At 42.8% G+C, this 979236-nt stretch overlaps 2 protein-coding genes, 1 long non-coding RNA gene and 1 other non-coding gene across 15 annotated transcripts; 2 read left to right on the forward strand and 2 right to left on the reverse strand.

Annotated features, from left to right (window-relative positions):
• Positions 1-6794: 6794 nt before the first annotated feature.
• On the reverse strand, positions 6795-714582 carry ADAMTSL1 (ADAMTS like 1). 10 transcript variants are annotated; one of them, XR_012904618.1, is made up of 31 exons: positions 714070-714582; positions 532247-532366; positions 321056-321112; positions 272525-272652; positions 247745-247790; positions 233022-233258; positions 209376-209502; positions 199116-199190; positions 196571-196728; positions 185595-185706; positions 180420-180558; positions 165819-165869; positions 158529-158733; positions 157063-157237; positions 153099-153183; positions 135618-135919; positions 129725-129854; positions 100154-100364; positions 91455-91634; positions 89736-89889; positions 87299-88439; positions 72385-72512; positions 67080-67208; positions 54910-55089; positions 51744-51878; positions 26763-26963; positions 23805-23985; positions 20493-20700; positions 13711-13820; positions 8475-11683; positions 6795-8372 (listed from the first exon to the last, which is right to left on the reverse strand). XR_012904618.1 is itself a non-coding variant. In XM_075931515.1 (31 exons), the coding sequence occupies exons 1-31, from the start codon at positions 714151-714153 to the stop codon at positions 9683-9685; spliced, it is 5490 nt and encodes a 1829-aa protein (XP_075787630.1). In that variant the 5' UTR covers positions 714154-714581; the 3' UTR covers positions 6795-9682. The 10 variants fall into 10 exon arrangements, 9 of the variants coding, with proteins under 9 accessions (XP_075787630.1, XP_075787629.1, XP_075787625.1 ...); XM_075931515.1 differs by having other exon boundaries at positions 6795-9789; positions 11463-11683; positions 157090-157237; positions 714070-714581; XM_075931514.1 differs by having other exon boundaries at positions 6795-9789; positions 11463-11683; positions 714070-714581.
• Positions 98750-98821, forward strand: TRNAE-CUC (transfer RNA glutamic acid (anticodon CUC)). The gene has a single exon. It is a non-coding gene; the product is annotated as a tRNA-Glu (tRNA).
• Positions 713136-850790, forward strand: LOC112546928 (uncharacterized). Of its 3 annotated transcripts, none has more exons than XR_012904620.1 (3): positions 713136-713210; positions 786681-786842; positions 850422-850790. It is a non-coding gene; the product is annotated as an uncharacterized LOC112546928 (long non-coding RNA). The 3 variants fall into 3 exon arrangements; XR_012904619.1 differs by lacking the exon at positions 850422-850790 and adding an exon at positions 791723-792837; XR_003090653.2 differs by lacking the exons at positions 713136-713210; positions 850422-850790 and adding exons at positions 762710-763773; positions 791723-792837.
• On the reverse strand, positions 792981-940145 carry SH3GL2 (SH3 domain containing GRB2 like 2, endophilin A1). Its single transcript, XM_075931518.1, has 9 exons — positions 939941-940145; positions 832986-833054; positions 828842-828914; positions 815084-815227; positions 809532-809665; positions 806622-806780; positions 802919-803022; positions 797106-797236; positions 792981-794128 (listed from the first exon to the last, which is right to left on the reverse strand). Exons 1-9 carry the CDS (start codon positions 939983-939985, stop codon positions 793929-793931), a joined length of 1059 nt encoding a protein of 352 aa, XP_075787633.1. The 5' UTR covers positions 939986-940145; the 3' UTR covers positions 792981-793928.
• Positions 940146-979236: the final 39091 nt, after the last annotated feature.

A 979236-nucleotide genomic window follows, 5' to 3' on the forward strand; every position in this document is an offset into this window, starting at 1 on the left:
AACTTTGGAAGGGTGGGGGGGAGAGGGGGCACAGTGATACAGCACATACTGAGGGCTGCAGCTTAATTGTGGTTGCATATACATGCAAATATATATGCAAATACTTTCTTTCACACTGACAGGCATGAATACAAAGCACTTCCCACAATGCCCTGGCACGTCTGGCACTTCCTCCCTGGGGGCTAGAAACGCCGACACCCTTACTCGTCTGTTCCAGCCAGCCCATCCCATCCACTTGCGTCTTTCAGTGCTCACCTCGCCTGGGAGATGCCTCTCTGTTGCGGAGCATGTTCCCAGTGGAGGCCATGTTCAAAGCATCCCATCTGCGGGCCGTGTGTTGAGCCCCGCGTAAACCCAAACCACGGGCCACAAACAAACAGGCTCTGGGCCATGTGCGGCCCTCAGGCCGCTTATTGAGTGTCCCTGTCATAAAACATAAGGAATTTAATGTATTTGACTTTTAAAATGAGCTTTCATAATTTGTCTAGATTTGGCTCATGCATAACATGAACATAACTAGCCTCACCACTAGCCTCAAACTGGACGAGGGGACATGAGAAGAGTGACCTGGTTCTTTTCCTATGCCCTTATTTCTTCTACAGAAAACCAGCTTCTTTCCCATACCCAGAAACTATGTGCCTCCCATTCTTTCCCTCCTACTTTACAGGGTTCCCCATTCTCTGTTTGTTTCCCTTTTCCTGCTTTGTAGTCTCCCATGCAAGGGCATGGAGTATTTCTGCCCTTGGGCTGAAAGCAACAGGCAGAGAGCTGGCGTCTCCTTCACTGCATCACGTAGACACTGGAGAGGTTGTGAGCTGTGAGGATAGTATGAAACCTTCTTTGCGCTTCTCTTCCTCTGGCTCTTTCTGTCAACTAACCAGCCTAGTTCGAACTAGGGTGGCTAATGTAGGCATTCGAACTTGCAAATGAAGCCTGGGATTTAAATATCCTGGGCGCCGCCATTTTTAAATGCCCCATAGCTCGAACTACCTGCCTGTGGCTACATGCGGCACGGACTAGGTAGTTCAAATTAAAGCTCCTAATTTGAACTACCATTATTCCTCCTGCAAGGAGGTTTAAAGGTAGTTTGAATTGGAAGCATTAATTCAAACTACCTAGTCCATGCTGCGTGTAGCCGCGGGCAGGTAGTTTGAACTATGGGGCATTTAAAAATGGCGGCACCCGGGAACATGCAAATGAAGCCCGGGATATTTAAATCCCAGGCTTCATTTGCAAGTTTGAATGCCTACATTAGCCACCCTAGTTCAAACTAGGGTGGCAGTGTAGACATACCCCAAGGGTGTTAGGAGCCTTACGGAGAGTTAAGGACAACTTTTTAAATGCTAATGAGTCTTCCAATTTTTACTGAAGTCAATAAGGCTCTGCTTAGTGATGCTTACAATATTTCCTGAAAATTTGAAATGGATCAGATGTAGCATTCAGAAGTAATCCAGTTACGCCGAGACAGCCAGGCCAACTGAAAGGCTGGGCCTCGTTTTACCTGGTCCGGGCCCCCTCTCCTACTCACCCCACTAAAAGAAGTACATAAAATACCCCCACCCCCCGCCTTGAGCACATCTGTATTTAATTTGCTGTAATTTATATATAATGGCTTGACACGGAGATTTTCTTTTTTTGGTACTGAAACCACGAGGATGCCTGTTAGTTAGAAAACTGACTCCATAAATGTTTCAGTAAGTGAAGTGTTTTAACAAGCATCCACCAACCTCAGAGGCTATTTACTTAAACTACTAATGTATGCTTAAAAAAACAGTGCATGGAAAAGGCAAAAACAACCCTTTTGCACCACCTAAACCAAATTGCTCCTCAGCCCAACCATGATGTGTTTCCTTAAGGAAGGCAAGGAAAATGTCTTGGCTCCTTGCGTGGTGATTAAGCTCTTTGCGGCATGTATGGGCTGATCTTTCTGGTTCAGGTTTTATTTTTGTGATTCACCGTTGGCCCTGGGGACTTGTAAATGAGGGTAGTCCAAACCCCGCATCCGAGCTAGAAGCAGCAGATGGTTTTATAGTACTGAGGAGGGTGCTAGGGGAAATGGTTTCCCATGCTGGTGTAACCACGTACGGGTAACTAAATGCTGACCATGCACTGAATCACATCCTCCTAAGAGTTCTGCCTAAACAAACCCCCATTATGTCTCAGAGTACAGGCTTCCAGGGCCCACTTCCTTCTCAGCCACATAAAACTGCCCTGTTTTACTTATGCCGGCACACAAATAAAACGTTCAGTCAGTAAAGGCTTAAATGTAGTTTATAGAATACATTTATATGTACAACCTTAGCGGAAAAGATGGAGGACCACATCCAAAACAAGTGCTATGTAGCTTGTTCATAGGGTTGGCAGGTGTCCGATTTTCTACTGGACAGTCTTGTTTTTGGGCCCTTTGTCCGGTAAAAAAATCCAGAAAATACCGGACATGTGCAATATCTGGTATTCCCTGGTTTTCCGGCTGGGCGCTGGGTGGAAGCCTGGCGGGGGCGGGTGTGTGTGTGTGAGTGACTGGGAGGCGGGGTACAATTGACGCTGAGAGCCCTGGTTGCATGTGAGGAGGAGGAGGGGCAGCCTGGTCCAGGCTCCTGCGTGCTGATCAAGTGGGTGGTGGAGCCGCAGCCGGACTGACTCGTGCGGGACGGGAGCGCCCTGAGATCTGCACAGCCTGGGTCAGTCCTGCTCCCCACCAGCTGATTCGCTCCCCTGCCCCCTCCTTGGGATTGATTCTCCCCAACTTCTCCTCCTGGTCTTCCCCGGCCAGTCCCACCAGCTCTGCCTCCCGCTGGCCGGTTCCTGCTCCAGATCGTCCCTGGCCAACCTCGCTGCATCCCTCGCCAGCCCTGCTTCCAGCAGACAGTTCTCCCCTCCCCCTCCTCCTGCTGAGCTCCCCCAGCCAGCTCTGCCCCTGTCGGCTGCCCCCCCCCGATATCCCGCAACCAGCCCCATTCTGCCTGACCCCCCCACACCAACCAGCCCTGCTTCCCGTCGCCCCCCCCCCATCTCCTCTAGCCAGCCCTGTTAGCTTTGTTTCTCGGCCCCTCCCCTCCCGGCCAGTCCCTCCCTCCTCTTTCCCCCATGAAGCATGTCCGGTAATTTTTTTATGACTACTTGGTAATCCTACTTGTTCAGCCTCCGAGCAGTTGCTTTCAGCTCATAGCATACGTGAGCCATGTACCTCCTGTTCCAGGCCAGGTTCAGAGCAAGCGCTCCACAGTGTGCAAGGGGTTCCAGGCCATCTCACAGAAGAAAGCCATACTAGGTCTGTAGCAACTGCTGTCAGCTGAAGAATTTTAGCTGAAGGAATGGATAACTGCATAAATCTCTATAAAGAACAAATGTGGAATGTTCCAGAATGCTTCACATAGCTGCTCCCAGAGGAACATTTTGTCTGGCATGAGCAACCCCCTCATGATATCACCAGTGTAAAGCTGGAGCAACTGCTCTGAAGCTCCCCCCAGCCATCCCCTGATAAAGGGAACACATAATCATCTTGCCTGTCTAGGGGCATGTCTAAACTACATTTTTTTTCTAACGAGAATATGCACATTCTGCAGAAATCTACATATCTTCTTCCGATCTCACTTTCAAAAGAGCATCTTACCTCCTTTTTTAAGGAAGAGCATTTTTTTGTGGGAGACCGTACCAAAAGTTTTTCTAAAGTCAAGGAATAGCATATCCACTGACTTCCCCATGTTCACAGAGCCAATTACCTCATCATAGAAGCTAATCAGATTGGTCAGGCACGACTTGCCCTTGGTGAATCCATGTTAACTATTCCTGATCACATTCCTCTCTTCCAAGAGCTTCAAAATGGATTCCTTGAGGCTCCCCTCCATGATTTTTCCAGGGTCTGATGTGAGGCTGACTGCTTTGTAGCAACCTGGATTGTCCTCCTTCCCTTTTTTAAAGATGGGCACTACATTTGCCTTTTTCTGATAGTCCGGGACCTCTCCTGATTTCCACGAGCTTTCAAAGATAATGGTCAAAGGCTCTGCAATGACATTTGCCAACTCCCTCAGTACCCTCGGATGCATTAAATCCGGCCCCATGGATTTGTGAATGTTTAGCTTTCCTAAATAGTTCTTAACCTGCTCTTTCTCCACCAAGGGCTGCCCACCTCCTTCCCTTCCCATACTGCATTGCCTAGTGCAGTAGTCTGGGAGCTGATCTTGTCTGTGAAGACAGAGGCAAAGAAAGCATTGAGTATTTCAGCTTTTCCCACATCATCTGGTTACCTCCCTCATCCAGTAAGCGACCTACACCCTCTCTGATCACCCTCTTATTGCTAACATGCCTGTAGAAACCTTTCTTGTTACCTTTCACATCCAATTCCAATTGTACTTTCGCCTTCCTGATTACTCCCCTGCATTCTTGAGCAATATATTTTTAATCCTCCCTACTATCTGCCCTTTCATAGCAGACTAGGACTGGAAAGGACTTTGAGAGGTCATCAAGTCCAGTCCCCTGCCCTCATGGCAGAACCCAGTACTATCTAGACCATCCCTGATAGACATTTATCTAACCTACTCTTACATATCTCCAGAAATGGAGATTCCACAATCTCCCTAGGCAATTTATTCCAGTGTTTGACCACCTTGAAAGTTAGGAACTTTTTCCTAATGTCCAACCTAAACCTCCCTTGCTACAGTTTAAGCCCATTGCTTCTTGTTCTATCCCCAGAGGCCAGGAAGAACAATTTTTCTCCCTCCTCCTTGTGACACCCGTTTAGATACCTGAAAACTGCTTTCATGTCCCCTCTCAATCTTCTCTTTTCCTTGTTTAGTTTGCTAAACAAGCCCAATTCTTTCAGCCTTCCTTCATAGGTCATGTTCTCTAGACCTTTAATCATTCTTGTTGCTCTTCTTTAGAACTTCTCCAATTTCTCCACATTGTTCTTGAAATGTGGTGCCCAGAACTAGACACAATACTCCAACTTAGGTCTAATTAGCGCAGAGTAGAGCAGAAGAATGATTTCACGTGTCTTGCTCACAACACACCTGTTAATGCATCCTAGAATCATGTTTGCTTTTTTTGCAACAGCGTCACACTGTTGACTCATATTTAGCTTGTGGGGTCCACTATAACCCCTAGATCCTTTTCTGCCGTACTCCTTCCTAGACAGTTGCTTCCCATTCTATATGTGTGAAACGGATTGTTCCTTCCTAAGAGGAGTACTTTGCATTTGTCCTTATTAAACTTCATCCTGTTTACCTCAGACCATTTCTCCAATTTGTCCAGATCATTTTGAATTATGACCCTATCCTCCAAAGCAGTTGCAACCCCTCCCAGCTTGGTATCATCTGCAAACTTAATATGTGTACTCTCTATGCTGATATCTAAATTGTTAATGAAGATATTGAACAGAACCGGTCCCAAAACAGACCCCTGCAGAACCTCACTTGTTATCTTTCCAGCAGGATTGTGAACCGTTAATAACTACTCTCTGAGACTGGTTATCCAGCCAGTTATGCACCCACCTTGTAGTAGCCCCATCTAAGTTGTATTTACCTCGTTTATTGATAAGAATATCATGCGAGACCATATCAAATGCCTTACTAAAGTCTAGGTATACCATGTCCAACACCTGTCCCCTATCACAAGACTCGTTATCCTATCAAATAAAGTTATCAGATTGGTTTAACATGATTTGTCCTTTACAAATCCATGCTGGCTGTTCCCCATCACTTTATTATCTTCCAAGTGTTTGCAGATGATTTCCTTAATTACTTGCTCCATTATCTTTCCTGGCACAGAAGTTAAACTGACTGGTCTGTAGTTTCCTGGGTTGTTCTTATTTCCCTTTTTATATGTGGGCACTATATTTGCCCTTTTCCAGTCTTCTGGAATCTCTCCTATCTCCCATGATTTTCCAAAGATGATAGCTAAAGGCTCAGATACCTCCTCTATCAGCTCCTTGAGTATTCTAGGATTCATTTAATCAGGCCAGTGCTGGCTTTCCGCTGCAGGGGAGAGAGGTGAGCCTCATGGGCTAGATCCAGCTGGCAGGGAAGGAAGTGGCTGCATGCTCTGCCGCTCACCCTCCCCCCAGCTGGGAGAATGGTAGTGCAGGAAACCACTTGCCTGGAGGTTTTCCCTGCTGCTCCCATTTCTCAGAATTGGGGGCAATGGGAACAAGGGGGGTGCCTGGGAGTGGCAGGAGGCATGGAACCAAATAAGTGACCCCCTATCCCATTCCCACCAGGACCCCGCACCCTCACCCCACTTCTGCACCCCACCCTACCCTCAGCCCAATTCTGCGCTCAGCCTCCCAGCCAGACCCCCATCCTATGTCTGCTCCTTCATCCAACCTCCCAGCTAGCTCCCACACTCCCACCCCCTTCTGCACCCACTTTGTTATCATGGGTGGTTGGCTGGTTGTTCGAGGAAAGGTGTGCATTGAGCAGGGTGGGCTGTGGGCCAAAAAGCTTGAAAACCACCGCTCCAGTGTCTGCAGCATGCTACGTTTTCCCTGCATAGCGAGTGTTTGTGAGCAAATGTGTTTATTTCCTGACTTCTGGGCTATCCCCCTTGTTCATCTGAAGAGGGTTAGGCACACTGCTTTTCAGTTTTATGTGCCAGTGCAAAGGGAGTCATGATTTCCCCCAATGATGCATCTGATTGCTTAAGAAACTTACAAGCTCCATCCACAACAGCAGAGAGATGAGCAGCTGTGCAAACTGCGCAACTGTGGAAACAGGAGGAGGAGGCCGGAGAACTTTGCAAGCTCTGCTCCACCATCTCGCTCCTGCTTTAAAGTTAAAAAAGGACAAGCCAGACAAAAGTAGTTAAATAAATAAGCTGCATTATCTGTACAAAATTGATATAAAAGCAAGAGGTTTTCTAGGGGAGGGAAGCCTCCTTCTGTAATACTCAGTAACTCACATCATCGTACTGGGATACTGCCAAGGCACAATTCATAGGACAAACATCAGAAATTACATTTGTAACATGTAAAAGGGACACAGCAGCCTTGCCAGACCTCGGCTCCTAGTGTTTATCCTAAGCTCAGTTACACAGCTAATGTCCAACGTGGGACCATCCGAATATGTTTTGCTATTAAAGAAATGTGAATACTTCCCTGCATGGCTTTTCAAGATCTATAGCACTAGAAACAACCACCCAATTATTACAGGTTGCACCTCTCTGATTCTGGAACGTCCATAGACCCGCATTAGAGAGTCCTGGGGCACTGTGGGTGTGTGTGTGAGAGCCCAGTGTGATGTGGGGGAGGGGAAGGGGGAAGCCCATGTGATGTATCTAGGCTGCCCAGGCAGTGGCAATTGGCAGCCTGGTGCACAGCTGAGCTGGGCTGTGGATGGGAGAGGGAGGGGGGCCCCAGCAAGCAGCTTAGTTGGGCTGCTGGAGGTGGAGGGGGGAGTTTGGAACCCCGGCACATGGCCCAGCTGGGCTGCTGGAGAGCGGGGGCACCAGGGAAGCTGGCGTGTGGCCCAGCTGGGCTGCCTGGGGTTGCTGGGAAGCCCGGTGCGGCAGCAGGGCTGGGAGGGGTCACTGACAGGAGAGCCAGAAATGACCTCCCCTGGTCTGGCAAAATCAATCATCAGGGACCAGTCAGGTTCTGATGGTGCTGGACCAGGGAGATCCAACCTATAGTAAGGAATTGATGCTTTGTTCCTCACATAATTATAATTCCACAAGTAGAAAAGACCCTCCCTCCAATTGTCATAGTTTATGAAGCAATCTGTACAGAGTGAAATGTATCCAAAGTTAAAAGCAAGTGCTATTAAAACAGGAAAATGACACTATTACCACTGATCCGCAGGAACAAAATTTCAGGGAGTTCACGCAAAAATCCCCCAAAATAGTTTTTATCCGGACAACATAATGTACAATTATTAATATTGCACTTTTTATACAAGGAATCCTAATAAATATACACAAAAGATATACATTTACATACATTAAACAATTTCTTTGCTTTTAAATAAAAATTACACTGATTCTTAGCAACGCAATTTCTCAAACACCAATTCACAGAGCGCGTGTTCCTTGCCAGACACATTTAGGAATGACCAGACTGGAGGCAATTTAATGCAATGGACCTGGGGTTGACCTCACAAGAGAACTGCCAGGCTTGTTGAAAAGTCCACATGTGAAGTAAGCAGCAACATATCAATATTTGAACAGTGTTTTGTTACTGCATCATAAGACGGGAGTCCCTGTGGAGATGACAAGAGGCGTAGCCAAACCCTACATTTAGAGATAGTCCTAAACCAAAATTCCAGATCTGGGCATCTTTCCTTCAAACTTTGGGGAATTTCAGATCCATACTTTGTAGTTCACGCCGATTCCTACTAGGTGGTGAGCTACTTGGACTTCCACTGAGTTGAAGATATCAGCACCTTGAAGAAGGAAGCACTTTTGATTATCGATGGAATTGGGTGACAACGAGCAGTCAAAATCATGCTACAAACGTGAAACTTGATTCTTGCTTCTCAGCTCACCTCTGACTGCAGAGTTCTATTCATGGACTACACCTGCTTCACTTTCTCCCATCCACCTTCTTGTGTGTCTTTTAGGAATCTGCACTACCAATTTGGGGGCAAAGCTGATGTGCATTCTGCATGTCTACATGACGGAAATAGCTATAACAAATCAGAGCAGCTGTGTTCTCCTTCCTGATGAATTAATTATCATTGCTGGTGGACTTGGCTGTAACGAGAGAGAAATTCCATGCTGGCAGGCCATAGAAACCATTTCTACAAATTCAGAGTTAGAAATAGACTGAAACCTTGGATCTAGAAGTCCAGTAATGGTGGGCTCTCAGGCTCCTCTCTTCCCCAGATACATTTTAATCATGTTAAGATGCAGCATAGTAAGTAGCTCCTGTTGCCACACATATATGCCAGAACCCCTCCTGTAAGTACTCTGCACAGAACAGTGATGGCAGACATCTACTGGGTCTGCCAATGCCAGAGCATTCGATCATTCACTTGCCTTTTCTGCATTAATACTGTTCTTCATTTTCTTCATACTGAGGGGAAGAAAATCTTGGTGCACTTATTTAGATGTATTTTAAACTCATGCTCTAGCACAATGTTCAACCTCCTTTTCAGGTCCTAAGTTCTTAGCATGAGAGAGCGAGTGAGCAAGCGCGAGAACAGGAACACAGCTCTAGGACAGCAGAGTTGTTTTTTTTTTAAAAACCAAAACTGTATGCTTACATTAACAAACCCTTCTATGGTGAATGATGTCTCTTGTCCATTGCTTAGCTTAATGTTTAGGTTCAATCCCTTTTTTCAGTAGCCCATGATCTGTAAAGCTATTTGATCCATGCACTGATGGTCTGATCTGCTGCCAATGGGAGTTTTTTGCTTTGGTGTTTCCCCCCCATCTGCTAGGTGCTGTGTCTCTCAAGGCCGATATGAGGATTCCTGGGCAGCTCGGTTCCACTTGAACCTGACATGTTGTTTGTCTTCTCTTTCTTTTTGGCTTCCTACCATGACTGTGCTTTGCTGCATTCATCTCCCAGCCTTGCTGAAGGGAAAACTTGTCAAGTCCTTTACAACAACGATTCAGTAAAGGTAAAAATAAAAATAAATAAATAAACGGAAGAAAACAGAATTCTGTCCAATTAATTTTGTTAACAGTGCTTCCGATAGTGAAGCAAAAGGCGCATGCCCCTGATCCCCTATCTACATTGCTCTGATCTTCATGCTTTTCCACAAGTTCCACAACAGCGAGATTTGAATTGGGTGAGCTGGCAGAGTTTGAGCTGCTTCACCTTCTCACAGTACCTGGTGGTGTCTCTGCACTCCACTGGCAAAGGGGGAACAAAAAGGAGATGCAATGAAAGAACAGTGACTTACCTGCCCGTAACTCTGGTTTGTCAAGATTTTCTTATCCACGTGGGCCTCCCTCAAGGTGCACATGAGCCCCAAGGGTCTACACAGACACGGGTTTGAAAAAGGATTTAACATCCAGCTTTCTTTTAGACCACACAATCAGGAAGGGGGACCCTGCATTATGAGTAGCACTGATGACAGGTTAGTGGGTTACCTGCATCGTGGTATTATCATTGTGCTAGTGGGGGTTTTGCTCTCCTGTACCCCAGAAGCTATCCCCAGTGTCAGGATGGAGTTAGAAAACCAGCTCATTTTGTTTACATCTGTAAGAGGATTGTTCAACCTTTATGTACTTGATCAGCTTAAGAGGGCCACATGGCTTGGTCAGGAGCTTGGAAGCTCCATGCTGGCTAGTTCTGAAGCTACTAGGGGAGATTTCTAACAGGCGGAGCACTGAACTTGCAGCCTAAGGAAAGGATTAAACAACCTTTGTGCTTTCCTACTCCTTGACTGTTTCACTGCCAGAAACACTCCCAATATTACAGACAGCCCTGGGGAGGCTCCTTTACAGCAGCCTCATGGTGTTGCTCTATGGGCTGTAGCACTGCCTGGAACCTCCACAAGGCTTTTGTGTTGTGGCCCCCACACACCTTCTCCCATGGCAGCTTGTGTGGGGGATCCTCAGAAGGCAGCTCTATGGCTGTCTGCTGTTGTACCAGAGGAATTCTCCCCTGGCTGGAACTGTGGCTGTTAGGTTCTGTTTATGCCATTCTGATTCTTTTAACTGCCAGATCAAGGCTGAGGGTCTCACATGCCTCCTTTAAGTTCTCTCTGTGATGGTCCGATCCTCTCTCAGCAAGCTAAGCCAGCCTCATTGTGTTTGTACTGGCTTTACTGAGCAACTATATTTGCCTCTAGCGAGAGGAGAAAGCCTGTAGCAAGCTCTTCGGTAGTCTAGCAGCTGCAGAATGGTTCTGCTTCTGCTCCACAGCACCCAGCCTGTGTGGAGATCCCTAGTGCTCAGCCACAGACTCGCGGGCTGCACTCTAGCTTCCAGGTTTTGGCTCTTGTACACAATGCTTCAGAGTGCTTGGGAGTCGTGACTGGCAAAGAGCTCATGACTTACACTCACACTGGCTGCTGTTCCCAGGGGGACACTGTCGTACAAAGGCTTGCTTTCCAAAGAGAAACCTTCATTCCACATAATTTATTCCTTTTGCAGTATTTATAATGTGCACTTTTTTGGTAGGCCCAATTAAGGTGCTAGTTACCTGTAAGTAATATCCATTCCAGGAATTCCCAGTGCTAACCAACTCACCAGCTTCCGGTTGCTTGATGTTAACATAAGCTAACTAATTGTTTATGACTTACTCTTTCTCTCCGTACCAATAATGGAGGTGTGAGACTGTACCTATGAGCCCCATCAGCAAGAAGGTGAGATCCCAACACTTAGAAAACAACATCAGCAACAACAAACAACCCTGGATCCATTCCAATAAGAACACTTGATTTTGCAGGCTGCCATTGGCCATTTTTCAGACAAAGGTTTTCCAAAGAAGCCCCGCAGCGGGGACCAGCACCGCGTTCTGGGGGCCAAGCTCAGGGATGAAAATTCACAAATGACTCCTTTCTCCCACAGGAACGTACTGTTTTCGCAGGGGGTGATGTTGCAGCGTTGCCAATTCGCAGGCCTGGGCCTCCAGGAACAATAGTGCTCTTGCATGGGTTTGTTGGTGCGGACATGCACACATTCTACTCGCCGGGACTGGAAGCCGTAGTTCCCACACGTAGCTGTACACAGAGTCCACAAACTGACCCTCCAGTGCACACCACAGATGTCTGTCCAGCAGTTCTGTGTGCTCACGGGCCTGTTCATAAAAAAGACAGAGCTACTATTGTAATACGAGAAATGAAGAGGCTTAGTCACACTGGGCAATCCTCACACATTAGGGACACTATAGGCCCTATATCTCTGATCTGAACCCTCTGGACTTTTATCTATTTACACCAGCTGAGGATTTGGCTTCCACAACTTTAACGCTCCCTCTGCCTATAATGTATTTAATGACATGACTCTACATAAGAACATAACATAAGAACATAAGAACGGCCGTACTGGGTCAGACCAAGGGTCCATCTAGCCCAGTAGCCTGTCTGCCGACAGTGGCCAGCACCAGGTGCCCCAGAGAGGGTGGACCAAAGACAATGATCAAGCGATTTGTCTCCTGCCATCTCTCTCCAGCCTCTGACAAACAGAGGCCAGGGACACTATTTCTATCCCCTGGCTAATAGCCTTTTATGGACCTAACTTCCATGAAATTATCTAGCTTCTCTTTAAACTCTGTTATAGTCCTAGCCTTCACAGCCTCCTCTGGCAAGGAGTTCCACAGGCTGACTACACGCTGTGTGAAGAAGAACTTTCTTTTATTAGTTTAAACCTGCTACCCATTAATTTCATTTGGTGTCCTCTAGTTCTTCAATTATGGGAACTAAGAAATAACTTTTCTTTGTTCACCCTCTCCACACCACTCATGATTTTATAGACCTCTATCATATCCCCCCTCAGTCTCCTCTTTTCTAAACTGAAAAGTCCCAGTCATTTTAACCTCTCTTCATATGGGACCCATTCCAAACCCCTTATCATTTTAGTTGCCCTTTTCTGAACCCTTTCCAAGGCCAAAATATCTTTTTTGAGGCGAGGAGACCACATCTGTACACAGTATTCAAGATGTGGGCGTACCATAGTTTTATACAGGGGCAGTAAGATATTCTGTATCTTATTTTCTATCCCTTTCTTAATAATTCCTAGCATCCTATTTGCCTTTTTGACCGCCGCTGCACACTGTGTGGAAGTTTTCAGAGAACTGTCCACGATAACTCCAAGATCTCTTTCCTGATTTGTCGTAGCCAAATTAGCCCCCATCATACTGTACGTATAGTTGGGGTTATTTTTCCCAATGTGCATTACTTTACACTTATCCACATTAAATTTAATTTGCCATTTTGTTGCCCAATCACTCAGTTTGGTGAGATCTTTTTGGAGTCCCTCACAGTCTGCTTCTGTCTTGACTATCCTAAACAGTTTGGTATCATCTGCAAACTTTACTACCTCACTGCTTACCCCTTTCTCCAGATCATTTATGAATAAGTTGAACAGGACTGGTTCCAGGACTGACCCTTGGGGGACACCACTAGTTACCCCTCTCCAATCTGAAAATTTATCATTTATTCCTACCCTTTGTTTCCTGTCTTTTAACCAGTTCTCAATCCATGAAAGGACCTTCCCTCTTATCCCATGGCAATGTAATTTACACAAGAGCCTTTGGTGAGGGACCTTGTCAAAGGCTTTCTGAAAATTTAAGTATACTATATCTACCGGATCCCCCTTGTCTGCATGTTTGTTAACCCCTTCAAAGAACTCTAATAGATTAGTAAGACAGGATTTCCCTTTAGAGAAACCATTGTTGACTTTTGTCCAACAAATTATGTTCTTAATTTGTTAACACTATAGGTCTTATATCTCTAATCTGAACCCTCTGGACATTAATTGGACCTGAATCACAGTGACTGTAAATCAGTGTAGATCCATTGTCTTAGTGGACTGTGTTGAGGCTCTGGTCCATTAACTTCAGCTGGCAATTACAGAATGGTACTCAACAGGCCAGATTCACAGCTGGTGTCAATCGGCATGGCTCCAATTAAGTCTGTGTCCATTACACCAGCTGAGGATCTGAGCCAAAAAGCCTATTCAATTATTTTGATCACGTTTAGGGTGTATGTGTGTATACACATATAGATACACCAAAACCACCATCTCCAAAGGAAATAAAATCTCTGGCTTAATTCATAGGTCTCTGTACTGAAGAAGGTTCTGATGATGATGGGTCTCCAATACCTTGGCAGGACACTGCACTGGTCAGAAGACACAGAATTCCCATCCCTGGTCTGGCAGAAAATCTGTCTGTGCTGTACAGCTAGTCGTGGTCCGATGCATGGCCCGTTACACTGTGAAAGTAGAAAAAGGACACTCAGTGGCATAAAGAGAGTACAAGTTGACACAGACTTGGTTAGAAAAATCTCCTTGATACTGTCACTTGAGCTGAATAGCATTGAGCTTGGACACCAGCCTTTGATGGCACCTCACCAAGCTATCCTGCTGAGCTAGAACCTCTGGTTTCCTTCAGTGATGGCACAGAGTTGGGTCACAACCCTCAGCAGAGCAATACAGACACTGAGTTCCACTCAGCTCTGGGAAGGTTCAGTCAAAGGGACCTGATGTAGCACCCAGGTGCACAGACCCAGGGGGACCAGAATGCCAGATAAATCGTGTTCCTCTGCATACGTTTTATACAGAGCAAGCTCATAAGTTGTTTGCCCCTTTATCAATAAAAGAGAGCTAGGCACAGCTGTTGTCCCCCCAGGTAACAATTATTAACATTGGGGTTAAAAATAAACAAAAGTGATTTTATTAGATATAAAAAGTGGGATTTAAGTGGTTGCAAGAAATAGCAGATAGAGCAAAGCAACTTACTATGCAAAATAAAATAAACCATCCCAGCTAAGCTTAATACTCTAAGAAATTTGTTACATGAAATGTCTTACCCTGACAATAGTTCTAATAATCTTTTCTCACAGGATGGGAAGCCTCCCAATTTGAGCTTGTTCCCTTCCCCTTTCCGGTCTCAAAAAGTTTTGAGCAATCATCTGGGTGGTAAGCGAGGGGGGCCTTGGTGCCTTTCCCAATTGTTTGGTTTCCTGCTTATAAATAGATTCTGCCCAAGGTGGGAATCCTTGTGCTTAGTTTCAACTCTTTCACACCCTCATGGAAAAGTACCACGTCCAAAATGGGTTCCAGCATCAAGTGTCCTGGTCACATGTCTTGGCAGGACCAACCATAGTCCAGGCTTAGCGGGAAAGCAAGACTATTCACAGATCATTGTCATGAGTATTGGGCTACTAACTTCCTTGAGTACTGCTAATGGCCTTCATTAGCATATCTAGATATATAAACAGGTTTATACTTCATATTTCTAATGTCAAATACAGGAATGATACATGCACACAAATAAAATACACACGTTCAGCTGATTACAAGTTTTTCAATCACACCTCTCCCTTGAGTTCTCTGCTAGAGGGTTGGGCACTATGGAATGCAGAGGCAGTGTGCTCAGAATCTTTGTTTGGCTTTTGTTACACATCCACCGAGTGTCATTAAACCCTGTGATGTCATTCATAGATGTTTTTGCAAAGTTCTGGGTTACTATTCCCCAGATACCCGAAAACTTTTCAAGGTGTAGCAATGCCCCTTCCCCCCAACACAGATAGCAATGTCTTTTACAGTGTAGGAGTGTAGGCTGTTAGCCACTAATGATATGAGGTGGTATGCCTCAGTTTCCCCTTCCACACAGTAGTGTAGGTTTGTTATGCCCTTGCTACTATACCCAGTTCGAAAAAGCATCTTTCGAAAGAGGCTTGCAGTCTAGACATAGCCCTGGATATATAAACTAGTTTATACTTCATGTTTCTAACTTCAAATATGGGAATGATACATGCACTTGAATAGAATATACATATTCAACAAATTACAAGCTTTTCAATGTCAGGTTATGTGCCACATTTTGCATAAAACATATTTGAGTTGGGCAGATTGATACTCATGTTTATTTCCCTATAGAATATGGGAGTGCAACATCACACACACCCTGCTTTTATGAAGCTCCTTCTTGGAGCTGATAAACAGAAATACATGTTGCTGAGATGCAGATGCTTTCAATCATTTCAGAAAGATCAGTAGGTTTCTGAGTCCAAATACACAGTCTTCTTGTATCCCATGCAGCCTCCCCAAGGCAGCGTTAAAGCTCATTTCTGTATCTGCTGTCTAGATTAATTCCTCTACCCCCTTGCCTACTTCAATCTCAAATCCATCTGCTTGGACAAATAAAAAGCTCTCTCCTGTTATTAGCCCATGGCTTGAGATCTACACAGGAAATCTTGCTACAGTCCCTTTACTATGTATTTTACAGTGTGTACTATCACGATTTATAGCCAAGTGGTTCATAGCAATCAGGCCAAGAATATTTTTTTCTTTAATACAAAGACATCCTAACTTACCAACCTGTCAGTCAGCCTCTTGTGTTTTAATGAGCTTTTTTCTCTTCCAAACTTAAATCACATACAGCTAAAGGTATGAAGCATATGACTGCGGCATGATCTTTCATCAACCCTTATGAAATTGCTTGGTTTCCAGGCAGCCAATATCTGGAAACTGCTTTTGGCAGGAGACTGCTGATTTGTAGGTGGATGAGAAGGGACACAAACGTAGGGATCAAGGAATCTCCATCAGTGCAAAGGTGGAGCAACCTGGCACTAGCTCTGACCTGTGTCATCTCCCTACAGTTAGAAATCCTCTTCCGTGTTGGCATGCCTTCCTTATATCTGCTTACTAATTGTCAACCAGTCCCTGGAGCAGGGTCCAGCAGAAAAAGAGGAAGCTTGGTTGGGAACACAACAACTAGGGTGAGCTGGAGTGGAGAGACAGATGAATTGATTGCTGGAAAGGGTGTTTTGTGAAAAGATGAGCAGGCAAGGTCTCAGAGGGTATGTCTACACTACCCTCCTATTTCTAAATAGGAGGGTAATGTAGGCATACCGCAATTGCAAATGAAGCCCTGGATTTGAATTTCCTGGGCTTCATTTGCATAAGCGGGGCGCCGCCATTTTAAAATCCCCGCTCGTTCAAACCCCGTGCCGCGCGGCTACACGCGGCACGAACTAGGTAGTTCGAACTAGGCTTCCTAGTTCGAACTACCGTTACTCCTCATTCCATTCCAGGAGTAACGGTAGTTCCAACTAGGAAGCCTAGTTCGAACTACCTAGTTCGTGCCGCATGTAGCCGCGCGGCACGGGGTTCGAACGAGCGGGGATTTAAAAATGGTGGCACCCCACTTATGCAAATGAAGCCCGGGAAATTCAAATCCCGGGCTTCATTTGCAAGTGCGGTATGCCTACATTATCCTGCTAGTTCGAACTAGCGGGGTAGTGTAGACATACCCAGAAGGAGGAGAGGGGGTGACACCAGCTCAGCTGGGGTCAGAGAACTGGTTAGGTGGAGAAAGAGAGACATTAAATAGGTTCAATTTCATCTTGGATATCCACCAAAGACCTAAGTGGTCTAGAGAGTAAAGCTCTACAGTTAGGCAGCCGAATGCTTTGGCGCAGGTGCAGTAAGGATGGCGCTTTCCTGCAGGCTGACAGAGCGAGAAGCAAGTCAGTGCAAGACTTCCCACAGTGGGTGCTGGCTCAGGTGCACAGAGGTGTCATTCATCTGGGTACTTGGGACAGGACTGTGCATGCTGAGTGAATGGGAGTCTGAGAGGGATATGACTTGAAGCTCTGTTTGACTACAAGAAAACCCAGAGTGTGGAGATTAAATAGCCCACAGTAATCCACTGAAAAACTAAATGAAAGAAGATGGAAGGTATAAGAAAGTAACTGGTTTCATCTATTTATTTTCATTTTAGTCTGGGAAAACAAATAATTGTGAACCCTATGATACAATGGAGAAATGTCACCGATCCACAGCCAGTGATCTGTTCCTAATTGCAATTAACATAATTGTCTCGGAACAAAGCTACATAGGTTTACATAGAGCTTGAGATGTTTTTTGCAGGTAGAAGAAATGTTATGTTATAAAGTATAGAGGTCAGGTATAATAAATGAATTCATGCATCTTTGATGATCAATGCTAGGAATGACATCATGGGGGAATAATATAAACTACCTGGGATTACAACCACCCATGCAAGTTAACTGGCTAACAGCTAACATTACACAATCCTTACCTGACATTTCAAAGAAAGAACAAATTGAGCAATTTGCTTCCTTGTTTTGAAAAAACGTTCAGATCTTTACTCCTAAAATGCAGCACGATAACTCAATCTGTCTTCTGAGTGAGCTTTCCAAAATACAACAACATAGAAGTGAATGAAATTATTTTCAGCTAGCTAGCAGAAGCAAAACTCATTTTGATGATGGCTCTGGATGCTTCACAACAGCTATTTTCTGTGACCATTTCATAAGATGAGCTTCTGATGGAGCAAAACAGTCCATGTTGTAGGCTGTGCAATGGGGAGCGTATGTTAACAAGACTGTAGTAAATATAGTAGCCTATAGCAGTGGTTCCCAATCTTTTCCAGGTGGGGACCCATTTTGACAATTCAGGAAGACTTGGTGACCCAAGGCAGTTCAAAAACGGGGGTGGGGGGGACAGAGCCACCTGAGGAGACACTTGTCGACCCTGTTGAAATGTAATGGCAACCCATTTTTGGGTCCCAACCTTTAGGTTGGGTAACCCTGGTCTATAGAATATATGAAACGTCAGACCTTTGGCTCTAAGTGTATGTGCCTCTTCTCCCTAGGCTAAAACACCCCCAGCTCTGCTTGCCTAGGTTATAGCAAGCTCATCAGCCTGTATTTATGGCCCAGCTACAGCTGGGAGGGAGGGAACCAGAGTGCCACAGTGTCTGGCTGTGGGTTACATTTACAGCATATATATGTCACAACCTGTTCTGGAGAGCTCCTGGTCCAGAGATCCAGACAATCAAGGCAGAGACCTGCATGTCCATGGATATTCATGGACCATTTTTGGGGATAGTGGAGTGGATACCCATTCAGGGCTCTCCCCCCTGCTCCCCAGCTGCCAGGCTCAGGGGGAACACTGGGGCAGGCTCTCGGCTGCTGGCAGGGAAGGGACACAACAGGTTTCCAAGCCTTCCTGCACGAGGAGCCCAGTGCCACCCCCGCTCCGGGCCTCCCTGCCTGGTAAGCAGTGACTTGCAGAAGCCCTGGCTCCAGGTCCAGCTCGGGGACATACAGCCCACCCCCCAGGCTGTTCTATGCAGCTGGCTGGTGCAGCTGGCAGCATGCATGGAGGAGGCAGCTGATTTCTGGGACAGAAGGAGAGATCCCAGCAAAGCAGCCAGCAGCCCTGCACCAAAGGGAGAGGGCCCGGTTCTGTGGGGCTTGAGCTGGAGCTATGAGGGAACTGAAGGGCAGCACCCTGGGTAAAGGCCAGTTTCTGGGCAGCAGAGCCCACCCCATCATGGGGGTTGAAGCAGGCAGGGCCTTAACGCTGTATCCCTCTGCCCCACTGTGATATGACAGAAGCTGCTGCTGCTGTTGGGTGCCACTGCTCATGAGCCCCAGCAGCACACAATGCAACATCCATTCCCTTCCTTCACCCCCTACCCTTCTCTGAAACCCTCACCAGGACCCAAGCTGCCCCTAACCCTCATTCCCTGCTCTGGCGCTTCCTGCAAGACCTCCCCCCCACCTGCACTCCCTCCCTCATCCCCTCCAGATGGCTTGCTGTGCGGATGCGGATGAAGGTAAAATCTATCTAGTAGAGAAGATGGCAGGTTGCAACCTGGAGGATGTGGGTCCACATTTTTGTATCCGCTCGGGGCTCTAAATAAGGGGATCCCCCCAAAAGGAGGATTTCCCTCATAATACTATGAGTCATTCAATATTTACAGAACATCTTTTTAGTTCCTGAGCACCACACGAAGCAGCAGGAATGGCGTTTCAGATGGATTCGTGACTCCGTGGGATTCTTAAAATGCTTCAAACACAATGCCTTGTATCACCATTACAGTTCCCCTTACAAAGTGGTTTTGTTACATCCTGACTTTTGAGGTGTTAGGAGATATCTGGGACTTCTGCAAAACTGTAGGTTTGCTAAAAAAAACCCCACACAACCACCCAGAACAGGACCAGATCTAAATGCTGCATAACAGAGATAATCAGGGTTTGGAAATGTGTCTGTTTCCTGTGTCCAGATACATAAGTGTCAGCAGAGATAACAAGGATTGACGAGGCCATGGAAATGGACCAATTTCTCCAGGTCATTACTGAGGCACATTGGCAGAACAGGGTGGAGGAGCTTGAGCTGCCATGCTACTGGGAGGGAAGAGGGAGGACTTTGCTCTCTGGGGTTGTGTCCATCCCTACAACAAATAAATACATAACGAGAGGCTGCAAGAAGACCAGTGAAGAGGAGTGAAGGGCCAGATTGTGACTAGGGCATACACAAGTGTGGGGAAGGGGTGGGAGAAGATTCAAGGAAATTTCCTCTGCTCCTTGCTTGCCCCAAGTGAAGGCTGGTCACGACCACTGCCTCTGTATTTGGGGAAGCAGGGCTGGGATTGTTCCCTCAATGCTGCACATCTCCCCAAAGGACATGGGGGAGAGGAGGAGGCAGGACCACACCAGCCTTACAGAGCAAGGCATGCATACTGCAATGGATAGGAAAAGCAAGGCTGAACCCTCCCAAAGGAGGCATATTGCCCCATTGAGCACTAGGGAGTGGTTATGCCTACCAAAGACATAATCCTTCCATGAGCTCCCCTTGGGACAAGGCACCTCTGTGCTCAGGTCAGTGCCGAGTTGGGACAACCTAGCCATCCTTACAGGCTCTGTGTCTTTCATGAGATGTGGTAAATGTAGTTACACCACTTATCCAGTGCATAAAATACAAGGTTGCGAGCAGTTGCGACATGGGTTGCCTCTTAAAAGCTCACGTGATGCATGAATCATGGATGCAAAATCATTGCTCTTGTTTTCAGGCACCTCTTGCCATCCAACTGTACAAGAAGTGTTGAGTGTCTGTGTGGCCCTTACCTGACCCCAGGAGGAGGCCACCCACTCCACGCACAGCTGCCTGTTACAGATCTGGGTGTCCACGGGGCGTTTGGCAACCTGAGTACATGCCTCGTTGGACATGGGGATGGAGCTGCCAGTAGCGGTCAACTTCTGACATGTCACACGCCGGGTCTGAACCCCTCCACCACAGCTTCGTGTACAAAGGGACCAGGATGTCACCATCCACCTGACGGGGGAAAAGCAAAAGAGTCAAGCAAGATTCTCTCTGATTTTCTCCATCCATGTGTAGAATAAAGGTTATGTTCACCAAGGCATGTGCAGATATGTACCACTAGCAGAAACAACTGCTGCCTGCTGTGGGCACTCTGCTAATTAGCTGGGCAGCATATGAATGTCCCTGGGTGGCCGCCCGAACACACAGCTTACAGGGGCAATACAGAATTATGGGGGAGAGGGGGAAATGTCAGTGTCACAGGGATCTCACAACAAGCTCCTCTGAAATTTCAGATACACGTGTGGAAACCCAGCCATGTCATCATTTTGGGCTCCATCCTGGGGGATGCTGAGCCTGTTCACCTTCTTCCAAGGTTGATGGGAGCTGCAGAAATTCAGCACCTCACAGGATCATGGGCTAGGGACTAATGTATGTTACACTTGTGAGCCTCTGCCAACAATATTGATCCCTGGCCACTATATTGGCTCCTTGGGGTCCTGGCACCTTGGATAACTTATAGCAGCTTCTAGGCTGCTCTTACTCCAAGGGACTGGGCTGGTGCACAGCCAGGCCAGGGTTGGAGAAGCACAAAGGTCATTGTATCTTTCCTTGGGGTTCAAGACTGAAGCAGAGGATCTGGACCTATGTGTACTGACTTTTAATAAACATTAAAACATCATCATGAATCATCGTCATCATGATAAATAGCTAACCACCTACTTCTAACTGGGTAACAGATTCAGTTGTTTGTTCAGAGATCAGCAGCCTTTCTGCAGTGCCTGGATAATGTGAAATAGCTAGGTGCTCCCGCTTAAGTAGTCTTCCGCTTATTACTGGCTGTTAAAACTGCTCTGTGGAATGTGTGAAGGAAGCGAGTCCCTTGGTAATCATGAACTGTGGGCCACATTCAGCCAGGAGCATTGTGGGTAATGGTGATGCTGAACACTGCTAGAACTGGCCCATGTGCCAAGCTGCTGGACGAGGAGACAAAGAGTGTTTTTTCCTAATGCAGCGATGCAATATTTACCCAGATGGTGTTTGAAGAGCGGCTGAGGGAAATGAGGGAGGGAAGTGATTATTAGTTCGAGGGGGAGATTTCTTGTCAAGTTAGGAGCTCTGCTGAGCTAGGCTTCAGACTACTTTGCTGGATTTGTGAGTTCTAGCTGGTGGCAGGGAAGTGCAGCATCTCCCCCAACCAGTAGCACGTTACAAATCAGGCAATAGGTGTCTTTCAGTTTCTTGGAGCACTGATACTCAGGTAAAGGCATCCATTATATTTTCATTAACACTCTGCTGACTGATTCCCACCATCACAGAAACAATAAAATAAATAGAGTTCTTGGCAAGAACAAAAAATACTTCTCCTCTGAGAATCATAGAGTTTGGCAAAGTTGATTTTGCAGCTTCTCTGCCCTTTGTAAAGCACAGCGCTGCATTCCAACCAACTTTTATTTCCAAACATACACTTCAGCAATTTTCTCAGGAGCCGGGAAGAGACGTGTGGGCTGCATTATAGTTTAGGAAGGGGATAAAAGGACATAAATCATTCCTGTGGAAATATTCCCATCAGCAAGTCACGCTGCTCGTATTAATGAGTGCGTTTCATATTTTTTCAAGCCTCTCTTGCTTTCCGCTGCTCCTTATGAATCAGCTGGCAATCCAGAAACCATTTGCCTAAAGAGAGGTGCAGGAACACATTATAGAAAGATAATGAAATGGCAGCCTAACAGCTTCCCTAAGCCACAGTCAAAGCAAATGCCTGAAAAATTGGCAGCTCTATGCTCATCAGACTCCTTTATGATTCTCAGCTCCTCTGCTGGAGTCAGAAATTGTGGCCAGATTCTAATCTCAAATATACAAGTGCAAAAGCAGTGTCACCCCGGTGAAGTTACTGGAGTCATTTTGGATTTTAATATGAAATTTGCAGCTTCGGACTATCTCTAATTTTGATTTGTTAGTTTTTGCTTTCTTACCAATGTTCCATCACATGATATAATATTAATACTGTGCCAAGTCACTAGCTGGTGCGGTTTCATACAGTTTTGCAAGCAATGTACAGTGGTTGAAGAAATGGTGCATTGTTATTTTTGGGATACAGTTTAATTTTGGGAAGCTGTTGCAGGCAGCAGGAGAAATTTACTCTTTTTTGTCTCTTTCTGTCTAAGCTCAATGCTTGGGACAGTGTGACTTCTTGGGTACTGGGCATTGGTGTTGGGGCTCAATTTCTGAGACATAGGTTTTCTTGCATGCTGTTTGTGATCATCTCTACTTAGGGGCTGGTGTACAGAGAGTATACAAAACCTGTCATGCTAAGACTATGTGTAAACACCCCTGCTTCCCTAAATGATATTAGGTACCCTGACAGAAGCACTTTTCCATTGACATAGATGCATCTACATTGGGAGTTTTGTCAGCATAAGTATGTCAGTCAGGGGTATGATTTTTCACACCTTGCCCAACATAGATTTGCCAATGTAACTTTGCAGCATAGATCAAGTGTAAGAAACTACCTAGACTACACATCACTGATTTCCCCTGTAATGGGAAACTGACTTGCAGGGCCCTGAAATCTGCTACTGACTGGTAGAGGAACAAAAATACATATATTATGATAGTGCCCAAATGCTCCATGCAGGATCAATACTCTCTTTCTTGGGTGCTGTATAAACAAATAGAAGGGCACGGTCGTGCCTCCCCCCAACAACAGATATTTAGTCTGGAGTTGACAAAGGTACATATAACTAGTGACCCAAAGAGGAAAATTCAGTCTCCTAGCCAGTCACATATAAAGAAAGTATCCATTCTTAGGTATTGATCCTCCGAGAGAAGGATCCAAAAGACCATTAGATTGTGAACTTTGCTAATTAAAAAAAAAGGATGATAAACTCCCTAAGAGAGGGAGTAGACATAATCTCTGCCATGTACTCTGAATGTTTTCCCCAATGCACTAGTATTACCTTTAATTTATCTGAGCTGAGCTTCAGTAAATTCACTCTCTGATAAAACTGGTTTCTGGACAGACCCCAAAAAAGCAAAAGATAACACATTGTCCATGGCAGAGTATTACTAAATGCTTCATAAAAGCTCATGCAATATACCACCATACAAGGACAAACCTTGAAGGACAGTCTCTTCTGTTACATGCAATAGGCTGCAGTACTGGCTTGGGCTTCTCTATGCAGTGGGATGTGTTGACCTCAGTCCCATCCAGTAAGCACCTCAGCTGGGGTTGCTGCACTCCCTTATTACCACAGGAGGCTGAGCAAGCCATCAGTCTGTCCACTGACCACCAATATTCTGCCAAAGGCATAAGACACACAAATTAACATTTAAAAATCAGTCATAAAAGCCAATTAGTGGTAAAACAGCAGTGGTCGAAGCCAAGGGGCTCCTGCTATTTTGGAGACATTTGTAAGTTAAAAGTGACTCTTGCTGAAATGCTTAGCATAGATGAATTATGTATAAGAAAAGCATGTCACTGCTTGAATCATCAGGCATTAAGCACAGACAGAGTTGGGACACTAGCCTTAGTCGTCCTTCCTGATATGGCAAGTCCTATGTTTTTGAACTCATCACTATAAGGTATGGTGAGGAAGGCCAGGTCTACGCTACCAGAGAAATTCGACCTACGACTTGTATGAGACTAGTGTAGCTGGAGTCAGCATATCTTATGTTGAATTTCTGTGATGCCTCCACTGCGGGAGATAGATGGGAGAAACGCTCTCATTGACTTCCCTTACTCTTTGCAACCTGGTGGAGTACTGGGTTCGATGGTGGCGCCATCAGCAGCCAACTGAATGGGTCCTTGCCAGACCCACTCAATCAAACCCTGGGAGATCAATCTCTGGAGCATCAACCTCAGGGTAAGTGAAGACAAGCCCTAAGTGATATGCAATTTCAGCAGTGGCCACTGCTGTGTCACAGACTTTCTGTGTAACTTTGGACAAGTCATCAAGACTCTTTGTGTCTCAGTCCCCAGTCTTTAAAATGGGAATAGTAGTCCTTCCTAGTCAAAAGGGCTGGTATAGGGATAAATATATTACTGCTTGTTAGGTTCTCAGATACTGTAGGAATGGGGGTCTAAGATACATACATATCACACCAGGAAAACAGGGTCTGAAGACTCAGTTGCACACGATACATATCCCTTATGGGACAGTGCTGCAGAATTTAACAGAAAATTAAAAAAAAAAAGTTTCTACTGATTCCCATTCTGCAGAATTTAAAGGAGAACCTCTCTGATATATAAGAGTACACGACATTTAAAATAGATTAGAAAGGATTTCAATGTATATTAAATTGTATAGATTTTTAGAATAATTTCTGTGGAATGCTATATCATTGCTATAGGTGCCCTTTAAAGTAATCCCGTTAAATCCAATAAGACTTTTCCATACTAGACAATAAATAAAAATATTATTAATCCATGTCGTCAATTGTTCCTTCCATGCCTTTGCAGAAAGGCAGCAATTCACACACGATATGCATCTTAAGAATGGAAAAAGAATGCTTAGTGGGCCACATCCTGAGCTGGTGTAAATCATTGAAGGCAATGGAATTACACAGATTTACACCACCTGATGATGTCAGCTAGTGATGGGCTCAAACTGGAAAATTTGGAGTCAGGTTTCAGACGCCAATAGATTATGGTATTTGAATTTGAGCTTTAGGTTTGGTTCTATTTCTAATTTTTGGTATGAGACAGTTCACCCACACACATTAATCACAGGATGAATGTAAAGGACTTTGAAGATGCAGCTTCATTTACTGAAAGCATAATATGCTAATTAATACTACTCTAGGAAAATGTACCTAAATATAGAAAAGAAACCAACATTCTTGATTTTCATTGTGCATTTGCGTTATCATGAATTCCTTGAGGCAAACATCTCAAAAGAAAAACACTTAGTAATTTTGATGCCTTGGGTCCTACAGATGCTATTGGTATCACGAGACATAATTGCAGGGGCACAAAAATATTTTATTATTTCCTTTGAAAAACCTATTCTTAAAACTTTAACATCAAAGCTTAAATGTAATGGAAATATGAACCTTTAAAGTAGTCTTTTTAAGAGGAAATCAAGTACATGAATCACATATTAAAAGACCAACTAGTAAGATTAAACAATTTTCTTTGTTAGCACCTTGAAGGGATGTTGCGAAAATAAAATTAATTTATATTAAAAAGGCCATAACTTGTGTTAATAGCAAAAGACTTGGAGCAGTGTTTCTCAATTGGTGGGCCATAGGCACTGGTGGGAAGATCATGATATGCTAAAAATATTATTACAATTTAAAGGAAAGTCACTTCCCTACTCCTACACACCGCTAAGGTCAAGGTCAAGGTCAAGTATTCTGCAAACTTATTAAAAAAATAAATAAACCACAAACAAATTATGTGGCTTGATCATTTTTCTCTTTGGCATATACTTCACTCTTACTATTATCTCAAATATGAGATAGTAGCAAAATTTTTGGACTTCAGATAAGGTTCTCAGGCTGAAAAGGTTGAGAAACCCTGTCATTAGATTATTCAAATTGGTGGCTTCTAATTTTGGAGGCCCATCCTCTGATGCTTATGTCCTGACTTTTAGGTATACTGAAAATGCAAAAGTGCAGCTTAAATCAGAGTGATCTGTAGGTGCTCAACAAACCTGAAAATCAGGTCCATGGCACTTGGGCCTCTGACAATCAAGATACGCAGAATTACTGGATAAACATGCAAATTCTCCCTTAGGCTACATCTGCACTATAATGGGCTCACTATTCTGATGTCCCAGTAAACCTCATTGCATGAGGATTAAGGGACATTTCAGAATAGAATTTTGAAATATGCTATTTTGCATTACTTGGAAATAAGCTATGCAAATTGTGTAACTTATTTCGAAGTAAGGGTGCTTGTGTAGACACACTCTTAGTGGCCAAGACACCAAAACTTCTCTTGGACGCTGTTTCTTGTGGCTCCAGTGTAAAGGAATCCAGAATGATAAGTTACCTAGTTGATGAGCTAGGTTAACAGCACCATTCTGGCCACGCCAAGATCTTATAAAGGCAGCAAGACAGTATTATTTTACCTCGGATTGTCAGAGATGTTTTTTGCATAAGTGACCCAGCTTCATTCTGAGCCAGGCAGCTGAATTCACCCTGATAATCAGCACTGATATTTAGCAGCTGAAGAATCTGACCACCTGCCAGGATGTTATGTCTCATGCTGATGGGTTGACCTGCATAAAACCAAGTGATGTTTGGAGTTGGATGACCATCCACTGGGCAACCTAGAAAACAATGAAGAGAAATGATAAGCCTGCTACTAGCAAAAGGAGAGTAAAATCTTCCAGGAGATACCTCCAGCAGAACAAGATTCTTTGTAATCAATACAATTAGGAAAAAAGGTGCTGTTTTGATTTTTCATCTTTCTTGCAATAATTAAAGATCTAAGAGACATTTTATAACAGGTGCCTTCTTATTAACAGAAAAAAAGTTTCTTAATGGTCAATAGTACTTGGCATTTCCATAGCATTTTTCACATGAAGTTTTTAAATTCACCAATACAAAGCCAAGTGACTAATTCATGTGAAGCCTTGCATCCTCTGGTGGAATAGGGCAATATTATTTCCCTTTTAGTGACAGGGAAACTGAAGCATAGTGAAGATAAGTAACATGTCTTTAGCAGAGACAGAAAAAGAACCCACATCTTTTGATGGCTAATCCTGTGCTTTAAACCACATGACCATCTTTTCATGTGTGATTTAATGGAAAGAGACAGCATCCATAACAAGAGCAGGCATGTATATGTGTGCATAGGTGTGTATGTGTCTATAAACACACAAACAAAATTGCTAGAAGAACATTACAGTTGCCAAGTCAAACATTCAGAAACTAAGAAATGCCAGAATTAAAGGTATCAATACATTTCCTAACTTTTCAGTGTTTGCAGTGTTTATGTTTATGCACGATATAAACACGCCCATAGTTCATCCCTTACACAAGGGCCACGCCGTTGCCAAATTTCAGGTCCTTGCTCCAAATATGGGGGAGTTAGCTTATTTCAAAGCAGGAGTCACCAGAACTTTTTTTTAAACATTGAACAATATATTTTTCTCCCTAAACTCATACTTATAAGTGGCTGAACCGTTTTGGCTGACACTTACCCTGACCTCCCTGCCCCCAATCAGCCTTTTGTAAACATCCAGGATCAGAAATTTTAGTCTAAGTGAATGAAGTTTACCAAAGTTATAAGAAACTAAAAACAGGGTCTTATAATGGGAAGTGCTGGGAAATCTTATTATTAGGCAGGACTACTAACTACCTCACATATAACAATCAAACTATATATAGTTTTTAGGTGATTACAATATAGTCTCTTAAAATAAACATATAAACATGCAGTTAATTCAGTTTTATTGTATACATCTGCACAATCAACTGCCATATTTTACAATGAGAACATAGAAAAATAATCCAAACACAAGCAAATATAAAGGGAACTGAAATTAACTACAAAGTGTCATTTCTTTTGAAAAATTTTGTGCCAAATTAATTACTGCTCTTCCCATCACTGCTTATTTTATTTGCAGCAGCTATTTCTTCTTTCAAATCTCTATATAAAATAGATATACAGGAATAGCTATGGGAATAGCTAGTAGCTAATAATAAAGGGAAAAAAAATCAAAACCTTATTTTTTCCGTATGTGTTACCAATGAATAATTAGGATTTCCCTCCCACTTCTAATGAAAAAACCTTGCCTGTACCTCTGAGGCTCATATGTAATGGATATTTGTATATGCAAAATGAGCATCAGTCACTCTTCATCCTATACATATCCACTTGGACAGATACATAAACTATTGGATAATATGTTAGGCATATTTAGTGAGAACCAGACTACAGGCAGTCCCCGAGTTACGCGGATCCCACTTACGTCGGATCCGCAGTTACGAACGGGGATTTTCTCGCCCCGGAGGACTGGAGTGGCGGGCAGCTAGTGCCCCTTCCCCCAGCAGACCAGGGAGACGTGGAGCAAAGCCCGGGGTCTGTGGTAGAGCAGGTGGGGCGCTGCTGGTTGGTCCCGCAGCACCGCTCCTTGGCGCTACTGGACCAACCCGGCAGCACCCCATCTGCTCTGCCCCAGGAGTCCTGATTCAGCCGCTGCTGATCAGTTTCAGCAGCGGCTGAATCAGGACGCCTGGGGCAGAGCAGCTGGGGTTCTGCTGGGTTGGTCCAGTAGCGCCGAGGAGCGGCCGCGCTACTGGACCAACCCAGCAGCACCCGAGCTGCTCTGCCCCAGGCGTCCCCAAGTCAGCCGCTGCTGAAACTGACCAGCGGCTGACTACAGGAAGCCCGAGGCAGAGTTGCTCTGCCCCGGGCTTCCTGGAATCAGCTGCTGATCAGTTTCAGCAGCAGCTGACTTGGGGACGCCTGGGGTTCTTAAGTTGAATCTGTATGTAAGTCGGAACTGGCGTCCAGATTCAGCCGCTGTTGAAACTGATCGGTTTCAGCAGCGGCTGAATCTGGATGCCAGTTCCGACTTACATACAGATTCAGCTTAAGAACAAACCTACAGTCCCTATCTTGTACGTAACCTGGGGACTGCCTGTATAATGAAAAAATATGTTCCCAAAATATCCCTTTCCCCCACTCTACCCAGCAATACTATTAATGCCATTTAATGAAGATTGCTATCTCCTATTTTCTATTTCCTCCCTTATATGTGATTGGTGACTCTTTTATCATGCCAGTGTTAAACACTTGCACCAAACATGGGATAAACAGTACATAAGTGAAAAGCTGTCTTCATCTTTCGTCTGTGCTGTTACTAAGAGGTGTTGGTATAGCATGACTCTTATGGAGGGGAACAGTATTTGGCAATGTTTCATGCCTAGAGAGAGCTCTGGCAGTAGAAGTCCCTTCTCTACCAGCCCTTCTTAACCAGTGAAAGAAAATATTGCTTTTAGGCCTCCTCTTCCAGGTCCACTGTGACTCTAAATTGATCTAAAGCCAGGTATGATTCACAGATGTGTGAAATATTTTCTCTCCTTTTTTGGAGTTGCAAACAAAAATGTAAGATGAATTATACATTTTTGTGGTTGGTGGAACACCAGGGAACACCAGAACAAGGGCTGGGCCAATGGGAGATCAAGATTCTACTACAATGCTAATGATTGCAAGGGAGGAAAGAATAAATTAATACTCCTGGCCAAATCCTGCTCATTGCATAGCTGTAACTGAAGAACAAATCTGGGCCAGCAGTGCTAAAGCTAAGGAAACAAATCACAGACCAGACATAACTCCACTTTGTCACTTGTACACCAGAAGCAAAGAAACGAATCAAGCCACAGTGCAATTGTTCACTGGGCACAGTTTATTATTGAATGTGAATACAGAACTCCTTTTACAAGCCTGTTGCAATAATCCAGCAGAGCCCAGTGGAAAGCAGTGGTGAGAATGCCAGATGTGAGCCTGATGATCATTCGGAAAAAATTAATGGGTACTTTCTTTAAAAATTAGAAAGTGTTCTTAAGCTTCTGTGTCCGATTAACAAACAGTTCTTTGGGATTCTTCTCCACCTAATGTTAGTGTCCAGCAGCTCTTTCTAACAGTTATTAGAGAGTTGCCCAAAGAACAGAGTTCGAATGCAGATGTGGGAGAAGGGGCCCCCTTTGGATTTTGTATTCCACATTGGGTCTAATAATAACACCGAGCCTTTATTTAGCTGTTTTCATCCACAGAGCTTAAAGTGTTTGACAAAGGAAGGTAAGTATCACACATTTCCACTTATCAATAAAGAGAGGCATTGGGAGGTGAAATGACTTGCCCAAGGTTATACAGCAGGTCAGTTGGAATCAAACCCAGGCCTTTTGAATCCCAGTCCAGTGCTCTCTTCACTGGATTACATTTCCTATTACAGAGACAGGCCAAAGTGGTTACGTTTAGCCGTAGATCCAAACATTCCCATGGTTTCCTGTATACTTATGGCTAAATGTGCAGCTTCAGTCCAGCTCTCAGAAAGCTGGGAATGGATGACAGGGCAGGGATCACTTGATGATAACCAGTTCTGTTCATTCCTGCTAGTGCACATGGCACCAGCCACTGTCAGAAGACAGAATATTGGGCTAGATGTACTACTATGGACCCGGTATGGCCATTCTTATCTTCTATTATACATAACAGTCAACAAAGTGAGATGTCTGCATTACATTCGAGCTTTTTTAGCCAGCCAAGGCAATTGAAAGCTGAAAGCAGGAAATATTCCAATTCGCACCTGCACTGCAGGGTACCTGAAAGCATTTTAATGTAGCTTGTTCACAGTTAATATAGTCATCCTTGCTAACCAGAGTGCACAACTCCCTGTCCCTGAAGCTCCCAGGTACTGTTCTATGCATAAAACTTATGCTGGCATAGCTTTGACACTCAGGAGTGGGGAAAAACCCACCCCTGATCAACATAGCTATGCCACTACACCACGAGCTATGCCGATAGAGCTACACCACTACGCTGGGAACTATGCTGATAGAGCTACACCACTGGAGCTATGCCAACAGAGCTACATCTCTACGCCAGGGGCTATGCCGACAGAACTACACCACTATGCTGGGAGTTATGCCGATAGAGCTACACCACGGGAGCTATGCCAACCAGGGGCGTAGAGAGGGTGTTTTGCACCTGGGGGCAAAGGCAAAATGTACACCCCCCCCCCCATTGTCATGAGGTGAGGACCTGAACCTGGTGCCCAGCTGAGCCCGACCCTGGAAGGAGGGGGGCGGAGCTTGTACCACATCTTTCCCCATCCCCTCCAGTTTGGGGCTGGGCCCCCACACACACTAACTCACTGGCAGAGATGGAGGAGGGTCAGCCTAGGGCAGAGATTGGTGGGAAGCAGGCTCCAGGCAGCGCTAGAGGAGGAGCAGGTGAGCCAAGGGATGACAGGGGGAACAGAGGAGGACTAAATTGGCGCCCCTTTATTGTGGTGCCCGGGGGCAACCACCCCCTTCTTGCTGACCCTTCGCTATGCCACTGATGCCAACAGAGCTACAATACTATACTAGGGGCCATGCCAACAGAACTACACCACTACGCCAGTAGCTATGCCGACAGAGCTACACCACTACACTGGGAGCTATGCCGATAGAGCTACACCACTGGTGATATGCCAACAGAGCTACACCACTATGCTGGGGGCTATGGCGACAGAACTACACCACTACGCTGAGGGCTATGCTGATAGAGCTATACCACTATGCCGGGGGCTATGCCAACAACGTGTCTAGATGCAGTCTAAACCTCTTTCTGTGTCTTCATCAAATAGATAAAGAAAAACTCCCAAAAGAATTCTGTAAGGCTTTATTAATATTTATAACATGCACTGATGTCCTCAAAAGAAAGGAGCTGTAAAGTGAAAATATCATTATTTTCCCCTAACAGTACGACACATTAAAATCAGGCAGATTTAGCATGAATTAGTTTTAGCAGAGTAAACCAGTATTTTTAGCATTTCTTAATATATGCCAACACACCAGCCGACAAGAAAAAAATCCTGGAGCGTGAGGCCTGATACTTCCCAGGCTGTGGCCTTGATACAAGGGCCAAGAAAGTACAAGGGTCACAGGGGAAGTGGCCCAGGGAGTGAACAAGGCTGCTGCCAGAGGGTCCTTGGATCAGGACCCTGAGTAGAGGGTGGGCCCGGTTCCCCCTTTTCCTCCTTGTACTGTACCTAGCAACACAGAAGAGTGGCTTTTATAGACTGTGGCTTGCCCCTGAGTGAGGTATGGGGCTAGTCTGGGGCTGCAGTTGGCCCTGGTGCCAGGTGCCAGATTGAGGACTGCTGATACCCCAAAAGGGGGCAAGAGACCGGAGTGATGGGCAATGCCAAAGGGCTGTGTCCTGAAGAGGATGACATGGTCTTGGGAGGGATGCAGATCCAGGGCTAGAGGGTGGAGAGAGCACAGAGTGATGCTGAGTGAGACAGTAGCCAGAAGAGGGTGTCCTGCTGAGAGACAGAGCTAATTTCCAGGGTTACCAGCAGGAGGCCCTGTGGCAGTGAGTCTGAACCTACTTACATAGTCCTCATATACATATCATAGGACTGGAAGGGATCTTGAGAGTCCATCTAATCTAGACCCCTGCACTTCTGATAGGACCAAGTATTATCAAGAGCAGGGCTACTCAACATGCGGCTCGTGGCTCGTTTGTCTGAGGCCCTGAGTGCAGTTTGGGGTTTATTCTGGGTTCAACACATGGTCCGTGGGTGGGATCCTTTGAAAAAGGCCTCCACTGGGAACACGCTCCACAACGGTGAGGCATCTCCCAGGTGAGGTGAGCACTGAAAGATGCAAGCGGACGGGCTGGCTGGAACAGACAGGTACAGAGTGCTACCGTTTCTAGCCCCCACAGAGAAGGTGCCGGGAATGGCGGGACATTGTGTAAAAGAAGCTATTTGTATATATTTGCATATGTATTTGCATGTACATGCAACTACACTTACGTTGAGGCCTTCGGCACGTGCTGAGAGTATCATTGTGGTCCCTGGGGCTTCCAAAGTTGAGTAACCCTGATCTAGAGAATTCCTGACAGGTGTTTTTTGTAATCTATTAAAATTTTCCAATGATGCAGATTCCTAGGTAATTTATTCCAATACTTAACCACTCTGGTGGTTGGGAAGTTTTTCTTAATGTTCAACCTAAACTGCTCTTGTTGCAATTTAACCCCATTGCTTCTTATTCTATCCTCAGAGGGGTTAAGGAGAACAATTTTTCCCTCCTTCCTCCTTGTAACCTTTTATATTCTTGAATGATGTTATCATATCCCCTCTCAGTCTAATCTTTTCCAAACCAAAACAACCCACTTTTTCCAATATGCCCTCATAGGTCATATCTCCTAGACATTTAACCCTTTTTGTTGGTCTTTTCTGGACTTTCTCCAATTTGTACACATCTTTCCTGAACAGTGGTGCTCAGAACTGGACACTCCAGTTGAGGCCTAATCATCATGGAGTAGAGAAGAATTACTTTTTATGTTTTGCTTGCGTCATTCATGCTAATACATCCCAGAATGATTTTTTTCCCCTTTTTTTGCAACACTGTCACACTGTTGACCCATATTTAGCTTGTGGTCCAAGGGACCTAGCTTATGACCCCTACGTCCCTTTCCACAGTACTCCTTCCTAGGCAGCCATTGCCTATTTTGTATGTGTGCAACTGATTGTTCCTTTCTAAGCGGCATACTTTGCATTTGTCCTTATTGAATTTCATCCCTTGCTTCAGATCCTTACTCCAGTTTGTTCAGATCATTTTGAATTTTAATCCTATTGTTGCAACTAAATAAATCATTGATAAAGATATTGAACAGAACTGATCCTTGCGGGACCCAATTTGATACATCCTCGCAGTTGAGTATATATCCTAATTATGTAAAATCACGCATTATTTTTCTTAGAAATCACATATGTAGTGCTGTAATTTTATACAATATTTCACAAACATAGATTAGGACTGGTTCGCTGGCTCATAGAGATTGTTAAAAATGTTCCTAAATACATAACCACATGGTGGTCCCTTTAAGAGCTCAAGGTGGGTGCGAGTCTAAAACTGCTGGGGGGCATAAGGTCTTTGTAAAATAATTCTGAAAAGGAGATCTTATACATATACATTGAGATACAGCTTTCCAATAACGTTAAGAGTGAGGCTGAAACTGACAGTTATGAAAAATGGAAGCTGAAGACTGAAATTCCATCCTTAACTCACTCGGAGGTTCAAAAGCTTCAGAGGAGTAGCCGAGTTAGTCTGTAACAGCTTGAAAGCTTCAGTAGCAACTAGTCTATTTGTTGTTTTTTAAGTTTTTCACTCAGATATGTCTGTTTCTGGAGTGATACAGACTGGAAAAGAATATGCTTTAGTTCATCTCTGCTCCACCACCACAGCTGTGCCACACATTTTTACATGAAATGAAGGGTGGTTCATTTCATATATTCATAGCAGGTATCCTGAGAGGCACCACTTCAGCGTGTGGAGTTCAACAAGTCACAGGAAGGAATGACTGCTCAATATGAATACCAGAATGGATTACCAAGGTCAGGGCTGTTATGGAAGCATGAAGACCTTTCTGTATTTACTAAGCTGATATAAGCCTGCTGAGTCCTGAGATTCTGGCAGTCCAGAAACTTCCCAATGAAGCAAGGAAGAAAAGAGATGGTAGGGGAGAGCACAGGAAAGCCAGAATGGTGTGTTTCTAAAGAAGCTGCAGCATAACTTCTGTCTGGCTAACGAGGTGTTCTGGCAGTGATCGGCAGACTTTGGCAAGCAACTCAGAATAGCGTATGGGCTTTTCAAAGATTGTAGCAGAGAGGTCCTAGAGACCACAGCTCAGAAATCCCCCCATATTGGAAAGACCATCTGGAAGTTCTCTTTTACTTATCCTACAGTGATGCTAAGGGCATGCACAAGAACCCCAACAAGGCTAAAAAATCTATTAACTATGGTAGTAGGAGTCAAAAGAATGACAGATGCCCAGAGTTTGATAAACAGGGGCACACTGATCTCCAACCAGCTTTACACCAGAGTCATTCCACTGACATCACAGCAGAGCTGAATCTTGGTTTATATCACTGAGAGTGAAAGCAGAATCTGGGGCCAAGTTAGTCTGGAGAGGCTTAAAGCCATGAGCTTGAGGGATGCAACCTTCACTGAAAATGGTTTTAATCAGAAATGGTCCCAGACTCTAGTAACATTATTTAATATGGCAGTACAGTGAGCCATTAGTATAGAAAGGTGGTTCTCAAGATGCTTCACTTGTGAGCATTTCTTAAGATGGAGATCCTTCTGGACCATTTCCCTGCCTCTCTAAGCCCTAATCCCAGACTCTGACTATTGCAAAGGCAGTGGTTATTACGTGAAGAAGCATCAGTGTTTAGGTAAGTTTGATTATAAATTCCCATTGAATCTTTTTCCTAATGGAAAACTAAGTATTCATCTGAACAGATCTTTGAGTGAAAAAACAGTCTTCCTTGATAATTTCCTATATTTTGAAAGCTTCAGAGGAAGCCGAGTTAGTCTGTGACCGGAAAAACTTAAAAGTTCATGATACCATCTACATGTTTTGTTAGTCTTTAAAGTGCTGCTAGGTTATTCATGGTTTTTAAATTTTTTCCTATATTTTGGTCAGTCAAAAACCTGAAATTTAATCAGAAATTGGAAGTGTTTTGATTTTGAAGAATTTTTTGGCTAATATTTTGGGCATCTGGTGGCTTTTGGAAAATATTCTTGTGCTTTGGATGTCAAACCTGGAAATCCACTCTGCAACATTTTTCCATTTTGATGAAAAAGTAACTTTTCTGCAAAACCACCTTCCCTCATTTTCTGGTTACCTCTAATATTAGAAGGAAACTCTGTAACGATCAGATTAGTACAGTGGAATGCACCATAGAATACATAACTGGCTGGTTGGATAGACAGCACCAGTAAGATAATAAACTCATTTGTATGTGATGGATATGCACAGATAGAGGGGTGGTTGACCAAATGCTTGTACCAATTAAATTGTCTGCGGGGTAGTGTGGGATAGCTTATAAAAGTGAACAACAGTTAATGTAAACAACACAGTCTCTACAGCAGAAGTGGCAAACTTTTTGGCTTGAGGGCCACATCAGGGAATAGAAGTTATATATAGGGTCCATGAATAGGATTTGGGTGCAGGAGGAGGGGGTGATGGCTCTGGCTGCGGGTGCAGGCTCTGAAGTAGGTCTGAGGTGTGAGAGGGGGCTCTGGGATGGGACTGAAGGGTTTAGAGGAAAGGAAGGGGATCAGGTCAGAGGCATGGGGGCAGCTCAGGGGTGTAGGCCTTGGGCTGTGACTCCTCAAGCAGTCCTGGAAACAGCATGTCCTGCTTCCAGCCAGTTCCTAAGTGGATACATGGTAAGACAGCTATGTGAACGGCCCTGTCAGCAGGTGCCCTCCTCAGAGCTCCCATTGGCTGTGGTTCCCAGCCAATGGGAGCTGCAGAACTGGCACTTGGGGTGGGAGCAGCACATGGAGCCCTCTGCCTGCCCCTATGCATAGGAGCTGGCTGGAATGGGGACAATCATGCTGCTGCTTCCAGGAGCCATGAGGTACCATGGTGTGCATGGAAGGCAAGCCCCAGACTCTGCTCCCCAATGGGTACTCAAGAGCAGAATTAAAATAGCTGATGGGCCAGATGCAGCCCATGGGTAGTAGTTTGCCCCCTTCTGATCTATACTCACACCATATTGACTTGACTATATCAACATTGACTCTAGTGGAGGTGGAATTAGTGTAGTGGAATTACAGCAAAGGCAATGAAATCAATATAAATTGCCTTGCATTGTCCTACCTTTGTAATGTAGACCAGGGCTTTGGCTGTCCACCAGAACTGACTACGCTTTGCAACATTCTTCACAATTTGATCACGAGTGAATTCACACCAAAGAAATAACAAATAATTAATGAAGCTTTGTAGGGGAAGAAATTGACTTTTTTAGGGGCTTGCCTAACGTTTGAATATTTATCTGAATCACTTCAGACTGCAAAACTGTGCTGGAAATTTCACAGGAGCAAAAGCTATGAGAGATTACTACTGTTTCCTGCTTCCAATGAAGCTAAACACTAAGGGTACATCTACACTGCACCTGTAGCTTGAAATAAGCTACGCAGTTTGAGCTATGCAAATTGTGTAGCTTTTTCAGCTCAATTTCGAAATAGCTTATTTCATAATCTGGCGCTGTCTCAACAGCATTTATTTCAAAATAAATCGCTATTCTGACACGTCCCTTATTCCTCATGGAATGAGGTTTACAGGGATGTCGGAATAGCGAGCCCATTATATTTTGAAATAACGAGCTTGCTGTTAAGACGCGGGATAGCCACTTTGGGATACCTCCGGGATAGCACTGAAATATAGATGTAGCCTAAGACAACAGTCTTTCTTGTTATATTTTGTCTTCTCCACTTCTATGCCTAGCAAGAACTGAAGAGATGAATGAAAATAAAAAACAACATAAAGGGTAACTGAACTTCTATATTTTTTCTCTTTCAACTTTTGAAAAGATTAATTTTAAGTTTGACACATACATTCTGTTCAGGTCTTATTTTATCAGAATTTGTCCAGCTCTCAATGTATAAATGCACCTTCCACCTAACTCTAACCTCTGGTTTAAATTTGGTCAAATCTTCAGGAACTAAGTAATGTGAATTACAAATGCATACAGCAACAATCATTTATTTTGATCTATTTTGACCAGCTCACACAGATATTATTGGAAAATACAATTGCTTGAAATAGGGAGTTGTCATTTCAGTTTAAATGTTTTACCCACCCTTGACAGGGGCTCAATTGTTGAGGAGTCAGACTATTAAGGTCTCATGAATCAAAGACTTAACTATCTCTCTGATCTAAATTGTGAGTGGAAAATATTGCTCGCAAAAAAGAGCATGACTGAAAACCTGGGTTTAATAGACAACATTCTGAAGGAAAATAAAGAAGAAACAGGCCTGAATCAGAGATAACTATACCCAAAAGTTGGACACTGGCATTGTGCTAATTTCTGAAACCTTTATTGAGCCAAACACCCATATGCTGCAGTGAAATACATTTTAAAGGACCTAATTTCTGGCCAATTAAAGCACAGGCAAGTGCTATGCAAACTAAGAAATCCTCCCAGATATTGAATGAATAAGAAGAGCTACCACTCATTTCAATCGAAGTACTAAGAACTAAGAATATAAGAGGAATACACTATGTTAGCATTAAATTATACCAGTGCTTAATGTGAAATTAATATGATGCTATCACTCTAGTGAATGAATTGATATGGTTTCTATTACGTATTATATATCCAGTGTACTTCTATTTTTATTTAACTTTAATTTGCACAAATATGCAATTTATGGGTGATATGATTTATAATTAAAATCAGTATGAATGGAAATGTTACCATTAAACAATCTACAATGTGTCAAGAAACATTATTTTAAACGAATTCATGTTTTCAAAACACACTGAAGTCTAACTTCTTATAACAACAAACCCCCTACCATAGTCTGTAAAATAGCCTTTTGGATATTCCTTAATTAATTTGACTCCTACTACGCCATTTTTGTTTGTTCTTCCTTCCTTGGTCTAGATTACACGTAGTCCTGCCATGAGAGCAGGGAACTGGAGTAGATAGCCTATAAGGTTCCCTTCTGTCCTATGATCCTATTCCACAATGGAGTTCAGACACTTGATTTATCATAAGCGGCGAGGAGTCCTGTGGCACGTTATAGACTAACTGAAGTGCAGGAGCATAAGCTTTCGTGGGCAAAGACCCACTTCGTCAGATGCATGTGGGTCTTTGTCCATGAAAGCTTATGCTCCTACACTTCAGTTAGTCTATAAGGTGCCACAGGACTCCTCGCCGCTTTTGCAGATTCAGACTAACACGGCTACCCCTCTGATACTTGATTTATCATAATTACTCAATTTTTTCCCTATTCTGTTTCCTTTTGCACAGTGTAAATTATTCTGTATTTCTATCTATATTTTTAAAATCATAACAGTAATTCTAAAGCCAAAGAAGATTTATGAGAGAACTGGGAGGGATGAAGGAAGGAAGGAATGGGATGGGAAGGATTTAAAAAAAAAATACAGATGCTTCAAAAGTGGACAAATTGATCACTTTTGTGTGCATCATAGAGCTTTGCACTGAATCTCTTCAGACTGCAAAACTGTGCTGGAAATCTCACCAGAGCAAGAAGCTATTTCTGCAACTTTGATTATATTTGAGAGTACACGATTTTGGTTCACTTCACTCTGATTTTTAATAAATATTGATACTCCATGTTAGTAAGGTGAATTTTGTGAGACTGTGATGAGCAGAGTGCAAGCACAGGACAAGAAAGTGCTAATACATCAATGTTGGCCACTCCTAGTCAGATGATAGGCTTGCATTCACCGCAAAACACTCCCTGACATCTAAATGAGATGAACAAACTCCTTCTATACATTACCAAATCCAGCTATATCCCCAGTCTCTAGAGATGAAGATATTAGCAATAAGCCAGAGCTAAGCCTTTGGGTTTGAACCTCTCTCAATTATGAGCTCTGCAAAATCCAATCTCAATTTCAGAAGATTTCACCCATTTGCAACCAGTTGTTTAATTGTACTGTCTAAAGTGAATGTGTCTGTTAACAGTAGCCAGAGCCAGAAAAACAACTAAAATGAGACCTGACTACTGAACCTGTGATTGTTGCTCTCCATAGGCCTCCTTGTCTTGCCACATCACAGCATAGGAGAGAATAACTCCAATGGAAAATCTGTGTGAAATACTGTTGAGGCAGCTCTGAGCCATTGTATCTTTCAAATGAATTCGGTTTTCTCTACTGATGGAAACACTTGGTTTTTTTTTGGTTAGCATCACCATCAAACCGCTTGCTTATTTGCAGAATAGGAAATTAAAATCTAACACTTCTGACTCCTGAATCAAGAGCGAATTAGCAGCTAAGTTCTGACTCTCCAGTCATTGTGAATAAGACATAAAAGTCAAAAGGAGATTGCTTTCCAAGACTGCATTCACAGTGCTGGCAGTTAGGAAAATCTTGTTCTGTTACTTGTAATGTGAGCAAATTTGGTCTGGTTATGAAAAGCACACTTCACCATCTAGCTTTACTGTTGATGATTAATAACTTTGCTATTTTTAAACATACCATATTTAAAGGGCATGTTATAATTTGGACCCACATAACGAGTTCAGTGCCTTCTGCTAGAGTAATGGTCAGGTGTCCATTGAAAGAACTATTGTATTGTTATATAACTGTAGATTATCTAGGTTCCTCATAATCTTTTGATGTAGTTATCCTTACAACTTCCCTGTGAGATAGAAAAATATTATTAGTCTCATAGTACTGAGGGGAAATAAAGGCACAGCGAGACTCTGCCTGCGTAATACTGGACAAGCCATGGACCAGAGACTGAGGCACTAGACTTCAAGTTGGAAGATTCGAATGCATTTCTTTTGTCCATCCTCTCCTCATACACTTAGATACCCACTTAGGATATGTCTACACTAGGGAATATGGTCGAATTAAGATATGTTAATTGCATAGCTGAAGTCAAAGTACCTTATGTCATGTTATTGAATTTTAATGTGAGCAGGCAGATCATTGTTGCACCCACTGGTGTGTGTGTGCCCCAAATTCAGTGCAAAGTGGGCCATGTGAGGTGTCAAATGAAGGCTTATGCTATGCTGACTCTGTCTAGGCTACTCATGTACTTGTACAATCTGTGTGTGTAAAGTTATGAATATGGGCTTTGTATTTATATTTGAAATGTTTTCTATTGGGAGGGGCAGTTGCTCAATGCTGCATGAACAATGGCTCTTAAGGGTTGCCAATTGAGACTGAGGAGCACACAATGGCTCCTTGCCTGAGAAGGACACATCTGGAGACTTCATGGCTCCTTGCCTAAAAAAGAAAGAAACTGGTTATGGGTCATGTGACCAGCTCATTTTGGGAGGCACCAGCACACAGAAGAGGAATGGGGTTTCCTTCTTTATGGACAAGATTATAAAAGTACCATGAGGATGCCTCCATCTTGTCTTCACTCCTGCCCTGTGCTCCAGAAGTACGACTGGATAAGGACAGAGGGCCCAGAAGCATTCATGGACCCAACCTGATGGAGAATGTACACCAGAGACTTTTAAGGTGGCAGTCTGCTACATCTCTATTAAGAACTTGGTGATTAATGTATGTAATGTATTCTCATTAACCATCGCACTATCAATCTTTCTGTCCTTTTTATTAATAAACCTGTAGATTTTGCATTCTAAAGCAGGGCTACTCAACTTTGGAAGCCCTGGGGGCCACAATGATACCCACAGCACATGCCGAGGGCCGCAACTTAAATGTGGTTGCATATATACGCAAATCTATACACAAATATATGCAAATAGCCTCTTTCACACTGACAGGCATGAATACAAAGATTAAGCTGCAGTGCCGGCCCTAAATGTGGCCAGTGTGAGCTAGTTAGCACCTCTCAGACTCTGCCTACAAGGCTAGCAGCCAGCACTTCCCACAATGCCCTGGCACTCCCAGTACCTCCTCCTTTGGGCCTAGAAACGCCAACACCCTGTACCCTTCTGTTCCAGCCAGCCCGTCCACTTGCATCTTTCAATGCTCACCCCTTCTGGGAGATGCCTTGCCGTTGTGGAGCATGTTCCCAGTGGAGGCCACGTTCAAAGGATCCCACCCATGGGGCAGATGTTGAGCCCCATGCAAACCCAAACTGCACCGTGGGCCACAAACAAATAGACCGTGGGCCGAGCTGTTGAGTAGCTCTGTTCTAAAGGATTGGCATGGCATGTTCTTTTGGGTAAGGTCCATGGTATAAATTGCCCTGGACTGTGGCAGGTCCTTTGGGACTGGGAAACCTGTTCGGAGTTGGTGAGATTGGTTTTATAATCTCTCACCTGTATAAGGTGTGGGTCTGGTTGTGGCACAGGGAACCTTGGGGTGTCTAAGGGGTTTTGCTTGTGAGGCTTCTTGCTGGCCAGAGTGGGAGCTGAAGTGCTCTGTGTGACTGGTTTGGTGCCTTATAGGGAAGGACCCCAGTCTTGGGCTGTAAGTAGCCCTGGTTTTGAGCAATTTCCCTGATTTGTCCCTCTCAGCAGTGCCCAGACCGACCTGGTATATTACACCTTAATTTGACTTTTGGCGCTATCCACACTTCAGGAAGTTGAAGGGAGAATATTCTCCCTTAGATTTCCCTTACTCCTCATGGAAGCAGGACTACCAGCATCGACCAGAGTGCCCTCTCAGTTCGAATGAACTAGACCCGCTAATTCGAACCCTGGAAGATTGACAGTGGCAGCACTGATCTTCTGTGTAGTGTAGACGTACCCTTAGAATGATGGCCTTAGAAGGCATCTCAGGGTAAGTATTGATCTAGATTTGAATACAAGACATTATGATCTTTACCTGTATGCACCTGACTCACTTTGAAAAAGTGGCATGAATTTCCAGAGGTTCTAGGGCCATCTTTTATAACATGATTGCTAAACGTACTGCATCTCAATGGCATTCTTGTGGCTCCCACAGAGTTCATTGAGTTGCACAGGCAAATCTGAGGGCAGCTGAGTCCAGCAAAAAAGTGAAAGCACCAAAAATACTGATTGGGACCAACAAGTTCGGCTGATCAAAATGTTTTGAAATAAAATGCCACAATGTGATTTTTACTTGTAATATCAACAATAAAAAGTATCAGACATTTCACAAAAAATGTTGCATGCTGTGTTTTGGCTAGCTTTTGTGTTAAAATGTTTAAAATTCATTATTTCAATTCTATTTTTTTGTCCAAAAAATCCAGAATTTTTTTCCATGGAAAAATTTCATCCTGTTTTTTGACTAGCTCTTAAAAATATATATATATAGATTGATGGGCACAGCAGACATCAGAGTCAGGGTATATAGTAGATATTGTGAGCAGGGATATTAAAATGTCTAACATTTGTTTGCTATTATCTCTCTTTTTAACAATGATGCTTAAATTCTGCTCACAGCTCTAAGTTGGAGCAGATGGATTTATTGCCTTTGTTTCAGTTCCCAGATATTTTAAATGTTACCTATATTCCAATCTCTCTAAAGTCATGAGCTTAAACTTCATTCCAGAAAACTTCAGCGTGTCTTCCTGTGGCTGCCTTGTAAATGCTGTCCAAAACATTTGATTATATATAGTGCATGCTGCTTGTGCTTCTCCCTCATTCTACATACTTATCCTCAGGAGCGCATTATATTTTCAAAAATCACCACACATCAGGAAGACTGTATTTCTACTGAACTGGAAAAAAAAAACACGTGGAGCTTGTAGACTGATGCTTTGGGGAATGATTTATCAAATGTTTTCATCTCCAACTTCCATGCAACAACAAGCTGCTAATCTACAAGGAGATGTTTAAATGAAGAAGCAGATGCCAAATAACCACATGCTATTTTTAAAAAATGGTCAAATATATTCTTCCTCCTTCTGTTATCCGTCCTCTCTGCATCTGATAATTAATCACTGTTTTCATCTGCAATATACAGGCAGATCCGCACTTACGAACGGGGCTTTCTCGCCCCGGAGCTCGCAGGCAGCGGTCCGCCACCTCAACCTCCGGGGCGAGAAAAGCTGCTTCCGGTGCCCCTGGTCTGCTGGGGACCGTCTCCAGCAGACCAGGGACACCGGGAGCAAAGCCGCAGCAGCGGCGGTTCCCGCGCCAGAGCAAAGCCTCAGAGGCGTGGCACCCCGCCACTGAGGCTTTGCTCCCCGTGTTCCTGGTCTGCTGGGGGGGGGGGGCGCAGCTAGTGTGCCCCCCCCCCAGCAGACCAGGCTTTTGTTGTGGACCCTGGGGCAGAGCAGCTGGGGCGCTGCCGGTTGGTCCCGCAGCGCCGCTCTGGGCACTACTGGACCAACCCGGCAGCACCCCAGCTACTCTGCCCCAGGCGTCCTGATTCAGCCACTGCTGGTCAGTTTCAGCAGCGGCTGAATCAGGACGCCTGGGGCAGAGCAGCTGGGGTACTGCTGGGTTGGTCCGGTAGCGCCGAGGAGCGGCCGCTATGGGAGCAACCCAGCAGCACCCCAGCTGCTCTGCCCCAGGCGTCCCCAAGTCAGCTTCTGCTGAAACTGACCAGCGCTGACTACAGGAAGCCCGAGGCAGAGTTGCTCTGCCCCGGGCTTCCTGGAATCAGCCGCTGATCAGTTTCAGCAGCAGCTGACTTGGGGACTTGGGGTTCTTAAGTTGATTCTGTATGTAAGTCAGAACTGGCGGTCAGTTTCAGCAGCGGCTGAATCTGGACGCCAGTTCCGACTTACATACAGATTCAACTTAAGAACAAACCTACAGTCCCGATCTTGTACGTAACCCGGGGACTGCCTGTATCTTCAGATTTCAGCATGTTTGAAAGCAAAATCCCTAACTCACAGAATATATCTTATGTATACAGGATGAATCTGTATAGTCTGGCACTCTCAGGACCTGATTGGTGCCGAACCAGAGAAGTTGCCAAGCTATGGGAGGTCAATATTGCCTAGCATCAGTACCAACATTTCGATTGCTTCCTGGGCTCTTAGAAGACATTTAGGGGTAATTTAGAGCTAAAAAACAGCACAGAACACTAAATATGAGAGTGCCCCAAGGGTTGGTTTTGGGGCTTGTTTTGTTCAATATCTTTATCAATGACTTGAACGAGGGGATGAATTGCACCCTTAGTAAGTTGGTGGATGATACTAAGCTAGGGATGAGGTAGATATGTTGGAGGATAGGGATAGGGTCAAAAGTGACCGAGACAAATTGGAGAATTAGACCAAAAGAAATCTGATGAGGCTCAACAAGGACAAGTGCAGAGTCCTGCACCTGGGACAGAAGAATCCCAAGCATTGTTACAGGCTGGGGACCGACTGGCTAAGTAGCAGTTCAGCAGAAAAAGACCTGGGGATCACAGTGGATGAGAAGCTGGATATGAGTCAACAGTGTGCCCTTGTAGCCAAGAAGGCTAATGGCATACGGGGGTGCATTAGGAGGAGCATTGCCAGCAGATCAAGAGAAGAGATTATTTCCCTTTATTCAGCACTGGTGAGGCCACATCTGGAGTATTACATCCAATTCTGGGCCCCCATTACAGAAAAGATGTGGACACATTGGAGAGTGTCCAACAGAGGGCAACAAGGATGATTAGGCGTCTGGAGCATATGGTGTATGAGGAGAAATTGAGGGATTTGGGCTTATTTAGTCTACAGAAGAGAAGAGTGAGGGATTTGATAGTAGCCTTCTACTACCTGAAGGGCGTTCCAAAGAGGATGGAGAGAGGCTACTTCTCAGTGGTGACAGATGACAGACAGAGGAACAATGGTTTCCAATTACAGTGGGGGAGGTCTAAGTTGGATATTAGGAAATATTATTTTACTAGGGGGGTGGTGAAGCACTGGAATGGTGGAATCTCCATCCCTAGAGGTTTTTTAAGTTCTGGCTTGACAAAGCCCTGGCTGGGATGGTTTAGTTAAGGTTGGTCCTGCTTTGGACAGGGGGTTGGACTTGTTGACCTCCTGAGGTCTCTTCCATCCCTATGATTCAATGACATTCCAGCAAGACTGCTTCTGAGTTATCTCATGTGGGAAGACAAAGACTTAGCTCTAAAGCAGAGGTTTTAGAGAAAGCTCCCACTTCTAGAAATATGGATAAGGACTGAAGTGCCTTAAAGTAACAGTAGAAAATGTCTCTGCCTATTGTCCCAGAAGACAAAACAACAGAATTGATTTATTTCTTTTTTAGCGGGGAGAACCTTTGCAAGCACCAGCCTGTTTGAGAATCAAAAATAGGCATCTTATCAAGACGACGCCATTCTGCAGCTTGAGGGAGACTGTTCTTTGTATTTTCATATATATGGGAAAGCAAGAGGGTGTTTCCCACCAAATCTACTACAGCCCTTATTATTAAAACCAGGAGAAAAGGAGACTTAAGAAACATGCAGAGGAACTGCCAGGCACACAGCTGCAGAAGTAAGAGGGGTGCAAAGATGCCCTTTAAGCCCCCTCTACAGACCATGACCCAAGCTGCACTGTGCAATTTGACTGGAGCTCAGAACTGTCCCATGGGTTACTCTTATGATTACATTTTGCCTATGAGTCAAAGGAGGGGAAGACTGTAGTGATTCCCAACAGTGACTTCCATAGAACTACTTGTGTGAGTAACTGCTCTCACCAGTGAGGGTACGTGTACACAGTGTGGCTAAAGTCAAATTAAACTATGCAACTTGAGCTACATCAATAGCATAGCTTACGTTGTAATAGCTTTGTAGCGCCCCCTCTCCACCTGGTTACCTTCTTTTAAAGCCAATCTCCTTTCAGGTTCGGATGGATAGGTCTGGGTTCTTCTGGATCCCGCCACCTACTCAATTTTATTCTTTCTGATTGATGTACTTGGCGGTGCCTCCACCCCCCTCACTCCTTCCTAGCAGGGTCACCAGGGCAGCTTGGGAGGAAAATTCTAGCCCAGGATAATCCCCACGTATTTGTAAGATAGTTGGAGACTCCCAGAAAATAACACAAACACATACACTATAATAAACACAATGATATTAAACAGGAGACAATTATAACAGAATAGGGTAACACTATTTTTAGGGTCACCGGTGCCCAGCAACTGTGAGGTTAGTGTCCCGTTGGTACGCGTACTTTGTTGGGGCCCTTGATGACTGTTGACCACACAATCCTTCTCTGCGGTGGTTTAGCAGTGGGGCTGACTAGGTCCAGTACAGCCCAAAGGACTCACAAATGGGAGAAGATGGTAAATCCCTCCACAGTTTAATATGCTGCAGGTAATAAAATCCCCAAACAAATTCCCTGACTTACTAACTAAAAATTGGTGCACTCACACACTCCATGAATGAGCCTCAGGTTGAGAGATGACTCAGTCTCTGCAAAGGGGCTGCTCTCTTCTCACAGGGGTCCTCTTCAAGCAGGAACCAGGCTGCTTCGGTCCCAGAATTTCCCCTCACCGCGAAGGGGTGCAGGGCTCAAGATGCAGACCACACAACTGCACCAAAATTCAAAACTATAGCCTCCCAGCCCAGCATTCAGACCCACACCGCAGGCAGCAGCCCTGAACTTGCTGCTAGAGCCCAGCTGACCATGCAGTGACTCTCTCACCCAGGGAGCTGGAGAGCCAACTCCGCCTGGCTGGGGAAGCCTCCCAGCAAACTCCACAACTGGGAATCAACAGTGGAGACATAAACCCAGCTGAGGGATCCTGCCTTCAGGTCCCTAGAGGCTAGCTCTCAGGGGGAACCCTGCATGCAGGCCTGGGGCTTACTAGCTCCCACACACTCAGTCCTCCCCTTTTCCTGGCTGGCTCCAGACTCCCCTCAACAATGGTCTCTCCTTCCCCCTGGGAGGGGCATCTCACTCCCTGTGGGTTGCCGGGCAGACTCTGGCCCTGGTAGGGAGGGGGAGCCAAGGCAAACTCAGAGTGCCTCTCCCTGAGCTGCCAGCAGACAAAACCCCGGGAATCCAAGCAATCTCCTTGGGGGTTACAGCTTAATTCGGCTTTTGGCGCTGTCTACAGAGCAGGAAGTTGAAGGAAGAACACTCTTCCTTTGACTTCTCTTACTCCTTCTGAAATGAGAGTTACAGGAGTCCTCCAGCTCGACATGATTTCGAAATAAAGGCTGGCAGTGTAGACAAGCTCTATGCTATTTCGGAATAACATCATTCATTCCAAAATAACGCTGCAGTGTAGACATACCCTAGGAGTATAAGAGTCACATCCTGGATCATTATAAGCCACACATTCAAGTTTTGTTGCCTGCATAACGTAATGAGAAAATAAGGTTAAAAACAAGAAAAAAAATTTATTTGTTTTTGGAGTCTGGTGACTCTTAAAAATCCCATCTCAGCAGCTCTCTAGCAGTGCTATGTAGCAGCCTGAAGAAAAGGCAAGCTACAGTAAACACTTTAAGATGGCACCTAATAATAGTTCGGTTAAGGTATATCTATCCAGCAGAGTTTTTTCAGACAAATGGCTTTTTCCGAAAAAACTTCCCTTATGTCCACACAATTGCGTTCTTTTGAAAAAAAAATGGAAAGAACAGAGAGGTTTCCTCTGACATTGGTAAACCTCCTTCTACAAGGAAGAAGCCTTTTTCTGAAAGAGCTCTTTTAGAAAAAGGCGTGTGTGGATGGGGATGAGGGAGTTTTTTTTTGAAAGAAGAGAAAAGAGGAAAAAGCACAGGTGCTCTGCTGGCTACTCCATCCATAGTAATCACAGCTTACATGTGAAATAGCATCCATTCAGTGTGGATGCTATCTGTCGAAAAAGCAAAACACTTTTTCAATGAGCTTTTGTGTGTAGACGCTCTCTTTCGGAAGAAGTTTTTTCAGAAGATCTCTTCTAGAAAAGCTTCTTCCGAAAGAAGCCTGAAGTCTAGACATAGCCTTAGTTTCAGTATTTTGCCAAACTGGTCAAATTTGGCTCACATTATAGGTTTTTTCCTAACATATATTTACAAAACCCAACATCCATAGAAATGGTTCCATGGGGTTATTTTCAAAAGTCATGCTTTTTTTATTTAATACACTTAAATGCTTATAGCAGCATAGCTGTAACACTGCAGCTGTTGTACTTCAGCAGCATAGCTGTTGTACTAGCTATGCTGATTGGAAGGTTCTCTCATCCACTTCCCCAAAAGGTGGTAGCCACGTTGTTGGAAGAATTCCTCCATCAGTCAAGTGCTGTTGAAGGTTAAGTTAGCAGGGATTTTTCACATCCCTGAGACACAGAGATATGCCCTTGTAAATTCCCAGTGTAGAAAAGTTCACATCCCTGAGCCCTGGTCTACACTAGTGAGTTATTTCAAAATAACTCCATTTATTTCGAAATAAGCAGAGCATCCACACGACCAAGCCTGTTATTTTGAAATAAGGGGCTGGTTATTTCAAAATAAAAACTCCTGCTTTCCTTGGGGAAGAAGCTTATTTCAAAATTGTTATTTTGGGAGTTTTTATTTTGAAATATGTTATTTTGAAATAATTTCCTAGTGTAGCCATGCCCTGCGTGCCATAGTTAAATGGACCAACCATTGGCATAGAGAATGTTAGGTCAACAGCAAAATCCTTCTGTCAGCTCACCTACTGCCACTTGAGGAGGTAGATTAAATACAGAGACAGCTGAATCCTTCCAGTCACAGTAGTAAGGCCAGGTCTATTGTAAAGTTGACGCAGCTATGTTGCTCATGGGAGTGAAAAATCCATACCTGGAGTGATGTAGTTAAGCCAACTAACTTCCAGTGTAGACAGTGCTAGATTGATGGAAGAACTCTCAGGGATGTGGATTAACTGCAGCAACAGGAGAACACCTCTGGTCACTATAGTGTCTACACGGAAGCACTACAGTTACTGCAATTACAGCTGTATTGTTGTAGCAGTTTAAATGTTTAAGAGTTGACATAACTGTAGGCTCCTAAGCCACATTACAGTGAAGTAAAGGTGCATTGAAGCAAGTTCTATGTTTGGTAGCACATGTATCTGGTGTAAGGCCCTTAGTTATTAACATTATTTTAATTTGTATGAGAAGTTTTAAATTCTATTTAAAGTATATTTTTATTAATATGCTCTTTTAAACTAGAAAAACAATTCTGCACTTTGATAGTGACTTAGGAAAGTGCCATGTAAGTATAAATGTGGTTATAAAATCCCAGTATGTGAGAGTTAACAGTAACAACTTCTCTTTTAACATGTGCAACTCACCCACCTACTGGATACATTTCACTGTCTCATGTAGTGGTATTTAGACGACTTACAGAGTGAGAGAATGAAAGCTGAGAGCTAGTTGGCTTTGTAGCTCAAGCTGTAGCACTAAGCTCCAGAGGTTCCAGGTTTGGTTCTGGTTGTCAGCATTACCCATGCTTATCTACATCCCCTACTACAGAAAGATTTGGATAAACTAGAGAGCATCCAGCAGAGAGCAATGAAAATGATTAGGGCACTGGGGCACATGACTTATGAGGAGAGGCTGAGGGAACCGGGCTTCTTTAATTTACAGAAGAGAAGAATGAGTGGATGATCTGGTAGCAGTTTTCAACTCCTGGAAGGGAGAGGAAATCCAAAGAGGATGGAGAGAGGCTGTTCTCCGTGGTGGAAGAACACTGGACCCAGTGACATCAGCCACCAAATCAAAGGCTCATTTAACTGCACATCCACTAATGTGATCTATGCCATCCGATGGCAGCAATGCCCCACTGCAATGTATATTGGCCAAACTGGACAGTCTCTATGGGAAAGAATTAATGGACACAAATCAGATATCCGAAAAGGCAACACACAAAAACCTGTTGGAGAACACTTTAATCTTCCTGGACACTCATTAATGGATCTCCAAGTTGCCATTTTGTTTCAGACCAATTCCACAAGCCAAATACACAGAGAAGGATCGGAATTTAACTTCAGTCACAAGTTTAATTCTTATGCTAATGGTCTGAACCAGGATACAGGATGGCTCGCACCCTATATTCCACCTTTTAATGACTTAACCAACCAACCAAACAATGGAGGTGCTAATGGTTCTAACAGCCTCTTGTAACTATTTGAACTATCTACTCACTGTCTCTCTTTTTCTTCCTCACTCCCCTTTTTCCTCCCCCCCCCCCTTTTCTTATTTATTCTTGGATCTGGACTTATTATATTCTGGTTATCTGAAGAAGTGGGTTTTGCCCACGAAAGCTCATGATACCATTTACATGTTGTGTTAGCCTTTAAGGTGTTACTAGACTATTTGGTGTTTAAGTTTTTCCCTGTTACAGACTAACTCGGCTAACCTTCTGAAGCTTTAGAAATCACAGATCCTGACATTTAACAAAAGAATGAGAATCTTTTTGTAAACAGACTGAGTTCAAAGGCCTGAAAACACTGCAGTATACAGTAGGGGTTGGAATTGCAGAGAAAAGACAGGGAAAACAGAAACTAAATAAAAGGTTGGAAAAAATGAAATAATGGAAGAAGAACATCATTCCATTCAGAATTATTTGATTGTAAAGCTTTGAGCACACTTTGGGCACTGTAGATGTGGTACAAAGAAGATTAAAACAAACACTACAATGAAACAAACAGCTTGCAAGAGAAAAGTAAATCTAAAGAGATAGACTAAGTTCTGGGAGAAATCCTAGAACTTAGTCTAGCTAAGACATAAAAAGAACAACAGAAATGGATGATTTTAAGACAGAGATTAGTACTTAGGTGGAATAGAAAAGAGACAGAAGCACAATTTAGAGTACCCCTTAACCACTTGAAGGGTCCTTACTTCATGTATGCAAAGCATCCAGCACAAACGAGCCTTGATCCTGTATGAGGCTTTGGGGGCCTAAACCTTGCAATTTGGCAGTATTTAAAATATGAATTTGAGTCCCTGTGTCCAGAGCAAGAATTTTCAAATGGCCTCAATTTATACTGGGCTGACACCCATGTCCCTGATCTGGATCCAAATTTTGCATGTTCAGCCCATTCCTAACACTTTTATCAAATAAAATTCAGAGGTCAACTTACCGATGAGGACAGAACTTTCAGGATTTAGTACCATTCTTGTTCCTGAGGGAGAGGTCAGCACTGAGGGAATATCCGGCCCCGGGGTTAAAAGCATTGCTGTTAAGTCTTCTAATTGAAGCAGTGTTCGTGGGGGTTCTGGAAACAGATGGAGAGACTGAGATGACAAAGTAGACCACAGCTGATAAGATACCGAGGAAGTTTTAAACCTACTGTCACATTATTTGCAGTACTCGAACATCAGCATGTCCAAGGGGATATACTAGATAACAATGGACAGCATTAAAAGTGTGTTTGGTCTGATGTCTAGTTATGTGAGGAGGCAGCAAAGAGGTTAAAATAATATTCAGGGTCAGGCACAAGCCTACAAATGCTAAGAAATTTTGCATGAAGGCTGTCACACAATCCTTTTAGTGATTAGCTAGGCACTGCAGCACATGTAGTTCACTAACAGACATAGTAGCTTAGAACAGATGGTAAATTCACACAGCACAGCTAACACAGTATCTAGTCATAACACATTACTGCTTAAAATATATCAAGTCACACTTCAGGAATTTAAGTGCTCTCTTCACATAAAATGTAAGTCAAAGGTGTGCTCTTCTAGCCAAGAAGGCTAATGACATATTGGGGTGCATTAGTAGGAGCACTGCCGACAGATTAAGGGAAGTGATTATTCCCTTTTATTTGGCACTGGTGAAACCAGAGCTGGAGTATTGCATCCAATTCTGGGCCCCCCAATACAGAAAGGATGTGGACACATTGGAGAGAGTCCAGTGGAGGGCAACAAAATGATTAGGGGGCTGGAGTACATGACTAACGAGGACAGACTGAGGGATTCTGGTTTATTTAGACTGCAGGAGAGAAGAGTAAGGGGGGATTTGATAGCAGCCTTCAACTACCTGAAGGGGGGTTCCAAAGAGAATGGAGAGAGGCTGTTCTCAGTAGTGAAAGATGCCGGAATGAGGAGCAATGGTCTCAAGTTGCAGTGGGAGAGGTCTTGGTTGAATATTAGGAAAAGACTATTTTACGGGAAGGGTGGCGAAGCACTGGAATGGGTTATCTAGGGAGGTGGTGAAATCTCCTTCCCTAGAGGTTTTTAAGTCCTGGCTTGATAAAGCCCTGGCTGGGATGACCTAGCTGGGATTGCTCCTGTTGGACTCAATGACCTCCCAAAGTCTCTTCCAACCCTAGGATACTATGGTTATAATGTCAGGGTGCACTGTAGAATTACACCCTGGTATGCTACACAGAAATTTACCACATGGAGAAGCTCCCAATCACAGTGAGACTACTAAAGGGCTGATTGGATGTCTCCTGAAGCTAATGGGAGTCTCTTTATTGACTTGAAAGGACTTTGATCAGCTCATAGTGCAGGATGGTTTTAGCACTGAGCCAAATTCTGAAGACTACTCAGGCAAAACTCCAAATGCCTAAAAGGCCAAAACAACAGAGAATTATTACTGAGAGTACAACTACTCTTGCGTAGAGTACTACTGAAGTCAATGGGACTTGTGTGCAGGAGTAACTGTCTATGCAAGCATCACTTTTCATGGAATCCATCGCTAAGGTCTAGGATCTGGCCCATTCTTAATTACAATTATGACAATGACCCATTTTCCCTCTGTTTTTACCCACTGTCATTTAAATGATGGTACAGAAGAGAGAAGAGGTGGGTGAGGTAACATCTTTTTCTGGACCAACCTTGTTGGTGAGAGAGAAGCTTTCAAGGTACACAGAGCTCTTCTGCAAGTCCAGACCTGATCCAATGAAATAGATGACCTCAACCAGCTTGTCTCTCAAATATCCTGGTATCAACATGGCTACAACAACACTGCACACAGAAAATTGGTGTAAGTGAATAGTGGTGCCCTCCTATTCAGTTACATGGGGTTGCACATTGAGCTATTACTATGTGAACTCATTGTGAAAATGATTGTGAAAATGATTTGCTCCCAAATGGGAATGAACTGCTTGGGAAATAAAGCAACATTGTATCTTTAAAAAAGAAGCCATTTTTCAAGAGCAGGAAAGGAGTCTGAAACCATGTGGAAATAATGATCTGTAAGATGAAAATCAGGCTGTTTTTTTAAATCTAGCAAGATAATTTTTAGATCAAGTTTTTAGGACTGATCGGAAGTCACCAGGGACTTACATGAACATCAAGCAGAGGCTTTACTTTACCACTGTCCATAATATTGCAAGAACTTTCACTTTCAAATCTGCCCAAAGACCTGGAGCCCCTGAGGAAGCTGATTTTGCAGAACCTAGGTTCACCCTGTAAGGTTGAGTAGTTGTGATTTAATACAGGCAATATACTAAGCTCTGAAAAACGAATTCTGTAATGGCTGCTTTAAAGGTGTTGCTGCAATAATATGTACAGGGTTACAAAACGTGCACACTTCATTACCCAGCGTACAGTAGCATTTACATAGTCCTGCTGGATCTTTCATCTGTCAGACAGCAGGAAATGACACAGATGTGTTATTCGGGAGGAAAATCCATCAGCAAGGACAATAAATCAGTCGTGGGTAACACTTCCATCCATGCTTTGGGCCTGACAATATCTTTCTAAATTACCCAGCTAGACTTTCAGCCTGCTACCATGAAACCCTAGACAAAGTAAACTTCACCCTTCAATGAACTGAGTTACTGTTTTCTAAAAGAGCACAGGGTTTATGCATCTGTTAGTGATGTGTGAAACTGCTCAGTGTCACTCAGTGTTTTACTAGAGGCTCTGTTTCTTGGAGCTGGAGCATTACACAAGGTATTGCCTTCATTTCACCGGTGCCATTTTGGGGAATGGTCAAAGAGGAGATTGGTTCTTTTCTCAGTCATAAAATCTGAATGTGTGAACATGACGTATTAAAGATCTTTTCTTTGGCTTACACCTATTTTTCTTCTAACCCACACACCTTTCCCCACCCTCCAATATCTTCTGCCTTTTCCACAAATGAAGAAGGCTTTGTTCCTGCTTAGGTAGGCTCCTAACACAAGAGTTCTTTTTTACTGGAATACAAGGCTGTTTATATCATCCTTTCCTCTGCTAGGTCCTCTGACTAGCTCCAAAGAAAGATGTTTGGCATCCAAGTTTCATTATTCAGAGACCTGCGAGAAGCGTCATGAACAAACAGCCCTTCCAAAGACAATTTGCATTCCTGGAACTTACCAAGAATCAGCAGCTGTGTGCTTTCAATCACCTCCCCTCGAAGATTGGCTGCCCTGCAGGAATATAGTCCCTGCTCCGACAGAGTTACATTTGCAATCAGCAATGAACCATCATGCAAATGATAGGCAGGGACCAACTTGACCCTATTCCTCAGCCAGGTTACTTCTGCTTCAGGTACACCTGGAAAGGAATTAAAGAGAGTAAGAGTTAGATGAAAGAGACAGACAAGATAGTTGGGATAAAATAATAATAAAAAACAGCCCTTTAACCAAACTTTCAGTCAAAGGTTTTGACTTTCAAAAGGGTTTAAACTCTTTCGATACATTAAAACATATATTAATATAAAATAAATACCTTCTGGATTCCTGGATCCATTAAGGCCTACAAAGCAGAATGACCAAATTTTTCTGAGAGAGGCTTTTCTAGCGGGATTTGTGATCTGTTTATAACCAGGCAGCGCCACTGGAAACAATGAGAAGAAGCCCCTTTTTCTGAAATTTTCAGTCCAATTTAGTAGACAGAAGGGACACTCCTTTCTATAGCTCCTTCTCATGCCATTATCTAACACAGGGCAGTATACCCTGGAGCAGAACGTTCCCCTTTGCAGCTCCAGGATGGAGGTACCACCATCTGTGTAGGATTATTTCACCTTCATTGAGTGGTCTCTATGTAACATCACTAAAGAATGCTCTGCATTTTACAGTCCTGTGCAGATAAATAGGAAAGAGAAACATCAGGATAATCAGTTGATCTAACGGAGCTACTCCTTGCTAGAGAATTTTTCAGATTTCCATGCCTATGGTTCAAATTTCCATAATTTCTTCCTCTAAATCCAGACCTTCTTACGCTTCTTCCCACAGTACAAAAGCACAGGTGAAAATGGTAACAGTTTTGTAGGTCACCCTCTCAGGCGTGATCATATAACATCCTTGTGTCAACTGCTTATAGAGCAAAGTAATATTTAGGAACTCACTGAAAGTATTTTTACAGTCTTTAAAGAAGATTTATATGCTGAGAACAAGGAGCAGGAGACAGCACCGTAAGATGAGCCAGTTGTCGGTGGCTCACCAGCAAGTGCTCTGCAGACGATGAGTGGTTGATGGATGGCATTTTGCGAACCACAGGTCTAATCCTTTGATATAGGCTCTTTCTAGGGGCTATTTCCCCAACAGGAATTGGAATAAGTAGAATGTTTATCTGTGACTATCTGTTCAGAAAAGTAGATATTCCCAACAACTGCAATTGGGAAGGTGATGTAAATTCTACAGTAAGAAGTCTGGCCCAGTTTGTAAAAATGTTCAGATAGTTTCCACCTCTGATCCGTATACTCTTTCACGTAACTGGGATACTCCTGTCTATCCCACATAACTGGGATACTCCTGGGTGGCTAGAGGATAGCAACGTTAGCCTATAAATCACTGGTTTAACGCCATCCCAGCTCTACAGCTGTTTGTTAGCTTACGCAGAAGCAATTGGTGGTCTCCATATAATCCTTGTGGTAATGTGCCCACATCATGAACACCATCATGACAACTGGTAATTTTGTTGTCAGTCACAGCAGAAAGACAAGGATCCAGGTGGCACAAAGAATGAACACATCTCTAGGGACTGCGTGAAGTCTCAGTGACTGATTCTGTGTTTCATTGGGGCCAAAAGCACCACACAGTGCAAAGCAGCTACAGCTTGAAAGAGAACAGCTCAGACACTTCTGCAGTATCAGGGTGCTCTGCCTGTTTCCATCCCTATGGCCCACCAGGTGATTTGTCAGCAGATGGCACTTGTCTTCAGTAACACTTCAATTAAGGCAAAATCCATTCTACAATAAGTATTTCTGCTTTCAAGTCTAATAGCTTCACTATTTTGGGCTGCTTACAATGAATCACATCTTCATGTTCCTAGCACTGCCAATCTCAATCATTGAAAAATCATGAGCCACGGCTCCAGGAAATAAATAAATCAGAGATAGTTTTAAAATTATCATCATTTTAAGCCAAATAATGTTTGGGCTCTTTTTCTGTCTTTTCTGAGCCTTTTGGGTGCATGGCCACGTTTTCAAACTTTTTTCTTCAACTGGGAAAGCTAGGAATTTACCCTTTTTGTTAATAAAAGTTGAGATGTCCCATAATCAGTTGGCCCCGGAAGCTAGGACTTTCAGGAAGACACCAGATATGGCAATACTTGTCAGTGAGAGTGTTGCCAACTCTGTGTTATATTAATTCCCTGCTTTGCTGATAGGGCCAAATATTGAGAGCCTTACCCAACCATTACTCTGGTAAAACTCTCATTCATATCAAAGTGAGCTTTGCTTGAGTAAGTAACAGAAAGGATTTCAAGATCAGGTCTTCAATGCTGCTGTTCAAGCATGATTTATTCTATTATTTACAGACCAGATAACTTCATACACGCAAAGAGTCCAGCACATCTGTAAACACTGCTCTCTGATCCATACAGAATGGCCATTCTTTCTTTTTTCTTCAATCTAAAGCTTCCATGTTAAACATAAATGTATTGCAACCAAATGTTATAGCTGTGCCAAGCAAATTGGATGGGGGAGATTGAGCAGAAATGTACATCTCAATATGCAGAAACTTCATTTTTTCTGTATCCTCCTTACATGAGTGACTCACACAGGTTTACATTAAGGATATGAGTAATGAAGCCTAAGTCACAGTAGAGTGGCAAACACTTCAGAATCTGAAATATAAAGATGCAGGTGCAAATGTGAGCAAAGCCACTCTTCCAAAGCCTCACCACAAGGGGGAGCAAGAGCATTTCAGACCATCCTGCTGTAGTGGACTAAATAACAGTGTCTGTGTCCAGTACAGGAGAGAATACAATTTAAAGAAAATAATAATAGAAAATGAATGGTCGAGAGAAGGCATCTGAAACCAAGTATCCAGCGTGAAGTCATAGTGCAATACTTTGCATAAATGTGAAGGAAAGAGCATCCTAAAAATAAAGTTGCAGGGTTAGATCCTCAGCTGGTGAAAACTGGGTATCACTAATTTGGTGTCAATGGAACTACATTACTTTACAGCCAGTTGAGGAACTGCCTCTGAGCCTTTTAAATTCCCCTATGAAAATAAGATTCTTTTTTCTTTGTGAACTTCTCTTTTGTTAAGCCAATTGGTCACCAAATGGTGATGTTTACCCTAACAAGCCAATAGTATTTATGCTTCTGTGCCCTGAAGACTTTCCCTTTTCTCTATTATTCTTCAATTGGACCTCAATGACTTTATTCCTCTACTTTTCACTGTGTATCCCTCATGCAAAAAGGCTGACTGGCATAAGTGAGAAGCAGAATGCTAATTCTACTGATCCTTTAGCTATAAGATGTGCATAGCCCATGGAAGGCATCATAGCAACTTTGAGATCTAAAAATAAAAACAGTTTCCAGTGCTGTAATGTTCTGAAATAATTATATATTTATAGAGGGTGTTGTAGTCTGTTGCAGGTGATAATGGATAAGGGGCTTAAAAAGAAACCCAGGAGCCTGAATGAAACACAGAAGGAAGAAACTTAGGGAAGAACTGAAGGAACAAAAAATTTAAAATGCAAAAAAGATAACAAAATATATTTTAAGTTGCCCCTTCTAATTTGGCCTAAGTCAATAGTGACCAACACCAGATTTTTAAAACTGTCCTCACTTTTAGCATCCTACATTATTTCTAATTGTAATTTTGACTGTTTTGATATCTAAGGGCCTGCCATGTAGAACATGTAGAAACAGTCAGTGCACTTGAATTTAGGACCTGATTTGATGTCAACTGTAATGGAAAGTCTTTGATTGACATCTTTGTGACCTAAATTGCACCCCATATTCACTCAGCCACAGATGTTAAGGCCAGGTTTACCCTAAAAGGGAACATCGAATCAAGATACACAACTCCTCCTATGTTAATTACATAACTGGAGTAGATGTACCTTGTTTAGAGTTTCCCCATCATCCCCACAGCAGGAGGCTGATGAGAGAAATAGTCCTGTTAGCTTCCCTTATTCCTTGTAGAAGCAGGAGTACCGGACACTGGCGGGGACATTTTCTGAGTTTGATTTAGAGAGTCTTAACTAGACTCACTAAATTAAACTCTGGAAGATCAATTGCAGCAGTGTCGATCTCCTATTTAGTGAAGACGTGGCCTGAGTCTTCAGACACAAAAAGGGCATTCAAGTTAAAGATGTGCTGCTGATTGCTTCCTAAAAAGTATTGCCACCTGCCAGCTGCCTTACATACTATGGGGGAGGAGTTATTTCTCTTTGGCCTGTCTATGAGAGAAAATTAGGACAACATAACTCCCCTTCCACATTCCTGAGTGATATTGTTAAGGTGACTTAAGTCCCCATGTTGACAGAAAATGAAGTGCTCATCTTGTGCAGTTATGATTGTTCTTCAAGATACATGTCTCTATGGGTGCTCTATTGTCATATGTGTGTGTGTCTCTGTGTTCCTGATCAGACAGCTTTGGTAGCAGCATTCTATCAGCCCTCACATGTGCTCTCTCCTCCTCATGCTCTATCCCAAGGCTAATTAGCACTGCATGGGTGAATTACTTTCAGTTCCTTCTGTACCAGAGTCCCTATCAAGAACACCAAAGTAGATGGGAGGAGGACACTACACATCTGGAAGAACCATTGCTGCTTCACAAGGTGAGTAACTACTACTACTTCTCCTTCTTCTAGTAGAGTCACTATAAGTGACTCCTAAGCAGTATCCCTAGCAGGGGGCTTGAGAGTCAAGTCTGTTATGGTTGATAATATGCTGAGACCCACTTCGAGATATTCTAGGCTGATATTACTGTGCCTTTAGACCTTCAGACTTTAGACTCATGTTGAATTTGCTCTGAGTTGAGCTCAACATTTTTCCCATTGTGATTCTGGGAGATAGCCAATAAAGGAGTTAAATTTGGTATTGTTCATGTAGTTATATTTGCTGTTAAGGCCTGGTAGTTTGCAGGTTCAAAACTGCAGAGTAGCAGAAGAGTAGACCTTTCATTTAAGTCAGTCAAGGTGCTCCCAATCCTTATAATAAAGGGTGAACTTGGAATGATGTTGCTGGCCACGGGAGTTCAGTTCACCTATCACGATGGAATTAGGTGGAAAGTGGGGAAAAATAAATTCTGTTTCCAGAGGAGGGACATAATATTTTTTATTGCTTCATTTGACTGTAAGTATGGCTGATTTTGGAATTTGCCATATAAATTCAGCTCCATCCAAAAGTGCCTCATTGATAAGGAGGACTAGCCTAGAGGAGAATGATGTATGTAGAATATCCAGAAACTTATGGTGAGTGGCTTTTCCTTCTTCAAGAGGTATTTGTAAGATATCTGCCACCTTCTTAGTCTGGTTTTGGAAGAGTTTAAAATCATCTCGCATAGACTGTGGAGGGGGCATTAATGATTCATCTGGAGAAGAGGAGGAGATACTATAAGTGGTGTAACCTCCTCCTCTAGTCTGATCTCCTGTGCTTGTATGATCTCCTGAGGAGGTTCATGTGGCTTTAAAGCTAGTGGCTGAGGGAGAATTCCCAGTCTCTTAGCTGGTCATGCTAGATGCCAGGGAAGCATGGGGCCTATAGGCTTCCCACAGATCTCAATAGGGCCCTTGGGGTAATGGAAAGGACATGGTTGGTCGAGTCCATGGTTGGACATATTACAAAGTTTGTCCATACAGAGGCCCAGATTGACAGTGGGAGGAAGCATAATGAGAGTAGTGGGAGAGGACCCTCTCCTGGTCACTAACCGACTGTAGCCAGACATGAACCCCATCTTGTTCCCCTCCCCCCCCCAGAGAGCAAGAGAAAGGCAGTCAGCCTTTGATGCCCTGGGAACGCAGGTGTGCTCCCTGTCCCTGACTCTACCATAAACAGAAACCAGACAGTAAATGGGCTAGCTAATGACCCGGGGCCTCCCGCTGCCCTGATGGCTAGTACCAGTAATTGACACACCTGCACTGTCCCGGGAGAGGAATCTTCGCCCATCACATACCAGAGGTGCCCATTGTCTGCATTTTCCCAGGTGTAAATTATGCTTTGCACCCTTCGTGGGAAACTTGGCATTCAAAGCCATTTTTCCTAATTGGCCACTTGAGACCAGGAAGAAGCCTGGTATAAAGGGGTGTAAAGAGGGTGTTAGTAGCCCACCCCATTTGAGCTCCAATCATCTACACCTGCTGGCAGGTATTGATTGTCTCCCGAGGTCTGTGGGACGCCAAACCTCGTCCTACTTCTTCCCAAGGGATTGAGAGAAAGACGCTGGCCACGCCAAGTCTGGAACGCAGGGGTGAGAATATATCTCTGCTAGGTGTCTATTTTGCATGCATTTAATAAGAGCTCAGAGAACCAAAAGGGTTTCATGGTACCTGTAAGTGACTTATTAGTGTAATTTCTGTCCTGTTCTTTGTAGTGGCTGTGTTATCTGTAACACAGTAGTAGCATTTAACAGCTAAGTTTACCCTGTAACAATAAAATAGTAACTGTTTAAGCTTTAACCTGACTCCTTCAGTTGCTGTAACAGAACCAAGCACAATTTAAAAGAACTTCAGCCGGTCATAAGGGACAGATATAGGGAGAGCTTGAGCGTTGGATCGTGTCACTTCCAGGGGACAGATCCATTGGGGCATCTCTCAGCCTCCCCAGGCTGCCCGCTGCGAAGGGATCGTGTATCCTAGCAGTAAAAATCTGAGGTGTAATAAGCTCTCCCTGTAAACTTGTTGGGGCGCCCATCAACCTCCTCCAGGTTGCCCACTGCGAAGGGACCCCGGTCTCAGCAGTTGAAGTCTCGGGTGTATAACACACACACACACACACACACACACACACACACACACACACACACACACACACACACCCCACTCACTGCCCTGACTGTCGGCTGACACCAACTCTCCACTGGAAAATGGTAAAGCCGATATGGAGAGTGGAGGTGCAAGGCTCGGAGCCAGTGACAATTCCTAGGCTTGAGATGTGTACAGTACTGGGGCCTGGTACTGATTAGAAGAGACTTTGGTACTTTAGAGCAGTGTTTCTCAATTTTATTTGGCCATGGAACCCCTAGGGCTGCCTTGAAAAAAACGCCCCCGCCACATTTCGTTGAACAACAACAAAAAAACCCTGCCGCAATTCCCGCCACGGCTCTGTCTCTTTAACAGGGGGCGGAGAAGTGCTGCCTCTTCACAGAACCCTTGCTTTTGCAAGGTTCCAATTGGGAAACAATGTGAGATCCTTAGAGACTCTAAAGTCCTGGGACACTGTAGCAGTTGGTACCATCAGTGGCTGTTGGTCTGCAGTACCGAGAGAACCAGCAATCTTGTCTGTCTGGAGCAGTCTGACCATGGTTATCTTGCAGTTGGTGGTACAGAGAATGTCTGTACCAATGCCATCTGCCTGAAAGTGACATGATCTCCACTTCAGTGCTTGCCAGGTAGCACCACTGCTTCGTTGCCTGTGCCCCTAGATCAGGGTTTCCCAACCTATGGGCAGGGACCCAAATATGGGTCACCATTACATTTCAAAAGGGTCGCCAGGTGTCTCCCCAGGTGGCTCTTAAGGAGCCATTCACACATTTTTTGAATTGCCCTGGGTCACCAAATCTTCCTGAATTGTCAAAATGGGTCCCCATCTGGAAACGGTTGGGAACTGCTGCCCTAGAGTATTTAAGCACACCAGTGGTATCTGTTGCACTGAACTCACGTGATCTGGGGTTCAGTGTGGTTGGACATCCTTCGTGCCATTGATACTGAAGAGACCAAATATACTAGGGATCTCCCCTTGCTGATTTGTGGTTCACTATAAAGGCTCAACAAAGATTTCTTTCTTGGTTCACTGGTCTTGGAGGTAGAAGATTGTGCAGAAAACTTACGTTGTCTGGGAGTCTCTGGGCTAGTAGTCAAAGGCTGAACAGCTCCCTTCATGATGAATAGCATTAATTTCAGAGAAAAAACTAAAAATGAAACCCCATAAAATTAAGAAGGAATGTACTAAAGCAAGCTAGGAACTAATTTCTAAAGAAGTAAGGTATCTGTGAGTGGACTGCTAATTGCTCCATATCTAGATGCGGGGCAGTTAAGAAAGAACTGAAGGTGGTTAACCCATACAGTGCTAAATAGTTTCATGGCAGAGCAGGAGGGCTGAGACAAAAGTGCAGGGATGCACATACACCTACAGACATAGGGCAACTATTCAAAGAATTCTTTGTCAACCTAGAAGATAGATTACTTAAACTGATGAATTCTACCATTGGAAGGTAGCACTTCAAGTGTAGATAAGCTCTTAAACTGGATATGAGGAAGATCCGGGTTTGGCCACAATCACATAGCAAGTTTTTAAATACACTTTAGGATTGGTGCAAAGTTCCGTTAGTTAAAATAGTTTTCCAATATGACATATAGTCCCAGTGGGACAAAGCTATAGCAGAGCCTTGGTGAAGTGAGAACAGAACTGGATCCCACAGCTGCATGACTTGGGCCACATTCATCCTTGATGAAAATCAGTTAAGATATATTAAGCAGGAAGTTCACCTCCTGTAAAAACTGCTATAATTTTAACTACTTTAAAAAATATCTGTAATTCATTTCAGACCACAGAATTTGTCAGCAGTCGTGTCTTCTAAAAGAAATTAAAGAGCGATATAAAAACAGTTCTCCAGGCTCTAGTAATGGTCTCTTTCATTATCTCTTATTTTCTAAGAAATCAGGCTTATCAGCACCTGTCAGCAACTAGCCCATATTCCTGTCTCCTGGCTACAGCAGCTATAGCAAATGTCATAATTAAGCCTTGCAGCTAATATTTCTTTTCTATATATATTCTTTCTGCTGCCCTGCAGACTTTCATTAAAAGCATTATTCTAAATGAGCCAGAGTTGCACGTTGTGACTCTAGTAGCCCTCTGTCATGGACAATTCAAAGTGCCATCTGCACAAAGATTCTAAGGATGAGGTGAATTGGGCTTTCAGTGCAAAGGAGAAAATAGCTCTAAGGCTGCTTTTTGGAGCAATTCTCCAATTCTTCTGCTATTGACTCTGGTGCACCTGAGATTCATAGAGGAAAGAAACTAACCAGATTGCTTATGCTCCAGCCTCATCATGGAGTGGTGTGGGGGGCTGGAGCGCCAGCACAGGCTCCCCGATGCTGAACTTTGGGGGCTGGATTCAGGAAGCCAAGGGCCACAGATGGCTCCCAGACTTTAGGTTCCCCACCCCTGCTCTTGAGATTCCTGACATTGGCCTTTTGACTGCTAATTCATCCCTCTTTGCTCCAATATTCTGCTTCATTTTCCTAATAGGCTGTAGGACCAAGCGTTCTACATGAATTTAGTAGCACTTTCCAACCATTCCTTTGCCTTTAGTATGTTGAACAAGCTGTTCTGAAGATCTGCTCATGACACCTGTGGAATTGTGACACATTCTACCACCAAGTTTGCCTACACTGGGGAAAAGGATTGGGTTAGAATACATTTTCTAACCAACACAATGGCAAACATGATTTTCTCCTTAGAGAGAACTAGGATAGTTGTTTCTAACCAGTTTTTGCAGCAGTGTAGACATAGGCCCAGTGATATTGTAATCTTTCGTTTGTGATGTCATCATAATTCCCAAAGTAATAACAGATGTAATTGAAGAAATGGCAACTTCTGGTGAGTCATAAGTAGCAGGAGGAGATTACTGCTCCCAATTAATTAATCAATTAACCAACCAACCCTGTTTTAAACAAATCTCCTTCATGTCACAAGGAAAGGATTAGACTATACAAATGGAAGTGTTACTAAATGGAGTGGTCTGAAAAGTTTTCTGGAAATTGTTACCATCAGGGAAAAAAAAATTACTGATGCTGGCATAGTGCTGTTGTATATTGTAGCTCCCTGCCCTGCTGAGGCCACTTGTGGCCCAGGGACCATAATACTACAATGAAGCCCTACAAAGACTTTAGGTTAAATTATTCTAGATATGATAGATGGTTTATCCCACAGGAAGAATAGGCGGTGCTTCTGCCTCGCTCACATTTCCACTGAGGGGTTGCATTCTGATAACAGCTAACCTCTGCCTTCTGCGGGAGCATCCTTGGATCTCTCTTGGTAGAAGCTGCTGAGGGGAAGTGCTGCGTCAGTGTATGCTTCTTCTGGCCTCAAAAGGTGCCATTTCGTGGCCAGCACCTTCTGATTTTGGGGCTGTGTTGGCCTCTGTGTCCTTAGAACTAAAAGACACTGTGGCAGGTTTGCATTGCTCCATCCTCTACTCAGGCAGCACCACCACTGGTGTAGATTTGTCCTGTGGTTTATGCTGGTGGAATTCAGTGTTAACTCAGGGTGAATCTGGCTACAATTCCTTAACAGTATTCATTATCTGAAGCAATGGCATTTCCCAGGTGCTGCTGCAAAGGCTGCAGCATCCAAGACAGGGAAATCTGCATGTCCATATTTAATTTGCTCTCTTTTATATTCCATCAATGCTGGTGGCCATGAAGGTGCTTTGGGAAAATTAACAAAACTTTCCTCCTACCCTTCCTTAGACGGCATCAGGAGCCAGTCTGATTTCAAGGGCCTTTGACATGAGAATGCTGCAGAATTACTGAGTTTAAACCTCCCTGAGTTGCCAGGAAGAATAATACTGTGATTTTCTTTTGTTAATCCCAGAGACAGTAATTAATTATCTGCAATCCCATCAGAGTGTTGTACTCTACATACCATTTTGACTATCTTTATCCACACTGATCAGTACCACATGTACCTTGTTAATATAAAGAGATGACAATGCAGTGCACTTGTTACATTCAGGAATTCTGGGACGGAGTCTGGAAGGTGAGGGGGAAGAAGAAAAATTCACACAGACTATAAATGTGGAGAGACATGCTGTTGTCTCCTTCCACCTCTTCTCCAGTAACTTCTGACTCTGGGTTAATTCTTGTTTCTGACTCTGTGCTATGGGAAGTATCCATGTTCTTCTTGACTGTGGACATGGGATCCTCACCCAGGATTGTATCAAATTCTTTATAAAACAGGCATGTTTTGGGTGCAGCACCAGACTAGCTACTTGCCTCCTTCGCCTTCTGGTACACCTGCCAGAGTCCCTTTATGTTGGCTCTGTAGGGTGTCTCAGTCATACCACTTGGCACAGAGGGCTTGAGAAATGTGACCATATATGTCCCACTTCTTACAGGTCCCCAACAGCTGTGACTGCACCAGTTCTTCACCCCACGCACTGATGAGATCTGGGGTGCTCCAAGCAGGCGAGCATCTTGAGCGACAACCGCCCTTGCTTCCCTGAGAATACGCCATGTGAGGACAACTACACAATGAGTCAGATAGCAGAAAATGGATTTTAAAGTTTTGGGGGTTTGCAGGTGGGAGGGGTGCATTTGTTTACCTGTTTACACAATGGCAGAGCAGCTGAGTTCAAAGTGCTACCTTGAATGGCTTATTGGGCAATGTGGGAAACATGCAGGAGTTCAATAAACTCAGCCCCTCCCCCCAACTGTACTGTAGTATACACTACATGTTGACAGTAAAGGGAGGGGAAGAGACAAGTCCCTCGCAGAGGTAGAATTTTTTTGTCACCAAAACTGGGCACTTGTTGCAACTTTTTTCGAATAGCAATGTAAATCCTCTCTGGGTTTTGTCACTAAAATGTTTTTTTTCCAGCTGCCTATCCAGTTAATCTTATTTTGTATTTGTGCATTTGGTTTTTTTTGCAAATGTAATAATTGGAATGTGTCTTTATTAAATTGCATCTTGATATTTTTGGACTAGTTGTAAAATTTGTCATAGTCACTTTGAATTTTAATAATGTCCTCCAAAGTGCTAGCAACCCCTCCTACCTTGGTGTCATCTGCAAATTGTATAAGCATACTCTTTACACCATTATCCCATTCATTAATGAAAATATTGAATTGTTCTAGGATGCCTACCAATTCTCCATTACAGGGATTTTACATTTTCATCTGCAGTAGTTATTGACGACTACTGAGGACAGGATGCCAGGATAAACGGACCACTGATCTGGCATGAGATGGCAATTCCAGTGTTCCTATGCTATGAAAGCCAAGAATAATCTTGCCAGAGACCCAAAAATCAGTAACAATATCACTTCTTTGCAGAAACTGACATACCAAGCAACTTTAGAGTAAAACTATAGATGAAAACACAGTTGGCACCTGCTAACAATAAGGAGTGAGTTGCGTCTCACCTGCAACCTGGCAGCTAATGGTAACATTTGTACCCTGGATTGTTTTCACTGTGCTTCCAATATCAACAGTGACAGCAGAGGACTCTGTGTTGATCAGTGTAGCTCTTGATGCCTTGATCAGTGGTTTTCCTGTAAGTAAGAGACACCAAAGTTCATAAAGCAAAGCACACGGTAGTCACAAAGGACAGACTGTGTACCATATACTCAGTATAGAAATACAAATGGTTGGGGTAGGACAGCTGCCTGTCAGCATGTGATGCTGGACATGAGTGATATAGGCCACCTGCTTTTGGCCTTTATTGTATTATGGAGGAGGTGCTGAATTTCATAGTTGAGGTTGCTTTGGAAAAAAATCACTTAAAGCAGCCAATGAATAACATTAAAGTCATGGAGGCACATCAGAGAACCAGCTGAACCAATAAACAGCAATGACACTGGAGCTGTAGCAAGTTGTTCACCTGATACTGTAACAAAGATAGTATCACTGACAAAACATAGGACAAAACCCCAAAAGGGTGGATACAGGTTCTTTGGCAGTGCAGGAGGCTTAGAATAAAATGTGAGCCATATCTTTAACATCAGACATGTTTGCCATAAACTCTGTTTCAGATGCACAAAATAATTGATAACAAGAATAGTGAGGCAATATCAGTTCTGCACGGGAGCGAGGTAAGTGTGCAAAAAACGGACAGTAAAGATTTCTAGCCCTTGAATGCTGCTCTTCTTTCCAACTATGGGTTGTGCATCATGCTGCTTGTTCTGAGACATCCTCGTAATGTATGGCATGGAGGCAAACAGAGGGCAACTGGCAGAAGAGAGAAAAGGGCAGCATATGCAGCAAGCCCAGTTCTTAGACAGCTGGGTCTGGCTGGGACTAAAATGCAATCAATGATCCTCCTGGCAGTTAGTGACTATAGGAATGGCATGGGAGCAGCTGGTGGTGGAAATGAGAGTGTTGTATGTGACAGCAGGAGTGATAAATGGGACGTGGGGTTGGTATGGTGTCTAGGTCAGTCCCAAGCCTAGGCAATCTGGGGCTCTACACAAGAAGCATGTGGGGCCCTGGGCCCTATATTTTGGGAATTGCAGTGGCCACCTACATCATGGCTGTCTGATGAGGGTCCACTACCTCTACATGTTACATAGGCTGGTCCTCCTCTCCCTGTTTTCAGGAGGCCTAGATCTATTTCAGTGAAGGGAGAACACCCCCATTCAAAAGGGTTGCTGCTGACAACACTTCAAAATCCATCCTTCTTGGGTGATGCTAATAGGAGCCCAAACTGTGGGGTTCAAAGTTAACGATCCATTCAAATGGAAAGTTCACACCTCTCAGAGCTATTGTTTTAGGCTGGTTGCTGGCTCAGACAGACACCCTGGCCGCAGATACATCCAGTTTACATTTCCCATTTCCTTTTCACCATCTAAAAGGGCTAAAAATTATTATAGTTTTAAAATGAAGATACCATCATGCAACTGCAGGAGCCAGAGCCCTAGGCTAGTGCCTACATTACTTAATCTGGCTGTAAATCTGCAATGGCAGCAGAGGAGGAAACTGTCCTAGAAAGCCTGAGTGGAGGTAAGGGGGGGAAGAGTTCAGTTTGTTTTTGTTGGATGGATGATTTTGCCCAAACTGTTTCAATTACCCCTAATTAAAATCCATAAACTGCCATGTGGACAGAGCATTTTCCAGGACTGTAAAAGCATTTTTATATGGAGTTGTTAGTGTATCAGTCTATCTATCCATCAGCCAATAGTGTCTATCATGTGAAAGAAATATCCAGTAACAAACGTTTCTCTTCACTGAGGAAATGCTCATGAAGTTCTGATGTTTTAATGTAACTACTAAATCATAAAAGGAGGAAAGAGACCTCAAATAGCAACTCAGTTTTATTTTCCCAGCGGGGGTTTCATGAGCTCTTCATTAGATTAAAAATCTGTCAACTGTTCAACCAATAAAAAGTAGCAAACCACTCCAAAAATGGAAGCATATTTTCTCATCTCTGCATATGCTAAATTCATCATAGAGGCCAGCTCCTTCATTTTTAATGAGATAAGCTTTCCCCACATTTCCTATTTTCTCTGAAGAAGCTCACTGGCCTCCAATGCACTTGGGAAAATATCTCTTTTGTGCCAAAAAGTTTTGCTGTGTTGTTTCAAAAACTGCTCATTATCTCATTTGTACGACTGGAGATCATCTCACAAGGTGCTGACGGAAGATAAACATTCTCAGCACCGCACAGGAGGAGTTCAGGGCCCACCGAGATCACACCCAGGATGTTCACATTTGGCAATTCACCTCAGAAAGTCGAGCCAAGACGTGGCTAATTCGTTACCACAAAAGGGCTGTTGGGCCTGTGAAATCCCACATATATGTCTGTATGGACACTTTGATAGCCTGGAAATAACTGTTTGTCTCCATGACTTGGGATGAAAACTGATGTGGCAGAAGAGACTTCCAAGCCCACATACCGTAACTGTCCCCCAAGGAACTTATTCATCAGGACTATAAGGATTAACCACTTTGCTACTCCCCAAAGATGCCATTTTAAAACTTGGTGTTAAATTGACCTCTGCTGTAACTCCACGATACATATCCGTTGTCCAGTATTTTATAGTATATTATCAATGCAAATTTCTGGGCTATGCACCAGTTTTACAGTGACATGACTCCACTGAATTCAGAGATACTCCAGATTTTCATGGCTATAGCTTGGAGTAAAATAAGGCTAATTGTTTTTTTAACTTGTTAATTAAAATCCAGGTTGCACTTCTATAAACTGAAACTCTCTGGTCTGACAACATCCATGGTTCGGTAGGACCATGGATGTTCCAGGAACAGTGTGTCCCAGCATGCTGCGGGGAGTGGGGAGCCCGGGAGCCTGGTGCAATGTGGGGTAGGGGGATGGGATGGGAGCCTGGTGCTCAACCCAGCTGGTTTGCAGTTCAGCTAGGTTGAGGGGTGCTGGGAAGGTCCAGGGAGGGGCCCAGGAAGACCCATATGACCCAGCTGGACTGCCAGGGGAGCCAGGAAGCCTGGTGGAGCAGCAGGGCAGGGGATTCGACTGGCAGTGAGCGGGCCAGAAATAATCTCACCGGTCCAGCAAAATCCTTCATCCCGGACCAGTGAAGTCCTGAAGGTGCTGGACCAGGGAGGCCCAACCTGTATTAATTTAGAAAGTCTGATTTAGTTCTTCACTTCCCTCCCTCCCCCCCAAGGCTCCTGGTTCTTCTACTCCATGAGGTAGATGAAGTATCCCAATCAATCTTGCTAATTAAATGAGGGTGCACCCATAGCTCGAAATAAGCTATGCAAGTTGAGCTATGCAAATTGTGTTTGTGTATTTTGAGTCAATTTTGAAATAGCTTTTTTCAAAATAAAAAAGCACAGCACTTACTTCAAAATAAATCGCTATTCTGAAACATCCCTTACTCCTCATGGAATGAGGCTTAGAGGGATGTCAGAATAGTGAGCTCGTTATATTTCAAAATAATGGGTGCGCTCAAAAGATGTGGAATAGCTATTTTGGGACACTGGAGGTGTCCCAACATAGCACTGCAGTATAGCTGTAGCCTGAAAGAGCTACTTTCAACCCAAGCCATGGACTTTCCTACTGCCTCCTTGGTCTGGATGTGTTCAGTGTTGAAACACTCACAAGTCCAATGTTGAACAGCCACTGCTGAATGCTATTATTTACATAGACACATTCTGGGGAGCTGCAGCAGGGAATATCTAATATGGAATTTCAAACAACTTACTGGTAGTTTTCCTAATATGTTTTCTTTGACCCCTCTGTCCTACCTTAAAAAAACCCCACACCTTAATACACAAATTCCACTCCCCCTTGATGTGCTTGTCTTCTTATAACCCCATAGCTATGACTGTCCCCTCTTCCTACTTCCCATCACTTGCATCCATTCCCCATTAACCCTCTTGCTGCTTTGGCCTTCTCCTGCTCCTCTGTGGTTCTGAACCTGCTGGAACTCTCTGAGGATTTGTTCCCAAAAAGCTGAAAACAAGCACAATCTTAATTGTCTTGCTTTTCATAGGGAGGTTTTCATTAGTACTGATGCCTAAATGAACAAAGAATATTTCACTTGGTATGGAACTGAACCATTATCGGATACGTATGAACAACAAAGTTAACCTTAATGCATCTATTTCCCAGTGGATGGAAGAATGTCAGTCATGGTTTGGTGATAACAGGTCAGAACAGACATAGAGTTTGATTCTAAAAGGTACTGAGTGCTCTGGTTCCAACCCAGTAAAGCACTTAAGCACTTACTTAACTTGATCTACTTACTGCCTGGAGTAAAACACTTAAGTTACCTCTTCTGTGGGTTCTTAAAGCCCTGGACAAATGGCTGGCTAGAGTGCTCAGCAATTAGAGCAGTGGTTGCCAACCTTTTTTATTCACAGACCAGTATACATGTTCATAAATGTTTGCCAGCTAGGCATCACTTTATTTGCATATTTACATATTAATTATGTAAATTAACATGCAAATATGCAAATAAATTATTGCTGTACAAGGATGGTTAGAAGCCCACTGATGATTTGAAATAGTCACTGAAAATGCAAATATTTTATAAATGACAGATCTCTACATAATTTGAAGCTTAAGCGTGGGGCTGTCCAAAATCCTAGATATTATCTTTCCCACCTCAGCAGATTACTTCTTTCAAATCTAGCGCTGGGGCCCCCCAATGAAGAGAGCAATTTCCAATGGAACTTAATGTGGTTTGATGTTATTTCCATACAGACATGAGAGAGAACAACATAGGCTGTCCATTTTGACATATGGCTTAAGAAATCCCATGCTTTTTTCACACAAGATTTGCAAGGAGGAAATGATTTGGGTCCTAAGTACCACTACAACTGCCTGGTTCTTCTGCTGATACTAGGGTAATTGAGAATTCCCAAGAGGCAGAGGCTGCTACCACCAAGTTTAACTATGGGAAGCAGAGTTTGAGGCAAGCTGTTCTGGGTGTGGGAAACTGTACAACTGTGGAATACAATTCCAGTTGCAGTTTGCTACAGGTGGCACCCCTGATTTCCAGAGCACGCTACAAAGCTTATTTGCCCTTATTTGGCTTTTCTGGTAGGGAGAGATACATTGTTAGGTGGGGACTGAAGGAGAGGTGGGCATTATTTTGGTGAGTATAGGATAGTTTTATTATTGTTTTTAAGATTTTGTCATTTGTGATTTAGTTACATAATATCTGAACATTTCTACCGATTTGTACTTTATAGTAAATTATCAGTAGCAAAAAGAGTTCTGTATAATTGACACAACTTTTCAGTTACCTGCTAATGTGACTGCGATAGAGACAGAATCAGATCCTAAGGCATTAGTTGCATTGCAGGTGTAGAAACCCACATCAGCTTCCACTGGTGCTAGAATCTGCAAAGAGTCATCTGGCTGAAGGAGTATTCTGCAGCAGAGAAACAGAAACAAAGGTCTCAGCTAGGCCACGTGCAAACACTTTTGCAAGGATTTCAGTTATTTTTCAAGAGACACAGGTAAGTAACACAGTTTCTTACATTTCAGGACCGCAGCTTTAGTTTAAATTATGAAAATCCGGGGTTAAATATTTCTTTTGCTGATTATGATTACATGAAAGTTAATTTTCATTCTCACTCTGAGGCAACAGGTTGCTGATGAAAGAGGTAGGATGGTCCCAGGGGTAGGGCACTAGCTTAGTACCACAGACTTCCTGTGTGATCTTGGGTAAGTCACTTAGCAATTCTGTATCTCAATTACCCATCTGTACAAAGGGGATAATAGCACTGACCCACCTCTTGGAGCATTGTGAGGATTAATACATTAAAACTGCTCAGATACTACAGTAATGGAGGCCAGGTAAGTATCTTACCTAAACAGGAGCTAGCAAGATTAGCTAGGCATGCCCTGGAGTATGGGGCAGGTGTAGAATACAAGAACAACTAGCTGCACTTTTTGGACTGGTTTGAGAACAAGAACCCTCTTTAATTTATCCGCATTGGACACTGAATCTGGTGAATCAGCAGCAAACAATGGGTCTGATTCTGCCGTACTGATTTGAGAGGAATCAGGCCTTCTACCAAGGACTCTGGCTCTCAGCACATCAGGGTTATCTGCTAGAGGGCCGTGAGATGTTTTGCTGATGTTGACTGTCCACAAGTATACCCCCCCCTCCCGCCTTAGCTCCCAGTGGCTGTGGTTCACTGCTCCTGAATAATAGAAGCTGTGAGAAGAGGTGTGGGCTGCCAGGATGTGCTGGCCATAAGAATGGCCATACTGAGTCTGACCAAAGGTCCACCTAGCCCAGTATCCTGTCTTTTGATAATAGCCAAATGCTAGGTGCCTCCAATGGGAATGAACAGAACAGGTAATCATCAAGTGATCCCACCCCTGACACCTGTTCCCAGCCTCTGACAAACACCACTCCTTCCCATTCTGGCTAGTAGACATTGATGACCTATCCTCCATGTATTTATTTAGCTCTTTTTTAAACACTGTTACAATCCTGGTCTTCACAACATCCTCTGGCAAGGAGTTACACAGGTTAACTACGTGTTGTGTAAAGAAATACTTCCTTTTGTTTGTTTTAAATGTGCTACCTATTAATTTCATTTCATGACCCCAGTTTGTGTGCTATGGGAAGGATTTTATAGACCTCAATTGTATCCCCCTTTAGTTGACTCTTTTCCAAATTGAAAAGTCTTAATCTTATTAATTTCTTTTAATTCCATATCCCTTTTAATTCCATACCTCTACTAATTTTTGTTTGCCTTTTCTGAATATTTTCTCATTCCAATATATCTTTTTTGAGATGAGGCAATCACATTTGCACAAAGTATTCAAGAAGTGGGTGTACTATGGATTTTATGAAGAGGAAATAGGATATCTTCTGTCTTGTTATATATCCCTTTCTTAATGATTCTGTTCGCTTTTTTGACTGCCACTGCACATTGAGTGGATGTTTTCAGAGAACTATCTCTCATGCCTCCAAGATCTCTCCTGGGTGGCAAGAGCTAATTTACATCCCATCATTTTATACGTATGCTTAGCATTATGTCTTCCCATAAGCACAGCTTTTCATTTATCATTATTCAATTTCACCTGCCATTTTGTTGCCCCGACACCCAGTTTTGGGAGATTCTTTTTGAAGGTCTTTGCATTCTGCTGTGGACTTAACTATCCTGAGCAATTTTTCATCAAAACACAAAAGAACACAGATTTCCTCATAATGAAAGGGCCCTCCATACTGGGGCTTTAAAGAAAACACTGAACATTGAGACACCTGCAGTTAAATTGTGAGAACTGAGAACACTGGGTATAGAGAGGTGAAGTGAGTTGACCAAGGCAGTGGCAGAGCTGAAAAAAGTATCTAGGTCACTCTGACTTAGGGATGTTAAATATCGGTTAATTGAATAGTCGAGTAACCTCATGAATTCTTATGGGTTAGTCGACTATTCTATAGTCCCCAGAGGCGGGGCTGGCAGGCAGTGTACTTTAGCCTCACTCCTGGGGAGCCCCCTGCCACTCTGCATTACTGCCTCTGTATCACGTGAGAAGAACCAGGCAAGTTGGGGTGTGTGTGTGTGAAGGGATAGGCCCTCCAACAGCCACATGCCCCTGTATCAGTGCAGTAGCACAGAGGGTCAGGAGGGAGCTAGTCCATGAGGGGAGCCAGTTTAAAACCCAGCTCCCCTCATGGACCAGCTCTCTGTTACCCCGTGCTGCTGCCTCTGATAAAGAGGCAGCAGCGTGAGGTGCCAGCAGCCCCTGTCTAGGGGGGAACTGAGCTCCTGGACCCGGCATAAGCCAGAACTGAGCCGGGCTGCCTGCCTGCTTGGCTCCTAATACACTTTAAATGCAGAGTCACAGCAGGGGTAGGTCCTGGACCCAGCATGAGCCAGGACTAAGCCGGGCAGCTGGGCAGCCTGCTAAAAAATTTACTGGTAAGGGAGAGGGGAGGGAAATGCCTTGTAGTCTATAGCATTAACCTATAAACTTTTGCTTATGGATTAATCGACTACACTATTACATCTGTACCCTGACTTACATTGTGGAATTTTGTATGAACTGAGATCATTAACGCTTGGTGCTATACTAAACTAATTTTACATCAGTGTAACTCTGCTGACTCCTGTTTCATATGGTGTAAGTGAAATCAAAACATGGCCCTGAGACTCTAACCAACACTCATATGAAATGTCCTCAATTGCAGCACTTTGTATTTCCTCTTAAGGATGCTATATAGAACCTGCCTCCATTCATTTATACATTTAAATAATGACAAAAACCTAATGACAAATTTGATTTACCAGAAAAATTTAGCAGCTGTTCTGCATAAAGTCCTTAGCCAAGATGGTGATTGTCACGGATGAGGGTGGGAGTGTGCGTGGGAAGAGAGAATGGAAGGAAAAAGCCCATCCAAGTCATGCAATCAAAGTCTGATCCACTAATCGTGCACTGATGAGGTTTTTTTTCTTGAATGAAAACTGCTGTCTCATGGACCACAGGGTTAGGGATATTTGATCCAGCTCAACACTATGGGCGGTAGTTCTCTAAAACAAACCAGATTCAGGCCACCCATTGAATTCCATTAGGTTCAGAGAGGAGTCTGATTTCCTTTAAAACCAATTTTAAAAAAATAATAATCATTGTAATAAAGATTCAGCTTGTGCCAACCATGTCTTGTCAGTGCTTAGTGAAATGCAGAGTCATTTACAAACCAAAATGTTAATCATTTTAAAATTGCTGACCTGCTTATGTAGCAAAAGAAAACAATAGTTTATAGAAGCTCCTCCTCCAGACTTATGGATTGTTTTACCTTTTAAAAGCCTGTGAACGTAAGGGGCAATTTCTCAGTGAGCCAGTGCTAGCAATTTTTGCATATGCAAATGGATGTGCATACAGAATTCACAAGTGCATTCAGAACCCAGCATCCCTTAATGCAATTTTGTTAGTTAAGGTCTATTGGTTTAATCTGCACCTAAAAATGACTTTAAACCCATAAGACTTTACAATCCCCTTACCCCAAATATTAGGGACCAAGGGCTAAAAATTACATAATATTTCTTCTAATTCTTTCCATCCATGTGCAGATGTTTTCCATCTATGTGCAGGATACATTTTGTTGTGTGCACCTATGCATGTTCAGATGTGCAGCACCAGGAGAAACACAAACTTAGCTATGGGTGCTCTCCTAATCAGCTGGGTGGCATTGGAGTAGGAAAGTAGGAATAAGAGATCCTCCGGAAAAGAGCTTATTTTCCGGAGGATCACGTCCAGACTGGCGCTTTTCTCTGGCTTATCTACAAGCCGGAAAAAAGCGGCAGCCATGAAAATGCAAATCCTGCGGGGGATATTTAAATCCACCGCGGATTTGCCTATTCCCAAGTGCTACATTAGCATCCCTATTACGGAATAGGGGCCAATGTAGATGTAGCCATACTTTTTTAAAACAGATGTGGACTTTTTATCACCATCAGTCTAGGTTCTTTAACTGGTTTTGTTTCAGCTACTATTGTGCTGGTACAACAGTTGCTTAACTCTGGATGTTTTCAATCTGTTTTGGGCTGAAGGCAAAAACATAAGGAGCTAGATCCTCAGCTGTTGTAAATTGGCTTCACTGGCACTGATGTAGCTAATGATCCAAATCACGCCCTTTTAGAAACAGGAAAAGGACAACTGAGTTCAACACCTTAAAAAAAAACGTTTTCATCTGTACTTCTGGTTTTTGACCATGTCTCTCAATCCCCACCTCATCCAGAAATAAATCTAAGTTTCTTTTTAATTCGTTAATACTTTTTGCTTCAGTTGCTTTCCTTGGACGTTTTCCCCACATTTTTACCTTTGCATGAAATCATTCTGCCATGAGATTCCTATTTACTCTTAGTTTTTATTGTTAAGTTTTCAGTGTTTTATCTGTGGTGAAAAAAAATCTACCAGATGTAACAATTCTTTTTATTACCTATGTTATTTCAAAATCTCTTTCTTGCAGTAAAAATACCACTGTCCCCTTTACATTTTAACCCATCTGTTCCTGATTGTCCTACACTCCATCATCTTCAAGAAAATATATTTTTAGCAATACTGAATAATTATGTCAGTTTGATGGCATCTAACACATGACTATTAAAGAAGCTCCTCATTAGCGGGTTCCCATATTCAAAGAGTTCCAGACACCAGAAATTACAGACTATTTGGAACACACAACACTTCTTATAAATACAGGCAGTCCCCGGGTTACATGGATCTGACTTACATCGGATCCCTACTTACAAACGGGGTGAGGTAACCCCGCACTAGCTGCTTCCCCCCAGCAGACCAGGGAGACGCAGAGCGGCTTTTCTCAGCAGACACCTCAGCTTGAGAATAAAGGACTGAGGGAAGTGAGGTGTGGGAGAATAAAACTGAGCTCTGGAGAAATGTTTGGCTATAGTTTCCCCTACAATATGTACCAGTTCCGACTTACATACAAATTCAACTTAAGAACAAACTTACAGTCCCTATCTTGTACGTAACCCGGGGACTGCCTGTAGTCTGGTAGCACTTTAAAGACTAACAAAACATATAGATGGTAACATGAGCTTTCATGGGCACAGCCACGAAAACTCATGATACCATCTACATATTTTGTTAGTCTTTAAAGTGCTACCAGACTATTTGTTGTTTTTTAAGTTTATCCTGTACAGATTAAGTTGGCTACCCCTCTGAAGCTTTTTATAAAGCGATTTGATGATCTGATGCTGAAACAATTCAAAACCTCTTACAAAAATCTGTATTCCTCAAAATTAAATTATAAGGAAGCTAATTTGTATACCTTGTTTGCCTATGTAACCCAGAGACAATGAAACCACTGAGGAAGAGACTAGTCACTAGTGAAACTGTTCTACAGCCACAGCTAAGGGCCAGTTAGCTTTGCACATGGAGTTAGAGCAGGGCTACTCAACACGTGGCCCATGGGCCACATGTAGCCTGTGGCCTGTTTGCTTGCAGCCCATGATGAGGTTTGGGTTTACGCAGGGCTCAACACATGGCCCACGGGTGGGAGCCAAAACAAAAAAAGTAGGTAATATACTGTTGATATGTGTTTTAGTAGTTAAATTTCTGGATTGTCATTGCTCATTAAAAGTGCTGATATATGGATGGAAATCGGGTCAATATTGCGTTTTATTTATATCAGCAGGACTGACTTAAATGGGGCCTGCGTGTTGTGTAGTTTTGCCTTAATCTTTGTATACATGTCCATCAGCGTGAAAGAAGCTATTTGCATATATATTTGCATGTATATGCAACCACACTTAAACTGCAGCCCCCGGCATGTGCTGTGAGTATCCTTATGCCCCCTGGGGCTTCCAAAGTTGAGAAGCCCTGGGTTAGAGGCTCATGCCTTTAGCTCCCAAAGGCCCCAGGTTCCATCCTTCCTGCTGGTGATCTAGGTCCGTTGAAGTTACAATTGGTGGAGATGTTACTGACAACACAAGTCAGTTGGTAGAGCTCTGCATGGATACAAAATTTATATTTGTATCCACATCTGTATCCACAAAAATGATCCGCATATACCTGCACTGACATCCACAGATGGGGATACCTGCAGATATCTGCAAATTTGCAGCGTTCTAGATAGGGATGTTAAATTACAGTTAATCAGCTAATTGAGCAGTCGATGGAATTTCCATCGACTACTTGATTAGCTGATTGGGGGGGCCACTCGCTACCCCTGCTGTGGCTCTGCAGTTTAAATGTAGTAGGCTGGGTGCACAGCAGCCCAACTCCTACTACATTTAAACTGCAGAGCTGCAGTGGGGCTAGCTCCCGGGGCTGGCGTCAGTCGGGACTAAGCCCTAGGAGCTAACCCCACTGTGGCTTTGCCTTTTAAATGAAGTAAGAGCCCAGCGGGCCGTTGCGAGCTGGGACTGAATAGTCCCGGTTCGTGCCAGCTTTGCTGAGCCTCTCTTTCCCGCCCTTCCACCCCAGCACCGCAGAGATGATTCTGGGGAGAACTGACTTTTAAGTTGGCTCCCCCCAGCATCGGCTCCTGTTGCCCCCCCAAAATTGCATCTGACACAAGAGGCAGCAAGGAGGTAGAAGTGAGTAGTCGACTACTCTCTTACATTCCTAGTTCTAGATACAAAATTTGTGTCTGCATCCGTATCTGCAAAAATGAGTCGACATGGATGTGGATACCCATGGATATAAAGTGGATATTTGCAGGGCTCTATCCATTGGCATGACAATTAGGGACTCATCTGGGATCCACTCTTAACTCTTCCTCATTTATAGAAGCCCTGTGTGCTGGAATCGGCACTTTCTTCCTCAAAATAAGTAGTCTCTGATGAGTGGATGAAGCTAGACAGAACACACAATAAGGTCAGCCTGGGTAATGCTTATTTTAAAACTATAAAAAAAGTCAAGTGCAAAGTCAAGAATCAGAATTCCTGTTAATGCTATCAAACACATTTGCCTAGCCACCGTAACTTTTATGATGTATATTTAGTATGCATGAGTGAATAAAAATAACACTGCTCTTATTTTTTCAGCTTGTTCTGTATCTCAAATATGACAAAAAATAAAATTGGGACTATATATTAGTAATCATTGATCCCTTTGGGCTAACTAGGTGGTTTGTGGGGCAAAGTAATGGGTTATAAAGTCTTCCATGGGAAGGTCTTTGGTTCAAATTGAGCCCGTATCATACAGCCTGAAAACGATTACCATTATTTATGAGTCTTAAGTGGCAACAGTGTGCTTGTTGGTGTGCAAGACACAGAAGAAAACTCAGCCCCTGACACAGGAGCTCAATCTAACTACAGAGAAAACACAAATCAGACATCAGAAGATGGCTAGGCCATCAGGGTCGAGAGGCCCTTTTCTCAATGCTGATACTGGAAGAAGCAGGGGTAGAAAGTAAATTAAATTTCTTATAGGTACTGTCTTATCACAACCTGCCCCCCCCTTGGAAGGGATCCTAGGGCAGGGGAGGGAGGGCTGGTGATTCAACAGTACTTGTAAGAAATTTAAATGTGTTGTGGAATGCAGGGGGCTCAGGCCAGGGGGCATGAGGAGAAACTCAGGGCAGAGAAGGAGGCCAGTGTGAGGAGAGACAAGGGTACCATTATGGGAGGGGGGGCTGCTGCTATAAATACCAGTCATGAGTAGGGTTGCCAGATGGTTTCAACAAAAATACCTGACACACTTGACATTACATCACAATCTACATTACATCTTATTTAGAAAATACCGGACATTTATATTTTCTCATTTATATTTTCTCAATTTGTTTCCCAAACAGAAAGCTCAACTACTGGACTGTCCGGTGACACCTGGCAACCCTAGTCATGAGTGGTGGGTGAAGGTAGCACTGGGGCAGGCAAGGCCCTAACCCTGCCCCTTCTGCCTAGGCCCCACCCCCATGACAGGGAGGTGGAATGGCGCATGGTCCAAGCCTTGTGGCCCAAGCCCCAGCCTCCCTGACCCCAGAGCACCAGGAGGGCAGGTGGCACACAGCCCAACCTTCGCTGGCCCCAGAGCAAGGGGAGGGCGGGTGGCACGTAGCCCCAGCCTTCCCAGGTGGCACACACCCTGAGACTTCCCAGTTCTGGAGCACAGAGAGGGATGGGTAGTGCATTCTCCCAGCTTTTCCGACCCTGGACCATGGGGAGGAAGGATACCCGGCCCCAGCCTTCCAGTCCTTAGAGCACAGAGAGGACAGACGCTCGGGGACAGCAACACTCAGCCCCTCGTACGCCTACATAAGACGTTCTGGGGGTGGAGTGTGGGTGGAGCTAGGCTGGCAATTTGAGAAGGCAGTGCCTTCCCCTGCCTACCATACCTGCCGCCCATGATACCGGTCCCTATGTATTTTTCCCTGTTTGCTGTGACTAGCGAGCAAAGGGAAGTGCAGAATCTTCCATGTTCCTCCTCTGGACTCTCCCAGCATTCCCTAGTAACAGCAAAAAGGAATAAACCCTCCCCCCCTGGGTAAGTGTGGCTGCAAGCCTCCCTCCTCTCCCAAAATGGCAGTGAGGGGTGGGAGCTCAGCGATGGGGAAGTCCCAGGGAGGCACCTCCAGCCCTCTAACCTGCCTGGCTGTCTGCTGCTGAGAATGGCAGCCTGCAGGAATCCGGGAACCAGCCTGGGAATGCTCTGCCCCTCTCCCTGCAGGTGAATGCCCTGGGTGGCTTCTTGCCAGAGCACTGCATCAGGGCACACAGGCTTACTTCCACCTCTGAGAAGTATCCACATTCTTTTTCTCTTTCCCTTCTCCCTAGGCGGTGGGCTGACAAATTAACTCTCTCTCCCTGTGTGGTCATGAAGACGACGGACTATAGAAACTCAGGCATACCCATTGGCCATATGCAGGCTACCTTGAGCCTCATATTCTCTCATTTACACAGGTCATTGGTAGCCAGCAAGTGGCTATTTGGCCAAAGAAGGAATGCTGCTTTGAAGCAATCCCACAACTCATCTGTGATTTTCAAATGTGTTGTGCTTACTCAGCTACCAATCACTTCATATAACTAAATACATTTTTTCAATAACTTAAAAAGTTATTGGTCCTCAGCGTACTGGAAAATCAGGATTCTGGCAGCTAGAACATCCCTGATCCTAATCTGAAAGAAACATAGACTATCAAAGTGAGGGAGTGGGAGCAGATGACAAAATAAGTACTGCCTTGTGGGGCGCTGAACAATGTGTACAGTGTGTGGGTGTTGAGAGCCACTGAACTGTAAACCCAGTATATGATGGAAACTACTTCAAGCCAGGGGGCGCTGCTGCACCCTCAGCACCTGTAATTCTACTTATGCTGCCAGACAGTCTGAAGTAGAGCTACAAAATACCTGCACACTCCTAGGAGTAGTTCTGATACTATATTTGAATATGCATAACTGGTAGTTTGTTGCCAGACTATCCAAAATGACAGACTATAATATGATGCTGTTTCAGCCAAGCAGAATGAAAAAAACTCTCAACGGCACAATATAGACTATTGCCAGGTGTCCATTTTTTGACTGGAAAATTCAGTTTTAAGGGAATGTCTCCAGTTTCCAGTCAGAAGTATTGACTGGACACCAAGGGAACGTCTAAACTACAAGACTCTTTCGAAACAGGCTTTTTCGAAAGAACTCTTTCGAAAAAGCCTCTTTAGAAAGAGATCGTCTAGACAGCAACAACACTTTTGAAAAAGTGTTCCACTTTTTTGAAAGACAACACCCAGGCAATCTGGATGCTCTCTTTCGAAAAGGCTGTTTGAGTTCAAGAATGTATTTTTTCAAAAAAGCTCTTTCGAATAAAAGCGTTCTTCCTCGTAAAATGAGGTGTAAAGTGTTCTTGCTCGCTGTCGAGAAAATCGCCAAGTTCTTTCAATTTAATTTCGAAAGAACGCGAAAGCAGACTACACGCAGATGAAGTTTTTTTTGAAAAAAAGCCACTTTTTCCAAAAAATCTCTATAGTTTAGACATAGATCAAAAGTCTGATAACCACAATTTCACTGTCAACCCAGCCCATGGCTCCTTCAATGTAAGAGTGCTGGGCCCAGAGCCAGACAGGAACATAGCAAGAGCCCCTGCCCCCGAGGTGCTAGTCCAGGCCAATATGGGGAAGGACACCTCTTACCCTACAAGGGCTGCTTGTGGTAAGCTCCGCAGCTGCAAGAACCGCCCCCCACCTTAATTCCTTCTCCCATCACTACCTGCAAGCTTTTTGCTTTGGAGGTGCTGCTGGAGGGAGAGACACACTTCCATTTAACCTTACTTGTGATGGTGAGTTGAGCCTTTGGGTGGACAGGAAGAGGGTGGGTTTGATTTTTTTAGTGTCCCAGTTCTGAGAAATTTGAAAGTTGACAACCCCAAATATATGTAAATATGTTATGAAAACTAAATTTTAGCAATCAAAGGCTGTTTGTTCTTTACCAGCAAAACAGTAAACCATCTGTTGCTAAATTATAGTTGGTTATATGGTGTGAGGTAATGATCTAATTTTCTCATGAGTCTAATATTCAGCATGAACCAGAGGTGGACTTTATGTAGCCTATATTCCCTTTAAAACATGCCACAAAAATCACAGTAGTTTCAAACAGAAGAAATCATTTGATGGCAAATTTCCAGCAGGATGTAACCCCTGGCAATCGAAATCTATACATGCAACTTTTTGGGGGCTAAAAAGATATTTTCACAGGACTATGTCCAACCAAATGTATACTGTAGGCCCAACTCTTGATTAAGACTGCATGTGGTTTCCACAAGAGATACATTCTTGTTCTTATAACCATAGAAATAGTTCTCATTTTTTGTCAAACGTAGCACTATCTGCCAAAAAGAAACAAAAAAACAAAAAAGCACAGGTGACAGGGCAACGACACTGCAAAATGGCGATAAATTATAGTTACCATTGAGTATGGAAATGATTCAATCATGGAAGTGAGAAGGGAGCAAGCAAACTATCTGTATATGTAAATCAGGGGCCAAACTGCACCTTTGATAAATAAAAAATGTACAGGATGTTCCACAGCAACAGCGGTTGAAATTAATTTTAGCCTTGAGACTAGACTCTTCAGTTTCTTTTATTTTCCCAGGCTGACTAGACTTAGATGTTTAACCTCAATCCTATAACTTATGTTGAGAGAACTGGCAGCAGATTCTTGGACAGCTGACTTATTCTGTATCAGCTAATGTAGCTGGCTCCAAGCACGTCACCGCCCATCCTTATATGCTACTTGGAGTAAACCATAAAATCCTGAATGCATGCAGGATAATGAAATGTTACCAATACATAGGCTATGTCTACACTGTGGGGTTTTTTCGGAAAAAGATACGCAAATTGTGAACAGCAATTTGCATATCTTTTTCTGCTTGTTTTTCGGAAGAGACTTTTTCAATATTTGGCCTGTCTACACAGGGCCAAATGTCAGAAAAACCTCCTCTTTCAGAACATCCTTTAGTCCTCATAAAATAAGGAATACAGGGATGCCGAAAGAATGCACCTACTTTTTCAGAAACTGTTCTGAAAAAGCAGATGCATTCCCTGGACACGGCAGAGTTTTTCTGGGATACCTTCTGGTATCCCAGAAAAAACTCTGCAGTCTAGACATAGCATAGCTAAGTACATAACGAGTCTGTGTATGTGTGTGTATAGTAATGGTTAGCATGTACTAGTTTTTCACAGTGCTCCCAAAAATGTGTTTTAAGTGAGTACCTGAGGGGTCGGTCTATAGGAGTATGCAGATTTCTTTCTATTTAGCAAATAACAAAATGGGATTCAGCATATTTTACGCAATGGAAGAAGATATTTTCATACAGCAAAATTCTTTTAGCAACATTTAAAAATGTCCAGAGTTAAAGAAAAAAATTTGTTTTTTTCAAATCGCATTTCCTTTACCCGTCCCTTCACTTGAACTCCTGGATAGTGAAAACATCCTGAAAAACACATGATTGTCCCCATATCAATTTGTTTGGGGCTAATGATGTCTAGCAACATGGCTCAACCCAGTACGTCGCTACCAATCTGTCACAAAGCAGTGCTAATAGCAATTATTTATGTTCTGTGTATGTAAAATATATCAGAAATACGTGCTATGATGGCCACTGAAGCATTCAAGGATAAAGGCTGCACTCAGCAGACATGGCAGCAATTCAGCCATTAGCAAATTAACATGGAAGACCCATGGATCGTATTTATCCTGCAGTTCTCAGGCCACACTCAGCGGCAGATTTCTGCATACTTATAGTCATGATGCACCAAGTCAAAGCAGAAGACTAATGCCTTAGATGCAGTGGAGAATCATATTGTGCTTATAGCAATGATGTCTGAAAATAGCACTTAAGCATGATTCTGCCATGTTAACAATGAATATGACTGATAATTATTTGCAAACACAGGTTGGTTCTCCTGTATGGACCATACTTCATTAACTTGTCCATGTTAACTGAAACCATGTTCAACATCAAGTCAGTCACCCTACCTGACTGAGCACTGTTTCCGATCACTGTTATGGTTATATAGGCAATTAGTGATTGTGGATTAGGGATGCACTGCTATATGCTGGGGACTGACTGGCTAGGTAGCAGTTCAGCAGAAAAGGACCTGGGGATTACAGTGGATGAGGAACTGGTTTTGAGTCAACAGTGTGCCCTTGTAGCCAAGAAGGCTAATGGTGTATTGGGGAGCATTAGTAGGAGTATTGCCAGCAGATCTAAGGAAGTGGTTACTTCCCTTTATTCGTCACCGGTGAGCCTACATCTAGAATATTGTGTCCAATTCCGGCCCCCGCACTCCCATTACAGAAAGGATGTGGATGCACTGGAGAGGGTCCAGCAGAAGGAAACAAAAATGATTATGGGGGTTGGAGCTAAGGATGTTAAGGACTAGCAAATGCTTATCAGATAGTCTAGTCGACTAGTCAATCTATCAGATAGAGGCAGCAAAGGGGAGTGGGGAAAGAGGGGCTACTTCAAAGCTACTGGGCTCCATGCGGTGCTGCCGCTTTGAAACCCTGTGGGGGAGTTTCAAAGGGGCAGTGCTGCACAGCTGATCCTGGGCTCTGTGCAGTGCTGCCCCTTTGAAGTGCCGCAGTGGCATTTCAAAGGGACAACACCACATGGAGCCCAGGGTCAGCTCTGTGCTGTGCTGCTTTGAAACACCAAGGCGGTGTTTCAAAGGGGCAGCACTGCACAGCTGATCCCAGGCTCAGCTGTGTGGCACTGCCCCTTTGAAAAGCTGCATGGCATTTCAAAGCGGCAGTGCTGTGTGGAGCCCAGGATCAGCTGGAGACTCCCCAGCTGATCCCGGGCTCTCCACTGCATTTCCATGGAACCCAGGATCAACTGGGGAGTCCCCAGCTGACCCCGGGTTCTGGGGAAATGCCAGACGGAACTCAGGGCTCCGCGTGGCATTTCAAAGCGGCAGCAGAACATGGAGCCCAGTGTGAGAGGGGGACTCTAAGTCCCCTGCTGACCCCGGGCTCCATGAGGGTGCTTCCGTTTTGGGGACTCTTGTACATTTCAAAGCTGGCACCCACATGCAGCCCAGAGTCAGCGGGACTTCCCAGCAGGGGCTCTTGTACATTTCAAAGGAGGAATGTGGAAATGCCTATAGACTAGTCGAAGGAAATTACATCGACTACTCGACTAGTAAATTACTCGATATTTAACATCTTTAGCTGGAGCACATAACTTATGAGGTGAGACTGAGGGATTTGGGCTTATTTAGTCTACAGAAGAGAAGAGTGACAGCAGCCTTCAACTTCCTGAAGGGAGGTTCCAAAGAGGGTTGGGAGAGGCTGTTCTTAGTAGTGACAGATGACAGAATGAAGAGCAATGGTCTCAAGTTGCAGTGGGGGAGGTTTTTTAGGAAAAACTATTTCACTAGGAGGGTGGTGAAGCACTGGAATGGGCTACCTTGGAAGGTGGTAGACTCTCCATTTCTAGAGGTTTTTAAGTCCCAGCTTGACAGTCCCAGGATGATTTATTTGGAGTTGGTCTAGCAGGCAGTTGGACTTGATGACCTCCTGAGGTCTCTTCCGTCCCTATGATTCTATTCTCTTGTAAAATGGTTATCCAATAAGCTTACCAGTAAGCATGAGACCTCATGCTCACAGGTTAAGTGTTAGTGTTTAACTGGTTAACCCGTTTTAACATTCCTATGTAAACTATGTTGCAACCATCTTCTGAAAACAATTTTGTATATGGTTACAAATTCTAGGAATATAACCTCATCAGACAACCTGGTTAAACTGCAGTTACACACATAGTTCCAATGCATAGCGGAGACTGAACCCTAATCAGCTACCATATAATTCACTCCTAGGCAGAGAACAGTCCTCTAGAAAATCATTCTTTGCTGATCATTTTAACAGAAACAGCCAGCAAATTGTTTAACCCACAACTCAAAACAGCTTCCTGCAACTACTCACATGGGGATTTTAATATCAAAACAAGTAACACACAGCACTGCCCTGATTGTCTCATCTTCACAATTAATTGAAAACTTCATATTTGAAATTGAAATAAAACTGCCCCACAAACTCCTGTCTGTACTACCAGACTGCCTCAGAATCCAGGCATTGAACTACAGAGTTGAAGTCCAGCTTGTCAATGAATGCGTGTGTCTGTGTTGTGTATCCAGACTAAAGCAACATATGTCTGTTTTAGTAATGTGGACAGGCTCTAAAAAAAGGGAAGTGAAAATACTCAGTGTTAGTTATTTTTACAGATCGTTTCTCCTACCTGTCATTGTATTGCACCTCTGCTCCATTTTTAGCCCAGCTAATGGTAGGCTTCGGGTTCCCAACAGCCTCACAGTGAAGCAGCACACTTAGGGTCCCACTGGCTAAAACGACTGTCTGTCCCAAGTGGGTGACAACTTCAGAGGCTGACAGCTGTTGAGCTGCAGAAATCTTCCTGAGGATTGCAGGCTTTCGATGGGGCCTATGTGAGCCATTTCCTAGATCCACTGAAACAGGCAGGTATGCTTCGGCAGACGATGTTCTCAAAGAACTGGTGAATCCAGACACGTGTTTGCGGAAAGGGAACTCTGCTGTAGCTGAACCAATTCTTCTCCCCTGGATTTTGAAAACAGATTCTTGATTTTCCAAATGGCTCCTGATGAGGTCATGAGCCAACTGCACAACAAACTGCTTGCTATAGATGTCCTTAAGTTCCTCAGGCTGCCGAGACACGTTCCTTATGATATCGTCCAAGCGTTTCTGCTCCATGACCATAACAAATGGAAGGCTGAACTCCTGACTCCGGTCCTCCTCCGAAGAGGCATTTCTCTCTGTCGACTCCTGAGCTTCCCAGGATTCCAGGTTTTCCCCAGGCCAGCCTCTCTGCTCCAGAAGTCTTGAGACAATGTTGTCATACTGGCTGCTAGGGTCAGCCAGATGTCCTCGTTTCTCAGCCTTACTTCTGTTGAAGAGAATCCCATTCTGATGCTTCTCCTGAGTGTGCAAGGCTTCATTCAAACTGGACTTCCTTGTACCCTCTTCCTCTCTAATCCCAGCTGGTTGGTTGATAATGACCTTGTTGTCACCGCCAAATAGTCTGATCACAAAATGTTCTCGGGCTGGCCCTGCCATGCAGGTATATGTCCCAGCATCTGAAGGCTTTAAGCGGTGGATCCTCATGTACCCGTACGGTGCAATGGTAATGTGAACTGAGCTGAGGAGTCGCTTCTGGTCCTTCTCCCAGGTAATCATTGATTTACGGAACCTTCTCACAGGGCATCGGAGGACAACAGAGGTTTTGGGCAGCAGGTAGGCATACCCACCCACAATAAAGTGTAGCTTCTTCTGCTTCTTTGTCTGGATGTAAACATTCTTCAGGGCCATAATATGGGGACTTTGCTTTTGAGCCGGCCTGTTGTGCCCTGAAATATAACTAATAATATTAGTATGGGGTACTGTTAAACAAAACAAGCCACTCACTTTGGGAGTGGCAGTACTTTCACCTATTACGTTTTATGGGAGTAACTGGGTTCCAGCTGCTGAGCATCAAGCTGCCGCCATTAAAATGCAAGAAACAATAAGGTACAGTTTAGCATCTCAGTCAGCCTGATGAGGTTAAATGTAGAAGCCAAAGTGCCAGAGATTGAGCGGAGGGGGGAAACAACAGTTCCTGTAGGGTGAGTATTTAAATGAAGAATGTGGGTTACTAAACACGGAATGAGGAGAGAAAGCAAGGACAGTTCTTCTTGCTAAACGTTTGCCATTCAGGCCCTGCAAGGCACCACAACCTTGTAGCTCAAATCTGTTTAGAGTATGTTTTAAATCCCCTGGTATATAATACTAGACTTAATTAGCGATGCTTCGATGGGGCCTATGCTTCCAGATCTCTCTGCCAGAGAAAAAACATGCCCCATTTGAAGTGCAGCATAAAGCAGCATAGGTGTATTATTAACAGAGACATCTTTGATCTGGACACTTGGCTTTGGATTTGGCTCTGGATTTCGCAGCTTCTGCTTCTCTTCGCCTCTCCACCCATAGTTTGAGGTTTTGGATGTCAGACTCTGGTTCAGGCCACTGTAGAGTTAGGGACAGATTGGCTTTTAAATCTCCCTGCAGCAGACTATCCTGCTTTACCCCAGGATATATTGGTGTGCTGCCTACTGTCTCCCCAAAGGCTCTCCATCAATGGGACACAACTTTAATTTCTGCTGCAAGGTCCCATGGGAGCCCAGATGGCACAGGCTGCTGAGGGGATGTGCTAAATGGCATTTACTCCCTCTGGGTTCCTGGCAGAGATGGCATCCTAGCTGTCAAGAGTGTATTGTGCCTCTACACCATCCTTATGAAAGTTAGATCTGGGTTTGTCTCTGAATTTTGAGTCACTCATCACCAAAATGAAAGAGGCAAGGGCCTTGTTTCAGACCCACCTCTAATAATTATGAGAGCTCCCATTCTTCACTCTGTCTCGTTGCTCAGTTCATGGCCAACACTGGCTAAGCATCAGCCACTTGACTCTCCTGACCAACCACATGAGAAAGCCCCAAGTAAGGAAATACAGGACCCAATCATTCAAGGTGCTTTTGACTTCCAGTGAAATAGTTGGGAGCAGAGGGCTCCGAGCATCTTGCAGTGCACTTAGCAATCTGTAGTACCAGATACGTAGTGGTGTACCTTCTGCCTTTCCCCCATAAACACTCCCAAGTTTCTTGCATACTTACTTGTACAAGCAGCTACTGCGCAGGACCTGACTAATGAAGAGAGAGGCAAAGGTGGGCACATTGAGGAATTGATGATGATGGAACCTCCTGTTTTCAGCATCTTCCTGCAAATGGCATTTCGAGTCTGGGTGCCCTCTCCACAGCTCACCGAACACTAGATACAAAATGAGAAACAGCATGTGAAGCATCATTTGACATATATCGCCCTCCCCAGATATTTTATGTAGGCAAATGCACTTAACATCTGTACTATATCCAAAAACACTGTATCTGAGGTCCGGATGTAAAAGCAGTACAGGACAATGTAATCGAAAATATAGCATAATGGATATGCACAAACAGAATGAAGAAAGGTACCATGGGTAATCATAATTCTGATATTTCCTAATTTTTTAACTTTTGACTTTATAACTTCAACATCCTTTTAATGTAGATTATTTCCTATGTAATTACCTATTTTTAAACAAACCGAAAAAACAAACACAAAAATTCTATCAAGTGGAACCATATCGACCCCCTAGTTTTGGTCTTCAGAGGGGTTGGATCCATGACACAGACTTCTACCTCTTGAAACAATGGAGTAATTGATAGCACTAGTAGGTTGTCATCCTCTGTCTGATCCTTCCGCTAGTGCAAATCTAAACATATACTTACCAGTGGGTTTTCTAGCTATTTGCTGAAAGCAGAGGAATATAGAGATTCAGCACTCTTGCGATTAACTCTAGGTTTTGGAGGGGTATCCTATATTGGTTATAACGAGCATTTGAAAAACTGGGTGATATACTGGGAATTGTTGGGCAATCTTAACTACTGTAACAATGTGCGGAGGGCCCAGCTATGCTGTAGTAGACCCCCCATACCTGCAGAGTGCCACAAGTAGGGGCTGCTCTGGCCAACTGAGGACTGATTAACCAGTTATCTCAGTAAGTATGCTGGTAAGGCAATGCTTACCTGTTAACCAGTTAAACCGTCACATCCCTACTTGAGACAAGAAATGAAAAAGGCAAATGCTCATTGCTAGAGAAACCATTTACATAATGGAAATTGTATGTTCAGACTGTATATTCCTGTGGTGGGGTTATTACGTGGTGGCTCCACTAATGCGGAGTAGTCCTCCACAGCCAAATCATGATCTTCTGGGGTAAGCAAGAATTCAAAACAGTAAGTCTCTGACCTTTCCTAGGCTACTGTCTTCATGTCTATTGATGGCTGCAAAAGAGTTGGTTGTTCTCCCCCAAAATGTCCTCCCTTGGTCAAGATCCCCTCTGTGGATGCAGGCTGATGCCAGAAGCATACACCTCGGCATTTTCCCTTTACGTGGAGAAGTGAATGGAATTTCTTCCAATTCTTGATAGAAGCACCAATCTGGGCTATTAAATGAGTAAAGTCTCACATGCCAGCCCTGAGTTCTATACACCTCTTCTGCCAGAACTGCGGCGGGTAGTTAACCAGTTAAACCTATAGTTTAACTTGTTAACAATTTATATGGGATTTTACATCCCTAGCCTCAAGAACTTTTACCAGACACTACTCAAAAAGAAGACACTAGGAGATGCCCCATCTGATAGGATTTCCAACCATTCAAGGAATTAAAGATTAATCTTTCATTAAAGATTATGTCATATAAAGTACCTTCCAGGAATATGTCCAACCAAAATTGGCAACCCTACCCTCTGGCCAATGAGTATTGAACATCTTGCTTATACAGACACAACATACCTGTGTCCAGTCAGAAAGAAGCCATTCACTGGGACAGTCTTCATTTTTGCAGGTTTGTTGGTCAACGGGCCTTGGAGTGGAGCAGAAGGTCTCCGGAAGCTCCAAAAAACTTCCATCTGCCATGCGCTGCTTACAGAGCACATCTCGCTTCTGAGTCCCTGCTCCACAGGTCTGTGAACACTGGGGGAAATTGAGAGAGTCTATAGGAGTGGGAGTTATCTATTCTGACCTTACCCTATGACTTGTGACCATTTTCAAGTAAAGAGCAAAGAAACCAAGAGCACAATGGAAACTGCCTATTGGTCTTTCAGCTCAGTCTGAAACCTTTCATTAGTCAACAGACCCAAACTTAGCTCCCCACTTTGAAGTCTTGAATTTGAAATAAATCCAGCATTGCGGGATTTCTCAGGTTTTTAATTTGTGGGAAACTTGCACGTAGCCTGTGATCTGCAGCTACGCTAAACAAATGGTTTATAAAGTTAATATAATAAGGCATTATGCAACCAACTAGCCCTTTATATTTATGACTGTCAAGAGACAGCAGTGTGTGCTATTTCCAAAAGGGAAGGAGGAAGGTTTATTTGACTCAGTGTAAATCCGAGAGATTAATTTCTAGGGACTCCAGCTATCCTCTCTCCTTAATATAAATAACCTTCTCCATATCCATTTCCACCCAAGCAGGATAAGAAATTTAAAACAAGCAATATTTAAAAATTTTCCTTGTCTCTCTTCTATAAACATGGCAGCTCATCCGTACTGCTCAATGCCTTTGTAATTTGGCTAGAAATAAGCTCTTTTTCTCCTGTATGATCCAATACAGTTCCAGGTCTGTCTCATCCTATCAGAGAAGAACCGAAAATATGAACTGATTTTCTAAAATCAATGAGAGTTGCTTATAATCTGCAACAGGGGAATCGGGCTGGAAAAGTAGAGCATGAAATGGAAAAATGTTAAACATATTTAAGTAGTTAAAAAAATGAATGTTCTATAAAATATTGTAGACTTCATGGGTCTCTTTCTTACACACAGACATGCTTATGTGCGGGTCTCATGTTACTAGAATGCAATTTGTCTTGAAAGACAAAGTGCGAAGGGCAAACATTAGAATCGTGTAAAAAGACACCCATTTAATTTTGTTTTGTTCTGAGGAATGGAAACAGCTTTGCCCAAAACTGTTGGAAAGCACAGAAGCATCAAGAAAAGTTAAAACAAATAAAATACTAATTGAGTTTCAGCAGATGAAACATTGAGAAGCCTCATTTTTAAATGCAGAGAACAAGTAAAATGTATTACTGTTATTGTCAGAAGTAGCAGAAATGCAGGTACTCTAATCACAGACAAGCACCTCATTGTGTTATGTGCTATACAAAAGCTCCTTGCTCCAAAGAATTAACAGTTTAATGTCGAGGAATTGCCCCTCGTTCCAAACACCATGAATTTATTGAGAGTAGTGGGAAAAAACAGAATTTTTCTACCAATTTCTTTTTCTCCAGCCAATCAGGTAATCTTGTTCTGTGAAAATTAATCAGCTGCTCTAAATCAGCAAAACACTGGATAAAGACTGCATCAGATTCTCTCTGTGTCCTGATGACAATCTAGTGCAGGGCTGATCGAAAACATGGGTACTATTAGCTCTCAGAATCATGTTATTTCTTCAGACTTTTTAAAAATGGAAGTTTCTAACCCTCATGGTTTGCCCGTTGTGTTTCCCTGATGTTGGTTAATTCTTTCCACTGCTCTGAAGCCCTCAATCAACATGATGCCAGCAGAGACTTTGTGAGTGTGGCAAGAGGAGAAAAACATAGGGGCTAGGACCATTCCCCTAAGTAGGCACAATGGGTAATCACTGAGGAGCCACTCTGCTTCTCCAGGGGGTGTTGCTCAAACACTGGAGAAGAGAGAGGTATATAGAAGGCGGGGCAATAGTTCTGTGCCCCATTTTTGTCAGTTCATAGAGCTGGCTGAAAGTTCAGAGGGTTGGTGTAGTGTATGCACTTCTTACTTCTTGGAGCATTCGAGAAGAGCCTGCACCTTCTAAGGACAATCATGCACCACAGATTCCTCCTGCAGCCATGAAGATCTGCACTGCCCCTACATAGGGCCAGCCTTAAAGTATGGTTTTTACTGTCTAAAACAACTTGCTTCTATGGTTCCATATAGAGATGTTAAATATTGGTTAATTGAATAGTCGATTAACCTCATGAATTTTTATTGGTTACTCAAGTATTCTATAGTCCCTGGGGAATGGGGCCAGCAGCCAGTGTGCTCCAGTCCCACTCCTGAGAATCCCTCTGGTACTCTACACTACTGCCTCTGTATCAGAGGCAGCAACACGAGGTGCTAGGCGGGAGTTGGTCCATGAGGGAAGCCAGTTTAAAAACCAGCTCCCCTTGTGGACCAGCTGCCTGTCACCCTTTGCCGGTGCCTCTGATACAAAGGCGGCAGTGCAGAGTGGCAGCAGCCCCTATCTGTGGGGATGAGGGGCTGACCTCCTAGACCAGGCATGGGCCAGGCTGCCTGCCCACCTGGCTCCTAATAAACTTTAAATGCATTGTCACAGAGGGGGTAGGTCCTGGACTTGGCAGAGCCAGGACTGAGCCGGGCTGCTGGCCAGCCTGCTAAAAAATGGACTGGCGGGGCAGGGGGAGGAGAGGGAAATGCATGTAGTCTATAGCATTAACCAATAAGCTTTTGCTTATCGGTCAATCAGTTAATCGACTACACCAGGGGTTCCTAAACTTTTTGATATGGGGGACCAGTAAATCCATTCACGAGCTTTTGGTGGACCAGTAACATTTATTTGCATATTCATTAATCAAATGATGAATATGCAAATAAATTGTTTCTGGTCCTTCCAAAGCCCCCAGTGCCAACTTTAGCCCACAGAAAAGTCAGTCGGGACCACACAAGTAAGAAACAAAAACACAACAACTCCAAACTCCTCAAACCTCACTAATGTGGCCCCAACTGTACCTGTGGGTGCTGGGACAGAGTTCTGGGGAATGGTGCCAATGAGTGCTGGGCAGGGGACAGGGTGCTTGCAGGTGCTGGGGCAGGGTATTTGTGGGGGTTGGGGTGGGGGGAGAGGATAGGGACTGATACCTTGGGATTCTGTAGCTGCCAAGGCCAGGAAATACGCAGGCTGCCCCCATCCTCCAACCACTGACGCGGTACCTTACACGCTGGTCCGTTGAACGCCTGATGCCTTCCTGTGCACGGGGAGGGGGAGTCCTGGACCACGCCAGCCCCAACCGCTTGTGCAGTGCACGCCTTGCTCCTCTGCTCCCCATGGCAGCACGTGCCGTCCGAGCAGCTGGAGCTGGTGCACTGGGGACTTTATTCCCCTGCTCCCTTCCTGCTCAGGGGGAGGAGAGAGGGAGAGTCCTGGACCACGCCTGCCCCAACCACTCGGGCAGCGTGTGCCTTGCTCCTCTGCTCCCCACGGCAGCATGCGCCGTCCAAGCTAGCGCAGTCCCAGATCCCCATCCTCTCCCCTGCGCGCAGGAAGGCAGCAGGGGAACAAAATCCCCAGTGCGCAATGGACCGGCGTTTTAGGTACCATGCCGGCTATGGGAGTAGAAGCGAGAGCAGCTCAACGGAGGTAGCGCAGCTGCAGAACTGCCCCCTGACCCAGCAGGAAGCCCGCACTTCCTCCATTGATACTGGGAGTTCAGCGTGGCATTCATTTTGAGGGTTGCGGGCAGCGAGGTGGGCTCTCGCAAAACATTTTCTGAGGCCCGATATTTTTTTCCTAAGGACTAGTACTGGGCCGCGGACCACAGTTTGGGAAATGCTGGACTACACGATTACATCCTTCGTTCCATAGCAAGGCAGAACAGCTGCAATGGGAGCTTAGAGTAGGCATCTTCTTGCCAGCAGCTCTGCAGGATTCAGCTGGCTTCTAAGGCCTGTTACTGCTTAAATTTAAAAAGACATTTTAAAATAAAGAGAAAAATAGCTTAGAAATGTCTGACAAGGGCAGTAGTTTTCCAGTGCCGATCTGTGTTAGGCAATTGTTCCAGAATACTCGTAGTGACAGGACAGCACTGAGGACACACAAATAGATACAGGCCTGAGACTTTGGCCTTTATTCAGTAATAAAACTACAGTAGTTTTTAATGTGACATCTCCCACTTGGTTTCTGCAGAGCAGATATTTACTAGGGCTTGTAAAAAAACGAATAATTGTATCCACTTCAGAAACACACTACTGAAAACAAGATAAACATCCTAATGGCTAAGTTCTAGGGACACAGCATTTTAAAAATAAATACAATCTTGATTTTATAAGGATGCATTTTTAAACATTTGGAATGTTACCTATTCAGATGATTATCAGGACTTTATTTGCCAAGAACACTGGGGCTTTTAAATGTATCTAATTTGGATTATCTTTCTTTAACAAATATAAAGAGCCTCGGAGAAGAAGACAAAAAAATAAATGCCTCTACACAAAAAAATAAATGCACACAAATCAGATATTAAGAATGGCAACATCCAAAAGCCAGTGGGGGAGCACTTTAACCTGCCCTGGTACATGGTTTCGGACTTGCAAGTTGCCATTCTCAGACAGAAAAACTTCAAAAACAGACTATAGAGAGACACTGCTAACATGGAAAAAAAACAAGTAGTCCTATAGCACCTTAGAGAATAACAAATTATATATATTATATTCATATGCAAACTTGACACCCTCAACCAAGGTCTAAATAAACACATGGAGTGGTTCTCCCATTGCAATAAGTAATTTTCTATTCAGGTAGTCTCACCTTCTCATCACTGTTGGAGATTAGCCACATCTATTCTGATTTAACTAGCACTGTTGTCACACTCCCATCTCTATATTCCTTTTCCCTCTCCTTTTTTTTCTGTCTTTCTTTCTGTCTGTCTTCTCTTCAGCATCTGAGGAAGTGAGATGTAGCTTGCATACCCTAATAAATTTGTTACTCTTTAAAGTGCCACCAGACTCCTTGTTTTTTTTTTAAGAGATTAAAATATCATTCCTGAACCTTTGTGAATTAAAACTTTTGTCATTGTTTAAAAATGACTAGGAGAGAGAGCTATGAAAAGCAGAACCATAGACATTACATGGACAAAACTCACAACTGGTCCGGAGGTGAGCTCAAGGGCAGTGGGACCTGAGGGTTTGTCTACATGTACATTTAGCCTGTGGCAAGTTGGGGTGTGAATCTTCCTTGCACTAGCTTGCCATGCTGTAGTGAATTCTGTTGACGCAAGTTAACAGTCTGTTAATATGAAATGGTTTAGTCCTGTTCCAAAGAGGATTTTGAACTGCTAACATGCATGAGCAAGGTCCCTATGGGCAGCTAGATTTTGGCAGGCTAGTGCAGGGTAGATTCACAACCCAGACTGCCACAGGATAAGTACATACATTTAGACAAGCCATAAGGTCCCACTTCAGCCCTTAAGGTACCACACTGGCCCTTGTGCTTGCTTCCTAACTAGTTGTGAATTCCACCCATAGACAAGCGCTAAATGATTTATTGGCTTTGCACAGGAAATACTACTTCAGATAAAACGCCTATAGGAAAATGGCAGCATATCTTGCTGTGGGGACAGTAGGTTTGATATCAGCTTCTGCTGGAAATGAATTCTCCCCCTGCCTGCTGGGAGAGGGATTCACCCTGAAGCAGGGCAGACTGTGTTTCAACTCCTCATGGGAAGTTCTGCAGCTTTAAACTATGGTCAGAACTTTACAGGAGTCCTGTTAGTGGAGGCTCCCTGGGGGTTAAGTTGAAACAGCCTGTATTGTGAGGCTGCCCTAGCCAGTTGTGTCTTCCCCAGAGAAGAAGTTGAGTCTTACATCTGAAGCCATTACCATCCAACTCTGGGTGTCCTTTCTATCACTGTGTGCCCTGTACCAGAAGCCAGCTAGTGCAATGTACACTCTACAACAGTGAGGAGAAAGAGAACTTGCTGCTGGGCACTCCCAAGGAAACCCTTACTCTGATAAAAAGACCCGAGAGTGCAGACAGGGCCTGTCAAACCTGCTTCCAAAAACCAGCCTCCCTGCCAAGCTCAATTTCCTAATGTAGATGGGACTCCAGCATCCTGATATTCTGACAGTTCTCAACTACATTAGAGCAGTTGGAACTCTGAAAGTGCTTCTTATATGCTTTTGCATAGGCACAAGCAATCTTAAATCTGGCATTTCTTAACATTTTGAGCACTTGGACTTTGCCATCCTAATGTTTCTTAATGTAGAATTTTGCATGTAATTTATAGGTTCAGTGTGTTTAACAGGGTCACTGAGTGTGCGAGCCTGAACGCTCTCTCTCTGTGGAGGTTGAGACCTCTGGTCGGGTCACACAGAGTCTGTATGTGAAATAAAGCAAACCCCTCTCAAGGTACAAGTCCAATGGGGGCTTCTCTCAATGCCCTCTAATGTCTTTGTCCCTGCTCCAGAATAGAGCGGTGGTCCAGGGCTCCTTCCTGGAGGCAATGTCTTTGCCCTCTTAGGGCCTTTCTGATCACAACTCTCCAGCTGGGCCACTAAAGTTCAGTTGCCCACCTGTGCTGCCTCAGGGTATGTCTAGACTACATGCCTCTGCTGACAGAGGCATGTAAATTAGACTACCCGACATGGTCAATGAAGCGGGGATTTAAATATCCCCCGCTTCATTAAAATAAAAATGGCCACTGCGCTGTGCCGGCTCAGCTGATTGTCGGCACAGCGCAGCAGTCAAGATGCGGATCGGTCGACAGAGGAAGCCTTTGTCGACCGCTCCTTTATGCCTCATGAAATGAGTTTTACAGGAGTGGTCAACAAAGGCATTCGCTGTCGACTGATCCGTGTCTTGACTGCTGCGCTGTGCCAACAATCAGCTGAGCCAGCACGGTGCAGTGGCCATTTTTATTTTAATGAAGCGGGGGATATTTAAATCCCCGCTTCATTGACTATGTCGGTATGTCTAATTTACATGCCTCTGTTGGCAGAGGCACGTAGTCTAGACATACCCTCAGAATCCAGGCCTCTTCCCTTCCAGTGGCTAAAGGGTGTGTGGAAGAACCAAGGCTCAGCCCAGGGACATGTAGATAGAAGCTGTCTGCAATGTCCCTTTAAATAATTGCACTGCTGCTATAATTCCCTGGGGCACATCCCCATGAATCCCGCACATTCTTCATCCTTACTTTGGGGCCATGTCCCAGCAGCCAATTTAGAACACCATCTGCTTTCCTCTTGCTCTGGCCTGCAACTTCTTATACCGACCTGTTGGCTCCTGATTGGCTGCTTCCCACATAGTTCTCTAGGCAGGAAGGAGGCCTTACTATGTCTCCCTGGTGGTCTAGTGGCTAGGATTCAGCACTCTCACTGCTGTGGCCTGGGTTTAATTCCCAGTCAGGGAAAACAGCCCAATTTATTTCCATGAAAACTGCCAAGTCTTTGCTATTTCATCACTGGAAGATATTACAGCCCCTGTGACACAACAGGTTGATTATAGGACTCCTCTCTACCATCCTTTTCTAGAGCAGGGTGTCACAGACCACAAGGCCTCCAGCAGAGGGTCTCAGGGTCCAGTCCACCCTGTCACAGAAGGGTTTGGGAAAGACACATTTTAAAATACATGTGTATAATATTCTTTAATATTTTAAATGTATAGATAGCATGGAGTCTTTTTACAGGGAAATGAAGGACTAATGCTGTAAAATTTTGGCAAAACAACACACTGAATAGAGATTTGTTGTAAAGATGGCTGCTTAAACCCTGAGTTCACTCATGAATTACTACTGTACAAGCTAATAGCACCTCTAGGTGAACATATTAACATGCCATCTAGCTCAAATGGCTTTAAAATAGGTGGCATACATTCCATGTGGAGCTAGATATAGCATGGGGAAAGTACTCGGCAAAACTTCCACTCATTTCCTATTGGGTGAAATTAACCCATGTACAGAGGGCCAGCAGCACTTACATATTCTGAAGGTTTAAATGAGAGATAAGTGGTGCAGTGGTCCTTTTTCTGGCCTCTCTGTTGGGTAATGATTTTCACTGTTAGTCCTGACCCATAAGACCTCTCGCTGTGCAGGATTACATCTAACTCAATCACTCTCAGTTGCGTCACGACGCTTCTTTTGCATCTAGATGGCAACCAGCTCATTTTAAGTTGTGATCTAAAATAAATCTTCCAATTGGCTTCCAAAAGCACAGAGTGACTGTATTGACCCAAAGTAAAACACAATTTAGAAAGAGATTTTTAGACAGATGGCAACTAGGCACCCAACTCCCACTGAAAGTCACTATGACTGAAATGTCTCAACTGTCATTTGTGCCTTTGAAAATCCAACCCTTACTAGTTAGTGGAAAAATCCTTCCACAACTAAAATATTTCTTTACTTTTCAAGGAGTGCCCACCAACTTGTTCTAATCCATTTTCTCCTCCCCCTCATCATGTATCAATCCTGTTTCTTTATAGCTCCAGATCCCTACGGGCCTTTGCATGACAGCTAAGTTATGGTAGCGTCTTTTATTATTACTCATAACTCTGATTTATGATCCTTTTGGATCTGAAGTTGATTCAGTCATATAGTAACAGTTAATAATTTATTCTTGAAAATCTTAATTAAAATTAATAAAAATCACTTTAGTTAAAACCAATTACAGTGTGTCACTGACTAAACTAGGCCAGTCTATTTTATGAGCATTAAATGGGATAAAATGGATTAGGTGCATACTCTCACCTGTTGCCATTCAGTAGAGTACCAGGATGGTGGGCAGTCAAAACGATTGCAGGCTTGCACTAGGGAAGGCTTGGGTTTATGACACAGCTCATCTGCTGAAATAATCGTCTCATTTGTCTCTCTTGAGAGGAGGTGAGAGCAGAAGACATCTCGAGTCTGCAGTCCAACTCCACAGGTGAGACTACAGGAGCTCCATTTCCCGATTTCCCATCTGAGGAGGGGTCAGAAAGAGCAAACCTTGAGTGTACAATGAAAACAACACCACCCACTTCTCTCAAGGATAGCTCTCTGGAGAATCTGTGACTTAATGGAAAACACTGATCCAGGGAGGCCAACAGCCCTACCGGGCCTCTGGGAAAGGAATGTGGGTCCCAGCTCCAGGCTCCCAGATGGGACTCTAGAAGGGGTTGGGGCAGCCAACTCAAGGCACCACCACCTGGAGTGTGCCACACCTTCCCTCTCCCTCCTCCCCTCCCCCCCCCGACCTTTAGTGCTGCCTGGAGTGTACCACGTGGTGATTTAAAGGGCCCAGGACTCTACTCACTGCCATAGTAGCAGAGGCAGTGGCCGAGAGCCTCGGGCCCTTTTGAATGAGCAACTGTCCCTTTTGTCCCCCCCCCCCCCCTTTCAGCAGGCTTCCTCTCATCACTTTCAGCTTAGTTTGGATTATTTTGTCTTTCCTCTCCTCCCGCAGCCCCTGATGTCTGAATTAAGAAGATAAACAGAACCACTGATTGGTTATGGTTGTTTTGAGTTGTAAATTCAAGTCAAAAGCTATTTGACTTCAAGTCTCACAGCAGCCTCCAGTCTCGTGGAAATATCTCTGCCTCATAAAAAAGGTTATTGCTGGCTGGAACAGTTCAGGTTAATGAGCCTCAAGACAGAGTATGCTAGAACAGATTGGCTCTTTTGTGGAAGGGTAGGGAGGAATAATCTAGTAACAATTTCATCCGAGTAAATGCCGGTGGAGCCTTGGGGATGACTCTCTGCCAGGAGACCAGGCTGTAGGACTCCTAATTGACTTGCTGCTGCTGTTGGGGGTGAGGAATGCCAGAGCCGTCATGAATGACAGTGGGATTGCAGCACTAGCATTCCCAGTCACTGGCTGGATGCCTACAGCTACAAATGTTGCCTCTGCATCGATAGAAGGATTGTTGGTGCCAGCATAAACCTGGGCTGAATTTAGCCCTTAAAAATATCCTAAAGTTGATTTCAATAAATTCAAAACTTGCTTGCAGCTGGGTCCCTCCCCAGCCCCAGAGATTAATTTAGGGAACTGCTGAAAACATTTACTAACATGGTCAACTATGCACAGACCCCAGCACATGTAGCGAGGCCTCACTCCTTGTACACCAGAGAAAGACAGTGGCTGATATAAGGCTCTGACTTACATATATTATTAAAAATGAATCTTACATTCATTGGGGAGCCCAGTGTCATCTCACCAACCTTCCCCAAAACACTAGGGCTAGCCTTATGCTATGCTCCTATTTATGAAAGAAAGACATGAAGGCAGGATTCTTTCTGAATATTGAGTCATACCTTCCTCCTTAAGTAGTCCCACTGAAATCAGACTGTGTGAGAGTAAGGCACTACTCACCACAAATAAGAGTACAAGAATCTGCCCCAGAAGAAACAAAACAAGACAGAAAAGAAAGGAAATAATCATCAGAAGAGATATGGCAGCTGGAGACTCTGAATGGGACAGAGAAAGAAACTGAAAGAAGACTGACTAAAAGCTGTAGAAAGAACAGGAGGGAATCATTTCAGGAACCATTTAATCTCACAATAGTTATTCTGCCATGACAATATAGAACTGGATCAAACTGAGATAAGCAACCACATGGAAACTGTGAGAGTTCGAATGTTGAGCACATTAAAACTAGATGGAAAACTATACTAATAAATGTATTTTACAGAATAACTCTGCCTTGGCAAGATGAACTAGATAAAGTAGTATCGCCAACTCCTATGGTTCTCTGACACGGCTAAGTTCTATATTTGTTCTCTCTTTCTCAGTTACATCTGTGTCAAATTGTTCAGGCTACAAGTAAAAATATCCCCTCCCCTAAATGACAGTGTGGAGACGCTGAAACATCCAAAAAGCCACATTGGGCTCCTTCTGGGCCAGATCTGTCAATAGAGTATAACGTTTGAATCCAGCAGAGAAAATGCTTTGTACACTGTCAGCAACAATAAGGATTCTACAGTTGGAATGTGGATGCCCATTTTGTTACTGAAATCCAGCTCACCCTTTTCTAGCTGATTTAGTTCTGCAGAGACAATAATAAAAACTTATTTTTGTCAATAAAATAACCCTGTACAACAGGGGTCTCAAACTCACAGCCAGAGCAGCCTCTGCTCTGCTCCACCGCCATCTCCCAGGTCAGCCTAGTCACTCTGCATCGGGGTGGAAAGCAGAGTGCTCTTACCCCAGCATGGGCTGTCTTGGGAGATGGTGGTGAAGTGGAGCAGGTAGCAGGCTGCTGTGTAGCTATCTTTCCCCATGGCTCCTGCTGTTGTGGTGATTGTGGGAGTGGGGAGAAGCCCCTGCGGTTGGTCCCAGCCTGCCCAGGGCCCTGTGGGTTAACCTGAGTATAAGGAACCATCCAGTACATGGGACAGTTGGGAGGGCCGCCATGCCAAACCCTCTTATGGATGGGACAACTCTACTTGCACCTCCCCTGGGCCACAGACTTCCAGTTTCAGAGCTAGCAGCTGCAAGCCAACATAGCCGTGCTGAACTTCTGATGTTGGCGTTAGGAGTCCCAGGTTGGGGGGGGCGGGGGGTTAATCGCCTCGGGGATGCATGGGAAACAAGTTCATGGGCTGACAGGTGGGGATGGGAGATGTATGGTGGGGGGGGGGGAGACATGTTGAGACATTTGTACCCCCTCACCCCTGCTGAAGCCCTACCAGAGCAGGGTGCCTGCTGGCCCATTAGGAGGATTTGAGGACTGGCACTGGCCCGAAGGTAAACTGAGTTTGAGACCCCTGCTATGTAACATGGAGCACATGCTGAGTAAGAAGTTGCCGTTTTTACAGTCACTTTCCTAACTAAAAACAGGAAAGGCCATGAAGTTTGTTACATTTCTGTGGAATAACAGTAACATTTGGCAGCTAGTAACATTCCACTCACCAGAGTACACACTCCTTACAAATGAGAAGTCTTAAATCAGATTTTCCTATAAAGTTGCCCATCAGAATTAATGTGTGTATCAGCTGCTCTCTGTGCATGGAACATCTTAGGGTGCATCTACACTGCACCGTTATTTTGAGATAACTAATGTTATTTCAAAATAACAATGCGAGAGTCTACACAGCCATTCCATTATTTTAAAATAACTTCGAAATAACAGTTTATTCTGAAATCTGTAAACCTCATTCTACGAGGAATAACACCAATTCCAAAATAGCTATTTTGAAATAAGGTGTGTGTAGACACTTCACTGCTGTTACAGGCAGTCCCCTAGTCATGCGGATCCGACTTATGTCGGATCCGCAGTTACGAACAGGGTTTTTCTCACCCCGGAGGATGGGAGCGGCGGGACGCCCAGATGCGCCGCGATCCCGCCGCCCGCGTCCTCCGGGGTGAGAAAAACTGCTCCGCGTCTCCCTGGTCTGCTGGGGGAGGAGCCCCCCCAGCAGACCAGGGAGACGGGGAGCAAAGCCTCAGAGGAGGCCGGCAGCGGGATAGCCGCGGCGCGTCTGGGCTGTCCCGCTGCCCGTGTGCTCCGCGGCTTTGCTCCCCGTCTCCCTGGTCTGCTGGTCTCCAGCAGACCAGCAGACCAGGGAGATGCGGAGCAAAGCCACGGAGGACCCGGGCGGCAGGACCGCGGTGCGTCTCGATCCGCCGCCCGCGTCTCCTAGGTCTGCTGGGGCGGGCGCAGCTAGCGCGCCCCCCCCAGCAGGCCAAGCTTTTCTCCGGACACCTGTGGTAGAGCAGCTGGGGTGCTGCCGGTTGGTCCCGCAGTGCCGCTCTGTGCGCTACTGGACCAACCCAGCAGCACCCCAGATGCTCTGCCCCAGGCGTCCTGATTCAGCCGCTGCTGGTCAGTTTCAGCAGCGGCTGAATCAGGACGCCAGGGGCAGAGCAGCTTGCGTACTGCTGGGTTGGTCCAGTAGCTCCGAGGAGCGGCGCTACTGGAGCAACCCAGCAGCACCCCGGCTGCTCTGCCCCAGGCGTCCCCAAGTCAGCCGCTGCTGAAACTGACCAGCGCTGACTACAGGAAGCCCGAGGCAGAGTTGCTCTGCTCCGGGCTTCCTGGAATCAGCCGCTGATCAGTTTCAGCAGCAGCTGACGTGGGGACGCCTGGGGTTCTTAAGTTGAATCTGTATGTAAGTCGGAACTGGCGTCCAGATTCAGCCTGTTGAAACTGATCAGTGGCTGATTCCAGGAAGCCCAGGGCAGAGCAACTCTGCCTCGGGCTTCCTGTAGTCAGCCGCTGGTCAGTTTCAGCAGTGGCTGAATCTGGACGCCAGTTCCGACTTACATACAGATTCAACTTAAGAACAAACCTACAGTCCCTATCTTGTACGTAACCCGGGGACTGCCTGTATTTCAAAACAGCCCCTCACCGGGCCATTCCTTCCCAGTGCTTCCTGGGGCTCTAAATTGAGATAGCAAGTCTACACCAGGGAAGCCTGCCTCAGACTAATTTTGAGGCTTCCCTTCAGTGTAGATGTGCCATTTCAAAATAAGCTATTTTGGAATAACGATTCCGGAATAGTTTGTTTAGAAATAAACGTGCAATACAGATGTACCCCAAGACTTAGATAGTTGAGTTGGGTGCTAAAAAGAAGGCATTTTCTTCCTCCTAGATCTATTTTGACACAGGATTAATGATGTCAGTTGCCAAAATGTCTTGTCTTCAAAAGTGGTTAGTAGCTGCTATCTCTGGAAACTTGTTTGTTTTGCTCTAAATGTTTCTGTAGACAGTTTATATCCACGTGTCCAAAGTACCATTGCAACTCTTCCTAGCTCTTAGCTTCTGTAAAAGAGGGTCCCCCTTCTGTAATGCCCTTTTTCTCGAGCAAGTAAATATTTGTATTTGAATCTTTTTATTGCAAGTTTCCCCTGTTGCCTATCTATAACACTGGTGGCACAATTTTCTCCACTGACTTCAAATAGGAAAGTCTTAGAGGGGAATAGAAACCATGGGGTCAGAGGAACTTGGTCCTTAATGAGGCAGTCTGCATAACCAGAAAAAGCAAAAGGAGTTATGTGGATAATCAGTAGTATTTACAACCCATAATAATAAAGGACAAAAGTCAGTCTTAACATAAGAAAAAATTACCATAAAATGTTTATTATAGATTGATTGGTAGCACCACTATTATAACTAAAACTACCCAATGCTTCCCATTATAAGACCCCATTTTTTCAGTAGTTTATAAAACTTTCCCAAACTTTTAATGATGTTTTGAAATGTAAGCATGTACGTGTATCTAATCGTATAGATTTTTAAAATACTATTTTTCCACAGGATGTCTGCCTCTTTCAGTGCACAGGACGGAACTGCTCTGGAGATAAATCATATTTGTATGATGAAGACAACCACTGTTTATAGAAGGCCTGCTTTATTTGTTGCAGAAATTGAAAGATGTGTAGTGAACAGGGCAGGGGATTTCAGGAAGAGAAATGATGGTCTTGTGGTTAAGGCAGCTGAATAATACCCCAAGGAATTGGATTCTACCCCTATCTCTGCCCTAGAGTTCTTATGTGATGCCAAAGAACGTCTCACAGATGGTCACTAATGGTGTGTTTTTCATTTTTCTGAGCCTGGCTTCAGACTTTAGAGTGAGATTTGCAGATATGCTGAGAATCCTGCAGCCGCAAATGAAGTCAATGGGAGCTCTGATTTAAACATATAAAATGCTAAATACTGCATAAAAATTATGTAATAAGAGGCTCAAACTGGGTACCCAAAATTAAAGGGTACTTTTGTCCTTAATGTCTTCATGTCTCATTCTTCATCTGTAAAAATGGAGATTTCACAACTGCCCCCACCCCATCTCACAGGGGCGTTGTGAAAATAAATGTATGTTTGTGAAGCACTCAAATACAGTAGTGCTGAACACCACAGTAAAGTCCATAAGGAAATTAATAATTCTCTCTTCAGAACAAGGTCTGAATAGTGTGCATACATTGAACACTGGGGAGAAAAGACAGTATTGAATAGCTACTGATTAAATGAGCACCATCTATTTTGTACACTCAATGAGGCGAGAGTCCTGTGGAAAATGTGTCAGGTGACCAGATCAGGTGACTAAAAATTGTGTGATAATGCATTTGCATGAATTATGGTTGTGTAGGCAAGCTTAATTCTGGCATTTCCTAACTTCTGAATGCTTGATAATATTCTATTAATACGATTATTTACTGTGTAATTATATATCTGTCTGTCGCACTGCAGCTATATCATAAGAATGTGTTAATGACTATTACAGGCAGTCCCCGGGTTATGTACAAGATAGGGACTGTAGGTTTGTTCTTAAGTTGAATTTGTATGTAAGTCGGAACTGGCGTCCAGATTCAGCCGCTGCTGAAACTGACCAGCGGCTGACTACAGGAAACCCGAGGCAGAGTTGCTCTGCCCTGGGCTTCCTGGAATCAGCCGCTGATCAGTTTCAACAGTGGCTGAATCTGGATGCCTGGGACAGAGCAGCTGGGGAGCTGCCGGGTAGGTCCCCGCAGCGCTGCACCTCAGCACTGCGGGGACCAACCCGGCAGCGCCCCAGCTGCTCTACCCCAGGCGTTGGTGAGAAAAGCCTGGTCTGCTGCGGGGGGGGGGGGGGAGGGGAGGTGCACTAGCGGGGTCCCGCCCGCATCCTCCGCGTCTTTGCTCCACATATCCCTGGTCTGCTGGGGGCCCCCCCCCCAGCAGCCTAGGGAGACGCGGAGCAAAGACGCGGAGGACGCCGGCAGCGGGACCGCGGCGCATCTGGGCTGTCCCACGGTCCGCGTCCTCCGGGGTGAGAAAAGCTGCTCCGCATCTCCCTAGTCTGCTGGGATCCCCCCCCAGCAGACCAGGGAGACGCGGAGCAGCTTTTCTCACCCCGGAGGACGCGGACCACGGGACTGCGGCGGGTCTGGGAGGTCCCGCAGCCTGCGTCCTCCGGGGCGAGAAAAGCCCCATTCGTAACTGCGGATCCGACATAAGTCGGATCCGTGTAACTCGGGGACTTCCTGTATTACAAAATGGCTATACTAGCAATGATTATGCCTCTAAATATTGAACATGGCCCTGGTTACTTCTGGCTTCAGCTGGCAAAAGGGTTACAAATATATAAAAAGCTCTAAGGCATATTTATTCTTGCTGGTTGACAGACTATTGACAGTTTTGGGCTTTGTACTTTCTTTATTGTTTCCTGAAGCCAAAGAGAGAGATTTTATGATTTGTGTTTGAAACACACGCTTTGCCTCTCTTTCTCTCTCCCTCCCTCCCCTGAATCTGCCATTTCCCAAAGCAAGGCCAATAACAAGCAGCAGGGCTGGCCCGAGCCATTTTGGCGCCCTGGGCTCCAGATGCATGGTGCCACCCCTGGGGTGCATGGCCCCGCCTCTCGGCACATGGTGCATACGCGGGCTCACCCCCGGGACGCATGGCCCCGCCTCCGGGCGCAGGACACATGCGTGGGCCTGCCCCTTGGGCGCGTGGGCAGACGCACGGCACATGTGCTGCCGTCGGCCTGGCCATTGCCAATGGCTCACAGCCCGGGGCCGTCTGGGGTGGACTATGAAGGGCCCTATGGCCGCAGGGGGAAGGGCGCTGCTGGCCAGTGCTGTGGGGGTTAACACGACCCCCACCCAGGGCGGCCACTGCAGCCCATGGAAGCCAGACAGCCCCTGTAGGTTGGCGCCCTGGGCAGCTGACCGGCGAGCCCACCCCTTAGTTTGGCCCTGACTAGCAGCCAAACTACAATGCCATTCCAGCTCTTCCAACAGAAAACTTCAGTATACGTGCATCAAACCAGTAAGCTCTATGGGCTCTAAGCCTGCTAGTTTACCTGTAAGGGCAATAGCTTAAACAAGTTACTCTGTGAACCCCCCATCCAGATTGCTTAAAAGAGGGAAGAATATTGGAGGGAAGGGAAGATGCTTGATACGTTTGGGAATTTTTTTCCACTGTTACACTTTGCAAATAAACATGAGATGTCTGAGTTCAGGATTTTAGCAAAAGAAAGGACAGCAGCAGAATATAGACCCCAAACTTCAGGAAAAACAGACTTTGACTTCCTCAGGGAACTGATGGGCAGGATCCCCTGTATAGCTTACATGAGGGCTACAAGAGTCCAGGAGTGCTAACTGTATTTTTAAAAAGCCTTATTGAAGGCACAAGAACAAACCACTCCAAAGTGCAGAAAGAATAGCAAATATGTCAGGCAACAGGGTTAGCTTAACATAGTTTAAATACAAAAAGGAAGCTTATAAGAAGTGGACACTTGGGCAGATGACTAGGGAGGAGTCATACATAGATACATTGCTAGGCAAGCAAGGGTGTAATCAGAAAGGCCAAAGCACAATTGGAATTTCAGCTTGTAAGGGATGTGAAAGGTAACAGGAAAGGTTTCTACAGGCATGTTACCAATAATGTTACCAATAAAAGCATGGTCAGGAAAGGTGTGGGACCCTTACTGAAAGGGGAAGGAAAACCTTGTAGCAGATGGTGTGGAAATAAACCCTGGGAGATGAAAGGACAGGTTAAGAACTATTTAGAAGAGCTGGACATGCACAAATCCATGGGAATGGATCTAGTAAATCTGAAGGGACTGGGAGGTCTGGTTGATGAGATTGCAGAGCCACTGACCATTATCTCTGAAAAGTTGTGGAAAGGGAGGTCCCGGAGGATTGAAAAAAGGCAAATATAGCATCTGAAAAAAAGGGAAGAAGGAGAATTCAGAGTACTACAGACTGGTCAGCTTCCCCTCATTCCCCAGAAAAACCATGGAGGAGATCCTCAAGGATTTTGAAACACTTGGAGGAGAGGAAGGTGATCAAGAACAGTCAGAATGGGTTCATTGAGGGCAAATCATGCATGACCCACTAACCCCTTTCTATGATGAGATAAATGGCTTTGTGGATATGGTGAAAGCAGCAGATGTGATAAACCTTGACGTTAGCAAAGCTTTAGATAAAGCCTCCCACAGTACTTTTGCCATCAAATTAAAGAAGGCTGTCTTGGAAGAATGGAGTACAAGGTGGATAAAAAGCTGGCTACATTGTTGGGCTCAAGAGGTTGTGAGGAACAGCTCAATGTCTAGCTGGCAGCCGGTGTCAAGCAGAATGCCCCGGGGTCTGTCCTGGGACCACTTTTTCACCATTAATTATTTGGATGGTGGGATGAATTGCATCCTCAGAAATTTCCTGGATGACACTAAGCTGGGGGAGAGGAAGTAATGCTGGCAAGTAGGGATAGAGCCCAGAAATTGGAGGACTGGACCAAAATAAATCTGATGAGATTCAACAAGGACAAATGCAGAGTCCTACACTTAGGATGGAAGAATCCCAAGCACTGCTACAGGATGGGGACCAACTGCCTAAGTGGCAATTCTGCAAAAAAGGACCTAGGGATTAGACAAGAAGCAGGGTATGAGTCAAGAAAGCTAAATGGCATATTGGGCTGCATTAGTAGGAGCATTGCCAGCAGATCAAGGGAAGTGATTATTCTCTATTTGGCACTGGTGAGACAACATCTGGAGTCCTGTATCCAGTTTGGGGGCACCGACTACAGAAAAAATGTGGATGAATTGAAGAGTCCAGGAGAGAGCAATGAAAATGATTAGAGTTTGGGGAGGGGAGGAGAGAAGTGGGAAAGGAAAACAGAAAAGAAAGGAAAAGTCTTATACGTTCCTTCCCATGTCCACTGCTACACCCTGCAGCAGGTGAGGGTGGGGGCAGAAATGCACAGCACCCACTTTCTCCTTCTTCCGGGGCTGTTACTCCCCCACCTCATGCTTCCAGTCCCCTCTGGCTCTGTCTTTTCTTGGCTAACAGGGCATGTGGGGAGGAATTGCATTTCGCTCTCAGGAGCAGCTTGTGAGAAGGGGAGGATGCTACAATGGCCCAGAGCAGCAGGACTTCATTGTGCACTAACAGGGGGAACCCCCGCAGGGAGACTGTGTTCAGCAGCATCTCCAACTCCTGCCAGTCAGCTACACAGTCAGCAGAAGGGGATACAGTTGATGAGCAGTATCTGGGAGCAGCTGACACAGGAAGCAGCTGACTAGCGCACCACAAAATATGGGCAATGGTGCCCCAAATTTCATGATGCCCTACATAGCTGCATATTCCGCGTATGCCTAGTGTCACCCCAGATGTTATAAAGTCTGAGTAATTTCCAGATACATTAGGTGCACAAATAATCCGGTTAGGAAATCTAGAGATCTCTTACTGCAGGAAGCTGGACAATTATAATGAATAATTTATTTGATTAATTTCACCTTTTTCCAATTTTTCTAAATTGTTCATGACAGACCACAATCTTCCCAAATCTATTCATTGTCCAGATTTAGACCTGATCAAGTGAAGTCCTTAAGTCTGTGCTTAACTTCAGACATATGAGCAGTCCTCCTCAGTCAACTGAGAACCCAAGTTGCAGAACAGAAAGAACAGGATCGAAATACACACAACTCAAATATATCATGAAGTAAAAAAACCAATGCACCAGAGAAATACTTTTACTCTGCAAACCTTAATTCATAAATTGGGTGTTAGTCTATGCGCTAATCTTACTATTACTTATAATGTGAAACAGGATACGTAGTTTCTAAAGCAGAAGCACAGGTAGTTATTTAGAGATGCTCTAAATTAAGAGCATGGTTCTGTACCTGCTATACAGGAAAAACTGCTAGCACAGTCAATGGGAATCCCTAACTCAAATGTTTTTATCATGTTACAAGGCATTTCTAGTTGTGTAAGGGCCTGAAGCTTGGAATGGGAAAGAGCCCAAAGATTTACATCCAACTTTTATGTTTTACAGAACCTTATGTTCTTAACCTAATAAGTATGGAAAGTTTTAAATGGACTTTTAAAATAACTTCAATAAAACATGTTCTTTTTATTTATAGATGGAAAGAAAAGCATCAGAGAAGTTCAGGATATTTGGGATCAATTCCTGGCTTTGCCACAAACTCCCTCTGTGACTTTGGGCAAATCACTGAAGGTATGATTCAGCAAAACACTAAAGCATGTGCTGTACTTTTAGCATGTGATTGGTCCTATTGACATCAATGGGTACACAAGTGCTTTAGTATTTTGCTGGATCAGAGTTAATTGTTCTGTGCTTCAGTTCCACATCTATAAAATGGGTATGATATTTTATTGTCTCACACCTTGTCTGTCTCGGATTATGTTCTTTGAGGCCCGAACTTTTACTAACTACTTGTTTGTACAACGCCTAGCAGAATGACTGGAGCCTCTAGTTATTATAGCAATACAAATAATAGTAAACAATTAATTTTATCTTTAATATTCCTCTATTCAGCGAAGTGCTACCAGAATTAAGGTCCTAGATAAAGTTACAGATCACAATTTTGAACATATGGGAACTAGAAAGTGGTGATAGTTATTAACTGTTCATAGAAGGTGAAACTGACATATCTAGTTTCACTGTCTAAATTGAGCCAAAAAACTCTAGACTGCTCAGACACTACGGTGATAAGCATGGTATAGCTAGATAAAATCGGCAGAAATTCAAGAATGTGAAGTGCCTACTCCAAAGCCTGTTTAAAGCCACTGGAAAAAAGTCCTTTCTATTAGCCAACAATGAAGAGCAGATATGATGGAAAAAACAAAGTAGGCTTTAAAACATTCTTATAATCTAGGTGTTTTATAAGAAAGGAACAAGTTGAAAGACGTATGATTGTCATCTTGACAGTTTCCTTCCAAGTGATGCCAAGAAAATGGAACATCACACAGGAAAAGTAAAGCCTTTTACACAAAGACCTACAACCCAGTTATAAAAAAGTGAAATTATTATCATTTTAGGTGGTTAAAACCATATGAAAATGATAGAAGAGCACATGTTATTTCTAAAACAAGTATTCTTTGGTTAGGAGTGAGGTTTGTCTGAGAGTGTACTTCTTTCAATATCTGACACCTGCACATAGAGATACTCCTTATTGTTCGGGGGCTGGAGGGCAGCAATGTATATTCACACTTATCAGACAGAATTAATCATATTACATCAATACTGGCCTTTTTCTCTCACCCTGTCACACTATACACTCATCTCACGCGATCATGGAAATTTGGATACGCTGCCACAGTACATTTGGCAGTAATATTTCAGGTGCTTTATGCTTCTAATTCTTTTCTATGTACTGAAGTGCTTGAGTGGACTTCATCTCCCATGATACACCACATTCTTCCCCTTGGTAGGCCATCATAGTGCATTATGGGAGTCTCTGATTACAATGCATCATGTAGTCTGGTTGGGGAATGCAGACAGAGGTAAATAAGCATGAGGTACATGAACTGCAATTCCCACCGTGATGGCATTTCTGCATCAATTTTTGGCAAAAATGTTAATTGTTTTTAATCAAAATAAAAAACTGAACACTGGAGGGAGTTAATGTGTTCATTTTTTTTGACAAAAATAATTTTTCTAGAGAAAGCAGATCATTTTTTTCACAAAAAGTATCAAAGATATAGTTTTCTATTAAAAAAGTGTAAATGAAACTTTTTGATCAGCCCTACTGGACTCCTTTATTCCCCGTGAGAAGAAGAAACTACCCAGGTTCTCATAGATGGAGGCAATCTAACACAAAATGTGGTTTTCCTATTGGACAACACCAAAATTGCACACAGAAAAAAGCCTATTACTAGAACCCTTCAAATCCACGGATATCCGCTTTATAGCTGCAGGTACCTGCCGATGTGATATCCACAGTTCATTTTTTGTGGATGAGGAAGCAGATACAAATTTTGTATCTAGAACCTGTAAATTTGTGGATATCTGCTTTATATCTGCGAGTCTCCACGGCTCACTTTCACAGATACAGATGCAGATACAAAATTTTGTATCCACACAGGGCTGTACCTATTACTACATGGAACAAAAGAGAATTTGCTACAGAAATACAAGCTCAGTGAATTGCAACAATTGGCAACCACATGCAGAGTTATATGACCCAATATAACAACTGAAGCACTGAGGCATGGGGGTGACAAGCATAGTTGAAATAGCTAGCTTAGTTTAAGTTAAAAAGAGATGCCCAACTTCTTGATTGTTTTTCAAATCTAAGCTCTCACCCAAAACAATTGTGATGGAAAGTCTTTCCCATTAGAAGGCTGTTCAGTATTATATGTGAAATACGCTGCAACCTGGGCCTGCTAAGATCTTTCATAAAAACGTATTCTAAAAGGTTTTATGTAATTAAATAATATAATTACAAATTAAAATGCAAAATAGTTGCAAAAGGGGAGAGAAATGAGTAGGAATAGGAGAAAAGAGGGAGAACTGGGGAATGAGAATTATAGAAAGGCTATTATTCCAGATGGCAAGAGCTGCACAGGAGAAGGCACTTGCAACATCAGAGTAAAGAACGGAGGGTATGTCTACACTACCCCACTAGTTCGAACTAGTGGGGTAATGTATGCATACCGCACTTGCTAATGAAGCCCGGGATTTGAATTTCCCGGGCTTCATTAGCATAAGCGGGGAGCCGCCATTTTTAAATCCCCGCTGCTTCGAACCCCGTGTAGCGCGGCTACACGGGGCTCGAACTAGGTAGTTCGGACTAGGGTCCTATTCCGAACTACCGTTACTCCTCGTGAAACGAGGTGTACCGGTAGTTCGGAATAGGCACCCTAGTCCGAACTACCTAGTTCGAGCCCCGTGTAGCCGCGCTGCACGGGGTTCGAAGCAGCGGGGATTTAAAAATGGCGGCTCCCCGCTTATGCTAATGAAGCCCGGGAAATTCAAATCCCGGGCTTCATTAGCAAGTGCGGTATGCATACATTACCCTCCTAGTTCGAACTAGGAGGGTAGTGTAGACATACCCGGAGAGACAGATCATATAGGCTGAGTGGAAGGCACAGGGATGACAGAGAAGGATACACGGCCTGTGAGACAGACTAGAGGGTTTTAAGATAACTTGATGGTCAAAGTCATAGAATCATAGGACTGGAAGAGACCTCAAGAGGTCATCAAGTCCAGCTCCCTGCCCAAGGCAGGACCAGTCCCAACTAAATCCACCCAGCCAGGGCTATGTCAAGTCGAGACTTAAAAACCTCTAGGAATGGAGATTCCACCACTTCCCTAGGTAACCCATTCCAGTGCTTCATCACTTAAATATATAATCCAATTTCCTAGCTGAAAAGCGATTCCCCTCCACTGGCATTTTTGTTGAGAGTATCAACAGAAAGGTGACAGACTGAAGAGTACAGGCACTGTGAATCACAATACTGTCCTATTGATGGTCAGAATGAGGAAGTTTGCATGGCTGCTACTCATACTGTATCTGCTTTTTGAACGGAATGTGGATTTCAGCTTCCAAAATTGGTAATCCAATTGATACCCCCCATGGCAAGGGTCATTCAGGGACTCAATCTCCTTCCACAGCTGTCAAATAACCCAATTCTTCCCCCCCACTGTAAGTTAATGTAATCTGGAAAAAGTGAAAGTGCACAACAAAACCCTACCTATCTCTTTAAAATTACTATTTGCAAAAGGGTCCATTTTTAATTATAATTAGGGCAGCCAGTAAAAAGCAAACTAACAAAAAGGCTGCAGATACTAGAAGGTGAATGTGTGTGAAAGTATTCAATCAGTGAGAGAAAAGTGTAAGAAACTGATTTCCTTGTCTTACAGGAAAACACATTTAAAAACCTTCAATGAAATGTTTTAAAAATGAACAATGTTCCATGTGTCAGCTTGAATTGTGTGCAAGCTGCATGGGGAACCTTCCCCCCACCCCCCCACACAGGGAGCCTTGACTTCATAACCTGAAAGATCAGTATTCATCAACATGAGATTTCATTCCACGAAGTAACAAGACACTCATCGAGGGAAAGGAATCCTGTACTGAAATGAAGTCAGAGAAAGAAGGAAAGCAAGGAGGTGTTACTGAAACAAATGAACAAAGAGTAATTCATAAATGAAATGATGTTGGAAAAAAATGGAAGTTACTCCTTATCCAGTCTCATGTCTTCAATCAGCATTGCCACTTAAAATGGCAGATAACACACCTCTTGGTGACCTTGGCTGGCAGCATTACAGAGATAATATTTGCACTAGGATGAACGATTCTTGAACTATTTCTCGAGTGTGTCAGGCAGAAAGTCTCTCTCTCTCAACATCAGGCATGTAGGTCTTTTTGCACATTTATTTTATTATAAAAATATATTTACTGCATTGTAGCCAATATGGAATTCACAATCTCTGCTTGTATTTGAGCTCCCCATCATGATGCTCATTTTGCAACACACTGGGAGTGATGTGGTATAGGGGTTTGTTCCAAACTCAGTGTTTTCTCTTTAATTACCCCTTTGAGATAATGCTGCCATAGCCTGACTAATACTCTGTTTACTAACCAATTCAATATTTTGGAATAGAAATTGATTTTCCTCACTCCGGCACGCAGAGATCCAAACACATGCCTGCAGCTGTTCCAGATGCAGAGAGCCAGATTGCAGTCTCAGTTATGCTGCTATAAATCTGGAACAAGCTGATGAAGTCAATTGCTATATAGCACTGTAAATGAGATCAGAATCCTGCTCAGAGGGTGTGGAAGCAAACCGTTTTAATGGTATCTGGGGTGATGGCAGCAGAAATATCATTATGAACATGAATAGATTTATGCTGAGGCAGATAACCTGAAATTAGCCTATTAGGCCTTGCTACACACAAAATTTGTACTGCTTTAAATATATAGGCATAGTTAAAGAGCATGTGTGGATGAACTTATACTTGTATAGAAGTGCTTTTTCCCACAGGGGAAGGGGAAGAAGCTATACTGGTATAAGGCACTGTTATACTAGTATAACTATGTTATACTATACTAGAGGTTGTGCTAGTATAACTATTTCAGAAAAAAATCAGATCCCTATCCAACATATTGATACCAGTCCAACATTTGTGTGTAGTCCAGGGGATGCAGTATTATTTTGTCAGCAGAATGCAGGGAATGGGCAGTTTCATTAATGGGACACAAATTCAGGTGAGGACTCTTGCAAGCCTGTGGCAATAAAAGTTGACTTGTGCCCACAAAACTTTCTAGGATAGACCAAGCCTTTAGAGAATGAGATGTTTCAAGTATTGGAATGAAATGTAAAGCCTTTCACCTCTGTGGAGTGGTTCAAATGTCTTTCAAGGACGTTAATAACCAAAAGTTGTTAACATCTGTGCTATTCAGTGGTCTGCATGAAGGAAGTTGGTCTCAGTCCTGTTCCTACTGGCAGCTGTGCAATATCTACCTCTATAGTTGAACCTTTACGTTAGCAGAGAGGCCAAGGATTTAATGGGAATGGAGTCGGAAGAGCTGCATACTCATCCCTAGTGAAAAAGAAAGTGTGATGTACACATGTGTGGAAGCTAATCCTGCTATTGCCTACACTGCACCTATTCAGTGGATACAGAACACTTTGTTTTATTAATTGGGCAATTTTGTGGGAATGTATATCACTCCAAATTCAGTTAAAAATGAAAGCCAACCTGTTTCCTCCCTTTATTTGATGAATAAATGTGACTGACTGAATTAATTATATGCTTCCTTTAGAGTTGTTGTTCTCAACTGGTGGTCCACGGACCACTGGTAGTCCATGGTAACTTTTTTGGTGGTCCACAGGAACATTGTCCAAAGTCACACGGCGTGAGCAGGCGCCGCTGTTAGGATGTTTTACACCGTGTTCATAAGAATGCGGTGCGTCATCCATAGTGTCACCTAGGATGCAACCGCATTGTATTACCAGTAACTTCCGTCTGAAGCTCTGAGCATCAGTGTAGCTGCCGCCGTCGTGCTGAGCGGTTGCTGTGTCGTTCATCCAGTGCTACATGTGCTGTTTTACAGGTGTGGTATAGTTTGTTTATAATTACAACTACAGGAAGAAATGTCAAGCGCAAATATTTGAAGGACTACATCAAATTTCACTTCACTTGTCAAGAAAAAGAAGGCATAGATTTGCCACAATGTGTTATTTGTTTCAAAGTCTTGGGGAATGACTCAATGAAGCCGGCTAAGCTGAAACGTCATCTTGAAAAGTGTCACCCCAACTTGTTGCAAAAGGATGAAGATTATTTTGAGCGGCGGTTATCAGGTCTGAAACGGCAGTGCCTCAACTCAACAAGTGCATTCTACAACAAGACAATGCAGTGTGCACTTCCTACATTGTTGCATACAAAGTTGAAAAGGCCAAGAAGCCTCATACCATTGCAAAGCAACTTGTGCTCCCCTGTGCAAAAGAGATGGTGCGGCTTGTTCTTGGTGAGGAAGCAGCAAGGAAGCTGAATGATATATCTTTCTTTAACGACACAGTATCGAGACGGATAAATGAGATATCTCAGAACATCAGTGAACAAGTTGTGGATGAAATAAAGAAGTCTCCATTGTTTGCCATACAACTGGATGAATCGACCGACATTGCATTATGCTCTCAGCTATTGGCGTCCGCATGATACATGGTTGAGGGAGACTTCAAAGATGAGTTTCTTTTTTGTAGGACTCTTGATACCACCACAAAGACTCAGGATGTGATGGAAATTGTTAACAATTTCTTTGAAGTACATGGTCTGGATTGGATAAATCTTGTGGGTGTCACCACTGATGGTGCACCTGCCATGCTGGGCTCAAGATCGGGCTTCCAAATGCTGGTGAAACAACACGCTCCAATGGTAACCCGAGTTCATTGCTTCATTCATAGGAAAGCTTTGGTGTAAAAAACATTGCCTGATCAACTGAACACCGTTTTCAAAAGGTTGGTGAAAGTGATGAATCACATCAAATCATTGGCTCTGAACAAAAGATTTTGCCTGGACATGGGTTCTGACTTGGATATGTTGATGTTCTATACTTCTGTATGGTGGTTGTCAGCAGGGAACCTACTCAACAGAGTTTTTCAATTGAGAGAGGAGTTGGATTTATATCTCCAGGCTCAAGGGAAAGAGGAATTCCGAAATGTGCTGATGCAGTCAAATTTAGAACTTGCGTATCTTGTTCATATTTTTGGAATCTTGAACAAACTGAATCTTCAGCTGCAAGGAAAAGGTGCAAATCTCTTCTTTCACCAAAGCATCATCAAGGCTTTTCTTGACAAATTGGAACTCTGGATTGTAAGAGTCGAAGGCAATAATTTGGTTCAATTTCCATATGTGGATGCCATGCTCTGGGAAAAGAAAGCCATTTGGATGCAAATCCTCGATCAATTACAGAAGCTACGAGACAAATTCCAACGATGCTTTCCGGAGGTGGACAGAACAAGGGATGGATTATCTTTCATCAGGAATCCATTTACAACAGATGTTAATAGTATTCCAGAGGATCTGCAGGAGGAATTCTTGGATCTGAAAAATGATTTTGCAGCTCAAGACATGTACCAGCAGTCTACCATAGAGAAATTTTGGGCCAGCATGACTGGGAGTTACCCAAATCTGTCAGCACATGCAGTTAGATGCCATTTGCATCAATTTATATGTGTGGGACTGGATTTTCGTGTTTGTTGCACGTTAAGTCGGCTTGCAGAGGAATCGGCTTGCAGTGGAAAGTAATATTCATGGTGCATTATCAAGTACCACTCCAAACATTGAAAAGCTTGTCTGTGAGAAGAGAATCCAAAAATCTGTTTGTAAGAAATAAATTTCAAACCAAAATGTTCATTGTCTGCTCTTTTTTTTATCATGTCTCAAAAAGGAGGTGGTCCACTAAATTTTTTTGATTGGCCTGGAGGTCCGTGGACTGAAACAAGTTGAGAACCATGGCTTTAGAGGCACTCTTCAATTTACTACAGCAACAAGATGCTCTAACAGAGTTGTGATGGGAAGATAAGATGATGACATTATATCTGACTTCATGTTAGGCTTCCCAGTGGCACACTGCTATTTTTAAAAAATTAAAATATTAATTTCAAAGTAAGAAAAGCCAACAGAGAGATCTTGGAAGATATTTTGCAGGATAACACAATAAATGTGAAATTAACAGAGTCCATTGTAATGCAATGTATTGGACTTATGCAATTTTATTTTTGGCTTAAAAGTAAAGGTTTCTTGTTTAGAGCCACGGCTGAAAAAAAACATTCCTTTTTGTAGTCAATGTGAATTCTGACTGCTAATGAAGTTTAAAGGAAATTAAGAATAAGAAGTTAAAGTAGAAAATGGGAAATAGAGGAAATATTGAAAAAATATATGGTAGCAAATATTTGGCTCTGATTAGAGTGGGCACAAGAAAAGAGGAGGGTGGAGTGGTCCATGGTCAAATGATACTCTAGTTTGGGGATGTACTAACATGGCTGTCAGTGCTAAGGTTTGTGACCATAAGACCTGTACATAAGATCTGACTAAATACCTGATTCTCTGAATGAGAAGCGTGATCTGATGTTGTTAGAAGTAAGAGGGAAATATGGAACGTCCAGAAGTCATTTTTCAAACAATTATTTAAAGATGTGCACTTATACCTCACACACATTGTGGTGTGTCTAGACTACAGGGTCTTGTCGACAAAAGTCCACTTTTGTTGACAAAACTATACCTGCATCTACACTACTGCCAAGTTCTGTCGACATAACGTCGACAGAACTCGGCAGTTTTGTTGACAGTGGTAAACCTCATTCTACGAGGAATAACGCCTTTTGTCGACAGAGTTCTGTTGACAGAAGGCATTATTGCATCTACACCGTTCTTTGCGTCTACACTCTCATGTCAACAAAGCGGCTTGCTTTGTTGACAGAACTGGATGTAGTCTAGATGCTCTTTGTCGACAGAAGCTTTGTCGACAGTATATGTCGACAAAACCTCTGTCGACAAAAGCCTGTAGTCTAGACGTACCCTTGGAGTATGAATTCAACAGGAGCTGAAATGAAGGAATATATACATGAATAAAAACTTATATTCTTTGAGATACAAAATGGTTAAGGAAAAGATTAATATTTATCTAGAAGAATTGGACCGAGAAAAAAAATTGAAAGGGAGTTTCTAAAGTTTACATTCAAACAGACACCTTGGAAGTTGCTGTATTCCTGATGTGTAAGTATGACTCTCTGGCAGGAACCTTTGTGCTGGAAAAGAAGTCTCCATTTGGGCATAATTGGGTAGGTGTACTGGGAGTGGTAGGTATGTCTAAACACAATTTTTATTTAGGAAGAAGGATGCAAATAGCGCTGTGCATTTGCATACTTCTTCTGGGGTTTTTTTGGAAGATGTTCTTCTGGTATTTACCCGCATCTACACGTGGCCGAATTTTGAAATAAATCCCTATTTTGAAAGAGCTCTTATTCCTCCTACAATGAGGTTTACAGGAGTCTTTTGAAATAGGGGTTTATTTAGAAATTCGTCCATGTGTAGATGCGGGTAAATACCGGAAGAACGTCTTCTGAAACCCCCCCAGAAGAAGTATGTAAATGCACAGCGCCATTTGCATCCTTCTCCCAAAATAAAAATTGTGTTTAAACATATCTATAGAGAATAAGATGTATCAGAGTACACATTTGATATTGAATCATAACTGGTGGACATGAAGCTAATAACGTATCTAAAGATAACATATCTAAACATATCTAAAGATACATTTAAAAATGAGCAGCTTTGGGCATGATAGTCGCTTGGTACCTTTTGAACAGTCACTTAACGGGATGGTACTCTTGAAAACAGAAGGGCTGGCAATACTCGTGGAGCTTATAGAGAAGATAAATGGGCCTCCAGGTCACAGAATTCTAGATTTTAAGGCCAAAAGGGATCATTAGGATGATTTGATTTGAAATCCTGCCTATTAAAGGTCATAGATCCTCACCAAGTGATTCTTGCACCACGCCCAGAACTTGTGGTTTAACTAGGATCAGGGGTGAGCAATAACAGGTCTGCATGCTGGATGTGGTTCATTCTGGTGGGCCACCAGCAATTTATTTACCTTTGCATTTGCAGATATGCCTGCTTGCAGCTCCCAATGGCCACAGATCACCTTTCCAGGCCAATGGGAACTGTAGGAAGCAGTGCGAACCAGCAGCTTCCATTGGCCAGGAATGGTAATCCATGGCCAATGAGAGCTATGAGTGGCCGGCCATACTTGAAAACATACAAGAAAATAAAACATTGGTGGCACACCAGGGGTTAACTCTGGTGAACTGTGTCCAGCTCATGAGCTGTTTATAGTCCACCCTTGGAGCAAGAATTAGAAGACTGCCTGCCAATCTTTTGACTTGAAGTGCACTACATAGGTGCTGGAACTAGGGTGCCGCTACACCCCCTGGCTTGAAGTGATTTTCAACATATTTGGAGTATACAGTTTGGTTCAATGGCTCTCACCACTATACCAATTGCTCCAATATATCTGGTGCAACACACCCTTGGTATGTTGTCTCAATGGTTAACGAACACCTTCCCCTATGAGGTAGTGTCACAGAGAGTCAGTGAAGACGCATGACAGGCAAAACCTGACATAACTCAGGCTTCTTCTGGGAAGCGACAGTGATATGAAGAACTGATATTCTCTGCACGTAGCACTGTATTGTAATGTCAGTGTGCCAATGTGAACACAACAAGAAATCACAAGTCATAGTTGTTTTTCAAGAAACAGACTGAGAAGCTTCAATTCAGCCTGGCTGCATAGTGATAGAAATGTAGCCGTGTTAGTCTGGGGTAGTTGAAGCAAAATGCAGGACAATGTAGCACTTTAAAGACTAACAAGATGGCTGCATAGGTGATTGGTGCCTGTGGGAGAAGGAGGGCAGGAAAAGACATCCACAGAACAGGGAGGGTACATGAGGAGGCAGGACATGGGGTGTGTGCGCGCATCTCTCAAGTGCTACCACAGCTCACCTACCCCTGCCTGTGTAGGATGGGCAGGCTTCTTATGTTCTCTCCCACATACTCAGCACCCATGTATGGGTCAGAGGCTGTACCTCTGGGTTTGACCCTTAGGACACGCTTAATTCATTTCAGTGTCTAAGTGAAATTCACCTATAGCAGGTTTGACTCTCAAACAAATTGATGTCTCCCCATCCCCAAACAAGAAAAAAGACAATTATTTTCCTCCTGTATAATATGAATTCAATTGGGAAGCAAGAAAGAGCAAAATGGAGAAAAAAATACAGCATCCAGCAGACCAAAAAACCTCCCATTCAAATGTATCCTATGTCATACAAAAATAAAACAGGCAGCATCATGGGGAAAAAAGAAAGAAAGAAAAAAAGGAGGTCACCGCTGAGTATTGAGCGGGTGCCCAGCCTGGCTTATGGTGCCTTGACAGTCAGTCATGTATTGGGACCACCAATTTGCTCTTACAGTCTCTTGTCTGTTCTTATTAGAACTACAGGATCGAGAAAGAGGAGGTAGGGAGAGGTGGGAAGGAAAACTGTGTGTTATTCCTGGAACTATGTGCTTTTTCATCACTGTTTATCTGTTTCATACCATTCAGCTGTTCTTTGTTGCACAGGAATAAAAGTTTAGTTTTGAAAGTATGTGAGAACAAAGCAGCAGAAATTGCCTGGAATTTCCTTCTTTTTCAGCCATCTGGCTTTCATTGCTTTTCTTCTCTCCCCTCCTCCGCACACATTTACCAAATCTTTTCAACATACACTGACCACGCTATTAAGCAGTTATAATTAAGAACACAGCCATGGCACACTCTTTCTTCCTCAGGGCTCAATGGCTTATCATAAACTGTTCATGCCATCGCAGTTATAACCAACAGTGATTATATCTGATTAGATGATGACTGCCTTTGTATTTCGAGCGGGGGAAGGAAACGTTTTTAGACATAGATCAATTTTCCTGTCAAAAAGAGTGAAGACATCACTGGAAATTAATTCTTCAGCGTATTTTTAGAACAATTTATAATACAAACATAGCAAGCAGAAGAAATGTGTGTGTTTTATATCTCAAAGAATTGCTCTGTCTCAGTGGAGTGCGGGGAAAAGTTTTTTTAATTGATTTGCTATTCTGAGTCTGCTACTGGATAGATCTATTCTATCTTCATTGCTTATAGCTTGAGTTTGACACTAGATTTTCACTGATGTGAGATGTGAGTGACTAGGTATCTATATCTGTGAAGTACACCTCAATTGTGTGTATTCTGAAACAACAAGTTTCCTTAATGTAAGGGCAGGCCATTTTATTACATTAATTTCTAATGTGCTGAAAACCACAATATGAAGGCACCAAGTTCAAAAATAAGGATTAGCAGTGTCCTCTAGATTCCACCATTCCTTGTTTCAACAGCTATTATTTATGGGGAGATTTTGGTTAGTCATATCCAAAAGAAAAATCGTTGAGCTTCTCTTCTGCTATTTTTTTATTTTTGTGTGAAATTTCTCTGAAAATCTTCTGTCTAAACTCAAAGCATAACTTTCTGTTGACTCCATATAGATGTGCATTTTTGAAAACTTTAGTTTTGTGGTTTGGTTTTGGTTTCTCATCTAGATGTATTCACAGTATAAATGTTCTAAAATAGCAGACCACAGTTACAAAGGTCTTTAGGTAACTAAAAATTCAGGTAGGTGCCCAGTGATATTTAAAAAGATACCTAAAGCATGGTAGATGTCTAATTCTATTGTGAGGTAGGGGCTAATTCACTTAAGTGCTCTTATAAATCCCACAAATCTGTAGTCCTTCAGTCTTCTCCCTTTTATCCTTACCATGAAGTGACTGACTTAGTGAGAGAAAGGCTTGTCACACAATAAAGATTTCTTATCCCTGTGCTATCTCAAATGCTCAAGAAAAATGATGGAATAAAATGATGAAATAACAAAATGAAAGCCCTTCTTTTAATTTTCTCTTGTGGTAAGTAATATTCTGTTTTGAAAGGGTCTTCCTAAAGGAATGGTCAATCATAAAAATCTTCTAGAATTTCATTGCCCACTCCTCTTGCATTTACAGGAGATAACAAATAAAGCTGGTTGTTGCCAAGGTAAAGCTTGTTTTAAGCCTTATGCCTGGCTAGGATAACCCTTTGAGAAGCTATGGAGATTGCCACCAGTAATCTGAGAGTATCTGTAGTAGAGGTAAAGCTCTTAAGCCTACAAATGTTCTCACTCTTAAATCAACCGGAAGTTCTTAAAGCGGATTAGACTCAAAATGTAACCATGGTTTGTCCCTTTGCTGGCTGAATCTCCACTGCAGCAGTTTCTTCTCATTGTGGAGAGGGAATTCTTATTTGATAGGGCCGGAAGTCGGAGGTTTTAGCAGCGTGAACTACATTCTAGTATCTAGTAGCTCCTATCTTATTTGCTATGTCCACTGGACTCCTGCACAATAAACACAACTACAGCAATCATCTACATGGCACAGTCATATTAGGAAATTATTTCATATATTTTTTGTTTCTTTTAATGTAGTTTAACAACTGGAAATAAGGAAGAAGAGCCAGCATCACAAGACCAGCCAGCTCGGCCCACAATTCATCAACAAGAACACTGGGAATCATTATGGATTTCAGTTTGCCAATGGGCCTCAGAGCATTAGAGGCAAAATCCTGTCCCTCATGAGGTCCATAGGAAAGCTCTTACTGACTTCAGTTGGACCAGGATTTTACTCTAGATTGCCAGCAGAACTCCTGGATGAAAAGTTCTTGAGTTAAGATTCTGAAGGATCTTTTCTTAGGGATGATATTAAAACACCTAAACCCTTTTTATGTCATTTGTGCCCCTTTGGAGGATGTTGACAGTTGCTATTAATTTTACTTAGTAATTTATATTGATATAATGCCATTAGTGTAATGGCACTTTGCAAGCTTCTTGGAAACAAGGCTTGTGTCTTAAGGAACTTAAGACCAGAGTAGTGTGCAGAGGCCTTAGCACAAAAGAGAATTAGTTTCTTGCAATTTAACCTGGATATACTTATCCAATGAAGCTATGCCACTGCATCAACCACAACTGTTGTGGATCTGTCCTATTACCACATACCACAACAGGTGACAGTTTCATTACAAAGCAGTGCTGAAAGCAATAGAGAAGAGATCAGTATTGGAAAAGTTTATGAAATCATGTGTTAAGGGAAGATTTCAAAGGGGAAAGGGAGGCTGACTAGTGTGTGGGAGTAGTATAAAAAGTCACAATGCCACGAATGCATGCTGGAAGGTGGACTAGAGAAATACACAGGGAGTGAGGGTGGAGAAAGCATTTAGTAAGAGGAGATGTGTGCAGAGATACATGTATGAGCAGCTTTGATGTACCTCCTCCGTTCCCACTCCCACCCTGACCTTCCATCAAAGGAGAATTAGATATGGCTAGTCTGGAAACGCTATACATTTGTTTCTTGTGTTCACACAGAGGTGTCGCTACAGAGTGTCATACTCTCCCCACTGTCATGGACCAGAATCACATTGTGCTAGATATTTACAAACAGGATAGAAAGACGGCTACTGTTCCAAAGACCTTATTCTTGTTTGGTCTAGATTTTTAAACAGTATTATAAAAACCTTTTGATATAATAGATAATTCTTCAGTGTACCCACCCACCAGTTGGAAATTCATTTGGTGGGTCAGATTATCAACACATCTAAACCAGTATCTTAATCTATCATAAATATCACTAAAAGGAACACCAAAAAGGGAATAACTCTAGGTGAGCACCACCAGAGGAAGATTATTTGTCCATTTCACACTCTTGGCTATATTACAGAAAGGGTGTTGCTTTCCACCTGCATAATTAGCTGTTATAATCTATAGGAGAGGAGAATCAAACTCAAATCCTGGTGGCCTATTAACTTCAGACCTCTCAACCAGTGATGTCTGTTTTCCATGGTTGTCCTGATAAGTGGTTTAGCTATTTTCTTTCTCTCTCTTTGTTTAAAACAAAAAAATTCCCCAGAAGTGAATTCTGTCTCCATTAAGATAAGGATAAATGGGTGATACTCAAAGATGGATACACTTAGCATTTATATAATGCGTTCCATCAATACAGTGCTGAATCAGCATTAACAAACGTGTGTATGTGTGTGCGCGTGCTGTTTATACATTGAGAAGTGCAGGTTGTGTAATACAACATAACTGCTCAAGAGTGTGTTATCCTGCTTATAAAATAATTCTTGCAACATTTTGGAAAAAAAGTTCAGCCCATTTAGCTCTCGCTATTGCACAACACTGAATGTTCATCATCCAACAAAATTATTCCCTCTTTCCAAATATCTTTATTATTCTTGGACATTGGACACACTTGATTTCCAACGTTAACCTCACACTGCACCCGAAATCTACAGATACACCAGCATAATCAAACATCCCTGAATATACTACTCACCCACATAGTCAAAGGTGAAAGTAGGCTGGTAAGAGACCGGCAGGCAGAGTGCCGGGTTTTGGATGCTCCTGGCACTCTGGCTTGCACAGCCACAACACACACACTGGACCCCGGAGCGTGGCCCCTTGAGCTCGCCACCCCCACTGACCTGACTCCTGTATTCTTCTACCCCTTGCCCTGACTCCTGAATCCCCCACACCTTTCAGTTCTCAGCTTTTCTATACCTGTAACCCTCTGTCATGAGCTCCCTGCCCCAACTCTGCCATCAGCTCCTTCCCACCCACACCAACCCTCTGCTCTGAGCCCCCTGCATTCCATCCCACACTTCAGTTACTGGAGGGTTGCTATAGAACAGTGCCTGTAATAAATTTAAGTTACTTCCACCCCTGCATGTAATACCATATCCTTGCCTACGTATAAGCTAAGAGATTCTCATTTCCACCAGTGTTCCTTGTATACCACACTGTTAATGTAAGGCACATTCAAGTGGGCTTATGTTATGTTTAAAACTATTTTAAGGCTCCATTATACTGCCACAGCAGTGTAAAGGAGCCATGATGAAAAAAAATTATAAATATATATAGAATATTCACATACATAATACAGTACAATTACCTACAGATCTAGGCCTAATCCCATCTAAGAATCTTTTAAAACCCATTTTGCTTCACTGGTGACATAGAGAGGACACCCTGCCTTTTTCCTGGAAATGAGGAAATCTGCTATCTTTAAGGTTAGGGTTTTCCACAGCATCCTCCCCCATAGTATCTAAGCATTGGGAGGAATATGTTCTGGAGGACTTCTGGAGGCAAGGTGGATCGTGAGAAAGGAGGGAGGACAATGCAGGTGACTTCAACAGCTTCAGGTTTGTTTGGGTAAATTCAGATAAATAACCAAACATCTTAGCTGACTTTTGAACAGATGACTCTTCTGAGCCCCTTCATTTTAGAACTGCTCTGTAACACTAAGCAAAATAATACTTCAAACTGAAGAGGTTATAATACATTACACTAAAGCAACGCTGTGTTCAAGGAGCACGTCTGCTTTTTCGGAATTTTTTTCTAAAAAGCGGACGTGCTCTTTCGCTATCCCCGTAAACCTTGTTTTATGAGGAAGAAGGGATTTGTCAAAAGAGGACTGTGACAGGGTGGAGCAACCCCACCACTTACTAACGCCGCCCGAGGCAGCCAGCCGGGGGGGGGGGGGGTGACGAGCGCGGCAGACCGCCCGGTTTCGGGACGTCTGAGCAAGAAGGGAGTGGCGCGTCATCAGGCGGCGCCTAGGGGCACCGACGGTGACGTCACGGGCGCGACGCCGGAGGGGGAGGGGGGAACCCGGAAGGGAGGCGAAAGGCTAAAAGGCACGGCAGCGGCCAGAGCGGGAGAGGGAGGCCGAGAGGGTCCCGGCGCCAGGGGTGGAGAGAGGAGAGAAGCCCAGGCAAGGGGGAACCCCGAAGGACGAGTCCCCGGCTGGGGCTAGAGGGCGATTTCCGCGGTCGCGGGCCGGCGGAGTGGAGCAAGACCCAGGGCGGGCTGTGGAACCCGGGAGCAGGTGTGTTTGGGGTACTAGCCCCCCTGCTACCACTGAGAGGCACACTCTCGGTGTTCGGGCCCTGGGTCGGGGTCCGGAGAGAGGGTGGGCCCGGACCCCCCACTCCGCCCAGGAGGTTCAGAACTGGGCGGCACGTTGAGCAACTCTGAATATCATTGGGTTGAGGGGCGGCCCACGCCCCCACTCCGCGACAAGGACTTTTTAAGAAATTTGGCGCCGTGTGGACGCATCAAATTTCAGAAAATCCTCTTTCGACAGTAAAGTGGAAAAAGATATGCAATTTGCATACCACAAATTACGTTTCTTTTTCCGATTTATCTTTGCAGTGTAGACCTAGCCCAAGAGTGCATGTGTGTGGAGGTTGTGGTGGGGGAGAGGGAATTAAGGAACATTAAGCTCATGTTCTGGCTTATTGACAATTATTTTTCTCATATTGCTGGTATTGTTTAAAATAGCTTACAGAGGGATCCCCTCATGCTGATTGATTTGTTACATCTATGGTATCTTCAGATTCCACTGAGAAATCTTCAAGCAAACCTCATGATATTGAGCTTTCAATCACACAACTAATAATTTTTAAAGCCAGGAAGGGTTAGTAGGCCATCTAGTCTGATCTTTTATATAACAAAGGTCACAGACATTCATCCAGTTAAATTCTCTCTCTTCGCTTTACAACAGTTTAAAATAATCATGTGGGATTGAAACAAAACATTAGTTTGCTTCAGTTTGTTGAATTTATGAGGTGCAATTGGACTAAAAGCCTTAGGTCTTGATACTCAGATTAGGGTTGTAAGTGACTAGTCAACTAGTTGACTGTCTGATAAGCAAAAGCTTATCAGATAGTCGACTAGTACCTCGACTAGTTGTTTTCCCTCTTACTTGCTGCTCCTGTCAGAAGCTGGTGCTGGGGGGAGCCAGCTTAAAAGCACTACCTCCATGGGGGGCAGGGGAGTCAAAGGGGTAGCTCAGTCCCGGCTTGCGCCCAATCCCAGATGCTGCGCTTCTGCTTTTAAAATGCATTAAGAGCTTGCTGGCTCCTATTACATTTAAAAATCAGAAGTGCAGCAGGGGAGATACACTGTGAGCAGGGACAGCTGATGCCCGGCTCACACCAGGTCCCCCACACTGCACACCAGCTTTTTAAATTTATTAGGAGTCAACAGGCTCTTAATACATTTAAAAGGCTAAAGTGCTGCAGGAGGGACTCAGTGCAAGCTGGGATAGCAGATTCCCGGCTTGTGCAGGGTTCCCGAACTGCTGCATACAAGTCTTTTAAATACCCGGGACCTAACTCTGCTGTGGCTCTGCCTTTTAAATGTATTAAAAGCCAACAGGTCCGGGCTGGGAGCTAACTCCACTGTGGCTCTCCCGCGTTTCGACTAATTGACTAGTTGATTAGTCGATTAAACTAAATGTAACATTCCTAACTCAGATACATGTAGAATTCCACGGAAGTCCAGGTTCACACCAGCAAATCTGGCCCCAAATGTCCTAGCTTCACAGACATTTAAAACAGTTTTAAGTGAAGTTTGGAACACTGCAAATTAGTTTCAGGCATCAAATAATGCTAATGTATTCCTCTCTCACATACACAGGAAAGCATGTGCTGCTGAAGGTAAGGAGTTAAGCAGCCTACCTTGGGGGGCAGAGCTCCAGATTACAGGCTCTCAGTAGCTGTGGAGGACGGCGGCTGGTCACACACAGAGTTTCGTCTGCAATCTCTCTTGTTTGTTTGTTCAAGCAAGTCACGACAGCCTCCTGGACACCTGCATACAACACTCCAGTCAGGACTCAAGCACAGAACCCACAGGGTGATGAAGTATAGATGTGGTCCCAGCAGGGATCCCGCTAAGTTGCTTTGGGGGCTCAGCCCACCAGAAAATCATAGCTGTGTACCATGGTAGTTTGATATTCAGGATGATCAATAGAGCCAATTCAGACAGTGCTGCCTAACCTGCAGCTGGGGGCAAAGGGAGGGAGAGAAGCTCCAATCCCAGTGAGCAGGCTGAAATGATATATGTGAGATTTTGCCACTTACTCTCTACAGCTACATGATATGCACTGCGGGGTGTTCCATGCTGTCTAGTAGCTCTATGAGGACGCTAAGTTGAACACCTAAAAAATAGGATGTCTCTCTTGGCATGTTGGCCCTGAGTGTCTGGGGTGAATCACAGGCCTCCACTCTTTTCAGTTTTAACAGGACATCTCGACCTATAATTCCTATAACTCTCCGGAAACAAACAGCATGGTCAGATGGCCTGATTCAGGGCTTTGTCTTATACAGGCACGTTTCCCTCCTCCCATCATGATTGTATACACTTGCTATCCGGTTACATTAATTTCCAATTAAATAAATATAAGAGAGGCCCCAGCTTTGTTTCAACCACACATTGCTGTTAATCTAATAAGAAAACTTTATTAAGGTGGCAAATTCCTTGGTCCTTTACCTTCCATAGGTCATTGAAACAAACAGAAACACAAAACAAATGTCCTAACACTGAAATTCTCTACATGTTGCCTATCCCTAAATGTTCAGTAACTTTCTAACCAGGTTGTAATTCTGCTGAATGCATTATCATATGCTTGAAAATAAAGACTGATTTGACCATTCGAGAGTTTTACAAATATTTGCTGTATAGTAGAGACAGTTAATGACAGTAAGCAGTGTTGTGCTCAGGACATTGGGCAGACATTGAGTCTCTTGTACACGGTAACTGTACACATTATGTTATGTGAAAGCAATAATGAAAGTGAGAAGGGGCTGCCAGTCAGTGTGGATGGAAACCAAAGAAAATAGTTTGTACCATTTCCTATGAAATGAAGCCAAAGAGTTTCACTGGCTGTAGATAAGGAAATCCCTTCAAATTTTCAGATGTAGATTTTGCAGCTCAAGTCAATCTCTAGTAGAGATGTAAGTGACTAGTTGACTAGTTGACTACCCAATAAGCATCAGCTTATTGAATAGTCAAGTAGTCACTCAACTAGTCACTTCCCCCTCCCTCCTTGCTGCCTCTATCAGAGAGAGGCAACAAAGTGAGGGGGTATGGGGGACAGGAGTTGGGGGGACCTGGCTTAAAAACCAGTTCCCACCAACACCATCTCTGTGGGGGACAGGGGAGGCAGAGGCATCCCTACTGATGCACCTCTCCCTTTGAAATATAAAAAAGCTGCCTTGTTTTGCATCTCTTCCGGATGTATTCAGCCCATCTCATTTGTTTCTTACTGTATTTCCAGTAATTTTCTTGTCTATCCTGCTCGGATACCACTCCACTCATTAGAAAGCTTGTTAACTTTTCTAAGAGATTCCAGATTTTATTTCAAAACAGTTATGGCAATGAAGGGTGAAATGTTTGAAATGTACTAATTGCCCATATGCCCTAATGATGACAGCAGGGTGTGTGTTTGTATTTTGCTGAAACAGGCCATTGCAAATCTAAAGTCATGTAGATATCAAAATATTTAGCATGAACTGTGACACACAGTAAGTATTATTTTCAATTACAGTTGACTGGCAATACCAACAGGAAATTTAAATTAATATTTCAACATAAGCACAGCAGAATTAAGTATGTGTTGCATGCACTCTCATAACTAAATAACCTTTCAACAATTATTCCAGACAGGAACAGACTCAGGTATTATTTATTGCTTGTATGTGTCATCTAAACTGTCTACAAGCTAACAGCTTTATGAATTAAATTCTCACCCTCCTACACAGACACATATGGTGGAAGAAGGGGTGGAAGAAGTCAAAATGCAGTGTGGAAATTGTGGTGCTTAATACGTGGCTCAGATACATCATCTGGTCTTGGTGCACAAACTTGAATTCACATTTCGCCACTCCTAATACGATGGGACAGGCACCAGAGCCACAGCAATCATGTTTATTCAGTCAGAAAGCCAGCTATCACTCTGTCCAACAGACATGATTTCTGCTACCATCAGCAAGTGAAAACAGCATATACATGCTGGCCCTATTGCTTACACCTTGCCCTGTGACTGCAGAGATGTCTCTTGCCTGCCCTGTACATGTTTGGCTCCTGGTCTGCTGGTATTGTGTGCCAGGGAAAGGATTTGACTCTGGGAAATAAATAAATAAATAAACCTCTTATATTTGCTCTGTGTTTCTAATGAAAAAGAAGAGTTCCCAAAGGTACACGCTGCAAACTGGATTTTTAAAAATAGTTTTAATTTCGAAATAATAATGCGAGCATCTACACAGCCATTCTGTTATTTCAAAATAACGGACGGCTTATTCTGAAATCTGTAAACCTCATTCTACGAGGAATAACACCTATTCTGAAACAGCTATTTCAAAATAGGGCATGTATAGATGCTCCACTGCTGCTATTTCAAAATAGTGCCTCACCAGGGCCGTTCTAAGTTATTCCTCCCCAGTGCCTCCTGGGGCTCTAAATTGAGATAGCATGCCTACATTAGGGAAGACTGCCTTAGACTAATTTTGAGGCTTCTCTGCAGTGAAGATGTGCTATTTCGAAATAAGCTATTTCAGAATAACTATTCTGGAATACCGTATTTCAAAATGAACATGCAGTATAGATGTACCCTATGTGTGAAATGCCAATTTCTTTATATAAATGCTATAGGCCCAATTCACTGGCATGATCTGATTTACCACAGTAGCACAAAGGAGGTGCAAACCTGGCTCAACTGTCTCTAGAGGGGCTCCCCCAGGCTATATCTACACAGCACTGACGTTATTCTGAAATAACAAAGAGTGTATCTACACAGCAAATAAATATTTTGAAATAATGGTGAGCTGGAGGACTTCTTACTTCGACTCCTGTAATCCTCATTTCACGAGGAGTAAGGGAAGTCGAAGGAAGAGTGTTCTTCCTTTGACTTCCTGTTGTGTAGACAGTGCCAAAAGCTAAATTAAGCTATTTCAACTTTTTCCCTGCTGTGTAGACATGTTCTCAGTGCCATGGAAACACCATCATGGCTCTAACATGGCCTACCATCTTGTATGCTATGTGTGGAAAATGGGATGTTGGCGAGAAAGCCCTGAAATCCATTTAGTTCCTGGCTACCAAACTGGCTTCCGAAGGCTATGTCCATAGGATATTGGCTTCAGTAATTGGTTCCATGCAACCTTCAGGCTTACCCTATATCAGGAGAACATAAAGGTGGCACAAAACCACCTGCCGGCCAGCCCAGCCCTCCCCAAAGTCTCACATTTAGTGAATCTCAGCAGGCCAAAATAAACTGCCCCTATATTTTTGATAAGCCAATGCATGTAACTGAAGACAAGTTTTTAATCAATACAAGAACTACTGCTTATGTTCTCCAATATTCTTCTTCCATTACTCGCCAGAAAGTGTTGCAAGAAAGTACCAACAAAAATTAAGAAGAGACTGCTACTTCCACTTTCTAAAGGACACTTACTTGAGGTTCGCTTCTCTCAGCTAACTTCTATGCAGTATTTATTGCACATTATTTCACTGTAATGAAACTGTCTTGCTTCAAAGTTTTCTCATTCAAAATACCTATTAATTCATGAATTGGAAATTAAAATGTAACAAAATGTGGGGGTGGGCATGAATCTAAGAAGTTTAAGTTCACTTTCAATATACCATCAAATGGGATTTTGCATGTTTATATCTACCAGAATAGTGTAATTGTTACATGATATTTGATGACAGCTCTGGGAAATGCAGCCACTAACTGCAGACAAAATTACTAACTAGTTCCTTCTGGTTGCTACCTCTCCAAGGTGAAAGGTTACTTCTATGTCTATCCTATTTCATCTCATGAGAATAGAAAACAATAAAGTTATCTTGACCTGCCTTGCAACTGTAGCTACAAAAATTTTAATTTAGAATATATTTCTTAATCTGGTTGACCAAATAAAAAAATCTCCTACATAACCATTTTCGTCAATAATCAAAAGATATTAAATTGATAAAGCAAAATGCTTCCATCGTAATAATTTATGTATGTTCTATGTGAAAATGCACACACACATACACACACACAGTATGTATTGAAATTGTTTCTTTTTTGGTTCAAGTAGATATTACATGTGCTATTCAAGGTTCTGGGTTCAAATAAAACCATTACAAATCATTATTGGTCAGTCAGACTCAAAATATAGTGGTTGAAGTCAGCATTTGTCATCAGTAAACATGCTCTGGTATTAGTTTCCCTTAAAAGTAGAGAAGGAAATAGTATAATTGTTGGAGAACTGTCTATTAACCACAATCAAATGCCAAGTACTGTAGCCAGCAATGTATAATCACTTTGTGAGATGATTTGTATCTTTTTCTATCTTTTGGATCCTTTTCAATCATATTTGACAGCTAGAGGAACAATATTTAACCAACTATTAAACTTCAACACACTACTGACCTTTTCCTTTTACTATTTAATACAAAAATTATTCTTTTGGCAAGATTATTTATCTGCATTCTTTTGTAAGCAGCCTGAAAATTACCTTTAAAAGGGCAGCAGCTGGAAAATCCTAGAATTTTAAACAATTGCAATGGGAACATTTTTCAGAACCAGTTGGACAAAAGATAGCATGAACCCAAATTAATAGAACACACTGTGCTAATAAACAACATAATATGCATAACCTGTGACCTTTATCAAACTTCAGACTCTTGAAGTACCAAGCTTGTTAAACTTTAGGCAATCAAATGGTTGGCTATATTTTTGCCACATGTTTTCTTTTTGCACTGGGATACAAGCTAATGTCAGTTGGTGGCATAAGCTACAGAAACCAGCAAAGTCCTTGGTAGTGTAGTAAGCAAAAGCATCTGCAGTGGCAAAATGATTTGGTTCTGTATGTCTCTGCATACGTGGTCATGTCAAGAGACAAGCACAGAAAATTTTGTTACTTCATCTCATAGGCTGTTTTGTGGTATATTTTTGTGTGCCCATAAAATGTTAGGATGCAAACCATGGTCTACACCAGAGAGTTATTTCAAAATAATTAGCTTAGCAGCCACACTACCAAGTCTGTTATTTCGAAATAACAACTCCTGATTTCCATGAGGAATAACACTTATTTCAAAATAGTTATTTTAAAATAGCGTTAGTGTGGACGCTCCACTGCTGCTATTTCAATATAACTACTCCCCAGAGTCATTCAGAGTAATTACTCCCTAGTGCTTCCTGGGGCTGTGAATTGAGGTAATGTGTCCACATTTAGGGAGCCTGCCTTGGACTAATTTCAAGGCTGTAGTGTGGACATGCTATTTTGAAATATCTATTTTAGGAGTTATTACTTCAACATAAGCTATTTTGAAATAATTTCCTAGTGTAGACATGCCCGAAATAAGAAATGTAAACAGAAGTATTAGCTGCATTAATCATTCACAGCTGACAGCAGGAGCATAACATTTGATACTCACTGGATCCAAATGGGAAATACTTTTTCTTCTTAATAGCTTTCCATCAAAGCCTTTTTTTATTGCTTTTTAGGCAATGCCCACTGCAAAGCACATGACTGTATGCAAGAAAAGGGAAAAGCAAATTAACTAGAGAAAAAACCAAATTGTCCTCACCTCCACCACAGGATTCTGAGCACTCAGTAAAGCCCTCATATTCCCAGTCATGGAGTTCATCAAAATCCTGCAGACCCCCAGGGATGAGTTCAGTTTCCTCAGGGCTAGATTCAGCAACTTCCCCACTGCAGGGGCCACTGTAACAGGCTCGTTGTGATGCAGGTTTGGGACCTTCACATTCATCGATAGGCAGGTCAGCCACAGACTGAGAGAAAGACAGGATCACCTGACACTTCACTAGCCGCACCTGGCTGCCTGCTCCACATGTGACACTACAGGCAGACCAGGCTTCAGGAATAAATCTGTAGTAAGCAAAAGAGAGGGCAGAGTAAGCAGCAATGTTCCCTTGTCCAACAACGGAAACAAGTGCCGTATCTCTTCATACGAGTGCTTCTACAAAGTGCACATCCCAACCGTACGATTTTGACCTTAAGGACCTTGGGACAGTATAGTAAACTCCTCACTTAACGTAATCCTGATCCACCTTGTTTCATTCCTTGGTTGCTGATCTATTAGAGAACATCCATGTTTAAAGTTACGCAATGTTCCGCTACAAGATTATTTGAGTCGTCCCGCTCTGCCCACCTGATGTTCCAGCCAGGAAGTGGGGTTCGGGCACCGGGGCTTTCCCCATTCTGCCTGTCCAGCATTTCAGCTGGGCAATGGGCAAGCCTCTAACCACACTTCCTGGCAGGAGAGCCAGGTGGGCAAACGGGGCAAAGCCTATGACCCAAGCCCACTATGCCCCTGCCTCAAAGAAGCTTAATAATCATCATTGGTGAGTACCGTATTCAACTGCTTGTTTCAAATTATTTAAAACTCATACTGTATTTGTATATAATGTATTCTGTCTGGCGAAATTTTTTTTCCTGGAACTAACTTACTCCCCCATTTACATTCATTCTTATGGGGAAATTGGATTCACTGAATACCATTTTTTTTTAAAGTAGCATTCTCCAGGAAAATAACTACAACATTAAACAAGGATTTAGTGTATAGTTCTAACATCCCTCTCACCTTGTTCCTTTCTCCTCTGATTAATACATCCTAGATTCAGAATCAAGGGTATGACAAATAGAAGACACCTATTGCATTATCACATCCATTTAAACCTAAATATATACAGTATAACACACAAACAGACAAAGAAAGAAATGCTATAGTAAAGCATCTAGGATAATAAGAACATATAAGAACGGCCATACTGAGTCAGGCCAAAGGTCCATGTAGCCCAGTATCCTGTCTTCTTACAGTGGTCAATGCCAGATGCCCCAAAGGGAGTGAACAGAAATAGGTAATCATCATGTGATCTCTCTCCTGTCATCCATTTCTGACAAGCAGAGGCTACGGACACCATTCCTACCCATTCTGGCTAATAAATATTGATGGACCTAACCTCCATGAATTTATTTAGTTCTTTTTTGAACTCTGTTAAAGTCCTCCTCCGCAAGGAGTTCCACAGGTGGACTGTGGACTGTGCACTGTGTGAAGAAAAACTTCCTTTTGTTATTTTAAACCTGCTACCTGTTATAATAACTTTTCCTTATTCGCTTTCTCCATACCTGTCATGATTTTATAGACCTCCATCATAACCTCAGTTAGGTGCGTTTAGACAGCACCCTTCTGTTGGAATAAGCGACACAATTTGCGCAATGCAAATTGCGTCGCTTATTCCAAGTCTAAGTAGAAAGAGCTTATTTTGAAATTTGGTGCTCTCTACACAGTGACAAATTTCAAAATAAGGAACTCTTCTGAGAAATCCCTTAACCCGCATGGAATGAGGGTTACAGGGACGCCAGAATAGCATGCCCGCTATTTTGGGAAATAGAGGGTGCTTACTGCTTTTAAAGATGCGGCATTGCTATTTTGAAGTATCCCAAAATAGCAATGCAGTCTAGACTTATCCTTAATCTCCTCTTTTCTAAGATGAAAAGTCCTAGTCTTTTTTTATCTCTCTTCATATGGGACCTGTTCCAAATCCCTAATCATTTTTGTTGCCCTTTTCTGAATCTTTTCCAATGCCAATATATCTTTTTTGAGATGAGGTTACCATGTTTGTATGCAGTATTCAAGATGTGGGTGCACCATAGATTTATATAGAGGCAATAAGATATTCTCTGTCTTATTCTCTATCTCCTTTTTAATGATTCCTAACATTCTGTTTGCTTTTTTGACTGCCACTGCACATTGAGTGGATGTTTTCAGAGAACTATCCACAATGACGCCAAGATCTGTCCTTGAGTAGTTATAGCTAAATTAGTCCCCATCGTTTTGTATGTCTAGCTGAGATTTTTTCCAATGTGCATCACTTTGGTTTAGTATCATCTGCAAATTTTCCCACCTCACTGTTTACCTCTTTCTCCAGATCATTTATAAATAGGTGGAATAGGATTGGTCCCAGTATGGACCCTTGGGGGAAAGGCTTTCTGGAAATCAAAGTACACTCTATCCACTGGATCCTCCTTGTCAACATGGTTGTTGACCCCCTTAAAAATGATTTCCTTTTGGGAATAGGAGTTGCTCTATAAATGCTACCTACTATTATATAATTTTACCTTGCTCAGCAGTTAATAAAAAAAATACCAGCAATAACTTCAGGGATTTATGGTTTTGGTCAGCTTTCTAGACCCAACTATTACATTTTGAGTTCTGGAAGAATAGGTTTCCTTACAATCACTGGCCTCAAAACCAGACAGAAATGTGGTGGGGCTGAAAGCAAAAAACAAAAACAAAAACATTCAGGGGTTGCCCTTAGAAATTTATTCACAAAGAGCAACCTCATAATTCAGGTGGGACCACCTAGTCCAGCACCCTGTGGACCTGACTTGCCCTGAATGAGGGGATTTGCCAGACTAGGGGAGTTCCCTCTCCTCATGGCCCATGCCGCCCTGCTGCCACCAGACTAGGGCTCCAGCCTGGCTCTGCTGCTGCCAGGGCTAGAGAGGCATGGCAGGAACTCCACAGCTGCTTGGCTCCATGGTCCCAGCAGAGTTTGGGGCCAGAGCTCCAGGGCCATCGCTCCCTGGCCACAGCCGGAGCTCTCCAGCCACTGGGACTAGAACTCCCTGCCAAGCCACCCCGCCCCCCAACACTGGGCCCCCCGCTGAGTTGCCAGTCCCCACTACTGTGTTCCTGCCCTGCCACCAGACCTTCTTGTTCCTGGGCTTTGTGGTCCAGGAATATCCACGGTCATGCTGGACCATGGATGTAGCCACACCAGAGAGTCCCAGTTAAGGGAGGTACAGCCTGTAATATCTGAGGGTATGTCTACACTACCACCCTAGTTCGAACTAGGGTGGTAATGTAGGCATACCGCACTTGCAAATGAAGCCTGGGATTTGAATTTCCCGAGCTTCATTTGCATAAGCCGGCCGGCGCCATTTTTAAATGCCGGCTTGTTCAAACCCCGTGCCGCGCGGCTACACGCGGCACGGGCTAGATAGTGCGGAATGGCTTGCTAGTTCGAACTATCTAGCCCGTGCCGCGTGTAGCCGCGCGGCACGGGGTTCGAACAAGCCGGCATTTAAAAATGGCGCCGGCCGGCTTACGCAAATGAAGCCCGGGAAATTCAAATCCTGGGCTTCATTTGCAAGTGCGGTATGCCTACATTACCACCCTAGTTCGAACTAGCGGGGTAGTGTAGACATACCCAAAGAGAGTACTGTTTTCCCATATACTAAACCTGTGAAGTAATTATGAGGTTTTCAATACTATTTTATAGTCATCATTGATTAATGTTACTTACTGACTAAATCTTAAGAGCATGGACTTGAAAAATGTTTTGTTTGGTCTACAACTAACATCCCTATCTTTGCTCATGCAAGGTGCTTTTCTGCATAGGAGTGATAAAGACTATCTTGCAGACTAAGTTAATGGAACAGATTTACGAAGAAGCAAGTCCTCTATGAAATAAGAAGGAACTGTGGTGTTTCAGAGACTACGCTGTGGTAAATACTGGTAAATGTTGCCTTCGCAATTGTGTTAATAAAATAAATAATAAATAATAATAATAATCCCTAGAAGACTGAATTGTGGACCAGGACCCTACTGTGTTAGCTCTGTACAAATACAGAACAAAATATACATAGAAAACTAGAACTGAAAGGGACCTTGAGAAGTCATCAAGTTCAGTCCCTTGGCCTCACAGCAGGACCAAGCACCATCTAGAATGGATCATCCCTGATAGATGCCTATCAAACATTCTCTTAAATATCTCCAATTATGGAGATTCTGCAACATCCCTAGGCAATTTAATTCCAGAGTTCAACCATGACGATAGTTAAGAAATTCTTCCTAATGTCCAACCTAAACCTCTCTTGCTTCAATTAAAGCCCATTGCTTCTTGTTCTATCATCAGATGTTAAAGAGAATAATTTTTTCACCCTCCTCCTTGTTATACCTTTTTAGGTACATGAAAGTTTTTATCATGTCCCCTCTCAGTCTTCTCTTTTCCAAACTAAACAAACCCAATTCTTTCAGTCCTCTCTGATAGGTCACAATTTCTAGACTTTAAATCATTTTTGTTGCTCATCTCTGGATCTTCTTCAGTTTCTCCACATCTTTCCTGAAATGTGCCCAGAAGTGGACACAATAATCCAGTTGAGGCCTAATCAGTGCAAATGGTCTCTGTTTCTAAATATTTTAATGAATTAATATAAAATGTTTTACAAACTTCCTATGTAAGTATATATAAGTAATACAAACAAAGAGTACACTTCTCTGGCACTTATGGTTCTGTCATATCTAAAGTAATTTCCTCCCTTCCTCTATGCAGTTAAAGTGATGCCAAATTTTCCCCAAAGCAACAATGGAGTTGGCATGCTTTCCCAAAATGGATTCTGAGGAGATGGTGTCCTTTCTTCTTCTCTTCCCCTCCCTCTTTTTTAGAGAGCTCACTCACTATTTCACTGATCCACTCTTAAGAGAAGTGAAAACTGGAGGGAGGGCACTTGATGACCCTGTTCTGTTATGACTGACCTTATAGTGTTGGAACGTAGGTGTCTTGGAGTCCAGCTCTGGGAAAATCTGAAAGATTCAACCCCTAGTGGGTGTCTTTGAATGCAATGGAACTGACAAGCCAGTAAAAGGGGAGGGGTTGGGATTAAAAGTGGAATACTTGATTATAAAATGTGTTAAATATTTTCTTGTTGTAAACAAAATGATGTTCCCTTTAGCTGCTGGGCCATGCACAGCCTTTCCCTACTACAGGAGTTTTTTAGGCTCCTTTGCAAAATGACTGAATCTGTATTAAAAGAGGCAGCATATTTTTCAATACAATTTCTTACGTGTTGCTGTTGAGCATAATGCCAGGGACCCATTTTAGCAAAAAAGAATTTTGCTGTAGCATTTAGTATATGTGCAAGGTTTATAATAATATGATAAATACATCAGGCTAAACTGTGCACTGGATTTGAATGAGTAGCCCCATCGACTTCAATAGATTTACTCTGGCTTGATGAGATTTTGGCTCATTGGTTCTTCAAAATAGCTAGCGAACCTTGATGAAAATATAATTTAAGGAAATGTGGGAGTTAAAAATAACATTAAACAGTGCTTGTACGTGAAAACCTACCTGACCATGCCAATTGGATACACAACCACTTACCTACTTTGTCTACGACAAGCACTGTTTGCACATGTAGGCTTTTGCATGTAGAAGTAAGTGCAACTGCAAAAAGAACATTAAACAGTGCTTGTACGTGAAAACCCAAGCTGACCATGCCAGTTGGATACACAACCACTTACCTACTTTGTCTATGACAAGCACTGTTTGCACATGTAGGCTTTTGCATGTAGACGTAAGTACAACTGCAAAAGTGTGGACACAAGAATATTTCTGAAAACAGGTCCTCATCAAATTCAATTTTAATGTTTCCAGACTCATACTCAAAACACAAGATGACAGTTCTCTTCACTGTCTCGTGCTATGCTGTGTGGTATTTTAGATTGCTCCCTTAGTTTAGATAGAATGATAGAAGATCTTCTATAATTATATAAGGGAATTTCAACATTCAACGTGGTTGGCATTTAAAATGTGGCTTTTTAGCAAAAAACGATATAATTTATAAAAACAACATAATGGACTTGGCTATTTTAAACAGATATTGGTGGTGACAACATCCATACTTTGTTTTGGCATGAAGTAAGCACATTAATTTAACTTCAAAACTCCCTTGCGGGCAGCCGAGCAGCAGTGGATACTTTGCTTTGTAAAAGTAGCTGCTGGGAAACTGGAGCAGTTAGGCTGAAACTTGGAGCCTGATCCATCATTCACAGTTTATCCGTAACTTCACTGGACATGGGAAGAGACCCACAAATGGCTCTCTTGTCTGTAGGTGAGATCCAGAACATTTCATGTGACTGGACATAGATGGGGCTCTGTGGGAATCTGGATATCCACAGGTACATTATGAAGACCCAGAACGAAGAACATGCATAATGTAAGGTGAGGATGAAAACCCCTTTTCCTTTTTCTCAGTATCATGCCTGCTTCTGTTCCCTGATGTTTCCTTTTGTTCCTTTATGCCATTTTTTTTAAAAATCCTCTTTGGGTTACCCTGGGGTTCAGATAAAGATCTGGTTGCTCAAACCTTTGAAAAATCACAGGTGTCAATTTAGAAAGTGTGATGAGGTCTGCATACCACATACTAGGCACCAGGGTGTTAATGCCATGCTGTGCGAGTAGGAAGTCTTGTCCCCTTCCAGCTGTACTGGGCATGCGCGAAGTGCTGGGCCAGCATAAAAAGGAGGAACTCTGCTTAGTCTGGGCTAGATAGTGGAAAGGAAGGACCTATGATGGAAGCTCCAGCTGAGACCCAGCCACAGACTCTGTTTGGGGAAGCTGTAGACCCTAAGAATGGAAATAAGCCTCCACAGCTGACAAAGCACCAGGGAGAGACCTGCACTGAGGAACCTGGAGATCCTGAGACTTCATAGACTGTCACACCATGGAGTATCGTATTCAGTGACCCAGGGAGGGTGAGCGATTGGTATCTCCCACCTGGATGAGCTCAATATGTTTCAGTGAGCTTCCCTGATGAATCAGTGGTCCGCCATTCTTCCACTACCATGATCCAGGGTTGGGGCCTGGTTGAGATGGATGGGCTTGGGCTCGGGTTTCCCCTGTTGGCAGCCTTTTTGGCTCTGGCTATTAGGCCACACTGCCCTGTAGTGAAGGACTATGATACTGACTCTGGCTCTCACGCCACTTTGCCATATGGCCAAGGGCTGTGATGCTGACTCGGGCTGTCAGGCCACACTGCTCTGTGTCTAAGGGCTGCGATATTGACTCTGGCTAGTAGGCCACACTGCCCTTGTGCACTGAGACAAGTGCCTTCACCCTGGGCCATGGATGGCAGGGGTTGTGAAGTCTGAAGGTCACCCCATAGATTTAACTGCCACACATATCCAAAATCAAGCACCCCCAAAATCAGTGACTACTTTAGAAAATGTTAAGTGATTTGCCCAAGGTCCCAGAAAGCATCAGTGATCGACCCAAATCTCCTGACTGCCAGATCTATTTTTAACCACAGGACATCCTTTCCTTCTCAATAAGTGACACTTTTCCTCTAATGTACCAAGCTAATGCTACAGCATTATCACAAAGAGAGCTGCACGCCTCGAGGTGCCATAGTGAAAAGACCCACATTTTAATTAACTTTAACACATTTCTGATCTTTTATGTAGCTGCATTTATGGCCTAATTGGATATGTTTAAACCTCCCCACCAGAAGTTTTCCCTGCATTTGCTTCTTCTATTCATTCTGAAATTGACGGAGAGAATAGGTGACAGATTGGTCCTGTAGGTAATATTTGCACGTGTCATTGATATATTTGGGAAAAATAATAAATAAATCCACATGCTTAGTATTTTGTCTGTCAGGAGAACTTTTAGTTCAATTTTAACTGCTAATTAGTCAATAATTTCTATGTACAGATATCCAAAAGATGCACTATTTTAATAGGAAAAATAGAATAAACTATACATGAATAGTTGCATATACAAATCTTATTTAAAAATGTGAAATAGTTCTTAGGTGCTTCTGGCACTCTGGTCTTTCTGTCTGTATGCAATTCCCTGGGTTCTGATCACACAGATGAATGTCAGGAATTTCCTTTTGTTTCTTACTGAAGTGGTCCCATCACTATGCTAGTGCCATCTGGCATCCAGACATTATTGTGTGCCCTCTGTTATTTATGGCTCACACCAAGATTATTTATCGCAACGTTTTAAAAGCTGGGAATCATGTTAGCGTACAAAAATGTTTTTCAAGAATTTCATAGCAAAATCTTTTAAACAAGCCCGCAAATCTTACAAAACCAATACATTAGAAAGAGTAGCCCAAACCTCTTCAGTCATGGCTGTGGCTCTTTATGTGTTTGGTTATCATAGGGTGTTGGTGTAAAAGTGAGACCCAAAGAAAAAGCTCTCACATATTATTGGCACATCCCTCATGTAAGATTTTCTGAACAGTGGCAAATGACCATTTTCAAAATGCCCAGCCTTCTATAGTTTTAATAACTGTTATGTGCATTTTCTAGGTTTTTTTCATTTTAGGTTCATTAATAGCAATAATAATAATAATGAGTTAGACAACTTATATTTTATAATAGTATTTCAGGAGCATGTTAAGATGAAATCCTATGGCCTGTGTTACACATGCTTGGAAGGATTAGATTTTTGTTGTTGTAAACATAAACATCAATTTCACCATTCACACACTAACTAATAAAACCATTTCTACTAATGATGATAACAGAAATTTACTGATAGGAAGGGTATTAAAAATGATAGTTGAGAGTTTAAAGGTTAAGAACATCTGGGTTTATAGTTTGATATGTGATGTTGGCAATTTATATTTTAATGGTGTTAAAACTATTTTTGGATCTCAATTTACTGACACTAAAAAACTATTCAGTGATTCCAAGGCAACACAGACCATAAGACTTCCCCAAAATAATTCTTAGAGCGGATTTTTTAGAAAAACATTCTATCTTGAATCCACTTGGCAAATCATTCCAATGTTTAATTACCCAAATTTTCAAAAATATAAGTCCAATTTCCAATTGTTTAGCTTCAACTTCCAGCCATTTGATAGTTAAACATTTGTCCACTACACTTAAGATGCCATTTTAAAATATTTGTTCCCCATGCAGATACTTAGAGTCTCTAAGTAAGTCACCCCTTAACTTTCTATTTGTTGAACTAATCAGATTGAACTCTTTAAAGGAATCACTATAACAGGTTTTGTAATCCTTTAATTATTCTCCTGGGCCTTTTCTGAGCCTCGACATCCTCTTAGAGCTGGTTGCCTGATCCATGTGAAGGGATCCACCCCATTGTTCTCCCTCCCCACAATTCCTTTGCACACCAGAGTCCGGGGGGGGGGGGGCAGCCTAGTAGATTTTGTGGAGTGCAAACACAGACTCCCCAATGCGAGGGGGGGGGGGGCCCTGAGCCTCAGAGCCTGATTCCAGACAAGCCGGGGGTCGCATCTGGCCCTCTGGCCTGAGATTCCCCACCCCGATTTAAATTAATAAAAATTCTTAAAAACAAACATTGATATTATAAACAAATAAAACTCAAATTCTGTCAAGCCTAATTACGCAGGAGATTAAACTAGGTGATCATAACAATCCCTTTGGGGGACTGTATAGTTTCTTCATCAAACAGATCACTTCATTATTCACAAGTCTGCCATTCAATTGAATAACCAGGACTCCTGGTTTTAAAAAAGCTTTCTCCTTTTCTTCCCCTCATATCCATCTCTTCCCCTCCCTTAGTTTCCTAATGAAAAGGGTAGGGGGCTCAAATAAATTCAAGAATAACAAAACAATAATCGAGGGATACTAGAATATGCACACTGTGGCTGTTTTGAGGCACACGGTTCCAGCTCATGTCTCAGTATACTCAAGAGCTGTGTACATTGACTGTCTGATTCACTGTTGTGTATTACTGGGTACTTTTAAAGTAATGTTAATGTTGGTGGTTCTTATGTAATTCCTACATGTTAGAATCTGACAAGTGACTGTATAAAATCAGCAATTTACACCATCTCAATTAGTTGAGAGTAAATTTTGTTCAGTTTTTATACAAAAATACAGCTTTGGATCTGAGAATTAAGGTGTGCTTCTTCTGCCTGGTGCAGAGCTCTTTTCAGGGTCAGGAGCTTAATTTGGTCACTAAAGTGAGCAAATATGACTCTATATACACCTAGGGTATGTCTAGACTACATGCCTCTGGCGACAGAGGCATGTAGATTAGACTACCCGGCATAGGAAAATGAAGCAGCGATTTAAATAATCGCCGCTTCATTTAAATTTACATGGCTGCCGCGCTGAGCCGATCAGCTGTTTGTTGGCTCAGCGCGGTAGTCTGGACGTTCTGTGGTTGACATCAAAGGCATTTGTCGACCTCCCAGGTATGCCTCCCAGGTCTCTGATGGGTAGTCTAATCTACATGCCTCTGTCGCCAGAGGCATGTAGTCTAGACGCACCCATAGAGAGCAGGTCTGTTCCATGAAAAGGTAACCCAACCACACTTTAAATATTTAAAAATTCTTAGCTTCCTTTCCCTTTTGTAACCCAAAGTCTGTTTTTATATAATGGTTCTTATACTCAATTTTCAATATTTTCTCTGCAACACATCCAACTTTTGTTAAAATCCAGCCATGCTGCAGTTCACAAAGACCTCATATTAACATTTAAAACAGAATATACTAATATATAAAATAAATTAACAGGTTATTTTCTCTAAACCCATGTGAATATTAAATTCTGGGCTTGTCTACACTAGGAAATTATTCTGAAAAAAAAAGTAAAATTGAAAGTGTGTGTCCCTACTATGGGGAAGAATCAAAATTAGTCAGAATTATTTCAAAATAGCACATCCACACTAATTGGAGCCTGCCTTGGACTTAGAGCCCCCAGAAGTGCTCTGGGGAGGGTATCAGGAGGGGTAGTACTTCCTGTGTCTGCTTGGTCCGCAAAGCTGTGTCGTGCTTTTAGGGGCTCTTCTCCACAGCCACATCTCACACGCCACTTCACTGCCTCCCCCCTCACGGTACACAAAATATACACAATGTGCTCTGGTTGCCCATGCAGATGCCACAGGACTCACAACATGGAGCCGAAGCTGCTGCAAAGCAGTGCCAGGCTTGTGGGCCTTGCGCACACCACATTTCCCACATGCTGCTCCAGCAGGATGAGGACCAGCCCAGACGGCAGGCCCTCATCACCCAGGTCTTGGCGTGCCTGCTGCTGCAAATGCCCCTCAATCCCCTGGACGCTGTGGAACACCACTTCTGATGGAGAGAGACCAGTTCGGACTGGTGAGACCACATCACCCTGCAGCGATGGAACGACCAGCGGTGGCTCCAGAACTTTTGCATGCAGAAGGACACCTTCCTGGAGCTCTGTGAGCAGCTCACCACTGCCCTCAGGTGACAGGACACCCGACTGTGAACCCACCATCCCTGGGCAGAAGTGCGTCGCCACTGTCCTGTGGGAGCTCGTCATGCCGGACAGCTACTGCTCCATCAGGAACCAGTTCGGCATGGGGGAATCCACAGTCAGAGTCGTGCTACTGCAGGTAGCCAAGGCCATCAACAACATGTTGCTATGGAGGGCTGTCCCTCTGGGCTTTGCTGCCATGGGCTTCCCCAAATGCAGGGTGGCCTCAGATGGCACTTACTTCCCCATCCTGGCCCCCAACTACCTGGCCTCAGACTACATAAACAGAAAGAGGTGGTTTCTATGGTGCTGTAGGCCCTCGTGGATCACCAGGAATGCTTCACTGACATCAGTGTCAGCTGGTCAGGGAAGGTGCATGATGCCTGCATCTTCCAGGACTCCTGCCTGTTTCAAAAGATGCACGTTAGCACTTTTTTCCTCCAGCCACACCACCACAGTTGGAGAGGTGGAAATTCCCTTCATCATCCTGGGCGACGCAAACTACCTCTTGCTCCCCTGGCTCGTGACCTAACCCTACACGGGCTCAGCCTGAACCCCACCACGGAGCACTTCAACGCCAGGCTGAGCAGGTGCCAAATGATTGTGGAATGTGCATTCAGCTGTGTAAAGGGGAGGTTCCAGAGTCTCCTCACCTGCCTGGACCTCAGCGAGCGCAACATCCCCTTTGTGATGGCAGCCTGCAGTGTGCTCCACAACCTTCATGAGAGAAGGGGGAGACTTTCCTACTAGGGTGTTGGGCAGAGACTGATTGGCTGGCCAAGGCATATGAGCAGCTATAACCAGTGCAATTTGGAGAGCACATCAAGGAACTGGGCTCACCAAGGAGGCCTTGAGAGAGATTTTCATCCAAGGCCAGCTGTGAGATTCTCCCCCACACTTCCGTGCCCCTCCATAGGGGGCCCCTGTATTCTCTCTGTGTGCCTCTCATCCTCCACCCCTGCCTTCCGCTGCTCTCCCTTCCCACCTTCCCCCCTCCCCTGCAGAACAAATAAGAAACCCCTTCATTTGTGAAACAACAGGACAGTTTACTGGGGGGATATGCAACAGGGGAGGGACTGGGGAAAGAACATGGAATCGGGGAGAGGGGCTCAGGGATGGGACTGGGACTGTCTCCTGCCTCTGGTTATTCTGGAGCTTTGGACGCCTGAGAGATCTGGGGCCCCAGCGGCCACTGGGGGAGCTAGGAGAGGAAGCCATGGGGGAGGTGGGGGTGGGCAGGTGGCTGGTGGCCCGCTCCATGCACAAGGTCATGCACTCCATCACCGAGATGAGAGAGGAGCACATGGCCTCGAGCTGGCTGGCCAGCTGGTCCCATATGGCCTTCCGCTGTTCCCAGTCACCCTGGCACTCCTCCCAGGCAGCGGTCCACTCCTGGCATTTCTCTTTGAGCCCCTAGATGAGGAACTGCAGGCAAACCATCTGCTCCTGCATCAGGTCCTCCCAGGAGTCATGCAGATGGCATGGGAGGTGGAGGATGCACCACCTTTGCAGCTGGCCCAGCTGTGAAGAAGTGACAAGGGCAGACATCCCAGGAGACACTGTGCATGAAGCCTAGCCCTGATCTTTGCGCTGACACCGAAGGTCTTGGTTCAGATGATGGTGATGTGCTTTGAGTGGGCACTTTCCAGCAGGGTCATGGACATCCCATTTCAGCATCACAACACTCATGTTCTGCAGACAGGCAGGCATAGGAAGGTGCTGGCCAGGCCAGGAGTCTGCAAGCAGGATAAGGGGGATGAGGCAGCTTGGCTTCTTTCTGGGTCCCACACGTACCATGAATGACTCTGGTGGCTCCCCTCAAAGAGAGAACTTCTATCCCTGCCTGATTGAGGAGGAAGGGGGTGTTTGGTGAGGTGTGTGTGAGCAACAGAGGCAGCTTTCCAGAGAGAGTGCTACTGGGTTCCTTCTCTTTTTCCTTCTGGCAGGTTCCTGTGCATGGGATCAGTCTCCTTTGAAGCTGCTTGACTGCAGGCATGAGCCTGTGCCATGTGCAGCTCTGCTGTGTGGTTCATGGGAAGGTGTCTCACCACAGAGTCCGAAGTATGGTAGGCCTCTCAGGAACCTTGTCAGTAGGACCGAGGAGTTCCTGTGTGAGAGCGTCCTGGAGTGAGAGCTCCAGACTGGCCGTTCACGTGCAGAGGCTGTTGTGTGACCCCCAGGCTGAGTAGGCCGAATGAGGCACATGCAATTCCTCACAGCCTGTCTTCTGCCCCCACATGTACATAGGTAAAGTTACAAAACTCACCTGAACTGCCTTCCCTGGGATCGTTTGAGGCCTGGGAGACATCGTGGAAGGGGGGAACTGGCTCCAGGGTGCGGAGCAGGTCCTGGCAGGTAAGTATGGTTGCCTGGCTGGCCTCCTTCTCCTCCCCAACCCTGCCCTCATGGAGGCTGATGTCAGGTGTGTCCTGGCTGGACTCCATGATGATGGGAAGAGAGGTGACCAGCCCCTCTCCCAGGATGGCATCCAGCTGGTTGTAGGAGCAGCACATGTGTGGTGCCACCTCAGAGTGTCTGCTCTTCTCCCTGGCCTTGTGGTAAGCCTACCGGTGCTCCATGACCTTCATCTGGACCTGGTTGAGGGTCCAGTTGTGGCCTTTGTAGGCCAGGTTGGTGGCAATCCATTTATGCATGTCCACATTCCTTTTTCTGGTGTGGAGATCCTGGAGGTTGGTGTCCTCCCCCCAGACCTCGATGAGGTCCAGAATCTCCCCACCAGTCTAAGCCAGAGCTCTCCTGCATCCCTGGCCAGTAGCAGATGAGGGAGTAGCTGGCAGCCCTGGAAGACTCTGAGGGGGGTTGGGATGCTGCCGTGTGGCACGGGGCTGGCAAAGCTTGCCATGTGGCACAAGCCCTTTTCCTGCTGCCTATAGTTTTAAGCTCTGCAGGAGAAGGGGAGCAGTAGAGCTGGCAGGTGTGGCCAGAGCAATCATAATGGCAGCTCTGAGAGGCCTCTAGAGGCCAATTATTTTGCATTAGCAGCACTGGAGCATCCACACTAACTCTATTTCTAAATAACATTTTCAAAATAAGCGTTATTCCCCGAGGAAAGGAGAAGTACAGATTCTGAAATGACCAGCTCATTATTTTGAAATAGCTGGCTTGGTAGTGTGGATGTTTCACTTATTATTTTGAATAATGGGGGTAATTTCGAAATAACTCCCTAGTGTAGACCAGGGCTCTCAAAATTCATCTTAGAACTTTTGTCAGGAGGCTAAAATCACAACCTCCTTCATTAGTTTTCAGCAGAAATGCAGGCTGCATTTCAAACCATCATCATATTCAGTGCAAGCAATGTGATTCATTTTTTATAAATCTGCTGAAAATGTATTTCATTCTGCTTTTAGGGGTAATTATAGTTTGTTAAATATAATATAAAGAAATGGTTTAATATGATAGAAAAAAAAAGCTGAAAGAAAACACCAAAGGTACTTCACAATTTAAAAAAAAATATTCAGATTCATGTGTTTTTCTGGATCTTGTGTATGCATGAACAAACTGAACATATGAAATACATAAGACTATGGAAGCAGTACACACATCATCATATTATATGCTACAGCTGCAACTAATCTATATATTCTGAAGATGGGGGTAAAAATAATTATTATCTTGAGCATAGTATTATACATTTCCTTTGCTTTGTACCAGTGCTTCAACTATAATCTTCTTCAGTTTGGGTTAACTGTGCCAGAATTGCAATTCTACTGCATGAAGGATACATTTATTAACCTAATAGATGGTCGTGGTTACAGTGGAGGGAGCCATGTGTTTAACTGCACCATTTTGATTAAACTATAAAGAATTTTTTATTATTAACTTACATTTACCACTGTTCCAATGTCAAATAAAGTAAAAATGCATGTTTACTATGTATTTATAATTTCTCTAAAAAGCTTCCATTATAGTAATTTAATTGTACTAAATATGATAAGATGTTTAAATTGTTAATACACAGATTGTCTAACAAATTGTAATTTATTGCCAATTAAACATCTTCAGCACAATTGCATTCCTATGAGAAGGAAGCTGCGGTTGAGTTATGAGACAAATGCAGGTGTTCTTAGCAAGGCCACAAAACTTCTTTAGAGAAATTACAAAAACCACAACGAACATGTCTCTCCCACCCACCACCCCTGACACCCACACTCCACATTGGAACTTTGGTTTTTAAAACCACTCATAACCCCATATTGATTGTGGCATTCCTACTGTAAATAAATATTGCACATACGGTGTAAGTAGTTTACTCTGGCTGAGGCATATTTCTTATTTTGGTTCTAGCTTTGTGTGCATGACTCTAACTTGCTGCATCAGTATCAGATTCCTGCAATCCTGATGCAATGAAAACACCCACTGGTTGTACTAGGAGCATTAATTCAAACAGAAAGTATTTAACATGTTTATCTTCTTTAGGCTCTTGTTGAAATGTTTTGTTTCTTTTAATTTTTCAGCATTAGCTGTAACTTCATTTTTTTCCTGTAGTTACACTGCTAAATTTTCCCCAGAAGTACTACAAGTACAAATAGGGGGGGAAATATCTGTATGGCTCAGAATACAATACATGCATAGATTTAGGGGGGAAAAAAGGCTGGGGACATTCCTTCAGGAAATCCTGTGTTCTGACTTTTAAATTAAGGATGTAGCCCAATCTGCTATCCAGACATGCCTGCCTTATGACACAGGGATACTGGGGAACAAGGTATTAACCAAGATCAACGTTGCATTGGCACTGTGGGGAAGAACTATAAACCAGATGCTCAGAAGACGGAGGGAAAGAACCTCAGTAGGGGTTATAGGATTGGGTTAAACCTGAGGCTGGAGAGTTTTCTGATTTATTTTTTGCTTATACTAATTAATTTCACTTGCTACCAACACATAAACCCTTGAGGGGAAAAAGCCCTTGCTGACTGCTTGTGTATTTTTGCCTGCTAAGACATGTCACTAAGGTAGGGCCAATCCTGTAGTCTTTCCACACCGGGCTTCCAGTAAAATCAAGAGGGAGTTTGCATGTGAAAGAACCATAGAATGTGTACAGCATACGAGTAAACATCTTTTCTTTTTTAAATGACACTGGTCTTTGGTCCAACTTGTACTTTCTAAAAACTATTTATTGTGTCCACTTGAGCGGAAGGATGATCCAGTTGTAGGGCACTAGCTTGAGAAGCCTGGATTCAAGTTCCCGCTGTGCCACCAACTTCCTCTTTGATCTTGGGTAAGTCACTTAATCTCTCTGTGCCTTAGTTTTCTACCTATAAAGCAGGGATGATAATGCTGCCCAACCTCACAGTGTTGTCATGGTGATAAATAAAGACTGTGAGATGTTCATACAGCATGGTAACAAGGGCCATACAGGTATCATAGGCAAACAGACAGACTTCCCACACAGTATTATTTAAAACGCCCTTAAATAAAAAACATCATGATTCTAAGCTTGCTTGAATTCAATCTAAATCTCCATCATACACCCTACCCCTGTACTCAGTTTCTCCATCTCTTATTGAGATCAGGAGTTTTTAAACACTGGGTTGTGGCTTGTAAGGGCAAGTCATTATCTGGCCACTAGATGCTTTGTTTACCTGCACCTCTGCAGGTATGGGTAATCGTAGCTCCCATTGGCTGTGGATCACCATTTCTGGCCAATGGGAGCTGTGGGAAGTGGTGTGGACTATAGCAATGCTTCCTGCAACTACCATTGGCTGGAAACAGTGATCACTGGCCAATGAGAGCTGTGATTGTGTATACCTGCAGAGGCACAGGTAAACAAAGCATCTTGTGGCCAACTAATGGCCTGCCCTTAGAAGCCACTTCTTAGAGTTTGAAACCCCCTGATCTAGAGCCTAATACACCTTTCAGTAAAGTCCATTCAATTCATCAGGATTTGAATAAGGCCTTTATATCGTAATGAAAGAACCAAATGCAGTTTAAGGTAGAGAATTACTTTAGTATAGGCCCTGAATCCTAATCTTACCATAACGTGTATTCAACAAATTATGTTTTAAGACTTACGATGGTTCTTCAGACACCATTGCGCCTTCTTCCATCTCTTGTGCCTGCTTGTACCATGGCAGTTTAGCTTCCACAGGAAGTTTCTCTAGAGAACATACACGGGCACGTGAAAACCAAAACCATAGAGCTACTCACATTACTTTGTGTCTATAAGCGAATATATCAGCATTTCTGAAAAGATTGTGTGTGGATTGATGTACATGTGCATACTGAACAGCACAGAAAGTGGTAAGTGGGTGGGAGGAGAAAGAGCTAGTGTGCTATGGTGCTAAATATATGGAGTTTCTATAAAGGAAGAGAGTTTGTTTTTATAATGCCGGAATGGAAAATTAAATGGCATTTAGGTTTACACTAGTAGACATTTTTAGCAAAGTATTTTTCAAAAACTTATCTAACATCCAAGGGGAGAATCAGATTTTCATCTACAATGGAGAGCTTCAATAGTTATGATGGTTATTTTGCCTTTTGGGTTTTGTATTTGCACAGAACACTGCATTGCCAACAATTGTTTTTACCACATAGAGACAAATAATTATAATTGTGCTGCACCAAGTTCATCTGCTCAAGTTATAGATGGGGAAGTTTGCTTTTGGGAGGAGGGCAAGCCCAGGTCTAGGCTTGAATTATCCTAATGAACCCTCAAAATAAAGGCTTACTTGAAGGCTAAGTAATACATTAGTCCTTGTGAAGACCACACCCCCAAAGACTTTTGACAGAAGAGGGGAGGAAAGTAATCTCCAAATTAACATTCTTGCAAACTCTACAACCAACCTTTAACCTTGCATAGGCCCTGTGTGTATCCTTACATTGTACAGCTTCGTTAAGTTCATTAATTCACTTTTGATAGGTTATGACATTGAAGAAAATCCATATCTGATGAGTGATACTTCAAGAAACAGAGACACCAGAGCAAAATAGTTCAGTGATGTTCTCTGACTCTAAGCTTATCAGTTCATCAGCTATGTGGATTTAAGAAATGAGCTGGATATTTTTTCTGTCATTCTTGATACAAAACAGTACAGATGCTTTTTATTCTTCAAGATCTGCACAAAATATAATAAATTGCTTTTAGGGGAAAAAAGTCCACTTTATGAGCCAAATTCTACTTTCACAGCAGCATCAATTCAGAGCATCTGCAGTGAAGTCAATGGAGCTGTTCTGGTTTTATAGTGATTTAAAGGGAGAGCAAATTTGGCACAATTCTCTGAAATTAGCTCTTCATTTCTTCTGAGTAATTTGGGTTCGGATTGGGAAAAAAATGGATGAAAACAGAACGAGCGGTATTCCAGCTGTATACAGAGAATCACTGCAGGGTTTATATACCACGTAAATTCAATTTAAGCCTTTTGGGCTTACATGGTGCACACACCTCTTTCTGGCCTGCTGCAGAGGATTAATTTCATCCGAGATAAATGAGAATTTTCAGTAACTTGGTGCATACAACATTGGATTTTTTACATAAACATGCAAACTACCCAAACTGTCATATCAACATTAGCAATGCGCAGAAATCATAACTTGCCATTTGATTTCACAGCTACTGCAGCTTCAGCTGAGCAATGCAAAGTTTTTTTGGGAGTAAACCAGTGGCTGGGAAGAAAGGGTGCAGTAATAGTTATTATGCTTCTCTTCCAGAAATAGCAGGCCAGGCTTCTATTCTTGATATATTTATTAGTGACATTGAAGGATGAATGTGTGCCAGCACAGCTCTTAGTTTAATTTATATTTTACCGCTTTTGTTATCCAAAATATGTAAGAGATATTTTTATTTATATACCATACAGCTTATTTTTATGAGCTTCAGAAAGCCAGATCTTACTTTTTTGCTTTCCTTTTGAATGCAAAGTCTAGTAAAAAGCATTTTGTGCTCTTCCACACAGCTGACTGCAAAGTGACTTTTATTTTAAACTTCTCTTTTATTTACGGAGCGGTGTATTATATGTTGAGGGAAAAAGCAGGTAACATCAATTCCAATAAACTAAACTGTAAAACACACAGCTGGATTAGAGATGTTGACTTTTATTAAATAATGTGTTATATATAATGAAACATAACCAAATTCTAAAGTAATTTAGTGAAGAATCAAGACTTTGGAAAAGAAAAGCCCCCACTTTTACAACAGATTCATGTTTTTAGTGTAGTACAAACTCTTAAACTTTATACCCTGTTTTGTGCTGGAGGACAATTACATGAAAACAGTGGTTCTTCTTAGCATTAAAAAGCACAAATCACAATTTAAGTTAGGAATACCTTTAATTTTCCATAGGATTCTCCAGTACATTATGAAGCACCTAAGAACTTTAATGAGCTAAGACTGGGATAAGTTATATGGCCACTGCATACCCTTCATTTTTATTTAGCAGAAAATAGACTTGCTTTTTTTCTCTTATAATCTTGACCAGCGATAATGACTGATTTTCTACATCCATCTTCAGAATGCAATGGTAGGCTTTGCTGAAGCTTTGGCTAGGAGATTCATTCTTTGCACAGGTACTGTCTTGTTAAACTGTAATTTATAACTCTAAAATTTATTAAGCAAATAACTTCTTTTTGGACAGTTTTCTAGCAGGAGTCAGTCCTGCAGGTGCATGAGGCAGGAAAGTGTACCACATGGCACTTGAAAGGACAACTGTGAAAGAGGGCGCATTTCACCTGGAAAGGACAGTAGAGAGAGACACACCAACTCCTCACCAATCCCCAAACAAAACCTTACCAAACCAAAATGCTACAGTACATGCACAATTCTCTCCTCAGGGGAGATGATGAGAGACAGAGTGAACCACATCAGAGCTGTTGGATACATCCGCTAATATGCTACTTGAAGGCTCTCAGATTCTATGCTGATGACAGTAGCATGAGAACCTACATAGAACAGCATAGACAGAGTACTGGATCTGCAGAACAGCTTTACTCTGTAGGTGAGGTTCCATAGGAACCCCAGCAGCGAAGGTTTCATGAATTGGCACCTTGGAATTTGGTGCTCTTCACTTATCATGGGCCACTGAAAATGGAAATAAAAATTTAAACTTTCTCCTTTCCATTTGTGGTCCCAAAAAGTTATAGCTCATGTTTATTGGATCTCAACCATTCAGGGGGCCTTAATGTATATTAGCAGTAGTGATTTACAAATACATTAATTTTATTTATGAGTGGCTCATGTTGGAGCTGGAGCCTCCAACTCAGAGAAATGTGGGTCATATTTAGCATATATTAGCCAGGAAAATTTCCATAAAAATAAATGATCTATTGACTCACACACCACACATATGAGAAAGTTATATCATGTAAATGATATATGTAATTGTAGAACCAAGTGATCATTTATCAAGCACCCTTGACTGCTGCGCCTGTCATCTGCCCCAATGCCATTTACCCCAGGATTTACTGTTACATTCCAACCCCATGAGCAGCTTCAAATAGCTGCCTTAGAGAAATCTGCACACATAAGCAACATTTCCCCCTCTCCTCAATCATTGTGGGGAGCTCCCCCCAGTATCACTGTCTCAGGGTCAAGACAGTGACCAGTCAATTCTGCAGCAATGAGGAGTACTCCATCCATAAAACTTGTGATTTTCAAGTCTGTACAATCTTGTAGCTTGACTAGTAATAGGAGCTTCACTGTGGGATATACACCGCTTACTTCTAGCTTAGTTAAAGCAGCTAATTTGCCAAAGGCTGTGAAACCAGTCACTTTAAACATTTTTGTTTTCGTTTAATAGAGCACTATGGGCCAACTTTAACCCTGAAATGGCCAGTGAAGTTTACATCAGGATGAATTTAGATTTTTTTTTCTAGATTGGTAGATCACCAACTGACAGTAATAAGATCCTTTTTGTTTTGAAAGATCTACAGGTTGCCAGCATTTCAAATGCCAGCACTAACATCCGAACTGGTACATCAGTGGCAGAGGCTCAAGAGAAATTCATGAATTCTTGCATGCACACAGTCAACAAGCAAAACTGACCTGTAAAGATTTGTCTGCCTTTTTTACCTTTGGGTTTGTAGCAAGGAGTGGGCACGATGCATTCTTCTTTTATATGAGGTTTTGTTTTAGAGCCACAGCCTCCTGTATGCATCCCTCTGTGATCAATGCAGAGAACTACACGGTATCTCAGCCCCTGGCCACATGTTACAGTGCACTGAAAAAAAGGAAAGAAAAAGTACAAAGTAGCAAATCAACAACCCTGTGAGGACAATGGAATATACAACAGTAATGTAGCAGCATTAGAGGGAAAATCTTGGACACAAATGAGCCTATATTGGCCCACACATTAGTTAAGTTCTTTGTTTAATACTGGTTTGGGATAAAGTTGACAAACATTCCATATTTTTTCCTTTCGTGTTCTGTGTAACTATATGGTTTAGACTGAGATTCAGCTGCTGCATTTCTCTCAGTGTCACTCTACTAACTTTCTCAGCATTTGTCACTTGGACTGAGGCCATCAGTCCCATACCGCATATATACAATAACACTGTGTCAGTTTCATCTTTGGCCACTTCTGCTTTGCTTAGACAAGGCACTGGAGCTTATGGTACAACGAGTGTAACAACAAAGTATTTTGGAACATGGTGCTGTATAATGTAGGAAACTATTTGGTCTTTAAACTTCACACATTTTCTCAAGTTGAATTTTTTTTTATATGGGAAGTCATTTTCCCGAGGATAGTGGGTTTCAGAGGCTGCAAGCACCAACCGAACAAGAGAAAAGCAAAGAGTAATAATAATGCTTTGCACATATTTAGCATATTTAATAAGAAAATCACCAGAAACTAATCTACCATGTCTCACATTTTGGCAAGGAGGTAAATTTTTAAAGTCATTTTTATAGATGAGGAAACTGAGGCATAAGCAGGTTAAATGACTTGACCAATCTCAGATCTGTTGGAAGAGGACCCAGACCTCCTTCTTTTCCAGTCTCGTGCCTTAACCACAAGTCTTAAAGCAAAAGAGGTGAGACAGGGCTAGACAAGTAGGTGACGTCTATGGCAGTGATTACAGAACAGACTGACCATGCAATATATTTCAGACTGCAGAGCAGCAGTCTGAGATATTTCACATCTGGACAAAATGTATGAGATAAATGCACATTAGAACACATCCATTAACAGTTTACATCTCTGCTTGTGCATATACATTTCTAGTTCATCGTTTACTTATACAGTATATAGTTATTTAACATGACCAGTCCGACTTGCTCATCTATCGTTCTCCTCAACTAATGCTGAAAGTCCTGAGTATTCATTCTGTAGTGGGACAAATGCCATTGTTTGAAGCAGGAAGGTTCAAAAAATTCGCAAGGTAAATAAGCTTAGTGATTATTATTATGCTACTAAACACACACACATGAACAAAATAGAAAACTTGCTCCAGATGCATGTCCTAAATACAATTAACACCACCACCACCACAACCCAACAATGAACTATTTACCGGAGACCACTCTTGGGCCAGCCATTTTGGACAGTCAAATATGTTGCAGGGCTGGACAATGGGCATCTTTGGAGTGTACATGCACTTCCACTCTTCCACAGGGCTGATGTGCCCCTGAATGTCCTCCTCTACACACGAGACTGTGCGGCTCTGAATGCCCCCTCCACACGAGGAGGAGCAGGCTGTCCATGGAGTGCTTTCCCATCTGCAAAAAAGGCATCAGTGAAAGGATTAAAAAACCCCAAATGGTTGAGCTTCCCTTGTATATTTTGTTTAGATTATTATTATTATTAGCAAGATTTTTTTCATTTATGTTTGGCTCCAGCAACCAATCACTCTTATATATATTTTCTTTTTAAAAGTTTTCTTCCCATTAGTATTGAACTTATAAGATGTTCCCTTCTCCCTCCACCCAGTATCCCAAGATATTACCACAGAGAATTTAACTTATTTTAATTAGGGATATTATTATATCATGGTAATATGTGCCACATATGGAGACTCAAGTTCCAGATTGCTGGAAGCTCAGGACTTGTGTACACTTAAAATGTTACAATGGCACACCTGTGCTGCTGTAGCATTTCAATGTCCACATAGCCTACACTGATAGTCCACCCAAGGCTGGGTAAATGGGGACTTAAGTCTGCTTAAAGCCTCTGCTTAGGTGTGTGGATTCTTATACACCCCAACAGACATAACTGAACCCATTTAATTCTCTAGTATAGACTAGACCTTTGTGTGCTATAAAGCTGATATCCTTTATATTGCAAGAGAAGGAGCAATGCCATCCTTAGCTGGTACAGCCGTTGTATGCACAGTGAGTTAGGGGGAAAGGAATATGGGAGAAATTTTCTCAGGAGAATAAAATTAGTGTGTGACGAATTGTGTATGAACAAAGGTTAGAATTATAGCTAGCATGATATGGTTAGTGACTTTTAGAGAAAGACAGATTAGTTTGGGAAACAATGTTGCTTTTGTCTGAATGTGACTAAGATAATGAGGAGAACACTGATTTACAAGTGTCATTTTGATGAGAAAATACAGTGAAATGTGTGTGCTCTGGAATAGCCATGGCCGGACACACGCATGCACCCCACCCCCATATATATACAGGCAGTCCCCGAGTTACGCGGATCCGACTTACGTCGGATCCGCAGTTACGAACGGGGTTCCTCTCCCTGGTCTCCAGCAGACCAGGGAGAGGAAGCAAAGCAGCGGAACACGTGGGCAGCGGACAGGGCTGTCCGCTGCCCACGCGCTCCGAGGCTTGGCTCTGCTTTGCCCCCCCCCCCGTCCCCCTGGTCTGCAGACCAGGAGGGGGGGGGGGGGAGCAAAGCAGAGCAAAGCCGCGGAGCACGCGGGCAGCGGACAGACACCTGTGGTACAGCAGCTGGGGTGCTGCCAGTTGGTCCCGTAGCGCCGCTCTGGGCGCTACTGGACCAACTGGGCAGCACCCCAGCTGTTCTGCCCCAGGCTCCTGATTCAGCCACTGCTGGTCAGATTCAGCAGCGGCTGAATCAGGACGCCTGGGGCAGAGCAGCTTGGGTGCTGCTGGGTTGGTCCAGTAGCGCCGAGGAGCGGCGGCGCTACTGGACCAACCCAGCAGCACCCCAGCTGCTCTGCCCCAGGCATCCCCAAGTCAGCCGCTGCTGAAACTAACCAGTGGCTGACTACAGGAAGCCCCTGCCCCGGGCTTCCTGGAATCAGCCGCTGATCAGTTTCAGTAGCAGCTGACTTGGGGATGCCTGGGGTTCTTAAGTTGAATCTGTATGTAAGTCAGAACTGGCGTCCAGATTCAGCCGCTGTTGAAACTGATCAGTTTCAGCAGCGGCTGAATCTGGACGCCAGTTCCGACTTACATACAGATTCAACTTAAGAACAAACCTACAGTCCCTATCTTGTACGTAACCCGGGGACTGCCTGTATTGTGGAGGAGTCCCCAAGGCTTTGCCTTGACTGAAGTTGAAGGCTTGACGTCACGGCCTCATAAGCTAAAGGGCCTGCTGAAGCCTGGTGCATTTATCAGAAATACCCACTACAACTGGATAAACTTGGGGTAATTGCATAAGTTAGGATCTGAGTGAAAAAAAGATAATGAAAAAAGCCAGTGTAGTAAAAGGTTGTAGATTAGGGAAGGAAAATGTGGCAATTAAGGGAGTAAACATCCAAGTCTTGCTTTGTAATAAAAACAGGCTTTGCAAAAATATAGTTGGGAGGCAGGTAGCACGATTACCCACTGGTCCTGCTTAAGGTAACTAGAAATAAGAGGAACTTTCACTCCGGCCGCAGCAGTGCATAGTGTCTCAAAGCGTGGGAGTCAAAAAACACTGTAGATGGCATCTGAGTGAGATGTAAGTGAACTAGGCTTAAACACTGTATTATAGCAAACCTTGTAGTAATTGCTTTTAAATTGTTTGTATTATACTAATAGCTTTTAAATTCCATAGTATATAAGGTATAAATGGTGTAGTATTGTTTTCCCTAAGGCTTGCAAATTAAGGACTGTATTATTGGCTTAAGAGTTTGCAACAAATAAGGACATTGGTGTGCCTCTCTGGTGTGTCCTGGTTTTCCCTTGGATCTAAAATAAATCAAACCACATGACACACATTATTTATATATCATATATATATGTGTGTGTGTGTATAATACACGCATGCACTCTGGCTATGTCTACACAGCTGGGGTGAACTTGAAATAAGCGATGTAACTTGAGCTACATCAGTTGAGTAGCTTAACTCAAAATAGTTTATTTCGATTTTTGGCGCTGTCTACACACGAGTTATTTTGAAATAGAGCACTTTTCCCCTGACTTCCCTTACTGCTCATAAAATGAGGTTTACAGAAGTCAGAGTAAAAAGCCCATTATTTCAAATTTATTTAGAAATAATGGGCTTGCTGTGTAGATGCGAACTATGTTATTTCGGAATAAAACTGATGTTATTTCGGAATAACTCTCTTCTCTGGAAAAAGCTGTATTAGCAGATGTCACATGTGGGATCGAAAACTAGATGGGCCCTGGGTCAGATCCAGACCAGAGATTTCTGTATATCTGCCCACATCGTAAATATATATTAGAGCTAATCAAACATTTAAAAAAACATTTCTTCCAGGAAGAAAAATGCTTGTTTGAAATTAAAAGGAAAGTTTTTGCAAAAAACAAAACAAATCTGTATTTTGTCCAGAAATTAAAAATTTCATAGTAGGAAAAACTAAAATTTTCCTCCTCCAATCTTCTTTTCCAGGAGATAAATAATAAGCAATACAAAAGTTAGAGTGGTATCCCCTAATAAAAAAAAATCAATATTTTAATGAAAAATTTCACAGAAAAATTCAGATGAAATAAAATTTTTCATTTCTTCTCATATGTTTCACCAACTACTTACCATTGTCACACCAGCTCTAATATACACATCCTAGATAATGGATAATTATATTGTATAAAGGTTTTATTGACACTATAGTGAACTGGTCACATTGTTTGCCAGTGTCAAAGATAACTATGTGTTATGTAGTTCATCTCAAAGGACTGCCAAGGAAAACTTTTATACCACATCTTCTATTTCACAACTGCTACAGATGTTCTAGAAAGGTATTTGTAGAACTTTAGTTTTAAAATCTCTTGCTGGAGAGTCTTTTCCAATAATGCTCCCCCTAGAGCCAGAGTTATGCTGAACCCACCTATGCAGGTTTAAAATTGTAACTAATAAACATTTAAAAAAACCCTCTAATAATTACCTACAATAACTTTTCCAAACATAAAAGTGTGGTGATTGGAGTCTGATGTCTTGGGACCTTTCCTGGGCTTTTACCACAACTTTTCAACTGTTTTTAAATGCCTCAGCATTACAAAGCAGCACAAAGAGGGGGCCAGGAATTCAGCCCCCGGGCACCATGCCGATATAAGATTGCTTAAAGTTTCTGGAAACATGGTTCTTAAAGAAGAGGTCACAGTCACTTGGGACTCAGAGAGAATATACCAACCACCCGGAGTTTGGGAAGAAAGTGGGGCTCAGTGAGGACTTTGGTACCACAAGAGTGTATTGCATGCAATGGACCACAAAAAGCATGGCAGAGAGCAGCTCTTGCAAGGATTCCCTCCCAGAGCTCCTCCCAACCTTTTAGATCTATTGGAGCTTTGCTACTTACTCCACTTGGAGCTAACCAGCCACACGGGGACCAGGCTACACAGAAAAGACAATATGCCCTGGGGACTGGCATAATTAGCTCTACGGGTCCACAGGGAAAACAATCTGTATCCCTCTCACCCTGGCCCTACCCAAGTCATCCCTCCCCCTCCGATCCTGTCTCTGATTTCTTTCAATCACAACCCATTCCTTCTCCAAATGGTTCCTTACTTGTCAGGTCTGGAGTGGGTGTGGTGATGCTAAGGAGGTGTCTGACCCTGACCCAGGTACAGAAGGTCCTGGGGAGAGAGAAATTATACTATCCAACAGCTGCAGTATGGGCTCCTGATAATGGCATGTACAGAATGGTGGTAGGATTAGAGCAGTGAATCTAAAGGGATTGGTAGAGGTTGAGATGTAGCCTGGAAAAGCTGAGAAGAACCGCGTTGGGCCTTTGATAATTTCCCATGGACTGATCTTCCTGAGTTGCTGAAAGGAAAATACTTCAAGGGCATGTTGCTCCTTTAGTTGGATATTCTTCAATTGGTACAAAACCTCTGTCTAGCTGCCAGGTACAGGTTGCTTTTTTGCTTTCACTGTTGAGTGTTGCTGTTCCATCCTGGGATCTGTAAAATTCTGTCTCTTTCTCTTCAATGTTCAAGATTTTTTTCATAATTAACATAAAATGCTTTTTACCCCTAAGACACTCAGATCTTATTAATAACTCCTTTTACACCCCTTTTAAAATATTTTGTCAATTTTAGAGGGTGATTAATTTTTTTTTGTAGAGAAAATATTTTTCAAGAAATGAGGAACAGAAAGTTGATATATATATTTAGAAGAACATGTATAATGAGATACATGACTAATCTATTAACTTTGGATACACAAACGTAAATGTAGCGGTGGGGAAAAAATCCGTAACTCATCCAAAATATGTAACATTTCTAGAAAGTGAGCAAAATAGACATTTGGCATAGAAATATAAACTATACAAATCATAGGCCAGCATTGACAATGTGAGTGTCAGTGACAACAACAGGAAAGAGCTGCTCCTCGCCTTGCTGTCCTCTCCACTGGGAGATCTGTTGTGTGGGCCTATACCATGTTTCGAGTCTGATTGTACTGCCTTTGTTCACACTAGGGATGTTCAGTAGCGATTAATTTGCTAGTCGAGTAGTCAATGGAATTTCCCTCGAGTACTCGACTAGTCGATAAGCACTTCCGTGTTCTGCCTATGAAATGTACAAGAGCCCCAGCGGAATGCCGCATGGAGCCCAGGGCTAACGAGAAGTCCCACTGACTCCGGGCTCCATCCAGGCACTTCTGCTCTGAAATGTACAAGAGCTCCTGCTGGGGACTCTTATATATTTCAAAGCTGGCATGTCGCATGGAGCCCACGGTCAGCTGGGGGATCCCCAGCTGATCCTCATCTCCATCCAGCATTTCAAGGTGGCAGCAATGCACGGAATCCTGGGTCAGCTGGGGAGTGCCCAGCTGATCCCAGGCTCCAAATGGCGCTGCAGATTTGAAATGCCGCAAGGAACTTGACGCCAGGCTCCCCACGGCATTTAAAATGGCAGAGCCGCACGGAGCAGGCTTTTAAGTACCCTCCTCTTCTTCCCCCCCTTGCTTCCTATATCTGATAGCAGGGTGGGAAGAGCGACTAGTCGACTATCCTTTACATCCCTAGTTCACACACTACAGCAGAGCTCCATAGTGCCTGTGTCAGTATTCCCTCAGGTTTGGGAGGGGCTGCTTTCTCAGCAAGGTGAGATTAACACATTGGCTAGATGGTACCTTTAGTGATAGGAGGCCCAATGACACAATAAACTAACAGACTAAACCAAAGCAGTAAAAGCAATACTATTTTAATCTATTACCTCAAAACAGCACAGATTCTGGTTATTCGTGTGCGAGCATCTTTGTTACTGCTCTTATTCTTACTTTATTATGAATATAATCACCAATGTAACAGGCTTATATTTCCTGGTTGGTTATGTTCCAGGCTTCTAATGACTCACAGAAACATGAGATTTTCAAGCACCCCCTCTTGCTTTAAAGACATTCTTAATTATGTAAGATGTGTCAGAACTCTCTTGCTTTGGCCTTGTTTTAACTGAGAGTTAGTTCATGACAAGCTGAAGTATACCTTTATAGAGCTCCAGCTTGCTACACACTAAGGGTATGTCTACACAGTAGCAGTATTTCGGAATAACTGACGTTATTCTGAAATAACGAAGAGTGCATCCACACAGCAAGCCATTATTTCAAAATAATGTCAAGCTGGAGGACTTCTTACTCCAACTCCTGTAATCCTCACTTTACAAGAAGTAAAGGACATCAAAGGAAGAGTGTTCTTCCTTTGACTTCCTGTTGTGTAGACAGCACCAAACGCCGAATTAAGCTATTTTGGCTTCAGCTACGCAATTAATGTAGCTGAGGTTGCGTAGCTTAATTCGACTTTTACCCTGCTGTGTAGACATGCCTTAAGTGCTGTGTGGAGTCTGCTACAACACATTACAAATTCCACAGTGTGCCTACTTTTAGTGCATAGTAGCATGGTCCACCCAGATAGTTGGTAAGCTATGGTGCTGTAGATTTACATCCCAGCTTGATCTTGGAAGGCAATTTGGGTGAAAATATACATAAAGAAAAATTACTCATGTGTCAATGTTTGCAGCACTGGGCCTTTCAAATATATTAAATTTTAAAAAAGATAAAATATTTCACAATTAATAAACTTGTGACTTGTTTAAAAGAGAATTTAATACAAAAAATAGAACCACAGAATCTGAATTTCTACTTTCACAGCAATATAATATGCTCTGGCATATGCTACTCCTTAGGGAAAAAACTGAACAGTTAGCCAGTGTCCCACTCATGGAAAGGGGAAGAGGAGAGCAGAGAGGAATAGACATCCAGTGGATTTAATCATACGGAATTATTGCTTCAGTTTACTTTGATGTAATGTTAGCTTTGCTTCAATAATCTTTAGAGCAACAAGTTAAGCACTTGAGTAACTCATGATCATTCCATAGAAGAGTTTAGAACAAGGGGCAGGCAGCATCAATTGTCCTAGCTCTACAGAAAAGCAGCAATGCAGGAAAAAAGCAGTAAACTTATTTGCCAATCCTAACATCTGATTGATTGTTTTACGTACCGAGGAAGGGGATGGTAGAGGTCATAGGGCATGATCTGCTTGTATCCATCACTGTTAGGAACAATAATGCCAACCCTCTGAGTAGAAGGTACACACAATAAAACAAACACTAAATGATTACATTATACATTTTTACACAGTATTAAAAAACTGTCAAAATATTCTACCCATAATGCTAACGTTTTGAAAACAAAACATAAGATACTTTTCCACAGTAATCCTTGTAGTTTGCAAGTAGTTCTACTAGTTAACTACTTAGCATAGCAATTAATCCTCTGCTTCTTCTTAAGTTACCCACCCATGTGACCAAAAAGTTGGTTCCTCTGTTACAAATGAAACCAATGAACACATAAATACTCTCTTCACTTACAAGGAAAGACATGCCATGAGGGATCATTTTTCTTAGTATTATGAATTTAGAGTTTGAGTCAAACTTCACAGAAACCGAGGATAAGCCCTCCCATTGATTTCCGAGGGCTTTGGATCAAGGCCCTTATTTAACAATTACATGGTTGTTTCTGCCCTTCAGATGAAGCAATTCACTGGATTTATAGGAATTTGAGGCACGTAACTAAGGGGCTTTTCCATGGTAAGAGACCTTTACTCTGGGACTCACACCTCTCCAACCCAAAGAAACTCAATTATTTACTTTAGCACTCATTTATTTTTGGAAGAAGTATATCGAATGAGGAAGACTGAGCTGTTTTGTTTTTTGTTATTGTTTAGTGACTGCTATTTGGGGAGTTTTTGGTGTTCTTCCCTGTTATTAGTAATGTGTCTAAAGATTGTGATAAGTACTTATATAAATCAAAATATGTAAAACTTAGAGTACCATTTAACATGTGAAAAGATAAGATATGAAGTTGGTTAATTAAAAGGTGGCTAATACCTAGAAAATGGCCACTTGATGAGGTGGGGTAGGTCTAAGTAGAGGGATAGCCCAGGATTTCAAGGTTGGGTGAAAGAGGCTCAGGGTATCTGTTGGGGAAGAGGTAAGAATAGAGAACTGAGAACAAGTATTCTTCATACTCAGTGCAATGTACTGAAGAGAAGTTCTCCAAGAGTTAAACAGGGTCTTGGCATGTTCAAGCTAAAGAGTTCTGTTCTCCTTTTGATGGGCAGACTGTTTATGTGGATAATTCCTCCACAATGGGAGAATAGATCCCACTGTATTTCCAGAGTGAGGAGTCAGAGCTAGGTCAGTACGATGGAATTTTCCAGCTAATGCATTAGAAGAAGCCGAAACCACTCAAGTGTGTGTGATTAGAACTGGACTGCTCTCTGTCAGATTAACAACTCTGAAATGATAACAGTCGTGTTTGACCTAAAATCCAAGAGAGTTCTAAGATTTGGGAAGATCGGGAAATGAGAAAAGGAGACAGATCAATTAAAGTTTGTTCAGTAAGCAAATCATTCCAGTTTTGTTCGGATGAACAAGAGAAAGTTGTACTGATCTGGGAAGCTCTTGGTAATATTTTAAACATAATGAACTTTTTGTCATGCTCTTGCAAAGTAGAGCCTGCTCCCTCCAGTAGGGTTGCCAGATGGTTGAAACAAAAATACCGAACACCCCCTCCCCTGCCAAAAAAAAAAAAAAAAAAAACCACCGGGAAAAATTCTGTTGAAGGGGAGGAAAAAAGGGGGGTGACCAAAGTTGCTGAGAAAAAAAAGGGGGACTCCAAGGACTTAAGCCAAAAAAAAAAAAATTAAGATAAAACAGCATTAAAACAGCATGTCCCCTTTAAGAGTGAGTGCAGGATAGGGGAATAGTTGAGCACTAAGACCCAGAGGAAGCATTGCTTCCCCTAGGTCTTTTGGCCAGCAGGCATTTTGTGCTGGCAGCCTTGGGGAACCAGGTAAGCATAGGGTCTGGGAGGGATTTGGGGGAGGACAGGCGCTGAGTGTTTGTAGGGTTGCCAGGTGCCCAGCATTTTCGCCTCCTGGCCAGGGAAAAATTCAGAAAATACCGGAAATCTCAAATGTCCAGTATTCTCTGAATTTTTTTTTTTACCAGACAGGAGGCAAAAATACCAGACTGTCCGGGTGAATACCGGACACCTGGCAACCCTACCTTCCAGCCCCTCTAGTAGTGCTGCTACAATCAAAAGTCTTTAGCTCACTCCAAGTTGGTGAGAAACACAGGAAAAGATAAATATACCAAGTCCAGAACTGAAGCAGTTATACTGCCAATGAGACTACATTGTTTGAGAGCCAAATGGTTTTCAGATCTTAATTTGTAATTATTTGCGGTACACAAAACCTTTTTCAAATGTTTTTCTTCTAATAAAAGTTGGTTTTAACAGTTAGTCAGGAGACTGAGTCTGGAGGTTACAAATTGACATCCTTGGATTGTTAGAGGATTAATTATTTAATATCTGTAAAACACTAGAGAAGGGCCAAACAATAGTATTATTATATGAGATGTACAGATTATTTGACAGTGTAAAACATTTTGGGGCCACAGTTTGTCTTTTCATTCATGTTTATTCAGTCACTGTGCACTAGGAAAATGCTATCAGGGGATTATAATACAGTATCATAAGTAATATGGTTCTGTTACATAAGTGCCAGAGAGAAGCTAAAAAAATGTATTGAACTAAACCCCAACACATGATTTTTCAAGCTAGAATGTATTTATCCTATTCCTTTAACAACTTTCTACCACGTGACTTTGCCATCCTAAAAACTACCTATGGGTACATGTTCACCCCAATATGTTTGGTGTGCCTGCAATATGCACATGTGCACTCCCCCACCCCCAAAGCTAGCTTTGGTTTACCCAGTGTGAGTATAATAGCAGTGTAACTGAGGCACCAGGAGCTGCAGAAGTCCACTGCCTGGATGTGTGATCGTGTGGCTACCTTGTAGTGTAACTTCACTGCTAGTAATCAAAGCTAGCTTGGGTATATCTGCAGGTGCTGCAGTCACATCTCTGACAGCAGTGTAGACATATCCTGTAACAGTGGTTCTCGTACACAGCCCCCCCAGGGAACACCGTACCTCCTTGTGCCTCTGATCTGTCTCTGTGTCCTGTGTCGAGCGTTCCTCTGGAAGTGGCTTGGGGTATACTTGTGGGAGAGGGGAATTTACACTTCTGCACCGGGTCAAAGGTTAATGATGACTAAGGCCCTTGTCTTTTGTACTGTAGTTATGACAATCTTTTAGGGGCTGAAGCACCCTTTTGTGGTGGATTTGCACTCGGGCCCCACATGTATCTGGAGCAGTTGCTGCATCCTACTTCTTCTCTGCCCCTTCTTTTTTCTCTTTTTAATGATCTGTGATTGCTATTCTTCCCTTTCCTTGTCCCTCTGTGTGGCCCACACTTCTTACCCTCTCTTTCCAAAGTCTCTTCCTGGATTCCTCTTTCCACTAGTTTTTATTCACTGTCTGTCTGAGATCCCTCCCATTGTGAAAAATATGGCCAGGGACAATTATCCTGATAACCAGGAACACTTGGGTCTGCTAGGTCTCCAGCCAATAGACAGTTCCTCTGGCATGAAGGTGAATTACAGGGATAATTTCTTCTTAGGAGGTGAGCAAAGCATAGAGAGAAACATTATTGCAAACTCACCAGCATGCACCTCAACCCATCACCCCCCATTATTTCCCATTATAGTGCAAAATAATGCTAACCCCTTCCCTCCTAGAGGTCTCGGGTCTCCCCTATGTTCCTTCTGGCTTAACTCTTCTATGAAAATGACTTCCTCTCATAGCTCAGTCCATCTGCCCTGTAGTGGCCTCTTCCTGCATTTCACTATATGCATCTGGCGCCCAGATCTGCCATCTGTTGAGCTGAGCACAGTTGGAGAGGCAGCTGCAGAAGGTTGGATATGGGAGCAGCAACCAGCAGGAAACAGAAAAGGGGACTACAAAGCAGCTGTCTTACTCGCAGTCTCAGGATAGTGTGTACATGACTTCTCTGTGATGGGCTCTAAGTGGATCTGTTCTCACTTAGGGAGGACTTCCGGCACGAATGTTGTTAGCTTTCCCAGCACTGCTTACTAGAAGGATCTATGCAGGAGGCAAGAGCAGGATCTCGCTGTGACTCTGGACTATCTATGAGCTCCAAAGAGAGCATAGAAGAAAAACCTGGCATGAGCAGCTGCTTGAAGAGAAGTCAGGCTGGTGGTTTACAAGAAACCTCTCCCTGGTTTCAGCCGTCTAGCTCACAGGTGGGCAAACTCAGGCCTGGGGCCTGCCCCGCTGATTAGCAGAGGTGCATACAACTGGAGCCTGACAGTGTGTGTTCAGCTGCCCCTCCGCTCACCTTGCTCCATCCTACAGTTGACCAGCTTTTAGGAGTCTCCTAGCTGTTCAGGGGAGTGGTATAGAGGGGAGAGGGAAGTAGCGTAGCCCAGGCCAATGGTGCAAATGGTGAACCAGAGCCAATGGAAGCCGTGAGGCTCCATGGCTCTGGAGCCATTAAGTAAGCAAACTGGCCCATTATCAGCTTTCTCAGGGTGAGCCCACAGCCCAGTTTAAGAAACACTGCTCTAATCTCTTCCATCCATGTGTGGAATAATTTTTAGGTGCACCGAGGCATGTGTGAATGTGCACCACTAATAGAAACAAAAAACCTAGCTGTGAGTGCTCTGCTAATCAGCTGGGCGGGATCTGAATTTCTCCTGAGTGGGGGCACAGGTGCACAGCTTCCAGGAAACACTGCTCCCAATCTACCCTCTCTGCCTGTCCTAACAAAATCACCTTGCGTGCTCAAAGAAAGCTGCTTCTTCCGACATGCAGCGCACTCACAAGCACCATCCTATTTTAGCTGTCCTCCTGTGCAACTCTGACGACCCACTCGCCTCTATTCCAGTACACTTAAACTTCTGTACTCCAGGTATCCCCCATCTGGGAACACCCGGGGTACAGAGAAGGAAGTGGCTCTGCATGTGGCTGCTCCCCCTCCCCATGCAGCTGGAGGAATGGCAGAGTGCAGAGCTGCTTCCCCTGAGTCTTTTCCCAGCCACTTCCATCGCAGCAGGAGGCCAGTGCCTGGGAGTGGCAGGGAGCACAGAGCCTCATGCGCCCTCGAGAGTGGGACTGCAGGTAAGCGCCCCACCCCCTTCCACTAAGACCCCGCCACACACTTGCTGGCCTGGCTTAATCTTTAATCCAGCATACCCTGTTTCCCAGGGTTGATGGATTAAAGAGGGTCAAGTGGATCATCCTTTGACTCTAACCTCATTCTGATCCCATATTTCCTTTGTCTGTGGACACATATATTATCATCTCAGCAGCACTGTTCATTCTTACTATATCACAGTTTCAGTTCCACCTTTACTAAAATCCTCATCCATACTTTCATACTCTCTTACCTTCACTATTCAGCTAGTCTCCGCTCTCTGGCCTCCTAAATCCTACCTCTGAAGACAGGCGCATGTGCAGAACATCCTACTGTTCACTTTCTCGTAAGCAGAAAGAAGGAAGAACAATTTCATTGCTACCATCCAGCAACTACACTGGCTCTGCATTCATTTAGGAAAAACATCAGAAATGGTTCATAATTCCATACATTTCACTCTACCTTGTATGACACTCTCCCTACGATTATTTATCCACTTCCTATGTTTAACTAATACAAATCTTATTTCTCTAGTCCACAAAAATTCATCTGCATTCATGTGAGAGCTGCCTTTTTTGAATTTCCTACCATCTGGGAAAGGCTTCCTATGTCTCATCACCTCAGTATCTTGAGCTATTTCTAAATTTAATCTAAAATAATCTTTTTGCCTCTCTCTGGTTAGAACCTGAGGTAAATTCAGATATAATAACTATCAGGGCATTTCACAGCCATTCTGTATGAAAGAGTATTCAGAATAAAGTTTATTGTACAGCCTACTGGAAGGCAATATAGATAAGTCAACCAACATCTCTCAGAACCTCATCATCACAGATTTACTGTTGCTGCTGTACATATCAGAGAGTGTGGGCCCCTTCTCTTCAGAAATGTGCCAGATCTCTAATTTCATTTATCTTCTGACAAAGAGTGCAGTGAAAACAGGAATACTGATTTACTGGGGTAGTTGCCCGATAATTGCTATCAAATTAAATACATTTAAAGGAGGCGATGACAAGCTAAAAGGAAGTCAGTTGGCAATTTCCTGCACTGGCTGCCAATTTGTAAAGAACCAAAGAGACCTTTATGATTAGTAAAGAAAATATCTTAGTCCGCTTTTTAATTGTGTGTGTTCATTCACTATACTGAAACAGTAGCGGCCTCTCTGATGAGATTCGCAAAAGGTCTTCTATTGTTGAAGAAATACTAGAGATCTTCACAATCAAATCAGCACAGCTTCAAGTGGACTACAAAGTTCATGTGATCTTGTGCTCTGATGGGGTTCCAAGTACTCTGGTTTGATCTGAATGGTCATGACATACTAAGAATGCTTTTATGTGCAGTGATTTGCAACACACTGTTGCTGTTAGAATAGCTAAAAAGTTAACTATAACTACAAAAAAAAATAGGAACAACAATAGTTAGTTGACACTGAAGTTTCATTTGCTTCTTGATACCTTAGTATTACACACATTCCATACACACACATGCAGAAATGATTTAGAAATGATAAATCAGAATGCTAAATGAAGATGGTTGCAATTTTGCTGGGAAAGGCTAAATATGGAAGATATGTTCAGGAATGACCTAAAGTCTCAAGGTGTTGAAGGCCATACCTGAACTAGAAAATCTTCCAAAAAATTCACACTGGTGTTAGCATCAATTATGGGGGCAAGGTTCTAATTGACTTCTGGAATTATTACCAGTGTCAATTAAGCATGCTTAATTGAGGTGTCCAACTGCCACTTGTCACTGGGAATATTCTGTGAAGCACAGACCAGGCTCATAGATGAAATTTATCTTGGCGCATAAGACTTGCAAATAGGGTAACAAGATAGTAAGAATGAAAACTTGGGACAGGGGTGTGGGATAATTGGTACCAGGATAAGAAAAAGCCCTGAATATCAGGACTGTCCCTATAAAATCAGGAGAGTTGGTCACCCTACCTACACCCTACCCCTACCCTAACTGTACATACCATTTAAGTTTCCCAATAAAAGCTTAAATAGAGCTTAAATGACTCAAAGGGCCTTAGGTTCAGATACGAAGGAGATAGGAATAGTATAAGATCATGGAGCAGATAGAAAATTTTGTGCATCAGTGGATTTCAACTGAGGTAGCTTGGGAAGCTAGAATCTAGATGCAACTTCAAAGCTGGAAATGGGGGTAGGATTCATTGACTCTAAACAGTGACCTGGTGTGTAAGGTGAAAACCTTTCAAACTCTTGTTATAAACAGTTTTGAAGAATGCCTTTGAATTATGAAAGGATCAGTTTGTTCAGTTTAGAGCACCTCAAAGAGATAAGCAAGTCCACAGTGCACAAGTCAAGCCCAAACAGACTTCCTGTCTCAAAGTGGGGGAAAAATTTCATTCTCCAGTCATTAGAAAAGGGAATTCTTTTGTGCGGCCACTGGGAGGCTATTGGTGACACCTGACACTTCCCATCAATTTTTTATTTCAGCTAATAGCTCTTGTGACGGGGGGGAGGGGGGACCCACCCACACAGCCCTACTGGGCATGCTCCAAAGGGAGCACAGGTACAAAAGGCTGCTGGCCTGCTCAGAAGGGGCAGACTGTGGCCCGAGCTGGGGCCATTCGCGAGGTCCCCCAGGCGTCGACAGGGTTCTCCCCATTCGAATTCCTGTATGGACGGCAGCCGAGGGGGATACTCAGCCTATTAAGAGAAAGCTGGGAAGAGCAAGAATCGCGACTCCAAGGAACAGTACCCTATATATTGCAGTGTGGGAGCGCCTGCGGAAGGTAGGGGAATTTGCCAAGGCTAACCTCCTACAGGCACAAGAAATCCAAGCTCGATATTACGACCGAGGGGCCAAGCTCCGCTCGTTTGAACCAGGGGACCATGTACTCGTTTTACTGCCATCCCGAGAGTCCAAGCTACTAGCCCGATGGCAAGGCCCCTTCGAGGTGATCCGGCGAATAGGAACTGTGGACTACGAAGTAAGGCTGCCCGGAAGGAAAAGGGAGGTATGAAGATACCACGTCAACCTCCTGAAGGCGTGGAAGACTGCCGAAGGACTACTGGTCACTCCATATCCCCCGGATCCAGAACTCGGGCCGGCTGTCGCAGACCTCCAGGGGAACGCTCAGGTAACGATGGGCCCGGAGTTAAATCTGGTACAGCAGGGAGAATTACAACGGGTGGTCCAGGGGTTCACACAGTTTTTCTCCACTCAACCCGGCCGCATCCGCACCACACATCATCACATCGCTACCCGGCCGGGCCATAACGTGCGAGACCAACACAGACCCCTACCTAGGAAGATGTGGGACACGGTCCAGCGGGAACTCCAGACAATGCTGGAGATGGGAGTAGTGGAGGAATCCCATAGTGAGTGGAGGAGTCCCATAGTGCTAGTCCCGAAAACGGATGGTACGATGCAATTTTGCATCGATTTCCACAAAGTTAACGCCATCTCGCGGTTCGATGCCCCGGACTGAGGAGCTCTTAGAACGGCTCGGCCAAGCGGAATACTTCTCCATCCTGGACATGATGAAAGGGTATTGGCAGATCCCCCTGACACCAGCTTCTAAGAAGAAAACGGCCTTCCCTACACCCTTCGGTCTGTTTCAATTCATGACCATGCCGTTTGGACTGCATGGGGCGGCGGCCACGTTCCAGCAATTAATGGACCGATTGTTACAGCCCCATCAAGCCTACGCAGCCGCATATATAGATGACGTGGTGATCTATAGCCCAACGTGGACGACCCCTCTACAGCATGTAGAAGCCGTATTGAAATCCCTGAAGGAGGCCGGCCTCACAGCCAATCCGCGAAAATGCCAGCTGGGATGCCGGGAAGTAACCTACTTGGGGTACACTGTCGGGCAAGGGACAGTACGACCACTGGTGGACAAAGTGAAAGCCGTGCAGGAGCGTAAGACACCCGCAACCAAAAAGCAGGTACGCCAGTTCTTGGGGCTTGCGGGGTACTATCGCCGGTTTATCCCCGGTTTTGCGGACATCGCAGCCCCTCTATCTGACCTCACGAAAAGTACCCAGCCGAACAAGGTACAATGGTCAGCAGACTGTGAGGTGGCTTTCAGGACACTGAAGGACAAGCTTACTAAAGCCCCCATCCTGTTCCACCCAGATTTTTCAAAGCCCTTCCTACTGCAAATGGATGCATCAGAAAGAGGCTTGGGGGCAGTGCTGTCCCAACAGGCAGAGGGAGGGGAGCACCCGATAGTATATTTGAGCCGCAAGCTCTTCCCACGAGAACAGAACTATGCTACCATAGAAAAGGAGGCACTGGCAATAAAGTGGGCTATAGACGCCCTAAGATACTATTTATTGGGCAACACGTTTCAGGTGGTGACAGACCATGCCCCCCTGAAATGGTTAAATAGCATGAAAGAGACGAACCCCTGTTTAATGCGGTGGTATCTATCTTTACAGCCGTACAATTTCAGTATAACCCATCGCCCAGGGAAGGCGCACACGAATGCCGATTTCCTTTCCCGGGTGGGGGAAAAGAGACGGGAACGAGCGAGGGGACAGGTACCCACTTAAAGGGGGGGGGTGTGTGACGGGGTGGCCCCGCCCCGCACTCAAGCCCAGGGAAACCACCTGGGGCTGGGGGCGGAGAAGGCCCCACCCACACAGCCCTACTGGGCATGCTCCAAAGGGAGCACAGGTACAAAAGGCTACTGGCCCGCTCAGAAGGGGCAGACTGCGACCCGAGCTGGAGCTAGCAACTACTGGCCAGAGAGGGAGGCGCCAAGGGAGCTAGCGCCCTCAGCCGGGCTCGGCCCCCAACGCTGGAGCCACCGACCCACCCCCCGAGCACCGGACCGGACCCGTCGAACTCTGAGGCTGCCAGGGGAAGTACCAGTCCAGCCAGTCGACTGACACCAGGTGGGGCCGCGACGGGCCAGGGGTAGGAAGTGACCCAGGGCAGGGAGCTGCAGAAGCCCCTGAGGGCTCGGGGCGTTGCGGGGAGGAGGCCCCGCCGAGCCAGAGGTGGGAACCACCCGCCACTACTAGGGCCCTGGGTCGGGGCCCGGTGGAGAGGGAGGGCCCGGACCCCCCTACCCCTGCTGCCCGAGACCCCGGCGAGTGGGGACCGGGGTAACAAACACTGAACTGTGGACTAGGCCTCTGGGCCTGTGAACTGTGGACTAGGCCAGGAGGCTGTATTTCCCCTAGCACAGGGGCACTGAACAGTGGACTAGGCCGGGAGGCTATATTTCCCCCAAAAGGGGGCATCACGCTTTCGGGCTGAGGCCCCAGTTGGTTGGATGATGCCTCAGAGGTGGGTGGCAACCCCCGTCGGGGGGGGGGGGCCCGACAGCTCTCCATCATATGAATGTTTGGGAAAGTTAAAAAGTGACAGCTATGACTTTAGCATTCGTGAAATTCTCAGACTGAAGTCTAGAATTTGCCACAGAGCAGGTACAACACACGATCTGGCAGAGTAAGGTTCCCTCCACTGCTGCTCAACTCTGAGCGGAAGGACCAATCTCTAAGGAAGAGCCGGTGGTTCTTTTTCTATGTCCATTCAATCCTTGGCCTTTCTGCTGCTGACACTGCCAAAAATGGCCCCGTTTATTGCCAATAGGGAGCCCCAAGCTAGAGGTAAAAGGCTGTACACTATACCCATTGTAAATCTCCTCAACTTTGGAACACAGCTATTAGAAAACAGTGTGGTCCTTCTAGTCTGAATTCAGATGTAAACTACACGACAGTGAAGCTTCCTCATTATTTTTTCTAACCAACTTAGACTGATTCACTTTTTTATGGCACTCATTACTGCAGCATATGAGCACCCAGCAAACATTAATGAATTAAGCCTTGCAGCAACCATGTGAGATAGGGAAGAATAATTATCCCATATTTACAGCTTGGGAGACTGAAGCACAGAGACTGTTTTAGCTACTTATATAGTGATTCTACAGTAGACACTAGAATCTAGAGATCCTGATTCAACCCACCCATCCTGGCCTTCTATTGCTTTCTGCATCTTACTGTATTCTTATCAGAGACTGTCCATGATTCTGAGTCTGGGTTCTTGGTTCTGTGTGTTCTCCAGAAACACACGATTGAGAATAATGTCTGTAACCTGGCATTCCGTAGAGACACTTCTACTAAGCTGAGTATTTTCTTGCACATCCTGTACATTAGGACAGCATAGCTTTGTTTCTAAATGACTTTCCTGTCCCTCAGGGTCTTTATGTCAACAAGCTTTGCCTAGTTACATGCCTTGGACAAAACAAAAAATACTTCCTGACATCTGCCCAAAAGTTATTTTTTCCTCTCTCTCTTTTTCCTCCCACATACACTGCAGCCACCTGGTTTAACATTTGTGCATGTGCAATTTCAAAATGATTAAAAAAAAAAAAAAGCCATGGGGTAAATGCTAGAGTAAAGGCATATATGATCCAGAACTGATTTTTTTTTTCCAAATAACAAAAGGTAACCGTTTATTAAAATAAATGTCATAGTAAAACTATCATCTCACTACCAGGGGTACTGTTCATGCCTCCTCGGGTATATTTATACTTTGAACCTTTGGTATAATCCCAAAGCAAAGCTCATGCAGAAAAACCCAAACTAGCTTGACTAAAGCTAATACGCTAAGCAAAAAAAGAAGGGTAGCTACAGTGTTTCAAGTGGCCAGAGGGGCTAGGCAACATGCGTACACATCCATAGGAGACACTAGGTATGTATTCAGGGCAGCGAGCCCCTCCTACCACTTGTGAAGTCTCGGCAACAGTTTGTCTTTGGTGCACTAGCTCCATGAGAGAGAGCCTGAATGGGGTTGCTTAAGCTGGGAATCACATCCCTAAATCAAAGTGTAGATATATTCACAGTGCTTGAGGTTGTAAAATTGAATTCCTTTATAACCTGCTGTTTTTCCATAGTCACACTTTCTGAAATATTTTAGAAATAGTCGCAGTTGGTCTGTGCTCCCTGGGAAATTTGTTATTGAAAATAATCACAAAAATAAGATTACTTAATTTTTCTGTGTTGGGAGAATAAAAAATACATTCTGGTTTCTTATTTTAACAACCATTCTAACCTCATTTTAAAATAAATGTTAAAAAAATTGGAAAGGCTGTTGATGTTTCCAACTTAGCAGGAATACAATCCTCATTGAGGAGGGAGAGCTTTGCTGAGCTTAAGTAAAGCAATCTCCCCATTGAGCATGGTCAGTAGCACCTGCTAAATTTTCTTTTTCCAGAGAGCCTAATGAAGTCCCACCTTGTTTGTGACAGCATAGTGCACATTCTCTCTCCTCATACTGTCTGACTGCCCCAAACTGCTGTTTCAGGAACAGTATGCATGAAGAATGGCATATTGGGCTGCATTAATAAGCATTATCAGTAGATCAAGGAAAGTGATTATTCCCCTCTATTCAGCATTGGTGAGGTCACATCAGGAGTATTGTGTCGTTTTGGGACTTCCCTCTATTAAAAGGATGAGGTCAAATTGGAAAGAGTCCCCAGCAGAGGGGAAAATAATTGTTAGGGGACTGGAGCACATGACTTATGGGGAGACGCTGAGAGAACTGATCTTTAGTCTGTAGACGAAAAGAAGGAGGGGGGATTGGATAGCAGCTTGCAGCTACCTGAAGGACGGTTCCAAAGAAGATAGTCAGCAGATCTCAAGCTGTGACAGATGCCAGAACAAGGAGCAACGGTCTCAAGTTGCAATGGGGAAGGTCTAGATTGGATATTAGGAAAAAACTACCTAACTAGGAGGGTGGTGAAGCACTGGAATGGGTTGCCTATGGAGGTGGTGGACTCCTTGCAGGGCAGGAGAAGACTTCGCACCCCCCCCTCCGCCACCCCAAACCCTGATTGGCCTGGAGGCAGGGGAAGTATGAAGTCTCTTGCTCCCTGCCCTCTGGCTTGCGGTGCTTAGAGTCAAACACTAGGGTGCGGTGCTTAGAGTCAAACACTAGTCAAACACCGCGTGCTCCCCCATCCCTAGGCCCTGATTGGCCTAGGGACAGGGGAGCAGCAGGACCTCCACGGGCCATATGAAACTGCTTGGCGGGCTGGATCCGGCCCGGGGAGGCCCTTTTACGCACCTGTGATCTGTATCATTGCATGCGCCTTTCATATGAAAAAAGCAGCACATTTCAAGGAAGGCTGAAACAAAATTCTACCTTGGCTTAAACCACCTCTGTGAAACAATCCATCTGATTTCACTTTTAACTTTGGATTTCCTACTTTTATGCCACTCTGTGTCATATCATTAATATCATCTCAGTGGGCTCTGTTCCCCTACGTTTTTTTTTTGAAAGATTTCACAAAGCATATTTATTGCAGTAAGAGCAAATATTCTTCAGGTTTGTTGTCAAGCGTGTAACACTATCTGTCTCCAGGATTGTAAGAGCTTGAGTGGTTTTCCAGTAGTGAAGGGCCATCCCAATAGTGTGGTGTTATTTTTTAAAGGGATCAAAGGGCAAAGAGTGACCTAATGTGAAAATAGCTTTAGTGCCCCACTCTTCGTGCAAACCTAGCCAAAAGCCAGTTTACCTGGCCAGAGGAGCACTGCTCACCAGCAGGGGGAGAGGGGGAATCCTTGGGTAGTGCAGAGAAAATAAGGGCTCCCTTAAGCCAGTGCTGGGAAGAGGTGTGGGGTGTCCCACCTTGGCATACCAGTGCGTGTATATGCAGAGTGCTCACTGGCAGCCATTCAGGCTGCTTTAATGTGAGGATGGGATGAGCTTGGCACAGAGCAGTCAAGAGAGCAAGTCAAGATAGCAGAGAAGGGAGCAGGTCAAGGGAGCAAGTAGGTGTCTTTAAGACCCCTTTGCACACTTAGTTCCCAAGCTGCATGGAGCACGCTTCTGGCAGAGCGATGGATTGGGATACAGATGTTTAGATGATAAATATAATACAGTTACAGCCCCAAAGTTCAGGGTGCTGAGCATCCTCAACTCTCACTGAGTTCAAGATGCTCCGTACCTCACAGGACTGACCTCTAAGTGGCTACCTGTTCAAATGGATTGGAGAGCTGTATGCAGATGATGAATGCCCTGACTTTGTGCCTCTCCTGTTTCCACAATAAGTTCTCTGGGAAGGTGTTCTTGGCAGAGGGCTGGGAAAGGGTCTTTTGCTTTTGGTGAAAGGTCAGAGGAAGTTGATGATCAGGCTAGGTTCCTGCATTAAATCTCCACAAGCTGCTGTTGTGCCAAGCACTCTTTAACACCCATAAAATAATATACATCAGTGATGGCAACCATTGCTAGCTGCATGGTTTCCCCTTCAGGATTTGTTATTATCTTACTAACACTTTCATTTATATGTGGTTAGCATAGGATATTATGATGGGTAATTTGCTTTCCCACACTTTAAAATAAATGAGGAAGAAAGTAATCTGGAGGGAGGAAACATCCATTTCTAACACTGTTCTCTGCAGTGTACATAGGATAAACACACCCATTTTACTTTACCCAGTACACAGTCCCCAGCAAAAAAAAGCAGAGGTATTCTACAGATCTAGGAACAAATGGATATTTGATTTCACTCAAGTAAAGCCTGGTCTCTTCTAATGATAGAGCTGACTGACCTGGCAGGGCAAGGATCCAAGTTGCACTCCTGAAGTTTTGGCTTTGGCTTGATATTTTCAGGGTAGTAGTGACAATATTGATCAGTCACCACCCGGCTGCTTCTCAGGTCATAACACTCAGCAGATGTCAGCTGGTAACCTGTGACATTTAAGGATTCAAAAGGCAGAGTATCTGAGCTGATTTTTTTTCTCAGTATATGTATTAACTATAGGTAAATCCTGGTTTTGTAAAACATTATCCAGAATGACTAAGTCCCCCAGTGAAACAACAGGCTACTACATTTTACCCCAATTTAACAAATGTATTTTACAAAAAAGATTAGGTGTTCTCCAGTACTTTCATAAATATAATCTTGCGCAGATAAATAATTTGTATCGGTATCTGTATCCATATTTGCAAAAATTATGTGCGGATATAAGGCAGGTATCTGCACATTTGCACGGTTCTATATATAAAATGTGTATCCACATGTGCATTCCTATCTGAAAAAATGAGCCTCAGATATCAGCATCCACATCCATGTACGCGATACTTGCAGATATAAAGCAGATATCCACAGATTTGAAGGGCTCTGTTCATAAAACAGATCTGTCCCCATATGTTACCCATTATAGCTATTAAATATAGATAGGATCAATGTATATACACTAATGCAGGGATTCTCAAATGACATTGCCCCATGACCATTTTCTTACAACAAAAATTACTACACAATTCCGCGGGTGCGGGGGGAGGAGGAAACTGAAGCTTTGGCCCACCTGAGCTACACTATTCTGGGCACCGGAGCAGGAAGGGAGCAAAGCTGAGGCCCAGGCAGGAGGACTGTAACTGGAGCCCCACCATCCAGGGCTGAAGGCCTTGGGCATTGGCTCTGGGTGTTGGGGCTTAGGCTTCAGCCCTAGAACCCAGCAAACGCAACACCAACTCTAGCAACCCCACTAAAATGGGATTGCAGCAATATTTATGATACAGAGGCAGCAGTGCAGTGGAGAGGGGCAGGCAGCTTAAAAGTTCAGATTCCTAGGGAGCTACCTCTCCCCATATGAACATCTAACTACTAAAATTTTACCTGAATAAATGCATTTTAATATCCCTAATCCTTAGTCTGTTAGCAGGGGAAGAGTAGACTAGTAGTAGCTGTTGACTAATGTATAACATGCATGAACTGCACATATATGTATTTTTATTTTATACTATATTCATATAGTATGTATTAAACATCAATAACATTAAGCACAAATATTGTAAAACAGTGATATATCCTAACCTGGTTCATACCATAATCCTGTTCGCTGTTTGTTTAAAACTCCATAACTCCAGTCATTTAATGAAATGAGCATTTGGCATAAGCAGATAGGAAACTTGTCAAAAATCAAAACACATCATTCTGTCTTAGTACAAGTTAGGGAAGTATCTTCACTAACAAGAACACCAACCTGGAATACTAGTTGTGACACTGGAAGACCAGGTGCCAGATCTTGCCAAGGTACAAGGCCTCCCTGAACACTGACAAATGCTTAGCTAGAAACCACTTTGACTCACTCACATCTTAGGACAGTTAAAATAGATGGTAAGTAGATAAGAATGAGTTTAGACATTAATAAATACTTGTAAATTGCTGCCTGCATTTGCCTCACAATATTCTCTCTCACGTTTTTTTTCCTGTGGGATATGAGTGACATCATCACGTCACTCTGTGTCCACAGGCTCCGCCCTTGCACATACTCCCTGCCTGGACACTGTTTGAGGGTGGCAAAGCTGCCTGGCACATTCCGCCTCCCAAGGGTCCTGCCCACTCAGCTCTGGCCGCAGTGAGTGCTCTCCACCCCCTCATGCCCAGCCCCTGCATTCCCAGCCCCCTGACTTACCCCCCACTGAGACCCCGCATCCCCAGCCTGCTTCTGCCCCTTCCCCCCTGTGGCCAGACACCCTGACCCCAAGCTTGCTCCCCCCACCCCGGGCCACATACCCTGCTCCCAAGCCCACTCCTACCTCCTTTCCCCTGGCCACACACCCTGCCCCTCAAGCCAGCTCTTGCTCCTTTCTCCTGTACCCTCCCTTGCTCCTGTACCCTACCTTCTGGCCAGACACCCTATTCCCACCCTGCTCTTGCACCCTATCCAGACCTTGCATCCTCAGTCCGTCCTGCATCCCACCTTCTGCCCAGATCCTGAACTCCCATCCCTATCCCATTCACTGGCAGTCCTGTCCACACACTGAACCCCATATTTTTGGCCCCACCCCAGAACTTAGGGGGTCCACAAAATCTACTAACCTGGAACCCCAGAGGAGTTAATCTGGCCTGGCTTAATGAGGCTGGAGCACCAAAGGAGTAGTGGGGGCCTCATTAGTGTGAGTTGGGGTTTTCTAGCCCCTAACCCAAAAAAGGTTCCCCACCCCTGCCATAAATAAAGACAATGTTGAAACCTTTTTGTGTTGGACATAATATTTTACTTTATTTAAAATGAAGCCTGGCCAACAAGGCCCCAATTTGGCTGGTGGTGGCCCCTCTCCTACTGCGGTATGGGTAGGAGGAGAAGCCACGATCTGGCTGTGGCAGACAGAGGGGGTTGGCAAGCATAGCCACCTAGTATGTATATAATCTTCTATGTACATAATCACTATGTTATAAGGTATAAGTGCTTTGTAAAGTGTTTGCTCTAAACCTCCCCCTCCTCTCTCTCCCCGTCAAGAGAGAAGCACTATTTAAGAGAGAAATACTGGTTTACTACAAGAAATGTTCTCTCTTGCCCAATAAAAGAAGGCCTATAGACATCAGACAAGCCATTGTGAAATATCAGTGGACAAAAGACTTTGCTGATTGCTTCTGTCCTCCCCCCCCCCGGCCTTTGGATTGGAGATATACACAAATAAGTGCCCCTTGATCTTGAGCTTTGGTAATAAGGATAAAAATCCCTGTCAAGAAAAAAATGTTATTAAACTGCTTGGATATTGGCAAGGACAATAATCAAGGGATCTTCAAGTTGCTTAGGTGGGATTAGCCCTAAAAGACATATAGAGTTTGCATATTATAGTAGCTTCTGTTCATTTTTGGAACTTACCACTAACTCATTTGTGTGTGTTCATTTACCTGCTTTAACCTTATAAATAACTCTTATTTATTTTCCTAGTTAATAAACCTTTAGAGAGTTCTTTATAGGACTGGCTACAAGCATTGCGTGTGGTGCAAGATCTGACCAGGTACAATGAACCTGGGGTACAATGAACCTGGGGTAAGTGACTAGTCCTTTGGGACTGAGAGTAGCCTGAATACCGTTGTAAGGGATCATCTCACAAGATAAGCTTGCACAGATATGGAATACCCCAGGGAACTGTCTGTGACTCCATATTACAACCATTAGAGCGCTTGAAGAGCTCACACTTGGTACGTGGCTGGTGACAGGATGACACGTTGGGGGGGCATGAAGGGTCACATGCCCCCCAAGCACAATGTGGAAGGAAGGGCAAGAGGCCAACAGTCAGAGCCGTTCCATCCTGTGGACAGTTCATCCATCCACCCTGACCCATGCAGCCTGGGGGACTAGCGGGGGACCTGGTGCCAGCAGCAGAGGTTGGGAACCTTTGCACTCACTGGCGGAGGTGGGAAGCAGAGCGACCCAGTCCACTCTGCTCCAGGGCTCCCAGCCACATTGCTCAGGAGAGGGAGCTTGGGAGAAGGGATGGAACTGCCCCTAGTACTCACTGGTGGCAGGAAGTAAAGCAATGTGGCTGGGAACCAGGAGAGTAGAGCAGACAGGAGCTGGCTGCTCTGCTTCCTGCTGCTGCCAGTGAGTACTAGGGGAGTGAGGGCTGACCCCTGCTGCCAGTGCCAGGCTCCCCTGCTAGTTCCCAGGCCGCATCCTTTGGGGAAGGTGATTTGGGAAAGTTGTGGGGTGGGGACAAAGACACGGACCTAGGGAAAGGGGTGGAGTGGGAGCAGAGTTGGGCCAGAAAGAGGAGGGGCTCTAACCATGGGCTAAGGTTAGCATGAAGAGGAGTCACATGGGGAGGCTGTCATATGGCTGATGCATCCTGTATCCCTCCCAGCTTTCAATCACTGGTGAAATCTAAGTATAGAACTCACAACCACGTTGGGTTTTGTGCCCTATTTCTCAACAGCCTGCACTAAGGTTGCCATTCATAGTCGTGAGCCACTTCAGACGGTTGACAGTAGTATCCAAAACAAAGATAAGGCACAGAACAACAAGTTAGGGAACTGGAACACACTGACAGTTTCAATGTTAGTGACATGTAAAGCGTTGTGTAACTTGTAAAATCATGATAGCAACACTGCCAGCTGAAACTTGTAACTTGGGAAGCACACAACACTGTATTGTAACAATGCAGCACAAAATGGTTTCCTGGGTACTCGTATCATCTAGATTCTAGAACCTTTTCCTTGTAATAATATTATTATTGCGTACACTGAGCAATAAACTTGGCTGACATTAGTTATTTGGCATCTTGAGTGTGTTTTATAGCAGGGCTACTCAACACGCGGCCCACGGCCTGTTTGTTTGCAGCCACGGTGCAGTTTGGGTTTACATGAGGCTCAACACATGGCCTGCGGGCAGGATCCTTTGCACATGGCCCCCACTGGGAACACGCTCCACAATGGCAAGGTGTCTCCCAGGCACTGAAAGACGCAAGCGGATGGGCTGGCTGGAACAGACGGGTACAGAGTGCTGGGAGCACTCAGGCATTGTGGGAAGTGCTTTGTATTCATGCCTGTCAGTGTGAAAGAAGCTATTTGCATATATTTGCATATAGATTTGTGTGTATAAGCAACCACACTTACATTGCGGCCCTTGGCATGGGCTGTGAGTATCATCGTGGCACCCGGGGCTTCCAAAGTTGAGTAGCCCTGTTTTATAGCAACTCAAAATGAGACCAAGCAACTGACTATACAATTTATTAACAGTAGCCATCACACCAGCTTTCTGCCACTGGATCTGGGCCATTGTTTGATAGCTATATCATTACTATGACCACGTGCATTTCAAGATTTCAGCAATGACAGAACTTAGGACTTTCTAATTAAAATTTTAATACAGGATACTACCACTGAAATGATAGGAAAATCTCCTTTAGCTGCAATAGTACTTCTGCTCACATTTTTTTTGTAGATTAGCCACTGACTATACAATACAACCACACCAGCAACGACATATTACCTCCACCACAGGATGCTGAACAAGGAAAGAAATCAGTTTCCCTCCAACGGTGAATGATGGGCTGATAGAAGATGAACTGAACCGCACTATCAGCAGCACCAGCATAGCGGATCTGAAAAAGATGTAACGGCAATGGTAAAGCTGCCAGGATTTGTGACACAAACACTCATTTTGCTGTAAGGATCTTGCACTACAAGAAACACCAGAGGAATGTTGTAATCAAAACCCGAGAGCCACAAATAGAATGTTGCATTGTTGCCAGAAAACACACACATACAAACTGCTAGTGAGTTTGGTCCATGGTGTTTTACAGCCTGTGTCCTGTAATGATGAAGGTACGAAAGGGTTATTTCTATTGGATAACATTTTGAAGAGCTATCACACAGAGGGCCTGGACTAAACTTTGCTCCACTAGCAGATCATTCACTGGAATTTACTGATTTAAAAGAACACGCCTTTCCCCACCTCAATCCAATGATGGCTACATTCTTAAGAAGAGGAATAGTTTCAAGGCAACGAATGGCTAGGCACTATAGCAGCTTACAAAGCAAGACAGCAGATTGTGCCAGGGAGAAAAACATGTGGACAAAAGAAACAAATGCAACGATCAATGCTACTTTAACATCTAGAAGGAAACAAAATACTTCAGCTATCACAAACTAAATCTCTCAGGCAGATCTAATTCTTCACTGAGCTAGGAGTAACTCTTATTCTGTCTGTAACACATTCATATTCTCTTTCCTTACTGTAGTGCTGTTAATTATTATAATCTAGTCCTTTTATTTAATTTCATTTTGAATTTCACATACCATTTAGGATCCCACTTACGGTCTGATTGTATTTCTAACCACAGGCTGAGGTTCTTGGTTGTGGCCAAAGAGCACACACTGACATTCAGGAGGGGTGTATGTGTGCATATTAAAGTCATTCTTCATGCTCCTTCCCACATCTTGGGTGAGGCCTGCTTTGACAGTCCCTGTGCATACGGCAAAGTGCCTGGCTAGGGTTGCCAACTTGGGTTGGATGAATTCCTGAAGGTTTTGTCACGATAGTATTTTTAATTAAAGATTAATCTTTAATTCCTAGCAATTTCAGGACAATCCGGGGAGTTGGTAACCCGATGCCTGGCTGACAATGGCCCCTGTGGACTGACACAACAGCCAGGGGCTAAAGGGCTCAGGGAAGACCTGATCTTACCCTCTTTACTTAAGTGCTGCTCCTTACACTGACAGCTGCGTGGGGGATAGCATGGGAGCTGCTATGCCCCTAGAGGATTCCCCTAGTCTGAGTGTTATTGCCGTGATCAGATATGCCAGTGCTTTTAGGGCTGCTCTGCACCAGTGGCATAGTGCCACAGGGGACAGAGGAAAGGGGAGACTCTGACCCACAAGTCAGAAATGGAGATGGCTTATTTGGTCAACTAGACCTTCCCCTTGCCAGTGCAAGATTGTTCCCAGAAATGAGGATTCTAGTGCTTTATCCAGACTAACTTTAGATGTTTCACACTCTCTCCATATAGGCAACTAGTTGCTCTGATTATAATTGTTTGGACTCAGCAGGGCAAAAGCCGAATTAAGCTACATAACTTGAGCTTAGGTAGAAATAGCTTAATTTGGCTTTTGGTGCTGTCTACACAGCAGGAAGTGGAAGGAAGAACATTTTGCCTTCAACTTCCCTTACTCCTTGTAAAATGAGGATTACAGGAGCCGGAGTAAGAAGTCCTCCAGCTCGACATTATTTCAAAATAACGTCAGTTATTCTGAAATAATGCTCTGTGCAGCTGTACCCTAAGCGTATCTAAGCAGCTGAGTTAAACTATTTTGACTTAAGCTACACAATTAACATAGCTGAAGTTGGATAGCTTAATTCGACTTTAGCCCTGCTATGTAGACATACCCTGTTTTTAACTCTCTCTTTATTGCTCTCTCCAAAAATGGAGTGGCACTGATAAAGAAAAGGGACTAGACAGAAAAACAAGAATGAAAACTGACAAATCAAGCTGAAGATTAGAATCTATACTGTGGGTTTCTCCCCTGCTGTCTCCCATCCCCCTGATGGACAGAAACATGATAAAAAAATCTCAGCCAATCATGAACTGAATGAAGGGGGAAGGAAGAAAATGGAAATGCTGCAGGATATGTTGGAGGCCACAAAAGTTCTGCTCCACTGAGAGTATGCTGGTCTCTTCTAATTAGAGTAAACACTGAGGTAAATTCCCAACACTGAGGAAAAAATACAGCTGTAGCAATACAGGTTCCTCAGCAAATGAGAGGCCTCTTGTATGGATTCATGTCATTAGTTCTATATGTCAGAAACAGGATATCTAATTCCTTGTGCTGGGATGATGCATTAATCATACTCTTCAGAAAGACCTTGCTTATTTCACAAGGGCCCACCATGCTCCTGGGACAAGCATAGTATCAAATGGGAAGCCATTAGAGAAGGTCTCTGATTTGTGTACACACAAAAAAAAGCACTGGAGAGAATTTACCTTTCCTCTTTAAAATAAAGATCAACAACGATGCTTAAGCAAAAAAGATCCACTCAGCTATGCAGTCTTAGGTGGAATTTGATAAATGAGACGATAGATTACACAGGGCTTAGTAAAAAGCGGGTGGGGAAGGTTTTCATATCAAAAGTCAGGAAGGCATAATAGCCCATCTCCCTAAAGATTATCCCTGTGTGTCTGATTGTCTGTCTGATCTGACAGAGAGAAAAGACAGATGCAAATCTTTTCCAGAGCCAGGTAGAGGTTACCCACACAACCATAACAACCACATGGGTACAAAGGAATTGCAATGAGCTACAGATGCAAACTGAATGATAATAAATGAGTCAGGTGAAAGAATCAGACAACCCACTGTTTATTTTCTCTATTGAGTACAATAAGCATAGGAAGATCAGTGTATATTGATTCCATCCAGCAACATCTTTTGAATTTTGTTTGACAATTTGTTAAAATGAAGAGTTTGAGCTAGCAGAAAATATCAGAGGTTGTCTAACCCAGGAAAGACCCTGAAAATAACACATGCTGGCTCTGCAGCACATCAAACGCTTCCAGAGGTGACTCAAATGGTCGCATAAGGTCAACTCTCACCCACATATTCAAGACTGGGGAACTTGTGAAGCTGTCCCATCTCCAGTAGCCTACTTATCCTTTTCTTAAACACTGCCCTGCCAATGGTGATAGCCACCACCCTAAGAAGAGAAGGCAAAGTCTTCTGTATCTTTTAAAACAATAAGAAAAAGAAATTCTTTAACTGACACTGATTTGCTGTGTGATCCTGGGAATGCCACTGAGTCTCAAAATGGAGAAAAACGGTATTTTCCCATTTCAAAACCGTATGCAGTGCTGAAAAAGCACATAGTATCAACACTATCGCCAGACAGTAGCTGAGATGGTGAAAGAACTTCAGACCTGCTGGGCTGCTGGCACTGTGTTTAATTGTGCTTAGACAAGTTGAGCCTGTTGCCTTTCACTCCCACTGGCAATGGGGTAGAGGGCTCAGCATGCCAGAAAAGTACTTAGCATCTTTTAGGAGGAACAAGCCAGAACAGAACACCACCAGTTTTGTGACGATTTGGCAGAATGCATCTTCTCCAGGGGAATCCACCAGTAACTTCCTCTTTGACAGTCACTACTGATTAATTCTTTTCCCTCCAAGACAGAAAGGAAGGAAGGGCCCCTGTAGTTAATTCTTACCTCACATTTCTCGGTTTTTTAAAACTGTTTTTTGTAAATCATTTATCAAAGTGGTGCACATGTGTGTACAGAGGCACCGACAGTTCAGTTCCCTGATGAACAGCTGCACTTTGATGAAATACAATAATGATTTGGGAAAAACCGTAAGGTCCTGAATAAAACCCAACCAATAACCTAACAAAATGAACCGTGTTTAGCAAAAATGACATTTTCAAATGGCGCTTCTGTAGCAACTATCAGCAGACTGAAATATTTGGATTTTTTATTTTACATTATGCTGAGTTGTTCTTTCAGAACCTGTAAATTTTAAAAAAAGCCTTTGTTTTTTGCAATGTGTGCCTCTGCAATCTATTTATGTCTGTCATAGATCACAGTAATCTGACCTCCAGAGCTGTACTAAGTTTACGTCAGCAGTTGTGCTGTTTAATCAGCAGGCTTTATTAATTCATCCTTTCCTACCCATCAGGTAGTTGTCACTGTACAATATATGCTCAAGAAAGGACGTCTGCATTCTAACAAAATGCCCAGAAATTTTATGGGATTTGTGTGCATGTGTGTGTTTATGTTCTTTTTATATATAATCCAAACCAGGGGTTGCATCACTCTGCACTTTCTTTTGTCTAGTCAAGACTGATCTGGTATGATATGATCTAACTCAGTCACCACCATCCCCATCATAAAAGTTCTGAAGGATTTTTCTCCATCATTATCACAGATGCTTTTGCAAGTGCCAAATCCCAAACCATCAAGTTTGATTTCTTAATGGCAAACTGAACATTAAAGACTTATATTAAATAACATATAAAGAAGGGTAGGAGTGCACCACATCTGGCACATGTAATTGTGACCTTTTCATGTTAATGAAAACAAAAATGGAAAGATTTTTATACATAACTTTCCCTTCTATAGTTACAGTGCTTTAATATTCTTAATTATATCTAATACCAGCTTATGGTTAGAGAGCTAGGATTTGTAAGAGATTAGTTGCTTCTCATAATTTGTATATGAATTTGTATATGCAGGAGAAAGAATTTAAGATGATAATTTAAAGTAAAATAATAAGTACAACAAAATAACTAAATGGAGATGTGGAAGACTTTCAACTGTATAGCATAAAACAACTAGAAGATGATTTCTTTAAGCCCTTTTTCTTTCCTTGGAGGAAGGAATGCATGGCCTTTGATCCCCAAGGATGAATCTCCCAGTTCATTTTTGGCCTCAACTTCCATTAGTTTTAAAGATCTCCTGTGTGGGGACGACTCTCTTTCTGACAGAGGAGAGCTCCCTCTGGTGCCTGTCAATACCACTTTCTTAACCAGCCAAAGGAATTACCAAAAAATGACAGTAGGCACCCCTACTTATCAGGCCCAATATCTTTCTAGTGATTACTGGGTAAACTATTAAAAGGGATTCTTTAAAGTGTCTTTGAACCTAAGCTTTCTAAAAGTCTAAAATAAAAAGCTAATGAATGGAATTGGATAGCGGTATACATAGATACCTGCAATGAACAACCTGAATTCTACACACACACAGACACACACACACACACACCCCAAGTTGGCCAGGAAAGTTTATGTTTCATTTTTTTCTGAATTAGAGAATTTTTCTTACTGTGGACTTAATGAAATGAAGTTTAATAAAAACAAAGAAAAAACACATTTTAAAGAGTGTTTTAGTACATTTAATTAGCAGCAATGTTCCCTCTAACTTTTTCCATCCATGTGAGGAATAAATTTTATGATGTGCACCAAGGCTTGTGTGGATGTGCACTGCCAGTATAAACAAATGCTGCTGGCTGAGGGTGCTATGGGGATTTTGCTAATCTGCTGGGCAGCATCTGAATCTCTCCTGGTTAGCTGCCAAAGTGCTCAGCTTAAAGGGAACACTGATTAGCCAATGTTCATTAAGTTGTTGTTAGTATTATTTACAAGTCAGTGTGCCCATAGTTAGGCAGTGAGTAGAATGGGTGAAATTCATGTAGATTCATGTAGGCCTATGCCAGCTGTGACTGACAGGATGATTTCATTATCATTAACATGAGAATGCACCCTTATCACTCACCTAATTTTGTTTGATTTATGCCAGGCCCATTCCTCACACCTCAATAGCTCAACTCCCTCTTCTGAATGGCTTCTCTCTTACTGACTCCCCTCAGCCATCTAAGGTATGACTTCATTGTAATTTAAGCCCAAAATTAGCAAAAGTCAGGTTATCGGAGACAGGGCTTGCTAACCTGGGACTTGCATAGCTACACTAATTTGTAATCCCAGATCAGAAAGTGCTGTACCCTAGGACTCAGTTTAGGGCTCCAGCATCTACACTGCATAATATGAGCCCAAGTCTCACCATCCATTATCCCAGTCTTCCTAGAACCCTCTCAAAATGTGGCTGCTACAGCCAACAGCAATGCGTGAGGGGAGGGGGCAGAATGTGTGTGTGTGTGGGGGGGGGGGAGGGTCATATGGCATGGTTAGGTCCCCTTCCTGAGCCAGCAAGCTATGAGCTGTGCCAGGCAAAGAGAGTCAGAGGCAGGAAGAACAGCAGGAAGTGGAAGGGGGAGGGGCATGACTCAAGTTGTTCCAAGACTGTGTTTCTCTCATTATCAGCAGGCACAGGTTATCTCGGCTTTGATCATATTGCTGTGTGGGAAAACTTGACTGTCCACCAAGCTTGACTGCCCAGAGGACAAAGAAAGTTGATTTGCAGGACTGTGGGATACTTTTGGCAGACTTCCAGAACATTAGTCCAGTGGGGTTGAGTCCTGCAATGGTCCTGGCTTAACTCTGGAATAGACCCTCCACCCCGTAAGGTCCTGGAACCCTGGATCTGAGCCCTGGGATATACAATTTGTGTGTAGATGGAAAGGGAGTTAGGTGTGAACCTGAGTTTGAACCCTGAGCTTTCACTGCCCCTACCTTTACAGCAATGTTTCTAAAAGTGGGCTGCAGGCTGCTCTGATTTGTGTATCTAATGGCTCTGTAACCACAGAGCCTTACGGCTCCCATTGGCTCTGGTTTACCATTTCCATCCAAGGTGACCAAGGGGGAGAAACCCTGCGTGATCCTGGATGAAGCTGACCGGTCTGTTTTATGTATCTATTGTTGGAGCCAGTCAGTCATTCAGCTGCTCTCACTCTATGGATAACCAGGGTATGTCTACGCTGCAATTAAAAACCCATGGGTGGCCCATACCAACTGACTCTTGGGCTATGGGTCTGTTTAAGTGTGGTGTAGACATCTAGGGTTGGGCTGGAACTCTGCTGAAGGACCCTGTGAGCCCCAAAAGTCTATACAGTAATTAAAACAGCCTCATAGCCCAAACTCCTCTAGTCTGAGACACCTGGCATTGGCTAGCCATGGGTTGTAACTGTGGTGGAATCTACTTAGCTCTTTCCTCCTCTCCAAGAGCCCTATTTTTCACAACAACCAAAGCTTTAGCAATCACTTGCTTTACACACTGCATTGCCACCAACTGCTTCTAATGGAAGTTGAAAAGTCTTAAATGGGAATCAAGTGGTGCACTGGGTCTGTGATGGCCAATCTATAGGGACAAGGAGTGGACACTAAAATCAACAACATAGAACTGTTAACACAACTCCAGGCTTTCCCTCCTACAGTTCTAGAGACCACGATTCTTTAAAAACAAAGTTGGAATTTTCATTCAATTCGTCTGAACATTCATACATTCTATGACCAACTTGTGGAAGCTGGGTGGCTGGATAGCATATACATCTCTTCCAATGGCCTGTGGACTCAAATGTATTGCTGACTATTACAAAGTAAAGGAAACCAAAGCAATTATGTCAGTGCAATTCCCATAGGGTTTGCATGCAGTTGCTTCCTGCACTTGAGAGCGAACAGCACCTAACAGTAAACAAGCCCAAATTTCAGCCCTCCTTTGGTACCTCATTTCTGGTTAACAACTTTTCAGACAGTGGGAATGTTTGTGTAGCTGAGATTATAACAAATTTGCTAACTTGACTCTGCTAAATGAAAACATTTGCAGCCAAACTAATAAAGATTCTATAGGTTGGACCTCTAAAATCTGGGATTCTCTGGTCCAGCAATATCCGTGGTCTGGAAGGGCCATGGATATTACTGGACCAGAGAACTCCAGCTGGCCAGGTTCAGGGGCTGGACTGAGGTGGGTAGCCCAGGGTTGGCATAGTGGGGAGCACAGCCCTGGTGGCAGCGGGGTCAGCACAGTGGGGAGTGCAGCCCTGCTCAGCTGGAGGCAGCTGGGCTGGTGGCTGGCAGCACAGCACTAGCCAGCAGGGGATGGCAGCACAGCCCTGGCTGGGTTATCCTAGTGGGGAGCATAACTGCACCTGGGCCAGAGGCTGTAGAGCTGGCACCCGGGAGCGCAGCCCAGACTGGAGCCCGGGAGCGCAGCCCGGGCCAGCAGTGAGTGTGCAGCTCCAGCTCCGATCAGCATGCTGGGGAGAGTAGCCCCAGACCCGGGCGAGAAGTGCAGCCACGGGAGGTGTGGGAGCAGGGTGCCTGTGGCACGGAGCAGGGTCAACAGCTGGGAGTGGAGCCTTGACCTCCCCTAGTCCGGCAAACTCTTTCATTCGGGACCACTCACGTCCCAAGGGTGCTGGACTAGGGAGGTCCCATCTGTAGGAATGTTTCAAGAAGCAACAAACCCTTCAACTAAAAAGTTTGTATTACATTTTTGCTTAGCTCTGTTTGCTCAAGTATTGCTTTTTCCAGGAAAGTAAATCAGGGCACTCAAGGACGACTCCCTTTTGCAAGGAAAGCTGGCTGCCGCCACTGTAGGGCCTTTAATTGGCTTTTCAGAGACACATTAGCTCTGCACATTGCAGGCAAAACACTCAGCGCTGCTGTGGGCAGGATAGGATGTGGGCAAGTCTGGTTCAGTGTGGGAATGCCTGCATGAGTATATTCTGCTTTCTAAAGAGTAACTCTCAGGGTAAGCTTAACAAAGAGAAAATCTGAGAACTAAAGATTTAAAAAATTAAGGGAAAATAGCAACAGAAAATAGCAAAGAATAATGGGGCAGGGTTTGTGTTGTCTGAGGAAAGCTATTGGCTAAATAAACATTCATCTAGTTTTCTCTATCATTTACAGGGAGTAAAAACTAAAGTGTGATAATGATTTTACTCTTGCTTTAAGGGCCTGATGCAAAGCTAATGAAATCCTTGAAAAGATTCCTACTGAGTTCATTAGGGCTTTGGTCCAGATCCTATATGCAAATTTCTATGCAACCTTAATAGAGATTTGCTAAAGTGCCTCCATACTTTCCTTATGTGAAACAAAAGAACAGAGCCTGACTTGGTTTTTTTAGGCAGCACCAATTACATGTTCACCGGTTATTAACAATTTCCTATCTTGTTTATTTTTTATTCTGCATTGAACAATTTGCTTTTTCATACTACAATATAGGAACAATGTCAAGTCAAATTTGGTTAAAAACTTTCCAGCAGGTTTTGTAAAGATAAATCTTTAAATAATTTAAGACCAACAGAAACATTTCTCTGAATGTATTTGTTTTGAATTCCAAATAAATATGTTACAAATAGAAAACAAAAAAATAACATTCCCTTTGTATACTTGGAGCCCATACATTGCATCCTATTGCTACGAAAACCTGAAACTGATACAGGCTGGAGACCCAATATACCTTCTGTTAAAAATCAATGGCAAAATTTCTATTAAGGTAAATGGCAAGCAGGAACAAATTGTAGAAGCTAAGCATTTGCAAAACAATAGCATCACTTAACTCTTATATGGCATTTTTTATCCATGGATCTCCACGTCATTTATAAAAGGAAGGCAAAATGTATTATGTCCATTCTACAGATAAGGAAATGGAGGCACAGACATAAATGGTTTCACCCAAAGTCACACACAAAAGCAATGGCAGAGCCTGGAACAGAATCTAGCTCTCCTGAAGATCAGTTAAGTGTCTTGGACCCTGTTGCCTTCAGCTAGTATATTTCAATTGTCCAAGCCTAATAACATTCCCACCCAGCAGCAAATAATGAAAATTAAATTAAATCTAACATTATTTTGATTTTCGTAAGCAAGGGTGCAATTTGCAAAACAATTTTTTTTTTTTAGTATCTAAAACATTTTAAACAGAGAAATGTCTTTGGAGTTGGTATATATTCCATCAGTGCCAAAGGGTGATATTTTGGGGGTTGAACTGCACTCTAAGCTATCCCCCCCTCCCTCTGATCAGGAAGACAGAACTTCAAGCTTGTTTTCCCGCAGTTCTTTGTTCAACAGACACTTTTGGTTGCTGGCTCTGGACTGGATTAGAGGCTGCTACCATGCTGACAGAGACAGAGGATAGTGCTCTAGTGCTCTCAATAGCTTAAAGAGTGCCTCAGTCCAATCCAATCCAATCACCTATCACATTTTCCAATACAGCATTCATACTCTACTTTCAGCTGCCACAAGGTCATCACCATTAGCTTAAATCAAACATCCTCTGGCTCTAGGTCCCATGATGAAAAATTTATGGAGTCCTGGACATGGTACAAGTTATATACAGCTTTATGGATGAAATCCTTCAGGTCTCTGTGACCTACTGAAAAAAAAAGGTTTTATTTTATTGTAATCCCCAAATGTTCAGTTTTGTGTGTGCGTTTTTCCTACAGAATGTGTGCATTGCTTCCAGCAATGTGTTTTGTATTACCTGGAAGAACAGAAAAGCACTAATGGGAGGAAACAGCTTGATTCTTATTGCCAGTGCAACACAAAACAGAACCTCCAAACAATACAATGGCTTCTATACCAAAGCCATTCTGCTTACCTTGGGGTCTCGGGCCCTAGTTCCCTCCCATTTTACATTTTCAACAGGGCATTAGTGGTATGAAAACAGTATACCTCATGGCTTTCAGTCTTTTATTTTTCATGTCATAAACTAGGTAAGGTGCTTGGTTTTCAATTTATATCTACCCCAGACGGCATCCACTGAAGGTAATCTGCCTTCTCCTGCCATTAGTCCATCTTTTATGAGCAAGACACACATGGCATGTGTGTTCCACTCCATAAACTAGTCTCCTTCCCAAAGAGCTTCCAATGAAACTTTTATCATCCATTTATCAAGATTTTCAGAAAGGGTGAAGGAAATAGATTGCTCTAGGGCCCTAGATATAAACATTTCCTGGCAAAGGATGCTGTCTAGGAAAGATCCGTCTGGTCATTCTGCTGCACCAACTTGGCTCCATTTTGGATTTTTGTTTACACACACCCACCCACACACATACACCCTCCCCCCCCCCCCCCCGTTTGAGCCCCCTCACCTTGACTGTGAAGTCTGCACTGAGAGGCCCTGCTATTCTCAGTATCTCCTTGTCTGGAAACTTCTGGAAGTCGACACTAGAATTGTCCACTAGGAAGGAGCCTGTAGAACTGAGGCTGTTTTCACCCTTCACACCTTGGAGAGTCTTGGTTTCCAAATCTGACAAACATAGAAAATGGTCACCCAGAGCAGGCAAGCATGTGACACGTACACAATAATAGTTCCTTAACCAACATGTACTCAGTGCCTCACATGGGGGCAAGGGAATCAACCATTTAGGTGGCTGGCACTGGAACTGACTAAACCTGATAGGCATTGCACTCTTGTACACAAGATTGGAGAGCAGCTCAGGTTTGGCTTGATGCTCCTCCATCATGATGGGGGAAGGAGAAGGGAAAGGTTGAGTGTGGCCCAAAGAAATTTGAGTAAGCGGCATTGTGCCAAGTGATCCAAATCCAAACCTCAACCTAGGGACTTACCTGTGCCCCACTGTCCCAAATCTTCACTGGGGCAATATCTCCTTCCAAAATAAAAAATAAGATACTGGATCAGCCTTTTTTTCACTTCTACTTATACATCCTGTCTTCTAAAAATTCCATTGCAGAAGTTTGCTAGCTTGGGAGAGAAGGCAGGACCAAGGGAAGAGGGAAAGTCATTTACAGGGAAAGGAATAATAACTACATTAGAGCGGACCAGGAATACCCCAAGGTCCACTTCCAAACTAGTATTTCAGAGGATTTGAACTTTAAAGAATATATTATGTATTTTTTGTTCTAGTTTATAACCTGCAATTTGCTGGTCATTATTCACAGCTCTAAATCTAAACAGCTATAAAAAGACTATGAAGTAACTACTGCTGTCTCAACACGAATGGCAGATCATTTACGGGGATTTCAAAACGCACCCTTTCCATTGTATGGTGCGATTGCCTCTGCATTTCAACTCTGTGCTATTACTAGTGCTCTGTAAATGTTGACATACAGATTCCCCTCTCTTATCTATGCAGTCAGAAAGTTGTATCCACCCTTAGGGAAGAAACACACTGCTATATTTTGTAATTGCCCCAAATGTTACATCTTGCAAGTTACATCGCACTGTGGCTATGTGTACACTGGCGCGATCTTGCGCCAGAGATACGCAAATGAGGCTACGCGTGGAATATCACTGAGCCTCATTTGCATATCTAATGAGCCGCCACTTTTGCGGAAGAGGCTCTTGCGCCAGAAGGAGCTGTCTACACTGCCCCTTCTTGCGCAAGCAAAACCCTCTTGCGCAATGCCGCTATGCTGATTATTTTCGGGAATAACGGCATTGCGCAAGAGGGTTTTTCTTGCGCAAGAAGGGGCAGCGTAGACAGCTCCTTCTAGCGCAAGAGCCTCTTCTGCAAAAGTGGCAGCTCATTAGATATGCAAATGAGGCTCGGCGATATTCCACGCTTAGCCTCATTTGCATATCTCTGGTGCAAGATCGTGCCAGTGTAGACATAGCCTGTATGTTTGGGAAGATTATTAGAAACTACAGCAGTATTTTTTTCTGTAACAGCATGGGCAGCTTATTTGCACTTTGATCCATCTGAAAAGAGGCAGCAGGTGGCTGGCTATTGCAGGGGTATGCAAGAGAGGGAGAGAGTGCAAAGAGATTTGCTTCCCTGTCCTATGTCCCTGTCTACAGATGAATTAAAGCTGCAGTCTCAGTTATCTCCTGAGCGCAGAGAAAGTTCTCTACTTGTACGCTCTGGGGCACATGGGACTCCAAAAGGTGCAGGGAGGAAGCAGGGCAATCATCCCCTTTCCAACTCCCTCCACACCAGCCAGCAAACATTGCAACCATGTAAGGGTTAGTGTAGTCACCAGGGGCAGATATAGGGCAGGGCGAACGGGGTGGCCGCTCTGGACCCCGCGCTTCAAAAAGCCCCGTGCATGCACCATGGCGCCACTGCGCATGTGCATGGTGTCACTGCACATGTGCCGTGGCAAAGGGGGGGCCCCGCGGAATTACGCTGCCTGGGGCTCTGCAAAACTGTCATCTGCCCCTGGCAGTCACATTCCCTCAGGGGCAGTGCAACTCAACTGCACAATCTGGCTGCACACATGTGCATCCTTTCTATTGTTCTGACTGTGGATGAATGGGGTGCATATGGGAAGCAGAGAGCAAGCGATTTGGATAAGAACAGAAGCACGTGCTAAACTCATGAGCTGCTTGATGACAGAGCTCAGCTGCAGGGAAGCCTGTACTCTAACCTCCTCTATGTCTCTGCAGCCAGCGGGGTTTTTTTCTAACAGAAAGGCTTGGCATCGAACTAGTGCGCCAAAAGATAAATGCACAGAAATGGCTGAAAAACTGAGGAGGGACAGAAAAATGTCGTGTCTTTGGCCAAATTCTACTCCCAGATGCAGGTGCAATTCCACTGATGTCACTAGGATTGTCCAGAGTACCTGAAGTCAGGTTTCTGTCCTGTGTTGAAACCAGACATTCCAGTTGTATATAAAACACCACAGGATACCAAGGCTCTTATTAAAGCAACAACACACTGTCTTTCTACTTACATAAGTGATCAGGTCCTTTCAACACTAGACGAACATGCCTACTTCCATAGGGAACAGCAACAACAGTATCTTCTGCTGCAGGGAAATACAAAAATGCACGGAGTCAGTAAGTAAAGGAAGTCCTGTCTGCAGACAGGCACTGAAAGCACTGTTCATGGGAAAACTGAAAGTAAAGCGTTTGGTAACATAACCCCCCCATCTGAAGTCCTGACAAAATGCATAGGTAAGCAATCATCTTCAAGGGACTTTCCAAGTCCCATTCTTACCTACTAATTTTATTTATACTCCACTATTACCCAAGTGTCTAAAGTGGGACCAGCAGCTTTTTATTCTACCTGGCCTCCAATTAAAACAAAGCATATCCTACTCTTCCGAATTATTTTGGCAAATATATTTGTGTTGAATTAGGGAAGTATAAAAATATTCCAATGTTCAAAGAGAAAAGTTAAAATACTGAATTATATAACTCCCTGTTCCTTCGCATGGCACAAGATCTCCCAACTAAATGCGATTCCTTCCTCGTCTCACTACATATCCTACTTAGACATGCACCCTGCTATGGTGGCAAGAGTTGTGTTTTCCTTTCCATACTACCCACAAAAAGCCTAGTAGTACCAGAGTCCATTAGATCTACAGTATAAACAGGCTCTTGGGGACTGATCCTGCACCGCTGAAGTCAGCGGAAGCTTTGCACTGACTTCAATTGGAGCAAGATTGAGCTCTCAGTGAGTCCAAGCCAACAGTCACTAACCTGATTTCTTCTGCAGTTTATACAATGCTGTTAGATCAGAGTTGCTAAAGAGCCAGCTGTCTCAATAGCATCTTGGTACTCCATGGGGGGAATATGAGGTGAGGGTGTTGTAGCTCCAAAGAGCAGATTCCCCACCTTCCCACTGACCAGCTGCTAAGCCAGGTAGGCAGGAGAGTGCTTAGCTGCATCCAGTAAGGCTGTTCCCCTCTCCTCTCTCTGCTGCCCATCTCCCTCCCTCTTCTCCAGCATAATGCAGGAATCACAACAGTGTTGTCCCCCACAAAGCTGAAATTTGCAAGGGACTATTCCCTTCAATCCCCATAAAAATTATCCCCAGGTCTGAGTCATGTGTCTCCCATGAACAAGGAGCTGGGAGGCCCTGCTTTGCAAGCAACAGGGTGCTATTTTATCATGTGAAAGCAACACAGCTGCTAACAGGCTAGTTTTCATCTGAATATCTGTCCAGTCACCAGGGCTTTCTGAACAGTGGTCAAACATGGGCAAGGAAAATAAAAAGATTTCAGTAGTCAGGCCCAGCCTGGGATTCTAGAATTGATGAGAATTTCTATTAAAAACAACCTGCTGTGTAATACTTAAGAAGGTCAACATTGTAATTGCCATTATTGTGCTTCAGAATCAACACACTGTCGTGATGAGTGGGGTGGTTCAAACATCTCTTAGGACAGGGCTTTTGTCTGTGGCCCAGGGTGTGGTTTGGGTTTACGCAGGGCTGAACACGTGGCCCGTGGGTGGGATCCTTTGAACATGGCCTCCACTGGGAACATGCTCCACAGTGACAATTCAATATACTGGTCTTCTGTCGATATGCATTTTAGTAGTTCAATTCCTGGACTGTCATTGATCATTAAAAGTGCTGTTATATGGGTGGAAATTGGGTAAATATCGCATTTTATTAATATCAGCAGAAGTGATTTAAATGGGGTCTGCGTGTTGTCTTGCCTTAATCTTTGTATTCTTGCCCATCAGTGTGAACGATGCTATTTGCAATATTTGCATACACACACACATCCATGCTTGCGGTCCTCACCATGTGCTCTGAGTACAATTGTGACCCTCGGGGCTTCCAAAGTTGAGTAGCCCTTGAGTAGTCTTAGAACCATTATTTCCGTTTGCAGGCTCAGGAAGATGACATACACTGTTCTCCTGTTCTCTCTTCTGCTGTATCCATAATCAAAAAGTTATCCATTGCATGACACTGCCCATAATGATTTTCCAAAAAGAAAAACTTTGGGTTCTTTGTAGATATCTTTTAAACGTTGCAGACAGTGGGAAAAAGGTGGATGGAGCCTTTAAATGACATGTATGAACATTTTTAGTACAAATGTATGTTCATAAAAGTTAATGGACTGAGAGTGCTGAAAATAGAAAGTCTCTGTTTACCCGAAGGTCACAGAAAGTGCAAGCAAAGACAAACCCTCCATTTTAGCCCTCAGTTTGCTCAACTCAGTCTTAAAAGTGCTACCTCTCCATGATCCCTCATGCTTACACTCTTGCAAAAAGTGATTCAGTGATCACGTGATTGTATGACCCTCTGATTACCAGAAAATAGCACCTCTCTCAAATTCCATGTATAGTTATGGGGTCTGTTTATAAGCCAAGTTAAAGTCTTGTAATTCAGTTCACTGAGTCATGTCACCGTCTAGACTTGTAGGTGTAAGACCAGTTCAATATTTACAATACTTTCTATCTAGCTGTCCAATCAATAGGCTGTATATCTCATCTGGTCCAGACACCACAAAACTCTTCCCTTTTTTGGCTTGTGAAGCTTTCCCTGAACAGAAGATACAGCTTTCATGTATGACTGGTTGGAATATCACGACAGAAAGCTTTCTTTCTAGGGAAAATATTTGGGAGCCATTAAGTCATAATCATTTTAGGACTGTCAGTGCTGGGGAAAAGTTCAGCAAATGTCTCTGCTGATGTCCTAAAGGAACTTTTATCAGCTGATGCCAATGTGTTTTTGTGAAACAGTGACTGAACGTGAGCTAACAGAATGAGTATGCATATGGTGAGGATAGGTAGAGAAGGAGGAGTAAAAGACAGAGATTCTTTACACAGTAATAACAGTAATTTTTCAATCAAAATGTGATTATCCAAATCCTGGTTAATTCGAACACTTTCTTACCCAAAGTTTGGATATGTCCCAAAAGGTCTTACTGACTCTACTGTCCAAAAGATCTTCCAAATACTGCCAGATCCTAGAAGCAGCACATGCCTGAGCTGGGGTCCAACAGAACTGGAGTGATCTTGTCTGCAGTACGACCGCGCAGAAGCCCTCAGCTCCGCAAGGCTAAATCTCCAGTCTTGTGGAACTCCTGCATTTTGCAGAAGAGAAGCTGCAAAGCTAGCTAGACTTGGTGAACTCAGCTAGCCTCTACAATTGGGGGAACAGCCCAGAGGATTTGAAGATTGTTTTCAGAGTGTCCTGATGCTAATCATAGTTTACAAAATGTGCTGGGCCAGCTTTTTTCTCAGGTTTCCAGGTGTGCTCTGAGACCTTTGGAAAATGGAAGTTAAATAGTCAACTATGTTCTGTAATGTATCCTGCACATCTGTGTGTCTGGTACCATTCATGATAGCAAGCACAAATTTCTTTCATTTCTACATGTAGGTTCTTGGTCAATTATTTGACCAGAGAGTCTTACCTGTTTGACTGTACATTAACAGATTTTCCTGCGGCACTAATGACTATGACATACAGTTTCCTTGTTTATCCCGTTTTGAGTGTGTTTCATAATATCTTAAATTTCCAAAAATGTTAATATTCTCTTTAAAAATGTTATATTTTAAAAGAAACACTAATTTTTCCAGCTTTATTAGAAATCTTATTGTTATTGTTGAGTAGCTGACACTGACACGATTCCCCTTGTGTTATAAGCTTTGTGCTGAAGAATTAAAGATTTACTAATGTGTCATGGAACAACTGCAAAATTGTTTAAAGACCCCCTCAGTGTATCTCACACAACTGCTTTGCATTCTCTCTCTCCATTTTATTACTAGGAATATAGTTCACTACCCTGGTTGCTTGTTCTCCATATAAAATCATAGTATACTCTTTGTGAAATGGCATCTCTCCATGGGATTCCTTATTATCTTGGAAAGTCTCAGCTTGTGTAGTGAAGCAGTAGCAAGATGGGAGGACCATGTCCTGGGATTTATAGGGAGGAGAAAGGAAGTGCACATATTCCGCTATTATCTCTAAGAAGATATGTGGTGGGAGTGGGAAAACACTTGGTGACAGTGTAATGCCCACATGCAGAACCGAACCTGGGACCAGTGGTTCCCAATCTTTTTTATGCTGTGGATCAGCAAACTCACTCACAAACTTTATGCCGCTCAGTAATATTTTATTTGCATATTCATATATGCAAATGATGAATATGAGAATAAAATGTTGCCAGTCTGCCTAGCCCTAACCCAGCCCTGTGCTTCCCAGTGCCTGACACCCTTAGACCCCCACTCCTACACCCCATGCCCTTTGACTCCTAGGCTGTGTCTAGACTACATGCCTCTGTCGGCAGAGGCATGTAGATTAGACAGATCAGCAAAGGCAAATGAAGCCGCGATTTAAATGATCACGGCTTCATTTACATTTACATGGCTGCCGTGCTGAGCTGATCAGCTGTTTGTCGGCTCGCGCGCTAGTCTGGACGTTCCCCCTGTCGACATCAAAGCCCTTTGTCGGCAGCCCCGTTATTCCTCGTGGAATGAGGTTTACCGGGGCTGCCGACAAAGGGCTTTGATGTCGACAGGGGGAACGTCCAGACTAGCGCACGAGCCAGCAAACAGCTGATCAGCTGTTTGTCGGCTCAGCGCGGCAGCCATGTAAATGTAAATGAAGCCGCGATCATTTAAATTGCGGCTACATTTTCCTTTGCCAAAACAACAAATCTACATGCCTCTGCCGACAGAGGCATGTAGTTTAGACGTACCCCTACAGTCCATGCCAATACTTTCTTGCCCCGTGACCCCACCATGCTCTCACCCATCATCCCTTTGCCCCTACCCCCACACTCACCAGACTGAGGCTGCCCCCTCTATGGAGCGTGGCAGTTACTGCGATGTGGGAAGGGAGAGCGGCCTCCTCCTTCATACCCGTTCCCTCCCCAAGTGTGTCTTGTGCCCCCATGAGTGGGGGGGGGGGAGCATGGAGCCTCGGCCGGGCTGCCATTATGAGGAGGGAGGGAGGGAGGCTTCCTCCCGCCACTCCCTCAGCCCCAGCGCTGCCACCAGCAAAAGCGGCCTCATGAGCAGGGAAGGGAAAGAGAGAGGGGGAGCCCTGGGGAAGCGCCTCCTGCTCCACCTCTGCCCCAGTGCCGCCACTGGCAAAAGCAGCTGCACGGGCAGGGGGGAGAAGGAACCATGAAGCCCTGGGAAGGCACCACCTGCTCTGCCTCCTCCTGCTATTGGTGGCAAACACAGCCGTGCAGGTAGGGGGAGCAGCCATTGGCAGTGCCTGTGCCTCCCTCCTTCATGCCCCCATCTCACCAAGAGCGGAGCGGGGAGGAGGGGGGAAGGCACTTCCTGCTTTGCCTTCTGCTGTCACTGCCTGGGCCACCATGGCTGCTAGAGGTGAGCCACCAGGAACAGCTGGCTTGAGCTCCAACAGCCACCGTGGCCTTGCAGCCAGAGGCTTGCAGATCTGTGGTTGAGAACCACTGCCTGGAACCTCTGGTGCTGTAGCGCATGAGCCTCTACAGCTTGAGTTAAAAGCCAGCTGGCTTTCAGCTAAGGCTGTAGAACAAACTCATTCTTTTCTCCATGTAAGTGGCTTACGTAACACTAGATGAGACAGTGAACCACACCCAGTATGCATGCGGGTTGCAACTGCACCCTCTGACAAACAATATAGAGAGAAGTGGGTCAACTGGGTGCCCTATGAAGCTAAATGGAGAGAGGGTAAAAAAGAGTATTAGGCTTCTAGGTCTTTCCTCAGCAGACACATAGGTTTGGTCTATACTAGACCAGGAAGGTCGGCTTAAGATAATCAACTCCAGCTACGCAAAATGCCTACCTTAAGCTGATCCTTGATGGCATCCATACAGTGGGAGGCTGAGGGGAGTAATGTTTCTGTTGGCTTCCCTTACTCCTCGCAAAAGGAGGAGTAACAGATGCTGGTGGGGGATGCCCTCAGTGTTTGATTTACAGGTCTATGTGCTAGGCCCACTAAATTGAATGCCAGAAGATTGACTTCCGGAGCATCGATCTTCCGGTAAGTATAGATGTGCCTATACTGGTATCATGAAAGGGGGGCCCCTGGCCTGTTGGGTGGAGGGGAACAGAGGGATTGTGGAGGAGATACCAAAGTCAATGACCTGCCCAAGTCTTGATGTTTAAGAGCATGCATCGAAACCCAAAGTCTAATCAGTTCTTCTGCCTTTAGATTTTGATGCAAGAAGTCTGTGTAGTTGTACCAACAACACTCATGCTTAAGGGCAGGGCAGAAAAATAATTCCTCTTTCCCTCATTGTATAGTAATACAGGCAGTCCCCGACTTACGCGGATCCAACTTATGTTGGATCCGCACTTACGAACGGGGTTTTTCTTGCCCCGGAGCTCACGGGCGGCGGGTCGCCACCTGTGTCCTCCAGGGCGAAAAAAGCTTCTCCCGGTCTCCCTGGTCTGCTGGGGGGGGGGGGGGGGGTCCAGGAAAGCCGCTGGACCCCCCCCGCAGCAGACCAGGGACACCCGAGCAAAGCCGCCGCCCGGGCGGCTTTGCTTGTTTGCCTGGGAGCAAAGCCGCCCAGGCGACGGGACCCCCGCCGCCTGGGCGACTTTGCTTCTGTCCCCCTGGTCTGCTGGGGGGGTCCAGCAAAGCTGCTGGACCCCCCCAGCAGACCAGGGACAACTGAGCAAAGCCTGGGTGGCTTTGCTCGTTTGCCCGGGAGCTTTGCTCGGGTGTCCCTGGTCTGCTGGGGGGGTCCAGCGGCTTTGCTGGACCCCCCCCAGCAGACCAGGGAGACAGGAGTAAAGCCGCAGAGCGGCTTTGCTTGGGGGCAAAGAAGCAAAGCCACACGGGCGGTGTGGTCCCTCCACCTGTGCGGCTTTGCTCGGGTCTCCCTAGTGTGCTGGGGGGGGACTCCCCCCAGCACCCCAGGGAGACAGGAGCAAAGCTGCACGGGCAGCGGGGTCTCTCCGCCTGTGCGGCTTTGCTCGGGTCTCCCTGGTCTGCTGGGGGAGGGAGGGGGTGCAGCTAGTGCGCCCCCCCCCCAGCAGACTAGGCTTTCGTTGTGGGACGCCTGGGGTAGAGCAGCTGGGGTGCTGCTGGGTTGGTCCTGTGGGAACTTACTGGGCAGCGCCCCAGCTGTTCAGTCCCAGGCTCCAGATTCAGCAGCTGTTGAATCTGATCAGGCTGATTCCAGGAAGCTGGGGGCAGAGCAACTCTGTCTCCGGCTTCCTGTAGTCAGCCCCTGGTCAGTTTCAGTGGCAGCAGCTGAATCTGGAGCCAGTTCCGACTTACATACAAATTCAGCTTAAGAACAAACCTATAGTCCCTATCTTGTACGTAACCTGGGGACTGCCTGTATTGCAAAGAGATGGGGGAGCTATAACTACATTTGACACACGTGAGGAAAAAAAAGGTATATAAAGTAATATTTTTTATTGGAGTGATCTCCTTATAAGCTTTCAACCTGTACAGAGTTCTTTTTCAGGACCTGAAGAATGAATGAACTCTTTTGTACCAAAATCTTTTGATAATTTTAATGGGTGAAAAAGGGCATCAGAACAGGTGTTAAAAATTCAGGAGGGAAATCAAGGGTTCATCTGTTCCTACCCTGCTGCATGTCAGTTTCTGATTCCTTTGGCACTGGTATACCGTCCCTATAAATACCAATGAAGTTATCTGCATAGCAAGTGCTATTTTAAAGGGTTCTGAACTTCTCTTGCCGGCGTTATCCTTTCCCTGCCCATCTGCATGGTTTAAACAGTGTGGAGAACAGAGTTGGATACAAGCACCAAGAGAAAATGAATTCAGTGTGATGAGCACAACAGCACATTTGGGATGTTTTTGAGAAAATAAACCATTTCCAGCAACTCTTGGCACCATAGAAAAAAGCCATTGCCCAATTCCTCCAGCAGAGCTTGAGAATTGCATGTTTGTAAATGTTCCAGTGTATATTAAGGAAAATAAAATCATATGCATGTCCATTAGCAGTGTTCCCTCTACTCTGCGTGGCAGTACAACTTCACAGGTGATTAATCAGCCTCACCCAATTGGAGGCTCAGGGCTCCGAGCATGGAGCTGACTGGGCAGGGCTAATTAATTGCCTGTGAAGCTGTGCTGCCGCACAGTTTAGAGGGAACATTGTCCATGAGACATCTCTGATGACCTCTAGCCACCTGCTTAACATATGCTCTGACTGATTCTTCCTATCTCACATAACGGCATGGCTCAAAAGTCTCTTCCTGATGCCCTCAGAGCTTTCCTGGGGGGGTGGAGGTGCACAAGAAGCATGAGAAAAGAAGGAGTCCTTCCTGGGACAAGCAATTATTTTTAAAGAGAAGGCCTGCAACTGGTGGGAGGGGAGAGAATGCACAGGGGACAGTTACCCTGAGCCTGGTGATTTGGTGGCAGCCAGAGCCCTGCGGCTATTTAAATTGCCGCTGGAGTACCATGCTGGGACTCCATGTGGCTCTGAGGGTTGGTGAGGAGTGTTGCTGTATGGACAACACTGAACTGGCTGCCCCGGCCCTGGCCCTTCAACCTGAGGCCTGGCCCCTTCCAGGGGCACAGAACTAGTTCCCTCCTCACCCACATCTTGCTCCGGGACCCACGGTGGCAGTCAACCCCGCTGAGCCTAAGATTAAACAGGCCATTACTTCAAAGACACCACCCATCCCAGCAAAAAAAGTAGGCCGGGATCTCATGAATATTTAAGTACATGCATAAATTTTACTCTTGGAAGTAGTCCTGCTAACTTCAATGGGGCCACCCAGATGAATCTGTGTGCTTAAGCGCTTGCAGGTTCAAAGCCTAAAAGCCCACTTCCACTTCAGACGACTTGCACTGGCTGAAATTTTTGGTCAAATAATAAATTTGCTGAAAAACACAGTTTAGGGGTTACTGAGAATATTTGTATATTTGAGTTAAATTAATTATTCTTTCAGTTCTATGCATGACTCCAGTTTATTCCTCGGAAAGTTGCACAAGTATATCAAAGGGGGGAACTGGGCTCTAACAGAGGTTCTTTACCTGCTTTTTCTTGTCAGATGTTTGATATATCACCACCAACTTGTATCTACCTGTTGTTTCTTATACTTAGTTGCAAAATCTTTGGCTCAGGGACTGCATTTTAGTTACGTGCTTGTATGGAGCCTGTGGTGTCCTGATCCTTGACAGTGGTCTTGAAGTATTACCACAGTACAAATAATTCTACTAATAATAAAAATTAGCTATTTATAAAAAGCATTTGTAAAGAAATTCAGAAGTGATTTCAAGTCTGAGGACTGCACAAGCTACTCAGGAACATTTCAGAGGGCAGGATTGCCCTAATGCTCTATGAATTATTGCCAGACACAGTCCAACCTCAACAATGCTAGCTCCTTCCACAGATTATTCCTTTCCCTCCTCCTTACAAGAGACGGTCTTAGTCCTTTCCCTCCCACCACATTAAGATCCAGAATGTCACTGTGCTAATTAGGGCTGTGTGCTGTGCTCCCTGCTGAACAAGTTATTCTCTGAAAGAGCACAGATGATTCTGTAAAGAAACGCTTCTCATTGTTCTTTCAAATGCATATTTAAAGAGCAAGATATCCACCAGCAATCCACAAATGTACATACACACCTCCACAGGAAATTACAGTGTTATTTGAAATGTTTAGATCACATACCATGAAGCATTAAAAAAAAAAGAATTATAAAAATATAGAACTGTTTCACGTAACTCCAATAGAACTCAGTGCAAGAGAAAAGTAGGTTCAGGTATTGTGGGACAAAGCATGAGCTCTCTTAGGGTTAGACTCAGCTTATCGCATAAAGAGCAGCATAGCTATACCATTCCAAAAGGAGGACTGAGGTAGATATATGCCCCAGAAGGACATGACTTCCTCCGCTGCTCCCTTTAGCATAAGGTAGGAGTGGCATAAGTTACTTTATCCCTTTTCAGGATGCAACCCACGCCAGGCTATATTCCTATCCTGCTAACCTGAGTAGCGAGTGGAGTGGATGAAACCAACGTGCTTCTCTACCTTAAAATGGGGCATGAGATTTCCCACTCTCTTCCCACTGCAGACAGCACTACAGTCTGAGCATTCCTTACTTAGCCAAGGAGAGGTACTTAGCGTGGGAGGACATGGCCTGACTCTACCTTATTCCCGTGCATGGCATAATAAGCGCTGTGGACACTCTAGCCCTTAAGAAACTTGTATACTTCACTATGAAGAGGAAAGGTGGCACCTTACCCGTCTACCTGTCCTTCTGATACCTCATCACCACTAGCAGTTTGGAGTGCTTGTTCTACCCTTTGAGGTTAATGTCAACCGCTTACGTTTATTTGCTGAGAGTTGGGATTTATATTGGCCTCGAACCAGCCGGCAGGTGGACCCATCGCCATTGCAGACCCCACAGTTATCTTCCTTGACAGTGCTTCCCAGCTGGTGATCACAGCCAACAATCTGACAAAAAGAAAGATGTGCAGTTCAAACTGAGTGCTTATTGACTGCTGGATCCATCTCTGCAACTAATTACTGCCAAATTTCTCTCACGACATCTCCAGAGGGCCATAAAGTACATTAGCAATGAAAGAATCTGAATGAATCTGGCTGAGAGCTTGAACTGAACTCAGGAGCTAGATACTCAGCAGGTCTGCACTAAATGACTTTTGCATTTCAGAGAAAGAAAAGGCATTTTTTTAGGGTCTCATGAATGCTTCTCGGTAACTGTCCTATCAGTGATAACATTTTAAAAAGATTTGTAATGAAAAATAAATGATTCTAGTTAGACTGATAGATACTTACACTACAGAACAGTACAGAAAACAAAGTAAAAACAAAAACAAAAAACTCCACTGTGATCCTAGTAGTGTCTTACTTGATATACAGTTGGGAAAACCATGTGGCTTTAATTACACTTGACAATAATCCCATTCCACACAATCAAAGCCTGCATTCAGATAATGTTAAGGATTTGATGAAGGAGGGGAAGGATAATTAAAAGAAAGGAGAGTTAGGAGATCTGGATTTTCTATTCCCAGCTCAGCAATAGGGTATCTCTCTTTAGGCAAATCCTCTTAGTTAAAAATGTTAAACCTGGGAGACTAAACTGGGCTTTTAAATCCAGCTGGCACAATGTGATGGAACAATGCATCAGGCCTGATGTGAGCTATGGCACAATTTGCCCTCTGCCACCTGGATTTGTAACTGATATATCTGCTCTTTTGTTAATAAACATATTTTTGGTTTTATTACAAAACTACCTCAGAGCTGTGTACTAAGCTGAGGTGTAAAGTCCTCAGATAACTGAAGAGGCTAGTGTGTGCTCCGCCTCTTTGGAGGCAGTGAACTTAATTTCTGAATATCCAGCCTACGCATGGGAAGTATGGGTGAGATTGGTGCTGCAACACTTCCAGGCTTTGCATCTGGCACCCTGGCCCAGGGCTCCTGCTGGTCCCGAGTCCCACCACAGCTGGAACCCTGGGCCTCTTTGAATCACCAGGCCCCATGGCAACGGCTACTTTTGCTCCTTTCCCCCTGCCATTGGCAGGCCTATGGGTTCCATGCCTGCGGGTTCTGCCGCTAATCCCAGTGTCCGGGCCACCAGCTCCAGGGGGCAGAGAAGGGCACGGGGAAGGGGGCTGCCGCTCAGCACACCCACTGCAAAAACTGTTCCAGTGCCACTGATATCCACAAAGAGGCACTGGATGCTGCATGGGAGATGGGTTAAAGGAGACTCAGCAGCCTGGCTGTTGGTGTCACCCTGCCAAAGCAACCAGGGTGGAAGCCAAACTGAGGCCATTTTGTGCTGTAAGCAAGCTGGTGGTGCCAGGCTTCGGAGCTAAAGCTGCATTTTACAGAAGTACCCAGAGTCACAAGGGAGACCGTGACAAAACCCTGTAGAAGTCTGAGTGAAAGTGTTATAGTAATATAATGATATTACTCACTGTACAGTGAAAGCATCTGCAATTAATGTTGGTCACAACAACACACTGTGAAGACTCATTTTAAAACACAAGAGGGCCAAATTCAGACTGGATAGAAGCAGACCCAATTTCTTTGGTTTGCACCCACTTCAACCAAGTCTCAATTTGGCATACTTTAATTATGTGGTAGGTCATAATAATGACTCTACAGAAGCTAACAAGAGCCACGAGTAAATTACAAAACATTTTACATCAGACACAGGTGCACAAAAACAGCCAAGATAGAAAGAGATATTGTTCAGCTTTGCAACAATAAGATAAAGGTGAAATAATCAAGTTTCTAAAATTATTGCTAGCCTGACTGGAAGCCAATTGCTCCATTTGAAGCTACAGAATATAGTTTTATGAATCCTGTGGGTGGAGTCATAATAGACCTAATTTTATGCTGTTAACCTTGATCATATGTTTAAGGCCTTGTCTACATACGAAGTTGCACAAAAATAACTAAATTGATTTTAAATGGTATCTTTTGTTATTCCAGTGCAAGTTCTGACACTTTTACTCTGAAATAAGTAGCCACACACACTTACACTGCAACAACACTTAGGGTACGTCTACATTGCACAGCTATTTCAGGATACCGGTATCCCAAAATAGCTATACCGCATCTACACAAGCCACCCGTTATTTCTAAATATTTTTCGAAATAATGCGCGCTATATCGCCATCCTGGTAAACCTCGTTGCATGAGGGATAAGGGATGGCTTGAAATAGCGCATTATTTCCAATTTTGGCACTGTGTAGATGTTTTGAAAAAGATTCAAAACAAAATCTGCAATTTGCATAGCACAAATCGCGTATCTTATTTCGAATTTAGGGTGCTGTGTAGACGCAGCCTAAGTGTGAATTACACCTAACCAGTCATGCCATATGTTGGGGGTTGTTGCTATATTACAACACTCACATGATATGAAATTAGATTGCTACAACTGCATCATTGAAATGCTGTTGTTCGGAGCGGGATTACAACCCTCTCCTATATAGTAGGCAAAAAGACTCCCGTTGAAGATCCCAATCCCACAGGAACTGCAGGCATTTCCCCTTCCCTAGATCCTGGCACCATACAATTACTCACAGGTATGCTCCACAATGGAATGCAAATCTAAATGTGCCCACGCATACCTCATTCCATAAAGCACATTTGAATTCCTTCATTGTGAAAGGGCTTGGATATAAAAAAATTCTGTTGCATCCATCCAATTTCAACATCAGGTTTTATCCCCTTAACACTTCATAACTTTGCATGCAACTCATCAGCAGTCACATCACCTCTGGCTGTGATATTATTGTATCTCATTTATAAATTGAGCAATGTTGGATGAGATCAGTACTTGGATGGAAGACTGCCAAGGAAAACCTCAGGTACTGGAGGAAGTTGTGTTTGTGATTCATTATTTCTTTTCAGATGATATGCAGTCATTGCCCCAGCGCGGCGCTGGAAGGCCCTGTTCTGCTGTCTAAATGGGACAAAACAGAGGTCACTAAGCACGTGATTGCTAAAAGTCTGGTGGCATTATATAAAAGATCAGAGTTATTAACCTCACTGCCCTGGCCAAATTCTAGTTTAGATCATTATTTTCTTCTGGAGTAAGTTCCTCTGCAGTAAGGTCCATTCCCTAAAACAGAGGTGGGAAATCTTTGGGGTCAAGAGCCGCTGACCTACAGGAAAATAAGTTGGGGCCTCACACAAGAGAGAAGCCAAATAATCCAACCAACCAACCCACCCTCACTAACGTGGCCCCAAACTGAGAAGGAGAAAGACACTCCCCACATTCCCCTTGCACACCAGAATCTGGGAGAGGGATAGGGGGACAGGTTAGTAGATTTTGTGTGCTCCAGCCCAGCAGGAGAGCAGTGGGGACTGGAGTGCAGGTGCAGGCTACCCAGTGTTGGGCGGGGGGAGGGGAGGAAGCCCTGAGTCCTGAGGGCTGGATTCAGGTAAGGTGAGAGCTGCATCCAGGCCCCAGACCTTAGGTTTCCTACCTGTGCCCTAGAAGTATCTATATATAAATAAGGTGGGTTGAAGGGAATGGGGAGAAATAATATCTGATTTTGTAATCAGTTTGGTGATTTTTTTAAAATAAAAAAGGAAAAATCCTTTTGTGGAGTTTACAGGAAAGAAACTGTACAAGTTAGAGCTTCACTTGAACATGATAGGTCAACCTATAAAAAATACAAGTTTCTGAAATATTAAGGAGGCTGCAGCAACTCATCTATAAGTAGAATCATTCCTTCCTCCCCTAGCAGAGATTTGCTGGAGAAGGTATAGGTGCAGTCCAGCTCTGTAACATTATTTTCCGCTTCCTTTGTGGCTACTCTGCTAGGATCAGGACCAGAGAGAGAATGGGAGCTGAGTTGCGAATACAGCCATTGTCCATGGCATTGTATTCCCGGAAATCTGCATGGAATTGGCAAGGAAGGCAATGCTCCTCAGTCAGCAATCTCTCCCTTCCTTGTCCAGCTCTGTGATGTGTATCCGTTCTAGAGAAGAGGCCTAGGGTAATGAACATCAGTGTGATCATAGGAGCACAACTCCTAGAGAAACCCTTCTACCGACACCTGCAGATTTCCTTGGGTTGAAATGTCTATGAAATATTTGCTGAAGCACAGCAGATGATTCCCAACCATTGGTAGCCAGGCCTAACTACTGAAAAGTGCATCTTTGGAGATGTAGTATTGGCCAGACTTTGCCCCATGACAGAGAATGAAGTCACGAGGCACTTGAACTACAACTCCCCTGAAACACCACGACTGCTGAGGAGGACATAGATTATTATCACCTTGACTTTGAAACAAAACGTTTTTGACATTTCTGAATGATAATATTGCATCATTTTCATTCCACAAAAAGTTTTAATCCAAGATGCAAACAAATATCAAAATAATGGAATTACCTCTGGGATTTGGGTTTTCGATCAACATCAGTACTGACCTTCATAGATCTCAGGAGAATATGGGGATGAAGAGAGATGAAATCCCTGTCTATTTCACAAGTGGTGGGGGGAAGGAAAACCTGCCTTCTCCTACCCAGATAGGGTGATGAACAAGTTGGAATTCCTAGAGTTTCTGATCCCTTCAATACACTCTCACAGTCCTGGTGACGACCTGTGTATTGCAATATGCTACAACATAAAATGTCACAAGTAGCAATCATGATATCCATTTTGGACCTTTTCCTAAACCCATTGAAATTAACACAAAGTCCATTCCATCAGTGGGTTTTGAATTGGACCCTTATTTATTTAACGACATTTCTATGGCACTTATTATGGTAGTACATTTAATAGCGTGAGGTGCTTGAATACATCATGTCAAGCCTTAGCGGCACCCCAGACTTTGTGGAATATAAAGAAGATAGCTTCTTTGCACACCATACAATGTTGAGGAAACCACCAGTTAAAATCAACAAGGGTGCTTGCTTTCTTCCCAGCAGATGTTATCAGTGTGCCATCTTCTAACAGCGCTCACCCTTAGCTAAGCTGACTTTTAACTCTCCTTTTGTGTTTTGTAAAGAAATAGCCCAACAAAAACCAGAATAACAACAGCTAATTCTTAGTTGGCTCAGACTATATTGTTCTCTGGACACAGCACAATGGTTCTGCTCAGAGGTAAAGATTCCATATTGCTTTGTAGGCTGAAGTCCCATACTTCATGCTGCGTTGGATTCCCTCCCATCACCATACTTGACTGAACTGACAGCAAAATAAACTGGAAGAGTTGGGATACTCTTGACATTTAGATATATACATAAAAATATTTTTACAAGACACTACATGAGCTAACAAAGCAATCTGCTTATGTGCAGTTTGGTATCTTTAATGGGAAGGTCTGACAAGATTACTTGTAACCGAGTGTGTCCTGTCCTGGTGGACATGAACTTTTGCTCTCCTTAGCAGACTTTTCCAGGAATAAAACTGCACCTGCAATGACATGTTCTGGGTGAATCCTGCCTGCCCAAAAATGCCCTGGAGTAAGAAGTTTTCATAATAATTTCTTTTGGCATTGAAAAATCTTGGGCAGGAAATAAAATAATGAAGGCAAGCTTGAAAATCTAGCCTAATATACATAAATACACTTTCCAAACACCCTGTCTACATCACAAATACAACTAGCTAAGACTCTGGTAGCAACATTGTTGCCCCAAGCTGGTTACAAATACAGATCCAAAGCCTTCATTTGTGTAAATTCTCCTAGCTCAATTGAAGTCAATGGAGCAGTGACAATTTACACCAGCTGAGGATCCAGCCCATAGTTTCATTTTGGACCGTAACCATATTTTATAATCAGGTTGACACAGTATGTGCCCTTGAACTTTAGTCTGGTTATGAAATAGGACTAAGGTCCAAGTTACTCTGCAGTCTCAAACCATTGGATTGTATTCCCCACATTCCTGGGCCTGGACCTGGCTGTATCTGCAGGGCAGCTCTGCTGCATAGTTTCCTGTAGGGTGCATACTTGCATACTTGTGCAGGAGGAAATGAAGGATGGCACATCCAATTAGTGGAGCTGAACAGGCATGGCTGTAGTTCTGAAAACTTTGAAAACTTTCCATTTATTCCTACCCTTAGTTTCCTATCTTTTAACCATGAAAGGGCCTTCCCATGACAACTTACTTTACTTAAGAGTCTTTGGTGAGGGACCTTGTCAAAGGCTTTCTGGAAATCTAAGTATACTATAGCCACTGGATTCTCCTTGTTCACATGTTTGTTGACTCTCTCAAACAACTCTAGCAGATTAGTAAGGCATGATTTCCCTTTACAGAAATCATGTTGACTTTCCCCAAATAAATTATGTTTATCTATGTGTCTGACAATTTTATTCTTTACTAATTTGCTCAGGACCGACATTAGATTTACCCAAATGTAATTGCCAGGATCACTTCTAGAGCCCCCTTTAAAAATTGGCATCACGTTAGCTATCTTCCAGTCATTAGGTACAGAAGCTGATTTAAAGGACAGGTTACAAACCACAGTTAATAGTTCCTCTATTTCACATCTGAGTTTTTTTCACAACTCTTGGGTGAATGCCATCTGGTCCCAGTGACTTGTTATTATTAACTTTATCTATTTGTTCCAAAAACTCCTCTATTGACACCTCAATCTGGGAGAACTCCTCACATTTGTCACCTAAAAAAAATGGTTCAGGTTTGGGAATCTCTTCAATATCCTCAGCTATGAAGACTGAAGCAAAGAATTCACTTAGCTTTTCTGCAATGACTTTATCATCTTTGAGTGCTCCTTCAGCACCTGAATTGTCCAAGGGCCCCATTGGTTGTTTAGCAGGCTTTAGGCTTCTGATGTACAAAAGAACATTTTGCTATTACATTTTGAGTTTTTGGCTAGCTGGACTTCAAACTTCCTTTTGGCTTTTCTTATTATATTTTTACACTTAATTTGACAAAGTTTATGCTCCTTTCTATTTTCCTCACTAGGATTTGACTTCCACTTTTTAAAAGATTTCTTTTTATCTGTGTCTGCATCTTTTACTTGGTTTTTATTGTTCTCTTACTGTGTGTTTTAATTTGGGGTACACATTTAAGTTGGGCCTCTATTATGGTGTCTTTGAAACGTTTCCGTGCAGCTTACAGAGATTTTACTTTTTTGTCTATACCTGTTAATTTCTGTTTAAGTAACCTCCTCATCTTTGTGTAGTCCCCCTTTCTGAAATCAAATGCCAGGGTGTTGGGCTTCTGAGGTGTTTTTCCCACCACAGGGATGTTACATTTTATTACATTATGGTCACTATTTCCAAGTGGACCAGTTATATTTACCTCTTGGACCAGATTCTCCACTCCTCTTAGAACTGAATCAAGAATTGCCTTTCCCCTTGTGGGTTCAGGAACCAGCTGGTCCAAGGAGCAGTCATTTAAGATATTAAGACATTTTATCTCTGCATCCTGTCCTGAGGTAACAGGTACCTAGTCAATATGGGGATAGTTGAAATCCCCCACCTTTATTGTGTTTTTTATTTTGATAGCCTCTCTCATCTTCCTTAGCTTTTCATAGTCACTATCACTGTCCTGATCAGGTGGTTGATAATATAACCCTACTGCTATATTCTTATTATTGGAGCATGGAAATACTATTCATAGAGATTCTATGGAACATTTGAGCTCATTTAAGATTTTTACTTATTTTGATTCCACATTATCTTTCTCGTATAGTGCCACTCCTCCACCAGCATGACCTGTTCTGTCCTTCCGATATATTTTGTACCCTGGTATGACTGTCTGGATGAGGGTTTTTTGAGAGTGTGGCCTAGCCATCCCCACTTTCTTCTCTTGATTCGTACATCAAGTGGTTCTTGTCCAGCGGGCTCTGTTCCAAAACTCCTCATTTGTGACAAAGTCTTGCTATTTGATGTGAAGGATGTACCTCAGGCATCTGTTTATGAATGTCTGTAGTTTGTGATTTGAAGACTTTTTAGTATTCCAGGTCTCGTATCCATACAAGAGCACACTCTTCACATTTGTGTTGAAAATTTGCAGTTTCATCTTCGCAGATATTATTTGTGAACCATCATCCGGAATAGTGATAGGACTGTAGCCGTGTTAGTCTGGTGTAGCTGAAACAAAATACAGGACTATGTTGCACTTTAAAGACTAACAAGATGGTATATTAGATGATGAGCTTTCGTGGGCCAGAGCCACTTCCTCAGATCTTGTTAGTCTTTAAAGTACTACATCATCCAGAATAGTCCATCAAGCTCTCACATGGAACCCACAAGGAAAACATAAAAGAGGAAGACCTCAGACTGCATGAAGAAGATCTACTGAGATTGAAGGACAACAACTGGGGTATTCCTGGAGTCAGCTAGAAGTTTTGTTTCAAGACAGTGAAGTGGAGGAGACTTGTAGATGACCTATGCGCCACTTGGGGTAGAAGGGTTTAAGAAGAAGAAGAATGACTGTGTGCCATTGATTGTCTTCATTCCACCAAGTTTCTGTGATGATTATTATATCAATACCCTCCTTTAAAATGACACTCTCTAGTTCACTCATCTCATTATTTAGACTTCCTATAACATAAGAACTGGGGGGTCACCAAATGAAATTAATAGGTAACAGGTTTAAAACAAACAAAAGGAAGTACTTCTTTATGCAATGCACAGTCAACCTGTGAAACTCCTTGCCAGAGGATGTTGTGAAGGCCAGGACTTTTAACAAAGTTAAAAGAGAGCTAGATAATTTCATGGAGGATAGGTTCATCAATGGCTATTAGCTAGGACACGTAGGAATGGTGTCTCTAGCCTCTGTTTGTCAGAAGCTGGGAATGGATGACAGGGGTGGGACTAAGTTTGAGGTGTCCCACTCCAAGCTGGGCTGCCTAGACAGCCTGGGAAAGTCTCTGCTGCAGTGGCAGATGGGAGACAGAGGAGTGTTCCATGCCGTTTCAGATCCAGATGGGCTGCCTCAGGGTTGGGAGAGACTGAAAGCCGAGAAGCAGGTAGAGAGGACAGTCTGATTTTGTTTCAGCAGCTGCTGGGATGTGAGGACTGGGAGATGCTGAAAGTTCCAGCTCCAGTGGCTCTGGGGTGGCAGGTAGTGGGGAGTGAGAGTCTCTTTGGGCCCCAGCAGGGCTGGGAGGAGAGAGACAAGTTCTGGATGAAGAACAACTCCAGTAATTGTGGTTTGTTTTTTAACCAGAATCCAAACTCTTGTATTTTTATCCTGTCATGTCAGAGCACTGCAGTGGCATTGGCCAGGAGAGATGCCTCTTTCTAAACCATTTCTAAAACTTAATGGAAATCACTTAGATTCCAGACAAAAACCATTAAGGCCAGATCTTTCTTACCTAATGTAGTTCTGGCTCTTCAGAGTACTTCAGTGACTCATAAGTAAGGAGCACTGGGTTTAATGTTATGCTTTGTAAAAGGAAAATCTTATTTGCAAGCTCTTTGAAGCAGGGATGCAAACTCTAAAGCCATCCATTAAGGTGCTTCGTTTCCTTATGGTATGTGTGCGCAAAACCTTAATGAGACTACTCTGATTTTTTAAGTAGGTGAAACACAGTGTGAAACCTGGAAAACTTTGCCTTTTTTGTTGAATTTGCACAGTGTGTGGCTCCTAAACACTCATTTAAAATACACGTAACCATTTGTTTAACTCCTTGTATTTTCAGTGCTGTCATTTGTTTCCAGTTTCGTTTGCTCTTTGTGTTGCTTTATTATTTATTTTTACTGTTTTCTGTGTGAAATATTGAGTTGATAGCCCATAGAAATTGCATAAACCTGAGTTAATGACTTTTACACTTTCAGTATCAGAAAATATTCTATTAATATTTGTAATGAGGCCATGACTATTTCTAGTTCACTCATAGATTTCTTTAGCATTTTAAAGATGAGCTATGAGTGCAAATGATATGCAGGGATGGTTTTGTGAACTTGAAAAGTCCATAGCATAGTAGCAGATGCTTAGTTTTTTGAGAGAAGCTTTCCCTGAAGATTATTGGGCAATGTTTGGAAGGAGGAGTAGATTATTAAATTGGGTCTCTGGTGCATCTTTCTTTGCTTTTGCTTAATAATCATATCTTTCTTTATATAGCTGTTTTGAGTACACCATATTTTCATGTGTTTACTAGCTTGAGTTGTTAAAAAGGATGATAAAATATATCTATTCCAAAAGCAATGTTAATTTTATTTTAATTGTATTTTGTATTAGATATTTTAAGCCGTTACCTTGTTAATTATGCCTTATTTAATATTCTTTTTCCGTATCTATGAACTTTAAAAAAACATATTTAGATTTTTAGTTTATACTGGTAGCATGTATCAGCACATTATCTCAATATTGGTACACATACCAAAATTCAATCTGCCCATGGATGGAAAAAATTAAAGAAAACACAGTTCTGTAGTCAACTTACATTCGGAATTTGCACTTTTTACAGTCTCTCTTTTTTAAAAAACAGCCTTAATATAGTGAGTATGAGAGCAAAATTTGGCCTGCAGAGCCTTTGTCTCAGATGATTTATTACTGGTGATGATGTCCATGGAGGAAAGTAGAATGTTCATGATACAGAGTCTAAGGTGAATTTACAGAGTTAGCAATCAGAAAACACACTTTTGATCTGTAAATTGTATATAGGAACCACACAACATCATTTCTATAATTACTTTTAAAAACTAAACAGTATTTTAATATTTATTTAATATTTCTCTCAATATTCCACTATCATTAATATTATTCATTATTTGTATTATAGCTGCACCCAAGAATTGCCAGGTTTTCCAGAGGAACAGGAAAACACTCTAGCAAATGATGCAAGAATTATCTTGCACAGGACATTATAATTGAAAACTCAATGTCACAAAATGGTGAAGGCAACTCTGCAGCAACATCCTTGGAACAATGTGTTGTGAGAAGTTGAAAGTTATATAGAGTCTGCACTCCAGTATCACTCTGGTCTCCAAGACTGTGAAGTATATAGTGAGAGCATTAATTTGCTCTTGCTTCACATCACGCTGAATGTGATTCTTTGTCAGCAGTGATGACTTCATGTCATACTTGGATATCACCAGTCTTCTCTTAGGCATATATGCTTTCTGTATAAACACTAGGCTCTTTTGTTGATAGGAGCCAGTCTTCTGTCCTGATGGAAATGTGGATCCTGCTGAAGTGCATCATTATTGACAAAAACAATGTCAATGCAAGCCTTTTTGATGTTGCAGTCTGACAAGCAAACTCTTCTCTTAAGGAACAAATTGCATCCACAGTTCACATATTTAGATCCATTAATAAAAGTCCCTGTGCTACATCATTAAATAATATGGTTTCTCAGCCTCACTTCCATGCTGTAGCAGAAAAAGTGTGTAAAAAAGGAGTAAGATACTCAACTATTTCAGAGTGGTAGCCATGTTAATCTGTAATTTTATTAACAAAGAATAGTCCTGTGACACCATAGAGACTAAAAAAATATGTATAGTATCATGAGCTTTCGTGGGCAAAACCCACTTCTTCATATGAGCTGGAGAAAGCTCATATTACTATATATTTTGTTAGGCTCTAAGGTGCCACAGACCTACTTGCTGTTTTCAACTCTTTTGGAGGATTATGGCTTAATCCTGGGAATTTTGCTATTGACTTTAATGAGAGTACAATCAGCCTCATGCCCCTTTCTTTGGGGGTTCTTAAAACTGCTTCTCTTCACAGACATCTGAGTGCAGGTCACCACAGAATATGACAGTATATGACTAGATTAATTAAGAAAATATACCTTAGGAGGGAAATAATCTGAGCACCTTCTTCCAGCTCAGCAGAGAGGGTATGTCTAGACTACATCCCTCTGTCTCCAGAGAGATGTAAATTAGACATACTGAAATTGCTAATGAAGCAGGGATTTAAATATCCCACGCTTCATTAGAATAAAAATGGCCGCCGCTTTTTGCCGCCGTGGCAGTTTGCCGGCAAAAAGCTGCAGTCTACATGAGGATTGGTCGACAAGGAAAGCCTTTTCCGACCGATCCCTTATGCCTTGTGCATTTTCTTGTCGACCGATCTCCATCTAGACTGCCGCTTTTTGCCGACAAAGTGACGCGGCGACAAAAAGCGGTGGCCATTTTTATTCTAATGAAGCACGGGATATTTAAATTCCTGCTTCATTAGTAATTTTTGTATGTCTAATTTACATCCCTCTGCCGACAGAGGGATGTAGTCTAGACATACCCAGAATGACAGAAACATTCCTGACTGTATCATTACCCTGAGAGAACAAGTTTCACCTGAAATCAACCCTTTTTAAGCATCTCCCAGTACTTTCTTCTGAAGAGAAAGTTCCCCAGGAGTCCTTATAACACCCAATAGTGCGACATCTTTCCCTCCAGAAAAGGAAAGTTTGACGTGTCTCTCTGTCTCTGTCTCTGTCTCTGTCTCTGTCCACTGAAGAGTCACCAGTGCTGTTCCTTGAAAGACAGACAAAGCACTCTCACTTCTGGGCAATACCAAGTACCCATTCTAATGAGTTACATGAACACATTGCTGCTGCTATGCTGCCTGTCTCTTCTGGCTCAGAACGGGAGATTTAAGCTCAGAGCCTGGAGAGTAAGGACCAAGCAAATGACTCAAATTCAAATGTATTCACATGGAAGGGCAAGCACAGCTTTCCACATTCTAAAGTGCCTACCCTCCTGCCAGCTCATGCAACATTTATGCTATATATATCTATCTATATCTATCTATATATCTATATCTATCTATCTATCTATATATATATATCCTGGCTCACTTGAACACCTGTGGTGCCCTCTGCCTCATTGCTTTAGGAACTGTGCTGAAACTGCATTGCACTGAGAAAAAGCTCTCTCTCCGTGACAGTCTGATGATTTTAAACAAAAAATTCAAAATCATATACCAAAGATCTTTAGCTGTGGAAAACAAGGACCCATTCAGATGTCTCAAGTTGGCAACCAAACATTAAGGCATCCAAAATTCATTTGCAACTTTTTGAAGGTTCCAGTCTGAGAGCATAATATGTATGTTAAGTGTCATGAGACACAGAAGGATATTAGGCAAGATAAAACTGATTAAGGACTGATCTAATCACTACTGCCTTCAAAATTGTTGGGAAGGTAGCTACTCTGGTACCTAGGAACTACAGTAATATGTCAAAGTTTCCATTTAAGAGTGAAAATTCAATTACCCCAAAAGGAGCCAAGGCAGCTGAATTACAGGAGACTGAAATCTATGCAACATTTAACTAACTATGCTTTGTTTTCAATGCTTTCTTTCATTTTAGTCTGGCTTATGCACTACTTCTGCCATTGCCTTGAGAAAAGAAAGAAAAAGTATCAGCAGTAATAGCTAACATGGGAAAATGAAGTCCCTAAAAACGAATAGACATTTACAGCCACCCGAATGCTGCTTATTGGTAAATAATTAACCAGAGTGTGTTTATTTCCAGTTGACCATCAAAGGTCCAGTGATAACTGTTTCACTCCAGCCTCTACCCTGGAAATGAAAGGTACCATAAAAAAAGAGAAAGAATCAAGGGAGGGGGAAGTAAAAAAAGAAATATGGAACTGTCACTACTCTTTTACTATTACAGACAACTGCATTTATTTTTCATGTGTTCTGTTTTTTAAATCTTTCTATATTGCCCCAAACCTTACCACATTATCATTCAATCAATATATCATTTGAACAGTAGCCTGGTAAGGGGTCCCAGTGCCTGGCAAGGGGACCCCAGATACCCAGAAGGGTGAACTCCATGTACTGAAACTAATTTTGTACTATTTATGGATCCATTATCTGAGTAGCAATACAATAACTTTTCTAAACTCAACACTGGTAGTATTATATGCTTCTTCAACTCTGGAAAGTTCTTGATTGCAATGAAATAATACAAGAATATTCCATTGCAATACTTGATATGAAGTGGCAGTATCTGTGATCAAATCCACAGGATAGGATTGTCTCCTTGATACCCCCAACAATATATTTAAAGCCCAAGGCATCTGATGTCTTATTTTGCACTAGATTAGCCATATTTTACAGACTGACTGAATTTTGAGTGCTTTTTTGAACACTGCTAGTAAAACATTCCTCTATTTGCTTCAGAAAATCATTTTAGAGGATAACTGCTCTCAATCTTACCTTATTTTAGATGTTTATCAGTTGTTCCATTAAGACCAGTTTCCTGCTCCTGAAGAATGTTTTACACTGAAAGTGGATTAACTAGGTCTGAGAATGCCAAAGTCATCTACCTCCTCTCCCCAAAAAACAGAAAAAATTGCCAGTAGGAATAAGCAACAGGGATACTGTACATAATTGAAAGCAATCTAACTTAGGTCACAATTTTATGAACACAAGCTGTGCTTGGTTTGTGCCTAGTACAAAACATATCACATAGCATAACCGAATATAGCATGACAGATTAGCAGCTAACAGGTCCAAGACTGGAGCAACCAATGGGGTTGCAAGTCAGGACTGATATTCATTGGCAGAATTTGATGGGAATGTTGCAAAGTCCATGCTCACAAACACAGACCTGTCCAGACTTTTGCATGAAGCTAGAGCATCTTACATTTGACACTTGGTGCCTTACATGCCAGCCCTGACTAATTTCTCATTGCCCTTCTTCTAATTTCCTGCTTGCCCAGCAACTCTACTTCCCAACCTATCTCCATCCCTGTATATGGAGAGGTCGTTATGTTCTATTCCTCTAATCAGTTCTTCTCCCTCTCTCTCGCAATGGGCATCCCATAGGGAGAAGCTGAAGACCTGAATGATGAGCAATGCATGGTCAGTGTTCCCCAAATGACTCTGGGTCATTGACTCTGACCATGTATTTCAGACAAAACAGAATGTGATGATGGTAGATTCATTGATAAGGAGTCTGTAGGAGAGTAGCACTCTTACCCTGACAGCAAGAAAGGAGGCAGCTATTAATACGGGAAAAAATGAATCCATATTTCCCTCAGGTCTCTGGTTGGAACTGGACAGCTCTTTGAATATTGTGTGTAATTCTGCACTTACGCCTACACTATGAGTTAAAAACTGCTCTCAGTTACAACAGGGTAAATGAGGATTGTTTGTCAATGGACACAAAAACATACATTGGGGGGGAATTGTTACAAACTCATAGCCATATAACTGAAGGCAGAACTTGGCCTCATGTTGCTTCCTTGGTTTTCTGTCTTTTTCATATGCATGTTTCTTCCAGATTTGAATGTTTGCATGTATCTTAGTGACCTTCCAAAAAGAGGCAGAGAACCAACATGTTGCAATTCTTTATCTGGCTGATTTTTTGCAAGTGAGTTTAGAATCTGTTTAAGATGCCCCAGTTTATAGCTAACAGACTTTTGATGCACTATCTTACATGCTTGCATGTCTTTGGCTATTCACCCAACAGGTAGCTATTTGCCTATACATATTTTCAAAGACTGATCCTTTAGCCTGAAAAAGTTGGACGTTTCAGGATTAATTTAGTTTTAAGACTATCATCATAAATGGAGATAAACAAACCTCCCCACAATCTGGAGCCTTGCAGATAAACTGAGTGTAACACTAATGCACTGATGTAGTCTTGGCTGTGCTACTAAGACAACTACAGATGGGTTCTCTCTGGTCCGGCACCCTCGGGACTTGAGAGGTCCAAAACCACGAAGTTTGACAGACCAGGGGAGGTCAGGATTCCCCTCCTAGCTGTCAGCCCTCACCACTGACTCTGCTCCCTGCCACCAACCCTGCAGCCTCGAGCATTGCTAGGGCTGTACTCCCCACCATGCCAGCCCCGCTACCTCTGGCCTCATCCAGGGGTGCATTCCTGGCTCTGTGGTTTCCATCCCCTGCTGAGGCTGCACTCCCAGCCACCGCACTGTGCTCCCCAATGTGCAGGCCTTGCTGTACCTCCTGAACCTGGCCTGCTGGGGCTCTCTAGTCCAGCAATATCCATAATCTTGCAAGACCACGGATGTTGCCAGAGCAGAGTGTCCCAGATTTTAGAGGTTCAAATTGTATTTATGGACTTTGCAAAGGGAGAATGACAACTGAAGGTTATGAAAACAGGAGGGACAAAGAGAGAACTGTGAAAATAGAAAAGGCCAGCAACGAATAAGAATTTTTTCCCCACTCCTCAGAAACAAGAGAACGAATTCCAAGGCTTTTGGAGTGAGAGAAAACGGAAATGCTAGAAATTTTTGTTTTATTTTTAAAAGTCTTACTAACTTCCATGGAATATTGTTGTACACACCAATCAGAGAGGCTGTGTTCCTTTCTGCTTCTGTGCTACACACATTCAGCACTGGGGATTGGTGGGGGAAAAGAAACTGAAGAAGCTGAATACTCATTAAAAGGGTTTTACTATCAATTTAAAAATCACACTTCTGCCTGCTAAATTTTCACCTATTACTGCTTGCAAAAAGATTTACTACAGCTTACAGGAACTGAAAGAGGTTACAGGAAAAAAAAATTCCACTGCATTTTCAGTTTGGGTTCTTTAAGCATACGATAGCATTTTTTATTCTTTTCTTCCATGACTCGTTGTTTTTAAAGTTACAGACTCTCATGGCTATCCCTGTGAGATTTCCAAGGAATACTCACACTTCTTTCTTTGTGTGGATCTTTCATATAGCAACAAAGAAGAGAAAAACATTCTTAAAATGAAGGAAAATGTGTATGCAAAACCAGAAAGATTGGTCAGGGAGGACTCGTGGGCAGGTGTAAGGAATTTGAAACCTGAAACTACTTTAAACTCATTTGAAAAAAATAACCACGCTGATTGTGAACTCAGGGTATGTATCTTTAAGTCTGCTTTCATATTAGGTGTGAGTTGCATAAAAGAGAGTGACAATATAAGTGTTTTAACAAATGGTCTGGGTAGTTGGCTCCCCCTCTTTTTTGCTGCTGGTGCTGATGATGATTGAAGTATGATGAAAAATGACAAACTTGATTTCAAATAAGGGTAATATGATATATTATAAGAACTGCAGAATGAAAGAACAAAGAGCCCAATGATATATCTTAACCATTCAGCAGGCAAAGTAGAATTTTCCATTTATATTCAAATTCCCATATTTTGTCATGCAGAATATTTTCTTTTTAAAAATAGCTAAACTGCTTTCATATCAGTTTACTTTGTCATAGCTCATGCATTTCTGTTGCCAGGAGATTTCGATCCTTTTACATAGACTGAAATTTGAAATCTATCAGCTACACTAGCTAAAGTTATTTTTTCTGAAAGCAATTAGCAACTTCATTTCTCCATCAGTCCACAGGCCAAGTGTCTTAGGGTATGTCTACACTACCCCGCTAGTTCGAACTAGCAGGGGTAATGTAGTCATCCGCAGTTGCAAATGAAGCCCGGGATTTGAATTTCCCGGGCTTCATTTGCATGAAGCTGGCCGGCGCCATTTTTAAATGCCGGCTAGTTCGAACCCCGTGCCACGCAGCTACACGCGGCACGGAGTAGCTAGTTCGGATTAGGCTTCCTAATCCGAACTAGCTGTACTCCTCGTGGAACAGCTGTACTCCTCATGGAGTACAGCTAGTTCGGATTAGGAAGCCTAATCCGAACTAGCTACTCCGTGCCGCGTGTAGCCGCGCGGCACGGGGTTCGAACTAGCTGGCATTTAAAAATGGCGCCAGCCGGCTTCATGCAAATGAAGCCCAGGAAATTCAAATCCCGGGCTTCATTTGCAATTGCGGATGACTACATTACCCCCGCTAGTTCGAACTAACAGGGTAGTGTAGACATACCCATAGTGACTACTGAATCAGAGATGGGAAGGCACCAATGGTATCTGCACACAGTAGAGTCAATGGCTTGGTTTCTGATGTTAGATACATTGTAATTAAGAATCACTGGTGGAACAGAGATCAGAATGTGACCTACGAGACCAGGAAATCAAGATGAACCCATTAGTAACTCAAGATACTGAAGGGAGAGTTTTCAAAAGCCTTTTGAGGGAAATCATTTTCACCCTCCCAAAACTGAGATACATACACTAGAAATAGGAAGAGCTGAGATTAAAAAAGAAAAGGAACAGTTTTAAGTTGCTCCCAAATTCCAGTATCCCAAGGATCCCCTTTCAGCAAGTCTGTAGCTGTTCAGACACTTTCTGTTATAAAAACTCTATACTGGTCCTGGTAATGTAACTTTACTCATGTGGGTTGACTTCAGTTCCATTGACTTTAGTTCAAGCTCTTATGTGGGTTGAAAGACACACTTTTGCAGAACTGGGGTCTAAGCTAAGAACTGCTCAGCATTCCAGATCTGGATTTTATGACAGAAAAGTGATTTGAAAATAGGGACCAGAAACAGCTGCTACAAGGCAAGCTAAGCTTTTAGAAGATGGGAGGAGAGAGAAGGGGTTTAAATAATCTAGGAAACCAAGAAAATGGGATATTTAAAATGGTTAGAAACACCACCACCAACAAACAGGAAGGGTGGGATTTTCAAAAATGATCAGTGTTGGTCAAACATTGCTCCAGTGGAGGTCAATAGCAAAATTCCCAACAGCATCAAGTCAATGTAGAGTGCTTTAGAAAAACCCACCCTAAATGTATTCTAAATATTAAGGAAAATCTCTTACAACATTATCTACATTATTTCTATCCTTCCACTAGGATTTGCCATTCCTATTGATGGACATGTTGCATGAAGTACACTAGAGCAATAGTTAACAAATAGCATTATGGAGAATTGGCAAGGTAGGGATCTTAAAATTCTACTACAATTAAAAAGGTATGGTGTCCCTGAGGTTTATGTGAAACTCCCATTGACCTCAATGGTCAATGTACACTAGAACAGAGGCATGGTATGGCCCTTCTGTATTAGCAAATCATTGCATATTATAATAAAAGGGATCGGGGGGTGGAGGGGGAGGAGGGAGAGACAGGATTCTGTGTATCTTGTAGGACTTCCTAAACAGCAGAGCCATTCTCTCTTATTGCTACCAGAGGCAGGAACAGTCAAAACTTAAAAGAAAGCTTGCACGGAATCATCAACAACAAATCAATGATATATTTCTCACACTCACACACACACACACACACACCACCTTGTAAATAAAGATAACTTAAGCATCTATTCAACAACATCTAAACATTTTCCTAATGAATTCCTGATACAGCTTTTTCTAACTCCAAAATGATACACATGACACTAGCTTTGCTTATTCTGAATATAGTAAGGAGTCTGTGTTTGCTTTCTGCTAAACTGGTGGGTGTAAAGCAAAGATGTCAGATTGCGTATAATAGTTATTACAAAAATCCTTCTAACTACTATACCACACAGCTACTGGGGCCTCTGAGTAATATGAAAATATAGGATAAAAATAGTTTAAAATATATCTTAAATTCTATATGGAGCATCTTGAGAATGGAATTAACAAATGTACACTTGCCTGTAGGCATGAGGGGGCAGAGAACACCACCTTCTATTCCAGGAATGGTAGTGAGTCACACAGAAAGAAAGTTAACTCTTTATTCCTGACATTAATACCTTTGGGAACAGCTTGTAGACACGTGATATACCACAGACTGACCCCAGTCATGTACATGAAGGCAGTCATCTAGTTAGGCTGGAAATCTGACACATTTGGCTTATTGTTGGATCCACTGGAAAAAATGTACTGTTTCTATAAAAGTTCCTACCTATGTTAATGTCACTGAGACCAATGAAGAATTGTTACTAAGACTCATTATTCTTAGTAGCAATGTTTAAACACTTTTAAAAGCACACACTTTTTTTCTAGCTTTAAAAAATTAATTTCCTGCTCTACTGCGAACTAGAACGTATAAGAAAATTAAGGTCATGTAATCAGAAAAAGACACTATGAAAGTCCATGGAGTTCCCTTTCTTACAGAATTAGTGAAATTAGGTCAGTGGAAACCTGCAAAACAAGCCATCAGGACACTTATTGATTTTCTTGGGTTTTGTGACAATTTCAGTGTGAATAATCCAGAAGAGGTACTCCTATGATAAAGTCATCTTTGGACTTGTGTCCAGTCTGTTTATAAACACACTGTCACTCTGTGGCTTGTACAGGGACATCACAGAAAATTTTTGGCTGTGACATTTGAGCTTGTAACTAATACCTTCAATGATGCAATTGTGGTGTCACCTCAGGTGGAAATATCACAGAAATATAGCTAGAGAAGGTTACTTTGAGTTCTTAGATCCATAAACTTTAACCTTAGTAGTGAGTTACCAAACTGGATAACTAGTTCCATTTTCATGTAAAATATAAACTTGAAGGGATTATTTTCTCTCTCCTTAAAAATCTTTATGCGCCCAAAATATAAACATTTGAGAGTTTATCCAAATAGAACCTCCAGACCAAAATGTTCCCCCAATACAAACTGTAACAAGCGTACAATGGCCTTTTCCCTTTGTTCATCTACTGTTCTAGCCCTGTGCTATGCTCTCGGGAGATACTATTTTTTTCAGCATAGCTGCATATGCTTAGTGCTGGCCAAGGACAGTGCCAGTTCAAGCAGCTCCAATCCCCTGCACTCCACCCCCTGCTCTGTCTCTTGGCTCAGGGGACCCAACCCATGGCTCCCGCTCTGCCTCCATGCCCTGGAGGCTCAGTCCCCAGGTCCTTTGGCTCTGCTCCACGTTCAGGCCCTAGAGGCCCAATCCCCCGGCCCAGTGGACCCTGCTCTGCCTCCTGGCACTGGCGGCCCAAATCCTTAGCCACCCAGCCTCCGCTCTGCCTCCTGGCCCAGGCAGCTAAATCCCTCAGCCTACCGCTTTGCCTCCCAGCCCCACTGGCTGAATCCCCCAGACCTCTGTCCCTGACCTGACTGCCCCCAGTTCTGGTGGCTCCAGTCTTCTAGCCCCCTGCTCCACCCTGCAGTGTCTGTGTCCCAATCCTCCACTCCATTGCTCTGCCCCCTGGCCTGCAGCTCTGGCAGAAGGCACTGCTCACCCTTCCTCCCACCAGCCTCCCTGTCCAGTTCCCGACTCCTACAGCTACTATCCCACAGCTGTGAGAACAGTCCCCTGCCTCAGAATATCTGCCACGCTTCCTGGCAAGGGATGGGGGTGGGGGTGCAGATGCTTGGGCTCTATAAGGCACCAGAAATCATAAGGACAGCTCATTCAAGGAGTTATAAAGCTGGGGTCCCGACACAGAAAACATACTGCTCCTAGTTCCCAGATTGCTTTAGCTAAAACACAATAACAAAATCATTCCTCTATACAGACTCACAGGTCCTTCTTGGATAAACTGCAAAGCAGTGGGATTTCCAGATGACACAAACCTCTCTTTAAGAAACATTTATGTCCTCAGCTGAAGCCAAGAGACATAGCCCTGTTTCAGATTGCAAATGAGATAAAATAAGTGAGATTTGTGCTATAAACCCTATGCCATTTAGTTTCAATTCCCCACTAACAATAAAGACCATTTCTGGGTCAGAGTAGAACAAAGAGAAAAAGGGGGAAAAAATCAAAACTCAGAATACAGCAGAAAATCAATCCACAAAGCTAATAAAATATTAAAATATGTAGGATTAGAAACGGCACTGAGCCTGGAAGTTTAGATCAGGATCTAGAGTCTTCCAAAGTTCATGAATATTTGGATGGAAAGTTATTATTTGTCACATGACAGAGAAATGGCCCAAGCAACTGACTGCTGAATCTTCCCGAAGTTTAAAGTTTAAATCCATCCAGTCTCTAGATAGCCATGTAATGGACAGGAGGAGTGCTGGCCAGCACTCGGTGACTAAACGGTTAAACTCAGGTAGCTAAGGGTGCTGGCAGGGGGCCAGATGAACCAATGGGATACAGTGCTGAAATTTAAATCATGCTGCCCTTTCTCTTTGTGGTAGGTCTAAGTTAAGGGCTGGAGGGAACAATATACAGTAAGGCAGTCCCCGGGTTACGTACAAGATAGGGACTGTAGGTTTGTTCTTAAGTTGAATCTGTATGTAAGTCGGAACTGGCATCCAGATTCAGCCGCTGCTGAAACTGATCAGTTTCAACAGCGGTTGAATCTGGACGCCAGTTCTGACTTACATACAGATTCAACTTAAGAACCCCAGGCATCCCCAAGTCAGCCGCTGCTGAAACTGATCAGCGGCTGATTCCAGGAAGCCCGGGGCAGGGGCTTCCTGTAGTCAGCCACTGGTCAGTTTCAGCAGCGGCTGACTTGGGGATACCTGGGGCAGAGCAGCTGGGGTGCTGCTGGGTTGGTCCAGTAGCGCCGCCGCTCCTCGGCGCTACTGGACCAACCCAGCAGCACCCAAGCTGCTCTGCCCCAGGCATCCTGATTCAGCCGCTGCTGAAACTGACCAGACCAACCGGCAGCGCCCAAGCTGCTGTACCACAGGCGTCCGGAGCAAAATCGCGGAGCATGGGGGCAGCGGGACAGCCCAGACGCGTTGTGGCTGTCCTGCTGCCCTCGGGCTCCGCGGCTTTCCTCTGCTTTGCTCCCCGTCTCCCTGGTCTGCAGACCAGGGGGACGGGGAGCAAAGCGGCGGAACACGTGGGCAGCGGACAGCCCAGACGCATCTCTTGTGGCATGAGAGCTTGGGGTACCCACGGGGGAGGAATTCAAGTGTTCCTTCCTGGTTTTTCAGGGTTCCTTAAAATCACTTGATGGTGGCAGCCTATTTTCCAGAGCCAATGCATGTGTGACTCTGGGGCTTTTTTTGGGGGGAGGGGAGGAAGCAGGGCCTATAGAGGCAACGTATTTAAGGTCTTTTGCAGGCCCCAAACCTTCTGTACTCCGAGTACCAGAGTGGAGAACAGCCCAGACAAGCCCCATTTGTGACATTTTAAGTACAATCTCAAAACGTAAATGGCAATACTAAGCCAGTGCAGTGGAAGAAATGAGATCAATTAGAAAGTCAATAAAATAATTAAAGAATCAATAATGAAATCTGAAAAATAAAAGTTAATATATAAATTTGAACACCCTTTTTTACCTGTAGATCAGAAAACACATTGCAGAGTCGGGTTAACAATATTTTCCCTATTTTACAGATAGAGAGACTGAATCCTAGAAAAACTAAGTTACTTGCTCAGAATTACTGAACATATCACTGTATGAGTTCACCAGTTTAGTGCTCCATCCATAGAATCACTATACCACTTGTGACTTGTAGAGAGAATAATGTGAATAGTAATATTCAAGGTCAGAGTAATTTCTTCCATCTTGGAAAGTCCCAAAATATATTTTAGTATTAAAATGTTCCTTTTCAGCGTATTATTTCCAGGAGGATCAGTTACAAACTATAAGCTAAATGTATAAAATTCAGGAACCATCAATCACATTTTTCCCAGGTGAAAAGAAGGGAAAATCAACTCTCCTCACCCCTGAGAGAGAGAGAGAGAGAGAGAGAGAGAATCCCTTTGCTTCATGAATCTGCCCAGCTCTTCCTATAGAACTTTACAGAAGTACAATTACAATGATTGTGAAAATAGAAATACATAAAAAGAAAACCCTACATGGTTTGGGGGATGGAGGAGGAGAGAAAAAAGTAGTGAGTGACAGAAAGATATTCAGGAAAAGAATTATTACAATATATGCTAGAAGAAGAACACTGCTTACTTGGCACAAGCCACTAATGCACATATCCAATGACTCAGTGTAGCATCGTGTGCCATCAAGAACTTTCGGAGCCAGTTCGACAACAAGGGTTGTCCCTTTAGCTTGACACTTCAGTGAACATGGGTTGTCAGGGTCATTAGAGACAGGAAGCCATTCATAAAACTGTCCCTGGTACTTGACATCATTATGAGCCGAACACTGCTGGGTCCGAAAATCACCTGCTTCTGGAGGGCAGTCCTGAAGAAGAGAAAAGGGAGAGAGGTCAGCTCACCCGGGATAATTACATATTTGTCATAAACCTGCACAGCTGGCAGCACTGTATGACAAGTAATACATTGAGATGTAAGATTTTTTCATTTAGGCAAACACACTAGTCAAAATATCCCATGGCATTTTATCTGCAGATACTTCAACAGACCACTACGCATTCAGAGATTATGCAGCAATACTGAAAAATACCAAAGCCATTGGGAAATAAGTTTTACGGTTAGAACATATGCCGAAACATATCAGTCATGAAACATTCTTATTAACTTTAAAACTACACACACACATGAACCTTTAGTTAACTTTTTTTTTTCCTTTGGAAAAAAACCCACAAAAATGACTCAGTTCAAATGTTTGTTTGTATAAGCATTCCTCACTAGCTTTTTCCCCTCGCAGTGACCTAAATCAGTCAGTGAAGCAACAAGAGCCAGAAAAATGCTACGTATATTTGTATTACTTCAACCTGACTAATACAGGCACAGATTTTACAATCCACAGAATCAGCAATTTTTTTTAGGTTTTGCTATACAAATGTTAAAACAAAATCCTTTGTTAAGCTCTCTGGGAAGGTTTCTGAAACATTTTGGGTGCAGACATAAATGCCCTAATTTGCAATAAATTATGTGATAAGGACTGCTAGCTGCTGAATAGTCAGACCACCCGGTAAAGATTTCACTTACTGGTGAATACAGATCTTATTTGAACTGTTTCAGAGATGAGAGCTGAATGCTTTCCATCGAGATATTGCATCAGTAGTATTTAGCCTTCGCTTTCTAAAATATTGAGTCTCATGAAATCATGAGATTGATTTAAAAATACTGAGATTTCTAAAAACTGTAAATGTTGGGTTCTTTCTATTTGTCTTCTCATTTTTTATTTCTCTGCAACCAAAGGGCTAATTATTAGTATTCATAAAATTCTACAGTATCCTTATTACTTCCTGTTTATTTAATCTTGCCCCGAAGTAAACTTCTCTTCTAATGGAGATTTCAACAACTTTCTTGATAGCTTCATTCAGAGAAAAACCTTCCTACTATTTACCCAAAATACGTCCTCTAAATTTTGTATCATTACTCCAGGTCTCTGTTGTGCTAGTTATTTAAAATACTCCTCTTGTACCTTCATTTGTTAACTCCTTATTGGTACAGGTATTATTAAACAGTTCCAGTTGCTGCATTGTTCATTAAGATTGGTTCTGTCACAGTGAGTGTTGGAGGTAACTTCTAAAATATAAAAGCTTTATGGCTTGTACTGATCAGGTTCTACTTGGCAAGCTTTCAAATTGCTCTTGTAAGCAAACTGGGAGGCACTTATCAGTGCACTTGGACTTCATGGAAAACAAATACTGTGGTGAAAAAAATGCAATGTTTCAACAGTTTTATTTTTGAAACTAGAACCAAAATGAGGCCCCTCAAAAAAAAAAAAAAAAAAAAAAGGGGGGGGGGGGAACAGTGAGATAAGCCAATGGCCCTATGGGATTAAGGAGATGTGGGTTCAAGACCCAGCTCTGCCTGGTTTAGAGCAGGTTCTCTCTCTCCTGTTAGAGCTATTTCTCTTTGCATAAATAATTAACATTAATAGGGCAAGAAAGAGACATTGACTCAACAGCCTAATGGATAGGGCACATGCCTAGGAACCCAGCAGTGCAAGGATTTGAGCTTGAGACGCTTATAAAACATGGCCGTAGGAGGTGAGGTGTTTGAGCGTGAATGAATGATGTCCCCAGAGAGAACAGCACAACTTTAACAGTCAGAGGAGTGATGGGAAAAGGGATTTTGGCCATGTTCTACTCTATAGTAATGCACATCAAAATTCAAAGATGAACCTCAATCACCTTCTCCCTGTGAATGTCTGTGTTTGGGGGAGAGGGGTAAGGACAAAGCTAGCCAGTTGTGGGGTTTTACTGCTGCAGAACTCAGACAACACACACATCACTTCTGATAGTTCATAATGATAGAATTGGGACATCTGTTCTGCTTTTAAACAACGGTAAAGAAGGCAATCAAAGTCTGACCCAAGACCTGGAATATGTGATCACTAATGAAGGGACAATCTCTGGTTTCACTTCCTGCCACAAAACCTTAGCGTGCATAACCTTCTCTAAATTTTCCTGTCCAGAAGTGCATAGAGTCAGGTCTAATAGCTTGGCTTATGCTGCAGCTCACAGAGCCAAGCCAGAGCTCTTGTTTGGTTCTAGTTTGGCTCTGCCTTCAAAACTTCCTGGCTTGTACAGCTTTATTTTTATAAAGACAAAAGGCCCAATAAAGTGCACAGCATGGAGAGTTCATAATCCTGCTTTGTACACGTTTCAATACTACATTTGTTGCTTGGGGTTTATTTTTAAATCAAAGAAATAAAAATACAGAGTCAACATAACTATCTCTGAGGACATTGCAGGTGACCAAGATCAAATGTTAACTACTTCCGGTCTTTGATTTCCATGACCAAAATAAAACACTGGATTTAAAATGCTGAGTTAGTTTTTAAAAGAAATTTCTCTGGAACTTGAAGCCATTCAAAAGCATTAACGTAGGCATCTACACAAGCATGTATATATTGGCATGCACACACAAAGGGGTAAGAATTTGACTGTGCTGTGCAGAGAATCTATACAACTTGTACATGCCATTCCCCCACCACAAATGCCCTAAATTTGGATGTGTGCATAACACACACACTTTTATTGTGAGTCTGCTCAGAAATGTAAGCAGTCAGTATCAGTTTAGTCAGAAAGGAAGACCATTATGAAAAATAACAGCCCAAATTCTAAATTCTGTTACACAGGGCACAATGGGGACACAATAGTAAAAGTACAGAATTCATCTAATTTTTTCCCTCATGTCCATAGGTTGGGGGCAGTGTTCCCTCTAATCACCTGAGAAGCTGTGCGGTGCACAACTTGATCAACCCCACCCAGTCAGTCAGCTCCCTGCATGGAGTCCTGGCCTCTGACCTGGTGGGACTCATTAATCACCTATGAAGCCGTGCTGCTGTGTATCTTAAAGGGAACACTGGTTGTTGTTTTTTTTTTTTACTTATTGTTATTGGTTGTTTGTATTATGGTAGTGTGGCCAGAGTCTCATTGTGTTGGGCACTATACAATTAATACAACTGAAGAGAGAATACACTCCCTGAACCAAAGAGCTTACAGTCTACAAATAGATTTTGTAGATGGCGAATAAGCAGGTAAGACACAGTGATGATATTCTGCCACGTTTGTGCTTGTAAAATGTCTTCCACACAATAATTACACCTTCATATAATATAATGAGCTTTCTTTTCTTTTCTTTTCTTTTCTTTTCTTTTCTTTTCTTTTCTTTTCTTTTCTTTTGTCACAATCTTCCTGCACCTCACGTTTTAATTTTTTCAGTCAGCAGAAACCATAGAGTCCAATTTCATGATGTTTTTCCACATCTGAAAATATTTTGCTTCAGTCTCTCCCCACCCCAAAAAATAAAGGTCAGTTGTTGCAGATGGATGGGGATGGGAGAGTTGGAAGATCTTCTGCTAGTGTCAACTTGGGTACGTCTACACTGGCACCTTTTTCCGGAAATGCTTAAAACGGAATACTATTCCGTTTTCAGTTTTTCCGGAAAAGGAGCGTCTACATTGGCCCTGGAGTTATCATCGTAACAAAGTGCTTTTCCGGAAAAGCGCGTCTACATTGGTCTCCTGCTCCCGTGCCTTGGGGCCTCTGCCAGGGACTGACACCCTTCGCAGGGTCTGTGGTTGCCCTCTGACTTTTGGGGACACCACCCTTTGGCCCCCAACTGCTTTTGCCTGCGTTTTTTTTTTCCTGCCCTGCTCTGTCTGCTATGGAGCCACGGGTGGCCATGTGCCTGGTCGGGCCCCTGTTAGGGCTGTACAGGTGGCTGCGGCTCCTGCTGCAGGCCGGTACCATGCTGTTCATGGACCAGGAGGCAGAGATTGCCTTAGACTCCCTCACCAGGGAGGCCCTGGCAACTGTGTGGCATCAGCACCCAACCGTAGACCGGCCCGTCTGGAGTTTGGAGAGCAGCATCAACTGGTGGGACCGGGTGGTCCTCAGACTATGGGACGACCACCAGTGGATCCGGAATTTCCGAATGAGAAAGCGGACCTTCCTGCAGCTGTGCACCTGGCTCACCCCCGCGCTGCAGAGAGCCACCACCCGGCTGCGGGCACCCATCCCCGTGAAGAAGAGGGTCACCATCGTGCTCTGGAAGCTGGCCACACCGGACAGCTACCGCTCGGTGGCCCAGCAGTTTGGGGTGGGAAGATCAACCGTCAGAGTGATCGTCGTGGAGGTAAGTCCCAGGGGGAGTGGGATGGGGGGAGGGTGCTGCACTCCAGGCCCAGGGACAGCCAAGACTCCCAGATGGGTCGCCCAGGGGTTTGGGCCGCCCCTCCCTTGCACAGGCCCGGTGGGGGGGGGCGTGCGGCGAGGGGGGCCCTGGTGTGTGTGTGTGTGTGTGTGTGTGTGTGTGTGTGTGTGTGTGTGTGCGTGTGTGTGAGGACAGAGGGAATCAAGGAGGGGCCCAAGGGAGCGCACACTCATCCCTGCCATATGTGATGTGTTCCCTTGTGTTTCTCTGCACCCTTCTGCAGGTTGTCCACACCATCAACGACGTCCTGCTCCCGCGAATCATCTGCCTGCGCTACGTGGATGATACCATGGCCGGCTTCGCTGCCCTCGGGTTCCCCAATTGTGGGGGAGCCCTGGACCCCACCCACATCCCCATACGGGTCCCGGAGTATCGAGCAGGCCATTTCATGAACCGAAAGGGGTACTGCTCCATCGTTCTGCAGGCCCTCGTGGACCACAGGGGCTGCTTCGTGGACATTTATGGGGGCTGGTTCGGCCGGGCACACGACACCCGCATCCTCCGGAACTCAGAACTGTTTCGCAGGTTGGAGGCGGGCACCTACTTCCCCCGGCGGGACTTGACTGTCGGGGATGTGCCTATGCCCATCTGCGTCGTTGGGGATGCGGCCTACCCCCTGATGCCCTGGCTAATGCGGCCCTACACGGGGCAGCCAGACCAGAACCGGGCCCAGTTCAACGACCGCCTCAACCGGGTCCGAAACCCAGTGGAGCTGGCCTTTGGACGTTTAAAGGCCCACTTCCGTTGCTTGCTCACCCGTCTCAAGATGGGTGAGCAGAATGCAACGGAGGTCCTGGCCGCGTGCTGTGTGCTCCACAACATTGTGGAGCGCAGTGGGGAGGCCTTCCTCCCTGCATGGATGGCAGCCGAGGCACAGACCTTGGAACAGCCCGACACAGCTGCCGTCCGCCAGGTGTGCCAGGATGCGGTGCGCATCAGAGAGGCCCTGGTGGACATGTTTGCCCAAGCCCCGTAGTAGGGTCGCCTGGGTCTCCCCAGACTACTCTCACCCGTCCCCTACCCTTCCCCACCCCCTTCCCCTACCCTTCTCCACTCCCTCTCCTTACCTCCCCCCCAATTGTGGGCGTACCATAGTTTTATACAGGGGCAGTAAGATATTCTGGGTCTTATTTTCTATCCCTTTCCTAATAATTCCTAGCATCCTATTTGCCTTTTTGACCGCCGCTGCACTCTGTGTGGAAGTTTTCAGAGAACTGTCCACGATAACTCCAAGATCTCTTTCCTGATTTGTCGTAGCCAAATTAGTCCCCATCATACTGTACGTATAGTTGGGGTTATTTTTCCCGATGTGCATTACTTTACACTTATCCACATTAAATTTAATTTGCCATTTTGTTGCCCAATCACTCAGTTTGGTGAGATCTTTTTGGAGTCCCTCACAGTCTGCTTCTGTCTTGACTATCCTAAACAGTTTGGTATCATCTGCAAACTTTACTACCTCACTGCTTATCCCTTTCTCCAGATCATTTATGAATAAGTTGAAAAGGATTGGTCCCAGGACTGACCCTTGGGGTACACCACTAGTTACCCCTCTCCAATCTGAAAACTGACCATTTATTCCTACCCTTTGTTTCCTGTCTTTTAACCAGTTCTCAATCCAAGAAAGGACCTCCCCTCTTATCCCATGGCCATGTAATTTACACAAGAGCCTTTGGTGAGCGACCTTGTCAAAGGCTTTCTGAAAATCTAAGTATACTATATCTCCTAGATCCCCCTTGTCCGCATGTCTGTTAACCCCTTCAAAGAACTCTAACAGATTAGTAAGACAGGATTTCCCTTTACAGAAACCATGTTGACTTTTGTCCAACAAATTATGTTCTTCTACGTGCTTCACAATTTTATTCTTTACTATTGTTTCGACTAATTTGCCCGGTACTGAAGTTAGACTTACTGGTTTGTAATTGCCAGGATCACCTCTAGAGCCCTTTTTAAATATTGGTGTCACGTTGGCTACCTTCCAGTCATTAGGTACGGAAGGCGATTTAAAGGATAGGTTACAAACCACAGATAATAGCTCAGCAATTTCCCATATAAGTTCTTTTAGAACCCTTGGATGAATGCCATCCGATCTCGGAGATTTGTTAACATTAAGTTTTTCTATTTGTTCCAAAACCTCCTCTAATGACACTTCAATCCGGGACAGTTCCTCAGATTCATCACCCACAAAGGACGGTGCAGATTCAGGAATCTCCCCAACGTCCTCAGCCGTGAAGACTGAAGCAAAGAAATCATTTAGTTTCTCCGCAATGGTTTTATCGTCCTTGATTGCTCCTTCTATAGTTCGATCATCTAGGGGACCCACAGGTTTTTTAGCAGGCTTCCTGCTTCTAATGTACTTAAAAAACATTTTGTTATTTCTTTTTGAGTTTTTGGCTAGCTGTTCCTCAAAATCTTTTATTGCTTTTCTTATTACATGTTTACACTTGATTTGACAGTGTTTATGTTCCTTTCTATTTATCTCACTAGGATTGGATTTCCACTTCTTAAAAGATACCTTTTTGTCCCTCACTGCTTCTTTTACTTGGTGGTTAAGCCACGGTGACTCTTTTTTAAGTCTCTTGCTATGTTTTTTAATTTGGGATATACATTTAAGTTGGGCCTCTATTATGGTGTCTTTAAAAAGTTTCCATGCAGCTTTCAGGGATTTGGCTCTAGTCACTGTGCCTTTTAATTTCTGTTTAACTAACCTCCTCATTTTTGCATAATTCCCCTTTTTGAAATTAAATGCCAGGGTGCTGGACTGCTGAGGTGTTCTTCCCACCACAGGAATGTTGAATGTTATTATATTATGGTCACTATTCCCAATTGGTCCTGTAATGGTTATATCCTGGACCTGATCCTGCACTCCACTCAGGACTAAATCGAGAATTGCCTCTCCCCTTGTGGGTTCCTGCACTAGCTGCTCCAAGAAGCAATCATTTAAGCCATTGAGAAATTTTATCTCTGCTTCTCTTCCTGAGGTGACATGTATCCAGTCAATATGGGGGTAATTAAAATCCCCCATTATTATAGAGTTCTTTATTTTGGTAGCCTCTCTAATCTCCCTCAGCATTTCTATGTCAGTATCGCTGTCCTGGTCAGGTGGTCGGTAATATATCCCTACTGCTAATTTCTTATTATTGGAGCATGGAATTTCTATCCATAGCGATTCTATGGAACATGCTGATTCACTTAATATTTTTATTTCATTTGATTCTACATTATCTTTCACATACAGTGCCACTCCGCCACCCACCCAGCCTGCTCTATCCTTTCTATATATTTTATATCCCGGTATGATTGTGTCCCACAGATTTTCCTCATTCCACCAGGTTTCAGTGATGCCTATTATGTTTATCTCCTCATTTAATACGAGGTACTCTAGTTCACTCATCTTATTAGTCAGACTCCTAGCATTTGTGTACTAGCACTTTAAAACCATGTTTTTAAAGTTAACCTACAAAGTGTCCACTGGGGGCAGCTGAACCAAGGGAGAGCCCGGCCCATCTTGCCTGCCAGCAGACCAAATAAGTAGCCCCCCTGCCCTAAACCCTTTTCCCCCTCCTGGCTCTCAGCTACAAGTGCCAGAGGGAGAAGGCCCCTGATGGCTGGGGGGGGGGGGGGGGGGAGGGAGGGGGAGACCAGTCCCCTGGTAGCTGGGGGAGGGGTTTGGGAGGGAGAGAAAAGGACCCTGGCAGCCACAGCGGGGTGGGGGTGAGAGCAAAGAAAAACCCCATGGAAGCTCAAGGAGGGCTGGGGGAGAGAGAAAAGCCCCATGGCAGCTGGAGCAGGGTGGGGGGAAAAGAAAAGCCCCATGAGATCTGTAGGGAGGTGGGGGAGGGAGAAAAGCCCCATAGCAGCTGGACTGGAGCTGGTGGGGGAAAGAAAAGCCCCATGGCAGCTGAGGGAGGGGAAGCGGGGGGAGAGAAAAGGCTCCAGCAGCTGGGGAGAGAGAGGATTGGGGTGAGAAAAAATGCCCCCTGGCAGCCTAGTGTGTGTGTGGGGAGGGAGTGGGGGAAATGAGATGAAAGGAAATGTCCACAGTTGCCAAAGAGTACCTGGGGGAGGGGGGAAGAAAATGAACTTGGCAGCTGGGGAGGGCAGTTGGGAGGAGAGAAAACGTTCCTGGCAGCTGCGTGGGAAGGGGGGAGGCAAGGGGGGGTGGGGGGAAAGAAAACGTTCCTGACAGCCAGGGTGGTGGGAGCTGGGGAGAGAAAAAGTGCCCCAGGCAGTTGGAGGGGAATCTGGGCGGTGGGGGTGGAAGGGAGAGAAAATGTCCCTAGTGGCAGGGAGAGAGCTGGGGGGGGAGGGGTTTAGAAAATACCCTTGTTGGTTGGGGGAAAAGCTGGTTGTTCCAGGAAAACAGGAAGTGCCTGGAATTTGATAGTTTTCCATAACACGGGGAGGGGCGGGGGTGGGGAAAGAGGAGGGACGGAATCGTCACAGTCACCACTGGGGAGAGCCGTACCACCAATGGAGTGGCCAGCTGAGGATGGGCTCTGCCATCTTGCCATCATCCTAGCCCCAGCTGCCCCCCACAGAACCCACCAGTGACCCCCCCCCACCTTGCACTGCTAGAACACCCAGCATGAATGCTGTGGTCTAGCCTGTGTGCCCCCTTTTCCTCTACCACAGGGAATGCCAGCAGGGCCATCCCTCTTCCCTTCCAAACCCAAGCCTTGGCCTGAGGAGCACCCACTGGGTGCCCCCCTCTATCCTCCCACCCCAAAGGTCAGGCTCCTGGTCAGTCCTGGGGAGCACCTCCCTGCTATCCCATCCCCCACCCCAGGCCCAGGCAGCACCAGCCCGAGGAAGGCCTGTGAGGTACCCCCTTCTCTTAGCCCCCCCCACGCCCTGGTCAGGCCCTAGAGTGCTGGCCCAGGGGAGGACTGTGCAGCCTCCTCCACCCTCTGTGCCTCAGGGCGCACCACCTCAGGGAGTGTCAGCGAGGGAACCCAGCATGGCCCCAACTCCCCCAGCCCTGGCCTGGGCTCCCAACCCAGCCACGGTTCCCAAGCTGTCCCCCCCACAAGCACCCTACCCGCCCCCCCCCCCCCCCCCGCTTCCTTGGCTGGACCTGGGAAGTGCTGGTAAGTCAGCTAGAAGGGCATAAAGGCTTTTCCTCTCCCTGGAGAATCAGAAAGAGCTGCATAGGATGGAAGACTCATTCAAATTAAGTCTCCTTTCTTCTGCTCTTCCCTCCTCATTAAGACTTCTCAGGGCAGGCAAAAGTCCAGAATTAATAAAAAGGCTCCAGAATTAACTTTGCCTAGTGTCACTGTGCTAAGTGGGGAAGGCAGTTCCATGACCATCAGTGTGCAAAGATTTGTGGAATATTTCTGACCAACGGAGTCAATGCAGGATGTCTATAAACTCGGTTCTTCCTGTCAGATCAAGATTGTCTCTATCCCTGCAAAAACTGTCTTTGCTACAAAAATGACTCAAAAGTCCCTTAGGTGTATGAAACATACTATTTTTAAATAAACACCAAAGTTTCATCCTCACCTCTTAAGCACCTAATCCTGATTGCACTATTAAGGCTTCACTCACTCTCTCCTCTCCAAATCTTTTTTTTTTTAAATCTGACCTCTTATTTGCCCCTATTGTAATTCATAAGGTCCATGGAATTCTGCCATATTGAATCCCATTCAAAACACTTTATATTAATCAATGAGCCAGTGGAAAAGATAAGATGAATCCCAGATGTCCCTTGATGGCGATAGGTAGATCAGATTACACTGGAGAAAAGAGGGTCAGGCTTTTAAAAGTTTATTTAGGGGGTGAAATGTAAAAGATCATATCTAGGTTGTTATAAGGTGGAAGTAGTTGTGGAGTCTTTAAAAAGTTTACAGTATAGATACTTGTATATTTTCAGAGGCCAAGAGAGATTTACTGTAGATTGAGCTTTTCCTTTGTTAAAAAAAAAAAAGAGAAAAAAAAGGCTAACTGGGCTATTCTGTATAGCATCTGACATAACAGTTTATTGAATCAGTTCCACGGCTTATGGGAAGAAAAGAGGTGTCTGACAGGACATTTTTCACGTTCCAAACATGCCTAGCATTTACACTGTGCATTCCCACAGGGTTTAGAGAGTGCAAGTGATGCAAGGCACTGTGGGATGCATACCCACAATGCTTTACTCTTTCTGTGGACAAGGAAGCTATAGATGTGCTCATGAATTGTTGCTGCCTGCCCCAGGTTATGTCTATATTTCTATAGACATAACCTGAAATACAAGCAATGAGAGAGGAATCAGCTGCAACAGAGGAGATTTAAAAATTGTCATTGATGGTCATGGAGACTCCACCAAATCTTCCATTGGTTAATTACGTGCACAGTTAAAAATGTATGTGTAATGTATTGAAACAGAGAAGGTCAGATTTAAGGGGAAGTGATTATGGGCGATGCTCACAAGATTTGGTGGTTTGGATTGGACTAATATCCATAGGTTCAATCTTGGGTCTGTATAACTGATCTAAAAGGTATTATAAATGTAGGCATTTTGTAAGATTTCTGCCACAGCTTATTTTCATTTGAGGAAAACACCATAAGTAGAGCCTTATTTGTGGTGTTCAAATGGCTGGGAACATTTTTTTCAATATGTTGTAACATACTGGCATGGTTGTATGGGAAATATGAACCCAACAAGATAGAGTGGCAGATTAGCTCAAGTGCTTATCACTGTATCCAAGAAGCAGTGTGTCAAAAGAAAAAGTATCAGTGACAAATCTGAACATTTTCAACTGTGCAAAACTGTTTGAATTTTGGAGACAGATGTTTGAGTGAGACAAGAAAGCAGTGGAAAGCAAGGTGAAAGGTTGGTGAGGAAGAGGCAGACTGAAAGGGTGAATGAGAGGTTAAATGATGGCCTTAACAGGATCAATAGGAGAGAATATGGTGGCTGAGAGGGAAGAAATGACAATTCACCAGCTCAAAAGAAAAAAAAATCATTTATAATCTGTCCAGAGTACAATATTGCAAATGAATCCAGCTCCAAAATTCCACCCAAAGAGTTACTTTTAAAACTTTTATTTTTCATATGTAAGATGCATAGTTATCAAAACATGTTTTATTGTGTTCAGAATAATTTTCTAAAGAAAACCAACTGAGTTCTCTCCCGCCCCCCCCCCCCCCCACCAGAATTTCTACAATGGTTGGAACCATATTTGGAATCAATATTAATATGTATATAAAGATGTTTCTAAAGTAATTAAGAACCCAAATCATTTTCAGATTCTCTCATTCCTACTTCAGTATTTACACATGTGGCTTCATATTCATACTATTTGTAGTGTCTGATCAATATAAGGCTGGTATGCCAAATCAGATGTATTCCTTTACGAGACTGTTCAAAAGCTTTCTAGATAACAGTGCCAACCTCTCTCACAGACCCCATCTGTGACTGGGTAACAGGTCACTGAAGGAACAGATGCACCTTTTCCCTCTCCTCTCCCTTTTCTCGTTCTACTTTTCCCTCCTGTAATCTAATTTCAGGATGAATTAAAAACAGCTGCGGCAAAAATCCCACAAATGATAATGTCTGTGAAAACGTATTCATTGCCAAACTCCAAGAAGTACACTTCCAGTTCTATAATTTCATCCCCCAAATAAAGCATTTGCTTTTAACATTTATAACTGCCCTTCTCCGGGAGAGAACAGTCATATAAACAAAGGCACGTGAGCTCAGAGAGACTGCTACACTCTGCAGCAAATAAAAAGACTGTATAATTTTATGTCCAGTTATACCATTAGTACAGTAGTTATCCATGCTAATGTAGTGGTAATCTAAGCTTGTGCTTAAGTTGATCTCTGCAAGAATCAGAAAGGAATCTTTCCAAGTGTAAAAATAATGAAGAAGTTCATCCAGGAGAGTGCCTTCTGTTTTCCAGATTTTTCAAAACTGGATATTTGAGATTTTTGAGCAAAAAATGCACATGCAACTATGTGTCTAGGTTCCTGTGCTCTGATACACAAGTACGTTGTAGGGTTATCTAGCCATCTGTATACTGGCTATTGGATTTGTAGACCAATTATTAGATGATAATTGTGCATGCAAATACAGAAAGTATAGTTCAAAAGAAACAGATGACTCTTACTATTCTAAAAGACACTAGTGATGCCCTACTACCACAACTACATAGGGAATACATCTCAACCTGTTAAAATGATTCAAAATGGTAAAAAGGAACACGAAAAACAATTTTACCCACTCTACAGAGGTTATTGGGATTCTTCTTTAAATACATGACTATTTGGGAACTGTTTCTAGTTGATCAAGTATGCTGAGCATTCCAGTGATGTATTAGGACCATCCAGGTGGTGAAAAGTAAGCATGGTGGATGTCTGAGTATAATAAGACCTGAATCTAGAAGGTCCAATTAGGTTTGTTTCTAGTAGTGCTAGTGCTGCAAAAACCTATTTACTGAGAGTAAGTGAAGAAAGGAGCAAAATTCAGCATTGTACCCTAAGTTCATGTTGGAGTTCACACATAAGGGTGGCTGACAGATTTGCTAGTCAGGGGATGGGAGGGCATGGCCTCTAGTGAAAGGGGTGTGGCTTCTGGTAGAAGGGGCAGTGCTAACTTCCCTCTGCCAGCCCTTCAGCATCACCCAGGTAATGCTGCGTGGGACTCTGGTGGTGATTTAAAGGGATGCAGCCACAGTGGTAGCAGCCAGGAGCCATGGGCCCTTTTAAATAACTGAGCCCCAGAGCAGCTGTTCCCTTTGCCCCCCACTCCTCCTCCCTCCAATTGGCAGACATTAGAGGTGAAATTCTGGTCACACTTAAATCAAAACCAAAACTCTCTCTGACTTTAGTGGGGCTTGGATTGGTTAATTGGTGTTGATTAAACAAGGGAATTTTACATTGCTAACATGATAAGAAGTTTGGAGCCAGGCAAAACTAAAGAAGCTTTTACTCTGAAGAGAAACCATTTAGGCCAACAGACCTAAACCTGAACCTAACCAAAAAAAAAATAATCTTCTTAGAAAATAAGCTCAGCAATACCAAAACCAGGGGGTTAATTGACATAAAGCCACAGCTTCTCAGAAGGATGATTCAACTTCAGCAAACCTATGCAGAGTAGGTTCTTAGTGCATTTTGTTTCCCCTCAATGCTTACGGGAACCAAGCAGGCAGGGACAAGAGTTGACATGTACATGGACTTGAAAACCAAACTAAAGCTGCTGGGTTTAATTTTAGGCCTATCAGCCTCAACAGTATCTCTTCCCTTTGTTCCATGTCCTGTTCCATGAAGCTACTGTATGTGGTTTGACTGACACAAATTAACCTTCCTGCCCTCCTCAGTGTCCTGGTGTAGACTAAGTGCCTCTCTGTTGGAAAACGGCCTACAAAGCAGCAGGCAGGCTTCTTTACTGGCTACTCGACTTGTTGTCAGTGAGTGCAGCATATGTCTAGACTGAAGGAAGATTTCAGTGACCCAAAGAATACCCCCAGAGTTGCACAATTTTTGAATGAAGCAGGAGTGAGAGGCAAAAAGGACAATAACTCTTCTTATATGGGGTTGCTAGAGCTATGCAGAAATGACTGATTCTTTGTGAACTGTGCTCTGTGAAAAACACAAACCAAATCAGGCCTCTCCATCTGGCTCCGGGAGGTGTGAAAATGTGTCCAAATACATGACTAGTTTTAATTTCCATTTGTACCAATGAAATTCATGCTGATCTTTGGAATTTTGACAATTCTTGGCATAGTACAAGGGCTCAGTCCTTCAGCCAGAAAAACTCCTATTTAAGTCCTAAGAGTTTTACCATAGTAAGGACTAGTATGGGATGGCCCTTGCTTCACAAAACTAGCTATACAGAATGGTGAATTCATTCCTTGCTTCACAGGCTTGGTCCGTTTTATAAAGGAAGTAAATAATCATGGCTGGATCAATGCTAGTTCTATCATGCCCCAGATTAGCTCTAGAAATGGCAAGATACATACCAGTATTCCCATGACACCAGCATTAGTTTTAAATTGCTATATTATTAGCACTACCATCCAATTTTATTATGCATTTATTTCCCATCATTATATTAATTATAAATAAATGTTGTTAGTAGTGCAATCACAAGTAAGATTCACTTACCACATTGCTGCATGTTCTGTATTTAATGTTTCGCCCTTCACAGCTCCTGTGTCCAAAAAGAAAAATACCCCCACATTAATAATAATACCACAACAATACTTACTGTGTTTTTTACTATATATTGCAACTTTTAATCCAGAGATCTCAAAGCACTTTTACAAACTAGAGTAAGGATCATTATCCTTCTTTCATAGATGGTATCAATATTTCTAGAATTAGTTTCTTTTGCCCATTCCTTCCATTTCTCTAAAACACTTTCCTGATGTGGAACGACTTTCTGGAAGAAGTGCATCAACTTTATAAACAGAGTAAATAAATGCAATTTCAGAAACGGAAAGCCTATACCTGAATTTCATCAGTAATTTTTCACACCTCCTAAGTACACATAAGTGACCTTGCAGCTGTGTGTATCTGGCTGCATAACTATACTTCACAACCACTTCGGCTCAGATCCTAATACTGACACATAGCCCTGGCAGCCAGACCGTACGTGGGGGTATTCCTCATGGGCTAGGAGGAAAGGAATCCTTTCACAATGCCATGGAGGAGCATTGAAGCCGTGCAACCTTCTCAGAGCTTGCCTCATGACTTACATGGGAGGGAGAGGGGATAATGGTATAAAAACAGATCCCCAACCCCACTCCACTCCACTCCCAAATCCATGCTACAGAGCACCTTAGCAGCTGGTAGCTGGGCCCTATGGAACTTAGGGACTTCACACCCTTATGTGGGCTTTGCTAATTTTTTTTCTTCCTCCCACACAGCGGAACTACCCTATCAGGGACTTCTGTGTGTGCAAAAAACAGCTCTAGATCCAGATGTCTTTTCAGCAGTGTGAATCCATAATACAAAAATCCCAGCTCATTGACATCAAGGGGAGTTTGATTGTTGCAGGAGTTCAGAATTAGAACTCTGTAAATAATGGATTTTTCAGTACTAGAAAAATAAAAACATTTCATTTCAACAAAATCAAAATGTTTCACTTTGATGTTTTTCTCATTTTCAAATGCATTGAATTTTAAACATAAAATAATTTTGAAACAAAAATGATTTCAAGCCAGCAAAGTCAGTATATGTTTTGTTTAAACAATTTTTTGAAACAACATTTTGATTAGGGGGGATTTTAAAAAGGTATTTCCTGAGCAAAATGATTCATTGAAGCAGACACACATTTGCAAATATTTCAATGACATCATATCTGCATTTTTGATGAAAAAGCTGAAAAATTTCACCCAGCTCTATTCAGAATATTCAACCGAGAATCTCAGTGAAAAATAGAATGGATAACTCGGCCCATATACTGTTCTTTATCTATAACAGAACAGAATTCTTCTCATTTTTAATATCTCTGCTATTTTTTTCAGATTGAGCACAGTATGCATTCCTTGAGGACTACACTCCTGCCAAGTCCAAAGTTTGAAACACAAACCATTTCTGACTTATGCAAGTACAAGGACAGTATCTGCATGATTTTGAGAATTTTTTTCAAATGGCTGAGAAACTCTTTCCATTCTGAGTTAACTCTAAAGTCACCTCAATAGGTTTTCTTCAACTTAGGGCTGTTGACACTGGTAACTTTTGTCACCAAAACCACCCTTTTGGCAACAAAACCCAGAGAGCATTCACATTGCAACGCTACTACAGTCACGAAAAATGCCCAGTTTTGGTGACAAAAAACTTCCACCTCCGTGAGGGGCTTTTATCCCTCCCTCTCCCCTTACTGTCAATAATCATACAGCATGCACTACTGTGTGTACTATGCCGTCCTACATGGATCACCCCAAAGCTTTTGGTTCTTATCAGTTTGTGGGGTGAAGAATCGGTGCAATCACAACTGCTAAGTGACCTATGGGAATTGGGACAGGTATGGCCACATTTCTTGAGTCCTATGTGAGAAGGAGTATGAGCAAGAAACCCTGTTCTTCAGAGCCAAGATAAAGGAACTCCAGTAGGCATACCAGAAAGGAAGGAGGCTTCCTAGTCACTGTGGGATTTTAGGCTGGCTTCTGCTCCCGGCCTCTGGGGCTGTTTGGTCCAGCAACATCTGTGGCCTTTCTAGACCACGGATGTTGCCAGACCATATAGTCCAGGATTTCAGAGGTTCAACCTGTACTTATTTTCCCTCGGAGTATGTCTACACTTACAGCCTATTTCGGAATAGGGCTGCAAATGTAGGCATTCGGAATTGCAAATCAAGGCCGGGATTTAAATATCCTGCGCTTGATTTGCATCTTCCCGACTGGATGCCATTTTTGAAATTTACAAGCCTGGAATAACTGCCCGCGTCTACACGCGGCAGTGAAACGGGCATTCGAAATAAAGCCCTATTTCGAACTACTGTTATTCCTCCTACAATGAGGTTTAACAGGTAGTTTGAACTAGGGCTTTATTTCCAACGCCCATTTCACTGCCGCGTGTAGACGCGGACAGTTATTCCGGGCTTATAAATTTCAAAAAATGGCACCCGGCCGGGAAGATGCAAATCAAGCGAGGGATATTTAAATCCCGGGCTTGATTTGCAATTCCGAATGCCTACATTTGCAGCCCTATTCCGAAATAGGCTGCAAGTGTAGACATACCCTCAGAGATTCCTTGGCAGGGCTGCCATTTCCCTATGGGCTCCTATGACAGCAGGAACATCTGGCTGTTTAAACTGAGTGCCCAGGCACTGTGCCTCAGTGCTCCACCCACAGGCAAACACATCACCCTTACTCACACAAGTAAGTGGCCATACGGCCACCACCATGGGGATATGATCCTCCATAAGGTCTAGCCTGCCATAGAAACATCTCCCCCTACCTTTCAATCTGCCAAAGGCACATTGAAGAATCATGTGGCATCAGGTTAGCCTGTTTTTGAACCACTTCTTATTGCTGTGCAAGTGCCCTATATAAGGCATCATAAGCCAGGGCTATAAGGGGAAATCTAGACATCCCCCACTATAATGTTCTGGGAAAAAGGTCCCAGCCTGCAACTTTCTGCACAGGCCACTGTTTCTGAAGGTATCTCCATCACACACCTTTCCATACCACTCCACATTCTGTCTGTGAAATGCCCACAGTGATCCACAAGCACCGGAAGCACAATGGAGAAGTATCCTTTCCAATAGATGTACACTGTTGCTTAGTGGGGAGGTGCTATAATGGGACTATGTGAGCCATTGATTGCTCCACCACAGTTTGGAAAGCCCATTTCAGCAAAGCCAGTTACTAGGTCATCAACATTTCCCAGAGTCACATTCCTATGCAACAAAATGAGATGTATTGCCCTGCCCACTTGCAGAAGTGCTGCCCCTCTCCAAAATGATTTGCAACAGGGTGGTAGCAATCAGGAATCACCAGCTTCCACAAATGGTGTAGCACTGGAATTGGAATTTTGTAACTAATAAGTCAGTTGTAATAAATGTATGTTCTAGCAAAAGGTTTGGATTAAACTTAAATACAAGATGTAGGTCTCAGACAGGCCAGGTAGCTTTGTTAACTTAGCTCCAGCTCTGTTTGATGTTAGCATGTTAAAGTGAAGTGATGGAATATTGGAATACATAGTGATGTTAATGTTAGATAAGGCCTTGCAGTAGATAGAAAGAAGTTTAATGTTGAAAGACTTTGTAACGTTGTTAAAGTGACTAGAAGTACCCTTTGTATCATGCTGCAGTTCTGTAAATGCATTGTTTGTGTGAATGAGAGAGAGAATGTTTTAGGAGAGATAAGTGTGAAGGTCACTGCATGCTCAAATGGTCGGAGGAGGGACTGGAAACTCAGAAGCAACAAATAATAATCAACTAAGTGAAAGCGCACTGAAGACACAGACTACTGGGGCACACTGTCAAATCCTGAAGCAAGTGGCAAACACCCCTTGATAGGGAACCAATCACAACTTTTGTCACAAGGATAACACTCCTGAGGGGTCATCAATCTATGACTGAGAGAACAACTTCTTCCCCTGAGGGAAGTCAAATATATGAAATGACTGTGAGAACAACTTCTTCCCGATAAGCACATGTCATAGGAAGATTGATGGTGATGCTGAATGGCTGTTTAAGACCTGATGAGGCAAAATGCATAGACTTGCATGGGAGGAAAATCCTATAAAAAATGGGGTGTCTTGTATGGTTCTTTGGGTTCTGTTCTGCTAAGATCAAGACCAAGAGGAGCAGCAGTCTGGACTGACATGAACCAGGCTCCTTCCTCATACCCGACCTATCTGGCCAATAGGTCGGGCCGAGCAACAGACTGGTAAGTATTCCGTCAGCAGGATGCGTGTGTGTGTAAATGCATATGCTATTTTGTTATATTGTCAATAAATGTGGCTTGTTGTCTTATCCACCTGAAAAAGGTCCCGTGCACTTCTTTTAAGCATAACAATGGCAACACAATTCTCTAGCTTCAGAACAGCCGTTTCAACATTTTCTTAAACAAAACATGATGACTTTGCTGGCTCGAAATCATTCAGGTGTCGTTGCACCGCAGTTCAGCAGCCAGCTCAGCACATATCTCCAGGAAGGTTGCTTTACTCATCCAAAAGATCTGTAGACACTGCTCTTCAGCCCATACTGTATGACAATGTGATCCCAACACTCAGTGCTGGTTTCCCTAGCCCAAAAGTGACGCTCTATTATACACAGCTGATCTGTGACAGCCCAATGTAATGGCACTTCACTGCTGTCCCTGTCACTCTTATTGTCATCCGCATCCCAGGCTTCTTCCTCTGATACTAAGTGCATAAGTAGCTCTTCTCTGCTGCAATGCATGATGTCCTAAGCACATTGAACACATTATGGGAGAGAAGTCTTGGATCCATGCTTTCTCACAGCATAGCAAGGACTATCAGTTTCAAATGGGGCAAAAGTAATCCAGAAGCCCTGAGAGAGCTGGGAAGCAAGGTGGTTGCTAACAGGATGTGTTTCTTGTTCCCAAAATGCCTAGCACTTCGTTGCACATTCCCTCAGTGCCTATGTGACACCAGGCACTGTGGGATACATATCCACATAGCTCACCTGTTGACTAAACGAGCAAAGCAAACAGTGTAGCAATGATATGTTGACAGAGTATGGCTGTGTAAACATGATTTGGCGACTATGGCATGTTGATAACACTTTTGTTGCCAAAACTTCCCAGCATAGACATACTTACTCAAACAAACCAGAAAACTCACAACACTTAATTCTCTGTTGCCTTGTACTACGTGTAACCGTTTACACCTAAGCGTTCATCTACACAGCACCCTAAACTTGAAATTGAATACGCAATTTGTACTACACAAATTGTGTATCTTATTTCAAAACTATTTCTTATTTCTACACAGTGCCAAATTTTGAAATAACGCGCTATTTTGAGCCATTCCTTATTCCTTGTTCAACAAGGTTTACCAGGATGATGAAATAGTGTGCCCATTATTTCGAAAAATAGCAGTTTGTGTAGACACGGGGTAGCCATGCAGTGTAGACATACCCTAAGTAAGTGCAAAATGCTACCAGATAAGAATGGTAGCTTTATCACTTCATTGCACTGTGTGAATGACTGCACATAGTGCTAACAAATGGAGTAAAAAAACCCATTCGATCCTGCCAGCGTAAGTGATAAGAATATAAGACAGCGTATAGTAGACAAATTCAGGGCAGGCTTTGCAACAAAAACTTTCAGACCCTTATCAGAGCAACTGATTTGAGAGGCCTGAAATATACCTTATACATTAATGCCATGCAAACCAGCAAACATCTCTATTTTACACAGGCCTGCTGTTATTGCAGTTTCAATTACTATAACTTATGAACCTCAGAACTGATGAGCAGCCATGGAAATATAAATTTCTTTGAGAGAAGCCTCAATCACTGTTTCTTCATATTGTCTTATCTAAAAATCAAGAATGTCATTCACGTTCATTCTCTGTATTTGGTGGAAATACAAAGCACTGTGATTAGCCAACTGCCCCACCCCAGACATATTTTCCTCCCACTTTCACTCCTTTGGCTAGTAGCTGTGCACATCTGAACAAACGTGCAGATCTGCATGGAACTAGAGTCACTATGACTCATAACAACCATGATTCAGTCTTGCAAAATCCTACTTAGCCACTTGCCTCAGCTACGTAATTTTTCTCCATTATCAGCTGCCATAGTGGTCAAGAGCAGACAGGCAGATTTTGAGCAGCACAGGGGAAGATCTCAGATAAACTTAAACATGAATGAGACCTCTGCAGTCATTAAAATTATATTCAAAATGGTGTGGACTTCAGCAACCTCAAAACTGAAAAAGACAATGCTAGTAATTCTTGTACTTTAAACACTAGGCTGTATCTAGACTGCAGGCTTTTTTCGAAAAAAGTAGCCTTTTTTCGAAAAAACTTCACCTGTGTCTAGACTACAGCCACGTTCTTTCGAAATTAAATCGAAATAACGTGGCTTTTCTTTCAACGGCGGTACTCCTAATTTCACGAGGAATAATGCCTTTTTTTGAAAGTGCTCTTTCAAAAAATGGCGCTATGTAATGCAAGCTGTGCTTTTTCGAAAGAGAGCATCCAGACTGCCTGGGTGCTCTCTTTCAAAAAAGCGGCTTGCTTTTTTGAAAGTACTGGTTGCAGTGTAGACGCTCTATTTCAAAAGAGGCTTTTTCGAATGTATCTTTCGAAAAAGCCTCTTTTGAAAGAGGCTTGCAGTCTAGACGTAGCCTAAGTCATGGCTCTGAATTTGAAATAGGTGATGTTAGAGAACCATTTAATTTAGTTTGATAGAAACTTTTTGTGTTTGAATCACACTAATATTTGTGTCAATTCCTCATCTAGCGAGTGTCAAAAACAGATGCTGTGCCCAGTGTGGCCACCTTGCAGTAAACTTCAACACAAAACGGCTGGACAGGGATAGTGTCTCTAGCCTGTTTGTCAGGAACCTGGGAATGGGTGACGGGGAGGGATTGCTTGATGATTCCCTGTTCTGTTCATTCCCTCTGGGGCACTGGCACGGGCCACTATTAAAAAGACAGGATACTGGGCTAGATGGACCTTTGGTCTGACCCAGTATGGCAGTTCTTATGTTCTTATGAAAGCTGGTATGGTGGGATGAGGAAGCATTACTCTAATACAGGAGAAAACATCTGGTGGCACAGAACCAGTGTAACAGCAACTTGACTCTCCTGCCATTCCCCTAATGTCTACTGACAAAAAGGCACTGGGAAATTCTTATGCGCCAATAACTACCTGCATAACTCTTATAGTGGGAATTGAGCCCCGTGTCAGGAAAGTGCCTGATACCAGGCTCCCACAGCCTTTTAAAGTGACAGTACCGCACTGAGCCTGGGATCAGCTGGGGATTAGTCGATTAGTCAATTACCCACAATCCCTGCTCCATCCCTGCATTGTTTAGGGAGATGGCTGGCAAGCTCCCATGGCCTCTAATATTTCAGGGAAGTTTGAGCATGCCACCTCCTTCCCTACCCTTGGGGGGGCAGATGTTAGGCATGCCCCTTGCACCTCATATGGGCAACATTTCAGCCTGCTCTTTCCCCACAATGAGGTCCTGAATTCCCTTGTTTAAACTGTTCCTTGATATCAAGCCACCTTTTATGAGATCCCCCGTCTCACTCATCTCATACGTACCTTCTCTTTCCTTTCTCCCTGTTATACAGATTTCCTACTCCTCTTCCATGTACATTTCATCTGCTTCCCCCATTTGTGTTCATCCCCTACTCTTTGCTGCTTCCTGTTTCTCTGCTCCTTTTTCACCTGTCCAGCCACACAGGGCAGCTACTCAGGGCCCTGCTATGGATCCCACATGATTGTAGCAGTGAGGCATGTGGCAAGAAGCCAGTGGGAACTAGAAAGATAAGCAACTTCTGCAGCCAATAGCACACACTTGAAAGTGTCAGTGGTCCTGGCTAGTGTAAGGCAGGACTGCAAAGGAAACGTCTATCCAGCTCTAAGTCAGCAAAACAATGTGGTAGCTAACCAGGACCCCAAACCTCAAGAGAATGCAAGAAAAAAAGGGACTACTGACAAGAATGACACCCCAGGGGAAGAGAACTCAAGTCATAATCACGTCTTTCCTCCTAGGAACAAGTATGGAAACAGATCAGAAACTCATGTCCTTCACTGTGTCCCCCTTCTTCTCAGCAAGGAGTAAGGAAACAAAGTGAGTGGCTCATTTCTATCATCATATTCCTTTTCAGAGTCATGAAACTAAAAGAGGCCAGGCCCAGGCTCTAAAAATCAAGGTGAAAATGTGTTTTTTAATAACCTATACAGTGTGTGTAAAACATGCTGTTAATATGCTCAAAATGAGAAATCGTACAAAGAATTTACAATTTAGCAATGAGTTTAGAAGACTAAAAACTTCGGCTCGACTCCCACACTTTGTCCCATGAAACATCAGAAAAGTAATGGGAATAGTTAACTGTATATCAAAAAAGTGGGCAGGGATAGACAAGCCAAAATGCCCTGGCAAATTCTGAAACAAATCTTATGAATATTTTTCTGTAGCAGTAACAAAATAAACAACCAGAAGGCAAAATGCCAACTTCACTCGCTGCAGTCAGCAAACTGGCTAGGAAAATCAAAACACAAGTCATAAGTTTCAGGTTGCCAAAGGCCCATATGTGGGAAACCGAGTAGTGAGAGCAAGACTAGAAGCAGTAATGCAGGAGACGTAAAATAATTAGAAATTAATACTTGGGCATAAATATCATTTTCCACAATCTCAATGTTATGGAATCAGCATTTCTGGTGTAAATAATTTATCATAATTAAAATGAAACAAACACTGGTCCTGTCTGTGATGGCGGTAAACTGGGGTTTAAAAGGGAGATTGCATGCCAAACTCTATTCTGTGTTACACGGATGTAAATCTACTGAAGTTGACTGAATTTTTCTGGATTGACCCCAATATGACAGAATGCAAAATAAGACCCTGTATTGTAACAAGGGAGACATTGTTAAACAGGGTAAAAAGAAAGAAAGAAATTACTTTAACTAAATATAGAACTAAACCAAAATGAAGATGTGAACACCTTGAGACCTTGTGGGTATTTGAAAATTGCAAAGGCACATGTTAACAATCTGCTTTTTAAAAAACTACTGAGGGTCTTTTTACAATTTGACGTTAATGTAAGGAAAATATTTCTTTCTTGGTGTATGCCCTTTCATAGTTAGGAGCTGATTGACTTAGATCGGAGGTTCTCAAAAAGTTTTACTATGTGGCCCACACTTTAATCTTGTGGTTTATATCCTCCTCTATTTGCACTTACAAACACATAGCATTCTTACAGCAACTACAGCAATTGTTTCTATAGAAGAGTAATACTAGTAATTCGTTTTTAGCTTTTTATTTTTATACTCTTCCTCAGTGTCACCATAGAGGAGAATCAGCAACATGATGACCAAGCATCTCTTCACAGGACCACTAATCAGACAACCACTCACTTGGAAATACAGTAACTAGCAGTAAAACTGAAAAATAAAAGTTTTGGGCTTTTTTTGCAAAAGTTTTCACCTCAAATTTTGAAGGCATCTTTTATCAAAATTGGATTTTTTGGACAACTCTGCCAATTAAAGAGAGCCTGATCAATAGTCAGGTATGAGACTTAATAAACTTTAATATTCTCTTGTTACCCAAGGTTTTCAGAACCCACAGCAGGGGCAACTTTAACTATTTTACTCCAAGCAGTATCAGGAATAAATTAATAGGAACACAGCGATTCCATTTAATAAGTAAACATAATTTATTTAAAAAATTGATTTATTAGATTTAAGTACACATAGAGATATGAGCAATAGGTTGAGAGTATCCCAGATATTTACCTCTATTCTGAGATGATATTGAGTAACCAGTGATAGATCAGTGCTAGTCAAATGCCTCCCTGCCAGAGAGTTAAGCTATCAGGACAAATGTCTTTTTCAAGGCAGCTCCAGAAGACTGCTTCAAAGTACACTTTTTTAATTTAACTTTGTATAACTAACTTTATAAAACACATAAGTTATAATAAGCCACTACTAAATTATCAATTTTCTAAACCTTTAATAGGTATTTAAACTTAAGGATGTTTATTTACATTTTTTTTTTGCTTTTAATTAGTTTAGTTTTTTCCTTTCCTCTTATTGATTAGCAAAACAGCCAGTCATTATGACCTTGATTCTGACAGCCTATTTATAAATTAACCTGTATCTATGTGATGTTTTATTTCATTAATTTCTAGTGGCTGAGTGCATGTAATATGGTTGCTATTAGCTTGATTACATTTTGGGGTATATACACCATCAAATTCAGGGCAACATTGTAGGCACAACCTTACATATCACTGCATCTTTCCTTAAAAACCAGACGCATTTGGCCATGTCTACACTATGAGATAAGGTTGAATCTATAAAGGTCCATTTCTGGCTACTCAGTTTTGAAAAGTTGATGGTCCATGTCCCCAGCTTGTGCAAGAATTCAACCTAGTTCAAAGTAGCGCATCTCCACTAGGGAGACTGCTAAATTTTATCTAAACTTCTAGTGTTGACTAGGCCTCCGCATATGAAAAGGGTGCACTTATTAAATGCTAGTGAGCAGCAGAAACATATATTAAAACCCAAACCATTATATAGCCTTCTTTTGAGCTTTGAGGATTCAGATGAAGACCCTGGCCAAGACCAACCAGAATCACAATTTGGCAAACCAAATTTCTTGACCAATGAGATCTCGTAAAACCCAAAATAACATTCTTGTTTTTGCTTCCATTGAAAATTGAGGAAAATGGGTCTCAGATCCTAATCACATTGGTTTTGGTTTTCCATAGCCTAAACATGAGTGATGGGTTAGTGCATTTGAACAGCCCACCCTAAAAATCTAATCATGATTAGATTTGTACCCCTGATTCCAACTGATTTTGGCAACAATTACAAAAGAACTTACTGGAGACAAAAAATGACTGCTGTCAGTACAGTGGATGTTGCTAACCTTTTGAAGTGTCGAAAGTAGGATGGGTTTGGATGACAATTTGGATCCGTATTCCAAACACATTGGTATTTGTTGGCATGGAGGGTTGAGATCCCAGAGTTTCATTTGGCCCATTATTGAAATAAAGATTATCTTCAAAATTTGGATTCTATTTCAAATTCTGATGCACACAAGACACTTTGTGTTCAAATGTGGGGTTTGGTTCCATAATTTATAGACTATGGTGTTTTGCTTTTATTTTATGTGTGTCAGTTTCTACTTCTAGCAACTCCTTTGCTGTCTTACTAGTTATCTGAACAATGAATATTAGACTATAGTAAGACATCTGTGGTCTCTAACTAAAATGGCAACAGTAAAACTTGGGAGAAAGTTAGGGATTAAAACAGATGTAAAAAAAGAGAAAACAGTGTCCCCACTTGGCCAGATTGCTTTTAGACTTCTGTTTATTTTCATATATTTAGTCTTCCTGGTTTGTTTGTCACTACAGTATCTTTGCTTTCCCTGAGAATATTTTTAAAAAGTGCTTTTGGTTTTAAACTTATCAGTAAAATATACATACAGTGCACACTGTATATATACACAAAGCCCATTACATTTGCAAATATTTTTGCAGTTGCTCACTAGCCAAGAGAGGCAGAGAATGAAAGGGTTAGAATTAAAATAAATATTTTTCAGTTAAAAAAAAAAAACACAGCTTTCTCCATCACCAATGGAAAGCAAGTACGGTACTAGAGGTTACTCTTGGAAACCTACACAAATATAACCTGGCCTATTGTAGCCAGAGATGGACCTGTGCTTAAAGCATTTAGAGTATTTTTGGAACTCAAAATAATAATGGCTCTTGCTATGCTTGATCTCAGTAAAATCTCAGCTCTAAATCCAAATTTTGTGGATGGTTCTAACGCCTCAAACTAAATCTTAGACTCTGAAATAAGTAAACCTGGAGGAAGTTTGAATCTGGATCTGAACTACATGACTGTACTGTATGAACTTTAGAGAATGACAGTATAACTGCTTGCTTGTGCACAAAGAAATTCAAAGCTATGCAAAAAACGTGGCTGGTTTCATACTTTTTCATTAGAAAATCAGAACAGATTTGTTGAAAGGGTTATGACCACAAAGGACCTCTTCAGATGAACCTGGATCTACTTACAATCTAAGTGAGGGATTTCTAAGCTTTTTCATATGGGGGCTATATCTCAGAACGGACACTGTTCGCAGGAGCCTCTTCTATTCCCATTCACAAGCACATGGACTTCCTTTCATTCATAAACATGCCACATCTCTGTGGCATCTATAGCAATTGCTTATATGGAAAAGCAACACTAGGAAAATATTCACATGCTATTACATGTCTTGAATGTGATACAGCTGAAAGTTAGGGGAATCAACATCCTATGATCAGCCATCTCCCCAAGAACCAATAGCAAATGTTCCCTAGACCACATTTGGGGAACTAATTATCTCAATTTTGTAAAATTTGGTGGCTTGAAGATTTTTTACTCAAAAATAGGATTTAAAATTTAGGAGTTTTGACATTATTTTAGCAACCTAGAACATCTCTAGGAAAATGGGGATGTTCTCCCACAAAATTAAAACAATGAAAGTACTCCCAATCACTGTGGGACCTTGTTTAGTCCTAAACATCAACTAACCCTCCCCCACCCCAAATATGTTAGGATGTTCAAATTAGTTAAGTGAATTCTATCACAATAATATTCAGAGCTTCCTTCAGACTTTAGATCTGTAATCACAGGACGATAGTACAGTACTATACACATCCAGTGCATGCATGTGCATACCCAAACACAATCCAGTTTCTATTCTAGAATGATGGTGTCAGTGAGAATCAGCCTTGCAAATCAAATAACTTTGTCTGTACATGCTGCTTAGTGATTCCATAAGTGTTATAATGACCCTATTTAATGACCATATGTGTTTTATTAGAACGCTATATTTAAACCTTTGGATGCGTATGCTTTTAATAACAATGTCATTTTTACCACACAAATATTTCTGCTATGTACTGTATGGAATTTCTAATCCAGTGATAGCAGAAGAAACGTTCCAAAAAATAAATATAGGCATTATTTAAAAAATATCATGCTCATGTTCTATGCTCAGAACATTTAAAAAATGACTCTGAATAGCCAACAAAGGAAACAGAGGGAATAATAACTGGAACAGTTAATTCGTTTTTGCACTTGATGCTTTCGAAAAGGAGCCATTTTCTAAATTCTGTTACTGGGATGCTTTTTTGTGAATGACAACTTTGAACAGAACTGGGATGTAACAAGACAACTTAGGAAAGAAAATAAAATTCAAAAGAAGAGATGATGACATAAGTGATTAAAAACAGTTACACAGGGTGGGGGGAAGGATGCAACATAGAAAAGCCAGCCACAAAACCCTAGTGACAGCCACTGATGTCTACATTGCAATTAAATACCCACAGCTGGCCCTTGTCAGCTGACTTGGGCCGTAAATTGTGGTGTAGATGTCAGGACTTGGGCTGAAGTCTGGGCTCTAGCACCTTCCTGCAGGCAGGCCCTCTCAGAAAATGTCAGAGGCTCAGGCCACTTTAAGTTTAGGCGCCCCAGCCCAGCCCTAGCCCCAAGAAAGAAACTCAAGTATAACAAAAGAGTTTCCATTTGTAGGGTCACTGGTACGTTGACTGGAACCAAACAGAGCCAATCCCTATTCAGAAAGAAAAAGAATGATATTCAATATGTGCTCAAGGAGTTTTTTCCAGGTATCAGTTTCTTGGATTATTTCACTCAGGAGTAAGTTTCCAGTTGAACTGTCAGCTAGTGCTGCTCTAGTACCTGATTTCCACGTAAAATAGTTATCTTTATGTGATACAAAGTTTCATGTTCAGGTATTCTGCCTTTCAACTTCCTCCAACCTCTACTGATGCTCCAATGGCATGGATCAGACAGTCCTGACGAATTTGAAGTATTACTGTTAAAATGAAACAGGATACACAGTCCAGAGCCTGCTTTTCCATGCTCCATCAGAGCCAGTCTCTTGTCTCTTGTGATCTCTCCATTTGGAAGAGTTTTTGTCAGCAGACGAGTGGGAAAAGCATGATTTTCAGCATCTTTTGGTATATTACTTGGAATCTGAAAATTACTAGCTTTGAGAAATGACTACGTTTGAGCAACATTGTTCTTATCAAGAAGTCCAATATCAGGTTCTGATGCCACTGTTGCTACACTGTGTCCTGTGCTAGTCATAAGTTCTTGCTCTTGCTGCGCAGCATGTCTGAGGTCCTCATTTTCTGCCTGCACAGTCTCTAAATCGAGCGTATATTCTGCATCTATCACTACTGTTGGCATTTCTGTGTCTTGATTAATGATCTCCTCATTTTGAGGCAGTGACACTGAAATGTCATTCTGGAGTACAAAGTTTTCATAATAAGAACTGGAAGTATCACTGTCATTATGGTCACTGTCTACTGACTGAGGCATCTTTTCAATGAGAAATGATGTTATTGGCTTTAAACTTTTAACTGCTGCTTCACTCCGTTGCTTTCACTGTCTCTTACTTGCAGTATACACTTCACAATGAATATTATATAATAACGGTTTGGGGGTATTATTTACTACAGCCCTTATAGCCTTAATTAAAGTCTTGAAATTTCATCTGCTAACATGTTCCCATTATTAAATTCATCTAATAACTGGTGCATTATTATGAATATGAACACAGGGTGATTGCCAGATTAGATATAAAGTTTATTAAACAACTAGAATTAAAAGTTTATCACAAAAATGCCTTTAAAAGTGAATCTAAAACTGGACAAAGAGGTAGCTTACAGCTGAGCCTGATATGGTTATTGTATACGAAGACACACAAGAAAAGAGAGGAATACAAAAATCTCCTATACAGAGACAAACATCTAATTTAAAGGTTACACTCACCCTCAGACCAAACAAAATCACTTTACAGTAACAGAGGTAATTATGACTTTTAAAACCTCTAAACTAGAACTCCTAATCACAGAAGCTAGTGTAGTCTTCAGTCACACAAATGAAAACTTGGATGTGACTGAAAATTTGGTGAAGGCCTGAGAACCCACAATGATTTAAATCAATTTTTGCAGGTATATATAGCTTCTTTCCTTGTTTCTATTATAACTACAAGATGTATAATACATGGAAATGGCTAGGTGGAAACATATCAAAATTTGAGGTTCCTTTGTCTCTTGAAGCCTGGGCTACATAGGGAACTGCAGGCCCCTTCTTAAGGAAACTGGCACCCTGGGCAAACTTGTATTTTGGTGCCCCTGGAGTTTAAGTATGTGGTAGTGTTAGTAGAAATTTCAGAAATAAAGCTCAAAGAAATCTCAAAAGTTTTTATAATTTACTAAAAAAATTGACAAAAAATTTGATTCCATTTTGTTAAAATAATAAACTATGTAAGTCATAATGCGTTATAGCTAAGTGTCAAATTAAACATTAAACTAATGAATAACAACAGATACAAAATGTTGTTCGCCAAGATTCAGAAGGCAAAGCTGTGAGCCTTTGCTGCTGCAAACTGTGACATTGCTTGGGATGTTAAATAGCAGTTAATTAGCTAATTGAGTAGTCAATGGAAAGTTGATGGGGGGAGGAGGGCTCGCTACCCCTCCTGCAGCTACCCCTGCTACAGCTCTGTAGTTTAAATGTAGTAAGAGCCAGGCACACAGCAGCCTGGCTTCTACTATATTTAAAATGCAGAGCCACAGCGGGGTTAGGTCCTGGGGACGACACTGCCTCCCCCTACCTCACCCCACGGAGCTAGTGCTGGGGGGAAGCAGCTTTTAAGCTGGCTCCCACCAGCACTGGCTCCTGCTTCCCCCCACCCTTGCTGCCTCTGACTAGTCAACTACCCACTTACATCCCTACTTGTCCTAGGGCGAGAGTGTGAGCCACAGTATTTTCCATAGGCAGGGTGTGGAATTGGAGTCCCATGAGATTAAGGGACAAGGCACATCCTTGGGGCACATGAAGGAAGCTGCTCAGTCCTTTGCTCCTCTGGGTGCAGGGCCTGCTCTTGTCTCTGCTGCTTGTTAAGGGAATTGTCATTATTAGTCCTTGTTGACCAAGCCCTTCCTTTAAGAGCTACAAGGGGAATGGACTATTTTAGATTAAATTTAAAGATATGAGGCACAGAAGGCACTGCTATTTTTGAATGGCATCAGATGGTGAAATGAAACAGTGGGTAAAAAACACAGAGTGGGTCACTCACCCTGCTGTGGGGTTCTTCTTCCACAGTTTGAGCTGCTTTGCAGCAGTTCTGGTAGCTCCTTTGCCTCAGCTGCACTTGCCATTTATGCCTGATGCATGGCCTCCAGCTCAGGGCAAGCTCCATGCTGTCAGGGGGGGGGGGGGGGCGGGGGGGCTGCACCTTGCCTACGCCCATTGCCCTCCTGCAGCCCTCTGGCCATTCCTGAGTCACCAGGAGTGCCATTTCAGATTTTGGTGGGGATGGGAAAGGCAACTTTAACTGTGATTCCAGAGGATACTTAGACACCTTAAAACTCTAGAGTAGTATTTTTTTGCAAATAACTTAGAAATTAGCTGTTGATTTCACAGTAGATACACAAATCCTGAAATATTTCCAATAGTAATAATTAAATTATTTATAGCCAGGGAAACTGCTGAACTGGGTTTGTTACAAATGGACTAGTGAATAATTAAATCAACAAATCATGGTCTGGTTTTAGGATATGTATTTTGTATATCTTGACATGTAATATTGACACTTAGTGGCTTTTGCTGTTTTGTTGTAGTGAGGTTGATACCGGAATGAGGAGAGTGTGGCAATATCTTTCACTGGACCAAATAGGGTTAATGAAAGAGACAGCCTTTGGAATGCCACAGAGCTCTTCTCCAGATCTGTGGAACAAAAAAGGGCTGATCTCTTTCACCAACCAAAGTTGGTCCCAAACTAAAAAAAGATATTACCTTTCCCACTTTGTCTCTTGGTTTCTTCCTACCTACATGTGTTTCAGCCAGCCAGGCAGACATCATCTGCTGTGAGCCCATTTCCCACTCCTGTTGGGAGAGGGCCCATGGGAGAACAGAGGTCAGTAACACTCACTTATCTCCAATGCAATCACCTGCCTGCCTCACATGGTGGCACAGCAGCAGCTCCCCTGGGACCAAGTGAGTGAAGCTTCTGAGCCACAGGAGCAGGGAGGACAGAACCTTCAGCTGATGATGGGGGCGGGAGCAGGCACAATATAAAGGTTTCCCCCAACAATTCAAGTGTCATACACCCTTCCCCAGGTGGTAGCCTAGCTCACCCCCTTGCCCTTTGTTCCTGTACAGCAGGGGTGGTGAACCTCAGGCCTGGGGGCCAGATCCAGTCCCTGAGGCTCAGGATTCCCTCCTCCCCCACTCTGAGGAGCCTGCACTGGCATTCTAGTTCTCCCTCACTCCCCTGCCATCCCCCCATGAGGCTGGAGCACACAAAATCTACTTACCTGCCCCCCCCCCCAGGCTCTGGTGTGCGAGGGGAATGTGGGAAATGTTTTTCTCCTTCTAAGCTAGGGCTGAGAGCTTTTTCCCTTTTGCTTCTCACTTGTGTGTGGCCTCAAGTGATTTTGATGTGGGTCAACAGCCCCTGACCCAAAAAAGGTTCCCCACCATGGCCTTATGGGAAAGCAGCTGTTCCTTCTTCCCCTACCTAACCTCTCCCTGCAGAGCTGAAGAGGCAGCAGCAGACCTCCCCTCCTCCCTAGTACTGCCAGCTATTTTGATATACATGCTGCTGTTTACCTTTCCTGTCCTGGAAACTACAAAAAAGAAAAAAATAGCTTAATAGAGAATGACAGTGATGTTAAAGAAAGTGTCACATTCAAAACAGAGACTAGGAAACCTTTTCCCATGCAAAGTGTAATTACTCCTTTTGAACTCACTGCCCAAGGTATGAGTCACACTAAGAGCTTAGCAGAGTCAAAACAAAATTAAACATTTCTAATGAATAATAGAAATAGCCAGAGCTATAGCATTAAATATTAAAATGATAAAAAGTTTTGGAAGGGCTTTAAATGCTCTAGCTTCAGGGAGTAACTAGTTGGTGGAGGGAGAGGAAAACTTTTCTGAGGGCAGCAAAGTAAGTGTGCACTGTCCTCTAAAGCATTTTATTAGCCTTTCTCAGCATTGGGATACTAGACACATGGGCCACTGCTCTGATTAATACTAAACTTTTTATATTCTTAGAATTCTATAGGTGGGTTTTACAATACACACATTTTATTTCTAAAGAACATTTTTCTCTCTCTTCTAAATATGTTCTGAAGATTGAACCTGGGGACACAGAGAAAAAAAGCCTACTGATCTCCGTTGTACTGGGTGGACACATGCATTATACAAATCCTAAGATTTCCTTTAAACTACAATAAAAGAATTCTTATAATTTGCAGTGATCTGTGTTGAGATATTAAAGGCAAACCTGTTTATCTTCAATGTGTCCTTTGGTTTTTATGTTACTTGTTTCATGTTGCAAATATGTCCATTGTAGATGATCTGATTTACAGTCTCATATTCTAAAGCTATACCGGGATGCCTCAGAGAGGACTATTATCTTCATTCTCCCATGTTGTAATTATTATTCTTTATATCAGTAACATCCATTAGTTTTATGTGGCTACATTTCTAGCCCCATATTAGCTGAGCCTAGATTTTTGCAGGTACTCTGGCAAGTGAAATTACTGAGATGGGTAAGTCCATGATTGCATCCACAAATCAGGGGAACAGAACTCAATAGTTATTCTGAACTGAGGTGTGGAAAACATGCTCCGACACCAGGATACAGCAGCCATTCTTAAACAAGACATAGTGTAACAAACCTCAAACTCACAAGTACCTGGCATTTCATCTTCATAATGTTAATCCGCGTTTTAATGGATTTTTGCTCTGATGTTGGATTTTAAAGCAGCCAGTGGACCATGTGAGCGCACTATACACACACACAGCAGTTTTAGAATCACAGGTTTATATGAGGCTGGGTTATTTTAATTCCCTAACATTGAACCTGCATCATATCAAGAAGAGATAGCATCCAATCTTTGGTGGATCAAATCCACAGCTAAACACTGTCCTAGAAAAATATTACACAGGACATTGGCAGTATAAATACACCATTTAATCCCCCTCATTCTGCAAGGGAAAGTTGTCTATCAATGGATAGTCTATTGAGCAACTGAATCATGTTGGAGCAGAACCAAGGACTATTCTAAGCTATCAGAGCCATTGGACCCACTCAGCCATAGGAAATAATAAGAGTACTGATCACTACCCTAAAAATCCAACCCACATATCTGTCTCAATGGGGACTTTGCACCATTTGTAACAGCTAGTGAAAAAGGAGTGCGGCTGCTCCCCAATGCCAGATGAATTCAGAGACCATTTTAGCTAGCAAAACAAATGGGGCTGGTGCAGCTGGATTTGTGGTTTGGACATGTTACCAAGGAAGGAAGGGAAGGACTTAAATAAGGAAAAACTGAATTCAAACAAGTGACTGGTGTGGACAAGCATGAAGAGGCTAAACAATGCTACAATTGTGAATCATTCATGTGGATTCCCTCCTTTCCTCACCCCCATTGCTTTTATTGCTGAGGAGAGCTTGGCAGGAAGATGTTAATGTTTACTTTCTTCCCCTACTGCACATATATCACCCATCTCATGACAAGAAAACCTCCATCCTGTGAAGCAGTTTATATAGGATTTCCTAGAGGAAAGAATGATGATAATAGATTTTGACCCTTAAACTTGGATTCAGCAGGTCAGTATCCATGGGATTTCACATACCACTAAGCATTCTGCTTTATATTCACACCGCCTAGCCCATGTTCCATCCAGCAGCAACAATAATGGCTAGCACTTCTAAGTAAATACTCTGGATTTTCAATTAACCTATTACCTCCTAAGATGATTCCCTCATTCCCAGAACTCTGAGAGTTCCTCCTTCTCTCTGCCCCACCTATTCTCCCCCACCTCCACCATTTGTCATAAATTGATGAAGAATCTGGAAGATTTTAGAGGGGGGGAAATCACATTTACCTTCCTGCCAAGCCCAGAAGCAGTAGAATAATTTTAATATTATGGCAGCACTTGTTAACGTGTAAAGTACAATTCCAGAGCTCCTTGTGTATTTATAGAATTAAAGTGGGGTGAATTTAGATTAACAGAACTGATGTGACAGCTCTTTGCAATTGTAAAATATTTCCAATGAAAGCTGGACACAAAATAGATTTGAAAAATATGAAGAGTTACCATTGCCAGCCACTTACTCATCTGTGTAAATCCACTTGAATCGACACATGCTCTGGGAATATTCTTTACCCTGATTGCAGCATACACTTATTCTATCAATCACACAGCTGAAGGATATAATGTTACTTTCATTCTAGCTGGGTGTTGAAATAACTTCAGTTCCTATAGTAAACAAAAATAAGGGCTAGATCCTGGGGAAATGGTGCCTCAGGCTATCTTTGTATTTCCAGAGCATCCATAAGCACAATATTTACCAACTAATACAGATTTGGTCTGTGTGAAAGCACCAAGGCTGCTAGTACAAGGTATAAGAAGGAGCAGCAGATGTAACCTGCTGCTCTCCCATGCCTGAGAATTTTGGACCAGTAGATGCATGTAATGTGGGAACCCATTGAATATTCCGTGAGCTGTTATGTTGCAGCATAACCTTAATCCTGCCCTGAAGGAAAGCTGTAAAAATACTCCGTGAAGACTATTCTGACAGTGCCAAGGTGTGTGGAAATCCATGCATCAGGTTTCTATTTCTGATACTTCCTTATGTCACCATCCTGCAATTTAAGTACTTTGTGACTTTTTGCTGGCATACAAGGTGCCTCACCAACCCTCTTTACCTTAAGTCTCGGTAACAAGATCCAGTGAATGTGTCATCCCTTCTCCACAGCTCATGGATTTTAATAGTGTGATGTTATGTTTTTTATGATAAAACTACTAATCAAATTGGGGAGTCACAGTACAGAGAAGGCAGGTTCTGTTTTCTGTGTCTCCCAACACTAGGACAAGGAGACATTAAATGAAACTGAAAAGGCAGCAAATTCAAAACTGAAAAAGAGGAAATACTTTTTTACTCAATATAAAATTAGACTGTGGAACTCACTGCCATGGAGCATTGTTGAGGCAAAGACTTAGTATGATTCAAAGAAGTATTAGACATTTATACAGAGAACATGAATATCCAGAATGATAAATATCAACAAATAATATCTGAAGGGATGAAAAGTCTAATACTTTAGGATTTAAATCCATTTAACTACTTTGATTAAGATAACACATTAATGGAGAAGATTAAACCATATGTTGGGGTTCCTACACCATCATCTAGGCATCTGGTGCTAGCCACTACCAGAAACAGTACACTGAACTGGAAGGACCCGGGGTCTGCATCAGTCTGGCAACTTTTGTGTTCCTAGTTTAATTATATTAGTACTGGCATTACAATAGTTCCTGTAAACCCGAGATGAGATAAGGAGACTTTGTGCTTCACACCATCCATATGCACTGAATGGCAGTCCCTACCTTGAAGAAATAATAGTCCAAAAACAAAACTGAAAGTGTGGGAGGGGAAAGAGGTACAGGGAGGCTAAATGCCTGAAAGTCACAGAGCCAAGATTAGAACATAGTTTCCTTGACTCCCACCCCAATGGGCTGTTCATTGGATCACAAGCAAATAAGCATCACACAACTGAGTCTCACTTCATAAATGTACTGTACATGCACAATGCTTGTTTGTGGGAGTGGCAGCAAGTTCCACAATCCATATCTTCTCTCTTGTCATTTCTCGTTTGCATTTTATAAGGTCTTCTAGAAGCAGTACAACATAACCCTTTTGTTTTTGTGGATGCTATTTTCCCTCTCTTCTCTGCTATTGCAATATCCTGTAATGTAGTAATATATATTGGGCCAAATTCTTCTCTCATTTACACATGTGCAAGCCCCACTGACCTCGGGCGACAGCCATATAACTGAGACCAGACTTTAGCCATTATATTTAAAAAGGAATTTGCTGCACTATTAATTAATTTGCTCTTATTTAATCACCAAAAACCTCACACCAAAAAAGCTCAACTCCAAAATTCTGCTCCTCCTACGGTATATATATTTATATCCCACTGGTGTTAAAAGTAGCTCTCTACATGCAAAATATTAATTTGGAAATAAACCATGCAGCTCAGAGAGAATTCTGTCCTGCATACTCATTAAGTTATTTTGTTGACTTATGTAAACACGGACATTAATTGGAGTTTGCTGAACGTAAGGGCATCAGAATGTCAGAGCTGGGGTCTTATAAGGGATCTGAAACCAGAATTTCAAGCTAACACTTCATTCTTGCACAACTGCCACAAAGACCTAACAGCAAAAACAGTACTGGACCTAACACAAACAGCAGGAGCACTGTGATACTAATCAGAACACTGGCAACTGCAGGTTGGAAAGAAATTGATTTCAGTTAGTCAGCTGCATTTCATTTAGAAATGATTTACATAGCTTCAAAGCTATGGGCTCTCTCTCTCTTTTCCCCTTACTGTTCTGGGAGTCATCACATATCGTGAACATTCCTCACAAGAAGAAATATTTAGGTTTGTTTTGTGCATTTGGTTTGTTCCACAACATCTAGCTAGCTTGCCATTTCTTAATTTATCAAAAAAAAATCTAGCTTCCTCTTTTTACATTGTATTTATTGCACAATTTATGTAGCATGTATCCTTCATCAATGTGATCAAATAGATCAAGCAATGAACATACACACTCAGGTACTTATAATCTTGCCTGACTTGCAACTATCATGTATTTAGGTTTATTTCAAAATTCCCCAAATACAGTTGTGTTTCTTTCCTACTGCCCTTACCCCCTACTAGACTTATTTTGTCCAGTACAAAAATTAATCATTTAAACACTTTTTAAATCTGGAATTGCAAACAAACCAGAAAAAAGGGGGAAAAAACCCAGTCTACATTTATGACGGTGCTAGTTCAGGGTCAAATTTTACCATTCACAATTTATTGATACTGTGTAGCAGAAGTTGTGCACATAATAACCCTCTGCATTTCACATTAAAAAAATTGGATATCCATCTCTGATTGGACACAAGGTCTCATCTGGTTTTGTAAGGCAGGAAGAACTGATTCTATATGAACGAGACAGTGGAAACCTACTGAAATAAAGACAGATGGAACTGATTTATGGGTTTTTTCTTTAGACACTCTGACTCTACCTTCCTCTTTCTCCTTATGTGAACACAAGGCCATGAATAGCACACAGAGACAGGAGGCTGCATACAGTAGATGAATTTCGAGCATCCTTGTGCACTACTGAACATAGATCACTGCTCCTCCCTTTATCACAACACTGGAGGTAGTTGGGTGGGGAGGGAGACCCAGGGGTGGCCTGGAGGCCCAGACATTAAATAGACCCTGTTCCCAGTCATCAATCCCCATATATGGGATGTATAAGACATACTTCTTTAAGCTAGGCTCAGTAGCATGCTTGACAGCCACTCTGGCTCCTTCTTATGCTTGAGTAGGGAAGGTTCCCATCACCACAACTCTTGAGTTGGTCTCCTGAGGAAAGCTGGTTTGCTGAAGCTTTGCACAGGCACAAGAATTTGACTCCCAGTCTAGAAGAACAACAATCTGCTGGCACTTTTACTCAGGGAAGTAATGGAAACGTATAGTTTCCCTTTGACTTCACAAATACTCGCTTATCAAACAGAGCACTCTACGCATCAACGTAGTAATCATACACAGCAAATGATTCAACTCTAGTCTCTCTGTTGCCTAGATCTGATTTAAAAAAACCCACACAATACTCTATTTTTGCCTTTTGTCATCTCATGCCTTGCTCAGCAGGGTTATGTGTTGTAGTATCAGACTCATTACACACTTTCAGAGAATGCTTTTCTTTATTTGTTTTACTATACATATTTTCAGTTCACTGGTACATAAAAGTAAACATCTATAGGATTGAAAATTATATTATGTTCACATGCCACAACATAAATAGTGTCAGAAATATGTTTTAAGTCACAAAAGATACAACTGAGGTTTTTCTTCATATATTTCTCTACCAGATGTCTTTATAATTTTCACATAGGCTTCACTTTTGAAGGTTATAATCAGATGCCAAATTTTAATTACTGGAAATATTTCAGAAATAATACTTACTGATAGTACAAAGTGTTTTCGTCTACATTTTACAGATCGCGAAACTGAAGCACAGATGGATTATATGATTTCCCCAAGGTCCCACAGCATGTCAATAGTAGGAAAAGAGCCCAGATTTTCCATTTCTCAGCCAAGGGTGGGGTCTACCAGTGCATGCTGCCTCTCATAACTATTTGGATAATTTTATCATATCTTGTGATGAAAAGAGACCTTATGGCATGAACTGTCTTTAGGGAACTCTGTATATCATCTGTAGAGCTGTTTTCATTCTCACTTATACAGCCCAATATATTATTTTGTGTTTATGCGATAGCTTTACAATCTCTATGCGGCTTCAGGTAGCTAAACCTGGAGAATTATCTCCCGACCAGTATGTGGGTGTGAAAAGAATTACCACTCAAACACAGACAGTACATGGGAGTTTCATTTTTCTGTAGCTGTCAAGGTACAGTAAGCTTAGGTAAAAAAGTACAGAAAACTTTTGTTGGTCTATGGGTTTCATATTTAACATGGCATAGTGGTCTATCACACCTACTGGCAACCATCTTTCATGGAGACTGAAATTCCAGCACCACTGCTCTTTATATGATGATGTATGCCAGTGTGTGGAGTTCTCCCGCCACTAAGATAAAAGCATGTATCAACTTACTTGCTGCCCAGGCAGCGTCTGAGTGAATAAGAAGCCCCTCCTCCACAAGTGCGTGAGCATTCGCTCCAGGAACCCCAGGCATCCCAGAGTGTATCTCGGTCTTCCTCAGACCGAGCTGTTCTGGAACTCTGGAAGAGAAAAACAAAACAAAACACATAATCCCCAGGATTGATTTAAAACACTTTTTTTCCTGCACTAATCTTATTTTGACTGACTTTGTCTTTCTGCAGGTTTTAGCAACTTCTGCAGAAAGCTGTTTTGCTGAAATTCCTAATTGCTGGACACTAATGTGGTGTTTGCAGTAGTTGCTGTTCAAGGTACCTATTTTCACCCTTTAGGTGTTACAGTCCATCCCAGCTTCCAGACAGGGAAGGATTAAAATGAAATAATACAGCCGTGAAATTGGTCATTTTCTGTTCTTGTAAGGAAGGGCATTGTCAGCAGGGCAGAAGAAGAAAATACAGGGCTGTCCTTATGAGCATTTTTGCTGCACTGGTAAAGAAAAATTCATAAAGCCCTTTGGACAATTATTTTTTCAAGGAGAAATTCCATTACCTAAGCAGGTGACTGGACTTGTAAAGTGTATACAAACAGAGGCCAACTAAAGCCCTCATTGAAAAACTGGCTCATTGCACTTTGGGCCACCTCTAAAGAATGCTGCCTTTTTGCAGTATTTAGAACAGACTAGAGAAATGAACAAAAATAGGGGAGAAACTTTTCTGGAGGACCCGCTTAGGCATCATTACCGGCCACTGGTATAGTAGTCCTAGGAACCTGCATTAGCTGTAAATCTGCAGGAATTCTGGAAAGCAGAGACTGATCAACACAGAAATCACTTTATTATAATAAACAACTGGTATAATGAAATCTGAAACTCGGAAAAGACTCCAGTGTTGTTTACAGGCAGAAAAGGAAACACTGACTGATCTGGGGTTGTGAACAGTTTCATATCGCTCTCTTCAGAACAGACTTAGGACATAACACAGACCCATATCCAAATTCAAACCCTTAATTTCTATAGAGAATCCGGCATTATGCCCGGTGCCCTCAGTCTTTAAAATTGGTTCAGTTGTTTATATTTTTAACGAGGGAACCGTTTATTCTATTCATACTGAGGAAATGTTCTAAAATGGGAATTTTCTACCTCTATCACAGATGGCAGGGTGAGCTATAGCATTTGTTTTTACAGAGTCACATGCAATACAGAGTAAGCATCCAGCAACCTATTCTCTGGGGCAGGGGTGGGCAGTAATTTTTTCCTGGGGGCCTCTTCAAAAGTTTTTGAAGTAGCCCTGGGCCACCCTGGAAGGGGCAGGGCCGAAACAAGAAGGGGCAGGGCCTAAATGGGAAGTAGGGGATACCCCACCCCAAGACCATGATTGGTCTGGGGGAGCCCTTTGGCCCCCCTTCTCACTAGGCACCCGTGTCCTGGAAGAGGTCAGTCAGGGCCTGAGGAATGTGGGAAGCCTCCTCCCATCCTGCAAGGAGCTCGTGGCACTTTGAAGTGCCATGGGCTCTTCACAGGTCTGGGGCAGGGAGAAGGAAGCTTCATGCAGCTCTCCCACCCCCAGGCCCTGATTGACCTGGGGGTAGGGGAGTGTGTGAAGCCTCCTGCGCTCTCTCCTCTGCCCCCCGCCTTGCGAGCAGTATGCAGTGCTTCATAGCGCCACATGCTCCTGGAAGGGTGGGAGGAGATTTCAGGTGCTCCCCTGCCCACAGGCCCTAACTGGCCTGGGGGGTGGGGGAGCAGCAGGGCCTTCACAGGCCAGATCCACCCGCTTGGTCCCCAGAATGTATGTCATGGGGGCCTTTTGCTCCTGGCAGATTTAACCATGCCACATAGATCTATGAAGGGAGGGAATAGACAAAACAGACCCCTGGACCTCCAGGTGGGGGTTAGGCGCAGGACTAACAACTCTGTCCCATAAAAACCAAAATATGAGAAACTGAGAAATCAACCAATACTATGTGCAATGACCTTCAGGAGCCAATGACATATATAACTACCAGTGGTGAAAGCTGAAAAGAAGCCAGTGGTAGAAAGACTGAAGATGTTACAGTTTACACATCCTGGGTATCAGAGTTAATGTAGGGATTAGGAAGATCCTGTTCAAAATAGACATTGACTGGGCACTGCAGCATACAGCAGAAGCCAAGCCAAGAGACATTAAATAGACACCTTTCTCATCCCTTGAAGACCTGGATTTTGCAAATTATCTCTCTCCTAGCACATACACAACACAGTACACAAGAAGCAACAATTCAACATATTCAGACAGCAAATTGGACTGAAAATCATCTGCATTAAGACAGATCTCATGACCTTAAATATTTTCTCAATACCATCAGTACGGATAGAGAATTATAGTCTCACCAATGTAGAAACATTCACATACATGCACAGCGCCATCCACAAGGATGGTGGAAGAAGCCAGGTTATACAGAACAAAGTCAATAAAGCCTGGAACACCTTCAAGAACTTAAATACAGTCTGGAAATTGCTAAAATACAACAAAACCAAACTCAAGAGTTTCTTTTAGAGCTGTGTTCTTTCAACACTACTTTATAGTGCAGGATGATAGGGGATGAGAAAGTATGACATGTCCAAACTGTTTTCACTCCATACAACCTGCCTATTTGTTACATAGGTGTTTCTGCATTTGTTTTCCTTTAAAAAGTTGTTGCCAGAAGTGTCTTAACACAAGAACCCTTATTACTTTGACATGTCTTAAGAGAAGTTATAGGTAGCATACACTTTGGGAAATAATTGATTAAGCCTATGCATGCTGTGCTGCAGAGCACATATGAAAGCATTAGACCTTTTTAAAAGGCATTCCTCCTAGTTTTATTGCCACAAAGTCCATATGGCAATTCAGGTGTTACTTCTCTGGGAACACAGTTATCTGCACTTTCTAAAAGCAGTGAAAAGGTTAGACAATTAATAAAGGATAGATCTTTTCTGATCCTCCGATGTCTTCTGATGAGACCCTTTCTGAAAAAGGTAGCTAATAAATATTTACAATTTTTTTTTAAATTGCTTCTGTTTTGAAGGCCCAATTTTGTCCTTATTTCCATTGGCGAGGAATATGGGAATTGCACTTGACTAACCATTTAGTTCATGTTTAAAGACTAAACAGGTTGAAATGATAATTATATCATACTTTATATTTACTCCAAAGGCCTGATTCTATTTTCACTTCCACAGGATAACTGCTGATTCACACCAGTGTAAGTCAATGGTGTTAAATCAGAGCCACACAACAAATTAGCAAACTATTAAGAAAAAATTAAGATTTTTCAGGACACCAACCAAGCCATTTTTCTTCTTTATCTCTGTATTTGTCATTCATCCCTATGCAGTCTTGGAAAGTGAGTCACATATATATATAGGCAGCATGGGTGAAAAAGCAAGTTGTTTCTCTCTGGCAGCCTCACTGAATACAAGTGTTTGTGTTTAAAGGAAGCATTGAGTTAGTGGCGAGGGTAACATGCAGGACTGACTGGCAAGACATAACACCATTGTCTGCTGTCCCCTCGCTCTCATGCTGCATTCTTGACACTATTGGTCATGTTCCCCTGGAGTATATTGGTTTCTTTTTTAAAGTTACAGTATACATTTTTACATATACCTGTGGGCAGTGCTCTGTCCCCAAATAAATAGAGCTAGAAATAGTCAACTTTTTAATTCTGAAGTGATCTCCATCCATTAACATTGTACTGAGGCTCCCTCAAGGAGGATAGCTCAGTGGTTTGAGCATTGGCCTACTAAACCCAATGTTGTGAGTTCAAATCTTGAGGAGGCCATTTAGGGATCTGGGACAAATCTGTCAGGGATAGTATTTGGTCCCGCCCTGAGAGCAGGGGATGGGCCCTGATGATCTTTCAAGGCCCCATCCAGCTCTATGAGATAGGTATATCTCCATATATATTATATTTCTCCTGGTATACCCCTTTCAAGAGGGCATTAACGACCAGATCCAAAGGCCATTGAAGTCAATGGAAAAACTCCCATTGAGTTTAATGGATTTCAATCAAACCTTAAAAATAACAGGCTGCAAGCAAGCCCCAGTCAGAGGCATGCAAACTTTTCTCATACAGCTCTACTAAAGCTACTCAATTATAAACCTGTTGTTCAATTCCTGGCCCTCTCCCATGCCGAGGTTACCGGTCATGCCAAATATCGTGGTGGTGTTTTTGAGGATGTGGCCAGCCTCCATTTTAAGTCTGCTACATTGGCAAGGTTACTACCAGAGTTTCTTAAATAGGTGTAACACCTTCTTCCCCAGACATAGCTTTCTTTAGAGTCTGTTCTAATTTAGATGGGTAATTGAATCATGTTTTAACCACTGTGACATGCACCACTATGTTGTTTTGCTTCCACTGCCTGTAAAAATAGACAGAATTAATTTAGTGAGAGAGAACACTGGATCCAATCATTGTATGTATTAAACGGATTAGTTGCACTAAATTCTATTCTCTCTTTCTCTTCTTTTGAAAATGCAGGTGAAATTAATTTTGAATTAACCATATAATTGTTAGGAATAAATGCAGCAATTCAAATGAGTATGATAAGTCCTTAAACTCTTGACTATAGCCACACTGCCCTGCTCCCCAGCTGCAAAAGATCACACATGCAATAGATTCCCATATTCATTCCATCCCTCCATACAATCCTATTAGCACTTACATGTGAGATAAGAATAACTGGATGCCAGTTTACTGAGGTTATCTCAGATGGCTGTTTTCTGCCTACCAGAAAAATGTGTGCTACTTGTTTCTATTTTTCAAAGAAACAAATATTGTCAAATTGCATATAGTCATTTGTGCTAATTATTCAGCATTGGTAATAAGTCCAGTCTGAGGAGGAGCGAAGCAGGGGTGCAAGGTGAAGCTATATAAGTGAGGACTCTTACCTCATCATAAATTACAATCAGGCCAATCAGACATGCTAAGGGTTCGAATTTTTCTGAACTAAATTGTGCATCCCCTCCCCCAGAAGAAAGCCATGAGCCTGTTATTTGCATTCCAAGATTTGTTATAAAACCTATATATTCCCAGAAAGTGTGCTATCTCAAGCTGGATCAGGTTCCAAGTTTTCTTTTAACAAGTGGAATAAACATAGTTAATTTCAACTGAGTTCATGTTTAATGTTAAAGAAAGTAAAGTGAACTTCCCATCCTCTGAACTGTGCATTTGAGACTGTAATCTTAGCATTACCTTAAAAACCATTTCAAATCTAAAAAGCATTTGTTTATTGAAAACTGGAAGAGCTTGGAATGTAAACATATAACACATTTAATCCAGTTTATTTATTTTTTTTTGTTTATGGCATTAATACTTAAGGATTTACAGTACAGATTTAAAATACAAATTTATACTCAGTGGAAAATCATTTCAGTCCCACATAGCCAATGATTTAGGAAAGCAGGTTTGGCTAACCTGGAGAATGGATATTTTTTTAAAAGCCCTCCCGAAAAGACTATTTATGGTTCTGTACACTTTTCAAGCATTGCAATAGAATTCTTAAGCAGAAGAGAGGTAGGACTATCCCAGGCCAGAGCTGAGAAATTCTGTTCCCTTCACTTTCTTGGAAAAACTCCAGGTTGATGTTTCTTTAAACAGCAGTAAATGCCATATGTCCATAATACAGACTCTGGGCATGGCTCATTATAGGTTTCCATTGAGATCTGAAGGGCTTTCCCTATCTGACAGTCATAATACGCAAAACTCAGTTTGGTCTCCCTGATTTGTGTCTGGTCATTTCAAACATTTACTTACATTTCCCCCAACACTGAGATATTAGTTACAGAAATGTCACCTCATGCAAGTACAGGCAGTCCCCGAGTTACGCGGATCCGACTTATGTCGGATCCGCAGTTACGAACGGGATTTTTCTCGCCCCGGAGGACGCCCAGATGCGCCGCAGTCCCGCCGCCCGCGTCCTCCGGGATGAGAAAAGCTGCTCCGCGTCTCCCTGGTCTGCTGGGGGGTGAGCCCCCCCCCAGCAGATCAGGGAGATGCTGAGCAAAGCCGCGGAGCACGTGGGCAGCACGACAGCCCAGACGCGCCGCGGCTGTCCCGCTGCCCGCATGCTCCGCGGCTTTGCTCAGCGTCTCCGCTCAGCGTCTCCCTGGTATGCTGGTCTCCTGGACAGACCAGGGAGACGTGGAGCAAAGCCGCGGAGGACCCGGGTGGCGGGACCACGGTGCATCTTGGTCCGCCGCCCATGTCTCCCTGGTCTGCTGGGGACGGGGGGTGCAGCTAGTGCACCCCCCCCAGCAGACCAGGCTTTTCTCCGGACGCCTGTGGTAGAGCAGCTGGGGCGCTGCTGGTCAGTTTCATCAGCGGCTGAATCAGGACGCCTGGGGCAGAGCAATTTGGGTGCTGCTGGGTTGGTCCGAGGAGCGGCGCTACTGGAGCAACCCAGCAGCACCCCAGCTGCTCTGCCCCAGGCGTCCCCAAGTCAGCCGCTGCTGAAACTGACCAGCGCTGACTACAGGAAGCCCGAGGCAGAGTTGCTCTGCCCCGGGCTTCCTGGAATCAGCCGCTGATCAGTTTCAGCAGCAGCTGACTTGGGGAAACCTGGGGTTCTTAAGTTGAATCTGTATGTAAGTCGGAACTGGCGTCCAGATTCAGCCTGTTGAAACTGATCAGCAGCTGATTCCAGGAAGCCTGGGGCAGAGCAACTCTGCCTCGGGCTTCCTGTAGTCAGCCACTGGTCAGTTTCAGGAGCGGCTAAATCTGGACGCCAGTTCCGACTTACATACAGATTCAACTTAAGAACAAACCTACAGTCCCTATCTTGTATGTAACCCGGGGACTGCCTGTAATTCCCAACACTGGTTATAAATGACAAGCACTGAAAAAGCATCAGGAATGACTGAAAGCAATTCTTTCCTTATACCTTAACATACACTTCACCTTGGACTGATCCTGTAACTACCACATCTAGACTGTGTATCTATTTTGGGATACCGGAAGTATCCTGAAATAGCAATGCCGCATCTTTAAAAGCGCCCACTATTTCCCGAAATAGTGGGCACTCTATTCCAGCGTCCCTGTAACCCAGCGTTCCACGAAGGTTACGTGATTTGTTGGAATAGTGCCTAATTTTGAAATTTGGTGCTGTATAGACAGCACCAAATTCCAAAATAAGCTCTTTCAATTTAGACTTGGAATAAGCTATGCATTTTGCTTAGCACAAATTGTGTAGCTTATTCTGACAGAAGGGTGCTGTCTAGATGCACCCCAAGTGACATAGCAACAGACCCATACCAGAAAAAAGGAAAGTGAAAAGTGAAAAATTCTTTAATGAGTTAGAGAAATTCCTATCACAATGGACAGGAAAACTGGAAGAATCAGGTGAATACAGAAAGAGTGGTGAATGCACAGGGCACATAGTCCAATAGCCTTACAAAGGAGAATCAAGTTTTAAACTACAGAGCTGAATAAAAACGTTGCCTTGCAGATAAATACATTGACTGAGTTTTTCAAAGGAGCCTATAGTCGGAGCTGAATGCATCCTCAAAAATCCCCATCTTCATTGTTTAACAGTCTTGAAGCCTTGTTTATTACACAGTCTTCAGTTTTCATGTTATTTGAAGAACAGGTCTTCTCTTCCCCAATACACAGCACATGATAGTCACTTAAACCATTTGGAGCAGTATGTAATATAACACAGATGTTACACCCCTTGAGTTACAGCAGCTGTCATGACCAAACATGAACTGTGTCCAGGGTTACAGAACCATGTTCTTCAGTGTGTGTGTGTGTGTGTGTGTGTTCACATGTATGCATGAACATATATGCCAATGGAGAATGGGTTGGGGAGCAAGACTTCAATTTATAAGTTAAACTCTATAAAAGGAGTCTATCCCTAAGAAAATAAATGACTTATTCACATACTGGAATTCAAATGAATATTGTCTGGAATGGGGGTCTCCCCAGGGAACCCCACCACTGGCCTGTCTCACACAGAGATTACCACATGCAAACAGATCACTTAAATTCCACCACGAGTTCCAAGGGTATTTGATTGTGATGGATTTCTTCACGTAGACCAGTGTGTTGTGCCGCAAGGCAGTCGGAAGTGTGCTGTGGAGAGAACAGAATTCAAAATGGCCACCCTTAAAGGGACAAGCCTTCTCTTCTTTTTGTTCAGCTTTTCTCTGGGGGCTTTTTTTCTTTGGTCAACATCTTTTTTCTGGGGGATGGACGCCCTTAAAGGGGCAATCCCTTTATTTATTTATTTATTTATTTATTTATGTTTGCTCAAAAACTTTTCCCTGGAGGCTTTTTTTTCCCCCCCAGCAACAAAAAAATCCTTGGTGTTCCCCATAAAAAAAATTGTTTGGGATCCTCGGTCTTAAAAAGTTTAAGAAACACTGACGTAGACTCTCTTAGAACAGTCACTTGATGTGCTGAAACATCACTGAGCCCACTTTCCTGCTTTCCTGGGCACCCCTCAACTTTGTCCTCCCGAGCCAGTTCTTCTGTCCCTCTTCAGGACTGACACAAAGATAGGCTCTCAGCTCTCTGCAGTATAATACACATGCTGAGGTTGTCTCAGCTCTGCAAAGGCTCAGCCAAAGGGACTTGCCTAGGCACCCAAATGCACAGCCAAATGGGACCTAAACCTTCTTACACTCTCTAAAGTCTTATACAAGGTAAGCTCATGTTGTTCGCCCTCCTTCCCAGGGTAGACAGAGAGCTGAACAGACTCCTTCCCCTCCTCCCGGTTACAATTATTTACATTGGGTTTATTAATACATAAAAGTAATTTTAAGTATAAAAGGTGAGATTTAAGTCATCAAACAAGATGTAATGTAGGTTACTAAACAAAAGAAAGCAGAAAACGCAAGATCAACTTAATAACTAAGAAAATTGGTTACACAGCATCTCTCACCCTCACACAGTCTGATGAGCTTTCAGACTCTGAAAAGCCTCCCAATCTGGGCTCAATCCTTCTCCCTGTTCAGCCCTAGATGTTTCCGGCACTCATATTGAATGGTAAGCAGGGGGGGTCCTGACGTCTGGCAGCCACCCCTATTGTTTGGCTTCCCACCTCTATATAGATTTTGTCAAAGATGGGAATCCTTTATGTTCAGTTTAAACATTTTTTCACTTTCAGTGGAAACATGAAGCCTTCAAAATGGGTTCTAGCATCAGATAACATGGCCACATGTCTTGGTAAGACCTACCATAGCTCCTCCTCCCAGGTTTACAGGGGAAAACATGTCTATTCACAGATCATTGTCCTGAGTTCCTTGAGTACTGCTAATGGCACTCGCTTACCAGGACCGCATTAGTAACACAGGTTTATACTTTATATTTCTAACTTCAAATACGGGAATGATGCATGTGCACAAATAAGATACACACATTCCACATATTATAACCTTGCCAATATCTCACATGAGACATTTTGCACAAAGCACATTCGTTGTCATATTCCCATACATATTTTTATAAAGCATAAGGCAGTGGTCCCCAACCTGTGGTGGTGGCCAGGCGCCAGGGGGCGTGGCCATTCACCTGCCGGGCGCCAGGGGGCGGGGATGGGTGCGGGGCCCCCCCATAGCCGCGCACCCCCCCCCAAAGCTGCGCTTGGGGCTGGCGCCCCCCCCTCCTCCAAGCGCCCGGGGCTGGCGCCCCCACTCCCCCAAGCTCCGTGCGCCCGGGGCCGGTGCCCCCTCCCCCCAAGCTCCGCGCGCCCAGGGCCGGCGCCCCCCCTCCTCCAAGCTCCGTGTGCCCGGGGCCGGCACCCCCCCTTCTCCAAGCGGCCGGGGCCGGTGCCCCCCGCCCCAAGCGCCACGCGCCCGGGGCCAGGCCAGCCCCGAGCACGTGGCGGGCGCACACGAATGCCCCCTACATAAGGAATGCCCTGTGACTCTGATTTTCCTCTCCCTTCATTAAAATGCAGCTGGAGTGATCTTCCCCAAGCAGCCAGCAAGTTCTAGAGATGAACCAGTAACACAGCCCATTGAAAATGCCATGAACCCATTAATGGTTGAGGCTGCTGATGCAAGTCACAGCTCTTTTCCAGATGATATTTGCTGATGGTTTTGGTTAGAAAATTCAGATCATCTGGTTCTTATTAGAGTCCCACTGTTTGGGGATATGATGATCTGTCTGTGACAGTATGCAAGGCACCTCTGAAGCCATTGCCCAAACTTGTCTTTTGCTACCGCGGAAATGAAAGCAGTAACAGAAAACAATATTTTTCTGTATAAAGATCTCCTTCCCTCCAGACACACGTAGTTCTATCCCAGCTTATGTATGCTCTCTTTTTTTGCAACTGTTGGCATTTCTTTTCTTTAGGTATTCTGACAATCAGGAATTTGCTACAGTATAACAATGCTGCCTCTAGCGTGTCAAGAGATAACTGCATTCAGGACATATCTAGGTGTGAGTCTACACTGCACTGTTTTTCTGGAATAACGGCTGTAGAGGCATAAGCATCTTGCGTAAAAGGTTTTTTTTTGCGCAAAATGGAAGCGGCTACACTGCTTCATTTTGCGCAAAAACCTCTTGCGCAAAAAGCATCGGCAGAAAATATGCTAATGGCATCATGACTCATGCTAATGAGTCTGTCATTAGCATACTCTCTGCTGCAAAAACCACGTGGTGTAAACAAAGCTTTATTGTTCCTCTTTTTAAGGCTAAATAGAAGACTCCAGTCTTTAGAGATGCCAGTCTGTCAACTTTCAAGAGAGCCACACAAACTGTAAGAGCTTGATCTTGGGCTTCTTGTACATTAGGGATGCTAAGAAACGGGTATTTCATTAATTGTGTAGTCAGTAGAATTATCAACTACATGATTAGTCAATAAGGGAAGGTGCTCAGATCCAGCTCACGCCGGGTCTGGGAGCTGCCTCTGCTGTGTGTCTGCAGTTTAAATGTATTAAGAGCCAGGAGGGCAGGTAGACGGGCCAAATGTCAGAAAAGCCTCTTTTGGTAGAAAAGCAGAAACAGATACGCAAATTGCAGTTTACAATTTGAGTATCTTTTTCTGACTTTTCCCTGCCTGAATCAGAACTATTTTGAAAGCCTGGATTGCTTCAGGTTTGGTATAGCTGACATCAGTAGAGGGTTTTCAAAAGTTCAGCTTAAACTTCAACCTTTGGGGTTCATGTTCTGATTTGGAGACATTGGGGAGGAAGGCAGAGAAGAAGCACAGAGTGGCAGAGAAAAGAGCAAATTAAACTATTGTTTATAGTAGCACTTATTATGTACTAGATACTTTCCAAAAACTCAAGAAGGGAAGGTACTCCAAGAAACTCACAACCAAAGGACAGATACAAGTGCAAAGAGGAACAACAATTCACAGTAAGTAGCACTGAAAAAGTGGGTAATTCTGAGAAAGTTAAGTATATGCAGGTCTGAGCGTGTATGTAAGGTCTGCTACTGGCACCACATAACCAACTATAATCTGTCGTGGATTGGGTGCTCCGCATCTAAACTAGAAACCCTGCCACTCACTGAATGATATGGGGTATGTTAAACACCCACTGGCGTGAAAAACAATATCCACAGTGCAATAATTCCATCTGGCTTTGCTGTTTTACAGCTAGTTCTTGATTGAACAAGGGATAGGGGAGGAAAACTCTGAACTAAGTAAGCTATAGAGGAAACATCAAGTAGTTGGCACTGAATATCAGCTGTGCCCTACACCATCTCCTAAAATGGCGCTGGCTTCCAAATATTATGGTCTCCAAGATTTTGGGCATAGTTTATAGTTCTGAAGGGTCATGGAGGGTTTTAGTCCAAAGGCAAGCTTCCGCCTCCTTATTCTTTTTCTGCATAGGCACAATTGCCAAAAGGTTGCTCCTCTAAATGTTCTAAAGGAAGTCAATGACATCATCACCAACAGAGCTGAAGAAGGTTGACATCAGTGTATCCACTCTCTCTGAAACCAGTCTAGCTGACACAGGTTCTTGATGTAAGATGCATTGCACCTTCTGGTGTGAAAAAAAGTAAACAGGAGTTCCATGAACACATGGTCAAAATCCATTAGCATCCATGGCTGAATGACCAATTGCAATATCAGAACATATCATAATGCTATGACTATTAACTACAGGAGGCTCCATCCTGCCACTTTTCTCCAACACTCAAAAGAAGGACTTGTTCTAGCAGCATCAACAGTAAGCTGCTGTCAGATGATCAACTCTATCTAGTGGGAGATTTCAACTCTAGAGTCAGCTCAGATCAAGGGATGTTGCTACTATATATAGGCCACCATGAAGTGGGAAAAATGATGGATAGTGGGCAAAGAATAATAGAATTCTGTACCCACAAAGGACTATACATATCAAAGCTTAATTCCAAGAGGGTCACCATTGGATCTTCTTATGAGCTGGACAATGGCACCTTATGGAAATATGTATAGGATGTTCTCCATACTCATCTTTTTTCATAGTCCAGACTATGCACTTGTATGATGAAAAATAAGACTTTCATCATGCCAAATAAAGAAGCTGCTCAGACATTAACATCAACACACAACATGACAAAGGAAGGTATCCCCAATTCACTATGAATCTCAGGGAAGCTATGCCATTCATTGCACTTTCTTCAAATACGGATGCAGCACGGAACATACTCAGAATGAATATCCATACCCCCTCACTTGAGCCAAAACTTTGAAAAGTCTCAATTCTGCCTTCTTCCTGTTCTACTCCTCTCATGGCATTTCACCATCTCTGTGCATCTAGAGCAGAGAGAATACACATGCACGAGCAGCAGACACAATTTTTTACACTGTGGGTCCTAGGGGCGCCTCCACCCCCCAGTCTGGCACCTGAGACAGCCGCCTCAGTTTGCCTCATGGTAAGGCTAGCCCTGGGTGTATCACTAAACTTGAAGGATGCCAACATCATAATGCTGTATAAAAACAACAGAGACTGTAGTTGTTGCACTCACTCCAGGAGAATCTCTCTCCTAACTGTTGCTGGGAAGGCATTCAGATGGGTCATTTTCAGAAGACTGCAAGTTTTTTTCTGAAAAATATATCCAGAGAGTCAGTTTGGCTTCCATGCTATAGAGAACATCTATCAGCCTGGAATATGCATTGAGCCAACAGTAAGAAAAATGCCAAGAACAAGGGATGAACATGGCTTTCATAGATCTTAAAAAGGCTTTTGATCTTGTCAGCAGAGAGGGTTTTTTTTAATTGTTAGGGCGTATCTAGACTATGCTACACTTTTGAAATTCCCATGGAATTTGCATATCTTCTTTTGAGCTCACTTTCGAAAGCAGCACTTTCGAAAGTGAAAGTAATTAAGACACTGTTTTGTCGGCGAACCCTTCCGTTTGTCGACAAGCCGCTTTTCCTTAAAAAATGAGATTTACATGGCTTGTCGACAAATGGGTGGATTCGCCGACAAAACTACGTCTTAATTACTTTCATTTTTGAAAGTGTAACTATGTACATGGTTAACTGATGAGCCTGGGCTCATTGGTCAATGTTCACAGTTACATGCAGATTCCCGGTACGCTCAGGGAGCTGGCTTAAAAGCCAGCTCCCCTGCTCTCACTGCTGCCTTTGTATGAAAGGCAGCAACATACGGGTGGGGGGCAGGTGGGAGCTGGTACACATGGGGAGCCAGCTTAAAAGCCATTTCCCTGTGCAGCACCAGCTCTTGGGGAGTTATTTGCGTCCCTGGGTGCAACCGTTGAAATTTTCAGCAGTTACATGTTTACTTCATTAAATGCATTATAGCATCCCTAATACTAAGTAGGTGAGTGTTACAAAAGGATGGGCAGGAAATAGGGAAATGGTCTCTGAACAGTAAGTGGAAAATATTTTGGAGTGGTTGAGAGAAAACTCCAAAGATTTGTATAATTTTGGGGCTTATCCAAAATAACCAAACCTATCATTTTTCAAGTGTCTCCCATCACACTCAGTTACCTCATGGACTCATATTTGTATTTATTTTAATTATGATGGGCTAGTCATTGAGCTCAGGACTTTAGCCCTACAAGAACCAAAAAAGGGAAAGGCATGTGTTTATGTAAAATATAAAGAGAAATAAAAAATGCATTAGCTAAGCTCAAGTTCATGCATCATAATTAAATAAAAAATAAGAGAGTGGGGGAATACAAACAGACCACAAAGGAACTATTATAAAGCTTGGAGTTTGTCTACCATATTTTTTTTCTTTTTAAATCATTAAAAAATATAGGAATGCTGATCTCATATTGATGTGTGTGTTTCTTTTAAAGATGGAAAATACACTTTATCTCACTATTAGTTTAAATCTACCAAGCAAAAGCAAGGTTTGTCACAAGTAGCAATTTTTTATTGAATAACATAGAAATAAAGAAGTAAAACCCACATAAATTGCCAGGATATAAATTATTGCTGTCCCTTATACGCTCCCTCTGATCTCACATGTGGAAAAATACATATTTGCACGGCTCTCTCACTCTGTCTTTCACTTTCTCAAAAAATACATATCCACATAGTAAAATCAAAATGTTCCTCATAAACTATTCTATGTGTTCTACTCACTTTTGATTATAAATCTTTGGTAAGAAGTATCTCTCCCTCCACACACTTTTAAATCATTAGTTCAGCTATTTCTTCTTTGAAAGTCACTGCCTGGGCAAGATCTTTAAGGAACACATTATTGCTATCGTGCTGACTAGAACGTTTCCTCTCTTTTTTTTTTTAAAGTTACAGTAACTATGAAAATGTCACATCCAAAGTACAATTATAATCATGTCCTATCCATACACTGGAATGAAAAAGAAAGGCAGGCTGGAGTAGGCATATCAGGCAATTGTATTAGCCCTCAGTGACAGATGGTTTTAACAGATGGATGAAAAAAAGAGAGAAATTTAAATAAATAAATTCTCTACTCTTGCTTCAGCACCAAAGCAGTAGAAGTCCTTATTGCTTCCTTTATTTCTTTTTCATTTCTGGTCCTATTGATGCAGCACAGGATTTGAACACCACTCTGGCAGACTTCAAATGGAAATGAAAATTATATCCAACTAAATAGGGAGGGGAAATCTGACACCCCTCCAGTACCTTCATGTGCAAGCAAAATGACATTTAATTTATGGGACAGTTTAATTTTATTATACATTGCATATAATTTCCTGTCTCATTTCTTTAGTGTTCTTGGAATTTATTCAAGGATGTCTTACTTTATCACACATCCTCACCCTTCTGCCCTGACACCCTCTGTTAAACTTGCGGTAAAAGAAATCCCAGAAAGGCAAAAAGCCTAGAGCACCACTTAGCAACTGTTGAAGCCTTAGAAGAAATCCTGCAGGACCAATGAAGATGAAAATGGAAACTGTGTGAAAATTAATATACTATAGAATCAGTGTCTATAGCCCTTTATTTTTATATGCAAATAGAAAAAGGAACTTGCTTATGAGATGTATCCAAATAATTCATACAGAGTTCTACAGATGCTTACCTCAAACAGAATAAATCTCACATGTTACATGCAATGCTTTCACTCCTTTCTCTTTGGTCACCCGTCCATAATGCCTTCTGATTTCACCACAACTATTTTGGTTATTTTTACAAGAAATTGGAACAGTATCTATATCTGGCAGGCAATAGAGGCTGCGCACACGCAAAAGGAAATTCTAACCAGTGTATGCAAAAGGAAATAATAGTGTTTATCTGTTTCTGAGAAATGTAGCACAATTTGGGAATAGTGAATTTTGATATGGTAAAATGCCACTGTATAGAGAAGTAGAAGGAAAGTTCCAGATTGTTTCAGCTTTAGTTCAGGTCATAATGAATCCCAAATTATGGACAAGTTGTTCTGTGAAATAACACCTTGACAATAAAATGATTCACAATCTAATACTACACAGTAAACAGGCTCAGAGGGGCAGCCATGTTAGTCTGTAACTTTAAAAATGAGTAGATCCACAGCACCTTAGAGACTAACAAACATATATATAGTATCTCGAGCTTTTGTGCTGGAGTGGGATTCGGGCGGGGGGGGGGGAGAGGAGAGGAGAGGAGAAAGGAACCCAGAATTTATAACAGAAAAAGAAGGGAGAGAGAGGAAAAAAAAGTACCTGTCAATTGTAGTGGTACAAATGAGGCTAATTGAGCGGGCGGGAAGTGTCCCTTACTTAGGTTTTGATGTCAATGAGGTGTTAAACGTAAGGAAGGCTGGTTTTATAATGGGACATCCAGTTAATGTCTTTGTCAGGCCAAGGGAAACAGTGTCAAATTTGCATATGAAAGTCAATTCCACACTTACTCTCTGTAATTGGTTTATGAAATTCCTTTCTGCAAGAATGGCTACTTTTAAATCCGTTAATGAGTGCCCAGGCAGGTTCCAATGTCCCCCTACAGGTTTATGTGTGTTACCACTTCTGATATCTGACTTGTGTCCATTTATCCTTTATAGCAGAGATATGGTAAACAAATCATGGTAATTGTGAGTGATCACCTTTTAAAAATGGATATTCTCTACTACGCACACACGACACATGTAAATGCACACTTGAAACAGGTATTAAGAAAATACTTAGGCCCAAATCCTAAATTGGCATTAATCAGCATAGCTCAATTGAAGTGAATGGTGGTAAACTAATTTGTCCCAACTAAGGATAGTTTTCAGCTAGTACCACATTTTAAAATGTTCATTTAAACATAGCTTTAGCATCACTACTTAAAGTATAATATTTGCAGCTTGTGTAGAAGTGGACAGATGTTTAAACACCAGCTAATCAAGTCCAGTCATGGGAGACACTGCAATAAACCTATGTACAGAGTTTTCTTTGTCATTCTTGAAAGGAAGGTGACATGTTTGAGTATGGCAGTGCAGCACCATTTGAGGTATTAAACCTGTTCAGCACAACATGATCCCCATAAGAATTCTCTTCTGGATGAGGTTCTCCAGAAGTGAATATGGAACTACTTCACAACAGGTAACTAGATACAGAAACTGTGTTAAGAGTTCAATAGTGCGGACCAAAGAAAAATGCAGCCTCAGGTTTTGTTAAAAACTGAAAACCTCAGGCCTGCTGTGCAAGTTTGGAAAAAACCTGGAATAGGGAAAATGTTTGGGTGGAATGACAGTATACTCTGTGTGTTCTTCACAGGTTTCAACAGAAATTAGACAACAATAAGTAGCTTTAGCTGAGTCTCGGTTTGAGCTTTTGGGGTTACTCAAATTCAAAATCTCAAAGTGAAAATCAAGGAGTAAGAACACATGCACATTACATCTGCCAAGAAAACATAGCTCTGCAAAAAAAAAAAAAAGCCAATATTTGGTGCTGTGTGCAGGGGCTTGGGGGGGGGGGGGGAGGGGCGGGGTGCACAGGTAATACCCTACTGTTCAGAGATATCAAAATGTATTTGCAACATCACATCTTGACTATATAGGTGAAATCCCTCCTGCTCCAAGGCAAAGACGCAGCAGAACAGACGTTCCCAGCATGACTAACATTGCTTCACAAGCAAGCTTCTACCCAGTCTTCCAACTCCTTCATGTGTGGTTGCATCTCCTAGGGTTAGATAAACCAAACTGTAGCCCAATTCCAGATTAAAACCCAATCTTTTGTTTTAAAACATGAATTTGTTCCAGAGTCCTCTCTCTTGCTCTCTGATATCCACCCAAACCATCTCTAACTTCACTGATAGAGATATAATTGCAGCAATTTCTCTGCTGTGCTTCAGCACCTCAGTGGCAAATATTCCAAACTTTGATATGCAGTGAAATCTTGGCACTTCTGTCACAAGCCGGACAGAGGGAATAATATCTCAAAAGATTTAGGTTGAGACAAGGATTGACCATCACCAATTACCCAAATATAATCTTGCCCATCACTAACTACCCCTTACAAAGCTTTTCCCATTACTAAGTATAGATGGTCTGGAACCTCTAATATTTCACAGTATATCTTTTCATGATCTATTTTCTCTTCTGTGTCTCTCCTTGCTTTGTATTCTCTTTTTCCACTCTAATTCTCACTTTCCATAAAGTCTATTTTCTATCTCCTCCGCCATATTTTCTGTATCATCTTTCTCCCGTCCTGCTCTTTCTATTGTACTCCTTTTTTCCTAGCTTAACCCAGATCACTCTCAACACCTAGGCACCCATTCTTAGAGTCCTGCACGCATACAACAATGTGAATTGGCATCCTGACTGCAGCTGCCAGGCTCAACTCATCATTCAGTCCACAATCCAGATTTCATTTTCATCTGCATCTGCACAGCAAGCCTTCTGGAGGGGAGGAGGGAAGGAGCATAGATGAACGGGGGGTGGGGAGGGGGCAGAGAAGAGGCAGGCAGCATTAGGGCAGGGACTAGGAATAAGGGGCAGCATGGGTACTGAGTGAGAGAGTTGAGAGGGGGTGAGGGACAGAGGGAAGGGACCAGATTTGCATTATGTTCTGCTGCCACCAGGTGCTTGTGAGCAATGGCACCCAGTAGCAGCAGCTTCTGTCAGATCACAGTGGGGCTCTGCCTGCTCCAATCCCCATGGTGGGGGGGATGTCCCTGTTGCCCAGGAAATGGCTGGTGCCCAGGTTGCTGCACCCCACAGCATCAGCTCCAGCCCTATGGAGCTGGGCTCCTCCCCTCTTGGAGCAACCAGGCTGTTTTGCTGGAATCTCTCCTCCTCTTCCAGAAATCAGCTGCCTCCCCCATGCATGTTCCCAGCTGCACTAGCTGGCAACACAGAACAGTGGGGTGGGGCAGGCAGCACGTGTCCCCCAGGAGGACCTGGAAGGGGTGCTCACCAGGGAGGAAGGGGTAGGTGGGAAGAAATAGAGGGACTGGGTGGGGCTGTCACTCAGTCCCTTGGACAGGGAGATTTAGAAGCTTCTTGCATCCCTTCCCTGCTGTCAGAGATACCCTCCCTCTCTCCCTAGCGGTTGGGCAGAGGAGGGAGGAGTAGAGCCCTGCACAGGTATCCACTCATCTGTCCACGGATAGGAAGGGCTCTACCCATCTTTGCACCCACATACAGAGTTTGGAAATGTTACCAGATGCCTAAAACTGAATGGACTAAGCCTAGTAGCCAGCAACTGATATGAAAAATGATGCACACTGACTAAGGCAATGGCCATGTGAGACGCCAACTGGTTTTTTTCCACAACTGCTAGCAAAGGGGAAAGTGTTGTGATTCCCACCTGGGTGCTGTCCCTCAGCCCTATTTTAACGACTCCAACTTGTCTACTAGGTTGTGGATACTTTTGAGGGCTGCCTCCACAAGGCTCTCGAGCTACTGAAAGAAAGATGGAACAGTCTCTTTCTCCCTCTCTCTGTTGCCAATTTGACCCAGAGCATCCAGGTTGCAGCAACTGGTGGGCAATCATGACTCTACTCCTGGGTCAACTTCCTGGTTGTTGCTATGGGAATGAATGTTCTGTTCTAGCCTTCTCCCTACCTCTGTTTCTCTGCTGGCCTCTGCTAATACTCACGACCATAGAAGAGTGAAATTGACCTAATTTTTCCTTTTTCTAAATCACTTTCACTGCTGCCAACAGACTGCAGTTTGAGAGAGCAGTTTGAGAAAGCAGCTAATAGCAACAGCAGAGGCAATGCAGCTGTCTGCAGTCTCAGACAGACAGCGTTACACCAGATATTCATGGTTCACATTTGACTGGTTACCGTCACAACCACAAGGGCAAGAGATCTGTTTAAATGAAAGAATATATTATGTAGAACTCTCCTTGAAAAGTTTCTTATTTCCTGTTGATGAGAGGTCTGCTCAAGCATTACACTAATTAATTGGTCCGTTACGATAATTATTGATTGACTAATTCATTCAGTTAACACACAGTGTCTGAGCCAACATGTTTATGGCTTAATATATTCTAGGGTCCAGGTTCTCTAGGATGTTTTACTGCATGGCCCTTTTTATTTTCTCTTGCCAGACCTTTGACTTATGCAAAACACATGAAACCATCCAAAAAATTCAACCTCTAATCCTCAAGAGACGAGTGACACCACTGAACTAGCCTAATAGTTTTTATTCCGGACCAAATCTCATTAAATTCAATGGGTGTTTTGCCTGAGTAAGGATTTGCATCCTAAGAACAGAATCACCACTACCTCAGTTCATCTGATTACAGAAGTTCCCACAAATCCTTGCCCTCAGTTAATGGTGGGACAGCAAATGATACACTTGGAAAAGCAAATTGGAAATGTTCACCAAAGCAAGTCTGTACATTAAACTTTACAACAAGATATCAAGAAAATGTCATATTATACACACTTACTAGTGACTTGGCCAGTCACATGAAGAAAATTGTTTATTATGTGTCTATACATCAAACATTCAGATTGAGAGTGTATTAGCTACGTTTTTATAAACCAATACTGTAAAGTTTTGAGTGCATCCCATTTGCATGAATAGAACCTGCTTTTGTATATACTACTTGTGTAGTTCAGCATTCCAACCCGCCTGGAGTGTTCAAATGCCAGTTTGCACACAAATGAGCGTGCATAGAAAGTATGTGTGTGCAGTTTTAGAGGCCACACAGGAAAATCCATCCTTATAAAGCTATAAATGTAGAAACAGATGGGCAGACATACAAGTGATGGGCATGTGAAGGGAAATTACAGAGTCAACCTTTCTACGTTCAGCTATAAACAAAGAATTTAACATTCATTCCACAGGCTAATTGTACTTATGGCCATCCAAGACAGATCAAGTTAAATAATAGAGGAGGAAAGTGCCAGAGAACCTGAAAGGAATGAACTATTGTGCTTGACTAGTTTCCATGTATAAATTAGTGTAGAGGGGAAAAAAAGAAATTCTAGAGACACATGTACTTTATTATAGTTCCTAGTATTATTCCTGCACAACTACCACAATAGCAGGCCAGAGAGCTAAAAACCACTAAAAAAGAAACAAAAAGAGCAAATGCAAATTTGATTAAACATCTTTCTGACAAGAAGTGGCTTGACTTCAAGTTTGGATGAACACTCATGTCAATGGTCGGTCTTAGACATTGTGGTTTGCTTGTGATTGGTTTTTACTTTTAAATGAATAGAAAGGGAAATCTTTGGAACAGAATGCCTGCTCATTTTTGTTTCGCTTAAAAGAGCTGTGTTACAACTTCCTCAGATTGCAAAAGTCAATGAGACAAAATTCCCCAAATAGCTCACCTCAGTCTGGAGAGAGAAAATCTATATTTCAAATAAGTATGGAGTTTGCTTTAACTGTTACAGGTTCAGACGCTGAGCACTGAGTCCCAGTGCAATTAACTGGTTAAATACCTGACCCTGCAGTCCTTCCTCAGGAAAAATACCCCATTGAACTCCAAATGATTTTGCACTGACTTAATTCCAAGGAGCCCTGGAGGACAACCCTTTGCTACATCTTTTTAGAGGGTACAAACTGGTCTATGGTGTGAGGAGGCAGGGAGACTAGCACTGCAGCTAGATGGATGCAGGTGTCGCATCTGACATGTGCCAACCTTCCCTAATGGTGCACCCATGCAGACCATGGTGCTAACTTTTTGCAAGACGGAGAAGTTACTTTTTAATTACAGTTCCAAGCTCTGCCTTTATGTATAGCTGAAGTCAAGGGGAGTCTTTAATTAATTTCAATGGGTTTTGCATCAGTCCCTGTAAGAATTTACTGTCTGGTATATTCTGGCAATACACATAGATCAATATATCCCAACACTCCTACATATTAACATCTAAGTCAAAATCCTGTAGTTGTTACTTAATCAAAACTTTCACTGAAACCAAATAAGGGATTTGCCAAGTAAGGGCTGAGAAAAAATGCTCCAACTCAAAAAGAGTTTTGCTTGTTTCATGTCACTGTTCTTAAGACACAAAGAGTTTAATTTTTTTTTTAAATCTCTGATGGAGGAGAAGGGCAAAAAAAAAAATCACACAAACACAAACTGGTATAGTATTAAATATAATGCATAATAGTTGGCAGCAGAATGCACTATTTATTTTCCTGAATTAGAGACTGAGTGCACAATTCACAAGCAGTGGAGTGAAGGAAGAACGAGTAGAGAGAGTAGAGTATTAACATGAGTCAAATCCTACAACTCTGACTCAGTCCTAACATAGGAAAAACTATGGCTTTTCCTTGAGTTAGGGCTGCAGGATCTGGCTCATAATGCATAACAGTTGCCAGGCTAATACACTTTTCATTTGTAAAGGAGAGTGTGTTTAAACTTCTCATGCCTCTCTGCAGTAATTTGTGTGGTTTGCATTTCATTTTGTATTTCAAAGAGCCTTTTTTTAACCACAATTATTTTTGCAGAAGGTACTTGTAATTACAATTATTGTGGATACTCATATTTAATGATCTGTGCATAGATGTTGTAGAGACCTAATAAAAATCCACCACATGCATTTTGAATAGGGATATATTATTTCTGACACTCTCATGGATATCATCATTAACTTTAATGTACAATAACTAGCACAGTTTTTCATTCATATGTATGTGAAGACATAAGCTCAGATTGATCTTAATGGAAATAGACAATGAACTTTGAAATAAAATGATTCTTCAATTATTAAGTATATCAAATATGAACTTTGCACTAGAGTCAAAGTTTGTAAATTAATGTTTTAAAAATACAAGTTTTTATATTGCATCATTATTAACTATTATTATTATTATAATATTATTATTATTATAATTAATCTAATCTCCAAGTGAGATTTAGCTGTTGTGCATGTCGAGGACACTCTCCTGTTAAAAGTGTGTGCATTACTGTTCATGTTTTCACTGCAAACTTTTTGGAGAGTAAACGTGCAGATTATACCCATAAAACTAAGTATGAGTCACAACGGAACATTTACTTTCAATCAAACAGCGCAGCAATGGTATTCAGCTGTACAGCATCTTATCAGTCTCACTGGGAGACACAATCAAATAAACAAACATCATCCACCAAACAACCACCATCACAAATTTGGTATCTCTAATGTACACCTGAGATCACCGAACAATACTTTACTTCCAAAACTTAGAGTTAACTTGTCTCTCTAATGACTTACAGTAATTATCAGAGATAATCCAAGCTGGTTGCAGAAGTCTCAGGACATGACGTACCTGGTTTCCTCTGAATTTGCAGAGGAAAAAATAGTTTTTAGAAATAGCAGAAAAACCCAACCCCCCCTAGTATATAAAACTCCAGGAACACGACAAGGTTTTACTGTTTGATTTCAACAGAGGAAAAAAAGCTTTTGCCCAAATTCCAAGCACCTACAGTTCACTTCACAGTTCATCTTTCCCCACATTTATATAATCTATGCCAACATTCACCTTTTGATTCTATCTGGAGCCACCTATATGGCAAGAGCCCTCATAGTATCCCAGAGCCTAGCCATCTACCCTGCAGTTTTATAGCCCCACAGCCCAAGCCCTGCGAGTCCAAGTCAGCTGACACGGTCCAGCCCTGGGTGTTCAGTTGCAGTGTAGACATACCCCTAGAACATGTGTTGTGTTGGAGGGGTTGTTACCTGCAGAATCATCTCTTTTCATCTGGGTCTTAAAGATTTTTCTTTAAAAAAGAATCTCTCGACTGCAACAGTTTAGCATTGAAATAAAGAAATAACATTTACCAGGAGCAGAGACGCCAGGAGCAGGGTGCCAGCAGTTGCCCAACGGCAGCATTCCATGCTTGGATCCTTGCCGCAATCTGAATCGGACACTGAATAAGCTGCTAAGTGCTGCTCTGCCTGCTGTCACATCCAGTACTGGTGCTAACACTTCAGTCCTGCCTATCAGCTTCCATCAGCGCTGCTCACATTTCCTGACTAAGGGGTAGGTGGGGGGGGGGGGTGAGCTGAATGGAATCTCTCTCTGAGCAGGCAGCCAGCCAATCAGGCTCTTGCTAATCAGACATGCAGAATAACAAAGCCAAGGGGTCCAGGGAAAGTATAACAGAAAAAGAAAGACGGGAAGGAATAAGAGAGAGAGAGAGAGAGAGAGAGAGGCAAAGCTGAAGTAAATGCTCTGCCTTCAGTTAACTCTGCTGAAGAGATCTAGATCTAGTCCTTTATTTGCCACAAGCTGTTTGTAGTTGTTGCTAGTACAGTAGCGTTTTTCGTAACTGTGCATTGTTTCATTCAGGAGGGAGACTTAATCTGGGTCAATATATAACATATGCCAAAAAAGGGCACTAATCGTAAAAGAGAGAAATTGGCCAAAGGAAAATAGATTCTACTTAAAAAAGGTTCTCCTCTATTCCTTAAGGGAGGGGTGGGGAACTTTTTTTTTTTTTTTTTTTTAGTCGGGAGCCACTGACCCACAGAAAAATCAGTTAGGGGCCACACACAAGTGAAAGTCCAAAAAAACCCAAAAACCAACAACCCAAATCCCCCTCTCTGATATGGCCCCCAACTGAGAAGGAGAAAGACACTCCCCATATTCCCCTTGCATACTAGAGCCTAGGGGAGCCCAGCCTAGTAGATTTTCTGTGCTCCAGCCCCACAACGGGGCAGCGGGGTGGGACTGAGCCTCAGGGACCAGATCCAGGCAAGCCAGGGGAGGGGCCTGAGGTTCCCCACCCCTGCCTTAAGGGAACATGAACTGTGTAAATCTGTTCATCCCAGACACAAAGTAGCATCTCTCCCCTCCCATCACCTCTGGTCATTCATATATGACTGCATGGATTGATGGCTGCAAGGTTGGGGTAACCAAGTCAGTTGGTAAAGGTGCTGGTCTGTAAAAGAATGAAGAAGAATTTTCTCCTCCTTATCATTGCGGATGAGTTCCACCACTTTCCCTATACACACCAAGGGGCGGGCAGCGGGCTGCAAAGGACTGCACGCTCCTTGCCTGGCCTTCTCAACCTGGGGCTCACTCAACAGCTTGTGCACATGAAGCACCAGTCCGGAGCACTCAGTCCCATGACACTTTCACACAGGAACCCTTTGCTCCTTCTCACAAGGTTCTTGGTCAGGCCTGCCTTACTCCAGCCTCCGTGGTAGGACACCTTTCCATAATAAGCCATCTCTAAGGAGGCTGGGGTCATGGAAACACACAGTAGCGCTGCACAGGGTCATGCCACTCCCAGTCAAGCACAGGAAACTGATCCCCTGCATGGGAACCTGCCAGGGGGAGAAAGAAGAGGGTACCCCAGTACCACTCTCTCTGGAAAGTGGCCTCTGCTGCTCACACACACCTTCCACAGCACCCCGCCTCTCCTCCAGTGGGCAGGGATCGAAATTCTCTCTTCAGTACAGGCAGTCCCCGGGTTACGTACAAGATAGGGACTGTAGGTTTGTTCTTAAGTTGAATTTGTATGTAAGTCGGAACTGGCGTCCAGATTCAGCCACTGCTGAAATTGACCAGCGGCTGACTACAGGAAGTCCGAGGCAGAGTTGCTCTGCCCCAGGCTTCCTGGAATCAGCCGCTAATCAGTTTCAACAGGCTGAATCTGGACGCCAGTTCCGACTTACATACAGATTCAACTTAAGAACCCCAGGTGTCCCCAAGTCAGCTGCTGCTGAAACTGATCAGCAGCTGATTCCAGCAAGCCCGGGGCAGAACAACTCTGCCTCAGGCTTCCTGTAGTCAGCTGCTGGTCAGTTTCAGCAGCAGCTGACTTGGGGACGCCTGGGGCAGAGCAGCTGGGGTGCTGTCGGGTTGGTCCAGTAGCGCCGCTCCAACCCAGCAGCACCCCAGCTGCTCTACCCCAGGTGTCGGCGAGAAAAGCCTGGTCTTCTGGGGGGGGGGGACGCACTAGCTGAGCCCTCCCCCCCCCCAGCAGACCAGGGAGATGTGGAGCAAAGCCTCGGAGGACATGGGCAGCGGGACAGCCCAGACGCGCCACGGGCAGCGGGACTGCGGCACGTCTGGGCTGTCCCGCTGCCCGCGTCCTCCGAGGCTTTGCTCCGCGTCTCCCTGGTCTGCTGGGGGGCCCTCCCCCCAGCAGACCAGGGAGACGCAGGCGGTGGACTGCCGAGATGCACCGCAGTCCCGCTGCCCACATCCTCCGTGGCTTTGCTCCACGTCTCCCTGGTATGCTGGGGGCGTCCCCGCCCAGCAGACCAGGGAGATGCGGAGCAAAGCTGCGAAGGACGCGGGCAGCGGGACCATGGCGCATCTGGGCTGTCCCGTCGCCTGTGTCCTCCGCGGCTTTGCTCCGTGTCTCCCTGGTCTGCTGCCCCCCCCCCCCCAGCAGACCAGGGAGATGCGAAGCAGCTTTTCTTGCCCCAGAGGACGCGGGCGGCGGGACCGCGGCGCGTCTGAGCGGTCCCGCCACCCGCATCCTCCAGGGTGAGAAAAGCCCCGTTCGTAACTGCAGATCCGATGTAAGACGGATTCGCGGAAGTCGGGGACTGCCTGTACACTGCCAGTGCCAGACCCAGCACATGCCAGACACAGTAGGAAGCTGAGCCTCCCAGTCCCCCATCCCACCTGTAGACTCTTGGCCTGGCTGGCACCTTCCCATTCATGCTTGTTCCCAGGCTATGGGGGATAGCAAGGCTCCCTCTGGACATCTGTGCCCCTACAGGAAAGTGCTGACTGTCTAAGCAACAGATGGCCTTGCTCGAAGCACATCGCCATCATCTAAACCGAGACCTCAGTGTCCACTCCAAGATTAGGGCTAGGCTTCATGCACAGTGGCTCCTGGGATGACTGCCCTTGTCACTTCTCATCACAGCTGGGCCAGCTGTGTGTGTGCCGTGCCCACCACCTCCCATGCCATCAGCATGGCCCCATATCATCTGCAGATGGAGCTGAACCCGCAATGATCCGCTGCAGGAACACATAGACTACCTCCATTCCCTCATCTGGAGCGTTGATGAGGAGCACCAGGAGTGGGCCACTGACCTTTAGGAGCGCTGGGCTGACTGGGAGCTGAGGAAAGCCATACGGAAGCAGCTGTCATGCCAGCCTAAGGCTACGTGCTCCCTCAATTACATGTCATGGAGCGCATGGTCGGATGCATGGAGTGATGCACTAGCCACTACCTCATACCCTTCCCCACCAACTCCCTGCCTAACTTCCTGCCCCCATCCCCCAACAACTCCCAGCACATGCACCCACTCCTGCACCTGCTTCCCACCCCCAAGGGACTGCTGGGGCCCGCAAACATGTAGCAGTGAAGTCTCCCGGGCAGCCAAAGCCTCCCAAGGTACCTGAGGCAGGCGCCAGTCCCAGACCCATCCCTGAGCCCTTCTACGCCCTCCTCTTTCCCTCACCCCTCATTCCAGATTCTTTTCCCAGGCCTTCCTCTGTTGTCTATGCCCCCAAATAAAAAATGACAGTTGCTTTTTCAAAACAAAAAGGCTTTTTTACTTGGTCTGCAGGGGAGGGGGACAGGTGGAAAGGGAAGGCAGGGGATGGGAGGGGTGGGAGAGTAAAGACACACAGGGGCAATATAAGGCTGCTTGTGGGGAGGCCCGAGGGAGAGTCTCACAGGTGGCATTGGCTGAAACTCTCCCTCAAGGCCTCCCAGAGGAGCACAGCCCCCTGATGTGCTCACCAAATGGCAGCAGTATCTGGCTGCTCATATGCCGCTCAGCCTCTGCCCCCCACCCCGGCAGGAAAGTCTTCCCCTTGCTCTCACATGCTGCTGCCACGTAAGGGATGTTTCTATCGCGGAGGTCCAGGGAGGTAAGGAGACTCCTGAACCTTCCTTTTAGGCAGTTGAAGGCACACTCAACTGCCATGTGGCACCTGATGAGCCTGGCATTGAAGTTCTCCTTGGTGGGGTCCAGGCTGTCAGTATAGGGCTTTATCAGCCAGGGAAGAGGGGATAGGTTGCATCACCCAGGATGCACACGGGCATGTCCATGTCCCCGACCGTGATGTTGAGGTCATAGAAAAAGTGCTGGTGTGTTTCCTGCAGAACGAGTTCCAGAATACATGGGTGTTGTGCACCTTCCCAGACTATGCAATGTAAAAATCCATGAACCGGCCCTTGGGGTCAATTAGGGCCTGCAGCACTGTCAAAAAGTGACCATTTCTATTAATGTATTTGGATGCACAGTGACTGGGAGCCAGGATGGGGATGTGGGTGCTGTTAATGGCCCCCTGAAGTTGGGGAAGTCTGTGGTTAGCAACGCTAGTGACAATGGGGGTCGATGATCTTTTGCAGTAGGATGGTGTTGATGGCATTGACCACCTATAGAATCATAGAAATGTAGAATCATAGGACTGGAAGAGACTTCAAGAGATCACTGAGTCCAGCCCCCTGTCCAAAGCAGGACCAACCCCAACTAAGCCATCCCAGCCAGGGTTTTGTCAAGCTGGGACTGAAAAACCTCTAGGGATGGAGATTCCACCACCTCCCTCGGGAACCCATTTCAGTGTTTTACCACCCTCCTAGTAATATAGTCAAACCTGCATGAGCACGGCCCCAACCATGGATTTCTCCACACCACACTCATTCCCCGTGGAGCAGTAGCTGTCTGGTATGGCGAGCTTCCAGAGTGCAATGGCGGCACACTTCTGCAGCGGGATGTGGGTGTCCTGTCACCCAAGGGCAGGAGCGAGCCATTCGCAGAGCTCCAGGAAGGTGGCCTTGGTCATTCCATTGCTGCAGGACAATGCGGTCCCACCAGTCTGAACTGGTTTCTTTCCTCCAGAAGCAGCATTCCCCGATGTGCAGGGGATGGAAGGGAATTTGTGCATCATAAGCACCAGGCCTGGGCTGGTTGTCATAGTCCTGAAGCATCACGTGGGTAATGTGGATGAACTGTGCCTTGAAGTGAAGCATGAGGCCCAAGAGCCTGTCACTGCTGTTCAGCAGCTCTGGCTCCATGTAGTCAGGGCTGTGGCGTCTGGAAGGGCAAGCACAGCACGCCGCGTGAGTTTGGTGTCCTGCGAGGGGGTGGGCAGTGGAAAAGTGGTGCTTAAGAATGAGTCCATAGAAAGAAGCGTGTTTCAGCATGAGTCTCAGGTAGCCTCAGCAAGCAGCTACAGGAAGTGGTTGCTTTCCTGGTGCCTTTCCTGGAGTGCTTCTGGGGGCTTTAAGTGCGATACAGGCTACAATCAGTATGGATGAGCTATTTCAAAATAATTCTGAGCTCTTTCCATGGTGTTTTGTAATGTGGATGCGCTATTCTGAAATAGGTATTTTGGGAGTTATTATTTCAAAATAATTTCCTAGTGTAGACATGCCCTGAGACTGGCTGAGTGAAGAGACTGTACTGGGAGCTGGAGGATGTGTGGGGAAGACTGGCTGGGCAAAGAGACTAGTAATAGAATGAGGAGTCCACAGGGTCAAGACTAGGACATGGGCAAGGAATGGAGGAGACTGGGGCTGGCTAGGATCAGAGAATAGGACTGGGATGCAAAGGTGAGACATTGACAGGTGAAGAGGACAGGGCAAATGTGGTAAAACTTCAGGGAAAGGTGCAAAATCTAAAGCTTCTTGCACTGCCAAGTGGGTGTCACTATATGGAATTTCTGTTATTTCAGTTTGCTTTAAAAAAAAATATCTAAGGGTACATCTACCCAGCAGCCTAAACTTGAAAAAAGATACGCAATTTGTGCTACGCAAATAATGTGCTATTTTGAGATATCCCTTAACCGTTGTGAAATGAGGGTTACTGGGATGCCAAAATAGCGTGCCCATTATTTCAAAAAATATTTCAAAACAACAGGCAGCTTGTATAGAGGTGGGGTAGCTATTTAGGGATAACCATGCAGTATAGATGTACCCTAAGAAATTATGTAAAATTAAAAACACTGTGACAAAAGAATATTAAGATTGCAAAACCAAAAGTGCTCAAACATGAGGAAATGCCAAAACCTAGATAGCATGCACAACCTTAATTTGACCATCTTGTGCCTATGAATTATATTACAATATAATAGCATACACAGCAGGGGATTGAATTAAGGATGCTTGTGCAACCCTCAGTTTTGTAATTTCCTAACACTGTCATGATGAATACATTGGATTGCTGTACAGTTTATATATTTTTAGTTTTCAAAACCAAACTGCTAAATTCCTGACTACCTGAATTGTAAGGGACATACCAATGAGAAATGGGGACACCCTTTAAAATGTCAGTTCCTTTTTCTGACTGAAGCCAAAACACAATTATATTCACTTATCTGTTATCACAGTTAAAGTGGAAAAGCGGTACTGATGCTACACATGCCCATTCCAGACATACTGACTCTTAAAATGCCTTGATCAACTTCGGAAAAGGTAAGTTGTTGTGGTTATTTTTTGTAAGCAAGACTTTCAAAAGGTAAGTTATTCAACCTGTAAAACCAGTGTAACTAGAACCTACACATGCAGAATTTATAGCTCCATCATTGTTCTGTGCATGGAACTCCCATTGACTTCAGTGGGAATTTTGCATGCAAAATCATGGCATAAAAAGTATATTAGCAGCAACTGAATGGTGTTGTCTCTAATCCTCAGATGCCTAAAAAATGTGATTTGGCTGCAAAGTGTTCTTTTTTTGTTCAAGATTGATATTTAAATCAATAGCAGAGTTTTTAAGACTTTCATAATGAAACAGAGAATGGTGCAAAACTCACATGACTTTGGATTTTGTTGCACATTTACAACTCAGACCATGTTCAGGAATTTAGGTCCATTTTGATTCCAAAATAAAGTCATGCAAAACCCATGGTTTTGACGTGAAGCCAGGTGAAATGTCACAGTTTTGAAAGTTTGGCTTTGAATGCAGTTGAACCAAGAACTCAAAGTGAACCTCAGGGACTGGAAAACTCACATGAATCAAATCCAAAGAAAAGGTCCATGCATTGCAAAAGCATTACATTTCATAGACATTTCAGCCCAATCCTGAATCCACATCACTCAAAGACAAAAAAAATCCCATTAATTCTATGGGAGCAGAATTGGACTCCAAATCACAACTGCATGGCATCCACGCACAAGGTCTGAGAATGGCCACTTCTGGTGTCCATATTGACTATTAACTATGTTCCTTTTTCAGGTGTTTAAAACAGACTGTATCAGTTTGTAAGCAGCATTGCACAGCAATGGCAGCTTATGTGAAAGGCGAGCAGAAATGAAGGAGAATGTCAGAACTGTCCGAAGCTTCAGTCCAGATTTAACAATGCTTAATTTAAAAAACAACTGGCCCAGGAAGGAGAAAGCTGGTAACATCAATATGCTTTATAGCAGGAAAGAGTGAACTGATCTGTGGAGTTGATCTCCTTGGGGAGAGTATGTTACAGTTTTCACTCAGAAGCCACCTGTCTGTTCCTAGAGGCAGAACCTCCTTTTTTCCCCCCATAAGGACTGCAGCAACCAATATTTTTTATTTTATTTTTCAGTTAATGCTTAGATTGCCATGTAAGTCTGGATTTGTTTCTGGGATGTTGGACACTTATATAAGCATGGTAAGTGAAAGAGGAGCCAATGCTTATAAAGGAACTTGAGACAGGATATGTGTGTGTGTGCGTGCACGCGCACTTGAGACAGGGTGTGTGTGTGTGTGTGTGTGCATGTGGACCACAATCTCCATGAAGGATAAATGATGCATAGCCCCAGTTCAAGCACTCCATACTGGAAGAAATGTCTCCCCATGGAATAAACACACCATTGCTCTGAACTATGAAGGCATGCTTGCTCATATCTGTAAGGATAAGCTCTAGAGGTAAAAGGGTAGTTCAGTCTTCAGACCCACTTGGTCCTTGGCCTTTATGCTAAGAATTACTGCCAAATAATACCTGCAACCTGCAATGAGGAAGCCTGGGGACTGGATTGAGACTGTCTAGTTCAAGTATTTTTATGGCTCCCATCAGCATAGCATCTGAGCACCTTAATATATTTATCCTTTCTACCCCACATGAGGTACAGACAAAAGAACACAGCAATGTATGTATCTATGTTCAACTCATTTTGTTAAACTGACTAGAGTTCAAGCTGATGGTAAATCTTTAAATCATATGACACATTCTATCCCAACAATGAAGAACTGCATCTTCTTTACCCTCAGAAATGTTGAGATTATTTGAGAAAATGGTTGGTGTCTCGTCTTCTCTGAGACTGGATTGCAGTGGTGAGCAACCTCATCAGAGTTACATATGTGGCCCATGAGACATTTTGTTTACTGTTGCCAGCATGTAGGTTTGCCAGATTCTGCTGGGTTTGGTCCACCTAGTTTTCCTTCTACTGGTATTACTAAAATAAAGCAAGGGCACGTGAAGTGAGGTGCGTGCTGATTATACACAACAGTGACTGTGAAAACCGTGCACTCCCTCTGCATCCAAACAAAGTATTGCTACAGTTCGATTGGCACATCCCACCAATTTTATCTATGAAAGTGCAGTTAGTGAAACTACCCTATCCCAGGAGACCATCTTAGTTATGACAGTCTTGTGGTCCATGGAGATGAAGGAGGGCTACTCATGAGGTCCACTCAATAGCCTTGGTTGCCCATCATTGCTTTACTACATTGATTGAATTGGTGAGGTTGGCAAGCTACTGCATGTATTATAAGCCACCAGAACTACTATTTTGCAAATGGCTTTGGCCATTTTTGAATGGTTCTGAGGATATCCCACAATAAGGCGGATATCAAGAAAAAGTTAAGGGAGTCAGTGGCACATCAAGAAGATGACTTGTAGGAAGTGGCTGTTTGTATTGTCTATCTAACAACCCTGTCCAGCAGTCGCAGTTATTGAACTTTAGATAGCAGAAATATACCTCCCCTCAGAGAGAGAGAGAGAGAGAGAGAGAGAGAGAGAGAGAGAAATGAATGTTAAAATAGTTAATAAAACTTGCACTGCACTCTTCACAATAGTGTTATATTCATAGTTTTCCACTGGTAGGGTGTGGGAGTTAATGGCTTCGCCAAACATCTTGAGCTAGCATGCTTCAGATCTGAGTCACAACATCAAAACAGGGTAATTCTGCAACAGAAAATACAAAACTGCTTTTCCATCCTTTTGAGGAGAAGGATCTCAGGTACAATTGACAAGCAGATCTCCAGCATTGAACTTAGGCATGACTATTTTATCAGGTTTATCCCAACTTGGCCTTTCATTGCACAAACACCATTCTTCCTTACATCCCCGTAACACCTCTCCCTCCTTGTTGTGAACCTCCCATCTTTCTTCTGGTCAGACTTTTAGCTCAGTTTCAATGCCAGTACATCAATTAACACAATGCAATGCCACAACATCAGATAGCTGTCTTGGGCTCCGTACGAATGATCATGACACTTCTGGAGACAGAACTAAAGATGGAGCATTAAAGATTACCTGACTGCTTTTTTCCCCAATCATTCCCCTTCCTCCATATCTAGTTAGTCACATGGGGGAAAGTCTAGTCATCAGCTTGTCAAAAGCTATGTATTGCCCACTTAATGGTGCTGGTTATAGACAACTGAAATTGGAGTTACTAAAAGTAATTAGTTTTGTAACCCTAACAAAAGTGCATTGATTCCTAAAGCTAAACACATCATCTTACTGTCTTCAGCCTCCTCTTCCTGCCATCCATTGTACTACAGCATATTTTACAATTCCAGAAACACTTGCTTCCTATTTTAGATACTTATGGGCCTCCTCAATATCATAGTATCTGAGCATCTTTTTAATGTATTTATCCTCAGAACAGTCCTATGAGGTAAGTGAATACTAATTTCCCCCACTTTACAAATAAGGAACTAAGATACAGAAAGAGACTAAATGACTGGCCCAAACACACACAAGAATCTATGGTGGGATTGGGAACTAACACCAGTCTCCCAAGCAATCTAACCACACAGTACTTACTTTCATGCATAGTCCCAGTTAAGGGACTAGGACTACTGATTATATTAAGGTCGCCTCTGTGGACAAGGTAAGATTTTACCTTTAAGGTAGCTCTTTAGGGCAGGGAATGTCTCACTCTATTCTGTAAAGTGCTAGGCATACTTATGGCATTATATAAATAATAATACGAAAAGGATTTAAGGCCCTAATCCTGCAGGGAGTACTATTCACACAGACCCCTGTGCAGTGCTGCCAACTCTTATGATTTTGACCTTATTGTTTGTGCCTATGTGGAGCTCATCACAAGAAAAGGCCACATTTCTTTCTCCCCACTTCCCTTTGGTGAGCTTTCAAATGAGTTTGGCTCTAGTTCGGACTTTGAAAGTTATAATACCTGACTGATTTTAAAAAAATACACATTTGAACCTTCTCTGCAAGGATATACATTCCCGTCACCCCCGCAGAAGTTTGCAATGTCTACATAATTTTTGTGTGCTCTTTTGTTTTTCACAAACAATACTTTTTATTAAAACAAACAAAAACAAAGCTAAACACACATGGGCAACACTCAAATCAGATGAAACTGCCAAAAGTAACAATTTTAAATTTGGAATAAATTAAGAGAAAATTAGGTTTTAAAGTTGAGAAGGGCTTAAGTTGTGCATTTTGGATCTGGTGCTTGGCCCAATGTAAAGGAGGCCATTTGCAATATTCTGGTCTGCAGAGCAGCTAGATTCAGATTTCAAATGCTTCCAAAATCTAGGGGAGGGGCGTACTCAAGTTTATGATTTGGGTCCATTTCTAGTGCTTACAATTAGGAAGAATGTCTGGACAGTATGAGGCAGACTTTGAAATGATGTGGAAGAATTTTTGAATAGAGAACATTCTAAAAAAAACCTTTTGTCATTAACATCTTTCATATGTCACAGTATCGTGAAGTCCTTCTGCAAATGGAACTCCCTAGACACCTAATGAGCATTCCACCTATGGAGGACTGGCAGAACTGAACATCAAATTAGTAATATTAGTGCACATTAGCATTTGAAATAAAAAGCATTACAGATTACAGCATGGCACATTTAAAAAGCTGGAAACATTATGGCTTCTCTGATTTGAAGATAATGATTAGGATTTAGTATGGGCAGAAATGCCTTCCCACCTCCAAATTTAAGTCAAAGCACATTTATAAATGTATTTTTTTTTAAAGAAAACAACTGTCATAAAACATGAAGGTAAGTGGTAGAAAGTTGGAGCAGCACCAGGCTCAAACTTCTGCAACACATGCACATGAATGGAAAAGGTATTTGGTGAAATATTTGAAACATATGGTTTTGTTTGTGTTTCTTGCAAATGTTTGAGAACAGTGAACAATTCCTACCTGTATACAATCATGGCCATGAATGCACTATTATGTTGTAACAAAAATGTATTTATAAGCAACCAGTAAAATACTGGAAGAAATCATAATGTTAATAACTAAGAGGTTATCGAGTTCCATATTGAATTTCTCAGTGCTAAAGCTTGCCATGCAAAGAGCAGCAATTTTTACTTGATGGATTAAACAGTTTCAATATGGAATAAATACAGGAAATTATTAAATAAAACAGATAATTTTCTCCCCTTAAGCTGAGCAGAAAAAATTCTCAGCATCAGCTCAACAGGTGAAAAAGCAATTTTTTTCCTGTGTTCTACGTTTCTCTCTAAACTGGAACCCCAATTTGAACCCACAAGTTTAGGGGCTCTAAAACCAAAACCAAACATGGAAAAGAATTTCATTTCTCAGGCCCATCACTCTGGTGATAGAAGATCTACTGATGCATCTGTGGAAGACTAGCTTCTTTTAAGCTGTGCAGTTTGCTGGATCCAGCTCTTCTCACTCACAAAGAGGAATTCAGGAACAATTGCACTACAGTCAATGATATAACTGGGAGCAGAATCATACCCTCAGTTTGTATTTTAGGCATAAAAGGATCATTTACTCATCTGATGCTATATATGCAGAATATGGGTAAACTGTATATATACACTGTATAGGTGTGACCATGTCCAGGGTGGGGCTATGCCCCGCCCTCTTGGGGCAGTCCCCCTTCGGCCACTGCTGATTCCCCCACGCCTTTGCCCAGGTGTAACTCGTGTCCCGTGTCCTATGTCAGGCGTGTTCTAGGTGCCGGAAAAAAGTCCAATGCTCTCCGGGCCGGAGAGGAAGAGGGGGGCCCGGGCCTGCCCTCACTCATGGGCCCCAACCCCGGAGCCCTAAGGACATGGATCCTCCGTGATCCGGTCCGGCTGACGGGGCGCCTAGCCGAAATGCGCCAGCCCACAAACCACTCCTGGTTGTGCCCTGGGCTACTTCCTCTCCTCTGTCCACCGCTGACCTGGGGTCCCCCGGCTCACCTCCCCCCTGGTCGACAGGGTGCCTCCGGGGCAGGTGCCGGTCAGGGGCGCCAGCTTCCTGGAACCGTGCCACTTACGCTGCTCCCCTCCTCCTCTCCTACCCGGGCGGCGGCATTTTCAAATGCCCTGCCACTTCCCCCCCTCCCTGGGGCGGGGCCAGCTTGTTTGTATGTCCTGGGGGAGGGGCAGGGCCGCACTTCCCCCCTCCCTCTGGCCACGCTCCCATCGCTACTCACTGTGGCGTCCGGGCTCGCCAGCTGCGCAGCGGTGCGGGAGCACCTGGCACACCACCGGTGCCCTGTGTCCGATGCCCCGAACAGGACTTGCCCCCCAGGGGCTTCAGTGTGGGGCGGGGGTGTCCCGTCACAATGGGTAAAAGCCTATGTTATATTAAATAACTGAGCTGAAAGTCAAAGACCCTACCTCATATTCACTGAAATAAGTGGCAACAAATGTGACAAAGACACTCCTGACCAATAAGGTCAGTCAAAGAAATGGACCTCCCATTGCCTCCCAACCTTGCATGATCTAATGTGTCATTCCAAATAATCTGAAACATGGCATGGTCAGGATTCTTTGCATTGCAATGCATGAAAACAACCCAGCTGAAAGGTTCTCATTAAAGACCACCAATGAGGAAAATCTTCCCATGTTTCAACGTCAGCCCGAATCCACCTCTGTCCCCAGATTCAGATAAAAACTCTCCCTTCGATCTAGTCATAATTTTTTCCCATCAATACTTTTTCATGTGTGTGGGAATTTTTCATTTTGATCAAAAGCTTTTGATTTTGTATTAAAACTTAAAACTCATTTTGACCCCGTTCTTGTCACACTGGAAATAACATTTTATTTTTTGCTCCTAATTTAAATTTCTCCTCCATAAAAAAGATGGAAAATTCATTTAAAAAGTTTGTTTCTTCACAAAATATACACTATGCTTTTCAGACAGATCTAATTAATATTATCTGCACTGCAGTATCACCTAAGCAACCCAACCATGGAGCTTGCTGTGCCAGGTTATACAAACACAGTACAAAAGACCAGCTTTAAAGAGCTAACAATTTAAGTCTTAGACAAGAAACAACAGGTGGATACAGACAGACTCACAAGAGAACACAAAGAAACAGTAACAACTTAAAAACCTTTCTTTCCATAAAACTGCAATAGCAGCTTTTTGGTTTCACCTGGCTGGGATGGGTGGAAGACAGCACTTTCACAGACATCCCTCTAAGAACTGACTGAGGTACTTATATAGCAAATGTCCCCAGCTCTATCAGAGCCAGAAGCCAAACGCTACATCTCTGTGGCATTCCTGATTTCCAGTAACCTGAGGAGCAAATAGTCCCAAGATTGTCCCTAAACCCAAATTCCAGAGCTGAAGCTGTTGCAGAGTTAAGGCTTAGCACGTATTTCTCCTTTATGTCAATGAGCATCACAGGCATAGAGCCAATCCTACTGACACTTTTCACTGTGTGGAAACAGGAAAGTACTTTGGATGGAATCCAGTATCTTACCACAATTCCATTTTTGGGAAAAGAAAAAAAAAGTCTGTGCTCAGTTACACTGGTATAAATCCACAATAAACCCATTAAAACCAGCAGCATGACTGTTCTAGAATTTGGCCTAGAGCAGAGTGAAAGCAGACTGCATGGGCTTTCAGGTTCATGCAAGCCTGATTTTGAAGCATTTACATTTCAGCTGTTCTGTGGCAGGGACCCTGCCATCTATTCTCCTTTTAATTCTCATTCACTAGCTTAAAGTAAGCGAAGTAACATGCCCCACATCGTTATCTAATTTATTAAGTTCTAGAGTGCAATTCCCCCTGGCTCTTCAGGCCCAAGATTTTCTTCATGAGGCTTCCAGTGCACCTTGAATTCAGGCGTTCAGTTCTCATGTGCTTTCCTTGCTCTCCCACATCAGTTTACTCTAACCAGGGAGCTCTGTATGTCCCACCATGGGCTGGACTTGTCATGGCCACCCAGGTGAGGGTCAGTTTCTGCTAAGTCTATCTATGTACATATAATGTTATCAGTGCAGAACTGAAATACCTCAACTAAATCTAGTCTCACAACGGCCATGTGAACTAGGAAAGTGTTATCCCCATTTGTACAGGTGGGGAACTGAGATCTAGAGAGATTAAATGATACACCAGCGTCTCTGGAAGATCCAGGACTTCACCTCCTACTTTCTGAGTACTAATCCAATGCTTTGATCAGTGCAGACCTTTAAACACAAGCCCATTCTTCAAATAAATCTTTGTGACTCTCTGAGCTACACCAAACACCTACTGACTCTAGCACCACAGAAAGCACAAGATATGGGATTTTACCTTCCTTGCACAGGAGCGTGGAGACAGAAAAAGGGAAAGGCTATTATACCTTCTCCGTCCTCACAAAAGAAACCTCTAGCTCCATTCCCCTGTCACTGATTTACAGGGATATGCTTTCATTAGATAGTCCCTATTTTATATAGGGTAGCACAGGGGAGAAGGCCCCTTAGACAAGGATGGAGGGTCACTGGATCGGGCTAGGAGTGAGAGGGACGGGTAGCAGGTAGGGTGCAGAGTGAGGTGGGGGAGAGGTCTGGGTGGAAGCAGGTGCAGGAGTAGGGTTGCCAGATGGTTTCAACTAAAATACTTAACATTACATCACAATCTACATAACATCTTATTTAGAAAATACCGGACATTTATATTTTCTCAATTTGTTTCCTGATCAGAAAGCTCAAATACTGGACTGTCTGATTCAAAACTGGACACCTGGCAACCCTATGCAGGAGCAAGGTGAGGGTGCGGGCTCTGGGTGATGGAGGGAGGGAGGAGCGCTTGCTCCCTGAGGACACACATGGCTCTGTGTCTCCCACCTCTCCCAGGCACTGCCCCCTGCTGTTCTTATTGGCCATGATTAAGGCCAATTGGAGTGGTGGAGGAAAAGCTTCCAGGCAGCGCTTTGCTGTGCTGCTGTTTCCCAAGTTGGGGCAGGGGGAGAGGAAGCAGCAGCGTGCAGAGCCGCTTCCTCCCTCTGCCAGTCAGATCCCTTGAGTCGGATCTGGCCTCGGCTTGCCTTACTCTGGCCTGTGAGGCTTGGGCCTCCCCCACCTCCACAGCCAGGAGCCAGTGCGGACACTCAGGCACATGGGAGGTGTTGAGGGAGAAGTATTGTATTGGGGCAGCCCCACCTCGCACTATAAATCAACCTGCGGTCATGGCCCAGCTGGCTGAGAGGGTCCCTCTGGCGCAGAGCACCCCTTGCTCATGGCCTTGCCGGGCATGCTCCCTGGTGAGCCGCACTGTAAAAGGCCCTGAGCCGGCTCACTCGGGACCTCTAGCCAAAGGGGAAGGACTGGTGGAGCCAGCTCCAGACTCAGAGGAGTCCAAGCAGCTGGAACCAAGGCCACTGCCGCTACAACCTCAACAGCAACTGCCACAGCCCCAGCCTCCGCGACAGCCCTGGTCCCGGAGGCCATGGCGAGGTACGACCGCAGGGGAACGGCGGGGGGTAGGAAGCAGCCCAGGGCAAGGAGCGATAGGTCCCCAAGTGCTCAGCAGGCTGAGGGGAGGAACCCCTTGCTGAGCAGGCAGTGGACCGAGCCACTGCCAGTAGGACCCTGGGCTGGGACCCGGTGGAGTGGGAGGGCCCGGGACCCCCTATCCTCCCCCTCTGCAGTGCCCGGGAGCACAGGAAGGCCCACAAGCCTATGAGTAGGCCATATTTACCCCAAGAGGGGAGCCTGCAAGGAATGGGCCAGAGGACCGTATTTACCCCAAGAGGGGGAACTTGTAAAGACTGTGCCGGAGGGCCGTATGTACCCCAAGAGGGAACCCCTGACTGAGGGGCCGCACCCCTCACACCTCTATTTCTGGACTAACGTCTACCTTCCACTGATTCCACAGGGACACACTGGATATCAGGCAGGGCAAAATCCTCCTGTGTAATTTCAAGTTCACCAATTTGAAAATAAAATCCTTTTCTGCCTCTATTTTTGCTCAACTCAGAGTTTGTGTTCACTCTCATTCTTTAGGGGGAAAATAGCATCTGCAGGATTTTATTCTTAGATCCCCACATTACCCATGTACTCTGCAATGAGTCTCTTCAGCAGAAGTTCACTGAACCCATGTGGTGAGGAACCATGACATCACCCAGTTTTCAAACACATATTGTGTATTGCACGTAAGAAATCTTATGCATGGTGTTCATGACTTTAAGCAGCCTAAGGGGAAAGTAATTAAAGCAAAGTTTGTTTAGCAGTAAATTAGCAAGAGTGTAATTAAGACACATACTTTTGAAAGTCCAACTGATTCCCTGCTTTGGGGGAAACATGCTCTCTGCTATTCCTTTCCTTTCAGTTCTTCTGTTTCCCATGCATGCAATATTTCAAAATTGAGGATCACTCTCACTGTATTTGAAATCTGTACAATTGACTCCATTACATTAGGCAGCATTATGGGGCTGCTTTTCTGGCAATTTGAGTCAACAATGCAATATGAAACACCTATCGATAATAATGAGGAATAAAAATGGTGTACGAAATTCAAACCAACTGACACCCTCTACCAATTATACTTGCCTCAAAGTCATGAATGAAGGTGCAGATTTGGACCCTATGCATTTACTTGACAATAATGAAAGCCTTTAACTTTAGAATTCTATAGTGATGTATTTTCAGAGTATAGGATATATACACAGCTATTGAATTCAGCCCAGGACAATTTAGATGTATTATCGCATATACAACTGAAGTACCTTGTGTGACCAAAACCAATCCATACATTCCTGAACATGCACTAATGCATCCTTAGCTTCCTAACTGTGTACTTAGACTTTGCTGGGACTTGCTATGCTTCCTACTTGCACATTTCAAATCTAGGTGTAGGCTTTATATGGAGCAACTGAATACAGTTGTATTGTGCCAAGCATAATGGACCAAATTTTCAACCAACCAGCCCTCAGCACAACCTACATCTCAGCACTAGACACTTCCCACCCCCTCGCCCTGCAGCCCTAATAGCTATGTGGAGCAACAGTGGCAGCAGCAGCAGGGAGCCCCGGGGCCCTTTGAATCACCAGGCCCCAGGGCAACTGCCCTCTTAAGCCCTCCCTGTTGGCTGGCCTGAGAGTGTGTAGTTAATCCTATGATGTGATTATATAGTTATCTGATTGATTTTACTATGAATTTGTATATTCACCTATCCTCGCAGTCAGTTTATATATAAATCAATATGTGATTAAGAGGTTTAAGTTACAAGATAAGGATAAGTAAGGTAATGCTGCAATGTAAGGCCTGCCGGCTTTAGGCCTATAAGAGAGATAGTTTGGTCATGGAAGGCCTCAGGCCTATAACAGGTTAACATGACTAGATGACCAAGGTATAACCCTGTACCAGTAATGATGAAAGATTACAGTAAAATTACAATTTTATTTTTCTGATTCTGGAAAATATGCCTCACGGTGTCTGTTAATACAGCATGATGGCTGGTAGTAACTTTTCAGGGAATTTCATAATAACCTCATGTCACCATAATAATTCAATGTATATGTTAATGAAATAAAGAGAAACTAAGGGGATCAATTATGAGAAAGGGGATACCCCCAGATTAATGGTGTGGAAACACAAATAAGGAAAATGCAAAAGCTTAGGCTGAACAGCACATTTTATCCTGGTTACTGTTCTTCTGAGTATGCATGTGGTGGGAAGCATATGAAGAGACACAACAAGATGGCCACCTTACTCACTTTTTATGGTTTGACAGGGAAAGAGAATATGAAAGCTGTGATGATAGACATTTTATGGTTTATTTCTATCACTGTTACAGTAGCTGGACTTTGTTCATCTGCTTAATGAAATTGTTAATAAAAGGACATTTGATAACTTGTGAGTGTATGATGTGTGGTCACAGTTCCTTGCATATATCTAGACTCTCTAAATCTAATGCTATTCCTAGGGGTGATTCTCACCTTGTTAATTCCAGCATTGTATTTATTCAGGAGACCAAACCCCTCACAAACGGCACTGGGTTAAGATACCTATTACTAATAATGGATATTAATAACACCAACCCAAGCATAACAATAGTATAAAGGCTACAATTGCATCCTCTTCAAAATATAGCACTGAAGATACATTCTAAAATGGTAGCTTTAATAAAACACACGAAATGCCTGTAACAATTGATCTTCCCCTCATGACAAGTTTTGGATTAAGAAGTGATTTGCAAATTAAAATAGTATATCTGATGCCATAAAAGCTACAGAGGAAGACTTTTGAAGTGGCACCATGTAGACACATGGATGCTCACATTACTGGTTCAGATACTCTAGTTCTCCATCGTAAGAAATAATGGATTCAGATACAAAAACAGGTCCTGGAGTGCTGTGAGAGAGATGCAGCAGGCAAGGAGTCATTGTGGTGATTATTTTTATGCTTACTACAATACTTATTCTATTTGTTAGACAGGAAATACCCCCTGGAGAATCGTGTAAGGCTAATACATTCTCTCCTGTGGAATGCATACACTCAAACATAAACATACATTTAAAAACCGCTATATGTTTGTGGAAATTTCAAAAGTTCCGTTGTTTTTCAACAACAGGGCCAGCTAGTTGTGCTCTTACTGCAGACCATAGCTAGATAAGGGAAGTGAATTCTACATGAAAAAGACAAACCACAATTATATAGAATGAGAAAGCCATGATTTCTAGAGACCAGTTCCATTAATTTAAACAGACTGGCCTGAATTCATTGCTGGGTAGCTCCATTGAAGCCACTAAGGGTAAGTAGTACATCAGGGATGAATACGGCCATGTGTGTGTATATACATAAGCACAGAAAGTGTGTAAGTGCACAAGGAAGGGGAAAGCAAAACTTCAGTGCTGCAGAGCTGACACAGAACCTCATGCTAACACCCAACAACAGCAGGCAATGGCTGTTAAGAAGCAGCCAGCAGTGCTACAGCCCCCTCTAGGGTGCCATTGAGGAGCTGAAGAAGAAAGCCATAGTAGGATGGATGTGAGAAAGCAGCAGTGGTAGAAGACTTGGGAAGGGGAAAAGAAGAAGGAAAGAGTGTGCAAGACAAGAAGAGAGAGAATAAAAAGGAGAGGGAAGGAGTATGCAAAGTCATATAAGGAATAATCCTCCACTGCATTCCACAGTGATAAGGTAAACAGCACAATGGGGATTTGGGCCTCCCCAGTACATGCTCTCCTCCTCCTCCCGTCTCAGAATGACCCAGGAATCCAGTGGAGACAGTGAAAGTGCCCTGGAAACGCCAGCTGGTATTAGCCTAGAGAAGACAGCAAGGAGAGCAGCTGGGTACATCAGCCATTTTCAAAACAGGATTTAATGGTAAACCTCAGTGATCAGATCTGGCTCTATATCAGGCAGCTACTGCTCTTGAAACTACACTGGGCAGCAGAAATAGCACATGGTTCCCTACAATCAATACTGGTATTTATTCAAATACCTCTCATCACATTGTTAGGTCCATGGCTGTGTTTCTAATTAGATCTCTTCTATAGATAAACGATACATAGCAACATGTGCTACTTGTCTCATCTTTCAACATAGCGTATCTGTTCATTCTTGACCATATGCAGAAAACAAGTGAGCATCCTGGACACAAATCCACTGAGTCAGATCCCCAGCACCCACAAAGCAAGGTAGCTCTTCTGCCATCAATGGAGATGCACTAATTTACATTAGAGGAATATCAGTCCCAACGTGTTTTCAACAACAGATGAGTAAGGGAACTCACAGCGGGTTATACTGATACTATGTCAAATTAAAACGTAGACTGATTTGATTCAGAAGTCATTTGGCAAAGGTTGTGTGGGAGTGAAATGTAAACTGACACATTCTTTGGTATCCCACAGCACATTACACTGTTATTTGCAATTGATCAAATTCTCTCCTCGAGTGAATGCACAACTCCAGATGAAGTCAAAGGTGGACAGAGGCAGATTTTGGCCTGCAGTAGACTTTTATTGCCAACCCCTTCTTCCTGAAAAAAATGAAGAGCAGGAAACATTTCCTGACAGAGAAATCTATTGGACTCCCTGACCTGGCAAGTCCAAAAAAACCCTTCACTTGAGATAAGAGACAAAGCACTAAGGCAGCTCTCTTAAGACCGGACCATCCTTTTGTTCTGCATTTCTACAGATCCAGATCCCGGTTCATGACAGAACTCCTAGCTGCTACCAGACAATAATAAGTACTGGATGCAGCAAGATGATAGGCAAAGTCACCTGATAGTGCTTCTCTAGCTCCAATTTCTGTCATTTCGTCTCTCGTTTGTGAGCAAAAACTAAAAAGGACTTTGTGAACAGACAGAACAAAATTGATGCAATCCTGTCAGTGCAAAGAGGTAACTTTCTTCACAAGTAATTAAGAGATAACACTGATGCATCAGAACATTGTCACAGAATAATGGTTTCCTGCTGCTTGATTAATGCTGTGGTAAAGCAGGGATGTTTATTTGCATAGCAGAAGACAGGAATCCTGCAACAGTAATCAATTAAAATGACACTGTTTCTCTTGTAAGAAATGATGAATGCTGAAAGAAACATTTTTGTTTCATACTGTTGATGCCGATTCTATGGAGTGAGAGTTGGTTCCTTTTACTGTAATTTATTTTTAATTGGCTTGAGGAACACACTGTGTGTATGCACATATGCACTATAGCCAGTCAGAAAGTAGCTTATCCAAACACAAGGCCATGCTTCATCTTTGGATATGCACAGACTGCTTCAGCCTATTATAATGGGAGGAGCTCTGAATACCCAACTTGGCCCAAGGTATTTCAATTACTACAATAATTTGATTCAGTTGAAACTCTCTTCCTTTCCCACTTACAGAAGCAGGGGGTCAGATGACCAGCCACACAGACTGTCTGGCAGAAAAATTATCTTTTAGTTTGTAATTTTCCAGAGCTGATATGTTCTTGATCCTTTTCATGTTCAGCAGTGAGCTTATTGTTCTTTTTTAAACAAATAAATAAGTGATTATCCTCCATAGCACCTCAGAGCTAAACCTGTTTCAGTCCAAGAGCGTGAACTCTCCAAGACTGCACTGAATTATTTGTTTTTATGACATGGAGTATTATCAAGTTGAGAAATTCCCCCTATCCCAGTCTGATAAGTTATGTAACATGTAGTTACTATACTCGAAATTTCAACAAAATTAAATACATAGATCATGATAAGAGAATGGCCAAACACAAATGGATAAAATATGAGATAGTTTTGCTAATATTTGTATGAAAAGTTCATGTATGTTAATATTAACTAAAAAAAAGGAAAATGCCTATACGAAAATATCTATAGATCTGCTGATCTTATTTATAAAGAAGATAACACTGTTGCTTTTCTGTCAAGATTTACCCGTGTTCCTTAATTATTCTTGGTATTATGCCAAAAGCTAATAATTTTTCTTATGAAACTGACGAGCAATTGGTTTTTTTATCCTCTAAGGAGGCATTAGGAATAATAGACAAAACGTCAGGAATAAGAAAGAAAAATAGTGCTGTGTATATATTCCCCTCCTAAAAGAAGAAATACATCCCTTGCCTATAAACCTTATTTTTTTAAGAATATAATCTGGGCTCAAACCAAGAGCCTAGTAGGGAAAGACTATTTTTTACCCATTAAATCAGCCTGCAGCATTTCATGATTTTCCTTCCAAAGCTTACAGTGATAATGTGATTGACACAAAGTATAACCTTTACAGTGTAAGAAGGAGACCATGAACAGCAGTGGTCAATTAAAAAGCAGATATTTGGTGAAAAGCAGAAATTAATGAAAAGAAGGATAAATTTAATATTTGACTTATTTTAGATAGTAGTTCAAACTAGCCAAAAATACCCCCAGTACAGCTAGATATCTTGGATTCAGAGGTCACAGCAATTTCCAGATATCAGAGGGTGTTGCAGCCAAACACACATTACACAATATTCCAATCTCACACACATTGGGATTTTCTCTTGGGCAGAGAATATTTTATCTCCAGTAATTATGTTGTATCAAACTGCATTCTCTCCTTGACTTCAACTGGATAAGTTCTTGGTCACCTCCCTTCTAAATTCTCTTGTGTGGCTCTAGAAGGAAAGGTGAACAAGCACTTACCCAGTTGAATCAAAAGAGAAAATGTAGTCACTCTAACTGGTGGAGAATGAGTGCCGTATTCCATCTCAGAAGTTGGTACATTTCAGCAGAGGATGGCATGTACAAAGCAAGGCACTTCGGGACGGAATGTATTATAGCCATTTGAAAAATCCTTATTTTTCTGTTTCTCTCTCTGGGCATCTTCCTGATCACCCAGATAATGGGAGCAAGGCGGTTCCAGAGCTTCGGTTATAAAATGTACATTGCAACACTGAAACGTCTGAGATGAATATTACCTACTTTAGGATCCCCATCTCTTCAGGGGGCAGGTCTGTTATCCTAAGGTAGCAGTTTCCAGGATCACTTCCCATCTGTGCCCCTGGAAGGCATCTCTTCTCTCTTTTTGTTTTTAAGGTTCCCATCTTGTTCTCCTTACACATCGCCTGAAATTCACTCTCCCTTCTTCTGCCACCATTTGTCTCCCTTCACCTAGATATAATACTCTCCCAGCCTTCATTGTGTCTCCTTCCTCACATAGTGTACTAATTTCCAATAGCTTCCCCACTGCTGTGAAGAATTCAGAGTAGGAGCTGTAGGAGGACCTAAGGAGACTGAATGTGCTAAATGGTCACCTGAACTAAAGGAGGAAAGAAGGGGCATTACCTACAATCCTTTCAACGTGGGAGAGAGCAGCTTGCAATGACAGACGGAAAGCCAACTTTTCTTTTTACAGAAAATACAGTTTATAGTCATGTAAAACCAGATCTATTAGCAGCAGACAGAGAAATCAGAGAACTGGCAAAAGACCTGAAATTCCAGCCTCACGCCAAAGGCTAGCCAGGTCTCCATATGCAACTACCAGAATTCATGAGTTCTCCTATCTAGAGTTGCCAGCTTTCTAATAGCACAAAACCAACACCCCCACCCCACTCCTTCTGTGAGACCCCATCCATGTTCATTCCATCCCCTCCTCCCTTCATCGCTCACTCTCCCCCACTCTCACTTTCACCAGGCTGGAGCAGAGGTTTGGGATACAGGGGAGAGGGTAAGGGCTGTGGCTGGGGATATAGGCTCTGGGATGAAGCCAGGGAGGAAGGATTTGGGATACAGGATGGGGCTCAGGGCTGAGACAGAAGATTAGGGTGCAAGATAGAGTTCAGGGTCCCTGCAACACTTATCCCAGCTCCCAGCAAATGGACACCAGGTTCCTGAAGTCTCCAGGATAGCCAGGAAGGCTCTGCCCACTGCTTCTGACTAATGGGAACTGTGGAGCCAGTACTCAAGCCTCCCTAGCAGCTAACTAGGAGCCACAGGGACCTGGTGACAGCTTCCAGGATTCTCATGGAGTCAGTGCAGGAAGGGAGCCTGGCTTATTTTCAGGTCCCTGCTGCATTGCTGACGGGACATATAACGTCCAGGACACCATTGTCAACCAGAGTTGCCAGGGTCCCTTTTTGACTGGGTGTTTCAGTCAAAAAAAGGAAGCTTTGCAACACTACTCTCATCTGGTCAGTGTTTCTAATGCTGGTGAGAATGTCACTGCTCTTAGAGGCTGTGGATAAACTTAGCTCTAGCACTGAGGAAAGTGACACTTGTCAATGATGCATTAGTGACTAAATGTACCACAGAAATAGCTGACTAATGCAAAGCCCCTCTGTTTGCAGCGACTGGACAACCAGAGACAACTAGTTTGCCTTCTTCTGTGGCTATTTAGAGCAAAGCAGGGGTGTCTAAAAATGAGATGGATTTTAATAAAAAAAGAAAAGAAAATAGATTGAAAATAAGTCTCTGGTTTTCTGCACTTTTATTAGCGAGCTCATGGGATCCTAGAAGAAAGTTTCATTCTCCTCCTGGATTTTATCCATGTGATTTCACTGACTTCAATATGCCCTGAAATGTGATGGATTGAGGCTATATTCATGCTTAATTCAGTGGGTAGGATGAAGCTCCACGAATGTGTATTTAGGGTACAAAACTTTGTTTACAACGTACAGTTAGTGGTGCAACTAAAAATGAGACTTTTGACATTCAAAGGAGATATATTTAAAGCAGCATTAGCTATTTTGTGAAATATTAGAGCATCCTGTGGCAAACCAAAAGACCAGGGCCTGACAATTACTTATTGTCAATGAGACCCACAAAGACGCATATATTATATTTATTGTTAATGATGCTCTGAATGGCATTCACGTGAGTGTGCAATTGCTAAGGAAATGCAAGATTTTAATTGATGGTGCTTCCTAATTTTAGTACATTAACTTGGCGGGATTGTCTGTGCTACGGGACAATGCAATTCCCTTATGCCCTTATTAGAGTAATGTGAACACAATATTTCTAGAAGCCACAATTTTCATTTTCATAGATACTAAGTTAACTGAAAGCTCCTCACAGAGTATCATTACAGATATTATGGAGAGTCTTACTGCTTTGGTTAACTGTTCATCAAGTAACTCCAAACCATTATCTCCTCCTCCAGTGCCCTAAAGAAAAAAGAAGAGAAAAGTAACCACAAGAGGAAAAGGTTTAAAAACTAGGAATTACATTAACATTTGAAGCAGTATAATCCAGCCTCATGACAAATCAGTATAATTCTTTGCACTCCTAGTACTTTCCAATTGTCTCAAAGACATCAGCTGGCAATATACTGCATTCTTTACCATGCTAAACTAAGTTAGCTATGTCACTCAGAAGTCAGTCTGTATTCTTGCACTAGAAACCCAATGGGAATTAATTTATGGAGCATATAGGTTCCTTTAAATAAATTATAACCTTCCCACCTCATGAATGCTCAGATCCTACATCTTAACATTTATTTTACTTGACAAAACACTGACTGAACCAGCATGGTCTGGATCATAAAGTATATTCGTAAGATAACCTACCCAGTTTAGAAACCTACGCTCTTTAAAAGGAAAGTTCTGACTGACAGAAAAGTTATAAGAAAATTCTGAGACAGGGAAAAGTTTAAATCTTTTGGACACTGAAGAACAAAATAGAAAAATAAGAGAATGAATGTGGCACTAGAAAATTCAGATGTTAAAAGATAAAAAATATACAAGGGAATGTGGACAACTCTCAAAATAGATTTGCACAAGCCGTGTTTAAAATAATTTGAGATGATCAATGTAACAAACTTTTACCAGGATGTAGATACAGGATTTGATCAAAGTTTCTGTGAAGTCAATGAAAGTCTATTGACTTCAGTGGGCTTTGCATAAAGCCCATACCATCCCTCTCTTGCTAGCAGACAGTGGCAACTTGAAGATCTTTATTTGCATAGTCACTTAAGATTACCATCCTTTCAAGCATCTCCAAAAAGAGATTTGAAAAACTAGTCCATTCTGCCTTTTCACAAATATGGGAACAGGATTTTAAAAACATAAATCTGAAATTATTGGCAAAATGGAATGAAATATTTAACAATCAATTTCTAAAATTTTCCATTATCTATTATTGTTGAGAAGGGTTGAGTTGCAAGGGAATTTGGGACTATTATTGTGCTACCTTACTTAAAACATGCCACCGTCCATCTACCAAATAGAGCTATGTGTTTATATGCATGCCCTTTGGCAAACTTTCTTGGGGTGCCTCCCTGCTACAGGTTATGGCATAGCAGTTACCGTTTCCCCTTTCAGAGCCATCAGTAATTCCATGCAGGCTTAATCATATTGCTGAATGAAATCATACTACTAGAACTTAGTTCAAAACAGTCAATAAATAAGAGCCCAAACATGTAGTTTATTTCCCATTCCAGTGTAAATGTTTATTAAAATCCCCTTATGTCTCATCTCACAATACCCACTGTATCGTACATTGGTGCCTTCGACCATGCCTGGATTCTATGGATTCCCCTCTGTCCTTGTACCAGGTTAGTCCCCAGTCCTTCCAAATTGTATGAAAACCTGCTATTCCCAAGAACTTTGCAGTCTCTCTGCTGGGTAATCATCCTTGCCAGGGGAATGTCCCTCACTTCCTCCGGCCCTTTCATGGCTCTTCTGGATCTAGCTCCCCAGCCATGGACATGTCAGTGGGTAAGCTCCTCCACTATGTCCCTGCCATTGGTCCTCTTCAGACTGGGGCTCCAGATTAGAAACAGCAGGTAATTGTTTCCCCCTGCTCCTGCCCCCTGCAGCCCTGCCTCGCCCTCTAGTCCTGGCTTGGGGATTCCAGCCAACAACCCCCTTTTGCTAATGTCCTGCCTTCAACCCAGTTCCAGGAACAAACATGCATTCTTCTAGCCGACTCCTCTCTCCCCTTCTGCCTCAGGAGAGCCTACAAAATGCTTTCTGCAGTTTTCTCTAGAGAGTTCCTCTGGTCGCCTGACTTTTCCTGAACCTCACTTGTACTCCCCTGATCACCCATAGCCCCCAGGTACTGCTCTAATTGGTGAGTTGGGAGCACTGGCTTTGGCATAGGGGCACTGGGTCTACTTCATTCATAGGGGCCTGTTACAATGCACATACGCATCATATAGTTCACGCTAACGCCACATAATCAGTAGTAGTATTAATTAATTGTTTCCTTTTGCAATGTTAAACAGGAAACTGAAAGACAAAAATTTTACTCTCTTTGAAACATGTTTACATTTTTAGAGTTGTTTTCTGTTGCTTTATAAATATTTCTTTTCTCTCTTTCCCACTCATATATTTACTTGTAACCATCTGAACTTATCTATTATCTTAGTTTTCTTATCAAGGGTATTTGAACTGTTTTTCCACTTCTTCTCTTCCAACTCATTTTTAGTGAGAGGATAATCACATGACCATTCAAAGACATCAATTCTTAATCATTCATGTATGTTTTCCTAACATGGTGGGGATTTGTCCTCTGAATTCTATTGGAAAATAACAATTTAACAACAGCTCTCTCTTTTTCCTGCTCTCTGAAACTTTTTTTAAAAACCACAAATATGTTTTTCTATTTTGAAATTATGAAAAATTTGATACCAATTGGTCTTGAAAAGCAATGGAGTGCCAACAAAGCAGCCACAAAATAACCCCAGTAATATATACATTTCTTCATGATTGAAAAAGAGATATGTGAAGAGATATGAAAGATATCATCAGACACTATGTAGAACCTCTGTCAATTTCAGCTAGAGTTCAACATCTGGTGGATTTGTAGACCCATAATCCCAAAGTGTATGTGGAACCAGTATATGATTTTTTTGCACATGAAATCTGAGGCAATTAATTTACTTCATAAAACAGAGGTGTCCTCAGAGTAACTCTAGGTATGATTTAACTTAAATTAGTGGCTGTAGAATTGAATTATATACATCTCCTTCCTAACCTCCATCTTCGCCTATCACACACAAAGACAAATTCCTCCAAATCAAAAATGTGAACTATGGGATGTGGGGAGGGCAAAGGAAGAGAGCTTTGCACAAATTTCCATTATGCCACAAAATCAGTTGTTTATTGTGCAATAAAAATAAAGTTTTTTGGAAAAGTAATACAATACGTGTATTGAAGCTGCAAAAGCTATTAAGTCAAATTTAGAAAGTCTAAGCTTGTGACTTCCAAGTTGAGTTGTGTAATATTGCCCAAAACAGTTCTGGTATTCGAAGAGTGAGAACATATAATTTATTTATTATATACATATGTATAAGTGATTCTCCTCGAGAAAACTGCTATTCCCTTTCATGGGAACACAATTTGGTACATTGTGTATGTTACACATCTCACTTTAAATAGAAATTGGGAAGACCTGTAGTAACCTGTAGGTTACTTCTGATTTATTCTGACTTAGCTCCAAAACATACCATTTCACAGAAACAGTAACATTCAGGTAACAGAGAAGAGTGATTGCTAAACTAGAGTGATTGTAAAGGGAAATCCTGTCTTACTAATCTATTAGAGTTCTTTGAAGGGATTAACAAGCATGCAGATAAGGGGGATCCAGTAGATTATAGTATACTTGGATTTTCAGAAAGCCTTTGACAAGGTTCCTCACCTAAGGCTCTTGTGTAAATTACATGGCCATGGGATAAGAGGGAAGGTCCTTTCTTGGATTGAGAACTGGTTAAAAGACAGGAAACAAAGGGTAGGAATAAATGGTCAGTTTTCAGATTGGAGAGGGGTAACTAGTGGTGTACCCCAAGGGTCAGTCCTGGGACCAATCCTTTTCAACTTATTCATAAATGATCTGGAGAAAGGGGTAAGCAGTGAGGTAGTAAAGTTTGCGGATGATACCAAACTGTTTAGGATAGTCAAGACAGAAGCAGACTGAGAGGGACTCCAAGAAGATCTCACCAAACTCAGTGATTGGGCAACAAAATGGCAAATGAAATTTAATGTGGATAAGTGTAAAGTAATGCACATTGGGAAAAATAACCCCAACTATACGTACAGTATGATGGGGGCTAATTTGGCTACGACAAATCAGGGAAGGGATCTTGGAGTTATCGTGGACAGTTCTCTGAAAACTTCCACGCAGTGTGCAGCGGTGGTCAAAAAGGCAAATAGGATGCTAGGAATTATTAGGAAAGGGATTGAAAATACGACACAGAATATCTTACTGCCCCTGTATAAAACTATGGTACGCCCACATCTTGAATACTGTGTACAGATGTGGTCTCCTCACCTCAAAAAAAGATATTTTGGCCTTGGAAAGGGTTCAGAAAAGGGCAACTAAAACGATTAGGGGTTTGGAACGGGTCCCATATGAGGAGAGGTTAAAGTGACTGGGACTTTTCAGTTTAGAAAAGAGGAGACTGAGGGGGGATATGATAGAGGTCTATAAAATCATGAGTGGTGTGGAGAGGGCCGATAAAGAAAAGTTATTTATTAGTTCCCTAAATAGAAGAACTAGAGGACACCAAATGAAATTAATGGGTAGCAGGTTTAAAACTAATAAAAGAAAGTTCTTCTTCATACAGCGTGTAGTCAACCTGTGGAACTCCTTGCCAGAGGAGGCTGTGAAGGCTAGGACTATAATAGAGTTTAAAGAGAAGCTAGATAATTTCATGGAGGTTAGGTCCATAAAAGGCTATTAGCCAGGGGATAAAATGGTGTCCTTGGCCTCTGTTTGTCAGAGGCTGGAGAGGGATGGCAGGAGACAAATCGCTTGATCATTGTCTTCGGTCCACCCTCTCTGGGGCACCTGGTGCTGGCCACTGTCGGTAGATAGGATACTGGGCTAGAAGGACCTTTGGTCTGACCCAGTACGGCCGTTCTTATGTTCTAACTATGCAGTCTTTGAACTACTGTAACTATGTTTTCAGTTATGTTTGGAAGATTTACAATAGGTACCGTTGAGCTTCTTGTGTATCCGATACTATATCACAACAATACAGACTGATAAAAATACAAAAAGAACTATCTTAATTTTTGAAACCTAAATATAATGCTGTATAGCATGATGACACAACAGGCTATACATAGTCCTTTAAGCTGTAGCCAATCACTTAGGTTGAGCTTTTGACATGCCATGTTGCAGGTATCATTCTTCAAACAAAACAGCCTGCTGGTTGCGTGGAGATAGCCTGCAATCACACCAACCTTGACAAGTAATCTGGAGAGCTGGAACATTTCTAAAATGGGAAGGACCAGTTCAGTTGATATTCCCTTTACCAAAGCTCCTCCCAAAGTTACTAAGTAACAATCAAATCAGCCAATGAAATGTAAGCTGGAAACATTACACCATCAGAACAAACTTCCTTAGCCAAACAAGTGATTTGGAGAGCAAAGCATTATTGCCCAACCATTTTAGAGTGTTGTTCTCACTTGATTAACATTTTTGTAGGCATCATTTACTCCTGCCTGACATGCCATATGCAGCACACAGATTACATGCATGGTAAATGCCATAACATTTTAGATCATCTTCTATTATATAAGCAAATCCAATCCCTGTATTTCCCCATACATGGTGTTTGGAACTTGACAAGAAAACTGCACCCTCATGCTCCTCCTAGAAGCTTTAAAAGATGACATATTCAGTTCATCAATATATCTTAGCTTTTGTATCTTTTTATCTTTTTAAATTTCAAAGTGCTGGTCTTTTGGAGAAAATGAATCAGGTTTCCTTTGACATAATGGGAGCAAGATATAACTGCCACAGAGAAAAATATTATATAAATGTCTCCCGCTTTATGGAACTAAGGTCTTCTAAGGAGAGTTGCAAATCCAGTTAATGCTTCTGCACACTGTATCGTGTGTTTGGTTCTGTGACTGAGCTGACAGATGAGCAAAGGCACATAAAGATCTCTAAAGTAAATGCATATATCATGCTGGTGAGCTCAGCTAAAGTGGGCATCCATCCAAGCTTGATTTTTTTCCCTCCAGATAACACTGTTTGGCTATATATGCTTTTTAATTACACTAATTCCACACATTTTGGGGCTCAACTAATATAAAAACAGAAAACATTGGGATGCCATGTTAGTGCATGAGCTCATACTACATCATCTCCCTACAGGCAGGAGAGAAGAGACAGTTGAAAAAGAAATCTGATTTAACCACTCTATTTAATAGTCACAACTCAAAACTGCATCATTCAAGTTTTCTGTATTCAAACATCAGTGATATCTGTTGTTCTCCTAATGTCACTCAGGGCCATCTGAACCCATCATTTACCCTGCCTTTCTCAAAATGTGGGAGTAAGATGTGCATGGCCTAGCTTTCAAACGCAATCGCAAGTCATTGCAAGAGTGAGTTTCACAGTCTTACACAAGTCATATTTGTACAAGTGAGCACCCTGAGCATATGTTTAAATACTGGACATATCTTGTGGTTCTGAAGTTCACAGATGCCTATGAATTTCTTGTCTACCGTAGACAGACAATCATAAGAAGGGATGTTGTACTCATGCAAGCATCATCCACCATTGGCAGAATATGGTGATCAGATGACAATGAAGCAGGGCAACATGAGCTTGTTCTAGTTCTATTAAAGCTAGCTAGTGTACAAAGAGCTACAAAATGTGACTCACAAGCGAAGCTGCTGTGTAATAATATTATCCATAATGAGCTCTAAAAATGTTATGAACTGTGTTTGTGAGCTGGACAGTGAGACTAAATTATTGTAAACTGGGGTTATAAATCTTTCCTATATGAATGCTGTGCTGTCAATCACAGGGCCAGGGCCCAACAGGGTTGTGGATTCACTTCAAGACAGTTGCTTTTATTAATCTCACTCCCATTACAGGCTTAATACTGCCAAACACACAACTACTGCAAACTAATCCAAATAATTAGCACAGGCAAAGCAATACATATAAATGAGTAAGAGGCACTTGGAAATGCTTACACCCCTTCAGGTCTGTGGGGAGTCCTGTTCCGGTCACCTCTCACCAGGCTGCAGTGGATGTGGCTCCAGCTGGGGGTCCCAGGGCACCTTCCAAGGTAAAAGGCCTCTGGTGGAACTCCCAGAGGGGAGGGACCCCCAGAAGGTCTTATACTCTAGCTATTTACCAAGTGTGTGCGAGTTGGCCCAATGCCACTCTCAATGTTCCCACGGGGCTTAGAGCTGAGGTCATGTTATTTATCCCATGCCAGGTTCTCAGCTAGCAAGCAAGGGGAGTTTAGGCTGGTGAAGGCCATTTGATAAAGAACACCTGATAAATTTGCTAGCAGTCCTCAAGGCTGGCCTAGAGGAGCACAAATTTAACCCCTGCACCTATGGCTCACATTACAAATGCATCGTGCTACTAAGATAAGAAGAAACAGCAAGCAACACAGTGGTTTCCCAGATAAAAGCATCTAGGCTACTACTTTAAACAATGGAAAAAGTTGTTGGCTTCAAAGATTTGGTGTTCTGTCACCAACGTGCTATAAGGCTTGTTTTTCAGGAGCTGTCCAGGGAATGCCAGTGGGCTGAGAGAGAAAGGCACGGTAACACAGTAGAAAGTTCTGAAGAAAAGCCCTATAGGCAATTAGAAATTCTAAGTCCCTACATGGCAGATGGCCAAACACCTGTACATCAGGTATGCATTTGGGCTGTTTTATGGTTTTAAAGATCTATTTGTCCTCAAATCTTTTGTTCTAAATAAATGATACTTTGCTTTAAGAAAGATGTTTGGTCAATGATGACAACTGTCATTCCAGCATAGCGAATGGAACTTCAGGATCTCAACCTAAGGCCTACAGAGTTAGGTTGACATGAGGTAGCTTATGTTAGCCTAGCTACGTCAGTGTGAACACCACAGCCTTGCTCCCACCAGTATAAGTGTTCTACTACGCTGACATAATCAATCCACCTCCACAAGAGGCATAGGGTTTATGGTAGTGTAAATAGGGTGACAGCATCTGTGTAGAGATTGCATTCCTTACATTAGCTGTTGGATGACTAGTCAATTTCACAGGTCCACTGGAGACTGATACTGGCAAGAAAGATGGCTCCTGGATCCCAATCTGGGCTGCTGTCAGGTCTCCCTTATGAGGGGGGCTGCACCCAGGCTCCTGCCTTAGCTTGCTGCCCCTGGAGTCCCAGCTCACCGCTGGGATCCCAGCAACTCACCAAACTCCAGGCACAGCTTCCTACCCCATATTCCTGGCAGGGAGCTCAGAGGTGAGAAGCCCTGGGGGGCCTCTCAGCAGGTATCTGAGAGCCCTGCCTCAGCCCCTCATACTTCCCCTCTTCACTTGGTGGAAGTGCTCCTGGTGAGGACGTGTGCAGTGACAGAAGGAGGGTAGTATGGATGTCAGGTTGGCTTAAGTTTGCAGTGTAGATATGCCCTTACTTAGACATGCTGAAGTAATTTGCTCGGGACTGCAAATGAGCATCTCGGCTAAGAGTAGGAGAATTGCAAGGTCCCACCCGCAGAGACAAGTGACAGAGCTCTGCTGGGGGTGCACTTAGAGAGACTAGAAGAGTCCAGAGGTGCAGTTTGCCCAGTAACTGCAGCCGTGTCATCTGTGGTGCGACTCGCAGGATGGCATGGCAGATGATATGTACAAACATTTTTTTTAACTGAATCCAAATTAGGAATGAAGTACATATGGAGAACCTTTCTTTCTGCCTGTACTTGATGGAAGAGAAATCTTGCATTGTCCACACGATCTCCTTCCCCAGGTGAGGAGGTCTGCAATGGCCGGGAAAACTCTTCAGGCATGAGAGTTGCTTCATGGGAGCCAGAGGAAGATAGGCTCAGTGAGAGAAAAGTGTGACTGGCTACACTGTATAGCAATTGAAAAGCTTTTCTTTCATAGAATACTTGATTCAGGACAAACCGTCTATATTTGTAATACATTTTACACACATGCATGCAAACATACATATGCACACAGATAATCATAGAATCATAGAATAATAGGACTGGAAGGGACCTCGAGAGGTCATCGAGTCCAGCCCCCCGCCCTCAAGGCAGGATCAAGCTCCGTCTACACCATCCCTGACAGATGTCTATCTAACCTGTTCTTAAATATCTCCAGAGAGGGAGATTCCACCACCTCCCTTGGCAATTTATTCCAATATTTGACCACCCTGACAGTTAGGAATTTTTTCCTAATGTCCAATCTAAACCTCCCCTGCTGCACTTTAAGCCCATTACTCCTTGTCCTGTCCTCAGAAACCAAGAGGAACAAATTTTCTCCTTCCTCCTTGTGACACCCTTTTAGATATTTGAAAACCGCTATCATGTCCCCCCTTAATCTTCTTTTTTCCAAACTAAACAAGCCCAGTTCATGAAGCCTGGCTTCATAGGTCATGTTCTCTAGACCTTTAATCATTCTTGTCGCTCTTCTCTGTACCCTTTCCAATTTCTCCACATCTTTCTTGAAATGTGGCGCCCAGAACTGGACACAGTACTCCAGCTGAGGCCTAACTAGTGCAGAATAGAGCGGCAGAATGACTTCACGAGTTTTGCTTACAACACACCTGTTGATACAACCTAGAATCATATTTGCTTTTTTTGCAACAGCATCACACTGTTGACTCATATTCAACTTGTGGTCCACTATGACCCCTAGATCCCTTTCCGCCATGCTCCTTCCTAGACAGTCGCTTCCCATCTTGTATGTATGGAACTGATTGTTCCTTCCTAAGTGGAGCACTTTGCATTTCTCTTTATTAAACCTCATCCTGTTTACCTCTGACCATTTTTCTAACTTGCTAAGGTCATTTTGAATTATGTCCCTATCCTCCAAAGAAGTCGCAACCCCACCCAGTTTGGTATCATCTGCAAACTTAATAAGAGTACTCTCTATCCCAATATCTACATCATTGATGAAGATATTGAACAGTATGGGTCCCAAAACAGACCCTTGAGGAACTCCACTTGTTATCCCTTTCCAGCAGGATTTAGAACCGTTAACAACAACTCTCTGACTACGGTTATCCAGCCAATTATGCACCCACCTTATCGTGGCCCTATCTAAGTTATATTTGCCTAGTTTATCAATAAGAATATCATGCGAGACCGTATCAAATGCCTTACTAAAGTCTAGGTATATGACATCCACCGCTTCTCCCTTATCCACAAGGCTCGTTATCCTATCAAAGAAAGCTATCAGATTAGTTTGGCATGACTTGTTCTTCACAAACCCATGCTGGCTATTCCCTATCACTTTATTACTTTCCAAGTGTTTGCATACGATTTCCTTAATTACCTGCTCCATTATCTTCCCTGGGACAGACGTTAAACTGACCGGTCTATAATTTCCTGGGTTGTTCTTATTCCCCTTTTTATAGATGGGCACAATATTTGCCCTTTTCCAGTCTTCTGGAATCTCCCCTGTCTGCCATGATTTTTCAAAGATCATAGCTAAAGGCTCAGATACCTCCTCTATCAGCTCCTTGAGTATCCTGGGATGCATTTCATCAGGACCTGGTGACTTGCTGACATCTAACTTTCCTAAGTGATTTTTAACTTGTTCTTTGTGTATCCTATCTTCTAAACTTACCCTCTCTCTGCTTGTATTCACTACGTTAGGCACACCTCCAGACTTCTCGGTGAAGACCGAAACAAAGAAGTCATTGAGCATCTCCGCCATTTCCAAGTTCCCTGTTACTGCTTCTCCCTCCTCGCTAAGCAGTGGGCCTACCCTGTCCTTGGTGAATTCCTGTTTAAATTGAACAGTAATTGTTGTCCATGAAGAACAACATCATGAGGATTTAGGCATGAGGCCAATAGTGCTCCTAAACATGAAATCCCTCTGGACCTTTAGGTCACCAGTGAAACACCCTGGAAAATTTAATTAAAGTGGGTTCCAGGAAGAACTATGGTGCTGACATAGTCAGCGAACACTAAATAAGAGAGTGTGTTCATACACAAGTGTCTTAAAAGCATGACATGCCCAAATCTGGAATGGATAGGTATCTGGTATTCTACTCACAACCCATCCCCCTATTCTTGATTTGTTCTTTCTGACGAAGAGATCTCTGCAGCTACTTTTAAGGCCTGTCTGGACACATGTTCAAAACGTGGCCTACACAGCTGCACAAGATCATTTGCCTCTACCAGTGCTGACATATACCCATGCAAAAAGAATTTGTTCATTCTAAAATAGATGCCAGGTTGAACCCCTCTATTTTAATGTTGTCCTTAATGCATGTTGCATTTAAAAATTCAAATCTGCTTTCCCAACCCACAATGAAACTGCCACTAAGTCTTCCTTCTTAAGTGGAGCAAAACCAAGATGGCAAACAGTATTTCATTGTTCCTGCAAAGGTACGCATTTCAAATAGCACACAGCTGTGACTAAAGAATAAATAAAGTGTATTTTAATTTGTCTCACACCCGAACAAACAGAAGCAAAAAAAAAAAAAAAAACCCACACACCTGAGGGCCAGATCCTCAACCAGGGTGTGTCTAGACTACAGGTTTTTTTCGAAAAAAGTGGCCTTTAAAAAAACAAAAAAAAAACAAAAAAAAAAGCACCTTTACCTGCATCTAGACTTCCGCCGCATTCTGTCAACAGTAAATGGAAGGAATGCTGCGGTTTTGTCGACAGTGGTAAACCTCATTCTTTTGCATGAAAACAGGGCTTTTTTGAAAGAGTGTCTAGACTCTCTCTTTTTAAAAAGCGAGTCACTTTTTCAAAAAATCTTCTTGTTGTCTAAACGCTGTTTTTGAAAGAGGCTTGTAGTCTAGACCTACCTAGCACATTGAGCATGTCAGAAACTCGGACAGACATTAACACAGTCATATCTATTCTAGTGTTACATCATCTTGCTTTCAATCACCCTGATAGCAATGATTTGATACCTGTTTCACAACTATGCTTCATTAAAGGAAAAATAAAATAGATTCATGCTCAGGTATCATTTATTGGCATCTGAATGAGAGTGAGTCTGCAGTGCTGACACTTAAAAACATGTTTTAACGTGTAGATTGAGAACTGTTAGGAGGAAAACCAATGCGGGAGAGAGTAAATATGGATCAGGAAAGTGCTTTTTTGCAGTCATTTTTCTAACTGAAAACCTTTTTCATATGTGACTCTTTTCCTTCAGTATGCATTACAGTTGGAACAAGTCACTAGTTACTAGAGGAGTTAATTTATCATTATTTCCTAATACAATAATCCCTGAAACCATAAAGAAATTATTGTTTCTTTAATTTTTAAATGACATCAGTCCAAAGAAAGACTCTTTTAGGAACAGCAGGAATTAGGAGTTGATGTGCTATTTTCAGAAGTGATTTAGGAATGTAAAACTTTAGTTTCCATAGGCTTTGAATGAAACACAGGCTCCTAAGCACCCAAGGCAATTTTGAAAATGCCATTTTTTGTGTCTGATCAATGCTGCTTAATTTCCCATGATGAAAACCTAGGAGTAAAGCCATTTAACGGTTTGGCATGGGCTTTTTCACCACTTCTGATGTTACACATTATCTCTAGCCACAATGTCTAGTGATCAATACTACTTATCTCCAAGCACATGATCACAGTTGTCAAAGATGCCATAGCCAATGTTAAGTAGCATGCAAAAGCCTCCAGAATGAATTCCCAGTGGCAAGATAGGTTGCAGAGACTCATGCACTTCCATGCCCCAGATGCATGTTTCAAGTAGAAAAGATGGTATCAAACGAGTGTCCACTAACTTCAAAGCCAGATTGCAGGTTAGAATTTCAATTCAATGGAAGTTAGCAATTTATAATCACATGCTTTCCAAGAATTAGAGGCCTTAACAAGGCTTGGAGAAGTGTTACTCTTGCTCTTCAAAGCCTTTATGTTACTATTTAACCAGTTCATTGAAGTAAATTGCATATTGATGAAATTGGCATATTCATAATTCAGGAGGCTGAAGTTCTCCATTTATAAAACTGACACAGCACAAACATGACTTAATGTGACTCAGCTTTACCCCGGAGAGATTGGGGGAAACCTGGTACCACTGAAGTCAAAGGCAGAACTCTTATGGATATAAAATGGAGCCAGAATTTCTCACTCAAATGGTGGGTGGCTGGAAACATTTCTTTCCTACATCTAGTCAATCCTTGGTTTCTTAACTTACATGGCCATCAAGTGTTTCCTCTGATATAAAATCTGATCTTAATATCCATGTACTAGGAGCTGCCTGCCCATACGGAAAAGTTCCCTAGTATTTAATAGAAAAATGATAACTTGGTACAAGTTTTTACTGAAGATCTTATGCTTACATCCTTGCTAAAAAATCCAATGGGAAAACTAAAAAATCCTATAGAATGGATTTCATTACCTATTGAATTCGGTAGTCTTTTGAGTAATTTCTATAGAACCCATCTGGTTTAATCACTATTAAACTCTCTAGGATGTTTCCATAGTGAAGGATTGACACTACCAATTTCATTCACATAGGGCAGGCCAATGAACCACCATCAAATGGTATCAATGTTCCATCAATGCCAACCTGGGTCCCAGTCCTGCAAACACTTATGCATGTGAATAGCCCTTTGAGGACATGAGGAGTGATGCTATTGAAGTAAATAGGAGTACTGATGAATGTAAATTTATACACATGCTTAAGAGTTTGTGGGCTCTAACTCGTAGGCTGGATTTAAACCTATGACCTAAAGATGAATGTAACCCAAGATACACATTTTTCCATTCTTAGAGTTCTTTGTGGGTTGCAGGAGGCACCAGGAGGAGATTCGGGGGGAGGTGGCAGGAGGAGTAGCTAGGATACATTTATTATATATTCTATTTCTTCTCTCTGCTAAAGAACTAGATCGAAATAACAGCAAAGCTGTATTCAAAAAATTACAAAAATATTAAAATAGACATTCGCTTTGTGGAGATGATGGGGGTTTTCCTAACTTGAGCCATCATAATATTTCTGAAGACTGTTAATTGCCATAATTTCACAACAGGTTGTGCAAGAGCATGTAGGATTTGAAATATCTTGGAAGTAATGATGCCTGCTTCATTAAAAGAAGGCGTGAGATATGGCAAACATTTTTGAAACTAAAAATAAGTTCTGATTTCATTTCATCAGATGCTTAACAATGAAACTGCCTCAGTAGAATTAGTTAGCTGTTTAGTTATCTGTATATATAATGAAGGCAATACAGTAGATGGAGTCCTGTTTTGCCTATGGTAGTAAGGAATTTTTTGAAGCAACTAATAAAATACTCATGCCAGCAAAGTAATAATGTGTATTACCGAAACGTCTTTCAACCTGAAGGATTCCTTGTCTCCTCCCATTCACCATCTGCAGAGCCAATGTCTCGCTATGTTTTCCTGCCCACGGAGGCCCTACTGCTCCCCCACCTCCCAGGCCAATTAGGGCCTAGGGGAGTGTGCGAAGTTTCCTCTGTCCTGTCAGAAGCACACAGCGCTTGGAAGCACCAGGCACTCCTGACAGGGCTGGAGGAGGCTTTGCGTGTTCCCTCTCCACCAGGCCAATCAGGGCCTGCAGGTGGGGGAGTATGCAAAGTTTCCTCCACTTTGTCCCCGCCCTGCGTGGCACTTAAAAGCACCACGCACTCCTGGCAGGGTGAGAAGACTCTGCGTGCTGCCCCACCCCCAGGCCCTGACTGGCCTGAGGGGTGGGGGAGCGTGGGCACCTAGGGGCGGGGGGGGGGGGGGGAGGCGGGTGAGCAAAGGTGCACCCCCACCCCCAGATGAATCATGGTCTGGGGTATCCCTGGAAGTATCCCAGCCCTGCCCCTTCTGCTCGAGGTCCCACCACTTTCGGAGCGGCCCGGGGCCACTTCAGAAATTTTTGAAGTGGTCCCTGGCAAAAAATTATTGCCCACCTCTGGCATAGAAATAAAAGTGCTGCAAAATTAGTCACTCATTATATTTCTGGTTCTTCTTTTTGTTTAGAGGAGCAGAACTCTCTATGACAACCATCCACAAAATAAAATAAATATATACAAAAATAAAAATATAAAAGAGCATGGGAGAGTCCTAGGGGGAAGACGAACAGTGAAACAAGCCAGCCAGTCAGCCTCCTGAAAGCCGTAGAAAGTAGGGAATGAGTCATCTATCCTTTCCTCTGTTATGTCTCAGCCAAAAGATAGAACTTCTATGAGTGGAGTGACATTTATCATCCAACGAGGGAATTGGTTCAGTATCAAATCAAAGAGTCACCTACTAAATTAAAAACACTTCTTGTTTTCTTCTAATGGTTGCCATACAAAGCTTAACCAGGTCTGCTCCGGCTGAGAGTCTGAGCCTAAAGTGAAGGTATAAACAAGGTGTCCAAATCCTCAGTCCATGCTGGATCATCTGAAATTTTCTATTATCATGAGTGAAAGTTTCCAGTGTTATTTGCAATATAGATTATGTTTACATTTTGTAGGTCTAGTGATTTTCATAGCTCCAGGATACACTGCACAATGGTTTTGCTTTATGCTGTACTCTTTAGAAATGTATCAGGTTTGGAATGAATTCAAAAGGACTATTATGGAGTATGCAGCCAACCTTGAAAGGTTCTGTGGTTTGATTTAATATGACTTGAAAACTTGGGATCCTTATGTGAATCTTTGGGAAATGAAGGAAGCTTGGGGGGAGGGACTTAAAAAACCTAAGGACACTGGGATCAGCTAATAGTTTGACATGCCTAAAACAATCTTCATTTAAACCCACCACTAGAAGACATGCATCTGATGAAGTGGATCTTTGCCCACAAAAAATTATACTCCAGTAAATCTGTTAGTCCATAAGGTGCCAGAGGACTTGTTTTCGCAGATTCAGACTAACACATATACCCCTCTGATACTTGTCACTAGAAGAGTGTGAGGAAAAGTCCATTTTCATTTGAATTAGGAAGAAAAAACTTCAGTACAGAAGCAGTGTTAGGCTGAGAGGACGCCAAGCACCTGCGGTTATCAGGGAGGGTGATAATTCCTTCTAAAACACAGAGAGGGTGTCAGAGGAAGAGGGATGTTCATAACAAGAGAGAAGGAATCTGGGCTTATATGAGCTTATTATCCAAGTTAATAGAAAAGCAGGGGATGCGAGTTATAGATAACTGCTCCTTTGGAAGTGTAAAGAGATATCTCAGGTTAGCTGAAATCTGACACCACCTGGTATCTAATATTCTAGCTAGAGCTCAGCCTTAAATATATAGCTGAGTCTCTGAGGCCACATATACACAAAAGGGGAAAGTTGACTTAAGATACTCTACTCTGCTACATTAATTATGTAGCCGGAGTCAAAGTATCTTAAATCGTGTTTTGGCCATCCACACAGCAGGAGGTCAAGAGGAGTAAATGCTCCTGTTGACTTTTCTTACTCCTCATGAGAAGCAGAACTACCAGTGCCAATGGGAACACCCTCTCAGTTTTAATTAGTGTGTCTTCACTAGACCCACTAATTAGTACCCCCAGAAGACTGATTGTGGCAGCTTCAATCTTCTCTGCAGTGCAGACAAGCCCTGAGAGACATGGGGTGAGTCTTCATAGCACCCTAAATTCGAAATAAGACACGCAATTTGCACTATGAATCGCAATTTACCCTGAAACAGCAGCTCAGGCGGCACAAGAATTGTCTGGATTATTTGCTTACTTGATCACTGTTTAATGTAAGTAGCAGATGAATAACTTCCTTACTTTCCAGGGGTGGGCATTTTTGTTTAAAAAGCATGTATAGCACTTATTAGTATGAAGAGAAAAAACAATGAATAATTATTTTGTTTTACTGTTTTTAATCTTTCAGAACCAGCATGGTTAAAGAGCAATGCAGGGATAGAGCTTTATATGCCCAGAAATCCTTGGTGAGAAGACTGCTTTTATATCAAAAGCTTGAACAATGTCCCATTCAGCCTAAGATACATTAGCAGCTGTGCAACATATAATGTAATGGTTTTTGAAAAGGTGTTCTGTGTGTGTGCCTGAGTAGCTGCATTCATACTACCCACCTTGCAAACCTGTGTACTTCATAGTGAGTTTTGTTGATCAACTGATATTCGAAATTATCAACTTCATCCTTCTGGCAAATGTCATTTTTCTACTGTGTATCCTAAAGCTCAGCCTTATATTGTAAATATTATTTTCAAACCATAACACATTTTATCTTCCTTGCTTTGTTCTTTTTAAAGATTAAAAAAATGAGACCCAATACAGCAAGATACTGAGCATCCACAAATCTAATAGACATCCATGAGTCTAAGTCAGAGGTGGACAATAATTTTAGATGGGAGGGGCACTAATATTTGAAGTGGCAGGGCCTCTTACGGAAGGGGCAGGACCAGGACACTTCCATGCTCCCCACCCACAGACCTGAATTGGCCTGGGGGTAGGGGAGCACATGAAGTCTTTGCCCCACCTCCCCCCAGACTAGAAAGAACTGCCAGCTCTTCAGAACAGCTGGTGGTTCTCTCTAGGCACCTGGACCCTTGCAGGGCAGGAGAAGATTTTGTGAGCTGCCCCCAACCCCATGCCAATCAGGGCCTGGGGACAGGAGGAGGGCACAAAGTCTCTCGCTTCCTGCTTCCACCCTGGCAAGGGGCATGCAGCACTTGCAGGGCAGGGGCAGGGAGCAAGAGACTTCATGCACTACCCTCCTGCCCCCAGGCCCTGATTAGCCTGGGGACTGGGAGAGTGGCAGGTTGCCATCTGCTTGTCGAGCCGGATCCAGCCCACAGAGGCCCCTTTTCCCACCCCTGGTCTAAGACTTTGAAGTGCCGTGTGCTTCTGGCAGGAGACTTCACGCGCTCTCCTGCCCCCAAGCCCTGATTAGTCTGGGGGCAGGGGAGCGTGCAAAGCCTCCTCCTGCCCTGAACTGAGTGGAGGTAGGAAACTTTGCACACTCCGTCCGCCCCCAGGCCAGTTAGGGCTTGGGGGCGGGGGAGCATGTGAAGTCTCCTCCCGCCCTGCCAGGAGCGTGCAGCACTTCAAAGTACTACGTGCTCCTGGCAGGGCGGAGGAAAGTTTGTGCACTTCCCCCGCACCCAGGCCCTAATTGGCAGGGCCTCTGCAGGCTGGATCAACCCACTTGGTGGGCTGGAGCCGGCCCATGGAGCCACTTTTGCCCATCCCTGCTATAATGGATGATTTTTTGAACAAAACAAAGGATGAGGCCGAATGCTCCATACTGAGTATTGAAGGCAAAATTTGGCTCTGAAGCAGCTAAAATATAAGTTCTCCACTTACTCAGCTCCACTGGAGCAAAGCAGATTTAGGCACAACCTGACAAACTCACTTGTGGAAAGATGCATATTAAACCTATGCAAATTCATGCCGACTTAATACAGTATGAGCTCTCTTTTGAACAAGTTCACTATTTCTTATTTTCCGTGACACAATGCATTTTGGATGAAATAAGATTGAACTTGGAAATGACTCAGAATGAGAATCGGAGAGAAATGACTGACAAAACTGTTTTGGGAATTGCTTGAACTATTTACAAAATCTGAAAGTCAAACCTCCCAGCACACACAGATCAAGTTAAATATATATTTTCCAATATTAACCATCAGTGAGTTCTTTGTACCTAAGACTAACATACAGAAGAATCAAGGAACAGTAAATGTAATTTAGTAACCCCAAATTTGCCCCCTCTCACATACACAGCACAGTGTTTATAACTTGAATATAGTGGGAAGATTTCTTTTGGCAAAAAAGCTGATTAAGGTTTCCATGTAATAGTGTAATGCAAAGAATGCTTTCTTCTGTCAAACACACACGCAGCTTAACTATGCTGCTGCTTTTCTAAATCTTGCTGGCCAAAGGAGCTAGGCTCACAATCACCAGGACCTAGGCTATTTGCCAAGGTCACATAGGTGTCCTGTGGCAGAGCCAGGAAGTGAATCCATACCCACTGACTCCTCGCACCCCAACCTTTGAGACACCCACCCGTTCTAACACTTTCTCCAAATCTCTATTCTAACTCATTCCATTTTTTCCTACCACTCCCTTGAAGGCTGTTTTCTCCCTTGCACAGTCCATTTCCATATTATCCCATGCATCCAACAGGTACCTGGCCCCACATAATTAATGTACCTTCTTCTCAAATGCCTCAGCACAGTTTCCATGTTCCCTCTATGTTGATAGCCATGTGCTCTGCAGCACATACTTTCCTTTGATTGGGATCAGCCACATGAAATCAAAATGGGGATGGGGGAAATTTGGGATCTATTGTGATTCATTTTGATTTATTGTTTTTCTTTCCCACTTTCCTTCATTTTCACCCATCTTGTGACTCTCTCTCAGCCTTCTCTCTCTCATTTGTAGCTCAGTTTCCCTCCTTTTACTGTCCTTTACATTGTTTTCCTGCCAGTTCGAATGTCATTGATTCCATTTCTTGCTATTTGCTGTTCCTTGGTTGCTTTCCACCCTGCCCATCATCCCCCATTCTCTCACAGCTTGCTTGTAATCTGAGCCAGGAACATCCCAGAATTAACCTTTATATAAAATCAGCAAGCTAATGTTGATAAGGCAGTAATCACACAAAGACAGACATCACACTGCTCCAACGCTGGTGGGCCATGGTGGCCTGCTTGTGCCTTGACATAAAACTAACTCTCAAGAAGTTCCAATGCGTTTCCCTCACAGAGGCCCATCTGTTGGCGTCAAACCAGCAGGCAAGCGGTGCTGATAAGCTAAAGAGCTAAAGAAGACTTGATATAAGCCCTGCAAGCTAGAGTTGTTTATCCAAAACCTCAAAGAAAAGCCTTTTCCTTGATATCAAACCAAGTTAGAGGCACTGACCCAGAAAAATTATTGACGCTTGTATGTTGATCTCAGAAAAACAGGATAGAGATTCTGTGCTAGGAACTTCCAAGAGGTCTCTGTCTTAACATGGTTACAGCAAGGTAGATTGTGTTTAATCTCACAAAGGCCTATGCATTGGAATAAGCCCAGCAAGCTAAAATTGCTTAACCAGTGAGCTCAGAGAGGCCTGTCACTTTTCCAACTAGAGTTACTCAGTAAGAGCCGCTTGTGAGGGAGCTTTTGGGAGCATTGCTCCATTTCTACAACCTCTCTGAGACTTATAACTCTCCTGCCTCTTCACTGGCTGGTGAAACAAGGACTCATGGAGGGCATATCTATACTAGGAAATTATTTCAAAATAACTAAATGTGAAATAACTCTTGAAACAACAAAATCAAGATAGTGTGTTCCCTCTATGGGGAAGCCTTGACATTAGTCTGAGGCAGGCTCCATTATTGTGGATGCAGTACCTTGACTTAGAGCCCCAGGAAGTATTGGGGAGTAATTACTTAAAATTATTCTGGGGAGTAGTTATTTTGCAATAGTAGCAGCAGAGCATCCACACTAATGTTATTTTGAAATAACTATTTCAAAATAAGCGTTATTCCCCAAGGAAAGCAGGAGTACAGATTTTGAAATAATCAGCCCGTTGTTTTGAAATAAACTGGCTTGGTAGTGTGGACGCTCCATGTACTATTTTGAAATAAGTGGGGGGGTTATTTCAGAATAACTCCCTCATATAGACCAGGGCCTAGTGGAAAATCTGAAGTTGGAACAGTCAGAGGAGCTGATGCCTGCCTGGGGAGCTTATGGATCTCCAGAGCTTTTCACTAGAAACCTGGAGGAGAACTGTCTAAACTGGGAGTCCAAATCCTTTCTTTTGGAGGAAGATTTCCCACTTCCCTCCATTGTTTGGCTGGAAATACTCAGCTAAGAATTGCATTGCAGAAAACCCTGATCATGTAGCTTATGAAAGACACAAAGATTCTGGAAAATGAACTGCTGTTTTTTCATCAGAAATTGGTCTGAAAGACAGTAGCAATGCTAGATGCCCCCAGCTCATAGTCTACCATTTAATCATCCAAATTTTGTGAACAGTTGTCCTAGCAAAGAAAAATGATACCTAAGACCAAAACAATACACTTGCTATGTTGTTAAATTCCAAAGGCTCATGCCAAAAGTTAGAGGATGAATAAATTGCAGTAACACAGATGCAGATGTGCTGAAATAAGGGGTCTCCATGCAGGTGTAAAGATTTGTCCATATGGACCAGAATGCAAGAGCTTTGGTTTGGGCACTATGTCATGCTGATAGTTTTTGATGATAAATACATATTGATTTATTTTACTGCAGGTAGTGGAGGTGGGAGAAGGACGCTGAAAACATTAAGGTCAAAAGGTAACTGAAGTGGCAGACAGTCCCATATCATGAAAACAAAATCCTGCCACTGTATTCTTAGAACAGTTTTTGTGTGCCATGTGTTGCTGATTAGCAGCTCTAAATGTGGCAAGCATCAGAGAAAACTAAATGTCAGCCAAGTTCTGCTTAACAGTGAAGTACAAACAAGAGCCAAAATGACATTCTTAGATACTAGGGACTTTTGTTTTTAAAGTAATTAATAAAATGTTGTTTCCAGCAAGAATCACAGCTTGTGATAAAAATTTAAGCTCAACTTATATACCTAGATTGATTTTAATTAACATTGTTTGTTCTTAATTTATCTGTTTGTGCAAAGTGTCTTGAGATCTTTCAGTAAAAGATGCTATTATATGTGCAGAAAGCTATTGTGTATGTATTCCTTCTGTCAGAATAAGTTGGGCAAAATGAATACAGCTAATCTTGCAGTCTGGCCCTTTATTCAGCCATAATTGTCACAGCCACCAATGGACTAATGTCTTTTGGACCAGGCTTAAAGATCACCTATTAATTTTGTGAAGCTTGCCCCTGTCCCCGCTGAAGTGAATGAAATAATCCCCATTGATTTTGATAGCAAAAAGCTCAGGACTTGTGAGTGAATAAAGGCCCAAATGTCCAAAGTGAGTTTAAAAGGCCTCTCAAACGGTGTCTGCTATTTCTCTGTGTCATGTTTTTGTGTGTTCAAAAACTTATAGATGGAAACTTCACCACCAAAAAGTTGGAAAGTGAAAAGTTCTGAGCTACTTTTGAAAGAAACTTGGCCTTAATAAAGATGAGGTAGAATGATTAATTATTACTAAAGCAACACACAGAATAAACACAGAAAAATACTGCATTTTACAAATGCAGGCCCTGATCATTATAAATTTGAGTAACTTTAAGCACCAGGGACCCTAATACAGAAAAACACTTACACATCTGCTTACCTTTAAGTATATAAATAGTCCTGTTCAATTCCGTGGGAGTTCTCCCACATGTAAAGTTACTTGCAAGCTTGAATTCAGCAAAATTAGGATCACTCTGACAACATGATCTATCACTCAAACCAATTGAAATCTTTGTATTTCTTATGCAACTCAAGTTTAAAAATGGGAATTTCATTCTCTGCTTTTACAGATATCTTTTTCCAGCATGATTTAATCTGATTTTTAAGTGAGGGTCTGTTTGGTTTATAAATAAAAAAATTCATACGAATTTTTTAAGAGAATAAAAAAATAGTTCTTAAGGAGGCGAAAAATAAAAATAGATTTCAAGTTTACTAAATCTTCTCTGTGGTATTAAAATAATTTTTGTGATGCAAAATAGCATGAGCCTGAATCTCTAATACTGATAGTCGCTTGTTTCCATTTAAACTGAATTTTTTAAATTGATGACAGTACAGAGTGTTTGGATTCAAAACACTCTTTTCTAAATCAAGTAAAATGGTTCCCATTGAACTGTTGCTTCCCAACTGCTATAAAGTACTCTTTTGTTCATAGGATATATTGGCCAAAGATAATTACTGGCCCTCTACCATTAAAGACAATTCATTCTCTTGGATACCCAATCCTGTGCCCCTTGAAATCAACAACAAAACTCCCATTGACTTGAGTGGTGCAGGGGCCCTCGGATGAACCCTACATTTTATGCCCTTCTTATTTTCATGCCAATTCTAATATGACAGTAAAATATGTTTAATAATGTTTATAACATTTATAAGCAAGCCTCCCTCCGCAAAGTAACACAAACGAACATAAATATTCTGTGCACACAGCCAGCAAGATGTTAAATAGTTATGTTTTTTTTTAAAGGAAAAATGAAATCTTTACATTACAGCCAAGGGGGAAAATGGATAAGCTTCACATTTGGTCTGAATTTTAGATTCAGACCCCCCTCCCACCCCAAAACAATTGGCTGAATTTAAAATTCCCAATTGATACTAAGCAAGAAAAGAAAAGAAAAGAAAAGAAAAGAAAAGAAAAGAAAAGAAAAGAAAAGAAAAGGGATGGGGGAGGGGAGATCTATATAGTGCAGTTTTTAGCAATGGATTTGACAAGCAGGAATATTAATTTCAGTAACATACAGGGTAATTATTTTTTCCAATCATTCTTAAAACATTCAGATGTCTTTAATCACTTGCCCCTATTTATGTCTGCAGCAACCCAGAACACAATCCCATAGCCACTGAAAATCCTGCTGTTTTAGAAGTAGTGCTGATCAACTCCTGAATCTTGGCAACAAACTGGTTTGCCAAATGCTGGATTTTCTCAATGCTTCTCTGCCCACCCCTGCAGTGAAGAACCAGCTCCTTGACACCTACTAACTCCTGCCACCAGAACTGGAAGATCACAGTACTAACATGGAGTATCAGGTTCTCATATAGACAACTCTCCTGGGATGTAAAGTAAACTTGCTACAGACAGGGAAAAAACCCAAGCACACCATTTAAACTAAAGTTTATTAAACAAATACACCTAACACCACTTTATTAAACAAATACAGCTAACCCTTTAATGTGGACAATCTAGAACTGCAGCGTGATTACAAGAATACCTTCCAGTCACCACAGAGCTGTCACTATGCTTATAGTGATCAGTACCTGAAAGACCAGCTGGCTCAAACAGCTTCACCAGCTTCAAACGGATACTAGCTATACTCAATTGGCCAAATAGCCACACGTTACTAGTGGCTGCCTTGTTGAACAACACAGAGCTAGATTAACCAAAAGGCAGCAATGGAATATGAATCATGGCAAGGATAGGGGGCTCTAGGTGAGGGGAGAAAGAGGGAATTTTAGATGAAGAGAATGCTTCATTGAGTAGCAAGAAAATGTTTTTTTAACTATAGTGACGGATTAGCCTATGGCCACAATCTCACAAATAGCACTATAACCTTTATCTATTGACTGCCATTTCTTGTACATTACTGTCATGGCCAGAGGGTTCCCTGTGATTCCTCTCCCAGGAGATAACTTATGCTTCTCAGTGGCATATCCCCTCAGTGTACTTCCAGGTTGGCAAACACACAGGGCTGTATATTCTCACCTGATTGCCTCAGTCCCACTCAAATGCAAGGCTGGATGTTTCAGGCCCCCATTAGGAATACAGTGTGTACAAATATTAAGTAACAAATGTTAAAACATTAACATATTGTAAGCTCAATTATGGCTTCCCCCAGGATCCTCTTCCCCACATCAGCGTACTCATGCAGAAACCAGTCAGCATTCCTGTAGCATATGGGCCTCCTAAAGCATCTGATACAACTGCACAGTCAAAAAACTGAAAGTGTAGCCAATCCTCATATGGCATTGGCAGGGGCTGAAACATTGCAGGAGGCCCTGTTTCCAAAGCCATTTTATAGCAGTGTCAGACTTGCACTGGCGGAAAGATTGACGAGGCCATTGCTGTTCTGTTACTTGTTCCTACCAGTGCACTTCTGAGAACAAGCTCACAAAATACTTACTGTTATCAGTGCCAGAAATCAGCATGGCATTTGCTATAGCTGAGCCAAGCTCCAGAACCCTTCCTATACACACTAGTCCTATGGCATCAAGAAATCAATTGCTTTCTTGAAGTCAGGTCCCCACTGATATAGACGCTAAAACGGTACAGTTCCTACCTGAAGGAGTTTATTTTCCTCCACTCTATAGATTAACTTGCTGCAGAGCCAGTGTCAGAAGCCATTTGCACCCATAGGCTCAGGCAGAGCCCTTAATTCATAAAATAGCTTTTAATTTCTTACTCTTGCCAAGGGCCTGTGTTCATTCCTTGCTTATAGCCAGTTTCACATAGTTGCCACAGCACTGATTTCTGTAAGGTATTATTAAATACAAACTCAGGGCTTATCTAGACTACATGGAACAGTCGAAAGAGGAATTTGCATATCTTCTTCCAATCAGACTTTCGAAAGCAGAGCTTAGAATTCAGTTAGAAAATTGCATTCTGTCTACGTACGATTGAGCTGTAGGCTGCCAAAGTTTATGAAAATGAACATTCTTTTGTGTGCTACAGGCATACAAACAGATATTACACTGAGAACATTACTGATCCCTTTATTAGAAAATGAAAGTAGTTTAGACGTGGCTTTTTCGGCAGCCCTCCCCCTTTGTTGTAAAGCCTCATTTTTTGAGGAAGAGCGGCTTTTCAACAAAGGGGGGAGTTCACTGAAAAAGCTGCGTCTAAACTACTTTCACTTTTGAAAGCTCTGCTTTTGAAAGTGCAATCAGAAAAAGATTGTATCCCAAAATAGTAACCAGAAGTATCCCAAAATAGCTACCCTACGTCTTTTGAACGCATCTGCTATTTCGAAATCTAGTGGATGCACTATTTTTCCATCCCTGTAAACTTCATTGTACAAGGAGTAAGGGATGGCTCGAAATAGTGCTGTATTTCAAAATTTGACGCTGTGTAGACCTCGCCAAATTATGCAATAAGCTATTTTGAACTAGACTCGAAATAAGCTATGCAATATGAGTAGTGCAATTGCCATATCTTATTTCGAGTTTCGGGTGCTGTGTAGATGCACCCAAAATATTTAGTTAATTTGTTCCTTACTAATGCTAAAAGATGTCCTCACCAGAGATGTGGTATTTGAATCTGGATACAAAATCTCCACATAACCTCCAAATTTCGGATTTGATAAGCTGATCCAGGTTTATCTGTGCCTATTACTCTAGACACAGGAGAGCATTATTATCTAAATAGAGAGAGTCCTTATGATGTCTAAAACAGATATGACCATGACATCCCACAGTTAAAGGATACTATTAGGAGATGGGAAATCTGGGGGGAAATTCTTATCTCAGTGGAGTTTGCCCTGACTTCAATGAAGCAAGATTTCACCTCTGGGTCTGTACTGAGCACTGATGCGCTCCTATGTCTGGAGTAACGGGCATAGATAAACCTGGGTCAGATTACCAGGTTCCAAGCACAGACTTCAGGAGTGATCTTAGGCACATCAGGATACTCAATAATAAACGGGAGGTTAAAATTTCTAATGCATTACAATCAGAACTAGTGGACTAATGATAAAAATTTATGAAGTTTTGAAATCATTTTTGTTTCACAGGTTCTGGAAATGAAATTTCAGTTACCGGTATTCAAATTTTGTTGCAGTGTCCCCATTTTTAAAAAGATATTCATTTGGAAAGGGCATAATGAAGAGTCACAAAAATGATTCATGTGATGGAAAATATGCCTACCAGACTTCAAGAGCTGTTCATCTTATCAAAAAGAAGACTAAGGGCAGAGCGACAGTGGGGACAAGTTGATCTAAGCTATGCAATTTGAGTTACATTCATAGCACAACTCAAGTTCACATACTTTAGTTCTACTTAACCAGAGTCCACACCATACCAGGTAGATGGGAGAGTGTTTCCTGTTGACTCCCCTGACTCAACTCATTCTGGTGGAGTACTGCAGTCAACATCTAAGCAATTGGCAGCCAATTTAGCAGGTTTTCACTAGACCTGCTAAATCGACTCCTAGTGCATTGATTGCCACATCCCGGCATTGTGGAGACAAGCCCTAAGAAATTATTACCGTCACTAGGAGGAAATAATAATCAGTAAAGGACACTTGTATCTAGTGGGAAAAGGCATAATGAAAACTGACAGCTTTAACTTAAAGTCAGATTCAAATTAGAAATAAGAAACACATTTCTCTCTGTTCCCCAAATATCTGTGGTTCTCTTTTGGGGGAAATATAAGAGGTTAGTAATATTTCTGATTCCATGCTTGCTAGTGTGACACACATGGCTGCCCTGTCTATATACATGTGATAGTGTTTTACATTCACATTAATAGTGTGTGATGTGAGTGAGAGAGACAGAGTGCTTGGGGAGTTTTATGAGAAAGGATGGTACAAAAGAAATAATTTTTTTATTTCTTTGAGCATGGGATGGAGTGGGGCAAGAAGGCAAATCTTGCCCCGGGCATGTCAGAAAATGCACCTTGATAGGTTGAATACTGTAACTATTCGGAGGAAATATGCCAATGATACAAAGGTGGGCATCATTGTCAGTACAGGAGAGTATAGGAATATTATACAGGAAGATCTGGATGGCCTTGAAGACTAGAATGACAGAAATGGGATACAACAATATAAACTACACGATCAAGCACAGAGTAAGAATCTCTGCTACAAGTGAGGGCTCATCTGTTGGAAGCAACAGAGGAGAGAGATCTGGGCATGAGCTCCTATGTGATGCAGTTGTGAAAAGGATAAACGTGATCCTAAGATGTATTAGGCAAGACATTTCCAGTAGCTATAGAGAAGTATTAATGCCATTGTACAAGGCATTATGGTAAGACCTTGCTTGGAATACTGTGTCATCCTTGTTCAACAAAGATTAATATAAACTGGAACAAGTACAGAAAAGAGCTACTAGGATGATCAGGAGAACGATCTTGTGAGAGGAAACTGGAAGAATTTGGCTTGTTCAGCACAGCGAAAAGAAGGTTGAGATAGGATTACTCAAATACATTAGTGAGGGTGAATTATTTAAGCGCAAGAACAGTGTTGACACAAGAACAAATAGATATAAACTGATGATTAACACATTCAGGCTGCAAATGAGAAGAAGATTATTAATCATTGGAAGGGGATGGTTCTGGAATAGCTTTCCAGTAGAAGTCGCATAGGCAAACAACTGAATTCATTTTAAGAAGGCTTGACAAATTTCTCAGCATGACTGTGTGACGGGGTTGCTTTCGATGGTAGGGGTTAGGGCTCGGTAGCCCTGGAGCTCCCTTCTGGTATATAGCATATGATCCTAGAGCTCATGTGTCAGGGTTCCAGCTGGCTACCAGCAACATATCAAGAAGGGTCATTTCCACCCAATACATTCTGGGAGCTTTTTCGTTTGTTTGTTTATCTCTTTCCTCCAAAGCCTCAGGGATGGACACAGCTGCAGACAGGAGAGTTGGGAGGTAGGGCCAGAGTTCTAAGGTGGTGCCGAGTGCTTGACTTGCTGATTCCTGCCCATAAGCTCAGGGTCTCACTGATCCCTGTATGGGAAAATTGAAAAAAAAATTTCCCAAGATCAGTTTGCAAGGGACTGGTGGAGAGAAGTTTCACCTTCCTCTGCAGTATATGGGTTTGTGTCACTTGCCAGGATTATTGGAGTCTAACTTACCTCCCATTTGCCTTCCAGTGTGGGGGCCTTAAACATATAGGGGCCTCCTAGTCTATGCCTCTGACAAATAGTTAAGACTCCCAAGGACTGTCATACTTTGGTCTCATTTTGTTTTTTGGGTTTAATGTATGGCTACTTGATAGTGTTGGTGACCCGATATATATAAATCAGAATAGATTATGTAGTGATCACTTGTGACCTTAAACTTTAAGATTGTGAGGTTTAGCTCAAGTTTTGGAGAAATTCAAATGGACTTACACATTCTACAAGTCATTACACAAATGATAGCTACATGCTTTAAGGGGTAGGACAAATATAATAGCTTCTGTACTCCTCAATCACAGTCTGTGTGAGACAGCACAGAGTCAGTGTAACTAAGACAACAAGAAAATATGTTGCACTTAAGGTGTTTTCATCCAGTTACCTGCAAATTACTACTATACCCATGTTATACTATACCCATTGCTATGTTAGTGCAGACAACTGGGATTTCTTCCTACCTGATTTCCAAAAAGCAGTTGGATTATGTCTAAAAAGAGAACTCTGGTTAGCCATGCAAGAAGTAATTTTGCTTTTGAATACAGGGGTGTATTATGCCATGATTTCCTGAAAAACATAACTAGCCAAGTAAAACCAAAAAATTAGCAACAGTGAATTCATGTAAGTGAAGTAGATGATTTCACAGGCTTTGTCCCAGTCTACACTCATGAATCCAAGTCAGAACCAAGCCACACATATTTATCTGATATTCAAGTTTATTTCACAACTGGGGTTTTTAAATCATCACTTTTATTAGTTTCTAAGGCAACATTTCTTAAAGTGTGTTCCACAACACACTGGTGTGCCGGGGGGCAGTTGGAGGTGTGCCGTGGAGAGAACAGAATTCAAAATGGCCACCCTTAAAGGGACAAGCCTCCTTTTTTTGTGTGATTTTTTTTGTCAACTTTTCCCTGGGGGTCTTTTGGGGGGGCAACAAAATGGCTGTCCTTAAAGGGGGAAGCCACCTTTTTTTTGCTCATCAAAAAAATCTTTGGTGTTCCCCATAAAAAAAAATATTGTTTGGTGTTCCTCAGTCTTAAAAAGTTTAAGAAACACTGTTATACGGTATCACAGGGCTACTCGTCATTTTTAAAATTACAGGCTAACACGGCTATTTCTGAGATTTTTCATCATTAAAAAGTTACTGTTGAAACAAAGCAAATCTGGCTCAAGAAATTCTCTCTCTCAAAAAAAGTTACTCCACCTATTTCCACTATCCAGATATGTGGTAAGCAATGGAAATTTTCATCTGAGATAAATGAATACTGGATTTATGTAAACATTCAGGGTGACATAGTAAACAACAAAAGATTTCAGAATGTCAGTTTCATCATGCTTAAAATAATTGCTTGTTTTTCCCATTGCTATTTATTGTTTTGTGTCCAACAATAGTTAGAATTTCCAAAGGAGCCGTATAAGTCCATTCCTCAAGAATGCTCCACATTTTAACAAACATGTATTTATAAGCAAATAAAAATTCCAAGCAAACCTAACAGTAACAACTAAAACAATATCAGATTCCATTACAAAAAATTCTCTGTTGGCTACAGCTTGTATTTAAGGTTTGGCAACATAAGCAGTTTGCAATGCAATATAAGTTTCAGATACACTCCACCCTTGTTAAAATACCAACTTCAGGAGACAGGCATTTTGCATGTTAGCATGTTTGCATGATGGTTTGCATGATAGCTCTACTGGAGCCTTATACCAAACAGCAAGTGAAAACAGAGACAGCCTCATAATGAAGGGGACAGTATTTGTGTATGATAGATAGATTTGTGTATAAACCTTCAACTTATAAATGGGATTTATTTGAATACCTAAGAGAATCAAGCAAAATATGATGATAATGTATTGTTTAAAAAATGCAAAATAATTTCCAGATTGCAGGCAGTTTTCTTTTCATTTAGAAATCTATCAACAGAAATCTTATTTCACAGAATAAGGCTAACACACATTAACAAGTCAGATGTGCTATTCCTTAGAGAGGTAGCATTTTGTACTTTGAAAATAAACATACACATCAGATGTTGCAACAGATAATTTGTTGTTTGCAATATCTTATTTCACCCCGAAAAGACTTTTCCTGATATACTGCTATTATTTGCAATTTGGGACATACTTAAGCACCAGAGTCAAACTGGCTCATAGCATTTTGTCAAGCGGAGAACTCTAAAAGCAGGACTGGCCATCTGTCTTATTGATGCTTCACTTTCCAGCTGCCTGCCCTCTACTGCCCATCCCAATACATTCACCATATTTGACATAAGTACTTATATACATACAGGTATACAACCTTGCAGGGAAACTCTGTTTTTTTTTTTTAACATCAAACATTAACATTTCCATATTATTCAAAATTGGTCTATCATCTCCTATTTGGAATTAAAAAAAAAATCAGCAATTGACCAAAAGAATGACTGAAGTAAGAATTTCCCCCAGGCCCACCTATTTAGCAACAAATATAACCATAATAGAAGATTTACCCGGTGTTGCTCGAGTCCTTCAGGACAGGGGGCTGAGGACAGGGGAGAGGGGGGAGAGATGCGGGAGTCAGGATTCAGGGGTGAGGAGGGGCTCAAAGCAAGGGGTGGGGTGCAGGAGTCAGGGCAGGTGGTTGGGGGAAGGGGACTCAGGGAGAGGGAGAGGGATGGCTGCTAGCTTCTCTCTAGGGCCAGTCTGGGGCAGCAGGGGCCACACACAACCCCCATCATCTTCTCCAAAGGGCTTACCTGGGATACATGGGGGGTGGGGGATGCTTGCGGTTGCCAGTCTAGAGTGTGGAAGAGGGGGCCGTGCAGGCCAGGCTTTGGGGGGTAAGGGGCATGCTAGGTAGCCCTGGGGCCAGGTGGTGGGGTTTGAGTAAAGGGGGGCACTCTCATCTGGCCCAGTGGCTAGCAATATAGTGAGCCATGGCTCCAACTGGCCACTCTCTTCCTTGTGTATCTGCCCCCCCCCCCCCAGTGGTCACTCTGCAATAGAGCTGTTTCTTATATCAGTCCCTTCACTTTTCATGTTATGGAAAACAATTGAATTCCAGGCACATCCTGTTATCCTGGCACAACCAAATCCTGACCTTGCTTTAAGTTACAATATGAGGAAGCTGCATGCCAAATTTCTTACAGCTTAGAGGAGTTCTTGAACAAATGGACTCACAGACAGATAGATGGACCTGAAGACAGGAAGCTCAAAAGCTGTGAAGGGACATTGGGTGTGAGTCAGTGTAGCCAGATAGAGCTCCGCCCCCTCCCCCCCCCCCCCGTTACATCCATCTCGCTTGCCCCTCTAAGATGGTTCAGAGCACACAGGGCACAGAGAGCAGTAAAATCAGCATAGTCTTTGATGCCTTGACAGAAGGTCTGGATATGCTGGCTCATCATGACCCTGGACAACTGTAAACATAGATAAGAGGGCCATCAAGCCAGTTGTCAACCAAGAGGCTGCAGAAACTGCCCTTGGCTAGCACCGATATTGATACGATCACACATCCGTCCCGGGAGAGGAATCTCCCGCTGAGTAAAGAATGTCCAGTACTCCCAATTTAGTTATTTCCCTTACAAGTGTAAATTACATTCACAACTCCCTTGTAAGAACGGATGTCACAAAGACGAACCAGCACAATTTGGCACCTTAGATAAGAAAGAGAATACGTGACCCCACAGGTATAAAGATGGGCCCAGCAGCACACTCACTTTGAGTATCCATCCATCAGCTGCCTGCTAGTCGGGCTGGGTGATTGACTCCCGAAGTCCACATGGGCACGCCCAGCCTCGTATTTGTCTTTCTGAGGAATTGAGTGACCGATCCTGGCCTGACATGCTGGAATCAAGAGACGCAGAAGGGGGTAAAAATTTTACCTGTATGTGTCTTTTTCTTTTGTCATTATGCACGTATAGCATTAGAGCTCTATAAGGCTAAGTTGTCATTTTGGTACCATTATTTTGGTATGTTTTGTTTTCCCTCCTTGCCTTGTAACCATTTAAGACCTGTATTTGCTAGCAGTTAAGAAGTAGAGCAATAGCCATTGTAACCATATGGTTATAAGTTTTCTCTAATAAACCTGTAACTGTTTAAGCTTTAACCTGACTCCTCCTGTTGCTGTAACAGAACCAGACACAATTAAAAGAACTGTAGCCGGTCAAGGATAAGCGCAGTGACAGCTGAGCGTTGGGTGGACTCTTGGGGCACCTGTCAGCATCCCTGGCTGCCCGCTGTGAAGGGGCTTTTGTCCTAGCAGATAAAGACTCGGGTGTAACACGCTCTCTCTGCAACACTTTGGGGCACCCGTCAGCCTCCCTGGCTGTCCACTGCGTAGGGACCCTGTCCTAGCACCTAAAGACTTGGGTGTTTGATAGGGCTCACAGACCACTCACTACCCCAGCCTCCGGTTGACAGTCAGTTGTAACAAAAGTTGTCAAAGCAGCCCAATGCATCCTGCTTCACGATTAGCCAAATCTTGAACAAAAGCACCATTCCACCTCATAAGTCATTTAGAAACTCTGACTTCTTTCAACCAGAGACCCAACTACTTCATGCTGTGGGACACATGTCCTCCATCACTGGCTGGGGAAGAACAAATCCACGGGGAGTCCTTGGGGACTGGAGATAAATGTACTGGAAGAGAAGAACGCAGCATGCATGAATCCCATCTTCTGAAACATTGGCCCATTCTAGCACATTGTCAGGTATTAGTAATACTGAGAGAAGTCTGTGATGCTACTGTGATGCAAGCAAAATTTATGATCCTTCTGGCTGGTGAAAATAGTATGGAATACCGTGCTCTACTGCTGTTAGAAATAACATCACCTCACTCATGGAAGGCATGTGTCCTGCCATGAAATACTGCTCTGTTCTCGAAACACCATTCAACTCTTGTGACTTCCCCATCTGGAACCACTCATTCCTCAGCAAAATTATTGAAAAGGAGGCAGTGGCGCTGCTCCAGCAACACATGGCCTTCAGTTATGTCCTAGTCCCTCCTGATCTTATCAGAGGTCAGGATACGACACAGAAACAGCACACACACTGATGGACAGCCTCCTTATAGCACTGGAGATATGTGAAACATTTATGGTAATATTATGACTTGCCTTTGACACTGGTGATCACAAAATACAATTCACCCACCTCCATAAAACCAATTGCATTAAAATCATGATGCCCGTTTCTTTGAAAGTGTCCCTATAGGCAGCTGCTCTTAACCCACAGAGCTCTGAGAGCTAAGGCCCCACAATACTCTTGTTAAACATCTACATACAACCAGATACAAAATACAATGAAGTGACATGGAGCAAAGTGCCACTGATACACATACAACTCTCTCATCTCTGTGTATCCTAGTCATTCACTATGGATGGGGACTCCCAAGTGTCTCCAATATACTCAGGAAACTTCAAAGGGGACTTTTGTAACACTCTCCTTGAGGACGTCTAGATGAGAGGCAGCAGGTAGGGTGTAATGTAGCAGTCCGTGCCTGAGCAGGATGATGTGTGACAGGTGAAGTGAGAGGGAACCAGTGACATAAATCTTGGATTGAAACTGATCCATGGCAGCAAAGTAATTTTGACCATGGCAACGCAAAAGGGAGATACGTGTTTCTAAGCTTCTACAGCAGTATCTGTAAATTCTGAATCCATGGATTGGTTCGGAGTGGAAGGAAGACTCTGTTTCATTTGAATTTTTTTTTCAGATGGCTGATGCATTGTGTGGAAATTTCAAGATACTTATCAATACATTTGGATTCAGGCCCAAATGTTTGTGGGATGTACCGCAATATCTGGAGGAGCCCCACAATAAGTTCTCCCTGCTTGACATCGAGGGGGGTGACATTCTGGTTGTGTTAAGAAAACACTGTGACTTTGGATCCTTGCCCTCCCAGGTGAAACCTGTGGGAAGGTCCTTGTTGATAGAGTCTGTCACTGCTTCTTATAGACGAGGGCAAGGTGCCAATTGCTTTTTAAAGGAAGCATGTGTTGGATGGGCCTCTGTTGAAAAGCCATACTTGGATAGTTACAAACTACAGGCAGTCCCCGGGTTACAATGATCCGACTTACATCGGATCCCTACTTACAAACGGGGTAAGGCAACCCCGTACTAGCTGCTTCTCCCCAGCAGACCAGGGAGACGTGAAGCTAATGCCACCCCCAGTAGACCAGGGAGACACGGAGCGGCTTTTCTCAGCGAACACCTCAGCTTGAGAATAAAGAACTGAGGGAAGTGAGGTGTGGGAGAATAAAACTGAGCTCTGGAGAAATGTTTGGCTAGAGTTTCCCCTACAATATGTACCAGTTCCGACTTACATACAAATTCAACTTAAGAACAAACCTACAGTCCCTATCTTGTACGTAACCCGGGGACTGCCTGTATTTAAATTCTGACCCGCATCTAATTAGCTCTGTTGGTTAAGAATGGGGACACAATTCTGCAGTATTCAAATGCTTCCAATCTCCTTCATACTTATCACTTGGGTTCCAGCCACCAGATCACACAATGAATGTATTGGCAGCATTGGCCAATAGTCTCTTGGCAATGGATTAAGATCAGGAATCTCCATCCTCATATGATTAGATCAGATACCTCTGAGGCTATGAATCAGGAGGAGTGATTGACTCACTCGTGATGCTTGGTGGGTGAGGACAGAGATGCTGTCTGCTGGTCATGGGAAAAACAGAAGTGTTGGTTTTAAGCAATCACTGTTTGTTCCTAGAACTCCTGAATTCATATCCTCTCTAATATACCGATGTGAGGCCATGCCGGCTGACGTACCTACAGTTTGCTGATGAAAGCAAGTCTAGCACAGTACAGAGAGTGCTTTTGAGTCTCTTGCTGACTGGCCAGATAGGGCGATGGACCAGAACAAGTCGTCTGAGTTTCAATCCAGAAAAGACTGATATCGTTATGGTGTGTTGGGGGAAAATAGGAGGATTTAGTTGAGATTATAACTAGGCTTACCCATCGGTTTACCCTCCATTTGTGACCAAAGCTTGCAACTTGGGGGTCTAACTAGATTTCCAGTTGCTACTGATGATTGAAATGCAGCATCAGTCAAGACTGCCTTTCCAACATCAGCATCCCAGCAGGCTGTCACAATGTCTCTCACGACACTGATCTTGCTACTCAGATCCATGTCTTTGTCATCTCCAAAGTAGGCTCCTGCAATGCACTGTCTGGGACTTGACCATCCATTCGGAACCTGGAAAGGGTGAAGAACGCGGTGGATCACTTATACTTCCAGAAGCAATTGGTGCCAGTATTTTGTCAGTTCTGATGTTGGCTTTTAAAAAAAATCATTTGCTAGTATTTGTAATTGATGGCAGGATGCCTAGAGCTTGGCATGAGTGTATTATATTTAGATCACAATTAATACATGCAAACAAATCCACAACAAATTATAGTGATCAGAAGATATTAAATTTGCTTTCAAAAGAGGAGTTTGCATACAGAAGAAGTGTGACTAAATGTACACTTTTGATCCCTGGTCTGGCCCAGCTTAAACTGTATTGTTTCCCTATTCGCTTTAAAACTGAAGCATCTTGGGACTGATGTTGCTACTGCGTTAGAAACAAGCTCTTGACATATATTTGATTTAAATCCTGGAGCCAAGTTTAAGGCTGGCTCCAAAAATTGAAGGGGAAAAATATTAAAACACTATTTTCTTCATTCCTGAGACACATCAGTTTCAAAACTAATGGGAAAAAACTACAGCCCAAGCTAGGCCAGGCCAAGGATCAAAGAAGCAACGTTACTTGTTTTCAAAATGCAAGCACTTCTCAAAATACACATAAATCAACAAATCAACATACCCAAAATTGAGGAGTTCATTTTATACACTGTTGTACTTGGCTCTGAATTGAAAAAAAAATCAAATCAAAGCCTAGCTGAATAAAAAAGGGGTTGTTTTTAGTACACAAGCAATACCCCAAAGGCTTTGGAATCTGTCGTTTAAATATGGTTGTAACTACCACAAAATGACCGGATAGGGTGAAAGACGTCTTATGATAGCTGCCGTGAAAGATGGACTAAGGCATGAATTAAAAACAAAGTTGAAAACTGTTACAAAGAGAAACTGGGTTCTATAACAGTCCCCAAGATTAGTGAGCCAACATACAGGCGACCACAATGCTGCTTTTTAATGTAACACACAATACATGGGGAGCTGGGGGTGCTTCTTCCTCTCCCCTGATTCTTTACTCAGGTAAAAACAGAATAAAAGGGGCTTTGTGAGGGTGATGGGGGTGTAGGGTCGGGGCATGAGGGGGACGGAGGATGCTTACCTGGTTCTGTGCCCCCTGCCGCTCCCAGGCACTGTATTCCCACTTCTCCCATTCTGGCAAATGGGAGCAATGGAGAAAGCCTCCACACAAGTGCTTTCCTCACTGCCACTCCCTTCTATGAGCTGGATCCAGCCCACGAGGCTTGGGGCTCCCCTTCCCCTCTATAGGAGCAAGCTACTGTTGGAACTCCAACCTCACAGGGGAGGGAACTGTGGGGCTGGAGTGCCAGCATGGGATCCCAGCTTCGGGTGGGGGGCTGACCCTCGAATGTGAACCCCATGCAATGTGGCTGCAGACCACTAGTGGTCTGTGGACTACAGTTTGAGAACCATTGATCTAGACAATCCCTGACGTGTTTGTCTATTCTGCTCTTAAAAATCTCCAGTGACGCAGATTCCACAGCTACCGTACACAATTTATTTCAGTGCTTAACTACCCTGAGAGTAAAGAAGTTTTTTCCTAATGTCCAACCCAAACTGTCCTTGCTGCAATTTAAGCCCATTGCTTCTTTTCCTAACCTTATAGGTTAAGGAGAACAATTTTTCTCCTTTCTCCAACTGTTTTCTATGTATTGAAAACTGTAATTATATCCCCCCATATGTTTTCTTTTTCTATAGACTAAACAAAGCCTTTTATTCCAGTCTGCCCTCAGAGATAATGTTTTCTAGACTTTTAATCACTTTTACTGCTCTTCTTTGGACTTCCGTTTGTCCATGTCTTTCCTGAAATGATGTACCCAGAACTGGAGAGAACTGCAAAAGAGCAGTATGATTGTTCAAAGCAGGAGAAAAGCCTATAGAGAAATCTTTGGGTTAAGTTTAGAACAACTCATAGACTCATAGACTCTCTGCATCTTGGGGTCTTCAAAGTATTTGAAGGCTTCAATATCTGAGATATAGGTGAGAGGATTATTCTAGGAGGGATGGGTGAGATTTTGTGGCCTGCACTGTGCAGGGGGTCAGACTAGATGATCATAATGGTCCCTTCTGACCTTAAAGTCTATGAGTCTTTGGGTTAAGTTTAGAACAACTAACAGGGGTTATGTCATGGTCATGTCTTTCTTCAGGCAACTAACATAAGCCTCCAGATCAGGTGGATGAGACTTTGCTCAGACAACTAACAGAAGCCACCAGATCACAGACCTTGGTTCTCATAGGGGACTTCAATCACCCTGACATCTGTTGGGAGACCAATATAGCAGTACACAAACAATCCAGGAAATCTTTGGAGAATGTTGGGGACAACTTCCTGGTACAAGTGCTGAAGGAACCAACTAGGGGCCATGTGCAGCTTGACCTGCTGCTCCCAAATGGAGGAAGTAGATGTGGGTGGCAATCTGGGAAGCAGTGATCATGAGATGGTCAATTTCAGGATCCTGACCAAAGGAAGAAAGGAGAGCAGCAAAATACAGACCTTGCAGAAAAGCAGACTTCGACTCCCTTAGAGAACTGATGGTCAGGATTCCCTGGGATGCTGACATGAAGGGGAAAGGAATCCAGGAGAGCCAGCCATATTTTAAAGGTACAGAAATACTGTGCAGTAAGAAAAGCAAACATGGTGAGCGACTAGACTGGTTTAACAGTGAAATCCTTGGCGAGCTTAAACACAAAAAGGAAGCTTACAAGAAGTGGAAACTTGGACAGATGACTAGGGAGGAGTTTAAATATATTGCTCATGTAATGCAGGGATGTAATCAGGAAGGCCAAAGTGCAATTGGAACTGCAGCTATCAAGGAATGTGAAAGATAACAAGAAAGGTTTCTACAGCCATGTTAGCAATAAGAGGGTGATCAGGAAAGGTGTGGGGTCCTTACTAGATGAGGGAGGCAACCTAGTGACAGATGATGTGGGAAAAGCTGACAAGGTCAGCTCCCAGATTACTGCACTAGGCAACACTGTATGGGAAGGAAGTGGACAGTTGGTGGGGAAAGAACAGGTTAAGAACTATTTAGAAAAGTTGGACATTCACAAATCCATGCGGCCGGATTTAATGCTTCCGAGGGTGATGAGGGAGTTGGCTGATGTGATTGCAGAGCCATTGACCATTATCTCTGAAAACTCATGGCACTTGGGGAAGGTCCCGGATGACTGGAAAAAGGCAAATATAGTGATCATCTTTAAAAAAGGGAAGAAGGACAATCCAGGGAACTACAGACCAGTCGGCCTCACCTCAGTCCCTGGAAAAATCATGGAGGGGACCCTCAAGGAATCCATTTTGGAGCACTTGGAAGACAGGAAAGTGATCAGGAACAGTCAACATGGATTTATCAAAGGCAAGTCTTGCCTAACCAACCTGATTGCCTTCTATGATGGGGTAACTAGCTCTGAGGACATGGGGAAGTCGGTGGATGTGATATACCTTGACATTAGCAAAGCTTTTGATATGGTCTCATACATTATCTTTTCCAGCAAGTTAAGGAAGTTGGATAAATAGGGTGCCAGCTCTGTACTTTGGGAAGCTGGTGGTGACTGCTCCCAGGGTGGGCGGGATTCCAACGCTCAGCCACCTTACAGTCCACTTACCCATTTATCAAGGTATGGAGCTGGCACCACCAGCTTCCCCAGCCTTACATTCCAAGGGTGCCAGATCCATCCCTTGATAAATGGGTAAATGGACTGTAAGGTGGTTGGAAAGCTGGCTAGATTGTCGGGCTCAATGGGTAGTGATCAATGGCTCAATGTCTGGCTAGCAGTCGGTGTCAAGAGGAGTGCACCAGGGGTTGTTTCTGGGTCAGTTTTGTTAAACATCTTAATTGATGACCTGGATGAGGGGATGGATTACACACTCCGCAAATTCGCAGATAACACTAAGCTAGGGGAAGAGGTATGGATAGGATCCAGAGTGAACTAGACAAATTGGAAGATTAAGATAAAAAAATCTGATGAGGTTCAACAAGGACAAGCGTAGAGTCCTGCACTTGGGATGGACGAATCCAAAGCATTGTTATAGTCTGGCTACCAACGGGCTAAGCATCAGTTCAGCAAAAACTGATTACAGTGGATGAGAATCTGGATATGAGTCAATGGTGTGCCCTTGTAGCCAAGAAGACTAATGGCATATCAGGGAGCATTACCAGCAGATCTAGGGAAGTGATTATTCCCCTTTATTCGACACTAGTGAGGCCACATCTGGAATACTGCATCCAATCTGGGACCCCAATTACACAAATTATGTGGACACATTGGAGAAGGTCCAGCAGAGGGCAACAATAACGATTAGGGAGCTGGAGCACATGACCTATGAGGAGAGGCTGTGGGATTTGGGCTTATTTAGTCTACAGAAGTGAAGAGTGAGGGGGGATTTGATAGCAGCCTTCAACTTCCTGAAGGGAGGTTCCAAAGAGGATAGAGAGAGGCTGTTCTCAGTTGTGACAGATGGCAGAATGAGAAGCAATGGCCTTCAGTTGCAGTGGGGGAGGTCTAGGTTGGATATTAGGAAAAACTACTTTACTAGGCGGGTGGCGAAGCACTGGAATGGGTTACCTAGAGAGGTGGTGGAATCTCCATCCCTAGAGGTTTTTAAGTCCCAGCTTGACAAAGCCCTGGCTAGGATGATTTAGTTTTGATTAGTCCTGCTTTGAGCAGGGAGCTGAACTCAATGACCTCCTGCGGTCTCTCCCAACCCTATGATTCTATGATGCTGTAATACTCCAGTCGACACCTAATCAGCACAGGGTAGATTGGAAGAATTACGTCTTATGCCTTTTTTACAATAGTCCTGTTAACTCTGCCCAGAATGTTTACTTTATTGCATCAGTTTGTGTGTGTACAATTGATTGTTCTTTCCTAAGTACAGCACTTTGCATTTGTCCTTATATGGAAGAGCAGTTATCAAGATTACACTGGGGAGCTGATTATGTATGGTTATGTATACTTTCTGAGTGTTTTGGGGCCTACCTATATAGCAGTTTCCACATTTATCTGATTATTACTATTTATAAACTACCATAAGCATGAACTACACAGATAAATGCAAGACAACATCCATGCAATGGTGATGAAAACTCCCTAAAAATTGGGGGAAAAAATGCCCAAACCATTGCCCCACTCTCTGTGCCAGCCCTTCTCTGAGGCCATACCCTCATGATGCCTCTTATTCCCTGAGGCCTCACTTCCTGCTCAATCCTATCTACCCCTTTACCCCCATCACTCACCATTACATAAAAATGGTAAAAAGTGATGGGACCACGGTTCCCCACCCCATTCTGGTTTCTCCGAATTCACATCCCAAAAGCAAGGACATAAATTCTCACTTCTCTGAGTAGGTTTTCCTCATCTACATAGTCTCAGAGGCTACCGAAGGACTGGATTATGGTTTGTAGGATGTGAATTTAAGTTGAGATGTTCTTCCAAAACAGATTGTAACTATCTCTCAATGCAGTAGGGCTGGGTTTTTTTAACCATTTGAAGTGGAGTTTGAGGGTCAATGAACCAGTGAAATCACTAAAACAGAAGATTATATAGACAAAAGATAAGGGGAAGGTATAGCGTCTGATAACAAAAAATAAAATCCAACTGTGATGGTGAAAAAAAAAGAGCAAAAGAGGGAATGAAGAAGATAAATGATAAAAAGCACCTAGCTACAACAAGTGATTAGGAAGTGTTTTTGTTAGGACTCTAGAATGCTGCAAGTCCACCAAAAAACTACACATAGATAAACCCTGATGTTGTAAAGATTGCTTTACAAAACTCAGAACTACCATCAAACAAGCAAATCATTTGCTCCCATGTGTCCACTTGATAATCCCTTTTCTCTTTCAATCTAGAGTTACTCTGTCTCCCTGGTTTTCACAAACCTGAAGTCAGGGGCAATGTCCCCTCTAATCGTTTCCATCCATATGCAGATTTTTTCCATCCATGTGCAAAATAAATGTGTATATGCATGTGTGACTGTGCACCGGCAGCAGAAACAAACAAACAAAACTATCTATGGGCATTCTGCTAATCAGCTGGGTGGCATCTGAACCTCTTCTGAGTGGCCACCCAAGTGCACAGCTTATGGGGAACACTGGTCAAGGGTACTTTAGTTCATTACATCCCCATGAGTCTCTCTCTCTCTCTCTCTCTCTCTCTCTCTCTCTCTCTCTCTCTGTGGAAAGCTTTTTATTTCTGCCAGCTCAGGTTTCCTGCTCATATATAATCTGTCAACTCTCCTCTACCTTTTAATGTTCTTCCCATATTTAAATAAAGACACTCCAATCTCATTACAAGCTACATTCCTCTGCATTATTAACAGAAGCCCCATCTGGCAGACCTACTGTGTGAGGCTGAGCACTGTCTCTGCAAAGTTACATTGTTTTCCCTCTGAAGAGATATGATTTAAAGGACAGTGTATTTTTAATGAAGTTCAATTGCTGAGTGTAGAATTACAAGTGACTCCTCTGGATTTAATAAAGCAACTTTAACCTTCATATTAAGAGAGGCAGAGAACTGACTGAAAGCTTTTGCCTGGTTTAAAGCTTTTGTATGGGAGAGTAAAACATATACTGTTTCATCTTCCTGCCTTACATCATCTTTTGTTATTTATAATTTATTGTATGATTTGAAATAAAGCCAAAACACCATCATGTCCTACCTGAGGCACTTCCCAAAGCTGCATGCTGTGCATGGAGCAGCCCCCACAACTAATAGGGCCCACAGCGCACAGGAGAAGAGGGGGAGGCTGCCGCAGGTGCTGGTCATGAGGGCACCCCAGGTGGCCTGGTTCCCCCATTCTGTCAGCTCTTCATGCTGCTGGGGGAGCAGTTGCTGCTGCCCTGCATGGGCGGGGCAGGCACCCCACGCCTAGTGTGCGGCCACTGGTAGCCCAAACCACAGCGCCCCATTTGAACTAGGCCCTACAAATAATCACACTGGCCCTGTGTGGATGATAGGGTTTCCAGATGGTTTCAACAAAAATACCAGACACACTTGACATTACATCACAATCTACATAACATCTTATTTAGAAAATACCGGACATTTATATTTTCTCAATTTGTTTCCTGAATGGAAAGCTCAAATACTGGTCTGTCTGGTTCAAAACTGGACACCTGGCAACACTAGTGGATGATGCATATTCCAAAAGGGTTCCATTTTGTTATTTGCCAACAACTGGTCAGATCTAGTGAGTTATGAATACTTAAGACAGCCAAGATCTTGGCTAATGTACTCCATTGATCAGCGGGGGTGTCATGTGTTACTCTCTGTGACTGATACACAGAGGACATGAGATCGGTATCAGTCAAGATGGCAGCACACAAAGTAGCTGTGTACATGAGAGACAGTCACCCTCTTCATTCCTGTGCAGCCATGCTACTGCTGGGAAGTAGGGCCATGGCTCCATGGTAAGGACACTGGACACACTAGCCTCCCCACGGTACCTGTTCAGAGGTTTGCACAGCTGCCTTTGCAGTATGTGCTCACCAGATATCCAGGAGAGGTTCTGGCTGAGTTACTTTTTCTCCTCCACCCCCTTCATGTCTGTGCTTCTCACTCCTTTCCCCTAGAGTAAGACTCTTTCTAATTAGTGGTTGGCTTATGGGAGTTATACCTAGTCTTTTTCTGTCCTGTCTGAAACATGGATACTCACATTATCCATGTCATTGTTTAAATCTTTAGTGATCCATATGGATTCCTTGACTGCAATGATACTTTAGCACAGCAAGTTCTACAGCGGATGATGCTTTGAGGAAAAACAATACTAATTTCTTGTATCAGTTTTAAGCACGTTTCTCAGTTTCTCTACATGTCTAACTTGAAACTTGAGAAAGGGTAAATGAGAGCACGTAATGTACTTTCATTATGCCAGTTGTTCTATGTCCACTTTTCGTCTCATTTCAGACTAAACACTCTGAGTCTCTTCTTCCATTCTTCTAGTCATTCCCATGATTTGCTGCTGGTGCCCTTCTGTTTTTGTAGCGCTTACCTAATTCCTTTCAGGCCTCCACATGCTAAGGGGAAGGCAGCTAAACACACCAAATACTTAAGTAGATTTAACATATTCACTAGTGTGTAGGCAAAAACCAGCCAAATGTACCATGTTTTAGGTCACACGAGCTACATTACAAGAAAAACAAAGAAAAAGTGTTACACAAGCATACAGTAACACAAAAATTATTCAACTCTGTTCTAGGGAGGGAAAAAATTTGCTAGGATCACTTTGCGAAATGAAAATTCCTGCTTTTTTTTAAAACATGCTTTATCTGTGAGTATACCACTATTATGTAAATTCTTTTAAACATCATGGAAGCTGACAAAAAGTTTAAGTTGATAAGTGTAGCAGTTCTGACAATCTTATTTGGTTTGGTGTTTCAACAAATACCTTGACGCAGGAAGGATTCCCAAGTGAGCCTGCTTAAGCATATCATCCTCCAAGCTATTGGAGATGTGATGATGGATCTGAGTTTGTAAAATATTTAAGACCAACATGCAGAGGATATGAATTTAATGATTTTTTCAATAATTTTTTTATGTAAAACATCACAACAAAAGAAAAGATTGAAGAACATCTGAAAATGAATATAAATAATTAGTAACATATTTCAAAACATCTTTTTCTTACGTGCACTATCATAATATAGTTTCCAGAGAAGCTATTTACAATATTGATGTTCTTGCACTTCTCCAACAGACTGGCGGGAGACTGAGGATCTGATTGAAGTTCTCACCACCACTGACCCTTCCCTTGTAATTTAGTGGCTATCACTGCAAGTATACAACTAGTCTTTTGAATTCCAAAGTTCAGGGTGGTAAGATGACTGCTGCACTAATGTAAAGAAAAAATGGTCTTAAATTGGACAAAGTAAAAGAAATCAGTTGCAAAAAACACAGTCTCAGGTTTGTTCCAAGGTGGAACAAGAAGTGTTTTGAAATCTTCTAAAATTTTATGGGAAAACCATGGCCCACTCAGCTCTATTTGGGATTCTCATTTTCTTAACCACATTTGGACAATATTGAATTAGGGCTGGTGACATTTAAAAGAACTAATATTGCTGCCATGTAGATGTGAATCCATAGCTAATTTAACATGAAATAAGTGAAGTACATAGTGAGCCTCACTTGAACAGGAAAGAGAAACAGGCCTGCTGTGACCAGCCTTCTGTGATTACTCAATGTCAGCAGAGACTTCACTTTTGTCCATTGTCCAGTTAAAGCACAATGAGTATTTGACAACACTGCACTGGGTCCATGATGTACCCTTGACCTAGAAGTACAGGTCCCTACAGGCATGGGAAGTAATACTGTCTCTTCCGTAGTTCAGTACAGAGGGCCTCTTCTAAACAGGGACTGGCAATTGTTCCAAATTGCACATAAAGTTTGCTAGCAACTCAGCTGAGACCACCATACCCATTTAGCATGGCTTGGTTTGGTTTGAGGTCAATCTTTTATTCACTAAGCTACAAGGTCTCTGAAGATATTTTCTGTCCTCACAAAACTATCTGGGATCCCAAACCAAAGCCTTCCACTGCATGAAAACAAAATCAGTTTGTAATGTGCTCTGAAACCACTTCATCAATTCACTTTCTATATTCAATGTTATGTGGATTTTTTTTTTAAAAGCAACAGCACACTATTGAACTCCACAGCAACTAACAAACCTGAATTTCCTCTTCATCTTAGCACAACGTGGTGGTATTTATGGATCCAATGAGCAACCTACAAGACTGATTCTTTGAAAAAAATTCACAATCTTTTTGTTTGCAACTCTACATGCCTTGGTGTTGCAGTGCTCTTACTGAACAGTGCAGTATGGAAAATAAAACTGCTGGGTTTTGAACTAGGAATGGGTGAATAACTTCAGGAAACTAAGCAACAGCTTAATGCTGAACTGAACTTTTTTGAAGACTTAGAAAAAAAAAGTAAGATATCCCTTTCACCTGGAACTAAGATCTACTCTGCATGCTTAGTTGCCTTTGGTTTTCTTCTGCCACGTATTTTGCAAGGTGTGATGGATAGAAGGGATGCTGGCCAGCACTCGGTGACTAAAGGGTTAAACTCAGATAGGTAAGGATGTTGGCAGGGAGCCAGAACAACCAATGGGATACAGTGCTGAAATTTGAATTGTAAATACCATAATTTAGCGACTATAACCCGCGCTGCCCCCACTGCAGGATATACTCAGGTGCGGGGTATACAGAGTTTTATTTTACTCACCAGGTGGTGACCTCTCCGTCGCCTCTTCCTGTGGTTGCACAGCCACCAGTCTCCAGCCTGGGGGAGCACTCACTCCCCAATTCCTGAACAGCCGCAGGAAGGGCCCGGGGAGCACTCATCCCTCGGTTCCTGGCCTCCAGCCTCCGGGCGGGGGAGCGCTCATCCCCCTGCCCCTCCCTGCGGCTGTGCAGGAACTGGGCGGTGAGTGCTCCCCCGCCTGGAGGCTGGTGGGTCCTGCTCCCTCGCCCCTTCCTGTGCCTGTGGAGGAACTTGTGGGATGAGCACTCCCCCGCCCGGAGGCTAGAGGCTGGCGGCTGCGCTGGAACCTGGGGCGGTGAGTGGCTAAACCCTTCCTCCCTGCCCCGCACCGTAAATATACCCTCAGCAAATATACCCCCGGCACAGAAAAGTCTAGTATATATACCGTGGGTTATATTCATGTGTGGGGGTATACAAGACTTTTTTTTTACTCAAATAGAAAAAAACGTGGGGTATGTTCAGGTGTGGGGTATATTCGCTACATTACGGTATATACCTGCTGCCTGCTCTTTGTGTGAATTTTAAGCTAGGAGCTGGAGGAAGCAAGATAAAGTAATTGGACAGAATTACCATGTCTACAAGGAATGCTGGGCATGAGAATGGACTGAGCCTTGAAGTATGGATCAGTATGGCTCATTAGTAGATGGACAAATGTATGGTTAGTCATGATCAGAGTATTTTTCTTTGTTTTGTTGTGTGGTTAAACTGCTCTGTGTGAAGTCCATGTGCCTCCCTCCGCCCATTCACTATACCTAATCTGTGTCAGAGATACCATTTTTTCTTTGTGTTTTCATTTGCCCTTTTCTCAGTTGCTCTGTAACACCTAGCAACCATGTATAATTTATTAAGTATATCTTTTTGTTTTGTTAACAAAATCACCTTTTTTAAGGCAATGATTTGATTGATTCTTGTGTCCTGGAAAGTAACAGGAGATCTGTGTATGTTTGCCTGCCTAAGACTGTGAGGTCAGCTATCAGAGATTGCTGTTTGTTTTCTGTTTTTTTCCCCCAAGTTCTCTTGTGGTAAAAGAGCTTAGGGTACCTGTCAGGAATAAGTTCATATGTTTTTTCCTGGTTTTCCAATGAATCTGCAACTCTGGGGAGTTAAGCAGAACCAATAGAGGAAAGGTATTTTTAAGGTCTCTTGTGGGCCTTCACGTGCTGCACTCAAAATACCAGAGTGGGGAACGGTCCTGACACAAGGTTTTAGCCGGTCTAGAAGATTCTCATGTGTCTGATGATATCTTTGAATCTTTTGAGTATTACAGGCATAAAATATATCCTGTAGTACCATTAGCCTTGAGAATCCCAAGGACACTGCAAGATTTGTAAGCACCAGAGAGTTTAGATAAATCCAGATCCTATAATAGACATGACTGAGTATTTGCAAAGATAGAGAGTCTGCTCGGGGTAATGGGACATATTAGCATTATATAGGTATAAAAAGGCATATTCCGAGTAGTCTATGCTAGTTGGGATTGATCTCCCGTATTCTTAAGTACTGTGTGAGAGGTGTTTAAGGATGGATCCCAGTGATGAGCACCATATATATCCCTAGATAGATACATACATCCATACATAGGGAGAAGACTTCAGCAGCCATACAATCTTGTCAAGCTACCCCTAAGCAAATAGAATTTTGCCTATTACAGGCAGTCCCCAAGTTACGCGGATCCGACTTATGTCAGATCCATATTTACGAACAGGGCTTTTCTTGCCCCAGAGGACGCAGGCGGCGGGACCGCCCAGACGTGCCACGGTCCCGCAGTCCCAATCCTCCGGGGCGAGAAAAGCTGCTCCGCGTCTCCCTAGTCTGCTCGGGGAGAGGGGGGCCAGCAGACCAGGGAGATGCGGAGCAAAGCTGCGGAAGACCCGGGCGGGACCGCGACGCGTCTGGGCGGTCCTGCCGCCCGGGTCCTCCATGGCTTTGCTCCGCATCTCCCTGGTCTGCTGGGGGCCCTGAAGGACCCGGGCGGCGGCACCGCGGCACGTCTCGGTCCCGCCGCCCACGTCTCCATGGTCTGCTGGGGGGGGCACAGCTAGAGCGCTTCCCCCCCCCCCCAGCAGACCAGGCTTTTTTTGTGGACGCCTGTGGTAGAGCAGCTGGGGCTCTGCTGGTTGGTCCCGCAGTGCCGCTCCTTGGCGCTACTGGACCAACCCAGCAGCACCCCAGCTGCTCTGCCCCAGGCGTCCTGATTCAGCCACTGCTGGTCAGTTTCAGCAGTGGCTGAATCAGGACGCCTGGGGCAGAGCAGCTGGGGTGCTGCTGGGTTGGTCCAGTAGCGCCGAGGAGCGGTGCTACTGGACCAACCCAGCAGCACCCCAGCTGCTCTGCCCCAGGCGTCCCCAAGTCAGCTGCTGAATCTGGACGCCAGTTCCGACTTAAGTACAAATTCAACTGAAGTACAAACCTACAGTCCCTATCTTGTACGCAACCCGGGGACTGCCTGTATTTAAAACTCTTAATTGTTTTTAAACAAAATCCAAGGTTAGCCAAGAGACTCCAAACTATTCTTCTATACCAAGATCAGTTCTTGGAATGAGAATTCTGAAGTTATCATAATGAACAGTTGATCTTCAAGAAATACTGTGATAGACAAAAACAACAGGTACCCACTGACAGCCAGAAGTCATTCCTAACTGAAATTATGCTGAACCTTTTAAACAGGTACATTAAGTGCTGCTTCTGAGCCATTCTCTCCAGTATGGCCAGAGACATTCTATCTCTCTTGTGGTACGTCTAGACTACATGCCTCTGTCGCCAGAGGCATGTAGATTAGGCTACCCGACAGAGTAAAATGAAGCGGCGATTTAAATAATCGCCGCTTCATTTAAATTTACATGGCTGCCGCATTGAGCCGACAAACAGCTGATCAGCTGTTTGTCGGCTCAGCGCGATAGTCTGGACGCTCCCCTGCCGACATCAAAGGGAGTTGTCGACAACCCAGGTATGCCTCCTGGGATGAGGCATACCTGGGTTGTCGACAACTCCCTTTGATGTCGGCAGGGGAGCGTCCAGACTATCGCGCTGAGCCGACAAACAGCTGATCAGCTGTTTGTCGGCTCAACGCGGCAGCCATGTAAATTTAAATGAAGCGGCGATTATTTAAATCGCCGCTTCATTTTACTCTGTCGGGTAGCCTAATCTACATGCCTCTGGCGACAGAGGCATGTAGTCTAGACGTACCCTCTGTCTCCACAGGCATAATGCTACCAGCTGGATTTTGCCAGAAGACCTTTGTCTATATGTTCTATAATGGAACCCTTAGACCAGTGGTGGGCAACTGCTTCAGACAGGGGAGTTGTCTGTAGGTGAGGATTGGCCTATCTCCCAAGGCCTGTGATTGTGAGGGATCATTTTCCAGGATGGGTTGCAGATTGACAATAATGCACTGGAGGGGTTTAAGCTGGGGGGCTGTAGGTGATGACCAGTGGTGATATATTATTTTCCTTGTTGGGCTTGTCTTAAAGTAGTTGATTTCTGGGTACCTGTCTGGCTCTGTCAATCTATTTTTTTACTTCCCCCAATGGGTATTTACGTTTTAAGAATGCCTGATAAAGACTTTTTAGCTATTTGCCACTCTCTGTGGGATTGGAGAAAATCCGGTTGTATCTTAGGGGTTGGCTGTAAACAATGGATTGTATGAGGTGTCCTGGATGGAAGCTAGAGGCATGTAGGTAAGAATAGCCAATCCTTTCCTGCAGACAACCTCCCAGTCTGAAGCAAATACTTTCCAGTAGCCATACAGCACACTTGAGATACACTCACCCAGGAACCTACCCTGAAACAAACCCCATTGCCAACTCTTTCCACACATCCATACAAGCGACATCATCACAGGACCTAACCACGTAAGCTACAACATCAGGGGTGCATACAACTGCACGTCCTTAAATGTAATATATACCATCAAATGCCAGCAATGACCCTCTGTCATTTACACTGGACAGTCTCTGTGACAAAGGATAAATGGACACAAAAATCTGACATCGGGAGTGGTAGCACACAGTAGGAGACCATTTTAACCTACCTGGTCACTCAATAATGAATTTAAAAGTAGTCATTCTTCTACAAAGGTATTTCACCACCCAGTTAACAGCGAGAGTGTAGAACTGCAATTCATCTACAAATTTGACACTGTTATCCTGGCCTTAAATAAAGGCATTAACTGATTAATACACAACAATGCCAATTTCCCTTCCCATTGACATCTGCATTTTTACATCAAAAGCTATAAATGGGACACATCCCACCCACTTAATTAGCTCCATTAACATGGGTTCTACAATTGACAGATATCTATAAAACAGCAAAAAGCATTTATCTTTAATTCTGTTATTTCTACTCCGACTCATTTGATGAAATGAGGTCATGATCCTACATATTTTTGTTAGTCTTTAAAGTGCCACATTGTTTTTAAAGTTAAAGACCAACACAGCTGCTCCTCTGAGACTTATTTTTCCAGTAAACCTGAATTATGGTTGGTCCTGCAAAGGTGTATGTGTGGGGGTGAGGTGGGGGAAGGACAGTGGGCGGGGAAGGAGCTGTTTCCTGCTCTGGGGAAGTTCTATTTATGGGATAGGAAGCAAACAATGATTGTCTTCAGCTAGCTTCACAGACTGTTCCCCTCCAGAAGAGGCTATTTGAAAAGAAGGTTGTAAATTAGGCAGATCGAAAGTGCAAATGAAGCGCGGATTTAAATATCCCATGCTTCATTTGCATATTCGCATCCAATCGCTGTTTCAAAAAAGGGCATTTCGAAAGTGAAACCATAGTCTAGACGCGGTGCTTTCGGGAAAAAACCCATTTTTGAAAGATCCCGTACTCCTGAAAAATGAGTATAGGATCTTTCAAAAAAGCTTCGTGTTTTTTTTTTGAAAGCACCATGTCTAGATTGCAGTTTCACTTTTGAAATGCCCTTTTTGAAACAGCAATCGGATGTGAATATGCAAATGAAGTATGGGATATTTAAATCCATGCTTCATTTGCAGTTTCAATCTGCCTAACTTACATCCCTCTTTTCGAAAGAGGGATGTAGTCTAGATGAGTCCAAGGACACACACAGAGACCTAGAAACAAAGAACTCTAATGGGGAAGTAGGGGAAAGAAGCAACTGGGCCCAGGTCAGGAAAAAAAAGATCGGCTTTGGCCTGAAGGACTTTATCTGAAACACAGACTAGAGTGAGAAATTATTATTTGTAACAATCTCGCAGTGTGTAAGGCTTAGCTGGTGTGTTTTGTTTAGTTTAGACTAGAAACTTACTTTGATCTGTTTGTCATCACTCACAACCACTTAAATCTTCTTTCTTATACTTTGTAAAATCACTTTTATTTAGTATTAAACCCCGTGTAAATAATTGTTATCTGGCCGGAAGGTGGGGAAAACCAATAGCTGTGCATAGCTCTATTTCACTGATAAAGAGAATGAATTCTATGAGTTTTCTCTGTGTAAAACTTGTATACAGAGTAAGATGGATTCATCTGAGGCTTGGGGGCTGTGCTCCTGGGTGCTGTCAGATTCCTGTAACTCAGTCCTCCCAGATCTGAGCTATTATCAGTGTCTATGTTACTCTGCTGTGGACTGTTACCCCAACTCTGTGTCTTTGCTAGGGGGCGGAATGAGAGAGGACCAGAGCTTCTGCTTCAGAAGGACAGAGTGGTGGGTCATCTCAGAGGACAGGCAGGCTGGCTCAGTGGTATGATGAGCACATCAGGTGATAGTCCCAAGGAGATCTCTGATCCAACCTTTCACCCTCTGCATAGTGCTTTGAGATCAATGGATAAAAAACACTGGCTAGAGCTCAGCATTAATATACATGTTGTCCAGGCTTAGTGGTAGAGTGTTGTGGTATTAACTAGCTTACTTAGGCAGAGCTGCAGTTGCCCACAATAGGGCTACATCTACACTGGCATGATCTTGTGCAAGAACTCTTCTGCGGAAGAATTCCTGTGCAAAAAACCTTCCAGAAGACAGCGTCTACACTGGGATGTGCATTTGCACAAAAGATGTGCTTTTGCGCAAGAGCATCCATGCCAGTGTAGACACTCTCTTGGGCAAGAAAGCGCTGATGGCCATTTTAACCATAGGGCTTTCTTGCGCAAGAAATTCATGTTGCCTGTCTACACTGGCCTCTTGTGCAAGAACAGTTGTGTAAGAGGACTTATTCCTGAGTGGGAGCATCAGAGTTCTTGCGCAAGAAGCACTGATTTCATACATTAGAACGTCAGTGCACTTGCGCAAGAACTCGCAGCCAGTGTAGACAGGCAGCAAGTTTTTGTGCAAAAATCGTGCCAATGTAGACACAGCTGAGATGTTTTACTGAGCATAGCATGCATAAACAGCCCCAAAGAGAGAAATCCTGGCCCTACTGAAGTCAACAGGTTTCCACCACAAGCGCATAAAGTCTGATAAGGAACACAGGAGGCTTACACCACAAAGTCTGTTTTCCCAAAACTATCACAATACTGTTCACTGATTTTACAGCATTTACCACCATTTTGGTGTCTCCAACACACACACAGTCTCCTTATATAAGCAATCAGCGAAGATTTCATGTGTGGTAATAATGGCTTCCTTAAGGAAAGATACATGGTTCCTTTTTTCTGAAACAATTTCTTTCTTTGTGATTTTAGAAGTTACAGAGCAGAAGTGGGGAAAGAACTAGAAAAAATAAGACAGGTCACTTCTCTACTTTTATATCGCATGACATCTTTATGAAAATGATTAGCTATGATTAGCTAGAAGGTGGCACTGGCTCCAATTGTCTAAATCTATCAAGGGAAATCTGTCTACATTATAATAATCTGCTTTTCAGTTAACAACTTTTTTGATATTACAGTACAAGCATAGGGTAAACTTATTAAAGTATGCCAGGTAGGGTTGCCGGGTGTCCGGTATTCATCCAGACAGTCCGGTATTTTCGGCTTCTGTCTGGTAAAAAAATTCAGAGAATACCAGACTCCTAAAATGTCTGGTATTTTCTGAATTTTTCCCCAGCCAGAAGGCAAAAATGCCGGGCACCTGGCAACCCTACAAACACTCATCGCCTGGCCTCCCTCTCCCCCGAGCCCCGCTCTGGCCCCCAAGACCCCCAGCCCTCATGCTTACCTGGTTCCACAAGGCTGACGACACAAAATGGCTGCCGGTCAAAAGACCTTGGGGAAGCAATGCTTCCCCTGGGTCTTCATGCTCAACCGCTCCCCTGTTCCTATCCCTGCACTTAGAGGGGACATGCTGTTTTATTTTAATTTTTTTGGCTTAATAAGTCCTTGAAGTCTTTTTTTTCTTTTTGCTCAACAACTTTGGTCTCCCCCCCACCTTTTTTTACTCGACAGAATTTTTTCCTGTTTTTTTTGGGGGTGGGGGGGTTGGTATTTTTGTTTCAACCATCTGGCAACCCTAATGCCAGGACATCATATGACAAAGAGCTTTATCAAGGAGCAATAACACACTCAAACAGTAACACACTCTGCTTTAGGAGGTTATCACTTCTCTGTCTTTCTGAGACCCCACCCAATTTATTGTGAAATACAGCAGTTCTCTAGTGTTCCGGGGGAGGAGGCAAACTACAGCTGACATGAGTAATTTATCTTCTAAAAACATATACATTCTTAGATTATACTCAACTTCCAGGGCACATTGGCATGAGGTACAGAGTGTGAGTGTTCTCTAAAATAATGGATCTATGTAGCACATCATGAACCAGTGTAGTGTCATAGATGGTGGTGCTACAGGGGTCCAAAGAAGGGAGAATGTCACTTACACTAGAAAAACCTTAGGTTTGTAGAAAGGCAGTTTAGGTTATGTCTTCAAAAGCGTATGTCTCTATTTCTCAAAGATCAAAGGTGTTAACTGTCTAACACCCAGTTCAATGGACTGAAACGTGGACACCTTCCTGTGATAGGCCACTTTGAAATTCCCAGTTCCACATTTTGAGATGCCTGGAGCCCTCCGTTGGCTTTTTTTGAGTACAGGAAGTGCAGAGATCAACTGTTTGCAGTGCCCATTTTGTAGCATGAGCCACAGAGTGAACACCAATAGTATGTTACATTATCTGCAACAGTCATTCAGGGGATACAGAAACTGCTCAGGCTTGAGGCTTTTAGCTGTAAAGGCCATTGCATATATGTCTGCAACATATTTGGAATGTGATAACATTTATATGTCTTAACAGCTTAATTAATGGGCCTGAATGTTTTCTTTTCCAATCAGCTCAATTAGTGGTACATACCAAATTCTACTTAACTTACATTATCTTTGACCTCAAGGAACCAATGGTCAAATTCTGGCACTGAGCAATGTCAGATCTTATCAGTTCATTTTAACACCCTGTTCAGTACAGTAGAATGCAAGGTGAAGTACAGGGAAGTAAGCTGGTTTATTCTAATGACAATTATTTTCCCCAGCAGTCTGAACCTTTCTCAGAGGCCTTCATCATTGTGAAATACTGTCCCTGGGGATGAAAAAGCTGTGCCTTTTTGAGAATACAGCATTTGGGCTGTTCACAGGCAGCATCCCTATTTGTGAGAGTATTTTGGATGTCACTCTCCAGGACTGCTATTGGTTGCTTTGTTGATCAAATATACAATACAGTATTTGCAACCAGAATCAACAATGTATAAAGTCCTGGCTTAGCATGTTTGCTTTCCAAGACTCATGTATCATATCTATAGCATCTCTTCAATAATCCATTTGCTGATTTGTGGATTAGCATTGACCAAAATGAAGTATATCACTCTTTCTCCCTCCTAGCTAGTAGTGCGATATTTAATGTAGTGAATCCTGTCCAGTGAAATATGTAATTCATCCTACAATTGGTGGAGCATCTCCATACACACTGGGAGAATGCAGAGGCCAGACTGCACATTACATGCAACCAGTTTTTCCTTAGAGGTTTTCTTAAAAAAATCAAATATTTAGGGTGGGATATTTAAAAGTGTTCAAGCATTGGTCTAAGTATGCTTCCATTGGAATCAATCATAAAACTACCAGTAGCTTTGAGGGGTGTAAAGTTAGGCCAGTGCAGGAAGCTTTTGAAAATCCCATCAGTATTTTAATACTCATTCTTTTGTCTCATTTCAACTATCTCAATGGGATATTGCATGTAACAATTTCTGTAAGGAGGACAGAAAATCAGCTGGCTGTGGCATGGAACTTTGTAGGGCGAATGCCAATCTGGATGGAGCAGTTTACATTTGTATAGATCCAATTATACCCCTAATATACAAATCTGCGGAGTGCATCTTTGTAGTGAAGTTCCAGGAAGCAAAACAAAAGTAGATTCTATCTTGTGGCTCACAGTGAAGAGGCCACCCAGAAACAGGAGAAAATATTAAAGGCCCATCATGCACATAAAATAAATGTAAAGGCAAGCTATTAAAATCCACGCAAAGACAATGGGGAAAACACATCTTTGGTAACATCAGAAATAGTTTACTTAAGTTTTAATTTCAAAAGCACCATACACAGTGACAACTACAGTATCTAAAGATAAAATGCTCTTTTTTTTTTTGCCAAAGAAAAAAAATACTTAGTGACCCCTCCCCAAAAGAATCACACTCCCAATTAATCTGTTTCATTTGCAGATGTGAAAACTCACTCTTGCCAATGTGCTAAATATAATCAAAGAATAGATACAGTTGAAAGTAAAAAAGGCCATCCATAGCACATAATCATCTTTTATATATAATGTAGTTAGAGTAAAAGGTTTGCAAAGGGTGTCTCATTTATTAGCTAATGCAGTTTGTTCTACAGAACCAAATGATGATAATAAAAGACCTAAATACTCATGGACAAGGAAGAATATCAAGACTTATAGAGTTCTATCATCAGGCCTGGTGAGTACATGAATGGCGAACTCAGGTGAGTAGAAATCTAGCACCAGTTTAATTCCCCAAAGGTAGTGAGCAGATGGATGAATTTCATCTACAGAACTACTTCTACTCCCTAATTCCTATTCTTTTACTAGAAGTTTCCCCCCTCAAACTAAAAGTGTATTTATATTTATAAAATGTTTCCACACTCTTCACTCCTAATGTTGCCACTGCTCATTCTTTTAGCATAGTCTAGTGATATTTGTGGGTTTTCTTAAAGCTTCTGGAGTCAAGTAACTTTACAAAAAATGAAATCTGAGATTTTCTCAAGGACATTTCAAGCCATTACAACACAAGAGAAAAGCTTGAGAATGTGAATCCTAAAGGCCTCAAATCCTGAAGGCAAATAAAAAGAATGCAACATTTATTATTTTAATAATTTCATTATTTTTAAGCCAATCTCTTCTGCTACAATTTTTTATCCCTCAGATTTAGAAATATTTCGCTCTCCTTTGTCCTTCCTTATGGAGTTACATTTATTTAAAGGCTGGATACCAGGTCCCAACACACCGCAGAAGAATGCAGAAGAGCTGCTCTGAAGTCAGAACCCGCAGGAAAATTACTGGCTAACTCAGGACTTCTGGGAAATACCCACTAGTGTGATGCCCCCTGAAGAGGACATAATTATTTCCCCTTCTGCCTGACCAACTTGTAGGGTCAGCCAAGACCTCATTCTTTCCTTACTCCCTCACATTCACTTTCAGGAAGCCAGTAGAATCATAAGGGGTCCCCCGAAAGGGACTGGACTCTCTGCAGGAATACAGGTATCAAAGAGGCTCACAGACTTACTAGAAACGTATCTGGAAAGTTATGGCAGATTCAAATTCTCTGGTGGGAACAAAGCCACCATTCATTCTTGGGAAGAACATATGGAGGCAGCAAGCCATATTGGCTCAGATTCTCATCTCACTTAGGGTTCGGCTAGACTGCGGGGGCTTTTCGAGATACCAAAGTTATCCTGAAAAATCTCTGCCACATCCAGGGAATGCGTTTCCTCTTCTGCTTTTTTTGTGGAAGAGCAAACATACTCTTTCAGAAGCCCCTGTATTCCTCGTTCTACAAGGCAGAAGGGGGCTTTCGAAAGAGGGCTTTTTTCTAACATTTGGCCCAGTCTAGATGGGCCAAATGTTGGAAAAGCCTCTTCTGACAAAAGTATCGGAAATAGCTACGCAAAACGTGGAGAGCATTTTGCGTAGCTTTTTCCAACAAACAGATGTCATCTTGAAGTAGGAATAAGAGATCCTCCGGAAAAGGGCTTTATTCAGGAGGATCGCGCCAGTCTAGACGCTTTTTTTCCGGCTTTTCCCTAAGCCGGAAAAAAAGCGGCGGACATGTTTATTTAAATCCGTGGGGGATATTTAAATATCCCCCGCGGATTTCCCTATCCTGACTTACCTGATTTGCATGGCTTTTCCGGAAATTGTGGCCAGTGTAGATGTAGCCATAGAAAATCTCTACGAACAATACTTAGATGGTAAATGGGAAGGGGAGGCACAGATTCAAACAGAGCAATTCAAACCAAACTACAAAATAAAGAAAAATATCCTGCTCATGACTAGATTCACTTTTCTCCCCTTTACTTACTCACAATCTTCTCTTTGTTCAGTCCACTTCCATGCCCTGAATTCCTTGGAGGCATGGTAGTCCTGTCTGGGTTTAAATCATTCTGTGCCTCTCAACTCCTGGTTTAACTCTTCCCTCCCCCTCCCCCACACACAAAAAGGTTATACCTTATACAATTCAAATTTTTATTCCTATTGGTTCTCCCGGCTTCCTGCCAACCTTCTTGCTAGTTACCTGAGTTTAACCCCTTAGTCGCCAGCACTCGTCCTATCCATTACACTTTATTCTTTGAATCAAGTGAGATCAGAATCTGGTTCCTTATGTTTGTAAGGGCATATATGCCAAGTCCCATTTTAAAAATAAAAACTCTGTTGAACTGAGAGATGAGCCCATACCAAAATCTTGGTTTAAGAGTTCTGATGAGTTATCTGAATTTTATAGCAGGTTTCTAGCTCAACAAACCAAACCAAACCCAGAAATCAGTTCTTAGGTAATGCTTGCAGTCTTGGACAGTAGCTGACATCCGACCTGCCAGTGACACTATCTCCACACTTTGGGAAATTTCAGATCCGGATCCAGCCTCATAGCATGCACCTGTCATTAGCTGGCAAAGATTGCTTTGATGTGGAGCTAGCCTCTACCACCACTCGGCAAGCATAGTGCCCCCGCCGGCACCCACAGCTAGACATAGTGCATGGCATGAGGGTCTGGACTGCACCACCTGGTGCTCCAATGGCAATTCTACAGGGCCTGGGGCTCTGACCACCACTGTTGCAGCTGTAGCGGTGACAGCTGGGAGCCCCCAGCCATTTAGAATCGCTGGGCCCCAGGCCAATTGTCCTCTTTACCCTCCCCTGAACATAAGCTTTCACATGAGTCTTTTTGAGGTAAATAATGTGAAAGTGGTAGGAATTGCTGTTACAGAACAGTGAACCCTTTGGACGCTTGACACTGAGGTGTTCTTAGGGTTACACTTCAGGAATTAAAAGCATGATGTGCCAAATCAAATTAATCACAGTTTATTTCTCTCCATAAAATGAGGACTAAGCTCCATATAAATCTCAGGTGGTGTTGCCACCTCAAAATCCCATAAGTCTATGATAGAGGCTTTCATCTCTGACTCTCTATTGGAATTATTAAAAAAAATAGTTGTTGGGGGAAGGTGGGGAAGGACAATCAGATGACGTTTCAATGAAGGCATAATAAGTGACAAATATTTTCCAGCGAGGTATCAACCTGTGGAACTCCATGTCAGAGGATGTTGTGAAGACTAGGACTTCAAGAGAGTTCAAAAACGAACTAGCTATATTCATGGAGGTTAGGTCCATCAATGGCTATTAGCTAAGATGGATAGGAATTGTGTCCCTAGCCTCTCTTTGTCTGGAAATGGATGACAAGAGAGGGATCACATGATGATTACCTGTAGTGTTCCCTCCCTCTGAGGCATCTGGTATTGGCCACTGTTGGAAGACAGGATACTGGACTAGATGGACCTTTGCTCTGACCCAGTATGGCCGGTCTTATGACCTAGCAGAAGCCCTCACCCTGATGAGAGGCAAATTATGGTACCACTGAAAACAAGGATTAATCAGTGTGAGTATTTATATAACCCCCAGTAGCACATTATCTGAGCAACTCACAGTTGTCACAACACCCTGCAAGGTATGCAATGCTATTCACAGTATTTTATAGATGGGGCATGGGACACAGAAGAGGCAAGGGCCAGATTTTTAAAGGTATTTAGTTTCCTAAAGATGAAGATATGTGCTTCGTAGGTTTTCAGTAGCATCTAGGCACTGAGCTCTCATCAGTTTCAATAGGGGTTAGATGTGTAAACATTTAGAAAAACTCCACTGGCTGTCTAAATGCCTCTTTACATGCCTGAGTATCTTCCTAAATCTGGTCCTTTGTGACCTGCCCAAGGCTATATGGGAAATCTGAGAGTGAGGAGGAAGGAGGAAGAAATTAAATAAGAGTCTCCCAAGCCTCAGGCTGCTGCTCTAATCATTGGAGCATCCTTCAGCTCTAATATCTAATGACCATGGTACTGGACTGGAACAAGAAGGACCTGGATTCAATTTCTGCCTAAACCACAGACTTCCCATCTGACAATGGGCAAGTAACGTAATCAACCTGTGCCTCAGTTCCTCCAGCTATAAAATGGGAATAGGAGTGTTTAAGGCTAAACCCCACTGATGAGAGGGAGGTGATGAAAAGCAATGGTAATGAGGGTTAGGTTAGTACGTAGACAGCTCGCGATCACAGGGCTCCTCCAAGGTAGCCAAACTTAATTTTACAACCAGGACTCCACAGGAGCCTGACTGGTGACATCTGGAAAGCAGAGGCTCTGAATCATTCAATTTCCAGGCTAGTCCTGGCCCTTCCAGGGCTCTCTGGTGGACCTGGGCTCTTGTTTCTCTGTGTATATGTATTTACACAGTCCATTTTTTCACTGTAAACTATCCCTTGGAATAGCTTCTAGTCATTGTGATATAAAACAGGGAACTGGTTTAATGGATACTTACCCTTTCTATACTCAATGTGCTTTGTAAAATCAATTATTTGGAAGAAAAAAAAAACACCTCAATTTCAATGATTTGTACATACTTTGTCCGTTTTTTGGAGTTAAGTTACCATGCTGACCTTTGCCTTTCTAAGAATTAAACAGTCAGAAAATTAGTAAAGAAATCAGTATTTAAAAGTTAAGCACAGCTGTCACCTCCATTAGTCTAATTGTGCTTACATATTGGTATAAAATAGGATTATTCCCTCTGCTAATAAACATTGCCAAAATGGATGACCAATTTCTTATGCAATTTCATCAGAAGCACTGAAGTTAATGACAGCTTTGCAATTAGCATAAATGGGAGCAGAAGTAGGTCTGACTGCACACTTTTGAGAATTCCATCCTGAGTGACTAGAAACACACACTCCATTTTTATATGGCAACACTCAAGTCTCACCATTAGTGGCATCTGAGACCACGATACAAACAACCAAAGCAGTATATCAAACCCTAAGAAATAGCATAAATCCTGCTGGAAAGTACAAATAAATACAACAGTCAGGCTGGATTGTTCCATGTCCCTATGCAGGAACATCACACTGAGCTTGGCAAGTTTAGCTGCAGTATAACAGTCTCACACCAAGCCCAGAATTTAGCAATCACAAACTAATACTGTGGAGGCTCTGCAAGATAAATATCAGTTATGCTTTAGCTTAGCAAAAATGGTAACATTTGGCAACAGTTAAGCTTCTTATGTTTGTTATATAATAGCTTTATGTTCACCTAAAATAGTTTTTGGTGGAGTTCTCTCTCTGCAAAAAGAAGTTTGCAAAACAAGTATACATGAATTAGGTAGTATTTACTATGTAACACAAGGATTTGGGGAAACATAGCAGCAGCTCAGAAAAGGGCCTGTAAAAGACCTAGAAAGAGAACAAGAGAACAGCCATTCTTGTGCAAAAATTTGCCTGCTGTCTACACTGCACGAGCGTTCTTGTGGAAGCAAATTTACAGTCTAGCGTTGTAAAACAGGGCTTCTTCCGGAAGAGTTATTCCTCTCCCCACGAGGAATAAGCCCTCTTGCGCAAGAGCTCTTCCACAAGAGGGCAGTGTAGATAGGCAACATGAATTTCTTGCGCAAGAAGCCCCTATGGTTAAAATGGCCATCAGAGCTTTCTTGCGTAACGGAGCGTCCACACTGCCATGGATGCTCTTACACAAAAGCACATCTCTTGCGCAAAAGCACATGACAGTGTGGACATGCTTTTGTGGAAGATTTTTTGCAGAAGAACTCTTCCGCAAAAGAGTTCTTGTGCAAGAAGCCACCAGTGTAGATGTAGCCTTGGAGTTCGAATAGGAAATAAGGAAACCCAAGAATGTGAGAAATAGAATAGTAGGTTCCAGTTTGGTGTTCTGATTTCACTTTAAGATATTAAAGCCCCATCTCAGCAAAGCACCAATCACAGATTTGATGTCAACAGGACATAAGCACATAGGGTATGTCTACACTACCCTCCTAATTCGAAATAGGAGGGTAATGTAGTCATACCGCAATTGCAAATGAAGCCCGGGATTTGAATTTCCCGGGCTTCATTTGCATAAAGCCGGCCGGCGCCATTTTTAAATGCCGGCAGTTCGAACCCCGTGCCGCGCGGCTACACATTCCACGAGGAGTACAGCTAGTTCGGATTAGGAAGCCTAATCCGAACTAGCTACTCCGTGCCGCGTGTAGCCGCGCGGCACGGGGTTCGAACTGCCGGCATTTAAAAATGGCGCCGGCCGGCTTTATGCAAATGAAGCCCGGGAAATTCAAATCCCGGGCTTCATTTGAAATTGCGGTATGACTACATTACCCTCCTATTTCGAATTAGGAGGGTAGTGTAGACATACCCTTACTTACTTGTTTTGATGTATCAGAGCATAAGTGCTGATTCCTTCCTAACATTTAAGGACTAGAGTAGTGACTCAACACACAGCCCACACTCCATTTGTTTGCGGCCTGTGGTGCAGTTTGGGTTTACGTGGGGCTCAACATGTGGCCCGCAGGTGCAATCCTTTGAACATGGCCTCCACTGGGAACACGCTCCACAAGGCAAGGCATCTCCCAGGCGGGGTGAGCACTGAAACACACAAGCGGACGGGCTGGCTGGAACAGATGGGTACAGAGTGTTGGAGTTTCTAGTCCTCAGTGAGGTGGTGATGGGAGTGCCAGGGCATTGTGGGAAGTGCTTTGTATTCATGTCTGTCAGTGTGAAAGAAGCAATTTGCATATATTTGCATGTATATGCAACCACACTTAAATTGCAGCCCTTGGCATGTGCTGTATCATTGTGGCCCCTGGGGCTTCCAAAGTTGAGTAGCCCTGGACTAGAGCTATCACAACACTATTAGAACAGTATTAGCATTAGAATTCTTGTTCTTGTCAGGAGTTGAGCTTGCGGTTATCTCCTACTGAGTGGAGCCAATTATATCTGAACAAAAGCTGTGTGACTGAAATTCATTACATAAAAGTTATTACCACTCAAACTAGTTAGCTATTAATGAATGTGATATTTGGTATGACATGAATATTAAAGATGAGTTGATGTAAGTGTGCAGATTTAGGTGTAGATGTGCATGCTGCACAATCATGTGCAAAATCATTTGATAATAATAGTACATTGCACTTGTAATCCTCCTCACTAAAAGTTGCTCCAAGTATCTTTATAAAGTAGGGTTATCGACTCTCCAAGACCAGATGCCACTGCTGCAAATGGCATCCATTCCATCTGGACTGGGAGAATTGGGAACGCTATTATAAAGGTAGGTAAGAATTATTGAGGTTTCAGAAGGTGAGAGAGAGAGAGAGAGAGTGGGAAAAAAATCCTGCTACAAGTAGCTTAATTAGAATGCATGTGATGGTGCTCACCTGTTAGATAAAATGGTTAAGGATCAATCAGCACATCTGTGTTTGATTGCCTCCTGGCCAGAGGAAGCAAAGCTAGATAAGGATGGCCTTATAAGGTACACAGTATGGAGCCGAGACGATTCTCCATAGGAGAGAAACCCATAGAGAGCAAGTCAGCCTTCTGGCCTTTTAAGCTGTGTGTAAGGATCTAGATATTCAGACCTGCCTCTTATGACCTATCCTTTAAAAATTTAGGTATATTCTAACCAGGGTATAAAAGCAAAGAATCAAAATCACAGTATATATATATATGATGATCTGAGGCCATGTTCTTGAGCTAAAGCTTTTGGTTAAGCAGCAGACAGAGCCATATGCTGGGAAACCAGTCTTTGCACATTCCAAACCAGTTGTACTGAAATAAGCAATTTGAGGCTGTTAGAAAGGCCATGCAATCTATCACCTCCAGATAAAGGGAAGAGCCTTAATGTTAGGTTGCTGGCTTTCTGTCTGGCTAGGACCAACTTATCAATAGTTGGAGTTGTGAAATCTGCATTTCTATATTGCTTTGTTATTATCCTCCCCATCTCTCTATTGCTTATCTGTATGGCTCTCTCTGTTTTTTTTTGTTTTGTTGTTTTTGTCTCCTGTATACAGTAATTAATTTTGAAATCAATTAAGATGGTGGGATATAATTGGTTAGATAATCATGTTTTATTTCAGTAAAATGATTGGTTATGGTATACCTGAAAATATTACTATGTATATTAGGCACAAACAGGAAGGGGGTGGGAAAAAACAAGGGAAAAGGGAAAGGAAACTGGATTCATGATTGCTGGAAGCTAACCCCAATAAACATTGAATTGTTTGCATCTTTGGCCTTCAGGTATTGCTATTTTCTGTTCACATACGAAAGACCAGGGAAGTGGGAGGGTGAAGGGATAAGCCCTCTAATACAATGTATCATGGTAGTGACAAATGTCTAAAAAAAATTGGGAATAAATATGGCTTTACTCAAAGCATGCAAAATAGTTGCTGATCTAGGAATTGGCTATCATGATGGGACCAGAGATCCAGGACTAATCCCATAAATCAATCTTTCTCTTTTTTCTCTGTCTTGTGCACACATACACTTCTCTCCAAGTCAATAGGATTTCTGCACATACGAGGTTTGCTGGATCTGGGCGACAGTGCAATTTGTCAGAATGAACTGGCAAAATCTTGCATTATACGTAAAGTAAACACATGGAAAGGCTGCCTTGCTTTCCAACTGTAAAATCGTACATTATGTTTTGAAGATAGCCATTTACCATGGCCCCAGTGCACCACTCACTGAAGTTCATAAATTTCAATGGGCTTCGGATCAGGCATTATATGATTTCTTGTATTTGGATTCATTTCAGCATGCAAACATTGATCTATTTCAAACTAATTTCATATGGTGATTTTCTCAGAGAATATCTTTACTTTCATATTTGCTTGGGCTTTAATTCCATGTTCACTATATAGAAGACATTAGTATCTGAATAAGTAAGCATTCCCTTTCTTTTACTGTATCATGAAACATCAGTGAATTTTTGAGCTTCCAGTAAAATAGGGGCAGGCCTGCAATATTGTTCAAAACTTCAGTTTAATCCAAATGAACCTCTTTGGAGATCCTAAAAATCTCTGCTTACATTGTTAATTTTACATAACTAGGATCAGGAAGTACAGAAGTAAGAGCAAAACTATAACACTCCAATAGCAATCCTGTTATTTTGTGAAATAGCCTCAGAACAAGAGGGTAACATGCTACCACATCAGAAATGCTACAGACCTGGAGCATTACTGCATAGCTTGTTCTATTACATATAGTTGAAGTAATCTATAAACTGATAAACATTTGGCTATATTTGTATTCCTTATTGTTATCCATTTCAGAGCCTGGAATTGAACTGCCTCAATTTCCATCTCAAGTTTCCTTCAGAGTCTCTCTTGGTTTGGACCACAGCTGGAGAAAAACATCTGAATATTTGGGTGCTTTTTCCAAGCTGAATCCCAATTAAAAACATCACAAATGTAAAATACTCTGCAGCCCAAATTTTCAAATGCAGGTGCCTCATTTTAGGCAACCAAATCCATATTTAGTTATTGAACATTTGATCTAAAACTGATTTTGAACAATGATAATTTCAGGTAGGGATATGATTTTCTTAACCCAAATAGTTATAAAAGTAACTACTGAGGTTATATGGATTTAAAGGAATCTTATGCTGGCATAGACTATTCCCCTTCCTGAACAAGAATAATTTACACTGGTATATGGCACATTTATACTAATATATCACATCCACACAGGTGTGAACGATTGTATTGCTTTATATAACCAGTATAACCTGGTGCATGCAGATGAGGTTTAAGTAAACTATGAAAGGTCCTGACCAACTTCAAGTCCCATTAACATCACACATTAAGATGCTAAAATATGGCACTTAACATAAGAGAAATGCACAAGTCTTTGCACTCGCTTTAAATCAGTCATGGAGAGAAACACCCACTGTACCCACTTATGCCATCCCAACAGTTAAAGCTCAAAGAGGACAAAGCTTCTATAACCTGCCAAATTTTTCACATTAATATTTTTTCACTGGCTAGTCATGTCTTTTTTAAATCCTATGCTGATGAGCAGATATATCACGAATTCAGAGTCTTCTCAGTGTTACAGTTCTCTGAAGACATAAATACACAGGGTAGTTCATCAATCGTACAGAAAAATCTCTGTCTTGCTTCACAAAGCATCACTTTCTCAACAAAGTGAAATTATTTTGCTTCTCCCCCATTTCAAGAAAGTTAGGCAGTTTAAAAGCTGGACTACGACTAACATTCCATTCACCTGAAGGTCACCAAAAAGGATTGGTGTAAATTACAGAGCAAGATGCTAAAAATAACACGCAAAACCTCATTCAGTCTTTTGATTGAATCTGATTAAACAAATAGTCTTAAGTGACACTCTCTCAAGTAAATACTATTGTGTTTAAAAAATAGTCCAAGCAGTCCAGTGCTACATTTAGGTATCACAATGGATCTGATTTAATTTGAATTCCCATGGAAAAATCTGAAAATCTATTTTCATTCCATCCCTCTCTACAGAAGTTCAACAAGCAGGGCATGTGGTATTTAAACTACGGGCTGAAGGCATCATTTCCCACTAGACAGTTATTCCTGTTCCTGAAGTTGGAACAGTTTTCTATAAATAAATGTACTTTTTATTACATTGAGTGCATAAGATGAGAAGTGGCTGGACCATCTGTCACTGAGCAACTCCTTGTCCTCCTTCTGGGTTTTTAACTGTTTTCCTCTCCCCCAGCTCCCACACAATTTCCTAATAGTCTGATACCCTCCTACATACTGTAAAGCAGTCTTTTGGAGTCAGTGTGTTGGGGCTCCTTCCAGTTTTTACACTTGCCTGTTTTAAAGGTCAAACCACGGCAGCCACATATCTTGGGATATGAGATCCCCAGAGGTGAGACTGCTGTGACTGAATAAGAAACAGAAGTTAAGTAAAATGCGGGGAGTGGGGTCCCTCAGAAAGCAAGGTAGGACATCTTACTGAAGACAGATCAATTTGCTATGACAGAATTATGTAATCAGGTTTCATATTCTAGAGCAGGCTTGGGCAACACACCCTCCGTGTTTTGGCAAACTCCTATGATTGCCCAACCACTGCACGTTGCTTAGAAAAGCAACTACTAAGTTGTTTGTGTTTCCCCAACTGTGAGCAGGGGGAGGAAGAGAGTGGTGCCTCACAAGCTGCTCCAGCCCCCAGTACAACCCCATTGGTAGGTTTCTGGCCAATGGGAGCTGCCTGTTTCAAGAACAGGCAGCACGTGAAGTACCAATCCCCCCTCCCCTCAGGCTCTTATTCACAGAGCATATGCCCCTGCAGCCTGTGCAAGGTAGGGGTAGGCCCCCAGCCAGAGAAATGTGCTGGGCTTTTGGCTGGGAGTCTCCCTGGTAAGTCTCCCAGCTAGAGCTTACCTCAAGCACACCAGCACCTCCCTTCCCCCCAGTCCTCTGCCCTCCACTTCAGATAACTCAAACCCTCTTCCCCCTCCTGAGCCCATATCCTCTCCCAGATCCTGACCCCAATCCCCTGCCCCAGATCTCAATTCCTTCCAGCCCTACGTCACAACCCAAACCCCTGCACCAGGCCACAACCCAAACCACCACACTTAGGGTTGCCAGGAGGTTTCAACAAAAATACCAGACACACTTGACATTACATCACAATCCACATTACATCTTATTTAGAAAATACCAGACATTTATATTTTCTCAATTTGTTTCCCGAACAGAGAGCTCAAATACTGGACTGTCTGGTTCAAAACCAGACACGTGGCAACCCTAACTGCACTAGGTCAAAACCCAAAGCCCTGCCCCCCCAATCCTCTGCCTTAGTTCAAACCCCTGCACTCCTATGCCCTGCCCTAGGTCACAATCCCCTCCTGACCTATGTCACAACCCAAACTTCTGCACCCCAATCCTGTGCCACATGTCACAACCTCCTTCTTCACCCAAACTCCGTCCCAGACCCTACACACTTTCCTGTTCCCCAATCCCTCACCCCAAGGTCCCTTCTGTACCCAGCCTTCATCCCAAACCCCACACCTCCTCTATTAATATCATGGAAGAGTGTGGCCCTCAAGCACTTTCTAAAATCTTGGAGTGGCCCTCCCATCAAAAATTGTTGCTAACCCCTGCTCTAGAGCATAAGACTGGGCATCAGTCAACAGATCTTATTTGTATTTGGAACTCTGCCACTGACTTGTCAGTGTTGTCTTTGGAAACACATTTAATTTCAGCATGCCCACCCATAAAATGAGATAAATAAGCCTATCCATTTATGAAGTGTGAGTGTTCATAATAAATACAAAGTTCTACTTTCCCAAACTATGGTGATTTTACTTTTCCATTATATTTAGAAATGGCCCCTCACCAAAATGCTAGGCAGTAAGACTCTATAACACTACGGGAAATGTGGCTGCTGCCTGTAAACTATATCATATAAACTTACTTTATTGCATTCATGAACATGACTAAGTTGCATCCACATCAATTATAACACTGATTCCAGAGTAAATAAGCTCATTCAAAGGGAAAAGGAATAAGCCAATGTTTATTGACATTTGGTATGCAAGGATCTTCCCAATTCAGTGATGCCTTTACCAGTAAGCACTCACCCTAAATAAAAGGCATTTGAACATTTATATTACCCTCCACCATGAATTCTGTCCCATATTTCTATTCACGTCTGGATACTGGTGACAGCAACATTTTCAAAATTCTTCTTCGTCTATTGGTAACTTCATACACTTAGCAGCTGACCTCCAAGTGATTTGCCACACATCTTTATGCTGGTCATCTCCTGCTATGATGACCTGCCACCATTCCTCCAAGGTTATTTCCATCTCTATGCCTGATGCAGCTAAAGTATGTAAGACTGTGCTGATTTCCAAGAGTGGAGTTTACTTCTCTCCAATAATAATTTCTAATGTAAACATCATTTTAATCTCCTGCATAGAAAAAAATTAAAGGGTCTTCACCAGCACTGCATCTCACAGACGTAAGTTTCCTCTTGTCATCAGCATTCACAGGATTCACATCCATTAGTTATGAGGAAAAAATAAGCTTTTCAAAGGACAAACTGTTGTACCTGTTGAGATGCCACAGTTTTTCCATGTGGTTTTGCAGTTGGTCATGGCTGAAGAAAGATCCCTAGTTTTCTTTTAGTTTCTTTGGATATGCCTCCTTAGTTCAATATTTATGATTCTGAATTAAGCTACTGCCTTTATAGCTTATCATTTATTCATGGTGTTTGCTTGTATTTGTTATTGATTGTGTACATGTACATGCATTTCATTTTTGTGTTATTCAGGGATAGTCATTATTCCTTGTAAATTATTTTAACAGACTTTAAACTTGTTGCAGCAAAATGTCGTATCACCACAATTAGGATATCTGAGGTATCACATACAACAATTAGATCCATTTGTCAATCTAGTTGAGTTTCAGCTGGTTTTAAAACTGTATATTAGTATAGCCAACAGTCTACTTTATCAAAAACTCTAGAATAGTCTTTAATCCATGATTTATGGAGATAGTAACTCTAATTCTTATTATATTACTATTATTCATTAATTAATTATGCTGTGGTAGTACCCAAAATGTTGCAGTCACTTTCCAAAAAGAGAAGAGGCAGTTTACATGTGTCAGGCTAGAAATAAGACAGCCTTTTGACTATAACCATTGGAAAAATGTATCTAGTGGAAAAATTTATCTAAGGATGTGTAGTCCGCCTCTCTTTCTGTCGCTCTCATCACTTGAAGTATTTATATCACAACTGGATGTCTTTCTAGAAGATATACTGTATCTCAGACAGAAGTTATGAACTTTATGCACAGATTACTAGGTGAGATTTTATGCCCTGTATGATGCAGGAAGGTCAGACTGGAAAATTACAAAGGTCCCTTTCGGACTTAAAAATCTAAGAAGAAACATGCTGGCATTCTGATGAGCTGAAAGAAATGAAAGCAGGAAGGAAAGTTATAAGATCAAGAATGACCAACTGAGAAAGAAAATTAAAATATTAACTTTAATATTAATCCAGGTGGTGAGCATGAAGGTGAATCCTCATTATTTCCATTAATTAGCAGAACTGAGTATTTTTGACTGCAAGACATTTTAAATTTTAACTTCATAACTTGATTGGATCTTGACAAGCCTTCAGTATCCATGGATGCAATGATATTTCTTGGAGAGTCACTCAATGGGACTGGAAAAATGGAAGCTCCACCCTCACCGCCCCCATGCTAGCCTGTGCTCCTTTTCAGGGAAGTAGGGTTCTAGCTTCTCTTAAAGAATCAATCAGTAGGCTCTTTTGCTCAAAGCATTGAGAATCTCACCAATTATAATCCTCTCCCTAATCTTCCTTTACTCTGGAGAAAGCTATAGGCTACGTCTACACTGGCCCCTTTTCCGGAAGGGGCATGTAAATTTCAGCAGTCGTCGTAGGGAAATCCACGGGGGATTTAAATATCCCCCGCGGCATTTAAATAAAAATGTCCGCCGCTTTTTTCCGGCTTTTAAAAAAGCCGGAAAAGAGCGTCTAGACTGGCCCCGATCCTCCGGAAAAAGTGCCCTTTTCCGGAGGCTCTTATTCTTACTTCAAATAAGAGCCTCCAGAATAAGAGCCTCCAGAAAAGGGCACTTTTTCCGGAGGATCGGGGCCAGTCTAGACGCTCTTTTCCGGCTTTTTTAAAAGCCAGAAAAAAGCGGCGGACATTTTTATTTAAATGCCGCGGGGGATATTTAAATCCCCCGTGGATTTCCCTACGACGACTGCTGAAATTTACATGCCCCTTCCGGAAAAGGGGCCAGTGTAGACGTAGCCATAGTGTAGATTGTGTTGAAGCAACTCTAGCAATTCCCGGAATCCTCAGATTTCCCTGAGGTTAAGGTTTCCACCTGGTTTTAGACCCAACTATATTAAAGACCACAACAGTTGATGATCTCCTGCTGACAGTGGACAAAAATTAAGTATTTGGGCTGGTCCTTTCAGATCTCTTTTGACATTTTGCTTTTGAGAAAATTGCTAGGTTAGTTCAGGGGTTGCTCATCTGTCCCCAGGGATCTATTCTGTGCCCCTTCTTGTGAAGGTTTCTCACAGAGTCTATATTAGACCAGCATTCCTTGATCTCAGTTGGTTACTTACTCATTTCTAGGGGCTATTTAAAATGTGTGTGGCATAACTTAAAGCTTTCAATGGACTGGGTCCCTCTTACCTTAAAGGCTGCTTCACACTTCATATGACAACAAAGCAGCTGAGATGTGAAGAAAACTAGTGGGAAGAATATTTTCAAAGATAAATTTTATTCACAAATTTATTCACTTCATTTTTCAGGACTCAAATTAGTTAACCATCAGGCCATGATCACAAACCTGTCCATGCTCGTTGGGCTCTTTTCAACGAGAAAGAGAAAATGCTGAATAGATGAGAGTTGGTAGGGGGATAGTTTGGGATTTGATTTCGAAAGGTTTGTCTCTTGGATGCTGATACTACTATTTGTTAAATAGTTTTACTAACAAAGCTTGTCCAAGCACCTGAATCATCAGGTGAATCTTTATTTTAACACAATATATTAAATTCTGTGTATGAATGAGAGCCGATTGAACATACACACGTGCTTTTGCTGAAGAGAGAACGGCTTGTTAAGTCACAATGTTAGGGTTTGTTCTACAGAAATTATTCCTTGCCTCCAGCTCTTGAATTTACTACAGCTGCCAAACACTTCTAGGCATCTCAGTCTCAGTCCCAATGCCAAAAGAAATTCCATAGCCCAGGCAGATCAGATTTCACATCAATATTTTGGTGGGCTGCTTGCCAAACCCTTATCAAGAAAAACATAATTACAGGCGAGACTGTTGCAAGTGTATTCTACATTACACCCCCCTTCTGTCTCCACAGCTAATATAATAAAAGTGTTGTGAGATATGGTATCTGCTCATTCTTTAATCTTATATTCATTTTGGTTCAGTTGCTGAATTGGGGAAGGCTCAAGGTAATATCTGGGCTACTGACACTCATATACTTTAATATAGAGGCATCTGATTTAATAACATTGGGTCTTGAAAGCTAACCTGATAATGATGAATGAAAATATTTTGTGGGGAAAGCTCTCTGTATGGGACTTGTGAATTCATGTAATTGCAGACATGATATCTTAGTCACCTACACCTTTGCTGCTATCCTTGGGACTCAGCATTTCTTTCCTTTCTCTGTTGTCTGTGTAGCCCAAGGTCCAGTGTGTTTCAGCAGCAGCCCTGGGAACTACAAGTTGTGGACTACAAACTGCGGCATGTTGGGAGAACTTCCTGGTTCCTGCCAGAATGTACCCTCTGCCCTCAGCAGGGTCTCAGCAAGGACTGTGCTAGAAGCAGCACACAGGCTGCATGCTGAGACTAGGGGCTGCTGAACTGTTTTCCTCTTCTATGTTTTTTACAGAATAAAGCCTGTTCCTGGTGATTTGTCGGAGTGGGTCTGGTCTGAGGTGCACTCACACATACACAACGTAGAGCACACCAAGCAGCCTCAGGCCTAGCCCTCCCCCCACAGTGGTGTAAGAAGTCACAAGCTTCCCCTATGCTGAATAACCTCACACTGGGCTAGCCAACAGGAGGGATTACATCTGTATGTCAGACAACTCTGCATTACGGGACAGAAAAATTGGGTCTCTATAAATCCTTTTTTCCCTGAAAAGTTGTCAATACTGTAAAAGCACTTACAAATGCTATAATCTCTCATGTCTTTTTTTTATTTTTTGCATTATGTAACAGTCACCCTTTCTGTTTTGATAGCTACATTTTTAGAGTGCATTCTCGTGCAGTGCAGGGCATCTAAATGTGGCCCATACTTTGCAGCACAGTAATATTTGCTTTAGCACAGGAAAACAGCCAGTGGGTGGCATGATTTGGTATGGCTTTTCCTCTCCCACACTGCATTGGCATAATTATTTTAGGTGCTAGCACCCCCGGAAATCCTTGTGTTTGTTTTAAACTCCAGCATTCTTCTTTAGTGGCAATGTTTGCCTTACTCCTTTTGCAATATCTTTGTAGAGACAATCTTCTTACAGGAAAATATAGGCACCCTGGCAACTAAAGTTGTAGGGATGATAAAGTGCTCAGGAAAGAATCACAACTGCAAGCAGGGCTGGGCTGGACCTGTGATTCTGAGCCTTCTTGGGACTTTTATAAAGATAATCTTCTAGATAATAGGAAGAAACAACTATCCCTCAGTCATGGTGGCCTGCAAGTAAGTGTGATTATGGTGATCAAATACCCCACAGTACTTCTACACTCTTTCACTGGGCATGAAGAACAGCTGACCGGGACATTGCTTCCTACCCCGATTGTCTGTCTCACCCTAATCCATGAGATGCATGAGATTTCCCAGCCCTTGAACTGACGTGTACCTGCCAAACAATGGCAAATGTACAGTTTTGTACCTTGCACAAGAGAGCAGTCCAAAGATTTAACAGCATGGCTAAACCCACTAGGGTATCTAGACCTAATCATCCTCTGATTGATCTTCATGGCTCATCCTGTCCCTTACAGCCTTCACCATTGATCATAGTTCTATGGGAAGAGTTCTGAACTAGGTGGTAGGAATGAAGGGGACAAGTGGGTAATTTTAAGGAATGCCTTCACTTCTAAGAAGCATTCACAGCTTGTACATACAGGGGTTAAACTGGCTAATTTTCCCTTCCAGTCAAGGCTAGTAAAAATACTATCACTGCACCCTTCACTGGCTTCCACCTACAGTTTCCTCAGGGACAAGTAGAAAGTTTCCTCTTATCTCCACACATTCTGATTCCTTGACAAATCTATTGTTGAACTCTGAAAAAAGGCATCCAAAGCACTGGTGATCTATTATTTTCCAGAGACTATGTATACAAATCATCTATGGCTGAAATCGAGGTGTATCTGTGGAGGTGCAATATTTAATAAATGAGATCTGTTTCTGTGATCTGGGAGAAAAAATTTCTGTTCTAGATAATGCCCATCTCTTCTCAATGAAAACATACTGCTCCATTTATGGTAATGAGAGCTGCATACATTCATCAAGGAAACCTAACTAGTAGTAGCCATGCTATTAATTCTTTTGACTTCTTTCTTGCTCAAGGTGAAAAAACTGGACATTTGACGTTCTGTGGTAATTAAACAGCAATTAAAATGGCTTTAACCGATAATACATCATTGACGGTATAACATTATTTTTCTGAAATTAAGTAAATCTGTGTTTTATTGTCTCACACATGCCATTGATTGAGTTACACTTGTTTGAAAAGAAGTTTAAGTGTTTTCCCTTCATGCTTCATTTCCAAGTGTGCAATGTTCTGACGTGGTGGAAGTAATAACTTTGCCAGATGATTGCTATGTTTGCTTTACTATTGTAGCATTGTTTAAATATAAGTGAACATGTACACATACAGAAAGAACAATGGGTATCTAGGAATTGTAGAGCTTTAATTCTCTCTCAGGGTTCTGGTTACTTCATAACTCAGAAGAATGAAGTACCAGCAGTTTATGCAGTCACCAGAACCTCAACATGGAACTGCTGACTGACATTTCAGTGACCTGTTTATTTTATTCAGTGAGTCCAGATCAAGAGTCCAAAATCCATTAGTTTCAACTTAAGGTACTGCCTCCTATCCTCCTGTTGTTGCTCCCACCCAACTTTAACCTTTTTAAACAGCTCAAACACATACCTTCTCTACTCTTTCACTATGACTTGCCAAATAAGCTCCTACATCCTATTCCAGCAGCTTCCTCTAAAACAGCTCTTGCTTCCCCCATAGAACTTGTGGGGGGAGAATGGATGTGCTTTTCACTTGGGCCAGCTCAGTCGAGTTAGTTTATGATCATGGAGCACCTCTTAATGCCTCTTGAAGCCTTGCTAACTGGCTGATTTATAGGCTTGGGGAAACCTACGCTACAACACAGCCAGCTAAAACAGCTTCTAAGGCATTAGCTGGCATCTTCACGAGCATCCAGAAGGCTTTTCAATTATGTTTAAACTAATTCAGCTGAGCTAGCAGAATTGAAAGACCTTTTTTTTTTTTTGCCCACCAAGAAGTTGGGCTTCCTCTTCATGATAGTGGTAGCTATTTATTGGCGCCTCTTGTGTCACACAACAAAAGTCAGCCATATCTCCTCAGCACTTCCCATGCAGAGCTACCACAGACAATGATTTGTTTGAGTTCACGGGTATGTTATCACCATGAACCGAAGGGTGTGTCTAAAAATAATCAGATAAATGTATTTAAAATGCAATACACACACACACACACACACACACACACACACACACTCACTCAACTTATTCACCACACAGGGTTGTATAAACGATAAGCATTTGAGCTTGTGCTTCTGGAATTGAGAGATCAAATCAGGATCTCAGCTTTTACTTAACTTTTCTAGTTCTCATGGTTCTGAAAATAAGTTTGAAAATGCAGCTAGACTTTAGCTCCTCCTGCTATTCACATTTCATATGCCCCTGTCTATGGTGTTCTTACTTCACCACCCAAAAGAAAAATGAAATCCAGAGGAGGAGGGCTGCCCAAAGCTGCAGGAAAGGGGAAAGGAGAGAAGGAGATAGACTATCCTGCACTCTGCCTTCATTAAATCACATGTCCACTGAGCAGAAAAATCACATCTGGGTTCTTCACAGGACAGCACAGTACATATTCCCTGAGCCATTGACCAGGCCTCACATTTTATAAATAGGTTTTGGTGTCATTTCTGTAGATCAGCAGTCTGTGACAATCAAATAGCTCTGGAAACTGTCAGTCTCCAGTGACATCCTCTAGTATGTGGAAGGGAGGGGGGAGAAGCTGTCAAGGCTTTCTTGCACTGCCACATCCTGCACAAACCAGAAATGACCTGCTGTTTAAAGAGGATGAACACGTAATTCAGAATGACACTCTCCTCACAAATATGGGTACAGGTATTTGAATGTCTTAGTTGTCCATAAAAAAATATCAGCATTTAATATATCAGTTTCCGTTACTTCAATCTACCCTCAACATCTGAGCAAATCCTCTCTACAATGAAATACTAGGAAACAGACCTTAAAGGGAATACATTTATTTTTATACTGGAAGACATAACCATCATTGCCTGGATCCTTCGGGGGGGGGGGGGGGGAGAGGGGTTGCACAAGATCCTTCGGGGGGAGGGAGGGTTGCAGGTCAGGAGGCTGGAGGAATTGCGGGGGGTGGTGGTGCAGGAATCAGGAGAGGGGGTTGAGGAGGGACTCAGGGCAGTGGGCTGGGGATGTGAGTGGGTGAGGAAGGGCTCAGTGTGGAAGGTCCCATCCTGTAGGGCTTTCTCTCCACCCCCTGGCTGGCAGGGCCTCCCCCTTCCCCCACAATACTAGCTGACCCCAGCCCTCACTGGGGATAGAGGCATTTTCCCCTTTATATCTAATAGGGCTTTCTCCCTCCTCTCCCCTAGCATTGTGGCAGAGGGCCAGGAGGGCAGGGGAAGGAGTTGGGGCAGGCAGGCTATTTTCATGGTCTGGTGGCAGTCAAGATGGGAAGACCCAGCCCTAGCTGGCCACTCTCTTGATAGTGTGTCTGCCAATAGTGGACACTCTGTGGCATAGCTCTCCTCTGTGCTCACTGCCCCTCTGAGTATTAAATTCCTCCCTTTCCATGTTACGGAAAACAGTCCCATTCTAGGGACTTCCCATTTTCCTGGCACAACCAAAACCTGACCTTGCATTAAGATAAGAGGAAGCTGCATACCGAATGTGGTGGCCCAAACTCTTACTGTTTAGGAAGAGTTCTTGAATAAACGAACTCAGACAGACAGACGGACGGAGTCACAGAGACAAACACTCTAAAACACACACACGCACGAAGATGTATCCAGTATTGATTGGGTCTAATTTTTTTTTAAATAAATGAAAAATATACATGTGTTATTTCAATTATTGTATTTGTCTAAAATGTAGGAAAATGAAGTTAGAGTTTGGAGGTGGGAAGGGGCATAGAGTAGGTGGCTTAGGGCAGAGGGTTGAGAGGTGTGGGAAAGAGATGGCAGGGATCAGGCCGGGGGAGGAAGTGCTAAAGTCAAGGCAGGTGGCAGGTGCAGGACCCAGGACAGGGAGCTCAGGACAGGGGACTGGGAGGTAGGAGGGCTTACATGGACCACCTGTGTCAGTGAGGGTGTGGCACTGCTCTGGCAGCAGCTCCTCCCATGGGGCTGTGGCAGCACTCCCCCACCAGTGCCCCCTTCTCCAGTTGCCCTTCCCTGCAGCCTGATGTCTGGTTGGGAGGGGCAAGGCTCTGGGGGACTGCCCCTCATGCAATGACTTTCCCCCCATGGCCTGCAGGCTGTCAGGGGGATTGACTCTGGGGACTCTCCCTCTCGCAGCGACCACCCCTATGGGACTTCAGGCTGTCAGGGTGGGGAGTTGAGGCCCCAGAGACTGCCCCTCCTGCAGTGTCCCTCCCCCCACCATGGTCTGCAGGCCTGCAGGAGTTGGGGGTAAGGCTCCTCTCTCTCTCAAAGTATAAAGTGTTCTAGTCATCAGATTATCTTTAAACTTAATTGGTGTTGGATAGACCATAGATGAACGTCCCTCTTTTTCTCAAGAACATGTTTACTGGTCACTAATGATGTATAATCAAGACCATCAGGTGCTGGGTTTCTGGGAAAATCCACATTCTGAATTCTTAATTGGCATTGTAGTTGATTCCGCATCAGAGATATAGAATTGCCTGGGGTAGCGTCTATTGATAGGTCAGTGTCTATTTTGCAGTTTGATGAACATGCAAAGCTTTGTCTTACTAGAATGACTCATCTACGATGAGAATTATATAATTCTGGTGTCAGCATCCTTATCATGCTTTAAATGTCCTTGCTCAGAAAAGGGATAATTGTCTTTTGACACCTTATAACCTTTCACAATAACCTTAGTCAATTCAAATACTTCCCCACAAAGTCCTGACAATGCTACCTTTCATCTTTCATTAGTGTTGCTTCCCTTCTCCCACACCTAAACTGAAGCACAGATTTCCCTCTTTGCATAATGCCAATTGCTCTTGTATATAAGGTAATATGGTTTTGTGATAAGACAAGGGACAGAATCATGAGATAAGTATTTTACTCTCTGTTCTGCTACAGGCTGACCTGAATAAAGTCACATACCTCTACTTTGCTTCAAAGGATCTTTCTACCAAATATTCCACTACTCCCAATAGACTGATGTTAAGCGCTCAAATGCTGTACTAACTTGGGCCAGGTCTACACTTAACCCAAGATCAACACTCCAGAGATCGATCTTTCAGGGATCCATTTAGCGGGTCTAGTAAGGACCCACTAAATCAATCACTTATAGCACCCCTTTTGACCCTGGTACTCCATGGGATTGCGAGGAGTAATGGAAGTCAGCGGAAGAGTTTCTCCCAATTGATCTCCTACAGTGGGGAAGCTGCAGAAATTCAACTTGCGGTATGTCCATTCCAGCTATGCCATTCTCATAGCTGGAGTTGTGTATTTTAGGTCAACTTTCTCGCACAGTGTAGACCTGGCTTTAACAAGCACTACAGACATGTCAGTCAAACCATAAAAGTGGTCAAATATGAGGCAAAATTTCCAATGGCAAAAAATCACTGATACAGTTAAAAACAAAACAAGACAGTGTATAATAAATGACATTATAATTATTAGAACCAAACATGCTTGCAAGGATTTCTAACTTCATATTAGAGTTAGTGTCTGAGAAGCTGTAACGCAAAAGAAGACCAAATGCAGCTTAGTGCCACTTAAATTTGCATATTTTCAAACTTAACTCTAATGAGTATGAAAGAATTTAGAGCTAAATTTTAGGAACTCAAAATAGGAGAAACTCCACCACCTGATTTAGTGCAAAAGTGCAATTGTTACTGCATTTAACTCTTATCCATGGCAGCCTGCAGAACTGCTCAGAGTGCATGTGATTATAATGAGCCAAAACAAAAAATGAGGACTTGGGGGTTTTTTGTTCTCAATAGGGCCTGTGCAACATTGCTTAGGTTCATATTACTAACAGGGACCCAACCTCTGGGTTACTCTAGGTTTTCAGACAAACCAGTTTTAAATGCATATTGTATCAAATAATATTTAATGTCTCTATATTCACACTACCGTGTGTGTAAGTTTATGTACATTTCTATACATACACACGCAGACAGTCTGGAGACTTATAAAAGAGTATATTGGGGTGAGTTTGTGATGGCTACATTATGTAACAAGTGGAAAAGGAATAAATAGAACTAGCTGAATTCATTCAATTTTCTGAGGAAGAGTTGAAATTTAAAAAGTAAATGGAGGAAAAAGTGGGTTTTTACTACATTTTATTCTGTTTAATAACTATATTCATCAAATTATATATAAATGTAAATATTAGTAAACTGTTCTATTTTTTCAGTGTTTCTCAGATAAAGTTAAAAAATAAATAGAAAACACTTGCAAGAGCAGCTTCTGAAAAGAAAAATTGCCTCTGTTTGAAACAAACTTCAAATATTGAAAACAGTAAATTGCAAACCTATTCAATTTCAAAGCCTCTAAATAGAGAAAGTAATTAATTTGAAAGAGAAAATACATTTTTCTACTTAATCCAAGTACTTTACTGGGAGTAAGACACTCAAATATACTAGGAAGTGCTCAACAGCTTACCAGATCAGTTCTTAATTAACAAAAATCTGAATAATTTGGCCAGTAATTCTGCATATACACCAGTCTGGGGTGGTAATAATAATAAAACCTTAGAGTTCCATATGCTGTCAGCCACATGCCAAGCTTTCAGAAATCCTCTATAGCTGTCAAAAATGCACGTGTACCAGAACATCATCTTCAGTGTTCTGTCAGAAACTAAGTAATACTAGCTTTCCTTCTTCAGGTGTGTAGGTATTACCAATTAACATTAAAAAATGAATTGTGGTAACTAAATTTTTATTTGACAAAAGACTGAATCTGCAATTCCTTCCTCATATATAGGTTGGCTTAATTATCTCTCACTAATGCATTAATTGGAAACATGAATGTCTAATAGAAACACTGGGAAAAAATGAGGATGTTTGGCCATACATGTAACTATTTCATACTTTTCCAGTTCAGTATATATTAGTCCTTAGAGTCAGTTTTGTTCTCATTTAGCTATTTAATCATGTTAAGTGACTTATATCACTACAGGTTTATTTGTTTTACAAATAATGAATGCTGAATAGTGTGATTTGTACATTATTTCTATCAGGCACATGTATTTATGTATGTTTTGTTTTGCTAGATGTTTATTTTATATGAAAACAAAAATAAAAAGGTAAAATTTTCAAATGCCTTCCACATTTCACACATATTATAGTTTTCAAAATGAGAGAAAAACCATGTATCACATCATTTTTAATGATGTTTCCTAGTTAATTACTGGCATACCACATTTTATTCGGTATGACTCCTCTTAGCAAGAAAGCTTATCCTATACCATGATTTATTAAATATAAAATGCAGAAAGAACCTTGCATCACTACATAGCTATGGGGATTCTGGGGGCTAAAAACTCTGAATTGATTCCACTTATTTTTCCATTAAAAGATGACAGCAGAATGTGAAATCTGGTTATTTCAGCAAGTTGAGAGGATTAATAAAATATCTTTGATAAATGAACAATTTTTTCAGTCCACTATTTAGAGATCATGCTATTTTCATAGAATAGTACTTTAGATTCTCTTTCATGTAATAAGAACTATTTAATCATGACCTGTGAGTTCACTGTTGAAATTATTAATATTTGATGTATAAATGCTCCATAGGTTTCTGTAGTTAAAGCAGTCCCAAGTCTTTAAGAAGCTATTTTCCAGGAAACATTTTAAAAGCAACCTGTCAAAAAAGATAATCAGTGAAAGTAAACTTACGTTGCCTTGGAGAACACTGAAATATAACAAATGCTAAAAGCAGTAATCTAATAATATTCAATTTTTTCCTGAAGGGTATAATGCTTCTTTCTTACAGTGAGGGAAGAGAAAAGAGCTTATTTAATCAATTTACATGTTTCTCTGGTAACTTAAAACAAAATTATTCCAAAGTGTTCCTGCAATTCTTAAGAGCATTTCAGCCACTTCAATGCCTTTCTGTTATTTAAACACAGGCATCTTTTCATAAGCACCATTACTCTTTAGAGTATACTAAGTGAAATATGATCTCAGGCTGACAACATTCGCTGATCTCTGATGCTTTAGTCTTCCAGAGATTGGTTTTATTTTTTTCAAAACATACACACACACAACCTTACAAAAAAACTTAAAGTATGAGAACTAGAGCCAGTTCAGAAAAGCTGCTTCATTAACTTCACTGGGCTGTGGATCCAGGACTTAGTGTATCAACAAAGCAAACATGAATATAAAGAGCACTGAATAAAAGGAGATTAATTACCTGCAACTGGAGATTCTTAAGAGATGTGTGGTATCTGTCTGCATTCCACTGAGGGGGATTTACACGTGCAATGCTGTGCATCTGAAGCCAGAGAATTTTATAGTAGTAGTGTCTATTGGTCTGCTCATGTGCTCTTGCTTCACTTCATGATTTCATCCAATGTGGGACATGCTGACTGCATTTCCAATTTTTCCTCCATAATTAATTGAATAGATCCACAGCAGAATGGAAGGAGGGAGAGAAGTGAAATGCACACATCTCTATGAACATCCAGTTACAGGTAAATAAACTCCAATGAGTGATGGTCCTGATTGTATTCCACTGAGAGTAAATCAGTAGTACCTAATGTGGAGGAGGTTCTGAGGATGGGGATGGAACTGCTGAGGGAAAGAAAACAGTGCTGAATTACAGAGTTCTGCACCAAGGCATAATGTACAATGAAGACAATGTACCATGTGACTATCCTACATGTACATCATGGACAGTGTCCATAGGTTGATGTCATAGATCTTGTGGATTAGGTTCACACCTTGAAGGCTGGAGGCAGTCCCAACAACTTGGAGATTCTCTGTGTGGAGGCTGCTTGCCCTTTAACTCTCTCAGCTTATTGAGGTATTCCATATAAAAGTCCTTCTCATCAGCCTTTTCCTCTGCAGGTAGAAAGCCAAGGCCCAGATGATGTCAAGGGAATGAAGTCGTCATTCCTCTGTGAAAGTGAAAGTGGAAAAGAAAAAAAGTACATCCATAGGTTGGTTGAGATGAAACCGTTATACAATTTTTAGTAGAAACTTGGGATGTAGGTGCAGGGAGACTTTATTCTTATTGAAAGTGGTCTGCCATCATGACCCAAATTCACCTATCATTTAGCCAAAGTGATAGCCTCAAGGAAGGACACTCTCATGGAAAGGAGGAACAAGAGCATGAAGCCAGCAGTTCAGAGGACAGTTTCATTGATGCAAATAATGAATTTGAGGTCCCACTGGGGTGTGATAGATTGCATGGATGGGAAAGTTCTGAAGAGCCTAGTAGCCAGAATATGTGTAAATATGGATTGTCCTTCCATGGTATGTGTGGACCTTGAAAGAGTTAGGCGAGTCCCAATGTCTTCAAAGACAGCAGGCAATCCAAAATAAAAGGAATGTTTACTTTTATCGGAAAAGCCCTTTCTATTGGGCTCTGTGAAGCATGTCTTCTTGGCCTGGTAGGGATGCCTAATGGGCTTTTTCCTGCAGCTCAAGAGGATGTCTTGCACTTCTGGAACATTCCTATTCTAGAGAAGTCCATCCAAATACCACACTCTGAGACAAAGTATCTGCAGAGTGAGATGTCTGATCTCCCCCCCCCCCTTTTTTTGTGCATTAGAAGCTAGGGAAAGTAGGGATGAGAAGTGAGGGATTGGCTGACCTGTGAAAAAGATTGGAAAACCAGAACTATCTTAGCAGAGAGCTTGGCCTTCTTGGATATGGTTTGAGAAGGACTGGCAGATACTATACTGGATGAAATGTGGGCCTCTCCCAAGCATTAGGGCACCATTTATGTTCACTGGGGATCAAGAAGAAACAAGAGTGGGAGAGAGAGATTTTAAATCCTGGTGTCTTCATAATATGACTATTGGGATAGATAGGGTGGGGAGACCATAAACATATACCCCAAAGTCTCAGTTCTACTAAAATACTGCTAAAAACTAAACAATGCGATTGTAATTTTTAAACACGATGAAGATTTTTGTCTCATACAATGGCTTTCATCTCATCACTGACTACAAGTTGAACCCCTCTAGTCTGGCACCGTAGGGTGTTGAACCAGAGAATTGGCCACACCATGGAAGGTCACTATTCTTCAGCAGCATTACCAACTGCTTACTGGGCTTTAGAAGATATCTAGAGAAAAATTAGAGCTAAATATCAGCACAGAACAAAGAGCCAGGACTGGTGGCTGTAAACAAACTTAATGGGACCATGGGAAACTTGGCCACATCCACAATAAGTGAACATCTGGCTAACTAAAATCATGCCAGACCACAGATGTTGCCAGACCAGAGTGTGCTGGACTAGAGAGGTTCAACCTATAATTTTAGCAACTGTTCCAGTGCTACTTAATCAAAAAATTGTTCAAAATCCCTATAGACCTCCTCTCCAGTGACCCTCTTTTATAATAACCTTGAATTTTGTGCTCATATTCTAGGTGTCATATTCTCAGACATTTTGAGATTTCTAAATTTCTAAATTTCAACCTATAAGATTCTAAGGTAATTTTGAATCTCTTTTGCATTGTATCCTTATATTTTACATAATCCAAAACCTCCTTCTTCCTCATCTCATTTGATAATTTTTTTTTAAGCTTTCCCAGTTAATCTGGTTAATAGGACAGTGGACAAGGTCAGGCTGGAGGGCTAGATGAGAAGGGGAGAGAGGCAGATCTAAAAAGCAGAACACCCTCTACTAATTAGCCAGAGACTAATTCAGGGCATAGAATCATAGAATCCTAGGGCTGCAAGAGACCTCAGGAGGTCATCGAGTCCAGCCCCCTGCCCGAAGCAGGACCAATCCCAACAAAATCATCCCAGCCAGGGCTTTATCAAGCCGAGACTTAAAAACCTCTAGGGATCTAGACTTAAAAACCCCTCTAGGGATCTAGACTTAAAAACCTCCCTAGGTAACCCATTCCAGTGCTTCACCCCCTTCCTAGTGAAATAATTTCCCCTAATATCCTATTTAGACCTCCCCCACTGTAACTTGAGACCATTGCTCCTTGTTCTTCCATCTGTGACCACTGAGAACAGCCTCACTACATCCTCTTTGGAACCTCCCTTGAGGAAGTTGAAGGGAACAGCTGACCCAGAGTTATCAGGGGCAGGACTGCTATAAATCAATTAAGAACTAGCTGATTTTACTTCAGGATGCCACAGGGCCTTTTAGAAAAAGTCTTCCCTGCTGGGGGAGGGAGAGAATGGAAGAGGAGTCAGGAGGAAGGGGTAGAGGAGTTAGAACTGATAAAGAGTCAGAGAAGCTGATAAAGAGAACATCAGCATTGCCAAAGACAACGGAGAAAGTGAGGAGCTCCAGCAGGGCATGTTTGGGCTCCCTTCCCCAAGTGGCCAGAGAGTCCAGTTGGTAGCTGAGAAGGACTGTTTATCCAGCCCAGGCTGACCAAGGGCTTCTGCCCCAAAACCCTTTAATCAAGAGACAGAAGCCCAAATGCCAGAAAGGGCAAGTAGGACTGATGCCATATCACGTAGATTGTGGACAGAACAGGTATCTGGGACCCAGGAGTGGGACTGACCTTGCCACAACAGATATTCATTCCACATCTGGAATCTAGTGAACTTCACACAGTCGTTCAAAAGGTAAACAGAAACTTTTCCATCTCTTCAATATCTTTATAAATGGCACATATCCAATCCCAAATTTACTAGGAAGATGAGATACTGTGGCAGATTCTTTTGCTTTTCTAGGACTTGGACCTAGATTGCATCAGCTTCTTCTTCTTTTTCTTCTTCTTCTTTTTTTTTTTTTTTTTTTTTTTTTTTGCTTGCAGCTATTCCATTTACCTTACCTGAGCCTCTCGTTCCATCTTAGAAATATTTCACTTCAATTGAAATTTTACTAGTTTTCCTTTATGCTCCAATTGCTTTTTTATTCTCCACAATTGCATTCTAACTGTTTTGCTGTAATTACACCTGGGACAGGTAAAGACAGAGACTCTGCTTTCTGCTCACCGTCTCTCAGCAGAATTTTCATTTCTTGCTCTGGGGTTTCTTCCTTAAGGATAACACCTTGTGTAAGCATAAATGTTCAAGGTCTTTGCTGTCAACACCCTCATATGATTTTAATATAATTGATCTTTGTAATTAATTTGGAACCCTTAAAACTCTCAATATCAAAATTAAATTTTGAGTTGCATGCGGATTTTAATCCAGACTCAGTTGACCTGGTGCCATGGATCCTTTTGTCTGTGCCAAATGTGATCTGGTCCCTGAATGGGCCACACTGATAATGCTATACTCAGGGCAGACTGCGAGGAATATCCTCCAAGCTGGTGGTTTATTCTATAATTAGATTTACTAAATCAGTAACTTGTGTTATACCACACTGGTCAACAAGATAGACAAATACAGTCCCCGTTAAACATTACAGCCCTTGACTTCCATCTAGAGAGCCTACTCTTATATAGTGAGAGATTATTGAAAACCTGATTCACCATATGTGAGGCACATAGACCTCCCCCCCCCCCCCTGCCCAAGAGCCAGACACTTATCCCCAGGTCAATTCAAGTCTCAGATCTTACCCAATAATCATGCAGAAAGCCAATCCTTTAAAACTCGTAAGACTAAAGGTTTAATAAGAAAGAAGATAGTTGCTGTGACTACTGCATCCTTCAGTTTTGAGATCATGGATATGTGCCCCTGCCAGGTAAAGAATGTACTCAGTTGTTTTTATGGGAGCCGCAAATGTGGCTGGAGACCCCCACTCAAGAGAAGGAATCTCTGCTGCAGCTGTCACATTTAAAGGTGATGTTTCGACCTCTGTGAGAGCCCTTTACTCCTCTGTGAAGCGGGACTGCTTCCTCTCGTAACTCCGGAGAGCTTTGTGAAGCTCTTGTTTCCAAAGGCTGTGGTCTCCAGTGTGATCTTCCCATTTATCCACATACATGTCCACTTATTTGAGGTCTCACTTGCACACACTCTTAAACCACAATTTTGAGCATCCTTTGCATCTTCTTCCAGATGTCAATTCACCATAGAGGATGTCCTTTAGCATGTGCCCAACATCCATTCAGCACACATGCCCAAGCCAGAGATGATGTCTCTGGGGAGTGTTTTCATGCTTGATATGCTGATCCATTTGAGCACTTCAGTGTTGTTGGAATCTCCTGGAGAGACAGGGTCACCAATTCAATGAGGGTACTGCATATGAAAGCTGGTAAGCCTTCTCCCCCCTCCCCCGAAGGGAATATAAGATCCATGCCTCATTCTCATACAAAAATGTGTTGATAACGAACACATGCATGATACACACTGATTGTTATGTGTTCTGCCAGTTTGTTGTTGTGCCATACCCCTTTTCACTCTAGTCCTGACGTTGTGGAAGCTTTTCCCATGCAGATGTTGAGTTCTGTTTCAAGAGAAAGGTTGACTGCACTAGTGGACCCCAGATCTGTGAACTCTTTCAAGTCCTTCAAGTTCATAGTTGTTCATCTTGATGGATGGTGCTTCTTCAACTCCTTGGCATATTATGTTAGTCTATTTTTAGGCTTATAGTAAGACCAAAGTCTTGGCAGGCTTTGAAAAATCTGTCCATTAGGCTTTAAAGATAAGATTCTGTGTGGGTTGTCGCTGCAGCTGGCAAGGGGAGGAGGCAGAGGAGTGAGTGACCCATGCTGTGTGCTTTCCTCTTGCTCCCAGACAGTGATTAAGGGGAACATCAAGCAGTGCCCTGGTATGAATCCTGGTGGGGGGAGCACTTCATCCCTTCTGCCCTGCTCAAATAACTCCCTTGCCATACCCATACTTCTCCCTACACACACATACCCTGCCCCCTGTCCTCCCTAAATAGCACCCTTGCCCCCCCCTGCACTTTTCCCTACATACACACATCCCAGCCCCCTGTTCTGAGCCCCTCCTCAAATCCCCAGACCCATGCCTGGAGCCCCTCCTCTCACCACCAACCCTCTGCCTTGAGCCCTTCCTCACACTCCCCAATCTTGACTCCTAAATTCACCCCTACACCCAATGCCCTGTCCTGAGCCCCCATACCTGCAAACCCTTTCCCTGACTCCTGCATCCCCCCACCCCTATTCCCTGCCATGAGCCTCTCACAGGCCATTCCACATGTACATTTCTTTCAGGTACTGTTGTATCGTAACCCCTCCTGACCTACGCTCTCTTCCCACCCGCCAAGGCTATGTGATAGGACAATGCCTGTAAGAAATAAATTACTTTCACCTCTTTGTCTTCCTCCTCTTTCTCTGGGAGCAGCAACAGACCTGTCACTTCCATCCTAAGCAGGGGGAGTGGCAGCAAAGAAGCCCCTATATATGCTCAGCAGCTTGGTGCATAGCACTGACATCCATGAGTGGATTTGTCAGCAGTGGGGATTGAACTTGGCACCTCTGGATTTTAATGCATAATCCTCTGCTGCCCCAGTTAAAAGGCTCACCTCTTTCAGCCAAGGTGAGAGGGGACAGAATGCAATAGGTTGCACTGAAGTCACTTCATGCCTCACCTCTTGGCACACACTGAATCCTCTCTGGAGCAGTAGAGATAACCTATGGTGGTGAATAGGGCAGCTCACACTTCCCACAGCTAGAATTTCAGGCTCTCTACACGGTCAGACAGATGTTAATGCACTGGATACATTCAGTGTAACATTTTTCAAGCTTCACTTCATAGCCACAATTGCTAAAAACTTACTCTTTAAAAAAAATGAAAGCTGAGATTCTGATGTAAACACACAAATCCAGGAGCCGGGGCTACCAGCATGGTCTGTGTGCCTGAGCTTCGGTCCAGCTCTGTGCCATAAGCATTTAGGGGTGTAGCTTGGATGGAGCCAGAGGCTCTTCACCTATCTGGATTCTCTACTCCTTGTTCTGGGGGGTAGACACAGTGAAGACATGACAGAGTCTACCCCAAGCCTGGATCTGGAACAGCAGCTGCATAGAGGTCAAATGACACTTTGTGTAGGATGGGAGATTTCCTTCCTAACCCTCCACAGATCCCTAGTGCACAGCCCAGCTACGCAGATTGTGTCCTACTGAAAGGCTTCTGGCATCTTCAAGGAAACCTTAAATGACAGGAGTTTATGAAAATCCGTAAGGCTCTTTGGTTTTGTTCTGAGCCAACTTTCGTCCATTTCAACCACAAGTTCCTCTGGCTGCATTCCATGGCTTGATTCCAACCCTCTATTCTTCCCTGAAACAATGCTCTTCTGGGAACTAGGAAGCAAGGATTAGGCAATGTAAATTATAAGATTATCATCAAGGCCAGTATATGACAAACTCCTTTCAAACAGAGAAGCACTAACTCACAGGGTACAGGAGCAACATCAGCAGAAGCGTCCATATCCCAGCATGCATCACATCTGTGCCATAGTATTCTCCTACTTAGGCAAACGTCTCCCACAAAGTGTACTGTTCCAGACCTAATTCTTCCAGGGGAGGCTGGGGATAGCAGCATTTAACATCTACTCTCCATCAGAGCAGACTATGCAAATTTATTTCCACCATGCTCCCATGGGGCTCAGTATTGAGAGACCACAGGATACAATGTGAATGTTGACTCGTTCTCACTATGATCAGACCTATACCCTATAGCTCAACTGAATTCACTTCAGAAGCTGCCAATTTTAATTTTAAAAAGAAAAGGGTACACAGAATCATACCTATTTAAGTTTGTATTTTGTTAGTGTTTATTTGGGAACCAGAGAGACGTGTTTGCAATTGCAAGGATAAATTTTAAATATTTTAGCATGTACAATATTATTGTTGCTGCACAAAGCAAGCTGTGTTTATTTAAAATTTGTAAGGGCCTTCCCAAACAAAATTACATCACTGATTAATATCTAGTCGTGTATATACAGAAACGAATATCCATTAGGACTGAATGGCTGTCATTCTAGATTATGAATACAAACCCAATTCAAGGTGGTAGGGATCAAGAATTGAAAAGTAATCAGATGGAAACAATGTCCTAAATGGAATAAATCTGTACTCTGTTTCTAGTCTCTTGAGGACAAGTGTCTATAAAACAAACATCACCAAAAGTGGTATATTGCCAACAGTTTCATTTAGAGGTTGGTCTTCTGTAGAAACACATTCTAATGCTCAAATTCAGCATGGAGAAACTTTCTCTGCAAATCAGCCAAGGACTCCAGGTGTTCTCCATAACTCATGATTAGAACTAATTGAAAAATTGGAGCTATTAATAACATTTTGTGTGTGTGTTTTTCAACCAGTTGTATTAGTCAAAGATTGTAAATGGTTTTCTGGATTTCTTTTTACAACAACTCCCATGTACACATCTCCAACTCTGCTCTAACAAAGTTTTTAGGGTCAGTGACGAGTTCTCTGCAAAGACAGCATGCTATCTCTGGCCCCTTATGTAGCAAAGCATTTCATATATGCTCACCACCACTGAGTTCAATGTAACTTAAACACATGCTTACACTTCAGTAGGTACCAAACAGCTTTGCTAAAGTGGGACATATTTTCTATACTTCTAGGGCACATTTAACAAACATTTAAACAACACCTTGCCTTATTTGAAAAGATTGGAGATAATGGCAGCCAGAAAATATGATACTGTAAGTGGCCCTCCAGTCATCCAGCAGTAGGCAGAGCCAAAACCCTACATAAATACCATATTCACAAGACAATATCCCAAATCATGCCAATGAAAATTCACTGCAGTTTCATGTATGTGAAAATAGGGTAGAGCTAAATATATGATAGGTAAAATAAGTGACAAAAAAAAGGAAATGATTTCTCAGTGGAGTTTCCCCACTTTGGTTTGTGGTAGCAATTCAGTTTATTTCAAGTTCTCGGAAAGGTTTAGATGGTTTGGGGTTTGAATGTAGCCCAAACCTAACTTCAGAGATTTGTCCATCCCCTTTTTCATAGAAATGGCATTTTTATGGTTTACCAACCTTGAAACAGATTTATTGTGAACTGAAACTCATCTTTTTTTGTACAACCAAATAGTGACTAATACTATTCTGCTGTTTAATAACAGTACACACTAAAAATAATATTCAAAAGGTCTATAAACAAGTCATATTTGTATATTTAGAAGCTAGCAATCCTTCTAACTTATAAGCAGTATTGCAGTCTCCGGAATATTCATGATGTCCTGACAGGTTTATTTGCCTGTGTGTACTGGTGCTAATTAAACTGACCCCCACTTCTATCAATGGGGATGGGCCCATCCCTTCCACCCCAGGATATAACCCCTCACATAATGTACATTTTATGCTTTTCAACTGACTGTCATTTTCTCCACTGCTAAATTGTTATTGGGTGACTCCATTTAGCTGAAAAGCAAGCCTACATACTCTCACCACATCCAGTCTGAAAGCTTAGATAATTGTGGGGCCATGGTAGTAGTGCAAGTGGGCTGGGCCAGGCTGGTACGCCATATCAGCAAGTTGTTATTAGCCAGTACAGCATACTGGGAAGACTCCCTGCCGGCCATCATCAGTCCCTCTATGGGCTGCCAGGTCTCTGCATACAGAGCTGGCACCTGGTGGGTGGGGATGGGAACATTATGGCTGCCAGAGAAGCTGCTGGCATTCTGCTCCTTTCCCTATATCAGCTCTTTGGAGAGGCAGGGGATGGAGCTGGAAGCTGAAAGTTAGTTCTGCTCCTTTCCCCACTGGGAGGGGCAGCAAGGACAGGAGCATAACACCGGCAGCTCTGGTGCTGTATGGCTCTCAGCCCCGTCCCTATGCCCGTTTGTACTGCCCTTCCCAGTGGTGGAACGGAGAAGAAGAGAAGAACCTGGGGTGCTGATCTGGGTGTGTGGTGCAGTCACTAAGGGAAATCACATGTCTCCACCCCCCCTTAGCTGATGCGCCCTCCCATACTGGTAAAAGTTTTGTTTACTTTCACCACTAGCTCTTGATGTTCGTGCTTAAATGTCAAAAAGAAACAAAATTTCAGACTTACAGATTTTCCACATTGCTCATCTTTCTGCATCTAAGCAATGTAAAGTACCTTCAAAGTAATGCTGCTATACACTGTACCAGTAATAAGTAACCTACCTTCATACTTTCTTATCTACATTATATAGTGAACCAAGCCAATCAGTCAGTCAATGACAAAAATATTTCTTGATTTAGGGAAGAGTATGATACCCTTTTTGCTTTTGTTCTTGTTTTTAGTCAAGTCGCTCTCTTGGAAGGAAGCAAGAGAGAATTCCCAACAGTGTGCCGGGAAATGAATAGAGGTATTGTTACCTCAAACAGTATCTGAATGCTTCATGAGAATATCAGAGCTTGGTGGTCATTTCCCTCCTTCTTTTTCCTAAAAGGCTACGTCTAGACTGCAAGCCTCTTTCGAAAAAGAGCGTCTAGACTGCAAGCAGTACTTTCGAAAAAGCAAGCCGCTTTTTCGAAAGAAAGCACCCAGGCAGTCTGGATGCTCTCTTTCGAAAAAGCCCTGTTTGCATTCCAGAACACCTTTTTTCCCGAAAGAGCACTTTCGAAAAAAGGCGTTCTTCCTCGTGAAATGAGGTTTTCCGCCGTCGAAAGAAAAGACGCGTTCTTTCGATTTAATTTTGAAAGAACGCGGCTGTAGTCTAGATGCAGGTGAAGTTTTTTCGAAAAAAGACTATTTTTTTCGAAAAAACCCTTGAGTCTGGACACAGCCTAAGTGTTCAGAAATTACTAATATGTTACCAAGAACCAGCTTCTTAAATCCTATCCACACGAATTAGCCTGGGCTCCTTTTATTTTGGCAACCATTTAACAGAGCTTATTAGTGGCCATGAGGGAAAGTAAAATATTGTGTGGGTGTGGGAAGGTGGGTAGTTTTCCTGTGTGCTTTTTTTTCTCCTTTTATAACATGTCAAGCATAATTATACTTCTGTCATCTGCAATTACAGAACAAGCTTTTAATCATGATATCTTGCCTAGCATGTAGATGTTGACACACTCCTATGGCTCTATTCCAGGCATCCTGAGACTGAAGATGACAGGACCCTTGCCTATGGTGCAAGTGTCAGAATTCCTAGGATGACAAGACTGCTCTAAATAACTAGGATAGGAGAACATGACACTGGAGAAGGGTACTATTAACTTTTGGCACCACTAACTAGATAGCATCTAACTGGGATGAGGAACTTTGCTTCAGGATGTTGAGTGTAACCCACCTGTACTTAAATTTTAACAACTCAAGAATTCTGGGTAACATGTTGTCAAGGTGCAGGTTCAAAGAACTATACCACTAATGTCATACTAATGCAATTTTGCAAGATCCTTAAAAATAACTGGCATATGAAAGGGCTACCCAGAAGTACAACACATCAGTTTAAATTTGCAAAAAGACACCACTGTTGTAAGGAACGAAAGTTCAGAATGCATGAAGCAGCACAACAAGAGAAGTCACCAAGCACTGAGTGTATGTGGTTTGATATTAATATCCATAGAAAATCTACACATACACTTCCAATTTTCAGATTTAACAAGGAATATTTACCAAAACATTTAATGTCTTGGTGACTTTTGGAAAAGGAGAAATATTGATACATATATACTTCATACATCACACTGTTCCTCCACTGCCCTGAGAGACTTAGTATTGGCTTTCTAATTCAGAAATGTATTCATTCACGTGGGTTAAAGGATCAGATCTCTCAATACCTAGAGAAAAATATTTTCAGTCTTGAACGTTCTGCTTTGGGTTTGGAGAACAAATTTGGATCTTAATTAAGAGAAAACCCCTATGGGTATAAACAGACTGGCTGATTTTGCAATTCACTCACTTAAGAATAGAAATACCTGACATTCCCTGATGTTTTTCTTATTTTTTTATTGATGGCCTGTACATTTCTGATAAGCACTTGGCTGTGAACCAATATGAATTTGATTTAATCACTTTATAGTCTCATCCTTTGAACATCCAAGGCATTTTTGCCTCTAAGGATAAATGATACCTGAAGAACCACATTTTAGAGTATTTCTTGTAATTATATCCCATGTCCAGCAAATACGCAACATACCATATATTTTTAGAAACAATCCTGAGAGACTGCCTCAGACCTAAAATTACCCAAAAGGTCATAAAAACACACCTGACTGAATGCTTATACTAGAGCTACACTTGAATTGCTTCTGGCTCACTGTAGGTTGGTATGCAAGAAACTGCAAAAGCAGCCAGGGTATGAGATTAACAGAAACTTCATGTTAGATGAGATCAAAAGCAAGTTTCAACTTTACCAAGGTTTGATAGCTCTCCTTGGAGAAGTCACTGACACTAATTCATAGCAATTCTTGAATTGTGGACAGCAGTGGGCCAGGTTTTCTTTGGCAAGCTCCTGAAATACCAAAAATAAATACCATATAGGGAGCACATGATGGCGAGATGTAAAGGTTTTATCAGTATCAGTTACAGAACTCCCAAATGGCAAAGCTACGAACTAAGTCATCCCACATAAGCAATAATAAAATATTTATGTCCTACCACACCATCTTCTGTTCTCTACTGTTGGCTGAACTACTCCACGTCCCATGGTGCTTTTACAAAAACAAGCCATTTCAAACCAGAATTATTGGGATTATGGTGTATATCCTTTCATGTATAAAATGAGCTTTCTTAACTCTATGAACTCAAAAGGAAGAAAAATTATAATTAATACTTTTTGAATCCCTCACAAAAAAATCATAAAATCATGCTGTGATTTTAGGGGCTGGTATCTTCTTTCCAAGGCAAATGTAAGTGCTCTTCACCATTGTACAAACTCCATTTCTGGTTGGGATGAACTGCAAAGATATCAAACTCTGTATCTGTAAATGCTGCAAAATGCAATATTACTTACAATACACCTAAGATTACTGTAATTTTAGTGGGAAATCCCAGATTGTGGTACAAAGAAAAAAACATTTCAGTGTTATGCTTTTTAAAAAAGTGGCTACTGTTTGAAGCTTCCTCAAGATCTGAAACAGTATAATGCCCAACACAATGGGACCTTCATCCATGAATAGTGCCTCTTTATATTAGCACGATACCTTAGAATTAAGTCTCGGGACAATGAATTAGTGCACACAGTGCAGATTAGATAATCAAATATATACAGTAAATACCATTATGCTGGAAAGTTAATAGCTGCAATTAAACAGACTTGGTTAAAGAAAGGAACAATTTATTTCAGGCTAAATAAAGGAACAATTAAGCCATTTTATTGAATAAGATAACTGGAAACAATAAAAGCCACCTCCCAAAGCACAACCTAATCTGATGCTGAACCAATATGGTCTGAGGGGTTCCCTGGCTGCTAATACAAGGGCTTGTTTGGCAAGTTATGCGGTTTTTTGAGGCTTAGAAAAACAGAGAGAGTCAGCAAAGCAAGCGAAGACAGATAGAATTAGTTGGGCGCTGAACTGGCTGGAACTTGGTGATCAGAGCAAGGAAACTCTCTGCTGTTTGTTTCGATTGCCTTCAGGGAAACACAATTCTGTGTACATTCTTTATAAATACACAGAATAGCACCAAAGAGTATACCTGCCTCATTTCATTCATCTCTTCTCCTAACTGGAAAAAAACTTGCAAGTCTCCAAATATCGTCCATCACTGAAGGTACTAACTACTTTCTGAATGGTATCCTTCCTGCCATATCCATCCACTGACTTTGATCTTTATCTACTCAGGTTTAGCACCCTTTCTCCTGATACTTTATGCATAGAGGTAGGGGGCTGGGCGACAGAACATCTTTTCTTCTCCCCCTTCCCTTCTATTTATTTCGAGTTTCCTTATCCTCTAATCATAACTTCGGTCATCTGAAGAAGTGGGCTGTGCCCACGAAAGCTCATGATACCATCTACATGTTTTGTTAGTCTATAAAGTGCTACCAGACCATTTGCTTGCTGTTTTTTTTTCAAATATTGCATAACTATTTTGGGCCACAACATTACATATGAGAGATTCTCAGCTTCCCAATGGGATAAATTTCTAATTTTGGCAAAGCGATTTAGATAACCTTGGTTTGAATGCCTCCTTCTGCCCTATAGCTGGACTCATGATGGTTACATAATCTATTTTTACAGTCAGAAGATTAAAAAAGTAGTCCCAGCTGCTGTATACTGATGTTGGTCCACTGTGTTTCAGACTCAGCTATATCATTTCACATCAGTGGAGGATTTGGCCTAATACTCATAACACTTGAAAATGTTTGTAAAATGGTTTTATTGTGGCATATACAAAATATATGATAGCATGGTGGTCTGCACAGTGTTTACTAGAATTAGTTTAGAATAACCCACCTAATTCACATGCTCAGGAGTGTTGGGGTCATCCCAAAACTCACGTAAAGAAAACCCTTTTTGCTGCACATTCATATATTACACAAAATCCCCTTTCCTCTGCCCCTCCCACTCCTTAAAATGTTTCACAGACAGGATATTTCTGCATAGTGGAAAAGCATTACAGGTTTTTACCATGAAATGGGTTGTGATTAATGGTGACCAATAAAGCCCATTAAAAGTATTTCACATCCTCAATGCCTTCTAATGCCTTTTCTTACATGATTACATTAATTTTTTCACAGGCTTTTCCCACTACTCTTTCTGTGCCATTTACAGTATTGGTAGAAACTGATCTGTTCAGGGAGAGAAGGAGAAATCTGTCAAAATGAATTTGATGAAAGGACTTTCGTATATTTATTTTTAGGTGTCCTTAGGTTCATACGTTATGTGAAGAGGTAGATAACACTATCCTAGTCACTTTTTGATACCATTCATTATTTTATAGATCTCTATCATATCTCCTTAGTTGTCTTTTTTTCTAAAATTAAGTCCCAGTCTTGTTAATATCGCCACATATGGAAGTTGTTCCGTATTTTAATCATTTTATTGCCATTCTTTATACTTGTTCTAATTCTAACATATCTTTTTTGAGAGAAGGTGACCAGAACTGTCCCAAGATGTGGGTATAACAAGAATTTATAGTATGCAAGACCGTGGCATTCCATCCAAAAATATTAACCTGATTCATTCAATGTACGAACCCTTGACATGCCAAGTTGTTCACAATGATGTCTTGACAGAATCCTTCAGCATACTCTCAGGAGTGCAACAAGGGTGCGTATTGTCACCTTTACTGTTCTTGATCACAATGGACTGGATTATGAGCAGGACAACAGATGGCCATCAATGAGGCATTCAGTGAACACTTTTCAAACAGCTAGAAGACATTAATTTTACTGACGATGTTGCCCTCTTTTCACACCAACATGAAAGCATGGAAGAAAAGGTTGCAACACTAGAAAAAAACTGCCTCAGTGATTGGACTGAGCATTAACAAGGGAAAGATCAAGACAATGATCAACCAGTCCAACAACAACACCATCACACTGGGAGAGGATGACCTGGAAGATGTGGAGCAATTAATCTACTTGGGGAGTATTATGGGCAGAGATGGAGGAACAGACAAGGATATCAGTGCTACGATACGGAAAGCAACAGCTGCATTCAAGACTCTTCGTCCCATATGGAGTTCACAAGTAATATCTGCAAAGACGAAACTATGAAACTTCAACACAAATCTGAAGAGTGTGCTCTTGTATGGATGTGAGACCTGGCATAGTAAAAAGTCTTCAAATCACAAGCTGCAGACAGTCAAACAGATGCCTGAGATACATCCTTAACATCACATGGCAAGATTGTGTCACAAATAAGGAGCTTTGGAAAGAGCAGGACAAGAACCACTCTCAGAATACCATCATCCAGCATAGTCCATCAAGCTCTCACATGGAACCTGCAAGGAAAACGCAAAAGAGGAAGACCTCGGACAATATGGAGAAGATCTACTGAGACTGAAAGACAACAATTGTGATACTCCTGGGCTACCTCCAGACTGCATCCCTCTGTCGGCAGAGGAATGCAAATCAAGCACTTCGAAAGTTTTTGAGGAGTACAGGATCTTTCCAAAAAGCACCCCGCTGTTGGCAGAGCAGTGGCTAGATTTTACTTTCACTTTCGAAAGGGCATTTGATCGGCACAGTGCCCAAACATGAGTATGCAAATGAAGTCCAGGATATTTAAATCCCGGGCTCATTTGCACTTTCAAAGTGCCTAATCTAAATCCCTCTGTCGGCAGAGGGGTGTAGTTTAGACATACCCCTAGAGTAAGCTAGAAGTTTTGTCTCAATATAGAGTGAAGTGGAGGAGAATTGTAGATGAACTATACTCCACTCAGAGTACAAGGGTTTAAGAAGAGAGAAGTATGGTATTTTCAGTTTTATTAATGTATGCCTTTCCTAGTGGTTTTTTTGACTCCTCCAGCTCATTGACCTGATGTATTCAGAGAACTAATCACAGCACTCCCAAGATCATCTGAAGAGGTCATCTGAAGAAGTGGGCTGTGCCCACAAAAGCTCATGGTACCATCTACATGTTTTGTTAGTCTTTAAAGTGCTACCAGACTATTTGTTGTTTTTTAAGTTTTTCCTATTACAGACTAACTCAGCAAGTAGATTTCAGCCGGTCGCTCCATTCACCAGCGGTGCACGCATGCGCAATGTGAGTTTTGCGCATGCGCAGTGCGGGGTGGACAAGTAGATTTCACCACCGTTTGTCAAGCCCTGTCAGTGAGTAATTCTGCAATTTCATATTTGAGTTCCATTGGCACTTGAGTGAATACCATCTGGCCCTGGCGACTTATTACTGTTAAATTTATCAATTTGTTCCAAACCACCTCTTCTGACATCTCAATCTGGGACAGTTCCCAGGGTCTGTCACCTAAAAAAGTATGTCTCAGTTATGGGAAGCATCCTTCTGCATTGAAGACGGATGAAAATAATTCATTTAGCTTTTCTGCAATAATCTTGTCTTCCTTGAATGATTCTTTAGCACGCTGATCGTCCATCAACCCCATTGATTGTTTGACTCCTGCTTCTGCTGTGAATAAGTTTCACCTCCATGTTTATAAGCTGTGTGACAATATACAGCTACACTGAAAATAAAACAAACCTGCCAGTTATTTAGGACAACTCACCCTGTTTGGGCAACCCTCCCACTGTGTTGTTACATAACCGTTACACTTTACTTTCAGCAGGAGACAAGGAGTCACCCCCCACAGTGGAGGAGACCAGGCCTTGCACCACCAAGGTTGAGCAGTCTCTTGCCACCACTGCGAGGAGGAAGCGTAGGGTAGTGGTGGTTGGAGACTCTCTTCTGAGGGGAACGGAGGCACCCATCTGTCGCCCTGACAGCTCATCTCGAGAGGTATGCTGTCTGCCAGGGGCCCGTATCCGAGATGTTACAGAGGCATTGTCGAGGATTATCCGGCCCTCTGACTACTACCCCATGCTACTCATCCACGTGGGCACAAATGATACTGCCAGGTGTGACACTGAGCGGATCAAGTGTGACTACAGGGCTTTGGGAGTACGGGTGAAGGAGTTTGGAGCGCAGGTGGTATTCTCTTCTATCCTTCCTGTCAAAGGTAGGGGCCCGGGCAGAGAGAGGTGCATCCTGGAGGTGAATGCCTGGCTGCGACGATGGTGTCGCCAGGAGGGATTCGGCTTCCTTGATCACGGGGTGCTCTTCCAGGAAGGACTGCTTGGCGGAGATGGAGTTCACCTTTCCAGGAGCGGGAAGGCCTTGTTTGGACACAGACTGGCTAACCTTGTGAGGAGGGCTTTAAACTAGGTTTGTTGGGGGCAGGTGAACAAAGCCCACAGGTAAGTGCTGCATGTGCGGGACTGGGAGATGGGTTGGAAATGGGGGGGACTATGGCCTATAATGGGGAGGAGAAAGGAGGGTCAGGGCACAACAGGGAGGCAAGATCAAATCAGTATCTTAGATGCCTATATACAAATGCGAGAAGTATGGGTAATAAGCAGGAAGAACTGGAATTGCTAACCAATAAATACAACTATGATATCATTGGTATTACAGAAACCTGGTGGGATGGGACGCATGATTGGAATGTTGGTATGGAAGGGTACGGCTTGCTCAGGAAGGACAGACAGGGGAAAAAAGGGAGGAGGGGTTGCCTTGTATATTAAAAATGTACACACTTGGACTGAAGTGGAGATGAATGTAGGAGATAGCTGTGTAGAGAGTCTCTAGGTTAAGCTAAAAGGGGTAAAAAACGAGGGTGATATCATGCTAGGAGTCTACTACAGGCCACCTAGCCAGGTGGAAGAGGTGGATGAGGCCTTTTTTAAACAATTAACAAAACTATCCAAAGCCCAAGATTTGGTGGTGATGGGGGACTTCAACTATCCAGACATATGTTGGGAAACTAACACAGCGGGGCAAAGGCTATCCAATAAGTTTCTGGACTGCATTGGAGACAACTTTCTGTTTCAGAAGGTTGAAAAAGCTACCAGAGGAGAAGCTGTTCTGGATTTGGTTTTAACAAATAGGGAGGAACTAGTTGAGAACTTGAAAGTGGAAGACAGTATAGGGGACAGTGATCACGAAATAATAGAGTTCATGATCTTAAGGAAAGGTAGAAGGGAGACCAGCACAATTGAGGTAATGGATTTCAGGAAGGCAGATTTTGATAAGCTCAGAGAACTTGTAGGTAAGGTCCCATGGGAAGCAAGACTGAAGGGAAAAACAACTGAGGAGAGTTGGAAGTCTTTCAAAGGGACGTTGTTAAGGGCCCAAAAGCAAACAATTCCGCTGTGTAGGAAAGATAGAAAATATGGCAAAAGACCAGCTTGGCTTAACAAGGAGATCTTGCACGATCTCAAAAATAAAAAAGGAGTCATATAAAAAATGGAAACTAGGACAACTAACAAAGGAGGAATATAGGCAAGCAACACGGGAATGCAGGGGCAAGATTAGAAAGGCAAAGGCACAAAATGAGATCAAACTAGCTACAGGCATAAAGGGAAACAAGAAGACCTTTTATAAATACATTAAAAGCAAGAGGAAGACCAAGGACAGGGTAGGCCCACTGCTTAGTGAGGAGGGAGAAGCAGTAACAGGGAACTTGGAAATGGCGGAGATGCTCAATGACTTCTTTGTTTCGGTCTTCACCGAGAAGTCTGGAGGTGTGCCTAACGTAGTGAATACAAGCAGAGAGAGGGTAAGTTTAGAAGATAGGATACACAAAGAACAAGTTAAAAATCACGTAGGAAAGTTAGATGTCAGCAAGTCACCAGGTCCTGATGAAATGCATCCCAGGATACTCAAGGAGCTGATAGAGGAGGTATCTGAGCCTTTAGCTATGATCTTTGAAAAATCATGGCAGACAGGGGAGATTCCAGAAGACTGGAAAAGGGCCAATATTGTGCCCATCTATAAAAAGGGGAATAAGAACAACCCAGGAAACTACAGACCGGTCAGTTTAACGTCTGTCCCAGGGAAGATAATGGAGCAGGTAATTAAGGAAATCATATGCAAACACTTGGAAGGTAATAAAGTGATAGGGAATAGCCAGCATGGGTTTGTGAAGAACAAGTCATGCCAAACTAATCTGATAGCTTTCTTTGATAAGATAACGAGCCTTGTGGATAAGGGAGAAGCGGTGGATGTCATATACCTAGACTTTAGTAAGGCATTTGATACGGTCTCGCATGATATTCTTATTGATAAACTAGGCAAATATAACTTAGATAGGGCCACGATAAGGTGGGTGCATAATTGGCTGGATAACCGTAGTCAGAGAGTTGTTGTTAACGGTTCTAAATCCTGCTGGAAAGGGATAACAAGTGGAGTTCCTCAAGGGTCTGTTTTGGGACCCGTACTGTTCAATATCTTCATCAATGATGTAGATATTGGGATAGAGAGTACGCTTATTAAGTTTGCAGATGATACCAAACTGGGTGGGGTTGCAACTTCTTTGGAGGATAGGGACATAATTCAAAATGACCTTAGCAAGTTAGAGAAATGGTCAGAGGTAAACAGGATGAGGTTTAATAAAGAGAAATGCAAAGTGCTCCACTTAGGAAGGAACAATCACTTCCATACATACAAGATGGGAAGCGACTGTCTAGGAAGGAGCATGGCGGAAAGGGATCTAGGGGTCATAGTGGACCACAAGTTGAATATGAGCCAACAGTGTGATGCTGTTGCAAAAAAAGCAAATATGATTCTAGGTTGTATCAACAGGTGTGTTGTAAGCAAAACTCGTGAAGTCATTCTGCCACTCTACTCTGCACTAGTTAGGCCTCAGCTGGAGTACTGTGTCCAGTTCTGGGCGCCACATTTCAAGAAAGATGTGGAGAAATTGGAAAGGGTACAGAGAAGAGCGACAAGAATGATTAAAGGTTTAGAGAACATGACCTATGAAGCCAGGCTTCATGAACTGGGCTTGTTTAGTTTGGAAAAAAGAAGATTAAGGGGGGACATGATAGCGGTTTTCAAATATCTAAAAGGGTGTCACAAGGAGGAAGGAGAAAATTTGTTCCTCTTGGTTTCTGAGGACAGGACAAGGAGTAATGGGCTTAAAGTGCAGCAGGGGAGGTCAAATATTGGAATAAATTGCCAAGGGAGGTGGTGGAATCTCCCTCTCTGGAGATATTTAAGAACAGGTTAGATAGACATCTGTCAGGGATGGTGTAGACGGAGCTTGATCCTGCCTTGAGGGCGGGGGGCTGGACTCGATGACCTCTCGAGGTCCCTTCCAGTCCTATTATTCTATGATTCTATGATTGAATGTAAATTATACATTTTGCTTGGTTATCCTTGATATTTGAATTTACTGTTTATTAAGTTTGTTAATTAGTTACCAATCTCAATGTACATGATCAGTGCTTGTGGTTACCATCTCACAGCAATAGACCTTACTCTTAAGATAGCCCTAGTCATTTCACAGAGTTTGTAACCACCATACATTAAATATCTGAAGTTGCTCAAGTTTGATCAATTTTTAAATAAGTCTGATTTCTTATTAAAGGAGATTTTATTTCTTTAGACTTGACAACAGTACGAAATATGACAAATTCAAATCACCATTCCATATTTCAATGAAAACCAGATCACAAAAAGAAAAGTCTGCTCCTGTTACCTCAGTGTTACAGGAATGCGCACTTAGCAAAGGAGCGCTCTCTGTCTGAAAAGTCACCTTCTGAAAGAAATAAAAACCAGCTTCTGTTAGCTGGTTTAGGTATTCAGGCCCAGAATCAATATTGATATATAAAGCCATCTAATTATTATTAATCAAATCAGTATTTTCTGAGTACTCTCTCACCATCCATAGAGTTTTGAAATATTCAAAGTTTTAGCAGCATACTAATTTCTTGTAGGGTATAAAATTTTTGAGAGGGAACATAGTTTGTAAAAGCCTAATTATGCTTCCATCAACATCAACACAAGCAGAGATACGTTAGGGCTGAACAGAGGTATGTTAGGGCTATAGAATATATTAATCAGAATATATTATATGATTTTAAGATTTGTGTCTCATGTGCTAGAAATATTTTTTGACCAGTACAAAATGTTCAGGACCAGAAAATAGGTTACTGTTGGTAAAGCACTTTGAAAATGCTAAGCACCATATAAATGATTAAAAGTATAATTATCTCTACAATTGTCTGGGTAAGAAAACAGTTAGCACAAAATTTGAGAAGATCCCAAATTTTTCAATCCTGTACAACATTCATCCCTTGTTTTGATAGTAAGTGATATTTTATACGTCAAAACACACTGATCTCTTACTGGTAGCAGTGGGTTGTTTTACATTACATTTTATGATTTGATCATAAAAAGTCACAGCCTTAATTCTTGGACATGAGCATATGCAAAATTAAATGAAAAGGTGAGTTCATAAATTGGCTTATGAGAGAATTTTTTTGAGTGAAAAATACCCTTAATGTGCAGCAGTGCTAGAATTCTATACACCGGATGTGTGTCCATCATGATTTTTATTATTGATAATTCATGAGAGAGATTAAAGCTTTGAGTTTGACTTTATTCCTTAATGAATAAAGGCCTCAAAGATTTAGGCCTAATTTAATGAGCACACAAGGCTTCAAGGATTTATTTTTTTCCATTTGTGTTAAGCAGTTCCACAATTTTAATAAACATTGACCTGTGCTCATCTGTCTATTCAATCAACAATGGTGATATCTGTGATGCTAGTTATTCCAATGGGAAGTGGACTGCAGTAAAAAATTTCACACTTTTTATATTGTGAGAAACAACAATGGGATATCGAATGGGCTCATAAATTAAAAATGGTACCTATATGCTCAGTTAGCACCAACAATATGTTCCTCATTTTTATATATCATGCATGTGTGGCCAACATAGGATCATTAAAATTTACCTATGTTATGAATAAAATTTGGATAAATACCATATTTAACAAACACACACACACACACACACACACACACACACACACACACACACACACAGGGTATGTCTACACAGCAACATTATTTCGAAATAACTAGCATTATTTCAAAATAACTTAGTCCGTGTCTACACAGCAGGCAGATATTATGAAATAAATGTCAAAATATTGTCAAGCTGGATGACTTCTTACTCTGACTCTTGTAACCCTCATTGTACGAGTAAGGGAAGTCAGAGGAAGAGTGCTCTATTTTGAAATAAGTGCTATGTAGATGCTCCCAATTTCAAAATAAGCTACAGTAAAACTCCAGTTGTCTGGCATCCAGTGGTCTGGCACTCCTGATAGTCCGGCACCACCTGGAACCTGGAAGTATTCCAGGCAGCTGGACAATTGGAGCTGCTCTGTCGTGAGCTTCTCCGAGTCAGCCGCTGGTCAGTTTCAGCAGCAGCTGACTTGGGGACGCCTGGGACAGAGCAGCTGGGGTGCTGCCGGGTTGGTCCTGTAGTGCTGCCCCTCAGTGCTATGGAACCAACCCGGCAGCACCCCAGATGCTCTGCCCCAGACTTCCCAAAGTCAGCTGCTGCTAAAACTGACCAGCGGCTTACTCTGGGAAGCCCGGGGCAGAGCACCTCAGCTTCTCTGCCCCAGGCTTCCCCGAGTCAGCTGCTAGTCAGTTTCAGCAGCGGCTGACTTGGCGACGCCTGGGGCAGAGCAGCTGGGGTGCTGCCAGGTTGGTCCCGCAGCGCCACCCTCCCATCCCCCGTACCCTACCCCAGACCCCTCTTAGCCCCCCCTTCCCATAGTCTGGCATATTGTATAATCCGGCACCCCCTGAGTCCTAAAGGTGCCACATTACCAGAAGTTTACTGTTTTTTGAAATAAGCTACGCAATTGATATAGCTCAATTTGCATAGCTTATTTCGAGTTAAGCCCTGCTGTGTAGACATACCCAAAGGGAACTGCTCTAGTTCATTCAGTGTGTATATATATATATATATATATATATATATATATATATATATATATATATATATATATACACCTTTTGGAAAATAAAGCAAATATGTATACTCCAACATGGACTGGAAAGAACAGATCCTGGTGGATCTATTACATAAATATGGATTGTTAAGGTTTCTCTCATCCCACCAAATTGTCTTGTTAATGTAATTAGGTGAGTCAAGGAGTTTACTTCTGGGTCATACCACTGAGTGGACTTAAAAGAAGTACGTGCAGCAGGTCAGTGCACTGTCCCCCTCTGCAAGGACTAAGAGTGACATCAAGCTCTTCTAAATCAACCTTAGTGATTGGTTCATCCTTAATCCTGGTTAGTAATAATGTGGTTGTTCAGTGCCTTGTATGAGACTTGTGGACAGTTGGCAGGAATCAAAAACCACCCAAATGACTTTAACCAACAACCTGTGGTCAACTTATGTGAGAGACCGAGGAATAAATGAACCTGGAAACTGAATTATTCTCCCATTGATTGTGCCTACTACATATTTTTATTGTGAACAAATAGATAACATCATGACTACCAGTCTACCACCTTCAATCAACAAGAATAACAAAACTCCTATCTAATTAAATATTTACCTGAGGGACTGACTAGACTTAGGGCAGACCATATTGGTATTAAATAAAGACAGCATTTCAGAATTCTTAGAGAAGGGGATTGAGATTCAGGAATCCTATATTATATTCCCAGCTCTAATCCTGAGCCAATTATATAACTTGTACATAAAACAGGTATAGTAGTACTTATAACACAGGAATGCATACATTCTTAATGTTTACAATGACTTAGAAGAGAGGCACCTAGAGCACAACCATCATTAAAACCTTAAAATAAGAAGATTTTATTTTCCTTAATTAAACAAACAACCCCCAAACCATTTCAATATAAAACCCAGGCTTTTAATGAGAAAAAGAAACTACTCACAGGCTAAGGATAGTGGTTCCATTCTTAACCTGTATCACTGGCCTTTCCTGCTCCATCATTATATGTAGTCACAGGCTAGGAACAGGATATCAATATTAAATCACCCAGAGCCAGGACAGTCAAATGTTAAGTCAGCTTGTAAATGTTAAATGTAGAGTTTTGCACTTAATAAGAAACACATTGTTTCCTTAGGAAACAAAAATAAAAAATAAAGGCTCATAAGTAGAACAGCAGAATCTCTTTACTTTTACCTAAACACAACTTGCTAAACACACAGAGCTGAAAATAGCCACAGCTAAGCAAGAAAAAGCTGAAGAGTGTTTTAACAGTGAAGTAAAACCACAAGTAATGACTTCAGGAGACAGGAGCTAGGTGGACAAGCAAAGCATTAGGGTTTTAAATATACAGCATTTGGCTTCACCTCCCAAGCAAGTGGGCTGGCACAAATTCAAGTAGGCTGGTCTGGCATGCTACTGCCTCTAAAAGGGACCACACTGCCTGATGGAAACAACCTCAAAAGCCACAGAGAGCACTGGCTTCCAAAGCCAACAAGGCGGCAACCAGACTGGCAGACAAATAATGCCAATGATTCTGTCTTGGCAGAGAGGAACCAGGCTTTGGGAATTGGTTTTTTCTGTTTATGAGAGAGATCACCAACTATGACCAGTAGATGGAACACATGGCCACAAAGGATACAGAGAAAGTAAGATAGTTAAATCCAAGTATACTCCCAGAAAAAACCTCTAACACCCAGATTGCAGAAATTGAAGAAGTCATGCAGATATTTAAACTTACCATTGTTTTTGTCAGAAATTAAAAAGTCTTTTTCATTTCACTGATGTTTGCCAAACAACTTGATTTTGAATTATTTCCCCTGATCTGTGTGATATATTGCATTATTGATGAGTTGTCTTTGCTGCAAATACCTCCTGAGCATAAAACCAGGTACCATGGTTTCCCTTGAGCTTCTATAAAAAGTGTGTTTCTCCTATTTCATTTGAAAATTAAAATTCTTATTTTCTTAAACTCTCTTTCACACTGTCATATCAGACATTAATTTGTAAGAACTTTATTATGACTGATGGAACAAGAAGTGAATAATGATCTAAGAGCTTTCATGTTTTATTGCAATGCAGGCAGCCCAGCGTTTGTGTGAGCGGTATGAGTTGGTCATTGCTTCATGTATAATATTCATATAAAAGAACACAAGTGTGGCAAACTCTTGGGCAGGGGGTAATATCTAACACATTTGATATAGCTGCAGAATACAAACTGTTTCTAGCTTTTATGGTTGCCAAGGAGATGTGAGTTGACAGAGCACAGAACTAGAGGACTTAAAACAGCATTTCTAAAAGCAGCATAAGAGTAGATCCTTTACATTTCACTAATTTGTAACTGCAAATTTAATGAGGGCATTTATATGGGCATATTTTCAAATGTTTTATGCATGCAACCAAGTGCCTAATTTGCACAAAGTTATTTCAATTACGCATGTAAATCTACCATGCAAATAGCCAAATACAGAAGCATCAAAAATGTTGCTGAGACGAAGAACATCCTGGATCATTCCTTCCCAGAGGGATGCTGAGTATAGTAGGGATTTTGTATTATGTATTCTACATAGTTTTAGTGTGAACCTCCTGGTTATCTTCAACGCAATCCACGGAAGATCAGAAGCAGTATATGGCCTTTGCTTTGCAGCTCTAACCAGGAGACCATTAACAACAAATATAAAGTTGGCCCTCTACAGAGTGAAATTGACTGCTCTAGCTGGCACAATGGTATCAACATCACAATGGTATCAGTGAGACACTATTCACTTTCTACAAGTAGTTAGAGTTACAATTTAAGGTGGATATGTGAAAATGATGCAGAAATATATTCAAGATCACAAAAAATCCACACAAGAGTTTCAAAGTGAGCAGTTCAATTTGTTGCTCTTATGCTTCTGTATAACATGATTGCACCCAGAAGTCAGGTGTCACTCTAGAGAAAGGATTTTAAGAGGGAGAGATCCTCTCAGGAAAAGGTTTCCTCTTGTCGTATCTCATGCACACTTTTCTACCATTTGAAAGGTGACCAGTGAAAGAGAGGTAAAGAAAGAAGGGAAAAGGAAAGAAACCCTAGGGTCAGCTGACTGGGTTTCCATATTTTACTAAGTGGTTTTTTTTATACAGATAGGATTTTTACTTTTTTTAAAATAAGACTACAAAGGAGATGTCATTTTGAAACTGAGTTACTCATGTGAATAGTTACTTAATTACAAAGGGAGTGGAAAGACATTTATTTTAGTTTGAGAAATCAGTCAAAAGTGAGCCAGGGAAACTAAGTATAATTTGTGTTCGACTGACAGTTCTAGAACCAAAGCCAGGATTTTTTAAAGAATGCTTGAACTTTAAGGTCCAGTATCTAATTATTTTATGCACTCTGAAAATCAGAAGTGGGCAAAGTAAAACAGTATTCCAGTTTCAGAGAGGAGATTAATCCAAAACCAACCATGGCTTTGCAAAACCAAAACCTATCTGAACATGTTTTGGTAAAGCCAAAACCACCCTGGTTTTTCTTATTAGCTATAACAGATGTAATTAATTTGAAGAAAGTGAAAGTCAGAGAAACTTCAGTGTTCTCAAGTAATGGCACAAATACTGAACATGTGCAAATGTTCAGGTTTTTTTTTCAGATGTACTTTAATTCCTATCCACGTTCCAATTAATCAAGTAACTGTACTTCAGTTATCCATAGCACACTCTGTAATAGAGCAGTTTTAATTCTTCACCTTAGTAGCTGTTGAAGTAGTTCAAAATGGAAAATCAAAATGGCCAGCTTTTTTTCTGTGGGAAATGGACACTGTTCAACTGTAAACCCCTCTGATTTTGCCAAGAAAGCAGTCTTCAGACTCTGCCTTATGTACACTAACTTTACTAGAAATATTGAATATAGGTGGAGTAGATGAGGTAGTTAAGTCAAACCACTTCAGTTACATTTAAATTGACTAAACCTACTTCTTGATTTTCACCAGAAATTGACACACATTTCGACATCCCAGCTGTGCAAGTTCTGCCTACAATTGGCCAAAACTTCACTATGATGGTGGATAGTTCATTCTTTAAAAGTTTAGATTTGCATTCTCAGATTCACACACTTCCACCCTCACATGTCAGTGCTTTCTGCCTCTTTGAGCAGGGAAGTTTGAAAGATATGGCCTATTCAATTTTATGTAAAATCACTAAGCAACTTTGCAACTACAATATTTTGCTTTTCACAATCCTAATAATGATGCAGTGCTCACTGAAAAGCAACAGCGTTTTTAACTCTAACAATCATGTTTTGAGAATTAGACATGAAATTTCATCTGTTTTTACATGATCTTATCTTTAAGTTTGAAAGTAAACATATATCAAAAGTAAATTTCTATTACTGTGCCATTTTATGACCAGTTAGAGCTAGCATATTCTAGTAAGAATATGTAACAGCACCCCCTTGTGCCTGCTGTCTTTGATGTTTTAACTTGTGTAAATGGAATACATCTTTCATTGTTCATCCTTAAAGCCTATAAAATCAGAACTACTTTTTGAAATTAGCTTTTGTAGCAAGTTAAAATGGCACAAAATTAGTTTTCAATTACAAAAGAAAGTGTAGTTGCTCCTGAAAAAAGAGTAAAATAATTACATAGTGTATAACATGACTAAGCAACAAAAATGAATGCAAATAAAGTTGGACAACAGTATTCGAAGAGTGTAAACATCAACTGGAGAGGGAGATAGCCAGGGTGTCCCAATATGATATAATGAGAACTAATGTATGTATAAATAGCAGACTGAGCATCAGGAAAAACCTTCCTAAGAGCCTATACATTTAGGGCATGTCTAGACTGCACCCCTCTGCCAGTAGAAGGATGCAGATTAGGCTGGGCAAAATTACTAATTAAGCGGGGATTTAAATATCCTGCGCTTCATTAGCATAAAAACGGCCGCCGCTTTTTTCTGACACGGAGCTTTGTTGGAGAAAAGTGGCAGTCTAGAGGCTGATCTTTTGCCAAAGAAAGCCTTTTCTGATAGATCCTGTATTCCTCATTTTACCAGGCCTAAGGGATCTATCGGCAAAGGCTTTCTTTAGCGATAGATCAGGCTCTAGACTGCCGCTTTTCAGTCTAGACATACCCTTAGAGAATAATTTCCCAAGGGCTTGTCTACACAACGTGCAAGATTGATGCTACAGCAGTTGATCTTCCTGGGTTTCAATTAGCAGGTTTAGTGAAGACCCACTAATTCAAACTGAGAGGCACCAGTAGTTCTGCTCCTCACAAGTAGTAAGGGAAGTTGACTTCTATCAACTTCCTGTCGTGTGGATGGCACGAAAACACAGTTTAAGATAAGTTGACTCCAACTATGCAATTAACATACCTGAAGTTGTGTATCTTAAGTAGACTTTCTCTTTTAGTGTAGACCAGGTCCAAGTGGCATGGTGAAAGGGCAGACACTCAAGCCATTTACAAAATGGATAATGCACTCAACTACAAATGTTTGAATACTTTTTCACTGGTGACCAGCATCTACAATAGCCTAGTTCTGCAAGGGCCTCATTTTCAGATGTGCCAAACACTTGCAACTCCCACTGCCTTCAACTGAAGATGAGAAACACAGAATTATTGAAAAGTCAAAACTCTAAGTCTTTTAAACTAATTTCTTTGATCCAAAAATATTTTTAAAAATAAAATATTCAGTTATAAAGACCAACAGTGAGCTATGTAGCAATGCAGGGTGAATACACTTCTCCACAACAGAACACAATTCAGGATCACATCAGAACATTCTCTTTCCAGATTATAACTACTGGGAGAAAGGGTCTGTGTGACTGTCTGGGTCACCGTATGGGTCCTTCCTTACAGTACCTTGTTACAAACCATTGATAAAAGAATAAGTATTAACTTCAAAATGGCTACCTCTATAGTGGGACGTGATCTAACCAGATCAACTGGAGAAGGTGAATCTATTCAGGTGCACAACACAACCCGAAACAATACTTTTTCTTAAGTAGGAAACTAAATACAATTATGTCAGAACTAAGGTTATAACACACGTCCTGCTGAACCACTCCATGAAGGAGACTAAGGCTGGGGAGACTAAGTTTGGATGCAAGGTTTCTGAATTTTCTGTAAGAGACATGGGAAAGGATTTCAGGGGAATCTGCCAGAGTTAAAGGAGCATTCAACATAGCGGATCCACACTTTGCCATTTGCTTCCTCTCCTTGGACTTCTAAATCACATAGCTCTGGAGATGTTCTATCCCATGGATTTCCCTGGAACATGGCCCCAGAGTTACTGCAGTGACAGAGACATAATATGCTAGAATTAAAAGCCAAGAGTAGGAGTTGAGAAATGTGACCTACATCTAATTCCTACGTAATTTCCTGAGGGAACCGAGGGTTCCATAGAATATATAATCTATTGTCAATTGGCCAAGGATGTCTCTCACAATATAGGGGGGGAAAATTAAAGGAGGTCTATTAGATATTGTTGACTCTTACAAAAAAGTATTTAAAATAGGATTCAGAACTTCTGGTTCGGAGGTAAGCATTCCTCTGCAGTTGTGCACTAATTCATGAAAATATAGTGAAATGACTAAGCTATTTTCATTATTCAAGCTGAGTGAAAAAATATGGTAAGAAAACAGCATAATTTAAGTGCCTTTGAGTCAAGCAGCCCATATTCAGCTCCTTGTTATGACACAGACTTTCTGTCAGATCTTCAGGAAGTTACCTCACCTTTCTATGCCTTAGTTCCCCATCTTTATATTGGGGATAAGAAAAAACTCTCTCTACCTGATACAGGTGTTATGAGAATAAACACATTAAAGGTTGTGAGGTGTTCAGATCCTACGGTGATAGGAGTCACGTGAGTAAGACAGACAGAGATATTTGAAAACCTGCTGCATTCCCAATGATAGATATCCCCGCCATTTAGTTAATTAAATTGCCTGAAAAGGGTTAAATCCAGAAACAGTAGGTATCTAGGAAGTGTTGGCTGACAGCCAGGAGAGCCAATGGGAAGAGAATGAGAGATTTTTTAATCGAAAACAGGTTCTGCCTGCTTCAGACTTTTGTGTGAGTTCAGAGCAAAAGCTGGGGGAGAGATGGACTAAGCCAAGGAGAAAGCATGGAATATTTAGCAATATCCATGTTTAGAAAGCACTGAACCTTGAAACAAAATATATGTAAATGAACAGGGTTTAGTTAGATATGATCAGGTTATTTTCTTTATTTTGGGGTTTGGTTAAACTCTTCTGCTGAGACAATGTGTTCCTTCCCTATACACTGTAACTGAATCCCAGGGAAACAATTCTCTGTGTTTTAATCTTTTTCTTTTTTTAGTTGCTCTGGAACACCTAGCAACCAAGTATAATTTACCACAGGGCTACTCAACTTTGGAAGCCCTGGAGGCCACAATGATATTCATAGCACATTCCAAGGGCCGCAACTTAAGTGAGGTTGCATATACATGCACACATGCATGCAAAAAGATTCTTGTACACTGTTGGGCATGAATACAAAGATTAAGGCAAGACTACACAACATGCAGGCCCTCTTTAAACCAGTTCTGCTGATATTAATAAAATGCAATATTACCTGATTTCTACCCATATGACAGCACTTTTAATGAGCAATGACAGTCCAGGAATTTAATTACTAAAACGCATATCAACAGAAGACCATTATATTGACTACTTTTTTGTTTTGAATTCACAATCGCGAATGGATCATATCTTGTTGCATACAGTAACGTTCCAGTAAGGAACGTATCTTAGTTTTTCTTAAATTGCTATCAGGTAGATACAAGTCTTTGAACTCAGGGTGAAAGGTTGATGGTGCCACTGCAGGTTTGTTTTCTTTAACACAGCGATAGTCTTTTGACAAAGACAACACATTGGTTTTCCATATATCTCTGCAAAAGCAAATTCCATCTCTCAAATAGGGTTGAAAACCCTGTGTTCATCCAACAAGTGTCTCTTCTTTGTTGCAATTTTTAATGCTTCTTATTAAAAAGAAACCATATACCGGTGTTATGGTTGTTTAGCTTGAAGCTTCAGATTGTGTGGTTTCTTGGAGTGATTTTACTATAAAAAGAAAAGTGTCCAAGCCAGAGCGCTTCAACCTGCGGCAGACGGGGAGCTGGGCGAGTCAGGCTGGATACAAGAGGCAAAAAAGGACAGGAGCCCAGGAGCCCCATTCTGGATTCCTAGCAGGATTGACATCCCCACGCGGGAGTCCATCGCTCCATGCAGGAAAGAGGCAGGAATGCCTGGCTGCGGCATTGGACCCAAACGTGGCCAGTGTGAGCCAGTCAGTATCAGTTAGGCTCTGCCCACAAGGCTAAGCAGCCAGCACTTCCCACAATGCCCTGGAGCTCCCAGCACCTCCCCCAGGGGGCTAGAAATGCTGACACACTGTACCCGTCTGTTCCAGTCAGCCTATCTGCTTGCATCTTTCAATGCTCAGCCTGCCTGGGAAATGCCTCTCTGTTCTGGAACATGTTCCCATTTAAGGCCATGTTCAAAGGATTCCATTCGCGGGCCACATGTTGAGCCCCACGTAAACCTAAACTACACCATGGGCCACAAACAAATGGGTCGCAGGCTGTATACGGCCCATGGGCTGCGTGTTGAATAGCCCTGCTTTGCCAAGAATGTTTTCTTTGTTTTGTTTATAAAATCACTTTTTTCATGGGTATGGTCTGATTCCGGTGTCCTAGAAAGCAGGTGGTTCTGTGTGCATGTGCCTGAGAACGAAGGTAATCTATTAAGAAATTATACTTTGTTTTCAAGCTCTCTCCTGGGGAAGTGTTAAAGAGCTTGAGACAACCCCACAGGTAGAAATTCCAAAGTGCATCTTCCTGGATTCACAAAGTGGTTTTTGCATTTGGGTGGTGGCAACATACCACCCAAGGTCAAGGTGTCTGTGACTTTGAGGACTTTTTTTAAGAAGAAGCCTTTAGTGGCAGAGTATTTTATGGTCTCCTGTGGACCCCCACCTTCTGCACTCAACATGCCAGAGTGGGAAACAGTCTTGACATGGTGGCAGCACTGGTGGGATAAATTTGTACCAGGAGAACAGTCCTCAGGATTTTAGAAGGACACATTTTCTTTTCTCCTTTTTAGCTGTTTGGAAATTTTGATTTTTTTCTTTTGCAGTCTGAAAAGGGAAAGACACACAGAAGGTTCAACCTGCAAAGACAGAGTCCAAACCAAACAGTTAATATTATTTTTTCTGGACTATCTAGAAAACGAGAGTACCCTTCCCAGCCATTACAGCCTCTTTCAACACTGTATCAGGTTTCACAAGATTCTATTCATCAGTAATTTTCTGCACTGTCCATTATGTGTGAACACCATCTTATAGCCGGCAGATAAAGCCTCTCAAAAAGGCTCTACTGTGATGCAGGCAAGAAATCAGCCAAATCAAGATAATCCATCTGAGAATCTGTTTTTTTATGAGATAGATATTTCAAAATAATTTTGAAGTATTTATTTACATTTCAAATAATTACAATTTACACAGGTAGCTAGTTTAATTTATCATGTGATCTTATAACTGTTACTCTCTTTCTCTTCTCCTCCTTCCCTAGGGTTGCCAGATGGTTTCAACAAAAATACCTGACACACTTGACATTACATCACAATGTACATTACATCTTATTTAGACAATACCGGACATTTATATTTCCTCAATTTGTTTCCCAAACAGAAAGCTCAAATACTGGACTGTCTGGTTCAAAACTGGACACCTGGCAACCCTACCCTTCCCTCCTACTGTGTGTGTCACCATCCATTTTAGGCATCTCAAACTAAACAGTAAGCTCTTTGGATCATGAATAGCGTTTTCCTGTGTGTTTGCACAACACCTAGCACAATGTTGCCATGATCCTAATTGCTTTGGTCCCAAAGGCACCAAGTTCAACACACACTCAGTCTCATCAGCAGTGATAGAGGCTCTGGAACATGAGTACTGGAACATGGAATGCTGCTTCTTTTCTGGGACATCACTTGTGAACGAATAAAAGTTTGAAGGGCTACGTCTGACAAGTTGGCACAGACCAAGCTAGGGACATCAACACAAGTTGTTTTGTGGCTAGGCTGGTAGTTGACAATGCAGTTTCTACAAAGAAGCCAGTGGTGGTGAGGGGATGAGGAAGGAGAAGATGGAACCTGAAATTCTTCTAATTCATGCATATGACCAAAAGGAATAGAGACTAAGGGGGAATATGAAAGTTACCAACTCACCATGCAAGAAAAACAGGGTAAAGAGGTGGAAAGCGCTGACTACTATAAAGATGCTGACCAAAACCTGGACTCACTGGTCAAGTAAGATCAAATATAGGGTGGTCAGGATGATGTGTTATTTTTCAAAAATCAGCAACTCTCTAGTGTGCTTTGTTAGTAGCAAAGTGGTTTTGGTTAGGAAATTCCATTTTTGTTCTTTGCCTGTATTCCTTGCTTGCCTATGACGTTTTTACTAAAGCAGTTAGTCAAGAAGCTCAGAGCACTCACAGAGAAATGGTGAAAGGGAGCATGTAATAAGTAAAGCTATGTCTACACTATGAGTTTTCTTAACAAAAAATATGCTAATGAGGGATTCATTTGCATGTCACTATCTCATTTGCATATTTTCTGCCGGTCAGTTTTTTCATTAGGGTTTTTGTGCAAAAACAAGCAATGTGGATGTTTTCTTTTTGCACAAAAACCCCTTTTCCCGCAAGATCGGTAAGCCTCCTTTTTTGGGGCATAAGGATCTTGCAGGAAAAGGGATTTTTATGCAAAAAGAAAACATCCACACTGCTTGTTTTTGCACAAAAACCCTAGCGAAAACACAGATCGGTAGAAAATAGGCAAATGAGATCACGACTCGTGCAAACGAGTCCCTCATTAGCATATTTTTTCCAGAGAAAACTCGTCGTGTAGACATAGCCTAACTGGAGCACTGTAGGCACGGGTCACTGCTTCTGGGGCCTAATGCGACAGGACTTGAGTCAACCTACAAATAGTCTGTGTCCATGCACAGGAGGAGGCTGGACTAGGCTGTGGCAAGTACATTCCAAAAAAGTGCTCTGAAAAACTGTTACTAGGTGACTAAACAAAACTGCTGGTGCCAAATTCTACAGTCCTTAAATGATCAAAACTCCAGGAGCTTCATCTAAGGACAGCAGAATTTGGCTATATAAAGGAGAATGAATAGAGGTCATAATAAATAGGAAAAAAAACTATTTATTGTCCAGGAATGGTGAACTGGAGCCAACAGAAGCTGCAAGTGGCTATACCTGTGGACACAAGTAAATAAATTCCTTGGTACTAAGGAGAAAAGGCTTTAATGTTTTGTCTTTCATCTTAGACATGTCCATGTATGCAACTGGAGAGAGAGTTGTGTTTTGCCATCCCTCCCCATCCCCTAGTCACTAAAGGGAAACCTTTTTAAATAGTCATCAGTAACACTGTTTTGGAGGTTTTATTTTGTTATCCATCCATCAATACATTCATTCCAGATCTCACATTCCTCATATTAATGAAGGCATTACTTGCTTAATATTATATAACCAAATTACTAACATCGGTAGCATAAAAAATGTTGCTAAGAATTCATCCTTTGTTTTTATTTTTTTGGGAATGAACAAAGGGGGGTGGATTTAGCACCAGGAAATAGATTTGATTTTTTTCTAGTTTATTGCCATTTCATATTTCTTCCTCTTAAAAACTGAATAGTGCAAGAAACAAAAACAAACATATAGCATCGCTGCTTGAAAAATTACCATATTATGATTGCATTTGTATTTCCTTCAGTCCGTGTGAGCACAAGTATCTTTAAAAAGTTCTGCTCTTAAAATGAGTCTCTAGCCGTATTAGACATCTGCCACCCAAATCATACTGTGGCAGCCATTCTTTAACCTCAAAAAAGTGTATTTGTTGATCAACATTGAGTGGGCAATAAGGGTGTGTCTAGACCGCAGGGTTTTTTCAAAAAAAGTGGCCTTTTTTCGAAAAAGCTTCCCCTGCATCTAGACTGCTGCTGTGTTCTTTCGAAACTAAATCAAAAGAACATGGCAGTTTCTTCGACTGTGGAAAACCTCATTTTATGAGGAAGAATGCCTTTTTTCAAAAGCGCTCTTTCGAAAAAAGGCGCTATGTAATGCAAACAGATTGCCTGGGTGCTCTCTTTCGAAAAAGCGGCTTGCTTTTTCGAAAGTATTGGCTGTAGTCTAGACACTCTTTTTCGAAGGAGGTTTGCAGTCTAGACGTAGCCTAAGTGGCCCGCTGGCCAGATGCAGTTCACCAGTCAGCCCCTGGCAGGCCACCAGATGCTTTCTTTACCTTACTGTCCACAGGTGCAGCCACTCACAGCTCCTGCTGGCCGCAGTTTGCTATTCCCAGCCAAAGGGAGCAGCAGGAAGTGGGCACTGGCTGGGTCACTGTTTCCTGCAGCTCTTATTGCCCAGGAATGGTGAAATGCAGCCAACAAGAGCTGCAAGTGGCTATGCCTGCAGACGCTCAAGTAAATACAGCGTGTGGAGGCGAGCTGGGGGCTAACTTCGGTGAATTGTGTCTGGTCTGTGGGCTGCTTATTGCCCATCCCTGAACTACACCCATCCCTGAACTACAGCCAACCTTCCTGTGATATGGGCTCTGAGCTAGAGGTTTAGAAAAATCATTCAACTAAAATGTAATCCCCTCAAATTGTTCTATCCCAGGGAAGTCTTTGGTTAAAGTCAGAGGACAGTGCCTATAATCTAGATATCAACTAGAGATGCAGGCTGGCACTGTGCCATTGATACAGAAAAAGAAAAGCCTGTACTGTGATTATGATATAATGCAGTGAACCTTTCAATTTGAGTAGTTGCCATGAAACAACACTTCTCATGGATAGATCTCTTGTGTATGAAGAGATGAAAAAAGGAGACAAAGGACATTTAGGATTATTTTTCTTATTAAAATAAAGTGATGTATACACTTTCCAAAGATTAGTAGTCTCATTTAATGAGACGTGAAGTGTATATTTGTCAACATTTAAAGTTACAATCACATAACTGATAACAGATGTAGCTAGTCTTATTTTCATGTCATGATGTCCAACTACCTTATCTCAGCCCCTTGGAAAGATGTGTATTTCTATGGTTTAATTATTTCTTGTTTACCTGCTGCAATACATTTGGGGTTTTAAGGTTGAGAATATTTTCTCTGATCCACAGCATAGAGAGGACATGATGAAATTATGAAATTCACATTGGGATGAGGAATCATAAATGGTATGACAAGGAAGAGCCAACGTTATAATTACTGGTATAAGAGTTTCTAAAAACAATAGGCATCGAAACAAGTGTCCTAATTTTCTGAAGTGCCGGACACCCAATCTCTCACACTAATTTCAACCATCCATTTTTGAAAAAATCTTGATGTACTTTCCCTTTCAAACAAAAATTTCAAACCCAGCCCTCCATTTTTTTTATCATTGGTCTGAAGCTTTTAGAACATTTTACAAACATTAACTTTTATAGCACACTTTCTAAATAAAATGGGTAACATTAAATAACATTTGCCAACATTTACCTCACATTGGCATCTTAAATACCACCATTTTCCCTGTCCGAAAGGTACTGCAAATATCTGTCAGAGATCTCAGATGTCACTTGATAGCAGTAATTTGCTAATGCTGGCTTCAATATAGATCAATAGAGGTTAAATATCAATAAACTGAGAACTAGGTTAAAGAGCTGCTGCTGCTCCCATTGAAGTCAAAAGGAACTTTATAATTGCTAAGATAAGAACAATACTGGGCCTCTAATGACTTTCCAAAGGTCTCACAACAGTTCTGTATCAGAACTGGTTTCACTTCCCAGGAATTCTGACTCCCAGTCTTAACCATTAGACCAGTGGCTCTCTATTTTTTTTTTTTAACGGACCACTTGAAAATTGCGGAGTCTCGGTGGACTGCTTACTAATCTTTCTGCTGTTGTTTGTACCATTAGCCAACTATTGTAATACACTTTGGTTAAAAGTGTTATATAGAAAAAAACACCATAATAATGTTTTTGTTCTCAAATAAAAGCACACAATTCATTTTAATATCAGTAGACTCACCTTTCTAATGTGAAGGGGGATGTGTCAGTTTTTGTGAAAATTCAGGGAAATCAAGCGTAATGTTTGTCAGCTTTAGCCTTAGGTCAGGTTCAGCAGTCATCCTCCTTCTATACTTGGATGAGGGGTGGAGGCGAAGGGCTCTCTCTTTCCCACCCATGGCAGCCACCGGGCTGGAGCTCAGAAGGAGGGGCAGGGTTTATCTTCTGCCACAGCACACATCATCCTCAGACCTAAGGCTGGGAAAGAAGGACATTTCTCCCTGACATCCATAGCTCTGGACCTGGGAAAAGTCACCTGTTTGGCCACTGTAGGCCTGCGCATCCGAAATTTCCCCCAACCTCTCTTACCCCACTGTCCCTCACCTCACTCCATTGTACTCTCTCTTTTACTACATATTACCCCCATGGCCATCACTGGGGGAGGGCAGGAGAAGGAGGCAACAGCTTCCACAGATCTCTGGGCAAGGTGGTAGGAGAGCGGGTTTCACACTTAGGGAAGAAGCGGGGCCTCAGGCAGAACGGGGGTGCCAGGGCAGCCAGCCCTCTGTGCCTCCTGGAGTGCAGAGCCCCCACATCCCAGCCTTCAGAGCTTCATGGAGCATGCTGCATGGCCAGGGGCCCCAGGCCCCTTTCAATTGCTGAGCCCAGGGGCAAATGCCCCCTTTGCTCCCTCCTCTCCCCCTAGTCAGTAGGCCTGGCCACCACCTGACCTTGCATGTCAGATGCTCCTCTAGGGTACAAGCATCTCATTAATGGAGCCATGGCTGTGCAGTTTCACTAAATAGATGGGTAGCCCTTCATTCCATCATGTGCAGCTACCCAAGTATGCACGGAGAAGGAACTACCCATGGCCCACCTGAACATCGCTCGTGGAGCTCTGGTGGTTTGTGTACCACAGTTTGGGGACCTCTGCGTTAGACAATACTGTATACAGTGAGTGAAAACCTGGTCCCTGAACTCAGTTTGATTTTGCTATTGATTTCAGCACAGTCAGGATTTCATTCAACATATCTGAGACAATAGGGATTCTGTCTTTTTTTTCTGCTTACGTACAGCATAGAGCACAATGGGAAATGATCCATGACTAGGGATCCTAGATACATAGTACCTAGAATTATCTTACATTAGAAAGATAAGTCTACTGATATTAAAATGTATAGTTATTATTGTAAAACAATGTTTATTGAGAAAAATATGATGTTGCCTCCCAAAAACGTACAGTAAAGCACACAAAACATTTTTCCTGTGTTATCTAGAGATTACTAAATGCAGCGATATCATAATCTTCTTTCTACTTTTTAAAGAGAGTCATTAAAGCCTTGTTTTTATGTGAATGAATACTCAAGCACAGACTTAAATACCTTGCTGAACTCAGGCTTAAATAAGAACCTATGCTGAAGAGAAATCACTCATGATAGTAAGATTTTTCTTGTAGGCCTGCAAATCATTGCAGCTTTTACCCCAAAGCAATGTACTGTACTAGGAAACAGTTCTCTCCCTGCTTCAGTTCTGTTCGCCTCAAAATTTAGGAACAGCAATTTCAATCACGTCTCAAAACACAAATCATTCACTGTGCCAGTGTGCAAAATGACTCATTATAGCCTCTTTCTGCACTACTAAAAAGGACAGGTAGTTCTGAAGAGCTACTGTAGTGGATCGCAGATTTGCAAAGCCTAAGCAAGTTCCTAGAAAGTAGTACATACTGTAAAGTAATTGCAAAGGATTGTAATGCTTTGTTTTCGCATGTATGCCCCTACCCTTTGCTTTGTGCAAACACCACACACCACATTTCCTTTGCAAAGGACCATCTTCTTTACGGTGAAGAAGTATAATAGAAAAAAAATTATAATCTCTTCAAAGTGCTCCCTTTGTTTTAATGAGGAAAAGGGGGTCTTCAAGTGATATCTCTTCTTTTCCAGAACCACAAGAAGTTCTTTTCCAGATCCAGCACTGTTAAGCAAGGCCCAGAACTGCTTGGCTTGCATCAGACCTCCACATTGCTCCCTCATTTTTGGGCATCTGGGTGCAAAGCCTACAGACACTTTCCCTCTTCAAAAATAAAGGGGCAAAGAAGCAGAGATCACTTGGGACAGGTGAGATTGTAGTACCCCACTACCAAATTTCCTCTTTCTGCCATGTCCCTCATGATTACTTGTAATACAGAGAAGGCTTTGGGGGCTAGCCTATTACTTTTGATCACTGTAGTCAGGACTGCTTGTATCATTGGCAGTGCCACAACCACATACCATTGCATCTTTGATCAACAAAGGTAACAGAGTCAATAATGGCAGCTTTTGGGGTGCACACATCTGATTGACCCTGCCAATCAATAGATACTGTGAAGGTGGCCTAGGAACAGGGCTGGCCCACAACATTTTGGCACCTGAGGCGGGAAGCTCAAATGATGCCCCCATGCCACTTTTTCTCCTGCCTGCCTGTTATGTCTTTTGTACCCTCCTTCCTCCAGCACAGCACTCCACCATCTCTGTGCATCTAGAGCAGAGAGAATATATATGCACCAGCAGCACACACAATTTTCTACACTCTGGGTCCTAGTGGCACCTCCCCCCAAGGTCTGGCACCTGAGGCAGATGCCTCAGTTTGCCTCATGGTAAGGCCAGACCTGCCTAGGAAAACTGGAACAATTAAATTAATTGGGTATTAAATGGTTTTGTGGAGGGTTAGATGTCTATGGCTGGATGATAATAAGAGTACAGAATAATTTAAAACTTGTGCAAACTTTAGAATTTTGCTGTGGCAGATAAGATGCAAAGTAGTGTAAAAGAGGGTTCAAACTGAACAATGTAACAATATAAAGGAAAAGTCTTTAAATGCATCAGAAACAGGAAATCCAGCACAGATGTATTGTCTGCAGACCATCAGGGTGTACAGAGAATAAAGTGAGTGATCTAGGTGATGAAACTTGATGACCTTCTGAGGTCTCTTCCAGTTCTATGATTCTATGATTCTAAACTACTCAGGAAATCACATTGAATAATTAATAAAAATATGTAACTTATTTATACACCCAGCCTGCAGGTGAATTAGCAAAGTACATTTGGGGGAGTATCAACCCAGAAAGAATTAGCGGTTTTCTTGCAGGAAACAGAAGAAAGGATGCTGGCAATACCCCAGATTAGATAGTGCCAGGCAATGGGGGTGCTGAAGCTTAATGGGGTGAGGCTTCATTCATGGGTGGGGCTCTGTGGATTAAATTCATTTTCACTCCATAACAAAACGAGTACATTTTTCTATGTCAATTGGAGTTTCACCGTGTTCTGGGTGTATATATAAAAGATCAACTGCACTAGGATATGCTATTATATATACACCTAAAAAGCTATTGCTGTTGTAAGGACAACTAAGAAATACTTAATTGTTCAAAGCTAGTCTGCTCCAATAATCAGCTTTAAGAGGGTTTGTGTTTTATTTACAATTTCCTACTTCTCTGTCTCATTCTATATCATGTGTTAAGTACTGTAATACAGAAAGCTTCACTGCAGCCAAGAGTGAAAGCAAGCTGTTGGCCAGATATCCTGGTCAGATGGCTATTGTCACTTTTGCCTATGGCTCTCCACAACACCGCCAACACCCATTAGTCTAGCGCCTCAGAGAATTCAGAGTTCAGCCCTGCCAAAGGCAGATCCTCCCCAGCCTCTGCAGCTGCTTAATCACCACAACATTAAGTAAAGCACTGCATAACATTTTCACTTTATGTTTAAAGTTTTGCAAACACGTGACATAACTATACATCTTGGAAATATAGACATTTGTTTTTCCAATGTGCAAATACATATGGGTAACATTTTCAAAAGCACTTCCGGGCTAGATGAAAAAGTATTTAAAGACAGGTACTTAGTGGCATTCACAGAAGTGCCTAAGCACTTAATTCCCATTGATTTTTAACCAACCTAACCTAGTTAGGCTCTTTTGAAAATCCCATTAGATACCTTGCTGCATCTTTAAAAATCTGACCCTAGGATCCCAGGTTATCCATAGTGTGTAATTTTGAGAGATGTTTAAACCATTGTGTGTCCATACATACACACATGCCCACCCTGGAACAAACAACAGAAGGAAAAAAATATATTCCTAAAAATAATGTGAAATTACCATTAGTCACTGTTGGAAGATAGTGATATTTACATGGAGCCTTATAAAGATTTGTAATTTTTTAAAAAAAGTAAACACAGAACAAGACAAAAATCTTTTTCACAAGAGGTTTAATTGTCTCATCTCATAGTTTTGGGGATTTCACAGATTCCAGAAATGCATTTTGCTCTTGCCAGAGAGCTAATGTTACATCTCTGGAACATAGAATCACTACCTGAGTTATAGTGCGAGCTTAAAATACAAAGAAAATAGTTGTTTTCTACTGAAATTCTCTCATACAGCCTATAATTTTACTGATTCACAAAGATTAGATCTGTCTACTTCACAACCAGCCAAATACTAATTGCTTGACACCAGCCAAAAATGGAACCAATAAATACAAAAAACTAAATCAGAAGAACAGAAAAAATCCAAGCAATGCATACAAATACTTGTGCATGTATATTCTGTATGTATCATTACTACCTGTCCTCAAATAAGCAAACCCCCAACAGTTTATCATAAGCAAATGAATACAGGTTGTATGTCAATGTATAACATTATTATAACTCCATTTTAGAATTCTAGAGGAATAAAATAATAGTAATACAAAATGAGACAACAGTAGGTCTCTGTGGAGCACTTGGACTTCCAAAATCTGAGGCTTTATTAGATACTGACGAAAGAGCTGAAATGTATTCTCTGGAATGAAATAAATACTGAAACTGAAATGACAAAACTCAAAGTAAGGAGCGTAAAATACAGCTGTAGTGTGCATGGTTATTGTGAATCTAAATCTGGAACTTATCACTGGCCACTAAATTTTTATGCAGATGTATATAAAAATGCATCACATGCTGAACGATAACTGTGGCTACAAATATCTCAGATTGATAAACATCTACACTGAACAAACACTGGGAAGAAGTTCTCCACCTATGGTTAGCAAAACTGCTTTGGATTCAGGCATTATACACACAGTCCTTCCTTCCACTAAACCGTTTTTCAAGCCCTGTGTGGTTCTTATACTCCAAATTGTCATGTGCATCCCAGATATTCAACATGCATTTTAATGGTCATTTTGATATTTTACTAGTACTATAGGATATCATAAACTAGTGTTATAGGACCCTCTAATGGAGGACCATATGAGCTGCAGTGCCTACAGCTAAGAAAGTGCTGGGATAAGAGGACTGTTTCAAAATTTCCTAATCTATGTGGTTCAGAGACAGACTCTTCTGTACTGGTGCTGATGGTGGGGTTTGCAATAAATATTTGAAGACTGAACCAGCAGCACCTCATGCAGACAAATGTCAGCACTATCGCATCTATCCCTACTAACTTTACTGAATTTTGCAGCCAGGCATCTAAGAATTAGGGAGGCCAAAATTCATTTTGTAGTTCTTGACACACACCGGGATAGCTTCTGGTTAGAGATAAAGGTCAAGCTGCCAAATCTGAATATGTATTGCAGCTTCCTCAAATCTGTAGTACATTTGGATCCAAGTTTTTGCTTTGGGCCATCTCTGCTGTACCATTTTTTCTGTATCTCATCAGTGTGCATGTGTGGCCAGGAGGCTCAGTCTACCGAATGTCACACTAAACTGGAACAATTTAAGAATCTGGGTTTGAGAGAACTAGTACCAGGGTAACAAGATGCTAAAAAGCAACAAATGTGCTTTTTCATAATTACGGCAAATCTACCTCAATCCTTTTGTAAAAACATAGAAAGTTACTACAACTGAATGCAGGCTCAGGATAATTCTCCTGCTTAAAAAAAATACATTTTCCATGAAATGCTTTGGTGACTAATGGAGTTGGGCACCACATAAGCACCTCTTCTTGGTCAAAGGTTGCTCTGCAATGTCTTGTGCCTCTTCCTCAGGCCCCTTATGGGCAGCAAAGATCCACCTCCCTCTCCCTTGTTATCAGAGGCCAACTGAGTTCCCTGCATTTTCCACCATGTGACACAGTTGGACTTCTCCTTAGATTAACAAGAACTCATCACAATGCCCAGTCTCCTTTGTGCAGGTTTATTTGTCTAAAAATAGTCACATGGACAAAAACTGTTGCTCGTCCTTTGTCCCAACTGTCTCCAGTAATCCTGCTCTTCCAGTTTCCCATTGTTGGAAGTCCAATCCTCTGTTTGCTGTTCTCTTGGGCGTCCCATGTCTTTTAGAACCATTTCCCTTACTTGCTTTGCCATGTGACAATCAAAGGGCAATACAGGTCTTCTTATTGCTAAACATGTAGCAGACACATCAGGATGCTCAAAGGTTGAAGCATAAAACAACAAAACCAAAAAATACCCTTCAATTCCAGCATGTGCAAAAGAGGATACTTTACTTGGTTTGTTCAATAGAACTGTAAGCCCTGTTCTCACTCTCTCAAAAATTTAACAATGCTACATTCTACAAATAGGGATTTACACCAACTTTGTATCTGACCTCCCTCCCCTCCATCACACATACCTTTTCTGCCAAGGCTTAGCATTCTACAGACACCTGGAGATATATTCAGATTTTGGCAGACACAGGATTGAATTTAATTATTTGAGTCGGATCCTTTTCAACCCAAGGCTTCAGTGAAAGAAAATGAAGAGAAGAATAAAAGAAGATGAAGGTGGCTGTCATTTCTCTAAGACTGCCATGTGGCATAGTAATTAGATTTCCAGGCATATGATATGCTGTTACTAACCCAACCAGTATTTGGCATTTGTTTTGTAGTTTGACAGATAGGGGGTTCCTTGACCTCTAATCCCACTAGAGGATTCTGGGTCATGGGTTGTGTGTTTTGTGCTGGACTGCTACCTGCTACAAATTCCCATTTTGTACATCACTTTCAACACTATCAAGTAATTTGTAAAACAGTCTTGATGTCAGGAGAGAATAATCCCAGAAGAGGGAGTAGTGGGTGGCAGGATTCAACTCATTTTGATGTTGCTTCAACAATGAACAACTTCCTTTGTTAAATATAATTTTTCAAAGGTGAAATAAACCAACAAGTTTGGGAAGCTAGGGAAAAAAAAGAGAGAGAGATCAAGAGAGAGAGAGAGAGAGAGAGAGAGAGAGAGAGACTCCAACACAGGAATTAAGGCTTTTTTCATTTTGCTTTATATAAACTGTAGAAGTGTGGGCATTAATTTAAGTGGCTCAACATCAATGTTATTTAAAAAAAATATTTTGTGCTCTGGTTTAAAAAAAAAAACCACATAGGTTATCAATAGCTACCAAATTCAGCGGTGTGACTGACCCATGACTATGCAGATTCTAGATGCAGCTAGGTCAATGGAAGAATTTTTCCATTGATTCAACTACCACCACTCAGAGAGCTGGATTATCCGCATCAATGGAAAAACCCGTCTCATCAATGTAGGAAACATCTATGCTACATTTCTACAGCATCATAGCTACAGGGCCATAGTTATGCTGCTGAAATGCTTCCAGGGTGACATGGCCTCTCTGATTCCATAAATTCCATTAAAGGATTCAGTCGAACAAGAAAGCTGTGGAACATGGAAATAAAACCATCAAGGTTAGTATTCAAGTAGTTTCTTTAAGAAGGAAAAGGGAAAAAAGATCTATTCTGGGTCAACATTCCACCCTTTGATGTAAGTGGATGAATTGGGGGAGATTTATAATAGAATACTGAGCTTTTCACTGACAGCTCACCAGATCAAATCTGCTATTACCTTTTGAGTTTTTGGCTAGCCGTTCTTCAAATTTCTTGTTGGCCTTCTTAATTATATTTTTTACACTTAATTTGACAGAGCTTATGCTCCTTTCTATTTTCTTCTCTAGGATTTCATTTCCACTTTTAAAAAATGATGCCTTTTTATCTCCCATTGCTTTTTTGCTTGGTTGTTAAGCCAACGTGGCACTTTTTTGGTTCTCTTGCTGTGTTTTAAAATTTGGGGTATAAATTTAAGTTGAGCTTCTATTATGGTGTCTGAAAAATTTCCTTGCAGCTTGTAGAAATTTCATTTTTGGCTCTGTAACTTTAAATTTCTGTCTAACTTGATCAGATGGTTCGTAATATATTCCTATTGCTATATTTATATTATTAGAGCATGAAAAGGTGCACATTCTTCCCAAATATTCTTCTCTTTTAAAATGAGAGCACACATTAGCACTAAGTTTGTAATATAGAAGGTCCACTGTTGTTGAAAACATACCTCTAATGTTTTATATGCATGAATAAATGCTGTAGCTATCCACTACAGGCAGTCCCCAGGTTACGTAGAAGAGAGACACTACAGGTTTGTTCTTAAGTTGAATTTGTATGTAAATCGGAACTGGCTCCAGATTCAGCCGCTGCTGAAACTGATCAGCGGCTGACTACAGGAAGCCCTAGGCAGAGTTGCTCTGCCCCTGGCTTCCTGGAATCAGCCGCTGATCAGTTTCAACAGCGGCTGAATCTGGACTCCTGGGACAGAACAGCTGGGGCGCTGCCGGGTAGGTCCCCGCAGGACCAACCCGGCAGCACCCCAGCTGCTCTACCCCAGGCGTCCCGCAACAAAAGCCAGGTCTGCTGAGGGGGGGGGGCGCACTAGCTGCGCCCTCTCCCCCCCAGCAGACCAGGGAGACCTGAGCAAAGCCGCGGAGGCGCAGAGGTCCCGCCACCTCTGCGGCTTTGCTCCTGTCTCCCTGATGTGCTGGGGGAGTCCCCCCCAGCACAGCAGGGAGACCCGAGCAAAGCCGCACAGGCAGCGGGACCCCGCTGCCCGTGCGGCTTTGCTCCTTTGCCCCGGAGCAAAGCCGCACAGGCGGCGGGGTCCTCCACCTCTGCGGCTTTGCTCCTGTCTCCCTGCTGTGCTGGGGAGTACCCCCCAGCACACTAGGGAGACCCGGAGCAGCTTTTCTCGCCCCGGAGGACACAGTGGTGGGACTGCTCCGCTTTGGGTGGTCCCGCTGCCCGCAAGCTCCGGGGTGAGAAAAGCCCCATCCGCATAAGTCGGGGACTGCCTGTATTTCACATAATATTGGTAAATATTCTATATTCTACGTGGTGTCGCAAGAAAAATTCACCAGGTGGCTCAGTGGTGACATTTCTATTGCTTGAGTCATAATTAATACTCTATTCAAAACATGTTTAGAATATGTATTTTAAAGCTGTAGATGAAGATTTAAAATACATGCTATTGTTCTAAGCCCTGGCTCAGAGTGAGAAGGGCAGAAGAAAGGAAGGAAAAAAGGAGACAATATATAATCTTTATTTAACCTGCCATTTCCATAGTTAAAACCAGAACCTTGAACATGAGAAAATAAAAACCTCTAGGTTAGGATACGAGGGATAAGTTGCATTCAAATTTGTTCTTATACTACCTCCTTGTATCCTGGTGATAGGACAAAATAAAGCAAAATAAAAATAGGAGCCACTTTCCTCCAGATAAAATAATAAAGAATTTAATATTGATTCTATGGTAAAATGTGATCCCTGTTAAAAATTCCTCAGCTGCAGAACCCATGGTACCTGAGAACATCTGATGATAATATATAGCACTGAAACTAGGGTTTCCAGTGTGATGGACCATCCTCCCCCTCATGCTTTAGAAAATGGACTTGTGGACACAGAAATGCCTAACTCACGTAACCTGTCAGGTTTCATGTCATAATCCACTGGATCTGTAGATCTTATTTTTGGTGTATGTATCATTCTTGAGTGTCAAGTTAGATGTATGGAATATGGGATGGTTTATGGTTTTAAATGTGCAAATGAAAGCCATGATGGGTATTACCCTCAATGTCTAGATGACCAACTGTAAACACCTTCTTTAAGGACAAAAGTTTTAGCAGTAGTTGGCCTTAGGAAGTCACATGTCCACCCAACTGGTAGAGGCAGACCATGTAATTGTCCATGGAAAAGTGGGAGGAAGGAGTTTCTTTGTCATTGGCTGGCATGGCACACCCAAGAAAGTGAACCAAAGATCCCAGGGTGAGAGACTTCCCTGGTTTGGAGGCTTAGTTGGAATAAGAACAATTTTAGGGTGTGTTTATAAGAAGTTTGTACTGAGGTTTTAGTGTTAAAATTAGCGAAGCGTTTTCAGTTATTTTAAATCTGTAATCTACTTTGCCCTGCCTGTTTTCACTTACAACCTCTTAAATCCTACTGCTTGCACTTAATAAAATCACTTTTATTTACTATCAAGCCCAGTGTAAGTAAATGTTACCTGGGGGAGCAATCAGTTTGTACATCCTCCTTTCATTATTAAAGAGCGCTTACCTAAATAATTCATTTGGGGTTCTGATCCCATTTGGGGAGCGGTTTCCTTTGAAGCTGGGCCCTAAACTGCATTCTCCTTGGACCTGAAGAATTTCAGTGTTTGTATTACTTCTCGGGATGTGTGTGTGTGTGTGGGGGGGGGGGGGGGGGGCTGATCTAGCTCTGTGCTTTGGCTGGGAGAGACTGGGTGAGCTGACCGAGCAGGACAGGGCAATAAGAAGCACCAGACAGCAAAGAGGCAAGTGTCAGTGACTTTGTCAGCACTCTTGGAAGCACCCCTAATGGGATTTTCTGTGACCTCACCCTGTCACTGCCAGGCATCTAGTTTCTACCAGAAATCCTGATAGCTCTGCTCACCACTGACTGGGCTACTACAAGTCCAGTCAATAGTGCAGTAGGGTTGAGGCAGGTTTTTGACCTGCCCTAGCTTTGCACAACTCCCAAGAGTAAATGGCATGTCCCTGAAGCCTATAGGGGCATCCAAAGGGGTGCTGCGCATTACTGCTACCCTCTCCCCTCCCGCCCCCCCATAAGCTCTAACTCTACAGCTCCCATTGGCTGGGAATCTTGTTAATGGGTGCTGTGGGCCTTGTCCCCTCTACCTCGGGGCCAGGGACATGCTGGCTGCTTCCAGGAGCCATGCAGAACCAGGACAAGCAGGGAGCCTGCCTTAGTGCAGCTGCACAGCAGACCAGAAGCCACTTGACAAGTGCCAGCTGGCTGGAGCCCGGACCCTAACCCCCTTCCAACACTCCAAACCTCTAAGCCCCAGCCCTGAGCCCCCTCCTATGCCCCTAAACTCTCATCCCTGACCCCACCTCAGAGCCCGCACCCCAACTCCCTGGCCCAGCCCAGTGAAAATGACTGAGGATGGGGGAGAGTGAGAAATGTAGGAAGGGAGGAGAGATGGACTGAGCAGGGTTGAGGCCTCAGAAGGGGCAGGTTAGGGGGCGGGACAAGAGTATTTGCTTTTGTACAATTAGAAAGTTGGCAACCCTAATGAAATACTTGTCACAAAAGACTTTTTCTGAGTCATAACTATGAGGAAACATTAACAGGCTCTGAAGTCTTATTAGGTTGTAGGGCAGAGTCCAAGAGACAAAGATAGTCTTCCAACCTTTCCCATACTACTTAGTTCAGAAATTTTGTACAAAGAGTTTGACACAGATGTTTTTGGTTCTTTCAGTCCTGATCAATCAGAACTGCTGTAAGAGCCTTCAATGTATTATGACAAAAAATGAAAAGCTGGTAATTAGCCTGTTAAATCCTGCATCAATTTAAACAGAAAAAAAAGTTTAGACACTCTCTGGATCAGGAGCTGCCTCTCACTCAATGTTTGGAGAGTGCTTGGCAATACGGGGCCTCCACTTTGTAATTTAATATCAATCATAATAATATTCCATTGCATCAAACAATTTGAATGCAACACAACATTAATTTGAAATAGCAGTTACACTAATATTTTCTAAGGAGCAAACTAGAATAGATCCCCTAACGCAACCACATTCACTTGAATTAATAAAAATAGAAATGATTCAATACATTTATCCATAACTAGGTTTTGGTCATAACAGACAAAAATACGGAGCATGGATGTTCCATAATATCAGTCGAGGAGGGCCAACAGACTTGGTGGGCCCCTAGGCAAGCGTAGACCCATACGCAGAAATTTCTGTGAAGGGTGTGTGCTTTTTTTGTAAACGCGGACTGCAAGGATGTGAACGCACCTCTTATGGTGCCCCAGGTAAGCATGCTCTAGCTGGTCGGGTGGGAAGGTTGGGGCTGATTTCCCACCCCCTTCCTCCAGGAGTGAGGCCCAGCCCCGCCTCCTGGCCTCTCTCCTGGGATGGGGGGGAAAATCAGTCCTAGCCTTCCCTTGGCTGGCCGAAGCATGAGGGGCAGGGAGGGAAGGCCCGGGCAGCACACTGCCCCAGCCTTTGCTCGGCTGGCCTGAGCACGAGGGAGGGAGGCTGAGGCAATGTGCCACTCATGCCTTCCCCCAGTCAGCCAAAATAAGCCCCATAGAGGACCATGAATGGTGCTTTCGCACTCCTCCCCTCTGCCCCCCCCTCGGCATACAGGCCTGAAGCGTGTTCCTGGAAGAGGAAGGGCCTTGGGTGGAAGGGTGCAGTTCTGGGGAGCCAGCTTCTAGCATCACCCAGTTTGTGCCATGCTCCCCTCCCTCCAGCCAGTCCTCTGTGCCATCTGGAGCATGCTTCCTGGGGATCCAGACATTTAAAAGGTATGGGGCAACTGCCTTCTTCCCCTCATGTCAGAGGTCTCTATATCACTCAGGTAATTAACTGTAAATAATTAACTGTGGTCTTTACTACTTGATCAGGATGCACTTAATCAAGATTTATTAAATCAGAATCCCTCCAGATTAGTCTATTAGTGAAATTATTATGACTGCTTTTAATCATCACTGAATTATAGTAACAAATTCCACCAACCTGAACTTACTGCTCTTATGTGATTGGTGGAGAGAGGAAATTATGGAAAACTACTATTATACTTTTTTTTTGTACTTTAGCTTAACTCTTTGCTGAAGCGCAAGGCCAGAATTTCATTTTTACAGGACTTTATAAATTGCTTTTCCAGAGAACCAAACCCTGGGCCTGTTCCAGTGCAAAGTCCGTGATAGTAATGACTTTTAGACAGCTTCAAAAACAGAGTGTAATACACCACAACTTCTTAGTAAACCGATACTTACATGGAAGATACAAAACCATTTGTTAAATTCTTGCCTGCTGCACAACCATTAAGAATACGGGGAAGCCACACAGGTACATATGGATTCTAAATAATCTTATTTATTATGTACAAATATATAAATTGTGCATTGTTGCTTCAGCCGAGTTTGGATGGCTTCTACAACAGAAGACAGAGAGGCCTACTAGAACGTTGGTTCCCAACCTTTTTTAAACAATGGACTAGCAAACCCCTTCAAACTTTTGGTGGACTGGTAACATTTCATTTGCATATTCAGTATGCACATAATGAATATGCATATATGCACATAAAATTATGCTAGTCCATGAAAAGCTCCAGCCCCCCACAGCCTCCCAGTGCCAGCCCTAACCCTTAGAGCCTGTTTATTTCCCTGGTGCTTTATTGTTTCCTATCAGCAGAATTACAGAGCGCTATCCGCAGAGCTACTCCTGTGCAGCCGGGGAGAAGTTCACACAGATAATTGATATTCACTACAAATTACTTTGGATGATTTACTAGAATGAATTAACTCACAGGGGTGTGGGGAAAATTCCAATGGCACCTTTACTGCCTGCCTGCCCTGATTCTGGGGAGAGTTCATCTTCCCTGCAGGCTTTGGGACAGAGCAGCCTGGCCACTGGAGCTGCCATTACCTATCACGTGGCTCCTCCAGCCCCAGCCGCCGGAGCAGCTGCCTGCCGCCCACCACACAGCTCCTTTGGCACTGGCTGCCACACCAGTTCCAGCCACCGGAGCAGCCTTCTGCCACCCACCATGCAGCTCCTCTGGTCCCAGGCTCCAGAGCTGCTGTGGCCTGGCAGCCAGTGGTCCGTTGCCCAGCACCGGGCCAAAGACCGGGGGTTCAGAACCACGATGCTAAAGGATTTTAGCCCATTTAAAGGGATTTAACCCATTCATTTGCACTGCATCTTATTAAACTTTAGTTCTGAAATTATTTTCAACATCTCTCTACACTGAGTTCTTCCATTCTGCTGCTATTATCTATGTTACAATGCAAAGATAACATTACTTTTCTGTACTTTAGCACTACATATAAATACATTATTTTCCTTTCTTTCCACAGATGATTCTTAGCCTATAATGTGGCCTAAAATTCAGCATATCACCTGTTTTTTTCAGAGATGGTCAGTCCTTATGCAGATACCTGTTTTGCCAATAATGAAGATCTGGCGGCTCCTTGCAGCTAGTAAAATTGCAGTACATTGATTAACAGTTGACTCATTCCTCTGTTTGCAGTCAGCTAGGAAATCTGTAGCCTGTATCCAAAATATTTAGAAGTATCGAGACCCAGGCCTGCATAGATTCACATTTTATGGTTTTGCATCATTTTCTAGATGGCCACAAATTACTATATTAGTAACCACTTTAGAAATTAACTTCTCCCCTCCTCCCACCCAACTAAAACTCTGATTGGACCTTCTCTAATGCTAAAGATATATCAACCATGCAAAATTCTACAATTTATCACACTGTATTCTCTTCATCACGGTATTTTATTCAGTTTCAAACAATCTCAAAAAAAGACTTTAAAGTTGTCTTAACTAGGAGAATAGACTTTCCACTAGGCTGTCCAAAAGAAAAAGTTTCTACTGTAATTAAATATAGGAACAAAGTCAGCCTGGCTATTCTAAACGCTATTCTAAGTAAGTACATTTGTTTTCTGAGACAGGTCCTTTATTATTGCATCATTTTGTATAATATTATAGCAGCAAAATGTACAGTCACATTTGGGATTTGTTCCATCAACGCAATGTTCTGAGAGGAAAATGGCTATAATTGTAATTGAAAATGTCAGCGTTAATGAAAATAAATGGTATCAAATAAGAGGCTTTGAACAGAAAAAGTATATATTTGGCCATATTAAGCCAATTTCGCAGATTCCTAAAAAGCATCAGTTATAAACTTTGTCACCATTAACCTAATAATATGACCCCTACATTTGCATCCAAACCAATTATCATTTGCTTGCCCCAATAAGTAACAACCCATGTTTATACTGGTATGCTGTGATGGATTAGGGTACATGTCTGTAGTTTTATATATTCTTATAAAACTCCATTTTGCTTTGTGGATCCCATTTTTAGTATGAACAGCCCTGCATCAGGGACTCAGCTGCCCCTGAGCTAGCAGGAACCTCAATGTGCTTGGTTGCACCCAATAAGCCTGTAGTAAGTGATTGTGCAAGCCCACAGTTGCACCCGACCTGCTTTCTATCCAGACTTTGCTGCTCGACTCCAGTTCTAGTCCATACCAGCCTCTGAATTCCTGTTTTCTAACTCCTTGCTCTGACTATTGACTTGTCTTCTGACCATGACCCTTTAGGTCCCTTTGGTTGGTGACTCTAACCCTTGGCTTGACTCTGGACCACAATTCTAGGTCTGCCCTCTGATTATGCTCTGACCACTAGGTCACAATGACAGATAGCTAAGCAGATCAACAGCTTTTCCTAGCTATTTCTCTGATGCCACAACCTGCAATATTTCCCTAACTACCATTTATGCTCCTGGGGAATCTGGTAATAACTAAGTGAAGGGGATCCAAACCAACCAAACATAACCACATTCCTGGATGTCTTTAAGAAACAACCTTGAAACTGTAATAGCAGAAGAGCTCTGAATGTGCTGATTGGAAAGGAGTGCAGATAGTGATCCAGACATCTCGTGAAGCTGTTTTAATGAAAACAGCTCATGGAAACAACTAATGCGCTGTATGAAAGGTACCAGGACAAGTGGAGAGTCAAGCACAGCAGCAGGATTCTCTTTTGATCCCCATCAATCTAAATTAAACCTACAGTTCTAAGAGACTAATGAAAACACTGGCTCCACTATGTTGTGTAATAAAAGGCCCAGTCCTGATCCCAGAGAGGGGTCAAGGACCAAAATCCCACTTACTCGAATGAAGGAAGATCAGACCTTCAAAATCCAAGGCCATATTCAAATGATATTCATAATGATAATAAATACATCTGATCATTCAGAACAGCCACTACAGTTTTATTTTTAACCCAAGAGGATAAATGTTGCCTGGTCCAGGTAATTATGGACTCAGTGGGAAAATGCTAGTCCACAAAGCTAAGCCATTATTTAAGACTGCCAGGAGAAAGGCAACATGGGATCCTCAGTGGATGTAACTGACAAACTCCATTGAAGCTAATAGAGTTATGTTGATTAACATGCACTAAGGATTTGGATCTGAGATCCCAATCCTGCAAGGTGGTGAGTACCCTCAGTTCCCATTGCTTTCACAGGAAGGTTCAGACATTCTCAGCATTCCAAAAGTGGCACTTTAGTATATACAAGGGCCTGATCCTGCAATCTCCTTTAAGAGGACATTGAAGAGGTGTTCAGCTGCAAGTCTTGTTAGTTTTTTAGGGAATCTGAAGTTCCTCTGACAAGTGGCAAGATCTACCAATGTTGTTCAAAGCTAAAGAAAAAAGGATTGGGGTTATGGAGGAGAATAAAACTCAGCATCTACATCATTCAGAGTAAATCAACCCGTGTTTCTGTAGTGGTAAAGTAAAATCATTGTGCTCTGTGCAAATCTTATTTCTTGTGGTAACAGTAATTTATATTGCTGGCATTGGTAAATGAAATCTAGTAACAAAATACAGAAACTGAAGACAAAATACTAAGCTTGGAATATTGCTTTGAAATCAAGGGAGTATCCAGATGAAAGCCTATAGCATGAGGGGTAAAATCCAACACAGCAGGATGCAACACCACATGAATTATTCCCCATTGTAGCATATCATTGTTGTGACACCTAACCCCTGATGTCTAAACTTCTCTTGTTTTCAGCTCTGCTTAAAACAGTGAAGCAGCTACAAATCAAGGAAACTGTTGATAGATGGGGAATGCCATTGAACCTTTTCTCACGCACACATGCACAATTTGCGTCATGAGAAAAATTCGCTGGTTATTAGAGCATTAGACTCTCACTCCTGGCTATGACAGGGGACAGATCTGATTAGAGGAAAATATGTTGGAAAATGTTCAACATTTACCTCGTATCTGCAGAGGGAAAGAAAGTGGAGGGAAGCCAATGGACAGGAGGAAAAATGCTTGCATTTATGGAAAGAAATATCTGTTGGTGTGCAATATTATCACATTAAGGTGAAGCTTGCATGTTGTTGCTGCATGCCTGGATTAATTATATAACCTCTGCTCTGTCACTACCAGGAATTACACATTTCTGTACAGTAGCTGCAGGGGCTTTCCTTTCAGTCATCTGCTGCTCTTGCTAACCCTCACAAATTGACTTATATTGTCTACAGACAAGTTTGTGTCGAATTCTTTTACCTTTAATACTTACTATTGTTTTCTCATAGAAATCAAACACAACTTAAGAAAATTAGACTCAATGAATGATGGTAGATAAATAACTAAGTCGGTAGAGTTTCTGTCCCTGGCATCCAATGAAACCTAGGCTCATCAGACAAATATAAGTAACTCTAAGAAATGGATCAAAAGTTTCAGATGCAGAGCTGTGTTAGTTTGTACCTGGAAATCTTAACACAGTATATAGTCCTGCAGCACCTTGAAGACTAACAAAAATGTATATGGTATCATTAGCTTTCATGGGCACAACCCACTTCTTCAGATGAATGGAATTAAGCATTCCAGAGTGCAAATAAATAGCAGAAAAAGAGAAGGGATGGGGGAGGGGAAGGGAAGGAGAAAAAAATGGAGAAAAAAATATTGTCAGTTAAAGTGTCCATGCTAAATGAAGCTAATAGAGTAGTCTAAGTATTCTAAGTGCCTGGTTCTTAGCTTTTTGTGTCATTTGGATGTGGAAAGTAGCAGCCCATCCAGGTCAGGTCTTTGTTTAAACCTCTGGTTCAAGGTGTCAAACTTGTAAACAAAACCAAGTTCTTCAGTTTCTCTCTCCAGGTGACTTTTGAAGTTGCTTGGAAATAATATACACACTTAGATCCATTAGTGAGTGTCTGGCAAGTCTAAATGTTCCCCAACAGGTTTTTGTGTGTTACTATTTCAAATATCTGATTTGTGTCCATTAATCCTTTGTTGTAGATACTGTCCAAGAAATGGAATAACACCAGTGTCTTGTGGCAAAATCCACCAGAGGAGGATAGAAGTGATGGTATAGGCTAAAAAGCATACAGCATTAGTCTGGAGGAAAATATGGACAAGACAGAGAATACAATGAAAGCAAAGAGGCTCACATGTGAGTCTGTGGGTTCTGATTTCAAATCTATCACCAGAGAGTTATTATTTGGATGGCCAAGATAATAGAGTGGCTGAAAATGGGACTCAATTAATAAAGAATTAAAGGAGGCAATATAATTAATGACACTCAACATGGAATTCTAGAAAATAGATTGTGTCAAAGCAGTTTAGGTTTTTTATTTCCTTGTTTGGCTGGTGAAAGTAACAGCATTAATGTACTATATCTAGACTTCTGGAGGCATTTGACTGGATATCATATGACATCTTGGCTACGGCTACACTGTAGCCTTCTTCCGGAAAAGCTTATGCAAATGAAGCGCGGCATGGAATATCACCGCACTTCATTTGCATAATTAATTAGCAGACGCTTTTGCACAAAAGTAACTATGTAGATGGCTCCTTTTTGCGCAAAAACCCTCTCTTGCGCAAGAGCTGTTTTTCCTGAAAAAAATTATGCAAGAACTCAGGATTAGAGGATTAGAATTGTCATTTCTGGTTTTAAAATCTACATGGGGAGAAGAGAAGACAATATTCAGAGCAAATGCTTATGTGCAAAAATCAATTTTAACTGTCAAAACCTTAATCCAGGCTGGCAAATATAATTAAGGATTTTCTGACAACTGACACTCAAGACACCAGTTTGTACTGAAAAGCTTAATACAATAGACATCGTATTTCCAGTGTTACCAACTCTTGTGATTTTACTGTGAGTCTTCAGATTTTGTATTTTATTTTATACCTCTGCTTCTGAAGTCAAATGAGTGCGAAAATCCACTTGAATTTAAAAAACAAGCAAATTTTTAGCATTCATAGTTACAGAGAATACCCTAAACATATGTCCTAAATGTATCCTCAAGGCTTAAAATTTAGAAGGCAATTAATCCTTCACCAAATTTATTATTAATTAATTGCTATTATTATTAAATCTCAGTTTGAAAACTCACTCATGAGTTTTGAGATCTGATTCTTGGTTTTGAATGCTTGGGGTTGGCAATGTGGCAATTCTCCAGCAATCAGCTAACCTACAAATGTAAACTCTTTCTCCGCTTTCCTATTCCCAGGTTTATTATCTTGGAGAGACGAGAGGATGAGGCTTATAAAAGGCAAATTTACTGCAAATGTCATGTCAAATTACACATAACCAGGCTGAATTTTATAAAACACCAAGAATAAAATGTTTCCTACCCTAATTACAGAGACTTAATCTACCCATGGATGTATGCCAGTCATTCGAAGACCAAGCCCTGAGATCTGAATAGGCTCACATAATCCAATTTTGTAAAGATACAGAATGTAATTGGCAAACAATATTTCCAGGTTTAAAACTGAAAACATGCAGACATTAAATTTCTTTTGGGACTTACAGTAGATACCAATGTATTATAATTAATGTTACATGACTTATGCCGTGACTTAGTACCATATAACAAACCACAATTAAAATTAACTAGACTCAGCACCAGTAATGTTTTAAAAGTGAACACTTCTGGATTTGATCTTTTCCATCAGTTCAGCAAGGGATATTATCTAATGAAAGGCAGGTTATTGCTGCAAATGCAATCTGAATGCATGAAAGAATCACTGTCCCTGTCACAAGTTGCAGCAAAATTTATTTTAAAAAAATCCTGGTTCTCCCCATTTCTACATAAATCAAAGGCAAACTGATTGACTTTGACTTGAGAAGGAGCTGAACTAACCTGATTTATGTACAACATTTAAGTATCATCTAGAGGGATAGAAAAAATTCAGTTCTCTGCCTGCAACATAAATTGCATGTGACAAAAAGAGTGGAAACCAATGTTCTCTTCCTTGTCTTATAAATGGCCATCTACAGTGGAGTAAATCTATTGGGATTCAGGAAGTGGGCAGGCATAAGCCCGCCCGTGGCTAAAGGGCCCTTCCCCAGCCCATGGAGAGGATGCACTGAACCTTGGAGTCCAACTGATTATGGGAAAAAAAACAAAAACAAACCACACACACACACACACCACACACACACAAACAAACAGGGGCATGTGTGAAGATCAAAGGCCCAAAACAAAGGAACCGGAAGGGAACACCAAGCAGAGAGCCCAGGACAGCACCCACTGCTTCTCAAAAGCATCAAGGATCACTGCTTGGATGTGTGAACAGATAGAGTGGAGTGGTCCTATTGGAGTTTGGGAGGTGGACAGGACCTCTCCCCAGCCAATGGGGAGGATCCACAGAGCCCCAAATGCCAAATAATTACAGGGGACAAATTAAAGAAAAAACAGGTATGGGTGTGGACGTCAAAGGGATGAAACAAGGGAACCAAATAGGGAAACTGAGCAGAGAGCCCTGGAAAGTGCCCACTGCCCCTCCGAGGCCAAGAGAGACAGTGGACAATGCCCAGTGGAACTCTGGTCGGCTGTGTGAGTGGATATAGAGGCGTGGTAAAAGGCAGATATATTGGCCACTGGAAAAGCAGTTTTCTGTTCTCTGAACCACCAAATCAAAAGCTACTCGAGGCAAATGTGAACACCTGATTCCAATTAACTTGCAAAGAGTCAGTTGAAGCCTTTAGGTTAATGTGGACACCTGACTCAAATTAAGGTCCCATCCATATTATTTAAAAGCCCTCCCTCTGTATCACTCAGTATCACAGAGAGAAGTGAAAGTGTTGCTGAGAAATTGGGTAATAAAAACAAGCCACAGGGAAGGGACCCCTGAGGTAAGGCTGAAGAAGGCATTGGGGAAGGCTGTCACAGGGAAATGTAGCAGCTCCAGTAGTAAAGGGAAAGCCACCAATAGCTGCTTCTACCAGAGTCGAGTGCAGGTCCAGGTTCCCCCCGACTCTCCCCAATCCACTATAGATTCACACCCCAAGAGGGGTGGTTAGGACAGGAAGAGAAACTGTTCTTACTAAGCTTGAGGGGACATCAGGAACTGTGTCATCAAACCCCTTGCTAGCCTACGATGGAAGTGGCTCAATAGGCTGCCACCCTTGCTTCTAAGAAGAGAAGAGCCACACTGAGGGTCATACTGACCCTCTGAAAGAAAGAGTAATCTGCCTGGAAGTGCAGGACCCACTGTGACAAGGTTGGATGAACCTTAATCATAGCAAACTGATTGGCTCGGGACCTATCTGAGGCAAATGAATGACCACCTGGTATGTGATTGCCCATTGATTCCAATGACACCAGGTTGGAAACATCTACTTGTCCTTTGTTTTGGAGAAACCTACTTACCTACATCCCAGACTTGCCTGGTAAATGCATTTATTTCCACATTTCCTTCATATCTGTATGGTCCCTTGGAAAATTACCATAGACGGACTATAAAAGAATGTTACTGATCAGCGTAGCATTACCTGTCCAATGATGCCTTATATGGCACATAACAGATAGAGTTAGTGACATGAATCAATTGGGACAAACTGAACTGGTCAGCGTGTGAAACTCATGACCAAACACCGAGTCTCTTACCCTCTTATATGGGGATGCTGTTAGGATTACAGCAGGATATTAACCCACCACCTGCCTAAAAGTCTCTCCTAGAGCTTATATCTGATCTAAATGCTGCAGAGACCATAGGGTGCTCCCTTCATTGGGTGAATTTCACCCCATAGGGCTAAGGTAGATTACAAAAGGAGTAATCTAATGACCAATGGGGGAGAAAGAGAGGAGGTGAAGCATGATACAAAGATATGGTTTGCCTTAATTTTTGGCACCACATAGAAGATGTAGACAAGGGTAAAGTGAAATTCTTTACTTGGCATGTTCCCCTCCAAAGAGAGTCAGGAAGAGGAACAAGTTAAATTTGCCACTTTTTAGAGTTTGCCTATGAAAGATCACAGCAGCCACGTGCGGAGGTGCAGTCCATTTACAGCTAGAAGAGGATGGGTCAGGGGTTAGATTGTGAATTTAGCCAGTAGGAGATGCACATTCATGTCCTTCTCCACCATAAACATCCTGTGGGACCGTGGGCAAGTCACTTAGTCTCTTTCTGCCTCCCTTTACCATCTGTAAAATGGGGATAACAACAATACCTTAAATACGTGAATGATATTGAGGAGCTCAAATGATGTTGACAGTGATGAAGGCCATAAAAGTAAATATATAAATAAATTGGTATTTGGGAGTAGCTAAAGTAGTGTGTAATGCTGTATGACCATTACACTTTTAAAAATAGTTTTTAGTAGGTTAGATGCCTGTTGTAATAAATGTAATTCTTGTTCATTTTATTGTGTTGCTGAATGCTTTGGTGGAATGTCATACATTTTATTCCCAACATCATGTGCATTCCTGAAATTATCAAGCCCAAGTTGTCAGTTGGACACTACACAGCAAATTGAATATTGTACATACAGCACTACTATTAGACATGGCACATAGCTTCAGTATCTGGACCCATTAATATCTGAGCCAGAGGAGCATTTCTCTCTGTGCAGGTCTGTTTTACCTCTATTTTTATGGTTCTCTCTCCTGGGATTAAGTACTTCTCCTATCAGCGGAAACTATTCTTACTTTAAGTACACATTATCTCTTTTCTTCTTTCCTTACATGGAAGATCCACCCTCATTTAAACCACACCAACTGTTTACTGTTACCGTTGCAATTTTCTGTAAGTCAGATGGATGAATAAAATGCAGTTATCACTTTCCTGATTTAGAGCAATTTTTAGGATTTTTTCCCCCTGCCATACTTTTTTACTCAATAAGATGTAGCTAAATGCTCCAGAAGTCCAAATAGGTTTCTAAAACTAACACCAAAACAAGAAGGTTGAGAAGGTGAGATAGACACATACAAATGAAATAAGGGAGATAAAACTGGGCTAAAGAAATCTATCACTAGCTACAGCCCAGTTAAAATCTTAATATCTATATCTGTTAAATTATTTAAAGCTATTTCTCAAAATTGTCACTAGGAGGCAGTTTTGCAGTACTGCAAGCTGTAATATGGCACTTCATGTTATTTAACTGTTAGCATGTGTCTGAATTTACAAGAGCTTAGATCCACAGTGCCATGCTGTAAAATGGTAGATGATACAAAATTCTAGGAGACAACCTGATGGTGTAATAGTAGCCAAGAGACTTGGTGATACTTCAGAGTATTGCTCTGGCCCCAGCCAGCTGAGATAAAGGAATTCCTTACACCAGTGATGAGCAACCTGAGGCTCAAGTTTCTATGCATAGCAAGATATGCAGGGTTGCAGATTCCACTGGTTTTCATCCACGTTGTGTTTTCCTTCTGGTATTACTAAAGTGACACACATGTAAAGCAAGAGCACATGAACTGACACGCATGCTGATTGCACACATTGACTGTGAGAGCCATGCATCCAATCAAAGTGCTGCTGTAGTTCAGTTGGCAAGCCTTAAAAATTCTATGTACCCAAGTACAGTTAGCAAAACTGCCCTATCCTGGGAGACTCTCTCGATTGTGACAATCCTGCAGCCCACTGATTTGGAGGAGGGCCACTCATGTGGCGCACTTACTAGTCTAGGTTGTTCATTGCTCCCTCACACCACTCAACAGCAGCCCTACGGACAGGTGAAGTATGGCCAAGCTCTAAAAGGAGACCTGTCTAATCATTGTCACTTGGAGAGATTATATGCCTCACATGGTACAAGAGATGGGAAGGAAAACTGGACTCACTCTCTCTGATACTTGTAGTGCCAATCACCGTAGTATCTGACCCTAAGGGAAACTTCAATTACAAAGTGACTTTTACCATCAATCTTCTAATTTGAAGCCGGATGCCTAATTGATTAGGCCATGCAGCCAGTTGTGTCAGGAAAGCAGAGAACTGCAGGAAGAAACAAAGGAAATAAAATGGACTAGCAGAACATTGTAGTACTATTCCCCATCAGTAGTGTTTAAATAAAGTCTTTGTTTATTACATTTGTGTCTCATTTTCCTCTAAATCACTTCAATTTCATGATCCTACAAATTATCCTTCTAGCTAGCTGACTGTAAATACTGTGGGCCGTGAGTGAACAGTTTAATTATGCTTTCATCTTAATTCTTCCTGTCCAAATAAAAACACACTTTAAATTTTGCTGACTTTCCATCTTTTAGCCATGGGCTAAATATACAGGAAGATTAAACAACTATATCATTTCGAGTCAGGACTGAAGCAAATAAATGGACAATGCCAACTGGGAATACCTTGGACTACCTTTAGACTACCTGCCAGTTGGTTGTTAGAAGGAAGGTTTTTCTCATACATCATCAGAAACACAAAACAAGACTAAGCAGTTAATCCTTTGTTAATCTGATCAGTTCATCTTTAAAATAATCACCACCTCAATAAATGCAGAACTAGAAGGCACTTCTCCCCATGCCTCTGGGAAAACTAGAACTAGAAAAGATCTCAAGAGATTGTCAAATACAGTCCCCTTCACTTACAGCAGGACCAAGCACCATGTAAGATCATCCCTGAGAGATGTTTGTCTAACCTACTCTTAAAAATCTCCAGTGATGGGGATTCCACAACAACTCTAGGCAATTTATTCCAGTACTTAACCTTCCTTGCGTCAATTTAAGCCCATTGCTTTTTGTCCTTTGCAAAAGTTCAGATTAATTTTTCTCCCTTCTCCTTGTAACACCCTTTTAAGTGCTTCAAAGTTTTCATGTTCCCTCTCAGTCTTCTCTTTTTACAGACTAAACAAACCCAATTCTTACAATCTTCTCTCATAGGTCATGCTTTATAGACTTTTAATCACTTTTGTTGCTATGCCCCAGACCTTCTCCAATTTCTCCACATTTTTTCCTGATTTGTGGTGCCCCAAATGGACACAATACTCCAGTTGAGGTCTAATCAGTGCAGATAGAGGGGAAGAATTACTTCTTGTGTCTTGCTTACAACACTTCTTTTAATGCATCCCAGAATGATATTTGCTTGTTTTGCAACAGTGGCACATTGTTGACTCTCATTTAGATTGTGGTCCTTAGATCTCTTTCTGCAGTAATCCTTCTCAGTCACTTCCCATGACCTGTCTCATAGGTGTCCATGTTTTTCCACTTACCTGTGGGCTCTGGTCACCTGCTCCCATAAAATCTAGTTTAAAGGCCAGTCTGTATCCAAACTCTCTTCCTCTACCTCAATAGGTGGACCCCATCTCTGTTGAGCAGCCATTCTTTCTGGAACATCATTCCATGGTCAAGGAGTCCAAAGCCTTCCTGGCAACACCATCTCTGCAGCCAGGCATTTACCTCCAGGATGCATCTGTCTTTGCTTGGGCCCCTTCTCTTTAATCCTTTCAGTCAAAAGAACACCTGTCACTCCAAATTCCTTCACCCATATTCCCAAAGACCTACAGTCATTTTTTATATGCACCTGGCAGTATCATTAGTGCTCATATAGATGAGTAGCATGATATAGTAGTTAGCGGGCCAGATGATCCTCAACAATCCCTCCATAACCTCTTAGACACAGGCCCCTGGCAGGTAGCATTCCTTATCCTCCTCTGAAGTTGTGGTTTTCCCTTTGACATTTATGAGGAAGCAAAATGATTTTTTTCTGAAGACACTCTGAATCTTCAGCTACATTAACCACAGCTAACGGGGGGCACATACTTCCCCTAAAAAAAAAAAAAAAGGAAACCTCACATTATGGTGCAGAAATTCCTTGTTTTATCTGCATTCCATCCAATGATAGCCATGTTACTGCTTTGCAGCAAGACTATTGTACCGTAACATGTAAAACTGGAGGGTCCAAATCACCAAGAAGCTGTTCATCTGGACCCGTGTCAGCAGAAAGGCATGCCCTATTTTAAGCTCCCTTTGGCAAATATTGCTGACATTCCCCCACGAAACATTGTCATCTTGCTGCTTTAGATATCACGTATACCTCTGTGGGAGGGATGGCTCTGGTTATCACCATGCACTGATACCTTGTGTCCTGTATGGCACAACTCTGTCCTACTGGTGTACTCTGTTTCCTTTCCCGACTGAGTGCAGTCTTCCTTCTTCTCACGGTCATTGTTTTTTCCTTGATTGCTTCATCTGTATAAATTCATAGTATCGACTAGTGGCAAGGAAAAGGAAACAGATACATGAGCCACACCTTGCTAATTCAGCCATTTCTTAACTCAGGAAAAGGAAAAGGAGGAAACATGTTCCCTGTTTCAGCCACAATGGAGAACTGACACTAAGCTGGCAGTGTCAGCACCACCTCAAATTGTAGCCACTCACTATTTTCATTATTTACCAAGCGTAAAATGTTAGTTTCATGTCCTGAACTAGGTTGCTAAGTTCAAAATTGGCATTTATTCAACAGGACAGCATTCGTAATTGCAGAGATCATACTTTCTCTTTGGGGGCCTTAGTTTGGAAGGCACGACCGTCACTATCCACTCCCACGAATGCTGACTCAAATAAAACCTATCCAAAGCATTACTGTAAATGAAAACACAATAAAAATCCAGTGAGCACTGATTTTACCACTGGGCCACTTTCCTTTGCAAACCCCTAAAACATCAATATGATTCCCTTTTTCCTAGGAGACCCAGGATGGCCCTTCCCTATGGGTTTTTGACTCAGTTCCTCTGTGGTGACTATTTTACAAAGGAGGATAAGAAAATCTGCGTGCTTACAAAAATCTTGGGAAGGTGGAAACGCTAACCCTTCCAATCTCCAGCTCTATAGTGATAGAATAATTGATGACCCTAATATCTAGCATTCTGTGGTAGCTCTCTCCTGTCACTATCCTCCTTAACTTCTTATCTTTCTCTCTGGCTTCCACATCAACCATCTTCTTCCTGACTAACTCTCCAACATTACTTACTATTAGAAGGATCTGGCCATTGTGATTTAAAGCCACAGCATCAATTGGGTATAGATCTCACTCCATGATGCATGCACATGTGTGAGTATACAAAACACAAGCATCAGCTATGAGAGGAAACATGACTTTATGGGTAAGACATTGAACTGAAAAACTGGCTTCACTTCCTGACTCTGACTTCCCCAAGATCACACAAGTAATCTGTGCCAATCTCACTGTTCCTCATTTTCCACCTAAAATGGAAATACGAATCCCTTTTCCCCACTCTCTCTTGTCTATGCCAATTAGCAGCAATGTGAGACCAGAAGTGTTTCTTACTGTGCTGTTGTACGGTGCTTACAATCTATGGAGAAAGGAAGAGTGGGGGAAAGGGAGCATTATTCCCACTTTAAGTAGAAAAATGAGAAATTGCAAAATGGTGATGATAATGGCCAAGGTCATACAAGCAGTCTGTGGCAGATCCAAGAATTGAAGCCAGTTCTCCTGAGTGCCAATGCAATGCCTAAGTCAAACTTGTTGGGATATGTAAAATGAATAGGGGTCTGGAGTAGGGGTCAGCCACAGCAGGCATTGCCCTTAAGCATACTTTTTCCCTTTGCTTCTGCAGTCTGGAAAGGTAGATTAGGGTCCAACCAAAGCAGATATCCTTGCTGGTGTATAAATATGGTCTTTCCCTTCATTTTTGCAGCCTAGAAAAATAGATAAGGATACAGCTGTTCTTCTTTGTTGTGTCTTTTACCTACCCTCACTGGCTCTATATAAATATTTCAGGGATACTTTTCTTCTAATCGCTGCAACCTGCTGATTCAGAAAGTATTGATTTAATTAGAAATTCTGTAAATGGTAATTAGGAATGGATGTAATAATATTCATCATCTGCTTATTAATATTCATTGTATAGGAGTTGACATAGCAAATAAGGTTTTAGGGAAAGTAGTGACCGACGTGTGAATTAACATACTAAAATAGATAAAAGTGTCTAATTGGTGCCAAATTGTTGCCCACTCAGACGTTGTGTTGAATGTCCAACATAAGTATGCATGGGCAATAAAGTAGGGCCGTTTACCCCATCTGCTCCTGAGCCACCTGTTTCTTTTCTAACAAAACTCATTTTGACAAACACATTATCAGGCACATCCATTCTGTGATCATATCTAGTCGTCTTTAAATTCTCCTGTTGCCATTTTCATTAAATACAAAAGAATCCTGACAGTCTCTCTCTTTGTTTCCCTGCACTTGCACACTGATCCAACTGAGAAACTAAGACAAGCAAGAGACCACAACTTGTTGATAGAAGCTGCTTTGATGGAAGTTGATAGAAGTGTGGAATTTTTTGCCTCCAGTTACACATTTGAATGCATTTTCTTCGGTGCAATTTTCTTTTTCTTTTTTTTTTTCCCAGGACATTTCACATTCAGTTACATCTGGAACTCTTTCCAGTGCTCAAGTTTTATATGATCATATAAGCCACATTTAGTTGATATTTCAAAACACCGTTCAATAGAGAGATTCAAAAGATATCACTATAATAAAATCTCAAAGTGCTTCTAGTTATGCAGGAAAGACCCTGGTGCAGTATAGAAATTGGCATCAGAAGACCTGCATGATCATTTGCAGATGTCTGAATCTGCCTCTTCTTCTAAGTTAGTTTAAATATTGAATGTAGATAGCTGTTCTTTTATTCACACAACGAAATTGGACTCTCTCTCAGTAAGGGTGAAATTAAGCAACAATAATACATGTTTATTCAGCACTAAGGTAACCGAATATTTTCAGTAGAGATACTGAAGTTCTCACTAACTCTAAAGTTTACAAGTGTCATGACTGAGATGAAGATTAATAGCACTTTTTATTGACAATATTGAAAGTATTTATATAAATCTAACCTACTTTTAACCTTTCTTCATCTTTCCCATTCTCCCAATTCAGTTTGGGCAATGAAACCTGGTTACTTTCACCTTTTGGTTCTTATCAACTTGTAGAAGTTTACACACACTGTTTATAAATGTGCATCTAGTCCCCTTTTGCCCCCCATACCTTACATGGACATTTTTAGATTAAGTTTTAGCTGTTTCATTTTAGTTTAATAAAACTTTAATTTCAGTTTAGAGCAACTTTAAAACTACACGGCCCTTTAATTTGCAAACACCACATTAAATGGTTTCCTACTAAAATCTTTCTGCGAAAATAATTTGTCAGGAATAGACTCTCCAAAGCCTTGCACCTGTGGATGGACCCATTGAAATTAATGTGACAATTTGCGTCAATAAGGATTACTCACAACGTTGAAGGATCAATCTCCTAATCCATACAATAAAAAGATGAGAGTTAAAGCTAACAAATTAATTTAGTTTGTTTTACATAGTAATCCCTTAGATTAATATATTAATCAGATGCTCTTTGCTTTTAGCTTTACCAGTTCTTTACAAAACAAGGCTAAATCCTTTATTATTTGTTCTGGATAGCTGAGGGACTATAAATTGAGGTCTTTTCCACAGTAGCTCAAAACAGAAGTTGTGCAGTCGCCCACCTGTAAGGCTAAGAATTTGCTATATAGACAATAGCATGCAGCTAATCTGAAAATTTAATACTGTGTTTAGCTTTTTATTACTTGATGTAATTCATTAATGCATAATGTCACAAGGATTTAAATATGGTATGCCAAAAATAAATTGTATCTATTGGACCAACGTAGTACCTTAAAAAAAGCAATGTTCCAAATACTCACAAGGGACTTTATTCAGAGCATACTGAAGTCAACAAAAAGATTCAAACTAATGTCAGTAAACTCTAGATCAAGCTCGCTGTGAGTAGAAAAGTATTCATGTTTATACATAAATGATTAATCACAGCAATGACTATATAAAGATGAATATTCAAGAATGTGCATGATCAAAATGCCACAGTGGATTCTGAAAACTGGTTGATGTTTATTGCTGTATCATCAGAATGTTCTTTCTGACATGAGAAATAAATGAGTAATTCATTATACAGTAGAATTTAGCATCGTGTACACTGTGTGTACCCTATAGGACTCTGAAAATTCCATAAACTTTGCTTGGGTCTCTCTTACACAACATATTTAACAGTACAACCTCCGCAGCCTCTCCAATTACACTTCATTATAAGAAAAGGCCTTGCTGTTGCTCACTGAGGAGCAGTTGAATACACAGTGTATAGTACTACGTGGCTGGGCTATCGTTATACTTGCACAAAGTCTTGTCCCTGAACAAAAACTAAATGGGATGCAGTGTGATTCACTGACAACTGTATGGGAACAGAAGAGTCCTTCCCCCATCTCTGCCCTTAAAGGCATGAAGCAATATTATATTGGAACTGCATCCCACCAGGCAGAGTTAAAATCCCTTCATTGGGAAAGAGGAGAAACTGGATAGCGTGTGTACATAACAGTGGCTCTGCCAGGTTCATTTCAACCCCACATGCTCCACCCTTCTGCCATTAAAGCCCTTCTATGACAATGCAGATGGAGCGTTGATAGCATACAATAGTGTTCCCTGTAAACTGTGGGCTTGTGCAGCCACCTTTGAGAAATTCCAATGCTGCCCAGATGATTAGCAGAGCGCCCACAACTAGGTTTCGTGTTTCTGTTGATGATGCACATTCACACATGCCTCAGTGCACATAAACATGTATTCTGCACATGGATGGAAAAAAAATCCACACACGGATGGAAAATATTAGATGGGAACATTGGCATGGCAATCCATTCGAGAGAGGATTTGCCCCAAGGGACCAAGGTTTCATAGTGCCTGAACCCAGGTTCTGACATCATACACTACGTTGTAACTCTTTACTCATATTTTTTTTTCTCCAAAAAGTGCACTCATTCCATTTCATTTGCAAACCAGCCATTCCATTTCTAGGGCCCAAAATTAAAAGCCTCTTCCAAAAAGCTGCTGCTCCTATATTTGTGCACACGATCGTAATAGGAAAATGTCTTTTCAACAGACAATTGAAAGCTGCTGATTTCAATGTTACACTCAAACAATGTCTGGACCCACTCTGCTGTAGCTTCTTAGATTCACAGCATTACACACATTTTAAACAAGGCCAACACAAAAACATAAATAATTGAAATAAATTAACTCTTTTCCCTTTGATAATAACTATTGAAGAATTTAACATGAATAAGTCTTGGCAAAATGCTCAGCTTCAACAAAGCAAAGGTGCAAAAACCTATAACACAGCTCCTGACATTCATGCACCTGGCAGCCCTGTCAAATCTGTCCATAGAGCAGGTAAAATCCTGCGTATATATGAGAGAGAAAGCGCACACATGAGCAAGGTGCGCACAAGATCTTGCCTGGATATGGAATCTTGAAGCCCATTGAAAGATGCATGGATTCTGGCCTTAACTCTTTCTGTTGTTTGTCCTTAATATTTTTGTGCAAGCTGAAACTATTACTCACCAAGGAACTCTGTCTTCTGCTACTAGGTGAAATTTTGCAAAATTTCAGTTTAGCTCATTTTTCATCAGCAACAAAACTGGGTGGTTTTTTTCATAAAAATTGAGACATTCATTGTTTTCAAAGAATTACATAAGTGGTTAAAGTTTTCCAAATTTTGACATGAAAATGTAATCAACATTTTTAGTTTTGCTGAAAAAAGGAACTTTTTTTCCTTCCTCTCAACATTTTTTGAGCAATGCTAATCCCAACGATATAAACCAGCAACTATTATCCCTTCCATATACCTTACAAGATAGGAGAGAGAGAGCACAGAATGAATTCAGACAGAACTGATAATAGAACCCTGGTCTCAGTCTCATACATTTAATTGTGCTTGACTTTTGTAAATAATGTGCCAAATCTATGTGCTTGTTTTTCCTGATTGTAATCACAGCTTTAACAATCAGACAGTACTTCCAGCTCCAGAGTTAGAACCCAAGAATCCTGCTATTTAACAGTCAATTACAGCCTAACAAATAATTGGGGCAAAGTGTGTTTTCTGTCCCCAGTTGTGAGGGACAGGGCCTTATAGGATAACAACCTGCTTTTGCTGGTCATTATCACATTAGTGCCAAATGTAAGAGATCTGTATTGTGAACCCAAAGGTTTCAGGTTCAAACTCTGCTGGCCATTATGAGGGAAACAGTATACAATTAAAGATGCATCTTATTGCTTATGTGCAAGAAGATACAATTCAGATTGCACAGATAATATTAATTCTATAGCATTTCCTAACATCTCAGTACTTGACATTGTAAACTTAAAATTCTTTTAATATATGGGAGACTGTACATACATATTGTGGAAAGGGTCCCTCTTTCCATAGCCAGTTGCCCTCCCCCTTTGCCAGGGGTTGGGGTTCACAGCTGGTTTTGGGGTAGGGAGCCCATCCACTCTTTCTGGGACTCCCTTCCTTGCTGTTTCTAGCTCTACAACTATTAGTATTTCGTCTCAAACTTTTGCTCTCCTTCTCCCTCCCTCTCCTTCAATCCTCAACCTCTCCTTCCATCATCTCACCTTTCTAACTGGGCAGGCATTTAAATGCCTCTAGCAGGCCTGAAGTGGAGTTAACTGGCCTCAATCTGCTTAGACCAGCTCCCTACCAGCTGCATCTAATAGTTCTGCAGCTCTCCACCCCTAATTAGCAAGCCTTTTCCCCACTCTTTAGCAGCCCTCTGGCCTGACCTTGTCACAATATGCTCAGGTCTAACTGATCACCATATTTGGGTTTGGGGAGGAATTCTCCCCTAGGTCAGATCTGCAGAGATCTTAGAGGTTTTTAACATTTCTCTGCAGCATGGCTCACTTGCTGACTTGAACTAGAGTGACTGGTGGAGGGAGTCTCTGTAACTTGAAGTCTTTAAATCAAAATGTGAGGACTTCAGTAACTCAGCAGAGGTTATTGGACTATCACAGGAGTAGGGGAGTGAGGTTCTGTGGCTTATGGTACACAGGAGGCCAAGATAGCTAGAAGAGACCAGCATGATAATCTATCTGTCTATGGAATAATATTGTGAAAAATTATTTAAGGGAACATTGGCAACTCTTTCTGGAAAATTAGGGTGTGCTCCTGATTATGGCGTGGTTTCCAGGCGAATGGGGAAAGTAGAGAGCATGTGGGAGATTGTGTGGAAGATGCTGCCTGACTTGGTAAACTCCAAAAAGGTTAAAAACCATATTACATCTTTTCTCCAGAAAGCAAATCTCATTTAGGACTGGCTGATTCAGGGAGTTGCTAATGTGCTTCCAAGACTTTCAACTGAGCATCACCAATGTTTATCCAGACTACAGGTGAACCCTGATTTACAACCACACGACCTATGACCTCCTACATTTAAGGCCGCCTTGCTCTGGGAGCCACAGAGCCACCTACTGCCCGGCCCGGCCCAGCCCCCGGCCAGCTCTGGGTGCTGTTCGTGTTGCTGGCTCCAGGAGACAACTCCTCCCAGGAGACAAAGTGGACCAGGAATGGAACCCCCATTTATAACATTTCCCCTATAGGCAATAAGGGTTCGACTTATTACAGCCCAACTTACGACGAACAGGAACCAATTTAGGTTGTAAGTGCAGGGGACGCTTGTAGCTCAGAAATGAAATAATAAATGCTGGTACACCTAGGACAACTCATCATTTCAGATTAGGGCTGAAGTATGTTGGCAGATCAGCATCCAGCCAGCAAAACAAAGGATTTCTTTTATCAGAGCTGTCTGATACCTTTACCCACCACAATAGCCACATAATTTTCCAGTAGTTTATAGTTACATGCATATTAGCACAGAATTTGCAAGTTAGAACATTATACAATTTACATAAACTATCACATGGAATTGCACAAAGTAAGTGTGACTGGATATGTTCACAGAAGACTCCTTGGGATTGTTCACCAGTGTGCTGATCATACAACTGATCATGCCCATCTTCTTGCTCTCTAGGGCTCCTCATCTTTTCCTGCTCGGCCAGATCCTGCAGTCTTCCCCAGACAAGGCTCAGAGTTGGCATTACTGCCCCACTGCAGAGCAATTCAGACACTGAATCACTTTAGCTTTAGGGGGATGCAGTTCTAAAGTACAGCACCCAGAAAACCAACTCACAAAAAGGATCAAAACTCCAAATAAATCTGCCTCTCTCAGTAAAAGTTTTACACAGGGAAAGCTTATAAGATAAGCCCTCTTTATCAATGAAAGAGATATGCACAGTGGTTGCTCCTCCCCAGTAACAAGTATTTACACTGGGCCTAATAATAAATAGAAGTGTTGTTATCAAGTACAAACAGTAAGATTTAAGTGGTTGCAAGTGAAAACAGATAGATTAAATTAAGTCACTAAATTAAAATGAATAGTAAGCTAGCTCTAATTCACCAATAAACTTATTACATACAAAAATCTTACTCTAAATAGCTTCTCTTAATTCAGGTATAAGCTTCAAGTCAGAGACAAACCTTTTTATTCTGACTTGGGTCTCCAGCCCTCTTTTAAGTCCTCTGTATCCTTTTAGGGTGTGCCAGGAAATTTCAAAAGCCAACTGAAGACAAAGAGCTGATAACTTCCCATTGTTTAAAAAACTCTCCTTTGGGAAAAGAATCATTTTTTGGTATGTCTTCCTGTGACAACACACCAGATTTGAAATGGATTTCAGTACCAGGTCATATAGCCACACGTCTTTCTAGCACCAACCACCTTCTAGACTTACAGGACAAACAAGGCAATTTACAAATTGCTGAGTTGATTGCCAAGCCATTATGCTTCCATGGCATCAGTAACAGTTCTCATTAGCACATTTAGAATTATAAACAGATTCTCATTTCTAACTTCACATACAAGAATGATACAAAAATAGGATGTACAAATTCTGCAGTTTGTAACATTAGAATTGATTGGTTACATGAGATATTTTGTTTAAAGTATCTTTGGGATGTGCATATTTATATGTATTCATAAGCCAATTTTCATAAAGCATAGGGGGACTGTCATACTTGGCACTTACGAGTACACAGAAAAATGCTACGGAAGAGACCTGTGATAGGACAATTAGGAATTAATTTATTTTCATGGGTCAGTTTAGTTTGCAGTGCTATCACCAAACTAAACGGCCTGAATAGGAAATGTCACAGAATATGCATTAATGTTAATTTTAAAAAAATATTAATGTTGCTATAAAAGCTAGCTCCTTGAAAAGCATGCAGTATATGTACACAGCTGTTACATTTTAGTTGAAGTTTCTGCAATCATTCCTCATTCTAGATATGGTGATTACCATAAATACAATAAATAATTGTAGTAGTGTTATGCAATAGGTTTTTAAGGGCATTCACTGGGCATATGAAAACAAAATAGCCGAAAGCGAATAGCTTTGTTGTATAGTTTTGGGATCCATTGCTGCACACCACAATAATACTTTTTTTCCCAATACGAATAACACAATAAATATCAATTTTTTTCCAATGTCCTGCCTTGTCAATAAACCACCCTTGTTAGATGATACAAAGTAATAAAAATGGGCAAGACTGAGCAGGCAATGTGATTGGATAATTGGACGGGTAAATCTGATTAGCTAATGATGGGTCCAGATGATCTCATTATGGGACAATCCTGACACAGATCTGGTAGGCTGAATCTTCTCCTCATGAAATCCAATCCATATATCCAAAGAGAAATGAATATTTTTATTTTCATTTATTTTATCATCAATTTTAATCCATTTCAAAATGCATTAAGAAAGTTGGAGGGTCCAGGATCTTTTGATTCTCTCAAACTGGATGTTTCGGCTTCAGCTGAGTTGTGGTGGTTGATATTTTGAAGCTTTTGAAGTATCTGTAAACTGCTTGCCTTAGGTTCTGAAAGAACATGGTCTTTGGTGCCTCATGACTATGCTCATGCAAGTGCACTTTCTGTTTATGTAACCCAAGCACTTGGGCTATGTCTACACTGCAGAGTAGGAGAGGAGCATCCACACTACAGGCGCTTTTTGCGCAAGAAAAAGTACAGTAGATTGTCAGAAGACAGGACTTTTTGCACAAGAGTTATTCCTCTTTCTAAGAGGAATAAGCCTTTTTGCACAAGAGCTCTTGCGCAAAAAGGCGTGTGTGGACAGACAACAGGTTATTTGCACAAGAAACCCCTATTGGAAAAAGCCATGTGAATGGCCATGAGAGCTTTCTTGCACAAGAGTGTCAATGGAAGTGTGGATGCTCTCTTGCACAAAAGCACATGGCAATGTGGATGCACTCTTGCGCAAGAACTTTTTGTGGAAGATCTCTTCCACAAAAGTTCTTGCACAAGAAGCCTGCAGTGTAGATGTAGCCCATAGTGTGTTTTACTGTCCCAGGTAGTGACACTCAGACCACTTACAGCAAGAGGTAAACTCAAGGGAGCTCTACAGCCTAAACTGAGACCCTGTCATCTTTATAGCTCAAGCTAGATAGGCTCCCACACTAAACTCCAGAGGTACCAGATTCAAATCCACCTCATGGTGATTACATTTACAGATGTCTGAACTCCTGTGGGAGATGCATCAGTTAAGACACATACGGTGTAATCAACAAGAGAAAGAATAAACTCTAAAACATGTCCCTCCTTGCCTGACACCTTCTCTTCGGTTTATGATGTTCATTTATCACATCGTATCTAAATTTTGGCTGTGATTCACATGTGTACCTAGATACCTACAAAAAATCATTGGGAGTCGCTGTGATGTGAGCATTTCTTTGTACAGATACTTTGTCAGGATCTTTGGCTTGTAAGCACTTCAGGGCAAGGACTCTGGGTCTGATTTTGATCTCATACCAGTATAGATCAGGAGACTCCATTGAAGTCAATAGACTTTACCTTAACATAAAACTGATGAGACCAGAATCTGGTCCCTTGTCTTCATTTTCTTCTGTAAAATAGCGTATTATTGTTTGCTGTAATGTCTCTCATGCTTGTATATAAGCGACAGCACATTTTTGTGTAATATAAAAATAGTAAGCCATAGGTATTTATTATAGTTATGCCATAACTTTTATTTTAGCTAGAATTCTAATGAATATTTAATTGTATAGAATGTACATTATTTTTAAAGTGCAAACTATTTGAGTTGCAATGGAAAAATGCAGGGAAAATTGACAAATATTTCAGAGAAGTAACCATGTTAGTCTGTTTCAGCAAGAACAATATGGAGTCTTGTGGCAACTTAAAGACTAACAATTTTATTATGACATAAGCATTTGTAAGTTGCGACTCACTGCATCAGAAGCATGAAGGGAAAGAAAAAAGAAAGAGATAGTAGGGATTGTCACATCAGAGCTAATTCAATCAAGATGGATGTGCATAAGAAGGTGAGAATACCGAAAGTGGAAAATTACTTATTTTCCAGTCCATATTCTGACCCACTCTTATGGTGTCAAATTTGCATATGAATTCCAGCTCAGTCATTTCATCCTACAGTCCATTTTGTTTGTTTAGGGGTTTTGTTTGTTTATTTTGTTTTTATACTTGAGAATGGCAACTTTCAAGCCTGTAACTGTGGTTAAAAAGTTTGCATGTTACCATTTTGGATGTCTAATTTGTTGTGTAGAGATTGTCCTATTTGTCTAATGTACATGGCAGATGGGCATTGCTGGCACATGATAGCATATATCACATTAGCAGGTGTGCAGGTGAATGTGTATTTGATGGTATGGCTGGTGAGGATAGAGCCTGTGATGGTGTCATTAGGGTAGATGTGTGGAGAGATGGCAACAGGGTTTGTTGCAGGGACTGGTTCTTAGGTTAGTGTTCCTGTTGTGGGTGTGTGGTCAGTGGTGGGTATGCGTTTCAGGTTAGGGCACTGGTCAGTAAGGATAGGTCTAGACTACGTGGCTCTGTCGACGGAGACATGTAAACTAGTTTACCCGACAGTCAATGAAGCGTGGATTTAAATAATCCCCGCTTCATTAAAATAAAAATAGCCGTCACACTGCACTGACGATCAGCTGATCCGGCATAGCACGGCAGTCTAGACGCGGATCGGTCAACAAGGGAAGCCTTTGTCGACTGCTCCCTTATGCCTCGTGAAATGAGGTTTACAGGAGTGGTCAACAAAGGCTTCCCTTGTTGACAGATCCGCATCTAGACTGCCGCGCTGTGCCAGATCAGCTGACTGTCAGCACAGCGTGGTGGCCATTTTTATTTTAATGAAGCGGGGATTATTTAAATCCCCGCTTCATTGACTACATCGGGTAAACTAGTTTACATGGCTCCATCAACAGAGTCATGTAGTCTAGACATACCCTAAGTGAGGACTGGCCTATCTCCTAAGGTTTGTGAGAGCAAGGGATCATCATTTAGGATAGGTTGTAGATCCCTGATGATGTGTTGGAGAGGTTTCAGCTGGGAGCTGCAGGTAATGACCAGTGGTGTTCTGATACTTTCTTTGTTGGGTGTATCCTGTAGTATAAGGCTACTCAATACACCCATGACGCGTTTGTTTGTGGCCCGCAGTGCAGTATGGGTTTATGCAGGGCTCAACCTGTGGCCCACGGATGGAAGCCCAAACAAAAAAGTAGTCAATATAATAGTCTTCTGTCATAGCTCATTAAAAGTGCTGTGACATGGGAGGAAATTGGGTAAATACTGCATTTTATTAATATCAGCAGAACTGATTTAAATGGGGCCTGCGTATCGTGTAGTTTTACCTTAATCTTTGTATTCATGCCCGTCAGTGTGAAAAAAGCTATTTGCACATATATTTGCATGTATATGCAACCACACTTAAGTTGCAGCCCTCAGCATGTGCTGAGGGTATCATTGTGACCCCCGGGGCTTCCAAAGTTGAGTAGCTCTGCTGTAGTAGATGACTTCTGGGTACTCACCCTGACTCTGCCATCCCTTGAAAATCAAACTGAGGTTATTTCAATTTACATTTCTAACATACATTTAAGTTTAAAGGCAATACTTTCTAAGAGGAAAAGCCAGGATCCTTGTGGACAGAAACTCTCCATTATCAAGATCTTGGGGGTCACCATCTTAGAAATCTATTCCTTCCATATCACAGGCTTGCATCCTACCTTGAGACTTGGACTGTCCCCCATGTCTTAGTGGATTTAATTTATACAACACATTTGGAAGTCCACAATAATGGGGACATGTCAAAATAATTATGCAAAAGTATGCATGCACAGGAGTGTAAGTAAATCCTAAAATACACCACTATGGAAGCGTATCAAAACCTTTTTTCAAGAAGATCCCAAGCTAAGAATCCAGAGTGGTTGCCTGTAATCTAAACTGACAGTTAATGAAGCTATATGGCTGGGCAGAGTACCAGCTCCCTTCCCAACAAACAGTTGATAAACCCTTATTCACGAAGGATGCTGGCCCTCTTGCCCATCCTCATCCCAATTTCCCACAGAGCTTCTCCCACCATGGAATTGCTGCCATCTTTGCAGTGAAACACAAGCAGGGGACTCCAGTCTGGTACGGCTTACCAATAAGATATTTATAGCTGGCATGGTCTACCGGAAAGAGGAACAGAACACGGGGCTGAAGCCCTTTCAGAGTAGTTGTAATACCCACCTGCCCTTCCACTAAGGGTTTCTGAGTCCTCCATCTAACAGCAGCCAGTCCTGCAGAAAGACAGGGCAGGGAGCAGTGCTGGGAGAGGTCTAGCCATGTGGGAGAAGCTGCAGAGTGAAACTATCTAGCAGCCCTACATTCTGCTCCTATCACCACTGCGGTGCCCAAGGTGCAACAGGAGGAGAGAGCTTCTCCCCCCGGAAAAGGGGTACATCGTGGGGAGGGGAAGGGAAGAGCATGGCGTCCACAGGCTTGGGGCAGAGCAGGGAGGAGCCATGTGGAGGGTTATGTAAGGAGGTCATGTGCCTTCCAGTAAGAAATCAATTCCACTTGCATCACTGATGAACTGTGCCCTTTGCTAAATATTAAAAAGCAACATTGTGCAAGAATTTAGAGCAGGAGACCATTATGCACAGTTGAAAATGAATGGAGGCATGCAGAATATAGCTATCCAGTGTCCAAAATAGTAAGTTGCCTCCAATCTGCCCTACAAGCCCTCATGGTGGTCGCACAGAGTGCCACCTCTGCCCGCTAGCCCCAGGGTGCCTCCCTACTGGCCACAGCTGTTCCATGCTGGAGCCAGGGGTGGGACACCTCCCACTGCCAGGCAGCTCCCTCCCTACTGGCCCCAGCAAGGGACACCTTTCCTCCCAGTTGCAGCTACTCCCTCCTGGGGCCAGGGCAGGGGGCAACTCTCTCCTGGCCATAGCACTCAACCCAGAGCTGCCCTATAGCTGCCACTGCTGGGGGACAAGTACCCATTCTTTAGTCCCCACCCAACCAAACCTGGACCTGCCCCAGCTGAGAGGACGTGCACTCTCTCTGGCAGTGCCTACTGGAGCTGCAGCAGCTATGGAAAGGTGCTTTTCATCTGGCCCCAAGCTGCTGCAGTCAGAGGGAGCTAAGGAGTTGTCCTTTCTCTCTGGGGCAGCCTGCATACTGAACCTATCAGCTACAGCCCCACCCCAGATTTTACATCCTCTGGTGCACATAACAAAATTCATTCCACTCAGGGGTGGGAAAAATTAAAGGCAACACTGGCGCCCCTACTGCAAGAATGAAACCAATTCAGCTTTACTTAAATTCCAACTGGGAACACACGCCCCATCTCTCTATCAACAATGTGCTGGCCTATAACAATGTTTCTCACACTACAGGTACACCTAAATTCCACTAGGACAACTTTAATAAAACAGTCAACACACATTAAGTTTTCTATGTAATGCATGATAAGGGAAATGTCCCTATAATATTGGAAATATCCCCATGCACTGGCACAGATTCCTGTTTTCAAGGATTTGAGAATTGGCTATTGTCAACCTCATTTTAATACAATTTGTATAGAGTTTAAAAGTACCCTTCCACCACCCAGACCTACATGCACACATAAGTCAGAGTTATGCAAACACATTAGCACTTATACAAACACATAAGAGCTTAAGCATGTAGAAATCAGGTGAACATGCTTCATAAAACGGTCTGAAATACCTCACCACACACAGGTTATAGATGTGGAAGAAGAAAGACAAAATAAACAGGACATTCCTATGACATGAACCTGTTTCTAAAATTGAATTCAAACTGTAACTTTCATACATGGTATAGTGCAGGACTTTGAAGAAATGGAACATTCATACTCATCATGAACCCAGCTCAGAAAGCGGTATATTTTAAGGATAGGTCAGTATGGTTTCAAGCGATTTCTTAAATAGGTATTCAGAATAGCTCCTTGTGTGTTTTTAGTGATTTCTGCAGACTTCAGATTTAAAAAAAAAAAACAAAAACACTTTTTCCCCTTCATTTCCAGTAGTCTCAATATGTCTAAGAGATTCCAAGCCACATCAACAGAATTATTAGCTAAATTTAACTTCTACGACCAAATTTTGCCCTCATACGTCTGCAACCCTTAAATGCTACTTTCATAATTATGTCCTCACTTTTACTTATGCCGCCCCAATGAACCACAACATAGTGACATAAATGTAAGCAAAAACAAAATAATCTGAAAAGGAGAGCTGTGCATGCATAGCTGCAAGAAAATTTGGCCTTTGTATCTATTATTGGTGATGATAGACGAACCACAGTTTGTCTCAGATCTCAGGATTCATTTGAAGGTGTGGAATTTAGAAAAATAATAATCTTTTTACGCTTATAAATGGAGCACATTTGACCCGGATGTTATTGACTATGCCATTTGCAGAATACCACAACATTAAAAAGTTTCTTAGCTATACAGATATGTAGCCAGTTTTTTCAGAAGTGCTTTCTTTTCAGATAACAGATCACATCCTGAATGCTAAGTACAGGCAGTCCCCGACTTACGCGGATCCGACCTATGTCGGATCCGCACTTACGAACGGGGCTTTTCTCGCCCCGGAGCTCGCGGGCGGCGGGACCGCCCAGAGCGCATCGGTCCTGCCACCGCGTCCTCCGGGGAGAGAAAAGCTGCTCCGGGTCTCCCTGGTGTGCTGGGGGCATCCCCAGCACAGCAGGGAGACCCGAGCAAAGCCGCACAGGCGGCAGGACCCCGCTGCCCATGCGGCTTTGCTCCTTTGCCCCGGAGCAAAGCCGCACAAGCAGCAGGGTCCCCCGCCTCTACGGCTTTGCTCCTGTCTCCCTGCTGTGCTGGGGGAGTCCCCCCGGAGGACGCACAGCAGGGAGACTGGAGCAAATCCGCACGGGGCAAAGGAGCAAAGTCGCACGGGCAGCGGGGTCCCGCCGCCTGTGCGGCTTTGCTCGGGTCTCCCTGCTGTGCTGGGGGGCACTCCCCCCCAGCACAGCAGGGAGACAGGAGCAAAGCCGCAGAGGCGGCGGGACCTCTGCGCCTCCGCAGCTTTGCTCGGGTCTCCCTGGACTGCTGGAGGGGAGGGGGCGCAGGTAGTGCGCCCCCCCCTCCCCCCAGCAGACCAGGCTTTTGTTGCGGGACGCCTGGGGTAGAGCAGCTGGGGTGCTGCCGGGGTGGTCCTGCGGGGACCTACCCGGCAGTGCCCCAGCTGTTCTGTCCCAGGAGTCCAGATTCAGCCACTGTTGAAACTGATCAGCGGCTGATTCCAGGAAGCCAGGGGCAGAGCAACTCTGTCTCGGGCTTCCTGTAGTCAGTCGCTGATCAGTTTCAGCAGTGGCTGAATCTGGAGCCAGTTCCGACTTACATACAAATTCAACTTAAGAACAAACCTATAGTCCCTATCTTGTATGTAACCTGGGGACTGCCTGTACTTTAAAAAGCTACTTTTATTTAGGTGCCTGAATAGGATCAGAATTCTTTTGGCCTTCCAACCACAAATTTAGATACACAAATAGAAGTTGCAGAGCTGTTTTGAAAATGCAGACCATATTGTTGCCTTAAATAGAAATTTAGAACTTTCCATGGGATATCCAATTCTTAAATTATTGCCACCCCAGTTTTGAGAGTCAGACGGTTCTGGTGTGCTTTGGATAAGCATTTGAACTACTGAGTGTTTATCTGAGCCATACCAAATAATCAAGCATCATACCAATCCTGTAGGTAAGAATCTTCATAATCTAAGCAGGTTCCACCACTCTCAAGTCAAACATCTGTGGGTGAAAGGATGTAACTAGCCACAAAATGATCACCAGTCATGTCAGTTTGACATTTTACTATATGCAACTCTCAAGAGATGCAATGCCAAGAAACTAGCCAGATATGGAACAATGGCATAGAGATATTGATATAAATATGGATCTGACTGGTAACAGATGCCAGTACTGGAATGGGTTACCTAGGGACGTGGTGGAATCTCCATCCCTAGAGGTTTTTAAGTCTCGGCTTGACAAAGCCCTGGCTGGGTTGATTTAGTTGGGATTGGTCCTGCTTTGGGCAGAGGGCTGGACTTGATGACCTCTTGAGGTTTCTTCCAGCTTCATGATTCTATGATTCATGAAGTTATGATGTATGGTAAATTAGGTCAGATGCAAGATTTTTAAATAACTCTCAATCTTTTATTTGCCATTAACCACAAATAAAAGGCCAAATTCTGATCTGGGAGGGGAAAATGACATCCTAGTCCACCCACACCTAAGACATCTAGATGCTGGAAAAATGGTAATGCTTCCCAATGGTTTTACTGATATGGACCTCATCCGTGACCGCCTGCAACAGGATACTTATGGACACCCTGGCACTCCTACCAAAATCAGGTGGCCTCTCTGTGGGGTTTTGGTGCTGGGGAGAGAATAACAGAGGTGATATCTACCCCATGCTTTGCCTGCAAACTGTGTTTTTTCTGGTCTGCACAATGACTCCCAGAATTTGGCCCAGTATTTTGGAAAGACCTGCAACAGCCTCGCTTACCAAATACCACATACCATGAGCCTCATTATTCCCTCATTTATGGGAAAATCCTCCCAATAAAATTATTTCTGGCCACAAATTCAGACACTTTATAGAGCTAAAACAAGCCCCTAAAACAAACCACGGGCTTTATCTGCTATAAGCGTGAATGATCTGAAATCCTAAATGGAGCTGGGGATATTTAATACACTTCCCCTGGAAGCCAAGAAATTAAGCCTGTATATTTATATCACAGTAGTGCCAAGAGGCCCCCCATCAGGACCCATTGTGTGAGGTCTAGTATAAATATGATAAAGGAAGACATGGTCCCTGCCCCAACAAAATTACAGGTTAATATTACTAGGAACCATAGGACTCAGGAGTCAAATTATTTACTTTGTATCTACACATTCAAGACAAATTCTGTAATGCCTGTATTTCACTCATTGACAAACCACAGCTGGAGTGACACTTGGGGTGGACAGGAACACAGAATATTAAATCTTCCAGTAAGCATTCTCAGGTTTACATTTTTTTAAGGGCTTTGCTTTTAAAATTTATTTATTTATTTGGGGAGGGACTGAAGAGGTGTTAAAAGGTATAGCCACATATTTGCATACCTCAAATGAAGCAGAAGATGGAATATGTCATAGTCGTGCATAAAATGTCATCGAGTATTTAGAGAAGATATTGTATAGAAAGCTTTCCAAGACTATTTTGACTGGTTATGTCTAAACAAGCTACCTGCAAGGTTCCCCCTAAGCTCTATGGTATCATGGCCGCTGCAGACTGCTTAATGAGCCCTGCCCAGCCAGGGGAGAAGCTGCCTGGCTGTGGGAGGAACCCTTCTTCCTCAGCTACAATAGCAGCTCCTTGCTGAGGATAGACCTGTTGGGATAGAATGGCTGGGCAGGGTTCATTAAGCAGCTGTGGGGCCATGCATCTTAGAGGGAACCTTGGCTACTTGGTGCAGTTAGTATCTTGGTGTCTTCTGAAATGAAACAACTAAAATAGTCCTGTTTTCCTCAAACTTGTGAAATGGCAGCATCAATACATGGAAAACAACAGTGTATTCTTTGCATCCATCAGTGTTTCCGTGATTAACATTTCCCAAATTCCCATGAACAGTTCATTGAGTTAAGAACCATCCTTTCACTTGGCTGTAATGTCATAACAGATTGCCACTCACTAAAAATGCAAAACTAATCTCCCATTTAAGTTCTATTTTCCTTTAACTAGCTTTCTGTGTATAGCAGAGTGACCGCTGGGTTGTCTAGAATGCAAGCTTCAGATTTTGGCCCAGACGTCATTCCTACCACAGAAAAGATTGGCTATAGATCACCTCTGGCTGATTCTCATTGACACAGCTGGCCCAGAGCTAAGGGGTTAGGGAAAAGCGATTGCAGCTGTCCGGACTTTCACTTTGTGCCTGGAGAAGAGGAAAGAAGGGGGCAGAAGGTGTGCAGCTGTACACAGCCACAGCAGTGCCAAGCCAGGAGGGCAGTGACAGCACAGCTCAGAAAGTAAAGAACCAGCCTGGAAGCAGGGATTAACCCCAGAAGCCACCGCACCAGAATCAATCTGTGCAGAAGGAGCAAAGTAATTCACAACATGTCTCAGAGAGCATCTGAAAGGGAATCAGCAAATCTCTTTGTCTCAAGTCCAAGGGGCTAGAATTGGATTGTTTGAGCTCTTGACTGGGTTGGAAAGCAATAATCCGTGTATATTACACACAGTGCCCTGCTGCAGTAGTAGGATATGTCCCTTTAGGAGTCTCCTCCTGGGATTTCCCCTGGTACTGATGTGAGGACTCCTTCCTCCTCAGATAAAAGTATTGCACTCCACCGCTAAGTGTACAGTTCGTTCTTAGGAATTAACCACTGCTTCCTGAAAAAGAGGTAGCTTCTTTACTAGAGGCATGTGAACCACTTCATCAAAGGTGAAATTAGACTTATTTGCCAGCTACCATGGAATCTGGCTTTATCTTTTAAGCATGATACACATACATAGATTTGCATAGATCTGTATTATCTATACCAAAACTATGAACTCCATTTGATTCTACTATGCCTATGCTTTGCCCTTTTAACTTCCCCCTTGTGCTGAAGCCTCTAGGGAAGTGTCAAGAGAAACATTTACATCTAATAGATGGCTAAAAATGCAGAACAATTAAAAATCATTTATCTGGAGCATTTCCCATTTAAATGCAATCACCCTAAGACAAAGAGCTAGTGCCTCCCCAGGATCCAGTTCAAAAAGGTGAGCTTATTACCAAGCTATAGGTTACCAGATGAAGGATTTGAATTCACTGAGGACAACTTGGTGGAAAGCAGGAAGGACTAGAACCTTACAATATGGAGGCTTTCTTGCCAACCATTTTAGGGGAACAGATTAAGACCTAAAGCAAATAAGACTGAGCAGGAGAGTTGTCGTCCTTCATTCAGGTGTCCTGGGTGGACAATGACCAAATCTCAAAAGGCTACTTGCATGCTGAGGAAATGGAGGAAGAGACTTTTGTGCAGGTTTTGTTTTTCCATAAATTTGTATATGTTTTGTGTTGTTTAAGAATAAAGCGTATCTGTCTAGAAATTACTCTGTCTGTATTACTTACTTTCAGTGTCACAGTTTCTGAAAGAGGGGGACGGGGCATAAGCCAGAAAATCAGGTTTCACTGGACCATCTACTGAAGAGGTTTGGAAGCAGCAGACGGGAAGGGTCCTCGATGCCAATAGCACTATCAGACCCAGGGACCCTAGTAGTGTTCAACCTGAGTGAAAGTGCCCACATTCTGCATAACTCCGGGATTCAAGGACACAGAGGACCCAAGGCTTTGGTCCTATACAGCAGCCCAGTAAGTATCTACTAGGGCAGGGGTCCCCGACCTTTTTAAGCATGAGATCACTTTTTGAATTGAAGTGCAATCCAGGATCTTTCTCAAACCCAAACTCCCTGGTGCTGCCTCCTTACCGCCCCTTCTCCAAGATTCCGCCTCTGCTCACTCCATCCTCCCCAATCACTCACTTTTATCAGGCTGGAGGCAGGGGTTTGGGTTCAGGGGGACTCAGGACTAAGGCAGGGGTTTGGGTGCAGGAGAGGTTCAGGACTGAGGTTGGGATTCGGAATGCTGGCTCCAGCTGTGCACCACTTACCACAGGTGACTACTGGGTGGTGGTGCAGGGGGCTAAGACAGGCTCACTCCTACCCTGTCCCTGCACCACTCCCAAAAGCAGCCAGAAAACTCTCTCCACCTCTGCCCCCCACCCCCGGTTGGTGGATGGGATACAGGGTGGAGGGAGGGGCACACTGACATCAGCATCTCCCTCCTCTTCTTCTCATGCCCTGCACAACAAGCAGGAGACTCCTATGGGTGAAGGGCATCTCCAAGACAGAGAGCAGGAGCAACATGGCAGTGCTGAGAGGGGCAGATGAAGTGCCGGCACTTTATATCCTCCCAGCCAAATCTGTCAGGATCATTTGTCAGAGGTTCCAAGACCTACTGGTAGATCCTAATCAACTGGTTAGTGACCACTACACTAGAGAAAGATCCTCTAGCACTGTAACAATGCCCCAAAGTGTAATTGTTATATGTTCCTACAGAATAACATTATATTTTCACTTTTTTCAGCAATGGCCAGACATTGATGGATTTTAATGCTCATTTCAGCTCCATCAAGCCATCAAATTTTTGAATACCTATCTGCATTTATAGAAATCTAGAAATCTCATAAGATCTCAATATAAGATCTCTTTACGCAAAAGATCTATCTGGTTTCAAGATTAAACTAGATGGGTTTATGAAGGGGATGGTTTGATGAGATAACATGATCTTGGTAACTAATTGTCCATTCATTATCAGTGGGAATAGGTCACTGGAGGGAGGATAGGAGTTACTATAGAGAACTTTCTGGGTGTCTGGCTGATGAGTCTTGCCCACATGCTCAGGATTTAGCTGATCGCCATATTTGGGGTCGGGAAGGAATTTTCCTCCAGGGTAGATTGGCAGAGGCCCTGGAGGTTTTTCGCCTTCCTCTGTAGCATGGGGTACAGATCACAGCTAGAGGATTCTCTGCATCTTGGGGTCTTCAAAGTATTAGAAGGCTTCAATATCTGAGATATAGGTGAGAGGATTATTTTGGGAGGGGTGGGTGAAATTCTGTGGCCTGCACTGTGCAGGGGGTCAGACTAGATGATCATAATGGTCCCTTCTGACCTTAAAGTCTAGGAGTCTATAACATCTTGTAGTAACAGCAGGCTAGGAATATTCCAAGAATATTCTCTCTTGCTATTTCATGAATATATTAAAAAAGGAAATGAGCTCAGAAAGTTAATTAATTATGGCAACTTAGAAGTTTTAAAAAGTTCTCAGGTGTGATCTGATTTTACCTAAATTGGTCCACTCATCCTAAAAGAAGGAGATTTTTCAGGGGTCAGATTGTCTTCAAATATTATTTCATAAAGTCCTGGATGAATTTGTCAGCTATGGACCATGTAGGAGAAGCAACTGAAGGATGGCATACAAAATAAAAGAAGAGCAAGAAGAACTGTATACATATGGATGCATAAAAAACTTTCCTCTTCTTTGAGCAAGCACAGTAAAGCATTATCTCAAACAGTAAAATAAATCTACTATCTAAATAAACTACTATTTTTCAGATAATTACTCACATCAATACCGACATTTTCTTTGCAACGTGGATGTGCTGTTATAATTTCTGAATCCATTCTCACTTACCCTGGAAATCCCTTTCTTTCCTCTAAATCCCAAAGATAATTTATCTGCACTCTACTTTCTCAGAGAGCATTTTGAGATCAGTCCAACGGGCAGGGCAGCAAATTTTCTGGGGATGAAACCAAAAATATTTCCAGATTGCATATTTTCCTCCTCTTCTTGGGAGAAAAAGTTTTGCAAAAGGTGCAGGAGTAAGTAAAAATGTAAGTAAAAATTATCTGGCACTCTCCAGTGCCAGACTTCAAATGAATTTTAGGGAGCCACAATTCTATACTTAACTAACTAGGGGGAAAGGAAATGAACATATTCTCTAGTGTCAAAAATCTCAGCACTCTGGCTCCACTACTTTACAGAATTTTCAGTATAATGCAAAGCTCTTATCCAAGATTTAAAGAGCAGAAGAAAAAAAGAGACTAGAAAAGGAGAGACTGTTTTTAAGTACAGAACAAGAGCCTGTTTAATTATGCCTCTACTTGTTTCCAAGCTCTGAATCAAAGTACAACATTATGTAAGACAGCCATGGATAATTAAATCATTATATTTGAGTGATCAATTAAATTGTTTCATAACCTGCAAACATATGCACTTTAATTTACTGTTTTATGGTGTACCTTTTGATTTTTTTTTAAAGCTGACTTATTTTCCCTTCAGGTAAACGGTGCCAAACAGTAGGTAAATGCCTTACAGCTAATGAAAGCCAAGACCCATCCTAATTAAGAAATTAGGATGATTCATAATACAATACACAATATTCCCTAAGTGATGGGATTAAGTGTGGAGAAGGTTTCCAATGTAAGATACTTAGTCCTTGAGGAGGGGCCAAAGCCAGATGCCTGACTGTGATATGGTTTATCCAATGGATTTTCAAACCTCGCATTCTGATAAGAGCAATTCTCTGTGACTGTTGGGGAAAGACTGTATAGGGCTTTTAAATTACTTCAAATATTTTGTTAGCATGAGTTAACTACCCCAAAAATTGCCATTTTGGTGGTTGTCTTTATACTTACTCATTTATACAAAATGAAACGAAACAGGGGTTACAAATTAGAACCAAACTAACACAGTATGCCACTCATTCACAAATGGGTTTTGTTCGCTGTCACATTAACAGATACAATACAAGTAAGTAGAACAAATTAACAAATTAGTGATCAGAAAAAGAGATTGGGTGTGTGTCTACACTGAAGGGTAGAACTCAAAATAAACTACACAAATTGAGCTACGTCAATTGTGTATCTTATTTCAAAATAGGGAGCATCTACACAGCACTTATTTCGAAACAGAGCACTCTTCCTCTGACTTCTCTTATTCTTTGTACAATGAAGGTTACATGAGTCAGAGTAAGAAGTCCTCCAGCTTGACAATATTTTGACACTATTTTGAAATGACTGCCTGCTGTGTCGACACGGACTAAGTTATTTCGAAATAGTGTTGCAGTGTAGACGTATCCTGAAACATTTAATTCCAGATCAGACATAACTACTGTCCAATACAATACTACAGACAACAAAGGAGGAATCTAGACTGCCATAGTACCTGTCCCTTTACATATAAAGGACAATTATTATGGCAGTTTTGATTCTTCCTTCATTATATATGTAGAATGAGCCTACATGCTCATCAGACAATCTGAGTGAGAGAGACAAGGTGCCGGAGATAGTATCTTTTATTGGACCAGCTTCTGGTGGCGAGAGAGACCAGTTTTTTGAGCTTCCATGGAGTTGTTCCTCAGGTTAGAAACTTTGTGCGAGCTCAAACATTTGTTTCTCTAATAGAACCTGGTCAAATAAAAGATACTCTCTCACTCATCCACTTTGTGTTTTTAATATCTTAGGACCAACACAGCTATAACAATGCTGCATAAGACTACAATTTATCATCAGGAACTAGCTGATTTGATTTACACCTGCAGTGCAAGCAGATTAAATTGCTTACAAGCCTAACTGCTTTCTTTGTTCTACTTTTTGTCCTACTCTTCCAGGATGCTGAACACCTTTCCCAGTGCCTTGATGAAACCCTAACTGCACCTAATCTTAATTTCTTGTGGCAATGACACTGGCTATCTGTAAAGTTCTTGACAATAGAAATACCACAGTTCAGAATGAAACATATGAAAATCCTAAGTCAACTGCTGCTCACTATATCATCTCACAAAAAGGAGGGCAAGGACAGCAGAATCCATGAACATAAAATAAATGTCATTCATTGAAAAATAGTGGAAATATTTGTAGAATTTAATGACTGTCTCTTTGGGACACACATGAAGCCCATAAATAAATAAATCGCTTGATCAATAGAGGCAAAGAGCAGTGAAGTGACTAAAGAACAATAAGAGCCCTGGAAATAAGATCATGGGGGAGATGATCAAATATGGCAGAGAAAGTATGATTCAGGAAATACACCGACTATGTAATATAGCAGGGAAAGAAGGGAAGGCACCTAAGGAAAGGACAAGATCTGTGCCAGTGACAATACACAAGAAAGGAAGTGCATTGGAGTGCAAGAAGTACAGACCAACTGCCTTAATGAGTCATCTAGGCAAAGTGCTGATGATGATACTGACGGAGAGATTGAGATCGCAGATAGAAGAATATCCAACGGATGAGCAAGCATGATTCAGGAAAGACAGAAGTACCATACAGCAGATACTGGTGCTAAGACTGATAGTGGAGAAAGTCTGGCACAAGAACAAAAACATCTACAATTGCTTCATCGATTTTCAGAAGGCATTTGACAGTATAGATCAGAAAGTGACTTGGGCAGTGTTGGAGTCGTACAGAGTGGATAGCAGACTGATACGGTTGTTGAAGGATATCAACGATAATGCGGAGGCAGTGGTGAGAATGTGCAGAGAGTTGGGAAGTTGGTTTAGAATGAGTAGAGGTACGAGACGAGGCGATCCGATATCGCTGAGTATCTTCATCACGCACCTAGAGAGTGTGATGGACAAAATCAGGGAAGAGGTAGAAGGGATATTGGTGTACGGGATGAGAATTAACAACTTGAGGTCTGTGGATGATACTGTTATAATCGAGGAAGATGAAGAGAAGCTAGCGAGAACGGTGTAAGTGCTAAATGAGGAAGGAAAGCAGTATGGACTGATTATGAATATTGATAAAACCAAGACAATGGTATCTGGAGATAAGGAAATAGGAAGGAAGATCAGCATAGATGGGATCAAACTAGACAACACAGAGAAGTTCATGTACAGTAAAACTCCGATTGTCCGGCATCTGATGGTCCAGCACTCCTGATGGTCCGGCACCATCAGGAACCCGGAAGTGCTCCAGGCAGCCGGACCATTGGAGCTGCTTTGCCCCTAGCTTCCCTGATTTAGCCGCTGCTAAAACTGACCAGTGTCTGAATCAGGGAAGCCGGGGGCAGAGCAGCTGGAGTGCTGCCAGGTTGGTCCCATAGCGCTGCCCCTCGGGACTGCGGGACCCAACCCGGCAGCATCCCAACTGTCCCTGATTCAGCCGCTGCTGAAACTGACCAGCGGCTGACTCTGGGAAGCCCAGGGCAGAGCAGCTCTGCCCCGGGCTTCCTGGAATCAGCTCCTGATCAGTTTCAGCAGCAGCTGACTTGGGTACACCTGGGACAGAGCAGCTGGGGTGCTGTCTGGTTGGTCTCACAGCACCAACGGTTGGCGGTACCAGACCAACCCGGCAGCACCCCAGCTGCTCTGTCCCAGGAATCTGGATTCAGCCTCTGCTGAAACTGGCCAGCGGCTGACTCCAGGAAGCCCGGGGCAGAGCAGCTCTGTCTCGGGCTTCCTGGAGTCAGCCACTGATCAGTATCAGCAGCGGCTGACTTGGGGACACCTGGGGTAGAGCAGCTGGGGTGCTGCTGGGTTGGTCCAGTAGCACCGAGGAGCGGTGCTGCGGGACCAGCCCAGCAGCACCCCAGCTCTTCTGCCCCAGGCATCCCCAAGAGCAGCTGGGGTGCTGCCGGGTTGGTCTCACCGCACCAAGGGTCAGCGCTACCGGACCAACTCGGCAGCACTCCAGCTGCTCTGCTGCAGGCGTCCCCGATTCAGCCGTTGCTGAAATTGACCAGCAGTGGCTGAATCAGGGACGCCTGGGGCAGAGCCGGACTATCGGAAGGGGGGGCTATGAGGGGTCTGGGGTGGCATCCCCCCCACCCCAGAGCCTTCATAGCCCCCCCTTCTGATAGTCCGGCAAATCTGATAATCCGGCACCCCCTGGGTCCTAAAGGTGCTGGATTATCGGAAGTTTACTGTATTTGGGGAGCAACATGACATATGATCTATACTGTAAGAAGGAAATAGCAACTAGAATAGCGAAAGCAAGAGTGAGTTTGAAGGCCATAGATAAGATCTGGAAAAGTAAAGCGATTATCTTAGGAACAAAGGTGAGCATCTTGAAAACGTGTATTTAGCAGCATGCTGTGCAGATGTGAGACATGGGTGATAATGAAAGATTCAAAGAGAAGGATATTGGCATTCGAGAGGAGCTGTTATAGAAAGATCCTGACAATAGGATGGATACAGAAGGTCACCAATGAAGAATTATATAGGAAGATGCAGCCTACTGCAAAAGGTTATACAACGGAAGTTACAGCTATTCAGGCATATCTGCAGAATGAACGACGGGCGAAAAGTTAAGACCTTGGTATTCGGCATAATAGTCCGAATAGGAGAAGCAAACCCTGAAAACATGTAGGTGATATAGTAGATTGGTGTGGAGCTCGTCTACAGAAATTAAGACGCTCCGCACTGGATAGGGAAAGATAGAAGGAAATAGTGAGGGAAGCAATGGACACCAATGGACTTTGAGCCCATGGTGGTGGTGGTTGATGATAATGAAGGACCCCTCTTTCCTGGCCAATGTTTAAGCCAGCAGCCTTCCCCCCTTTCCCAGGGTTAGGGCTTGCAGCTAGTTTCTGGGGTAGGGAGCCAAGCTTCTTCCTCAGACTCCCTCCTCTTCTGGTCCTAACTCTATATCTGCTGTCAATGTCTCAAATTCTTGCTCTCTCTCTCTCTCCCATCTCTCTCCCATCTCTCCTTCTTTCCTCCTGCTCTCTCTCCCATCTTCTGGCTGAGGAGGCTTTTATAGGCCTCCAACAGGCCTGAAGTGGAGTCAGCTGGCCCCAATCTGCGTGTGCCAACTGCCTACCAGCTGCTCCTATTTTCCATGCAGCCTCCCACCCTTACTTAGCAGGCCTTTTCCCTACTCTGTAGCAGTCCCCTGCCACACAGCTATCTATCTATCTATATGCATGCCTCTCAAAATCTCATGCTAATTTTTGGTGGTGGTAACAGATGAATAGTCATGCAAAACTTAACATATTAGGTTCAGAGCAATGTAAGTGAACCCAGAATGACAGATTCATTTGACCTAAATTCACCTATCACAAGGTTCAATTTTAAGTTTGTATAGATTGGAAGTCAGAAAGTAAGTCCTCTCCTCTGCTATGCCACGGACTGATGGCTGTCCTGGAATAAGCCATGTCACTTCTCTGTGCCCCTCTGTTCCTTCCCATTACTCTGTTTTGTCTGGCGTATCTATTCAGTTTGTTAGCTCTTTGAGGCAGGCAAGCATGGTCTCAGACTGCTAGATGTTTATAAAGCACTCAGCACGAATGGAGTTTCTGTCTTAGTTGAGGAACTCAGGGGCTACTACACTACAATTTGATAAGTAACAGACAAAAACTTCAAGCATGCTTTAATAAACTTGTCAGTTTTGTAATCAAACAAGTATGTTTTTCTAATCCCAGTACGCATCCAAATCCTAGCAATCATACCCCTGTTAACTGGTTCTGTCTTTTACAGGGTTGGGCAATAATTTGCAACCAACCTTTCCATCTCTAAGTCTTTGGGCAGACATTTTGACCTCATAGAATCATAGGGTTGAAAAAGATCTCAGAGGGTCATTGAGTCCAATCCCCTGCCTTAAGTAGGACCAACAACCCTCAACCTTTGTCTTCAAGGGTAAGCCATACAGTTTAACTGTTCCATCTTTACTACTTTGAATGCTGGGTATTACTTTGACTGCCTCACAAATCAGTTATTTCAAAGCAGCAAGTTGTCTGCTCCCTTCCCATAGTTTTTGTCTGACAAAAGGAATCGAGAAAGAAAAAGAAATACGGAATATCTTTATTGAAATGATGAGCCCAAGGTGCTTGCAATAAGATACGCTAACAAGTGGAAGGGAAGAGGTGGTGATATAAAGCAGAAGTTCTCAACCTTTCTAGACTACTGTCCCCCTTTCAGGAGTCATTTTCTGTCAAAAGCAGAGCTAAAAATAAAAAAGTGTCAGAGCACGCTATTGCTGAAAAATTGTTTACTTCTCATCTCCATCGCATAAATTATAAAATAAATCAATTGGAATAAAAACATTCCACTTACTTTATAGTATATAGAGCAATATGAATTTTATTTATATTATAGTATATAGAGCAATATAAATTTTAGTTTGCACTGATTTTGCTAGTGCTTTTAAGTAGCCTTTTATAAAATTAGACAAATATTTAGATGAGATGAAGACGTCTGTGTACCTCCAAGAATACATGTACACCTCTGGCTGAGAATCACTGATGTAAAGGAACTTCTAGAGGAGTGTACAGGGACATTGAGATTCCAACTCATTTCCAATACCTGACTTGAAAATCAGTACTGTATTAGTAAGCTAGGTACAGATGGAGGGACCTGCCTTTAAGTGCTTGAATCTCTCTAACAAATAGGGAGAGTAATTTGTACCATTAATTATGCCTAAGCCACTGCAGATCCCCAGTATGGGAAGCCCAGAGCTGGGCCGTGGGCGTTTTACTATCATGATTTCCAACAGGACGTTTTATTAGCACTACTGAAAAAGAGCCAAACTTGACAGAGTGGTGCTGAGAAATGTAAAACTAATATGGGATGGTTAGAAGTCAGGTAAACTTGAATTTCATCAAGAAAAATTCTCATCTGGGGGGAAACAATTTGAAAGAGAAATCATATAAACAGATTGTCAACTGCAAAGCCAATGTCTCTGCCCTAGTTACAAGTAAGACTTATGGAGAATGACATCTGCTTATACAGCATTTTGCCCATGGTGATAAATTCAAACCACAAAGCCAAGCTTCAACAGTTATTAGGTCTTTGTGATCTTTAGACCAAACAGGTAAGCAAAGAGCATTACTAAAACTATTCCTTCTGTAGCAAAAGATGTTGTTGTATTGTTTCCAAATCTCAAGCCTTTTCTACATAGGAAGGGTTTGGTTTTTTTCAGTATAATCTCTGATGTAATTTAAACAAATATAACCCCCTCCCCTTTCCAAATTCACACTCTTATTCTAGTATAAACATGGCTTTTCCAGTTGCACATCTCTCACCTGGGAAACTCTTCCAATTTGAACAGTCATTCTTCTATCAGAGTAAGAGGGTCCATATTGGTTGTTATACAAGTAGAGTTATAAAAGTGTAAAATTGGTCAAACTTCCCTACATATACAAGGCCTCAAGTAATGGATACCTTGTCCTGGGGAAAAGTAAGGGTAAATAAACTGGTGAGTTTCCACTGGCAGAGAGAAGATCATTGTTTAGCATGACTTAAAAACACAGCTCGGTGAGGGAAGGGAATAAAGACCCAGATATTCACATCACTTCCTTCTCCCTCATTCTTGTACAATAAAAATGAGAGTTATCAGGGAGGTGCTTAAGACAACAGATTCAGAATAATCTTGGCCCTTTTTTTCCTTCCCAAGCACAAGACATGAATGGTTATCCCCATGCTTTCCTAACCCTGCCAATAGACCCTATTACTGTAAAAAGTCATTAATTTTTTTTCAAGAACATCTTGACTGGCTCTTATTTCTAGCTCTTTTCCTTGAAAAGACAACCTTGAAAACATAAACCCCTATAACCCAGAATAAACTGATCACCAGAGTTACAAGGGAATGAGAAGCTGGGATGAATACCACTTCTGGAGCTGTAGACTTCAGAAGGCATCAAATCTGAAGATCCTCTTTCTATAAAAAGCACTTTGTGTAAATCAAGACTATCCCAAACAGCTGAACTGGCTGAAAAATTCTGTAATGTTTTAATCAATAGTTCAACAGCTCTATTTTTTTTAAAGCAGGACTCTCTCATTTAAAAAAAATTGACATCTCTAGAAGTTGTTAAAAATAGTACATATTTTTTCATGAACACTGGGCTCTTTGAGTGCAGAACTTACCCATCAGGCAAAACCAGTGTGCAATTTAGCCCCAGCTGTTGAAACAACTGTTCTAGGTGTTAATAAAAAAAGGAGATTTCAGACAGGATCATTTACTGACTGGCCAATTTCTTGTATTGGTGGAAGGAAAAATTGAGGATCAGAAGTCAGTATGAAATTCTAGGATCATCAGAACAAAGCTGATTTGTGTGAAAAATAAATGCAGTTTGCATGGATTAGGGGGAGTTTTCTGTGCAAGGTTATCTCTTTCATAGAACATTTTACCCTTTCCTCCATGACTTCCATCAGTCTCCTAAGAAGCTGCTCAACAAAACAGAGGACAGCTGGGTCCTGGCCAGGGAATGGGGAGCAGTCAATGGGACAGGAAGGGGACAGGAAATGGCTACTGCCAGAGGGTCTCTGGGTTGTGACCCAGAGTAGTGGGCAGTCCTGGGTTTCCCTTCCCTCTTCTATGGCACCTTGCCAAGGAGCATGGCCTTTACAGATCGCAGCTTGGTCCGGAGGCAAAGAGCTGGACTTCTGGGGCTGCAGTTGGCCACTCAGGCAGGTGTATGGACTGAGGATTGTTGGTACCCCTGGAAGGGGAGGGGATGGAGTGGTGGGCACTGCCAGTGTGCAGTATCCCAAAGCGGACACCACAGACCAAGGGAGTGACATGGTTCCAGAGCCAGCAGGTGAAGACAAGGAGAGTGGAGCATTGATGGGCAAGACACCTACCAAGAGGTAGTGCTCTCAAGAGACAGAACTAGGCATCATGGCATTGCCTTCAAGGCATGTTGTTGAACCACCTCAAATTTCTTTTGGCCCAATCCTCCAATTTGCCTGGGTCACCCTGGATCCTATCTCTACCCCCGAGTATATCTACCTCCCCCCACAGCTTAATGTCATCTGCGAACTTGCTTAGGGTGCAATCATCCCACTATCCAGATCACTTATGAAGATGTTGAACAAAGTTTGCCCTCAGGCTGACTCGTGGGGCCAACAAGACATCGAGCCATCAATCACTTCCTGCTGGGTCCAACAACCTAGACAGCTTTCTATCCACCTTACAGTCCATTCATCCAAGCCATACTCCTTTAAGTTGCTGGCAAGAATTCTGTGGGAGTTCGTATCAAAAGCCTTGGTAAAGTGAAGTTATATCACATCCACCACCTTCCCCATATCCACAAAGCCAGTTGTCTCATCAGAAGTAAATTAGATTGACCAGGCCTCACTTGCCCTTGGTGAATCCATGTTGACTTTCCCTGATCACCTTCCTCTCTTCCAAGTGTTCCAGAGTGTATTCCTTGAGCAAAACCGGATCCATGATTTTTCCATAGAATTAAATGAGGCTGACCAGTCTATAGTTTTCCAGATCCTCCTCCTTCCCATTTTAAAAGATGGGCACTACATTTGCATTTTTCTAATCCTGGACCTCACCTGATCACCACCAGTTTTCAAAAACTTTTGCTGATGTCTGTTACCTTTTTTTAAATTCCCTTATGGAAATCTTCAGTTAAGTCTGAACTCTCCAGTGTCTGCCTCAGCATTCTTTATGCCCACAGACAATTTAAAATAAAATATAGTATTTTAGTTTTCTGTTCACACCCATTCTTCATTTTGTTCCTTCCTCACCTCTTGGGTGGGCTCCAGAGACATTCTATCACATGCACTCAAGGCAAACATACACCTCATGAAGTATTTAAAATATGCTCATTGAAAGTAACAGTGCAGAATTCTAAAAGAGAATTACACATTAGAACTAATTAGGGAATTAGACAGCCTAAGAGGTAATTAGGAAGGAATAGCCACTATACAATGTACAGTCTTGTCAGAGCTTTATACCTATAATTAGACAAACTCAGTAGTCTGAAAGCAGCCTCTTCAAACCCATGCTATAATTTTAAATACATAGTAACATGTCAAGTTGTCTATATTAGGAAAGTTATTCCTTGCCATTTAGCTCTGAGGAAGAATACACATTTTAGGAAATGCAGACCTGTAATCTCAAAAGCAGGCTCTCACTCATTTTACCATCTTTGAAAGCCAAGGCCAATATTTTTAAAAAATGGATAACCAAAATTTGTCTTTCAATCACATAAATAAAAGAACTTATACTCAAAAGTGCAAGAATACCCTGCAGTTTCCATGTTACTGAACATTAAAATCAAGGAAAAAATTCAAGGGGCAAATTTTGTCCATTTTTATGGCCAGAGAGAGCTTTAGCTTCCAGCAGAATTAGTCCATTTCTGTTAATCAAGGGGACAATTTGAAGAAGCAAAATTGGTTTGCAATTCCTGTTAGCTGTTTAGCTCCTCTCCAGTGTTGCATGCTGAACAAGGGATGTAAAGTAAGATGATTCATGTGTAATTCAAGTCAATGAACCATTGTAGCCTACAAAAAGGGATTATTACATCCTCAGAGTTGCAGTAGCTGACATGAGAGCCTCAGATGTTGATATTTTATTACATGCTGTTCTGTTGCTTCATCATGTAGGAAAAGAGGATTCCTGGCCCTCCTCTAAATGGAATCCCCCTGCATCAACTGTGTCTATTTAGGTTCATAGTAGAGTAAGAGGTGAATTTAGCCCAAAACAAAGAAAGAATTATTGTACTGTAAAGTTAACACATCAAATGGCAGGTTTTATAGCATGAATCTGGAGATGCATGCAGTAAAAACAAACAAAATTGCCTCTTTTTAAACTGTGATACTAATCTTACTGGGTCATTAGTCAAAGTTGGACTTTGCACTAGGATTGTACTATAGTGGCAAACAGTGATTTGTATAACTACATCTTTAATCAATGAATATGACCTCCCTCCCCCCCAAAACTACCATTTTTACTTTAATATCAATTATGTTTTATTATAAAATAATACATTGAACATATCAAGATGTTCAGAATATTGCCTGCAAACTCTTACTTATTGGCAGTATAATTTAAGAATGTAATCAGTGGCTCCTGCCATCTCTCAATTCCAGTAAACTGGATGGTTAGCTGGTGGTTTACGAATTACATATTTGTAAATAAACAGTTTCCACTAAAAAGCTTTGCTCTGTTTAGTTCTGCTAGATTAGCATCTGAACACAGAGATGTGTGCCAAAGTCAGTTCAGAATAAAACATACAAAAACATTATGAAAAAGCCGCAGATGAAGGAAACAGAAAACAGGCATCTAAAGCTGAAACACATGCCAACATAACAAAATAGCTTAATAAGTTTAAAAGGCTTCAGTGAAAAAAAAACAGCTTTATTCCTCAGAGTTTGTAAAAGTCACACAATCCCATATAATAGGAAGGAATCCCGTCGAGAGAGAGGGAGAGACAATAGTGATTTTTTTAAAAAAATTGCCTATATACAATCTTGTATTCGTATCAGAAGGAGTTTTGCCTGAAAAGGGTCTGCAAAGCTGGAACCCAAATGTGTGTGTGGTGGTGGCACTTATTCATTTCATCAACAAGTGACCAGTTCTAGAGACTCACTGGAAATTGTTATTTAAAAACTGGGGGGAAAAAATCAAGTGGAAGGGTTTGATGCAACATTCCTTAAAGGCAATGCCACGATGCCTAGCTGTGTCCCTTGAGAGCACCACCTCTTGGTAGGCGTCTTGCCCATCAACTCTCCTTGTCTTCACCTGCTGGCTCTGGAACCATGTCACTCCCTTGGTCTGTGGTGTCCGTTTTGGGATACTACACTCTGGCAGTGCCCACCACTCCATCCCCTCCCCTTCCAGGGGTACCAACAGTCCTCAGTCCATACACCTGCCTGAGTGGCCAACTGCAGCCCCAGAAGTCCAGCTCCTTGCCTCCGGACCAAGCTGCGATCTGTAAAGGCCATGCTCCTTGGCAAGGTGCCATAGAAGAGGGAAGGGAAACCCAGGACTGCCCACTACTCTGGGTCACAATCCAGAGACCCTCTGGCAGTAGCCATCTCCTGCCCTCCTCCTGTCCCATTGACTGCTCCCCATTCCCTGGCCAGGATCCAGCTGTCCTCTGTTTTGCTGAGCAGCTTCTTAGCTGTTCCAGCAAGCTGCCTTCTGACTGGCTGAGTTTGTGCAGGCTTCCTCCAATCTGCTTTTAACCCTTCAGATGCCAGAGTAGAGCAGTGATCCACTACAATCCCTCTGTTGATGTCAGTGGCGTGGGCTCATGGTGCAAATTGCACAAATGCAAGATTTGACCCTGGGTAATGCTGAGTACTGACACCTCCTGCTGACTTCTCAAAAGGCAGTCCTTAGACTTGGAACTCCATTTTACTGGGACAAAACTTGTATCTTGGCCCCTCTCAGAAAAAAAAAAGGATCCCACAAGAATGAGCTTTAAGGATAATGCTTATGAATGGTCCTCAGCATAAACTGGAGGAATTGCATAGCGTTGAGCTATGACATATTTTGTTGGGTTCTCTGAAATCGTATTTTCATCTAAGATATTTTTATTTTATTGTGAGAAAGAGGAAGGAAAGGGAAAGAAAGAGAAATACATGATGCATAAGTCCACGTGTGCACAGTACTAGTCACATGCATAAAAGTCAGATATTTATTCAGTAAATTAAGATTACAAAAAGAGGCAAAATAAACTTTTATCAGGAAATTATATCAGGAATGAATTTCGCCCAGTACATTCAGTATATAAATAATACAAATTCACATAGCCCAGAAACAAAGAACTGTATCCTTTCAAGAAACATCATCTTATCCTTCAAACCATATGAAATCCTCTCTAAAAATCACCCCAAAAGCTTTTGTTTCATTATGCAATTCAGTTATATTTAATCCAGATGCAGGGTTCCATTTTTTTCCCATTGCTGTATATTAAATTGTGCTGTAAGGAGCACTTTCAACAAGAATTATTTATGTAATTCATTTAAAGACAGTCATTTAAAATCCGGATATTTTACAAGTCTTGCAAAACAAAAGTCCTTACATTGTTTAGAATACCACAATTTCATATGATACCGAACACGGATCTAATCTTTTTCCATTATTCGTATATTAGCATATTCAGGCAAAGAAGTCCCTTTTCTCTGCTCCACAGTTCCAACAGATATCATCCCAAACCCAAGAGAGCTACATTTATGATTTATTTGGTGCACTAAGTTTATGGAGAATGAAGTGGATATTTTTAATGAATAATGTATATCTTAATATACCTGCTAGATATTATTGTATTTGATTACATGGAGTTAACACAAAAGGATTTGATAGGAAGCATAGGCAGAAAATGGAACAATAGCCAGAGATAAGACACCTTTGGTTAAATAACTTCAAGGGACTTAAGAGAACTTTCTGGGCCATTAATTGGCAAGATGTTATTTCCAGACACCAGCTAAAAGTAACACAGCTGGTTTGCTAGGGCTGTTAGCTTAATTTCAAAGGTAAAGTAATCAGTTAAAAACCCTGTGTAGGGAGGGAGAGGGGTTGAGCCATCAGCAGCTGCTCAAGAGGAAATACAGGCTGACCAAAACATAGGCCCAGAGGAAACCATCTATGGCAAGGAGGCTTGCCCAGGCTTTGAGAGAAACGGTAAGTTTAGATAAGACTCAAGTGCACCTTAGGGATGTAAGCGACTAGTCCATTAGTCCCAGGACAAGTCACTTCCCTCCCCCTCCTCCCACCTTTGCTGCTACTATCAGAGGTATCAAGGGTGGGGAAAGCTGGTTCTCCCCCCACACCATTTCTGCGGAGGGCAGAAGAGGTTGGGGGGGGGGGGGGGCAGTAGCAGGACTAGGAGCGAGCTGGGAATCAGCTGAACTGGCTCATGACCAGTCTCTGTGCTTTTTAAATATATTAAGAGCCTGCCTGCTCACGCTGGGTCCTCCCTCCCCCACTGCAGCGCTTCAGCCATTTAAATGTATTAAAAATCTGCTGGCTCTTAATACATTGAAAAGGCAGAGCGGCAGCAGGGTTAGCTCCTGGCTCCAGGAGATAACTCTGCTGCGGCTTCCCCGCTTATCAGCTAATTGATGGAAAAAAATCAATCAACTAGTCGATTAAACTAAATTTAACATCCGTAGTGCACCTACGTTTTGTATTTTAATCCTTTTCTCTCATTGCTCTGTACCTTTTGAGTAAAAAAAAACTCCAAAAGGTGTGTTTGGAAAAAGAAGCTGTTTTAAAATCATTTTAGTCAGCTGTTGGTCAAAAGCTCCTAGAGAGAAGTCTTTTGTAGGTGCAAGTTGGGCAAGTTGTGGTGACATGGTTAACAGGGGGGGCTGCAACTCAGGTATATAGTTGTAGGGTTAACTGCGAAATAACTCTGTACGTGTGACATATGGGGTAGTGAAGCACGCATTCCCCTCCTTCCCCTCTATCTGATGAGCCACAAGCAAGCCTCTAGGAACAGACGCCATTTGAGATAAGCGGTGGTGCCATTGTAGCAAGAATAAGTTATACAAAAGAGTAGGGGAAAAGAGCAAGAACACATAATTTTGCTTAACCAGATGTACTAGTCATGCAAACAAGGTCAAAGGACAAGCAGTATGGCTGAGCCATGCTGTAACAAGTGACAAGTAACCCTCAGAAACTTCCAAACTGCAAAACAGGGTAGAGACACTGTATTGAAAGCTGCACCACAGCATAGCAATTTGAATCTCACCGAAGAACACTGGTACTGGTGCCTCAGAAGCCTAGATGACCTCCTGATTGTCCGCAGCTGAAATGGGGTTCCCAGCTTCCCGAAGGGATGTAAGATGCCACTTTTCCTATCATGTTATTCTTTTAATTAAGGGACACAGCTGAGAACTGTCAGGAAATAAATTGCTTGTGTTTGACAGACACTTGTGCAGCATGTTTTTGTACTTAGAGAACTCAGTGTCAGACCTGAGACTTACTCTTGCCAGCAACACTAGTCAAAGAGTGCTTGGACCATGAGGTTCCAATCCTGAGCACACTGAAATAAAATGCACTGCCACCTGAGGGGGTATAGCCATCAGAGATTACAAAGGGGTCTAATGACTCAGCTTGCCCTGCAACTTCCAGTATCTAATAAGCATCTGTTTAAGTAACTAGTGGGTTATAGAACTAGTTGTGTTATAGTAAAACAGAGGGCAGAGGGGAGAAGGAGGGCCCAATCAGTGCCCCATTTTGTTGGGCACAAAGAGTACAAGACAACCCAAGTCCTAGATTTATTGTCTGTGACTCCAATCAGCATATTATCTGAGCATTTCACGCAGCACACCTGTGAAGTAGGGAAGTGTTAAGCCCATTTTACTGATGAGGATGGAGATGTTAAGTGGCATACCCAAGGTCTCGCAGGAAATTAAACCCACATCTCACATAGTTCAGCTAGATCCTGAACCAGTGAATAACCCTTCCTGTCTTTGAGCGCTCAGACCAGTAAGGCAGTTATGCACGTTCTTGTGGGATTTGTAGGATTAAGGCCAAAGTGCAACAATGGATATACCGAACAATAAGAATTGGCACAAAAGAGAAAAATAAAACAAAAGATAAAAACGGCCATACTGTGTCAGACCAAAAGTCCATCTAGCCTAGTATCCTTTCTTCCTAAAGTGGTCAATGCCTTGTGCTCCATAGGGAACGAACGGAGCAGGTAATCATCAAGTGATCCCACTCCTGTCATCCATTTCCAGCTTCTGACAAACAGAGGCTAGGGACACCATTCCTACTCATTTGGGCTAATGAGCATTGATGGACATATCCTCCATGAATTTCTATAGGGTTTTTTTTTTTGAACCCTGTTAAAATCTTGCTCTTCACGATATCCTCTGACAAGGGGTTCTACAGGTTGACTATGCACTGAGTAAAGAAAAATTTAGTTTTGTTTTAAATCTGCAATCTATTACTTTTATTTGTGACCCCTAGTCCTTATGAGAACAAGTAAACAGCTTTTCCTTATTCACTTTCTCCACAGCAGTCATGATTTTAGAGATCTCTATTGTATCCCACCTTAAACTCTTTTCTAAAATGAAAAGTCCCAGTCTTTTTTATCTCTATGGCAGCTATTCCAAACCCCTAATCATTTTTGTTGCCCTTTTCTGAACTGTTTCCAATGCTAAGATATCTTTTTTGAGATGAGATGACCACATCTGCACACAGTATTCAAGATGTGGGCGAACCATAGGTTTATACAGTGATAATATTTTCTGTCTTATTCTCTATCCCTTTTTAAATGATTCCAAACATTCAATTTGCTTTTTTAACTGCTGCTGCAGTGTGGATGTTTTCAGAGAACTATCCACAATGACTCCAAGACCCGTCTCGAGTGATAATAGCTAATTTAGTACCCATCATTTTGTACATATAGTTGGGATTATGTTTTCCAATATGCATTACTTCGCATTTATCAACATTAAAATTCATTTGCCATTTTGTTGCCCAGTCACCTAGTTTTGAGAGACTGTTTTGAAGTTCTTCAGAGTCTGCTTTGGTCTTAACTATCTTGAGCAGTTTACTATCACCTGTGATTTTTTTGCCACCCTCATTGTTTACTCCTTTCTCCAGATCATTTATGACTATGCTGAATAGGACTGGTCCCAGTATGAACTCCTGTGGGACACCACTAGTTACCTCTTTCCATTCTGAAAATTGACCATTTATTTCTACCATTTATTTCCTATCTTTTAATCAGTTATCGATCCATGAGAAGACCTTCCCTCTTATCCCATGACAACTTACTTTAAGAGCCGTTGGTGAAGGACCTTAGCAAAGGCTTTCTAGAAATCTAAATACACTGGATCCTCCTGATCTACATGCTTGACGACAACCTCAAATAACTCTAGAAGATTAGTAAAGCATGATTTTCCTTTACAGAAAGCATATTGACTTTTCCCCAACAAATTATGTTCCTCCATGAGTCTGACAATTCTGTTCTTTACTGGAGTTTCAACTAATTTCCCCGGTACTGATGTTAGACCTACCATTCTATAATTGCCAGGATCACCTCAAGCTCTTTTTAAAGATTGGCATCACATTAGCTATCTTCCAGTCATTAAGGGCAGAAGATAATTTAAAGGATAGGTTACAAACCACAGTTAATGGTTCTACAATTTCACATTTGAGGTCTTTCAGAACTCTTGGGTTAATGCCCTCTGGTCATGGTGTCTTGTTACTGTTAAGTTTATCAATTTGTTCCAAAGCTGCCTCTAATGACATTTCAGACTGGGACAATTCCTCAGATTTGTGTCCCTGCAAAAAAGGGCTCAGGTTTGGGAATTTTCCTAACATCCTGAGCCATGAAAACTGATGCAAATAATTATTTTAGTTTCCCCACAATGACCTTATTATCTGTGAGTGCTCTTTTAGCATCTCAATCAATCAGTGGCCCCCCGGTTGGTTAGCAGGCTTCCTGCTTCTTACATACTAAACAAAAGTTTTGCTATTACTCTTTGCTATTAAAATTTTGGGCTAGCTGTTCTTCAAATTCCTTTTTGGCCTTTCTTATTATATTTTTGTATTTCATTTGACACAGTGTGTGCCCCTTTCTATTTTCCTCACTAGAATTTAACTTCCACTTTTTAAAATGATGGCTTTTTAATCTCTCACTGCTTCTTTTACTTGGTTGTTAATCCACAGTGGCACAACAAGATGAGATGTAAGCACAGGCCAGCTTTATGCACATGTAAATGGCTCCGAGTGAGATTTCCCCAATGACCACAAAGCTATAAGTAACAGAAAATGGGAAAGGGTGGTTGTGTGTGCTTGGTATTTGATTTAATTCAGGAAAACAATCTCTGCACCTTGAGCTGAACTTTTAACATTTTGACATGTTCTCTGCAAGCAACTAATTTTCTAATTTGCCCCACATGCTTCTCAACTGATGCATTCCACACCTGGATTAAATTAACATAGTTAACACTAGTAATCAGATACAGAGTATTTTCCTAAGTAGAAAGTTAAGAAAAAATCCATGCATGAAATTTAGGTAAAAAATTCCTATCAAGTTACAGAGAACTGCCTCAACATTGTTCTTTTGTACAGGTATTGCCAATGAAGAATGATTCTTTGCTTCGGGATGAAAGGAGTACTCCTATCTAAAGACAACAATATAATTCCATTTTTTCTGTCCAGTAAATTCCAAAGTGTTGTTCTTCATTACTAGAAAGTCTTCAGTAAAGTCATTCTTAAACCACAAATGACAAGTCAATTAGTGATAATTAGGGCTGTTGAGCAATTAAAAATTCATTGTGATTAATCACACAATTAAGCATGCTGTTAGGGTATATCTACACTTGCCCCGTAGTTCCGACTAGGGAGGCAAATGAAGCATACCGAAGTTGCTAATGAAGCACAGGATATTTAAATATCCCGCGCTTGATTAGCATATTTGCATCCGGTCGCCATTTTAAAATGCCGGTAGCCCGCATTAACTCGCCGCGTGTAGACGCGGTAGTCCAATCCAAAACCCTTCCCTCGAATTAACTGTTACTCCTCATTCAATGCAACGCAACACAATGAGTAACAGTTAATTCGAGGGAAGGGTTTTGGATCGGACTACCGCGTCTACACGCGGCGAGTTAATGCAGGCTACCGGCATTTTAAAATAGCAACCGGCCGCGAATATGCTAATCAAGCGCAGGATATTTAAATATCCCACGCTTCATTAGCAACTTCGGTATGCTTCATTTGCCTCCCTAATCTGAACTAGGGGGCAAGTGTAGAAAAACCCTTAAACAATAATAGAATACCATTTATTTAAATATTTTGGATGTTTTCTACATTTTTAAATGTATTGATTTCAATTACAACACAGAATACAAAGTGCTCACTTCATATTTTTATTACAAATATTTGCACTATAAATTTCTTTTAATTCGCCTAATACAAGTACTGTAAAACAATCTCTTTATCCTGAAAGTTGAACTTACAAATGTAGAATTATGTACACAAAATAACTACCTCCACAAATAAAACAATATAAAACTTCGGAGCCTAACAGTCCACTAAGTCCTATTTCTTGTTTAGCCACCATTCCAGAGGACATGTGTGCATTCTGATGACAGCTTCTGCTTGATAACAATCCAAAGCAGAGTGGACTGACATGCCCATTTTCCTCATCTGCATCAAGTGCTGCCAGCAAAAGTTGATTTTCTTTTTTAGCAGTTTAGGCTCTGCAGTTTCTGCATTGGAGTCTTGTTCTTTTAAAACTTCTGAAAGCATGTTCCACACCTCATTTCTCTCAGATTTGGATGGCACTTCATATTCTTAAACCTTAGGTCAAATGCTGTAGCTATTTTTAGAAATCTCACATTGGTACATTCTTTGTGTTTTGTCAAATCTGCTGTCAAAGCCTTCTTAAAACAAACATGCTAGGTCATCATCCAAGACTACTATAGCATGAAATATATGGTGGAATACAGATTAAACATAACAGGAGACACACAATTCTCCCACCAAGTACTTTGGTGACAATTTTGAAATAACAAGTTTATTCTTAATGAGCATCACCAGCATGGAAGCAAGTCCTCTTGAATGTTGGCCAAAACCTGAAGAGGCATACAAATATTGAGCATATCTGGAATGTAAATACTTGCAATGCCCACTACAAAAATGCCATGTGAATGCCTGTTCTCACTTACAGGAGACATTGTAAATAAGCAGAAAGTATTATCTTCTGAAAAACTTGTTTGTCTTAGTGATTGGCTGAACAAGAAGGACTGAGCGGACTTCCAGGCTCTAAAGTTTTACATTTGTTTTTAGTGTAGTTATGTAAACAAAACACAAAACTTCTACATTTGTCAATTACACTTTTATAACAATGAGATTTCATTACAGTACCTGTACAAGGTGTGTAAAAGATTTATCCTTTTTACAATGCAAATATTTGTAATAAAAAAATAATGTACCTGAGCATTGTACACTTTGTATTCTGTGTTGAATAGAAATCAATATATTTGTCAAATGTAGAAAAATATTCAAATGGGTTAAATTAATTTCAATTGATAGTCTATTATTTAAAAGTGCAATTAATAATGATTTTTGAAATCACAATTACTTTGAGTTAATCACATGAATTAATTAATTTACAGCCCTAGTGACAATGGGTGTTTTGGCCCCTGGGTCTGGTTATCTGGGTCTCCGTGCTGGGGTGATGCTAGTTGGTAATACTGGAGAACTCTCATTCCAAACTCTGTAAAAACAAGAGTCTTGCGGCTTGATAAGGATCATCAGTGTGAGAAAGCTTTCTCTTCTACTTATAGAGGGGCAAATGCTCATAAATGACCACCAAGTAAGGACAATTTTGTTTTCAGATACACTTTTTCCATATAATGAACACAATATAGAACTCACAAAAATGGCCCCATAAGCATTCTATGATTATCTCACAAAACATGCTTTCATGAACTGCAGGAATCTGTTATTGCATTTCCCCTCTTAGAACATTCAACTGTATTTTCCTATTGATGGAAGGCAGCATACAATGCAACAGAATATCTTCTCAAAGGACTGAAGTCATGATGGTAGAGTATCTTGCTCTGGATTCTTAACACAGGCTATTTTATGAAATGGTACATCAATTTTATGCTATTTTTTGGGTGGCTTTTAAAGCCCTTAGCAAGAAGATGCTTAGTTATAGCTGAATTTGTAACCTAGTATGTGTACTTCAGCCTCACATGCCTTCTAATAAAGTGCATTAATACATTGCTCATCACTGTAATATCAGGGTGCACTTTACAGGAAACCACCATCTTTGGAATTCCACTAATGACACATAGGCTGTCGTAAGAGATTGAACCTTTCCTGCAGTGGCCCCTACAGTACAGAACTCTTCCATTTTTATTACGCCTATTGCAGCCATCCATCTATCCCCATCACATGACCTAGCATGAACAAGTTTTCTGAGCATGTTAAATATCACTGGTGAATTCTATTTTTCTTCAAAAACTCTATTGCAAAACAGGAAATAAGCAGTTTAATATATTTTTCCTCCGGAAGTCATCACGGTAAACAAATGCAAAATTTGCCTGGTGACAGCTACTGTGTGAGGTCACTCCAAATCAGCAAGGATGAATTAGGAAAGAATTTCCTCTAACATAGGGAAAACAAGTCTTCTTTACATTGAGTCTGGTACAGTTTATGAAATGGATGTCAAGGGGAAATGGTGGCTCAAATCATTTAGAACTTGACTGGGCAAAATTCTTGAGAATATGTTAGATAAGGTTTTCAATTCTCTATTTCCTGTTGTGGAAGAGGGAGGGATAACATAATTTAACAGGCCATCTCTGTGTTTAATATATACAATTCCACAGTCATTAGTGCCTGAAAAGACAGCCTTTCATGGCATTTGCTCTTAGGCATTCCTGGATTTTTCTCCATTAACTATTAAGGCTATTCACGTCTCAGTCTGACACATTTTAAACATACCTTTGCTAACAGCCATCTTTTTACAGCATCTACTATCATTAATCTCCATTATTATCTGGTTATATGTCTCTAAAGCACTCTGCTCCTCTGCAGTTCACACCATATATCATTTCACTACTGTGGCTGTGACAATGTTTCTCATGAGAAGAGCGAAAAAGGAAAAGATTATTACAGTGAGCTTTAGCTTAGAGACCTTTGCTGATATACAGCTGCAACAACTACCTAGATATTTTCTAATAAACTGGATATTGTGGAGTTAATAGAGTGAGTTAAGATTGTGGAATGGTTTCGTTTTAAGATTGATTTATTCCTTCCCTTCCAACTTGCTACCTCCTCCCCCCCCCCCCAAAAAAAAATTCTTGTCATGCATCATAGAATGCTGTAGATACATTTTATGCCCAGAGGAGAATTTTTCTTTAAACTGTAAGGTTAATTGGATAAGCCATTTTTTAATCATGAGACTTTGAAAAAGCCCTAGGTTTTCTACATGTTAAAATGTGTTCTAACATTTTTGCATCTTCTATGCAAAAAAATCTCTTGATGGCAAAACTTCCATCATGTTTTGTAGACTAATCCCCAATGACAGCTGGTGCACAGCATTCATGTGATAGAGTTGGAGTGCCAATGTTCTTATAGATAGTAGAAACTGCATTTGTTGCTGATGGTAGGTATTTTAGACATTGAGGAAAAGTCTAATGAAAGATGCAAATGGCAATCAGTGGCTGACTACTAGGAAGTGGTGAGTTTTAATTATTTCACTCGCAAGATGCTATACTTTTCATTCCCCCTCCCTTTTTTAAATGGAACTTGGCAAATCTCTAAACATCGGGATTCTCAAACTTCATTGCACCGTGACACCCTTCTGACAACAAAAATTGCTATCTGAACCCCAGAAGTGGGACTGAAGCTTAAGTCCACCCAAGCTCTGCCACCTCAAGCTGGGATGTGGCCCAAGACCAAGGACTTCAGCCCTAGCCAGGGGGCTGTTACCCCACAGCCTAGAGCTGAAACCCAAGAATTAAAGCTTTGGTCTTGAGAAGTGGGGCTCAGGCTCTAGCTTTGTCCCTGGGCCCCATCAAATCTAAGCCAGCCTTGAAGACCCACCGTTTGAGAACCTCTGCTCTACCAAAACCATGCAATAAACAATGTGGGCTAGCATTATTCCAGTGCTATTTATTATTGAAAGTGGCAAATATAATAACCAATATCTGAATTGGGTCTGAAAGGCTTACATTTCCCTGTGTGAGTTACAATATGTTCCTATGGTAACAGTTTCATTTCTTGCTTTATTTTTTATTTTGCTTCTAATTGTCTCACCATTTCCAACAACATGATGGACCCCTACACAGCAAAATATAAATCACATTATCTGATTTTAATCCGCATTGTCCTTTCCCCTTTGTAACCTCTGCACTTTAGGTTCAGGAATAGGTTTGCACAAATGTACATGATGTAAGCAGGGGAATGGTCCCACTTTTGTGGGAAACTTTCCTGGATTCTATACTACCCCAGTGAAATGGACCAGCGAAAGGATTTGAGTCCCAGCTCCCACCTCTTTTACCCAAAGGGCTTCCTGAATCTGAGGGCTCCCTTTCCACTCTCCTGAGTAGCAAAGTCCTCGAAATCCCAACAAGGCTGGGTCCAGGTTTTCTGGGGCTTAATCCCCGACCTTGTAGTCACTTGGGGCAGGAGCTAGGGTGTCCCCACTCCGGGGTGCTCTCCGCACACTGCATGCTTTCTTGACCCAGTGATCATTACATATAGTTCAAAGCAAATACAATTTATTAAGCAGCAACTGATTAAAAAGAAAAGAATAAGGAAAAAATGAGGAAGGTTAAACGAGAACACAGTCCCGCTCTGTAGCACAGGGACATCACAAACAGCAGTTTTCAGAGTGTAAGGACAGTTCACAGTCTGTTCCTTATAGGTCCCAGGGCTCTCTCTCAGGCCATGGCTGTGCTGCGAAGGGGAAGAGGGGGCGGGCGGGCTGCAGGTTGGACACGCTTGCTCTGGCAGTAACCACGTGACTTCAGGCTCTAGGGTCTGCGTTCTGTGGGCTGTATGGGCCTCTGGCTCTGTCACTGCAGGTCTGCTCAGCACAGCTTGCTCTTCTCACCTCTCTCTCCTTTTGTCAGAGAGACCCAGAAAATCCCAGCTCAGACAGAGGATGAAACCTGGCCTCTTAATTTCCTCATTGGCCTGTCCAACCTGTCAATCAGGCTGAGCAGGAGTGTTGGCCTCTTTCCATTGCCCTGGGGTCTGTCAGTCTCAGTCATAGACCCTTCCCCTTTTGGTACTGGGAGCTGGACAACCAAAAACTCCCACAGAGTTTTAGTAAGGGGCTAACAGTCCCTTTACAATGAGAATTTTTGGCCCATAGAATCCATACTGTAGTAATACATCTGGAAGAAAACTTGACTTTCAGATCCCAAATGGAGTTTTAGGGGTTGCATTTTAGGATGAGTCGGGTGAGCCAAGAGACTTGCTGGGCCCCTGGGCAAAGTCGGGGAAGAGGAGAGGACCCAGCTCTGCTCTCCCAGAAGGGGCAGGGCTAGCGCTGCCCAGACTGTGCTCCTCTAGCACTGCCTGGAGATCATTGCCTGCTCTGCCGCATGCCACATGGGGCTCCAGTGGTAATTTCAAGGGGAGGGGACTCTGGGTGCTGCTACTGCTGTAATAGCAGCAGCAGGGAGTCCAGGACCCTTTGACTTGCCAGGACTTAGGGCAATTGCCCTCTTTGCCTTCCCTCGCCCCTAGCCCCCATCAGTAGGTCTGGGATGAGTAGTTAGAAAAAATATTTTCTTTATGAAATGATTAAGTTTAATGTGGAAACCACCAAGACCCATTAACTCTGGAACACTGGGATGTGGTACTACAAAGTGCAGAGTAGATCCCTGCTTTAAAGAAAATATTCTTCATTTGAAAGTAAAAGCAAAGAGGTAGTAAACAAAGATACCAAAGAATATCGGTTAACATTAAAAAGATGAGAAGATAATTTTTAAAAAGTTAGATGGAATTGAGGAGGGGGAAAAAAAAAAGAGAAAAAACAAGGAAGCTTGGTTTAATTACCAGACATGTAGAAGCTAGTAACATGAATGTTCTTCTCAGCTACAATACCTATTTCACTCTAAGAATTTTTCCACTGAATAAGCTGCTCTACGCAATTCCAGAAAACAGAAAATCCATTTGTTGGGTGTAATTCATATTGTCCAGCTAATGGGCCTATCACTCTTCTCAGTGTCAAGTCTTCTTAATTATTTTCTCATATAACTGACAATCCTGTCATATTCTTAATAAGTGACTGAGTATGAAGCATCCAGAGATTTCTTTATAAGATCAAATCTTCTCAGCAGCCCATTTTCAGAATTTTATCATGGTTTCATCAAGAAAATGACTTTTCTGGTCACACATTGGACACTATATTTGACTTTTTAAACCTAATCTAACTTTATGTCTGGTCTAGTCATTTTTAGATGATCTACCTTTCTTGTGTTTAAAAGAAAAACCTGCCCAGATATCCAACAGTTAGTACAGATTGGACCTCCCTGGTCGGGCATCCTCGGGTCTTGACTAGTCCCAAAGGACCATGGGAGGTTAATTCTGCCCCTCTGCTTACAGATCTGGGCGGTCCTGTGATCCATCTGCAAAGCCAGATGGGTTACCCTACTATCCCCAGGCTGCCCGGCTCCAGCCTCAATAGTCAGCGCTGCTGGGCTCCACTATCCCCCACTTCCGAGGCCTCTGCTTCCTGCCCTAAGACCGCCAGGGCTCTGTTGCTCTGCTGCCCCAAGGGCTCCACTGCTCTGCAGGCAGTCCTGGGGACACCGGGCTCCATTGCCCCCAGGCCGCTGGGCTCCCAGCTTCACTTCCTGCCACCGGCCTCCCAGAGCTCGCTGGTCCAGCAACATCTGTGGACCATGAATGTTGCTGGACCAGAGAGTCTCTGACCAGAGAGGTTCAACCTGTAGCACATTTATGAGTTCATGAGTGATATCACCATGGTTCAGAAGGAAATTTAAAGACCCTTTTGAAGTTCTGGATTTTGCACCCAATTCTGCAATTGGAGATAAAATTGCTACATGCCCTTAAAGGTGGTAACTTTTAAACTAAAAAAAAGTATGGTTTTCAGTTCCCTGCGCTACTATAGACTTCCTATGCAATCCAGAGCAAATCACTTAATTTTTACATGGAAGTATTTATTCTTGAACTTTTTCCTCTTTTTAATGGAAATAGAAAAAGCTATTCACTTTGTGAAAATGCAAATGAGGAATCCTATGGCACCTGAGAAACTAATAGACTTATTCAGGCCCAAGCTTTCATGGGTAAAACCCATTTCATCAGATGAGAAGTAAGGATGGTTATTCAAGATGTGTGTCCCTGTGAGTGCTCCACTTTAAGTGTCCATGCATCCTCGTGCTGGCGAGTGGAGATTTTTTCTAGCAGTGCCCTACTGCATTGCACATGCACAGAAAGAATCTTGTGGTGCTTTTGGTGCTTGTTGATTGCACGTGCAGCATGGCTCCCTCTTTCCTTCTTAACTGCAGAACCTGGTATATGGACTCCAAAGCAGAGGGGAGTGGAGCAAGCACAGGGACACACATCTAGAACCACCACCATTATGGCAAAAGGTTAGTAACTTCTTTTTCTTCAAGTGCCGTCCTGGTGGGTGTTCCACTTTAGGTGTCGGTAGAGCACTCTCCACCTTGAAATGATGGGTTTTGGAGTTGTGCCTGTGACGTAGATAAGAGGACAACCAGTCTTTCTGTGGCTGTGGGGATTGGTCCATTTGTTATGGTATAATGTTTTACAGAGATATGCTCGGAGGACCATATTGCTGCTCTGCATAAATCAATCAATGGTACGTCTTTAAGGAAGGCTGTGGATGCTGCTACGGCTCTGGTGGAGTGTGCCGTAATTCTTTGACGTGGTTATTTATTATGTATCATGTAGCATGTATGTATACAAGTGGAAATACATTTGAAGAGTCGCTGGGATACGATTGCTTTACCTGTGGAATGCTTGGCTATTGGCAAGAAGAGTCTCAGAGATTTCCACCAGTTTTATCTTCTCCAAGTAAAAGGTAAGGACGCCTGTCAGACCTCGAGCTTCTGGAGAGAGTCTGTAATGCATACTCATGTGGTTTGGGGAAGGAAGTATGTAAATGCATTGGCTCAGTGTGGAAGGTGGAGGCTACTTTTGGCAAGAATTTGGGAAGCAGATGTAATGTTACACCATCTTTGCTAAGGATAAAGTAAGGGAGGGTGCACCGTAAGGGCTACAATGTCTCCCCATCCACCTGGTCAATGAAATTGCCACGAGTAATGCCACAGTAATTACTACTTTCATGGACACATGGGGAAAAAAAAAAAAGCATGTGCTGAAGGGTTTGAATGGGGGAGCTTATCAGGCTTTTGAGAACATGGTTAAGGATCCAGGGTGGTGCGCAATCCGTATTAGTGCATATATGTTCTGGATGCCCATGAAGAAACCTTTAGTGATGGGATTGGAAAAGATTGAGGAAGCTTCTATTGGCCATAGTGGTGTAATGACAGCCAAATGGATCTTTAGGGAGCTGAGGGATAAGCCCAATTCTTTCAAGTCTAGTAAGTATTCTAGTATGGTGGAGAGGTACTGTAGTAGGTGGTGTTTGTTGCCTCAGCTGACACTATGCCGAAACCATTTCCATTTATATAGGTACGTCTGTCTGGTTGTCAGGCAATAGCTATTTCTTTGTATTCTTTTTACTCTGTCTCTTCGGCATGATGGAGCCATGGAACTAGACTTTGACAAAGTGTTGTTGGATTCGGGTGTAGCTTCCAGAGGAGGTGTTGCAGTAAGAGATCCAGGCAGGATGCCAGTGAGTGAGGACTGCAGAATGCCAGTCACTTGCAGTAAGGAAACCAAGTATGTCTGGGCCACATTGGCAATAACAGAATGATGTACACTTGGCCTTTACGTGTCTTTTGAATAATTTGAGGTATGAGTGGTACAGGTGAAAAAGCATATAGGAGTGATGTGGTCAATTTGATGAGGAAGGTGTCTCTGAATGATCCCTTCACAAAACCCAGGAGCAGGACTGGTGATATTTGGGATTCGTACAAGTTGTGAAAGATTGATTTGCCATCCCTGGCAAATTTGAAAAGGTATTTACTCAAATACTGGACTCTTAAATAAGATCAGTTTTCAATACTACTTTTAATTTTTTAAAACAAAATACATTAACTACTTAATTAAGATATTATGAATCCATATGATATTACTTGCTGTGATAATCACAGGTCTCTGCATCTCAGTTTGTTCCAATGAAGCATTTGTAACCTCTAACTTCTCTACTGCAACTAACAGGCAAACAGGCCAAAAATCATTCCAGTGAAGCAAACTGAGCCTAGAGCCCTGCAAATCTATGGATATCTGCTTGGTATTCACAGGTACCTGTATCCTTGGGTGTGGATATCTTTTGCAGATACAGATGCAAATATAAAATTTATATATAAAATCCTGCAAATGTGCAGATATCTGCTTCATATCCATGGGTACTCATATTCAAAGATGAGGATGCAGATATCTTCAGGTCATTTTTGCAGATGCTGATGAAATTACCAATTTTGTATCCATGCAGGGTTCTGCCAATGCTGATCAAGTAAATTATTATTTATTTTCCCTAAATTTTCTCACAGAAGTGCAATTAACATTGCTTGAGAAGTTCACTTAGTATAAAGCCATGGAAACCAATGTGAAATCTGAATGAGTCATTCAGCATTTATTTATAGTTATTCAGTACAAAGAAATATAAATAGCTAAGCTAAGAACGACACTTTTTTTTAATAGTTTTTTTGTTTTTGTTATTAATGACCCTATCCATTTCCACCAAAAACCATAACCTTACAGCTCCATATGGAATTTTCTGAGGGAGAGAGACTTGTTCTCAACATCACATTATCTTTGACACGGGGAACACATTTCCCTTAGTGGTCTGTGCTCCTTGCTAATAAGCAGCAATGTCTCTCACCATTCAAGCTTAACCTAGTAAAGAGCCTCAGAATGTGAAACTGGTTTCTGTACATCTCAGAGTCAGCAACAAATTTATTATTCTAAAAAAACGTTAAGATGTAACTGTTGGAAAAGCATGCACCAGAACCACAGAATTGGCACAAACAGGGAAAACGTGGATCCAAAGAGCCCCATTGTATGGCTCGGGACCATCTTTCATATATAATGTGTGTGTACATAGAAATACTCCTTAAACTAGCTTTCAGGTCTGAATTAAAACACCCCCCATGAGGACAGAAATGTCTACTGTGATTTCAGCCTCCACCACTGCTATTTAGGTTCCATTACTCTTAAAAATTGACTTTTTTCCTCTTGTCAACAACCTTTTAGTAGGGCACTTGTCTTATTTTGTAAGCTACTTTCCTCCTCCTGTATTTGAAGGACTGTAATACCAGAGCTTAACTCTTCCAAGTCAACAGTTCCAATGGAATTCCTGATTCACAGAGTAAAGCAATCCCTCATCTGACTTATGCCAGTCCAAAATAAGCTTTAGAAGTGAAGCCTTGAAGCACTGAATTTGACCCAATATACCATGAAGAGACATGAACACAAGCACACTTTAATTTTAGTGCTCAATGTGACTAAGCAGTCAAGAATACCCCATTAGCCACTGGGCCAATGGAGTCTGCAGGGTCCCAGCCAATTGGGGGGGCATAAAAAATCCCCACAACCCTTCCTGCTCTGCCTTGTTCTCCCCGGCAGGAGCACAGGTCAGAAGGAGTGGGGCAATCCCCCATTCCCCAATCCTATTTTCCCAGCAGGAGCACCGGGTTGGTGTGAGAGGAACTGAGGGAAAAGGGAGTGAGGAGGGGGTCCCCATTTACCCTGGCCCAGGGCCCCACAAACCCCTTATCCACCTCTGGCAGGTAAGCTGCTGTGTTCTAATAACCTGCTCTTAATAGGTCCATAGTTTCATTCTTAGATTCAGAGCATTAGATCAAATTCCAGAGTTACCATACAAGAACTCAGTGAGAGTGTGGTTTTCTTGATCACTGTGAACAGAAAATAAGCTATTGGCAGCAGTTTAAATTGGTATGTAAAGATGGCACATGCCACTTATAGGCTTGCGATCTCAGAACTAGCAAGTATTCCTGGCCCTCTGAGCCAACTCTGGAGCATTGTCTTCACTTTCAACAGAGTTTACATGGAGGGCTGGGAACACCCCAATACCAGTGCTTCCGTCACAAGTGGCATAACCCAGTTCCTCACATTAGCCTGTGCCACCTCTAAAGGCATCCTTTCCTAGCCAAATAGTCTAGATAACGTTGTGTCTCTACAACTTTCTTCCACCTATCATTTATACACTTATGTCTTCCCTGTTATAAGCTAGTTCCCTCTGTACCCATTCTTCTTCCCCATCCTGCCCAATGCCTAGACATCACTATAGAGACCAAGAGCCATCTGCCAGTGTTCACACCTGGTGCTCAGGCATATTACTGATGCTTCCAACAGAATGCAAAAGGTAGTCAACATATATCCATAAGGAAACACAGCAATGGTAGCAACTCAAATGATGATGAGCTGAGGCTGAAACAATGTCTCCTTCTCAAAGATATCCTAGATTCCTCTTCCCATTGAAATTAGCATTAGTCGCAGAATGGTAGGACTGGAGGGGACCTGGAAAGGTCATCTTGTCCAGTCCCTGCACTCATTGTAGGTCTAAGTATGGTAGATATAACAATGTGTTTCTCCAATTTAAAATGAAAAGAAATTATAATTATCACCATTAGAAAGTTAACTTTACACTCATAAAACAAAGAATCTAATCTATATTTTAAATTATTCTAACTAGCCAAGACCTTATTTCAGTTAATTCTCCCTCTGCTATGAATTGTCTAAAGGGAGTGGAGCTTATTGAGCTGATTTTCTTCTACGTCACTGCCAAAGCTAATACTAAAAATGCAGTATGAAATAATGCAATCAATGTTAATTTGCAGTTTCCCTGGGACATATTTATATGCACACACAGATATGGAAGAGAACTGAAAAACTAAGGGCTAAACACAAATGAACAAATATTTAGTGGACTCTCCTAAACTGCTCTTAAAATTTGCTCACATGTCTGTCTTCCATAATTATATGTATACAGAATATCTACAGTTGTGTGTTGAAATACAGGTTTGTACTTACACAAAAAGAACAGTCAAGCAAATTTTGCAGGCAGAACTTCAGAGACTTCTTTGAAATTTGGTGCATACAAGAGAGGCAAATGAATGCCTAACCTAGCAAATACATTTTCCTATTACTTAAATACAGGTTTCTCCCTTCAGTGGTAATTCAATTTCAAAATACAAATTCCATCCTGTTTTGGTAGGCCCAGGGAAGCCCATCCTTTGGATTAGGTAGAGTAGCGAGCCCTTTCAGAAGTACAGCACAAGCAGCTGCCCCATTTGTAGGGCTTATTTTTCATTAGGATTTATCTTCCCCTTTTAACATAATGTCACATAAGCAAAGAGAGAGTCTGTTTGATGTTGGGCAAAACTTTTGAGCCCATGCTAGTAAAATGGGTTTAAAACTGATCAGAAGAAGTTCACTTACCCTTAATAAAACACACGGCCAGCTGTATTTTACATATTAATAATTTGTTTTTGAGATACCTATTATCTTGCATACAGCCATAACATGGCTGCATTTTCTGTGAGAAAATATGACAAATGAAACTCTTTGGGTACGTCTAGACTACGAGCAACCAATATTTTTGAAAAAGAGCCGCTTTTTCAAAAGAGAGCACCCACGCAGTCTGGATGCTCTCTTTCGAAAAAGCACTGTGTTCAATAACACCTTTTTTCGAAAGAGCACTTTCGAAAAAAAGGTGTTATTCCTTGTATAATGAGGTTTTCTGTGGTCAAAAAAACCTGCCGCATTCTTTCGATTTAATTTCAAAAGAACACAGCAGCAGTTTAGATGCAGGTGAAGTTTTTTTTTTTTTTTTTTAAAAAGGCCATATTTTTTTTTAAAACCCTGTAGTCTAGACACACCCCTTTGATGCAGCACCTCCTTTAGTTAATCACTCAGGTTTCCTCCTCTCTATAAGATGGAAAAAGCTCATGCGGGCATATTCTAAACACAGTAGAAATAATTTAACTACATCCCACCCATCTTTATGACTAAATCAGCCTTGAATCTTTGGGATTTCCTCAAAATTCTATACACTTTTCTTAATACACTTTAAATATTAATACTTTGCACTGTTAAATGCCTCCCATCCAAAAATCTCAAAATGCTTTACAAAACACCTTTTAAAAAAAATCCCTATGGACTATTTTGCTACTCTTCCAATTTTACAAATGGGGAAACAAGGGAAGAGAGAAGTCATTTGCCTGTGATCACACACCAGAACAGTTACAAAGCTGAAATACAATCTCTAACTGTGCTGTGTTGGGATTTCCTCAAGTTGTCTCCATTTGGCTCCCCAAGAATTCAGTTCACAACTCCTGTTTCATCACTCAGGTTTCTTATTTGCAAAGTTAAGCCAAGTTGATTAAAGTGCAGGTGGATATGGGGATTACAGGGGAGCCAACAGACTTGCTGTGCTCCTGGGCAAGGTTGCAGGGGTGGCTCCATGCTCCCAGAAGGGGCAGGGCCTCAGGTGGAAGGGGCAGGGCTGAGGCAGCCAGCTAGCAATGCTCAGATCCCCAGCCGTCAGCACCATCCAAAGAGGGTGAACAGTGGGTCCGGACTGCATCACCTGAAGCTCCAGCCATGATTTAAAGGGCCTGGGCTCCAGCTGCTGCTGCCACCACAGTAGCAATGGCCAGGAGCCTAGAGCCCTTTTGAATTGCCAGGTCCTGGGGAAGTTGCTCCTGTTGCTCTACCCCTCTCCCTGTTGGTGGGCCTGAGGCCTTAGCACATATTCAATGTTACATAACAAATCTCTTCCTCTCGATACATTTACACATTACACTGCATGCACTGTACATTGCATCACGCTTTGGGGGATTGGCTTGGGTGCTTTGTAGGTACTGATCTGGGTACAGCATGCACTGTCCACGCTCAACTAATTCCTAACCTTATCTTACACATTATCACCTTGTTCATTGGAAGTGGTTCTCCCTCATCTTTACTATACAGAAATTCTCTTTAAGCCTGCTTATCCATTTACCTCACTAATGCTACCTGCCAAGAAATTAGGCCTCACTGGTTCTGACACAAAACGTATTGCCTCTCTCTATGGGGAAAAAAGGAAATACCCTTCAGGACGAAAAGAGGATGCTAAAAAATTCCAACAGTGCTTAAAGGAGCTTGGCATGTAACTTTGAGTGCCTGTGAAAACTCTGGTTTAATGCTTTACAATGGTGGCTGAGTACAGCACCATACACCATCATCTTGATGATGATCCAAGGCTTCCGCACTTAGGAAATGCCAGCTAGGACAGAACACTGCAATGCACCTTGGCAGCAACACAGGCTACTGTGAACATAAGACCAGTCCTCCGTGCTCTACAAAGCCTGCCCATACACTTTCTAAACAAGTTCAAAGTACTGGACAGTGTTTCCTCTAATTTTTTCCACCTCTGAGCGGAATTAATTTTCTTGTGCGCGCCAATGTGAAGGTGATGCGCAATGCATTACCTTCATGTTGATGCACATAACAAAATTCGTGTGGCCAAGAGGTTCTGAGCATTGGAGGGGCTTAGAGCTGGGGTAGAGGTTTGGGAAACAGCAATGTGAGGGCTCTAGCTGAAGGTGCGGACTCTAGGGCAGGGCTGGGACAGAGTTGAAGTGAAAGGGCTCTGGGCTAGGTTGCAGGAGGGGGTTCAGGCTCTGGGCTGAGGGTTGGGGTGTAGGAGGGGGTACAGGCTCTGGGCAGGGACTAAGGGATTTGGCATGTGGCCCTGGAACAAGGACTTTGGGATGCAGGAGGGTATTTGGCACTATGGGGAGGGGTCAAGCTGGGGTAGGGATGTTGAGGTTTGGGCTTACCTGGGCAGCTCCCTGTTCTCTTTTCCTCAGCCCTAGAAGCTGCATGCTGGAGCCAGCAAGGAAGAGCCCTTCCCTGCCAGCCTTAGGCACTTGGGGAGAGATCTCTCCCCCTGCAGCCCTAAGCCTCTGTGCAGGGCTTAATGGGAAGCTGCACAATCACACAGCACAGGGGGAACTTAGTTTCTGGCCCTTTTTTCCCCAAGACATTTCATGGCCTGGGCCCAGGATATCTAAAAGGCCATCTAAAGACGTGGGAAGAAGATCAGCGTCAGCAGCAGCATTTCTCTGTGACAACTGAAGTCTCCACAATAAGGTAAAGCTTATCTGAGTGGGAGATGGATTTTTCTTAATGGATGATCCAAGGTGGCTGTGAACATAATTCTCTGCAGGAACTTAGGACCATCACAAACCTCAGCACCTTCCACTCCAAGTTCAAGTGCATTTCTTTGACTTTATATTCTCCAACCAATATATAGCAAAATGTATATATTAAAAAAAAAGCCTGCTACCAAAACCAGATACTCCACTGCACACATTTCTCCCCAAGGATAGAGGATGTCAGCAGTTAGTCAGTCACCTACCTTAATGCCATAGTGAAAGGAATTTAGATACTCTGGTGCTAAGTGCACTATGAAAATCTTATAGACAGCAGAACAATGTTCTCAAGTCAATTTAAAATCTTTGAGATCATGCTAACAACAACTACTATCCTATTGGGTCAGAATCACTAACATTCGAAGAGGTATGCAAATGATGGCCTGGCTGGTGAAATTAAATGAAAAAATCTAAATGGCTTTTGTTCCCAAGAGTGCTCCCAAACTCTAGAAATACCACCACCATAGCGTGTCTTGATTAGGAAGTTTATGTGTACTAGAGCTCTTAGGAAAATTCTTTGAGACCCCAAGTTTAAACAAGAAGTTCTTACTGGTTGCTTTTCCCAAAAATATGAATCGGATGTAGTCAGATTCTTACAAACATCTGCCTATAAGAATGGATGGAGCAGAGCCAAGATATCTGGATGTGGATTTGTCTCATTGATCTGCAAAATACTGATCATTCGCTGCCCACAGTGAAAAGTAGAGAAAAGTTTCTAAAATAAAAATATGGCACTTACATTGATGTAAGCTTTAGATAAGGATTTAATAAGAATTGTGGAATGTTAATTAAATGCCAAATGACTAAATACATTCATTATGATTTAACAATTACAGCATGCAGCAACTCATTATTAAAGCCACATTGTTATGTTTGACTGTACTGCAGCAGCAATCCTATTTAAAATGGAGATGAGTAGTTTATTTCAACTCCATTCATACATAGTTTTTCAAACAATTACTTTTTTTTAAATAGGTGTAATAGAAGCTGGGCAACTACCACTTAACTGTTCTGCAAGCATCCACTTGAATTTAATCATGGATTTGCTTTGACCACACTTGCACCCTAGTTTCAATTTTTTTATGGAAACAGTCAAAGGACTGGGTGTTGCTCACAGGTATGCGTGAAGTGTTTCATTTACAATTTATATTATGGTTGCCCTGAGTTCAAGATCGTATGTTACTAGGCCCTGCACACATAGCAAAAGGGGTCAGTCCATACCCCCAGAGATCTTATAGTCTAAGTAGACAAGACAAGTAATGAGAGCAGAAAGAGTCAGAGACACACAAAACTACTGGATTAAGGTTACATTGGAGTTCAGTGACAGCTGGGAATAAAACCCAGATTTTGGAGAGCATTTGTGAGCATTGAAAATGATGGTATCCTGCTTAACATAACCAGTAAGCAGAGTTCCCAGCACCCCACATTAGCTTCCTTCTCAATGGCCAAACCAGGATGTGACAGTACACTTGACAGCTAGGAAATACATAGGCATATACAATTACTCTGTGTGAATGTTAAAAGAGAAAACTACTCTGAATCCTTACTTTTTTCTAGGAACGATGCCATGGCAAGGTTCTATGTGACCCACAAAGGAAGAAGTTTAAACATTTCAAATATTCTCTAACCCTTCTCCTCTGCTACCACACTCAGAGTCTAAAAGCACCCATGGCTTCTTGGGTCTTCTTCCTGCATGTAAGTCTTATGCCTGTGCAAACAGCAAATAGGAATAAATATTTATTGCTTTACAGTAGTGCTCAGATGCTCTTCTGAGGATCAAAGTTCCATCAGGCATGTCATATACTAATAGCAAGAGACAGGCATGGCCCCAAAGTCCTTACAGGCTTTGGCCCCAACATTCAATGTAGATGGGAGAATTCTCAGTGCAATTTGGAATGATGGAGCTCAGCATTTTGCAACTCTGTGGCTGCTCTATTACCCAGGCTAAGTTTTAGCAGTCAATGCTGCTTCTTGGCTACAATGGCAAATGGTGATTATCAGGGTATAAAGTCATCCAGCCACTTCCCATGCCAGGCAGAGTGGAGGGCAGCATAGGGTTTGCTGTGATGAAGGTGGATTTCCCCATGCTGGACAATTAATTAAATTGCTAATGCAAAGGAAACTCCATTTCACCCAGCTGCAATGAAAAAGAAATCCTGGGTATGTTTAAGTAAATACTCATTGCCCCTGCTTCATTTAGATGTGTTAGATATTCGGCTGTTACAATGGTGTTTTGCCCATTGTAACCAATTTGGCTGTTGTGGGGTCACAAATTGTATTAATACTAAATGCAGGAATTGTGAGATATGATCACCAATGCTTGCAGTTATTGTGGGAATGCAGAACAGTCAGTCTGTGTTTAACTCAGTTAAAAGGAGAGCCCCTGTCACTGTAAATACACTTGGATGGACAGAGGCTTGTCTTCCAGAGCACTATGAGATTAAGCTGGGGAGGGAGGACTCAGTCAGCAGGCTGCGTACCCTCCAGGCATGAGCTGTAAGATTGGTTCAATCTATTTCTCCCCACTGTGCTTTGGGCTAAGAGCTGAAATCAGTGAGAGCTGAAATCACTAGGTCTGGCCCAGAGCCAAATCCACCACAAACCAGCGGAAGATGTGAGGAGTAGCATGATGAGCAGCCAGCGGTGATGGAAAGCCATAAGAAGTGGCCACCAGAGCAGGGGCAGTGAGGGATGACGAGTGGCCAGCAGAGCGGTGCCACAGAGCAGTGATCAGGTGGATGGCGAGTGGCCAGCAGAGTGAGTAAGATGCCTTCTACCTCCCCTTCACTCCGGATGGGCGGTAAACTTGGCAGATGCATCACTGCACTTTGGGTCTGCTCTGACCAAAGGCAGCACCTGTGAGTGGGGTGCAGAAAAGGATAGGGCATATGAAGGAGACATTTACATTGCTGGACTTAAGAACCTGAGAGGCAAAGGACATTGCCTACTTGAGCTGGGACAGTTACTAATGGTTTTGGTTACGAACTCAATGGTGTTTTCCCACACTAATAAAGGGGAGAGAAGTAAAGTGGCATTAAAGGTGTCTTTTCTATCCTCTGACTCTGTGCTGGTGAGTGGGGAAACATTCGCAGAGGCACCTAGGGTGTTGTGTGAATTTCCCAGGTTACTGGGTAGGGGCTTGACCCAGTTCTCTGTTGGATGGATGGAGAGGACCCCCTAGATATTGAACCCGGCCCTGGAGGCTGCTGGCACTACCTGGCAGAAGGGCTACACTTACAAGCGTGAACACCACCATGTGGTTCATATGACTAATCACAAATAAACAAGTCAAATAAAATTTCAGATATTACCTCATCATACTTCTCAAATCTATGAGTAAAAAATTCTAGAAACACATTCCCGAGGTTAATTTCAGTAGAGATGAACTGCAGGAGGATAATGTGATCTGCTCCTTTATTCAATTCTAGACAGCTTTGCTATAGTCAGTTTGATTAAAGAAGATTCCATCATGTTCCTATGAAATTTCAGCATTTTGGCATTCGTACTGCACACGTGACATATATCATCTTTCTCTTAGAAACTATCAAGCCTCCTCATTAAAGCAACAAAGTTGTATGCAAACTAACACAGAAATAGGAGTGCATTAAGCAGTGCAAATTTGTGGGCTCTGAAAATAATGCAAATCAGTTTTATGTGTTATGCCCATAGAGGAAAGGGGAAAAATACTGCCCCCTCCCCGCCTCCAAACAAAACAAAACAAAACCACCACTACCACCTGTCTTACAAAGCAGACAAAAAAATTTCCTGTTATTCTGGAAAACTGATGACCAAACATTTCAATTAGTAATTTGTTACACCATGTTAGCTGTTGACAATTTTAAGCTGTCCATATGCAGGCTTTCATCTACTCCAGAAAAACTGAGTTACATCACCAGGGCAGCTCCAGTAGTGATGGAAGATGTAGCACAGCCAAAGATCGCATTCTTATCACTTTATAATCTAAAATTACTCAGTCTTCTTGTATTATTTCTCTGTCCTTACTGGTATTTGCATCTACATAACAGAAGAACGGACATACTGGGTCAGACCATCAAGCCTACTATCCCTCTTTCAACAGTGACAGGTGTCATGCTTCAGAAGGAATGGAAATTGAATGATCCAACCCATGCCATTCAGGTCTAACTTCTAACAGTTAAAAACTCAAGCATACATAGTACATTTGCTTACATCCCTTATCTTGGCTAATAGCCATTGATGGGCCTATACTCCATAAACTCAATTCCTTTTTTAATTCATTTATACTTCTGGCCTTCACAACATACCCTGGCAATGAGTTCCACAGGTTGACTATATGTTGAATGAAGTGCTTCATTATGTTTATTTTATATTTACTGCTTATTAATTTGATTGCATTGTCCACAGGTTTAACAACAACCTCAAAGAATGTTGATAAATTGGTTTCATGATTTCCCCTTTACAAACTTTTATTGAGTCCTTCCCAATAAACCATCTCAGAGGTAGCTGTGTTAGTTTGTAACGTTAAAAACAACATGTAGTCCTGTGGCAAACTAACAAAAAATATATATAGCATCATGAGCTTCTTCAGATGAGATGATCTATTTGCTGTCTATTTGTCTGCTAATTCTGTTGTTTACAGAGTTTCAGCCAGTTTGCCTCATACTGTAGTTAGGCTTATTGACTTGTAAGTGCTCCAGGCTTACCTCTGCAGCCTTTTTACATTAGCTATCCTTCAATTACCTAATACAGAGGTTGATTTAAGCAATACGTTACGTACCACAGTTAGCAGTTCTGAAATTTCATTTTTAGAGTTTCTTTAGAAATCTTGGGGGGATACTTTCAGGTCTTGGCAATTTATTATAATCCTTCTCAATTTAGCTTAATTAGCTGTTTCCACACTTGCCATTTTAACAAACTTTGCCGAGGACACCACATCAATAGGAGTTGCAAATACTAGAAGACAGAGTAACAAAAAGGCAGTGGATGAGAAATAGCAGTCCTTCAAGAAAGGGACATGGGAGTGAAGGCTGGAAAGGGGTCCCCGGTACTTTCCCGCAGCAAAAAGAAAAGCTACTCTACACATTTATACACTTGCTGTGTCTACATTGCTGAGACTAGGTGGCAATGAGAGGTGCATATGAACTCATGTGAACACTGATTAATTATAAATGTAGATTAAGACAAATTGTGTTCTAGATCAAATTAAATCATGCTTAGAGCACCAGTGTCAGTAAAGGATAGTTTTCCTTATGTGGACAAGGCTAACAATACCATTTTTCTAATGAAATCCCCCTTTTCTCATACATCATCTACAACACTAGATACAATTTTGGCAATTTGGGCAGCTGCAAAACTTGGAGTCCAAGCGTTGGAGTGTATTTTTTGTTCAGCAGTGGTATCTTGATTGGCTTTCTAACAAAGAAAAGAAATATATAGCTACAGTAATGGGTCCCAGACATTAAAAGGGTTATGCCCCTGTTTTTAAACAGACATTAAAAAAGTCACTGTTAAGAGTAGATAGGGGAAATGGACGAGAAAAAAACAAGAATCTTTAAAATAGGAGTGCATTTAGAGGGGTTGGAATTGAGAGACTTGGGAAATGCCAATTCTCTGTCTAACTTTTTGAAGATTCACAGATCTCTAAACATATTTCTAAAAACTTTGCCTTTTTAAACAGATAAACCATTGAGATAAAAAAGCTTTAGCAATTTAAAAGTAATTTAATCTGCAGGAAGCATATAGCTTTTTTTTAAATAAATATAGGATCAAAATATTTATTGGAGATGTTTATAAAGGAAAATTCTCTAAACAGGCTGTTCGCAAAGAAGCTGGGCCTATATTCAAAGAACTGTGTGGACAAAGGGATACTTGATTTTTTGGTTCACCTTACGTTCATGCAGTTTAATGTTATAGATGTTCTCCAAGTACCCTGAGGGATGTCAGAGAAGAGAGCAGTTTATCATCTCATCTGAATTTAATGCAACACATCACGGTATGATTGGACCACAACAGCATGACTTATGAGACACCAGACAATCAGTTCTCATACCTGATGAACTCATGACCCAACTCAGAAGAACAGAATTCCTTTAATTAGAATTTTGTTAAAGTTATATGGCACTTTCAGGTTGTGCTCATGTACACTGATTTTTGGCTTCTTCAAAACTGATTACCAACCTATAGCCCTGGAGCCAGTTGGGGATTTTGAGGGTAACTGCATTACGAAAACGTATATTTTGTTAGGAATTGGAAATGTGTGCTTTAAGCCTCATTGCAGAATGGCGAATTAGTGCTTGAATCAGCGCTATTGATAAAGAGAAGAGGTGGGGTGTATCATCTCTCTAGCTTGCTTCCACTGCTTCTCCTGTGGCCGCAGGAGCAGCAGTGGTGTGAACTGGGAGGAACTGGAGCAGCTTTTCTCCATTTCTTGACTTTTCATCAGACTGGATAAGAGATCTACGTTAAATCTTGTTTTTAAGCCACTCTCATTACTTTGGTGGGCCTGACTCAACTGTCAAATGTTTGTTGTGATAATCCAGTTCCAGACAGCCAAAGGGAACAAGAGTCTGATCCCCACAGAACAAACAATTGATTCAGCCAGGTATATATAATATTATTGTGTACAAACAAATGCCAAGTCAAGTCAGTAATGAATGCATGTAATGTTTTGAACCTGATGATCATCAGCAGAGGTGTGAGCAGGGTTGGGTTATGTACGCATACATGTTGTAACCAGAGTACAGTTACACCCTACAGTGATGTGGTAAAGCAACCAGGCAGCAAGAGGCACCTCTCAGACGATTCGTTCACACGAAGCATCTAATGTTATACAATCCAGGAAAGAAAATTAAGGGTATGTCTACACTACCCCCCTAGTTCGAACTAGGGGGGTAATGTATGCATACCGAACTTGCTAATGAAGCCCGGGATTTGAATTTCCCGGGCTTCATTAGCATAAAGCCGGCGCCGCCATTTTTAAAAGCCGGCTAGTGCGAACCCCGTGCTGCGCAGCTACACGCGGCACGGACTAGATAGGGACTAATCCGAACTATCTGTACGCCTCGTGGAAGTGAAGGCGATCCAGAAATGCAGGGTGCACGCCATGAAACACCAGCTCTCCCTTATGACAGCGGGCACAATGGGAAGCTGTTCAGAGGCAACAAATATCTCTTATCAAAGATGAGAATTTAGTCGATGTGGAAGCATAAAGCCTAAGGTGACATCTTTGTGGTTTTTTCCATGTAACTAGTACATGTTTCCTTTGTCTTACTATTTCATCTGATGAAGTGGGTTGTACCCATGAAAGCTAATAAATCTGTTAGTCTCTAAGGGTGCAGCTACACAGCATACCATAATGCATTTGCTTAACTTGAAATAAGCTACACAAATTGATCTACGCCAGTTTGCGTAGCTTATTTCAAATCTGGGAGTGTCTACACAGCACTTATTTAGAAATAGAGCACTCTTCCTCCGACTTCCCTTACCCCTCATACAATGAGGGTTACAGGAGTTGGAGTAAGAAGTCCTCTAGCTTGTCAGTATTTCAACATTATTTTGAAATAACGGTAGTTGTTTTGAAATAATGTTGCTCTGTAGATGTAGCCTAAGGTGCTAAGATCGTCTGCACAGAAGACTAGGCAAAAAGGAATGGGGGAAAAGCATTCTTTTGAGGTCTCAGAGCAATGAGTTAATAAGCGAACAAACTCATGGAATTAGGGCTCATGTGGTACTTTGGTTGAAAGATCGGAATTACTGCGCTGTACTGTACTGTTCCAAGTGTAATATGCAGTAAAGTAAAAACGTGGGCAACTCTACATTCTACTTTACTCAACACTCCCCATATGGTAGTTAGTAGACAGTGACCCACGAAACACTCTTGCTGCAATAGTTTACATGCAACAAAACTACATTTGATCTGCTCCCCAGAAGCTGCATGGGATAGTTGCAGTCCGAGTGCCAAGTAAACCACATTATGTATCATATAGCCACACACTATTCTCTTATGAATGACCGCACACTGGGGCAACTGGCATTATCAACTGTGGCTGTCCAATAAATAGATACATGCCTATGGCCAGAGGACTGCCCAAGAGAGCTGCATGCCTTCCCTAGCACATTGGGATCATTATACCAATTGTGCCAAGTAAAGATAATTCACTGCTGGTTAACATTGCTCTACTGGTTCCTCCTCTAAAAGGGTTCTTAGCAGGGGGACCATTTGATCCAACACCGACAGCTATCCAAACTGGAGTAATTTCTTAGGATGCCTTAAGCATGTGCACAATCCTTACTGCCTCCTTTCCCATAACATGAAAACTCAAACAATCACACTAGAGCACAGTGATTTTAATGTCTCAGTGCAGTTTGTGGTAGGTAGATTGCTAGTTGACTTCACTAACTCAGAGGATCAGGAGATTGTATACAGTGGGTGGATAATTCAGGGGACCACTAATAACTTTCATTGCTTTGCCATTTGAAATATTAAAGAATAATTAAATCAGAAGAAAACTCCCTCCTCCACCTCTGCTCGGTTATATCAAATTTCATAAACATATGGAGGATTTCAGAGTTCCTTCAAAAGCGAGAGAGACTGGCCTCTGTTGGAGGCAAGATATCAGACTAGATACATTCTTTCTGTGATCCACTCTAGCAAATACTGTATTACCTGATACCCAACATGAGCTTTCCTTGTATTAAACTGTCACTTTCATTTTTTTTCCCCTCAGAAATATTTTTATTTGAAACATTATCTGCTTGCATTTCTTATTCCAAAAAACACATTTTGCTGATGTGTCATTAGAAGTTTCATAGAGAGGAGACAATAGACACCTCCAGAAAGAATATATCATTTTATTATATGAGGTGTAGGTAGTAGTGCCTATACTTAAGATAAACTAACCACTTTCCATTATAAGACCTTGTTTTCTAGTTGCTTATAGCTTTGTCAATCTTGAACTACCTAGTGTGAAATTTCTAATGCCAGGTATCTAGCTCATGTTCATTTTTTAAAATATCCACAACAACAATACAGCTGTCCCCCAGAATGAGGTTAGGGAAAAATGTTTTGCTCACATAAAAAAAAAAATATCTTACAAACATTTTGTTGAGAAGCTGTTCAGACAACTTTAACTCAGCCTAATGTGCGTTCCTCATTTTTGAGTGTCTGACTTGAGATCCTAGATTCTGATTTGCAAAAGTGCTGAGAATTTACAGCTGCAACTGAAATCAACTGGAGCTGTGCCTTGAACGTATCATGTGCTGTATAAAACTAGGTCTAAGATGCCTCAAAAAGCCACTCAAAACTAATATTTATTTTTTACCTTAATCTCTCTGTGCTCCCCATCTGCAAAATGGAGATAAAACCTCTCATCTCATAAGGGTATCATAAAGATAAATTCATTGATGTCTGTGAAACACTCAAATGGTGTAGCAATGAGCACCTTCCAAAAGCCCAGGAGGATATTAGTGATTTTGTCATCAGATCAAGGTTTGAATTTTGTGCAGGAAATAGGGCCATGCACTGAACAAGGAGAAAACAAAATATCGAATAGCAGCTCACTAGTGAAGCACCATCCATCCTGTATACTTATAAAAGCAGGGGTTCTGTGGGGGGGAAAAATAGTATGTGAGCATTTTGTAAAAGAATGTCATAACACATCTGCAGAAGGGTGTGAATGAAGGTGCTACAAGGAACTTTAAATCTGGCATCTCCTAACTTTTGAGTGCTTGACTTTGCAACCTTCATAATGCTTTTGGATGTAGTTGTGTGTATGTATATAATATGGGAGAAGACAGTAAGAAAGAGGGCGTGGTTATGGGACAGGAATAACAAACAGTATCTTGGAAGAAAACTTTGGGTAATTTACACTATGCTTTCACTTGTCAACACTATCGTAATACACTTGCAATCAGGCACAATACCAAGACATTCCAAGACAACAACAGGACAAAACAGGACTGTTTTGTCAGTGAAACAGACAAAACGGTAATAAAAAAAGCTGCTTGCTGGACTAGGCTGCATGGTTCTCAATGGTTCTAACACAGCGATTCAGGCCCCCACATCATTAATCATGGGGGGAAATTATAGTATCTTTAGAAAGAATCTTTATTGCACTGGCAGTAAAGCAGTTGCTTGATACTGCTCTTCACTCCCTATAAAATTACAAAAACAAAGTGTTGATTTTGCCCAATTTGTGAACTCTTTTAGTGGAATTGTAAAACGCCAGTTTGTCAGAAAGCAGATATATCAGATATACACAGTGGATTGTTTAATGTTTTGTATTCCCTTTGTTAACTGGGAAGCAACAAGATTTATCAAAAGACATCCCTCCAACATCCCAGTGTGATTTTTTTTTTCACAAAAAGTAATTGGGTAATCTTTCATGGCTAAGGAATGCTAACTTGAGGCATTTCTTTCCTAGACTACTAGATAAGTACATATCGTAGGCAGTAAGCATCATTGCTCCACCATATGATTCAATGCTGAGTCTCCTTTTTTCAGTTTCTTGGTCTTTCCCCTGCCCCACAGGATCATTATTGTGGTCTCTAACCTCTAAAACACATCAACCATCCGGAATACATCAGCTGCTGATTTGTCACTATTCCAGCTGAACCACAATGTATTAGAAAACAAAGACAGCCTTTGAAAGGATTAGGCCAGCAAATTTATTGTCATGATAAAATCAGCTGTTTTATTTCAAATTCAAGCACAATTCAACATATCACCAAGAACTGATTTGCTGTGTAGTTTTTCTAACTTAAAACTATGAGAGAACAAACTGCTAAATATTAAGTTAGAAATCCCTCACACTTTCAAACAGAAATATTACACAAACACACACTATGATAACACTGAATGGATAACAAAAAAAACAACTTTCTTTTCTAAATCCATTTTTCTCTTCCTTTTTAGTGCCACATTCCATTTACTTACTCTTCACAAAGCATCATTTATTTTGTTTACTGTCCCTTCAAGATGAACACAGAAGTAGTTTTCAAGATGGTATTTCAAACAGAACCTCTGAAATATCAAGTGTTTTCCCCATCTAAACTTTTTGTGGAACACAGAAACTTTTGTGCACGCCACCTTGCATGTGCATATGAAATAAAGGCAGAAACCTGGACACCTAAAATCTCAAAATTGCTACCATAATTTTAGGGACCAATGGGCTCTTTCAAAAGTCTGTCCCTAAATGTTCAACAGGTATACCATACACAAGAAATTTTTCACACAAACCTATCACTCCTCAAATTGTGTTTGTATTCTGGCTGTATATGTTGTTTTCTTCACACCATCTAAAGCCCGAACCTTTACAGAAAGGGACAACAGAGCGAAAGACCAGATGTAAAATGTCACAACCCAGCAAATGCTACTTTTGGGATACAGTATTAATAAAACGAATGTGGAAAAGGCCTACCTGATCTTCAGTTTTATGGTTACTCAGCAAGTCGGACAGGAAATCATCATGGAGGCTCTCTCGCCGAATCAATGTAAATTCACGCAGAAAAACAGCTCCTTCATTTTGGTTTCCACAAACCTGAAAGATAATAGGGTATTAAGAAAAACAGTGCTCCAACACTGCCATCAGGATCTCTCCAAGAAAGAAAAGGAGGAGACCTGGTGAACTAACATATTTGATAATGGCTTTTTGTCTTAGACTACTGCATTAATTCCAGCTTTGACCAGAGAGGCCATTAATGAAAATAAAAACTGGCATTGAAAAGAAACAAATAATGAGTAGTTTGCTCAACTGTCTAATGACACAGAAGCTGTGTTTGTGGAACAAGCTGGAATTTTGTTTCTCCAAATGTATGGCCTTATGTATGGCCTTAGAGCAGTAATTCATAGTTAAAATGCTGACAGTGACATGGTAACTTCTTAAACACAATCTAAAGGTAGTAGTGGGAAATTTGGCTGGGAGAAAGGGGAAACATTTCAGTATATGTGGAGATGGATGCTACTATGGTTGAAATCATGAATGTATCCAAGAAAGTTCACATGCATCCTAGTGGTTAAGGGAAATAAAATATTGCATGTGCATAGTCAGTCATTTTAATTTAATTTATATGTATTTTTGGGTTAGTTATTTCCTAGCCTAGCAAAGTTTGTAAGCTCTTTGGGGCCTATACTGTCTCTTCATTATACAGTGCCTTGGGTGTTACTAACAATAATTAATTTTTCGGTCTGATCCTTCATGTTATCAAAGCCAAAAAGAATCAATTTTTTTTTTAACAAAACGAACATTCATTTTAAGTTCTGAAAACCAGTGGTACTCATGAGGGTTTTTTTTCCCTTCAAAGTTCCCACAAGCAAAAAGCTGACTTTGGGCTGAAACAAACTATTAAAAATAAGAAACTCAACAGTAAAGAGGAAGGTTTGAGGAAGTTAACTGAAAACAGGGAACCCACTGTCAGCTAGAATTCTAGAAATTTTCCTATTTAACTTCTGTCGCAACATGTTTTGATCAAGGCTCAACTTGTTAAAGTACAGTCTTGCTAGGTTTTTTTGTATTTAAATAGGTCCATGTCTCTGTGCACACAAATATATATTTGTTTTATATGTTTGTATTTGCCACTACAGCCTACACATCTAACCTAACATATATATCATTCAAGGGTCAACATTTCTGATCAGAGATTATTAAAGCATGTTAAGTTTTCCTTTGGGGAATGGCAACCACTTTGGGTACATATGGAATACCAAGTCCAGTAGTAATATATAATAACAGGTGTATTTGCTTGTGAGCGTGAGAAGAGCACATTACTTATGAATATAGAAGCATTACTCACAAATCCTTTATTACACACATCTGCCAGCTATTTTGTAAATAAGAAAAAAAGCTATTTCTGATTCCCCCCCCAGTTGGGCTGATACTGCTACTTGTATCCCTCCAGCTGCAAAAACTAGATACAGTAATTGCCGTAAGTCTAGCTGCAGTTTTAAAAGGCTGAGCAAGAGAGGAGCATCTGGAACACCATGGATATGGCATGCAGTATGTCCAATGAGCAGGTGACAACTAATTACCACTCCTTGGCAGCTAGCTGGTATTGAAGTCTAAAAGGAAGGAGTCTTTCCTTCCAGTTTGGCAGCAAGAGAAAAGATGTTGCAAAGTCAGTATGACTACAAGGGGGTGGTTAGAAGAACTAATAAGGAAAACGGGGGTGAGTAAGGTAAGAGGAAAGGATCTAGGAAATAACTGAGTACAAAATGGGTGGTGGATGGAAAAACCTGGTCTCTCTGCTCAGAATAAGCTGACATATGTTCATACTGCTTAGGAGAGCAGATAGTCCCTTTAGTATATACGTTAGCTGCAGTCAGAGTCAGTGAACTCCTCCGCTGTAAAGTTTAAAAAAAACTTTATATGAAAACAATATGGTTTTATGATGGCACTTAAATTATATCCAGCCTGAAGCTCTGTAGTGAACATTGAATAACATTGTGTCATAGCACTGATGGATCCATGAAACAGCTATATGTTCATGACCAAAAATGACTACTAAAATACATTGTCCAATAAAAAGTTTATGGACTATAGATTTTATAATTGCAAAAATCTCCTCAAAATAGCTCCTCATTAATCCTGGATGGCTTATCCCATTTGTGACAGCTGAGATTCAGTGATAAAAAGTGACTTTAGTAATGGAAATTGTAGGTTTGGGGTTTTATTTTTTAAAATGTTCTTCCTTACCGGTGACTTAAGGCAAGTGGGGCTAAGAATATAACTACAGGTAATTAATGATTCAGGTCAAGTTTGAGGAAGCTGAATACAGGATCTGCTAAACATTCTTTGCTCAACCTCAAGGGTACCACACTTCACCGTATCTGTCTGTGTGTGTTCCATTTTAAAAGCCGTAGGTTCCAAAGGAAATCTTCCAAAGTTAAAAAAAAAAAAAATCTAGGCCCTGCAGATAGCCTGAAACAAAGACTCTGGAAGCTCCCAACTTGCTCATCCTTCACTAATATCACTATGTGGTTTAACACTAACGCCTAGCAATAATATGCCATGTCAATATTACCGGTTTCACGGATAATCATTTTAGCAGATGGGATGAAAAGGAGGTAGGAGTCTAAAGCTGCTATAGGGAAGGAGACACTGAAGGAATTAAGGAAAAAGATGACAATGACAAGGCCCTGCAAACAACTTTGAGAGCAGTGTTTGATGAACATAAATATGAAAGGAGTCAACTAAACAGAACAACCATGGCTCATTATGAGGAAGGAGATCAGGGCATCACTTCATGATTGTTTTATGACTCCTGGTGCTATTAAAAGATGAATGTGCTTTCCATTTCTAATGGCTGCTCAGCACTCTGTAATGTGCATACACCTAATGGTGTAAATTCACCGGAGATGAGAGCTCTGGTCTGCCTACTGACTAAATACAGAACAGCGATAGAAATGAGTTAATACTAACTAGGAAGGAAAGATGCAGTGTCTACTTCCACTGACTAGTGCTTCTCTACAAATAGTCTCATTGACTTCACTGTGGCTAATCATGGAGCAAGATACCACTCACCCTGAATAACGGTGGCACAATCTGGCCCATACCAAATGTAACAACATAGGTCTAGATTTTTATATCTTTATTCATGCATATAGCCCCAATAATTCCAGTAGGACTACTCTCAAAGTCTTAGCAAGCAAATGATGTCCAAAATTCATACATTTCAAACACCTTTTTGCACCTGCCAAAAGACGTTTAAATATAGTAACTATTCAGTCCAGAAGACCAAGCTATTTAAAATCTATTTTAAAATGAAAAAGGAAGTGCCTTACTGCCAAAATTCTGGTTACAAAATATGCAAATGTTAGTAATATAAAAAACCCCATGGAAGAAAGGTGCCTGCCCTCTCCTAAATGAAAATAGTAGTATATTCCTCCTCTGACATGAGCATTAAGTGCCAGTCCCACTGCATCTCTTGACTCTGCACAGCAGTTACTTAACCAGGAAAAGGCATGCTGAGCAATGTCACACGTGTCCACACAGCTGCTGGCTGCCAAAGGCACTTGTTGATTAGCTTGGCGGTGTTGCCTTAAGGAAGGATTTAGCAAAAATCCCACAAAGATGTGCTGAAAGAAGATGAACACTATTACTGCATTTCATCGCTGACAATTTTGTACCCTGATTTTGATCTGAGCTCTTTTTTATTCTTACCTATTCTTGGATTCAATGGTGTGAAGTGTCTAAAATCCCAGTCCACATCTGAATTTTGTAAGTTGACTTCATACAACGGGCCAATACAAAACTACTGAATCCAAACACTTCTTAAATGTGGAAGTGAGACTGCAAGTTTGAGGCCTGAGTCTGCTATCTTTAAGCACATTGGGTTGATAAGTCAGCAGGGTATGCACTGTTAAGCGCTATTTTGAATGCTGCATTTTGGGGAATAACTTACTTGTAAAGTCCTACTGTCATCAGTACAGTTAAGGTTGGCAGAATCAAATGCCTAAGATGGTAGGTTTATACAACACATCCAGGATGTTATTTGAAGGATACAAAAGTGATAATTTAGAGATCTTCAAGGTCAACTATCTAGATACTCTCTTATGAATATATGCCGTTTTGTTGCCTAGTCACCCAGTTTTGGGAGTCCTTCAGTAACTTTAATGGCCCACTTTGGATAAGGTTGCAGGTGTCTGGTTTTCACGTAGACAGTTCAGTATTTTGGTCTTCCGTCCGGTAAAAGAAAACGGTCTGTTTTCCTTGGACAGAAGGCCAGCAGCATCTGTGAGAGTGGGGGGAGTGAGCAGCACGATAATTTAAAGGTTCAGTGGACTTTTTTTGCTCAACCAGATTTTTAGTATTTTCTGCAAATTTTGCCACCTCAGTGTTTACCCCCTTTTCCAGATCACTTATGAACATGTTCAATAGCACAGAACCTAGTGCAGATCTTGAGGGGACGGAGCTCCCCATAAGCTGTATATCCACACATTAACCTAGTCAGTACTCACAGGCAGTCAAAAGGGATGGCCCTCCTGCCACGTCAAGGCCCCAATTCTGAGCTGGAGCTCCTGTGGTAGAGAGGCACCTCTCCCTGCCTAGCACCAGTGTTCCTGCCAGAAAAGACAGCTGTGGGGCGTACTCTCCCCCTCGTGTAGCCACAGGGCAACCTGCATTCCAAACCCCTCACCACAGAGCCCTCACCCCATATCCCAACCCTCTGTGCCAGCTCTGAGCTCCTCATCCCTGACCATACCTCAGAGCTTGTACCCTCAGCTAGAGCCCTCCTAGTCCGAAGCCCTTCATCCCAGCCCCACTCTGGGGTGCTCATCCCCGGGCAGAGCCCTCATCCCAACCATCTGGCCAAGCCCTGAGCCTCTCTTCCCCACAGATCCCACACCTCCAGCCAGAGCCCTCACACCTCTGGAACTCAACTCTGAGCCCTGTCCCACACTTCAAATCTCTTGGCCCCACCTCCATTACATGATTTTTTTACGTGCACCAATATGAAGGTAGTGTGTCACACATCTCCTCCATACTGGTACACAGAAAATTCATTCCACGCCTGTGAGGGAAATATTGGAGGGAATGCTGCAGTGGACCCTGCTATTTATCACATTCCACTGTTTTCTAGTTTAAATGTTGGCTGCATTCCCTCTACATACTGGCCCAAACTGGTTTTGAAGGGAAGTTTTGTTTCTGGACCACAATGTGGAAGATTTTGAACAGCTCAAATGGGAGTTACATGCTCAACTCTCCCTGATTTTCAGGGGGCGCTGGATGCTTTACTCCTTTCAGTCTTTGAAAATCTCCCTTCAATTTTGATCCTGTTCTGTCTCAGTTTGATACATTAGTTTTAGAAATGGGAGAAATACTGTTTCATCAAAACCAGTCCTAAATGTCATTCCTAGGGATTGCAACTTGTTCTTCTGGGATGTGAGGATAGAAGTACATAATTTAGGGGTTGGGTTTTCTGTGTCTGGGCTTTCCAAACCATTGAATTTTGTTTTTATTGTGATTCTGAATCAGCAACTTGTCTCTGAAAACTAGCTATTGTGTGTAATGGTTTTGTAGATTTAGTTCTGTGAATGAAAAGGAGACTTATTTGGCTCCTCTGAAGATATTCACAAAGTGCCACAAAATACAAATACAAATAGCAATATATTTCCCCAGGGAATGTCTTATTCAGCTGGGAAGTGTTCCCACCAGAAAAATCTTTTAGCTGAACTTCAAATATATTTAATCTTCGCCCCCCTTTTTCTCTCCTCCTTTCCACAGAGATTTAATTCATTATTCTCTTAATGGTAATGCCTTGACTTTTTTAAAAAAAAAGCTGCATGAAGGAAAAGTGGCTTTGTGCTGATTATTTTCAGTTCTTAAACAGTCACAAAAGAAGGGTCTGGTTAATGTATTCATTGGAGGAATTATTTAAGCTCCATTTCAGTCTCTCATTATAAGTGAACAAAAGAAACAAAAGTGATTTGCACTCAAGAATTACAGCATGAAGTGTCCCTCAAACAAAACCACCAGCAACTTTAGAGAGACATTAGCAATGATGGGGATAAATTTGTAAAGCATGCACATGCCTACACTTGACCCTCAGTGTTCTGACAAGGGAGAAAGCCAATATGGCCCCATCAAATGGAGTGGCAAAAATTCAGAATGTACAAAACACAGAGCCCTCTGCCAATACTACTGCTGCCAAGCAACCTTTACTGGAAAAAAACATGAGGAGAGTGTGGGAAAGAAAGATGAACTAACATAGAAGCAAACAAATCAATGCTACACAACCACTTTTAAATCCTGTTGATTAAAGCCTTCTTCCTAGCAGTTAACAAATCACCATAGAATATGCAGGTGCAAAAAGGTCCTATACTAGTCTGCTGACATTCTGCTTAATGGTATCATCTATTTTTTAATATGCAGGTGCTCCACCAACATTATTTAGAATTCTTTAAGGCCCAGTTTAATAAAACAGGATGAAAATAAAACAAAAGGAAAAGGAAAAAAATAACCTAGCCTGCTTTGACAGTGGGATCCATCTAAGGCTAGAATTGCACCCATGTGTTCCTTTACAAAACATGCCAAACTGTTATTGTTGCTCAAAATACTTTAGAGAGAGCTACATGAATTATAGTGGGATGTGCCGTAAAACAAACAAACAAACATACAACCCAGGAAATTACTGCCGCCTCTTATCTCATGGATTATTCAGCTTTTTGTAAAAGAGTACATAGCTTCATTATGTTATTCTTTGCCACTTTTCAGAGCAGAAGCACGTCTTAAAATGTGTGTAAAATGGTATGTGAATGTGACAAACTAGATGAAGGCATAGTTTGGAAAATAAATGTGTAAACTTCAAAATTCAGCTTTGCCAATATACTTCAGCTCTGACCTGGCACATACCTCAACTGCTAAACTATTGCAGGACATAGAAGCTGCCTGCACAGAGAATGCAGATTACATGGTAGTTTAGGACTGTGAATAAATATTTACTTGGGATTAGTAAACCAAGTCATTTTCATTTGTGACCTAATAAGGATTAGCTAGTTTTCAGACAATGCTAGGATTAGTCCAAAAAGTGTACTTACACTGGCAGTCCACATTGTAATGAATTTACTTAGGTTACTATATATTTTACTCCATTTTACTTTTTGAAGAGCAATAGAAAATGCCTTTACATATTAGGCTTGTTTTAAAGATCTGGCAAACCACAGAACCTCCAAACTCACCTGAATCATTAACCTGATTTGGATGTGAGTAAGACATTTATGAAAGATTTTGTTTTACTGTATTCTTGTACCACCCAAGTCTCATGTGACAAACGGAAAGCTGGATTCTTTCTCAGTGGCTCACAAAAGTTTATCACCACTTTATTCTCAGTCTGAAAAAAGCAGAGACTACCACACTATTTTGATTTTAACAGAGATATAATATTCTTTAGGTTCCTTTTTTGTTGAACATGGTTGAGAGCAATAATAAGCTGTTCTGCAGAAGGTATCATCTGTCTTACTCAGAACTCATTGCACTCCTTTTAAACAAAACTTTAGAATTATATATTTTATTCCATTTTAATTTTTGAAGAGCAATAGCAAATGCTTGTGTTTTGATACTGAAGCTTCACATCCCTATGATCCACAGTAGTAAGTCAATGAACTTCTAGCCAGGGGAGTCAAGAAAGAAGATGTACATTATGGAGATACTCAACTGTCAAAAACCCTTAATCTGGTTCTCTGCAATTAGGTTCTCTTTGCTGCCCGCTTTGTTGGGAATGAAGTCTACTTTCTTTTAAAGTGTTCTGGGATACTACTTCCCCTGAGGACAAGTGACATTCCACTCTACCTTTTGTTTTCTGCTTAATTCTACCTTCAGCCTACAGAGTCCAGTGTCCTTTCCACAGAAACAAACAAAAAAAGGTCAGACAAGATTCCATCCGCTCTAGGATCCTCTATGGGAAATCTTCCCATGGACTATGTTTAGCGTTGGATCAGACCCTAAAGTGCATTTTCTCACAGCAGTTCAATTATTGACTGTAAGAGCACCAGATTATCTTACTGTACTTCTATTATATTAGGTAGAGAATTCAAAATTAAGGTATCTTCATTTTGGTGATTCCTATGCAAGTTACAGCACATCTCTGCAGTCTTGTCACAGGAATGCTCATCACACCATTTAACTGATTAAATAGAAATTAGAAATCCAACAGCAGCCTAATTATTACAGAGAGAAAATGTATTTTGCTTTCATTGTTTCTACTGAGCAAAACTTACATGTAAAGTTGTAATAGTTGTGTTGGCCCCTGGGTGTTATCATCTGGACCGTGGCAAACTCCCTCAGATTTCTACCACTCATACATTAAACTCTCTATGGACAACTCCCACAGCAGAATCAACTTCCCGGACACCACAATTAGTTTCAACAGAAGACCCTTACATATAGTTATATAAAAGAAACCCATACACGACTACACTTTTTTTTTTTTTTTAAACAGACCCAGTAACCACCACAAACTTACCAAGAAATATATTATTGACAGTTGGGCACTCAGCTCCCACTCTCTGAGGAGAAATTCTCCACTGTACACCTTAATACATTCAAAGCTGCTTTCACCAAACAGGGACACTTAATCAGAGAAGTGGGTTGCATTAGGGAATGGACCACCCTAGAACCCCAAGAGATTCTGCTTCAACACTGAAACAAAGCCCACTCTGACCACATATCCCAAGCTGTCACCTACCACCCCCGCATTGGAATTCATATGGTCAAAAGCGACATGTGGAGGCCATGGGGGGCACATGCTCCCCATGTCTCGGGCGGGAGGGGCAAGAGGCGAGTGAGCAGCAGACAGGACTTTTCTACCTTATATTTAGCTGTGACACTGAGTACCTCTCCCAGACCCGAGGAAGAGCTATGTGTAGCTTGCAAGCTGGTGTCTCTCATCAATAGAAGATGGTGGGGCCACAGTCCTTGGGTGTCTGGAGGGAGCCCAGCTCCTGCAGCAGGGGTCCACTCTCACTGGAAGCAGCATGGGAAGCAAAGCAGAGTGAATCTAGCTTGTTCTGTTCTTCTGATATATTGCTTAGGGGAGGGCACAGGACTAGTTCAAACTCATTGGCAGGGAGCTCAACAAGATGGTTGGGATAGCAGAGCAATCTGGGGCTGTGTTGTCCCACTTCCCCCACTGGTGCTAGTGAGTGCAGAGAGGGGGCCGACTCCTAACTCTGCTAGTTCCCTGGGCCCCATCAGTTGGGGAAAGAGGTGTGGTTGTCCTGGCTCTTCCCTGAGCTGGAAAGGAGTTCACATGGCTGGTGCCCCCCTCATACTCCGCTTAACCAGTCACCAATGCATATGGAGCATCATCAAATAACTACAACCCATACTTTATGAGGACTGCATCCTGAAGGAAGTCTTTCCTGAACCTTTCTTCTGCCCCAGCCTCTCCAACTCAATATCAGAAACAAGCTTTCATCAGACCAAGATTCATCAGCTCAAAGCAACACCAGACCCTGTCAGAACAACTGATGCAAAACCTGCAGACATGTCTCCACTACTACAACAATCAACACCTTCCATGACACACCTTTCAAGACCCATAGTTCCCACATATGCCTTATCACAATTACATGTGGCATCCCTCAGCCAGTGCACTAATTGCTGCATTAGCATCTATGTTAATTGTGGGCAGCCTGTGGCCCATCAGGGTAATCTGTTGGCAGGCAGAGACATATTTTGTTTACATTGACCATCCACAGGCGCAGCTCCAAATGGCCACAGTTTGCATTCCTAGTCAATGAGAGCTGCGGGAAGCAGTAGCCAGCATGTTGCTGTGGCTCGTTGCTTCCTGCAGCCTCCATTGGTTGTCAACATCAAATGCAGACACTATGGGCTGTGAGGGTCCATGCTGTGAACAATCAATGTAAACAAAATGTCTCGTGGCCCGTCAGTGGATTACCACGATGGGCCACGTGCAGCCCGCAGGCCATAGGTTGCCCACTACTGAACTATATGGAGGAAACTAGACATTCACTATGTTCTCAAATTAACTCCCATAGAAAATTTTTTAAAAAACCCACCACATCACCGGTGGGTGCACACTTTTCACAGAACAATCACTTTACATCTCACCTGTCTATCCTCATTTTCAAATGAAACCCTCACAAGACTTTCAAGGGATAATTCTGGGAGATCAAATTCACAACATTGCTTGGCTCTAACAATCATCATGATCTTAATAAAGATGCTGGATTTGTAGTCTTTTATAACAATCTTTTATTAGCTGGCCACTTCATCTTGAATGGTCCCTTATAATGCACAATAATTACTTATGCTAAACTAACTTTTCAACCTTTTATTTTATCTATGACATTCAGAACACCTCTCCCAGACATGAGGAAGAGCTCTGCATAGCTTGAAAGCTTGTGTCTCTCACCAACAGAAGTTGGTCCAATAAAAGATTATTTTATCCCCTCCCCCCGTGTCTCTCAAATCTTATATAGTATTTACAACAGCTCAGTATTGACAACTGAAATGGCCAATAACGGAGGTCAGAGTACAATCATATTCATATAACCTGCAAATAGGTATTCTATGGTTATCTTGCCCGTTTTTGAACAATGTTTAAAAAATGCTATGCAATCTTTTTTTTTTTTTTTTTTTTGGACAGGCAGGGAAACTCTTAATTTTTCATCAACATGGCAATGGTTGTCATTTTGTGCCCACGTTGCCACATTTTCATGAAAACTTGTATATGGCTAAATTAAACCTTAAGATTTTTGCATCATTCCGAAGAAATAAAATGTTTTAAAGATCCAACAAGAAATATTCTGGGGAACATTAACTTCATACCATGAGATAAACATGGTTCATTTAAACCCATTATCTAGACTTAAAGGGGTAATTCTTACTATATTTGATTTTGTAGGTCTTATATTTTGTTTCAATAATGCATTTGATGGTATTTTTAATATTTCCTGACAGTGGTAAAACTAGTTTTAATAACTAGTTGGGATTGATCCTGCTTTGAGCAAAGGACTGGACTAGACCTCCTGAGATCTCTTCCAACTCTAATCTTCTTTGATTTGGTAACTATTGGGTTATCTTTTTTTTTTTTAATGTTTGACAGTATATGGACGCAGGGTTTTTTTTAATTTCATGTATTTGTATATTGTTGGACATCTCTCTTTTTCTCTCTCCATTTTTGGTATGCTGAAACTCATCACATGTGTTATTAATGAAGTGAGTTGGGCAACACTTGCAGTCTCAAATTCCTCTCAGATCTTTATGCACTAAATATGGAACCGAACAGTTTCTGTAATTAATGTAAGGGAGGCAGGGATATTTGACATACATTTTATGGGACATAACATATTATACATTACATCAGCTGAAGGCAAGTCAGTGATTTATACCAACTGAGGATCCAAATCAATACTTGCTTCATTTGTAACATTACAAACATCAGCGTGTAGTCCTCTATGCTATTAACTGCCTTGGCTTATCAGTTAATCTTGTTGACTAGATGCACTCTATCAGAGTCATCAGCAGAGGAAGGGGGGGATGAGATTATCTATTGCAGAATAGTTTGTTACACCTGACAATTTCCCCATATAGATAAGGCTCTAGTATAGCTACTGTATTGTTATACATTTTATTTGAAAGCCTAGCTTTTATTCTCAGGTTCACAGCATGAATCAACCCCAGTGTACCCTTTATTATATGCTTTCTGCTTAATATTCAGCTTGAAGAACAAAAATGAATTCTAAGGACCTTGTAATAAATTTTACAAATGGATTATTTTAGGGTAGTTTAAAAAAGAATCCTGGCAAGCTTCAGGCACAATATAGAGCAAATGAAAATTAATGGTACCTCCTTGTAATGTCTAAAAATGTGTTCCTCTGACGTTTTTATGTAAACCATAGGAAGAATGTAAAGACTAACATGAAGCACAGCATAGAGTTGCCAGGTGTCCAGTATTTGAGCTGGACAGTCCAGTATTTGAGCTTTCTGTCCAGGAAACAAACTGAGAAATTATAAATGAGAAAATAGAAAGGTCCGGTATTTTCTAAATAAGATGTAATGTAGATTGTAATGTAATGTCAAGTGTATCTGGTATTTTTGTTGAAACCATCTGAAAACCCTACCACAGAGATCACTTAACTCATGCCATGTAATCACAAGCCCACCCTAGCCATGTAATCACAAACCCACCCTACAAGTATATAGTATATACTTTTTCAGCTATTACGCTCTCTCTGCCATCCTAAAAGAGCTCTTCCTGTATTTAATAGAAATATAGAGGGTTCTGTTCCTGTAATTTTAATTTTGCAAAGTGGGAAATATGATCATTATAGTACATTCATATTCTAAAAATAATGCAAGAACCAGGTGTTCTCTAATAATAACTTGATTCCCAGTTACACTGTTCTCGTAAATAGATTTTTACTGTTTTCCTCCCAAATCCAAAATTATTCATGTATTTATTTCTAAGGCAGAACAGAAAGTAACATAAATGTGTAATTACTTAGCATTTTGTTTTCAAGATAATGATCATTTGATCCTGATACAATCTCTTACTATTTCGATTACTATAGAACCTGTATAATCCAAACAGGATTGAGGTTTTATTGTGCTAGGTACCGTATAAGAGCAGAATAAATAACAGTTCCTGCTGGAACAATTCAGTAGGTATCCATGAAATGGTTTGGAAAATATAAATACTCCCAAATATTCAACTCACAAATAAACTGTTTTGTTTCTAAAATCAAAACCGCAAGTGAGATTTTTTTTTTCAGGTGGAAGTGTTTGGTTTTGTGTTTTTCCTATTAGTTTTCATGTCTGTCAGAGACTGGAAGTGCTAAAATGCTTCAAGATATCAAGGCTGTTCTTGTCATATTTCCAGAACAACAAATGACGAAGTACTAGAAGGCTCAGAAGACATTCTTATAAGATTTCTAGTAAAATTTTACAGATTCAGGCAACAGATACCATATTTGGAATAAGCATGAAAACTTTCAGGTGCTTATCCAAACCAAATTTAAACGCAGGCCTTCTGGGGTTTGCCCCTTCTCCCTCACTATTACAAATGGATCATCCAGGGCCTAGTCCTGCAATGTGAAAAAGGAACTTCTAACACTGGAGAGGATTAGTACACAGTGCACTCAAGCCATCTTTGAATAATTCTGAGCAAGCAAACAGGCATGCTCTATAATCATTTAAACATTTATTACTTTATTTCAAAGTTATGACTTCTTCCCTCTATTTTTAAGCAGAAAAATATCTAATATTGGCCCGGGTATTTCCTTTTTCCATTACCTACTTGTCCGGCAAATATCACTTAAAAATAAATTTGAAGTTAACAAAGATGTTCCTATTGGCTAATATTTTTTTTAAAAAATGCTCAAGGAGGTTGAGTTCTATTTTCTTCTACAACCAATACAGCAGCACAGCTGTAGCACAGCAGCCATGCCATTGTAGTGTAGACACTTGCTATAGCAATGGAAGTGATTTTGCGTGTCACGTTAGTACATTCATTTCTTCAAGAGGCAGTAACTTGGTCACTGGAAGAATTCTTATGTCAGTCTATCTCCAGTAGACCTAGGTTGACCTAGCTCGATTGTACAGGGTGTGAAATTTTTCATACCCCAGAGCCATGCAAGTAGATCAACTTAATTCTATAGACAAGGCTTAAGCCAGCGTTTCTTAAACTTTTTAAGACCGAAGAACACCAAACAATTTCCTTATGAGGAACACCAAGGATTTTTGGTTTAGGGGCAAAAAAAGGTAGAGGGGAAAAAGTTATTGAGGAGAAAGCTATTGAAGAAAAAAAGGGTTGGGGAAAAGTTATTGAGCCAAAAAACAAAAACAAAAGAAAGGATCACCTGCCCCCTTAAGGGTGGCCATTTTGAATTCTGTTGTTCTCCGTGGCACACCGGTGTGCCATGGAACACAGTTTAAGAAACACTGGCTTAAGCACTTGGAGGCCTAAGTCTCATTGAATAAATCAAAGGCACTTTGACTCCTAAGTGTCAAAGTCACATTTGAAAATGGGATCTAAGCTTGTAAATCACTTACTTTTTCAAAATTATACCAATTATCTTTCAACCATGAATGTGTCAGACTTGGACTCATGCTACAATTTATATCATACCATTGGTTTACTCACCACCTCAGTTTTTCTGGCATAAATTAAGGAAATTAAGCCAATTTTAACTCCTTGTTGTCTACATTAACAGATGGTCACTTCCAGACAGCAAATAAAAAGAAAACAAACAAACAAATACAATCAAACATAGCTTTAGTCAAGTAAAGAGATTTCATTTTACTTGTATTGGACAATATATGCAAAAACATAGTCATTAACACCTCTTTACCAATTATATACAGTTCTATCATTTCCAATTTCCTTCAAGTCCACTTAAGTGTACTAATGCTTAAAAATTCTAAGACACTACATATACTTAATAATATGATTGAGAATAGAAGATCATTAATAAGGTTAATCATAATTGGCCTCACAACAACATTTTGGAGAAAAGCCATTGTTCATTGAAAGGACTTGAGCCATATGCATTCAGTGTGGATATGGTATTTTTTTGCAAAGACTTAACAGGTCATTTTTCTGCCCTAATTCTCTACAGCAAACCATGGCTCAAAAGGGATCCTTAATTAATTTTCTAATCTGAAAATAAAGCCACATCTAACAGAGTAGTTCAACAGTTCATATTATAAAGGAAGATCCAAAATCAAGGCAAAGATAGCGAAAGGAAGCATTTGTTCACCACATTTTGGGAGCTGAACTATAACACAAGGATGATAAAAAGCAGAGCCATACGGTCATCTCTTAATGAGAACCAGAAAGATGTCACTGGAGAAGAATGGGAACTTATCTTTAGCACTTTCCCTTAAGTGTTCTGCATAAAAAGGGTTATCTTTTTATCGGATTTACTAGTCTAGTAGCACAGAAGAAATAAAAACCCTCATTGTCATAAGGACAATAAGGTTTCAAAGCGACAATGAGATGCTTACTATATTCTAGTCTCTCCTCTTCCCTGAACCCCTGCCTTGGCAATCTCCAACATTGGGTCTCCAAGGATGAAGAGTTGCCAACTGTAATCCTCTCAAAGCAGACCTATGCTGCTAATTCATGAAGTGTCAATAAATACAAAAAGACAATAGTTCATTCTATTCCCCCAGCTAACTATCTGTAGTGGTGGGTGGTGACTAATAGAATGATGTAATCCAAAGTCGCCGTCTGTTGGAGGTCACAGTTCATCTACTTCCACTAAGGAATTGCAGCTGTAGAATCGGCAGCTTTTATTTGGGAGTAGCTTGGCCACATCACTCATTAAAGAGTCTTGCAGCAGCAGTTCCTCTCTTCCCCAAAGTAAGACATAGGAAAGGAGAAAATTACAAAAAAAAAATCATGGTTCAACAATATGGCTGATATCCAGCATTAATGAAACAAGGATCATTAAAGTAATCCCAATGTATTAAGACGTGGAGAAGAAAAGTTGAGAGTGCTAATCAAAGTGTTTTTTTAAAGTTAAGTTAGTGAAAATAAATACAAACTAAAGCAGCTTCTACTTCCCTTAACCCAGACTGTTGAAATAGGCCTCCAAATGCCCAGCTGAGTTTGCTCATGCTGAACCCTGCACTCTTCCCCCAGTGGAGTTGTATATGACACTGCTCACACTGTGACACTACTGCTGTGTAGCCTTCTGTGGCTCCCAATATCCCATCTGCTGTGCGGTTTCCCTGCCCAATGGCTGTTAATGGCAGCATTAGGACATGGGCTCCTGCTATGTAAAGTTGTTTCCACCTACGGCTCTGATGGGGTTGCCAGGTGTCCGGTTTTGAACTGGACAGTCCAGTATTTGAGCTTTCTGTCCAGGAAACAAATTGAGACCTTACCAGGCATATAAATGTCCAGTATTTTCTAATTAAGTCAGTTTTATTATCATGAGTATCAGTACGTAGTTGCATACTGCCTGGCTGGTAGACACACTCACACTGCATGAGCATGTTTACCAGCCAGGCAGTACGCAACTATGCAGTAGAGAGGAGGGGGGTGGGACAGGATGAAATCCCCAGGGCCAGACTCACCTGTGCACCCTGCTGAGACTGCGTTCAGGACGGGCAGCACCCTGGGATCTGCGTTCACCTGGGCCAGCCCCGCTCCCTGCTGGGCAGTTCCCCCTCCCCACACACACTTCCCCTCCCTGGCCAGCCACAATCCCTGCCAGCTGGTTCCTGCCCCCCGGCCAGCCCGCATTCCCGCAGGCCGGTTCCCCTCCCCCCCCGACCTCATCCCATCAGCCCCACTCCCCCCAACCCTCTCCCAGCCAGCCCTGCTTCCCGCTGGCCAGTTCCTTCCCTTGATCTCCCCCTGGCCAGCCCCGTCCCCCCGGACCCTGTCCCGGCCAACCCCCCCCTCCCAGATCTCCCCCAGCCACCTCCACTCCCCTCCTGTCTCCCCCCAAGCCCCATCTGAGATCAAGTGTGTCTGGTATATTTTTTTAAATCATCTGGTAACCCTAGGCTCTGATGACTTCAAGCAACACCAATGCAAGCCTTTTTGTAACCTAGGCTCACCTTCTCAAAGGCCTTCTTGTCAACACCAGGGATTTTTCTACTGGTTTAACTATAGTGATATAGATGCACCAATGCAAAACGTTAATATAGACATGCAGCATGGGTGTAAAATGTAGCATGCATACTGCAGTGAGTCACAATAAGGGTCTGCAGCAGAATTGGTTGAAAATTTTCTGTCAGAACATTTTTTGGGAATAAAATGCAGATTTGAAAAGGTCTGAACATTTCATGGGAACATGTAGATTTCATTGACACTTTTAGTGAAAATTATCAAAACACTTCATTGAAGTCAATTTAAAAAAATGTTGGATTCAGGATGAAAGGAAATTTCAAAATGTTGAAAATTTCCCACGGAATTTAAATTCAGAGTTCCATCCAGCAATACTTTGCAGAGCTGCAGCTACATTAGGATAGCGATTGACACAAAAATCCCTAGTGATCACAAGATCTTAGACCATTAGTCTACCTAAATATTGGACTTTTTAAAAAAAAATGCCAATAACTAGCTCAGTGTTTTCTTCCTGCAGGTTAGGGGCCCGTTCTTTCAAATAAGCACTTAATATTAATCACAATGCCTGATAGACTACATCCCCTTCCAGTAAGAAGCACCATACATGCTGTCACAGTTCCCATGCAATTACACTTGTATTTCCCCTCCCCCTGGGGTCTGAGGTTTCCTGCCATAACCTGTGTCTAGATAGGAACTCTTGTCCCACTCGCTACTGACTGAAGGATTTTAAGGCTGCACAGCTATCAGCCAATCTGCCTATCAGCCAGATTCTGTGCTTTGCTTTCGTGCCAAGGGCTATGTTACCACACAGAGCTCTTTTTAAGCAAACACCTTCATTCTTAAAATAGAAGAATTATAGAAATAACACACACAATACAAGTTCCTACATACATAATAAAAGCACACCCAAGGTCAACCAGCCTGCAGATGGTGTCATAGAATTTAAAGTCCTTTCAACATGGAGTGGGGCCCCCTTTTGAACAAAGGTTCTTTCAATTTCCTGGATCAGGAAGAAAGCCCTAAATCAGTTCATCCTTTTATACCAAACGCCATCTCTATCTCCTTTTCTCTAGAAAAACATTTAAACCAGTACATGCAGACCACTACTTGGGGTGATACCACTCTTAGAGGTGGGTAATCTCAGTAATTCAAATTCATCATCTCCCACTATTTGGTTCCTGTAGGAGCTGTGACCACCTCTCCCCAGTGGCATGGAATGCAACAACAATTAAATCATTCTTACATTTAATACAGAGATGGCCCCCAAAGATTCTGCACGCTATTGCAAAATCTCTCACATATGCCTCATGGCATTTGTACACATTATACTTATTTATGCACAATTTTTCTTTTATAGGTATGGATACAGGGATTGGCTTGAAAATGAGGGATTTTTTTAAAGTGGTATTGATTATCCAGCAATTAGTTTGTTTCAAAGAATTGTTTTTCTGAATCACCGTGAGACCTACATTCAAAAAAATTTAGTCTTATTTCAGAGTAAGTGTTCTAAAAAGAACCTGCAAAGGCCCTTTTATTTTTAAACATCTGCTAGCACTGGAGGCAAGAAAGTATTAGGGTCGCCCAGTGCCATTTTCTCAGCTCCATCTTACCACTCTTGAGTTTAAAAAAGAAAATCCCCAAGTTCTTAATGCTAAAGATGTCATCAACTCCAACACATGTAAATTGGATGCTCTCAACATTTAGGATAATTTTCCCTGTCTGATATAAAACATTGTGGCAACATTGTCTGTTAATATTCTGACAGTGGAACCTGATATATAAGTTTGGAGATGTCTGCAAGCAAGGCGCACTCCCCTGAGTTCCAGAAAGTTTACGTGCAACATCCTTTCTAGGATAATTTTCCCTGTTTGATATAAAACATTGTGGCAACATTGTCTGTTAATATTCTGACAGTGGAACCTGATATATAAGTTCGGAAATGTCTGCAAGCAAGGCGCACTGCCCTGAGTTCCAGAAAGTTTACGTGCAACATCCTTTCTGCGGGTGACAATCTACCGTGATTCGTCATGCCGTTCATATCCCTATGAGAGATGCATCCATGGTTATTTGAAAGGCAGGCTGCAGACAATGAAACGGAATGCCTGTCAAATTGTGCGGCTTGGTCCACCACAATAGAAAGGTGCGGACGTGAGGAGGGGGCGTTATCACTCTGTGGTTGTTGTGCTTCGTTGGAATGTATACTGATGCTAACCAATGCTGTAGACATTGGAAATGGAGACGGGCATGTCTGACCAGGAATGTGGTCGCAGCCATATGGCCCATTAGTTGCAGACAAGTGCGCACCGATACAGTGGGGGCCTGTAGTAAGATGGCTACCAGATCCTGTATGGTTTGAAATCGTTCTGTTGGTAAGTATGCACGTGTTCTGATGGAGTTGAGCCTGGCACCTATAAAGTTTATGACCTGAGTTGGCTCTACCGTGGACTTTTGGTCGTTCGTTATGAAGCCAAGGGAATAGAAGGTCCATTTGACGAGGGTGACCATGTGAGCCATATCCTGTCATGACCTTCCCTTTATGAGACATTTGTCCAGGTAGGGAAAAATGATGACGTCTTTGCACCGTAAATGCGCGGCCACTACCAATAATGTCTTGGAAAAAAATCCTGGAGCCAACGCTAGACCAAACAGCAGTACCTGATATTGGAAGTGCGTGTCGCCGACTACAAAATGAAGAAATCGACGGTGCACCAGATGAATGGCGATGTGGAAGTAAGCTTCCTGCAAGTCAAGGGCCGCAAACCAGTCTCCATTGTCGAGTGACGGGATTATAGTTGTGAGAGTCAGCATTTTGAAACGTTGCCTTCGAAGATGACGATTTAACTTCTGCAGATCTAAAATGGACCTCCATCTGGCTGTTTTCTTTTGTGTTATAAAATAACGGCAATAGAACCCGCTTCCCTTGAACTGCTGTAGTACTATCTCCACGGCTCCTATCGACAACAAACGGTGAACCTTTTGTCTCAAGAAGTCCTCATGAGATGGGTCCCTGAAGAGGGACGGGTGAGATGGGCTGAGGAATGGAGGTCAATGGGCACATGAGACCAGATATCACGACTTCCAGGACCTATCGGTCTGTTATCATCTCAGTGGTAAAAGGGCCGTAGGTGGTGGTGAAATAAGAGATGGTCCCGGTGGTTTGCATCGACAACCATATCTGGTTGGCAGTCCTCGACTGAGGAGTCAAATCTGCTGCTTCAGCCCCAGTTGGTTGTTCATTCGAGAAGGCTGGGTGAGCCTACATTGCAGTCATCATTTCTGTCTGCGTTGGTCATATGGGCAATGTTGTTGCCTCTGGTAGTGGAAATCGTATCTTCTCTGATAGGGGTAGTACCTCTTCCTCCTGTATGGGGGAGTGTACATGCCCAGGGTGCGTAACGTAGTGCAAAAGTCTTTACCAGAGTGCAAGACCTAGTCAGTTTTTTCAGTGAAAAACTTGCACTTTTCGAATGGGAGGTCTTCTACTTTCATTTGTAGTTCCCTAGGAATAGCCACCCTGGTGAGCCATGTTGATCGTCTCATCATGATTGCTGTAGCTCGTGCAGCTGTATCAGCGATGTCAAGGGCAATCTGCAACCCTGCTCTTGCTGTAACAGTCTTCTTGAACCACTGCTTTTAGTATTGGCTTTTTTGAATCAGGGAGGTGCTAGACTAGGTCTGTCAATTCTGAGTAGTTGTTGAAACTATGGTTTGACAGCAAGGCCGAGTAGTTCGCTATACGAAGAAGCAGAGTGACTGAAGGGTACACCTTTCTTCTGAAAATGTCCAGTTTCTTGCTGTCCTTGTCCCCTGCCATATTCTGAATTGAGGGGTTTTGGCTGTGTGTTGGGCTGCATCCACCACCAGAGAGTTTGGCTGTAGATTGTTAAAAAGAAATTTGAGACCTTTGGAGGAGACAAGTATTTCTTGTCTGTCCGCTTACTTGTTGGCATTACTGAGGCAGGGGTCTGCCAGATTTCTTCTGCAGCCTCCATGATTGCTTCATCGATCGGAAGCGCAACCTTCGCCCTTTGTTGAGGATGTAAATTTTTTAGCAGAAGGTACTGCTTTGCTTGTACCTCTGCTAGCTGCACCTGCTGTGAATCCGCTACTCGCTTAAACAGTTCATGAAATTGTTTCAGGTCGTCTGGGGGAGACATGTCACCCGGAAACACTGCTTTATCAGGAGATGAGGAAGATTGATCCATTGGCAGCGTTTCTGGTTCTGAGAACTGTCCTTCCTCTGGTTCCGACATTGGAGGCTGGGAAACCTGGCCCAGTGATTTTTGGGCCACTTTTGTCAGCACTGTTGTTGAGAGTGGCACCGTGGCTGGTGCCGAGGTCGAAGTCAGGGTCGAAGACCACAGCTTAGAGGTTTGTGTTGCAGCATGGGTTGTCAAGGGCGGTGCCAAGGCTCAAGGTCTTGGTGATGGTGAGTGACTTGGTGTCAGTGGGGGCGAGGGCAACGATGGTGCCAGCAATCGCGGTACTGGAGAAGCTTCCTCCTGGTCCCTCAGAACCGGTGAAGTTGCCGGTGCCAATGGTCTCGGTGCCAATGATGTGCCATTCAACTTCAATGCCGTAGCAGACTTTGCCACCTTTGAGGGAATGCCAGACGTACCGGGCTTGTCCCCTTTGCTGACCCAGCTTACACACCCAGCGGGGAGTGATCTCGTGGGGGACACCCTGATCCTCTTAGTGGTCGTAGTGGCCGGGGAAGAAGCTGTATGCTTGCACATCATGACAACTTCCGAGGTCAACTGTGGAGTGAGATTTGTTGTTTGTAATGGCTTATCAAAGAGAATCATCTTCAGCCTCATCTCCCTGTCTCTCCGAGCTCTAGCGGTGAGCTTGGAGCAATACGCACATTTCTGAGGGATGTTCACTTCCCCAAGGCAATGAATACATGCTGCGTGACCATCAGACATGGGCATGGCTTCACAGCACATTGAACATTTCTTGAAGCCCAGGGAACCGGGCATTTTGTTAAGTTTTTGTTTGTTTCTTTTTTAGTTGTTTGTCTGACTAAATTACTTAGTACAGAGGAACTAAGAACTATAAATTACGAGGGAAATTTTTTTCCCCCAAAACAGGTAACTAAGGGTATGTCTACACAGCAAAGTTATTTTGAAATAACAGCCCTTATTTCAAAATAACTTTCCTAGCGTCTACACAGCCAAACCGCTATTTTGAAATAAAATCGAAATAGCGGAGCGCTTATTTCGAATTTGGTAAACCTCATTCTACGAAGAATAACGGCCAAATTCAAAATAGCTATTTCGAAGTGCTGTGTAGACACTTATTTCACAATAGGGGGCCTCCAGCCTTCCCAGGGCGCCCTGGTGCCCACTCCAGCCTCAACCAAGAACATTCCTCTCTCTCCCCCCTTCCCTGGAGCCTTTAAAGGGGCAGACTCTGGCCACAGTGCCTGTGCCAGCTCCAGGCCTGCCAGCCCAGAGCCAGCAGTCACTGCCTCTGATCCAGTGGCCCCAAAACATGAGCCAGAAAGCCACTGGCAGCCAGCTCTCCACCATTTCCCCAGGAGCAGTCTGTCAGCTCTCAGGAGCCTGCCTGGGCCTGGAGAAGGTGGGCACCTTCCTGGTCCAGGGTGGAGATCATGGACCTTATTCAGGTTTGTGGGGGAATGCCCCCAACGTCCATGATCTCTGCACTAGACACAGGAATGCGTCCGTCTATGGCTGCCAGCCTGGCCACCAAAGGCCACATGCGAACCCAGGAGCAAGTTTGCATGAAAATCAAGTTGGTCCAGCGAGACCCCCAACCCTGAGCCCTGAGTTTCCCCTCCCACTTCTTCCCCTTTCTCCCCCCTTCCAGCTCCCTCCTCCCAGGTTTCTCCCTCCCCTCTCTCACCCTCTCTTCTCCCCTCTCCCATCTCCTTTCCCCTGTCTCACCAGAGTTTCATTCTCTCCCCCTCAGTTTTGTTAAATAAAGAGTTTGTGTTCATGAAAATACGTGTCTTATTTTACATCAGGAAGGGAGGTTAGGGAAGGGTAAGTGGAAGGACATGAGGGAGGAATGAGGCACAAGTCCCCAGTGGGGCAGACCAGGGAGGCTCTTAGTGCTCCTCAGGGTGGAAGCTCTCCCGCAGGGCCTCCTGGATACTGACAGCTCCCTGATGAACCTCCCGGAGGGCAGCCTAAACTAGGAAGCAAGAGGTTAATAATATTTAATGCAATAAATAGGCAGGCATCCATCCTTTACCCTGCCAATTGGTGATTACTGAAGATAATAGTAATAATTTTGAGGAGGCAAAGAATACTCATGGATTTTTGTAATATTTATTCCTTAAATATACAAGGAGGGGGATCTATCTATGCACGTTTTCTGAACAATTATTTACATGCCAAACTAAACAGCTGTTTATTTTTAATTATTATTATTTTTTCTTATGATTGATGTTTTAAATTTGTATGTAAACCCACCTGTTTAATCTCTATATATATTTTAGAGTGTGACTGTCCGTCTGTAAGTCCATCCATCTATCTGAAAGTCTGTTTGCTCAAGAACTCTTCCTAAATGTCAAGAGCTAGGATGACCACATTTGGTAGGCAGCTTCCTTTCATCCTAACTTAACGCAAGCTCAGGGTTTAGTTAAGCTAAAAAAGAGGATGTCCTGAAAAGGGGATTGTTTTCCATAACATGGAGGTGGCTAATTAGAGGGATACCTATATGCATAGTGACCACTGAACACGCAGGACAGTTATACTGCAGAGGGACCACTAGAGGCAGCCATGCCAGCAGGAGAGTGGCCAGCTGGAGACAGGGCTCCACATGGCCAGCAGTCAAGCCAGGTAATTGGCACCCTTACCCCAAACAGTGCTGAATGTGTGGGGAGAAAAGAGTCCCCACCCACCAGCCCTGCCATTGCGCCCCACCCTTAGGATCATCTCTGGGGACGGGCAGCGCAGCCTAGCACCCAACCAAGAGATGCTGGAGCTGGGAACCACCTGCAGGGCAGGAGGAGAGGCAATGGAGCTGGTTCCAAGAGCCCCCCCCCCCCCCAAGCAGCTGGAGACTGGAGCCAGCCCCTGGAATCAAAGACCAGCTGTACAGCAGGGGGACAGCTGGAGGGCAAGGAGATAGCAGGATTCCCCCCCCCCCCAGACAGATTGGAGCCTGGGGGACAGCTGGATGCCAAGGCTGACCCCTGGATCCTCTTACCCCCTGTAACTGCTGCAGGTAAGGGAGGCATATGGAGGCTGGAGTCAGCACCTGGAGCCCCCCATCCTCCAACAGACTGGAGACAAGCAAAAAGCTGGAGGCCGGGGCTGAGACCACCATCCCCTCCCCCCAGACAAGCTGGGGGCCTGATCTGATACCCCAGCCCTGGCCCCCTGGGAAGAACTGCAGGTTGGGGAGCACTGCCCCAGCCTTGTGGAAAGAGCTGCCAGCCAACTGCAGCCCACACTTGCTACCATGGGTGGCCCCAGTAAACTTCCCTGACCCCTCAGCTCCTACCCTGAGCCCTGTGCCCTGAGGCCCCCCACATACTGTGCCCTGAGCCCCTCCACCCTCTGCCCTCACTCCAGTACCTTTGACCTCTTCCATGAACTCCCCCAATGCTCCCAGCCCTCTGCTCTCACTCCTGTACTCCATTCCCTACCTTGTGGCCCGCACCTCCCACCTTGATTCCAGCCCCCTACCCAAACCCCTAGACTCCTGCACCTTCCATTCCTTATTTTGAGCCCCTCATACTCAGAATCCTGCCTTGCCTCCTGCATCCCCCATACACTGCCCTGAGTCTCATTTAAATAATGTACATTTTCCTAATTTCCCCCCTAAAATTACTATAGTTAATAACCTGAGCAATGCTGTGTATATCTGTTAGTCTTAAATATGTTTTGCTGCAACATCATTTAAAGTATATGATATGCAGTAACAATTGGCTCATATCTAACAGTCAAAAAATAAGTAATAAGGTTGCAAAGTTAAGTACTACCAATATTTAAATTGCCCTCGCAACCTTATCTCCACCCACTTAGAAATATACATTACTGAACAGTTTTTAGTGCATTACCAGATAATGATTTCCACAGGACTATTAACTTCTTTCAGTGCACAGATTATATGGCAGGTATTGAATGTTATTTAGAATTGATAAAGTGAAATTTCTGACCTGAAGGAAATATCAATATTTGAACATTTGTTTTTCCCTTTAATTGGGACAAAAAGTTGAAATAGCAAGCATTTCTGTTGAATAAGAATTTCTGAAATGTTTTCATTTAGGAATGTAAAATGAAACACTTCATTTCCAGTCAACTCAATCTTAACTTACATCTATCTAAGATGCCATGGTGAATCATAGCTCAAGTGTCTTATGCCCTCACTTTTATAAGATACAATCCTCCAGGCCACAATCCATCTCTCATAATATACCACAGTCTTGTGTTACTCCCATAATGCACTAAATGAATCAGAGAAAAGTCTATGGTGCATTATGGGAGAGAGAGTCTAGCAAAAGAATCCAGCCCACAGGAAAGAATGTGGCACGAAGACAGTAATTTACAATTTGCATGAGCAGGGCCCTATCAAATTCCCAGCGCTAATAAATGTGTTACAGACTATGAAATCTAGTTTCCCCTGAGAAATATGTTTTGTATATTTTTACCCTATACTATACAACTTCACTGGGGAAAACACTATATCTCAAAAAAAGGGTTGTGGGGGGCACAAGGTTATTGTAAAGGGGGGGCACCTTTACTTTTGCACTGCCTTCAAACCTGCATGGCTGGAGAGGATTGGAGGCTGGCTGGCCATACAGCTTGGAAGGCAGTGGCACTGAAGTATCAGTAGCAATACCATACCATGATGCCCTTATTTTTGTACTGCTGCTGGCAATGGTGCTATCTTCAGAGCTGGGCTCCCAGCTAGCAGCTGCAGAGCTTCCTGAATCAGAGGGAGTTTTCTGAACGTAGGTCTGCCCCTGGAGCAGAGGAAGAGGAAGTGGCTGGAGCCTGGCATACAGTGGAGACCTCAGCCAGGGCACCCCTAATCCTGCCTCTCCCTGGCTCCCAGCCCAGCATCCCAGCACTTGGGTGTTACCAGGGCCTGGGACTGGCTAGGGAAAGGAGAAAGAGGAAGAAGGATTTGATACAAATAATGGTGCCCAAGGCGGTTGTCCATGCCACCTACCTGTCAGGCCAACCCTCCCCTTCTCTCCCTTCCCCCCCATGCCACCTTCACTTCTGCACTGCTATGGGCAGCAATGCTGCTTTCAGAACTGGATGCATGGCCTATAGCTGCTACTCCCCAACTGCCTTGCTCTGAAGGCAGTATCAGCACTAGCAACAGTGCAGAAGTAAGGGTAGCAATACCTCAATCTCCCTACAGTTGCTTTGAGACTTATCTCCTCATGATCCTGGCTTTGGATGGGAACCCCATCTGTCACAACACCGTGAAAATCAGATTCAAGTACTGGAAACCATGACATGAATATTTAAAATCCTATGACTGTGAGACTGACCCTAAATTTGACAAGGCTCTATCCATGAATCACTGCGGAATCCTAGGCAGATGCCATCGAAGGTAAACTGCCTTAAAACTAAATGTAGTATGTATTGCTTGCCTCACAACACCACCATAATCAATTAAACCCCTAAAGATCAACCCTAAAATCATGAGTTTTTAGAAGTTTTTTTTAAAGCCTGACAACTTTTTCTCCCTTCTTCTACTCTTCTGCCAATGTGTGAACGTTTCAGATTGAAGGGCTATTCTTCAATGTACACCTCATCCTGACTGCTCCAGAGGAGACTCCACTTATGCTTTGTCTCACCACTAAGTTAGAGAAAATGCCATTCATTTCCTCTGGTTGTCTTGACTCTTGCCTCTTGCTCACCTTCCACTCCGATAACCTTATTCACCTAATTCCCACTGCCACACATACCTCAGAATTGAAGGGCTACATTAGAAAACCCTAAGACAGATAGACTATATGCACTGAATCCAATACTGATCTTTTAATGTTAAGATTTAATGCCAGAAAAATTTACTGTTTTAGGCCACAGCTTAGCATAATTACATAATCCATTTGGAGAGCAATAGATATATTTATAATATTTAATTATTTTTAAAATAAATTTACTATTCGATCCATTTTAAAAAAAACTATAAATTATTCTACCTGCTTTGTTTTAGATTGAGTCAATATAGTTTAGTGTTTAAAAAAAATCTAAATATAATTAATTGTATAGAGGTAAAACTAATGTTAAGTTTTATTTATCCTGCTCATTTAGTGCTCCTAGACCCAACTGCAGTCCTTACTACTTCTAAAGGTTGAAACTCTCTAGTCCAGCACCTTCAGGACCAGAATGCTGCCAAACTAGAGAATTTGCCAAACCACAGGAGGTCAATATGATCTAGCAGCATTACCAACACTTCCACTGCTTTATGGTACTCTTAAAAACTATTTAGAGGTAAACTAGAGGTAAATAACAGCAAAGAGCCAGGGCTGCTGTCTATAAACAAAGTTTATGGGACCAGGGGAAATTTGGCTACACCCATGCTGAGTGAACATCTGAATAACTAAAATCATACTGGACCACAGATGTTGCAGGACCGGAAACTGCTGAACTACAGAGGTTCAAACCGGAACTTGCACTGCCCAAACGCACTACTCCTTTATAATCACACAGACTCTGCCTTTAAGGACAAGTCTAAGTTCTCCATTCAGAAAGATTTTATCCAGAGTTAGAGAGAGATGTGAAACAGAATTTTCATTTCATAGAAAATGCTGTAATTTCAAAATGTGTTCTCTTTCGAAACTACATGAAAATATTTTTTGGGGAAAAAAAATCAGTTCTCCCTGCAGAAGTTTCTGATTCTGAATAAATTGCATTTGCAGCTGAAAAACTTAGAAAAAAAATTCTTAACCTGCACACACATTTAGTTTTGTCCTCATTGTCCAACTGTGCAACAAATAATCCAGGGACTAATCTTGGATTCATTCTGTAGATAATGTTCTGTTCTATCACATAGGCTGTCATGTCGGGAAAAGTTTGATGACAACTTTATCTTCTGCATCCGTTCCACAGCAAAACCATGGAATAATCAAGATTGAAATTCTCTAAACTGGGACTCTCTTGTCCAGCCACCTGACCATGGATGTTCTAGGACCAGAGTGTCCTAGTGGAGATCTCGCACCTAGGAGCCCTATAAGCTGGCAGAGCAGTGGGAGCCCAATGCATGGCAGTGGTGCTGCCCAGTAGGGCATCAGGAGCTCGATGCAGAGACACAGTGGGGCTGCCTGGCAGGGCAGCAAGGGCAGCCTGCTGGGAGGCCAGTGATCGGCCCAGGGCTGGGCGGGGCCAGTGGTAAGGAGTCCAGAAATGACCTTTGCTGGTCTGGCAAAAATCCCTCATCTGGGACTAGTCAGATCCAGCAGGTAGTGGACCAGGGAGATCCAACCTGTACTAAATAGTTCTGGAGACAAAGAATCCAGCAAAATGAGTTTGATTCCACAGAGCCAAATCCCCTGGGGAGTAGAGTCTGTAGGCATGTGGGATGACGACTCCTTTTTTGGTAAGTATTACCTTTATATGAAACCTTCTAACCTACCATAAGCAAAGAGAGCAAATACAGCACACTCCCATAGTACAAATATAAGTAGAGAAAGAAATAGCTGATCTCCAAAAAAATCAAATCCATGTTGCAGTTGCAAATACTGAGCCCCATCATGTGTCTAAGGTCAGACTTTGTATAAGTGTTGATTTTCGTCTTCCTTCCATAATTATTACCTGAATCTCTGACTGCAAAATAGTCATAAAAGGTTCTGGTCCTAATCATAAAATGGATTCAACTTCACTTTTTTCCAGTGGTATTAGTTCAATCACTTTTTGTGAAATTTACTATAGAGTTTTATAGTTACAATGCAAAGCATTTGACAACTGTATATAAATAATATTTGGCAGGTTTTCAACTTAAATAAAACACAGCGGCCATCTGCCAACCCTGACCCTCCTTCTTCCCTTCCTGCACAGATGATCTTTCTTCCCAGCCTCCAACTGTTTTACCAACGCCTTTAAAACTGCTTTTGTGAAAAATCTGTTTTATCTAAACACTGCTGAACAGCAAACAACTGCCCTTACGGAAGCATCAGATTGCACTACATTGCCAGCATGTTCTATATGCTACTAAAAATGCTATATTCTTGTCATTTCTGTAGACGTAGTGAACTGGGCTCCAGAAACGTCAAGTTTCCTCATGACTGTTTCCTGCTAATAATCTGAAAGTTGCCAGAGTAACTTGAACCTCTCTCCTCTCCACACCCAATCCCTAGGTCACTAACCTTCCCAGCACTGATGGAAAGGACTCTGAAAAAGAATGACAAAATCTAAAACAACTTGCACATATAGGGAATGGCTTGCCAGAGATTTGAATTATGATAAAAAAAATCAGCCTTTGTGCACCTACCATTACTTTTAAGAGACCTTTGGTTATATTAGGATTTTGCATTTTACAGTAAAAAAAGCCTGCAACAACTATGCAACTTTGTCCAACTTGCTCTCAATTCTCCTACTCCCCTTTCCTGCTCCCCACAACCTCACATTTTATATCCTCATTACATCAGATAATGCTGCATCAATGACGTAGTACAATATAGTACAGTACAGTTAGTGGCTTAGGTAGTAAATCACAAGGCTATTTTTCTAAGCTTTTAAAGAAAAATGTTTTATCATCTGATTCTTCCTACTAGCAGCAGTATAGATTTAAATGGCCTGCGTGGCTTCATAAACTTTCCCACTAGCTCACCAAGCCTGGCACACGAGTTTCACAGCTGTGCGGTATGTTTGACAGTGTTAGCAATGAGTCCCCAGTTACATTATGAAATTTTCATTTTATACTTTTTAGAAGTCTCCACTCACCACATTCTACCAGGATGAAGGCAGTTTGAGAGATCAGTTCTGGCCTCTCATCTGACAAGAGAAGTATTAGCAAACACTAAAAAGAACCCCCCGCCTCCCGCACCATCTTCTCAAAATGCAGCTATCCACATTTCCAGCAACACGGCAAGAACATTTGACTCACAGGGTCATATTTTCAAACTAATCTCAGGAATTATGAGCACAACACCCATTTGTGTAAGTTAGATCTCAGTTATTCAGTTCGCACACGTAAACAAGCTGCTTGAAACACACAGGACTCGTGCATTTTCAGAGGCTCAGTTTGAAAACGTGGCCCCTGCCACAAAGGAGATGTCCAAACCAGGATTTTTAAAACTTTAAATCTATTCCTACCTGTTACTTCCTATTCCTGTCCTGTCAAACTACCACATTTTGCAGATTGCTTAAAATACCATACTTACTGCACTCCAACTGAAAGTGAAGTGCTTACCAGTAACCTCAGCTGAGTTCAAGTAACAGCTGTATAATCAGAATATCTGCCACTGGTTACATGGATGTGCTTATGCTCCAGCGCATCTTCAAATTATCCCAAAGAGAAGACGAACACCTGGATTTTGCAGTAGAGTTATTCCTTAAACACCTATAAAATATTTTAATTATTGTGATACCAATGGATTTTATAGATTGAATGTCTGGATTAAAGTATCGAGAAGGAAAATTTGTGAGCAGCACTGCAGTACATTTAAATCCTGAGTTATTTGCTCCGAGTTTCAACATGTTTAATTCTGACAATCAGTGAATGTTAAAGTATTTCTCCTCTTCACATCTGATTAAGTTTGCTAGTTTCACCGTTAAACCATACAACATATTTTAAAGTGCCAGTAAAGCACTCAATCAGAAGGATGGAGAGGGTAAATCATCCTAGGAGAGAGTATCACAAGCCCTATTTTGAGAATCCTGGGCTACCAAAAATCAAAGTATGAAATACCAATGCAAAATAAAGTGTTTCCCTGCTTTTTAGTCCTGCATCTACAACAAAGCAGAGAAATTGTGCTACTTTAGAAATAGTAATTTAGTGTTTTTGTTTTTCTAATAAAGTTTGCTGTGCACTAGGTTAAAGAAAGTGACTTTTACTGTGATTCTTCACTGTCGTCATGGCAACTTAGTCCCTGAGCTCTGTACTACTTTTTTGTAGGGGATAGATAAAAGTGGAACTCTCCTTCAAGCCCTATTCACACCTTAAGCATTTGAGACTTGTAATGCCAGAAAGCAACATTCAATATGGCTCTTTATGACACAATAGTTTCCCCTTTATATTTGTTGCTTTGATCATCAGTGAAAGTACACCATGTTGGAAGTTATATCATCATCATCAAGCTTTAGAATCAACACACAACTGAGATAAAAGTAGTACTGTAATTCAAAACTTTAAAAGTTCTCATTTAAGTCTCTGTGCAGATTCAAGTATTGGTTTGCATTGAGTTCATATTCTGAAGATTATCTTCACAGCCATAGGAATAGAAATTTAGGGCCAGATTTTTAAATGGTCTGAATTGTCACAGATCCATCTCACCCATAGTTTTTGGTTTTAGTCAAAAGTTTCCTTTCTTGAGTACAGTGTGTCATCCACAAAGAGGAGGTTACCCGGAACTGGAGAGTCTTCTAGAGGTGTGATCCCTATCTGCACTCCAGAGTGTTATATATGCATACCATACTCCCTGACTTGGAGAACTTTGAAAGTTGTGTCAATTGATCCGTGCATGTGCCCTGACTCACCTCAGTCTTCTACCTGATTTGGTGATGGGCAAATCAGACCTATCGCATCCCCAGGGCCTTCTCTATCATGAATCTGAGCTGAAACAGAGGGAAAGGAGGATGGGAAGTGGAATACAGAGAGGGACCACAAATCTCAAAGAATTCTCAGTTACAGTTAAGTAATCTTTTCTTCTTTAGTCCTTATTGTATTCCACTGAGGATGCCTGACGAGCAATACCTAAGTTGATGGAAGGTGTCAGGATGAAAATGGAAAGGTCTTGCAGAGGACAGTCATGCCAAAGGAGGTATTCATCATTGAGTCCTGTGAAGAGCATACTGTATTTCAAATATGTGCACCAAACTCCATGTGGCAGCTCCACATATGTCTATGAGAGGCATATTCTGGATGGAAGCTGTTATTGTAGCTTGAGCTCTAGAGGAATGAGCCCTCTATACCTGAAGGTACAGGTAGACCCAATGGTTGGTAGCACAGCTTAATGCAGTTAGAAATCCACTTCAGGAATCTCTGGCTGGAGATAGTCAAGAGACTTGGGTGCCAAGCTATGGCAACAGTCTAAGGGATTTGCTGTAGGTTTCATTTTCTGTAGGTGGAGGGCCAGAGCATACCAAACAAAGCAGGAACAGAGTCAAGCTCGTGCAGTTCTGGAAAGGAAACAAGCAAGCAAATAGCTTAGTTAAAGTGAAAATAGGTAGAAATTTAGGGTAACTATGGAGATCTTTTCCTTGTGCAATATTGGGAACAGAAGGCCCACCATCATAGTGCTGAGCTCCCCAACTCTACTCACTGAAATGATAGCAACCAGGAAAGCAACTTCCATGGAGAAAGACATGGAGGAAGATTCCCATCACTCAAAGGGGGATTTTGCTAAAGCTCAGAGTACCATAATCAGGTCCGACTGAGGAAGGGACAGATGGTTTTGAGGAGGCCCTTCCAAAATCTAGCAATATTTGGATGGAATACACTGACTGCAGCCAGGTGGATTGTAGAAGTGCTGAGGGCAAGACCCATAATAACTGTAGGGACAGAGCATGGTCTAGAATAAGGTGGATTTCCATTTTGTCTGGTAGAGCCCCTTCACGGTGGGCCCCAAGATGAAAAGTGCCTCCCATTAAGCCTGGCAACATTGCCTAGTTAATTCCTTCCTGATGTTACAGAGTGTCTTACACAGCTGAGGAGCATGCCATTCTAAGCATTGATGCCCATGCAAATACTATGGCTTGAGATGGAAGAGATGTGGATAAGGGTTTTTGATTCTGCCATCATGCTGGGTCAGGAAATCAGGGAAGTTTAGAACAGAGATCAGAGGATGGAACAACACGAAGAGGAGAATGGGAAACAAGAACTGTGGAGTACTTGGGATTGGAATGGTTGTGGAGGAGACAGATAATTGAGTTCATCTGGCCATGACAGAAGGAGAGCTTCACCCTGGGAATTACATCCAAACCGCCTGTGGGGCAACACATGGTGCATTTGCTATTGGTCAGAGAAGTGAACAGGTCTTTGGTTGCGGTCCCCAATTTCTTGAGGATATTGCATAGCACTGTTTTGTGAAGCTCCTACCCATGGTCAATGGCAAAGCATTTATTGGGAAAATCTGCCAGTCCATTCTGTGTTCCCAGAATATCGGTAGAAGATAGGGTGAACTGAGGATTGCTCCATTGATCCCAGAGATTGAGTGCTGCTGTGCAAAGAATGGAAGACCTTTTTCCACCTTACTTGTTGATTTAGAAAACCAAGGGGCTGGGTGGAAGGGAGTGTTGTCTAACATGATGGAGAGTGAATGATTTGCAAGCTGTTCGCATTGTTCAGAGTTCCAGGATATGGATATGCACCCTAGATTCTTGATGGTTCCAACTGTCTTGCACTGTGCAGTCCTCCATATGGACTCTTCAGCCTATCAGTCATGCATCAGTGATGATAACCTTGATCAGAGAGAAGGGAAGAAAGAAGAAACATGTATATGATGTGGACCTGTCCAGCATAGAAGAGACAACAGCACCTTGGTAGGCCTGAGGCCCATAGAGGCCCAACAGCACCTTGGGTCAGCCTGAGGCTCATAGAGTCATTGTTTGGAGAATAGGTGGACTGGAGCCATGTCAGATAGCAGCAAAAGTGGAGCCTTGTGAAAAAGGTCACATGGTACACAAAGCCATGTGGTCCAGAAGAGACCAGCAAATCTAGGTTGTTTCCTGTAGGTTTCTCGTGATGTGAGAGATTTGCATTCATTGTCTGAAATCTGTCTGGGGGCAGGTATGCCCAAGACATGCTAGAATTTAAGGTAGCACCAACAAAGTCTAGTGACTGCGTGGGGCTAAGGATTGATTTCTCAATGTTAATGCTGACTTTCTATGAAGCAAGAAGATTAGGTAACAGAGGATAACAAAGGCTGTTTGGGAGCCAGTCGCTAATATATGGGAAAACAAGAAGGCCAAAACATCTGATATGAGTTGCCACTACGGAAAATACTTTGAAGACTCTGAGAGTGGTAGGTATGTCCAAGGGAAGCCCTCGGTACTAGAAATAATTGGTACCCACTGTAAATCTGAGAAAATGACCATTCTGGGAGGAATGTCAACAGAAAAGCAAGCATCCTTCATTTCCCAAGCCTTTGTATAGCGATGAAATTATTTCTTGCCAGCATGAAATGTGAAACTTGGGTTTGTGGCTGAAGCAACTGAGGTAGTGAAGGTTCAGGCTTGGTGTCCAATCACCTTTCATTTTGGGGATTAAGTAAATTAAGCAAAACCCTATTCATTGGCATTCTTTGTAGGTGGTGGTGTTATTGCCCCTGTTGCAATAAGGATTTTGCCTTGAATGAGGATACTGCCATGGGAGTGGTCCCTGAAATTAGGCTCTGTGGTTGGCAGCTCTTCAGCTCACATAAAAAATATCTGATGCTTGCCTGAAGGCTGAGTTTGAGATGAGGAATCCTGAAAGGTAGATGAGGGTGATGACAGAGTTTTCTGGAATTTTTGCACAGAGCTGGGTGATAGAACTGTACCTGTGGATAAATGACCAGAGGAACTTCTTAGCTGGAATAGGAGTGTACATGTCCAAAGGGTAGAAGTCTAGCCCTAGATTATTTCAATATATGTGAAGACTCGTCTGTCTTTTGATTAAAAGGATTGGATTCACCAAAGGTGAGGTGTTAAATGATATCCTAGACCTCTCGCATAAAACCAGAAGCATGAAGCCAAGACTCCCTGGCTACGTCTACACTGGCCCCTTTTCCGGAAGGGGCATGTAAATTTCACTAGTCGTCGTAGGGAAATCCGCGGGGGATTTAAATATCCCCCGCGGCATTTAAATAAAAATGTCCGCCGCTTTTTTCCGGCTTTTAAAAGAGCGTCTAGACTGGCCCCGATCCTCCGGAAAAAGTGCCCTTTTCCGGAGGCTCTTATTCTTTGAAGTAAGAATAAGAGCCTCCGGAAAAGGGCACTTTTTCCGGAGGATCGGGGCCAGTCTAGATGCTCTTTTCCGGCTTTTTTAAAAGCCGGAAAAAAGCGGCGGACATTTTTATTTAAATGCCGCGGGGGATATTTAAATCCCCCGCGGATTTCCCTACGACGACTAGTGAAATTTACATGCCCCTTCCGGAAAAGGGGCCAGTGTAGACGTAGCCCCTGTGCAAAACAACAGCAGTGGCTATGATGCTGGAGGAGGGGGTCAGCCTTATTTATGGTGGACTGGGGGAGGACGGGAGGAGAGTTTTGCTGTAAGCTCCCCTTCCTTGATGAGGTTCTGGAAACAGGCATGATCTCCTCAAAGTCAGTGTAATTCAGAATATCATATTTAACCAATGATACTTGCCTGTCCTAAACTGCACATGGGGGAAGAGAAGACTTTTCTCTGCAGCAGCTGGAACTAGCAACACGTCTGAAGCAGGATGGGAGAGGAGGAATTCTGATCCCTTGGTCAGGATGCAGTATCACTACTCTGCTCCTTTGGGGTAGGGGAACAAGTGACAGGAGTATGCATACAGCTCTGCCTGGCTCCACTAGGATATAACAACGGCCATACTGGGTCAAACCAAAGGTCCATCCAGCCCAGTATCCTGTCTGTTTGGGACAGTGGCCAATGCCACATACCCCAGAGGGAATGAACACAACAGGTAATCCTCACATGAGTCCTCTGCATTCTAGACAAACATCTTGGGACACCATTCCCACCCATCTTGGCTAATAGCCATTGATGGACCTAACCTCCATTAATTCATCTAGCTCTTTTTTGAACTCTGTTAAAGTCTTAGTCTTCACCACATCCTCTGGCAACGAGTTCCACACGTTGACTATGCACTGCATGGAGAAAAACTTCCTTTTGTTTGTTTTCAACCTTTTGCCTATTAATTTCATTTGGAGACCCCTAGTTCTTATGTTATGGGAACAAGTAAATAACTTTCATTTATTCTCTTTTTCCACACCAGTCATGATTTTATAGAACTGTCATAGCCCCTCTTAGTCTCCTCTTTTCTAAGCTGAAGAGTCCCAGTCTTTTTAATCTCTCTTCATATGGGACCTGTTCCAAACGCCTAATCATTTCTGTTGCCTTTCTCTGAACCATTTCCAATGCTAATGGCATTGCTAATTAGGTGTGCAATTCTTGCTGGTGCCCAAGTCTGTAAGCTCTCCAGGAGCTTATGCTGTGAGTGGGATCTGGAGTATTCCTACAACTTTCATCAGAAGCTCCTGAAGTCATCTGATGGGGAACATGAAGTAATCAATCATACAGTCAGAAAGATGGGAACCTAGCTGGTCCCATAGTATATAATTCTTCCACTGCTATTAGAGCTACAAACCTGTTTGATGGGGAGGGTTTAGGAGAGAGGAGAAAGAAGAAGAGATTATCTTCTGGACAGGTAGGATCCAATGGAGGATAAGGTGTCCAGGTACCTCAATATGGCTAGTAAGCCCCTTTTCCCTCTTGGTACTGGTACAAGGACTTCTCTGATATGTGCAATTCTCATATCCTTGTAGAATGCTACTGATGGCAGTACCAGCAGTTCAAAGGTCAGGTTTGTGGGATCTCAATTTCTGAGTCATCTTTTTATGTCTGTGGGATTGGGACTTTGCACTGTTCCCTGAAGCTGAGCTAGTGTAGGGTGCATCTATTTTTTTTCCATTTGGCAGATTTAGCCACTTCCTTATGGGGTTGCTTATACACTTCCTGATTAGGCACTGGCATAGGGTCAGGGGGGTGCTCCTGCCATCACTGGAGTCTGACATAATAGTTGAGATGTGCACCGGGGTGGGGTTCGGAGAGTGGATCCCCTGACTGGTTCTGAGTGCAGCCATCTCCATGAGATACTTCAAGAGATGAAGAGCTGGCCTTCCTGACTTTGGCCAACAAAGGATTGGCAAAGCCTGCACACTCCTGCCATGTGAGCTTCTCCCAGGCTGAAGATGCTGAGATGATGGTCATCACTGACAAAAAAGGGTCACTGACAGGAGGCACAGAGTTTGGAGGTTCTGGGAATAGTGTGGCACCTGCCCAGGTGTCTGAAGTGCAGGGGGAGGGAGGGAAAGTTAGGGGAAAAGTTTCAAAGGTATCTTAAAACTAATGTTAATGTTAAAAACTACAGACTATTAAACTAGGAGAGATTAAAAACTAATAAAGCTGTATCTGATATAGATAAACTAAGTACATCAGAGGTGAGGACACTAAAATTTCCAAGTGGGACCATGCAGCAGTGAGAAGGAACCAGGGAAGTGGTCGGTCCACCCTGCCCTTTGTTGCCTCAGATGGAACCACAGGGTAAGTCAGGGCACATGCCTGGGCCAATGGATACTACTTTCAAAATTCTCCAATTCCATGCTCATGGTGAACATACACAACCCTCACTGCAATACAATAGACTCAGAGAAGGGGGAAAAGCATAGCGTTCCTGTTCTAGTGTTATCTTGCCCAATTTAACTCCTGTGTTTACTCATTCAATACACATATATGAATCACTGGTAAGCAATGCATTTTATAACCAACATAATACAATACATCCACATTTTTTCTTCCTGTATAGCAATACCTGTTTAAAGCAATGGCTTAACTAATTAATGAAGAAGAGCAGAGATTCTATGAGCTGCTTGCTGTGGTTACTGATGGCACTGTTGCTACTACCAAAATAAAAGTAAAATAAATTCAAGATTTTGGAAAGAGAATTGTTTATGCTTTCCAAAAACAGTCGTTAAGCAGCAAGCCAGGCCACCAACTCCTCCTCTTTGCAAAGAAGTGGAATCAGTAATGCCAAAGTTATGCTTTCTGACATCTCTACCATACAAAAGAAAGCAGTTCCTTCTCACTTAAAAAAATACAGTAATGCCAGCATCTGCTCTTCTTTCTAGGCATGTAGCTAATGTACTCTTAGGTATCATCCTGCAGTAATACCGCACAATTCTTTCTTTTATTTAAACAATAATAAAGGATGGGGTGAGGTTGAAAGAAATAGTTCCTCTTTCAACATAACTGACTCCAGCTAACTTGAATATTCAATCAATTACACATTTTGGATCACACTGTAGTTTTCAGGAGTCCCATCTATTCTTAAGTGTTCAGTGTAACTGGATAAAATCATCATGTCTCCATTATGTGATTAAAACAGCTCTTGGCCATGTTATTTCGATGTTTCTCTTTGTTTTCAATTTCTCCATGGCTCCAAGGTTTCTCCCTTTGCCCCCATTAAAGGCAATCTCAGACAGAGTTGGCTGCTCTGCCTCTCTGATCTTGAGTAATGAGGGGCATTTTGTGTAGAGGATGTTCTTAACGATGGGACATCGTCCAACTGCCATGTGTTGCCCTAACTGAATGTTAAAACAAGGTAGGCTAACATTAGACAAGTGTCCTTGGAAAGTTATTAGCACAAGAGATTGTTTATTGCTGAATCATTCATAAACAAAAATAGAAATGTATTTAGCAGTGTCCTAGATTTCCAGTACTGAAAGTGTCTGAATTTTGCAGTTTCTGTTCTTAATAATAGTTACTTCTTAAAAATATCACTGCACTGATAACCTCACTCATCCCTAAACCTCTCAAAAACTAACCAAAACTAAAAAGCTAACCGTTTTTTCAGAGTCTGGAGTACCAAAATCAGTTACAAGGCACTATTAAATGTCTAGCAGAATGATATATAATAATAAACAACACCGGCCGCTATTTTATCAGCTTTTATTCCAAACTGCCAAATCTTAACTAAATCTCATACTAGCCACGTGGGAAAGGCAGTTATTACCCCATTGTACAAAAAAGGAAACTGAGATCTAGAAAAATGGCTTGCTTGGGACCACAGAGAGGCATTAGCAAAAATTGAGTCAGGAATCCAGAAGACCTGACACAAGAAGAAAAAGAATAAACCAAAGTGAAACCATCTAAAATAGCATGCAGATGGAATGGCCTGAATCTCCTTCCCCCACTGGATTTCCAGAATTGCACTTCCATAGACTTTAAAGGAGAAGAAAATCAAGCTCAAGTAATCAGAAAGAGAGAGAGAAAAAACAGTGTTTAAACAACGAGGAAACTAAACAAGATTCACCAGCCTGAAAGTTGTGTATTTTACATACCTGACATGGGCTTGGGTATTTTATTTCCATGTCTAGAACTATCATATATCCATATTGGGAAGGCACAAAGAAATGGATAGAATGGCTATTTTGAATATCTATGCTATAGAAAATTAAGGATTCTTATTTTGGAGAATAAAAACAATTCACAAAAATGCTCCTACAATGCTCCTATGGATGGAATCCAGAATCCTTTATTTATTTATGCTTTATTTAGACACTAGTGCTTTGAAATGATTTTTTTTAAAATAGCTGAACTTAGGCAGGGCCCCCCAGGTGAACATATTGTCTACGTCTAGACTGCATCTCTCTGTCGACAGAGGGATGCAAATCAAGCAGGGATTTAAATACCCTGTGTTCATTGGCATAACCATGGCCGCCGCTTTTTTCCGAAATGGAGCTTTTTAGAAAAACGGCAGTTTAGACGTGGATCTGTGAAAAATAAATTTTGACAGATCCTATATTCCTCAAAAAAATGGCCATGTTTATGCTAATGAAGTGCAGGATATTTAAATCCCCGCTTCATTAGGAATTTTGACATGCCTAATCTACATTTTTCTATTGACAGGTGTAGTCTAGACACAGCCACTGAGTGCCATAGGCTTTGCAGGAAAGGAAACAGATGGTGTCCAGAGGATGCCCCCTTACTGTATAAAAGAACCCATTCAGCATGTACATAAAAGTAACTTATCACCCCACCTTAAATCCCTTCTTTCTTTCATGAAAGAAACCATTGGGACAGATACCTTCTTTGCTTCCTTTCCTCCCCATGTTTCTATGAACACAACAGAGACCAACCAGTGGAGGTTGGGGAAAGAAGAAGTGGGCACAGTTGAGTACAGTCTGTTGAGGAAGGAGCTTCCAGCCCTCTCAGAATATCAGTGCCACAGAAAGTGTCAGAAGTGGTCAAGGTATGTAGGAAAGCCAGCTTCCGGCTCCTCAGAGAGCTCCTCCCACCACTGAAAATTCAGAGTTGAGCTCAAAGCATGCTCATAGGCCATTTTTTCAGTCCACTTTGGGGCTAAAGAACATTTGCCTTGAAGCATTAGCACAGGCACAGCCTCAGTGCAGAGCTCCACTTCCATTTCAGAGGCAGCACAAGGGAACGAAAGACCCTGTGGTTTTAAGGAGGAAGCAGAGAGAGAAGCCCGGAGAAAACCTGTGAAGAGACATGAAGGGTGGGGGGAGAGGAAGCTGTGATCTACAGTGCAGAGGTGAACAAGGAGTAGAGGTAGGCCACCTGCTCATTTTCAGAAGGAGATGGGGAGCAGAGAAGAGATTGGGGATGTCAAGTTAATTTATTGTCCAAGAAAGAAGAGCTCCCAACTGTTCAGCAGGCCTGTAACCCACTGCTACTTTTAGTGAGTTGTTCTTAAAGTCCCAATCACATGAATTATTGAGCACTGTCTACGCCCAGTTCTGTCACTGCACTCCTACACTGTTCTCCATACTCAGAGCTTCTGACTTTCTTCTTCCCAATTCCTTTCTCTCAGACGAAGAAGAACGGGCTCTGGTGCAACACAAAAGGAAAGCAATGCTGTGGCAGAGAAGGAGAAGCCTCGTAGTAGTGCTGCTAGCTGAAGGCTAGAATTGCAAGGTTTCATTTAATGAACCCCCTCTGCTTAGTCCTCCATGCTTTTCCTGGGGAGCTCTAGATCAGATTGTCACCACTCTGGTCACTTCCTGTCTCACTTTGACACACAACAGTAAAGGTAATGAGAGAGAATAAACCCATGAGGGGCCACCTACTTTACCTTAAGGGCCAAAGACTATTATATGGTTTTACTGAACTGTCAGTGGATTGGATCCAGAGGGAAAAATATTTCCTCTCTTTAAATCCTCTAATTGTACTAACCATTGAGGACAATAAGTCCCTCACCCAACAGAAAAGATACCTCCCTACTTGAAGCAGGAATTGCCAGTCCAAAAAAGAACACCATTCTCATCTGATACAATTGGCTTGAAAAATTGGCTTGAAAATTTAACTTTTCACCAACATCAAGCACCACATTGTTCATGTGGGGTTTTATAAAAGTTGGGCATTCTCTAGCATTTAGAATTGGGCTTCAGTGCCACGCTTATGCATTCCTTGCCCTGAAAGCTGGAGTAGTTTTTCAAATAGAGATTTCAAGAGTGTTATTTTTAACATCTGAAAACTGCGAGGATCCTATGGCACAGCAACATGCCAGTTATAAGTACAGTGCTATCTAATTTACTGTTAAATGTCAGTAAGGGGATTGGACTTTAGTTCAAGTCCACAACCAGTCTCAAGCGGGCCATGTTTCATAACTATGTTCATATTGCAAACCCCATTTACTTGGCAGGAGTTTTGGGGATGGCTGATTGTATTCATTCCTGGCAAGGGGTGCTATTTAGCTGTTTTGAGTTATTGGCTTGGCAAGTTAATTGTTTGCTATTATTTTTTGTTACTAGGCTGTGATCATTTAACTTCAAATAATTGTTAGGGTGCCTTTTTATTATTTATATCTAAATAAAAAATATAGCAAGGAAGTAGGAATACTGGCTTCCAAAAAAGACTGAAATGCTAGAGCTAGCCATGTGCTAAGCATCCCGCCTCTGCTATATTGTTCTCCCTCTTTGCTTAGCCTCAGGAGCATATGCTCTCTCAGCAAAAATACATGATATACAAATGCAAATGCCAAAACAAAAATGGTTGCAAAGAACATGTCCAAGGAAAATTGAGGAAGACAGGCTACATTCAGTTTTATCTTTATTTCTTAGCCTCCTCTTTTGACCCCCTATTTTCATGGAAGAAATAGATAACTGCTTATGGTGTAGTCAGGAAAAAGACAGCTAGAACCACTCTTAACTACTTTCTGTAGTCCATAGTTCTTGTGGTGGGGATTATTTCAGTTTATTTTCTTTGAATCGTGTTGCTCAAAAACATTTTGGCACTTATGTAATTGCCAACAAAGTTGGACAATTTACTAATGGAGCATATCTCATTTTCCATAAGTAAAATAAAAATTTGTTTCCAAAACAAGCAGTCTATTTAAAGTAGAAAACAATTTTCAAATTTAAAAATGGCTACTTCAGGGCAGGGTGAATTTGCATTGGTTTAAAGTAATTCCCTCAATTCAGTGAAGGGAATCTATTAACATGAATACTAGATAGAGTTTTTATTACAAAATATTGGTGCACAAGTTTAATGATTGAGAAAGTTGCTATTTTTACAGTTGTAGAGCATTAAACCTTCATGAAAGAAGCAGAGCAATGCTGTGACAATGTGCCTAGCACAGAGGGAAAGGTTTTGTTAATCTTCAAGGCCACTTAATCCTTGGTCTCTCTGCTAAAACTCTTAACATGAGAGGCAATCAGTGCTAGCTGTATTCGTGTTTTTCAGAATATGGAAGCAAACTGAACCCAACAACCTCTGGGATATTAGTCACTGAGCAGCCATCAGATTGTGTGTGTTAGTCACTATAAATTTTCCCCTCCATCAATACATACTAGTAAGATTTGTAAATACTCTTCTCACAAAACACTCCAGAGCCAATATAAATAAATAACAATATAAGTTCAGTGTCAGGGGTGGGCAAAATACGGCCCACGGGCCAGATCTGACCTGCCAAATCGACGTGTCTAGTCCTCCACCATTCCATGGCCCAGTGGGAGCCTCAAGCAGGTTCTCGGTCTTTTGCCACTCAAAGCATCCAGCTGCAGGGGCCATGTGCTTCTCAGAAACTGGCCAGGGGAGCTGGCCTGAGCCATGCTTCAAATACAGGCAGAGCATCGAAGACCCTCCCCCTGCCAAAAGCTCAGTGTTCAGAAAGCACATTGCCCCCGCAACCGGCCTCTTTGATCAGCATGTGGGTGCACAGAAGGCCAGGCGCCTGATCGAGGATCCTACTGGGCTGCTAGCTGAGAGCCATATAGGTAAGCGCCCCCCAGCCAAACCCTGCACCTGACACCCCAGCTGCTCTCACACCCCACCCCTCTGCTCCCCCTCCTGCTCCTCTACCCCAGGTCACAACCCAAACCCTCTGCTCCCCACTCCTGCACCCATATCCCCTACCACACCCTAATCCCCTGTTCCAAGTCAACCCAAACCCCTGCATCCTTTTCCCCAGTCAAAACTCCCTTCCAGACCCTGTACCCCATCCTACATCCCTTCACCACCCTGTGCCTATTTCTGCATCCTTTCACCAGGTCAGAATCCTCTCCTGCACCTATACCCCCTCCCAAACCTCCTCCTGCACTCTAATCCCTTCCCCCCAGGTCAAAACCTCCTCCTTCACCCAAACTCTGTCCCAGACCCCATAAGCCTTCCTGCACTCCAATCAGCTACCCTGAGCTCCCTTCTGCAGCCAACCTCCATCCCAGACCCCACAACTCCTCCATTAATACTATGGAAAAGTGTGGGCCTTGACCACTTACCAAATCCTTGGAGTGTCCACCCCCATCAAAAATTATTGTTCACTGATGTCCTGGGATCATTATCACCATGGGGTCTGTTATTGTTTCAGGTGTATAGCATCCTTCTGCTTTGTCTATTAGAGACTGCCTGCATGAAAGTCTCTGGATGGTTTCTATGATCCAGAAAGTTAGCTAAGTGAGTTTTAGTTTTTTTTTATTAAGAAGCACTGAATAAATAAAAAAAAGATGTCAAAAGGATAGTGCAGATAAGGAATTGCTTATACATTCTGAAGGGGTTGACATATGTGAAGAGTCTTCTAGAAATTCTAAATCCAACTTTGGTCTTGTGATGCATAGGAGGAGTGCTGATCAGCAGTCAGTGACTAAAGGGTTAAACTCAGTTATTGGTGTTGGAAGGAGGAGGACTAATGGAATACAGTGCTGAAATTTGAATTGTGTATGTATGTATACACACACACACACACACACACACACACACACACACACACACCTTGCCTACTCTCTGTGTGTGTGAGAATTTAAGCCAGGAGTTGGGAGAAAGAGAAAAGAATGACTTAAACCCATGCAGGACTACCAAGCCTCCCAGGAATTCAGGGCATGGAAGTGGACTGAACCATGAATAAATAAGGGGGAAATGTGTAATTAGTAGCAATCTGGGTATTTTTCTTTGCTTTGGTTGTATTTAAACTTTTCTGTATGAATTCCATGTGCCTTACCTTCCATACTCGCCATATTTAAGCAGTATCCCAAAGAGACTGTTCTTTGTATTTGATCTGTTCACCTAGCAACCAAGTATACTTTACCAAGTATATCTTTTTGTTTTATTAATAAAATCCCCCCCCTTTTTTTTTTAAGGTGATGATTTTATTCTTGTGCCCAAAAGGTAACAGGTGGTCTGTGTGTGTGTCTGCCTAGCCTGAGAAGTTAGCTATCAGAGATACAGTTTGCTTCTGTACTTTGTTTCTTTTTTCAAGTTCTATTGTGGCAAAAGAACTTGGGATACCCCTGGGGAAGAAATTCAAGTGTTCCTTCCTATTATTTTCAGGGTTTAAATCACTTGATGGTGGCAGCCTGTTTTCCAGAACTAATGCATCTGTGACAACTAAAGCATTGTATGTGTATGTGGTTTTTTTGTTTTGTTTTTTGTAAGCAGAGCCTATAGAGGCAAGGTATTTAAGTTCTTTTGCCGGCTCCCACCTTCTGCACTCAGTGTCAGAGCGGGGAACAGCCCTGACAGGGCTCCTAATGTAAATTTTCCCTATTGATTCAGCTAGTCAAATTCAAAAACAAAAATCCAACACTGACAGTCACATCACATCTAGGAATCTATTTCATAACCTAGCAATGGTCAGCTGTCTTTTAATTATTGTTAAATTTATGTCTGTTGGAGCAGGCCACTGTATTCAATAAAAATATATATTCACTTACCACAATAAACAATAATGTTTATGGAGCACCACACTTCCACAATGGCTATAAAAAACTGTTAGAGGTAGTTGGGAATTTTCCATCGGATTGGTTATTCAAGACAGAAAATGAAGTTTCTGCAAAAATCAACAATTTCTGTTGGAAAACTGAAATGAAATATTTTGGTTCAGATTATTTAACCTAAATCAAAACATTTTGGTTTGCTGAACTGAACCAAAACATGTTTTTCAAGTCAGTTCAGCATGAAACTGCATCTGCCTACTAGGCTACGGGTGCCTCCTGGGAAGAATACTTTGGAGGCCTCAAATCCTGTTCTACTCTGTGGACCAGGCCCTTTTGGTCAGATTACATCCTACATGAGTCACTACAGTCTCCCCTCTGATTAAGTCAGTGTAGTGGACCGAAGGTCCATGAAGGGGATATACAGGTGCATGAAACTTTCAGAGCCATGTCCAATGGAAACTGAAGAATTCACATAAACAGAATTCTAATACATTATGCTAGGGGTGTACTGCGGTCATAACCATGAGGGCTGACCAGCAACCTGGTGACTACAGGGTTAACTATGTCTCCTGTCCCTAGCCAGGTATCTGGTCAGCCAATAACAATGCAAGTAGGGATTTCAAACTGGGACAAAGGATTTTTTCCCCCCTCCTTTGAGTCAGAACAGTTTCTTTCAGGTAACAAGGAGATGGGGGTTCCCATTTGGCACAGGTCTTTTCTCTCCACTCAGTGCCCCCAGCCCCCAGGGGAATGTCCTTCTCCCTCTCTTCCCTCCCTCCCCCGCAGCTTACTGCAGCTTCCAGGGGCCTTCTCCCCCCACCCCAGCCCCCGGTTGCTAGGGGCCTTTTTTCCCCACCCTCAGCCCTCCACAGCTGTCAGGGGCATCCCCCCCGATTCATCTTCTCCCCCCAGCCAACAAGGGCTTTCTCTCTCCTCCATCTCCTCCTAGACCCCTTCTGACCACTAGGGGCCTTTTTTACACTGCCCCCCGGCACCGCATCCAATGGCCGGGGTGAGGGAGGACACGGGTTAGGTAAGTAGCCGCCCTACCCCAGTGTGTTGGTAGGCAAAATGGTGGAGCCCCATCTCTGATGGCCACTCCCTTGGTGATTTGGCTTACAGCTATCCCAATGGACACTCTGTCAGACAGCTCTCCCTCCTGGGTTCACTGCACCTAGCGGCCACTCTCACATCACATCCCTCCAAACACCAGTCCCTCCCTTTGCTTGTTATGGAAAACAGTCCTTCTCCCAGGGCTTCCAGTTGTCCTGGCACAGCCAAACCCTGACCTTGTTTTACTTTAGGAGAAAAAGAAGGTTCATACCAAATGGTGGACCTAGCTCTTACTGCTTAGGAGGAAATCTTGAACAAACAGACTCTCTAAAATAGAGAGAGAGATTATCACTCTTATTATGGCTAGGCACGGTTTCCCTTCTTATCCACATCTGTTGGAAAAAAATATTTTTGTGCAAGAGCCATCTCACTTGTAGTTTAAGTTTGAGAAGTTGTTTTCCTTGCATGATTGTAATGATACAATCTTTCCTCCTGGCATTACAAAATATAGATTCAGCCTGATCTTACAGTTCTTAGTATATGAAATATTAAATGAGGAGAAATATCAGATTTCTCTTTGCAGCACACTAGGCTCATATGCTGTTGCAAAATGTGGGTGTTACATCAAAAGGCTTAGGCCCCTACTGACCTTCATGGATCTTTTGTTCACTCCATCAATGCATTAATGACTAGAACTCAGGTTTCACAACAAGGTTGCCAGTTACTATCCTTAGTGACATGAACTATGAAGTGGAGTGAAAGCAACAAGCTCATTGTATACTCATCATATATTAATGACAGTCATCGACCTAGGCCAGATTTAACCAGGTAATTGCAGACATTTGTATCGTAGGATAGGGAATATCCAAACTAGCCTTTCCAAAAGTATAATTCTCAAGTTAACTACAATCTGTTAATGGCAGACAGAAAAAAAAATAGTGTAAATAATCCCCCTGGATCTGACGTGGGGGTAATTGTGATAGCAGTGAAAGTGCTGATGGTATTCAAATCATCAGCAGTTTCCAAACACTCCATTTCAAATGCATTCACATGCCATACCTTTCTTTCCTCACTCTTGTAGAATTAAATAGAATATTCAGATGCAATTCTCTATGCTCTCTATTACATCTCACTTATTTCAGTTTCCATTTGGAGAAATCTGAACACAGGTCCCCTCTACAGGCTGTGGCTTACCTCAGTACCAAGGATTTCAATACAATTTAAATGCTTCAGACTCAACATAACTAGTTCCTAGGGAAAAGGGGAGGAGAAGGAATGAAATCTTTTTTTTTTATAAACTGTTTCCCCTATTACATACAAATATAGTTGACTGATTGAACTAAAAAGTGACTAATGACTTTTGGAGGACCTCTAATGGTAAATTTGAGCAATATTATTGATACATGGAACATCTGAGACTACTGTATCAACTTTATACATGTATTCCAATTCCATGCGGGCATTTCAAGAGTTTCGTGCAGGAATTAAAATCACAGGGTCACGGTGAGAGTAATTAATTCATATTTCTAGGCCAGTAACTGTTCTGAGAAGCCTCTCACTCCAGGATAGTTGTCACGGTTCTTCAGCCAGGTCAAAACGGTATATGCAAACAAGAAACTGAGAACTCTATAAAGTGACCACCTTAACATATGAGACACATTACTCATTTAATCCAAGAACTGCCATGTAACAGTGATTCACAGACAGACCCTGTAAAAAGGGCCACGTGTACTTAGTTCCTATCAAGTACTCCACATAGAAAATGGAGACTGGTTGGTAAGTTAAGACCTGTGTATGTGTTCTGAATAAATAAGACTTTGCCTTAGGAAGTCTGCCAGAATAGTGGTTAATCCCTGCATTGCCTCTGATAAAACAACACTGTAGATGCTGAACTAAAAATCAGACCTGATAAACTGACTGCAGTGAATTGCAGCCTAAATACCCAGTCTACAGGGACAAAATATCATAAGACTATCCTGAGAAAGGTGACAGCTAGAGGCCTGAGATTTAAGTGGAGGAAGCCAAAGAAGCCAGAAAGGAATGAATAGTTCACTTATCTTAGGAAGTGTGACAGTATGATCAGTTTTGAATCAGCTGTTTCATACACACTCAGATCTTTACCCTCCCCCCCCTTTCCCATCCTAGCAAAAGACTGCACCGGATTTTAAGATTCTGACTAAGCTGAAATGTGGCTAAGCAGTGTGTCAGTCAGAGAATGAGTTACTTGTTACAAGCTAATAGACATCACAGGGAGAGAAATGTCAATTTCCATATATAATTCCATTATAAATTGTTTTCACGGTGTCATATCCAGCAGGTATATCAAGGGTGGGAAAGATGCAGTTCACCAAACCATCGGATTCAGCCTGTGGCCACCTCTTCAAGGCCCTTACCACACAACAGCTCATACCACTTTAAACAGCTGGCTGCTCTCTGCTCTGGATGCTGGAATGTAAGGGTCAACTTCACATGCTGTCCCTCCTCCCCAGCAAAAATCTCTCCGCTCCCACTGGCCAATTTCCAACCAATAGGAGCTGAGACATTTTGCTGGGGGTAGAGGGGCAGTGTGAGAAACTCCTCCATCACCACCCCCATCTCCCACAGGACCACAGGCACATGGGGCAGCCTGGAACTGCAGCAGAAAGGCAAGGAGACTGCTTCAGGTTTCTGCAGGGTTGCTAGCTGGGAGCTGCACCCCCCTCCTACACCTCTGCTCCAGGCCAGAGTCTTTTCCTGAACCCATAACCCCTCCCCAATCCTGCACCCCATTCTCCTGCCCCAGAACACTACCCAAACCCGCTGCACCCCCTTTTCTCCTTTCTCCCAGGTCAGAACTCCCTTCCAGACTCTATACCTCCTCCTACACTCCTCTCTTATGGCCAGAATCCTCTCCTGCACCCAACCCCCTTCCTGGAACCTGCACACCAAGCTCCTGTCTCAGATCACAACCCCCTCCTTCATCCAAATTACCTCTCAAACACCACACCTTCTCCCTTACCCCAGTCCCCTCCCCCAAACTCCCTTCTGCACCCAACCTCCATCCCAGACCCCACACTCACTCCACAGAAATGCAGCCCTTGACCACTTACCAAAAATCTTGGAGTGGTCCCCATTAAAAATTATTGCTCACCCCTGAGGTATATTGACTTTTTGGCTAGAAGTCATGGGTAATAATCCAGGCCCCCTTTAAGACAACGATAGAAATTCCATTAACAGTGCGACCAGGATTTCATTCCAGATGATTTTTTTTTTAAATAGGCAGGTATATTGCAAAAATATCTGCATATTTGAAATAGGTGTATTACACATGTCACGCCACAAGTATTCTCTCGTCTTTCCTTTGTTACATGTGAACCTTACATATTTTGTTATTATAAAGAGAAACAGATTTGACAACAGCACAAAGCTCCTATTGACAGGTAAAGGTTGGCCTGGCAAACTGAAAAAGCATCCTTAACAATGTATCAGGGTTTGTGAGCAGTGGGAAGCAGAGGGAGCTCCTTTGAATTCTAGGCTATCTGTGCATGCACGTGTATTTTAAATTGTTTCATGTTTGAAGTTGCCTGCTCATTTAAATACACTACTTCAGAGTAATCCTCAAACAACATTTCTAGTATATACAATATAATGAAGTTTTGACAAAGGGAGAATGTTACTTTCTAGTTTTAGGGTAGACTAATGACAATGCCACACCAGTGCTTGACACTTTGCTCTGCTTGACACTTTGCTATTGGATACAACTGAAGAGGTTTATTATTTATCAAAGCTCTAAATTGCCTCACACTAGGTTACTACTTTCCCACATCCTGTGAAATCAGTTCCAGTTAGTTTACCAAGAATATGTTCTTTGGTGTGAGATCATAGAATCATAGGACTGGAAGGGACCTCGAGAGGTCATCGAGTCCAGCCCCCCGCCCTCAAGGCAGGACCAAGCTCCACCTACACCATCCCTGACAGATGTCTATCTAACCTGTTCTTAAATATCTCCAGAGAGGGAGATTCCACCACCTCCCTTGGCAATTTATTCCAATATTTGACCACCCTGACAGTTAGGAATTTTTTCCTAATGTCCAATCTAAACCTCCCCTGCTGCACTTTAAGCCCATTACTCCTTGTCCTGTCCTCAGAAACCAAGAGGAACAAATTTTCTCCTTCCTCCTTGTGACACCCTTTTAGATATTTGAAAACCGCTATCATGTCCCCCCTTAATCTTCTTTTTTCCAAACTAAACAAGCCCAGTTCATGAAGCCTGGCTTCATAGGTCATGTTCTCTAAACCTTTAATCATTCTTGTCGCTCTTCTCTGTACCCTTTCCAATTTCTCCACATCTTTCTTGAAATGTGGCGCCCAGAACTGGACACAGTACTCCAGCGGAGGCCTAACTAGTGCAGAGTAGAGCGGCAGAATGACTTCACGAGTTTTGCTTACAACACACCTGTTGATACAACCTAGAATGATATTTGCTTTTTTTGCAACAGCATCACACTGTTGACTCATATTCAACTTGTGGTCCACTATGACCCCTAGATCCCTTTCTGCCATGCTCCTTCCTAGACAGTCGCTTCCCATCTTGTATGTATAGAACTGATTGTTCCTTCCTAAGTGGAGCACTTTGCATTTCTCTTTATTAAACCTCATCCTGTTTACCTCTGACCATTTCTCTAACTTGCTAAGGTCATTTTGAATTATGTCCCTATCCTCCAAAGAAGTCGCAACCCCACCCAGTTTGGTATCATCTGCAAACTTAATAAGCGTACTCTCTATCCCAATATCTACATCATTGATGAAGATATTGAATAGTACGGGTCCCAATGTCAAATGAAAAGCCACTATGTATAGCTATAGAGCAAACCAATGTACATGTTGAATCTCTCTAGTCCGGCACACACTGGTCCTGCAACCTCCATGGTCCAGCATGATTTTAGTGAGCTGGATACCCACTTATCATGGGTATGGCTAAGTTTCCCAGGGTCCTATAAAATTTGTTTACCAGCCCTGGAACTCAGTGTTCTGTCCTGTTAGCTCTAATTGACCCCTAAAAGCTTTCTAAGAGCTTTCAAAGCAGAGGAAGTGGTGTTCATGTTGCTAGACAATACTGACCTCCCATGGTCCTGCAAATACTCTGGTTTGGCAGCAGTCAGGTCCCTAAAGTTCCAGATTAGAGAGGTCCAACCTGTATTATATTTCTATCAGCCAATATACCCATGAACACATTCCAGCTCGTGTGTTACATGGCATCCATCTTTCCCACATATTGATGTCCTCTGATGGCCATGATGACAGGTTGTTTAGCTTTAAATTGCACAACAAGGAGCTTACTATATAGCAGGTGGTGAATTTTACCCATGGGATAATTTTGTGTGTGGAATTACCTATACAAATACCTGTAGATTTAGCAAATTAATTTATAAGCTGTCTGAATTTAAATGAGCCCATTAATAGCATTCTTTATTGGGACCAAATTGCATCTCACACTGGATAAAAACACAGAATAAAAAAGATCCATGCTCCAATGCATTTAAAATCTGAATTGGAAAAAATGGTACAATCCCAACACTGATATATACAGGCAGTCCCTGACTTACGCGGATCCGACTTATGTCGGATCCGCACTTACAAACGGGGCTTTTCTCGCCCCGGAGCTCACGGGCAGCGGGTCGCCGCCCGTGTCCTCCGGGGTGTGAAAAGCTTCTCCCGGTCCCTCTGGTCTGCTGGGGGGGTCCAGCAAAGCCGCTGGACCCCCCCAGCAGACCAGGGACACCCAAGCAAAGCTGCCGCCTGGGCGGCTTTGCTCGTTTGCCCGGGAGCAAAGCCGCCCAGGCAGCGGGACCCCCACCGCCTGGGCAGCTTTGCTCCTGCCCCCTGGTCTGCTGGGGGGGGGGGGGGGGGGTTATCTTGTACAGGCAGTCCCCGGGCAAACGAGCAAAGCCGCCCAGGCGGCGGCTTTTCTCGGGTGTCCCTGGTCTGCTGGGAGGGTCCAGCGGCTTTGCTGGACCCCCCCCAGCAGACCAGGGGGACAGGAGCAAAGCCGCCCAGGCGGCGGGGGTCCCGCTGCCTGGGCGGCTTTGCTCCCAGGCAAACGAGTGCGCCCCCCGCCAGCAGACCAGGCTTTTGTTGCGGGACGCCTCGGGTAGAGCAGCTGGGGTGCTGCCGGGTTGGTACTGTGGGAACTTACCGGGCAGCGCCCCAGCTGTTCTGTCCCAGGCTCCAGATTCAGCAGCTGTTGAAACTGATCAGGCTGATTCCAGGAAGCTGGGGGCAGAGTAACTCTGCCTCCGGCTTCCTGTAGTCAGCCCCTGGTCAGTTTCAGTGGCAGCAGCAGAATCTGGAGCCAGTTCCGACTTACATACAAATTCAACTTAAGAACAAACCTATAGTCCCTATCTTGTACGTAACCCGGGGACTGCCTGTACATACAACATGCATAATTTAGAAAGTTGGCATTCAAAAGTAGAGATATCAGTGCCACCTCAAAGTATTTATAAGGAGAATGGGTAATGTGTCACAGGGCATTTATGGCTTGTCTCTAGTGCACAACCTGACAGTAGTCCCAAATTCACAGATTTGGCTTCTAATGTCTGGAAGGAAATTTACTGTCTCAGCTGCCATCTCATTTAAGGGGCCTTCCCACTGATCTAAATGGGATTATGTACAAATCCATCTATACTTTCTAAACATTTCAAGTGTCTGGAAAAATTCCATGATCATTTTGGTACATTTGGCATAATTTAACTAAATCCTATTGAGCTGTGTTCTCTGGATCACTAAAAGTTTGTTCCATTTCTTCTTTCGTGTTGCTTTGAGAGTTTTACAACATGCTATACAACCCCCTGGAGGAACTGTGCCCCCTCCCCTACACCAGACAATCCAGCATCCCAGACACAAGGATCCAGTAAAAGTTCAAAACAAAAAAAAATGTGGTCTCCCAATGTTATGAGATAAGTGTGGAGCAACAAGAAGGTCTAGTCGAGCCAAGAGGAGACAGTCAGGCCTCTACAGAGCCAGGAAAGTGTCAGGCAACCATTAGGTAGGTGTTCGGAATAGTCAGGGGAGAAGCCCTAGAAACTATTTTACTCTTGACTCCTGGAAAACCAGAAAAAAAAATCTTTCATCCTAGTGTTAGAATTAGAATGACCTCAGATCCATTGAAACTAAAATATTAATGTGATAGTTGTGTCACACACACAACACAGTTTGATTTGTTCAAAACATCGTTTTAAAAAGTTACACCTTAATGCACATTTAAAGGTCTTACACACTGCATGATACTACAATGCATGTGTGCAGTCAAAGCAGTGATTAGCAGGAACATACCATAATACAACAAGGATTGGATTTGCAAGCTAACTGCCTATGTGAGATGTTTCTGTTTGTTGTGGGATTAGTACTGTTTTAAGGCAGATCATGTATGTTACAACATGCAATGTTCACTTAAAATACTAGGGTTAATCCTCATAGGGTACGTCTAGACTACAGGCTTCTGTCGACAGAAGTTTTGTCGACATGGTAGTCTGGACGCAAAGGACAGTTTTCATTCAATAACACCTTCTGTCGACAGAAGGTGTTATTCCTCGTAAAATGAGGTTTACATACATCGACAAAACTGCTGAGTTCTGTCGACGTTATGTCGACAGAACTCAGCAGTAGTGTGGACGCAGGTATAGTTTTGTCGACAAAAGTCCACTTTTGTCCACAAAACTCTGTAGTCTAGACACACCCATAGAGTGATGCCTCTACACTGAGGGCACTCATAATCAGGGTAAACTTTACACTCTGTACGCCTCATGACAAGCATCTTCAGCACTTCCCTACCTAAAGCTGACCTGCATGTTTTCCACAAAAAATAAAGCTGTTAATGCACTTTTAAGTAGGCACATGCCCACTGGAGAACCAGACCTGCTCACGATCATGTCCTCCAACTCAAATACTATCTTCTATGCCATATTTATTTCTCAGAGAAGTGAGAGAAAGCATGAGTTTTTGCATGTATTACAGAATATTAACTCATTTACCAAGTACAGTAGATTTCTGATACAGGCAGTCCCCGGGCTATGTACAAGATAGGGACTGTAGGTTTGTTCTTAAGTTGAATCTGTATGTAAGTCGGAACTGGCTCCAGATTCAGCCGCTGCTGAAAGTGATCAGCGGCTGATTCCAGGAAGCCCGGGGCAGGGGCTTCCTGTAGTCAGCCACTGGTCAGTTTCAGCAGCGACTGACTTGGGGACGCCTGGGGCAGAGCAGCTGGGGTGCTACCGGGTTGGTCCAGTAGCACCAAGGAGCAGTGCTGCGGGACCAACCGGCAGCGCCCCACCTGCTCTACCACAGGCCCAGGGCTTTGCTCCCCATCTCCCTGGTCTGCTGGGGGGAGGGCCCCACTAGCTGCGCCCCGCCTCCCAGCAGACCAGAGACACGGGGAGCAAAGCCGCCGCAGCGGCGGCGGGGTGCCGCGCCTCTGAGGGTTTTCTCTGGCAAAGCCTCAGAGGTGCGGGACCCCTCCGCCTCCCCGGCTTTGCTCCCAGTGTCCCTGGTCTGCTGGAGACGGTCCCCAGCAGACCAGAGGCACCGGGAGCAAAGCGGCAGCGGCGGCGGGGTGCCGCGCCTCTGAGCAAACCCTCAGAGGCGCGGCACCCCGCCGCCGCTGCCGCTTTGCTCCCAGTGCCTCTGGTCTGCTGGGGACCGTCTGGTCTGCTGGGAGACAGTCCCCAGCAGACCAGAGGCACCGGGAGCAAAGCGGCAGCGGTGGCGGAGTCCTGCGCCTCTGAGGCTTTGCAAGAGCAAAGCCTCAGAGACGGGGGACCCCTCCACCTCCCCGGCTTTGCTCCAGGTGTCCCTGGTCTGCTGGAGACGATCCCCAGCAGACCAGGGGCACCCGGAGCAGCTTTTTTCGCCCCGGAGGTCGAGGTGGCGGGACCGCTGCGCTCTGGGCGGTCCCACTACCTGCGAGCTCAGGAGCGAGAAAGCCCCATTTGTAAGCGCAGATCCGACGTAAGTCGGATACGCGTAACTCGGGGACTGCCTGTAATCCGGAACTTTTGGGACCTAGATGGTGCCGGATTATCAGATATGCCAGACTATCAGGAGGTTCTATAAGATGGTTTTATTTACACATGCGCACTCTATATAAAGTGTTTTAAATGCTTTTTATTGTAGCACAAGCACTGTCCAGCATCACACAATGCCAGTGGCAGACTGACTTGGTCCCGTTCGGTTTTGCTTGGTTCAGCTGCTGCTGCCTTGTGACTCATTTTTTGCTGAAGCTCACTCACTAGCTCTTGCCATTTTGATGCCAGACTATTGGGAGTGCCATCCAATTGGATGCCGGACTATTGGAGTTTTACTGTAATTAAGTGTGGTAAGAGAACACAAAATGAGATGGTAAGGAAGAGTAATTCTGCACAAGGGAGACCATTTTTAAAAGTGACCACTTGAAAAGATTTAGGATTTTTATTTCCTCCAGAAGTTATTTCTTGGAAAACACTCATTTGGGCTATGCATAATCAACCACAAGGTTAGTTTGCAATTAGCTGTGCCTGTCAGATCCACCACCAATGCAAATTCCTCTTTATCTCCACAGTCTCCACCATAAACACACATTTGCTGGCCTTCCCATTTTTCCACTCTAGTCAATGCCACACCCAGGCCCACTGATCAGTTTAAAAAGCGACAACTGCATAATGGTCAGTTATGATTCATCCCTAATTTTTCCTGTCAGCAGGCTTGTTCTACTTCCCAGATATTCCAGCTTGTTGCCAAATCCATTTTGTAAACAAAATCTCCCTTTTGAAATTCACCATATGAATATGTCAACAGATCATGAAATATTTTCATTACAAACCTTGAAGAAAAACTAAACGCTAAAGTAACAGTTTGAAAAAAAAATTGTCCATTTCATTAGGTATGAGTCTAGCTGGAAAACATTTACTTTGGCAACTCCCTTTTCTGTTGGTGGCCCAGTGGTCCTGGCTAGACTATCCTGGTGGGCAGCTGCTCTAACTCCAATGAGGAAGCTGTAGCAATTGGACAAGAAGCACTTGGGTGTAGGACTTCATGATGTCCAAGTGCATGAGCATCAGCAAGGCAAGCCAGTATTGGGAATTCAGATGCTACTTTTAGTTAAATTATTAGCATTGGTTTAAAAAAAAAGTCATTTTCACTGATCTAGAATATTTCATTTGAGTATCTTCAAGTTCCACAGAAAAACCTCAACACTAACATGTGGTATACATTACCCCTTAATTAATGGCAAGACTAAGGCTGCAGGCACAGCTTAGTAGTCTAGATGCTTCAGGCCCACCATGAACTTTAACAGGTCTGTGCCTTCTCCAGGAGGCACAGAATGTTTGGGGCCCTTCAATTTCCTGCTGGCTTTAGTTGGCTTCCAACCAGAGAAAGCTCAACAGCCTCCCAACAGAAGCCAAAACGCCTATAGGTCCATGGTGACAAGGGTTCAGGAGTGGCCCCCTAATGAACTGCCTAAGGCACAGGGTTGATCCCTAATAGGGTTGCCAGGTGTCTGGTTTTGAACCAGACACTCCAGTATTTGAGCTTTCTGTTCGGGAAATAAATTGAAAAAATATAAACAAGAAAATATAAGTGTCCGGTATTTTCTAAATAAGATGTAACGTAGATTGTGATGTAATGCCAAGTGTGTCTGGTATTTTTGTTGAAACCATCTGACAACCCCTAACCCCTAATGAATCTAAATCTGCTGGGGAGGGGTGGGACAGTGAACCCAGAGAGCCTTTTAACATTCACAGTGACCATTGTAAGGCTCATGAGAAGATCTCTCCTCAAAAAAACCCATCCTCCCCAAGTTGAGGGGAAGGAATAGACAGACTCAATCAGCCCTATGACCATCCAGACTTACCCCAACATGGCAGGAACAGGACCTGCTTGCTACGCACTTCAAGAGGTCTGCACAGAGAATGGACTGCGTGAGAGATTTGTTGTTCAGAGATCCATTCCCCTGTTCCTGGGGACCTTTGAGTCTTCAAGAAGGAAATCCTTCATTGAGTCTTGGGAGAGTGCAGGCTCCTTTGTAAAGCCTATGGAGGTGCGTGGGAACCATATCCTATTAAACTTAGGAACAGCTATGAGCTCGAGTCCTGACTTCACTTTGTATTAAATATACCACTTCTAATGCATTTAGCAGATGGAATTTTTAGACAGATAATAGAAGTTATAGTGGCTAACTAGCTAAATAAAAAATCTCATGTTGAAAGTACTTGACTGGGAAATCGGGAGAATTATGGCTTGTCTACATGAACATTTAGTTTACATCCAACTCAGGTGTGAATCTATCCTGCATACTGTCTGTGTGGACCCTGATAATACACATGAACTGTGCTTTAATCCATTCTAATTCAAAGAATACTCCCAAACACTCCTAATTTAAAGAAGGGTAAATAATTCGTTAGTACATTTTGATCTATGCTGCATTGAAAACAGGAGCAAATTCAGGTGCACTAATAAATCATGCACGTCAGCAAGATTAATATGGACAGTTAGAGGGTGGCACACCAGTGTAGGTAGAGTCGCACCTGATTGTCATCAGCTGAAATGTTCAAGCTCTGATATTTGTTTCCTGGTTCTGCCATAGACTTCCTGTTTAACTTTGGGTATTTCCATACGTTTCAGATGCTCTGGCTGAAAAATAGGGATAATACTTTCCTAACTTACACATGTGTATTAACTCAGTGTCTGTAAATGCTTAAAATCCTCACATGAAATATAAAATACTGCATTCCAATTGATGTTTGAGTAAAAAAAAATCAATAAGACTACTGTTTGTGTGTTCTCACATTACTTATTCGTGATTTTACTTGTTTAAATCTTCTTTTAATTAGCCTATTAAAAATGTCTCTTTCCAATACAATACAACCTCAAAATCCCAAAATACTGATTTTTGTGAACAGCCAGGCATACCAAACGTGTATCCTAATTAAAGAATCTAGCAGAAAAAAAACCCATCAAGAAAACTGTCCTAGAGAGCTGCATATTATACAGATGTTTCCAAGGACTAAAATCAATACTTCATATTTAAATAGTGATTTCATCCTAATTTTTAAATAGTACTTGACTCTATGGTACTTTACAACAGAGGATCCCAAAACCCTTACATACAATAATTTAGCTTCACACCACCTCTAACAGGTCAGCAAATATTGCTGTCCTCATTTCACAGAATTAAAAATAAATGAGGCATAGACAGAGTAATGGCCTGTATTTTCAGAACTAGCTATTGATGCTGAGTGTCAAGTTCTGGGTACCAAACTGACATACCTAAGGTCTGATTTTAAGTGTTGAACAACTACTAGCCTCTTGACAGGCACTCTAGAATTGAATGTAGTTTGGTCTGTAAACATTTCACCTATAGTTCCTCAGTATGACTCAAGCAAGAGCAAAAAACTCATGTCTACTGACTCCCTATCCTGTTTCTTAGCTTCAGGCCCATCAACAGAAACACTTAAAAATAGACACAATATTGTGAATTGTTTGGGACAAAATAATTACTGTTGCATGCAATACCCGGCTCCTTTATAGCCCTGTTTATGAGTAGAACTCAACATGCTTTACATGTTACCCCTATTTTACAGGTAGGCAAACTGAGGCACAGAGTGGTGAAGTGATTTGACTTGCTGGGTATCTTTTGGGCAATGTTAGAACTAGAAAATACAACCCATGTCATTGAATCTTAGCTCAGTGATCTACCTGCTATGTAATACTGCCCTCCTAATCCAAACTCCAAAAGATTTATAATCACAGGAGTATGTCATGATTATGTGAATGTTTAAATCAGATTTATAACCAATATATACAATGTAGGTTCACATTATTCGCTACACAGACACTAGTATAACACAAGTTATAACTATTTCCTGCACCTCCTCTCCACCCACATCAAAATAGCTATGCTGCTGTTGTAAACAAAGAGCAATTCAACATAAATCTTAGGGAAGTCCTGTAATGGTACTGTTAGTCTGCTGCAGATAATCATCATTTTCAGAAAACCAGAAAGAGGAAAGCTATGCACACTATGTACAGGCAGTCCCCGGGTTACGTACAAGATAGGGACTGTAGGTTTGTTCTTAAGTTGAATTTGTATGTAAGTCAGAACTGGTACATATTGTAGGGGAAACTCTAGCCAAACATTTCTCCAGAGCTCAGTTTTATTCTCCCACACCTCACTTCCCTCAGTCCTTTATTCTCAAGCTGAGGTGTCTGCTGAGAAAAGCTGCTCCACGTCTCCCTGGTCTGCTGGGTGGGACGCTAGCTTTGTGTCTCCCTGGTCTGATAGGGGGAAAAGCAGCTAGTGCGGGGTTGCCTCACCTCGTTTGTAAGTAGGGATCCGATGTAAGTCGGATCCATGTAACCCGGGGACTGACTGTATAAGAATGTTACAGAATGAAAACTAACAGGGATTTGCAATGATTTGCCAACACCAGTAGGATAGTTTGTGTTTAGCTCTATTAATGAAGGCAAGCTATAAACTGCAGCATTTACAAATTGAACACACAGTTTGTGTTTATCAAAAGCAACTGTTTCAATGGCGGTATGATTCTCTCCCTCCCTGCCCACCCATCCTAAGCATTGCAATCTTCATTTTAAAAATGTTATGGAAGGGTAAAAATGTTATGTTATATGTTCTTCTGTAGAGCTTTCAAAATGTACTTTACAAATAAACTACAAGAAACTGACATCCCCATTTCACTTTAAAAGCAAGGAGGCCACCTCAAAACAGAGGATACCCTATAGCCTAGGCTTGAAGATTCCACTCTTCTCTCCTCTTTATTGCGGATGTATGCATTCAGCAAGGAAAACAGCACCGTTGTACCTGTAACAGATCCTTGACTGATCTAGGGTAGAGCAAGTGGTGAGTGAATGAATGACAAATATTCAAATACCCAATGTTTTACAAAGCAAAACATACTGAATATTAAAGGACTCTTACCATGATCCACCTGCATGCAATTTTTGTAAGTCTTGTTAAATGTTTAATAGGACTATAGAGTACTATGATATGCAAGGTCAGATGCAGGCTTGTTAACTGTTCCTGAAGATTGAGAATGTTTTATAAAGTGAGACTAACAGAAGGCAGGGGAAACGATGATAAGTTACTTAAATATTTGGCCACAGTTCCTCTTCTCTCAGTAGACATTGAAATGCTGAAAACTAGAAATATAAGTCATGCAACAACTTTGACTACCTTGTTGGGACACTGACCACTGGTCACATAATATTCATATCCTTGATGTTCTGCTTGCCTTTACAAAGCAGACTTACCAGGCATTCAAGGACAGACTGTTCTAGGTCTGCGTGCATTTCAGGATGTACCTTCCTGATCCAGCACCCTCCGGACCTGACCAATCCCGAAACAGGGAATCTGCTGGACCAGGTGAGGTCAATGCTAGCCTTCTGCTGCCACTGGCTGCATGGCTATACCCTGGCGGCAGCAGACGGGCCAGTATTGACTGTGCAGTGATGGGGAAGAGAGGGTACTTGGGGGAAGAGGCAGGATGGCTGCGAAGCCCCATTGTCAGCCCCGGAACTGCTGCCACGCTGTGTTCCTGGACCCTGTTGCCAGCCATGGCCCCTGGTTGCAGGACTCTGCAGCCATGCTGATTCTTCTCACAAGGATCCTCCTTCCCTGCTCCTGCCCCTCTCATCCTGAGATTAAGTGCCACAAATGAGCTATTTGCAGCACTCTGGGAGAAGGGAGCTGCTGAGTGCAGGACCTACCCTTTACCAGCAAGTGCTCCAGCCCAGGAACACCCATGGAAATGCCGTTCCACAGATGCTGCTGGACTAAGGAAGTCCAGACTATAGCGGTTGAACCTGTCCTTGTACAGATATACAGTTGTGTGCTGGTTCACACAGCACGACCAGTGGATATGGATGATTTTCAACAAGTCTGGAGAAGATGAGTTTGTATTGAGAGTTTAATTATGTATATATGGTGCTACAGCTGCCCAATTAGGCATTTCAGTAGAAATCTTAAGCAAGTACTTTTCCAATCAGGGATCTTAAAGTGATCATACAATTTCCCCCATAGGAGGAAATTCAGTTAAATAGGGCATATGAAGCACTCTTATAATTTGTGTCTTCCTTTCTCCGAACAAAGTTAGACATATTAAGTAAATGTGTACAGCCTTCACATTTTAAATGCTATTACTAATGTTTAGATGAGACAAGAAAAGGGAATATTTTACATGTCTCACAAATGCTACAGATAGTGTTATATCCCGAAATATAGAAGCAGACAAGTGCCTTTTATCTGCAGGATCTGGCATGGAGCCGTGATCTGAGATTTTTTATAGTGCTTAAATATCGGCGTGCCACACAGCAGAACGAGGAAACTGATTTACACAGAGACTTTCTAGTGCAGGTGGCTTCCTAATGTCTATTATGTCTCCTGCACTGGTTTGAAAGGTTCTGTAGCCAGAAGTACCAAGGTGGTTATTATCCTGATGACTAATGCTTGTCTGATGTGTCTAGAAGCCCTTTATCTTCCTCAGCAGTTCAGGTTTTCGTTTTTTCACTTGATGCCCTTGAAACACTTGTCCAACTGTACAGTTGAGGAAGCTGACCTTTTACTTCTAGGTCCTGTGTTTCAGACCACAACATGCTCTCTCTCCCCTTTCCTTTGCCAACATTGTAATGATGACATTTTAAATAGGACTCCTTTCTCGGAGGATTTTTATATGCTGGATCTGTAACTCTTGAGTTGCCAGTGGGAGTTTTGCCATCAGTCATGCCATATATTAGTTTTTCATGAGTAATTTATCACCATCATCATGAAAGATTTCTATTCCAACATTTATTAATCCAACAGTTTTTGGCAACCCAGATGATGGAATTATATCTTTGACTTTGTAGAAGTCCAAGCTATCAAACTCTGAGATACTACACACACATTAAGAATTTTGGAGTTTGATAGCCTGACTTGATTACAGATACATATATATTGTAAAATTATATGTAGCTTGCTGTTCAAAATATTTCATAGATTCACAGATGAGGTCTTATTATACCAGTAATCATGATATTTCAGGCAAGGTTTTCAATTTAGTTAGAACTAGTCATAGCTAGTATATCTTCCCATGTTTATAACTCTCTATGCAACTTCAAACCCATCTACAAGATGGAGATAGGAGCGAATATAAACACTTGTAATCTATATTGATCATTATGTAATTAGCATGTTTTTCTTTTAAAATATTTAAAGTTACTGCTTCTGCTCTTTGAACTAGTCAACAAATTATGCCTGTTTTCATGCCCTAATATTCTGCCAAAAATAATACAGTGAAGTTCTAAGATAACCCTCTGGCATCTTAAAAAGTGAACTCAGATGTCAGGATAAATCTGCTAATGCTTGACTGCTTGTGTATGTAGTGAAGCAAAAGACAGAAACTCACACAGAGAGAGTATAAAATACAGAACAAGATTCTCAGTCCCTTTTGAATTAGCTGGGTAGCACAAATGGAAAATAATCTGATTGCAGACCAACAGCTGAGAATTCCCCTAGTATGAGAACAGCATAAAGCCAATAGAATTGGTTTCTGTGTTTACTTCCACCTAACTGTAAGCTCAGGATCTCTCAAGGTGAGGAGAAGGCAGAGTGGAACTCCCATATGGTAATTCCTTGCTTGTAAATGGTCCCTGACAATAGCTAGCAGTCATAAATTTGCATGGATTTACAGCAGAGTCAGGCCAGAACAGCTTGAGAATCAAAGAGCCATGACCAGCTTCCCAAGCATATGTTGGCAAAGGTGAAAATCTAGCCCAGATATTTCTGTTGTGTTTTGTTAATATTCCCACAAGTTGTCATCTAAATCTACTAGAAAACAAAACAAAAAAACCCATCAGATTAAAACTTCTCATCTGAAGGAGAGAATAACTAAACAAGAAACAGAGATAAAGCAAGAAATACAAGGGGGAGTGGGGTGAGAGACACACACTAAAGAATAGCACTTGAACCAGTGATGAATACAGAAAGAAGTTCTATGGTATATAACATCTTTATGTGGAATGAAATATTTGCAGTGTAATAACACGCTCAACAGCCTATCAAGATAATTCATAGATTTACTGCTATGCTTTGACAGAGCAGTCTTGACCTATTGTGAAATTTCTTGTCCACTATCAGGAATCCTAATAAATCAAAATAGGGAATTATTTCTCCTTGTAACAACCTTTTAGGTACTTGAAAGCTATCATCACACCCCCTCTCAGTCTTCTCTTTTCCAGACTAAACAATCCGGCTACGTCTACACTGGCCCCTTTTCCGAAAGGGGCATGCTAATTTTACAGGTCGTAATAGGGAAATCCGCGGGGGATTTAAATATCCCCGCGGCATTTAAATAAAAATGTCCGCCGCTTTTTTCCGGCTTTTAGAAAAGCCGGAAAAGAGTGTCTACACTGGCCCCGATCCTCCGGAAAAAAGCCCTTTTCCGGAGGATCTCTTATTCCTACTTTAAATAAGGAATAAGAGATCCTCCGGAAAAGGGCTTTTTTCCGGAGGATCGGGGCCAGTGTAGACGCTCTTTTCCGGCTTTTCTAAAAGCCGGAAAAAAGCGGCGGACATTTTTACTTAAATGCCGCGGGGGATATTTAAATCCCCCACGGATTTCCCTATTACGACCTGTCAAATTAGCATGCCCCTTTCGGAAAAGGGGCCAGTGTAGACGTAGCCTCCCAATATTTCAATCTTCCCTCATAAGTCATGTTTTATTCATTTTGTTACTCTTCTCCGGACCTTCCCAATTTGTCCATATCTTTTCTGAAATGTGGTGCCCAGAACCGGACACAGTACAGTTGAGGCCTAATCAGCACAACATTCCCGCTATGATGTCCCAAAATGATGATTGCTCTTTTTGCAATAGTATCAACCATTGACTCATATTTAGCTTGTGATCCACTATGACCCCTAGATCTCTTTCCACAATACTCTTTCCTAAATAGTCATTTCCCATTTTGTATGTATGAAACTCCTCTACACCCCCCTAGCATCCCATAGCACAGCAAAATTGCACACTCGTAATGCGTGTTTTCCAAATTTTGTTTAAAAATATCCTCTATACAAATCAGACCGTTCTCTGATATTTTTATGGTATCCCAGCCTGATCATATATCTCTTCTTAGACTTTTACCACAGTAAGCTGACCAGTATTTCCCATAGGTTTGTTAACAACTCCCTCCACAATGTGTATTTAAAACTGGCTACTTTGTTAGAGCAGACCTACTAGTTATTTGTGTCATGGCAGTATCTTGGGTCCAAATGAAGGAGCAGGACTTATGTGCTAGGAACTATACCATGCATACTGGAGAGAGATCCCCGCTCAAAATTTTCTGACAGTGCACATATAAGAGGACAGATAAATGGTAGATGATAGAGTAGGGAACATAAGATTCTGCTTGTTTATTTTTTTATTCTGCTGACAGAGCTATTGCAGTGATATGGATTGTATGTGATCTAAATGTATAGACTTAAAACCAGTACACCAGAAAGACAGCTAAATTATTTTATCACTACGTAGACATGGCTGAAGCAGACCAAAGGGAATTCTTTAAAAAGTTTTGCTTTCATGCTTCTCACAACCTCATGAAGCACATCACTGTTTATGGGAGCTGTCAAAGTACATGAATTACTTCAGAAAAGCCAACTTGGTCAATGCTAATTTAGAGAGGGTTAGCACCTTACATATCTCCAGGATCAGACTATGCCTTCATGAAAATCTACCACAGTGGAGTCAGCACTAAGATCTCCTGAACAAAAGACCATAAGAGCTTGTTTAGATATTGCTTATGAATACACATTGAAAGTGGAGGCTGAGGTTATAACCTCTTGAATGAATTGTTTAACTATCATGCCTAATTTAGTTAATGCTACCTAGTTTGGAGACGACTAAAGGTTAGATAAGCATCCAGTTCACTCTGTCTAAGCTCTCTATGGAGGGTTATTCTAACACAGCCACATGCAGAGCAGCAGAGTATATATTAAGCATCCCAAATTGTGGTTTTTAAAAGCTTTCATCATGTCAACTCCATTATCTCAGACGTTCATGTAAACTCTTTAGAGACATTGCTTTTCCATCAACCCATGTCCAGGAAAGCTTCTAACTGGATTTTCCCTCAGATTCACTGTCAACAGTTGCAAAGTTATGCATTTTTTCCTTGGGAAATCTTTTTCTGGCCTCCAGTCCATCATTAACTCCATCCCAGGAAAGACGGATATTGCTTGTAAGATTCGTTTTATCAAAATTATTACCTTCTTGTAGACATCAGGGATAACAATGTTAGCAAACAAAGCTGGCAATGAGGCTCTGATAGTTTTACAAGCCATCTCAAGCACAAGTTCTCTGCTGAAAAGGCAGTTTAGCTACCACCAGCTCATATTAGGCAGCGTGATATTCTCCTTGTCTCTGGAGAACTTACTTTCCAAGGCTACCACTGAACAGCAGTGTCTTTCATATCTTTCTGGGAAGTGTTTGGCAGAGGTTGCCTGGAAATTCTAAATGTCACAGTTATCTATCCCTTTTTGCAAAGTACCTTGCCAAACCTCAAGGTGCACAATTTCGACATGTTTATACGTAGCTAACAGGGAAAAAGCATGACACCGCCGTGGCCCTGAGAAGCTCTGGCTTTGCACACATTGCAGTCAGGTTTTGCATGATCAGAGTTCAAACTGAGAAAAACTCTCTTACTGTGTTCCTTTTGTATCACTGGTCCAAATTCATCCCTGACATAACACTTTTACGCAGTTAGACACAGACTGTTTGGGCACAACAAATGAAATGTTAGAACCGAGGCTCTAACAACAATCCTCCTAAACCAAAACTGAACATGAGCTAGAATCAACAATGTAGATCCAGGCACATAAAGCCTTGGTAAAGCTCAGATCTATGTTCAAACTTTGTGGTCAAGACTATCTCCATTTTGAATGATGAGACACCAGCATGGGAGTAGGCACTTTGAGCACAATACACCAGACTGCCCAATATCTGTATTAAGGAAAATAAGCTCTGTATTTCAAAGTTTCTTAATACCTTACTTAGCAATAGTGTTGTACAGACTGAATCCGACTTGGGTATGCAACCCATCCCAACTGTATCTTCATTCCACTGCACCACAATGAGGGCCAGAATCAGCTCTCAGTTACAACAGTGTAAATCCAGAGTAGTTCAATAGATTGGTATGGAATAATTCCACTAATGGTACAGAGAACAGAACTTGACTTCTCTATAATAAAATGCAACTCAATACCTAATGCTACTATATTTGCCAACATTAGCAAAGGGAGCAAGTTGACTTGGGACATTCAACTACATTAGGGACCAGAAATCATTTTACAAAACTGAAGAAAATCAGGGTATGATAAATATCAGAGCTGAATTCAATTTAACTTCTTGTCTGAACATTCAAAGAGCACGGAATCATAAAAAATTAGGTTTGGAAGAGACCTCAGGAGGTCATCTAGTCCAATCCCCTGTTCCATGCAGGATCAACCCCAACTAAATCAAGGCCTGGCCTTGATAACCTTTAGGGATTCCACTACCTCACTAGGCAATCCATTCCAGTGCTTCACTAACCTCCCAGTGAAATAGTTTTTCCTATTATCCAACCTAGACATCCCCCACTGTAACTTAAGATCATTGTTCCTCATTCTGTCATCTGTCACCACTGAGAACAGCCTGGCTCCCTCCTTGTTATCCTCCCCTCGCTTTTAGGTAGTTGGAGGCTGCTATCAAATTATCAAAACCCCCCTCATTCTTCTCTTCAGAAGACTAAATAAGCCCCATTCCCTCAGTCTCCTAATCATTTCCATTGTCCTCTGTTGGACTCTCAAAATTGTCCACATCCTTTCTGCACTGTGGGCAATGGAGGGCTCAGAAGTGAATGCAATACTTCAGATGTGGCCTCACCTGTGCCTAATTGAGGAGAATAATCACTTCCCTCAATCTGTTGGCAACGCTCCTAATAATGCATCAGTTAGCCTTCTTAGCAAAAAGGGCACACTGTTGACTCGTATCCAAAATTTTCACCCACTCTGATTCCAAGCCCCTGCTCACACTGTGCTGCCCACTGCAGCAGTCGGGGAGCTGACCTTGTCTATGAAAACCAAAGGGAAAAAAGTGTTGAGTATTCAGCTTCTTCCAAATCTTCTATGACTAGGTTGTCTTCCCCATCCAGTAAGGATTTCTCACTTTCCTTGACCACCACTTGTTGTTAATATACCTGTAGAACCCTTTTTATCCCTCGCATCACTTGCTAGCTGCAACTCCAATTGCTCTTTGGACTTCCTTATTAAACCCTGGCATGCCTGGGCAATGTTTTATAGTCCTTTCTTGTCACCTGTCCAAGTTTCCACTTATTGTTAACTTCCTCTTTTTGTTTAAAATCACCAAAGATTTCTTTGTTAAGCCAAGCTGGTTGCCACCCATATTTGATATTCTTTCCACACATTGGGATGGTTTGCTCCTGTGCCCTCAATAAGGCTTCTTTAAAATACAGCCAGCTCATAGAATCATAGAATACTAGGACTGGAAGGGATCCTGAGAGATCATCAAGTCCAATCCCCTGCCCTCACAGCAGGACCAAGCATTGTCTAAATGGTCCATGACAGGTGTGTCTAACCTGCTCTTAAGTATCTCCAGTGATGGAGATTCCATAACTTCCTTATGCAATTTATTCCAGTGTGTAACTTAGGAAGTTTTTCCTAATGTCTAACCTAAACTTCCCTCGCTGCAGTTTAAGTCCATTGCTTCTTGTCCTATCACGAGAGGCAAGGAGAACAATATTCCCCCCTGCTCTCTATGGCACTCTTTTAGATTCTTGACACTATCATCACAGTCCTCTTTTCCAAACAAAACAAGCCCAATTCCTTGAGCCTTCAGCTCATATTTTCTAGACCTTTAATCATTTTTGTTTCTCTTCTCTGGATCTTCTCCAATTTCTCCACATCTTTCTTGAAATGTGATGCCCAGAACTGGACACAATACCCCAATTGATGCCTAATCAGAGTAAAGAGGTGGAATGACTTTTCGGGCCTTGCTCACAACACTACTGTTAATGCATCCCAGAATCATGTTTGCATTTTTGCAACAGTGTCACACCATTGACTCATATTTAGCTTGTGCTCCACTATCACCCCTAGATACCTTTCTGCAGTACTCTTTCCTAGACACTCACTTCATCTTTCTATCCAAGTGCAAGAAGATGGACATCATACCCAAAGGACTGAAAGTGAACAATCCATTAAGATCAACATACTATACTGACTACAGTGAGAGACTCTGTCTTGAGATGAGACTCTCTAAGTTAGAGATGTCATTCTTGATGTTTTTCTGTTTCTTGTATAAAATACTTATCATGTGGTTCCTTAATTTCTTGGATAGTGTGAGGCAAACATCCACACTGACTAACACCTTACAAGACTTTTGATCCACCAGACAAGAAATCTACTATACACACTTCTATACCCTACAACGAAGAAAAGACAATACATTTTCTAAGCTGCTCCATACCACAGGCTACAACAGCAATTACCTCAACCCACCAGATAATATTGTTAACCTCTCCAGCTACAAACTCAACCCAGCAGAAGAGTCTGTCTTATCCTGGGGTCTCTCTTTCTGCCCCACCTCTCCCACAAACTGGATACAATTTTGTGGTGACCTTGAGGCTTTTTTTTTTGCCACCTCCTCCTCCGAGAATATTTCCAAACCACCAACGAACATCAATCTGACCTACGAGATCCCCCCTATCAACACCAAAGGAAAAATAATTCTATATGGACTCCCTCTGATGGTCAGAATTACAATCTGGATTTCTATATACAAAGCTTCCGCAACAACGCACAGATTGACATTCACAAACGACAACAAGCGACACACAATCTCAGCCATGCTGAACACTATGCCATCCAGAGTCTCAAAAACAACCCGGACATTATAATCAAACCAGCTGACAAAGGGGATGCTGTGGTCATTATGAATAACGCCGACTATAACCAGGAGGCAACCAGACAACTCTCCAACACCACATTTTACAAACCTCTCTCCTCTGATCCCAACTCAGAATACCAAAAGAAACTACACTGTCTCCTTAAAAGCCTCCTTACAGCTACTTGGGAACAAATCCACACAGAAACACCTTCTGAACCCCGACCAGGATTGTTTTATCTGCTTCCCAAAATCCATAAACCTGGACACCCCAGACGTCCCATCATCTCAGGTATCGGCATGCTCACTACTGGTTTATCCAGCTACGTAGACTGTCTTCTCAAAATCTATGCAACCAACACCCCCAGCTATCTCCGAGATACTACTGACTTCCTAAGGAAACTACAAAAGATCAGTAACCTCCCCGATAACACCATTCTTGCCGCCATGGACGTAGACGCTCTATACACCAACTTCCCACATGAAGACGGATTACAAGCAATTAGAAACACTATCCCAGAGAACACCACAGCCAATCTGACAGCAGACCTATGTAACTTTGTTCTCACCCACAATTATTTCCAGTTTGAGAACAACTTATACCTCCAGATCAGCAGCACAGCCATGGGTACATGCATGGCCCCACAGTACGCTAACATCTTTATGGCTGACTTAGAACAATGTTTCCTCAGCTCCCGTCCCCTTTCACCGCTTCTCTACTTATGCTACATCAATGACATCTTTATGATCTGGACGCATGGCCAAGAAACACTAGAGACATTCCACAGAGATTTTAACAACCTACACCCCACTATCAATCTCAGCCTGGACCATTCTACACGAGAGATCCATTTCCTGGACACCACAGTACAAATCACCAATGGAAAATTAGACACCACTCTCTACAGAAAACCCACTGACTCATACAGTTACCTACATGCCTCCAGCTCCCATCCAGAACACACCATCATCTATAGCCAAGCCCTTCGATACAACCGCATCTGCTCTAATCCCACTGACAGAGACCAGAAAGTTCAGGATCTCTACCAAGCATTTATAAACCTCAACTACGCACCCAGAGAAATAAAAAAGCAAATTGAAAGAGCCAGACGAATACCTAGAAACCATCTACTACAAGACAGACCCAAGAAAACCAACAATAGAACACCACTTATCACCTACAGCCCCCAACTTAAACCTGTCCAACACATTATCAATAAACTACAACCTATCGTGGAACAAGATACTAAACTCTGAGAGGCTCTGGGAGACAGACCCAGATTCTCCTATAGACAATCACCTAACCTCAAGGTGATTCTTACCAACAACCACAGGACATACCACACGAATACCAACCCTGGAACCTTCCCTTGCAACAAACCCCGTTGCCAGCTTTGTCCACATATTCACTCTGCTGATACCATTATTGGACCTAACCAATTGAGTTATAAGATCAAGAACACATATTCCTGCTCATCCAGAAATATAATTTATGCTATCATGTGCCGCAAGTGTCCGTCTGCTTTGTACATTGGACAAACGTCTCAGATACTTCGCCAAAGAATCAATGCCCACAAAACAGATATTAGACAGGATCACAAAGAAAAAACAGTTTCTTGCCATTTCAACCAGAAAGGGCATTGTTTCAACGACTTGATTACCTGCATCCTTCTTCAAAGACCTTTTAACTCCAGACTTGAAAGACAATCCTCTGAACTGTCATTCATGCTTAAATTTGACACTTTACGCTTCGGTCTAAACAAAGACATTAATTATCTTACCCATTACAAAGATAGCCTCCCCAATTATCACCTCTAATATCATTAGCTCACAGACATTCACCTCCCCCCTTCATCTCCCTTCTGTTCTGAAGTATGATTTGTCCTTTTCATATGTGTTCTTTTTTTATAGTAGTCTTTGGTATATAAGGTCATGCCAACTTTCTTCCACTATTTGATCTGAGGAAGTGGGTCTGGCCCACGAAAGCTCATCACCTAATAAACCATCTTGTTAGTCTTTAAAGTGCTACATAGTCCTGGTTTTTGTTTCAGCTACACCAGACTAACACAGCTACATTTCTATCACTTCCTATTCTATATGTGTGAAACAGATTGTTCCTTCCTGAGTGGAGTGCTATGCATTTGTCCTTATTAAATTTAATTCTATTTACCTCAGACCATTTCTTCAGTTTATCCCGATCATTTTGAATTATGATCCTATCCTCCAAAGCAGTTGCAACCCCTCACAGCTTGGTATCATCTGTAAACTTAATAAGTATACTCTCTATGCCATCATCTAAATCACTGATAAAGAGATTAAACAGAACTAGTCCCAAAACAGATCCCTGCGGAACCCGATTTGTTATGCCCTTCCAGTATGACTGTAAATTGTTATTAACTACTCTCTGAGAATGGTTATTCAGCCAGTTATACACATCAGATATTAAATCAGATACCCATAAATGCTTGGATTTCTTTAGAGCATCCTAATAAGTAGTCAGGAAGGGGCACTGGCTAGCATCTGTGAAATAACCTATCCTGAAATTAGCTTCATGCAAGGATACCCTTAAAGTAAATTGGACAATGAGTGGGCACAAAGCTCATTATAGGATCAAAGTCATATGTGAAAACAACGTAGCCTGGAGAGCTGTACTGTAAGGAATAAGAAGAAAGAAGAGCAACCTCCCCCCCCCCAGAAATTAATTGAAGTCTTTGTATAGACATCAGTGGGCTTTGGATCTGTCCCTATACAATTAGTTACCAAACTAATGGGGGAGGGGAGGAGGGAGATGACAAGGCAGGAAATACATTTTATGTTTAACTTTCCAGAAGGATTACTACACACTATGGAAAAATTAAAATAATTTTAAATTATTTTAGCAAGCATTTGACACAGCTTTCCTTTAAGTGAGTTACCTCATCTTTCTCACTCTGTGTCAGAACTCTTCCCCTGCCCCTCCTCCCCCCACTCTTGGTTTGTTCTATATTTCTTATAACCTCTTATTTTTATTATTTTACTTACCAAATATATCATCTTTTTCTGGCAGCATACAGACATTCTGAATTGAGCTTCATTTTAGTTAGTTCAGTTTTACTGAAGTGACCCTTGAGACTTCTAAATCTGTTTGGTAAGCAAATAAAACTGTAACTGGCCACCAGTCAGAACTGAAGTTATTTTGGCCATATGGTAAGCCCTTTACTAACCAACGGGCCTAGCTTTCTCTCCATAAGTCGTAAGCAAGAAGTCTCTTCTGGCATTCTTCACTTGAGCCCTATAAATGCCAAATCACTCCATGTACATAAAGCACTTCACTTCAAACTGTATATTCTCTTACTAAGAAAGGGTCAGGATTCTACGCTAGTGAGATAAAAGATTACATTTACACTAGCCCATTATTTCACTTTGGACTGAGTACTCTACCTATTCACTTTCCCCCTATACATCAAATCTACCACCATACCATGTCAGGCTACATACCAACTTTGCCACGTCCATGCTGAACACAGGACAGATACTCAATTTATAGATAGCTGTAAAATGGGCCCCAGGATTGGGGTGTGGTCCATGTTGGCTGGAGAGCATATATAGTCTACTCCCACTCAGTGTGAATTGCAGTAGATTCATCATCCTCCATCTGTGGTCAGACATCACTAGAGGGGGACAAAACTGCCACAATCCATTGATTTAAGTTGTACAAGCACAGGTTCTCATAAAAATATTGCATGTATTTTAAATCAGACATGCAATAATAAAGATACATTTCATGTAGTAACCAGCTGTGCATTTATTGAAAAACCTGATAGAAGATGTGTGTTATGGATACTTGATCATCATTATAGTTGTGTTTGATATTAAGGGAGTATAGTACAAGCTGGGAAGATGAACCCAAGTAGGGGATTTCATAAGTTTTTAGGATTTGGCTGGGCAGCTGATGAATTTGAGTAACTGAACTGAATACCAAGGTGGTTTTTGGCAGGATTTCTGAAACATTAGGTAAGATACTTCCAAGCAAAGGATATTAGGCAAGGAGTAGATAAAGATTGGTAATAGAAACTCAAGTGAATATCTGTGGTATGTAGTCTTTCAACTACAATCTTCTAAATTCTTTGCAAATAAAAAGTAAACACCCTACAAATTTCTTAACTTTTGACTTTTTCATGTTACCACACTTCACAATTCTAATTCTATTAATTAATGGCCTGTTTGCAATCTTAACCCTAATTTAGGGGTTTTTTTTTTTTCAAAATATTACTAATTTTAGTTATCCATAATATAAAAGCTTTAGAACATTGAAGGAATTTTAAAATCTAGTCTGTAACTTCTAGCTATGTTTACTTTTGCATTTATCCCATTGTGAACATTGAAAGTAGTTCATTCCTTTTTTATTTACAATCAGTTCCTAGTTAACCACAGATTACACACAATGTAAATAGTTCCATAAGGCTTTGGAAGAATGTTTATTTTATAACTCTTATACTTTGGGCCACTGAGATTATGTCTACATGACCATTTATGTCACTTGGGATGTGAAAAGATCCCTCCTCACGTGAACAGTGGCAGTTTCGCTGGCATAATTGTGCACAGTGCTATGCTGGCAGGAGAGCTGCTGACTCCAGCATAAATAACCACGCCTGAATAGCAGCAGTAGTTATGTGGATGGGAGAGCTCCCCCACATCCATCCAGAGTAGCTACATGACAGCTCTTACAGTGGGTCAGCTGCATCAGTACAGCTGTGCAGTTATAAGCTCTCTAGAGTAGACATAGTCTTAGTTTAATAGACTCCCTTTACAATATTTGGGGCTCGTGGGTGGTTAATAACCAGAACATTTATAAGCATCTCACCTGTGTACAGTAGTTTGAGATGTAGGCATACTTATAGCTAATGATTGGTCTGTAATTCCATGTTAAGCCCTTAGTTTACTCAGAGGGGAAGATATTTCCTGTGGTGAAACTTGTCTTCTCAGACTGAGACATGAAGCCTTTTTTTTAAAACATACAAATTATGGAGTTTGGACATTTTATAAATTATATGTGCACATCAATACAGATGGTCCCCAAATCTGATATTTTAAAACAATATTTAGGATTAAAATATCACATTAATTTAAAACTAATCCGTCAGAGGAAATTAATTCCCTGGTGCAAGCTGGTGTCTGAACCACTTATGTAACTCTACTGCATCCTTTATGGGTGTACATTCATCTGCACTCCCATATAGTGTTTCCGCACTAGCTCCAAATAACCCAGAATGAATTGGAAAGAGCCCCTAGATCCAGGATTATAGAGATAGAGTGGCCTAGAATCATAACATTGGAGAGAAAAAAGTAGCAATGACTACTATTCTGGTAGCCAACGAGCTGTTTAGTGCATTATTGTGGCCTATTTGTAATTTCGCTGGAGATGTGAATTCCAGCTTCCCTGGAGATTGCCATGTTAAAGTTCAATTATGTGATAGTTGGAAAGGAAAGAGGTAAGAGCAGGAGAAGGTGCAAATGATAACTGATATGAGCAGCAGCAAAACTATGAGCTTTACTGAAATTATGAGCTCTTGTATTATACAAAGGGCAGCAAATTCAACTTACAGTTTGAGTCAAATGCATGTTTCTTTTCAACTAATTTGAATCCTCACATTCTTAAAAAAAAGTCAGAGAATAATCTTTATAAAAGTACATTTTATAAAAGCAGCCATTTGACACGTAAAATAACACCTTCCCAAAGGAATATCATGAAGACCTTTACAGTGGGGCCAACATAATTGGCTACACAACAGATGTTAGTGGCTCCAAGAGACACAGTATAAACTTGAGTGTAAAATAATGCTTTCTAAAAAAATTCTTCATAGGGATGATAAACACAAACATGACAATTAAACAAATTATGTAACACCCATTTCATAACCATGACTCTCCTCCTCCTTTTCCTTTCATTACTACACACACAGTTGTGAAGCCATACACAAGAAACAGACAGTTAAAAAAAATCTGAATTTCCCTTGCACTTCTTCCAGAGCACTCTGCAAATGGTGCTCAAGGGGCAGCCCAAAATGTTGCATAACTAATCAGTAACAGTAATAGCTTTGGAAAAAAATGTTTTCCATGAAGCTTGCATGGATTCAGGTTTCATTATGCAAGAGAACTTCACAGATTAAACAGTCTAGCCCTTTCCAACAGTATTTAAGAACTCTCCCTCAAATGGCTGCTGTCATCTGGTGACAAGCGCTGGTGGCCTGCATCAAGCCCCAGGGTCTCTGAGTTGTTGGCTGGAGTCCTTCTAGCCATTTAGCAGGTGGAGTTGTATGGAGTGGATAGTAAACTGATATGGTTGTTGAAGGATATCAACGATAATGCGGAGGCAGCAGTGAGAATGTATGGAGAGTTGGGAAGTCGGTTTAAAATGAGTAGAGGTACGAGACAAGAAGATCCGATATTGCCAAGTATCTTCATCACACACCTAGAGAGCACAAGAGACAAGATCAAGGAAGAGGTAGAAGGGATATCAGTGCACGGGATGAGAATTAACAAGTTGGGGTTCGCGGATGATATAGTTATCGAGGAAGATGAAGAGACATTAGCGAGAATGGTGCAGGTGCTAAATGAGGAACAGAAGCAGTACAGACTGATTATGCATATCAATAAAATGAAGACAGTGGTATTTGGAGATAAGGAAGGAAGATCAGTGTAGGTTGAACTAGAGAACACAGAGAAGTTCATGTATTTGGGGAGTGTAACCACTCGTGTAATAACCCACGTGACCCTCCTCACAGTTTTTAGTAATTACAAGTTTATTTGTGCCTAATTGGCACAACCTGGGGGGTCTTCCCCTGATCTACTTGCATTACAGTGTGACACATAGCTGGCTCAGCTCCCCGGCTGCAGGAGGGGGACCTGGGCTCACCCTTTCTCCAGGCCCCAACCCAGGGCCCTAAGGACGGAGAATCCTCCCCATCTCGGTTGGTGTGGTGTTTCCCCTAAATGCACCAACCTTCAGGCATCCACTCAGCCCTACCTTGGGTCACTTCCTCCCGGCCGACCTCCTGCTGGCACTCACTCACCTGTCCGTCCAACAGGTTTCTTCCTCCCTCCTTCTCCTTCCCCTCCCTCCTTTATCCTCAGCCCCTTATCGGCCACACCCCCATGCCAGTGTCCCTCCCTCCCCGTGGGGCTCCCTTCTCCCCCACCAGTGTGGGCCCCATGGCCTCCACTCCCGGGACCTCCTCCGCTCCCAGAGAAGGCGTGGTGATGCCCTCGCTCCATTGCCAGCCCCTGATATCACCCCGCGGTGCTGGCTTGGTTTCCGACACCTGTGCCATGATCGCGGCAGCGCAGCTTGTGCTCCACATTCCCGACCGCCCTGCCATCTCCCCTTTCCAGGTGAGAGTGCGGGGCAACCCTGCCCTGTCACAGGGAACAACATGATGTATGATCTAGACAGTAAGAAGGAAATAGCAACTAGAATAGCAAAAGCAAGAGTGAGTTTGAAGGTGATGGATAAGATCTGGAAAAGCAAAGCAATTAGCTTAGGAACAAAGCTAAGCATCTTGAAAACGTGTGTATATAGCAGCATGTTGTATGGATGTGAGACATGGGTGATAACGAAAGATTCAAAGAGAAGGATATTGGCATTTGAGAGGAGTTGTTATAGAAAGTTCCTGAGAATAGGATGGATGCAGGAGGACACAAACAAGGAATTATATAAGAAGGTACAGCCAAAAGAGAACCTACTGCAGAAGGTTATAAAGAGGAAGCTACAGCTATTCGGGCATATCTGCAGAATGAATGAAAGAGCAAAAAGTCAAGACCTTGGTATTCAGCATAATGGATGGTTCGAAAAGAAGAGGCAGACCCCACAGCGAATGGGTAGATGATACAGTAGGTTGGGTGTGGAGTTAGTCTACAGAAACTAAGCCATTCCACATTGGACAGGGAAAGATGAAAGGCAATAGTGATGGAGGCATCAGACACGAACAGGTGTTGAGTCCATGGTGGTTGTTGATAATGATGATAAGCTTCCTTGTTACTGCCAACTTCAGTAGACAAGTGCACTAGCTCTTGTCTTCCCATGCATCCCAAAATTCAACTTACTGACAAAAAAAAATCACTATGAACAAAATAGGTTATTTTAATCTAATTTGTTTTGTATGCAAGTGAAACTGAAATTACAAGCCAGCTCGACAGGTGAGCAAGTTGATCTTAATTACTCGTTTAGGTTCACAAAACCTGTGCAAATCATATCAAACTCATTTTACATAAGACAATTGCAAGTGTGATTTTCTATAGCTACCAATGAATGATGATAATGTATGTTTCTAACAGTTTAGCTCAATCTAAATACATCAAAGAGCTTCACCAACCTGAATCAAAGTTCACAATGCTCCTGTTAGACAGGTATTAACCCCACTTTACAGAATGGTCATACAGAGTTTAAGTGATTTCTCCAACATTGCACACAAAGTCGAGGGCAAAGGATGAAGTAAAACCCCAATCGTCTGTGTCTCAGGCTGGTGCTCAAACCACTAGACCAAGATTCCATCTTGAAAAATGCATCAATACTCGTCAGCTGTCAAATTGTGATCAACATTATCTGACAAAACTCATACTTCCCCCACCCCTGGGCATTTGAAAGAGGAAAATGTTTATGAGAGTGTTTAATGGTTGGAAAGTCTTGCTGGGGGCTATTCCTATCGGGGGGGGGGGGGGAGGGGGGGAGTACCGCAGAGATTGGTTCTTGGCCCTCAGCTATTTAACATTTTTATCAATGACCTGGAAGTTTTCAGACATAAAAATTTGGGGAGTAGCAAATAATGAAGAGGACAAGTCACTGAATCTGGATCAGTTGATAAGCTGGATGCAAGCAAACAACATGCCTTTTAATACATCAAAATGTAAACCATAGAATCGTAGGGCTGGAAGAGACCTCGGCAGGTCATTGAGTTCAGCCCCCAAATGCATACAGCTAGAACAGAGAATCTAGATCTTACTAATAGTATGGAAGATTATCTTGGAAACCAGTGGCTCTGAAAAAGATTTGGGTTTACTGGTACAGAATTAACTGAATGCAAGCTTCTAGTAGCCAAAAGGGCTATTGTGAATTTGGATTCATAAACAGGGAATCGGAAGGAGAAGTACAGAAGTTATCTTCATCCTTGTATTTGGCAGTGCTGTGACCACTGCTGGAATACTGCATCCAGTTTTGCTGTCCACATTTCAAAAAGGAGATTGACAAATTGGAGTGGATTCAGGAAGAGCCAAAAAATGACTGAAGAATTGGAAAACATGCCTTATAATGTTAAGATAACAGACTGTGCTCTTTTGAGTTTAACAAAGAGAAGAGTGACTTAATGACTGTACAAATAGAGTCATAGGCCTGGAAAGGACCTAAAAGAGGTCATCCAATCCAGTTCCCTACACTCACAGCAGAACTAATGTTTATCTAAATCCTTATATGGAGAACCAAAAAAATGATATCGGACTCTTTGTTCAAGCAGATATGGGTATAACAAGCTCCAGTGGCTGGAAGCTGAAGCAAGACAAATTGAGACTGAAACAACTGCAACTTTTTTAAAAAAATACTGAGGGTAGTTAATTTACAAGGGTCATTGTGGAGTCTTCACAACTAGTAATTTTTAAGTCAAGATTAGAGGTTTTCCTACAAGACATACTTTAGTTCAAATTAGTTGTGTCAGTTAAAATTCAGTTAATCCATGGCTCTACTGACTGAGGTAAACACAACTGTCATAAGTAATGGTGCCAAAATCTGGCCCAAAATCATACCCACAAGATATTACTTTCTCTCACCCATTGTAGCTTAAGCCTTGTCTACACTACACCAGGAATAGATGCTGCAGCGATTGATCCATTGGCCTTTGTTTTATCGCATCTAGTATAAACATGATAAATTGATCTCAGCACTCTACCGTTGATGCAGGTACTTCACCAAGACAAGAAGAGTAGCCAGCATCTATGGGAGAGCAGCCCCCACTGACCTTACAGCACACAAGATGCCATGGTAAGTATGTTGACTTCACCTATGCTGTTAGTGTAGACAAGGCCTAACTTACTGTACACCTTAGCGTAGAAAGGTGCTCACTGAAGTGTTCCTTTTTATTTTTTAGTTTAAAATAAACCATAGTAGTTGACTTTGTTTTCAAGCCAAGAGGTGAAGCAGTTGAATGATGTTCATTAACAACTCATTAAGTTGTTTATGCCAAGGGAACTTGCAGTGCAGCCCTTCACACAGGCATTCCCTCTTCAAACTTGGCTTAATCATGTCTTTTTGGCATGTCATAAATTGCAATATTTGTTCTTCACTAACAGTCGCATCTGTAATCTACCATGAGGCGTTCACCTCTAGTGCTCCCTCTTTGCACTGCTATCAATCAGGGTTTTTTTCCCTAAGCTAAGCTGTGGGGCCTGTTTGGCCAATCAGTACCATACCCTAACTAAATCATACTGAGCAATTTCAATGAAAGTGGGGAAAAGAAAGTGCAGGGCTATGCAACTTTCATCTCTGCACTGACAACATATGTTCTCACTTTAGCTTATCATAACATACCCTTTATAAATACCTACAGTATTTAGCCCAGAGAACTGTCTATTCAGGTGTTTCAGATGAATAATATATGTATTACACAAAGTGTGAGAGTTGTGTGTGAAGGGGGATTTCTACCTGAAGAAACAAGAATACAAGCAGCTAAACGTGCAACCCAAATCTCTACTGACTTCCCCTGGTCTAAATTATTTAGGTTTGCAACAAGTGGGTGTAAAAAGCTCCCATACTAATTTAGAACTACTTTGTCCACAGGTATAAAAGACTACAATGGACAAAAGCAAAGGAGAAGCAGATCCCTTACATACTAAAGCAGAGGCTTTCACCACAATGCTTTTCTTGAAATATCATTTTGATAATCTATTCTAGACACACACAAGGGGAGAAAAAAATCTGCAGTTAGTGGGGCAAACCATTTTCCCTTCAATTTTCTCTTTAACAGCTTTCAGGTCTAGCATATCCAATTCTGATGTACCTCACAAACTAGGATATTATTTTACCTATATATCCTAAATGATTAGGGGCCAAATTCCAGTTGCCTTACATTCCCAGAAGTCCTGTGAACATTAATGGGACTATAATGAGTTGGCCTTCCCTTTAAGTACTAAGAGACCTAGGACTGTCCACTTCTTTAATTAGTGGTAGTCTGTCATGTTTTTGCTAATTACAGGCTGTGAGGGGGTTCATTCACCAACTGTAGCACCCCCGCCCATCTGTCCATGGAATTAGCTCCATCTGGTGTCAGGGTACCTTCCCTCCGGTGGCGTTTTCCCTCTTTCCTCCCGGCCACGGCATCCTCTTCAGGACACTGCCCTTCGGCAGTGCCCACATCAGTCTCTGAGCCCCCCTTCCGGGGGTGTTGTTTCCTCAGCGGGCCTTCTTCAGGCCCAGCAGTCTGGGGTTTGCTAGGCCCGAGCTCCCCTAGCCCTGCCTTGCCTCCCCAGTCCTGCCCTAGCTCTAGGGAGCCACCTCCTCCCCCAGCAGCCAGGCTCTCACTGCCCTCCTACAGGAGCAGCAGCCCCTCATTTTATATGGTTCCCAGCTGGGCCCCAATCAGCTAATATGGCCTCAGCTGGGGCCGAACTCCCAGACCCTGCTTCGGGCCGGGGTTTCCTCTTAAAGGGCCAGTGCAGGGAAAATGCCCTGTCACACAGGCTCAGAAAGGATGTCCAGTAATTAGGGGGTCACTATGGAGAAGAACAGTCTAGCTGAGCTGAGCCTGGAGAGCTGAGCCTTGGGAGTGGAGTTAATGCTTGTGAGACAAGGGTGTAGGGATAACATATTAATGTATTGAAAATGATTCCCCCAAATGGAAGCGACTCCCCATAATTTGTTCCCCACAACTTAAAGTATTTAGATTTATTATTAATTCTTCTTATTATTATTATTTGTTAAGATTGTTAAATGTTTAGATTTATTATTATTATTGCCCCTTTAGAATATAATGTATTAGGTCATGTAACTTAGAACTGTTAAAAATATAATCCTATGTAACCAGAAACAGCCCCCCCCCCCCCCCCCCCCCCCGTGCTCCAGGGCATGCTCAAGTTTGTGCAAGGGGCTGCTTGAAATTGACATTGCAAAGATACATTGTAACAATGCATTGTCAAACCACTAACTCTGCTATGGGAGCCAAGCCCTGTAATTGACTAAGGGCATTGTTACTTAATTGACGCCTGTTCTCTTTAAAACATTGTAACTTTACTCAGCACTCAGAGAATGTTTTAAGCAATACCACCCAGAAACTTTTTGTAACTACAACTCTGATATATGTAAAGTTATTATTATACAAAAACATTGTATGGGAAACATTAAGGAATGTATGTAAGAGAGAGAGAGTGCTTGGATGATGAGTGAATGGTTCTAAGAGATGCCAGCCTGAGAATACAGCAACAAAGGGCTGAAGAAGGCGTCATGTGCCAGTGCAACCAAAAGGTGTCAAGTGGAGAAACTGGAGGTCCACCCGATGAGATCACTGATGAGCACCTGGCAGCCACCCTGGAGACATCAGCATGATACAGCAATTTCCATAGACTGGCATAGGAAGAAATTCCTATAAGAACTGGACTAAAAAACTATGGAATCAGAGTCCAAGGTTCTGCTGCCAGCCTACCAGGAGCTTCAGATGCGCATCTGATCAGGACTTCGCTCCCCACTACCATCACTTGTGTACAGAATACCTGGCCAGTATTCTGTCACAAGCAACTTCCAGGCTGGTAACTATACACAGAACTTGAATGAATGTATGTATGAATGAATGGTTTTATATATATATATATATAAAGTGTATAAGGGTTAAGTAGTGATAGGAATAAGTAGTTAAACAACGTTGTTTGCTTCTATCTTTTCTTTATTTTTTATTATCATCTTTACAATAAATGTGGCTTTTTGCCTTATCCCCCTCATAAGATCCTGCTTGCTTTTATTTGGTATAACAAGGGGTCAGCTCCACGGAGTCAGGACTCATGTTATATTTGGACTCCTAGTAGGGAAATACTTGGGTGAGTCAGTGTTCTGATAAGAGAAGAACTGTGAGCTGAACCAAAGAGGGGCAGAAGACCTTTTGTTCATGTCAACGCCAAGGTGGTTATTTGGGGGACTCTGAGTATCTGAAAGGGAGTTGACTTTTAAGAGACCTGGCTGGAGGACTAGATCCCAGAAGGTCTAGACTAAGGCAACCAAGGTGAAGACCCAGCAAGCCCCATCCTGGCCACTGGGTCACTTAAGGAATGGAAGAATGGCCAAACTGGGTCAGACCAAACGTCCATCTAGCCCAGTATTCTGTATTCCAACAATGGCTAGTTCCAGGTGCCCCAGTGGAAATGAACAGAATAGGTAATCATCAAGTGACCTAGCCCCATAGCGCATTCCCAGCTTTGGGCAAAAAGAGGCAAGGGCAAGGGTAGGCAAACCTTTTGGCCAAATGTCCACATTGGGGTATGGAAATTGTATGGAGGGCCATGAATGCTCAACAACTTGGGCTTGAGACTTGCCTTCCTCCTCCACTATGGGAAGTTTGTGCTGGCTCCTGTGGGAAGCAGGGAAGGGGGAGGGGGGCTGAGCCTTGCAGGCTAGATCTAGCTTGTGAGAGAGAGGAAGCAATTCCATGTGCTGCCACTCCCCCTCCATCTGGTGGGAGGAAGGAACATCAGTGCAGAAAACCCTTCGCCTGGAGGCTTTCCCAGCTGCTCTCATTGACTGGAATCACAATCATGCCAGAACCAGACCCATGGCCCTTGTCATTTGCACCCATTTTGACATCACAGGTGGTTGGCTGATGGCCTACAGAAGGATTTATATTGAGCGGGGTGGGCCATGGGCCAAGAAGTTTGAGAACCAATGTTCTATATACATATAGTTGGGATGTTCTGTAATGTACATTACTTTGTATTTATCAGTGTTGAATTTCATCTGCTATTTTGTTGCCCAGTCACCCAGTTTTGTGAGATCCTTCTGAAACTCTTCATAGTCAGCCTTAACTATGAGTAGTTTCATATCATCTGTATATGTTTGCCAACTCACTGTTTATCCTTTTTTAGATAATTTATGAATGTGTTGAAAAGGATTGGTCCAAGTACAACTGTGACGCCCCAGGTCGCCTCACGGCATCCCACCCAGAGTCACTCCCCTAAACCAGTGAACCAATTCCTTTTGTTTCCTCCCAGGCGTGTTCCTCTTCAGTTTCCCACTCCCTAGCAAAGCGGGAGGGGAAGAGGGCCCGGGCCCACCCACTCTCACGGGCCCCAGACCAGGGCCCTAAGGGTTCAGGTTCAGTTTGACCCGACCCAGCTGACCGGGCGTGAACCCTTAATGTGTCAGCCCACCAGTCAATCCAGACTCTGCCCTGGGCTGCTTCCTTCCCTTCCCGCGCCGGCTCCCCTTGGCACCCGGCCTTCCCGATCGGTTCGCTCACCGTCGATGTTCGGTGCCCACTCAGGAGGCTCGGGGGATGGATCAGCCGAGTGCTCCTTCAGCCACCGGCCTCTGTCAGGGGCGATCGCCTCCGCTCCCCACTCCCCCCTTCTCTCTCCTCCGCCGGGCCATTTTAAATCTGGCGCCGGGGCTGTGACCCCAGCATCCTCCGGCAGCCCCGCCTCTCGCGTCCGAACGTCCTCCCGTTGCTGTGGCGACGTGCCCCACGCCTCCGCAGTGTGCGGCCAACGTCGTCCGGCGTGCCTAAGGCCAAAGCGCTCTGCGCGGCTGCCAAGCAGCCCGGACAAAGCCGGCTGGCTCCTGGCATCCCGCCGTATAGTGCCATTAGGGAGGGCGCCTCCGCCCTGTGCGGGCCTGTCACAACAACCCACAGGAGAACACCATTAATTACCCAGCACCATTCTAAAATCTGACCATTTATTCCTACCTTATGCACAGATCACCTTCTCTTATCCCAGGACAGGTTACTTCATTTAAGAGGCTTTGATGGGGGACCTTGTCAAAGGCTTTCTGGAAATTTAAGTACACTGTATCTACTGGATCCCCCTTGCCTTCATGCTTGTTGACCCCCTCAAAGAATTCTAGCAAGTCAGTGAGATATGATTTCATTTTACAATCCCAGGTTGACCCTTCCCCAACAAATTATGTTCATCTATGTGTTTGACAATTCTATTATTTACTGTAGTTTCAACCATTTTGTTCAATCCTGAATTCAGGTCTACCCACATGTAATTGCCCCTTTTTAAGAATTGGCACCACACTTCCATACAGGTAGGGGATGCTCCAGGGACGGGCCCTAGAATAGGGATTATTCACTTTAGTGTCACATATTAGGGTGAAAATGTGAACGCTAAGGGAGACTGAAAAGGAACCAGAAATGTCATTCATGTTTTTCATTATCCTGTGATCAAATGAACCCCTGTATTCACCCTTACCATGGTAATACTCTTCCTACAAAATATGCCTTGTAAATCATTTGAAAACTAAACTCACTGTTCAATAATATAATGATGAAATGTATGTAAACTTATAACAAATTGAAATTAGGTCTGAAATATGTTTACCAGACAAATCTGGATTAACCAATTTCTCAAAGACAAAGTAAAAGCTGATGCATCTTGCCAAGTGTCAAAGTTGATGGGCTATCACCTACCAAGTGGTTGCTCTTCGGCAAGAAAATGGGGTACAAACAGACAGATCTGCAACTTAGGAAAATAGCATGAAACCTCTCTTGCTGTGAGAATCCTTGTCTCTGTCTTCACTGCAGGAATTCACTTTAGTGAGGGGTAACCTTCAGGAAAATTTATTTCAAAGAGTGATGGAACTATCAAAGTGAGGAGCAAAAGCACCCCAAATTCCCTATCCTTATCTTTCTCTTTCATTTATCAAAGATGACTGAAGGTAAAGCCTTTAGGAACTAATCCTGACATAAGAATTTGGTTAGCAATGTTACTGGAAACATGTAGTAAAGGATTTCACCTTGAACCAAGTCTGGGGGTTAAGATTTAGTATGAGGAAATTTTTTGTCATCATTTCTGATTTTAATGCCTTGTACTTGTACTCACTTAAAAGCTCTCTTTATACTTAAATAAACTTATCAGAACTAATCCAGAGTTGTGTTAGAATTGCCCACATAATGCAGTTTAAATTAAAACAACCAACAGTAGATATTGACAGACATACAATCTCTGAACTGTCCAAAAGAGAGCTGGACTGTGCAAAATAAGGAGAAGTTTTTGAGGGTGTGGGGGAAAATTCAGGACCAGCAGCCATCCTATAAGTGCCAACCAAGGCTGATGGAAACCAGTTTATGACTGGAGCATGGCAGACTGCAGCGACACACAGCCGCTTTGGGTGTGACCTGTGTGCTGTTTTTGAGGGGTCCATGTTAGAAGTAAAAGCATGGTGAGGCATCCCTGCTTGCAGGGCAAGGGTGACACAGCCCCTTGCTGGTCTCGACTGCACCTAGGAGTGTCATACATGCTACTTCATTTGATCCATGTGATAGGAAATGGCAACCTCATCCTGGAGAAAAACTGGGATTAAACAGCACATGTGGGCTCAGGCACCCACATGTAGGCACATCTGCAAAGCCTGCACAAGCTGGAGGCAGGGCTTTGAAAATGGGAGCAGAGCAGCTCAGAGGGCTGCCCTGAATGGAATGTACTGCCCAGGAGCTCAGTGCCTGAGATCTGACACTACAGACCTCTACAAACCTACAGAGGAGAGGCTGGTGACCGAGCATGCAAGTCAGAAGACTAGGCTGAAGCAATGCACTGTAGGAAACATAAGGAGAATTTTATAAAAGCCTTCCCTCTGGCCTAGTGTGAGAGTCCAGCTGCAAAAGAACAACTGTCTAAGAGCTCAAATCCCTGTGCTAAAGGGGAGGACACAAAACCCTTGGAGCAGGATGCTGAAGGACAGAACTGTGTTTCAACAGAGAGATGACCTGCCAAACTCCACTTGACAATAGGCAGCCATATCAATGTTCGGGTACCTTCAACAATCCATTTGTTGCTATTTGATAAGCTATAAATCCCAGCAGACTGTGTTAAATAGCTTGCATTGAATTATGGTTAGGATACATGAGCTTTGTGTATGCACAATGAAGGTGCAAAGATTCCAATTGGGAGGTCAGAATTTCCTCAAACAACCTAAAATACTCAGCAAAACTTTGAAATCAGTCCTTCTGAAATTTGAGTATTGCCCCTGACTTTGCCAACATGTCTAACATTACTAGATCAAGGTAAAAAGATTATTCTCATAGAAAATGATAAACTACTGTACAAACCAAATAGGATACAATTTTAAATTGCACTTAAACGCAGGATGTGATGGTGGTAAACCAGGTGCCAGCTCTGGCCAACACTGCAGGCATTAGCTCAGAGCTGGCAAACTAATAGCTGAAAACCAAACCAGGTCACCTGCATGTTAGTTTGGTTCAAAATGGCTATTAAGTTTGATAAGAATATAGGTAATGTTTAGACTCGATGAAATAATTGTAAGTTGCAAACATGCATTCATTTCACTTGTAATATTTGTGTTAGGTGCTACACAGTAAAATATAAGGGTTTTTTATAATTATAAGAATGCTTTCTCAGAATCTGAACCAGACAGAAAGAGTGGCTCCTTCCACCCATCCAGGAGACTAGAAAAAATTAAAAAGGCCATTATAGAGCAAAAGCTTTGCACATTGCTCTACCCATCAATGGAGAAGTATGAGCAGAAGGCAGTATCCAATAAGTGTGTATGTGGTAAGAGGAATATTAAAATAAACACAAGGATTATTCTTCTCTTTGCTGATCAGACTCTTAAAGGTTGGAGCTAAGAAACAAAAAGCTGAGGTCTCCAGGGTTGACTAGGTCAAGCCCTAAAAAGACATTCAGTGCTGACATCTTTGTCATCTCTTGAATCTGACAAACTCATCTGTGCATAAATACTTGCTTGAGGCAGTATTTAACTCATTTCTTTTTCCTAGTTAATACATCAGGATTGGCTTACAGGTGTCATCTTGGCACATATCAATCTAATAAGCAACTGGTCTTTGGGACTGGAAGCAACCTGAATATTTTCTGATTTTTGGTGTAAGTGGCCATCTATCATTAAGTCCAGTTTTCCTGGGTGACAAGATAGATTGGACTCCATTATAAGAGGCTCTTGTTTGGAGTGGCTGCAGACCAAGGTGACACAGGAATCAGTCCATAGAAAGAACCTTGACTGAGGATTTGTTTCGCAATGCATCCATTTGACAAATTCTCAGAAGCAATGAATGGACCTCCAAATCCAGACAGCCCTCATTTTAGTGCATCCAATTGCTTCACAACAGTTACTTCTATCAGAGCATCTGTCCCACCTGCTGTGTCCAAGCCATTTCCTATTTTAAATCCTGGGCAACCGTACATTACTTCAGATACCATGATGTGCAAATTGTGGGTAAAGGGTGACTTATGGTAACCATTGTAACAACAATTATTACTTAGAAAAATAATAGAAATGTAGCCATGTTAGTCTGGTGTAGCTGAAGCAAAATGCAGGACCATGTAGCACTTTAAAGACTAACAAGATGGTGTATTAGATGATGAGCTTTCGTGGGCCAGACCCACTTCCTCAGATCAAAATCTGAGGAAGTGGGTCTGGCCCACGAAAGCTCATCATCTAATACACCATCTTGTTAGTCTTTAAAGTGCTATATAGTCCTGCATTTTACTTAGAAAAATAACTTGCAGCTCGAGAGCGGTAGACAGCCTGAAAATTGGAGGCAACTGCAGGCTGCAGAAATATAGATCCATAGCCAAACTTCATTGAAGTTCGGGGGTGTTCGGGTCAGGGGGCTAAGGACTAGACCAACTCTAAGGTAAACAGCTGTCTCCAATGACAGTTCCAGAACAGCCTCCAAAGCAGATGGCAGAGGTAAACAGCAAAATCAGGTAACATTCAATAAGCAGCTACCAGACTGTAATGCTGATTTCCCATGCTAACATCCATGAACATACACTTTTTTTTACCATGTAAATTTTGTGTGCATTTATCTGAGAAGGAATGAAAAATATTCTAAAAATAGGAAAAACACCAATTTGGTTTATCATTTTGAGCCAACATAATTTTTCAGCCATCTATACAAAGTCCAGTATTTTTTCTATATGTCATAAATTTGATTATGGGTGTACAGAAATATAAATCTAAAACCTGTTATTACTCTTCCCATAAGATAGCAAACCACAAACTCTAGAGTATAAACTGAGATGAGTCAATTAAATGGAATAAATTTAAAGTCTTATAATTCAGAATGCAAAACGTGGCACCAACCAAGATTTTTAAAACATGTTCTTATTACAATACTGCACTTCCTCCTCTGTTTTGTTTTAAAATCCAGAATATGAACAATGCACTGTAATAAATGAATCCATTGTTGCTAGAGTGATGATTTTCAAACTCAATCATTTGATCTATTCTTATAAATAAAAATTATTTATAGCCCAGAAATGTCTTACTGCAACGCTGGAGAATTATTCATATACACAAAACCACAGCATTTTATAGAACACATACTCCACAGATCAGTAGCTGATCAGATCTGCTAGGGTTTGGGCAGGCCTCTTTACTTTCTCAAGCCCTTGCTTGGCTACAGAACTTGTAGGAAATCCCACACTAATTCCTCTCCTTCCAGCTCTCCTCTGGAAGACTGGTTTGCCCATGGAGAAAGAGGCTACAGGAAAAGGCATGTACTATGAGTGGGATTCAGCAGGCTCAAGGTCTAAACTCTGGGTTGAGGGACATGTCCATTGACATGTATGGCCACTATGAACTGGCACCACATGCAAGAATCAGCCAGAGGCCAGATGGAAGACAGCCCCTAATCAGTGACCGAGTGACTGACACCGGGGCCTTTGGGACTGTTGGCACACTGATCAGCCTCTGTTTCATCAAGGTGATAGACTGTTACTGATGAATATGTGGAGCAATTTCTCGATCAATTCCTCTCTTCTCAACGGCTGTAGAAAGTTTTCCACCCAAAACCCAGAGGTGGAAGTTTGGAACCAACCAGCAGCAAGGGGAGTACCCCACCACAATGTGGAGGAAAAAAAATGTGCTTGTGGCCCCAGAATCTCTTAATTCCAACAAGCAAGAATGTGCATAGGGTTAGAGACCCAGCATATACATTCTGTTCCAAGTTAGTCATGTGAGCCCTCAAATAAAAACTAGTATCATACTAGTCATCTATATCACTGCAAAACACGTGTGAACATATTTACTGAACTCCTTGCATAACATACTGAATATTGCGTTCAAGTCTCTCTAAAGGCCAGTGACCAGCAAAGATGAAAATGTTTATCTAACTGGCTGTTTACATGCAAGTTAAGCCATGCATTGTTCATAATAGGTCTCCACATCTGTCTGAACCAAGTGATAATGAAGGATTGTGGAAGCTTCATTGAAAAAGACAAGTAACAAGTAGTAATAAACACAGGGTTGACTTTCATGCCCCCTCACAGGTCTGCTCCAATATACTTGGGAGACAATGACAACCTGGTATCCTTCACCTAGGAAGTAAATGGCCTGTTTGCATTCATGAAAGAATAGTTTCAAGTCAGCATGGCTGAAAATGCTAAATAAGAACTTTGGGTGAAAAATTTCTTTAGCCAGAAGGAGAATTTGTTAATTAAGTTTTGTCTCTAAAAGTGTGTTATGATTTTGTTTTATATTGAAAGCAACTGGTTGCATATTATATCACTTGAATCTCTCTTCTTTGATAAACTTATAGGCAGAGTGAAAATAAGAATATCTAAGTGCTGTGCTGGTCCTGTGTAGAGTATTACAAGCTGGTGTATACTATTCCTCTGGGAACAGCAGGCCTGGTAATTCCAGGACTGTGTAGCGGATAAGGAAATGGACACTACAGGGAATGGACTGAGGACATGGGGCTTGGTGTGCACCTTTTACTCATCTGCACAAAGAGAGAAAGAGCGAGGCTTGTGATGACAAAGGGAGCTGATCCACAGTAGACACAGACAAGATTGCCTCATGCAAGCGGTGGTGAGGTGCTTCACCAGCTGGCTACTCTGTGGAGCATCAACTTACTTCTTTGGGAAGATAGATAAATTACTATAACTTTGTATTTGCTGTTGGGGTGGTAATCAATAAGCCTTTTATTACATGTAACTGCATTTCTAGTTGTTACATGTAACAGCACTTTAACTGGTCAGGAAATGAGAACTCCCATTTGATTCTTGGATCTACATTGAGTTTACAAGTTTTGCAATTAGAAATGCCACCTTTTTCACTTGTAAAATTGGGTACATTGCACATAGATGCTATGGTAATCCTCGAAACAAGGTATGTTGTGAGGCCATTCTTCAGAGTGGGACTGACAGCACTTATATTCAAAGTTATATATAATTTCTAAACCATCAGGGCATCTTCTATGCTTGACCGTGTATGTTTTGAAGCACGATAAGGTGACGGTGTCATAGCTTGATCTTTGACTAGTATAAACTACCAAAATAGCTATGCCAGTTTACACCATCTGATGATCTGGTCTTCAATTGAGTTATGTTTGTTTAGAGCACTTGTTTCTGCTGTTCACCTAAACTACAGGGCTGTGTCCACACTGGCGCAGTCTTGCGCCAAAGCGGCCGCTCTTGAGCAAAAACTTGCTGCCTGTCTACACTGGCCGTTTGTTCTTGTGCAAGTAAACTGACGTTATTCTGTATAAAAATCAAGGCTTCTTGCACAAGAACTATGATGCTTCCGCTCAGGAATAAGCCCTCTTGCGCAACTGTTCTTGAGCAAGAGGCCAGTGTAGACGGGCAACATGAATTTCTTGCGCAAGAAAGCCTTATGGTTAAAATGGCCATCAGAGCTTTCTTGCGCAAGAGAGCATCTACACCGCCAATGAACACTCTTGCACAAAAGCACATGCCAGTGTAGATGCTGTCTTCTGGGAGAGTATTTGCACAAGAACTCTTCCGCAAAAGAGTTTTTGCATGAGAACGTGCTAGTGCAGACGTAGCCCCAGTTGTTTAATTAACCATCACAGTTAGCAATTTTAATGTGTTTCAGTCATATTCAATACAACTTCTTGGGATCACAGTCAATCAGGAGAAAGGAGTCAGGAGAAAAAAATCAGGAGAAAGGATTTCCCACAATTCTTTTGCACCTATACAGATGAATGGCTGGAATCCTATGTAACCCCCATAGATTCTAGAATTCCAGTGTGTCTGGTCAGTCCAAATTCCCCATAGACTTCTGAAGAGTCTTCTCACTGCTTCCTAAAACAGTAGAAAACACACAGTGTCTTCAATACCAGTGAATAGCTTGCTAATGAATAAAGTAGTGAAACCACAATAACGAATAAAGACAGCAGCAGTAAGACAATGTACGTGGGCTGGTTTGTCAGGTTGCCCTTGCATAGACTTCCATTCTGAATGTAATGGACACTAGAGCAGCATTCAGGACAGGAACCTGAAGGACAGGCAGACATTAAAACAACTGGGATTTCTATATCAAGCAGTGTCATCTGACATTTTGTTTTGTCACAAAATACACAAGCTATTTTCATGTTTTGCAAACACTGACAGAACAGGAGTAATCCTCCTAATACCTAATTATGGGTAAGGTTAAGTAGCATGCAGCCTGCAAGCCAAATCCTTTCAGGTAGGTTTCTTACTGCATTTAATCATATTTGACAGTGATACAAAAATGCCAGGATACAATTTTTTGAAGTTTTCAGTAATACCTTAGTAACCCCCCGGTCCTCCTCTGGATTACTTTGGAGCAGTCCATGCTCACCTGTGTGCCTGATGTTTTTAACATTAAAGGAGATACTGCATACTCCAGTGGTGAGGATCAATAGTGGGGATCCCCTGTCCACCCCCTTGCTGCAGTGCAGTCCCTTGCTTCTAAAGGAAGACAATGGCAGTGCCTCCACCTTATTGGCTCCTGTACACACCCAACGGTGTGCCTTGGGAGTCTCCAGGACTAAACTTATCCCAGTAATAATCTGGATCTAACTGCAAAACAACAATTATAAATAATATACATCTAATTGAATACATTAGACTTAATACACCTTCACTTAAAGAAACAGGTTTAACAGACTAAAATTGAATAAACTCAATTAAAGTACACAGAAATAAAACAAACTTATCTAACTGGCATTTACACTGCCACCATTTATCCAGCCCCAGAGAGTGCATTCCTTTGGATTTCAGAGTCCAATACACTTGCATGAGTGTGCTTGAAGATCTGAGGCTGGTGTGGAGACAGCACTGTGCAGGTTGTGTGTGTATCAGTCCTGGCAGCAACAATTGCAAAATCTGTCTGCCACTGGAGCTGGCCCCACCAAATGCCAGCTGCTATGGTTCACTGGGCAGATCATTCTGGCTCTCCTCAGACCCAGAGTCAGTCTGTTTTCTGTACTCCATACCAGGCAGCACTTTTGCAGCTTGCCACAGTTACTTCTCTGCAGGCTAATGCAGGCCCTTATGAGCCACAGGCACAGGCAAAAAGTCTCTCCCCTCAAGGGATGATCCCCAACAGCCTGTGAAGCAGCCTGCTAGATCAAAGCCCCAGCAGGCTCTCAGAGACAGGTTCTAGCTTCCAGCAGCAGGTTCTGAACTGAAAAAGGCTCTACACCAGCAATCTGGCTTCTCTCTCCAAATTGGAACCCACCAACTCTCTCCTTGCACTGCCTGAAAGAGCAACAGTTTCCCTCATTTCTCCCAAGGACTCATGGGAGTTGTAGTCTCTAGGGCTAGATTGCAGCACAAAGGTCCTCCCAGTAAAAGTCAGAGGCTCCTACAGTAAAGGGAGCCTTTACTCTCAATGAGCAGCGGGAGCGCGGGGGAAGGATCATACTGAAGGGAGATACTTCGAATCATAATCCTCACAATGAAAGAAAAAAAATGGAGAGATTCAAACATAAGGACTCACTGCTTCATTTATTCTTTCACTGATGTTTTGATATTGTGTCAGGCAAATGATCCAAAGTGCTAAAATACAGGCACCCTCATTGAACTTCAGAGCAATGCACACTTTCAATTTTGAAGCTCACATGGGACTGGCAGTATAATTTGTTAGAAATTTAAGACTGGCTGTTACATCTGTGGTTTCGTTGCTGGAATTATTCTTGTAAGATTTATGGGATGCAAACGTTCTTCTTTGACTTACGAAAGGAAACACCATATACACAACAGACATAGGCAAGACTGTTTTCTCATATTTTATTTGTACATGTCCACACACAGACGTATGAGACAGATTTCTGGATAAAAAGGTATAGTACTTAGGCTTGTGTGTGATTCTGTTAATATTTTATGCTAATAGCTTTCTTCCTGCAGAATTTCAAAGCATTATTCAAACTAAATACTCTTTGTGCCATAAACATGTTCTCTACAGGTTGAACCTCCCTTGTCCGGTACCCTCGGGACTGGAGTGGTGCTGAACAAGGGAATTTGCCAGACCAGGGGAGGTCAGGCATCCGGGTTCTCCCAGGGCTTCCCTCCTGGCAGCTGCCCCAGGAAAACTTGGAGGCCTGACCTTCTCCGGCTCAGCTGCCTGGTCCACTGCCCCTTGGGGCTCTGCTCCCTGTCCTGTGTGCGACAGGAGCAGCTCCCAGGGTTCCCAGCTCTGGCCCTGCACATGGTGGTAACTGCTCCTGGCGTTCCCAGCTCCGCATGCAGCAGCAGCGGCTGCTTCTGGAGTTCCCTGCCTCCAGTCCTGCATGCGTGGTGGAAGCTACTCCCGAGGTTCCCAGGCCCTGCACAGGCAGCCGCGGAAGCTACTCCAAAGATTTCCCAGCCCTGTGCGTGATGGTAGCAGCTGCTCCCAGGGCTCTACCCCCAGGACACTGCCCCTGCAGGCTTCTGCTCACCTAAGGATATGGCCGGATCAGGGAGTCTTGGACATGAGATGTTCAACCTGTAGAATGCACGCACACACATTTCACAAAAGATGGATTAATAAGGAAGCAGCATTTCAATGATTTCACCCTAAGTCACAGTTAACAACAGACAAAGACTTTTCTCTGCTATTCAGATATACATCTGGAGTAATTCTATAACGCCAAAGAAGTCTGGAGTCATCCCTAATTTACTCCACTATGGATTACAATTTAATCTGGTCAAAGCTATTTTGTTTTCAAGAAAATTGAGAAGGTCTGACTATTACAGAAACAATAAAACAGAAAAGAGAGAACTCACAAAAAAGGATACACTGCATCCTATTAGTTTGTGAGCCCTTCAGCTCACAGTGGTTAATTTATAGAAGCTTCCATAAAACAGCGAGTGCAGCAGTGTTCATGTGTAACAAGGTCTTGTATGTTTGCATATGTTTAGAAAACTATGTGGAACCCAAACGTGCAGCTGTTTCCCCTCATATTGTTTTATGGTGTTAAGAGCAATCAACACCACTCAGGAAAATGTATCTGCCCGTAACTCAATGGGGAATCTACCCAATAGTTCTGCAATTCAAAATATGTTATTCACCAAGCTCAGAAAATAAGCAGAATAAACCACCCCTCATTTCACAATATTATAATTTATCATTTATACTGCAATGGCACCTCAAGGCCCTAGAGCAGTGGTTCTCAAAGTGGGGCATATATCCCTGGGAGTACACAGAGGTCTTCCAGGGGGTACATCAATTCATCCAGATATTTGCCTAGATTTACAACAGAATACATAAAAATCACTAGAGAAGTCAGTACAAACTAAAATACCACATGTACAATGGCTTGTTTATTCTGCTTTATATACTATATACAGAAATGTAAGTACAGTACAATATTTATATTCCAAGATCTTGTAATAGAGTCTATTCATCCAAAGATCTCATCATAAATAGAAAAATAACCAAAAGGTGTAAAGAAGGAAATGTAATGTTAAGGTTCACTTAAACCCAACAAAATAGAACTAAAAACTGGAAACCCCCAGAGATGAGAATGCCACCTACTGAAGCCACAAAACCACTTCCTGAAAAAACTCTGAATTTCCTTCTCAGGTCTCTTATATGTTAACCAATGCCAATTCATCCTCAGACATTTCATGCAATCCCTGTACATAAAGAACATAAGAACGACCATCAGACCAATGGTCCATCTAGCCCAGAATCCTGTTTGCTGATACTGGCCAATACCAGATGCCCCAGAGGGAGGGAACACAATAGGTAATTTTCACACAATCCCTTCCCTGTCACCCATTTCCAGAGAAACAGAGGCTAGGGATACCATTCCCACCCATCCTGACTAATAGCCATTGATGGACCCAACCTCCATGAATGTATCTAGATTTTTTTTTAAGTTCATATTGGATTCCTTCCTGGCTAATTCAACATCAGGTTTCTTAGGAGAGCTGAAATCCTTTACTTTCCCTCAGGCAAATGGAAAATAAAGGATTTATTTGCCTGATGGAAAATAAAGGATTTCAGCTCTCCTAAGAAACCTGATGTTGAATTAGCCAGGAAGGAAAATGGTAGAAATATCCATGAGCATAAACATTTACAGAAGTCTCATGTGTTGCTAGTAATATAAGATTTAGAGGTTGTTGATTTCCTAATAATTCACATTTTGATCCAACAAGTAATGAGAGATTGCTTTTTCTATAGCATCTACAGTAATATTGTATCAACATCTTCCAATTTATCTGGAAAGTTCGTGTTAGTTACAAAATAGGGGTCTTTTGTGAGAGTTAGACATGACTATCTACTGTTCTTGCAGAAAAATACTAGTTTATGGATATATTCCGATGTAATGCACATAAGTTGTATATTTTTACATTTTGGCAAGCTTATCTTTTTTAAAAGCTGAACAGCAGAGTTTTGTTTCTACTCTTTAGAATTTTTTTAAGTTTCCCTATACAACAACGAGAACAAGTGGCACTTCTGTAAACTTGAATGAAGTTGCTTTGAACAAAGTTTTGAGCTATCAGTAAGAAGTAGTCACCTTTTAAAAATAAATGATGTTTTTGGTATACAAACAGTTTCATTTTTCTGCATTTTAAATGTAACACTTGCCATGAACTTAGCGTTTGCTGCAGGACAAGTGCTTTTAACAAATCAGAGGAAATCTGACTAAAAAATCAAAACGTGAGGGATTTAAGGTGACGTATGGTCGCAGGCACTAATTCACAACTTTCACCATTTAACTTCGTGAACTAAGCGTGCCTGAGGCCTGGCTCAGTAGGACAGAGTTAAAGGGTGCCCATGAAGGCAGAAGATGTGCTAAAATCCCCACTAAGTCTATCAAGTGACAGTCCCCAAGGGTTCCCATGAATGAACCCACCACACAGGGTTTGGCTGTTTCATACAAAACAAATGAAATTTCACAGTTATTCCATTTCACCTATTCTACTTCTCCATATTTCCACTTATTTTGTCTAACACCGATTTTTTGTAGAAGACACCAATAACAATAGCTATAGTTTATTACTAGGGCCCTACCAAATTCACTGCCCAATTAGGATTTTAAAAAGTCATAAATGTCATGATTTCAGGTTTTTAAATCTGAAATGTCATGGAACTGTAAATGTAGGGGTCTTGACCCACAAAGGGAAAGAGGAGCTGCAAGATTATTGTAGGAAGGTCGTGGTATTGCCACACTTACTTCTGCACTGCTATTTGCAGTGGTGGGCCTATTGGCCACTGGCCACCACTTTCCAGCCAGTTTTGAAGGCAGTGCAACAAGGATGGCAATACCACAACCCCTCCCACAGTAACCTGCTAACACCCTCAACATCCTTTTGGGATGGGACCCTCCATTTGAGAATTTCCTCAGTGAAATCTGTACAGTGGAGGGTAAAAGTACACAAAAGATCAAATTTCACACAGGAAACCAGTGAAAGTTGCCTAATGTTTTCCCTTAGAAGACCCTGTTTTCAGCTGCTTGTAGCTGTGCCAAAACACAGTCATTCAGGCTGAAATGTCATCCATGCCAAGTGTCTCCTCAGATGATTATTTTTGGGAAGTTTTAGCAACAGTTCTCAGAATAAGGTAAGATTAGGGAAAACACATTGTGCAAAATTGCATCGTTTTGCCCATGTTAAAAAATTCTTATAACTGTTTCACTGAGAAACTCTAGTACCTTCATGATTTGGAGCAGGGACTTGCGAAAGTGGTAGGGAGTGGGGGCTGGGAGAGACACTGCACTTTAGCCACATGTAAAAAAATTCACCCAAATTTACACAAGTAAAAAATCTCTGAAAACAAATTATAGCTTGCACAAGCTCACTATTGCATGCTAAATTCTCAAAGTTCCATTTGCGCTGGGCACACACTATCCTGAGTCTGCAGGGGCTAAGCAAGACTTCTCTGGCAAGGGTGTCATCAGGCACAGAAGCCAAGAAGACTGCATGAAGTAGGAATAATATGAAAAAAAAAGGCAATATGTGATCATGTGATTAGACTAAACTAACGCAGTCACATACAGGATCAAACGAAGAGTGGACAGAAAGTTTGGAAATACAAAGTTCAAGTTGTGAGAGTAGTGTTGGAAAACAATGTTCTTTTCATGTAGCTATTTTAGTTGCAATAACAATAGCACAAATCCAGTGACATCACTCGTGAAATTCTTACACTAGTCAATATGTCATCTCAAAAGGATATAATAAAAAGAGTCACAGACCAAAATGAGTTATGAACTGCTCTACCATATTTAAATTAGAGTAAGTATCTGGTTTTGGTATAAGTTGCTAATTTTTATTGCCTAGCACAGAACAGAGAAGACAAACACTCAAAAGCCAAAATGCATCACAAGGCATGGTAAAGTTTTCCATTGAAACGGAGAGAAAAATTGGATTTTCAAATAATAAGTTTTGCAAGAGTGTTTTCCATGGAAAATTGTTAGTTTTCAACAAAAATGTTTGGTTCAAAGACAGAAAAAAAAATTCAATTATCAACTGATAATTTTTCAGTAGTTGCATTTGGGGGAGGGGGACATTTGTTTTTGACAAACAAATTAGAGTTTTGCTGGAAAAATTTCCGCTTTTAAATTACCATTTTAAACAGGTTTGCTCCCCTTCACTCTCAAACCCAGCTCTAATAAAAAGCCATTTCATCACAGAAAAATAAAGCAAGCATTCACATAGCATACCCATTTCCCAAGGACTGTGTGTGTGATGGCACAGAAGGAATAAAAGTGAGTGCAGACTTCCATGATAGAGTCCCTCCTGAGACAAATCACCGGATCCCTGGTTGTCGTAAGTTTGCACAACATCAGCGGAGCTACATCAGTTTACAAAGCTGAGATATTGCCCCAAGTTCTTTCACTTAACCAGGTATGTACATAAATATTCATACATGGGCTTTATATAAAAATCAGTCTCTTCAGATATTTATTCTTTGATTTACCTAAGTATCACAAATATTGGAAGTGATTTTTTTCCCCTCAAGTGACTACTTCCACACACAGCCCAATCCTGCACTTAAGTATGTGGAGTTTGGCCAAGGACTTTAATGGGAGCTATCAAACTAAGCTTTGTAAGTTCATGCCACATACCACAATGCCAGTTCTAGCTGCTGATGTAAGGAATACTTTACAAGTATCGTGGCAACCAGATAGTTCAAAATATGCCCCACCAATCCTCCTGCGGTACAAATATTGTACACGCTATCTTCACAGCAGGGAATTTGTCTGCAGTCTCTTCTGACCTGGAAAGTCCTCCCAAGTTTATTTGTGGCTCTAGGAAAAGTGAGAGGGTTAGATCCCAAGGCCAAGTTACTGTAAAGTTTAACAGCTGTAAGTGCCGCGATATTATTATTCACTCTGGCACTAATACTGACAGTGGATTATGAAATCTAGGCCAGAGTGCTTAGTTATTTACAGTAAGTGAAGAGTATATAAATATAAACAAGAAATATTGGTTAATTGAAACCACAGAAAAATTGAAGGGGGAGAAGCATAATAAACATATGGATTCTTCCAACCCTGCATATGTGCAGAAATGCTGAGAAAGATCCATCATGTAAAGCAGAAGGAATGAGAAATACTGTAAGGTATACAAGGTGGAAAACCCTATCTACTAAAACATATTCAAGTGGTATAATTCGGGGGAGGGAGGGAGAGGGGAGGTATTGGTACACAAGAGATGAATTAAAAGGGATAGGGAAACAATTTATTTCCTTAACCATTTGACACTCAGAGAAAGCAAAATTAAACTGGTCTCAGAGTGTGTCAGTTTCAAAGCTATTGCACTAAGGGGCAGTGTTATCAGTATACAGTATTGCAACACTAAGTAAATATTAGCTCACATAACTGAAAATTTACCTAAACCATTGTGCAGAAGGCAATGGCTGAGCTAATAGAAAGCAGTAGCCAGGGGCAGATGACGGTTTTGCGGGGCCCCGGGCAGCATAATTTCGCAGGGCCCCCCCTTTGCCACAGTGCTTGCGCAGCGACGCCATGCGCATGTGCAGCGGCGCCACAGCGCATGCGCAGGGCTTTCCGAAGCGCGGGGTCCGGGGCGGCCGCCCCGCTCGCCCTGCCGTATATCCGCCCCTGGCAGTAGCATCCAAACAGAAGGCGACCTATGGATTGAATGCTTTGATAATGAAGCAGTGACATGATTCCACTATTGGTTACTACACATATGAATCAACTAGTTCCCAATTGCAAAAAATCAGAACATACCAATGAAATATCTATGGTTGAGAAAGTTGTGAGGAAATTGCCTAGTTAGTCATACTTATAAAAACTGCTGAAAAATTTCAAGTCACACTTTCAGGAAATATTAATAATGGGCCAGTTGCCCTGTATATTAGGTTATTGTGACTCCTTACTTGTGAAATGTCTCATTGTGCATAAACACAAGTCCCTGTAGTAGTTCAGTTGTGCAGTATCCCTACAAATTTGAGGCCTGACTGAACACAAGAGAAATGGGAAAGAATTAGACATGTGACTCAGAGCTTTGGCAATGAAGTTGGAGAAGTGGGCATAAAGAGATTACTAAAGCACAGGCTTAAATTTTTAACAATGCATATGTATGTTCACACATTCACAACTGTTCCATGCACATGGCACAAGTCAGTCAGGGTTGTATACACACAAATCCCAGGCACACACAATATCATACATTATAAGAGCACTTGGAGAAAACTTGACTGGACTGTGGAAGGATTATTCAGTAAAGATTAATAAGTGAAGACAAAGCTTTATTTACTTATGATCTAGCCAAATAGGGTATGAGTGAACAATATCCAGTAGTAAAAACATATATTCAGAAGATACTTCATAAACATTTCCATTTTCTTTTCAAAATGATTCAAGCATACATTGATTTTGGAGTCTGTGATCACTTTGAGATTAATTCAGTTTGCTAAATTTGGCACCATACATTCAAGATTAGACAGGAATTTGAGGCTAGAAGCAAAATTTTCAATCTTAGTTTGAGGAAACAGAAGATTCATGACTGCAGGAGGGTTCCAGTTACAATGAGCGAAGAATTCATGGCAAAACTGGAAGATATTGCAAAAGTTGTCAAATTACTTAAAATAAATAACTTACAAATTTCATTTTGTGGGTTTTTTGTTGATTTTGGGGGCTTTTAAAAATATTTCTTTGTTAAGTTTAACAGGAGCCATATATTAGAATCTGATTCTTTGTCTTTGTGTAGTCTGAGTAGTACTTTCTTTTCTGAGAGCAGTCCTGCTTGAAAAGAAAAATCAATGGAATTCCTCATGAAATAAGTAAGTTAGTTACTACTTAACATGAGCAAGGATTGCACAACTTGGATGTATGTTTTAATGCTAAATCTTTCATGAAACGTACATGAAATGTAATTAAGCTGGTTAACACTACCTCCCAATCATGAAAGTGGCTTAAAAAAAGATATAGTTTTTCATTATGCAACCGATTGCAGTTGAAGTAAACAATATGGGAATGAAGGGGAGGGTCAAAGGTGGGGCAAGTATTTTGTTATGGTGGCAGCAAAGCTTTTTATAAGGCAGAGTTAATGTTTTTTTAATGTCAATGTTTGAGCCTGCTCTCTGAAGTCACCAAGAATTTTGTCACAGACTCCCTGGGAAACAAGGTCTAATTCCTCTTGCTTTCTTCCACCGTCGGCCTCCAAAATTGCTAAAACCTAAACAAAAAAAGTAGCCTTTAAATACCATTCAGGCTCTGAATGACTAAACAGAAAGTTCATCCAAAATTCTGGTTGCTCTAAATACTTTCAAATATTCAAATAATCTGTCTTCTGCAGTGAAGGCTGGTCAAGGTGAATAGAAGAGTTCAGAAACTGGAAAGATCTACTTATATTTAGAGCAGGACAAACATCCTAGAGCCCATGATTGCAAGCCAGAAAACTCAAGATCCTGTTAATGAGACTGTGAAAGGTACTGTAGTTAAAGCACTTGGTTGGAACTCAACCTACGTTCAACAGCAGACTCAGCTGCAATCGGACTATGAGTAATTGATTTACTTGCCTCTGTACCTCAGATCCCGGTCACTAAAATGAAGAGATAACTCTCCTCACTTAACACAGGGATTGTAATGGGTTTGATCACAGAGATCTCCTTTAGACTGTCACCTGATGTGCCTATCATACCACTGAGCCTGCCTACCAGCCCTGTAGGGCACCCTGCCGTGGGCCCTACAAGGCTGGCGGCTTAAGTGGGGGAAAGCGCTGCATTCCCAAACCATCAACCTGACCCACCCACAGAACGCCTGCCACAGAAGACAATGTAGATTCCTCTGAAGATCATTTATGCAGCTCATGGATTTGTATAACCCCTTGTTTTTGCATGTGATCAGACATGCTGGGTACGCGCTGCCAGATCAGTCCTCAGCAGAGAAGGGAAGTGATAGTGGAGTGTTGCTGCCCCCAGCGCCTGCCCGCCCCCATGTTCCTGGCCAGGGAGACTGGAACCACCCGGCTTTTCCACTCCCTGGTGCTTCGGAAGCTGCGCTGCACACACACTCCCCTCTCCTCTGTGCCCCTCCCCGGTGCTCCAGGGAGGCTGGTGAGCACTTGGCAGGCTTCCCCAGCTCTTCACCTGGGAGGAGCATGCTCAGCACACTGTCCCACCTTCCACCCCATGGGGGCAGGGCCATAGGTGAGGCTAAGTGCCTGCCTCCCCCAGCCCCAGCTGCACCAACCACCCATGCACCCCACCATCTTGTACTGCTGGGCCAGAAGCTCTCGTCTCCCTCAGCAAAGGCACAGAGTTGGGGTAAGAAATTGTTACTCACCTTGTGCAGTAACATCTGTTCTTCGAGATGTGTCCCCCCGTGGGTGCTCCACTGAAGGTGTCGGGCTCGTCCTGGCGCCGCAAACCGGAGAGTTTTTGCCAGCAGTAGCTCCCTCCGGAGGACCGCACATGCGCAGAAGTGCCTCGCGCCGTTCGCGCTCTTTTCTGCGTTGAGCGGTCCGACGCGCCAGTTCCTCCTAGCCGGAACATCTGTAAGATACAAACATAAGAGTTCCGAAGCAGGGAGGAGGGCGGGTCGTGGAGCACCCACGGGGACACACATATCGAAGAACAGATGTTACTGCACAAGGTGAGTAACAATTTCTTCGAGTGATGTCCCCGTGGGTGCTCCACTGAAAGCGAGTAGGAAGCAGTAGCCCAAACAGAGACGTCGTGCTTCGGAATTATCTGTGCACAGAAGAGAGAACTGCTTGAGCGACTGCTATGTCTGTAGCCCTGAAGCGATCCAGGGCATAATGCCTAGCAAACATGGACGAAGACGACCAAGTAGCCGCACGGCATATGTCCCGCAGGGGAACGTTCTTCAGGAATGCAATGGAAGTGGACATGCTTCTAGTCGAGTGTGCTTTTGGTCTACAGGGCAGGGGTCTGCTGCGGATGGTGTAACAGCGAGTGATGCAATTCACAATATGTGAGGAGATACGTTGCGAGGAGATCTGTTGGCTTTTAGAGCGGGTTGCCAGGGATAGTAGTAGGCGTGAGGACTTTCTAAAAGAGCGCGTTCTGTCCAAGTAGAATGCGAGCGCTCTCTTGATGTCTAGTGTGTGCCAGCATGCCTCCTCGGGGTTAGCGTGTGGTTTTGGAAAGAAAATGGGAAAAACCATGGGCTCGTTGACGTGGAATGGTGAATTGACTTTTGGCAAGAAGGCTGGGTGACAGCGTAATGTGACCCCCTGTTGGGTGAATAACATATACGGAGGATCGGCGGAAAGTGCTGCGAGTTCAGAAATGCGGCGGGCCAACGTGATTGCCAGGAGAAAGGCGACCTTAGTGGTGAGAGTCTGCATGTCACAAGTTGCCAGCGGTTCAAATGGTGGCCGAGTAAGAGTGTCCAACACCAAGGCAAGGTCCCAGAGCTCAGGAGTGGGCCTGTATGTTGGGTAAAGGTTGGTAATTCCCTTCATGAACCTCTTCACTAGTGGATGTGCAAAGACAGAAGATCCGTCTACGGGAGAATGGAAAGCTGAGATTGCAGCCAGATGAGCCTTAATCAAAGTTATCGCCAAGCTCTGTGAGCGTAAGTAGAGCATATAGTCCAGGATGGATTGTATAGGTGCCCTTCGAGGGTCCGTGTCCTGGGAGTAGCACCACGTCTGGAAGCGCCGCCACTTGTAGAAGTAGGATCTTCTGGTGGATTGGCACCTGCTTTGTATGAGGACTTCTCTGACTGCTTGGGAAGAGGTTAATTCCGGTCCTTGGAGCCAGTCAGGAGCCATGCTGTTAGGTGCAGCCGGTTGACACTGGGGTGGAGAAGGGTGCCATGCTGCTGGGAGAGGAGGTTGGGCCGCTGCGGGAGCTGGAGCGGCTGAGAGCTCGACATGTGCATAAGTTGCGGCAGCCAAGTCTGATGGGGCCAAAAGGTAGCGACCATGATTACTGTTGCTGCGTCCGCCAGTATCTTCTCTATCACCCGAGGAATGAGGGGAATTGGGGGAAAAGGCGTATAGAAGACGATACTTCTCCCAATGAAGCAGAAAGGCATCTCCTATTGATCCGCTGCCTATGCCAGCCCTCGAGCAGTAAGAACGGCATTTCTTGTTGTCTCGAGTGGCAAAGAGGTCCACTTGCGGGTGGCCCCATAGTTGGAAGAGGCCACGGACTACCTCGTCGAGGAGCTCCCATTCGTGTTGGGAGTGGAAAGATCTGCTCCATGTGTCCGCAATGGTATTGCTCTTGCCCGGTAGGTAAGCAGCTTTGAGCGTGATGCCGTGGCGAATCGCCCAGTTCCAAAGGCATATTGATTCTGCACACGGGGTTCTGGATCTGGCTCCGCCCTGGCGATTGATATAGTATACGGTGCATTTGTTGTCCGTAAGAATCTGTACTGAGGCACCTTGGATGTGATGAACAAAGTGACGGCATGCATTGAAAACTGCTCTGAGCTCCAGAAAGTTTATGTGGAGTAGGGCTTCTTGGTAAGACCATAGACCTTGGACCTGATGTTGTAGCATGTGAGCACCCCAGCCCACGACGGATGCGTCGGTGGTAATTTGTAGAGATGGAGCTGGAGCGCGGAATGGGACATCCACAAGTACCTTGGTCAGATTGAGCCACCATGTCAGTGAGTCTTTGACGCGAACGGGGATGGATGCCAGCTTGTGTATATCGGTGATGCCGGGAGTGTATACCATCTGGAGCCAATAACTAAACTTCAGGCACATGAGGAACGGGACCACCGGAGCAGTGCGCAGGACATTCACTAGGTCTCAGATGGCGTGGGCCCTGTCCGTGGGGTAAGTACGCCCTGGCAGTTATAGAGTCTATCCTGGCCCCAATGAACTCGATGGACTGGGACGGAATCAGAGATGATTTTAGTAGGTTGATTACCAGTCCTAGAGCTTCGAAGATGTCTCTCGCGATGGTAACTGCGGTTCTGATCTGTTGCATAGAAGGGGCCCTGAGTAGACAATCGTCGAGATAGGGGAAGATGGTGATGCCAGTGCGTCGGAGGTATGCGGCTACAACTGCTAGGGTCTTTGAGAATACTCTGGGAGCCACAGACAGACCGAAAGGAAGTACGGCATATTGGTAGTGGTCGGTGCCTAGGGTAAAACGTAGAAATCTCCTGTGTACCGGATGGACAGAGATATGAAAGTACGCGTCTTGGAGATCGAGGGACGCGAACCAATCCCCTTGATGTAGTGATGGTATGATGGAACCCCGAGTAACCATTTTGAATTTTTGCTTCCGTAGGTAGCGGTTGAGGCCACAAAGGTCTAAAATTGGTCTCCAGCCGCTGGACTTTTCGCGTGAGAAAGTACCGGGAGTAGAAGCCCTTTCCCTCTGAAGTGGGAAGGAATCTCCTCCACTGCCCCGGTAGTAAGTAGGCGCGTGACCTCCTGGCGCAGTAGAAGGTCGTGAGAGGGGTCCCTGAAAAGGGATGGGGATGGAGGGTTGGAGGGGGGGAGGGTGGTGAAGGGGATGGTGAGGCCGGAAGTGACTATCTCCCTGACCCAACGGTCCGTGGTGATGGCGAACCAACGGCGGTAGTAGGGCCTCAGGCGGTACCGGAATAACTTGGCTACCTGCGGGTAGGGTTCCAACAAGGGTATGGCGCGCAGTCCCTCAACAAGGGCGTCAAACCTGCTGTCGAGGTTGTTGTTGGTTGTGCGGCTTATTGGGTGGTTAGCGCCGTCGCTGAGGGCGCTGCCTCTGCCTGTGTTGCTCGCATGGTCTAAAGCATTGGGCAGTATAGGAGGAGGAGGGCCTCTGCCTGTTGTAGGGCCAAGCTCTCGTGTCTGAAAGGCGGGGTATACATGCCAAGGGTTCTCAACGTAGTTCGGGAATCCTTTCCCGAATGGAACACTTGATCGGTGTTCTGTGCGAACAACGAGGCACGGTCAAAGGGAAGGTCCTCCACCTTGGGTTGTAGGTCTTTGGGCATGGATGCCAGGTGTAGCCAAGAGGCATGTTGCATGACGATAGACGTCGCCGTGGTGCAGGAAGCAGAATCAGCAATATCGAGAGAGATCTGGAGTGCGGTGCGGGCTGCTGTATAGCCCTCCTGCATGATGGATTTTAGTACCTCTCTCTTGGACCCCGGTAAATGATGTATGAGGGGAGCCAGCTTAGAGTAGTTGTCGAAATTGTGGTTAGGGAGCTGAGCGGAGTAGTTGGCCATTCTCAGGGTGGCCGTAGCAGACGAATAGACCTTCCTGCCGAGGAGGTCCAGACGCTTCGCTTCCTTGTCCACCGCCGAATTTCTAGATTGTGTAGACTTTGCCTTTTGTTGGGCAGCTTCAACGACGATAGAGTTGGGGGTGGGATGAGTGAAAAGAAATTCCGCATCCTTTGTGTCAATGAATTATTTCCTATCCGTGCGCTTGTTTGTAGGGGACGCGGATGCTGGCGTCTGCCAGATGTCGTTGGAGATTTCGAGGATTGCTGCATCGAAAGGAAGGGCCAGCTTTGATTTGCTGGATCGTTCAAGGTTCCTAAGGAGCGCGTGCTGCTTCTGGGGTGCTTCCGAAGCATGTAGATTCTGGGAATAGGCGACCCTTTTAAAAAGCTCATGAAATTGTTTATAATCATCCCCCAGAGAGGGCTCATCATTAAAAACCGCATCATATGGGGAGGAGGAGGAGAGGTCCGTCGGGGAACCTGTAGGTTGTTGGTCTGTTACCGGGGATTGAGGAGCACCTCCATGTGAAGCGTCACCGGTGGGCGTTGGAGGGCGCTGCGCCGGTGGGATGGAGTCTTGGGTTTCTGGCTATGGTGAATATGATCGACGCTCTTGCGGAGGCGAGGGCTGTGAGAGCCTTGTGGGAGAGTGTGAGCGGTCACGATAGTGCGAGGTGTCTCGCCGGCGGTGATAATCGTGGTGCAAGTAGGCAGGTGAACATGAGGTGGCGCTCCTGCGATGGTGATAATAGGCACGGGAGGGTGATCGTGGAGATCATGAGCAACAGGAATAGTGAGATGGAGACCTCAAATAGTATGAGTAGCAGTAGCGAGGTGAGAAGGACCGTCTCAAGGATTGCCGGTAGTGTCGAGAGGGAGAATGACTGCAGTAATGTCGTCCCCTGTGACGAGGTGAGAGAGAAGGCTCAGGAGAGAAGACTGCTCTGCCCGGGCTGGAGGAAGGTGTATGAACGTGGTGTGTTTTCCTCTGTGCCTTAGTTGGAATACTCTTAGGTGGAGGAGCCATTGAGACTGGGCTATCCTAGACCGATATGATTGAGACAGAATGGGATCCATCCCCTAAGAGGTGTGGCGACCTTGGCACCGAGGTTGGGGATGGCGGTGCCGTATCCCCTCTTGATGCACCAAGTTGTTGGGCCATCAGGAGCCAGCTCCGCAGAAGTTGGTGCGAGAGAGCTGTGCTGGTGATCGCTGACATGTGGGTTGCTCCCCAGTCTTTGAATGAGGCCGGGCTGGTCTCGACGCCGATTGCTTTCTCGGCGCTGGGTCAGATCGGTGCACCTCCTGATCTCTCGACACCGGGCTGGCTATCGGTGCCGTTTTAGCTGATGGCGCGGTGCCGCCCGTCGGTGCCGAGTCCACCCTCGCTGGCAGGTGCTTCAACGGCACCGGTCGAAGCCCCGGTGCCGCGGGCACCGTGGTGGCAAGCGGTGCCACGTGGAGGCTCGGTGCCATAGATGACGGTGCCGACTCCGGGCGCACTGTCGGTGCCGGTGGTACGGAAAGCGCAGGACTAGGCGCTGACGTACTGCGGGCTTTAGGTGCCTTATCTGCTCCCTGTCTGGGAGGGAAGCCTGATGAGCTCTGTGCTTCTCCTCCACTTACGTTCCTAGAGGGAGCGGAGCTTTTTCCATCCCGAGACTTACGTGGGACTGAAGCCTCCCGTTGCTCAGTTGACGGGGGTTGGAGCGCCTTATTAAAAAGCAACATCTTCAGGCGCATTTCTCTGTCACGCCTAGCCCGAGCGGTCAGCTTCGAGCAGTGACTGCATTTTTGTGGGATATGGCCTTCTCCCAGACAGCGGATGCAGCGGGAGTGGCAGTCCGAGGCATGCATAGGGTCAGTGCAAGAGACGCACTTCTTGAAGCCCGGAGATCCAGGCATGACCACGGCACTAGAGGGGCCAGTCGGTAGAGACCTAGGAAGGCCATTAATTCTAACTTAAAAAAAAAAAAGTTAAACAACTAACTCACTAACTAGATAAAGCTAATAATACAGGGAAGGGGCTAACTGGGAATAGAATTAGTAATAACAATAATCTTAATTCTCCTCAGAAAAGGAGGAGCGTGTTCTAACTCCGTCTGCGACCGTGGACGGTTAGGAGGAACTGGCGCGTCAGACCGCTCAATGCAGAAAAGAGCGCGAACGGCGCGAGGCACTTCTGCGCATGCGTGGTCCTCCGGAGGGGGCTACTGCTGGCAAAGACTCTCCAGTTTGCAGCGCCGGGACGAGCCCGACACCTTCAGTGGAGCACCCACGGGGACATCACTCGAAGAAGAACAACCTCCCAACAGAGTAACAGAGGGTATGTCTACACTACAATGTTAGTTCGAACTAACGGACGTTAGTTCGAACTAACATTCATAGCCGCTACACTAGCGCTCCGCTAGTTCGAATTTGAATCGAACTAGCGGAGCGCTTAGTTCGAACTAGGAAAACCTCATTTTACGAGGATTAAGGCTAGTTCGAACTTACTAGTTCGAATTAAGGGGTGTGTAGCCCCTTAATTCGAACTAGTGGGAGGCTAGCCCTCCCCAGCTTTCCCTGGTGGCCACTCTGGCCAACACCAGGGAAACTCTATGCCCCCCTCCCGGCCCCGGACCTCTTAAAGGGGCACGGGCTGGCTACGGTGCCCGTGCCAGGTGCAAGCCTGCCAGCACCCAGCCAGCAGACCCTGCACCTGGCACGGCACAGAACCACCCACCCGATGTCCCCCAGCCCACCCCCTCTTCCCGGGACCAGGCTGGCGGCTCCCGGGAGCTTGCCCTGGACCGCAAGAGGCGGGCACCTTCCTAGGCTAGTGCAGACATCGTGGACCTTGTCCACGATCTCCGCACTAGGCACAGGAAAGTGGCCATCTAGGGCAGGAGAGCTGCCAGCCTGGCCACCCAGGAGCAGGTGTGCATGAAAATCAAGGGGGTCCACTGAGACCCCCGACCCTGAGCCCTGAGCTTACAACGGCCGTCCTGGGTCAGACCAAAGGTCCATCTAGCCCAGTAGCCTGTCTGCCGACAGCAGCCAACCCTAGGGACCCTGGAGGGGATGGACTGAAGACAGTGACCAAGCCATTTGTCTCGTGCCATCCCTCTCCAGCCTTCCACAAACTTTGGGCAGGGACACCACTCCTACCCCCTGGCTAATACAACTCCATGGACCCAACCTCCATGACTTGATCTCACTTCCCTTTAAACTCTGTTCTAGTTGTAGCCTTCACAGCCTCCTGCAGCAAGGAGTTCCACAGGTTGACTCTTTGCTTTGGGAAGAACAACTTTCTCTTACTAGTTTGAAGCCTGCTACCCATTCCTTTCCTTTGGTGTCCTCTAGTCCTTCTTTATGGGAACTCAGGAAGAACTTTTCTGAATGCACCCTCTCCACCCAACCCCTGCTTTTAGAGACCTCTATCCTGTCCCCGCTCCATCTCCTCTTTTCTAAGCTGAACAGTCCCAGTCTCTGTAGCCTCTCTTCATCTGGGACCTGTTCCCAACCCCTGATCATGTTACTTGCCCTCCCCTCTCCCAGCCTTTCTCTTCCCCTCTCCCACCTCCTTTTCCCAGTCTCCCCCAGTTTTGTTCAATAAAGACAGAGTCAATGTTGGAAGAAACGTTATCTTTATTTTGTGCATCAATAAGAAGGGGGGCTAGGGAAGGGTAAGTGGAAGGAGGTGAGGGAGGAATGGGGTACGAGCCCCCGATGGGGAGGACTGGGCTGGCTCTGCGGGCTTCTGGGGGTGGAAGCTCTCCTGCAGCCCCCCGATTGCCCCCTCTCCCCAGATGGCAGCCTGCGGCAAGTGCAGCCGGGCTGATGGCCGAGTGCTGTGATGTGCCCAGTGTGGGTACTCCGGGCAATCCAAGCCAGGACTGCTTTGCAAGCGGGACACCCCTGAGAACTGTCTGTCCGGGATGGGGGTCAGGTCCCTTTAAGCGCAGCCCTCGGCTAGCCTGAGACAGCATCTCCATGCTCTAAGTCCTCCTCTGATGCCCTGCCAGCACTGCTTCCGGCCATCCTTAACCCCGGTTCAGGGTCCACTTAATGTGGACATGCTAGTTCGAATTAGCAAAACGCTAATTCGAACTAGTTTTTAGTTCTAGACGCGTTAGTTAATTCGAACTAAGCTAATTCGAACTAATTCGAACTAAGTTAGTTCGAACTAGCGCTGTAGTGTAGACGTACCCACAGACACTTGAGAACAGCTCAACTCTGGGAGGGCTCAGTTACAGGGACTTGACAGCACCAAGGAGCACAGCTCCCAAAAGGAACCAAAACCCCAAAGGAATTCATCTTATTCTGTATAAAAGCTTTACAGGGAGAAAGCTCAAAGTTTGCTGTCTTTATCATTGAAAGAGCACCACAGCTGCTCTACTTCCGACACGTCTCCGGTATCAGTTATTCACACTGATTTTTATCAAGTATAAAAAGGAGGATTAAATTGGTTACAAGTGATCATGGACAAATCAAAATAACTTACAAAGAAAAAAAGCCAGATAAGCCTAGTACAGTAAGAAATTGTTACAAATCAATTTCTTATCTTAGTCGTAATTCCATGTAAAATTCTTCAAAACAGAGCTGATCTTTTCTCTGACCTAGGTGTAACAACTTCTCCCCTCATTAGAGAACTTTTATTTCCAGGTCCTTTCATGTGTTCCTTTGAGTTGAAACAAAAGGAAAAACTATGTAGCACTTTAAAGACTAACAAGATGGTTTAATAGCTCACCTATTAAACCATCTTGTTAGTCTTTAAAGTGCTACATAGTTTTTCCTTTTGTTTTAGCAAGATCAGACTAACATGGCTACCTTTCTATTCCTTTGAGTTGGGAAGCATTGTCTGATGCCACTTTCATTGTTTGCTTCTCATCCCTTAAATAGAGTTTCCCCAAGGTGGGAATACTTTATTCAATTCGCCTTCTCTGGAGGAGTACCAAATTCAAGATGGATTCCAGCACCAGGTGGCATTGTCCACTTACTTGTCTTTGAAGGGCCAACCACAGTCCATTCATAGATCATTGTCTTGAGTACAGGCTATTAAGTTCCTTAAGTACCATTAATGGCTTTTACTAGAAAAATCTAGATTAATAAAGAGGGTGGCCTACATGTTTCAAACTTCACATACAAGGAAGATTAATGCACACAAATAGAATATTCACATTCAGGGGATCACAAACTCTTGAATAATAGGTCATTTTCCCCATTTCCATAAAGCATATTTGAATTATGAATATTCATATTCAACAACGTATTTCCATTTAAACATGGGGATGTAGCCTCAGAGATATGCGCGAGGCAACTTCCGTGACCAGTGCCATATGAATAGTTAGCTCAATTCTTGGCCCAATTTCTGACTAGATCTTGTGGGACTGCACAAGAGCAGACAATTCTGAAATAAAATATGAATGTTTTATGTGGGTAGGTTGGGACCACACTGCCCTTCACTCCATACTGTACCTAAAAGCCTCTTCCCTTTCACAAGTACGCTACAATTTCAAAAAAAAGGGACAGAGGCAGACACCTCTGGCTTCCCCATAAACATCACTGCTGCAGTAGACTGACACAACATGCTACCTCACCTATATCATCTTATGTGGCGTCATGAAGACTAGAAACTAAAGAAGCGCTGAGAAGGCCGCTAGTAGCAACAGCATCCATAATAAGCAATAGTATGTGTTGGGAAAGTCAGTCTTTGAGGCAGCTGAGAATTCTCTTTGGAGAAGGGGAACTATCAGCTGGTGTGAAGCTTGTGTAGTTTCCTCCTGAGCCACCTACCCCCAAAGCCTTTGATGTAGGAGACTCTAGCTATATATGGGATGGGGAAGATGTAGCAGCACTCCATTATGTCTACCTTCCACTGGAATAAGGTCACTTACCAATCTCCACACCAGAGAGGGGTTGTGCACAACTAGGGAGCCATCACTGCAGCTCCCAAAAGCAGCTCACAGTGGAAACTCTACAACCAAATGCTTCATCAGTTGATATTTGTATCACAAAATGCAGTTAGAAATACCTAAGCTAGATGGCCCTAACAAAGACACTCACAGCTAAGAGGTCTGGTGGAGATTGATCCCCATTCATTAAAGAGGCTAGCCATAATTCTTGGCTCATTGTCCAACATTTAGAGGTCAGAGTTATCTTTGAGAGTTCACTAACTACTGATAGCGTACATAGATTTATATTAGGTTTCACTATTTCCCAAATGGAGCCAAAGCATTTAGCACACAGTGAGCACCAATGAACACCAGACCACAGTATTGACTTGAAATATTTTCTATATTTATTATGCAAACCACAATGGGGTGTTGATATAAGACCACAATTAATAGATACTTTTAAAACAGGACCCAATGTACATAAAATGCATATACAACTACGCTGAACTGAGCTTGAGGTCAAAATTTGTCCACAAATGTGTATATTTACACAGGGTATCTAAAGGCAGAATTTGGCAATTAAGTTTTAAATCTATAAAATGAGTCTGAATAAAGGACTGTGTAGTCATTGAGGCAACCTTTGAGGTAGACATTCTGCAAAATATAAGGTTTGCCATCTTATTTAACCACAAAAAAGGGGGGGGGGGGCAGAAGACAAGTGCACTGCCACAGAGACCTTCAAATCTGTATGCCAGCTACTGACTGACAAGCCAAACTGCATGATCAGATACAGAGAATTTACAAATCATTTAAGCTATTTTATTCAAATCATGCATTCGCTTCAGTGGTGATTTTTAGGTTTTATAAAATAATTCCCAGTGTTTAATCGAGCTTCAGGTGGTACATCTAAAATATGGTTTTGATTTGGTTGCCACAACATCAGTTGGCATCAGCAGCTCCTGAGATTTTTAGTATTGTTTCCTTTAAATGTGTTCTTTCCAATTATGAGGAGTATAGATTGATTAGCTGCTTTTAGCCTTCTTAGGTTTTGTTTTACAGATTATGGCATGAGGTTTAGCCCAACGAAGACAGACTCAGACAAAGATCCAGACTTGATTTTCTCTCTACAGATTAGGGATGTAAGTGAGTAGTCGAGTACTCAACTATCCAATAAGACTAAGATTATTGGGTAGTGGAGTCGATTACTTGCTCTCCCACTGCTGCTGGGTCTGAGACTGCTGGGGCTCTCTCCTGACTTGCGCTGGTCAGGGACCTACCCCCACTGCAGCTCTGCAATTTAGATGTAGTAGGAGCAGGGCTGCGTGCACACACAGCTCCTACTATACTTAAATTGCAGAGCTGAAGCAGCAGAGCTGAAGCAGAGGTAGCTCTTGGACCAGCACAAATTGGGACGGAGCACCTTCCCTTATAGACTAATCATGTAGTCAATATACATTATATCGACTACACAATTAATCAATTAATCGCTTCTTAGCATGCTTAATACAGAGGCATACACTCTCCACCTAGCCCCATCATTACTACTTGTAAACGGATGACAAAGGGCTGGGAAGATGCACATATTTTTTGTCTCTCTCCCTCTCCCTCTCTTTCCCTGCCCATCACCCACCGACAGTAAGAAAACAGTAATAATGTCAAATCTACTTCTCCTTGCTACAGTGTTCTTGGAAGTATGTAGTAAACTCACAGTTTATAGCACAGGTGAGAACATTACTGGATTATAGTCCAGTTTCGATGTCCACAATTAAATGAAAATGAAAGTCTGAAAAGGATTCCTTAACAAAAGCTAAAAGAATTATGGAGCCATGACACCTGAATTTCTGGTTCAAAATACAAACAAGGAAAAGTCATTTTAATTCATTGTCTAAAGTTTCCAAAAAGAGGAGCCAAGGTGACCTATTTTCAAAAGTGACAACCACCAATGTTCCATGTAAGCTTTTCCATCCATGTGTGGAATAAATTTTATGTGCACCAAGGCACATGCAGATGTGCAGTAGAAACACATGCTGTTGGCTCTGGGCACTGTGGACACTCTGCTAATCAGCTGGGTAGCATTTGAATCTCTCCTGGGTACCCACACAAGTGCTGAGCCTACTGGGAACACTAATGACTTGGAATGCTAAATTGCGAGTAATTGACTAATCAAATTGTCGATGCATTTTGCATTGACTATTTGATTAGTTGATAAGGTGCCTTCGCCTTTGAAGTATAGCAACATCACTAGGGCTGTTGCTACACTTCAAAGGCAAAAGCACCATGTGGAGCCTGGGGTCAGCTGGGGACTCCCCCGGGGAGCCTGGCTTTGTGCGGCACTGCTGCTTGGAAACTCCACGGGGAACCCAATGTCAGGCTCCTCAAGGCATTACAAAGTGGCAGTGCTGCGTGGAGCTTGGGATCAGCTTAGCAGGCTCGGACCCGAGGACTAACCCTAAAGCCCACTGTTGTTTTGAAACACTGTATACAGCCTGGGGACACCCCAGCTGGCCCCGGGCTACATGTGGCATTTCAAAGCGGCAGTGCCACGTGAAGCCCGGGGTTTGGACCCAGGCTCCACACAGTGCTGCCACTTGGAAGTACCCCTTCTTTCCACCACCCCCTTGCTGCCTCTACCTGATAGAGGCAGCAAAGGAGGGAGGGAAGGGGAGCGACTAGTCCTTTACATCCCTACTGATGACCACACAAGAGTTTTATTACGCAACAAAATACTTCCCACACAATAAACAACTAGTCCTCACGCTTTGCCATTTTCTGCATATCCAGTGCACGTGATGATGGTGTTAAGGCCTAGGACACTTACAATTTTGGTTCTGTAAAATAGGCATCATAGTCTCCTGCACCCCTAAGCAATTGCAGAATGAGAATTAAATGTGGAGTTTTTACTGCACTATCCCAAAAGTTTGGCATCTGTTAATCCTATTTGCTGAAGGAGTACTGATCATTCTTGTTTAACACAGCAAACAATTTATGATATAGGGTAAAAATTTCAAAAGCACCTAAAGTTACTTAAGATTCAATGGGACTTAAGTGCTCTTGAAAGTGTTAACCAGTAGTTTGAATGACAAATCAGTTATAGGAAATGGACCCATTTCCAAAGAACACTGTATTGATCATTTTGATTTTGGGTAAGAGGAGCAATTTGCTGTACAAGAAGAACTAGTTTTAACTGTTTCCTTTTCACCCTCAAATTGTCAAGCTGCTTTGCCAAAATAGAAACAAAACGTTTTTATTGAAACATCACAAACAAAAACAATCACCATTTCACATTTTCACCAGAACTGTAGCTATTTTATCAAACACTGACCACTAGGGAAGAGCTGCAGTGTTGACCCCAAGTCGTCAATCCCCAGATCCCGACTGTCCCACACAAAAAGTATTATTGTAAATACTTATTGTAAATAAATAAGTATTATTTAAGGTAAGCATCTGTAAGACAGAAAGAAAGGGTCTCTTTTCTTTCTCAAAAGCCAAGCAAAGGCAGCCAGTCATCAACTCCACAATGATATCTCTGGCTGATTTAAAAGCAGCCCTGATGTACTCTGAGGTGCTTAGCATGAGGAACAACATTCTTCAATTGGCAGAAACATCTGAGCATACTCAAGCATGCTTTTTACCAGGATTATTACATGGCTACACTCCAGAGGAGAAAGGCTTAGTCCACTCAAAGAGAGAGCAAGAACAATGGACTAGGATTTTGCTGCATTTTATCCTGTTGTGCTAGAGATCAGTTTTTGAGCCCATGTCACACTGTAGCTGTTTCTCTCCCACAGCTTCCACAGCATTGTTGGAAAAAACAAGCCAAACTGCTTATGGGATAAAAAACTGCTTCAGACAGCTGATATCTTCAAAACACATATAGAATCTAAGGTAGCATCTATTACACTTCTAAAAAACATAAGGGAGCTGATCTTAGTGTCCTGTTTGATTCTAGTATGAATAATTGCATTCAGCCTGTCTGCAGTATAACCAACACCAAGTGTTCAAAAGTCATGAGACAGATCTCTTAAAACATTTATGAGATTGGCTTAAAAAATTAGGAGGTATTTGTTTTGTTTTGATTTGTGGCACTGAAGTCACTAAATTTTCTCTCCATCCATCTTAAAAAAAATGGGAAGGCTGAAGTCCTACACTGCAGGCTCTTGCGCAAGTAAATGTACAGTAAAATGTCAGAACAGAGGGCTTCTTGCGCAAGAGTTATTCCTCTCCCCATGAGAAATAAGCCCTCTTGTGCAAGAAGGCAGTGTGGACAAGCAACAGGGGTTTCTTGTGCAAGAAACCCCTCTGGCTAAAATGGCCATCGGACCTTTCTTGTGCAAGAGAATGTCCACACTGCAAAACAAAACAGTTCTTGCGCAAGAAACCTGCAGTGTAGACGTAGCCCACATGTGCACAATTACAAAAAGGGGGAATTTTTTAAAAAAAACCAATATCTGATATTACAAATCACATGATAAAAAAAATCACAAAAGTTGGCAACTTTTCTTCAGTTTCAGAGGGATAAACTGTTTGTCACACGTTGGCTATGTGCTGTTAAAAACTTCCACTGTTCACTTAAGGGTAGATGATTTACTTAATCTTTTTTACAAAAGGGAGCACAAAAATCCAAAAATGTTGAATGCATTTGTCAACCCTGGTGCCTGCCCTCACTGGGAAAGAGAGAGCATGTACAAATGTTTAAAAATTCACCTACTCATTGTACAGTGAGAAGAAACAACTAAAGCTTCTAAGAAACCTCCCTGCAGTGTTATAAATGACAATAATACTCCTAAGTAGCTGTATTTGACCAGAAGGTGAAGTGATCATTAATCGTCCCCAAAATGCTTTATACTGGGTGTCATACTTTTAAAAAAGATGTATGAGCCGGTTTTATTTTTCTTCCTATGAACATTGTAGAGGGTTGCGAGCATTGCAGGACTGGGCAAAATATGGCCCATGGGCTAGATCTGGCCTGCCAAGCCAGCAGATCTGGCCCACAGAAGCAGCAGTCTGTCCTGACTCCGCCCCTGCATGCCGCTCAGCTGCAGCACCATTTGTGTTTCACAGCTGTGAGATGAAAGGGGGGGGGGAGGGAGAGGAAGAGGCTTCGTGTGACTCCCCTGTCCCCAGCACAATCCCATCAGCCAGTTTCTAGCCAATAGGAGCTGCCTGTTTGAAGAACAGGAGTCACCCAGGTTTGTCTTCTTGCCAGAGCCTGCCTCTGGCATCCCAGCCACCTCTTCCCCCAACTCACTGCCCCATTACCTCACATAAACCAAACCCTCTGCCCCCTCCTAAACCCATACCCCTCCCAGATCCCACACCCCAATCTCCTGCCCCAGGTTACAACCCACTCCTATCCTAGATCACAATGCAAACCTTGGCACCCCTTATTGCACCCCAGTCCCCTGCCCCAGGTCACAACCTCCACCTGCCCTACGTCACAAACCAAAACCCTGTACCCCAATCCCATACTCCAGGTCACAACTGCCTCCTTCACTCAAACTCCCTCCCTATTCTTCCCCCCATCCTGCACCCCAATTCCTTACCCCAAGCTGCCTTCTGCACCTAACCTCTATCCCAAACCCCACACCTCATCCATTCATACCATAGAACAGTGCAGCCTTTGACCACTTTCCAAAATTTTAGAGTGCCCCCACATCAAAAATTATTGCTCACTCCTGAGCTATTCTGTATGAAAAGACATATTAATGAGATGTTAAAACTGCATGGTCAATCACTCAGGCCAGGAAATGCCAACATTAAGGTTGTAGGTGCAATCTTCACAATGCTCCCAAGTCTACACTTCATGATGATGTCTCTAATTGGGTGATCCCATCACTCAGTGTTGACAGATCTCAGAGTGACCTGACTCTAGCTAGGACTGGAGACCGTCTGGGATGACAGGAGCAGCTTTCTAGTGAATTTCAACTCTCTTCTTGGCTGCCTGCCCCATATCCTGGGCTAGAATAACTAATCTGAGCAGCTTCAGGCAGAGACCCATCCCCTCATCTCTATCACAGGAGGAGAGGAAGGAGCAGGATGAGCCCAGTAGCTGGAGGGAGCTTTGTCCCTCCCCTTGAGTGATCAAAGGGGATAGGAGAACATCTTGGCTCCTCCAGATGGCAACATCCAAGCTGGAGAGAGGCAGGAAAGGGTCAAGAGCACTTGGAGCTGGACCCAGAGCCTGGAAGAGGGACCCTGTTGCAGGCCCTAGACCTAGGAGAGGGAATTAAGAGCCACAGGGCAGCAGTGAGGCTCAACTGAGCAGGGGGAGGGTCTGAGAGTATAAGTAAAAGCTCCTGGAGGGGAACACTCAGACTCACTTTTGCTTCAGCGGCGGAGCAAGAGGGACCTAGCTGCCAGGGGCTTCTGGGCTCGCGCTAGGTAGAACAGGGAAAGCTCTGGCCAGGCAAGTTCCCAGGCTGCAGGGCCTGAGAGTACTAGTGCAGCAGGTCCACACCCCCTTGCCAATGAGTGGCCATTTCAGACTAATGATGCCCCTGTGGCAAGGGCGAGATGAAGACTGGCAGTGAGGCATAGGGGGTTGGGGTTTCCCAGAGGGGAGGACCCCAGAGAATGGGGGCACTGTGGTAGGGCAGTACCCAGGTGGGAGGATGCTATGGTCTGGGAGGGACATGGGTCCTAACCCAGAGGGAAGGAAAAAAAGGTAACAGTGGGTGAGATACCAGCCAAAAGAGGGCGCTCCAGGGCTGCAGTGATAATTCCCAAAGCAACCAGCAGGAGGTGCCCATGGCAGTGAGTGGTCACCCTGTGACATGGAAGAACAAAAGGTGACAAGTTGGGTTCCCCAGAACAAAACAGTAGAAAGGTAACCCAGAAGGGACTGGGAACTGAGCTTGGAGGGTGGGCTGAAATGGGGAGGTATTCTATACCAAAAATAATTAACCTCAAGATCAACTATATGAATATACTGGATGAAATCCAGGTGCCTGTGAAGGCAACCGATGTTTTGCCATTGACTTTAGTGGAGCCAGGATTTCATTCACACATTTAACTATAAGTATTATATAAAAGGGAGGGAAGAAAAAAATCAAGACAACATTGATTTTTCTTAAATTACTTATAAGGATAAGCACACAGTTTGGTTTTATTGATAGTAGGCATGTAAAAAAACAATTAATGTAACCGTGTAACCATTAAAACATAGCGGTTACATGCTGCAGGTTCTGCACTATAAAGCTTACACTGAAGAGCCCACAGTGCAGTCAGCATCCCAGGGGCAGCGCCAGCAACCAAGAACTGGCGTGCGCTGGGAGCAGGCTTATGCCAACCCCACTTCTGGGGAGCCACACTGTGGTCATCCCACAAAGCCAGAACACAGGGCTAAGAGCTGGCATGTAACCATAATGGAAACAGGTAAGTGTATGCTGATCAGCTAACCTTTTAAACGGTTACACTCTTACGTCCCTAACTGATATGCAACTCATAGTTGATGGTGCTCTATTAGTGGCTAATTTCTATTTATAAAAGATTCATGCAGACTTACCACAACCTCTTCTCAGGGAGATTTTTCACGATAAAGATTTCCAAATCAGATCAAATCTGAAAGTTATTGCATCCAGTCCCCACAGTATATGGTAGATACGCATAAAAAGAGACTGCCCTGTCCTAAAAATCTTACAATCAAAAAAGCTAAAATTACCATCCCTATTTTACAGATGGAAAAATTGGGGCACAAAGAGCGTGTGTCCCGAAGTCAGATAAGAAGCCCATGTTGTAGCTAAGAACTGAACCCACATGTCTCAATTTAGTGTCTAAACCACAGGAAATTTTTCACAGACTATATTTATTCCCTTAATATTTATTTTATATTAATATTTTTTGTCATTTATAAAGTTACCTGGCAATGTTTGGGTCCTTAACTCAAATAATTTTAGTTTTTCTTTATTTAAATCATTGCTGTGTGGTGGGGCAGGTGGTGAGGAGTTCAGTATGCAGGCTACCCCAAGGAGAGGGGACTATCCCAGCCCCCTCTCACTGCAGTAGCTTGGGGCCAGGTGAGAAGCACTTCTTCAGGGCTGCTGCAGCTCCAGCAGGCACAGCCACAGAAGGGCTGCATGTCTCCTCGCTGGGGCAAGTCCAGGTTCATCTGCCTCCTCTATTTCCCAACCAGAGTGAGGAATGCAGCAAACTGTGCACTTTCCCCTCACTCCCTGACAAAAGGGAACAGCCAGCAATATGAATCAGAGGAGGGGAATACTTGGGGAGATGGGAGGCTTGGGGAGTCCAGTGTGAGACGCAGCCATCCTATTTCACCTGCCTGGTGATTCTGTCTCTTTTCTGTATAGTTTTATGGGATGCAATCCCATTCAGGTACATCCCAACTCTTACCTTGATGTAAGTTATGATAAAAGGAAGCTGGATATGAATGTGGTAGTCCTAGCTCTTACAGTTTAGGAGGAGTTATTGGACAGATACAAACTTTCTCCAATATATAGTAGATTGCAAAATAGACTACTTTTATTTAGATGCCTAATTTTAGGCACCCACATTTCAAATCTGGGTCTGAAGTTCTTCATTAGTAAAGTCTCAAGCATCACTCAATGAAGTAGAATGTTTTGAGAGCCAAAACACATGCTAATTTAATGGTGTAGGGGGGCAAGTGTGGGAACAAATTTAGTCATTAGGACATTTCCTCCTATTTAAAATTTGTTGGAAGTCAAGTTTTACATGTTGCCTGAGAAGAATGAGATGTTAATATTTAAAAAATCATGAAAAATAATTTTTAGAGGCACTTTTCAGACCCAGAGTCCTCTAACAAAGGCAACACAACATCACCTGAACTTTAGCCTTGGAAGTGAGAGCTCTTTAATTTGTCCGTGGTTGCTAAATCTGCTGCAATGAGAGGTGCACAATGATGGTCCAACATGCAAGAGTTATTTTCTACGTTGCATTCTGAATTCTAATAAGCTACATGCCTGTTTCTTAGGTAATTGGATGCTTCTTTGTGCTTTCACACACTACCACTAAGCAAGCAAACAAGCCAGTATCCCAACAGTGCCTAGCAATAGAACCACTTTGTCAATCAACATCTGTTGCTAATATAGTCACTTGAACAGGTTGCCAAATGACAGGTGTTCTTAATCTAGTGTGCTATAAAACCTCTGTGACAGCTGTCAATAACCACATTTTTTCCATCCTCTGCCAAAGCTCTCTAATTGCAAATTTTACATGCGAGAGACATTAAATGTAAGAAAGGTATATACTTATTAAGCTGCTCTAATGTAACCATAACCATGCCACAATATTCCACTTAAGGAAAAAATGACTAGTTGGGCTAACAAACAAAAAGCTTACTAATTTATTGGCAGTGATATTATCACCCATATTTATTGTAGCATCATCATACCATAATCATAGCATAAAAGACTTCGATCAACAGTGTGCTAATACTTCACAATGACAATTTAATTCCTTTCATCTGTTCTGTATTCACTGATAATGCTATTTTTAGGAGGTACTGGTATTTGCGGAGGGATTTTATGGCCAGCTTTTACCTTAAGTGATTATTCAACAATAAAAATCAGATGTTTAACTTGTGATGAAAATGACTGACATTCATTTTGACTACATTGTTTGTACTGAGACAATATCTCAGAACAGAATTAATGCAGCACGCATTGGCTAAGGTCCCCCAAAGGCTTTCTAAAAAAAAAATCAGAGGACTTTTAGATCTCCACTCACATCTAGTGGCTTCTATGGGTTTACATGGGGAATAATTCAAGGAAGGATTTGACACCAAGTCCAACAACAATCTTGGGAAGTAGGCAGTAAAGTCAAGCACTTCCAAATTAGGGTTGTTAATGCTACCCCTTTCTATGAATACATTATAAGGCAGCATTTAATTATATGACCTAGGGCAGTCCAATGATAAATTAATCATGTTTGTAAACAGCACTATTTAAACACTTCAGAGAATTTCTACATTTTCATATTTATTGATTTGGATTACAACAATACAAAGTGTTCATTGCTTACTTTCTATTTATTTTTCTGACAAATATTTGCACTGTAAAAAACAAAGAACATTTTTAATTAACCTAGTACAAAGACAACAGTGCAGTCTCTTTAGCATGGAAGTTGAACTTACAAATTTAGAATTAGGTACAAACAATAGCTACATTCAAAAACAAAACAATGTACATCTTTAGAGCCTACAAGCCCACTCACTCCTAACTCCTTCCTCAGCTAATTGCCCAGACAAGCAAATTTGTTAATGCTGCCCCATTTCTTGCTTACAATGTTATCCGAAAGGGAGAATAGGCATTCACATGGCTTTGGTGCAGCCCGCATCAAAAGTTTTTTTACATCCCACATGTGCTAAAGATTCATATGTCCTTTCAGGCTTCAACTATGATTCAGAGGACACACATCCACACTGGAGAGAGATTTTGCTCAGTAATGGTCCAAAGGATTGTGGGCTGACATTCATTTTCATCATCTGGTGTCAGATGCCACCAGCAGAAGGCTGACTTTTTTTTTTGGTAGTTAAGGTTCTGTAGTTTCCATCTCAGAGTGTTGCTTCTTTAAGGCTTCTGAAAACATGTTCCATACGTTATCTTTCAAATTCTGGAAGGCTCTTCAGATTTTTAAACCTTGGGTCGAGTAGTGTTGCTTTCTTTAGAAAAGAGTATATTTGTACCTTTTTTACGTTTTGTCAAATCTGCACTGAAAGTGTTCTTAAAATGAATGTCATCCTCCAAGACTGCTATTGCATGTACAGCAGAAATGTACAGCAGAATGCAGGTAAAATGGACCAGGGGATGTACAATCATCTACCAAAGACTTCAGACACCAATTTAATTCATGCATTTTTTAATGAGCATCATCAGCATGGAAGCACGACCTCTGTAATGCACAAAGAGACAATGCCATATCCAACAGTGTCATGTGAACACCTGTTCTCACTTTCAGGTGACATTATAAATAAGGCAGCGGCAGCATTATAAAACAACTCATGTCTTACCAGTTGGCTAAACAAAAAATAGGACTGAGTGGATTAGTAGGCTCTAATGTTTAAAATTTTTGTGCACTGTTACAGAACAAGTTTATATTTATAAGTTGCATTTTCTCAATAAAGAGATTTCCCTACAGGACTTGCATGAAGAATTGAAAAATCCTATTGCTTTTATCATTTTTACAGTGCTAATATTTGTAATAAAAATAAGTGAGTATATGTTGTAGTCTGTACTGTAATTGAAATGAATATATTTGAAAATATCCAAAAATATTTAATAATTTTCAATTGGTATTCTATTATTGAACAGTGCAATTAAAACTAATTAATCATTTTAAGATCTCAATTAATTTGAGTTAAATCACATGAGTTAATTGTGATTAATTGGCAGCTCTAATATGAATACATGCTATTTTTCTCCAACCACCAAGCACTTTCCTGTGAACAGCGCTGAATATAGGATGCACGAGAAGCAATTTTCCTTATATCATGCCAGGATGTTTGGTTGTCTGTGGCTTCTTCTGAACTTTACAAGACACACATCAGAGGGCTGGGATCATAGGCAGTGAAGTTAGGACTCTGAAAGTTGTGTGACAAAGCTCTCTCAAGTTCTATGTACAAAATGGTGAGGGTTTTTTCTTCATTTTAAACAGGATTATAGTTCAGCCAAGTCTGGATGCATTTCCATGGACACAGGAAAAGCCACGTGTCTGCCAAATTTCATGATCCTGCTTGAAAAAACAACAGTATTGAAGCTGTTAAAATATAGATCAAAGAGTCCGAACATTTTACTATTGGCATAACTGCCAATAGCCCTCTGCTAAAAAATGACACAATCAATTTTGGTCAAGCTTAAAAAAAAAGTTCAAACATGGGGCAGAGACTAAGCATGAAACAGTAAAATTCAACCAGTAAAATTCAAGTCTTCCCTACTTATGCACAATTGCAAATGAGCTTATGAGAGGAACTATGGGCACCTTGCTACCTCTGCACATCTGATTCATTTTAAAGTCTTAAAGGAATATATGGTCTCTCTAAAGTCAATGGGAGTTCAATAGAGCCAAGATATCACCCCTTGTTTTTACCCTCTTATTTTGGAGACCAGTTTAATATAAATACCACCCAACTAATCTAAGTGAAAAAAATTAGCAAAAATGTATCCCACGTCTAGTTGATTACATCCCATCATGAGAGAAAGAGAATCCTGTACATATACCATAGGGGTTAACATCAAGTAGTGAGATGATACTGTGTCACCTTCTGAGACAGAACATGGCACAAGGAAAAGAACAGAGACAAGTTTATCTGTAAAGGAGTTTCCCTAGGTAGACCCATAGCCAACAAGGAACAGATCTTCCCATGTTGATCTTCCATGTTGAATGCAATGAAGCCCAATTCTGAGGGGGCAGTATTACAGAAGTGCTAATAATAAGGCATGTTCAAAAATAAAAGCTTCTGGCTCTGTTTTAGTTGTCACACGTGGTACTCATTATCACACAACTCCTTATAATCTAATATTGTTCACTCCAAAATCTTTTTTAAAAAATGAGTTTTTTAAAACAATAAAACTAATTTAAAACAGTGCTGTGGATCTTTCAGAGCTAGATGCAAGTTGTACTGGTGAAACTGAGCCTTTAAAGTTTTTCCCGTAAGAGTGAAAGGTTCTATAAAGTTACTGTATAACCTCTGTTCCGTCAAGACATTTATTGGCATGGGCAAGCCTCACTAGGGTCCCCTCTAAAAGAAAAATGGAGGACTACAGATATATATGAACTGATATGAAATCACAAAAGGTTTTCATAGGATCATTAAAGCTATTATGTTTTATAGAGGAAATTTTGGAGCGAGGGTAGGTTTACCCATCCATCTGACTTTAAAGTTCTAGTATGCACTGGAATGATAAAAGACCAAGAAGCTTTCCATATCTTAATGGGGTCGTTATTAAATGTAAAGAGAATATCAAGTGTCCAAGAATGTAGGGCAGGGTGTTGCAAGGATGAGCTGCATAAGCAGACTTGAAAGATGCTTCACATCTGTGCATGCTCTATTTGTCCATCACCTCATTTTCCCTCATCAACATATCAACTACTGCTGTATTATGATTCAGTGCTTTGTGAGGAAACAGAAGAGCTGACTCTGACTGTAATTTGGAGGCTTATGGAGTTCCCTGAAAATAAAAAAGTTTGATGGGGCCTCTGCTGTGGTAGCAGATCTGATGGGACTTTCAGTGTCAATTATAATACAACATTGTGACCTTTTCTTTGATGAAGCCTGGTGTGGCTGACAGATGTACTTCAGCATTGACATTCAGAATGTTTCAAACTAATCTTGTTATTCATGATAGAATTACAAAGTAAAAGGGGGCTTCTGTACAGCTTTACAATACAAGTGAAAAAGCTAAGTGAATCCCAGATGGACTACAGGGGACTGTCAACATGGAATTCTACGCCTCCTGGACAACAGCAGTCTCAGTTGCTCTAGATGCTGAAATGATAGCAGGGATAAATTAAAGGAAATAATTTTGTACATCAAGGTGGTTACCTTTTGGTCTGAGCTTCCCCTTTAATGCATTCTGTTTATCCAATGAATGCTGAGGAAACAAACTAAACGTTTCCGTGAGCAAATGCAAAGATGGCAGAAAGGACAATTTGAAAAGCTTGACGTAGTAACACTCTAGAAATTTTCAAGAACTAACAGAAAATTTTGCTGCTTAAAGCGATAGATCTACTTGGAAAGTAATTGTTCCTGTAGTTTGAATTTTTTTAAATACAAGTACATGGAGTGAGAACTGATATGCGAGAATAAAAGCAGAATTAAAAAACTGTCAGAGTAGCTAAAGGCACTCAGTTCAGAGGCAAGGGTAAAACAATCCATAACGTACCTTACTTAAAGGTATAATTCTATAACATAGGCAGAGACTTCTTCTTCAGTTCACCTGGTGATTATGTCCTGCAATCCAAGGATTTTTAGGAATGACACCTTACTCTTGGAGAGCCCATATGCTAATGGTTATAGCTGGAGACAGCTAGGTGTGATTGTATATTTCAACAGTAATAGTCTAACTGCCTGCACAACATTGTAGAGATGTTAAGTAGCGGTTAACTGGCTAATCAAGTAGTCAATGGAATTCCATCCACTAATAGATAAGGAAGGGCAGTCCCAGCACTCACTCCCGGCTCCTGCAGCATCTCAGTACAACCTCCCACTGCCACTTCGCATTTTTAAAGGGAAGCTGGCAGGAGAGGACACCGGCTGAATCCCAAGTCCCAGGTCTCAGCACTCGCACTCAGGGTTGGACCCAGCCATTCCAGCGCTCTGGGCAGTCAGTTTAATTGTGCCCCAGGTTGGGGGAGGGTGTATGTGCGGCTCCACACCCGCCCGGCATGTTGGGAAGGGCACGCAGAGCTAGCAGTGGCATGACGCATGAGGCATGCCCGGCCACTGCTGCTGGCGCACAGCCCAGGGCCACCCAGGGCGGGCCGAGCCTGGCCATGGAGGGCCCTGCAGCTGCAGGGGGAAGGGCGCTGCTGACCGGCGCTGCGAGGGTTAACACGGCCCCTGCCCCGGGCGGCTGCTGCAGGGTGGCCGCTGGGAGCTGCTGCAACCTGTGATCCAGGAGCCGGGTGCATGGCTCCTGATGGCAGCTATAAGGGGGCGCTGCACATCCCTTACAGCTGCCATCAGGTGCCCCCCATAAATTGGCACCCCAGGCAACTGCCTGGCTAGCCCATGCCTTAATCCGGCCTTGCTCGCACTGGCTTCCCTTTAAAAATGTAGTGGCAGCCAGTGGGGGTGGTGGTTGTGCTGAGATCCAGGAACTGGGATTCAGCCAGTGTCCTCTCCCTCTGGTTTCTCTTTAAAAATGCAGAGTTGGGGGAAATGAGTGAGTCATATGGATAGTGCTGCCCGATCAGCTCCTGCGTACCAGGACTACTACTCTTTCACATCCTTAGAACACAGGCACTCCACTCTGCCAGCCCCTGGTCTGGGAATGCTCCTGACCCCAAGCTCACTGGTTTGTCTGAATGAGTGCCCCCACAGGGCCACCAGGTTGGACTAGGGCTGTTGCCAGCCAAGGGAAGTCCAGATTAGAGAGGTTAAACTTGTATTTGTAATGTTGCATTGCTGGACAGTTCTGTACGCACTTCACAACTCCTACTTCTGCTCTGCTAAAGATACCAGTCACAATCACCAGTTTTCACTTCGTTGCTCTACCTCAAATCCTTACCTGTAAAAAGGAGGTAACAGAGTTTCTCTGGGTCATGGGAATGTTGTGAAGGTAAATACATGAATGGCTGAGGGGCTGTATAAGTTTGTAGGAGTTACACCTGAAGATTTACCTTCATGAGAGGTGGACCTGGATCCTGAGATCCACTTCTTTAAAGAACCTCACCGTCTTCATGCAGAGAGGCCCACTGAAGTCAATATGAACGTGCAAGTAAATCAAGCTATTTATATTTTGTGTAATCTGTTCCATTCGCTAGTAAGTTATCCAAGCTTCACCACATGTCCTAGTTTGAAAAAAATAAGGATAAAGAACCTGCATGTAATCTAATTACTATGAGGTTAAACCTTGTAGTACTTCACTTATAAAAAAATATATTCCTAAAAATACACTTAAATCACTCTAGAGAGTAAGTATGGGAGAGATTCTTCAGCAGCACAAGGACAGTTAGGGCTACACTGCTACCCCATGCCAGCCCACTCCTATCTCCTGGTATGTGAGGCATGGTTAGGGCCCATGTTGCATGCATCCCCATTTTCTGTATTTTCCCTCTGGGAAACAATGGCAGCCAATCTCAGAACAACCTGCTTTAACTTATAATAAAATAAGGAGAAGAAAAACTCGATGCAAATCTGAGCAGCACTGGAAATTCCTTGGCCATGAGCAAAGATCTGGGCCGATATGTTGCATACACTAGAAAGGCAAATGAACGCTTTTAAAGAGTACAGAGCAGTGGGTTTCAACCTTTTTCCATTTGCATAATCCAAAAACATTTCAAATAGGGGCACAGACCCCTTTTGAAATCTTAGTCTGCAGGCCTTTCGGGTCACAGGTAGGTGGACCTGGTATAGTGCGTTTCATAGTGGTATTCTCCCAATACATGGGAAAGGGGGAAGAGTCAATGTTCTAATGTAGTGGTTTTCAGACAGGGATCCAGGGCCCTGTGAATAGATTTCAGTGGGGCTGCCAAGCATGGGTAGTGCTAGTCTTGATGGGGTCCACAGTCGAAAGCTGAAGCTCTGCTGTGCAAGGCTAAAACCCAGGGCCCTGAGCCTTTCCACCTGGTGCTGAAGCTAAAGCCTGAGCAAGTTAGCTTCAAAGGGACCCATGTGGTGTAGGGTGCCACGCTACTCCCTACTGCCTGCCCTAGCTTTTATGGGTAGAAAAGCTGTTGTAGCATAGTTGGGCCATGGACTTTTAACAGCCAATTGAAAGGAGGGGGCTAAGAAAGAATAAGATTAAGAACCCCTGTGCTAATGAATTGTCTTTATAGGAGGCACAGGGATTCTCTGTTGCTTAGGGATCCTTCTGTTACTGAGGGGTTCTGTTCTAAAGTTAGAAAACAACATAAGAGAAATATCAAGTGCCTGTTTTTTAAAGAAAATATGTACTTCCCTCCTCTGATTCCCATTCTACCCATCTACAGATCTCTCCTAGTTCACTGTATGCCCATAATACTTAAAACTATGCATATTGCTCCTGGTTACCTAAAAGCATTTAAATATTACCGTACATATCCCTAATCACAACACTGAAATAATGGCAGGGATACAAGAATTCTAACCAAAGCTAGTGAAATTAAGATAATTTTTTAGTCAGAGAAAACATCAATAACTAAATGCTGAAAAGTTAGGACCTGATGCTGCAAAATTTTATTCACAAAATTAGCACTCCTATGACTAATACATTGGCTTTATTTGTTTGTAAGCTACATGCCTTTTTTATATTTATTCATCTTAAACTCAAATTTTTGGTGGATTGTTTTTTTCTTCCTTTGTTCTATGGGTCAGATCTCATGTTGAATTTGTTCTTTCAGTTGCTTTTACCATCCAGATGCAGCCAATAGACTCCTTTTATATTGGGCACTGCTAAAACAAATGTAGCAAGACTAAAAAGTTGAATTCTTTACTGGGCCATTGAATTTGTTTTCTCAAAAGCACCAATAAGGATAGGTTGCATGCTGCAGCTGACAAACAGCAAGTTTTACAGGTTTTGTAATGTATCTATACAGTGTATCTGAGCTTGTTCCAAATCATCTCAATTCAGCAAATTTTCTGCATACATCATCAAAACAAAGGTCTGAATGCAAGTTAAATTCATACTAGGTGTTTTATAGACAATATACAACATTTGACAAGTTACAGAAGTCAGAGATTTGCAACAGGGTAGGGGGAACACCCCAGCTGTAGCCATTCCCTCTCTGATTTAAATAGCTTGTTCTCCTTATTGTTTTAGCCTAAGTAAGAGTCACAAAAAGATCTTTTCATATTGCTTATCCACTCTTCCAGTTAGAATAACTTAAGCAACATCCACATCCTTGGAATGGGCAAGCAGTGCTTGAAAGTTCTCTTTTAGTATAGTTGATGGCTATTTTATCAGAACCACTGAAGTTAGAGCCTGTGGACTCCACACAATTTTCAAGTCACAAGCTCGGCACAGTTTTCTTTACTCAGCTGGATAAATCACAGCAGATGTTTATAGATCTGTCTACACCAGTGTCTCAACCTTTTTTTTTTCTTAAATAAAGAACTCCTTAAAAAAAAAAAACTAAGTACTCCCAGTATCTACAGTTTTCAGAGACATTTTTTTCCTGCTATTGCAACACATTTGTTTAAACAATTTCATCATAGCCGGGTGGACAATTAAATTTTGGGGTGTAAAGTACAAAAATAATGTAGTGCTGTGAAACTTAAAACAAAAATTCAGTTTTCTCCAAATTTCAGTTGTGTTGATGCACCCTCACCCCTCCCAGACTTCTCTCGAGTACCCCTCAGTGTATTCATACCATTGATTGAGAAACACTGGTCTACACCATGCTTAAAAGGTATGTTTTCAAGATAGCTGCTTAAGGTGAAACCTAGACTAACATGTTAACAAACCCATACTGTAATCAAGACAAATTGTACATATGCTAGTTAAAAATGTCTAAGGAAATCAAAAGCATCTTCCATTTCAATTCAGACACACAACCTACACATCTGTGTAATATGCACCAAAAGTAGAATATAAGGCGGCCACAACTATGGTTGCTATATAAACAAATCAGGTTATTTGTATCAGATTAGATCAATCTTAGTGTGGCCCTAACAGCTCACTAAAATTAATTAGTGTTCTGCTTTTGGCAGAGAAGCATGTTTATTTACAAAACTGTTCCCGTTTTGTGTGCTGTGAGAGTTTCAGCTACACTAACTGATTGGAACAAGTCCAGCTTCATACACTAACCCTCTAACATAAGGACCACGCTGAAAGCTAATAGCACCAGTGGAATGCAGTATTGTACTGGGAACCTTATTATCCTTAACCTTAAAGGATCAAGTTTTAGGCAACCTGAGTAAATTTAAATACTATTTTTCCCCTCTGAAAAGAAATGGAGTTGAATTAAGCACTCTTACCTCTGGGTAAATAGAAATACTTCTAAATTGATGGTAAATAGTGGAGTGTTCACGACACTAATGGATTCTGTTTCAAAGAGTAAGATAGCAGGTATGTTCCCATTTCCAATGTGATGTTGCACTGTACAGTTTTTGTACTGGCCATTAAAATGAAACTGAGAAAATGGAGATAGAAGCCATGGTAAAAAGAGAACATAAAAATGACTGAAGTGGGATACAGAAGAACTCACAAAATTTAGGCAAAGTAATTTACAGCCAATATAAATCTTAATATGCAAAGAATTCTAAATAGAACTCCAATGTGGTTTTAAAAAATGCAGAGATATAATAAAGTCATTAGGTAAAATTTTCAAAAGCATTCAAACAGACTCGAGTGTCTAAGTCATTGGAATTTCAGCTCCTGGGAGCCTGTGTCCCACTGAGAAGTATCAGTGAGATTAGACTTAAGTCCCCATTAATTGTTTAAACGGGAACTCAGGTAAAATTTGCTAAAGGACTTATTTTTAAATTTTCCAGTATGCGATATTGTCCACTGACTCCAATACTGGTGTTAGTCTAATATTGATGCTTATTCTGGATAAATTACCCAAGACATCAATCTCTATTTCTAAGGTAAATTGCCGAAAAAAAAAGTCAGAATCTTGGGCTTGACCCAAGCACACTGAAGTCAATAAAAATGCATTGTACTTCAGCAAATTCTGAATCCGACCATTAAATGAGTGCAAGCTCCTTTATAGCTGGAATTTTGAATGTGTGGCATGACACACTTAGGGCACGTCTAGACTACAGGCTTTTGTCGACAGAAGTTGTGTCAACAGATACTGTCAACAAAGCTTCTGTCGACAAAGAGCGTCTAGACTACATTCAGTTCTGTCGACAAAGCAAGCTGCTTTGTCGACAAAACCCTGTAGTCTAGACACAACCCTAGATGCAATAACACCTTCTGTTGACAGAACTCTGTCAACAAAAGGCGTTATGCCTCGTAAAATGAGGTTTACCAGTGTCGACAAAACTGCTGAGTTCTTTTGTCAACAAAACTCTGTAGTCTAGTCTAGACACACCCTTACACTGACTCTAAAAGGCAGAGTAAGTTTTACAGCAGCATTTATGTACAGAAAGACTTAAGTCTGGAAACAATGACTCTGAAACTAAGAACTGGGTGAAGTTTTTCAGCTGAACCTTTTTAACTTGTTCCAGAAAAGCAGAGTTGAGTCAACCAAAACATTTTGTAAATTTAGTTGAAATTAAGAGGAAAAAGAAAAGAAAATCATTTAAACATTATCAAAACAAAATATTTCATTTTTCAAGCTAGACTCAGAAGGGAATTTAAGTGATTCACAAAAATCAAGGAGGTGGCAGTGGCCACTACACCTTTTACTAAATGGTCAAGTGGGTAGGCCACTGGAGCAATAGACCCAGCTCTTCCCCTCCTAGGAGAGTGCCCTAGCCATCAAACTATTGGCTATTCTGGGGGAAGTCTCTTTCAAACACACTTATTGATGCTACTTGACTTTATATGGTAATTCCTAAACCAAACAGAGGGATTTAGAGTGATTGCTAGCTTGGTGATTCCCATTAACAGTTATTTACATGCAGTGGACCATGTCTGAGGAGAGACTGAGACGGTATTTTCTTATACTGTATGTGGCACTCAAACATTACAGGCCCTAACAGGCCATATTCCATAAATGGCCTTCCCAATTTCAATGATAAATGATGACTTTGTATTAGAAGCTTTCCATTCAGTACCATGATGGTCAAGGAACCTCTACCTTGAAGACTTCACTGGATATAGGCAATACCAGGTGGGACGAGTTGAACTGCCAATAAGAAGCATGGTTGGGAAAGTAATTCAAATACTTTCCTGATGGACTGTATTTTCTAATGGACAGTCTGTCCCAAATTCTCAGTCACTGAGGGACAATCTGCTCTCTATGCAACTTTTCATGAGTGATGCACCCAAATATTTGGATGCTAATATCTAAACTGCATTGTTAAATTTATTCCCCCTAAATCTTGGTTAAAGCTATATGTATATCTTTGACTTTTAACACACACTTTTTATTAGTGGATAATCTTAATGTTATATGGCAGACACATTTTTCTTAAACTGTGTATTATGTAAATGTTTAGCATTAGTTTTAATAAATGTTTTAAATCTAAATTTAGAAACAGTAAGACATTTTCTAAATATGTCACTATTTTTACAAGTATAGTTTTGTACTTGCAATGAACTGCACCTACCTTTCATTCATGCTTCAACTAGCAATTCATTGTTCAATTCTCTTGTGGGTGCAAATATCTTCCAAAATAAAGAAGCAATTTTAATATCAGGATCTTATTATTTTACTCTCAAAGTAATGAACAATGACAGAGGATTTACTCTATCACAACAGCGAGCACAGTTGAGTTTTCTTATATTGAAAAGATATTTTCAGAATTTTCTTTTCAATGCGCTTCAATGATTTCATAGTTTACTATAAGCAGGTTCCATTTAATGCTGTAAACTATGGTGCTAGCTGTACATTCTTAATCCCATGTCAATGATTAAACCAAGCCTTTTCTCAATGAAGTTTTTCAGGTGATTACCTTCCTGCTGTCAGAGGTTTTACCTGTCTGAAAGAATATTTATGGCATTAAGCAAACAAAGCCTGTGGTCCACTAGACAGGGCTACTAATAGTACATTGATGGGTTCCTAAGCACAGATTCAAAGTGTTTCCCCCATCCTTGGACAACTTTGAAATTAATCTTCTCAAGCAATGTGGTAACCTTACGTGGATTCCTGTGACATCTGAGAAATCATATTTACTGACTACCAATGTCATGATCTGTGTGAACAGAAGTAGCCACAAGGTATCCCAAGAATTCAGGAAGCTGTTCCATTTGATTGGACTGATAAACCCTACGTACATATTTACACAGTCACTTTCGCAATTTAAAACTACGTCTCCATTTTAATGCCTCCTGGAGTGCTCTTAATTTCACTGAGAGGAAATGCTGGTTTTAACACACTGGACTAGGACACTCAGAATACCCCTCAGTGATTTTCTGTGTGACTTGAGGAAGTCACACCACGCCTCTGCCTTGTAACATCAGGTAATTCATGTTTTCTCTCCACATTTTGGCTGTCTAGTCAACTGAGAACTGTCAAGACTGAGATAGGTCTTTACATTTATAAAAGGTCTTCATAATGGAGCCTTGATTATGGGTGGGGCCTCTGCTACATAAAGAGGGGATAGGACACTACATGTTTTTGATTCTGGGATTGCATCCTAATATGGATAGGATACAGAGACAAAAATACATATACATACTAGGAGGCACATATTCATAGCTACCACTGCCAGAGGGACCATTGTAATCATCCTCTATAATACATGCCATAGAAGTTCTCTGAATTAATTCCTGTTCAAGCTAGAATCAGAACTTCATCTGATATAATAGTTGGAGCAAATCCCTTAAAAGAAGCCAATGAGCTGAATCTTGGGTGGTTTCCATGTCAGCCAGCATATTGGGGAAGGAACAGGAATCTCCAAAGTTAAAAGCATACACAACTACTGTATGTAGTAAAGAGCCAGGCTCCATAGTTAAGAACTGGAAAAAGGGGAGCTTTAACACATAGCATGTGTCCTCAGCACCCTAAACTCAAAATAAGATACACAATTTACGTGTCTTTTCTCAATTCTATTTCAAAATAGCTTATTTGGAGAGTCTACACAGCACCAAATTTTGAAACGACATGCTATTTCAAGTCATCCCTTAACTCTCATGCAACAAGATTCACCAAGTTGGCATAATAGCGCATCCATTATTTCAAAAAATAGTTTGAAATATTTTGAAACGGGCGGCTTGTGTAGATGAGGGGTAGGTATTTCATGATATTGCCGATATCCCAAATTAGCCATGCACTGTAGATGTATCCATACTGACTAGTGGGTTACACCAGCTGGTGAACGTGCCATCTACTGTAACAGCAAGCTAAATATTATTCGTATAATGTAAGCAAGTTAATGAAGCAGTGGAAGTTCTTGCACTTTAGTATGACCTTAAAAGCACCGAGAAAGCATTATGCTTACTTGAAAAGGCCAATATCTATTTTTACCATGCTTTACTTGGCATCTAACTCCTGTCAGTGTCAGCTGGCCAGCTAATCTTCCTCTCATTAGGTGAAAACTTCTTCACATATCTAGTAGACAAGAGTGCTTCTCTACTATGAGAGACTTACAATTATTGGTTAATGCCTCCTACAACTTTAAAAGATCTCAGGCCTCACCTACAAATACTAATTTTTACCAGTATATCCGTTTCATTTAAGGGCATGGCTAACCAAAACAGTTTTGCTGATATGTTCACTAGTGTGGATTCAGTTTTATGAGTACAAGTGTGATTGTCTCAGGATCATTTATTCCCCTTGTTCTAAATGATTAGTTATAGTGAGAAAAACATTTGTACTGACAATCTACACCAGGGTGGCCAACCCATTCTGGACGAAGAGCCAAAATATCAGAGGAAACAGCGCGAAGAGCCGGGGGGGGGGGGGGGAAGCGAAGAGGGGAAGAGACTGCCCCTTTAAGAAACACATTTAAAGGCTTTTTGGTCACATCAGGCTCCTGCTGACTGCTGCCATCTTGAAGATGCCATTCTGAATGGCCGCTCCAGACAGCATGAGCACAGGGAGCCGGGGGCCGTTTTCAAAGGTGCGGGAGAACTTTCGGGGGGGGAGGGGAAGGAAGAGCTGCATGTAGCTCACGAGCTGCGCATTGACCACCCCTGATCTACACTGTACAGGAGTGGGTGTTGTATCAGTAACTACCCTGTCAAATGCCTATTGTGAGGAAGTAATGTGAATGAGCGCTAATGGGCACGTTCATCTAAAGAAAGAATATATCAAGATGGCTCTTCTTTGCAGGGGAAAGGATCCTATTATAGTTTTGTTCATAATATAACCGTCTTATATTCTGGACATTTTTATTCTTATACCACAACAGAGTACTTCACTATCACACTTAGGACTTTTCAAGTCCTCCCTTCCCATGTCCCACCAGCCCTCCAAACTTCAAGCTACTTTGCTATGAGTGAGACGTTCTTCCCACTGATAAAGGGTTATCTAACTTAAACAATACCTCCCATTACCAACCAATCTCTGAAAAGCTGCTGGGGCATCATAGGACATTTAGTATTTTTTTCTGTGTATGGGACAGCACCCCTTCCACTGTACAGGGTGCTATAAAACACACAGGAAGGCAGAGTGCCTGCTACAACAGAACTCAAATACAGAATTATTTGGGTGGCAAGGAATCTCTTGTGAAGATCAATTGTTAAGTGGCTAAAAACCAAACCAGAATTGTGTCCACACTAGACATTGGAGAGGGCGGGGGGTCAGACACAGCACTAATCCATATCTGATGTAAACCAGGTGCCATTGCCCAAGGCCAATTCACTTGGGTATCAGTGTAACAATCACTTATACCTAATACTTTCTTATAGCTCTATCTCCATAAGTTTAAATACCAATCTCATAGAACTAGAAGGGACCTTGAGAGGTCATCAAGTCCAGTCCCCTGCTTGCATGGCAGGACCAAGTACCATCCCTGACAGATTTTACCCCAGATTTTTAAATGTCCCCCTCAAGGATTGAGCTCAAAACCCTTGGTTTAGCAGGCAATGCTCAAACTGCTGAGCTATTGCTCAGTTACTTCTTGGAGGTTACTTCTCTTTTTAAAGAAAATGTAAGCCCATGTGGGTAGATACACTAACTGCTTATTTTCTGTGCTGTGAGAAGGTATAAGTATGGCTCAACGAAGGATCCTGCATCTCCAGGTTATTTCAATTTTTATAGGGAAACGTACCAGATGCAGAGCAGAGATTCCCAGAAACATTCACATAGCTTATGTCAATTTAAGGGTGCTATGTAGATGCACCCCAACTCATTTTACCTACTTTTCAGAACCTTTCACTTCCTTTTATTAGCTAACAAACTTTTCATGTGTTTACTATAGAATTGTTTACCAGCATTGTCTTTGTGATTTCTTATGTAAGTTACCATTTTATCACAAAGTCCAGTTTGTCTGGGTGGCAAGACAGACTGCAGTGTCTAAAAGAACTGCCTGTGACCATAGGCTAAGGCAGGTAGAGTAATTCAGGAGTTCAAATTGGTAACTGGTTTGGTGAAATCTCTCATCAGCATGGCGGTGTCAATCCCGTTCTCTGTTTGTGCCTTGCGGTAGGCACTTGCAGTCATGAGCCATTCCAGACAGTATGATACTATACCCCAGCTCCCCAAAAGGAACACACACACACACACACACACACACACACACACACACACCCACCCACCCCCACCACCAATTAAATAATTTCTTGGTAATTCCTCATTACCATTCATCTTACAGCTATTGCGTTTTTTGTACATTATGCACCTAATCCATGGTTGGATTTGATCAACGGGAGCTCAGTCTAGACCCAGTCTCCTCCTCATATACAACTAAAGAAATTCATTGTAATTTGCCCAAGGTCTCAGCAAGAGGCAACAATTCTTTCTCGGGGGGGGGGGGGGGGGGGAACCCACACACCCTTAACTCGCGCTCCATCTGCCTAGGGCCAGATGCATGAAGACAGACTACATCCACAAGAGTCACCCTTCTGCTCTAAGAATATTCACTATCCCTTCCACCACTTAGAAGCATATTATAGCTGACTGTCTTATTCTTGCTGGACAGCTCCAGGGCAATTTACCTTGTTCACGTCAGATTACGCAAGAGCATCTTCCCAATTTGCCTAGACCTTATCCTGTATGATGGCAATGAGCACCTTTGTGTGTTCCTCTGACCCTGCTTAAAGGAGAATACGCACTATAAGCAAAATAAAATCTCGGTGACTATTTTGACTTTTTCAGATTAACGCCTTGAATTTTTCTTCGTGATTTCAAGCTACACTCCACAGACACAGTACCTTTTTTGTGCTGATTATGCATTCCTACAGTTCAAGTCCCCTGTCTGTTAGAAGATATACAATTGTACATGACTTGTTATGAGTACATAAAGTTTGAGGTGATCAAAAAGTATGCACTCAGATCTAGGAATTAATAACTCGGATCAAATATTTTAACAGCTAATTCACTTATCTGAAAATAAACTACCATGTCAGCAAGAAATGATTATAGCATATCAAAAATCTGGTTTATATTTTCCACTGATAAGGCTTAATTTGGTGTTTAGAGCTTCTTGACAACAGTGAAACGTAAAAACTAACTAGAATGGAAATAGAATAGAAGTGGTGAGGTCAGATAAGGAGAAAAAAAATGACCACTATGACTGAACCAGCTAAAAGAAGTAGTGAGAGAAAAAGGCATGGTTTAAAATGTGGAAGTTAAATCCTAGTGAGGAAAATAGAAACTAGCATAAATTCTCAAAATTAAGCATAAAAAATAGAACAAGAAAAGCCAAAAAGGAGTTAAGAACAGCTAGCCAAATCCTCAAAAAATAATAGCAAAATGTGTAAGTACCTCAGAAGCAGGAAGCCTGCTAAATAACCAGTGGGGCCATTGGACAATCAAGATGCTCAAGAGGCACTCTAAGATAAGGTAATTGCAAAGAAACTAAATGAATTCTTGGCTTCAGTCTTCAAGGCTGAGGATGTTAGGGAGATTCCCAAACCTGAGGCATTCTTTTTAGGTGACAAATCTGAGGAATTGTCCCAGATCATTAGAGGAGGTTTTGATACAAACTGATAAACTTAACAGTAACAAGTCACCAGGACCAGATGGCATTTTCCCAAATGGAAAATTATGGAACTATTACCTGTGGCTATAGCCTCTCTTTAAATCAGCTTCTGTACCGAATGACTGGAAGATACCTAATGTGATGCCAATTTTTTAGAAGGGCTCAAGAGGCAATACTGGAAATTACAGACCAGTAAGACTTACATTACTACCAAGTAAATTAGTTGAATCTATAGTAAAGAATAAAACTCTCAGACACCTAGGTGAATATAACTTGTTGTGGGAAAGGCAACATGGTGCCTCTAAAGGGAAATCATGCCTTACTAATCTACGAGAGTTATTTGAGGGGGTCAAACACACACGTGGATAAGGGAGATCCAGTGGGATAGTGTATTTAGATTTCCAGAAAGCCTTTGACAAGGTCCCTAACCAAAGGCTCTTAAGTAAGTTGCCATGGGATAAGAGGGAAGGTCCTCTCAGATTAATAACTGGTTAAAAGGCAGGATACAAAGAACAGGAATAAATGCTATGTTTTCAGAATGGAGAGCGGTAACTATGGGGTCCCCCAAGTGTCTGTACTGGGACCAGTCCTATTCCACCTATTTATACATGATCTAGAGAATGGGGTAAACAGTGAGGTAGGAAAATTTGCAGATGATACCGAACTGCTCAAGAAAGTTAAAAACAAAGCAGACTCTGAAGAGCTTCAAAAAGATCTCACCAAACCAGGTTACTGGGCAACAAAATGGCAAAAGAAATGTATTGTGGACAAATGTGAAATAATGCACAGAGAAAAAAATAATCCCAGCTATACACATAGTATGATGGGGATTCATTTAGCTATAACTACTCAAGAGAGATCTTGGACTCATTGTGGATAGTTCTCTGAAAACATCCACTCAATGTGCAGCAGCTGTCAAAAAAAAGCAAAGAATGTTATAAAAAAAAGATAGAGAATAAGAGAGAATATCTTATTATCTTCATATAAACCCATGGTACGCCTACATTTTGAATATTGCTTACAGATGTGGTCGCCTCATCTCAAAAAGAATATATTGGCATTGGAAAAGGTTCAGAAAAGGGCAACAAAAATGATTAGGGGTTTGGCACAGGTCCAATATGAGCCGATTAAAAAGGCTAGGACTTTTCAGCTTAGAAACAGGGAGACTAAGGGTGGACATGATAGGGGTCTATACAAATCATGACTGGTGTGGAAAAAGTGAATAAGGAAAAGTTATTTACTTGTTCCCATAACAAAAGAACTAGGAAATGAAAGGAAATTAATAGGTAGCAAGTTTAAACAAACATCTGAAGGAGTGGGCTGTGCCCACGAAAGCTAATGATACCACCTACATGTTTTGTTAGTTTATAAAGTGCTACCAGACCATTTGTTGTTTTTAAAAAGTTTATCCTGTACAGACTAACTCGGCCACCCCCTGAAGCTTCCAAACAAAAGTAAGTTTTTTTTGTGCTATGTACAGTCAGCTTGCAGAACTACTTGCCAGAGGATGTTGTGAAGAGCAGGACTTTAATAGGGTTCAAAAAAGAACTAGATACATTCATGGAGGTTAGGTTCATTAATGGACACCTAGCCAGTATGGGTAGGCGTGGTGTCCCTAGCCTCCATTTGTTTCAGGCTGGAAATGGATGATTAGAGTGGGATCACTGGATGATTACCTGTTCTCTTCACTCCCTTTGGGGCAACTAGCATTGGCCAGTGTCAGAAGACATACTGGGGTAGATGGATCTTTAATCTGACCCAGTATGGCCATTCTTATTTTCTTATGAGAATTAAGTAATTTCCCACCACTAATAAATAATCAAAGAACGGCTTGATCTTCGATGGATACAAATATTCCTTACACAGAAAGTGAAGGCTATGGGTTGGGAATTTTGAGTAAGATTCAGATACTGGTTTTAAATTGATTTTTGATAAAGGAATAGGTGATGGATATTAGATTGCAAGTATAAGAAAATTCGTATCAGTGTGCAACACATGACAACAGTAAGCATGCAAATTATGTCAAGTTTATTTAGTAATTAAATGTATTCAAAACATATCGTGCAAGGGATTTTAGCAATTAAGAGAAATACTAATTAATCAATTATTTATAGACAGAGCTTGAGCATCCACCTTAGCCCTAAAATACAAATTTCTCTACCCCTTCAAGAGCTACAAGTCCATTTAAACACAACAAAATTGTGCATACATATATACTAGGATAGAAACTTCAAGCTAACTTACACTGTCCTCACACAGAACATGATGATCTGGCTTCCTCAAGAAAATGTAGCTTAACAGCCTCATTGTGTGTATTACATACCATCTCAGAAGAAAGTATTGTTTACATCAATTGCTTTCTTTGTAAGCAAGGCTTATACTTGAAAGCATATAACACATCATCTGGATGACCTTCCCTGGGGCATGATATATGCCTTTTTTGTTGGGAGAGCTCTTAACTATACTCAAAGGCTGTGTCTACACTGGGCCACTTATTCCGGAAAATCAGCCGCTTTTCCGGAATAAGCTGCGAGCTGTCTACACTGGCCCTTGAATTTCCGGAAAAGCAACGACGCTCTACTGTACAAAATCAGCCGCTATTCCGGAAAAACTATTCTGCTCCCGCTCGGGCATAAGTCCTTATTCCAGAACACTGTTCCAGAAAAGGGCCAGTGTAGACAGCCCAGTAGTCTTTTCCAGAAAAAAGCCCCGATCGCGAAAATGGCGTTCGGGGCTCTTTTCCGGAAAAGCGCGTATACATTGGCCACAGACGCTTTTCCGGAAAAAGGGCTTTTTCCGGAAAAGCAACCTGCCAATGTAGACGCTCCTTTTCCGGAAAAACTGAAAACGGAATAGTATTCCGTTTTAAGCAGTTCCGGAAATTCATGCCAGTGTAGACACAGCCAAATTGTCTAATATATGAAGAAACTATAACAATGTCTGGTTTATTTTTAAAAATACTTGCTAGCTTAGTTGAATAAAGGTGAATCCAGGTTATTGAACCTCTTTGAATGGTTTCAATTATCAAAAACAAACAAACAAAAAACCCTCCCCATACTATGCCCAGCTTTCTTTGACCAATTTCTACATCACTACAGCTTCTAGGATCCAAATTATTTCATTAATTTTTAATTGATCTAGTAGAACATAACATGTATATGTGTTTATACATGTGCATAATTTGTTTCTATAAATTGCCAATACCATTTCACTGAGTAATGGGAGTGGTAACACCCTTCTAATGACGTAAATAAAAGTAAAATCATTAACAGACGTTAATTTTATTTGGCTACTTCTGACAGGTCAAGACAGATATTTTATTTTTAAAATGACTTATTTTGGCTGTTTCTTTCAATACATTGATTTAATGAGGTATAAGAACAGATACGAGTTTTATATGTTCTAAATAACAACACATGATCTTAGAGCAAACACTCTTATGATTGATCACATCAGCAGAGTCCCTTGAATGGCTTACTGTATATTCAACCTGGAGCCCTCTCTTGCAATATCCTACATGTTAACTACATAACTTCATAAATGTTCCCACAATCAGCATTTAAGACTACTGAAACCACTTAAGTTAGTTCCATTTCTTACTTCAGAGATGACATAGAAGTACATTAATAAATTGTATACCTTGAAACGGGGCAAATCCTTACCATGTTTGAAAACACCAATCTTCTACATAGAGAGAATAGTTCTGATTTCAGGCAGAAAGGAATCTGTACACGTAAAATAGTGTTTGTAAGTCACTCTTCACTCTTTCTTTGCCTGCATCTGTCACTTCTGTTATAACAGCACATGGCTTCTTATGAGAAATAGCGACTTAAACAGTAGAATGAAGGGACACGATAATTATCATCAAATATGTAGTTCCATGTCCCTGAATCTGTAGTGTTAGGCACTACCCAATTACAATTTCAGCAGTCCCAAACACAGTCCATGTAATTTAAGTAGAGATGTAGAAACACAACTCCAGGTCTCCAAAGAAATCTCAGTAAAAGATTAGCCTGCAAGCCCTTCCCAATTAACCAAGAGGCTGTTTGCAGGTAAGCCTTTTTCAAGAGCAACTTGGGTTCCAACTCTCAGTAGCTAAGTCAGCACTTTGTTTTCCACTTTTTGATAGCAAGTTTCAGGACCTTGACTCTCCTGATGTGTTCCTCAGTGAAAAAGGAAAACTCATCAATAAAATTCCCAGTGGCTGAAAAGCAAAGCCAGAGAGGTCTGCTGGAATTTAGAGCAGATTGCAGGGTAAGTTCCACAGCAGGGAATTCTGTAGTTGAGCAGCCCCCTCCTTACCAGGTCTCACTAAAGGAATTATTTGCAAGCAGTTCACTGGGTAATTGGGCCTGCTGAAAAAGGAAAAGAGCTGCAGGTTGGTAGCCCACAACAAGAACCATCATCATGTCCCTCTTCAGGTTTAAAAATGAGACACGGTTCCCCTCCTTACCACTACCTATAACTGGAATCTGAAGGATTAGGCCTATTTCATAGTGCCCTTTCCCTCTTAGATTAAGTTCTACTCTGCCAGGTCATCTCACTCCTTAGGCTAATTCATCTGAAATATCTCAAGGAATCCCGAAACCACTTTCAGCAACCTTTTTTAATGAAGAATAGTGATAGAAAAGTAGCCATGTTAGTCTGGTGTAGCTGAAACAAAAAACAGGATTATGTAGCAAGTGCCTGGGGTAAATTTATCCTTAAATAAGTTTTGGTTTTGTCCATTTAAATCATTGTTCTGGAGGAAGGGGTTCAGTATGTGGGCTGCCCCAGTGAAAGAGGACAACCCCAGCAGTTTGGCTATGGACAGGCCCTCACCTGGCCCTGTCGCAGCTATAGATTGCACAGACAGGACAAAGGGGTGCACATCCCTCGGCTGAGGAACAGAAACTCTCTGAAATATTTAGCTGTTAGTTGTCCCTTTCTCCTCCCTGTCCCTTGCTGGCCCAATGAAGTTATACCTGTCCCGGTCCCCATCTTTGACCTCTTGCTGTCATCCCCCCCTTTCCATTTTATGAGAAAATCAATTCCAGGCTCATCCCATTGTCCCGGCACAACTAAACCTTGACCTTGCTTTAAGTTACAGGAAAAGGAAGTTGGACCCCAAGATTGGGGGCCCTAGCTCTTATCATTTAAGAGGAATTCTCGAACAAATGGACTTACAGACTGATGGACAGACAGATTCTCATTTCCAAAATATATAATACGAGAGTACAGGCAGTCCCCGGGTTACATGGATCCGACTTACCCCGTTTGTAAGTAGGGATCCGATGTCAGGCAACCCCGCACTAGCTGCTTCCCCCAGCAGACCAGGGAGACGCGAAGCTAGCGGCCCCTCCCCCAGCAGACCAGGGAGACGGGGAGCAGCTTTTCTCAGCAGACACCTCAGCTTAAGAATAAAGGACTGAGGGAAGTGAGGTGTGGGAGAATAAAACTGAGCTCTGGAGAAATGTTTGGCTAGAGTTTCCCCTACAACTTGTACCAGTTCCGACTTACATACAAACTCAACTTCAGAACAAACCTACAGTCCCTATCTTGTACGTAACCTGGGGACTGCCTGTATATACAAATAGGAAGAGACAGTTGGGAATGGAAAAATGGGATGATCATACATTGAGTTTGTTTCACAGAACAACTAAATAATTTTGTCAAAATGACTGAACAAGATGTCAAAACCTCCTCTCCTCATAAGGGGACAAATTTAATCCATGATTTAACCCCTTCAAAGCCAATGAAGTCACACCTGAGATGAATTCGGCTCAATGAGTTATATATTTTGGTGACTCTAGCTTGGCAAAAGAATATTTAAATACACTACGTCTTCAGATAGTTGTCTGGCAGTTTCTGACTAATAGGGAAAAAAAGGTTTTAAATCACAAGCCCACACATTATGGATAATATGGAATTTATTCCTGTCAGATGAGGAGGTAAATGTATGTTGTATAAGCTGAAGACCAATTCCTGACTAGGAAAATTCTCACATGATCCCCAAACAACATTTGCTATATAGCATCTACAAACTTTCTATTGGTCAAAATGCAGGAAACAGAGCTCTGATTATACAAGCAAATAAAAGGGAAAGATGGACTGTGCTTTGAGCATCAGGTCTGAATAATGCAGTCAAACACTGCTACTACATTACTGAATATGTAACTTAGCAAGCATATTTGTAGGTGGAAATATGGCCAACTTGTTTAAAAAAATTAAATTGAGTTCTCTTCAAAGAGAAAGTTCAATTTTGTGGTGAGGGTCCAAACTGGGGGTAGCCATTCATTTTATGCTAGAATGACATCTAGCAGTGTCATTCGGGGAAGCAGAAGAACAAATGGAGCTGGAAAACTGACTCAAGGTGAGGGGAAAGGAGAAGAAGGGAGATGCATGGGCTAGAGAAGAAGTGGGAATCCAACCAGGGCCGGTCAGTTTGACTTAAGAGCTCTCTCATTTCGGGAGGGGAGACAATAACCAACCACAGAAGTCCAAGTGAAAGGGAGAATTAAAGATAAATCAAGATTTTGGCAAAGCTCTGCTTGGGAAAGTTAAGGATCAAGATGAGGAAACAGCAATAAAGTTCTAGTCAACTTCTCAGGCAAGTGTTTCAGGGTCTATAGATTTCTCCCAAGCTTCATATCCATTTACAGTGCTACATATTGCTTCATATTATTACTCAAAATGCCTCTCATGAGATCTGAGATTCTTTTGCCTGCTTGTCAATGTTCCAAAAGGGCAAGTATAAATGAAAATACATGTCTCAGTATTTCATTTTCACAATTTCTCTAAGATTTGTATTCTGGCCTGCTAGCAAGGTTGTTACACATCACTAAAATGTGGATAAACTCAGCAGATGTTGAGTTTTAAAAAACATTTATAATTAGTGGGTGTATAACTATATATCTTTATATCATGTATTAAGGATGCCATGTCTGCAGAATTCCTCTTTTGAAACAATATTGTAAGTATCTACTGAAATCACTGAGGAACATACAGCACTGTTCTAAATGTCCTTTCTTCTCTTATAATGCTCACACTCATTCAGGGAAATTCTGGGTTTTAGCTAAATAAATCAAACTAGATTGTTGATTGCAGTTATTAAAAATGCACAAGTTAGCTATATTCACTTATTCGGTTTATATTAATTATTTGCACTGACTAATGTGCTTTCCAATGACCTGGAAACTAGACAATTTTATACTGTTTACCTTTAAATAATGATAAATACATTTTTATAAATTAACTTACCATTGCAGACCTCTTGCTGCTACCATGCCTAGATATGAAGTCATAGTAAATCAATTTAAAATTGCTTACGTATAAGAACGGCCATACTGGGTTAGACAAAAGTCCATCTAGCCCAGTATCCTATCTTCTGACAATGGACAAGGATAGATGCCCCAAAGGGAGTGAACAGAACAGGTAATCATCAAGTGATCCCTCTCCTATCATCCATTTCCAGCCTGTGACAAACAGAGCCTAGGGACCCCATTTCTAACCATCCTGGCTAATAGCCATTAATGAACCTAACATCCATGAATTTATCTAGTTCTTTTTTTGAACCATTAAAGTCTTGGTCTTGACAACATCCTCTGGCGGATTGTGCACAATGTGAAGAAAAACTTCCGTTTGTTTGTTTTAAAGCTGCTACCTATTCATTCCCTTTGCTGACCCCTAGTTCTTATGTTATGGGAACAATAACTTTTACTTATTCACTTTTTCCACACCAGTCATGATTTTATAGACCTCTATCATATCCTCCCTTAGGCTTCTCTTTTCTGGGATTTCTCATGTTAGTCTTTTTAATCTCTCTCTATATGGACCCGTTCCAAACCCTTAATCATTTTTGTTGCACTTTTCTGAACCTTTTCCAGTGATAATATATTCTTTTTGAGATGAGGCACCCACATCTGTAAGCAGTATTCAAAATGTGGGCATACCATGGATTTATATAGAGGCAATAAGATAGTCTCCATCTTATTCTCTACCCCCTTTTTAATGATTCCTAACATGGTTTGCTTTTTTGACTGCAGTTGCACACTGAGTGGATGTTTTCAGAGAACTATCTATCCACAGTGACTCCAACATCTCTCTCGAGTAGTTACAGCTAAATTAGACCTCATCATTTTGTATATATAGTTGGGATTATTTTTTCCCCTATGCATTACTTCATTCTGAAAACTTTCCATTCATTCCCACACTTGGTTTCCTGTCTTTTAATCAATCCACAAAAGGATCTTCCCTCTTATCCCATGACAACTTAGAGTCTGTGGTGAGGGACCTTGTCATAGGCTGTCTGGAAGTCTAAATACACTGGATCCACTGGATCCCACTTAGTCACAGGCCAGTTGACCTCCTCAAACAACTCTAGTAGATTAGTAAGGCGTGATTTCCCTTTACAGACCCCATGTTGTCCTTGCCCTCAACAAGTTATGTTCATCTAGATGTTTAAGAATTTTATTCTTTACTATAGTTTCAACTAATTTGCCCAGTACTGACATTAGACTTCTAATGTTACACATCCTGGTCTGTAACTGCCAGGATCACTTTTAGAGCCCTTTCAAATATTGGCATCACATTAGGTATATTCCAGTCATTAGGTACAGAAGCTGATTTAAAGTATCAGTTACAAACCTCAGTTAATAGTTCTGCAATTTCACATTTGAATTTTCAGGACCTGGTCCTGGTGACTTATTAAGTTTATCAGTGTGTTCCTAAACCTCCTCTAATGACACCTCACTCTGGGACAATTACTCAGATTTTGTCAACTAAACAGAATGACTCAAGTTTAGGAATCTCCGTAACATCCTCAGCCATTGAAGACTGAAGTAAGGAGGTTAAGTATCAGATAACTAAGGGTATGTCTATACTTGCACCCTCTTTTGGGAGAGGGATGCAAATGAAAACATTCAAAATTGCAAATGAAGCCGGGAAGCATAACGCTATAACGTAATTATAAAAATGAAGGATGGGATATTTAAATCCCAGCTTCATCTGCAATTTCAAATGTCTTCATTTGCATCCCTCTCTCGAAAGAGGGTGCAAGTGTAGACATACACAGATTAATTGAATAGTCAATGCATTTTGCATCAACTATTCAATTAGTCAATAGGGTGCCTCCACCTTTGAAGTGTTACTGCACTTCAAAGACAAATACAATGTATTGAGCCTGGGGTCAGCTGGGGAGTCCCCTGCTGACCCTGGGCTCTGTGCAGCACTGCCACTTTGAAATGCCAAGAGGAGCCTGATGCCTGGCTCCCCACAGCATTTCAAAGCAGCAGTGCCGCATTGAGCCTGGGGTCAGCTAGGGCATCCCCAAGCTGGTCCCAGGCTCCACACGGCACTGCCCGTTTAAAATGCCGCACGCAGCCTGAGGACACCCCAGCTGGCCCCAGTCTGCATGCAGCTTTTTAAAGCGGCAGCGCTGCATGGAGCCCGGGGTCTGGCTGCAGGCTTTAAGTGGTGCTGCTGCTTTGAAGTACTCCCTCTTCTCCCACTTGCTGCCTCTATCTAATAGTCAACTAGTCCTTCACATACCTAGACTCAAGCAAAGAATTCATTTAGTTGCTCCACAATGACTCTCTCATCTTTGAATGCTCCTTTAGAATCTCGATCATGCAGTGCCCACACTGGTTGTTTAGCAGGCTTCCTGCCTCTGCTGTACTTAAATATTTTGCTATTACTTTTTAAGTTTTTGGTTAGCTGTTTTTCAAACTCCTTTTTAGCTTTTCTTATTATATATTTTTTACACTTAATCTCACAGAGTTTATGCTCATTTCTATTTTCCTCACTAGGATTTAACTTCCACTTTTCAAACGATGCCTTTTTAGCTTTTTCACTGCTGCTTACGATTCTTCCTTCAGCTTCCAAATCCATTGGGTTCAGAATGGACTTGCACCTACAACCCAGGTGCTCTGTCCCCCTGCCCTCTTTTTCAGGTCATTCCCTCAACCCATGGATTTCCCAAATCTGCCTAACTGATGTCAGAGGACCAAGTTTCACCACAGTAAAAGGAAAAGAAATCTATATCTCAACAGAAAAGAGTCACCTTCATCCCTTCCCTAGGGAATAGTAGGCTACAATTCTTAGCTCTGCATGCTCCCTTCAACACTACTTCTCTGATCAGCATTGACTACTATAAAGCAGTGGCCGAGATAAGAAACTTTTTGTTGCATGCCAAACAATTTAAAACAATCACAGTTGTTTCAGAGTAGCCCTTGTGAGGTCAAAAAGTATGGAACCTTCCCTCTATTAATGACATGCACTCTGAAGGCTTGTATTTAAGTCTTGAACGTTAGCATCACCTCCCATCCATTCTAAAGTGGGTTTCAGAAGGGCTAAAAAATGGATTTTTCTTTAATGGATTTTCTTCATAAAATTAAACACACGCATCTCAGGTTCAATAGGACACACTTCAAGAGGATCAACTAAGTTCAATGTTAAAATGTTTTTCATCTCCACTAGAGCTTTACTGTGTCAATCACTTAAGTCTTTTTATGAGTTCATTTTGCAAGGCCATTCTGAAAGACTGTATGCCTGTGAACAGAGGGGACAGTTTTGCAAATAATAAATCAAGTAAATGCTTTTGTAATACAAGGGAAAGACAATGGAACAAAATCTATGAACATCTAAAACTGGGGTTTTCAACCTTTTTCTCTCAGAACTTCCCTCCCAACATGCTATAAAAACACCATGGCCCAGTTGTGCCACAACTGTTTTTCTGCATATAAGGTAGGTAAGGTGCACAAATGGGTGGAAAACCATATTTAAAGAGTAGTTACCAATGGTACTCAATCAAGATGGAAGGGATAGCTATTAGGATCCCAAAGGGATCCATCTGGGGTCCAGTTGTACTCAGTATCTTCAAAATAGAGGTGGATAATGTCATAAAGAGAATACGCAACCAGACTATGGATGACACCAAGCTGAGAGGAGCTGCCAGAGTTTTGGAGGGCTAGATCAGACTTTTCAGGGGCCTTGAAAAATTGGAAAAATGGCCTGAAATCAACAGGATGAAATTCAATAATGACAAATGCAAAGTACTACCTTAATCAATTGCACAAGCAGAAAAAAGAAAATAACTGCCTGCGATTAAATACTTCAGAAAAAGATCTCTGAGTTACTGGATCACAAACTCGAGGGTCAGCAATGACACATCCACAACATTCTAGGATGCATTGGCAGGAATTTTGTAAGCAAGACATAGTAATTGTTCCACTATACTCAGCATTGATAAGTAGAGCCCTGCATTGATAAAAACTTGGTATCTGTATCCACATCTCCAGCTGCAAAAAATGAGCTGCAGATATCTGTATCCACATCTGCAGATGCCAATACCCACTGATAAAAAGTGAATATCCACGGATTTGCAAGGTTCTATTGATAAAGCCTCAGTTCTGGACACCACACTTGGGGAAAGATGTGGACAAAAATGGAGAAAGTCTAGCAGAGAGCAACAAAAATGATGAAAGTTCTAGAAAAAATGACCTCTGTGGAAAGATTAAAAAATTGAGTTTGTTTCATTTATAGACCAGAAGACTAAAGGGGAGAGGGCATGATAAATCTTCCAGTATGTAATTCATTTTTTAATAAAGTAAAGTAGATGGTGATAAATCATTCTACTTAGCCCTGAGGACAGGACAAGAAACAGCAGGCTTACATTGCAACAAAGGAGATTTAGGTTGGACATTTGGGAAAAATTGCTAACTATAAGGATAATTAAGCACTAGAATAAATAACTTAGAGAAGTGATAGAACTCCACATCATTGGCGATTTTTCAGAGCAGGTTAGAAAACACTTGTCAGGGATTATCTAGAGAATGTTTAGTCCTGTCTTTGGCTAGGGGCGTGGACTAGATGGCCTGTTGAGGGGCCTTCCAGTCCTGTATTTCTAGAGTTCCTAACTTCCCAAGCTACAAAGAAACCCTAATATTCTTTGGGAAAGAGATACTGTAATAGCATTGTCCCCAGGATCTTTACCAGAATTATGAGATCAATTGTTTGTTTCCAGGATTCTCAGAGTAAAGATGCCAATTCATTTGGATGATATTTTCATTGCTCCACAAGAACATGGACCTGAACCTGTATTTTCCACATCTTAAGTAAGTGCCTTAAATCACTGGGCTGTTGATTATTCTGAGGTGGGTGGATCTCTTGAATTTGTTGAAAAAAATAAAGGTTGCCATTTTGCCCTGATGCGCAACAGGAAACATTTTTGAAATCTGATTTCCATGAGATGAGAAAACAGCTAACTGCCCAGGTGTAGTCAAGAGTTCACATTAGAAGAACTGAGTAAGGCTGTTAGTCTGATAAGCCTTATCAGAAACTGCTCTTCGTTCAACCTCTCTGTATGGTAGGAACAGACAGAGGTCTATTGTATACGGGAGGAAAAATCATATTTCCTCTCGTTTATGCAGCTCTTTTCAGTTTGCTTTCCCAAACCTTATATGGTGCAGGAAGAACCTCAGTATTACTAAGCCCCATTCTTTTTGTAGTTTTCACACTATACCAATCCCAGAGCAGGTGCCTGTAAGACAGGATAGGCCTTATTTGATTAACAAAAACCAGACAGGTTGTGGGACCACTCAAGGTACTTGTCATATTTAAACATGCTAGATGAACATTGAATTTTGAAAGCTGTTAGCAAGTTATGGACTCCTTGGGACATTGCTATGTGGGACAACAATGCTGTAGTGTCTTACCTTACAAAGCCAGAGAGAAGCAGGTCAGAGTGAATAACCCATCTGACAATATAACTCTTCATATCGTGCCAGAATAAGTAGTACAGTCTTTATAACTCAAAACCTTCCTGGGACAGTGTGCGCAGAATCTAGTGCCTTGTCTAGATGCCATGGCACGTGGAGAAAAGCCTCGGTAACACCAAGTTATTCTTCAAGTTGAGTCAACTCCAGAGCTGGATTTACTTGCCAGCCTTGAGACTCCCAACAGTGAAATTCTTCATGAGGTTTAAGCCTGCAGCAGGAGGGCATATTCTTTGTTTCTGTGTCTCATTCCAACTATGTCAGAAGATGTTGACAAAAGCAATAAAGCACTGGCAAGAAAAAAGTGCCCCTTAACGCTACTCCACAGGTTGTTTTTCCCAGTTTGATAAAGGAGACCATCTGAAATTGTAGTCTTGGAGAAATGGGATATAGTGACAAGGCACAAAGAGCAAACTCTGGAGTGAAGGATATTTTTTTTTTTTTTTGGTGTAACATGATTGTTAGGGATTCTTGGAAAAATGCAGAATTTCAGGAGACATTAAATCTTGATCTTTTGGTTAGGAAAATGCAAATCAACAGATCCTATAACTGTGAGATTTAGAATTGTCTTGTGGGCACAAAACTAAACCCAGGAAGTTTTAGCATCACTTTTAGTAGCTAAACATTTCATCCTGAAGTAGCTGGCCAGGAAGAGGGCAGATTCGAAATATACTGAAATTAACACCGGTGGCTTTACTTGCTTATTACAGTTATTTTGATTATAGAGTAGCTAGAGGCAGCTGCCAAGATAGAGGTTTTCCTTGGGCTGGGCACTGCACAAATAGAATAAAAAGCATGAGAAAAAATGCACTACTATCCTCATTTCAGTGGAGTTAATGAAAAGAAAGAAGTTCTGATTGAGAGCCAAAGATGCTTCCACGACTTGATTTTCAGATCAGAAGCATAAAGCAGAACTACATCCCATCTCACTAAAGTGTTGTGACCGTGCACTGGTTTGGATCTTTCAGACAGAGCACAGCGCTTGCAGCCCAATGGCAGGGGACAGAAGTGCTCCCCAGACCTCCTTCCCACTCCACACCCCACTCTCAATACACACACAACCAAGACTTGCAAAGGGATCCTTAGAGAACTGTCTTCAGCTTACAAAATTTTCCCCAATCAGGTAAGAATTTGCAAGTTCACGTTACTCTAGTCTTCCTCCCAGCTGTAAAGGGTTGTATCAACCATTGTATCTACATTTCAATGTATGGGGAACAAAGCATCTTTCCTCTCTACTCTTTGATGCATGTTAATTTCATGTGCTGAATTCCTTTCCTATCATATCAGTGACACTTTTTTTTGGTATTGGAGCTGCTAAACTTTCTCCTTTTCTCCATTACTTTAAACTTACTTTGAAACTGATGCATGTACCAAAACAGTCCATAATGCCCTCTTTCAAACATGGGAGGAATTCACACTTGTATCCCAAGGTAACTTTCCACTCCACTCCAATCCAATTGGTGATTAAGTTTTCATCTTAAAAAAAAATCTAATAATCTGAACACTTCCTAACCAACTGAGGTCCTTCCTCAAAATTCTGACATTCCCCACTATGGCGTTAAAAATAATTCCATAGACTTCTCCACCCTCTACATCCGATAGAGATACATGCTACTTATTGCAATTTGGTTCTTTGGTGGCCTTGTCAATCTTCTACAGTACTTGCTTGCTTGCTGCAAATCAAGGGGAAAAGTTTTCCTTCGGTTGGACTTCGAGTCAGATACAACTTCGGGGGAAATGTTCTGTCTCTCTCAGCTCTGGCTAAACTTGATTCTTGACCATTTTTATTATGGGCAGCCACTATTGTTTATTTAGATCTATTACTAAATCCAAATATTTTAGCTTTTGTACAGAAGCTTTGCTAGTAGATATGGTTACAGACTTAATATGACCAACATTTCTGTATTTATTATATTGTTCAGATTATATTGTTCAGATTATATTAACAAGTCTTTTCTCTCTTTGCCAACACCCAGTGCAATACCTGCGTAGATTTGATTGATGTTTTTATATTATGTTAATCCTCTTTTATTAAAGGAAATATTTAGTTTACACAATAAGCAATATAACATTTGACAATGCATAGACACCTACATGAAATTCTCTTTGAAACACTGCCAATAAGTCAAATAGCCTATCCTAAGAATTCTTTTAACCATTATACATCCATCAGTGGCTGATCTCTAACCAATAACTGTCCTTTTTTTGTGATGAAATACCCTCATGATTGAACTAGTCTATTATTTTGTCTAATAAAAATACGTAACAGATTTACTGCAGCACATCTTCTAAGTGCTTTACAAAGCTATTCCTTCTCACAATAGCTTTTTATTTTAGGCAGGCACTATACCAGTATTTCACATATGGACAATCCACAAGTTTAAAATGATTTATTGAAGATCACAAAAGGGTGTCAGTGAGAAAGCTGGCCTGAATTCAATTATGCTGCTCAGATCATTAGTCCATTGTCCCATATATTTCTTTAATTGCAATTCCTGGATTGCATTAGAATATGCATTACATAAATTAAATACATTTAATTACTATTGGGTTGGTTTTTTTAAAATATGTTCTTTCGTTGATCTATCTATTAGCTTGTTATAATGGTGCAGATCATCAGCTGAGGTAAATCTCACCAAGTTGGATATTTGCCAGATTTAAAACAGCTGAGACTCCACCTCAATAAGATAGAGGTTTGTAGACAGATTAGATTTAGCCTTTACAATAGTGTGATGACCTGCTACCTATTAACATACTTTAGATGGTCATCTCTTGACTGTGCTGAAATTGGAATCTGCAAATCCATTTCCAATCAATACATGCATCTATTATTTAACATTGCTGCAATGCATAAGAGATGTTATAGTTCGTACCTACACTGTCTAGTTAATCTTGTACAGCAGCGTTTTCCAAACTATGGGCCACGGCCCAGAAAAAAAATACACTGGGCCTTAGTGTGGCTGCTGGGGTGTTCTGGGCTCCCAGATTGCCTGTGTGGTACCGGGTCCCCCAAACCCTCTGCCAGGCTGAGCGGAGGATGCAGCCAGATGTTCTGGGCTCTCAGCAGAAGCGTAACTAGAGTTACCAGGTGAGTTTAGAAAAAATGCCGGACACACTTGATCTCAGATGTGGGGAGGAGGGGACAAGCCGAGAGGAAGTGTGTGGGGGGGGAGGGAGTGGGGGGACCAGCCGCCGGGAAGCAGGACTAGACTGGGGCAGATCGGAGGAGAAGGGGGGGAGAACTGACCAGCTGTGAGGGGGTCCAGGGGAGCAGCGGGTCTGGGCGGGGTAGATCGGGGGGCCAGCAGAAGCAGGGCTGTTGGGGGGCATGAGGTCAGGGGATAGTGGGGCTGGATGGGGAAGCAGGGCTGGACAGGGAGTACTGGCCACTGGAAGCAGGGCTGGACAGGACAGTGGGACTGTCTGGGGGGAGATCGGGAGGGGAAGTGGGGGAGAACCAGCCAGCCAGGAGGGGGTTGAGGGAAGTAGAGCACAAGTGAGTCCAGCCCCAGGGATTCCATTTTGCATCTCCCCCCCCCCCACCCACCCACACACACCCTCCACCACCCTTAAGTAGTTGCCAACTATCTGACTGGTAGACACACTCATGCAGCCTGAGCACATCCAACAGCCAGGCAGTTCACAACTACAAACTGATATACCTAATAATAATAAAACTTACCTAATGAGAAAATACCAGACATTTTATATGTCCGGTATTTTCTCAATTTGTTTCCTAGACAAAAGCCTTAAATACCGGACTGTCTGGTACAAAACCACACACCTGGCAACCCTACCCCTCCTTGTACCCTCCCTTCTAGTCAGATACCCTACCCCCAATCTGCTCCTGCTTCTGCCTCCCGGAGTGCCTGCACAGCACCAGGTCCACCAAGGCCTGGGTTGGGTGGAGAATGCAGTTAGGTGAAACAGTTATAATTTAATTCATTTTTCATTCTTTTTTTAAATACACGTTTATATTTTTGGGCTGCAAAAAACAGTACTAAAAAAACGGGTTCCAACTAAAGTAAAAAGTTTGGGAAACCCTGGTCTAGTCAGCTTTCTGTCCATCTTACAGTCCATTTATCTAATCCATATTTCCTTAACTTGCTGGCAAGAATATTGTGGGTGACCATATCAAAAGCTTTGCTAAAGCTGGCATTGGGGGCTTTGGGAAGACCAGAAACAACTATTTTCAATAGTCATTATTTGCTTAATGAAGCTACAAATATGCAAATGAATATTACCAGTCCTCAAAACCTTGTGAATGGATTTACTGGTCCCTGTGTCAAAAAGTTTGGGAACCCCTGATGTACAGCATAGTGAGATTCCAATGAGTGAGAATTCTTTAGACATGTATTCCCAAATATCCCTTGAACAGACTAAATGGAAGAGAGTACTAGACATCAAGTTTTCTTCCTGATTAAAACATATCACTACTTTCCTTACTGATCTAGACAATTACAGGTTAGTACAAATCTTAGCATATAACATGCCTTTATAGCTAGGCTAGTACACATATAAAAGTGTAAGTAACTGCTTCTGCTCCAATTTACCTTTCATACCTGATTTAATATCATAAATAAATACGCGTGAACAAGCTCTCTTACTCAATGTTTTTGTAAGCTGTCATTTAATATCTTGTAATATCACACACCCTTAAACAGCATAATAAAAAGAGGACAATGTCCATCAGATTTAATAGATGCAAGAGATGAAATGGCATATGTCAAATAATTGCTATGATTCAAAGATCTGTAGTTTTTATTTGTCAGCGCTGTTTAAAAACAAACTCACACTGCACCACTGCATAGCCCCCTTCAGAGGATTATAATCCTTATTAAAGAGGTTGGCTAGATTAAACCCATTTCCTCAAAACCTTTTTTTACCATAGAAGATGTATCCATGATAATTACAGAAATGTTTTGTCAGATCTGATGTGAATAATCTGACAGAAGAACAAGCCCTTTATAGCTGTCTCCCACTTGAGTCCCAAGCGTATTGATGCTACAAGATGACTCTTCCTACTATATGCCAATGTATGTTAATCTGAGCTAACTTTAGCCTTGTTTAAATGTAAACCACTTCGGGGACATTAACATGTCCAAAAATAGAAAAGCTATTTAGACTTGTTCTGAAACAGAATTTAAATACAGAAGGATCCTTGTGATTCTATGTATTCACAGGGTCTCCTGTCCTGGCTTGGGGGGGACAGTGGGAACTGCAGCACCCAGTACTCATTAATTTCACTATTTACCATGCATGGAAGGGTTTCCTACAAATGTGCATTGTTGGTAATAATGAGGAGTAAGTAACACTTGGTTTTGTCCAGCCTACTTAAGGCATCTCAGTTTGAATCTCCTTTAAAGTATGTTTGCTACAAACACAGTAAGGGAACCACTCCCCCCCCCCCTTTTTTTAGTAGTAGACAAAAGCAAAACCTGTGTTTGTCCTACAGCCTGAAATTGATTGATTTTTTTTTTTAAAGCTATGGCTTTTAAAATAGAAAAACACCCTAATTAGTATTTTATTTTTAGGTTTACAAGGAATTTGCTCTTAGACCTTTAACAACAATGCAGAATAGCATGGATGAAGCATCAGGGAATCCCAAAGCTTATACTAGTGAAACTCAAGGACAAAACAAAAGAGTCTATGATTAAAGCAACCACACAAACAACTCCAGTTCCTCTATGGTCACCACCACATCAAGCCCTGAGGAAACCGAGTAACCATGCACATTCACCAACCCAGAGCATGCACTTTCAGATTGAGAATTAAAAAAACCACCCCACAAACAAGGACTAGAACGACCCCTACTCCCAGCACAATAAGCCTGGCACAGCTCTTCAGTATTCTAGTATTTGGGAAAAATAGGCAGCTTCATTCAGAAGCTGATAGATGTTGTAACCTCAGGGGTTCGAAAAGAAACGAGGACTGGAAATTACATCAAACATGCAAAAGCTCTTGTAGGTGACTTTTTGAAAAAATGCTTCGATTTTTTTCAGAGGGTGTCTTTGAGCACTGGTGGAAAGGGGCTTGGGTACACATTGACTAAGGTGGGAACAAAAGAGAAGGAACATCATTTAGGGGTTAAATAGATGGCTGCCAAAAAGTTCCAAACAAAGGTCACTGTACTATGTTTTTAAAAGGTTAAATAGGTGATGAAGGGGCAGGAGGAAGAGATGGTCCTTATTGGAAGTTCTCAAACTGGATTATCTGGAACCTGTGTGGTGACAAGCGATTCCTATACAGAATCTGATTTAGAAAATGCCCCAAAAGGCATTCTAGATAGGTACCCATTTACTTATGATTCTTGTGGTGGCCTTTGAAACCCTGAAAATGCAAATGCAGACTCCCAAACAGAGGCATATATAGATTATGTGAGAAGCTGGCAACAGGAATTACCTAGATTGGGGGGTTTGAGGTATTTGGGATAATGCTGTTGTGTCATTCTTGAGTGAATAAATTTGGTTCAGCAGGTCACTGAAGCCATATACAGGGGGATACAGATGGTTGTTGATAACTGTAGGGTAGCCCCTGACGATTATGTTCAGTTACATTTAAAGAGCTGTAATTTAACTTATTCTTACAGAAAAGAAAGAGTAACTAGGAATTAGCTGTGTGCTGCGGATTTCTTAAAAAAAAAAATCAAACCTCAAAATTGTTACAGAGCAATAGAGAGGTGCATGTTGATGGGATGTCCTGCCTCATTGCAATGGTTGTAAAAAACATGGGCAAGGGTAGCCATAAAGTTTTAAAATCAACACTTAACAGTCAACCTGTCCATAAAAAGAGACAGTGTTTAGTAGACCTGATGTACACGGACACCATTCTGTGTTTTGTGGCTGGGCTCTTAGCAGTCAAGTTTGACTGTAAACCTACAGATGTGGAATTGTTACAGGGAGTGAGAAAGTTCTATGAAGAACTGGGGTGATCAGATAAAAAAAATATGCTCAGCAACATAGCGGTGTTTGAGCAGCATTTAGGAGTCTGTCTTTAAGAACCTTCATCAGCAAAAAGTTCCAGAACTACACATTCATAGCATACAATTCCGAAGGTTACAAAGCATACTTCATTATACACAGTTACTGAAGAAAATGATGTACACAGAACTGATCATTCAGTGTAAGAAACTAGTATGTGTGGAAGTTAACGCCCTGGACTTTTGTTATACAGGCTTTTTAAACTTCTTGTCTATGAAACTTAGCAAGCTCCTGCAGGCAATGGAGTTCGAAGGTTGCAAAAGATATTTTCCACATATTAACACTGCGAAAAAAATTACCTAGGGCCTATGCCGGGTGTGGAGCACTGTGGTATAGATATTATGATGCCCAGGGAGAAAAGCAGAATTTCTTGACTGAAATTCAACTTATCAGGAGAACAGATATGAGATCTGACTTACAGAAAAAGCTCACATATATGGTCAGCAAGATGTCAACATTTTGAGACACGCCTGTGTCCTGTACTGAGAAGAGATCATGAAAATGGCAGAGCTGGGAGCTATAGCAGAGAGAAGCCCGTGTAAATTCAGAGGTAAAACGGAATAGATCATTTCCCTGGTACATAATGCTGGCATCTGTCCACGTGGCGAGGTATGGGTTTATATTTTTGCAGTCTATCATAGCTCGTCTCCCTCCACATAGCTATCACAGGCTGAAAAAGACATTCAAATCCATCTCTTCACAGGCGGTTGTATATCTCTCACAAAAGCAAATACAGATACAAATGCTTTATAGGGTAGGGAATAACTAACAGACCCCTACTTTCTAGATGGCTTCATTATCACTGAAGGGCATTATCACAGCCATTGAATTTCCATAGCTATGTCACCTGTTATTGAGACAGCTTTTGGGTTTCTTCATTACAAGATAAATATCTCTATCAATTTGCTTTTGACAATGATGGTTTGTTTCCTACCAGTAAAGTAAACGATTATCATAGATGATGTAATGAACTCCACTTGTGAAAGTGATGAAAATGAGAAAGCTTGTACCAAGTATGTACATCACAGGAACTTGAGCATTGTGCATGTAGTAAAGAAAATATTTTGTCGGGGGAGATGGGGAGGGGGGGGGGAAGAGTTGAACAATTAACCCACACGAAATACATGGTTCTGTTCAAAAACTGCAGGGATGAAATACAAATTGCTAAACTCACTCAGGAACTGTACCCCGACAAGTTACAATTTGGATACACAAAGAACAAGTTAAAAATCACTTAGGAAAGTTAGATGTCAGCAAGTCACCAGGTCCTGATGAAATGCATCCCAGGATACTCAAGGAGCTGATAGAGCAGGTATCTGAGCCTTTAGCTATGATTTTTGAAAAATCATGGCAGACAGGGGAGATTCCAGAAGACTGGAAAAGGGCAAATATTGTGCCCATCTATAAAAAGGGGAATAAGAACAACCCAGGAAACTACAGACCGGTCAGTTTAACGTCTGTCCCAGGAAAGATAATGGAGCAGGTAATTAAGGAAATCATATGCAAACACTTGGGAGGTAATAAAGTGATAGGGAATAGCCAGCATGGGTTTGTGAAGAACAAGTCATGCCAAACTAATCTGATAGCTTTCTTTGATAGGATAACGAGCCTTGTGGATAAGGGAGAAGCGGTGGATGTCATATACCTAGACTTTAGTAAGGCATTTGATACGGTCTCGCATGATATTCTTATTGATAAACTAGGCAAATATAACTTAGATAGGGCCACGATAAGGTGGGTGCATAATTGGCTGGATAACCGTAGTCAGAGAGTTGTTGTTAACGGTGCTAAATCCTGCTGGAAAGGGATAACAAGTGGAGTTCCGCAAGGGTCTGTTTTGGGATCCGTACTGTTCAATATCTTCATCAATGATGTAGATATTGGGATAGAGAGTACGCTTATTAAGTTTGCAGATGACACCAAACTGGGTGGGGTTGCGACTTCTTTGGAGGATAGGGACATAATTCAAAATGACCTTAGCAAGTTAGAGAAATGGTCAGAGGTAAACAGGATGAGGTTTAATAAAGAGAAATGCAAAGTGATCCACTTAGGAAGGAACAATCAGTTCCATACATACAAGATGGGAAGCGACTGTCTAGGAAGGAGCATGGCAGAAAGGGATCTAGGGGTCATAGTGGACCACAAGTTGAATATGAGTCAACAGTGTGATGCTGTTGCAAAAAAAGCAAATATGATTCTAGGTTGTATCAACAGGTGTGTTGTAAGCAAAACTCGTGAAGTCATTCTGCCGCTCTACTCTGCACTAGTTAGGCCTCCGCTGGAGTACTGTGTCCAGTTCTGGGCGCCACATTTCAAGAAAGATGTGGAGAAATTGGAAAGGGTACAGAGAAGAGCGACAAGAATGATTAAAGGCCTAGAGAACATGACCTATGAAGCCAGGCTTCATGAACTGGGCTTGTTTAGTTTGGAAAAAAGAAGATTAAGGGGGGACATGATAGCGGTTTTCAAATATCTAAAAGGGTGTCACAAGGAGGAAGGAGAAAGTTTATTCCTCTTGGTTTCTGAGGACAGGACAAGGAGTAATGGGCTTAAAGTGCAGCAGGGGAGGTTTAGATTGGACATTAGGAAAAAATTCCTAACTGTCAGGGTGGTCAAATATTGGAATAAATTGCCAAGGGAGGTGGTGGAATCTCCCTCTCTGGAGATATTTAAGAACAGGTTAGCTAGACATCTGTCAGGGATGGTGTAGACGGAGCTTGGTCCTGCCTTGAGGGCGGGGGGCTGGACTCGATGACCTCTCGAGGTCCCTTCCAGTCCTATTATTCTAAGAATTCTTACTAGAAGGTGTTGAGGATGCTACCAAAAGACTTTGTGGCTATGTGGGGATGTATTTAAATGCCTCTACACCTGAAGCTTATAGATGAAGAACTAGTCCTTTTCCCCCCAAACTGGCTGCAGTTTATACTTTTAAAAGAATATAGCAGTCAACTGACTATATATATATAAAAAAGATGAATTGACAGATCCTTTTTAAAGGTCTGGGCTGCTGACCAAAAACACGCCTAGCTGTGTGAAGAGAAACCAAGCCCTTTTAAAATTGCTTAGCAAGTCATCCCCATGGCAAAGGAAGGCTATACCATGTTCAACCTCTGACGATTTAGTAGCAACCATCTCAGAAGTAGCACTCAATGCCTGAAAAGAAAATGTGCCTTTGACACAGAATCAAATGTCTGTGCTGAAAAAGATGCATGCTTATAAAAAAGTGTGTGTAATAAAAGGGTCTCACTTAAAAGAAAAACACCTGGCAGAGCAGTCTGGGGGTTTAATCGGACCTCTTAAGTTTTGCTCTCCCTCCTGATACCAGGGCTTTTTGACTAATTGATAATAGAATATGCGGAAAAGATGTACAGTACCTGGTGTCCATTGAGGGGAAATATCAGAACAACCACAACTCACTTACTGGATGCTGAAATGAAGTCTGTTCTTCAAAGGACTGATTTAGCTGAATATAAAAAGGCTAAGCTTAACATTAGTGACATAATTCAAAGGTACTTAACATACATGAAGCAGAGCAATGCGGATAAAGAGAAAAGAAGCTCTGTTCCTGTTCCAGCAGAAACAGACATGACCAGCAAACTCCCAGAAACACCAAAGCCTTCCGACTCCATAGCTGAGAATATGTGGAGTAATATGATTAAGCATTAAAAGAAAAATTATTAGTATTGCAAAATAATCTAAGCTAGCATAAAAATATCTCTTTGTGGAACAATAAAAGGTTAGTGGTTTTATAACATGCTCAGTTTAGTCAGGGCTATCACCCAGACACATTCTGTTCCTAGCAGATATGTACCAAAAGGATGGGATGTGTTAATGAATGCCATGGCAGAACTGAATGTACCTACCATGGGCAATATGCCTAGAGGTCTTTTGGAACACCTGAAGGCCTTGATCACCGACATCATAGTTGATCAAGAAACACTGACCTCTTTTTTGGCCTTCTAAAAGAGGAAAATTGGCTGAGAGATCCAAACAGCTCAGTTTGTGATGTTTTTCACCATCTGAAAATAAATTTTAAAACTGGGAATGTTTTGCTTTAAACAAACACTTCTATGCTTAAAAAAACCTTGTGTGTATTTTTTCCTAAATTAATCATTGTTTTTAACAATGAAAACAAAAGCCCAACATTGATGGCCTTTAAAACCCTCACCTGGGGTGATTTATTGAAATCATGTGGCTAGGAAAGTCATTGCAGGATACACATCTGGGTTTGTTGAAACAAGTTTTGAGAGAAGACGGGCATGCCTGAGAATTTAAATTTTTACAAAATTCTTTCATCTATGTAAAACAGGACAGCAGAAAAATGTGTGACAAGGATGTCATTCCTGTAAGGGAGCACCAATTCTATGAAGGCCATGTCTGGGTTACAGTTGTGGCTTTAGCTTATGAAGCAGGATCTCCCAGCATGACATCCAACTGACTGAAAAAATAGATGCCCTGGGGTAATCACCTGGCCCACATCAGCATCCCTGGTGAGTTCCATCACCTTTTACAATCTTGCAACAAAGGTACAGTAGCATGTTGTTTCGATCCATATAATCTACGCCATTCCTTGCTACAAAACGATAGATAAGGGCATCCTCCGTAATGGATGACAGACGTAGATCCTCGATGTAGATCTGTTATGGGGCTGTTTGGAGCAAGTCTATTTCAGATTTGGTATACTCTTCAGACCCCCATGAACAAAAGCCAGATTGATTAAAATGCATCTCTTTTACCAGGTAGAGAGTGTTTTCTCTTTCACCCATGTTCTCTTGGATTTTCACTTCTAGATAGCCCTGCACAGCAAGCCTTGTGGAAGGTTTTGGGGGACCCATGTATCATGGGTACGATACATTTCTCTCTTCCTCCTTTTAAAGTGTACCTGCCTCAATCCTTCTTGTGCAGCTGTATTCCCCACCTTTTCCTGTGCTAACTAATCTCTAGCTTTGTTTTGAGCAGTGGCTTTTACGTGAAAGTTAATTATCTCTAGCCCCTTCCACAAAAACGGTATGGCTTTTCAAAGGGAGCTATGGAATATTACACCCACACTAGCCCCATGCATCACATGGGCCCCAGAATATTCAAGGGCATATTCTGGGCTTTGTAATAGTTGCTGTAGATGGTGGGGTCACCACAATTTTTTAGTTTCACCATAGCACTTGGCTTTTTAAAAAAACTCACTCTCCCACAACACAGGTGCAACTTGTGCATAACCTTGCCAATTGAAATGAGAGGTTCCCATCTGCCTATTTCAATAGTGGTGGTGTTGATGTGCTGTTTACTGACAGGGTGTAATAAGGTTTATGACAAATGATGGTGACAAACATTGTTCCTTCCTCAGACAAGGACACATCATAATGAGGGACGGAAAAATTTCTCACAAACTAATGTCCGATTATATCTGTGTATAGATAGGAGTTGAAACTGCCTGTAATGCCTGCTGAGAAAGGCATTTCTTGGACTTTGCACTTGGGAGCCAAACCCAGAATATGAATGTGTTTTCCACTGGCAGGGAGTTAAATAAAATTGGTGGATTTAAGTCTAACTTTTCTACCCACAGAGTCATAGTCCATGACCACCTCAGGAGGACCAGGCTGACGAGCCATGGTATTGTTTATATGACCCAATAATATGGGTGTGGACAAGGAGTATTCTCATTGTAGGATGAAACTCCACCTCATAGCTCCAAATGTGATTCTGAAAGTTGATAGTGTTCCAGCTGTGCTGGTATTGTATTTCCACTAACCCCACCACTCAGGCACATGGGAGGATCAAAGGGCTAAATTGTATTATACAGTGTAAGCTGGTGTTTGGAAAATCCCCAGAGCTGGCATTGCTGGGCAAAGTGATGTAAAACCTACTAAGGCTCATTTTTCTTTGCAGGAGGAACAGTTAGTGTGTCTAAATGTCACACTGAGACACTTCCACCCACCTGTTAAATTTACTGGGCCACTCTAAACATTTCACTCTAGAACTTCTTCAATTCTGCAAATTGTCAGTCACATGTGGGGTTTATTTTTTCTAATTCTTCAGGGAAAAACCATTCAGTCACTGTCTCACCCTTGTAATCTTTTAATCAGTATACAGATCTCTGGCCTCTGGTTAAGGCTTCATCTACTATGAATCTCTCATCAGTAAACATTCATTCACACCTTTTTCAAAAACTCCCTTTTCATTTAGGGGCAGCCTTACAGGGATCATATGACTCTTCAACCTGGCATCTGCCCAGTTTGGTCAAATCTGGTCTCAGGGTGGTCCTCTGTGGCCAAAAACCATCCCTATTGGTAGAGGATGATAGGAGGTGGTCTTGGAAAAGTCACATGACCCACTTCCTGACAGCACCCCACTCTAGAGCACCCCGTGATTGGTCAAATATGCTCTCAACTGGTCCTGCTGGGGCAAAACTCATCCCAATTGGTAGAGGCAATAGAAGGCATTGTAAGTGGGGTCTCATGACACCTTTTGCTTCCAGTCAGTGTCTATCTTGACCCCCAGAAGTCATACTTCCAGGGAGAGGAGACTGAGGGATCAGACGTTACAGTCAATGTTTGACTGATGGTAGATTGTGGTTGACAGCTGTGCTTCTGTGGCACAATGGAACTCTTAAGAACAATAGTAAAGCTCATCCATGCAGGAGATGGAACCTTAGCCAGGTGTAGTCCCTGACTGTGCGATGAAAATCAACTTGCCCAAGAAATAGAGGGCCAGCACAAACCTCACTACTTTCCACTTCAAATGTAAGTCACATTTATTTGAGGTTGCCTTCTGTAACACACAGGCTACGTCTAGACTACAAGCATCTTTCGAAAGAGCGTCTAGACTGCAACCACTTCCTTCGAAAAAGCAAGCTGCTTTTTTCGAAAGAGCACCTGCAGTCTGGATGCTCTCTTTTCAAAAAGCCCCATTTTCTTTCAAGAACGCCTTTTTTCAGAAGAGCACTTTCGAAAAAAGGTGTTCTTCCTCATAAAATGAGGTTTATTGTGGTTGAAAAAAAAAAAAAACCCCCGCTGTATTCTTTTCATTTAATTTTGAAAGAACTCTGTGGCAGTCCAGATGCAGGGGAAGTTTTTTTTTTGAAAAAAGGCCCCTTTTTTTGAAAAAAAACCTGTAGTCTAGAAACACCCACACAGAGCAGCAGATCTATTTATTTTTAAAAACATGCTACCTAAACAAGACACCCTACTGTGCATGCTTCTCCCTTGGGACAGATGTTTTATCAGCTTGCTCAGAACACTAATAGAAACCCCCTCCCAAGTCATCCCATTTATCATTTTTATCTGCCTTGGGTCTCCTATACCTTCTACGTGTGCCAATAGAGATTTAGCCCAATTGTATCAACCTACCACCTTCCACAAGTACTGATTTCTCTTAAATAAAAGATTTTCTCCCCTTGATACCAGTTTCCTGCTCCATGATATATAGTGAAATGTTCTCAATTCGAAATGCTATGTTCTGTTTTACAAGGAGCACAAACTAGAAGCCAAAGTAAGAGGACATCTCAATATGGGATTCAACTAAGCAGAGGCCCTGTGTCTCAGAAAGCAGAACAGCGTGACAGTGACCTCTTTTCCAGAGGGCCAATGCATACTGCTGTCAGAGGGATGTGGTTCTTGTCTAGGGAAGTTTCACTGGAACACTGTAGCCTTTGTGTCTTGAAACAAACTGAACATGTGCACAAACAGGCATGCACATACTGCACAGACAGTGCACATTGATGAGTGCCCAAGAACAAACAAGATGGAACAATCTCTTAATAAAAATTTAAATAAAGCATGAGTTGGATAAAAATGCTTTCCTGCCTGCATGAAACCTCTACGAACTCTTTTGAACCTCCTATTGGTTTTTTTAAATACATATTAATTGTATGTCATTTCTGTTTGCACATAAGTCTCAGGAGTAGACATGTTAGTCTAACTTTAAAGAAACAGGTAGTTCTGTAGCACATTAGAAACTAACAATATATATATATATATATATATATATATATATAGTATCATGAGCTTTCGTGGCTGATCTGAGGAAGTGATTCTTGCCCATGCAAGCGATGATATGAGAGATAGACAGACATATATTGTTAGTCTCTTATGTGCTACATGACTACTCTATACTTAGCTCATGTCATCACAAGGATCTGCTACTTTAAGGCCCTCACCCATCTATAAAACAGGTAAAAGTAATGGTTCTTAACTTCACAAGGTGTTGCAAAAATATATATTCATGATTGTGAGACACTCATATCATGATAATGGAACAGTATGTAAGCTCTAGGACAAAAAGATGAATTCCACTTACTGCAATTCTAGTATGGCTGTACAGGCAGTCCCCGAGTTACGCGGATCCGACTTACGTCGGATCCGCAGTTACGAACGGGGCACTTCCTCTCCCTGGTCTCGAGCAGACCAGGGAGAGGAAGCAAAGCGGCGGCGGAACGCGCGGCCAGTGACAGCCCAGACGCGTCTGGGCTGTCAGCTGGCCGCGCGCTCCGCTCTGCTCCCCCCCCCCCCCTGCAGACCAGGGGGAGGGGGAGCAGAGCGGAGCAGAGCAGAGCGGCGGAACGCGCAGCCAGCTGACAGCCCAGACGCTTCTGGGCTGTCAGCTGGCCGCGCGTTCCGCCGCTCTGCTGTGCTCCGCTCTGCTCCCCCTCCCCCTGGTCTGCAGGGTGGGGGGGGGGGAGCAGAGCACGAGGCCAGCTGACAGCCCAGATGCGTCTGGGCTGTCAGCTGGCCGCGGGTTCCGCTGCTCTGCTCTGCTCCGCTCTGCTCCCCCTCCCCCTGGTCTGCAAACCATGGGGGGGGGGGGGAGAAGCAGAGCGGAGCACGCGACCAGCTGACAGCCCAGAGGCGTCTGGGCTGTCAGCTGGCCGCGGGTTCCGCTGCTCTGCTCTACTCTGCTCCCCCTCCCCCTGGTCTGCAGACCTGGGGGACGGGGAGCAGAGCAGAGCAAAGCCGCGGAGCCCGAGGGCAGCAGGATAGCCACGGCGCGTCTGGGCTGTCCCGCTGCCCCCGTGCTCCGCGGCTTTGCTCCGGACGCCTGTGGTACAGCAGCTGGGGCGCTGCCGGTTGGTCCCGTAGCGCCGCTCTGGGTGCCACTGGACCAACCCAGCAGCACCCCAGCTGCTCTGACCCAGGTGTCCCCTAGTCAGCAGCTGCTGAAAATGACCAGTGGCTGACTACAGGAAGCCCCTGCCCCGGGCTTCCTGGAATCAGCCGCTGATCAGTTTCAGCAGCAGCTGACTTGGGGATGCCTGGGGTTCTTAAGTTGAATCTGTATGTAAGTCAGAACTGGCGTCCAGATTCAGCCACTGTTGAAACTGATCAGTTTCAGCAGCGGCTGAATCTGGACGCCAGTTCCGACTTACATACAGATTCAACTTAAGAACAAACCTACAGTCCCTATCTTGTACGTAACCCGGGGACTGCCTGTATTACAATTCTGAATGTGTCCCCTATATCTATCTATCTATCTATCTATATATATATATATTTTCATTCATGGAAGAATATGGACCAGAGTTCCCTGAAAGTTGAGTGCTTGGGCAGCTACCCAGGAGAGATTCAAATGCCACCCAGATGAATTAGCAGAGCAGAGCCAGACGTATGTGTTTCTATTGACATTGCACATCTGTGCATGCCCCTGTGCACAAAACAAAATGTATTTCACATATGTATGGAAAAAATTAAAACTTCTGTTAATAGTTGTCATATTCAATGTTCCCTGTAAAAGACCATCTAGTGAGAGAAAAATTGATGACAAATAAAACTTAATGCATACAAACTATGCAAATCGAACGTGATACAAGTGAAAACAAACATTTTACTGATTAATCGTCTAAACTACAGCACCAACCTTGGAGTCCACAGAAATTTGCTACTTTCATACAAAGGGCAGGATTCTGTCATATAATCAGTTATCAAGACCTTGGAGTGTTCCTCCCCAGCTATTACTGTTTAGGTACTTAGCATCTTTCAGGACTTGGCTATATATGGGGTAGATGAGAGCCATTTAAGTTAAAGGGTTGAGAGGTATAAAAGCTGACAGGAACTTGAAGAGGATCTCAGAAAGGTTTGGATCATGAAGTCTGAAAAGCAATTTCCCTCAGAGCAAACACTACCTTCAATAAATCATTCCAGTATGGTATAGAAACTTTATAGATAATTTACTAATTTACTTCATTTTAAGTGGCTTTCAAGGGTTTACCTGTGGAAAGCCATCTGCCACTGAACAGAATCTGTAAATGCACTGTAAAATACACATAGGAAGCATTCTAACGATCAGCTGTCTCACAAAAAGCCAGGCAATATTCAGTGCCATTACCTAGGAGCTGAAGGTAAGAAGTAAAGAGGCAATAGAGTGAACGTACCAAATATGGGGCTCTTTCCAAGTTTTAGGGCTGTGTAGACTTTGTGCCCAATGCTGCAAACATTTAAGCATGTGTTTAACTTTACAAATATAACTGGTTTCATAGATGTTGCTGGGATCTTTCAGAGCAGACACTATACTCTCACACATTTGCAAGATCAGTGCCATAGTGATGGGGGGGGAGAAGGATGGAGAGTTTAAGAGAAATTATTTGGAAATTAATTCCAAGGGTTGTTTTTTTTTTGGGGGGGGGGCATCTTTTTGCTTCATGTGACTAATCAATCACATCTTCTGCAGCTCACCCCTTTGGTGTTCTCTATATTCTATTCATATAGTAGGGCCACGGCCCTCCAGTCACGCTCTCTAATGTTATGCCCCTTTAAGCATTATGGAGTCTTTAATGTCTTCAGCTCACCAGCTCAGAAATATATGAAGGGGACAGGTCTTCCAGAGACTGGGTGGCTGAAGTCTGTGTCACCTTGTCTTTCCACAGATTTCATTTTAGTTCTGACACTTCCTTCATGGTCTAGTTTCCTTCCGTTTAGATTGTCTTCTAAGAGTTCTGCCCTTTTGTTGGGGCTTGCTGCCCAGAGGTGTTCCTTTCCCCATCACCTTACCACCATTCTCTAAGGTTACATCTACACTGCAGGCTCCTTGAGCAAGAATGGCCGTTCTTGCGCAAAAACTTGCAGAGCGTCTACACTGCACGTGCGTTCTTGCGTGAGTAAATTTACAATACAGCGTCAGAAAAGAGGGCTCCTTGCCGAAGAGTTATTCCTCTCCCCACCAGGAATAAGCCTTTTTGCACAAGAGCTCTTGCTCAAAAAGGCAGTGTGGACAGGCAACAGATTTCTTGCTCAAGAAACCCCTATGGCTAAAATAGCCATCAGAGCTTTCTTGCGCAAGAGCGTCTACACTGCCATGGACACTCTTGTGCAAAAGCACATGGCAGTGTGGACCCACTCTTGTGCAAAACAGTTCTTGCGCAAGAAGCCTGCAGTGTAGACATAGCCTAAGGGTTTGTCTCCAATTGCTAGTAGATGGACATTATAAAGATGTAAGGACCAATTTAGTTGGCCACTGATGGCACCCCCGTTGACTTTGAGACTCCACTGGGTCACAAGGAGTAAGGAAATGCCACAGAAACTTGACACAAGGTTGACTCAAGCTACGCTATTCAATTGGAGTTGCGTATCTTAGATCAATTTTCTGCCTTAGTGTAAACCTGGTCTAAGCTTCCTCTCTTCACTCACTACCATTTCTCACACCTCCTTTTAATTCCAGCACTTCCTCCTCTTGAGTGCTCTCCACCTCTGAACCAAAAAAAGAGAATGCAATCAAAACAAGTTTCATCTAATGATGTTTTCATACATGGAAGTAAACCTGAGCCCCAGTTTTACTCAGAAATGGTTATCGTCACCACTCCCTAGGGATATAAGTGACTAGTTGACTACCTGATATGCACATGCTTATTGGGTAGTTGAGTAGTGACTCATCTAGTCACTCCCCCCGCCCCCCCCCGCCCCCGCCAGAGAGAGGCAGCAGGGTGCGGGGGGGGGGGGGGGCGGGAGCAGGAACCTGTGCTGGGAGGAGCCAGCTTAAAAAACAGTTCCCTCCTACACCATCTGGAGGGGGGGAGGGTGCAGAGGAAGCAGAGGCATAGTGGGTGGGGGTGGAAACCAGGCACAAGCTGGGAATCAGCTGTTCTGGTTCACACCCAGTCCCAGACACTGCACCTCTGCTTTTTTAATGTATTAAGAGCTTCCAGGCTCTTAATATATTTAGAAGGTAAAGGTGCTGTGGGGAGGGAGGGGGGCTGCTGCAACCTGCAGCTCTGCAGTTTCCCATTATGACTAATCAAGTAGTTGATGGAAATTCCATCGACTACTTGATTATCTGATTAAACACTATTTAACATCCCTACCACTCATATCCTTTTAGCTGAGCAAGAAACCAGGATGTTTGAAGTATTTCATGAAACTAGACCAGTTTTGCAAAAATGAGAACAAACATGAAAACTAGTCATTTTACAAATATGCTATCCATTTTCCTCACCAGTTGTTCTCCAGAATGAAATGTGAATTCATGTACATGTCTTCAGCTCTGTATTCCACACACGAACCAATCACAAAAGGTTATAGCAATAAACACCAATTTTTAACAAATCTAAGGAAATCATGATGTCATCCATCCATCCAAAGACTCTCTTCTGCCTAACTCTCCACCCTAGGACATAAGGCCAGATATTTATATGGAAAAAAGGGAGGGGTACTCTTCACAGTTATGTAGCATGACCCAGATGTTGGCCAGGCATTTTCTTTGGAAGTTAATACAGCTTAAAGCTAGACTGACTCCCCCACCTTCCTCTAAAAAATTAACGATGGAAATAAAAAGAGTATGTGCAGCCAAAATTGGCCCTCTATGGCTATCAGAAGTACAGAGAGGTAGTGAAATTCATTTAAATGAAGTCGGTCTTCTATGTCAGCTCTCCACAGAAAACAGACACCTGTGCAATCTAAAGAAAGGATTCTGCAGGCTGCATGTATTAGACACAATGGAGACATTATAATCACATCAAAAGCCACAAACAGGAAATTCAGTCCAATACAGTATACTCACATCATACATATAAAAGCACACACACAGCTAAATGAAATAATTATTGGCAATTTTGCATAAAGCCATTCACCCACTATTAAATGCCTCATTAAAAAATTTCACATTTATGTGGTTAGTTAAAGAAAGGATTTGCATGGAAATTCTGGAAACACTTTGTCAAATCAAAAGCAATAGCATCAAGCTAGATTCCATGACCCATATCTAAGACTGATGTAATGCAATCATCATTTACAATACGCACCCACATAAGACTGAACAAGCTGAAGTATGGATGCAAGAACAGGATTTGTTGTCCAATAATATCCATCAGAGAAATCAGAGGTGGGAAAGTCCTGTCAGACCATCCAGTCCTTCCCCCTGCCAATCCAGAATTCTTCCCTGCAGTGTATATGCTACTACTTCATGCAGTCTATATTCTAACAGGTTTAAAGCAATCAGTTTTCCACTACTGGCCTTAAAAGGGCTCCTCCAAAAGGTAACAGAGTTTAGTGTTTGAATCAAACCTTGATTTGTGTTACCTGAATTCCAAATGACACAAAAAACTTTCCAGTTTTAGAAAACCTGATAATGTGTGAGGGGATTTGGGGACTCTGTCTGTACAAGTTATGTATCCTGGCTAATTCTATGAAATTATTACTATGAAAATTGCTGTATCATGAATGCACCTCTGTACATAAATCCACTGTAATTGGGCAGGATTGTGTCACTTCTCTGCCAGATCAGAAATCAAGGTGTTCATTAGAACTCAGCCACCTATCTAAGGTAAAATACCTTGGAAAGACGGGTTTCCTAGAGCAATGGAAAAGATACTTCACCTTCTTGTTTGAAAGAGAGAAGGGGATGTGGATGTTACCAAAATAGGCCAAAGACAAGTGACCAGAGCAAAAGGTTATGAAAGGAACTACAGGAAATTTGGGCAGGAAAAGGGGAGAGGACTGACTGGGTAAGGAAGCTGACCTAGGAGAATGGCTCCATGTTTCAGCTGAGAAGTCATGTGGCTGCAGAAAAAGTATCCTGGATCTCACACAAGACACTATCCACAGCAATACAGAATACACTGGATTTGCGAGGAAAAAGAAGCAGGAAAATGTATTTATTTTTGTATAGATGCATAGAATTCTCATGTGATTATGTCAAGTGCAGCAAATAGGGTTGCCAGATGGTTAAAACAAAAATACCAAATACTCTCTCCCCCCCCCCCCCAAAAAAAAACACTGGGAAAAAATTGTTGGGGGGAGGGGGAAGAAGAGGAGGCAGGGGAAGAACAAAGTTGTTCAGAACAAAAAACAAAACAAAACAAAAAAAAGGAACTCCAAGGACTTAAGATAAAACAGCATTAAAACAACATGTCCTCTTTAAGAGTGAGTGCAGGGACAGGGGAGTAGTTGAGCACTAAGATCCAGGGGAAGCATTGCTTCCCCTAGGTCTTTTGGCCAGCAGCCATTTCATGCCAGCAGCCTTGGGGAACCATGTAAGCATGGGGGCTGGGGTCAGGGGGCGTTGGGGATGTTGGGAGCCGAGGTGGCAATTGGAGGGAGAAGGCCAGGCGCTGAGTGTTTGTAGGGTTGCCAGGTGCCCGGCATTTTCGCCTCCTGGCCGGGGAAAAATTCAAAAAATACCAGACATCTCAAGTGTCCAGTATTCTCTGAACTTTTTTTTTAAACCGGACAAAAAGCAAAAATACCGGACTGTCCAGGTGAATACGGGACACCTAGCAACCCTAGCAGCAAAGTGCAGGGCTTCCATACAAACTGTACTTTGTGGCCCTCTGAAGAGGTAACACTCAAAGGTGGGCTTCTGGGAAAAGGTATGCTTCAGCCAGATACCACTGAAGACATTTGGCCACCATAAGCAAAACGTCAGCGTGCTACTCCCATAGAGAGGGTTATCAAGTATGGTACAGTGGCCAGAGCTATACAATTCACTAGGCATGGTGGTGAGGTACAATGGGTAGAGTTTTTTAAAAATGGTTTCTCAAAGCAATCTGTCACCGTAGGTACCTGCCTACTTTGCCTAGAGATAGAGCAGCCCCTGCCTTAGTCCATGGAGAATCTGTGGGCCAAGCACTGATTTTAGGGTCTGGGCAGGGAACCGCGAAGTCTCTGAACACCAGAAGTTTGCCTAGGAATTCCAATACAGAAAAAAGTCCCTGGGCTCTGTTCAGACTAGGAATGTAAGCAACTAGTCGACTATGTGATAAGCATATGCTTATTGGGTAGTCGACCAGTCACTCAACTACTCGCTTCCCCACCCCTTGCCAGGTCCCTCCAGCACTCTCTCTGGGGAGTAAAAAAAAAGGCAGAGGTGTAGTGGGAGACCAGGCACGAGCTGGGAATCAGATGATTCCCAGATTGCTCCTGGTCCACCCAGCTCTGCATCTGCTTTTTTAAGGTCTTAAAGAGACAGCAGGCTCTTAATACATTTAAAAAGCAAAGATGCAGAAAGCAGAATCAGGAGCGATCAAGGAAACAGCTGTCCCCGCTCACACCAGGTCCCCCAGATATGCCCCTACCTTTTAAATGCATTAAGAGCCTAGGGTCTGCTAATAGATTAAAAAGGCAGAGCTGCAGCAGGGTTAGCTCCCAGGCCATGAGCTAACCTTGCTGTGGCTCTGCCGTTTACCCCTTATCGACCAATCGAGTAGTCAATGGAAATTCCATTGACTGCTCAATTAGCTGATTACCCACAATTTTACATCCCTAGTTCAAACTCAAGAAGCTTAAAGTTCATGGGATCCAGCAGGTTGATCCCCTCAGCCATCTGGTGAGCTGTCCACAGGGGAAACCTACCCAGATCTGCTGTGTCAAATCCAAATACGAAACTACTAGAAGATTTACCCCATGTTGCTCTGGTACTTAATATTTTGCTGTTTGGAAAATAAAATGAAAATGTACGTGCTTCATTTAAATCATTTTTCTAGGATAGGGCTGGGAATGAGGAGTTCAATATGCAGGCTGCCCTGGGGGAGACAACTACCCCAGCCCTCTCTTAGCACAGCAGCTTGCATCCAGGTGAGAAGCACCTCTCTATGTCTGCTGGAGCTCCAGCAGGCACTTCTACGCCTGCTGTGCATGTACCCCAGAGCTGGGGCAGGTCCAGGTCCAGGAATGCAGCAAATTGTATGTCTTCCCCTCGCTCTGATGAAGAGGAAAAGCCAGCAATTTTCCTGTATGAATTGCAGTGGAAGGTTCAGGGCTGGAGCAGTTACAGACACGGGTGTATGCCCTCAGCTGGCCCCTTTCTCCTGCCTGGTGATTCTTCTCTCTCTTCAGTATGAGAAGCAATCCCATTCCAGGCACATCCCATTGTCCTGGCACAACCAAACCTTTACCCTGCTTTAAGAGGAAGCTGTATAGTCAATTTGGTGAGCCTAGCTCTTACTGTTTAGGAGGAGCTGTTGAACAAATAGACACAGACTCACTCACTCAAACATATAGTAGTTTTTTCTAGGCAAGTTAAGGTTCTCAAAGCAGACCTTCCTAGTATATTTCCTAAAGATTCCACTATGGATTCTGGACAGACTTTACAGACACATTCTTCTGATATGATCACATTTCACTTAGATAAGGTATTCTTCACTGACTGTTGTAAGCTAATGATGTATCATTGCTATGTGCTGTTAAAGACATGTCATATTTCACATTAGAAATAACTGCATTTCAGATGTGCAAAGTACTTCAAAAAACACAACAAAGGAGCAAGGCTGGCCCATAGCATTTCGGCACCTGTGGCGGGGAGCTCAAATGACACCCCCATACACCCTCACGCGGGCCAAAACTTTGAAAGCTCTCTTGTGCCCTCCTTCTCCAGCACAGCACTCCACCATCTCTGTGCATCTAGAGCAGAGAGAATACATCTGCACCAGCAGCAAACACAATTTTCTACCTGGGTCCTAGTGGCACCCTCCCCCCCAGTCTGGCACCTGAGGCAGCTGTCTCAGTTCTCCTCATGGTAGGGCCAGCCCTGTAAAGGAGGTATATAAAACTCACTGATCTGTTCCATCCCTAAACCCAGACAGTTGCTGGAAGAGTTTTGTCCTGGAACAGGCAAGCAAAATAGATCAGAGGATGAAGGAGCCTATACAAATAAGATACAGGATAGAATTTTACAGCATACATCCACAAATCCTGCCTATCATAAGAATCTGGTGAAAGAGGAGAAAGTTTGGCATGCTATATAGTCCATCTTTCACAAAGAATACAACTGGCACCTTGAGTAGTGGGGGAACTGAGGAGATGGATTGCACCCTCAGCAAGTTTGCAGATGACACTAAGCTAGGGGGAGAGGCAGATATGCTGCAGGGCAGGGATAGGGTCCAGAGTGACTTAGACAAATTGGAGGATTGGGCCACAAGAAATCTGATGAGTTTCAACAAGAACAAGTGCAGAGTCCTGCACTTGGGACAGAAGAATCCCAAGCATTGCTGGGGACCAACCAGCTAAGTAGTAGTTCTGCAGAAAAGGGACCTGGGGATTACAGTGGATGAGAAGCTGGATAGTGTGCCCTTGTAGCCAAGAAGGCTAATGGCATATTAGGGTGTATTAGGAGGAGCATTGCCAGCAGATCCGGAGAAGTTATTATTCCCCTTTATTCGGCTCTGGTAAAGCCATATCTGGAGTAGTGTGTCCAGTTCTGGGCCCCCCACTACAAAAAGGATGTGGACGCATTGGAGAGGGTCCAGCGGACGGCAACCAAAATGATTAGGGGGCTGGAGCACATGACCTATGAGGAGAGGCTGAGGGAGTTGGGTCTGTTTAGTCTGCAGAAGCGAAGAGTGAGGGGGGATTTAATAGCAGCTTTCAACTTCCTGAAGGGAGGTTCCAAAGGGGATGGAGAAAGGCTGTTCTCAGTAGTGACAGATGGCAGAACAAAGAGCAATGGTCTCAAGTTGTGGTGGGAGAGGTCCAGGTTGGATATTAGGAAAAACTATTTCACTAGGAGGGTGGTGAAGCACTGGAATGGGTTGCCTAGGGAAGTAGTGGAGTCTCCATTTCTAGCGGTGTTTAAGTCTCAGCTTGACAAAGCTCTGGCTGGGTTGATTTAGTTGGGATTGGTCCTGCCTAGAGCAGAGGGCTGGACTTGATGACATTCTGAGGTCTCTTTCAGCTCTATGATTCTATTATTCTAACTAGGTTCTATTTAATTTTATTTGTATTTCCTCATGCAGTCTACACCTGGCATTTGACAGCTCTTGCAGTGACAGACAGCCTATCGTGAGGAGGGCTTGTCCCTATCCAAGGAACTGCAACTTTAAGGGCTACCAGTGTACCCTGATGCCGTTTCCCATCATGCTTGAAACCAGATGTAATGACAGAATGAGTAGAAGCTCTTGTTGAGGCCCATATAGAGATTTCTGCATAGAGTGAGCTGGACATACAGTTTGCTGGGACAGTTATGATCCAGAATGGAAGCATGGAAGAATTAGAGCTTATCAAAGAAGAGTCACCAGAATTTTGTGTGTGTGTGTGTAATTGACAAGACATTTTATTTCTTAATCTCATTCTATCAACTAGCTCCATTATTTTGCTGAAGCTTTTAAAATACTCCACCTGGGGCAGACATCCCTTATCAAAAGTTTCAGCACAGTCTGAATTTAGCAAAATGATAAGCAACTGTGAAAACAGAGTCTTATAACGGAAACTGTCAGACAACCTTAACAATGGTTAGTGCTCTTAGGACAGCCTACACTAGTGGAAGTCGTTCCCACCTCATCTCATAATATAACAAGATCCCAAACTGCTATACAGTTGTAACCCTTCTGCCGGGTAGGCCTGGCTGGGTTCAATATCTTGGGGGGTCTCTCACACAGAACCAGCTCGAGCCCCAACCCAGTAATCTGGGAAATTCACACACCCATGGGTACCTCTGAGAGGCAATGCTTCCCCACTCGCAAACACTGAGTCTGAGTGTACGAAAGAAACATTTAATGAAGCAGAGAGAAGTCATACGGCATTAACTTGGGGGAAACACCACAAACAGAGTTCATAACCCAAACATGAGCTAAGTTCCTCCCCCCAGCCAAGAATCACCTGAAGTCCAAAGAGTCCGACACCCCAAAAGTCTCTGTCCCTGGTCCGTGCCACCCAGAGTCCCCAAGTTCACCCGCAGGGTTTCACCTCCCAACCTGGGTAGAAATGGGGGTGGCGGGATAGATAGGGAGCACCTTACGACACTCTGCCGTGCTCCACCAGCTGTCTCATCCCACGCCAACGGATGCTCCGCTGGTCGCCTGCCACCACTGCTCCTTGCCTGCTGCCACTCCGCACCATGCCGCTGATCACCGCTCCTCGCCTGCCACCACTCCTCGCCACGCCGCTGGTCACCACTCACGCTGCTGGTCACCTGCCACCGCTCTGCGCCACATTACGCCACCAGCTACTCTGCTGGTCACCGCCACTCCACTGGCTGCAATAGGTCTGGCTCTCAGCCAAACCAGTGATTTCAGCTCTCCATGATTTCAACTCTTTAGCCACCAGCTGGCCTGGCAAAGGAATCCAGCTTCTACTGGACTAGCAAAAAAAAAAACTCCTCAGGGAGTCTGCTTTAGGTCTGTCCTTAAATCAAAGGGGGAAAGGGGAAGGTTGGGCCAGTTTTATAGCTCACACCTGCAAGGTGTGAAGCAGGCTGACTCAAGCCCTTTAATCCTTCTGTCCAGCTCAGTTCACTCAACTCTGGAAGGGGGGAGGCTTGTTCCTCCAAGACCTCTAACCATGATGGTGGTGTCTCTCCTGCAAGCACTGGTGGCATGTTTTACAGTTCCCACATTTAGGGGTAGCATGATTAGTGACCCCCACAACAGTCCCAAATTATTTACAATTCTCCACATTCCATTCCAATACTGACCCTCCATCAGCCCTGGCTGAATGTGATTTACATAGCCACACCTCGTATTCTCTCCTGAGCTGTATTTACATATCAACAGTTAACAGTTAATTACCTTGCAGAGCTAAACAATTGTAGTGGGCACACCCACCCCTCCTTTTAGCTGGCTGATAGCAAGCAGCAGTTCAGCCCCTGCTTACACAGTAAAGCTCAGAAAGAGATATCATCTATTAAAGGGGACAATGTCTAATTAGACTGTAAGCTTTTCACAGCAGGTAGCATCTTTTTGTTTGTACAAGCACCTTGCATAATGGAGCCTTGATCAAGATCAACAATACACATACATTAAATTAGCCTTACAAATACTAATGTTTTACAGCTACATTGCTTTGCAAAAAAAAGATATAAAAAAATCAAGAGGGAGGTTTTGATAGCTAAGTGCTGGCTGACTAGATAAACAATGAGATTGTTATCCTCATAGGATTCCTTCTCCAAGTTATTTTAGGAAATAGAAATTGTCTTTACAACATCCTATAATATGTTTTAGGGCTAAAGTAGTTTGACCTTTCAACCCCTGAATTGTAACATGAGCCTAGTAGTCAAAAGCATATTGACAAGTGGATTACCCGAATTAAAAACTAGGCCCAATTTTAAGTATGTTATTCTTCTGTGTAGAGTAATACAAATCAACAGATCCTTGGAGTCGATTAGCCTGAAGTAAATATACTATGGAAAGGCAGCAAAGTTAGATGAAAGCTGCATAGTAAAAGGATGTCCTTCACTTTCAAGAATAGCTTCCTATATCACTTAGTTAATAGATAAAAATATCTAGAGCTTTAATAAGGATCTACAAATTGCATACATTCAGTGCCTAGTACAAAGCAAAATACAGTCCCTGCAAAGAGCAACCCCATTAAAAAAGGGGATGAGAAAAACAGGAAGTAAAATAAGGCGCATAAAAATTAAGTGGCTTGTCCAAAGTCACATAGGAAGCCTGTGGCAGAGCCAAGAATTGAATCCAGCTCTTGACTCCAGCACCATGACAGTAATGCTTTGACAAAGCTAAAGAGTCATTCTAGCTTCTTGTTCCTAAAAACCCCAGGAGTTAAAAATTGATTTTATTTTCTGTTACCTGACACTTCCAGCCTTAATTCCTGAAGGATTTTTTTAGACAATAAATAGTTTGATGTTATTTTCAAAACAATGTGGGGAAACAGAAGACTTTGTGTGTTGTCATGCTATGGTAAAGGTAATTCAATGATGTTCAAACCCTTGGTTCACAGTCAAGATTGCTTTTACGTTTAATGCAGAAAAATCCAGATATTTATGCATTATTCATGGAATGCTAAGAAACTGTAAACTGTTCAAGGCAGAGACTACCTTTTCATTGCCTGTGTGTTCCGCGTCTAGCACAATGGACCCTAATCTGCTCCCAAGACTCTGGCTATCATTTCACAAGGAAACAGCATCCTTGTGTTGAGGCGGCCCACAAGAAAAGTTGCCCACCAATGCAAACCATCCAAAAGTAAAATCCAAGACAGCCATACAGTAAAGAAGCAATGCCAGATTCTATATTGAAATTCATTTAGATAATGTAACAATGGAAATAGTAGAATTAAACATATAACAGCCAAAGAAAACTTTACTGCATTTCTGTTGCAGCTCTAACCCTCCCCTCTGTGACCTGTAGAACTGCTCCACACTCTTAGACAAGACTGGAACAATTGGGAGAAGGTGGATTGCAGAGGCGTAGCAAGGGTATTATGCTCCCAGGGCAAAGGCAAAATTTGTGCACCCTCACGTCACCCTCCAGTTTGGGGCCGGGCCCCTGCACGCAGTAACCCGCAAGCGGAGATGGAGGAGGGTCAGGCTAGAGGTGGAGAGGCAGGGAGGAGGCTTCAGCCGGCGGCAGCAGGCGGAGGAGGAGCAGGTGAGCCGAGGGAGGACAGGGAGAGCAGAGGGGAACTAAATTGGCATCCCCCCAGCGTGGTGCCCAGGGGCAACTGCCCCCCCTCTACCTCCCTTCGCGATGCCACTTGCGGATTGCTCATGCAAAAGCAAGAAGTTACTTTGATACACCCCAAAGAAAAGTTGCTTTGAAAGCAGAGGAAAGTCGAGACCCAGATAAACTGAGTGAGAGCAGGTGTACAGCAGCAGCATAAGCAGGGACAGAGCCCAGTGCCAAGAGGCAGATGTGACTGGTCTAGGGGCAGGACTGAGGAGAGAGATAAGGGAGGGTAGGCAGAGTTCCACCAGGGAAATCAGGCTAATGTGGCTTGTACATCAGGTGCAGGGCTTACTTTGTGTCTCCAGACAAGTCTCTTCCAGCATTCATGTCCATATCACGGTGTAGTCTGAAGACATTTACCAAAGCAAGTCACAATGTAAGCTCTGTAAGTGAATCAATACTGTAATAACATTTTGCCCAAATGCACTTTCGTGACACACTTATGACCCAGTCCAGAGAGGATCATGTGTCTTCATCTATACTTCCCTTATTTTGTCTGTGACACTGTCACCTTCACAGAATCTTCAGTGTTATTTCTAAAGCCTGGAAAATAACCTATACCTTAAAACACAACCATTAAAGATTCACACACCCAGCCAAAAGTGATTTCATTAACTTTTTGTCCCATTAGCACTGAATGGAGATCCCCTCTATTTCTTCCCCTTGACTACATTCCCTGAAATAAAAGCTGGATCATACAGTGAATCCATGATTAAGCAAAGTAAACTCCTTTGCAGGGAATGCAAGTGGGTGTAAAGTATACTCATGAGAAACCTATTGACACAGCTCAGTTCAGTATACTGCTCTGAGAAAATAAAACACTCATTTGAAAACACAGACAGGATACTACCAAAGTTATTCTGTGTCTTGGAAACATTTCCTTCCCACAAGAGGATAAAAACCTGCACTCCTGACACTCAGCAAAGCTTAATAGTATGCAAACTTTTATTAGAATGACATTCCCATCCTCCCTTCCTGAGATTTATAAAACTAACCTCAGTTTGAGTTCCAAAGACTTTTGCTAGGAAAGCATGGCTGCAATACAAGGCCATTTATAAAATGCACAAGATCGGCCATCGCTGATGTTAGTTGTGGCTGGGTAGGCAGAGAATGGATAGGAATGCAGAGAGCAGTGGGATCACAGAATGGGATCTGTTTGGACACCAGAGTTTATTAGAACTGACTATTATTTCATCTGTGTATTCTGAGGGAGGCCTGTTGAGGACTGGGGAGCCATTGTGGCACCATACAGAGAATTTAATGTCTTTGGTACCGGGACTATCTCCAGCTAACTGCTGTCCTATACAGGTTCGTGTTTCACCTTCATCCAAGCATCAAGAAGAGTCCACCTTCCTGGTAATAAGCACCCTTATTACCAGTGACCACAGGTGGCTCATCAGTTTTCCCCATTGGGAGAAATGTGTTTACATTCTGGAGTTTGGCTTGGGAGGGTTTCCTGGTTTCTTTTAACAAGACACACAACATAGCAGCCAAACATTCCATAGACAAATACGAAACTCGTTAGCTGCATGTTCCCCTTTACTGCAGCGCTTCGTTTCCCCACAGCTGTTCCCTGCCGGACTCAGGTAATCTGCGACTGTTGAGCCAGAGCCCTCACCCCCCCCCCCCCCCCAGCAGCGCCCCTCTTTGGCGGGATGAGCAGAGATCTGTCCTCACAGCCACCCGCGTGCAAGTTTCCAGCCGCGCGGCGGGACTCCCACACTCGATAGGTGAGCCCCTTGTCCCTGCTACAGGCCCTATAGCATGGCGCGTTGGAGAGGGTGGGCCCCCCTCGGGATATGGGTGCAGGGCGCGTGGGAGAGGGTGGGCCCCCCTCGGGATATGGGTGCAGGGCGCGTGGGAGAGGGTGGGCCCCCCTCGGGATATGGGTGCAGGGCGCGTGGGAGAGGGTGGGCCCCCCTCGGGATATGGGTGCAGGGCGCGTGGGAGAGGGTGGGCCCCCCTTGGGATATGGGTGCAGGGCGCGTGGGAGAGGGTGGGCCCCCCTCGGGATATGGGTGCAGGGTGCGAAAGGGGCGCTGCAGCCGTCCTGCCCCGGGAGGAGGCCAGGGCGCCCGAGGGGGTCTGGCGGTAACATGGGCTCCTTCAAAGCGGAGGGGCAGAGCCTGACCCGAGTTCTCCTGCGCCCGCCACCCCAGCCCGGAGGTGCCCGCGGAGCCCGCCAAGCGGCCGGGCTGGCAGCCGCTCCCTGCACACGCGGGGCTGCGGGCCGCGCTGGGGAGGAGCCCGAGTAGCAGCCCCGCGCGTAATGCCACCCGGCTGCCGGAGTCGAGCCGGCCACGCGGGAGCGCCCGCGGGCACCAGGGGCCGGACCCCCACCCCGCTCTTCCTCCCGCGCCGAGTCAGCAAGAGCCACCCCCGCCCGCGCGGTACCCGGGGCCAGCCGCCCGCGGGCGCTGCAAAGCAACTTGTCCCGTCTCTTACCTGCGCAGCCGAGTGCAGGAGCCACAGGGCGACTGAGAGGATGGGGGCCCGAGCCCGGCCGCGCTGCCCCCCTGGCGCTGCCATCCTCGCCCCCCGGGAGGGGGGGTCTGCCAGCAACCCCCCTCTCCTCAGCCCCCCTGCCTCAGTCTCTCCAGAGGCGCCGGGCGCTGCTGCTCCTGCTCACGCGCCAAGTGCCGCGGGGTCTCTCTGGGGCTGCCAAGGCTGGGTCTGTCCATGGGGCATGGGCTCGCGTGGGCTGCTCGTCCTGCCTCAGGAGGGCAGGGGGCTGGTGAAACGCTCGCTGTCAGGGCTGCTGGAAGGCGGGGAGCGGCAGACACCGCTCCGCCGCTGTGTTAATTTCAGGAGCTGAGCGCCTCGGACACATTGTTACTAAATTTATAAGTTTGCGGAGAGAGCGGGCGGCCGGCTGGGGAGGGACTGGCCCCACCTTGCGCGCCTTAAAGAGACACCGCTGCTTTCCCCCGGAGGGCTGGGGTTTTCCAAAAAGGCCCATAGTCACTCTACTTCACTTCACACCCCCCCCCCCAGTACCCTCATCTCGCTGGTCTACAGCTGCGCTGCCCACCCTGGTGCCTTTCTCACGGGATCCCCCTCCATGCCTAGCCAGAGGCTGTAGCGGGTTCCCACACCCTCGCCCCGAGCCGGTGGGGGTTCGGGTGGGAAAAGAAAGGATGCCAGGGGGGAAATTCACCAGCCCTGGTGCATGAGAAGTGAGAAAATGCAGCTGGAATTTCCAGAGGGAAAACAGACTATATCGAAGCCAATATCTAACGAGAGGCTCCTTGTTGTAAATCTTTCGTTTGCGATTGATCCTCGGTCGCAACGTTCAACCAGGGTGAGTGGGTGGGAGGAAAAACAAGGAATTTAAAATCATACAGGGAATCATAGCCCAGGAAATTATTTCAAATTAGCTGATGCTTGGCGCACAGCAGAGGCTACATATTTCTTCTTAAGAAGTGGGGCTTTTATGAGTCCTGGGAGAACCATCCCTTGTAAGGAACATTTAGCAGCTTGCAGAGAGAGGTGGTGAATTCCCAGGGGAGGCAAGGAAATCCCCTGGCTGCCCTGCCTGCAGTATGGTAATGGAATTTTAACAAGGGTCTGGCAGGAGCCTCTGAGAGCCCGACCTTATAGTATTTCAGCAGAGAAACATGTAATTGGGAAATCCATTGACCCTGCAATACTGTTTCCATGAACAAGGGGGATGCATATCCAGTTATGGAAACAAATAAAACAGTTTATCATCAGTGCAATAATTCACAGCTGCTAGTTTTCTTTATCTATGGAGGTAAAGGCCCTGTTGTTTTAAAGCACAGTAATTAAGGATTGTTGGGTTTTTTTCTCCAAACAAAGCTCACATTTTCACTTCATCCTTACAGTAGACCTGAAGAATCCCTGTTTCTCTCCTATAGTGTTTCTTGTTGTAGATGTTTTTCAAGTATGATATTACATCAGGTGTCCAAAGATCCCTGCCACAGAGTTCATTTTTATCTAGTAAGTTTTATAAAAGATTACCACACATGCCTTCCCATTTCTTGGCAGGATGGATGTAGTAGGAACCCATCATTCAACAAAATCTCTCCTTTAGCTAGTACACACCCTCATTAATTGCAGGGAGGTCTTGCACTAATTTAGAATCAGCCAAATATTAAAAAGGAGTAGCAATCAGTTAAAAAGGACTGTGATTTTGCAAACACACAAGTGCTTAGATTTAAGCATGTTGTGAGTAGTGCAATTGAATTCATAGGGATAGATAAGAAGCACATAGAAGCACAAGGGCGGGGCAGGCTTTGAAGTAAGATTCTCCTGGTCTGTTCTCATTGGTTGTACTTTCATAAGCAGCACTTGGGTCCCCAGTGATCCTTGCCTGCTCCCTTTGAAGTCTTTTGCACCTGTTCAACATTGTCGCAAAATGTTACCAGATCAGAATGGCAGTGTTGTATACTAGTGTAAATATCTTCACAGCATGCAAGGCAGTGGGGAATCAGATTCCCAGATGGCAATGCAAAGTCCCAGGCCTGCAAGCACTTATTCTTAACTTCAATTATGTGAACAGCAGCCTCCTAGTCTTCAAAGTGTTTATACATACCTATATATGTATCCAGGCACTTAACTGGAAGTAGTCTGCTTTGTAGAGGTGCTAATAAGCCTCAAATCCCACTGAAGTCAGCAAAGTGGATGCTCAGTATCTTGGAAAGTCATGTCATTTCTACTTAGGTGCCCTAACTATGGATTTATTAGCCTAACTTTAGGCACTCAACTTTGAAAATGTTGGCTTGAATGTTACAATCACACATCTGCTAATGGAAACATTGCAAAACAAACTGTAGCAATCAAATAGGAATATCAACCTGGATGAATTTGTGTTGGCAGCTTGTGAAAGGTTCAGTGTGTCTCCCGTAAGTCTCTTCTAAAACCCCAAGAAACTGTATTATTATTATGCACATTTCTAAAACTTCCACCATGAGATTATTTGAATACTTCCATAGCATCTGGGCATATAATATTTACATACTTGTATTATCCCTTAAATGCACACCTCACTGAGGAGCCTAATACATCATATGGGAATCCTAACTAAAACTGTCTGTTGATGAAGCAGCATGTGTGTGAGAATTAAAAGCTACCTCATCTTTTTCACATGTTATATTAGCCATTGCATCCCAAAGTGAGATGGTTTAATGTTTAGTTTTGAATCTGGGAACTATTTTGTATTGGAATTCTATCCTGTTTCAGCTAATAATTCTCTATAGTCTATTGTTTATAAGATGAACATCCCTCAAAATACAGAAGCTAAAATTAAAAAGTGCTTATGCAGATGCACACACACACGCTTTATGAATTTGGGTGTATGTGCGCACGTGCACAGTGAAAAACTGATAACTTCCTTTGTTTACATATTCACCCAATGGTATTTTTAAGTAAACATTCTGTTTGCAGGGTTTTTTTTTTATTATTATTATTCACACACAATTCTTGAAGCTGAAACTCCTACAGCTTTGGAATAATGTGGACGGGACTGTTCCATAGAAAATGCATGGTCCAAGAAAAGTGATTTGCCTGCCTGAACAGAACATGACAGCCAGTTTGTTAGGAATGAGCTGCTTACCTCACTGCCAGGTTTCATATTGCCAGACATGCTTATCTACTTAAATAAATAACAATATTTTTTGCTTCCATTGCAGCCCTGATCCAACAACACCCAGTCATAGTCTTCCTATCCACCCCAGCAGATTTTGTAGCATGCCCACCTATATGAACAACAGAATGTAGAAAATAAATAAAATGGCATAGGAAACCCAGCAGAAAGTGACTGCTAGGAATTTACATTTGAATTTAAACATTAAAAATACCTTTCTTTTTCACGGGGGCAAAAATATCTGTGTTATCTGTAACTTATCAACAGGTTTATTTTTTCATTTTGCAACCTACAGTTTACTTGAAGAGCTCTGGAGAGTGAGTGAGAGAGAGTGGCTAACATGAACTACTGGCTCTCACTAATTGGATAAATTGTTAGTATGTTTGAAAATGTACACTTAATCTCTTAAAGTTGGCTCAGCTAAATGCAACACTCAATGTGACATTTGTTTTTTCTTAAGACATTAAAAATGACATCACATACCATACTGTTAAGAGGTTAAACAATACAGTGTAGCTTCAGTGCTTTTTTTTTTTTTTTAATTCTTGCTTGCATCATGGAAGAAAACCTGTTCTTTATATAAAAGCTCCCAAAAGGGATTGCATCAAAAACACTTAACATTCCAAAGTATAACAACATATATAAACTGTGCTGGGTGAGGATTTCTGGGTGAGGTTTAACTAGCCACACAAAATCTAAGATTAATAATAATACACACATTTTTGAAATTGTCGCTCACTGTGTTTAAAGATCTCTCCACATATTTTCTTGGCGCACAAAAGATGGTAAGTGCAGGAGGTATGCAATGGACTAAGCGTATGATGTCTTCGTGGTAGAGGTAGTCACATACGTTTATTTTATATAATTTATATTCTCCCCCCAATTGCAAGATTTGAAGATTTTGCAAGTTGCAAGTTAAAATATTGCAACATTAGCTTCTAAGACTCTTTATGGACATTTATGGGTAACTAGAATCCAACTTTTAGCGTACTGACTGGTAGTTAATAAAAAGTTTGCACCTTATCATTAGGGACCACGTGATTGCCACAGAAATCAGAGGGCAAAAGGGACAATAAGTGTCAAAAGCTACAGCCTTAACACAGAAGCAGAGTGTGTCATCAAAGCATCTCAAAAAGTATTGCAAAGCAGGTGCACAGGAAGGGACAACTTAGAAATACCAGTGGAAACTCATATGTTGCTAGGCAATGCTAAAAACACCAACAGGTTCCCTAAGTATCAGGTGGGATTTCCAAAGACAACTAAAAGCTACTGGGATTTCAGCACTGAACTCCATTAGATTCTTATTAAAATCTCAGCCCAGGTGCATTAGAGTTCCTCATACATGCACACAAAAGACACCATTACAGATGGGAAAGTCAAAAATCCTCATTTCAGGTTAGCATATGAGACAGCAGTATCCAGTGGATCAGACGCTGAACAACAAATCTGGACAATTAAGTTCTAAGCCTGGCTTTGCAAATGGCCTGGTGTGTGATCTGGGGCAAATCGCTTCACATCGGTGCCTGGGGTTCTCCCTCTGTTTGTCTTCTCTGTTTAGATTGTAAGTTCTTTAATACAGAGTCTGCCTGATTCTGTACACACACAGGGTGGAGATGGCAAGTGACGGGCTGGGGCGTGCTCGTCACTTGGCCTTTGTGGCTTGGGGATTGTACAGCAGCTGGTGCATGTGGGAACATGTGCAGCATCACCCCGGGGCACACAGCCCCAGCAGGCTGCACCAGAGGACCTTTGTGCTATTGGCCACATGGTGTCTGGAGATGCCATACTCATGACACCACAGATGGGACACCCTCCTTCCACAAACCACCACAAGAAGGAGGCTGGGGACATAGAGGCACACACACACATCAACAGTGCCGCACATGGCACACAGGCATGCCCACGCTCTCAGACGGCATCCACTCCCAGGAACAATGTGGCAAGGTGCAGGAGTGCCTTCCACTCACACACACCTCCCTGTGCCCCTCTACTCAGTGAGCCTTCCCACCATCTGACCCAAATGTCCATAAACTGGCCCCAGGGGGATGTGGTTGCTGTCAATAGCTTTCCCCTCCCCCCCATCCCGTCCCCCATCCCCTCGCAATTGGGGAAGCCCATGTTGGCAAAGCCGGCAACAAGATTGAGGACCCTGCACAACAAGATGGAGTTCATGACCTGCACCACCTGTAGAAGGAGACAAAACAAACAACAGAGAATCACAGGGTGGCCAGAGCCATTGAGAGGTCCTCAAGCCCAACAACCCTCCCCCACACACAAGGAGCAACCCCCACCTCTTACCGCATCCCCCAGCAAGGCTTTGTGAGGGCAGCACTGAAAAAACCTTCCAGGAAGGGGGCTTATACCACCAACAACAACAACCCCCATCTCCCTCCCTCCCTAGGGAACCCCATTCCTGCAGTTCACCTTCCAGCCCCTCCTGGGACAATCGCCTGAGGGCACCATCCCTGCATGAGCACTGCCCCCAATGAATGCTCTCCCCATGCCGAACTGGTTCCCAACAAATGGGTAGCTGTCCAGTGTGGTGAGCTTCCACAGGGCTATGGCTACCCACTTCTGGAGGGGGATGGCGGGTCTCGTGTGAGTGTCCCGTTACCTGAGGACAGAGGTGAGCCACTCACAGAGCTCCAGAAAAGTCTCCTTCCTCATCCAAAAATTCTGGAGCCACTGCTAGTCACCCCACTGCTCCATGACAAGTTGGTCCCACCAGCCACGTGTGCAGGGAAGGACAGATGGGATCCAGCAGCCTGAGCCACATTCACAGAGAGGCAAGAAGGGTCTCCGAGCAGAGCAGAGGGTTGGGTTGGGTTTCTGCAGGACCTGGGAGTCAGCCTGCAGAAATTGCTGCACGAGGTGCAGCACAGGCTGCAGTAGCCATTGACTGCTCAGAGGCAGCTCCGGCTCCATACCTGGGTAGCTGAGATGTCCACGAGAGCAACCACAGCAGGCAAAAGAAGAGGCTTTGCTGTCCCTTGGCTTGCGTCTAGCCTATATTCCTCTTTTGAAAGAGGAATGCAAATGAGGGAAATTGAAAATGCAAATGAAGTGCTGATTTACAAATCTCACGCTTCATTTGCATAATCCCGAGCACTTTTTCATAAGAGATTTTTTTAGAAAAAAAAGCACTCTGGGGGGGGGGAGTTCTTTTGAAAATAACCCCCCTTTTTTGAAAGAATCCTGTAAACAGAATGTAGTCTAGATGCACCATTGAAGAGGTAGGCAAAGGAAAATCCTGAGACATTGCTGTACGGGGGGGGGGGGGGGGGAGGTAGGAGGCGCGTCCCTTTAAGCAAGAACCTTAGAGAGCCTCAGGCAGCAGCTGCATGAAGTAAATGTTGTCCAGATGCCCTGCCTGATGTGGTTCCGGGTGGCCTTAAATGTGAGTTAGCATCCAATCAGTGTGGATGCTCTATTTCAAAATAGTTCATCGCCAGTAATAATTTAATCAGGGCTTGTTTTAATCTGAGAAACCAAAGACATCTGAACAACTTAGAGAATCTTAAGTAATCTTCCCTTAGAACTGAGAAGCACTTCACTTTTCTGTGTTAAAATACTAACATAAAATAAAGCAGAAATCCTGCTATCTGTACTAATTCTTGAGAAAATGGAAGCAGTAGCCAACATTAATGCACATTTCATCCTGCTAGTTGGATGCAGATTGCTATGGAATTCTACAGGTTCATTCAAATTTCTGAAACAGTGCTTGGAAAAATTTAATGTCTCGCCTACTAGAGCAACAGCAATAATTCTGCATTAGTGATTATGGTTTGATTCAATGAAGTGCAAGCTGCAGATTGGAAATTTATCTGATACTTTTGTGGCAGAGCACAGTGAAAAAAATCTATTTCTTTGATTTACTGCTTGTAGATCCTTGTTAATTTGTATAATAAACAGGTATTTCAATGAAAAATACTATTAAAACCTCACGGAAGTAAATAACTATGCCAAGCTGGGAGTGGTTGCAGGTGTTTTGGATGATATGATTAAAATTCAAAATGACCTGGACAAACTGGAAAAATGATCTGAAGTAAATAGGGATGTTAAATTTAGATTAATTGGCTAATCAAATAGTCGACGCATCAACCTTTCAATTAATCTATAAGGGCGCCTCTGCCTTTGAAGTGTAGCAACAGCCTCAGGAACTCAAGCAGTGCTCCACTGGCACTACGTTCTCCACGGTGTTTCAAAGCAGGAGCGCCGCATGGAGCCTGGGTCAGCTGAGTCCCCAGATGACCCCGGGCTCCATGCGGTGCTGCTGCTTTAAAACGTCGCTGGGAGCCCAGTGTCAGGCTCCATGTGGTGTTTCAAAGCAGCAGCACCACATGGAGCCCAGGGTCTGGCCCCAGGTTCCATGTGACACTGCTGCTTTGAAGAACTTCCTCTCACCCCCTCACCCCCACCACTGTGATGCCTCTTACTGATAGAGGCAACAAGATGGGGGTGGTGGGATGCAACTAGTCATTCACATCCCTATAAGTGAATAGGATGACATTCAATAAGGACAAATGCAAAGTATTCCACTTAGGAAGGAGCAATCAGTTGCACACATGCAAAATATCTAGAAAGGAGTACTGCTGAAAAAGATTGAAGGGAATAGTGGATCACAAGCTAAAGAGAGTCAACTGTGTAACACTGTTGCAAAAAAAGCCAACATCATGGGATGTATTAGCAGGAGTGTTCTAAGCAAGGCATTAAAAGTAATTCTTCTTCTCTGTGTTGATTAGGCCTCAGCTGGGGTATTATGTCCAGTTCTGGGTGTCATATTTGAGGAAAGATGTGGACAAATTGGAGAAGGTCCAGAGAAAAGCAATAAAAATGATTAAAAATGACCTATGAAGGAAGATTGAAAACATTTGGTGTGTTTAGTCTGGAGAAGAGAAGATGGGGGCGGGGGAGCTGGTAACAGCTTTCAAGTACATAGAAAAGTTGTTGGAGAAGGAGGGAGAAAAATTGTTATCCTTAGCCTCTGAGGATAAGACAGGCAGCAATGGGCTTAAATTGCAGCAAGGGAGGTTTAGGTTGGACATCAGGAAAAGCTTCCTAAATGTCAAGGTAGTTAAACACCAGAATAAATTGCCTGGGAAGGTTGTGGAATCTCCATCAGTAGTGCTTTTTTAAGAACTGTCGGTGCTGGTTTAGAGCAGGTCTGGGCAAAGTATGGCATGGGAGCTGGATCCAGCCTGCCAAGCCACAGGATCTGGCCCACGGACCACCCTACCAGGACTCCCAGACACACAGCTACCACAGTTTAAAGCACAGTCCATGCAGCTCTCTTCTCTGCAGGAAGGGGAAGTCTTCATGTGATCTCATTGCCCCCAACCCAATCCTTAGCTCCTATAGGCTGGAAACAACTGACCAATAGGAATTGACCCCAGCCAATCTCTCACCTGAGAAATTGGCCTGAAGAATGGGAGCAGCACAAGCCTCTTTCCCCTCCCAGAGCTGAGCGCCATGTGGAGGGAACAAGCCTGCAGTTTAAAGTGATCTGAGGCCGCAGCAGGCCAGGTGCCCAGTCTGTCTTGGGGGTGCTGCAGGGCTGTTGGTGTAGGTGAGTGGCTCCCAATCAGAGCCTGCCTCTGGCACACCTGCCCCTCCTGCATACCAACTCCCTCCCCCAGGTCACCTCAAAATCTTTGCCCCCGCCCCGCCCCGCCCCGCCTCGCCTCGCCTCAGGTCACAACTCTCTCCCAGACCCCGAGGATTCCCCCAGGCCAGAATCCTCTCCTGCACCCAAACACCCTCCCAGACCCTGCACCAGGTCACCACCCAAACCCTCTGCAGTCTGCACCCCCTTTTCCCCTTCTCCCAGGTCACAATTCCCTCTCAGACTTTGCACCTCCTCCTAGAGCACCTCCCTCAGGCCAGAATCTTTTCCTGCACCAAACTCCCTCCCTGACCCTACACCCCAATTCCCTCTCCCAGGTCACAACCCCCTCCTTCACCCAAACTCCCTCTCAGACCTCACACTGTCTCCTGCACTCCAGTCCTTTATCCCGTGCACCCTTCTGCACCAAAGCTTCACCCTACACCCTGTATCTCCACAGAAAAGTGTGGCCCTTGTCCACTTTCAAAAATCTTAGATTGGCCACCATCAAAAATGACTGCTCTCCCCTGGTTTAGAGAATGCTTGTCCTGCTGTTCATATAAGGAACTGAACTGGAAAACCTCTCTAGGTCCCTTGCAGTACAACAATTCCATGATTCTGTAATTCAAATCATTGAAATTTTCTTACTTTTAGGGTAGATTTTCTGGAAACGTGGGCTCCCTTCCTTTTTCACTGCCCAGAGGGCACAAGAGGACATGCAATGCTGAAAAAGGGACAATGGCAGATTCACTGAGGAGAGTGGTTATGCAGCACTACATTGCAGCACTAGCAGCTGCTCTGCATCACTTACGTAAGAAGAAACACAGCAAATGGTCACTATATGAAGCACATTCCCTTTCCAACTATGTATAAAACAAAAGAGATATTAATGGTATGACTCAAAGACTTTATCAGGCTTTGGATCAGGCCCAAGCTTCTTAGAGCTTATCAGAGGAGCTGAGCAAGGCCAGTTGCAAAATTTCTATGGAGCTAGCAAAGCTGCCATTGCTAACAAGAAGAGGGAGATGTGAAACCAGATCATCTGATCTTTGGCTTACATGTATTCCACTGACTATACTACAGTTACTTTCTCACCAGATAGTCCCACTTCCTAAGGGGATAATATGAGGGAAGTTCAGTAAGAATAAAGCCTCAGATTTTTACATGTCTTGGGCTGTGTCTACACTGCTGCTTTTTATCAGAAAAAGGTATGCACATTTCATTCCGCAACTTGCATACCTTTTTCCAATAGTTTTCCAAAATTTGGACAGTCTACGCTGGATCAAATTTTGGAAAAGCCTCTTGTTTCAGAAGAGCCCTTCTTCCTTGTGGAAGGAGGAAGACAGGGCTTCCGAAAAAGCGCGTCTGCTCTTATGCAAAAAAATGCAGCGTAGTTCCCTGGATGTGGCGTAGTTTTTCTGGGATACCAGAGGTATCTCAGAAAAACTCCGTAGTCTAGACATAACCAAGGTCTCATTCCACTTACTTGCTGTGCAGGAAAAAGTTGTAAATTTTTAAATAATTAACAGGCTTCCTTTTTACCTTATCATATAACACTAGCAAAAGAGAATTCCCAAAATGAATTGAAATACATTAAAAATGAGAACAGGTAACACAATTAACCCATGGAACTCCTTGCCACAAGATATTAATGAGGCCATGAGTATAGTAATAGCTTGTCTCCATGAAAAGTTACTGCATAGGAAGCCAGTGCACCCACTTGCACAGTAACTTGCCACATTCTGTGATTGTCACTGTGCTGTAGGAGTGTCCATAAAATGAGTTACTGCAAGGCAAGCTTGTGTGCTGTAGGCTCAGACCCTGTTTTGCTGTTCAATAACTTGCCTCAGGGTATGTCTACACTACCACCCTAGTTCGAACTAGGGTGGTAATGTAGGCAACCGGAGTTGTAAATGAAGCCCGGGATTTGAATTTTCTGGGCTTCATTTGCATAAAGCTGGGCGCCGCCATTTTTAAATGTCCGCTAGTGTGGACTCTGTGCCGCGTGTAGCCGCGTGGCATGGAGTCCACACTAGCAGACATTTAAAAATGGCGGCGCCCGGCTTTATGCAAATGAAGCCTGGGAAATTCAAATCCCGGGCTTCATTTGCAACTCCGGTTGCCTACATTACCACCCTAGTTCGAACTAGGGTGGTAGTGTGGACATACCCTCATAGACATACTCTTAGAATCAAAAGAGGACTAGAAATTTTATATGGAAAATGATAACAGTTACAGTGCTGAAAGAAAAGGATACAAAAAATAAGAGATATAAGTCTTCATGCTTCAGGGTATAAACAAAGCAGAGAGGAAAAACGAGAGGGTGGGGCATGAGGAACACAGTCTGTTTTAGCTCCTGATCACTGCTCTTTCTGGTTCCTACATGCTTTAACATTAATTTTACTGTGGAGATAAAAGACTATTAATAGACAGATTGTTCTTGAATATTGTTCTTGTATCTTAAAAATTAAAGGTTATCTAAATCACTTTTTAGTATTTTTACCAAAATCATTCAACCTTTGAGAAAGAGTTCCTAATTTGTTTCAAAAAAGTCAATAACAAGTTAAAAAATTATTTCAGAAATCCAGTTTTTAAACAATTATTATAATAATGCATCCTGGTTAACTTGGTGAAAAACAGAGTTGGGCTTAACTCAGAACCACGGTTCCAAGACCTCCCAGACTGTAGCAGTTTGGATCCAGACTTTTTGTATCTGAACCTTGTTGCTAGTCCCTGCTGTATCTCTATTGAAACTTGGATCCAAACTCTCCTGATTTAGAGTAAGTGCAGATCTGGGAACAGATTTTTTCAGGCTCAGGCCCATTTCCAGATCAAACTGAACAACTGAAAGGAACACAGAACTGTTAAAAACAAAATTGTAAAAAAAACCCCAACCTCCCCCACGCACACACCTTCTTCCCACACTGTTAACAAAATAACATTACTATCAACCTTGTGGTCTCTGTTCCCAGGAATAAGGTATACATGTTGCAAATGCTCTGCCATTAGTGTTAACACTCTTTTTGGTAGTCTCAGGAGAGAGGCAAAGGAATAGATACTGAAACTACCCACTCATCCCCTACATCCCATGTCATGGCATAGATACTGTATATTAACAGAGCCATGTGTGGTAGCTGGTGCTGCATCTATTCAATGACAGCTCTTTTCATTAGAATGTTTGCATCTAGTGAAAAGTTTTGATTCATGTAACTATTTAATCTACTACAATAAAATAAGTAGATTCTGTTTTTCAGGGTTTATTCTTTTCATTTTGAGGGGATTATTTAAGAATTTTTCATTTTTATGTATATGTCCAAGTCAGGCTTTCTCAAAGCTTTCTTTTTTATATACTGCACTGAGTAACATGCATTGCTCTATAGACGACTGTAAAGAGTAATGTAATGAGTAATCTCTTCCCTTGCGTGCTTTCATGCAGTACAATTTCAAACAGAACTATGTTAAAGTACTCTAGGGAACCTTTAGTTCTCATCAGCAGGTTCTATATGAACCAATTAACATCTAACTCATTAGTGTGCTCTAGAAATCGTGCCCTTCTAGCCCACAATATTGCTCCACGCACATGAGCCCTTAGAAACAAATAACCATTTTGATGTTCTTCTTCTATTTACTGTACAAATATCTTTTTTTTAAAAAAATCAGGGAGTTTTATCAAACGTCCCTCCCCCACAAAAAGGACGGAGTTCTATTTTCAAGAATAGTCAAACCATTCAAATCACACGGGTTTTGTTGAACTTTACATAAACATTTGAATGTTCAAATCTTTGACATGTTCACAAAAATTAATCAGCAGTCCCAAATAACACAAAATAGTTCTATTTACATGAAACCTTTCCATAAGAGATTGTACATGTATTTTGACTGATGGTTTGCAAAAGAAATTACATGGGCACATTCTTAGAATTGTCTTAGTACTATTTCTCTTTGTTCTCTAAGTACAAACATACAGAATGGACTTTATACATATCCAAGCATTAATGGCCATGCACTGCCCTCCTTTTGCACCCCAACTCAAATTATATGACTACTCAATAGCACCCAGAGATCCCAACCCAGATTGTGGGCCCATTGTGCTGGGCACTGTACTAACACACAATAGAAGAGAGTTCCTGTTTCAGGAAGCTTACATTCAGTCAATGGGAGTTCTGTACCTGGAATGAGAAAAGTTGCCTTGACCTTAGATTGTAGTGGATATTGAGGCACTCACAGCTGGAAAGAAACACAAATTATTGATCTAAAACATTTAGAAGTAATTAAAGCTTATAATGCCAAAGAATATGCTTGGTGTAAGGGGGGGGGGGTGTCTCATCTCACTGGAAACTGATCCACATAGCAGGTTAATGATAACAAGTAATTGTGCCTCCTTCCCTACCAGTAATCATAAAGCAACAAGAATTGTGTAGGGTGGGTGACATCTCCTCCACCCTGGAGGTTGTGAACAAGTAACAATCACATGGAGTAGGAGTGGCTAATAGGAGGTACAGATGAAAAGCAAGTGCTTTGTACTTCTGGGAATGCAGCTATCCATTTGCAGTTGCCTATTCACAAATATGTAACACTCAATACTGCAATTTCACATACAAATATTCCTCCAGGCCCCTCCACTGCAAAAGGCAATTTTTGCATATATAATGAAAAGTGCCCTGACAAATTCAGATTAATTGAAAAGCTCCTGCATGGCAAACATTGCTATTAACATGAACTGGCATACCCAATAACCTTTGCTAAACTCTTATTAGCCTTGCAAGTTGAATGTGTTTTGGACAAATTTGCTCCTGAGATTACACTTTGAAATTTCTCCAAAGCTAAAATACTGTTATCACAGGCTGCATGACAAGGGGACTACCATGTTACTTAAATGAATTCTATATTTCATGGGAGCGGAGGTCTGGGAGGGAAAGCTCAGGGTTCACGGAGAGTGTTAACCTGACGAGTTAGAGGGTCTTTGTGAATTTTCTTGTTTGTGCAGCATTCCACACTTTCATAAGAAATCCTATTGCAGAAGATGCATAATTCCTTCATAAACTGAACCCTCAGGGCTAAATCACAATCAATACTCAGACTGAGAGAATTGTGAAAGACATGTTTAATTATATTGCCAAGCAATATTAATTTCAAAATATATTAAAAGGCTACTGCCCATCAATCTAAAGTGATAATTTTAAAGACTCAATTGTCCCTATAATGTGCAACTTGCTTGCCAGAAGCAATTACATTTTTAGATGTAATGGAACAAAAAGTTAAAGAACCTTAAATGGCTAGGACTATATTGAGTATTACAGATAGTGTTCACATATTTTCCATAGATAATCTCCTCCTTTTATCTTTTCCCTTTTTTTATCAAAAGAAAATGGCTATTGCCAAATAATTTTATAAGGTCTTTTCAACAGTGAAAAACAACTATTTAAAAAAAGATGACAGATGGATAAATTAATCTTTTTAAAACAAGAATTCAAGATTTTACGTCCAGAAGTCTACAGGAATATTTTAGTACTGAAATTCTGCCAAACAATTACATGATAAACTGTATTACTCTGGACTTCAGGCTCCACTTCTTGCTAATCAAGAGTATGTTTAAATCTGTCTTAGACAAAAATGTATTATCCACTCATGCTTATTCAGGAGGCTTTGAAATATACTGGTGGGCAGTGTTTGGAGAGCAGGTGTTTAACATGAAAAATAATGAGCCACCATTGATTGAGGGACACAGTAGAGAGACTGAATGAAATGAAGGATGGACTGTACTTCTAGTAAGCTCACGGGTCCATACAAATCTGGGTTCACTCACATTGGCAAATAATGTATGCGTACTGCTACTGCCTGCGCTGTACCTTTTCCATGGGCAGCACTTTCCAGTGCTGTTAAAATAGTACCTTTCATGAGCGATGATCACAATTCTTCTTCTGATTATAATGGCGTAAATCTGACTACTGTAACAGGTGTTACCAAAAAAACCACCCCAAAACAAAACAGAATTTGAGTCATTAAATCAGGAACCTTTTCTTGGGGTGGGGTCCACACTAGTGAGACGCCTCTAACTGAAAAGGAGAATGAGACTCCCCCATATTGCCCTCACACACCAGAGCCTAGGGGAACCCAGCATAGTAGATTTTGTGCTGTGTGGTAGGACCCTGAACTTTGGGGGACAGATCCAGGACAGCTGGGCGTTAGGTTCCCCAACCCTGCATTAAATTAAAAAAAACTGGAAAAAGAGTGTGAATGTACTACAATAAACTAGTTAACAATTCTACAGAGACTGAGCCAGCATCTATCAGTAACCTAAGTGTTATAGTTATGAATCTTGTATACATGTTTTATATCTCTTCTTTTAATACCGGCATTTATATAGCATTTTTCAATCAATAGATCTCCAAGCACTTTATAAAAGGAGTAAATATCTTTATCTCTGTTTAACAAATGGGGAAACTGAGGCACTGAGAGGTGAAGTGTCTTGTCCAAGGTGCTATAAACCACTGAAAATATGCTTTTAGAATGGATCTGCTGGCAAACACTTAGCCATATACAGCAGTATTTCTACAGATAGGATCAGCTCCCAGTTATAGTAAATCAGTATAGCTTTATAGACTTCAGTGGAGGCATGTACATTTACTCCAGCTGAAGATCTGGTCCTGTTAAACCATTTTTTAGAAATAAATCTGGTTTTGCTAAAAAAAGGTTTTATATATTTCTCAAAATATGCTCACTTTTAATCCCTATGGGTATGCCTACACTACAGCATTATTTCAAAATATCTAATTTTGAAATAGTTAATTCAAAATAGCTTATTTCAAAATAATGCATCTACACACAAAATGCATTTTGAAATAGCGTTTTTCTATTTCAAAATAGCGTGTCCACACTGAGTGGACGTTGAATTGCATTTAAGGCTAGTTGGAAACAGTTCCAGCAGGGCATCAGGTCTGAAGTTGCCTTGTGGCCAGGACGGCCAGCAGGGCACCCTGGGAAGGGCTGGAAACCCCCTATTTTGAAATAAGCATCTACACAGTGCTTATTTCGAAATAGCAATTTCGAAATTGGCACTATTCCTCCTGAAATGAGGCTTACCAATTTCAAAATAAGCCGTTGGCTATTTTGAATTAATTTTGAAATAACGGAATGACTGTGTAGATGCTAGGATAGTTATTTTGAAATAATGGCTGTTATTTCGAAATAACTTTGCTGTGTAGATATACCCTATCAGAATTACATTTAGGATGTTCTATCGGCTATACACTTTTCCAGAGCATGAGTACAGTTGCTTGCAGAAATACTTCTTTTCTAATATGAATTTATAATCAGAGGTACAACTACCTTAATCAGAAGCAGACCTAGAGTTTCAATACATGTATATTTTGGAGGAATCCAAATCTTTCATAATGGAGACACAATACAAAGTGCTCATACAGCTATGACATTATAAAAAGGATAACATTCATTGGTATTAGGTAATCCATGAGGATTATAGTTAAGAGTAAAGTGGGCCAGAATTTAGTGCCAAAACAGTTGGCTAAGTATAGCAGTCATATTGGAGGGTGCTGTGTATATGGGCAGACTTACAGCTATTTTACGGGCATTATGACAAAATTGCTGTTATTCTATTTATATATGGAATTTTATCAGATAGGATTGTAAATTCACAGCATATTAAATTACTTGAGAGGATTGAAAAAGAGTCTTTTAGTAAACAGTAAATATTTTCATGACTAGCTTTTGTGTGAACTATAACTCCATGGTTTGCTACTGGTTCTTTCCATGATGTCTTGAAACAGATGCACCATGGACCCTGAGGAATTGTTTAAATTTAAGATTTTTAAGCCCACAGCCAGTGAGCCAAAGTTTAAAATTAAAAGCTACAAATTTATTTAAGACCTGCTCTGAATAATTAGTGTAATATGAATAAGCATTTCAGAGGAAATAAAGTATCCCTAAGTATCTAATTCTGAAGTCCTTTCACCAACAGAATTCCCACCGACTTTTGGACTGCAGGATCGAGTCCCTTGGTAAATAGATTTTAAAGCTATAAAGCTTGCCCCTTTTAAGGATGGCCATTTGAACTCTGTTCTCTCTGAACCAAAATTAGGGACACATTACCTACTCCCCCTGACTCTGTTTACTATGCCCTTTACTCTCGGGGTCAAGATGGACACATGACCGGAAGTAAAAGTAACTCCCTCTAAGAACTTTTCCCACCATCCTCTTATCCATACGGGATGATTTTGGCCCCCACTGAACCCTCTCTCCTCTGGTGCTGGTCTCTCCCCTGCAAGTGTCTGCCCTTCTGCTTCACCCCCAGAATCCCCTGACACCTGCACCTTCCTTTACCCCTGCACCAGGGCCGGATTAAGACCTTTAGAGGCCCTAAGCACTAAAAAGATTATGGTGCCCCCCCATATGTAATTCAAAATAAAAACAATACTGTACCATAAAATCTCTTTTTTTTTTTGGTGCCCCTGCTTTGCTGGTGCCTGTAGGGGTTCTCCCCTTGTGCGGAGGGGCTTACGTCCGCCCCCCTCAGTTTCTCCGTCGTTAGCGCCTCGAAGTGACCGGTTTCGCTTGGTTCCGTTAGGCGGTTGGGGGAAGGGGGTCCGGGCCCGCCCTCGCTCCGGACCCCAGCCCAGGGCCCTAAGGTCAGGGAAAGACTCCCCACCTAGCAGGGGGGGTCGAGACCCCTAAACTCCCCTGCTCTCAGGGTCCGCGTCCCCGCCCTGGGCCACTTCTTCCCCCGAGGTCCACTTGCCTCACCTGGGTTCACTCTCTGGTCCTGCCCAGGGCCTCCAGTATCTGCGTCTGTCCACCGGTTCTTGGGGGGAGTGTGCCTCCTCGGTCTCCCCCCTGCTTGCCGGCCTTCTGCGCTCATTTAAACTGCCCGCCGGGCGCAGGCAGATGATGTCACCGCCCTCGTCGGCCTCTGGCCCCTCCCCCGGCCGGCCTCCCCGTGACGTCCCTCCTCCCACCTCCTCCCGCTGCTCATTGGCTGCGTGGCCCGCCAGTCCCGGCTCGTCCCCCGGCCGGCGCGTCGGCCCTGCCTCTCGGGGCAAGCGGGCGTCTCTCCGAGCCGCGGTGGGGTGTGAGTTTCCCCCCCGTGCTTGCGGCGTTCCGGCAGTCTTCGGGAGGGGCGGGGCTACCCTGCCACAGTGCCCTAAGCACGTGCTTAGTCTGCCTATTGGGTAATCCAGCCCTGCCCTGCACCCTCCTGGTGCTTCCTCCTTCCCTCACTGCACCTGCCCCCTTGCCCTCTTTATCCCTAACACCCATCTCCTAACCACCCTCTTCCCCAGTTCCTCTCATGCCCCTCTGTGCCCTCACACATGACTTGCTCCATCCCCACCTTTCTCATGCCCACCCCTTCTTTCAACCCTTCTCCCAGCACCTCTCCCTCCCCTTGCTTCCTCTTGCCCCCAATGCCCTTCCTCTCTCCTCTCCCAGCATCACCCTGTCCTCTCCACCCTCTCACCCCCACTGACACCTCCCCTCCCTCTTCCTTTGCAGGGCTGGAGTCTGTGGTCGGGCCCCAAGAAGTCCCCGCAGCCCTGGCCCCAGCTGCTTCCAAGGCTGGACCGCTTTCCGGGCCTGTAGCTGGGCTGCCCGCAGTGCTAATGTTAGTGCCACATTCCAGTGCCGGCACCAGCTTTGGCTTCCATTAGGAGGAGTGCAGAGGGAGGGAGAGAAATCCCCCACCCTCCCAGATCTGGCTTGCAGAGTACGGCTGTGCAAGCGGGTCCATGCACTGCCACATCCCCAGCAGAGCGGGAAGGGGCAGGGGGAGACAGGGCCATGCACAGAGCACACTGGCAGAGCCCGAGTGTACCCCGCTCTGCAGCGCTTCAGCCGAGCTCTGCATGGTCTTTGCCAGGACTCTGGTAGCAGCTCCCAAGAGTGGCCCACCGGCTCCAACCAGCATCCCTCCCCCTACAGCAGCAGTGGTGGCCACCTGTGGATGGAGGAGGCCGGGCTGGCAACACACAGCGGAGGCAGTCCTGCAGTGGGAGGGAAGGGCCACACGGTGGGGGGAGGCCTGTGTGCTGCATGGGAGCTTGGAGTTCCGGACACTGCGCGTCACCAGCAGCAGCCCTGGCTGCCTGCACAAAGCGACAAGGGAGCCGCTTACATGCTGGGTGGAGGTGGGGAGTTGCTGCTACGCCGTGCTAGCACTGGGTGTCTTTAAATCTGGGACTGTCCTGGAAAAAAGGGGATGTATGGTCACCATATCTTTGCGGCACAACTCGGACTGCCTCGTGGCACACCTGTGTGCTGCGGAACACTGTTTAAGAAACGCTGACTATATAAGATAAAATTCTATTCCTATTATAAAGTCATACAGAGCACGTTAATTGTTGGCTATTACTTCCAATTCAGCACAGGTCAGTCATGGCTAGCACTGATTGTTCAGCTTCTGAAATAAATAGTGCTCCATCTCACTCAAAAGAGAGAAGTGTCCACCTTGCAAAAACAAATGTCCCATCATGATAACTTGTTCTTTCTGTGGGGAGTATCAGAGAGGACAAGAAATGAATGGGCATAACAATTAATGATCATTGGTGATCCATTCTGTTTAGGGCTGATGTCTACTCGTGGTGAAGTTTGCATTACTGCTGTCTGTGTTGTACCTGCTCTGTGCATAAACCAAGAATCTAGCACTAAATTCACTCACACCAAAAAGGAAAGTTGCATTCAAAAATGTCTGTTTGAAGGTGGGCTTATTCCTTACAACACTAACATCTCCTGCTATTGTATTTGGGACATCATAAAGTCATTTCAATCACAATAGATTGGGATGTAACCAACACAAGGCTGTGCTTTTCTTGCAAGTTACAGTGCATGAAATACAAAGGAAGAGACTGCTTAACCAGACACCACTAGCCAAGGGACCAGCAAAAAAACTGCCCAGGCTTATTTCATGTTGCATAAATATTCTGACTCTCTCCCCTCCAAGTCTACTCTAAGGCTAGGTGTACACTTACACTGCAGATCTTACAGTGGCACTGCTATACAGTTGCGGCTGAACCTCTGGAAGGACTCCTAAGTAGCCGCTCTATGACAACAGGGCTATGTCTACACTGGCGCGATCTTGTGCCAGAGATATGTAAATGAGGCTAAGCGTGGCATATCGCCGAGCCTCCTTTGCATATCTAATGAGCCTCCATTTTTGCGGAAGAGGCTCTTGCACAAGAAGGAGCTGTCTATACTGCCAGAAAACAATCAGCATAACAGCATTGCGCAAGAGGGTTTTTCTTGCACAAGAAGGGGCAGTGTAGACAGCTCCTTCTTGTGCAAGAGTCTCTTCCACAAAATGGCAGCTCATTAGATATGCAAATGAGGCTTGGCGATATCCCACACTTAGCCTCATTTGCATAGCTCTGGCGCAAGATCACGCCAGTGCAGACATAGCCCAGGAGTTCTCCTATTGGCATAACAAAATGGTGTCTCCCATCGGCATAGCAGCAGTAGCTATGATGGTGGGAGAGCATCTCCTACTAACACCACACCATTCACTCCAGTGCTTCTGTTGGTGAAACTTAAACAAGTCTAGGGTGTGATTTTTTTCACATCTTGGAGGAGCAAAATTTAACTTACAAAAGTGCTATTGTAGACATTCCTCTAGCGACTATAGATCAAATATGTTCCTATTGGTTGCACTGTCATAATGTCAGAAAAGAGATACCAGTAGGCGTGACATCCAGTATGTGCAATTTCTATTAGGAAAGAGAATTAGGTTCAGATCCTGGCCTATGGTCAAGGAGTACTTGAAACTGTCAGGCGTCATTTCAAGAAAGCACTTTAGTACTTGCTTAATTGAGCTGGTTGGAAAATAGGAAAAATTTGGTGTGCAATAAAATGTATACTTTGTCAGGTACATTTTGATTTATTTTTTATCAGCTATAAACTAGTTGGAAAAGGGGTAACTTTTTGTGAAAATACTTGCAAAAATGAGCATTTTTTATCTTGCTCAAAAACTTTCAATGTGGATATTTTTGGACAGTTCTTATCTTTAATATTAAAGTCTCAGAGAGGTAGCCATGTTAGTCTGTAACTTAAAAAAAAAAGAGAAGTCCTGTGGCACCATAGGGTATGTCTACACATCACCCTAAACTTGAAATAAGATACGCAATTTGCACTATGCGAATTGCATATTTTATTTCAAATCTATTTCAAAATAGGCTATTTTGAAATTTGGTACGTCTACACAGAACCAAATTGCGAAATAACGTGCTATTTCTAGCCATTCCTTATGTCTCATTCAATGAGGTTTACTGGGATGGTGAAATAGCATGCCTGTTATTTCCAAACATATTTTGAAATAAGAGGCAGCTTGTGTAGACGCGAGGTAGCTATTTCGGGATACCTCTGGTATCCCAAAATAGCCGTGCAGTATAGACGTGCCCTTAGAGACTAACAAGTATATATACAGTATCATGAGCTTTCATGGGCAAAACCCCACTTCTTCAGATGAGCTTGAGTGTCAACTCAAGCTCATCTGAAGAAGTGAGGTTTGCCCACACAAGTTCATGATGCTTTAATATGAAGTACACAGTCAAATCTCATCAATTTCAATAGAATTTAAGCACATGGTTAGCTTTAACTATGTGAATAAGAGCTTTACTGAACAGAGATAGTTTTCTGAATCAAGCCCTCAGTGTGAGGGTAAAAATGCTTTTTAAAAATCTCATGTGTTTTCTCCTGATCTTGGGTCATCCTTGTCCTTGATATAAGCTAGAACAGCCTTTGGGCCCTTCTATATTGTGCTACCTGCTCAAGGTCTCAAAGAACCTTTGCAGAAGCAATAAGGGAGCTGTGGCTGTACTCATTACCTAAGCCATGGAGGCAGCTACTTTTGCCCCCTGCTGCAGGGGAAATCTTTGGTGTCTGTATAAGCAGCTTGACACTGGCAGCAGTGTCCCCTGTAAGCTTGCGCAGCTGTTCAGGAGAGATTCAGATGCTGCCCAGTTAACTAGCTGAGTGCCCACAGCTAGGGCTTTTTTTTTGTTTGTTTCTACTGATTGTGCACATTCGCACATGCCTCAGTGCACATAACAATTGTTCTGAACATAGATGGAAAAGCTGAGAGGGAATATCGGCTGGCAGGATGGTGCAAAACTGTCCCAAAAGACTAGAGCATCAGAACTCACTGGCTTTTGTGTCAAGGTGTTTTTAAAATCGTGTACACTGTAGTAAAGGGAATCTGAAATCCCTTGAGCAAAACAAACTATTTACACCTCCTAAAGGAGATTAATTTTGATGTTGAATAGGGCAGGAGTGATCAAGAGAGAAGCTTGCTGAATTGAAAACATCAGCTTTAAGAGAACAGCCTGTGATTAGTGCACGGGAGTGCCCACATACCTTGCTTGTGTATTTCAGAGACATGCTGACAGAAAAAAAAAATGACCATCTGCCAATAAAAATGACTTTAAAGTGGTTAGCAACCTCAGCTGTAGCCATTTCCCATTTACTTAATACTATAAACATTTCAAAAGATTTAAGCTATTTCCTGTGCTTCATGGTAAGGCCTCCCACACCCGAACTACTTTACATCATCATGCTAGAATGTACTAGAGGGAATATTCACTATTCAACAAGGATCAGTTTTATTTAAGTACAACTGCATGTTTTTAGGAAGCTTCTTTGTACATTCATTTTACATTCAGACACTCCTTAAAGTGCTGTACTTCAGTTCCATCAGATATTTATGGCCTGATTTTGAAAGGCACAGGGGCACCAGCTGCTGCCAATTACAATGGGAGCTGGAGTTGCTCAGAATCTCTGAAAGTCAGGGTATTAGCATTTTTATTACCATATTTTTGTTACAGCTCTCCTATTCTTTGATATGAAGGAAGATAGTATCATCCTGTACATGATTTGTAATACACAATGGTGTAAATTTGTTTATAATTGCATTAAAGGTCTCAAATCAAGATTGGAGCCTAATTGTGCCAGATACTGTATGAAGCTGACCTAATTGGAAAATGGGTTTTTTTTCCCTGTGAAAAAAAATTGAGTTTTTAGTGAAATGTTTAAAACTAAAATTCTGCAGCCCCTATTTCAATTCTGAAATGCTGCTGCATTGAAGCTTGGTTGCTTCATTCTGCTAGTCTCATGGATAGGCTGGACTCCCTTATTGGACTACATCTTCCATGATGCAGTGTTTCCCCTTTTGGTGAGGGCAGGCCATGAATCATGACAATGTTCTCATGGCTACAATATTTTATGGGAGATATAGTCTCTGGTTTCCAGAATAAAAGTAGATCTAATTCTTTCTCCTTTTTATCATTGGTTTCAAAGGCCTTGTACATCCCAGAAATCATTGTATAACCTGCTTTGAATGAAAGTATCCTGTTTGTGAAGAACATTGGAAAGTTGCCCTTTTCCAGTAATTTCACTTGGAAAATAACATGCAGCCCAAAGACGTATGTTGAAATAGATGCCACAAGAACTATATACAATAAAAGAGCTACTCCAGTAAATGAAGATTGCATGAGCCAAAAGCCCAGCTCTACCAATAACACATAACAATACTGGAATGGTACTTGTGAAAATGACAATAGTAGGTTTCAGTAATGAGCTGCACATTCTCATAAGTAGGGATGTAACTGAATAGTTGTGTAACCACATTGAATTTTAGCCCCCTGTCACTGCACGTTGCCGCCTCTTGATGAGAAGCAGAAGCATGGGGTGGCACAACCCCTGTCAGTGGGAGGATCAGAGATCCCCGCAGGCAGAAGCTGCTCCGCCACAGCAGCCCTATCCATGGGAGGGGAAGGGGAGAGGTCCAAGCTTACATGTTGACATCCCGATTCATAAGATGCTCTAGGATTTACATGAATAAATTGCGGTAACAATAATGGGAATGATCCATATTCGTTTCTGTGCATTAAGACATGAATCCGTCAGTAGAATAGTACCTTGTTCATTGTACCACTTGCTATTTGTACTTTTCCTTTATGGTTATTTAAATATACATTATGTTAATAGACTCAGTCCTCAATCCCTTCTATACAGTTATCACATATATAGTAGCCCAATGTCTGTGACTCTGTAATGCTGTAGTGTTACGAGTTGCTTCTGGGGGGCACTGTTGCCTCGTGCCGTGGTGCTTGGCTGAGTTCTGTGCCACTTGCTCCCCTGCAGCGGCCCCGCTGAGCGGCGCAGAACTCAGCCGAGTGCCACAGCAGGAGGGGAAGGGGGCGGGGCAGTGACGTACATGGCGAGGGGGCGGGGCCCAGCCGTGTACGTCACCACTCTCCCCCCTTTGCCTCCCGCCATGGCACTCAGCTGAGTTCTGTACCACTCAGCTGGGGCCACCGCGGGGGAACCCAAACGGCTGCTTGCTCCCCCACGGCAGCCCGGCTGAGTGGCGCAGAACTCAGCTGAGCACCACGGCGGGAAGGGAAGGGGGGGCGGGGCAGTGACATACACGGCCCCGCCCCCTGGCCATGTACATCACTAGGGTAGGGTAAAAAAAAAGCAGACACACTTGATGGGAGGTGGGAGGGAAGAGGGACCGGCCTGGAGAGGAGCGGGGCCAGATGGGGGGGGCGGCAGGAAGCAGACCTGGGGGGGGGGTCAGAGGCAGCGTAGTTGGCCAGGGGAGAACAGGGGAGGGGCGGCTGGCGGGAAGCAAAGCTGGTCGGGGGTGGGAGTCAGGGAGCAGAGAGGCTGGCCGTGGGAAATCGGGAGGAGGAACTGGCTGGGGGGACGGACAGGGAATCAGCCAGTGGGGAGCCAGACTCACAGGGGTGCATGCAGATCCCAGGGTGCTGCCCGCCCCACTGTCAGTCGACAGTCAGGGCAGTGTGTGTGTGTGTGTGTGTTTCCGAGAAAAGGTTTAACGTCCGTGTCTTTACTGCTAGGACCGGGGTCCCGTCGCAGAGGGTGGCCAGCAGGCCAACAGACGCACCTTTATATAGGAAGAGCTTATTACACCTTAGATTTTAGCTGCTAGAACACAGGGTTCCTTTGCAGCGGGCAGCCTGGGAAAGGCTGAAAGGTGCCCCAATGGATCTGTCACCTGGGAGTGACACAGTTCCAAATGCACAAGCTCTTCCTATGCCTGTCCCTTTATGACCGGCTGAAGTTCTTTTAAATTGTGCTTGGTTCTATTACAGCAACTGAAGGAGTCAGGTTAAAACTTAAACAGTTACAGGTTTATTGAAAGACTTATAAAAGCATATGGTTACAATGGCTATTGCTCTCTTTCTTAACTGTTAGCAAATACAGATTTTAAAAATGGTTACAAAGAAAATAAAGATAGAAAATAGACATAATGGTACCAAGTGACAGCTTAATCTTTAAAGAGCTCTAAGTCTATGTGTACACTTAAGACAAAAGACCACATCCAGGTACAATTTTTACCCCTTTCTGTGCTTCTCAGCTCCAGCATGTCAGGCCAGGGCCGGTCTCTCAATTCCTAGGAAAGACGAATACGAGGTGGGCGTCCCCTCTGGAACCTCAGGAGATCAAACACCTAACCTGACCAGCAGATAGATGGTAGATTGACACTCAGAGTAAATGTGCTGCTGGACCCATCTTTATACCCCTGGGGGCCCGTATCCTCTTTCTTATCTAAGAGGCTAAATTGTACTGGTCCGTTTTGTGGCACCAGTTCTTACAAGCAAGTTTCAAATTAATTTACACTTGCAAGAGAGATAACTAAATTGTGAGTACTAGACATTTTTTACTGGGCGAGAGATTCCTCCCCCACAGATGGCTGTGTGTTTGTATCAATATGGGTTAAGTCAAGGGCACTCCTTGGCAGCCTCTTGATCAGCAATTGGCGAATCTCTGTTTACAGCCATTCACAGTCACACAGCCTGGGCCTTCTGCTCTGTGTGCCCTGCATGCTCCAGGCAAGCAAAAATGGATGTTACAGCGGGGGTTCCTGTCTGGCTACACCCACTCATGGCCCCAGAGAAGCAAGTCCAGCTGCGGCTCCAGCATGCTCTGGAACAGCGCTCAGGAGCAGGGACAGAGCTTCCTCAGCTTCCCAGAGGCAACTAGAGGCTCCCTGCGCTGATCGTGCCCTGCCTCCCAGCCACTCCCCTGCCCCCGCCAGGCTTCCAACTGGCACCCAGCTGGAGAACCAAAAATACCGGACATTGTACATGTCTGGTATTTTCTGAATTTTTTACCGGACATAGGGCCCGAAAACCGGACTGTCCAGTAGAAAACCGGACACCTGGCAACTCTATACATCACCGCCCCACCACCCTTTGCCTCTCACCGAGGTGCTCAGCTGAGTTCTGCACCGCTCAGCCAGGCCACCGCAGGGATGCCCGGCTGAGCAGCGCAGAACTCAGCCAAGCGCCACTGCAGGAGGCAAAGGGGGGCGGGGCAGTGACATTCACACCCAGGGGGCAGGGCCTGGACAAGACTGGACAATGGAGACAGAGGAGAGCAGAGAGAGAATGAGAGGCAGGAGGGGGAGAAGAGAAAGAGAGAGATGGAGCAGAGAGAGAGTGAGGTGGAGGAGAGCTGAGAGAGAGAGGGGGAGGCAGTAGGAAGAGGAGGAGAGAGAGAGACGGAGCGAGAGACTGGAGGCGCAGGAGAGAAGACTGACGTGGAAGAGAGACCCGTCTTATGATGGGCTAATTGGCTAGTATACACTATAATATAACCAGCAGTTCATGGACACCAGAGGGCATGTAAATTGGCAAGCTAATCCTAGAAAAGTGGACCTACTGAGAGGCAGTAAGGAAAGGGATTCTGCATCTGTGCTGCAATCTGCAGGGCACAGACCCGAGGGAATACATTAACTATTGCCAGAGTTCATCTCCAATTGGAAAAAGAGCAGGCTGGAGGCTGGTAGGTTTGGGGGCTGAGGAACTTAGCAGTTGTGAGTGCAGGGTTTAAAGACTACCACATATGGACAGATGTTGGATAAAAATTATAAGGTTTAATCAAGTTGCAGGTAGAAGCTCTTTCACAAGAAAAAGGTATCTGGAGTTTTGCTGTGAGGGTTTGTGGGATGGCATGAATTTAATGCTAGAACAACTGCCAGATAGGACACTACAAAAACAAAACACCATTTCATGTACCTATACCAAGGCTGTCTACCAGTATGAACCAAGCACTGTAAATCACCTCACACTGAGATATTTGAGATTTTAATAATCAATGTTTATAAACACACCAAGCTTCTCAAATGAAAGACTCTACAAAAACACAAGATCATATTAGAATTTCCAAGATGCTCTTCTTAGGCTATGTTTAGACTACACTGATCTATCAAAAAAAGATATGCAAATTGTGCTCTGCAATTTGCATACCTTTTTCCAATAGTTTTTTTGGAAGAGGCTTTTCTGAAATTTGGCCCTACTACACTGGGCCAAATTTCAGAAAAGCCACCTCTTTCTGAAGAGCCCTTCTTCTTCATGGAAGGAGGAAGACAGGGCTTCCAAAAGAGCGCATCTGCTCTTCTGCAAAAGAAAGCAGAAGAACAGACACGTTACCTGGATGTGGTGGAATTTTTCCGGGATACCAGAGTGGTAGAAAAGTGGTTCCTAAAGTTAGTACATCTGAGCTCTGTCTGCATATTCTTTACGTAGGAAATCTGCATGCATCCTTTTAATAGCCAGGTTTTTGCAAGCCAACAGATTATGTTTTACCTACTGGATTTTGAAAATGCTTGCGCAATAGAAAGGGAGTACTTGGACACATGTCAATATGACCAAATGGGGTCCATGTTATTATTAGTATTATAGCACAATCTGTACCTTACACAGAACTTTGATACAAATAGTGAATAACACTTAGTCATATGAGAGTGCTGTACAAAAGGTATGTAAATATATACACACTGTAACATCCCCTAACTCAGGATCAGCCATAGTACGGACTCTGGCAGGCAGAGGTGGAAACCCCTCCGTGTACTACTGCCCTCATTCTCCACAGCCGGGGGACGGGCAGTGCAGCCACACACTCTATCAGAGGCTTTTGCTCACCACTCCCACAGCAGCAGGAGGCAGTGCCTGGGAGCTGTAAGTGCCCCACCCTATCCCCCTCTCAGAATTGCCAGATTAAAAAAAGGAGGGAGAGAGATAGAGAGAGAGAGAGAGAGAGAAAGTGTGTGTGTGTGTTTAAAAACAAACTCCAAACTGCTAGTACACAAAGAATATGCAGCACTGTTCATGAATCTTCCAGTCCTCAAGCATTACTCACATTTATAGGAAATACATGACAGATCTCCCTCGGCAAAATACTCAATCCCGACGCCTTCATTTCTATGTTCTGCATTTACAGCCCATACTGTGGTAGCTTGTTGTGCCCATGTCCACTCTGAAAAGATGGAACAAAAGACATGCTCAGAATTTTAGTGAGCCTCACCTCTGGCTATCACTCTGCCTCTGAGTTTCATAGCTAATGATTGGAAAGAATTTCTCATTAGCACTGAAACACTTGAGGATCTCTCAAAAAGGATGTGAGACTCAAACAGTACCATACAGTGTTTAAGACTATAGAGGCAGTGTAAAAAAAGCACATACGCAGACACTGGACTTTCCTGTATAGGTGCTGAAGTCTTCAGTCTCCTTAGTCTCTCACTGCTTGTTGTATCTTTATCAGTATCAGTCAACCTTTTGGTAATACCTATGAGTTTTAGTTGCTTCCTTCTCCCTATGGTCAAAACCAGATTTGTCTTTTAAGAACAAAAGATAGTGAATTCTCAAAGACATCTTAATATCTTAAATAAATCAAAATTCATTAGAAAATGGAGAGAAATCAGATGAAATATAAAAAGGGTGAAACATACTTAGCTCTAAATCTGCCCTCAGGCATCACTCACAGAGACCAAAACTTTTAGGAAGAACAACAACAACAAATATCTTGGGCCATATCCTCAACTTCAGAAAAATGAAGTGTGAATAGTCCTATGTCGGACTCAAAGGCTACGTCTACACTGGCATGATTTTCCGGAAATGCTTTTAACGGAAAAGTTTTCCGTTAAAAGCATTTTTGGAAAAGCACGTCTAGATTGGCAGGACGCCTTTCCGCAAAAGCACTTTTTGCGAAAAAGCGTCCGTGGCCAATCTAGACGCGGTTTTGCGCAAAAAAGCTCTGATCGCCATTTTAGCTATTGGGGCTTTTTTGCGCAAGACAGTACTGTGCTGTTTACACTGGTCCTCTTGCGCAAATGATTTGCGCAAGAGGGCTTTTGCCCAAACGGGAGCAGCACAGTATTTCCGCAAGAACACTGACGATCTTACATGAGATCATCAGTGTTCTTGCGGAAATTCAAGCGGCCAGTGTAGACAGCTGGCAAGTTTTTCCGCAAAATCAGATGATTTTGCGGAAAAACTTGCCAGTCTAGACACAGCCAAATTGTTTGCTCATGTGCAATTGTTCAAGAGAGCAAAATTATCCATGATCCTTTCCTCATATAAATAGCCATGCTATAACATTTACTGAAAGCTCTCCTCTCTGTAGTTATTGTTCCAATTTTCTTTCAGCATTTCAGAAGATCCTTTATTGTATTTAGATGCAATGGTGAATGGGGCTACATAAATATTTAAAATGAGATAGAAAGAAGACTAGCATTGTCCTCGGTTGCATTAACCACAGTCAGAATACAGTTCATATTCATATTAACCCCTCATGTGCTATGGCACCTTTGGATGTATTTTCTTGAACTCTCAGATAACTATTCCCTTTCAGTTGGACCTGGTACCAGAAGTGGAGCCTGGGGAAGAACAGGCCCAGTTAATGGGAACCTGGGCAACAGAGGAATGTGGCTGGGATGCCCCAAACCTAGGAGTGCTGCAGCAACCCCTCCCCCCACCTTTCCTTCCCACATCTACATCCAGGATAAGGTGTGGTATAAGGGTATGAATCTGTCACCTCTCCACCCCTTGATAAAGTTCTAACAATTTATATTGGAGCAACTGTGACTGATCTCTTTATGTAGGGTGTTAAGCGAGGAGGAATTTCTTATACTTTCTTCTCTTGTGCTGCCTTTCTTTTCAGTTTCTTATTCTTAATAGTATCATGCTATCACAAATACAGTTTGGCTGTGTCTAGACTGGCAAGTTTTTCCGCAAAATCATCTGATTTTGCGGAAAAACTTGCCAGCTGTCTACACTGGCCGCATGAATTTCCGGAAAAGCACTGACGATCTCATGTAAGATCGTCAATGATTTTCCGGAAATACTATTCTGCTCCCGTTTGGGCAAAAGTCTTTTTCCGAAAGACTTTTGTGCAAAAGGGCCAGTGTAAACAGCACAGTAGTGTTTTCCGCAAAAAAGCCCCGATCGCGAAAATGGCGATCGGAGCTTTTTTGCGCAAAACCACGTCTAGATTGGCCACGGACGCTTTTCCGCAAAAAGTGCTTTTGCGGAAAAGCATCCTGCCAATCTAGATGTGCTTTTCCGAAAATGCTTTTAACGGAAAACTTTTCCATTAAAAGCATTTTCGGAAAATCATGTCAGTGTAGACATAGCCTTTCTGTTTGGATGGTATTCACTCCACTACAACAGCCATATTGACTTATGTTTGTTGTGGGAAGGAGAAAAGGAAGAAAGAGGGGAGGAAGAGAGGGAGGGAGGGAGAGAGAAACATCAGCATGCTTGATGCAAGAGAAAAACCTGTTTGTGCTTAAAACGCTGGAGAAATTGTTCAAGAACAGCCCATCCATGTGAAAAATATTACCCTTATGTTGCTGCCAAGTTCAGTAAGGCCTTGTCTGATCAGCTGTGTAAGTGCCAATCCTATGAATTAAAGCTGCCTAGAGGCAGTTTCAACTTATACACCCAATTTTTCCAAGGCTATAGAACATTTGGGTGAGAATGAAACTTGTTTATTTGAATCAGCTCCTTTACTCTTTTGTATTTGCCCCCACCTCATTTTTTTAAGGACATGTGATCTGGCAAGTTCTACAAAATCAACACCTAATTCCAGGAGCTGGAATACTGACATCACCTAATTAAGAGGGACCAAACAGTATTTTAAAAATGACATGAGAATTATGTATTTTTATTCATATTGATCTCCTCATTCCAAGAACGCCTGCTCTGTATACCCTCCTCACTGCCCCAGTAATATGTTTTTTAGTAGGAAAGTTGCAGTGGAATTAAAATACTCTATGGGGCAACTCTCCCAGGGTGTGTCTACACTGCAACACAAATTGTGAATCTTATTTTGATATTATTTCAAAATAAATCACTATTCCAAAACGTCCCTTAACCCTCATGTAATGAGGCTTACAGGGACATCAGAATATCGAGCCTGTTATATTTTGAGATAATTGGCATGCACAAAAGATACAGATTAGCTATTTTGAGATACCTCCAGTATCCGCTGCAATGTACACATAGCCCCATTGGGCTGACTAGCAACTCTGAGTTGGATGGAAGCCACTAGGGAACTGGAAATTTTTACAATGAGGTGACATGTATGAGCTGATATATGAGGTGAGGTAAGAATGTGAGTTATGCATGTTGTGCCACAGTATAACCCACACATCTCTTGGGTGTGCTGTACTGTCCCACCTAGTGGCACTGAGACCACTTTCAGGGAGAATAATGAGTCTTCTCTACAACTTTAGCAAATAGGCAGCTGGTTTTTAGCTGATGTGGTAGAGCCTCATGCACAGAGGTCCCAGGTTCGATTCTGCCTTTCAGTGTTACAGCAGCACTTGTTTCATATTCCAGGTTTAAAAGCAGTCAAGATTTTGAGAAATACATAAGTGTCACAGAGCAAAATTATTTTTTATTTTATTACCTTGCTCATAAGAATGGAGCTGGACAGGAGACTGGAAGCACAGAGCAAGACGAACACACCTGCATAGCAAAACACAGCTGGGACAGGTATCCATTAAGGCTACACATCCCTTTAAACAAGCATGCTGCAGAAAGCATTCCCCCTCCCCACCATTTGAATTGGACTAAATCCCAAGCTATATACAATATTGATGTGAAATCAAAAAGGAAACTTCTCTGGTAAGTTGGGCACATTCTGGGCAGGTTGAGTTCTTGCAAGTGCTTTGTAATAAAGGATTCTTTTACTACAAAACCTTAAAATATATATTCCATAAAAGTAACTTGATAGGGGTATTCACTTACAATGTGCCGCCCCCCCCCTAAAAATAGAAGTATTAAAAATAAACAGAGGTAAGCAGCAGGGAAGCTTTTATTTTAAAGTGACTCCACAGCATGTCATTCTGTCATAAAAGAATAATGCTTGTCAAAAACAGACCAACTAAGACTTGCTCCTACTCCTCTTGATGCCAATGGTAACATTCTTCTTGGCTCAGTCAAGCAGGATCAGTCCTAAGAATGAAGAGGAATAAGAAAAAGGTTCAAACCCATTCAGATCCCCAGCCTAGCATTCAGCTTTATAAAATATCTAATTAGCTTATAAAATATCCACTGAGGTCAACTCCAGGAAATTCCTGCTGTTACCATATGTAGAGTGGGGACTTAAGTCCTGCAGGATAATGCTGGTTTGGTTTTGATTTCTGATTACAACACCTAGTATTTTGCATGCCTAATGACAACCAAAGATGTCAAAATTATCCATAAAAGGAAAATGTTAAAAAAATCAGGTTGATCTAAACATCTTGTTGCGACCTTATTATACATACAATAATAATGTAATAAAAATGAAAAGTCATTTCAAAACAGAAATGTTTCAAACTGAAAATGTTGAAACAGGACCTTTAGATTCAATAATTCTGGGCTTGGTATTCTGATGGAAGAGGGTTTTATAAAAATTTCTCCAACCAGAGATATGCTTGTGCTATGGAATTTATTGTTTCATGCTTTACAGAGATTTTAAAGTTTTCCTATGCAGCCAAAGAATAAGTTGTTTCTTGTTTGAATCCTCACACTTGCACAATGAGGGTGAAGTTCTCTGCTGAGCCAATTTACATCAGCAGATAATCTGGTTTTATTTAATATCTTGCTTAATCTTGGTTTGCTGCAGATCAATATTTTCATTCTTCTCACTATCATTAGCATTAAAAGCTGTCGTCTTCACCAACATTAATTTATCTCAACAACATCCTGTGAAGTATATAAAAATTATTAGCCTGATTTTACAGATGGAGGAACAAAGGCATGAAGGAGTTAGAAATTTAACCAACTCACAGTGGAAGTGTCAGGACTGGTATTAAGAATTACTCTTTCAAGCTTGATATTTTTTATCACTAGCTGACACTGCTGCCATACTGTCTGAAGGTAATGACCAGCTGTGATTATAAAGAGTTACATTTATTTTTTCTGAGTATAAGAGCATTAGCTTTGATGTCCAGGTCACACTCAGATGTGGGCAATACATTTTGCTTGCTTCAATTCTCTGAAGTTCCTGCTGGAAACAGTGGCCAAAATTGTGCCGTTTTACATGCTCTGAGGCCAGGTCTACAGTAGATCTGAAAGGTCGGCTTAAGGTACACAACTCCGGCTATGTAAAATGCGTAGCTGGAGTCAGCTTACCTTAAGCCAAGCCCTGGCACTGTCCACACTGCAGGAGGTCGACAGGAGCAAATGCTCCCCTCAGTTTCCCTTACTCCTTGCAAAAAGAGGAATACTGGACACCAGCAGGAGCTGCCCTCAGCATTCGATTTATATGTCCATACTAGACTTGCTAAATTGAATGCCAGAAGATCGTCCTCTAGAGCATCAATCTTCCGATAAGTACAGATGAGCCCCAAATGAAATATATGCATTTGTCTGTATACAAGTCAGGACACTGCCAGCAGGGAATCACACAGGGTCTTCTGCTGCTGTCAGCCTTGCTGGCCAGAAATCTTTGAAAGTTCCTTCAAAACTTTACTAGTAAATGCAAAGTTTTTCTAACTTCCTCCTTTCTCCTCTGCTCCTACTCCAGCATCTAGAAGATTTAAAGGGCAAGTCCTACCTGGTTGGCTACCTGCTACTGCCACTTAGCCCTCTTATCTGCCTGTCTTCCCCACAACAGCAGCCTTCCCAGAAATCCAAAGCATTTTCTTGTGCTTCATTTTCATAATCTCTTCTGATCCGTTTTTGCGCAAAAACAAGCAGTGTGAACATTTCCGTTTTGCGCAAAAACTCTCTCCCTGAGAGGCATAAGGATCTTGAACAAAAAGGGTTTTTTGCACATAAAGGAAATGTCCACACTGCCTTTTTTTCGCGCAAAAACCCCTTGCGCAAAAATGGATCGAAAGAGATTATGCAAATGAAGCGCAAGAAAACGCTAATTGACACTTCATTGCATTGCCTCTTCCGGCAAAAACCCCGTGGTGTAGATGTAGCCAGAGAGTAAAAGGGAAAGGGAAGACATGCATCCTACCATAAGCCACCACTCTTACAGGAACTGTCGTCAGGCCCACCACTGTGGTAGGGGGTGTGGAGCGGGAAACGAAGGCAATTGCCCAGGGGCTGGTAATTTTAAAAGACACAAGGCTCTCGGCCCTGCTTCTACTAAAGGACCATCCTGTAAATCTTCAGAAGGATTTCAAGTCACATTATCCCAGTCCTTGCCAAATCCCAACTATCACTGAGTTGATTAAATAGACTTTATAATAATAAATAGACTAAATAAATGAATCAGGATAAATTCCACATACTAGCATAAATCCTTACACCTGGCATTCAAAGCCAATTGTTTGATCATTAATGATATTAACCAGGAGAGTATAAGAAAACAAACACCTGAAGCTGCTGAATGCAAGGTCAGTCATCAAACCAGCACCATGTCATTTTGGATGAAGCACCTGGCCTTCCTTGCACCACCTCCAACTGTACCCTAATACAGCGAGTCCATCCAGGACATGCTATGTCACAAGACAAGACAGATTCCAGAATACATCAGGAAAAAAAGGAAAAAACAGAGTTAGAGAAGTAGTTCTACTCCAGCCTTAGCCATAGAAGACATCGCAACTCAAGAAAAAGCATTAGAGTTTACCTGGCATTGCTTCGGTCCTTTAGGGCAGAGGTTGGGGGCACAGGGGATGCAGGAGTCAGGGGAGGGATTGGGAGTTTAAGGCTGGGGTGGGAGGTGCAGTGAGTGCAGGGCAGGGAGGTGTGGGAGGGATGAGGACAGGGACTAGGAATATAGGAGTCATGTTAGGGAGTGGGGCCTGACTCTTCTACATGCTGGCAAATGGAGATGGCCAGCCACATCAGGAGCACATCTTAAAGGGGAGGTACAGATTGCACTGCTCTCAGTCCAACTGAGAAGGTTCATGTACCTTCTCCTGGGCCAGTGTAGTTCCATGTTCCCCCAACACAGCGGTGTGGTCAAATGCTACAGACTGAGTCTGCATAAATAGATTAGACTGGTGGGACAGACTGTAAAAGAAGGCAAACAAGTCTCCTGCAGGACCATTTAGCTAATCCTAATTCTTACTTGGAGTGTCCACAAATTGTAAGGCTGGCCCTTCTTTCTGGCCCAGTTCTGCTACCTTTACTTTGAATATTAATTCATCATGCCAATATCTCTACTGAGTTCAATGGGCCGTTTGTGAAGTAAGGCACTGCTCAAAATGAACAGGGTGGCATGTTCCAGCCCTCTGAAAGAAAACAGTGAGATCCTGAGCCAGTTTTATTAAATGAGTGCACGGTGCAAGGAGTGAAGTAGGATTTTAGCCACTACATTCCCATTGCAAGTAGGTTTTCAACTTGCTGTAATAAGACAAAAAGACAGGCCCTGCTCCCTCTCCCTCAGCAAATATCTGCTTTACAGAAATACAGATCCCTGGTTAAAAAATACAGAATGCTGTGAGTGGTTACTACTAACACACTATGAAGCAGATTAAACGGAGCATGGATTGATGCTTAATATAAAACTGGGCTCTATAAAGCAAGGAGTCAGGCTGCTGTGGTTTTGGCTGTAGGGCCTCAGAAGACTTCAGCAGTTCAACTGTTGGAGCCCAAGTATGATTCCAGTGCCAAACATTTGTCCTCACACAGTTCCTGTTCAGTGCACACTCAGCTTTGTCAATATCCCTGTGACTTATCCGAGCCCCACATGTGGAGGTGTCCCATGTTAATGAAATCATACTGACTGAATTTAACATGCTCGAAGTGAACACTGATCCCTAGGACGCGGGAGACACAGAAAGAATGAAAAAAAATCACTATTCTACAGCTAATGATTTTCTAATGGGAAAGCAAAGCCACAAGTGTCATAGTTTCCTGTACTCTGCTTACAGGTGTTTCCAAATGTGGCTCCTGATTATTACCACCTGTGGTTTGTTTCTTCAGGGGCTGAGTGTGTTTAGAGATTAGATAATGCATCTTCTCAGTTTATGTCCCACATGGTGAGCCGTATTTTTCAATTATACCATCTTACTAAATGAAAATCCTCCATTGCACAACCTCAAATCAAATGAACAATTACTTACACATTATTAGCTATTGTAGCATACTTGTATTTATTGTTTCAATTCAATATGTTGACACAAATACACACCCACATTTTTGGCTTCCAGGACTACAACAGAGTTTAATTTTCCTTAAAAAAAACCCAACTTATTTATTTGGCCTTTTTGTATGGCTAAAAATATTGGTGATGTCATCAAGTTATCCCGTAAGGATTATTTTTCTCAGGGTCACTTCATAAGATATTCAAACTAGGTATTTCTCAAAGATAACAGCACATTCAAATCAATTGAAATGATTTCTTGCAAACAAGCAATAACTCAGCTACAAATGATAGTTCAACTACTCTAGTTCCCAGTCTCCCTGGATACCATGACCCAGTCTAACTCCTGTCCCTCTTAGCTCCATATCCTGGTTCCTGTCCTCCCATATCCTCCTTACCCTCTCTCAGCTCTTTGTTCTAGTATCCTTCCCCCCACGCATCCCTTTTTTCAGTCTCTTCTGTTGCCACTCCAAAGGCCTGGCTCGTCACCTCTATGCATTCCAATCAGGCTACTCCTCCTCATCCTCCTCCACACCTGACTACTACCACCAGTAGCACTGTGAACAAAGGAGACAATTTCCCTGCTCTCAGTTCCTGTTACCCAGGGACTCGGTCTCGATAAGCTACAAGAAGCAATTGCAGGGGAAGTCCTGCAGCCCGGGGCCGAATTTCAGTGCATGGAATTTTGGGAGAATTGAACTATCAAATTCCAACTAGTCTCTGTTGAAGACATATGCAAATGGAGATTATCAGAGACTGGTAATTTAGGCAAATTTTGACAGATTTTCATGATGATGGCAAAAGGCATATCCCTGTCACCAGAACAATCATGCCGCCAAACTTCCAGTCCAATGTCCAAGGCATGGAGGACCTAGAGTTTCTCAACACAACTTATGAGAATTTTTAACATGAGCAGAACAATGTACTTTTTGAGAAATGGCCGAACCATTTTTTCCTCCAGTTTGCAGCCAAAAATTCAGTCTGAGGCAAGCATACAGCATGGACAATTTTATCCTGAGTGGTTAAAGATGGCAAAGTTATAAGCAATTAAAAAAAACGGATCTTATAATAGGAAGGGACAAGCAGCCATAGCTATTGCCAATGCTACCTGCAGCACCTATACTCAACACCAATGGAAGTTTGCACTTGTGAAGAGAACATTGAAGTTAAGAGTTGTCCTGTGGATCTGAGAGGAAAACACAGCTTATAAAAAGTACTGCATGCACAAATGAAAACAAATCCAGACCTGGGAGCAATGTACAACCAAATATTTAACACAATTAAATCTCTATTGCATGATTGATATTAATAAACATATGTGTCTTTTTCAGTACAGAAGGCTTTTATAGACAATATGACAAAGTGTACTCTGGAGCTTTAAGTGTATGCCAGCAGGGTCTACATGGGCCAGTTATGTTCAACACATTGGTACACCTCAGAATTCACTATCCTCTAGCGTGAATTGCCTCATCATTTAGTGAGACAAGCCATAAGATGAAGATTTACTTGGAAAGATTTACTTATTTATCAATAAGTTGATAAATTATTGCAAATTGAATTACCCTGAAATATATGTGAATCTCAAGTCAGAATTAATGAAAATGAAAATGAGAGATTTTCAAACTAATAAAAAATATTTAAATCTGAAACAAAGGGCAAAATATCTCTCAAATACATTTAAAGGAAAGAAAACCAAAACCAAAAAGTAAGATAATATAAAAAGTAAAGCAGAAGAATCCTAATTAAACATAGGCCCAAACAAAAAAATTCAACATCTGGATACTCCAAACTGCAAGGATGTTACAGTATCAAAATCCAGACTTTGCAGCTGCCTCCTAATGAGTTGAACCAAAATCCTGGATCTGAACACATGTGAATTTTAAAGACATTTGGATCTGGATTCAAACTGAACAGCTCTGGCCCATCCATAACTATAATGAACATCTCTTCAACATATCTGATCAACTAATACATACATGAACTTTGTGGGACACAAAAGAAAGGTGTTTCCACATCATTGCACCTGTAAGGAGCACCAAAAAATTAGTCCAAATTGTTTCTGCTTATGTCGCAAACACTCTCCTAAGTGAGCAGTCAATCCACTGAAACTAAGCTACATAAAGTAATCACATGCCTAAGCATTTGTAGCAGCTGTCCTGGTTTACAAGTCTACATATGCGTAAGAGCAGAGCTGTCTGAATAAAGGGGTTTTTTTCAGTTAACTTGCAATTCTGGGTGGAAAAAATGAGTAAAATTGTGTTGGCCCAACTAAATGTTTGATTTTTTTAAGAAACGACATTAAAACAAATTTTGAAACAAACTCATTTTGATTCAAAACTCAAAATGTTTTATTTTGAAAGAGTCAAAATGAAACATAATTGTAAAAGTTTTTTTCCTGCCAAAAAAATGGTAAAACCAAAATGAATTCATGAAATATTTTAGTCCCTCTGAAAGTGCATTTTTTACCTAGCTCTTAGTCTTCGAAATTTCTGAAGTAACCTAGTGCCTCTCTCACTATGGTATGCATATAGCAACTCAATTATGGTAAGCACAATGGAAGCATTAAACATAACCTATTGAATTAAGCACTTCATTAAAGTGTGTGATTTCTGACATAAAAGTTCAAATTCTTAACTCTGTTTCTAAGCCTTTCAAAAAAATCTTGAAGATATTTGGTATTGACCAAAATATTTTCAGTTATAAGATAAGGACCTTTTCTGTTTGAATAGAAATATGAGCAAAGAACAATTCCTTATTTCCTTGTTTACTGTCATGTAGATCCATTCATCCTGTCTCAGCAGAGATGAAAATCAGGCTTGTTCAAGTGTGGCTGGATTCTTTTAAAAGCCGTTTATTTCACAGAGTGGGTATAATACAATCATGCCATAAAAATACTTTGCAGAACACAAGAGACTGACCACAGATCTCAGGGTATGTCTACACTACCCCGCTAGTTCGAACTAGTGGGGGTAATGTAGTCATCCGCAATTGCAAATGAAGCCCGGGATTTGAATTTCCCGGGCTTCATTTGCATGAACCCGGCCGGCGCCATTTTTAAATGCCAGCTAGTTCGAACCCCGTGCCACGCGGCTACATGCGGCATGGAGTAGCTAGTTCGGATTAGGCTTCTAATCTGAACTAGCTGTACTCCTCGTGGAATGAGGAGTAACGGTAGTTCGAACTAGGAAGCCTAGTTCGAACTACCTAGTTCGTGCCGCGTGTAGCCGCGCGGCACGGGGTTCGAACGAGCGGGGATTTAAAAATGGTGGCGCCCCGCTTATGCAAATGAAGCCTGGGAAATTCAAATCCCGGGCTTCATTTGCAATTGCGGTATGCCTACATTACCCTCCTATTTCAAAATAGGAGGGTAGTGTAGACATACCCTCAGAGACTAACACATTCTGCCCAAAAATTAAATATAGAAGACCTGAATCTCACTGTAATATGTGTGTGAGCAACACAGGCACACTGCTGAGAGAGGCTGAACTTTATTATCTTCCCCAATCTCCTGAGAAGGGTGACTATAGTTTGATACTATTATCACACAAGAGAGAGGGTGAGTATCATCAAGTCTACTAGTTGCCCTTCCCCCATCACCGCCCTCACTCCCAGTATATAGCAAGCTATGCCTGGGATTTTTATTTCATTGCTTTGATCCCTTCTATGGAGAAAACATGCCAGTCAAAACTATGGAGGCCTGCCAAGTATTGTTGGTATTTGGAGGATGCTTAGTGTTTGTCTCTGCCTTTAAAGTGAAATTCAGTTCCTGTGCAGATGGTCCACATAAGGCCTAATGATGCTTACATTGCCCAAATGGTAAAATTCACATGGGTGCACGGAGACTGCCTTTAAGCCTGTCGGGCCCATGGGAGAAAAATAGAATTCTTAATGAGAGGGATTAAGTTGTATTCAAACAGTATTAGGACTATACACCACTTATGTCCTTATGCCCAGTTCAAGTTTAAATTGTACATAGGTCTTGCTCTGGCTTTTTCCACAGGAATGAATTTCACCTTCAATGCAGAGATGGGCTATGAAGACTATCCCAAATATTCCAAGAGTGAATGTTTAGCTTGATTGTTTCCCCCACACTAAAGAACAAATAAGAAGGAAACCAATTTTCCACAGTCCAGTCCCCTTTCAAGCATAAAAAGAAGTCCTTAAAACACACACAATTGTAGAACATGCTCAGAAAGTCTTTCTTTCTTTCTTTCTTTCTTTCTTTCTTTCTTTCTTTCTTTCTTTCTTTCTTTCTTTCTTTCTTTCTTTCTTTCTTATGCCTGTTGAGAAAGATACGCATCAAGCAATAATGCCAGTCACTCTAAAATCATGAGCTAGGCCCAAAAAAGAAATGTCATGATTTTGGTTTTTAAAATTGTGGGATTCTTCTATTTTTGAGGGTGCACATTTTTGGTTCACTTTTTTTTTTTGCTTTTCTCTGCCACTGTACAGACTAGAAACAGATTTATTTTTTATTTTTTTTTAAAGGAAGGGAGATGCTCACATAATCTTTTGCCCCCAGGAGCTGGGGTTTTAAGTAAAACGTATTGCAAGACTCATGATGAGATTTGGCAGAACTGATTAAGCGAACCAAAACACCATCAGAGAAATAATCCTGTAGTTCAACTGTACAGTACTGAAATCATGCCAAAAGTATCGGCATGGAGAACCTCTTCTCAAATGTTGATTCAAAATGGGATTAGCACCGAACATAATATTATCCCCCACTCTCACCTCCTTTGGTTTATATAATAAGGGCTGGCAGCAGGTGCAGTACCAAAGTAGACTTCAGACCATTTAGGCTGAAGTTCATGTCAAGGCACAGGTGTATAAGTAATTTAAGTTTTGAGGTTTAAGGGAGGGCAAGGAACTAGCTATTGAGTGTTAGTCCCTAGGGTCCTTTTACATTGGCACCAGTGTGCTCAACCAAGTCAGCACACAGGGATTGAATTATTTCAGAACTGAGGAGAAGGAGCCAGGACATTACTTGATTGCATGAGGCAAGACTCTTTTCACTGAAGATCAGGTAAGATGAGTGAAATTTAGATCCTCAGTAATCATGATTAAGGTAATAGGATAACATGCATCTGCTACCACTGGAGTCTGCTACTGTAGCCCTTAACTATCCTTTGCCCATTGAAACATGAAGCAAAACATAGGGTTACTGTTCTATGTATTAGTTAATTGCCTACTTTTCAAACTAGTGATGCTTCATGAGTGATGTGGGAATTGGGGTGGGGGGGAGGGAGGAGAATGCCTCCTTTCAAATGTATCACTCATTCCTCATATCTGTAGCCATTTTATTTACACGACAAATAGATGCAGTTAAAGTGGATAGTGGATCTAAAATTTAAGACAGAGGCTGGAATGGATGCCAATTCATGTCATATCATGTGTGATAGCTCAGAAGAGTGGTAAATGAGAGACAATACACTTTTGGTAATGAGATATGGTGCTTTTTACGTCTAGCTCAAAGTCATCTCAGCCCAATTCCAAAAGGACAGGTTCCTTGGCATAAAAGCTATTTTACCTATCAATGATAACTGACCTCCTTGTTAGCGGTTTCAACAGAGAAACCTAGAACTTAATGACCCTAGACACTGAGCTATCCTCTTACCCTTAGAAGCGACCTCTGCAGTTTAGAGTTTGGGATAATTGACAAGGGAAAGTTTGCTCTGCCATTGGATCTGCATTTCCACTACTGGTACTTCAAAAGAGCAGGCAATAGAAAACACATAATAGTGAATTATAAATGTCTTCCCATTAAAGAAAATCAATATTGGAACTTGGAAAGAAACAGAAAGGCCAACATGAAATCAGAAGCAATAGAACAATAGCCCCTCATACAAAATATAACTTACTCGGGCATTACAATCAGAGTGGGTTAGTGCCTAGAGCAGTGGTCTCCAACCTTTTTACACCCAAGATCACTTTTTAAGTCTCAGAACAGGTGAAGATCTACCGCCCCACCCCTTCCTTGAAGCCCCGCCTACATTACATGAGGAAATCTAATGTAAATGTACTGCGCAGGTGCGCAGTTCAGAGAGGGCTCAAGAGCTACTCTTAGAGCCCCTGAGATCTACCGGTAGATCGCGATCTACTGGTTGGTGACCACAGGCCTAGAGCACTAGGGACTTGGGGATATGGGTCCTATGCCCAGTTCTGCCACTGGTTCTAGCTAAGTCACTTTGCCTCTGTTTCCCCATCTGTAAATTAGCAATGATACTTACCTCTTTAGTAAAGCAATTTGAGTTCTATTTCTCATCTAGCTGTTCAGAGCTAACAATTACAAATTGTTTACTAGAATATGGTCACTGACTCTTGCTCCAGATATTGTGCCAAATCACACATTGTGTTAATAAGGCACAAAAACAATCTAATTAATCAGATATCCATATACGCAGGTCTGGCTGAGCAGTGCTCAGTGCAGAGCTGTCTAAGAGAAATGCAAATGTGGCATTATGTCACTTTTGTGACTTTCTGGTTGTGGGGACACTTTAGCCATGTTTCTAAATTAGAGTAGCTTCTTAGCTATTCTTAATTAAGCATGGCTGTATATGGTCCTAAGGGTCAGTTCCAGTAGCTGGGAAACTTGGAGCATAGAGATGCCTTTGTTAGCCTGCACCAGTTGAGGAGTCCACATAAGGGATATGATCATGCACCACTGAAATCTACAGGATTTTTGCTATTCACTTCAGTAGAATCAGGACTGAGGCCATGCTGGGGGATTCCCTGGTAGCTAATTAAGCTGCCTTTATGATGCCTTTTCTCTGTCAGCTCAGCACAGGGAATTTAGTACAGATTGTTCTTCTCTAAACTGGGACTCTCGGGTCCGGCAACATCCATGGGCCAGCAGGACAATGGATATTCCTGGACCAGAGAGCCCAGGGGCAGGGAGGCCAGTGGTGGGCAGAGGGCTCAAGCAATACAGGAAGCACCATGTTAGTGGGCTCGGGCTATGCAGGGAGCCATGTGGCACAACTGGGATGTCCTGCAGCAGGGAGCTCAGACAGCACAGACAACAGCCCTGTTGCCGACAAAGTGCTGAGTCGGCAAAACGCGGCAGCCATTTTTATGTAAATTAAGCATGGGATATTTAAATCCCTGCCTCATTTGCAATGTTGACCTGCCTAATCTGCATCCCTCTGCCGACAGAAGGATGCAGTCTAGACAAACCCTATGTGCTTTTATCATTCCTGTATTAGAAGTTAGAAATATGAAGCATAAACCCATTTACTGATGTAGACCTGCTAAGTGAGGTCATTAGTGATACTTAAGGAACATAATGCCCCAGTTCTTGAGACAATGAGCTGAAAAATAGTTTTGCTTCTCTAGTAAACCTGGTCTCTGGCTGATCCTACCAAGACATGTATCTGATGCTGGACATTATTTTGGATGTTTCAATTTTTCACTCAAGGTGAGAAAAGTTTGAATGGAACACAAAGAATTCCCACCTTGGGCAAAATCTATATAAGACATGAAACCAAAAAATAGGGGCTTCTGCTAGACACCAGGAGACCCTTAGTTATCATATAACATGACTGCTGGAAACATCTAAGACTGAAAAGGGGGAAGGATCATGCCCAAGCTAGAAGGCTGCCTAGCTTGTGAGAAAAGGTGATTAAAACTACTGTTAGGCTAAGAAATCGCATATAACAAGCTTCATAGAGTATTAAGCTTAGCTGCTATGTTTTGTTTTATTTTGCTTCGTAACTTACTTTGATCTGTCTGCTATCACTTGTGGACACAAATCCTACTTATTATACATAATAAAATCATTTTTATCAATAAACCCAGTGTAAATCATTGTTTCCTGGAGGGAACAGCTGTGCATATTTTTTGTTGACAAAGGGGGTAAGCAACTTATGAGCTCACTCTGTATAAACTTTGTGCATAACAAGATAGATCTATCTGGGCCTCTGATCCCATAGGGACTGTGAGCCTGGGTGTTCTGTCAAATCTCTTTGACTGAGCTTTCCCAGGACTGATCTGATCTGTGTTTCTGTTGCTCTCCTGTGGGCTGTGTCGCCGACCCTTTGTCATTTCTGGAGAAGACTGGAGGGTCTTACTGAGTAGAACAGGGTAGTGGTATGTCCCAGAAAGCAGGTAGGTAGACTCAATGGTATTTCAGCCCACCAAGATCAAGGGGATCTCTCTGACCAAACCTGTCTCAAGGGGCCTTGAGAAAGGAAAGTTCTGAGCTAAGAGAGGAGAATTTGTTGACTCTGAAAGAACTTATGGGGTATTCTCAAAGGTGGGAAGGAAAGGTAGGCCAAGAGAAATGGCAAAGATAGGACAGAAAGTAAGGGCACAAAGAGAACAATAAAATGGCAGAATGGAAAAATGAATTTAAAATGTATTTATTTGTCTAAGGGAAGAGACTGCACACTGAGAAAATGTAGGTGTAGAACCAAACAGGTTTTTACCTGCAGAGCACTTGAGAGAAAAAACTAATGAAGACAATTATTTTCAAAGTCCTGAATTCTGTTGTCATTAAAAAGGAGTGTGCAGGCACATCACCTTACAGATATGCAATTTTGACATTAGCTGAAGATAATCAGACATTAGGTGTGATCCTCCCTCTGGAACAGAAACATGAGCTGCTGCAGACTCAAGTCAAACACAGAAGATGAATTTACAAACACTATGCCCGCTAGGATTGGCTGCAGAACTGAACTGTTTTGTCACGTAGTTTTGAGACCTTATGATGAAATGCAATTAGGTGGCTGAATGGATATTCAGGAACTCAATAACCTTGTTACACAGTGTGATACAACGTAAAACAACAAGAACAAGGATGTGCTGTACACTTTCTAGAATAAAGATGGCTAGTAAAAACTATTCTCCATTATGTTACAGGGGATGTGCTCAGAGTAGCATGCTATTTCATGTTCTCTGGTCATGCCCAGCCAGGAGGAATGTGTATAAGCACACTAAACAAGGTTTAGACTTTAATATTCTGTCACACACCCTTACACATAGTGCTGGGTGTGCCATGCAAGTATTTAGCTAATAACAGACATAATTGGAAAAGTTCTGTTTGAACACTGCGTCTGTGATGCAAAGTGCAGAAATTAAGGATTGGCCCAAAGACCACTAAGATCAGTTGAAAAATGCCCATTAAGTTTAATAGGCTTTAGAGGGCAGATCAAATGCACACTTTCATAGAATCATAGAATCATAGGACTGGAAGGGACCTCGAGCGGTCATTGAGTCCAGCCTCCCGCCCTCAAGGAAGGACCAAGCTCCGTCTACACCATCCCTGACAGATGTCTATCTAACCTGTTCTTTAATATCTCGAGAGAGGGAGATTCCACCACCTCCCTTGGCAATTTATTCCAATATTTGACCACCCTGACAGTTAGGAATTTTTTCCTAGGCCGTGTCCAGACTCAGGGGTTTTTTCGGGAAAAGTAGCCTTTTCCCGAAAAAACTTCCCCTGCGTCCAGACTCAAGCCGCGTTCTTTCGAAATTATTTCGAAAGAACGCGGCTTTTCTTTCGATGGCGGTAAACCTCGTTTCACGAGGAAGAACGCCTTCCTTCGAAAGCTCCTCTTTCGAAGGAAGGCGTTCTTCAATGTAAAGAGGCTGTCTTCGAAAGAGAGCATCCAGACTCGCTGGGTGCTCTCTTTCGAAAAAGCGGATTTTTCTTTCGAAAGATCCGCCTGCAGTCTAGACGCGATCTTTCGAAAGATGCTCTTTCGAAAGATGCTTTCGAAAGAGCATCTTTCGAAAGAAGCCTGCAGTCTAGACATAGCCCTAATGTCCAATCTAAACCTCCCCTGCTGCACTTTAAGCCCATTACTCCTTGTCCTGTCCTCAGAAACCAAGAGGAACAAATTTTCTCCTTCCTTCTTGTGACACCCTTTTAGATATTTGAAAACCGCTATCATGTCCCCCCTTAATCTTCTTTTTTCCAAACTAAACAAGCCCAGTTCATGAAGCCTGGCTTCATAGGTCATGTTCTCTAGACCTTTAATCATTCTTGTCGCTCTTCTCTGTACCCTTTCCAATTTCTCCACATCTTTCTTGAAATGTGGCGCCCAGAACTGGACACAGTACTCCAGCTGAGGCCTAACTAGTGCAGAGTAGAGCGGCAGAATGACTTCACGAGTTTTGCTTACAACACACCTGTTGATGCAACCTAGAATCATATTTGCTTTTTTTGCAACAGCATCACACTGCTGACTCATATTCAACTTGTGGTCCACTATGACCCCTAGATCCCTTTCCGCCATGCTCCTTCCTAGACAGTCGCTTCCCATCTTGTATGTATGGAACTGATTGTTCCTTCCTAAGTGGAGCACTTTGCATTTCTCTTTATTAAACTTCATCCTGTTTACCTCTGACCATTTCTCTAACTTGCTAAGGTCATTTTGAATTATGTCCCTATCCTCCAAAGAAGTTGCAACCCCACCCAGTTTGGTATCATCTTTGTCTTAGGGCTAGTGTACACTACCATGCTACATTGGCCTTTGGCCACCCCAAAAGAAGCAGGGCCTCAGACGGAAGGGGTGAGGCCAGGACACTTCCATGCTTCCCCACCAACAGACCCTAATTAGTCTGGGGGTGGGGGAGCACATGAAGTCTTTAGTCTGTGCTCCCTCCACCCCCAGAGTGAACTGACAGCTATTCTTAACACCTGGTGGTTCCCTATCGGTTCCCGTGCCCCTGGCAGTGGGAGGAGACTTTTTGCAATCCTCCCCCTGTCCCCAGGTCAATCAGGGCCTGGGGGAGGCGGAGCATGCGAAGTCTTTCACTCCCTGCCCCTGCCCTGCAAGGGAGCACTGTGCTTAGAATTAATCACCAGCTGAGCAGCAGCTGGTGGTTGACTTCAAGTGCCAAGCCCCTTGCAGGGCAGGAGGAGACATTCTTCTCCATGACTGAATTATAACGTAGCTATTGCACCTGTAAAGAATAATGCATCCATTTATTTGTTCATCCTGGGTGAAAAGCCAGTCCTCTGAGAGATGCAGGTAACATCTACTTAAAGTGGTGTCTACACCATGGCAAAAGGGCCTCCACGGGTCAGATCCAGCCCACCAATCAGGTTGATGTGGCCCATGGTGGCCCTGCCCCTCCCTCGCCCCCAGGCCAATCAGGGCCTAGGGACAGAGGAGCATTGGAGGGCAGGGAGCAAGAGACTTTGCGTGGTCCACCCCACCTCCAGGTCAATCAGGGCCTGGGGGCGGAGGGAAGTGTGTGAAGTTTCCTCCCACTCTTCCAGGAGTGTGTGGCACTTCTAAGAGCCGTGCACTCCTTGCAGGGTGGGGGCAGTGCATTCCCCCCCACAGGCCCTGACTGGGAGATAGTAATTTAGTCAATGAAACAACGTACTAGGGAAAAAATAAGTGTTAATTACAGGATTATTAGAAAATTTAAAGCCTAATTGCCACTGTGATAGATTCTATCACAAAAATATCTTTGAGATTGTCACTTGATGTGATGCTCAACCCACTGAGCCTGCCTACCTACTCTCAAGGACACCTTACTATTTTGTGCTGCTGTGCCAGATGCTCTGATCTCCCCCCAGCAATGGTACAGAGTTGGGGTAATAGCCCCCCAACAGAGCAACACAGATGCTGCTAACAGCTCACTGTGGGAGGGCACAGCTGCAGGGACTGAGGAACACAGCCCCAAATAGGACCAAACCTACAAGTGAATCTGTCTTACTCTGTATACAAGTTTTACACTGAGAAAGTTGATCGAGTTGGTTCTCTTTATCAATGAAAGAGAGATATGCACTTCTCTTGGTCCCTCCAAGTAACAATTAATAACACTAGATTTTATCATAAACAAGTGTTTTTATAAAGTATAAAAATAGGATTTAAGTGTTTGCAAGTGAAAACCGACAATGAAAGTAAGTTACTATGCAAAAAATAAAACAAAACATGCTATCTAAACCTAATACAAGAAGGCTATGTCTACACTGCAGGCTTTTTGTGCAAGAACTGTTTTGCGCAAGAGTTCTTGTGCAAAAGGTCTTGTGCAAGAGCATGTCCACAGTGCGATGTGCTTTTGTGCAAGAGCGTCCAAGGCAGTGTGGATGCTCTCTTGTGCAAGAGAGCTCTGATGGCCATTTTAGCCTTAGAGCTTTCTTGTGTGAGAAACCCTTGTTGCCTGTCTACACTGCTTTCCTGTGGAAGAACTCTTATGCAAGAGGGATTATTCCTTGTGGGGAGAGGAATAGCTCTTGCACAAGAAGCCCTGTTTTCTGACGCTTTACTATAAATTTACTTGCACAAGTACACGCGTGCAGTGTAGACGCTCTGCAAGTTTTTGCGCATGAACAGCTGTTCTTGCGCAAAAAGCATGCAGTGTAGACATAGCCTAAGAGAAATTGTGACAAAACACAACTCCTCATCCAAGTCTTTATTTCAGGTAAAATTCTTCAAGTCAGAGTTGATCTCTTCCCTGACCCAGGAAGGAGCAGTTTGTAATGCTAGCTGAAGTCAATAGTTGCTTGCTCCCCCTCCAGTAAATGCACTTTCCCAGGGGTAGAAATCCTTTGTTCAATTCTCCCTCCCCCATGGAAAATATCAAATTCAAGATGGATTCCAGCACCAGTTGCCACAGTCATGTGAAGGGGCACTGACAGCCTCAACAGGCCCCTGGGTAAGGTGGGAGGTGCCCAGATACGTGCTCCTAGAAGAGGTGGGGCCTTGGGAAGAAGGGGCAGTGCCAGGGACAGCCAGCCTTCCATGCCACCCAGAGCACTGTGCACACATCCCCAGCTCTCAGAGCTGCCCAGGGCTCTGGAGGCTGTCAATGCTGCAGTACTAGCAGTGGAAGTCTGGAGCCCAAGGTCCCTTTGAATCTCCAGGTCCTGGGGCAATTGCCTCCATTGCTCTCCCCTTCAACAGGCCTGGCCACATGTCTCCGTAGGACCAACCACAGTTTGGGCTTATAGGAAAAATAAAATCATTTACAGAACATTGTCTTGAGCACCGGGACTTTAAGTTCCTTAAGTACCACTAATGGCTTTCACTAAAAGACCTAGAATTAATAAAACAGATTTCCACTTAATATTTCTAACTTCACATACAAAAATGATACAAGCACACAAATAGACTAAACACATTCAGGAAATTACAGGTTCTTGAATGTGTAGGGGATAATTGCAGAAGAACTTTGTACGTGCAAGTTTAGGGGTGGTGAGGCCTGTATTCTTTCCCCCCTTTCCCTTTTCCCTATATCTGATGAGCCAGAAGCCAGTCTTTGGGAACATAAGCCATTTAAGATAAGCATTGTTGCCAATATAGCAAGAACAAATATAAGATAAGGGTAAAGGACAAGAATGCATAAACAATTCTGTTTACCCTAATGTATTGATCATGTAAACAAGGCCAAAGAACAAGTAGAACTAGATCAGAACCAAATCGATAACTAACAGCTGAGGCCTACATCAGCACGTAATGAGTAACCCCTGAAAATTTATAAACTGCAAAACAAGGCAAAAGAACTGTATGTAAGGCTGCACCAGAGCACAGCAATTTGGACCTCAGCAATGGGCTTTGGGTACTGGCATGTCGGAAGCGGAGACACCCTTCCACTTCGTCTGCAGCCTACTGGGGGTTCCAGGCTAGCAGGAAGGGACGTAAGATATACCACTTCTTCGTTATATTGTTCTTCCAGTTATGGGGCACAGTTGTTAGCTGTCAGGAAGTAAACTACTTGGCTACGTCTGCACTGGCATGATTTTCCGGAAATGCTTTTAACGGAAAAGTTTTCCGTTAAAAGCATTTTTGGAAAAGCGTGTCTAGATTGGCAGGACGCTTTTCCAGAAAAGCACTTTTTGCGGAAAAGCATCCGTGGCCAATCTAGACGCGCTTTTCCGCAAAAAAGCCCCGATCGCCATTTTTGCAATCGGGGCTTTTTTGCGGAAAACAGAACTATGCTGTCTACACTGGCCTACTAACAGAACTATGCTGTCTACACTATGCTGTCTACACTGGCTGTCTACATCTTTCAGAAAAATACTTTTGCCCGAACGGGAGCAGCATAGTTTTTCCGGAAAAGCACTGATGATTTTACATTAGATCGTCAGTGCTTTTCCGGAAATTCAAGCAGCCAGTGTAGATAGCTGGCAAGTTTTTCATCCGATTTTCCGGAAAAACTTGCCAGTGTAGACACAGCCCTTGTGTTTGACAGATACCTGCGTAGTGTCCTTTGTAATTTGAGAACCCAGTGTTGGACCTGGGACTTACTCTTGCCGACAACAGAATGATAGTTTACTTGCTCTGTTTTGCATAAAGCATATTCAAGTTATGCATATTCATATTAAAAAATATTTCCATAACCAATATAGGGCCATAGCATCACAGCCACCTGGTATCCAGTAACAGAAATATGTACTACATGGAACTGTGTTATGTGGAGCCTGTAATTTCATGAATGAATATATTTTTATTTTACCTAACCATTTGTTTGGACTGTTTAACTAAAGTCTATTTTATACCATTCATAAAACAAACAGCTACAGATATGCTGATTGTCTAGATATTAGATAATAGATTATAGTGCCTGGTATAAAGTGCAGTATAGTGATTAGACTACACAAGGGACTTGAGACGGGTTCACCAATGACGTGTGACATGGAACGCCTATCTCAATCTCAGATCAATCCTCTAGTGGGTTACTTTGAAAACCTTAGAAGAAAAGCATAATACATGCAAAGTATTAAGGCTAAAGTATTACAGCCTCTCAGGAAAATTGGTTACAACTGAGATTTTCAATGGTTAATAGGTGCTTTCATTGGAAAAAAGCAAAACTGAAATAACCTATTAAGAACGTCTCCGTGCAACCAATATTTCCCTCTTCATCTCTGAGATTCTTGTAAGGCAGTTTGATTGGATGGCATGTGAACCTTTCCACTGCACCATAGGTATGTGCAGATATCTATTTCTCTTGCTCGGCCTAGTGCCAATGGCTCAAAATTGTTAAGTAAGTAGAGGGAAGACAAAACCTGCCTGTATTTTATGAGAAAGGGTGTGAGATTGTTTGTTAAAAAGATCTCTCCTTCTTCCTTTTGTCCTTCTTGTCATTCATCACTTGCTTTCATAGAGCCCCAGCCAAAAGCCCATGTGATCTTTTATACTCTTTCCTCATTTACACTCACTTCAAAAATGTTGTGTAATACTCTATTTCAACAGTTCCCCCACACTTTCTGTCTTTCTTTTTATACTGGGTAGAAGAGAGAACACATTTTCTTTCCCTTGCTACATCAAAAAGAACTAGGACAATGGAGCTTCTTTTATAAAGTGAAAATATGCAGAGAATCCAGAAGGTGTGCTAATGCTGCTTGAACTAGGAATGTTTCTTATAAAAGAAAATGAGAGCGCTTACACATGAGCAAGCCAGAGATCCTAACTATGATAACGTTAAGAGTTATTCCACTGTGCAGGTAGAATGTAAGGTTACAAAGTTTCCAAATGCTATGGATGAATATATAACCGTTCCAGTTAACGTACTATAGCATTCATTAAATGATTTCAAAGGTATATTCTTTGTGCGGAACAGATTTACTGGTTTCTCAGGGTATGTCTACACAGCAGGGCTAAAGTCAAATTAATTTATGCAACTTCAGCTACATCAATTGCATAGCTGAAGTTCAAATACTTTAATTCGGCTTTCAGCACTGTCTACACAGCAGGAAGTCGAAGGAAGAACACTCTTCCTTTGACTTCCCTTACTCCTCATGAAATCAGGGTTACCATGAGTCAAAGTAAAAAGTCCTCCAGCTCAACATTATTTGAAAATTAAGGCTTGCTGTGTAGAAGTGCTCTTTGTTATTTCGGAATAATGTTGGTTATTCCGGAATAACACTGCTGTGTAGATATATCCTCAGTTATGTCAGAAATTAAAACAGATTAATCTGGGTAAATTTTCTGTGAAGCATATGTGTGAAAAATGCAATGCTGAAAATATTTGCCTTTTTCATGTTGTAATCTCTGTGAGAAATGTCAATTAACTATATTTTCTTTTTAAAAATGAACACATGAGAATCCGAGCTTACCAAGTACTCAAATAACAGAAATGTGTCAATAATGCATCTCAGTCCTGCTCCAGATCACTTCTGTTTGTCCAGACTCTCACGCAAAGGTTGCCAGTCACAGTCAGTCATGCCATGTTAAAGTGTGTAGGCAAATGTGTGGTCAAATGCTTGCTGGGGACATGGAAAACCACATGCTTGGGATTGTTTGTGCCTGAGTGAATGCAAATTTAAAATTTTATTTATTAAAGGACATTGTCAGGAATTGAGATAGATGGTGCAGAACAGGACTTGACAGCAGTTAGTGCTGACATATATAGTCTGCACCAATAAAGGTGAATGGTGTGCTATGATCCATAGACCGAACGTTAGCTTCACAGGTCTCTTACTGCATATATGGCTTTCCCCAGGCTCTTCCTCCCATCCTGCCATGCCACAAAGCTCAACCTGGACTGACTAACCAGTCACATGAACTGAATTATACAAGCTTGAGAAGAATGAGAGTCCCATTGGCTTTCCTTCTAGCCCTCTGAAATATTTGGACCTCATTACTTCTAATTTCCTTTGAGCCACCGAACATGGGGATATCTGATATGACCCTGAATCTATCTGCTCACCTGAAATGATTCCAAGAGCACATTTATTCAGGAAAAAACCCACTCGTCTTAATTAGCTTCACTATTTTATGAATTCTTTTCACACATAAAGCCCAACCCCCGTACATATTTGCAGACAGAAAAACAATCTGGCAATTTTGGGAAATTACTGAAACCATATCCAGTGTGATTTAAATTGCAAGTTAAAAACAACTGAGAAATAAGTATTACTGTGATGTTCTGCCTTAGAAATTTTCATCTGTGGCTTTTTAAACATTCCTCCTACACATCACTAGTAAAAATTTTAGTCTGCCTGCCACTCTCAGGCATTAACTCCAATGTTGTCACTACTAATTGGTATAAAGGCCTATCTTGTTTTCTGTGTGTCAGTCATTTGAATTGCAGCATTCCAAAGATTGTCATAATTGCTATTATTAAAGGCAAGTTTGGGAGAATCTCACCTGATATGCTTCATTACATATTGCTTCCAATGTAGAATTACAACAGTGCTGCAATTGATGTTGTTTTTACTGCTGCAGAAAATATCAGTCTGACAAAGTCAGAGAATGTAAGGAAAATGATGGAGCAGCTGAGAATTGAACAAAGGACCTATAGTTGGACTTGCCAGGGCAGATCAAGCAATGATCCATTTTCTCTAGAATCCAATGAGATTATGGCCAGGTACTTCCAAGAAATTCCATAAAATACACAGAATAACCTCTAGCCTTTTTTACTGTTCAGTATTTATATTACAATCACATCTAGATTATGCAGGAAGGGAATGTGATTGTCAAGTAATTGAAAGCAAGGTCCTAGATATTGTGGATATAATTAGATTATAGGAAATATGCTTGAAAGTGCATTAGATATACTTAGTGAGATAGCCTCTTTGTAGCATGGTAGGAAATGATTTCCCCTGTTTCCTCAGCCTATAATTAACACATTTAAAAAGCAGTGGTCCCTAGATTTGTTCAAGATCCTACAGTGAAGGTTGATCATTGACTTGATAATGCATTGAATGTACCAGGAAAATTCCACTGCAATTAAAAGAATAAAAGGCAAATTTTATCTTCCAAAGGTCCATGTTTGCTCCATAAAATCCTACTGCCTTTCTGTCCCTTCCAAGCAGAACAGTGTGCCTGTACAGGCAGTCCCCAAGTTACGCAGATCCGACTTACGTCGGATCCGCAGTTACGAACAGGGCCCTCCCTCTTCCTGGTCTCCAGCAGACCAGGGAGAGGAAGCAAAGCGGCGGAACACGCGGGCAGCGGACAGCCCAGACGTGTCTGGGCTGTCAGCTGCCCGCGTGCTCTGCGGCTTTGCTCCGCGGCTTTGCTCCGCGGCTTTGCTCCCCGTCCCCCCTGGTCTGCAGACCAGGGGGACGGGGAGCAAAGCAGAGCAAAGCCGCGGAGCCTGGGGTTCTTAAGTTGAATCTGTATGTAAGTCAGAACTGGCGTCCAGATTCAGCCGCTGTTGAAACTGATCAGTTTCAGCAGCGGCTGAATCTGGACGCCAGTTCCGACTTACATACAGATTCAATTTAAGAACAAACCTACAGTCCCTATCTTGTACGTAACCCGGGGACTGCCTGTATATGTTCAAGCTTTGTCTACACTGGCAACTGAGCGACAAAAGTTTTGCAAGTGGCAGTATAAACAGCACATTGTTGGCAGGAGCACTCTCCAGTCAACCCCATTTTTTTGGAAGGGGTGGAGGGCTGAAGCATTTTTTTGGCTTAAGTGCTGGCAAACAGTGTTTACATTGCCCGACCTTTAGTAACATGGCCATGTTGCTAAAATCTGTGTAGTGTAGACAAAGCCTCAGACTCTTCAACAGTCACCTCCAAGCCCCTTCACCACCACTCACACTTCTCAGGCAAAGAGTTAATCCAAAAAAAGTCAACTTCCTATGGCAGGAAAATCAGAGTGGCTGAGGAGTTGGCCTGTCCCCAAACCTAGGGAGACTGAACAGCTTGTCAAGCAGTGGATTTCCTCAGCCAAAATGGCAGTATGGGAGCAACGCTATTTATTTTCACACACACAAAAAAAAGCTCTAGTGGCCCAGTTCACCACTGGTAAGCTGCAGATTAAGAATGTGAGCCACATAAATATGTCCTCAGGTTGTTGGGCAGCTGCACCAGTGCAGACTGAGTGCATGAACATCTCATTTCTTTGCACAGACAGAGGCAATTTTCTTCTATAAGTGCTCATTCTGAGGCAGATAAATCCTATCCCTGTTTAGTTTCTTCTATTTTCATATTATCAAGAGCACCATTTAGATGGGACTAGTGACTACATACCTGTGGGTTACGTTTAGACTGGCATGATTTTCCGCAAATGCTTTTAACGGAAAAGTTTTTCCATTAAAAGCATTTGCGGAAAAGAGCGTCTAGATTGGCACGGACGCTTTTCTGCAAAAGCACTTTTTCCGGAAAAGCGTCCGTGCCAATCTAGATGTGGTTTTGCGCAAGAAACACCGATCGCCATTTTCGCCATCGGGGCTTTTTGCACAAAACAGTTTTTAGCTGTCTACACAGGCCCTTTTGTGCAAAAACATTTCTGGAAAAGGGCTTTTGCCCGAACGTGAATGTCAAAGCATTTGCGCAAGAAGCACTGATTTCGGACAGTAAAATGTCAGTGCTTTTGTGCAAAATCAAGTGGCCAGTATAGACAGCTGGCAAGTTTTTTGCAGCTGCTTTTGCAGAAAAACTTGCTAGTCTAGACGCAGCCGTGGTGTTTAACACGTCTCACATGTTCTTATTCCTGAGTATTTCAAACTGCACGCCAGCACAGAATTTGAATCAAATTGATGAAGAACAACTTGGTGTTCTCTAAGGGACAGTCTCAACATACAAATGACAGATGTTAATCTATTAAGGAATAGCAATCATTACATTATGTCAGCCATTTTACAATTTTTCCACTTACCCTGGGTGGTAGGATGGATAAATGATGAGGCATTTCTTCAATAAAGACAAATGAAAAACCATTTGCATGAAATTCTGGGACTGACAAAAATAACTTTGTCTCAGTGTTCCTGACGATCACAGTAAAAGCATGCTTCTTGATGTTAAATAAATAAATAGGGGTATGTCTACACTACAAAGTTAGTTCGAACTAACGTATGTTAGTTCGAACTAACTTTAATAGGCGCTATACTAGGGCTCTGCTAGTTTGAATTTAATTCGAACTAGCGGAGCACTTAGTTCGAACTAGGAAAACCTCATTTTATGAGGATTAAGCCTAGTTCGAACTAGCTAGTTCAAATTAAGGGGTGTGTAGCCCCTTAATTCAAACTAGTGGGAGGCTAGCCCTCCCCAGGTTTCCCTGGTGGCCACTCTGGCCAACACCAGGGAAACTCGTCTGCCCCCCCTCCCGGCCCCGGAGCCCTTAAAGGGGCACGGGCTGGCTACGGTGCCCGTGCCAGGTGCAAGCCTGCCAGCACCCAGCCAGCAGACCCTGCACCTGGCACGGATCGAGCCACCCACCCGATGCCCCCCAGCCCTCCCCCTCTTCCCGGGACCAGGCTGGCAGCTCCCGGGAGCTTGCCTGGGACCACAAGAGGTGGGCACCCGCCTGGGCTAGTGCGGACATCGTGGACCTCATCCATGACGTCCGCACTAGGCACAGGAAAGTGGCACAGGAAAGTGGCCGTCTAGGGCAGGAGAGCTGCCAGCCTGGCCACCCAGGAGCAGGTGTGCATGAAAATCAAGGGGGTCCACTGAGACCCCCGACCCTGAGCCCTGAGCTTACAATGGCCATCCTGGGTCAGACCAAAGGTCCATCTAGCCCAGTAGCCTGTCTGCCGACAGTGGCCAACCCTAAAGACCCTGGAGGGGATGGACCGAAGACAGTGACCAAGCCATTTGTCTCGTGCCATCCATCTCCAGCCTTCCACAAACCTTGGGCAGGGACACCACTCCTACCCCCTGGCTAATACCACTCCATGGACCCAACCTCCATGACTTGATCTCACTTCCCTTTAAACTCTGTTCTAGTTCTAGCCTTCACAGCCTCCTGCAGCAAGGAATTCCACAGGTTGACTCTTTGCTTTGTGAAGAACAACTTTCTGTTACTAGTTTGAAGCCTGCTACCCATTCCTTTCCTTTGGTGTCCTCTAGTCTTTCTTTATGGGAACTAATGAAGAACTTTTCTGTATGCACCCTCTCCACCCAACTCCTGCTTTTAGAGACCTCTATCCTCCGTCTCCTCTTTTCTAAGCTGAAAAGTCTCAGTTTCTTTAGCCTCTCTTCATATGGGACCTGTTCCCAACCCCTGATCATTTTAGTTGCCCTCCTCTCTCCCACCCTCTCTCTTCCCCTCTCCCATCTCCTTTTCCCAGTCTCCCCCAGTTTTGTTCAATAAAGACAGATTCCATTTTTTAACACAATTGTCCTTTATTTTGTACATCAAGAAGAGGGGCTAGGGAAGGGTAAGTGGAAGGAGGTGAAGGAGGAATGGGGTACGTGCCCCCGATGGGGAGGACTGGGCTGGCTCTGCAGGCTTCTGGGGGTGGAAGCTCTCCTGCAGCTCCCCAATTGGCCCCTCTCCCCAGATGGCAGCCTGCGGCAAGTGCAGCCGGTCTGATGGCCGAGTGCTGTGATGTGCCCAGTGTGGGTACTCCGGGCAATCCAAGCCAGGACTGCTTTGCAAGCGGGACACCCCTGAGAACTGTCTGTCCGGGGTGGGGGTCAGGTCCCTTTAAGCACAGCCCTCGGCTAGCCTGAGACAGCATCTCCATGCTCTAAGTCCTCCTCTGATGCCCTGCCAGCACTGCTTCCGGCCATCCTTAACCCCGGTTCAGGGTCCACTTAATGTGGACATGCGAGTTCGAATTAGCAAAATGCTAATTCGAACTAGTTTTTTGGTCTGGATCCGTTAGTTCGAATTAGCTTAGTTCGAATTAACTAATTCGAACTAAGTTAGTTCGAATTAACATTGTAGTGTAGACATACTCTGAGAGGGGTGAGGAACCTGTTTTGAGTCAAAGGTCACTGACCCACAGAAAAGTCAGTTGGGGCCACACAAGTGAGATGCAAAAAAACAAAAAAAAGCTCCTCCAAAAACCCCCAAGCCTCACTAATGTGGTCCCAAATGTGATGATGGGGGTAGGGTACAGAGTGCTAGTGGGTGCTGGGGAGAGGGTGCTGCTGGGTGGAAGGATGCTGGCTCAGGTGGCAGGGTGCTGGGGCAATGTGCTGGGACAGGCAGGTGGCAGGGTGCTGGGGTCAGGGACATGGTCCTGCTGGGCACTAGGGTGACTGGCAGGGTGCTGGGACAAGGAACAGAGTGCTGCTGGGTGCTAGCGTGGGGCCAGGGCCAGGGCCAGGGTGGTGCTGAGTCCTGGGGTGTGAGGCAAGGTGCTGGGGCCAGGGCGGTGCTAGGGTGGATGGCAGGGCTGCCAAGGAGCGGGATAGGGATGGGGTGCAGGATCTGGGAGGGAGCTGGGGGGCGGAAGGGGACAAGGTCTGGGTAGGGTGCAGACCATCAGGCTGGATGTAGGGTGTCTGGCTATGAGGGAGGGTGCAAGGAGGGGACTCGGGTAAGAGTTGGACCTCCCTGATCTGGCCTGATCTCCCTCTAGACCTGACTGGTCCCAGATGAGGAATTTTTGGACCAGGGGAGGTCATTTCAGGGCTCCTGGTCCCCCCCCTTCCCCACTAGGCTTCTTTGCACCTCTATCCCCTGCAACCGAACTAAGCTGCCCACCCCTGCTGGTTCCCTGCACTTCCCCCAAAACCATCCCTCACAATCCAAGGGAGTGCAGCACCAGTTCCCTGCAGCCCCTCACAAGCCAGCTGAGCTGCCTGTCTGTTCTGTATACCCTCCCCTTGGCTGTGTCTACACTGGCACGATCTTGCGCCAAAGCGGCCGCTCTTGCGCCAAAATTTGCTGCCTGTCTACACTGGCCGTGTGTTCTTGCGCAAGTACACTAACGTTCTCATGTATGAAATCAGGGCTTCTTCCACAAGAACTACTATGCTCCCACTCAGGAATAAGCCCTTTTGAGCAACTATTCTTGCTCAAGAGGCCAGTGTAGATAGGCAACATGAATTTCTTGAGCAAGAAAGCCCTATAGCTAAAATGGCCATCGGCACTTTCTTGGACAAGGAAGTGTCCACACTGCCGTAGATGCTCTTGTGCAAAAGCACAGCTCGCACATGGAAGAGTGGATGTGTTCTTGCACAAGAAACAACCAGTGTAGACATAGCCTAAGAGTTTCCTCACGATCTTGGGGCCGGCGCTCACCTTCAGGGAAGGTCGCGCACAGCAGGGACAGGTCCGGGGGAGAGACGCTCTGGGGCCGTGCTGGGAGGACGCACGTGCGGGGTCAGGACCAGCTCCATGCTGGCTAGCCGGCTCTCTCTCTCTTTTTCAGAGGGGGTGGGGGAGCACCGGCCCCGGGGTTCCGCGGACCACCAATTGGGAAACACTGCCTTAGATACAGATTATTGAGGGAACAGCTTTAATGGTTACCTCAGAGGACTGAGAATGAAGAATCCTGAAGTCTGTTTTTGACTGCTAGCTTTCAACTGACTTTTGAAAACATCACTGGTGGCCTCATTTTCAGAAGTGTTGCGCATCAACAGCTCCCAATGAAGTCTATTGGGAGTTATGGATGCTCACAAAATTCAGGCCATTAGAGGGGAATTTTTAAGGTCCTTTTGAGTTCTCTGCAGAGACACAGGCGGTTAGCTTTCGGTGTTCAGAACGCACAAGGGATACCACAGAACAGAATGGCTGTGTCTAGACTGGCAAGTTTTTCTAGAAAATCATCTGCTTTTGCGGAAAAACTTGCCAGCTGTCTACACTGGCCACTTGAATTTCTGCAAAAACACTGACAATCTCATGTAAGATTGTCAGTGCTTTTGCGGAAATACTATGCTGCTCCCGTTCGGGCAAAAGTCTTTTTCCGAAAAACTTTGGCGCAAAAGGGGCAGTGCAGACAGCAGAGATTAGTTTTCCGCAAAAAAGCCCCGATCATGAAAATGGCGATCGGGGCTTTTTTGCGGAAAACTGCGTATAGATTGGCCACGGTCGCTTTTCCGCAAAAAATGCTTTTGCAGAAAAGCGTCCTGCCAATCTAGACGCGCTTTTCCAAAAATGCTTTTAACAGAAAACTTCTCCGTTAAAAGCATTTCCGGAAAATCATGCCAGTGTAGACGTAGCCAATGTGTTTAGTGCTTATTCTATGAAAACACATTCTCTTTGCAGTCATGCCCTTTGCACCTAGTAAAATTTCATGGGCTCTTTTGAAAATCCTTGGAGCTCTGCCAATTTGGATCCAGCCAATTGCAGCCAATTTGGCTGGCCAAAGCATTTGGCTACTTAGGCCTTATTTGACTGCCCATTCCTGGGATTCTCAAAGGGTCTCTATGACATTGCTGTCTCAATAATTCAAGAAGCTTCAGGTTTCCCCCTCCCTTCTGAGGTCTTCCAGACATGTCAGCCTTTTCTGATAGAGCATCTGCATAGCTGTGGGAACAGTGCAATGACCTCACCAGCTCCTGAACTGGTGGAGAAAGGCAAAGTATAGATGGGATAATTGGTTATTTTTTAAAAAAAGTAATAAGGAGGCACAGTCTTTCTTCAGTCTGTAGTTCTGTGTGGCAGAAAGAGGATTAAACCAGATAATGGGCAGACGTTCTGTTTTGCCCTACATGTTCAGGTGGGAGTTGCACATCCCAAAGATTTTTCAGAGCTTGTGATTGATTGTGAACAGCAATTCTGGACGCCAGGGCAGAATAGTCAATGGGCCCCAAGCATGCACAAGCCATGTCCACATGGATGTGGTCGGCCTGACATTTGGGTGGTGCTGACTGTGCACCTGGGTGCCTGGTCAGGGCATTCACGTGCCTACCTGGCAGAGCTGCCAAGTATCAAGTCACAAACTGGTTAAGTGCTGTGGTAGGCATGGTGCAACCGAAGAGTCATGGCACGCGCCTGTGCTCTTTGTGTGCTGTTCTTACCAGAAGAGTAGATCTTTGTTGAGCTCCTTCCCTACACTTGCCATCTCTATGTTTGCTTGCCTATCCTGACTTGGGTAGATGGGCATAGTTCCTCCAGGACAGCCTCTCTTGTTTCCCCATTAGCTAACTGGACAGGAACATGCTAGATTCTTTGTAGAATATATGTTTCTGTAATGCTGAGGAAAGTCCCCTGACCTGATGCTCCTCCCTCATGGGCTCTGCCTCCTGTAAACCTCAACCAGCAGCTTCTTTCCTTGTGTCACTGCATGTTGCATTCACATTGACTCTTCTGTTCCCTCCCTATACTAATCCTGTAAATCTTCAGTAAATCCACTCATCCCCGTGCTTTCTCTCAATTGCATGTGTGGGGTAGATCCTAGCCCTGGGAGTTTTTTATTTAATGGAGCCCAGCAATGAGCTGCTGTTTTAGCAACTTAACTTGTGCCTCCTGGTGTAGACATGCCCCTGGCATGACTAGTTTCAGATCATTCCTTGAGAATCCTTGGGCATTTATCTCCAAGACCAAACCTCACCATTTGGAAAGCTTAAGGCAGTGGATGCTCACACCATCTGGGCAAAGCCAAAAATAGTTTTAAACCCCCTGAGAGCCCAGTGCCTTCTTGAGCCTATAGATAGGTATCTGACTGGATTTTAAGCCTAACCCCAAGCTTTTGAAAATGTTGGTCTTAATTGCTCTATGCCTCAGCAGCCTCACTTATAAAATGGATGTAATTACAAATACTTCCCTCTACGTGAGATATAATAAATATTTACAATGAATTTTGAGGCTTAATTAATGCTTATAAAGTGTTTGTAACACCTTGCCTCTGACTCCCCATCCATGCAAATTATTAATATTATAATGTGCAACGAACAGTTTAACTTGAACAGGCACAACTCCTCCTACAGCTGAAAGCCGATCAATGCATTTCATGAAGAATAGTTTGCACTTCACCAAACAGTTGCTGAAGGAAGTCCTATCATTTATGTCTTTTGATGAGTATCCTTATCCACTGGAGGAGCCCCCCACCCTCCCTACATTCTGGGACCCCTCTTATCTGTCCTACATCCCAAGGGTGCCAGGTGTATCCATCACCAAGCTCATATTGGGTGACCCAATGTTAGATGGGGCAGGGGACTCAAGCCCTCAATCTCTGGCTCTGGATGCAGGTACCTTTTCTACTTCACCACTGGAAAATGCAGGATAGTGTAGGAAAATGTGCACCTGACTTAAAAATGATAAAGCTTTGTGCTGGAGGGACTGTGTGTAGCAGCTACAGATCACTAAATATACTTTTATTAGAGCAGATGGATGGTTTGAATAGGAAGATGCTAGACAGCTGCTCCATTTCCTGTCTTTTTCAACTGCTAAATGGATTGCATTAGCTAATTCTCAAAATGTGTATGTAAAATGCTTCCATTTTGACACTATTAATGAGTGCAACTGTAGTAAACTTTAGCATTGTTTGTTTAAATAGCCAAGTTTCATTCAGCAAATGTAAGAGCAGTCTTTGTTGCCTTTGTACCTGTGACTTTACACAGTAGCCCTTAGCAGAATTTAGTGGGAGCCCCGGCTTTTGTTAAAAAAACACAAAAAACAAAACGTGATTTAAAACTAAAGAAAATGTAAACCTTAAAGCTAAATATATCAGAATAAAATGCCAGAGTGCCCTCTACTGACTTTTAACACAAACACCAAGCAACATGAAAAAGTGTTTGTTTGTAATCAGTGTAAACCCATTGGTTGAATGCTAAGAATAAAGTATCAGGTGAAACATACCACAATAATTAAATAGCCTTGTTTCCCTCATTTGTTCTGAAAGAGTGGAGAATGGAAAGCAGTTAATTGACGGATTCTCCAAAGATTGCTGATAGGGTCTGTCTATGAATCGTATCGATCTTTCTGCAATCAGAGTTTGATCATTATGTAGCAACAACTGGGAATAGGGTGTGAAAATAGAAACAAAGCATGTCCCATTACACTTCGCCAAGTTTATGGGACTTTATGCCCAAGCAGTCATCAAAGGATTGTGACCTTCTTTCCCTGCCACTTAATAGCAATTCTTCCCCATTTCCATTTCGCGGGGATCAATAACAATTATGGGCACTAGCCTATGATTAATTTGGTAGACAGATTTATAATTTGAACACAGAAAGAAATATTCTGGGACATCCGGCTGAGGTCCCTAGCATGCATGGCATGATTTGCTGAAAACAGCAGGCATGCTCTTTCTCAGCACAGCACCTTTGCAACATGGTGCACATTTATAACAGAGAGTAATTAACCATTTTAACCACTGGAAAGATGTATCAAGTGTTGTGATGGATTCTCCGTCACTAACAATTTTTAAATCAAGATAGGATTTTAAAAATATAAATAAAGATCTACTCTAGGACTTTTGGAAGACCTATGGTATGAAGGTCAGTCTAGATGAGCAGAATGGTCCCTTCTAGCCTGGGACTTTGTGAGTGGGGAGCATTTTAGAAACAGGCTATTTGCAGACAAGGCAGAGTTGTGCTGCCAGTTTTGCCTATAAGCAGTCTTTAACTGGTAAAATGGCAACTTGTTTATAATGCTACAAGCTAGATTCTCTGCACTCAGTTCATTTCAGTCTCTGCATGTACAGATGCAACCAGCCTATAGTATAGTGGCAACTACCAGCAATCTTCCCCCCCCCCCCCCCCCCGCATAACTGTGGAACTCTTCTCTTTACTTGTAGAGAGGAAGGGACACTACTATCTTTCAATGTAGCATTCCTTCAATAAAAGCTTTACACACATTCAAACTTACAAACCAAAAATCTACAAACAAATGAAATCTATTTCTTATTTGTACCAGCTGGAAAAGAGGAACAAAAGACACTGGTGTTATTTTTAAATGCTTCTTAGGTACTCAGATACTGTGAGGTGGGAGGGGCAGATTTACACCTAAACAGAAACAATCTTGTAAAGTTCATTCATACACACAGGTTGAAGCAATGGCTCTGAATCTAAATCTTCCAGAAACTGACCAGATATATTCTGAATTTTCAGGGCATTAATACTGCCTGCTTCTCAGTGCTCTCTAACATTACAATACAGGGAAACCTGCAGCTTGATTTCATATGGGGCCCTATATCCTTTAACTACACCCTTGCTGCCTACTGTTTTTATAACTTTGGTGAAAGGGCTGAGGTAGAACTTTAGTTAGGTTTCTACAGCAGTCAGGATAAATAATAGTTGCAAAGATAAAACTGTCTTTAGAGCCTACCAGAGTCACTCGCAATAAATGCTTATCTGACTCCCCATCAGTGCTTTATAAATATTAACTTATTCTCAACACCTCTGCAAGACAGGGAATTAATAGCTCCATTTTACAGATGGAGAATTGAGACACAGAGTGTAAGTGACTTGCCTGTGGTCACACACAAATATCTCTATTTACAGCAGGCACTATGTTACCTAAGTCATATCCCAAGTGCCTTGGCCACAAGACCCTCCTGTTGCTACCTGCTGCCAGTGTGTGGGGGGGGAAGGGTGATGACCTGAGGTACACCCCACACCAAGAGTCTCCCTGGGCAGTCCATAAGTTAGGGTGTGTCTAGACTACAGGGTTTTGTCGGCAAAAGTGGACTTTTGTCGACAAAATTATACCTGCGTCTATACTACCGCCGAGTTCTGTTGACATAACATCGACAGAACTCGGCAGTTTTGTCGACGGCGGTAAACCTCATTCTACGAGGAATAATGCCTTTGTCGACAGACTCTGAAGCTCTGCCTGCCTATCTGGCCCTGCGCGTGGAACTGGAAGCATTTCCGAGAACGCCACCATAGAGGTCCTGGATTTCAGTCTCTTTCCTAGCAGCCTAAATTTGGCCTCCAGGACATCTCTCCTACCCTTCCCTATGTCATTGGTACCTACATGTACCACGACCACCGGCTCCTCCCCAGCACTACACATAAGTCTATCTAGATGCCTCGAGAGATCCGCAACCTTCGCACCAGGCAGGCAAGTGACCATACGGTTCTCCCGGTCATCACAAACCCAACTATCTATGTTTCTAATGATCGAATCACCCACTACTAACACCTGCCTCTTCCTAGCTGGCATTCCCTCCCCATCAGAGGTATCCTCAGTGCAAGAGGATACCACAACATCCTCTGGGAGGAGGGTCCCAACTACGGGATGGTTTCCCTCTGCTCCCATTAAATGCTCTGTTCCCTTGAGACTTTCATCCTCCTTAAGAACACTGGGGCTCTCAGACTGGAGGTGGGACAGTACTACAGTGTCCCGGAAAGTCTCATCAACATAGCTCTCTACCTCCCTTAGCTCCTCCAGTTCAGCCACCCTGTCCTCCAAAGCCCAAACTCGGTCTCTGAGGGTCAGGAGCTCCTTGCAATGGATGCACACATACACCACCCGCCCACAGGGCAGGTAATCATACATGTTACACTCGATGCAATAAACAGGATAGCCCCCACTCTGCTGCTGGGCTTCTGTCTCCATGTTTGTAATGAATAAGTTTAAGTACAAACTGGGATTCTTTTTAAACTTCTGGAGTATAGATTATTCTAAGAGTTAGGTTTTAAAGAAGGACACAAGTCACTTGTGCCCTTTAAACTCCCCCTCTCCAAACTCTCCTGTTACCTGTTCCTGGTCGCTGAGTCACAGGCTTATATAGCTCTGGCAGCCCCTCCCCCTGACTGAGGCTCAGCCAATTAACAGAGGCTTCTAGATTTCAAACCTTTTAGAAGCTCCTTCAAACAAACAAACAAACCAACCAACCAAACAAACAAACCAAACAGACAAACACAAGCTTAGCACACTGCAAATAACTCCCCCCCACACAAACACACACTCCAGACAGCCACTTACCACACCGATCCCATTTTTACTCCTCTTTTACCTGGAGAACTCCCTCTCCAAACTCTCCTGTTACCTGTTCCTGGTCGCGCTCAGAGAATATGTCAGTGACTAGCTACTTGTGTGCACCAGAATGCGAGCACTATTCTGGTGCCTTAAGCACAAGCAAAGGGCAATGCTGAGAAAAGGGCAGTGGGATTAAAGTGTTTCTGTCCCTTTTTGCAGATGGTGTTTATTTTGGAAGTGCTGAGAGAAGTGCCCAATTCTGATGTCACTGTGTTTAGACAAAGGAAAGCACAGTACCAAGCCTGTTGTTAAAATGAGATAAGACAAATAGGAGCACCACTCCTCATTTTTTCACCCAGGCAGCCTGTTGGCCTTTGGTTGGTGAGCCATGGATGTCTGGAAAGAACATCATAGAAAAAGATTAAATCTGGTTTGGAGAGTTTCTGAAGGTGCATCTAGACTGCAGGGTATTTTCGGAAAAACTTCACTTAAGGTCCACACTGCTATTGCATTCTTTTGAAAGAAAATTGAAAGCAGGGTTTTTTCTGACACTGGTAAACCTCATTCTATGAGGAAGAAGCCTTTTCCGAAAGAGCTCTTTCAGAAAAATCCATGTGTGGACGGGGAGAGGGAGTTTTTTCGAAAGAAGAGGAAAGAGGAAAAAGCACAGATGCCCTGGTGGACACTCTGTCCATAGTAATCCCAGCTTAAATGCAACATAGCATCCAATCAGTGTGGACACTATCTTTCGAAAAAGCAGATCACTTCTTTGATGCACTTTTGCTGTGTGGATGCTCCCTTTCAAAAGAAGTTTTTTCAGAAGATCTCTTCCAAAAACGCTTCTTTCCAAAGAAGCTTGCAGTCTAGACGTACCCTGAATCTCTAACTTTTCCCATCAGCCAATGGAGCAGCAGAGGGATATGATGAGAGATGATGTGTCCTGGTGGGAGTCCTTTATCCACTTCTTCCAAGAGCGATTGTCTGATAGGTGCTTAGCCCCTCGTAAAATCCCAGTAGGTGCCTGTCTTCATTTTTAAGAGCCTAAATATATTTTAAAGCATGGCCCCCTCAGAGAGTACAGTGATGAGTGTTGTATAAAGCCATGATTAGTCCCCTGAATCTTCCCCTTGCTGCAGGCTGATGTCAGGAAGTAAAACAACACCTCATTTCCATATGCCCTCAAGACCTCTGATGACAGCCACTATAATTTTTAAGTTCTTGTACGCTGATGTACTTTATCCGCTAAATTTTACAGCAGGAGATCTCCAATGAGCAGTAAACGCTCAGGTTGCTCAAGGCCTCTGCAAATTTTTATTTCACAAATTATGGAGTTAGGTGCCCAGTTTTACCCGGCCAAATTTGAACATTTTATCCAAAGATACTTAGTCACCTTAATAAACCACTTTCAACTCTACTGAAGAAAAGCTCTGAATAAATGTTTTTGATTTCCTCTGAAGTACCCATCATAAGCCATTCTTAGTGACAGGCTACCAGACTATGGCTCATTGTTCTGTCCAATAACAGAAAAAGTACAAATGAACAGCCAGTGTGTAAGTTAACAGGAGTTGTGAGCACTGAAAAGTAAAATAATAAAACAAAGGAAGCAAGGAACACTCATGAGATAATTTACACACAAACACTTTCCATTCCTTTTGGGTTAATTTTCACATTTAGTTTGATTTGTACATTGCAAACTGTGAACAACTGAAAGTGACAAATGTCATTCGCTTGTGTCCTATTGTAGAACCCCTCTTGGAATAAAAATTAGATGTGAATTTATCAACTTGTTAAAACTGTACACTTGGTGAACACCAATAGTTTATATCATGCTGAAAAATCAACACTGGGTGGGGAAACAGTTAAGGTGATAGCTGATTAAAACAAGCAGGGAAGAGATTTTCTGTGCCTTAAAAAACTTTATGGGCCAGCTCCTTAGCTGCTGCCAAGTGGCATATCACCCTAGATCCTGATAAAGCTATGCTCATTTAAACCAGGTTGAGACTATGACCCTATGTTATTAAAGTTGTGATAGAAACTTCAGTCATTGGTTTGCAAGAAACCAAACGGCTAAACAGAAATTATTTGTACATGGACATTAGTTTTACCACTAGAGGGCAAACAAGTTTCCACAGTACGCAGTAGGTGCTCTGGGATTAATTCATGACAGATACAGCTTGCATTGACTTTAAAGATCTTGCATCGCACTGTATTTTTCATGTATAAAGGACTCTGCCAGCCTTACTCACTAAGGCTATGTCTAGACTGCAAGCCTCTTTCGAAAGAGAGCGTCTAGACTGCACGTTGAACTTTGGAAAAAGCGGCTTGCTTTTTCGAAAGAAAGCATCCAGTGAGTCTGGATGCTCTCTTTCGAAGAAGCCCTATTTACATTGAAGAACGCCTTCTTTCGAAAGAGGAACTTTCGAGAGAAGGCGTTCTTCCTCGTGAAATGAGGTTTACCGCCATCGAAAGAAAAGCCGCGTTCTTTCGATTTAATTTCGAAAGAACGCAGCTGCAGTCTAGACGCAGGTGAGGTTTTTTCGAAAAAAGGCTACTTTTTTCGAAAAAAACCCTGAGTCTGGACACAGCCCAACAGCAGTGTTATTTCAGAATAACGGCCATTACTACAAAATAACAATGGGAGCATCTACACAGCAGCAATTCTGTTATTTCAAATTTATTTTGCAATAACGGACAGCTTATTCTGACTTCTGTAAACCTCATTCCAAGAGGAATAATGCCTATTCCGAAATAGCTTATTTAGAAATAGCTGTAGTGTGGACGCTCTACTGCTGCTATTTCGAAATAAGCTATTTCAGAGTATTTCTCCTGGCATAGCTTATTTTGAAATAAGAATGTACTGTAGATGTACTGTTACATACTTCAGGATTCCACTGATTTCAAAGGCATCTCTTGGAATATTTACATGCTACTAATCACACAAACGCCAACCTCCTTGCCCCAATCCAGCCTAACCCTGAGGCCTCATCTCCACTCATTCCATGCCCCCTTTTCCCTCCTTTCACTCTCCCCCATCCTCACTCACTTTCACCAGGATGGAGCAAGAACTGGAGTGCAGGCTCTAGGCTGGGGCTGGAAGGTTTAGAGTGTGTAGGGAGGTGCTGGTCTGAGCCTAGGACAGGGGTTTAATGTGCAGCAAGGGAGGCAGTTTAGGTGCAGAGCTCAGGGCTGAGTCAAGGGTTTGGGGAGGGGGTGATGGCTCCGGGAGGGGGCTCAGGGCTGGAGCAGAAGGTTGGGGTGTGCAAGGGTGTGAGGTGTGTAGCCTCTGGACAAGCAGCATTGACCTCAGGTGGCTCCCAGTCAGCAGTGCAGCAGGGCTAAGGCAGACTCCCTGCCTGCCCTGCCTTTGTGCAGCTCCCAGAAGCAGCCAGCACATCCTCAAGGCCCTAGAAGCGTGAGGCTGCTCCCATGCGCAGGGAGCTATCCTCACAGCTCCCCTGGCCAATCAGAGCTGTGGCACCAGAGCTCAGCTGGTGACAGTTCCCCACAGCCGGGACATGCTGGCTGCTTCCAGGAGTAGCATGGGGCCAGGCTAGGCAGAGAGCCCACCTCAGCCCTGCTGAGCTGCCTGACTTTTGATGGTTAAAAGTCTCCCAGATTGGCTTCAGTCACCTCCAGAGAGTAAGCCTGATTCTTGGAGACTCCCAGCAAAACTGGAAGGGTGAAAAATTCTACATGGTTTCCAAACATGCCTGGTAAGGCCCCTTGTGAGTGCGGAGTCACTCACTTCCTGTGAGTCTGTCCTATCCAGCATGATCGCACTTGCACTCTCTCAGCTCTGCTTGCTGGGTCCCCTGTTAGCAGTTAAGTTCTCAAGTGGTTTTCACTGACTCAGGCCTCTGGCTGAGCCCCATGTGCTCTGTAGGGCTACGTCTAGACTGGCATGATTTTCCACAAATGCTTTTAATGGAGAAGTTTTCCGTTAAAAGCATTTTCGGAACAAAGCGTCTAGATTGGCACAGACGCTTTTCCACAAAAGCACTGTGCCAATCTAGATGTGCTTTTGCGCAAAAAAGCCCCGATCGCCATTTTCGAGATCGGGGCTTTTTTGCGCAAAACAAATCTGAGCCATCTACACTGGCCCTCTTGTGCAAAAGCTTTGTGCAAAAGGACTTTTGGCCGAACGGGAGCAGCATAATACTTCCGCAAGAAGCACTGATTTCTTACATGAGATTGTCAGTGTTCTTGAGGAAATTCAAGCGGCCAGTTTTGACAGTTGGCAAGTTTTTCCACAAAAGCAGCTGCTTTTGTGGAAAAACTTGCCAGTCTAGACGCAGCCTAGGTGTTTACCAGATCAGGCCCCATCCTCTGTACAAAGCAGCACCCCTTGGCTATGTCTCTGTTGGTAGGACTTCTCCCATTTATTTCAGTATCATCTACCCCAGGGGTAGGAAATAATTTTTAATGGGGGGCCAATTCAGATTTTGGTAAGTAGTCAAGGGCCACATTTCTGCGGAGGAGTTTGGGGTCTTGGATGGTGGGTGGGATGTAGAAGGGAGCTTGGGATAGAGGGCTGAAGTGCATCAGGCTGTGTGAGGTCTGAGAGGACGTTTGGATGAAAGAGGGAGTTATGATCTGGGGCAGGGGTTTGGGGTGAAGGGTACAGGAGAGGATTCTGGCCTGGAGGAGTGCTGTAAGAGGGCGTGCAGAGTCTGGGAGGGGAAGGGGTGCAGAGGGTTTAGGTGGTAGTGAGGGGCAGGGTCAAGGAGGGGTATGTGTGCAGGCAAGGATTCTAGCCTGGGGGAGGAGGGAGTAAGTGAGGGTGCAGAGTCTGGGAGGGAGTTGTGACTTGGAGGAGGTGAGGAGAGGGGATACAGAGGATTTGGGTGTTGGCCTGGGGCAGGTAGGTGGGGGAAGAAAAGGGGTGGGGTGCCAGAGGCAGGCTCTGGCTGCAAGATACTTACTTAGGCAGCTCCCAGCTAGCAACTCTGCAGGTACCTGACCCCTTTGCCTGTGTGCTGGGCAGCAGCTGCTCCACCTGGTTCTGCTCCAGCACAGGGAGGGGGAGGGGGGGAAGGGTGAGGAGGTTTCATTCACTGCCCCTGCCTTCAGCAAAATTTCCCAGCTCCTATTGGCCAGAAACTGGCCAATGGGAGCTGGGAGATTTTGCTAGGTGGTAGGGACAGCATGCAGAGCTTTCTCCTCCCCACCCAGACTACATAGCAATTAGCAGTCTTGTTTTCAAAGGGTAGTAGTAAGGGTGCTGGTGAGGAGGCCATGGGCTGGAGTCGGCCTGTTAGCCCCCTCTTGCCCACCCCTGGCCTAAATTCTTGCACCAACAGCCAAGCTACTGGCAGCCATTCCATCCTAGTCTGGCTTCTGGAGAAACTGCCCTACCCACCTGTACAAACAAGTACTAACAGCTTGAAATGCCACTAATCACAGATGATTTTACAAGTTATTCACAAACTAGTCATATGTCAGATACAAGAATAACTTTCATGCTGAAATTCACTGGTACTTTCAGTAGACTCTGTGGACTGTCTAATGTATTTCTAAAGCGCCCTCACCCTTTTTACAGCTACCATAGCATACATAATTGTAGGATTATTTCATTCTGCCTCGCTTGCTGTTATTTGCTAGCTGGTGTGTCAGTCCATTAAACTTAAATATAGATCACTTGGGAAATTGGCTATTTCAACCAGATACTCCAGGTTTAAAAATAGCACCAAGATATAAAGATGTGTAGTAAATATGATTATATAGCTGAGCAAGATGCTGTACTATATAATTCTAGTGCTCAAGCCCATAAAAGAATTGATCAGAAGAGGGGGAAGAAATCATGACCTCTGCACAGCAGTGTAGAGAAACTTTGTTTGGTTTTACTTTTCCAAAAGTATGATTCAAAGATTTACTGAACTGTTTAAAATGGAGAGAACCCTTTAGTTATCCATCACTTACAGAACAAAGGGTATGTCTACACTACCCCCCTAGTTCAAACTAGGGGGGGTAATGTAGTCATACGGAGTTGCAAATGAAGCCCGGGATTTGAATTTCCCGGGCTTCATTTGCATAAAGCCGGCCGGTGCCATTTTTAAATGCCGGCTAAGTCGGACCCCGTGCCACGCAGCTACACGCAGCATGGACTAGCTAGTTCGGATTAGGCTTCCTAATCCGAACTAGCTGTACACCTCGTTCCATGAGACGTACAGCTAGTTCGGATAGGAAGCCTAATCCGAACTAGCTAGTCCGTGCCGCGTGTAGCCGCGCGGCACGGGGTCCGACTTAGCCGGCATTTAAAAATGGCGCCGGCCGGCTTTATGCAAATGAAGTCCGGGAAATTCAAATCCCGGGCTTCATTTGCAACTCCGTATGACTACATTACCCCCCCTAGTTCGAACTAGGGGGGTAGTGTAGACATAGCCAAAGAGGGCAGCATCCTCTCATTATAAGCCTCTGGGCTCAAGATTTGGCTATGCTTGTAATTTGTTGTAAATAAGAAAACTGCTTAGGCAAAGATTGTAACTTGCTAACAGAGTTTTAGACCCTAGAGAGCATGTTTTGGTTTTTGCTTGTAACGCTATGTAATGGAATCTATAAATCCCCTACTGAACATAGAGGGGGGTGGAAAATTCCCCATTTACAAGCAAGTAGCTGCCAATCATGGAGGCAGGCACCCACCGCTGCAATCACTAAAGGAAACAGAATACAGGACTATGTAGCACTTTAAAGACTAACAAGATGTTTTATTAGGTGATGAGCTTTCGTGGGCCAGACCCACTTCCTCGAATCAAATAGTGGAAGAAAATAGTCACGACCATATATACCAAAGGATACAATTAAAAAAAAGAACACATATGAAAAGGACAAATAAAATTTCAGAACCGGAGGATGCGGGGGGGGGGGGGGGGAGGAGGAGGGTTAGGGTTAGGCACCCTGGAAAGGGGGTGGGCTGCCCCCACAGTTTGGTAGTGATCCAGAGGTCCTCACACCAGTTTGGGGGACTTAATATGTAAGGATATTTTGATACATTCTGCTGCTAATATTTCACAGGATTTTCTATTTACCTCTTTGTAGCAATGCATTAACTGAAACTTCTAGTGCCAGGTCTAACCATTAGATATTATGAATGTTCCTGAAGGCTGCAGGTACCCTACTAAGAAAGGTGACAATGGAAGTCAAAGTCTACCATTCACTGAAGAAGCCATTCTGCAGCAAAAAAGACACGACATACTTCTGGAAGCTGACAGCCATATGGTCCCACATACAGTTTTGAAGTACCTGAAGCAATCATAGAAAGGGAGTAAGTGCTTTTTATTATTTAAATGTCTCTTATTCTGCCCAAGAGTCTATGGAAGAAAAATGATCTCTTATTCCATCCAGAAAAGATAAAGACTTTGTATCTATTTATGACCTACATAAGAACGGCCATACTGGGTCAGACCAAAGGTCCATCTAGCCCAGTCTCCTGTCTGCTGACAGTGGTCAATACCAGATGCCCCACAGAGAGGGATCATAAGAGGTTCTCCTCATGTGAACCCTCCCCTGTCACCCACCTCCAGAGAAACAGAGGCTAGAGACACCATTCCTACCCATCCTGGCTAATAGCCATTGATGGACCTAACCTCCATGAATTTATCCATCTCTATTTTGAACACTGTTAAAGTTCTAGCCTTTACTGCATCTTCTGGAAAGGAGTTCCACTGTGTACTGAGTGATGAAAAACTTCCTTTTGTTTGTTTTAAACCTGCTGCCTGTTCATTTCATTTGGTGACCCTTAGTTCTTATATTGTGGGAATAAGTAAATAACTTTTCCTTGTTCACTTTTTTCATACCAACCATGATTTTATAGACCTCTATCATATCCTTCCTCAGTCTCCTCTTTTTTAAGGTGAAAAGTCCAAGTCTTTTTAATCTCTCTTCATATGGACCCATTCCAAACCCCTAATCATTTGTGTTGCCCTTTTCTGAACCTGTTCCAATGCCACTATATCTTTTTTGAGATGAGGCGACCACATCTGTACACAGTATTCAAGATGTGGGCATACCATGGTTTTATAGAAGCAATAAGATATTTTCTGTCTTATTCTCTATCCCCATTTTAACGACTCCTAACATTCTAATTGCTTTTTTGACTGCCACTGCGCACCGAGTGGATGTTTTCATAGAACTATCCACAATGACTCCAAGATCTCTTTCTTTAGTAGTTGTAGACAAATTAGTCCCCATCATATTGTATATATAATTGGGATTATGTTTTCCAATATGCATTACTTTACATTTATCAACATTAAATTTCTTTTGCTATTTTGTTGCCCAACCACTTAGTTTGGTGAGATCTTTTTGAAGCTGTTTACAATCTGCTTTGGTCTTAACTATCTTGAGCAGTTTGGTATCATCTGCAAATTTTGCCACCTTACTTTTTATCCCTTTCTCTAGATTATTTAAATAGATAAATTGAATAGGATGGGTCCCAGGACAGACCCTTGGGGGAACCCCACTAGTTACCTCGCTCCACTCAGAAAACTTACCATTTATTCCTACCCTTTGTTTCCTTACTTTTAACTAGTTATCAGTCCATGAAAGGACCTTTCCTTTTATCCCATGACAACTTACTTTACTTAAGAGCTTTTGGTGAGGGACCTTGTCAAAGGCTTTCTGAAAATCTAAGTATACTATTATCCACTAGATCACCCCGTCCACATTTTTGTTGACTCCCTCAAAGAACTCTAGCAAAGTAGTAAGGCATGATTACCCTTTACAGAAACCATGTTGACTTTCCCCCAACAAATTATATTCATCCATGTGTCTGGCAATTTTATTCTTTACTATAGTTTCAACTAATTTGCTTGGTACTGCCAGAATCACCTCTAGAGCCCTTTTTAAATATTGGTGTCACGTTAGCAATCTTTCAAACATTAGGGAGGGAGGAAGGGATAACTCAGTGGTTTGAGCTGGCTTGCTAAATCCAGAGTTGTGAGTTCAATCCTCGTGGAGCCCATTTAGGGATTTGGGGCAAAAATACATCAGGGGCGGTACTTGGTCTTGCTGTGAAGGAAGGGGACTGGACTCAATGACCTTTCAAGGTCCCTTCCAGTTCTAGGAGATAGGCAATCTCCATAATTAAATATTAAAAAAAAATTATTAAAAAGGTATGGAAGCCAATTTAAAAGATAGATTATAAACCACAGTTAATAGTTCTGCAATTTCCCATTTGAGTTCTTTCAAGACTCTTGGGTGAATGCCATCTGGTCCCAGTGACTTGCTACTGTTAAGTTTATCAATTTGTTCCAAAACCTCCTCTAAGGACACCTCAATTCCTCAGGTTTGTCAGCTAAAAAGAATGGCTCATGCTTGGGAATCTCCCCAATATCCTCAGCTGTGGAGACTGAAGCAAAGAATTCATTTAGCTTCTCTTTATTATCTTTGAGTGTTTCTTTAACATCTCAGTCGTCCAAGGGCCTCATGGGTTGTTTAGCCGGCTTCCTGCTTCTGGTGTATTTAAAAACATTTTACTATTACTTTTTGAGTTTTTGACTAGCTGTTCTTCAGGCTCCTTTTTGGCTTTTCTTATTATATTTACACTTAATTTGACAAAGTTTATGGTCTGTTCTATTTTCCTCACTAGGATTTGACTTTCACTTTAAAAAAAATTTTTTTTTAGGGGGGAGGGATAGCTCAGTGGTTTGAGCATTGGCACTCCCCCACCAGCATGATCTGTTCTGTCCTTCCAATATATTTTGTTCCCTGGTATGACTGTGTCCCATTGATTGTCCTATTATAGCCATTGAAGCCTAGAGCTCTGAACTCTGCCTAAGACTATTAATAAAGGGCTTTATTTTGCCAACTTTACTCATGAAATTAGGTACTTTTTAGGCCACATCTCCACTTACCAGAGGATCGATGCTCTCATCATTGATCTTCCAGGGTTCAATTTACTGGGTCTAGTAGAGACACATTAAATCAAATGCTGAAAGCTCCCTCATCAGTGTTTCTCTTGTCAACCTCCCACTGTGGAGACAGCACCAAGTTCAGCTTAAAGTATGTCGACTCCAGCTATGTTATTTACATAGTTGGAGTTGAGTACCTTAAACTGACCTCCCCACCCTCCCCATAGAGTAGATCTGGCCTCTGTGTGAATAAGGATAGCAGAGTGCAGGCCTACAGTAGCTGGCAGTGCTTAGTGCTAGTTATCCTTTTGTTTAAATCAGATGCAAAGTCTCTAAGGCTATTGCCCTACCATTGGAGCACAAATAATAGACAATTTCACAGGGTAAGATCCCAACATTGGGTAGCAGCAGACTTCAAATGTAATGACTTGTGGTCTAAGGCTGTGTCCAGACTCAGGGGTTTTTTCGAAAAAAGTAGCCTTTTTTCAAAAAAACTTCACCTGCGTCTAGACTGCAGCCGCGTTCTTTCGAAATTAAATCGAAAGAACGCGGCTTTTCTTTTGACGGTGGTAAACCTCATTTCACGAGGAAGAACGCCTTCTTTCGAAAGTGCTCTTTCGAAAGAAGGCGTTCTTGAATGTAAATAGGGCTTCTTCGAAAGAGAGCATCCAGACTCACTGGGTGCTCTCTTTCAAAAAAGCGGCTTGCTTTTTCGAAAGTTCCGCGTGCAGTCTAGATGCTCTCTTTCGAAAGAGGCTTGCAGTCTAGACATAGCCTAAGATAGCACGCATCTTGAATAAGGGTATCAGCGTCTGGCTTTGTTTTAGGTTAGAGAATTCAGCATTTGCATTACGCATACCCTGCTATCTATGCATGTTCCCTTATTAGCTAAGATACACTTTGTTAAATTGCACATCTGCAGTCTTACTGCACCATCGTCATGATCCTTCTGCATTAGAGACTCTTATCGTGCTCTATCGTAAATGAAACAAAGCATTAGAAAGGTTTCACTTTGTTATGGGCAATTTAATCTCCTTCTGCTTTCGCATGCAAATAATATACATTACATATTGATTGATTGCTGAGTGCTTGGTGAAAAATAATTTGAAAAATCAAGCATTCTTATAAGCCAGTCCTCAAGAGTTAAACAAAAGGCAGTGGTGCAGGAACAATTTTTAGAGTGGGGTTGGTGAACTGCACCCTCCTCCACTTACCTCTGTCTGTGCTCTTCACAGCTGGGGCCGGCAACGGAGACCCCACGTATGGTGCCAGTGGCCAGGATCCCAAGCCCAGTGGCCGGGTGGGACCCTGCATGCAGGCGTGGTGGCAGGACCAGCAGCCAAGTGGGACACCAGGCCCAGCTGCCGAGACCATTTGTGTAGGCATGGCCACCAAGCAGGACTCAGAGTCCCTGTGCATGGAGATGGCAGCCAAGCAGGTCCCAGGGCTGGAAACAGAGCTTCTGGGCTGGAAGTAGAACCCTGAAGAACAGCAGGCCTGGCACCAGGGGCATGTGGCTGGGATGCCCAAAACCTAGAGTCCTGCAAACCCACCCCCCACACACTGTCCTACTTCCTATACCTATGACAAAAGAGGATTCCCACCCTTCCTCATTTTCAGTAATATTTTACTTTATAAGTCATCCCAGGTTTTAGGAAGAGATGAGCTGAGGATGTGTATATCCAAACCAATTTTCATTCCTTTATGAAATATACTTAGATGGAGGGTCCATATTTAGAAGCAAAAGTCCAGATGTGTACGCAACTCTCATGGGCTTTTTGGTGCACTAGGGAGCTGTTTTTGGCTCTACAACTAGTTGGATTTAGAAATGTCTTTGGGACTGACCCTGCCAACCATTGGGGGCAGGTCCTTAGATGATGTAAACTGTCATAGCTTTGACTTACGCAGAACTATGAACATTTACACCAATGAAGGATCTGCCCAGTTAAACAGCAGATTGTCCATTTAGCAGAGATGTAAGATAAAGAGTTTTGAATCATTTTTTGCAGAGCCTTTTTTTTTTTTTCTTTTTTTGAGTGGAGAGGTGGTGGATATAGGAAGTGGGGTGAGGGATTCCTATGATGTGTGTTTGTTTTTATTTAATTGAAAAATGTACATCATAAATGTAACTCCCAAGATGAGCTATACTAATGTGATATCAAATTTATCTGCATTATACTGTTTATGGGCAGCTGATCAGAAAGCAGAGATGATGGATCACCCTGAAATACAGAGGGTACAGTTATTACTGGGAACATATTTAGAGACTAATTTTGCCCTTATTTACTTGTAGGCTATTTCTAGGAAATTAATGAGCTGCATCCGAGAGAAGGATTGAACCTGTAAGATTCTTGTTAGTGTGCAAAGAGATACATACACAGCAAGCAACTAAATAATAATAAAGACTACTAAAACAAGATTTTTGAAACACAATATTGAAATAAAAAGAATAAATCAGAACTCACCTTGTCTTTAAGGCTGAGTAGGTAAGTTGCAATCCTCAGTGCTCTTTAATGATAAGTATTGTGTCACCAGAAGCTTGCAGACCGATGCATCACACAAAATATGCTATTCAATAAATATGCTGAATGCTTATCTTTCCCTGTTTACTTCAGTTGCTACATAATAACAGCCATACTCGGTCAGACCAAAGGTCCATCTAGCCCAGTATCCTGTCTTCTGACAGTGGCCAATGACAGTTGCCCCAGAGGGAATGGACAGAACAGGTAAACATCAAGTGATCCATTCCCTGTTGCCCATTTCCAGCCTCGAACAAACAGGCTTAGGGGAACCATTTCTGCTTGTCCTAATCAATGTTATTGATGGACCTCCCCTCCATGAATTTATCTGGCTCTTTTTAACCCTGTTAAAATCCTGATCTTCAACATATTCTGGCAAAGGAGTGCCATAGGTTGACTATGTTGTGTGAAGAAATATCTCCTTTTATTTGTTTTAAATCTGCTGCCTATTAATTTTACTTGGTAACCCCCTAGTTCTTGTGCTTTGGACTTAACTACCTTGAGCAGATTGGTATAATCTGTTATGTCTCTGACCATGCTCCCATTGGCTTCAATAGAAGCAGTGTTGGGTTGAAATTTTATGCTTCAGAATTGCTGCTCACTTTTAAACATATGCCTTCTGAAATAAGACCCTGGATGAACTGGCACTTAGCATAATTTTTTATTTTATACAAAGAGATAATAATCCACAGCATCATACTAGTTATTCTGTCAGCATTATTTATTTGAAATATCAATACTTTCCACAATATAGTTTATACAGTAAGCAGTAGGATTGCCTCCATTTCATGTGATCCAGTACTGAAGTGGCACATCCAAAGCAGCACATTCATCCTCTGAAAGAGTCTGTACAATTTAGATAAATAGAACTCTGGATAACTAAACTAATAGAACTTTTACGACTCTTACAAAAAGGATGCTGATAAGCTAGGCACAGCACTATCCACACAAAATGCAGGAAGGGTGGGGAAAATTAAAGAAACAACTAAACTTATGGGAAATGTTTTTGCATATACGGCCACAAGTCTTTAATTGCTCAGCACAAAAATCAATTTTATTTAGTCCTCATTGAGGGCAGAATATGCACAAATGATGTTCAAAGAACACAAACTAGACACAAATAAAAAGGACTGTTGCTTTTTTCTCCTAGTGTATGAGTGTACTGAGGGCTCCCAGTGCTTGAGTGGTGTGATTTTTGTGCCAAAACATTACATGAAATACATAACATTTAGATTAGATTTATTCCCCACCCTGCCCTCTTGCTGGCATTTTTTTATTTTGTTCAAAGTTTCTAAAGAGCAGACACATCTGGCTTATAACCAAGCTCTTTATTACTGGCCTTTTCTTGTAGATTGCAATTTACCTGAAAATTGAGCAGGCCTGTTATTATTAACAACCCAGAATATAAAACCAGTTGCGGTTAGGCAGTACGTACTGTACAAGGGTAGTTCACTTTGAGAGAAACATTAGGGTCAACATTATACTGGCTCTCCGATTCGAAATCATTTTGATCAGAAGAGACAATGCTGGTGAGTCAATATTGGACCTGCGTGGACCGTATCCTTGTGAAGGGAAAGATGGAATAGCAAGAACTTTTCCCTCTTTTTATCAAGAACTAAGATTTAAAAATAATACAGTGGTGATAGGCATTATCTTCTCATTAACAAACTTGCTTTCCTCTACTTCACTGTGAGTCATCACTTTTGCTTGCCATTGTTTTCCCAATACCATACAGACAATGGTTCTGGTTACTGCGAGCTGGCACACCATAGTGTACAAATCCAAATTCCACATTGCGCTGCCTCAGAAGATACCACACATCACCACTATGCCGCATGACAACATGTAAACCAAAGATGCTCAGTGGGACTCGATGACTTTAACCACTGCAGTTTGCTCTTGTGAGGTGTAGTAAGCAGCATTTTGAAAGCAGTGGTATCAATATATCTGTCTGGGTCAAGAGGTGGAGAGTCAGCCATCCTAATGGGGCAAAGGTACCAGAATATCCACATAATTAATAGGGAAGAAGCCTGACTGGCCATGAAGCATCCCTTCATACCAGTTTTCATCAATCTGGTTAGTGAGGGTAATGATATCACCCTCTTTAAAGCCCAATTCCCCTTCATTTTCAGGGTCAAAATCATACAGAGCACGGCAGCATGGCTGATCCATTGGAACACCTAAAAAGAACACAAGGAAATAGTGCTTAGAAGTCTTGGTAACTAGAGCTCTCCTGGTTATTATCATTAGCATGCATTGCCATTTCTGCTAAATTCCCATTATATTTACAGCTCCCAAAACTAGAACTGATACAATGACCTCAAAGCAGAGATCGGTTTATTGATTCCCAAATCTGAAGCTTTGTTAACTAGATGTTCTAGAACCTTGAAAGCAACAAGGTAAGCCCAGGTCTTTGCTGAAGTGTTGCCAACATAGCTCTGTCAGTGTAGGATGTAATATTTTTTTCCATGACAAAAAGTGAGGTTGGTGAAAGTAACACATTTCTTACAGGTACTGTGTACTCACAACTTAGGGCAGGAGGTTGTGGTGTGGCTGGGGGAGACTCAGTGCAGGGACTTGGGAGGTAGGGACTCAGGAGACGAGGCCATGCAGGGGTGTAAGACTCAGGGTTGGGGTGAGAGGAGGAGCTCAGGGCAGGGTGTTGAGGTATCAGGGGGTTCAGGAGTCAGCATTAGGGGTGGGTGGAGGGGCTGAGGATAGGGGTGGGTATGAGAGGAGGTGCAGGAGTCAGGGTTTGTCCGGCAGCCTGCAGCAGAGCCCCAGGAGCGGGGCTGGGAGCACACCGGGCATCCTCCTGCAGCTCAGTGCCCCAGCCCTGTGGCTGCTTCTTGACAGAGTGGCACTCCGGGGAACACCAGCTTATTTTCACCTCTGATGACAAATCAAAAGCCCTAATGTAGATACAGTTATAGTGACATACAAGCACTCTTCTTGAGCTATCTCAGACCATGATTCCTGGCAGCACAGCTATGATGGTCAGGAGTGTGAAGAGGTGTGATCCCAAATCAACATAGTGACTGCAGCAGACGTCCTAGTGTAAACAGTTATGTAAAACTTCACTTTTAATTGTTTGTTTCACTCAGGGCATGAGGTGGGGGGAGTTTACAAGTATAAATTACGGCTTTGCCAGGGTAGATATATCCACATTAGGAACACTTTATTGGTACACTAGCACTTCTAGTGTAGACATTGCCTCATGGCACTGAGAGAACCAGCATTAACAATACAACCAAGGGCACTTTTTTGCTTGTAAAACTGTATCTGCACTAGGAGGGATGGTAGTATACATTCATCTGTACAGCTATCTTGGCAAAACTTTTAAACGTAGACAAGGCCTGAGTCCTGGAGATTCTTTGTCAATTCTCTCCTATACATTTCTGTGGTAAGCTGTTCTGAAGAGCCTCTTAATTTAGGACTTTTAAAATATTAGACTTTCCAGATGGTGCCAATCAGGATTTTGCAAGAAAGCACTTCACATTACGGGGCTCTTACCAAGGAACCTTCGCAGCCTACTCTTTGCAACATGTCTTGGTGAAATGCCAGAGGAAAATAGGGTTTATAGACGATAAAGCATCATCTGCGTTTAACACTTTTTATATTTATTTCTGTTTTGTATTGCAGTCCTAGTCCCAGCATACACAAAAAAGTGAAGAAAAACAGCTGGTGTAGTGACTGGGAGAACATTAGTAGGTCACAGGCTGCATCCCCTCTAACACTGCAGGGGTGAGCAGGGGTGTTTGAAATTACAGGGCTATGCAAATCAGCTTCTAGCTGCTATTGCAGAATACAAAATGGAGGTGGTGTTGTGCATCCACATTGAGGATGGCAAACATGCATTTCAGGATCTGACAGAGAGGAAGTAATTCCTGATTACAGAGCTAGGGGGAGAAAACATCCAGTCTTGTAAGTGGTGTGTACTTGAATTCTCACTAAATGTTGAACCTCCTAAATCCAGGACTCTCTGGTCTGGCGATATCTGTGATCCAGTAGGACTGCAGATGTTGCCGGACCAAAATGCCCCAGCACCTGGAAGTGCAAACCAGCTGGGAGCCGGATTCCCAGCGAGCCCCAACCAGACAGGGCAGCAGTGGGACCAGCCAGGCGAGGCAGCCAGTGGCAGAAGTGGGGCAGCCAGCAAGCCCTATCCCTGGGGATTCCTAGCTGGGCAGGAGAGAAGAGGGGCCATGGCAGCTGGGGAGGTCCAGTGGGCCAGAGCCCAAGTCCAAGCTCTGCAGGCTGGAGCCAGCCGCAAGAAGGGACAGTGTCCTGGCAGGCCAGTGGCAAGGAACTTCCCCAATCTGGCAAATTCCCTCTTTCGGAAAGGCTCAGGTCCCAACGATGCAGAACCAGACTAGGGAGGTCCCACCTGTAGTGTCAATCAGGATCGTGCAAGATTAGATCCAGGGAGAAAGAATACCCCTTATTAAAATGATGTGTGATGATAAAGCATTTCTGCAATGAGCAAAGTGATTTAACGTGTACTTTTAAAAGAAAGACAATTCATATTAAAAAGATATATGTCATTGTTTATGCACTTTGTTATATTTGCATTTCTCTCATATGAACAATGAACATCAGTTCCATTGGTTTCACTTTTGTTCATAGTCATTTTCACTTTCAGGATCAGCTACAATATCTGAGTTTCAAAGACTACATAGCAGTGCTTTGTTGGGAGTAGGTTATTACATTTTCATGGAAATCTTTCAACTGATCTCTAGGTTTTCTAAGTATCCATTTTTATAAAATCTAAATTTCAAGGCAAATTTGAAGTGACATCATCCCTTTAAGATGCTATAAATGATGGAATCAATGGCCACTAAGCCACAGATTTGATAAAATGAATCATCACCCTATATTAGGTGCTTGTACTACACCCAATGCATAGTATTTTAGCCCTTATAAACAGAACAGTGCCAGAGTTGGCAATTGGACTAATTCTTTCAGTGCAATTCAGATTTTAGTTTCAATAGAACTTCCCTTTTCTGCCTCATACCTTTCCACCTCTTTCCTTCACTGTGGCTGGTTATACGCTGGTTGTAGGAAAGCTAATTTGAAAAAATGAGCTTCTTGTTTTTACATCATAGCAAAAGGTTCAAAACTAGACAAGACTACATTCTCCTTCCTCATTCCTTTTACCTGTTGGTTTAGGGGTGCCGGTTTGGGATATCCCTCCATTGTACTGGGTATTTTCACCACTGGAAAACTCCAAACTCATGCGGGGTTTTGGCAGGTATTCTCTTCTGGGCTGTGATGATGCGTCCCTTATTCTGGAAAATGTGAAGAAAGTTAAATATGCAGAACTAGTTTCTTGCCAACAGATCACATGCAGAGATTAGTAAAAGATGGAGATTTTTCTTCCTTTACTGCCAATGCTGAAGTTCATGCTTAGTAATGGGCCAGACTAAACAGTTTAGTTTGGTACATGGACTGCCTTTCAGCTGATAGATTAGTCTACACTACAAAAAGCACATCACTTGTCTCCACTGTGTGGGGCTGCTAATTTTCCTACCCATGATAAATTAGCATATTAGACTGGTTTGTCTTTGACTCATAGCCCTCGCCTTCATTTGCTACAAAAGGTGCATTTTTTACCTCCAAATAACTAACACTGGTGGCCTAGCCCAAGGTTAAAGCACAGTGAAGACCAGGTACTTTCATTTTACTGTGAGGTAAGCTCACCAAGATCAACCCCTGGAAGTGGTTTAGCTCATGGTAAAATGGAAGTGCTTAGTCTCAATTAAGACAAGGCTGTAGTGAAGGGAGTACTCATCAAAGGAAGGATACTGAGAGCAGGTGCTGCACAAGCATCTCTAGCCAGCTCTTCAGCTCCTTTGTGACTTTTGAGATCTCAGCTGTTCCACTCATGAGCGTCATAGAACAAAGATGGTGCTGAACAAAGGATGAGCTTACCACATAGATTTTTCAGGAGCAAAGTAATTTCATTTGTAAACGAGGACAGTTATCTCACAGAATGGTCATAGAGACACCTATTCTCCCAATGGCAATGTTATACATTGTTCATCTGAATTAATTATTCTTTTAATTATAAGGTGATAAGTAACAGTCAACATGGATTTGTCAAGAATAAATCATGTCAAACAACCTAATATCCTTCCTAGACTGGGTTTCAAGCCCCGGGAATGAGGGAGAAGCAATAGATTTGATATATCTCGACTTCAGTACAGCTTTGGATACTGTCTCATATAACCTTCTCATAAACAACCAGGCTTAGTCAAACCTTCTGTAAGGTGGGTGTATAACTGGCTGCAAGATTGTACTCAGACAATATTTATCAATGGTTCACTGTCAAGCTGGAAGGACATGTTAAGCGGAGTCCTACAGGGATTTGTCCTGAGTCTGTGTTCTATACAATATCTTCATACGTTATTTGAATAATGGCATCAGGAGTACACATATAAAGTATGTGGATGATACCAAGCTGGTAGGGGTTTCAAACACTTTGCAGGACAAGATTAGAATTCAAAATTATCTTAAACTGGAGACAGCCTCAAATGAATAGGATGAACTGCAAAGTATTACACTTATGAAGGAATAATCAACTACATCAACACAAAGTAGGAAATGACTGCCTAGGAAAGGGTATTGCAGACAAATATCTGTGATTTATTGTGGCTCACAAACTAAATGTGAGTCCATAAAGTAATAATGTTGCCAAAAAAAAAAGCAGCAAACATCATTTTGAGATATCTTGGTTACAACTCAAATAAGTTTTGCTTCAATAATATTGCTCAAACTTTGGCCCCAGGTTTGTTGCCCTTAGTGCTAATGGTAATAGCACATATGTTGATATATTTGCTATATGGCTTTTGTTGAAAATTCACGGTTCTCGGTTATAGCAGTTCTGATTCTTATATAAGCGTCTGCTCAACCTTTGAAATATTAATACTTAGTCCCAGTTAGGTTTTTTCTTCTTTAGAGTGCTATAAAATCATTAACTAAATAGTAAAAGCAGTCAAAAATGATGAAAATAGTCTTCAAAAGGGTTTGTCTTTTCTGACCAGTTTATAAAAGAGAGAAGTTAATATTTTGCAAAAAATTCAAGTTTTGATTAAAAATTCTCAAGCAGTTCTACTAATTAATCTTCCCAAAGCTCATGTGAGGGAGGCAAATATCATTTTTATCATATTATGAAATGGAGGCAGACAGATTTAATGGCATGTCAAATGCCACACAGAAAACCAGCACCAGAATAAGAACTCACAACCACTGGCTCTCAGAGTGATGATAAACCCACTATTTTTTCATTAAGATTAAAATGTGAAGACCAGTGCAGAAATGTAAATGCTCATGATATTATTGAAAATAACATGAGGTTTAGTGTTTTCTATACAGCCCCAGCTCCTGGAATTATGTTATTGGATTGAAAACAAAATGTTTCTAACCATTCTGGTTGTAGCAGAAAGCTCAGATATTTCATCCTAAAAGCTCAGAAAAAGGGGCAAATAAAAAGAATTAAATTTATTTAAAAAAATTTCAGGTTTGTTTAAGTTAAATTGATTGCTGAGAACTTGACTGGTGGGTTTTGAGTTCTTTGGGCTGGCAATACTAGAAGATCTGGGCTAGACTGAAAGTTCTTATGTCAGGCTGGAAGAGGCTAGGAGTCTGGGGGTGAAACATGTACCTACTCCTGAAAGGTAGGAAGGGCCATCTTTGCATTATTCAGCACCAATTGCTCTGGCTGATTCACAGGTGGCAGCAATAGGATCTTTAGGAGCAAAAGGATTGTGGCCATGAAAAAGGAATGACATGAGAGGCAGAGAAGTATCATTAATTAAAACTTTTTCAATGCTAAGTGCAGCTATATCTTAAAAGGTGACTGTAAAATTGGCATAGTGGGACTCCACGTTTGTGTCTCAGTGAATAAGGATCAAATTTCCTGAATTTATGAGTAAAAAAATCCCCCTTCCTGTGATTACTTTATAGTGTACAGGGATATGAAAATTAATTTGCTTTCTTTGCTACAGGCTGAACCTCTCTAGTTCAGCACTCTCTGGTCCGGCAATGTCCATGATCCAGCATGATTTTAGTTAGCCGGATATCCATTTATTATGGGTATGGACAAGTTTCCCGTGGTCCCATGTTTGTTTACAGCCACCAGTCCTAGCTTTCAGTGTTCTCTCCTATTATTTAGCTCTAATTTATCTCTAAGGGTACATCTAGACTACATGGCTCCATCGACAGAGCCATGTAGATGAGGCAGGACGACAAAGAAATGAAGTGGCGATTTAAATAATCACCGCTTCATTTAAATCAAAATAGCCGCCGAGCTGTGCTGATCAGCTGTTTGTCGGCACAGTGCTGCAGTCTAGACAGGGATCTGCCAACCCCAAAACCCTTTGTCAGCAGATCCTTTAAGCCTCGTTTCAAGCTGTACAACGGAGCCATGTAGTCTAGACACACCCTCAATGTCTTCTAAGAACCTGTAAACAGTAGAAGTGTTGGTAAAGCTGCTAGGCAATATTGACCTTCCATGATTTGACAAATTCTCTGGTTCAGCACTGGTCTGGTCCCAAGGGTGCTGGACGAGAGAGGTTCAACCAGTACTTGCACACGACCAATAAAAGATCTCATGTGTCCAATTCTGCCATTAATGATGTGTACAAGCCTGGGTGTGAAGGCTATGCAAACCCAGGTATAATTGAGGCATAATTGCTAAAAAATGTGACTGGAAAGGTGTAACTGATGCATAATTTGTTCTGCAAAATCTTCTTCTGGTGATGATAAACAACAACATATTGAAGCCATTGCTGCTCATCTGCACTGGGTACTGACCCAACCAGTCTGATCATTTCAACACTTCCATATAATACGTGAATTGTGGTATTCATTCAAGAATCTTTTCTTTGCTGGCTGCTTACACTGTTCTATAAACCTCAGCCAAAACCAGCCTGCCAACTAGTCTAACTGCCATAACAAGTTCTGTACATTATGCTCAAGCTGCTGCTGAGCTAAGACAAGTGTAGGAGTCAGGACTGCATGGGATGTGTGTGCTAGCAAATGTGTACGTTAGCAAATAATGAAATTGCAAGACCTAGTGTTACAAGAAACTAGACTTATAGCATTGACATCAGAAAACAGAAACCCTTAAGACTTTGCTTTATATTAATTTTACTGAATGTGTGAGAATACTATATCAGCTGTTGGGATTATGGACACTTCCTTCCATTTCCAAGATTTTAGGAGAAGAGTCATTAACCCTTTGAGTATTTTATGGTTCGCTCTCAGATTTGTTTCTTCCAAACCCCCAGAGATGTGGGAGGGGATGGGTGGATTTTCTTTATGAACTGTTCTCTTTTTTAATTGAACCAATCTAATTGAAAAAAACTGTATAAGCCACAACAGATCTGTAACATAGAAAAGACACTGCCTGTTCTGAGAAGTTATGCACAGCCTCAGAGGAGGAGGTAAAAGAACAAACTCAATTGCACAAATAGTGGCTGTAATTCTAACCCTGAGAACAAGGATTTTTTAAAGTTGGGTGATCATGAGGATCCTCAAGACCCCGACAGGGTCATGATTCACTTTGCATGCAAGGTGATGGGAAACCAAACAAAAAAATATTGTTCATCAATAAGGATCATTTACAACCCATTTGTTTTTTTAGAAAGCCAATGCAAAATTGATACATATCAAGGCTCTGATTCCAGAGAGATTACATCCATCCATCCATCCATCCATCCATCCATCCATCCATCCAGAAAAGCACTTAAACACATGCACAACTCTCATCACTTCAACTGGATATAAGCATGTTCTTATAGAACATACGAACGGCCATACTGGGTCAGACTGGGTCCATCTAGTCCAGTATCCTGTCTTCCAATGGTAGCCAATGCCAACAAACAGAACAGGGAATCTTCAAGCAATCCCTGTCTTGTCACCCATTTCCAGTCTCTGACAGAGGCTAGAAACACCATTCCTTCCCATCCTGACTAATAGACATTGATGGACCTAACCATTAATGTATCTAGTTCTTTCTTGAACTCTGTTAAAGTCCAGTTCTTCACAACCTCCTCTGGCAAGGAGTTCGCTAGGTTGACTGTACGCTGTGTGAAGAAAAGTTTCCTTTTGTTTGTTTAAAACCTGCAACCTATTAATTTTTATTCGGTGACCCCTAGTTCTTATGTTATGGGAACAAGTAAATAACTTTTCCACACCACTCATGATTTCATAGACCTCTATCATATCCCCCCTTAGTCTCCTCTTTTCTAAACTGAAAAGTCCAAGTCTTTTTAATCTCTCTTCATCCGGGACCCGTTCCAAACCCCTCATCATTTTTGTTGCCCTATTCTGAACCTTTTGCAATGCCAATTCATCTTGAGATGAGGTGACCACATCTGTATTCAGTATTCAAGATGTGGGCGTGCTATGGTTTTACTGCTTTACTGAACAGGAGAGTTTTTCTCTGAATTGGGGCCTAGCCAGGAGCACTTAAATAAAAATGCACAACTTTACCTGCTACTGTTTCCAGCCAATGTGAACCCAGCCTTGCAACTACCTTGAAACAGCGATTCTCAACCTCTTTACTATGAAACGTCCCCTCCCTGAACATGCTGTAAGAACTCCATGACCCAGCAGTGCCACAACAATACTTTTTTGCCTATTAAGGGCAGGGCCAGTGTTAGGTGATAGCAAGCAGGATAATAGCCTGTGGCCTCACATCACCGAGCGCCCCACAAAGCTAAGCTGCTTAGGCTTCAGCTTCACCTCTGTGTGCCCAAGGCTCAGGGCCCTGAGTTACAGTCCTGTGTGATGGGATTTTGGCTTTCTGCCCTGGGCCCTAATGAGTCTAATGCAAGGCATGCTTGGCAGATTCCCATAAGCCTCCTTGCAGCCCCAGACTCCTGGTTGAGAACACCCAGCACATATTTTCTGCCTTTGTACAGAAGAGGAATACGTTCCCGAGTCTGATGAGAAGTGAATGTTACCTCTCTTCCAACTTGACAGTCACTTGCTGTAGAATCTCTGTGGCCTGTCTGTGGTATTTCAGCTGAGCTTGTACAAGAGCAGAAAGCTGACTCACTTGTTCAATCTGAGGACAAAACATGAAAAATCAAGTTGAGCAGCAGTGTTCAGACAGCTTCCATGGAACACTACCAGGGCTCTGACACTGCAGAGGCACCTTTTCTTTCTCTCTGTAATTTTGGCTCTGCTTCATAACTAAAAAAATAATTAGGAATCAGTTGAGCTTGGCTTATCTACTCATTCTGTGTACAGAAGAATGAGAAAGGTGCAGAAGAACTCAGGCCCTATCAGAGGGGGGCCAGGAGGGCCATTTGGCCTGGGCCTCAAGAGATAAAGGGGCCTCAAATTTTGAAAGTCGTAATGAATTGTTACTGTAAAGTGATTTTGCTTGATCTGAGGGTGAGTGTAACTTTTAAATTAGATGTTTATCTCTGTATAGGAAATATTCATAGTTCTGTTTTTTCTTATGTGACTTTGTATACAATAACCATATCAAGCTAAGCTGTAAGCTACCTCTTCATCCAGTTTTAGATTCACCTTTAAAGGCTTTTCTGTGATAATAAACTTTTACTTCTAGTTGTTAAAAAGGCCTGCCTAGATTATGCAAATGAAGTGTGACAAAATGCTAATCAGTGCTTCCTTTGCATATTCTCTGCCGGGAAAAGCTGGCAGTGTAGACATAGCCTTAGTGAGGATGAAACATTGACAGTGGAATTAATTCCTCTCAGGTATTTATATGGCGTGGGTGACCCTACAAATGGAAACTTCCTTGGTATACTTGAGCTTCTTAGCAAGTATGACCCACTTTTATCAGACTATGTTAAGCATGTTTGTGAAACACAAGAGAGTGGAAAACACATGCAAGTCCATTATCTGTCTACCAAAATACAAAACGAGTTTATTGAGCTATGTGGGACATTTGTTCAAACCACAATTCTTGAAGAGATATGACAATATGATATGCAAAGTACTTTTCAATTATTATTGATTCAACACCAGACTATTCTCATAAAGAACAGAGGATCTTGGTTGTTTGGTATGTTAAAACTTCAGGAAGTTCAAAGGTTTCAATTGAAGAACAATTCATTTTGTTCAATACTTTTACAAAAAAACTGCAAAAGAAATTGCTGCTCATGTATTAGAAATTCTGAAAGGCTTCTGATTAAATTTTCAAGTCTTCATTGGCCAAGCCTATGACAATGGATCTAATATGGCTGAGAAGTATAACGGAGGACAAGCAATCCTTCTTGAGCAACATCCAAACTGTATTTTCTCCAGTTGTGGCAACCACACACTAAATCTTGTTGGGATAGATTGCGCTGAATCACATACGTTGGAACAATCCAGCAATTATACAACCTCTTCAGCAGCAGTGCTCAAAAGTGGGAAATTCTGAAGCAGCATCTGCTTGTTTCCCTTCACGGCATGTCAACAGCAAGATGATCAGCACGAATTCATGGTTTAAGACTAGTTGCACAGCATTTGGACTCTGTGAGAAAGGTTTGAAGTGAGCTTGAATCTCTTACTCTCACAGCACAGGCTCACACTGAGCTTAAATCAATTCAGAAGTATACGTCCAAATTTGAATGCATTTTAATGTCATCCATGTCGATGAAGCTGCTAAAAATGATCTATGAAACTAATCTTGAAATTGAAGCACACAATGCTACCTTAAATATTGAGAGAGATAACACTGAATGACTTCTTAAAGATATTCAGAAGATTCATGATCAATGGGACGCAATCCTTTCTGAGTTCAAATCAGTAGCACAGGGTACTGACATTTCATCTGAGTTTTCCACCAAATGCAGCCTAACATCTCAATCTGATGCAGAAAGACACTATTGAGTCAATGTTGTTGTTGTTGTTGTTGTTATTGACTCCATCAAATCTGGTCTTACACATCGATTTGAGTCACTGTGAGAAATCTGTACCCTTTTTGGATTCCTTTGGGAGTTCAGAGAACTAAGTGATGAAGATCTATATTCAGCAGCTGAACAAAGGTACAACAATGAAATTTCAAAAGATCTCTGTGACGAGATTGTCTTCCTGAAATGTATACATTCCACCAGCTTTAAATCAGACTGCAAGCCAAAAGAACTGTTTCAAGAAATATTCTTTCTTGGCCTGTTGACTATATTTCCTAATATCACAACTGCATTATGTATTTTTGTCAGTCTCCTTACATAAGTGGCTTCAGGTGAATGCACATTTCAACATGTTAAAACAAGTAAAGAGCTTTCATCATTCTGCAGTGGGACAAGATCGTTTGAATGGGCTTGCAATGCTTAACATTAACAGTGATGTTGCACATAAATTAGATTTTTCTTCAATTATAAATGAGTTTTCACACAACAAAGCCAAAAAAAAATTCCTAATATGAAGAGTTTTGCTTGCAGTGGAAACTCACATTTTTAATATACGTGCTAGTGGTATAATGACTTAATGATTAATAAATAATTGTCTCAAGTGTTCATTTCTATATATTCTTTTGGTTTTGGTATGACCCTGTGGATGAAAAGTTAGATATGTCAGGAGCTTGGGGCCTCTAAACTTAAAGTGGCCCAGGCCTCTGTCATTCTCTGAGAGGGCCTGTTAGAACCTTCCCCCCACTTTGTGTGGCCTGAGGCTGAGGCACACAGGGAAAGAGTAAAGTGCCCCTCAAAATGGGGGTATTTGTAATGGAAATGCGGTCATTATCTTTTCCTTGGAGAGAACACCTTCCAGAGCTCCCTCTGGGGCAATGTGACTTCCTACAGACTTTCATGACAGTGTCAAAATGGTGATATCTAGGTCAAAACAAACCAGTCATGTGGGCTAGATAGAAAATCTGGTAAAATGATAAACCCCAGACTGTTTCATGCAGGCACTCCTTTCACCTGTACACACTCTGAAACAGCTATATTTATTTTATATACTTGGATTCAGTTACATTAAGACCCCTTTCTATTGCTATGGCAACAGACAAGGGCATAAAAGTGGGTGTGAATTTAAATCTAAATAATTCCACTTATTTATCTATTTTTCTTGAAACACTGAATCTGTAGACAAGTACATAGACATTAAATAGAACAGATTTCAATTTAGAGGAATTCTTTCCTCCAAAAGATGGATTAACATTTTCTTCTTTGAATTTTCAATTTTCAGCCTCATTTATGAAGGGGAAAAAATGCCAATGGCTTTGGTTTCAATTAATGCTGTTCATTTTTTCCAGAATAACACTCAAGTCAACACTACTTATTCTATAAGTAGAAGCTATATTACCAACCCATGTTTGAGTAGTTATGTACCAAATTTATAGGAAATCATGATGTGTGCATAATGATTTACATAATTCTAATAATAGAAATACTCTTTCTTTGCCTATAAATAACCTTAAATTGTTAGTGTGGATGGAACATTAACATTGGAATTAGTTCCTCTCGGATATTTAGATGGCTCCCTTTAGAATAACAGCTGAGTCCCTCACAATCCCATGTGAGGTAGAAAAAGTGCTATTATTCCTATTTTATAGAGGAGGAACTGGGCAACAGAAAAGCCGAAAGATCTAAGTCCTACAGGAAGTCTCTGGTACAGCAGGGATTTAACATCAGAGTCTCACCACTAGACCATTCTTCCTCTCATTTTAAAATTCTATTCAAAACATTAAATAAGGAATTTTCTCACATCCATCTCCAGAAGGTTAAACATGCTTGACTCAGCTATTTCTTTGGATTCATCGAATTTCTCCAGAGCTTGGCGTAGCTCATCATCAGGGAGCCTGCCTTGTCTTTTCTTTTTGTAATCAAAATCCAGGCGTCTACCTTCCATTTTCTTTAGGTGGTGCTGTAAAAAAATGAAAGGGAAATAGTGTGAATATGATGGGAACAGTTCCCTAACATCTCATTTCTTGCTTTAAGTCCGCTACATTCAGTCAGAGGTTGAAAATATACGCTACCAATCTACTATACATCACAGTTTTACTGGAGTAAGAGGGCACAGAAAAATGAGGTAGGTTTCCATTTCAAATGGTGTACTATGGCATATTGTGTCAAAACACTGAAGCAGCTCCATCACAGAATGTTTTACACAAAGAGAACACAATGGCAAATTGCAGAGACTCCTAGATACATGAGAGTTGGTAGTAATTCATAGTTTTATTTATAATCTAGAATTATCTACATATTGTGTATATCTCCCAGAAGTTTAGGAATAAATTTTTCTTTAATCTAGTTTTCTTTCTAATTATACTAGGGATAATTTTGCAGTTTTCACAAGATCAGCAAAGTATCTTCATTTCTGAGTGATTTATTAACTTACCAAACATCACTGCTGTCCCTGTATTTATTTAGCAAATTTCATATAAGTTTCACTAGAGAGCATTTTTAAGAGCAGGTGTTGCTGGATCCCCAGAGGTTGGATAGCCTTCTGTGGTGGAAAGGGGGAAAACTAGCCCCATTTTCCCTCTTTGTTCCTGGTCCCGAGGCTCTAGGCTGCTTCTTATCCAAGTCCTTAAATTTGGTTCATGGCTCAGGAGTTTGCATTCCTCATTAGCTGGGATTTCTCTGTAGGTTCACCTCCTCTTTTACCAAGAGGGCAAGGGGAGGGGGTTTACTCATTCCTGTGGCTGCTGGGCTAGCAGGCTGTGGTTCAGGCCTCAGACTGTCCAACCAAGCTCCTGTCTCCTCACGAGACAGCACCAAATTGAGCTAGGGTTTTTTTTTCTCTCCCCCTCCAGGCCTAGTACTGGCTGCAGGTTAAGCAGGATGGGACTAGGTGGGGGCCACAGATTTTCTTTAACCCCTGAGGTGCTGGGCCATCTTTTTTCCACTCCTTCAAATGCAGGTTAGACAAACACTTGTCAACAGGGCTGCCGCTATGGCAGTACAGGGCTTGGAACAATCCCCCATGCTTCTTCTCCAGGCCCCACACCAAGCCCCACCTCTTCCCACACTGCACCACCCACTCCCCCCTTTTCCCCAGCCTTACCCCTGCTCCACCCCCACCCCATCTCTTCCTGTCCCCGCTCCACCCCTCCGCCGCCATTGTATCCCTTCCCTGAAACACCCTCTCCCGAGAGATGTGGTTCTGAGGAACTACTAGAGAGCCTGGTGCAGGGTAGCAGCAGGGATTGGGCCCTTCTGCTCTCACCATGGCAGCGGGAGCCATGAGAAGTGGAGCAACCAAGCAACCTGCTCTGTTTTGCTTCCATCTCCCAGTGGGATCACTCCACTTCCTGCTGCTGCAGGAAGCAGTGTACCTCAGCCCAGCCCCAGCTCGGCTTCAGGGATTAAGAAAGTGAAGTACTAAGCATGGAATATCTTAGGGTATCATTACCAAACTAAAAGAAATGATTTGTCATCTGGCATGATCTACTCAGCAAACATGAAGTGCCAAGCTTTTGGAACATTTCTAGGTACCCTTCTGAGGTCCCAATTTTACACTTACCCATATGCTTAATTTTTTGGGGAGAGCATCATTGCACTTACATGTGTGAAGTTGTTCACATGTATAAGGGTTTGTAGAATTGGAACCCAATGAGATATCATTTGCACCAGCAAAGAACAAGCATGTGCATATATAGCATTTGTACATACAAATGAAATATTTGGCAACCTATCTAATTTAGGGTATGTCTAGACTGCAAAGCTAATTTGGGATACTGGAGGTATCCTGAAATAGCTACCCACGTCCAAGGAATGCGTCTGCTATTTCAAAATAATTTTCAAAATAACGGGCCTGCTATTTCGGCATCCCTGTAAACCTCGTTCCATGAGGAATAAAGGATGTCTCGAAATAGTGCTTTATTTCGAAATTTGGTGCTGTGTAGACGTGACAAATTTTGAAATGGCCTATTTTGAAATGAAATCACGTATCTTATTTTGATTTTAGAGTGCAGTCTAGATGTACCCTTAGATGTGCAAATGATAGTTGTGTTTCAAATTCTAGATATCTAGGTGTAAATCATCAGGTATATAAAATTACAAATGCAAATCTAGAGGCAGCTATTCACAATATGGATCTAAAATAATATAGAGTACATTATTTAAATGTACTCTAGAAAATGACTTGGGGTATGTCTAGACTGCTCTCTAAAATCGAAATAAGATACACAATTTGCATATGCAAATTGTGTATCTTATTTTGATTTTGTTTTGAACTAGTGTGTCCGTTATTTTGAAAATTATTTCAAAAATTATTTTGAAATAGCGCATGCATTCCTTGGACGTAGGGTAGCTATTTCAGGATACCTCTGGTATTCCAAAATTGACTTGTAATCTAGACGTCCCTTTATAATTTGTAAGTGATTTTTATGCTCAATTAGAATACAGCAGCCAAACCTGTACAAAAATGTATTTTTCAAAACAGATAATATGATTTGTTACTAAAAATAATGTTGCCATTTTGGTCTCGAACATTTTAAAGAGTCAGAGAAAGAAAGGAAATTAATTTAATTTGTATTATTCAAAGAGAAACAATGAGACCTGTTAGGGATTTACAAAGACCTTGAGCATCACAGCTAAAGTAAGAGTTTTCAAAACATACAGGGTATTTATTTGATTTTCCAAAATCACTTAACTCCATCTTTAGCAATACCTGTATTTCTCTCAGATCTTTATCATGGAGATTCTGCAGGGGATCTATGAAGTTCTGCTTCACTTCAATATCCAAAGAATCTTTGACTTCAGAAAGGTCTCTCATTGCTTCCCCAACATCACCAAGGGCTGGGCCTAGGACAGGAGAGTATGTCTGGTTTATCTCAAATACAAATGGTGGGATGTGGTTCTGCATTAATACAGAATAGGGCTGAGACACAGAACTCAGTTAAGAATCAAATTTAATCTTCAGTTTTAAATACATGGCAGAAAAAGTGAGGCATTATAGGGAGGGAACTGTGGATGCTATGGTTTTGCAGCCGTAGAACCTAGTCACAGCAATAGAACTGTACTTCAGAATCCAAACTTAAAAAAAAAAAGGCCTATACGGTGGTAAAAGAAAACCTGTCAGAGAAATACCATCTTTACCTGATACAGACTGTAGATTGTGTGAAACAGTCATCCTAACAAAGATCTGACCAGCCCAATAATTTTAAATAAGGTGTGTTGACTCTGGCCATTTATAAGTCACACAGTTAACAGTTTCACTCCTCAGAATTTTATTAGAAATAGCAAACTAGTTACTTGTCCTGTAATTCATGATATCCTAGTGATAAACCTTCCCAAAGTAACTTCTAGAATGAAAATACTCACAATCCAATAAAAAATTCAGTGTACTGAAAGTTCAGATTTTAAGGCCAGTATAAAATAAACTGAATAGAATATTTTAAACAAAGGGTATCCCCGTAATTATTATTATTATTATTATTATTATTAATATTTTTATATTTAATTAATAAAATCCTGGTTTCAAAATGTAATATGGTTGAGCTTCATAAACAAAATACACTGGACTTCAGTTGGAAGGGTAACTACCCAAAGCTTCTAAAGATCAAACCCTACAGGTCTTAAGTTAGACATCCAAAAATGAGGCAAAAATTCATCAGTCCTTCTGAAACTATTAGCCTAAGTGAGGAAGTCAGTGACAGAACTAGAAAAAGAAAACAAAAGTCTGAATTCCCATTCCTATACCATAACTATAGTACAAGCCTTCCTCTTTTCAGAGGTAAGGGTGCTATGCTTCTTTCTCCTCCAAGCCAATAACATCCCAACTGCACAAGCTGGGGAGTCGTAGTTGTTAGGGGGTCACAGCAGGTGTTAGATGTGCAATAATTCTCACCAGCTAATTTGGTTTTGTCTCAGTTCAGGGGTCTGGACTAGATACACTCTCTCACAGGATTTGAACTCAGCTGTGGTAAATAAAGAATGTATTTTACTTTCACAATGCATTTATTTGTCGAACCAGAGCTATCAATATGTTTTGTTAATGATTACAGGCTTAAACAATTTATGGTTAATACCAGATTAATTATTTTCTAAAATATCTTTCAATTTGCCTTTAAAAAATTGTGCTCATATGCTCAAAACAAAAAGGAAAAATCCTGGCCAGTCTGAACAATATCAAGTAAATCAAAAATTCAAATCAGTGATGAATCAGCTTGCAGTTTTGCACTCCCAACGGAATAATTGAAGCACCAGTGAGAAGTCTTATTTTAAGCATTCAAATATGTTGACCATTTCATTTTAAAACGAAACTGCAGCACTATCACTATGATACTTCCAAGGTAAAGCTAAAACTGTTTTTAATTCCTCCAAATATTAAATGCGGACGTTAAGGCTCAAGGAAATTGGTTATGGAAAACTAAGACCTGCAAAACACCTGAAACCTTAATATGGGACACTAGTTATATGATCACTAAAGAAAAAAACCTTGTCCTTACCAATAGAAACTGTGCCCGGGGTAGTGTCAGCCACTATGTTCCCAGAGTTTTCTTACTCTACTGGACATGGGTGGGGAAATTAAAGATAAGATGCACACTGCTGCATTTATAAAGTCTAATTCTACAAAAGGTTCTGAAGGCCTTCTGGAAGGTGCTGAGTACCCTCGACTTCAGTAAAATATTAACTCAATATCTGGCAGAACTAGTCCCTTTGAACTAGTATGCTACATACAATAGCAAAAGTCATAGAAGGTTAATGTCCTTACTTTGACCCTAGATAAGCGAACAAAAAGTGGCTCTGTAGCACCACAGGGTATGTCTAGACTACAGGCTTTTGTTGACAGAAGTTTTTTCAAAAATTTCAAAGTAGTGTAGACATACTTTAAGGTGCTACAGGACCACTCATTTTTTTAAGTTACAGACTAACAGAGCTACCTTTCTGAGACATAGCTAAGCAAGCCATGTTCCTTTGGGGCAGCATCAGCAGGGAAAACAGCTTAGCCCATTTCTCAATGCCTTCAACAGCTAGATAGGAATCCAGCCCTACTGCTGGCAGAGATGATGTTCATCGCCCCCTCAATGTAGACACCAAACACTTTGGCCCCAGTGTTTTTGAATTTTCATCACAACTGTGGTCCACAAAATCTACTCTTCTTGCTTATCTGTCCCATGAAGCACAGAATCCAAACCTGCTGTGATATTGGGATGGAGAAAAAGAGTCTAAATTTAAATAAGTTGGTTATGAAAATAGCACCTGCACTCCAAAAAAGGAAGCCCGTTTAACAATGCATTCCATTAGCTTTGTCTCCCAAACAAAGGACCCCCCCGCCCCAGCATATTGTGTAGCCAGTGTACCTGCTGTTGGCATCTAGAGGAATGATGATTAGTAGCTAGAAAGCACATTACTAGGTAGAAACCTATGATATAGCTGTTCTACCCTTTGATCATTGGGATTAAACATCAATTTGTTCAGAAGATGGTTAAAAACACATCTGAAATTTAGCATGAGTGAGAGAGCAAAAAGCAGCACTATTCAGAGGAATCAGACAATGGCAGCTACTAAATTAATTAGTATATAATTTTGATCTAGGATGATTAAACCAAACCAGAAGGCACGTTGTCTTCTGAATCTGCCATCATGTCAGGACTAGAATTTTATTATAAGTTAGAATAGAAGAGAATTTTCAAGCTATTGTTCAAGCCACATGCTTGTTGCTATTATAAAACGGACTGCACAGAGCTACATACAGGGCTGTGAAGATACCACAAAATCTGTTGTGGGTGTGAGCTCGCTAATTAGACTAAAGAATCTTCACTGTTGAAATGAAACTTCAATACTCCTTACCCAGCAAAACTCCCAGGGTATGTCTACACTACAGGGTTAGTTCGAACTAACTTTGATAGGCGCTACACTAGCGCTCCGCTAGTTCGAACTTAATTCGAACTAGCGGAGCTCTTAGTTCGAACTAGGTAAACCCCATTTTACGAGGATTAAGCCTAGTTCGAACTAGCTAGTTCGAATTAAGGGCTGTGTAGACCCTTAATTCGAACTAGTGGGAGGCTAGCCCTCCCCAGGTTTCCCTAGTGGCCACTCTGGCCAACACCAGGGAAACTCTATGCCCCCCTCCCGGCCCCGGACCCCTTAAAGGGGCACGGGCTGGCTACGGTACCCGTGCCAGGTGCAAGCCTGCCAGCACCCAGCCAGCAGACCCTGCACCTGGCACGGATCGAGCCAGCCACCTGATGCCCCCCAGCCCTCCCCCTCTTCCCGGGACCAGGCTGGCGGCTCCCGGGAGCTTGCCCGGGACTGCAAGAGGCGGGCACCCGCCTGGGCTAGTGCGGACATCGTGGACCTCATCCACGATCTCCGCACTAGGCACAGGAAAGTGGCCGGCTTGGGCAGGAGAGCTGCCAGCCTGGCCACCCAGGAGCAGGTGTGCATGAAAATCAAGGTGGTCCACTGAGACCCCCGACCCTGAGCCCTGAGCTTACAATGGCCATCCTGGGTCAGACCAAAGGTCCATCTAGCCCAGTAGCCTGTCTGCCGACAGCGGCCAACCCTAGGGACCCTGGAGGGGATGGACCGAAGACAGTGACCAAGCAATTTGTCTCGTGCCATCCCTCTCCAGCCTTCCACAAACCTTGGGCAGGGACACCACTCCTACCCCCTGGCTAATACCACTCCATGGACCTAACCTCCATGACTTGATCTCATGTCCCTTTAAACTCTGTTCTAGTTCTAGCCTTCACAGCCTCCTGCAGCAAGGAGTTCCACAGGTTGACTCTTTGCTTTGTGAAGAACAACTTTCTGTTACTAGTTTGAAGCCTGCTACCCATTCCTTTCCTTTGGTGTCCTCTAGTCCTTCTTTATGGGAACTAATGAAGAACTTTTCTGTATGCACCCTCTCCACCCAACTCCTGCTTTTAGAGACCGCTATCCTGTCCCCCCTCTGTCTCCTCTTTTCTAAGCTGAGAAGTCCCAGTCTCTTTAGCCTCTCTTCATATGGGACCTGTTCCCAACCCCTGATCATTGTAGTTGCCCTCCCCTCTCCCAGCCTCTCTCTTCCCCTCTCCCACCTCCTTTTCCCAGTCTCCCCCAGTTTTGTTCAATAAAGACAGATTCCATTTTTGAACACAATTGTCCTTTATTTTGTACATCAAGAAAAGGGGCTAGGGAAGGATAAGTGGAAGGAGATTAGGGAGGAATGGGGTACGAGCCCCCGATTTGGAGGACTGGGCTGGCTCTGCGGGCTTCTGGGGGTGGAAGCTCTCCTGCAGCCCCCCAATTGCCCCCTCTCCCCAGATGGCAGCCTGCGGCAAGTGCAGCCGGGCTGATGGCCGAGTGGTGTGATGTGCCCAGTGTGGGCACTCCGGGCACTCCAAGCCAGGACTGGTTTTCAAGCGGGGCACCCCTGAGAACTGTCTGTCCGGGGTGGGGGTCGGGTCCCTTTAAGCGCAGCCCTCGGCTAGCCTGAGACAGCATCTCCACGCTCTAAGTCCTCCTCTGATGCCCTGCCGGCACTGCTTCCGGCCAGCCTTAAGCCCTGTTCAGGGTCCACTTAATGTGGACATGCTAATTCGAATTAGCAAAATGCTAATTCGAACTAGTTTTTAGTTCTAGACGCGTTAGTTCGAATTAGCTTAGTTCGAATTAACTAATTCGAACTAAGTTAGTTTGAACTAACTCTGTAGTGTAGACATACCCCCACTGACTTCAGTGGGAGTTTTGCTGGATAATGAATGAAAAAAGTTTGTGATCTTTCCCCTAAAATGTAGAATTTTAGCAGCAGAGAAATATCACGTAGAAAAAGAGGAATTAACATTTTAACTCATCATTGTACTTTGGAACGTCATATGTTGTTAGCCTTTATTCGATATCTGCAATGAAGGTAGAAACATCCTCTTGTAAGGGGTCCGAGGACAGGAGAGGTTTAGCATGATGGTAGGAGAATGTGGATGCCTATAATAGTATCACATCAGATCATTCTGCTCTTTTGGTCACATTGCATTTCAGTAATGCACATAGTAAGGCAGTATACAGCCTACATGGATATCATCCCAAAGGAAAAAGATTTGGCTTTTACCAATAAGAAAACAACCTGCACTTCCCATCCTGGGAAGGATCATAGATCTACATCATCATGATTGTCATTGGCCTACTGGGAAATGAACAATCTGTCAGTATCTGGGCATTGCAGATTGTTCGCCAAAGCTCTTATTCTACACAAGCACTAATAGACTTGCATAATTCAAAGGAAAGAAACCAAGTTACCAAAGTTGCAATCATCGCCAAGTTCTCTTCCAAATTTCTGCATAGCGTCCGCCAATAAGGCCTCAGCCTGAGGGTAGCCTGGTCCTTTTTCCTGCCCTCGAATTTTTGACATTGTGTTGATCATGTTGAGTTTAGCTCTGGAAGCTGCAAGCAGACCAATAACAGAGTTACCAAAGGTCAGTAAATGGGAGATAAACTTTATAAGTACTGTATCTTAAGCTGCAGTAGGTAGAGTACAGGAGATTTCACTTGTGTTCTCAACAAAAGAATTACTCAGCTTCTTGTAACGTGTTCAAGAAACTGCTGTTGAACATGTATGTCAGATAAATTGAAGATTAACTCTCAGGGTGTGTCTAGACTACACCTCTCTGCCGACAGAGAGATGTAGATTAGGCGCATCGAAATTGCTAATGAAGTGGGGGTTTATATATCCTGTGCTTCATTAGCATAAAAATGGCCACCACTTTTTTTTGGCACAGAGCTTTGTTGGAGAAAAGTGGCAGTCTAGAGGCTGATCTTTCAAAAAATAAAGCCTTTTTCGAAAGATCCCTTATCCCTCGTGAAATGAGGTTTACACGATCTTTCGAAAAAGGCTTTATTTTTCGAAAGATCAGCCTCTAGACTGCTGCTTTTTTCCGACAGAGCTCAGTACCAAAAAAAAAAAAGCAGCGGCCATTTTTATGCTAATGAAATGTGGGATATATAAATCCCTGCTTCATTAGCAATCTCAATGTGCCTAATCTACCTCTCTGTCAGCAGAGAGGTGTAGTCTGAATACACCCTCAGGCTATGTCTACACTTGTGGCTTCTTGCACAAGAACATCTTGCGCAAGGGTTCTTGTGCAAGAAGTCTTGCGCAAGAAAACATCCACACTGCCATCTGAGTGCTGTGCTTTTGCGCAAGAGCTTCCATGGCAGTATGGATGCTCTCTTGCGCAAGAAATCTCCGACGGCCATTTTAGCCATAGGGCTTTCTTCCGCAAGAAATCCCTGCTGAGTGTCCACACTGCCTTCTTGCACAAGAGCTCCTGCGCAAGAGGGCTTACCCCTGTTAAAAAAGAGCATAGCTCTTGCGCAAGGGCAGGAAGGCATAAGAGCAGGAAGGCAGTGTGGACACTTTGCGGATTCTTGCTCAAGAACAGCCATACTTATGCAAGAAGCTGTGAGTGTAGACATAGCCTCAATGTTCAGCAAATTTTTAGAGAGAGGGTGTGAAATCCTGGCTCTCACTGATATCAACAGGAATTTTGCCATTGATACCAGAGATGCCTTAATTTGACCAGAAGCATTCAGAGTGGAGACCCAATCTTGCCCTCCAGGAAGTCCATTTCAAAATACCCCTGGACTTCAAAACACTCTAGGGACTAGTCATTGATACCCATTGCAGCTCAGGCGAGGGGAAAATGAAGGAAACTCTAACCCATTTATATTTTCTCATTCTTCAGATCACAGAATCATAGGATTGGAAGGGACCTTGAGAAGTCATATAGTCCAGTCCCCTGTACTCAAGGCAAGACTAAGTATTATCTAGCTTTCTGGGCAACAGTCCAGTCTCAAGGTGCAATCTACATTGGACTTCCAAACAGCTATTACAACAACTGGGGACCAGCGGGTATACCAACTCCCCTGCCACACATTCTTATGCCGTCACATGCCCTATACTCAGGCCTGCCAATGGGGGTGGGTGAAGAGGGCACTTCCCCCAGGGCTTCATGATTCAAAGGAGCCAGTGGCTCTGGCTACAGGAGTGGCCAGAGCTCCGTGACCCTTTGAATTGCCACCAGAGCACTGCTCCATGCGGCTTTGTGGGATGAGGGGGTCATGCCATGGTCAGGGGGATGCTGAGGGTGGATGCCCTGCCCCTTCCCCTTGAGGCCCTGCCCCTTCCAAGGGCTTGGAACCAGCCCCTCCTCCCCATATAGATCTTGCCCCAGGGCCTGCAGTGTCTGTTGGCTCCACTGCCTATACTGCAGCTGCGGTGAAGAGCGGGGGCACAGAAATCAATATGTTGGCCCTATTGCTTTTGGGGAATCCTTGGATAGACCGTTAAACCATCACTGCAGCAGCTTTGCACCAGCAGATGCCCAAAAATGGTGCAAGAAGGGCCAGAATTTGCTCACCCATAAATGCTAGATGTAATATTTCTCTTTCTTTCTTTATTCACTATAAAATGCATCAAACATATTCTCAGAAAATGCCTACAATCCCCTTGTTATTTTTACTAGAATTGTGGGAAGACTCCTGGGTTGATATAAAAAATAAACTGCGTTACAGCTCATACTTTCTCGCCAATATGCCATGCAAAAACTCTCCCAAGAACAGTGATTATATAAAAAAGGCACCTGGGCTATCAAAACTGATAAAAAGAAAAACAAAAATGAAGAAATAAACTCATTCAATAGCCCATATTTTTGTGGTGAATGCTGCCAATGCAGAAATAGTTTGCGAATGTCATACACAGTGTGCTTTAAGTGATATACTGAATTACATTTCTAATTTTGTAAACTACAATAAATAAGAACTGTGCCATCGTAAATCACTGCACAATAGGAAAAAATTAAGCCACAAAACAAACATATGTTTGAATGTATTTATGAGTCTGATCTGATTTAAATTCAGAAGAGCAAAAGCAATTCAAAATTAAGGATGACATGCCATCTGTAACCCTCCCTGCTGTGCATCAGTATTACAGCACAGATGCAAAATTATTCAGTATTTGGACACTGCAGCAATGCATAAGCACAGTGGACCCAAGAAGTATTTTACTTATTGCTTAACTCACTTTTGGTTGAAATACTACAAATGAAGATCTGGCATTGAATGCTGTTTTTCACATTGTGGCATATGTGTGCTAAAACCAGGAAATTATCTAAGTACATATTTTGCTTGTGAAGAACATTATGAAAGGAAAGCATGTTTTTGTAAGCATCTTCTCATTACCTAAAAGTGACACTGGACCATGCTATTCTGAATTTGTTGATATCTCCTGGCCTCAAACTGCCATAGAACTACAGGCAGCAGACTGACATTCCAATGAGAGACTCCATTGTAATGAGGTGTCAGCAGCAGACTCCACCTCTATGCCGCAAAAGATAGCATCTCTCTGTAATTGTTGGGCTGGAAGATGTCTGCTACTTTATTCTTTTACGGCCTAATCCAAAGTCCATTGAAGTCAATGAAAACATTCCCAATGTCCTTAAAGGGCTTTGAATCAGGTCTGGGTACCAGAAGAAAAAAAAGAGCAGTCAGCTAGCCTTCATGTTACCCCTTAGCTAATGATGCTAAGGTGGTGAGGAGAAGAAAAGAAGCTAGGAAACTCTGAAGAAAAGAGATGAGGGCTCAGACAACTGAGCATAATGGAGGAAACAGAACAAGGGGTAAAAACCAGAGAAAATACTGGAGGACAAGAAAAACAAAAAGTACAGATAGCAGAAAAAAGAGAGACAGAAAGGAAAGAAAAATACAGGAGAATAACTTAAAAGGAGGGGCCACACTCTGACTAGATAGGAAATGGGGAAATCAAAAGCAAAGGAAAGAATGATGAAATGTAGAGATGAAAGAGACAGTAAGGGGAAGGGGACAAATAGATAAATAAAAGAATAAAGTAATGAGTAGTAGTCCTGTGGCATCTTAGGGTACGTTTACACTTCTCAGAATATAGTTATTCTGAAATAGCTTATTTCAAAATAGCCCATCTACACTATAGAGAAGCCCCAAAATTAGTCCGAGCCAGGCTTCCCTAATGTGGATGTGCTATCTCGATTTAGAGTCCCAGGAGGCACTGTGGAGGAATAACTTAGGGTATGTTTACAATTGCACTCTCTTTCAAGAGAAGGATGCAAATGAAGACATTCAAAATTGCAAATGAAGCCGGGATTTAAATATCCTGTGCTTCATTTGCATATCCGCGTTATGGCACTATTTCAAAATAGCGCTATTTCAAAATAACAGACGCTGTTAAGACACGGTAATTTCAAGAGGAAACCCTTATCTCAAAATATCTGGTAAACCTCATTGTATGAGGAATAAGGGTTATTTTGAAAAAAGGGTTTTCTCTCAAAATAATCGCGTCTTAACAGCGTCTGTTATTTCAAAATAGCGCCATCATGCAAATATGCAAATGAAGTGCAAGATATTTAAATCCCAGCTTCATTAGCAATTTTGAATGTCTTCATTTCCATTCCTCTCTCAAAAGAGGGTGCAAGTATAGACATACCCTTAGAATGGCCCTGGGAAGGGGCTATTTCAAAATAGCAGCAGTGGAGCATCTACACACGCCTTATTTCAAAACTGCTATTTTAGAATAGGTGTTATTCCTTGTAGAATGTGGTTTATAGATTTCATAATAAGCCATCTGTTATTTCAAAATTATTTAAAAATAATGGAATGGCTGTGTAGACGCTTGCATTTTTATTTCAAAATAATGCTAGTTATCTCAAAATAACGGTGCAGTGTACATACACCCTTAGAGTCAAGATGAAATGGGTTTTACCCACAAAAGCTCATGGTACTATAAATTCTTGTAAGTCTCTAAGGTGCCACAGGACTATGCATTGTTTTTTAAGTTACAGACTAACACAGCTACCCCTCTGAGAATGAAGTAAAGCAAGCATAACAAATACATTAATTAATTCATACAATTATAAAGCAAGAAAGGACCACTATGATAAAAAAAACATGTCACCTGTAAAGGAATTTGAACCGTGACCTGCAGATTAAGAAATTGATTTTCTACCAAGTGAGGGTTCCGTATTAATCCATATTTCTACATTTCACAATCTGCTGACATGATACTAACCAAAAACCCAATCTGTGTTTACACATTATATTCTAACATTATATTCTAACACAATGTAATTTTCCAGCATGTGCAGACCAGTTCTTCACATCTCTTTTCTTTGTGTAGAGAACTCAACATGAAATAGCTAAATAAGAACAACCACTAGTTTTAAAAAGCTGCCATAAAAGAGTTTAAAAGAAACACCACGAGTGGCTTCAATTTCTTATTCTTTATATTTGCTGTCATGTTCCTTCTGCATTACTTTTTAAAGATAGCCACATTTAGCCCTGAACTTTTATCATATTCATTTTTTCCCCCTTCATTCTCCTGGCAGGCTATTTTCAAGGTTAGACAGATCTGTAATGATTTTCTCCCATTTGTGGTATCCTTAAACCCAGTTTCCCTTTCAATAATTTCACTGCTCTTCTGTTAACAATATGCTTTCTTTTCCCTGGAGAGTTCATTAGTTTTCAAGCAAGGCTCATCAGTAATGCAAAATCAAGCTACACACACCATCATGAAAAGCTTGATCTATTTCCCATTTCTTCATTCAAATATACTCCAAAGAGATTTTCAAAAAATTGAAAATAAAAACTAACTGCAAAGTCAAGTTTTGCTAAAGTCTCACATCCCTGTTCACAAATCAGATCTCCTCAGGGTATATCAGATTCATCAACAGAGCTGTATTTCCTCTCAGTCTTTTTTCCCCTAACTTTTTTTTTTTTTTTTTAAGAAAACAAGTTTGTGTAGAAACTTTGTCTCATTAGACATTTTCTGAAATTTCGAAGGAAATCAAAATCCAAACAAAACAGGAAACATTTCTGTTTACAAAAAGCAATAAACCAGTGTTTTGTTTCCTAAAACTGGCACTTTTGTACTACTTCATTGAAAAACAAAACAAAACAAAATTGTAAGAGAAAATTTGAGGAATTTAAAAAAATTCTGGGAAAAATTTGTATTTCTCAACCACTTCTTTTAACTAAACAGTCTCCAATAAAGCCATAGCGAGATTCATTGTTAGCTCCAGTTGTTTCATGCCTCTTCTGCAATGCAATGCAACTATAACCTAGAAGCTCAATTGGGTATTTGGCTCCTTTGCACTGCCTGATAGCTTCAGAGAAGCCAGAGCTTGTGGCTGAATCTTGATCACAAGATTGAATGCCTCTGGCTTTAAAAGAGCTAACAAGTTTTACCATTATGTCCATAATATATATCAAGTTTATTGCTTTTTCTGCAGAGCACTTGTGGATGATGAGCAATGAAGCTTTGGACCTTTTAATAAGCTCTCCATCTGTTAACATAAAAACCATTTTAATTACCATTGTTTTCTGTGTAATGCTTCTTACACTCATTAATATCCTTCTCCCCTGATTTCATCGTCAGTGGAAGTGTCATCAAATTATCTTCTTTACTGCTGTGGTCTTGCATATAAAATATCTCCAATTAAGCTGTGCCAGTCACATTTTTTGTTTCATCAAATCATGGCAATTCAAATAATTTCCCAGTTGTTAGAAGACAGCCTGTGATGCAGTGTTCCTAGCCACTATATTTGCACACAATTGTATGTCAATAACTGAAAACACAGGGCCTAGTTTTCCTCCCATGCTTGTTTTACACCAGAGGTCTCAAACTCAGTGTCTACCAACCAAGTATTTCAAAATCAGACCTAGGAATTCCTGTGGCCCAGAGAGGGTGTGTCCATACTCATGCCCCAAATCTAATCTCCTTCCTGCCCTCCCACCCTTTCTACAAACCCACTCCCCCAATGGATGTGGCCTTGAGGATTACCGGGGGGCCTGGCACAGGGCAGCAGTGGGGATCAAACAGTTATACTCACTACAGCACAGCCTGAACACTGCTGCTGCCCTGTGCCAGACTCCTCCAGTAATCCATGTGGCTGCTCCCTCAGTGGATGAGTTTTGGGGGAAAAGATGCAATGAGGGAGACAGGATGAGGTGAGAAGATGTCTAATTTTTCCTTCAGTACTTCTGCTTTCTCCCATTGGCAAACCTCTCAGGTCTCAATCCTGCACCCACTGAAATCAATGGGAGTTTGGCAACTGATTCAACAGAAGGAGGAACAAGCCCCTGGCCATTACTGAAATGCGGATAATGTATAATAATAATTCCCATTACATAGCAAAATTGTGAGCCTCCAATTCTCAACTTATCAAATGGCCTGAGTACAGCCTCTGAGACTGTGGTGGCTCACATGGAAACAGCTCCCAGCTCCTCAAAGAAGTCAGCACTTCACAAAGAAAATAAATAACTTTTCTATTCTCCTCACAGCACAGTTTGAGTCAGTACCTGAACGTGAGTAGGACAGAGACATCTACTTTGTTAACTGCAGGTGTTTTATTTGAATCAAAGGTAGTTTCACACAGACTCACATCTCCTCATCTCTCAGCAGGAGGGAGAAAAAGCTGACAGTGCTGACTCCATCATAAATTGGATGTTCTAGGAGCCAGGGATGTTATTTATGTAGACTTTGACTTTAACCATGGAAGTTATGTTAGCAGAACCCCCTGCTACTAGCAGAGAACTACCAGAAATATAGAAATGCGTCTGCTAGGAGGTTAGGATCCTCCCAATATCTAAATCTTAATCTTTGTTGTAACCCCCAGCCATGCCTTTCACATCCATTCTTATGGCAGGAAGCAGACTCCTACAAGATTCTTGGCAGAGATGTAAAGCAGAGAGAAGGAACCATAGAAGATTAGGGTTGGCAGAGACCTCTGCAGGTCATTTAGTCCAAACCCTAGCCAAAGCAGGACCAACCTTAACTAAATCATTCCAGCCAGGGTTTTGTCAAGCATGACCCTGAAAACCTCTAAAGATGGAAATTCTACTACCTCCCTAGACAACTCATTCCAGTGTTTTACTCCCAGTGAAGATTTTCCTACTATCTAACCTAAAACGTCCTCTCTGCAACTTGAGACCTTTGCTCCTTGTTTTGTCATCTGTCACCACTGAGAATAGCCTGCCTACATCCTCTTTGGACACCACCCCCATTTTCAGGTAGTTGAAGGCTGCTATCAAACCTTCCCGTGCTCTTCTCTTCTGTAGATAAAATAAGCCCAAATCCCTCAGCCTCTCCTCATAAATCAGGTGTTCCAGACCCCTAATCATTTTTGTTGCCCTCCACTGGACTGTCTCAAATTTGTTCAAATCCTTTCTATAGAGGGGGGCGAAAAACTTGACACTATATTCCAGATGTTGCCTCTCCTGTGGGGAATAGAGAGGAATAATCACTCCCTCAATCTGCTGGCAATATTCCTTCTAATATAGTCCAATATGCCATTAGCCTTCTTGGCAACACTATTGACAAGGACACACTGTTGACTCATATCCAGCATCTTAACTTAATAAGCCCCAGGTTCTTTTCTGTACAACTGCTGCTTAACTAGTCAGTCCCCAGCCTCTGGCAGTGCATGATTTTTAAGAGCAGGTTAGACAGACAACTGCCAGGGATGGTCTAGATGGGGCTTGGTCCTGCCATGAGTATGGTCCAATCCTTCAACTTGTTTAGGTCACTCTGGAACTTATCACTGCCCAGAACTAAAGACTGCACTGCAGAACGCCAGAGCTCTACTAGCAAGCCTACTGACAAAAGCAGTTAATTCACTTTCTCTAGCAAGCCTCATGGCAGGGTAGGGGCAGTCAGCGAAGTAATGACAATATGTTAGATGGCTATTAATTTTACTCTTTATATCACTGTTAGATTATTGATGTTATACATAGCGTATGGAATTCTTACAGATATTGTTGATACAATATTTATGGCTCCGACGTTCCAATGCTATAATATTTAAAATATATTTTTATAATTTTGCCTTAGTTTCTCTTGGTTAAGTTGCCTGACTGTCGCCTGTGCTATCTGTTGTTTCTGAGTGACCTCTGCAAGCCAATTATGGCAACATTGCTAAATTGACCATCCTTCCATGCTTGTCCAGTGTCTCTCAATGACCAGCACATGAACCAGGGGTCCCTAAGATCTCCTTGACACAGAGTAGGAAGGCAGCAAGATGATCCCTAGTATCTAACAGGTTGAGAAACATGACACTTGTCTCTCTTTCCATCAAATTTTCTGAGTGTCTGTAGCCCTGATTTGACAATGAGCTCCATGCTGGCAGACATTGTGCAAGACCAAGACCTGAGATGGGAATCCTGTAAGGTGCTGAGGCCATGTGTGTATTTGTAAACACATAGCTAAGATTTTCAGAAATGACTAGTGATTTTGAATTCTTCAGATTTTGGATGTTCATCTTCAGAGATCTTTAAAGGGACCAATTTTTCAAGGAGTGCTACTCTGCAAATTGGCCTCTTTTAGATAACTCAGGTTGACTCTCATGAGACAAGAGGCAACCCAAAACATTCGCACTGCTGAGACTCTTGGCCAGAATCCAGAATATAATCAATTTAGGCTCCCATTCAGGCTACATTTAGCCTGCAAGCCTCTTTCGAAAAAGTGTCTAGACAACAAAAAGATTTTTCGAAAAAGCCGCTTGCTTTTTTGAAAGAGTCTAGATGCTCTCGTTCAAAAGAGCCCTCTTTTCATGCAATAGCTCCTTTTTTTGAAAGATGACTTTCGAAAAAAGGCAGTATTCCTCATAGAATGAGGTTTACCGCCATCGACAAAATCGCTGCATTCTTTCAATTTACTGTGGACAGAATCTGGCGGCAGTCTAGACACAGGTACAGTTTTTTCGAAAAAAGGCCACTTTAAAAAAAACAACCTGTAGTTAGACACACCCTCAGCAAGTATTTTTAGAACTATTGTGTAGAATCATGTTTGTAAGATCAGCTTTTCACAGAATCATAGAACTGGAAGGGACTTCGAGAGGTCATCGAGTCCAGTCCCCTGCCCTCACAGCAGGACCAAGCACAGTCTAGATCATCCCTGACAGGTGTCTGTCTAACCTGCTCTTAAATATCTCCAGAGATGGAGATTCCACAATTTCCCAAGTCAATTTATTCCAGTGTTTAACCACCTTGACAGTTAGGAAGTTTTCCCTAATGTCCAACTTAACCCTCCCTTGATGCAATTTAAGCCCATTGCTTCTTGTCCTATCCTCAGAGGCCAATGAGAACAATTTTTCTCCCTCCTCCTTGTAACACCCTTTTAGATACTTGAAAACCACTATCATGTCCCCCTCTTAGTCTTCTCTTTTCTAAACTAAACTAAACTAAACAAGCCCAATTCTTTCAGTCTTCCCACATAGATCATGTTCTCTAGACCTTTCATCATTTGTGTCACTCTTCTCTGGACCTTCTCTAGTTTTTTCACATCTCTCTTGACATTTAGTGCTCAGAACTGGACACAGGCCTAATCAGTGCAGAATAGAGCAGAAGAATGACTTCTTGTGTCTTGCTCACAACACTCCAGTTAATGCATCCCAGAATCATGTTTGCTTTTTTTTTTTTACAAGAATGTCATACTGTTGTCTCATGTTTAACTTGTTGTCCACTATGACCCCTATATCCCTTTATGTTTCTTCCTTTTCTGTTAATGAATGTTGATGGTTATATTTGCATGTTTGCAGAGGTTAGACCAACAAAACAGCAAGGTGTGACACCTTAAAACTCACTCAGTAAAGAAGAATGAAAATTGGCCATATACTGATAAGAAATTTGTCTGTTTAATGGCATTTTCTATTATGGCCATTAACAGATGTCAGATATCTACACATTTCTGCAGACACATAAACCCATTCAGCATCAAAGAATATTTATTCAAATGAAAGCACCAAGACCCAGGGACTGAATTGTGTCAGAAGAACTGTTTTTACATTACTGCAGCATCACTGACTTCATAGTTACTCCACAGTGATTTCAATGGACTTATGACTCAAATATACAAAATTAGAATCAGCCTCTAGGTTCTTCCATGACACAGGTATTTTTAGCTGGTTAATGAGAGAGGAAGAATAGTCCAATGGTTAGGGCATGTAGGAGTTGGAGGACCTGGGTTTAAGTCCCTACTCCATCACAGACTTTCTGTGCGTCACTTAGGTTATCTAGGTCTCAGTTCTCTGCTTATAAAACAAGGTTGATAACATCTGATAAGAGGTGAAAATGTTATGAAGATAAATACATTAACCAAGAGAAGGTGCTCAGATAAGATGGAAATGTGGGTCACATAAGTTTGACAGAACAGGTCTTGGTGCACTGTTTTTTCAGGAATATGCAGGTGCTATCTAGCTAAGGTACAGGTTAGGATCAGAGACACAGAGGGTACATCTACCCTAGCATAAAAAACCTGTGGTGTAGCCATAGATGGTCCAGGAGAGCTCACTCAGGGCATGACTACACTAGGAAATTATTTTGAAATAACTTATTTCAAAATAATAGCTCCCGAAATAATAATTTCAAAATAGCATGTCCCCACACCACGGGGAAGCTTCAAAATTAGTCCGAGGCAGGCTCCACTAATGTGCATATGCTACCTCGACTTAGAGCTCCAGGAAGCTCTAGGGAGAAATTAGTTTGAATACTCTGGCCAGCAGTTATTTTGAAATAGCGGCACCAGAGCATCCACACTAACGCTATTTGAGAATAACTATTTTGAAATTAATATTATTCCTCATGGAAAGCAGGAGTTATTTCAAAATAACCAGCCCATTAATTTGAAATAATGTGGTTGGTAGAGTGGATGCCCTGCTTGTTATTTTGAAATAAGTGTAGTTATTTTGAAATAACTCCCTAGTGTAGACCAAGGCTCAGACTTGTGGGACTAAAAACATTGCTATGTATTCATTCAGGCCAGGGCTGGAGCCTGAGTTCTGAGACCCACCCCATTCTCAGGGTCCCAGAGCTTGGGTTCCAGCCTATGCTTGGATGTCTACACAGCAATTTTACAGTCCCAGTTCTGAGAGTCAACTGACCTGGGACAGCCACAGGTATTTAATTTCTGTGTGGACATACCCAGAAAGGCTAAATGACTTGCCTGGGATCGCACAGGAAATCTGGGACAAAGCAGTGATTGGAACCCGAGTGTCCCCAGAAACCAGATTACTACCTTAACCAATGGACCAGCTTTTCTCTCAAGATTTTCTTCTGATTTTATTCCTGTGTAGTATTTACATTTCCTTTCAGCCAACCCACTGAAAGGTAAAAAACAGCTCTCCAGGCAAAACTGAACTCACATAAAGGGCAAGGTAACTCATGTTGACAAAAAAAGCCACATTTTTATATGTACTGATTTCTTAGTTCTTCCATAGTAAGTCGCTGCTATTATGGAGAGACTGCTGCAACTGTGTATGATCTTACAGAAGCCTGTGATAGAAAAAGATTTAAGAGTCATGCAGCCCAGTGGAAATACTTTGGCTAGCCCTGTGGGAGGCTGGCTCAATAGAAGTGTCTGCTCTTGAAGCAGTGGAAGTTAGAAATACAACTGGATGTGTGAGTTCTATTTAAAAAAATTGAAGTTATTTTTGGCAATGGAACGCTTTTTGACACTGTTATTTTCACTTCGTTTTAAGAAAAATGTAGGCCTGGGCGAATTAGGTATGTATGGATGAGTTGGCTACCTCCATACCCGTCTTGTGGCTGGGATACCTCTGCTCTGTCTTTATTCTCTCTCTTCCAGGCCCTTTTATAGAGACCTGACATACATGCCTGTCCCATCACCACCCTTATAGGGGGCTAGGTTTATTTAGACAATGTCTCAAAAGTAGAAATCAAAGTCCAAGGCGTATCTCTCACCTCAGAGCCTGGGGTGTGAAGAGGTTTCTTCATCTAAAAAGGTTTCTTCATCTTTTTAAAAAATGAGTTTTTAGGAAGTGCTCTACCTGATTTCCACTTGCTGCTATCCTGCTCAAAGCTTAAATCCTCACACGCTTCCCAGAGTCAGCTCCCTGAAGCAACTGCTTCAACTGTCTTATAAGGAGCTGGCTGCTTGTTGTTCCCTCCCCTTGCCAGGTGTCTCTAGTTAGCTCATCTGGCAAGTCTTACACAGGCTTCAAGTCCCTGCTAGAAGCAGCTTCCTCTCATTCCCTTTTCTCTCTCACAGTGCCCAGAATTCCACTGAATGGACAAAGTAGGCATGATTATCAATCAAGTTTTTAACTTTCTGCATGACCTTCAGTTCACTTTTCAGATCATGATGGAATGGGAGTAAAAAATTCATCAGCCTTCTATTTTCTATATTGTCCATAATCTGAAAGTGGAGAGCCAGTGAATTTAATGATGATAAAATCTCATGTTTAGACACTGCCTCATGTATGTGAGAAAGACACATACAAATCAGAAAAAGCATCTGCAGTGAAATCTGTGCATTAGATTAACTTTATTGGGCAACCCCCTTTCTTAAACAATTACCCAAACCATTCTGAAATGTACTGACTGCAACTCTGTTTCACTGGTTCTAGAAAATAACCTGTTACACAGGTGATTTTCATGAGGCCTTTGAATGGTCACACAAGGTAGACTTCACCAAGCTAGACTGAAAATTCAGGAGAACCCCCCATCACTTCTTTGCCCACATTTGAACTCATAATGTAGAGTTTGATTAGTTACTGGCTACTATGAAAGACAGAAAACTATACTCCAGTTTCCTTTATAATAATAATTTTATATGGATGGCTGTAATTCTGATTAATCTGATGCTACTTTTGGCACAGCTAGTCTTGGTTCTACAGAAACCATCAACACCACTGAGTCCATGAAGAATCACAAAAGGCCTGATTCTGATCTCTGTTACTGTATTCCTGCCGACATAACTCCATTAACTTGGTGTTGATCTTAATTTACACCATCATAACTGAGAATATAATCTTGTCACATGTATGTAAGAAAGACACATACATTAAATACAGTGACACGTACCTCACCAGAATATAGAAAAAGAACTAGTTTCAAAGAAAAGGACTGTTGGGTAGTTACAGCGGGACAGACTACTGAGAAAGCACCCTGTAAACCAGAACAACCCAAGAAAAGGTAAACAACTTTAAAGTATTCTGCAACTTAGAAGTTCCATACCTGGGTTTGGCTGAAGATATTCTACTGTCTTGGTCATTATTTCCACCACAGCCCTGCTGGTGACATCTACTTTCTGAAATTATAATGAGAAGAACATAAACAAGAGGAAGACAAGACAGACAAATGTTAAGATTTTAAAGAAAACTCATTTTTCTTGTTAGGTTTATTCCCCTGAGGGTTGTCATTGTGGGGGCTGGGTGACAGATGCAGCAGTGGTGCTGGGGGGAAAAGTAGCATAGCTGGTGAAGTGCTGTACTGCACAAGAATCCATCTCTTGAGTTGGAGAAATTTGTAACTCCCAAAGAGATTCCAAACCGTAGGCAGCAATTAGAGTGGAACAGTGATACAAGAAGAAAATAGATTTTTTTCTTTAAGGGAGAATGGGTCATGGGAATTCATACATTTGTAACCTCCTTGCTGGATCAGTAGTTTCTTCTGTATCTGACAATATTCTGCAGTTGGCCTCCTGAGAGGGCCTCATGGGTGAGATGCTATCAGACCCATCTGGTCTCGTATCACATCATACCTGGAACAGGCTTCCCAGCCAAATGCCTCTTTTCTCTGCCAGTGATGCCAGATGACCTCCCCATTTTACAATAGCTGGATAATCTGGCTGTGGAGATGAACTAAAACCATATTATATAGGTCCAGAAAAACATGCTCCCTTTCTTTAGAATCAGCCGATAGGGTCTCACTTGAATGACTGGAGAAGTTTGTTACTGTGTAATGTTCCTGCAGGAGCAATATATTGTAAGATGTCTGCCATGCACTTGGTTTTTTGTGTGCCTCAGATAGTAAGAATGGCTCTTTGTGGATCTCTTTAGATAAGAACTGTAAGTTATCCTGAGTAATCTCACTTTCTGTACATGACAGCACCAATTCACAAATTACTAGTAAATTTATTTTGACTTTATAAGTACATCTGTAGAATACCAAATGATAGGTTAGGCTGAAAAACATCTCAGAAATACCTCGCCCCAGCGTGCTTTCACCTTTCTGTTTATATTGTAACTCTGGTGTTGTTTCCAAGAGTATAGATTTGAATTAGGTCCATAGTTAAACTTCTCTGTTACAATTGCTCATATTGTTGAACTCAATGAGTTCTCATGCACCTTTTTTTCTATCTGGCCTTACACCTATTTTCTTTTCAAAAGCTTACTTGTTTTTAATGTGATGGGAGCATTTTTTACATTTTATATTCCCCATACGTTTTTTCATTAAAGTTATATTAGGAAAATGTGTAACTGCATTTTATATATTTAAAGCAATAATTTTTTATAATTCATTAATTTAACAAGAAGAAAAGAATGGTTTGAGATCCCAGATCTGTAAGGGCCAGATGGATTTGATTCTGAGCTTCTTCAACATCCACTGACTTTTGGGCATTCCAGGTTCTCAGCATTGCCAGAGGACACACAATACCTCTCAGGTTCAGGCTCAAAAAGAGAATTATATTGCTCTTAGTGTGCCTCTGAAGCTCTGGGGCTCTCTATTACTTATTGGACATGCTGCACTTTCAAAAGTACATTGTTGTACTTCTCTACACTGAGTTTCTCCTATAGTACAGCAAAGTGATTTTTTCCAAACAGTAAATTTTTTTTAAAGAACACCTGAGTTGAGTTAGTCACAGCTTCTTCTGCCTACTCTCCCTCCCATTTTATCATGTCTTTATCATTTGCTATATCTCATTCCCACCCAATAGCAGAAGATAGCTGGGAACTGGTGGCTTAGAGTAGCTGAACCTCCTGGTAATGAGGCCAGAAGTGACTTTGTTGATGAGCTGAGTAAGAGAGGATATAAAGTAGGCAGGTATTATGCATTAGGGGAGAGAACATTCCCAGTGTTTACTAAAAGGCTGGAAATAAATATCTTGAATGATGAAGCTGAAAAGACTGATTCTGGGGTACAGAATCTCACCAGTTGACCATGTGTTGCAATCCAGATAAATAGTAACACATTAGTTACTGTGGCATATGATGGTTATGACATTATAGCACACACACACACACACACACACACACACACACACACACACTTCTGGCCAACAGAGCCAGCTTTCAATTAGCTCCCTGATCTCCAGCTCCTCCTCTAGGGGCAGACTGTAGAGTTAATTGGCTACCTGGCCATTTAAACTCCTGTTAGTCCTGTGTGGAGTGAACTCCTTGTCACATACACCTGGGCTACATCTACACTGGCCCCTCTTCCGTAAGGGGCATGTAAATTTCAGCAGTCGTCGTAGGGAAATCCGCGGGGGATTTAAATATCCCCCGCGGCATTTAAATAAACATGGCCGCCGCTTTTTTCCGGCTTTTAAAAAAGCCGGAAAAGAGCGTCTAGACTGGCCCCGATCCTCCGGAAAAAGCGCCCTTTTCCGGAGGGTCTTATTCTTACTTCGAAGTAAGAATAAGACCCTCCGGAAAAGGGCGCTTTTTCCGGAGGATCGGGGCCAGTCTAGACGCTCTTTTCCGGCTTTTTTAAAAGCCGGAAAAAAGCGGCGGCCATGTTTATTTAAATGCCGCGGGGGATATTTAAATCCCCCGCGGATTTCCCTACGACGACTGCTGAAATTTACATGCCCCTTACGGAAGAGGGGCCAGTGTAGACGTAGCCATACAGTATTGTGCTCCCTTTTCTTCCAAGAGGGATTCACAGCCATGGAAAAGCAGGTGATGTCATTTTCAGCATCCCCGGAGGTTCTGATGAGGGAAGGCAGACCTAGATCCAAAGGAGTTCTGCTAGTGAAGGTTGCTTGGGGGATACTCTGAACTTGTGAATTGGGTGCATTCTTTCCTCAACTAACTCTTTCTCTCTTGACTGGCCTCACTGAGCTGAGGATTGTGGGATTTTTGTGTCGTAAAAATACCCATCCATCTGAGCAGACTCTCTGTTTCAAGGGATCCACTATAGTGGATTAACTCAGGGCTAAATTGAGGCTGTTATCACTGATGTTTGTATGTTATATTTGTTATTTATATTTCCTGAATAGAAAACAAAAAGGTGTAACAGACCATAAGTGTAATTCTGCAGTACAGGCAGTCCCCGGGTTACGTACAAGATAGGGACTGTAGGTTTGTTCTTAAGTTGAATTTGTATGTAAGTCGGAACTGGTACATATTGTAGGGGAAACTCTAGCCAAACATTTTTTTTAGTTTTGGATAGCATAGGGAAAGGTTAACTCCCCTCTAATGTTTGTTTTGCTGTCTGTTCCCCTGTTCAGAAGATTTCACATCTATTTCTGTCCCTGTGACAAACTCAGGACTAAAGGAGTAACTCATCAAATACCAAACAGCTCTGCACCATGCTTTGAGCTAATAGCTTTATTTCCACACACCACCCAGGGTTCTAGGAGGAGGGTCCTTTTTTTGCTAACACAATGAGGCCAGCACTTTGTTTGTTTTGGTGGAGTCTTTGTTTGCCCAGGGAGCCCAGCATGTATAGGGGGAGGAGGGGCGGAGAGGCTGCTTTTGTCTGCTGTTCGGCAGCCTGTTGCTCAGGGGAGGGGGCAGCCTGTTGCTGGCAGAGGGGAGGGGGGAGGCGTGCAGGATGCGAGGCCGCGGGGGGGGGGGGGGCAGCGGGCGTGGGGAGGCACTTTTCCTCTGCCCGGCAGCTCTGCGGGATCCCTGTCCCTGTGGCCAGCTGCTGCAGGCAGAGGCCAGTTGGAGCCAGCTGAAGAGGAGGAGGTGGATTCTAGGACCCAGGTGAGCGAGCCCCGGGGACGCTGCTGCGCTCCGGGAGCCAGGCATGTATAGAGGGGAGGAGGGGCAGAGAGGTTGCTTTTGTCTGCTGTTCGGCAGCCTGTTGCTCAGGGGAGGGGGCAGCCTGTTGCTGGCGGGGGGGGGGGGGGCAGCGGGCGTGGGGAGGCACTTTTCCTCTGCCCGGCAGCTCTGCGGGACCCCAGTCGGAGCCGGCCCCGAGGAGGAGGAGGATCCTAGGACCCAGGTGAGCGAGCCCCGGGAATGCTGCTGCGCATGTGCGGGAGTTGCCTCACCCCGTTCGTATCTAGGGATCCGATGTAAGTCGGATCCACGTAAATCGGGGACTGCCTGTATAATGATTTGGGAATATGAGTTGTCCTCAGACTCATGCAGCTAAGTCACTTATTTTTTAAATCCCAACCTAAAAACATATTTATGTTCAGACTTACCCTTTCCATTTCTTTGAAGTCATCATCAAGCTTAGTTCCTTCTGCACCTCCAACCTTCTCACTCACTTTCTGTGAATTAAAAACAAAAAGCAAGATGAGTGATGACTGAAGATCTACCCAGAATTCTCAGACATGCTTTGGTTTCCAATGTAGAGGTTCCTGTGAGGAACTAACTGGTATAGTGATTGTATGCTCTGCCATTCACATCTGCAGAACTGAGTTTTAATATGGCCTATGCCTGGATTGAAAAACAGCCTTGTGGCCTATTCTCTTAGCCTCAATCCTGCACTGAAGTCAATGAGACTATAGATGGCATGTGAAATGAAGCACATGCAGAAGTTTTTGCAGGTTTGGAGCTCTACTCCCTTACATCTGGGGGAAAATTAACTCCAGATTTCAAATAACAAATCTCTACTGCTTGAGCTACAGACAAGATCTATTACCTCTGAGCAGAATCAGCCTCACAATCCCCTATATGTGCTCTAGCTACTTGACAGGAACAACCAGCGTGTTAGTGTGGGTTGCACATTTCCCCTGAACAGAGATGCTCAACCTGACATTCAGATATAATACCTGGCTCAAGCCAGAACTCAGCCTCTTACAATTGACATCCTATTTTTTCTCTAAATAAAAGAAACATCCATAGAAAATCATTCTCAGACTATGTATGGGCTTGTAGTAAGTACATGAACAAACACTTTCATATTGGAAAGCAATAGTGGTCATATGAGCTATGTATACAAATTTTAAACTTGATGAAATTTTAGCTGAAATAAGAAATAAACTGAACTCTGGTGACGCGGCTTTGGTAAGTCTTCATTTCTCATAAAATGTTCACTGTGGAAATGATCTGGACCTGATTTTGTGCTGTCCTTTATTTTCCTGATTCACATTGGAACACATTAAATTGAGTTTCCCTTTATTGCCAACAGCACTAATGATGACCAGCCCCAGTCACCATGCATCTGTAGGGGACTTGCTGTAATGGCACAGAGTCAGAATGGGCCACATTTATGACTAGTATAGCTCCACAGAAGTCAATTAAATGGGTTTGACCCACCACCTGATCTCATCATACACTGTGTCTGCACTTGTCACAATAAATAACACACTACTTTCAGTTTTTCATTGTAATGTGCAATTCATTATACTGTATATAATTTAATTTTACATTTTCCTCTAGGCGTCTGTTTCTGATCTTTCTGATATGTTTTTCATGCCAGTATAACTATTGAATTTAGTGGTGTTACTTCTGTAAGGGTATGTCTACACTACAGCGCTATTCGAACTAAGCTAATTGGAACTAACGGATCCAGACTAAAAAACTAGTTCGAATTAGCGTTTTGCTAATTCGAATTACCATGTCCACATTAAGTGGACCCTGAACCGGGGTTAAGGATAGCCGGAAGCAGTGCCGGCAGGGCATCAGAGGAGGACTTAGAGCGTGGAGCTGCTGCCTCAGGCTAGCCGAGGGCTGTGCTTAAAGGGACCCGACCCCCACCCCGGCCAGACAGTTCTCAGGGGTGCCCCACTTGCAAAGCAGTCCTGTCTTGGCCTGAGTGCCCTGAGTGTCCACACTGGGCACATCACAGCACTCGGCCATCAGCCCGGCTGCACTTGTCACAGGCTGCCATCTGGGGAGAGGGGCCAATTGGGGGGGCTGCAGGAGAGCTTCCACCCCCAGAAGCCCACAGAGCAAGCTCAGTCCTCCCCATCGGGGGCTCGTACCCCATTCCTCCCTCACCTCCTTCCACTTACCCTTCCCTAGCCCCCCTTCCTGATGTACAAAATAAAGAAAACGTATGGTCAAAAATAGAATCTCTCTTTATTGAACAAAACTCGGGGAGACTGGGAAAAGGAGGTGGGAGAGGGGAGGGCAACTACAATTATCAGAGGTCCCATATGAAGAGAGGCTAAAGAGACTGGGACTTTTCAGTTTAGAAAAGAGGAGACTGAGGGGGGTAGGATAGAGGTCTATAAAAGCATGAGTGGGGTGGAGAGGGTGCATCAAGAAAAGTTCTTCATTAGTTCCCATAATAGAAGGACTAGAGGACACCAAAGGAAAGGAATGGGTAGCAGGCTTCAAAATAGTAATAGAAAGTTGTTCTTCACAAAGCAAAGAGTCAACCTGTGGAACTCCTTGCTGCAGGAGGCTGTGAAGGCTAGAACTAGAACAGAGTTTAAAGAGAAGTGAGATAAAGTGATGGAGGTTGGGTCCATGGAGTGGTATTAGCCAGGGAGTAGGAGTGGTGTCCCTGCCCAAAGTTTGTGAAAGGCTGGGGAGGGATGGAACGAGACAAATGGCTTGGTCACTGTCTTCGGTCCATCCCCTCCAGGGTCCCTAGGGTTGGCCGCTGTCGGCAGACAGGCTACTGGGCTAGATGGACCTTTGGTCTGACCCAGGACGGCCATTGTAAGCTCAGGGCTCAGGGTCGGGGGTCTCAGTGGACCACCTTGATTTTCATGCACACCTTCTCCTGGGTGGCCAGGCTGGCAGCTCTCCTGCCCTAGATGGCCACTTTCCTGAGCCTAGTGCGGAGGTTGTGGACAAGGTCCACGATGTCCGCACTAGACCAGGCGGGTGCCCGCCTCTAGTGGTCCCGGGCAAGCTCCCAGGAGCCGCCAGACTGGTCCCGGGAAGAGGGGGAGGGCTGGGGGGCATCGGGTGGCTGGCTCGAGCCGTGCCAGGTGCAGGGTCTGCTAGCTGGGTGCTAGCAGGCTTGCACCTGGCACGGGCACCGTAGCCAGCCCGTGCCCCTTTAAGGGGTCCGGGGCCGGGAGGGGGCAATAGAGTTTCCCTGGTGTTGGCCAGAGTGGCCACCAGGGAAAGCTGGGGAGGGCTAGCCTCCCACTAGTTCAAATTAAGGGGCTACACACCCCTTAATTCGAACTAGTAAGTTTGAACTAGGCTTAGTCCTCGTACAATGAGGTTTACCTAGTTCGAACTAAGCGCTCCGCTAGTTCGAATTAAGTTCGAACTAGTGGAGTGCTAGTGTAGCGCCTATCAAAGTTAATTCGAACTAACGTCCGTTAGTTCGAATTAACTTTGTAGTGTAGACATACCCTTATAACAGACATATAAGTGAAGTCAGAATAACACTTGTGTTTCCACTCAGTTTCAACCACCATGTTTACTATTTGGTTAGCCTGGCTCTAAGGAGAGGGAGGCCTTTGGGGAGGTGCAGTCTGGCATTTTACTATTTCCTATGAAGGGCACAAATCCTCCTTTCTGATGTTTGAATAAGCTATTCCAGAAGAAATACTTCAAAATTGTTTATTTCGAAATAGCGCGTCTACACCACAGGGAAGCCCGGAAATTAGACTAAAGCGGGCTCCCCTAACATGGATGCCCTACCTCTGTTTAGAGCCCCAGGAAGCACTTGGGAGTAATTACTTTGAATGGTCTGGGGAGGAGCTATTTCAAAATAGCAGCAGTGGAGTGTCCATACTACTGCTCTTTCAAAATAGCTATTTTGGAAGAGGCATTATTCCTTGTGGAATGAGGTTCACAAATGCTGAAATAAGCTGCCTGTTATTTTGAAATTATTTGAAATAACAGGCTAGCTATGTACACACTCACATAATCATTTCGGAATAACAGACGTTATTCTGAAATAACGCTGCTGTATAAATGTACCCCCCACAGGGCGTAGTAAAATGTGTGGAAATTCATATAGATGAAATTCAGTACTGCTGGGAACAATTCAGAACTGGATGGGGAATGTATTAGGTGTCCTGAAAAGTATTATTCATCTATGAAACACCTTTGTGAAAGGGCTCTCTGTTTACCCCAAACATTGGAAAATAGTACAGAGGATGATTCTGTGTCAACCTGAGAATGAATGCATTGCATATGGGTCTCATACTAAGAGCTACGCAGGCAAAATCCATAAAGGCAACTTCTAAATGGCTATTAGACTGGATGGGCAGGATGGTGTCCCTAACCTCTTTGTCAGAGGCTGGGAATAGGTGTCAGGGGGAAATCACATGATGATTACCTTTTCTATTCACTCCCTCTGGGATATTGGCCACTGTTGGCAGACAGGACACTGGGCTAGGTGGACCTTTGATTTGACCTAGTATGGCCATTCTTATATTCTAAAATAAATTATTTAAAAGGCAGAGTGTGCAACTATATCAATATCGAAGAGTTCAAAGCAGATTTTGATTACCTGTTTTTTAGAGTCTGATGCATTTTTAACAGCAGCAATGAAAAGTACAGTGCTTTAGCATCTTTTAGGCCTATCATGGATTCATAGATTCCAGTGCCAAAAGGAACCATTGTGATAATCTAACATAGCCTCCTGTATAACAGTCTATGTATCTTACATTGTGTTTCTGCACTATCCACATTGTGGGAGGCTGACAGGAACAAATGCTCCTGTCGGCTCCTCTTATTCCTTATGAGGAGCAGGGTATTGTGCTGACGGTGGTGCCCTCTGAGTTTGATTTAGCGGGTCTATAATAGACCCTCTAAATTGAACCCTGGAAGATTAACCGCAGCAACACTGATCTTCCGTGTGGTGTAGACATGCCCTGTTTGTGCATTCCAGGACCATATTAATCCTTTTGGCAGTAGCTTTGAACTGGGAGCTCACATACATCTGATCATCCACCACAATCCCCAAATCTATTTCAGAGTCATTGCTTCTCAATGTTTATCTTTCCTCAAGTGTGAAGCCTGAACATCTTAATGGAAGTTCTTGCTGGATGTTTCTTCACAGTTAATATGAAATTACACAAACCTGTGGTATCCCTGAATTGCCACTCTTGCTTCCCCAGGACTCCACATTGCAGCTCCCCATCATGACCATCTTTCTTCTGGGCGAGGTCTAGATGGGTACATCAACACTGCACCGGTAGCTCTAAATAAGCTATGCAATTTGATCTATGCAGATTGCATAACTTATTTTGAGTCAGTTACATTCACGTCAATTATTTAAGTCAACTGACCACATACCAGGAGGCTAAGTCAAAAATAGCTTATTTTGAAATTTGGCACTAATCCAAAAGGTCCCTTACTTCTCGTGGAAAGAGGTTGACAGGGACATTAGAATAGTGAGCCCGTTATATTGCAAAATAACAGGTGCGTTCAAAAGACATCCCAAAATAGACATCCCCAGTATAGACATAGCCAATGAGACTGTTCTTTGCCAACTGATGCTGCTCTTCAATCAGGTAAAGGATCATTTTTTAGTCAAGGAGTCAATTAATCCTCTTATTTTCTGAGCAGGTTTTCTCTTATTTCTGTGAACATCACTCTATCACTATGAGCCTCACAGCTAGCATTGTGACTCACTTCCTTAGAGCTTCATGTGGGAGAAGCATACTTGCGGCAAAGGTTTCAGTTGTAAGGCTCTTGGCCAGCCACTATTAGTTAACACAGAGATGGTCTCATAAGCATGTAAATTACTTCTGCAGTATTATGGTGCTTAACAAAATTAAGATGAATAAACAGACAAGTATTCAGGCCTCTGGTTCATGCCTACACTTCAAAGGTGAAACCGCTGCTGGTAGCACAGGGCCAGCGGGGGACTTAAGCAGTCCCCTGCTGACCCCATGCTCCCCGCGGTGTTTCAAAGCGGAGCCCAGGGTCTGGTCCCAGGCACCACTTGGCACTGCCACTTTGAAGCACTCTCTTCTCTCCCCCTGCCCCTGTTGCTACCTCTTTCTGACAGAGGCAGCAAGGGGGGTGGGCAAGCGGTTAGTCGACTAACGAGTCAATTATTCGATAAGCAAATGCTTATTGGATAGTTGACTAGTCGTTCACATCCCTGCTTGGCAGTTCATAGCCCTGTCATCTCTCGGCTTGCTGCATCAATGTAGAAAAAACTGTTTGAGCCATGGCACTGAATTGCTGGAGCCCCGGCACCTTGTTCATTACAAATGAAGTATTAGTAAAGATCTTGTTTACAGTGGAACAACCAAGTCTAATGCCACAGGGTATGTTTACACTACAGTGTTAATTCGAGTTAACTTAATTCGATATAGTTAATTCGAATTAAGCTAATTCGAAATAATGCATCTACACACAAAAACTAATTTCGAAATAGCGTTTTGCTATTTTGAAATAGTGCATCCACACTGAGTGGGCCCTGAACCGAAGTTAAGACTGGCTGGAACCAGTGCTGGCAGGGCATCAGGTTAGGACTTAGTGTGTGGGACTGCTGTCTGAGGCTAACTGAGCTCCATGTTTAAAAGGACCCTACCCTCACCCCGGACAGACAGTTCTCAGGGTTCCCCGCTTGCTTGTCTACCTCGATGAGGGACAGCAAAGCAGTCCTGTCTTGGAGTGCCCTGAGTGCCCGCACTCGGGACACCACAGCACTCGGCCACATGGAGCCAGAGCTGCCCCTGGGCATGCCGGTGCATCTCGTGGGGTCGTTGCCATCAGCCCGGCTGCACTTGCTGCAGGCTGCCATCTGGGTAGGGTTCATTGGGGGGCTGTCAGGATCCAGGAGGCCCTGCGGGAGAGTATCCACCCCGAGGAACCCTCAGAGCCTCCCCAGTCCTCCCCACCGGGGGCTCGTGCCCCATTCCTCCCTCACATCCTTCTACTTACCCCTCCCTAGCCCCCCTTCCTGATGTTAAATAAAAGACACACATGTTCAAAAATAGAAACTGGGTTTATTGAACAAAACTTGGGGGGGGGAGAATGAACCTCTGGGGAGACCGGGGAAGGGTGGCAAGAGAGGGGAAGGGAAAACTTGGAGGAGGGAGCTGGAAGGGGGAAGCAAGGGGAAGAAAGGGGAAGGGAAGCTCAGGGCCCAGGGTTGGGGGTCTCGTCAGACCAACTTGATTTTCATGCAGACTTGCTCCTGGGTTCGCATGTGGTCTTTGGTGGCCAGGCTGGCAGCTATCCTGCCATAGACGGCCACGTTCCTCCGTCTAGTGTGGAGATCATGGATGTTTGGGGCATCCCCACCAAACCTGAATAAGGTCCATGATCTCCACCCCTGGACCAGGAAGGCGCCCACCTTTTCCAGCCCGTCAGGCTCCTGGGAGCTGGCAGACTGCTCCTGGGGCACGGTGGAGGGCTGGAAGCCAGTGGCTTGCTGGCTCATGTTTTGGGGTCACTGGGTCAGGGGCCCTGGTGGCCACTGCTGGCTCTGGGCTGGCAGGCTTGGAGCTGGCACAGGCACTGTGGCCACAGTCTGCCCCTTTAATGGCTGGGGGAGAGGAGAGTAAGTTTTCCTGGTTGTTCCCAGAGTAGCCACCAGGGCTTCCTGGGAAGGGCTGGAGACCTCCTATTTTGAGTTAAGTGTCTACGCAGCACTTTACATTCGAAATAGCTATTTCAAATTTAATGTTACTCCTCATAGAAGGTGTTATTGGACACAAACAGTGCTTTTTTGAAAGAGAGCATCCGGACTGCCTGGGTGCTCTCTTTCGAAAAAGCAGCTCTCTTTTTTGAAAATACTGGTTGCTGACTAGATGCTCTCTTTCGAAAAAGGCTTGTAGTCTAGACGTAGCCCAACTGAGGACCTGAGCCTCTATGAGTAGATGACATGTCTATCTTGAAAGAAAAGAAAAAGAAAAAGAAAAGAAAGATTCTAAATTCACAGTCTTTTTCTGGGTTATATTCTTCATACTGCATATGAGAATACAACATTGTCATAAGCTGGTTCTCTTTTATATAGCCTTATAAATCCATTATACTCAGTTAGCCAGTTAATGTCTCCTGGAAATATTATGCCAACGAAATAAATTGGTTGTGCAGACTCATGTTCAAGCCTTCCACTTTCATCTTTAATTGTGCCAGTACACTTTAGTTGAGAAAATAGACCAGTAGAAGAACATGCAGGTAAGACGTGGAATGGACGGTATTCATGTTTTTTTAATCAAACTAAAAAGTGACATGGACAATGAAAGCACACTGCATTCCCTGGTGACTGCATGAGAAAGCTTTCTGCAGTGCCTGGCCTGATCTCACTTCTATGGATTATACCTTTATAACTACACTATCTTCAATGGCATTACTCTTGAATTACATTGGTGCAAGCAAAAGAAGAATCAAGCTTAGCAAATGGAGCCTCATCCTTTTTGTGTTTGTCAGAAAGCAATGCAAATGTATTTGCTTCCAGTTCAGATGGATGATTTCAGAGAAAATGTATCACACAGAGGAAGAATAAATGCTAAATTTCCATGACAGAAAAAGCAAAGTGTCTCTCCCATTCTGAAGAATCTTTTCTCATTAATTCTCTCATAGCCTTGCCCCCATCAATCAGATAGTTAACTTTTAAAGTAGTAGAAATATATCAAAAAACAAAAAACCAGAATCACAGCCACATGGTGGGAGTAATAGTAACAGCTCGGTGTCCAGGAAGATATGCACAAGAACATAGTTAGAACAGAACCTAAGAGTCACAAACTGACCAGTTAATCACAGACCTTAGATGGAACTGGAAGTGTGCAAATGGGCAGCAGCAGAGACAAAACACAAAGAAAGCAAATACAATACAGTACTGAATTAAATATAAAAGCATGGGTGGTGTGAGTAATAGACCAGAGAAGGAATTACACTTCTCCAGGACCCCACTGCCTCCTCCACTCCATCCCCTACCTCCGAAGATCCCAGGCACGTCTCTCCTCTTGGGAACGGGGCAATGAGAAATGATGCAGAGACCTGACTGACTGAGGAGGCTTGGCCGAGTGCCACTGGGAGGAGTGGGAGGAGCTGGCGCTTGGGGTGGTTACCAGTGTAGTGTGGGCCCAGCATTAGGGCCAGCCCAGCACTGGGAGAGGCTGCTGACCCTGCCCAGAGCTGGGGCTGGCCTGACTCTGGTGGCATTGCAAGGCACCAAGACAGCAAGGGCCTGGTAGCAATTCATCCCAATGTGACTGCAGTGGGAAGGCTGGGGCTCCTTTGGTCTGGGAGGCTCCTCACAGCTTTTTCCTTTTACAAGGGGGAGCTTTGGTGCTATTGAAAAAGCCTTGTCAAAGTAATAGACACAAATTACAGGATGAAACACTTTCCCCCCAAGCAAATCTTACAAATAATTAGTCCCACATTTTTTAAATGTAAATATTTTGCAACCTGCGACTGCAGGAATGTATATTTGCAGGGAATTTTAACCAACACAGATCCCTTTGTGGGAGTTTGCTAAAGAAGTTTGTTGGGACCTAGAAAGTCAATGCAAATTTTCCCAAGAATTTCATCAACACTGAGAAAATGTTGTTCTGAAAAAGTAACCAAAACACTTAATGCACAATGGGAGAGAGTAACAAATTTACACGTTCCAATACCAAACTTCAGAAAAAAATAAGGCCTTTTTAGCCTCACAGTTAGTCAATAGAACAAATAAATGAAGCACATGCAGTTGTGCCTTTGAAAATTAGGCTCAATATTCCTCCCTAGGTTTTAGAACCTGTAATTTGTCATAACAAGAAACTCCCTTAGTTTTTAGAGAAGAAACATATGTATGAAGGAGTATTAAATACTATACTCCATATGCACGAGGAGCTGTTTAGCAGTCTAACCTAATTATGCACAGGAAATAATCCCAGCCCCCAATATCAGAAGTCTCAGTTCTGTCTCTTACATGGTAGCTACTTGTTTTAGAACACTGTTTGACTTAAGTTTTTGAATGCAATAAAGCTGAGCCACAGAGGAATAAAAGTAATACAATAATTTGATCAATCTTAAAAATATATTAAAGATTCTTTGTCAGAACTGAGCTGTCCTAGTGCAAGTGCAAATCTAGAGAAGATCCTAGATTAGCTGGAACTGAAAGGTCACTAAAAGGCAGAAAGTTTTGGCATGCATCACAATGCCAGACAGGAGGCTGCTGATATACAGAGGGGTCACTTCTGGCAGCTTATCAAGGTGCCTGGCATTTGATTAAGCTTTTAAAACATTTAAAATGAATGTCTCTTCACAGTCTAACAGAAAACCACAGAATACCTGACTAGAATTCTTGCACAGAAAACTCATTTTTCAGACAATATTAAAAAGTGTAATATATTAGGGAGTGCTTCTCATCAGGGGTCAGATCAAGGCATTGGTTCCTTTCAAGCTCGGGTCCCAGTTTTCCACCGACTTTTGTAATTTGTGCTGTAGCTCTGTATGTATTTTGCCATGTTACCTAAGGATGTTAAATATTGGTTAACTGAATAGTCAAGTAACCTCATTAATTATTACCGATTAGTTGACTATTTTGTAGTCCCCAGGGGCGGGCTCTGCAGCCAGTGGAGCATTCTGGCCCCACTCCCAAGGAGCCCCCTGTCACTCCACTCTACTACTGTATCAGAGGCAGCAGCATGGGGTACCAGGTGGGAGTTGGTCCTCAAGGGTGGGAAAGTTTAAAAACAGCTCCCCTCACAGACTGGCTGGCTGTCGCCCTATAGTTCTGCGCGGGGGGTTTCCCAGAGGCTTTGCAAAGCGGCGGGGGGGGGGGGGCTTGGGCAGCGGGGCACCCCAGGCGCGCCTGGGCTGCTCCGCTGCCAGCTTCCCCAAGGCTTTGCAAAGTCGCGGGGGAAGCCGGCAGCGGGACAGCCCAGACGCCCCGCGGCTGTCCCGCTGCCGGCGTCCTCAGAGGCTTTGCTCCCCGTCTCCCTGGTCTGCTGGTCTCCAGCAGACCAGGGAGACGGGGAGCAAAGCCGCGGAGGACCCAGGCGGCGGGACCGCGGTGCATCTCGGTCCACCGCCCGTGTCTTCCTGGTCTGCTGGGGTGGGGGGGGGGCGCAGCTAGTACGCCCCGCCCCCCCCAGCAGACTAGGCTTTTCTCTGGACGCCTGTGGCAGAGCAGCTGGGGTGCTGCCGGTTGGTCCCACAGCGCCGCTCTGGGCGCTACTGGTCCAACCCAGCAGCACCCCAGCTGCTCTGGTCCTGATTCAGCCGCTGCTGGTCAGTTTCAGCAGCGGCTGAATCAGGATGCCTGGGGCAGAGCAGATGGGGTGCTGCTGGGTTGGTCCAGTAGTGCCGAGGAGCGGCGCTACTGGAGCAACCTAGCAGCACCCCAGCTGCTCTGCCCCAGGCGTCCCCAAGTCAGCCGCTGCTGAAACTGACCAGCGCTGACTACAGGAAGCCCGAGGCAGAGTTGCTCTGCCCCGGGCTTCCTGGAATCAGCTGCTGATCAGTTTCAGCAGCAGCTGACTTGGGGACGCTTGGGGTTCTTAAGTTGATTCTATATGTAAGTCAGAACTGGCGGTCAGTTTCAGCAGCGGCTGAATCTGGACGCCAGTTCCGACTTACATACAGATTCAACTTAAGAACAAACCTACAGTCCCTATCTTGCACGTAACCCGGGGACTGCCTGTACAACATTTGTGCATATCTACACTCAGCGCTGGCCTTACCATGAGGCGAACTGAGGCGGCCACCTCAGGTGCCAGACTCAGGGGGGGGAGGAGGGGACATAAATACTTTGAGACCTTTCAAAGTTTTGTCCAAGTGAGGGGGCATGGGGGCGTGATTTGAGCTCCCCTCCCCAGATGCCAAAATGTTGTGGGCTGGCCCTGTCTACACTTTGCACATCCTCACCAGGAACACTTGCACTGAGGAACATTTGTAGGATGGCTTCTGAAAGCCAGCAACAATTGATGCAAGCAATACACTGTCTACATTACAACACACAGCCTAATTACATTGGTATTAACTCTAAGCCACTTGTGGAGATGGAGTTAAATCAGTGTTGTGGGCAAGTTACATTGGTGGAAGTGAAAATTTAGATACTTACAGAGTAAGATCAGTGTAAACTGCCATGTGTTGACTTGTCTCTGTAGAGTAGAGCAGACCATGTGTTTGACTTGAATCTGAGCCAGGCCTGCTGATGGGGGTGCAAAGGAAGCAGTTGCCCCAGCAATACAAAAGGTCCCGGAGCTCCTGGCCGCCACTGCTGCTACCGTGGCATCAGCTTGAGCTCCTTTGAAATGCTGTCAGACCACCGCGCCACACTCTCTGGGCAGCGGTAAGGGTGTGGGGGAGGGTGGTGCCACCGTCCGGGTCAGCACTGAGCCCCTTCCACCCAAACCCCTGCCCTTTTCAGGGGTACACTGCAGAAGTCCACCTGCTTTGCCCAGGGGCCCAGTCAGACGGTTGGCCCCACTGATCTGAGAAAGGTCTACACTACAGATCTGTATCAGTTTAACTACACTGTTCCAGAGTGTGAAAAATCCACATGCTAAAGCAACATATCTATACTGACATAATCCCAGTGTAGATAGCAGGGATGTCGACAAGAGAGCCTCTCCCCCAGCAAAGCTACCACCTCTTGCAGAGGTAGATTAAGTTTGTCGATGGAAGAAGCATTCCCATCAACATGGCAGAGTCTACCCTAAAGCACTATGGCAGCATAGCTATAACTCTGCATGTGAAGATGAGCCTCTTCACAGGAGTAACAAGGCCACTTTCTTAACCAGACCCACCATCACTCATTGATTCCAACTGGGGTATGTACAAAGTACAGTTCTACTTAACAGAAAGGTAGTGAAATCAGATCCTTACTATTTGTAAAGTGACTGATATTCTCAGAAGAAAAGGAACTATGGGTCAGATCTGTCAACAACAAAACTCCCGTTGGCTTCCCCAGTGCAGATCAGAACCTATTGATTGTATTTGCAACATTTTTCTTAAGTGAAATCTGGAAGTCTTGCATGCTGTAGAAGCTGCAACAAACCGACTTGCCACGAAATCATGAGAGTTGGCAACACCGCCACGTCACTGGCAGCTTGACAAAAGGATGACACAGATGAATTGTGATGTAGTCATTGTATTAATTATGTTGCTTTACGTGTGGACATTAAGATATTTTGAACATTCAATGTGAAATGGCATTATGGAGTGTCAAAAATTATTTATGCAAATTCCAGTAATGATAGGATGCAAAGAGCTATACCCTGCTGACTTACCTACCTTCCTCCAGTTTCCCCAACTAACTAGACACAATGAAAATTTAACATAGATGAAAAATAAATTATACTGCACAGGCAGATATTATTTACTCCCCATACTAGTTCTGAGAATTTAGCGCTATACGTTGATGGCACTAGGGCAGTGGTCACCAACCAGTAGATCAAGATCTACTGGTAGATCTTGGTGCCTCTGACAGGGGATCCTGACTGGTTTGGCCAAGAGGCTATCAAGTGCTGGCACGTCAGCTGCCCCTTTCCCCAATGCTGCTCATCTCCTGCCATTTGCCTTGGAGCTGCCCCTCCCTCTGGAAGCCTCCTGCTTTCTGTGCAGGGCAAGGGAGGGAGAGGAAGGATGCTGATGTCAGGGTGCCCCCTCTCCCACTCCATATCCTTTCTCCACAGAGCAGAGAGGGGGCACAACAGGACTTGGGAGGGAGTTTGCTGGCTGCTTTAGGGAGTGGTCCAGGGCCAGAGCAGGGGTAAGACTGCCTTAGCCTCACTTCAGGAGCCAACCAGGAGTCAGCAGCAGTGCCCAGCTGAGGCCCATATCCAAACTCCTACTCTAGTCGTGAACCCCCTCCTAGACCCCAAGCCCTTGTCCTAGCCCCAAGTACCCCTGCATCCACATGCCTTCCCAGAGCCTGCACCTAGGATCCCCTCCTACATCCCAATTGCCTGCCCCAAGAGCAGCTCAGAGCCCCTTGCATACTCCAGATCCCTTAATCCAAGACCAGAGCCTGAACCCCAACCCTCTGTCCCAGCCTAATGAAAGTGAGTGAGGATGGGCAAGAGAGGGAGGATGAAGTGAGCAGGGATGTGGCCTTGGAGAAGGGGCGGGAAGGAGGCAGTGCGAGGGTATTTATATTTTAGGTAGATCTTGGATTGCACTTAAATTCAAAAAGTGATCTCATGATCAAAAAGATTGGAGACCACTGCACTAGGGCATCCAAAAATACAAGCAGCTCCCCATTGTTAACACAAGGGATTATTTGCCCCCTGGCCAATCTCCATTATTACCTCTGTTAATAATAGGGAGCTGATTCCACTTTTGAATCCTGTATTGCCAAAATAGCCAGTTGCTAAATTCTGTATATAATCCACTAAGCATCAGGTTTTCAGCTTGTAATATAGTCGCTGAAATCTACATTAATAACGACAAGAAAACGACAAGATGTCCACAACTAAATGTAAATATTTAAGTATGGATATAGTTTTTCCAAACAGAGCACAGGAAAGCTGGCTAATACTTTGATATAATCAATATCTACCTGTGCCATATAAATCATATATCATCCATGATAACCCACTTTAGAGCTGGGAAAGCTCTAAGGTTAGACATATGGTAAAGTCTTATGGTTAAGGCACAGAACTGGTAATCATTTGGAGATACGGGTTCAGTTGCTGGTTAGCCCCATGCTTTCTGTATGACCTTTTGCAAGTCACTGTCTCTGCTTCAGTTTCCCCATTATAAAGTGAGAAATTATATTTTTTCTCAGTCTTTTCTATTCAGATTGTGTGGTCCTCGGGGCATAGGCTCTCACTATGTGAATGCACAGTATCCGCAAAGTCCTTTAAAGATGACAGTCCTCTTGTTGGTAAAGAGCAGACATGTGATTTCTGTCCATTCAGGGGTGAATTTACAATGAAACATAACTCGCCCAACGGCATGGGGCCCCCAGGGCTGGGCAGTCCAGCATTGGGTCTGGGGCAAAATACACACACACACAAAAGCGCAGGGGTAGTGGCTCTGGGGGGGGGAGGAGCGGGGAAGGTGCAGTCCCTTTGCAGAGAGGGTTTTGTAGAGGGCAGAAGAGCAGGGAGGATCACCTGCTGGCTGCAGCTTCAAGACAGCTGGCAGGAGCTGGCCACAGCGTGAACATGGGCTGGAAGGCTTCAAAGGAGTAGAGAGCAGCCGCACAGACGGCTGGAGAAAAGCAGCACTTTGAAGCAGGAAAGCGCCACTTCTGTCTGGCTGTAGGCTCCACTGAAGCCTTCCAGCCCGTGTTCATGTTGCTGGTCACCAGCTGGTGATTGGTGGTTGCCCACAGGATGGAGCTGCCTGTTGTGTGTGTGTGTGGGGGGGGGGGTGCGCCCAGGGAATGGAGAACTCACAAGCTGCACAACCAGCAGGAAAAAGCCACACTTTGAAGTGGGAAAGCACCACTTCTCTCCAGCAGCTGGCTGAGTGACTGCACTGCATCCTCCTCCTGAGTCCTCCAGCCCCTGTAATGTTGCGCTGCTGTAAGTGTTGGATTTAGAGTTAATGGGACTTTGTGCTCAGCTTCATTTGGGGGGCTCCTGAAATGTTAACATTGAGACTGTCAGTGTTATTTGTGACACAATAATAGAGTAGAGGCGAATCTAATGAAAACTTGATTTATTTTGCAATGTTTTTTGACAGAAGTATGAAGATGCTAAAAGCCACTACAGTAAGAAATTAAGTGAATTCTACCAAGAGGACATAAGACACACATCTTTTTGACGATGAAGTGAAACATTTCATTCATTTTATCGAAAATGATGAGGTCTGTGCTTCGAGATCACCAGCTGATTTGTATAGACTTTTATATGATGGTTTGCAGGCAACCTTTCCAAGGGTATGTCTATACACAATTTTTATTTCAGGAGAAGGATGCAAATAGTGCTGCGCATTTGCATACTTCCTCTGGGTTTTTTTTTTTCGGAAGATGCTCTTCTGGTATTTACCCACGTCTACATGCAGCCAACTTTCAAAATAAACCCTATTTCAAAAGACCCATTATTCCTCCTACAATCAGGTTTACAGTGCCCCTGCAGGAAAGTGCCTGCTTTCCAGACACTACTAGATGGCCTTGTTTGAAGCACATCGTCATTGTCTGAACTGAGACTTTCAGTGTCAACTCAGAGATTAGGGCTAGGCTTCATGCACAGTGTCTCCTGGAATGACTGCCCTTGTCACTTCTCTTCACGTCTGGGCCAGCTGTGAGCATATTGTGTCCACCACCTCCCGCATCATCTTCCAGACTTTGTGGGACCTCTTGGGCAGCCAAAGCTTCCCGAATTATCCGAGGCAGGCGTCAGTCCCAACCCCATCCCTGAGCCCCTATGTCCCCTCTTTCTTCCTCCTCCATTCCAGGTTCTTTCCCCAGTGCCTCTCTTGTTGTATATCCCCCAAATAAACAAATAGAGTTGTGTTTTCCAAACAAAAAGCCTTTTTTATTTGCTCTGGAGGGGAGGGCAGGGGAAAGCAGGAATGTGGGAGGAAAGGCACATGGGGCAATGCAGGGGCCCATTGTGGAGAGGCCCAGGGTAGAGTCTCACAAGTGCCCTTGGCTGAAACTCTCCCTCAAGGCCTCCCAGATCAGCACAGCCCCCCTGATGTGCTCTCCTGATGGCACTGGTGTCCAGCTGCTCATATGCCTTAGTCAGCTGTTTATCCTCTGCCCCCCACCCTTGCAGGAAAGTCTTCCTCTTGCTCTCACACAGGATGTGGAGCACACAAACTTGCTGCCACCATATAAGGTGGGGAAGCCCATGGTGGCAAAGCCATCCACGATGGGGTTGACATTGTCAAGAGCGACAATTCTCCACAGCATCATGACTACCTGCAGGAGCATGGCCCCGACCATGGATTTCCACATGCTGAACTAGTTCCCCAGGGAGCAGTAGCTGTCTGGTGTGGGGAGCTTACAGAGTGCGATGGTGATGTGCTTTTGCATGGGGATGGCAGATCACAGTTGGGTGTCCTGTCACCTAAGGGAAGGGGCAAGCCAGTCACCAAGCTCCAGGAAGGTGGCCTTCTGCATGTGGAAGTTCTGGAGCCACTGCTGGTCATCCCATCCCTGCAGGGCAATGTGGTCCCACCAGCCCAAAGTGTGCAGGAGATTAAGGAACTGCAGCAGGAGTGCTAGGGCTTGGGTGAAGGAGTCCTGTGGTTCGGGCTGGTCGTTGTGATGCTGAAGCCGCATATGGGCAGTCTGAATGAACTACATCATGAGGTGCAGCACGAGGCCCATGAGTCTGGCACTGCTTTACAGCAACTCCAGCTGCATATTGGAAGTGCCGTGGCGTCCGAAAGAAGCCTGTAGTCTAGACGTAACCTAGGTGTGTGGGTTACATAGACACGCGCTCAATGGCTATTATCCAGGATGGTCAGGGATGCAAAACTATGCTCCGAAGTGCCCCTAGCCTCTGTTTGCCAGAACATGGGATATTTATCTATTCTGTTCATTTCCTCTGAAGCACCTGGCATTATCGGAGGAGAGGATACTGGGCTATTTGCTATTGGTCTGACACAATATGGTCATTTTTATGTTCTACACTGTCTTAATTAAATACATAAGACATTAATCTATATGTAACTTTTGTAGGGTAAACTGAGGCAGCCCTAAATGTGCTAGTAGGCCTCTAAACAGCATGACTCCATCCTGGGATCAAGCCTGGGAACACCACAGTCAGGATAAGAGCTGCAGGCAGTAAAAGACCCTAAGCACCATAGCAACCACGTTCTAAAACACTCGGACAGGGTCCCAGTTGGTAACGTAACACATTTTGTTTAAGATAACATTCATAAAATTTGCTTAAACTGTCTTGCTTCACTCCTAGATAATAAGCCTGAGAACCAAGCGCTGCACCAACTCAAGGCCATACCCGCCTGCTATAGAAACATCATCATCTATACAGACTAAAATGTTATTACTGTTTTGCTGACATGTTTTGGCATTTGAACAATAACCACCTGTATATTAATTAATGAGTTGTTACTTTGCAATGGGCGGAGATATTATGTAATCTTTAGTAGTTCTATTGGCTTATGTGCTCATTTCGTCTTGCTGCTAGACCTATCAAATCATTTTTCCTCCGTCCACCTGCGGACTATATAACCTATTGTATTGTGTTAATTAACCAGTGTTCACCAGGGTAACACCTGCGTGTCACTCCATCAGCTGGTGTATAATAAATCCTCCGCCTGTTTTCACCTGCATCCAGAGTGTCCTGGATTATTTCCAACACAAGTGATCAACTCTGCTGAGCAATTCAAGGGGATTGTGATATTCAGTTCAAATGTTTCATTTCATACGTAGTGTTGTAAAGACTTTACAAGCTTCCCTCTTTGCTAGAGGCAACCAAGTGTTATTTTATTGCACTATAATGAATTATTTGAACTATTCCACAGCCACCTGGTGCACCTAATATAGGGTTTTTACTTTAGCAACTTTTCCAAATGATATGGTAAATGCCAACTATTCACTGTGCCCTTTCAGAATGAATGCTCATTTTCCAGTTATCCATGTCTGTTTTCTCAATGACAAAAGTGGTTAGAGATTTTCAAATAGGTCGTTGTAGCTTTTGGGGGATTTTGGACAAGTACTCTGATGTAATACATGACATTGCCATTATCTCTGCTCAGTAGATTCCATGATTTAATGAGAAAAGGACTTGTTTTTTTGTTTACAAGCCATTTATTTTCTAAATTTTCTGATCATTGCCCAGACCAAAAAGGATCAAGAGTCAGATTTTAAAGGTATTTAGGCATCTCAGGATGACAAGAGGAATAGACAACTGTTGATACTTTCACCAACACATAAACTATGTCTACACTGCCTCTTTTTTGTGGAAGAAGCAATGCAAATGAAGTGCTCATTAGTAACTTCTCACACTTCATTTGCATAATCTCTGCCCAAGGCTTTTTGCACAAGAGGTTTCTGCGCAAAAACTAGCAGTGTAGATGGATCTGTATTGCACAAAAAAACCTTTTTGCACAACACCTGTATACCTCGTATACACACTTCAAAGTAGGAATAAGATCCTCCGGAAAAGGGCTTTTTTTCCGGAGGATCGGGGCCAGTGTAGACGCTCTTTTCCGGCTTTTCTAAAAGCCGGAAAAAAGCGGCGGACATTTTTATTTAAATGCCGCGGGGGATATTTAAATCCCCCGCGGATTTCCCTATTACGATCGCTGAAATTAACATGCCCCTTCCGGAAAAGGGGCCAGTGTGGACGTAGCCTAAGGGTATGTTTACACTAGCCACCCTAGTTCGAACTAGGGTGGCTATTGTTGTCATTCGAACTTGCAAATGAAGGCCGGGATTAAAATATCCCGGGCTTTATTTGCATGTTCCTGGGCGACGCCATTTTTACATGCCCGGTAGTTCAAACTCCATGCCCGTGGCTACATGTGGCACAGGCTAGGTAGTTCAAATTAAACCCCTAATTCAGACTACCGTTACTCCTCCTGCAATGAGGAGTAATGGTAGTCTGAATTAGGGGCTTTAGGTCCAACTACCTAGCCCGTGCTGCGGGTAGCCGTGGGCACGGAGTTTCAACTACCGGCCATTTAAAAATGGCGTAGCCCGAGAACACGCAAAGAAAGCCCGGGATATGTTAATCCCGTGCTTCATTTGCAAGTTCGAATGACTACATTAGCCACCCTAGTTCAAACTCGGGTGGCTAGTGTAGACATAAGTCTCTAGTTCCCAAAGGGCCTGAGGAACTTTGAAAATCCCACAATCTTTTGGTGTCTAAATACTTTTAAAAATCTGATCCCAAGTAAAAGCCTTCACTGATTTGAAAGGAAGAATGATTTTGTGGTTAATCGTGAACAGGAGTGTACTGGCAATCAAAATAAGCCTGGAAAATGGGTTGAGAACAGCCCTCCCCATGACGTCACCCCTGTGTGCCCCTCAAGACTCACCCCCTGCGTCATGTCTGGCACGTGGCACAGGTGGCAGGTCGGGCTCTGCATGCTGCATATAGTGCGGACGTGGAGCCGCTTGGAGTGAGGGGCAACGGTGTGAGGACAATTTACAACATTAAATATATCTTAATAATTTTGGCTTGGGACAAAGTCTTTGCTTTGTCTCAAATAAGACTATTCTGTTTTTGCATGTGAGTTGAAAAAAAAAAAAAAACCCTTAAACTGTCCATTAGAAATGAAAGCAAATTAAAAAAAAGAATTTTGAGAGGTTACTGATGCAAATTTAAAAATAAACTACAGAGCATCTCAGCATATGTGAAACGGTTGTCATGACAAAACAAACAACAGCTCAGGAACACTTTCCTGCATGGTTTGCAACTTATCTGCAATATTTAAGAAAAAAACTGGGAAACAGACCTTGTAATTTTAGGAAAAAAACCCTGAATCTTATGAACAGCTTCACATGAATCATATCTCACACTCACAGATCTTATTGTAGCACATGCAAATACACAAGCACCTAAGTTAGACTCCTTAAGTTAAATATGTGTTTGTTATTCATAAATAGTGCACCTGGAACTCTAAGGCTACATCTACACTGGCACCCTTTTCCGGAAATGCTTAAAACGGATCAGTTTTCCGTAATAAGTATTTCTGGAAAAAGCGCGTCTACATTGGCAGGATGCTTTTCCGGAAAAGCACTTTTTCCGGAAAAGTGTCCGTGGCCAATGTAGACGCGCTTTTCCGGAAAAAAGCCCCGATCGTCATTTTCGCGATCGGGGCTTTTTTGCAGAAAAGACTACTGTGCTGTCTACACTGGCCCTTTTCCGGAATAGTTTTTCCGGAAAAGGGCTTTTGCCCGAACGGGAGAAGCATAGTTTTTCCGGAAAAACACTGACAATTTTACAGTAGATCGTCATTGCTTTTCCGGAAAAGCAAGCGGCCAGTGTAGACAGCTGGCAAGCTTTTCCGGAATAAGTGGCCCAGTGTAGACACAGCCTAAAAGGGTGTTATATCAGAAGAAGTAAACAGAACAAACTTTGTCCTGCCGAAGCAAAATGTGGTTTATCAATGCAATTAACTTGCAAGCTATGAAGGAAACAATAGAACGTGATGATCTGTGGCAAAATATATCAGCACAGATGGACACCTAACTGATGACATGAAAATGCGGCATGTATCATGGCTGAGGAAGACAGAACATGATTTTTTCATTGTGTGAATACATGAACCTCTCAGGATTTATGTCCTCATAACAAATCCAATTACACATTTTATAATGCAATACATTACACTGTCATTGGTCTGACAATCCCTCACAATTTTTTTATATTCTGGTCCAAGATAAGTCCTTACATTTTTCACCTGAATTCATAATACATGTATAATTGTGGCCTTAGAGCTCTATATATTTGTTAGAGTTTCATCTTAACATCTAAAAATATCTTTCCTAAGAGAAGTTGAACATAAGCCTCCTTTCTGATGTAGATCATTGTTCAACCGACTTTTAGTTGTTATTTGCTACTACCGTACTGGTTTGTCACATGGCTTTTGAACGTGCTGGTAGTTCTCTTGACATGTGAGCTGCAGAGCCTGCTGTTACAAGTAAGCAATGGGAAGACAGACCTATTTGCTACTTTCAGTCTCATTAATCTGACTGCTTAGATCAATTTCAAGTTGGAATTTCACTGATATGTGGCTCCTAAATAAACCCAGAATAACTATTCAGATAAGAGAGGGCTTTCAGGGAGCAGGGCATAGATTTACAATGCAGAGCCATTAAAATGTCATCTTAAAACATGTTAATAAGAGAAAGTAAATATGATGACTTTCAAGTTAATAATCTTCAAGCAGAGTGTGTTAAGATGAATTCTGAATCACAGTGCTATGTATCCTTCAGCTATTTCAAATCTTTTAAACAATGTTTTAATCAAAAAGCAAATCTTAGGATCCTTAACTCTACAGTAATTTGATTAAAATGGGATAGTTGGCACAATTAAAAATGCAACCTTTGCTACTACATGATGATTATTTTAATTACTGAAAGCAGTGGAAGATAATAGCAATAGTACAGACGAATATCAACTTCTTATAGCACCTGTTACACCTACTATTTTAGGTACATATTGTCTAATTCATCCCAGTTAAGGCCTTGATTCTCAAAAGTCCTTTAAGTAAGTATTTAAAAGTTCCATTGACTTCACATACTTGAATGGTCTATTATCTTATTAATAGCATTATACAGAAATGAGATGTGTTCTTCATGCATAGACACTTCCATGCAGTGTACCTGACAAACTATGGCTGTGTGTAGACTACATGCCTTTTCTCAAAAAAAGGGATGTAAATTAGACACTTCGAAATTGCAATGAAGCCAGGATTTAAATTTCCCATGCTTCATTTGCATAATGGCATCTGTGGCTTTTTTCCAAACAGGGCTTTTCAAAAGAAAAACGGCTGTTTAGACGGGGATTGATCAAAAATAAAACACTTTTTCAAAAGATCCTGTACTCCTGAAAAAAATGAGGACTATAGGATCTTCCGAAAAAGGGTTTTATTTTCAATCAATCCCTGTCTAAACAGCTGTTTTTCTTTCGAAAAGCCCCATTTCAAAAAAAGCCGCGACCACTATTATGCAAATGAAGCATGGGAAATTTAAATCCCAGCTTCATTTGCAATTTCAAAGTGTCTAATTTACATCCCTTCTTCAAGAAAAGGGATGTATTCTAGACACAGCCTATGGGACAGAAATCAGCAAAAGTGGAGGATTGCAGAAATTATTCTGAAAACATATATAAAGCATATTGTCTTCTGTAGAAGATTTCTTTTTTTAAGAGATACATTATGCTGTACTTAAATTTTAGACATGACAAGAATCTCTCAGTTAAAAAAAATTACTATCCAGAAACAGCATCAGAATTCACACCTTTCCCAAATACTGCAGTCTATACGATTGCTTAGAAAAAACACTGCTCTTCTGCAAGCACTCTTTTTGGTAGGTAATGTAAACTATGATCAAAACACATGGATGGCTGTCAAATTTATTTATCAAAATCTGTTATAAGAAACTCTACAATACACTGAAAACTAATAAATAACCTAGTCTCCCTCGCCCCCCATAAGTATTAAAGAAATGTTCTTTCAGTTCATATCATGTTATTTGTTTTGGTTAATTTTCTTTGATTCTGTGATTTGTGTTCAATATTTTATCCTCAGAAATGAATCCTCCAAGAAAGCTCCACATTTCTTGTTTCAAGCTGAGTGCTTAATAAGCAGCGCTGTATAACATTCCTGGTTTGATGAACTCTGCACTTTTACAGATGGAAAAAAAATAGCAAAATCAACTGGTAGGTCGCAGGATAGTAATACATATAGGGAAGAGGAAAGCAAGCTTCCACATCTCACCCACTTTCACTATTGTTCTTTTTCCTCCAGCTTACAGAACTATGCAAATATGCACACAATAACAGATACACTGGAGGTAAGGACAAGTGTCAAGTCCTGCACTTGGGATGGAAGAATCCCAAGCATTGTTACAGGCTGGAGACCGAATGGCTAAGTAGCAGTTCATCAGAAAAGGACCTGGGGATTACAGTGGATGAGAAGCTGGATATGAGTCAATAGCGTGCCCTTGTAGCCAAGGCGGCAAATGGAATATTAGGTTGCACTACGAAGAGCATTGCCAGCAGATGTAGAGAAGTGATTATTCTCCTTTATTCAGCTCTGGTGAGGCCACATCTGGCTGAGCCCTGGCTGGGTTGATTTAGTTGGGATTGGTCCTGCCGTGGGCAAGTGGCTGGACTTGATGACCTCCTGAGTTCTCTTCCAGCCTTGTGATTCTAACTCCCCAGACTATAATTTACACAGGGAGCACTGTTGAAATCTCAGACCCTCCAGATCACAGTTGGAAGGATTATGAACAACAGCAGGGTCTTGACAATGAACTCAGCCATGTATTTAATAGTCATCTAAAGTCCTGCCCTCCACACCACTCTTTACCGTTCTGAAATATTACCTAACACTCTACAACCCCCACCATTCCCAAATACTGTGTCACACAAGCAGTGATTCTGCCCTGCCAATTTCATTACTGGCTCAGCCACAATTATGGTTTTATTTTTGTTCATTAGGAAGTCAGATGGACTGAAACAGAAATCATACAAGAACAAAAACACAAAACCCGAAGGAGAGAAAACAGATATTCTGTCTCTTTCTTGATTCTTTTAAAGTATTCAGGAGTAGTCCTAGATCTGAGACAAAATGAAAGTAATCACAATATTCTGGAAAAGCATTTGAATATTGATATTTTCACCAGTTAGAATTAAGGTAACTGAGGCCAGGCTCTCCTTGTCCCCCCAAGGGTATGTCTATACTGCATCCATCTGTCGGCAGAGGGATGCAGATTAGGCAGGTCGACATTGCAAATGAGGCAGGGATTTAAATATCCCGTGCCTAATTTGCATAAAAATGGCCACCACGTTTTGCTGACAGCATGTTGTCAGCAAAAAGTGGCAGTCTAGAGGGGGATCTGTTGAGAAAGAAAGCGTTTTTTGACAGATCCCTTACGCCTCGTGAAAGGAGGTTTACAGGATCTGTCGAAAAATGCTTTCTTTCTCGACAGATCCCCCTCTAGACTGCCACTTTTTGCCGACAAAGTGCTGAGTTGGCAAAACGTGGTGGCCATTTTTATGCAAATTAGGCATGGAATATTTAAATCCCTGTCTCATTTGCAATGTCGACCTGCCTAATCTGCATCCCTCTGCCGACAGAGGGATGCAGTCTAGACCTACCCCAAGAGATAATACGGGACAGTTCAATTTTTAGGGAGTCACATATAATTGGGAGGGCTTGAGAGTGGGAGAGTATTAGGTAATATGATTACTAAAGTAATATGGAAAAACAACAAATGGTCTGGTAGCACTTTATAGACTAACAAAACATGTAGATGGTATCATGAGCTTTCGTGGGCACGGCCCACTTCTTCAGATGACCAGAGTTTCAGCTGTTTGCATACCATTATAAATTAACCCTTTGAGTCATTTAGCCCAGTGTTCTTTTAGTATTCATTACTGTGAACATACACTGTAATAAAGGGAAGCGTAAATAAAATACAAGATAGGAACATGGTTACTTAAGTGATATTCTTGCTAAATGAAATAAACCAGCATGAAAGATTTGAGTAAAGCACTCTACCTAAAAATCAAGACTTTCTAATCACTATTTTCCACAGCAAATGACTGTAACCATGTAAGACAATTATTCATTTCTAAAAGTTCTGCTACACAATCATTTTGTATTACAAGAGTGACTGGGAATTAGTATACCATGAATTTCAAGTCTAAAAGATACATTAGGCAATATCATATAATCAGGGCTCTCTGCATAATGTAATTTATTCAGGTGCATAACTGCAGATTATTTTGAAACTGTTGCACAGCTGTATTGCAGATTCTAGGATTACAGTTTTTAAAAGAGTTAAGGCCTTGCTTACATCAAAATAGGCGCTAGTTAAACTACTGCTGTCATTTTAAATTAGGAGGGGTTGAGGTATAACCACACAATTTCAGAAACCCTGTTGTATAGGACATTGGGATTTGCATTATTTCATTATTCATATTTTGTGGATCAGAACCCATTGTACTATTTTATGGGACACTGAGGACTTGAGATTAAAATAGTCAAATGTAGCTAATTTTTATATTGATTTTAGGATTTTTTAACTTTTTTGAGGAAAAAAAAACCTTACCATGCCCTTGATTAAACTCCCCCTCATTGTGAAAAGTGCTTATTGAATTACTTTCATTTCAAGCAATGAACCCTGCTTTTTCAGTCCCCACACTATCTCATGAAGACTCAAAGCCTTTTGTTCATTAAGCTGTAGCTACGGTATCTAAAAAGGATTACTTTCCAAGCAAAATATTCAATATCCTGAGTGGAATCAACTTTGTTCATTTCTATTCCAAACTAATAGCTCTGAGTACTGGTGGTGTGTACTCTATCATGTAATCTCAAGATGTGACAGTGATTATGAAATTGCCATTCTTTCAGTGATGGAAGCATTAGAATTATTAGCATGAAAAGGTGGGAGGGGAAAGAGATGTGTGTTTGGACAGGAAAAAAATCCAAAATAGCAATCTGATATCAACAAAAGCATTTCTCCATATTATGAAAATGTATTCTTTTTTATAGTAACGTGCAATAACAGAATCAGATGTATAGGCTATATTTAGTTCTCTTCTACTAGTTACAATATTTACTGTATTTCTCTGGTAGCGGATGTCTTGCTGAATGAGAGAAATCTAAACTCTTGTAGAGTCTTGAACTGCCAAAGCTCTTGACTCGGTTGCAGTACTGTACTCAGTTACACACCCTGTAAAGTTCTCAGAATCTAACTTGTTTTGTTTAAATGATTTCCTAGGAAAAAGGTAAATTTCTTCAAAGCTAAAACACTTTTAATTAGCAGTGAAATATCCCAATCTTCCAAGGAGGAAAGAATTTAATATTGCGCTAGTCTAACATGTACAGACATTGCCACTAGACTGTCTGTATTTGTCCTCCACTGCCACACAAAGTACAGTGCTAGAAATATTTGCCTTAACTACTTTAGAAAATCTCATTAAGAACCTATGCATTTATGCATGCCTCAGTGTTTTTAAAGATCTAGTCCCAAGTGCCTAATCCTACAGTAGGGATGTGAACGACTAGTTGACTATCCTATAAGCAAATTCTTATTGGATAGTCAACACGCTAGTTGATTAGTTGCTTCTCCCCCTCTCTTACTGCCTCTATCAGACCCCAGGTTCCATGTGGTGCTGCCGCTTTGAAATGCCACAGGGAGCACGGGGCCAGCGGGAAACTGCTTGAGTCCCCAACTGGCCCCGTGCTCCCCGCAGTGCTTTCACCTTTGAAGTGTAGCAACAGGCCAGGGGTGCCCTTATCGACTAATTGAATAGCTGATGCAAATTGCAAATTGAGTTGACTATTCGATTAGCCAATTAATCTTAATTTTACATCCCTATCCCAGAGCCCTATTTTCTTTTTTAATCAAGGATTTGTGTAATGTAGGACTCATATAAATTGTTCTCTATACACCAATATGAACCAGTGATTCAGAGATTGAAGGCTTGTCTGCGTCCCATTACCAACCCCATGAACTATAATTGCCTTCAATCAGTGCATCCTTAGGGCTGTAAGAAATTCAATCACAAGATTCCATGTGAGAATGGGTATACAGCCCTTACATTGTCTAGATGGTTATTTCCTCTTTAGCTATCTATTGCAGATATGTGCAGAAAATGGAGAGGTAGACCTTGTGTAAAATATGTTCCTATTTTTTATTAACATTTTTCCAGTGGTCTTGAAACAACTGTTTTTACTTCTCTTGTCTAAATATTCTGTAGCCCACTTCCTCTGATAGTTTAACATAGCTCCTAGGATTCCTTAAACACATCTCTCTTTCTCCTGGGATTTTTCTTTTGTGAATATTAGAGGACCTGTAGCTAGAAAGGAAAACCTGACAAGTAAGCCCACACTGGCCCCTTCTAGTTCTCAACAGACGGGAAGCTTCTCAACAGACAACAGTTTCTCTGTTGTTTTGCACAAAGGGCCTAATTAAACATTGGTGTAATTTTGCAGCAGTCAGTGAATGTGTTGAATGCAGTTAACTCAGTTAAAGGCACTCAGAACCTTGCAGGCTTGGGCTCATGATTTCTAAAATAGAAGGTGAGGGTAGAATGGGTAAAAAAAAAAAAAAAAGAAAAAGAACAGAAATAAAACCTGTCAAGTAATGACACAGGAAATGAGATCCCAGAATAGCTGTAAGCCCTGTGTAAATGGCTGCCTATATTCAAGAGAGTAAAGAATGTGGATCCAGAACATTCTAGATTTTGTTGTTATTGTATCTCAAGAAATAAATTTAATAAAATCCCAAGTGTATTTACAAATCTTGCATCATCCTTGGAAGACTCATTGCCAACCGCTCAACAAGTCAAAGCCCAGATATTCACTGATACAATTTTCTATGACCTCCCCTAAATGGGCAAGACCTAATGCATAGTCTGCACTACAGACTAGGCAACTTACATTAACCTGATTATGTCAGTGTACACACTACAGCCTTCCTCCCACTGACTTAAGTGCCTTACTACACTGACATAATTCCATTGCCACAAAAGGCATAGGATTTGTATTGGTGTAGTTAGGTCCTGGCAGCACCTATTGGATGGGAAGCCAAGAGCATGGAGGAAGAGCTGGGCTTCTGCCCTAACTCTCATCCCCCCATGCTGCCCCTCCTGGTGAGGACACAGACCACCAACAGAAGGTGTGTAATGTGGACATTAAACACCACAATAATTACTATGCTGGCTGAAAGTCAAGCTAATATAGGTTGACTTAAGACTGCAGTGCATGTATATCCCAAATCCTGCAGTCATATTAGTTCTTACACTGATATTCTATCCTTCTGTAAGATCCAAATCTGCTCACCACAGAAATTATTTGTACTCCAAGAGATTTCTTTATTCTCTTATTAACATGCTTTGTAGTTTCATAGCACCTTCCATCAAAGGATCATTAATCCCTGTGGAAATAGAAATAGAACATTTGTCTTTGTTGTCCTTATTTTATAAAAAAGCGTCTTCAAAGCACAGAGAGGGTGGCTTTCCAAGGCACAAAGAGCAGCTAGGCACTCAACTCACATTGAAAGTCAAGATGGCTAGATACTTAACTCTCATCTGAATCTTTAAAAATCACCCCTAAACAGATTAAGACATGTGGCCAAACAGGAACACAAGGAATCTGCGGTAGAAACAGGAATTTCTATTGATTCTTAGTTTTGCTCAAGACAATTTTCCTCTCTGATTCATATGTTAACATGTTATTATAAACGTAAATATAATCTACCTTTATGCTAAATTCTGGAACATATATTTGCATTGACTTCTACCCTCCCCCTTGAGCTGTTCAACAGATTGACATGACATGCTGATACAAGCATAGATATATACAGGTGTTCTGATGTCTTTTTTCTATATAACCTGTCAGGGCACACTTGTCCACTTTGAGATAAGGAACCAATTACCATAGCAGCTATAATGGGACAGATCCTCAAAGACTGTCCATTGGCACAGCTTTATCAAAGTAAATGGAGCTACACCAATTAAAGCCAGTTAGTTCTCTAAATTTAATATCTGTCTACTTTTTGCCTTAGAATCATAGGGCTGGAAGAGACCACAAGGGGTCATTGAGTCCAGCCCCCTCTTGTCATATCTTTCATACAACAACCTCTTGAACATATAAGCATCCTTGCCCTTTGTTTCCTCTGTGAATAGTGATTTGCCCCAATGCTATATGAGTGTAAACTTCTAGCAAACCCACATGATGGTATTCACACACACTTTTCACTGGAGTAAGAATCAGAACTTACATATGTTTTAAACACAACTATAACCTCAAGCTTATTCCTTCTGGCAAGTGTGAAGGAAAGTATTTTTGTGATTATTTTGTGGAAGGTACTCTGATTCCACAGTGACCTTATACAAATCTAGTTAGGCAAATCCAAATTTTCTTGCATGACTTTGGCTTTCAATCTTGGTTGTTTTGTCTCTTTCTAAACAAAACTCTAGGCAACACGTGTTATGTAGAGGAAAACTGAAGCTGCTTGATGGGGCAAGAGACATTTGTTCTCTTCCTAGCAATCCTTTACATAACGATAATATAAAACTTCAAACCTGAAAATGGTAGGTATCATAGAACTGGATCTACTTTTCACAGCCCCTTTAATGAGCTTTGAACAACTACTTTAATCACTTACGCAATATTACAAGCCTGCGGTGCCTGCCTGACAGGAAAGTCCTGGAGATGCTTGTTTAATGACTTATTCTCAGCTTCATTACTGCAATTCATTATTTGCAGGGCACACAGAGGGTGACCTCCACAAGTTCCAATTAATACAAAATGCAGCTGATCAGCTTCTCACTGGGATAGCAAGTCACCCTCTTTTATGTGTCACCATGACCCACACAGAAGTTCTGGACCAACTGTAAGATTATATTGTTACTCTTTAAAAATACCAATAATGTAGGTCCAGGCTTTAGAAATTTCAGTGAGTCAGACATACATCAGGAGACCATTGTAATGCTAACTCATGCCAGCTACTTCTCCACATGCCCATACAACTGCAAACTAAACTTGTACCTACAAGGAAACGGTGGGGGAAGCTATATTTTATTCATGACAAGAGTAAATAAGTTTTTCCCCCCTGTTTTCACTAATGGTTGACAGGTAATTTTGAAAAATAAAAATTTGCTTCTTGGTACATAAAGCTTGAGTCTAAAGAAAAGACAAGGTGATAACCTCTTCAGGTCTCCTTAAACCTACTTACAGGAGTAAGGTTTACTCCTTAAACCTATAGGCTGTGTCTACACTGCACCCCTTTTCTGGAAAAGGAATGCAGATGAGAAGTCGGAATTGCAAATGCAGCAAGGATTTAAATTTTCCCCGCTGCATTTGCATGAACATGGCTGCCGCTTTTTTCTGGCTCGGGGCTTTGCCGGAAAAAAGCACCAGTCTAGACAGGGATCTTTCGGAAAATAAAGCCTTTTCCGAAAGGTCCCTTATTCCTCTTAAAATCAGGAATAAGGGACCTTTCAGAAAAGGCTTTATTTTCCGAAAGATCCCTGTCTAGACTGGCGCTTTTTTCCGGCAAAGCCCCAAGCCGGAAAAAAGAGGCAGCCATGTTCATGCAAATGCAGCGGGGAAAATTTAAATCCTTGCTGCATTTGCAATTCCGACTTGTCTCATCTGCATCCCTTTTCTGGAAAAGGGGTGCAGTGTAGACATAGCCATACTGTAGGCAGTTTTTTCATTTACCAGTGAAGGCAAGAAAGTAGAAATGCTGAAAGCACTAGATTCATGGAACCAAAACAGTGTAGATCCCTACATTGCCAGGGTATTATTCCGTTAGCTTTTTCTCATCTATTACCTTCCCCAATGTCCTAAAATCTGTCATTGTCTACCCCTTGACACTGGCACTCAAACTCACCTTTTCTCAGCAAAAGAGAAGAGCTTCAACTACAGGAATATATATTCACAAAGATAATTTTGTCATCTTTATCTCCCTTCTCAACTCAGACTTCTAATTTCCTTCACATCATCCATAAACACAGGGGTGGATGAGAGTGCTGCAGGGCCCAGGGCAGCACAATTTCGCGGATGCGCCACAGCCGACAGGAATTAGCACATGTGCGGGGACCATTGAAGCGTGGGGCCTGGGACAGTCACCCCGCTCGCCCTGTCCTATATCCGCCGCTGCATAAACATAACCCTGACAACCATCCTTAACCCTGAACTTTCCTTCTGCTCCACACCTTGTATATGTGCCTACTACAAAACCTCCTTTGAACCTTACTGACTTAATTCCATCTCTGCAGAAATCTTCACCTCGTCTCAGATACTGTTCCTGCAGCACACAAACACATGCCCGCTCCCAAATTCCACCTTGCCAGTCTACAGTACGTCCAGAATGCACCAGCTGGCTTTTTCACACCTACAAAGAAGTATGCCCACAATTCTCCATTCTCGAAAATCTTCAAAGACTTTTCACTCTGAATTAAATTTCAGGATCCAGTTCAATACTGATATCCTTGGCCAAAACTCTGTTCTGCCTCTCTCCGGTAGTGCACCATAAAAGCCACCACACAGAAAAGGGCAATTCAAGGTGGCTTTAAGCCACTTTTATGCATCTGAGAAGCAAGTATGCTGTGGGAGCTGGTACTACGCTCTTCATTTGTTTGAGGAGCGTGTGGAAAATTGCCGTCAATTTCCAACTTTATTATTCTCTCTTCCCATTAATTCTTAATGGCTTAAATTGCATAATTTATGAAATTTTTAGCTCAAGAAAAAAATTCATATTGAACAAATGGCACCAGACGCTCTAAAGAGATTCCATGCTCTGTTGCTAGGAAACAATTTTGCCACAATTCCCTCCCAATCCATCCTCCAACGGTAAGTTACGTTAGCTGCAATTCTTATTTTTCAACCTAAAAAAATGGAAGCAGCCAAAGCTACAATCACAAAGAATCTCCAGGTGCTAGTCAAACAACTTCCTTATGTTAAGAGCCATATGTAAACTTACACACAAATAATTAATGTTAAAAGTATATCATGAATGCAAAGTCAGGCACTCAAAATTTAGGAAATACCAATATTGCAGCTGCCCATGCACCCTTACCTCAGTCCCCATTGTGCACATGCTGTAATCTTTTATTACACGACCATGTGTGATTTTTTCATTCAGTGATGTGATAGATACTCACTTAATAAACTGCTAACCAGTATTTTGTTTTATTGTCATTGTTTAATGTCTGGCCTTATTTACTTTGCCGTATTCCAACCCTGTTCTCATTAAATGGCTGTTGAATTCTTCACTATAGCAATTGCATGTTTCATAAACATTATTTAGTTTATTTTTACAACACTTCCATGAAGTGAGTTACAGAAAACTTTAATTCTGCATTTCCTCTCTCTAGGTGCATCTACACAGCAGCGTTATTTTGGAATAATGTCTGTTATTCTGCAATAACGAAGTGAGCATCTACACAGCAATCCCATTATTTTGAAATAAATTCAAAATAATGGATGGCTTATTCTGACTTCTGTAAGCTTCATTCCGTGAGGAATAAAGACTATTCCAAAATAGCTATTTTGGAATAGCAGTAGTGTGGACGCTCCGCTGCTGCTATTTCGAAATAGCTCCTCCCCAGGGACATTCAAAGTAATTACTCCCCATTGCCTCTTGGGTCTCTAAATCGAGGTAGCGTGTCCCCATTAGGGAAGCCTGCCTCAGACTAATTTTGAGGCTTCCCTGTAGTGTAGACATGCTATTTCAAAATAAGCTGTTTCAGAGTATTTCTTCCAGAATAGCTAATTTCGAAATAAACGTGCAGTGTAGACATAACTCTGAGTGCTCAACTTTACAACCTTAGTTATTTTAGAATAGTTTTTTTGTGTTTTCTATATCTACACAAAAAATAACTAAATGTCCTAGACAGAGTCCTTCACTAAGCATGTCCTTTTTTTGGAATAAGAGGTATACACTGTCAGACATCCAGATAACACCAACTGAATGTAATTGGAGTGATCCAGCTAATGGTATATGCAAATATGAAGCAATTGGGACAAAAGAAAAAATGATGACAAAGCATCTTGGCCTCCCAAGTAAGTGAAAAAAGTGGTCTTTTTTTTTTAACCTTGATTTCTGCTCTAACATCACTGGTCTTGTTGAAATGTCTTCTATGATGGATGACAGGACTTTCTGTGACTCCCAGGTGTAATTAAAACTGTATCAGGTTGTTGTAAGGCTTAAATTACAAGACTGGCCACAAGTCATTGGCACAAATCTACCGAGGCAGCCAAAAACTTCATTCCAATGCAGCAGTTGCATGAAGAGTTATTAGAAAATGGTTGTTCCAGCAAATTTATCAATTCATGATTGTTACTTCTCCAGGGTAGTCTCATTTTTAAGAAGCCAACTTCAGAAATGTTCTGAAAGGTATTTTCTATCCTGGCCCACTTCAACACTCCATGAAATTACCTATTTGGACTACAGGTATTTAGATTAAATGCATCTTTGGATCAGCTGGTGAAGGGGATGAGGAAAGAAAATAAAAAAGGGAAGAAAATAATAGATCAGCTGAGAGAAGGAGAAAATAAAAAAGGGAATGAGTATGAAGAGAAACAATGTGCTCATTCCTGCAATCCCTACTCTCACAAAACTATCCTTTATTTATTGGGCAAATGACAAGTGGAATAAGAAGAGAGGTGGGAACTGGAATCTCCTAACTTTTAATATAGATCCTACCACTAACTTGCTGTGGGCCTTCGGGCAAGTTTATTAATCTTTCTGATTCACTTTCCCTGTCTTTAAAATAGGGATAATCATATTTAATAAAATTAACCTGACATAGGTTGGGAGCAGTGAGGATTAATACATTATTACGTTATAGCACTTTGATTAAGTGCTAAGTATTTTTATTTATATTAAACAAGGATATTTTTAGCAGTTACCTACAGCACACGCTGTATGATCATGATATAAATTACTATTTTGTTGCTCATCCACAGAAACCTCCAGTCTTCTCTGTGTGAACTATAACTCTGATTTACCTCACTTTTGTACAACTAAAATCTTAACCTAAACATTATGTTTCCCCAAAGCAGTACAATCTTTGTAAATAAAAACAATGATGTTTATACTGTAGGGTTGTAGTTCAACTGGCACACATTTGATGAAGGCATTTTTAATGCATGTTAAAGAGTCTACACATAAAAACACACACAGTATCTAGCATAGATACATATGAATGGAGTGGCCAAATCTGTGGTCCCTATAATAATTAAACACTTTTAATGCAGTCCATTATATTCACATTTTTAATAAAGATGCACAGCAAACTATGTGTATTTTATATATTTATTCTTTGTAAGTTATATTAAAAAGTACCTGTGATGATGCATATCATATTCTTTACAGAAATATTAATATTCATAACTAAAAGATGCCTTATGCAAAATACATCTTGTAACGTCATTAGAAAAGTTATAATCTGCTGAATGTGTACATTAACTTTGTGTGCATGAATCATTCTTGTATTTGAAGTTAGAAATATGAAGTATAAATATGTTTACTAAAGTAATATGGTAAGTGAGGGCCATTAGTTGTATTCAAGGAGCTTAATGGCCTAGTACTTGAGACAATGATCTCTGAATAGCTTTATTCTTCCTGTAAACCTAGACTATGACTGGTCCTGCCAAGACAAGTGGCAAGATCTCTTGGTGCTGGAAACCATTTTGGATATTATACATTTCCACTGGAAGTGTGAAAAGTTTAAATGGAACTCAAAGGATTCCTGTCTGGGGCAAAATGAACATAAAGGTGGGAAACCAAACAATAGGGGCTGCTGCCAGACAACAGGACACCCTCATTTTCCCTTTAAGATGCTTGCTGAAACCACCTGGCACTGAACATTAAGAAGAATCAGGCCCAATTTCAGAGGCTCCCCAGCTTGTTAGAAAAGATTATTAGAATTACTATAAGGCAAGAAATTGCATATAACAAGTTTCTTTGAATATCAGGCTAAGCTGGCATGTTTAATTTCCTTTTGCTTAGTAACTCACTTTGATCTATCTGCTATTATTTTCAACAATTTAAATTCTACCTTTTATACTCAATAAAATCATTTTTGTTTATTAATAAACCCAGTGTAAATAATTGTTATCTGGGGGGATGACAGCTGTGCATCTGTCTCTTTCATTTATAAAGGGGTGAACAATTTAAGTGCTTGCTCTGTATAAAACTTTATGCATAGTAAAACAGATTTATCCAGGGGTCTGGTCCCACTAGGACTGCACAACTGAGTGCTGTGCCAAGTCCTTTTGAGTGAGTCTTCCCAGAACTGAGCTAATCTTAGTATCTGTGTTGCTCTGCTATGGGCTGTGACCCCAACTCTGTGCCATTGCTGAAAAAGATTGGAGGTTCTGGTTCAGCAGCACAAGGTGGTGGCTGGGTGCCCCAGAAGGCAAACCGATAGGCTCAGTGGCATTTCTGCACATCAAGTGACAATCTCAAGGAGATCTCTGTGACTGAAAGGCATACTTCTGAATATGGAATGTTGCAAGCTGTTGGTCTGAAATGATTTATAGATTTTTATCCATTGCTTTGTAAAACAGGAAGTGCATGATGCTATTTTGTACCACTCCATGTCAATATGATTACTTTCTAATCAGGGGAAATGTTATCCTGTGACTTCAAGTTTTAGAAAAAGCTTTCCATAAGTAATGAAGGTCTATGGTTCCATAAATATGATAATTCACATTTTATGAATTTAGATTTTTTTAACTGGAGGGGCTGGGTGATTTTTTCCAGTCTATCTATCTATCTATATGTATACATACATACCCACACACACCTCTCTGAGTTATGATTTTATATACACAATTTTAATTTTGAACAAGGCTAGACAGTGCAAAGAGACAGATTTTTACTTCCTTTAATGTTTCAGTTGACACACCCTGTTGACATACAATGTTTTTAGAGATGTGTGTGTGTGAGGGGGGTTCACTCTTGAAAAAACTTGGCCCCCAACAGAAAAAGGAAGGCAACCCCAGACATTATGTTGTTGCACTCAAAGAGCCTTGAGCTGAATAGCAATGATGGGATAGGCATATTTTTCTGACTAATTGTATATTAATATATTACTGAAGATATTTCTCCTTAATATATGTCCACAATATGTCCTAGAAATTGGTGCTTTTTCTCTGACAGGGAAAAAAAGGTGATGCACGATAACTTTAAGAGGAATTAGATGGTTGCTAAGGAGCTTAATATAGCTGAGGTGAGAGCATAAAAGTCTTTCTGTGCATTGGAAATTTAATGTTTCTCAGGTACTATCTGCCCCCTCCATCTTTCTCCTTTACGTTGTCTCATTTTAAAATTAAGATGCTGGAAAAAAATGTTAAAAGGAGATGCCTGAGGGGCTAATCCTCTGACCAACTGGTAGCACAATGAATATTGACTCGAAGTGGGAGATCTTGGTATTACCAGGGCAAGAAGGTAGAGATTGGGAAAGAAAACTTCATGCCTCACTCCAGTGACTCATGGGAAGAAAAAAAAACAAGAAAGAGAAAGTGGAGGATTTCACTTTAAGTGCAGTAAACCAGGCAGCTTCCATGTGAGTTACCTATGACTTATACAGACCTATATGATTTGGAACTTGCCTACTTGAAAGACTGTCACCCTTCCCCAACCCCATACTTGTTTTTAAAGGGAGGGAGTTAGTGCTAGGACATTTTATTTGAGTGCACATCTAGGGTACGTCTAAATTACATGCCTCTGTCGGCAGAGGCATGTAGATTTGTTTGTTCAGCAAAGGCAAATGAAGCCGCGATTTAAATGATCGCGGCTTCATTTACATTTACATGGCTGATCAGCTGTTTGTCGGCTCGCACGCTAGTCTGGACATTCCCCCTGTCGACATCAAAGCCCTTTGTCGGCAGCCCCGGTAAACCTCATTCCATGAGGAATAACGGGGCTGCCGACAAAGGGCTTTGATGTCGACAGGGGGAACGTCCAGACTAGCACGCAAGCCGACAAACAGCTGATCAGCTGTTTGTCGGCTCAGCGCGGCAGCCATGTAAATGTAAATGAAGCCACGATCATTTAAATCACGGCTTCATTTGCCTTTGCTGATCTGTCTAATCTACATGCCTCTGCCGACAGAGGCATGTAGTCTAGACACAGCCCTAGACAGCAGGGCTAAAGCTCAAATAAGCTATGCAACGTGAGCTATATCAATTGCGTAGCTTAAGTCAAAATAGCTTATTTCAACTTTTGCACTGTCTACACAGCAGGAAGTCCAGGGTAGAGCACTCTTCCTCCAACTTCTCTTACTCCTCGTAAAATGAGGGTTACAGGAGTTGGAGTAAGGAGTCCTCCAGCTCACCATTATTTTGACATTATGTCAAAATAACTGCTTATGGTGTTGACAAGGACTATGTTATTTCAGAATAATGGCAGTTATTCCAAAATAACGCTGCTGTGTAGACATAGCCTGAGAGCCCAGCTTTGGAATTTATGCCCCACCTTAGTTCAAAAGAGAGTGCAGAGACAGTATAGCCCAGGGTGGATTGTGGGAAAACATTGGACTTTCAACACTTGAGTGTCTTGGACCTATATCCAAATGACAGAGTTGTCAGATTACCATATTGAATATCAGAAACAGTCAAGCTTTTAACTTATACTCCCAGAAGAACCAGCTAGCTTGGGTACAAAGCATCCTAATACTCAAAATAAAATGTGTATGAATGGGACTCAGATTAGGAGTGACACCTGAATACGAACCTGAGTTAATTTTGAAATGAAGACGAGCCTAACTCAGACTACATTCCACATGAGGATGGATTACAGGCTATCAGGAACACCATCCCTGATGACACCACTGCACACCTGGTTACAGAACTCTGTGACTTTGTCCTTGCCCACAACTACTTCAGATTCAGAGACAATTTGTATCTTTAAGGCAGCAGAACAGCCATGGTCACCCGCATGGCCCCACAATATGCCAATGTCTTTATGGCTGACCTTAACTAACATTTCCTCAGCTCTTCCCCTCTAGCACCCTTACTCTACTTATGCTACGTTGATGACATCTTCATCATATGGACCCACAGGAAAGAGACCCTTGAAAAATTTCACAGGGATTTCAACAACTTCCATCCCACCATCAATCTCAGAATGGATCAGTCCACATGAGAGATCCACTTCCTTGACACTACATTACAATTACATGACTGACATTTCCACCACCTTATACTGGAAACCCACCTATCACTACACTTACCTTCATGCCTCTAGTTTCTATCCAAGACCCATTTCTCAATCTGCTGTTTACAGCCAAGCCCTAAAATACAAGGGGATTTGCTCCGATCTTACAGATAGAGGCAAATACCTATAGGATCTATATAGAGCATTCTTAAAACTGAAATACCCACCTGGAGAAGTGAAAAAACAGATCGACAAAGCCAGAAGAGTACCCAGACATGAACTATTTCAAGACAGGCCAAGAAAAGAAAACAACAGAACTCCACTTGTCATCACCTACAACCCAAAACTTAAAACCCTCCAACGCATTATCGACAATCTATTATCTATCCTGGAAAATGACCCCTCACTCTCACAGTCCTTGGAGGAAAGGCCAATCCTTGCCTACAGACAACCCCATAACCTCAAAAAAATTATTTCCAGTAACCAAGCAGCCAGCCCTCCACTGCCAGCTCCCAGGAGCCTGCTGGGGCTTGGAGAAGCTGGGCGCCTTCCTGGTCCATGGTGGAGATCATGGACCTTATTCAGGTTTGTGGGGGGATGCCCCCAACATCCATGATCTCCGCACTAAACAGAGGATCGCGGCTGTCTATAGCAGGATAGCTGCCAGCCTGGCCACCAAAGGACACATGCGAACCCAGGAGCAGGTTTGCATGAAAATCAAGTTGGTCCAGCGAGACCCCCCCAACCCTGAGCTCTGAGCTTCCCCTCCCACTTCTTCCCCTTGGTTCCCCCTTCCTCCCAGGTTTCCCCCTCCCCCTTCCCTCTCCCATCCACTTTCCCCAGAGTTTCATTCCCTTCCCCTCCCCCCCGTTTTGTTAAATAAAGAGAGTTTGTGTTCAGGAAAATACATGTATTTTATTTGACATCTGGAAGGGGGACTAGGGAGGGGTAAGTGGAACGACATGAGGGAGGAATGAGGCACAAGCCCCCAGTGGGGCAGACCAGGGAGGCTCTTAGTGCTCCTCAGGGTGGAAACACTCCCGCTGGGCCTTCTGGATACTGACAGGTCCCCAATGGACCTCCCGGATGACAGCCTGCAGAAAGTGCTGTCCCTCATCGAGGTAAGCAAGAAAGCAGAGAAAGCTGAGAACCGGCTGTCCAGGGAGGGTCCCTTTAAGCACAGGCCTCAGATAGCCTCAGGCAGCAGCCACACAAAGTAACTCCTGACCTAATGCCCTGCCAGACCTGGTTCCAGCCAATCTTAAATGCGTTTCAGTGTCCACTCAGTGTGGACATGCTATTTTGAAATAGCAAAACACTATTTCAAAATGCATTTTGTGTGTAAATGCGTTATTTTGAAATAACTTATTTCGAATTAACTATATTGAAATATGATATTTTGAAATAACGCTGTAGTGTAGACATATCCTAAGGGAAAGAATTAATGGACACAAATCAGATAGCTGAAAAGGTAACACACAGAAACCTGTTTGAGAATGCTTTAACCTGGCCGGGCACTCATTAATGAATCTCAGCATCACAGTGCTGTTTCAGGCCAATTACGCGAGCCAAATACACAGGGAAGTGTTGTAACTTAACTTTATTTACAAGTTTGGGAGCCATCACAAAGGTGTGAATAAAGACTCATGTGGCTAGCACACTACCTTCCACATCCTAATGACTTAAGAACAATTTGCACATTCTCTAAGTACCCATTGTTTGGTTGGTTATCAGCTTCTTGTAATGTGAACACTCTAATTCACTATTTTTTTCCTTTCCTCTCCCCTGCACATCCCCTATTTATTTTCGAACTGGTCTTTTAATACTCCATTCATCTGAAGAAGTGGATTGTACCCACGAAAGCTCATGATATCATCTACATGTTTTGTTAGTCTTTAAGATGCTGCTAGATTATTCATTGTTTTTCAAGTTTTTTCAGACTACATTATACCTTATTATTTGTGATGTACCCAAATGGTGTACTCTGGGATAATGAAAATGGATTAGGGAGTTAAGAGAGAGGAATGTTTTTAAAGATGGGAGCTTAATATAATAATATAAATTAAAAAGACTTTTAAAAGAGAATTAGATAGAATTTAATTCTTATCTAGTCATGGTCATTCACCAGATAGAACAAACTGATACTTAATTCAATTTGCATTTTTGCTTTTCAGTTCAGTTCTTTTCTTTCATTCTGGATCATAAGAGAGATGTACCTTACCTTAAGTTATTTCACTGTCTAATGAAATTGGCAAAGATAAATGTTTGTGTAATTCCAGGTGTACCTTACCTTAAGTTATTTCACTGTCTAATGAAATTGGCAAAGATAAATGTTTGTGTAATTCCAGGTATTCGTCACAGGGAGTGCAGAGACATACAAAGGCAAGAATCTGAAATTACTTATCAGTTTAAGGTAAAAATCAATATTTTGTAAGGTGAAACATTGTATTGCTTTGTAATGATGGGTATTATATGTGTAACCACCTCCAGTCAAATTCAAACCTGAAATCTCTGGAGCTTAGTGTAGGAGCGTCAACAGCTTGAACTATAAAGCCAACTGGCTCTCAGCTTAGCCTGGCTCTCACTCATTCTTGAGCTATAAAGCCAACTGGCTCTCACTCATTCTTAATTCTTGCTGTATGTGGTCTAAGTGCCACTACATGGGACAGTGAACCACACCCCATAAGTGTGGGTTACGTAGGCACACTCCATACATGTATCTAATCTACATATTACACTGATTTCAGCAGAATCCCTAACTCCTAGGGCAAAGCAGATTAATATTTCATAAGTTAAGATGACGTACTGGAATGTGTAACCCTTTTGCAGCTTATCACAAGTTATAAAGTAATTCATAAAAAATGCAAGAGCACACAGATGTTAATTAGCCATAAAGACTCTGAGGAGAATTCACTAGCATTTTTTAAAATGTAATTATTCAGTAACCACCCAGTGTCGTTGCACCAGTTCTGAATTGCAACTTACACCGTCAGAAAAATGATATTTCAGGCCATGGTCATTTTCCTCACTGAAAAAAAACAAAACCCACAGACACTGAGGCAGTTGGTATTCATAGTTGCCTAGCAACTAACAGAATGGGAAAAGAGCAAGGGAGGGTGGCCTAATAATTAATTATAGTCAGCGATAGGAGGCCAGCTACTGTTTGGATTTGCACAGCTTAGTTTTCACTTAGAGTCAGTCATTTGAACTATTTCTTAAAGTGGTGCCTGACAATATACTTAAGTCAGTAGTACCTTCCTGAAAGTGTCAGGGATGTTCATGATGGAAAAGTTTGTTTCTCGTGGATGATGGATTCATAAGATCAGCACTGACTTCCTCACTGCATGGGACAATTGACTGTCAAGAGATTAATATCTGCCATCAGTGAGCTGAATGGAAAAGACAAGAAAAAAGGTCAGAACCAGAACCATTTATAAAACCCAACCCAGTAGGAAAAGGACATCTGCTAGAAGGAATAGAGAAAATAAAATTCAGACCAGTATTGCTCCCTCTCCTTTACTTATCTAGAGAAAAGACATTTTGAAACAAATAACTGCATGAAAAAGTTACTCCTAGTTGGGCATGCCCTGACTTTTCTTCCCCTCACTTTTTGACCTAAAACTGTATTTACATCTATACAACGTGCTAACCTAATGCATGTCTACATACACAAATACAACAGTATTAGCAGCACCAATGGAGTCAAGTAATTTGTACTACAAATATAACCAGCCTGAAAAGTTATATAACAGGAAATATGCTCCATATTCCATTTTGGTTTGTGTGTGGGTGACAAAATTAGGCACAATAAAAAGACAGAACTTTATCTCTGTCCTACACAAACAAAGCTGTGTGTATAACATGCTGGCAGATGCTTTTTCTGTACCTGTTTATTCACTCTGCAAGCACTGACATTTAAATTTAAAGGGGGCAAAAGTACACCTCACACCCACTTAAAAGGAGTAACTATAGTCATACCATGCTGCACTAAAGGAAAAATAAGCAACTCAAAGAATGCATATCAAAATAGGAGGAGGTAAAAAAGAACACCAGCGAGTGTCCTCTGATCGGTTTCAGAAGATGCATTTTATTTTATTCTTGTACTAAAATGGATGACAATTTTCTTTCAAAGACACTTCCAAAAGGTACTCTTCCTCCTCCTCCCCAATACAAGCAACTTTTAGAGGGTTCAATCTGTTTAAACATTTAAAAATGAGATTAAAGAAATACTGATGCTTGTGTTTGCTAGGTACCTAATTCCCTTTGGCTCTTTTGACTATTCCCAGATTCAGCACACCACCAGCTGGCTCTGGGAAAGTGCATTGATTGTGATCTGTTGCTACTATGTGCACTGACAAAATGAAGTACAATGGGAGGGAAAAATCATTTTGGGGGTTTACAATAGCCTGCTTTCTTAGTCTGTACATTACCAATATGACTAGAGCGGAGTCTAAATTTAGCTCTACAGTAGACAAGTCATGGGAAGGAATAAATAAGACCAAAAAAACCCCACAAAAAAAACAGACCAAGAGGCTCAGATTCTCTAAGGTATTTAGGTGTCTGCATATCTTTGAGAATCTGGGCCAGAATGTTCCCATGTTACTTATTGAATGATTATTCTTAGAAAGTGTCAGGATATGAAACTGCCCTGTTAAGAAGCTATAAAGGTTGTTCAAGACTGTCACTGATTATTTCCTATTGTACTGGGTGACATATGGATAATTAAATCTAAGACTAAGTACCTGTAGTATATTAATAACCCCAACACTCACTGTTACTAGAGAGACAGGATGGATAACATAACACCTTTTATTGGACCAATTTCTGTTGGTGAGACAGACAAGTTTTTAAACCACACAGGGCTCTTCCTCAGGTCTAGGAAAGGAATTGGCAGCATCACAGCAAAATACACAGTGGAATAGATTATTTAGCATAAGGAGAGAGACTGGATTTTAAGGTATCAGTCAACAACTCTGCAGTCATAGGATAAAAAAAGGAGGTTAGTGGTTACAGATTGTTGGAGTAAGCCATAAATCCCATATTTCTGTTAAATTCATGATTTTTAGTGTCTACTAGAGTAATGAATTTAAACTCCCTCACTAACAGAAGTTGGTCCAAAAACAATTACTGTACCTCACCCAACTTGTGCGTCTAATATACCAGAACCGATATAGCTAGAACTACACCACATTCATTGTTACTGTCAGTCTAGGGTTGCCAACTCTGAATTAAGTTAGTCCAGAATATTTTTTCCGCAACATGATAATCAGATCTCCAGGTTTGCTTTTCATAGTCACAGGGTGATTGATGCCGATTCCGGGAGACTCCAAGCCAGTCCTGCAGGATTGGCAACATCGGCTGTGTCTAGACTGCAAGGTTTTTTCAAAAAAAGTAGGGTTTTTTCAAAAAATCTTCACCTGCGTCTAGACTACAGCTGTATTCTTTCAAAATTAAATTGAAAGAATGTGGCTTTTCTTTCGACAGCGGTACTCCTCATTTCACGAGGAATGATACCTTTTTTCGAAAGTGCTCTTTCGAAAAAAGGCGCTATGTAATGAAAACTGTGCTTTTTCAAAAGAGAGCATCCAGACTGCCTGGGTGCTCTCTTTCGAAAAAGCAGCTTGCTTTTTTGGAAGTACTGGTTGTAGTCTAGATGCTCTTCTTCGAAAGAAGCTTTTTCGAAAGTATCTTTCGAAAAAGCCTCTTTCAAAAGAGGCTTGCAGTCTAGATGTAGCCCCCATGTCAGACATTAGCTTGGTGGGTTTATAAAACACATATGCATAGTCTTCAAAGTATTTATGAGGGATTATATTGCTCAGCTGATTAAAATAAATAAATGTGAAAAGAAAAGCAATTAGCTTTTAATTAACAGCTTGATGTTCTTTGCTTAAGCTAACAGTCTATTTGGAAGAGGAACAGCCTTATTTGGATAGTTTAGAGAGGATTTTTGGCCAACACAGATATTAAGAGTTTAGAGCATCACACCCCTAACTTCATGGTCATATCTCTTCCCCATTCTGCTGAAAAGAGATGTAATCATGTCAACGCCAGTCTTCAAATAAAAATGTTGGCCATTGTTAAATACTGGAAAATACAAGAAACGAATACGAAACATTTATGTAGGAAATATCAGTGTGTTTGAAGGAACAGTATCAATGCTGACTACCTCAACATTTTAACAAATTCAGAAGTTAACAGTTTTTTCCTCCAAAATCTGGTCTTTTGGTTCTAGGAAACTAATACATTAAACATTAAAATATCAGTTTCTCTACTGGACAGGCTATTGTACGAGTCCACAATGCAGAATGATTTCCAATGTTAATTTGTGTGGCATGCCTTGCCAATATTATTGTTGGGAGAAAACAAGATTCTGAAATTTATTTGCCTGAAAGCCAAAAAGAAGTAGGGGAACATTTATGTTTGGGACTAACAGAACTGACAGTGCCTTATTTTGATCTAGGATTGTGTCTCCTTTGGGTGCTAGGATAGAAGACTTGTATAAAACTGGATTCAAATCTTAGATGAGATTTCCAAGATCCCCAGCTGCCACTGAAGTCTATGGCAAGACTCTTTGTGATTTTAACAGAAGGAAATACAGAAAGAGAGAGAGAGAGATTTGCAAGGGAACATGGTCTTGTTATACTAGTTTGGGCTAAGGATGTTAAGGACTAGTTGACTAGTCGACTATCTGATAAGCAAATGATTATCGAATAGTCGAGTCGACTAGTCGCTCCCCCACTTGCTGCCTCTATCCGATATTTAAGAACAGGTTAGATAGACATCTGTCAGGGATGGTGTAGACGGAGCTTGGTCCTGCCTGGAGGGTGGGGGGCTGGACTCAATGACCTCTTGAGGTCCCTATTATTCTATGATTCCAGTCCTATTATTCTATGATTCTAAGGGGGGGAAGAGAAGGTACTTCAAAGTGTCAGTGCAACATGGAGCCCAGGGTATGGCCCGGGGCAGCACCACATGGAGCCACATGCTGCTTTGAAATGCCGTGCAGCATTTCCATGGAACCCAGGATCAGCTGGGACTTCCCATGCTCCATGCGGTGCTGCTCCGGGCCATACCCATTTAAAAGTGCATGGAGCCCTAGGGTCAGCTGCGGAGTCCACAGCTGACCCCAGCTCCACGCAGCATTTCAAAGCAGCAGCGCTGCATGGAGCCCTGGGTCAACCTCAGGCTCCATGTGGGCACTTCCACTTTGAAATGCACAAGAGCTCCCGCTGGGGACTCTTGTACATTTCAAAGCCGGCACACTGGCTGGGGCTCTTGTACATTTTAAAGGAGGAATGCGGACGTGCCTACTGACTAGTCGAGTAGTTGATGGAAATTCCATCGACTACTCGACTAGTAAATTAATCAATATTTAACATCCTTAGTTTGGGCAAGTCACTATCTTTACCTCAGTTTCCCTATCTGTAAAAAATACAAATAGATTATCCAATACTGTAAAATATACTAGCTGTGTCTACATTGGCATCCCTTTCCAGAAAAGGAATGCTAATGAGACACTTCGGAATTGCAAATCCGCGGGGGATTTAAATATCCCCCACGGCATTTGCTTTTACATGGCTGCTGCTTTTTTCCGGCTCGGGGTTTTTGCCGGAGAAAAGCGCCAGTCTAGATGCGATTCTCCAGAAAATAAGCCCTTTTCCGGAAGATCCCTTATTCCTACTTGAAAGGAAGGAATAAGGGATCTTCCGGAAAAGGGCTTATTTTCTGGAGAATCGCATCTAGACTGGCGCTTTTCTCCGGCAAAAACCCTGAGCCGGAAAAAAGCAGCAGCCATGTAAAAGCAAATGCCGTGGGGGATATTTAAATCCCCCGTGGATTTGCAATTCCGAAGTGTCTCATTAGCATCCCTTTTCCGGAAAGGGATGCTAATGTAGACACAGCCACTATGATTATTCAGTGAAATAAATAAAGTATTATAACTGCGTAAGCAAGGATTTAGCGGGGTGAACATCAAGGAACTTTCTGAGACCTCTCTCTCATGCTAATGCCAACAGACTCCCTTTATCATAAAAGATGAAGCCATTGTTAAAGTCAGCTTTGTGGAACATGTTCTGAAAACAGAGGATAACAAAGTGATGCTTCCAGGCCAGATGCCAGATCTTGTCTTGTAGAAGGCATTAGCTAAGAAATGAACTGACAAACACATAGCAGATCAGTTCACCTGTTTGCTAGTTTTGCTCAAAATATGTATTAGTCTTATAAGAATGTATTTAGTGTTTTGACTTTATGAAATGCTTTAATCTCACATGTAATATCTGTATTTCATGTGCAATATGTTTGCTTTCTTTAACCTGTATTTAACATTATTTCTCTTTCTTAGTTAATAAGCCTTTAGGCTGCATCTACACAGCACCCTAAACTTGAAATAAGATTTGCAATTTGTGCTACACAAATTGCGTATCTTATTTCATTTCAAAACAGCTTATTTTGAAATTTGGCTCATCTACACAGTGCCAAATTTAGAAAATAATGTGCTATTTCGAGCCATTCCTTATCCCTCATGCAACAAGGTTTACTGGGATGGCGAAAAAGCACGCCAGTTATTTCAAAAAATGTTTTGAAATAACGGGTGGATTGTGTAGATGCAGCGTAGCTATTTCATGATACCTCTGGTATTCCAAAATAGCTGTGCAATGTAGATGTACCCTTAGATAGTTCATTGCAAGATTGGCTACAGATATTGTCTTTGTTATAATGTAAGGGATCAGATTGTTCTGGGAGATGTGGCTGGTCTCCTGGGACTGGAAGCAACTTAAACATTGTGTGATTTGAGGTATAAATGACCAATTATCACTTAGGCCAGTTTGCTTGGTTGCAAGATAGACTGGGAAGGCTAAGAAGACTGTCCATGACTCCATGGTAAGACTGGTACAGTGATGATATGATATCATCACATGATATGCTAACTTGAGGATGAATCAGATTTTGCTAAATACTTGTCAGTTTAAACTGATCTCCCTCCAATTCCCTCTGTGTTGCAACAGATGTCTACTTAATCTGTTTGAATGGTTTTATTTGCTCAAAACTCACAGGACCATAGCCACATGAGTTTATACCAGGTGAGGATCTGGCACAGAGCACTTTAGTCATTTTGATAGAATATAAGGATACCAAAACATTATATTTTAAATTCTTCACTCCAGTTCTTGCTAAAATTATGGGGATTTTTCCTAGAGTAGACAGCGAGTTTCATTGTCCTCTGTACTGAACATTAATGAAGCTTCATAAAGAGGAAATGTGCCAGGTCCCCTTATCTGTGGACAATTTACGCTAATAACATCCAAATTCCATTAACACACCCATGCCACAGTGATCTCAGTATTCAGCCCTTTTTTTTTTCTTCACGTTTCACTGTGCATTTACAACCAGAGTTCCACTCCATTAGCAATGCTGCAACCCTCAGAGTGAGAAGAGAGAAAAGTAGTTTTGGTACATTTCACTTTTCTTGACATTCATTTAGCTCTTCATTATTATCATAACTTTAAAGAATTTTAGGAGGCATTAGTGAGTGTTAAATTATGCGGGGTTACAACTTCACAATGAGGTGATGCATCTCACTGCTGTTACCTGGGAACAGATTTTAAAAATCTGGAAAAAGAGGATGGGGAGATTGGAACATCCCATTATATGCTGGAGACTAGGGGCACATCTACACTGCACACTTACCTTGAAATAAGCTATGCAATTTCAAGGTAATTTCGAAATAAAGCACTATTCCAAAACATGCCGTAACCCTCGTGGAATGAAGGTTACAGGGACGCCAGAATAGCGCACCTGTTATTTTGAAATCCTAGAGGACTCAGGCTCAATGGATCTACTCACATTCATAAAGTTAAGCACTTGTGATTGGGTCTCAGGTTGGTGCTAGTTACCATTGGATGGCTCTTTGATGACCTATGTTTAAATAAGCTGCTGACCTCAGTCCCGTTACTAGTGATGTCTAGCAACCAATACCACCACAATAGCCTTTTTTAGGGCAGCTAAGGACTTTAATGAAAACCCTCCACTTAAAGATCTAGTCAGGTTGTGGTTGATGCACATTAACACAGCAGCACTAGGAAGCTGGTTTTTCTCATATATATTCTTTGGACAGAGGTCTTCAAACCCATTGATTATCAATCTCACCGCTTTCAGGAGTACTAATTAAATATATTGTTTTCTGTTTCAAATGCCTTTGATTACTCTCAAAGATTTATTCTCCTTTCAGATTGTAAGATATTAAAAATTGATTTAAAACCCCTGTCTCATCAATTGTAAACTCCCTAAAAATGTCCCAGATCCATTGAGAGTTAGAAAAGGTGAAGACATCTTGATTCATTACCTAGGTGAAAGGACCGAATCATTTGTCTCCACAAGGAGAAAATCCTATCATTTTCTATGCTGCAGCAGATGCAGAAGAAATGAAAAGACCAGAGAACAATTTTCACAAAATAATGCCCTCATTTAGTTTGCTTTTCATCTAATTGCCTCCTTCTCCCCCTTCTGCAGCTGAAACAGAATAAAACTGACTCAGATGTATATAATTTAAAACTTTATATAAATTACTAAAGATTTATTAGTGAAGGGCAGAGCCATCCCAAGGGAGATGCAATGCCTGAGCAACTCATCCCCGCTCCCCATGTCCCAGGGGTGGGGCCTAGAGCAACCCCCACAGAATCAGGCCCCAGCTCTCCCCGCTTCACCCCTTCCCCAAGCCCTACCCTTGCTCCACCCACCTGTCCCCCTCTAACTTCCTCCCCTGAGCAACATGGCCTGGGGCTTATAGGGGCATGGTGCAACAGCAGAGGTTGCCTGCCCACCCCATTCACCATGTGGGTGGTGGTATCCGGAGCAGCCTGGCAGCCTGCTCTGCTATGCCTCGCCGCCCTCCCAGCTCTTTGTGCCTCCCTTCTCTGTGGGCAGCAGGAAGGGCTCCTATAATCTCCTGTCCATAGGACAGTTGGGGCAGCCGCCATGGGGCCCCCAAAAGTGTGTGGCCTGGAGCAGCTACCCAGAGTCATCCTATGGATGGGACAGCTCTGCTGAAGAGAGTGATCTTAACATCACATACTGGGTTGACACCATTTAAGCATTTGGAAGTACAGTTCTGCTCTGACAAGTGATTGTAAAAACAGAACAACTTTCCACTCCAAAATTTTGCTTCTTGAAAATCTGGCTCCACTGGAGTCAATGGCAAAACACACACTGATTTAAGTGGGGCCAGGATTTTATTCCCTGGGTCAACAATTCATATTTGCTGAAACTAGTGACATTTATTCCCAGATAGGTATGCTGGCTCTGACAAAAGAGTAAGCAAGATTCTTTTCCTTCTGCATCATCAACAGAGTTTTCTATTGACCCCCAGATACAAAGCTAATCATTTACACCTATTCAAACCCAGCAATAGCAATGAAATTACACAGGTGTTTCTATATGGCAAGAAAAGGAGAGAATCCAGCTTCATTTACAAGTTACATTTGAAGGGCTAGCATTTAAACACAATTTACTAAAAACTAAGCACATGATGTAGAAATGGAGGTGCAACAGACAGAATCCCATGCTGTCATATTTGCAGCCATTTTCCAGAGTAGATCTGAACTTTAAAAAGGATCACGGGCCAGCATGGTGTAACTTTATATAATGACTGATATGGAATTACTAAGTAATATCTAAGACTATGTCTATATTAGAGAGCTTATAGTGGCACAGCTATATTGATGCTGCTATAGCCCCATTAGCTCTCTTGTGTAGCTGTTCTATGCCATAGCTCTCCCATTAATATAGCGCTGTGCACACTAGGGCTTATGTTGGCATAACCTACATTGCTCAGAGGTGGAATATTCAGAAATAGAATAAGAAATATTGAAATAGGAATGGCCTAAGTATGCTAAAGTGTAATAATTTCATGAACACTATGTGCACTGGTCAGGGGTGATGTTATTGTATATTGGGTTCCCAGACTTTCCCATATAAATGCATTGTTAGCTTAATAGGGAGATGTGGGGAAAAGCAAACAGGAAAGCAATACAATTGCTAGAGATATGCAACCAAAATAGGGTACAAGACAATTGCAGACTTCAGTACTCCAAGCTAACATGATACAGCTGCTTTGCCAAACTAGGAATTAATAGATCAAAGTGTTATATGCAATCATTAATAAAGAAGAAATCGATTTCAAAGTGACAGGTTGACACAGTGTCTATGGAGAGGAATTTGAAAGAGTTGGGTTGTTCCCTAAATTCAGGGAATAGTAATGCAGATGAGTAGAGTGTTTATTGTTTCAAGATCTAAAATGCATTTGCTCTAAATAACTAGCTTGCTTTGAGAAGGCGGATCAGTCACTGGTTACCTCAGTCATTGCTCCTGGAGAGGGGGGGAGGGCACTGCAAGTGTTGAAGACAAATCAAGCCTGCTGAGGTAATCACTATTGGTACCAGGAGACTGCAGCCCAAGTCTATTCTGAGAGCAGGAGAGGTGATATGAATAAGAGAGAGGTGATGGTTCAAGGCCAAATTATGAGTCAGAGGGGCAGTTAGTTATCTGAGTAACTGTAATCTGCTTTAAAGAACAAGAGTAGAAAACATAATTTCATAGTTTTACAGTATTGTTAATGGGTATGTTCTGTACCATCTCAGATTACACCATGTGCGTATGAAGTTGTAATGAATTTTTAGTTCCTAGATGCCACAGAAATATTATGCTTCACAATATATAAAAGAAGATTTTATATGGATTTGGAAATTTGAATACGATTCTGCATATTTTGTAAAAATGTGTTTAAGACGACACTTTTTTTTCAAGTGTATACCTCCAAAGAAAGTTTCCTTGAGTTAACGAGGATCTGTATGAGAAGTTCTTTTGCTTCAGGCCATAAGTACAAAGAGTCATAATACACATTTAGTTAGGAAAAGTTGATTAATGAATGCATATAACAAACCAAGCCTTGATATGTACAACAAAGACCAGGTGAAACTGTATTTCAGATTAACTAAAACAAAGTCTCCACACCAGAGCATGACCAGCAGCAACTTTCTGCACTGTGAAGGAGGAAAGGGACAGGAGCTGATTCCAGCCACAAGGGATGGGGGAGAGGGATAAGAAATGATCTGGCCAGTGTCTTTGTGAACTCACCTCTTTTTCCCCACTTTCCATGGCTGGAAGCAGCTCCTGTCTGCCTGCATAGAACTGAAAGGCAGCTAACATCTCTAGGCTGCTGCTTGCCAGTGACATAACGCAGCCACCTCCTGTTCTCACAGGAAGAGGGGTAAGCCCTAAGGATGCATTTTGCACCAGTGCTGAGAAAACTTGATTGCAGAGCAGGGATATAAAATTCTGTTTAACTGTTTACCTGGTTAAATGTTAAGTTTCACTGGCTAACCAATTAAACATGGGGTGGGCTATGGGACCGCCATGGCCAAGCTGAAGTAGCTAGTTCCCCACCACCACCATGTACAGGGGCTGCTATGACTGTGCTGAAGCTTCCCAGCCCACAGCGGGCCCCATAGGGCTGGGAGGTGCCCCCTGCCCATGGCAGGCAGGGGGCTGTTCCAGCACCAGTTAACCATTAATATCCGTACAGAAGTTTCAGCCAACACTACGAAGGAAGTGGCTCAGCAAGGGAGGTTAGATTCCACTGACTGACACTAACTTAGCATGAGGAAATATAGCCTCTCCCTGTAGGATAACTGGAATTTTAATGTTCCAGGCTTCATTTGTGGGATTGTGCTTGTAGCGAAATACTGATCACAAACGACCTATTAAATTATTGAACTATTATAGGTTGAAACTCTCTAGTCCGGCACCCTCAGAATCTAACCAGTGCCAAACCAGAGAATTTGCAAGATCATGGGAGGTCATTAGCAACATTGCCTGATGCTGGGGGATCACTCGCAGCATTACCAGTATTTCTGCTGCTTAGTAGACTCTTTGAAGACATTTAGGGGTAAATTAGAGCCAAATAACAGCACAGAAGACTAAGAGCCAGGACTAGCGGCTGTAAACAAATTTTATGGGACAGTGGGAAACTTGGCCACACCCATGAAAAGTGGACATCCAGATAACTAAAATCATCCCAGATCACGGATGTTGCCAGACCAGAGAGTGCCAGACTAGAGAGATAGAAATGTAGCCGTGTTAGTCTTGTGTAGCTGAAACAAAGTACAGGACTATGTAGCACTTTAAAGACTAACAAGATGGTTTATTAGCTTTCATGGGCCAGACCCACTTCCTCAGATCAAATAGTGGAAGAAAATAGTCACAGCCATATATACCAAAGGATACAATTAAAAAAAAATGAACACATATGAAAAGGACAAATCACATTTCAGAAAAGAAGGGGAATGCGGGGGGGAGGGTGGGAAGAAGGTGAATGCCTGTGAGTTAATGATATTAGAGGTGGGGAAGGGTAGATGTCTGTGAGTTAATAGTATTAGAGGTGATAATTGGGGAAGCTATCTTTGTAATGGGTAAGATAGCTGGAGTCTTTGTTCAGCCCCCTGCGGAGAGTGTCGAATTTTAGAATGAATGCCAGTTCAGAGGATTCCCTTTCAAGTGCAGATTTGAATGTCTTCTGAAGTAGGATGCAGGTGAGTAGGTCATTGAGACGGTGTCCTTTCTGGTTGAAATGGCAAGCAACTGTTTTTTCTTTGTGATCCTGTCTAATGTCTGTTTTGTGGGCATTGATTCTTTGGCGAAGTGTCTGAGACGTTTGTCCAATGTACATAGCAGATGGACACTTTCGGCACGATAGCATAGATTATATTTCTGGAGGCGCAGGAATATGTATTCTTGATCTTATAACTCACTTGGTTAGGCCCAATAATGGTGTCAGCAGAGTGAATATGTGGACAAAGCTGGCAACGGGGTTTGTTGCAAGGGAAAGTACCAGGGTTGGTATTAGTGTGGTATGTACTGTGGCTGTTGATAAGAATCATCTTGAGGTTAGGTGGTTGTCTATAGGAGACTATGGGTCTGTCTCCCAGAGCTTCTTGGAGTTTAGTGTCCTGTTCCAGTATAGGCTGTAATTTATTGATAATGTGTTGGACAGGTTTAAGTTGGGAGCTGTAGGTGATGACAAGTGGTGTTCTATTGTTGGTTTTCTTGGGTCTGTCTTGTAGTAGATGGTTTCTAGATATTCATTTGGCTCTTTCAATTTGCTTTTTTATTTCTCTGGGTGGGTAGTTGAGCTTTATAAATGCTTGGTAGAGATCCTGAAGTTTCTGGTCTCTGTCAGTGGGATTAGAGCAGATGCGGTTGTATCGAAGGGCTTGGCTATAGATGATGGATCGTATGGTGTGTGCTGGATGGGAGCTGGAAGCATGTAGGTAACTGTATGAGTCAGTGGGTTTTCTGTAGAGGGTGGTGTCTAATTTTCCATTGTTGATTTGTACTGTGGTATCCAGGAAATGGATCTCTCGTGTGGAATGGTCCAGGCTGAGGTTAATGGTGGGGTGTAGGTTGTTGAAATCTCTGTGGAATGTCTCCAGTGTTTCTTGGCCATGCGTCCAGATCATAATGATGTCATCGATGTAGCGTAAGTAGAGAAGGGGTAAAAGGGGACGGGAGTTGAGGAAACATTGTTCTAGGTCAGCCATAAAGATATTAGCATACTGTGGGGCCATGCGTGTACCCATGGCTGTGCCGCTGATCTGGAGGTATAAGTTGTTCTCAAACTGGAAATAATTGTGGGTGAGAACAAAGTTACATAGGTCTGCTATCAGGCTGGCAGTGGTGAAGCACTAGATTGTATTAGTATGAATTGGCAGTTCTGAAGGTCCAGGATCTTATCAGTTATATTGGTATAAATGAGATCAGAATCGGTCTCAGGGTCAAAGACAGTGCGAAGGGGAAACAGACTCCTAGGGCCCTGACTGATCTGCCAGATGCAATCTGCAGTACAAAAAAAAATTAAATATATAAAAATAGCAGAAGTCAAAGAGGCTTTTGTTAAGGACTCACTAAATGAAATTGATATGGGGTTTGAGGCAACAGTAAGGTTATAAATCCTGTCATAAAAGAAATTATTGAAATAAAATAAGAACATATCTAAAGATCAACAGAATAATTTGACCAGTGAAAATAATCTGTAGAAATCTCTTGAGTAAATTAATGCACAGGGCCTCAGGGTGACTAAGATAACCATTATGAAAGAAAATAATGTAAAAGATAGAAATTGCTTTTATTTACCTGTCTCAATGTATGAGCAGTTAATCTTGTGGGGCACTTTTTAGAGGCACATACTGTATGTTCACAATAATGTTACACCAATTGGGCCAACTTTTGATATCCTTGCTCACAGTGAGGAGCACCTTGCTTTATGCAAAGCCCCAATTACTTCAACGATGTAAGGCGCTACTCAGTTTGAAGAAGGATGTCAGAACCTGCTCCATAAGATTTTAGTGAGGATCTCACAATGTCTGGATTATACAATGAGCCAAGACATTCAGAAATGACAAATGATTTTGGGTACCTAAATTTTTGGGTGCTCCACTTGAGAGACAGTAGGCCAGTGTTTACCAAATGGTGTTCCGCAGAACCCTGGGGTTCTATGAAGTGAAAATAAGGGTTCAGCAAGGAAATTCCATTACAATAACAAGTAATATTTAAGCATTTATTAATTTTATTGAAAATAATTTGCATTTGTGTTGGCCATGATAAATGTCCCTGATAAATGGCCGTGATAAATGCCAGCTTAACCAGAGAGTGGGGACGATGATGTCACTACTCAGTGCTTCGCACACAGTCAGTCAGTGGTGCGATTACCTCTTATATACCACCGTAAATCCCCGTATTCACTCTCAGTGAGCGTGGATCACGTGGGTGACTAAATACAAATATACCAGCGCCGCGTCAGACAAAGTTGAAGCTTCAACTGTCAAACCAGTTGCTTGTATGGGAGTGCGCAGGCAGTGCTTTTCTGAATAGTTTACTGCAGTATAGTCGTGTGATTTCTTGTATTTAAAAATTTAACCGTGACAAATATAAATTGACTATGGTAGATTAATCTACATATCATGACCTTGTTTAGCATTTGTTTATTATTATCCTTACTCATTTGTGGTCTACTTTTTCAGCTCCGCATATATACGACTGGTATTAGGGGTTCCACAAAATTCTTTCGAGTTTAAAAGGGTTCCATGACCAAATAAAATTGGGAAACACTGCACCAGACAAATGCTTAGTCACTTTTTGAAAATTAGCCATTGGGGCAAGCATTGTGGGATACTGGCAGAAGCCAGCTCTCCCAACAAAACAAACAGCAGAGTCCACACTGGCTCTTTGTCAACAATAAAGGGAGGGGGAGAAGACAAGTCTCTCACAGGGCTGAAAGATTTTTGTTGCCAAAACTGGGTGTTTTTCCTGACAAAAGTCACATTGCACTGTAAATGCTCTCACTGTTTTGTTGCCAAAAGGCAGTTTTTGGTGACAAAATGTGCCAATGTAGACTAGGTACCACTGGACTCATTGTTTTTGCTGAAACAGACTAACACGGCTGAAACCTATTTGTAATTGGTTATATTGCTGCTGCATATACTGTTATATATCTCCAGGTTCATTGTTATTTCAGAGCATTCATCACAGAATTCTAATCAGTCTTTGAAGCATCTGTTGCTTTAGATTAGGAACAGGAAAAGATGACTAAATGGTGTGGGAAGATTTAAAGAGACATTCTCAAGACTGATGAAATTAAAATCTGGTCTCTTCTTAAAGTCCATCTTTAACTATGTGCACAGTAGATTTTGTTCATTGTTTTAATGCTGTTTGTAGAGCAACCATATTTTATACAGTCTTTTGCAAATTTTCATAAAATAAAACCATGCCCATGAAGTATAGAGAGAAAAAAATTCAAGTAAGAAATAGAAATTTCAACTACAAGCTTCCTAGAGGGAATGTTTTCAAACGTAATGAAACACACACACACACACACTCACTCTGTGACTGGACCTTTCAAGTTGCACCATTCTCATTCATTTCACTGAGAGATAAGATTTTTAAATGCAGTTTGTGAAAAAAAATCTGCTTTTAAAATAGAATTGGTGCTTTTTGAAAATAATGACACATAAAAGGAAAGTGAGCAGCATGGATCTTAAAAACTTGTACTACACATGAATAGCTACAAAATTAACTGTTTTGGCTTCTGTATATTTAAAAGAATTAAACCAAAAAAAAAAAACCAATCTGCATAAGCCATATTAAAAACAAAAACAAACTATTCGTTTGTAGGGTATAATAATAGATTTGAAGTAAAACACCTAAGAATGTCTAGCAAGCGATTCATGCTGTATAAATTAAAGCTAGCCTCTGGACTCAGTTACACTTTGATCACAATCCATTCAACATTTGGCAAATGTTGCCAGAGGCATCGCAAGTGAAATCCTGGCTCTGTGAAGTCTGTGGGAGTCGATTTCAGAGGCAGGATTTCCCTCTTATATTTACGTATGGGAGCACAAAGGAGACAAACTTTTGGCAAATGCTGACCTTTTTTATTATCACTGTAACACCTGAAGTCAACGCACAGACAAGACTCTTGCCCCTAAACCCCATCTCCTCACATGAAGATCTGAACCTGGCATCCCTGAGAAAAAGTCACACGAACTGGAATGTTGAGCTGCTAAGAGAAAGGGGAATCGTGAGTCATGATAGTGACGCTACAGAAAATGCTTTGAGGATACTTCTCAGGAAAAATATCCCAAGAAATACTGAGTTCCCAAGCAAGCATTTGTGAAGTTGACTGTCTGTAAGTATTATATAACAGATATGCAAATCAAATACAGCTTATCCAAGCCGTCAGTTAAACAACGCATTCCTTCATATAAACCAAAACAAGTGAATCAAAAAAACAAAATTAGGCCAGGTCCTCTGGTAATAAATGAGTTTAAAGGGGGGAAAAAAGGATTGCTTTATAAAAGTGCTAATTAAGCTGCAATGTCTGTCTCCGCTGATCTCAGGTCTGCATGTGTGTCTCTTGATAGACTGCAACAGTGGGTATTATGTAAGCAATGTAATGCTCTTAAATCAACTGTAAGAAGTCAGGCTGAGGGTAATATAGTTACTGTTATTTCTACCTTTCCTCAGCTTCATAACTATCTGTAACTGGCCTGTGTCAGCAAGGGTCTGAGCCAAAGCCCACTGAAGTCAGAGAGAGGCTTCTCATTGAGTTCACTGGGCCTTGGGTCAGTCTCCAAATACTTTCACACTACATACTTTACAGAATGAGAAATCAGCAATTAGTCCATTGTTGCATTAATGTGATCAAAATATATTGATTCTCAGCTGGCATTTGAAATGGCTCGATATACACACACCATCAAACACATGCAGGGAGGGTGTATGTACTCGGATTTACAAACCACAATGGAAAATACAGCACACAGTCCTAGGACACTGTACATTTAAAGCAAGAATTCATTTGTTTTCTAACAATTAACTGTTGGAACTGAACTTTTATTCATATTATTCAAACTCTCGGAAAAAGATCTCTGTAAACTACCAACAGTATTCGGTTGTGAATTAGTTTAAATGGCAAAGAGATCAAGCGTGCTTTTAATGCTGGTGAGGGGGAGTGTGATAGTTAATATTATTGATACAAGCCTAACAGGGCATTAGACACTTTGGAGACTACCATGATGAGTACACAAGAACAAAATGGAAATAAACTGGTCATGAACAAATTCAGGCTAAGAACTAGGTTCTAACCATTTGAGGAGTTAGATTCTGGAACAGCCTTTTTGAGGGGTTGTGGGAGCAAACAACTTAACAGGTTTTAACAGAGATCTGGAGAAGCTCGAGTGGGGTTGTAGGATAGGGTTGCTTATGATGGGTTGGGGGAGTGGTCGGCAGCTTTGGGAATCCTTTATTATATTACAAAAACTTACACTTCAGGGCTTCAACTGATCATCAGGAGTCCAGAAGGAATGTTTTCCTTTCAGTTATAAAGGCTTGTTTGTCTCCTTCCTTTGAAGCATGAGAGATGGCTACAGCTGGAGACAAGACACTGGACAAGGTGAGAAGTTGCTCTTAGGTGGCACAGGAATAATTTCTCATGTCACTAGCTGGATGCTTCATGCTCACATACTCAGGGTCTAACTGATCACCATGTCTGGTTGGGAAGGAATTTTCCCCACATCAGGTTGGCAGAGACTCTAAGGCTTCCTCTGCAACATGGAGCATGGGTCACTTGATAGGATTATCTGGGTATCTCACACTTAACTCTCTGTTCTGCAATGTGATTTGTCCTTTTCATATTTGTTCATTTTTTTAATTGTATCCTTTGGTATATATGGTTGTGACTACTTTCTTCCACTATTTGATCTGAGGAAGTGGGTCTGGCCCACGAAAGCTCATCATCTAATAAACCATCTTGTTAGTCTTTAAAGTGCTACATTGTCCTGCATTTTATTTAACTCTCTGGCATTGCAGGGGCTTGGGGATGGGTGCACTTTGGTCCCTCCTCTTCTCTGGCTCTAACTCATAATATTTACTTTCCTGTGGGTTGTCACATTTTGGCCTAATTTCAACTTGGCGTTTCATGTAAGGGTGATGGATGGTGTTGGTGGCCTGTGACATATAGGAGGACAGATTGATGATGATCTGGTTGTCTCTTCTAGCCTTCAGCTCTGTGAGGACTATTCTGATTCCTGTCCCCAAGACCTTACACTTGAACTGTAATAGAAACAAAATGCACAGCTCTTTGGTTTAATGAACTTGTGCCTCATGTCATTGTTCTAGGGATTGCACCCCTTTGAGCTCCCCCACCCCCCAAAAAAAGTGTGAGGTCTTTTACAGACAAGGTATTGCTAGAACTAGGCAACTATAACTTACTGGTGTGTGGGGCATCTTTTATGCCTAATTATTTTATCTCAAGCTATAGCAACTTATGGCTATTGGGCCTGGAGATCCTCCATTCAAAGTTTGGTTGTGTTGGTCATGATGGTGACAGTCAACATGGCTGTCATATATATGAAAGCCAGAAACCAGGCTCTCTAGCAGAGACTGTAACATACTTGAATCCGCTATGGATCAGCACAAAGGGGGCATGTAATACACATTCACCAGTGCTCTGCACTACAGAAGAAGAACCAAAATGATTGCTAAACTCTGAACAGTCCATTTTCTTAACTCTGATTTTTGTTTGGCATTTTCATTTCTCTCAATTCTCTGAGAAACATAAATACAAAATCACCTACATTATGCAAAACCAGGAGCCTTCAACTGTGGGATGTTATCTTGACTGTGCAGCTCACTTACATACACACAGATTATTACTGCTCCTGCTTTGGTGCAATCGGAGATAAAGTGCATGCAGAGAGCCTCTTTCCATGAGGGACAGGCTTGTAGCAGGTAGCCATTATCCGGCTACAAACTGCTGGCAAGTACAAAAGCAGGAGCACAGACAACAAGCTCCCTCTTGGGCGTGGAAGAGGGAGTGCAAAGACACTGAAAGTACTTTCTAGCATTATAGAAACACCATAGAAAAGGGAGAGGACTAGAGTTAGTTTTCCAGATGGTTTCAGAAAAAAATACACAACAACAACAAAAAACCACACCAGGAAAAAGTTTGTTAAGAAAAAAAAAGGACCCCGAGAATTGTTAAGAAAAAACAAAAACAAAACAAAAAACACTGTGGCACCATTAAAAACTGTGTGGTGAGGCTTTTTGGCCCTAACAGGTTGCCTCCCTGTGCTGGGCCGCACAGCTCCCCCGCAGAACCCGGTAAGCACTAGGGTTGCCAGGCTGCCTCCATATTGAGCTGGACAGCCCAGGATTTTTGCCTCCTGGCTGGGGGAAAAACAAAAACAAAACAAAAAAACCAGAAAGTACCAGACATTTTAGATGTCTGGTATTTTCTGAATTTTTTTTACTGGACAGGAGGCAAAAATACCGGACATCTGGCAACCCTAACTAGAGTGAATATTTTCATTCTGCTGTTCGGGCATGAAGAGCAATTAGAAACAATGTTAGAATATAGAGTCAGTCTGCTGCAGCAGTTCACTAGGGAGTCTCCTCTCACATCAGTTTGTTCAGCAGAAAGGATACAGACTAATGAGGACTCTTCTGAATTAAACCGATAAAGCACCGATTCAAAATTGTTTGTCACAAAACAGATATTTGGATGAGACCCAAATGTGTAGGAGATGTGAATTACCCCTAACATGTGCAGGATTGCACTGTAAACAGCGTCTATGTGGCTACAGAAGAAAGTCAGGCAGTGATATTATATGTATAGTAGTTGTTCTGTAAATAGAAGACTTCAACCATCCATGAGCAAGAAATTCACATTGTTGCTGCCTACCACTCCCATCCCATACCTAGCAGGAAATCCATTTCAGCACTAGAAGATTTGCTCTGCAGAAATACTATACAAGATCCAAGGATAAGTAACCTTGGTCTGAGAGGATTTAGCAGGGTCTGGAAGGACAGTGGCTCACCTTGAATGCCTCCCCCGATCTTCATTTAGATTTTTCAGACAAGGGATTCCTAAGCCAACGTTGCAGCACATTGCAAGTTACACCACATCATTAGCTATACAATCTCTCCTCTGAAGTAGAAAACAAGCCCTTACAATGGGGAAAGCCCACAGGTAAGTGCTGAATGTGCGGGACTGGGAGATGGGTTGGAAATGGGGGGGGGGGACTACGGCCTATAATGGCAAGGAGAAAGGAGGGTCAGGGCACAACAGGGAGGCAAGATCAAATTAGTATCTTAGATGCCTATATACAAATGCAAGAAGTATGGGTAATAAGCAGGAAGAACTGGAATTGCTAACCAATAAATACAACTATGATATCATTGGTATTACAGAAACCTGGTGGGATGGGACGCATGATTGGAATGTTGGTATGGAAGGGTACGGCTTGCTCAGGAAGGACAGACAGGGAAAAAAGGGAGGAGGGGTTGCCTTGTATATTAAAAATGTACACACTTGGACTGAAGTGGAGATGAACGTAGGAGATAGCTGTGTAGAGAGTCTCTGGGTTAAGCTAAAAGGGGTAAAAAACGAGGGTGATATCATGCTAGGAGTCTACTACAGGCCACCTAGCCAGCTGGAAGAGGCCTTTTTTAAACAATTAACAAAACTATCCAAAGCCCAAGATATGGTGGTGATGGGGGACTTCAACTATCCAGACATATGTTGGGAAACTAACACAGCGGGGCAAAGGCTATCCAATAAGTTTCTGGACTGCATTGGAGACAACTTTCTGTTTCAGAAGGTTGAAAAAGCTACTAGAGGAGAAGCTGTTCTGGATTTGGTTTTAACAAATAGGGAGGAACTAGTTGAGAACTTGAAAGTGGAAGACAGTATAGGGGACAGTGATCACGAAATAATAGAGTTCATGATCTTAAGGAAAGGTAGAAGGGAGACCAGCACAATTGAGGTAATGGATTTCAGGAAGGCAGATTTTGATAAGCTCAGAGAACTTGTAGGTAAGGTCCCATGGGAAGCAAGACTGAAGGGAAAAACAACTGAGGAGAGTTGGAAGTATTTCAAAGGGATGTTGTTAAGGGCCCAAAAGCAAACAATTCCGCTGTGTAGGAAAGATAGAAAATATGGCAAAAGACCAGCTTGGCTTAACAAGGAGATCTTGCATGATCTCAAAATAAAAAAGGAGTCATATAAAAAATGGAAACTAGGACAAATAACAAAGGATGAATATAGGCAAGCAACACGGGAATGCAGGGGCAAGATTAGAAAGGCAAAGGCACAAAATGAGATCAAACTAGCTACAGGCATAAAGGGAAACAAGAAGACCTTTTATAAATACATTAAAAGCAAGAGGAAGACCAAGGACAGGGTAGGCCCACTGCTTAGTGAGGAGGGAGAAGCAGTAACAGGAAACTTGGAAATGGCGGAGATGCTCAATGACTTCTTTGTTTCAGTCTTCACCGAGAAGTCTGGAGGTGTGCCTAACGTAGTGAATACAAGCAGAGAGAGGGTAAGTTTAGAAGATAGGATACACAAAGAACAAGTTAAAAATCACTTAGGAAAGTTAGATGTCAGCAAGTCACCAGGCCCTGATGAAATGCATCCCAGGATACTCAAGGAGCTGATAGAGGAGGTATCTGAGCCTTTAGCTATGATCTTTGAAAAATCATGGCAGACAGGGGAGATTCCAGAAGACTGGAAAAGGGCAAATATTGTGCCCATCTATAAAAAGGGGAATAAGAACAACCCAGGAAACTACAGACCGGTCAGTTTAACGTCTGTCCCAGGGAAGATAATGGAGCAGGTAATTAAGGAAATCATATGCAAACACTTGGGAGGTAATAAAGTGATAGGGAATAGCCAGCATGGGTTTGTGAAGAACAAGTCATGCCAAACTAATCTGATAGCTTTCTTTGATAGGATAACGAGCCTTGTGGATAAGGGAGAAGCGGTGCATGTCATATACCTAGACTTTAGTAAGGCATTTGATACGGTCTCGCATGATATTCTTATTGATAAACTAGGCAAATACAACTTAGATAGGGTCACGATAAGGTGGGTGCATAATTGGCTGGATAACCGTAGTCAGAGAGTTGTTGTTAACGGTTCTAAATCCTGCTGGAAAGGGATAACAAGTGGAGTTCCTCAAGGGTCTGTTTTGGGACCCGTACTGTTCAATATCTTCATCAATGATGTAGATATTGGGATAGAGAGTACGCTTATTAAGTTTGCAGATGATACCAAATTGGGTGGGGTTGCAACTTCTTTGGAGGATAGGGACATAATTCAAAATGACCTTAGCAAGTTAGAGAAATGGTCAGAGGTAAACAGGATGAGGTTTAATAAAGAGAAATGCAAAGTGCTCCACTTAGGAAGGAACAATCAGTTCCATACATACAAGATGGGAAGCGACTGTCTAGGAACGAGCATGGCGGAAAGGGATCTAGGGGTCATAGTGGACCACAAGTTGAATATGAGTCAACAGTGTGATGCTGTTGCAAAAAAAGCAAATATGATTCTAGGTTGTATCAACAGGTGTGTTGTAAGCAAAACTCGTGAAGTCATTCTGCCACTCTACTCTGCACTAGTTAGGCCTCAGCTGGAGTAGTGTGTCCAGTTCTGGGTGCCACATTTCAAGAAAGATGTGGAGAAATTGGAAAGGGTACAGAGAAGAGCGACAAGAATGATTAAAGGTTTAGAGAACATGACCTATGAAGCCAGGCTTCATGAACTGGGCTTGTTTAGTTTGGAAAAAAGAAGATTAAGGGGGGACATGATAGCGGTTTTCAAATATCTAAAAGGGTGTCACAAGGAGGAAGGAGAAAACTTGGTCCTCTTGGTTTCCGAGGACAGGACAAGGAGTAATGGGCTTAAAGTGCAGCAAGGGAGGTTTAGATTGGACATTAGGAAAAAATTCCTAACTGTCAGGGTGGTCAAATATTGGAATAAATTGCCAAGGGAGGTGGTGGAATCTCCCTCTCTGGAGATATTTAAGAACAGGTTAGATAGACATCTGTCAGGGATGGTGTAGACAGAGCTTGGTCCTGCCTTGAGGGCGGGGGGCTGGACTCGATGACCTCTCGAGATCCCTTCCAGTCCTATTATTCTATGATTCTATTCTATGATTCTATGATCTTCACCTTCTTGTAGGCTTACAGCAGTTTTCTACTTTGTCATCTGAATACTTGAAGCAGAAAGATATCTGTACCATAAGTGTTTGTTCTTCATCAAATTTAAAAGGCTGTAACTCAACTCATTTTTAGGAATTATCTACAGAAAGACATATGAAAAAAACCCAAGACTGCACTGTTATTATTGCTGTTGTCATAGCTCATTTATTATTATGGTCCCAAATACTATAGTGCTATTCTTACTGTTGAGTTCTCCTGCATAGACTAAGCACTCTGGCTTTCAAATCAGGGTTCACAGACTGTTAAAGATTTCTAAAAGGATGTACACCTCCATTCAACATTTTTAGGGATTCACAAGTGAAGAAAAGGTTGAAAACTAGTGTTCTAGCATGAAAAGAAAACAGGGCACATGCAAATATAGTAACAAATTTCTGCTTCAAAATTTTCCTTTAAAAAATATATAAATATAAACCAAACCACAACCAATTTGTAAAATCTGTGTTGGATTTCCTTTCTGAAATGAGCCTCTGCCATCTTTAAGGAAAATGGGTCAACTGAAGCACAGTGTGTATCAGATTACACACAGTGCCACTTTGTTTTATTTATATCCTTCCATGGTTTGGTTTTATTTTTAATTATTTATATGGGGATATGCTGGAAGCTTAAAATGCTATTCAATATAGCCCTGTGCCTGATTTGTTATTTTCTGTTATTTTTCTTTTGGTACAGTATTATAAATGAACTGTGTCAGTCTATTCTTGCTAAAAATGAGCATTTTCTCTATTTAAAAATTAGCTACAATTATGGAAAAAATCTTACAAAATTGAAACCAACCAAGTTTCACAGAAAATTAACAATCTTTCACAGAAATTATTCTAAAAACTATATAACTGAATGGCTAATAATGCCCTTTCTATAGATTTTTTTAAAAAATTAATTCAATAGAAAGGATCTCTCACTTCATTAAATTCGGCAGGATTTTTCCATAAAGTCAAGAATTATTTTTAATTACTCATGTTATACCAGAACATCTTTCACTAAGACAGTTTCTAGACTTTTCAGGGAAAAGGGAAAAAAGCAAATGGTTTATGGAAATGGCAACAAAACACAATCATTCTCCATGCTCCTTCCCCCTACATTGGACCCTTGTCTCTTGTGCTGCTATTCAAAACCAAGCACGTGAACAGAACCAGATTTTTATTCTGCCACCTTAGAGCAACAGAGTCACCCCAGTTGATTTCTGCAATAAAAGCTTAATTATTTTAGCTCCCTTAACTGGGATTTAGCTTATACACTATTAATTCCCTGCTCCCATGCTGTTGATGCTTTGTCAGTTTTTCCCTTTTGAAACATGGATAACATGTCTGCCGGATCTACATCTGAAAGAGCCATATAAAGTAAAGTAGCGAGAGAGAGAGAGTACACCCAGGCTGGGAGAATGAGGTTTTAAGAACATAACATAAGAACATAAAAAAGAAATAGATACTTTCATGGAGGATAGGTCCATCAATGGCTATTAGCTAAGATAGACAGGAATGGTGTCCCTAACCTTTGTTTTTTTAGAAGCTGGGAATGGGTGACAGGGGATGGATCACTTGATGATTACCTATTCTGTTCATTCCCTCAAAGGCACCTGTCATTGGCCACCTCTGGAGGACAGGATACTGGGCTAGATGGATCTTTTATATGGTGATTCTTATGTTCTAGAAGAGCCGCATAAAGCAAAGGAGAGAGATAGCACAAGATGGGAGCATAAGGTGGTTCTTCATTGCAAGAATCATTTGCTTTAATCCAAGTATAAAACAATAATTCTGGCTAGAAAATGGATCTAACTTAAGGAGACCTTCTCAAATAAATATACATCTAATCTGTGAAGATAACTTAAGCTAAAATTTCCCCCACTGAACCCCTCCTTGAGTAGTGAAGGAAAGTCCCAGAAAATAGGTAGATTTCCTTTAAGAACAGAATTTGTTACAGTGGTACGTAATATGCTTCTGGAAGCCACTGTGTTGTGTGTTCTGTGTTAAAGCCCTGGGGTTGATTGATAGCACATCCAGCCAAATCAGACATCACTACTTCAGGGTCACCAGTCTCTATTTAGACAAGCAGGCTAGAGAGGAATCGAATGCTTTTCAAATTGCCAGTGACTTTGGGGAAAGCGAGAGAAAGTATTTCAGTGTGACCTTGCAGCACAGCATGACTAAAGCACTGGAGTGAATTTAAGGTCAATACTAGGTTCTCATGCATTAACTATCCACTCCTCTCATATTGTGCTTCTTGAACTGCCAATGTTTAAAATAAACCATCCCAATGCACAGCAAGAAAAGCAAATATGGTAGGCAACCAGATTGGCTTACCAGGGACATCCTTGGTGAGCTTAAACACGAAAGGGAAGCATACATGAAGTGGAAACTTGGACAGATGACTAGGAAGGAGTATAAATATATTGCTCGAGAATGCAGGGAAGTTATCAAAAAGGCTAAAGCACAATTGGAATTGCAGCTATCATGGGATATGAAGGATAACAAGAAAAGGTTTCTACAGGCATGTTTGAAAGAAGAGGGTGATCAGAGAGGTTATGTCTACACTACCCCGCTAGTTCGAACTAGCGGGGTAATGTAGGCATACCGCACTTGCAAATGAATCCCGGGATTTGAATTTCCCGGGCTTCATTTGCATAAGCGGGGTGCCGCCATTTTTAAAACCCTGCTAGTTCGAACCCCATGCAGCGTGGCTACACGGGGTTCGAACTACCTAGTTCATGCCCCGTGTAGCTGTGCTGCATGGGGTTCGAACCAGCGGGGTTTTAAAAATGGCGGCTCCCCGCTTATGCAAATGAACCCCGGGAAATTCAAATCCCGGGCTTCATTTGCAAGTGCGGTATGCCTACATTACCCTCCTAGTTCGAACTAGGAGGGTAGTGTAGACATACCCAGAGGGTGTGGGGACCTTACTGGATGAGGGAGGTAACCTAGTGACAGACGATGTCGGAAAAGCTGAAGTACTCAATACTTTCTTTGCCTCTGTCTTCACGGACAAGGTCAGCTCCCAGGGTGTGTCTAGACTACATGGCTCCGTCAACGGAGCCATGTAGATGAGTTTACTAGACATAGCAAAATGAAGCAGTGATTTAAATAATCGATGCTTCATTTACATCAAAATGGCCACCGTGTTGTGCCGATCAGCTGATTGTCGGCACAGCGCGATAGTCTAGGCGGGGATCAAACAACCCCAGATCCCTTTGTCATCAGATCCTGTAAGCCTCATCAACAGAGCCATGTAGTCTAGACACACACCCAGAGAAAGGCACTAGGCAACGCAGAATGGGAAGGAGGTGGACAGCCCTTGGTGGAGAATGAACAAGTTAGGAACTATTTAGAAAAGCTAAACATACACAAATCCGTGGACCCAGATTTAATGCATCCGAGGGTAGTGAGGGAGTTGGCTAATGTCATTGCGGAGCCTTTGGCCACTATCTTTGAAAACTCGTGGAGATCGGGAGAGATCCCGGATGATTGGAAAAAGGCAAATGTAGTACCCATCTTAAAAAAAGGGAAGAAGGACAATCCAGGGAACTACAGACAAGTCAGCCCTACCTCAGTCCCCAGAAAATAATGGAAGGGATTCTCAAGGAATCCATTTTGAAGCACTTGGAAGAGGGAAAAGTGATCAGGCATAATCAACATGGATTCACAAAGGGCAAGTTCATAGAATCATAGAATCATAGAACTGGAAGAGACCTCAGAAGGTCATCAAGTCCAGCCCCCTGCTCTAGGCAGGACCAATTCCAACTAAATCAACCCGGCCAGGGCTTTGTCAAGCCGAGACTTAAACATCTCTAGGGATGAAGACTCCACTACTTCCCTAGGTAACCCATTCCAGTCCTTCACCACCCTCCTAGTGAAATAGTTTTTCCTAATATCCAACCTGGACCTCTCCCACCACAACTTGAGACCATTGCTCCTTGTTCTGCCATCTGTCACTACTGAGAACAGCCTCTCTTTGGAACCTCCCTTCAGGAAGTTGAAGGCTGCTATCAAATCCCCCCTCACTCTTCGCTTCTGCAGACTAAACAGACCCAAGTCCCTCAGCCTCTCCTCATAAGTCATATGCTCCAGCCCCCTAATCATTTTGGTTGCCCTCCGCTGGACCCTCTCCAATGCGTCCACATCCTTTTTGTACTGGGGGGCCCAGAACTGGACACAATACTCCAGATGCGGCCTCACCAAAGCCGAATAAAGGGGAATGATGACATCTCTGGATCTGCTGGCAATGCTCCTCTTAATGCAACCTAATATGCCATTAGCCTTCTTGGCTACAAGGGCACACTATTGACTCATATCTAGCTTCTCATCCACTGTAACCCCCAGGTCCTTTTCTGCAGAACAACTACTTAACTGGTTGGTCCCCAGCTTGTAATTATGCCTGGGATTCTTCCGTCCCAAGTGTAGGACTTTACACTTGTCCTTGTTGAACCTCATCAAATTTCTTGTGGCCCAATCCTCCAATTTGTCTAAGTCATTCTGTACCCTATCTCTGCCCTTAAGCGTATCTACCTCTCCCCCCAGCTTAGTGTCATCCGCAAACTTGCTGAGGGTGCAATCCATCCCCTCATCCAGATCATTAATAAAGATATTGAACAAAACCGGTCCTAGAACCGAACCTTGGGGCACTCCGCTAGAAATCGACCGCCATCCTGACATCGAGCCATTGATCACTACCCGCTGGGCCCGGCCTTCTAGCCATCTTTCTATCCATCTTACCGTCCATTTATCCAATCCACAATCCCTTAACTTGCTGGCAAGAATATTGTGGGAGACCGTATCAACAGCCTTGCTAAAGTCAAGGTATATAACATCCACTGACTTCCCCATGTCCACCGAGCCAGTTACCTCATCATAGAAGCTAATCAGATTGGTCAGGCATGACTTGCCCTTTGTGAATCCATGCTTACTATTCCTAATCACTTTCCTCTCATCCAAGTGCCTCAATATGGATTCCTTAAGGATCCCTTCCATGATTTTTCCAGGAACCGAGGTAAGACTGACCGGCCTATAGTTCCCTGGATCATCCTTCTTCCCTTTTTTGAAGATGGGCACTACATTTGCCTTTTTCCAGTCATCCGGGATTTCTCCCGATGTCCACGACTTTTCAAAGATAATAGCCAAAGGCTCCACAATGACATTTGCCAACTGCCTCAGTACCCTCGGATGCACTAAGTCCGGACCCATGGATTTATGTACTCACAAACACAAGCTCAGCACACAGCAAGAAAGCCCTAAACACAACACCCACTTTCCTCAAGACTCCTGTATCTGCTTCTCCTCTACCTGGAGAACTCCCTCTCTAAAGCCTCACTCAAACAGGGAAAGAAAATAAATTAAAAAAAAAAAACACACACACACACCACCACACACCAAACAAAGACAAGCTCAGCACACAGTAAGAAAGTCCCAGTAACAAAACACACTTCCCTCAAGAGTCCTGTATCTGCTTCTCCTTCACCTGGAGAACTCCCTCTCAAAACTCCCTGTTAGCAATCACCTGTTCGCAAGTTGTGTCTGACCAATCTGATTAGCTTCTATTATGAGGCTCTGTGGATATGGGAAAGTCAGTGGATGTGATATACCTTGACTTTAGCAAAGCTTTTGATACCGTCTCCCATAATATTCATAGCAGCAAGTTAAGGGAGTATGGGTTGGATAAATGGATTGTAAGATGGATAGAAAGCTGGCTAGACTGTCAGGACCATCTGGTAATGATCAACAGCTTGCTATCAGGTTGGTGGTTGGTTTCTAGCGGAGTTCCCCAAGGATCTGTTCTTGGACCATTTCTGTTCAACATCTTTATTAATGACCTGGATGAGGGGATGGATTGCACCCTCAGCAAGTTCGCAGATGACACTAAGCTAGGGGGAGAGGTAGATACACTGGAGGGCAGGGATAGGTCCGGAGTGACATGGACAGATAGAGGATTGGGGCAAAAGAAATCTGCTGAGGTTCGACAAGTATAGAGTCCTGCACTTGGGACAGAAGAATCCCAAGCATTGTTACAGGCTGGGGACCAAATGGCTAAGTAGCAGTTCTGCAGAAAAGGACCTGGGGATTACAGTGGATGAGAAGCTGGATATGAGGCAACAGTGTGCCCTTGTAGCCAAGAAGGAGAATAGCATATTAGGGTGCATTATGAGGAGCATTGCCAGCAGGTCCAGAGAAGTGATTCTTCCCCTTTATTCAGCTCTGGTGAGGCCACATCTGGAGTAGTGTGTTCAGTTCTGGGCCCCCCCACTATAGAAAGGATGTGGACGCATTGGAGAGGGTCCAGGGGAGGGTGACCAAAATGATTAGGGGGCTGGAGCGCATGACCTATGAGGAGAGACTGAGGGATTTGGGTTTGTTTAGTCTGCAGAAGAGAAGAGTGAGGGGGGATTTGATAGCAGCCTTCAATTTCCTGAAGGGAGGTTCCAAAGAGGATGGAGAGAGGCTGTTCTCAGTAGTGACAGATGGCAGAACAAGGAGCAATGGTCTCAAGTTACAGTGGGAAAGATCTAGCTTGGATATTAGGAAAAACTATTTCAGTAGGAGGGTGGTGAAGCACTGGAATGGGTTACCCTAGGGAGGTGGTAGAATCTTCGTCTCTAGGAGATTTTTAAGTGTCAGCTTGACAAAGCCCTGTCTGGATTGATTTAGTTGGGATTGGTCCTTCCTTGGGCAAAGGGGATGGACTTGATGACCTCCTGAGGTCTCGTCCAGCTCTATTATTCTATATGCCTTTCCTTGTCTCTATTCTGTCCTGTATACCTTTCAAACCAACCCCATCTGACATTTGCAGGACTGTCTATTTGTGTGGTAACAGCTCTTCCTCTCCCCCACACAAAAAGACTGATTTTTTTTTCAAAATATAATTAACAGCTACAGTGGCTCAGAAAATACATTCTCAGCCCCACAGAACATTTCAATTTTTCAATACAAAGTTTTAAATAAAAATGTTGGCCAAAGACCGAAACCTGAGAATAAGGAAAACTGTAACAGTGCCCGGCGTCCACTGACATATTTCATGTGGTACACCATGGTCGTCCCTCTTGTCAAGCTCAGCTGAAGTGTGCTAGACCTAGAAGTGAATAGGTATGTGAGGATACATCTACGCTGCATGCTTATTTCAGAATAAGCTATAGAAACTCCGAAATAGCTTATTTCAAAATAGTGCATCTACACAGCAAATGCCCATCAACATAGTGCCTTTACAAAGCCCTGATGGGGGATGAGGATAAGTAGGGGGGTGATCCTGGTGTGTGCATGGGGGAAGTGAGGAGGGGACCTCCCAAAGGCCTCAGCAACCTTGTGATTCTCTGTTTGTCTCCTGCTACAGGTTGGGAGGGCCATCAACACCATCCTGCTATGCCAGCTGGTTATCCTGGGTGATGTGTACCCCATCGTTGTCAGATTTGCCATGATGGGCTCACCCACACTCCCATCCAGGCTCCCGCCCACCTGGCATCCAAATACATCAACCAGAAGGGGCATTTTTCCATGGTCCTGCCAGCCCTCGTGGACCACCACGGCCAGTTCATGGACATCAATGTCGGGTATTCTGGGAAGGTGCACGACGGCTTTGTCTTCAGGAACTCCAGCATGTTCCAGAAGCTGTATGCTGGTACTTTTTTCCCCTCGACCGCATCATCATGGTCAAGGACATGGACATGCCAATGTGCACTGTAGGGAACACAGCCTACCCTCTACTCCCCCATCTGATGAAACCCTACATGGGACACCTGGACCAACAGCAAAGAACATTGCAATGCCAGGCTCAGAAGGACCCGTATGGTAGTGGAGGGTGCCTTTGGGCATCTGAAAGGAAGTTCCATTGTCTCCTCACCCTCCTCAACGTCAGCAAGCGGAACGTCCCCCAAATGGTGGCAGCCTATTGTGTCCTGCCAGCATGGGCGAGGGGGAGTGGAGATGGAGGCCGAGTAGCTCGGAAGAGCCTTTTAGCAGCCATACACAGCTTCCATCTGGTAGGCCCATCAGGGGGCTGTGTGCCTCTGGGAGGCTCTGAGGGAGAGTTTCATACAAGGACCCCAGTGACACTCTCCCTTGGCTCTCCCCACAAGGCACCTCTGCCTTGCCCCTCTGTGCCTTTCTTCCCAAACCCCTCTTTTCCCCTGCCCTCCCCTCCCTTTCCTTGCCTCCCCTTCCCCTGTTGACACAATAAAGCAGACCTTTTGTTTTTGAACCAAGAAACCCTATTTTTTGTTTCACTAAAGGTAATTGTAACTGGGGAAAGAACCTGAGATGGGAGAGGAGGGAGAAGGCAGAGTAGGAGAAGCTCAGGGATCGGGGTGGGAGTGGCACCTGCCTTGGGTGGTGACACCGCCTCGTGTGCAGGGCCCTTGGTGGCCACGGGAAGAGGATGAGGGGGAGAAGCCAGAGGGGCAGGAGCCAGGGTAAGAGCAGACAGCAGGAGGTATAATCCACACACATGGTCCGGGCCTGCTGCAAGAGCTCCTGCCAGGTGATGCAGCACAGCTCCATATCCACTTCCAAAGACTGCTGCAGGGTACGCAGGTCCTCTCAGGTTCCTCTGTGGCGGCGGCTCCCATGGGGTTGGGAGGCTGGTGTGGGAGGTGTAGCAGGCGCCCATTCGCAGCTGGGCCAGCTGTCAAGAACAAAAGGAGAAGGGCATTCATCCCAGGAGACAGGGTCCCTGAAAGCCTAGCCCTCATCTCTGAGCCAACAATGTAAGATCTTGGGTGAGACAAAGGAGATGTGCTTGGAGCAAGGCCATCTGCACCCTAGACAACGGGCCCCTTGCTACAAGGGCACAGACATCCTTGAGGGGAGCCTCGCTACCCCCAAGTCCCGGGGACAAGCAGACATGGGAAGGTGCTGACCAGGCCAGGAGTCTGCAGGCGGGAGGGGAGTAACAGGGAGGCTTGACTTCGCTCTGTGCCATGCACACATCAGGACAGGCAGTGTCAGAGTCCTGCAGGGAAAGGACTTGTACCCCTGCCCGCTGGATGGGTGTGGGTATGAGCAGCAAATGCCTCTTGCCCTCCACTGCCTCCTCCTAGCCGGCTCCCCTGGCACGGGACCAATGTCCTCCACCTCCCCATGCTGGCCTGGGAGCCTGCCCCAGGAGTGTGGGCATGCCCGTGTGCCATGTGTGGCACTGCTGTGTGTGCGTCTGTGACCCCATGCTCCCCAGTGGTGGCCTGTGGTGGGAAAGTGTCCCACCTTGGGGCTGGGCGTAAGGCAGGCCTCTCCAGAATCCCTATAAGCAGGAGCGCAAGGTTTCTGAGCGGCTGTCTCAAAGCAGCTGTCTGCTCTGGTCACCTGCTCCATGTGCAGTCACGAGCACAGACTGCTGTGCCATCCCCAGGCTGAGAACGCCGGGCAAGGAGTGCGCAGCCCCTCACCACCCTCTCCCCCGCGTGTGTCCAGGAAAGGACTGCAACTCACCTGATGGTCCTTTCCCAGCCTCGGCCGAGCTCTGGCTGACATCCTGGGAGGAGGTACTGGTTCCAGGGACAGGGTGAGGTGCTGGCTAGCAGGCATGCTGTGTGTGCTGGCCACCTCCCCCTCATAGTCATCCTCGTTGTCCTCCTCCACAGCCACACCCTCCAAGAGGCTAACAACACGTGTCTCCAGGCCGGAGTTGACAATGAGGGAAGGTGGATGCAACCTGCCTCCTTCCCAGCATGCCATCCAGCTGGGTGTAGAAGTAGCAGGTCTGGGGTGCCGTTCACAACTGGAGACTCCTTTCCATGGCCTTGGAATAGGCCTAGCGGAGCTCATTGACCTTTATTCTGAGCTGATCCAGAGTGCAGCTGTGCCCTCTCTGGACCAGGCTGTTGCGGCTGTACACTTCAGCATTTCACCATCTGACGTGGAGATCCTGGCTGTTGGACTGCACCCCCAGATCTCAATCAGATTCAGGATCTCTGCATCAGTTCACAACAGCACCCTCCACTTTCAACCTCAGGCAGGGGCTTGGGAGCTGGCTGCACATGGGCTGGCAGCAGTGGAGGCCTCAAATGGTGTGCTGGGGTCCATCGTAGCAGAGCAGAGTGCTGCTGTGTGGCACAGGAATAGCAGGCCCTGCGTTGTGCCACAAGCCCTTTCCCTTGTGGCTGCAGATTTAAGGGATGCAGGGGAAGAGAAGCTACAGAGTTCTGATGAGTGTGGCCAGATTGGCCAGAAGGGCATTTGTGGGATGCTCTGGAGCTCCCTTAATTTCAAAATAATCACAGCTGTGCTGTCTACACACGCCCTATTTAGAAATAACTATTTTGGAATGGGTGTTATTCCTAGTAAAATGAGGGTTATGAATTTCAAAATAGGGAACCCATTAGTTTTGAAATAATGCACTTACTGGGTAGATGCTCACTTTGTATACGCATGCCCTGAGGTATCCAAACTACAACTCCCATGAGGCAACTGTAGTATCATTTTCCAATCAAGTTTTTTTTTAATTTTTGGACCCCAAAAAAGTTTTCAGCTGAATATTGAAAAAATTGGTTTCCATGTTGTTTTTAATGAAGTCAGTATTTACTGGCTGAAGCAGGCACTTCCCGGAATAATTCATTTACAGCCTGTTCATAGGCAAATTCTTTTCCTCCGTGCTGCCATGTTGCAAAGCCCTATATCTGCTTGTTGCAGGGCTGAAATCAAGTAATGGAATTACTGTTTTTGTTTATTTTAAACTTATCTTTTGTACTGTATGTCACTGTAGCATGCAAGCACCTCACAAACATTAATGAAGCTTCAGGGGGTAGCCAAATTAGACTGTACAGGATGAACTTAAAAAAAAAAAAAAGGTCTGGTAGCACTTTATAGACTAACAAAACATGTAGATGGTATCATGAGCATTAGTGGGCACAGCCCACTTCTTCAGATGACCAGAGTTTATTAATGAATAATATCTTATTCATTAATTAATATCAAACACTAATGAATGTATCTTCAGGCCACTCTTATGCTGGGGGGGGGGGGGGAAATGTTCTCATTTTACATAGAGAACTGAAAGAGAGACACACACTACATGGATGGCTATCCAAGGCTAGGTCTACACTCGCGACTTCTTGAGCAAGTACAGCCGTTCTTGCACAAGAATCTGCAGAGTGTTCACACTGCCTGCCCGCTCTTACGCAAGAAAATTTACAGTACGGCGTGGTAAGGGAGGGCTCCTAGCACAAGAGCTACGCTCTTTTTTAACAGGTGTAAGCCCTCTTGTGCAAGAGGGCAGTGTGGACACTCAGCAGGAATTTCTTGCACAAGAAAGCCCTATGGCTAAAATGGCCATCAGAGCTTTCTTGCGCAAGAGAGTGTCCACACTGCCATGGGCGCTCTTGCGCAAAAGCACAGCTCGCACATAGACGTTTTCTTCCGCAAGATTTCTTGCGCAAGAAGCTGCGAGTGTAGACATAGCCCAAGAGTTTACAGCAAGTCTGAGGTAGAGCTGGGGACAGAATCCAGATCTCCGGCAACGCAAAGTAGTGCCCCAGCCACAAAGCCAGATTTCCTTTCCACATCAGCCTGCCCCGGGAAGTATTTTACTGTTGGCTAACAGCCATGAGTACATTTATGGCAATTTGTTGGTTTCCAGGAGGATCATAGAGCCACATAGAGCAGCTGAACCTAGAGTCTGACCCCCCCAGACTATATTCCAGCTTCATGCAGAGAGGCTTCCATCAGGCAGGAACCCTACCATGTGATGACCTTTCCCATTGGCAAAGCTAGCACATGCACATTTTCTCAATTTTTCAAATAGTTGCTTACTTCACACAAGAGATGGGCCAAAGGGAGGAGAGAAGAAACATGTCACTTGGAATATGCACTACCTAAAATAATTAAGAGTATTGTGGTAAGTTTTACAGCTGCTTTTTAGTTAAGATAGCTGTAAAAGGCAGTTGAGCACACAGTACTGCCCAAAGCAAAGGGATATGGTAGCCACCTCAGGAATTTGAGCCATCAGGGCAAAGGGACTTTGCTGGATATTGTTCTGGCCAAGGATGTGTGACAAAGACAGAACAAGAGGACAGACACACAGAGGGTATGTCTACACTACCGAGTTTTTTTCAGAAAAACCTCATGTCCACACTGCAATCATGTTCTTTCGGAAACCCCCCCCCCCCCCCCCCCCCCCGGAAAGAACAGAGGGGGTTTTCTGACATTGGTAAACCTACACGGAAGAAGCCTTTTTCTGAAAGAGCTCTTTTGGAAGAAGGCATATGTGGACGGGGAAGAGGGAGTTTTCGAAAGGAGAGGAAAAGAACAATAAGCACAGGTGCCCTGGTGGTCATTCCACCAATAGTAATCACAGCTTACACGTGAGATATTGTCCATTCATCTGTCGAGAAAGCGGACTGCTTTTTCGATGTACTTTGGCAGTGTGGTCGCTCTCTTTTGGAATAAGTTTTTTCGGAAGATCTCTTCCGGAAAAGCTTCTTCCAAAAGAAGCCTGCAATCTAGATGTAGCCAGAAATGGAGGGCAACAGAAGGAACTGAAAAATAGACACAGCCTGAATAGGCAGCTGGTAGCACACCCTTAAGAAAAGCCTACAGCAAGGGGGGGGGGGGGCGTTTTGTGGGGAGGTGGATGAGGAGGGGAGTGCTGGCTGGAAGAGATTTGAGGCATGAAACTGTCTCCTGATGTGTGGTTCTTCCTGTGTTTGGGGAAACAGGACTTCGTACATTCCTCGTAAATAAAAAAGATCTCCTCAAAAGATATTAGATTATAATTTATTTCACATTTGCAACAACCCACAAGCTCCCAAACTGTAGCAAGCTGCTTGGGTCAAAAGAGGGTAATACTATTGAAAGGGATAAGGAACTTTACACATTTACTTAAATTGAGCATATCAGGTGAAAATTAATTTTCATGCAAATATTAACTGAAGCTTAAATATACTATATACTCCAAACTGAACCTACTAACCTTTGGAAAGCTTTAGGCATTAGCTTCCGCTGCTGCAAAAAATTACATCCCACTCTGCTGCTGACTTTCATTTCATAGCTCCTTTATTAATGAAATGAGACTGCAGTGATCCCATAACTTAGATCTTCTTGTCCTAAAGCCAGTGCTAGCCACCTTACACTTTGCTATGCAATGTAGGCACTTGGTATACTTTTCATGCCTACCTGGTAGGATTGCCAACTAACTGAGTAAATCTAAAGGCTCCTGCCAAGCGCCTTCTCTGAGGCCCTTCTCACTCCATCTCCCATCCCTCTATTGCTTGTTCAACCCAACTCTCATTCACTTTCACTAGGCTAGGCTAGAGTTGCGGTGTAGGAAGAGTGCAGGCTCAGGGCTAGGGCAGGGGGCTGAAATGCAGGAGAGGATGCAAGGGGCAGTGCTTAACTCAGGCAGCTCCCAGAAGCAAACAGAATAACCCTCTGGCAAGGACTCCTAGTTTGGGTGGGGAATGAGGAGAATAGAGAACAAAAGAGTAAATTGCAAGGACTGCCTACGTGTTAAGGGGCAAATAGTGAAAGACCTGCTACAAATTGGCAGCACCAGACCTCTCTGTTGTATATACAGATACAAATACCTTTTACACTAAACAGAAGAGAAAGAAAGACACCATAACATTCTAACCTCCCCTCTTTACAGCTTGTTAATTTTTTTCACTTCTTTTATCAGTGTACAGCATTAATATTGGTGCTCCAACCAGTGGTTGAGTTCTGGGAATCAGTACCACCCACAATAATTACAGGTTAAACAAACAATGAGACATCTAATTATTCCAGGATGAAAATATTTACTATTAATGTGTCTTGATGGCACCACTGAACTTTTCCATTCCTTTTTTCCTACAGCAAGCATGAAAGCTGATTAATACTTAATCAAATACGTCTCTGAATAATCTAACTGCAAACAAAAAAGGCATCAAGACCAGTTGTGTGGTTCTGACATTATTTGGGGTTAACTGTTTGTTGGTAAGGTTTTTGTTTAATTTTATAAGTGTATTTTTTCTTACTTTGTGATTCTTTTACTTCTTTCCTGAAGCCTCTTTAGCATGGTTGAAAACTGAAATCTTACAAAGACACTACTGAAATCAAATACTACTTCTGGTTCCTGAATTTTGACCTGGAGTTCAATGGGGGGGAGGGAGCTTTCTTCTCACTCTAGTCTGCATTTAGGCCTTATCTGCATCAGAGGAGTTTTCCATTCTAACAGTCACTTGGTCCTCCAGCAGGTTCAAACCCACATCCACACAAAAAAATTGTGCTTGGTACACTGTATTAAAATACTTCATAAGCTCCTACCACTACATTTGAACAGCCGTCTTTTGATGTCTCCCAAAATCAAGAGTTTCAGATTAGGGAGCTGTGCTGGGCAAGTTGGGACAAATACGGAGAGCACTGTAACAAACTGTGGATGTGGGGCAGTGGTGAAACTCCTCAAAACAGCAACAACAACATGAATAATGAGAACACAGTGAATCATTTATACTTAAAAATCACTGCAGTCCTACCGGTCAGTAAGAAGAGCTCAGTTCTCTACTACCGAAGTGGTTTTAGGGCTTCATGCATAACCCAGTGAAAGCAATGGACTGCTTTCCATCAATTTATTTAAATACTGGATCAAGGCTTCAGATACCCAGCTACCTGACTGTGCCTTCACAGGTGGTTAGAAACATGTATACAGTATAAAAATTACACTTTTCATTTGCGAAAAGATGGCCATTTTAAATTCTAATTTTAATTACACAGATTAGAATTGTATATAATATTCTAAATTTACCAATTTTCAAGTCCAAGACTGTACTTCTGCCAAACCATAAGGACTGGATTTTGATGTGACAAACAGATAGACATGTAATTTTGATATAAGCATGTAGAGCCACAGTCGTGCTTTCGCCGGTCTCTATAAACATGGCAGCACACCAATTCCCTAACTATTCCACTGGCTATTTGTAACCATACCTACAGTCACATTTCTCCTGGATTTTGAACAATCCCTGGCCAATGGGAGTGCTGAGCCAGTGGTCAAAGCAGGAGCAGTGCTTAGAGCCCCATGGCCCCCACTTGGACCAAAAGCTAGACCTGCTGCTGGCTGCTCCCCCACCAGCCCCAGCATAGAGCTGTGCTGGCTATGGCAGCTCCATGCTGTGGCAAGCAGGGTGGGGCCCTCTCCCCTAGCCGCAGCAGTGTCAGTGCTTGGGGAAAGATATCTCACCCCATTGCACCCCTGAGCAGGGCTTAATGGGAAAATGCATGGCCACACAACTTAGAGGGAACTTAGATTTTGATGCAGGAGATATTTCAATTCCAAATCTCTTTTCATTCAAATCCTCATCTCTTTTGAGGGATTAAACCTAAGTCCCATAAATACCCAAGATGTATTGTACAGAGTGTGCTTGTCACTCTCTTGCGCACACACACAGCTAAATCACTTATGGGCATACTGAGACTAGAAATCAAGTGTGAGAATCATGCTGGAGCTGCAAGTGAGCATGCAGTGCCTGAGCAGCATTCAAAGGCATTATGCTTGAGGAGGCCGGGAGTAGAAGTCATAGAATCATAATGTAATGGGTTGAATCACAGAAGACCCCTTGGGTTGTAATCCCAGTGCATTGATCATGCCACTGGCCCCTGCTTTCCTACTCTCTGGCTTCATCTACACTTCAGGGTTTTTGTGCAAGAAGCCTTTCACAGAAGAGCAATGTGCTCTTGCTCAAGAGAGCGTCCACACTGCATGGACATTCTTGTGCAAGAAAGCTCTGATTGCCATTCACAGAATGGCCACCAGAGCACCTGTGCTTTTTTGGATAGAGGTTTCTTGCACAAAGGGCATGGAGCCTCCATACTTGCCTTTTTGAGCAAGAACTCTTGCGCGAAAAGGAGTCATTCCTCGTGGGGAGAGGAATAACTGTACTGCCAAAAACCTTCTCTTCTGCCCATTTACTTGCGCAAAAGCATGCTTGAGGTGTGGGTGCTCGGCCGGTTTTTGCATAAAGACTTTGTAGTATCGATGTAGCCTCTAGGACTCTCCACCATCCTGTCTCCTGGGCCAGATCCTCTGCTATCACCCAGACAAGGCACAGAATTGTGCACCCTCCTGCACAGCAATACAGACACTGAACTAGTTCAGCTCTGGGAGGGCACCCAGGAAACCAATTCCTCCTCCTCCCCCGGCCCAGGGACTAAAACCCCAAACAAATCAGTCTTACCTTGTGTAAAGTTTTACACAGAGAAAACTCATAAGGTCCACCCACTTTATCAATGAAAGAGACCCCTGCGCAGTGCTTGGGCCTCCAGTAGCAATTATTTACACTGGGCTTGATAAACAAAAATGTTTTTATTAAGTACAAAAAGTAGGATTGAAATGGTTGCAAGTGAAACTAGTCAGTTCAAAGTAAGTTACTAAAAACAATAAACAAATCCTTAGCTAGTTCGAACCACTAAGAAATTTGTTACATGCAAACTCTTATCCTAAACAGCTGTTCTCAGGCCCATATGCAGGGTGGTGCAAAGGGTGTGAACACTCCTCCCCCCTGGCATGGTTCCCAAGTAAAGCCAAGGGCAGGTTTGGGCCTCGCACCTAGGCAGGGGATGGGAATCAGCTGCAGCCTTCCCCTGCCAGGCAGGAGCATGAGGAAGGGAGGCTTGGGCAGCATACCACTCCTGCCTTCCCCCAGCCAGCCAGAGCACGCTTACTTGGGGGATCATTGGGGGGGGTGCATTTGCACCCTTGCAGTCCACATTTCCAAAAAAAGCACATACTCCATACACACACAGAGAAATTCCGGTATACACATCTGGTTCTTATCTCAGGTAAAAGCTTGAAGTCAGTATTAATCTCTACTCTAGCTTGAATCTACAGCTTTGTCCTAAGGGGACTCCCGTGATTCACGCCGGCACAAATAGAACTGGAAGAATGATAGGATACCAGGACTGGAAGGGACCTTGAGAGGTCATCGAGTCCAGTCCCCTGCCCTCATGGAAGGACCAAATACTGTCTAGACCATCTCTGATAGATATTTATCTAACCTGCTCTTAAAGAAACTTTTAGAGAAATCAAATCTGGTCCTCTGCAATTGTGACAAGACTGACCATCACCTAGACCATCCCTGATAGGCGTTTGTCTAACCTGCTCTTAAAAATCTCCAATGATGGAGATTCCACAGTCTCCCTAGGCAATTTATCCCAGTGTTTAATCACCCTGACAGTTAGGAAGTTCTTCCTAATGCCCAACCGAAATCTCCCTTGCTACAATTTAAGATCACTGCTTCTTGTTCTATCATCAGATGGTAAGAACATTTTTTTCCTCCTAAGCACTTATTGTGTCTTGCTTACAACACTCTTGCAAATACATCCCAAATTACGTTTTTGTTTTTTTTTCAAAAATGTTATATTGTTGACTTGTATTAAGTTGGTGGTCCACTATGACCCCGAGATCCCTTCCTAGCAATCATTTTCCATTTTGTGTGTGTGCAGCTAATTGTTTCTTGCTAAGTATAGGAACACTTTCTATTTGTGGTTACTGAACTTTATGTATTTACCTCAGACCAGGTCTTCAGTTTGTCAAGATTATTTTGAATTTTACTCTCCAAAGCACTTGCAACCCTCCCAGCTTGGCATCATCTGCTAACTTTATAAGAGTACTTTATCCCATTATCTAAATCATTAATGAAGATATTGAACAGAACCAATCCCAGAACTTATCCCTATGGAACCTCACTTGTGATGTTCTTCCAACATGATAGTGAAGCATTGATTACTCACTGACTTTGTCTACACTACAGCTTTTGCAGGAAGAAGCAATGCCAATGAAATGCGGATTAGCATTTTCTCTTGCTTTATTTGCATACTCTCTTTCAATCTGTTTTTGCACAAGGGATTTTTGCGCCAAAACAAGCAGTGTGGCCGTGCCCGTTTTGCATAAAAACACCTTTTTGCACAAGATCCTTATGCCTCCCTGGGGGAGAAAATGCTAATCCGCACTTCATTTGCATTGCCTCTTCCAGCAAAAGCTGTAGTGTAGACATAGGGTCTGGGAATGGTTATCCAGCCAGTTATCCACCCACCTTACAATAGCTCCATCTAGGCTGTAGTTCCCTAGTTTGTTTAGGAGGTCATGTGAGACTGTATCAAATGTCTTACTAAAGTCTACATATACCACATCTACTGCTTCCCTTTATCCACAAGAAGGGCTGGCCCGAGCCATTCGTGAGCCCTGGGCCCCAGGAGCGTGGTGCCGCCTCTGGGAGTGCGACGCATGCGCGGTGCCGCCCCCGCCCGGCCTGGCAGTCCCGCGCGGTACCCCCTACAATGGGGCAGCCCGGGCAGTAGCCTAGTTGGCCTGTACTTCGGGCCGGCTCTGTCCACAAGGCCTGTTACTCTGTCAAAGAAATCTATCACATTGGTTTGACATGACTTGTTCTTGACAAATCCATGATGGCAGTTACTTTTCATCTTATCTTCTAGATGTTTGCAAATAGATTCCTTAATTATTTGCTCCAATATATTCCCTGGCACAAGAGTTAAACCTGTAATTCCCTCAATTGCCCTTATTTATTTTTTATAAGTGGGCACTATATTTGCACCTTTCCAGTCTTCTGGAATGTCTCCCAACTTCCATGATTTTTCAGAGATTATTGCAAATAGCTCAGATATCTCCTCAGTCAGTTCGCTGAGTATTCTTGGATTAATTTCATCAAGCCCTACTGACCTGAAGATATCTAACCTAAGTAATTTTTTAATTTATTCTTTGCCTAATATAGCTTCAGAACCTGCCTTATTTTCACCGCCATTCGTAATGTTAGGCATATTATCACCATCCACCTTCACCCAAACTGCCTTCCACTTTCAAATTCTTAACCAATTACTCCATATCTGTCCAAATCAAATCTAGAACAGCCTCTCCCCTAGCTTTCTCCACCTTCTGAAATAAAAAATGGTTTCCAATGCATTCCAAGAATTTATATAATCTGTGCCCTACTATGTTATTTTCCCAGGAGAGGTCTAATTAGTCGATGGTGATGAGGCACTTCAAGTCACGTGCTTTGGATGATTTTGTTAATTGTTTTAAAAAAAGCCTCATCTGCCTCTTCTTCCTGGTTAAGTGGTCTATAGTAGACTCCTAGCACAACATAACCCTTGGGTTTTTTTACCCTTTTTATCTTTGCCAAGAGGCTCTCAATAAATCTCTCTCCTATTTTCATCCCAATCTCAGTCCAAGTGCATACATTTTTAATATACAATGCATCACCTCCTCCCTTTTTTCCCTGCCTGTCTTCCTGGAACAAGCTGTATCTTTCTATACCAATATTCCAGGCATGCACATTATCCTACCAAGTCCTTGTGATGCTATGTCATATTTGTGTTTGTTTACTAGCATTTTAATTTCTTCCTGCTTATTCTCACATTTGTATGCAAAAATTTGATTCCCCTCTCCACTATCTTTTCTCTTCTTTATCCCAGCTATTACATCCCATGCTCCCCCCTTCTCCAAAATCTTCATGTTTTTTCTTACCTGTGAGCTTTGGTCACCTGCCCCATCAAACCTCCTTTAGCCAAATTCCCCCTTCTTCAATAGGTGAACCCAGTCTCTGCTTAGCAGTTCTTCATGGAATAGCAACCCATGATCAAGGAGGCCAAAATTCTCCTGTTGACACCATCTTTGCAGCCAGGCATTCATCTCCAGGATTCATCTCTCTCTGCCTGAGTTCCCACCCTTGGTTGGAAGGATTGGAGTCAATACTACCTGTGATCCAAACACCTTCACCCATATTCCCAGAGCCCTATAGTCACTTCTGATCTGCCGAGACTCATATGTCGCAGTATCATTAGGGTATGTCTAGACTACATGGCTCCGTCGACAGAGCCATGTAGATGAGTTTACTAGACATAGGAAAATGAAGTGGTAATTTAAATAATCGCTGCTTCATTTACATCAAAATGGCTGCCGTGCTGTGCTGATCAGCTGTTTGGCAGCACAGCGAGGCAGTCTGGACGCTCTGCGGTCAACAACGGAAGCCTTTGTCAACCGTTCCGTTATGCCTCGTGGAATGAGGTTTACCGGAGCGGTCGACAAAGGCTTCCGTTGTCGACCACGGAGCGTCCAGACTGCCCCGCTGTGCCGCTTAACAGCTGATTGGCACAGCGCGGTGGCCATTTTGATGTAAATGAAGCAGCGATTATTTAAATCGCCACTTCATTTTCCTATGTCTAGTAAACTCATCTACATGGCTCCCTCGACGGAGCCATGTAGTCTAGACATACTCTTAGTGTCCACATGGATGAGTAACATGGGATTAGCAGTCAAAGGGCCAAATGATCCTCAAAAGTCCCTCCATAACACCTCAGATATGGGTTGCTGGCAATTATGCTGAGGAGGCTGGGAACAAGCATCGTGGTGCTCAGAGCACTAATTCATGGCAGCTCTTTAGACATCTTTTTTTAAAAGATGGGGCTTTAAGGCCTTACCCTCCTGCTGTCAAGAGTAAGGCCCTCAGGTGCAACTGCTCAGTACTCCTAGCAGGCCAACCAAGGAAGCCAGGGGGCCAGTTCTCAAGCCCAGCAACAGCTAGCTGGCTGTTCAGTGTGCCTGCCCATCAGCTCTTCATCTCCCTGTGCTTGTCTCTCACCAAGCTCTGCACCTGCTCTGCTCCTCCACAGTTTCAGCCTTGATCTTGTCCTGTACCCAGCTCTGTTCCCATCCCATCTCAGGCTTGCTGCTACTGTTCTCCTGCCTTCCCTGACTCCTGGTAATCCAGTTCTGACTCTCACCTGTGACTCTGGTCTCTATTTCTGACTCTCAGCCCTGCTTCTTGGGTCTGGACTTCTCTCAACCCCCTGGCTCTGGCATTTGCATTCCAACCATTAGGTCTGACCACCTATGACCATGTCTCTTGACACCCAAGCCACTCATCTCCAGGTGCTCTCCTGTGCTCCCATCCCTATAAGAAGCCCTACCAACTTCAACAGGCATTGAATTAGACACTGTTTCTAATACAGCATTGGCCTTTATGACTAAAGCAAAACTTCCATTGACATCATGACAGCAGGGCTGGCGATTGACTATAAGTGCCACGTGCTCCCCCATCCGTAGGCCCTGATTGGCCTGGGGGCAGGGGAGCAGCAGGACCTCTGCGGGCTGGATCAACCCTCTTGATGGGCCAGATGCAATCCATGGAGGCCCTTTTGCCCACTATAGATGGTCTTTCCATGCCAAGGCTCCATCACATCGGAGAGAGAGAGGCATTGAGAGAAGCTGGCACTGCCATTTCTGACTTTCATAAAGTCTATAGAAGAAGAGAACATTTTAGCCACCAATGTTATCCTTCTGGCACCTTTCATAATTACTAAAATCACTTAGTGTATGTCTGCATAGCAACTGGACAACTCAGGCTTGTGGGACTCGGGCAGTGGGGCTCTTTCATTGCTGTGTCGACTTTTAGGCTCAGATTGGAGCCTGAACTTGAGTCAGAATGCTCAGACCCTCCCACTTTGCAGGGTCCAAAAGCTCCAGTCCACAAGTCTAGACAGCAATGAAAGAGCCTTACAACCCAGTCCTGTGAGCTGAGCCAGACATTTCTTTGCTGTGTAGCTATACCCTTAGAGACAGGTACTGCCCAGCTCTTACTTGTCTGTACAGTGAGGAGAGCAAAAATGGAGCCATTCCTCCACCTTCCCTGGGCCACACAAATAAGAGCATAGAAACTGCTCCCTAATAAGTTCCCAAGAGCATGTAGTGCCCCAAAGGGGTGTCAGAGCCCTGGTCCTGCCCTCAGTATTTTGTTGAGTTGGGCTAATTAGTCCCACTGAAGACAAAAATAGAAATATAGCAATGCTTGTGCCTCATTCTAAGCATTGGAGAGCCCAGGGAGATGTGTTACCTCTATGAGCAGCCTAAGTGCCTCTGCATCAACACCAATTCAGCACTGTGCATAGAGGGAACAATACAGTTCATTAAAGTGTAGATAGAAGAAATAAAGAAACATGTTTCATATGCTTCTAGCTGCTCAACCCTCCTTCAGCCTTTGTTCATTTATAGTTTACTTCTGCCTTACTCCTAAAATACAGCATCTTTTCACTCCTACCACCAATTCACGTGATTTCTCTCTGCGTTATGTCAGATTCTCTTTTAGCTAGCTGCATTCCTCTGCACAGAGGGAGTTTGTGGTAATCATGAGACTTGCTATAAAGATTGGTCTACACTTCAACCGAATAGACTATTTTTTAGAGCTTTGTAAAAACTTTGGCCACAAAAATTCACTTGCCACAGAAAATTCAACCTACACTCAGATCATTTGATGCAAATATAAAAAATAATGGGCTTGACCATTTCCAGATGATAGAAATAAATTAAAGAAAGAGAGGCTTCTGGGTTTCAAAGTCCTTTTTTGGAGATATATAAATAAAAAAATGCTTCACAATAAGAAATTCAGTTCACCAGACACTTAGCCCGTTACATGACCAAAAGTATTTCAGTGGGGAGGAGGAGGAGTGGTGGAGAGGGGAATGTACATTTACCAATTAAAGAATTGCTGTGTATTTACAAACACACATCTCCCAGTGGAAATTTAGAAAGACAAAATGACAACATTTTGCCAACTTCCTGTGATATTATCAGGAGCCTCAAGCTATCTGATGTTTTCCTTAAAGCTCCAACTCCCAGGGTTGTGATTGTACAAGACGGTCAGCTTTTGGGATGGGGGGGGGGAGGAGGAGGGGTTAAGCTGAAAACTATGAACCCTAAAGATGCAAAGATCAAAAGGCAAATTAAAAAACTAAAAATCTAATGATTTTGGGGCCCAACTTTTGATTTCTGAATACTTGATTGAAATCAAGTGATACCACAAAAGCACATAATGCAAACAACAAGCAGTCTGACTCAAGATGGTAATAAAAAAAGAGTAAGAAGGGGCAGAGGGATAGGTCAGTGCAGGGAGGGGTAGTAGATGGATCATGATATGCTCCAGCCATCCATGGTTGGTAGGTGGTCCCCAAGGAGTTGTTGCCAGCTTGTACAAGAAGAGCTGTCAGACTAGGGTAAAGAATCAGGAGCTGGTTGTTGATTCTCAGCTTCTCCCCTTTCCTTGACTGCCAAGCCATGAATGGTAGCCATCCTTTGTGTTGGGCTTCCCTGAAAGCAGGAGGAATCAGTTGAGCTCCTATGCTGCTTTCCTTGGGGCTCACAAAGAACACAATAGCCATACTGGCTCAGACCAACGTCCATCTAGCCCAGTATCCTGTCTTAAAACAGTGGTCAATGCCAGGTGTCTCAGAAGAAATAAACAGAAAAGATAATCAATTGATCTCCCTGTCACCAATACCTAGTTTCTGGCAAACTGAGGCTAGGGACACCATCCCTGCCCATCCTAACTACTAGCCATTGATGGACCTATTCTTCATCAATTTCTCTAGCTCTTTTTTGAAGCAGGCAATGGGGCTGTCAGAGACTCTGTCCTCCCTCTCCACCAACACAGCAGGAAGCCAAAAGTAAATGCTTAATCTACTGTAACAAGGTGATCCCAGTTCACACCAGGCTGGCTGAGGAACGAGATGGATAGAGTAAAGAGGAGGATTTAAACTCTTCAATTTAAAAGCTGCAGACATGGCTCAGGGTACATGTTTTCAATTCAGAATGAAATATACTTTTTATAACATGGTCATCCTTCACTGGCTGCACTTCAGAGCCCCGATAACCTCAGAATGGCCACCCCTACTGAAGTGTCCTTTGCTTGCTTCACAGTTTTCTATTCCAGTTACATCTAATGGTGGTACAGTAGAGAGAGAAGCAAAAGCACCACTAAGGAGACTTCCTTGTATGCTCAGGAGTGGAGTCGCTGTTGCACTATGGTGCTAATATCCACCTCAAAAGGCAAGGCAAGGTCCATAGTCCCATCCTACCCAGAGCTGCTGCTTCAGCATGTGCTCCTAGAAGCTCAAGGACTCAGACAGGATTTCTCCTGAAGCTCCCTGCTATAGTTCAGGCTTCTCTGCCCACATTCCTCCTCTACTACAGTGCTGTGCCATGAAAGCACACTCTTAAGGCCTGGTCTGCACTAGGGGATCAGTTCAAATTAAGATACTCAACTTCAGCTACGTTAATTGCGTAGCGTAAGTCAAAGTATCTGAAATCGAATTTTTACACCATCCTCACTGTGGGAAGTCAAAGGGAGCACACTCACCTTTTGACTTCCCTTATTCCTGATAGAAGCAGGATTACCAGCATCGATGAGAGCACACTCTGAGTTTGAATTAGTGTGTCTTCATTAGACCCGCTAATTTGAACCCCAGAAGATCAACTGTGGGTACTCTGATCTTATCTGTAGTGTAGACTTGGCCTAATATCCACCTACTAATGCAGAGGCTATTTGAAATGTGTTACTTCTCCTAGCTGCCAAATTTACATTCCGGTGTTTAATTTAACAATGAAAGTGAATAAACAATTCTCCAAAAAATACTGTTTTCAGTGACAATTTTTTATAAGATTTGAAGATCTACTTGGAGGACTGCAGAAAATTAATATATGCAGATTTGTAAAAATGCAGGTGTTTCATTTGACAAGTGTAATAAATCTCCAAAAAGTAAATGAGAGAAATGTAGAATCAAACTAGCACACTTCACTGCAGCTTCATTAAATTTTGAAGCCTCTCTAGCTCTGTTATTCTCAACAAGAAAAAGAAAGAAACCTCCACAGAATGAGAAAGAGAAAATATAAACCCACTGGAAGTTATCTTCATCAAATGATGGCTGTTTGGGGTCAGTGAAACTACCTGGTGGTCTCTGTCCATTTCCTAGTGGGTGGAAATTCATGACATAAATCCATCAACTAATTATTATATATTGGCAGCATTGTTAGCAGTATCTACAGACAGGCCTTTCAGAGTAACAAGTAGTTGCTCCAGGACAAGAAGAAATCCCCTATAGAAGTCGATGCTTGGTAAAGCCTACGTGGCTACTTCCTCAGTTATACCTTTTCCAGGACCAAAAAAATAATGCCTGACACTCCTATGGATGCACTGGAGGGGGAAGTTGGGGAAGACCAATAAACCCCTAATCTCCCTGTCACTTGGGACACCCATATAAATCTAGGCACAAATGCAGATCAGGAACAGGGGGGCTCAGTAGCAGTGCCTTTCAAACAGCAGAGAGGCAAACTGTACCCATATAGATGTGAGCCCTCTGCACTGGCTAGCCCTCTGCACTGGCTAGCCTATAGCCCTCTGCACTGGCTAGCTGAGTGGGATCAGAACATGTAGGAAAGACTATGATGCACCCTATACAAGCATGTACCACATGTGCATTGCCCCTGTGTGCCACAGAGCTCCAGGTTGCATCTGGAGCTCTTTCTGGATGGGCTGGTTCTGCCCCAGGCCAATCATCGCAGCTGGGAGTGGGACTGGGGAACAAGGGAGAGTGTAAATTCTCTCACCACTCTGCCAGGGTCACATGGCACCTAGAGGGAACCACCAGTCGTTTTCAACAAAAGGCAGCTCCCTCCACCCAGCACATACCCATGGTGGGGGCAGGAGGGGAAGACTTTGCGCGTGCGCCCACACACACACACACACACACACACAGGTCAATCATCGCAGCTGGGGACAGGGCTGCATGCAAACTCTCACCCACACCCCTCCCTGGCTATGTCTAGAGTACACTGATCTCTTGGAAAAAGGTGATGCAAATTGCAGTCAGCAATTTGCATCCTTTTTCCGATAGGTTTTTTGGAAGAGGCTTTTCCAAAATGTGGCCCATCTACATGGGGCCAAATTTCAGAAAGGCCTCCTCTTTCAGAAGAGCCCTTCTTCCTTGTGGAAGGAGAAAGACAGGGCTTCCGAAAAAGCGCATCTGCTCTTCCACAAAAAAAAGCGGAAAAGTAGACGCGTTCCCTAGAGGCAGCGAAGTTTTTCTGGGAAACCAGAGGTATCCCAGAAAACCCCGTTGTGTATACAGAGCCCCTGACAGGGCAGGCCATGCTTCAGATCAAACAGCTTAGCAGGCCAGATGTGGCCTATGGGCCCTATTATGCCCTCCTCTGCTTTAGGCCAATAGTTAATAAAACCAAGCCCTCGCTCAGGGTGGGGCAACAAATGGTAACACACAGTTCTAGTGTGCAAGCCTACACACAAGCTGAGCAACAGTCAACAAGGGCCCAGGTTTAAGGTGGGGCACCAAATGGTCAGGTCTCCTCGTTTTGGCAGAGAGCCGACAATCGCAGGTGGTTTGCACAGCGGGGGGAGACTGCCATCCTCAGACTGTGTGGCAGAGGGTGGGGAGGATGCAGGCCTGACCACTCGACTGCATCCCAGCCCAGGGTGCTAACAGTGACATATCAGCCTGCCACTGGGTCAGCAAGGATCCTGGCCACAACACGCTGACTCTGCCATAGGTTCTGGTTCAGCCAGAGAAGGTCTGGGCATTCTTGGCTCAATATCAGGTCTTTGGGGACATTGGGGGTGGAAACCTCTGGCAGAGTAGGTAATTCCTTGGGGTCAAAGTCTGTCTGTGGTCCTGGAGATCCTGGCTAGTCCTTGGCCTCCTTTAGATCTATGGTAGCCTCCCACCTTAGGAGCGTGGGGTAGGCATCTGACTCTTCCTGCAGCTGGTGCCTCACTGGGCTCCTTGGTCTTCCTTTTATTCTCCTGGCTCCTCCTCCTGACTTCCAGGAAGATGGTGAAATGGGGCAGAGCTCCACCCACCAGGGTTCGGTGAGGGGCTCCTTCCCCTCTGGATCACTGGGCAACCACTCCACCTCACTACACACATCTTTAAATCCAGTTCCTGGTTTCCAGGCTGGCCCCTTGTTTCTTCCACAGCCAGGACTGACCGTCCGCATTGGCATTCTCCTTTCCCGACCTATGCTGGATGGTAAATGCATATTGCTGGAGAGTGAGGAACCAACCCCATCACTTGAGCATTGGCACCTTTCATCATATATAGCCACTTTAGTGGTGCATGGTCCATTGTTAAAACAAAAGAGCCCCCAAGATGGTAGTATTATAGGGCCTCAGTTGCCCATTTGATGGTGAGGGCTCCCTTTTCGATAATGAAATAATTGTGTTTTCAGGGAAACAGCTTGTTCTCAGCTGATACAGAAGACTGGGTATTGCTGTCCATCTATTTCTTGGGAGAGAACTGACTCAGCCCAACTTCTGAGGCATCAGTTTGAACCAAGAAGGAACAGTAAAAGTCAGGGCTCCACCCACCAGTGCTCAGTGAGGGTCTCCTCCCTTTCTGGGTCAATGGGCAGCCATACTGCCTCACTACATGGTAATTCTGCAGTAATGCCCTTAGCTCCAGAGGACAGAGTACAAGGAGCTTGTCAGCCTGGTTAGACCAACACTTGTAAAAATTGTCACTATCTATTTATCCAACTCCCATCATGTGGGACACATGAGATCATCATCCTAGTTAAAAACTAGAGAGTTTGTTGAAAATAGTGCAGGTCACTAGTATTTGCATTGCCAAATCCTCTTCACCAGATATGACGCATCTGGGGCAGAAAATAACCTGATAGAAACTGATGGGGTAAATACAAGGAATGAGAATTTCATTTTTGATTCAGAGTAATTCATTTTGCAGAAAAAAATATATGAAAGCACTTTTAGTTTTGTGACATGTTGGTTAGATTTCTGAGACATCTGCCACATCATCAGGTTTTTAAAAAGCTACTATTTCTGTTCCAAGATTAAGTATGGGATTAGGTAAGCAATGTGAGGTTAAGTAATTCTGCTTGTGGCAAATAGAATGATAAAAATACTTTGTAGTAGTGCAGCACCACCTTCCTCCAAGAGGCATGGTAAAAAGAAAGTGATGAGCTATATTCACAGAAGATTATATATATATATAAAGCTATATTCACAGGGAGCTGTAAATTAAAGGCCTTCTGCTCTAGAAGGATTCAAAAGGGGAAGGCAGCTTTTATTTCTGTAGAAGGTTCCATAGGAGCTGTACTAGGAGAAGCTAGCCAGGAGTGTGATGGATCGTTGTTCTTCCTAGTCATTCTGGTCCCAACCCCTTTCTATTCAATTACAGCTACTTTAGGAGAGCACTGCCCCCATCCCTATGTCTGGTCAAACTGTTTTTGCACAGCAACAGCCTCCTTCACTAGTGGCCTTGCATGCTGGGAACCTCCATCACTAGGCTGTTGGTTGTTAATTGATCTTCAAGATCCTTGAGCCTTCTTCTGATAGTAAAGGGCTATTAAGCACCTCTGTCATATTTCCACTTGGGAGCCTTGACAAGCTCCCAAGCTTCCACACAATAAACTCTGTAAAGTTTCTGTGTTTGTGTAACAGGTTCAGTCCTGTCTGTGCACACCCCTTAGTCACTTGGTGGTGGTGGGGGGGGGGGGGGGTCAGCCAATAGTTACCTCGCCTGTTTGTGAGAGAGGCACAGTCCACTTTGTGGCAGAGGTTCAGGCCTCCTTTTTACCCCTTCGTTTTGGTGTATCATGTAGGAGGTTGGGGGGGTGGGACCCACGCCTGCCCACTTCTCTGGGTCCCAGCCCAGGGACCCTATAAGTAGCAGTTACCTGCCAGGTTTCAGAGTCCACAGTTCTGGTCATGTCCCTGGGCCACTTCCCCGGGATGCTGTCTCATCCTAGCCCTTCTCTAGGGCCTAATTGCAAAGTTCCCTTTGTCCAGGGTTCCTCAAAGTTGCTGCCAGCTAACCTTGTGTCAAAGGATCTAGATCCACTTAGCTGCACGGGCCCATCTCCCACTCGGAGCTGTCTGAGGTGCTGGTGTTCCCAGTCAGCCCAGAGGACTGCCTGGGTTTAGCTCCAGGCTGGCACTGCCTAGCCTTCACTAGCAACTCCTTATATAGTAGCCTGCCATCCTGTCATGGCTTCATCCCCACTCTGGCATGAAAAATGCAGAAGTGGGGGCCCGCAAAAGTACCCCAAAACCTTATCTTTCCAGGCTTTGGTATAAAACTTCCCCCCAAAATCTTAAAAACCTAGATTTTGGGGATAAAACCCAAGTAAGGATAAGAAAATCAGAGGGGAGATCACTTGGAAAATCTCACCCCTAAAGTAAAAACCAGGACACAAAAATTAACCAATGCCAGGTTAATAAAAGGAAAAAAAGAGAAAGAACTTTTATTATCAACACAATATTCCTGTTGCAAGCATAATGACTAGATGGAAAAAAGTCACAAAGTAATATACTCATGGGGGGAGGGAACCCCACCATGGGCCAAGAGCTTAGTTACAAAGGAGAGGAAAACCCATTTCTAAATGCACAGATACCAGATCCCATTTCCCAAACCATAAAACAATAAAATCTAACGGATGTATCTATACTTTACCCTACTTACATACAGTGAAGAGTCTCTTCTTGGAGGGAGACATTCCTATCTCTGTCTCTCAGTAGCTGGAGAGAAACTGCCCCAGAGACAAAGGAGGGAAAACCTCAAAATTCCTTTGTCCCAGTGTGAAATTCCTAGCTACATTCCTATTGGCCAGCTTTACCTGGCTTAGGTATAGTTAACCCCTTAGTCCCCAGGCTGCTGGCTAACCCTCATGCTCATGACACAAACTCTGATTGACTATAAAGGAAACTCTACCCTGCTCAGAGGATTCTCCACAGCCCTGCTGCTGGCCAGGGTGCTGAAAGGTCTCCAGCAGGGAGGTCGGGCTTTGTTTGCCCCATCGCAATTTATTTATGATGTTTCAGCACTTTTTATGAATACAGGAGGCCCCCAACTTGTGATTGCCCAAGTTCTGACCCCACCCCCCACGCACACTTACAAAAATGGTTGTAAGTGCGGAAGGGAGTGGAAACCCCTAACTTACGTCCTCGGCCCACATTTACAATGGCACAGCGCCTATCATAAATGAGGGTTTGAGTTATGATGCCCCTGACTTGCAATGCTTCCCCTAGAAACAACTGTGTCACAAGTCGGGGGCCTCCTGTACTATTAACATAGAAGTCTCAGGGATTGGAGGTAATTAAATTTCTCCAAGACATTTGTGCACTACTGACCAGCAGTAGTGAGTGGTTTATTTCATCTTGCTTTGGAGTATTCTAGAAGGACCGGATGACAGATGATATATAAAATAAGATTCTTACACCGGCTATGTTTTGAACTTCACATCCTTTATTTATTCCTGGAGAGATAATGGGGGAAATTTGCAAAGAAGTGTTGATCAGGTCATTGGCTCTATGCATACAAATGGCAACTGCATGCACAAATTGGACACCTAATCACTGCAATGAAGAGTGCATTAGAAATGCCTAAGATATACAGTTTCCCTTTTTGCACAGTCAGTAGCAATTTGAATACAGCCGCTCCCCGAGTTACAAACAAGTTACCGACTAACACTTGGTCCATAACGCGAAGTGTTCATAACTCAGATTCCATAGAGTTACATGGCAGAACGACCAGGGAGCGAAGCGGATAGGAGCTGCAAACAGGTGAGTTTGAGAGGGACCGCAAGAGATCCTGCCACTGAACAGGCTACTTGGTGAGAGTACTCGCTTTTGGTGTGAGTGAGATTGCTTGACTGTTTGAATTTTGTTTGTTAAATTCTGATTCTGATTTCAGGTGACTGCAGTTTCAGTTTCAGCTGCTGTGGCAGTTGGGACTGAGTGCCTGACCCTTTGTTCCCCCAATTGCTCTCTTGATTGCATCTGGTCAGCCTTCCCCTGTGTGACTCATGAGGGGGCAGGCCTGGCCTGGGCAAGCAGGCTTTAAAAGTCAGAGGCAGAGTGACCAGGGAGTGAAGCAGACAGGAGCTGCAGACAAGGGAGTTTGAGAGGGAGTTTGACAGAGGGAGGCCTACGATGGTCAGGAAGACCCACAACATCTGCGCCAGCACTGCTTCTGTCTCCTCCACTGGCGCCTGTAGCCAGACAGAGCACCTGAGCATGGATGCCTCTACCCAGATCTTGGTGTGGTTTTGCAGGGACTGTGGATTGCAATTCCCGCTTATTGATATCCAGGCTGGGGAGATCATCCAATGCGAAAGGTGCCTGCTGGTGGAATCTCTCAGGCAGCAGGTGGCAGAGCTGCAGGAGGAAGTGGCTAGGTTGAGGAGCACCCACATCCATGAGAAATTCCTGGACCGTGTTCATGAGGAGACAGCTGGGGTAGCTGCCCCGGTACACAAGACTGTGGATACACCACTGGTGGAGGAGATGGCTCAGGGTGGACAGTGGCAGCTGGTTACTTCGGGCAGCAGGCACTGCTCCACTCCTGCTCCAAACCCTCCCTCCATGGTTCTAGGAAACCGTTATGCTCTTCTTTATACAGGAGATAAGCAATCACCCCCTACACCGGAGGAGAAGAAGCCCCGTACCTCCAAGGCTCGGAGGTCTGCTGCCACCGCTGCGAATAGGAAAAATAGGATAGTGGTGGTCGGAGACTCTCTTCTGAGGGGGAAGGAGGCACCCATATGTTGCCCTGACATTTCATCTCGGGAGGTATGCTGTCTGCCAGGGGTCTGTATCTATTACGGAGGCATTGTCGAGGATTATCCAAGCCCTCTGACTACTACCCCATGTTATTCATCCATGTGGGCACTAATGATACTGCGAGGTGTGACACTGAGCGGCTCAAGAGTGACTACAGGGCTCTGGGAGGTGAAGAAATTTGGAGTGCAGATGGTATTCTCTTCGATTCTTCCTGCCGAAGGTAGGGGCCTGGGCAAACACAGGTGCATCCTGGAGGTGAATGCCTGGCTGCGAAGATGGTGTCGCCAGGAGGGCTTTGGCTTCCTCGACCATGGGATGCTATTCTAGGAAGGACTACTAAGCAGGGATGGTGTTCACCTTTCCAGGAGGGGGAAGATCCTATTTGGACACAGAATGGCTAACTTACTGAGGACGGCTTTAAACTAGCTTCAACGGGGACAGGTGAGCAAAGCCCACAGGTAAGTGGAGAACTTGGAGACTGGGAGATGAGTCAGAAATGGGAGGGAGTGTGGGCTACAATGGCAGAGAGAAAAGGGGGTCAGGGCAAAACTGGGAGGCAAGGTCAAATCAGGATCTTAGATGCGTATCTACAAATGTGAGGAGTATGGGAAATAAGCAGGTAGAACTGAAAGTGCTAATAAATAAGTACGATTATGACATTGTTGGCATCACAGAAGCTTGGTGGGATAATACACATGATTGGAATATTTGTATAGAAGGGTACAGCTTGCTCAGGAAGAATAGACAGGAAAAAAGGGAGGAGGTGTTGCCTTATACATTAAAAATGAACACACTTGTAGTGAGATAGAGATGGACATAGGAGATGGATGTGTTGAGAGTCTCTGGGTTAGGCTAAAAGGGATTAAAAACAAAGGTGATGTCATGCTAGGAGTCTACTACAGGCCACCTACCCAGGTGGTAGAAGTGGATGAGGCTTTTTTAAACAACTAACAAAATCATCCAAAGCCCAAGATTTGGTGGTGATGGGGGACTTCAACTATCCAGATATATGTTGGGAAAATAACACTGCGGGGCACAGACTATCCAATAAGTTCTTGGACTGCATTGGAGACAACTTTTTATTTCAGAAGGTTGAAAAAGCTACCAGGAGGAAAGCTGTTCTAGATTTGATCCTAACAAATAGGGAGGAACTGGTTGAGAATTTGAAAGTGGAAGGCAGCTTGGGTGAAAGTGATCATGAAATCATAGAGTTCACAATTCTAAGGAAGGGTAGAAAGGAGAACAGCAAAATAGAGACAATGGATTTCAGGAAGGCAGATTTTGGTAAGCTCAGAGAGCTGATAGGTAAGGTCCCATGGGAATCGAGACTGAGAGGAAAAACAATTGATGAGAGTGGGCAGTTTTTCAAAGGGACATTGTTAAGGGCCCAAAAGCAAGCTATTCCAATGTGTCGGAAAGATAGAAAATACGGCAACGACCACATTGGCTTAACCACGAGATCTTGCATGATCTAAAAATAAAAAAGGAGTCATATAAAAAATGTAAAGTAGGACAAATTACAAAGGATGAATATAGGCAAACAGCACAGGAATACAGGGGCAAGATTAGAAAGGCAAAGGCACAGAATGAGTTCAAAATAGCTACGGGAATAAAGAGAAACAAGAAGACTTTTTATAAATACATTAGAAGCAAGAGGAAGACCAACGAGAGGGTAGGCCCATTGGTCAGTGAGGAGGGAGAAACAGTAACGGGAAACTTGGAAATGGCAGAGATGTTCAATGACTTCTTTGTTTCGCTCTTCAACGAGAAGTCTGTAGGAATGCCTAAAATAGTGAATGCTAGTGGGAAGGGGGTAGTTTTAGAAGGTAAAATAAAAAAAGAACAAGTTAAAAATCACCTAGAAAAGTTAGATGCCTGAAAGTCACCAGGACCTGATGAAATGCATCCTAGAATACTCAAGGAGCTGATAGAGGAGGTATCTGAGCCTCAAGCTATCATCTTTGGAAAATCATGGGAGACAGGAGAGATTCCAGAGGACTGGAAAAGGGCAAATATAGTGCAGACAAGAGCAACGAGAATGATTAAAGATCTAGAGAACATGGCCTATGAGGGAAGGCTGAAGGAATTGGGTTAGTTTAGTTTAGAAAAGAAAAGATTGATGGGGCACGATAGCAGTTTTCAGATATAGACTACTATATGTCTGTAGTGTGCAGACATATTTATTTCATCAGTTATGCTATGACTTAATCATGTTCAATATTATTTGCCAAATATCCAATTACAAATGGTAGGTGTTCAGTGTAAGTTTTCACATAGATATTCCATATATTTAATATACTTTCCCCCTCACACGTGGATATATTTAAAGGAAGGCTTTATAAGAACATAAGAATGGCCATAATGAGTCATACTAAAGGTCCACCTAGCCCAGTATCTTGTCTTCCAACATTTGCCAAGGTCAGATGCTCCAGCAGGAGTAAACAGAACAGGTAATCATCAAGTGATTCCTCTTCTGCCATCCATTTCCATCCTCTAACAGAGGATAGGGACACCATTCCTAGCCATCCTGGCTAATAGCTAGTGATGGACCTAACCTCCATCAATGTATCTAATTCTTTTTTGAACCCTGTTAAAGTCCTGGTCTTCAGAACATCCTCTGGGAAGGAATTCCACAGGTTGACTGTGCGCTGCATGAAGAAAAACTTCCTTTTGTTTGTTTTAAACCTAACCATTCTAGTAGTGAATTGGAATACCTAACATGAGACACCAATAAAGAGTCTTGATATTCACAAGGCTGGTGTTTATCACTTTCTGAAAAATCAAACTGTTTTAAGGTATTTCACTTTTGTCAATGGGACATGCCTGAATAAAAACTAAATCCAAACTGAGCAATAATTTCAGCATGATACTGAGATCAAAGTGTTTTGTGATAGGAAGATACTGATTAAAAGTAAGTGTAGCTCAGATTTTTCCACTGTATCCCCTGTCACGTTGCTGAATTGGAGGGAAGCAGCCAGATCGCTGCTGCACCCCTAGGTGGGGGTGTTGGCCCCAGAAATTGGTGTGGGGGGAGCCATGTGGGGTATTGAATGGGAGATTATTGTTTGTTGATCTTATGTACGCTATTTATGTAAGTGTATAATGTCTGTGTGTGTAGGTAGGAATCTGTAATCTGTGTGGAAGCTGAATATTTCTGTGAATGTGGTTAAGCATGGCTATGGACAGGCTGAGTAGCAAAGCCCTGTGGAACAATGGCTCTCAATAGGCTATGGACACACCCAAAGAATGGGATTTGTCACCTGAGGGCAGCCAGCAGGAAATATAGAGATTGGCCTCTGACCAGGTGACTTGCTGCAGACTAGAAGAGGCCAGGAAGGAGTATAAAGAGGCCATGTGGTCGATGCCATTTTGTTCTCAGCTCAGCACTTCATCCCAGAGGCAGCACTGCAGGGATTGAAGAGCCCGGAAGACCTGGGAACCCATCCTGATCGTAGGATGTGCAATAAGGACTTTTAACCAGCAGCTGCAACATCTCTGCTAGAGCCTGCATCGAGAACTGGGAGATTCGGTGCATGTAACGTACTGTACTTTAATAACCTTACTCTCAAGCTTTTCTTTCTTGTAATAATAAACCTTTAGATATAGATTCTAAAGGATTGGCCCAGCGTGATTTGTGGTAAGGTCCAGAGGGTAAATTGACCAGGGATCTGTGGCTGGTTTCTTGGAACCGGACAGAACTTGTTCGGGGTAGGTGGGATTGGGTGCTAGGACCCCCCCACCTGTGTATGAGGCCCGGGGCCATCTGGGGCACGGATATTGCTGGGGTGTCGGAGGGGTTTTGCTCAGGAGGCTTCAGGCAGGCAGCTGAAGCGCTCTGTGAGACTGGTTTGTGGCCTGTGTGGAGAGGTCGCCAGTCGGGGGCTGTAAGGAACCCCGGATTTGAGCAATTCGCCCTGAGCGGATGCCCTTAGCTGTGCCCAGACACGGCCCGGTCTGTCACACCATTCTAGTAGTGAATTGGAATACCTAACATGAGACACCAATAAAGAGTCTTGATATTCACAAGGCTGGTGTTTATCACTTTCTGAAAAATCAAACTGTTTTAAGGTATTTCACTTTTGTCAATGGGACATGCCTGAATAAAAACTAAATCCAAACTGAGCAATAATTTCAGCATGATACTGAGATCAAAGTGTTTTGTGATAGGAAGATACTGATTAAAAGTAAGTGTAGCTCAGATTTTTCCACTGTATCCCCATACAACAAATCACAGAAGGAAAAGACTCGTTATGTCACTTAATTCATCTCCAATACATGCAGGTTTGTTTCCAGTTTTGTACATTTACTGGAGCTCTTCCCAGTATAATTTTAGATGTCCTAAGTAATGGCCCTTCTTCCACTGGTCTTAAGTAGGTAGTAGAACATCCCACTGCTGTGTGATATTAAGCATCACATTGGAAATGCCTTAGAGTGAGAAAACTTGGTCAGAATTTTAGCATGTCAGCCTTTATTCAAGATAACAAATTGTGCTATAAGTAAAACATAGCAACAGCCATATTGGAAAGAATACTACATTGTGTAGCTTCCCATATAGGCTCCCACAGTTTGTAGAAATATAAACACTTGCTTGTAATGGTTTTTGGGCAGAGGTGATACACAATGAAAGAGAACAAGATACGTGCTCATTTGGGGCATAATGCAGCTCCCATTGATTTTCCTGGGAGTTGAATCAGGACCTTTTCCCTTCAGCTATATCTATCTAGCTATCTACAGGTTGGACCTCCCTGGTCCAGCGTCCTCAGGACCTGACCAGTCCCAAACAAGGGAGTTTGCCGGACTAGGGGAGGTCAATTTCATCCCTCTACTGACAGACTCCAAGCTCTCTGGGGTCCCTCAGCAGACGCAATGGAGCTCCCCTGCCTTCAGACCATTGGCTCCTGGCTCCAGGGCTTCTGGGGCTACTGCGGCTCTTGGGAATGGGACTGCCATGGCACCAGGGCTACCGTGACTCTGGGGACACCGGAGCTCCCCCCCAGCCTGCTGGGGCTGCTTGAGCTCCACAGGCCCAGGACTGCCAAGGCAGCCAGGGTTCCATTGCGCAGGACTGCCAGGCTCCACTGCCCTAGGGCTGCCAGGACTTCGCTGTCCTGGAGCCACACAGTCTGCTGCGGCTCAGCTGCCTCGGAGCCACTGAGGCTCCACTCCTGGGGCCACTGGGGAAGCCATGACTCTACTCCTCCCACCGGGACTGCTACACTCCATTGCCCCAGAGCTGCTGGGGCTCTGCTGTCCCAGGGCCACAGGAACTTCCATGGCTCTGCTGCCCTGAGGCCACTGGAGCTGCTGCAGCTCTGCTGTGGGGCCGCTCCACTCTGTGGTCCAGTAATAATCTGTGGCCCTCCCATACCACAGATGTTACCGGACCAGAGAGTCCTGGATGAGAGATATATCTATACCTATCTCATAGAACTGGAAGGGATCGTGAGAAGTCATCGAATCCAGTCCCCTGCCCTCATGGCAGGGCCAAGTACCTGTACTTGTTGAGAGAGGTTCAACCTGTATTGGAATGTGTCTATCTGCAAGTCCATTTGTTCAAGAATTCCTCCTAAACAGTAAGAGCCAGGGCCACCAAATTTGGTATTCAGCTTCCTCTTCTCCTAACTTAAAGGTCAGGGTTTGGTTGTGCCAGGAGAACTGGAACCCCTGGAAAAGGGACAGATTTCCATAACATGCAAAGGGAGGGGCTGCTGTTTGGAGGGATGCAATATGAGAGTAGCCCGGGGAGCAGCAAGCAGAGGGGAGTGCTCTCCTGCAGAGTGGCCACTGGGGGCAGCAAGGTGACAAGGGAGTGACCAGAAGGGCTGAGGCTCCACCACCTTGCCTGCCAGCAGACCAGTGAGTACCTCCCTGCCTCCAAATCTTTCCCTGCTCCCAGCCCTTGGCCACAGCACCAACAGTGGGGAAAGAACAGGCCCCAGGTGGCTTGGGGAAGTGGCTGGAGGGGGGGGGGGGAGAAAACACGCACCTGGCCTCCAGCCTCCTACATCTCCCACCACATTCCCAAGGCCCTGCCCTGAAGTACCCAGGCAACTTTAGGTTAAGTCTGCTAGTACCTCATATTATGTAGTACTCAGGAGGCAGTGTAGATATTGACACTGAAGAAACAATAGCAACACCCGCTGGGCTCAGTTCTGGAAAGGGTGGATTGTCATGACAGTAGATCTTGTTGCTTAGCAAAGTGATATCCGGTAAAGAGGGGGGTGTTAGCCCACACTCTAAACGTTACTTTTTAAAGTTATAGTCACCAGTTAAGTAAACTTAACACAACTTCTCGAGCACAGCAGCAGGATGCTGTTAGAGTTAGAGACCCAGCTGCAGAGCTCTTTTGGGGTCAGAGTGTCTAGAAGCAGCTTTGTGTGCCACATATCCAGCCTCCTCCTCCAACTGTGCTTCAAACTCAGTATCAGAGGTGCTGGGAAGCAGAGGTTTCTGGGGAACAGGAGGCAGGTCCACAAGCTCTTTAGTGGATCCTGGAGGAGACTATCCAGTTCCTTCTCAAGTTCCTCAGTGTCACCCTCCAAGTCATGGATAGCTATTCTTGCCAGTGCCTGAACTGCTTCACCCTGGGTGTCACAAAATTCCTGAATCTGATCCACAAGATTGTCTGCCTTCTCCACGGTAACATCCTTCATGGACAGTTTCAGAGCTCTTACTCTCACCTGGTAGGCAGTGTGGGTTACAGAGAGGTTAGCAAAAGAATAGAGTCCAGAGAATCAGGTTCTGGCTTTGCTGTAGATGCTCAGGGTAGCCTCAGGTAAGTCACAGACCCAACATTTTTAAACCTGATTGCCCAAAATTACATTCTTAAGTAAAAGCAGCTTGATTTTCCACTGTGCTGAGCACTTGCAGCTCCTCTTTGAGTCAATATGATATTTGGATGCTAGACTCTCATGGAATCAGACCAATTTTAGTTAGGACCCTGAATATGGATGTAGGCACCCAAGTTGAGAAATGTTGGCATTTAACTCTAACTCAAATCCCCCACCTGTAAAAGGAGACTGACAATATAGTAAATACCTTTCCTACTCCACAGTGGTATTTTGAAAATTAATTATGTGTGCATTTGTATCCCATCTGATTTTTGTTACATATATACAATGTTATTTAATCAGTTGTCAAACATTTTAATGGGTTGTTTTGTTAAAAAGAAATATTGTACTTACTATCCAAAAGGTCTACTTCATAACAAGGTCTTGAGAGCTATAGGCAGAGTGGCAACATGTATGACACAGTCAAAGTGGAAGCATTTTTTTTCAAGTAATGACCATGTTTTTTCACAGTACCTACTTCAATGTCTACATTTACAACTAAACACACATATTTCCCTCTTAAAGGGAAGTTGCTGAGTTTAAAATAAGATGTGTGTTAGACTAAGGAAACTCCCTTCACTCTGTCCATTTAAATGTCACTCATTTTCATTAAATGACTCCCTTCCAGTATTTTTTCCCCCTACTGTGGAATTATTACTTTCCTAAAACCTGAATCATCATGGTGTGTTCAAGGTACAAGATTTATTCCATACTGTCCAATATATGCTGCCAGGATAAGATAAAGCAATTCCCCTTTTTACATGCGAGTGAGTCTACATCTAAATCAGTGCCAGACAAAACCTAAAATTTACATTCTTGTATTTTGAAAACCCACACAAACCTTTAGGGTTCTTCTCTCCTTAATATGAACATAATCCCCAATAAAATTAAGCAAGGCTTGCATATCTAGGGGAGAATAGACCGATTTGTGTGTGCTGATACATTGACATTTATATGCCTATCGCAAATTCCTAGAAAAATTTATATTTGAAGCAGTCTGTGTAGTTGTACGTTGTACTCACAGCAGATACATGATAGCCTAAGCTAACATTTAGTGCTAGCACCTGAGGAACAAAGGTAACATGTGGGCACAATAGTAATGAATAGCCTGTTTCACGCTGAGCAGCCTAGATATTTTGTAATTCTGTATGAAACTCACTTAGAAGGCCTGACTCACCCTCATTTATATCACTGCTACTTTCACTGGAAGGTCAGTAATACTGTACAAAGTCCAGTGGCCAGTTGCCAACATTGGTTCATTACTGAATTTGCACAAAGCACACACACACAAAAACAACGTGAAGGTTATCATCTTGAAACCACTGAGGTTTGATTTATGTCAGAAAGACTGGTGCAGATTGAATTGCATGAGGACATCTCATGGAAGATGTGGACAAATGCTCTTTCAATGGACTATCAGGCAAACCCTTGTATGCAACTGTAATCACCAGGCACAACCAATGGAGCATATCATATCTCAGTGTCCCCTTGGCTCTTTTGCCAGGGGCCTGAATGACATATACCAGCTCATTGCTGTAGCAATATGCTGGCTATCAAATCTAGATATAAATTTCTGCTCATTGATACTTAGCCATGCCATACAAGAGAAGATTCTCATTTATAAAAGTATAAATCTTGAGTAACTCCTCTGAAGCCTACAAAGTTCTGGATGTACTGGAGAAATGGTCTGAGGTAAACAGGATGAAGTTTAATAAGGACAAATGCAAAATACTCTACTTAGGAAGGAACAATCCGTTTCACATATACAGAATGGGAAGTAATTGTCTAGGAAAGAGTACTGCTGAAAGAGATCTAGGGGTCATAGTGGACAACAAGCTAAATATCAATCAACAGTGTGATACTGTTGCAAAACAATCAAATATGATTCTGGGATGTATTAACTGGAGTGTTGTGAGCAAGACACGAGAAGTCATTCTTCTGCTCTACTCTATGCTGATTAGGCCTCAATTGGAGTATTGTGTCTAGTCTGGGCACCACATTTCAAGAAAGATGTGGACAAACTGGAGAAGGTCCAGAGAAGAGCAACAAGCATGATTAAAGGTGGAGAAAATATGAGCTATGACGGAAAAGTGAAAAAATTGGACTTCCTTATTTTTGAAAGGAGAAGACTGAGAGGGGACATGATAGCGGTTTTCAAGTATCTAAAAGGGTGTCACAAGGAGGAGGGAGAAAAATTGTTCTCCTTGACCTCTGAGGATAGGACAAGAAGCAATGGGCTTAAACTGCCGCAAGGGAGGTTTATTTTGGACATTAGGAAAAAGTTAAACACTGGAATAAATTCCCTAGAGGGGTTGTGGAATCTCCATCTCTGGAGATACTTAAGAGCAGGTTAGATAGACATCTATCGGAGATGATCTAGATGTGATTGATCCTGCCATGAGGGCAGGGGACTGTACTCGATGGCCTCTCAAGGTCCCTTCCAGTTCTAGGATTCTATGAAACTGACACCGAAGTAAAATTGTTGTGAGAAGAGAAACTGTTCCACAGAATGGCAAAAAGAAAAGCACTGCTCCTTGCTAGCAAGTGCTAAATTTGCCCTTGCTTTTCATTGGCTAATACTGCTGCTCTTGTTGCAAGAGCTTCCATGTAAAGGAGACTGCAACATTTATTCCAATAAATACCTTATACATAGTGTGTAAAATTCTGTGGACTGCCTTGTTTTGTTTTTAACTGTTTACTTTTTAAAATAGAAAACAAATACAGTATTGATATTGGATAAAATAAACATAGAAACGTAATTAATGTGATTTGAAATTACATTAGGTACAATAAATTCCTTTTGTATGGAAGAAAATTAAATTAATATGATTATAGAAATGCCAAAAAGCTTTATATTTTGTAATAGGAAAATATTATTGTGCTTATAGTCAAATATTATGTATGTGCATGTTAGCCAGAGAGACATACACACAGGGAATAATGTTATGAATGAGCATAACAGCTTCAGTGGTGGAAGTATACAAGCGCAATTAAACACTGTAGATTTTTTTCTGGACTGAAAGACACAGTAAGCCTAGAAAATTACTTTTCAACTTAATGGCATATGAACAGGTTTTCAAGAATTGGAGTATATTAACAAATGAAATGTTGTCTTGCTGGTGACTATCTCAAACATTTCATTTCTCAAGCAAAATTTGCATAATTGCTGTGGTCCAGGTTATGACATCCCAACACCTCTATGTATTCCATATTAGTTTTTTACAATAAGACCCAGTTAAAATATAGGAAATAAAATTATTTGGTCCATGCAACAGCCTGACACATTTAGAATCCAATTGTGTTTTCAAGAGAAAACAAACTGTTCAAGTAACAGCGGAGTGGCGCTGTAACAATTTTAAGTGGGGGTGCTGAGCAGCATCCTGCCCCACATCTGTTTGCACCCCCTCACTGTCCCAAATTCCAAAGTTTTAAAATGTTCCCTGTAGGGTTTGGGAGTCCAACTGTAAGAAAACAGGTCACTTGTGAGTAGGCATTCCTAGATTCAAAGGCTAGAAGGGACCACTTTGATCATTTAGTCTGAATTAGCAAATGATACAGTAGCACAGTATGATATGAATGACAACATGCAATGTGTTGCTCCATGCACCACTGTTGATAAAGGTCCCAATATGCACCATTATATTCATAGTCATAATGCCATTTGTTTGTTTGAAGGAATTCACTATTAGAACCAGAATTTGAGTGAGTCTTCTATTGCATGAAGTTAAGAAATTGTTGTTCCATTCGATCAAAAAGCAGGCACGGTTTTCGTAGAAACCTAAAAGGACATGAGATGAGAAAAGGAGAAGGTACAGATTCCCCAAAGGTGTTATACCGTGCTGAATTTCGCAAGCCTCCTTTTGAAGACTATTTACAATGGTTTTACGCTCTACCCTGAGGACACTCCATCTCATTTTCTATGTGAATTGAAGAGAGTCTAATTTTAATGTCAGTCTTGACAATGTAATATGCACAGTAACTCCACTGACTTCAGTGGATTTCCATCAATGTTATTATTAAAATTTAACCACAGATTGCATTTGAAGTATTATTTTAAGTTATTTTTAAAAATAAATTTGCATCTGGTGAAACTTTCATCCTGATTGCTCTAAAATAATGTAGAATACCTACAGCAGCAAGATTCCCTCACCCCATCACTAGCCAACATATGGGCCGTGATCTGAATACTACTGTTTACTGGCGATTTACAAAAACAACTAGAAGAAATCCAAATGAAATCCAGGATTGTAGGATGTGCAGTGTAAGAAGTCCCTTTTCTAAGGCCAGATTTTTAAGCCAGAATGTATGAAACATCTGAAACTCAACAAAATTAATTCTTAAATTAGTGCAAAGCCCACTTCTGGATACAAAGATCAAGCACATGCCTGCTTAAATTAGTTTCACTGTTGATAAAACTGCTCGAGGTCTGAGCAGGGCTATGCACCTAAATAACAAGTGAGAAACCAACACAGATGATCCCTTGGGAGGGTTGTTTTCTGCTAAGGGGAGAGAGAAAAACCCAACCATGGCAGTTCAGACCCACTGTGCAACTGCTCAAAGGATGGAGATTTCAGAGAGCACTCATGGTACAAGGTCACAGGAGGAGGAGGACTTTACATAATCTCACAGACAGCCACACAACTAGCCGCAGGTTTCACAGAGAAAAAAATCACACCCCGCGCAGTTGTGGCAAATGCCCCGAAGCGCTCTGCTCTGCTCTGCTGTCCCCGTCCTGGGGGAGGAGGGGCGGGCAGAGCGGATCTAGTAATTCAATTGCGAACGGCTCTGCGGGCGCAAGAGGACAGAGGCGCCTGCAGTGCGGGACCCGCAGCGGAGCCGGCTGCCATCCGAGCCTGGACTCCGCTCGCTAAATAATGCAGCTGCGGCGGCCAGGCAGGGCTGCGGCGAGGGACCCAGCGCCCCGCTGCGCGCGCCGCCTCCTTCCCCGGGGATACGGTACCTGCTGCAGACCCGTCCAGCGACCCGGAGGGGCACCAGCCCCACCGCTCCTGCAACCCCCCCCCCCCACCACACACACACTCCCGGGTCCCTTGAGACTGCAGATCAGCTGGAGTTGGGGAGGGGTGGGAGGAGGCAGCATAGGAGTGGGGGGGACTGGCTCCTTCCCTGGCTCCCCCTCCGACCCCACAACTTCCCTGAGGCAATGCAAGCCAGGACCCCTCCCCCCACACACACACACTCCCCCCCCCCCCCCGGGTCCGCCCGCAGAGCTCCAGGAGCGGTCACGGCATCAGCCCCCGGCCCCCGCGTCCAGGCACCCCCGGGATCCTGCCCCGCGCCTGCAGGGGGGGTAGCGGGGCGCCCCGAGACATGGCGCCGCGCCCGTACCTGGGTGGCCTTGTGGAACTGCTTCTTGAACCCGGCCACGGACATGGCAGCGGGCGGCGCGGGGCGGCTGCAGGCGGGAAGCGGGGCTCCTCTCGCGCGTGCCGCTCTCCGAGCCTCTTTCCCCCGGCGCGCAGGTTCGCAGATGCCAGCCTGTGGTGCAGAAACCCTGACGTCAAAGCGAGGGAGCCCAGCCCCTTAAAGAGACAGGTGTCCTCCCTGCCGCCCCGCCCGGGCTGGGAGCGAGCGTCCGGCCCGGGCGCCCGCTGCATTCTGCACGGCCCCTGCGTTCCCTCCTGCAGAACTGCATAAGCGCCAATGAAAGCAATCGGACCTGTTCCTTGGCTTTTTTATTTGCCATGCACGTAGAGCTTTCCACACCCTGAACTCACCCTGCCCCTATACCCGCGTGCCAGGGCCTCGGGACCTCACACACAGAGCTCTGCAAATCCATGGGGATCCCGGACAGCTGCGGCTCGTTTTTGCGGCAATGGATGGGGATGTGGCTACAAATGTTGTTACCCGTGCGGGGCTGTAGGGATCGAGTCAATTTCTTGCAGCACGTTTCTCTAACTGAAGGGTGGGGGACCTAAGGCCCAGAGGTCAGAAGTGGTCCCTGCTTGCCAGGATCCAGCCCCCAAGGCCCAGGGCTCTCCACGCAACATGGCGGAGCCCACACGGCTGCACCAATCTCACCCCATGTGGGGCTGGAGCATAAAAAAATCTACTAGGGGGGGCCTAGGCTCTGGTGTGCAAGGGGCATGTGGAGAGTATCTTTCTCCTTCTCAGTCCCGGGATCAGTGAAAGTTTGGTGTGGCCCCTAACTGATTTTTCTGTGGGTCAGCAGCCCCTGACCCAAAAAAGGTTCCTCACTCTGCTCTAACTGATTATATGCCAGAGGCAGAATTCAGATGATGTTCGAATTAGCCCCTATTTTTCTAAACTTGAAGTTAGGCACCTAAGTCTATAGTAAAGATGACAAACGAAGGTGACCTAATTTTCCTAGGCCCATAGCCCACTTTGAGAAACACTGGCGTAGACCCTCCCTGGGAGAAGGGAGGTGCGTTTGGGGATGCCTGCAGGGATGAGTTGCCTAAAGCTTTCTGTGGGAGGAGGGAATGAAGAAAGTGGCAAGCCCAGAGGAATGGGGAAGGTTAGGAGGTATGGAACTAGCTTAGGGAAAGGCAGGGAATGGACCTTGGCTACTGTACAGAGGGCCCTGAGCTGGAACCTAAAGTAGAGGGCAGGTTCATGGGCGGTCAGTGCAGCTGGGGGAGGCAGGACTCCAGCCGCACCTACAGTGCCATCCCCTCTACTAAGGCCCTGACCCCACCATGAGAAGGGGAAGAAATGGGGGAGGAGCATGCAAGCACATGCCCACACCCTGCCCCGTCCTCAGAGCACCAGGGACAGAGGAGGCCATGCGGCTTCCACCTCCCTGACCCCTGGAGCACTGAGGAAGGAGCCACATGGCTCCTGCCTGCCGGGCCGCTGGAGCACAGGGGAGAGTGGGCACTGGGGGGCAGCAACACTCTGCCCCCAGAACACCTACAGCAAAGCCTTCCCCCACCTAGGCTACCAGATGCCCATGGGCAAGTTGCCCTGGCAGCCACTGTAAGGCAGTGAAAGAGAAGACCGCCTGAGACTGCTGGCGGAACATTACCACAAACATTCACCCTGTCCAGGATTAGAAACAAAAGACACTATTGATTCATTCACTCAGGAAAATCCTTTGCAGAAGAGGTGCTTTCATCAATGGTTTGGATTCTGTTTACTGGGGAAACAGTCAGCTCTGCAATAGACTAAACAATGACAGAGACAGGAGGGTGGCATCGATTGTATTAGGTTGGAAAGATAATTATTGAGAAGTGTAGACCACAGTTCATATTTATGATTTTGTTTCCTATTGTAACCATTTCCATCACTCTCTCATCTCCAGTAAAATTTTAATTTTTTTCTTAAACATCCCTAGTTTTGTTTAATTAAAAGTGCTCATAAGTCTTGTGTGGCTTATAAAAGTAGTAGTTCATGATACAGCTGGTAAATTGGGGTACACTGCAGCTTTGAAAATTCTGTGAGTGTCAGAAGGGTATAATTGAAAGGGATTTGGAGTGCACCTATTGTTAACCTACAAGGTAAAGGAAGGGCTGGTACAAGTCCAGTGGAAAGAGCTTAAATGGGAACCAGAAGAAAGACTCCCTCTCACTGAAGGCAGGGTTAACAAGCTGATTCTCAGTTTTGGGTAACCTGAGAACTATCAACCTGCAAGCACTTCCACATTTTTTTTTGTTTTATCAAGATATTTGATCAAAAGGCTTCAGAGACTATCTTTGGAGGAAGATGAAAGGTAAAAGGTGGGAGGAACAATTTGAACTCTCTTCAGATAACAGATTTTTATAGAAATTAAGTTTTCTATTTTTTAAATAAATCTCTCCCAATTAAATGGAAAGAAACATTGGTTTTGTACTTTAAAACAGCACTGCACTAAGCACTAGAAAATATATCCATTGGTGTTTTGCTGAACTGCCAGGGAAATTAATTAGATAACTTAATACATTTTCTACCTTTTACCTCTATGACTAACTGGTTCCCATATTCTGCCATTGTTTTTAGTATATGGTGAAAAGAAATCATGTTTAATTATTTAAAAATTAATATGTATAAAGATAACCAAGCTAAAATATTAGAATCCAAAATTCCATTCCTTTGGTAGGCATGATTCTTGTATAGTACTCCCAGGGTACATCTTCACTACAGAGGAGGATCGAAGCTGCTGCTGTTGATCTTCCAGAGTTCGAATTCGCGGTCTAGTTAAGACAGCTAATTCGAACTGCAAGGGGCACTCCAGCCGATGCTGGTAGTCCTGCTTTCACAAGGAGCAAGGGAAGTCGAAGAGAGTGTTCTCCCTTCAACTTCCTTCAGTGTAGGCAGTACCAAAAGCCAAGTTAAGATGTTTTGACTTCAGCTACACAAGTAATGTAGCTGAAGTTGATATCCTAATTCGCCTTTGTCCTGTAGTAGAGATGTACCCTCAGAAATTATCATTAGTAGAGCAGAAACTTTTGCCTACTGGAATTTCCCATTGAACATAAGAGGTTTTGTTCAGGACTACACAAGAGTAATAAAACAAGTACTATACTATATTACCTACATTTTAGTTCAATAAGTCCTCATCAGATATAACAGTACAATTTCAACCTACAATGTCTTTTGATTCAGAATTGTAGGAAATCAGAAGTTCAGGTAACGTTAAATCATTGTTACATACTATTGCCCCATCTCTGCCCTGCCTTCGAGGAATGCTGGATTCTTTCGATAGCTAGGAGCTATGCTAGGAAACTGTTTTAACACGATCGGGTAACACTAATCAGAAAAAAGGATTTAATCTAATCTGAAAATATAAAACCTGAAATTATGTCTTCGTCTTCTGTGTAGGTTGTATATTTTTTACTTTTCCTTACTATTTTATCTCTGGATTAGTGATTTTTCTAATAAATAACTTGTTTATTTTTGTACTGTGCCTGTCTCCAGTGCACAGCATGGAGCACATATGCTAAAGTGAGCTAGTAAGTGGCAGTCTGGTTTCAAACCGTTGAGGGTGATAAAGGATGAATTTGGGAGACCCAGGACTGGGAAGGTTATTAGTATCACCTACAAAGAGTAAGCAGATGGGTGGGAAGCAGGTTGAGACTATATGCTTGTGGGCAAGCTACTGGTGTCAGTGAATTGAACCATAACCTCTAAACATCCCTTACTGGTCTGTGTGGACCCCAGAACATAACAAATAAGTGCACACACAGATATGGACACTTAATAAAACATTTTCATTTATAAAAATATCTACCTCTTATCAGTAGACCTCATCTTCTTTGATTTCTTTCATCAGTACATCTCAAAGCAGTATACAAAAGAGTCGATTTTACTATCCCCAACTGTCTCCCCCAACCACCTCTGTGGACCTTTCCTGCTTCTTCTGTCTTCTCCTAACCTGAGATTTTCCTCCTTCTCTTCAGTGATGTCCTCTCACACTGCACTTGTTATGGTATCTCTCCCTTCCTTCCCTCTATCCCTATACAATATGCCTCCCTGTCTGGTAGGTCCCCTGTCCCTTAACTTGTTCCTAAGATGTCAGCCTCTGGGATGGGTTTTCACCCCTCTAATATTTTCACCTTTCTTCTTTTCCCTACCATAAGTGTATTCACCTCCAATGGCTCTTTCTGACAGTTGGCTTCTAGCTTAGCCCCTCTCCTATGCTAGTCACCCCGATAAAGAATTCCTATTTCCTTCCCTTCACCCCACTGCTAATTGACCCATTCCCCATTGGAGGGCTCCCCATTCTCCTGCTCTTCCATTCTTTCCCACTTCTTCCTGCATTGACACACACACACACCATTAATATGGGAAGTTGATTGGGGGACAAGTGGAAAAAATAGAATGAGAAGCATGAGAAAGCAGCTTCTGGATTCCCTCTACTTGCCTGAGTACATTATTTATTTCAGGCCTGATTTGCTTTGGACAGTCAGGAAAACAGATCAGAAACCTGAGGTTAGCAAAGGCCAGGTGAGATTTTTAGGAAGTAAGCAACATCTCCTTCCACAATGTCAGTGTGACAAGTAGAACAACAATCTCAGGCAGGCTTCCTGGATACTGGTTTAAAGCCACAACCCTTACATCCAGATAAAAATCTATATAATGTCCTCTTGCAGTCCATTCTAATGATCTATAAATAATAATAGCATATTAACGGAGATGATTCTCAATATGTTGGCTCTGCCAACCCAGCCTTTATAACAGCCAATTTAACCAAAAGGCTAAGTTCCCCATATGCTGGCTAAAGCATTTGCTCTGTGTGCATCCTATAAATTACCACAATCAAGATTTACACCGACATCTGCATGGCCCGTAGGCAACAACCATTCTATCACGGGAGCTAAAAACAAACTCCTCTCCAGCCAAGCCAGTCGGAGCTGTGCTAAACATATTTCTGCTGGAATTGCTATTTGCATATTTCCAGGCAATTCAGCTTCTCTAAAAATTCACAGCAAGCTACTTGTGGGTAAAACTGTTAAAAGTGCCGAAATGACTTAGCAGCCTAAGTACCGTTTTAAAAAAATGAAAAGTCAGAAATAGGCTGCAGGCTCCTGAATGCTTACATCATTTTTCAAAATGGGATGTAGGCTCTTACACTCTCAATAGTTCATGGGTTAGGACCTTATACTGGATATATGTGCTGTCCAGTGAAGCAGAAGCTGGGCTTTGGGCTCAATTGCTTAACGGGCAAAAACTTCCATGCTGAGACAACATCCACAAGTGTCTATTAAGAAACCATCATCAAGGTGAATTTACCCATAGGCTACGTCTACACTGGCCCCTAAAAACAGAAAAGCGATGCAAATCAGGTAAGTCAGGATAGGGAAATCCGCGGGGGATTTAAATATCCCCCGCGGATTTAAATAAACATGTCCGCCGCTTTTTTTCCGGCTTGGGGAAAAGCCGGAAAAAAAGCATCTAGACTGGCGCGATCCTCCGGAATAAAGCCAGGTAGGAATAAGAGATCCTCCGGAAAAGGGCTTTATTCCGGAGGATCGTGCCAGTCTAGACGCGTTTTTAGGGGCCAGTGTAGACGTAGCCATAGTGTTGGCCATCTCTCGCAATGTGAATGTGAGTCTCAAACTATTTGTTTTTTTCCTGGGTGAAATCTTACCTCCACACAAGTAAATGGTAACACAACTACTTGTTGATTATTTATACAATGAAAGTCCATTTTCAATTAGCAATGCATCTTAAGCAAATTTTTTTCCCATTTAATTAAATAATATTGCCAGCAGAGTAAATATTCCCTAATAAATTCCCTGCCATGATTGAAGATTATCAGAATGAGGGAATGGATTAGAGCAGATTTCACTGTATGTCCTCTCTGGAGAATGTTTGGTGGATATAAGTTTCTTGTGCAGCATTTAGATTCAACAGAGATATGTACTACTGAAAACAGAGGAGGCCACAGACTTTTAGGCCATGTCTATACTATAGATAAGATTGAAGCAGCTGCAGTCGATCTTCTGGGGTTCATATTAGTGGGTCTAGTGAAGACAAGCTAATTTGAACTGAGAGGACTCTTCAAACTCAGGGCACTTAATCCTGCTTCTATGAGGATTAAGGGAAGCCAAATGGAGAGTGGGCTCCCCTTTGAATTCCTGCAGTGTGGACTGAGCCAAAATTTGTGTTAAGACACTTTCACATAAACTACGCAATTAATGTATCTGAAGTTGTATGTCTTAATTCAAATTTATCCCTTAGGCTATGTCTATACTGCCCCCGTTTTGCTCAAAAAATATGCAAATGAGCCAAAGCCTGGATATTGCCACACCTTATTTGCATAATTAATGAGGCTCCATTTTTGCGCAAGAGGCTCCATTTTTGCGCAAGAGGCTTTCTACACGCTTCCTGAAAAAAATGCGGAAGAATGGCTCTTCCACAAGAGAGGGATTTTGGACAAAAATGGCGCCTAGTTAATTATGCAAATGAGGCATGGCAATATTCCATGCTCTGCCTCATTTGCATATATTTTGCACAAAATAGGGGCAATGCAGACATAGCCCCAGTGTAGACCAGGCCTTGGAGACTAAATTTGCATTAGTGCAGGCAAAAGCACACACATTTAATTAATTAATTAATTAATTAATTAATTATGTTCATTGTTCACCCTCCATTCACTGGAGAAAGAAATTCTTTGTATCTATCAAAGTACTCATGTGGTTGTCATCATTGCAATATCTAATCATCTCGCAATCATTACTGGATTGATCCTCACAATAGTCTTGAGAGAAAGAGACCTATTTTCAGATAGAAACTAAGGCACAGTCTAGATAAAGTTACTTTCCCACTGTCACCAATGAAGCTCATAGCTGAACCAGAAACTGAACCCAGAGTTGACCATCATACTATCTAGATCATTCTTCTGCTGGTACACTGACAACGAGTGAATCAAAATTACACAGCTCATCAGATTTTGAATAGTCTTATTTATGTAAAAATCTTGTTTATTTCAAACAACAGTGATAAAGATGAAATGGAGGCATCCATTGTGCTCATACATCATCTTAATTAAAATAATTCTCTCTAATAATGCAGTAGATTATTCCATTAAAATGAAAACACAGTAGCCACCTCTTAATGTAGAAATAACGACAGGATATGGGCAACAAGTTCCACACAAGTAAATGCATACAATTCTAGCTTGAGACTAGCAGGAAAGAAAAAGGTCTCAAAATATCCTAGTTTGAGTCACAGGGGTGGTTACATACAAAAAAAACAAAATAAAACAAAGTAAACTTTGTCATTCCTAGAACCAACATTTTATTGCTCTCCCAAGCAATATGGCAGAGAAAATAAATAGCTATGCTTTTGTAACAAGCACAAGATAAATTATCCAGGTACACCATCGAAAGATTTAACCCTCAAAAGCACCTGTATAAAATTTTTCATCTTCACAGTTTCAATCTTCTTTCATAGTAGGAAGTCATAGATCACGTATACCACAAAACAAAGGTCTTCACTTTATAAAGGTACACAAAGGTTAATTGGAAACAATGTCCATACCTTACCATTTTCCTCAACAAATGCTTGTTAAACCACTGCAAACTCTTTCTTGCCAGGCTCAACAGCAAACAGGAGAGATCAATACTTTCCTGCAGTATCCTTGAAGCAAGTCTTTATTAGTCCTTGGCAGCTAGCCTTTCCCGACAGTAGTTTTCTGACAGGGCTGGTATCATTGGATTTCCACTGTGCATGTTATCTCTCTCAAAAGGATTTTTGTTGCTCTTTTCCATACTTATGGGCTACGTCTAGACTGGTATGACTTTCCGGAAATGCTTTTAATGGAAAAGTTTTCCTTTAAAAGCATTTTCGGAAAAGCGCGTCTAGATTGGCACAGACACTTTTCCACAAAAGCACTTTTTGCGGAAAAGCGTCCGTGGCCAATCTAGACGCGTTTTTGTGCAAAAAAGCCCCGATCGCCATTTTCGCGATCGGGGCTTTTTTGCGGAAAGCAAATCTCAGCTGTCTACACTGGCCCTTTTGCACAAAAGTTTTGCGCAAAAGGGACTTTTGCCCAAACAGGAGCAGCATAGTATTTTCACAAAAAGCACTGATTTCTTACAGTAGGAAGTCAGTGCTTTTGCGGAAATTCAAGCGGCCAGTGTAGACAGCTGGCAAGTTTTTCCGGAAAAGTGGCTGATTTTCTGGAAAAATTGGCCAGTCTAGACACAGCCATGTTGTGTCTAGACTTTGGTGTTCTTCCGGAAAAAGGTACACAAATGTGCGTACCTTTTCCCGTTTCTTTTGTCAGAAAAGGCTTTTCTGACATTTGGGCCATCTACACAGGGCCAAATGTCAGAAAAACACCTTTTTCAGCACATCCCTTCTTCCTCGCGAAACGAGGTTTACAGGGATGCCGAAAAACGCGTCTGCTTAGAAACAGATCACTTTCTTAATACTGTTACAATAGCACACAGATGCTCATTCTCAGTCTACATAGGTCTATTCCTCCTCTTACTCTTCAAGAAGTGAAAATCAAAACATTAGGCTAGCCAACCCCAAGGACATTAGCCTTCCCAAAGTGGGCAGGGAGGAAGTGCCAAAGTTCCGCTCGCCCGTAACTCTGGTCAGCCATTGAAGGGAGTGCATTCTGCACCCTCCTAAGTTCAAGTGTGGTTCTAACTCACTGGGTCTACATAGGGACAGATCCAGCCACTCTTTACTTGGCCTGCACCCCAATATTTCCCCCTCAACTGACCTTTGTGAATCATAGAACACTAGAACTGGAAGGGCCCTTGAGAAGTCATCAAGTCCAGTCCCCTGCTCTCATGGCAGGACCAAGCACCATCTAGTCCATCCCTGACAGGTGTCGGACTAACCTGCTCTTAAATATCTCCAGTGATGGCGTTTCTACAACCTCCCTAGGCAATTTATTCCAGTGTTTAACCAACCTGACCAGAAGTTTTTCCTGATATCCAACCTGAACCTCCCCTGCTTCAATTTAAGTCCATTGCTTCTTGTCCTATCTGCAGAAGTTAAGGAGAGTATTTTTTCTCTCTCCTCCTTGTAACACACTTTTAGGTACTAGAAGCTGTTATCACGTCTCCTCTTAGTCTTCTCTTTTCCAGACTAAACAAACCCTTTGACATTATGGCTCCTTGATAGTGCCTTCAGAGTGGCAAGGGCTCCTTGTCTGATTGCCTTGCTCATGCCCTTATTGCACTGATGGCGCTTAAGTAGTGTATGGGGCCTGTAGTGCCCAATACCTCAAGCAAAGAGGACTAGAGTGATGAGATAACCGCAGAGAGGCTGACTAGTTTTACACTTGATTTATCCCAGTGTAGTTGGCAGAAGAGTCAGGGCCAATGTCTTATATTCAGTTGCTTCTTTATTAGCAACCAAGCCTGAGCCACTAAACTGAACAGATGTTGGCACTTCTAAGCTATCAACTCCCAAAAGGCAAAAACTACAAAGTAGTAAGAACTGTTTGTACTTGCTAAAATTAACAAATGATTCCTACAATCTGTGTATCCACGGGCAGAGGATTTTGTCAGACTCTGATAACTGCATTGGTTGCCTCATCTGTGCATGATGGTGTACCACAACCTCTTTTGTTCATTATAGATGAAGAACCTCTACAGATATTTTCTCACACCAGTGGAAGCTATCTGGATGGACTGATAAATAAGCATAGATTGTAAAGAGGTCTCTTGCTCAGATTTGTTTCTTTGCTTGTTTTTCCAGTTGCAAGTAAGTGAATGTTTCATTTTTCTATTTATTGTTGCTCCATTGGGGATATTCTTTAACTGTCTTTCAACTTGTCAGTTTAAGTCTAAAACATCCTTGGAGCTTAGCTATTTCAAGGAAATTTGGAGGCAAATTGCTTGCTTCCTGAAGCAGTCCTGATTGGCAGCAGAGGGAAAAAACAACCAATCAGAGGGGTTTTCCAAGGAAATATACACCCCTCTGCAGTGTAGGTGGAACTATGGACATTTTAATTGCAGAGTCTGTGACCCTGGGGGCACCAATTCAGATTTTGACTGGGGAGGTGGGTGGCATTCCGGGGGCTATTTGGCTGTCAGCCAAGTAAGGGTTTATATTCACGTGCACCAGATTGGAGCTCTTATACGCATTTGGCAACTCTGCTGTGTCTCCTGCTGAGCTGAAATTCCAAGTTTTAGCACGGCTCAGGCCCCAAGTCCCTGTGTGCCTCAGGCAGGACTGAACCTCGAGGTACGTCTAGACTACAGGATTTTGTCGACAGAGGCTTTGTCGACAGATACGGACAACAAAGAGCATCTAGACTACATCCAGTTCTGTCGACAAAGCAAGCCGCTTTTTTGACAGAGCATCTAGATGCTCTCTTTTGAAAAAGCACAGTGTGGATGCAATAGCGCCTTTTGTCGAGAAAACTCTGTCGACGAAAGGCGTCATCCCTGTGCTATCACATTCTGAAGTAATAATTCTTCTTCCCTACCCCCTTATTTTCTTGGGCATCACATCCTACCCTTAAGGTCTCCAACTGCACAGAAGGTTTTTCAAAAAAAAACCAGGCAAACATTTCTAATGGAAAAAAGTAGCCAATTTGAAAAAAATCTTCCTGCTCTGCTATCATCACCACTATGATTTATGATTATATTATGGTATCACCAGCAAACCCCAGCCATGGCCCAGGCTCCACTGTGCCCAGTGCTGTACAGACACAGAACAAACGATGGTGCCATCCAAGTATGAGACTGGAGTCAACAGATGGATATTGCCAGATGGAGGCCTACAAAAATAAATAAATAAAAAAACAAACAATGAGACATTACAGGCCAGCACAACAGGCTCTGGTTTCAGTACACCAGTAGCCTAACTGTTAGCTTGTCTTTTGTAAGCACCATAGCAAAAGAGAGTGTTGAGGAAGTAAGGAAGTGTGACCCAGTGCACTGCTCCACTAAGAAGGAGACAGCCGGTCCTGGGGTGCTCTGCTGCAGGATGAGGGACGGTATGCTTCCAATCGGCTCCCTGGACCCTCCTGCAGGCTGGTGTACTAAGAGGCAGGCAACCAAGCAGGTTAAAGGGGTGGGCTGGAGGGAAGCCCCCCCCCCCCATATGGTTCAGGATTGTTCCAGCACCAAACCTCCCCTTCCAAGATGCCTTTTAGAGAAGGCCTCCCCTTGTAACAATATGGGTTTTACTATAGCCATATTGGAAGGCCTAAAGCCTTCCTCTGAAGGCAGAATGAAGAGCAGCCATCAGCTGTAAAGCTTGGAGTCACATACTCACAGTCCTTCTAAATTTCCCCCAGTGCTTGGGCAGCATGGTCCAAATGGTACGGTCAGGGGGTGGGGAGCAAGGGGGATCTGAGAGGGGCAGTCAAGGGGCTGGGAGCGGTGGAGGGGTTCAAGGGTAATCATGCGTGGTCCTAATTTCACACATGAAATGACAGCAACTGCAGTAAACAAAAACCATGGAGCTGGTTACAAAATATGGGAAGCAGGAAAGGAAAGAATCATGCACATTTTTGTGAAATTTCATTTTTTTAAAATTGCCCTTTTTGACTATTTTGCTGCCACCTCTAGCATCCTGTAACAAATAAAACCTGCATGTAGCACAATGCATTTGTGCAAACATTAAGCAGGGGTGATGCATGTAGGGTGTGGGGCAAGATGCCAGCGTCTCTGGGCAGCCTAGGGTACTAGCAGGGTGCCTGGAGCAGTCAAGCCACTCAGAACTCATCGGCAGTGGAGCGATGTGGCCCTTACTAGCTCTGCTCCCCTGGTTCCCGGCAGCTTTGATCCGGGGAAGGAGAATCATAGAATCATAGAATCATAGGACTGGAAGGGACCTCAAGAGGTCATCGAGTCCAGCCCCCCGCCCTCAAGGCAGGACAAGGAAGGATGGCCTCTCCCACTCACTGGCCGTGGAAGCGCAGTGTCATGGCTGGGAGCCAGGGGAGTGGAGCAGAGCGGGTTGGGGTCACATAGCTCCACTTCTCCCACACTGCTGGTGGTGAATGTGAGAGGCCCGACCCCTGTTACCAATGCCAACCTCCCCTCCCACTAGTCTCCCCAGCAATCTCACTCAGGGGACAGGGCTTGGGAGAAAAGGCTCATCAGGGGCGGGGCCTGGGATGGAGTGAGAGTTGTCCTGTCCCTCCCACAGGCTACGGGTGGTGCAGGGATGAGTCACATGGGGGTGGTCATGTGTCTGGTGCCCCCATGTCCGTCCATAGCAGTCACCCCTGACCATAAATATGTCTGTTTGTGCCTGCTGGGAAAATGAACATGTGAGCAAGGGTGGGGAGGCAAGCAATGGAGAGACAGGGGTTGGAGTGAGTGAGGGCAGAGCCCTGCCCGTAGGCTGGGAATTCAGTTTTCTGGAATTAGAAAGTTAGCAATTCTAGACACCGACCACCACTGCCCCACATGGTGTCTGTCTTCTAGTCCTTCCTCTGCACTCTACTGCTAGAAATTAGCTCTTCTCCCCCAACCCCAGCACTGCAGTTGTAACCACCACCCGGGGGGTTTGAACTTGGGATCTCTGAAGCAGAATATAGGAGCCTCTACCCTCTGAGCTAAAAGCCAGCTGACTCCCAGCCCCTGCTGTAGAGGTCTCTTGATCTTAACTGTTGCTGTGGTCTAGCTACCACTTGCATTGCTCAGTAACCACACTAGGGCTATGTCTACACTGGCGCGATCTTGAGCCAGAAGTATGCAAATGAGGCTAAGCCTCATTGCATACCTAATGAGCCGCCATTTTTGCAGAAGAGGCTCTTGCATCAGAAGGAGCTGTCTACACCGCCCCTTCTTGCGCAAGAAAAACCCTCTTGCGCAATGCGGTTATTCCTGAAAATAATCATCGTAACAGCATTGTGCAAGAGGATTGTTCTTGCACAAGAAGGGGCAGTGTAGACAGCTCCTTCTAGTGCAAGAGCCTCTTCTGCAAAAAATGGCAGCTCATTAGGTATGTAAATGAGGCTCGGTGATATTCCACGCTTAGCCTCATTTGCATACTTCTGGCACAAGACCGCACCAGGGTAGACATAGCCAAGGTGTGTGGATTACACAGTTACTTGGCCATAAGTGGTCTGAATAAAATCCAGGCTACCCAATGGAAAGTGAATGTGGCATCTCACCAGTCAATGGGAGATAGAAATTGCCAGCCTCTTCTACATTGGGAAGGGAAGAGAGTCAGAACAAGGCAAAGAAGAGATCCACAAGTCTTAGGGGGTCCTGACCTCATGCCCCCTCCCAGGCCAAGCATTAGGGGCACAAGAGTAGCAGTAGGTTGCAGGAGAGGAGCAGGGGTTAGTAGTAAGGGGGGTGCAGGATTTAGGGAGCCTAAGTTATTAAGGGATGAGCATTCATAGTAGTGCAAGGGATTTACAGGATACACTTAGGGTATGTCTACACTACTACCCTAGTTCGAAGTAGGGTGGTAATGTAGGCAACCGGAGTTGCAAATGAAGCCCGGGATTTGAATTTCCCAGGCTTCATTTGCATCTCGCCGGGCGCCGCCATTTTTAAATGTCCGCTAGTGCGGACTCCGTGCCGCGCGGCTACACGCGGCACGGACTAGGTAGTTCGGACGAGGACTAACGGTAGTTCGGAATAGGAAGCCTAGTCCGAACTACCTAGTCTGTGCCGCGTGTAGTCACGTGGCACGGAGTCCACACTAGCGGACATTCAAAAATGGCGGCGCCCGGCGAGATGCAAATGAAGCCCGGGAAATTCAAATCCCGGGCTTCATTTGCAACTCCGGTTGCCTATATTACCACCCTAGTTCGATCTAAGGTGGTAGTGTAGACATATCCTAACTGATAAATGTGAGATGTAGAATTAAACCTCCAAATATTGGTCTCATCAATTTGCCCTGGAAGGCTCTCAAAAAAGCAAATATAAGCAGTTCTAACTGATAAACCCCCAAAATAAAATTCATCCCCTTTGTAGAAGGCCTGCACACAGCCCTAGTGTCATCTTTGAGGCTGAAATGGTGTACAGGCCCTAGCTAGGGCCCTCTGCAGCTAGATGAATTTCACCCTATAGATCCATGACATTATCACAGAAGTAATCTTAAACACTCAGACTAGAAACCAAGTGTGAAGAACTAAATAATGACAAATCAGATCAATTTTTATGTTACTCAATTCCTTCTATTTTTGGCATTCATGTCACTTAGTAAGTATCTCCTTTCAGAATTTAATTATTCAAGTGCGCTCAAGTCTTAATTACTCTCCAACATGGATATTACTTATTGAAAAACTCATTTGTTTCTAATGATTTCTCCTTTTAAATTAAGGGATTTCCCCTCCCCCAAACATACATTTAAAGCTTTGCCCTGTGAATCCTGCATGTCTGGTAGAGGTAACTAAATGGGGTCGAGAAGGGATGAATGGAGATCCAGGAAGCTTTGAGAGGAAGAGATGGGTGAGGTGAAAGAGAAGGATTTGATTAAAATGGCAAGTACTGGGAAAGGGAAGGTCTCTGGGGCTCTAGCTCAATAGAGTACTTATGCATGTGCATACATTGCACTGAAATCAATGAGAATTAAGCTTGAGGCCAGTGTCAGCAGAAAAAGCTGTCAATTTCATATTAATATTTCAGGCACATTGTAATAGATGTATATTCAGTGTTGACAGGCTGCAAGGCTGAGTACTTCGGCTTGCTTGACTCTCTGGAGTAAATGCAGCATCTGTAGAATATGTGGGACTCAGGTGATCTCGGTTTTTGCCTGGGCCTTTTTAAATGAATGTAGAAGTTTAAACTATAAACCCACCTTGGGAGCCAGCATTCTTCTGCAGACTTTGCTTCGTGAGCTGAGCTATAAACCTCAGGCCACATTTAGTCCTGCCACAAGGGAGCTGAGCTCGCTTACACCAGAGCTAAATTTGGCTCTTAAGGTCTTTGTGTAAATAAAAATGGAGAGTCTTCACATAATTTATCTGGGCAGCCAAATAACGTTTTATTTTCCCTCTTCTCTGGAGTGGTGACTAATACAATTCACCCTTAGGCCTTTTCTGAAGAGAAATGTCTGAAGCTCCTTACCTCCAGTGTTGCCTTCTTAGTACCCATTAGACATAACACTGTTCAAGGCGATACCTCCAGGCTCCCTTACGCTAACCCGCACCACAACTCTTTCAGTAGCAATACTGGAAATTGACACTGGATTGTGGATAATTCGGCTCTATGCTGTCATCTGGCTATAATGAGTAATTTATTTTCAGTTCTCTGTCAACATGACTTTAGTGCACACTAGACAGACAAACCAGCTGCTCCCAGATGTTAATGGAATGCCAAGAGCTCAGCTATACAGTCAGCAAGGTTCACCTGATGGAAACACTTACTGTTTTCTCATTGAACACCCAATACTTCAGGCAGTGGCAAGCTAAATATACCTCTGCCCAAAGCACCTTAAAGTGAATGGACTAATGCAATTATTAATGCATTAAACTTCCGTATCAAAGTAGACAGTGAATCTGCTTTTTTTTAAAAAAAAAAAAAAAAAAGATACAGGCTTTACAAGCTTACATAACTGGTTAGAAAAAAATCTGCAGCCACAAATCATGTTCTGTGGAGAAAGATGCTAAGGACTCAGCAGCCTTGTTCTCATAACTCTCAATGAGGCCTTGCTTTAGATTTCAGTTTTCATCTGTTGCATGCTACCTTGCGATGTTTTGCAGTGCAACTTCTCATATGCTGCGAAGGGGGGGGGAGGGGAGAGAGGAGGGGGAGAGGGTTACAATTGTTACCCAATTCCTCTTCTACACTTCTGTCCAGCATGATCAGGCCATATGAACCAGGAGCTGAGGTCATCTCTCTTTTTTTTAGTTCCAGTTATTCCACTAGAGAATCTAAAGTAGCATAACAGATATGTTATACGTGCGCTCACCAATATTCAAATTAGCCACCCAACCACATTCCCCAGAACTTGCACCACCATAAGAGAATAATAGATGTATTAGCAACCTAAAAGTTGTCTTGCCTGGCTTGTTTCCTCTTCTCTCTCACCCATTGTAACCAACCACAACTATTTTCTTTCGTTCTCTTTCACATTCATTCTATCCTTGCAGGTCCATCTCTTGCAAGGTTTGTTATCTTTTTCCTTCTTGCTTCTCTTCTGTTTTCTATCCTCTTTACTCCCCATCCACATCACTCTCTGCACCCTTTGTATAGCATCTTTCACTCCCCACCCAAAAAAACTCCAAAGCAAATATTACATCATTCTGTATTATTCACATATTCCTTTAGGGGGAAACTAAAGCAGAAAAGTTAAATCCAACATTTTTACAGTTGGGCCTCTAAAGTTAGGCATCTAAATAACAGAGATTTGATTTGCAGAGGTTCTAAGTACCTGAAGGTTTGACTTAACTGCAGATATTCAGAGTCTCTTGAAATCAGGTTTTAGGTGCATAACTATAGAACTGATTCAAAGTCCACATAAGACACTGGGGCTGTGTCTAGACTGGCACGTTTTTCCTCAAAATCATCTGATTTTGCGGAAAAACTTGCCAGTTATCTACACTGGCCGCTTGAATTTCCGGAAAAGCACTGACGATCTCATGTAAAATCATTAGTGCTTTTCCGGAAATACTATGCTGCTCCCATTCGGGCAAAAGTCTTTTTCTGAAAGACTTTTGCGCAAAAGGGCCAGTGTAGACAGCATAGTACTGTTTTCCGCAAAAAAGCCCTGATCGCGAAAATGGCGATCGGAGCTTTTTTGTGGAAAACCACGTCTAGACTGGCCACGGACGCTTTTCCGCAAAAAGTGCTTTTGCGGAAAAGCATCCTGCCAATCTAGACGTGCTTTTCAGAAAATGTTTTTAACGGAAAACTTTTCCGTTTAAAGCATTTTCGGAAAATCGTGCCAGTCTAGACGTAACCTGGGAGTCTTTCCATTGATTCCAATGTACTTTGAATTAGCTTGGTCCCATGTGAACATTTCAGCTAATGTCTAATGGATCAGAGTCAGAACCAGAATTAAACCACCATTGTTCCTAGATCTTATCCCCTGTGCTGAGTCCCCATATGAATTGGAGGTGAGTGGGAAACTCGGGGCGGGGGCAGTCCCAGATGGGAAAGGGTGCACTCCCCAGCCAATCTCTTTTGCTTGACTGTCTCTTTTCTGTATGGTATTATGAGAAGCAATCCCATTCCAGGCACATCCTGTTTTCCTGGCACAGCCAAGCCCTTATCTTAATTCAAGTTATGAAGCTGCATACCAAATTTGGTGATTCTGGCTTTACAGTTTAGGAGGTGTTCTTAGACAGACAAACAGATGCATGAGTGAACCACACCCACTAGATGTGTGGGTTACACATGCACAGACACACAGACTCAAATATATAGTAGCTATATAATTATTATGTATACAGTTAAAACCACTTCCACATCAATATGATCAGTTCACCACTTAACTGTATACTTATTAAATAAAATATAGACAAATAAATTCTATATGGTTCCTTTCTGAGTATCAGCAGCATCCAAATCATCAACATCTCCTCCCAAGGAAAAATCATCCAGGAGAGCAGACAGGTTTCCCGGGTTGATACAGTTTGAGCAGTGAGACTTTAAAAAGTTAAAGATCTCAGCACTGTCTCATTCCATCACTTGACTCAGAGCTTGAGTCTGCTTTTGTATTAGGATCTAGCATATGCCACTGCTTTTCATTAACAATATGTTTTCTGATGATTTTCTTGATTAAACTGACATGGTACAGAATGACTAATGACTTGAAGCTGAACAACACATTACAAGTTCATTGCAAATCATTGCTTCTCAGAACTCTTACCATGAGGACATGATGAAGGTTGGTGTGGGTAAAATTTGAAACGCACTCTCCTCTCAGCTAAAGCTAACAAAAGAAATAATTAGTCCCCCAGCATAAGGGCTGCTTCAGCAGCCTGAAATCCCCAGCTCATGCACTTTGGCCTGTTATAAAGGAATACTGGAGCAACAGCTCCCACTGGCTTCCATAAATCAGTTTCTCTGTAAACCCAGACATGTGTGTTTCCTCATTCTCTCTGGCTGCTTTGGTTTATGTAGTCCTACCAGGGATTTAACTGGACATGTTTCCTGTTCTGAGAGGGTTCAGGGAGCAGGGGTCTTATCAGTTTTAATCCTCTGCTGGTTCAGATGAGGCTTGACAACAATATGACATGCACGCTTGCTTTGTCACCTCCTTGCATGTACAGGCACGGTGTTGCCAGCTGGAGCTCGTCAGAACATGGGCCTTGTCATTTTTCCCAGGGATTAAATTTCAGAAGAACATTGGGACAACTTCTTTCCCCATAGCAAGTGAACCCCTGCTCTTCTGCTTGTCTCTAGAAAACATCCCTCACATACTCTTGTGGTACCTTATAGGTGGTAATATTTCTAGACTTAACTATGCTATCTAGGAAAATGGAACCATTGCAGCTTTTATTTCATAGGCAGATAGTGAATAAAAATTACAAGAAGGAATTTTCAAACAGAAAAAAATCATTGTCCAGTCTTGCTGTATGGTCTCATTAAAAGTGAGCGGAACAGGTATTACAATTCTTAAATTACCCTATAGGGAGAAATTGCTTAAAATATCAATATTTGTAGGAAGCTCATAAGTCTTCATGCAGCCTTTGATAGTGTGTTTTATCCTTTAAATATGAACTGCTGCATGGTTCTTTCATATCTACAATATGATACACTGGATGTTCTTAGAAATGTCTTCTGTTTCAAAGGTTCTGCTATTTTGAGAGACACGGACTGAACCAAGAAACATTTTTGCTTGGAATGAGAGAGGCTAAGTACGGTAGCTGTAACAGACATAAAATTAACATTTATGTCAATGCAAATAAAACACTTTTCCCAAGGGGACATGAAATTCCCATTCTTTGTTTGCTGTGAACTAATTAAGGCCAAATTCTGGCTCTGGCTGTGAAAGCAGCATAACTATCTCCTAAAACAAGAATATATTAACTCTTAAAATCAAAGACCTGATCCTGAGAGATGCTCTGAAAGATGTGTTTGATGTCCATAGGAAGGTTTGACTTTATTAAGGATCAAGTTTTGAGTCCATCTTCTGGTGGTCCTCTTTCCTCACCACAATGTATGCTATCTAGATTACTTCTGTTACTGGCATGCAACCTGCCCACATCGACTGCTCCTACTGGGACTCATTTAACAGAGTATCTGAAGGGTGGTCTCTCAGGGCACATCTATTCAGCAGGGCAAAAGTCAAATTAAGCTATGAAACTTCAGATACATCAGGTGTGGAGCTGAAGTCGAAATAGCTTAATTCGGCTTTTGGCGCTGTTTCCACAGCAGGAAGTTGAAGGAAGAACACTGTTCTTTCGACTTCCCTTACTCCTCATGAAAAGAGGGTTCCAGGAGTAGGAGTAAGAAGTCCTGCAGCTAATCATTATTTCAAAATAATGGCTTGCTGTGGAGACGTGCTCTTTGTTATTTCAGAATAATGTCAGTGATTCTGAAATAATGCTGCTGTATAGACATAGCCTCAGTGAGTTTGGCAAAGACACAGAATTGGGGTAGGTAGTTATGAGTGGGCAAACATATACCACCCAGGATAGAACTCAGCCCTAGTTCTTTTCTGGTGAGACATTTCATTCAGACTGATTACTTTTTCATTTCTTTATCACACAAAATCAGTACATCACAAACAGTACAAGGAAAAACAAACACATTCACCATACATTAAACAAATAAAGATGATGTAATGTAATTTCAGCAGTAATTTACTACATCTCAGATTTAAACTCTACTAAAAATTCATGAACATTGTCACAGGGCAGGCATCTCATCCCCCTCAGGGCTTGGGTGTTCTTAGGCCTCTGAGGCTCCTCGAAGGGTGCTCAGCCCTGTGTGCATAACAGTTCCAATGGCCTCAAAGTCAATAACTACACCCTTTCTCTGCAGGGTATCAAGGCCTAGCAGCCAGAGTCAGTATCCACACTCCCTTCCCTCAGGGCAGTGGGGCCTAGCAGCCAGTCAATGGCAATGGTTATAGCACCGTACGTGGGGTTAATGGGGTAGGAGTAGGAGGACCCGGGGCCCACCCTCTCTACCAGGGCCCTGTCAGAGGTAGAGTGGTTCACCACTAACTCAGTGGGGAATCCCACCAAAACACGCCAAGCTCTTGAGGCCCAACTCCCCACCCTGGGCTACTTCCTAGCAGGCTCTCTGTTCAGTCTTCCTCAACAATTTCATCCAGACTGGGAGCTGCTCTGGCTGTTGCCCACTGACTGGCATCCATGGAGCGGTCCATCTGCAGCTCTTCCTCAGGAGCTCCGACAGCACCTCATTCCCTGGCACTAGCCAGCCCAGACCAAGCTGCTCTACAGGGCTTGAAAGCTAGCCTCCAACTGGGGCATGCTCAGCAGGGCTGCAGGGGCAGAGCCTTCTCAGCCAGGTAAGCAGGTTAACTCCTGCAGCCCCAGTGCATGGCAGGTACAGCCCATCACAGAATCTATTAGAATTATTTCATAGTCTAAGGAAACATATTATAATTGATTTTTCTCTCCCCCTTTTGATAGCTAGCTATGCAACCTACTACAGAATCTTCTTCCAATGAGAGATGTCAAGTTGCAGTGGGAGAGGTCTAGGCAGGAAAAACTATTTTACTAGGAGGGTGGAGAAGCACTGGAATGGGTTACCTAGGGAGGTAGTAGAATCCCCATTCCTAGAAGTTTTTAAGTCCTGGCTTGACAAAGCCCTGGCTGGGATTATTTAGTTCGGATTGGTCCTACTTTGGGCAGGGGGCTGGACTCAGTGACCTCTTGAGGTCTCTTCCAGCCCTAGGATTCCATGTTCTTCTCTATTTCAGTGCTTCCCTTTGAACAGAGTAATTGTTTACCCAGCATTGTCAGAAGGGTGATGAAGTTTTTATGCACTGATTGGAACACTACTGTATTTTCAGTAATTTTCCAGGATTTACAGAATCTATTCTACAGAATAGAACCAAAAGCACATTGTCTCTGGTTCGTGTGGACAGCATGTCATAGCCAAGAGCATGCAACAAGGAACTGCATGCACTAATGATGAGTCAGTGGTGTTTTGCACGGTTGTAGAGCTGTATAGCTAAAAAAAAATCATCATTTTTCTCATGCCACAGAATCTCCTTAGAGGGTAAGAGGTGATGAAGTGAGTCAGTGATATCGAATTGTATTAGTGGAAAATTTAAATATGATGTTAAGGTCACGCTGGCTTTTTGTCTCTGAATTACTGAAAGCTTGGCATGATCAAAACACTACTTTTTAAGACATATATTCTATGTTTGTTTCTGGAAGGATTTGTTATGAATAAAAGACATAATTAGCAGAAAGTGCTTCTCAGAAATACTCTTCTGTCAGCAGAGTTTGCAGTAAAATGGGTGTGAATGTGCCTGCTAGGTTATAACTGAGAGTGTGAACAAAATAGGTATTTATAAAGTAAAACCTACTGCCAGAGGATATTTCTCAGCTGAACAGCCTTTTAAGGAAGAGGAGAGGGTGTGAAGCACCATGGGGATCAATCTTAGCTCACAGAGAAAACATGCCTAGCAGGTTATAACCTGATGGGTTACAGCACAAGGTGGGGTGACCAGATTTCTGACTTTTGTTCCTACTTATGAAAACTCGTTCTGTGGCTTTGCAGTATCATGATAGGGCCAAGCTTAGGGTGACCATATTTCCCTATGCTGAATACGGGACACCTGGTAAAATTACTGTCATTCAAGCGAGTTCAGTGGCAATCAATCAAAACGATACAGTACAAACATTCAAATTAACATTAGGACTGAGCCCCCCAACCTCTTAAATAGAAATACTGCATAGTAGGATTTTTTTAATTTGCCTTCATATCTTTGGGTATGTCTACACTACCCTCCTAGTTCGAACTAGGAGGGTAATGTATGCATACCGCACTTGCTAATGAAGCCCGGGATTTGAATTTCCCGGGCTTCATTAGCATAAGCGGGGAGCCGCCATTTTTAAATCCCCGCTGCTTCGAACCCCGTGTAGCGCGGCTACACGGGGCTCGAACTAGGTAGTTCGGACTAGGGTGCCTATTCCGAACTACCGGTACACCTCGTTTCACGAGGAGTACCGGTAGTTCGGAATAGGACCCTAGTCCGAACTACCTAGTTCGAGCCCCGTGTAGCCGCGCTACACGGGGTTCGAAGCAGCGGGGATTTAAAAATGGCGGCTCCCCGCTTATGCTAATGAAGCCCGGGAAATTCAAATCCCGGGCTTCATTAGCAAGTGCGGTATGCATACATTACCCCGCTAGTTCGAACTAGCGGGGTAGTGTAGACATACCCTTTAGGGTTCATGTAGGGAGGGGTGAGACATGCACATTCTTAGATCCTAATTTCACAGGGAGGTGCCTGACTGATCAGACCCTCCCCGCTCAATCCTGACCAGCACCCTGGCCTGGCAGGTGTTGGGCTTTCCTGGGGGACCTACTCAGCCAGTGGCTGTGGGGAGAAGGAAGAAACCTGCTGGCCATGCTGCTGGTCAGCTCAGTATACCAGCCAGGAGCTGATTCTCCACACAGTGTGGGGAGTGGGCCATACCCAGCCCTGCCAGGGAGCTATGGATTAGGAGGCAGGGCGAGGGCAAACCAGTTGAAGGGGAACATGTAAAGGGCCGATTGGTAGGCAGCAGAGACTACACATAACTGCCTGGCACCTGCCTGCATTCACCATCCATCACAGCTCGCAGTGTACAACCACTGCCTGCTGGAAATGGGATGAGGGCCGGCGTCCCTACTGGCTGAGAGCTGGCACGCAGTGGGGACAGTGCTGATGGACCAGGAGGGGGAGTGGCCAGTCCTGCACACTGTAGCTTTGCCCTGTCACCAGGCTTTACACATCTACCCCGAAGGTCAGTCACTGGAACTTCCCTCTCATTGCCGATAGGCGAGTGACTGGCAAACAGGGATCTGACCAGCTCTAGGACTACTACTACTGATGGGAGACAGAAAATACAGGGCAGTTTGCCCATGTGAAAAAGTCAGGACACCTGCAGGTAAGCTTAAATACGGGACTGTTCCTTTAAAATGTGATGCCTGGCCATGCTAGCCACGCTCTCCTTTTACTCCACACCAATAAGTGTGGCAGAATCAGACCCTTTATTTTGCCATGCTGTAAAATGATCAAGATAACAAGTGGACAGGCCCCATGTACACTAGCCACTGTGCTTAAACTCTCTTCACAGACTAGATGCTAGCTCTAACGTTTGCACACACTCTGGCTAGCACGTATCAGAGGGGTAGCCATGTTAGTCTGAATCTGCAAAAGCGACGAGGAGTCCTGTGGCACCTTATAGACTAACTGAAGTATAGGAGCATAAGCTTTCGTGGGCAAAGACCCACTTCGTCAGATGCATGTAGTGGAAATTTCCAGAGGCAGGAATAAATATGCAGGCCAGGATCAGGCTGGAGATGACCAGGTGGATCCAATCAAGGAGGATGAGGCCCACTTCTAGCAGCTGATCTGGAGGTGTGAATTCCAAGAGAGCAGAAGCTGCTTTTGTAGTTAGCAAGCCATTCACAGTCTTTGTTTAATCCAGAGTTGATTGTGTCAAACTTAAAGATGAACTGTAGCTCAGCAGTTTCTCTTTGAAGTCTGGTCCTGAAGTTTTTTTAAAAAAACTTGAAAGTAGGAATAAGAGATCCTCCGGAAAAGGGCTTATTTTTTCTCCAGAAAAAAGCGGCAGCCATGTAAATGCAAATGCCGCGGGGGATATTTAAATCCCCCGCGGATTTTGCTATTCTGATGTGTCTAATCTGCATCCCTTTTCCGGAAAAGGGGTGCAGTGTAGACACAGCCGTGGTGTGTAGCATATACACACTCCATGCCCTCCCTAAAATGGGTGTAAGTGTAGATGGTGAGGTCAGAGTGAGGCATGTACCCTGTGGGCATGTACCCTGGTTCCTAAGCACTGCCTCCCACATCAACACTCTTAGGGTGCATCTACACAGCACCCTACACTCAAGATACTCACTTTGTACTAGGCAAATTGCATATTTTATTTTGAATCTACTTTGAAACAGCTTATTTTGAAATTTGGCACATTTACACAGCACCAAATTTTGAAATAACTTGCTATTTCAAGCCATCCCTTGACCCTTGTACAATGAGGTTTACCGGGATGCCAAAATAACACGCCTGTTATTTTGAAAAAATATTTCAAAATAATGGGCAGCTTGTGTAGACCTGGAGTAGCTATTTCGGGATACCTCCAGTAACCCAAAATAGCCGTGCAGTGTCGAGTTTCCTTTATTTTTAGCAGTCTGGCATCCCACTGCCTCTCTGCTGCAGAAGCCTTTCCTTGCAGCAGAAAAAGACTCTGGAAGCTAAAGGCTCTGGCAGATCCCTGCTATAGAGTCTTTCACTGGTATGGGTATCTACCCACCACAGTGTGTATGCAACTGCTTTTCACTGTGGTATGCATAGTTCACATACCCAAAACACCACTGCCAGTGATATGCAATGTAGATGTAGCCTTGGAGTGAGGCTTTACTCGGCCAACTGAAGAGTGGCAGAATCAGACCCTACCTTAAAGTAATATTCCTAACCTATGATTAGATGCTGGCCACTGTCTGACTAGTGTCACTGATTAAATCTGAATTTTAAACCCCAACGGTATGTCTACACTGCCTGGCTATTTCGAGATACCAAAGGTATCCTGAAATAATTACCCCATGTCTACACAATCCACCCATTATTTTGAAATATTTTTTCAAAATAACAGGCACACTATTTTGCCATCCCAGTAAACCTTGTTGCATGAGGGTTAAGGGATGGCTCGAAATAGTGCGTTATTTTGAAATTTGGTGCTGGGTAGACGTGCCAAATTTCAAAATAAGCCATTTCAAAATAAGATACGCAACTTGCAGCACGCAAATTGCATATCTTATTTTGAGTTTAGGATGCTCTGTAGATGCACCCCAACTAAACACAAGTTTTGAAGAAAGCTGTAAAACCATTGCACTTTACCCACATGGGAGCTGGGATTCAGACTTACTTCTGTTCAGCTTTGTGCAGCCCTTTGAGATTTTAAACTAAAAATTGCTACATACACGGAAATTATTATCCCTTCTAGGTCTCATCTCCTTTCTAGGGCTCAAGGAAATGGTTGCAATCATGAAAGAGCTGAGTGAGCCCCCTCCCCACTCAACACCCTCTGGTTACGTCTAGACTGGCATGATTTTCCGCAAATGCTTTTAACGGAAAAGTTTTCCGTTAAAAGCATTTGCAGAAAAGAGCGTCTAGATTGGCACGGACGCTCTTCCGAAAAGCACTTTTTGCAGAAAAGTGTCCGGGCCAATCTAGATGCCCTTTTCCGCAAAAAAGCCCCGATCGCCATTTTCACGATCGGGGCTTTTTTGCGCAAAACAAATCTGAGCTGTCTACACTGGCCCTTTTGCGCAAAAGCTTTGCGCAAAAGGACTTTTGCCTGAACAGGAGCAGTATAGCATTTCCTCAAGAAGCACTGATTTCAGACAGTAGGAAGTCAGTGTTCTTGCAGAAATTCAAGCGGCCAGTGTAGACAGCTGGCAAGTTTTTGCGCAAAAGCAGCTGCTTTTGCGGAAAAACTTGCCAGTCTAGACACAGCCTCTAAGTAATTACAGCATCGCAATAGAAAGTTAGTGCAAAAATCAAAATTAACTAACACATCTCCAAGTGCCTAGTATCAAAGCGAAATGACAATAACCAATCTCTTAGCAAGAAAAATGAATTAAGAGCAACAATGGCTCCCCTCAAACTATGTCAGATTCAGAAACAATCAGACCAATCATTGTACTGCATGCCCTTTGGCTACGTCTAGACTAGCATGATTTTCTGCAAATGCTTTTAACGGAAAAGTTTTCCGTTAAAAGCATTTGCGGAAAAGAGCATCTAGATTGGCACAGACGCTTTTCCGCAAAAGCACTTTTTGCGGAAAAGCATCTGTGCCAATCTAGATGCGGTTTTGCGCAAGAAAGCCCTGATCGCCATTTTTGCCATCGGGGCTTTTTTGCACAAAACAGTTTTTAGCTGTCTACACTGGCCCTCTTGTGCAAAAACATTTCCGGAAAAGGCCTTTTGCCCGAACAGGAACGTCAAAGCATTTGAGCAAGAAGCACTGATTTTGGAGAGTAGAACGTCAGTGCTTTTGCGCAAAGTCAAGCGGCCAGTGTAGACAGCTGTCAAGTTTTTGCGCAAAAGCAACTGCTTTTGCAGAAAACCTTGCCAGTCTAGTGTTTAAAATCCTTTGTGTTTAAAAAATAATCAGAAAATGGCTAACAATGGTTTGTGTTATAACAGCACTCAGGGTTGCCACAACAATTGTAATCAGTGCAACAATGTTCTGCCCCCAGTGGTGTTCTAATTCACCTTGAATAGTGCCAATTAAATATTTTAAACCCCTTTAAAAATCTTCTAAAATAAGGTGGTTATGTAATTTATTTTCATCACTGCGCACATGGAATGCACAAAGCATGGTGGGGGATAAAGGTTTCATTGGTACTCAGCTGAGGTACCTACATCTCTCACTCATGGGTTTATCACTCATTAGTAATCCACATAGACCCCCATTCAGCAAGGTACTCATGTTTGTGCTTCTCTTTGGAACCTAGTGAGATTCCTCACATACTTAATATTAGGCATGTACTTATATACCTCTCTGAGGTTGGTCCTTACTGCTGGCAGCCCCACATGTTCACATGCACTAATCTCACACATTTAAAGAGCATGTTTGAAAACCCAACATGTGCAGTTGCAATCAAAAGGGGGAACTAAATGCATAGTTATAATACTGGATGGAAGAGAGTGTCTAATCAGCAGAGAATTTCCTCAAACACTATATTACATCATGACTACAGCAACTGTGCTTTGTTTCTGTGATAAAACCAGGATTATCACTGAATCAGGCCTCAGAGATGATTTATAAATCCTCCTTGGGTGACACCTTAATCTCATATGCTATATTTAGTGAGGTTAACACCAGGAAAAACCCATATCCAATTAATTCAGTGTGAAAGGAAGCCTTATTATTGCAGCAAGCCACTTCTTCAGCCCATGCTGGCTTCATCTGATGTACTTTAGTGCCATCCAGTGTTAGATACTCAAAGTCATACAGAACCCTGGTTCTTTAATAATTATACTCCTAATTTATCTTTTCATCAACTGGTATGTTTTGTTTAACCACTGGCTGTACAAGTACTTTTTAATAAATCAGAATAAATATTTGCACTTTCTTATCTGGTATTATAAGTCTTCTTAGTGACAAGTGTGAAACTTTAATTGCCACCGAAAAAATAAGTAAGTAGGCAGAAAAGGGACAGAACAATCAAGAAATTATGTAAAGAAAAAAGGAACCATCTGACTCAAAGATAATTGTTTCATTCCAGCCCAGATCAGTAGCAGGTAGACAGCTTATGAGAAGTGAGCTACTGCTCTACATAGCTAGAGGACAGGTAGCCAGCTTGCCAAAACTAGCACCACAGCTAGCAATAATTAGTCCTCACAGGTTTGAGGGTCTGATCCTCTAAACATTCAGGTCTTGTCTACCCAGCAAGACAGGGTGCAAGTCACTGCAATAAAAGTGAAAATGCAGTGAAAGTCTTAGGGTGCAGTTGTGCATACCGTGCTTTAAGAGGTAGCATGTTAAGCCACAGTCGAGGACTGAAGCAATGTCCATGTGGGACATTACCATGTGGCATGTTGGTCTACTGTAGATTCACATCCTGGCTTGCCACACAGTAACTTGCTATATTTAGCCCTTATTCAACCTAGTCAGGTGAGTAGTCCCAATGAAGCACTACTGTGGGTAAGAATTAGTATCTAGAACATTCTACTTGCCCTATTTTTTTTTCAAAATTACACTGATCTATTGACCATAAGATCCTGCCATTTATTACGATATAAATGACATTTCATTTTATTGCCCGTCAGGGATAGCCACTATCAGACTTAATATTGAATGCACACATATTATTTTTAATGAGCCCATAATGTAGAGATTCATAATTTGGGGGCTTTTACAAAGATATTGCTTCTAAAAATCACACTGGACCCATTAAAGATGTATACAGTGAGAAACCACATAATCTTACCTGTTTAACTCCTTTCCTAACCTGCCTTTTGGACCTTTGTTTTATTATCCTCATGTGTCACATCTGAACATTGGTTGTAGGCTCTATGGGGCCAATACACTTCCTAGGGCAGATCTACACAAGTGCTTAAGTCAAAGCACACACCTTTCTATGGGAAGAGGGGATGCAGAACTTGTGCAAGAAAGGAATCTCCTATCTTCATAGATTCCAAAGCCAGAAGAAACTATAGTGATTTTCTTGTCTCACCTCCTGCGTAACATAGGCCAGAGACCATCACCCAAATGATTGCTATAGTTTAGACAGGATTTAAAAAAAAATATTCCATCTTAATTTAAAAATAGATGCTTATGGAGAATCCACCAGAGCCTTTGGTAAATTGATCCAATGGTTAATTATCCTCACTGATCAAAATATACATCTAATTTCCAGTCTGAATTTGTCTTGCTTCAACTAGCTGCCATTGGATCATGTTATACTCATGTCTGCTAGACTGAAGGACCCATTCTTAAATATTTGTTCTTCTGTATAAGTTCTACTTTCGAAAAAAGGCGTTCTTCCTCGTAAAATGCGGTTTACCAACGTTGAAAGAAAAGCCGCATTCTTTCGATTTAATTTCGAAAGAACGCAGCTGCAGTCTAGACACAGGTGAAGTTTTTTCGGAAAAAGGCTACTTTTTCGGAAAAAAACCCTGAGTCTGGACACAGCCTAAGAAGGTATATCCTCTGCTTGTTCCCTTCTCTGGATAGGAAAGAGCAAAGGGCTTGCTCCCTCCAACTTTACCATCCTCCCAAGAAAAAATGAAAGCCTGCTGCTAGATCTTCCTCCCCTAACCAGAGTTTGCTCCACTATCCCCTGGCATGACACAATGAATACGTATATGTGTAGCCAGGATGAGTGACAGATCCAGACTAGCTAGCTGCCGCACACTGATGGAGGGAAGACATGCTGGGGCTTGGGTGAACCACTTTCTCTTCTGTGATTAAAGGAAAGCCCAAAACCTAACTGCAGCATAATCATGCAGGCACCTGGGGTCAATTAGAGCTTGCCAGAAGATACAAGCTGATTAGACACCTGCAGCTAATTAATGCCTTTGGTGCCACTTTAAAAGGGCTCCCACCAGCCCCTGGTAATGAACTGGAAAGAAAAGAGTGAAAGACAGGAAGTGCTGTGTGCATACGAGTGGAGGACTGACTAGCAGATACCAAAGGAAAGGTACTGGGAGGGATGTTTGAGGAAATGGCCCAGGGAAAAGCTGCTAGATTGAGACTGGCAGTAACCCTGTCTGTTGCTGATGCCTTAGGGTCCCTGTGCAGTGGGAAGGCCTGGGTTCCTCTCAACCTCCCCACAACATCTCAACCTCTTCCTTAAGAAGGGAGATCAAAACTCCAGAGGGGAGTTTACCCCAACTTATGAACTAGCCTATGATGAGTATGGCTCAGCAGACTGTGGCTTCTGCCTCTAGTAAAGAGGAAGAGGCTGTGTGGAGGAGCACAGCAAGCCTCTGAGGCTAACGCTATCTGCCATTAGTGCAAGACCCACAGGCTATGTCTACACTGGCATAAAAGTTTTCCGTTAAAAGCATTTTTGGAAAAGCACGTCTAGATTGGCAGGATGCTTTTCCGCAAAAGCACTTTTGTGGAAAAGCGTCCGTGGCCAATCTAGACGTGGTTTTCCGCAAAAAAAGCCCTGATCACCATTTTTCTCAATCGGGGCTTTTTTTGTGGAACACTGTACTGTGCTGTTTACACTGGCCCTCTTACGCAAATGATTTGCACAAGAGTGCTTTTGCCTGAATGGGAGCAGGTCAGTGAATTTCTGCAAGAACACTGATGATCTCATGTAAGATCGTCAGTGTTCTTGCGGAAATAAATGGCCAGTGTAGACAGCTGTCAAGTTTTTCCACAAAATCATCTGATTTTGCGGAAAAACTTGCCAGTCTAGACACAGCCACAGGGAATAGCTGGAGCTTTGCCACAACTCATGTCAGAAGTGGGATTTTTCACAGTGCAGTGGCAGAAAGAGGGTAAGGAACCTCCTGCCCCCCCCCAAAGAAAGTGAATCAGGGTGGTGGTGGTTTTTATTCTCCTGCTTAACTGGCCACAATGGAGGACTTAGTGAAAGCACTGGCGCAGGCCATGCCAGCCCAACAAGAGGCGACGGCTACGACTACACTGGCCCCTTTTCCTTTGAAGTAGGAATAAGAGATCCTCCGGAATAGGGCTTTATTCCGGAGGATCGGGCCAGTCTAGACGCTTTTTTCTGGCTTTTCCCCAAGCTGGAAAAAAGCGGCGGACATCTTTATTTAAATCCTCCGCGGATTTCCCTATTCTGAAGTTGAAAATTAGCATGTCCCTTTCGGAAAAGGGGCCAGTGTAGACGTAGCCCACATGTGTACAGGGGTTGACAGTACAAGAGGCAACACACCTACAGCAGGAGACCAACCAGCTATTAAGAAATCAAGTGGCCTCTGACAGGGCTCTACTCTGAGAGGTAGTAGAACAGATAAAGACCCTTACTCAAACTCCAGGGATCCAAACCTTGAGGGCTACAGGCTGTTCACCAAAGATGATATCAGAGGATGACATAGAGGCATATTCGAGAGAACTGCTCAGCCGGAGGCCTGGACCCAGGAACAATGAACCAGCATACTTGCCCTGTTTCTCTGTGGTGAGGCCCAGAAGGCCTACTATGATTTGCCAGCTGAGGACGCAGATAATTATCCCCAGTTAAAATAAGAGATCCTGGCCCAATCAGGGGTGACAGCAACAGTACGAGCCCAGAGGTCTCATGAGTGGAAATACCAAGAGGCTAAACCACCAAGGTCTCAGCTGTTTGACCTGATTCACCTTGTACAAAAATGGCTGTGACCCAAAGCAAACTTCAGAGGAGACTCTGGTCATGGACCAATTCATATGGAAGTTGCAGCCAGCCCTTTGCACTTAGGTAGGCCAGCATGACCCGACCACCTACGATGAGACAATCACATTTGCTGGAGAGATGAGCAACAGCCAGGGAGCTGACTTGCCTACCTAGAGAAGGCATACAGCAAAGCAGGCCTACGATTATGACCCAAGGTTCTCAGGTGACCAAGCACCCAGGAAACCCTGGACAGGGAAAAGGGAGGGAGGGAGGGAACAAAGGTCAGTGGAGAACAAAGGGAGATGGGAATAATTTTAGAGAGGCTGGCCCTGAGGAGAAACCCTTTGCTCCACGGAGCCAGAGGGGCAGCTACAGGTGCTATCAGTGTGGGGAATTAGGCCTCATAATAGCTCAGTGCCCTAATCTCAAGGAGAATATGAAATGTCGGGGACTCGGGCAACCCATGTACCCTACTTAACCTAATGGGGGTGCCAGTTACCCCATGTAAGTATACCAGGCTGGTGAAGGTAGATAGCGCTCCCGTAATCTATAAGTGCCATTGTTTTTACTCTATCACCCTGATTTTCGGAGAATTAGTAAAGCCCAGCTAGCTAATGCAAGCAAAATGCATGGGGGTCACCTGTGTCCATTGGACTGTTAGCTACTATCCCAGCATAGCTATAAAAATAGAAGTGCAGAGAAAGATCACCAGGGTACAAGCAGGAGTGGTTCCCCACCTTCCACACCCTGTGCTTATTGGGAGGCACTTCCCTGGATTAGTAGTCTGCTTCCCCCAGACGGACTAGAACCAGAGGGCAGTCTCACCCCGGAAAATGTTCTCTCTCTACGTTTGCAGAGGTATCCCAGGAACTGTTTCCCACCCTTGGGAAGGGTAGGAAGACTAAAAAGCAAAGAAGGGTGGCCAAAGCCTTAGGCACCCGAATCTTGATGCAGGCCCAAAGGACCACCTACATAGGCAGACAAATATTATCTGTGGTAGGAGAGGAAGCTGAGATGTGAGAAGGAGAAAACCCTGAGTTACCGGAAGGAGAAAACACTGAGACTTTGGAGGTTCCCAAAGACAGCTCTGAACCCAACCCTATAGCACCTTCAGAAAGAACAGAGGTAAAGCCCTTGGAGTTCAGGCTGATAAGTCCCGGGAGGATACTTTTAGACAGTACCAGGTGGAAGACCCCATATATAAGAGTGCCAGGAAAGAGGTGGCCAAGATAGATAGGATACGTCGCAGGAAAACCTGGGGGCTGGGTCCATATTTCATAATCAAAAAGGACCTACTATACTGCCTGTGCCACCTGAAATGCCTCCAAAGTGGAGGGGATTTGGATGGTCAGGATGGCCCTATCCTGTACTGGTGACTTGTTTGGCGCGCAACGTTCCCCATGTTTCCCTTTCTTCATCTCCTCTTTATGTGGAGCAGGAATATTGTCTTTGTGGGCCTCTTGGCTGGAACTATGAAGATGCCCAGTGCTGGCTTGATGGTGGCGGGGGAGCACTCTGCATCGAGGCATTGGTGCTCGGTGCCGAGTCTGAGTGCTAGTCTTAAGGAGCAAAAGTGGACATGAGGGGGAAAGGAGTCCAGGAGAGCTGGCAGTATTTTAAAAAACCCTTATTGAAGGCACAGGAACAAACCATTCTGATGCACAGTAAGAAAAGCAAATGTGATGGCGACCAGCTGGGCTTTGCTGTGAAATCCTTGATGAGCTTAAACCCAAAAAGGAAGCTTACAAGAAGTGGAAACTTGGACAGATGACTAGGGAGGAGTATAAATATATTGCTTGAAAATGCAGGGAGTAATCAGGAAGGTGAAAGCACAATTAGAATTGCAGCTAGCAAGGGATGAGAAAGGTAACAAGAAAGGTTTATAAAGGCATGTGAGCAATAAGAGAGTGATAAGAGAGGGTATGGGGCCCTTACTGGATGAGGGAGGTAACCTAGTGACAGATGACGTGGGAAAAGCTGATGTACTCAAGGCTTTTTTTTTTTTTTGCTGCTGTTTTCACAGTCAAGGTCAGCTCCCAGACTACTGCACTTGGCAATGCAATATGGGAAGGAGGTGGGCAGCCCTCAGTGGAGAAAGAACAAGTTAGGAACTATTTAGAAAAGCTAAACATACACAAATCCATGGGTCTGGATTTAATGCATCCGAGGGTGCTGAGGGAGTTGGCAGATGTCATTGCAGAGCCTTTGGCCATTATCTTTGAAACCTCCTAGGGATCGGGAGAGGTGTCAGATGCTTGGGGAAAAAAGCAAATGTAGTGCCCATCTTTAAAAAATGAAAGAAGGACAATCTAGGGAACTACAGATTGATCAGCCTCACCTCAGTCCCTGGAAAAATCATGGGGGAGGATCCTCAAAGAATCCATTTTGAAGCAGTTGGAAGAGGGGAAAGTGATCAGTAATAGTCAACATGGATTCACCAAGAGCAAGTCGTGCCTGACCAATCTGATTAGCTTCTATGATGAGGTAACTGGCTTTGTGGACATGGGGAAGTCAGTGGATGTGATATACCTTGACTTTAGCAAAGCTTCTGATATTGTCTCCCACAATATTCTTGCCAGCAAGTTAAGGGAGTAGGGATTGGATAAATGGACTGTAAGGTGGCTGGAAAGCTGGCTAGATTGTCAGGCGCAATGGGTAGTGATCAACAGCTCAATATCTGGCTGACAGTCAGTATCAAGCAGAGTGCCCCAATTATCGGTTCCAGAGCTCGTTTTGTTCAACATCTTTATTAATGACCTGGATGAGGGGTTAGATTGCACCCTCAGCAAGTTTTCAGATGACACTAAGCTAGGAAGAAAGGTAGATACACCGGAGGATAGGAATAGGATCCAGAGTGACGTAGACAAATAGGAGGATTGGGCCAAAAGAAATCTGATGAGGTTCAAGAAGAATCCCAAACACGGTTACAGCCTGGGGACCGATTGGCTAAGTAGCGGTTCAGCAGAAAAAGACCTGGGGATTACAGTGGATCAGAAGCCAGATATGAGTCAACAGTGTGCCCTTGTAGCCAAGAAGGAGAATGGAATATTAGGATGCATTAGGAGCATTTTCAGCAGACCTAGAGAAATTATTTCCCTTTATTCAGCACTGATGAGACAACATCTGGAATACTGCATCCAGTTCTGGGCCCCCCACTATAGAAAGGATGCGGATGCACTGGAGAGGGTCCAGCGGAGGGCAACCAAAATGATTAGGGGGCTGGAGCACATGACCTACGAGGAAAGGCTGAGGGATTTGGGCTTATTTAGTCTGAGGAAGAGAAGAGTGAGGGGGGATTTGATAGCAGCCTTCAACTTCCTGAAGGGAGGTTCCAAAGAGGATGGAGAGAGGCTGTTCTCAGTAGTGACAGGTGGCAGAACAAGGAGCAATGGTCTCAAGTTGTGGCGGCAGAGGTCAAGGTTGGATATTAGGAAAACCTGTTTTATTAGGAGTGTGGTGAAGCACTGGAATGGGTTACCTAGGGACGTGGTGGAATCTCCATCCCTAGAGCTTTTTAAGTTCTGGCTTGACAAAGCCCTGGCTGGGATGATTTAATTGGAATTGGTCCTGCTTTGGGTAGGGGGCTGGACTCGGTGAGGTCTCTTCCAGCCCTAGGATTCTGTGATTCTATGAGCAGGGCCTTTAGCCAGATAAGCCTGTCTTTGAGTACTTTTCAGAGAGTACTTTTTGTCAGAGTACTTTTCAGAGATGTGGGCTCTCTGAGGCAGCAAAGGTAATCCCCATGTCGGACACTAACTGGCATTGGCCTGCGACAGGTAGCACTTGCTTTAAAGCCAGAAAAGCAGGGCTTGGCCCATACTCCAGCCAAGTCACTAACAGGGACTAACCCGCTATTAAGTACAACAATTAATTATCAACTAGCGGGAAACTATTTACAACTGAGTAGGAAAACCTAATGCTAAAGACTACAGCTGAAGCTGGGGAGAACTGAGGGAAGAAGGTGTCCAGTGGTGCACTATATCAGGACTGGAGCTGGTCCCCTGAGGATACCTCTGAGGGAAAATCTTCCAGCACGGGTGCAAGTGGTGAGTACACGAGCAAGCACTCAGAGAAGAACTGACTTCCTGAGTCTCGGTCCCTGAGCTCTACAGCATTTCACTGAACACACAGCTTTATAAGTAACGCAATGGCTGTTCCTTCAAAACATGACAGGACAGACGGTGGAGTCTTTGAAAAGGATAAAGAGAACTAGATACTGCTTGCTAATAAGTGGTATCATTTATTGTTGCAGTGTGAGCACACCTGTCCCCTTTGAGGTTGGCATCAGGCCTCTGAATCCCCTGACGTGGGACTCAACCCCAAGTGCCTAAAAGTTTGAAGGGGCCTGTGGCTTTGCCCCCCCTCTCAACTACCTCAGTAACTTGTCCAGGTCTCCTTGGTCCTCAGCCAAGCCACACCCATTCCAGGCCATGTGGTCTGGCAGCTCCAATCAATACCTCCTCCCTATTCCCACAGGGCTGTGTGGCCTAGTGGCTAGTTGATATCAATACCCCCTTTCCACAGAGCAGCGTGGCCTAACAGCCAGAGTCAATAGCAATGCCCTTCTCCTGCAGGGCAAATGTGGCCTAGCAGCCAGAGTCGATGGCAATGGGGTATAGACCTCTATGTGGGGTTGGTAAAGATGGGGTAAGTAGACCCGTGCCTGCCCTCTTCTCCAGGTTCCAGCCCAGGGCTCTATCAACAGTGGAGTGGTCCAATATAGCTTGGTGGGGAATCCCTCTGAAATACACTGAGCTCTCTAGGGTACTCTCTTGGGGCTACTTTCTGCTGTCTCTCCACTGCAGTCTTCCCTGGTGCTTCCCTCCTGACTGTGGGCTTCTGCCGCAGTTTGCTGCTGACTGGTCTCTGCATTTTGGTCTGTCTGTGGTTCATCTTCAGGCGCTCCTGCGACACTTCCTTCCTTGTCGGCAGTCAGTCCAGACTGAGTTGCTCCACTGGCCTTTATACTTGGCCTCCAGATAGCCCATGTCTAGTAGTGCGGTGGGGGCAGGGCCTCATCAGCCAGGGGAGTGGGGTTAACCCACGCAACCCCAGGGCAGGGCTGGTACACCCCGTCACACTTACAAATTTTGAAAAAATTGAGATTTTCCCCTAAACTTCTCTTTGTTGCAATTAGTAGATGATATTATAGACCAGTTTTTGACATTCCCACTTCCAAGTCAGATCCTATAAATTCCTTACTGATGCATGCAGTACTTATACGAGCTGTTCCCGTGACATCAATAGGATTATTCATATAAATGAGTAAGGGAGTATGAGTAAGAGATCAGGTACCCAGGAAGGTACATGCAGCATCTAGTATGTCATGTAGAATTCTCAGTACAGAAACAGATATGCTGACATTTGCAACGAGACAGTGACATTTTGCAACACTCATGTTTTTGACTGGTCCCTAGGTAAATGGTGTCTCTGTGTGTTAGCTAGCTGGTGCTATACAACTTTGCATGAGTATTGCTGCCAGCTGCTCTGATTTTAATCTTGATACAATTTTAGAATGTAATGGTGATGCTTTAAAAGGGTGAAAGATATGCATGACTTTCAAATGATCTTCTGGGCTCACCTGTAAAATCTCTAAACAAAAGAGCACATGCTTGTGGGACTATTTGCTGAATCTGGTAATTTATTTAATGATTTCTTTAATGTCATGAGTTACTAATAGCTTACTAGGATCAACAGCAATAGCAGTATCAATGACTTCCTGAAAATAAATTTGGAACCAGAGAAGAGAGAATTTCCAAGAGCAAAACAGTCTGGCAATTCTATAATGCACAATCCTCTCTGGGAAGCTAACATTTCCTAGTAAAGTCTGCCATCTAGCGGCACAAAGCATGACCATTTTGGATAATCAGTGTGCAAAATCACTGACAAAAATAATCAAATATGTTTCCAGATTTTCATAGGGGCAGTAGCACCTTTAACAAATTAATATTTGTTTAGCCATGTTAGTAATATCGCAGAAGCCTTAGCCTTTCACTGAAATCTACATTCAGATAAAAATGGTATTTCACCAAATTTGTTTGCATAATTTTCTGCTAAGTTTTATGCCAGTTTCTCTGCAATTGGTTTAGTCCATTTCATGTTTATAGATCAGAATAGTTCTTGAGCACACGTACCCGCATATTTATGCCTCCCATAAAGCAGTATTGAAAATGGTTGCCCTACTGGTGTGGGAAGGTCAATGGATGTTTGTTGTAGCAAGCCATACTAGATGCCTACCACACTTGGTTGGGTTTTAAGGAAAAAGCCACACAAACCCACACAGCTCTCCCTCCCTATCTAAAATGGAAGATGCCTTCCATTTTCCCTCTCGCCAGTGGGGTAAACTTTTCAAGGCCCCTGTTCTTTTTGGCTGGTGAGGCTAAGGCTGCTTAACCCCAGGAATTTGAAAAGGGAAGAAAGGGAGGCACTGGTACTGGCTTAGTTTAAGAAATAGTATTCCATCTTTATGAAGAAGTGACTATTTTTCTCACTGATTTTTTTTCAATAAAATTTCTTTCATTTTTTACAAATATCTAAATTTAAACTAAATGAAAATTTGAGTCAGATTGGAATGTTCGGATTATCCTCTCCACATTCTTTTCCTTCTTTATGTTGTCGATTGGCATAGGTGAGAACATTACAAATAAATAAAATACAAAGGTGGCCATGTTAAAAAAATCCTTAAATTTTCATTTCAATTTCACATCAAGAAAGTGAAACATTTTTGCTGAAATTATTGTTTTGGTTAAAGATATTTTTCATCAAAGAACTTTAACAAAAAATCTTTGACCAGATCTGCTGGAGGAGTGTAGGGCTGTTAGTCGTTCCTACCAGTAGATGGAGCAGCAGTAGCACCTGAGACCAGAGGAAGAAGTTTTCCCGCTGGTAGCCCCCTAAAACCTCTATTCCAAAAAGAACATCTGTCACCCTTATTGGTTTCTCTCCTGTTCAAGAGGAAAGACAGATAAATAATACATACAATACACAGTTTTCATGAAGTTTCTGCATTGAAAAGTCTAAAAGCTTGCAACTTGCAGGGAATTGCTTCAGAAGTTTCTAAGTGTTCCAGAGAAGGAATTGTAGCCCCACACTTTTATCTAGCTTGGCATCACCAGAGATTCACCAGCCAGTCCCAGTCTAACTGATAGCATTTATAGGAATGGTTTGGGAAACATTACACAATTGCATACACTCTTTCAACTGTGGACCTGAATTGATTTCAAATACAATTCTTTTCTTGTCCCTCTTGTTAGTCAAATACCAAAATGGCTGCAGCACAGGGGGGCTGTATACTCTTTTTGTAGGCTCCATACTCTTTTTGCTGCATCCCATTATCCATAATACTGAGACACACAATGAGAGATACCAGCGCCTTGTTGGCTGCTCTCCTATTTTGATCTGCTTTAATATCTGGTGCTTTCACGGAAATGTAGAACTGGCAGAGACCTCAAAAAGTCATCAAGTCCAGTCCACTGCACTGAGGCAGGATGAAGTATTTGTTACAATAATAACAATGGTGGTGGTGGTGGAGGGGGAATGTTGAATACAGGAAGGAAACAATCATGAGTAAAAGTGGCTGGTTTTGAATGAAAGACAACCAAATAGAATACTACCTAGTATATGTCTACAGCTGTTGTGCATGAGGCTGTGATGTGTGACACTAAACATATAGCTGGATAGTTAATTCTGACCTTTAATTCATATTCTAAAAGGCATGCAAGGTTGGGTTTTTTTACGCTAGTCATATCAATCCTACATTTTCACTCTCTTTCCTGCAACTCTGCCAGCCTCCCGTCTTCTTCTCTCCCAATCTCTGACCCATCTGGCCAGTTCTTCCTTTCCACAATGCCTTTGCCAACAATACAAAGGCATCTCCTACCTCATCAATAACATTCTCACTGGAAAGTGCAAAACTCCCCTTCCCTCAAAACTGAAATTCCCCAGGAAAAAGTTACTCCAAATCAAACATCCCCAATAGAACATCCAAGCCAAGAAAAATCCATTCTGTTGTTTATCTACCCCAGAATTAAATACTTGCCTTCTTGGCTAGGTTCAAGAGTTCAGAGACTCTAATCTATTTTTCCTCCTCAACCTCATGCATTCATTGAGCGCTGCACCTCCAATGAAGACCCTGCTGATCCCTGATTGGAGCTGGGGAGAAGGCAATGGCATGAGAGGTCAATGAGCTGCATTCACAGCTAAGTGAGAGGAAGACATAGGGGCTGATTGACACTTTCAGCAACTGCACCTGGTCTAATCTAAGGCTACTCCACGGGTTTTCCCAGAAGAGGCAATGAAAATGAAGCGCTGATTAGCATTTTCTCATGATTCATTTGCATAATC

Source organism: Pelodiscus sinensis, chromosome 6 (assembly GCF_049634645.1).
Source record: "Pelodiscus sinensis isolate JC-2024 chromosome 6, ASM4963464v1, whole genome shotgun sequence".
NCBI classification, from domain to species: domain Eukaryota; kingdom Metazoa; phylum Chordata; order Testudines; family Trionychidae; genus Pelodiscus; species Pelodiscus sinensis.

Excerpts from the sequence above, each read along its gene's own strand:
- ADAMTSL1 (XM_075931508.1), bottom strand. The coding sequence starts at position 714,153 with ATGGCAGCGCCAGGGGGGCAGCGCGGCCGGGCTCGGGCCCCCATCCTC. Across the intron at positions 165,870-180,419 it reads TTGGATCCTTGCCCTGCCAG|TGATGGATACAAGCAGATCA; the intron begins GTCAGTCAGCTC and ends TGTTCCTAACAG. Across the intron at positions 23,986-26,762 it reads AACATCTCTGACAATCCGAG|AATATTGGTGGTCAGTGGAC; the intron begins GTAAAATAATAC and ends TGCCTTTGGCAG.
- SH3GL2 (XM_075931518.1), bottom strand. The coding sequence starts at position 939,985 with ATGTCCGTGGCCGGGTTCAAGAAGCAGTTCCACAAGGCCACCCAG. Across the intron at positions 809,666-815,083 it reads TGGCGATGATTGCAACTTTG|GCCCAGCCCTTGGTGATGTT; the intron begins GTAACTTGGTTT and ends CTCCTGTCCTAG. Across the intron at positions 797,237-802,918 it reads ACTGTCAAGTTGGAAGAGAG|AATAAGGGACGCATCATCAC; the intron begins GTAACATTCACT and ends CACATTTTCCAG.